This window comes from Hemiscyllium ocellatum, chromosome 6, assembly GCF_020745735.1.
Source record: "Hemiscyllium ocellatum isolate sHemOce1 chromosome 6, sHemOce1.pat.X.cur, whole genome shotgun sequence".
NCBI classification, from domain to species: domain Eukaryota; kingdom Metazoa; phylum Chordata; class Chondrichthyes; order Orectolobiformes; family Hemiscylliidae; genus Hemiscyllium; species Hemiscyllium ocellatum.
The window spans coordinates 85,483,820-86,626,967 of record NC_083406.1 but is presented as its reverse complement, the minus strand read 5'-3'; the positions used below and the strand labels follow the sequence as shown (position 1 = coordinate 86,626,967).

The 1,143,148-nt window shown below is 40.3% G+C and overlaps 5 protein-coding genes and 1 long non-coding RNA gene across 17 annotated transcripts; 2 read left to right on the top strand and 4 right to left on the bottom strand.

The window, feature by feature from the left end:
- Positions 1–74,882: 74,882 nt before the first annotated feature.
- wasf3b (WASP family member 3b) lies at positions 74,883–189,351 on the bottom strand. 2 transcript variants are annotated; one of them, XM_060826751.1, is made up of 10 exons: positions 189,204–189,351; positions 161,194–161,255; positions 160,723–160,883; positions 128,622–128,756; positions 105,035–105,188; positions 99,470–99,587; positions 85,249–85,415; positions 80,587–80,889; positions 79,123–79,490; positions 74,883–76,541 (listed from the first exon to the last, which is right to left on the bottom strand). In XM_060826751.1, the coding sequence occupies exons 3-10, from the start codon at positions 160,853–160,855 to the stop codon at positions 76,384–76,386; spliced, it is 1,536 nt and encodes a 511-aa protein (XP_060682734.1). In that variant the 5' UTR covers positions 160,856–160,883; positions 161,194–161,255; positions 189,204–189,351; the 3' UTR covers positions 74,883–76,383. The 2 variants fall into 2 exon arrangements, with proteins under 2 accessions (XP_060682734.1, XP_060682735.1); XM_060826752.1 differs by having other exon boundaries at positions 160,723–160,880.
- A 50,469-nt stretch (positions 189,352–239,820) lies between these two features.
- On the bottom strand, positions 239,821–383,273 carry cdk8 (cyclin dependent kinase 8). 5 transcript variants are annotated; one of them, XM_060826745.1, is made up of 13 exons: positions 382,932–383,273; positions 320,417–320,492; positions 304,878–304,988; positions 296,861–297,001; positions 269,698–269,755; positions 260,857–260,988; positions 255,131–255,274; positions 253,780–253,849; positions 250,682–250,754; positions 245,810–245,907; positions 242,532–242,610; positions 242,037–242,195; positions 239,821–241,178 (listed from the first exon to the last, which is right to left on the bottom strand). In XM_060826745.1, exons 1-13 carry the CDS (start codon positions 383,057–383,059, stop codon positions 241,053–241,055), a joined length of 1,395 nt encoding a protein of 464 aa, XP_060682728.1. In that variant the 5' UTR covers positions 383,060–383,273; the 3' UTR covers positions 239,821–241,052. The 5 variants fall into 5 exon arrangements, with proteins under 5 accessions (XP_060682728.1, XP_060682730.1, XP_060682731.1 ...); XM_060826747.1 differs by having other exon boundaries at positions 242,037–242,192; XM_060826748.1 differs by having other exon boundaries at positions 250,682–250,739.
- Positions 383,274–425,678: 42,405 nt separating this feature from the next.
- On the top strand, positions 425,679–479,609 carry rnf6 (ring finger protein (C3H2C3 type) 6). 4 transcript variants are annotated; one of them, XM_060826741.1, is made up of 6 exons: positions 425,679–425,747; positions 445,712–445,761; positions 446,010–446,091; positions 462,643–462,856; positions 469,603–469,710; positions 476,010–479,609. In XM_060826741.1, exons 3-6 carry the CDS (start codon positions 446,050–446,052, stop codon positions 477,830–477,832), a joined length of 2,187 nt encoding a protein of 728 aa, XP_060682724.1. In that variant the 5' UTR covers positions 425,679–425,747; positions 445,712–445,761; positions 446,010–446,049; the 3' UTR covers positions 477,833–479,609. The 4 variants fall into 4 exon arrangements, with proteins under 4 accessions (XP_060682724.1, XP_060682727.1, XP_060682725.1 ...); XM_060826742.1 differs by lacking the exon at positions 425,679–425,747 and adding an exon at positions 425,979–425,995; XM_060826743.1 differs by lacking the exon at positions 425,679–425,747 and adding an exon at positions 428,646–428,770.
- A 33,893-nt stretch (positions 479,610–513,502) lies between these two features.
- Positions 513,503–1,078,163, top strand: atp8a2 (ATPase phospholipid transporting 8A2). Of its 4 annotated transcripts, none has more exons than XM_060826104.1 (39): positions 513,503–513,567; positions 519,301–519,360; positions 529,925–529,984; positions 628,486–628,624; positions 652,847–652,946; positions 658,533–658,631; positions 680,731–680,776; positions 693,516–693,556; positions 700,697–700,770; positions 704,155–704,224; positions 704,966–705,093; positions 710,045–710,156; positions 716,648–716,813; positions 727,111–727,238; positions 729,535–729,612; positions 734,863–734,951; positions 736,115–736,159; positions 748,801–748,873; positions 763,709–763,814; positions 768,993–769,075; positions 769,456–769,505; positions 773,706–773,775; positions 779,296–779,380; positions 781,415–781,554; positions 783,104–783,242; positions 786,078–786,142; positions 859,067–859,239; positions 935,470–935,653; positions 938,875–938,985; positions 968,882–968,956; positions 972,381–972,503; positions 985,394–985,472; positions 1,002,474–1,002,535; positions 1,003,379–1,003,435; positions 1,006,766–1,006,873; positions 1,031,355–1,031,443; positions 1,034,226–1,034,330; positions 1,060,944–1,061,032; positions 1,076,178–1,078,163. In XM_060826104.1, exons 1-39 carry the CDS (start codon positions 513,531–513,533, stop codon positions 1,076,273–1,076,275), a joined length of 3,636 nt encoding a protein of 1,211 aa, XP_060682087.1. In that variant the 5' UTR covers positions 513,503–513,530; the 3' UTR covers positions 1,076,276–1,078,163. The 4 variants fall into 4 exon arrangements, with proteins under 4 accessions (XP_060682087.1, XP_060682088.1, XP_060682089.1 ...); XM_060826105.1 differs by having other exon boundaries at positions 513,512–513,621; XM_060826106.1 differs by lacking the exons at positions 513,503–513,567; positions 519,301–519,360; positions 529,925–529,984 and adding an exon at positions 550,018–550,200.
- On the bottom strand, positions 543,140–550,608 carry LOC132816475 (uncharacterized). Its single transcript, XR_009644803.1, has 3 exons — positions 550,272–550,608; positions 549,978–550,176; positions 543,140–543,306 (listed from the first exon to the last, which is right to left on the bottom strand). It is a non-coding gene; the product is annotated as an uncharacterized LOC132816475 (long non-coding RNA).
- Positions 1,078,164–1,109,669: 31,506 nt separating the features above from the next.
- Positions 1,109,670–1,132,911, bottom strand: LOC132816473 (protein shisa-2-like). The gene is made up of 2 exons (XM_060826103.1): positions 1,131,842–1,132,911; positions 1,109,670–1,113,364 (listed from the first exon to the last, which is right to left on the bottom strand). The coding sequence occupies exons 1-2, from the start codon at positions 1,132,173–1,132,175 to the stop codon at positions 1,112,802–1,112,804; spliced, it is 897 nt and encodes a 298-aa protein (XP_060682086.1). The 5' UTR covers positions 1,132,176–1,132,911; the 3' UTR covers positions 1,109,670–1,112,801.
- Positions 1,132,912–1,143,148: the final 10,237 nt, after the last annotated feature.

Here is a 1,143,148-nt window from a genome sequence, read left to right as displayed (position 1 = left end):
TGGAGAGGAGTATGGGATTTTGAATCTTTATTGTCCCCCGGCACACCCTTTCAAATTTATAATGGAAGCATTCTCCAAACTGATGGCTTTCGGGGCTCGTTACACAATTATGGGAGGAGATTTTAATTGTATTATGGACCCGGAGGTAGACAGGATACCCAAGAGTACTGCGGGTATATCTCCTAGATCCAGACAATTGGTGAATTTGAATCAGGAGCTAGGATTAGTAGATGTGTGGAGGTGCCTTCACCCGCAAGGCAGGCTTTTTTCTTTTTATTGTAATCTACATAAGTGTCACACTAGAATTAATGTTTTTTGCTCCGTCTACCTTTCTGAATTCCATACTATCCTGCAAAATAGGAAATATTATAATCTCTGATCATGCTGCAGTGTAAATGGAAATCAAGACTAGGGACAATGAAACGACCCCCATGACATTGACGTAAGGATTCTTTCTTAATGAAGGATAGTAAATTCATAAAATATTTTTCTCAAGAATTCAAAGCCTTTTTGGAAATTAACTCCGGTACGGCCAGTAACCCGTTGGTGATGTGGGAGACCATTAAGGCCTATGCGCGGGGTCTGATCATTTCATAATCGGCAACCCAGAAAAAACAAAAGGGAGAACAACAGTATCTACTCGAGGCTCGCTTGAAGGCAGCTGAGATAGCGTATATTGATACGCCATATGTTGCTAAATTTCAAAGGATTACAGCCCTTAGGACAGCCCTGAATACTGCACTTCCCCAAACGGCAAAGAGGGAAATATTATTTGCAAAGCAACGATTATATGAATGTGCCGATAAGCCTGGTAGAAACCTAGCATATCTTGCAAGGAAAATTCGGCCCCTCAAGCTATCATGTCCATTAGGGAAAATGCTGATACTTTAACTCATGATCATAAACGGATCAACACAATCTTCAGAGAGTTTTACTCTGATTTGTATAAATCGCAGGATTGTGAAGGCAGAGCTAAGAAAATTGAGTCCTTTTTTTAAAAGCCTGGCCTTTCTGGACTTAACCCCGGAACAGACGTGGACTTTGAATGTTCCCCTGACAACCCAGGAAGTACTTGATGCAATCAAGCAGCTTTAGAGTGGTAAAGCACCTGGCCCAGATGGATTCCAGGTTGAATTAGAGTCATAAAGTCATAGAGATGTACAGCATGGAAACAGACCCTTTGGTCCAACCCATCCATGCCGACCAGATATCCCAACCCAATCTAGTCCCACCTGCCAGCACCCGGCCCATATCCCTCCACACCCTTCCTATTCATATACCCATCCAAATGCCTCTTAAATGTTGCAAATGTACCAGCCTCCACCACTTCCCAGGCAGCTCATTCCATACATATACCACCCTCTGTGTGAAAAAGTTGCCCCTTAGGTCCTTTCTATATCTTTCCCCTCTCACCCTAAACCTATGCCCTCTAGTTCTAGAGTCCCTGATTCCAGGAAAAAGACTTTGCCTATTTACCCTATCTATGCCCCTCATAATTTTGTAAATCTCTATAAGGTCAACCCTCAGCCTCTGATGCTCCAGGGAAAACAGCCACAGCCTGTTCAGCCTTTCCCTATAGCTCCAACCCTGGCAACATCCTTGTTAATCTTTTCTGAACCCTTTCAAGTTTCACAACATCTTTCCGATAGGAAGGAGACCAGAATTGCACACAATATTCCAACAGTGGCCTAACCAATGTCCTGTACAGCCGCAATATGACCTCCCAACTCCTGTACTCAATACTCTGACCAATAAAGGAAAGCATACCAAATGCCTTCTTCACTATCCTATCTCCCTGCGACTCCACTTTCAAAGAGTTTACAGGAGTACTGGCTGGTCCACTTATAGACATGTATAATTACTCATATGGTCAGGGCTGCCTCCCCCGTCCCCTCATTGAGAGAGTTGAAAATCTCTCTCATTCTCAAAAAAGGAAAGACCCCAGAAGATTGCGCATCATACAGACCAATATCTTTGTTGAATGTAGATTTTAAAATTCTTTCTAAAACATTAGCATTGAGGTTGGAGAGGATGTTACCACATATCATAAAAGAGGACCAGGCGGGGTTTATCAAGGGTCGTAGATGATCTAATACTATTACAAGGGTTTTGAATGTGATTCAAGTCTGTCATCAGGAAAGAATACCGGGAATAGTAGTCTCGTTGGATGCGGAGAAGGTATTTGACTGTGTTGAATGGTCATACCTGTTTTATACACTGGAAAAGTTCGTTGTCGGAAAGGTATTCACTAAATGGGTCTCAATATTGTATAATGACCCCAAAGCAGCTCGGACAGCTTTAGTGTGGTTGGGGCTGCCATCAGGGTTGTCCTCTCTCACCGTTGTTATTCACACTAATAATTCAGCCACTAGCGGAAGCTATATGGGATGATTCTAATATAATGGCTCCAAGGGTTGGTATGGGTAAACAGAAAATTACCCTTTATGCAGTTGATGTTCTCCTTTTTCTTAGTAATCCTTTGATGTCCATGCCCCGCCTAATCCAAGTAATTAATTTATCTTGTGCGTTCTCAGGTTACAAAACTAATTTCACAAAATCGGAGGCCATGCCAATGGGCGGTCTTGCTAGTATGTCCCACTTATCGGCCGGATCTTGCTTTCCCTTTTGGTGGTCCCTGGTGGGTTTTTTATATTTAGGTATTTTTATCACCCCAATATTTGGCCAGTTGTATAAAGTCAATTTTGTACATCTGTTGGAGAGGATAAGGCAGGACCTTCAATGTTGGGGGGATCTTCCAATATCTTGGTTAGGCAGAATAGCTCTAATTAAAATGAGTATCTTGCCCCGTTTCCTGTACCCTATGAGTATGCTCCCTGTGATGTTACAGAGGACGGCAGTGCGCAAACTATATGGTTGGTTTGGTTCTATCATTTAGAATCATAGACAGCCCCTTATTAAGTTAAAGAAGCGGCAGCTTCCACAAGCAAGGGCAGGGCTGGATTTTCCAGACTAGGAATTATCAGCTGAGTTCTCTATTAAGCTACATAGCTGATTGGGTCTCGTGTGACCTGCAATCAATCTGGATGGGCATCGAGGCCTCTCGAGCAAAATATCCCCTGATTAATCTCCTATTTTTAGATAAAATGGAAGTCATTATGGACCATTGTAAAAACCCTATTAGATCAAACACAATTAAAGCCTGGAAGATGATGCGGCAAAACGAGGGCAACTCACAAAAAAGCTTCCCTTATACTCCTATAGTGGGAGCATGGGGTTTTCAACCGGGGCTCACAGACGCCGCATTTAAATGCTGGAGGTCCAGGGGTATTCCTTGCTTAAGGGATCTGTTCGATGGGGAGGTTATTGTGTCTTTTGAACAGCTACACCAGAAATTTGGACTCCCTAATGGAGACCTCTTTCAGTACTTCCAAATTTGAGATCACATACAGAAGAAGACTACGTTATTAGATTGCTCTTATAAATCAGATAGGGAACAAAGAGTATTGTGGCCAATGTGTTTACCCTCAGCCAGCACTCTCTATCATTCATTACATAACAAAATATCGGAAAACATGGAAAGATTGTTTAAAACATGGAATCAATAATTGGGGTTGGAAATCTCTTCAGAAATGTGGGATGACACCTGGGAAAATGCCAGAAAGATCTCTATTTGTCATAGAACCCAAGTTATTCAATTAAAGATACTCTGTGGGACTCATATAGCACCGGAACGATTGGCAAAATTTAGGGCAGCAGCATCTCACACACTGCTTATGGACATGTCTCAAGATTCGCAAGTTCTGGGTCAGAGTAGCAAATGCTCTGACAGAAATCTTGGGAGCAGAAATTAAGGTGGATCTAGTATCTCTTGGGTTTTTCGAGCCTGCCTTCCCTGGATGTTCTCCATTCTCTCCTTTTGTGCAAGGAAAAATATTTTAGTAAACTGGGTAGCTGAGGGCCCTCTGGGACTTTCGAATTGGTATAGGTTGGTCATGGAATGTATTCCCCTTGACTTCCTTACAAATATGATGCACCAAAAAATTGAATTATTTTATAAAATATGGCAGCCCTTTCTGAACTGTATAGATACAGATATTTCTGCCATTTTGTCAAGGGCTTTTATCTAGTAGTGGTAGCGGTTCTGGCTGTTTTGGGGTCCCCCGGGGGAGGAGGAGGAGAAGGAGGAATCCCGTATGAATGTGGGTTTTATTATGACTTGATGTTAATTCATTCTGGGCATGTACCTCATTATTTAATTATTATGTTATCCTTTTTTAAACTTCCTTTTGAGTAATGTAAGATATTTTATTATACGTTCTGGTTAGTTATAGGTTAGATTTGTAGTTCTTAAATTTACCTGGACCATCTCTGACACCTCCCTCCCCTTCCTGGACCTCTCCATCTCCATTAATGACGACCGATTTGACTCCAACATTCTTTTCAAACCCACCGACTCCCACAGCTACCTGAATTACACCTCTTCCCACCCTACCTCCTGCAAAAACGCCATCTCCTATTCCCAATTCCTCCGCCTCTGCCGTATTTGCTCCCAGGAGGACCAGTTTCACCACAGAACACATCAGATGGCCTCCTTCTTTAGCGACCACAATTTCCCTTCACAGGTGGTTAAAGATGCCCTCCACTGTATCTCGTCCACATCCCTCCCACCCCTCCAACCTTAACAAGGACAGAACGCCCCTAGTGTTCACCTTTCACCCTACCAACCTTCGCATAAACCAAATCATCTGCCGACATTTTGGCCACTTCCAAACAGACCCCACCACCAGGGATATATTTCCCTCCCCACCTCTTTCTGCCTTCCACAAAGACCGTTCCCTCCATGACTACCTGGTCAGGTCCACGCCCCCCTACAACCCACCCTCCCATCCTGGCACCTTCCCCTGCCACCGCAAGAATTGCAAAACCTGCACCCACACCTCCTCCCTCACCTCCATCCAAAGCCCTAAAGGAGCCTTTCATATCCATCAAAGTTTTACCTGCACATCCACCAATATCATTTATTGTATCTGTTGCTCCCGATGTGGTCTCCTCTACATTGGGGAGACCGGATGCCTCCTAGCAGAGCGTTTTAGGGAACATCTCTGGGACACCCACACCAATCAACCACACCGTCCTGTGGTCCAACATTTCAACTCCCCCTCCCATCCTGCCGAGGACATGGAGGTCCTGGGCCTTCTTCACTGCCACTCCCTCACCACCAGACGCCTGGGGAAAGAACGCCTCATCTTCTGCCTTGGAACACTTCAACCCCAGGGAATCAATGTGAACTTCAACAGTTTCCTCATTTGCTCTTCCCCCACCTCACCCTAGTTCCAAACTTCCAGCTCAGTACTGTCCCCATGACTCGTCCTACCTGCCTATCTTCTTTTCCACCTTTCCACTCCACCCCCCTCCATCCTGACCTATCACCTTCATCCCCTCCCCCACTCACCTATTGTATCCTATGCTACTTTCTCCTCACCCTCACCCTCCTCTGATTTATCTCTGCACCCTTCAGGCTCTCTGCCTGTATTCCTGATGAAGGGCTTTTTGCCCGAAACGTCGATTTTACTGCTCCTTGGATGCTGCCTGAACTGCTGTGCTTTTCCAGCACCATTCTAATCTAGATTTGTAGTTCGTTGACTGTTCTGTTTTCTTTATCTTTTCTCTTTGTTTGCTATGTTTTGGCCAGTATTTATTTAATATTTAATTGTATATTAATGTTTGTATTTGTGGGTATTATTTTGTAAGTTTGTCATAATATGTTATAAAAAAATTTCCTTTTTCTTCAATAAAAATATCTATAACAAAAAGCCAATGAGGGACAGGAGAATGTGATGAGTTGGATCAAAACTTGGATCGATGTCAGAAAACAAAAGGTATTGCTGGCAAATGGGACTAGATTAGGTTAGAATATCTGGTCGGCATGGGCAAGTTGGACCAAAAGGTCTGTTTCTGTGCTGTACATCTCTATGAATCTATGACTGTACTCCAGAATGATATCAATGTTTTGGTAGAGTGGACAGAAAGTGCCAAAGGAATTCCATTTAGCGAAGTGTGAAGTAATACATTTGGCAAGCAAAACCCAGGAATCTGAAATCAATGGGAAGGTTTTGAGAGAGATAGAGGAAGTAAAGGCCTTGAAGTGAATGCCCACAGGTCCCTGAAAGTGGCAGGATAGGTAAATAAGGAAGTAAAGGAACTATATGGAATGCTTGGTTTTATTGGACAAGGTACAGAATATAGATGAATGTAGAATACAGGAAAGAACTGTTTTCCATAGCAGACTGGTCAATTACCAGGGGACACAGATGTAAGGTAATTGGTAGAAAGAGTAGAGACGATAAGGCGGAAAATGTTTTCATTCAGATAGTGGAGAATATCTGCAATTTGCAGCCAGCTTGGTGATGGAGGCAGTAACCCCCAACTCAACTAAGAAGAACATGGATTTGCACCCAAAGCGCTAGAACCCGCAAAGCTATGGAAAAGGTGTTAGAAGCTGGGATTAGAATGGGCAGCTATCTTTTTCAGTTAGCACAGATATGTTGGGCAGAATGGCCAAGGAGTCCAATGGCAAAGAGTCTCATGCTTCAGGTTGTACATTTGTCAGAAATATTTTTAAAATGTGCAGTTTTTCTTTTATTTCTCTTCATGTCACTTTATTTAAACCGTCTCACTCATTGCAATGTTTATATGCCACTTTGACAGACCAAACACCTCATTCAGCTTCCTACATTATCAAACTCACCAAATAAGTTAGATGCTGAGGAAACTTGACATGGAAACAAGAGTAGGTAGAATGAGCGTCATGTTGAGGGCCTACTCAGGGTATTAGAGTCAGAGTGCTCTTTACATAAGGGGTGAGGAGTTAAATGTGTACCGTGACTCTTTCTCCCTTACTTTTGGCTGTCTCCCTCCTGGAAATGAGAGAGAGAGAGAGAGACAGTTCATAACGAAGATGAATGTGGGTAGCACTACTATTACTGTTGGTGCGGTGATGAGTTATAACAACATGACTGAGGAGGCAGCATTGAGGCCATGCAGGGTTAGTGACAATGAGGATTGTGGTAGATAGGAGAAAATGAGGAAAGAGGCAATGATGAGAGTGCAGAGCATGCCCTTGGTGGGATTTGGTTACAATAGCACATATAGAGTGAGTGTGAGGTATCAGAGAGAAGATAGCAGCACTTCTAATGGTGGTCACTGATTTTCTTCCTGTGGTGCTGTGCATTCCTCCAGATGGCTGATACTACACTGATCCAGATGGCGACATTTGACCCAGCTGGCATGGTCACCCCATCCAGCAGGACCTCCAAGACCATGCCTGCAAAACTACAATTTGCTATCTCATGGTCCAGCATATTCCCCACTCTGCCATTGCCAACAACCCAGGGGATCAATTCTGGTTCAATGAAGAGAGCAGGAGGCCATACCACGAGCAGCATCAGGCATAACTAAAAATTAGGTGACAACCCAGTGAAGGTATAAAACAGGGCTACTTACACACCAAGCTGCATAAGCAGAATGCAATAACCAAGTTATTTCAGTACAGTTATAACACTGGCATCTAACCAACAATGTAGAAAATTGCCTAGGTATGTCCTAAGCATTAATAGTGCCAGACATTGTCCATTTCCAACAAAGGAAAATCTGACCATCTCCCCTTGACATGCAACGGTATCGTCATTGTTGAACCCTCCACTATCATCATCCTGAGGTTACCATTGACCAGAAACTGAACTGGACTGTCCACATAAACATAGTGTCTATAGGAGCAGGTTAGATGCCAGGAATACTGTAGTGAGCAACTCACCGTCTGACTCCCCAGAGCTTGTCCACCATCTACAAGGCACGAGTCACAGGTGTGATGGAATGGTCCCCACACTTTGATGAGTGCACCTCCAACAACCCTCAAGAAGTTTAGCACCACTGGGACAAAGCAGTCACTTGGCTTCTGAGGAAGGGTCACTGGACCTGAAACATTAACTCTGTTTTCTCTCCTCAGATGCCGCCAGACCAGCTGAGCTTTTCCAGCAATTTTCGTTTTTGTTTCTGATTTCCAGCATCTGCAGTTCTTTTGGCTTTATCTAAGAATAGAGAGTAGTATACAATGAAATGATTGGGAGTCTAACTTTCAGATAAGCATCGATGGATTGCATAAGATCTAGCCTGCAATATCTGAATTTGATTTATGGTAAACGGATTCAATATTATTTACATGAGCAATTGTGGAACCCTTTGGTAGCCCTATGGTCTATCATCAGTATACATTCAGTAAAAGCTGCAAATGAATTTTTTGGCACCCAGAATCTGTTTAATTAAGCATGATAATAAGTGTATCTATGATTAGTTAGTCACAAGCCTCTGGGTAGGGGATTATATTCAGTTCCCACTATCTTTTTACATTCTTTTGCATTATTTTGCAGCTCTTGAACCATGTTCCAGGCGGCTAACCTATCAGAATATTCCTAAAACACAGTTATGATGAAATATTCTTTCCTGTCTATTTGGACTGCATACTTCTGTAATATGTCATGTTTTACACATTGATGTACACTTCTCTCTCCTGAAGCATGAGTTGTTTATTATTTGTACAGAAGGTTGATCATATGTGCTTTTGATTCGTACATGGCTGGCTAATAAACAAAATAAATCTGGCCCAGATATTGCAATGACAGTGGAATTGCCACAGATAGTGATATTTCCAACCAAGGTTCGGGATATAGCCTATCTTGCTACATCCATTGGAGGAAACCAGGGAGAAATCCAAGAGTAACATTACAGGCCAAGACATTCCCCCTAAGCTTGACATTTACTGCCATAGTTCACGAATTAAAGATCCCAAAGGCATTTTGACAGCAAATGGGAAAGGTAAGTGAATGAGGTAAGAGAGAAATGCATCAGATAGCAGGGTGCCAGTGCATAGGTAAGGGGGAGGGTGCTAGGTGGGTGAGTAACGATAGGTTGGCAGGTGGCTGAGAGAAGATAGGGGGGCAGCTAAGTGATTAGGGTAGATTGCAATGGTGGGGTGTTAGGTCAAGCAGGACTGCACCGGATGTGGAGTGGGGAATGAGTGGGGGGAGGTGTTGGTGATTGCCGGGGTGCTGGCTCCAGCAGGATACAGGTAGAAGTGTGCCAGCTCCAGCAGGCCCAGGACAGGAAGTTTGTGAGAGATGGGGGAGGAGGTGGGGCATGTTGGCAGGCCAGATTGTTGCAGGCAAGGGTGTTGGTTCCAGCAGAAACGGGTTGAAGGATTGTCAGCTCTAGATATACAGGCCTGGTGCTGTGGGGAGGGGGTGAGGAGGTGGAGTCAGTTCCAGCAGGACTGGGCTTTGGAAGGGTGGCATTTGGACCTGCAATACCCTGTGGTGTATCAGATCCAGCAGGACTAGGGTGTGGAAGGGTGGTACTGGGCAGAACAGAATCCAGCGGGGGATCGGCTCGGGGCTGTCAGGTCAGGAGTCTCGGGGTGTCACATCAGAGGATGTCAGAGATCACAAAACGTGTGGTAGTGAAAGTGTCATTGTGAGTTTGCGGGAAGGGGATTTAGAAATAAGTTATTCACAAGTCAGAGTTATTCTTTAACCCTTTATAGTTGTGACCAGAACCTGTTGAATTTCCCAACTTTAAAAATCTGTTTCAGGGAAGTCCAGCATTACAAATGCAAGGAAATTGCACATTGGAAACTTTAATTTTCCAGGCAATTCCACTGGGTCAACTGAGCCGCAGATTCCATATTGTCCCAACATGTTACTGTAGTCTGGCAGCTCCAAATAACTCTCTGGATATCAGAATATCTGGGTCAATATTTTTCACTCCTTCCTTCCTCTATATCTGTGTTCATCAACTTATTATTCACCATCCTCATTATTAAATCTTAATTATGATGATATATCCACTCAGATTTCCTTGGAAGGAGAGACGGTGTTGTACTGAAATGTTCTCTGATAAAAAGCTTGCACCAATCAAGTGGAGTCCACTGGCCTCATGACAAGCAACAAATATAACTATGACCTTTGACTAAAGCACTTGGGTTAAAATTTAAGAAACAATGGTCAAGCAGGTTAAGAGAAGTGTTTTTCCACAAAGTATTGATTATGTATAGCAGACTCCTCATACTGTTGGATCAATTAAACTCCTTTGAAATGAAAATGGATGCATGTTAAGTTGGGCATGGAACTGGATTGCATCAGGAGAGGTATAAAATTAGAGAATCTCTGAAATTACAGGGTGTCTGGCTTTGGAGTTGAGGGAAGGAAGCTTAGCTATCTGCTGAAAGCAGCAGGGCAGAAGATGTCAAACAGAGTTGATGCAAAGATGGATAAATATTCTTGAGTTTTAGTTGATTGATTTGTAGAGTGTTTATCTCTGGGCTGTATGTGTATGATTCCCTATAGATTATAACATAGTTGGAAAACATATTTAGTAATATAGGAACACTCAGCCTCTCAAGCCTGTTCTACTATTCAATGAGATCATGGCTAACTTGTGGCCTAACACTATTTACCTGCCCTTGGACAAATCTCTTAATCCTTTTTTTTTAACAAAGATTTATCAATCTCTGAGTTAAAATTAACTGATCTAACATCAACTGCCATTTGTGGAAGAGAGTTCCTATACATATCTATAATCAATATCTTGGGTCAATGCAAGGATCAGATCCGATGGACCAATTGAGGTTTGTTTGGACCATTCTTTCTGAAAAAAAAACTTTTGTGAAAAGGGACCCCAAAACCGTTAATTTCAGACCATGTCAACCTCTCCACTTACATTTCTGAACTCCCCTCTATCTTCAGAAATGTCTTTAATTGCCTTTGGTCTCATTTATGTTAACTATATTCCTGGTAAATTACTCCACAATTTATTCTACTGACCTACCTTTGCGCTCTTTGATGTTATTTTAATGGGGGAAGGGTGTTTTGCAAGCTTTGATAGCTCTCCATTAACAATGATGGGTCCCCCTATCAGCACCATCCCCCAACAATTTCTCACCACCAGGAGCCCGCAAGCAACATTTCAAAGGGTTGTTTTCTTGGTAAGTTCCTCACTTGGTGAGATTCCCCTGAGATCCCACTCCACACAAGGGATGTGCCCTGAGGGATGAGCCCTTGAGTGGGCACTAATTGATCTATTAGTTGGGGTGGTGCTGGAAAGGTAGCCCACCACCTTTCAACTGACTAAATACCCCAAACACCAAATCCCCCATGGAGACTTCGTTCCCTGGGATCCAATGATGATGCTTGTCATTGGGTGTATGTCATACCAACAACTGCCTCTGCTTGCCCAGTGGCAATGCTGCACAGTTTATGGGAAGAAATGATGGAACTAAAATTCTATATTAAGTTATGCAAGATGAGTTCAGAACAGTTCCTTCATTTCCATTTTACTAGCTTTTCTTTCTAGATTAATTGGCTTTCAGACTCTGCCAGCAGGGACTTTGATCATGGAGAGTGTCCACTACTGTCCAAGAAGATTCCCGAGACGCAGTTAATTCAATGGGCTATCCCTAAAAAATAGGCAAGGCTGGACCACGATAGGCTCTGCAGCCGGTGGGTGGGTTAACTGTCATTAAATACCTATTTTAAGGATCGTACATCTTTATTTTTGATTGTTGACTGAAATGGCATAAAAAGAGACTATTTTAAACACTGTAGAAAAATTGCTCCATTCTTAAAATACAATCTACTACCTAAATGTAAGTGCTATTAACAGTGTTGCTGGTTCAACCAGGAGCTCTTTAATTGCAAAATCAATTGGCAACAGCAGCTGAGTACACATTGCCTTTCATTTGCTTCAATGCCATTTGCCCTGAAAAAAAATGCATTCTGACACTGTTCTTTTTTTTCTTTTTATTTTGTTTTTCTTTTTTTTTCTCTTTTTTTCCCCCACACTACCACCTAATTGCGGTAGTGCTTATTTTCCCCAGCACCCATGGTGTGTGTGTGCAGGTGTGAGACACAGTGAGAGACACAAAGTGCACAAATCTTTATTTAATTTCCACCACCAGGAAAAATAGGAAAACACCTGGGTGGCCAGTGACAAGCAGTGCCCTTCACATCAAAGAGAGCAATGCTGTGTGATCAAACAGTGAAGGTGGGGGCAGGGACTACATCAAAATAGAGTTGGAGGGGGAAATGATGCACTCCACTCCCTGCGGCACCCACCTCTCCCTGAACAACTCCAGGGTGTTGGTGGACACCGCGTGCTCCTTCTCCAAGGACACCCGGGCCCTAACGTAACCGCGGAAGAGGGGCAGGCAGTCGGCCCTAACGACCCCCTCCACGGCCCGCTGCCTGGACCTGTTTATGGCCAGTTTGGCCAGGCCCGGGAACAGACCCACGAGGAGGTCTTCAAACCTGCCCTCCCTCCTCCGCACCGGGTGCCCGAAGATCAGGAGCGTGGGACTGAAGTGCAACCAAAAACAGAGGAGAAGGTTTTTGAGGAAGCAGCAGAGTACAAAGTGAGATTTGGACAGCAATAAGTGGCTGATTGATCTGTGAAGTTGTAACTATATGATTGGCTAAGAGAAAGTGAGGACTGCAGATGCTGGAGAGTCAGAGTCAAAACGTATGGCATTGGAAAAGCACATTCCTGATGAAGGGCTAATGTCCGAAACATCAACTTTCCGGATCCTTGGATGCTGCCTGACCTACTGGGGTTTTCCAGTGCCATACTTTTCAACTATAAGATTGGCTGTCAGGTAGCTGAACAGCTTGTAGGGATGCACAATATAGCCATAAGCATTTGGACCTTTGTAAGGGGAGATAGTGTCCTTTCCTCTGTGGTGTAAAACACCTAAAGCCTGGTGAGAGCCAGTTTATTTTTCCTGACCAATTGCTGTAAGCTGTGGATTTTAATCACTAAGGCAGAGACCTTATCAATGATGAACAGTCACTCTCTGCTATGTGAAAACAAGTGGAAGTACCTGGAGAAGAGAGATCTTCTTCTGATAAGCCAAAAGCATCACTTCAGTGAACCACTGAACTCCCTTCCCATTCTTTCCCTCCACCCATAATACCAATGCTTTTGTATGTTTGTCTGAATGTGGGTGTGGGGGAAGTTTTATAAGGGGTTAGAGTTGTAACCATTAGTGTTATGTAGTTGTTTATCTGTGTTTAGAATGTTTTTATTGAGTATAAAAACCTGTTCCATGGTTTTGGCTAACCTGTGAACTTTGTGTACTTTGATAAATCTCTAACTTTTGTGATGGCTCCAGAAATAGGAGGGGTTGATTTCCAGCAAACTATCCCAGTGAGGCATGACACAATTATTCTCTTTTACTCAAAAGGCTTTTGAAGCTCATCACCTCCTCACCCTGTGATGAGATGCAGCCAAACAGCCTGGAAATTGTGATTCTCCATCACCGTCTTTCCTTAGTAGCAGGTTGCTATCAACAATTCTCATGTTACTTTCAGAGCATCCTATCACCAAGCTTCATCATTTATGAACAGAAAAGTTTCCCACTCCAATATGCCATCATATAATGCTTGACATTGATGCCAAATTTCTTTACCAGACATCTGGGAGCTCAGTAGGCTTCCCGAAATGTCGAATTCCCTGTTCCTTGGATGCTGCCTGACCTGCTGTGCTTTTCCAGCAACACATTTTCAGCTCTGATCTCCAGCATCTGCAGACCTCACTTTCTCCTCGAAGATTCATCCTCAGAAGTAAAGGAGGGGCTGATGGGCTCTTGTTGGAGGTTTACTGGGTACTGTTGATGTTTTTAAAAGTGGAGAAAGGGAATTATCTGTAAAAGCTGCAGAAAAGCACATGCAGGTTAAGAATATGTTGATGGTGGTGATTATAGGGGAGCAGCACAGCTCAATGAAGCCAAATGGGCTCATTGTCTGTTGAGTGTCATAGTCCCAACATGAGCAGTCAAGCTAAATTGACTACTTTTTCTTCATAGTGACCGAAGAACCTAATATCCATCCCATACCCATTCCCCCCACACTTGTCTAAGCCGTCTTGGTCTGGTTATGTGCAGGTCTTCCCAATGACACTAAGGGAGAGATTGAGTATGATGGAAGTGTATGAAAGAGCAGTTAGTGGTCATACATGTGCAGGAGAGATGACAAAGTGTCTTTAGTGAGTGAATAGTAAATGCAGAGGGCAGGAAGGGTTAGTACTTTGGGAGGGAGTACATGAAAGCCCTTGAGTGGATTTGCTGCATGCAGTACTGATGGTTTGAATCCATTAACTTTGCTGAGTTGCATTTGCAAAGGCAAAGTTCGAGTTAGTGCTGGCTGTTTGAGTGTGAGGTAGCAGAGAGAAGACAGTAGCACTTTTAGATTAGATTACTTACAGTGTGGAAACAGGCCCTTCGGCCCAACAAGTCCACACCGACCCGCCGAAGCGCAACCCACCCACACCCCCACATTTACCCCTTACCCAACACCACAGGCAATTTAGCTTGGCCAATTCAACTGACCCGCACATCTTTGGACTGTGGGAGGAAACCGGAGCACCCGGAGGAAACCCACGCAGACATGGGGAGAACGTGCAAACTCTACATTGAACAACAATGTGGGAATTGAACCCGGATCTCAGGCGCTGTGAGGCAGCAGTGCTAACCACTGTGCCATCGTGCCGCCCAAAGCAGTGTGTAAGAGATCATTGGTCTTCCTGCAAGACTGCTGGGCATACCACTTCAAGGAGTACACTGTACTTACCCATGGTGGAATTCTAGTCCATGCTGCCCATGTCAGGTGGTGTGGCCACCACAACAAAGAGAATTAACTTCCTCTCCACCACCCTGTCCACGGGTATCTCCAGACTATTGGCTTGTAAGTGAGGAGTGAGCTTCACTTTTCACTGGGATGTCTTGGTGATTAGGCTCAATCAGCATAGTGTGGGGCGTCATTAGTTATTATAGCCTTGCAGAAGTGGCCTGTAGCCACACTTTAAATATGGCACCGGAGACATGTAAGCTGGAATGTCCCAGTAGTGGCGAGCCTTTCATCTCGATCCTCAGAGAAATGTTGCCATGTACCATGGCAGGGAGTCAATACCATAAAACTTACTCATCTCTATATTTTGACAGCAGAGAAATTTACCCAATGTACTATATACTGGAAGAGACTAATTATATTGAAAGAGTTATTACCTGAAATGCTTGCTTTTAGAACTGTGGCAAATGAACAAAATAAATATCTTTTAGTACTCATTCTGTATGTGCAAAATCCCATTTGCTTAAGAATTTATTCAAGTGTATTATTTTATCTGAATAATGTTTTGTGAGATTAATCTACTCTATATGTGACATGTGTTGTATAAATATGTTTCATCTAAAATGCACATTGGTAATTAAAGGTTGTGTCTGTGTGATACACCAGCCTCAGGACTGGGTCTTTCTGCGGATTGCAAGCAGTCACATGTCAGACTCAGGATGGGGTTTGTAAATACCACTGGGGCATTTCTTCCTGTGTGAAGATGAAGTATTTTATTGTATCTGCCACCCACAACCAGCTGTGAGCAGCAATGTAAATCTTCCTCCCAAAGGGTCCAACAAGTACAATCTGAATAATTGCAACCTGTTAAAATCTGCATTTCACAAAAATAAACGTGAATGCAGACTCGGCATTTAAACAGCAAGACTTCATGATCTGAGCAGTGGCTTTACATGGGTCAGAACCAGACCTGGAACTGTACTGAGGAGCAGTACCATACGCAAGGGTTCCAGCCTGTACAAGCAAAACCCTGAATGGTTTCTGAGCAATCTGAATAGCAAACCTTTTCCATTCATTGTTAAGTATGCCCACTTTTCCAATTCTTCCTTTAAATCCATCAGTATGCTGTAGATATTACATATTGGATGCTGTATACCAGGTCTCTCACTTTGCAAAACAATCTTTGAAAGAGAAATCAGAGAGTTCATTCTGTCTTCTGCTCTAGGACACAAGTTACAAAGAATATGTTAATGAATAATTCACTCCAATAGTATACAAGCAGCAATAAACTCTTCAATTCCTATGAGAAGAATGTGACCATAAGCCTTTGTGACCATGCTACTCCTTTAAAAAGGTTGTGTTGTCCTGGTTTTTTCTCCAAGAGGGGTTGTAAAAAGGTTATTCCTGATTAAGGGCTTTTGCCCGAAACGTCGATTTCACTGCTCGTTGGATGCTGCCTGAACTGCTGCGCTCTTCCAGCACCACTAATCCAGAATCTGGTTTCCAGCATCTGCAGTCATTGCTTTTACCGGGTTGTAAAAGGTGGCTGTTCCGATTTGTCTGGGATTAGGCCACTTTGATTATGGCGAACAGATACTGTTGAAGGCAACAATCCATGGAAAGGGGCTTTTAGGTTTTTTTTTAAAGAAAACGCTTGTACAATGAAAGGGGAGTGACCAGTTCTCCTAGTTCAGGGATTTTTTCTAGTCTGGTTTAGTTTTAACTGGGGACCCAGAGGAACTGCTAGAGACAGAGAAGCTGTCTGTTCAAAGCTGCTAGTCAAAGAAAGCTGCTAGGAAAAGGTTCCCTGTTTCACAGACATTTCTGGCTGATTCTCTCTGACATGCTCTTGTAACAACCTGTGTTTGGATTTACCTTTTTGCCAAGGGTGGGTTTATGGGGTTGTAGCAGGACATTGGGACAGCATCATTAATTTGCGATAGAGTCTGTTAGGTTTTCAAGTAGGTTAAGTTATTCTATATTCTGTTCTCATTTGTTTGTGTTTCATTCGGTAGTATGGAAATAAATTTAGTTTTGTTTGAAACTGAGTAGTTTGACCAGCTGCATCTCTCCTGGAATATCCAACTTATACCTGCCTAAAACAATAAAAAACATTAGGGTCTGGGCTACCTTCTCGAAATGCTTTGAGGGAGTCTGGGCTGATCCACAAGATCTTAAAGATATAAATGAGCAAGTACAAGTCACAACTGCTAATAATATTGTCCAGTAAGCTGGGGATGGCTTTTTTCCCCACATCAACCTAAAACCAATTTAATTTGTCTGCTTTCTGTTTGATCTAACTTTTCCTGAAATGGTGTAATGGTCTCCTCCTCAACAAGTCTTAGAATCCCTACAGTCTGGAAGCAGGCCGTTTGGCCCATCAAGTCTGTACTGTCCCTCTGAACAGCATCCCACCCAGACCCAACCCCACTACGCGTTCTGTGTAACCTTGCATTTCCCATGGCTAATCCATCTAGCCTGCATATCCCTCGACACTATGGGCAATTAGCATGGCCAATCCACTTAAACTACACATCATTAGACCGTGAGAGGAAACCGGAGAAAATATTCAATGCTGTATCATCCCTCCACTTAAAGGACTTTATTCTAAACTTTTTTTCTCCCCTCGCTTAACAACTTTTAATTGATGGCTAGTCCTCACTGATTGCCCACACTTCCTTTCCTATCCATTGTAACTGTGGAAATAGTGTCAGGGTCTCACTGAAGATTTCTAGCTTTTCAATAAAAGAAAATGGAAAATGTTGGAAATACTAACCTGTCAACATCTGTGGAGAGAGAAATAGCTTTAATAAACCAGGCCAATAACCTGTCATTATAGTTTTGCGAAGCAGTTATCAACTTGATGAATTCACACTGCATGTTCCAGTTTATCAAAATATCTTTCTCTAATAGGCTATGAGGTGTAAGAATTTTAGATAATGTAATATTGTATAGCCAATCAGAAAGCATGTGTATCTCCACTAATAACTGAACCAATGTTTTTGCACTCTTTGTAAATATTTGATGGCAGTTTTACAAATCAGCACTTTTTATTTAGAACTTCAAGCACCGAGAACTTACACTGGGAACATGGAACACAGAGGTCAGAGCAACCTGTACAATGTTCTATTCAATAAACATAAGATTGTTTGGGGTGTACTGATCTCCTTGCTGAATCCTTAAAATCTGTACCCTTCATGCAGGATGATACTTCAGAAAATGGTCAAAGTTATAAAGAATTGGATTGGACAGAGGAAAATAAATATTACATGGTACCTTAAATTGCTAAAATAAAAGGAACAACATACTGAATGCCAACTCATCGACTATATAGTGAAGAAAATATAACAAAGTTCATAGGATCCCTACAATCTGGAAACAGGCCTTTTGGCCCAACAAGTCCACACCGACCAGTATCCCACCCAAACTTATTCCCCTATTACTCAACATTTCCCCTGACTAATGCACCTATCCTACACATCCCTGAACACTATGGGCAATTTAACATGACCAATTCACCTAACCTGCACATCTTTGGACTGTGAGAGGAAACCCATGCAGACACAGGGAGAATGTGCAAACTCCACACAGAGAGTCACCCGAGGCTGGAATTGAACCCAAGTCCCTGGCACTGTGAGGCAGCAGTGCTAACCACTGAGTCACCATGCCATTGTTGATAAAATCTAATCTTTAACATATTGTAGTTTGTTACTCAAAAATGAATGATTTCAAATAAATATACTAACATTTCCAATGGTGTTTAGTCAGTACATACATCATAGAGGGCTGTCGTTGCACAATGGTAGTGTCCCTAATTGTGGACTAGAAGATCTGTTATAATGTGTCTGAGCATGTTAATCAAATAGCTATGCATTACAGGACTCAACATTATTAAGAAAAAAGTAAACCATTTTGCAATAAAAAAAAAAGAAAGTGCTGGAGAATCTCAGTGCATCTGGCAATATCTGGGTAGAGAAAGTTAATGTTTCTTAAAATACTTGGTTATTTAATATCAACTCTACTTCTCTCTCCACAGATGTTGCCAGACCAGCTGAGCTTCTCCAGCACTTTCTGTGTCTATTTCAGATTTTGAGCAGTACGTTGCTTTTACTTATTCATTTTGTTTGCTTTAACCATAATGGTAATTAAATAGTAGTAACAAATCGCTGTGGAAACAAAAGGCGACAGAGTGTCACTTGATCTAATTCGATTGCTCAATAAATCAAATTGTTCATTGTATAAATATCATGCCCGGTGAACCAGCAATATCTGTACTCTATTCTTCAATCAATGAAGTCCCAACCTTAAAAGGCATTTTGCATCCAGAAGAAAGATAGTACTCAGACACTGCACAATTTTTCGCACTATCAGTCCAGCTCCAGATTGTTTAATGAGATGCACAACAGCATCAGATGGGTGAGCATTTGCTACATATGTTACTATCTCACAGGCTGCTTAACATGCTGCTGGTCACAACGTATCACAACAACAGCATTTGCAATTTTTATCCATTTACTGCGGCATCAACACCTCAGGTGTCTCAAAGCACCTTTTTGAAAGAATATTACTGACCTAGACTTCAACTGCATTTTCTAATTTAGTTCTTCTCAAGTTTAATTTGCCGCAATGCTGATACATGACATACAGAGTAGATGACACAGAGCATCATTTTAACTTAGGTTTACAGTGGACAGTGTTATATTATGGCACAGATGTCAGACCAAACAAGAACTTTATGACACTAACAAATTCCACTAAATGTGATATTCTGGTATTTAGGTACCTGCCTCGCCATCAGTCATGCCCTCTATGTAATGGAGTTGGTATAACCAATCAGTTATGTGTAAAGTTATGTGTATAACATACAGTAACATCAGTAAGCATGAAGAATGTGCATTAACCTATGCTATTGCAGCCTTGTGAACTGTTGCTTGGAAATAAACTTTACATATCTTATTCAAGAAGAACCTACCTATTTGTTGTAAATGTTATACATGGGCCAACATACAGTAAACCACAAGTGGCATTACGGTGACAGCATGTGAGTATAAGAATACAGTGACATAGAAAAGTTATAAAAAGGTGACAACATTGTGGTAGTTGAGAGAAGTCTTTTACCTAACTGCCCATCAAACGGAATGAGTTCAAAGTTGAAATTACAAGTACAACCTAAGCTAAAGGGCTATAATAAAACCTAAAAGTATACAAACCTGTACTGAAGCAGAGTGAGTACTCTACCTCTCTCTCTCTTTTCTCTTTAACAAGAAAACAGAAGATGGTGATTTAATTTTAATAAAAGGCCATTTTAAATGTTTTTGAAAGGAATGCTCCAAAGTGATTCTTGAAAAAAATACAGCTTAAAAATAGTAAGAAAATTTCTCTTCATTAAAAAGATGTACCAGCCAGTCAATTTCTTTCTCCAAATCAGGATAGATTTACTTTTAAAAAGCCCAAGTGATATCATTGCACTTTTTGGCATAAATGCCATCTTTTTTGTTATACTCTCATGGGACCTGGGCGCCGCTGGCTGGCCAGCACTTATTGCTCCCGAGTTGTACTTGAGAAGATGGTGATGAGCTGCCTTCTTGAATCACTGACAAAAAGTCCTGAAACAACAAGCTTACAAATATTAATGAGGCAGAAACATACAATTCAAAAGTACAAAGAATCTAACTAAAATATTAAAAAGCACCACATTGTCATATTGATTCTTACACTGGCATTTAAAGTATCTAAAGAGCAAAATAAAAATGAAAAACAAACTCATCATAATGGACTGACATTCCATTGACATTCTGTCAGTTATTCAAAGGCAAAAAAACAGAGCAGCAGATAACTGGCAAAAAAAAACAACAGACATTCAACCTTCTTCTTGCTTCGGGCACTGGAGAGTTCAGAAGCTTAAAGTCATCTAGTGTTCCTGATAATGACCACAAAGAACTTGACAACATTCATCTGATTTTAGAGGATGAACTTAAAGTTCAAATCAATTCGAGGATTCTTAAGTTTGAATTTATGTCACATTACCAACAGGCTGCTGAAACAATTGACCCATTGACAGGCAGATATCGACAAATAGGTATGGATTTGGTTCTACTGAAGCTAACTTAGCTGAAAGAGTCCTAGTGATGATAGAATATACACCGCAGAGAGAAGCTACTTTGTCAACTCATGATAATTGTATAAGGACCGGATCTGATCAAGTCTTACAACTACCAAGGCATTATCTGAATGTATAGAAGCAATTATATATAAGCATCCTCATACACATTATCAGGAAAAGAGATCCCACTCTTTAAAAACATAATGCCATAAGATGTAGGAGCAGCATTAAGCCATTCAGCACATTTAGTCTGCTCTGTGATTTGATCATGGCGGATTTATTTCTCAAACCCCATTCTCCTACCTTCTCCCCTTAACCCCTGATCCCCTTACTAATCAAGAATGGAGAAGACAGAATGTTGTATTATGGCACCAATTCCACACCAGACAGGGAGTGTACCTTAAAGAGTGTTAATATGATGTCATGCAATTCTCTGTTCTAAAGGTCTTCTTATATAAAAAGATGTATGAAGATCTGAATTCGAGGCAATGGCCTGGTGGTATTATCATTGGACTGTTAACCCAGAGACCCAGGTAATATTCTGGGGACTTGGCTTGAATCCCACCGAGCCAGATGGTGGAATTTGAATTTGAATTGGGATTCTATGATTTATTAAGGCTGTGAAAGTTGATATGCTGCATAGGTAATTGGTACAGCAGGGCTCGTGGTCAATAGAACAGCAGAATAGCATGTATTATAGGAAGTGCCAGTCAGGTTCATACATATGTAGAGTACTTTACTGAAGTAGAAAGCAGATGTGAAAGAAGATAAGGAAGCCTCTCCAAGGAAACCAGCATTGGAAAGCTGCCACCTCTATGCCCAATAGAAGGAAAAGGTAACAAATATTAGCAAATTGTGTCCATTCTTTCTAACATTCTGCCACATGATTCAATGACTTATTTTTACTGGTCACATAGCTCATGATTTTTGAGTAACCCTCTTGTTGGACAATAAGATGTAAATCGTTCTTAAACAGATGTGAGCTGAATAATTAAAATACCTCTTAACGTTTTCTATATTCACTGTTTATCTATGCCAAACCCTCACTCAATACAACTCCTTCTGTTGTATCTGCTTTTTGCCCATATTTCTGCACTTCCACATTGTAACTAAAACAAAAAGCCTTACCATGGTCACATCTTCCAGAGACAACATCCTCAAACCTCATCAGGAAATTCACAACAATGTGAGGATGACACTCGAACAGACACCAATCTGTAGGTTTCCACATCCTTCCAGGTAGGAAAAAGTGGTATTAACAACATTTCATGAATCCCATGCATCCGTGAATCGGGAAGGGTGGGCTGGTCTTGGGGATGGCCGGCATGGTGGCTCAGTGGTTAACACTGCTGCCTCTCAGTCCCATGGACCCAGGTTCGATTCCAACCTTAGGCGACTGTCTGTGTGGAGTTTGCACATTCTCTCCATGTCTGTGTGGGTTTCCTCTGGGTGCTCCGGTTTCCTCCCACAGTTAAAAGATGTGCAGGTTAGGTGAATTGGCCATGCTATATTGTCCATAGGTGTTCAGGATATGTGGGTTAGGGGCATGGTCAGGGGGAATGTAGAGTGATAGGTTAGGAGAATAGGTCTGGGTGGGTTACACTTCGGAGGGTCAGTGTGGACTTGTTGGGTCTAATGGCCTGTTTCCACACTGTAGGGATTCAATGATCCTTTGAGAGAGGCCTTGTACAACAAAAGAGGGAACATCATCATTGTCTCAACTATCAGGGAAAATAGAACATGAATTCACTCAGCTGGTGGACTACCCTGTGGCTCAGCGTGCATGTCACTCTGAGGGCCCAACATGTTCCATAACCATAAGGTCTAATGTTATCTACCTTTGCCAGGAAACCCTTTCCATGACTGCTGCTCCAGACAGCATGCCAGCCTCACAAAGACAAGTGATCGGCTGCTGTCTGCTAAGGGTAACCAAAATACACTTGGCTAATGACTCCACTCTGCCTCCCAGCCTTGTGGAGACAATGTACCTTTAGTGAAAGCCTCATAGTAGCCAGAGATGTAGGTCATCAATGATCAGTGTTTTGAAGCAATGGCTCCATTGCCTGCACTTTTCAAGAAGCCTTTCTTTATCCACCAAAACAATCACCAATCTGTCGGTGGTAGATCCATCCTCCATAACTTTGCTATCATGATTGGCTCAAACCTTGCCACCAGGCCTTCAGAGGTCAGTTCAAGAAGAGAAGGAGAAGGAGGAGGAGGATGAGAGGAGGCAGTGCGGACCCCTTCACTCCGGATGGGCTGTCTGAGAGCAGATACTCGGAATCCAGTTCCCAGAGATGTCAACCTTATGTTGCAGTTTCTATACAATCCCTAAAAACCCTGTTGTGCATTTCTCAGCCAAAATCCTGAAATAAAAATGACCAAGAATAAAACGGTTACATTAACTTTACGTTACACATCAGTATTAACACCCTTTTCCTTTCTGCAAGCATCACTAATGTCTCCTCCCAGAAAGCTCAGGAGTTCTCCCTCTCTGGCCTTTTGCACCATTTGCTGTGCTTTTTCATCTTGCCAGCCTTTCAGGGGCAGCTGCAGTGGTTCTGTGAGTACAGCTGGCCTTCCACAGAGACAGGTAACCTTTAAAAAGTCCACTTGTCTGTGTTTCTGCAGGTCCCCTGCTGGCCTTGCAACCAATCAGTAAGTCTTATGGCTTTGATGGCAATCCCATGTGAAATTGACTTAATGAACTCAAAATGAACTAATTGGGAATAGATTTTTTTTAGATTACTTACGGTGTGGAAACAGGCCTTCGGCCCAACAAGTCCATACCGACCCGCCAAAGCACAACCCACCCAGACACATTCCCCTACATTTACCCCTGCACCTAACACTACAGGCAATTTAGCATGGCCTATTCACCTAACCTGCACATTTTTGGACTGTGGGAGGAAACTGGAGCACCCGGAGGAAACCCACGCAGACACGGGGAGAATGTGCAAACTCCACACAGTCAGTCGCCTGAGGCAGGAACTGAACCTGGGTCTCTGGCATGGTGAGGCAGCAGTGCTAACCACTGTGCTACCGTGCCACCCACTGTGTGGAATAATTCCAACTTTATTTCCAACTTGTTACAACATGATGGGGGGGGGGTGTTAATTGACTTCCCTTCTTTTAACCTCTCTCAGTTAGTTGCAACAAAGAGTTAGTAAGGTTTGTCTAGATGAAAAATTCTTATTAGCTACGAACCAAGAAAAATAGTGTAATGCAAAACCTAACAAGCACACACATGCACAGTTATGAAATTTGTAAAGGTGTGAGTGACTAGTCCAAAGGATGTTAAAGAATATATTATTTAAAAGTAGTTTTTGGAGTCCTTGAGTTTACAGTTGAATCTGAGACCATGACAGTTTGGTCGATATTTCCTCAGCCATGGCAAAATTTGTAGAATATTCGAGTCCTCAGGAAGTGGATGTTTTCTGATTTGTTCTATCATCAAAGTTGGCTTTCAAGTTAATCAGAAGATAGAGAGTCTTCCAGACCTTACTGTTACTAGGAGAAAGTGAGGACTGCAGATGCTGGAGATCAGAGCTGAAAAATGTGTTGCTGGAAAAGCGCAGCAGGTCAGGCAGCATCCAAGAAGCAGGAGAATCAGCATAAGCTCTTCTTCAGGAATGAAGAGGGTGTGCCAAGCAGGCTAAGATAAAAGGTAGGGAGGAGAGACTTGGGGGGGGGGGGCGTTGGGAATGCGATAGCTGGAAGGAGGTTAAAGTGAGGGTGATAGGCCGGAGAGGGGGTGGGATCGGAGAGGTCGGGAAGAAGATTGCAGGTCAAGAAGGCGGTGCTGAGTCCGAGGGTTGGGACTGAGATAAGGTGGGGGGGTGGGGGGGGTGGGGGGAGGAAATGAGAAAGTTGGAGAAATCTGCATTCATCCCTTGTGGTTGGAGGGTTCCTAGACAGAAGATGAGTCGTTCTTCCTTCAGGCTTCGTGTTGCCATGGTCTGGCGATGGAGGAGGCCAAGGACCTGCATGTCCTTGGCGGAGTGGAAGGGGGAGTTAGAGTGTTCAGCCACGGGGCAGTTGAGTTGATTGTTGAGGGTGTCCCAGAGGTGTTCTCTGAAACATTCAGCAAGTAGGCGGCCAGTCTCCCCAATGTAGAGGAGGCCACATCGAGTGCAGCGGATGCAGTAAATGACGTGTGTGGAGGTGTAGGTGAATTTGTGACGGATATGGAAGGATCCCTTGGGACCTTGGAGGGAAGTGAGGGGGGAGGTGTGGGCGCAAATTTTGCATTTCTTGCGGTTGCAGGAGAAGGTGCTGGGAGTGGAGGTTGGGTTGGTGGGGGGTGTGGACCTGACGAGGGAGTCGCGGAGGGAATGGTCTTTCCGGAACGCTGATAGGGGTGGGGAGGGAAATACATCCTTGGTGGTGGGGTCTGTTTGGAGGTGGCGGAAATGACGAAGGTTGATACGACGTATCTGGAGGTTGGTGTGGTGGTAGATGAGGACTAATCTGTCTTGGTGGCGATTGGAGGGGCGGGGTTCAAGGGTGGACGAGCGGGAAGTGGAGGAGATGCGGTGGAGAGCATTGTCAACCACGTCTGAGGGGAAATTGTGGTCTTTGAAGAAGGAGGCCATCTGGGTTGTTCAGTATTGGAATTATTACTAATCCATTATCTTTCTCTGTTTATCAGTCTGCCAAGCAGTTAATGCAAAATTGTCCATTTGTGTATTGTCACATCCAACCTCATTGTTTTTCCAAGCTGGCTAGTTGCAACCTTTAATGTCCAATATGTGTAACATTTCAAACAAGTGTAAATTGAAACAGGAGATGGGAATTTCCTGATACCTAACTCAGTTGACTGATTTCAATTGCTGATTCTTAACAAAATTCGGCTAAGAGCCATTTGTGGAAACATTCATTGAGGGTTCCAGAGGTCTCGCGAGATTTCTCATACTATCATCCCAAACTCACTTCATTAACCATGCACCACACCCCCAGGCTGCCCTACTTCTCCCATTCTCCCATTCACCTTAAGGCAGAGGTTTTAGCTACTGTCAGGACATCCCAGCATCAGCATCCTTAATGCAGTGAAGTACTGGCAGTCTTGTGTCACCCACCACTATATATGTAGTGGGACAGAAACCACAAATCAACGTTTCTTGGGGCACATAGTTGACACTTGATTGCACATCTCCACATCTAGATTAGATTAGACTTACAGTGTGGAAACAGGCCCTTCGGCCCAACAAGTCCACACCGACCCGCCAAAGCGCAACCCACCCATACCCCTACATTTTACCCCTACCTAACACTATGGGCAATTTAGCGTGGCCAATTCACCTGACCCGCACATCTTTGGACTGTGGGAGGAAACCGGAGCACCCGGAGGAAACCCACGCAGACACGGGGAGAACATGCAAACTCCACACAGTCAGTCGTCTGAGTCGGGAATTGAACCCGGGTCTCAGGCGCTGTGAGGCAGCAGTGCTAACCACTGTGCCAATATCTATTGCTGTTTTAACATGAAACTACGCAACTTACATTCCTTACCCACATACCATGTTACAAACCTGTCTGAGGCAGTGCCCAGTCTAACTCAGCAACTTCTCATTAGTCACTGTGGAATATACAGGAAAGCCTTCAGATTATTCAAACCAGTCATTTTTATTCAATAGCAGCAAAGGCTAACAGAAAGCAAACAGATGCTGCAACTGACTCTCAAAACTGAAATGGACTGCTTGCCTTCGAGCACAATAAGTTTTACAGTCACTGAATGGTTCACTGAATCTAGCTATCATCTACTGGAACCAGGTGTCAATGAACTCCTGTCTGATTTATATTGCAGCCCAATGCTTCAGGGCTCTATCAAGCTGAAGGCAAGATTCCCCCTGCTTAATCCCCTCATCTTCCTCCAAGGAAGACTACTCCTGCTACTCCAGCTCATCATCATCTATCACATCCCTTCTTTGGCTGCACCAGTTGCAATGAAAATAGCATGCAAGGTTACATGTTCATGTCAGGACTGGACTCTTAACCCTTCCAGAATGATCCAAGTAAGTGAATCTCATCTTTTGAAAGCCTATTGCCACAATTCTAGCAAAGAATAGGCTGCCCTTTTTAAATCTTTCCCTCTCACCTTAAAAATATGTCCCCTAGTTTTGAACTACTCCACCATAGGGAAAGACTCCTGCAATTCACCATATCTATGCCCCTCATGATTTCATAAATCTCAATAACACCACCCCTCAACCTCCTGTACGCCAGTGAAAAACAGTCTCAGCCTATCCAGTCAACTTTTGTAACTCAAACCCTCTATTCCCTGCAACATCATGCTAAATCATTTCTGAATCCTCTTCAATTTAATAATATCCTTCTGAGAACAGAGCAACTAAAGCTGCACACAGTACTCTAGAAATGGCTTCATCAACATCCTGTACAATCTCAACATGACCTCCCAACTCCCATACTCAAAGGTCTGAATAATGAAGGCCTGCATGCTATGTGCTTTCCTAACCACCCTGTCTACCCTTGACACAAATTTCAAAGAGTTATGTACCTGAACCCCTAGGTCTCTTGGTTCTACAACATGATCCAGGGCTCTACCATTAATTTTATTAGTACTGCTTTTATTTGTTAATTTATCCAGATTAAACTCCATCTGCCACTACTCAGTCCAATGACCCAATTAATCAAGATCTCTCTGTAAGCGTAGATAACCTTCTTTACTGTCAATTAAACCATTACTTTTGACGTCATCCACAAACTTACTAACCATGCCTCTTAAATTCTCATTCAAATCATTTATATAAATTACATCAAAAGTGAACCCAGTACTGATCCCTGTGGAATATCACTCGTCCCAGGCCTCCAATCTAACAAAAAACCTTCCACCAGACCCCTCTGTCTCCTACTTTAAAGTCAACTTTGCATCCAAATAGCACCTGAATCCCATGTGATCTAACTTTATTAATTAGTCTACCATACAGAACCTTATCAAAAGCTGCTCTAAAGTACAAGTAAACTCTGCCCTCATCAATTTTTTTTGTTACTTCCTCAAAAAACTACAGTGTGAAAGCAGCCAGTCAGCCCATCAAGACCACACCAATCCTAGGAGAACATTCCACCTAGACCCACCCCACTCCCTATCCCTGTAATCATGCATTTCGAATGGCTAATCCACCTAACCTGCACATCCTTGGATACTATGGGCAATTTAGCATGGCCAACCCAATTAATCTACACATCTTTGGACTGTGGGAGGAAATTGGATCAGCCAGTGGAAAGCCACACAGATACAAGGAAAATGCTCAAATTATATACAGATAGTCGCTCAAGGCTGGAATCAAACCTGGGTCCCTGGCACAGTGAGGCAGCAGTGCTAAACAGTGAGCCATATGTCACCCATGTGAGTTTGAGGGACTTGATTTTCCTCACACTAAACCATGCTGACTATCCCTAATCATTCCTTGCCTCTCCAAATGCATGTAAACCCTATCTTTCAGAATCACCTCCAACAATTTACCCACCACCGATGCCACACTCACAGGTCTACAGTTCCCAGGCATTTCACTACAGCCTTTCTTAAATAAAGAGACAACATTAGCCACTCTCCAGTTCTCCGGCACTTCACTCCTGGATGGAACAATCTGACAAGAAATCCAATTGAATGCCTCTGCAAGATACTTTGACATTAGACCTTATTGTTGATGAATGTAGCATTAATTATGTCACAAAGAGACAGTTAGAGATTGTGAAGTGCTGTATGAGCACTGAGACCATGTCCTCACAGCCCCACGTCGCTCAAAAAAGGCATCATTGCACAGAAGAGCATATTGGAAAATACTTATATTTCAAGGTCAGAGAAATTAATTCCCATCCCTGTGCAACCTTGTAGCATCTTTGCGAATTGTAACCCACAGGCGCAACTTCCAATGTCTCCTGTGACAAGTTCTGTTTCACAGAGATGACTATCTTCTATCTGCAATGACCACGATTGCTTGTGATCAGAATTAGCATCCCACACTGTTGGATACTATATCCATTTCAGGGCGCTTGCGGGGTAATATTGTTATAAATAACTTTAATTTGGCCTGTAAAATACCTGATTGATGTAATTGCTCCTTGAAGGGCTTCCTGTCACTCACAAAGCAGAACACCCATTCTGTGACAAGAGAAAAGTCCCAGTGACTCTGTTCAATCTGCATGTGGTCACAGCCATTTTACATTCACAGTTCCATTTCAGGTTTGAGTGAAAACCCACACTGTGTTTTGCACAGTGAGTCACAGGTTTGGCCTGGTCACCAAGGTCCCAAACCCTGACAGTCCATTACTGTTGATCTCCCACATGTTCTCATGCACCATGTTGAATTACGACTGCACTTTCTACCCTTATCCCTGAACCCTGGCCTTCAGTTTAGTCTTGCCCCCATCATGATGCACACTCCCCCGATCAAAACCACAGAGATAGTAACTGCTGATAATCATCCACCCACTGGAGTATCCCATGTCATCCATCCACTATCATCACCCTCCATAATACTTTGAGTTTTCCTCCCTAAACATCCTTGTCCCAATTCATCCCAGGTTGCTGCCTCCAACCCCCCAATTCCCTTCCACAGCAGTGTCTCCTGGACTTTCATTCCACTCACCTCCAGGATTGACCATGGCCACCACAATGAGTGACAGGGATGGACAGCCCAGACTGATGACTGACCAGACTCCTGACTCATTTCTGTGAAGCTCCCTGACTGACAAGTCTCTTTGCAGTGGACCTGAGAGGCTGACCGTGGCTCATGCTTCAGTTTATAGTGAGACAGGCCCTCGACTCAGACCAAGAGAGGAAGGGAGGATTGTAGATGCTGGAGATCAGAGTCGAGAAGTGTGGTGTTGGAAAAGCACAGCAGGTCAGGCCAACCCAAGTGGCCAACTCAGCACATTCAAGCTCCTGGACTGTGATCACATGCGCCTCAACAGCTTTTGCTGACTGTATCAGCAGCCCCTGACTGATCCCTGGCTTCATTTGAGCTGACTGAGATGACTCTTCTTCAGCTTTGAGGCATGGTAATTTGGTTGATGCACATTCAGTGTGTTTTTCACGCAGGATATTGGAATGAAATTGACAGAGCACAGTGTCAGATAGCAGCATGTCCACCTCTTTGATTGATCATTGCTGACAACCGTGTTGTGTCTCTGCTGAGCGTCATGGTAAGGCAGACATACTGTGAGCCTCTAAATCAGAGTGAAAAGGAAAAGCACTAAAAGGTAAGATAAGGATGCTGTGAACATCAAAGTAGGCACAGAGTGAGCAAGGGCTAAGACAGTGAGTGAGCAGCCCAAGGAGCAGACTGGCCCAATCTATAAGCTGAGTACCTAATTCTATGCACAAAGTCTTCTTGCAGCAGCTTTTCAATGAAAGGTGCCAATGCACTCCAAAGTTCAACATTAGAATGGAGAACCAGGCTCTAAGTGGATCAGTGATATGCCGTGATGATGTGCTGAGGCCAGTACATGTTGGATATCAGCGTCCATGGAGCTTTGGTGCATGGAGTTTGCTCTGCTATGTTGGTTTCAGGTGTCCAAAGTGTCCAGAGGAACAAGTGGCAAGTTGGAGTCACCAAATAACCACTCTGGATTTTAGTTCAGGAACTTTCACCACCTAGTTTTTATCCAGTGGTTGGGAAAATGGGAAATCACATATTAATTAAATAACAATGAGCTGTTAATACATGAAAATCAGCCTCTCACTGCTCAATTGCAAGGATCTCATCTCACTATTCAACTACTGGTTGGAAAATGGAACTATTTTCACTCGCTGTTGAAAAGCTTCTCACTGGATATCTCAATGCTTTTCCCAAATTCCTCATCATGGCCCATATTGTTCAGAGACTGGGAAGATTCTGGTCAATGATTTTAGATTGCATGAGAATTTCAGTTGAGATGATAGTACTTCTTATTCATTAATTTCCTGACTCATTCTGGGTGATTACTTCAAATTGCTTCATCATTGTTTTAAAAACAGCCTTAGTCCATTATGAAGCTGAAAGTTGAAAAATGGTAATCCGTATTTTACCACTATCATGACAATAAATATCATATTTAGATCTCATGCCAGATTTTATCATCTCAGGATTTTTGTCCAACGTTTTATGCAGTAGCCAATTCTTTCAGGTCACTAGGTTAACATTAATATCACATTACTATCATCCTCCTTCTGATTTCAATCGGTGTCAGCTCTTTGTAATTGAGACCTAGGACATAGGGACGTGTCGTCTTTCCTGCTTATCCTTCAGGGACGTGCAAATTGTAACTGAGAGGCAAAGATTCAAGATTTTGGCAAAGCCTTTGATACTAAGTCCTTTGGTCCTGCAGAATTTTTTTTAACTGCATATTCATTACATTGGTAAATTATACAGCTTTTACAATTTATAAAACTACATTTTACATAATCCTCTTGCTTAAAGATTAGAGGATAATGCTTAATAGCTTAATAGCTATCAAGTGTTTCTGTTACATTCTGTCTTATGTTACTGAATGATATAAAAGTCTCTTTAGTTCTTTACACATTTCAGAATCAGGTTCCCTTTTGACATCACTCAGCAAGCCAGCTCTGAACTGCTTTCCACAAAGTCTATTACTGTACCTTTGTAACTCACTTTGTACATTAACACAATCCTTGCTGGTTTTGTGACTCCCAATATTCCATTTATCCATTTGTTAAAATTCAGAACAGTTTCACTTTTAAACTTTCACATTATCACTGATATTATTAAAACAAACAGTACTCAACCCTAGCCCTAATCTCTGTCTTCCCTCACCTGTTTGTCAGGAATCTTGATTTTGACTTTTTTTTTAATTCATTCATGGGATATCGATGTGGGTGTTGCTGGCTGGGCTAACATTTATTGCCCAGAGGCTAGTTGAGATTCAGCTACATTGCTGTGGCTCTGGAGTCACATGTAGACCAGATAAGGATGATTACTTGCTTCCCGAAAGGATAATAGTAAACCAGATGTGTTCTTACAACCACCAATAGTGATTACACAGTCATTACTGGTCTAGCCTTTTTTTTATTGAATTCAAATTTCACCATTTGCCATGGTAATATTTGAACTTATGACCCCATAATTAGGTTTCTGGATTACTGGCCGTGTGACACTACCATTACATCATTGTATTCCATAAAGTCATATAGAGACCACATAGTTTTATTTTTGTGCTCTTTTAAACAGTAGAATAAAATCAGAATGTTTTGAAAACCAAGGATTTACAAAGATGAAAGCAAGAAATTTGGTACCTTTGTGAACTCTGTTTATGTAGCTATGGATTCCAGTGATGTCAGACAAATTGGAATTGTAGAATTGTTTAAAAGTGAAGTGGATTAGTTGGTGGACTAGGGACCAATTATCACTAATAAATGTTCTCTGCCTGCCAACGGCTATGTGATTGGTTGTCACGGAGCTGAATAGCTTAGGCAATGAACAAGACAGAGAGAAGATGTTTCAGAGAGAAACCACAGGTCTGCAGCAGTCAGAAACTCATTCCCAGTTCTCTGCAGTAAGCCACTTTAAACATGAAGAAAACTAGGGTATCTTTCTTTTTAGATGATGCTGTGAGTTGTGATTTTGAATTGGCTAAGTCAGAATATCACCCTGCCTATTGCAATTGAAGCATTCAGAGAAAAGAAAGCTGAGGATCAGCAAGAACTAACCCAACTGATCTTATTAACAAAGACTATAGAACTGTTTGCCTGTTTTCCTTCTACCCATATGGTTATTTTTTTTGTCCTGCTTATATTTGCCTGCCTATGTGTATGAGGGGTCTTTATAAAGTGTTTTTAATTTGTCAAGTTTATTTAATTGAATTGTTCACCAACTGAAACCTGAATTTGAACAAACTTCCATGTGAACATAAGCCAGTTGTCAGCTTTATTATAATGACAAGTAAATGAGAGTAGAGTTCTGATCATCTATATCTCATTGTTATTGCATGACAAGGATAGTGGGGCCCAAAATGGAATTAATACAAAATGTTCTCTTGGCAATGCAATGATTTGCAGTGAACTTCTGAACTAACTTTCTTCCCTTGTATACATAAGGTTCTATTAAAGCTCCAAATGGCATATAATTCCTCATGACTCATGAATTTGGAAGAGGGACAAAACGCATAACAATGAAACAGGGTCAAAGAAAATAATCAGAGAAGGAAGACGGAAGCCCACCCATCATAGATCCTCCTCTTAAAGACACCTCTCAACATTTCTGGCCCAAGAAATGTAAAAGTAGCTGTCGCAAAAAACCATGAGCCGGATGAGTTTATCAGAAATAATGCACCAATGGTACGAATAATTACAAACTGTAGACGTGGTGAACCATCACCTCCTGATGTCAGAGTTATCCCAGCCATGATCCCGCATTATGCCAATGTCACCCACTTTCACATGTTTGCCAGCACATAATCTGGTTTGACCAACTGCCACCCACCAGTGCAAAATCCTTGACAATTTCCAGGCCTTCTGGCAGATGCCATGACAGTTGGAAAAATCTAAGCCAAAAGGAGGTGAGTTGATCCATTAAACAGAGCTAGTCAAAATAATTGCAATTTTCAGACAATAGACTAACAAGCTATCATTATCAGGAAGACTTTAAAAGGAAGAAATGGACTAAAAGTTATCTATAAAGGAATAGTCTAGGATTTTTTAAAATTCAATTCTGATTAATTTCTTCCTCTTCAGTAATCTCTGATACTGTCTAGAACCAAAGTTTCTGGGTAGACCTGTTAAAAGGTAAAGTTACCATCAGTTTGTCCTGTCATCAGAAAGATACAATCTATGGCGGCTTAACATAACGGACATTACATCACAGGCAAGGAAAGAGATTAGACCTTCCCAGATACCTCATCCATGAAGTGTGGGAATTGAACCCACAATGCTAGCATCTCTCTACATCACAAAGTAGCCATCTAAGCTAAAGTCTCATCCATAAATTAACCATTAATTTAAGAGAGAACAGACTCAAAATATTACCAAACTCGAAATTCATTAGGAGGCCAGCCTAGGGGAGCAACACCTAATCAAATACTGATATTGAAATTACTTAGGGCTCAGGCTAAGATCAAGGTTTGGACTTATGAGTTGTATTTGCACATCTTATTTTAGTCCCCATGGTAACAATGTGATTTTAAATATCACTTTACACACTTCAGCATAAGGACACTCCAGCACAGAACTGAGGGAGTGCTGCACTGTCAAGAAATGTGGTACCTTTGTGAACTCTGTTTGTGTAGCTGTGTGTTCCAGTGATGTGCAAACAAATTGGAGCTGAAGTGCTGTTTACAAGGGAAGTGGATTGGTTTGTGGACTAGGGACCACATCTTTCAGATGGAATGTTAAACTGAGACCCCACCTGCCCTCAATATGAAATATTCTATTTGCAATATATTTGTAATATAGAATCTCTACAATGTAGAGGCAGGTCATTCAGTTCATCAAGTCATCATCAGCGTTCTGAACACCATACCACTCAGACCCAACCCATCCTTATAACTCAATATTCCCGAAAGAGAATTCACCTAACCTACACATCCCTGGACAATTTAGCATGGCCAGTCCCCCTAACCTGCACATCTTTGTACTGTGGGAGGTAACCCACACAGACACAAGAGAGAACGTGCAAACTCCACACAGGCAGTTGTCCAAAGATGGAATTCAACCTGAGTCCTTGATGCAATGAGGCAGTAGTACTGCCACACTGCCCCAATTGCAAAGAAGAGCAATATCCAGGCCAATATTCATCATGCAACCAACATCATCAAACAAATTGTCTAGTCATTATCATTTTGCTGTATGTGGGACATTAGTGTCTTCAAAATAGCTGCCACATTTTCTACATTATAATTGTGACTACACTTTATAAATATTTAATTAGCTGTAAAGTACTGAAGGATGTCCTGAGGTTGTAGAAGTTTAAAATGTAGTACTGTCTTCATACGTGTAATCTAATATGTTTTATACACTAATGTGTTGAGTATTCAGCTCTTTAAAAGAGGTAAGGAACAAAGATTGTATACATATACAAACAACCTCAAAGGAAGATCACTAATGTATGAATATAGGAGTAGTCAAGACCACTGATTTACAGTTTTTAATAGAAAAATTAATAGTCATGGAATTACATTTCTTAGTAGTCCAGAATACGATGAAATAAAAACAGTATCTACTTTAAAATTCAGTTACCCAGATAATGTATTGTACATAACATGGGATAATACCTCTATTTTTATCAAACAATACGTCCTTCAAATCACAGGAAGGAACACCATGGGACATCTACTGGTATTTATAGAAGCTTATACTTGAATTTAATATTCCATGCTTTCTAACCTAATTTTCTATTTTTAGTACTTCCAACAGTTCCTTCACCTCCTTTCGCTTATTTTTATGTCTGTATGAGTATAATGTGTTAGCTGCTATTTCACCCAAAGACATTAACATCCTTTTGTGTTTATTCCCCACACTGTTTCCATTTTAGCCCACTTTGGTATTTTCCTCTCTCTTAGTAGGGCAGGGACGAGAATTCTTAAACTATTTGCCAGTGTTGAGAAGAAGGCTTTTGAGGTAAAAAAGGAGACAGAGTCCCACAAAGTAAAAAAAAAACTCAAATAGCTTCTTCATGCTACCCTGCAGACAGTACAAAGTTAATTGGCTTCTCCAATCAGACCAAAACTGAAGTTTCCACTGGGACCTAATGACAACATTCGATCCTAAAGAGCATTTACAAATTTGGACTTTGTCACCTTTGGGTGGGTGGCAGAGCTGTCTTTTCAAAAGTTTCAGTTAAAATTGGAAACCACAGGATTAGATAGAGTATTAATTAGCCTTTAGACCAATTGGCCTATGGCAATGTTTACACTCAAAATGAACCTCCTTGAAACTTCACTTTTTCTAACGTTAGCAAAGTAACACAGGGCATTTCAATTGACAAGACTTTTCTCACAGAAATTCCTACAGAAAACATCTTCGGTTCCCTATCCATTGCTCATTCTTCTTTCAGTTGCTCTTTAGAACCTGCCTCTGGTAAGCTTTTGTTTACCTGCACAAATAATTCTTTCAGTGGCTCAGTGCCAAATTCTGTCCAACAAATTATTAATGAAACAACTAGTGATTAAATGTGCTTCATGAATGTTATCTTTGAAGTTTAAGCTTAAATGTAGAGAGAGAATGTTACAAATTGTCAATCCGCATCAGTGACATTAACCCTATGCTAAAGATTTTTGTCACTTTGAGGAAATATCCAGAGAGGGAAAATAACAAATCCGGGGCAGACTGGGACAATATGAGGTCAGATTAAAATTACATGAAATTGGGCTGGCTGCATCAGGACAGCTAAGAGACGGGCCATGTTAGACTGATATTGTAGAGAGAAGATATGAAAAGGATGGAATGGTCAGTTATATGCTGTAAAAGGATCAGAAAGCATGAGGAGGAATGGTGTATCATGATCACAGTCATAAAGGATGTAATTGGCAACTTTAAGAGGTGCAGTCAATGCTGTAGGTAAGGTAGAAGATATTTAAATACTAAGAAAATTGAAAACAAGATGAGTGCAGATTTTCATCTCTTGATGATCATCAGAATAAATACTGCAGGGTTGCACTACTGCAGGTGTAAATAGAAATGTACAAAAAAATGATGGGAAGGGGTAAAGGCAGCAAAATAAAATTTAAAAGGGAATGTTTAAGTCAATAGACAAAAGTTTTGGAAGATTTTGGAAAACCACAACAAGCATCTGAACACAATAGAAATCTGTTTATAGGCTGTAGAGGGAAGGAAATCCAAATATAACATGGCAGACAGAAATGATTGGTGACATCCTGGTAGGTTCAGTCATTTGGATAAGGCTCACTCTTACTCATTCTGGAATTCATTCTTTCACGCTTATGAAAGTCAGTTTTCATGGAAATTCCTGCTTACAACATCCTGATTGGTCGTATACCTTAGTGCTGTCACCAGGAATATCTGTTACAGTTTCTTTTGGGAACAGAGCTTTACAAGCAGTAATGTTTTGTGACCTTCTGGTTTGACCTGGGCCATTTCAGTAAAGTTAGAGTCATGAGCCCATCCTTGTGCTTGCTTTTTTTTTGACATCTGTCAGAGTACAATTGGAGCCATTCCTCTGTCCGCTTCAAGTGACCAAGTGGAAAACCCATTGTCCTTCAAAATGATCAATTGGTTGATTAACTTAAGTTCCAAGGACAACCATGGATTATATGAAACGTTTGAATTTTAGGACAACAAAATTCAGTCCACTGCAGATGCTAGAAATCTGAAACAAAAGCAGAAGTCACTGCAGAAATCCAGCAGGTCTGCTGCATCTGTGGAAAGAAAGCAGCGTTGATGTTTCAAGTCCAATGACTCTTCAGAGATGTTCTGGAGCTGAGCTGACTGACCTCCAACAACCACAACCAACTTCCTATATGCCAGTTGTGATTCCATTGTTTCCTATTGATGCCAGTTTTACTAAGGCTCCTTGATAGTTCACTCAGTCAAAGGCAGCCTTGCTGTCAAGGGCTGGCACTCTTGCCTCACCTCTGGAATTCAGCTCTTTTGTCCACATTTGAACCAAGGCTGTAATGTGGTCAGGATTTGAGTGGCCGTGGTGGAATCCAAACGGGGCTTCACTGAGCAGGTTATTGCTGAGCAGGTGCTGATCAATAGCACTGTTGATGGCATCTTCCATCACTTTACTGATAATCAAGAGTAGAATAAGTGGCCAAATTGGATTAGTCCTGCCTTTCATGTACAGGATATTCTGGGCAATTTTCCACTTTGTTGGGTAGGTGCCAGTGTTGTAACTGTACTGGAACAGCTTGTTCTGTAAATTCTATTTGTACTAATAGGCAAGTTCTGGAGTACATGTCTTCAGTTGGCAGGATATTGTCAGAGCCTGCAGCCTTTGCAGTAACAAACACATTCAGCCCCGGAGTGAGTGCTGACTTTCTACGCCAAGTTGCTATTAAAAAGGAAGAGGTGTCGTGTGTCTTAAAAAGCATTAAGATAGATAAATCCCTGGGTACTGATGGGGTCTATCCTAGGATATTGCGGGAGGCAAGAGAATAAAGTGCTGGAGCATTGACAGACATCTTTGTATCCTCTTTGGCCACAGGCGAGGTCCCAGAGGACTGGAGAATAGCCAATGTTATCCCACTGTTTAAGATGAGTAACAGGGATAAGCCTGGAAATTTCAGGTCTGTGAGCCTCTTGTCAGTGGAGGGGAAATTATTGGAAAAGACTGTTAGGGTCAAGATCTACGTCCATCTAGAAGCAAACTGACTTATTAGTGATAAACAGCATGGTTTTGCGCGGGAGAAGTAGTGCCCCACTAACTTGATTGAGTTTTTTGAGAGGTGACGATGATGATTGATGTGGGAAAAGCAGTTGCTGTTGTCTACATGGACTTCAATAAAGCCTTTGACAAGGTCCCTCGTGGCAGATTGGTACAAAAGGTGAAATCACATGGTTTTGGAGCGAACTGGCAAAATGGATACAGAATTAGCTTAGTCATAGGAGACAGAACGTAGTGAGGGAAGGATTCTTTTCGGAATGGAGGGCTGTGACTAGTCATATTCCAGAGTGATCAGAACTGTAACCTCTACTGCTTGTGATCTACATAAATAAACCGGAGGAAAACAGCTGGTCTAATTAGTAAATTTGCAGACAATATAAAGTTTGGTGGAGTTGTGGATAGTGAGGAAGATTGTCAGTCGATACAGTAGGTTTTAGACCAAGGCAGAAAAATGGCAGATAGACTTTAATCTGGACAAATGTGAGGTGATGCATTTTGCAAGGTCAAGTGCAGGTAGAAATTATACAGTGAATGGCAGAACCCTTAGGAGCATGGATATGCAGAAAGATCTGGATATGCAGGTGCACAGATCACTGAAGGTGGCAGCGCAGGTAGATAAGGTAGTGAAAAAGGCCTATGGCATGCTTGCCTTCATTGGAGGGGGCATTGAGTATAAGGACAGACAAGTTATGCTGCAGCTTTATAGAACTTCAGTTAGGCCACACTTGGAATATTATGAACAGTTCTGGTCACCATACTACCAGAGGATATAGATGCTTTAGAGCAGGTACAGAAAAGGTTTATTGGGATGTTGCCTGGTATGGAGGTTTTAGCTATGAAGAAAGGTTGGCTAGACTGTGTTTGTTTACACTAGAATGCAGGAGGTTGAGGGGCGACCTGATAGAAATTTATAAGATTGTGAATGGCATGGATAGAGTGGAAAGTATGAAGCTTTTTTCCGAGGGTGGAGGGGTCAATTACTAGGGTTTCAAAAAGCAAGGGGTAAGTTTAAAAGAGACATGTGAGGCAAATGTTTTACACAAAGGGTGGTGAGTACCTGGAACGTGCTGCCAGAGGAGGTGGTGGAAGCAGACACAATAGCTGTATTCAAGAAACACCTGCCTGAACACATGAACAGGAAGGAAATAGAGAGATATGGATCCTATAAGTGAAGACAGTTTTAGCATGGAAGGGCTAAATGTGATGGCCAAAGGGCCCTTTCCTGCTGCTGTATTATTCTTTGTCCTTTGATCATTTGTCAATATCGTGCAGGGTGAATCGAATTGGACCTATGATACGGGGAACCTCTGGAGGAGGCTGAGATTGATCACCCAACTGGCACTTCTGGCTGAAGATTGTTGCAAATGCCTTATCTTTTGCACTGATGTGGTGGGCTCTCCCATCATTGAGGGATGTGGATATATGTGGAGCCTCTTCTTACAGTCCTCCCTGTTGGTGGTGATCCCCATGACCTGCTGCAGACAAATTGGGCAGCTCTGTCTATGGGACCAGCTAGCTCAGTCAGTGGTGCTGCTGCTGAGCCACTTTTAGTGATGAACTTTGAAGTGCCACCCTCAGATCTTCCTCCAAGTGGTGGTCAATATGGAGGTGTAGTGATTCACCAGCTGAGGAAGGCCAAATTGTGTTTATCAGGAGGAGATTTCTTTACCCACATTTAACTGATGCCAGGATACTTCATGAGGTCCAACATCAATGTTGAAGATTTGATGGGCAATTACCTCCTGAACGTATACCACTGTATTGTCAGCTTTGCTGGGATTGTCCTGTCAGTAGGATGGGATATATCAAGAGATGGTGATGGTCGTGTCTGGGACATTGTCTGTAAGGTATGATTTCTTTGCGAATGACTATGTCAGGCTGTTGTTTGACTGGTCTGTGAACCAGCTCTCTCAAGTTTGGAATTAGCCTCCAGATGTTGGCAAGGAGGGCTTTACAGAGTCAACAGGATAGAGTTTGCTGCTTTTGCCTGTGGTGCCTGGGTTGATGCCAGGCAGTCTGTCTGATTTCATTGCTGTTTTGAGGCGTTTTAGCAGTTTGATAAAAAGGAGGGACTTGCTCGGCCATTTCAGAGGGCAGTTAGTGTGAGCCATATTGCTGTGAGTTGGAGTCAGGTGTCGGCCAGACCAGACAAGGATGGCAGATTTCTCTTCCCTAAAGGACCATAGCAAACCAGGAGGGTATTTAATGATAATCAACAGTGATTATATGCTGAACATTAGACTTATAATGCACATTTTATTATGAATTTAAAGCTTATTATCTGGCATGGACAGTTTTGCTGGAGTTCAGCCTCCTGGCTGCTCCAGGTAACTTTGTTTTATTTGCCCCCTACTGCAACAAACTACATCTCTTGCACATATGACACTCTTCCCCACCACATCCTCACCCACCCAACATGGTGAGATTCATGTAATTGTGCTGGTCTTTCCTCCTGTAGTGCCAAAGACCGTGGAACAATGTGAGGTCCTCGGTTGAAATAGATTACTGCACTTTGACACTGTCTCCTCATCCACCACCTTGAGGGGTCAGAAGAATATATTTTAAATCCCTTGGAGCTAAGTTTCAGGGCAATTGAATAGGCAATACTTTCAGTCTATAGCTATGTGTGATAAGGTGAATGATTGATTAAGCACAGACAGAAAGAAGCAAGCGAAATACACAATTAAATGTGGAAAATACAAATGAAAAGCAGACCTACGTTTGGGGTACACCTTGGAGCTGACCTTCTCCTATTTACTCCATTGTTTCTGCCCCAGAATTTACTGTATTTTCTGTTTGAGAAGAAGCTGCAATCTCCCTACCCCACCATCTCCCTGGACATTCACTGGGACTGAGCAGAATATTTCTCTTTATTGAGGAAATAGGCAAAGTTTCTAAGCTGCCAGCTGTCAAATCCAAGGCTCCTTCACTGATCTGCCTGTTTCCTGCATCATTACCATAGACTATATAGAATTAGCAGAACATCAAAGGGATCCCAGAAAATTGTCAATCCTGTCCCCCACAGTGAGATAAATAGTAGAGATGGATGTGATATGAGTAGTAGGGAATTAACAGCTATTGTGCAGTTTCTTTGAAGCTGGCTGTGGACCATTATAACAAGTAATGATCTGGGTTTTGCATTGAATTTTAGCACGGGTTTTATTTTCTATGCTTCACTCAGAAATATATTATCTTATTACACTGTTAAAATTAGAGCTTATTTCTATTGCAGTATAGAATACCCATCTCCCCTCACTTCAGCTCAGGTACCATTTACATCCTCATATATGACTTTGTCTCTGCCATCATCTCCATTAATTCAATACTCCCCAGGGCAGTCTCCCATTTTCCCTACTCCATTCCTTCACCTCATCCAAAGTTTATTTCCTATAAGGTTCAGTTACCGCTCCTGTCCTCAATGGCCTTCGTTAGTTTTCATTCCCCAGCACCTCAGATTTAAAGCTTTCAGTCTCACATTTAAAACTCCCCATAATTTCATTCTTATCTTTGTAACCTCCTCATTTTTCCTGTGTCTGCTTGGGTTTCCTCCGGGTGTTCCGATTTCCTCCCACAGTCCAAAATTGTGTAGGTTAGGTGAATTGGCCATGCTAAATTGCCAGTAGTGTTAGACGCATTAGTCAGGGGTCAGTGTAGGGGAATGGATCTGGGTGGATTGCTTAACTGAGGGTCGGTGTGGATTTGTTGGACCGAAGGGTCTGTTTCTGGACTGTGGGGAATCTAATCTAATCTTTCCAAACTGTACAACTGCTCACTGGCAGGCCAGTGCAGAGCAGGACAGCCAGCGGTTGGCGGGCCAGGAATGAGCGGTTCAGCCAGAGGTCTCAGGGCCAGAGTAGCCGGTGAACTGGGGCCCAGTGCGGTCAGACTGTCATACATCTCAAACTCAGCAGTACGGGGAGTGTGAGACCATGTGTGGAAAGCCCACAGTGTGGAGAGACTGCAGGCTATAAAAGGACTGTACCGTTTATCTACTAAGTTTATTTCTTTACCTTCCTAATTTATACTATGGAGTACTGTAATGTGGAATTTTTAGTTTTCCGCTTTACTTCCTTATTTTAGTATCTGAGATTTGTATCTAAGTACTTTGTACCTAAGATGGCACCTTTTGTAGCGACATTGTACACATTTCACTGGACTCCAGTACTTCATACTTGAGTACACTTGACATAACCCTAATTCTAATCTCTCTAACTCCACCCTGTTGTGCATCAACATCCTCCTCTTGCTGTAAACTTGACCTTAATGACTTTGCACTGGAAAAAGGACAGTGTACTGGAATCACAAAACCACCTACTGCAAAATTATCAAAACTAGTTACTTACCAGATAAAACCACCATAATTAAATAGTAAGCTAGCACGCTTGAAAAAAAATGAATCTGTTATGAAGCCAAAAATTCTGATGAAGAACTTACTGGTAATGGAATGGTTTTAGCAAATAAACTCTTACAATTATGACAGGACAAAATTGTTTTGGGAAAATCTTCTTTTAACTATCACCTAATAGTTGGTGTTCTGATTTTGTCAGTTCTTAAAATAATTGATGCATTGTTATAGTAAACAAAGAGATATGTTAAAGCTATTTATAAAACCCAGATTGTAACTGTCAGGAGATATTCACGCTGAATAAAGAACAGTGATGGAAAATTGGAAATTTTGTCGGCAATCAAAAGAACCAATAGACTTAGAGATAAAATGAATGCTGGAAAGCTGAAATAAAAACAGAGAATACTTGAAATGTAAATGTAAATCTAATAGAAATTTCAAATGCATGAATACAAAATCCACCAGAATGCCCTTCACTGCTATATTGATAAAATTACATCCTGCTGGCATAGACATGCAGAACAATGACTGTCACCTTGCCTCAGTTTTCAAAACTCCTGAAAAACACTGGAGCTGAATTCCATTAACAGTGCTCTGATACACTGGGCAAGCAGCCCAAGGTTATTGCCTGAGTGAAATTTCAACAGGCTGATTACACAGAAGTACCACAAACCCAAAGAGATTACAAAAATAGTTTTTCAGCAGTCTATGTGGAATACTGTCTCTCAAGTATGCAACAAACAATGACTAGTGTTTCATAATGCAAGGTTTTAATTTACTCTAATTTAACACTCTTCAGGGTTACACAGAAGTATTTGCTAAAAGCAAGGTAAAAACAAACTAAAATGATTCACAGAGAATCTCATATTTTATTATTAAAAATAGTATTCTACTTATTTGTTGAATAAGGCCTGCAGATCATTGAATTCAAAGCAATTGTTTTGAACATGCCCAATGATGCTCTTTGTCATAACTCTTCCACAATCTAAGCGGGGCAATGGTTGCTGCATTTGGTGATTTCAGTATTTGAGAGTAGGAAGCTTTGAAATGACTTACGATGGCATGAAAACTAAGGAATTCTAAGAAGGATGTGTGCTTATCAGTGACAGCTGGAATGGTTTTATAAAGTGTATTTCATATTTATCTCACTTGGCTGTTCTAAGGAAATTAGAACCTACAGAAGCATGGAATGTATTATAGAGTCATAGAGACGTACAGCATGTAAACAGACCCTTCAGACCAATTCATTCATGCTGATTAGGTTTCCCAAACTGACCAGTTCCACTTGTGTACATTTGGCCCATACCCCTTCAAACCTGTACCTGTCCAAATGTCTTTTAAATTTTGCAACTGTACCTATACCTGCCAGTTCCTCTGGCAGTTCATTCCGTATACGAACCACACCGTGTGAAAAATCTGCCCCTCAGGTCCCTTTTAACTCTTTCTCCTCTCATCTTAAAAATATCCCCTCTAGTTTTGAAGTCCCATATCCAAGGGAAAAGACCTTTGCTATTCACCTTGCCTATGCCCCTCATGATTTTAGAAACCTCTATAAGGCCACTCCTCAGTCTTCTACACTCCATTGAAAAAATGTTCAGTCTTTCCAGCCTCTCCTTATAACTCAAACTCATCAGTCCCAATAACATCCTGGTAAATTTTTCCTGAACCCCCTCCAATTTAATATTTTCCTTCCTACAGCAAGATGGCCAGAACTGTACATAATACTCCAGAAGAGGCCTCACCACTGTCTTGTACAATCTCAACATGATGTCCCAATTCCGATCTCAATGGTTTGAGCAATGAAGGCAAGTGTGCTAAATGACTTCTTAACCATCCTGTCTACCTGTGACGCAACTTTCAAGGAACTATATGTCTCTCTGTTCAACACTACCCAGAGTCTTACCATTAATTGCGCATGTCCTGCCCTTGTTCATCTTACCAAAATGCAATATCTCACATTTATCCAAAATAAACTCCATTTGCCATTCCTTAGCCCTTTGGCAGAATTAATCAAGATCCCTTTGTAATCTTAATTTGGAGATGCCGGTGTTGGACTGGGGTGTACAAAATTAAAAATCACTCAACACCAGGTTATAGTCCAACAGGTTTAATTGGAAGCACACTAGCTTTCGGAGCGTCGCTCCTTCATCAGGTGGTAGATAATCTTAGATAACTTTCTTCACTGACCACTATACTACTAATTTTGATGTCATTCACAAACTTACAAACCATGTCTCATAGATTCCCACTGAAATCATGTATATAAATGACAAACAATGGTGGACCTAGCTTCAATCGCTGTAGAACACTACTGGTCACAGTCCTCCAGTCTGAAAAACACTTTTCCACCACCGTCTGTCTCCATAGAATCTCTACAGTGTAGAAACAAGCCATTCAACCCAACAACTCAACACCAACTCGCCAAAGAGCATCCCACCCAGACTCACTACTCCCCACCCTATATTTCCCATGGCTAATCCACCTAACCTACACATTCCTGAACAGTATGGGCAATTTAGCATGGTCAATCCACCTAATCTGCACATCACTGGACAGTGGGAGGAAACCCGAGCACCTGGAGTAAACCCACACCAACATGGGCTGAACATGTATAACTCCACACAGACAATTACCTGAGGTTGAAATCGAACATGGGTCCCTGGCACTGGGTGGCAACAGTACTAACCACTGAGCCATCATGCTCCCCTGTGGTGCCATCAAACCAATTTTGTATCCAGTTGGCAAGCTCTCCCTGAATCCTATGTGATCCGGGGGAGGGGGGGCAGCATGGTGGCTCAGTGGTTAGCACTGCTGCCTCACAGCACCAGGATCCCAGGTTCAATTCCAGCCTCGGGCGACTGTCTGTGTGGAGTTTGCACGTTCTCCCCCTGTCTACATGGGTTTCCTTGGGTGCTCCGGTTTCCTCCCACAGTCCAAAGATGTGCAGGGCAGGTGAATTGGCCATGCTAAATTGCCCCATAGTGTTAGGTGTATTAGTCAGAGGGTTTGAAGGGTCAGTGTGGACATGTTGGGCTGAAGGGCCTGTTTTTAACTGTAGGAAATCTAATCTAACTTTACTAACCAGTCTACTATCCAAAACCTTGTCGAAGGCTTTACTAAAGTCCATGTAGACAACCTCTATGACTCTGCCCTCATCTATCATTTTTGGTTACATCCTCAAAAAACTTAATCAAATTTTAATCATAGAATCCCATAGACTGTGGAAACAGGCCCTTTGGTACAACAAGCCCACACTGACCCTCCAAAAGGTAATCCACCCAGACCCATTCCCCTACTTTCCTATATTGCCCCTGACTAATGCACCTAACCTACACATCCCTGAACACTGCAAGCAATTTAGCATGGCTGATCCGCCTAACCTGCACATCTTTGGACTGTGGGAGAAAACCGAGCACATTGAGGAAACCTGCGTAGGCACAGGGAGAATGTTTGAACTCCACACAGACAGTTGCCAGAGGTGGGAATTGAAACTGGGTCTCTAGCGCTGTGAGGCAACAGTGCCAACTACTAAGCCCCGTGCTGCATTTGTGAGAAATGATTTTCCACACACAAAGCCATACTGACTATCCCCAATCAGTCATTGCCTCTCCAAATGCATGTTAACACTAACTCTCAGAATCGTCATTATACCTAGATTTTCTGAAACTGCTTGGGAAGTTTCCACAGAAGAACTGTTGTACTAAATTGAAACACATGGTATTAAAGGTAATGTAGCCATTTGGATGAATGGAGAGAGGCAGACCTGTCTTTGTAATCTAATAATTATACTCCACCAACCCAAAAACACATTGACTCTGCAGAGTATTGAAGGCAGAATGAGCAGACACTTAGATGTTGATCAGATCGAATCCACACATTTTATCACAATGGTCTCTGAATAGAGATGCCACTGCCACTGACTGCAAAATCCTTCACCATCTAGGACTGCAGAACATTATTTCTAAAGGCTCCACATCCTCACAGGATAGACAGGAACAAGTTACACTCTTAATCTTTTATGTCCTTATCCAGCCTGTCGGAAGATCACTCTCCATTCTGTTGGAGTAACATTTTTTTTGTCTATTCACAATGCTCCCTGATGAAACAAAACTCCAACCTAGCAGTTTGCACTATAGTTACCCCACTCCCCTCACCACAATTATTTAGAATAATCTTAAAACCCTTTGCTCACTTTAACATTTTTTTTACTCTCTTGCTCCACTTGATTAATGCTCCTTAAATATTTGGGCACAAAGCAATACACAGTGCCTGCCACAATATGGACACCTGGAGACCCCACCACAAAGCCCAAGTCTCACACATGTATTGATTAGGAACCTCCACTCGCTTCTCGACATGTCCGTGCAGCCCCAAACAAGCAAAATGAGTCCAGCATGAGAGGAGACGGAGCCCAGCACGGGCAAGAGATTGAGCTCAGCACGGGGGAGAGATTGAGCCAGGTGTGGGGGAGAGATGGAGCTTCTGTGGGAGGGAGATGGAACCCGGCACCAGGTGGGGGGGAGATGGAGCCTGGCGCTGGGGGAGATGGAGCCTGGCACAGAGGGAAGATGGAGACTCTGTGGAGGGGGGAGATGGAGCCTGGCGCTGGGGGAGATGGAGCCTGGCACAGAGGGAAGATGGAGCCTCCGTGGAGGGGGGAGATGGAGCCTGGCAGGTGGGGAGATGGAGCTGGTGCTGGGGAGAGATGGAGCCTCCGCTGGGGGAGGGGGATGGAACCTGACACAGGGGGAGAGACTGAGCCCTCATTTGGAAAGCCCAGTGTGAAGTGACTGCAGAACCATGGCTAAGAAGGACAGTAATGTGGAACATTTAACTTTATTTCCTATTTACTGCTTTATAATGAGAAGACCTGTAATGTTGAACTTTTATTTCTTTACTTCTCTACCTTTCAACTAAGATTTTTGTACCTCGGTATCTTGTACCTAGCATGGTATCATGAATTGTTACATTGTACACTTTTCACTGTATTCCTGTACTTTAGTACATATGACAATAACATCTAATTCTAAATTGCTCTAAACTAAATCTAGCTTTACGATGCGGGAGCTGGCTGATCCCATTGTGAACGGCAGTGACCACATCTGCAGCAAGTGTTGGTTGCTGGAAGAACTCCGGATCAGATTTGATGATCTGGAATCTGAGCTTCAAACACTGCGGCACTTCCGGGAGGGGGAGATTTGTTTCAGGATGCTTTGTTTCAGGAGGCAGTCACACCCGGGAGATTAAGTAATTCAAATTCAGTCAGTGATCAGGAACAACAGAGTGTGACTGTAAGTGAGGCAGGTAGGGGGATTCTGAGTTCAAGAGTGGAGGAGCCTCAGCCCTTGACCTTATCTAACAGGTATGAGATTTTTGCTCCTTGTATGGATGAGGAAAAGGGCTATGGACAGGATGAGCCAGCTGACCACGGCACCATGGTGCAGGAGGCCATTCAAGAGGGGAGAGCAAAAAGACAAGTAGTTGTCATAGGGTATTCTATAAGTAGGGGGACAGATAGAGCCGGATAGAGAGTCCCGCATGGTGAATTGCCTGCCCGGTGCCAGGGTGCAGGACATCTCCAACCGGCTTGAAAGGATATTGGAGCGGAAGGGGGAGGATCCAGTTGTTGTGGTCCATGTTGGCACTAACAACATCGGCAAGGCTAGGAAGGAGGACCTGTTTGGGGATTATCAAGAACTAGGAAGGAAATTGAAGAGCAAGTCCTCAAGGGTCATAATCTCTGGATTACTAACTGAGCCACATGCTAATTGGCATAGAGATAAGAAAATTAGGGAAGTAAACACATGGGCAAGAGATTGGTTTGGGAATGAGGGATTCTATTTCATGGGATATAGGCATCAGTTTTGGAACTGAGGGGATCTGTACCGATGGGACGGTCTCCACCTGAACCGATCTGGAACCAGTTTTCTGGTGAAAAAGATAAATAGGGTGGTCACTGGGATTTTAAACTTGTCAGTTGGTGAGGAAGGGAAAGGGAAAGTGGCAGGGAGTATGGAGTCAAGTAGAAAGATAAACAGCAGGTTAGCATGTGTGCAGGGTTTAAGTTCAAGGCAGACTAGGAATGAAGCAAAAAGGAAGGATAACTTAGGACACATTACTAAAGCTGATGGAAATCATGAGGATAAGAAAATTAGCATTAAGGTGCTTTACCTGAATGTTCATTGTATTTGTAACAAAGTTTATGAATTAACGGCACAGATCATTGTGAATGATTATGATGTGGTAGGCATCACAGAGATGTGGTTGCAGGGGGTTCAGGACTGGCAGTTAAACATCCAAGGATTTACAACATGTCAAAAAGGTAAAAACAATGACTGCAGATGCTGCAAATCAGATTCTGGATTAGTGGTGCTGGAAGAGCACAGCAGTTCAGGCAGCATCGACGTTTCGGGCAAAATCCCTTCATCAGGAATAAAGGCAGAGAGCCTGAAGCGTGGAGAGATAAGCTAGAGGATGGTGGGAGTGGGGAGAAAGTAGCATAGAATACAATAGGTGAGTGGGGGAGGGGATGATGGTGATAGTTCAGAGGGAGAGGATGGGGTGGATAGGTGGAAAAGAAGATAGGCAGATAGGACAAGTCATGGGGACAGTGCTGAGCTGGAAGTTTGGAACTAGGGTGAGGTGGGGGAAGGGGAAATGAGGAAACTGTTGAAGTCCACATTGATACCCTGGGGTTGAAGTGTTCCGAGGCGGAAGATGAGCCGTTCTTCCTCCAGGCGTCTGGTGGTGAGGGAGCAACGGTGAAGGAGGCCCAGGACCTCCATGTCCTCGGCAGAATGGGAGGGGGAGTTGAAAAGTTGGGCCACGGGCGGTGTGATTGATTGCTGCGGGTGTCCCGGAGATGTTCCCTAAAGTGCTCTGCTAGGAGGCGCCCAGTCTCCCAAATGTAGAGGAGACTGCATCGGGAGCAACCGATACAATAAATGATATTAGTGGATGTGCAGGTAAAACTTTGATGGATGTGGAAAGCTTCTTTAGGACCTTGAATAGAGGTGAGGGAGGAGGTGTGGGCGCAGGTTTTGCAGTTCCTGCAGTGGCAGGGGAAGGTGCCAGGATGGGAGGGTGGGTTGTAGGGGTGCGTGGACCTGACCAGGAAGTCACGGAGGGAACAGTCTTTGCGGAAGGTGGAAAGGGGTGGGGAGGGAAATATATCCCTGGTGGTGGGGTCTTTTTGGAGGTGGCGGAAATGTTGGCGGATGATTTGGTTTATGCGAAGGTTGGTAGGGTGGAAGGTGAGCACCAGGGGCGTTCTGTCCTTGTTACGGTTGGAGGGGTGGGGTCTGAGGGTGGAGGTGCAGGATGTGGACGAGATGCTTTGGAGGGCATCTTTAACCACGTGGGAAGGGAAATTGCGGTCTCTAAAGAAGGAGGCCATCTGGTGTGTTCTGTGGTGGAACTGGTCCTCCTGGGAGCAGATACGGCAGAGGTGGAGGAATTGGGAATACGGGATGGCATTTTTGCAAGAGGTAGGTTGGGAAGAGGTGTAATCCAGGTAGATGTGGGAGTCGGTGAGTTTGTAAAAAATGTCAGTGTCAAATCGGTCGTCATTAATGGAGATGGAGAGGTCCAGGAAGGGGAGGGAGGTGTCAGAGATGGTCCAGGTAAATTTAAGGTCAGGGTGGAATGTGTTGGTGAAGTTGATGAATTGCTCAACCTCCTCGCGGGAGCACGAGGTGGTGCCAATGCAGTCATCAATGTAGTGGAGGAAGAGGTGGGGAGTGGTGCCAGTGTAATTACGGAAGAGTTTGGAGTGGGGGAGGGGGGTAGACAGGTTGAGGCGGTTAATGTCCCGGCGGCAGTTGGAAATGAAGAGGTCGAGGGCAGGTAATAGGCCAGCGCGGGGTGTCCAGGTGGATGCAGTGTGTTGGAGGTGAAAGGCAAATGGGCAAAGGGGGTGGGGTTGCCCTGTTAACTAAGAGTGAAATTAAATCTATGGCACTGAATGACATAGGGTCAGATGATATGGAGTCTGTGTGGGTGGAGTTGAGGAACCAAAAGGCAAAAACACCATAATGGGAGTTATGTAAACCTCCCAGCAGTGGTCAGGACCAGGAGCGCAAGATGTACCAGGAAATAGATAAGGCATGTCAGAAAGGCAAGGTCACGGGGGACTTCAGTATGCGGGTGGACTGGGTAAGTAATGTTGCCGGTGGATCCAAAGAAAGGAAATTCATGGAATGCTTATGGGATGGCTTTTTGGAACAGCTTGTGATGGAGCCCACAAGGGAGCAGGCTATTCTGGACTTAGTGCTATGTAATGAGCCAGGCTTTCTAAAAGATTTTAAAGTAAGAGAACACTTAGGAGACAGCGATCATAATATGGTAGAATTCAGTCTGCAGTTTGAAAGAGAGAAGGCAAAATCGAATGTAATGGTGTTACAGTTAAATAAAGGTAATTATGAGGGCATGAGAGGGGAACTGACAAAAATCGACTGGAAGCAGAGCCTAGCGGGGAAGACAGTAGAGCAAGAATGGCAGGAGTTTGTGGGTGCAATTGAGGACGCCGTACAGAGGTTCATCCCCAGGAAAAGAAAGATTATCTGGAGGGGGATTAGACAGCCATGGCTGACAAAGGAAGTCTGGAAATGTATCAAAGATAAAGTGAGCCTATAAAGTGGCCAAGAGCAGTGGGAAATCAGAAGATTGGGAAGACCACAAAAACAAATAGAGGATAACAAAGAGAGAAATAAGGAAGGAGAGGATCAAATATGAAGGTCAGCCAGCCAGTAATATTAGAAATGATAGTAAAAGTTTATTTCAATAAATAAGAAACAAACGAGAGGCAAAAGTAGACATTGGGCCACTCCAAATTGATGCAGGAAGGCTTGTGATGGGGGATAAGGAAATAAATGAAGAACGTAATAAATGTTTTGTATCAATCTTCACAATGGAAGACATGAGTAATATCCCAACAATTAATGGATGGCACGGTGGCACAGTGGTTAGCATTGCTGCCTCACAGCGTCAGAGACCCGAGTTCAATTCATGCTTCAGGCGACTGACTGTGTGGAGTTTGCACATTCTTCCCGTGTCTGCTGGGTTTCCTCCCCCAGTCCAAAAATGTGCAGGTTAGGTGAACTGGCCATGCTAAATTTTTTGAGTGCGAGCAGCAGCGGAGGTAAGACGAACCCGGAAGACTGCAGCTAAGGTAAGGCAGTTTGTTTTAAAATTACTTACCGGTAGCGGACAGCGGTGTTTTCCCTTTCACAGAAGGAGCGGGAGCAGCGGGGGGAAGTGACAAGGACCAGAGGGGCAGCCGGGAAGGAAAGCAGTGACCATATATATCAGCAAGGCGGCTAAACCCGAGACTCTACAACAGTCTCCCACCTGCCCTCCTCCTCTAACCTAGTTAATAAGGTAAGGTTCATTCTAAACTTCCTCTATTGAATATAAGTTTGTTATTGATTTTATAGCAACTTGAACTAAGCTTTCTACTTTAGTTCTGAGTGCGTGTTCAGATAAGTCGGGTATGGATGCTAGAGCAGTTGCTTGCTCCTCCTACAGAATGTGGCAGGTGGAAGACATGGCACATGTCTCCGCTGGCTACATCTGTGGGAAGTACACCCAACGACAGCTCCTTGAAAACCATGTTAGAGAATTGGAGCTGGAGCTGGATGAACTACGGAGGCTGAGGGGGTAATTGAGAGGAGTTACCGTGAGTTGGTCACTCCTAAGGGTTGGGACAAGGATTAAATGGGTTACAGCTAGGAAGAGGAAAGGGGACAGTCAGACAGTGCAGAGATCCCCTGTGGTCATTCCCCTCAGCAATAAGGATACCATTTTGGATACTGTTGCGGGGAATGACCCACCAGAGGAAAGCCTTAGTAGTCAGTTCTCGTGCACGGAGCCTGACACTGTGGCAAAGAAGGGAAGGGGGCAGAATAGAAAAGTACTCGTGGTAGGGGACTTGATAATTAGGGGAATCGACAGGAGATTTTGTGGTCAGGATTGGGATTCCCAGAAGGTATGTTGCCTCCCTGGTGCCAGGGTCCAGGACGTCTCTAATCGGATGTATAAGGTTCTAAAAGTGGAGGGCGAACAGCCAGAAATCGTGTTACATATTGGCACTAATGATATAGCCAGAAAAAGGATCGAAGATATAAAAAGTGATTTAGGGAGTTAGGATGGAAGCTGCAAAGCAGGACGAACAGAGTAGTGTTCTCTAGTTTACTACCGGTGCCACGAGATAGCGAGGCGAGGAACAGGGAGCGGGCGCAGCTTAACAGGTGGCTGCGCAGCTGGTGTAGGAGGGAGGGCTTCAGATATGTAGATAACTGGGATGCCTTCTGGGGAGGGTGGGACCTGTACAAGAAGGACGGGTTGCATCTGAACTGGAAGGGGACTACTGTCCTGGGTAGAAGGTTTGCTCGAGTAGTTCGAGAGGCTTTAAACTAATGTGGCAGGGGGGTGGGAACCTGAGCTGTATACCGGAGGTGAGAGTTGATGAAGATGAGGCAATAGCAAGAGGTAGAACAGCTAGTGGGAAGGATTTCCCTGGCAAGGAACCAAGGTATCAGTTAAAGTGTGTTTGCTTTAACGCAAGGAGTATCAGGAATAAAAGTGACGCACTTAGAGCATGGATCAGTACCTGGTGCTATGATGTTGTGGCCATAACAGAGAAATGGGTTTCTCAGGGGCAGGAATGGTTGCTGGATGTTCCAGGGTTTAGAGCATTTAAAAAGAATAGGGAGGGGGGAAAAAGAGGAGGGGGTGTAGCACTACTAATCAGAGAGGGTATCACAGCTATATAAGTTACCAATGTCGAGGAAGATCTGCCTACCGAGTCAGTATGGGTGGAAATTAGGAACAGTAAGGGAGCAGTCACCTCGTTAGGGGTTTACTACAGGCCCCCCAATAGCAGCAGGGAGACAGAAGAAAGCATAGGTCGGCAGATTTTGGAAAAGTGTGGACGTATAGGGTTGTTGTAATGGGTGACTTTATCTTTCCCAATATTGATTGGAACCTCCTTCGAGCAGAAGATTTGAATGGAGCTGTTTTTGTAAGTTGTGTTCAGGAGGGTTTCCTAACTCAGTACGTTGACAGGCCGACGAGGGGAGCGAACATTCTAGACTGAGTGCTCGGAAACGAGCCGGGGCAGGTATCAGATCTTGTAGTGGGAGAGCATTTTGGTGATAGTGACCACAACTGCCTCACATTCTACATAGCTATGGAGAAGGAGAGGATTAGGCAAAATGGGAGGATATTTAGTTGGGGAAGAGGAAACTATGATGCGATTAGACATGGGTTAGGAAGCATGGACTGGGAGCAATTGTTCCATGGTAAATGCACTATAGACATGTGGAGACTGTTTAAGTGTTGCAAGTGATGAATAAATATGTCCCTCTGAGACAGGTAAGAAGTGGTAAGATAAAGGAGCCTTGGATATCGAGAGCGGTGGAGCTTCTCGTCAAAAGGAAAAAGGTAGCTTACAAAAGGTAGCTTACAAAAGGTAGCTTACAGACGAAGCTAGGGTCAAGCTCAGCTCTACAGGATTACAGGAAGGCGAGGAAGGAGCTTAAAAATGGTCTGAGGAGAGCCAGGAGGGGGCACGAGAAAGGCTTGGCAGAACGGATTAGGAAGAACACAAAGGCATTTTACACTTATGTGAGGAATAAGAGAATGTCAAAGAAAGAATAGGGCCGATCAGGGAATTTGTGTGTGGAGTCTAAGGATGTAGGGGAAGCCCTAAATGAGATTTTTGCTTCTGTCTTTTCAAAAGTAATGAACTTTGTAGTGAATGAAACCTTTGAAGAGCAGATGTGCATGCTGAAATGGAGAGAGATAGAGGAAGCTGATGTGCTGAAAGTTTTGTCAAACATCAAGATTGACAAGTCACCAGGCCAAGACTAGATTTGTCCTCGGCTGCTTTGGGAAATGAGAAATGCAATTGCTTCGCCACTTGCAAAGATCTTTTCATCCTCGCTCTCCACTGGAGTCGTACCTGAGGACTGGAGAGAAGCAAATGTAATTCCTCTCTTCGAGAAAGGAAATAGGGAAATCCCCAGCAATTACAGAGCAGTCAGTCTACGTCTGTTGTCTGCAAGGTGTTAGAAAGGATTCTGAGGGATAGGATTTGTGATCCTCTGGAAGAGCATGGCTTGATTAAATGCAGTCAGCACGGCTTTGTGAAGGGCAGGTCATGCCTCACAAGCCTTATCGAGTTCTTTGAGGATGTGACTAGAAAAGTTGATGAGGGTCGAGTTGTGGATGTGGTGTATATGGACTTCAGCAAGGCATTTGGTAAGATTCTCCATGGTAGGCTCATTCAGAAGGTCAGGAGGAATGGGATTCAGAGGAGCATAGTTGTCTGGATACAGAATTGGCTGGCCAACAGAAGACAGCAAGTGGTAGTAGAAGGAAAATTTTCTGCCTGGAAGTCTGTGGTGAGTGGTGTTTCACAGGGGTCTATCCTTGGGCCTCTATTGTTTGTAATTTGTATTAATGACTTGGATGAGGGGATTGAAGGATGGGTCGGCAAGTTTGCAGATGACACAAAGGTTGGAGGTGTCGTTGACAGTATAGAGGGCTGTTGTAGGCTGCAGCAGGACATTGACAGGATGCAGAGATGGGCTGAGAGGTGGCAAATGGAGTTCAAACTGGATAAATGCGAGGTGATGCATTTTGGAAGGTCGAATTTGAAAGCTGAGTATAGGATTAAGGATAGGATTCTTGGCAGTGTGGAGGAACAGAGGGATCTTGGGGTGCAGATACATAGATCCCTTAAAATGGCCACCCAAGTGGACAGGGTTGTTAAGAAAGCAAATGGTGTTTTGGCTTTCATTAACAGGGGTATTGAGTTTAAGAGTCGTGAATCTTGTTGCAGCTCTATAAAACTTTGGTTAGACCGCACTTGGAATACTGCATCCAGTTCTGGTCGCCCTATTGTAGGAAAGATGTGGATGCTTTGGAGAGGGTTCAGAGGAGGTTTACCAGGATGCTGCCTGGACTGGAGGGCTTATCTTATGAGGAGAGGTTGACTGAGCTCGGACTTTTCTCATTGGAGAAAAGGAGGAGAAGAGGGGACCTAATTGAGGTATACAAGATAATGAGAGGCATTGATAGAGTCGGTAGCCAGAGACAATTTCCCAGGGCAGAAATGACCAACACAAGGGGTCATAGTTTTAAGCTGGTTGGAGGAAAGTATAGAGGGGATGTCAGAGGCGGGTGTTTACACAGAGAGTTGTGAGAGCATGGAATGCGTTGTCAGCAGCAGTTGTGGAGGCAGGGTCATTGGGGACATTTAAGAGACTCCTGGGCATGCATATGGTCACAGAAATTTGAGGGTGCAAACATGAGGATCAGTGGTCGGCACAACATCGTGGGCTGAAGGGCCTGTTCTGTGCTGTACTGTTCTATGTTCGATGTTCTAAATTGCCCATAGTGTTAGGTGAAGGGGTAAATGTAGAGGAATGGGTCTGGGTGGGTTTCGCTTTGGCGGGTCGGTGTGGGCTTGTTGGGTCCGAAGGGCCTGTTTCCACACATAAGTAATCTAATCTAATCTAATTAATTAAGGGGAGTTGGGGGGGGGGGGAGTGGGGGGGGGAGGTGGCTGTAGAGTTGCGTACAGTAGCCATTACAAAAAAGAAAGTGCTAGAAAAGCTAAAAAGTCTAAAAATTGATAAATCTCCTGGCCCCGATGTGCTACATCCCACAGTTCTGAGGGAAGTGGCTGAGGAAATAAGCAGAGGCATTGGTTGTGATCTTTCAAAAGTCACTGGAATCAGGGAAAGTCCCAGATGATTGGAAAATTGCTGTTGTAACCCCTTTGTTCAAGAAAGGATCAAGACAAAAGATAGAAAGTTATAGGCCGATTAGCCCAACCTCGGTTGTTGATAAAATTCTAGAATCCATCATTAAGGATGAGATTTCTAAATTCTTGAAAGTGCAGGGGCAGATTAGAACAAGTCAGATGGATTTAGTAAGGGTAGGTCATGCCTGACAAACCTGTTAGAATTCTTTGAAGAGGTAACAAGTAGATTAGACCAGGGAAACCCAGTGAATGTTATCTATCTAGACTTCCAAAATGTCTTTGATAAGGTGCCTCACAGGACGCTGCTAAGTAAGGTGAGGGTCCATGGTATTCGAGGTGAGCTACTGGTATGGATTGAGGAATGGCTGTCTGACAGAAAGCAGACAGTTGGGATAAATAGTTCTTTTTCGGAATGGCAGCCAGTGACAAGTGATGTCCCACAGGGTTCAGTGTTGGGGCCCCAGCTATTCACCTTATATATTAATGATCTGGATGAAGAGACTGGGGGCATTTTGGTAAAGTTCACCGATGATACAAAGTTAGGCGGACAGGCAGGTAGTTCTGAGGAGGTGGGGAGGCTACAGAAAGATATAGACAGTTTGGGAGGGTGGTCTAGGAAATGATCCTTGGAATGGTAGGTCTAACATACGATGAACGGCTAAGGATCCTGAGATTGTATTCATTAGAGTTTAGAAGGCTGAGGGGAGATCTAATAGAAACTTACAAGATAATGCATGGCTTAGAAAGGGTGGCCGCTGGGAAATTGTTTCTGTTAGGCAGGGTGACTAGGACCTGTGGGCACAGCCTTAGAATTAGAGGGGTCAATTTAGAACAGAAATGAGGAGAGACATTTCTTCAGAGAGATAGTGGTGAGCCTGTGGAATTCACTGCCACGGAGGTGCAGTGAAGGCCAGAACGTTAAATGTTTTCAAGGCAGAGATTGATAAATTCTTGATCTTGCAAGGAACTAAGGGCTATGGGGAGAGCACAGGTAAGTGGAGTTGAAATGCTCATCAGCCATTATTAAATGGCAGAGTGGACTCGATGGGCCAAATGACCTTACTCCCACCTTACTTCCACTCCTATGTCTTAGTGTCTTATGGTCTTCAACCCAAAGGGCAATGTTCCCTCATTTTAAGCTTCTATCCTGATTTTCTTCTGATCCACAACAGCAAGACACATATAGAAGGAGCAAGCTGATGGTGGTGAAGTGATGGCAGTTATCTAATTGTTACAGCCCTATGAAACCATCTATCGGGAGGCCAGCATGTACCAGGTCTCCAGTTGTACCCTCAAGGCATCGCACCAGCTGATGACTCGATAGACAAGAAGCTTTCAGACACGAGAGGAGGGCCTCCTTAGTCGACGGTCCTTCTGAATAAGGAGAGTATGTAACCACCTTCTGAAAGTCTTGCTCTGAAGGAACCACAGGAAGTCCAGATGGTAGCAGTGCTGCGGCTTTGAACACTTGTGGTGACCCAACTCAAAGAGAAGCAGTCGGAAAGAAAATGCAGCTGTTCATAAGAAGGATCAAATAGTGGTCAGTAAAGTTCAATATAACTGAAAGAAACATTTCACTACTTTGAACAACTGATCCTCACGGTGAGAACACTCCGTAGTGTTCTCGGTCTAATGTACTCCTGGTAAGACACAGCAGGCAAGTTGCAGAAAACTCAGAGAACCTACAATCCTCTTTGAAACTATCCCATGCAATGTTGGCAAATCAGCTGATCAGCGAATTGTGAGAGTTGTGGAAGTCTGAGGAAACTCAAGCAAATCCACTAAAATGCAGACATTGACCAAAAACAGATATCCTTCGTGGAAGGAGTTTCCTAAACTGTTCCAACATTGTAGGTATGCTGAAAACCACAAAGAAATTCACTCCATACAACTATAGTTAAAGAGTATCCTAACATTCAAATAAATATTGGGAACACTCAAAATGTTTTATTCATTCAAAGTAATTTTCCAGCAACCTCCCAAATATAAAGCCTCACTTACCCAGCAGTCCCATGGCTGCTCCTGCTCTGCTTACGCTCCGCCTATACACCAGTTAAGTTTATATTCTTTAAATTTACCTTCCTGTCAGGCCTCTGGTCTTTGCTGTCACTCCTCCCAATTCAACTGCTGCCGAAAAAAATGAACATTATATTGGCACATTTGCATTAAAGTTCTGTTACAATCATTTCACTATAACATATATTATCAGGCAATATATCTGCATACAACTTGGCAAAATGATCTATGAGAAAGGAAGAACAACCACAAAGGTCACATTAATTCAAGCTTCTTTCTCCTGCAGGGTTATTTTGTCTGTTTATTTCTAAACTGGAACTAACAGATGGAGACACACAATCTCTAAAGACAGGAGCTTCAAAGTCTAATTTTAGCCACTGAAAAAAAGGTGCCAAACAAAACAAGAATACAGCCTGCATTCATTGGTCCTGAAAATGTCCTCCTTGATTCAATTGCAATCACGCTTGTATTTGTATAGACAGCTTCAGAATGAAAATTCTTGATCTCAGTAGGAGGGCAATTCGCTAGGCTAGCAAATTATTGTTAATTCATGGCATCAATTTTCACAGCATGAAAACTTCCATTTTTGCAGAAACCAACAGGAACATAACACCAGAGTTTGAACAACCTGTTTCACCTCTATCCATCTCGTGAAAAGATAGCTCTCCTTATATGTAACTATTTCCGTTTGTAATTCTCCAATTGATCATTAGCAGATAGATTACATTGAGATCGTTGTGCTCAATTCTATTTAGCATCTCTGATAGAAATCTCTCAATTAGGATTTTTAACTGAACATATCACATATGCTGTTGTCATCTGATGACAGATCTTATGTATTTTATATTATTTATTAATATGTTGACTGTGATTTTGGTGCTTTTGTCATTAGTAAACCATGTAACTATAAGAGAAACACGTGTTTAAGGACTTATTTATCATTTAACAACTATAATAAAAAGCTAATTGAGTCAACATTATTCTAATGAATTTTCCTGTTTCTGATTGATGCATGATTACCTCTGGCCTCTGGTAACGCATTTGAATGAGTTTTATGTACACACAATCCTTGAGAGTGAATGTCACTAAGAACTTGACAATAAATGCGTAACAGAAAAATCTAATCATGTATTTATACAATACCTACGGATATGTAAACTTGCTGAGATCAATGATTATAGTAATATGCTTTAGGGAAGAAAATCTGACAGCCTTACCTGGATTGGCCAAATGTGACCCACAGAAATGTGGCTGATTCTTAATTGCCCTCTGAAATGGCCTAAAACCAGTCAGACCACACAGCTTCAACCTAAGCACTAGAAATGTAACGGCAAACTCAGTCCTGCCAACTCTACAAAATCCGAACTTATTAACATCTGGGGGTTGGTGCCAAAATTGGGAGAACTGTCCCCAGACTAGTCAAACTTGACATAGTCTAGTCAAGGAATCCTACTTTAGAAACAAAGAAACATAGAAAATAGGAACAGGAGTAGGCCATTCAGCCCCTCAAACTATTCCATTTATCAACTGATCATCCTACTCAGTATCCTGTTCTTACTTTTGTCCATATTGTTTGATCTCTTTAGGCCTCAGAATTCTATATAACTCTTTCTTAAAAACATAGGGGTGGCATGGTGGCTCAATGGTTAGCACAGCTACCTCAAAGCACCAGGGACCCTGAATTGATTCCAACCTCAGGCAACTGTCTTTTTTACACATTCTCCCCGTGTCTGTGTGGGTTTCTTCTGAGTACTCCAATTTCCTCCCACAGTCCAAAGATTTGCAGGTTAGATGAATTGGCCATGTTAAATTGCCCATAGTGTTCATGGATGTGTAGGTTAGGTGCATTAGTCAAGGGTAAATATAGGATTGGGCTAATGAATCTGGGTGGGTTACTCTTTGGAGTGTCAGTGTGGACTTGTTGGGGTGAATGGCCTGTTTCCACACTGTAGGGACTCTATGATTCAGTTTTGTTTTTAACTGCTTTCTCAGTAGAAAGATTTGAGCTGAAAATGTGTTGCTGGTTAAAGCACAGCAGGCCAGGCAGCATCTCAGGAATAGGGAATTCGACGTTTCGAGCATAAGCCCTTCATCAGTAGAAAGATTTCACAGGCTCACCACTCTGAGTGAGGATATTTCTTCTCACCTTATTCCTAAATAGCCGACCCCATTTTCCTTACTCTGTGACCCTGGTACTAGCCTCCACAATCATTGAGAATATCCTTCCTGCATTTAACCTGTATGATCCTGTTAAGATTTTATAGGTTTCCATAAGGTCCCTTTCCTCATTCCTCTAAACTCATCTAAAATGATATTTTCTATCAATCCAAATAACATTAAAAAATTAACAAAAAATACTGAAAGACTAATAAGGTGGGAAAAATTACAGTGCAAGAGAAAGTTAGCCAAAAATATAAAAATAGATAGGAAACCAGGGACTTCCCCAGGTCCTGATGGCTTTCATCCTAAGGTCTTAAACAAGTAGCTCGAAGTATAGTGTTCTTGAGCTATTTTGCAAGCTCCTGTAAGCTGTTTCCGAACACAAACACATGTCTAACATGGGTGACTCAAGTCTCTTGTGTCTGCAAATAGGTTACTGAAGACTTGAGCTGTATTGTACCCAGACCACGCATAATCTCCAAAAAGAGTCTACATATGGAAGTGGAACCTTGATCCATGCGGATCTCAGTACTTCAAATCGAGTGAAGAATTGGGTTAACTGTTCTCCCGTTACCTTAGCAATGATCCTTCTCAATGGGAATCAAGTTGCTAATCTATGATAGTAAGGAGATATTGGTGTCGTGCTTTTGTTTTCAGTAAAGGTCCCACACATTCCACCAGTGTATTAAATGATTCCTCAAAAACCAGTATGGGAATTAAAGGTGCCAATTTGATTACATGTTGTGACTTTCCTGCAACCTGGCTTGTATGACATGTTTAACAAAACTGTTCTACTTCCACGTGAAAATTTGACCAGTAAAAATGTCATCATATATTTGCATGGTCTTTCAGCTTCCAACATGTCCTGCCATAGGAAAAATACACGTAATCTTTAATATTTCTTGATGACATTTGGGTATTACCACAATCTGGTGAATTACCATCTACTTTTCAACCACAAGTTAGTGAGGTGGTCTCCATTTCCTCATCAGAAACCCATTTTTCATACAGTGGCATTCCAAATTTCCTCAGGTTCAACTTTAGTTTGAGTCAATTGTGCTTTACAACACAGATTGGCTTGCCGAGTCTGGATCACAAAAGATTATTGAACACTTCCATTGGGTTATGCGAATCTTCAAAGGAAGTTTCAGATAATCAAACATCTGTCTGGGGTGCCAGTCAATCTCTGACAATGAATTAGTGAGCAGTAACAGTTCAGGGGCACATGGAATTTAATCCCGATCAGTGTGAGATGATACATTGTGGAAGAAGTAACAGGACAAGGGAGTATTCAATGAACAGCAAGACATTAGGAAGCTCAGAGGAGCAGAGAAATCTTACAATGCTTATCCATAGATCCCTGAAGGTGGCAGGACAAGTTATTAGGGTGGTTAAGAAGGCACCTACCTTTAGCAGTGTGGCATAGGTTATAAGAGCAGGGAGGTTATTAGATTAGATTAGATTACTTACAGTGTGAAAACAGGCCCTTCGGCCCAACAAGTCCACACCGACCCGCCGAAGCGCAACCCACCCATACCCCTCCATTTACCCCTTCCCCCCACGGGCAATTTAGCATGGCCAATTCACCTGACCTGCACATCTTTGGATTGTGGGAGGAAACCGGAGCACCCGGAGGAAACCCACGCAAACACGGGGAGAACGTGCAAACTCCACACAGTCAGTTGCCTGAGGCAGGAATTGAACCCAGGTCTCTGGCGCTGTGAGGCAGCAGTGCTAACCACTGTGCCACCGTGCCGCCCTGGTTATGTTGGAACTTGTTTACTTTCCCTGCACTTCTGTTTATACATGGGCTCGCAACTTGACCTGTTGTACTCTCAGACATGGCTCCTTTCTCTGAACTGATCTGAACTGATAAGTTCCATAGATTATTCTGCACCTTCCAGCAATCTGCGTGGAGGTGTCCCACAATGGAAACAATTTGGCCTTTGGCTATCAATTCTACACTCATCAACTTCCTTTCTGGCCTGAAGAGGAGATCGAATGACCCTTCCAGCTGTCCCTTCTCATATCTGGCTATTTGCTTTTGTTTTACTTGCTCATCTTCCCACCTTTTATTTTTCTCAGGTATATAGTGGAGAGTGAAATGGGTTTCAAAGACCCATAATCATCAGTCATTTCAGCAACCAAACTTGCAACCTTTTGGTTTTCTATGTCAGTTCTTACTAATAGGGGAGTGAATTTTAAAAATTATTTTTGAAAATTACTTCTCTAAAGATCTCATACCTAGTCTGTACCTTCACTACCTACGTTCAATTGTCAATCTTATTTCACTGGACCCTACAAATTCTATTTCAGTCTTCCCAGGCTGTTTCAGATATTCTGAAATTTCTGTCCATCTGGCTTTATGGACCAATCCATACACAACAGGAGTAGCCTTTTTTTGTTGCCTTCTCATAGTTTATAGATGCCTCCTCTGAAAACAAAATAGAAACTTCCCAACCTCTGCCCATCAGCCTTTGCATTAGCAATGCCCAGTTTTCTTTTGACCTTCTCATTTACTAAGGTATTTTTCAAAAGAAATGAAAAACGTCACTTTATTCAGATTTTGGGAGAGCTTGTACAAATGTAGACAGCTCACCGCTGGATCTTCTGTTAGACTCAGGTCTCTCCTCATCAGAATAGTGCCCAGAATCAGATGTTCCTCTTGTACAGTTCCAGACTTTTAAGCTCATATTCCCTTCCTCTGTCCTTTGCTCTTGCTCAAAATTGCCTCTTTCTTTTTTGTCTCTCTGACACAGCATTCCTGTTGCTTTATCTTTCAATTTGTCTTTGTTTCCATTTTCATCTCTATGTGTAACTTTTACAACTGTAATTGAAATCTCACCATCTCAATCGACTGACCATCTGGTTTGCAAATGTTGTGCCATTACCTCAATTATGTCTATTTTCCTAGTTAAAAATCACACAACACCAGGTTATAGTCCAACAGGTTTAATTGGAAGCACTCTAGCTTTCGGAGTGACGCTCCTTCATCAGGTGATAGTGGAGGGCTCAATCGTAACACAGAATTTATAGCAAAGATTTGCAGTGTGATGTAACTGAAATTATACATTGAAAAATTGATTGTCTGTTAAGCCTTTCATCTGTTAGAATACAGTGATAGTTTCACTTCTTTCATGTGTAAATCACAAAACTTTTTTTTAAAAGTTGCATTCTCGGGTTAGCTGTTAACAATGGTGATAGCCAGACAATATGTTGAATGTGTTAGCCCCCTGTGTTCTCTGTCCATGACCTGATGTTTAGATTGATTCTAATCCAAAAAGTGAGATAACAGAGTTTTACATAACTTCATGTAGTTTTTGAGCTCAGAGTTCTACATGAATGTACACAGTTTTTGAGCAAAGTGTAATGTAACTCTGCAAGTACAAATTCACCCCACAAAATATATGTGTGCATGTGGGTGTTTGTCTGTCTGTGTGTGTGTATCTGTCTGGGGTGGGGGTTGTGAGTGTGAGATTGTGTGTGTGTGTGTGTGTGTGTGTGTGTGTAGTGAGTGCAGAGTGTCTGTGAGGGGGTGCATGTGTGAGTGTGGGAGTGTGTGTGTCTATAAGGGTGTGTGTGGGTGTCTGTGTGCGTGTCTGTGTGTACCTGTGTCTGTGTGTATGTGAGAGTGTGTGTGTGTAGGAATATCTGTTGTGTGATTTTTAACTTTGTACATCCCAGTACAACACCGGCATCTCCAAATCATGTCCATTTTCCTAGTTCCCTAATTTCAACTCAATCTCTAACTTTCCAGCCAATTCAATTAACCAAACCTTGATTATCTTTGCAAATCATTTAAGGATAAAACTTTCATGCCCAGAAAAGTCTAACCAATGAAAAAACCATTTTGATATAATAATGTGCAATATGCTTGGTATATTCCCTTTTAACCTTTTCCAATTATTAACCCCCCATTTGCAATTAAACAATGCCCTTGTTCAGTATCAGGCTGGAGAACTGCTTTGTTGCTCTAGGTCAATTATTCCACAGACTACAGCATAAAATAAATAAAAAATACTTTATCCAGTTACCAAGATAGCCAATTAAATACCGTATCCATATCAGGTTTTAAGCAAAAAACTTATTAACCAGGTTTTGTAACAATCACAATTATGGGTTTATTATCAAGACAAAGCTAATTTAATAAAGATCAGAGAATCCCTACATTGAAGTAGCAGGCCATTTAGCCATTGAGTCCATATTGAAAAGCATCCCACCAGATCTCACCTGATGAAGGAACAGCGCTCCAAAAACTTGTAATTTCAAATAAACATGTTGAATATAACCTGATGTTATGTGACTTCTGAATATTTGTCATGCTGTTAGGAAGATACATTTTTGAGATCCTTGATACTTGAGATGAATTTTTCATGTGTGCAGGGAAAAATCAACATTTTAACAAGTTTTTTTCTTTGTAGGATACAACAGTATAAAATTGAACTATTCAGATACATGAGCTTACCATGTTTCGTGTGAATTCTAGAAGCTAATTAAGTCCCAGTTTACCATCAATTAATAAAACATCGACATTATAGTTATAATGATAAAAGCAGTGCTTATCTGCTGCTTCAGAAACTGAACACAGTGTGAATACAGCATGGTATTTAGTGCTGGATGACCTTACAATCAATCACAGCAGAATACAAGCTGCTGAAGAGAAAATGCCTGTGATCACAGCCCCACTAGCTAATATTGCAGAATAAGGGAAAAATATCAAAAGAATTCTGATTGTATTTAACTGAGAGTTCTCTATAATATTTCAAGTTGAATCAATATTCTTCAAATCTTCTGATTCATCTATTTGTTGCATTTATATAAGAACGTTTAATTTAAAATGTATTGTTCATTATTTTTGTTCATTGATTCATAATACTATGGTCTTAATTTTGAAAGCAACCAAATGAAAACAGACAGTAAAATTGCTGTGAACTTTGCAAAAAAAGAATTGTTGATACTAATTACCAGTGGTCAATTTGAGTTATACCAGCTAAGATCAATGCAACCTGTAGCAGTAAAATCAATGAGCAAGTTCTAAATCACAATATATCATCTTATCATTGCTCACATGATTAACACACTGCAACTGAGAGTTTTTGTTTTCATATGAATGGCATATTTCTTGTGTTAATGGTAAGTAACGTAGTAAGTAGCATGGATTCAAAGAAGTTGAAAATGATGTACAGGGTAATTAACAGATCAGATGACAACTTGAAGTTACAGATAATAACTCAAACTCAGCACCGCCTTCCTAACCTGCAATCTTCTTCCTGACCTCTCCGTCCCCACCCCACTCCGGCCTATCACTCTCACCTTGACTTCCTTCCACCTATCACATCTCCATCGCCCCTCCCCCAAGTCCCTCCTTCCTACCTTTTATCTTAGCCTGCTGGACACACTTTCCTCATTCCTGATGAAGGGCTTATGCCCGAAACGTCGAATTTCCTGTTCCTTGGATGCTGCCTGACCTGCTGCGCTTTTCCAGCAACACATTTTCAGCGTTACAGATAAAATGTAAATATTCCCCTTTAAGCATGCTTCTGCTAGAATGGGCCATGTGATTTCATCCTGGTCCTTAGCTCATTAGTATATCAGTTCTTAAAGTAACCCTCAAAGTTTGGGAGAAGATTTGTAGCTCGGGTGCTCGTTGTTGTGGTTCTGTTCGCCGAGCTGGGAATTTGTGTTGCAAACGTTTCGTCCCCTGTCTAGGTGACATCCTCAGTGCTTAGGAGCCTCCTGTGAAGCGCTTCTGTGACGTTTCCTCTGGCATTTATAGTGGTTTGTCTCTGCCGCTTCCGGTTGTCAGTTCCAACTGTCCACTGCAGTGGTCAGCATATTGGGTCCAGGTCGATGTGTTTGTTGATAGAATCTGTGGATGAGTGCCATGCCTCTAGGAATTCCCTGGCTGTTCTCTGTTTGGCTTGCTCTATAATACTAGTGTTGTCCCAGTCGAATTCATGTTGCTTGTCATCTGAGTGTGTGGCTACTAAGGAAAGCTGGTCGTGTCGTTTCATGGCTAGTTGGTGTTCATGGATGCGGATCGTTAGCTGTATTCCTGTTTGTCCTATGGAGTGTTTTGCATGGGATTTTGTACACTACATTGGTTTTGCTCATGCTGGGTATCGGGTCCTTTGTCCTGGTGAGTTGTTGACTGAGAGTGGCTGTGTGCTGTTATGAGTCCTAGTGGTTCCAGTAATCTGGCTGTCAGCTCGGAAGTGCTCCTGATGTATGGGAGTGTGGCTAGTCCTTTGGGTTGTGGCATGTCCTCGTTCCGTTGTCTTTCCCTTAGACATCTGTTGATGAAATTGCGTGGGTATCCGTTTTTGTATAGGTGTTCTTCTTCCTCTTTTTGCAGTTCTGGTGCCCTGCAGTGTGTTGTGGCCCTTTTGAATAGTGTCTTGATGCAACTTCTTTTGTGTGTGTTGGGGTGGTTGCTTTCATAGTTCAGAACTTGGTCTCTGTGTGTGGCTTTCCTGTATACCTTTGTAGTGAATTCTCCGTTCGGTGTTCTCTGTACCATCACGTCTAGGGATGGGAATTGGTTGTCCTTTTCTTCCTCTCTCGTGAATCGGATTCCTGTGAGTGTGGCGTTGATGATCCGGTGTGTGTTCTCTATTTCTGTGTTTTTAATGAATACAAAGGTTTCATCCACATATCTGACCCAGAATTTGGGTTGAATAACCCTGTCCTTAAAGCAAATTCACTGAATGAGAGGAGGGCAACACAGTGGCTCAGTGGTTAGCACTGCTGCTTCACAGCACCAGGGTCCTAGGTTCGATTCCCACCTGCCTGTCTGGAGCTTACACATTCGCCCTGTGTCTGTGTGTGTTTATTCTGGGTGCACTGGTTTCCTCCCACAGTCTAAAGGTATGCAGATCAGGTGAATTGGCCATGCTAAATTGCCCACAGTATTAGGTGTGTTAGTCAGGTGTAGATATAGTGTAGGGGAATAGTTTGGGTGGGTTCCTCTTTGGAGGGGCAGTGTGGACATGCTGGGCCGAAGGGCCTGTTTCCACACTGTAGATAATCTAATCTAAATTGGGATGCTCCTACAAAACTGCCCATTCACTGAAAAAAAATGGTAATAATTACCTGATACAATTATGGAGATTTTGTAATATACCACATTTCTTTATCTTTTCAGACTATGCACTGTAAATGTTAAAAATGAACAGTGTGTTAAAAGTGGGGTACAAAGAGATATTTGCTTTGATAAACAAGTGAAGCAAACAGGTGCATATAAATCAATGTGTTGAATTTCACCAGAACTTTGCTAAGTATCAATTTTAGTAAACTTCACAGACAGTTTCTCTCCATTAGGCCTAATGTGATTTCTCATGCTACTTTCCAAAACTTACCTCATTACTTTACATGACACCCCTATCGTGACTAGGTCATCTAACCTTCCCTTTCAGCACTCCTGGAACCTTCAGTGATTGCTGGCACCAGCAGCTGTTTTAAAACCCAGCCACGCACCAGGTCAAGCTTTGTGAATCAAGAGCTCTTCTTCACTCTGTATGTGGTGGGAGATGCACCTAAAACAAACATTTCCCAGGGCATATTGGTGGCACGGTTGACACTCAATACAAATACAAGTGCACATACATAAATTTACTGCTATTTAATAAATTAGAAACACAGCTTACCCATTCTTAGCAGCATCCCATTTTAGAACCCTTCTAAAAGAGTGCTACTCTTTCCCAATGCAGAATGCAGCCTTCTCATTATCTAATATGGGACAATCACACACTGGAAAGATTTCATGTAGTTGATAACATTCATTTTTATTTAGCAACAGGCAAAATTAAGAATAAACAAATAAACAGAAGCTGTATTTACTCCTTCAATCAGATGTTTTTACCAGTAATACATTTACAGTCAATGATCACTGTCAGCTCCCATTTACAAGAACTCTGACATTCCATCCATTTTCCTCCACTGAGGACCCCACCTTTCTTGTTATGAATAGGGCTTCAACTATGTCCAACCCATCTCCCGCACTTTTGGGACAACAATAGGGTTCCCCTTGTCCATACTTTCCACCCGACTTGACTCAGCATTCAAAAGATCGTTGTCCAACATTCCCACCACCTCCAACAGGATGGCACCACCAAATACATCGTCTCCTCCTCTGTAGTGTCAGAACTCCAAAGGAACCATTCTCAGTGACACTCTGGTCCACTCATTCTGGCTTTGTGTATTTTATCTTTCTCGGCTATCCCTGAACCATTTCCTCAGTCAAGATCGAGTAATATTCCCCTTTCATTTTGCCTGACAATCTTTGATTCTAATTTACCTGGGCCAAAGTAATTCATTAAAATTTACCTTCCCGTAATTAAATATTTTGATGCTGGATTGCTCTTTGTCCTCTTCTTAACTAACCTAAACTTTATGATACTCAATATTCCATCTGTCCCATCTTATTCTCCAGAAGCAGATCCAGCAATTTCTCCCTTTTGTTGGACTAAAAATATACTGATGTAGAAAATGATTTGCTCTCTACACAATTACTATCCCATTCTAAATTGGGATAATTGAACTCTTCTTTTGTAACTATGCTTTTGTACTCTGTATCGGCTTTGTAAGTTTGTTCCTTTACATCTTTTGAACTATTTGGTGACCTATTGTTTAACCTGAAAAATGTAATAAGAATTCTGTTGCTATTTCTTTGCTTCAAATAGTATCTTCTGACCTGACCCTTTAAGACATCCTTTTTCTCCAGCACTATCACATTATCCTTAATCAATATGGCCAGCGTGCTTTCATTCCTTAATATCTTGTATCCAGAAATGTCCAGAGAAGTAATGATGAAAGGTGCATGATTTATATACATGTATATATATTTAAAAGTTATTTATGTTAGAGATTGGATTTGAACAACAGGTGTATGTATTTGGTTTGCCTTTATGAGAAAGTTTAATGATTACCCTGCCAATATTATGATCTTTTGTTTTAAACCAACATGAGAAAGGGAGACCCTGGGGTGCTAATGGGAATATATTTATATTGGTTTGCAATTTTCAAGCAAATAGAATAAACATTGAGAAGCATTAGTTTGTTTTCAGTTAGAAGGGTCGATCATTTCCTTTCTTAGGGGAAAAACCCATAGCTTAAAAGCTTTTTTTTCAATTCTCAGAAGCTATGGCTGAACTTAGATATCTGAAACAGTTTTTTTAAAGAAAGGAATTAGTTCAGATAAGTTAGGAAATAGGTTACCTTAGTGAGAGCTTTAGCTTGAAAATTCCAGACCAAAAGTGTTTTGTTACAAATGTGAGAGCATGATTTCTAGATGAGAAAGTCCGAGCTCAGTTGTATGACTAATCATGGAAGAGGCAATCAAAATTTCAAGACAGGGAATGGAAAGAATCCTTTATTAAATCTATTAATATTACAGAGAAGTGAATGCTCAATGATATTGGAATATTGTACTGCAATGGTGTTGGGAGTGACAGGATTATATTCTTACTGTGTTATGACATCACTGAACAGGTTGAGTAAAGATATCTAGGAAAGTGTGGAAAGGCCTTCTGGATTTTTTTTAAACCAGATGAAAACATACAAAGCCTCGTATGGCACTGTGTTAGTATTCCGACAGTTAAGTCAAAAGGCCTGGGTTCAAAACCCACCTACTCCAATAGATATAGCATTATGTCTGGTTGATTAAAAATATTTAAGAAATGGTGCAATACCCTTCAATCCTATTTTAATGTCTTTTCTTTCACTCCTCTATATATGAGATTATAGCATTGTTAGTAGTGGGTAGAGCTTATTAATTGCTCTTGTAATTCGTAATGGGTAATTTGGTGGCGATATAAAAATCCAGAGTTATCTCTGAACAGGAATTTTAAAAAAAAAAGCATGGGCACAAATAATTTGTTAACCAGATAACTTGGTAGAGTTTACAGAAATAAAAGTTCAAATTGCAAAGGTGATGTCCTGAATATTCCGGTCCCTTAATCTTTAGAATGACATCTGGTGCCAGTGGACTTAAATTATAAATATTAGACGTGTTCTGGTGTCCTTGGAGTTGGAGCATGCAGCGTCCACTAATACTTTGATGCATTTAGAGACAGGTGGACATAGTGGGGAATACAGTGCTTCACCTTCCCTCCCCCTCTTCCAACCACTTGGCCATTTGCATTGCCCTTAAAAGGCTTCGCATATAAATTATTCAGTTTGATTTTCAAATGGTGTTTTTTTAAAAATCTATTAACCACAGTTGATTTGGTGATAGAAACGGAAATATTCAGCTGTAAGAGCACACCTGGGCACAAACAAAAATGAATAAATACATTTTGCTAGACCTGAAAGGTTCTTGGTACAGTGATAGTGTCCCTATCTCTGAGTCAGGAGGTCTAGGTTCAGGTCCCACCTGCTCCAGAGGGGTCTCTGAACAGGTTGATCATAAATCAGAAAAACATAAATATTAAATCCCTACTCAAAGAGGTGCAATGATAAGCCCAGCAACGACAAGCCAAATGGCTTAACCTCTAATCGGAAAGGTCTTGAAAATAATTATTTGGTCAAAATTAAAAGTTATTAAGACAAATGCAAATTAATAAAGGAAATTAATTAAAGAACACCTTCAACATATTCATTGTAGAGATTAGTTTCTATCTTCACATTAAGGATATCTCCTAACTTGTGTGGCATTAAAACCATGCCAAACACATAGACTTCAACCTGATCTAGCAACTTAAGACAGGCCATCATAAGGCATTGGAAGTCATCAGCAGCAACTGAAATACACTCCAACATAATCTGCAGCCACATGGCCTATCCTATCCACCACTCTACCTCTACCATCAAACCAGGGGATCAACCCCGGTTCAATGGAGAGTGCAGGTGAGTTTGTCAGGAACAGAACCGGTCATATCTAAGAATGAGGTGTCAACCTGGTGAAGCTAGAACTACTTGCTTGCCAAACAAATATGCAGCAAGTTTAAAGATTATAGCTAAACAATTTTGCAACTGACAGATAATACCTAAGCTCTGCAGTCCTGCTAGGTACAGTCATGAGTGATGGTGGATAATAAAACAACTCACTAGAAAAGGAGTGTCTACAAATATCCCCATCTTTAATGATAGGGGAGCCCAGCACATCAGAGCAAAATATTTGGCTGAAACAATTTTCAGCCAGAAGTGCCAAGTGGAAGACCTAGATTAGCCTTCTCCAGAGGTCCCCAGCATCACAAATATTAGTGTTCAGCCAATCTGATAAATTTCTAATAACAAGAAACAAGTGAAGGCATTGGTTAGTGCAAATACAAAAGGCCTGTGACAATGTCCCAGTAATAGTACTGAGTTTGTGCTCCACATGTGCTATGCCTATGTACAGGACTGTTACAACTCTGGCACCTAGTCAGCAAACTGGAAATTTATTCAGCCTTGTCCTGTATAATAAAAGCAGAACAAATCCAACTGAGCCAATGCGAACCTCATCAGTCTGCTCTTGATCATCAGTAAAATAATAGAAGGGGTCATCAACAGTAAAAATCTTGGTTTCAACATAGTCAAAAGTACTTAGCTCCAGACATGAGATTGATTGCCCTTGACATCAAAACTACATTTGACCAAGGGTGATATCAAAGAGCCTTAGTAAAACTGAAGTCGATGGGAATCAAAGGGAAAACTTTTTTATCCATTGGTTGGAACCAGACTTGTCATACAGAAAGATGGTTATGCTTTTTGAAGATCTCAGCTTCAGGCCATCACTGGGGAGTTCCTCAGGGTAATGTCCCAATGTTTCAGCTACTTTATCAATGACCTTTCCTCTGTTGGGAGGTCAGAAGTGGGGATGTTTGCTGATGATCACAATGTTCATCACCATTCATGACTGACACTGAATTAGTTCACATAAAAATGCAGAAAGACCTGCACAAACTCAAGTTTGGGCTGACATGCAGCAAGCAATATGCATGACACAGAAGTGCCAGACAATGACAACTTCCAACAAAATAGAATGCAACCATCACCCATGGGATTTAATAGCATCACTATCACTGAAACCACAAGTAATAACATCCTAATGATAACTGACCAGTAAATGAACAATTTAAAGGCTAATTAGGACCTTGACTACAGGAGCAGGTCAGTGGCTGGAAATCCATTGACTCCTTATATCCTATAACCATTTAAATGGCACAAGTCAGGAATGTAATGGAACATTCCATACTTGCCTGGATTAATGCAACTCCAGCAACACTCAAGGGTCCAGTGCAAAGCAGTCCAATTGACTGACCACAACACAAACATTCACACCCTCTACCAACGCATGATAGTAGCAGCGTACACCATCTACAAGATGCACTGCAGAAAGTCACCAAGGCTTCTTAAATAACATCTAAACCCACAAACATTACCATTTAGCAGGTCAAGCAAAACAAATAAAGGGGATCACCTATGAGCTTCCCTTCAAACCAGATACCATCCTATGACCTTTTGGCCAATCCTCAGCTGCTGTGTTAAAATCCTGGAACTCCCTCCCTAGCAGCCTTGTGGGTATACCGACATCAAATAGACTGCAGTGGTTCAAAAGACAGCTCAGCACCACTTTCACAAGGCCAACTAGGTACGATAAATAAATGGTCGCTCAGTCAGTAAAGCCCTTATCCCAAAATTATTTCTTTTTAAATTGATAAAATGCTAAATAACGAGCTTAGCAAAAAGTTTGGAGCTCATGGAATAAAAGTGATAGCACCAGTTTGACCAATAATAGGAACAATCCCCTTCTTGCTGTAAGCACTTTATGGTTCAATCTGAGGGTAGGATAATTCAGGAAGTGAAAGGGGCAAGAAGTTTGATGGGTAGTTAAACAGGATGAAATCAAGACACAGAAACAAGATGGACAGGTGGTAAGAGAATGTGAAGGTGATGGTAAAAAGGCATAATGTTGAGATGAGAGTTCAGGTGTAAGACAATGCATTAAGTGGAATATGTAAGAAAGATGTTAATGGAATTGCAAGACTATTTACAGAAGGGGCAGCAATGAGACCAAGCTTTTTTTTAAAAAAAGAGAACTTACACTGGAGACTGTAGGATTTGTTGAGAACGTTAAAAATGAGAGCATGGAAAATACCAAAGTCACAAAGAAAATGAGAAGAAAAAGGATTCAAGCAACAAACAGAAAAGAAAAATCACAATCTCAGAAAAGAAAGAGAACTAGAATCTACATATGCTAAATGTCAAGTAGGAGACCGTATTATGCAAGCAAATGAATGACACCATTGATTTAGTTTTAAATTGTTCTTCAATGTTGTAAATTTGTAAATGTTTAAATTTTGTTGCTCAACTTCAATTAGATTTTTCCTAGTTGCTCAAATTACAATGTTCAACTATTTTTTCCAACAATGGATGCAACAATTTCATCACATAACCCAGTCACTTATGTTTGGTTTCATTAATAGTGATTCAGATTGTTCAATTTTATAGCACTTTTCTTAACTTGACAACAAACTTTGCAATGAATTAAGCACTTTTGCTTAAAGTAGGAAAAGACAACTGTCAATTTGTGTACAAGGACACTCAAAACTAATGAGACAAACTGCTTTAATGATGCATTAAATGAGGATAAATGTTGGCCAGGGTTTCAGAGAAAATCCTCTAATTTTCATAAAAAAAGGTGTTATGGGATATTTTATATCCACCTGAGAGGGCAAAGAGGAATCTACATTTAATGTCTGATCTGAGAGCTGGTATCTCCTTCAGGACCGCACAAATTATCAGATAAAGTCAAGTGCTCTAAAACCACCAGTGTTATTAAACACACAAACTTCCGATTCAAAGTGGAGAATGCTATCATGGATCGAAGGCTGGCACTATCCTATTTTCCTAAAACCATAAATTGGCTAAGGTAGTATTTGATCATCTCTGTTCGCAAAACAAAGTATCTCAGAGCAAAAATCTCAGAACATATTTTGAAATGCCATGCTGTATTGGGGAGGCATTTTAAAAGATTTGGAACAGAGCAAAAGGAAAATTAGTTACTTCTTCACTGAATCAAGAACTTCTAATTCAGAAGGCAAAATTCAGAAGATACCCTCACTGCAAAGTTAACTTGCAGATTTGCTTGGCGGGTATCTGTGCCTCGCATCAAATCTAACCAGTTGCTACTTTCCATGTATCAAGTAGTAAACATGTCATAAAGCGATTTGTGTGGGCATCACTGTGACATATTCAAATTGCAATCTACCCCAGATCAATCTAATGTCATTCGAACATGGAATGCAGGAAATGGTTGCCCACGTAGCAATGGTGAATAACTTTGCTCTTGGGATTTTTGATTGATCACAAAAAGACGCAGGACGTAGAAGTTCTGTCCTTTCAAATTCTGACAGTACAATTGATCTACTGAATTAGTTAGTCTTAAAGGCCATATATAGTTACAACAGAAGATTATCTTGTTGATGTATTATGTTGGTATGGTCTTTTAATGAAATTCAAAAACACTAGGGATAAATGTTTTAGGTTGTGTTTTGTTTATTTGAATTCACTCTTATAATTTCCAGTGTTATAATTTACACATTCGTATACATTAAAGAATAGAAAAACTGCATTAAAGGAAAATCCAGTACGAAACAAATCAAGCATGAGCTATGTTGCACAGTTATTCTTTTACATAATTTTGAGTATTACTACAAAAATATTAAAACAAATAATACCAAATACATGTGATTACTTGAACTAGTTACAAATATATCTATGGTAACGTATACAGGATAGAAAATAAATTGAGCTGTCTGCAATATATCTGCTGACTACTTCATAGAAATACTAAACATTCTCAGAACAGTCTAACACTTCTATGCAGTTTTCAGTTACAACTTATTTCAACTTATGAATTTATATGGGTAATACTTCAATTTTCATCTCAAAATAAACTGGTATATTCAAAAACTAATTAAGCTGTATGTCTTAACTGTGGCTTAATTTCATATTTAGCTGTTTTGCAGTTTTCATTTTCTAAGTTTACATAACATGGATGACAATTACCAGGATTAATTAACTATTATTTCCTGTTCAGTTAATGAATATCCTTCTTGGGTAAAAATTAACAGGTTGGGTTTCTGAGTCTGAGATGATATCACTGTGGATGAGAAATGAAATTTCATAAAGTATCACTGTTCCCAATACCTGAACCAGCACATCCATTGAATTCCAAGGCTCAGGTGATAATTCACAAGCAAGGCTATTTCATTGATTGGATCAGTGGGGTAAACTCAACATTAGCAAATGATTCTCATTTAGCACCAAATAAGCCCACAAAACCACAATTTTCATAAAACATGATAGCCTACCATGCTGAGACTATCCTAAGCACTGGTAAATATTTATGTTGGGCAGCTGGGGAAGTTGGTTCAATTCCTTCACTGGCTGAGGTTACTATGAAGGATTTTCAATTTCTCCCCTTGCCTGATGCGTGATGGCCCTCAGGTTAAACCACCACCAGTCATCTTTCAATCAATGCCTGTGGTCAGGTAAAGATAATGACAATTTTATCCTACCTTTACTAAAATTCTCTGAGTTGAGATAAGCAAGGTTTATTCCTACAGATACTGTCCATTTCATGTCATGAAAACAAAAACTTTATAAATGATCATTTCTTAAGGGTTTAGTTTGGAGGATATTTAAGCATTTTGATGAGATTGTTCACAGTTCAAGACAACCAGTTAGCCAAAAGGAAAGACACTTTCACTTTCATGATCACTGAGTCAAAATACTTAATAGGTTAATAATGTACTTCCAATAACAGTGATTCCAAAAATGAAGTGGCATATTAATTTGCACTAGATATCAACTTAATCTTTTACATTGCACGTTTTTTTGTAAATGAAAAGTTATATTTCCACAACACTTAAATGAATAAGCAGTAATATTCTTGGAAAGTGTATTTATATAATTCAATATGTTTAACTTCCTTAAATATCATTTTAACTTTTGTAACAGCTTCAGATATTTCATCTAAAATCAATTTAAAATCATTGTAAAGGAACTGTTTCAGATATATTCCATATTAGTTTTTGACTTCATTTTCAAATGTTAGCATCACTGAAGCAAAGTTAGTCTGACCAATCATTTTCATCAAGCTCTGAATCATCATCAGAATCACTATATTCCACAGCAATACGTCTTGATAGAATAGTTGCTACATCATTCCCAACTGGCTCTCGCTTAGCTTCTTGCTCACGTTGCTCTTGAACCTTTTTCAGTTGAATACCTACAGTAAGAAAATTGATATCAGGAAACTTCAAGATTCCTTTAAAAACAATGATGGCATGCTGAATCACAGGCAACCAATCCTATGTTTAGCAACAGGCCAAAGCTAACATGCTCGATCCTTTAAAATAATGGAATTTAGCTATTCAAACATCACACTTCAGACCGAATACATTTTTTTTACCGTTATTGAAACATTTAGTGAGGCTGGACCTTATGGTGATTTCTATAATTTATATTAGACAATAATGAATTTTACAGCAGGAAACTAAAATATGCCAAAGAGCTAATCTATCTACTGAGATTTATAATCACTAATAACAGTTCAAGTTTGAAGATGAAAAATTACGATAAGAAACAGTTTTTAAAATGTACATTCAATCAAAACTTTTTTTTGGCACTCACTGGGGCAATTCACAAGAAATTGTAAAGGGAAAAAGATGGAGGAAGGATCAAAGAGGTACGGGATTATACAGGTCCGTAGAAAATACTGAAGATGAGAAGGACCTTGATATGCATATGCACAGATCCCTAAAGGTAGCAACACAGATTGATAAGGTGGTTAAGATGGTATACGGGATATTTGTTATTATGAACTAAAGCATTGGATACTAAAGCAAGGAGGTTATGGTGCAAAAGTATAAAACATTAGTTATGCTACAACTAGCATGCAGGTCTGATCACCATATTAGAAGATGTGATTGCACTAGAGATAATGCAGAGGAGATTTTCCAGTATGCTGACTGGGCTGGAAAATTTGAGCTATGGAGGAAAGATTAGAAATGTAGAGGCTGCTTTCCTTGGGGCTATCAGGGTTGGGAAGGATCCTAATTTAGATTATAAAATTCCTATAAGAGTGAAAATGATGACTTTTTTCCCATTAGTACAGAGGTCAATAAGGGAGGAGAGATTTACTGTAAAATGAGAGAAGAGGAGAATTGTTTTTCACTTAGATTGGTGGGAGTCTCCAACTCTCTGCCTGCAGTGTGTTGAGACCAAAAAAATCTCATGGCGTTTATACAATATTTAGATATTCACATGTGATGCCATAGTCTCAATGGATATGGGCTAATCAGCTAGAAAATGGGGTTAGTGGAGTTAAATCTACTTGAGTGGCATGGATATAACAGGTTGAATGGCCTCGTTCTCCACTATAAACACTCATAAAAGCCTATGAAAAGAACATTCAAACTGTATGAGAGAAGAGTGCTGATTGAATGGCAAATGAACTCAGTGATAGAAGCATTGCCATGGAGGATACATCTGTTAATGATGGTCAATAGTTAATTGTCAATTTTTGTTTAAATATTACAACAGCCAGGTTGACTTTGATTGGTCAAAGCAATACCCAGAGAAATGAACCACACAATGGCTGTAACCTATTTTGTTCAGTTAAAACAGTTGCAGTGTGTCCACATTCTTTTAATTTCATTTAATTTCTATTTCGCTCTTTAAACTACATCATATTCACAATTTATTGTTCTATATATCAATTCTGAAAAACATCGCCATCCCGTGTTTGAAAGTGAGTTTTATTAGCACACAAGAGATAAATCTTTTCAGGCAAAAATGTTTGCATTAAAGTTAAACTAAGGGTATGAAAAACATCCAGGAAAATAAAACGGAAAGAAGCTCAACTCTTTTATGTATAAGCAACCATAATCTAATTCAGTTATGTCAGATCAATGAATGGGCACATCAACAGAGTTCATTTTCTGAGCCATTTAGGTCTGAATAGTAGCCAAGAATAACAGTTAAGCTTCCCAAGCACCGAATAACCGGTTCCATTTCAGTACTTATGAAAGGCAAATAAGGAGCTTTACATTTAAAGCCAACTCTACAGTTGACAAATACAATAAAGACATTCTCACTTTTTAAGCGGGAATATCTTATTAATATTTTCATCCCTCATTCAAAATAACACCTTTATTGTTATTAGTTCAGGAGATGTTCAAAGGGAACTTCAAAACTGGAATAAATAAATGTAAAAGAAAATTGAAATACATTATCCATTCTGTTAAGTGGCACACAGTCTGTGCAAGGTACCTTCTAAGTGGGAGTTATCAGTTGTGGCTTTATAATCATTCTTTATCAGCCAGTTATAAATCATAAATTTCACCCCGTCAAAAATATCTTGTGCTGCTGTTCTCAAGTTGTCAGGCTCTTCTGCTATATTTACTGCAGAGTAGTGGGAGAGCTCTTGCAGAAATTCACCTATGTCCTCTCACTCTAATGATCAATGTTGTGGAGGTGTCGAATTTGGACTGAAGTGGACAAAGTTAAAAATCACACAACACCAGGTTATAGTCCAACAGGTTTATTTGGAAGTACAAGCTTTCGGAATACTGCTTATAAGTCAAGTAGCTAGCTTCCTGACGAAGGAGCAGTGCTTCAGAAGCTTATACTTCCAAATAAACCTGTTGGACTATAACCTGGTGTTGTGTGATTTTTAAACTTGTAATGATCAAGTATGTTAAAAACAGAAATGCAGAATGCATTCACCACATGAAAGAATTCAGCCCATCATGTCTGTACCAGCTCCCTGCAAGAGCAACAATTAAATTCTGCATGTTATTACTTACCCATACGAATAGCAGCAAGGAGGTCACTTCTGGCATCATTCAGAGGTGTGCCTGCTGATTCATGCCGTTTGTTTTCAACGACAAGCTGACAGTGCATTGGTGAAGAAGCAAGGGAAGAAGGTGGTGCTGGTGGAGCTGGAGGTGGAGGTGGTGGTGGTGGTCCAGGGGAACCAGATTGAGGAATTGCTCCAGATAGAGTTGGGGAAGAGGTATATGCAACCCCCATCATTAATGCAGGATGGGAAGCTGGAGGAGTAGGCACTTGGACAGGACTGACAAAAGCAGTTTGTGCTGAAGGAATTACTGCACCAGCGGAAGGCAGAGGAGGACCAGAAGTATAGAATTCCATCATCTGAGAAGGTTGCATGCTGTAATGAGTAACAAGGTTATTTATTTTTAACAGTTTTCAACATATGTATTTCAATTTGTCCTTTTCAGAAAGTTATTTCCATATCCTTAAACATTATATGAACTAAAACCTGACTTTCTATCATTTTTTTTAACTGAACATTTCATTATAGTACGAACAGGATGGCATGCTGACTCAGTGGTTTGCACTGCTGCCTCACAGCACCAAGGATCACGGTTCAATTCAAGCCTCTGATGACTGTCTGGGTGGAGCTTGCACATTCTCCCCGTGTCTGCGTGAGTTTCCTCTGGGTCTTCCTCCCAAAATCACAAAGATGTGCAGGTTAGGTGGATTGGCAGTGCTAAATTGCCCACTGTGTCTGTGGATGTGCAGGCTAGGTGGGTTAGCCATGGGAATGCAGAATTAGAGCAGCGGTGGATATTCTTCAGAGCAGTGTGGACTCGATGGGCTGAATGGCCTGCTTTCACATTGTAGGGATTCTATGCAAAATATAGCAAAAAGAAGCAGAAACCCATAATCCCAAATCTCTGCACTTCTGCTTTCTGCCTATTTTCAACATTTTCTATTTCTGTTAAATATATTAGACTATGATTGTTTTGGAAGGAGAATGTGAGGACTGCAGATGCTGGAGATCAGAGCTGAAAATGTGTTGCTGGAAAAGCGCAGCAGGTCAGGCAGCATCCAAGGAACAGGAGAATCGACGTTTCGGGCATGTAACGTCGATTCTTCTGCTCCTTGGATGCTGCCTGACCTGCTGCACTTTTCCAGCAACACATTTTCAGCTATGATTGTTTTGGATCCTTGAAGAACTGATATTTATATTTTGTGCAACTCAGGTGGAATATCCAATCTACTGAGGCACTATAAGTATGCCATTGTGAAGTAACAATATTAGTTTCTCATGTTGGTAAATTTAAAATCAGTACTGGGTGTTACAAAGTAAATAACTGCAATCAGTTTAAATTCTATCAAATATAAGATAAACAAAACTACAAAATGCCACTACAAAAATGGCTAATAACTACTCTAAGGGAATCAAATTCCTACTCAAGATTTTGCTTTCTTGGACAACAGATGAGATTCAAGCTATTTACCTGTATTCCAATGGTGGTTGTTGCTGTTGTGGTGGTGGTGGCGGTGGAGGTGGGGCACCACCATTTACAGTAGTTGATGGCGGAGGTGGTGGAGGTTGTTGAGGCCTGTTTAGAGTACCATGTTTGAATCCCGTTGCAGAGGATTTGTAGTCATGTTCCTGGACCTGATTACCAGTACCCATTTGCTGCTGATTATCACTAGATATGTATGTTACTGACATCTGCTGCTGCTGCTGCAGTGAAGGATGAACATGATTGGGGGTAACAGGATATGAGTAATCTGTAAGATCTGATCCATGAGATCTGGTGTTAAAAGCAGAGACAAAATATTTCATATTTAGCAAATTCAACCTATAGAACTCCAGCAAATGTTCATGATTAAGCTTCAAAGCAGAGTATCAAAACTGAAATCTTGCAAGTTAATTGAGCATTCTACAGCCAATATTTAACATGCTTAGTTTTGAGCCTTCAGAAAAGAAGAGTGATTTCTAAACTTCTGTGAAGTGTTATCATAGTAATGCATATAGCTTAAATATATTTCAAATATAGGGTCAATATTCTCAAAATAAAAGTTTACTATTTATTTTTAAAATTTACTTATCTATCTGAACTTGCAATACAACAGAATAACAGATAAAAATAGATTTGAGAGCAGCTTAATTAGATTACTTATCCATAAGCTATGAAAAAATAAAAGACAAATCCTAAAAAGGCTGAACATTCATTAAGATAGCGGTGAGCATGTAGATTTTATATTTGAACTCAGTTAGAATCTGCCCTATTAAAGTCTAGCACTGATCCAACTAACAATACTGATATCCAACATGTAGAGTAAATAACAAATCAAACGTTTCCACTCCCTTGTCTCGTGCTTCATAAAACTACAAAAAAACACAAAAAGCTCTTAAATTTTAAAAGCAATGACAATATGAATAGAACATGGATTTTGATTCTGAATTGGGTGTGTATATTTTTGCAGGTACTTAATTGCAACTTCTCTGCATATAAGTCTTTAAGATGGTAAAGAATATTACTGCTGGAGATGTACGGCATGTTGGTCAATATTGAAAAAGTGGGGAGTAACATTTTGGGTACAACAGCAATAGCTAGCATTTAAAATAAAAAGAAAAAAACTGGAAGTGCTGGAGAAACTCAGCATAGCTGGCAGCACGTGTTGAGAGAAAATAGAGTTAACATTTCAAATCCAATGACTCTTTGTCAGAACTGAAAGCAGCTGGGTATGCCAAGGACAGGGGAGCAGTGGGCTTGTTTGGCAGGGGTGGGAGAGGAATAGATGGAAATGGTGCCGAGAGAGAGAAAAAAGGGAAGCAGACAAAGGGACTGCTCATATTAAGGCATGGAAGAAGTAAAGGTTTAATATGTGATAACAGGAAAGGTGAATTTTTAGAAATGGATTAGCTGTGGTAGGAGCAACCCATACAAAAGAGGATCTGGGTTTGTGGGGGTAGGAAACAAACAGAGAGGGAGGTGTTCACTCACTGAAATTGTTAAACTCAATGTGGAGTCCTGAGGGCTGTAAAGGTAGCTAAGTGAAAATGAGGTGTCCCTCTAGCTTTTAAATAGTACGAATAGTATAATACCCTCTGCAAAAGTGTTAAGGGAACACAATGAGACAAAAACGCTGTCACTGAGACAAAGCAGATGACATTAGGATCCTTAAAAGGCAACTGGGATCTAAGTTAGTAAGACAGAGGGAGGGAATTCTAGATCTTTGATTGTAGACAGCTGAAAGCCGATCAATGGTGGGATGAAGGATGTTAGTGGATCAATAAGGCCCAAGATTTGGAGGAATTTAAAGTTCTCTTGGATGGTTACACAGCTGCTCAAGGATGCACAACAGACAAAAGCTAAACCAGGATGGACATGAACATTAGAATATATTTCAGAACCCAGGAGCCAGGGTAGGTCAGCAAGCACAGGGGTGATGGGTGATCAGGATTTGTTGCAGGTTTGGATATTTTTGATTTAACAGAATTTTGGGTGAATTTGTTTATGGGAGAGTAGAAAATGAGAAGCTGGCTAGCATAACACAGGATAGGCCAGGCTGCAATTAACAAAATCATGGATGTGAGTTTCTGCATTGATTTACAGGGAAGTGCCAGATAATGGATACATTACAGATGTGGAATGAGACATTCTCTGTGATAGAGAGGAGGTGAGGGTCAAAAGCCTAGCTCACAGTCAAACAGGATTGCAAATAATCTGGTGCAGTTTGAGATAGTGGCCAGAGAGGAAAATGGAAATGGTCGCAAGGAAATGAAGACTTTGTTGTTGGGCCAAAAACAGTATTTCCAATTTTTCCAATGTTGTTTCCTGCAGAAAATTTCAGCTAATTCATGACTGGATAGTGGACAGGCAATCTAATAACACAGATGTGCATTTACGTTATAGCTGGGTCTCATAGCCAGTATCAGCTTTGAAAATTTCATTGCCACAGCCACAAGGGAAAGATAATTCCATATGTATAGGGAAGAGTGGTTCATGTTTTCACCCCTGAATGGTTTAACACTAAATTTAAAATTATGTCCTCTTATTCTAGACTTCCTTACAATGGGAATTTGTTTCTCTTGAATTATCATATCAAATCATTTTTTAATTAATTTAAGCACCTGAAACAAATCATCCTTAAATTTCTCAATAAAAGTCACATTTACTCAACTTATCTTCATAATCCAACATTTTAAGCTTCAGTATCATTATAATGAATCTATTCCATACTTGTTTGTGGTCTAATATATTTTTCTTAAAATATTATGCAAAACTGGATGCAATTCACCAGAAGAGCTATGACCAAGGCTCTATATAAATTAACAATAGATTATATCCATATGTAATTGATCCCATTGAGGTAAAAGCCTTCATATGAATTTGTTAATACTTTTTGCACTTTTACACTGCATTTTATGCTTTGGACACTCAAATCTCTTCTGCTCCACATTCCTAATTTCTTACTAGTAAGAAAATATTCTGATTTGTCTTTGTTGGATCCAAAGTGGATGGTATCTTTCTAGCGAATTTCATCTATTACAGTTTTGCCCAGTCATTGATTTTTGACTATGTCACTTTGTAACCCCTTGCTCTCATCTACTCAACTTACTGTCTCTTCCAATTTATTGCCGTATGTAAACTTGTTGTTTCTTCATCCAAGTCACTGATCCATGTGGTGATAAGTTGATGCTTAGTACAGACCACTTGTCACATTGCATCAATAAGTAAATTCCCTTTATCCCTCCTATCATGTCCCAGTGAAGTATCAAACCATGTTAAAAAGGTTATCTCCAATTCTGCATGGATTATTTTGGTTAGTAAGACAAGTTTGTAAAGGCAAAAATAAGTTCAGCCAAGCAGAGCATACTGATTATGGATAAAAATATCTGAAATGATGTTTGACAAAGAAATGCAAAGAGATGAGACCATCCTGCTCAGTGATGGAGGTGTGTATGAGCTACATGCGCACAGAGGAGACAACTAGTGCTAGAGAACTAGAAATTGTCAGAGAACTAAAATGGTTAAAATAAATGAAAATGTCACAAGTGTCACAGTTGCACACAGAGACAGGAGAGGTCAGAAAAGAATGAAGTCAAAATAAAATGACTTTGTGGGTAGCACAAAGCTTGAATAATGGACTTGCCAATTTTTGTCTTCACTATAAAATGAGTGATAAAAATGATTGCATTTCTTTGGAAGTTAATATTTATGAGAAACCCTGAATTTAAGTTAATAAGATAAGTCCCATAACATTTAAAAACAACTATGATGGAGATGGGTATTTTTCGAGAAACATCTGTACATTTCTGTTAAAGCATAGGTACATTTGAAATTTAATTTGAAAGCACTACAGGTCAGGGCATACAAGTTGACTTGTACAAAACCAATTTTTCCAAGGCTAAAATGGATATTTAGAGTCTATATTCTGTGTATGACTCAAGCATTATATTTTTCAACTTATTAATGTATGATAAAGGGTTGTACCACATTAGGGGTTGCCCTCAATTTTTCAGGTTATAGATCAGGGCATAATATTAAGCAGGCAATACAGGCTGTACTACCAAGAAAATGTGCAGGAGTTTAAAACATGCAAACAACAAACAGAAATAGATCTATCTGAATCAATGCCAACAGTTCATATTTTATACTCCTATTTTTGGATGGACTTTTCAAAGCTTCAGAGCTCGACTTATATGCCACTGTCCATGGATTTCTCTCCCTCATCAATAACAGACTGATTAATTTTTAGGTCATATTTCAATTTTAAAATTAAACATGTCAATGTACAGCTCCAAAAAGACAATAGGGATAAACGCTAAACTGATTAATCTACTAACTGCCCTGAAAATATTTCTAAGCACTTAAGAAGCTATAGGAAAAGTGTTAGGAAAAAATTACCATTCTGAAACAGTTGAGCAGAAAGTTCATAAAATGGAAAGACTCAGAATACTCAAGAAAGAAGCTTTGCTGCATGAAGATGCTTCATTAGTATGCACAGCCATATGTTCCCCAGCATGACACTGATCAGAACAGTAAGCCAAATTAAAAGACCATTAGGATGCTGCTGCTCTCACGCAGCAAAGTAATTTAAAGAAGACCTGAAGCAGGATTGGCACCAAAGCAGTTGGGGCTTTGATAATAAAACTAACAAACCCTTTAAGCATTTTCTCTTCTTTCGTGCCCTCGGCCTGCTCCAGTTCCTTTGCGTCAGTCATGAACTCTTTGCCCATTTTCATTCTCTCCCATTCTTCTTTTCTTGTTCTGACTTTTCTCACATTAACTTGATGGTTTCTGTTTGAATTCAACTTATGTTTCTCTCTCTGGAGGGGAAATCATACCAATATAGGAAATAAACATAACACCAGCAGCAGTTGCTTAAACAATGTTCTTCAGGAAGCTTCCCAGCTCAGCTTAAGGATGCAAGTGAACAAAAACAATAATATGGGTAATAGTCTTAGAAAATGCAAAGTCTCAGCCACTGCTCTAAATGCAGATTTTACAGGTTGAAAAGTTGACCAAGTTGAAATTCATAATATACCATAATTATGAATATCAACATATAAAACGGCGATTGGTTACCATTTAAAAACACTTGAACTGACTTAAATTATGACAATTTAATTATTAAATATATGTCCACCGATTTGTGTTCTATGAAAAATACAATGAAACATGCTATGAAACAAAGTCCTGTGAAATGCACATCTGTTTCATTTGGCAACTCCAGGATTCTAAAAAGCCACAGTGCAGGAAGGGTCATCAGCTTGGAGTTCAAGCTATGGGTTTCAGAGATTGAATAGTAGCTGTCATTAGTGTGACGCATCCACAAAGCTGAGAGCTACATGGATAGCACCTTTCGGGAGGCACTCTGCAAACAGCTTAAGTGTGAGCAGAAGAGAGAGAATGTTGACTACTAGAACATCATGGAAGAGCCCTGAATACATCTCTTTTCCCAACTAGTGATGAGGGTGATGCTTCCTCTGTCCAGCACAACCAAAGTCAACAGCACAGCTGTGCATTGTGGTGTGATGGCAGATTAGTATAGCAATAAGGATATAGAGAATTCTACAGTTAGGGAAACAGACGGGCTTTTACGTGGCTGCAGATCTGATTCCAGGATAAGATGTGCTGAGGTCCTGGATGTCCCTGAATATCTGCAGAATGTTCTGATGGGGGGAGAGTGATCAGCCAATATGTTCTATGGTCTCAAGCTGTTTGCCCTTTCCCATCAGAGTGTCTTAAAGACTCTCAACAAAAGGAGGGCAAAAGTCCTACAGGCAATATTTATGGAGCGAGGAAACAGATTATTAAGCAGAATCTCAAACAAAGAGATTATGGATATCCTGATGAGTGCAAAATGGAAAGCTTAGACAAATGTTTCTTTTTTCAGCAATAGTCAAATTCTGTACTACCAAGCTATAGAGATAAAGGGATTTCAATTATCCTAAGAAAGACCAGAAAAATAATGTAAAGGCAGAGAAGTAAAAGAATTTCTGAAGTGTCTTCAAGGCATTACAGACCCAATGAAGAAGGATATGTTCTTGGATCTGATTCTTGGAATGATGACAGTTAAGTGGATCAAATGGCAGTAGGGGACCATTTAGGAAGAAATGATCATCAGTTCAAAGTTCAGATTAGTTATGAAAAATATCAAGGAGTGCTGAAGAGTTAAAATATTTAACTAGAAGTAGTCCAGTGTCAGTGGGATGAGAATGATTCTCTCCTAAGTTAATTGGAATCAAAGACTATACGCAAATCTGTCTTCAAAAAGAGATGGCACAGATACAGCTGAGGTAAACTCCCTGGAGCAGGAGTAGTAGAGCAGCCAAAGCCACGGTTTCCCAGATGCTGAAAGAGAAAGGAAGTAAGGTGAAGCAGGAAAAGTATTACAGAAAATGATTAGTTAATACAAGAGAAAACCAGTCTGAATGTAGGAAATTCAAAGAGGAATAACAAAAGACATAAAAGGGTTTAAAAGACTATGACAAGAGGCTTCACCTAACATAAAAAGACTTCAGAAGTCTTCTGTAAGCATATAAATGGTATGAAAAGATTATAAGAGGAAGCGTAGGGCCAGAGGGACCACTGAAGTGAATTATGCATGAAGAGGACATGGCTGAGCAGCAAAATAATTATTTTGTATCCGTCTTTACCAAGAAATAGAATACTTCCAAAGACAAAGAGATAGAGGAGGTAGATGAAATACCACATATGCTAAAACTTCAGAAAGCTGAGCTATGAGAAATGTTGGTTACACTTAAAGTTGATAAGTCATCAGGACTAGGTTGTATTCAAGGATGTAAAGAGAAGGGTGGAAATTATACAGATACTTGCTACTTCCAATCCTCCTTAAATATAGGGATGATTCCAGATGATTGGAGAAATGTAAACATTACAGCTATGGTCAAATAGACGGCATAAAAATAAATCCAGGAATTAGAGGTGAATGAGCATTCCCTTCATAAAAATGATAACTTAGGACAAAACAATTAAGGCAGCACAGATTTGTCAAAGAGATCGCAAGGTTGATAAAGGCAATGTAATGGATATGTATAAGGACTTCAGAAAAGCATTTGATAAAATATCAAAATTTTGTATCGTTCAAACCTAGTTGAAGCCCATGGACTAAAAGGGCAAGTAGACAAATAGCAGTGAATGAAAATCTCCTCACAGACCTGCAGTTGAACCTAAGGACTCAAAATTGAAAATCTTGCCCAATGTAGTTGAGACCTAACATTAATATCCTTCTCTCAAGCACAATTTATCTTCAAATTAAAAATACCTCAATTTAAAGTAAATTGAATACAAATTCACAGACTGAGAGTTTAAGCATTTGGTGCAATTGATGATCCAGGCACAACTGGATTAGTTTCGAGAAATGTATTTTTGTTTCAATTTCACTGAAACTCACTTATAGATTGCAGGTGTAAAACTTCCACTATTCAATGCAACTGGGCTGCATTTTAGAACACAATTTTTAAAAAGATTTGCATCAAGACCAATTTGACATATTTACAAACGGCAACCTGATGCAGTTCTGTTAAAACAGCTGAAAATACAAAAATACACATCTTCAATCAAAACTATTTAGTCCACTACCTGTAAGCACCTCATTCTAAATAACTGGAAATAATGTTTGAAAAGAAAAAAAATCTACAGAACAATTTAAAAGTTTAATTGGCTTCTTGGTATATTTGAAAAAAGAACTGCACAAATAAGTCTCCACATTTCCTTGCAAAAAAAAAACAAAACGTAATCTTAAGAGCATTCTCAAAGGTCTTCAAAACATACAACTGGCATTTACTTTAGTAATTAATTCAATCTGGGGGTATATCTGATTTTTATTTTGTAAAAGTAAAACAAAAGATAATGGAAACTCAATTTACGCTGAACATAAACATGAAATTTCTTAATCCATTGCATTGCTTTGTTTAATTCCAAGTGAATCGAACTGCAAAACAGCACAACCTAGTGGAAACTCTTCCCACATATTTATAGAGAATATTTCACATATTTTAACATAGAACATAAAACAGTACAGCACAGGAACAAGCTCTTCGTTAGGGGACTTTTAAAGTTTTTGCCACACAATTTTGCAGGCAATTCTTTGACAGTTTCCAGGAAAAAGGCATTAGATCAAAATAGCATACTTTTAGTATAACCTGATATACCTTACTATGCAAGGTGCCTTTACTTTCACATATAGAGGTATTGTGTTCTAAAATGCAGCCCAGTTGCACTGACTCCTGAAAGTTTTACATTTGCGATCTATAAGTAAGTTTCAGTGGAAGTGGAACAAAAAGACATTTCTCAAAACTAACCCAGTTGTACCTGGATCACCAATTGCACCCAAAGTTTAACTCTTAGCCGGTGAACTTGTATTAAATGTACTTTTAATTGAGGTATTTTTAATTTGAAAATGAATTGTGCTTGAGACAAGGATATTAATGTTAGGTCTCAATAGAGCACTTAAACATGCAAATACACTTGCATGACAAATTTACACCAACGTTTCAAAAGAATCCTTTGTACAATTAAATAAAACTATGTATTGGCACTATCTGGATCAATACAGAATTACATACTGAAGTAATGAATTTATTCTGAAAACATTTCCACTATTTTCTACCAGCTGAAATCTAAATTTAAAATTAGTGATTAGTTGCTAACTACACTCTGAGCTTTTTGGATAACTTAGCTGATTTATCCAGTGAACTCTGGACCAAACAGCTCAAACTGATCCCAAATTTCATCTGCAGGCCTTCTTTCTCTTTTTTTAGGCTGTGGGTGACACTTGCAAAGCCAACAATTAGAGTCACAGAATCATACAGCACAGAAACAGACCTTCAGCCCAACTAGTCCATGCTGACCAAGTTTTCCAAACTAAACTAGTCCTACTTACCTGCGTTTGACCCATATCCTTCTAAACCTCCCCTATTTATGTACCTATCCAAATGCTGCAACTGCACATGTATCTAACACTTCCTCTGGCAGTTCATTCCACACTTGAATCATTATGTGTGTGAAAAGATTGCTTCTTGGTCCCTTTTAACACTTTCTCTGCCCCTTAAAAATATGCCCCCTAGTTTTGAACTGTCCCGCCCTAGGGAAAACACCTTTGCTATTCACCTTATCTATGTCCCTCATGATTTTATAAACCACTATAAAGGTTATTCCTCAACCTCCAACACTCCCGTGAAAAAGGTCTCACCCTATCCAGCCTCTCCTTATAATTTAAACTCTCCAGTCCCAGTAACATCCTGGTAAATCATTTCTGAACTCTGTCCAATTTAATAATATCCTTCCTGGGATGGCCAGAACTATACACAATACTCCAAAAGTGGCCACATCAATGTCCTGTACAATGTAAACATGACATCCCAACTCATACACTCAAAAGTCTAAACAATGAAGGCAAGCATGCTAAATACTTTCTTAACCAGCATGTCTACTTGTCCTGCTTGTTTGTTTTACCAAAATGCAATATCTCATATTTATCCAAATTAAACTCCACCTGTCACTCCTCAGCCCACTGGGCCAATTGATCAAGATCCCTTTGTAATTGTTGTGGTTCTGTTCACCAAGCTGGGAATTTGTGTTGCAGACGTTTTGCCCCCTGTCTAGATGACATCCTCAGTGCTTGGGAGCCTCCTGTGAAGTGCTTCTGTGATGTTTCCTCCGGCATTTATAGTGGTTTGTCTCTGTCGCTTCCGGTTGTCAGTTCCAGCTGTCCGCTGCAGTGGCCGGTATATTGGGTCCATGTCGAAGTGTTTGCTGATAGAATCTGTGGATGAGTGCCATGCCTCTAGCAATTCCCTGGTGGTTCTCTGTTTGGCTTGTCCTATAATAGTAGTGTTGCCCCAGTCGAACTCGTATTGCTTGTCATCTGAGTGTGTGGCTACTATGGATAGGTGGTTATGTCATTTCGTGACTAGTTGGTGTTCATGGATACAGATCGTTAGCTGTCTTCCTGTTTGTCCTATGGAGTGTTTTGTGCAGTCCTTGCATGGGATTTTGTACACTACGTTGGTTTTGCTCATGCTGGGTATCGGGTCCTTTGTCCTGGTGAGTCGTTGTCTGAGGGTGGCTGTTGGTTTGTGTGCTGTTATGAGTCCTAGTGGTCGCAGTAGTCTGGCTGTCAGTTCGGAAATGTTCTTGATGTATGGTAATGTGCTAGTCCTTTGGGTTGTGGCATGTCCTCATTCCGTTGTCTTTCCCTTAGGCATCTGTTGATGAAATTGCGGGGGATCTGTTTTTGGTGAATACACTGTAGACATTCGGTGTGTGTTTTCTATTTCTGTGATTTTAATGGTTACCAAGGTAATGAATTCAACAACTGCTGAAAATGTGTTGCTGATTAAAGCACAGCAGGTCAGGCAGCATCCAAGGAACAGGAAATTCGATGTTTCGGGCCAGAGCCCTTCATCAGGATTCCTCGGATGTTCCTTGGATGCTGCCTGACCTGCTGTGCTTTAACCAGCAACACATTTTCAGCTCTGATCTCCAGCATCTGCAGACCTCACTTTTTACTCAATGAATTCAACAACCAAATACATGAACAAACCAACGGCACATCCCTGGACTCAGCCATCTCTGGACTCATAGCAGAAGCTGTAATGCAAAGATTAGAACAAACAGTCTTACTGCAAATTCAACCCAAACGCTGGGTCAGATATGTAGATGAAACCTTTGTAATCATGAAAAACACAGAAATAGAAAACACACACCGGATCATCAATGCCACACTCACAGGAATCAGATTCACTAGAGAGGAAGAAAAGGACAACCAACTCCCATTCCTAGACGTGATGGTACAGAGAACACCAAACGGAGAATTCACCACAAAGGTATACAGGAAAGCCACACACACAGACCAAGTCCTGAACTACAAAAGCAACCACCCCAACACACACAAAAGAAGTTGCATCAAGACACTATTCAAAAGGGCCACAACACACTGCAGCATACCAGAACTGCAAAAAGAGGAAGAAGAACATCTCTACAATGTATTCGCCAAAAACGGATCCCTGGCAATTTCATCAACAGATGCCTAAGGGAAAGAATGAGGACATGCCACAACCCAAAGGACTAGCACGTTACCATACATCAAGAACATTTCTGAACTGACAGCCAGACTACTATGACCACTAGGACTCATAACAGCACACAAACCAACAGCCACTCTCATTCAACAACTCACCAGGACAAAGGACCTGATACCCAGCATGAGCAAAACCAATGTAGTGTACAAAATCCCATGCAAGGACTGCACAAAACACTACATAGGACAAACAGGAAGACAGCTAACGATCCGTATCCATGAACACCAACTAGCCATGAAACGACACGATCAGCTATCCTTAGTAGCCACACATGCGGATGACAAGCAACAGGAGTTCGACTGGGACAACACTACTATTATAGGACAAGCCAAACAGAGAACCACCAGGGAATTGCTAGAGGCATGGCACTCATCCACAAACACATCGACCTGGACCCAATATACTGACCACTGCAGCGGACAGCTGGAACTGACAACCGGAAACAGCAGAGACAAAACACTATAAATGCCGGACGAAACATCACAGTAGCACTTCACAAGAGGCTCCCAAGCACTGTGGATGTCACCTAGACAGGGGACAAAACATCTGCAACACAAATTCCCAGCTCAGCAAACAGAACAACAACAACGAGCACCCAAGCTACAAATCTTCTCACAAACTTTGAATCCCTTTGTAATCTTAGATAACCTTCTTCACTGTCCACTATATCACGAATTTTGATGTCATCCGCAAACTTACTAACCATGCCTCAAATTATCATCCAAAGTGTTTATCCAAATAACAAACAGAAATGGACCTAGCCCAATCCCTGCACAACACACCACTGGTCATAGACTTCCATTCCGAAAAACAACCCTCTGCCACCATCCTCTCTCTTACTGTCAAGAGAATTTTGTATCCAACTGGCAAGCTCTTTCTGAATTCCAAGTGATCTAATTTTACTAACCGGTCTACCATGTGGAACCTTGTCAATACTTTACTGAAGTCCATTTAGACAACATTTACCATGCTGCCTTCAATCTTTTTAATCACTTCCTCAAAAAATTCAATCCAGTTTGGGAGACACTATTTCCCACACACAAAGCCATGCTGACTATCCCTAATCGGTGTGTGCCTTTCCAAATACATGTAAATCCTATTTCTCAGAATACCTTCCAACAACATGATGTCAGACTCACAGGTCTATCGTTCCCAGCTTCTCCTAACACCATTTCTTAAATAAGGGCACATTAGTTACCCTCCAGACCTCTGGCACCTCACCCATGGCCTTAGATGATTCAAATATCCCAGCTAGGGGCCTTGGAATTTCTTCCCTAACTTCACAAGACATCCTCAGACACACTTAAACTTGATCAGACGTGGGTATGTTCACGATGATTGCATAATATTCAGCACTATTTGCAATTCATCAGATACTTAAGCAATTTTCGCCAATTTGTAGCCATACCTGGACTTCAAAGTGCAAAGTAACATTTACACCACACTAGCGTCAGGCAAGACCTATCCCCAATAAAACTGAATTCAATGGCATTACTATCACTAGATTACCACGATCAACATCCTGACAATACCACTGACCAGAAACTCAACAAGACCAGCCAAATAAATACTGCAGAACAATAGGTTAAAGGTCATGAACTGTGGCAAGTAACTCATCTTCTGCTTTCCCAGTGTATGTCTGCCATCTGCAAGACACAAGTCAGGTGTCTGACAGAATACTCTCCACTTGTTTGAATGAGCAAAGCACCAACAATAATCAAGAAGCTCAACACCGTCTAGGACAAAAGTATCCCATTTAATTTTCACCCCATCACCACCTTAAAATTCACTCCCTTGATCACATATAGCACTGTGTACAATTTACAAGATGCATACAGTAACTCATCACGATTCATGTGACATCACCTTCCAAACCTACAAATTCTACCAAATAGAACAGCGAGGACCACAAACACATGGGAACAACACCATCTGCAAATTCCCTTCAAAATCACACTCCATCCTGACTTAGAACTATAATTGCTGTTCCTTCATTGTCATTGGGTCAAAATCCTAGAACACCCTTCCATGGGCTGCAGCAGTTCACGAATGTGGCTCACCACCACTTTCTCCAGAGCAAATGGGAGAGACGAATGCGGCTCTGGGCAAAAATGCCCATATCCCATGAACTAGTTTACAAATAAATCCCATTATTCTGTATTACTGTAGGCTGAACCACATTTAATAACAACTTGCCCTAATTAAAACGTTCTCTGGCTTTACATCTTTCTGAAAAGCCCAAATTCTGTGCATATAATCAAGCTCTTGCTCATTTCTATTGCCCTTGAACCAAGGCTTGCTAAGCCATTTCAGAGGGCAGATAAGAGGTTCGGGAGGCACATGGAGGCTAATTAAGGTTAAGATTTTCTTCACTAAAGAATGCTAGCAATCCAGATGGGCTTTTATAATAAATCAATTATTGTTTAATAGTTATCATTAGTGAGACTAACTTTTAATTCAAATTTTTACAAACTGAATTTTAAATTGCACCAGCTACCATGGTGAGACTTGAACCCACATTCCTTGGAACATTAGTATGCACCTCAGAATTACTAGCTCAGTGACATAACCCACTATTCAGCACTATAGCTAGAACAGCAGTAGTGGTACTACAAACTGTGTTGGATTATAGAGAATAGGGATGATAAATGGAGAAATGAAGCAATGTTCACGCTCCTGATCAGCATTCTGCTGAAACTGCATCCTTCTAGATTCAGGGGAAGAAATGGTCTGGGGCATCCCTCCCGCGCTCCCTCCCAACCCCATAGCCGATGTACTGTATATGTACTGTATATGCCATCAAAGCTCACTCCTTTATAAGCAAAAAAGAAAGTTAAGAAAAGTTGATATCAAAAAACATGAAGAGAAAATTAGATTACTAGTTATATACAATGACCTATGGGGTTTTAAATATCAATTTTGAAAGCTTGGGTCCCAATCTGGAGTGAAAGTGTGTTGAATGCTATATTGGTTTGGTGACTTCTGGTCATCTGTAACATCTGCCTGAAACCATAGCTAGGTCATTTGCATATGTAAATCAGGCTCAACAACAGTTGTTGGATAATACACCATGATCCCTCCAAGGAAACTTTCTGGTTAAAAATGGCCAGAAGTTGTATTAGGTCCAGATATACCAGATTTCAGCACCATGATTTCATTCCATACCATGAGCACTCTGAATGAAGGCAGATCCTTGGCTCATGGCCAGCTGATCCTTCATTCTGAGCAGTTTTCCTTGGAAGTTCTTGTCAGCAAATGGTGGTTTGTCATTGCCTTCCACTCTCAGTGCAGGGCGAACAGGTGGATCTCAAGACTACCGTGGCTGGAACAGGAATTGAATTCTAGCATTATTCTGAACCACACAAAGGTAAAGTGATAATCCAGAAACCTCTGGCCATATGACTAAGATTTCTTGAAGGAACCACTGAAAGCTGTTCAAACATAGTTCTAAGATATCTTCAGTTCTCAGCTTCTGAATTCAGCAGGCAGCTCCTCTCCTCCCGAGTTCACAAAACAAAGGCTAACTATTGTAATGCTCAGACATCACCACATTTCCCTACCCATAAAAAAATGACCTCTTTGCCAGTAACCCTCCAGTCCTCCACAACCACAGCTCACTGGTTCAATTTAAATGAAGCCAAAAGCTGAGTATGACTTGACCTCAGGCTACTAGTGCAGAGAATTTATATCTTATTTCAGGACAGATCTTGAATCTCTAGCCCCATAGAATCATCACTTCTACCGTTAGTTACTCTTTATTTTGTATTACAGTATTTTGTTTATAAATGTTGTCAGTTTTAAACATTATTTTATATTTACATTATAATTCTATGTTTTACAAAAAAAATCTCAATATACCTTCTGAGTTACTTATTTTCTTTTGGTCAGAATATTCAAAACAGCATTATATGCATTTCTAGTTTGCCACTCATAGAAGATAATAAACATGATTATTCTTCCAAATGATTATAGACCAGGCAGTTTTGATATGCACAGACCTATTGTCTGGGGACACTGATCCCTCTGAAGATGCTCCATGGTACAGATTTTGAGATAACCTGTTGTCAGGTCTAAGTTCTTTGTCATATGCCATCATATTCCATTCTTGGCGCCTGTTCTTGGCCTTTCTAACTTTTTTCACTTCACGAGTTGTGCCATCTATACGCTTCTGCTCCTAAGGTATGAAGAAAGCATGCCAAAAGATAGAATGACGAGACATAGTGTGGGTAAATTTTGTTAGCATAACAGAAAGAAAGTGTGATGCATAAAAGAAGAAATCTTGCAAATTGTACCAAAAGCAGCATTATTTTTTACTTTCACTCAATCCATCACCCCCAAGGTATCGTCTACATATGCATATAAAAGAAATCAAATATTTTGGATCTGCAGGCTGTGTTCAAGTCAATGATATCTTTGTGAACACAATTAGTTTGCATAATTTTCATTTTAGTGAAGGAGTTAAACAGTTAATGAAATTCAATCAATCAGAAATAGCAAATTAGAATAAAATTTCTTAGTTAATGTGAGATCAATATTGTCAAAACATTACGAAAAGCAAAATTATCAGAATGCAAGAGGCTCACACAAAAACAGAATGTTCAAAAAATAACAACTCATGCAATTATACTCGAGTTTCATTTTGTTGGTACTGTTGTTACTTTCTTGCTTTTATACTATAAAATACTAAAGGTTCTTTCAGGCATCGCACAAATTTAACGTTAAGATGGAAACATTGAAATTATCGTTGGTGATTTTATGGATCAAACTTTACCACAGTATGATGCACTTCTATCTGCTTGACATAGGATAAAATAATTTATTTCTAAATAAATTAATGCCTCAAGTAAAACGGTATACTTAGGATGGTATACAAAGGTAACAAGTGTGAATCTGCTAATGTCAGCAGTTAATTTGAGACCCAAGATTTAAATAATTAATAATTTTAAATTAATCATGTAATAGAATGTATAAGCTTGATTATAATTTAATGATTCTAAATACTTTATTACATCTTAGGGGAGTATTTATCAACATATTAATTTATGGAGTTTATGCCCACTAACAATTTCAAAAATCAAATTTAGCTGCTCATGCCCATATGATTAAAATATACTACATATTTCCTATTACTGTGGTGAAAATTTAATATTGAAGTGCAGAACATTTACAAATTAATGTTTCAAGACAGAGATGGTTAATTTCATACCTGTCTTCAGAATCAGCATAGATTATGACAGTAAATTATGTGTTGAGTTTGGTTAAAAAGCAAAATTACACTGTTATGTTAATGATGTGAGACGATTTCTTATTCACATTAACAAGACACACAAAAGCAATTCTACATCAAGCGCTTGATTAAAATTGTGTTAAATGTTCTAAAGTACTAATGACTTGGAGGTGCCAGTGTTGGACTAGGGTGGACAAAGTTAAAATTCACACAACATAATGTTATACCTGTTTGATGATAACCTGGTGTTGTGTGACTTTTAACTTTAAAGTATCAAGGTAGTAAGTTGTTATTTACAGACAATGATGAAAATTCCAAAAAAAATTAATCTCACTGTTAGCATATATTGGCAGTTCTTTGGTGTCAGAAGTGGGGCCGGGATTTGGAAGACTCAGCAAAACTAATCAGAAATATCTTGGGAGTTATAAGACATTAAAAATGAGCACTAGTTCATTTTTTTTGTAAGGTTGCTAATCGCATATTTCTTATGAAATGGGAAAATGGATGCATGTTTTATACTTTCAGAAATAAGTCGCACACACCTGGAAGTGAAGACACATAAGGGAACAGCTGACCTTAGCAAAAGGCAGTAACTTTTGAAAAATGTTCATAACATCCTGCTGAACAGGTGTGACTCACCATTTGGCTAGCAGGGAGTAATCAGAAATTTTGCAGAAGATGTTGTCAGACATCTATGAGATGTCCAGCAGTAAGTGGGAAGGAGGAATTGGAGGTGGGTAAAACTAAAGAAATGTTTTGAGGCCTGGAGTGAATACGCCTGCTCTTTCTGACCCACAAAGGATTCCAAAAAAATTAGTTTTTAAAACTTTAATCCTCTTCTGGCCAGTCAGTATCGCCTAATATTCTGCTATCAGGCTCCATTGCAGGGCTCCACATGATCTTCCATTAATAACAAAACACAGAATCTAATATCATGAAGTAGTATATTTGTATTCAAAAGAAGTTGTCACCTGTCTATCATGGCAGCCTTCGCGAACTTGAAAGTCAGACAAATTATGCAGTCCCAGGCTGGGAAATCCTAATATCCTAATTTTAAAGCCTTTCATGTACCGTCTTCACAGGATGAGGGGAGGGACTAAACTAAAGCCCCATATGTTACTCAAAAAATTTAACTTCATACCCTTAACTGAATAATTTTGCATTCTCATGGCTAGAAGCATGTAGACATAAGGATCTCAGTCATCTGTTCCAGTGCTGAATTTTATGATTAATGAAACAAACAAGAATTATAGCAAAATAAGCCTCATCCATTATTGTTCAAACACTTGTCTTCAGTTTAAAAAACAGGCTGTTTGAAGGAGAATAGTAATGCAAAAAATATGAAAGGAATATCTTATTTGGTTCAAATGCCCAGCATTAAGTACTTAGCATTTTGGGTTTCTAAACACAGCTGAGAGAGCTGCAAACCTGATTTCAGCTTTGAGACTGGCTATTAATGGGTCTCACTAAACTGGACAAGCTACATGCCAACCAGTTATCTGGTGAAAACATTCAGTACCAGTCTAGTATTCTCCTGAAGCAATGGAATTCTCTGCAGTGCTCATTTTGTATAGAAGTAAATCTGTGGAAGGGAAGGGAATTGTAATAACACAAACCTTTCATTTGTACTTTTATAAATCACCTTCTACCATATATTGGTTTTGTCTTTAGCTGCACACTATTTCCTCATCAGGAGAATGGTCAGCATGTTTCAAGGCTTCTGTTGCTTCATAACCAGCTTCCACACCATACAAAAAAAAAATTCTTGATCTTCCTAAATAGGTAGTACCTTTTCTGGTTTTGATCTCTTCCTGTCAAACTTCAGCAATAGCCAAGATGTGACCCAAATTACATATACAATGAAATATTAAAATGGATAATTACACATCAAAACATGTAGAAATAAGGATGTTATAATATTATTCTGTTCAATCAACAGTCAAAAAACCAAAGTATTTTCTCAAATGCGTAGTCAAAAACTAACTTTAGGGCACTGCCAATGAAATCAGGCTGTATGCATCTTAAAATGCAATTAATACTAAAACCAGCTGTTAAGGCGTTAGAAACAAAATCAGAAATTGCTGGAAAAACTCAGCAGGTCTGACAGAATCTTTGGCGAGAAAGCACATTCCGAAGTGTCACTAGATGCGAAACCTTAATTCTGCTAAATCTCCACAGATGCTGTCAGACCTGCTAAGTTTTCCAGCAATTTCTGGCTTTGTTTTTGATTTCCAGCATCTGCAGTTTTATGGCATTTTGCTAAGCCATTAGATTTTAATAGATGCATTTACAGCACTATTTTTGAAAGTAGTTTAAGCTTTCAATAGCTTGGATTATTCTGAGTTAACAACTGCAATTTTGTTTTCTAAAAGAGCTATGGAAAATTAAATCCTTGTTAAATTAGTTTTGAAAATCTGCAGTCAAATTACTTTGGCATGCATCAACACAGTGAGACAATTTATAATTTAGATACATTAACTTAGGCTATCTGTAGATTTAATAATGCAGTTATAAAGTTTCATCATCCTTCTCAAACATTTTATACCTTTTGTCTTCTTTTCTCTTTTCTCTTATCCTCAGTATCCTGCAACATCTTCTCTTTCCACAAGTCAAAAAAGTAAGATGGATCTGTGTAAAACTTAAGTCCATCCTTTTTATCATCTCTGCAATAGAAAAACGCAATAATTTCAGCACTTTATTAAAAAAGTCAGAGTAATACAATGAATTCTGTCCCAAAAGATCTACAATAATTATTTAGGATAACTGAACAAAACAGAGGAATGACTGCATAAGATGATCACTTGGAAACAGCATCAAAAATGATCACCGTGGCAAGATGTCATTGTAACTAGAATAATTTTTAAACAGCAGCTAATAACTACCTCTATTTGATTTCGAGACTTTGACTGTCATAACCTAACATGTGCCTGGAATAACTTCTCTTCAAACTTTAGATATTTCTTTTCTTTTGCATTCAAAGTCATCTTTGTCCATTACAAGCATTAGAGCTTTCAAGTAAACTTGTTGGACTATAACCTTGTGTTGTGTGATTTTTGACATAAAATTCTAAAACAATCAATGTTCTAAATAAATCAACTAGCAATATTCTTTTAAAAAGTCAAATCACTCTAGCTCCTTACAATAAACATAGATCTAGCTCAGGATCCTGAAATATGTCCTGGATAGCTGTAGGGAATAAGAGATGGAAAGCAGGCTTAAGAAATAAGACTAGTTGATGAGACAGGATTTTGGATCAGCAGATCAGAGATGCAAAACCAGCTTAGGCAGAGCTAAGAAACAGCAAAAGCAGCAAATTTGGGTGAGAGCTAGTGGTAACATTGAGCATTGCATAAATCAGGTAATTAGAGTTGCAATCAACATGGACAATACAGTAAGAATGGATTACTTCAATTTACACATAGGTTGGGTAAACCTATTCAGCACCAAAGCTGTGGAGGATGAATTCACAGAGTGTACATGATGGGTTTCTGCAGCATATCAAGGAAGCAACTAGGATTGGGCTGATGGGTAAACATCACTGCCACCACCACCCCCCCCCCCCCCCCAAAAAGACACAGTAAATCTCATCAGCTTTGAGGCATGGGCAGTGTAATTTTGAGGTTGACTGGTATGTTTGCCACTAACAAGCCAAAAAACACAGGAGCATTTAACATCAGTCCATTGTTTATATACAAATAAGACTAACAAATAGGACTAAAAGCATTATTGCCCTACATCTTGGTGGAGGTAATTAGCACTGAAGATTGTATAAGATTCAATTTAGTATTTCATTTGGAGTATAAATGGACTAAAAATGCTCTTCATTTGTATTATTGACAATAAATATACATACATAATTTCATAATAAGAGATTTCTTCACTTCTCAATATTTTCTCAGATTCTTGAATGCGTTCAAGATTGAGTTTGAAACAGCAAAGTATTCATGAAAATTCATGATTAATTTTTGATTTGGTTTTAGGGGCAAAAGTGTTTATTTTGTCTCAAGTATGTCATATCACAGTGATGGAATGGGGGTTCTTAAATACAACTTTCCCCAATTAACTATATGTGTATGAACAAACCGAGTCCGATTTGGTGTAGCTTTTCCATTAAGGCATGGTCCCTTTAAATGGCACATTATTATTGTCATAAATGATTTGGCGATTTGAAAGTTAGCAGAACTAAATGAAAGTTGTACCACAGTACAAAAAGCTATTTCATCTGAACTGAAGCTTATTTCTATCTCATTTAACCAAAATGCAGATCCTAAAATTCTTAAAAATAAACTTTATTGAATGAGTGATACACACTAATTAAAAGTTTAAAATTGAACAGTCAACTTTAAAGATATTTCGTTGAGTAGTTAAGACAAATTCATTTTAATAATCACTCCAATTAACATCTGCTTTGTTTTAATACAGAAACAAAATTACAAAGAAAATTTGAAAGCAAAAGACTCATCGATCAACAGTCAAATTCTGCAGTTAAAGGTAACGTGGAAATAAAGATCCTGGCAGACTTACTAGTTTTGAAGTGCTTTAAATAATTTGATTCTAATTTTGGCCTCATTCCTCCAGTCATTAATTTAATAATTGCAGATTTGCTGCATATCTATCCATAAACATACAAAATATAACTTAACATAAAATCCAATACATTAAGTCACACTTGCTTGCAGGTCTTTAATTTGGGATGTAATTTTTTTTAGATTAATACTTACAGTGTGGAAACAGGCCCTTCGGCCCCACAGGTCCACACCGACCCTCCGAAGACCAACCCACCCAGACCCATTCCCCTACATTTACCCCTTCACCTAACACTACGGGCAATTTCGCATAGCCAATTCACCTAACCTGCAGATTTTTGGACTGTGGGAGGAAACCGGAACAAACTCATGCAGACACTGGGAGAATGTGCAAACTTCACACGGACAGTTGCCTGAGGTGGGAATTGAACCCAGGTCTCTGGCGCTGTGAGGCAGCAGTGCTAACCACTGTGCCATCCCAGTTTATCAACTGTTATGACTTTTAGCAATAAGGGGACTTTTACAAAACTTCTGCTGCTAACATGATTATGACGATTTGATTGAAATACACTATGGAAGACAGTTTCACTACCTGTGCTGTTAGGTTGTAAAATAGACTGAACCCCCATTATTGAATCCATCAAATTTTAGTCTGTAAAATAAAGCAGCCAGAAAGAGGCTATTTGAAATGGAATGCTAGCTCATTGGTAGAACTATACCAACTAGTCTCATTCCCTGATCTTTCCCCTCAACTTTGATACCATTGAAATCAATGGAAGGAAAACCAAATGGACTGTAGAAGTGGGTGGATGATTCAGTTTATTGGATTGCTTCTCACGAGACGGAGGTACCAACTGAAACCTAACAAAGGAGAACAGTGAATTGAGGGCAGTATTCACCACTGATGGTAGAATTCACTGACATTAGAACTGTGCATGGGTCAAGAAAGTTTGCTAGCATTCTGTATTGCAGATTATTCAGCCGAGAAAAGCTTTTTCACAGTTGGCTTGGTATTGACGATCCCACAGGCTACTTTCAGCACTGACAACAAAAACAGCAGAAACCTCTCCATCTACACTTTCATTGTATTTTTTTTTCTAATTAACTGCATTTCCCTTAGATTTCACTTCTTCTTTAATGGAAATTTTGATAACAAGAACACAATCATAGTATGAAGATAAAATCATAAAACACTACAAATACTTAGATCAGGGAAAACTTTGAACAGCAGTCAAGTTAACATTTCTGGTCAATGACTATATTGAGATAATATGAATTGAAACACTCAAACTATTTTGCATTTAGTTAAGCAGAAATTTATTCCTAAATTTTCTGTCTGAGAAATATTTGAAATCTCCAGCTAATATCAAAAGGCTAAACGCAGCAAGACTCATTTTTACATAAGTGATGCTTTCAATAAGCTGACAGCTGAGCCCACAGTAAACAGGGTTGAAATCATTGTAATGGATATTTGTGCATTGATGTTGACCAATGCATGCAGTAGACAATTCACAGAATTTCAATTCTGTTTCACTTTCCACTAGAACAATATATAGTAATTTTTGTTGTTTTTCCAGAAATAAAGATGATTTATATTAATTCAGTTTGATGTTTGTGTGATGAATCAATTCAATATCTGTTTTTATTTATGTTTGAGAAAGCATGCAAAATAAACCACTAAACTACAAAATATACAAAAGTAAATCAGTTCCCTGAAAACCTCAGTGTGCTGCACAACATACATATTGACAAAAAGCCACTTTGGCATTTCTTTATATTTACAGTTCAATTGTCTGAACTCAGGAATCCATGACTAAAAGTTTTGATGTTGGATTTGTGCCAGAATACAAGGGCAGACTTGAGGATAAAAGAAATATTTTCCCTTTAAAATGAGATAAAGTAGCCAGTACGCTTGTTAAGATGATGTAGATGGTGCCGAGCAAAATATTTGGTTTTTTGAGGAAGTGACATTATGAAAGGGCATGAAAAAATCGTACGGTCTATAATAGGTTTCCAATATACTACTTACAGAGCTTCACATAAAAAGGCTGTTAATTAGGTTTTAAGCTTTGGAGATGCAAAATAAAATTTTAAAAAAGAGTAGTTGGGAAGGATGGCAAAATGATGTTGGGTGGTACTACAGAATTGAATTCTGATGGATCCATGGAAGAATTTGTATTTTATTTTACTTTACATGAAATAATTTAGATTCAGAAGCTTAATGCAATAAGTCAAATTTGCACATAATAATCACACATGAGGAGGGATAGTTGAACCTGAAAAACTGAGCAAAAATCTACAAATTGGGATGGACGAAATGAGAGAGAAATCTGCAACAGATAAAACTGATGAACAAGTGTAACTTATTATACACAGGAGGAAAGTGACATAATCATCATATTATGTTGAATTATCTGCAAACTAAGGATAAATGAGATATATTGATCTTAATATGTCAAAATACTGCAATATAGTAATCAACAAATACCAAATTAGTGGCAAATACTTTTGGTAGAAAAACAGAAAAGCAATTATCATCTGAATGGTGATAAATTGGAAAAGGTAGAGGTGCAACAAGACCTGGGTGCTTGTACACCAGTCACCAGGTGCTAAAAACAGACAGCTCAAATTAAGGGAAATCATTCCTAAGCTGTATAACACTCTGATACTTTGCCAGACTCTCATCAGTAAAACACAAGAGACAGTTTATATGGAGATAAAATCAGGGAGAATAGAAAAAGCCTTGAAATCATTTGAAAAGGCAGATGCTACAAAACTTAATACTTTCTATATGCATGAATTAGAATGATCTGACTTGGCATTCCTCACGTAAATCTAACCTGTGAACTTAGTGGTTTACATCAGACTTATAAAACTGTAACAAATTTCTACTGCTTATGATCCTAATGGTGAATGGAACTTAGATAACCAATGCAAAATCAAAATAGAAATGCCACAGATGCTCAACTTGAAGGAAGAGTAGAGTTTTGTGCATAACCCTTCAAAGTTAAAAAGATTGTAGAAATTATGTTATAGGTTAATGTTTATGTTTTTTATTCTGTAGATTATGAGCATTACTGGACAAATAGTGCATTTCCCTTTTAGTTTTACTCCTACAACTCATTTGACCAGTTTTAGAAATCATTACTGAAATCTTCAATTTCAGTTCTTCTCCCATACCTGACTGGGACTTGACAACCAAAGATGAGTTTATGCTTTCTAGTTGAGTCCCGCCAAATTATTTATTAAATGTTTAAAAATGTATTGCATTTCTACTAGAACCACTGAAGCTTCCATCAAATGGAATGCTATGAAAGGCCTTTGATTATCCATGTCAAAGTAGAAATTATCAAGTTCAGAAGAAACACACCAGACTCAAACGTCAATTCTGTTTCTCTCTCCGTAGATACTGCAAGACCTACAGAGTTTCTCTAGCATTCTCTGTGTTGGTTTCAGATTTTCAGTAGCTATTTTTATAAAAATTATGGGGGCTACTGCAGCTGTAAGAGATCCAGAGGCAGAAGTCCTATCATACCAAAAATTCACAAAAGCAAAGTGCTATGGCTTACAAGCCACATTCATACCTGTATGCTGAAAGGATGTCTAATGGAGGTGGTTTATCACTCTGCGTATACATTTCCAACACTGGGTTTGGAGTTGAACTCTTTGAAACAACCTGTTGATCTTGTATTGTAGAACTCTTGAAAGCTTTCCTCATGTTAATATCCTGCAAAGAAACTATACAGCAAAAGCTCATGTTAAAAACCTTATTTAAACATTCAAAATTATATATAATTATAACAGTACCTTAATTTTTCTTTTAAACTGGCATTTCTTCATGGACAAATACCTTAAGAAGGTTGCACTCATTGGTTCCAGCCCCACTGGTGGCTAGTCAATGTCATCAATGACCTGCAGAGATTCCGACAGTGAGGGTAGGTGACGTCTAATCTCTGTTCGAGGCAACTGAATCTATCCTTCTCTTTCTCTTTCATGCTGGCTCCTCACTCAGGGTCAAATATGTCAGTAGCACTCCTTATGTAGCATTGCCAGAAATCAAGAAATAAGGCCTGCGTTTCCCATTAGTTATGATCAAGATGGCACACAGAGGGACTGCTTCAGAAAGTTCTTGAAACATTTGTGTGGAGCCCTCTATTTAATTTGCCAATGGTCAGCTCTCCATACAACATTGGGCAGACAACAGTCAGATTTCAGGCATCACGATCTGAATCACTTCATACACTTCAGCACACAATATTCTAAACTGTGGCCTAACTAACATTCCAGCATTACCTCCTTGTTCTTAAACTCTATGCCTTGTCAAGATGTCAAGTTGAACTTGACTGGAGTTTAGTTTTTTCGGGGGGGTATAATTTAAACTGACTGGCCTAATTAGAATTTGTTTTTGTTTCCAGGCTACCAGCTACCCTAGCTGCTGGACCAAAAGGTCAGGTTATACCTTGTTCAAAACACTTGGTAGTTCTGCTAGCTGTTAACTCTGTTAAAGAGACAGTACCCCTTACATCTTCATAAGGCTACTTACCACCCTATTAATTCTGATATTATTCATGAACTTAAAAATCAACCCTCCTACATTCAGTTCTAAATCGTTTATATAAACCACAGACAGCATGGGCCTCAACACTGATCGCTGCAGAACCTGACTAGAAAAAATCCTTAAACATCACTTTCTGCTTCCTGCTACTTAGCTAACTCTCTATCCAATCAGCCAAATTTCCCTGGATGCCATGCAATCTTATCTTCATGATCAGTCTCCCATGTGAGGCGACAAGGTGGCTCAGTGGTTAGCACTGCTGCCTCACAGCACCAAGGTCCAAGGTTCAATTCCAGCCTTGGGCAACAGTCTGTGTGTTCTTCTCTCCATGTCTGCGTGGGCTTCCTCCAGCTTTTCCGGTTTCCTCCCACATTCCAAAGATGTGCAGGTTAAGTGAATTGGTCATGCTAAATTGTCCATGGTTGTTAGGTGCATTAATCAGGGTGGGTTACTCTTCGGAGGGTGGGTGTGGACTTGTTGGACCAAAGGGCCTGTTTCCACACTGTACGTAATCTAATCTAAAAGCCTTGCTGAAATCCAAGTAGAATATGTAAAATGCAGCAACCTCATCAATACACCTGGTTACTTCTGAAAAATTCAGTCAATTTGGTCAGACATGACCTCCCCTTAAAATCACACTGAGCATTCTTGATTAATCCCTGCCTCTGTGTCCTCGTTGTCACCGTGTATAGGGCTCAGCATATCTCAATGATTAACCTGGGTAGCCTTATCTCAGACTAAATCCATCCAAAAAATGTCTAACTGGAACTAAACGCAAAAAGTTAGGGATGGATAATAAATGCTACTCCAGCTAGTGACACCAACATTCCATTAATGAATGAATTAAAACTTCTAATACAGTGGAAGACTATCTGTGATGTTCATGTAGACCAAGTTCGTGTCTATAATGGGAGCCTCTCATTAGGGGTTACACCTGAAAGGGGTAGGGAAATCAAAAACAACAAAGGTTGTTTTTAAATTTGTTGAGTTGTTCATATTTGTGCTGGTAAATGTAATATTGTCACAATAACCTAAATATGTATTATATATCACAGTTTGCTACACAACTACATGAATCCCAGCTTTGTGCTGAATATTACGCTGTTGACATAATGTCTCTCTGCTTCAGAATGATTTTCTGTGGGAGCAGGGACATTAACTGATTCAAGACAAATCAAAGAGTTGGTGAGGAAATGAGGAGAATAACTTTGGTTGCTCATCCAATTGTCATGTGCAATGACTGAAAGGGCCATAGAGGCAGATTCTATGACAACTTTCAAATGAAGGACACATTAAATACTTGAAGGCTTACTGGACTTCAGAAGAAGAGCAGCAGTGAGGGCTTAACATCTGTCAACGAACTGTCGAAGTTAAGAAAAAGGAGCAAGAGTACAGAGGAATCTTGATTATCTGAAGGATGTGGGTGGGGAGTATTTCATTCAGTTCATCGAATTCCGGATAATTGAATGCCGGATAACAGTTTAGCTGAGCATCTGAACCTGGCGATCTCGCCAGGTAATCAGATATTTGGATAATTGAATGCCAGATAATCGAAGTTCCTCTATACACCAATTAGCCCCACAGCCTTGTCATTCTATAACATCATAGCTGATATACCCTAGGTCTCAACTTGTCTTTTGTGACAGCTCCTCACAGACCTTAACTCCTTGATATCTACCTACTGCCTCTTTAAATATTTTCAGTAACCTAACCTTTGCAAACTCTTTGGTGTAGAGAATTCCAGAAAACCACTGCCCTCTGGGGGAAGAAACTCCTTTGCATCTCAGTTCTAGGGTTTATCTCAGTCCCCTTATTCTGTATCTATTCCATTGTTCAAGAATCTCTACCAATGGAAACATCTTTCTTATAAAGTTCCCTCCTGAATCTTGCATCTTTCAATACTAAGATCATGACACATTCTTGTAAACAATGAATAAATGCCTAACCTATTTAGGTATTCTTAATAAATTAACCACTTCATCCCAGGAATCAGCCTCAAATTCTTTTGAACTGACTCCAATGCCTGCATTTCATTTTTTTGGTGAGTACACAGTATGCCAGCTGCCACCTCACCAACATCCTGTACAGTTGTAACAAGAATTCTCCATTTTAAACTCTATCCTTAGCAACATAGGCCAAAATTCCATTTGCATCTTAATTACAGTATTTGCTGCACCTGCACACAAACCCTTTGTGTTTCATGCAGTCTTAGAATTTTAGATTACTATTTTCTAAGCTTCATTGAGTACAGCCTAAGTGATCCAGTATCTCTTCAAATATCAGTCTGATAAACTCTACTCCTTGCAAGAGAGAAAGCAAAAAAAATAAAAAGAAACTTGATGAACAATCGCAATGATAAGCAAATCAAAGTCAGGTATTGATCTATGCATACCTTAAACAGTCATAACTGGCAGTAAAACAAAAACTTAAATAATAGGTAGCCCAGCTCTAGATCTCAGTGGAACCAGGAGATCTGGAGAAAGAATGACTATATCCGTAAAAAAACAAACTATTCCTATGGGTCACAGAATCAAAAGGGAACATAATTAATTTCCATTTAGGAGATGTACAGCATGGAAACAGACCATTCCATCCAACTCATCAAAACACGAGCTTCCAATTGCCTGCCACTTCAACACACCACCTTGTTCCCTGGCCAACATAACTGTCTCAGGCTTGCTACAGTGCTCCAGCGAAGCTCAAGACAGGCTGAAAGAACAGCACCTTATTTTCCACCTAGGAATTCTACAGTCTTCTGTACTCAATAGAATTCAAAAATGTTAGGGATTGAGGCAACTTCCCCCATGTCCTTAGCCAACCCCAACACACCAAGCCTTGTTGTTATCACATGGTCTGCTTTATACACAACCCACTATTAGTCACTAATAGTCCCAGTTATCAGCTATTCATTCTCCCAGGCTGATCGTTATTCACTTCTTTCTCTGTCCAACTGTTCCTCTCTGTCTATCTCCACCAATTGTTTATTCATTCCACCTTTCTCCCACTCTGTCTTCTGCATTAAAAAATAACTTTCTCCTAGCTACCAACAATTCTGAATGGTCACTGGACCCGAGCCTGATTTCTCTTTCCAGATTCTGTCAGACCTGCTGAGTTTTTCCAGCAATTTGTTTTGTGAGGAGTGAACAAGTGCTCCAGTTTATCCATGCACTCTCTAAATGTTTCCCATCGCTTATTACTTGTCATTCCTTTGTGCAATGTTCCTCAATTTATCAGGGAGAAGTTGCACTTCATACCATCACAGCTTTCTTTAGTTAAATTCAGAACCCTAGACTCAAACGAAAATAGAAATTGCTGGAAAAGCTCAGCAGGTCTGGCAGCATCTGTGAATGGCGCATCGGGTATGGTAACCCTTCCTCAGAACTGATGGCAACTAGGAAAATGTCACTTTATACACAGAAGATAGGGTGGGGAGATTGGGTAAGGAGCAAATTGGCAGGGATACAGCCCAAACAGACAGAAGAACAGACAGATAAAGGAGTTGATAACAATCCACTAGGAGGATGAATGGAGGCTGTTAGTGACTAACAATAGGTAGTGCGTAATGGCAGACTGTGTGATAAGATTAGAGTGGTTCTGGAAAGCACAGCACGTCAGGCAGAGTCTGAGGGGCAGTAAAATCAACATGATGAAGGGCTTTTGCCCAAAACGTCGATTTTCCTGTTCCTCAGACGCTGCCCACCTGCTGTGCTTTTCCAGTACCACTCTAATCTTGACTCTAATCTTCAGCATCTGCAGTACCTACCTCCACCCTATGTGATAACAAGGCCTGGTGTGTGTGGTTGGGGGCTAGGACACGGGGGAGTTCAGGCTTTAAATTATTTAACTCAATATAGAGTCCAGAGGGCTGCAGGATCCCTAGGCAGAAAATGAGTTGGTTTCCCAGCTTGGATAGAGCTTCACTCAACCACTGCAGCAAGCCTGAGACAGAGATGTTGACCAAAGAATAAAGTAGTATATTAAAATGGCAGGCAATTGGAAGTTCAGGGTCTTTTTTGTGGGCAGAACATAGATGTTCTGCGAAGCAGTCACCCAGTCTATGCATTGTTTCCCCAATGTAGAGGTGAGCAGTGAATGTAGTAGACTAGATTGTGAGAAGTGCAGGTAAAATCCTGCTTCACCTGGAAGATATGTTTAGCTCTTGGATACTGAAGAGGCGGTAAATGGGGAGGTGTTATACTTTTGGCAATTGCAGGGGGAGGTGCCATGGGGGTGGGTTGTTGGGAGTAAAGGATGAATGGACCAACGTGTCCCACAGAGAACAGTCTATGTGGAAGGGAGGGGAATGTGTGTCTGGTGGTGGCATCTCGCTGGAGGTAGCAGAAATGGCAGCTGATGATCTTCTGGATGTAGAGGCTGGGGGGGATGGTACGTAAGGAGAAAGGGAACCCTATTGCTGTTGCGGAAGGGAAGAGAGGGGGTTGGGGGAGTGCGGGATATGGAACAGACACAATTGAAGGCCCTGTTGACAATGGTGTTGGGGATTCCTTGGTTGAAGAAGAAAGTTGACATTTCAGAGGTGCCCTTGTTAAAGCTGACCTCATCGGAACATATGCAAGAAAAACAGAGGAACTGGAAGAAAGGCGTGATGATGTATTGCTGAGGGAGTTGGTGGGTTTATAGTGGATATTAGTAGTCAGTTTATCCCCAGAAATGGAAATAGAAATGTCAAGAAAGGACAGAGAGGAGTCAGAGTTAGACTAGGTGATATTGAGGGTGGGGTGGAAATTAGAAAGTGAAGTTGATGAACTGATCATCGATATATTGGAGAAACAGTTGAGAGTGGAGGCCAGAATAGGACTGGAACAAGGAATATTTAATGTATCCCACAAAGAGACAGGCATAACTGTGCCCATGCAAATGCGCATTGTCATCCCTCTGACCTAAAGACAATAGGAGGAGTTAAAACAAAAGTTGTTGGTGAGGTCAAGCTCAGCTGAGCAGAGGGTGGTGGAATCAGTTCAGGGATTTGCTCCAGGAAAAAGCAGAAAGCCCAGAGACCATCCTGTTAGGGGATGGATGTGTAAAGAGATTGCACATCCATGGTAAAGAGGAACCAGCTGGAGTCTGCAAACTAGAAAGTTTGAAACTGACAAAGCATCAGTGGAATCATGGATGCACATGGGCAGGGAATTGACCAGGGGAGAAAAGACTAACTCAAGGTAGAAGGAGATGGGTTCTGTGGGGCAAAAGCATTAGGTCTACCCGGACGGTCCTGTTTGTGGATTTTCAGAAGGAGGTAGATGAGAGCTGTGCAGGATGGGGGGGGTCTAACAGCTTGGAGGCAGTGGGGCTGAGGGCACGGAAAATCACCAGATGAAATGAGGTCAGTGACTGTAGTTGATTTAATTGCCTCATGTGCCTTGGTGGGGTCATGGTCTAGGGGATAATAAGAGAGGTATCTGACAGCAGGCAATCAGCCTCTACAATGTTGAGGTCAGTATGCCAGAGTACCACCCTTACTAGCAGGCTTAATAACAAAGTCACTGGTGGATCTAAGCACAGAGTGCAGTCAGTTCGAATGGAGATAGGTTGGATTGGGTGGTCGGGGGCAGAGAAACTGAGGTGACCAATGTCACATCTACAGTTCTCAATGAACAGATCAAGTGCATGCAAAAGGCCAGAGGGAGTGGTCCAGGTGGAGGGAGAGTGTTGAAACTGGGCAAAGGGGTCTGTGGGATGGAAAGAGGAATCTTGTCCAAAAATGGGCATGGAGGCGAAAACGACAGAAGAGAAACTCGTCATGTTGTGCCCAAAATTTATTAAGTTGGGTATGCAGAGGCATAAAGCAGAGAACTTTGTTGAGTACAACAATCGGAGGGCAGAAGGTTAGGAAGGATGGTGAATACCCAACAGGAGGTGGGGTTGGGGGGGGGGGAATGGAGTTGGAGGGAAGGAGATGGAGGAATTTCCAAAAGGCCATGGCTATCCCTGAATTGTTGCATCTTGTGGGTCGTGATGTCTGAAAGGAAAACATTTCTTGTTAGCCACCGAATGAGCCAGAGGATGAAGTGGAATGGCGGAGTGGTGCAGCCCTGAGCCAGGCGTGTTACAATGCTGTTGGAGAGAAACATCCAGGTCCAGACTCAGAATCAACTACATTATTTTCCACCTCAGTGAAAAAAAATCTATCATATTATGGTCACTCTTTCCCATTGGTTTTGCACTGCCAGAATGCCAATTATTTCCTTCTCATTAGACAGTACCCAATCTCAAGTGGTCTATTCTACAATTTATTGATCCAGAAAATCTTTCACGACACTCTCAGTGTCTTTCTCTCCATGTGTTGTCACTGATTTGATTTGTCCAGTTTAATTACACCTGTACCTAAATTGCTCTAATTTCCTACTTTTATTGAAGAAAAAGAAAAATTTTAGAACATATATTATTACAGACAAAATAATACACACAAACACAAACATTAATTTACAATTAAATATTAAATAAACAATAGCCAAAACATAGCAAACAAAGAGTTAAGATTAAAAAAACACTCAACTACTAACCTAAAACTAACCAGAACGCATAATAAAATATCTTGAATTACTCAAAAGGAATAAAAAAAATAATAATTAAATAATGAGGTACATGCTCAGAATGAATTAACATCAAGTCATAATAAAACCAGTATTCGTACGGGATTCCTCCCCACCCCCGGATCAGCCAGAACTGCTACCACAACTAGATAAAAGCCCTTGACAAAATGGCAGAAATATCTGTATCTATACAGTTTAGAAAGGGTTGCCATATTTTATAAAATAATTCAGTTTTTTGGTGCATCATATTTGTAAGGAAGTCAAGGGGAATACATTCCATGACCAACCTATACCAATTCGAAAGTCCCAGAGGGCCCTCAGCTACCCAGTTTACTAAGATATTTTTCCTTGCACAAAAGGAGAAAATGGAGAATGATTTCCTCCGTGCACATCCAGGGAAGGCAGGCTCGAAAACCCAGAAGAGATACTGGATCCACCTAAATTTCTGCTCCCAAGGTTTGTCAGAGCATTTGCTACTCTGACCCAGTACTTGCGGATCTTGTGACATGTCCATAAGCAGTGTGAGTGCGCCGACCTCTATTTTACATTTAGGACACATTGGTAATGCTCCTGCCCTAAATTTTGCCAATCGTTCCGGTACAATGAGTCCTATGGAATATCTTTAATTGAATAGCTTGGGTTCTATTACAGATGGAGATCTTTCTGGCATTTTCCCAGATGTCATCCCACATTTCTGAAGAGATTTCCAACCCCAATTCTTGATTCCATGTTTTAATCAATCTTTCCATGTTTTCCGATATTTTGTTATGTAATGAATAATAGAGAGTGCTGGCTGAGGGTAAACACATTGGTCACAATACTCTTTGTTCCATATCTGATTTATAAGAGCAATCTAATAACGTAGTCTTCTTCTGTATGTAACCTTGAATTTGGAAGTACCAAAAGAGGTCTCCATTAGGTAGTCCAAATTTCTGATGTAGCTGTTCAAAAGACACAATAACCTCCCCATCGAACAGATCCCTTAAGCAAGGAATACCCCTGGACCTCCAGCATTTAAATGCGGCGTCTGTGAGCCCCGGTTGAAAACCCCATGCTCCCACTATAGGAGTTTAAGGGAAGGTTTTCTGTGAGTTGCCCTCGTTTTGCCGCATTATCCTCCAGGCTTTAATTGTGTTTGATCCAATAGGGTTTTTACAATGGTCCATAATGACTTCCATTTTATTTAAAAATAGGAGATTAATCAGGGGATACTTTGCTTGAGAGGCCTCGATGCCCATCCAGATTGATTGCGGGTCACACGAGACCCAATCAGCTATGTAGCTTAATAGAGAACTCAGCTGATAATACCTAAAGTCTGGAAAATCCAGCCCTTCACTTGCTTGTGGAAGCTGCAGCTTCTTTAACTTAATAAGGGGCCACCTATGATTCTAAATGAAAGAACCAAACCAACCATATAGTTTGCGCACTGCCAGCCTCGTTAGCATCACAGGGAGCATACTCATAGGGTACAGGAAACGGAGGAAGATTCTCATTTTAATTAGAGCTATTCTGCCTAACCAAGACATTGGAAGATCCCCCCAACGTTGAAGGTCCTGCCTTATCCTCTCCAACAGATGTACAAAATTGACTTTATACAACTGGCCAAATAGTGGGGTGATAAAAATACCTAAATATGTTGTGGTTCTGTTCGCCGAGCTGGGAATTTGTGTTGCAGATGTTTCGTCCCCTGTCTAGGTGACATTCTCAGTGCTTGGGTGCCTCGTGTGAAGCGCTTCTGTGATCTTTCCTCCGCGATTTGCAGTGGTTTAATTGATGTAGCGGAGGAAAAGGTGGGAGCTGGTGCCAATGTAGCTGCGGAATATGGACTGTTCCACACATCCGACAAAGAGGCAGGCATAGCTGGGGCCCATGCAGGTGCCCATGGTTACTCCTTTGGTTTGGAGGAAGTGGGAGGATTGGAAAGAGAAGTTGTTCAGAGTGAGGACCAGTTCAGTCGAAGAAGGGTGTCAGTGGAAGGGTACTGGTTGGGTCGGTGGGAAAGGAAGAAGCGGAGGGCTTTGAGGCCTTCGTGATGGGGGATGGAGGTGTATAGGGACTGGATCAGCCAGTACTCCTGTAAACTCTTTGTAGAATTCAACCTGGAATCCATCTGGGCCAGGTGCTTTACCGCTCTGAAGCTGCTCGATTGCATCAAGTATTTCCTGGGTTGTCAGGGGAGCATTCAGAATTGACACCTGTTCCAGGGTTAAGTCCAGAAAGGCCAGGCTTTTAAAAAAGGACTCCATTTTCTTAGCTCCACCTTCACAATCCTGCGATTTATACAAATCAGAGTAAAACTCTCTGAAGATTGTGTTGATCCGTTTATGATCATGAGTTAAAGTATCAGCATTTTCCCTAATGGACATGATAGCTTGAAGGGCCTTTTATTCCTTGCAAGATATGCTAGGTTTCTACCAGGCTTATCGCCACATTCATATAATCTTTGCTTTGCAAATAATATTTCCCTCTTTGCCGTTTGGGGAAGTGCAGTATTCAGGGCTGTCCTAAGGGCTGTAATCTTTTGAAATTTAGCAACATATGGCGTATCAATATACGCTATCTCAGCTGCCTTCAAGCGAGCCTCGAGTAGATACTGTTGTTCTCCCTTTTGTTTTTTCTGGGTGGCCGATTATGAAATGATCAGACCCCGCGCATAGGCCTTAATGGTCTCCCACATCACCAACGGGTTACTAGCCGTACCGGAGTTAATTTCCAAAAAGGCTTTGAATTCTTGAGAAAAATATTTTACGAATTTACTATCCTTCATTAAGAAAGAATCCTTACATCAATGTCATGGGGGTCGTTTCATTGTCCCTAGTCTTGATTTCCATTTACACTGCAGCATGATCAGAGATTATAATATTTCCTATTTTGCAGGATAGTATGGAATTCAGAAAGGTAGACGGAGCAAAAAACATTAATTCTAGTGTGACACTTATGTAGATTACAATAAAAAGAAAAAAGCCTGCCTTGCGGGTGAAGGCACCTCCACACATCTACTAATCCTAGCTCCTGATTCAAATCCACCAATTGTCTGGATCTAGGAGATATACCCGCAGTACTCTTGGGTATCCTGTCTACCTCCGGGTCCATAATACAATTAAAATCTCCTCCCATAATTGTGTAACGAGCCCCGAAAGCCATCAGTTTGGAGAATGCTTCCATTATAAATTTGAAAGGGTGTGCCGGGGGACAATAAAGATTCAAAATCCCATACTCCTCTCCATTTATAAGGGCTTTGATCAGTATATACCGTCCAGATTCATCCTTTATCTGACTTAAGATTTTGAAAGGAAGGTTCTTCCAAATTAGAATGACTATTCCCCTACTTATTGAACTAACTTTCTTTTCTGAGGTTTGATAGTATTTTCTTCCTTTTGATTGGTGAATTACTCCCCTTGACATTCCAGGTGCACCACTTAATCGAATGACTAACCATGATCGTCTCGGCAAGTCCAAGACCCCCCCGGGTGGAGCAGCCCCACCCAAAACACCACGAGCATAGACCATAGAAAATTCACAAAAATAGAAACTCTTTAATGCACTCACGGCAACATAGTAAAAAACCACTTCTAAATAGGAAAAATAAAAGACACATTTAAAAAAGGAGATTTTCCCCCTTGCTCCCAGCGGGCATCACTTCCCGTCAGTAAACACATCATATCCTCTCCCAACCAGCACCCCACCCTCAACCGAGGCATCACATAGTAAAATAAAGAAATTCAAGTGTACTATAAAACTAAAGTTGAAAGTAAATTCCCCACCCCCCCACCCACACCAACACCAACACCTAGATACATTTAGTAAAGATAATACCAAATATGTGCATATAAAACTAGAAAGTTACAATCTCAGCTAGTAATAACTAAGCATAATAACAGAAAAAGAAAACCCCGCTCTAAGAAAATGAGGTAGGACAAAGCAAATGCCCTCCCCCACACGAATTAACTAAATCGCCCGGCCTATATAAATAAAAAGGAAATTGCATACTGGAGAACAAATAAGCCCGGGCCCCTCCCTACCACCCGGAGACAATACTAAACAATGAAAGGAAATAAGAAGAAAGAAAAAGGTAGACCGCGGGGGGGGCGCGCAAAACAGCATCATTAACCACATGGATTAATTCTTACAGTCTATTTAGGTGAGTCCAAAAAGTCTTTGGCCTTCTTCAGCGATCCAAAGTTATAGACAGATCCTTTGTGGCTAAAACGCAGCATCGCTTGGTGACACAAGGAATACTGGATGTTTAAGTCCCTTTTACGCTGCTTCGTTTCATCAAACGCCCTCCTCTTGCAGACCAAAGCTGGGGAGAAATCCTGGAACAGCATAACCCTAGATCCCTTATGTGTCATGGCTTGGGGATCCTTCCAGAGGGTTCTCGAGGCTTCCAGGAGCATTTGCTTCTCTCTGTAACACTAAAGCCAGAACAGGATCGGGCGGGGGCGCTGGTCCAACCCGGGCCTGCGTATAGCAACCCGGTGGGCCCACTCTACCCGCACTTGGCCTGACCCAGACTCCAGCTTCAACATCTGAGGGAGCCACTGCTCCAAAAAGACTGCAAGCTGGCCTTCCTCTTCCTGTTTGGGAAGGCTCAGCAAACGAATATTTTTTCAGTGACCCCGATTCTCGAGGTCGTCGATGTGTCCTTCTAAGGCCCAGACTCATTGTTCAAGAGTCCGGACGCAGCCCACGGCCAACTCTGCAGCAGCTTCCGAGGTCGCAGCCTTTCGCTCTGCCCCTCCAACGGGATGTTCGAGTTTTTCAATATTTTGGTTATGCTTTTGCAGAGCAACTAAGAACAATTCCCACCTGGACCTAGATTCCTTTATGAAGACGTCCATCTTCTCCTGCGACTGCTGGAGGGGATGAGGGAGGGGTTCCTGCCTGCTGCGAGCACTCTTTCCTTTAGTCATTTTAGCACTGCACCAAACTACTCAAGTTTGATGCAGAATGACTGAATGAATTAGGTAAAAGTTATTTTGAATGGTTTGGAAGGTGTGGTGGAGGCGGGTAGCCCACTTTGCCAGAGTTTTGGGTGGAGTACTACAGACTCAGACTTGCTGGGTCACCACCATCTTGGATCTCCTAATGTCTTTCTTAACATTGCTGCTACAATTTGGGGGATCCATATCATTTACTACCCCTTAGGTGTTTCTAAACTCTATTATACAGATTTCACTTCACGAGAACTGACACTCTTCACTATTGCATTAATTCACCCTTTAACCAGCAATGTTGCCCTTTTTCCTTTTTGTAGCTCCTTTCTAAAAACGGAATATCCTTGAATTTTTAGTTACCATCCCTGGTCACTCTGCAGCCAAGTCTCCATTTACTGTTAGGGTGATGCGTAAGGCTGGTAGGTGTAGATAAAGCTGGTAGGTGTAGGGAATGCTAGATGACTAGTGAAGTAGTTTTGATCAAGAAAAAGAAGGGAGCATATGTCAGATAATTGACAGCAGGTATCAAGTGAATCCCTTTTACAGTATAAAGGCAGTAGTAGTACAATTAAAAGGAAAATCAGGAGGGCAAAAAGGGGACATGAGATAGCTTTGGCAAATAGGGTTAAGAAGAATCCAAAGGGATTCTATAAATACATTAAGGACAAAAAAAAAGAGTAACTAGAGAGAGAATAGACCCCTTGAAGATCAGCAAGCCACCGATGTGTGAAACCGCAGGAGATGGAAGAGATACTAAACGGGTATTTTGCATCAAATGTTTACTGTGAAGGAGGATATGGAAGTTAGAGGACTAAGGAAAATAAATAGAATGGACAAGAGAGATATTAGCCAAATGCTGGTAAATTGGACTAGATTAATTCAGGAATCTGGTCAGCATGGAGACATTGGTCCAAACGGTCTGCTTCCATGCTGTACAGCTCGATGACTAACTTGAAAATTGCCCATATTACAGAGGCGGTGGTGCTGGACATCTTAAAAAGCATAGAAGTGGATAAATACCCAGGATCTGATTAGGTGTACCCTGGAATTCTGTGGGAAGGTAGAGAACTCATTGCTGGGCCCTCTGTCAAGTTATTTGTATCATTGATAGCCACAGGTGAGGTGTTGCAAAATTGGAGGTTGGCTAACATGGAAGGGAACTACAGACCAGTGAGCCTGACATCAGTGGTGGACAATTTGTTGGAGAGGATCCTGAGCGACAGATTTACGTGTATTTGAAAAGGGAAAGACTGATTAGGGATAGTCAACCTAACTTTGTGCGTGGGAAATCAAGTTTCACTAACTTGATTGAGTTTTCAGAAGAAATAACTGAAAGAGTTGATAAAGGCAGAGCAGCGGATGTAACGTATGTGAATTTCAGAAATGCATTCCACAAAGGTTTGCAAAGTAAAATGGTTGGTAAGGTTAGATCACATGAAATACAGGGAAAACTAGCCATCTGATATGGAACTGGCTTGAAGGTAGGAGACAGAAGTGGTGGAGGATTGCTTTTCAGACTGGAGGCCTGTGACCAGCAGTGTGTCACAAGGTTCCATGCTGTGTCCACTACTCTTTGTCATTTGTATAATTGATTTGGATGAGAATATAGGAGGTATGGTTAGTAAATTTGCAGATGACACTAAAATTGGTGGTGCAGTGGACAGTGAAGGTTACTGCAGAGTACAACGATCAGATGGGGCAATGGGCTGAGGAGCGGCAGATGGAGTTTAAACTTAGATAAATGTGAGGTGCTGCATTTTGGAAAGGCAAATCAAAGCAGACTTATACACTTAATGGTAAAGTCCTAGGGAGTGTTGCTGAACAAAGAGACCTTGGAGTGTAGGTTCAGAGTTCCTTGAAAGTGGAGTCGTAGGTAACCAGAATAGTGAAGGCGGCATTTGGTACGCTTGCCTTTATTGGTCAGTGCATTGATTATAGGAGTTGGGTGGCCATTTGTGGCTGTATAGGACATTAGTTAGGCCATTTTTGGAATGCAGAGTACACTTCTCATCTCCCTGCTACAGGAAGGATGTTGTGAAAGTTGAAAGGGCTCAGAAAAGATTTATAACAATATCTCAATGGTTGAAGGTTTGAGCTATAGACAAAGGCAGAATAGATTGAGGCTATTTTCCCCAGAGTGGTGGATATGGAGGGGTGTAGAATATCGTAAAATGAGGGGCATGAATAGGGTGAATAGCCAAGATCTTTTCCCCAGTGTAGGGGAGTCCAAAACTGGAGGGTTTAAAGAGAGAGGGGAAAGATTTAAAAGAGACCTAAGGGGCAACTTTTTCACAGAGGGTGGTGCATGTATGGAATGAGCTGCCAGAGGAAGTGGTGGAGGCTGGTACAATTACAACATCTGAAAGGCAGCTGAATGAGTATGTGAATAGGAAGGCTTTAGAGGGATATGGGCCAAATGCTGGCAAATGGGACTAGATTAGGTTCGGCTCTCTGGGCGGCAAGGACAAGTTGGACCAAAAGGTCCGTTTCCATGCTTTACATCTCTATGACTATCTACATCATATCCTATATATCTATTAGCCTGACTAATTCATCCACTTCAGTGGGAATGCTCTGCACGTTAGGACACAATATCTTAAGGCTTGTTTTTATGGGCCAATTTGATTCTTGCCCTTGAATTTTCAGCCTAAAACTTAGTTCCCATTCTGTCTTCTCTTTCTCCCCTTGCTTCCTCTCTTGGGTCTCCTTTTATAGGTTCCAATCCTCCTACCATTTAAAAACTGACCTTGTGTAGACTGCATATCACAGAGTATGTGTGTGTGTGAAAGCAAAGCAGACAGACAGTAAGAAAGCAAGTAAATAAGAACAAAATGCAACTTTACTTAATATTTAATCACAGCAAGTATCAACTTCATGGTTTACTGCACAGAATCCAGACAAGGCTAGAGCTCAGTTTTGAAAGATGCTGGAAGATATTCCCAGCTCAAAGCTTTAAATCTACGGTAATTCTCACAGAAAGCAATGACATAGATATGGGAAAATGGAAAGCATCCTAAAAGTGCTGGGTATCAGCTTTCAAACCAGCAACTGTAGAAAAGGAGTTGGAGAGTAGAAAGCCATTAGGAGCCAGGGAGTGTTCCAGATTGTTAAATCTCTAAGCAAGAACAACAAAGAACAATACAGTACAGAAACAGGCACTGCAGCCCAACAAGCCTACTCACCCTTATTTAGACTTGCTACTTATTGTCCATATGGGGTTTCTATCACTGTGTTCACCTCCCGTTCATGTGTCTATTAAGATATGCCTTAAACATTACTAATATGCCTGCTTCCACCAATTCCACTGGCAGTGCTTTCCAGGCCCCCATCACAGGAAAAATCTTTCTCTGCACTTCTCTCAACTTTCCCCCTCTCACCTTGAACCTGTACCCTCTTATACTTGACCTCTCCAACATTGGAAAAAGCCTCTGACTGTCCACCCTAACTGCTAATTTTGCAGAACTCCCCAGGTCACTCTTCAACATCCATCTTTCCAGTCAAAACAATCTGAGTAAGAGACAGCACAGTAAGCTCAGTGGTTAGCACTGCTGCCTCACAGGGCCAGAAATCTGTGTTTGATTCCACCCTTTGGCGACTGTGTGTGAAGGTTGAACATTCTCCAATGTCTGCGTGGGTTTCCTCTGGATGCTCCAACGATGTGCAGATTAGGTGGATTGGCCGTGTTAAATTGCCCACAGTATCTAGGTGGATTAGTCATGAGAAATGCGGGGTTACACAGTCAAAAAGCACAGGAAGAGCTGTTAGTCCAACTCGTCTGCACCTACCAGAAATCCCAAACTGACCTAGCCCTATACCTCTAAACCCTTCCTATTCATATACCCACCCAGATGCCTTTTAAATGCTGTAATTATACCCACCTCCACCACTTCCTCTGGCAGCTCATTCCATACATACACCACCCTCTACGTGACCTCGCCACCCTAGAAAACAAAAGACCAGGACTATTCACGATATCCATGCCTCCACGATTATATAAAGTTCTGTAAGGTCATCCCTCAGCCTCCAACACTCTAGGAAAAAAGGTCCAGTCTATTCAGTCTTTCCCTATAACTCAAACAGCAGTAAAACATCTCTATATTGCTGTTGACTGCAAGGGGGATGAAGTATAAATGTTCCATTAGTATTCCTAATTACTTGCTGTACTTAAAACTGACTTTAGAAATTCTCGTACCAGGACACCCAGATCCTTCTACACTCTATTTAAATAGCAAACTGCTAGTTACAAAGTCAGGGTGCTGTGGGGAGGGGTGGCAATGGGGGAATGCCCTTCAGGGGGTTGATGTACATTTGGAGAACTGAATACCTTGCTTCCCCACCCAATAGGAAATCTATAATTCTATGAGATTATCCTATTTCTCCTCAAACCTAAAACCCTCCAGATCAAACATTCTCTGCCCCCTCTGCAAAGCATCAATGTCCTTATGGACGTGTGGCAACATTATAAACTGCACACAACATTCTAAATTCGGCCTAACTAGAGGTTTTATACAGCTGTAACATAACTTGCCAAGTTCCATTCAATGTCTCAGTCAATGAAGACAAGCATGCTGCATACCTTCTTGATAACTTTATGCACCTGTGTTGTCAATTTCAGGAATCTTTGGACCTGTATGCCAGATCCCTCTGTATGTCAATGCTCAGAAGGTTCTGCCATATATTGTATAATTCACACCTGAATGTGACCTTCCAAAATGCATCACTTTGCACTTGTCTAGCTTAAACTCCAGTTGGCATTTCTCTGCCTAAATCTGCGATCCATCTATATCCCTCTGTATCCTTTAACAATCTTCCTCACTATCTGCAAAACTGCCAATTTTGGTGTCATTCACAAACTTACTAATGAGACCACCTACATTTACCTCCAGATCATTTTATAAAAGGATCTCTATGGAACACCACTAGTTACTGATCTCCATTCCAAAAGCATCCTTCCACTGCTACTCTCCATCCTCTATGACTACGCTAGTTCTGTTCCATCTAGCCAGCTCATCCCAGATCCCATGACAGTCTACCTTTTATATATCTGCCATGATGCATTTTATTAAATGCCTTACTAACATCCATGTAGACATCAACTGCCTTTCCCTCAATCATTCTCGTCACCTCCTCAAAAAAAACCTCAAATCAAGCACAAAGCCTATCACTAACAAGTCCATTCGCTTCAAATGTGAATAAATTCTGTCTCTCAGAATCTTCTCCAACAGGTTCCCCAACATCAGGCTCACCAGCCTGTAATTACCTGGATTCTCTCGGTTTCCCTTCTTAAAAGGAAGGAACAACATTGGCCATTGTTCAGTCTTCTGGAACCTCACCTGAGGCCAAAGAGGATGCAAAAATATCTGTTAATGCCCAGCTACTTCCTCTTTTGTTTCCCCCAATATCTTGGGAAAGATCCCATCTGGCCCTGGGGACTTGTCTACATAATGCATTTCAAGACATCCAACACTTCCTCCTTTATTCTGCTAACCTGCCAAAGAGTATTCATACACCTTTCTCTAACCCCAACATCCCTCATGTCCCTCTCTTTGGTGAATACTGATGTAAAAGTACTCATTAAGGATCTCACCCATTTCCTTAGGCTTCATTCACAATTTCCCTCCTTTACCCTTGAGTGGGGCCTATTCTTTCCCTAGCTACCCTCTTGTTTTTAATATATATATGTATAAAATGCCTTGGGATTCTCCTTAACTCTGCAGGCCAAGGAGAGTACATAGCCCATTTTAGTCGTTTCAACTCCCCCCTTAAGCTCCTTCCAACTTTCTCTATATTCTTCAAGGACTTTTTGATTGTTTTTCATTGCCTAAACCTTAGACATGCAGTTAAAAGTGAGGATTCTTAAGTCTATGCATAAGCTGACACAAACAATCATGATGTCTTTCAAGAAAGTTAAAGGATTGTTTATCCAAAGTTAACAGAAAGATCCCCGTAAAATTTCAGGAAGAATAGCTGGAGCACTGAGGAGACAAACTATAAAACTGGATGGCTGTGGCATACCTTGTGGCTTGGTCCCAAAAAAGTAAGTTAACCTTCAAGATTTTTCTAACACAAAAGTGAATTTTTCTTTCGAAGGGGAAACTAAGAAGTACAACTGAGCTCATAGCCCAAGTAATTATAACTAGAACTAACAGTTAAAATTAATAATGCTTGCTTTACTTAACATGCAGGAAACAGTTTCTGTGCAAAATTGTAATGGCATAGTTCTTTTAGTCAATTATTGGAGCCTGTATTGTCATCCGCAAATCAAGTGCACAAGGTCAAGGCAATTCCCAGTTTCACAAACCTGACCTCTAAAAATATCCATGCAAACATCAGATTTTCCAACCAAGGCTGTAGATTTTATTAGAAAATGTAAGTAGTGATGCCTTGGCTGAAGGCTTGCCTCAGGGATTTAGAACTTTGTCCAAATTTATAAGAAGAATAAAAGGAAAAATATCCCTGACAACCCTCAAATTCCCCATGCCCTGTACTCATCCTAATAACCCTTCATAAACTTCATCTGTCCTATGCCCAGTATCCTACTCCATAACCCCTCATATACTATGTTAAAAATTATTCCCATGCACTCATCATCTAACTGAAATAACTGCACACAGACCGGTATTCTGTCACCCTTTACTCACATGTACACAGTACACTGACTGTGGCCAGCTAGCCAGCCAGCCAGCCCGAGGTCAGTCATCTGAATTAAAGAGATTTCCTGGTTATTATTTTTTTATTTTATTAAACAATACAAAATACAGTTAACAATAAACAGAAAGCAACAATTCACAAATAAAAACAATATATACAAAGGAAAGGGCAGCAAAGCCAAACCTCAAACTCCACCATTCAACCAGTTTTCAGGGAGATGAGGAAAAACCTCAAATCCGACTTCCATTCATCACAAAGATAACAGTAACAAACATAGGCAAGATCGCGCAATCAAATCAGAAACAGTGCATAGAACACAGACCCAATATAGCTATATAAAAAAAAGACACCTGACACCAGTCCGCATCACGTACTGATCAGACCGTCCTTGGCTAGCCTTCCTGCAGGATAGTAGTCAGCCTTCTGATTTCTTGCCGCCCTGCATACTGACTGACCCTCCCCAGGCCTGCTTCCCTCCAGGCTGGTCTTCGACCACCCAGTTCCCAGTCATCCCGCATACTGAGCCACTTTCCTACGAGCTGGTTGTTGGCCTTCCGGTCTCCAGCTGCCTGCATACTGACTGACTCTCCCCAGCCCACTTTCCTCTGCGACAGATGTTGGCCACCAGCTCCCGATCACCCCACGTTCTAACCAAACCACTCCCAACCTGTTTTCCTACAGTCAGGCTGTCGGCCTTCCAGCACTGGGCCATCCTGCATACTGACTGAATCTCACGGGCTGACGTCAGTCACCCCTACATTTTGCACTGACCAGCCAACCCTATACTGGCTTTCATGCAAGAATGCTATCAATTGCCTTGCCCGCCTGTCCCATGTCCTCCCAGCCCGCTTTCCTCCAGATAGGTCATCAACTCTCTAGCCCCCAGCCAGCCCATGTACTGGCTGCCCCTCCCTTGACAGCGGCTCACAGGAATGTTGTCGGCTGCCTAGCCCCCAGCCACCTTGCATACTAACAGATCCCCCTCCCAGCCCGCTATCTCCCAGGCCAGTCATTCACCCTCCAACTCCCGGCCACCTCACGTACTGACTAGCCTACTCTGGCCCGCACTCTCAAATTAATTGCCAGGTCAGCCAGGGTTTTCCTGATTGACTTAGGTTTACAACCCCAATGACCTCTAGTCAATGGGGTCAACCTGGCTCGAACCACTATACAAACCTTCCATACAGTCCAAATCAACATAAACCTGCACACCCAATGATTTATAGCCACTTTTCCAAGTGTCAACTCATGCCAATATATGACCCTCCCAGCCACCACTCTTCATTCTTACAGCTACCATGCATGTATACCCAGTAACCACCATGAGATGACCACAAGACCATTCAAATTGAAAATATACATTCTAAATGTCAATTGGAGACTTCAATGCATTGAAAAAAAAAATGCTCTCATTCGTTAAAAAATAGATTTACATCCCTTCAATTACACGGCCCTTATAACAAGATGTGGAATTCGTAGTCTCAAGCTGCTTGAAATTCATAGTCTCAATCATGAAATGACATACATACTATTGGGAAAGTGAATAATTGTAGAATCAATCATGCATCAGTAATCCAGTAAGGGTAAACCTCAGGCTTATGTCAACATACAGACTGAAATAACAAGCATTCTTATTTTCAATATTACAGATGCTCCCCCCCCACCAAAGATATGAAAAGCATGATTTTTAATTGCTTCAGCACTTCCTCTTGACATTTCTGGCAGTTTCTCTTGACAGGCCCTCTTCACACTTTTAGCAGATTTGACAGTTCACAACTCTGTTGACAATTCCAATTAGGATTGACAGTTGTTTAGTTTATGCCCAATTTATTCATTAACAATTTCAAAGGACACCTTACTTCTCTCAAAGAGAGAATGGTCTTTCCTAAAAGATGCTAACTTGACTCAAAGGTCTCTGTGGATCATATTCCTTGCCTCTTGAAAAAGCACCTTGGCTATCCAAATGCTTTCATAAGGTTTAGACCTGCCCTTTGACTAATCTAACCTCTGGACACCCAGACCACAAATGGACAAAAAAAGTGGAAACAACTGCTAATTTGTATAGCCTGTTGCCTCCATGAATTATACACATGCAAAATTTGACACCATCCTACTTTTGTCCATGAAAAAGGTAGGTGCCGTGGTCAGAGCAGACTTTCAAATTTCAGACATTTTCAACATTTCCACCTGACAGAAACCTCTGCACTGAATTACTCAACACCTGGCTACCCAAAATCTATTCACCATCTACAAGGCGTTTTTCAGGAGTCAGAATTAAATAAATTCTTTTTCTTTGGATGAGTACAGCTCCAGCAACACACAAGCAGGTGAACATCATTCAGGTCAAAGCAGTCCACTTGATGGCAATGCATTCAAAATCTTAAACATTCATTCTCTCCATCACCAGAGCACTGTGGATCCCTTGTATATCAAATGTAAGGGTAAATAGCAACAATGTATCAATGCTTCTTTGAAAATGCCTTCAAAATGCAAACACAAACTAGAATAATAACAGCAACCGGTCTAGATGAGATACCACCACCTACAAGTTCCTCTTCATGTCATAGACTGTTCTTTTTCACAGATTCCTTTCTCATTACTAGGTCAATCTTTAGCTAACTAGGTTACATAGCACAAATGGACAAAGAAATGGATTCAACCACATAGTGAAGAGGAAATTGAGGTTACGGTGTTTGGTACCATAGTTTGCTTCATTCTTCAGGAGCTCAGATTAAACTCTAGCTTCAACATAATATTGATAAATGGAGAGGAAACTAACGTTTTGGTAATTCCCAGCAACCACATTAGTGAAATATATCTGTTTCCTAATTATTTGGAACTGCTGTATATACCTTTCATCATAAGTGCTACCTAAGAGTTGAAGCTCAAATTTTAAGCAATCACTTAAATGCAGCTAATTCATATTGTGAATAGAAAGGAGAGAAACCATAGTCACAGTGCAGCCATGTCAGATTGCTCACATTCGTGCAACAGAGCAAACACAAATGAATGAGACAGTGCCACAATGATGAACCCAAACTTGCGTCTACACAATCATTGCATTTTTTAAAGTTTTTGCCACTGTTTGAGTGTACTTACTAAAATATATTATTGGGGTGACTTTTCCAATAATTTAGTAATATGTACACATTACCTGAAAGAATACTGGGTTTTTACAATAATTTAAAAGGTTAAAATAGACAGTCAACAACATAGGCAATATGGTGAAAATTAGAGCAAAATATTTCAAAAGCTGGAAGTCTAAAATAAAAACAGAAAATGCTGTTAATACTGAGCACATCAGGTAGTATCTGTGGAGAAAGAAATAGACTTTGACATTTTAAGTCAATGGGCATGCCAAACATAAAACATTGATTTGGTTGAATTCTCCTAAACATATTTCCAACATTTGTGTTTTTTTTTAACTGAAGGGCACAAATTACTCTTGGGTAGTAACACAAAAAGGGAAAGTAATGGACTGGCCATCCACAATGTGATAACTAATGATAAATACCAGTACATTTAAAAAAAGGGGGGAATGGAAGGCAAGTCAGCTAAACCTGACATACTTGTTGGTTAAATGGTCTACTTTATACCAATGAAATCCAAGCAGCAACAAGACTTCAGGCAAATCTAATAATGGGAAGACATTTGCAAAACATAATTCAGAAATTACCCTCGCAGGGGTGGATCAGTGGTTAGCACTGCTGCCACACAACACCAGGGACCTGGCTTTGATTCCAACCTCAGTCACTGTCTGTGTGGAGTTTGCACTTTCTCCACCGTGTATGTGTGGGTTTCGTCCCACAGTCCAAAGATGTGCAGGTTATGTGGATTGGCCATGGGAAGTGCAGGGTTACTGGGATGGGGAGTGGGGTTCTAGATAGTTTGCTCTTTGGAGGGTCAGTGTGCATCAATGGGCTGAATGGCCTGCTTCCATATTGTAGGGATTCCATGATTCAATCGTTCAATGTGATGAATTGCTTAGATTATGCACATAGGAATGATTATACATTGTTTTCAGTCTATTTCAGAAAACATAAAGCTAAGTTAGATCAATAAGCACTTTAACACTTAATTATTTATACTGCATCCTAATTACAGTATATAATACATTTGAGGTTGAGCAGGGTTAACTTCTTAATTAAACATTTAGGGACAAGGAGCAAAAGCAGGTAAATGGTGTTATGCTACATATCAGCCATGATCACATTGAATCATAGAACAGGCTCAAGGTGCTGAATGGCTTACTCCTGTTCCTGTATTCTTATCTCTAGTCATTAAGAAGAAAGTAACTCATCACTAAGGGTACAATCTGTATCATTAAGTCAAAAAGGTCCTTATTTGTTTTCCTACAGGAATCTTGGGCTGCCTTTAATTAGGATTCAAAAATTGAAAAGAAAATCATTAGGAATATCTTTAAGGAAATCAAATAAATCATAAGATTCATTAACCCTAGCACTGAATTACTTACCTTCTTCCACTGTGGAGTCCAGTTGAGTAACTTTGACAGCCAAACGATCAATTCTATCTTGGAGAGAGTTTGCTCGGATATGGAAGTTGTTAGCTTCATTAAACAGCTCACCAAATATATCCTCTGCATGTTTGCCTTAACAGATTGACAGAGCAAATGTTTAAGAATAAAAATGAAAATCAATATTTTCAAATAACAGAACCACCATATAAACTAAACATATTGAATACTTTTCCATTAGCTTTGTAACAAAGTAGCAATTCTCGTTGATAATTTCCTATTGCTCTGAGCAGCAGACTACACTACATGGAATCACACTGTCCAGGTAACTCTTCCCCCTCTCGGGCATGTTGCAGCATTCATGGTTTGGACTCCAATTCAGCAACTTTAAGCCGAAGTTTCTCAAGCACCAACACTTGCTGAGGTCACCAATCTGGGCTCTGTGGATTGCACCAGTGTTCACAAGCTCCCACACACATCAGTAGTACTGAGCAATTGATAACAGAATATAGAAAAACATATACTAAAGTGGAATTAATCATGATTTGGATCCAGTTTGAAAGATACCATGCTACCATAAAACTACTCAAAACAAAAATGCATTTATTTGCATAGTATTTCATAACTTTTCAGACTGAATGCCTGTGACCAGTGCTGTATCACAAGGATCGGTGCTGAGTCCGCTGCTTTTCGTCAGTTATATAAATAATTTGGTTTGGATGTGAACATGGGTGGATTAGTTAATAAGTCTGCAAATGACACCAAAATTGGCGGAACAGTGGACAGCAAAGAAGGTTACCTCAGATTACAATGGGATCTTGAGCAGATGGAGTACAAGTTAGATAAATGTGAGGTGCTGCATTTTGGAAAGGCAAATCAGAGTAGGACTTGTACATTTAATGATAAGGTCCTGGGTAGTGTTGCTGAACAAAGACCTTGGAGTGCTGGTTCATAGTTCCTTGCAAATAGAATCACAGATAGATAGGATAGTGAAGAAGGTGTTTAGCATGCGTTCCTTTATTAGTCACTGCATTGAGCATAGGAGTTGGGAGGTCATGTTACCGCTGTACTGGACTTTGGTTAGGCCACTTTTGTAATATTGTGTGCAACTCTGGTCTCCCTCCTATCAGAATCATGCTGTGAAACTTGAAAGGGTTCAGAGATTTACAAAGATGTTGCCAGGGTTGGAAGGTTTGAGCTATAGGGAGAGGTTGAATAGGCTGGGGCTGTTCTCCCTGCAGCATCAGAGGCTCAGGGGTGACCTTATAGGGGTTTATAAAATCATGAGGGGCATGGATAGGGTAAATAGACAAGGACTTTTCCCTGGATTGGGGGCAGTTTCCCTGGGTTTAAGGTGAGAGGGGAAAGATTGAAAAAGAGACCGAAGGAGCAACTTTTTCATGCAAAGGATGCTGTGTGTATGGAAATAAGCTGCCTGGGGAAGTGGTGGATGGACTCTGGTACAATTACAACGTTTACAAAGGCATCTGGATGGGTCCATAGATAGAAAGGGCTCAGAGGGACATGGGCCAAGTGCTGGCAAATGGGACTAGATTAATTTAGGACATCTGGTCGGCATGGGCGAGTTGGACTGAAGGGTCGGTTTCCATGTTGTACATCGCTATGACTCGATGACTCTAACTGTCATAATATTTCACTAACTTCACTCGGCATGTCTGGTGGGTTGTCAAATTTGACATGTTTTGTGTTACAATCATGGTACAAGTTGTTAAGTGCGCTCATAATGAATAAGAAATTTACTAAATAAAACTAAGAACTGTAGATGCTGCAAAATCAGAGATGAAAATAGAAATTGCTGGAAAAGCTCAGCAAGTCTGGCAGCATCAGAGAAATCAGAGTTAATCTGTCAGTCAGTTCTTAAAGTTTGTGAGATACGATTTCCCATGCACAAAGCGATGTTGACTATCCCGAATCAGTCCTAGCCTTTCCATATACATGTACATCCTGTCCCTCAGGATTCCCTCCAACAACTTGCCCACCAACGACATCAGGCTCACTGGTCTATAGTTCCCTGCCTTGTCCTTACCACACTTCTTAAATAGTAGCACCACGTTAGCCAACCTCCAGTCTTCTGGCACCTCACCTGTGACTATCAATGATACAAATATCTCAGCAAGAGGCCCAGCAGTCACTTCTCTAGCTCCCCACAGAGTTCTAGGATACACCTGATCAGGTCCTGGGGATTTATCCACCTTCATGCATTTCAAGACACCCAGCACTTCCTCCTCTGTAATATGGACATTTTGCAAGGTGTCACCATCTATTTCCCTACAGTCTATATCTTCCATATCCTTTTCCACAGTAAATACTGATGCACAATACTCGTTCAGTCTCTGCCCCATTTTCTGCGGCTCCACACAAAGGCCGCATTGCTGATCTCTGAGGACCCCACCACCAAGGATATATTTCCCTCCCCTCCCCTATCAGCGTTCCGCAAGGACCACTCCCTTCGTGACTCCCTTGTCAGATCCACACCCCCCACCAACCCAACCTCCACCCCCGGCACCTTCCCCTGCAACCGCAGGAAATGTAAAACTTGCGCCCACACCTCCACACTCACTTCCCTCCAAGGCCCCAAGGGATCCTTCCATATCCGCCACAAGTTCACCTGTACCTCCACACACATCATCTATTGCATCCGCTGCACCCGATGTGGCCTCCTCTATATTGGTGAGACAGGCCGCTTACTTGCGGAACGCTTCAGAGAACACCTCTGGGCCGCCCGAACCAACCAACCCAATCACCCCGTGGCTCAACACTTTAACTCCCCCTCCCACTCCACCGAGGACATGCAGGTCCTTGGACTCCTCCACCGGCAGAACACAACTACACGACGGCTGGAGGAGGAGCGCCTCATCTTCCGCCTGGGAACCCTCCAACCACAAGGTATGAATTCAGATTTCTCCAGCTTCCTCATTTCCCCTCCCCCCACCGGGTCTCAGTCGGTTCCCTCAACTCAGCACCGCCCGCCTAACCTGCAATCCTCTTCCTGACCTCTCCGCCCCCACCCCACTCCGGCCTATCACCCTCACCTTGACCTCCTTCCACCTATCACATCTCCATCGCCCCTCCCCCTAGTCCCTCCTCCCTACCTTTTATCTCAGCCGGCTTGGCTCTCTCTCTCTTATTCCTGATGAAGGGCTTATGCTCGAAACGTCGAATTCTCTATTCCTGAGATGCTGCCTAACCTGCTGTGCTTTGACCAGCAACACATTTGCAGCTGATCTCTGAGGGGCCTTATTCTCTCCCGAGTTACCTTTTTGTCCTTAATGTATTTGTAAAAACCCTTTGGATTCTCCTTAATTCTATTTGCCAAAGCAATCTGATGTCCCCTTTTTGCCCTCCCGATTTCTCTCTTAAGTATACTCCTCCTGCCTTTATACTCCAACGATTCACTCGATCTATCCTGTCTGTACCTTACAGATGCTTGCTTGATTTGGTTCAATTTTAGCAGTCTGGCTGTTCACTGAAAGCAGGCAGTCAGCGAGGCTGCGGTCCAAGAGACAGCCACAAGAAAGAAGGTGTTCCATTCTGAATATCTCTCCATCATATCTCTCTCTCTCTCTCTCTCTCTCCCCTTTTCCATCACTATTTTAAATCTAATAGAATTATGGTCGCTGGCCCTAAAGTGCTCCCCCACTGACACCTCACTCACTTGTCCTGCCTTATTTCTCAAGAGCAGGTCAAGTTTTGCACCTTCTCTAGTAGGTACATCCACATATTGAATCAGAAAATTTTCTTGTACACATTTAACAAATTCCCCTCTATGTAAACCTTTAACCCTATGGCAGTCCCAGTCTATGTGTGGAACATTAAAATCCCCTACCATAATCACCCTATTACTCTTACGTATAACGGAGATCTCCTTACAAATGTGTAAGGGAGGGGGGAAGTGGGTGAATTCTATGTTACAATCCCAATAAGGTGATCATCCCTTTCTTATTACTTAGTTTCACCCAAATAACTCCCCTGGATGTATTCCCAGGAATATTCTCCCTAAGCACAGCTGTAATGTAACCATAAATGCCACCACCCCTCCTCTCTTGCCTCCCTTTCTATCCTTCCTATAATATTTGTATCCTGAAATATTAAGCTGCCAGTCCTGACCATCCCTAAGCCACATCTCTGTAGTTGCCCTGATATCCCATTTTCCTAGGTGTAAGTGAGGACTGCAGATGCTGGGGATTAGAGTCAGGAGTGTGGTGCTGGAAATGCACAGTAGGTCAGGCAGCATCCAAGGAGCAGGAGAATCAACATTCGGGCAAAAGCCCTTCATCAGGGCTTCAAATAGCCTTCTCCTCGGATGCTGTCTGACCTGCTGTGCTGTCCCATTTTCCCACCCATGCCAAATCAATCTGCTTTCCCTGTTTGGCATTGAAATAAATGCAGTTTAATTATCTATCCTACCTTGTGTTCTGTTTTGGTCCTGCCGGCCCTGATTGTTTGACTTGCCCCTTTTCCCAACTGTACCAGTCTCAGATTGATTTCTTTTCTCATTATCTCCAAGTCCCACCCTTCCCACCTTACTAGTTTAAATCCTCCCGAGCAGCTCTAGCAAATATTAGTCCCCTTCCAATTCAGGCACAATCTGTCCTTCTTGTACAGGTCACTTCCACCCTAGAACAGATTCCAATGATCCAAAAAGGTGAACCCTTCTCCCTTGCACCAGCTCCCCAGCCACACCTACTCTATCCTCCGATTCCTACCTTCACTAGTTCATAAGGTCTTAGACATTTAACATAGAACATAGAAAAATACAGCACAGTAGAGGCCCTTTGGCCCTCGATGTTGCGCCAATCCAAGCCCACCTAACCTACACTAGCCCACTATCCTCCATATGCCTATCCAACACCCGTTTAAATGCCCATAAAAGAGAGAGAGTCCACCACTGCTACTGGCAGGGCATTCCATGAACTCACGACTCACTGAGTAAAGAATCTACCCCTAACATCTGTCCTATACCTACCACCCCTTAATTTAAAGCTATGCCCCTCATAATAGCTGACTCCATATGTGGAAAAGGTTCTCATGGTCAACCCTATCTAAACCCCTAATCATCTTGTACACCTCTATCAAGTCACCCCTAAACCAACTTTTCTCCAATGAAAACAGCCCCAAGTGCTTCAGCCTTTCCTCATACGATCTTCCTACCGTACCAAGCAACATTCAGGTAAACCTCCTCTGCATCTATTCCAGTGCCTCCACATCCTTCCTATAGTATGGCGACCAAAACTGCACACAATACTCCAGATGCGGCCGCACCAGAGTCTTATACAACTGCAACGTGACCTCAGGACTCCGGAACTCAATTCCTCTACCAATAAAAGCTAGTACGCCATATGCCTTCTTCACAGCACTATTTTCCTGGGTGGCAACTTTCAGAGATCTGTGTACATGGACACCAAGATCCCTCTGCTCATCCACACTACCAAGTATCCGACCATCAGCCCAGTACCCCATCTTCTTGTTGAAGTGTTAACTCTATTCTTTTCTCGACATAGAATTTTGAACCTGTTGATTCCTTTTTCAATATTTACTGTTTTTACAACAGCTATCCAGCTTACAGTCTTTAATTTTCTATTACAGTTTAGTATATGTTACTTTTAGTTTCTTAAAATTATAGAATCCCACCAATTTTAAAACAGGCCATTTGGCCCAACAAGTTCACACCATCCATCTGAAGAGTAAGCCACTCAGACCCATTCCCCAATCCTGTTACTCTACAGTTACCCCTGATGAATGCACCTAATCTACGCATCCTTGAACACCATGGGTAGCTTAGCATGGCCAATTCACCTAACCTGCAAATCTTTGAATTGTGGGTGGAAACGGGAGCACCCAAAGGAAACTCACGCAGACATGGGGAGAACGTGCAAACTCCACACAGACAGTTGGTCAAGGTTGAAATCGAAATCGGGTCCTTGGATAGCACTGCTGCTTCACAGCGCTGTTGAACCACTGTACCACCAAAGACTTTAAAATGTGACATCTTGTTGTGCAACTCCTTTAAGTCAATCACTGAATACCAATCTCTATAGCGGATGAAATAGTAGGCCTAATGTGCTTAACCTTTCTTCATAATATAACTGCTTCATCTCAGAAACTAACTTAATGAACTTCAACAGAACAGCCTATACCCTTTTCTAATAAAGAGATCAAAACTGATTATTCTGTGAGCTCATCAACACCATATACAATTAAAGCAAGGCTTCCATTCTTTTCTACAATTTCTCTTTTCATTAAAAAGGTCAACTTTTCATTTGTTCTTGATCATTAACCTTTTGTGATTCATGCATAAGAATACCATTTCCTTCCGTACCACAGCACTCTGTAGTCTCTGCATTTAGTATTCTGCTTTTCTATTATTCCCCAAAGCGAACATCTCACAATTTTACAGATTATGGAATAAAATTTACATGATCATGTTGACATACATTTTTATAATTTTATCTACTACATCTAATTTCTGCTTTATGATCTTTTAGTAAGGCCAAACTAAATTCTTACTTTGTAAACACTGATTTAACCCAAGGGTTATGAAGTTGAAGGCATGCACTGTACCTTTAAGAGTGAGAGAGAGAATGCTACTCTGAACTGAGAGCTTACAAGCACTTGTGCATATGACAAGTTGGCAGTCCCAGAATGTACTGGAAAATTGAAATCATGTAACATCTGGCTGTGAAAGGGATACCTGAGTTTTTGGTTAATGCAAATTTAATCAATTTAAATTATGCCCCAGGATACTAAAGTCCCATCAAGACTGAATTTATTGTTTTGCCAACATTGAACCAATGAGACGATCTGATGTTGAGCATGTAAAAATGCAGATATTTTGGAAATTGGAGAGACAGAAATGCACAGACAGCCAACATCTTGCTCTCCAAGAAATTCAGAAACACTATCAAAAGGTACCTTTTCATATGAAACATATTCGCAGTAAAAAGAAAGACGACCACTCAGAGATCCTCAGCTGGAAGAGGGAAGGCAGAAGACAATAGCGGCTGTAAAGTTTTGAAATTAAGTTGATGTAATTTTATTAAGTATCTTATTGGAACAGCATATTGGTATTTAGTTGGAAGCAGGTAATAAGCAGTTAAGAGAAATGGGGGCTTAGATTTCTGAACAGTTGTTGTTTAATGTTCACTTTGAGTTAAAAAATAAATTATTTTGAGAGTTCTCAGTCACTCATTTTAACAGATGACGAGGTGAGGCGATATTTTCTGGATGTTTGGGTTAAATAATAAAGGAGTTCATTTCCATATCGTACAACAGGAGTGAGTGTGCTTTAAGTCAAATGATTCAATTATGTAAATGTTTTACGGCATATCATATGCCCAGCTGTTGTTTTGAATGAATACTGTTTTCCTCAAGATAGTTCTACCTAAGTGGTTTCTCTGCTGTATATAAAGAGGAATTGTCCTTACTACATTGACTTTGATTATTCTTGAACTACAAATAGGACAATGAATGGGGTGGTCAATGAAATTAAGTTCAATTGATGCATAAAGTATACATTGAAAGACATCAAGGATGATCATTTACTGAAGTGTTAAGAATGCACCTGCCAAGTCTGTGTAGGATAAGACTCATGCTTTGTTTATGCCTTGTGTTTCGAGGAACTATGGGTAGAAGCATTGAAAGCCTGGAACAGAGACAGAATTTGGCTCAAAGTCACACTGTGTACACTCAGCATTCATTGTTGTAATCAAATGGTCAATGGTTAATCACTGACGACTACAGAAAGAATTGATGGCATGACTGACCAGAGATCTAACCCCTTTTGGAGTTATTTGAAGACTTTATCATATATGTGTTAAGGGCTGTTTATAATTTGGTGACTTGTTATGGAAAGACTAACTGGAGTTATTTTAAGATTTTGGATCAGGGACAGATAATATTTGGGCAATTATAAAATTTAACTTTTTTCCATTCTGACACAAAATAGCTACACATAAATAAATTTAATACATACATAAATTGCTTTCCTTTCAACAAAGTTATTGTTCCTTCTTTCATGCTACTTTTCTCATCATAATTTAGATCAGCATTTATAATTGTTTTATAACGGTTATATTATCAAGCTCAAAAACATTGTTGTTTTATTCCCAGATATTGTCACGGATTCTTGTTACATCCAGAGTACAGCTCCAAATCCAAGTCAAACTCCACAGGGACACACACTACAATCCAACTCAAGGACTGATTGGTGCAGATAAATCACAAATGCCAGAAAACCCATCGATTTGTAGTAATAGGAAGAAATAAGCAAAAATGTGCCTTAAATGTATACTGCAACTCTCTGATTCCACTTGCCCTATGCCAATTTGTTCGTGCATCAGGTAGTACGAGAAATTATTAGCATTGTGACTCCACTTCCTAAATTTAACAGAGCTGCTCATACTTCCTTCATATACTCTCTCCTTTCATGGTTCTATGTTGTTAATACACACAACAGGTCTCTTCCACTCAAGCTCTGATATGCCCTGAATCCATTTCCTTTTGCATCCTCACTTAAACAGCCCCTTGTACGATAGTGCTAAAGAAAGGATCCTAATACCAAATTAGTTCAAATTTTACATAATAAGTGACAACAGCTTAATTTAAAAAATCATAAGCTCACCTCAAAATATTTGTCCTGCCAAATGGTTCATTTATTTAACTGTTAGCCCTGACATAATATACAGCTACTAAATGCTCTAAATAGATTTTGGAATTCCTTTACAAAATATGCCAAAGATAGTTAATCTACCAAGTCATTTATTTCATGCAATTGAGTGAAGATTACATAGTCACTGATTCAAAAAAATAGGTTAATCTCCTGAGAAGCATTAACACAAACAACACAGCCATGGAGAAGACCTGAATGTCTCTCAAACAGCTGAAAGGATTCAAGCAGTAATTCAAGTTGTTGAATCATAGCGACATCAATATACACAGCACAGAAACAGACCCTTCAGTCCAACTCGTCCATGCCGATCTGATATCCCAAACTAATCTAGTCCCACATGCCAGCACCCAGCTCATATCCCTCCAAACCCTTCCCATTCATTTACCCATCCAGATGCCTTTCAAATGTTGCATTTGTACCAGCCTCCATCACTTCTGGCAGCTCATTCCATGCACGTACCACCCTCTGCTTGAAAAGGTTGCTCCTTAGGTCTCTTTTATATCATTCCCCTCTCACCCTAAACCTATGTCCTCTAGTTCTGGACTCCCCCCCCACCCCAGGGAAAAGACCTTGTCTATTTATCCTATTCATGCCCCTCACGATTTTATAAACCTCTAGAGTCAGCCCTCAGCCTCAGACACTCCAGGGAAAACAACCCCAGCCTATTCAACCTCTCCCAATAGAAAAATCCTCCAACCCTTCACTATCCTATCTACTTGCAACTCCAATTTCAAGGAACTATGAACTTGCACTCCATGGTCTCTTTGTTCAGCAACACTCCCTAGGACCTTACCGTTAAGTGTATAAATCCTGCTAAGATTTGCTTTCCCAAAATGTAAACCTCGGTTTTATCCAAATTAATCTCCATCTGCCACTCCTCAGCTCACTGGCCCATCTGATCAAGATCACCTTGTAATCGGAGGTAATCTTCTTCGCTGTCCACTACACCTTCAATTTGGGTGTCATCTGCAAACTTACCTCTTCTGCTCACATCCAAATGATTCAGATAAAAGACGAAAAGCAGTAGACCCAGCACTGATCCTTGTGGCACTCCACTAATCACAGGCCTCCAGTCTGAAAAACAAATCTCCAGCACTACATCTGTCTTCTACTTTCAATCCAGTTCTTTTCCAGATGGCTAGTTCTCCCTATAGTCCATGAGATTTAACCTTGCTAACCAGTCTCCCATGGAGCCTTGTCGAACACCTTACTGAAGTCCATATAGATCACATCCACCGCTCTACCCTCAATCCTCTTTGTTACTTCTTCAAAAAAAATCAATCAAGTTCAAGAAACATGATTTCCCACGCACAAAGCCATGCTGACTATCTCTAATCAGTCCTTGCCTTTCCAAATACATGTACATCCTATCTCTCAGAATTCCCTCCAATAACTTGCTCACCACCAACATTAAGCCTACTGGTCTATAGTTCTCTGGCTTGTCCTTACCACCTTTCTTAAACACTAGTCAACCTCCAGTCTTCCATATCTCAGCAAGAGGCCCAGCAATCACTTCTCTAGCTTCCCACAGAGTTGTAAGGTACACTTGATCAGGTCCTGGGGATTTATCCACTTTTATGCGTTTCAAGACAGCCAGCACTTCCTCTTCTGTAATACGGACATTTTTAAACGCGACACTATATATTTCACAAAATTCTATATATTCCAGTCGTTTTCCACAGTAAGCACTGATGCAAAATACTAGTTTAGTATCTCCCCCACCTCCTGTGGCTCCACACAAAGACAGCCCTGCTGATCTTTGAGAGGCCCTGTTCTCTCCCTAGTTGCCTTTTTGTCCTTAATGTATTTGTACAAAAACCTTTGGATTCCCCTTAACCTTATTTGCCAAAGCTGGCTCATGTTCCTTTTTTGCCCTCCTGATTTCCATCTTAAGTATACTCCTACTGCTTTCTTACCCTAAGGATTCACTTGATCTATCCTGACTATACCTGACATATGCTTCCTTCTTTTTCTTAACCAAACCCTCAATTTCTTTAGTCATCCGGCATTCCCCACAACAACCAGCCGTTTCTTTCATTCTAGCAGGAAAATACTGTCTCTGGACTTTCGTTATCTCATTTCTAAAGAATTCACATTTTCTAGTCGTCCCTTTACCTGCGGTCATCTCCCCCCAATCAGCTTTTTGAAAGTTTTAGATTAGATTCCCTAGAGTGTGGAAACAGACCCTTCGGTCCCGCAAGTCCACACCGACCCTCAGAAGAGTAACCCACCCAGACCCATTTCCCTCTGACTAATGCATCTAGGTCAATTTCTGGAATGGCGGGACTTCCTTACACTGAAAGACTGGAGTGACTGGGCTTGTATACCCTTGAGTTTAGAAGACTTAAGAGGGGATCTGATTTAGACACGTAAGATTATTAAAGGATTGGACACTCTGGAGGCAGGAAACAGGTTTCCGTTGATAGGTGAGTGCTGAACCAGAGGACACAGCTTAAAAATACGGGGTAGACCATTTAGGACAGAGATGAGGAGAAACTTCTTCACCCAGAGAGTGGTGGCTGTGTGGAATGCTCTGCCCCTGAGGGCAGTGGAGGCCCATTCTCTGGATTCATTTAAGAAAGAGTTGGATAGAGCTCTCAAGGATAGCGGAATCTAGGGCTATGGAGATAAGGCTTTAACAGGCCATGATCATATTGAATGGTGGTGCAGGCTCGAAGGGAAGAATGGCCTACTCCTGCACCTATTGTCTAATACAATGGGCAATTCACCTGACCTGCACATCTTTGTGATTGTGGGAGGAAACCAGAGCACCAGAGGAAACCCATGCAGACACAGGGAGAATGTGCAAACTCCACACAGGCAGTCACCAGAGGCTGGAATCGAACCTGGGACCCTGGTGCTGTGAGGTAGCAGTGCTAACCATTGAGCCACTGTGCGGCCCTAAATACCTAATTCCTAATTCTTGCCTAATACTGTCAAAATTAGCCTTCCTCTAATTTAGGATTTCAACTTTAAATCTAGTCTATCCTTTTCCACCACTATTTTAAAACTAATAGAATCATGTCGCTAGCCCCAAAGTGCTCCCCCACTGACACCTCAGTCACCTGCCCTGTCTTTATTTCCCAAGAGTAGATGCAAAACTTGACCTTCTCTAGGACATACATCCACAAACTGAATCAGGAAATTTTCTTGTACACACTTGACAAATTCCTCTCCATCTAAATTCTTAACACTATGGGAGTCCCAGTCTATGTTTGGAAATTTAAAATCCCCTACCATAACCACCCTATTATTCTTACAGATAACAGAGATCTCCTTACAAATTTGTTTCTTAATATCCTGCTGACTCTTCAGGAGACTATAATACATTCCCAATAAGGTGACCATCCCTTTCTTATTTCTCAGTTCCACCCTAATAACTTCCCTGGAGGTATTTCCAGGAATATTCTCCCTCAGTACAGCTGTAACATTATCCATGATCAAAAACACTACTCCCCCTCTTCTCTTGCCTCCCTTTCTGTCCTTCTTGTAGCATTTGTATCCTGGAACATTAAGCTGCCAGTCGTGTCTATTCCTAAGCCATGTTTCTGTAATTGCTATGATATCGCAGTCCTATGTTCCTAAGCATGCCTTGAGTTCATTTGCCTTCCCTGTTAAGCCTCATGCATTGAACTAAATGCAGTTTAATTTATTAGTCCTACCTTGTTCTCTGCTTTGTCCCTGCCTCTCCTGATTGTTTGGCTCACTTTTTTGCTCAACTGTACCAGTCTCAGATTGATCTCTTTCCTGACCATCTCCCTGAGTCTCACCCACCACATCCCCACCTTACTAGTTTAAATCCTCCCGAGCTGCTCTAGCAAATCTCCCTGCCAGTATATTAGTCCCCTTCCAATTCAGATGCAATCCATCCTTCTTGTACAGGTCACCTCTACCCCAGAAGAGATTCCAAAGATCCAAAAATGTGAATCCTTCTCCTATATACCAGCTCCTCAGCCATGCATTCATCTGCTCTCTTCTCCTATTCCTACCCTCACTAGCTCATAGCACAAGGAGGAATCCAGATATAACTACTCTCGAGGACCTCCTTTTTAAATTCCTGCCTAACTCTCTATATTCTCCTTTCAGAATCTCATCCTTTTCCCTTCCTATGTTGTTAGGTCCAGTGTGCACAATGACCTCTGCCTGGGCCCTTTCCCCCTTGAGAACATTGTGCACCCTCTGAGGCAACCTTGATCCTGACACCAGGGAGGCAACACACCATTCTGATTTTTCACTGCTGACCACAGAAACATCTGTATGTGCCTCGGACTAGACAGTCCCCTAACAACTGATCTCTTGGAACGACGTATCCCTCATTGCATTCAAGCCAGTCTCGATACCAGAAACTTGGCTATTTGTACTATATTCCTTACATTCCCTATATCACCCCCTACATTTTCCAACAGAGCATACTTGTTTGAAATGGGGATAGCTAGAGAAGACTCCTGCACCACCTATCTACCTGTCTTACCTTTCCCGGACTTAACCCATCTATGTAACTGTATCTGCAACTCTTCTCCCTTCCTATAACTGCCATCCATCACACCCCCTTGCTCTTGTAAATTCCTCATTGCTTCTAACTGACTCTCCAACCACTCCATTCGATCTAATAGGATTCATAACCAAACGGCATTTATTGCAGGTATAATCCTCATTAACATGTAAACTCTCCCTAAACTCCCACATCCAGCAAGAAGAGCATATCACTCTACTAAGGGCCATTTTTGCTTCTTCCAATCTACAGACCCAGAAACTAACATCATCTTATTCCTCTACAAAACACTGCTCCAAGCTAACTTAATACTAATGGCTTATTTTTTTAAGTTTAATCAAGAGAGATACCTCAATAAAACATATAATCAAGTAAGAACCCATCCTACTCACTATTGTAGATTTATAGCAACGCTATATTTAAAACTATTCACTTGTATGTTTCTGTGCTGTGATCTATCCCAAACAGGTTCCTCCAGTTTCAACTGTGAATTTCACTGTTTGTTAAGCTTTCCTAGACGCACTCCGATGTCCAGCAGTACATGAATTCAAACAGAAAGGCAGTAGTTGCGTAGGTTCACTGCTGTGTCACTTTGCAGTGTGGGTTTCTTTCTCTCTCTCCCTTACAAATGATGTGCTTGCTGCCTTTTCTGGATATTCATTCCCAGGTCAGAGGCAGAGATGGGACACTTTCTCAATCCATAAACCTGACTCAGAAACAGGAAGCCCACAATATCTTGAATTTTCATTCTGAGAAGCAAGTTGATTGTGTAATGTAAAAAGATTAAATTGAAATATCTCTCTGAACATTAAGCGAGGTATGTCACACCTGCATTGTCTTTGGGGATCACTGGATCAGAAAATCGCCTGCATAACCCAAGATTCCCCAAATTTAGGGCATTTACATTTGCATTATCTCAGAGGATAATGTTATCCTGCCACTGTACCTAGGGGAACATATGACTGTGAAGGAACAGTTGCGGGTTGTCTTGAGTGTCAAAGGACTGTGGGGGAGTGGCCAGAGTATCTGTGAGCATGACCAACTGACTTGTATAAAAGGGATGTGTTTTCTTTATTCAGGGCCTCACTTTCTTGACTTTGCACACCCTCGAAGAGGGTCAAAGGGGGTCACCTAGCTTGTATAAGCTTTAATAAACTTTAACTGTTTGCAGAAGTTGGTGAGTGCAAATTGCATCACGTGAGTAAAACCTTGGGAAAAGAACCTAACAATTGGAAGGCCTGACTCCATCTATTGCATTGCATAATACATAAATTTAAAAAGAAAACAAAAGCAACCTGCACTTCCTGACATTCCTGCCTCCAAAGCATATTCCCCATTCCCTATGCCTACCACCTCATACACTCCACCCAGTTCCCATAAAACCTCAAAATCTCCAGGTCAGTCTATGTTCATCTACCTAAGTACTAAAGATCCTTATACCATCCTATATCACTTATAAAAATGGAAAGAACCTCACTGTGATAATGGACTATTATGAAATCTACATTGGAAATCCTCCAGTTAATGTCAACAGATGGAGCAAAAAAGAAAGTTATCATCTCTTCTATTTACCTCTACAAGAAAGCCTGCAGTTTTGTGGGTGGCATGGTGGCACAGTGGTTAGCACTGCTGCCTCACAGCACCAGAGACCTGGGTTCAATTCCTGCCTCAGGTGACTGACTGTGTGGAGTTTGCATGTTCTCCCCGTGTCTGCGTGGGTTTCCTCCGGTTTCCTCCCATAGTCCAAAGATGTGCGGGTCAGGTGAATTGGCCATGGTAAATTGCCCGTAGTGTTAGGTAAGGGGTAAATGTAGGGGTATAGGTGGGTCGCGCTTCGGCGGGTCGGTGCGGACTTGTTGGGCTGAAGGGCCTGTTTCCACACTAAGTAATCTAATCTAAATATTTCAAAAGTTCTGGCGGGTCTCCCAGCATCTCAACAGATGCAATAAAGTTATGCTTTTTTTTAAAAAAAGCACACCATTGTGTCTACTTTCTCTAAACCTTAATGGCACGTCAGCTCACCCAGAGGGATCCCTTTTCACCAGAGTGAATTCCGTCCAAATGTATCCATGAACTAGATCCAAAAAGATATCCTAACTCTCCATGAAGGTACCCTAGCTACCAAAATGAATCCAAGTCCAGTCTTAGTCTGCACATTTCAGGTTTCAGATACCTACCTCATCAGCCTGTTCAATTTTTCAGTGGATCTTTGTTGCGACCTGGCAATGAACCCTTCTGCTAATTAAACCAAACACCCAGAAAAGCTCACTCACCTTAATTTGTTAAAGTATGAATGACAGAGAACTTCCAAATTCCACTATTTTAAAGAAAAAATATCAATTTATTCTTTAACTCTAAAAGTGTATATTAAAACAACTATTTACAACTCTAAGTCTCCTTTCTCTTAAATGCTTATTATCTGCCTCCAACTTGATAACAATAAAAAACATTTTTAAAATTACAGCAACTTAAGTTCAAAACCACACAGCGGCTTCATCATCGGTTTCTATCTTCCTCCGGCTGAAGATTTCCCTGCGTCACCTTCTGCCTTTTACTGCAAAGATGTTTCATACAACAAAAGGTACGTTTGATAGAGAGTGTTTTGAATGGCAATCCCTCTTGATGGCAGTTTACTCAAGTGTCAAAATGTCTTTTGTATGCCCCAAACATCAGATTGTCTCATTGGTTCGGGCATTGGCAAAAACAATAAATTCAAAATAGATTGGGTTTTAGTATCCTGTTAACTGATTGACTAAATTCAAATTGTGGTCAAAACAACTCCTGTACCTAGTTTACAGCCAAGTGTAACATACTTTCAATTATCCAGTACAGAACAACCTTGGTTATCCAAACATCAATTATCTGAATTTCAGTTTATCTGAACAAGATCTGAAGGTCCTATAAAAACGTTCATATATCTGAACAATCAGTCACCCGAACAAAATACACCCCGCCCATCTCATTTAGATAAATCAAAGTTGTTTAGTACACTGATTTCTAGTCAGTCACATGACAGGAGGGCTTTTGCACAAAATGTCGATTTTGTTGCTCCTCGGATACTGCCTGAACAGCTGTGCTCTTGCAGCACCACTAATCCAAAAGGTGCCTGCAAGCTGTCAATGCAAAACAGCATTCAGTCTCTCTTAAAGGTACAACTTTAACAATCATAAAGAACATATTTACAAGGTCTACCGCAAGTCACCATTTATCTAGATGATGTGCTAATAACAGGGAAGAGCAATAAGGAGCACTTAGAGAACTTGGACTTAGTCCTTAGACATTTCTCCCAGGCAGATGTATGCCTTAGAAGGGACAAATGTGTGTTTCAGCCATCCGAAATGATCTACTTGGGAAAATACAGTTGGCAAGACCATGTTATACCTGTTAGAAGATGAAGTGAGGGCAATTGAAGGTGCCCAGGCTCCTGCATCTGTACCAGAGCTTAGGTCTTTCCTTGGGCTGGTGAACTATTACTGGAAGTTCACACATAACCTGGCCTTCAACCTGGCACCTTTGCATCAATTCTTTAAAAAGGGTCAGCCTTGAAAATGATCATGTAGCCAAGCCATAGCTTTCAGGCAAGTGAAGAAACAGCCTTCATCCTCTAAAGGTGTGGGCACACTGTGATCCTAAGCAAGATCTGGTACTGACTTGTGATGCCTCCCTGTACGGCATCAGGGTAGTATTAGCTCATAGGTGACCCAATAGAAAGAAAGGTCCAATAGCACGTGCATCCAGGACTTAGACTAATGCAGAGTATAAATTCTGCCACAGAGAAGTACAGTTTGGCAGTCATATTTGGAGACAATAAGTTCCACCAATACCATTACAGGCATAAATTCATAACAACAACTTTCCACAAACCCCTGCTAGGTCTACTTAAAGAGGACTATGCTGCCCATTGTTTTAGGCCAAACTCAGCAGGGGGCTCTAATTTGAAGTGCATATAATTACAAGTTGGAGCACCATTCGTGAGGCCAAGTACCAAATACAGATGCATTGAGCTGCCTCTCGCTGGCAGACATACTACCATGGTACTGCCACTGCAACATCCATAATGATTTTAAATTTTCTAGACACATTTCCAGTCACAGCTCACAAGAGAAGATATGGATGCAGAAAGACCAGTCTTGGCAAAACTAAAACAGCTGGGGATGATTGTGAAGGCCCTTTGGTTTCGCTATTAGAATTGAAACCTTTTTAGACTCAGAGAGACCAGATCACAGTAGAAGATGGCATACTATTATGGCCAAAGTTAAAAAAATCACAGAACACTAGGTTATAGTCAGTTCAATTGTCCCAAGCAAAGGTTGCCACCAGATACTAGCTGAACTCCATCAGGGTCATCCAGGGCCTTCCAAACTGAAGATGTTGTGTTTGGTGGCCAGGACTGGATGTAGACATAGTCACTTTAGTGGGGTAGTGCCGAGTGCGCCAACAAGGACAAACATTCCCACCAGCCATTCTCCCACACTAGTGGGAATGGCGGTAGGACCTGGACTCAGTTACAGACTATGCAGATCCTTTCATAGACTCAACATTCTTACTCATTATGGACTCCAACTTGATGTGGCTGGACATACATACAGTTTATTCATCAATCACAAGGATGACAATAGAAAAACTACACACGTCTTTCACAGTACACGGACTCCAGGAAGCATTGGTCACAGATAATGGGCCATTGTTTACCAGCAGGGAATTTGAACATTTCCTAAAGTTAAATGGGATTCAACATACAAGGACATCCCATACCATGCAACATCCAATGGCCTGGCAGAAAGAGGAGTCCAAACTTTGAAGGCAGGCATAAAGAAACAACCTACAGCTTCACTAGATACCAAAGTGCCTCAGTTCCTATTGATTAGAAGACTATATTGCACATCTACAGGGCTAGCTCCAGCAGAGTTGTTACTAGGGAGAAGACTCCAAATCAGGTTAAATCTGATCTTCCCGGACCGGAGGGCCAGGGTGAAACAGCATCAGGAACGTCAATGCTGGATGCAACACTTCACTAACTGAGAGAGACAGTTTACTTTAGTGGATGAAATTTGATTTAGGAACCACAGGAATGGCTCTGCATGGATAAGGGCATAGTTGACAAGAGGTCAGGTGCCGTGGCATATAAAGTTAGGGTCGTTGCAAAGGTACTGAACAAGAATGTTGACCATATGAAAACTGCAAATGAGCAAACAGTGCAGGACCAAAATATGCTCAGCTCCTCAACAGCCGTTCCAACTATTCCAGAGCCCATGGGTTCCCCCTCTCTGTCAAGCATTGAAGGTACCTCAGAATTTGTGATGGGCACCAGGGTTCTCACTGCCTCAATGCCTCTGCAGCCTGAAAAAGAGACTGAACTTCTTCCAAGATGCTCCAGGCTCACTAGGCAAGCTACTGTGTGTTACGTGCTGCCCGTATCAGAGGCAAAGGCAGAGTTGGAGGAACCTGAGCCAGTCCTAAAATGCCCCAGGAGTAGCTACAAAAAAGAACCTGCCAATGCCTTTGGACTCACACAGAACATAAGTTCCCTGATTAGAATGCTAACCTGGTCTAATCAGGGAGCCCTAGCTGACAGATCAAAACAGGAATATCAGACATCCTGTTCATTCTGAGATTTTGCTCGAAGGGAGCTGGATCAGAGTCAAGGACTCTTCATCTGTAAATAAAGGGTGACTTCAGAAGTCATTAGATGATGACAAAGAAAATAGTGACACTCTCTAATTTGCACCACCACCATGAACAGTGATTACAGCAATTCAGCAATAAATACCAATTTGAAAGCAGGAATTCACAATATAACCTGACAGCTTTATGTCCAGCACTTTGGCAGAATCTACCTCTTAAGAATTGGCCTTTTTGGCCATTAACAATGCGGTATTTGAAATTAAATCACTTGCTGTATGTCAATGTTTCATTGATAGCAGGATGCCAAGAACAAGATGTGTGAATTAACTTTTATGCTGTAGATCTCTAACAACTCAAATTCATAATAACAAATATCAAATAAAATAATTGAATAATGGATACCTCTAGTTATGATGAAGTTATTATTTGAAGTAAGCATCTTAAAATAAATGCAGTCAGCTTACAATATTGTTAATGCTATAGATATGTACAACTGTTTACAATGTGTGGTTTCAATTTGTTCAGGTTATATTTATTTTACGGGCATAACATTTTTTTGTCAGTGTGCTTTGTTGGGAGCTATCACAAATACGGAGAGGTAAATCAGCAGTTGGTACTGAAATTTGATTATATATTTACCAAGGACTTGAAGGATGGACAACTATGAGCTAGTAGTATCAGAGAGAAGATGGCAGCACTTATATTGGAGGAAAGGAGACAGAAATTGACCTTGTTCCAACAGCAATACCACAAGACATAGGAGCAGCAAGTAGGCCATTATGCCCAATGAGACTGCTCCATCAGTCAATGAGATCATGGATAATCTGATAATCTTTAACTCCACTTCCTGCCTTTTCCCCATAACCCTCAATTTCCTTACTGATTAAAAATATGTCTATCTCAGCCTTGGTATTCTTAACAACTCTGCCTCAACAGTTCTTTGCAGTAAAGAATTCCACAGATTCATAACGTTCAGAGAAGAAATTTCCTCCTCACCTCAGTTTTAAATATGTGTCCCATTATTCTGAGATCATGGCCTCTAGACTTATACTCTCCCACAAGGGAGAAACAACCTTTGCACATCTATCTTGTCAAATCCCCTAAGAAGCTAGTATGTTTCAAACAGGGTGTCCCTTCTTCTGTATTCAAACAGATACAGGCTCAATCTACACTACCTACCCTCATAAGACAGTCCCTCTATTCCTGGTATCAGCCTAATGAACCTTTTCTGGACTACATCCAATGACAGTATATCTTTCCTTAGATAAAGAATTCAAAATTATACACAGTGGCCCAGCTGTGATCTGACCAGTGCCTTGTTCGGTTTTAGCAAAACATCCATACTTCAATACCTCATTCAATTTGAAAAAAGGGGGCGATATTCCATTGCTTTCCCTAATGCCAACTGAACATGCTCGGTTTACACAATTTATGCACTAGACAGCCAAATCTCTCAGTTGTGTGCTTTCTACAATGGTCTTTCATTCAAATAATGTTCAGCTACTCTATTCTTCTAGTCAAAGTCCACAGACACACATTTCCCTACATTATATTTCACTTAAGTTTTTGTCCTCTCACTTAAACTTCCTATATCTGTCTGGAGACTGTGCGTGTTATCCTCACTACTTGCCTTGCTACATATTTCCACAAAAATATTGAAGTATATTCACCTTGCTCATCCAAGTCTTTACATAAGAATTAGGAGGAGTAGGCTATTTGGCCCTTCAAGCTTGCTCCACCATTCAATGAGATCATGGCTGACTTTTTCGTGGCCTCAGCTCCACTTATCCGCCCATTCGCCAAAACCCTTAATTCCTTTACTGTTCAGAAAATTGTCTATCTTCGCTTTAAGAACATTTATTGAAGAAGCTTCAACCAATTCACTGGGCAGAGAATTCCACAGATTTACAATCCTCTGGGTGAAGAAATTATTTCTCAATTCAGTCCTAAATCTGCTCCCCCTAATTTTGAGGCTATGCCCTCTTGTCCTAGTTTCACCCACCAGTGAAAACATTCTCTCTTATCTATTTCCTTCATAATTTTATATGCTTCTATAAGATCCCCCCTGCATTCATCTGAATTCCAATTAACATAATCCCAGTCTACTCAGTCTCTCCTCATAAACCAACCCCCTCAACTCCGGAATCAACCTAGTGAACCTCCTCTGCACCCCTTCTAGGGCCAGTACATAATTTCTCAAGTAAGGAGCCCAAAACTGCACACAGTACCCCAGGTGTGATCTCACCAGCACCCTATACAGCTGCAACATAACCTCTCTGCTTTTAAACTCAATCCTTTTAGCAATGGAGGACAAAATTTCATTTGCCTTTTTGATTACCTGCAGACCAACATTCTGTGATTCATACACAAGGACACCCAGGTCCCTCTGCACAGCAGCATGCTGCAATTTCTTACAATTTGAGTAGTAGTCCTTTTAAACTGTTATTCCTACTGAAATGAATGTGTTCACATTTATTAATTGTACTCCATCTGCCAGACCTTTGCCCACTCACTTAAACCATGTGCCTTTGCAAAGTTTCACAATCCTTTGCACACTTTGCTCTACCACTCATCTTACTGTCATCTGCAAACTTTGACACACTTCACGTGGTCCCCAACTCCAAATCATCTATGTCAATTGTGAATTATTGAGGTCCCAACATTGATCCCGGAGGCACACGACTAATCACTGATTGCCAACTAGAATAGCACTCATTTATCCCAACTCTTTGCTTCCTGTTGGTTAACCAATCCTCTATCCATGCAATGCATTGCCCATAGTACCTTGCATCTTTATCTTATGCAGCAGTCTTTTTCACGGCACCTTGTCAAATGCCTTCTGGAAATCTAAACACGCCACATCTGCTGGGTCCTCGTTGTCCAGCATGTTTGTGATATCTTCACAGAATTCCAAAAGACTAGTTCAGCACGACTTGCCCTTCATGAATCCTTGCTGTATCTGCCCAATGGAACAATTTCTATCTCACTGCCTTGCTATTTCTTCCTTGTTAATATTCTCAAGCATTTACCTCACTACAGAAATTAAGCTAATTGGTTGATAATTCTCCACCTTTTGTCTATCTCCCTTTTTTAGGCAGTGGTGTCACATTTGTTGTTTTCCAGTCTGCTGAAACTACCCCATAGTTCAGTGAATTTTGGAAAATTACCACAGCTGCATTTGCTACTTCTTCCGCCAATTCTTATAGCACCCTGGAATGTATTCTATCAGGGCGAGGAAATTTGTTTACCATTAGCTCCATTGGATTGCCCAGCACTACCTCTTTCGTGATAATGATTGTTTCCAGGTCCTAACCTACCTTTGTCTCTTTGCTAATTACTGGCATGTTGTTATTCATGTCCTCAACTGTGAAGACAGACAAAATATCTCAGTCATTTCCTCATATCTTATTACTAAATACACCTTCTCATCCTCTAAAGGACCAATGTTTATTTTAGCCACTCAGTTTTACATATTAATAGGAACGTTCGCTATCGGTCTTTATATTCTGAGCTAGTTTTTTTCTCATAATCTCTTACTTTTCTTTACAACTCTTTTTGTGGCTTTCAGTTGACCTTCAAAGCTTTCCCAATCTTCTAGTTTCCTGCTGATCTTGGCCTTCTCTTTCATACTTTTCCAGCAACACATTTTTCAGCTCTGATCTCCAGCATCTGCAGTCCTCACTTTCTCCTTCTCTTTCAATATGTTAGCCTCCCTATTTCCTTAGGCACCCATGGCAGATGACTCTTTTCCTACAGTCCTTCCTTTCCACTGGTGTACACTTTTGCTCAGCACTTTGAAAAATTGCTTTAAAAATCCTCCATTGTTCTTTTACTGTCCCCCACCATAAAATCTTTGCTTCCAGTCTACTTTCACCCTCATCCTATTGTAGTCTGCCTTGTTTAAGCATAGGACCCTGGTATTGGACTTTATCTTTGCACTTTCCATCTGTACTGTAAATTCAACTATACTGTGATCACTCCTTCCAAGAGAATCCCTAATTATGACATCATTAGTTATTCCTGTCTTATTACATAGGACCAGATCTAGGATAGCTTGCTCTCTCGTCGGTTCTATTACATACTATTCAAGAAAACTATCACAGATACATTCAATGAACTCCTCCTCAAGACTACCCTGACCAACCTGGTTCGACCAACCGACACGTAGATTAAAACCCCAGTGATAACTGCCGTATTTCACAGGCATTAGTTATTTCTTTGTTTATTGCCTGCCTCAATGGGATTATTATTTAGTGGCCAATAGACTACACCTATCCGTGACTTTTTCTTCTTAGAATTTCTAATTTCCACAGAAATGGATTCAACTTTATTCTCCGTAGAACCTACATAATTTCTGACCACTGCCCTGATGTCATCCTTAAATATCTGAGCTACACCACCTCCCTTACCTCTCTTGTCTGTCCTTCCAAATACTCTGATACTCCTGGATGTTTAACTCTCAGTCATGACCATCCTGCAACCATGTCTCCATAATGGCTACTACGTTTTTTAAAAAATTAGATTCCCTACAGTGTGGGAACAGGCCCTTCGGCCCAACCAGTCCACACCAACCCTCCAAAGGGTAACCCACCCAGACCCATTTCCCCCTGACTAATGCACCTGACACTATGGGCAATTTAGCATTGTCAATTCACCTGACCTGCACATCTTTGGACTGTGGGAGGAAACTGGAGCACCCGGAGGAAACCTACGCAGACACGGGGAGAATGTGCAAACACCACACAAACACAGACAGTCACCAGAGGCTGGAATTGAACCTGGGACCCTGGTGCTGTGAGGCAGCAGTGCTAACCACTGAGCCATCATTTGCAGTGATTTATGCCATTAACTCATCTTCCTGGTTATAAATGCTATGGACAATCAGATAAAATGCCCTTCCTTAAGCTAATTTTTGTACCCACTTTATGAATTCCAGCATAGAGTCACAGAGACGTACAACATGGAAACAGACCTGTTGGTCTAACTCGTCTATGCCGACCAGGTATCCTAACCTAATCTAGTGCCATTTCCCAGCATTTCGCCCATATCCCTCGGAACCCATCTTGTTCATATACCCATCTAAATACATTTTAAATGTTTTCATACCAGTCTCCACCACTTCCTCTGGCTGCTCATTCCATACGCGCACCACCTTCCAACAATAATATCTTCTGAGTTATCCTTCCTTTTTACTTCTTTCATAGTCTGCCATATAGTTAAACCCTCCTGCACACATGCAAACCTGCTGCTTTCCTCTTTATTTACCACTATACTTCCTGTCATTTTCCCGTTCCCTTCCCCCCAACTCACTAGTTTAAAATCCTAGTGACCACCCATTATTATATATTGTAAATAATTGTGCCCTAACACTGATCCCTGTGGCATGCTACTAGTTATAGGTTACATCATGAAGATCCCTCTTTTCCCTATTCCCCATTTTCTATTAGTCAATCCTCTATCCATGCTAATAGACTACCTCCAACACCATGAGCTCTTATCAGCTGGTCTAATATGTGGTTAACGTATCAAATACTTTGAAAGTCCAAATATATCTATTCTGCTTACTTCCTCCTGATAGATTTGGCAGGCATAATTTCCCCTTCATGAAGCCATTCTGACTGTGCTTGTTTGTACTGTGCAGTTCTAAATGCCTTACCACTGCATCCTTTATTATAAAGTCTAACTTTATAATAAACAGATGTCAAGCAAACGAGCTTGTAGTTACCGGCTTTGATCTCCTTCTCTTTTTAAATGTAAGTGTTACACTGGAAATTTTCCAATTTCCCCATATGCTTGCATTATTGCTTATTTGTTATTTTCCAATCCTCTAGGACCTTTTCCAAATCCAAGGATTCCTGAAACATTAGGACCAGCACGTCCACTTTATCTGCAGCTACTTCCTTTAATGTTTTAGGATGCATCCTATCAGGTCAACGGGACAGAACAGTCTTTAGCCCCATTAATTTCCCAAGCACTCATTCCTTAGTGACCGTTACTGTATTTATTTTCCCTTCTCCTTTTACCCCTTAAATATTAAATCGTTTCAGAATGCTATAAAGTCTTCTGCTATGAAGACTGATTCAGTGCTGAGTATTTCTCTGTATTTCTAGCAGACTAAGACTGCTTTCACCCTGTTGACAACCTCAGATCTGGTTGGCATGGTCTTGCCATGGCCTCTGCTGCTGGTCTTTTTTTTGGGGGGGGGGGGGATAGGAATCCCAGTTCAGTACTATCCCTCCAGCAGGATTCCAGGATGCTGCCTGAAAAGTGGTGCGCCAATTTCATATTTCTGGGGAAAACGTTAACAACTGCGCAGGACAATTCTGCACAATGCATATCCAGGTGCACAATGGGTCTTTAAAGATGGTGCAGGTTCAAGGGATGCTAGTGAATTCTAAGAAATCTGTTGAGTGGTCAGTTGTTCCAGGGTAGTCAGATAGGGTGAGAAATCAGATGAAGGAAACGTCAACTGGACATGGTAGGTAATTAATGAGGTAAGTTGGAGACATATGGTGGAAAAAAAAACCATCAGGCCTTGTGGGGATATGGCCTGCAAAAAAAAACTTAATGAAACTCAAGTTTAGCCAGAAAAATAATATTCATTCCTGACAAGGACCAGACTGAAAATTGTATTGGCAGGGTGAATCTTAGAGATCTAAAACGATCCTTTAATAAAATGGAGGTAACTCCAATACAACGTTAGCTGACTTCAAAACCATTGAGGGGTGAAAGAGAATGTACTTTTCATGGTGCAATTCTCACACCATCATGATTGGGATGGTTTAAGCAAACACTTACCAGCAACTCAAAATCTCCTCAACCACCGTTTTCCTTAATAACCACCAACACTCTTGATAGAACTGCTTCAATGCAGATGTTATTCTTGTTTGACAAACTAAATGTCTGTTTCTGTACAGGTTTCCAACAATATCCTAATGCAGTTTCTGTTCCCTTCAGGTAGATTAAATCATGAAACTACTATATTTTAAAAACAAGAAGTAATGTTCCATTTAAAGACACTCTCATTTCTTATTTTAAGAGAAAATAAGCAATCACTAAAAGTTTATAAAATATCAACCAACAAGCTTGATCATAAACAAAAACAGAAATTGCTGGAAAAGCTCAGGTCTAGCAGCATCTCTGCTTAGAAATCAGTGTTAGCATTTCGGGTCGAGTGACCGTTCCTCAGAATAGACCCTTCCTCATAACGTTACCATCCTACTAATGGTTATCAGCATACATGTATATCCTTACGACATTTAGCTTTCCATTTCTGCCTTTGTTTCATTTTCTGAGAGCCTATCCAAAATTATGACTTTAATTTGAAAGCAAGTTACCAATGCCAGTCTCCTAGCTAACACCAACACTGACATGTCTTTGGCCTTGACACATTAAACCCTGGCTGGTAAAAAATTCAAAACTTAGTAGCATATTGTCAAATTTCAAATGTAGTTTCCTCTTAATGTCGGTTCTATCACCAAGACTGCTAATTGTCAACATTAAAACTACATGCTCCCACTCTATTTTCATCTTTCAAAAGCCTAATAGGGCCCTTCAATACCTTGAGAACACAACTCTTCGGAGAATCTTTTAAACATTTCCATGAACTCAACTCAATACAAGCGTTAACGCGTAAAATAATGCAGCCAAGTCTTTATTCACACCCTACTCATCCTACATCTTGCTTAATGAGGATTAAGAATCTTCATTATTATTTTCATTATTATTATTATTCTCAATCAAATTATTTTCATTGAGACTTCCTCCAAGCGTCATTAGAGCTTAATCTCACCATCAAACATCAAGTCAATATCTCAAACTCTGTTGATGATTCCAACTGTTCTGGAGATCTTCCCTCAATGCTAAATTACTTCATACTGCTCCAACCACAAGCATCCTCTCCAAGTTCCATGAAGACTACATTAACAGACCTAACATTTCAAGTCTGTTGCTGTTCACTAAACTGATTTCCTCCTTGTTCACTGACCTCTTACTTACTTAACACTTCTTTGTTTCCCTCATCTATACCCCAGTGACTGAGGGCTCACCACTTCTTCTTTGGAGATAAGCCCGACCAGTCTGGTTGAACTCACACTGGGTAATTTCTCCTTTAACTCTATTCATTTTCTCTAAATAAGGCATGTTACAATGGACACCACGTGGTGTTAATTTTATGTTAATTGAATTCTTGAAGTTAAAGATAAACAGGTGGAGGATATTAATTCAGTTGCAGGTCTTGTGACATAGTGGTACTGTTCCAATGTCTGAGACAGGAGCCATGGGTCACATCCCACCTGCTCCTGAAGTGCGTTGTAACATTTTATACTCTACCTGCTCAGCGATAGCTACAATGGTGAATGTCAAACTAAATTTTAAGAAATCTGAGTTTAAGTCCATTTGATTTGATTTTATTTATAGGTGCTGGGTTAGTTCAGTTGGTTAGATGCCTGGTTTGCAATGCAGAGTGATGCCATCAGTATGGGTTAAATTCCTATACCAGCTGAAGTTAGGAAGAGATTTGCCTTCTCAACCTTTCCCCTTGATTGAGGCACAGCGACCATCAAATTAAACCATCTCCAGTCATCTTTCTCTAATTACACACTCTCACTCTGTATGAGTGCGTGTGTGCGTTCGTTCTCTTGGAGTGTCCCTAGACCAGAGAGGCCTGGATTCAACCCTCACCTGCTCCAGACATGTGTTATATCATCTCTGAACAGTTTGAAGAGGAAAATAACTCGATGGAAGACTTGAGTCTTAAGAACATATAGTCCCTTCCTGCTCTCCCTAGTCTCTCCCCCACCTCTTCACAACAGGATGATGAGAAAATGTCTTAAACACAGGAGCTTGTGGTGCAGCGATAGTGTTCCTACCTGTGAGCCAGTAAGCCTAGGTTCAAGTCCCACCTGCTGCAGAAGTGCATAATGACATCTTTGAACAGTTTGATGAGGAAAATAATTCCTGATCACCTGTAAAGAGAGACTTCTATGTTGTCAAGGGTTAGTGAAGAAGGAGATAGACATGTATAATGATGTATTCTGTAAATAAATTTAATATTGAGTAAAAAGATCGACTTCTGGTTTTCTACTTCACCAGCTAACTTATTAGTATCCTCTAACAGTTTTATTAACAGAGGCATGCAACACAAGAGCAAGAAGGTGATGTTGAACATGTGTAATACACTTGTTAGACATCAGCTGCAATACTGTGTACAGTTGCGGGTGCCACATTGTAGAACAGATGAGAATGCATTGGAGAGAGAGAGCAGAAGTGATTTACAAAAATGGTTCCAGGATTGTAAAAGTTGATATTGACCTCCTTAGAGAGATGAAGGCTGAGACGAGTTTTGATAAAGGCTTTCAAAATCATGAATAGGCTGGGTAGAGTAGATAGGGAGAAGCTGTTCCCATTCTAAAAAAAAATTCAAGGACAAGAGGGCACAAATGTAAAGTGATGTGCAAAAGAAGTAAGGATATGTGAAAAAAACTTTTTCAGTCCGCAAGTAGTTAGGGTATAAAACACACTGCTTACAAGTGTGGTGAAGGCAGGTTCAGTTGGACATTCAAGAGGACACTGGATGATTATTTGGACAGAAATAACAAATAAGCAATAATGCAAGCATTTGGGGAAATTGGCACTAGATAATGACACACATTTGAAGAGCCAGTCCATGCATATTGGGCCAAATTCAGTGATTTTGAAATTCTGTAACAGTGATTTAACACAAAGGTCCTATCTAGGCCTTTTTTCTGCATGATATATGGAGTACTCCTTACTGCTGTGGCTTTTTTTTTCCCTAATACACTGAGAACTGTACCAGTGCCGTTCCCTGAATTTGTCCTGTACTATAAAATCATGTTAACTTCCAACTTATATTCTTCTCTCAAGGTAATATTAAATGTATACAGAGCACCTAAACTAGATGGCTATTGCTAAAATTCCCAAAGAAATTCAAAGATGTTTAATAATTACAGGAGAATTGCAATACATTGACATTTTCAAGAATAGGAACAATATTAGATTAGAAATTAAGGTACATAGCATATTATGTGTAGTTGAGAAAATGTTGCCAATCATTTTACAAATTGTGTAACGAGATGTTCAAGAGTATTTAAAAAACAATCAAAATTAATTCAGAAGCAACAGGTCATACTATGACTTCCTCAGTAATTTTATATATTGCATTACTTTATGTCCAAAAGTCAACATGATTAAATTAGTCACATGTGGTCACACATAGCCTCTTCTCTTCCAGGATTTGCAAAAAAGCACATGTACATCAGCACATGTACCCTCTTTTATGCAGGAGGTAAACAATACAGAATGGGAGAGGTGGTGATGGAAGGTTTTCAACAAGTACCAGACCAAAGTACAACACACAGTATACCACAACAGCTTTAATTTGAACAAAGTTAAATAACCTATTTTGACAAAACTGTCATATCCACCAAACTGCTTCAGTTATAAAACACGTTAGTAATACAAAACATATGCTGTACATCATGTACCAAGATACTCTGATCATGCATCATTTACAAAATAAAATCTTACAAAAACAGTTGCGAGAGTTCACGTCAGAGTTTTGACAACAGGACTGTAAACAATGTTTTAAATATATAGCTTTCGCAAAGTGGCCTGGACTTTGCAGGATTAATAATGACAAAGCTGTCAGCACCCACTATTACTGTTCCTGTATATGAACTGACAACTTTTGATGTCTGCATATGTTCAGTTAAACATAGAAATCTCTAAGTTACTGACAGTGATATCCTATTCCTCCACAGGGTATACTGGTTTCATTTGTGAAGGCTGAAACAATGAAGGATCACTGATCTATTGTCAACATCATTCATATATACACTACTGCTGTTGTAAGGATCAGTGAATAAAATGTTACATCTTTTTATAGGACCATAACACATACATTTTCCTGACTTTTTCCCAATAACTTTGATTCCCTTACAGATTAAAAACCTGTCTATCTCAGCTTTGAATGTACTTAATGTCCCAGCCTCAACAGCCTACTGTGGTAAAGAACTCCAAGATTCACAAAATGTCAAAGAAATGCAGATGCTGAAAATCAGACAAAAAAAAAGTTTCTGGGAAAACTCAACAAATCTGGCAACATCTGTGGAGAGAAAGCCCCAACTATTTAATATATTGGACATGGATAAGTTAGGTGAATGGGCCAAAAGTTAGCAACTGAAATTTAATGCGGCTAAATTTGAGATTATCCATTTTTGATGAAGGAATAGAAAGACAACTGATTATCTAAATAGAGGGAAGCGTCAGAGTATTTGGCTGCAGAGAGATCTGGGTGTCCTTGGGCATGAAGTGCAGAAAATCAGTTTCAGCTGCAATAAGGAAGGCAAATAGAATTTTGGCATTTATTGTTCGAGGAATAGAGTATAAATGTAAGGAACTGTTGCTGCAACTGTATAATGCAAAAGTGAGACCACACCTGGAGTACTTAGTACAATTTTGGCCCTCTTACTTGAGGAGGGATGTAGTTACATTGATGGCAATTCAGAGGAGATTCACTAGATTGATTCCAGAGATAACAGGTTTGTCTTATGAAGAAAAATTGAGCAGTTTAGGCCTATACTCTCTGAAATTTAGAAATCTGAGAGGAGATCTAAATGAGGTATACTAGATGCTAAAGGTAATTGATAAAGTAGACATAATGTGAGGCAATCTAAACTGAGAGTTGTAGTTTTAGGATAAAAAGTAGCATATTTAAAACAAAGATAAGGACAAATTCTGTCAAAGGGTTATGAATCCGTAGAATGCGTTACCCCAGACCATGGTGGATACTGAACAAATTTATTTAGTAATGGGTTGAAGGGTTATGAAGAGTAGGGCAGAAAAGTCAAAATAAGTCCAAGATGATATCAGCTATGATCATATTAAATGTGGAGTAGGCTCAATAGCTGAATTGTCTATTCTCGCTCGTACTTCTTATGTTCTTATGTAATGGGGTTAAAGGCCAATAGGTCCCTTGGACTTGGTGATTTGAGTCTTAGGATTTTCTACAAATTTGCTACTGATATAGTAGATGCATTAATAATAATCTTCAAAGAATCCTTATCTTCCGGAAAAGTCCCAGAGGGTTGGAAAATTGCCAATGTAATGGCTTTATTCAAATAGGGAGAGAGACAAAAAGAGACAACTACAGGCCAATTAGTTTGAAAATCAATCTTTGGGAAAATGTTAAAGTCTGCTAAAAGGACATAATAACAGAGCATTTAGAACCACAATATTATCAAGCATAGTCAGCATGACTTGATAAAAAAGAAATCATGGTTGAACCTTTTTTTTCAGTTCTTGAAGAAGTTGCAAGCAGGGTAGATAAAGGGGAACCAGTCTATCAGGTAATAGAGTAAAAAGTGAGGTCTGCAGATGCTGGAGATCAGAGCTGAAAATGTGTCGTTGGTTAAAGCACAGCAGGTCAGGCAGCATCCAAGGAACAGGGAATTCGACGTTTCGGGCAAAAGCCCTTCATCAGGAATGAGGAAAATGTGTTCAGCAGGCTAAGATAAAAGATAGGGAGGAGGGACTTGAGGGAGGGGCGATGGAGATGTGATAGGTGGAAGGAGGTCAAGGTGAGGGTGATAGGCTGGAGTGGGGTGGGGGCGGAGAGGTCAGGAAGAAAATTGCAGGTTAGGAAGGCGGTGCTAGGCAAATACAATGTTGGACTTTATTTCAAAGGAAATGTAGGGGAAAAAAAGGGGGGTGTTTCTAAAACTGAGATGTGGGTCAGACCAAAGCTGGAACACTGAGCAGTTCTGGGCCCTTAAGTGAAGCAAAGATTTTGGTATTGGAGGTAGTCGAGAGAAAGTTCACAAAGTGATTCCCAAGTATGGAGGGACTTTCTTACATGGAGAGATGGAGTAGATTGGGCTTGAAGTCACAGGAGTGTAGAAAAACAAGAGGACACCTTGCTGAAACATTGAAGATTCTAATGAGCTTGGCAGAGGCTGCTTTCACATGAGGGACAGTTTAGGACCAGAGGCACAATCTCAGCATAAGAAGATATCATTTAAAACAGTGACGAGGAGTATTTTTTTCACTGGGTCATGAAGTATATTTAAGGCTTTGATGAACAGTTCATTAACAGAATCAAGGATTAGGGACAGTGTACGTGCTTAAGAAGTTTGAAGAAAACGCAAAAGTTAGTAGCATAATAGGAAGGAAAATTTGCATAAGAATGCTTATGAGATAACATGCAGATACCAGATAATTTTCATCATTTAGATTTTAAAATTTAATAAACTCTGAAAGGATATATCTACACTTACTGAGACTACTGAGTTGACGAATGATGGCTGCTAGAGTATTGTTTGTGACACATTCCAGTTCATTGCTAATTCCGTCAGGTAAAGCACCATGACAAAGATGCCTGGGTTCAATGTTCCTCTTTACTAATGGCATATTTCCTTGTAGGATACAGAGTTACCTGCTAAAAACAACATGCAATATTTAACAAGAGGACAAGGCAGCAAACTTAATTCCATTTAATTTAATTATAAACTTTATCGCTGCACATTAGCTGGACAAAATCACATACCTAAAAGACAAAGCTGCTAAATTTTACAGCATATCATGATGAATCTGATAAGCAATACATTTTGAGAATTAAATGGCACTTATTTTAATATCATTAAAGAGAGATTTACCATTGAAAGCAAACATATGAAGTAAGAGACATATCTTTTCAAGTACAAATGGCTGTCAGATTAAAGTATTATGGAAAGGAGAGAAATGCTGACCTGCTAATCCTGTTCTCACTGTTGCGACTGATCATACCTAGTCATAGCTGAAAGAAGCCTGCCTGGAAAATGGAAACATCTGTTGATTAACAGTTTGACAAATAAATTGATCATTTTAAATAAGCAGGAATAAATTCATAATTAGAATAGCCACCATACTGACTTGCATAACAACAAATCACTACATTTCAAACAATTAGCACTTTGAAACACTGACAAATGTGATAATAAGGCATTACACAAATTTAAATTATTTTTATATTCACACAGTGCTCACTGTAGGACTAGATTAATCAGTTGTATACAAGTTGTGCTTTCATATCTAGGAGTGGTCTTAATTTAAAGACCTCATGATTAACAGCTAATACAACATTTATAGGTGGCTTGTATAATATTTATAAAACATATTCCTTAAACAAGACTTTTGACCTAAACAAATCAGCTCATTAATATGTAACTTTATGAGTAAGACTAGTTGATAATTTTGGTAAATGGCAAGACTTTTTATCTTTTATCTTAGTACATTCCAACCAGATCCTACAGCATGCACAATCATGCATTTATTCAAAAATCCAAAAAGTGGACCCTATCACTATTATACTTCGAAAATTTTCTATTTCTTTTTCCTGCTACTCTTCCACTTATTGTGAAATCATGTGACTTTTATTCTGCAATTTTTTCGAGCTGTCCTATCATATACTTCCAAACATTTTCCATCCAATGTCTAAAGTTCAACCAGATGTTTTGCAATTTATGGCCTATTAGGCTCACCAAGCTCAGCTTTAAAACCAATATACTCTCCATTACTGAGAGTTACTACTTCCAGCTCTGTACCATAAGAGCATAAAATACAAATGTAGGCCACTCAGCTCACTAAGTCTGCCCAGCTATCATGGCTGATCTGATACCCCTCAACACCACTTTCGTAGGCTTTCCCCTCAACTCTGGGACTCCCAGACTGTTTAAAAGTCTGTCTCTCTCAGTCTTGAATACACTTATCAACCCAACCTCAACAGCACTCTGTACTAAAGAATTCCACAGATGCAGTACCCTCAAAGAAATTGCTCATCATGCCTTAAAATGTGTGACCCTTTATTTGGAGGTTATATCTTCTAGTCCTAGATTCTCACACTAGGTAGACCTCTTTCTGCATCTACCCAGTCAAGTCTCCTAAGAATATTTTATGTTTCAAAAAGGTTTTCTCTCATTCTTCTAAAGTAGTACAGGCCCAACATACTCAACTTCTCCTCATAAGACAGTCCTACCATATCCAGTATCAACCTAGTGAACCAACTCTGGACTGTCTCCAATTGACCAAGTATTTTTCTTTAGATAAGGGCCCAAAACTGTTCACAGTATTTCAGCAGTAGTCTAACTAATGCCTTGTATAGCTTTAGTAAAACATGCAGACTTTCATATTTCACTCCCTTTGAAATAAAGGCCAACATTCCATGGATTTCTCTTATACCCACTGAACTTGCTGGGCTTTTGTGATTTATGCACTGGACTCCAGAATCTCTGTTCTGTACTTCCTGCAACCTTTTTTTTATGTAAATGATATTCAGCTCCTCCATTTTTCCTGCATATCTACATTTTTCTACGTTACATTCCAATGTCCACTCGCCTAAACTGTTCATGTCCCTCTGCAGACTCTGTCATCCTCACCACTTGCCTTCCTTCCTATTTTTGGAATATTCACAAAATTGACTGCGTACCATCATTTTTCTCATCTTAGTCATTGTAACATTACCAACATATGAAACTGAGAGTCAAGAAAATGCAGCTGATCCACCAAGCCTGTCGTACAGTTATGATGCTAGGTACGTATCAATTGGCAGCATTTTTGGTTTTGAGACTGATTACGTTGTTCTCATCCGTCTCTCAGACTTGAGCACAAAAATATCGAATAACATGGGGTGATGATGCCATATTACGAATGAGAAGGAGGATCCAATGTACCAATGGTTCATCAACCGTTTCTTCTAATGATTTGGTTAATAACATATAATCAGAAAGCTCAATTAATTGAGATTTTCAACTCACAAAATATAGCACTGAATATTCAGTTGAAGGACGCTTTTTGGCAAAAACAAGAAAAATATTTTGGAAAATTTAATCACCCATCATGGAGCTCAAGCAATGACCTGTGATTAAGAGTTCCATGATGAATTCTTTAAGCTATGCAGGTATGTCCTACAGGATCTATTGTACAGGATCTTAACATGGCATCTAGTTTAAGGAAGCAGTACTCAAAATCTTAGTGAGGCTGAGATCCCCGCAGAGATTGGGATTGGGATGAGTTATGAACAAATTATGTTCCTCATTCATCTTGGTTATTTGCTCCAGTGACATTCATGCAGATCACACATATTTCAAAAGTCCCAAAATGGTTGTACAAGTGCTGATGGCCAGTGTAAGGCAAGTGGGCACGTTCTGAATGCAGAAATTATAGTGTGTAGTGATTGCAACAAGGTCAGCCTCAGAATAGGAATTCGCTGATCAGGGATGTTGATATGGTCAAATTGGGAGCCCTGGCTGACAGATAAAATGAAGAATGTCAGGCTTACTGACAATCTGTGATCTGGCTCTGAGGGAGTTGGAGCAGCGTCAAAGACTTATTAGATACCGGCCTCTGTGGAGTTATTTCAGTGGCAACAACAGTAAAGCACATTGCTGAAGAAATTCACTCAACAGTTGTCTTTTGAGTTGGGATAAGGATTTCTGGCGTTATGATCTTATTTGGAAGGCTTGACTTGTTTGACCCTGCCACGAAGACTGGGCCCAGTATGTAGAATGAAAGTGGTGGGTTTTTTTCAGAAAAATGACATTGAGGAAGATGAAAAGCAACAAGTAATTCTCCAGACAGCTTGTTGACCCACAGCTCTTTCGGTTGTTAGGATCCTAACTTTCCCTAAGGCACCAGGTACTACAACCTTTCAAGAGTTGACAGATTTAGTTAAGGAATATCACAACCCTAAGCCTGATTCTGAGGCATTGTAATTTTTACTCGCTAATTCAAGAACCAGGGGTATCCCATGTCAGAATTTTTGACGAGGTTAAGATGACTGGCAGAGGCATGTGACTTTGATTTAACCCTTAATGAGATGCTGAAAGACCATTTGGTATGTGGGATTAATGATGTAACTACATAAAAGCACCTACCAGCTGAATTCCAACTGGACTTCAAACACATATTACAACTGGTTTTATCATTGGAAAAGGGAGCAAGTGAGGCATATGAATTGCAGTGTATCCCATGGAAAGTGGATACCGTCGCCAGTCCGACTGAGCTTGGGGAACACCACTTGAATAACGGCAATTGCACTGCCTCACTCATGACATACCCCGAACACAGGGGCTCTAGGTTAGCCCACAGCAAAAGCCCAAAACAAAGCCAATCCTCGGCCAAATGGTTACAATTTTCTTCAGGTTCTGGGCCAGCAAGTAATTGTGGTGCTGATATGCAGACTGGAGAGAGTAAAGGAGTCCTACTTGATCTAAATTGGGTAAGAGAACTCCTAGGCAGATATCCAGGAGAGTGTACACCCTGGAAAATGCAACATCTCGTTTGGAACAGTTAAATTGCTTCGAATATCCAAATCAGAACCAATTAAAATAACATCCGGTTAAGTGTTCATCCAGTTCTAATGGAGATTGATAGGGGAATCTTTACAGATTAAGGGTACAATTTTTGTTCTGGTCGCTTATGAGAAGCAGATGATTCAGTTATCACTGATTGCAGTAAAAGGCTCAGGCCCAAGTTTTATGGGACAAAATTAGTTGAGAAAGAGTCGCCTAAATTTGCTCAACATTGTTTGATTAGAAAATGGCTTCCTGGGTGAAGTCCTAATTAAATGTCTGAAGTCTGTCAGGAAAGTTTAGGGACTATCAAAGGAGCCAAGGTCATCTTACAACCATACAGCTTTAACATGGAGTTCACTAGCTTCCAAATCGCCCAACCTCCCACCCAACCTCATCCCAGGCCATGTCCTTCCTCTCTACCCCTCCCCCTTAACCTGACCCAACCCATTCATCTTCCTTCTCGCCTATTTGCTCCACCCCTCCCATTGACCAGTCACAGCTATCTTCCTACATCCACCTATCACCATCCCATCCACCTTTCCCCCAGCCTGAACCACCCCCCCCCATTTATCTCATTGTCCCCTTACCCTCCCCTAGTCCTGATGAAAGGTTCTAACCTGAAACGTTGATTCTCCTCCTTCTCTGCTACTTGACCTGCTATGCTTTTTCCAGTAAAAAATGAGGTCTGCAGATGCTGGAGATCACAGCTGCAAATGTGTTGCTGGTCAAAGCACAGCAGGCCAGGCAGCATCTCAGGAATAGAGAATTCGACGTTTCGAGCATAAGCCCTTCATCAGGAAGCTCAATTTTCTATCCAGCTGGAAGTGGAAAAATACTTACCAACAGGTGACCCCTCCCTGGGTTTTGTTGAAGACAAATCAGACCACTGGAAGAACCTCCTAGCTCAAAGACTAGATTAGATTAGATTACTTTAGATTAGATTAGATTACTTACAGTGTGGAAACAGGCCCTTTGGCCCAACAAGTCCACACCGACCCGCCGAAGCGCCACCCACCCATACCCCTACATTTACCCCTTACTTAACACTACGGGCAATTTAGCATGGCCAATTCACCTGACCCGCACATCTTTGTGAATGTGGGAGGAAACCGGAGCACCCGGACGAAACCCACGCAGACACGGGGAGAACGTGCAAACTCCACACAGTCAGTCACCTGAGGCGGGAATTGAACCCAGGTCCCTGGCGCTGTGAGGCAGCAGTGCTAACCACTGTGCCACCGTGCCACCGACTAATTCTTATACTGAGGAAAATCAAAACAAATTCTTGAAAGCTGCATCACACAATCATTTTCCATAACATACAAGAGAACTCAAATAGAAATAAAAGTAGATTAAGGGTCTCCCTTTAAAATTTTTGGGCCAAAAGAATAAGTGGCTCTGAAATATGTCAGTTGCCAGTACTGCTTGCTTTGACTAATGAGTTACATACAGTAATCCTTTGAGTTAATAACTCAACTTTTTTTTTAAAATAAAAGTTACTGGTTTCAGACCAACATCCTTCTATTCCCTTCAGATAATGTAAAGGAATACAAGGGATCACAAGGGCCTCACATACGTTATGCATATACAATCAAAAGGATCAAGTAGCACTGTGATAGTATTCCTACCTCGGACTCAGAAGGCCCAGTTTCAAGTCCCACATGCTCCAGAGATGTGGCATAACATACCTGAACAGGTTAACTAGAAATACCTACCATAGATCAAAATAAAAGGTTTGAATAATGCTCCAATTTACTTGATTACTGTTGCATTTGCTGATGCTAACTGTTGCTGTTATACTCATTTGGGATTAACTTGGAGTCAGGGTAGCATTACTCAAACAAGCCCTTTCTATAAACTTTCAGGCCCACAACAGTAAACATCAAGGCAGCAAATAAGAAATGTAAACACAGATATAACTCAGCTAGTTGGGTTTAGATTCCAAAAGACCTAGAGCATCTCGCAGTCAGCACAATGAATTTGCAAGTCCCCTGCAGTAAAATTAATTCAGTAAAAACTCTAAAGCAACCTAATATTCATTTTAATTTTGAGAGTTCTTCAGAAATTATTTAAGGTTTTATGCCACTCAATTTATAATCTACTCGCAACTCCAGAAGCCTATATGGAAGAATTGGAAATACTGTACCTATACAATCAGATTACGTACAGAAAATAAAACTGGAACACCTCAAAAAGCAAGCTGCTTTCTTAAAAGCATGGAAATTGATTTCTATGAAAGGAGTTAACCTTTAAGTCATTTGAACATGCAAGACAAGTGTTTATTTGCTGTTAGGCATGGATGATAACAGGTCACAACAACAGGAAGCCAACTGGAATTTTCAACTGTAAAAATAATCAGCCTGTTAAAAACATTTAAAAATAAATTACTACAGTTTAAAACTAGCATTTATTCTAAATTGCTAGTATTAAATGTAATTGTTTGTTTACAGTTTTAGTCTTCAAGATTTACTAAGATGAATGGTGTAGGAGTATTAATTTTAGTTAATTTGCTATCCCTTATATCAAGATTTTTATTTCTTGAGCAGCAAGCTGCAAACTGATTCTTAGTTGCATCCAATGCAGTGTTTCTTTAAAACAAAAAAGGCTTAAAATATATGATTACAATGCTTCTCATTTATTTTGCATCAAATATGAAGAAACCTTCCCAAATGCTCTGAATCCCTATAGCTAACTTCAAAAACACAGATTTTGTTATGATGGTGGAATTGCAACTTACCATTTGGAATCCTTAAATTTACATTCTTGTATCTTTTTGAAATCAACTACTACCAAGTAGCAAACAAGGTATGGCTCCTTTGCACAATATAAAGGAAATTAAGTTTTATGTTTTAAATAGATTGAGCCCTGTACACATGACAGTTAACAGTTGCCAACAGACCACCCTTAACAAAAGATAAGACTTTCCTCGGACATACAATAGAAAAACACAGTGCAAATTTTCCATCTGGCTTTTTTCCAGAGCTCAACCAACTTATGATTTTTGTGTTGGTTAGCAGTCCTATCTAAAAGAGATGAGTATTTCACAAATCGGGGTACAGCAACTACAATTTTGAGATTAACAAGGGATATCAGGGCTGAACAATTGCCACTTCCTCTACAAAATCATAATAAAGCATTCAAGGCCAAATCTGAAATTAGGTGCTATAAATATAAAAGATACCTGTACTACATCTTAATTTCTTGCACCAGCTTTCATGTTATCCAATCACATGATCCCAGTATGGTTGGCAACTTGGCAAGCAATCCAAATGTTGATTTATTCAAGTTCAATTATAATTTCAAATCATAGTGTTACAAATGTACCTGATCAGTACAAAACTCTATCATATTACAAAGAGATTTGCAGTACTGTCAGACCTCCACAAGCAACATTGTTGAAATGGGGGCAAGTTAATCTAACTTAACACTTTTATAGTGTCTATTCAACCATATTATCGTATTAAACATCTATTTTTCTGAACCATCAGCAGTAAATACCATCAACTCTTCCAGCCTTTCTATTGACAGTAGTCAGGTTGCTTCAACAGATTAAAAGGCAGCTTTTCTATTTTCCAACAACTACATCTGCTTGAACTTAAAGATTAAGTTTAAGCCAGTTCTGGGTGTCAGTTTAGTCTGCATTTGCTCCTTAACTTCATCACTGAAATTCACTCTTCCGTTAATATCAGAGTGGACAAGCAATCAAGGGTCATGTTGAAATAAATTAAGATCACAACACCATGCTTCAATTTGCAGCACTCTTCATGTCACTGTGATAGAAACAATGCAAGACGGTTCAACACATTTGAGATGCCAATACAGGATCAAATAAACACTGGAATGTGAACTACATCAGGATTTCATAAAATGTATTGAAAATAGAGTTTTGTTAATACACATTAAAATGCTGTTTAGCAGATAAATAACTGATCATTTAATGGTAAAAACAAACTGCTGGAGAAATTCAGTAGGTCTGAAAATATCTGGAAAAAAAACAAAGTTAATGTTTCGAGTCTGATATGACTTCTTCAGAACAGAACTATTTTTTGGAATGCTATTCAAGTGAAGAATGATGTATTTATTCAACTTCACATCCCATTTCCTGGTTTCCCATTATTATTTCCCCAGCCTCATTCTCTGCGGAGAGTATGTTCATTTTTGCCTCTTCCTTTTTATATACTTAAAGAAGCTCTTGTTTCTGTTTTGATATTGTTAGATTACGTATATCAGAAAAGTTGAAGATTTTCTGAGTGTGACTGCGCTAATTTCCTGAAACAATTGTTTTAGATCCAACAAAGGAACTAGCCATAGTAAAATTCAACAAAGGTCATGAGCCATATTTGATTAACATGAACATTAATCTATCAATGATAACATCATCAATTTCAGAGAACCAGAATTGGACTTTTAAAAAATGGTAGATAAGAACCAAAACCAGGGTTTGTACCCCATTCCAAGTACTCCCAATTTTCTCTAAACTCTCTAAAATCACCCAATTAACTCATTAAACAAATTACAAATACTACTCTCTAGGGATGGTGTCAAGATAATAAAAAGGAAATAGAAGGTAGAGAAATAATGGAGGGAACTAAATCAAGTGAAAATACACTCTCTATCTCATACTCACAACTCCACCCCGCACCCCCCCCCCCAATTAAATAGGAATCTGTGGTGCCCAGCTCTCAGATTTCGGCACTTTTGGTGGTTTATTTGAACGAAATCACCCATTTCACAAAGTTAACAACTAATGAATTACCAAAAGGAAAAGGTTGGGGAAAGAGGGAAAGGTTAAATCAAAATAGAATTGAAAGGGGAGGGTTCCCAGCTCTTGTGACAATCAACATTTTCCATGGTGGTATTAGAACTTATGTCCCCTAGAACATTACCTGGTGTTCTGGATTACTAGCCTGGTGACATTACCACTCAGCATCCAAATCAATAGTCTGTTCCCTATCCTTTGGTCTCTTCCGCCGCAAGTACTAAACTCTTCTCTTTGTTAAACTCTCCTTTAATAAGGTGCCTCACAGGAGGCTGCTGAGTAAGGCGAGGGCCCGTGGTGTTAGAGGTGAGCTGCTGGCATGGATTGAGGATTGGCTGTCTGACAGAAGGCAGGGAGTTGGGATAAAAGGTTCTTTTTTGGAATGGCAGCTGGTGACAAGCGGTGTCCCGCAGAGTTCAGTGTTGGGGCTGCAGCTGTTCACTTTGTATATTAGTGATCTGGGTGAAGGGACTGGAGGCATTCTGGTGAATTCGCTGATGATAAGAAGTTAGGCAGACAGGTTGTAGTTCTGAGGAGGTAGGGAGGCTGCAGAAAGATTTAGACAGTTTAGGAAAGTGGTCTAGGAAATGGCCAATGAAATTCAATGTGAGCAAATATGAGGTCTTGCACTTTGGAAAAAATTATACACGCATAGACTATTTTCTCAATGGTGAGAAAATTCAAAACCAAAGTACAAAGGGATCTGGGAGTGCTAGTCCAGGATTCTCTAAAGATTAACTTGCAGGTTGAGTCCATGGTTAAGAAAACGAATATAATATTGCCTGTTATCTCAAGAGAGTTGGAATGTAAAAGCAGCAATGTGCTACTGAGACTTTATAAAGATCTAGTTAGGCCCATTTAGAATACTGTGTCCAGTTTTGGGCCCCACACCTCAGGAAGGACATATTGGCACTGGAGCATGTCCAGCGGAGACTCACACAGATGATCCTTGAAATAGTAGGCCTAACATACGATTAATGGCTGACTATCCTGGGATTGTATTCATTAGAGTTTAAAGGTTGAGAGGAGATCTCACAGAAACTTACAAAATAATGTATGACTTAGAAAGGGTGGATGCTGATAATTTGTTTCTGTCAGGTGGGGACACTAAAACCAGTGGGCACAGCCTTAGAATTAGAGGGGTCAATTTAAAATAGAACGAGGAGACATTTCTTCAGCCAGAGATTGGTGGGCCTGTCGAATTCATTGCCACACAGTGCAGTGGAGGCCGGGACATTAAATGTCTTCAAGGCAGAGATAGATAAATTCTTAATCTCGCAAGGAATTAAGGGCTATGGGGAGAGTGCAGGTAAAAGGCATTGAAATGCCCAGCCATGATTGAATGATAGACTGGACTCACTGGGCCGAACGGTCTTACTTTCACTTTTATGTCTAATGGTCTTATGGTGTTCTCCTCCTTGAAACCTTACGACGTTTAGCCTCAACTGCTTTCTGTGGCAAGGTCTTAGTTACAGATCTCAGATCTATTTAGTCTATTCCGTATCCTGAGACTGTGATCACTGGTTCTAGGCTCGCAAGCCAGGGGAAGAATCTTTCCTGCATCTGGTCTATTTAACCCTGTTAGAATTTTATACGCTTCAAATCTGACACCTTCATTCTTCTCAACTCTAGTGAACACAGGTCCTGTCAAACTAATCTTTCCGGCAGTCTTCCCATCACTGGTATCAGCCTGGTGAACTTTTCGTTACACTCCTTCTATGGCAAATATACCCTCTCAGGTAGCATGATCAAAATTACATGCAGTACTTGGTCTTACCTGCCTAACTACTGTAAGACATACCAGCTTCTGAACTCAAGACCATAAGATACAGGAGCAGAATTAGGCTATTTGGCTCATTGAGTCTGGTCTGCCATTTCATCACAACTGATAGGTTTCTCAACTCCATTCTTCTGCCTTCTCCCTGTAAACCTTGATCCCATACTAATCAAGAACCTATCTCTGTCTTAAATACACTCAATGATTTGCCCCCCACAGCCCTGCTTTTACTGGAAATGATCATTGGTAGTTGAGGTGCAATTGACACTTTGATTTGATATGACATCTACCTCACTTAACGTTACAATATTCACCACTATGCATTATCTATATTGCAAATAATTTAAGAAATACATCAACAGATAAATAAAATGTTAAAATACCAATCCACTGAACTAACTAAAAAAAAAGTTATCGACAAAACGAAAAAGGAAAGACCATAAGGTCATAAGAAATATCAAGAGTAGTAGGCCATTCAGACCTTCAATTCTGCTATACTATTCAGTAGGATCATAGTTGATTTGACATTGCTCACTCCCAATTTCCTGTCCTTACCCCACAACTAAGGAACCCCAAAAGGGATCCCAACTGATTCTGGACAAGTCCCTGAATGTGTAACTATTCGTAAGTATATAGTAATTAAAGCAGTAACAATAGCTGAAGAACTATGAAAGGAGACCTGTGAAGAAGATAACACATTTGAAGAGACCACACCTGGACCTATGAATAACATTTTGAATCTAATGTTTGAAAATGATAATTTTTCTTAAAAACCAGTATCGCGACAAAACCAGCTACATCAACCCACAATATCTCTTTCTCTCAATGGGTTTACAACAAGGCTCACCTATGAAGAAACTCATCACAAATAAGGCATTGCACTGGCGTTTGAACAACTCTGCAATTAAAATTAAATGGAGCCCCACTTTCATCATCATTTAGTGGGTTAGAGCTTCTTAGCAATTGAAAAGAAGCCACCAACTCAACTGAAAGCAAATTGATGCTACATAAAAATGAAAGCCCCACTGGAATGCACAGAAGAACTGGAGGATAATTGGGAAAGGATGGATTCAATGGCCTAATTCTGCTCCTATTTCTTATCATCCTATTGTCTTATGATGTTTACCATAATTCTACCTCCATGGTCACCAAAATAGAGAGTTTAAAATTACTTCCACTGTTCCCATTATTGAAATCAAAATTTTAAACTGACAAGAAAGAAAAGCCCACCTCAACGTTCTCATATAAAGGAAAAGGAATAATACAGGAAGAGAAGGATTGCCCAAAATCTTAATGGGCATTCAAAAAGAAGAAAAATACTGCAGATGCTGGAAATTTGGAATAAAAATAGGAAATGCTAAAGTCTAACAGGTCTAGCAACATTTGTGGAACGAGAAACAGAGATAATGTTGAGCCCAATGGCCAATACTCTCGCTGTCAGGAATGCGTTTGCAGTCATGAATTGATGGAAGTTAATGACAGCAGCAATGATCATTTCTGTGGAACCCTCAATGCACACTTATGCTTTTTATCTTCAGAAAACCAATTTAAAACTTGCTTTTATGGGGCCTCTTTGCAGCCATCACTAGTGAAGTGGAACTGTAGATGTAATGTATTTAGATTTTCAGGATGCATTTGATAATATGCTACATTAATAGTTATTGTACAACATTGGAGTTCATAGTATTGGAGACAACCAATTATGTACTGAAGATTGGTGAGCACATAGAAGGCAAAGCAGAGAAAAATGGATAATTTTCTGGTTCAAAAGATGCAACTATTTGAATGACATATGTCAGTCCTCAGGACCTCAATTATTTACTATCTACATTTGAAATAACTTTAAGGAACAGGAGATTCGACGTTTCGGGAATCCCTCATTCCTGAAGAAGGGCTTATGCCCGAAACGTCGAATCTCCTGTTCCATGGATGCTGCCTGACCTGCTGCGCTTTTCCAGCAACATATTTTCAGCTCTGATCTCCAGCATCTACAGTCCTCACTTTCTCCTTGAAATAACTCTACAAAGGCAGGTACCTTGTCACTAAGTCACCCTTTATAGTAAATGACACTGACCCAGCTACCTCAGAGACAGCTCGAAGAGAATGAACAGAACCCAGACACTCCTGTTTACGCCTGTCAGCCAGGACTCACTGATTAGACCAGGTTAACAACCCCAATCAGGGAAGTAATATTCTATGAGGTCCACCTTGCTGACTTTGTTCCAATCACTACATCCCTCTCCCTCCAAGTCCTGCAACATCGACCCATTGGCTGCATGTACCGGCCCATGACCCACCTCTTGTGCCTGGAGTGTATCGGAAGAAATTAATCTTCAGGCAATAATGGATTTGAGGCCACATTTGCTGTATCCATTTCATCCTCAGGAGTTTTTTCGATACTAGGTGGAGAGGGAGAACCTATAGGTCCTGACAACCTTGCTGGATGTTCTGAGGAGCCAGGTACATTTTGCTCCTGCCCCATTTGAGAGTTGCAGCCATCAGGACTTCCTCAGGTATGTGCACGGTGTGTGTGAACTAATGTGACCTCGCATTGACCGTGCCTCTTACTGACGCAGAACCACTCTGTGGTTTTGACACCAAACTTCGTCCCCTGAAATAAACTAGCTCTCTTAGAGGAGCCTTGTGTCTAGCAGTGGTGATCCTGATGCTGTTTCGCAACCCATCCCCCAGGTCCAGGAAGATCAGGCTAGCAACTCTGCTGAAACTGTCTTTGTAGTTGTGGGAGAGGTGATCCTATAATCAAACAGGAATCGGGACAGTTTGGTATCAAGTGAAGCTGTATGTTGCTTCTTTAAGCCTGCCTTCAAGGTTTGGACTACTCTTTCTGCCTGACCATTGGACAATGGGAGGATATGAAGCTGTCTTTATATGCCAAATGCTATTCAACTTGAGGGTATACTTGAAATCCATACTTTAAATAATGGTCCATGCATTGCTAAAGATGCTCACAGCTTTTCAATTGTCATCCCAATGTCTGACAAAATGAACTCTATACACAGCTGACCACTTTGAATGGGCCACATTGAGCCAATGAAAGGACTGGCATTGAGGAAGTGTTATCTAATCCAGGCTTCACCCAGCCATTGCATGAATGCGGAGGAGCTGCTGGCAGTAATTTTGTCCTTGTTGGCACACTGGGCACTGTCCAACCAACGCAGCTATGTCAGCATCCAGTCTGGCTGCCAGACATAACTTCTCACCAACAACTTCATTTTGGATACCTCTGGATGACCCTAGTGCAGTTCCATCAGTATCTGATTAGATTAGGTTAGGTTAGATTAGATTGCCTACAGTGTGGAAACAGGCCCTTCGGCCCAACCAGTCCACACCGACCATCTGAAGAGTAACCCACCCAGACCCATCTCCCTCTGACTAATGCACGTAGCACTGTCGACAATTTAGCATGGCCAATTCACATGACCTGCACACCTTTGAATTGCGGGAGGAAACCGGAGCACCCAGAGGAAACCCACGCAGACACGGGGAGAATGTGCAAACTCCACACAATCGTTCAAGGCTGGAATCGAACCTGGGACCCTGGTGTTGTGATGCAGCAGTGCTAACCACTGAGCCACCATACCACCCTCTGATAGCAACCTGTGTTTAGGAAAATCAGTCTTGCTCCCTATTATAATATGCCATCCTCTATGGTGATCTTGTCTCGCTGGGTCCAGAAAGGTTTCAATCCTGGCTGTGATGGCCCTTTCGCTCCCCCCCAGCACCACCAGCTGTTTTAGTTTTGCAAGGACAGGATCTGTGTGTCCACAATCTGATATTGTTAGCAGTGACCAAAAGGGTGTCTGGAAAGTTTAAAACCAGAACAGACATCAAGCAGTGGCACCACTGGTGGTTTTCCCACCAGTGGGAGGCAGTTCGAAACATCCGCATTTGTCACTTGGCTTCCAGTTCATAACTGTATGCACTCGGACTAACAGCCCACCACTGAATTTGACCTGAAGCTATGGACAGCATGGCACTGTCCTCTTTAAGTAGCCCTAGTAAGAAGTTGCGGTCCATTACTATTAAAAATTCACATCAATAAAAAGGTATTAGTGAAATTTCTCACACCAAGACAACCACAAAACCTTCCTTCTCTGTCTAGGCGTATTTTCGTTCGGCATTAGCCAAAATCCAGGAAGCATGAATTCTCAAGCGTTTCTCTCCCATGGGCTACCGGTGAGCCAGCACTACTCTGATACTGTACAGGGAGGCATCACATCTCAGCACCACATCTCGCTTGGGATCAAAGTGTACCAACACTTTAGCTGCTTCTTTTCTCCCCTAAAGGCTATTTCTCAGCAACAAGACCATTTCCAAATCTGATCCTTTTTCAATAGCAGACATAAGGGTGCCAGGATGGAGGCCATGTATGCTTTTTGTCATTTATATAAATGATTAGGGTGCGAGCATAAGAGGTAGTTAGTAAGTTTGCAGATGATACCAAAATTGGAGGTGTAGTGGACAGCAAAGGGGGTTACTTCAGATTACAACAGGATCTTGACCAGATGGACCAATGGGCTGAGAAGTGGCAGATGGAATTTAATTCAGATAAATGCGGGATGTTGCGTTTTGGGAAAGCAAATCTTAGCAGGACTTATACACTTAATGGTAAAGTCCTAGGGAGTGTTGCTGAACAAAGAGACCTTGGAGTGCAGGTTCATAGCTCCTTGAATGTGGAGCCGCAAGTAGATGGGATAGTGAAGAAGGCGTTTGGTATGCTTTCCTTTATTGGTCAGAGTATTGAGTACAGGAATTGCGGCTGTACAGGACATTGGTTAGGCCACTGTTGGAAGGTTGCATGTAATTCTGGTCTCCTTCCTATACGAAAGATGTTGTGAAACTTGAAAGTGTTCAGAAAAGATTTACAAATGTTACCAGGGTTGGAGGATTTGAGCTATAGGGAGAGGCTGAACAGGCTGGGGCTGTTTTCCCTAGAGCGTCAGAGGCTGAGGGGTGACCTTATAGAGGTCTACAAAATTATGAAAGGCACGGGTAGGGTAAATAGGCAAAGTCTTTGCCCTGGGGTCAGGGAGTCCAGAGAGCATAGTTTCAGGGTGAGAGGGGAAAGATATAAAAGAGACCTACGGGCCAACTTTTTCATGCAGAGGGTGGTACGTGTATGGAATGAGCTGCCAGAGGGGGTAGTGGAGGCTGGTAGAATTGAAACATTTAAGAGGCATTTGGATGGGTATATGCATAGAAGGGTTTGGAGGGATATGGGCCAGGTGCTGGCAGGTGGGACTGGATTGGGTTGGGATATCTGATCGGCATGGACAGGATGGACCGAAGGGTCTGTTTCCATGCAGTATATCTCAATGAATCTATGTATGTATGAATTTTCCATAATAATTCAACAACTAAAGGCAAGACCTAAATTCCAGTACAGATGTGGGAGCCGGACACCTATTGATTGCCCTCACTTTATCTTTCAGCAGGTATAGCCTGGTCTTGACGACTCTATAGCCTAGATAGGTCACTTGAGGTGCCTGGAACATACATTTTTTTCCTCTTACAGTGCACATCATCCTGGGAGGGATGTTTAAGCACTGTATTCAAGTTCTCTAAATTCACTTATTGGTCTTCCCAGTTGTTAGCACGTAAACTCAGATAAATCGCAGCCTGGGGTATAGCTTGAAAAATGTTCTCCATTGTCCGCTGGAAAATGGTAAAGGCTGATGACACCCCTAAAGGCAATCTCATATACTGGTACAAACCCTTATGGGTATTAATTATATTATCTGGGAATCCTCATCTAATCAGAATTGTTTTCTATGCATGGCTCATGTTCAGCTTTGTGAAAGCAGCCCCTCTGCCCATTTTGCATGCAAGTCTACCATGCGAGGGATTGGATAATTATTCATAGAGTCATAGAGATGTACAGCATGGAAATAGACCCTTTGGTCCAACCTGTCTGTGCCAACCAGATATCCCAACCTAATCTAGTCCCATTTGCCAGCATTTGGTCCAGATCCCTCTAAATCCTTCCTATTCAAATGTTACAATTGTACCAGCCTCCACCACTTCCCCTGGTAGCTCATTCCACACACGCACCACCCTCTGGATGAAAACATTGCCCCTTAAGTAAGTCCCTTTTATATCTTTCTCCTCTCACCCTAAACCTGTGCCCTCTAGTTCTGGACTCCCCAACCCCAGGGTAATGACCTTGTCTATTTATCCTATGCAAGCCCCTCATGATTCTATGAGGTCACCCCTCAGCCTTCAATGTTCCAGCGAAAACTGCCCTAGCCTATTCAGCCTCTCCCTATAGTTCAAATCCTTCAACCCTGGCAACATCCTTGTAAATCTTTTCTGTACCCTTTCAAGCTTCACAACATCCTTCCCATAGGAAGGAGACCAGAACTGCACGAATATTCCAAAGGTGGCCTAACCAACATCTTGTACAGCTGCAACATGACGTCCCAACTTCTATACTCCATGCTCTGACCAATAAAGGAAAGCATATCAAATGCCTTCTTCACTCTCCTATCTACTGGTGACTCTACTTTCAAGGAGGTGTGAACCTGCACTCCAAGGTCTTTTTGTCAGGGAAAACACCCTCAGATTTTATCATTAAATGTATACGTCCTGCTAAGATTTGTTTTCCCAAAATGCAGCACCTCACATTTATCTAAATACACTCCATCTGCCAATCCTCAGCCCACTGGCCTATCTGATCAAGATCCTGTTGTAATCTGAGGTAACCTTCTTTGCTGTTCACTACAGTCATCTGCAAACTTACTAACTTAACCTCCTTTGTTCATATCCAACTCATTTTTATGAATGTTGGAGTAATGGACCCAGCACCAAGACTTATAGCACTCCACTGGTCACAGGCCTCCAGTCTGAAAAACAACCCTCCACCACCACCCTCTGTCCTCTACCTTCGAGCCAGTTCTGTAATCAATTTGCTAGTTCTCCCTGTACAGAGGGACCTCAATTATCTGAAGGAAATGGGCGGGCATCAGATTTCGTTCGGATAATTGCTTATTGGGTTAATCAATTAAAGTGCCTTTCCTTTGGGACTTGGAGTTATTTTTTTTAAAGTCTGCTCTCCATTCAGGAGACAAGGCAGCAACACACCAGGCACAAGCCCCTGCCCCTCCGTCCAACACCCCCCACACCCACCCCCATTCAACAACGCCCCCCCCCAACCCCGTTGAACACCGTCCATGCCCACCTGCCCCATCCAACACTGCCCTCCAACCCCATTCCCCCACCCCCTCTCCAGGGCAGCCAGACTGGACACCAACAACATGACTGCTGGTGCTGCTGCTGCCTTTGTGGGGTATGTCACCAAATAGCACACAACAACTTTCTACTGCAACCTTTTGACAGGTTCCACCTTTACCCTATATAGGACAATGTTGGAGAGATTATCTGGAAAAGGCGGGTTTAGGGTACACCCTGTGTAGAGCTCCAGAGAAAAGAGAGAAGGAGGTTAGGCATTTGGAGACGGCACCTGTTTAATCATTGTAAACAAAAGATGCGATCAGTGTTGGAAACACATCTTTGATGTAATGTTTCTATCGGGACCTCGAGATCTCCTTCAGATAATTGATATTCGGATAGTTGAGGTTCCTCTGTATTCTAGGAGAAAGTAAGGACTGCAGATGCTGGAGATCAGAGCTGAAAATGTGTTGCTGGAAAAGTGTAGCAGATCAGGCAGCATCCAAGGAGCAGGAGAATCGGATGTTTCGGGCATGAGCCCTTCTTCAGGAAGGGCTCATGCCCGAAACGTCGATTCTCCTGCTCCTTGGATACTGCTTGACCTGCTGCACTTTTCCAGCAACACATTTTCAGTCCTCTGTATTCCATGAGATCGAACCTTGCTAACCAGTTTCCCATGGAGAACCTTGTCGAATGCCTTACGAAGTCCATATAGATCACATCCACCACTCTGCCCCTATCAATCCTCTTTGACTTTTTTTTTGAAGAAGTAACAATCAAGTTCAAAAGACATGATTTTCCACACACAACGCCATGTTGACGATCCCTAATCAGTCCTGATCACACTTGCAAAACATGCAAAAGTGTGCAACATCAGATGTAATTCTGTAATCAGATAACTTTGCTGGATAATCCTGAATGTATGAAACATGATATCAACGGCCAATTCAGGATTGTCCATCATGCTTACACTGTGGCGCAAGTGTGTACTGAAAGCTACATATATTAATACACATGGTCCTGTTTGTTTCGATCAGGAAAAGCATGTACATATGTTGTACCTATTTCAACTTAAAATAGGTGGCAGCCCTTCACGGTTTCATTTCTCAGGAATGCCACGACCAGAGTCAACCTGCCTGATTTAAAATTTAAACCAAGTCTGGTAGTTAACTGTCAACCAATATTAATGAATGCATTTTCCATGGCAATGCCTCTACCAGAGTTCACTTGCCAAACAAACATGAAATATACAATTAAAAATCACAACAACAGATTATAGTCCAATAGGTTTAATTGGAAGCTCTGGCTTTCGGAGCGCTGTTCCTTCATCAGGTGGTTGTGGAGTATAAGATTGTAAGACACAGAATTTATAGCAAAAAAGTTATAGTGTGAGGTAACTAAAATTATACATTGAAAAATACCTTGATTGTTTATTAAGTCTCTCATCTGTTAGGATGACCATGTTAGTTTCACTTCTTTCATGGGTAAATCACAAAACTTTTTTTAAAAAGTAACATTCTCAAGTGAACTTTAACAATTGGTGTCAGCCCCGACAATGTACTGGGTATTAGCACCCCTCTGTGCTGCTGTCTGTGCCATAATGTTTAGACTAATTCTAATCTAAAAAATGAATTAACAGAATCTTACATGGATTCATGCAGTACAATGTAACTGTGCAAGTACAAATTCACCCCACAAACTTGTATGTGTATGGGTGTAGGAGTGCGTGTGTGTGCGCGCGTGTGTGGTGCAATGGGGTCACCTGTAGTGTGATATGAACCCAAGGTCCCGGTTGAGGCCATTCCTATGGGTACTGAATTTAGCTATTAGTCTTTGCTCGGCCACTTTTCGCTACACCTATCCCGAAGTCTGTCTTGGAGGACGGTCACCTGAAGGTCCAAGGTCAAATGTCCCAGACCGCTGAAGTGTTCTCCAACTGGGAGGGAACACTCCTGTCTGTTGATTGTTGTGCGGTGCCCATTCATCCGTTGCCGTAGTCTCTGGTCTGTTTCCCCAAAGCACCATGCCTCAGGGCATCCTTGCCTGCAGTGTATGAGACAGACAACATTGGCTGAGACACAGAAGTATCTGTCACTACTTGGTGGGAGGTGTCCCCATGCGTAATGGTAGTACCTATGTCCACACTCTGACACATCTTTCAGCAACACACTTCAGTGGTCCGGAACATTCGACCTCAGACCTTCGGGTGACCATCCTCCAAGGCGGACTTCGTGACAGGCAGCAGCGAAAAGTGGCCAAGCAAAGACAGATAGCGAAGTTCAGTACCCATAGGGATGGCCTCAACCAGGATCTTGGGTTCATGTCGCACTACAGATGACCCCCATTGCACTGTATACACACACACACACACACACACACACACTCTTGTGGGGTGAATTTGTACTTGCACAGTTACATTGTACTTTGCTCAAAAACTGCATGAATCCATATAAGATTCTGTTAATTCATTTTTTTAGATTAGAATCAGTCTAAACATTATGGCACAGACAGCAGCACAGAGGGATGCTAATATCCGATATTCTCTGGGCTAACACCAATTGTTCAAGTTTACTTGAGAATGTAACGTTTTAAAAAAAGTTTTGCAATTTACATACATATGAAAAAAATGAAACTGACATGGTCATTCTAACAGATATGAGACTTCACAAACAATCAAGGTATTTTTCAGTGTATAATTTCAGTTACATCACACTGTAAATTTTTGCCATAAATTCCATGTCTTACAATCTTATACTCCATAACCACCTGATGAAGGTGCAGCACTCCAAAAGCTAATGCTTCCAATTAAACCTGTTGGACTGTAACCTGGTGTTGTGTGATTTTTAAACTTTGTACATCCCAGTCCAACACCGGCATCCCCATATCATTAAATATAAATAAATTTTGGTACTCTCCTTAAATTGGTATTCTTGCAAACTAATGAGTGCAAGACAAAACACTTCAACAAAACACGCTTTTTTCCCAACAATATTCAATAGCTGCACTACCAAATGACTATTTGTAAAAGTAGAAAATAGTCCCATCCTCTGCAGATGGGGTAAAAGTCAAGATTTAACATATTACTGACAGCTGAAAAGAAGGAATGCAGTTAAAGTCACATTCTCATGAAACTAAAAAGAATAATCAGTGAAGCAATTAAGGGAGTAAATAACAGAAAAAAGCTGGCATGCTAAAAGAAAATAGAAAAATAAATGGCATATTCAAGACCCAGAAAATGTGTTAATATATAAAGCAGGATAGCTACATGGAAAGGAAAACAAGTAACACAGGAAAATTGGAGCCACTTCCAATATCCATAAGCAAACAATGAGGCAAAAATTAAGAGGGTAACCATTTCAGATGGCATTCCACACCCAAAGTAGCGACCCACTCTCCACCCCCAATTTCACAAAGTGCTGGCATATCTTTGCTGACTTACATTGTAAAAGTCAACAGTGGGACTAGAAGGCTGTAAGTGCCTATTGGAAAGACGAGCTGCTGTTTTTTAAGTTTGTGTTGAGTTTCACTGAAACAATGTAAAATGCCATGGACAATATTATTACTACTACAGGTCAGGAATCTTCTACTTGAAATTGGCATTAGATAAAAGATATTTTGATTTTGGCAAAGTTAAAAATCACACAACACCAGGTTATAGTCCAACAGGTTTAATTGGAAGCACACTAGCTTCCAATTAAACCTGTTGGACTATAACCTGGTGTTGTGTGATTTTTAAACTTTGTACACCCCAGTCCAACATCGGCATCTCCAAATCTTGATTTTTGCACACACTATAGTCCATTTGAGTCTGTTCAGTCATACCAGGAAAACAAAATTCACTTTTAGGTCATTTGGGCCTTTGGTTTTTAGATCTTTTTGGTTCTTGAGCTCAAGGATAATAGATATTCAACTTGCATTGACATTATCACCACTGCCGCTCTCTTGAACTTTGTATCATGAGATCTTCTTTCATGTAATCACTCCTGCCCTCCAGCCTCACATGCCTTCTTTTTCATTCTTCCACTCCCCTTCCCCTTTCACTTGTTCAAACCTATTACATCTCTGTCTTTCCTCAGGTTAAAGGATGGTTGACCACAAACGTTAATTCTGTTTCTCTCCAAATATGTTTCCTGACCTGCAGAGTATTTCCAGCATTTTTCCTTTTAATTATGAGAAGGAAATCAGGTTGGGAGCAAGATGTAGAAATTACCATGCAAAAATAAGTTTAACGTTGATTGCTGACAAAATGGACGTAGTTAGCAATCATATTATCAAATTTGCATTTGGTCCCTTTATTGCATTGCGAATAGTGAAGACTAGCTTCGAGAAAGCACATGTAAACCATATTTTCACTTGCAGAGTGGTCTTGGGGTCTTGAATAGTGGTGTGGAGAACATTGAATTAGAATTAGAATCCTTACAATGTGGAAACAGGCCCTTCGTCCACACCAACCCTCTGAAGAGTAACCAACCTAGATCCATTCTCCTACCCTACATTCACCCCTGATTAATGTGCCTAACCCACACATCCCTGAACACTATGGGCAATTTAGCATGGCCAATTCACCTACATTACACATCTTTTGGATTGTGGCAGGAAACCAGAGCATCCGGAGGAAACCCACACAGACACGTGGAGAATGTGCAAACTCCACACAGACAGTCACCCATGGCTTGCTTTGAACCCAGGTCCCTGGTACTGTGAGGCAGCCATGTTAACCACTGAGCCACCATGCCATCCTGAACCACTGAACCACCATGCCATTAATGAAAAATTGATATATCTTCTGCAATTATTTGTATCTGGGTGGGAACCAGTAATAGTACAGGAAATTTTTAGGAAAAGAGAAGCATAGACCAGATGCACAGAATCATTTATTCTATTCAGAATGCTGACAGTAGATAAATGAGAAGATGTATTTGGTGATGGAAGCATGATCAGCCAAATACAGAGGTAATTGAGGAATAAGATGAAAACGAAGGCTAACACAACCTACAACGCAGTAACAACATAGAGAATGCTGAAGAAACTTAGCAAGTCTGGCAGCATCTGCAGAGAGAGAAAGAGAGTTAACATTTTGAATTGGTATGACTCTTCATCAGAACTAAAATATGTTGAATTGTTTTTTTTAAAAAGACATACTTTTGACAGAGGAGGAAGAGCAGCAACACGGTGGTGGGGGAGGGGGGGTGGATTTGGTGAAGGCCCTGCACAAAAGACGAAAAGGTTGCTAATAGTGGTGAAAGAGAGAAAACAAAGATGTATAATGGGTGTGAAAGAGAGAGAATGTGTTCTCTGTAATAAAGAAAAGTAAGTGAGACACAAATAGCACAAGAAAATAAAACAAAGAACTGTGGATGCTTGGGATCTGAAAGAAACAAAAACAGAAATTGCTGGAGAAATGAATAGGTCTGACTGCATCTATGGAGAATGAAACACAGTTAATGTTTCAACTACAGTGACCCTTTTCCAGAACTGATAGCAGCTAAGAAAATGGGGTATTTATGCTAATGACAAGGGTAGAAAGGAAAGGAAAGGGTGAGCAGATAGGTAGAGATGGAGAAAAAAGGCTAAGCAGACAAAGAGATTGTTGATAGTAAGCCAGGGAGGAGGAGAAGTTAGACAGATGATAATGGGGGCTATGAGTTGGTGAAAATGGGCTGTCTGTGCTGAAAGTAACCTATGTCATGACAGGACCTGGAGTGTGAAGGTCAGTAGTGCATAGGTAAGGAGATGTTCATACTGTAAAATTATCAAACTTGATTTTGGGTCCTGAAGGTTGCCAGATCCCCAAGCAGAAGACGAGATGCCATTCTCTAGTTTATGTTGAGCCTCCCTGGAGCATTGCAACAGACCTGAGACAGAAATGTTGGACTGGGGACATTGTGTTGCATTTCACAGAAGATGCAATTCTTGTCCGTTTACTTCTTCCCTCCTCACTAACCTTGCAGGAGGTGCAACATTTCTGTTTTCCTTATTATCCTAAACACAAGTTTCCCTCCCTCCACTGTCAGCATTTTGTAGGGACTGTTTCCACTTGGACATTCCCAACACCTTCTCACACTGCTACAGCACTTTCCTATGCAATCAGAGAAAGTAAAACACTTGCCCATTTACCTCCTCTTTCCTCACTATCCAAGGTTCCAGACACACCTTCCAGGTGAAGCAGCGATTTACCTGCACTTCACTCAATCTAGTCTACTGCATGTCCTGCTCACAATGTGGGTCTCCTCTACAGTTGGGAGGTGAAATGCAGACTGGGTGACTGCTTTGCGGTCTGTCCATAAAAATGACCCCAAAGCTTCCAATTGCCTGCCACTTCAACACAACACCTCGAAGGTCACTAGACTCAAACCATTATCTCTGTTTCTCTCCCCACAGATGATTCTAGACTTGCTGAATTTCTCCAGAAATTTCTGTTCTTAGTTTCACATTTCCATTTTACTTTAGCTTCTCTCTGTTCCAAGGATTGTTCCTTTTGTATGCTTGTCTTATTTCTCTCTCTCTCTCTCTCTATAAGCTCTGTCTCTATCGATCAGCTTACTCTTTTTCTCCTATGTCTTGTCATCAGTATAAATACCACATTTGCCGAACTGCTATCTGCTTTGAAGAAGGGTCACTTTCAAAACATTAACTTTTTTAAAATCCACAGATGCTGCCAGACCTGCTGAGTTGCTCAAGCAACTTGCTACAAACAGAACAAGAATATGGGGGGGTGGGGGGTGGGAGAACATCAGAAGAACAAAATGGAGAACAGACATAATGTACTCAGTTTCTGAAGTTGTGTAATTCAATGGTGAGACCTCAGGCAAGAAAGTGCCGAAAAGAAACAAGGTGTTGTTCGAATTTGTGTTATGCCCCATTAGAATTTTGCAGCAAGCTCAGGGTAGAAATGTTAATATCAGAACAATATGGTTTATTAAAATGGAACGCAACTGGTGGATAAGGGTCATTCCTATGCACACAGCACAAGTGTTCTGCATTTGTTCTCACCAATGTAAAGGAAACTATAATGTGAGCAGCAAATGCAGTAGACTAGACTGAAAGGTGTATAAGGTAAAAACAATGACTGAAAGGTGTATAATTAAAATGCTACTTCTTGTGTTCCTTGTATTTTTCATTTAACATGCTATCTTTTCACAACATGATCCAAAAACATGTCAATTCCCACTGATGAAACCAATTTCTACTTCACCACCACTCCGATTTACACATCTACTGAAACTAAACTTTAGACTGCTTATCAATATTCAATACAGGATGAAAAGAATTTCCTTCAATTAAATATTGGGAAGACAATATGACCAACAATTCTATCCCTCTCCCAAGCAGCTTTAAAGCACAGTTCCACAATTTGTGCATTATATCTTACCCTCAGATAAGCTATATATTCATTTGTCACAACGACTACCTATTTCTACCTGTGATCACCAAGCTTTATCAACTCTTCTGCTATTGAAACCCTCGCTCCAGCTTTAGTTAACCTTCAGATTCGACTACTCCAACATACTCCTGACTGGGATACAGTAAACTTGATCCAAAATTAACAAAAGAATAAATTCCACTGATTCATGCCCCAATATCACGACCAGTGAACAATATTTCACTTTTAAAATTCTCATCCTTTTCCAATCCCTACATAACCTTGCCCCTCCGTATCTCTATAAATCTCCAGACCAACAAACTTCCAAGATACTTCTCTACTGCAAAACACCATGAAATATTTTTATGTTGAAAGTACTATATCACATTGAATCTCCCACTATCATCATCTCAAGAGTTATCTTTTACCAGAAACTGAACTAGACTAGTCATAAAAACACAATGACTACAAAAGCAGGTCAGAGACTGGGAGTACAGCAGCATGGAACTTAACTCCAAACACTCCAATAACCACCCACCATTTATAAGGCACAAGCTGGGAGTGTGATAGATATCCTCACTTTCCTGGATGATGTCAAACTCCTTGAGTGTTTTTCGAGCTAAACTTATCAAGATAAGATAACAGTATGGAATTATATAGGGGGGTAGTTAGCTTGTTTCTTATTGGAATTGGTCATTACTTGACATTGTGTGGCCTGAATGTTTAGATTAGATTAGATTAGATTAGATTACTTACAGTGTAGAAACAGGCCCTTCAGCCCAACAAGTCCACACCGACCCGCCGAAGCACAACCCACCCATATCCCTACATTTACCCCTTTACCTAACACAACAGGCAATTTAGCATGGCCAATTCACCTGACCTGCACATCTTTGAACTGTGGGGAGGAAACCAGAGCACCCGGAGGAAACCCACACAGACACAGGGAGAATGTGCAAACTCCACACAGTCAGTCGCCTGAGGCGGGAATTGAACCCAGGCCTCTGGCACCGTGAGGCAGCAGTGCCACCGTGCCACCCATGTTATTGTCAAATTTCTGCTGAAACCTGGATATTATTCAGATCGTGCTACATTTGGGCATGAACTGCTTCAATATCTAAAACTATTCTGAATGTAGCACAATCACCAGCAAACATCCCCATTTCTGACCTTATCATGGAGGAAGGTCACGGTTGAAACAGCTGAAGATGGTTGGGCCTGGGACACAATCTCGAAACAACTCATGCAGTTATGTCCTGGAGACCTCCAACTACCACAATCATCTTCTTGTGTGCCAGGTATGACTGCAACCAGTGGGTGTTTTCTCCCTGATATCCACTGGCTCCGGTTTTGCTAGGACTCCTTGATGCCACATTCGGTCAAACGCTTAATAGCAAGGGCAGTCATTCTTATCTCACCTTTATTTCACAAAGCAGGCTACAAGTCAATCCATATCCAACAACCTCTTTGAATCTCTGCTCACATTTTGACTGGAGTGACAAATTCCATCACAGCAGGCGAGGTAACCCACAAGATATTTAAACAATCAAAAGCATTTTATGCAAGAAACAAAATATTCCATAAAAGTCAATTCACTCCTTTACCTAACGTTAATGAATCTTTAAAAAATTCAAGGATCTGAATCTATCTCACCAAAATCAGCTCCACCTCAGGCCATTTTCTATCTATGTATCAAGTTTTGTTCAAATTAATACAGTAATTTTTTTTAAAAGTTTATTTATAGACTAATACATGGACAAAATATTGTTTTGAGCGGCAGCAGGAATGAACTGAGTTGGATAGATTAATGCTTCTACACACATTGTGTAAAGAAATGTTTCTCTTCTAAATGGCCTGGATCTGATTTTAAGATTGGTCTAGACTCTCTCACCAGTATTGGAAGTTATCTCGATCTACTCTACTAAAGTAACTTGCCAGTGAATACCAACAGATTTTATGTATATTTAATCTCTATTCTTAATCTAATCCTTGGATTGGGTTTGCCATTACCAGGAGAAGAAAATTCATTTTCATCACATATGCAAAAGCTTTAAAAGACTTCTGTTGTGGTCAGTTGTAGAGACTCTTCACAATCCACTGCAGAAGCCAGAACAGAATAGTTTTTAAATCCATGTAATATTGTAACAATTTTATACTAGTGCTTTACATTTTTGTAGTATTTATTCTAAAATAATATTGCTATTAACTGTTGTCCAATTTAAACGTGTCATAGTAACGATTATATATTATTATAATCTAACATTATATTTCTAATTTATCTGGCAAAAGTAATATGTGGAAGAGTGGTTGTAACTACTCCTTTGAATTTCATCTCCACTGTTTCATATATCGTTTCAAAATAAGGTCCTTAAAATATCCAAAAACTTTTACCCATCTGCTAACATTTTTCTTTATTTCTGCGGTTGTAGAGCAATAGAAATATATTTCGGTGATTATGACCCTACTTTCTATTAAGCAGTGGACATGCTTGTAGGTGTTAACCAGGGAGTCATAAATCAATTAATGTTTTCCATATTTATACAGGTCCTCGACATAAAACAAGTCTGAAAACGGCTTCAAGTGTTTTATGTATTTCGGGTTGTTGTTAAATTATTCGGTTATCATTCAACTCATCAACTCAACACCGGTTAAATCTTTTATTGGTGTGGCAAGTGTGCTGGTTGATATTTATTAAGTGATTGCTAGTGAAAACATCCAGACTCAAGGCTGAGCAATTGGGAAAATGTTAAAGACAACTTTCAATATTTAATTTTTACACTGGGTACTATCAGGTAACCATGCGCCTTGATGTCTCTCAAAACAGGTTTGTATTTACAGCAGCGCTTTAAGCCGTTGCGACAAAAATCAAGGCTACCACGTTGAGCTATTTTAAATTAACATGTTGACGAATTAAACACACCCCACGCAAACTAAAAACCCCGCTATAAGAAGGTGGGAAGGGAATGGTTTAATTTTCCTCGGAGAAGCTCCCGAGTCGGGACAGGCAACGGATAGTATTCCTCCTCTATCCATCAACCGGCTTGATCCTCACACTCATCCCGCATAACAATGACCCATCATGTCGGGGGGGAAGAGAATGGGCAGCGACAACGATCCGATATCTCCACACGGCTATCAACAAGCGGCGACTTATCCAGAGCAGGCCCTTTATCTCCCATTTAACCTCCGGATTTCACCGAAACGCCAGCTGCCTCTGACTGCGTTAGATTTATTAATAAAGCGAGCGCCCCTCCACCCCATCTCGTTGATGGCCCTCCAACACTGAACCCCCTCCCCCGGAAACTTCCTCACCCTCACTCTCATTCTAACTCGGCTCTTACCTCGGGATGGTTGCCGAACAAGGAATTATTGTTTAAAAAGACAGACTTCCCTCTCTCTGCTCCATTCTCTCTATTACCCTTCGGTCCGTTACAGATCCGTTAAAAGGCTCTCGAGCGCCAGTCACCAGCCACCTCATCCTAACCTGCTTGCCTACTCCCTCTGATTGATGTGCGTCTTGACTACTCAGAGCGCTCGCCTCCGATGCCGTCCCACTCTAAGCCCCACCTTCCCACGCCTGACCGCCAATAGGAGGAGAACACAAGCCATCAAGTTTGTTTGCGCTCGCATATGCACGCGCTGCGGTCCCTGGTCTCTCCTGGGGAGCGCGCGAGCTCTGTCTCTGTTTCAGACCCGGCTTCTCAAAAGCCCAAGTGATGCAACAGCTCTCCGTGTTATTGGTGCAAAGCTTCACTGCAGTTTTGATTTTCCTAACACTGGAGGAATGTTCTCAAAGCACTTTATATTGTGCATATCAGGAATTTGAAATGGCAGTAGTCCAAAAATATGAAATTATGTGTTTTTGCTATGTTGGATTAAAGCATACGATTCGCGGGAAAAATGCTTGAAAGTGCAAGGATTTAACGCAGTAATGAATGAGTACCACTATCTGCTTTTTAAACAATGTGGGACCGACTTCGTGAAAATAACCCGCAAAGTGCGAAAATCTGCATGTGCGAAATAGTACTATAGAATTATATTGCTTGAATGTAATTTCGCCATTGGTGTAGGCCGAGTTCTTCCTTCGAATATTTGATACTAGGACTTGGAAAGATCTCAGATACTCGGACGAAAGTTAATTGCCACGATTCATTCACGCCTAAAATTCCACGATTCTTTCCTCTGCTTGGAAAACATCAGGACAAGTTTGGCAACAGCCAGTGAATTTATCAAGTTAAAGAAATAGCGATTGTAATCAATTATCCACTTTTTGAACAATTATTGCTCAAAATATGTGACAATACTAGATTTAATTTAGAAGTTTTTTCTGATTTTTGTTTCAAACTTGCCTTTTATATTAGCTAACCTAGATTAACAGTCGAAGTTAGACTAAATATTTCTCCACAGGAATATCATTAGTTCATTGTAGACAGCGAAACTCCCAACAATTTCTCCAAATGTGAATTTCAAATGCGTGCGTATTTGCCTGAAAAAAAGTATTGAACAGAACTATCACATACAGATATCAGGATTTTTGCCTTTGGTTGGATGTCGATCTAAAAGAATAATGGGAAATATGATCATTTGCTGTTATTTTTGTTTCAGAATAAGTTAATGGAGGCATATTGTGGTTGGCCATATTTGTGGGGTTAATTTAAGACTGACGTGCCCAAGCAATCAATCAAACTAATTTGGCAGACTGCCTTCTCGCTAAAACGTTCGTATAAAAAAGAATTGATTGGTGGTGAGAAGGGCTACCTACCAGATTTTCTTTCTATATGTTTGGAGTCTCAGCATCAACGTGCCCACGAGAGTGTCCTTTATTTCAAATGGGAATGAAGTATAAAAATAAGGAAAGCTGACCAACACACTAGCCAGACCACAGCTGGAATACTGTGAACAGATTTGTCCTATTCTCTAAAGAACAATATACTGACATTGAAGGCAGTCTGGAGAAAGTTTGGTAGGTTGATCCCAGACATGTAGGGATTTATTAAGAGGAGGGTTGAATGGGTTGAGTCTGTACTCATTGACAAAGAATGAGAAGAGGCTTTCCAGAAACATACGTAGGTGGCTTGACAAGGTAGATGCAGAAAGGTTGTTTTCCCTTACACATTCCAGGTCTTTTTCAATATATAATTTCAGTTACATCACTCTATAAACTTCTGCTATAAATTTTGTGTCTTACAATCTTATACTCCACAACATGATTCCTGAAGAAGGGTTTATGCCCAAAACGTCGATTCTCCTGCTCCTTGGATGCTGCCTGACCTGCTGCACTTTTCCAGCAACACATTTTTCAGCTATACTCCACAACTACCTGATGAAGGAGCAGTGCTCTGAAAGTTAGTGGTTCCAGATAAACCTGTTGGACTATAACCTGGTGTTATGTGATTTTTAACTTTGTTTTCCCTTATGGGAGGGTCTAGGATCAGAAGACATTATCTCAGAATAAGGAGTTTGGACAGAGAGAAATCTTTTCTGTTGGAGGGTAGTGAATCTGAGGAATTCTTTAACAAATGGGCTGTGGAGGCAAGGTCCATTAAATGTATTAAAGGCTGAGATAGCCAGATATTTCTTGGTAAGTAATCAAGAGATTAAGAGTTATAGGGAAAGAGAAGGAAAGTGAATTTGAGGAAGTGTAATTGTGTCAGCTTCAACACAGCTGTGAGACAGAAGGCATAGTTTAACACTGCAGCTTTGGGGCACGAATTTTCAGAAGGAAAAAATCAAACAGCATTATCATACTGAAATGCTGGATTGTTTGTTTTCTGATTTAAAAGTATTTTTGGAAGACAGAATTTACTGAGAAATGATAGGAGTAAGTGAAAATCAAGGACAGTGTAATAAAGTAACAGGAGTTAGCTATATAGGAAGCTGAGTTAAGTTAGCCTAAGGGAAGTAAGTTTAAATAAATTGAAGACATGGCAGCAGAGGTCAGTTGAGTGGAATGTAATGTGAGATGTCAAGGACCCTACAGGGGTCTTACATGACCACAAGTGCAGGAAGAGTTTCTAGCTGCAGCTGTAGAGTTCTGAGTTTCAGAGCTTGAATGATCACGGTGTGGCACACCCACAAGGACAGCATGTTATGTGGATAGCATGTTCAGAGAGATGGTCACATGGCAGCTTAAAAGCCTGGAGGAAGGAAGGAAATGAGTGACTGCCAGGAAATCCAACAGAAATAGACAATCTTGCAGGAGTTCCCTAGTGTCCTGCTCTTAAATCAGTTTTCCATTTCGCAAATTGATAAGGGCATTGGTTCTTTGGAGAGTACAGTCAGAGTCATGTTCATGACACTGCTAACAGCTTGGCTGTGTAGTGGAGAGAAGAAGAAGAAAGGAGGAGTGATCGTGATAAATAATTCATTAGTTAGTGAAACATACAGGCGTTTCTTGGCCATCAACATGATTCTAGGATGGTATGTTGCCACTTTGGTGCAGGATGTCACAGAGCAGCTGCAGGACATTTTTCTGAGAGAGACTGAACAGCCAGAGGTTGTGGTCCATGTTGGTACCAATGACTCATGTAGGAAGGGGGTATGCTTTTGTAATCTGTATTTAGTGGGTAGGTAGAAACTTAGCAAGCAGGATCTCAAATGTAGTTTTCTCCAATTGTTCATATTGCCTTGAGCAAGTGAGTATGGAAACAGGAGAATAAGGCAGATGGAAAGTTGGTGCAGTAGGGAGGCTTTAGATTCCTGGTACACTGGGAATGGCTCAAGGGGAGACTGCACCTGAGCAAAGTTGGAACTGAGTTCTTTGCAGGGCAGATTGCTAGCACTGTTGGTAAAGTTTTAAAATAACTCGGCAGCAGTATGGAAACCAAGGGAGAGTACCAGGGCTTGCAATTTTTTTAATTTCAAAAATATACTTTATTCGTAAAATATTCATAAAATAATTTGATACACTGTACATTAGGTAATGCCATACATATGTCAACATTTACATACACAGCTCAGAATTATCATTATTTCATACAGGTCTGTGCATTTCTCACTCATATGCCCATATATTGAGCTGAGGCGTCAGCAGAGCCCAAATGACTGCATGGGCCTCCTGATCTTCTTTAGGCAGGCAGATGTTAAACGGTGGTCTTTCCCCACTGCACCTTGGCGGCAGCTGCCCCAAGCTTCAGCGCGTCCCTCAACACGTAGTCCTGGACCTTGGAATGTGCCAGTCTGCAACACTCAGTCGGGGTCAACTCCTTCAGCTGGAAGATCAACAGGTTTCAGACCACCCAGAGAGCGTCCTTCACTGAGTTGATGATCCTCCAGGCGCAATACACTTAGAGATTCAACTGACAGTAGCATAGACAATAGCAAGTTAATAGGTAAAGTCAGAGTAAGGAAGAAACAAATTACCTCTAAATCAGGGTTACTGAACATGTATATGAATGCATGGAGTATTGTAAATATGATTATGGAGTTACAGACACAGATTGTCATGTGAAATTTTGTTTGTCCTGTCCTCACACTTATCCAGATTGAATTTCATTTGCCACTGATCAGCCCATCTGACCAGCTCACTTACATCCTCCTGTAATTTAAGACTGTGCTTTTCACTATTTACCGCCGCAGCATTTTTTTGTATCATCCACAAATTCACTGATCATCCTTCCTATATTCAAGTCTAAATAATTTATATTCACCTCAACAAACAAGGGCCCCAACACTGAACCTTGTGGAATCCCACTGGACACAGGATTTACTCAAATATCATCCTCTGCTTCCTGACTCAGTCAATTCTGGGTCCAGTTAGTCAAATTTCCTTGGATACCATTGCCTTCTAGCTTTGCTATCAATCTCCCATGCAGGCTCTTATCAAAAGCCTTGCTGAAGCCCAAGTATGTTATCTGCATTGCCCTCATCTATACACTTGATTACCTCTTTAAAAAATTCAATCAAGTTGGTTAGACATGACTTCCCCTTAACAAAACCATGCTGCCTGTTCTTGATTAAAGCTGTCTTTCTGTGTGTAGATTAATTCTGTCCCTAGGAATTGTGTCAATAGTTTCCCCAACACCAAGGTTAGACTGACTAGCCTGTAGTTGCCTGGTTTATCCCTTCTTGAATGACAGCACAATGTCGGCTGTCCTCTTGCCCTCTGGCACCTCTCCTGTGGCTAGAGAGAAATTAAATATTTTTGCACATGCCCTTGCTATTTCTTCCCTTGCCTCACTCAACAACTTGGAGATTTATCTACTTTTAAGCTTGCCAGACCGCTCAGAACCTCATTTCAGTCTCGACCTTCACCCTGATTTCTGTACCCATATTGTCCCTCTCACTAGTGAACACCAAGTAAAATTGTTTAATTAGTTAAAAATCACACAGCACCAGGTTATAGTCTAACAGGTTTAAGTGGAAGCACACTAGCTTTCGGAGCAATGCTCCTTCATCAGGTGATTGTGGAGGGCTCGATTGTAACACAGAATTTATAGCAAAAATTTGCAGTGTGATGTAACTGAAATTATACATTGAAAAATTGATTGTCTGTTAAGCCTTTCATCTGTTAGAATACAGTAATAGTTTCACTTCTTTCATGTGTAAATCACAAAAGTTGCATTCTCGGGTGAGCTGTTAACAATGGTGATAGCTAACACCTTCAACATATTGTCTAGCTACCACCATTGTTAACAGCTAACCCGAGAATGCAACTTTTAAAAAAAGGGTTTAGTGATTTACACATGAAAGAAGTGAAACTATCACTATATTCTAACAGATGAAAGGCTTAACAGACAATCAATTTTTCAATGTATAATTTCAGTTACATCACACTGCAAATTTTTGCCATAAATTCTGTGTTACAAACGAGCCCTCCACTATCACCTGATGAAGGAGCGTCGCTCCGAAACTTAGTGTGCTTCCAATTAAACCTGTTGGACTATAACCTGGTGTTGTGTGATTTTTAACTTTGTACAACCCAGTCCAACACCGGCATCTCCAAATCTTGTTTAATTAGAACCTTCTGCAAGCCTCTGGCTCCATAAACAAATTTACACTGTGGTCTTTATTGGGCCCTATTCTTTCCCTAGTTATCCATTTACCCTTAATATACTTGTAAGATTTTCCAGTATTTTACTTGTTATTATCCTCCCATGCCCTCCCACCCCCATTCATTCTCCTAATTTCCTTTTAACATTCCCCTTTCTAAGTTCTCTTGGACCTCACCTATTTTGAGCCCTTGATATCTGCGATGAGCCTCCCTTTATCCAATCCTATAGATCACTCAACATCCAGGTTTTGTGAAATTTCCAAGTCCTGCCCTTTATCTTTATTGGAACATGTTGGCCCTGCTTGCCTTCTTGAATACATTCTACTACTCTGACACAGATTTTCCTAAAAAATCTGCTCCCAGTCCACTTTGGCCAAATCACATCTGATCTTATTAAAATCAAACTGCACTCAGTTTAAAACAAAGCTTTGAGGAAGAAGGGAGAGATTGGCACGAGATAATGATGCTTATTTAATGAACCAAAGCAGGCAAAATGGGCCAAGTGGCCTCCTCATCATAAAACCTCTGTTATTCTATGATAATTGGATCAGCCATAAACTCATTGAATGCAGGGCAGATATGATAGACTGAATGGCCAACTCCTGTTCCTACTGGTCAAGGTAGGAATAGACCATCATTCTGTCTTTGCAAAGAGAAATGCAGTTTATTTTCATTGAGGTTCATTTCAAGTAACTCCATAGTGCAAAGCTCTGTACTCTCAATGGCATTCCCAGGGATGCACTTTGAAATAAACATGAACTGCTTTTGGACGGCTATCATCTTGATGAAAGGTGTTTTTCAGTTCTGTACAAAATGTACAATGCAATGAGCTGTCAATGACCTAGTGATGCAGATTGGCACATTTCCAAGGTCCAGGAATATGTGCTGAGAAATACATTAAAGAATGGGATAGCCATCACAAAGTCAGTGAAAAAAGGCCAATATTTAAGGTCCCTCTGCCATAGAGTTACCAACAGCTGAAAGCCATTTAGGCTAAATGTACTAGAGAATGCTTAACTTGAAATTTGAATGTTCAGTTTGAATATAACCTATAAAGGCAAGAGTAGTGAGATACCTCTTGCATCGATTTGAAAGAAATTGATCTGATTCCACTTTATGTAATGTCAAATTTGAACTGTTGCACCACTGTTACTTTTAAGGTTTTGTAAAAAAAAATACTTTGGGGGAAAAGGAATAACTGTTGTAGATCAATAGTAATGTCTTAAAACATCAGTGGAGTGAAGAAGGTCATGATATTGGTTGTCCATCCTCATGAACAGTTTCATGGCTCAGTGTATCCTTTACTAACTTTATACTTATCTGCAGTTGATCATCAGCTAATGTTTCACATCTTGTATCCAGTATCCAAGCAATTACGTTTTTAGGTTTCAATGCTAACATCACAGGAAATCTGGGCTAGACTAAAGATATAACTGGTACTCATAAGGTAATGAAACTCTTTACAAAGTCTATGCTTATTAAATATGTCACTTGCTTTTTCTCAAAATAAAAAATAAACAAATTGAATAAGAAGATACATAAAGGTAGAACCTTTATTCCTTGTTTTTAATCAGTTCTGGACTTTAATATTTCAATAATGACTCCTTTCCTGCCTCCTTTCTCCACCATTCACAAATCATAATTAGTTCAAATGCAATATTGTGCATACTATTTGGTATCATCTTCAGTTTTTCTGGTCTTTACCAAGTGGCCTGTTTCTATCCATATCCAATTTAAACCCATTATTCTGGCTTTCTTGGCAGAATCCTACCTCTGCAATTGTCTCCAGCCTTAGATACAGCCAACAGGCAGTCAGTCCTTTGGTTCTGGTCTTTTGTACCTTTCCCTTTCCTTTGCTCTCTGATCGACTCCAACCTCCATATTCCTAAGCCCTTGCTTCTCTTTTCCCTTGAAAGGCCTTAAGCTCTGAACCCAGACTTTAGCTCATTTTTATAATTTCCATGACTTGATATTCACATACCATATATGAGTTCCATTATAAAGATGACTTATTTCCTACCTTCAACTCTTTAACCTTGTACAACTACTCCACTGTACCCCAGGTCTTTTGCTTCTGAAACCCTCATTCAAGCATTTGTCACCTGCAGTCAAAGAGTGTGGTGCCTGAAAAGCACAGCCGGTCAGGCAGCAGCCAAGGAGAAGAAGAGTCAACATTTCGAGCAGGCTCTTTATCAAGCTCTTCAGGAATGAGGGGGTGGCCCAAGGGGGCTGACAGATAAATAGGAGGAGGGTGGGGCTGGGGGAGAAGGTAAATGGGAATGAGATAGATAATGGAGGTAGGGGTGAAGATAATAGGTTGGAGAGGAGGGTGGAGTGGACAGGTGTGAAGGAAGATGGACAGGTAGGGCAGTTCAAGAGTGCGGTGCTGAGTTTGTCACCTGCAGTCTTGATCAATTTAACATTCTTCTGGCTAGGTTCTCACATTCTACCTTTCATAAACTCAATATCATGCAAAATTCTGCTGCTGATGACCTAGCTTGCAATATATGCCATCATGGGTCACTGTGGTTTCTGATTTACACTGGCTGAAGTTAAATCACACCCCAAGTTTGAAATGCTCATCCTTGTTTTCAATTCTGTTCATGGTCTGGCTCCTCGCTATCTCTATAATACTCTCAAGCCTGGCAAACCTCCAATGCCTGATGTGTTCTGCTTTCAGATTCAAAATGTCTTCAATTTTAATTGTCCAACTATGTCCGAGAATTTTCCTCCTAAACACTTCTGCACTTCCCTCTGGTAAGACACTCATTTAAAACCTATCTCTTTTACCAAACGCTTGGCCATTTGCTTATTCTTAAGTAACTGAGCCATATCTGTTTATTTGGCTTAGTGTTTTTTTTGTTCTGTAATACCTCTTTGAAGAACATAAAGATGTTTTATAATATTGGTAGTGCTATATAAATACAAGTTGTTATTCATTTCCTTGCCAAATTTACTTGCAGATTGACTTTAGAATTATTGATGAGTGTTATATGAGTTGTTATTATAGAAGTATCCTTTTGATGTTTCATTTCCTTGTAAGTGATCAAGTGCTTTATGATGAGCCAAAAGTGCACTATGGAGCCAATTATGTTCCATGAAGTGGAACGCACACTTAACTAAAGGTCTGATTGATTGGTGACTGCTTAAGAGTCTTCCTGTCTCAGTATAGCAGGGATATCTTCTGGCAGGGTCTCAATGTTCTAATTGACATTTAAAATTTTTGGTTGGTGAAGCTGTGAAATAAGCAATCCTCTACATTATTGATTGAGACTGAAACTCGAAAGACATCTTAATAGAGAATACTGAAGTTGACAGACAATGGAAATTTGAGAGAAAGATTCAGAAAATAAGGCTTAGGTCATTGAAGATGTGGCTGCCAGTATTGGGGTGAAATAAGTAGAAATGCAAAAGTCAGCATAAGCAAAGTTTTTGGTAATGGAGTCATAATTGGAAAGTGTTGATATGTGCAACCTGTCCCACAGCCCAATATTACTCTGTGTGACATTGTACCAACAAATGGTGACACCAACATTTTCAGTCTCTTTCTGTGCTTGTCATATTTGTTTGAGATTATTGTGGACTGCTGACCTCACTTCTGCCATATACTATGTATATAACTTGATTTCATAAACAAACTGAATGTTATGGCCGGTAAGGCTGTCTGCTGTTGTCTGAAATTTCTCCTGCATGTATATCACGTTACAGCTGAACCACGTAGACAGGAGTTGGAATCACTTTATTCACTTTGCACTATAGCAAAGTGCAAAATTTGTGCTCCTCAAAGACCAAAGCAGTGCTGATCCCTATTACTTTACCTATTCTCTTTTTCATCTCACTGGGAGAGCTCCGGTTTGTCGACAACTGTCTTATTCAGCAATGTCAAATAAACAATGTATTCTGAAAATCTCTTACAAGCCTATGTAATCAAAATAGACTCTTTCTCTGTGATGGCATTTCATGTCCCTGTGTTAGACAGTGCGTGTGATGGATAGTACACAAGCTTCTGATATCACATCTGGTTACTGCTGGAGAGCATGGTTTCTCAACCTTTATGTAAGAACGGTGTATTTTTGTTTTTTTTTGTATCTTTAAAAACTGTGGACTGCAAGAGAAAGAACTATTTTTGTTTAAAAACAAGTGATTTACCAGGATGGATGCATCATTTAACAGCAAGGAATTTGTTGCCTATTGCGAACTTTTTTATGTGGTTATGGGTTCCTTCAATGTGCAGACGATCAGGAGCCAAGGAGTTGTTTACAAGTGAAGCTGATGGCTCTCAGATGAGCAGATTGCAACTGGAAACAAGTTACAGAGACACAGGGTGCGAAAGATACAGGAGGGTGTGCTATTGTTCTCCCCAGCAGAAGCTGCTTGTTCTCCGCAGCAAAAAAAATCTCAGTTTAAACTTGAAGAAAACTAATTACTTTCCTTGCACTAGTTGCTGTGAGCTGTGACTTTTGATAGATGAGATATATTTTACAAGTGAAGCAATCGCTCTGAACTTCTTACAAATGGTGGAAGCTTCTGTGGAAAGCGAACTGAACACCAAGAACCAAGATAGCCAAAGTCTGATCATCTCAGTATCCGAATTGTGAAAGAATATTTCCAGTTTTTTGTACCTCTGCCAATAATCTATTTCCCCATTTATTTGTGTGTGTGAGAGAGAGAGACAGAAAATAAGAGGTGTTTATAATGAGAAGTTTTAGTCAGTGGTGTTATATGTCAATTGTTTATATATGTTTACTTGTGGTTATAATCTGATTACTTATAATAAATAATAATTGTTGTTTATTACAAAAATCTGGACCATGAATTCTATCAATCTTGTTCTGAAAGTCAGGTCAATTGGAGTGCTGGGGTCCAATTTTAGGAATAGTGGGGCTCAATTTATGGCACACTACCCAATGGTTTGTAACATGTAGTTGATGCAGCAGGAATTGTTTGAAAGATGAAATAATTGTAGTAGACTTGCATTTCAGTGAAGGCAGTGTGGCCTGAATCTTTTGAAAAGCACTGTCAAGTTCCCATACCCTCCTTCAGTTTTCTTGAGGAATTGTCTCAAGGATTATGTTATAGTTGCAAAATGATGCAAAAGTCTTGGCAGTCAATTTGATAAAAATCTTTGCAGGTCACTAACTGATTTTAGAGTGAAAAACTCAACAACGGCTTTTGTTTACTGTGTGTCTGCCATTATTACATCACAGTTGATAATGTGACCCAAGGAGTGAACTAGTTACTTGGTGAATCTACACTGGTTAGGGGGTGAGATCTTTGGCCTGTAGAGACTTTAAAACATGTCCCTTCTGATCATGCTCCTTGACTATTCCCTCATGTAACAAAAGCTCATCCATGTGACGTATGACACTTTGAAGACCTTTTGGAACGTTCAATATATTATTCAGTCTCTGGGGCTGAAGTGATCCCAAAAGGAAGTCTGATGAAACAGACCATGCTAAATAGAGTTATACATGTGTTGAGTAACCTTGCCAGATCCAATACTATCACAGAATTTTGTGAAAACTCCATTTTTGGATAATTTAACAAAACTCCCATTAACTGGTGATATTGAGTGGATTTTACTTGTCATTCCCTTATTGATCTGCATGAGGTCAACCCAAATTAGGATGGACCCATTAGGTTTAATAACAGTAACTATGTCTGAATACCACTGGTTGGTTTTATGACTTAGAAAATGACACCAATCTGGTCATCTCTTCATATTATTTTTCAACTTGTTTCATGAAAGAATGTGGAATCTTTCTTCATTTGCAGATAAATAGGCTGAACCTATAGGGACATGAACAATGTTGGCTATGGCTAGAAGGCTGGTTGCATTGTGTAAGAAGTTCAACAACATCTTTTCGATATTGAGAGCAATTGGTTGCATGCCTTAACTAAGTTCCAGACATTGAGATATGATCCTTGTTAGGCATGGTAAGTGCCTGTTAAATGAGATTATTGCTTGTTAATAATCTTATTAACTGCAAATCGAGCCTTATTAGTAAACAACTTTCTGACTAGACTTGACAATTTTCAATATGAAAGTCAGAGTGGGGAGCTGGCAAATCCAGCTCACCATTTCCTCCAAAGGACTCCTGGTTGGGAACCAAGCATTAACATCTCACAGTATGTTTCATAGGCAGTAGCTGACTTGTTCTCTGAATTGCCCCAAACTCCTTCCAGGAGAGAAACAGAACTTGGTTTTGAATTCAACCCTGATTTCCTCAAAACTGAATGAAAATCTTGTTCAATTCCAAAATCTTCTGAACTGGAAAATAAAGCTAATGTCTTTAATTATTCATCCAACCTACCATACAACCAACAGTACAAACATCTTTCCCTCAATACAACTGAGGGCCTTCAGTAATCTGCTTTCTGATAAATGTTCAATTTAGTCACTGTCCTGGAAGGATTCTCTGACCTTACATATTGATATAGAACAGGACCATGTCTAAATTCCACCAGGAGACTAAATAATTCAAGTTAGCCTTTACTTAGCCACTTGGGAAACCATACTGGTTTTCACTGCAACTCATCAACAAGAATGAAACCAGAGAAACCTTCTACTAGAAAGCATAAGAAACTACAAATCTGTCTTCACATACTTTCAACCTCTATTTCTTCAGTTGACCAAACAAGGAAATCACAAGCCTGCAATGTCTCAATTTTTCATCTAAAAAGAAACAACCATTACCATGAACATTTGGACTTCTAAACCCAACTGCTACCTTTTTTTTAGATTACTTACAGTGTGGAAACAGGCCCTTCGGCCCAACAAGTCCACACCGACCCGCCGAAGCGCAACCCACCCATACTCCTACATTTACCCCTTACCTAAAACTACGGGCAATTTAGCATGGCCAATTCACCTGACCCGCACATCTTTGGACTGTGGGAGGAAACCGGAGCACCCGGAGGAAACCCACACAGACACGGGGAGAACGTGCAAACTCCACACAGTCAGTCGCCTGAGTCGGGAATTGAACCCGGGTCTCAGGCGCTGTGAGGCAGCAGTGCTAACCACTGTGCCACCGTGCCGCCCATTACTTATTTGCTAATTCGTGTGTGTGTGTATGTGTGTGTGTGTGTGTGCGCGCGCGCGCGCGTGTTGTGATCATGTGAGTGAATTATGTCACAGTTGTATTGTGGGTTTTAATAGTAGACTTGCTTTAAAGAAATAATACTGAGAATAATTGTCTGTTGTCGAGAGTAAAAAATGAGGTCTGCAGATGCTGGAGATCACAGCTGAAAATGTGTTGCTGGTTAAAGCACAGCAGGTTAGGCAGCATCCAAGGAACAGGAAATTCGACGTTTCGGGCATAAGCCCTTCATCAGGAAAGTTTGAACTTACATCTTATAACACAATTATCTTTGCTCATTCAAAATGTAATGCTATCCATCTGTCCCCTATCTGGAATACCATATTCTGCACCAGGTTCCTCTCATTCTTTTCCACGCTTAAATTAGCTGTTAGTTACCCATTACTTTTGGTTAAATTGCCATTGCCTAATCTCTCCCTATTTACAATCTTTTCCAACCTCATTGTCCAACATCCCTGGGAAAAGACTTTGTCTATTTATCCTATCCATGCCCCTCATGTTTTTATAAACCTCTATGAGGTCACCCCTCAGCCTCTGGCGCTCCAGGGAAAGCAGCCCCATCCAATTCAGCCTCTCCCTATAGCTCAAATCCTCCAAGCCTGGCAACATCCTTGTAAATCTTTTCTGAACCCTTTTAAGTTTCACAACATCCTTCCAATCGAAGGAGACCAGAACTGCACACAATATTCCAAAAGTGGCCTAACCAATGACCTATACATGACCCTTGAACTCCTATACTCAATGCTCTGAACAATAAAGGAAAGCATACCAAATGCCTTCTTCACTATCCAATCTACCTGCAACTCTACGTTCAAGGAGTTCAAGGTTAGCACTGCTACCTCACAGTGCCAGGGATCCGGGTTCAATTCCAGCTTCAGCAACTGTCTGTGTGGACACATTCTCCCTGTGTCTGCATGGGTTTCCTCTGGGTGCTCGGGTTTCCTCCCATAGTCCAAAGATGTGCAGATTAGGTGAATTGACTGTGCTATATTGCCCATAGTATTCAGGGATGCGTAGGTTAGCTGCATTTGTCAGAGGTAAATATAGAGTATGAGGAATGGGTCTGGGTGGGTTACTCTTTGGAGGGTTGGTGTAGGCTTGTTGGGCCAACGGGCCTGTTTCCATACTGGAAGTATTCTATGATTCTATGAACCTGCACTCCAAGGTCTCTTTGTTCAGCACCAGTCCCTTGGACATTACAACTAAGTTTATAAATCCTGCTGATTTGCTTTTCCGAAATGGAGCACCTCACATTTATCTAAATTAAACTCCATCTGCCACTTCTCAGCCCATTGGCCTATCTGGTTAAGATCCCATTATAATCTAAAGTAACCTTCTTCGTTGTCCACTCCAATTCTGGTGTCATCTTCAAACTTCCTGACGCTATCTCCTATGTTCACATCCAATTCCTTCAAGTTCTTCTTAATTTTACCTTTGACCCTTCCTAGAATCTGTTCATCAGTTCACCACATACACTTTTCTTATGCCTCCATAAAGCAGCTGGTGCTGTTCTTTTACACTGTAGACACTACATAAGTGGAAGTTGACCGTGCGGATGAGACAATGACACTGATCATAAATAACAGTTTACAATAGATATTGCAAACAAAGGGTTAACCAGATATTTTTTTCAAAAGTATTAGCAAGGCATAAGCAACTAACAATATAAATTATGTTTTTGTCACAGTGCATATGTACATCACAATACTTGTCAAATGGTACTGATCTTTGTCGAATTACTATAACAATCCAAGCACAGCATTGAAATAACCATCTTGGACAGTTGGACCTTATCAACTGTCAGTGAGACAGTTTATGGGTGGGGCATCAAGCGAGGCCAACTCTAATGCCAAGTGGGCTGGCAGTCTGATTCATTGAAACAGACAAACAGGCAGGTAGAGGTGAACAGGTAACCTGGCTTTCAGCCCATCTATTGATCCAGTAAATTCAGGCAGGAGTTCTACATTGGGTGCAGACTGCTAATTTAAATACTGAAGGATGGCTGCTGCCTCTGTCAGTCAGTAACTTTGGCTTTGAAGAAGCCTCCAGCTACCAATGAACAGGGTTTTTTCTTAAAAATTGGCATTTGCTAAAATCGGCCAGTTTTTCAGGATCAACAGGGAAGTATATTTATAAAAGCACCCCCTTTATGTGTACTTTTAAAAAGTCAAATCTATTAAGTAATATAAATAATATTAATATCCTAGCTGGTACTGAGACAGAAAAGTGTGTTTAACAAGGACTAAAGATTCACCTGGGAATTTATTTTTACTAAAAATTAACTGAACACTGATGGCGATCACTTATGCTGGGAAAGACTACTGTGAATGGCAAAAATCAAATTAATAATTCAAACTACTAATATTCTGTGCTAAAGATGGCAGACTTGTTGCAACTTTGCTGGTTATTTTATCCTGATTTGTTACTTTTTCATATCTTTGATGGTAACAAAAAATACTACATTGCAATTTTGTCGCCATGTCTTCTACAGAATACATTATACATTATTACAGAATACACAATAATTTTTATTTTTCAAATCTTAGCCATGTTGTTCAAGAACATTATGCTTTCTCCCTCAAACATAACCTTGACTACAGAACTGTCACACATATGTCAACTTGATAACGATTTACTTGTTAAGGTGGCAAAAGTAATCCTTTCTTTAGTGAAAAAGCAAATGAGTGTTACAGTTCAAACTATTACTTAAATACAAACAGAAACATTTTATTGCAGCTAATGGTTGCTTTGAAATTGCTTGGTGCCTTTAAAATTTATGTTAGAAAATACATTCTTATATTTCAGAATTAAATTTGAGGTAATTAATCATGCTGCTAAATATAATCAGTTGAAAAAATATTATAAGGTTGCATAATCTCAGATAGTCATATAGTCATTCTTCATATAATCATCATCAGAGTGCAGTGATGCTGGGATATTGATGGAATTTAAGAAGGAGATGACAGATTTTTAATTAATAAAGTGTTGAAGAGCTACGAGGAGCTGGCAGGACAGTGGTGTTGAGGCCGAGATAATATCAGTCATGATTTTACCAAATGATGAAGCAGGCTCAAGGAGCTGACTTGCCCACTCCTAATTCTTATGTTCATATTGCTGCTCTGCTCAAACTTTTGTCCATCCCTACAATATCCTGCTTTTCCTGCTATGTCTTCTGAGCTCAGCATCTCTATAAACGCTGAGTGAACTATTAGTCAGAGAGCTTGGTCACAGCACTGAGCGTCTGTTGGTCAAATGGACAGGGGTAGTTACTGGGCACACTCCTCTTTTGTGACACTAGCTACCTTAAGGTTATTTCACAGGGCCATTGTGAACATTAGTGAATGGGTGAGTGGCTAGGATATGGATGTGGTAAAGTGTATAGAACAGGCAAGGTAAGTGGTTAGCATGGAAGTTTTGCAGAACGGTCAGTGGCTGAATTTGGAGGTGGATAGCATGTCAAGTGGGTAAGAAAATAAATTGGGCTAAGTAGATCAGGTAAGATTGGGTTCAGTAGGTTGTTAGGTGGAGGGCTAGTTAGGTAATTTCAAAGGGTAGTCAGGTAATGAGAGCAGTCAGCTCTGGTTGCAGAGTAGCATAGTGGGTTCGCACAGTAGTGGTTTTCAGGGCTAGTTGGGACACAGTGGGCACAGTGGTCAGGAGAGATGACAAGTTGTTGTTGTTTGGTTTGTCATTACATCCTTGTCACACATGAATGAAATGAAAGTCAGGCCAAGTGTAAAACAGACAGCCAATCTACTTCCTGCTTATTTACGCCCCTGCCAAAATTGAAAGTTCCACCCTCTTATGACTTTGTAATTCTATCTGAAATAATAATGTGTCCATATCTATAGTAAATGTATTTATAGTACAATAGTATTTTTCAACAAGCAATAAATCTGGATGCTTAAGACTCTCACAATAGTCAGATATATTTGTACCAAAACTAAATAATGGCTCAACTAACCCAGAGCATTTGTATTTCATTACTTCTTGAATTTCAAGGTACAGTAATTTGTAAATTCGGTCACATGAGTAGCTCAGAGCAATTAATCAGATTTGGTAACAAACAGAAGCACATTTGCATGCAAACATTGCAGCTAGGTTCTGTTGTGTGCCGTCATCCATGTCTTCTAAATGTTTAAACTAGATGGTCTAGTTTGTGCAAGACTAGCCACTGTTTGGTCTAATGAGAAGTGTTATTTAAACAGGCAGTTTATCACATCTCTGCAATTATTTACAGGTTATAAGAATAGGCTCTACATTACAACAAACACTGTTGAGGACCAAACCTCCCACAACATCCTGTTTTATTCTCCAACCAGCTGTCTTCATGACATCATCACAGTCGGTTATGCCTCTTGCATTTAGTCAAGCGTTAGCCCTTTCAGACCCTTTCAGATCTGCCTCTGGCATCTCCCCTGAAGTTTTTTTTTAATGATTATTACTGTTGGTTATAACATTACATTTACAACTATTCCAACTAGTCCCCCCAAAATTTTGACAATCTGGAGGTTTCACCATTCTCCTCAAACATGTTCCCTTCAGATTTGGAAGAATTGTAGTTTGTTGGGCAGAAGGTAATTGGTTTTGTACCATCTTCCTGAGGTGTGAGATCTGGGATTCCTTTTTGACTAAAGATCTTTCAATCTCTTGTGTTTCTTTCACTTTTTTTTGCAGTGTCCTCCAATTCATTACAAAGGCAGTAAATAACTGAGTCAATAAAATGTGGAGCTGGAAAAAGCACAGCAGGTCAATCAGCAGGAGAGTTGACATTTCAGGTTGAACCATTTATCAGAACTGGGGCAGGAGAAGGGGCTGAGAAATAAGTGGGGGGGGGTCAGGTGGGGCAAAGGTGGGTAGATGGCAATAGGTGGATGCAGATAAGAGGCAACTGAGATTGGTCAGTGGGAAAAGTGGAGCAGATAGGTGGGAAGGAAGATGGACAGGTTAGATCAGGTCAAGGGGGCAGGGTGGAGAGGGAGGGCTGGATCTGGAATGAGGTGGGGGGAGATTTGGAAGCTAGTGAATTCTATGTTAGGGCCGAATGATTGTAAGCTCTGATAGCGGAGGATGAGGTGTTCTCCCTCCAGTTTGGATGTGGCCTTCTTTTGATGGTGGAGGAGGCCCAGGATGGACATGTCATCAGGGGAGTGGGAGGGGGATTTGAAATGGCTGGCAACCAGGAGGTGGGGTTGAGTGGAGTTTGTGGAGTGGAGTGGACCATAGATGTTCCCTGAGTTTGCATTTGGTCTTTCAGATGTAAGGGAGACCTCATTGGGAGCAATGGATGCAGTAAATCAGATTAGAGGAAATGCAGATAAATCTCTGCTGGACTTGATTCTTTGGGGATTTGGACAGAGGTAAGAGGGGAGGTGTGGGTGCAGATGTTGCACCTCCTGTGATCACAGGGAAAGGTGTCAGGTATGGAGTGTGGACCTATCGAGGGAGTCACAGAGGAAATGGTCCCTACAGAAAGCAAATAGGATGGGAAGGAAATATCTTATTAGGGGTGGGGTCAGACTGCAGGTGGTGAAAATGGCAGAGGATGATGCATTGGATTTGGAGATTGGTGAGATAGAATGTGAGGACCAAGGGACTTTGCCCTTCTGGTTGGGATGTGGGGGGGTAGGTGGGGGGGGGGGGGGCGGTCGGTCAGGTTTGAGGGCAGATGTGTGGGAGATGGAGGATCAGCGATTAAGAACATCGTTGAACATGAGGGAGGGGAAATTGTGGTCCTTGAAGTAGGAGGATGTCTGGGATGTCCTGGAGTGGAATCACGAGTCCTGGGAGCAAGAACAGCGGAGGCAGAGGAATTGGAAGTAAATGGGAGGGGCTGGTGGAAGACTATACTGAAGGTAAGTGTAGGATTCGATGGGTTTGAAATAGATGTCAATGCTAAAACGGTTGCTGGAGATGGAGGCAGACAGGTCCAGGAGGGCACCTCTGCCCTTAAACCACAACCTCAACAAGGACAAAGTCCCCGTCCTCACATTCCACACCACCAAGCTCCAAATCCAATGCATCATCCTCCACCATTTTTGCTACCTGCAGTCTGACCTCACCACCAATAAGATATTTCCTTCCCCACTCCTATTTCTCTGTAGGGACCATTCCTTCCATGACTCCCTCATGAGGTCCACACTACACACCAACCTCTCCTTCACACTGACATGTTTCCCTGCAGCCACAGGAGGTGCAACACCTGCACCCACACCCCGTTTCTTACCTCAGTCCAAGGCCCCAAAGAATCATTCCAAGACCGGCAGAGATTCACCTGAATTTCCTCTAACCTGATTTACTCCATCCATTGCTCCCAATGTGGTCTCCTCTACATCAGAGAGACTGACTGCAAACTCAAGGGCCGGTTCAGGGCACATCCATGGTCTGCACACTCCAACCAACCCCACTTCCCGGTTGCCAGTAATTTAAACTCTCCCTCCCATTCCCCAAACAACATGTCCATCCTGGGCCTCCTCTACCATCAAAGTAAGGCTAATGCAAATTGGAGGTAGAATGCCTCATCTTCTGCCTCAGGAGTTTACAACCATTTGAACTCAACATAGAATTCATCTGCTTCCAAATCTCACCTCCAACCGCCCCACCTCATCCCAGGTGCAGCCCTCCCTCTCTGCCCCACATCCTTGAACTGACGAAACTTGTCCATCTTCCTTCCCACTTATCCACTCCACCCTTCCCATTGACCAATCTCAATCACCTCCTGCCTGCATCCACCTATTGTCACCCCACCCATATTTACCCTAGCCCGACCCCTCTTTATTTCTCAGCCCCACCCCCTTCCCAGCCCTGGTGAAGGGTCCAGCCCAAAACACTGACTCTTCCGATGCTACATGACCTGCTTTGCTTTTTCCAGCTCCACATTTTATCAAGTCTGACTTTCCAACATCTGCAGTCCTCAATATTTCCAAGTAAATAATTGAGGTCCTAGGACTCATTTTTGTGGTCCTCCAAGAATTATATTTTCCCAACTCAAAAAATATTCATTAATTCTGATACTGTCTTCTGTATGTTAATCAGTCCTCAATCCATGAAGATACAATACTCCCAATACCACGAGTTCCTATTTGATTCAATAATATATTTTTGCTTTCTGAAAATTCAAATACACTATATCTAATGGTTCCTCTTTACCAACTCTGCTAAATATATCGTCAATGAACTCTAACACATTTGTCAACCATGATTTCCCTTTCACAAAACCATGTTAATTCTGTTTGAATGCATTTAGCTTTTCTAAATGTGCTGCTACTTCTTCCTTAATAATGGACTGCAGTATTTTCCCAACAGCAGATGCAAACTACTCTTCAATTTAACCCTCCCCTCTATTAATGAGTTTTAAGCAATCCTAGCTATAAGACTCACCAGGGTGTTGGCCCCCATATGGTTCACATGAAGCCCATCCCAACCGAACAGCTCTCTTTTTCCCCAGTACTGCTGTGCCCCAATGAGTCAGAACTCATTTCCTCCACATCAATCCTTCAGTTCACTAATCTTTACCCTACTCCAGTTGCACATGGTGTAGCTAATAATCCAAAAATTGTTGCCTTTATGGTTCTGCTTTTTAATTTAATCCTGAGCTGCTCATAATCCCTCAACAGAATTTCTTTCTTAGTCCTATCTATGTGGATCACCACGTCTAGATCCTTCCCCTCTCACTCCCAAAATAGATGGCCTGAACTTTGGCATCAGTTGTCCAACACATTCCTCTGTGACTTGTCTTTGCTGCAGAGAATAGTCATTATTTCCCTAACTCTGTTTTCACCAATACTTTCCTGCCCAGAATTAAACAGTGTTCGGTACCATGGTGCTTTACTCATTTTGTTCTGCCTCTAAGCAATCTGTGCCCTTGTTCACACAGGAAGCAAGACCACATACCTATTTCATAAAGATCTGATAATGTACGACCCAGAGTGCTTAAGGGAGTGGCCATAGAAATGTTTTTGATTTGGTGGTCAGGTTTTAAGATACTGAGGCTGAGGCTCCTCCAAAACTATTTTCTGGATCCCAATATGTTCCACATTCACCACCTTTTTCCTGACCCCAAGGACTAAATTTGATGTACTTAATCTAAACGGTGTGACTTCCTCCTGAAACAATGTCCAGGTACCTCTCCACTTGACGTGTCACAGTGTCTGCAGCTCAGGCACAAGCTTATCAACTTTGAGCTAACGTTCCTCAAGCAGCCAACACTTGCTGCAGAAGTAGTCACCTGCATTCTCTCTAATTTTGTTTCCTTCTGTGCAGACTGCTGAGGTCTATGCTTGGCAGCTACTTTTGAAACTTGAAGTCATTGCTGAGAATGGTGTCAGTATGTGCAGCTTCATAGAAAGGTTCATTGCCACCAGCTTCCAACAAGCCAACCATATCCATTGGCTCCCCTTTATCTACTCTACTTGTTACATCCTCAAAACATTTCAATATATTTGTCAATTATAATTTTACTTTTGTAGATCCATGCTGATTCTGTCTGATTCTGCTTTCTAATTGCTATGTTATTAAATCTTTTATAATGGATTGTATATTACTTTATTATTACTGATGTCAGGCTAACCAGTCTATAATTCATTTTCCTCCACCTCCTCCTTTCAATAATGGGGTTACTTTAGCTGTCCTTCAATCCATAGTAATTAATTAGAATCTATAGTATCTTAAAACCTGACCACCAAATCAAAAACATTTCTATGGCCACTCCCTTAAGCACTCTGGGTCGTACATTATCAGATCTTAGGGATTTATCAATCTTAAATCCCAACAATTGCTGTTGTCCAATTAAGACTGATTTTCTTCAGCTCTTCTCACTAGACCCCAACATTTTTGAGATGTTATTTGTGTCATCTTTTGTGAGGACAGACCAAAAGATGCATTTAATCGATCTGCCATTGCTTTGTTCCATATTGTTACTTTCCCTGTTTCTGACTGTAAGGAATATACATTTGTCTTTTCAAATCTCTTTTTCTTCACAGAACTAGACAAGCTTCTACAATCAGTTTTATGCTTCCTGCAAGCTTACTCTCATACTTTATTTTTGCCTTCTTAATCAATCTCTTTGACCTCCTTTGCTCAAAGCTAAACTGCTCCCAATTCTTAGGTTATTACTAATTTGTATGCCCTTTCCTTGGATCTAATATTATCCTTAACTTCCTTTGTTAGCCATGGTCGAGCTACCTTTCCCATTTCATTTTCATGAAATTTATATATTTAAGTACTTAATACTTACTGTTACTTATCAAAACATAGACTCAACTTTGTGGTGTATTAAATTAGATTAGATTCCCTATAGTATGGAAACAGGTCCTTCGGCCCAACAAGTCCGTACTGATCCTCCGAAGAGTAGCCCACCCACACCCATTCCCATATTCACACCTGACTTTGGGCAATTTAGCATGACCAATTCACCTGACCTGCACGTCTTTGGATTGTGGGAGGAAACTGGAGCACCTAGAGGAAACTTATGCAGACACGGGGAGAATGTGCAAACTCCACACAGTCAGTCACCCAAGGCAGGAATCGAACCTGGGTCCCTGACACTGTGAGGCAGCAGTGCTAACCACTGAGCCATCGTGCCGCCAACCTCGCTTATCAACCTCGTTTCCAGTTCAGCATAGGGCATGGGCCTAACCCTTATTTTCTCACCAACACCTCTGAGTCTTCTGCTTCTCATTGGATGAAGGATCTACTACATCCAGTTTCAAATTTGATGAATACTTTGGTCACTGAAAGCCAATGCTTATTAACACTTTCCAAGCCACAACCCACAGCAGGATCAATCATGTCAATACATTTTGATTGGTTTAGGTGAAGCAAGGCTAATTTCTAATTAGTTTAAGAGCAAAATAATTAATTTCTAATTTTTTTTAAGAGTGATGGACATTGACTGATGTCATCTCCTCCAGTATTCTGACTGATTCCTTTAGATGTCAACTATCCATGGACCCATCGTCTTCATTATGTTAAATTTATGACTCCTTTCTCAGATAAAAGAGGATATTTTATATTTTCCTTGCCTGTCTGTTGAGGATAAGGAGATATGTGTTCTTAGGCCCCAGTGATTAATACCTTTGAGCTCATCATCTCAATTTTAATTGGTAAGAGTCCCTCACTAAATCAACCACTCATCGATCAGTGCTTGTTTTAGAGACCAACCGCTAGGTGATGTTTTCCCTCTGTGGTTGTTCATTCCTAGAATGAGGTTCCTTTTTTTGAGACAGAAAATAGCCTGGAAAAGTTCCTTGCAGCTTCAAAATGACATAAAAGTAATACATAAAATCACAAATAGATCATGATTAAGTGATTAAGTCTCCTATAAAAAGTGAGGTAGTGGGATATCCTTATATGTTCGGTTAAGACATAATCTTGAATAATGAAATTCTAAAAGACTAGACAGTTACAAACTTAAATGCACGGTTGTGAAGTGAACTGCGAACAAAAATAACACAAGGCCAAATGTAATTGCTTCTCTTCTAAAATACTACAAATTAAAATAAAGCAAGTCTACAGTCCAGCTATTATATATTTTTTCCTTTCCACAGTAACTCCCTGCAATTTCCTCCACTGATAACCTTGAATTTTTCCTGATAAGGATTTACCCAGCCAGGAGAATGAAAAATTCAGCTTATTCAACCTTAAAGGTTACAAGACTTTGCAATGTGACTCTGTGAACTACTCAGGGTCTCTTGTATGTGGTTACCTTCATTCTGTTCATAATTCCATGGTGCATTTTTTGTCAAGTAAAGCAAAACAGAGTTACATGATATCAAAGTACTAGAATCCACATAGGTTATAATTAAGGAAAATAATACAATATTGCATTAAGCAATTAATGTTCTTTGATTGTGTAATTGTAACTAAACTAATCATCAAATTTCATTTAGCCTACTAATCCTACAGATAGATTACTATATTGAAACAGTTGCTGTTAAATAATCTATTATTTTGTTAAGTTTTCCAACAGAGTTAAAATTGTACCATTCCCTCTTTCTTTTGTTTATATTATAACAGAAGGGTAAGAATAAAGTGTGTTTTGCTTAAAGCTGAGATGTGTAACCAATTGAATTACATCTGGAACATGGAGCCTTATACTTGCCTTTAAATTTGATAAAATGTAGGGTCTGGGAAATATCCTGGATATATTTGAGGAGGTTTTGATCTGGTCCATGACATAAGTAATGTCATGATACCAATTAACTGTTCAATTGTTGACAATTTAATGTCCATTGAATGTTGGATAATGTCTAGCAAATTAAAAAACATTGGTTCACACTCTAGATTGATGTTTTCTAGTATGCAAGATAGACCAAATCTTGATTTGTGTAACAGATAACACGTTCTGTACGAGGTCAGTATTGGAGGGAAGGAGTAAACCATTGACTTTGCGGCCAAAGGTACTTAACTTTATTTTCCTTAAGTATCACTACTGGGTGATCACAGAGACCTCACCAATCGAATCTGTCCAAGCAGGTGTCACTGGGGTAGCATGCTGAAAATCAAGTCCCATTATTCCTGGAGTTATCACAAAAGCTAAAGATTTTTGAAAGAAATACACAAAATCCCCAAACTATCTGATTTTCATACCCAGGTTTGTTTAAAAAAAACATGGAAGATACTTTTAATGACCCATTAATTTCAAAGAATATGGTGGAGGAATTGAGGTACCATCACCATTACCTGAGACATACTATTGAAGAAACTAAAGGGGCTAAAGGCAGCATATCCTCTGTCCCTGATGACTTGCATCCTTGGATTCTAAAAGAAATAACTAGAGAAATAATGTATGCATTGATTGTAATTTTCCGAAAATCATTAGATTCTGGAGAAGAGGATTGAAAAAAAATTGCCAACATGATGCCTATATTCAAAAAGGGAGACAATAAAAAACAAATAAAAGCAAATTATAGGCCGATTAGCCTAACATCTATTGTTCTAAATATGATGGAATAAATTATTAAGGAAGTAATGGCAGTACATTTGGAAAATCATAATCTAATCAAACAGAGTCAGTATAGCTTCATGTAAGAAAGATTGCACCTGAATAATTTATTCAAATTTGTGGAGGGATTCTCAACCAGAGTGGACACAGGGGAACCAATAGATGTACTTGGACTTCCAGAAGGTGTTTGACAAGGCAATCTCACAAAAGATTAAGTCATAAGATAAGAGGTATTGGATGTACTATATTGGCGTAGATATAAAATTAGCTAATGGGCAGGAATCAATGTATAGGGATAAAGGGTTCTTTTCCAAGTTGGTAACCTTTTTGTCATTTATCTCAAGAGGGTTGGAATATAAAAGCACCGTTATGCTACTGAGACTTTATAAAGCTCTGGTTAGGTCCCATTTGGAGTACTGTGTCCAGTTTTGGTCCCCACACCTCAGGAAGGACATACTGGCAATGGAGCGTGTCCAAGGAGATTCACACGGATGATCCCTGGAATGGTAGGTCTAACATACGAGGAACGGCTGAGGATCCTGGGATTGTATTCATTGGAGTTTAGAAGATTAAGGGGAGATCTAATAGAAACTTACAAGATAATACATGGCTTGGAAAGGGTGGACACTAGGAAATTGTTTCCGTTATGTGCGGAGACTAGGACCCGTGGACACAGCCTTAGAATTAGAGGGAGTAAATTCAGAACAGAAATGCGGAGACATTTCTTCAGCCAGAGAGTGGTGGGCCTGTGGAATTCATTGCCGCAGAGTGCAGTGGAGGCCGGGATGCTAAATGTCTTCAAGGCAGAGATTGATAAATTCTTGATGCCACAAGGAATTAAGGGCTACGGGGAGAATGCAGGTAAGTGGAGTTGAAATGCCCATCAGCCATGATTGAATGGCAGAGTGGACTCGATGGGCCGAATGGCCTTACTTCCACTCCCATGTCTTATGGTCTTATGGTCTTTTACCAGTCCACAGGGATCAGGACTAGAATGGTAACAGTTACATTATATATTAATGACTTAGAGGAAGTAAGTGTGCCGTAGCAAATTTGCAGATGACTCAAAAATAGGTGAAAGGCAAGTCGTGAGGTGAATGCAAATATTTACAGAGAGAAATATAGGTTACGTAAGTGGGAAAAATGTCAGCAAATGGTATGTAATGTGGGACAATGTGAAGTTGTTCAATGTGGAAGGTAGAACAAAAGATGAGGTATTATTTACATGGAGAAAAACTGCAGGAAGCTCCAACATTAAAGGAATTGGGGAAACGTGTTCACAAAATATAGAAAACTAGTACACAAGTACAACAGAAATTCAGGAAGGCTAATGGAATAGTGGCCCTTATTTCAAAGGGGTTAAAGTATAAGGGTAGGTAGGTCTTACTGCAACTGTACAAGATGCTGGTGAGACCACATCTGGAGTATTTTGAGCAGTTTTAGTCCCTAATTGAAGGAAAGACAGCGCCAGGGTCCTGGGTTTGATCCCAGCCCTGGGTTACTGTCTGTGTGGAGTTTGCACATTCTTCCCGTGTCCGTGTGGGTTTCTGCCGAGTGCTTCATTATTCTTCCACTATCCAAAGGTGTGCCACTTAGGTGTATTGGCCATGTTAGGTTGCTCCATAGTGTCCAGGAACTTTCAGGCTAGGTCTGTTAGCCATGGAAAATATAGAGATGGGGGGGAGCAGGGGGGTTCAGATGGGTCTTCAGAGGGTCGGTGCAGGCTCAATGGACCAAATGACCTCTTTCTGCACTGTAGGAACTCTATGATACTATGATCTCATTTCATTGGAGACAGTTCAGTGAAGATTCATTAGGATGATCCCCAGTATGGAGGGACTGAGTTATGAGTAAGGGCTAAATAGGTTGGAACTCTACTCACTGGAGTTTAGAAGAATGAAAGGTGATTGAAACATATCAGATTTTTAAGAAGTAAATGCTGAGAAGATCTTTCCCCTCATGAGAGATTTTAGGACGAGAAGGCATAGGCTCAGAATAAAGAGGCGCCAATCTGAGTCTGAGATAAATAGAAATTTCTTCTCTCAAAAGATTGTACGTCTTTGGAACTCCTTGCCACAGAGAGCTGTCAGAGCACAGTCCTTCTGTATATTTAAGTCTGAGATCGATAGATTCCTGATCAGCAGGGGAATCAAGGGTCGTGAGGAAAAGGGAAGAAAGTGGATGTGAGGAATGTCAGATCGGGCATGATCAGATTGAATGGCCGAGCAGGCCTCCTGTTCCTATTTTATACCTTCTCATGGCCTTAAAACATGGATGAGGTTTCTGTACTTTACAACAATCACTGTTTATTACAAGTCATCAGATTTTGCTACAGTTAGACAACTAAATTAAGCAAACTCTACAAATCAAAACCCTGAGCCCTTTAAAAATCTTCCCTTAAAAACACAATCACAGACAAACATAAGAACATAGGAGCAGGAGTAGGCCATCTGGCCCATTGAACCTACTCTGGTATTCAATAGGATCATGGCTGATCTTTTCATGGACTCAGCCTCACTTATCCACCTGCTCACCATAACCCTTATTTACCTTGCTGCTCAAAAATCTATCTATCTTTGCCTTGGAAACATTCAACGAGGTAGCTTCAACTGCTTCACTGGGAATTCCACAGATTCACAACCCTTTGGGTGAAGAATTCCACCTCAATTCACATGAACAAGAAAAAAGAACATATGATGGAGGAAAACGGGAAAACAGTTCCCTGGTCTTTGTTCAGAAGATCAGTTGTGTTGATCCAAAGGTTTCTCCCCAGCTTTCCTTTTTCCAAATGCTTTGATTGCAAGAGGCACCAAGTGAATTGGTTCACTTATGAAAGATTTACGACTTATCCAATTCAAAGTTACAACTTGTGGCATCAACTGAAGGAAAGATAGATAAGCTGGTTTTCTTCATGTTTAAAGTGGGTTACTGCAGAGAACTGAGAGTGAGTTTCTGACAGCTGCAGATCTGCTGGTTTGTCTTCTGGTCTGACAAAGCTTCACTCTGGCTTGTCTGCAGCCCAAACTGTTCAGCTACCTGATAATCAATCACATAGCTGTTGACAAGCAGGGGACCTTTGTCATTGATATTTGGCTTTGGTCAGTAAACTGATCCGCTTCTGATCCAGTTCATTTGCACATTGCTGGAACCCAAAGCTACACAAACAGCGTTCACACAAAGTGTAAAAATCCTTCCTTTTAAAACATGCAGCCATCCTTATAAATCTCTGGTTTAAAATCCAGTCAGATCTGCTAAAACATGTGTTTCTTTAGCACGAATTGGCTTTAACATGATTGAAGAATTTAGACGGTTATTTATGGAACACGAACCTTCCTTACCTGTATTGGTTATAATACGATTCCAGCCCCATTAGTTTAAAGGGCGCAGCTATTATGCAATTTTCTGAGAACGCGAGATTGCATGAGAATGGAACTATCATGTTATATCAGAGTTGACTGTAATTCTTTCTCATTTTGGTTAATAGTTTTAAAAAACGCAAAAACAAGAAGACAGGTTTGTTTCCCGTGTTTTGGAATATAGCTTGCAAGCTCTGAAGTTAGCTTTTGGAGATGCTGCCTGGCCTGCTGTGCTTTGACCAGCAACACATTTGCAGCTGTGATCTCCAGCATCTGCAGACCTCATTTTTTACTCTTAGCTTTTGGATGGTCTTTCTATCCAAGTTTGGGACATCTTGTAGAGTATGGTTTCACACTCAGGTAGCTCTACAGCACTACCTTTAGTTTGCGGGGATCCTTCACATAAACCATGACTGACTCAGTGAAACTGAGCTATTTATCATGCTGTTGTTGCCAGCAATGTTCCTTTGAGGCTGCACACAGGAGCTCTGATGTTCCACACATGGAGGTCGGTGTGCCGACATTGTAATGCAGCATTGATTTTTGGTTCCAGACGCTGCTGCAAGACATAGACCATAGAGGTCCACATAGTATATAAAAACAGGGCATTCTGCTTGCCAGATATGCAGCACATTGCAAGAACCTGTGTTCAGGATTTTGTCCTGCTACTTGGAGTTGCAAATTGATCTCAGACAGCAAAGATGGAAATACTTCTAGTTCCTTGATGTGATGCCAGCAGTACGCCCAAGTCATCAAGCGGTGCTGCAAAAACCACTGCCTGGTAGACTTTGATCTTTACTCTGAGACAAACTCTCTGCTCTTTCCAAAGTCTATGAGTGAACTAGCCACACGCCAAGCTTGCTTTTGCAGCCAACAGTTGAATCCATTATTCAGCATTGTGTTATTGGAGAGGAGACTCCCAAGACAGTAAACTGCCTGTAATGACCAGCAGGATGTATTGTTGATTGTGACGATGGGTCTTGAAGTACATGCCCAGAGTGGGTTGATATAATATCGCTATCTTCTTCAGAATTATTGTCACACCAAAATGTTTGGAAGCTACAGCAAAATCATCAGCAAGCAGCTGAATGTCCTCCAAAGTATGTGCTCTGAGAGTGCGATTGTCTATAAATAAAAGTTCAATCATTAGCTGTGCCCTTTGCTGGTTCAAAAGACTGCCGTCTATCCTCAATTGAACATGTACACCTGTGTCAAGATCTTTGAGTGCGTATTGGAACAATATACTGGCTAAAAGGCATACGGCAAAAAGGGTTGGAGCCAAAATTCATCTTGCTTGGTGCCAGTGAGCATACAACTTAGAGTCATAGAGATGTACAGCACGGAAGCAGAGCATTCGTTCCAACTCATCCATGCAGAGTAGATTAATCTAGTCCCATTTGCCAGCACTTAACCCAGCACTTAACCCTCTAAACCTTTCCTAATCATACACCCATCCAGATGCCTTTTAAATGTTGTAATTGTATTAGCTTCCACCACTTCCTCTGGCAGCTCATTCCATACACACACCACCCTCTGCGTGAAAAGGTTGGGCCTTAGGTTCCTTTTAAATTTTTCCATCTCACCCTAAATCTATGCCCTCTGGTTCTGGACTCCCCCACCTCAGGGAAAAGACCTTGTCTAATTACCCTACCCATGCCCCTCATGATTTTATAAACCTCTATAAAGGTCACCCCTCAACCCCTGATGTTCCAGGGAAACAGCCCCAGTCTATTCAGCCACTCTCTTTAGCTCAAACCCTCCAACCCTGGCAACATCCTTGTAAATCTTTTCTGAACCCTTTCAAGTTTCACAACATCCTTCTGATAAGAAGGAGACCAGAATTGCATATGTGTGCCATAATGCCATCATGGAATGAGTAAAGTAAGATTAATCACCTGTTCAGGAAAGCCATATGTGTACAGAACATTCTACAGAACTTCCAGGACATGTTTTCAAAGCATTGGTCAGATTAACAAACACCAAGTTGAGATCTTATTCTGTTCTTGAGACCTCTCATGAATTTGATGAATAAAAATCATGTCTACCGAACGAAATCCATTGTGATGCTGGGTACACAAAATCAATGAAGTGATAGACAATCCGAGTAAGGATTAACAATTAAAAATCTGTCCTGTTGTTCAAAGTAATGATATTTAACAGTGCTCATCACAGACAGACTTGCTTCCATTTGTACAGAAACGTTGTGGATCCAATCCTGGGGCCTTGCCACACATTTGAAAGAATCCCACATAACAGACTGTTAACTAAGGTAGAAGCCATGGAATTGAGCATAAATTACTGGTATAGCTGGGAAATTGTTTGTGGGTCATAGAGACACAGAGATGTACAGCACGGAAACAGAACCTTCGGTCCAACTTATCCATGCCAACCAGATATCCTAACCTAATCTTGTCCCATTTGCCAGCACTTGGCCCATGTCCCTCTGAACTCTTCCTATTCATGTGTCCATCCAGATGCATTTTAAATGCAGTGATTGTACCAGCCTTCACCACTTCCTCTGACAGCTCATTTCATACATGCACCACCCTTTGTGTGAAAGAATTGCCGCTTAGGTCCCTTTTATATCTTTCCCCTCTCACCTTAAACCTATCCCCTCTAGTCTGGACTCCCCCAACCCAAGGAAAAGACCTTGTCTATTTATCCTATACATGCCCATGATTTTATAAACATCTATAAGGTCACTCCTCAGCCTCCGACACTGCAGGGAAAACAGCCCCAGCCTATTCGACCTGTCCCTATAGCTCAAATTCTCCAACCCTGGCAACATCCTTGTAAATCTTTTCTGAACCCTTTCAAATTTCACAACATCCTTCTGATAGCAGGGAAGCCAGAATTGCATGCAGTATTCCAAAAGTGGCCAAATAACTGTCCTGTAACCGCAACATGACCTCCCAACTCCTGTTCTCAATGCTCTGACCAATAAAAGAATGCATACCAAACCCCTTCTTCACTATCCTAACTACCTGTGACTCCACTTTCAAGGAACTATGAACCTGCACTCCAAGTTCTCTTTGTTCAGCAATATGCACCAGGACCTTCCCATTAAGTGTATAAGTCCTAATTTGATTTGCTTTTCTGAAATGTAGCACCTCACATTTATCGAAAGTAAGCTCCATCTGCCACTCCTCAGCCCATTGTACTCTGCTTGAGATCTCATTGTACTCTAAAGTAACCTTCATTGGAGTCCACTACACCATCAATTTTGGTGTTATCTGCATAAATGACAAAAAGTAGTGGACCCAGCACCGATTCTTGTGGCACACCACTGGTCACAGGCCTCCAGTCTGAAAAACAACCTCCACCACCACCCTCTGTCTTCTACCTTTAAGCCAGTTCTGTAACCAAATGGTTAGCTCTCCCTGTATTACATAAGATCTAACCTTGTTAACCAGTCTCCCATGAGGAACCTTGTCGAACGCCTTACTGAAGTTCATGTAAATCACATCCACCGCTCTGCCCTGATCAATCCTCTTTGTTACTTCTTCAAAAAACTCAGTCAAGTTTGTGAGACATGATTTCCCACACACAAAGCCATGCTGACTATCCCTAATCAGTCCTTGCCTTTCCAAATACATGTAAATCCTGTGCCTCAGGATTCCCTCCAACACCTTGCCCATCACCGATGTCAGGCTCACTGGTCTATAGTTCCCTTGCTTTTCCTTATCACCTTTCTTAAACAGTGGCACCATATTAGCCAACCTTTAGTCTTCCAGACCTCACCTGTGACTGTTAATGATATAAATATCTCAGCAAAGAGCCCAGCAATCATCTCCCTAGCTTCCCACAGAGTTCGAGGGTACATTCTGAACAGGTCCTGGGGATTTATCCACTTCTATGTGTTTCAAGTCATCCAGCATCTCCTCCTGTGTAATATGGACATTTTTCAACGTGTCACCATCTATTTCCCTATATTCTGTATCTTCCATGTCCTTCTCCACAATTAATACTAATACAAAATACTCATTTAGTATCTTCTGCATATTCTGTGGTTCCACACATAGGCTGTCTTGCTGATCTTTGAGGGGCACTATTTGCTCCCTAGTTACCCTTTTCTCCTTAATGTATTTTTTAAAAACCCTTTGGATTCTCCTTAACCCGATTTGCCAAGGCTATCTCATGACCCCTTCTTGCCTTCCTGATTTCTCTCTTAAGTATACTCCTACTGCCTTTATACTCTTCTAAGGATTCAGTCGACCTATTCTGTCTATACCTGACATATGTTTTCTTCTCTTTCTGAACCAAACCCTCAATGTTTCTAGTCATCCAGCATTCCCTATATCTACCAGCCTTTCCTTTCACCAGAACAGGAATATACCGTCTCTAGACTCTTGTTATATCATTTCTGAAGGCTTCCCATTTTCCAGCCGTCCCTTTACCTGTGAACATCTGCCCCCAATCAGCTTTTGAAAGTTCATGCCAAATACTGTAAAATTTAACCTTCCTCCAATTTAGAACTTCAACTTTTTGATCTGGTCTATCCTTTTCCATCACTAATTTAAAACTAATAGAATTTTTGTGGTCACTAGCCCCAAAGTGCTCCCTCACTGACACCTCAGTCACCTGCCCTGCCTTATTTCCCAAGAGTAGGTTAAGTTTTGCACCTTCTCTCGCAGGTACATCCACATACTGAATCAGAAAATTTTCTTCTGCACACTTAACAAATTCCTCTCCATCTAAACCCTTAACACTGTGGCAGTCCCAGTCTATGTTTGGAAATTTTAAATCCCCTACCATAACTACCATATTATTCTTACAGATAACTGAAATCTCCTCACAAATTTGTTTCTCAATTTCCCACTGACGATTGGGGGTCTATAATACAATCCCAATAAGGTGATCATCCCTTTCTTATTTCTCAGTTTCACCCAAATAACTTCCCTGGATATATTCCCAGTAATATCCTCCCTAAGTACAGCAGTAATGCTATCCCTTATCAAAAAGGCGACATCCACTCCTCTCTTGCCCCCCTTTCTATCCTTCCTATATGGAACATTAAGCTGCCAGTCCAGTCTATCCCTGAGCCACGTTTCTGTAATTGCTATGATATCCCAGTCCCATGTTTGTAACCATGCCCTTAGTTCATCTGCCTTCCCTGTTAGGCCTCTTGCATTGAAGTAAATGCAGTTTAATTTATCAGTCCTATCTTGTTGACTGCTTTATTCCTTCCCGCCCTGACTGTTTGACTCACTCCCCTTCCAGACTGTACCAGTCTCAGATTGATCTTTCCTCACTATCTCCCTGGGACCCACTACCTCTCCCCCCCCATCCCCCCACCCACCTTATTAGTTTAACTCGTCCTGAGTAGCTCAAGCAAATCTCCCTGCCAGTATATTAGTCCCCTTCCAATTCTTGTACAGCTCACTCTACCCCAGAAGAGATTCCAATGATCCAAAAATAGGCAGGCAACAGAAACAGTGAGAATGAAGTTAAATACTCAAATTGGTAGAATGTGATAAGTAGTACCCCACAGGACCTGTGTTAGGCCCTCAATTATTTGCATTATTTGTAAGTGACTTGGATAATGGAATAGAAAGTCAGATATCCAAATTATTGATGACACAAAGTTAGACAGCATTGTAGAGTATTTCTGTGTATTTGATGTCACATTGCAATATTTTATTCTTGAAGTTAGTAGATAATAAAATTCCCCTTTCTTTTACCCAAAAAAAAACCCTTGGAATTTTATTCTGAAGAATATTGGACTCTAATTTTAATTCTACTTTTCTCAACATCAATGCTGAGTGTGTCCAGCATTTTATTTTCATTTGGGAATTATCTTGTTCACTTTGATGGATTTAATTAAGTTTAAATTGAAATGTGATAGCTAATAAAAATTAGTTAAAAAGAAGAGAGCTGATTCTTCCACCTCACTTGGTCATCATAACTGAAAACATTGCATCGAAATGTCTAAGTGTTTCTGATCATTTTAGCATATTTTGAAAAAGTGATGCATTGTTGTTGGAAGGATTTTGGTCCTTTGGAATAAGAATGATTAATTGTATTCCTCAAAGAACAAAGTAAAACATTTTGACAGGACTACTACAAGTTTCAAATGACGTCCAAGATAACAAATGTGAAGACACAACCAAGTCTTTTGGCCAACAAAACTAGTTAGATATATTGATCACCAGCAGCATGTACTCATTGCATTGTTTTGACACCTTTCAAGGAGAGAGAGGGGGACAAACAGGAGTACAAAAATGAAAGCCCTACCCAAAATTCTCACCTTCAGAGTAATTGCCTGGCTTAATCTTATGCATTCTGATCAAAATGCTGAAAAATATTTTTGATTATTTTATGGCATGTGAACATTGCTGGCATGGCATTGTAGTAAATGGTACATCTGCAGTGCAATTAGGAAGGGATGTCTATACTTCTGACCCAACAACAGTGAATCGACGTTGAAAGAATGGTGTGTTGTGTTACAGAAAACTCTCAGCTTGTAATGTTCCTGTGTGTCTGCTATCATTGTAGTCACAGGTTTTGAACATCGTAACAGCGCTTCTTATATATGGTACACACTGCTACCACTACATTTCAGGAAGGGACCAAATACTCTGTGGTAGTGGGATACACACTTCCTTTATCCTGAATGATGTCAAGCTTTGAGTGTTGTTAGAGTTGCCAGAAAGTTTGAGAGTATTTCATTGCATTGCTGACTGTACTTTGTTTTTTGTGGACAGGCTTTGGGAGTCAGGAGTCATTGCAAGAACCCCAATCTCTGACCTGCTCTTTCAGCTACTATATTTATTTCCTAGTACAGTTGATTTAATAGTAATAAAGAATAAGGGTTACTCAGCAACTGTATTGTCATTGAACAATAAGGTAGATATTTAGATTCCTTCTTGTGGGAGATAGAAAATAAAATTTGCACCACAGAATTGACTATGTACAATCCCAAGCTGTTGTCCAGGTCTAGCTGTGTATGAATGGTGGCTATTTCAATATCTGACAAGCCACAAATTGTGCTGAATGTTATGCAGTCATCCCCACTTCTGGCCTCAAGTTGCAGAGAAGGACTTGATGAAGCAGTTGAAGATGGTTGGGCCAGGATGCTATCCTGAAGAACTCCTGCAAAATACTGCAGATGCTGGAAAACTGAAATAAAAACTGCTTGGGAAACTGAACAGTCTGGCAACATCAGTGGGGAGTTCAACTCCATTTGCCAGCCCATATCCCAAACACCCAGAATCAGTCTCTCTCAACCTCAAATGTATTCAATGATAGGACATCCACAACCTACTGGGGTGTAGAATTCCAAAGGTTCACACACCCTTTAATTCAAGGTATTTCTATTCCACTCCATCCCAAGCAGTCAGCACATTAGTCTGAGACTGTACCTCTGTGTTGTGGATTCCTGACCAGCAGAAACAATCTCAATGTCTACCTGACTAAGCCCATTCAGAATCTTAAATGTTGCAATGAATTGTCTCTTATTCCTCTAAACATCAAGAATTTCGTCCTAATTTCTTCAACATCATAGGGCAATCCCCTCATCCCAGGGACCAATTTAATGAACGTTCACTGTACCAGCTCCGGTGCAAATATCCTTCCTTAAATATTGAAATCAAAACTGCACACATTATTGAAGGTATTGTCAACTCTGGTGGTCACATCAAAACCCTGTAGACTTGTAACAAGGTTTACTTACTCTTGTATTCCAATCCCAATGCTATAAAGGTGAACATACTATTTACCAACTTATTGCTTGCAGTAGCTACACATTAACTTTCTACATTTCTTAGACCAGTATATCAGAGTCTCCCCAAACATGAACATTTACAAGTTTCATTTTCATTTGGGGTGAAATTAATAGTCAATTGAGAAAAGTCACAGGTGGCACAGTGGTTATCACTGCTGCCTCACAGCACTAGGGATCCAGGTTCGATTCCAGTCTTAAGATGACTGTGAGGAGTTTGCACATTCTCCGCATGCCTGCGTAGGTTTCCAGCAGGTGCTCCGATTTCCTCTCTTAGTCCAAAGATGTGAAAGTTAGGTGGTTTGGCCATGACACATCACCCTTGGTGTCCAGGGATGTGCAGGCTAGGTGGATTAACCATGGAAAAGACAGAGATAGAGTGGGAAAATGTTCTCAGAAAGTCGGTTGGGACTTGATGGGCCGAATGACCTACTTCCACAAGTGTAGGGATTCAATGAAGGGTCAGCATCGATTTGTTAACAAAAATTGTGTTTAACTTGGAGAATTTTAATGAGGGAGTCGAGAGGATTGATGAGGGAAGTGGAGGTTGCTGTTTTGAATTAGAATCCTGTGGAAACAGGTCCTTTGGCTCAACAAGTCCACACCGACTCTCCAGAGAGTAACCCACCCAGACCCATTCCTCTACCCTATATTTAGCCCTGACTGATGCACCTATCTACACATCTCTGAATACTCTGGGCAATTTAGCATGGCCAGTTCACCTAACCAACATATCTTCGACTATGGGGAGAATGTGCAAACTCCACACAGACAGTCAACCAAGGCTGAAATCGAACCTGAGTCCCTGGTACTGAGAGGCAGCAGTGCTAACCACTGAGCCGCCAGGCTGCCCCAAATGTCGTGTACATGAACTTGCAAAAGACAATTGACGCAGTACCACACAACAGATTTGAGGAGAAAGTTATAGCTTAAGGTAGAGTAGCAACATAGATGCAAAGTTGGCTGAGGGACATTAAACTAACTAACTAACAATAGATGCATATCTTTTTCAGGCTGGAAGTTTTGTGGAGGAGTTCTGAGGGGGTCAGTATTGGGACCCTTGCTTTTCCAGATGTATATTAATAATCTTGGTGAGAAGAGAGAAATTTCAAAAGTTGCACGTGACACAACTGTGAAGACAGTGTGGAACTTCAAAAGGAATTTGACACTTCAGAGCAATAGGTGGAAAGGTGAAAATTCATTGTAGAGTAGTGGGAGGTGATGCACTTTGGAATAAAGAAGGAGAAAGAGATTTATATAATAAAACATACTATTTTAAACGATATGCAGGAGCAGAGACACCTGGATTTATATATACATTAAAGGTGGCACGACGGGCCGACACAGCTGCCAAAGAAGCATACAGTACTCTAGCAAATAGGCACTTTGGTATACAAGAGCAGGGAGGTTATGATGAGCCTCTATAAGAAACTGGACAGATCTCAACTGGATTATTGTGAACCATTCTGGGTGCCACACTTTAGAGAGAATATGAATGCATTAGAGAGAATGAAGAAGAACTTCCAGGCACAAATTACTTCAGTTATGAAGTTGGTACTGTTTTCCTTAGAGAGAAGACAAACAAAATGAGAGTTGATAGAAATTTTCAATATTAAGAGGAGTCTGGACAGACTGGATGTGGAGAAACTGTTCCCACTCATTCACATATCAAGAAACTGAGGGCACAGTTTGTGTTTAGCAAAAGTTGTAATTGAGAGTTGAGAAAGAATCATTTTCACACGGTAGATAGTCAGGGTATGGAATGCATTGCTGCAAGTATGGTGAAAGCAAGTTCAGTTGAGGCACCTAAGACAGCATTGATGGTTATTTAAATAGAAGCCACGTGCAGGGCTATAGAGAAAAGGCAGATAATTGGCACTGAGAGAGAAAGCTCAGCGAGCCAGTGCAGACATGATGGGTGGAATGGTCATCTCCTGCACTGTAAAAGTTCTGAGATTCTGTGATCATGTGAAGTGAATCAAACTGGCTAAAGACTGATGTCGTTGATGCCAAGGAGCTCAGGAGGAGGCCAAGATAGATTATCCAATTGCAAGTCTAGTTGAAAACAGTTGCAAATGCTTCACCCTTGTCTTTTGTCCCAATGTGTGTTGTCTTTTCTCATCAGAGAATGAGGACATCTGTCGGCCTTCCTATTGTAGCTAGTTGTTTAACTATCCACCACCATTCACAACTAGCTTTGATCTGATCCATTGTTTGGGGAATGGGTTAGCTCTGTCACATGCTGCCTCTGCTCTTTAGAATTCTTAAGTCCTGGATTGTAGCTTCATTAGGATGGCACCTCATTTTTTAGGTATGCCAGTTGCCTCTCCTGGAATGTGCCTTGCACTTCTCGTTGAACCAAGGTTGATCTCTGACTTTACTGAAACTAAGAGATGTGCTAGATCATGAGGGTATAAGACTGGGGTTGAATACAATTCGGTTGTTGATGATATCTCATAAAGTCTCATAGATACCCTGTTGAAGTTGTGAGATATGCTTTAAATGTATTCCATTGAATATAGTGGCAACGTCACGCAGTGCAATGGAAGGCTTTCTCAATGTGAAGATAGGATTTTGTTTCCACAAGTATTTTCCAATTGTCACTAACTTTATTATAAGGGCAGATGTACCAACAACTGGGTTAATGCACATGAAGGATATTTTGAATTGTAACATTCAAGATACTATGACATTTAAACTGAAAATCTGAAATGAAAACAAAATTACTGAAAAATAGCGGACAGAAACAATATTCATGATTCAGGTTGATGATCTTCCATCTCTGATGTTTAATATTCTAATTATAAGCAAGTTGGTTTACCTATCATAGTTAAACTAAACAAACAATTTGTACTCTAAAAGCAAACAAATGAGTTATAAGGACAATGTTTGAAAATAGGATTAGATGTAAAATAGGATTTGAAGGCCAGAGATAGTCACAACTTAATGTATTAAGCAGCTATTTATAAAGCTAATATAAATAGCTTATCACAGGCACAGTATGAATGAGAGGCTCAGCTGAATTTCTTTAGCATGGCAAAATGTAAAAATAAATAGCTTTATTATATAAAAGTTGGGTTAATTACAATAAATTAGTCAGAAAAATATTTTCAAAGTCTCTGATGAGCCCAGCATATCCTTAGGTAATCCATAATTCCATTTGTTTGTATGTTGAATGCCGTAAGCAAAGGATTTTCAGGGCCCAAAGGACCAAAAGAAAGAATGTCAAATTTTGATATTAGTAAATTATTGTTTTTAGCTCTGAAACCTTTTAATTTCATTTATGAAACTTCCAGGTTATTGATTTTTCAATTATTTTTTGAACTGCTGATACAAACAAAAATACCTTGTTCCATCTCAAATTGCCCTTTTTAGCTTTCTTACTGAAACCTTTTGACCTGAGACACATGAATCATTTCAGGGAATCAAACCAGCCACTCACCTTGCCCATGCCTAGTGTATATCATGTAACTGGCCTCACCAATTTCACCTTTGCATAAGGAAGGTATTTGTTTAAGTTAAGTTTATATTCTACCCTGGTCACTGTTTACATATTCTACTTGCTGCAGCTTTCACTTGCTGATGTATAATTACAAAAAAAGTTCATCATCATTTAAATCAGAGCTAAAACAGTAATGTATCAGCATCAAAATTTGATTTTTTTTCTTTTACTAATCTTGGCAAAATCAATAATTACACATAACACACTGCAAACAAAAGGGTAAAAACAATGACTGCAGATGCTGGAAACCAGACTCTGGATTAGAGGTGCTGGAAAAGCCTTTTTTACTGCTCCTCGGATGCTGCCTGAACTGCTGTGCTTTTCCATTGTTGTAACTATTAAACATTTTTAGCATTATCTTGCTTTCATGTCCAAAAGTTACAATTTCTTGCAAGTTGTGTTTGAGAGGGGACAGCAGGGAAGATGAGCAAGTTTTACACATTTAAATGTGTACCATTCAAACAGGGGGTAGTATAATTAGGGGGCTAGATTTTGTTCTCTGTAGCCATTAGCAGGAGTCCCAAAGGCCTAAGATCATTTCCTTGGTGCTGGAAAAGAACTTGAAGTGAGAGGGGAGGGATCCAATTATTGTCATCCAAATGACTAGAAAGGAAGTTCTGCTGAAAGATTTTGAACAGTTAGGATCCAAATAAAAAAACAGAACTGAGCCATGGGCAAACTGGCATAGGGCAATAAACTCAAGCAGTTCAATGCAGGGTTAAAGGATTTGTGTGGGTGGAATGGGTTCTATTCTGTAGATCACTGCTGGGGTATGGGAACTGTTTCAGTGCAATTAATTAGAGGGGGAGTGGGAATTGTAGACTTACAAAGCAAGAGGAAATGGTAGCATCACAGGGCAGCTGTTTGGATAATTATTTCACAAGGGGGAACAGTAAGGCAGAGAGTGTATGAACATTTTTAAAAAGTTAATGGCTCTTGACTTGAATGCATATGGTATTTGGAACTAAATAAATGAATTAACAACACAAAGAGCTTAATGTGGGTTTAATATTATAGCCATTACAGAGATATGGTGACAAGGATATCGAAGCTGGGAACTAAATATTCAGGGGATGTGACTTTTTAGAATGATAGACAGGAAAGTGAGCGTAGTAGGGTAACTTTGTTAGTAAGGGAGGAATAAGTACAATAGCAAGAAATGGTTTTGGATCAGAGGATGTAGAATCCACCTGGGTGGAGGTAGGAAATAAAAAGAGGAAGGCAATTGGTAGAAGTTGTCAAAATGTACCTTAACAGTAGCTATATGATGGACAGAGAATAAAATCAGTGATAATGAGGATATGTTAAAAAGAAAATTATTACATCAATCATGGGTGACATTAATCCTCAAGTAGATTGGAATACTCAGAATAGCAAAGGTAACAATGAGGAAGAATTCACAGTGCGTTTGGGACAGTTTTGAGAACGTTGTGGGCCAACAAGGTTTTCGGCTATTTTCAAACTGGTGATGTGTAATGAGGCAGATTTAATAAATAATGTCAAAGGATAGGGACTATAACATAGAATCATTGATTCCTACAGTATAGAAACAGGCCATTTGACCTATCGAATATACACTGACCCTCCTTAGAGCATCCCATCCAGACCTACTCCCCTCTCCTATCCATGTAACCCAACATTTCCCATAGCTAATACACCTACAGTGCACATCCCTGAACAGTACAGGACAAATTAGCATGTCCAATCCAAATAACCTGCACACTATGGGAGGAAACCAGAACACGTAGAGGAAACCCATGCAGAAACAGGGAGAATGTGCAAACTCCACACGGTCGCCTGAGGGTGGAATCAAACCTGGGTTCCTGGTGCTGTCAGACAGCAGTGCTGACCACTGAGCTACCATGCAACACCATTCTTTTAAGATTAGAACATTTTATTTTAAAGCGAAAACCTTCTCTACATCTGAAACAAAAGCATATATAGATTTCCAACAGTTCATGTGAGGAGGAACTAAAGCATTCAGCCAAACATCAACAAGATCGGTTGGTAGACATAACATGGTAGAATGTTCTTTTCAGTTTGAAACGATGGAACCCGAGTGGAAAACAACTGTAAAATAAAACAAAGAACTGTGGATGCTGAAAATGTAAAACCAAAACAAAAGTCAGACCTCAATGTGAAACTTGTTTGGCCGCCCTGAACTTAGCGTTTGTTTTAAAACAAACATAAGTTAGTTATTGGACAGATTCATATGGGTATGTAAGTGTACAAAAAATTAGTAAACAAGAAAAACATGAATGAAATTACACAAAAGGTTGGAAACATTCCTGATCTGAGGAAGGGTTTCTGAATCAGAAACGTGAACACTAATTTCTCTTCACAGATGCTGCCAGTCCTGCTGAGCCTTTCTGGAGCCTTCCGTTTTTGTTTCTGATTTCCAACCTCTATAGTTCTTTTGGTTTTTGTTTGGAAATATTCCATTACACACATTTAAAAAAAAATTAAATTCACATTATTCATTTCATCCCAGCAATATTCTGACAAATTCCAAAATGACAAACAAAGACTTCACACCAAAGTGTTTAGATCAGGCAAGTACAGCATGAACCCATTTGCTTTCTGCAAATTTGTGCACTTTTGTAATTTTGCCTTTCATTTGTATCTTTTCCTGAGACATTCAAAACAAGTTACAAACTAAACTCACCAGTACTTTAACTTCAGAGTAAATACAAATACTTTGAACTCAGGTTCCAGCACACTTACAACAACTGACTGATTTCAAGGTTTTTCTGTCTCTGGATTCCTGTCACCAAGCAACAGATTTGTTTTTCTGTAGACATTTGTTTAAATATAATAAACTGCTAAACCCCATTTCCTCAAGAGTTGTAAAACCTCACCAAAAATGCATGTAAACAGGCCTCCAGTCTTCCCAGTACCAAGTCAACAAAGAAAAATGAAAATGAAACCATGTATCCGCCGAAAGTCTCTCTCAAATGAATCCAGCAAGGAATTAAGAGAAACTTTTTACTTGTAGTATTAGAATGTGAAACATGGGGTCACAAGAAGTAATTGAGGCAAAAAGCATATTTATATTGAAGAGGAAATTAGACAAACACATGAGGGAAGATACGTTGATTGGGTTAGAAGGTAAAGCAGAGCATAAAGGTGGCCCAGATTTTGCTTCATTACATATGCTTGGTTGAGAGCCCAGATTCCTATGAAAGGTTTTATTTTGTTCACATAGCTAGTTGCCCAACTCAACCATTACCATCAAGCCAGGGGATTGACCCTGGTCCAATGAAGAGTGCAGAAGAACATACCAGGAGTAGCACCAGTCATACATAAAAAAGAAAAATGAGATGTCAATCTGGTGAAGCTACCAAACAGGACAGTTCGATTGCCAAACAGCACAAGTAGCAATTGGCAGACCCAAGCAATCCCACGACCAATGGATTAGATCTAAGCTCTGCCTTGTCCCATCGCGAATGGCAGTGGACAATTTTACAACTCAGTGGATGTAGCAGCTTTACAAATTACCCCAGCTTCAACAATGGAAGAACCCAACACATCAGTGCAAAAGATAAAACTGAAGCATTTCCAGCAATTTTCAGCCAGAAGAACCAAGTGGATGATCCAGTTCGGCCTCCTCCAGGGGTCTCCAGCATCACAGGCACCAGTCTTCAGCAAATCTGACTCATCCCACATGATCTCAAAAAATGATTGAGGCACTGGCTGCTGCAAAGGCTACGTCACTGACAATATTTCAGCAATAGTACTGAAGACGTGTGCTCCGGAACATGCTGTTTGCATAGCCAAGCTCTTCCTGTACAGTTTCAACACTGGCATCCATCCGACAATGTGGACAATGCCCAGGTATGTCCTCCACACAAAATGCAGGACAAATGCCACCCTGTCAATTCTCACCCAATCAGTCAATTCTCAATCATCAGTAAAGTGATAGGTGTCATCAACATTGCTATCAAGCAGCACCTGCTCAGCCTGGGTTGTGCCAGTGCCACTCAGCTCCAGACATCTTTAGAGCCTTAGTTCAAACATGGACAAAAGAGCAGAATTTCAGAGGTGAGGTGAGAGTGACTGTCCTTGATATCAAGGCTGAATTTGACTGACTGAGTACTGGTGGGGGGAATCTCTACTGGTTGGAGTCATAACTGGTGCATTGGAAGATAGTTGTCCTTGTTGGTCAGTCATCTCAGCTCCACACATCTCTGCAGGATTCACTCAGGGTAGTGTCCGAGCCCAACCATCTTCAGCTGCTTCATCAATGACCTTGCCTCCATGCTGTGGTCAGAAGTGAGGACATTTGCTGATGATTGTACATGTTCAGCACCATTCATGACTCCTCAGACATTGAAGCAATCCATTTTCAAATGCAACAAGATGTGGGCAATAGCCAGACTTGGGCTGGCAAGTAACTTTCACATCACACCAATGCCAGGCAATGACATGTCCAATCAGAGACAATTTAACCACTGTCCCTAGACATTTAATGGTGTGATCATCATTTAATCCCCACTATCAACATCTTGGGGCTTACTATATAAAATACAGCAGCTGCAAGAACAGGTCAGAAGTCAGGAATAGTGTGGCAAGTAACTCATCTCCCGACTCCCCAAATCCTGTCCACGATCTACAGGACACAAGAAGGGAGTGTGATGGAATACCCCAACTTGCTTGTATGGGTGCAGCTTTAACAACACACAAGCATCTTAATATCCCAGGACAAAGCACCCTATGATTGATATGACATCCACAAGCATTACCTCCTCCTCCACCAATGCTCAGTAGCAGCAGTATGCACCATCTACAAGATGCAGAAATTCATCAAAGATCCTTAGATACCACCTTCCATACCATGACCAATTCTATCCAGAAGAACAAAAGCAGTAGATATATGGGAACACCACCATCTTCAAACTCTTCCCCAAACCATTCACCATCCTGACTTGGAAATATATTGCCATTCCTTCACTGTTGCTGGGTCAAAATCCTGGAATTCCCTGCCTAAGAGCATTAAGAGTCTATGGCACATGGACTGCAATGGTTTAAGACTACTCACCACACCTTAAAGGCACTAGGGATGAGTAAGAGATGCAGGCCAGTGAGCAATTCTCATGTCCCACGGGTGACTAGAAAAAGAGAAAACTTGATCTGATTGATGACTTTGTGATGGTAAAACAATTTAATAATGGTTCAGTATATATTTTCACAAGAAATAGATCGGTTACGTATATTAAGGTTTCTGTTATTGATACTTTAATATTCAGTTAATTGACACTTTTACATGATTATGGCAACAATAGTTTTTCCACAAAATATATTTTTAAAATTTCATGCCTGTTACCATTGGATTCATTCGTTCTGGACAGAGTATGTATTGGGAGAATGGGCAGGGAAGTGCCATAATTTGGCCCAGAGACTATGAGGAGTGGATGGGAGTGTGAGAGTCTAAATACAAATTAACAACTGTAACATCGAACCAAGGTGGGCCTATTTAAACAGCAATAACAGCTCCTATGGCCACATCTGATATGCTTCTGGGTTCCGGGCCTGACCACATTGATCATCCATCCTGGACAAAAATTTGAGCCCAAAGAAGCATTGAAATCAAGTCTACTGTGACTTGAAAATCCTGACTCTCCACCAATCGCAGACAAAAATTTGGGCTTTCATAATCTCAAATGCTAAAGAATATTTGAAAGGTCTAATTAAAAAAATAAAGTCAAATGTGCAACTTCAAACATAATCCCTCAAAGTATTAATGAAGATCTTATATTTCAAGGCTGCATGGAGTATAAATGAGCATTCCAGTGGAGAGTAGCTAATACAGTACTTCTAAAAAAAAACATATAAAAAAAGGCATCTGATAATCACAGGTGAGCTAGCTGAACTTTAGAAGTTACAACATCATTAGATGAATTACATTATTTTTAAAACATTCAAAAATGCATCTAGTTGGTATAAAGTTTTTGTCCAGGATGGATGATCGATGTGGTCAGGCCTGCAACCCAGAAGCATATCAGATGTGGCCATAGGAGCTGTTATTGCTGTTTAAATAGGCCCACCTTGATTCAATGTCACAGTTGTTTACTTGTGTTTAGACCCTCACACTCCTATTGACTCCACATAGCCTCTGGCCACTTCCCTGCCCATTCTCCCAACACATACTCTGTCCAGAGCCAATGAATCCAACGGTAACACTGCCAGGCATGGATCTAAATTTTAAAAACTATATTTTGTGGAAAAACTATAGTTGCCATGATCATGTAAAAGTGTCTCTACAATAAAATGTATCTGAATGTAAAAACGAGAAGGAATAGGCCATTAGATCCCATGCCCAACTGAGCCTGCTTTGCCATTTAATAGTATTATACCTGATCAGATTACCACCTCATATCCACATTTCTGTCTTTCAGATAACTTTTCTGCCCTTCACCTTATAAACATTCAGAGACTCTGCTTTTCAGGGCCATTCCAATTATGTTTAACATTAGATCTCCATGACTTTAAGTTTAAAAAGTTCTCAACTGGAAGTTATAGGAAGGCGTTAATCAAGGAAATCATTCAAGCAGTTTTCCTGCACTGACCTAGCACCTAGTGTCACACTTAATCTGTTTCAAGGTTAAAAATCACAACACCAGGTTATAGTCCAACAGGTTTAATTGGAAGCACACTCGCTTTCAGAGCGACGCTCCTTCATCAGGTGATTCTGTTTCAAGACAGCAAAGTATTTGTTCATAAAGGATGGAAGAAGTCCTGTCTGATAAAAACTCTACACAAAAACAAAAATTGTTGGAAAATTTCAGTAAGTCTGGCAGCATCTGTGGAGGGAAATCAGAGTTAATGTTTCAGGTTGAGAGACCCTTCCTCAGAACTGATGGTAGCTAGGAAAATGTTGGCTTATTTGCAGAAGATAGGATGGGGGGGGCAAGTAAGATGTAAACGATAGGTAAAGATACAGCCCAAAGAGAGAGAAGAAGAGTTGAACATAACAGAGTAGATGACGATCTGGCTAAGAGCATGAATAGCTATTAATGGGGACTATTAGAGCCTAACAATTACTATGTGATAACTTCTGAGTCACCAGATCGGTTTCTGATTTATAGCAGTTCTTTTGGTTTTTTTGTGATAACAAGGCCTGGTGTGTGGAGGTCAGGGTAAGGACATGGAAGAGCTCAGGCCCTGAAGTGGAGTCTAGAAGGCTGCAGGGTGCTCTAGGAGAAATGGAGGTGCTGTTCTTTAAGCTTATGCTAAGCTTACTTAGAGCACTGTAGCAAGATTGAGACAGAGATGTTGGCCAGGGAAACGAGGTGTTTTTTTTTGAAGTGGCAGGTAACTGGAAGTTCAGGGTCTTTTCTTGAGGATAGAATGCAAACATTCTGCCAAGCAGTCACCCAATCTATGCTTCATTTCCCCAATGTAAAGGATACCACAATGTGCACAGTGAATGCAGTAGACTAGACTGTGAGAAGCACAGGTAAAGCGCTGCTTCACCCGGAAAGTATCTTTGGGCCCTTGGATACTGGGGCGGGAGGGAGGAAGTAAATGGACAAGTATTCTATGTTCTTAGGTTGCAGCAGGTGTCGTGAGGCTGGAGAGGTGTTGGAAGTGAAGGATGAGTGGACCAGGCTGTCCCAGAGGGAACGGTCCCTGCGGAAGGCTGACAAGGGAGAGGAGGGGAATGCATATCTGGTGGTGGAATCTCGCTGGAAGTGGCAGAAAATGCAGCTAATGAATCCTTTGAATGTGAAGGGTAGGTAAGAACAAGGAGGACCCTATCGCTGTTGCAGGATGGGAGACAGGGAGAGAGGGAGTGAGGGCCAAACTGCGTGAGATGGGTCAGACCCAAATGAAGGCCCTGTCAACAACAGTGGCACAGTGGTTCGCACTGCTACCTCACAGCGCCAGAGACCAGGGTTCAATTCCCACCTCAAGCCACTGTGTGGAGTTTGCACATTCTCTCAGTGTCTACGTGGGGGTGCTCCGGTTTCCTCCCACAGTCCAAAAATATGCAGGTGAGGTGAATTGACCATGCTAAATTGCCCATAGTGTTAGGTGCAGGGGTAAACGTAGAGGAATGGGTCTGGGTGGGTATGCTTCGGTGGGTCGGTGTGGACTTGTTGGGCCGAAGGGTCTGTTTCCACATTGTAAGTAACCTAATCTAAAACAGTGCTGGGGAATCCTCGGTTGAGGAAGAAAATGGACATTTTGGAAACTCAAAACAAATGCAGCAGAGACAGAGGAACTGAGAGTCTTAACAGGAAGCAGGGTGCAGGGATAAGTAGTCCAGGTAACTGTGGGAGTCAGTGGGTTTATAGGGATATTGGTTGCCAGTCCATCCCCAGAAATGGAAACAGAGATGCGAAGGAAGGGAAGAGAGGAGTCAGAGATAGACCAGGTGAAGGTGAGAGCTAGGTGCAAATTGGAAGCAAAATTGAAAAACTATTCTAATTCTGGATGAGGGGGTTTGGTAGCACCAATAATATCATTGATATACTGGAGGAAGAATTGTGGGTGGGGGGCCAGAATAGGACTGCAATAAGGAATATAACATGATGGAAACCCTACCTATTCAAAACAAACATGCATTATTTGGACTAACAGAAGGAAAACAAAAAGCCTAATTCAGACTAATAGTTTCATAATTTTTACCTGGGCCTTTTATCAGGGACCAAATAAACTAGCCAATGTTTCCTTGAGGAAACTTATATGTTTCAGAATGGAATATTTTGTGAAAATCATTAACAGATTGTTAACCCATCAATCTGCAGTGGCGGCCCAACATCATAGAAAATGCAATTATAACATGATTATCTTTATTTTCACAATTTATGGTTAAAATAATGGTGATACATATTTTTAAAGAAGCTAAAGGAAGATTTTAATTTTAAAAATTGCTTTTGTGCATACTAGCAGCTCACCTCTAGCTTTAAGGGTAATTATGAATGGGCAACAAATGGTAGCCAAAATAGAAATGCCCACACCTGTAAGAGAATAAAGAATTGTGGCAGCAGTTTTGACTGCATTCCTTCTTGGTATTGACCTCTTCAAATTCATTATTAAGCCTGGAAATTTGTTTGAATACATTTTGAGAGGAGAGTGAAATTACATTATTTTGTAATCATTAAAACATGAACTGAGTACAGAAAGAGGCTTTACTACATAATGCCTTTGAGTTATTGAATGGCCCCCACTCCTGTACTCTTCACCTATATTTCTCTAAAGATGTCATTTTCAAGTATACATCCAATCTGTTTTTCAAAGTTGTGACTGAATTTGCCTCCATCACCTTCCAGATACTACATTCAGGATCATAACAATATGCGGCATAAATAAACGTCTGATTCTCTCCTAGCCTTTTGTCAAATACACTGCAATTCATTTTGCAAACAATAGGAAATTATATAATGAAGAGGTGAAATCCAGTCCCACACTCAAGTACAGTTGAATTTTGAACAGACCTTCAAATCTCTTGTAACCAGACAAAGCAATGTCTCTCCAGAATACACTTTGTCATGGCTAACAAATATGTTTTGGACAGACAGACCTTAAAAAAAAATCTCAGTGACACAACATAGCAGTATTGATTGCAAAACTTTATTATGGGGTGGCTATTAAAGTATCCCTCACACAGAGATCTTCATAGACCCAATAGTCACAAAATTTGTCTGTCTATATGTATGAAGCTTCAAGGTTGGTCTTGAACCAGCTTTAATAAAGCATCTGATCCATTATCCCTGACCAATTGTTGATATGTGCAAGTAAAGTTCACAATTTAAGGGTGGATGAGGTGGCAAGTCAAGATGAAAAAAAAACAAAAATGGAAAAAATGTAATTGATATTATTTTATTCTGTGCATTTAACTTTACAAATATTTAAAATATTACTTTTTATTCCCACATCCATGCTTTCCTCAGTCCACAGATACCATTAATGCTGCTTGTTGACTGACTTACCAAGAGGTATTCTAAGACTGACTTTTAATAAATGGGCTTGTAATAAATGGGCTTCGTGTACTTAGTGAATAACATTTCATTCAATATCTTCAAAAATATTTTTTGGTATTGTGACAATGAGAGAGAGATGCCCATGAATAAAGCTGCAGGAAGTATGTACCGTATAAACTCGTGTAAAAGACCAATATTTTAGACTATTTTTAAAGGTTCAACATGGGCACTAGTATTGAGGGGCTGAAATTCATGCTGCGATTCGAAGTACCGTATTATTAGTAGAAGTTGATTTGATCGTTCAACTAATCCCGGGTAAAGAAGAAAAACACAATTACGGTAAAGGTGATTACCAGGTAAAAGCAAGAGAAACAAGAATGAACTACTGGTAGTAAATTTTATTTAAACATACCGGTACGAAATTTAACATGTCAAAGATTCATTGAAATCCTGCAAAATCACACTATTCAACATAGTCATGGCCTGGTATAATGGCACACTTAAAATGAAACATTGATTAAATTCTGAATGTGTAAGCATTTTGAACTTTCCCACCAAATTCTTCTGTTTCCTTTCCATTTACTCTCATATGTGATGAACCTCAGGTACATTAACAAATTTTGTCAAAGAATTAAAGATATATGTAGCTAATATATCTCACTTTTATTAAAACATAATGGCACAACTAAAATGATTAATTTTTTAACAATATTAACTTTTGGATGTATCGTGAACAAAGTGCGAATAAGTACTGATCGACTTAGTATCGGTCTGAATGAATGAACGAACGAATCAAAACGTGCTGTAGTAAACCAAGTCAGCTAAGTAGAAATATGAATGAATGAATGAGACACAACAAAGAGCGATGAGTACAGTTACCAGTATGAATGGATGAATACAATTTCATTTATGTGGGTAAATGGGAACATGCAGTTTCCTTTGTAAGAGGTTTATAATGAGATATAATATGGTTGATGAGACGTATGGAAAATACAAGATTTTTTGGCCAAAAATAAAGGGTCGACTTTTACTTGAGGTTGACCTTTACACGAGTATATACGGTATATTTCGTCTGGCTACATAACCATGCTGGAAATTTCTAATTTAGAAAAACAAAAGTAAAATATGCTCAGACAAGTTATTTAAAGGAACTACATAAGCAAATGACAACAATTAATGCAGCGCCTGATCAAATTTGCCTTTGCAAAGTTACTTTGGCCAGAAGAGGGCGTCGGAAACTAGTTTGTGCATTGCCAAAGATGAAAATGTCCAACAGATGAAAACATTGACTACAATTACAACTGCAGAAATATATGTCAACCATGTATTAAAGTGACTATTGCATAGATTGCAAGTTTTTAAGGAATTAGAAAAATAATTAAGATGGAAAACTAAATAGAAAGAGATACACAGAATAACTAGTTGAGAAAAAATGCTTAGGTTCCAGCTGTGTAATCTCATACTCAACAAAATGGAATCAAAAGGTATTTCATTCAATGCATTAAAGGCATCCACAATACTTAATAAAATTTAACAGTAGTAAAGATAATACTATAAGTTTTCAAAATTTATTGTCAGAACACTTGCTTCGTTCATGTAAAATAGTACAGTACACATTACATTTTTAAATGAATTCTAAGGCTCTCCTAACATCTCACACTCATCTTAAGGGCACTCAATAAAAGCACATACATTTCCATTTTTTAAAAAAATGATTCAACAAAAATTAAATTCACTATACAATGTCAGCTTTGCAAATTCTTGACAAAATATCCGAGCTGAAGCTGCAAACATGGAGACACATGCTTTTTGTTTGCTACCCCCAAAGCATGCTCACAAATCAGCAACACCAATAAAAAAAAACACTGCCCAAAGTAAATGTCCTTTGAGACACTGGATAAAGATTATAGATACAATACTCAGTACAGTTCATTTCTGCTGGTAGAATTAAATGTAGCAGCTGTTATATCTCAAGTCAATTGTAAAGAGTGGGATGGGATATGCTGTAGGTGTGTTTGGACAATGTGGATATACAGTTAAAACTGCCCAGATGGAGACTTTGGGAGGTTACAATCAGTTGATAAATTATGAAGCTTACAATACAATAAAATCTTGTGCTGCAAATACATTTGACATAAAACAGAGACATAAGTAACCTACCACAATATGCACACAAACTTGAAGTTTGTACCAAATAATGTATAGTCTGCATCATGGATGACTATTAAACATAATTGTTCTTCAAGTACCAGATATTTTCTTGATATTCATAAAACAAAGCTAAACAGCAAGAACATTCATCACCAAAAATTAAAAATGGTTGCTCTAGCACATTCACAGCTTCAACTGCTACAATATGTAACGATAAGGAAGGGGTGGGGGGAGGAGAACAATTGATCTGAAGAAGCAGGTCAAGTAAACTATGGAAGCAGCATGTCAATAAACACAAACTGTGCTAGAGCTTTCTTTTCAAGTCTAACCCAAGTACTTTACATTGTGGAGACACTGCTCCATCTGTGGAAAGAAAAGAACTTGGCTAATGTGGATATACAGTACATTCTTGGGAACTGAGCCAGACCCAGGCTGCCAGCCATATGGTCAGTCTGTAGTCTCAGTGAGTGCATTCAGCTTGAGAATTGGATACAGCTCAGTACCGGTGTGCTTGGTGTGAGTACTGTGGAGGCTGCTGGGAGGTAGTTGAATATCCCATGCTGTTTTGTGGTTGCGATGTGCTTGGTCCAGGATTCGGATAGGCAGCATGTGGGTTGGAACGCTTTAAAAAGAACAATGTCCAAACATTTATTTTATTATTACTAAACATCAATTATATTCTAGAATTACGAACTGTACGGTTTTAAAAACCATTTTAAAGTGTAATCTTAAATTAACATTATAGGCAGAATTAAGTATGGTAGTATGTTAACTGGGGAGGCAGTCATTATGCAACTTTGGCTAGGCAATACCCAATATCCCATTTAATGCCAACCAGGCACCTAACTTGATGGCAACAGGTTATTCAATATCTTGAAGACAGATGTCCTGCCTCCAAGAGCTGCTGGCTAAACTTTCCTTAAGGGAAGAAAATCCATTCCTGGTTTGGCCTATATGTGACTCCAGACCCACAGCAATTGTGGGTGGCTCTTTACTGCTCTCTTAACTAGCTGATCAAGCCACTGAACAAACGCAACAAATGTTGATCCTTCCAGCGGTGCCCACATCCCGTCAAAGAATAAGGAAAGAACCTTCCTGCCCACGTTCAACTGGAGTGAGTCAGGAAGGTGATGGGGTCCCAATTCCACACCTTTGTGCTGTGTTCTACACTCCCTTGTCTCCATTCCTATACCAACTGAGGGCATTAAATTTAGCTGGATATCTTTTTACTGAATTTCACAGTTTTAGCAATTAAGATTTGTTTGATGTCTATGGGTAATATAGTTATCTTTAATATCAATGCATAATTTACAGCAAAATTTGAATAATAAATCATTCCCTTACAATGACTTAAATTTCATTTAAGAAACAGCAGTCAGCCTATTTAGAATGTAAGGAAAAACAGATCTGTGGGAAAAAAAATACACTAATCCTCTCAAACATCTAAACAGTATGCTAGCTTTAATAATGAACTTTGTACCTGATAATCTGAGGTCATGATAAGTCCACCTGAGGTAGTGGTAGGGGGAACAACTCTGACTTTTTTGAGGGGGGGTCCTTGCGTGTGACTGTTGTCTTGATTCCCTGGATGGCCACCTCCATTAGTGTGATTATTGCCTTGCTGTTGCTGTTGGTTCTTCTCAATTTATCAAAAAAGAAGACAGAGAAAAATCTGAACCAGCATATTGTGGTATTCAGAATCCTGACTTTTATTGTACAATTTTGCACACCAACTCAAAGATAGTTATTCTTTTCATAAAGACGTATTCCTGCATCAAAAGTAAGTTTAAAAATTTACATTGCAACAATTAGAGTAATTGATGGAGAAAGAGTGGACAACTCATTTAAGCACAAAATCCACAACTAGAAATTTTATCCAACATACTGAACTACTGAATTATTTACAATGTGTTTCATTTCAAGCAATCCATAATATAAAGTGGCCTTTTCAATGTGTTCTGTTCTTTATATTTACCTTGTCTCCTTTATCATCAGGTTCATCTTCTGTAAGAAATTCTCGTTTTGGATAAGGAATTTGACAGCCGGCAAAAACACTGCAAAATTTAAAAGATAAGAATATACTGAAGGACAAGATCCCAACTAGCTGCATATTGCATTCTTGACTTTCTGGCATGTGTTGAAGTGTCGAATCTTATGACAGCTTGCATTTCCTTTCCGAAAATTTAATAAAGTTGGTCTGAATTGTCACCATGCGCAAAAGAAATGACATTTGTCATGAAAAAAGCAAATAGTTTTGAATACAAAACAGAACTTACTGGATAAACTCAGGAGATCTGGAGCATCTTCAGTAGCGTTCTGAAGAGTCACTATTTGCAAAACATCAATTTTGTTTTCCCTCCACAGATATTGTCAGAACTGTAAGCTTCTCCAGCAAATTCTGTTTTGGTTTCAGATTCCCAGCATCCATAGTTATTTGTTTTATTATTATAAATAGCTTTGAATAGTAGCTTGCATTTTTTAAAGATACTAAAGTTTTAACATTACCAAAGCTTTTCATCTTGCACTCATCAGGGCAATTGCAGGAATGCCAAAATTTGAAATAAAACTATGACAATTTATATAACAGGAAAAACAAATGCTAAATTCATCAGCAAGCCAACTATGACTGGCTGAGGTAACAGCTAGCAATTAAGCAATCATCTGTTTGATTTGAACTTTGGTTTGTCAAGGGTGGACTGGTTGTGTGTGACATTTAAAAAAATTCATTCAGGTGATGCAGGAATTACTGGCTAAGCCAGCATTTGTTTTCTTTCCTATCCCAGCTACCCTTGAGGTGACAGTAAGCTGCCTTCTTAAACCACTGCAGTCCCTGTAGTGTAGGTATACACATGGTCCTATTGGGAAGGGAATTCCAATGGCAAAGGAAGTTTGGTGATATAGTTCCAAGACAGAATGGTGAGTGGCTAAGAGGACACTTGCAGGTAGTAATTTTCCTATTTATTTGCTGCCCTTCACTTCCTAGGTAGTAAAGGTTACAAGTTTGGAAGGCCGAGGGAGCCTTGGTGAATTGCTGCAGTGCACACAGCTGCCACTTTGTCTCAGTGGTGGAGATAGTGAATTTTGAAGATGTTAATAGGATGCCAATCAAATGGGTTATTTTGTCCTACAGTGTTGAGGTTCTTGAATATAATTGGAGCTGCACCCATCCAAGCAAGTTGGGGGGTATTCCGTTACATGCCTGACTTGTACCATTTTGAATGGCAGACAGACTTTGAGAAGTCAGGAGGTAAGTTACTCATTGCAAAATTCTCAGATTCTGAACTAGCCTTGTAGCATTGACATTTATATGGCAAGTCTGGTCAATGGTAACCCCTAGGACTCTGATAGCAGCGATACAACAATGTCAAGGCGTGATGGTTAGATTCTCTTGTTGGAGTGTGTCATTATTTGGCATCAACGTTAATTGTACTTATCAACCTAAGCCTAAATATTCTCCACATCTTGCTGTATTTGTGATTTGAATTAAACCTGTTGGACTATAACCTGGTGTTGTGTGATTTTTAACTTTGTTGTATTTGGATAGAGAGAAAGTGAGGACTGGAGAATCAGAGTCAAGAAGCATGGCGCTAGAAATGCACAGCAGGTCAGGCAGCTTCTGAGGAGCAGGAGAATCAATGTTTCAGGCATAAGCCCTTCCCCAAAATGTCGACTCTCCTGCTCCTCGGATGCTGCCTGACCTGCTGTGCTTTCCCAGCGCTACACTTTTTGACTGTATTTGGATGCAGTCTGCTTCAGTCGGTGTTCTGCCTTTCGTGGAACATACAGCCTATGCATCTGGCAATGGGTCCGCACTGAAATTCATGCGCGACATTGCCTAATACACGGCAGGTAGAATGCTCTTTTGAGTATATCCAACTAACATCCAGCTAATGGAAAATATCACTTGCACAGCCACTGCAGACTAAAACGGTTTTCAATTTTTTTTTAAAAACAAAGGTACTTTGCCTTTCCAGGATAATTTCATGTATGATGTGCACTGTGCAGTTCTGAAAGTGGTGTTCTGTGGGCCATTTGTAAATTTGCATAATGCACCATTAACAATGATCTGATTAGGTTAGTCTTTGTCCCATGGGATAGTTTTGATGCACTCGATTTCTGCATCAACCTTACAAGGTGACAAAATTATTCAGGTTCTATTTGTAAGATTACTGATAAATCCATCTGCGAGGTTATACCAATCCCATGTATATTAACATGTTAGGCTTACAGTAGACAGTAGTGGGGAAAGCTTAACTAGAATTCTCAATAAGCACCTCAAAAAAAGGAAGCAAGTTAGATTGCTCAACTCAAACTTGAATTTCAGCACAGGATGAAGTTTTAGCAACATAGCTCTCTTTTTAACAAAACAGAAGTTTAATAATTTTCTGATGGCAAAGGAATATAAAACAACCTTATATAGGTATATGAGCATATGCTGGGATAGTTAGATATTCCTTGATGTGTCTTGGTGAACCTTTGCTGTTTGCCAAGCACTCCAAAATAATATATTTCACCACTGCAGACTTTTAAAAACTTACTATGTAGCTAAATTGCTTTTTTGAATTATATCTTTAATGAAACACCATCAAAAGCACTATTTGAATGAAATACCTAAATATTTCAAGACCTTGCTGTCATAATTCTCAGCCAGTGCCTTTATCATCTTCAGTTCTCTTGCCCTTCTTGGTGACCAACCATCATTCAAAACACTTCTGCAAATATCCAATAGATTACTGGTCAGCTATTAAGCAATCTTTTGCTGACATACACTAGCCGCAATTTTCCCAATTTAAAGCTCTTACACACAGTTTACGTACTTTCATGCCTTAACTGGTTCTATTTCTGTAGCCTCCTCTGATCTTACATTAGCCGTATTCTCCCCCTAGCCCTCTTCTCCCCCCCCCCCCCCCCCCCCCCACACCCCCCAACGAAAATGCTTCCATTCTGCTCTCCACTACATCCCAACATTCAACTAAAATTCACCATTGGAGGTACTGTCTCCAGCTAGCAGCATGCTCTAGTAGTCCATGCCTGAGTCCTGTACTTCTCAACTTCCTTTTTCTGACTGAAAGTCCTCTAAATATAACAACTCGGTCACTCCTCCTACTAGCTCATCATTTGTTTTGACATTCACTTATTTCGAACTAATGCTTTGAATCATCTTGGAAAGCTATTCTATATTAAATACAATATGGACAAGCCATTGCTGATAGCATTCTGGAATTGTCTTTACAATAAAAGGAGTCAACATACTCTGATGTAGGAAGTGGGTCTTCAAGGAAGTAGGGATCCTGCATAGCCTGTTCGGAGGTAATTCTCTTGGTTGGGTCCATTGTGAGTAACTTTTGAAGCTGAAATTGAGTACGTATTGAAAAAACAATTAATTGTGATGTCAGTTACTGACATAACCATAAAACCAGATGTTATGTCCACAGTCTTTTCCCATTAAACATACATACAGGAAATATGCAATTTTAATGCAACAAAATCTAGTAAAGGAAATTAGTCACAAAATAACTAAATTGTTACAGTGCAGAAGGCAGGCCATTCAGTCCATCAAGTCTGTACCAGATGTTGAAAGGAGCCTGTGCCATTCTTCTGTTCTTCTTCATAACCTTGCAAATTATTTCCACTTGAATAAGTTTCTCTTGAATGGCTCAATTGAACCTGCTTCCACCACAATTCCTCGTAGTGTACTCTAGACCGAAGCTACTCACTGTATAAAAATGTTTCTTTTCACATCACATAATTCCTTTGAAAACTACTTCAAATATTTAAGGATTACGTAAGAAAATGACACCCTTAACAATTGAAGTTAAGCATGATTTGGAGATGCCGGTGTTGGACTTGGGTGTACAAAGTTTAAAAATCACAACACCAGGTTATAGTCCAACAGATTTAGTTGGAAGCACTAGCTTTCGCTGCACTGGTCCTTCATCAGGTGATAGTGGAGGGCTCGATCGTAACACAGAATTTATAGCAAAAATTTGCAGTGTGATGTAATTGAAATTATACGTTGAAAAATTGATTGAAAAATTGAACAATGTATAATTTCAGTTACATCACACTGCAAATTTTTGCTATAAATTCTGTGTTACGATCGAGCCCTCCACAATCACCTGATGAAGGAGCGGCCTCCAAAGCTAGTGTGCTTCCAATTAAATCTGTTGGACTATAACCTGGTGTTGTGTGATTTTTAACGTTGAAGTTAAGCATGTATGCTTAGTTTAAAGGCACCATTGTTAGACTGAGATGACATATGATGAAGAGTACAGCTTTGTAAACATGATGTTAAGTAACAGTCCATTCTTAAACAAGGTTTGAATTGAAAGCTGGTACATATGTAACATACCAACATTCAATTATGGGGTTATGTATACGACATGTAGAAACCAGGAGATTCTCATTTTGTTAAAACGTAAAAGATGTATGATTTGGGGAGCTCAAAATCATTTATATACTTCTTTGTTCATTCTTTTAATATCATAAAAGAATTTTAAGTTTTTTAATAATTTATGAATCGAGTATTTGTTTATTAATCCTGAAACCATTTAAAACTGAAATCTTAAATCATTCTTATAATACAAGGAAAGGGAGTTGAAATGAAATTAAAAAAGGGCAAGTCTAGTTGAACAACTACAAAAGGTAGATTGGGTGCCATTTGACTTTTAACTTCTATGATTCTATTCTCTTTACACAACTGAAACATATACTTAAATAGTTTCAATCCAATACAAAAATGCTATCCAGAAAGTTCACAGATTCCATCACATAGTGTTGGTCTTCTGTTTCTGCCTTCACTGATATATATTAATAAAAGTTTTGTTTACGGTCATGCTGAACTACTTTTAAACTTAAGCTTCAAAAATATGTCCATGTCAACTGCTGCTATGGAAACTAATTTTAAATTCATTGCAGCATTTCAGTATATTGAAAACATAACAAACAAACATCCAGATTAAATTCAACTATACAGACTTATAAAGGTAAAATTTGAATCCTTTGACCACACCATAATGTATGTTTAAAGTCTTTATGACCCTGTACACTGTGAACATAGAGAGCTTTTTCCATTTTTCTGTGCATCAGATTTTGTTTTTGCTTTAGTTTAGCTGATTTTGAAGATAAACATCCTCATTTTAATTAAGTAGATCCTAATGAGTTCATTTTCTGACCTTGCTTTCCAATTTATTTCTATTCTTACCAACTTTCATCTTTTCCTTATCTCACATGGTACGTCTCCAGGATTGTCTGAGGTCACTCTACATCTTGCTTTTATTGAAATCCTCTTTTATAATGAATGCACATGCTGATAAATTTTTTAAAAAATAAGTCTTAAGGAGTAGAAAACGTATTCTTCCTGTTTGAGTAACCTCTTTATTCTCTAAGATGTTTTACAGATTCCTTGAGCAATAGCACTGTTTTAACCTATGCACAGAATAGTTGTGCCATATTTGGTTACTGAGTATCAGCTATGCTATTGGAGCAGTAAATCTAAAAATCTGGAGACAGGAGTTTAAATTCTATGGCAGCTGTGGAATTTGAATTTAAAATTAGTTAGGCCTGCGATTAAAGAGTTATCAGTAACACAATCAAACTATCAAATCGTGTTAAAGTCCTAAGTGGTTCAGTAAAATCCTCTGGAGAAGAAAATCTGCCAACACAGATTCACCTACAAGTAGCTCCAGAAGCACAACAATGTGGTTAACTCTTTATTGTCCTCTGAAATGGCCACACAAGTAATTCAAAGCTGCCACCGCAAGTTTATTAACAATTAATCATGACAGATAACTTGGTCTCTATCCAGGATGTATCTGACGTAATTCTCACCAGAACAAAGCTGTTCAGATCCTTCCCCCATGCAGAAGAGAGTCAAGCATCCCAGACAGTGGGATTCTCTACCATCGCCAGCTTTTCCCATATGCAGGGTACTGCAGAAGACATGCGTATTGGTTTAAGAATGCCCTACCACCTTCAGACATTGTCAACAGAGAAAGATTCCACTCCAAGGTTTAAATTATACATGACCATTCTTGCCAGATGTTGGAGGTCTGCACAAGATATCGTGCAAGCTGCCATGATGCTTATACACGAGAACTTTCAGATTGCTGCCTCCTTCCAAGATCCTTGAACCATACAGGGATGGTTACTGGGAGTACGCCTTCTAAACATGACTGATGACAACTTTAGAAAACTTTCAGACTAATGCAGAATTAAGAAACAATGCTATTCGTTCTTCCACAAAGTCCACTCTAGAACAGGCCACAGGCCTCGTTAGGATGAGGTTTCAATGCCCGGTCAACTCAGACGGCTCCAGCTGTAAAGCCCAAAAGAGGTTGTGCCATACTGCGCACTTCACAACTGGAACCAATAAAGGGGAATGCCCCGAATGCAAATGAAATGGGGGATCAACACCAATCTCCCGAGGGTAATGATGAGGATCAGGGCATTTACTGGGAGGGACATTGAAGAGAGGACAACAGAGTAATGTGATGTCAACTGAGAACATAACAAACTCACTCTAAGGATGCAGATGCTGAATTTGGACTCCCTTTAATTGTTTAACATTCTTCATTTGACTCATTAATAATTCTTTGTTAATCGGTCCATTGTGACCACACTGTTCTAGTCCTCACATGGCTAAAAGAACAAAATTCCTGAGGTGAGGTGAGGTGAGCTGAGCTGAGCAAGACTGCCTCAAGGCAATATCTGATCAAGCATAATTAGAGTAAAATTGGTATCAAAATGAATTGAGGTAAATTGCACAGACTTGCGTCACACAAAGGAGGGTGATTGTTGATTGCTTGAGATCAATCATCCTTGCACCAGGCAGGGCAGAACAGAAATCACAGGACTTTTGTCTGGCCATCCAAGCCACTACGGCTCAAGCACAGTGACCTCCCCTCAACTCAAGCACAGTAAACTCCCTAGAGCCATGGGTCAAAGCTGCTTTTCCTGATGCACTCCTTGTCGCAGAACATCACTGCAGGATATTATTCTAAGCCGAACCAAGTTTAGCTGCTTCATCACTGATATTCCCTCCATCATAAAGTCAAAGTCGTGGGATGTTTTCTATTGATTGCAAAAACTTCAATTTTATTTACATCTCCTCAGATATTGGAATAATCCAAACCTGCGAGCAGTAAGATCTGGACAATATTCAGGCGTAAGCAGATAATCAGCAAATGATGTTTGAGGCTCACACACATCTGACAGTTATCATTTCCAACAAAAGAGAGTTTAACTATGTCCACATTTCAGTAAATGTGAGTAACGTCATCCCATCGACATCCAAGGGATCACAAGTCGTCAGAAATTTAAATACTGGGACAAAAAACAAGCAGATCAAAGATTGGCTAGTTTGACATTGCCTGCTTCCCCAAGTCTTCCAATATCTACAAGGCACAATTCAGGTACATAATGTGATACTTTCCACCTGCCTGGTGGAGGACAGCTCTAAAAATATTCAAGATTTCATCCAGGAGAAATTGGTCTACTTAACTGATATCCCATCCAACACATCAAACATTCAGTCACTCTACCACTGGTACATTCTTGCTATTGAGTGCACTATCTTTAAGGTTCACCACAACAAGTCACCAAGGTTTCTTTGACAACACCTTTCAAACCATTGGCCTCTAGCACCTGAAAGGACAAGGAAAATCACCTGAAAAGTACCGAAACATCACTATCCTCAAATTCCCCTCCAAGTCATACACCTTACTGACTTTCAAATATATTATTGCACTGTCAATATCCAGGAACTCTGTACCTAATAGCACTGTGGGGTGCACAAATATCACATGGACTGCAGTGGTTCAGGTCAACACCAGTTCTCAACGAAAATTACAGATGTGCAATTAATGCTGGTTTTATCAGTTTGCCCACATCCCACGAATGATTAAAACAACATTTGGATATATTTTGAATACTGCTTCGAAATGTTTACTCATGACAGCTTTCACATATGTTTACATTATGCAACATGCTTACAGATTAATCAGGCATTTGAGCAAAATAATTGCAGGTTTTTTTGTATTTATGAAAATTTAATTAATAATGTGGATTTGTTTATTAAATTATGTTTACAACTAATTGACAAATAATATCAAGGCCAAGACTTACCAAATGGAAAGCTTTGCTATCTGGCTTTACTTTATGCTTTTCCATATACTTGATAAGGCTGCAGTTAGTATAACTGGAAGAAATAAATTCCAAGCCTTCAACATGCAGAAATGTTGCATTTTTTGCAAAAGTAAAATAAATCTAAATTTCAAAATATTTTAATTCTAAAACTAATTTTCTTCTGACAGACAAATGCAAGTTAAATACTGCGAAATGTTCAATTATGAACAAATGAATAATTCCATTCAGTCATCTGATAGTTTAGCGAAACTTCACATGCACATCAATCAAGAAACTTGGTCACATGAAATAATCTAGCTTTATAATGGGTTTTCCCTTTTATCTTATTCTGAATACCAAAACCTGAAATTTTTTCCATTTGTTTCTTACATGTTGCTTTGCCTGCTGAGCAAAGTACTTGGCAGATAGAACATAATGTGGGAAAATGTAAGGAAGAACAAAAGAGCTGAATATCATTTAAATGGAGAAAGATTGCATAAAACTACAGAACAGAGGGATGAGAGAGTCCTTATCCATGAGTCACAAAAAGCTAGCATCCAAATGCAGCGGCTAATAGGAAAGGCCAATGGAACGTTGGTCTTTATTTCAAAGGAAGGAGTATATAAGTAGGGAGGATTTGCTAAAGCTTTACAGGGCACTGGTCAGACCACAGCAGGAATACTATGAATAGTTTAGCTAAGGAATGATACACTGGTACTGGAGACAGTCCAGAGGAATTTCACTGGGCTGATACCAGGTGTGGAGATGTCTTATGAAGAGAGGTTGAGTAGATTAGGCCTGCATTCATTTGAATATATAAGAATACAAGGTGACCTTATTGAAAGATGCAGAACGTTTTCTAAAATAAAAAAGGTCTTGATACGATTGATGAGAAAGGTTGGAGAAGACTAAGACAGGGGCCATATTCAAGGGTGAGATGGACAGACTTTTAATCAGTAAAAGAATTAAGAGTCATGGGGAAGTGGCAGGAAAATGGAGTTGAGGATTATCAATTCATCTATGATCTCATCGAATGGCGAAGCAGATTAGATGAGCTAAATGCCCTAATTCTACACCGGTGTCTTACGATCTTATTTATTTGGATATGGATGGTCATTACGTTGATTAAAAACTAACAACGCCATTAAGTGATAGAAATTATTGTTAACATGGTAAACTATTAGAAGTTTGGAATTTGACATGTTAGTAAAGACATAAAATAGCCTTAAAGATAGAAGTTCAGATCTTTCCATTTATTACATCAACTTAATTATTGTTCTGTATGCTATTATTAAATCAGGTTATATATCATTTATTGGCTCAACCAGTCTCACTTGTCAGTATGTTTACAGACCTGTACACAAATGGATTTGTGTTAAACAGATGTGACTGATATTCAGTTTGCGTGGTTGATGTTGAGATTGAGTTCAGATTGAGGTTTGCATGGAGTAGATTTTCATTTCACCTTCTAGGTGTTAAACAATGTCTGGGTGGAGTGCAAAAAGGAAAACCTGGCTGGGGGAATGCTTGCTAGTAACATAACCTGCCCAATTATTCCTCCAATAGAAATTGGTGGAAGAAAAATCAGTTAGTCTCAAAGGAAGAAGCAAAATTCTGCATGAGAATATCTTCTGGTACTCCATCTGACAGCACTTTACAATCAAGGGATAAATATGAAAATATGACATGTTTTACAAAAATCCCTGAAAGACAAGACGACTTGAAGTTAAACACTTTCATTATTCAGTCTAAATTACATTGTTATTAATAGCAGCCATAAAAAATAGGTTCACAAGATATATTGGTTCTGGCTGACAGAGTCTTATTGCAAGATGTGAAAAATACATTGTCACATAGATGGTAGATTAATTGACCAAGTTAGGATGGATCTATACATTGTTGGATGAGAAAACAAAGCAGTTTATGAGGGAATGAAGTTGATGCGGCGCACATGACAAAGTGCCACATAACAGCTTTCTCAGCAAAGTTAAATCCCAAGGAATAAGATATACAGTGGTACCATGGATACAAAATTGGCAGAGTAACAGGATGCAGTGAAGTGATGAGGCATATATTACTTGTTGTTTTGGACTGGAGGAAGGGTTTATTACCTCAGGATACGAAGATTGCAGCTTTTCTAACTTTATATTACCAGCCTGATTTGGTGTACAGAGCTCAATTTCAAAACATGCAGAATACATAAAACATGGAAGCATTGCAATATGAGAGGAGGATACTGTTAAGACCTAAAGAACACATTGCCATTTTTGTGGAACAGATGGGCATGTGCCAGATGCAATTGATGCACAGAAGTGTGAAGTTCAAAGAACAAGAAAAGGCATACAAAATATAGGATACAATAAACAAGTGGCACAGGAGCAAACAAGCCTGGAGGTACATGTGTACAAATTACAAAAGTGGCAAAGCAGGTTGAGAAAGTGGTTCATAAGGAATAAGAGAGCCTGGGCTAAAAGCAAGAATGTCATGTTGAAGCTTGTCAAAACGCTGGTTACAGCCTCAACTGGAGTAACACGCTTATTTCTGGGCAGTAACTTTTAGGAAAGACACACCGACAATAAGAACCTGAAAAAAAGAATTGAAAATAGTTCCAGGGATGAACTTCTTCAGAGATGTAGGCAACAATGGAGCAGGTGGGGCTGTTTCCCTCACAGAAGAGGTGAAGACATAATTTGATGGAGGTGTTCAAAGTCGAGGGATTTAGACTAACAAGATAGGGAGAATCTGTTCCTACTAGCAGAAGGACTAAGATACAAAGCACGGGTTTAAGATAATGACAAAATTACAAAAGAACAAAAGGTAACACAGGGAGAACATTTTAAATGTTTAAATCTGGAATGCACAGTGTGAGGCAGTGGTGGCTTTCAACAGCGAGTTGGACAATTAATTGAATATAATGAATTTGAAATGCTACAGGAATAAAGTGGTGAAATGGAGCTGGCAGAGTTTTGCTTTTGTTGAGAATCAGCAAGGACATGAAGTTTCAAATGGCATCTCTCTGCTGTAACTGTTCTATGACTTTAAAACAGCATGTTATTTCAAAATAACTAATTAGAGCAAGTAATTAAGAACAAACTCACGTATTTCTTCTGAAATCTTTCATCAACGTTGAATGCTCTGGCATCTTTTTAATGTCTTCCCAATCTTTATCTGACAACAAACCAGTAGATAAATCCATGTTAATTTAAGCTGCTATTTAATGACCTCAATATGTTTCTTAGTTTGTAACATTTACAAACTTTTTTTTTAAAATGTATAGGATTACATAAAAGATGTACACCACAGAGCATTCAGTCCAGTCCTTGCCAAAGACTTGGCTCTAGTTAAATACCATTGCATCTTTTCTCCTCTAAATCTATCACCATAACCATATATTCCTTTCTCCTTTGTCTGTTGCCCTTATGCGCATCTCTAGTATTTGCAACAACCAAGCCTTGTGATAGAGAGTTTCACATTTTACCACTCTAGGTAAAGAAAGTTATCCTGAATTCTCAATTGGATTTCTTAGTCATGATCTCTCATAGACAATATTTTGTTATGCTCTTACCCAGAAAGGAAGCATTTTCTCTGTTCCCATTTATCAAAGACTTTGATTAGATTACACCACCAGACACTGGCACTGACATCTCCAGAGAAAACCTATCCTTTCTAACTAGGAGTGTACACAGTCATCTAAAGAGTGACCTAACCAAGATTTATTATGTTGAGTATAACTTGCCTAGACTTCAATTCCAGCCCTGTAGAAATAAAGTCTATTGCTTGGTTTGCTTTATATATTGCCTCACTGACTTATGGAGCTTGTCATTCTTGTCATTGCAGCATCTACACTCCAAGGTCCCTTTGTTCACTGAAAGGTGGAAATAGAATTAACAAGCACGTGGAAAAGTGGATTGATTCAGAAGACCAGCATGGATTTGTTCAGGGAAAATTATGTTTAACTAACTTAGTGTCGTTTTGTGAAGAAGCTACAGATGGGTGAAAGACTGGTGATGTGATGTATACGGATTTGTAAAAAGTGTTCAATATAGTGCCATGCACGAGACATGAGAAGAAAGTTATAGGGCGAGAGATAAAATGCATAGTTGTAACCTGGATAAAAAATTGACTGAGTGACAGGGAACAGAAAGTAATGGTGACGGAGTGTAGAAAATGGAAAAACCATTAAACAGTACAGAATTAATACACTTATTGCTGCTGGGTTTTGCCTACAAAAGTAGTCTATAGTCTACATTCAAGGATTTAATATAAAGCAAAGCTGCTATTTTTCAAAATTGCTGTTAATATTTTGCTGTATCCAATACATAAAATACTAAATATCCAACTATTCTATAAATGAGCACAATTGCTCCAGGTTGACATGTAGAAATAAAGAAACTAAACAAAAACAAATTAAATTTATATAAGGTCAGTTCAGCCAAGATTCCAACTCACCTGCTGGAAATCCCATCACATTGAATATTCTATCGAGTTGGTCATGGTGATAAGGATTACTAGTCTTGATATCTTCTTGACGACAATGAAAAATAGGCTCAGATGTTAGCAGCTCAGCAAATATGCAGCCAATAGCCCAAATATCTATTGAAATTGAAAATGCCAAAATGAGTAAATCGAATGGACAAAACAAGGATGCCAAACTGGAGCTTTTCAGCTTCTGAAGAACAGAAAACACTTCCAATGAAATTTAGAGACATCATCCTGACTTTCACCTAACACAACTGAATTTCACAGATTATTAATAAATAAGTTACATTCTAAAACAAATAAGTTGTTTTGCATTTCAAAGCAGTACCACTCTCAGTTACAGTAATTACATTATTAAAACTGAGGATTATTAATGTAAAAACAAATTCTCTTTACAAAATTCAGATTTATAAGCCATGCACGAACAATTTTGGGTAATCCAAGGTGGAAGATGGGGAACAATTTCTGGCTGTAACAGGCTGCTTCTTATTTGAGGTATTTTAGGTGTTGGAGGCAATTTCCTCGAACTCCAGGAGCAGCAATTACTGTTTTACATATGGTTGCATTGTTTGAACTTTTAACAGGGAGCAAGACAGACAAAGGCAACAAGCATATGGTCTGTAAGGAAGAGAAATAAAGAAACCTACACTGCTAACTGACGCAGCAGTAAATCTGCACAGTTAGTGCCTTTGCTGTTTGAATTCAAGTATTGCTGGACATCGGAGTGTGCCTTGGAAAACTTAAACAGTGAAATTCACAACTGATCTCAGAGGAACCTATTTGGGAGAGGTTACAATACAGAAACAGATATGTAAATAGCTTTAAGTATAGCCTTACTGTAAACCTACAATATTGAGTAGAGTGGATTCTTTCTTGATTATATGTTTTTAGTGGGATCTGTCTCTTGATTAAATGTTAAAAATATAAGCCATAAGTATTAAGTTAGCCTGGAGCAGTGTTTTGTAGCTATTTTCTGGGTCTATAGATTGGAAGGAGCAAAATGGTTTTTAGTAGAGTGATATGCTCTTCTTGTCAGATGTGGGAGATTCAGTAGAGTTTAAGGGTTACTGAGGATTATATCTGCAATAAATGTCATTGATTACGAATCCTGTCAAATCAAATTGATCGGTTGGAGAGACAGTTAGAGGCAATGAGGAACTTACAAGCGCTAGAGGATGTGATGGCAGTTACAGGAAGGGAGAAAGCTGCAGATACAGTCAGGTCGATGGGTTAACTCCAGGAAAGCTGAGAGAGGTAAGGCAGATAGTGCAGGAATCTTCTGTGGCTATCCCCATTTCAAACAAGTATGCTGTTTTGGAAAATGAGGAGGGTGATGGACTTTCAGGGGAATGTAGCACAAACAGCCAAGTTTCTGGTATCAAGACTGGCTCTAATGTAATGAGGGGTATATCGGGTTCCAAGTGATCGATTGTGTTAGGGGATTCTCTAATCAAGGGAACAGACAGACGTTTCTGTGGCCAGCAGCAAAAAATCAGAATGGTGTGTTGCTTCCCTGGTGCCAGGATCAAAGATGTCTTAGAGCGGGCGCAGAATGTTCTCAAAAAGGAGAGGGACCAGCAGGGAGTCATTGTACACATTGGTACCAATGACCTAGGAAGGGAAAAGGATGAGATTCTGAAGGGAGAATATAGAAAAAGGTGGGCAAGGATGAAGAGAGGTCCTCGAGGGTAGTAATATCTGGATTGCCCTCAGTGCTACAAGCTAGTGAGGGCAGGAATAGGAGGATAGAGCATATGAATACATGGCTGAGGAACTGGTCTATGGGAGAAGGATTCACATTTTTGAATAATTGGAATCTCTTCTGGGGTAGAAGTGATGTTGACAAGAAGGATGGATTGCACCGGAGTTAAAAGTGGATTAACGTACTGGCAGGGAGATTTGCTAGAGCTGCTTGGGAGGATTTGAGCGAGTAAAGAGTGGGGAGGGACTCAGGGAGATGGTGACTAAAGAGATCAACCTGAGACTAGGCAGAAACAAAGCAGAGAACAAAGTAGGACTGTTGAATTAAACTGCATTTATTTAAATGCAAGAGGCGTAACAGGGAAGGCAGACGAATTCAGGGCATGGTTAGGAACATGGGACTGGGATATCATAGCAATTGCAGAAATGTTGCTCCGGGATGGACAGTTAAATGTTCCAGGATACATATGCTCGAGGAAGGATAGAAAGGGAGGCAAGAGAGGAGGGGGAGTGCCACTTTTAATAAGGAATAGCATTACAGCTGTGCTTAGGGAGGACATTCCCAGAAATACATACATGGAAGTTATTTGGACGGAACTGAGAAATAAAAAAGGGATGATCACCTTATTGGGATTGCATTATGGACTGCCTAATAGCCAGCAGGAAATGGAGAAACAAATTCTATCTCTGTGGAGTTTGCACATTCTCCCAGTGTCTGCGTGGGTTTTCTCCAGGTGCTCCAGTTTCCTCCCACAGTCCAAGTTTGTGCAGGTCAGGTGAATTGACCATGGTAAATTGCCCATAGTGTTAGTTGCATTAGTCAGAGGTGGGTTACTCTTCAGAAGGTCGGTGTGCACTGGTTGGGCCAAATGTCTTGTTTCCACACTAGGAAATCTAATCTAATCAAATTTGTAAGGAGATTTCAGTTACCTCTAATAACAATAGGGTAGTTATGGTAGGGGCTTTTAACTGTCAAATATAGACTGCGACTGCCATAGTGTTAAGAATTTAGATGGATGTACCTACTAGAGAAGGTGCAAAACATGATTTACTCTTGAGAAATAAGGCAGGGCAGGTGAGTGAGGTGTCAATGGGGAAAATCTTTGGGTGAAGCGACCATAATTCTATTTGTTTTAAAATAGTGATGGAAAAGGATAGACTGGCTCTAAAAGTTGAAGTTCTAAATTGGAGAAAGGCCAATCTTGATGGTATTAGGTAAGAACTTTCAAAAGTTGATTGGGTGCAAATGTTCGCAGGTTAAGGCACGGCTGAAAAACGGAAGCCTTCAAAAATGAGATAACAAGAGTACAAAGACAGTATATCCCTGTTAGGGTGAAAGGTAAAGCTGGTAGGTGTATGGAATGCCAGGTGATGAGAGAAATTGTGGGTTTAGTTAAGAAAAAGAAGGGAGCATATGTCAGGTATAGACAGGAGAGATCAAGTGAATCCTTAGAAGCGTATAAAGGCAGGAGTATACTTAAGAGGGAAATCAGGAGGGCAAAAAGGGGACATGAGATATCTTTGGCAAATTGGGTTAAGGAGAATCCAAAGGGTTTTTACAAATACATTAAGGACAAAAGGGTAACTAGGGAACAAATACGGTCCCTCAAAGATCAGCAAGGCAGCCTAGTATGGAGTCGCAGGAGATCAGGGGAGATACTAAATGAGTATTTTGCATCAGTGTTTACTGTAGAAAAGGACATGGGAAATAAATAGTGACATCTTGAAAAATGTTCATATTATAAACGCAAAAAGATGGATAAATCCCCAGGACCTGATCATGTGTACCCTAGAACTCTGTAGGAAGCTAGGGAAGTGATTGCAGGGCCCCTTGCTGAGATATTTGCATCATCGATAGTCACAGGTGAGGTGCCAGAACACTGGAGGTTGGCTAATGTGGTACCATTATTTAAGAAAGTTGGTAAAGAAAAGCCAGGGAACTATAGACCGGTGAGCCTGATGTGGGCAAGTTGTTGGAGGAAATCCTGAGGGACAGGATTTAGACATATTTGGAAAGACAAAGACTGAATAGGGATAGTCAACATGTCTTTGTGCATGGGAAATCATGTCTCACGAACTTGATTGAGTTTTTTGAAAAAGTAAAAAAAGAGAATTGATGAGGGCAGAGTGGTGGACGTGATCTATATGGACTTCAGTAAGGCGTTCGACAAGGTTCCCCATGGGAGACTGGTTAGCAAGATTTGATCTAATGGAATACAGGGAGAACTAGCCATTTGGATACAAAACAGAGCGTGGTGATGAAGGATTGTTTTTCAGATGGGAGGACTGCGATCAGTGGAATGCCACAAGGATCAGTGCTGGGTCCACCACTTTTCGTCATTTATATAAATGGTTTGGATTATGAACATCGGAGATATAGTTAGTAAGTTTGCAGATGACACCAAAATTGGAGGTGTAGTGAACAGCGAAGATTACCTCAGATTACAACAGGATCTTCATCAGATGGGCCAATGGGCTGAGGTATGGCAGATGAGTTTAATTTAGGTGTGCAAGGTGTTGCATTTTGGGAAAGCAATTCTTAGCAGACTTACACACTTAATGGTCCTAGGGAGTGTTGATGAAGAAAGAGACCTTGGAGTGCAGGTTCATAGCTTCTTGAAAGGGTGGTGGGCGTTTGGAACGCGTTGCCAGCAGAGGTGGAAGAGGCAGGCACGGTAGATTCATTTAAGATGCGTCTGGACAGATGCATGAGTAGGTGGGGAGAAGAGGGATACAGATACTTAGGAATTGACCAACAGGTTTAGACAATACATTTGGATCGGCTCAGGCTTGGAGGGCCGAAGGGCCTGTTCCTGGGCTGTAAATTTTCTTTGTTTTTCTTTCTTTCTAGAGTTTCAGGTAGATAGGATAGTGAAGACAGCGTTTGGTATGCTTACCTTTATTGGTCAGAGTATTGAGTATAGGAGATGGGAGGTCATGTTGTGACTGAACAGGACATTGGTTAGGCCTTAATATTGGTTAGGTTTGGAATATTGCGTGCAATTCTGGTCTCCTTCCTATGGGAAGGATGTTGTGAAACTTGAAAGGGTTCAGAAAAGATTTACAAGGATGTTGGCCAGGCTGAGAGGATTTGAGCTATAGGGAAAGGCTGAATAGGCCGGAACTGTTTTCCTTGGAGCGTCAAAGGCTGAGGAGTGACCTTATAGCGGTTTATAAAATCATGAGGGGTATAGATAGGATAAATAGACAAGGTATTTTCCCTAATGTGGCAGAGTCCACAACTAGAGAGCAGAGGTTTAGGATGAGAGGGGAAAGATATAAACAGGACCTAAGGGGTAGCCTTTTCCACACAGAGGATGGTGTGTGTATGGAATGAGTTGCCAGTGGAAGTGTGGAGGCTGATACAAGTGCAACATTTAAAAGGCATCTGAATGGATATATGAATAGGAAGGGCTTATATGAGCCAGGTGCTGGCAAACAGGACTACATTAGGTTGGGATATCTGATCTCTATGGACCATGCTGTTTCCATGCGGTACATCTCTATGACTGCAAGTCAAACAACCAACAACTTTACTTTCTTTTAACTTTGATCCCCTTCAGTAGATTCTTATATTTACTAAAGTTTAGTGTGCATTCCTTACAAATGGTAGTGAAAGAGTTACATTTTGAAAAATTTAAGTTTTATAATCATTGACAATGACCTCTTAAAGCACAACTTAAAAAACTTGAGTTTTCACTTCGCCAATGAATGATCCATCTCCTTTGGTCATCTTGAGAGAAAATTTTGTCACCTGAATTTAATTTAACAACAAACAACAATTGACTGTTCATATTTATTGCATTTGAAATTTGTGCATGTATGTCTTTGCATAAATTTTCATTCCAAATTGTGTATCCTAATTTTCCAGTATATATTACTTAGCATGAAAAAAAACTTAAAACTGGATTCCTAATGCAATATATATTTATTTGCTTATTTTCTAAGCAAAGAAAGTACTGTTTAATGTTCACATTCTTCAGTTTAGTTCTTACCTATGGCTTTGGTATAATGTCTTGCCCCAAGTAGCAACTCTGGTGCTCGATACCAGAATGTTACTACTACTGGATCCAAGTCTGCTAAAGGCTTCAGAGGTGAATTAAACAATCGAGCAAAACCCATATCCGCTGTGTGAAAGGTATACAATGTTAAACAGTTAGATTGAGCAAAGGTGTAACAACAAAACTTATTTATTTAATGGTGTTCCCTCCTTAGCCTTAGCCTTTCCATTCGTCTCTCCAATTACACCAGAATACAGGACTCCAGCAAAGTTGCTCCATACCAGAATTCTGTCAGTTATTGTCCAAGAGCAATATAGACAACAATGCAAAGGCAACTGCCTCAATATTTCTCTCTCCCTGTTCTCAAAATCCTGTTTCCTCAGAGATTCACAAATTGAAGGTAAAAGCCTACAAACATTTGTTCATCTCACTTGTTGGGCTCCACCCTAATTGGTTTATGTTTTTGCTTTGCAGTCAGAAATTACTCAATCAGAAAGAAAGGAAGTAGACACAGACTGAAGGAAGCCTTCCAGTTTCAAATACAAAGAATCAGCCAGCAAAAATAGTTTGGACAATAAAATGAGGAATTACAAATATATAGAAACAGGTAGAAAAACAAGTAATTGGAAAGGGAACATATGAATACAGCTGGTCAGGTGTGGATTCAGAGCAGGAGTACAGATTGAGATAGCCATAAAAACAGGCAGCACAATTCTGAGAAATATTTAGTCTTATCACACGGGTGCTCTATATGGAAAATGAGATATTCATTATACATTCTAAGAACATTCCAAGGAAGCATGGTTGCTTAACTATTTTGAAATATATTGCTTACGAGTATGTAAACAGTTTTACAAGCCCAGCAAGTCAACGATATGTGTTTGTTTGTAAATTTATAGCTGGAGTGTGTCAGGGTCATTTGCAGCAGATGTAATAAGGGATTTGAACACACAGCGGCCCAAAGAAAATGCAACAGGAATTGCCACTGGCATCCAGCAACTATGAACATCAATGGAAATAAAGGTCAATTCATAAGTAATTGCAGTATCAGTGACACACAGCACAGAAGAGACTCTTCAATCCATTGAGACTGCACCAATCTATTTCAACTAATCCAACTTTCTAGGATTTGCCCCATAGCTTTGAACGTTATGACATTTCAAGTGCTCATCTGTATACTTAAATGTTGAGGGTTCCCACCTCGACTGCCCTCCCAAGTAGTTTGTTCCAGATTCTCACCACTCTCTAGGTGGAAGAAAATCTTTCCTCAAAACCCCTTTGAATGTCCTGCTCTCCACCCAGTGTGCCTCCTTTTTATGAACTCTTCAACTGAAGGGAACAGCTGCTTCCTAGCCCACCCATCCATGTCCCTCAATTTTATACACCTCAATCAGATCCTCTAATTTCAGCTTTCTCTGTTCTAAAGAAAACAACTCAAGCCTATCTAGCCGCTTTCCATAGCTAAACTGCTCCATCACAGGCAACATCCTGGAGAATCGCCTCTTGTGCAATCACATCTTTCCTATAAGGCAACCAGAACTGCACAAAGTACATTAGCAGTGGCCAAACTGAAAGCTTCAATTGTCCTTTCATACTGTCACCACCTATGTCTACAGGCTCTGTCACACACTTCCTTGCTTAAAACTTGCTGTTGAGGCAACTACACAATGCACAGAATGTCCACTTGCTGAACTGCTGAGTGATGAGCAGATTCAATTGCACTAGGATGGCTAGAATGTTAGAATCCATATGAGTGGCAGCATTCTCTTCTTGAATCAACCAGCTAGGAAAAAGGCAAAGATTTAGGGTGATATCTAGCATTTTCTTGAGAAGACTTTCTCAGCATCTTACCTAAACTGGTACCCTTTAAGATTCTATGGTGGATTACCCACATTAGGGTCAAGGTCATTTAGGTCTCCAGGAGTAATGTGATCAATGGCCCTTCTTGTTTCAGTTGATGGATATAGGCAGGATGTTTCTTCCTTTAGTAGCCAGCAGGACCAAAGAAGCTATGCATCTCTCCTGCCTTAGGCCAGCGCAATTCCTCTATTATTCAGATTAAAATATCATCAGGAGTGATGTCTTCTTGGTAACGCAATGTCCAATAATACAATTGTCAAGAAAAGTTGGCACTTATCTGGTTTGACTTTCAAGTTAAACAGAGACAAACTGGTTAACACAACATCAAAATCTTGCATGGGTCTCCTTGAATGTTAAGCTAAAGATGTGTACGTCATCCAGATGCACAAGGATGGACTGGAAATTAAGCTTTATTTATCAAAAGCATAACAGTGACAGGAGTGTTATAAAGTCCATCTTGCACTTTTGCACTTGTAAACCTCTCCTTTACCTGTTCAGAATAATATTTTTTAAATATCTTGTTCAGTGAAGGGTAGCCAGTCATAGCCATGGTCAAAATCGAAATTGCAAAACTACTTTATGTCTTTGAGAACATGCAGTTCTTTCTCAGTCCCAATTCAAGGGTAAGTATCTTCATTACACTTTGCGCTGAATGCCCAGTAATCGATATTCAGTTTTCCATCTTTGTTATGAGGACTATGCAGTTTGCATTCTTGATGATTCCTCAGTCTGAGAACTTTTGCAGGTCATCCCAGACTTAGTATCACCAGCAAATTTGCTAATGTTATTACTAATACCGTCTTCTACATCATTAACACATATTGTAAAACGCTGCGGTCCCAGCACTGATCCCTGCGGTACCCCACTGGTCACTGCCTGCCATTCCGAAATGGAGCCGTTTATCACTACTCTTTGTTTCCTATCTGCCAACCAATGTTCAATCCAAGTTAGTACTTTGCCCCCAATACCATGCACCCTAATTTTGCTCACTAACCTCCTATGTGGGAGTTTATCAAAAGCTTTCTGAAAGTCTAGTTACACTACATTTACTGGATCTCCCTTGTCCATCTTACATCCTCAAAAACTTCCAGATTAGTCAAGCATGATTTCCCCTTCATAAATCCATGCTGACTCTGACCTATCCTGTTACTACTATCCAGATGTGCCGTAATTTCATCCTTTATAATAGACTCCAGCATCTTACCCACCACTGAGGTCAGACTAACTGGTCTATAATTTCCTGCTTTCTCTCTCTCACCTTTTTTTTCCTTTGATGACCTGAACAAAATATTTAAAAGACAGAATTCTGAACAAGTATAAAGGGAGCTTTACAAATGCAAAAGTGCAGTTTGGACTTTATAACACCCCTGCCTAACACCTTCTGGAGTTAGACAAAGTAGGAATTCTGCTAAACAGGACAATTTAGCAAGGCCTTGTGTTGACTATTTGGAGATAGCTGGTAGGAGACTTCAAAAACAGTGGTAGTGCCTGCAGGTAAAAGACCTTGCTACTCGAACAATTCCAGGCTCCTATTCAGAATGTACAGTGTGTGTGAAGCAATGCTAGAGATTTAGGTGCCCCATCTACTGACCTCTACATGCTGCTCACAGCAGTCACCATACATGTTTTCCAAGGACAGCCATTTATCTCAATACATTTGAACCAACATTTGAACCACAGAAAACCAAAACTATGAAAAGTGTGACACTGGACAGACAGGCAGTGCTCGTTGAAGCCAGGATAGAGAATATCCGATCCCTACGAAACAGAGATTCTGTCAGGGAAAGAGATATTTATCAGCTCGCACTCCTCAGTGAGATGCTCATGGAAAAACTGGTTAGTAACAGTTGACATCTTTGCACATTACAGCTAGATAACATACTACAACCTTGCCAAATTTGAAGCTCACTGTACAGCAAGTCCCTGTTGCTCTACATGAGGGCAGATATTAGAGGTAGTTTCTTCACTCAGATTAGTAGAGGCATGGAATGGCTTGCCTGCAACAGTAGCAGACTCACCGATTTTAAGGGCGTCTAAATGGGCGTTGGGCATACATATGGATAATAATGGAACGGTGTAGGTTAGATGGGCATCAGATAATTTTCACAGGTCAGCACAACATCGAGGGCCTAAGGGCCTGTACTGCGCTGTAACGTTCTATGTTCTATAAGACTTAGCTCCTTCATGAGGAATCACTGTCCTTACCTGGCTTTCGGTGGGACGCCCAATTAGCCTAACATCGCGTGAGAAGGGAAAGCCACTGCCCAGGATGAGGTCTCTGCTGATGGCATTGTTGGCAGTGCTTGTTGAGAGCATATAATTCCAGCATCTGTTTGACACCCCTTGGACAAGATCAGCATGATGTTTACCATGGAGATAGAACAGCAAGACTGGATCCATGCTTGCTATGCAACAATCTTTTCTGCCTGCCTCATCAGCCTGAAGTTTACATCGGTTTATGCTGATTGTCAACTCCCTGATCGTTGCCTCTTTCCTGATTTTAATAGTACAATCTTTACCTATGATCTGTATGATATAATTAAGTGGAACGATTAAGGCGTGTCAAAATTAGGCATCCCAACTCCATCTGTACATTCCCACTCCTCACTAGTTCTTGCTTGGCAGTGCTTCAGTGATTGACCCTGATCAATCTGAAGGAGGGATGCAGCAAGATGACATGATTGAACAGGTTTTAAGAAGATTTGGAGCTCATGTTGAGGTTCTGGATGCAGGTTTACTTGCTGATCTGGAAGGTTCGATTTCGCCACCATATTAGGTAACATCAGTGAGCCTCCAGATGAAGCATTAGTGGTATGGCCCACTTTCTATTTGTGTGTTTAGGTTTCCTTGGGTTGGTGATGTCATTTCTGGTGGTGATGTCATTTTCTGTTCTTTTTCTCAGAGGGTGGTAAATGGGACCCAAGTCAATGTGTACGCGAACAGCTGTACTTCCTTCACGAATGCCTCAGGAAACGGGTACTACCTAAATACAAACCTCCCCTTAACACCCCATGAGCCAAAGGAATAGCAGAGCAGAACGGCTGCAGAATGCTTAGAGAAATGATTAATGATGCCCACAACAGACTCTGTAAATACAGCCAGGAAATTTCACACTAAAAACTTTTACTCACTAATGCAACAGCCCATGAATAGACAGACAGTACAACAAGCCATAGACACGAGACAGCAACAAACACAGAAAATGAAAGAAACTAGACCTGCAGGAAAAAACTAGACAAACCTACACAAAATAACACCACAGACAACACCGAAGCACGGATTTAAAAAATGATCTGACCGGCCCTGAACAGTCACTCAAAAAGCCGTCTTAGTGAGAAGATTAAATTACAACTTCCAGGATGCAGAGAAGAAAGACTTCTTAGCAGCATTAGAAATACCACTGAAAGACAACTCTCAGAAGAAACCCAGCAAGCCATCAGACAGTCATACCAACATCGAGCAGGAAAAAAGAAGGAAACACACTCAATACACAAGGAAAGAAAGCACTGGAAGGACTACCTGTATACAAAGGACACTTAACAGTCATTTTAAATCAAAGAGACTACATTGAGAAAGTGAGCGCAGTGCTTGCAGATACTAACACTTACTAACAAGTGGCGATAGACCCAACCCCACAACTAGAGAACCGAATCACAGCCCCACTCAAAAAAACTTCAGAAATCTGGAGAAATAAGACCGATTTCCAAAAAATGAAACCAACGGATCCAACACACCACTCTAAGGATTAACAAAAATTCACAAACCAGGAGCCCCCCTCAAACCCTAGAACACCAACTTCCACATTGGTCAAAGAGCTACACCAAAGACTAAAACACTTAGTAGAAGACTCATGCCATTCCATCCACTCCAGAATTCCTGAAGACCAAAAAGACAACAAGATAGAAGGGGATGAAATAATAGTCTCCTTTGATGTAACAGCCCTGTTCACATCCATCAACATCAACCTGGCCAAGGAAACACTGACTATACTATTAGAAAAAAAACAAAGATACTTACACCAAACACCACCAACTTCATCAGCAAGGACATTGTCGTCAAGCTAGTGGACCTATGCCTTATTACCCACTTCACCCACAACAAAACCTTCAGATGAACCAACAGAACACCTATGAGATCTCCATTATCAGGGTTCTGAGCAACAACAAACTGCCATTCTTAGATGTCGCAGTAGAGCGAACATCCAATGGAGAACTTCAAACCAGCATCTATAGGAAAACACCACAAACTGACCAAATACTGAACTACAGAAGCAATCATCCCAATATCCACAAATGAAACTGCATTAGAATGTTATTTCAATGAGCCATCACATACTACAGCACAGAGGAACTATGCAGAGCAGAGGAAAATCACCTTAACTGTGTATTCAAAAGAATGGGTACCCAATGAACACAGTCTGCCGATTTGACAGCAACAAAACCAAACAAGCAAACAAAACATGTCCAGAAACCCTAGCCACTCTCCCCTACAAAGACATATCAGAAATGACTGCCAGACTACTCAGATCTCTTGGCATCATGGTAGCCCACACACCCACCAACACACTAAAACAGCAGCTAATGAACTTGAAGGACCCTATACAGACAAGCAAAACTAATGTCATTTACAAAATACCTTGCAAGAACTGTAACAAACACTACATTGGACAATCAGGCAGAAAACTAGCCACCACGATACATGAAAGTCCACTAGCCACAAAAAGACATGACCCACTTTCACTAGTATCTTTACACACAGATGTGGAAGGACACCACTTTGACTGGGTCAACACATCCATCCTAGGACAGGCCAAACAGAGACAAGCACAACAATTCCTAGAAGCATGGCATTGCAACTGGAACAACACATTGACTTGGATCCCATTTACCACCCCCCACCCAAAGAAAAAAAGGAAATGACATCACCACAGGAAATGACATTGCAAGCCCAAGGAAACCTAAACACCAGCTCCAGGGATATGGAAATTGGGGCCTCTCCTTTAGCTTGTTTGTAACCTTGCCAGTTCCTCAAAAGATCACCCACTGTTTTTAAATGGACTTTCCTATACAGATGTTCCTCACAAATATCACTGACAGAGGTCCCTGAATGCCATAACCAGTATTATGGCAATCCTCAATCCAATCTTAAAACACTGGATCACAGGGTATTTCCATTCTTCCCCAAATCTGTCTGGCTTCTTACTCATCATGAACTAGAATATCGAATGAGGAATACTGCTTGCCGCCTTCGTATCATCAAGGAAATGTACATGGCTAGTTCTGATAAAGAGTTACTGATATCCAAATTTTTTTCTTTTTCACTCTCTGGGTAAAAAAGCAGGACTATGGACCATTATTTCAAACAATTGATGCAGAAATATGAAATAGTCTCCATATTTCCTTTGGGATTCCATGTTGTCTGGTTTAAAATTACCTTTTGCCAATTTAAATGCATTTCTTTTCTACTGTGCTGTAGTAACTTAATCATAGATCATTTAGATTCCTTATGGAGTTGTCTTTTGACAAGATGCAGACTTCAGCTTCTTAATGTTCTGGAGTAGTTATCCTCCCTTTTTTAACCTGCAATTAATCAGCTTAGTTGCCCTTTTTTTGCACCAGCACGTAACACTTCATTTTTGGGTTGTGGTGATCAAAGTTGAATACGGCATTTCATAAACTTTATGAAATCAATTCCTCACTTTATCAAAACACCACTTCATAATTTACTGACACTTGTTGTATAGTCTAATTCCATTCATAATTTTGGATTTGTCAAGCATATTGCAATGTGGATTTAAATCCTGCTTTTTTTCTTCTTTTTGAAGATCTCTTTCATGCTCTCTGGATTTTAACACTATCACCAAATTTCTCAAGCTTCCATTTGACTGCACACATTGAGCTTGAGTTCAGAAAGCAAGAGTGAAAGAACTCAGCTCTGTTGGGTTAAGCACAATAATGTGTCTCAATTTTTTTTTAGATTAGATTACTTACAGTGTGGAAACAGGCCGTTCGGCCCAACAAGTCCACACCAACCCTCCGAAGAGCAACCCACCCAGACCCATTCCTGTTCATTTACCCCTTCACCTAACACTACAGGCAATTTAGCATGGCCAATTCACCTAACCTGCACATTTTTGGACTGTGGGAGAAAACCAGAGTACCCGAAGGGAGAATGTGCAAACTCCACCGACAGTTGCCTGAGGTGGGAATTGAACCCGGGACTCTGGTGCTGTGAGGCAGCAGTGCTAAACACTGTGCCACCATGCCGCCCTTTTTTTAAAATCAATTAATCTCTAGCAAGAGTTTAGTCTTGTGAATGAAACTCATTTCATCCTGTAGGGGTGAAATCCTACAGCTAGAACCAGTGCACTCTTGGTCAAACAACAACTCAAACATTATGTGCCTCGACTTTATCTAATCGGCCCATATTTTGGTTTCAAAGAGCAAGTATCTGATAGATGGATGCATATTGAAATATGTGGTTAGAACTCATTGTATGAAGATGTAAATTTCACTCTGCCTTAAAGACTTGGCAATTTAGATATTCCCACTCACCAGTGATCATCCAAGTCAGCAACAGTCATTAGCTACAATCAAACCTTACCAATCAGCATTCTTTCCTATTCTGGATGTGACCGTTAATCAAAGTCAGGAAGTTCCATAACTTAGATGCCACTTAATTGACGTCCGGGACAGGAAAGAATGCAAATGCATTGGATTTTCCCATGGAGCTACCTATAAAGAGCAGCTGATTTTGGCTGATCCTTGTCTAGACAAACAATGGTAGTTCTTTACACAGGAAGCGAATAAAGCAACAAAAAAAATTAAAATATCCTGCAATTTTCTAACTAAAGTCTTTTTTGACTAGAACATTCAGAACATCTATTTGTGCTTTTAGACTATAATACAAACTTCCAGACTAGCTTCCATAATCAGTCCAGTATTTGTACAAAATAAAAATTACAGCATACTATACCAATTTTGACTCTCCCTCGTTCTGGTCCTTCACCCATGACTAAAATGTTTGCAGGTTTCTAGAACAATAAAAACAAAGATCATTTAGGATTAATTTCCAGATTACTTTGAAATAATTCATGCTCCTCAAAGCAAGATCAACAAAGTCATATTAAAAATATAAATCATTTCATAAATACAAATTATAAAAGGCATATAATTACAACATTGCCTAAATACTCAAAAATAGTCCACTTCTAGTGATAACAAAGTGTGACTTTGGGAAATGGCACAAACTGCTATTTGAGTTTCACCTTTCCTTCACCTACGATCCCAAGCAAAAAATCTGCTCCCAGAACAGCCATTCAGTGTTACAAAGTTCCAAGGTGTTCCTGGAGCCAGGCAACAGACAATACCAAAGTCACAGACAAAGAATGCTGTTCACGTGAGCTAGCTCCAAATCAGTTCCACCTACAAGTTTGTGAGAAACGATCTTCCCTGCATAAAGCCACGCTGCCTATCACTAATAATCATCTTTTCCCAAATGTGAATTTATTCTATCCCTGAGAATCTTCTTCAATAATTTCCTAACTACTGACTCACCAGCCTGTAATTTCCTGGATTATCCACGTTGTCCTTCGGAAACGAAGGAACAACATTGGTTATTCTCTAGTCGCAGTGGAGTTCTCAGAAGACTGAAGAGGGTAGAAAGATTTCGTACAAGGGCCCAGCAATTTCCTCCCTTGCCTCATTCAGCATTCTGGGATAGATCCCATCAGGTCCTGAGGACCTGTCTATCTCAATGCATTTCAAAACACCCAATCCCCCCTCCTTTTTTATACTGACAACATACCCTTCTCCAGACTCACCATCCACCATGTACTTCTCCTTTGTTTCAATCTTTCCATTGTTAGGTCACAAAAGAGGACTTACAGTGACAATCACATTATGTCCAACACAATTCATGATTCATCAACATACAGGATGCATTGCAGTAACTTGTCAAGCCTCCTTCAACAGCACCTTTCAAACCTGTGAGCTCTACCACCAAGGAGGATTACATGAGAACATCACCACCTGCAAATTTCCATCCGAGCCTCATATCATCCTGACCTGCGATTATATCACAGTTCCTTCACTGATGCTGGGTCAAAAATGTGAAACACCTTTCTTAACAGCATTGTGGGTGTCCCTACACCTCTTAAGACTTGAATGATTCAGGACATCAGCTTACCACCTTCTCTAAATCAATTATGGAAAGGCAATAAATATTTACCTAGCCAGCAATAACCACATTTAAAGCTGAAATCATTCACTGGATATGGGTAATGCATGCTGGGCCAGCATTTATTGCTGATCCCTAGTTGTCCCACAGAGGTGGTGAGCTGCCTTCTTGAACCATTGTAGTCCATCTGCTATAGTACACCCAAACCCCAGAAACAAAATAATAAAAGACCAATTTTTACTCATACCTTTTAAATTTGAAATTTCAAGTTAAGTCAAAAGTGCTTTGATTACTCTAAAATAATCACTTTCATTCAGGTAAATGTGCAAGCATAGAACTTATACATATCTGGACATGCAACATAATCAGTTGAAAGCATGGTTACAGTTTAAAAAACAAACAGTAAATTAGGTTCAAGTATCACTCTCCTCAAATGTAAGAATAGAACCAAAATTAAAACAACGTCACTCAACATACTCAAAATTCAGCTGAAAAGATGAAAATTAGACCATCATAAATAAGTAATAAACTGTATTAAGTGAAGATTATTGCCATGACATGAACTGGACACTATTACAGAAATAAAAAGAGAAATAAATATTCAAAAGTTAATGCATTTTTCACATGAAGTAATCTGAATTTAACTCAAGGATTGGGAGCACAGCCACATTCCTGGCTCAACAAATCCGACTCAGGAAAGAAAGTGTTCAGGAAGTTGAATTGCTTAACTGAGTTACTTATTTGCTTTACATGCCAAATTAGTGCCAGTTCATGACAACCCATTCTTTATCCATTGCCTTTATAGCTACCATGTCAACTTACCTAATATCCAGTAGACCTCAAGACTCAGAGATGGCATAAAGTTTTAAGTATGGATTGCAAATTTCATTACAGTGAAAAACTCATTCATAAAAATACTCATTTATGTCCCTTTAATTAGAGCCTGAGAACACAAAATATTTCATTTAAATGCACAACCTCTGATAACAACAGAATTGGGATCCATAGCCCCACAGTCTATAATCGCTTGCAGTCAATGATATTTTTAGATCAACCTGTTCAGGTGTGTTATGATACACTTCTGAAGCAGGTGTAACCTGAAAAGAGGTCACCTGGTTCACAGGTAGGGATGCTACCACTGTGCCACAAGAGCTCCACGCACTTTTAATTGTCTCTCTTTTGTTAATTTTACCCTGTTCAGAGATGTTATTACACACCTCTGGAGCAGGTGGGACTTGAACATGGGCCTTCAGGTCCAGTGATAGGGATATTACCAATGCTCCACAAGGTGGCCCCCCACTTGCATCTGTCAATCAAACCCTGAAATGTCAGGCATATATCTGGGATAGTGGATGGTTGTTAAATCAATCACGCAACACTTACCTAGTAATGGAAAATCATGAGTTTATATAAACAGACTGTGAAATAGCAAGCAAATACTTAAAAATAAACTTGTCATTTTTTTTCAAAGATGTAAACTGGATTTTTAAAAGCTTCAAAAGCATCTATGGAATTCTTTACCACACAGGGCTTTAGAAGGTGGCATATTCAAGGCTCAGATAGACAGGTTTTTAAATCAACAAGGGAATCAAAGGTTATGGGGAAAAGGCAGAAAAGAAGGTTGAGCATTGTTTGATCAGCCATAACCTCAACGATTGACAAAAAAAGTAATACAGGTTGCATGACCTTCTTCTGCTCCCATGTCTTTGGGCATGGCATCTCCCTTTGATTAGTCCTGTTGATCATTAAAACTCAGATGCAGCTGTTACATCAGTTGATTTTGTCAAATCTGTTTGAAATACCAAAAGTACTTAACCATAATGGATTCATGAACAATTTATGCATACTGTGCCTCCTTTGAATAATTTTCAAGGTAACCGTACCTCCTCAAATGGGCACCTTCCCTTCTCCAGATTCAAATGGGTACCAATGAGTTAAATGGGTGGCTGCCTCTATTATCTACGCAATGCATGAAATGCACCCCACCCCCCACAAAACTATCACTGCTGTGTTTGGGAGGAATCGTTATATTTTTTGACTACTCCCACGGCCGTACCACAACCTAGAGACTCTCAATCACGGCAAAAGTCATAGAAATGAAATCTGTCTTACTTCAACAGTTGAAACTAAGGGAATCAAATCAGCAGAGGAATATTAGAGATTATTTTCTCTTACATGCAATACCCAACACCACTTCAGAAGGGTCACTCAACCTGAAACATTAAATCTGATTTCTCTCCACAGATGATGCCAGACTTACTGAGTTTTTCCAGCAATTTCTGTTTTTGTGTTTGATCAAAGCATCCACAATTCTTGGATTTCAGAAAATCTCTCTCTTGCCTGACAAACAAAAAGATTTGATGGATTTAACTCCAGGTAGTGGCATGTCAGATAGTTTATAGTATCTATACTGTCTTATCGTCTTAGGACAACACAAAGCTTTCTATTATTTTTAAAAATATGGTTGTTACTATCATAAAAATGAAAGTAACATAATGTGCACAAAGGTCCAGAAACAACAAATGCCACAATTAATTAGATAACCTCTTCTTAGCACTGCTGGCTGAGCTATCACTGCTGTTCAGAATACTGGTAAAAGTCCCTTCTCCTCATCTCGTGACATTGAAGCTTCCAAATGGATTAGGTCTGTATTGGCAAAGTGGAAGTAATTCTCTCTCATTGAAGTACAGTCCTATTTATAATGCAGCATCATTCCATGCTACATGAAATCGTTGGCTCAGATTGTATGCTGGAGTATGCATTGATACTATATACAGCCTTGGTGAGAAGTCCACTGGAGTACTGCATTTTTGTTCTTCTTATCTACAGAAAGACATTACCTTCGAGGGAATGAAAGAAGGTCCAACAAACTAATTTCTGGAATGGAGAGATTGTTCCATGAGGACAGACTGAATTGTTTGGGCCTAAATCCTTGGAAGTTTAGAAGAATGAGGGGCATGATCTCATTCAAACTTACAAAATTTGTACAGGGATGTACAGGGTAGATATAGCAAGAATGTTTCCCTTGGTGTAGAGGGTGGGAGGTTGACCTGGTGCTGAACTAGGGAGTTTAAGAATAAGGAGCAAGCTACTTATGACTGAGCTGAAGAATAATTTCTTCACTTGGTGGTCAATCTTTGGAATTCTCTGCCTCAGAGCTGTGAAAGCTCAAATCATTCAACATGTTCAAGACAGATATCAATAGATTTCTAAAACATTATAACGCAGCCCGATATAATGCAGGAAATTGGTGTTGAAATAAGTCTCTTCTAGTGGGAATTTATCCAACTAACCTCTGACTCAGTGACAAGACTACTATTAACTAAACCAAGCTGAAACTTGGCCTTTGAAATTTCAGAACACCTTTGACAAGACTACCAAGAAAATATGCGACATAAGATTGAAAGTGAGATTTCAAAGCGAAACTTGAAAATATAGGAAAGAAAATTGAACATTTGGAGATAAGGAAGTGGTGGAAGATGCAGAGAAAGTAATGAAGAATGCTGGGATTCCAATTGGTTCCAGTTTATCTCGATAACCGAAAGACAGAAATTCAATGCAAATTGGTCAAGTTTAAAAACGAGACCAAATTGTGAGGGAAACAATGAATAAAATCAAGTCGATGAAGCACAAGTTTCAAGGCAGTTTGACAAAAAGTATAAAGATGGGCAGAAAATGTGAAATGTAAAAAACTTAACACAGGTAAGTACAAAGCATTATGCATTTAACAGCTACTTGTGGCAACAATCAAAGCAACCAGAGGAATATTGTTAATTGTTAATCATGACAGCAAAGACCAGAGTAACTCTCAATTAAATGTACAGCAATCAGATTGCATCTTAAGTTCTGTATCTAACTCTAATTACCTAGATAGCAGATAAATCGCCAAGTAGGTGGCGCAAAGTGACATGAGACTGATCCCCAGCATCGGACTATTTAATTGCTCTTTAGTTTTGCTGAAGGAAATGGAGAGGTGCAAGTTCAAAACAAATGATAAGGAATGGCTCTTCTTTTTAAAGACAGCAGTAAGGCCAGAGCATAACCTCAAATTGAGCTACATCAGAAAACTATTGGTTTCTGCTAATAAAAAACAAATTTAAATAAGAGGTCAATAATTATTTCTTCATTCATCGAGAAATGGGGGTTGGTGATAGCATAGTGGTAATATCACTAGACTAGTAGTCCAAAACCATAGGCTAATGCTCTGGGCCATGGTTTGAATCCCACCAAGGTAGATGTTAAAATTTCAAATCAATAAAAATGTAGAATTTTTAAAAAAGTTAACCCGATGGCACCATGAAACTACAGTTGATGGTTGGAAAAATCCATTCCATTCACTAATGTTCTTCAGAAAGAAGGAAATCTTCCCTCATTGGTCTGGCCTACGTGACTCTGGACTCTCAGCAATGTGGCTGACTCTACTTCTTTCTTGGCAATTTGGGATGGGTGTATAATGCTTGTCTAACTAGTGGCAATAAATGAACAAAATAAAATTCCACAACATTTACAGCATATTTTCTAGTAAAATAGTGGGAGAAAACAACTGCTCTCTTGAAAGTAAATTGACTGCTGCAAAGTCATAGGGGAACCACAATTTTATGTCCTTATCTGCAGCAAATATATAGTCATCTCACAATCTCAAATTCCAGAGAAAGTAAAGTGAGCAAAGGTATGAGGAAAAACAGTGCAACGTGGTTGATCGATCACCGAAGTGCAGTTTAGAACTTCACTGCAATCATGGGAAAGGGGTGTTGCTAGCGAGTCTCGCAATCATTACCCATGTTGAAATTGCCTTGATGCAGTTGTGATCCATTACCTTGAAAACCAAGGAGTGCACTGGGGCATCTGAAAGGACTGTTAAAAGCCATCACATAGGCCAGACAGGGTTAAAACTATGAATTCCCTTTCTTTAAGGTCCTTCATGAACCCAATCCAGTTGTTAATTGTCAATAAAGGTGGTAATTTCAAACGATTCTTTGCATAATTGAAAAAAATATAATTTCTCTCTGAAACTAGGATAACAAGACACCAAGAAGGTAGTCAGAAACATGGCTCAGCTACAGGTTAAAAACACAGACATGAGAGAAAAAAGGAAAGAATGCCCTGCCCAGATGGAATCACAGCTACTGGAGGAGTTACTGTGCTCAAATAAGGTGCAGGATCCAATAAGCAAGATTGTATAATCATGAATTTGGTAATTTAGAAAAACTCAGTTGCACAAAAATGACCTGAAAATCCAATCATTATTACAGCTCTGAATATTTATTTCATGTGGAAAAAAAGGACATCAACACTTCAAATTGAGATGTTAAATGAAGCTTGGTTTTGCTGGAGCAAATTAAGAACATGTGAAATAACAGCAAGAGTAACTCATTAGACCCTCAAGTCCACCCCACTATTCAATAAAATTAGCACTGATATCCTATCTTAACTCGGGCAGGAAGATTAAAAGGTTAAATGGGAAATTGGCACAGGAGATAATCTAGAGGCTAATGGCTTAATGGCTGATTTGGTCTTCAATGTAAGAGCAACAGGGGCAAAGAAAATGCTGTAACCAAAAGCAGACAAATAGAGGGATCAGAAAGCAAAGACAACGTCCGCAAATTCAATTCACTCGGCCACAGGGAACCAGTGGAGCTAAGCAATGTTGAGGATTGTGGTAATCTTTGGATTAGCTGAAGTTAGTGAAGAATAGAGATGGCAATGTCAGCATTAAGAGGAATTGAAAAAAACACCAATCCTTAAAGTGATGGAAAGCTCTGCATTCAAGTAAAATAACACAAAGTTACAATTCATAGAACAGTCAATCATTTAGCTGTTCTCAAATTAGATACAATACATATAGCACAAAAACAAGCCATTAAGCCCAAGCTAACATCAATGCTGCATTTAGCAATCCTCTGTATTCACTCATCTATCAGTATAACCTCTAATCCTCTCTGCCTCATGTAACTTTGCCTTAAATTCAACAATATTATTTGAGTCAACTACTTTCTGTGGTAGCGTTCTCACCATTAACAATTTAAAAGGAAGAAAAGCAGAACTGAGGAAGGGTCACAGGACCTGAAACTTTATCTTGGATTTCTCTTCGGAGTTGCTGCCAGACCTGTGCCTTTTCAGCAACTCCTGCTTTTGTTTCTGATTTAACTGCATCTGCAATTCTTTGGTTTTTATAATTTTAAAAGACTTGATTAGATCACGCCGCAGCCTTCAACTCCTGACAGAAAAGACAATCAAGTATATTCTTCTTTCCTAGATAATCTTCCAATTCTGGTATCATTTTATTAAATCATTTTTAAATCCTTTTCACTGCCTATATTATTTTCTCGACGGTGGTGACACAATTATTTATAATAACACAAGTTTGATCTAACCAAGATTTGATAGAACTAATCCCACAGAAATCTATTGACAATGACAATCTCAGTATTATGAGACAGCCAGAAACCAAAATCTAACTGCAGCAGGTAGCAGCTTGAGAGTTCAATATATAGTTGATTGGCAAAAGCCAGAGCTTAACAAATCTTGGAAGGAAATATAAGTTGAATGGAGAACAAAAATATGTAAAGCTATTATAGAATCTCAGCATTGTCCACTTTTTACTAACATCATGGAATCCAATTGATTGATCAACTAAATAAAACTAATTCTAATGGGACTACAGCAGTGACAGCACTATATCCTAATAAGAAGTCCATTTGATCATAATGATCAAATGTGTTTCAGATAATATTCAACACTCATGGCTTTAATCTTTCTGATAAATCTAAACTCTAGATAAGAATACAATGAATAGTTTCCATGGAAGAATTCAACTGATCTTATCAGATGCTGATACATCAGCATTTTCTATTTTGTTTCAGATATTCAGCATTCTTTCTATTTAAACCTCTACCAGCACAGGTAGAATGGAATTTGATATGATTGTGGGAAAACAGACATAGGTGTGATTAGTGGTCATGGAGATTCTGCACTAATTATGGTTCAAGACCTTCCAGTATTGCTTTTACGAGTTCAAATCCTGCCTCACTCCCCCATTTGATGTATCTGATAAAGTGACCAATTTTTAAAAAAACATTCACAGGATGTGGATGGCCCCATTCCATATTGTGAACAATAGTACAAATGTATACGTTAAATGCCATGTTTTCTTTTAAAAAAAATCAAAAAGTAGAGGGCTGTGCATACAATTTTTGGAAACTGGATATTCACTTAACTGGATATGTAGTGATTTGTCATTATGAGATTGGATTTGATTAATGTCTAATTATGTTTTATTCCACAATGCTGCATATCTCAGCTGCAGCTATTGCTTATTTTTAGTATGATATCAATAAGGTGGGATTTGAACCTAGGTCCCCAGAACATTATGTGGTCTCTGGGTTAATAGTCCAGTGATTGTACTTAGGCCATTGCCATGATAATAAATAGAATAATAATTAGAAAAGGTGATCCATTGGTTTGAACTGAGGATAAGCAGGGGATAAGTCACATCATAGGAATAGGTGAGCCAACTGTCAAATTTGTAGAATTACAAAAAACATATTTTGTTTTTGAAAGCTGCCACAACCAAGTGACTTCATAAAGAATATTAGAGCAGGAAGGTTATGCTGGAACTGTATAAAACCTTGGTTAGGCCACACTGTAGGAAGGATGTGATCACACTAGAGGGATGCAGTCGAGATTCACCAGGATGTGGCAATTTAACTACCAAGAGAGGCTGGATAAGTGCAGGCTGTTTTCTTTAGTGCAGAAAAGGCCAGGGGAGGACCTGATTGAGATTTGCAAATTTATGAGGGGCATGGACAGGGTAGATAGGAAAGACTTGTTCCCCTCAGTTGAAGGGTGACACAGTGGCACAGTAGTTAGCACTGCTGCCTCACAGCGCTAGAGACCAGGGTTCAGTTCCCGCCTCAGGCGACTGACTGTGTGGAGTTTGCACATTCTCCCCATGTCTGCATGGGTTTCCTCCGGGTGCTCTGGTTTCCTCCCACAGTCCAAAAACGTGCAGGTTAAGTGAATTGGCCATGTTAGGGGCACTTGAAATATCATAACATTCAAGACTATGGGCCAAGTGCTGGTAAGTGGGACTACTGTAGATTTAGAGTAGTTTTTGAAGGTGCAGACTTGATGGACTAAAAAGCCTCTTGAGTGCTGTATGATTTTATGATTCTATTCAATGATTTGTTAATACTTGTCAGGAAAAATATCCTCCATCCATTTCATGATAGCTTGGGCTACAAAGAACTTAATTAGTCCAACATATGGTTCACTCTGTATACCCTCTGAAATGGCTCAGCAAGTTACCGAGTTAAACAAACAGCTACAAACTGGAACAGAAAGCAAAATATCAGATATATCCACTTCAGCAACAATGCAGAGATTGACTCAAGACAAGACTCAGAAATCCAGTTGGTCTCACCACTATCTAAGAACTGGTACCCGAGTCAATACTTATCCTACAGATTAGTCAAGCAATAACCTAATAGTCAGTGCCATTGTCACGTCTTTCAACCAGTATCTCAAAAAACCAAAATTGCTAGAAATGCAGCATGTTAAATATTTCCAACATTTTTATCTTGTTTAACACTCTTGGGTATCTTGTGTTTCACAGGACAGACCAACTGAAGCGAAGCCATAATGACACAGAGCTGGGTAATTGTATCCCTGGGAGTCTTCAATTGCGGCTCCTGATATCATAATGAACAAAACGAAGGAAAGCTCCTGCTGATACAATTCCTTAATTCACAAATTGGTACATTTTCTTATTGAAATCAACTTCCAGAAAGCAACAAGAAGAAATGCCTGCTCATTTGTTAAGAGAATCAACTCTTGAAAGCAATACATCTAATATTGTCCACACATCTGTGTAGTGGTCATTGTAAAAACATTTCTTTTCCATAATAGGAACACCTCCTATTGTACAAGGTGGCACAACTGCAATGTAAAGTGGCCATGATGTGGAGGTGTCTGTGTTACACTGGGGTGGACAAAATTAAAAATCACACCAAGCTTTTGGAGCTAGCTACCTGATGAAGGACCAATGCTTTGAAAGCTTGTACTTCCAAACAAACCTGTTGGACTATAACCTGGTGTTGTTAAAAATCTCAATGTAGAGTGGGATAGTGTTGTGTGAGATAGGCATATGATACATGAAGGCAAACACTATGTTGAATATATATGAACATATTGGCAATAGACTTTGAAAAAGGGCAGACTTACTAAACATTTACTTGGTATCAGTCTTCATAATGGAGCTCAAGCATAAAACAACAGAGATTAAGGAAAACAAAATGGGAAAAACTCTCTTGATTCAATACAAGTCAAAAACATGCTGATTCAGAAATTAAATGTTCTTAAAGATTGACAAGTCTCCAAGACCAGATGTTTTCACTCCAAAAGTCTCAAACAGCCAAGGGTTGCAACTAAATAATAAAAATGAGTGCATCCAAACAAGCATAAGTACCTAAGCTTCTGTACTGTACATACAAAATTTTGAAACCTATACAAAAGAAGTTGATAACTGGAAAGCTTTAATCATCTATTAAAAGTCAAAGAACATTAACAATAGAAGTTAAAAAAAAACAAAGACACAGAGAAATTAGTCATGACTTCGTAACACAATGATACATAATACAATTCATAAATACATAGTACAACACAGACAGTACAGCACTGAAACAGGCCGTTTGGCCCAACATATCTGCATCAAGATGCCATTCTAAACTAATCTCACCCACCTGCACATGTCTGTATTCTTCCATTTGCTTCCTATTCACGCCTCTGGTATCATATTCCAGGTACCTACTAACCTTCTGTGCGAACAAAAACTTGCCTCACATCTCCTTTAAACCTTCCCCTCTCATCTTAAACCTACACCCACTAGTATTTGAGTTTTTCAACTTCAAGCAAAAGACTCTCAAATATCTATACCTCTCATCATTTTATATACTTCTTATCAGGTTGTGTAGTCACATGTGTAATGTTGTTAATTTGAGTTAGAGTTTAGAGACATCAGAAATCAGACCAGAACTTGGCGGTTTCTTGCCTGTAGCCCTCTATTACGCTTAGTCAGGGGTGGTGGTGGGAGCAGTAAGTAAGAGATTAAAACCAAATTTCGCGCATCTTGAAATTGAACTCAACTTACAGACAATAAGAAAGGTTTCATTTCTGCAGTGGCCACTGTATATTATATTCCTCTGGTGTGATTCTTTTTTTGGCAGGCTGGCTATTCACTGAAAGCGGTCAGGCAGTTTGAGGCTGCTGAGCCAAGAAACAGCTCCATGCTCTTTTCTCTCTCTCACTCTTTTCTCTTTCTCTCACAGAGAGTCAGTAGTTAGCACTGCTGCCTCACAGCACCAGGGTCCCAGGTTCGATTTCAGCCTCGGGTGACTGTCTATGTGGAGTTGGCACATTCTCCCCGTGCCTGTGTCGGTTTCCTCCAGGTGCTCCAATTTCCTCCCATAGTCCAAAGATGTGCAGGTCAGGTGACTTGACCACGCTAAATTGCCGTAGTGTTAGATGCATCATTCAGAGGGGAATGGGTCTGGGTGGGTTACTCTTCGGAGGGTCGGTGTGGACTGGTTGGGCCGAAGGGCCTGTTTCGACACTGTAGGGAAACTAATCTAATCTCTTTTCTCTCTCCTGTAAGACCCTGTGTTTGATTTTACCTTTTGTGCCAAGGGGTGTTCATGAGGATCGTTGCAAATACTAGGAACAGCAACATTAAGTTGGAATGTTGTTATTCAGTATTCTGTTCTCTTTTGTTTTTGCTTAATTAGTTTTAAAAAAAAGATCTATTTACAAGATAAACGAAGTGGTTTGACCAGCTTCATCTCTCCTGGAATATCCGCATTACACCTGCTTAAAACAACTAGCAAACTTAGGGTCTGGGCTATTTTCTTGAAAGGTTTAAAGGGGATCCTTAACATTGATCAATACAATGAAGACTATTCAGCTTTTGCACATATTCCTGAACCATTGGATCCTCCCCAACTTAATCAGGAAATGGTTTCCTTCATTTTCCATTCGGCTTTAACAAGTTATACGCCTCCTGTATAAATTATTTCTTGTCCCACGAACATCGTTTCGCAGACTTGCCCCTTTCCTTCCCTATCCCTACATCCTGGTTCTTCACTTGCTTAAAAATTGTTATTCTTAAACAAATTTTAGGTTTCACAAAAGGTTCTCAACCCGAAACATTTACTGTTTTCTCCATTCGTAGACGTTTTCCAACCTTCTTTCCATTTTCTGTTTTCATTTCACATTTCCAGCATCCAAAAGATTTAATTTTCATTTACAGAGGAATCTCAATTAACCGAATACCAATTATCTGAATTTCGGATTATCTGAAGATGATCTCAAGGTCCCAATAGAAACATTGCATCAAAGGCGTGTTTCCAACACGGATCACATCGTTTGTGTACAATGACTAAAAATGAACTCAGCTTACCGAAATGCTGCTGAGAGCAGTCCTGGACATTGATAGGAGTCTCCCTCTCTTCCCCCACATTTTCCCTGGAGTTCTACACAGGGGTGTACCCTAAACCCCGCCCCTCACCCCCCCCCCCCCCCCCCCACTTCCCCAGATAATCTCTCTAATATTGTCCTGTACAAGGCAAAGGTAGAACTTGTCAAAAATTTGAAATAAAAGGTTGTGTGTGTGTCTGCTCAGAAACAAACCCTGAGACAGAGAGGGGGAGCAAGGCAGGCAGAGAGGGGAAAAGGAAACTTCAGATAATTGAGCCCCAGAGGAAAGCCATTAAATCAATTAACCGAATAATCAATTACCTGAATGAAATATAGCCTGTCCATTTCATTCGGGCAATCAAGGTTCCTCTGTAATTATTTAGTGAATGTGTGATATGTAATGCAATATCAACGGAATCTCCAATAGTTCAGATTATTTTCAACATTCACTTGAAACATACATTTCCAAAACATGATACAAAAATATTGAAGTCTTTCACCACCTAATCAAAATACTTGCATTAATTCTGTTTTCATATCTGCAGGAAAAATATAATCTACAGTTTTCAGTTCTCAGCATGATGTTAATTTAATTCAAATCTATCTACTACATTCTTTATATCTTGCAGTTTCATTAATTTGCGAAGTTTATAAACAAAGCATTACAGCATAATCAAACTGTAGTATTAGCTCAACAACAAGCACTCTCTCAATGTCCTAAGGATACAAATTGAGTCCATTCAACTTTTCTCGAAATCGATTGTCAATGCCTTTCATTGACCTAAACACGACAAAGGTCAAACTTTATATAGCTGCACTGTATGTCAAGATCAATAGTTGTCAAGAAATTACATCAACCATTAGTAAAATATTTAGAAGTTAATTATAAAGTTAAGATTATTAGATGATGCTTCTGATAGCCAATCAGTCCTGCTGTTACTTTTGTTGAAATTGTATTCATACTTTATTTATTTTAAAGTAATATTAAGGATTTACAGGATCATCTCAATTTTGTTTTAAGAGTCAAGTCCTGACACATATGTAGAATGGTACTGAATTTACTTTCAGGTTTTTGTTTAAGCATGGTGATTGAGAAGGAACAGACTCAATCAGAGGATGGCTGGAAGTAAATGTTATGGGTTTTCAACACGGAGGATAACAAAGTAAAAGTAATAGCAAAAGCAAGTGACAAAAACAATAAAAGAAAACAAAGAACTGGGTTGCAGAAGATCAAAAACAGAAATTGCTGAAGAAACTCTGCAAATCTGGCAGCATCTGTGGACAGAAAGCAGAATTAATGTTTCAAGTCTACTAACCCTTCAGAATTTTGAAAAAAAAGATCATTGGACACAAATGCTGCCAGACCTGCTGAGTTTCTCCAGAAATTTCTGTTTATCTCAAAAATCTTCTAAAATGGGTTTTTGTGGTTAGCAAATGTCAAATAAATCTACTTCGCGTCATAGAGCTGTACAGCATGAAAACAGACCCTTTGTTCCAACTTGTCCATGTTGACCAGTTATCCTGAATTAATCTAGTTCCAGTTGCCAGCATTTGGCCCATATCCCTGTAAATCATTCTTGTTCATATACCCAACCAGATGCCTTTTCCCATGTGGTATCCCCTCCCTCTTCTTTTTTTAAATTGACGATGTTTTGATCTTTTCCCCCAAAAGTTCCAAAACAAGGCATCAGCTTTTAAAACAATAATTACTATCCCTAGAATAAGGAAGTCAGCTCCAACACTGAAAAGACCTCAAAAAAGGAGGGTGCTCTTACAGCCACAACTTTTTCCCCGTCCTCCATTTTGAATTACTCAGAATCTTCTTATTAAATTCAATAATACAATGTGGATACCACCGAGAAGGCCATCATTATTTCATGCAATTTGCTGTGAGAAGGTGGTGATGATTCTTTTCTTGAATGTAAACTAAGTGACTTGCTTGGCAATTTTTAGATAGCAGTTAAGTGTTTGCAAGGATGTACAGAAAGTTGGACATTCAATCTAAACCATTATTTTCCAATTATCACAGCTCTAAAAAGAGCAAAATGGACAACAAAAATTATGACTTAAAACAATAGCAATTTAGAATATTCAATCACAAAAGTAATTGAACAAATAAATTATCAGAAACTGAATTTTAAAAATAACTCAGCATAGAGTCAGAGAGAAACAGACCCTTCAGTCCAACTCGTCCATGCCAACCATATAGCCTAAATAAATCTATTCCCATTTGGCCCATATTCATTCTAAACCTTTCCTATTCACATTCCCATCCAGATACCCTTTAAATGGTGTAATTGTACTAGCCTCCACCACTTTCTCTGGCAGCTCATTTCATATAAGGATCACCCTCTATGAAAAAGTTGTCCCTTAGACCTTTTTTAAATATTTCCACTCTCATCTTAAACTTATGACTTCTAGTTTTGGAATCTCCCACCCCTGGGAAAAGACTTTGTCTATTTACCCTATCCATGCCCCTCTCAATTTCATAAACCTCTATAGGGTCAACCCTCAGCCTCCGATGTTGCAGGGACAATAGCCCCAGTCTATTCAGCCTCTCCCCAAAGCTCAAGCCCTCCAAACCTGGCAACATCCTTCTTTCTTAATCTTTGCTGATCCCTTTCAAGTTTCACAACATCCTTCCTATAGCACAGCGACTAGAATTGCACATAGTATTCCAATAGCAGCCTAACCAATGTCCTGCACAGCCATAAAATTACCTCTTAATTCCTAAAATCAATGTACTGTCCAATAAAGGCAAGTATACTAAATGCCTTTGCTACTACCCTAACCACCTACAACTCCACTTTCAAGGAACTATAAACCTGCACTCCAAGGTTTCTTTGTTCAGCAACAGTCTCCAGCAAATCCCAATTTCATCACTTTCTTTTTCAGTCAAGATAGCAGATATAGTCATCATTGCTTGATGGACTAACAAAGCTTCTGTAAGTTTGGTCAAGTCCTGCTGGCGTTTCTACCTAAACCAACAAATGAATATTCAACTATAACACGGTGCTCCATCCAGCAAAAATAAAATAGAAATTAAATCCCAGATGTTAAGAGCTTGAAACAATTTTTTTCAGCTCAAAATACCATTTGGGATGGAAAAGGTACTAGTCAATGTATTTGCGTATCACATACTACACGAAGTACTGAATGCTTCTGGGAACAGCGAACAATTTCAGTTTTGTGATGTCGTACAACAATGATAGAAGTCTTCTGTTTTTGAAATATGTAAATGTAGATTGCCAGCATTGAGAAATTATAGATTTTCGAAAACAAAGACCCATCTCCCAATGAGTTGTATCTTAACTGCAGAAAGGGAAATAGTGTTACTTAAAAAGACTGCTATGAAGAATTGTATAGATAATTATTGTAAGTTGCTGATGAGCAGATATGTTCAGATCCAAATTATTAGTTCGCGTAAACTGAGAACAATGTGTGGACAAGAGAAAGCAAAAGGACTTTAATCCTATATGCCACCCCTAACAACTTGCATTTATATAGTGCCTTAAGACATTAGTGACCCAAGTGCTTCAGAGGAGCATTATTGATTTGACATCACGTTACAAATGGAAATTAGGAAATATTTATGCAGTAGCTTAAAAAAGAGAAAGACTGAAAGGTTAAGGTCCTAAATTAGAGTGTTTAGGGACTATACAGTTAAACGCACAGCCACAATTGGTACAGCAATGACAAATGGAGATGCACACTGGATGCAGTTGTGGTGCCAGAGGATTGGAGGGCTGCTACTGTTGTACATTTAAAAATTAATTGAGGAATATACCACATTACTGCCAGTTTATCAATCTAACTTTGATAACATTTAATTTATTGGAATTAATTCTGAGAGACAGGAAACGTCACTAACAACGGCATGGAATAATTCAAGACACTCAGTATGGATTTGTTCAGGAAAGAGCGTGTCTGGCTTGCTTTATGAAATTTTTTGATGAGCTAATAAGGCAGATTGATGAGAGCAGTGAAGTTGGCATTGTCCGCTTGGATTTTAGTAAGGCTTCTGATGAGGTCCCAAGTGGCAGACTGCTTAAATTAAAATGAAAGCTGATGGGATCCAGGGGAATGTAACAAGCTGGATACAAAATCTGAGTGCAGGAAATTTTTGTGCTGTAAACTTTGAATTTTTAAAACTTATTTTTAGAAGTGAGAGTGTGCAGGGCTGCGGGAAGAGGACATGGAATGCATATGAATTGCTTCTCAAGGAGACCAACACAAACAGGAGAAGGTTACAAAGTGATAGGCCAGATTTAAATGTTTTGAAAACATGTGACCAACAGTAAGGTAATTAACACAGGAACAGGGATAGGGCTAGATTGTGACAGGACTAGATCTATTCCTCATATAACATTCACACATGTACTTTGAGGCAAGACTGGTTTTGCTGGCGGTGGTTTCCCTGGAACAGACATCAATGTAGACCTTTACTGATATCCCTAGTCCTATCAATTGAGCATCAAAGCCAAATTCAGTGACAATCCAAGCAAAAACATTAATTCAGCAAACTGGGGCAACTTTTCTCCACCACTGGTGGCTGTGCCTTTAGCTGGCTCAGTCTTATACTTCAGTATTCTCTCCATGAACCTCAATCAAGCTCTGCTGCTACATGTGTTATATGGATCAGTGCTAAATTTTGTTCAAGTGCATTGGGATGTTTATGATATTAAAAACACACTATAAATACAAAGTGCAGCTGTTCCTATTGGTTACGACTTCATAATACAACATTGTACATTTTCCTCTTCTTTAAATTACAGCAATAAACCAAAGTGCTCTATATAAACTTAAAGGTTTAGTCTTGTTGATTTTGTGCAAGTTCTCCCTTCAAACATTCTCCTGCTTATCATCATGCAATTTGGAAACATATCCACGAAAAAAATCTCACAACTAAGATTGCTATTATTCCAAACAGCTGATGTGCCTGGCCTGATTCAACTTAACATTTACAATGGTACTGGCATTTCAAATGAAAGTAATTGTTTTAATTTGCACAAATGTTTCAATTTCCAAACATCAAGTTTGGAGATCTATTTCTTTTGATTTGCTCAAGAGAACTTAGACACAGAGGAAGTTATTTATTCAATCGTACTATTTTTCTCTCATCCTGAAGATGCTGACTCCTTGTTAATTATCATCAAATATCAAACAAACAGTCATTCTTCCTGTGACCCTCGGCAGTTTGTCAGCACACTACTGGGCTGTGTTGAAGAAAGGAAGGCATTGCTGATCCAAAGTGGCACTCACACAAGGTTCACTTATCGCCATTTCCAGCTGAACCCATGCAGAGTGTATAGTGGGAAGCTTAAGCACTGTGGCCAATATTAACTTGTAAATTTCAGAGAAGATTTACAAGGATGTTGCCAGGGTTGGAGGGTTTGAGCTATAGCGAGAGGCTGATTAGGCTGGGGCTGTTCTCCCTGGAACGTCAGAGGCTGAGGGGGTAACTTTATAGAGGGTTAAAAAATCATGAGGGGCATGGATCGGGTAAACATTTTTCCTGGGTGGGGGTGGGGAGTCCAGAACTAGAGAGTAAAGGTTTAACATGATGGGGAAAAAAATTCAAATGGGACAGAAGGGACAACACGGGCGGCACGGTGGCACAGTGGTTAGCACTGCTGCCTCACAGCACCTGAGACCCGGGTTCAATTCCCGACTCAGGTGACTGACTGTGTGGAGTTTGCACGTTCTCCCCGTGTCTGCGTGGGTTTCCTCCGGGTGCTCCGGTTTCCTCCCACAGTCCAAAGATGTGTGGGTCAGGTGAATTGGCCATGCTAAATTGCCCGTAGTGTTAGGTAAGGGATAAATGTAGGGGTATGGGTGGGTTTCGCTTCGGCGGGTCGGTGTGGACTTGTTGGGCCGAAGAGCCTGTTTCCACACTAAGTCTAATCTAATCTACTTAAAAACATTTTTACACAAAGGGTGGTGTGTGTATCGAATGAGCTGCCAGACAAAGTGCCGGGAGACTGGTACAATTACAACATTTAAAAAGCATCTGGATGAGTATATGAATAGGAAGGGTTTAGAGAAATATGGGCCAAGTGGACTGAAGGGTCTGTTTCCATGTTGTACATCTGCGTGACTCTATAAATACTTAGATTATGTAAATAAAGAGCCTGTAAATACTTAGCTGATGATGAACATACAGCTTGGATTTGAAAAAGTACAGAACTTGCATGACCAGTCTGATGTGACGAACTTGCATGACCAGAGGTGACGGAGGTGTGGACAGATGCATCCATGTTATTTAGATGGTCTTCCAGAGACAACTGACAAAGAACCTCATCAGAGACTGGTAAAGTTCAAGCTCATAGAACAAAAGCAAATAATTGACCTGCTGAGCAGCAGGGTACAGAGTAACAATAACCGACAGGTACTTAAAGGACCCAACAGGCTATGTCAATGAGGAATCAGTGCTGAAGCTTTAACTACTCATTTTACTTTTTAGCTGAAATAACAGAATACAGAGCCATATTCAAGTTTGTCAATGGATATCACTGCAAGCATAAAATTACAAGGGATATCAATAGACTGAGACACACACACACACACACACACACACACACGTACGTAATGGGCGGCATAGTGGTTAGCACTGCTGCCTCACAGCGCCTGAGACCCGGGTTCAATTCCCGACACAGGCGACAGACTGTGTGGAGTTTGCACGTTCTCCCTGTGTCTGCGTGGGTTTCCTCCGGGTGCTCCGGTTTCCTCCCACAGTCTAAAGATGTGCGGTCAGGTGAATTGGCCATGCTAAATTGCCCGTAGTGTTAGGTAAAGGGTAAGTGTGGGGGTGTGGGTGGGTTGCGCTTTGGCGGGTCAGTGTGGACTTGATGGGCCGAAGGGCCTGTTTCCACACTGTGGGTAATCTAATCTAATCTAAAAACAAATAAGATTTGAATGTAGGCAAATGGGAGGTCATCCACTTCGGACCAAAAAGGATATGTCAAAGTACTTTCAAAACTGTAAAAAGCGAGAAGGGACAGACAGAAAGATATTTTGGAGTCCATATAGACAGATCAACAAAACATCGTAGTAAGATGCAAAAGAAAAATCAGAAATGCTGAGAGCATTGGCCTTTACACATTGGAATGCAAAAGGTTAGCTGTCGTGCTAGTGCCACTGAAAGACTTGGTTAGACCACACCTGGAAGTAATGGTCACGAGTTTGGGACATCACATTATGGAAGAACTTATGGGTCTTGAAAGAAATGCTTCACAAGTTTCCTGAAATGATGCTCGGCTCCACAGAATAAATTATATGGAGACATTATACAATTTAGTTACATTATCTAGAATTTGGAAAATTAGGAGGAGTGATTTTATTCAAATTTTGAACACATTTCAGGGAAACCGATGGGTACATTAAGTTTCTCTGAATGAGTAGTCCATAAGGGAGCATACACTTAAAAGCAGGCAGCAGTTTTATTTTAAAATAGCAAAATTGTAAAATGAACAAAGGATGGCAGAAGTAAACTTTGGAACGCTCTTCCACAAATGTCATTGATAGTAGGTGAATTGTTCATTTTACACTGAAGATTTATAGATTTTTGTTTACTAAAGTTATTACATGATATTGGGAAAAAAGGCAAGGACATGAAGTTAGATCAATCATCATCTCATTTTGCTGTGGAACAAGCTCAAAATAAGTGATCTACTCCATTCCAATAATGCTTTATCAACTAACACAACAAAAAGTGCAGTATCAGATTTCCAGAGCACCAGTTCATACTTATGCAAAGTAGTTGGTTTGATGTCTCAACATTTGTATAATATGCTCCACAGGCACAGCTTAGTGAAAAAGAAAACATGATGTAAAGAATATCAAATGTAATGCACAGCTTTTTAAACCGATTTCTAAATAGTGACCCAATGTTATACCATCATTAAGTTATGTTTCTATCACTTCTGGGTATGGCGAATGTTTATGGTTTAAAAAGTTTTAATTTTGATTTAATTTATTCTTGCTAACTTAGAGCAGATGGTCACAAGCTCAGACCTATTAAGCTAAGGATAAGCACACAGAATAACCTCAATCTGTATGTCATCATCTGAAAGAATGCATAAAAATGATACAAGTGCAAATTTCAAATTTGTTGCACTATATTTAGATAGTTGGTATAACATGGGAACACCATACTATAACTTAAGACAGAAAAAGAGAAGATAGAATTTACCACTGCACACATATGGATGTTCTTTCATATGTCCAAGAGCCAGAACTCAGAAGCACCAGACTCAGATTAGTTATGTAGGCTTTTCATTTAAATCCTCATAGTCAGCCTGTAATGGTGAGTTATATAGTTTACTTTTCACGCTTATATTGATTATATTTTTACATACTGTTTTAAAAAGATCAAAGATGGAATTTCGGCCAAATAAAAATTCACTAAAAATGTAAAGTACGTAATATTCTATATTAATATTTATAAAATTCCAACCCATTGAGTAAATTGTATCCTAGTAATTTCATCAACTTATTGTATCCAGAATAAACATTTGCTTTATGTTCAATGCTGTGTGGAGTAATATGCTGAATAACTCACAAGGTAAATCAAATACTTGAAAACTTGTAAGCAGTTCAGTTTTTCAGCAACTTTAGTTACTATTAACTTTAATATGGATCCATGTTCCTCAAGGCTGCTATTATAGGTAATTAAATAATCTAAAATTCAATAGAATTAAGTTGTATTTATTATAAATTTAATTTCTCCTCTCAGCAGCATGATACCATACAATTGCTGTAATTATGTATCGCACATAAATATTCTGTCATATTTTGTAACACAGTTACAGAATAAGAGATCAAATCTCTAAACCAACTGATTCATAAGTCTTCGTACTGCATTAAATTATTTTGTTCAATGAATAGATCATGACATTAATCTTCTCTATTTCATACCAATGGTAGATACCTCATGAATATTTGACGAAGGATGTTACATAATTCGATTGTAAAATTTAGAGCAGATGGTCACAAGCTCAGACCTATTCCATGCTAAATTTGTCTCTTGATAAAAAAAAGTCCAAGTTGTCATTTTAAATGAATAATGTAATATAATAAAAAAAGGTGGTATCTTGACATTTCCATTTAAGTTTTTCACTTTATTCAATGAAACTAAGGAAGATACTTGGGAAAAAAATGGACTGATTTAGTGGCCAAATAAGTGAAATTTCATTTTTCATGCATGACATTCTAAAGAAGAAATTTGCAATCATATAGCAGCTCCCAGGATTGTTGCGCATTATAAAAATGCTTCAAGCTAATTAAATATTTTTAAAAGGGTCGCTGTTATAATCAGGAAACATCTAATTAAATGCAGTTGCACACAGTAAAATCTTAATATCAATTAGGTGTATGATCAGGTAATTATGTTGCTAAACATTGGCCAGACCACTGGGAAATCTCTTTGGTCTTCTTTAAATAATGTCTTGGCATTTCTTTTAGAACTTGTTGGAACTTCAACTTTAAGTTAAAATCTCATGAATGTGTCCATTAGCATAGGAAAAACAAAAATGGGGGACTTTTATTTTAAAATTACTCCTGCACTGCTCTGGGTACTAGTGGTTAAAATTAAGTAATTTCAAGACCAAGTGGATTTCCAGAGCAACAAATTATTCCTGAGTGAATAGGAGAATTTAGCAAACAGTAAACAACAGATGCCAAGAAAATGAGAGATTTCCTGCAACTTGGGCTGAGAAGCTGATATACCCCCATACTGAGGTGATACATCACCACAAATTGGCTTTCAACACTCAACTACTCCACAACTTCCAAAGGAACATTCAATCACATTAATGAAACAAGGCTTCGTTTTCTAGCCCAACTGCCAGTGCTGGAGTGGACAATTTCTCTCAGACATCAGACATCTCCAAATGGTGTCTCAGTTTCCCTTGGTGTACCCTGGCATATGCATGAATACTCTGAAATTAGGAAAATGAACGTATCAGAATTAAAAATTGGTTGCAAGCTTTGAACCAATCCAAAGAAATACAAGGGACCATGTACATTATTTGTCTCTCTCTGTATTGAGAAGCAAGAGAAATTACATTTTAAAAAAAACTTCAGGTTAAACAACATTTAAAAAACATAAAGGTCCTCAATTGCTATGCTCGAGTAAATTCAGTGTGCATGACATCTGCAGTATAGAACATCATATCTGTCTTATTCAGCCCAATACATGTATATTACCTGCTGGCGCTTAAGAAAGAACGTTAGAATCTTTTCTTTCTTTCAAGAGGAAAAGAAAATAAAGCAACGTTATTGATAGCTGTAAGTATCCAGCTCCATCTCAACACCTCCCTTTTCAGCCATGCCAAAAGACTGCTTCACTAAAGAAATGGATAGACAATACAGCTGGAGAGATGGTAAAATATTAGTACAAATATAAGGACAGCTCATTGGATGTAATAAACTTAAGAGTTCACCAAGCAAATGAGTATACTGGCAAAGAAAACATTGCCAATGTTACAACTATGTTCAAAAAAAAAAGGGAAATGGTTGATACAAATCGGGTGACTGGAATTGAGATGCGTCAGCATTGATAAAAAGTTTAAAGGGCAGAAGTGGTGAAAAACAAAGAAGTTACCCAGGGGACAATATTATGACCATAACTCTGCTCTCATTTTAGCTATAGTGAGCAGTTTTAATGAGGTTAGTTGGGAAAACTACTTCTAATGATTAAGATTTGATAACTAGTGCACCAACATTCAAGATCATGAATACATCTTAAATAACAGCTTAAAAATAAAGACAAATGCTGCACTTTTAAAGGAAAGAAACATCCTACAAGGAACAGGGTGATGGGGAACAGAATTATTGAGCATAGCAGACAGAAAAAAAAATTGAAAAGACATGGGCAAACAGCAAGGTAAAAAGGACCAAGATCTCCATCATTGACACAACAGGCAACTCCATTTGTTTATAAATTTCAATGATCCAGATTTTGCATAAGATTTGTCAGTTTTTGCCATAATTACACCTCTAAAGCTGTCAGTAATTTCAAGAATTGACTCATGCACAGTAAAGTGAGGAAATTCAGATGGGATTCTATACTTCACAACAAAATATGCAGTTGAAGTCTTCTAATCTAAAATAAGAAACGGTTCTGCATGGATAACTAATATTAAGTGTTCACTTTGTTGGTGCTAAGAAAAATGTTGCATATGGAATTAGTATTATTATTTATTGGTAGTCTTTATGACATTTACTTTTAAAGAGGATACAGTTTGGCAAACATGCAAGATTTAACTTCAGTAATGTAAGAAGCAACACATAACAAAAGTTGAACTACAGTAAGCTCCACTGAAAAGCTTTGAATGTTCAGGTTCTATACAATGAGACTATTATAAACGAATTTCATCTGTCTATCTCGTGCCACCGAAACATGTTTAGAAGGCTCTCAAGTTGCATGCATTTCTAAACTGTAATTATGCAAGTAGTATTAACAACAACGGTAACCTAAATTATAGACTAATCACAGAGTCCAACCAACAATATGCCTATCAAAATAACAAAACAGATCTTCAAGTGGTCAAATTTAAAACCAGCTTTTGAATTAGTACAAAAAGTGAACAAGAACTCAAAGCAGCCATAAATCATTAAATGTACCATGCAAAATGCCATGTTCCATTAAACTCAGAGGGTAAATGAGCAGGTTAATCGATGGAGAATGCATATTTTTGTCAGTCAGTTATTATTTTTACTTGGATAATTTTATGATGGACAGAGAACACAGAACATTTCTCCAGTTTTAGGACTCACAACCAGCATCTAGATTTCATTTTACCTTCCCCCCAAAAAATCTACTTTAAACAGAAACTCTCAGCATAAATGTGATCCTTTCTATATTTGACAACAACGAACCTTGCAGCATGACCAAAATTGCAAATTAATTCTGAAGTGCAAGTAATTTTTTTAATCTATGGACTAAGTTGAAATGCCCGAAATGCATTGCATGTCAGATACGTGCAGCCAGGAAAGAGAAATTTGTCATGAGTCCAGGTTACATTTGGATACAGGCTACAAAGTTGAAAGGACAACATACCAATCCATTGACTCACATAGTTCTTAAACAGACTTATCAAAAGAAGGAGAACTGAAGAAACATTCCACAAATGCAGTAAAACACATGAAAGTGACAGCCAAGAAACAGTTTGCTCAGCCCAACAAGATCACGTTGAATATTTATCGTCCTGTGACCTCTCCCCCCCCCCCCCCACATTTCTTCCGTTCTACTTCAATGATGAAGTAATTATCTATTCATCAATTCACGAGTTTCAATACATGTGGTAAAGGCTTACATAAACTCTGGACAATGCCATTAATGATTTTATAAAGTACTCAAGAAGGTGAGTCAAATGTCCAGAAAAAGGGAAGAAAACCAATTTGATATCCAGCAATTCATAAAATGTACCTTGAATCAGAGACTCAAAAGGGACTATACATTCAACAGTCACCATTCAAGATTGCCAATATAGCAAGAGACTAATATTCTTCAGCCACGCAACACTAATCTTGAACTTGGGCAAAACACTAGTAAGTTGCACATGTTACTTAATCCATTAGCAGATTGTGTCAATTGTTACTTTGTTGATATAGGCTTAAGACAACTTGGAATGAAGGGCGTGCGCAACCTTTGTCAATGTTAAGACTTTCACATTGTAGTTATCTTGAAATAATATATAAACACTGCCACAAGAAACTACTGAAATGAACTCAATTGAAACATATTATGCATGGCATGGTTTTTCAATTAATCCATACATTGAAACATGCAAGATAGGATGGAGATGCAAAAGAGTTAGGCAAAAGTGAGGACTGCAGGTGCTGGAGATCAAAGTCAAGATTAGAGAGGTGCTGAAAAAGCACAGCAGGTCAGGTAGCTTCAGAGGAGCAGGAAAATCAGCGTTTCGGGCAAAAGCCCTTCATCAGGAATGAGGCCAGGAGCCTCCGGGGTGGAGAGATAAATGGGAGGGTGGGTGGGGCTGGGGAGAAGGTAGCTAAGAGTGCAATAGGCGGATGGAAGTGGGGGTGAAGGTGATAGGTCAGAGAGGTGGGAAGGAAGATTGGCATGGACGACAGGTCATGAGGATGGTGCAGAGCTGGAAGGTTTGAACTGGGGTAAGGTGGGGGAGGGGAAATGTTACCTCATTTCCCCTCCCCCACCTTACCCCAGTTCCAACCTGCCAGCTCTGCACCATCCTCATGACCTGTCCTCCATGCCAATCTTCCTTCCCACTTCTCTGACCTATCACCTTCACCCCCACTTCCATCCACCTATTGCACTCTTAGCTACCTCATCCCCAGCCCCACCCTCCTCCCATTTATCTTTCCACCCCGAGGCTCCTGGCCTCATTCCTGATGAAGGGCTTTTGTCCGAAACGTTGATTTTCCTGCTTCTCTGATGCTGCCTGACCTGCTGTGCTTTTCCAGCACCACTCTATTCAAAAGAGTTAACCTAGTAGATTAAATTAATCACAGTATAAATACTGGAAGTTGCACATGATCAAAGGCAAGTCCAGGCATGAAGGAAAATTACTGAATGGGGAGGACCATATAATGTTATGTAGCAAGATGAAGACAACAGGGAAGAACAAAGAATGTGTATGGAGCTCATTAGCATTAAATAGGCTGGAATGTTTGGTTTTCAGCACATTGTACAGGAGGAGTTAAAAGGTGCAGAATTAACACCAAAAGTTTACATGACCTGAAGAGCGTATGCTATATATGTATTGAAAATTATTTTTCTCTTAACCACTCTGACTATGACAGAGAGGGTCATATATACTTTGGAACAAACTAATTTTCTTCAAGAGTTGGAAGTTATATTAAAAAGCAAAATTAATCCGATAGAACATCCCAGAAAATCAGCTACCAACTCAGTAACTCAAACCAGGTTGAGCGGTCTTAAATGCTGACTCTCTTTGAAATTAATACCTGTAAATCTTTTCACGGATCTGCATGGGAGCTCCCTACAAATTTATCAAGTAGTTGGGGAAATGGACAACCTAAGATGGTAGATCTCAAACGCTTGGGAAAAAAAAGCAGTTTGTTTTTTTCAAGTCAAATGTTTAATGTGAAGGCAGGATTAAGGGTATCCTGCCTTGAACTTACAGGTTTCTTCTTTTCTGAAAGGGGATGGCAGAATTAATTACACTTCAAGGTACTATTTCTCCAATTTGGTATGTTTTTGCATTTAGTAACAGAAGGAAATATGCTCAAAGGGAAATGGTTTAAGTGGAATAAGTGTGGCAATAAATTCACTCATTTGTTTAATGCTATGAAGAAATCTATGCCAAGTCGCCAAACAAAACGTTTCTGTTATTCAGCATTTACTCCAGTGAAACCCCTCACTGCACATTGCAAGAAAGATGTCAGTCTGTCCCTAAAGTAACTAGTGATAAAATTATTCCCACCTAGCCACTGTCAATTCAAGTGTAGATATCTATTTCAATACTCTTGATTCATCACTTACCAGATCCCTATGTAACACCCAGTTAGCATGCAGGTAGTGAATGCCATCTAGAATCTGATATAATAGGGACTTCACCATCCCTCGAGGTAATTGAACTGGTTTCTTGTTTGCTTTAGAAGCTCTGTGAAATTTGATTATGTGCTGAGAAAAGAAAAAGAAAATATTTATTAAAGAAATGAAAAAGGAAATCAAAGCCTTGGACTATCTTAGTCCTGAAGTGCATTCCAGAGAATAATTCCTTGGTGATCCACTAACATGTTTAAAAATCCCTTTCCTCAAAATACTTCGATGCAATTTTTCCTCAAAATCTACAAAGATTTCCATCTGTATTTACCTAAAATGAAACCCCCATCCAAAAATGTTTCTTGCATCAAACACCCAAAATACAACAAAAATTCAGCTGAAGGAATGCAATACATTTATGCATTAGAAGCTCAACCAAGATTCAACTGACTTACAATGAACATTCAATCAGTTAAAATGCTATTCATCTAAATTCCTTCTGTAGGTAATCAATGCATAAGGACTCCTCAAGAAGTGGTCAAATAGCAATACTTCATTTGGAATTGTACGTTAAAAGCAAAAAAAAAGCAAATTAAGTCATGCTGAAAATAAAATTTTATGAATAGCTACTTATTTGGAATATTACAGCACAGTGGCACAGTGGTTGGCACTGCTGCCTCACAGCACCAGGGTCCCAGGTTCGATTCCAGCCTCAGGCAACTGTCTGTGTGGAGTTTGCACATTCTCTCTGTGTCTGCATGGGTTTCCTCCGGGTGCTCCGGTTTCCTCCCACAGTCCAAAAATGCGCAGGTCAGGTGAATTGGCCATGTTAAATTGCCCATAGTGTTAGGTGCATTAGTCAGAGAGAAATGGGTCTGGGTGGGCTACTCTTCTGAGGGTCGGTGTGGACCAGTTGGGCCGAAGGGCCTGTTTCCACACTGTAGGAAATCTAATCTAATTAGACGATTGGCACTACATACAAACAGATTTTACCAAATACAATAGATAGTTCATTATTAATCTAACAGAATTGTTTGTCAACTCTCAAGTGACAAATGGACAAAATGTCACACAGAAATGTATCTGTACTTGTAAAAGCCTGCGTTTAGAGATGAAAAACAAGACAACGTAATTGGCATCACTTGTTAATGGATTCCACAGACTAGTTACAACCAAGAATGGTTCACAAGATGAATTTTGAAATAATGACAGAAATAGATACATGTCAAGATAGCAAGGTGAAAAAAAATTAGAAATAAAGATTTAAAAGACAAATTTATTTGATATACTTTGAAGAAATAATTTTCACATTCAATTAAAAATAAAACAGACTGCTAAGTACTGCAATGAAAACTCTACTGCTGGCAGAATTAAGCTTATTTAGCACAGCAGAGGTACTAGTGAAATTTGATAAACATGCTCTTGCAATCTGCACAATGAAAACATTTGGCCGACTGTGACGGGTTGAAGAGCCTTTCTTCATTCCAAGAATCTCAGTCATACGTCAGCTGAAAAGGGACTGCAAAGTCTACACACAATTTACTTGACAAAAGAAATGCAGTTTGCTTTCTATAGCATAGCTTTCAGTGTAAGTTTCTTTTTAAGAGATCAAGACAGACTGTAAAAACAAAATAAAGTTGATCTCTTGTGAAATTTTGTAGACCATCACATCTGTGGTCTTAGCCCAGTTACTAACATCCATTTTCATGGACATTCGTCTTCATTCACTACTTGGTTAACAAAATTAATTGTAACAAAGTGATTCATACGCAAAATGTTCATAATGTCTAAAGTAGCTGATATTTTGCTCAATTAAACCCACATTGCTAACTGACACAGCAGTGAACCTGCACAGTTACTGCCTTTGCTGTTGAATTCATGTAATGCTGGACATCGAAGTGCATATGGGAAAAATTAACAAACCGTCAAATTCACAACTGATCTTGGAGGAAGCTGTTTGGGAGAGGTCACAGCATAGAAACAGGTAAGTGAATATTTTTAAGTGTGGCCTTACAGTAAGTCTGCAATAATTAGTAGAGTGGGATCTTTCTTGATTATGTGTTTTACTGAGATATGTCTTTTGATTCAACATAAAAATATATGCTGTGAGTATTAAGCTAGCCTGGAGCAATGTTTTGTAGAAGACTAAGACAGTCAAATGGATCAGTTGGAGAGACAGTTAGAGGCAATGAGAAATTTACAAGAGCAAGGGGATATGTTGGATGGCAGTTATAGGAAGGGAGAAAAGTTGCAGATGCAGTCACATAGATGGGTTAACTCCATCAAAGGTAAGAGAAGTAAGGCAGGTAGTGCAGGAATCTTCTCTGGCTATCCCCATTTTAAACAATTTTACGTTGTTTTGGAAAATGTAGGGGGTGATGGATTCTCAGGGAATGTAGCAAGAACAGCCAAGTTTCCAGTATCAAGACTGGCTCTAATGCGCCGGGGGTATGTTGGGTTCCAAGGTATTGATTGTGTTCGGGACTCTTGTCTGAGGCACAGACGGACGTTTCTGTGGCCAGCATCAACAAATCAGAATGGTGTGTTGCCTCCCTGGTGCCAGGATCAAGGATGTCTCAGAAAGGGTGCAGAATGTTCTCAAGGGGGAGAGGGACCAGCAGGAGGTCATTGTACACACTGGAACTAACAACACAGGAAGGAAAATGGATGAGATTCTGAAGGGAGAATACAGAATTAGGGAGGAATTTAATAAGGAGGTCCTCAAGAGGAGCAATATCTGGATTACTTCTGGTGCTGCGAGCTAGTGAGGGCAGGAATAGGAGGATAGAGCAGATGAGAGAGGCTGGTGTATGGGAGAAGGATTCACATTTTTGGATCATTGGACTCTCTTTTGGGGTAGAAGTGACCTGCACAAAGATGGATCACACTGAATTAGAAGGGGACAAATATACTGACAGGGAGACTTGCTAGAGCTTCATAGGAGGATTTAAATGATCAAGGTGGGGAGGGGGGATGGTGCAAAGGACACAGCGAGCAAAGATGTCAATCTGACACTGGTACAATTGAGAAAAGAAGCGAATCAAAGAGTCAGGGTCAAAGCAGACAGCAAGGGATAGCATTAAAACAGAACGGATGAAGGATATTCCCGGAAATACATCTAGGAAAGTTATTTTGATTAGATTCTCTTCGGCCCAACCAGTCCACACCAACCCTCCGAAGAGGAATTCACCCAGACCCATTTCCCTCTGACTAATGCACCTAACACTATGGGCAATTTAGCATGACCAATTCACCTGACCTGCACATCTTTGGACTGTGGGAGGAAACCGAAGCACCCAAAAGAAACCCATGCAGACACGAGGAGAATGTGCAAACTCCACACAGACAGTCGCCCAAGGTGACTTTGCGTGGAACTGAGAAATAAGAAAGGGATGATCACCTTATTGGGATTGTATTATAGACTCCCCAAGAGGGAAATCAAGAAACAAATTTGCAAGGAGATCTCAGTTATCTGTAAGAATAATAGGGTGGTTATGGTAGGGGATTTTAACTTTCTAAACATATACTGGGACTGCCATAGTGTTAAGGGCTTAGATGGAGAGGAATTTGTTAAGTGTGTACAAGAAAATTTTCTGAGTCAGTATGTGGATGCATTTACTAGAACAGGTGGAAAACTTGACCCACTCTTGTGAAATAAGGTAGGGCAGATGACTGAGGTGTCAGTGGGGGAGCACTTTGGGGCCAGCAACCATAATTCTATTAGTTTTAGAATATTGATAAAAAAGGATAGACCAGATCTAAAAGTTGAAGTTCTAAATTGGAGGAAATCTAATTTTGATGGTATTAGGCAAGAACTTTTAAAAGCTGACTGGGGGCAGATGTTGGCAGGTTCAGGGATGGCTGGAAAATGTGAAGCCTTCATAAATGAGTTAACGAGAGTCCAGAGACAGTATATTCCTGTTAGGGCAGGAGGAAAGGCTGGTAGGTGTAAGGAATGCTGGATGACTAGAGAAACTGAGGGTTTGGTTAAAAAAAAGTATGTATCAGGTATGACAAGATAGATTGAATGAATCCTTAGAAGAGTATAAAAGCAGTAGGAATATACTTAAGAGGGAAATCAGGATGCAAAATGGGGACATGAGATAGCTTTGGCAAATAAAAATAAGGAGATTCCAAAGGCTTTTCTTACAAATACATTAAGGACAAAAAAGAGTAACTAGGGAGGGAATAGGGCCCCTCAAAGATCAGCAAGGCGGCCTGTGTGTGGAGACGCAGGAGATGGGGTAGACTCTAAATGAGTATTTTGCATCAGTGTTTTCTGTGGAGAAGGACATGGAAGGTATAGAATGTGGGGAAATAGATGGTGATACCTTGAAAAATGTCCATATTATAGAGGAGGAAGTGCTGGATGTCTTGAAACGCATAAAAGTGGATAAATCCCCAGGACTTGATCAGGTGTACCCTAGAACTCTGTGGAAAGCTGGAGAAATGATTGATGGGCCTCTTGCTGAGATATTTGTATCATCGATAGTTACAGGTGAGGTGCCGGAAGACGGGATGTTGGCTCACGTGGTGTTACTGTTTAAGAAGAGTGGTAAGGACAAGTCAGGGAACTACAAAACGGTGAGCCGATGTCGGTTATGGGCAAGATGTACATGTATTTGGAAAGGCAAGGACTGATGAGGCATAGTCAGCATGGCTTTGTGTGTGGGAAATCATGTCTCACAAATGTGATTTGAGTTTTTCTTAAGTAACAAAGAGGATTGATGAGGGCAGAGCAGTGGACGTGATGTATATGGACTTCAGGAAGGCATTTGACAAGGTTCCCCATGGGAGACTGGTTAGCAACGTTAGATCTCATGGAATATAGGGAGAACTAGCCATTTGGATACAGAACTGGCTCAAAGGTAGAAGACAGAGGGTGGTGGTGGAGGGTTGTTTTTCAGACTGGAGGCCTGCGACCAGTGGAGTGCCACAAAGATCGGTGCTGGGCCCTCTACTTTTTGCCATTTACACAAATGATTTGGATGTGAACACAGGAGGTATTGTTAGTAAATTTGCAAATGACACCAAAATTGGAGGTGTAGTGAACAGCGAAGGTTACCTCAGATTATACCAGGATCTTGATCAGATGGGCAAATGGGCTGAGGAGTGGTAGATGGAGTTTAATTTAGACAAATGCAAGGTGCTGCATTTTGGAAAACCAAATCTTAGCAGGACATATACACTTAATGGTAAGGTCCTAGGGAGTGTCGCCGAATAAAGAGACCCTGGAGTGCAGGTTCATAGCTCCTTGAAAGTGGAGTCGCAGGTAGATAGGATAGTGAAGGCGGCGTTTGGAATGTTTTCCTTTATTGGTCAGAGTATTGAGTGCACGGATAGGGTGGTCATGTTGCAACTGTACAGGACTGTTGGAATATTGCGCGCAATTTTGGTCTCCTTCCTATCGGACGGATGTTGTGAAACTTGAAAGGGTTCAGAAAAGATTTACAAGGTTGCTGCCAGAGTTGGAGGATTTGAGCTATAGGGAGAGGTTGAATAGGCTGGGCCTATTTTCCCTGAGCATCGGAGGCTGAGGGGTGACCTGGAGGTTTATAAAATCCTGAGGGGCATGGATAGGATAAATTGACAAAGTCTCTTCCCTGCTGTGGGTGAGTCCAGAACTAGAGGGCATAGGTTTAAGGTGAGAGGAGAAAGATATAAAAGAGACCTACAGGGCAACTTTTTCACGCAGAAGGTGGTACGTGCATGGAATGAGCTGCCAGAGGAAGTGGAGAAGGCAAGTACAATTGCAACATTTAAAAGGCATCTGGATGGATATATGAATAGTAAGGATTTGGAGTGTATGGGCTAGGTGCTGGCAGGTTGGACTAGATTGGGTTGTCACGGACAAGTTGGACCGAAGGGTCTGTTTCCGTGCTGTACATCTCTATGGCTCTATTATATCAACCAATTAATGAGATGTATTGTCAAACACAGAAATATAATAAAAATAAAAATAAATATTGTACTCTAACTGGCTAAATGTTATATAAATTAGACCATGCAAAATAAGACTAGGAGTAGGCTGTTTAACCCTTTAAGGCTGCTCTACCATTCAATAGGATCATCATTGATCCAACAACACTCCTTATGTCCACTTGGAGGTGTTTTCTCTGGAACCCTCAATTCATCTACTGCTCAAGAATCCATCTCAGCCTTAAATACACACCGTCACTCTGCCTCGATAGCTCTGTGGCAAGGCATTCCAAAGATTCTCAACTCCTGAAATAGAACAAACATCTCATCTCAGTCTTAAATCGGCTCCTCCTTATCCTGAGACTGTGCCATCTAATCCTCGGCATCCTCTCAGTATTTACCTTGTCAAGTCCCTTAAGAACCCTGTATGTTTCAATGAATTTACCTCTCATTCTTCTAAGCTTCAATGAGTAGAGTCCCAACCTAGAGTCATAGAGTATACAGCACAAGAACAAGCCTTCAGTCCTACTCTTCCATGCTGACCAGGTTTCCCAAACTCAACTAGTCACATTTATTAGCACTTGGTTCATATCCCTTTAAACCTTTCCTATTCATATACCTGCCCAAATGTATTTTGATTCTTGTAACTGAAACTACATCTACTTCCTCTGGCAGTTCATTCCACATTCGAACCACCCTCTGTGCAAAGAAGTTGCCCTCATCCTTTTTAAATCTTTCTCTTCTCATTTTAAAAATTTATAAACCTCTCTAATGTTACCACTCAGTGCTGTCTAATCCTGAAGAAGGGCTCATGCCTGAAATGTCGATTCTCCTGCTCTTTGGATGCTGCCTGACCTGTTGCACTTTTCCAGCAACACATTTTCAGCTCTGATCTCCAGAATCTGCAGTCCTCACTTTCTCCTCCGCTGTCTAATCTTTCCTCATAAGACAATTCCTCAGTCCTGGGGATTATCCCAGTGAACATTCTTCGATCTGCCTCCAATGAAATAATATCTTTCCTTAAATAAGGGGAAAAAAGCTCACAGTTGCTGCAGGAATCTCACCAACACCTTGTACAGTTGCAGTAAGACTTCCATGCTCTTCTACTTTAACTCCCTCAAAATCAGGGCCAACATTCTGCTTCCTGATGACCTGTTGCACCTGCGTGCTAGCTTTGTGTGTTTCATGGACAAGTACTTGAGTGCCTTTGCATTGCAGTATTTCTACAGTTAAAAAACACAGTTCTTTAGTTTTCTCTTCCAAAATATACAACTTGACATTTTCCCATGTCATACTCCATTTGCGTATGTTTTGGCCATTTACTTAATCTATCAGTATCTCTCTGTAAACTGCTTGTATCCCTCTTGCAACTTGCCTTTTTACCTATTGTTGCATCTGCAAATCTGGCTAAAATCACTTCCTTCCTCCATTTCACTAATATATTATAAATAGTTGTGGTCCCAACATTGATTCCTAAGGAACCCCACTGGTTACAGGTTACCAACTCGCTGTTTCTTATCCATGCCATTGTGCTACCTCCAACACCATGTGCTCTTAAGTTTTTGTACGCTACCTTCCCAGACACATTCTGGAAGTCCAAATAAAACACATCTATTGGTTCCCCTCAATCCATTCAATGAACTCACTGCTGAAAAGAATGGGATAATTTTCTGGGAACATGCTCCCCTGATAATAGTAAAAGTTATTGCAACTTGTCGTAATCTCTCACTAGTTCAATTTTACCAGGCACGTGGAATTGGGAAACCAGCCAGGCAAGTCTAAAGAAAACAATAATTTATATTTCCTTTTCATTAGGTTCCAACAGTTCCATACCCAATTCTGCATAAAATTGCATGGAAGCAACTTGGTAAAAAAGTAAGCTACTCACTTTATAGCTATTCAATCACTTTGACTATGTGAGCTATGACTAGTCGATTTGACACAACAATTACAGTCCCAAATAAATCAAAGGCACAATCTTTTGAAATAGATGATAAAATTCAAACATTCAGTCTAACTTAAATTAGTAGCATAAGCAGCAATATTAAACAATGTTGTACTAAATACTTAGCAGTCCCAGAAAGATAGACCTTACCCAGAGATCATGTTCAGCATAATCAAACAATAGCCACACTTTCCTGTCTGCATGTGACAGAAATACTTTCTGGAGAGCAATAACGTTTGGGTGTTTCAACTCCCGCAGCAACTGTGAAAGAAAATATACCGTATTAAGATTACTACAACTGAAATGTACATTTCCATTGTAGGAGTGTTAACAGATCTTTCAATATGGTGTTTATTCTTAAAATCTTGAGATATTATTTTTAAAAACGTAATTAGTAACTTCATTTGCATCCACATCCTAAGTTTTATACTGACCAATATATGTTTGCTGCACTCAAAATGATTTCTGCATAAAAAATAAGTTTAAGACATTTAAATGGACAATGAACAAACGTTTCCAGGCTGTTTACAAGGGAATCAAAAGAATTATAACTCAGTTGCATAATTTCTTTGAATGGGATTCTCCACATCAAACTGAATTTGTCGACCTTTGTCTATTTCTTGTTTTTATTCACTCTTTTTAGCTATTCAACCAGCACAGTTCCAGGATATGACAGGATTTTAAAAATATTATGCTCCATTCATGGAATGTGGGTTTTGCTGGCTGGGTCAGCACTCATTGCTCATCCCTAGTTACCCTTGAGAAGCAAGTGCCGAGCTGCCTTATTGAACAGCTGCAAGCCATTTGATATAGTTACATCCACAATGCTGTTAGGAAGGGAGCTCGAGGATTTTATTCCAATGATGGAATGGAGATATAACTCCAAGTCAGGATAGTGTGCAGCTTGGAGGGTAACTCTGATATGTGCCTTAGAGATTGTAGGCTATTTGGGTAGGCAGGAGGGGAGATACTTGCTGCAAGATTCCTAGTCTCTAACCTGCTATTGTCATCACAATATTTATATGGTTAGCCCAGTTCAGTTTGTCAATGGCACACATTGCTGTTACTGTGCATCAGTGGTGGGTGAGTAAATGAATATAGGTGCCAAACAAGCAGGCTACTTTATGCTGGATGGTGTCAAGGTTCGAGCTCAAGTTAGAGTTCCACTCATCCGAGCAAGTGGGGAGTATTACATCACACTCCTGTCATGTACCTAGTAGATGGTGGACAAATCTTGGGAAGTCAAGAGGTTAGCTAACGATCCCTAGCCACTGTACCACTCTTGCGATTACTATATTTATTGTAATCACAATATTTATAATGGTTAGTTCAGTTCAGTTTCTTGTCAATGATGATCCCCAGGAAGTTTATAGCTGGAGATTTAGCGATAATGCCCTTGAATGTCCAAGAACAGTGGTTAATTCACCTCTTATTGGAGATGGGGTCATTGCCTGGCACTTGTGCAGTATGATGTTACTTACCAGTGATCAGCCCAAGCTTAGATATTGTCCAGGTCTTGCTGCACTTGGGATAGACTGCTTCACTATTTGAGTTGAACACTTCTATCAGCAGCAAATATACCCATTTCTGATCTTAAGAAGAAGGGACTGCTATTGATGAAGCAGCTAAAAATGATTGTACATACAGGCGGCACTGTGGCTCAGTGGTTAGTACTGTTGCTTCACAGGTTCGATTCTAGCCTTGGGCAACTGTGCAAACTCCACACAGACATTCTCCTGATGTCTGCGTGGGATTCCTCTAGGTGCTCTGGTTTTCTCCCACAGTCCAAAGATGTGCAGGGCATGCTAAATTGCCCACTGTGCTAGGTTCATTAGTCGGAGGGAAGTGGGTCTGGGTGGGCTACTCTTCTCAGGGTCGGTTGGACTGGTTGGACCGAAGAGCCTGTTTCCACACTGTAGGCTATTTAATCATACAATACTCCGATTCAACTCCATTTTGATTAGCCCTTTCCCACTCTTCCTATCTCTCCTTCACTTTTAATGGTTTGCACTGTTCTGTATGAGTTTTGCATACAAAATCTAATTGGCTACATAGGTGATTTACTGGTGGCAGTTAACAACTAAAAACAAAAAGTCACAGTGATTTGGTAAACTAAACATCCCCTTATGAACACCTGTACAGCTGACATTACTGACTTCCAACAATCACAATCATCTTTCCTTTCGCTGAATGTGACTCCAAACCAACAATACTCAATCCAATATGGACTTGATGTTAAGGGAAGGGACTTGAGGGATAATGTTTTCACACAGAGGGTGATTCGCACATGGAACGAACTGCCAGAGGAAATGGTAGATTCAAGTACAATTGCAACACTTAAAAGACATTTGGATAGGTAAGTGAATGGGAAAGGTTTGAGGGTATGAGCCAAATGCAGGCAAGTTGTACTAAGTAAGATTGGGAAACTCGGTAGGCATGGATGAGTTGAACTGAAGGGTCTATTTCTATGCTGTCCAATTATGGCAGTCACTCTCACCTCCCCTCTCAAACTCAGACAGGATCAGTCAGCTCATGGTGACTGCACCAGCTCTCCAAACTAGCATTTCACCTAATGCCATTCTCCTGCCTTACACTGGTAACCTTCCAAATTGTTCCTCTTCAAATAGCAGTTGCATTTGGTTTGAATACATAGATTGACTCTGTCTTGACTATACCTTCAGGAAGTGAACTCCAGCCTCTAAACAACTTACTGCATGAAAATAAAACCCTCTCACGTGGATTTTGTTCCTTTTGCTGATCAAGTGGTAAGTTCTCCCCACCTATTCTGTCCGGACCCCACATGGTTGTGAATGCCTCTATCAAATCTCCTCTCTGCTGTCTCATTTGCAAGAAAAAAAATCCTAACTGCTCCAACTATCTTCAGAACTGAAGCTGCTTTTTGTTGAAGCCATTCTCATAAACCTCCCTGCACCTTCTCTGATGCCATCACATCCTTCCTGAACTGTAGTGTCTAGACCCAAGCAATATTCCAGCTGAAGCCAAACACGTGTCTAATCCAGGTACAACCTCCTTGCAGCTGTAATCTATGCCTCAGTCAGTCTAGAACACCAGATGCTTCATTAATTTGTTATGAAGATGCGTGTTCTGTATCTTTATGAAAGTTATAAACTAGCAGAACTACCTGACAGCACCGTGTTCTGAGTAAGATACAATGTAACATGTAGTCCCAGCAGCTAGGGTAGCTGATTGCCTGGAGACAAAAACAAATTTGAATTAGGCCAATCAGTTTAAATTTTACCTCCCAAAAAATACAAAACTCCAATCAAGTTTGTCAATATTGTAAATTCAATCTTAAAAGCCAATGACACAATCTGATGCTTTGGGATATAAGACCTCAAAAAAAAAGAACAGTTGGGGGAGAATTGCTAGAAGACCAACAGATGTAAGCTTGCTACTAAGAACTGAGAGGAACCTGTGTCGAGAAGGAGTTTGCACAGAGCAAAAAAACATCGACACTGAGCTGGAGAGAACATCTCCAGGAAGAAGATACCATAACTGGCTGGTTTTTAACTTTGAATTTTTCAGTAAATCTTAATCGGGGGTTTTATTGGACTAGTATTATAAAAGGGGAAGTAAAAGATAGGTTAGAGGAAGGAGTTGTAGTTCGTTAATTAGTCTCTGTTACACTTTAAGAAATAAAGTTATTTTTTACTTCAAATAGTTCTTGGCCTCTCGAATCTTCACAGATTAATGCATGGAATAAACCTTTGCTGTGTTGCTGGCTTAAGTTAAGCAGGAGGGTTTACCCAGTGTCATAAAGTGCACACTCAACTTATCCTTCCACCTTTAATGATTTATGCATTCATACACCCAGAAACCTCTGCCCTTGCACCTCTTAAAAATTGTGCCCTTTACCTTTTCTTATCCGTGAAAAGGAATCATTTCACATTTTACTGCTTTGAACGGCATCTGCTACTTGTTCGTCCATTACACCAACTTGTCTTGTCCTTTCCAAGTTCAAAACTATCTTCCTCAGAGTTTAGAATGTTTACAAGTTTTATCTCATCTGCCAATATCAGTCTCCATCAGGTCACAACTTGAGGGAGAGTATTATATGTTCCTAAAACCAATATGGATTAAGAAAAATTTTAACCTGCCCCTTCATCAATTATTTACAAACCAGAGAAAGTAATCAGTTACTATTCCATCTCTAAATATCAGTATAAGATTCAGGGAACATGGCATCTTTTCTTGATTCATTAACACTTTGGCTGATTTGTAAACTAACCCAACAGCTTTTTGGCTGAATTGGTTCTGTTGAGTTTCATGAAGGTTGTCACTCCACGAGGCATCTCAGTAGTCTCCTCAGGCTACTTACTAGGCGCTTCTCGGTAACTACCTACCCCATCTACATGCTCTTCACATCGGATTCTAGCCCAGATTGGACTGGCATCTCTAGTGTTATGGCATCTTTAAAAGGCATGGTGCATCTGGCCCAGCACTGCTATTCTGTAGTTGCCCTGCTTGGTTCTTGACATTTGCTTGGAACATGGCAGAGAAGGGAAAATTGGCACTCCATTTTGCAGTAAGACCTAAAGGTCTTACTTGGTGGATCATCCAATTCCCCTAGGATCAGTAGAGGATGCCAAGACACCAGAGCGGTCAGAGGTTGTCAGGACAAGAAAGATTGAAACAATAGTAGTGTTTCCCATTAGAACTCAGGTTATGGGTCAATGTGATCAAATTGTTTGAAATTATCACAAGTACACAATACAGATAAAATCAGACTTCTATCAGGAACCGCGAAATCTAAAAAGAGTTGACTCATGTATATATAACACATAAATCTAAGTTGTTTTGATTAAATGGCAAAAGAAACTAATTGACTAAGAGTCATGAAGCTGTGAAGTTTACTTTCAAAGCTAGAAGTTAAGGCAGAAGCACAAAATTCAGGCATAGGTACGTCATACAGAAGCAGATTGTATGATTATGACTACGACCTGCCAATTCAGGTTAACATCATAACAGACTGAATGGAGTAAATAACCGCATTCCACACAATGACCTTGATGCATTCGATATAGTATGGGGAACATGTGACGATGCTGCCCCTTTAGCAAGGCTATTTTGTCCTTGGGTTTAGTTTTTTAAAAAAAGTGAGGGCGTAAAGGCAGAGGTGGCAAATTGGTCACAGCATTCAGTAATGGAGTGGAGAGGTCACGTGGTTTGACAGGACATTGGTTAGGCCACTCTTGGAATATTCTGTGCAATTCTGGTCTTCCTCCGATAAGAAGGATATTCTGAAACTTGAAAAGGATTCAGAAAAGATTTACAAAGATGTTGCCAGGGTTGGAGGGTTTGAACTATAGGAAGAGGCTGAATAGGCTGGGCATGTTTTCCCCGGATTGTCGGAGGTTGAGGTTTATAAAATCGTGAGAGGCATGGATAAGGTGAATAGACAAGGTCTTTTCCCTGGGATGGGGGAGTCTAGAACTCGAGACACAGGGTGGTGTATGTGTGGAATGAGCTGTCAGAATGAGTGGTGGATGCTGGTACAATTACAATATTTGAAAAAGCACCTGGATAGGTATATGAATAGGAAGGGTTTAAGAGGGCCAGTGTTGGCATATGGGACTAGACCTATTTAGGAAATCTGGTTAGCATCGATGAATTGGACCGAAGAGTATGTTTCCACGCTATACATTTCTATGGCTCTAAGACTCTATAAATGTCTGGGAAAGAGTCTAGTTTAACAAGGGCACAGGAGTGGCCAGTGCTCCCAGTTCAGGTTTTTTTTCTAGTTTATTTTTAGTTGAAACAATGAGAACTGCTGCAGTCTGGAGAAAGATTCTAGGCTTCAGCAGATGATTCTTGACTGACTTCCTTCTCTGAAGTCTCTTAAGAACCTTTGAATTTACCTTTGGACAAGGGGTGGCTTATGCACTGTTACAGGAATTGGAACAGTTCCTTAGTTAAGTTGCGGTGTTGAGTTGTTTGAGCTTTCAAATACTGACGTTATTCTAAATTCTGTTTCTTTTGTTCATGTTTCAACAGTAGTCTTTAAATAAACTCTGTTTTGCTTAAAGCTAAGTGGTTTGATCAGTTGCATCACTTCTGGAATATCCACTTTACATTTGCCTTTAAAACAAGAAAAAGTCAGGGTCTCAACTCCCTTCTTAAAACATTTTAAAGGGTTCTGGCCTAACCTATAAACAAACGCTGTCCAAGCACTCGTCATACATTGACAACAGAGCACGAGTTAGAAATTTGGAAAATTCTGTACAGGGAAGTTCAGTATATGATGGTTAAATACTTCAAATAATGAATTAATCTCAAGAAATGGATTGTGTGTACATCTACAATCCTTTTAAGTTTTCTACAATTGTCTGCCTTTTCATTATTGAAAAGTTGGTTTAATGGATTTGATAAATCTGTGTATCGGGTACTCTTCTGCCAATATTGCAGGATCCTGAAGCATGATCAAAACAATAATATTTCGTAAACCCCTAAATTGCCAAATTTTGGCAAAAAACATGAATATTAATGATTTAGACCTCTGAATCAATAATACCAAGTTAACAGCAATAATCGATACTGAAGTTTTTCACAAGTTAGAAGACAACATTACTAAATTTACAACATGGATATGTAATTGGCAAATAAATTTGAACACAAATAATTGTGAAAAATTACATTTTGGTGAGGAACTAAAGTCACATACAGGTGTCATTATTTATCTTGAGATCTGGGAACAACTCCAGTGCAAACATCCGAGTACACTAACCTACTCACCGTGATTGCATCATCCCCATCACGAACTCAGGGCTTGTCTGACAGCACCTTGCAAACCCATGACTTTTACCACCTCGAAGGTCAATTGCAGCAAACACATGAGAACATCACCACCTGCAAGTTCTCCTCCAAGCCACACATCATCCTAATTTGGAACAATATACCCACTCTTTCACTGCCACTGGGCTAAAATCCTCTAAGTGCTTTCATAACTGCGCTGTGGTTATACTTAAAAGTCATGGACTGCAGCAATTCCAAGAACTAGCTCACCACTACATCAGCAGGATGCTTTGGGAAGGGAACCTTTGCTGACATAACGAACAACTGCACTCACCCCTCAAATATTTAAAATAAATTTGCACTAAGTACACTGGCTAGAAATATTATTCCTGAGTCAACTCCCTTGTTATACCACCTATGGCACAACATGTCTGAAAAGTGAAGACACATATTTGGATTTGTAGAGAAAGGATACTCAATTCTCACAGCAGACAGCTTCCCTTTGTCAGGCAACCGAACTCACTTCATTGTCACCATTGCCATTAAATGGCCCCTACCCTCTTCCCATCTAGCCCTCCTGCAACTCGCATCTTTCCATTTTCATGCTTGTTTTGCTCATGGTTCCTTCATTCCCTTCATTTCAAGATTGAAAGAGACACCTAAACTGGACCTGAGTTATGCACTTGACCTTGTCATCATGTGTACTATTTATACCTGCATTTTATAGGACCAACGTATTTCCCCCCCCCCCCCCCCCCCGCCGAGTAGAAAAAAAATGGAGACAGCAATGTGTGACACAACCTGGCCACAAAAAGAAATTTGGATCTGATCTGAATTCCATGCCTCTTGTTGGATTTTCAGCCACTTCCCTTTTCCTCTAGTTGTTCAGAAGCTGGATAAACAATTGGTGGCACAACCAGAAGTCTCATGCATGGCAGCAGCAGGATCATTCAGAATAACTTCTTCTCAACCGCCATACACAGGTTTGTTTCCTCCCAACCACGCTGATGCTCAAGACATCGATTCTGTCCCCAGGGTAGCAGCAGCAGCAAAAGCAAGAGGGTGAAAATCGACGCTTGGAGAAGCTGAAACAGAGCAATGGGGAGAAACAGAACTGATGATTGGAGAAGCAGCTACTTAAAGGATCAGTCTTTGTTCCTCCAATCAAGTTCTGCATTGATTCCCACTCTCAACAAGGAGCCCATGTCTGCAGTTGTTCAGCCATGGACCTCAAAGGAGTGATAATCCAAAATAATACTGCATAGAATTAACCATTCTAGAATTTTATGCCCCATTATTGCCTTTTTGAAGGGCTACTTGTCACACTGAAGGAAGATGAACTCTGTAGTTTGAAGCATACTCACATAATACCCAAGAATAAAAAATATGCTGAACACGATGGAGAGCAAAGCATTTATTAGCCCAAATCCAAAATTCACAAAAGTTACAATATTCATCGATAAGACTATAACAATCAATATTTTGAGACAAACATAGTAAGTCACAGAGTAGTATCTACAATTCATCACCATATCAATGAATTGGGTGGCACAGTGGTTAGCACAGCTCCTCCCAGTGCTAGGGAACCCGGAACAATTCAACCTTGGGCGGTTATCCATGTGGAGTTTGCACATTCTCTGTGTGTCTGCATGGGTTTCCTCCGGGTGTTCCAGTTTACTCCCACAGTCCAAAGATGTGCATGTTAGGTGGATTGACCAAGCTAAATTACCCATAGTTTCCAGAGATGTGCAGACTACGTGGATTAGCCATGGGAAATGCAAAGTTATAGGGATAAGGTAGAGAGATGAGTATGGTTCAGAAGCTCTTTGGAGCAGCGGTGTAGGCCTGCTTCCACACTGTAGCAATGTTATGATTCGCTACGATTTAAAGAAGGACAGAAAAGCAAAGGAGAGGGTGCAAGAATAATTCACAAGGATACTAGCACTGTGAAATTAGAGAATGAGTGGTCATAGTTTTAGGATAAGAGGAAGCAGAATTAAAAGAGAGATGAGGAGAAACTACTTTGCTGAAATTTGTGCATCTGTGGAATTTACTAACTAAGACTGTGGCGAATGTCACAATAGAGCAAACTTGAGGAGGAGACAGACAAATTTTTAATTAGCAGCAAGTTGAAGGTTTTTGGAGAGTGGGCAGAAAAGCGGAATTAAAGCCAACATGAGCCATGCCCACACCAAATGGAGAAGGTTCAAGGGGCTGAATTATTTTCTTCTACTCCAAGTTTTATCTTATATCCACCAAGAATGAGTAACAAGTCTTTTGGAGAATAAAAAGCAAGCTATTTGAAATTAAAGGTTTGGAAACAGATGTTTCCACATGTTGCAAAATGTGAAACTCAAAACTACTACAAAACAAAATAGAAAATTCAAAATAAACTTAATTTCTAAGTGACTAGAAGAAATGTGAAACGTATTGTCATAACCAAAAATTGAGGCAAATCACAAATACATTTACAGGTAGTTCTAGGATAACCCAGCTGTTGGCAGCACGATTTGGCTATAATGCCACTGAAGAATTAGGGAACAGTATTTGTGATTTTTGCAATTGAGCAACTGCAGCAGAAACCGGCGCGTGTGCTGCGTTCTGCGCATACGCCCGTGTCCACATCAAAATCTCCGCTCCATTCTGTGCATGCGCCTATGTCCATACCATTCTGTGCTCATGTCAGTGCTCACGCCACGGCATGCACGTGTGACAACGGTGCTGGTCTTTCTACTGTTCTATACACACAACGTCCAAGCCTAAGGCTCAGGGCCGTTCTGCATATGCACAATATCAGCGCCAGTCTTTGAGCCATTCTGCGCATGTGCCAATGTCCATGTCAAATTCTCCGCACCATTCTCCACGCATGCACCGAAGTCCATGCCATTCTGTGCTTGTGTTGGTGTGTGCACCATGTCTTACATGTGCTACATTGATGCCAGTCTTCATGCTATTCTGCACAAGCAACGTCCAAGCCTCAATCTCTTGCCATTCTGTGCATGTGCGATGTCAGCACCGGTCTTTGTGCTGTTCTGCGCATACATCGATGTCAGCTGCCAACAGAGCAGCTTTCTATGACAGGTACTATACAGACAGGCAGCTTGTTTACATTTTTAAAATGTACTCGGTTAAATTTATTTTTGTTTCATTAATAAGTAGGATTTCAACCTTTATTCAGGCTGTGTGTTCGACTGTTGGGTGATTTTTGAGCGATCGTGAGTGGTATTTTTTGCTGGCCTGCCCCTCACTTTTTCCATAAGCCCCATTATAGTATTTCTATCAAGTGATGTTCTATTAAGTGAGGTTTCGTTGGAACACAACCACAGCATTATAGGAGAACTATCTGTGAGGGGAATCTAAATAAACATATGGAGAGTAAGGATATTGAAGGTTCTAGTGGTGGGAAAGGTTCCAGGATCCTTAAGTTGGGCCAAAAAAACAGTTTGTGTGTTGGTATGTTCTGTAATATTACATTTCAATCACCTCAGGATTACCAAACTACTGCAAATTTTTGAAAGATTATGTTATATTCAAAGTTTGAATCACCGTTCAGACCTTGACTACATGGCTCTGATGTCAGAATTAACAGACTATTATTGCTTCATCAGGCTTTACAACAGAGAGGCCAAGTGTCATTACATGATGCATGCTTGGATGCACACAATCTCAAACCAGAAGTAATATGCAATTGCAGTATGTGGAAAACTGGGTATAAGAATGAAGAATGGAGCAAATGCTAGAAAATCAAAAAGCAGAAACACAAAAAAAGGAAATATGGGTTTGTGGAAGGAAAAAGGTCAGGTTAATTTTTTTAAGCACAGATATTGACCAAGATTCTGCAATCAAGACATTATTCTGTTTCTGCCCCTGTCAAATATTGATGTGTTTTTGTATAGTTGTTACATTTTCTACTTTTATGTACGAACTAGTGCATGATTTCAAGTTTATCTAGCTCAACTGTCGAGTAACCTTTACTTTTACCTGACTTGCTTGCCTGTTTCTCCTTCAAATAAGCTTCTTTATTTTTAACATATGGTTTGGGCATCACTGGCAAGGGTGGCACATTTCCCTAATTGTCTTGAATTGCATGGCTTGTTTGGCACTCAGGACAGTGAGGAGTCAAGCACATTTCTGTGGATCTGGAGTTAGACATAGGCTGGACCAGTTAAGGATGGCAGATTTCCTTTACAAAAGAACATTAGTGAACAATCAACATAACTTACATGTTTACCATTAGATTAGGTTTTTTAAAAAATTCAGATTTTACTGAATTCAAATTTCACTATTTGCCATATTGGGATTTGAACCCACATCCTCTGAGCATTGATCTGGGGCTCTCAATTACCAATTCAGGGACAATTATACCAGCCCCTCCTCTTTTCATGAAATATATAGCATTTGGCAATAACTGAGACACCACAGTTTCTACAAAGCAAGAGAGCTGGAAACCTGAAAGCCCTTCAACAAGAACTAGTCTTGTCATAACCTAATACAGAGGTGAGGAATACGTATTAAGCCATCAGAAGCAAAAAAATAAAAACTACAAAAAGTCTATAAAAACTACTTCTCCAATCTGGTTATTTACACATTCATAAATGAGTATATTAGATAGCAGATTAAAATATTCTTAAAATTTCCTGTAAATATGAAGAATGAAGCAATAATTTCTATATTTGTTTTCATAAGTGACAGTTGTAAGTACTAAGGTCACACATTTCATGGAAATACTGCAAATTCAATTGCAAATCTGCCCTTTACAACATGAAAGACGTACAATGACAATGGTTTGTAATCATAAGTCGTTTTTTTTTCTAGAATCCATCTACAAGATAATTGCCAATGATCTTTTCTATAATGGAACAGTTTTTTGATAACAGTGTTCTGATAAGAAATATTTACATTTGATCTGATACATGTGACTTTGACAGGTCATGTTTATGTAAATTTGATTTATCTTGCCCTTCCACATAAATAATTCACCAAGAGTGCACTATTTTGACGGAAGAATTCTTTGTTTATTCACTCATAGGATATGAGCATTGCTGGCTTGGCCAGCATTTTTATTCCCCAACCTTGTTGCCCTTGAGGTGATGGTGGCAAGCTGCCATTTTGAATCGCTGCAGTCCTTGTACTGTAGGTAGACTCAATGCCATAGGAAGAAATCCAGCAGCATTGTGGGTCTAACTAAAGAACACTTGTTACGTGCTCTCTCTTCAGCTCACCAGTCCTTTTGCTATTGCTTCCTTCTCCAAAACCCTTGTCAGGAAGCAAGGCAGCAGGTGGGAGCATCAGGAAAATAGGTGTCCAGTGAAAGGTGGCAAAGCTGCAGAATGTTTGCAAAAAAGGCCAAGTATGCTCAGGTACCATGCTAAAAACATGCTATGACAAACATGTTTTAAATCAAAGTTACCTGTACATGTGAAGCAAAGTAAAGAATTACAGGACAGGGCATACAAAAGTTTGAAAAATATTTCAAAGGGCATATTCCATAATAAAGTCAAAATTCTGCTCAAAAGATCCACACAAGGTAATCTGTTTATGGCCCACCACAACTGAAAAACAAAATAATGGGTGTGTGTTTGTGACACCTACATTGTAATCTGGGATGAAGCTCCAAACTTTGTCGCTTTTTTCTGGTCCACAGTATTTGAACACAGCATTCAGCAGGGTTACATGCTACTGTTTAAAAACCTTTAATTTTTGTCATCTTGTTCAGCAGTAGCTGACATTTCTTTTCAAACCAATGACTCCTACACCTGGAAGGAGGAGAACAGGAAATATATGGGAACACCACTTGGAACTGTATTACCGTTCCTTCACTGTCATGGGTAAAAACCCCAGAATGCCCTTCGCAACAGCAGTATGGAAGCACATACGCCCCAAGGAATGCAGTGGTTCAAGAGGTAGTTCACTCCAAACCTCCCAAAGGGAAAACAGGAACGGGCAATATGCCCTGCTTAAACCAACAAAGTTAACGTCTCGTGAACAAATTCAAAATTCCTGATCTGACCTCCTGATCATGAACAAGTCTTTGCTTTTTGTTCCAACCAACTGGGATAGGACACCTTGACACCTTAAAATTTTAAGTCATACTAACGGCTGAAGCTTTTTATAAAAAACAAAGGTACACAGAGTACCCAGATTTACCAGACTTTCAGACAGAGGGTGACAGAAGGCGTGGATCAGGTTTCTGCATAAAACAAGGTTTGTTTTGCTTTAAAAAAAGTCAATTGACTATAGTTACAAACAAACAGATATAAACACTGGCATATAACACCATTAACTAGAACACTAATCCTCACAAAACACACCTACTCTCTCTCTCATGGACAAACAAATAGGAAAAATAGATTACTGGAGGAAGTTGAAAAAATAGAAAATCAGTTTTGTGCTCTTTGCTTCCCAGTTCCAATATTGGGAGTAGCCTAATTTGGCTAGCAAATCCTCTGTATTCAGTTGTCTTTCTCAATAAGTTTCAATTGGCTTTTAAGCAGTATGGGCAAATGATCAACTTCTAGTAGGTCTGATTTATCAATTCAAAAGTCACAACTGCAGAAAAGGTAACTGGCTTTCATCAAGTTTAAACTGAATTTTTTATAAATTACAGAGAATAGATTCGGGAGAATAACAGCACACAATTTTTTCACTCTGTGCTTCTGTGTCACAGTCACCAAGAACTATAGCACAGGAAAGAGAGCCCAGGGTCAAAAACAACCGTTTAACTATTCTAATCACATTTCCAACTCTTGGTCCACAGCCTTGTGTGCCTTAGCATTGCATGTACATGAAAATACTTCTTAATAGGATATCAGGGTTCTGCCTTTGTAACTTGCTGCCTGCAAGATGGTAGAGTCCCACTGTCTTCTGGGTAAAAAAGTATTTCTCATATCTTATCTAAATCTATCTTTAATCTAGTTTCCCTCATCATTGATCCCTCAGTCAATGGGAAAAGTTTCTGTCTGGCTACTCTATCTATGTCCCTCAATTTCATCAGTTCACTCATGTCCCCTCTTAATCTCTTCTTTTCTAAGGAAAAAAACTCCAGTCTGTCTAATGTCTCTTCATAACTAAAACTCTCCAGCCCAGACTACATTGCTGAACGCTTTCAAGTTTCACAAAGATTTACAATGATGTTACCAAGGTTGGAGGTTTAGAGCTATAGGAAGAGGCTGAATAGACAGGGGCTATTTTCCCAAGAGCATCAGAGGCTGAAAGGTGACCTCATAGAGGTTTATAAAATCAGAGGGGCATTGATAGGATAAATAGACCAAGTCTTTTCCCTGGGGCAGGGGAGTCTAAAACTGATGACATAGGTTTAAAGGTGAGAGGGGAAAGATTTAAAAGGGATCAAAGGGGCAACATTTTCACACAGAGGGTGCTGCGTATATAGAATGAGCTACCAGAGGAAATGGGGAGTCTGATATAATTACAGCATTTGTAAGGCATCTGGATAGGTACAGGAATAGGAAGGGATTAGAGGGATATGGGCCAAGTGCTGGCAAAAGGGACTAGATTTATTTGGGATATCTGGTTAGCACGGGTGTGTTGGACTGAAGGGTTTGTTTCTGTGCTGTACATCTCTGACTCTGTAACATCCTGGTTAATCTCCTTTGCACCCTCTACAATATTATCACTTCCATCCGAAAATATGGGTGGCACAACTGCACACAATATTCTATCTGTGGCCTAACCAACATTTTATACAGTTCTAGTATCACTACCCTGCTCTTAAAGTCTATGCCTCGACCAATAAAGGCAAGTAACTTAAAAGCCTTCTTAACGAATGTATCTACTGGTCACATTATCTTATGACACTGATGTACATGCACACCAAGGTCCATCTGATCCTCAGGCTTTCCAGGGTCCTACCAAGTCATCATGTTCTCCCTCCCTATGTTTCTGTAATTTGTTTCCAGTTCCAACCTGCTCAGTTAGCTGAGAACTAATCAGCTTCAATTACAAACAAATCAATTCCTGATGGTCTGTGCATTAAAGGACCCATTGCTATAATTAAAAGTTCACAATCAAATTCCTTGCTGTGAAATTATGCAGCAATCCTGGTAAACCCTTGTTTTTACAAACAGTTCTCTCTCATGGCAGTCCACAGTATTAACGGCAAATATAAAACAGCATGGTTCTTAATTTTGAAATTTGTACTTTGTACACCTATCTAATCCTCTCAGACCAAAGTTGCATCAATACAATGGTGTACTTGCACTGCAGCAAACCTTCCCTCACTTTATCCCCATAATCAAACACACTTGATAGGCCAAGTAGCTTCTTTCTGTGCTGTTATGATCAAATGAGAAAGGAAGAATTGCTTATCAAAGACGTTTTAGAAAATGATTTTTAGAAAATGATTTTCAGAAAATGGGCTATTAAGGTAAAGTAACTTTCTCATTCCACAGTGTTGGGTAAGTTGCATATCCATTTTCGTTGTGAAGTCATTGAATGCCTCTACTTCCCTCACATGCATACAAATTATATACAAGGATTAATCCTTCTTCCAAGGATCTTTGTCCTTTGGTGGCATTTGCTGAAACAAACAGCATAGTTTTAAACAAACTGCACACTTTTTTAGTCATTATTACAATGAGATCATTAATATCCACCTAACACAGCAAAAGTACATAAGACCTCAATGCACATTCTCAGGAGAATAACCCACACTGTCAATGAAGAAATTTGCAATCAGTAAATTTAGATGTCACCTTTTTGAGAGGATGGGCAATTACTTTGTTTGCATTCAGAATTTGTTTTTGGCAGGACACAATCTTGTGTCAGGTCCCATTTCAAATTGACTAATTATTTTGATTAATTTCCAAGAGTTAATAAAAGCTTTATTAAATTTGTCACAAATTGTTTACTCAAGAAAAAATAAAATTTTCTTTTGTTTGAGCTTTCTATTTGAAACAAAAATAATTGTATTTACTTACTGCTATTTCTCTGCAAGCAGACATAGAAATTCCAGTACCCTCTATTTGTTTTAAAGCGTAGTCTTTGTCATCTTTCCTATACAAAACAAATATAAAAATAAAACAATTTATTGCAGAACAGAGCTTATAATTCACAAAGACTCTGACAAAAATAGTGCACTTGCTAAATGTTTATTTTATGTTATTAGAAAGTTATGATGTTGTACAGAGCAAATGCTTTATGAAAGTAACTAAAACTGAAGTTTACTTTTGAACCACACTTTCACCTGTTCATTTCTGAATTGAGCTTCATGCCTAACCGTAGGGCTGACAGAAGCATTTTGCAAATGGAAAACTCTTCAACTTACATGGCAATCAGCATTTAGCTGACTTTATTTATTAAACTACAGGAAATTGTGCAGGATGGAACCCCAGGCACAAAATGTCATCAGATTCCATGTCTTGATCACTTGTGTTCATATTGACCAAACATTTTAAGAGAATCATAGAATTCCTACAATATGGAAAGATGCCATTCTGCCCATGAAGTCTGTACCAACCCTCTAAAGAGCATCTCACCCGGACCGCGGTCTTATCCCCGTAACCAGCACCTAATCCACCTAACCTGCACATCCCTGGACACTACGGGACAATTTAGCATGGCGAATCCACTTAATCTGTGGATCTAGCACATCCTTAGACTGTTGGTGGAAACCCACACAGACACAGGGAGAACATGCAAACTCCACACAGTCGCTCAGGGCTGGAATCGAACCTAGGTCCCTGGCGCCGTGAAGCAGTACTGCTAACCACAGAACTACCATGCTGCCCTTCAGTCTTCATCATGAAGCATGCAGAACAAAATTCCAGTTATATCTGTAAATAAGAAAGAGAAGGGATAGAGAAACTAGTCATTCCTCCACATCTGCAAGGGTTCTGTTTCTGAGAACTCCCATGAATGATGAAATTCGTGAGTACAGAGCTCATTTAAAAGGTTAAAATGAGGTTAAAATTGTGGATATGCAAGTTTTGCTCACAGACATTGAATTTTGCTTTTTTTTTAGTGCAGAAGGGAAGTGATATGAAGCAAACTCCAGTAGAGCTAAGGATGACAAGACCCCAGGTCCACATGGACTTTGTGCTAGGTTCTTAGAAGAGGTGGATAATGTGGCATTAGCATTGGTGGTAATTTTACAAAATTCTCTAAACTCCGGAAAGTTTACATCAGAAGATTAAGAAACGTCAGCATGATTGTGTGTAAGGGAAATCATGTTGAACCAGGCTTCGCTGAAGGAGTAACACATGCAGTGGATAAAGAGGAGCCTGTAAACCTGTTGTACTTGGATTTTAAGACAACATTTGATAAGGTGCTACATAAAAGTTTATTGCAGAAAATAAAACTCATGGTGTTGAGGAGTAATGTATTAGCATAGATAAAAGGCTAGCTGACTAACAGAAATTAAAGCGTGCATGAATGGGTCTTTAATTGGCAGAATGTAACTGGTGAAATCCCATGGGGGTCTGTGCTGAGACCTCAGCATTTTATAACTTACCTCAATCAGTTAGATTACGGAAACAAAGGCCTGGTCACGAAATTCACAGACAACAAAAAAAGAGTAGTATTATATTTTGTAGACAAAAGGAGTTTTCAGACAAACATTAGATATTAGAAAGAGAGCAAAAATCTTGTAAATGAAGATTTAACATAGGAAAATATGAAGTTCACTTTGGCACGAAGAACGTAAAAGCAGATTTTGCACGTTCTACTTGTATCTGCATGCATTTCTGTTGGGTGCGCTGGTTTCCTCCCACATTCCAAACATATGCAAGTTATTTAGAATGGCCAATCTAAATAGGTAAATGCAGATTTAGGGGGGAATTTTGGGTTTGGGTGCGATGCTCTTTGGAGGGTCAGTATAGGGATTCTGTGATGCTAGAGTATTACCTAAATGGGAAATTACTGCATAATTAAGAGATGCACGAGTCATAAACCTGGCATGCAAGTATTGCAAGGGACAAAAAAGGCAAATGGAAAATTATTCTAAATGCAAGAATTGAATCTAAAAGTATATTAAGCTTTAGTTCTACATACAGGGCATTAGCAAGGTCACATTTTGGTTATTCCATTTAGTTTTGGTCTCATTATTTATAGTAGGAAATAAATACTTTGGTGATTTACTAGATACCTGGAGCGAGTGAGCTGTCTTATAAGGATATGTTGGACAGGTAGACTTGTTTCTACTGGAGATGAGAAGAGTAGTAGGTGACTTGTTTCAAGTATACATGATCCTGAATGATCTTGAAAGATTGATGTGGAAAAGATTTCCTCGTGGGTGAGTCCTGAACTAGGAGGCACAGTTTAAAAATTGTGTCACTCTCTGGGACAGAGAAAAGGAGAAATCTTGTTTCTCAGAGTTGAGAGACTGGAAAACACTCTACTTTAGGTGGCAGAGTCATGCAATACTTTTTAAGACACAGGTAGACCAATTCTTAGGCAAAGGAATCAAAATATTATATTTAAGGGGTAGATGAGAATGTCGAAGTCAAAGTGCAAAAAAGATCAGCCATGATGTTACTGAAAGGTGGAGCAGGCTTGAAGGTTTGAATCTGCTCCCCCTTTTTCTGCTTCTATTTATATGTTCAAACTTTCTTCAATGTTTAAGATGGAGCAATGACAGTAATTCGAAGTAACATTGAAACAGCTGTACTGGGACTACAGACATGGGAAAATTCAAGATAATCCAGAATTTTATCTGATTCACATAACCAAGGAAACCTCTGGAGCCACACAACACCACCACTCCACCAAAAACGAAGGAAAATCTTACTTCTTCAAAAATTAAAAATCACACAAGACCAGGTTATAGTCCAACAGGTTTAACTGAAAGTTCTAGCTTTTGGAGCGCTGCCCCTTTATCAGGTGGTTGTGGAGCAGCGCTCCCAAAGCTAGTGCTTCCAATTAAACCTGTTGGCATATAACTTGTGCGATTTTTAACTTTATACAGCCCAGTCCAACACCGGCATCTCCAAATCATTACTTCTGCAAACTCACCAAAATTAAATTTTAAAATTTCATGCAGTTTAGACTGATCCCTGAACTGCTTAATTGTTACAGGGAAGATTGAAATTTCAATTAGAAAAACAGAGTATATTTCCTTTATTTAGAAGCCCACACCACAACCAAACAGCTTACAGAACAATCACATTGCTATTAACCAGTCAAATGTGTTTAGTGCTGATACAAGAAAGCAAATCTTCGTGCCACAATTTCTTCCTACATTTGTGCTCGGAATGACATAATATGGACGGGATGGAAAGATTTAAATATAAAAAAGAGACATGGATGTTTGGAACCATGAACTGCTTCCTACTAACGTGGGCAATGGAAAAATTCACAGTTTGGTTGGGCTTTTAACAATGCGGTATTTCACTAATTCTATCCTGAACTGCATTACAAAATATTTAACAGTAATTGTATCAAATTGAACACTATGAATTAAACTGAAAGCTGTTTATGACTAAAACAAGAAGGTTAAATTTATACTAGGTAAAATGATGGATTTATCAGTATGTTATTTGTTCAAATTTGCGAATGAGTCATCTTTGTGTACATTTACAGTATTTTTGCGGAAGGACTTCAACACCATCTTATTTCATCATTCCTTCCCCACCCTATTTAGTGCATTTCCTAGTATCCACAAAATTTTAAAAATTAGAAATTAACAAGGGGAAATTGTCAGCTCGCAAGTAAAACCGTGTCAAACAAGGATGAATAATCATCTTCCAAATTAATTATTTCTGTAATCTGTATAATTAGTCAGCTACAAATACAGTACTTAAAAAGATATTTGCATCAAGTAATAATAAATAGGAAAAAAAAAGGTCAAACTCAGAGCTATGACTGCAGCAAAAATGCTTGGGTTGGCCACTGAGAAACTATGGCCATTAAATAAAATATTTGCTGCAAACTTAAATAGTTCCTTTACAAAACCAACAATTAGCAGAACCTAAAGCAATTATTCAAACATTTAAATGATAAAACCAATATGTAACTTTCAAAATATGACAAATTTTCCAGGCCTCTCTGAACACAGGATTAGTCCCACGGGGCTAAAGAATTGCAAATGTGACACCGCTGTTGAGAAAGGGACAAAGAATAACTCCAGAAACTACAGACCTATCAGCTTCATATCAATAGTGGGAGAACTGACAAGAGTCATAATGCAGATTAAGGTAAATACAGTATAACTTCCATTATCTGAACGAGATGGGCAGGGAATATTTTGTTTGTATAACTGATCATTCAGATAACTGATCTGATCGTAAACCAGCAGTAATTTGAGTGCCAGTTATCGAACATGCTTCAGTTATCCGGCAATGCATACCATAATGATGTTTAACTGATAACTCAGTGCTGAGTTGCCTAATGCCATTTTTCCAGGACCTTAAGATTTTGTTCGGATAATCCAAAATTGGATAATTGACGTTTGGATAATTGAGGTTGTACTCTATACACTTAGAGAAAAATAAGTTAATACTAGACAGTCACCATGGCTTTGTCAAGGGCAAGTCATGTTTGACAAATTTAATTGAATTATTGGATGAGGTGACACAAGCAGTCAATGACAGTAGTGCTGTGGATGTTGTACATTTGGACTTCCAGGAAGCATCTGAAGCCTTGTAACAGGATGGTTAGCAAATTACAAATGTCTGGTATTGATGGGTCCTCGGCAAAACATGGATTAGAAGTTAGCTAAAAGACAGAAAACAGAGGATAGATAGATGGCAATTTCTAATGCTAAAGAGAGTTAAAAATAGTGTTCTCCAGAGTCGGTGTTGGAACGCTTGCTTTTTCGGATTTATATAAACAATTTGGAGATGGGTATTAAAAGGTAAAATCTGTAAATTTGCAGATGAGACTAAATTAGACAGAATAGTGAAATGTGAGATGATACGGAGTAATTTCAGAGAGACAATGACAAGTTGGCTAAATGGGCAGATATCTGGCAGATGAAGTTCAATACAGAGAAATGTGAGGTAATGCATTTTGGTAGAAGAAAATGAAAGACAATACAGACTGAAATGGTACAACTTTGATGGGAGTACATGAGCAAAGATGTCGTCCTGCTCTTCCACGCGCACCCCCCCCCCCGCCCCCGCACCCCAATCAAAGAGAAATGCTCAGAGACCCAGTATAGTTTTACTTCCTTCATCTTTATTCCAAGCCCTGGAGGGAGAGAGAACCATCGCCCATGTGCACAGAGACAGGAGTTCACGGCCTTCTCTGGAAGAGCAGTTTCTCATTGAACTATATAGCCATTTTACAGGGAGGAACATCCAGATAAGGCAACTACATATTGTAACGGTCACCCAATCAATCAGCAAGAGTCAATAGTAAAGACTAAGCTATCTGCTATTACACAACGAATAACTGGCTTCACATAATGAATATTCCTCACTTGGTTAACTGTTGTTACATACTGAATGCTGCCTCATCTTGTTAAATGGCTCCACATAATGACTGCTTTTCCACCTTATTAACCCATGACCCTTGCCTGCAGCACCCCATTGTTAACTAAGTTCTTACTTGATCTGAGTCATGCTCAACTGAACCACTTTTCATAAACTCAGAATTAATTATTTCGCTGCCTGCTTATACATTATATACATTCTCATTCCCTCCTTTTATCATTTCATGATAACCACCGAGATAGCACTACCAGCTTTCATAAGACTCTGACAGCCAATATTTAAGAAGTGACACACAGCATAAAATGATTATAGCAACAAAAAAAACTCGTTCGTTACAGTAATTGGAGTTTGAAGAATCCTCCCATGTAGAAACAAAATCACCAATAAAGTTCTTAAATCCACAGTCCTTAGTGACCACTCCATCCCCTGCAAGTCGAGCTAAAACGAGCCTGTTCTCCAGGCATCTCCTTCAGTAAAGACCAACCTGAAAACAAAATCCAGTCTGTCCTTGCACACCACTCCACAGAGAAATCTGATTTGTTGGATAAGAGCAGTTAAATGCTACACAAAACTGACAAGACTTCCATCCTTCCAGAGATGCTTCAGATGGAGGACACCAGCACATCCGAGTGAGCAGAGCAGCAGCTGTAACTGCAGGCTAGGTGACTGCAGCATCCCTTGCTGCTTCTGCTCTGCTGTTAAATGTAACACATGCCAACTGCTGTTGTGATGTTAGCTTGATCAGTGAACCTTCATATCGCTTAAATGAACGAAAGACAAGGTAAAACTCAAGTGGTTTAACGTCTGTCGGAAGGTCACTGACAGAAAACGTACCGACATCCTCTTTACTGTTGTTAACGTTTCACTTTTCATGCTCATGACTGGGGCACTGATTGAATCTGTTGGATCAGGCTGTGAAGGGATGGGCTGTGGTTCAAAGGCGTGCTTAACCTGTGAACGGAGAAACTCTAGAGACGACGTTAGCTACTGAAAGTATCTCTGCATTTCCTCTCTCATTCGTTCCTTACCAAGGGGGTTATCAGTTTGAAGACAGTCACATATTTAACTACACTAAATTGTGCCTCCCTATTTCAACATTCTCAGTCATCTTTAAGTCTGTTACTCTGGTCACTATTTATGACATTATCAAGTTTTATACAATCCATAAACTTCTAAATTGTTGTTTATAATTGACTAAATTGTTTGGGCAATACAATCAATGACCCTAAAAATCAAACCCTCTGGAGAACCCATTCAGGTTATTCAGAATTCATTTTCCTTGAACAAATTGATACTTGGCTTATGTGAAAGCTGTCAGGAACAGTATTTCAAAAGTCTGAAACAGCAAGAAAACAACAAAATGCTTCCTGTGCTTTAGCATTTGAAGAGGCAGTTTCAGATCAGATTTAAATCTCAAATATTCATGGGAAACAAATGCTGAATATTTTTAAATATCTTCTCCAAATGAAACTTCCCAAATAAACGAAGTCAGAATTATGGTGGCAATTTTGGTAGAAATCAACATTCTTTGAGTTTACAATATGAACGGGGCTAATGAAGTCTTAATAATAATTAACAGAATTTAAACAGCTCAGCCTCAATTTCAAATATTCTCTAGAAAATCTTAAAAACATCAAACTAAAAAGGCACTCTTCTTTTTGTGAACACTCTGCATTGAAAACCCAAAGATCTTATAATACAATACTCTAGTTAAAGCATGACCACTGACCCAACTGCTCCTTTTTAAACAGGCATTGTAGAATTTCAAACACATCAGAGGCTCAAGGCACTCAATTAATTTGTTTTAACATTACAAGTTTGATCATTTTAAGAAGGGGACCATGTTGTACAATATCAAGGTAAAAAACAAAATCTGCCCCACTACACAACCCACAAAACACACTGAACTGAGATCCTTTTTTTTAAAACAAACCAAACCTTTTAAACATTAAACATTCTCAACATTGCGCAATCTACATGGAAACTTTCTTTTTTTCAACCCAAGTATTAGTACAACTTTTATTTCAGCTTTTCTCGTTTTATTTGCATCCTCTCACTGGAATTACACTTCTAAAAAGAGAAAGCCTCGCAGCAGACTACATGGCACTGCAATCCAAGCCACACTCTTCCCCCAGAACAAAAGCACAGAGCCTCAAATTTCACCACTGGGGGACTTTAACCCCTTTCTCACTTTACTCCTCACAAGGGCTCGAATCCCCATTAAACATAGAGAGCTCGAACCCCACTTAAACACAGAGCTCAAAGCTCAGCACAGTGCAGAGGACTCCAACCTCAACGTAAACCCACCCCAGTACTACACAATGGACTCAAGGTTCAACCAAACCCCAGGGACTTTAACCCCAGTACTGCGCAGAGGACTGGAATCTCGATCACAACCCCTTCCCCCAATGCCGCGCAGAGGACTCTAACCTCAACCAAACCCACCCCAGGGGACTCGAACCCCAGTACAACACAGAACTCCAACCTCAACCACACCGCCCCACCCCAGGGAACTCAAACCTCAGTACCATGCAAAGGACTCTAACCTCAATCTCACATCCCACCCCGCAATGCAGTGCAGAGAACTCAAACCTCAGCCTGCCAGCACTGTGTCTCTCGACTGAACTAATTAATGTTTGAGGAATCCGTAGAATAGACAACGATCAAACGAAAGGCCCATCTCAGGCGCACAGGAATATCGAGAGGGACCAAGGTTTAAAATCTTACCTTGTGGGCCTGTTCATCTGGACACTGATGTTCCAGGCGGCCACTCACATCGTCCAATTGTAACTAACCTTTTGGATCCTGCCGTTGACACCAATGTTGTCATCTCTCCTTCCCCCCCCCCCCCACCTTAGTATTAAGAAGGACTATAATATTTAACTTTTATTTTGTTTCTACTTTGTACCCAAGATTGTGTACCGAAGATGTTGCCAGGAATGGCAACAGTATACACTTTTCACTCTAATAGAAAGGGACGACTGCAGATGCTGGAGATGAGGGTCGAGAGTATGGTGCTGGAAAAGCACAGCAGGTCAGATAGCATCCAAAGAGCAGGAAAATCGACATTTTGGGCATAAGTCTTTCATCAGGAATTCTCTTCCTTAGACGTGCGGAGTACAAAAACGAAGAGGTAATGCAAATGATTGGTCAGACCACATTTGGAGTAAATTGGGCACCTTATTTAAGGAAGGATGTCACTGCCTGGGAAAGTGGTGGAAGTAGATTCCATAGGAGGTTTCAAAGGAGAGCTGTGTATATATTTGAGAGCGATGAAGTTAGAGGGCTATATGGGTCGGGCTGTACAACTCCAAAACTGTATGGCTGCTTCTTTGTCTTAAACTCGAAGAGAATTTAAAAGAATTTTGACAATAACTTAAAAATCACAGATGAAAATTTAATCTTTCTATTTTGCTTTCAAAATGCAACTTTTTCTTAAATTGAAATTACTCACAGGATATCTACATTTAAAGATGGTAATTATTAAGTTTCCATTTTCAAACAGCAACAGAGAGACAGGCGGCATTGACAAGTTGTCAGCTTTCAAAATTGAATTTTTGTGAATGAACCCAAATTGGTATGACAACAGACACTGTTTGTCTCCCTCCCCTCTCTGCCTCACTGGTGTCAGTAATAATTCTGTTAACAAAACACACACAATAATCAGATCTCTCACTGCTTCAAAATTCAGCATTTTTTTTAATAAACCTTGGAAATTAAATAAGCTGATCAAAGACTGTACCTTTGTTTCATTAGCCAACTGAAATTTACAAAGCAAATTTGTAACAAGCGTGCTCTTTCTTCTCAACATACAAAAGCACAGACACATAAGGCCTTTCCTGTAAAGGAAAGGAAATCAGATTAAAATTGAACTATTCAGGCTCGGTCTAATGTTCAAAATATTTCAGAACTATATTGGAAATTTGAAGAAAACATGCCACCGCTTGTGCAGACTAAATGCTGCTGATGCATCCACTGGAATTAGATACACAAACTCAGCCTATTCATATTCAACTAAGAATCAGAAAAGAAAATCCAGTCAAAACTTAGTTTTCAACAGAACAAAAGAATAATCTTAATATACAGTATTTGGATATGTATCATCTATCTATAAGCTTATCACACTATCTTCCGAATCCAACACGTCAAAATACTTGCATACCACAGCAGTCAGAAACTGGCAACTACGTGGTAATTTCCAAACTCACCAACAAACTGAATTTTAATTTAACCTTTGGTTAAATATATTTTGCAGCCTTAAATGGACACAGTCCCACACCTAAATAAAAAACGAACAACACAAGTGACCTGCAAGTATTATAAATCCTGTTTAAGACACACAGTCTGTTCACAAACTCAACTTGTGCTTTTGCATCAACATTTGCTTGCAAACTTCAAATACTTAAAACGGCTGTTGTATGTTAAAAGGGTACATTCATTAAATAGCATTATCACACAAGTCCCAGTTTCTTAAATCAGATTTTTTGTAGTAATTCAGAAAAAGTTTTGAGATTTATTTTCTCCTAATTGTCACATAACTCCTAGTTTTGGTGTTTATTAAAACAACAAATAAGTAGAAAGACACTATGTTTGTGGAGCTGTCCCTACCATTTACAAATGTTTTCTTATACTAAAATATAAAAAAACCTCAGGCCATGGTCTTTCCCCACTTTGCCTTGGTGTCAGCTGCCCCAAACTTTAGTGCATTCCTCAATACATAGCCCTCAAGCTTGGAATGCCAGTCTGCAAAACTGTGGTCAACTTGTTGCTCTGGAATATCAACACGTTTTGAGAAGACCAGAGAGTCAATCATGAAGTTTATGGTCTGCCAGGCAAAGTCGATGTGGGTCTCAGTGTGTCCCCCAGGGAACAGGCCGCAGACCTCAGTCTTGCCTAACAGAGCTGCTCAGAATTAGCCTTGACAAAAACCACTGCACCTTTCTCCAGATTTCCTTTGCAAAGGCACAATCCAGAAGAAGCTGTGTGATGGTCTCCACCACTACCCTCGCTCCCCAGCTACTTCAAGGGCAGCGTGCAGCGGCACAGAGCAGGCACAAGGAGGATCTCACAGATAATGCTCTTTCATCAGCAGTCAAACATCTTCGTGCTTGTTGGAAAATTCTAGTCATGAGGCATCCTGCCAAATGACTGACACGCTACTCAGGGAATCACATGACAGGATCCACCCTCTCCTTTGCCTGCAAGGTCTCAAGGATGCTACATGCTGACCACACCCTGACAGACTTGTGATCAAAGGTGTTTTTCTGCACAAATTTCTCCTCAAACGACAGTTGATGTGGAGCAGTCCAACTACTTGGCATGTTCCTTAGCCACAAGGCCAAACCCATCCTTTGCAAGTATTGGGGACACATGGACACTGTTTGCATACCAAGGGTCTATGCACAGCTTGATGTGGCAGCCAAAGGTGGCCATCAGGATGGAGGGCAGTGTTGGGTACCTTCTTGCCCCTTTATCCAGAGTTTTGTCCAAGGGATCCCGTTGGACACGATGCATCTTAGACCTCTACATAATGGGAAAGATGGCTTGGGTGACTGCAAAGGCACAGGTTTGGGGAATTGGCTAGACCTACGCGATATACAACAACAAAGAGAATGCCTCACGCCTGATGAACAGGTTTTTACCCACAATGTAGAAGGAGCCATACTCCCAAAAACCTAGTTTCTACCTCACCTTGGTGATGCACTCCTACCAAGATTTTGCACACATCCCCATCCCTCCAATCCATATTTCCAGGACTTTCAGGTAACCTGTCCTGACGGTGAAGGGAATAAAGGATCGGCCATTCCAGTTTCCAAAGAACATGACTTCGCTCTTGCCTCGATTTACCTCTGCTCCCAAAGCCGGTTCGAACTGGTCGCGATGCTCATGAGTCTGCTTAATAACAATCCTTTCGAGCTGAAGATGGCGATGTTAACCATGTACAGGGAAGGTTTGACCTGCATGTCTCCACTGCCTGGAGTTGTCACCCCTCTCAGGCTCACATTGTTCCTGAGACACACAGCAAAAGCCTCTATGTAACACACAAGCAAGGTGGGCAGCCCCGTCTGTCTCCAGATCTGATCACGAAGCTTTCTGATTCCCACCCATTGATTGAGGTTTGGAAACTAGCAAAATCTATGTTGATGCCATGTGGATGGAGAGTCCCAAGGCGGAAGATGAGGTTCTTCCTCCAGTCATTGGATGGATTGGATTTGGCAGTGGAGGCAGCCCAGGACTTGCATGTCCTTAGTGGAATGGGAGGGGGAATTAAAGTGAAGTGGCCTTTGAGGAACGCAGATAGGTGCAGGTGGCGCAAATGGTGCAGGATACTAACGGTGCATCCGGATGTTGGAGGGATGGAAGGATCAGGCGGGTTCTATCCTTGGTGCGGCTAGAGGAGTGAGTTTCCAAGACCACAATTTCTCCTCCCACATGATCAACAATGCCCTCCAGCACATCTCCTACACTTCCACCCTTGAACCTAACCGCTCCAACTGCAACAAGGATTGTCCCCACCTCCCTGCCCTCCCATTCCATCCCATGAATATTCAAATATAGCGCAATATCCTTTGTCATTTCCACCACCCCATCAGACCCCACCATCAGACACATATTACCATCCAAACCCCATCTGCCTTCTGCACAGACCATTCCCTCCGTGACTCCTTTGTTAGGTCCATACCTCCCACCAACCCACCATCCACACCCGGTACCTTCCATTGCTACCGCAAATCGCTGTAAAACCTGCGTCCACACCTCTCCCCGACTTCCGTCCAAGTCCTCAAAGAATATTTTCACATCCGGCAGAGATTTTCCTGCACATCCATCCATCTCATCTACTGCATCCGTTGCTCTCGATGGGTTCTCATCTACATTGGGGAGACAGGAGGCCAACTTGCAGAACATTTCAGGGAACTTCTCTGGGACACACACATCTAACAATCCCACCACCCTGTGGCCGAACACCTGAACTCCCCCTCCCACTCTGTCAAGGACATGCAAGTCCTAGGCCAACTCTACCGCGAAATCAAAGCTACCTAACAACTGAAGGAAGAACACATTATCTTCTGCTTGGAACCCTCCAACCACATGGCATCAACATTGGCTTTACTAGTTTCCAAAGTCTTCCTTCCCTGCCACCTCATCCAAGATCCAACCCTCCAACTCGGCACTGCCCTCTTAACCTGTCCAGCTTCTTTCCCACTAGCCTATCACCCCACCACCTGTATCCACCTATTGCCTTCCCAGCTACCTTCTCCAGCATCCTCACCCACACTCTCCTATTTACCTCTCTTCATTTCCACCCTACATTCCTGATGAAGGACTTATGCCAGAAATGTTGACTCTCCTGCTCCTCGGATGTTGCCTAACCTGCTGTGCTTTTCCAGTAGCACACTTTTCAACTCTAATCTCCAGCATCTGCAGTCCTTACTTTCTCTCTATTGATGTTGCTGTAGAGCAGTCAGATCCAATTGCCAAAGCCCATTTTGAAGAGCACATCCCACATGCAGGTTGTGGTATCCTTTCAAAGGCCTTCTCCTGATCCAGACTGATGAGGTAGGCATCCACCCTCTGTCCTTCACATTGGTGATCATATCCCTGAGGAGCGTGGGGCTCTCAGAGATTGTCCTGCCCGGTACAGCACAGGTTTGGTCAGAGTGAACCACCAGTCCATGTGCCGACCTGATCTGTTGGCAATGACCTTAGACTGGATTTTGTAGTCTGCATTCAGCAGTGAAATTGGTCGCCAATTTCTAATTTCCTTGCTCTCCCCCTTCTGCTTGTAGACGAAGGTGATGCTCATTTCCAAACTGCCTCATTTTTGGCTGAGGTCTATTGACTCCTCAATACCTTTAATGTTCCCTGCCAATACCATGGATGATCTAGCACATTTTCAATACTGCAAGTAGTGATGCCATCATAGGTTAAGTAGTACTTGTACAAGTACTTGAACTACAGAGATACATATTTAATACTGAAATGTATCAGACAAAAGGTTTGTTAATTTAAAAGAGCCTTCTAGATTTATTCTACACTTAACTTTAAAATTAACAAATGAAAAATGCTCATATGTGGAAATGCAAGCTCCCGTAAAACTAGTGAATGTCAATTTGTTGGCAGGAGAGCAGAAAATAACCACAGAAAAAGCAGATTGCACTGTTAACCTAAAGGTACCAACTATGTTCATAATTTGATGACATCTTAAGATTTTCTCTCCTGTTTCAACGTATTAAGTAACTGGCACCCACCTCTGGCAATTTATTAATTTGGATCCACTTGATCCATTTGATCTGTGGTGTGCCCTTTAATCTGTTATTTACATCTGCTAAACTACTGTTCAATTCGTTACTGTTCCCAAATGATTTGTTTCTGCATCAATCTATTGATTTGTAGATACACCTTCTAGTCCACATATTGTTAATTTACTGTTCCCCACAACCATTTAAGTTATTGCTACATAAATGAATTAATAACCTGTTTTCCATTGCTCTTTCACTTAAATTCACAAAACAATTGTACTAGTTAATTATGTAACTCAAAGCTCTGCTCTAACATACATTATTATAAGTTTGAAAATTTTCAAAAGTGTGGTTTCTTTGCTTCTTCTTTCAGTCAAGATTACCTAAAACACTCAAAAATTTACTCCAATTGAAACAATGCTGAATAAAAACAATCTTGTCTCAGCTTTTCATTTTGCATTCCTCCAGGCAATTTAGAACAATACCATTTCAAGGGGAAAAGCACTTAAACTGTGAGAGGAGAGTGCTGACTTATTGGTAGATGGACTCTGATTAGTAGAAGTATTGCCAACAAGAATGAACCAATTAATGATGAGTAATATTTTGAACTAGTCAGGTTGACTCCAGAAGGTCAAGGCATTACCCTCAGAAATGAACCAGTGAATGTATGTCATCTATTCATTTGATCTATAACAGGTGCAGAATATGAACATTTTACATCAGTCTGCAAAGAACAGGACCCTGTGTATTAATGTAAGGCATCCAGCACACCCAAGTGCACCACACTCAATTCCTGTCCTACCAAGTGATAATCTAACTGAAGTGCTTTGGTTTTGGAGACTTCAAAGTTGTAGTTATAGTCATTTCTGTTGTGCATGGGCATTAACAAAACAAAATCAATGACTCTATAAAATACCACATCCTACCTCATAAGCAATTAGAAATTGAGCTACTCTTAAAAACTTAGCTTGCATGCCCATGTTGCCTGTAACTTGCCCAGTCAAGACAGGGCAGCACGGTGGCTCAGTGATTAGCACTGCTTCCTCACAGTGCCAGGGACCCGGGTTCAATTCATGCCTGGGGGAACTGTTTGTGTGGATTTTGCACATTCGCCCAGTGTCTGCGTGGGTTTCCTCCCACAGTCCAAAGATGTGCTGGTTAGGTGAATTGGCCATGCTAACTTGCCCGTAGTGTTAGGAGCATTAGTCAGGGGTAAATGTAGGGGAATGGATCTGGGTGGGTTGTTCTTCAGAGGGTCGGTGTGGACTTGTTGGGCCAAAGGGTCTGTTTCACACTGTAGGGAATCTAATCTCAGGTATCACAAATTATTAAAATGGACACACATCATGTCTGTCAAAACATCAACTTCAATCAAGAATGGGAATTCAAGGAAGTGCATTAAAATATAATTAATCCCAATTATTTGTCAAACTCTAATCCACCAGTTGATGGTTGTTCACGGTAAGACAGGAAGATAATTGAAACTCAATAGATAATAAATTAGACAATAGACAATAGGTGCAGGAGTAGGCCATTCTGCCCTTCGAGCCTGCACCACCATTCAATATGATCATGGGTGATCATCCTTAATCAGTATCTTGTTCCTGCCTTATCTCCATAAACTTGATTCCACAACCCTTGAGAGCTCTATCCAACTCTTTCTAAAATGAATCCAGAGACTGGGGCTCCACTGCCCTCTGGGGTAGAGCATTCCACACATTGAACATGAAAGGAGTCTCACGTTTATGTTTTATTATAATGGTTCTTCATCTCAAACACAGACATCAGTGGTCTTTTTTTTATTGTTCATTTGCGGAATGTGGGCTGCACCAGCATTTATTGCCTGTCCCTAGTTACCGTTAGATGATGGTGAGCTGCCATCTTGAACTGCTACAGTCCATTTAATATATATAGACTCAATGTCAGTACGGAGCAAAATCCAGGATTTTGACCCAGCAACTCTGAAGGAAAACAATATATTTCCAAGTCGGGATGGTGAATGGTTTGGAGGATAACTTGGAGGTGCTGATGTTGTTGTTGAAGATGCACTCATCTAGGTAAGCAGGGAGTATTCCATCACATTCCTAACTTGTGTCTTGTAGATGACAGACAGGCTTGGAGAGTCAGGTGAGTCATGTCATTCTGACATGCTCCTAAGAATATAAGACATGGGAGCAGAATCAGGCGATTCAGCGCAATGAGTCTGCTCCACCACTCAATCATGGCCAATAAGTTTCTCAACCACATTCTCGCACTTCCACCCTGTAACCTTTGATAATCAAGAAGCTAACTTTCTCTGTTTTAAATATACTCAATGTCCTGGCCTCCACAGCCTTCTGTGGCAATGAATTCCATTAATTCACCACTCTCTAGCTGAAGAAGTTTCTCCTCATCTCAGTCTTCCCTCTATTCTAAGGCTATGCCCGCAGGTCCTAGTCTCTCCTATCAATAGAAACCTCTTCCCAACATCCACTCTATCCAGGGCATTCAGTATTCTGTATGTTTCAATTAGATCCCCATGTACGGTCCTCCCCCCTTCTAAACTCCATTGAGTATAGACCCAAAGACCTTAAATGTTCCTCACACATTAAGCTTTTCATTCCTGGGAAGATTCTTGTGAATCTTCTCTGAACATGCTCCTGGGTCAGTGCATCCTTCCTGAGATATGGAGCCACAAAGTGCACAATACTCCAAATGTGGTCTGACCAGAGCCTTATCGAGCCTCGGAGGTAAATCCCTGCTTTTATATTCAAATCCTCCCGAAATAAATACATTCATTGCATTTGCTTTCCTAACTCCTGACTCAACCTGCAAATCTTCCTTGAGAATATCCTGGACTAGAACTCCCAAGTATCTTTGCACTTCAGACTTCTGAATTTTCTTCCCATTTAGAAAATAATCCATGCCTCTATTCTTCCTGTCAAAGTGCAGGACCTCACACTTTTCCACATTGTACATCATCTGCCTCTTCATTACTCACTCTCTTAACCTGTCCAAATCCTTCTGCAGCCTCCCTGCCTCCTCCATGCTACCTGTCCCTCCACCTCTCTTTGTATCATCTGCAAACTTAGAAAGAATGCCCTCAGTCTAGATCGTTAATGTATAAAGTGAAAAGTTGTGGTCCCAAAACTGAGCCTTGCAAAACACCACTTGTCCCTGGCTGCCATCCTGAGAAGGACCCTTTTAACCTCACTCTCAATTTTCTGCCAGACAGCCAATGCTAGCACCTTGCCTCTAACACCATGAGTCCTGATCTTACTGAGTAGCCTCCTGTGCGGCACCTTGTCAAAAGCCTTTTTGAAATCCATGCTCGATACTTCCTCAAAAGAATTCGAGCAGATTTGTCAGGCATAACCTCTCCTTGAGGAAACCCTGCTGACTCTGCCCTTTTTTTTTTAAAATCATGCACTTCCAAGTACTGAGAAATCTCATCCTTCACACTGGATTCCAGGATCTTACCCACGACTGAGATTAGACTAACTGAGCTGTAATTTTCCTTCTTTTGCCTTACTCCCTTTTTGAAGAGGGACGTCACGTTTGTGATTTTTCCAGTCCTCTGGGACCATCCCTGATTCTAGTGATTTGTGAAAGACCACTAATGTTTCCATGATCGCTTCAGTTATCTCCCTTAGAATTCTGGGTGCGGTCCATCTGGTCCAGGTGATTGATCCATTTCAGGCCATTCAGTTTTTCTAGCACCTTCTCCTTGGTGATGGCCACCATACTCAGCTCTGTCCCCTCATTCTCTTGAATTTTTTTGGGATATTACTGATGTCTTCCACCATGAAGACGGACATGTTCCTCAGCCATTTCCCTGTTCCCCACTATTATCTCTCCAGCATCATTTTTCAGCAGTCCAATGCCCACTTTTGCCTCTTTTGCCTTTTATATATCCAAAAAAACTCTTACAGCCTTCCTTTATATTACTGGCGAGCTTACCCTCATATTTAACCTTCAGCCTCCTTATTTCTTTTTGTTGTCGCACTCTTTTGGTGTTCCTAATCTTCCCAATCCTCTTGATTTCCCACTGCCCATTGCCACATTATATGTTTTCTCTTTTGCATTTATGCTACGCCTGACTTATCTATTCAGCAATGGCTGACTTATCCTTCCTGTACCATGCTTCTTTTTCCTCAGGATGAATCTCTGCTAAGTCTCCCGAATTACTCCCAGAAACACCTGCCTTGCTGTTCCACTTGTCTTTCCTGCTGGCCTCCTCTCCCAGTCAATTTTACACAGCTTCCCCCTCATGCCTCTGTAGTTACCTTGATTCAGCTGTAATACCGTTACCTCTGATTCCACCGTCTCCCTTTCAAATTGCAGAGTAAATTCGATCACATTATGACTACTGCCTGCTAAGGCATCCTTCACCTTAAGTTTCAGTTTCAAGTCAACCTCATTGAGCAACACTAAATCCAAAATTGCCTGTTCCCTAGTGGTCTCCGCCACAAGCTGCTCCAAAAAGCCATCTCGTAGACATTCTACAAATTCCTTTTCTTGCAATCTTCTACCAACCTGATTTTCCCAGTCCATCTGCACACTGCAATCTCCCATGATCACTATAACTTTGCCTCTCCTACACATCTTTTCAAATTCCTGGTGATGAGAAGTGTTTTCATATGGCAAGTCTCGTGCAATTTCTGGTCAATAGTAATCCCCAGAATGATGAGGATGGGTGATTTAATGGTAACACTATTGAATATCATGGGACAATGGTTAGATTGCGTCTCATTGGAGATGGCCATGTCCTGGCATTTGTGTGGCACATATGTTACTTGCCCTGTCAGCCCAAACCTGGATATTGTCTAGGTCTTGTTGCTCTTTGAATGAACAACTTCAGAATATGAACAGTCACGAATGGTTTGGAGCGTTGTGCAATCATCAGCAAATCCCCTTCACTTTTGACTGTACATTGGAGGGAAGATCATTGGTGAAGCAACTGAAGATAGTTGGGCCGACGACATCTTGTAGATACGTCCTAGAGCTGAGATGACTGACCTCCAATAGCCACAACCATCTTATGAGTTCAGTATGACTCCAACCAGCAGTTTTCTCCCAGATTCCCAGCGATTGCAATTTTGCTAAGGCTTCTTGATTCCACACAAAGTCGACCTTGTCGTCAAGGGCTGTTGCTCACACCTCACCATGTTTCCAAACCAGAGACATGTAAAAATCTATAAATCAGGACATGTTAGCCTAACACACCTTTTCTTAAGGGTAATTTGGAATTCTTAATAGGTCACATGATTTTAAAAGTTTACAACCAAAGCTTTTGGGACCAGAAGGACATCATCTGAAAGGTCATCAAACCCATTCAAGCCAACTATACAGCAAAGGAAAAGCAGCTACGCATTTAAAGTTGGAGGAGGATTGTCCACCAATTTCTTTCACCTTTAAGACCACAGGAGAGTCAACATGTTTGCAATTTACCTACAAGTAACCACAACTTAGAGAATCCTTTACGTTTTTTTTAAAATCAAACCTGCATTCCATCTTATGCCTCACTTCAGATAATAAACAGGCCTACTATGAAATACATAGAAATGATTACGACTTTTAATTCAGTTTTTTTCCCTACCAATATTTAAATTTTGTATGTGTAATAATCTGACTGAGATGTTTCGACAAAATCTCCAGGACAACAGTGTACTAGTAACACTTCCTTTATTTTTAAATTCAAAAGTTTGCTGTTGGCATCATTTTAAATTGGTGAATCAACCTGAGGATAAGAAAACATACATAAACACCTCATACATATATACTTTGATCAAGGACAACACAAATAGCGTCTGAGAGATTTGACACACTTGCAAATCAAGCTGGAGCAAAAACAGAACAAGCCAATTTCTGTGCTCTAGCTCTGCTGCACAGATCAGTGCTGTACTACTTTCTGTGTTGGGTCCTCATGTTTCAACTTCTGCTTGTAAGCTGGGAGGAGAAACAGTCTGGTGATCCAATTTTCCAAAGTGCAAACAAGGTATAGAGCAGTAAACATCTTTGATGGTTGTGCAGCAATGGTCAAAAATGTTCAGCCCTCTGGTGGGGCAGCAGACATGTTGATGCGATATTGCAGCACCTTCCTGAGATTGGTCTGGTTGAAGTTGCCAGCCATAGCGAATAAGACTTCAGGGATTTAGTCTCTAGTGCAATTGTAGCAGTGTTAATTTCATCCAGAACATTCTTCACTTCAGCCTGCAGTGGTATATAGACTGCTGACAGGATGGCAGAGGTAAACTCATGTGGCATGTAGCAGGCTTGACATTTCATTTAAGATATTCCAGGCTGGGACAGCAGGAACTCGCCACGGATGCCACTTCAGAGTACCAGGCGGTGTCGACTAGAAGGCAGACCTCACCTCCCTTTGCCTTACCCGATCCAAAAGAGCCTGATCTCTGGTTGTATTCACAGCATATTGCTCTCAGAAACTGTCCCAAATATGGTACAAAATCATCCTCATGGCTTCTTCTGCCAATCTGGCTATTCTAACCTACAAGCAAATTGAAGTCACCCACAATTAATGTTGTGCCTTTTTCACATGCCCTCATTAAGCATTGACTTATTCTTCTGTCCTACGATAAGCTACTGTTAGGGTGAGCTCAGTTAGCTGGTGAGTGACGTCAACACACGAGTTCAACTCATGCACCAGTTAAGGTTACAATAATGGGTTCTCCTATACCTCTCTCCTTGCTGGAAGCATGGCCGACCCACCATTGGTGGTCTCTCTCTAATGAGTGTGCAGCTCAATGATTTGGTAAGATTATGGTGACTTTAGTTTTTCTACTTCTTAAAAATGTTTGCATACTCTCTCCCTGTCCCACTGAGCATCATTATCCAAATCACATAAATATACCAGCTGAGAGGTTCTCACCCCATGGATGTACTGCTGTGAATCTAGCTGCTAATCAAATTCCAAAACCTCAAGATAGACTTTCTGTAACAGATATTATTTCCTCTTTGACAGGTCATACAAAGCATCCGACAACAACAACATAGGATACGCAGTCTAGAGTTGGAGCAGTCAAGCCACTCTGCATCTGTTAGATAATAGGCTTTTGCTCCTTCCAATAACCTGGCTACTGATATATAAAAAAAGACTCACTTGCAACCAAATGCTTCTGTCGACATCATTTAAATGTAAGGAAGCTCACTGAATACTTGATTATGTTTTGACAAGTTTTTAATCCCCTGTTGCTTAGATTCAGTCCTTAACTTTAGAGAAAGGGAAAAAAAATAAATACTTACTGAAGGATTTATAGCTTTTTTTGCAACACCACTTTTGCTCCCCACACTCTTTTTCAAACTAAAAGATGCCTAGGTTCACTGATGAGACTGTTGTTGCCTCATGCATGCGATGTGCCTTGATTTATTAACCTCAATTTATGTTCTTCCTGGTGTTCACCATTCCATCCATGTCCACTACTGCTGCCTGCTCTGATAGATAAGCTTAACCCTAGGCTGCAGGAAACCCTGTACTCCACAGAGAATCTATTCCCTTTCGCTTAATTTCAAAAAACAAAACATTATTCATAAAAATATCTTTATATAAGTTCTTAAGCAGTTCAGTTCTGTGCAGCAGCAAACATTGGAGTTTGACTCCATCCCACAAACAAACCAAAGGTTTTTCTCACTTGTACAAGACTGTACCTGAACATATTTGAGGCGCAGGGAGTCCAATAACGGAACAGGCCCCCATTTAACTTCGGCTGAAACAACTTATGTGGTGGTCCTTCCCTACTGTACCTTGGCGGTAGCTGCTTGGACTTTGGTGCACCCCTCAGCACGTCGTCCTGGATCTCCGAATATGCCAGTCAGCAACTCTCAGATGGCATCAACTCATTGCTCTGAATAATTTTACGCCTGAAACAGAGCATCACCAATATGAAGCAGCTTTCAGACATGTATCTTGCCTTTCACCAAGACTGACTCCAAATAACCCTACAATAAATCACCATACTTCACCTCATCCAGTCTGTTGATGACACTTTTATACAAGACGTTTTGTTTTTAAAATCGAGACACAACTGCTTAAAGGCTTTCCAGGTCTGCCTGTCATTATCTGTAAATCAGTTTATTCATAAACACTGCTCCTCATATGCTAATTCACACAAAGTTCCATCGATACACAAACCTGACCTGCTGATCACTGATCTGCTTTCACTCCAAGGTGTATCAACAGTTCCAATTCAAAATTCTCATCCACATTGAAATCCCATCCCTAACTCTGCAATTCCACTAGCCTGACAACCAGAGATTCATGCACTCCAGTGCCTCGAGCATCCTGACTTTAAGCAATCAAGCACTGCCAGAGCTGTGTTCAGACCAGGTGAGGTGAAATGAGTCCCCTAAACTGCCACTGTTCATATGACTGTGACAGGTCATTTTTGGAAAAAAAAATGTAGGAACAACTTGTTTTACTAATTCCTTCATGTCTGATTATTTCCATGCTCAAGTTGTAAAGAATTATTCATATGGGTTTTCACAAAGTTTAAAAGAGGCAAGTTTATTGGAAATTATTCCTCAAGAGCTAAAACAAAAGCAACACCATTTGTAAGGTCACGCAGACACATACGGTCATATGCACACATAACCGTACAATTGCAGAGTAAGAGGAATAGTTTTCCACATCTCAAAAAGAGCACAGCTTGCAGTCAATTTGTCACATGGCAATCACTTGACAAACTGGACACAATACTGACAAGTGAGAAAAGGGAGACCGGGCCAAAAAAAACATACAACTGGGAAAAGGGTATAAACGCAGCTCTGCACTAAGAAACAGAATTGCTTCAAAAGCCTGTTTCAGCATAAAATTGTCTTTTTACTCCTTCCTCCCCTGCAATAACAGGGGTTCTCTTGAAATAATTTGTTGTTTATATATTTCAGAAAGGATTGATCAGTTCATATGGGCTCCAGTTATTGTTTCAGAACTGGTAAGTGGATTTTAACATCTGATCTCAAGGCCATTTGAAAGTCTCAGGGTAGTGTGATGACTGGAGCTGGGGTCTTGTGTGCACCCTCAAGAAGAAATTGTCGATCTTCATTCAAACCTTATGTAAATGTGCAACTGTTGTGTAGTGTCTTGGCCTGTTACTTTTTAAAAAAAAACACAATTGTCTGTCAAGTTCCCATTCTAAATCCAGGTGAGAGAAATATTTAAAAATCATTTCTTCAAAACATACAGGTCTCTATCTCATGCATTCCCTTGGAATGGAATGAGGTTTACTCTCAATGCATATCAAGACTGGGAAAGAACACAACTTAAAAAGAACATGCATATACATTCATCTACAGTTGTTTGCATTTTCTCCCTGAGCATGTTAGATGTGCTCTGTTTAAGTTCTGATTAGGTTATTCCAGTGTGGTTTTTTTAAACTTTAGTTTTCTCTGCAGTGTAAGTAATCTTTAATGGTTATGAGTAGAGTAACAATCCCAAAGAAACAGTCATGCATTTTGGATTTTTAATCTCTCTACAAAGCTCAAAAAGAGTTTAATGTTGTATGCTGTGCTATCAATGTATTCATTTCAGGCACATATTTCAATGTTTTTAATAGTCAAAGACAATAATAAAATTCTTTGCCCACACTGGATCATCATTCCTAGAGTTTGTTCAAATTTTTAGGAGAAATACCTGGTCAATCTCTCAGTGCCTCACTCATTATTTTGGATTAGGAGCGCCTCAACCCAAACAAACAAACAAACATTGATGGCCCCTGTAAATGTTTTGCAGCTGCAACAGACACTGGCTTGTTGACTAAAATGACTTTTGGTTTCTCAAAAGCTGTTTAGAGTCTCTCTATCGACACTATTTTTTAAATTTCTGTCGCAGTTTATTAATTATGAGTCACACCGTGAACACAAGAGACTAGATTGAGTGAAGTGCAGATAAATCACTGCTTCACCTGAAAGGCATGTCTGGAACCTTCAATAGTGAGGAGGGAGGAGATGAATGGGCCAGTGTTGCACCTTTTGTGATTGCATATTCACTGCTCAGTATGGTCTCCTCGACATCAAGGTGGCAAAACATAGAGTGGATGACCACTTTGCAGATCTGGTTCCGTCTGTAAAAATGATCCTGAGCTTCCAGTTGCCTGGGGCTTCATCACATGTTTCCATGCCAACATTTTTGTCACAGGCCTGCTGCAGTGTTCCAGCAGGCTCGAAGAACAGTATCTCATTTTCCACTTGGCAACCTGCAGCTTTTCCCATATCTGCAGTTCTTCGGTTTATTATCCCTCTGAACTATCCCCACAGTCCCTTTCTTCATGGCCTAAGTTGCATTGAACCCTCTCTTCTGACCCCCAACAGATACCGATCATTTGCCCAACTTTTTCTCAGAAGATTACTAATTGAAACCAGGTATTAGTTAAATTAACTTTCTCTGAACTGCCTCCAACACATTTACATCCTCAGGTGAATTGGCCATGCTAAATTGCCCTTAGTGTTAGGTAAGGGGTAAATGTAGGGGTATGGGTGGGTTGCGCTTCGGCGGGTCAGTGTGGACTTGTTGGGCCGAAGGGCCTGTTTCCACACTAAGTCTAATCTAATCCTATCCTTTCGTAAATAAAGAGACCAAAACTGCACACAGTGTTCCAGATGTAGACTCACTAGTGCCCCGTCACAAAACATCCCTACTTTTATATTGCATTCCCACTGCAATAAATGACAATGCTCTATTTGCATTCTAAATAACTTGCTGATCTTCCAGACTAACATTTTACAATTCATGTACCATCATACCAAGATTCTGCAATTTCTCTCCACAGATATAAAATCAACAGGGAAAATAGAAAAGTAGCCTAAAATGGACAAGTTCACATTTTCCTACAACATTTGCCAAATTTTCACAACTTATCTACAAAGTAAAAGGCAAAATTACCATAATCCCAATGGACCATATGGGTGCTCTCTCATGTGACATACACAACTGATGGTGGTTTAACCAGAGGGTCACCACACCACAGATGAGAGGAGAGGAGAGGTCGAGAAGGAGAAACCTGGAGGGTAACCTCAATCAATCATGATTTGAAGGCACCGGTGTTGGACTGGGGTGTACAAAGTTAAAAATTACAACACCAGGTTATAGTCCAACAGGTTTATTTGGAAGCACCAATTTTCAGAGGTAACGAAGGAGCAGTGCTCTGAATGCTAGTGCTTCCAAATAAACCTGTTAAACTATAACTTGTTGTGTGATTTTTAACTCAGTCAGTCAGTCAGTGTGGGAATTGAGCACATGCTCTGAGCATCACTCTGCATCATTTACCAACCATCTAGCCAACTGAGTTAACTCTGCCTATTGTTTCTTTGTTTTCCTTTCTCCATGGTAATATGATACCACCTACCCAATGAGCTCATATTTGCCATTTTGGCTACTGCTTTTGATAAGGCACCTTTGCCGATGCCTTCTGGAAATCTAAGCACAACACAAACAATATTAAATTGAGAACTCCGAAAAAGCGTCACAGAACTCAAAATGTTAACGTTGTTTTCTCTCCACAAATGCTTCCAGATTTATTGAATTTCTCCACATTTCCTGTTTGTTTGTTTCAGGAGGTCCATATTATAATATTGGATTGGTTGACTGAGCTAAAATCACGGAAGGGCAACTCATTGCTTCCCAAAGATTCTCTAGACGCTTGGAAAGGTTTAGGGTAACCAGACAGCAGGTTCACACCCATTTACAGTTAATTCAACCGCTTCTGCTGGAGTTTGTTTGACCAGAGAGGGAGTCATTATGCATTCAGGAAACATGCCAGACACTTTCTCACGCAGCTGCTCTGATCCTTACTCCAATTCAGCTTCTCTCACACAATACATGATGACATCTATGATCTCAGGTCATTGCTGAGGACCAGGTCAACCCTATCCACAGGTAAATTGGAGGTGACACTTAATGGTTACCTTTGCTGAAAAATTATATTTCAGGAGCACCTGGTTAAACAGATATAGAGTCCTACAGCATGGAAACAGACCCTTCTGTCCAAGCCGGCCATGTTCCTAAACTAAACTAGTCCCACGTGCCTGCATTTGGCCCATATCCCTCCAAATCTTTCCTATTCATGTACTTATTTAAATATCTTTTAAATATTGTAACTGTACCTGCATCCACTACTTCCTCTGGCAGTTCATTCCATACATTAACCACTCTTTTAAAAAAAACAAATTGCTTCTCAGGTCCATTCTGAATCTTTCTCCTCCCACCTTAAAAATATGCAGCCCCTTAGTTTTGCACTCTCCCCCCACCACCACCACCACCCCCCCCACCCCAACAAGGGAAAAGACAATTGCTATTCACTTTATCTATGCCCCTCATGATTTTATAAATCTCCATAAGATCACCCCTCAAACTCCTACATTCCAGTCTCAGCCTATTTTTATAACTGAAACCCAGTTATAGAGTCATAGAGGTCTACAGCGCAAAAAAAAAATGCTTCAACTAATAATGGCTTTGCTGGTCAAAAACATGCAACTATTTGAATCCCATTTTCCAACAGGAGGCCCATAGCCTTGGCATCACAACTGTACACCTGAATACATCTTAAATGTTATGAGAGTCTGTCTCTGCCAGCCCAGAGAGTTTGAGATTCCCACAATCCTTTGAGTGAAAAGAATTCCCTCACATTCTGCTTAAACCTCTTACCCCTTACTTTAAACATATGCTGCCTGATAATTGATCCCTTTTCTAATGGTAAAGGTTCCTTCCTGTCTACCCTAAGTATGCCCCTCATAAATTTTATACTTGTCAAATCCCCTCAGTCTACTCTACTCAAAGAAAAACACCATTCTAACCAAACTGTCAACATAAATATGGACATGTACTCTCCCACAATATCCTTTATCATCAATTCAGCATTTCCTGCATTCTGGCAGACAGGTAATGCTTTTATCCAACAGCAGAATGGCTGGCCTCAGTACCACTAAATATGACTACAAGCTTACTCATCTTGGTCTAGAGAAATGGGTTAACTTTTCTTTCTGACATAAAAGCCATGCAACTCTAAAATCAGCCACACACAGCAGAGCATTAACAGGATCCTGCCACCTCAGAGTAACACTCTGGTCTGCAACACACACTCTCATTTTTACTGCATGGGGCCCATGTGCCTCAAACATCACAGACTTTTCTTGTAGTCGCCAGCAGTCAGCAGTAAAGCGTCCTATCACATGGTAATGGAAACACACCAGATTCCTGACATCACTTTTTTTTTGTCTTGCTTCCCTTTCTTTCCCTGGATTCTCCATTTCTCTCTCACCTTTATATCTTCTATTTTTCAGGATGCTAGCGCTGGCTAGGGAGGGATATTCTTTGGGATGAGAGTTTATGGGTAAGCTCATCATTGACTTGGACCACTGCCTGGTTAGCCCTTGTCACTTTCTGAACCTCTACCTTAATTTTGATAAAAGTTCAACACTTCACACACACTCAGAGGAAAATTATTTCTTAAAGGCAGGAATATGGAGTTGAGAATTATCAGATTAGCAATGATCTAATCGAAAGGTGGAGGCAGCTCAAATGGGCCAAGTGGCCTAATTAGTTCCTACATCACACAATCTGGCTTCAAATTTCAGAATTTTAGCTTTCCTAGCATTTGAAGAAACTCAAACTCTAAGTGACATTAACATTCTAATTTCTTGAGGGTCAGAGTCCTTAAACCACCCCAAGTTAACTCACTCTGGATTCACAGAATCATAGAATCCCGACACAGTGCCCTTCATCCCAACAAGTCCACACTGACCCTCCGAAGAGGAATGCACCCAGACCCATTCCCCTACCTTGGCACGGTGACTCAGTGATTAGCATTGTTGCCTCACAACACCAGGGATCCAGGTTCGATTCCAGCCTTGGGCACCTTTCTATGTGGAGTTTGCACATTCTTCTTGTGTCTGCAAGGGTTTACTCCGGTTTCCTCCCACAGCCCAAAGATGTGCAGGTTAGATGGATTAGTCAGAGGGAACTGGGTCTGGGTGGGTTCCTCTTCGGAGGGTCCCTCTTCGGAGGGTCGGTGTGGACGAGTTGGGCCAAAGGGCCTGTTTCCACACTGTAGGAAAGCTAATCTAAAAACCTACACATCCATGGGCAATTTAGCTTGGCCAATTCACCTGCACATCTTTGGATTGTGGGAGGAAACCGGAGCACCCAGATGGAACCCACGCAGAAACGCGAATAATATCCAAAGTCCACACAGACAGTTGCCTGAGGCTGGAATCGAACCCGGGTCCCTGGTGCTATGAGATAGCAATGCTATTCCTAGAGCAATCAATCTGGGAGGACGGTATTTTAGATCAAGAATTGCATAATGATAAAAGGCTTATTAGTAATCATGTAGTAGAAGAATCTTAGAAGAAAAGTGACCACAGTTTGATATTTTTCAACTCCACAGAAAATGTATGTACAGAGGAACCTTGATTATCCAAAGGACATGGACAGGGAGTACATTGTTCAGTTATTCGAATTCTGGATAATTGAATGCCGGTTAACATAGTTTAGCCAAGCTTCAGGACCTTGCAATTTTGCCGGATAATCAAAGTTCCTCTGTAGTTCAAAAACATGTAGTTGAATAACTCTAAACAAGGGCAATTATGAAGGTATGAAGACCAAATTAGTTGTAGTGGGCTGGAAAACAACATTTAAAGGTTCAACTGTAAATAGACACGGACTAGTATTTAAATAACTCATACTTGCTTTTTGAAAAATATATATTCTCTTCAGACAAAAATACCCAACAGGAAAAGGGAGACTACCATGGCTAAAAAGGTACGTTCATGGCAGTATTAGTGCCAAAGGAGAAGGAAACTCGAGGATCAAGATAACTTCAACATTCAACAAATGAGAACAATTAAACAATGAAAGAAATAGAGAATCAACTATTAATGTAGAATAACAAGAAACAAAAACAAATTGTAAAAGTTTCTGGTGTGCAAAGGAAAAGATAAGCAAAGACAAATGTGCATCCATTACCAGCATAAGCATGAAACTTTATAATGGGACATGCAGAAATGTCAGAATTGCTAAATAAGAACTTTGCTTCTAAATCCACGGAAGAGGATACAAGAAGTGACCCTGAAATAATTGAGATCCAATGGTCCAGTGAGAATAAGAAACTGGCATCAATTTAAAAGAATGGTATTGGAGAGACTAATAGGATCCACAGCACCCAAGATATTCTTAAAAGAAATAGGTACACAAATAGTGGATGCATCAGTGAGCATCATGAAAGGGTACTACAGCACTGCAGTATTGTAAACCCCAAGAAAATCAGAAACAGTTTCTAAAAATGCTTCTCTGGAACAATTTAGTTTACACACTCCAATTATTGCATGTGTAGATCGATACAAGGTGGGCTCTCAAATTTGTATTACGTTCAATTGAGGAATGGCAAAATTTCTCACCTATTCTCACAATCTATGTTTGACACAGTTTTTTTAAAAAAAGAGTTTAGAGGAAATGCACTTTGCCAACACTTTAAGTGGAGAAAGTGAGGACTGCAAATGCTGGAGATCAGAGCTGAAAATGTGTTGCTGGTAAAGCGCAGCAGGTCAGGCAGCATCCAAGGAGCAGGAGAATCGACGTTTCGGGCATGAGCCCTTCTTCAGGAATCCACTTTAAGTGTCCCACTATTTTCATGTTGAAGTTATAAAGAATTAGAGATTTTCTGAAGTTAAACAAAGAGCTAAGTTTATTGAAACTACGCACAAACTGAAAAATGAAAAATGACTCCATTCTTACGATCACACACATTCATCTTGGCCCACTCTGCACAAATACAGAGGGCGGTCCATGAAAGATAAATGGTGTGAAGAGTGAAATGGGATTTTTCCATGGTCCAGAGCGAATTCATTCCAACACTGTGGAATGTGAAACGGTGTGTTGCAGCAGCTCTGCCTGTCTGTTGCTTTTCTTTTAAAAGGCACAATTGTCTTGTTGTAGCCAGTAAAAACATTCAAGGTTATATTGTCATATGTGTAAGAGCAGGAGCACAGCTACTGTAACTAGCCATTACTATCCAGACTTTGCAACACCAAAATTTGAGCTTCTGAATCACCTGGGGTCCCATGTCCTGGGCACAAGATAGACAGACCATAAGGCAGACATGATGAGATCCCAAATGCAGTGCTCAGATTCCTGTGCTAGTACTAGTTTGTATTTTCAGCAAATTGCAATGCAAATCTGAAGATTAAGAGAAAAATTCTAATACATGTCATTCACTGCAAGATGCATTGTTCCAGCATTTTTCAGGCTAGCATTACTGCACACAATTGACACTAACACACTAAAAATCTAATCCTCTTCGTGACCAAACGAAACAAAATTAAGAGTACATCAGCATTGCCCTTTTATTAGCTACAGATCAGTTAAAGCAACTCTGGATTCAAAGATTTCCAAGCTTTTGTTGGATGCTATTAACAAATATTACGATATAACCTAAACCTATAGAGTCAATTACACATGGCTGGTTGACAGAAACAACCACTTATAGCAACTTCAATCCATTAAATCAAAACATCAAATTCCAAATGTGAATAAAATATGTACCAGCACATGAAGAAGGTTGAGCTTTGTAAGCTGTTTCATAGTACAGTACAACCTCTATTATCTGAACATCAATTATTGGAATTCTGGATTATGTGAACAAAATCTCAACGTCCTGTGAAAACTGCATCAAGCAACTCAGTGTTCAGTTAGGAGTTAAAAGATATTATGGCGTGCATTGTCAGATAACAGAAATGTTCCGATAACCAGCACTCAAATTACCACTGGTTTACAATCAGAGTATCCAGACAATCAATTATCCAAATGACCAAACAAAACACACTCCACCCATCTCGTTCAGATAATTGAGGTTCTATTGTATACCTTTCGCAAGCACAATGAATTCATTTTGAACTTGCAACAGCATTATCTGACATAAACAATAGCATTTATAAAGAAAACCCCATCAGGAACAAGTAATACATGAAACTGGAGCAAATGTCTCAGATAATGTTTTTTTTGATGGGGGGGGGGGGGGGGTAGGGATGCAGGATCTAAACGTGCATAATAACCTTGCTGAATTCTACAAACTGTTCTTAGAAAAAGAAAACTTATACAAGGCCAATAACATTTCAAAATCTTCAGTTAAATCATTTATATAAATAAAGCATTTTCTCAAGTTCAGCAGTTTGTTACTAGTTTCAATCTCCTTCACGCATTACTTAAATGGTTATGTCATTTTTGACTCATGAAATTGTATATTAATGTTGCAACCCAAAAATAATATTATTACAATTTAAATGATGAAAACTTAATTTCACCCTTTGATCCGCATAAGCTTAAATTTATTTAAACCTCTGTGATCCATATCCTAATTGATACAAGTTACACACGCACCCTTGTGCAAGCGGACCTATAGTGGCTCTTGATCAATCAACAACTCACTTTTAAAATTCCAAAGAACAAAGAATACAGCACAGGAACAGGCCCTTTGGCCCACCCAGACTGTGCTGACGTATGATGTTTTTCGAAACTAAAAGCCTTTCGCATCTATGCAATTCATATCCCTCTATTTAATCAACTGAAGGGTGAATGAAATGTTTAGCTTTTAACTATGTTCCATTTTTCCTTCTAAGTTTTTGTAAATTTTTGTATCTAGGAATTTGTACCTTAGATGGTATCATGTGTGGAGAAAAACTTCTCTATACTCCTGTGCTTTTGTACTTGAGGACATGCAACTAGAAAGTTGAAGTCTAAATCTAGTCAGTCACAGGATCAGAGATATATAGCATGGAAACAAACCGTTCGGTCCAACTCATCCACATTTGACCAGATATCCTAAATAAATCTGGTCCCATTTGGCCTTCTCATCCCTTCCTATTCATATATCCAGCCAAATGCCTTTTAAATGTTGCAATTGTACCAGCCTCCACCACTTCCACTGGCAGCTCATTCCATACATGCACAATCCTCTGCACAAAAAAGTTGTTCCTTGGATCCCTTTAAAATCTTTCCTCTCTCACCTGAAACCTATGCCCTCTAGTTTTGGACTCTTCCACCCAGGGGAAAAGAGCTTGTCTATTTATCTGATCCACGTCCCTCGTGATTTTGCAAACCTCTATAAGGTTACCTCTCAGCCTCAGACACACCAGGGAAAATAGCCCTAGTCTGTTCAGTCTCTCCCTATAGATCAAAGCCTCTAAACCTGGTAACATGCTTGTAAATCTTTTCTGAATCCTTCAAGAATCACAACATCCTTCCTACAGCAGGGAGACCAGAAATGCATGCTGTATTCCAATAGTAGCCTCCCAATGTTCTGTATAGCCACAGCATGACCTCCCGACACCTGTACTCGTTACACTGACCAATAAAGGAAAGCATACTAAATGCCTTCTTCACTAGTCCATCTACCTGTGACTCCCTTTCAAAGAACTATGAACCCGTACTCTCAGATCTCTGTTCAGCAACACTCCCCAGGACCTTACCATTAAACAAAAAAGCATCCTTGCCTTTTCACATATCCGTTAAGGTGCCTTAAACATTTCTACTGCGTCTGCCTTCACCTCCTCTGGCAGTGCATTTCAGGCACTAACCACCTCCTATTCAAAAAAAAAGTCTCTCACATCTCCTTAATACTTACCCCCTCTTATCTTTAATCGATGACCCTCAGTAATTGACATTTCTACCCTGCGAACAAAAGACTCCAACTATCCATTCCATCCATGCTTCACAACTTTGTACTCTTCTATTAGGTTGTCATTCGCCCTTCACATTCAACTATAAATAAATCAAGTTTGTCCAATCTTGGGCAGCACGGTGGATCAGTGATAAGCACTGCTGTCTCAGTGCCAGGGACATGGGTTCAATTCCAGCCTTGGACAATTGCCTGTGTGGAGTTTGCACGTTCTCTCCATGCCTGCGTGGGTTTCCTCCAGGTGCTCCGGTTTCCTCCCACAATCCAAAGATGAAGAGCTTAGGTGAACTGGCCATGCAAAATTGGCCATAGTGTTCAGGGATGTGTAGGTTAGGTGCAAGAATGTGGTGCTGGAAAAGCACGGTAGGTCAGGCAGCATCCGAGGAGCAGGACAATTGACACTTTGGGCGTAAGCCAGTGTAGACTAGGTGCATTAGTCATGGAAAAATGTAGACTAATAGGGTTGGGGAATAGGTCTGGGTGAGTTACTCTTCCAAGGGTCGATGTGGACTTGTTGGGCCAAATGGCCTGTTTTCACACTGACGGGATTCCATGATGACTCAATGATGGTTTCCTCGTGGATTGTACTGTCCAAAACAGGCAACCTCCTGATACATTGGACAGGTTACAGGAACAAAGCTGAAAATGTGTTGCTGGAAAAGTGCAGCAGGTCAGGCAGCATCCAAGGAACAGGAAATTCGACGTTTCGGGCATAAGCCCTTCCTGAAGAAGGGCTTATGCCCGAAACGTCGAATTTCCTGTTCCTTGGATGCTGCCTGACCTGCTGCACCTTTCCAGCAACACATTTTCAGCTCTGATCTCCAGCATCTGCAGACCTCACTTTCTCCTACAGGAACAAAGCCTCCACATCTTTCTTGCAGTGTGGCAACCAGAAGTGTTCACAATTTGCACGTTCTCCCCGTGTCTGCGTGGGTTTCCTCCGGGTGCTCCGGTTTCCTCCCACAGTCCAAAGATGTGCGGGTCAGGTGAATTGGCCGTGCTAAATTGCCCGTAGTGTTAGGTAAGGGGTAATGTAGGGGTATGGGTGGGTTTCGCTTCGGCGGGTCGGTGTGGACTTGTTGGGCCGAAGGGCCTGTTTCCACACTGTAAGTCTAATCTAATCTAATCTAAAAAAAAATAAAGTTCTGTACAGTTGCGACATGACTTGACAATTTTTGCACTCTTTGCACCAAATGAAGAAGGAAAACGTGCCATTTGCCTTTTTGACAACTTTAACCAATTGTGTTATCACTTTCAGGGAACTGTGGACTTCTCTGCCTTGATCCTTCTGTATGTTGATACTACTAAGGGATCTGGATTAGAGTGGTGCTGGAAAAGCACAGCAGGTCAGGCAGCATCTGAGGAGCAGGAAAATCAATGTTTTGGGCAAAAGCCCTTCATCAGGAATGGAGGCAGGGAGCCTCCAGAGTGGAGAGATAAATGGGGGCGGGGAGGGGGGGGGGGGGGAAGGGAGGTTGGGCTGGGGAGAAGGTAGCAAAGAGTACAATAGGTGAATGGGGGTGGGGATGGAGGTGCTCCATCAGAGAGAAAGGTGGAGGAAGGTAGCAAAGACTACAATGGGTAGATGGAGGTGGAGATGAAGGTGATAGATCAGAAGGGAGGGTGTAACAGATAGGTGGGAAGGGAGATTGGCAGGTAGAACAGGTCATGAGGACAGTGCTGAGCTGGAAGTTAGGAACTGGGGTAAGATGGGGGTAGGGGAAATGAGGAAACTGGTGAAGTCTACATTGATGCCCTGGGGTTGAAGTGTACCGAGGCGGAAGATGAAGTGTTCTTCCTCCAGGTGTCAGGTGGTGAGGTAATGGCGGTGGAGGCGGCCCAGGACCTCCATGCCCTCAGCAGAGTGGGAGGGGGAATTGAAATGTTGGGCCACAGACGGTGGGGTTGATTGGTGCGGGTGTCCCAAAGACCTTCCCTAAAGCGCTCTGTGAGGAAGCATCTGGTCTCCCCCATGTAGAGGAGACTGCATCTGGAGCAACGGATACAATAAATGATATCGGTGGATGTGCAGGTGATACTTTGATGGATGTGGAAGGCTCCCTTGGGGCCTTGGATGGAGGAGGTGTGAGTGCAGTTTTGCAATTCATGTAGTGGCAGGGGAGGGTGCCAGGTGAGTTGTTGGGTTGGGGGGGGGGGGGGGGGGGTTGATGGGGACATGAACCTGAGCAGGTAGTCATTGAGGTAACAGTCTTTGCAGAAAGTGGAAAGGGGTAGGGAGGGAAATATATCTCTGGTGGTGGGGTCCGTTTGGAGGTGGCGGAAATGTCGGTGGATGATGTGGTTCATGCAAAGGTTGGTTGGGTGGAAGGTTTTGTCCTTGTTATGGTTGGAGGGGTTGAGTTTGAGGATGGAGGTGCAGGACGTGGACGAGATGCATTGAAGGGCATCTTCAACCTGTGGGAAGGGAAACTGCAGTCTCTGCAAGAGGAGGCCATCTGGTGTGTTCTGTGGTGGAACTAGTCCTCCTGGGAGCAGATACAGCGGAGGCGGAGGAATTGGGAATACGGGATGGCATTTCTGCAGAAGGTAGGGTGGGACGAGGTGTAATCCAGATAGCTGTGGGAGTCAGTGGGTTTGTAAAAAATGTCAGTGTTAAGTTGGTCGTCATTAATGGAGAAGGAGAGGTCCAGGAAGGGGAGGGAGGTGTCAGAGATGGTCTAGGTGAATTTAAGGTCAGGGTGGAATGTGTTTGTGAGCTACTAAGGGTTCTGGTCATTTATGTATACTTCCCTCCTCTATTTAAATCTTCCATCATGCACCACTCACATTTGTCCGGATTAAACTCTATCTGCCATCTCCCCACTGGTGTCTCCAGTCAAACTATATCCTGCTGCATCCTTTCTCAATTCTCCTCACTATCCACAATGTTTGGGGGAATGGTATTGTCCATAAACTTAACCAGTCCACTTGCATTCATCTCAAATCATTTATGTACATGTGGGATCATGTTGCAATAACAACCAGAAATTGGTGAGTGGTGAAAATAGCCTCTTATTCAGCAATCACAGCACAAGTTCAGGCAGCAATAAAATCCCGAAATACAGGTCTTACAAGAGCTCCTTTATACACAGTTCTTACATCTAGCTTTTTTAGCTGTAGCAGTAGAAGCAATTTGCGCCCCAGAAGAGTTGGAGCTGCAGTAAATTATTCCTAACTGTGACTTTCTCTGAAATCTCTCGATGTTGAACAGCATATAAGAATCGGAGTCTAAATTTATCTTTTTGACAAGTGGTGTGATTATGGCATGTTGCTGTATAATTAGTAATAGGTACTGCATCTATTATTTGGCTGAATAGGCTGGAATCGTTTTCCCTGGAGCATCGAAGGCTGAGGGGTGACGTTATAGAGGTGTATAAAATCATGAAGTCGTGGATAGGTAGGATAAATAGAGAAAGTGTGTCCCTGGGGTGGAGGAAGTCCAGAACTAGAGGGCATATGTTTAGGGTGAGAGGGGACTTAAAAGGGACTTAAAGGGCAACCTTTTCATGCAGATGGTTGTGCATGTATGGAATGAGCTGCCAGAGGAAGAAGTGGAGACTGGTACAATTGCAGTATTTAAAAAGGCATCTGGATGGGTATATGAATAGGAAGAGTTGAGAGAGATATGGGCCAAGTGCTGGCAAATGGGACTAGATTAGGTTAGGATATCTGGTTGGCATGGACAAGTTGGACTGAAGGGTCTGTTTCTGTGCTGTCCATCTCTATGACTCTATGTATTAAAATTCCATTAATATAGTGTTACTTTTTGTATTTATAGTACACAAAGGTTGGGGGAGACAACAGATGGGTTAAAACGATGTAAATGCTAGCTGCAGCTTCTAATGGTATTAAGGATGTCTGTCTGGTCTGCTTGCATAATTAGGTGGTGTTAGTCCTGCTGTCTTTTAAATTGGTAAATGTTAGTAAATAATACTAGGCCTTTATGCTCTAAATAAGTTAGAAATTGTACCTGTACATAACAAAAGAATAAAGGATATTAAACTGAATATTGCAGCTAGGTTGTGAGATTTATTTAGTATTTGCGGGTATCAGTTTTATTTATTCATGCAATTTCATGGAAGTGCTATTTTGTTAGTTAGGTTCGTAAAGGATAATGGCCCAGTTAAAAGGTAATTAATAGGTTCTTACTAACTGGGGAATCTATTCAGGTCCAGGGCTGTTTAATACTTTAATGTTTCATGAAGACTTAATGAAGTGGCATTGTTCCATATGTTACACTTATTCAGAGGTAAATATTGCTTGTAGCAAGGGCTAATAAGGTGTAAAAATGTAGTGATGGGTTTGAAAGGGTTGTTTTAAATTTGGTTAGTAAAATATACAATAGAACCATAGTTTTACGAATGAGTGAAAGAAAGTGTGTTACAGCAAACGACAGGTTCGTAAAGTATGAATTTATCAACCGAAACACAGTATTAATGAACATAGTGAGCTGGGGAGTTAAAGATAACGTATAATACAATGTCTCGCAACACATGATCTCACATATTACAAACAAGAGGAATGCCAATACTGATACCTGCAGAACACCAGTGATCACAGATCTCCGTTAGAAAAACACGCCTCCACAGTTACTCTGCTAAACCAGTTCTGTATGCATTTTAGCAGCTCACCGCAGACCCCATGCGACATCCCCTTCTGTATCAGCCTGCCATGAAGGACCTTGTCAAAGGCCATATAGACATCTATTGCCCTGCCCTCAATCATCTTTGTACTTGCTCATAAAACTGAATCAAGTTTGAGAGATACGACTTGCCATGCACAAAGAAATGCTGACCATTACTAATACGTCCACATTTATTCCAAATGTGAGTAAATCCCAAGAATCAACTCCAATAAGTTCCCTATCACTAACCTAAGGCTCACTGGTCTGTAATTCCCCAGTTATTCATGTTACCCTTTTTAAACAAAGGAAAAACATTGGCTATTCTCCAGTCCTCTGGAACCTTTCCTGTGACTAAAGAGGCTACAAAGATTTTGTACAACACTCCAGTAATTTCCTCCTTTGCTCCTTCAGCATTCTGGGATAGATTCCATCAGGCCCTGGGAACTTGTTTATTTTAACACTTTTCAACACACCCAACACCCCTCCTTTTTAATAGGCAGTCCCAAAAATATCAGCATATTCTAGAATATCAACATAGCCCTCCTGTGAATCAACATCTATTATGTTCTTCTCCTCCCTTCTACTGATGTGAAGTATTCATTAAGGACACACCCACTTCCTTTAGCTCTGAGCATATATTCCCTCCTTTGTCCTAGAGTGGACTCATCCTTTCCCTCGTTCCTCATGTATAAAACACCTTGGGATTTTCCTTAATCCTGTTTGCCAAAAAAATTCCATGGCCCCTGCTACAGTTCTTTCCTGCTTACTTTGTATTCTTTAAGATGTCTGTCTGTCTTCAATTTCTTAAACCTTGCGCATGCCTTTTTCTTTTTGACTAAGCGCTCAGTTTTCATTGTCATCCAAGGTTCCTGCATTTTGCCATCCTTTTCCTTCATTTTTACAAGAACATGCTGGTCCTAAACAAAAGAACCAGGAGTAGGAGTAAGCTATGTGGCCCTTCAAGCTCTTTCTGCCATTCAAGAAGATCATGGCTCCACCTACCCACCCTCTCAACAGAACTCTTAACCTTTTGAACCTACTTTAGCTTTAAAAATATTTACTGGGGAAACCTCAACTACTTCACTGGCAGTGAATTCCACAGATTCACAACCCTCTGGGTGAAGACATTGCTTCTCAATTTAGTCCTAAAATCTGCTTCCCCTAATTTTTAGGCTATGCCCTCTTGTTCTAGTTTCACCCATCACTGGAAACATCCTCTTTACTTCTATCCTTTGTATTCACTTCATAAGTTTATAGGTATCGAGAAGATTCGCCTCTCATTCTGCTAAATTCCAACGAATATAATCCCAGTCTACTCACTGTCTCGAAATAAGCCAACCCCCTCAATTCTGGAATCAACCTGTTAAACTCCTCTGCATCACATCTCGTGCCAGTACATCCTTTCTCAAGAAGACCAAACCTGCATGTAGTACTCCAGGTGTGGCCTCACCAGCACTCTATATGGTTGCAATATAATCTCCCTGCTTTTAAACTCAATCCCTTTAGCAATGAAGGACAAAATTCCATTTGCCGCCTTAATTACCTGCTGCCACCTGCAAACCAACCTTCTGTGATTCACATACAAGGACACTCTACTCTTTCTCCACTCGAATCTATACTCTACTTTCCCTGCCACAGTACTTGTTAAGAACAAACTTGCTGTATTGTTAGCTTTGTATTTTTGTTGAAAGTTACCCCATCCTCATTTTCAAATCCCTTCATATGTTCCTTTATGCCCTCATCTCCGTAACCACCTTAATGGCTATATTTTCAAAAATCTCTTCAGTTGTCTAATCTTTGTGCATCCTAATTTAGTTGCACTGCTATACCTGAAGGCAACTATATCTTCAGCAGTTTAAGCCTTAACATTCAGATTTTCTTCTCTGAACTTTTCCCTCCTCCTTGAAACAACTCCATAAGAACTGTGCCTTTTGCCAAGCAGATCTGAAAAAATCTACATCTTTGACCAGTCCATCTTTACAGAGGTCATGGTCAAACTCTCCAGGATTACACTTCTGTAAAGCACTTTGGTGGCAAGAACAGGAAGGCAGATTACTACCTAAATGGAGTCAAGTTAGGTAAAGGGGCAATACGACGAGATCTACAACGTGTTCTTGTACATCAATCAATGAAAGCAAGCATGCAGGTACAGCAGGCAGTGAAGAAAGCTAATAGCATGCTGGCCTTCATAACAAGAGGAATTGAGTATAGAAGCAAAGAGGTCCTTCTGCAGCTGTACAGGGCCCTAGTGAGACCACACCTGGAATACTGTGCGCAGTTTTGGCCTCCAAATTTGAAGAAAGACATTCTGGCTATTGAGGGAGTGGAGCGTAGGTTCACGAGGTCAATTTCAGGAATGGCAAGACTATGTTACGCTGAAAGATTGGAGCGACTGGGCTTGTATAGGCTTGAGTTTAGAAGGCTAAGAAGGGATCTGAATGAGACGTACAAGATTATTAAAGGATTGAACACTCTAGAGGCAGGAAGTATGTTTTCACTGATGGGTGAGTCCCGAACCAGAGGACAGTTTAAAAATAAAGGGTAGGCCCATACTTTCAAGAAAGAGTTGGATAGAGCTCTTAAGGATAGTGGAATCAAGGGTTATGGGGATAAGGCAGGAACAGGATACTGATGGAGGATGATCAGCCATGATCATAATGAATGATGGTGCTGGCTCGAAGGGCAGAATGGCCTACTCCTGCACCTATTGTCTGATTATACAAATCCACATAAAAGCTAAATGTCTTTGCTGTCTTCATCTTACATAATTTACAGAAATATTTGGAAATAATTTAAGACTAGTAGACCTTTAAAGATCAACTCCTTGCCAAAACATTAATTCTAATTGACTCAGGTCATAAAATCAAATTGATCCCCAAAATCTCTCATGCCAGAATCACAGCCATATAGCAATCGATTGACCACCTTCTGAATGGCCCAATTGCATCATATTACTACAGTAAAGTTGAATGAGAATAAAACCAAACAAACAGTCAACCAACATCAAACGAGACACCAGAAATGACAAAGGAATATACTTGGAATCAACCCTCTAAAGTTCTTTCAGTAACTGAGTTTATTAGTCATATCAGTAATAGCACAGTTAAACTAAAATTGGGAAAGCTTGCTCACAGATTTGGGAAGCAACAGCCTGACATATTCATTCATGCAATCAAACCTTACAGCCAATGCTCTGAAGTTCTCCATCACCATTGCTGAGTCTCTCCTGTCCTTTCAATCGATAGAACAAGCTAATCTGCAGTGGAAGAACAGTGGTTTATGACTGGGATCTCAGCTATGTCACTCTGGAAATCATCCACAAAGCCTATCCCAAGACTTCCCAAGGAATCAAGTCTATCACAAATGAGGAAATCTCTTATTGATTACCACTTTCCTTCCTCCATCAGTTGGTGAATCAGTAAGGGTGCAGAATGTAATCCAGGAATGCTTGAATGTCCACCACCAAAATCAGCTTGACCAACTTAACAGAGTCCTAAAGGACATATCTGCCAGACTGGGCCTTTCAAGCTAGTGAGAAAATTCACAAAAAGATACAATATACGCGACATTTTCTGAGCCAATCTGTTGCAGGTGAATCTAAGGCAGGACTGCAACCACATCTCAGTTTTTGAGGACAGCAGATACTTTTGTGTGGCACCATTACAAAGCTGAATCAAAAAGTGTGGCACTGGAGAAACACGGTCAATCAGGCAGCATCCAAACAGCAGGAGAGTCGACGTTTTGAGCTTAAACTCTTCAACCAGCATCCGCAGTCTTCACTTTCTCTCATCATTACAATGCTGAACAAAACAGATTCAGAACAGATCTAGCAACTCAAATCTGGGTATTTTTGAAGAACTTTGGGCCATCACCAGCAGAATTGTGTTTGAAAACAAGCCAGTCACATATGAATTGGAATTAGATCATGATTCTTTCATTGTCGTTGGGTCATACAGTCATAGAGATGTACAGAACAGAAACAGACCCTTCACTCCAACTCGTCCATGGCAGCCAGATATCCCAACCTAATCTAGTTCCACTTGCCAACACCTGGCCCATATCCATCCAAACCCTTCTATTCACGTACCCATCCAGATGACTTTTAAATGTTGCAACTGTACTAGCCTCATCACTTCCTCTGGCAGCTCATTCCACACACGTACCACTCTCTGCGTGAAAACATTGCCCCTTAGCTCTCTTAAATCTTTTCCCACTCACCCGAAATCTATGCCTTCTAGCTCTGGACTCCCTGACCCCAGGGAAAAGACTTTGTCTATTTATCCTATCCATGCCCCTCATGATTTTATAAACCTCCACAAGGTCACCCCTTAGCCTCCGATGCTCCAGGGAAAACAGCCCTAGCCTATTCAACCACTCCCTATAACTCAAAACCTCCAACCCTGGCAACATCCTTGTAAGCAACCCTTTCAGGTTTCACAACATCTTTCCAATAGGAAGGAGCCCAGAATTGCACGCAATATTCCAACAGTGGCCTAACCAATGTCCTGTACAACTGCAACATGACCTCCTAACTCCTGTACTCGGTACTCTGACCAATAAAGGAAAGCATAGCAAACACCTCCTTCACTATCCTATCTACCTGTGACTCCACTTTCAAGGAGCTATGAACCTGCATTCCAAGGTCTGTTCAACAACACTCCCTAGGACCTTACCATTAAGGGTATGCGTCCTGCTGAGATTTGCTTTCCGAAAATGCAGCACCTCGCATTTATCTGAATTAAACTTCATCTGCCACTCCTCAGCCCATTGACTCATCTGATCAAATCCCGTTGTAATCAGAGGTAACCTTCTTCAATCTCCAATTTTGGTGTCATCTGTAAACTTATTAACTATAGTTCTTAAGCTCACATCCAAATCATTTACATAAATGACAAAAAGTAGCAGACTCAGCACCAATCCTTGTGGTAATCCAATGGTCACAGGCCTCCAGTCTGAAAAACAACCCTCCACTTCCTCCACCACCTTCTGCCTTTTACCTTTGAGCCAGTTCTGTATCCAAATGGCTAATTCTCCCGTATTCCATGTGATCTAACCTTGCTAACCAGTCTCTCACTGGGAACTTTGTCAAATGCCTTACTGAAGTCCATTTAGATCACATCTACCACTCTGCCCTCATCAATCCTCTTTGTTACTTCTTCAAAAAACTCAAATCAAATTTGAGAGACATGATTTCCCACACACAAAGTCATGCTGACTATTCCAAATCAGTCCGTGCCTTTCCAAATACATGTACATCCTGTTCCTCAGGATTCCCTCCAACAACTTGCCCACCAGAGACATCAGGCTCATTGTTCTATAGTTCCCTGGCTTGTCCTTACCACCTTTCTTAAAACAGTGGCACCACGTGAACCTACCTCCAGTCTTCTGGTACCTCACCTGTGACAATCGATGATATAAATATCTCAGCAAGGGACCCAGCAATCACTTGCCTGGCTTCCCACAGATTTCGAGTTTAAACCTTATCAGGTCCTGGGGATTTATCCATTTTTATGCATTTGAAGACCTCCAGCATTTCCTACTCTCTAATATGGACATTTTTCAAGATGTTACCATTTATTTCCTACATTCTATTCCTTCCATGTCCTTTTCCACAATAAACACTGATGCAAAATACTTGTTTAGTATCTCCCTCATCTCATGCAGCTCCACATTAAGGCCACCTTGCCGACCTTTGAGGGGTTCCATTCTCTCCCAAGTTACCCTTTTATCCTTAATGTATTTATAAAACCCTTAGATTCTTTCTCCTTAACCGGATTTGCCAAAACTCTCTCATGTCCCCTTTTTGGCCTCCTGATTTTCCTCTTAAATATACTCCTACTGCCTTTATACTCTTCTCAGGATTCGTTCAATCTATGTTGTCTACACCTGACAAATGCTTCCTTCTTTTTCAAACCCTCAATTTCTTTAGACATCCAGCATTCCCTACACCTACCAGCTTTTCCTTTCACCCTAACGGGAATATACTTGCTCTGGATTCTCATTATCACATTTCTGAAGGTTTCTCATTTTCCAGTTGTCCCTTTTCCTGCTAACATGTGCCCCTAATCAGCTTTTGAAAGTTCTTGCCTAATACCGTCAAAATTAGCCATCCTCCAATTTCAAACTTCAATTGTTTGACCTGGTCTATCCTTTTCCATCACTATTTGAAAACTAATAGAATTATGGTCGCTGGCCCCAATGTGCTCCCCCCCGACACCTTAGTCCTCTGCCCTGCCTTCTTTCCCAAGAGTAGATCAAGTCTTGCACCTTCTCTAGTAAATCAGAAAATTTTCCTGTACCCACTTCCATCTAAACCCTTAACACTATGGCAGTCCCAGTCTATGTTTGGAAAGTTAAAATCCCCTACTATAACCACCCTATTATTCTTAGCAATAACCAAGGTAACCTTACAAATCTGTTTCTCAATTTCCGTCTGACTATTAGGGGGTCTATAATACAATCCCAATAAGGTGATCATCCCTTTCATATTTGTTAGTTCATCCCAAATAACTTCCCTGGATGTATTTCTGGAAATATCCTCCCTCAGTACAGCTATGATGCTGTGTCTGATCAAAAACGCCGCTCCCTCTCCTCTCTTGCCTCACTTTCTTTTCTTCCTGTTGTAGCATTTGTATCCTGGAACATTAAGTGTCAGTTCTGTCCATCCCAGAGCCACGTTTCTGTTATTGCTATGATATGCCAGTCCCATGTTCCTCACCATGCCCTGAGCTCATCTGCCTTTCCTGTTAGACCTTTTGCATGGAAATAAATGCAGTTTAATTTATCAGTCCTACCTTGTTCTCGGTTTTGGCTCCTGCCTGTTTGACTCGCTTCTTTTCTCAACTGTACGAGTCTCAGGTTGATCTCTTCTCCCTTCAGAATCTCATCCTTTTCCCTTCCTATGTCATTGGTTCCAATGTGCACAATGACCTCCTGATGGCCCCTCTCCCCCTTGAGAACATTGTGCAACATCCGAGATATTCTTGACCTGGCATCAGGGAAGTAACACACCATTCTGATTTTTCACTGCTGGCCACAGAAACGTCTGTCTGTGCCTCAGATTAGAGAGTTCTCTAACACAATTGATCTCTTGGAACCCAACACACACCTCGTTGCATTAAAGCCAGTCTAATGTTTTTGCTGCATTCCCCTCTGAATCCATCATCCCCAACATTTTCCAAAATGGAGATAGCCACAGAAGACTCCTGCACTACCTGCCTACCTTTCTTACCTTTCCTGGACTTGACCCATCTACCCGACTGTACCTGCAACTTCTCTCCCTTCTGATAACCACCATCCATCACATCCCCTTGCTCTTGTAAATGCCTCATTGCCTCTAACTGTCTCTCCAACCAATCTACTCTTGAAACTCCTTCCCCATCAGCACAAGTAAACAACGTGTTCAAGAAGACATAACATGCTTGCCTTCATTGGTCAGGGTGTACTGTATAAAAATTGATGAGTCATGTTGCATCTACATGGAGGTTTAGTAAGGCCACATTTGGAAAAAATGTGTATGGTTCTGATTGCCACACTACCAAGATATGGAGGCTTTGGAGAGGGAACAGAAAAGGTTGAGCAGGATGTTGCCTGGTTTGGAAGGTATGAGCTCTCAAGAGAGATTAGACAATCTTGGTTGGATTTCACTTGAACAAAGTCTCTATAGGCCAACTCTCATCCTAACAAAATTTGAGAGGCATGGACAGAATGGACAGTCCAGTCTTTTTCTCAGGGTAGAAATGGCAATTACTCGAGGTTTGCAGGTTTAAAGATAAAAGTGGCAAAGTTTTTAAAAAGTAGAGGAGAGAGGCTTTTTTTGTTACACAGAGGATAGTGTGTGTATGGACTGTACTGCTAGATGTGGTGGAGGCAATGTTTAATGGGCATCTTGACAGATACACGAATAAAGCAGGGAAGAGAGGAATACACTGTGGTTGGTCATTGGGTCTATTCTGGTGCTGTACTGTTCGTCATTCTCTTTAAATGGACAGAAGATTGGCTAGCTACAGAAAACAACTGGGTCATTTTCTAGTTGGCAAGGTTTGTAAGCAAGGACTGAAGCTAGCTGGAGATCAGAATTGAGAGTGGGGTGCTGGAAAAGCACATCAGGTCGGACAGCATCCGAGAGCAGGAGAATCAATGTTTCAGGCAAGAGCCCTTCATCAGGAATGACGCTTGTGTGCTAAGCAGGTGGGTCTGGGGGGCTAAGCTATGTGTGCAATAGGTAGGCAGAGATGTTGGTAATGGCGACAGGTCAGAGAGGAGGATGGACCGGATAAGTGGGAAGGAACATGGGCAGGTAGGACAGTTCATGAGGCGGTGCAAAGTTGGAAGGTTGGAACTGGGATAAGGAGAGGGGGAGGGGAAATGAGGAACATGTGAAATCCGCATTGAAGCCGCGTGGCTGGAGGGTCCTAAGGCAGAAGATCAGATGTTCCTCCTCTCAGCATCAGGTGGAGAGGGTGTGACGATGGAGGCAGCCCAGGACCTGCATGTCCTTGGCAAAGTGGGAGGGGGAATTAATGAGTGATGCGCCACATGGATTCAATGTTGGGACATTCATGTTTACACTTTATATCAATGACTTGAGTGAAGGAACCAAAGGTACTACAGCTAAATTTGCTGATGGCATAAAGGTAAATTATTAAGTTGTGAAGAGGGATTCTATGACATAAAGAGACTATAAAGGAGTGAGCTTTGATAAGATATGTAGCTCAGGTTGAGGTTTTGGATGTAGGCTTGCTTGCTGAGCTTGAACGTTCATTTCCAGACATTTCGTCACCCTACTAGGTGACATCTTCAGTGGGCTTCAGGTGAAACACTGCTGAAAATTTCTTTCTATTTATATGCTTGGGTTTCTTTGGCTGTCATTTCCAGTGGTGATGTTATTTCCTGTGGTGAAGTTACTTCATCCCTTTCTCAGGGGGTGGTAGATGGGGTCTAACTCGATGTGTTTGTTGATAAGAGTTCTGGTTGGAATGCCATGCTTTTAGGAATTCTCGTGCACGTCTCTGTTTGGCTTGTCCTAGGATGATGTGTTGTCCCAGTCAAAGTGGTGTCCTTCCTCATCCATATGTGAGGATACTAGTGAGAGAGAGTCATGTCTTTTTGTGGCTAGTCAGTGTTCATATATCCTGGTGGCTAGTTTTCTGCCTGTTTGTCCAATGGTAATGTTTGTTACAGTCCTTCACGGACATTAGTTTTGCTTGTTGTCTGTATCGGGTCTTTCAAGCTCATTAGCTGCGGTTTTAGTGTGCTGGTGGGTTTGTGGGCTACCATGATGCCAAGAGGTCTGAGTAGTCTGGCAGTCATTTCCGAGATGTCGTTGATGTAGGGGAGAGTGGCTAGGGTTTCTGGACATGTTTTGTCTGCTTGTTTGGGTTTGTTGCTGAGTAAATCAGTGGATTGTGTTCATTGGGTACCCATTCTTTTTGAATACACTGTATTGGTGATTTTCCTCTGCTCTGCATAGTTCCTCTGTGCTGCAGTGTGTGTTGGCTCGTTGAAATAATGTTCTGATGCACCTTCATTTGTGGATGTTGGGGTGATTGCTTCTGTAGTTCAATATTTGGCCCGTATGTGTTGTTTTCTTGAAAACGCTGGTTTGAAGTTCCCCATTGGCTGTTCGCTCTACTGTGCCATCTAGGAATGGAGTTTGTTGTTGTTTTCCTCCTCTTTAGTGAATTCCTCGAAGCATGGCATTCCAACCGGAACTCTATCAACAAACACATCGAGATAGACCCCATCTACCACCCCCTGAGAAAAGGAACCAGAAGTGACTTCACCACAGGAAATAACATCACCAACCCAAAGAAACTCAAACAGGAATTTTTAGCAGTGCTTCGCCTGAGGCCCACTGAAGATGTAGGGTGATGAAACGCCTGGAAATGAACCTTCAAGCTTAGCGAGCAAACTTACATCCAGGCTATAAAGGAGGCTGAGGAAGTGGAGTAGGATCTGGCAAATTGGATTGTATTGTGGGAAAATGTGAAGTTGCCTATTTTGATGAGAAGAATTAAGAAAAAAAAAATCAAGTTATATAAATGGTGAGGAATTAGAGCTTAGATGCAGAGGGATCCGAGAGTTCTTCTGCATTAATTCACACAAGGCTAGTATGCAGATTTAAGTAACTTATTGCAAAAGGGAACTAAATACAACAAGGTTATGCTCCATTGTGAGGGGACTGCTGGAGTACTACAAAAGTTTTGGTCTCCTTCTTAAATGAAGGATCTCCATGTATTGGAAGCAGTTCATACACAGTTTACAACTGATATTGGAACGGACAACATGAGCAAAAGGGTGATAGGCTCGGCTTGTGTGCGCTACAGTTCAGAGAATAAAAGGCAACTTGATTGAAACTTACACCCCATCAAGACTTAGGATTTTATACATGGTAAGGATGTTTCCTCTTATGGGAAATTCTAGAATTAGGGATCGCTCTTGAAAAAGATGAGGTTTAGATTTAAGACACGAGATGAAATTTTTTTTCTCCAAGTTCAAAAGTCTTTGCAACTCTCTTCCTCCAAAGACAGTGGAAGCAGGGTATTTTTAAAGCAGTGCTAAATAGATTTTTGGTAAATAAGAGAGCAAGAAAGTATCCTGCACAGGTTGAATTTAGAGCAGGGTAGTCAGATTATCCATGACATCAATCAAATGGCAGAGCAGGCTTGAGAAGCAATTTGCGAAGTCTTGCTTCAAATATATATGTGCTCGTAATTCGTCAGAGGGTGGTCGAGACAGATTCAATTGCGGCTTTCAGAAACTAAATGGATAATTGTCACTTACTTATTAGATCGCCTGGTCCCCTGCAGGAAAATGGGCATGAAAACTCCAAAAATAGTTTGCAGCAAGATGGCAGAAAGACCAAGTTTCTAGTTGAGCTAATCTTACAGAAAACTAGCACAGACAAAATGACTAAGCAAAATGACTTCCGTCTGTGCTCTAACTCACACTATATAACATCTTTATCGTGCAAGATGTCACAAGAGATTTCACAGAAACCAAAAAGTGGGATCCTACAAGGGGTTGGAAATTGGGGCCCCCTTAAAAACTGAACTCTCAGTTTTCCATATTAAATATTTTCTGTGCAACAAAAAAAAAGCAGATTTATAATAAACAGAATCACCAAGGCCATAATGTTCTTTCAAATTTATGACAAAGATTTATCAGGCACCACACTATCCTACTGTCAGTACAGTTTTGGAAAAATAGAATGTTTTGGTTTGAAAAGGAATGACAACAAACCTTCAAGTGGAGGGAGGTAAGGAGTCAACCATCATCCTGACATCAGAAAGATTCAGTAAACTAACCGACAGCACAAGCTACCAGTCTCTAAAAGTAAGGTTTATCCAAAAGTGATTGGAGCCAAGGACTCACCTTGTAGGTGGCTGTCTTCACCCCTTGGAAGAGGGAACAGAAGGAAGACTCTGGTAAGAGTTCACGAATAGTTGGGTTCGAGAGCAGGGTGCTGCCTTCACAACTTTAACAAGAATAACATATCCCATACCAACAGCTTACTTGGCTTTGGGTATTTATAAATAATTTTCAGTTGTAGCAGTTATAGAGTCAGATTCATATCCAATCCAGTTAGTCCACACTGACCATGTTCCTAACTAAACTAGTCCCACTTGCCTGCCTTTGGCCCATATTCCTCCAGACCTTACCTATTCACATACTTATCTTTTTAATGTAGTAACTGTACCTGCATCCATCACTTTCTCTGATAGTTCATTCCACACATGAACCACTCTTTAAAAAAAAGTTGAACCTCAGGTCCATTTTAAAACTTTGCCCCCCTAATTTTGAACTCCACCCACCCTTGGGAAAAGATCTTTGCTATTCACCTTAAGTATGACCCTCATGATTTTATAAATCTCTAAGGTCACCCCTCAACCCCCATGCTCCAGTGAAAAAAGTTCCAGCTTTTTTTTAATAACTTAAACCCAATTATAAAGTCATGGAGATCTACAGCACAGAAGAAAAAAAGGTCTTTTGGTGCAAGTCAAAAACAAGCATCTAACAATTAGAATTCCATTTTTCAGCATTTAACCCATAGCCTTGTAAGCCTTGGATTACAAATAAAGTTATGAGGGTTCTGCCTCTACCAGACTTACACATGAGTTCCAGATTCCCACCATCGTCTGAGTAAAAAAACAATTTCCTCACAGGCTAGTAATACTAGTTTAGTTTGGGGAAAATCGATTAACATGGACGTGTTGGACCAAAGGGTCTTTTTCCATGTTTTATGACTCTATGTTTCTATCCTGTCTAAATCTCCTGCCCCTTACCTTAAATTTATCCTCCCTGGGCACTGATCCCTCTTCCGAAGAGAAAGGCTTCTTCTATTCTAACTATGGCCCTCATAATTTTTTACACGTGAATTTTGCATCTCCTCAGTCTCTTCTGCTCCAAGAAAAAAAAACAACCCCATTCTAAGCAAGCGGTCTACATAAATTTGCCAGGCCAGCCAACATCCAATTAAATCTCTTCGGTACTCATTACAGTGCAATTACATCCCTCCTATAATATGGATTCTAGGACTGCACACAAGACTATAGCTGGGGCCAAACCAATATTTTATACAGTTCCAACATCACCTCTCTGTTGTTAAACTCTATGCCTTGGATAATACAGGCATACATCCCATTTTCCTTCGTAATTACTTTATCCTCCAGTCCCTCTGATTTATGGAGACACCCAGTCAGTCTATATCATTCTGTAATTTAAGGCTGTCATCCTCACCACTTACTACCCGAAAAGTTTAATATCATTCGCAAGCTTACTGATCAACCTTTCTACATTCAAGTCTAAATCATTTATATGTGCTTTGTATACTTTGTCTAACTAATGGATCACATTTAAACTGCTGCTTCTTAAACTATGGGAAAATTTCTCAAGTTATTGACTGTCTATATTAGGTCATTGTGATCAGGTACACCCAGAAGCTTACAAAAAACTAATAAGCATGTTCACTAGCTTAGATGGTTCAGACCTTAGCAATACACTGATGACTGAGTCAATAAAGATATTATTGGCTCAATAATGTATGCCAATTAGATGCTGGTTGTATGAACTGGCCATATTACTGAACATTCATATCTCTGACAGAAGGATACCTGCAAACAATATTTGGACTTGATGCACACAGGCAACTAAGAGACAGTCACCAGCAGCCACAGTCTCAGGATGCGAACTGTCTAGAGAGGTAGAGGCAAATGGAAATCTCAATTTGCTGAGGGAGCATCGAGAGGGGGAAGGCCAGCAAATCCTACACTTTCTCTCAGCCTAATGTCTTGATCTACAGCAGATACAGCAAAGAATGCCATGCCAATGTTGAATACAGATGGTCACAAATGTGCAAACCATCATCTCACAAAGCAGGTGGTTCTCAAGGATATGCCAAAGTGCTGAGAAAGATCAGAGAAAAGATCTGTGAAGCATTGCTCATCAGAAGAAAACTACTGAAGACATGAAAAAAGGTACAGTGGTGCTTACTTCAAATTCATTAGCAACAAACTTGATTTCTGTACAACAACAACCTTGTTAATAGCAATCAACATGGATTTTTTTTTAAAAGGGATCTTTGTTTGTCAAAAAAGCTGGACTTTTGGAGGACATAGCATGTCAAGATAACGGTAGAATGTCTCATGGATGCTGTATCCATATACCCAAAAAGAATGGCAAGTTTTCAAATCAGAGATCATGAGTTAAGTTCAAAATAACAAGGATATGTGGAAAGCGTTTGGAAAAATCACAAGGGATAAGAAAAAAAAGTATGTGTTAAAGAAATGTCAGGATAGGGAAGAAAGTTCAAATAGGTCATCATTATCATTGAAGTAGAAATTCAATGTAAAGTAGCCAGGTTTGCAGATGTCACACCGGATAAACAGCAGAGATCAAAGCAGCCTGTTCAAAGCACATGTGAACCAAGCCAATACAGCTTTGAAAAAAGTCGAATTCAAGCTCAAACAGACCACCGTCAAAGCCAATATAGATTGCATCTTCATTTATTTGCTGGGTTTTGGTCACCTAAGTACAAGGAATTAAATTAAAATGGAGTTGAAGGTGGAAATAATGCATTTGAATTCCAGTGGTGCCCAATTATCTCAAAAGGCTTTGATATTGTCAGTAAATACTGCACAGTTCCTTTCCAAGGATACTCAGGTATTAGCCTAGCTGTGGGAGAAAGGCAGGTAATTGGGGATAACAATTTTTTCAATACCTCAGCGTTTGGGCCTGTAAATGGCTACTTTATCCAGGCCCAGAAGCAGCCTTGTAGTTTTTTTAAAACCAACTTGTAACACACCTCCAAGGCAGGTGGGACTTGAACCCAGACCTCCTGGCTCAGAGTTAGGGAACAATGCCACTGCATCATGAAAAAGCATGAAATCTCGGTTTTTGTTTTAAATTAACCTGCTCAGAAATGCTTGTGACATACCTTTGAAGCAGGAAGGACTTGAATGTAGGCTTCATGACTCAAAAAGATACAGACAATACCAGTGTGCCATTTTGTTTCTAAAGAAACTGTTCAGTTAATACATGCCTCTGGAGCAGATGGCACTTGAGACATAGCTCTCTTGCCTCAGAGATAAGGAAACTATCACTGCACCACAAGAGTCTTTGCCATTTTTGTTATATCCTTAAGTGTTATCACAAACATCTGACAGACTTTTCCTCTCCAACACCAAATCACCCGTGGGACTTGCCACCTATTATCCATCTCAACTAAATCAATTAATCACATTATAGCAAGGGCAATGCAGACTAAAGTGAGGATATGGTAAGGAAGAGAGGAAACTAAAATGAAACTAGAAGGGGAGAGAAAGCATTCCGTCTCCTGTGGTGTCCACCTTTCTCTAAAAGTATCGAGAGTACTGGTGAATGCAGCATGCTGCCTCTCCAAGGGCACCTGGGCACAAACGCAGCGGTGGAACAGAAGCACAATCATTAACTATGATTTCCTCTTTTGCCCTCTGCCTGAACCTCTCAATAGCCAACTTCATCAGTCCCAGGAGCAGACTAATGAGAAGGTCCTGCGACTTGCCCGCATCCCACTGCACCAGGTGCCCAAAGATTAGAAGCAGGGGGTTAAAGTGCAACCAAAAGCACACTAAAAGACATCTACAACAATTTTTAAAACGGGGTCCAGCCACTCTCAACTAGTACATACATGGTTCATGGACTCTACAGCACTGCAAAATCAAACAGTTAGGCTGTGAGTCCACAAACCATCACGATCTACGGTTGCACAGGTCTGTTGCGTATGACACCTTTCCCGCCTTCAATCAGGATCTAGGGTAAGGATTCCATGTAGAAAGCCCTCCACTGGTGATCCCTGCCCACTGGTGCTAACAAAGTATGCCAGGGCATGTCTAGACAGTAGATCAAAGTAAAGTGGATGAAATGCAACAGTAGCCTGTACAAAAGACACCTCCATGACAGGTGGAAGGACACAAAGCATGCCCATGAGGTGGCGATATGGTGATGTGGAACTCAGAACTAATGTGGAATTCCATCCGAGTAGGGGTACTTGCAGAAGGAATTCCACTGACACCCTTGAGTCATCTAACTGGTGCATGATGTTGTGTCCAAGCACTGCTGTTTTCAGGCAATGAATGGCACTGGACACAAGCTGGATACCCACCACTGTGCTGTTTGCCAATTTCTGAGCAAAAGACATTTCACTACGCAGCAGTCCAGAATTGTCTGATAGGCCAGATATTTTCTCATTAACCTGTTCAGAGATATTATTACACAACTCTTAGGACTTGATCCTAGGCCTCCTCGCTCAGAATCAGGGACTACCACAAGAGCCCTTACCAACCCAGGCCTCTTTCCTTTAGTAAACACAATTCAACTTTATTGCCGTTATGATGCACCTCTGGAGCAATTGGGAACCAAATCTCAACCTTCTGGTCCAGAGGTAACACTGAATCACAAGACCCCCTCCCAACCACAGTTCTCCTTTTCATATCTGGAAGTGTTATCACAGACAACTCAATGACCACTAAATCACCCATGGTATCTTTCATCTATTAATCACCACCAATAAATCACCCCTAATAAATCACCCATGTTCCAACTGATTAATTTAGATATAAAGCCCATTAAAGGCAACATAATCAGATAAAATGTGAGGGAGACAAGGGGAGGAAGGGAGGAGATTAAATCAAAATGTAGTTGAACACTCATCCAGTGCCCACCTTTCTCTAAAAGCATTGAGTGTATTGGTGGACACCATGAGCTCTCTTTCCAAAGTCACTCAGGGATAAACACAACCTGGCCCTCCATTTCTTTTTAAATCTCTTGTCAGGAATGCCATCACACATGACCAAACCGTGTTCTCTACCACCAAACCACCTGATAACTTTTGTCTTTTAAACACCAGCATTTAATGGCTCAACTTACGTGCGAATTCCAATAAGGGCAATACAATAACACAAAAAGGTGAGGCAGAAGTAGAGAAATGGACGGCTAAATACAAATGGAATTGAAGGGGGAGATAAAAGCACTCTATTCCCTCGGGTACCCACCTTTCTCTAAAAGCAGCAAACATATTGGTGGACTCCACTTCCTTGCCAACGGCAGCCAGGCACAAATGCAACCTTGTCCTCTTTTTTTTAAAAAAAAGAATTTCTAACCAACTTGTTCAGATGTGTTATTACACTACCTCTGAAGCAACTAGGTCCTGAACTTTGGCCTCCTGGTCCAGAGGTAAAGACACTGCCACTGTGTGTCATAAGAGCCCTAATGCAGGTCTCTGTTCTTTTTAAATTTAGCCTATTTTCTTTCCAATCAAACTGTTCAGACATGTTATTAGACACTTATTGAAAAGATGGAACTTGAACCCAGGTCTCTCAGTCCAAGGGTGGAGATACTCCCACTGTGCCACAGTGGACCTAATCTGGGTCTCTGCAATATAAATTCCAATGAGTATCGCCTGCTGTCAATCAATACTGGAGCTCTTCTGTCTGAGCATGAACCAAAAAACCTGCAGTTCTAAACTTTCATATGGTTTGCACAGATCTCAAGTCAACATTTGATGACGTGTACAGACATAACCTGTGGCTGATATTTCCTATTCTTTGTATCCCTGACCAGTTTACAAAACCTTATACTCAAAAGCCAATGTCTCCACAAGACTGGACTGGACAATATTCAAACTTTCCCCAATAATTAAACATCAAAAGGGTTCAGAAAAGGGTTACAAGGATGTTGCTGGGACTGGAGGGTTTGAGCTATAGGGAGAGGCTGAATAGGCTGGAGTTTTCTTCCCCACAGCACTAGAGGCGAAAGGGTGACCTTGTAGCAGTTTATAAAATCAAGAGTTGCATGCACAGGGTGACTAGCTAAGGTCTTTTTCCTTGGGTGGGGAATCCAAAACTACAGGGCACAGGTTTAAAGTGAGATTTAAAAATGACCTAAGGGGCAACTTTTCATGCAGAAGGTGGGGCAGTATGGAAGGACCTGCCAGAGGAAGCGGAGGTGGTAAGACATCTGGATAGGTATATGAATAGGATGGGTTGAGGGATATGGGCCCAATGCTGGCAAGTGGGACTAAGTCAGATTGGGATGACTGGTCAGCACAGACTAGTTGGACCAAACTGTCTGTTCCCAACCTGAATTACTTTGATTCTATAATTCATGTTAGACTGTTACATCTCAGATCCAAATGCCTTCAGTACAAACATGGATTGGATTTTCAAAAGCAGCACTCATCATTTAATGAAGCTTCTATTGATGGAAAATGCTTTACAGATCTGGCTTTTATAGTCAATATTGTTTGTAGAAAACAGTTCGCAACTCTGACCCTTGAAACCTTCACAAAGAAATTGATTCCTTGGGGTTTCAGTCACTAGAACAAAGTGAAAATTCACTCAGCAACTATTGCAGGCAAGATTGTGAAATATATGGAGCTACTTATCAATCTGTCAGGGACCTTGTAATGCAGGAATCATTCTGAAACATGACATAGGCTACTCCAGGAAGCAAGAAAGGAGGTTGTTAAGCCACCGGCAAGGATTTTTGCCTCCTCACTCTCCACGGGAGTCATACCGGAGGACAGGCAGGAGGCAAATGTCGTTCCTCTATTCAAGAAGGGTAATAGGGAAATTTCTGGCAATTACAGACCAGTCAGTCAGTCTTACATCTATGGTCAGCAAAGTTTTGGAAAGAATTCTGAGGGATAGGATTTATGACTATTTGGCAAAGCATAGTGTGATTAAAAGGGAGTCAGCATGGCTGTGTGAGGGGCAGGTCATACCTCACAAATCTTATTGAGTTCTTTGAGGAGGGGTCAAGACAGGTCGAAGGTCGAGCAGTGGATGTGGTGTATATGGACTTCAGCGAGGCATTTGATAAGGTTCCCCATGGTAGACTCATTCATACAGTTAGGAAGTATGGGATACAGGGAGATTTGGCTATCTGAATTCAGAATTGGCTGGCTGACAGAAGGCAGAGTGTGGGTGAAGATGGAAAGTATTCTGCCTGGAGGTCAGTATTGAGGGGGGTCCTGCAGGGCTCTGTTTTTGGGCCTCTGCTCTTTGTAGTTTTTATAAATGATTTGCATGAGGAGGTTGAGGGGTAGGTTAGTAAATTTGCAATGACACAAAGGTTGAAGGTGCCGTCGATAGTATAGAGGGCTACTGCAGGCTGCAGCATGACAGACAGGATGAAGAGCTGGGCTGAGAAATGGCAGATGGAGATCAACGTGGATAAATGCATTTTGGACGGTCGAACTCGAATGCTGAATATAGGATTAAAGACAGAATTCTTGGTAGTGTGGAGGAACAGAGGGATCTGGGTGTGCAAGTACATTGATCCCTCAAAGTTGCCACCCAAGTGGATAGGGATGTTAAGAAAGCATACAGTGTTTTGGCTTTCATTAACGGGGGACCGAGTTTAAGAGCCATGAGGTTTTGCTGCAGCTCTACAAGTCCCTGGTGAGACCACACTTGGAATATTGTGTCCAGTTCTGGTCGCTCTACTATAGGAAAGATACAGAGGCTTTGGAGAGGGTGCAAAGAAGGTTTACCAGGATGCTGCATAAACTGGAGGGCTTGCCTTCTAAAAAAAAGGTTGAATAAGCTCGGCCTTTTCTCTCTGGAGAGAAGGAGGAAGAGAGGAGACCTGATCGAGATACACAAAATAATGAGTGGAATAGATAGAGTCATTAGCCAGAGACTTTTCCCTAGGGCAGGATTGACTGGTACGAGGAGTCATAGTTTGATGATATTAGGAGGAAGACGTTCTTTACACAGAAAGTAGTGAATATATGGAATGCGTTGCCAGCTGTGGTGATAGAAGTAGAGTCATTGGGGACATTGAAGCAACTGCTGAACCTGCACATGGATAGCAATGAGTTGAGGGGTGCATTGGGTAAGTTACTATATTTTACATTAGGATTAAACCTTGGCACAACATTGTGGGCCAAAGGGCCTGTTCTGTGCTGTACTTTTCTATGTTCTATGTTCTATAAATACAATGCATCACACAATGCCAGATCCACAAAGAAACATTGGATAATTACAATTCCAGTTTCCATCAAAATCTCAAATGCCTGCAATGCCCCAAATCTTGTATGCCTTGAAGACTTGGACATCCCATCACAAACCAGAATCTCTCTGCAGGACTTGAAGCACGTGTTTCTGTGACAGAATCATTAATTGTCACTTCAGAAAGGAACTTCAAATCTGTTCCCAACATGACTTTTGCGAAAGGCATTAATTGCATTTGTGGGACTTAATCAGACTTAGCTGTTCACATGACTTCCCAAAACCTGAAAAAGGCAAAAAGCACCTAGCTTTGGACAATTAATGAGAATTGACTCTTCCCGAGGATGGGGGATTTAAAGACTGGGGGCACATTTTTAAGGCGAGAACAGAGATTTAAAAGACGACATGAGGGGCAATTTTGTTTTCTTTTTGCACAGAGGATGGTTTGCACGAGGAATGAACTTCCTGAGGAAGTGGTGGATGTGGGCACAATTACAACATTTAAAAGATATTTGTATAAATACATGAATAGGAAAAGTTTGGAGGGATATGGTCCAGGAGCAGGCAGGTGGAACTAGCTTAGTTTGGGATTACATTCGGCATGAATGGTTTGATCGAAGGGTCTGTTCCATGCTGTACGTCTCTATAACTGCAGTCGACTTCTTTTCCAGGTATGAAAAGAATCACATATGATGAGAATAAAGAAACAAGGAGTCAACGCAGTACAATCACTCCAATGTACTGGGGAGTACTGATAACAGATGGGCATCCATTTATAGGAAGAATGTAAAAGCAAAAAGGAAAACATGCAATGCACATTCATTGGGATGTCAATGAGAAAGAGACTCTTTGTTCACTGAACAGAAAAGGGTAAATAATGATTTCGGTTCCAATGATCAGTGAAACTATATTGACTGGGTACAAAATCTAGGATTGCAAGAAAGAAAGGATTACAATTACATTGCGTCAATTTACATCCATATTCCAAAGATTTCATCAGTTAATTAATTATTTTCAAGTCTAGTCCTTGAATTTGTGTCAGCACCATCTAATTCGCAGAGAGCCAGGTCTCACAAAATAGAGGAAACAAATGAACAATTCAACTGTGCTGCTGATTTTCCAAGGCACCTTAAGAATTTCCTTTTCCTTAAACAACAGTTATGAAACCTTTAAGTGGCCACTGAAGCAGACATTTGGCTATCAGTTTAATTCATCATTTGGAATTGAATCCCTCAGCCATACACCGAGTGACAGTCTAGATTACATACCCAAGTTATGGGTTCAAGCACCATTCCAGAACTTTCTAATCATGCAAAATTATTTCACCAGGAAACAAAAAGACTTTAAAGCAACAGAATGCATATCTGTAAACATCACAGATAACATATGTTCTTACCTTATGACCTTACCTGCAAGCAAGAACACTTACAGACAACAATTAAACATTTGGACATGGTCTGAAGACTAGGAAAATTATAGTTTACACTAAGACAGCTCATTTGAAGATCAGTATGCTGAAAATTTAATTTGCAGGATATCAAAGTTAATTGTTTCAAATGCTTAGGAAAATTAAGCAAGTAGGATTGTAAAGAAATTGGATGGACATACTAAAATTATTTGTTACCCAACTATTGTTTGCCAAGATTAAATTATTTCAGCATGTAACAATGCTCTAAATTCAGATTGTATATAGATGCACATTCTTTTTAAAGACATTCATGGTGTTCAAGTTAAAATAGAATGCATATTATTTTCTGTTCTTTCATTGAGAACTCTGTGAGAAGCTAGAGAAGTGATCGCTGGGCCTCTTGCTGAGATACTTGTATCATCGATAGTCACAGGTGAGGTGCCGGAAGACTAAAGGTTGGCAAACGTGGTGCCACTGTTTAAGAAGGGCAGTAAAGACAAGCCAAGGAACTATAGACCGGGTGAGCCTGATCTCGGTGGTGGGCAAGTTGTTGGAGGGAATCCTGAGGGACAGGATTTGGAAAGGAAACAACTGATTCGGGATAGTCAACATGACTTTGTGCATGGGAAATCATGTCTCACACACTTGATTGAGTTTTTTGAAGAAGTAACAAAGAAGATTGATGAGGGTAGAGCAGTAGATGTGATCTAAATGGACTTCAGTAAGGCGTTCCCCATGGGAGACTGATTAGCAAGGTTAGATCTCATGGAAGGAATATAGGGAGAACTAGCCATTTGGATACAGAACTGGCTCAAGGGTAGAAGACAGAGGGTGGTGGTGGAGGGTTGTTTTTCAGACTGGAGGCCTGTGACCAGTGGAGTGCCACAAGGATTGGTGCTGAGTCCTCTACCTTTTGTCATTTACATAAACGATTTGGATGCGAGCATAAGAGGTACAGTTAGTAAGTTTGCAGATGACACCAAAATTGGAGGTGTAGTGGATAGCGAAGAGGGTTACCTCAGAATCTGGACCAGATGGGCCAATGTGCTGAGATGTGGCAGGTGGAGTTTAATTCAGATAAATGCGAGGTGCTGCATTTTGGGAAAGCAAATCTTAGCAGGACTTAGACACTTCATGGTAAGGTCCTCGGGAGTGTTGCTGAACAAAGAGACTTGGAGTGCAGGTTCATAGCTCCTTGAAAGTGGAGTCGCAGGTAGATAGATAGTGAAGATGGTGTTTGGTATGCTTTCCTTTATTGGTCAGAGTACTGAGTACAGGACTTGGGAAGTCATGTTGCCGCTGTACAGGACATTGGTTAGGCCACTGTTGAAATATTGCTTGCAATTCTGGTCTCCTTCCTATCAGAAAGATGCTGTAAAACTTGAAAGGGTTCAGAAAAGATGTACAAGGATGTTGCCAGGGTTGGTGGATCTGAGCTACAGGGAGAGGTGAACAGGCTGGGGCTGTTTTCCCTGGAGCGTCTGAGGTTGAGGGGTTACCTTCTAGAGGCTTACAAAATTATGAGGGGCACGGATAGGATAAATAGACAAAGTCTTTTCCCTAGGGTGGGGGAGTCCAGACCTAGAGGGCATAGGTTTAGGATGAGAGAGCAAAGATATAAAAGAGACCTCAGGGGCAACTTTTTCACGCAGAGGGTGGTACATGTATGGAATGAGCTGCCAGACGATGTGGTGGAAGCTGGTACAATTGCAACATTTAGGAGGCATTTGGATGGGTACATGAATAGGAAGGGTTTGGATATGGGCCGGGTGCTGGCAGGTGGGACTAGATTAGGTTGGGATATCTGGTCGGCATGGACGGGTTGGACCAAAGGGTCTGTTTCCATGCTGTACATCTCTATGACTCTATGACCTGACTGTATCCATGATTTTTCTCCCTTCCTATAACTGTCATCTATCATACTCCCTAGCTCTTAAAAATTCCTTATTATCTCCAACTGCTGCTCCAACTGATCCATGCAATCTGATAGGATTCACAACCAAACACACTTACTGTAGACATAAGCATCAGTAACATGGAAACTCTCCCTAAACTCCATTATCCAATACGAAGTACATATCACTCTATTAAAAGCCATCTTTGCTCCTTCACATCTACAGACCCAGAAAATAGCACCATCTTTTTGCTTTAAGTAACAGTGTTCCAGGCTGACTTAGTACTTATAGTTTATGGAAAAAGTGAGGTTTGCAGATGCTGGAGATCAGAGCTGAAAATGTGTTGCTGGAGAAGCGCAGCAGGTCAGGCAGCATCTAAGGAACAGGAAATTCGACGTTTTGGGCATAAGCCCTTCATCAGGAAAGGGTTATGGTTTATATCTCTAAAATTTAAATCCAGAGACAGATCTCAATAAAACATATAATGAGGAACCCACTCTACTCACTAATGTAGACTTACAGCAAGGTTACATGTTAAAAACTATGCACTTATCTGTTCCTGTGTTATCAGCTTGCCCACACCGCTTCCTCCAAGTTCAGCTGTGAATTTCACTATTTGTTCATTTTTCCTGATGTCCAGAGATACATGAACTCAAACAGCAAAGGTCGTAACTGTGCAGATTCACTGCTGTGTCAGTTAGCAGAGTAGATTTCTTGCTCTCTCTCCTTCACTGACCATGTAGTCACTCACTTTTGTCTGTTTTCCTCTTTTTAAAAGTGCCGGTGTTTTGATCTTTTTTGCTCAAAATTCCAAAACAATACAACAGCTTATAAAACAGTAATTGCTGCTTCTGGAATTAAAGGAAATCACCTCTAACACCTAAAATACCTCAAAAAAAAAGGAGTAGCTCTTACAGCCACAATTTTTTTCCCATCCTCCATCTGGAGTTACCCAGAATCCACAATTCAAAGCAATCACCTCCCATTGTCCTAAACCCCAAAGAATATACGTCCAACTTTCTCAGCCTCACATCATAGGGCAATCTGTCATCCTAGGGATCAATCTAATAAACCTTGATTATTCTGCCTCCAATACATGTATAAATCTTCCTTAAATATAGACATAAAATTCAGTCAGTGTTTCAGGTGTGGTTAACTGAAACCACATACAAGTGGAATAAAACGCTTGTTTTCCTTCTCAAGCTTCTTGCAATAAAAGTAAACATGCCATCTGCCTTCCTAAGCGTTTGCTATTCCTGCGTGCTAACATTCTGGATTACTTGTTCAGAGGGACTGGGTGTACTCAGACATCTACATTTACAAGTTTCATGCTTTAGAAAAATATGCTGTTTTTCTATTATGACTATTGAAAAGTTAATAATTCACAATGTTGATTCCCACTTACATTAAAGTAGGCAAGAGGGAAATGCAGATGTAACTTACCAATTTGACCGATTCAATTTTATCATAACAATAGCTGTAACTACAAAAAGATCTAAGGTTATTCCAGGTTCAGTGAGAATTTTTCTTAAAAAACATATTTTAAAAAAAGATATTGAAGCTCCTTCAATAGGATAAGTGCATCTGTGGTGTATCCTCAACTGTGGTGATGAGAAGGTCCCAGGTTAATCCTCATTGTGTTGCATTTGCATGTCTCCGCTGCACTACCAGGTGCAACAGTGTAGTAATATCCCAAATGGAAAGGCTAAAATCAGCTGAGCTTCCCTTCCCTGATGATACGATAATGACTACATCTACAAATTAATGTTATCGTACTAGAACGTTGCCTTAATCTCCTCCACAATTGTAAAACAATCATAGGGACAATCAACTAGGAGGGTGCAATTATTTGTGCAAATAGAGAAAGTCATCATATACAGGAGGAACAAAACCTAAAAAGCAGCCACTGATCCTGAGAAGTGTTTGTTAAACAGTGAAATGGCTGGTTAAATACTTAAATGCAAATCAGTCCAAAAAGTAAACTACAAAGAAACAAAATGTGTGTAAAGTTACATTCTACAACATCAATTCTATTCCCACTCTTAAAAACAACAGGCTCATTTAAAACAAACTTAACAGGTAAATGCCAAGGTCAGAATTAATTTTACAGTCAGCATTTGGAATCAGTCTAAATGTCACTGTAAATCCTGCTGGGGGGGAATGTAGTAAATATGTTGCATTACTTAAGATTTGGAAAAGTTTTTTGGTACTCATTACATATTATGTGAATATCAATAACCCTTAGAAATATGGCAGTATGCATAACTTTGTGACTAAAGTATTTTAAAGGTCATAAACTATCCAAAGATCTCAATCCAACAGTAATCAATCAATAAAAAAATTTAATATTTAAGTGGGTCCATTAATATTTCCAGTTTTATCCAGACGAAATTAGTTTAAAAGTTCATTGGAATGAAAATATTAATTATGAAGTATGCGCATAAGTTCAAAGGTTTAACGACCGAATGGTTTATTTGACACCATTCCAAACAAAGACAATGATACAAATATATATATATAAAAATACAATAAAGCTGGTTTCACTCAATTGCTTTTACACGTATATAACCGCAAAGACTCGCCGAGCTGTACCAGCCAAGCAACATACTTTACAGCAAGTTGCGAACGATAAAGTTATTCGCAGAAAGAACACCCAGCTTCGCCCCTTCGCCAAGTAAAACCCAAGCAATAACCTATAAGAAGAGTGACCAGCGTGGCCTACTTGCTCTTGGAACCTTTACCTACCCGTCTTTCCGTTTGGCTTTGTATACATGACCATAAGTGCCTCTTCCAACTTTACAGCCTTCGTATTCAAACAGGTCCTCCACTCGTTCCCTCTCTGTCGTCAGCTTCATCTTGAAATCATAGTCCATTTTCGAAGCTTTCCAATCGGTCTTGTTTTAATAGCTTTACTGCCTAATTAAAACCGGCCGGCTCTCTTGTGGATTCGCGACGTCGCTGGGTGACACTCGGAGGCACCATATAAGCCGCTGGTTGGCCTGTTGACGTGGGATGGTTGCACCAGCAATCGCTGCGATCACCTCTAACCGCTCGCTGCCTCCACACAACGCCGGTATCACACATCAATCCCACCTATGGCATTGCCGTAAAGTGTCGTGAAGAAAATGCACGCCACCACTCATGTTTGCCGTTGCCTGGCAGATCTCGTGCATGGGTGCGCGTGCGCGTAGAGTGTGAGGGAAGATCCTGTTTCCCAACGTGTGAGGAATGGGTGGAGTTGAGTCCCAGGGATGATAGGAACAGGACGATGTGCCCAATAATTCGAATTGTCATGTTTTATAAATAAGTGCTAAGTGACCCACGCGTCTAATGAAACCAAGACATGCCAATGGAATCCATGTCAATGTGACAAGATTATGACTGGGCAAAGTTAAAAATCACAGGACATTACCAATGGATTAGGCTCGGATAGCTTCAGTGTGGATAGGGGCTGCCGTTAGGGATGTCCTCTCTCACCATTGCTATTTACGCTAATAATTGAGCCACTAGCAAAAGCTATATGGGTTGACCCTAATGTAACGGCCCCGAGGATTAGTACAGGTAAAGATAAAATTACCATTTATGCAGATGATGTTCTTCTATTTCTCAGTAATCCTTTGATGTCCGTGCCTCATTTAATCCAAGTTATTAATACATTTAGTGCATTTTCAGGCTATAAAATTAATTTTTCAAAATCGGAGGCTATGCCGATGGGTGGCCGTGCTAGTATATCCCACCTATTAGACGGATCCCACTATCCCTCTCGGTGGTCCCTGGAGGATTTCTTATATTTAGACATTTTTATCACCCCAGTATTTGGTCAGTTATACAAGGCTAACTTTGTGCATTTACTGGAGAGGATCAGGCAGGACCTCCAGTGATGGGGAGGCAGAATAGCACTAATTAAAATGAGTGTCCTGTTCCGTCTCCTATACCCTATGAGAATGCTTCCGGTGATGCTGCCAAGGCTGGCACTACGTAACTTGTATGGCTGGCTGGGTTCCTTTATCTAGAATCATAGACAGCCCCTCATTAAGCTGAAGAAGCTACAGCTTCCACAGGCAAGGGGAGGACTGGATTTCCCAGATTTTAGGAAATATCAGTTAAGTTCCCTATTAAGCTACATAGCCGATTGGGTCTTGTCTGACCCGCAATCAATCTGGCTGGACATCGAGGCTTCTCAAGTAAAATGCCCATTTACTAACCTCTTGTTTTCAGATAGGAGGAAAATCATCACGGATCAATGTAAAAACCCTATAATACTAAATACAATTAAAGCTTGGAATATGATGCGGCAAAATGAGGGCAACTCACATAAAACATCCCCCTATATTCCAATAGTGGAAGCATGGGGGTTTCAATCGGAGCTTACAGATGCCACTTTTAAACTCTGGAGATCCAGGGATATCTAATGTCTAAGGGATCTGTTTAAAGAAGGGGTTCTGATGTCTTTTGAACAGCTGCATCAGAAATTTGGATTACCTAATGGTGATCTCTTTCGATACTTCCAAATTCGAGATTACATACAGAAGAAGGTTACTTTATTAGATAGTTTTTATAAATCAGATAGAGAAAGTAGAGTGTTATGGCCAATGGGGGTATCTTCGGTCAGCACTATTTATCATTTATTACATGATGAAGTATTGGGAGATATGGACAATCTGCTTAAAACATGGGATCAGGATTTGGGACTGGAAATCTCAATAGAAATGTGGAATGACATTGGGAAAATGCCAGAAAAATCTCCATCTGCAACAAACTCAGGCCATTTAGTTGAAGATATTTCATAGGGCCCATCCAGCACCGGACCAATTGGCAAAATTTAAGGCAGGAGCATCTCCAATGTGTCCCAAATGTAAAATAAAGGTGGGCACTTGTACATTGCTTATGGACCTCTCATAAGATCCATAGATATTGGACTAAAGTAGCAAGTGCTCTGACAGAAATCTTAGGAACGGAAATTAGAGTGGATCCAGTATCTCTCCTTTTGGGCTTTTTGAACTTACCCTCCCTGGATGTACACAGGAAGAGATTATTTTCCATTCTCTCCTTCTGTGCAAGGAAACATATTTTGGTAAACTGGGTGGCTGAGGGCCCACCTGGACTTTCGAACTGGCACAGAATAATCATGGAATGTATTCCCCTTGACTTCTTTACAAATATGGTGCATGGAAGGACCGAATTATTCCATAAAATATGGCAGCCCTTCTTGAATTACACAATACAGATGTTTCGGCCATCCTAATAAGGGCTTTTATTTAATTGAGATAGAGAACCTGGCTGGTCTGGGGCCCCTTGGGAGAAGAATCCCGCACGAATACGGGTTTTGTTATGATTTGATGTTAATACATTCCAAGCATTTATCTCACTACTCAATTTCTGTGTTATCCGTCATTTTCTTTCCCTGAATAATGTAAGAGACTTAATTATACACTCTGGTTAGTTGTAGGTTAGATTAGTAGTTAGTTGAGTTTTGGTTTTTTTTCTCTCGGTATCTCTTTTTTTTTATAGATTTTGGTTATTATTTATTTAAGATTTAATGGTATATTAATTTTTATAATTGTTTTTTTATTTGTAAACTTGTAAAAATATGTTAAATTTTCAATAAAGATATCTATTAAAAAAAGTCACAGGACACCAGCTTATATCCCAAAACCAACCTGATGAAGGAGCAGTGCTTGGAAAGCTTGTACTTCGATGTAAACCTGTTGGATTATAACCTGGTGTTATGTGATTTTTTAAGTTTGTCCACCCAGTCTAACACCAGCAACTTGTCTTTATGACTTGATGCATGTGTCCAGTAGGTGCTGGGTTCCTTGGCATTTGTTGTGCACTTTATGACCGAGGAGAAAGTGAGGACTGCAGATGCTGGAGATCAGAGCTGAAAAATGTGTTGCTGGAAATGTGCAGCAGGTCAGGCAGCATCCAAGGAGCATCGACATTTTGGGCATATGCCCTTCATCAGGAATGAGGAAGGTGTGCTAAGCAGGCTAAGATAAAAGGTAGGGAGGAGGGACTTGGGAGAGGGGCATTGGGAATGCAATAAGTGGAAGGAGGTTAACGTGAGGGTGATAGACCGGAGAGTGGGTGGGGGCGGAGAGGTCGGGAAGAAGATTGCAGGTCAAGAAGGCAGTGCTGAGTCCGATGGTTGGGACTGAGATAAGGTGGGGGGGAAGAGAAATGAGGAAGCTGGAGAAATCTGCATTCATCCCTTGTGGTTGGAGGGTTCCTAGGCGGAAGATGAGGCGCTCTTCCTCCAGGCATCGTGTTGACATGGTCTGGCGATGGAGGAGGCCAAGGACCTGCATGTGCTTGGTGGAATGGGAGGGGGAGTTAAAGTACTCAGCCACGGGGCGGTTGGGTTGGTTGGTGCGGGTGTCCCAGAGGTGTTCTCTGAAATGTTCCACAAGTAGGCGGCCTGTCTCCCCGATGTAGAGGAGGCCACATCGGGTGCAGCGGATGCAGTAAATGATGTGTGTGGAGGTGCAGGTGAATTTGTGGCAGATACGGAAGGATCCCTTGGGGCCTTGGAGGGAAGTGAGGGGGGAGGTGTGGGCGCAAGTTTTGCATTTCTTGTGGTTGCAGGGGAACGTGCCGGGAGTGGAGGTTGGGTTGGTGGGGGGTGTGGACCTGACGAGGGAGTCGCAGAGGAAGTGGTCTTTCTGGAACGCTGATAGTGGAGGGGAGTGAAGTATATCCTTGGTGGTGGGGTCTGTTTGGAGGTGGCGGAAATGACGAAGGATGATACGATGTATCTGGAGGTTGGTGGGGTGGTAGGTGAGGACCAGTGGGGTTCTGTCCTGGTGGCGATTGGAGGGGCGGGGTATTCCACATCCATGAGAAATATCTCTGAGTTGCCCACCCTTCACCCTAGCCAGACAAAACATGTTTTGTTTTATTTTATTGACAGGCAAGATGATAGTTCTATAGAACAGATATTCAGTCTTCCAAAATTATATTGAAAGTGCAGATTTCTTTTCATGATGATGAGGAGAAGCAAATTTAAATATTTATATTATTAGGTTCCTACCAAACCCAACAATAGTACTTAATATAAAATTAAGAAATCAAAAGCAACTGATTGGCTAGCAGGCATTCCCTCCATCTCTTTTATTCATAATCCTCTAGTCCAGGCACCAATGATTAAACAATAATTTAATCAATCAACATTGGATGTAGCAGTATAATAGACCTCTCTGCTATGTAGCTAGCAATATTCATTCTGAGACTTTGGCTAACATTAATATGATGGAAGCATGCTCTGTTCTTGTTGTTTAGTCCTCAAAAGCTTCAAAGACATTGCTTTACTTTATTGTTGCAATTTGAGTTTGTACCTGATGCCTGAATTGAATAATGTTTATTTTTATTCATTCATTGAATGTACTCATTACTCACTTGACCAGCATTTATTGTCCATCTTTAATTGCCCACTCTTAATTGCTCAAGACAGCCCAGATTGAGACTAAATGTCTATATGAAAGAGAAATCATAACTAAAAAGAGTAAGTGTAGAAACCTATTTGTCAATTAATTAGATGACAAGAACAAAGGAATGATGACATAGGAATGAACACCAAGAATACATGTGAATGGTCTACAGATGTTTGAAATATTATTTTCAAATACCATGCTGCAATGAGTTATCCTTAATGGATTTTTTTTTAAAGATATTTTTATTAGAAATTTAATATTTTGACAGATTTACAAAAATAAACAGAACTTTCAAGCACAAACATTAATATAAAAATAGATCTTAAATATATAATCATCAAAATTCAAAGGAATGATACTAAAGAAGAAAGAAAAACAATGAAACTCAGTTAACTACTAATCTAATCCACAATTATCCAGAGTGTATAGTTGAGTCACTTACATCCTTCAAACAAGAGAAAATGTTCTCTAATACACTCATAACAGTATAATAAAAAGGAAACTATTTCCAAACAATAAGAACAAAAAAAATAAAACATGTTTGAATGGAGATCCTCCCCCTTGTTCTCAGGGGGCCTTACTTCCTTTCTAAAGGTCCACCATATCCTCTCCCAAACAGTGTCCCACCCTTGACCCGGGCGCTCCTTAGTAGGATTTAGATATAATATCGAGCTAGAGTTAACAGTGAGCGCCCCACCCCCACCCCTCCCCACCCATACCTGAGTATATCTGATAGCATCAATGCCACGTACAAACACACATAACTATAAAATTACAACTCCAACAAATTACAGTTAAGTATAATAACATAAAATAGCAAGGGAAGACAACCCTGCTCCCAGAAGCAAAAGTAAAGTAGAGTAAAGTATCCATTTCTCCCCACGGAGTGTGGAAGAGGCAAGCCAACATAAATTGTCTCTTACGATTTATTTAAACGAGTCTAAAAGTTCCTTAGCCTCTTCTGGTGATCTAAAATTATACTCGGATCCTTCGTGGTTAAAGCATAACGTCGCTGGGTAGCGTAAGGTGTATTGAATATTTAAGTTCCTTAGACATTTCTTCACCTCATCAAACGCCTTCCTCCTTCGTGCCAAAGCCGGGGAGAAGTCCTGAAATAACATAATCTTGGATCCTTCATGAATCATAGCTTTAGGATCCTTTCCAAGCTTTCTGGAGGCGTCCAGGAGTATCTGCCTCTCCCTATAACTCTGCAGCCGGAACAGGACCGGGCGTGGGCGCTGGTTTGGGCCAGATCCGCATACTGCGACCCGGTAGGCCCACTCCACCCTTACCCGGTCAGTTTCAGCCCCCAGGTTTAAAAGCTGGGGCAGCCATCGCTCCAGAAATACTACTAACTGTCCCTTCTCTTGTTCAGGGAGGCCCAGAAGACGGATATTCTTTCTCCGATTTCTATTATCCAGGTCATCCATGTAAATTTCAAAGGCCCGGACTCTCTGCTCCAGAGCTCGCACCTGTTCTGCAGCTGTTTGTGCTGCAGCCTCGGAGGTCGTGGCCTTTAGCTCCGCCCCCTTCACTCGGCCCTGTAATTCCTCGAGAGCCTCGCTGTGCTTTTGTAACTTTTCTTCGAATGCATTCCATCTCTGTCTGGATTCTACAATGAAATTGACGAGTGTCGTTTCCAGCCTGGCAATCATCTCTTCAAGGCCTGTTTTTACATCAGCTGCAGCCGGAGGAGGAGAGGAGGGTGGGGGAGGGGTCTTTGTTTTCTGAGAGCTGTGGGATCCCTTTGGTTTACTCATTATCCACTTAATATTAAACTGCTTAAATATAATAGTAAACAGCTAATTAAGGTTAGAAATTTTTTTTGGGTGGTTTGGTAAGTGTGGTGGGGGTGAGTAACCCACTTTACCCAGGTTTTGGGAAGAGCACTGTAAACTCAGACTTGCTGAGTCGCCGCCATCTTGGATCTCATCAATGGATTTTTTTTTAACTACAAAATGTTTGGAAGGAGAAGATAGTAATGTTGTTCAGGTCGAAGGAATTGTATGAGTAATGAAGAACTTCAGCCCACAAATGAATACTTTGGTCAAGAATTCATTAAACTGTACAGCTTTGGATACTGGATGCTAGCCCACAAGTGTTGCCTAGATTATTTTAAATAATAAGGACCATGATTCGAATTTCCATGTTTGGGATGACAATATGTTGAAGTCACTGAATTCCCAGTGAAATAGCTGAGGTAAACCACTTTATCAGAATAGATAGAATGTCAAATGAAAGAGGCAGCTTGGTCTGCAGTCATATAGAAAAAGACTCAAATGAAATCACATTAAGACAGTTGACAGTAATCTATGCAAAGATGTAATATTGAACAAGATAATGGAGAAAAGAATAGGAACCTGCCTTCATGTACCCAACTAAATTCCTGTGTGACAATGGAGTGAGGTATTATTTGCACATGATGAATTTAAGAACATGTATGGAAAATGAACATTGTTCTAACAAACATGGCACTGAAAAGTCACTTCTTAATAATAATTTGTGAAAGAAATCAAGCATCAATAGATGACATGCTTCATAAAAAGATTAGTAGACCAACCAAGTTCTAAATTAATATTTGGCATGGGCCATCCATGAAAAGAACTTGCTGTTAATGGCTGAAGCTACAGTCCATATCAGAGAAATGGGAGAAATCCAAAAATTCCTTTAGTAATAGTGATTGAGTACTTGAGTGCCATGCATGCAGGGAGAAAGACATTAATCAAGTTTGAGATTTGAGGCAATTCAGTGAGACTATATCATTATGTATGGCCATCAGAAATACAGTTTAGTCTATAGGATATGGTATATTACAAAAGAGAAGGAGAGGAACAATGGAAAGTCATTGGTAGTGGTGGAAACAGTAATTTTACTACATGGCAATCAAAATGTTGGAGTGTACTCCTCAAGGTTAATTGGCATTGATTACACACTTATAAGGTCCATGCACATCACATATATGTATAGTGGCAAATTCTGAGGACTGGCCGATGGCAAATAAGAGCTGACTGAAGATGTACAAAGTGATAGAGGAATACATTACAAAGCTATTTGTCCCAGGGGACAACACTGAAAGTAGCCGTCAAAATAACATGTGTGATAGAGGGATCAATGAATGGAGGAAAGTTCCCATTGTAAGGAAAGCAGACAAAGCCACCAGTAAATGTAAACATTGGCTAAATATTCAAAATGAGAAATAAGGGTTGAGATCCACTGATTAGCAAAATAAAATGAAGACATAGATGACCATGAAACATAATACAAAAAGTGCAAGATTTGAAAATGGACTGTAAGCGAATATGACTCAAGGAAACAGTCATGAATTTGCAAAATGAATTTTTGTATAGGCAGAGAAGATCTTGTAGTAATTGCCCAGAGCAAGGTAAGAAGGAAAGTAGAAATTGTAGTTTGACAAGAACATTGAACATATATCAAACTGAATATATCAGTAGGAGTGGAGCTGCTGTGATCAAGATGCTTTTGTGACTTCAAAGAAATTAGAAAAGGTAAAATTGTTAAGAGATGAAAAACAAAAATAGTTGATAGCTGAATCTAATGTATACTCCAAGGTATCAGTCTTATCAGAGATGGATATGCACAGAAAAAGTGTTCCATGATGGAAGGTATAAGGTTAAAGTTAGACTAATGGTTTAGAGTTTTGAAGAGAAGCTTAGTGATCAAGATAGATTAAATCATCACTCAGGCTCAGTCACAAATGTCATTTCTCAGTATCCCAATTAATGCATAGGACTTTCCATGCTGTGCATCTCTATGACTCTATGACTCTATGACTTCCACTGCAAACTGCCATCAGTGCTGGATGTTTGAATGGATTTCCCCTACGGCAGGGAAAATGATCTTAAAGATCACCCTGGGTCTTCTAGCAACTTACACCTGGAGAAGGTAAATTAGCCAACATCAAAAACTGCATTCCTGAGGGTGAAAAGTTTCAAGAGGAAATATTTTTAAGGCATATAAAGAAACAGGAGATATGTAGAAAGGAAACTGTAGAAATTAGACTGGTGTATTTATGGATTTAATGATGCACTACTTGGTATTTTTCAGTTATTTTCAGCAAGATGCATCTCAGTTATACGATTAATGATCTGGATGAAGGGACTGGGGGCATTCTAGTGAAGTTTGCCGATGATACGAAGTTAGGTGGACAGGCAGGTAGTACTGAGGAAGTGGGGAGGCTGCAGAAGGATCTAGACAGTTTGGGAGAGTGATCCAGGAAATGGCTGATGGAATTCAATGTGAGCAAATGCGAGGTTTTGCACTTTGGAAAAAAGAATACAAGCATGAACTACTTTCTAAACGGTGAGAAAATTCATAAAGCCAAAATACAAAGGGATCTGGGAGTGCTAGTCGAGGATTCTGTAAAGGTAAACATGCAGGTTGAGTCCGTGATTAAGAAAGTGAATGCAATGTTGTCACTTATCTCAAGAGGGTTGGAATATAAAAGCACCGTTGTGCTACTGAGACTTTATAAAGCTCTGGTTAGGCCCCATTTGGAGTACTGTGTCCAGTTTTGGTCCCCACACCTCAAGAAGGACATACTGGCACTGGGGTGTGTCCAGTGGAGATTCACAGATGATTCCTGGAATGGTAGGTCTAACATACGAGGAACGGCTGAGGACCCTGGAATTGTATTCATTGGAGTTTAGAAGATTAAGGGGAGATCTAATAGAAACTTACAAGATAATACATGGCTTGGAAAGAGTGGATGCTAGGAAATTGTTTCCGTTAGGCGAGGAGATTGGGACCCGTGGACACAGCCTTAGAATTAGAGGGGGTCAATTCAGAACAGAAATGCGGAGACATTTCTTCAGCCAGAGAGTGGTGGGCCTGTGGAATTCATTGCCATGGAGTGCAGTGGAGGCCAGGATGCTAAATGTCTTCAAGGCAGAGATTGATAAATTCTTGATGTCACAAGGAATTAAGGGCTACGGGGAGAATGCGGGTAAGTGGAGTTGAAATGCCCATCAGCCGTGATTGAATGGCGGAGTGGACTCAATGGGCCGAATGGCCTTCCTTCCACTCCTATGTCCTATGGTCTTTATGTTGGCAGAATAAGCAGAATAAATCACAAGTTTGGATTTGGATCAACAGCTGAACTTAGAAAGCGTTAACTATCTAACAAATCAGGCCAGATTTGCAAGATGATTTTGCATCCAATAAAGAAACAGACCAGGTAAGACTTGACAGTATTAAGTCATAGAGATAGACAACCAAGCTAAATCAGCTTTTCTATCTATGTGCTTGCAACACAGTAAAATTAAAACCATCAAAAACCCTCAAAATTGACCTGACTGGTTCTTAATCGTACATTTTGACTAAACAATCTCAGACTTGGCAATTAAACAATTCCAAACACCAGTTTGTACTTTAAACAAAAGATTTACCAATTTATTATCAATATAATAAATTTATCATAGTCTTCAGTTCCAATATGTAATCACTAGCTTTAGATCTATTGAATGCACGTTATTTTCATTTTATTCTTTTATCAATTTTGGTTTGGAACTGTGAAGATTATGATAAAACTTATTACTATTGAGGAAGTCTCAAGTGCAAAAAAATTTAATTAAATTAAGAATAATGCAGTCCATTTTCTAGCTTTGGTGCCCCCAAAATATGAAGCCAGTCCTTTCTAATCATGCTACACATGGCAGTCATCCAGATAGTTATTGGGCTGTGAGAAACCATAGACAACAAGAAATCAAACAAGAGTATACCATTCAGGCCTCCACCCTGTTCCACCATTCAATAAGATCATAGCTTATCTGCACTCCTCTTGTCTACTTCCTGCCCTTTCCCCATAACTCTCAATTTCCCTAGTGATAAAGAATCTCTCCATCTCAGCCTTAAATATGCACAAAGACTTTCCTCACAACTCTCTGTGACAAGAAGATTCAAAGACTCACAACCCTCAGAGAGAAGAAATTCCTCCTTATCTCATTCTTAAATTGATGCTCCTTAAATCTGTGACTATGCCTTCTGATCCAAGACTTTTCCATGAGGGAAACCTTCCTGTCAATATTTACTCTGTCACGTCCCTTGAGAATACACCATGTTTCAATTAAATCACTTCTCATTCTTCTAAATTCCAATGAGTAGATTCCCAACCTATTTAACATTTTCCTCATCAGACAGTACCTCCATACTGAGGATAATCCCAGTGAACCTTCTCTGATCTGCCTCCAATTAAATAATCTATTTCCTTAAATAAAATAGTCTTTTAACATCGTTGGTGGGCAAGAATAACAGTGACCTGTTGGTCTGGGAAGCCAGGAAAATTAACATAATTAAATGAACTTTAGCTGCTGAATGATTCGTGCTGATAGAAGCTAGAGCTAGAGAGCTGTATTTAATATTCAAAAGGGTGTCTGAGGAAAATTGTGAAACCCAGGTGGGCCCAATAACTAAACTGACCCCCATTTAACTGTGGCAGAAAGACCTAGACGGTGGTCTTTCCCCACTCTAACTTGGTGACAGCTGCCTCAAGCCTTAGTGTGTCCCTCAGCATTTAGTCCTGGGACCTTGGGATATACCAATGTGCATCACTCAGTCAGGGTCAACTCCTTGCTCTGGAAACCAATAAGTTTCTGACAGATCAAAGAGCATAATTCACCAAGTTGATGGTCCTCCAGGTGCTATTGATGTTTATCTGGGTGTGCATCCTGAGGAACAGACCAGAGAGCACAGAGTCTTGCTCAGGACAAACCTCAACAAGAATCACTGCATCTATCTCCAGACTTCCTTTGCAATGGCACATTCCAGTCTCCAACCTCCCACAGTTACTTCGAGGGCAGTGTGCAGTAGTGCAGAGAGTCCAAGCTTACATGAAGGTTCTCAAGGTAATCCCATTCTTTCCACCAGCCAGTCATCTTGGTTCTTGTTGGAAAATTTTGATGATGAGGCATTCTGATAAATGACTTTGACAGTCTGCTCAAGGAACAACCCATCATGACCCATCCTCTCCTTTTCCTTCAAGGTCTAGATGACTACATGCTAACCACTTCCTGATGGAATTGTGGCCAAAGATATTTCTCTTTGCAAATTTCTCCAGGAAGGTCTGGTGATATGGAACAGTCCAACTACTTGCAGCATTCTGCAGCAATGAGGTCAGTCCAATGCTTCACAACATCGGGGATAGATAGGACCCCAGTACATAGTGACACTTGGTATTTGCATACCAAGGGTCTACACACAGATAGTGCAGCAACACAAAAAAGTGGTCATCAGAATGAGGATGGCACTGGGTACGAACTTCCCCCATTGTCCAGAGCTTTGTACGTGGTGTCCCTGCGGCAACAGTCCAACTTGGACCTGCAGATGAAGTGGAAGGTGGCCCGGGTGACTGCAATGGCGCAGGGAATGGGTCAAATAGGCACCACATACTACAACAAAGAGAGAGCCTCACATCTGATGACCAGGTTTTTACCCACCACGGAGAGGCAGCAATGCTGCTCTTCTGCCTCACCCTAACAATGCACTCCTCCCAGGATTTTTCACACGCCCAGGCCAGTGCGAACTATCTTCCAAGCACCTTCAAGTAGTATGTCTTGACAATGAAGAGGATGAAGGATCAATCAACCCAGTTCCCAAAGAATATGGCACACTTCCCTCAATTTACCTTGTCTCCTGAGGCCAATTCGAATTGGTCTCAGATATTCATGGTCTGTGCACAGACAGTGGATCCAAGCAGAATAGCGACATTAGTCACATACAGTGAGGCGTTAACCTGCAGGACACCATTGCCTGGAATACTCAGCCCTTCCTGATAGACTCAGCAAAAGGCTTCATACCACAGACAAACATGGCAAGAGAGAGTCAGCAGCCTGCTTGACTTCAGATCTTGATCAGGAACCTTTCTGATTCCCACCCACCGATTAAGACTGCACTAACAATATTGGTTTTGAGCAGTTGTGATTCAATTGCGGATTCTGTCCCCAAAGCTCATTTTGGAGAGCACATCCCACATGTAGGTTGCAATATCCTGTAAAAGGCCTTCTCCTAGTCCAGGTTAATGAGGCAGGTGTCCACTCCTTGTCCTGCATGTAAGCCATTGTATCCCCAAGGAACAGGAGGCTCTGAGACTGTCCTGCCTTGTACAGCACAGGTTTGGTTAGGGTAGATCACAGATTCCAGAGCAGACCTGTACCAGTTGGACAAGATTTTGTAATCTGCATTTGACAATGAAATTGGTTGCCAATTTTTAATTAGCTCTCTCTCCCCCTTACACTTGGGAAGATGAGGGTGATGATATCTTTATCATAGATTTGCACATGCTACCTGCCAAAACCATACTATTCTACATTTCTTAGCAGATCTGGCCAATCAAGTCCCACAGAGCTGAATACGACTTGGTTGGTAAGGCATCACTAAGAGTCATAGAGATGTACAGCACGGAAATAGACACTTCAGTTCAACTCGCCCATGACGACCAGATACCTGCACCTAATCGAGTCCCATTTGCTAGCACTTGGCCCATATCCCTCTAAACCATTCCTGTTCATATACCTATCCATATACATTTAAAATGTTGCATTTGTACCATCCTCCGCCACTCCCTCTGGCAGCTCATTCCATACACCTACCACCCTCTGCATGAAAAAGTTGCCACTTAGGTCCCTTTTATAACTTCCCTTCCTCTCACCCAAGATCTATGCCCTCTAGTTCTGGACTCCCCCACCCCAGGGAAAAGACTTTTTCTATTTATCCTATCCACACCCCTCATGATTTTATAAAACTCTATAAGGTCACCCCTCAGCCTCCGACACTCAAGGGAAAACAGCCCCAGTGTATTCAGCCTCTCCCTATAGCTCAAATCCTCCAATCCTGGCGACATCCTTGTCAATCTTTTCTGAACCCTTTCAGGTATCACAACATCCTTCCGATAGGAAGGAGAGCAGAATTGCATGCAATATTTCAAAAGTGGCCTAACCCAGGTCCTGTAAAGCTGCCACATGATCTCCCAACTCTGATACTCAATCCTCTGAGACCAATAAAGGAAAGCATACCAAACACCTTCTTCACTATCCTACCTATGTGCGACTCTCCTTTCAAGGAAATATGAACTTCTGCACTCCAAGGTCTCTTTGTTCAGCAACACTCCCTAGAATCTGACCATTAAGTGCATAAGTCCTATTCTGATTTGCTTTTCCAAAATGCAGCACCTCATATCTATCTAAATTATACTCCATCTGCCACTCCACAGCCCATTGGCCCATCTGATCAAGATCTTGGTGTAATCTGATGTAACCTTCTTCATTGCCCACTACACCTTCAATTTTGGTGTCATGTGCAAACTTACTAACTGTACCTCCTATGTTCAAATCCAAACCATTTATGTAAATGACAAAAGGTAGTTGACCCAGCATTGATCCTTGTGACATACCACTGGTTCTAGATTAGAGTGGTGCTGGAAAAGCACGGCAGTTCAGGCAGCATCCGAGGAGCAGGAAAATCGACATTTTGGGCAAAAGCCCTTTATCAGGAATGCAGGCACTCTGTCTCTATTCCTGATGAAGGGCTTTTGCCCAAAACATCGATTTTCCTGCTCCTCAAATGCTGCCTGAACTGCTGTGCTTTTCAAGCACCACTCTAATCTAGAATCTGGTTTCAAGCATCTGCAGCCCTTGTTTTTACCTGGCATACCACTGGTCACAGGCCTCCCGTCTGAAAAGCAACCCCACATCACCACCCTCTGTCTTCCACCTTTGAACCAGTTCTGCATCCAAATGGCCAGTTCTCCCTGCGTTTCATGAGATCTAACCTTACTAACCAGTCTCCCATGGGAAACCTTGACGAACACCTTACTGAAGTCCATATAGATGATGTCCACCACTCTGCCCTCATCAATCCTCTTTCGGATTACTTCTTCACAAAACCCAATCAAGTTAATGAGACATGATTTCCCATGCACAAAGCCATGTTGACTATCCCTAATCAGTCCTTGCCTTTCCGAACACGTGTAAATCTTGTCCCGCAGGATTCCCTCCAACAACTTGCCCACCACCGATGTCAGGCTCACCGTTGGAAAGTTCCCTGGCTTTTCCTTACCCCCTTTCTTAAACAGTGGCACCACATTAGCCAACCTCCAGTCTTCTAGCACCTCACCTGTGACTATTGATGACACAAATATTTCTGCAAGGGGCCCAGCAATAACCTCCCTAGCTTTCCACAGAGTTCAGGGTACACCTGATCAGGAACTGGAGATTTATCCACCTTTATGCGTTTCAAGACATCCTGCACCTCCTCCTCTGTAATATGGACATTTTTCAAGATGTCACCACCTATTTCCCTACATTCTATATCTTCCACAGCCTTCCCCACAGTAAACACTGATGCAAAATACTTTAGTATCTCTCTCATCTCCCGCAGCTCCACAAAAAGACTGCCTTGCTGATCTTTGAGGGGTCCTATTCTCTCAGTAGCTACCCTTTTGTCCTTAATGTATTGGTAAAAACTCTTTGGATTCTCCTTAACCCTATTTGCCAAAGCTATCTCATGTCCCCTTTTTGCCTTCCTGATTTTCCTCTTAAGTGTACTCCTACTGCCTTTATGCTCAATTTCCCACTGATTATTAGAAGGTCAATAATACAATCCCAATGAGGTGATCATCCCTTTCTTATTTCTCAGTTCCATCCGAATAACTTCCCTGGATGTATTTCCAGGAATATCCTTCCCGAGTACAGTGTAATGCTATCCCTTATCAAAAATGGCACGGCCTATTCTCTTTTGCCACTCTTTCTATCCTTCCTATAAAATTGCAAGCTGAAACATTAAGCTGCCAGTCCTGTCCATCCCTGAGCCATGTTTCTGTAATTGCTATGATTTCCCAGTCCTAACCATGCCCAAAATTCGTCTGCCTTCCCTGTTAGGCCTCTTACCTTGATGTAAATGCAGTTTAATTAATCAATCCTACCTTTTTCTCTGCTTTGTCTCTGCCTGCCCTGACTGTTTGACTCACTTCTTTCCTCCACTGTGCCAGTCTCAGATTGATCTCTTTACTCACTATTTCCCTGGGTCCCACTCTCCCACCCCCACCCCTCCACCTTACTAGTTTAAACTCTCCCAGGCAGCTCCAGCAAACCCCCATGTCAATATATTAGTCCCCTTCTATTTCAGGTGCAATCCATCCAGCTCACATCTACCCCCAAAGAGATTCCAATGATCCAAAAATGTGAACCCTTCTCTCATAGACCATTCATCTGCTCTATCCTCTTATTCCTACTCTCACTAGCTCGTAGGACTGGGAGTAGTCCAGATATTACTATCCTCCTTTTTAAATTCCTGCTTAACTTTCTATATTTTCCCTTCAGAATCTCATCTTATTCTCTTCGTATGTCATTAGTTTCAATGTGTGCAATGACCTCCTGCTGGTCCCTCTCCCCTTTGAGAACATCCTGCATCATCTCTGAGACATCCTGGCACTGGGGAGATAAAACACCATTCCAATTTTTCACTGTTGGCCACAGTGCCTCTGACCTCAGTAAAACATATAATCAAGAAAGAACCCACTTTACTCACTGTTGTAGATTTACAGCAAGGCCACACTTAAAATAATGCACTTATCTGTTTCTATACTGTGTCCTCTCCCAAACAAGTTCCTTCAAGATCAGTTGTGAACTTTACTGTTTGTTAAGTTTTCCTAGGCACACTCTGACTTCTAGAATTTTTATTCTTTTCTGTGAACTTTAGGTTAACAAGTCCAAAAGGTTGGAAACCTCAACTAACTAAGTTGTGACCGGAATGTAAGGTAATGTGGCTTCCCAAATAAGTTGTGGTGACTTTGATTTGGTGAGAACTCGATCATTGATTGGCAGATTTTAATTCTTCCAATCAAGCTAGATGGCTTTGCATCATAGCTTTGCTGAAAAGGGCACGTGTGCTGTTTTAAATCACATGTGCATGTACAATTGGGTTGGGTATTGCAGTACGTGGCCTGGGGAAGAACCACACATGAGGAGAGAGCAAGAGGAGGGGCAGAGGTCTCCCGGTTCGCTCCATGTCATACCATCATCACCCCTGTTCTTTCTCTCTCTCTTCCCACTCCCCAGTACCCAATTCCTATTTCAGCATTATGCCTGTTTTCTCTACTTATGTGGTGTGGAAGTTACACAGAATGTAACAATATAAAGGGCCTGGAACTGTGCACATGTAACTTTCCATGTGTGTAACTGAGCAGTAGTTCCAGTATCAGAAACACTGTCTTATTTTAATAGATACATTTGTAGTTGAGCCATGACTCGTGTGTTTGTGATTTTCTTCTTTAAAATCTTCTCACCCATTGTGAGGGGGGTCAAAAGTTGCTTCCAATTTCATCAAAAAGCTTAAATCTACTTGACTATTTGCAGTGACTCAATTCAACCAAGTATTGTATTATCACACATTTGATGATGCAAGACAAAGAAACTGTGTGATAATGGAACATGTTAGGGCTGGAGGATGTGTAAATTGTGACAGCAGAATGGTGGAAAACAGTTACTCCACAAGCAAATTGGAGCTATGGTTATGACCTGATATTGTTCAACTTAACATTCTCTCCGGGAGGTTAAGGGTATCTAATTTAAAGGGGCGATACTGTTCTTCAAGATTAGTGTCCTTCCTAACTTGTGAAGCATGAAACTATGAGTAGCATAAAAATTCCTCCACAAGCTGTTCACAGGTTGGCTACTTAAAGTGACTGCACATACACAGTCGGAGAAAAAACGTCACGGCTTCCCATGCGCTTAAACAGTTCAGCTGCACAATGAAAATATATTTCTTGTCCCATTAATGCCCCTTATTTCTCTTACATCAACATCCTGTTTGTCATGTAATCTATCCTTCTATCCAATCACGTGCATTCCTGTTTGTTCCTTCTTCCTTCCCTACTCCCTTCCCCACTTGTTTGCAACCTGTTGCATTTTTATTTTTATTTTTTATTGAAACGATCTGAAATGTAAACTTTGCTTCTCTCTTCAGATACAACCTAACCTTAACATTCCAGGATTTAGATGTTTGAGGTGTGATATGATGTAAAAGAGTTGGGGGAGTTGTGATGCTGATTAAGGAGAGTATCACAGCTGTACTGAGGGAAGACACTTTGAAGAGCTGATCCAGCTAGACCATATGAGTTGAGACCAGGAATAGGAAGAGTGCAATCACTTTTGATGGGGTTGCACTACCAGCATCCCAATAGCCAGCAGAAGATAGAGGAACAGATACGTGGACAAGTTATGGAAAAATGTAAAAACAACAGATTGCTTTGGTGGATGATTTTAACTTACCCTATATTGACTAGGACTCTCTTGGTACCAGGGGATTAGACAGGGTGGGATTTATTAGGTGCATTCAGGAGGGTTTCTTGAAGCAAAGTGTAAATAGACCAACTAGGGAATGGGCTATAGTCGACCTGGTATTGGGGAATGAGCCCAGTCAAGTGATTAAAGTTTCATTTGGGAAGCATTTCAGGAACAGTGATCCTAATTCTGTCCAATTTAAGGAACCTTTGGATAAGGATAAAACTAGTCCTTGGGTGAAAGTACTAAACTGGGGGAAGCCTAACTACCACAATATTAGGCAGAAACTGGGGAATGTAGATTGGAGAAGGCTGCTTGACAGTGAATCCACATTTATCATTTGGGAATCTTTCAAAGGCCTGTTGATTAGAGTTGACTACCAGCATGTTGCTGTCAAAATTGAATAGTTTTGACCTATACTCTCTGGAATTTAGAAGAATGAAGGGAGATTAAATTGAGGCATTCAAGATGATAAAAGGTGTGAATAAAATAGGTGTGGAGCAGATACTTCCTCTTGTGGGGCATTCTAGGATGAGAGGTTATAGTCTTAGCGTAAAGGGTAGCAAATTTAAAACAGAGTTAAGGAGAAACTACTTTTCCCAAAGGGTTGTGAATCAGTGGAATTCGCTACCCCAAAGTGGAGTGGGTGCTCGGACAGTGATTAAATTTAAAGGGGAGTTAGACAGATTTTTAATTGGTAATGGGTTGAAGGGATATGGAGAGAAGGGTGAAAAATGAGGCTGAGGAGCATATCAGGAGAAAGTGAGGCCTGCAGATGCTGGAGATCAGAGCTGAAAATGTGTTGCTGGAAAAGCGCAGCAGGTCAGGCAGCATCCAAGGAACAGGAAATTCGACGTTTCGGGCATAAGCCCTTCATCAGGATTCCTGATGAAGGGCTTATGCCCGAAACGTCGAATTTCCTGTTCCTTGGATGCTGCCTGACCTGCTGTGCTTTTCCAGCAACACATTTTCAGCTGAGGAGCATATCAGCCATGACGATGTTGGAGCAGACCCAATGGGCCGAATGGCCTAATTCTGTTCCAACATCATATGAATTGATGAACATACAAAATTATGAAAAATGAAGGGTAAGAATAGTAAGATTCAGGAACATTGGATGACAAGAAAAATTGAGAGCTTAGTCCCAAAAAAAGCAAGCCTATATAAGGTTTAGGAAACTGAAGAGAGATAGAGGTCTTGAAGAACATGAAGAAAGCATGATGGACCTTAAACAATGAGTTAGGAGGGCTAAATAATGTCATGAAATGTCCATGGAAAACAGAGTTAAGCAAATTCCAAATCATTTTATACATGTATATGGGGCAAGAGAGTAGCTAAGGAAAGGATAGGTCCATTCAAGGACAAAGGAGGGAATATATGCATGGAGCCAGAGGAAGTAGATGAGGTCCTTAACAAATACTTTGCATCGGTATTCACAAAGGAGGATACATTGGATGGTGAGTTTGGAGATGGGTTTGATATTCTAGGGCATATCAAAAAAAAAGGAGGTTTTGGGTGCTTTGAAAAGCATTAAGGTCGACAAGTTCCCAGGACCTGATCTATCTCAGAATGCTGAGAGAGGTGAGGGAAGAAATTGCTGGGGCCTTGTATGAAATCTTTGTGTCCTCTTTAGTCACAGGAGAGGTCCCAGACGAGTGGAGAATGGCCTTTGTTTCAGAAGGACAACGGGATTATCCAGGGAATTACAGACTGGTGAGCCTTGCATCTGGTAGGAAAATTACTGGAAAAGATTCTTTGGGACAGATTTACTCACATTTGGAAGAATATGAATTCATTAGCAATAGCAGCATGGCTTTGTGGAGGGAAGGTTTTGTCTCACAAACTTGATTAAGTTTTTTGAGGAAGTGTCAAAGATTATTGATGAGGGCAGTGGATATTGTCTACATGGACTTTAGCAAGGCCTTTGACAAGGTCCTTAATGGCAGGCTTAAACAGAAGGTGGTGTCACATGGGGTCTGTGATGAGTTGGTAAGATGGATACAGGACTGGCTTAGTCATAGAAGACAGAGAGTACTGTTGGAAGGGTGTCTTTCTGGCTGAACTCCACAGGGGTCATCCAGGGATTTTCAAAACGAAGATGTTGTTGAGGCATTATATCTGAGAGTGAGAATTGGATGCAGCCATAGTTGTGTTGGAGGGTCTGTGCCCAGAGTACCAACAAGGACAAAAATTACTGCCAGGACCTCCCCCACGTTTGTGGGACTGGCTGAGTAAACCCTGAACTCAGTTACAGGGTTGACTATGCAGGTCTTTCATGGGCTGCATATCTTTTGTCATTGTGGATGCCCATTCAAAGAAGTTGAGCACGGATAGAGTTCATTCGTCAAATACGAGGATAAAATCATATAGTTGTACAGCATGGAAACAGATCCTTTGGTTCAACTCATCCATGCCAACCGGACATTCTAAATTAATCTAGTCCCATTTGCTAGCAGTTGGCCGATATCCCTCTAAATCCTTCTGATTCATGTGCCCATCCAGATGCCTTTTAAATGTTGTTACAATATCAACTGCCACCACTTCCTCTGGCAGCTCATTCCATACATATACCACCCTCTGTGTGAAAAACTTACCCATTAGGTGCCTTTTAATTCTTTCTCCACTCACCTTTAACCTATGCCCTCAAGTTTTGGACTCACCACCCTGTGGAAAAGACCTTGTCTATTCACCATATCCATGCCCCTCATGATTTTATAAATCTCTATAAAGTTACCCCTCAGCCACTGACGTTCCAGGGAGAATACCCCCAGCCTGTTCAGCATCTCTCTCTAGCACAAGCAGTACTGACAGGTGTAGCATTGACACATAGCAAAAACCCTCCAACCCTGGCAACAACTTTTCTGAACGCTTTAAAGTTTCACAACATCATTCCTATAGCAGGGAAAACAGATTGCATACAGTATTCCAATGAAGGCCTCACCAAGTCCTCTACAGCCACAACTTGACCTCCCAACTCCTATACTCAGTAAACTGACCAATAAAGGCAAGCATACCAAACGCTTTCTTCACTATCTTAGCTATCTGTGACTCCACTTTCAAAGAACTATAAACCTGCACTTCAAGGTCTCTTTGTTCAGCAACACTTGCCAGGATCTTATCATTAAGTGTATAAGTTCTGACCTGATTTGACTTTCCAAAATGCAGCACCTCAAGTTTGTCTCAATTCAAGTCCATCTGCCACTCCTTGGCCCATTGGCCCATTTGTATTGTACTCTGTGATAACCTTGTTCATTGTCCATTACACCTCCAATTTTGGTGTCATCTGCAAACTTACTAACCATACCTCCTAGGTCACATCCAAATGATTTACAGATGTCCCCCGCTATCCGAAAGTACAGTGTACCTATGAAACTGCTCATGAGCCAAAATGGCCATAATGCAAAGAAGCAATTACCATTAATCTACCAAATCATACCAAATAACACAGAAAACCTAAACTAACACTAATTTACAGTAAAAGCTGTCAGAGGTTGTGGTGGTGATAGGTACAGGAGACTGGGGTGTAGAAGAGAGAGGAAGAAGGTCATCAGTTAACATTGCATAGTCATCTGAATCCATCAGGGCAGGCAGGTCACTAACGTCTACATTTTCTTCTATGTCTGCCTGCATCGATGTTGAAGGTCGAAGTTCAGCATCTGCTGTGGTTGATGGGGAAGACTGCTTAGCCTCATGCATTTTTCTATCAGACAGTCCTTGCAGGTCCTGCAAACCTGCCCTAAACCTACGTGACCTTTCAAAATTAAAGTCATACTCTTCTGCAATTATTGCTGCACTGTCAATCATAGTGAAAATCTCGTTCAGTTCCTGGATGACGTCATTTTTGGGCTGTTCGCTATTGCATTTGGTTTCAATTCATATCCTTTCCTCTTGCAATTGCATCAGTTCTTCATCTGTTAGTTCTTGGTCATGGGATATCAAAACATTTCAACAACCTCTTTGTCAACTTCTACAAACCCAGCCTCCTTAGCCAAATTCACTATTGCTGTATTTATTGTTGTAGTTTGAAGCCTTTAAAATCGTTCACTCCTTTGGAATATAGTTTCTCCAAATGCTATTTCTCATCGAGGCTGTTAGCCTACTGAGAACATCTCCAAGGTTGGTGATTGCCAATTTTATATTGTACTATTCCAGATCTCTCGCAAAGATGCTTCAGAATTGCCCTGTCTGTCAATGGCACTTACAATAAAACTCATCACATTTTGCACATAGTAAGCTTTAATTGTGGCTATTAGGCCTTGATCACATAGTTGCAGCAATGTCATGGAATTCAGTGGTGAGTTCACAACACCGTCATATTCAGCAATGCCATGTGGATGAGCAGCATAATTATCGACAATCACAAGACACCTATTATTGAGGTTATTTTCTCTACATTATTTTTCAACACAAGGACAAACATATCCACTTAGGTACTCAGAAAATATCACTTGGACATTCTAACCACCTGAATGTGAACGAAACACAACAGGAAGTGTATTCTTATCAAGGCATTTAGGTGCCCTTTGATTTTCTGAATGGTATACTAGTAGAGACTGAGGACAGCATCACCAGTGACGCTAATAATAGGCATTGTGGTAAACCTGTCCTTTGATGCCTTGTGTCCCTTAGCCTGCTTTTCTTCTATCAAAATAAATGTCTTGCATGGCAAATTTTTCCAATAAATTCCAGTTCGTCACATTTAAATACGTGCTTACACAAATAACCACCTTCAGTAATTATTTTCTTCAGTTCTTCTGGTAATTTTTCGGTAGCTTCAGTATCAGCTGAAGCACTCTCTCCAGTAACCTTTAAGCTATGAAACCGCCATTGCCTCAAAAACCGATCAAACCAATCACGACTACTTTTAAATTACACTTTCACAACACTTTCTTCACCAACGTCCAGTGCTTTCTGTTATTTAATTTATTAAAAAGACTGACTGATATCTCATTACATATGAGATAACAACTGAACACCATGCTTTGTACACCCATTAATCCAGTCAAGCGAAAGACTTTCCATTTATTCCATTACCCAACTAAAAAAGACCATTTTGCTACTAGCAGAACCAATAATAGCTTCGGCAGCTTTCAAGACTCTTTCTCTCTGCTTGTAAATAATACAAATTTGGATGCAGGCAAGTTCAATGCACACACAATGTCTTTATTTCATTAACCACGATCAAAACACTTAATTATGTCCAGTTTTACATTAAGTGTAACAGTCGTACGAGCTCTCTTAGGCTTTTCTGATACCTTAGGACACATCTTGTTAATGGATGCACAAAATAAATTGAGATAAAGCACAAATGCTCACAGATACAGTTCAAAGCTATGGTGGCCTGATGCTGAGATGCTGAGTGTAGTTCCCGGGGAACGCACTTGATGGAGCTACTCTCACTGCTTGCACTTTGTCGTAAAAGCAAAAATTCTCTTTCGGTTCGCAAAAGCAGGTACTAAAGTAGGTCTTCCGTAAAAGCGAATTGGCTTAAAGCAAATTTTCAAAAAGTGGGGGACACCTATATATAAATGTCAAAAAACAGTGGACTCAGCACCAATCATTGTGGCACACGCTGGTCACAAGTCTCCAGACTGAAAAACAACCCTCCACCACCACCCTCTGTCTTCTACCTTCAAGCCAATTTTGTATCCAGATGGCTAGTTCTCCCTGTAAACCATGAGATCTAACTTTGCTAACCAGTCTACCGTGCCTTGTCACATGCCTTACTGAAGGCCATACAGATCTCGTTCACCACTCTGCCCTCATCAATCCTCTTTGTTACTTATTAATAAAAACTTAGTCAAGTTAGTGAATCACAAGTTCCCACGCACAAAGCCATGTTGACTATTCCTAATCAGTCCTTGCCTTTCCAAACACGTTTAAATCCTGTTCCACAGGATTCCCTCCAACAACTTGCCCACTACCGATGTCAGGCTCATTGGTTTATAATCCTCTGGCTTTTCCTTACTACCTTTCTTAAATTGTGGCACCACATCAGCCAACCTCTAGTCTTCCAGCACCTCACCTGTGGCTATCAATGATACAAATATCTCAGCATGGGACCCTGCAATTTCTTTCCTAGCTTCCCACAAAGTGTTATGGTAGAGTTGATCATCTTTATGAGTTTTAAGATATACAGCACCTCCTCCTCTGGAATATGAATATTTTTCAAGATGTCGTTATTTATTTCCCCATATTCTCTATCTTTTATTTTCTTTTTCACAGTAAACATTGATGTGAAATACTCATTTACTATCTTCCCCTCTCACCTGCAATTCCACACATAGGCAGCCTTGATGGTCTTTAAAGGTCCAGGTGAAGGGCTTATTCCCGAAACGTCAATTCTTCTGCTTCTTGAATGTTGCCTGACCAGCTGTGCTTTTCCAGTATCACACTTTTTGACTGATCTTTAAGGGTATCCATTGAAAAGCTGAAAGCATATTTTGCAAAACACAGACTACTGAAGGTATTGGTCACAGATAACGGGCCATTACTTACCAGCAGGGAAATCAAGTACTTCCTGAAGTCAAATGGCAATCTAAACATTGAAGGCAAGCTCAAAAAAAGCAGCCTATAGCTTCATTCCATACCAAACAGACCCTGGTCCTACTTGATTATCAGACCACTACTGACTTAACTAGAAGAATTTCTAATGTGGAGAAGATTCCACATCAGGTTAAACCTGATCCTCCCAGACCTGGGTGGGGGTGTGTGAAATGACATCAAGAATACCTATGCTGCTCACAAGCCTCTTCTAAGTGAGAGTGACAGTTTACTTCAGGGAATGAAGTTTAGTGTTAAAACCACAGAAATATCTCTGCATGGGTAAAAGGTATGGCTGACGTGAGGTCAAGTCCCATGACAGACAAAGTTTGGGTAGGAGAGCCAGTCCTGAACAAGTGTGTTAACCACACAAAAGCTGCAACTTCACAAATGAGGCAGGAGCAAAACATGTCCAGCCACTCAGAATATCCAGCAAGGCTGTCAGAACCCATGGATTCTCCCCGTCCACCGAGTGCGAAGACATCACTGAGGACGAAATGGACACAGCAGGTGTCGAAGTCTTGACGCCATTACCACATGTAGCAGAAGATTAATTTCTGTCAAGGTACTCTGGGCACGATTGACAGACTACTGTCCGGTATACAGTGCCAGAATCTGAGGCAGAGTTGGAGGAACTGGAGCTGGGGCAGAAATGCCCCAAGAGAAGCTACAGGAAAAAGAACAGGCCTATGTACCTGGTCCTAAAGATTAGAGATGAGGTGATTGGAATGAGGTCAGCCAGATGGACCAATTTAGAGTATGAGTTCCCTGATTTGGGCTGTTGTCATGGTCCACTCAGGAAGTCCCGGCTGACAGATATAAAAAGGAGTGTTGGGTGTTCTGTTCACTCTATAAGTCAGCTCTGAGCTAACCAGGTCAGTATCTTGTATTATGCATGTATAAGTAAAGAGTGAATTGGTGACAGGATACTAACATTTGTAAAGTTATTTCTGAGGCATTTAGCTATGAGGAGAGATTAGATAAACTTAATTTGTTTTTACTTGAACATTGAGGGAGGATGAGAGACAACCTTATAGATGTTTACAAAATTGAGAGGCATGGATAGTCAGAATCTTTACTCTAGTATAGAAATGCCAATTATTAGGGGTCATAGGTTTAAGGTAGAAGGCGAAACATTTCAAGGAAATGTGAGACACAAGTTGTTTTACACAAAAGGTGGTAAGTGCCTGGAATGCACTGCCAGAGGTGGTGGTAAAGGCAGATACAATAACAATGGTGAAGAAGCATCTTGACAGCTATCTGAATAGGCAGGGAATAGATAGAAAAAAGCAATGTAGAGGCCAAAGGTTTTAGTTTAGAGAGGTATCATGTGTTGACTCAGTGAGCTGAAGGCCCTGTTCCTGTGCTGTATTATTGTCCATTCTTTGTTTTAACCTGTCAGATATTTCCAGAATTGTTTGTGTTTCATACTTCCAGCATTCATAGTATTCTGCTATTGTATAAATATTAAAAATTAGCTTCACTACATGTGTACACAATACCTTTATCATAAATGCATACAACTGTCAAATGAAAAGAACCCACCATTTAGTACAAATTATCCCAAATGGACTTAAATAGGCCAGCAAATCTTTCTGAAATTAATTACTTCAATAATACTTAGACTTGCATTGTCAAGATATTTGAACATCCAGGGTACATCATTAATGTTCCACAATGCTGTGGGATATTTAAGGACTATCCACACTACCAGGATAGGGAAGTGAGTTTTTTAATTCATTCATGGGATGTGGGTGTCAATGGCCAGGCCAGCATTCATTGCCCAGAGGACAGTTAAGAAACAACCATAAAGTCATACGTAGGCCAAACCAAGTAAGGATGATAGTTTCCTTCCCTAAAGGAAAGAGTGAACCAAATGGGTTTTTGATAACCAAGAATGGTTTCATGGTCAATAGACTCTAATTCCAGACTTTTTAAAATTTGAAGTCAAATGCTATCATCTGTTATGACAAGATTCCAAACCAGGTCCCCAGAATATTAACTGGGTTTCTGGATTAATAGACGAAAAGTATGGCACTGGAAAAGCACGTCAAGTCATGCATCATCCAAGGAGCAGGAGAGAATTAATCCAAAGAGAAAGTATGGACTGCAGATGCTGGAGGGTCAGAGTTGAAAAGTGTGGTGCTGGAAAAGAACAGCAGTCAGGCAGCATCCGAGGAACAGGAGAGTCATCATTTCGGGCATAAGCCCTTTATCAGGAATGTGATGTGGTGAGGGGAGGGAGAGGTGGGGGGGATGTTGCAGGGGCTGAGTGATAAATAGGAGGATGGGTGTAGGGTTGGGAGGAAGGTAGCTGGGAAGGCAATAGGTGGATATGGGCGATGCAGTGGGAGACAGACTCAGAGTTCCTTGTGGAAGGAGGAGGAGGAAAACTTCTTCAGATGGGCATACAAGGTTACAGCAACTGAGAGAAAGTGAGGACTGCAAACGCTGGAGAGTCACAGTCAAAAAGCCTGGCACTCGAAAGTCCCAGTCCCAGCCTGAGCCCTAGCCCCACTCCAACCCTCCTATTTATATCTCAGACTCCGTCCCTCAACCCCCAATTCCTGATGAAAGGCTTATGCCCGAAGCAACGACGCTCCTGTTCCTCGGATGCTGCCTAACTGCTGTTCTTTTCCAGTGCCACACTTTTGGACTCTGACCCTCCAGCATCTGCAGTCCTTCCTTTCTCTCTGGGTTAATAGCCGAGCAGTATGCCATGAGACCATTGCTTCTGCATAACTTTGTTATATAATACAAGATCTGCTAAAATGCAAAACAAAACCACAAAATGATATTGCACAACAGCATACGCAATACTGTTAATGCATGCTCACCCTGTAAATTAGCTCATTAACAGAAGTCAGAAAATCACCAAGTTTATGACAAATTATTCTAAATCATCCAAATCATAGAAAATCATGAAGTGTATGTTTTGTTCAAATGTTGGAGCTGTGTCATTGCTGCACCCCCTCAGTACTGTTTTAGGGTCAATGTCTAGGTCAAGCTGTAAGCATGGTTCGGAGGTCAAATCCCCACTCCTCTCATTTACAAGCAGGGGTGCCACCAATGAGCCACTCTGGTGTTTCTCAATATAATGTGTTCTACTCTGTGACCATATATGATGTGTTTCACTTGGGAGAATTTTTATTTGGAACTCAATGCATAATTAAGTAAACTGGGAAGCAGAAAACATGATCGCACAGTTGTTTACAGTCACTCAGCAGGAAGTTTGGAATGTATGTTAAGTATTAAACAACAATAAATATTAGTTGAGCATTAGAAAAACATTAAATGCCACAACTGAAAGGAATAAACTGATGAGTTTTCATTCGTACGTTTTACAGCAGGAACAGGGAGGTTGACTTCTATTTGTTTCTATTATTGTCACCTTTTAAGAAACTTATTTCAGTCCTTCCTCTAATGGAATCTAAATTTCAAATACAGTAATTAGATAACATGCTTCAATAGGACTGCCTAAATGAACATTATCATCACGAGAAGCAGTTCAGAAAACACTTTTGTTTTGGCTTGTGTGCTTACAAACAATCCAAAAATATAAATTGTACTCCATTAAATTTACATGCAAGAAACAAGGTATGACATTGTGATGAAAATGAAACATTGTTGTGACTGATTCTCTCTTCCAAAATAAAAAATGCCATTTGTTTTAAACTTGCTAAATCCATTTTTCTGTGACAGAACAAAACAAAATTGCATTTAGAAATGACAAATGTGTATGGAAATTGTCTTTGGGTGTGCCGAAATATTTCATAGCCAAACAAAATACTTTGGAAATGTCCTCCTTGATCGGTTTGCAGACTTTTATATAACTGACCACACCCTCCTCCAACACCTCTCCACTGTAATCTAGTTGGATGGGACTGCTTTCACTTGTTTTGTTCTTCTCTATCAAGCCAGTGAATCACTAGCTATTGGCATCTCTTCCTGCTATTGCACCATTATCTTTGGAATATTCTCAGAATCTAATGTTGGCATCCTACATTTTTAAAATCTATATTATTAAGCTTAGAAACATTATCTGAAAGCACAATAGTTTTCACACTTATGCTGATGACACCCATACCTAAATCACTACATCTCTCTTAATTCTTCTTCAACATTCAATTCTGGATGAGTAGAAATTTCTAACAATTAAATATTCAGAAAAACTGATGTCACTGTTTTCAGTCCTCACGCTAAACTCTTTTCCTAACTATAGACTTCACCCTGCTATCTGCCAACAGTCTGAGATTAATTCACATTCCCCATCACTCCCATGGTCACTGACCAATTCTCCTTTAAATCCTCCCACTTCCTCCAGACCAAAGGGGTAGCCATGGGCACACGTATGGGCCCCAGCTATGCCTGTCTCTTTGTTGGCTACGTAGAACAGTTGATCTTCCGTAATTACACCGGCACCACTCCCCACCTCTTCCTCTGCTACATTGATGACTGCATTGGCGCCACCTCATGCTCCCGCGAAGAGGTTGAGCAATTCATCAACTTCACCAACACATTCCACCCTTAAATTTACCTGGACCATCTCTGACACCTCTCTCCCCTTCCTGGACCTCTCCATCTCCATTAATGACGACCGACTTGACACTGATATTTTTTACAAACCCACCGACTCCCACAGCTACCTGGATTACACCTCTTCCCACCCAACCTCTTGCAAAAATGCCATCCCATATTCCCAATTCCTTCGCCTTCGCTGTATCTGCTCCCAGGAGGACCAGTTCCACCATAGAACACACCAGATGGCCTCCTTCTTTAGAGACCGCAATTTCCCTTCCCACGTGGTTAAAGATGCCCTCCACGCATCTCGTCAACATCCCGCACCTCCGTCCTCAGACCCCACCCCTCCAACCGTAACAAGGACAGAACGCCCCTGGTGCTCATCTTCCACCCTACAAACCATCGCATAAACCAAATCATCCGCTGACATTTCCATCACCTCCAAAAAGACCCCACCACCAGGGATATATTTTCCTCCCCACCCCTTTCCTGTTCCACAAAGACCGTTCCCTCCGTGACTACCTGGTCAGGTCCACATCCCCCTACAACCCACCCTCCCATCCTGGTACTTTCCCCTGCCAACCTGTGAAACCTGTGCCCACACCTCCTCCCTCACTTCTATCCAAGGCCCTAAGGAGCCTTTCACATCCATCAAAGTTTTACCTGCACATCCACCAATATCATTTATTGTATCCGTTGCTCCCAATGTGGTCTCCTCTACATTGGGGAGACTGGGCGCCTCCTAGCAGAGCGCTTTAGGGAATATCTCCAGGACACCCGCACCAATCAACCACACCGCCCCGTGGCCCAACATTTCAACTCCCCCTCCCACTCTGCTGAGGACATGGAGGTCCTGCGCCTCCTTCACCGCCGCTCCCTCACCACCAGACGCCTGGAGGAAGAACGCCTCATCTTCCGCCTCGGAACACTTCAACCCCAGAGCATCAATGTGGACTTCAACAGTTTCCTCATTTCCCCTTTCCCCACCTCATCCTAGTTCCTAACTTCCAGCTCAGCACTGTCCCCATGACTTGTCCGGACTTGCCCTACCTGCCTGTCTCCTTTTCCACCTATCCACTCCACCCTCTCCTCCCTGACCTATCACCTTCATCCCCTTCCCCACTCACCCATTGTACTCTATGCTACTTTCTCCCCACCCCCACCCTCCCCTAGCTTATCTCTCCACGCTTCAGGCTCACTGCCTTTATTCCTGATGAAGGGCTTTTGCCCGAAATGTCAATTTTGCTGCACTTTGGATGCTGCCTGAACTGCTGTGCTCTTCCAGCACCACTAATCCAGAATCTGGTTTCCAGCATCTGCAGTCATTGTTTTTACCTCACTGACCAATATCAGTTGCCAGTCAAGATGGGTATTTATCCGTGTTTTGAAATCTCTCGATGGCCTTTGTATCTCTAATCTCTTCTAGTACCAACCTTCTCCAAGATATGTGTGCTCCAATAATCCTAGGTTCTTGTGGATCTCTGATTTTAAGCATTCCACCAATGGCGGCACAATTCCAATTGCCTAAGCTTCAATTTCCAGAATTCTTTCCCTGTATCTCTCTGCCTCACTTTTCTCCTTTAGAAGATACCATTTAAAAAGTGCCTTTAAGCACAAGTGACCTCATCTCGTATGTGATTCAGTGATCTAATTTGTTTCATAATGCCCTTGTGAAGGACCTTGGGACAGTTTTGATGTAATAATAATAAATATGAATTGGAATGGTCATTATTGTGCTGTAAAGAATGTGGCAATAAATTTGCACACAAGGTTACACAAACAGCAATGACAGAATGATTAGATAACTTTTCTTATAATGATGGTGACTGAATATTAGCAACAGGTCCATGCCCACACAGACAAAGCTGTGTTTCCACAACTAACTGATCAAATCAAAACACTACAATCCTGCCACATCAACCAATAACGGTGCATAATTAAACAAGCGACAGAAAGAGGAGACTCCATAAACATCCAACTGCTGAAAATTGGGATCCCCTTTAAACCTGTATTTCCTCAGAATTCCATAGTTGGTAACTCCTGTGTAGCATGAAACCTCATTCAAATGTAGATATAAAGTAACCATATTCCCAGAGGACCTTGGGCTGCTGTCTCATTAGAGAGAGATGACTTACAGTGGCTTAACCTGAGGGTCATTGCACCCCAGGCAAGAGGTGAAGTTGAGCAGGTGGGACCTTCATGGTAACCTCAGATGGTACAAGAATTGAACCCATTCTGTTGGCACCACTCTGCATCACAGACCATCCTCCAGCAGCTGAGCTGACTGACCCCCATTCAGCTATAGTAACTAGCTTTCCATGAGCATAAACAAATGATTCATCGAACTCTACAATTATGACAGCAATAAGGATTTGTTCTGAGAAGAAGTGAAAACCAATCTTCAAATGGAGGTGGGCAAAGGGACAGTGGTCGTCCTGCACAATGAGTAACTGTCCATGACCATTGGCCAAGAAGGTTCAGATAAGCAATTGATGCAAATAGATGGCCAGCTCCCAAAGTAAAGCATATCATCAGGGATAAGTAAAAAGAGATGGGTACAAGCAAAAGGATCCAATGAAAGGAGCCATCATCTTCCTGGGAGATGATCCTACATCAGTTTGAAAGCAGAGCAAAGATAAAGACACTATTTCAAAAGCAAGAAGTTATTCTTCAGAATTGAAGAAGAGTTATACCGGACTTGACAAATTAACTGTTTCTTTCTCCACTGATGTTGTCAGGCCTGCTGAATTCCTCCAGCATTCTATGTTTGTTTCAGATTTCCAGCATTCAGCTTTTACTGGAGAAAATGGGACTCATACCATTGAGATAGCATTCAAAAGAAGAGAGCGAGAGCGAGTATTCTAGCGAGTCATTAAATACCGCAGTAGAGAGGACTATGAACTAAACAGTGGGGACAAAGGATCAAATGTGGGAAAACGTGGTAAATCAAAGACTGAAGATCAGATAAGGGAGGAAAGTATTTAACATGGGAAATAGTAAAAAGACTGGCAGGAAGGGATGAGGAGAATAACTCAAAGAATAAGGCAACAGATATGGCTAGAGGTGAGAAAAATGAGATAAGGTCAAAAGTAAAGGCTCTGTATCTGAATGCACATAACATTTGAACAAAGCTGATGAATCGAGTGCAAAAATAAACAGATAAATATGATTTGACAGCAATGACAGAGAAATGGTTGTGGGATAGTTTGGAACCTCAAGAGTAGGGACCTCATGTCATTAGGAAAGACAGGAAGTCAGGAAAAGTTGGAGATGCAGCTCTGATCATTAATGGTTGTATCAACACAAAGGAGAGGGATGACCTAACCTCAGGAAAGGAAGATGTAGAAACAGTTTTGGCAAAAAGGAAATGGTGGATGAATTCTGCACCAGTCTTCACTGTAGAGGATAAGAGATAACATCCCAGAAGCAGTGATAAATCAAGAAATGGAAATGCGGGAGGAATGCAAGAAAATCGCAATCAGAAGGAAAGTGGTACTCTGAAGATAATAGTGCTGTGAATAAAATTAGCTATAATAGGGATTTGGATAAGTTCAAGGTAGTCAGACAAAATCAACATTTGCTTTTGATGGGGATTTGATCCTTTGATGAAGTAAGTTACAATGGATAAAAATGAATTTATGGACTTAATGTACTTAAGATATTCATCATTATAAATGACAGCATTTACAAACAGATTTCTTTCGAAAAATTATAGCATCAGCTCAGTTGCATGTGCTCTTCCTAGATGGGGCATGAGTCCCCTGCTATCAACATCCTGGGGGTTACCATTGATCAGAAAAGGAACTGGACTAGCCATGTAAATACAATGGCTATAAGAATTTGACGATGCTGGTCTTTTAATAAGCTTATGTTGTCCTTGTTTTTTTTCAAAACGTATTGTAAAAGGCAGAGATTCTAGTTTGTCTGGGATTAGGCCATTTTGATTATGGCTAAGATAACCATCAGGCTTTTAGTGATTTTTTTAAAAAAACACTTGTACCATGAAAAGGGAATGGCCAGCTCTCCTAGTTCAGGGATTTTTCTAGTCTGGTATAGTTTTAGCTGGTGACCCCAAGAAGCTGCTGAAACAAAGAGCCAAAGATCCCTGTCTGATCCTCTCTGCAATCTCTCTCTCCTGTAAAAACCTGTGCTTAAATTTACCTTTTTGCTACGGGTATGTTTGTGCAATGTTGTAGGAAATTGGAACAGCTCTTGATTAAGTTACGGGGATATCGCGTCAGTCACGTTTTCTTAAAGTTGCTATTCTCAATTCTGTTTTCTTTTGTTTGTGTTTCATTTGGTAGTCTGTAAGTAAATTCTTTTTTATTTAAAACTGAGTGGTTTGACCAGCTGCATCACTCCTGGAATATCCACCTTATGTTTGCTTCAAACAATTAGAAATATTAGGGTCTGGGCTACCTTCTTGAATGTTTTGAGGGTTCTGGCCTTGTCCATAACAAGGTCAAGTCAGAGGTTAGGAATCCTTCAGCGAATAACTCACCGGTGGACTCCCCGACCTGTCTACTTCTACAAAGCACAATTTAGGAGTGTGCTGGAATACTCCCTAGTTGCCTGGATGAGTGCAGCTCCAACAATACTAAAGGTAAAAGTAGTTTCCTTGATTGGCACCACATCCAAAATATCCGTTCCTTCCACCATGATGCTCAGTAGCAGAAGTATGTACCATCTACAAGATGCACTGCAAAATTCACTATAGATCCTTAGACAGCACCTTTCAAACCCACAACCACTGCCATCTATAAGGACAGGGGCAGCAGATACATCACTATTTGCAAGTTCCCTGCCATGCCACTCACCATCCTGACTTCAAAGATAGCTCCATTTCTTCAAATTGGGCTAAATCTTGGAATTCCCTCCCTAACACATTGTAGGTACATTGACTGCAGTGGCTCAAAAAAAGACAGCTCACTACCATCTTCTCAAGAGCAACGAAGGATGGACAATGAATACAGGCCCAGCCAGTGATGTTCATACCCCATGAGTCAATAAGGAAACAGTCTGTCTTGAACCAATCCAACAATGAGAGTACAATGGTGAAAAATGTGAATTTGTCAATTTTGGTAAAAAGAATAATAAAGCAGATTATTTAAGTTGTGAGAGACTGCAGAACCCTGAAATGCAGAAAAATCCAGGCCCCCTAATGTATGAATCATGAAAGTTTATGAATAGAATGTTTTCATTTATTGCAGGGAAAGTAGGGAGGTTATGCTTCTGTTACAACATGGGTAAACACTTCTGCTAGTTTAAACCCAACACACAGAAAAGATTCACCCTGTGCTGTAATCTGTGAAAATTTGAGAGGCAAAGAACTATCCCAAAAGTCACTACTTAAAGTAAAATTAACAACTTTTTTAAAAAGTCTAACAGAGAATAATTAACTAACAACTATTTACAACTCATTTATCTAAACCAATATTTTAACTTCCCCTCTACAATATTGGTCCAATAAAACTCCTGATTAAGATTTACAGAAAAATTCAAATTTCAAAACCAGCCAGCTGTCGAATCTTCTCTTTGTATCTTCCTCTGTTGATTTGCTTTCCAGGTCGGTGTTGATGCTTTTTCCTTTTCCTCCTTTTCCAGACAGGTACCTCTCAGAGAGTTCTTACCAGCAGCCTACATCTGTTGTTCCTTTGGCAGTTCTCCCCCAACTGTTCAATTTTTTTTCTGCATTTATATTCCCAAAATATCGGGTCATTTCATTGGTTTTAATATTGTCAAAATACCAAATTCAAACCTGATTGGAGTTTGGTATCTTGGCCATAATTTAAACTGATTGGCCGAATTTGATTTTGTTTTTGTCTCATAGCAACCCAGCCAATGCTAGTTATTCTGACCAAGCGTAACCTTGTTACCTTGTTCCAAACTCTCTGTGCCTCTCTAAGTCCCTACTAGCTTGCAATCCTCTTAAAGGTACAGTACCCCTTACACCTTCATAAACTTTGGTTCTGGAGAGGATTGGTGAGACTTCATCTAAATGTGGTTAATATTGGTCTCCTTGTTTAAAAACGGATGTATAACATTGGAAGCAATTCAGCTAAGATTAATACCTGGAATGGGTGAATTGTCTGATGAGGAAAGGTTGGACAGGTTGGGCTAGAGTTCAGAAGCCTTTTGGTCTCTTAGTTTTATAAAGGTAACTTAACTGAAATGTGAGGTCTAAATAGGTCATAACTTGGTGGATGAAGAAAAATATGTTACCTCATGTGGGGCAGTATAGAACTAGGGATCACTTTAAAAATCAGAGGTCACCCATTTAAAAACAAATATGGTGACATTTTTTCTCATAACTGCGCAGTGAGTCTTTGGAACACTCTTCCTCAAGAGTACTCAAAATGCAGAAAATTTTAATTTTGTTTTGTTTAATTTATTTATCAAAGTAACCTGTTCAGAGATGTTATTGCACAACTCTGGAGCAGGTATGGCTTGAGCCCAGACCTCCCAGTCCAGAGGTAGGGACACAACCACTGCACCGCAAGAGGGCTTGAAAGAGATGGAGGGATTCTTACAAAAGAGGTAAAAGGTTAACAGGCGAGTCAGATCAGTCCCTACCTTGTTGAAAGGCAATGCAGACTCAAGAACCTGTTTTTGGTTTGCATACCAAAAATTAAGTCCTGGAAGACTGCTGTGTAATTCCAGAATAATCTGTTTCAATTTCAGATTTTCAATATTAATAATTTTTTCTATTTTAGATTTGACTGCATTTCTTAACATTTTAACTTTATTTTATGTTTACTGCTCATCTATTGCCATCTGCTGGTACAGAAGAAATCCCAGCCACAGATGATAGTGTCTTAGAATGCCTACAGTGCTGAAACAGGCCATTAGGTCATCGAGTCTGCACCAACCCTTTGAAGAGTATCCCACCCAGACCCATTCCCTTACCATATCATCACAACCCTGCATTTCCGATGGCTAATCCACCTAACCTAAACATTTCTGTACAATATGGGCAATTTAGCATTGCTAATTCACATAAACTGCCTAAGATGGGAGAATTTTGCTTGCATTGGAGCTGTTTCTGTAAGTTATCCCAATTCAACAATGAAGCCAATGAGGAAACCAAAAGCAAAAATAAAAATGAACTGATGTTGATCATGCAGATAGTGATCGTTGGCATGATCCTCCCTCTGGGAATTGACATAAATCTTTACAAATGGATAGTTTTTTTCCCAAGTGGGTCAATTAATATATGTAGTGTACATAGGCTTTGGTATTTCCAGTGCAGGTTGTATCACTGGATGCTACCTGCAAGGACAGTGTGACTTTCTCAAAGAATATGAGTGCATGGAGGCGCAACTCTGTCACACTCATGGCACTGATATTTGAGTGACCGGAAAGCACCATGAACCATGTGGAATCCCCATGCAGCCAACTCCATAAGAACTGACAGGGCAATTGAATTTTCCAATGGGCAAAATTCCTGTGCCAGGAACCCTCCAAAAGAGTTCATTCAAATCAGAAAATTTGAAGAATTCCAACTCATAGTTAATAGTTATCCAGGAAACGGCAAAGGACTAAAAACCTGCTCCAACTCTATTAAATTAAATGCCCGACTAACCCAACATCACTGAATATCTGACCCGGCCACTGCTGCTATCACCACCTCTCCAGCTCCCCGGCCCAGACATGCTGGACTGATATGTAGCTCTCCCCTCACATCACCAGCATCAGAAATATCTGATTTCTCATTTCCCACACTAAACCAAGCAAATATTTGTCACCCTCCACTTTTATCCACTTGGCATCCAACTTACTTACCTACCCACTTGGCACACAAACATACTTGCCTTTCCTCAGTTGTTGCCGAAGTGTGTTTGGGACCTTTAACTCCTGAAATACAGTCTAAAGTATTGTGAAAAAGAAGCGTATCTTGGTCTACAACACTATTCCTGCACTGAGTGGATTTCTCCCTGGTTTCCTCCAATTGATGCATTTGGGACAGACCAGACTCAGAATTCTTGACTGGAAAAATCACTGTCAGCAAACTGCTCATTCTGGCAAGTAATACCGTGAGATATTACTTGCCAGCTGTAAGAGCTGTAAGACCAACTCAAGATAAGGACAAGTTTTTAAAAGAGAGGAACATAACTATGTATTTAAAAACTGATAGAACTGTGGATGCTGTGAATCAAAAACAAAAACGTAAGTTGCAGGAAAATATCAGCAGGTCTGGCAGCATCTGCGAAGTGCAATCAATTTTAACATTTCAAGTCCGGTGACCCTTCCTCAGAACTGAACTCAATGCTGAGGAAGGGTCAGCGGACCCAAAACGCTAATTTTGATTTCTCTTCACAAATGTTGACATAACTAGATAGTTAAAGTAAAACGTAAGTCCTCCACCGCATCTCCTCCACTTCCCGCTCCTCCGCCCTTGAGTCCCGCCCCTCCAACCGCCACCAAGACAGAACCCCACTGGTTCTCACCTACCACCCCACCAACCTCCGTACACAGCGTATCATCCACCGTCATTTCCGCCAACTCCAAACGGACCCCACCACCAGGGATATATTTCCCTCCCCTCCCCTATCAGCATTCCGCAAAGACCACTCCCTTCGTGACTCGTCAGGTCCACACCCCCCACCAACCCAACCTCCACTCCCGGCACCTTCCCCTGCAACCACAGGAAATGCAAAACTTGCGCCCACACCTCCTCCCTTACTTCTCTCCAAGGCCCCAAGGGATCCTTCCATATCCGCCACAAATTCACCTGCACCTCCACACACATCATCTATTGCATCCGCTGCACCCGATGTGGCCTCCTCTATATTGGGGAGACAGGCCGCCTACATGCAGAACGCTTCAGGGAACACCTCTGGGACGCCCGAACCAATCAACCCAACCACCCCGTGGCTCAACACTTTAACTCTCCCTCCCACTCCACCGAAGACATGCAGGTCCTTGGACTCCTCCATCGCCAGAACATAACAACACGATGGTTGGAGGAAGAGCGCCTCATCTTCCGCCTGGGAACCCTCCAGCCACAAGGGATGAACTCGGATTTCTCCAGTTTCCTCATTTCCCCTCCCCCCACCTTGTCTCAGTCGACTCCCTTGGACTCAGCACCGCCCTCCTAACCTGCAATCCTCTTCCTGACCTCTCCGTGCCCACCCCCTCTCCGGCCTATCACCCTCACCTTGACCTCCTTCCACCTATCACATCTCCATCGCCCCTCCCCCAAGTCCCTCCCCCCTACCTTTCATCTGAGCCTGCCTGGCACCCTCTCCTCATTCCTGATGAAGGGCTCTGGCCCGAAACGTCGAATTTCCTGTTCCTTGGATGCTGCCTGACCTGCTGTGCTTTAACCAGCAACAAATTTTCAGCCATAACTAGATAGTTCCCAGTCTAAAAATAGAACTGCTCATCATGACCTCCTGACCCTTTCTTAATTATGTATGCATGCTACTACTGTTGCTATGGTTTTGTCGGCTTTCATTTTGCTAATATATTGTGATTTACCATGTGGACTTTGAAAGTCCATTCATACCACTTGAGTTACCCTGATCAATCTGTCTTCTACCTCAAATAAATAAATCAAATTAGTCAAGCACCATTTTCCTTTCACAAATCTGTGCTGACTTTCAAAGTCTACATTTTACAAAAGTGCCAATTAATTTTGTTGTAGGTTAATATCTCCAAATTTCCCCACATTTCATGTTAGACTCTACAGCTCTTAACATTTGGGTTTCTTTCTCCTTTATTGTATAGGATGTAACATTTGCAAACTCCAGTTCAGTGGCACCTCCCCATTATCTTAGGAGGATTGGAAGATTGTAATAGCCACAACCCAAACAATTTAAACCTTTACTTCCCTCAACAACCTTAGATGTAATTCATTTGGACTAGGTGACTTGTCTGTTTTCAGCATCACCAAACTTTCCAGGTTTTTTTTGTAACCAATGTCACCATACTTGAACTACTATCTGCCAATTTTTGACACTAATTCACCTGAGTCAAATATCTTTTCAATGTAATGAAATTAATCTTTGCCAGTTAAGTATTTTAACTTTGTTACTTATAATTTCCTATAACTGTTCTAAATTTGATTTTATGATCATTATTCTTCAAATACTTCTGCACTGAAGCATGTTCTGTTTGCCTTATTTAATTTCTCAGAACTAGATCCAGTGCTGCTTCCTTCCTCATTTGGCTGGAAACAATAGTTAAAAGTTCTCTGTACCAATCTATATTAATGTAACTAAGGTCCTCCATTATTATTAGTTTGTTGTTGCATCATCTTTATTTTAACCACAAATTTGCTTCTCTAGTTCCTTTCCATTATTTTGTTGGGTATAATGCACAACAGTATAAAAGCTCCATCACTCCTGAATTCAATGCAAACATATTCGGTTTTTGACCCCCTCAATAACATTACTGCTTTTCAGAGCCAGTAGTTTATTTGAGCACAACTACCAATTCTTCCATTTTTCCTTTCTTCCTTCCTTTCATAAGTACCTTGTTATGAGGATGATTACATTCCCAAATTTCATCTTCTTCATTGATCCAGGTTATTTAAATGCCACTTGATCAAAATCTTCTGATAGTTGTATCGGATGCCAACTATATTAAAATGGAAACTTAATTTAGGAATGTCAGTGGCACCCACAAAAAGGAGGACTGATATGCATGCTCTGAAATTGCCCTGGTGAAGTGTAAATTTGAAGAGTCATCAGACTTAAGATGTTAACTGTGTTTTTCTCTCCAGATACTGCCAGACATCCTGAGTTTCTACAGCACTTTGTTTTTATTTCAGATCTTCAGCAGGTACAGAGTTGCATTTTTATTTCAGTTTAATTATGATCGGTTGATTTCCTGGACCCTGTCCAAAAGTCTCTGACACTGAGGTTAGCATCACAGATTTTGAGCACATACCTGATACTTAGACCAGATATTAAGCAGATATTGCTCGGTGTTAAATGAGTGTTCAAACAATGTCATTGGAAAGTACCACCAATGACTCATTAACTCACCACCACAACCCGTCCACCTGAGTTTACCACTCCACTGACCCAACTTGATCTTCAGCACAGTGTTACCCCCCACCCAACCCAACTTGACACGTTCCCCACCTTCTCAGCTTGAGATCTTCCATGGAAATATGTGCTGAACCATCAAATTATAGTCAGGTCTTAAATTTGCAGAAAGGTGTGGACTCCAGCAATGTGTGCAGCATCATTTCTTTGTCTCTAAAGTTAACACCAACTGGGTGTTTTGATAGCCTTACAGGATAGCTGGGATTGAACCTGGATCTTCATGCCTAGAGATAAGGACACACTGTGCTCCAACACCCTTCATGCATCGCAACACCAACTATAGCTCAATAAACTTTTTACTTACTTGTGGTCCTTGACTTGCCCATCCCAATGCACTCTGAACCACATTTAAGTAATTGTGCTATTTGAATAGTTAAATGCCTTGGGATATTTCGTTTAGAGTCATAGAGATGTACAGCATGGAAACAGACCCTTCGGTCCAAGTCGCCCATGCCATCCATATCTAGTCCCACTTTGCCAGCACCTGGCCCATATCTTTCCAAACCTTTCTATTCATATACCCATCCAGATGCCTTTTAAGTACTGCAATTGTACCAGCCTCGATCACTTCCTCTGGCAGCTCAATCTATACATGCAACACCCTCTGCGTAAAAAAGTTGCCCCTTAGGTCTCCTTTTTATCTTTGTCGTCTCAACATAAACCTTTGCCCTCTAGTCTGGACTCACTCACCCCAGGGAAAATACTTTGCCTATTTCTCCTATCCATGCCCTTCATGACTTTATAAATCTCTATAAGGTCACCCCTCAGCCTCCAACACTCCAGAGAAAACAGCTCCAGCCTATTCAACCTGTCCCTACAGCTCAAATCATCCAATCCTGGCAACATCCTTGTAAATCTTTTCTGAACTCTTTCAAGTTTCACAACATCCTTCCAATAGGAAGGAGACTGGAATTGCATGCCATTTTCCAAAAGTAGCCTAACCAACGTCCTGTACAGCCACAACACGACCTTCCATTTCCTATATTTAATACACTGACCAATGAAGGAAAACATACCAAATGCCTTCTTCACTATCCTATCTACCTGCGACTCCACTTTCAAGGAGTGATGAACCTGCATTCCAAGTTCTCTTCTCTCCCGAGGACCTTATCATTAAGTGTATAAGTCCTGCTAAGATTTGCTTTCCCAAAATACAACACCTTGCATTTACCTAAATTAAACTCCATCTGCCACTCCTCAGCCCATTGGCTCATCTGATCAAGATCCCGTCGTAATTTGAGGTAACCTTCTTCGTTGTGCATTACATCTCCAATTTTGGTGTCATCTAAAGTCTGGTTGAAGATTTGTAGCTCGGGTGTCCGTTGTTGTGGTTCTGTTCACCGAGCTGGAAGTTTTTGCTGCAAACGTTTCGTTCCCTGGCTAGGGAACATCATCAGTGCTATTGGAGCCTCCTGTGAAGCGCTGCTTTGATGTTTCTTCCGGTATTTATAGTGGTTTGTTCTTGCCGCTTCCGGGTGTCAGTTTCAGCTGTAGTAGTTTCAACACTATAAATACCGGAAGAAACATCAAAGCAGCGCTTCACAGGAGGCCCCAATAGCACTGATGATGTTCCCTAGCCAGGGAACGAAACGTTTGCAGCAAAAACTTCCAGCTCGGTGAACAGAACCACAACATTGGTGTCATCTGCAAAATTACGAACTATACCTCCTATGTTCACATCCAAATCATTTACTTAGGGGGCATAGGTTTAGGGTGAGAGGGGAAAGATGTAAAAGAGACCCAAGGGGCAACTTTTTCACGCAGAGGTTGGTACGTGTATGGAATGTGTTGGCAGAGGATGTGGTGGAGGCTGGTACAATTGCAATGTTTAAGAGGCATTTGGATGGGTATGTGAATAGAAAGGGTTTGGAGGGATATGGGCCAGGTGCTGGCAGGTGGGACTAGATTGCATTGCAATATCTGGTCGGCATGGACAGGTTGGACTGAAAGGTCTGTTTCCATGATGTACATCTCAATGACTCTATAAATGCCTTCAGCACCAAGGACCTGGGTTCGATTCCTGTCTTGGCTGACTGTGGAGTTTGTACATTCTCCCTGTGTCTGCATGATTTTTCTCCCGCATTCCAAAAGATGTGCAGTTAAGTCAGAAATCGCACGACACAGGTTATAGTCTAACAGGTTTATTTGAAATCAAATAAACTTGTTAGACGAGAACCTGCTGCCGTGTGATTTCTGACTTTGTGCAACTCAGTTCAACACCGACATCTCCACATCATGACTCCCTTGACAGTTACGAGCTGAAAATGTGTTGCTGGTTAAAGCACAGCAGGTTAACCTGCCTAACCTGCTGTGCTTTAACCAGCAACACATTTTCAGCTCTGATCTCCAGCATCTGCAGACCTCACATTTACTCCCTTGACAGTTAGTTTGTTTTCAGAAACCAGGTGATAGAGAAACAAATGGGGCGCACACACACCCATCATCTCCAACTTTGGGAAGTGACGGGCGTGGTTCTTCTTTCGCACAACATGGGAACACATCTGGGAACCACCTCGTCCGAATGCTGGCGTGCGCCGAGGGGGCGTGGCAGACCTGGCACGATCCCGGTTGGGCTCGTTCCCGAGGCAGTGTCACGTGGTGCTGGCGCGCGGTTGTCAGTGCGGGAAGCAGCACGCGCTCATTCGCTCTCCACTTTACGGCTGGAGCAGCAGCTGAGGAGCCTGGTCTGTGCCAGTGGCAAAAAAAACCGTCGACTGTGAGGTATCGCTTTTCTCTCACTAATCCGGCGCTGTGCGATCCCATGCGGTTCTGTTAATCTGACAGTTGGGTTCGATCGGCGAGTTCGATTTTTCTACACGCTTTTTGCAGTCCCATTAAATGGTTTGTTTTTTTGGGGAAATCCGTTGCGGATCAATCTAACGTGATGGCGTCGTCCCGCCTCCTTTTTATGTTGACTGGTTCAGTTGTGTCGCAGAAAATGGCATCAGAAATGGTTCGAGTTCCGTATGGTCAGTTTGGATGTCAATCGTTACCTTGTCGCTTGCTATCATGTTAGGTTGCATTTTGATTTGTAGTGCTGAGGCCTAAACCTGGGTATTAAAGGATATCTTCATTTTTAATATTTCTTGTTCTGGATCTTGTTTTAATTTTATCCTATTTGATGCTCTTAATTACTCGTTGGATTAAGATTTGTTTCTGTCCTAGTGACGGAATGAGATCTACAAACATCAATTATGCCTTTTAAAACGTTTAAGTGTCAGTTTATTAATAGTGAAAAATCTAAAATTGTCTCTTCAATTATTAGTCACCTCGCGTTCCCTGTGCTCGTGTGGATATCTCGTCTACGCACGTTCATTATAATCCTGCTACAGAGTAACCTAGAACAATCTAAAATATGTCATATAGATTTTTTTTCCATGTAGGTTTTGTCTTGCAATGTTGTGGCATTTTTACGTAAACAAACTTCAGAACAATCCATTAAAATCAAGAGTTAAGTAACTAGATATATAAAGTGTAGTGTAATGTAGTATTTAGAGGCTCTGATTATAATTTTAGGTTGACATACCTGTTATAAACCATTCCAGTTTCCTTGTCATGTTTTGATAATGACCAATCCTCTCAGCTGTTGTACAGTATTTCCTTAGTATTTTTGTGACTCATTTTGTTTGCTTTTATTAATTGCATCATTGTGTATGATTCAGTGCAATTTGCTTTAAAATTTCAAGGATTAGGAATTGAACTTAATGTAAATTGGAGATCAGGTGCCATTAAAAAGTAAATTCTTTCTTGGTTTCAAGTGCCATTTTATCAAAGCATTAAATGCATATTGTGATGGTGATCCAGTAGCCATTTTGTTGGATACAAACCTTTGGTTGACTTTATTAACAGGCTTGACTGTTCATTGTAAAGGATTGCTCTGGGTAGCATTCTGAAATGTATGCTATCCTCCTCAATATTATAATGACGTCTTTCAGATTAAGATGTTTATATTTTCAAGTTAGTTTAAAATTGCAGAAGTCATTTGTATCCTGAATTGTGCTGCCATTTGCCTTTGCTGCTCTAAATCCTGATATCCGCTGCTATTGAGTGTGATCAGGCTGATGCGTCGATACTTGTGAACCATTGCCCAGCTACTTGTAATCAATCTAAGTTTCTTTATAATATGTGTTAAAGTTTTGCATCAATACCAGGATTTTTTTAGATCTGTTTTTAACAATTGTTGTCACTTGAATAGTATCACATTTTATAAAAGCATAATTGAGTCTCAGCATCCATTAAACAATACGTTAATCTGTCAGTGTGTTTTAGATGCAGCATAAAAGGGTTAACAACAGGGTGATGCTGACGACTTGTATAGTTTCATGGCAGCACATTCTATATTAAGGAGTAACTGTTGAAAATTGTAAATCCTAATCTACACCAGCCAATGATGCTGACATCCCACAAATGAATAAATAAAAGAAAAATGGAAACATCACAAGGTTATTGGAACATGTGGAACAAAAAGAAAAGGCTATACGTGCTGTCAATGTTTAAGATGGTCTGCCAACACCTGTGGAGTGCGGCATAGTAGGTGAAAATAAATATAGTCTTCAGATTGTGGGATTAGAGGCTGGATGATAATCAGACCAAGGAAAGCTCTCAAAATTACAATATTTAAAGATATTCTGCATTTTATAATGGAATTTTTTTTTAAAAAGGTCCTAAATATATTTTCCACATGAAAACTGCTAATTGTACACTCTAATTCAAGTCTTCTAACCAGTGGTAGTGCATAGTCCTGCTTTTGTTGACCAGGGGCAAGTGTAATGATGGCATGCTTGCCATCATGAATGGGATTAAGAATTTATAATGGGTGGGGGGGGAAAATTGACAAGTACAAGGTTTCTAATTCAGAAGTGGCCATGCTTGCTTTCAGTGGTCAGAGCATTGAGTATACGAGTTGGGATGTCTTGTTGCAGCTGTACAAAAGATGTTGATGAGGCCATGTTTGAGGACCTTTGATCAGATGGGCCGAGGAGTGGAAGATGGAGTTTAATTTAGATAAATGTGTGAGGTGAGGTGTTGCATTTTGGATGGGCAAATCAGGGTGGGACTTGTACACTTAATGGTAAGGTCCAGGGGAATGTTGCTGAACAAAAAGACCTTTTAGAGTGCAAGTTCATAGTTCTTTGAAAGTGGAGTCACAGATCGACAGGGTAGTGAAGAATTTGTTTGGCAATCTTGCTTTTATTGTTTAGTGCATTGAGTAAAGGAGTTGGGAAGTTATGTAGTGGATGTACAGGACATTGATGAGGACATGTTTGGAATACTGCATTCAATTCTGGTCTCTCTGCTATGTGAAGGATGTTGTGAAACTTGAAAGGGTGCAAAAAAGATTGACAAGGATGTAACCAGGATTGGAGAGTTTGAGCTGTAGGGAGAGGCTGAATAGGCTGGGACTATTTTCCCTGCAGTGTCAGAGACTAAGGGGTGACCTCACAGAAGTTTAGAAAATCTCGAGGGACGTGGATAGAGTGAATAGATAAGGTCTTTTCCCTGATGTAGGGAAGACCAAAGCTAGAGGGAAGTGGTTTAAGGTGAGAGGGCAAAGATTTAAAAGATGCAACTTTTTCACACAGAGGATGGAGCGTGCATGAAATTAGCTGTCAGAAGAAGTGGTGGAGGCTGGTGCAATTACAACATTTGAAAGGCATCTGGATGGGTATATGAATGAGAAGGCTTCAGAGGGATATACGCCAAATGCTAAAGGCAAATGAGTCCAGATTAATTTTGGAAATCTGGTAAGCGTGTTTCTGTGCTGTACATTGCTATGATTCTACTGCATGCAGTACTTGTCACCCTACTGTAGAAAAGGATGTTGTGACTCTAGTAAGAGTACAGAAAAGATTTACTGTAATGCTAACTGGACTGGAAGGTTTGTGTTATAAGGAGAGGTTGGATAAGGTGGGACATTTTCTCGGTGGAGTATAGGAGACTGAGGGGATGACTTTCGAGGTTTATAAAATTGAGAGGCATAGATAAGGTTGATCGCCAACAGCTTTTCCCATTGGATGGAAGTCTAAAACTAGAGGGCGTAGGTTTGATTTGAGAGGGGAGAGATAGAAAAGGGTGGAGGAGGCAATTTTTTTGCACAGAGGTGGTGTGTTTGGAATGGGCTGCCAGAGATGGTGGTGGAAGCAAGTACAAGGTTATCATGTAAGAAACATTTTAGATGGATACATGGATTGGATAGGTATGGAGGGATACGAACCAAACACAGGCAAATGGAACTATTTTCTGAGAACTGGGCAGCAATGGCAAGTCAGGCCAAATGGCCTGTTTCCATGCTGTGGACATCTATGACCAAGTAATTAACCAGTATTTCTTGATATTGACTTTTCATGCATAATTTCCTAACATTTTTACAAAAGTCAAATCTGGAGCAGAATATTGCCTTATTTAAGCATAATGTCTAAATTGTCATCTCTCATGAACTAGTTATTCAATGTGGTGAAATGAGATAAAAAGATGTGAACCTTTTGCCATATTGCATTAAATGTTAAGCCAAATATCATTTTTTCTTGCACCACCATGTCACTTTTCTGTCTAGGGAATTGTATTAAAAAAGTCATTGAAAGGCCGCAGTTGAACTTAGTGTACTTCATTAATCATATGTAGGAAAATGCAACCTTTTAGGGGATCGAGGTCTTGCATTTGAGAATTTTGATACATTTCTTGGAAGGTACATTGTAATGAACTTCTGAAGGCCTTCATAATTGGGTGGGTTTCTGAATGGCATTATAAAAGATTTCTTCACTATCCACTGATAGCAATGTGTTTGTTCTGCAGCTTGAAAAATGATGCAGTGTTCTCTTGATTGTTGAGAAAAAGTTTTAGAAAGCATAGAGTACACAGCAACAAAGTAATGGGCATATTATTTGCTGATATTGGCCAATTACTTTCATTTTCAAAGGGCAGTTTTTCACTATTGGGGAAATCATGATCTCACAACCAAGGAGTTCAGATCCATGTTGTAATCAATTTATTGGAGGCTTTTTAGTATCTGGAAAAATTGATGGAAAATTGCTGAAAGATGGGATTAGAGTAATTAGGCAGTTGTTTTTGAACAGCACAGACTTGATGGGCTGAAGGGCCTGTTTTGTGATATAGACATCAATAACTCTGGTTTCTAAGTTCAAGTGACTGGTGTTTAACATACAGTGGATGATTGTGTTTTAAGGCCAGTGCCACCACGAAATGGAGCATCATGTGCATTACACAGAATTAGAGTATTGCAGGGCTATATCATGACTAAAAATGCTGCAAAAATTAAGATTTTTAAACTACTCCAATAATTAGAATTTATAATAACATGTGAATAAGGAGGTGGAATATGCTTTTTGGCCACCTGTGCTTGCTCTGCCATTTAATGAGGCCATGGCTGATGTTATTGCAATCATAAGTCCATAAACTGACCTACCTTGTTGACCATTCACCCTCGTGTCAAAAAACTGTCCACCTCTGCGTTAGTGGTAGTCAAGAACTCTGATTCCAATACCTTTTCAGGACAAGTCTTCAAAACACTCTGAACTCTCTGAGCAGAAAAGCTTTTACTTTATCTGTTCTATATAAGTGACCTTTTTTTTAAATGGTTAGCCCTAATTTAAGTTCATTCTTAACAGGAAGCATTCTCTTTGCATCAACTTTGTCAAGACACCCCAGAATCTTGTATTTAATAAAATTGTCTCTTATTCTCAATTTCAGCAGATACATGTCTAGCCTGCCTAAACAATCATCACAAGATAACCCACTTCTTTCAGGTATTAGTCTACTAAATTTTCACTGAACTGCTTTCAATGTATTTGCATTGTTCCTTGAATAAGGCAATCAATATTGTACACAGTACCCTGGGTGTGGTCCTGTATAACTAAAACATAAACTCCTAATTTGTATTTAATTTTCCCTCACAACAAATAAAGTTAAAATAAGCCTTAGACCTAATTCTTGCCCCTCAAGCACAGTATAGACTCCAATCATAAAAATGATGCATCCACCAAGGGAAACCTTCACTGTGAATTCATTCGTTAACCGTATCTTATTGCACATTACCAGATATAGTATAGTTTGCATTCTGGCTGGTTGCAGAATGTGCTGTTTTAAGAAATTACCTCAAAAATGTATTTGGTTAAAGCACAGCAGGTTAGGCAGCATCCCCAAGGAACAGGAAATTCGATGTTTCGGGCCAGAGCCCTTCCTGATGAAGGGCTCTGGCCCGAAACATCGAATTTCCTGTTCCTTGGGGATGCTGCCTAACCTGCTGTGCTTTAACCAGCAACACATTTTCAGCTCTGATCTCCAGCATCTGCAGACCTCACTTTTTACTCAAAAATGTATTTGCCATACAGGCTACCTTTGCTAAACTTTTTTTTCCGTTCATATCTCCCTTGATTATCAGTATCCCTTTCTGAGAAGCTGTGTTATTTATCCCTTTCGTTGCCCTATCCTCCTTTGCTGTTTGGCGATAAAAATAGTTAGACCCCAATCTGTTCAGAGATGTTAATAGACACCTCTGGAGCAGGTGGGATTTGAACCTGAATCTCCTGGTTCAGGGGTAGGGTCAATACCACTGCACCATAAGAGGGCCCTGCTGTTTGGGGGCCTGTGCAGCACTCCCACAACTGACGGCTTGGCTTTGTCATTTCTTTTCTATCCAAATCTTTTACACATCTTGAACTGAGTCATCCCTCTCTATGGTGCAGATACCATCATTTTCAGCTTTTCATTGCTTTCTGCCCTTGCTAAATACCAATCCATGTTACAAATACAGTAAATGCTAGAGAAACTCAGCCAGTCTGGCACCATCTGTTGAGAGAAAGTAGAGTTAACATTTGAAGTTCAGTGACCTTGCAGTGTTCGGAAAGACAAGAGGGATGGAAAAGGTGGTAGGGTTGCACTGTTTACAAGAAATGAAATGAAGACAGTTGTGAGAGACAATCGAGACTCTGATGGTAGGTCCATTTGGGCTGAAGTTTTTTAAGAAGACATTGGTAGAAGTCGTACACAGACCTCTAAACAGAAAAAGCTAAACAAGATCTATAAATAATAGGAGCAGTAAAAAGAATAGAACAATTATTTGTGACTTTAGTATTGATTGGACTAATCAAATTGGGAAGGATAGCTACGACAACAAAATTAAAAGGGTACATTAGGGATAGATTCTGCGAGCAATATGTCAGGGAATCAACCAGGGACCAGGCTATCTAGGATTTGGTCATGTGGAATGAGATAAGTTTGATAAATGACCTCCAAGAAAAAGCAGGAATAACAGTAAGTAAGCAATGGCAGATATTTTAAGGAAGTCCTCCATGACTCTCAGCAAAAATGCATTACAGAAAGGAAGCAAGATCATAAGAGAGGAATGAACCAATCTTGGCTAACTAAGGATTTGGAGGAGAGTATTAAGTTGAAAGAAAAAAAATTTAACAAAAGCCGAAATCGGTGATAGCCACAAAAACTGGGATAAATTCAGGATCCAGAAAAGGAAGACTAAAAAGGTAGTAAAGAGGGTGAAAATAAGTTGAGGTCAAACTAGTGCATATAAAAAAACTGACGTGCTCCTTTTATATAAAAAGAAAGAGAGCAATCTCAGTAGAAAGATGAATGTGGGGAGATGGCTATGGGAAATAATGAAATGGCAGAGGAATGAAACTGACATTTTGTATCAGTCTTTATGGAAGAAAATACTTTTGAGTATTCCATTAATACAAAATGAATACAAAATTAAACACCATTCCTATCACTGGAGAAGTAGTAACAGATTAATGCAGGTAAAGGCTAATAAAGTCATTTAGATCCGATGACCTATCCCAGAATCCTAAAAGAGGTAGCTAAGAGATAATTGGTGCATTGGTTGTAATTTTACAAAACTCGATAGATTCTATAGAAGTACTAGAGAAGCAGAAAACTGCTAATGTAATACTCCTATTCAAAAACGGTGGGAGGCAATAAGCAGATAATTATAGACTGATTAGTCCAACATCTATTGTTGGAAAAGTATTGGAATCAGTTATTAACAAAATAAAAACAGAACATTTGGAAAATTATAATCTAATCAACCAGTGTCATTTGGCTTCATGAAAGGGAAATTGTAGCTGAGTAATTATTGGTGTTTTAAGGAAGTCCAATAGATATGTTATATTTGGACTTCCAGAAGACACTTGACAAGGTACTCACAAAAGGTTAAGTCATTATGGCCTACAATGTTGGAGATAATATATAATCGTGGAGAGAGAATTGGCTAATGGGCAGGATATGTCAAGTGAGGATATGGGGTTCTTTTTGAAGTTTGCAACCAGTGGACTTCCATTGGGGTTGCAACTGTTTTTAATATCTAATAATGATCTGGGTGAAGGAAGCGAATACAAACAGTTTAGAGAGATATTGATGTGTTCAGTAAGTGTGCAAAAAGTTGGCAAATGGAATATTATGTGGAAAACTATGAAGTTTTCTTTTGGAAGGAGGAACAAAATTTAAAGTATTAAATGGACATTAACTGCAGAAAGCTACAACACAAGGGGACTTGTGCACGAAACATAAAGCTAGCACAGAGATGCACCAGGTCATCCAGAAGGTGAATGGAATATTGGCCCTTCTTTTAAGGAATTGGAGTATGAGATTAAGGACGTTTCCTGCAACAGTACAAGATGCTATTTTAGTACTATGCTGAATGTTGTGCCCTTGTTCAGTGAAGTCAGCAATGCTCTAGAGTTTGCATTATCTTTCAACTTGGCACTTGTAACATCTTCTAGGCTGAACACTGAATTGGAGTGTGACTCTGCAACCTTGTTGTATACGGTTTTGTTTCATCCTCTTTTATTGTGCGGTCTGTTCAATTTTTCTTCATGCCTTCAGATGATTTATAGCAATTTGTGCCTCATTTGGATGAGTCTTTGAAGCTTCATTATGTCTACTGCCACACCTTGTCTATTGCACCATGAAACCTTTTGTAGTTTCAATGTCCCCTGGTCTCCACCTTATCTCTGATATTTTCTTGCTTCAATACTGCTACCCCCCCAAAAAAACTTATTACACACACAAAACTCTAAATTCTCTTTGTCTTGAGTTCTCGTTGGAAGGTAATTGACTTGAAACACTATCTTTCTCCACAGATGCTGCTTGACCTGGCTGAATTTTTCTAGTATGTTTGTTCTTATTTCAGATTATCCATGTGATTTAGAGCAACCATTTTACTGTGTTGACAGCTGAATGCAACCAGCCTCCTTTCCATTGGGGGTTGGGGAAAAATGAAGTAAATTGTGTGGAGAGAAAAACTGAATGAATTAGTTTGACAGAAAGCAAGGATTTCTCTAAATTCCATCAATCCATTGGTATTCATGAAAAATTCCTCAACTGCTTTTGATGAGTGAGGAAAACTGAAAGAATGCAGTTCAAATTACTAATTGGCGTACTGTTCTCAGAGATCCTGTGAAATCTGAAGCCTTGATTTGGTTGAATTTCAAATGATTAATGAATCTAGTCATTGGCTGTTATGGTAATTCTTCAAATGGCTCATATACGTTGATTGGATGGTTAGGATACTTGTAACTTTCTCAAAAGAAAAGCCTGTATTTTGTTTCGATGATTAAGGTTTAGGACCGGTTATGATTCAGTTTGAGATTTAAGAAACAGGGGAAATTCTGCTCATCATTTCTTTCTAATTTCATCTGAATGCCATATCATGTTGCATTTGGAAGCACTGCCAGTTACTCAATGTTCAAGATGTTAAGTGGAGCATCCTACTAAGTTCGACAGTCTTGGAAGTGAGGGTTTTAAGCAAAGAAATCACAGTCAACATCAGATCCCAGAACATCAAGATAAAGATTTTTCCAAGCTTAATGTCATAGGATCTTCATGTTTGTTGATACTCAGAATAAAACCTCGAAGCTCTGCTTGGTCATCGAGTTGACATGTTGGCCTTGGATTGTTTGACTATCATCTGACTGTTTCCATTTCACATTTTTAAAAAAATTGTGAAGAACTGAAAGCGCAAAAACATTCTGAACAGCAAAGCAGCTGACATACATCTGACTTTTTTTTATATAGGTATGATCAAAACACAGGTGAGAGTCAGAGCAACTAACACCATTTGCTGTCAGTCATGAATCTGGAGAAGAGGAGAAGATCATTCATTTTACCTAATGAGTTTGATCTTGTGCAGACTGTTCTGATTTTGTCTCGCTGTTTCCCACATCTTTTTAAGTTAACGCTAATTTGCTGAATTCATTGTGCCTGGGTTTCATAATGCCATCCATTGACACATCTAATTTAGCAAGAACTGTTATTCCAAGTGTTGAAATGACATCAGGGCAGCAGTCCTGAACCACCTTCATTCTGAGCCAATGTGCATTGATACAGAACAGGGAGAACTTAAGATTTTTGGTTCAAGGTTTGTTTCTTATTTATTTGAAAATGCTCTCTTGCCAACTTAAGCCTATGGCTGTGTTTTGAAATTCTTGCTGTCAGTCATAGCTGATGTGTAGCACTCTTGCCTCTTAGCCATCAGGCTGTTGGTTAAGATCTTGTTCCAGCGACTTGAGCAGAAAATCTCAGTTGTCGGGGATGTGCTGACTATATGGAAATGAAGCAGGTGACCAACTCTAATTGTACTGAGTGGTAGAACAGGCTCATGCTATTTCTCATGTTCTTTCAGCCATATTATCTTCAAGATAAGAAATTAAACTGATACTGTTGTCATTGATAAGGAACAACGAATGGGGTTTTCTTAAAATGAGTTGGGATCTTAGTCTGGTTTTGTATGACGATGTAATTTTGAGTCTCTGTTGTGGAAGATTGTACTTTTGGTAGCTGTAATATAAGGTTACAGAATTTGTGATTCTGACACAGGTTACAGAGGCATACAGTACGGAAACAGATCCTTCAATTTGTCCGTGCTAACCTGATTTCCTAAACTGACCTAGTCATATTTGCCAGCATTTGGTTCAGTTCCCCCTCAATCCTTCTGATTCATATACCTATCCAGATGCCTTTTACATTTTGTAATTATACTCACTGCACTACTTCCATACACACACCACCCCCTGCATGAAAAAAGTTGTCCCTTTGGTCCCTTTTTAAATCCTTCCCCTCTCACCTTAAACCTACACCTTCTAGTTTTGGATGCCTGTAGTCTGGGAAAAAGACACTGGCTATTCACTCTATCCATGCCTCTTATGATTTTGTAAACTCGATAAGGTCACCACTCATCCTATGCTCTGTGGGAAAGAACCCCAGCCCATTCAGCCTCTCCCTATATCTCAAATCCTCCAATCCTGGCAATATTCTTGTAAATCTTTTCTGAACTCTTTCACGTTTAATAACATCTTTCCTATAGCAAGGAGACCAGAATTGCACACAGTATTCCAAAACTGGCCTCATCAATATCCTGTACAGCTGCAATATGACGACTGAAGAGTCTGTATCCATAATGTAAATCTCTGTGACTCTTAACTCCTTTTAAAGAATGCATTGACAAATGGAGGCAAATGTACCAAACACTACCTTCACTATCCTGTCTACCTGCAACTCCACTTTCAAGGATCTATGCACCTGCACCCCATAATTTCATTTATTTGGAATTCTTTAGGCAGATTTTAGAATCTGACATGGCTTCTGAACAATGATTTTCTGTTACTTCCATTTAGAACAGGAAGTTGATAATTTTGTCAATCTGTGAATCTGCTCTTTAAAATTAAAACTGACGAGTGTTAGACCACAATTCTTTTTATATATTGGTCACATTCTTGTAATTTATTGAATAGCTTATTTTGTTTGTTCTAGTTTCAACCCCAAAGGAGGGTTTGGAATTTAGCAATTCTTTGTCAGTCCTTTTCATTGACAAGTAACTGTGAAATGCTTTGGCTTTTTTTGGATTTGAGCCCCATTTCGAGGCTTGACCAGAAAGCCAAGGGTAATGCTTTATTACAGTTTGGAGGAGCAGTGCATTGTTGAAGATGGCATTTTTGATTTAAGATGTTAACTCATTGAAGTAAACCTAAAAGATTCAATTACACTACTCAAACAGCAGCAGTGGAAGTTTTGAAGTGTCTTAACCAATTATCTTTCAATATAGGCATAACCAAATAGGAATAATGAATCTTTATCTGATATTTCTATTTATGTAATCATGTTATGGATACATGGACTGATCCTTTTGCTTTTGTGATCATAGTGACTATCAGAATTGGTCATTGTTCCATTCTATTAAATATTCCTGAGGACGTGATTATAAATGCAATCCTTTCTTCTTCAACTTTCACAACTACAAATTTCCAGCATGGCTGGTATTTTCTACTTGTTGAACATACAACTCTTAATTAAACCCTACATTTCATTGATTGGATTGAAAAGTACAATTCTCAGATCCAATTATTCAGAGTCATAGAGATGTACAGCATGGAAACAGATGCTTCAGTCCAAATTGTCCATGCCAACCAGATATCCCAACCTAATCTAGTCCCACTTGCCAACACTTGGCCCATATCCCTCCAAAGCCTTCCTATTCATATACCCATCCAAACACCTTTTTAAATGTTGCACTTGTACTAGCCTCCTCCACTTCCTCTGGCAGCTCATTCCATACAGGCACCACTCTGTGTGAAAAAGTTGCCCCTCAGGTCTCTCTTATATCTTTCCCCTGTCACCCTAAACCTATGCCCTCTAGTTCTGTACTCGCCCACCCTAGGGAAAAGACTGTGTCTGTTTATCCTATCCATGCCCCTTATGATTTACTAAACAACTATAAGGTTAGTCCTTAGTGTCCGATGCTGCAGGGAAAACAGTCCCTCCCTATTCAACTTCTCCCTATAGCTCAAATCCTCCAACCTTGTCAACATTCTTGTAAAGCTGAAAATGTGTTGCTGGAAAAGCGCAGCAGGTCAGGCAGCATCCAAGGAACAGGAGATTCGACGTTTCGGGCATAAGCCCTTCTTCAGGAATGAGGAAAGTGTGCCCAGCAGGCTAAGATAAAAGGTAGGGAGGAGGAACTTGGGGGAGAGACGTTGGAGATGCGATAGGTGGAAGGAGGTCAAGGTGAGGGTGATAGGCCGGAGTGGGGTGGGGGAGGAGAGGTCAGGAAGAAGATTGCAGGTTAGGAAGGCGGTGCTGAGTTTGAGGGATTTGACTGAGACAAGGTGGGGGGAGGGGTAATGAGGAAACTGGAGAAATCTAGGTTCATCCCTTGTGTTTGGAGGGTTCCTAGGCAGAAGATGAGGCGCTCTTCCTCCAACCGTCGTGTTGTTATGGTCTGGCGATGGAGGAGTCCAAGGACCTGCATGTCCTTGGTGGAGTGGGAGGGGGAATTAAAGTGTTGAGCCACGGGGTGGTTGGGTTGGTTGGTCTGGGTGTCCCAGAGGTGTTCTCTGAAACGTTCCGCAAGTAGACGGCCTGTCTCCCCAATATAGAGGAGGCCACATCGGGTGCAGCGGATGCAACAGATGGTGTGTGGAGGTGCAGGTGAATTTGTGGCAGATATGGAAGGATCCCTTGGCGCCTTGGAGGGAAGTGAGGGAGGAGGTGTGGGCGCAAGTTTTACATTTCCTGCGGTTGCAGGGGAAGGTGCCGGGAGTGGAGGTTGGGTTGGTGGGGGGTGTGGACCTGACGAGGGAGTCGCAGAGGAAGTGGTCTTTTCGGAACGCTGATAGGGGAGGGGAGGGAAATATATCCCTGGTGGTGGGATCTGTTTGGAGATAGTGGAAATGATGCCAGATGATACGCTGTATATGGAGATTGGTGGCGTGGTAGGTGAGGACCAGTGGGGTTCTGTCCTGGTGACGGTTGGAGGGGCGGGGCTCAAGGGCGGAGGAGCGGGAAGTGGAGGAGATGCGGTGGAGGGCATTGTCGATCACGTCTGGGGGGATATTGCGGTCTTTGAAGAAGGAGTCCATCTGGGTTGTACGGTATTGGAACTGGTCCTCCTGGGAGCAGATGCGGCAGAGACGAAGGAATTGGGAATATTGTTTTTACAGGGGAAAGGGTGAGAGGAGGTGCAGTCTAGGTAGCTGTGGGAGTCAGTTGGTTTATAGTAAATGTAAATTTATTGTAAATCTTTTCTGAACCCTTTCAAGTTTCACAACATCTTTCTGATAGGAAGGAGACCAGAATTGCACGCAATATTCCAAAAGTGGCTTAACCAATGTCCTGTACAGCCATAATGTGACCTGCCAAGTCGTGTACTCAATACTCTGACCAATAAAGGAAAGTATACCAAACGCCACCTTCACTATCCTATCCATCTACGACTACTTTCGAGGAATGATGAACCTGCACTCCAAAGGTCTCTTTGTTCAGCAACACTCCCTAGAACCTTACCATTAAGTGTATAAGTCCTGCTAAGATTTGCTTTCCCAAAATGCAGCACCTCTCCGTTCTCCAATTTAAACTCCATCTGCCACACCTCAGCTCATTGACCCATCTGATCAAGATCCTGTTGTAATCTGAGGTAATGTTCTTTGCTTAAGGGTAAAAAATGAGGTCTGCAGATGCTGGAGATCACAGCTGAAAATGTGTTGCTGGTTAAAGCACAGCAGGTCAGGCAGCATCCAAGGAATAGGAAATTCGACGTTTCGGGCATAAGCCCTTCATCAGGAATGAGGAGAGTGTGCCAAGCAGGCTAAGATAAAAGGTAGGGAGGAGGGACTTGGGGGAGGGGCGATGGAGATGTGATAGGTGGAAGGAGGTCAAGGTGAGGGTGATAGGCTGGAGTGGGGTGGGGGCGGAGAGGTCAGGAAGAAGATTGCAGGTTAGGAGGGCGGTGCTGAGTTGAGGGAACCGACTGAGACAAGGTGGGGGGAGGGGAAATGAGGAAACTGGAGAAATGTGAGTTCATCCCTTGTGGTTGGAGGGTTCCCAGGCGGAAGATGAGGCGCTCCTCCTCCAGCCGTCGTGTTGTTATGTTCTGCCGGTGGAGGAGTCCAAGGACCTGCATGTCCTCGGTGGAGTGGGAGGGAGAGTTATAGTGTTGAGCCACGGGGTGGTTGGGTTGGTTGGTCCGGGCGTCCCAGAGGTGTTCTCTGAAGCGTTCCGCAAGTAAGCTGCCCATCTCCCCAGTATAGAGGAGGCCACATCGGGTGCAGCGGATGCAATAGATGATGTGTGTGGAGGTACAGGTGAACTTGTGGCAGATATGGAATGATCCCTTGGCGCCTTGGAGGGAAGTGAGGGAGGAGGTGTGGGCGCAAGTTTTACATTTCCTGCGGTTGCAGGGGAAGGTGCCGGGAGTGGAGGTTGGGTTGGTGGGGGGTGTGGACCTGACGAGGGAGTCACGAAGGGAGTGGTCTTTGCGGAACGCTGATAGGGGAGGGGAGGGAAATATATCCCTAGTGGTGGGGTCCGTTTGGAGGTGGCGGAAATGACGGCGGATGATACGTTATATACGGAGGTTGGTGGGGTGGTAGGTGAGAACCAGTGGGGTTCTGTCTTGGTGGCGGTTGGAGGAGCGGGGCTCAAGGGCGGAGGAGCGGGAAGTGGAGGAGATGCGGTGGAGGGCATCGTCGATCATGTTTGGGGGGAATCTGCGGTCTTTGAAGAAGGAAGCCATGTGGGCTGTGCGGTGTTGGAACTGGTCCTCCTGGGAGCAGATGCGGCGGAGACGAAGGAATTGGGAATATGGGATGGAGTTTTTACAGGGGGTAGGGTGGGAGGAGGTGTAGTCCAGGTAACTGTGGGAGTCAGTCGGTTTATAGTAGATGTCTGTGTTGAGTCGGTCGCCCGAGATAGAAATGGAAAAGTCTAGGAAGGGGAGGGAGGAGTCTGAGACAGTCCAAGTGAATTTGAGGTCGGGATGGAAGGTGTTAGTAAAGTTGATGAACTGTTCAACCTCCTCGTGGGAGCACAAGGCAGCGCCGATACAGTCATCGATATAGCAGAGGAAAAGGTGGGGGGTGGTGCCAGTGTAGTTGCGGAAGATGGATTGTTCCACATATCCTACGAAGAGACAGGCATAGCTGGGGCCCATGCGGGTGCCCATGGCAACTCCTTTAGTTTGGAGGAAGTGGGAGGATTGAAAAGAGAAGTTATTCAGGGTGAGGACCAGTTCAGTCAGTCGGAGGAGGGTGTCAGTGGAAGGGTACTGGTTGGTGCGGCGGGAAAGGAAGAAGCGGAGGGCTTTGAGTCTGGATGTCCTTCGTGAAAATAAGGCATTGGGGACCGGGGAAGCGCAAATCCTGGAGGAGGTGGAGGGCGTGGGTGGTGTCCCGAACGTAGGTGGGGAGTTCTTGGACTAAAGGGGACAGAACCGTGTCGAGGTATGCGGAGATGAGTTCTGTGGGGCAGGAGCAGGCTGAGACAATGAGTCGGCCGGGGCAGTCAGGTTTGTGGATTTTGGGCAGGAGGTAGAAGCGGGCTTGCGGGGTTGTGGGACTGAGGTTGGAGGCGGTGGATGGGAGATCCCCTGAGGTGATGAGGTTATGGATGGTCTGGGAGATGATGGTTTTGCTGTCCACTACCCCTCCAATTTTGGTGTCAGCAGCAAACTTCCTAACTAAGTCATTCTATGTTTACATCCAAATCATTTATATAAATGACGAAAAGTAGGAGACCCAGCAGTGATCCTTGTGGCATTCCACTGGTCACAGACCCCTAGTCTGGTAAACAGACCTCCACTGCCAGCCTCTGTCTTCTACCTTCGAGCCAATTCTATATCGAAATGGCCAGTTCTCCCTGTATTCCATGAAATCTAACCTTGCTAACCAGTTTCCTAGGGGAACCTTGTTGAACGCTTTGTTTCTTTAAAAAACTCCGTCACGTTCGTGAGACAGGATTTCCCAAGCACAAAGTCATGCTGACTCTCCTTCATTAGTCATCGCCTTTTCAAGTATGTGTAAATCCTGACCCTCAGGATTCCCTCCACCAACTTGTCCACCACCAACGTCAGGCTCACCAGTCTATAGTTCCCTGGCTTTTCCTTTACTACCTTTCTTAAACAATGGCATCAAATTAGCCAATCTCCAAACTTCGGGCACCTCACCTGTGACTACTGCTGATACAAATATCTCAGCAAGAGGCCCATCAATCACTAACCAAGCTTCCCACAGAGTTCTTGGGTACACCTGATCAGGTCCTAGGGATTTATCCACATTTTCTGCGTTTTAAGACATCTAGCACTTCCTCCTTTGTAATATGGACATTTTTCAAGATGTCACCATCTATTTCCCCACATTCTGTATATTCCATGACCTTCTCTACAGTAAACACTGATGCAAAATACTCATCTAGTATCTTTCCCCATCTCCTGTGGCTCCACACACAGGTTGCTTTGCTGATCTTTGAGGGGCCCTATTCTCTCCGGTGTTACCCTTTTGTCCTTAATCTATTTGTAAAAACTCTTTTGATTCTCCTTAATTCTATTTGCCAAAGCTGTCTCATGTCCCCTTTTTTGCCTTCCTGATTTCACTCTTAAGAATACTCCTACTGCCTTTGTTCTATTCTCCGGACTGGGCAGAGATTAGTAAATCCTTAATCTCGCAACGATTTAAGGGCTACGTGGAGAGTGCAGGTAAATGGATTTGAAATGTCCATCAGCCATGATTAAATGGCGGACTGGACTCAATGGGCCAAATGGCCGTACTTCCACTCTAATGTCTAATAGTCTTATAGACTCTATCTTTGCTATTGATACTTGACATGTGCTTCCTTCTTTTTCTTAACCAAACCCTCAATTTCTCTAGTCATCCAGCATTCCCTACATCTACCAGTCTTTTCTTTCACCCTGACAGGAATATACTCTCTCTGGACTCGTTATCTCATTTCTGAAGGCTTTCCACTTTCCAGCCGTCCCTTCACCTGTGAACATCTGCCTACAATCAGATTTTGAAACTTCTTGCCTAATAACATCAAAATTAGCCTTCTTTCAATTTCGAACTTCATCTTTTAGATCTCGTCTATTCTTTTCCATCACTATTTTGAAAGTAATAAAATTATGGTTGTTGGCTCCATAGTGCTCCCCCACTGACACCTCAGTCACCTGCCCTACCTTATTTCCCCAGAGTAGGTCAAGCTTTGCACCTTCTCTAGTATGCACAACGACGTTTGGAATCAAAAAAAAATTCATATGCACACTTGACAAATTCCTCTCCATCTAAACCCTTAGCACATTGGCAGTCCCAGTCTATGTTTGGAAAGTTAAAATCCCCTACCACAACAACCCTATTATTCTTAGGGATAACTGAAATCTCTTTAAGGATTTGTTTCTCATTTTTCCACTGACTATTAGGATGTCTACAATACAATCCAAATAAGGTGTTCATCTCTTTCTTATTTCTCAGTTCCATCCAAATAACATCCCTGGATGTATTCCCAGGAATATCCTCCCGAAGTACAGCTATCCCTCATCAAAAATGCCACACACCTTCTCTCTTGCCCCCCCTTTCTATCCTTCCTATAGCATTTGTATCCTGGAACATTAAACTACCAATCCTGTCTTTCCCTGAGCCATGTTTCTGTAATTGCTATGATATCCCAGTCACATGTTCCTAACCATGCCCTGAATTCATCTGTCTTCCATATTCGGCCTCTTGAAAGGAAATAAATACAGATTAATTTATCAGTTCTACCTTGTTCTCTGTTTTGTTCCTGCCTGCCCTGACTGTTCGACTCACCTTTGTTCTCAACTGTATCAGTCTCAGATACATCTCTTTTTCCTCACTATCTCCCTAGGTATCAAACCTCTCCACCCCTCGCCATTCTCAGGGGCTGTTCAATCCCCTGAAAATCAATCACTCCCTACACTTTCCAAAGCAGCGTACTTGTTTGAAATGGGGATAGTCACAGAGAATCACACTACCTCTCTTACCTTTCCTGGAGTTAACCTATCTAATGTGGCTGTATCTGTGATTTTTCTCCCTTCCTATAACTACCATCCATCACACCCCCTTGCTCTTGTTAATTCCTCATTGCCTCTAACTGTCACTCCAGCCGATCCATTTGATCTGATAGGATTTGCAACCAACGGCATTTATTGCAAATATAATTCTCAGTAACATGTATCCGCTCCCTAAACCTCCACATCTGACAAGAGAATATCACTCTACTAAGGGCCGTTTTTGCTTCTTACAATCTACAGACCCAGAAAGTAGCATCATCTTATTCCTCTACAAAACTGCTCCAGACTAACATTAATACTTACGACTTAAAAATTTTTAAGTTTAATCAAGAGACCTATCAACTATAGAACCTTTTTTAAAAATAAACTGATGATTGTTTATATGGGTCCATTGGAATTACTGCAGCCATTGAAATAATATATTTCTGACACTTTTTGAATTGTTACTTGCATTTGGTTTGTGTGCTTTAACCAGCAACACATTTTCAGCACAAAATAATTTAACCCTTGTTTAGTTTGAAAAGGAAGATTGTGTTTATTTCAACACAGTAGCTGTTATTAGTTATGTTTTGTGTATGTCTTCATATAAATGAGCTTTGCAAGATAGAGCTTCATATTTTTAAGGGAACTGACTTCTGTCAGATAATCCAAGAAACCACATTTATTCAAAGTTGATCATTTAATGGTAGGAATGGGGTTTGAAAATCACTTATTCTTTAAAACATCACCATGAGCTGAAATGCTTTTGTTAATTAATTCATGGGATGAAGCATTACTGCCATGGCAATATTTATAGCTTATCCCAATTTTCCTCACAGATGATCGTGTGCTACCTTCTTAAACCATTCCAGTTTTATAATATCAATTAAAAACCAGAAGAACTTCAAATGCTGGAAATCAGAAAGATAAACAAAACCCTTGGGGGCCACTAGACCAGGATGTTAACTGTGATTTCTCTCCAAGGTGCTGTGTGTGTTTATATAGGTACTCTTAGTTTGGTAAGAAGTTGGGAGAGTGGCACTCGTCCCAGAAAGGGGAAAGTATTCCATTATACCCATGACTTCTGCCTTATTACTAGTGGAAAGGTTTTGGTGAGGCACTGACTGCAGAATATCCAGTCTTCAACCTAGCTATAGTATTTAAAAGGCTGATTCAGTTCAGTTCCTGATCAGTGGTGAGCTCCTCAAGGATATTGTTCGTGGGGGATTGCAATGGAATTTCAATGAAATTATTAGACCCTCTCCTCTTGGAGATGGTCATTGAGTGGTACCTGTGAACTGTGAATGTTGTTTGCTACTTACCAACTCAAACTTCATTGATGCCACGTCTTGCTGAGTGAGGGCACAGAAAACTTCATTATCAAAGGAATTGTGAATGGAACTGAGCATTGTAATCACCAACAAAAATCCTGATTTCTAACTTTAGAATGGAGGACAGATAAGCGACAGAAGATGATTTGGGTCTGCTCCACTGTCCTCAGGGCCTTATGCAATGATGTCCTGAGACTCTCGACAATCACGAACATCTTGCTTTGCTTAACCAATGGAAATTTTACTTCTGGGTTCCCATTAATGTCAATTTTACTCAGCCTTCCTGAAGACTTGCTGAGTCAAATACTGCCTTGATTCCAAGGGCATCCTTTACTATAAATATAGCATTTGATTTATAATTTCATATTTGGATCAAGGTTGCTGTCAATCCTGGAGTCATTTTGACAAGTTGACCTTGTTTTTAAGCTTCTGAGCATCTATCAGGTATTTGGAAAGAATAATGACTGCAACAAATCATCAAAATGCAGTTGAAAACACTTGCACTTGGCCACTATAAAGCTCTTGAAAACCTAAAGGTCTCATAATTATCTCTACAGACCAGAACGTAATGACGACAACATCTCATCTGCAACGGCTGAGAAATCTGGTAAGTCATCGCATGATTTCCATATTGTTCCATATTTCAAAGATAAATACATGACATTATATTGTTTATAGTCCATTATAGCAAGCATGCATGTCTAGATTGGAGTCTTGTAAATGCTTTGGCATGTCTTTATTCTTTCAATTTTTGTTGCTGGTAAATCAGTGGATTTACTTCATGTGCAAGAGTTACGAAGTAAGAAATTTAAGTGAATTTACAATTTAAAACCAAGATAAACTTTACTTTTACAGATGCAGCTTGGTCCAAGTCAGAGTAACACCCTGTCAAAGTATGGAGGACACTTCTAACACCGATGTTGAAGTCTCACTACAGGTGATGATCGTCTATAGCATCAAAGTTCAAATATGCAGTCTGACTGCCTAGTAAGAAAAAAGATGTCTTCAATGAGCAGAATCAACACAAGGCTTACTCTGCAGTGAAAGTTGAATGGGTCCTCTTTTTATGTTAAGTTGAAGGATCAAAGCATATAAGTCAGTAAAAGCAAAGAAAAAAGATAAGATAATGCCAAACTTAGATTTTCCAAACTTGAAGCAAGAACCTCAGGTGGTTTGTTTCTGACTTTGAGGAAGGATGAGTTTAAGCCATGTTACTGATGATTAAGTCTGCAGAAAGTGTCTTTGGTTACGAATCCAGTCAGATCACATGGATCAGTTGGAGCCGCAGTTAGAGACAATGAAGAGTTTACAAGAGCTGGGGGTGTGATGGATGGTAGTTATAGGAAGGGAGAAAAGCTGCAGATACAGTCAGGTAGATGGGTTAACCCCAGGAAACTTAGGAGGGGTAGGCAGGTTGTGCAGGCGTATTCTGGGCTGTCCCCATTTCAAACAAGTATACTGTTTTGGAAAATGTAGGGGGTGATGGACTGTCACGGGAATGTAGACTGAACAGCCAAGTTTCTGTCATTGAGACTGGCTGTAATGTAATGAGGGGGACGTGGGGTTCTAAGTGATCAATTGTGAAAAGGGACTGTCTAGTCAGAGGCACGGATGAACATTTGTGCAGCCAGCAGTGAAAATTCAGAATGGTGTTGCCAGGATCAAGGATGTATCTGAGGGTGCTGAATGTTCTCCAAGGGGAGACGGACAAGCAAGAGGTCATTGTACACTTTGGAACTAATAACATAACAAGGGAAAAGGATGAGATTCTGAAGGGAGAATATAGAAAGTTAGGCAGGAATTTAAAATGGAGGTCCTCGAAGATAGTAATATTTGGATTACTCCCGGTGCTACAAGCTAGTGAGGGTAGGAATAGGAAGATAGAGCAGATGAATGCGTGGCTGACGAGCAAGTGTAGGGAAGAAAGATTCACATTTTTGGATCATTGGAATCTCTTCTGGGGTACAAGTGACCTGTTCAAGAAGTTGGATTGCATCTGAATTAGAAGGAAACTAATATGCTGGCAGGGAGATTTGCTCGAGCTGCTTAGGTGGATTTAAACTGGTACGGTGGGGAGTGGTGGGGGGGAGAGCCTAGGGAGTTAGTAAGGAAAAACATCTATCTGAGATTGGTACAGTGGGAAAAGGACTGAGTCAAACAGTCAGGGCAGGCAGGAACAAAACAGAGAATAATGTAGGACTGATGAATTAAACTGCATTTATTTCAATGCAAGCGGCCTAACTGGGAAGGCAGATTAACTCGGGGCGTGGTTTGGAACATGGGACTGGGATATCATAGCAATTACAGAAACCTGGCTCTGTGATGGACAGAACTGGCAGCTTAATGTTCCAGGATACAAATACTATAGGAAGGATAGAAAGGGGGGCAAGAGAGAAGGGTGTGGTGTTTTTGATAAAGGGAAAGCATTACTGCTATATTTAGGTAGGATATTCCTGGGAATACATCCATGGACGTTATTTGGGTGGAACAGAGAACTAATAAAGGGATGATTCCCCTATTGGGATTGTATTATAGACCCTATAATAGTCAGTGGGAAATTGAGAAACAAATTTCTAAGGAGATTTCAGTTATCCCTAAGAATAATAAGGTGGTTATGGTAGGGGATCTTAATTTTCCAAAAGTAGACAGGGACTACCATAGTGTTAAGGGTTAGATGGAGAGGAATTTTTTAAGTGTGTACAAGAACATTTTCTGATTTCAGTATGTGGGTGTACCTACTAGAGAGGGTGCAAAACTTGACCTGCACTTTGGGGCCTCCAACCATAATTCTATTAGTTTTAAAATAATGCTGGAAGAGGGTAGACCAGATCTAAAAGTTGAAGTTCTAAATTAGAGGAAGGCTAATCTTGATGGTATTAGGCAAGAACTTTCAAAAGCTGATTGGGGACAGATGTTCGCAGGTGAAGGGACGCTAGAAAATGGGAAGCCTTCAAAAATGAGATAACGAGAGTCCAGAGACATTATATTCCTGCTCGGGTGAAAGGCAATAGATGGTAGACAATAGGTGCAGGAGTAGGCCATTCTGCCCTTCGAGCCAGCACCACCACCATTCATTATGATCATGACTGATCATCCTCCATAAGTATCCTGTTCCTGCATTGTCTCCATTACCCTTGATTCCACTATCCTTAAATGCTGGATGACTAAAGAAATTGAGGGTTTGGTTAAGAAAAAGAAGGAAGCATATGTCAGGTATAGACAGGATAGATCGAGTGAATCCTTAGAGTATAAAGGCAGTTGAAGTATATTTAAGAGGGAAATCAGGAGGGCAAAAAGGGGACATGAGATAGCGTTGGCATATAAAATTAAGGAGAATCCAAAGAGCTTTTACAAATGCATTAAGGACAAAAGGGTAATTAGGGAGAGAATAGGACTTCTCAAAGATTAGCAAGGCGGGAGACAGGGGAAGATACTAAACGAGTATTTTACATCAATGTTTACTGTGTAGAAGGACATGGAAGATATAGAATGTAGGGAAATAAATGGTGACATCCTGGAAAATGTGCACATTACAGAGGAGGTGGTGCTGGATGTCTTGGAATGCATAAAAGTGGATAAATCCCCAGGACTTGATCATGTGTACCCTAGGACTCTGTGGGAAGCTAGAGAATTGATTGCTGGTCCCCTTGCTGAGATATTTGTATTGATAATCACGGATGAGGTGCCGGAAGACTGGAGTTTGGCTAACGTGGTGCCACTATTTAAGAAAGGTGGTTAGGACAAGCCAGTGAACTATGGGCCAGTGAGCCTGACGGTGGTGGGCAAATTGTTGGAGGGAATCCTGAGGGACAGGATGTACATGTAATTGGAAAGGCGAGGACTGATTAGAGACAGTCAGCATGGCTTTGTGCGTGGTAAGTCATTTCTCATGAACTTAATTGAGTTTTTTGAAGAAGTCAAAGAGGATTGCTGAGGGCAGAGCAGTGGACATGATCATTTTGGCTTTCAGTAAGGCGTTTGATAAGGCTCCTCATGGGAGACTGATAAGCAAGGCTAGACCTCATTGAATACGGGGAGACTAGCCATTTGGATACTGAACTGGCTTGAAGGTAAAAGACAGAGTGGGTGTAATGATGGGTTGTGGTGGATGGTTGCTTCTCAGACTGGAGGTCTGTGGACAATGGTGTGCCACAAGGATTGATGCTGGCTCCACTGCTTTTCGTCATTTATATAAAAGATTTGGATGTGGACTTAGGAAGTATACTTAGTAAGTTTGCAGGTGACACCAAAATTGGAGGTGTAGTGGACAGCAAAGAAGGTTACCTCAGTCCAACGAGATCTTGATCAGATGGACCAATGAGCTGAGGTGGCAGATGGGGTTGAATTTATGCAAATGTGAGGTGCTGCATTTTGGAAAGGCAAATCAGAGCAGGAGTTATACACCTTCAAGGTAAGGTCCTGGGGCATGTTACTGAACTGAGACTACAGGTTCATAGTTGAAAATAGAATCGCAAGTGAATAGGGTAGTGAAGAAGGCGTTTGCTTTGCTTTCCTTTATTGAACAGAGCATTAAGAATAGAACTTGGGATGTTATGTTGCAGCTGTACAGGACATAGGTTTGGCCACTTCTGGAATGTTGCGTACAGTTCTGGTCTCCCTCCTATTGGAAGGATGTTGTGAAACTTGCCAGGGTTGGAGGATTTGAGCTATAGGGAGAGGTTGATCAGGCTGAGGGTATCTTTCCCTGGAGCGCTGGAGGCTGAGGGGTGACCTTCCAGAAGTTTTATAAAATCATGAGGGGCATGGATAGGATAATAGACCAGGCTTTTTCCCTGGGGTTGGGGTGTCGAGAACTAGAGGACATAGGTTTAGGGTGAGAGGGGAAAGATATAAAAGGGACCGAAGGGGCAACATTTTCACAGAGGGTCGTGCATGTATGGAATGAGCTGCCAGAGGAAGTGGTGGAGGCTGGTATAATTACACCATTTAAAAGGCATTTGGATGGGTGTAATGATTGGCAGGGTTTAGAGGGATATGGGCCAAGTGCTGGCAAATGGGACCAGATAGTTTAGGATATCTGATCGGTATGGATGCATTGGACCGAAGGGTCTGTTTCCGTGCTATATATCTCTATGACTCTAATATTGTCTTTCCTTGGTTTCAACATCAGAAAAAGGGAAAAAGATTTGGGATGGTGTATTTGGACATAAGAGAAATTAAAATAATTAAGAATTCAGGCCATTGTAATTAGAAGAAGGAGGCTGAAGGTGCAATACTGACTATCGAAGTACAAATGCTTTCTTGTGTATTTCATAGGATTAAAAAAAGAAAAGAAAGTATTAGTTTTTACTTTGCCTTATTGTCTCCCCTGGCTATCCAAAAGTACTTTGCAGCCAGTTAACCAGTTTTGCTATATGGTTACTGTTTTTGACCACCAGTTTACACATGGCCAGTTCTTATAACAAGTGATCGAGAGAACGTTGCCCAAATTTATTATGATGCAGTTGTCCTGTTTTCTTTCTTGCAGATTTTGTTGCCATTTTTGGCATGTAAAAACTGGTGTAAGTTAAGTGCAAATGTCTAACAATTCTGCAGACTTCAAAAGTTTTATTTAAAAAATATTGCTGTAATCTCATCAGAAAATAAAGACTTGATTATTTTATTGTTCAGTTGATTTTTTTTGGAAAAATGAAAATGTGTTGTCCGCTTGAAATTACTGACCTGTGATACAAATGTACCATTTTTCCACACACAACTGTCTTTTTCAAAGATCAGAACATGTAATTTTGTGAATCTTGTGCTGCTCGAAAGCATACAACTATTGCTTTTCATCTTATTTTACTAGCAGAGGTGGTGAAAGTTGACATGCGTGCCATGTTTGTTGTATTTTGATATACTAATGACAATGCAATATGTAACAATAATGTAATACAAACTCCATTTTGTCATCCACATTTGACAATATATTGTACAACTCTGAAACAGCATCTGAATACTTGACAGCAAGACTTCTGACTATTTAGTAGTCTGATTTAAACTTGCATTATGAGGGAGTGTAAATCTCAGTTCAATCAGGGTGTTGAAATCTAATGTGTTGTGATCTCTGAAGTTTTATCACCAGGCTTACTGGAAGAGAAAATTGTGATTTAGCAAAGCCTTTCTATGTACATGTGCTCCATTGCTACATCCTGTAATAGATTAATTTTCACGGCTTCATGGTGTGGTGTCTATTTAGGTTACAACTATAGTGACACAAAAGTGCTTGTTAATATTAAATTTTGAATTACAGTGAACATTACCATCTCAAGATAACCCTAACCCATCTATAGATACGAAGAGCAATTTTGTCTTGTCTTTCCAAAATCATCTTTTTTGTCTGGTATAGTGCCATACTTTGTCTTGTCTAATGTTCCTTTTCCTCTACCGTTACTTTATTTTCAGAAACATACTTTTATAAAAGTATGAATAAAGTTTATTTCCTGATGATTCGAAGTTGTCATTAAGGAATACAAAAAAAATCCTGTTCTTTCAGAATGTGACACTCTTCAAATGTGTACGTATTTGTATTTACAATATTCATTTCATGCCAAACATGCAGCCAGCGGGCAGTCTCATGGTTCAGCCTGAGGTGTTTTTAAACAGTTACCAACACCGCAGCGTACCATTCTGGTGGGCCTTAATCAGTGGCAATTCCCACTTGAGACTTTGCAACAGTTGCCTCAAGTTTTCGCATGTCTGTCAGCATGAAGTTTTGGATCTTGGAATGTCGATCTGCAATATTGAATGATTAACAGCTCATTACAAATGGAGACCAGCAGGTTTGACAGACCAAAGAGCGCCCTCCAGCTGCAGTTGATGGTTATCTCCATGTCACTGGAAATGTACTGTAGAAAAAGGAACCACTCAGAATATTGCTTAATAAAAGCCAGGCTGCTTTTTAAACCTACATGCAAAGGCACATTTCAGAAGGTGCTGGACAACTATTTCTTCTGTACTGCTTTTACCTTCTGTTTCACGATTGTATAGAACAAATGTATGCGTGGTAGTAAGCCATTGTGGCTGCTTAGTTGTTAATTTTGTGTCCTGAGACAGATAGCAGTTCAGGTATATTACAAAACTGTGAGGAAAATTCAAATTCAATTTATAAAAAAAAATGTATAACTGGAAGTTTATTTTCCAGACATTTATTTTAGGCTGTATTGAATCACATTTATTAGACACTCAAGTCTGTGCCAATACTTTATTATGGAAATAAGTTGTTTTAAGTGCAGGGTTACATGCTTGCAAGCAAAAGGTTTTGACGTAACTCAGAAGTGGTGCAAACCATTGACTAAATCCTTGGGTGGTGAAGGTACAGTCTAAGTTTCTCATGCTGGAATATCACTCGGGCTATAATGTGTTGCAACCTTCAAACCCATTCTTTTGTGATCGTGTTGGTTGAATTTGCTTAGAACATCAGCAAAATGTGCTGTTCTTGAAACAAGTGATTTTGTTTAACATTTTGACTGAGCACTAGAAATCTCCAAAAGATAGGTTCATTGTCAATGCAACACTCGTTCACAATTGCATTGAAGTCTCATCTTTAACTTTAGTGTTCAAATGTGTTGATGGAATTCAAATTTCACTGTTAACTCCTGAATGAGAAAACTACTACCAATGGAATGTGGGTGACAATTCATGTCACACGTGCAGCCAGAGGGAGGTCTCCTGGTTCAGCCTGAGATGTTTTTAAACAGTTACCAACACTGCAGTGTACCATTGAAAGGCATCTTGATGGGTATATGAATCGGAAGGGTTTAGATGGATATGGGCCACCTGTTGGAAAATGGGACTAGATTAGGTTTGGATATCTGGTCGGTATGGACGAGTTGGAGGGATGGGTCTGTTTCTGTGGTCTACACCATCATTACTCTCTCTAACTTTAACTTTATGTAATATGCGGAGTGAGTAAACAGGGTCCTACAAATGCTATATGTCTGGTCTTCGAGAAGGCATTTGTAATCTTTTAAGATGACTAAGCCGCAAGTTAAATGGCATAGGGTCAATAGCATTAATGTATTCAAAATAAAATTAATAAGCTAACAGCACAAAGATAAATGGATATGATTTGATGGGAATTACTGAGATATGATTGCAGGGAAATCAAGCTTGAGAACTGAATATCCAAGAGTATTCCTGTTTTGGAAGGACATGCATGAAGGAAAAGGAGGTGGTGTACCTTTGAGGTAAAGAAAAAGATCAGTACTGTAGTAAGAAATGATCTAGACAATGGAGATCAAAACATAGCATTAGTCTGGGTAGAAATAGAAAAATGCAAGGGAAAGAAATCCCTGGTGGAAGTAATCTATTGGTCCCCAAACAGTAGTTCCAGAGTAGGACACAGTCTCAACAGAAAATACTGGGCTCGTAAGATAGATACGGTAATGATCATGGGTGGTTTTAAGGTTTTTATAGACTGGCGAGTTTGTTCTATGGGTTAGAGATTGATTTTGTGTTTGTTTGCATGTACAATTTGGGGAGTGAATCAGGAAGCAGTCTATTCTGGATTTAGAATCCTACAGCACATGCCATCAATTTTGCACTGATCTCACTTTCCGACACTCTGCCCATGGTCATGAATGCTATTTTATCAAGTTCTAAGTTTTTCATCTCTACTACCCTTTCAGATTCCCACCACAGTCCGTGTGGAACTGTTTTTTTTTCCTTGAATCCTCTCTAAACTATTTGCCTTTCATCTTTTAAAATTATGCCCCCCATAATTAACCTTTTCACTAAGGGGAACAGCTACTTCCTATTCACCCTACAAGCCTCTCATAATCTTATAAATCTCTTTCAGGTCCCCCTCAGCCTTCTGTGCTCCAAAACTACTCTAGCTAAATTTCAAATTCAGTTTGAAGGCGAAAAACTGGCGTCCACACTAGTGTTCTGGAGATGAAGGTATTTATGTCGGCATGAGGATAGATTTTGCCTTAGTGGACTGGTCAGGAAGGCTATAAAAAATAGGACAGTGTAGAAGTAGTGGCATATGTTTAAGAGGATATTCAATTCTTCACAACTAAAACATACATTCCAGAGAGTAAGAAAGATTGTAAGAGAGAAATCATCTGTAGTTGAGCAAAGAGTTTCAAGATAATATAAAGACAAAAGCTCAGCCGTGCCATATTACAAAGGCCACTGGCAAATTGGAAGATTGGGAAACTTTTGAGTTTTAAACTTTCAAGAAAACTAATGCAAAATATGAAAACTGATAACAAAAGCTTCTATAAAAAGGAAGAGAGTAGCTCAAATAGTTGTCCTTTGAGAGGAGGAGAGTTTTGAGGCATGTGGTAGAGGAATAGTGGAGAACACATACGGCAAAAGTTCAATCAATATTTACCTCTCTTTTCATGATGGAGGACATTAGTACCATTCAAATTGTGACAGAATGCAGAGTAGAAAAGGAGGAACTTAATTGTCATCACATGGGGGGAAAAAGTACTGGCCAAACTATTGGTATGAAGGCAGACAAATCGCCAGGACCTGATTGCTGATATCCTTGGGTCTTAAAGATAGCCCAGATAGTGGATTCTTTGGTTATAATAACCCAAAGTTTCTAGGCTGCTGTACAGGTTCTAGTGGTATCCTCATGCAACTAGTCACTTAATGGAAGCATACAGGTGGTAAGGAAAGCAACTATGTTATCCCTCATGGCAAGATGATTTGAGTACTGTGTAGGGGTGTCTTGCTGCAATTATACAAGGCATCGGTGAGACCATATCTGTGTAGTTTTGATTCTTGTACTTGAGGAAGGATGTAATTGCATTGAAGATAGTTCAGACAGAGATTCACTATATTAATTCCAGAGCTGAAAGGGTTGTCTAATGAGGAGAGGTTTGAGCAGTTTGCGCCAATGTTTGCTCGAGTTCACAAGAATAAGAGTAGATCTAAAATGAGGTATCTAAGATGCTAAAGGGAATAGACTAAGTAGATGTAGAGTGATTTTTCATCTGGCCGAGCAATCTAGAGTGAGAGGCCATAGTTTTAGTCTAAGGGGTGGTAGGTGAGGATTTACTTCTCTCAAATGGTAATAAATCTGTTGAATTGAGTATCACTGAGTGCAGTGGACTGTGGGATACTAAATTTAAGAGGAGATAGATTTTTAAAAAAAAATTGGTAACAAGCCAAAGGTGGTGTTGAGGCTGAGATGAAACCAGTGGTGGTCGTATTGAATGACCAAAACAGGCTTTGGGTACTGAACTGTCTGCTCCTGTCCTCAGTTATTGCGCTGTTATTTGCTGAAATGCTGTGCCCAAAGTTAATACACAAGGCAAGATCAAATGAAGATAGGGGTAATATATTAGCTTGGAGAGAGGATTGGCTAACCAACAGAAAGGCAAGAGTGAGGACTGCAGATGCTGGAGATTAGAATCAAGATTAGCGTGGTGCTGGAAAAGCACAGCAGGTCAGGCAGCAACCGAGGAGCAAGAGAATGGATGTTTCTGGCAAAAGCCCTTCATCATCATTCCTAATAAAGAGCTTTTGCCTAAAAAGTTGATTATCCTGCTTGTCAGATGCTGCCTGACTGCAGAGAGTCCAGATAAATGGGTCTCTTTCTGGTTAGCAAGCTGTAATTGAGGATGCCCCAGAGTGCGGACCTCCAGGAAACCAACTATTTACAAACCATATTAATGACTTGGATGCAGGGTTAGAAGGTACTCCAGCCAAGTTTGCAGAAAAGGCTAAAATAGATGGGAAAATAGGTTGCAGTGAAGCAATAAGGACTTTACAAATGGGTATGTTTGGTGAATGGGCCAGAATATGACATTTGGAGTTTAATAGTTGTGATTATCACTTTAGTCAGAAGAATAATAAGACAACTGATAATATAAATGAAGTCCTTCAGTGCATAGGGGTCAAGGTGTCCTTGTGCATGAATCATAGAAGGCTGATATGCAGTTGAAGCAAGTAATTTATTTTTCTCTCATTGGATGTGGATATTGCCCCATCCCGATTTGCCCTTGAAGGTAGGGAACTACTTTTTTTGACTGCTGCAGTCAGTGTGCTGTAGGTAGACCCCCACTGTTGTTAGGAATGAAATTGCAGGATTTGAGTATGAAAGAGGGCAAGTGTTGTTTGCAACTGTACAAGGCATTTGTGAGACTGCATCTGGAATACTGTGTATAGTTTTGGTCCCCTTACTTGAGGAAGGATATAATTACATTGGAAGCAGTTAAAAGAAAATCACTAGATTGATTCCAGAGGAATTCCAGGAGTGATTGAGCAGTTTAGGCTTATACTCGAAAAATCGAGAGATCTAATTGAGGTATCAGAGATACTAAAATGGGTTGACAAAGTAGATGTTGAGCAAATATTTCTCCTTGTGGAGGTAGTGTCTCCCTATATACTTGCGACAATCCAGTGAGTTAACTCCGTTTTATTTTGCTAATTGGTTGAACACATTGGCCGAAAAAGTTGGTTCTGGTGAACCTGCTTGCCATATTAGACAGAAATTACTTTGTTTCCATGGTGCATTGTTGTCAGAATATGATTACTAGGATGTCAAAATCTAGCATTTCTTTGGTCTTCAGCTTGTTAGGGCATTGATTTGCCAAAGTGATAAGACCTGACTTAGTCAAATCAAACGGTTATGGACCAGGCCAGATCCCCTGGAAATATTGTAAGGAAGCCAAGACCCAACCTTTGTCTTATTTTAAAAGCAGATGTGTATGTTCCAGCTGTGATGCAACTGGTCAAACCACTCAGCTTTAAGCAAAACAGAATTTATTTAAATACCACAGTAGAAACACGAACAAAAAAAATGGAATTTAGAATAACTATTGGAAAATTTAACCAACCCGTTACAGTAACGTTTATAATTAACTACTGCAGTGCAGTAACATCCTTAAACACATCCCTTAACAAAAAGGTAAATTCAAACACACGTTCTTAGTGGCAGGAGGGAATGGGATCAAGAGAGATTTCTATCTGAAGTTGGCAACTCCCCTAGACGCTCACATTTTGAGACTGCTATAGCTAAAATAAACTAGAGAAATCCTGAACTGGAAAACTGGCCATTCCGCTTCCATTGTCAAAGAAGACCCTTCGACACCTTTGCCTTTATGACCTCTCTTGAAAAAAACCAAGGACAAAATAACATCTTAAAGTGAGAGCATCGTTCACAAAACTGAAACAAAAACATGCATTTCTTTTTGGAATAATTACTTGAAATTCATTTTTGCAAAGAAAATTACATTAGCTCTCGGTAATTTAAAATTTAACAAACCATATTTCATTACAACATGTTTTCTTATTAATTCTTATCATTTTGTACAAAGAAATTAACAACACATGCTTACCAACTATTTTGAGTAGACAGCCAGTTTTGCCACATATGTGTTCCCTGAAAGAAGGGATGGCCTTGAGGGCAGAAATAGAATTCATTGAGTAAGAATTGAAAAACAGAAGTCGATGATCATGCTGCTAGGCTTGTTCTATAGGGTCTACAAATGCACGTGTGGTAATAGAGCAAATCTGTTGGGAAATAACAGGAATGCACAAGAACTATAGTGTGTTGCTACTGGTGACACCAACCTCTCTTTTTTGATCTTGTTTAAAGTGAATGAAAATTCAGGGAGCAGTATCTTTGATGTTTGAAAGAACATCTTTTCTCCAATGTGTTATGGTCAAACTAGAAAGCAGATCTAGTGACCAGCAGATCCTATTAGAGAATGAGGTTTATCAAGTGGATTAATACTTGTGGGGAAACAGCTGATCCTCATTTTATGATCCCAACTAGATTATTACTGGACAATTTAGCTCCCTGTCTGAAATCCAGCTTGATCGATCATGATTTGTATTTAATGAATGTGCTGTTCTTTTTCTCTTGCTCCAGAAAAACTTGTCTAGTTAATGACAAAACTTCCATACCCCTAGTTCAAAAATCCTGTCTCCAAAATCAGTGATAACTCATTTATCAATCTTAATCTGTATTACTGTAATGCAAGATTTTTGGTGAGCAATAAGTGTTCTAATTTTTAAAAAATGGAACCAAAGCCTGAAAGAGAAGCTGCAATGGAACCTAAGGTGACTTTTAACAGTAAAATCCTGAGGGTATGGACTCAGTACATTTCAACAAGGAGGCACTGCAGTGAGTACCAAAACCACTATTCCATAGTTGACAAGGGAGGTGGTGAATATAACTTCAGAGTGTGTTATAATGCAAGGTGAATGAAATGTTCAAGTGAGAACTAGAATGGAAAGGACCAGACAAATATGATTGGAGAGAGATTTTGAAAATTTGAATGTTACTCAATATGAATGAGATCCCAAAAATCATCATTTTAATTATTTTTACTCATCTGCGGGATTTAGGTATCATTGGCTAGCCCCAGGGAATAGACCTTGTCTATTTATCCTATCCATGCCCCTCGTAATTTTCTCAACCTCTATACTCAACCTCCAACACTCCAGGGAAAACAGCCCCAATCTCTCCCTATAGCTCGAATCCGTCAACTCTGGCAACATCCTTGTAAATCTTTTCTGAACCCTTTCAAGTTTCACAGCACCCTTCCTATTGCAGGGAGATGAGACTTACGCACAGTATTCTAATAGTGTCGTAACCAATGTCCTGTACAGCCACAACGTGACCACCTAACTCCTATTCTCAATGGACTAGCCAATAAAGGCAAGTATACCAAATGCCACCGTCACTTTTCTGTTTACCTGTAACTCCACTTTCAAGGAACCATGAACTTTCACACCAAGGTCTCTTTGTTTGGCAACACACCCCAGGACCTTTACCGTTAAGTGTATAAGCCCTGCCCTGATTTGCCTTTCCAAAATGGCTAGACTAATATTTACTACTCATTTCTAATTGCCCAGAAAGTCACATTGCTGTGGGTCTGAAGCCACACATAGGCCAGACCAGGTAAGGATGGCAGTTACCTTCCCTAACGGGCATTAGTTAACGAGATGGATTTTTTTCAACAATCAGTGATGGATTCATGGTCATCTTTGGACTCTTCATTCCAGATGGCTGTTGATTTCAAATTCCACCATCTACTGGGGCAGCATTCAAATCCAGATCCCCAGAATATTACCTGGGTCTCTGGATTAACAGTCAATTGATAATATCAATAGGCTATCACCTCCCCAAAACATCAATTAGTACTTATGACCAGTCAGTTATAATCATAGGTAAATACAAATATGAATTATCAACTTGAACCCTCCTCTTAAACCCCCCAACCACTTGCAGATGTAAATAAACAAACAAACAAACATATCTGGATATTATCGGTGGAGGAAAAATAATGAAGAAACACAATTCAGGAGCACCAACCCACAGGAATCAATGAGTGTCTCTTTCACTTCTTCCAAGCTCCTCTGATCTTCAATCTCCTCAGTTCTTTTCTGAATGCACAGAGTGGTTGACACATGAATTGTTCAATCTTTTGATCACTGGTTTAGAGACGACGACTTAGAAAATGGGGAGGGATTAGAAGCCTTTCAGTTCTTGGTTATTTTTAAACCATGACCTCTACTCCCACAAGTGGAAACTTCCTTTTCGCATCCACTTTGTCAAAATCCCTCAGGATCTTGAGTGTTTACTTGTCCCATCTTCCTGCCAAGAAAAAGTTGACTGTGTTGGGCCACAGTTCGGAGGCAGCAGACAATCTCTGTTATCTCACTGAAGTGACCCAATATGTTGCTCAATAGAAGACAAAATGAACATTGAAAAATATTTGGTTGTTGGATTCATCACAAATCAGCTGTATGTTATCATCACTTGATTAGAAACACAAGTTTAGTGCAGTGATAACTAAACAGTAAATCAGGCGGACAAACTGTAGATGATCCATCAGGCAGAGCAAGAGGACGAAGCAGGTAGTGTAGGAGTCACCTTTTGGCTAGTTCCCTGCAAAACAAATTAACCACTTTGACTACTTTGGGAGGAATGCTATCTGAGGAAAATAACAACAGCCAAATTCATGACACATCACTTGGCTGTACTGCATGGTAGACTGAGTAAATGTGCGAAGTAATAGGTGATTCAAACCTCATAGCAACAGCTAGACATTTCTGTGCCAAAAATGAAATTCCAGGCAGGTATATTGCCCCCTGGGTGCTTGGGTCAAGGACAGTGTGGAGTGGCTACATGGCATTCTGGAGTGGGAAGTGAGGGAGTAGGGCAGAATGGGAGAATAAGATTGTGGAACACAAGTTCTCATGACAGAGGAACTGAAGGATATCAGTATTATTTGGAAAGCAGCATTGAGGAAATTGATGGGATGAAAGGCCAATCAAATGCACAGGGACTAATCCTCTCTATCCTAGAGTGCTTAAAGATGTGGCCCTAAAATGAAATCTACTGACCGTCATCTTTCAAGATGCTAGACTCTGGGATATTCTAATGGATTGGAGAGTAGCTAATGTAACCCCAATACTTTGGGGGGAGGGGGAAAGGAAGTAGAGAGAAAACAGGGAATTGAAGACTGGTTAGCCTGTCATTGGTAGTGGAGAAAATGCAGTAATCCAATATAAAATACTTAATAGCAGAGCATTGAGATAGCAGTGACAGAATTGGACAGAATCAGCATGGATTTAAGAAAGGGAAATCCTGCCTGACAGAAGTACTGAAATTTTTCAAGGATGTTACTAGTAGAGTTGATGAGCGGGAACCAGTGGATATGATTTGCTTAGACTTTCAGAAGGCTTTGGACTATGTCCCAAATCACAGAATACCCCCTATAGTGTGGAACCAGGCTATTAGACTCATTGAGTCCACACTGCCCCTATGAAGAGCATTCCACCCTCCTACCCTATCATATCCCTGTAACCCTGCATTTCCCATGGCTAACCCACATAGCCTGAACATCCCTAAACATTGTGAGGAATTTAACATGGCCAGTCTACCTCACCTGCATATCTTTGGACTATTGGTGAAACTTCAGCACCTCAAAGATACTCAATCAGACATGGGGAGAATGTACATGGGGTTGGGGGTAGTGTACTAATGTTGATACAGAACTGGATTGGCAGGTAGGAAACAAAAAGTTTAGGAATAAGCCAGATCTTCTGCAAGGCAAGAAGTTCCTAGTGGGATACTGCGGGATCATACTTGGACCCCAGCAATTCTCAATGTATATTAATGATTTTGATGAGGAAGCTAATGTAAAATCTCTATTTTCAGATGATAAAATTGGTTGGGGAGGTGAGCTGTGAGGAGAATTTAGGGTTGCTTCAGTCTGATCTGGATAAGTTGAGGGATGGGCAAATGCATGACAGATGAAGTATAATGTGGATAAATGTGAGGTCATCCATTTTGGCAGAAAACAAAAAAGGCAAATTATTAGCAAGGCAACAGATTGTGAAAGGGAGGTGTTTGACATGGGTATTTTTGTACACCAGCCACTACAAATAGACATAAGTTCAGAAGACAGTGAAGAAGGCAAATAGTAATATGTTGGTCTTCATAACAAGAGGTTTCAATTGCAAGGGCAGAGATGTAAAGCTGCAGCTGTACAGGGCATTGGTAAGACCACAGCTAGAGTGCAGTTTTGGTCTCTACCTCAGAGGAAGAATGTTCTAGCTATGGAGAGAGTACAATAAAAGTTTACCAGATTGATTCCTGGGATAGCAGGCCTGACTTAGAAAGAGAACCCGGATCAGTTAGGTCTATATTCACTGGAGTTTAGATGAATGAGAGACTCCTAATGACTTCAAAAGTCAGAAGTCATAGTCTGAGGATATGGGGCAATCATTTAGGACTGAGATGAGGAGGAATGTCTTCACCCAGGAAATGGTGAACTTGTCCAATTCAATGCCACAGGAAGTGACTGAGGCTGGAATGTTAAATGATTTCAACAAGATGTTAGATATTGTTCTCAAGACTAAAGAGATCCAAGGTCATGAGGAGAAATTGGAGTAAGGTACTGAGTTGAGTGATCAGCCATGACATTGAAAGACAGAATAAGCTTGATTGGCTGAATGGCCTTTCATTCCTTTATCATTCAATGTTTCTCTGATATTTTCCCTTCCCTGGGAAATTTTCTAACTTAACTAGCTGAAACATTCTTTTTGGAAGGCGTTTGATCAGAAGGTTTGTTTAAGTACTTGCTGATGCTGTGGGATTGCTTACCTACCACTTTTATTTTCAATATTTTGGCTATATTCTGCAGCACTTGACTCGAGAGGTTAAATTTGTAAAGCATGAATTCATTGTGAAGGTAAGTTTACTTTAAATGTCAGAATAATATATCCATAAAAGTAGCTAACAATAAAAGTAAATCTATATTAAGATATCCATTTTAATTAGAAACTACAATACACTAATCAATTAAAGAACATGTCAGTTTTTTACTGTAGACATGCAGAAAGATTTTTTTTCTGTGTGGCAACTCTGAATATATAAAATCTGGAGACTGCATACATCTGATCCATTTTCATATATTACTTTGATAAATGAGGAATGTGTATGGAGTACCCTGCTTAGGAAAATGATTACCTTTTTGTGAGATGTAATGTGGCCTGATTTGTTACTTCACAGTTGGTTGGAATCCCTAGCACCATGGACCCTCCTAATCATGCCAATCGTAGAGGAGATCAGCAGTCTCCCACAGAAAACTTAAACCACAGCGAAGATGAACGCAGTCGACAGTTGGAGCGTCTGAGTCGAGAGGAAGCATATTACCAGTTTATCAATGACCTGAGTGAGGAAGACTACCGACTTATGAGAGACAGCAATCTTCTTGGCACTCCAGGTGAGGTTACAGAATTTCTTGGAGAAACAAGAGGGTTTTAAAATAAAAGTAGGGAAGAAAGTTCATTTTAAAGTGTCAAAACAGTATGGTGTGAAGAAACTTTTTGTAACTGTTTTGAGTTATGCTTTACAACTTTGTGAGTAACCCTCAAAGAAATAATGCAAATACATTTCAAAAATGGTAAGTGCTGTCTGATACAATCAAGACTGTCTCATGATATGATCATGGACAAAGGGGAAATGAGGATGAATTCAAATTGATTTATTTTCCCCTCTTGAACCTAAGACAGCTAAATATTGTTTGATTTATTCCTTTGCCTTTTTACATTGGTCTCTTACTTAGGTAGGCCAAAGGATTTTCCCTGAACCATGGCTTTTGAGTATCAATTTTTCTTAAATAAAGCACAGCAACATCCTTTTTAAGTTGAAATCATAGGTTTAATGAGCAACAGTTTAAAATTCAGGGAATTGCTTTGGGTTCTTCATTCATGTCAATGAATGATTTCTTGTCATGCGTATTTTACAGTAAGAATGCATTAAGATACAATGGAAATCTTTCATTCGTTATCATAATTCAGCACCATTTTGAATAATTTAAGAATAAGGGGGAACAAAATATATAGCTGAAAGAGTCCATCAGTTCTGAGCCAGCTTATCATCATCAATGATGTCTGGAGTGCCATCCTTCCTCCTGCTTTGCCATTACACCAAACCCAACCAACGTCTTAAGTTGCCAATCCTCAGGCACCATATTTTATCGCTGGGCCAATTAGTCCTCCATAGCCATCTGCACCAGATCAACTAACGTCAGAGCCATGTCTCTCACTGCTGGACCCATCTCATCGATGTCATTGTGATGCCTTTTCTCTACTGATTTGCCTCCGGCGTCAGACCCAATCAGTGACAAGGTCGCTGATCCTCAGGTGGCATCTTTCATTGCTGGGCCTACCTCACTTCCAATTCTGATGCCAAGTACTGTGCTTGTCCTGGAAAAGCAAATCAGCACTCACTTGAGGTCCGTGATGGGCCCAATTTCCACTATGCTGGACTCTTGCCGAGCTCGGTTCAAGAGATAAGTTAAAAGTATAGAGGAAGAGAAACCAGAAAAGGGAGGAAATAAAAGAAAAGCAATCGGAGCAGACAAGCTCCAGGAGCCCTACTTCAATGCTATCTTGTTCATCTTTAGCATGCGCGCGTGCATGCACACACACATTTATTCTCTTGCATACACCAACATGCAAGATGGAAAGAAACAAGTTACAACTTAGGAATTAATTTTTAAAAAATCAAAAATGTTGGTGTAACACTAGTGGATGTAACACTAGTGTTTAAGCTTGAGGAAAAATAATTTTGTGTGAATAAAGCTTGCTAAAATGAACGGGGAAGCAAGGTGAAAGACTGATAGAAATACAGTGGAAAATGTTTTAATGAGATATTTCAGAATCTTATGAAAAAATGCATTCCAATGAGAATTTCTCAGAAGAACTCACCATTCATATCTAACTAAGGAAGTTGAAGATGATATGAACTAAAAGAAAACGTACGCTTAACCACAATGATGAGTGACATGTCAGAAGATTGGACAAAATATAAACAGCAAAGAATGACCAAAAAATTAATAACCTGGGGAAACAGTGTTTCTTCAGGTATTTCAAAGGAAAAGATTCAGCAAAATGAGCTTTGGTCCTTGTGTGTGAAGAATTCATGGAAAATCTACTAATAATGATGTATGAAATGAACTGATTTTGCGTCTGTCTTCACTGTAGAGGATGCAAATAATATTTCAGATATAATAGTGAATCATGAGGAAAAATGAAGTGAGGAATTTAAAAACAAATAAAATCACCAGGGAAAGAGCACTGAAAAATTTATTGTTACAATATTTGACAAGTTCCTTGGCCCTGATGACTTGATCTTAGGGTGGTCTTGGAAGTGACTGCTGAAAAGGCATTTGTTTTAGTTTTATAAAATTCCCTTATCTGATGGGACCTTTCCAGAGTTGAGGAAAGAAAGCATGTAACTCCTCAGTTCAAGAAAAGAAAGAGATCAAAAGCGGGGATACTACAGGTGTTCAGCCTGCATATCATAGAGAAAATACTCACCTCTTGTAGATTATAGTAAGGTACTTCGGAAATCTTAATGCAGTTTGCAGGGTCCATGTGGTTTTATGAACGCAAAGTAATGTTTGACTAACTTAGTGGCGTCCTTTAAGGACGTACAAGTAAAGCGGATAAAAGAGAACCTGTGGATGGCATGAGAGAATGTTGTTATGACATGGGGTATACCCTTTTGCTAATTTAAGCCAGAGACACACTAAAGCTCATCTCTCGTGGCTCAGTGGTTAGCACTGCTGCCTCACAGCACCAGGGTCCCAGGTTCGATTCCAGCCTCTGGCGACTGTCTGTGTGGAGTTGGCACATTCTCCCCGTGTCTGCATGGGCTTTCTCCGGGTGCTCCGGTTTCCTCCCATAGTCCAAAGATGTGCAGGCCAGGTGAATTGGCCATGCTAAATTGCCCATAGTGCTAGGTGCATTAATCAGAGGGAAATGGGTCTGGGTTGGTTGCTCTTCGGAGGGTCGGTGTGGACTGGTTGGGCCGAAGGGCCTGTTTCTACACAGTCCAAAAATGTGCAGCTTAGGTGAATTGGCCATGCTAAATTGTGTAGTATTAGGTGAAGGGGTAAATATAGGGAATGGGTCTGGGTGGGTTGCGCTTCAGCGGGTCAGTGTGGACTTGTTTGGCCAAAGGGCCTGTTTCCACACTGTAAGTAATCTAAACAACTATCTGTATGGCAAATGTCCCTTTGTCTTTAATGATTTGTCTACCTCCCACTCTACAACAATAGACTGATCCGAATTAAACCCCCCCCCCCCCCAACCATTGTAAGTTTTAAAAAAAAATTTCAAAACCAGTCAGCTGTGTCAATTCTCCTCTATCTTCCTAAATAGACTTTTCTGGGATACCCCAAAACATTGCATCTTGTCGTCAAAACAGTAAAATTCAAATTTGATTGGATTTTAGTTTCTGGGGGCATAATTTAAACTGGTCAAATTCGAATTTGTTGTGTACCATAGCAACAGCTCAGCTGTTTGTTTCCCAGCCAAATGTTGCATTTTTATATTTTTCAGCACACTCTGTGCTTGTTAAGTCCTTGCCAGCTTTCACTCTCAAAGGTACAGTACACGCCTAAAACTTTATAACAACAATGTGCACGTCAAAAAATGTTGTCAAATAACAGCTCACACTGGCAAAATAGAGTAGGTGTTCCTGTCAGGTCTCTCTTTGCCCGCTACCACCACTCTTCTCTCCTACCCCCAAACACCCCCCCCCCCCCCACCACCAAAAAATCCCACTGAGTAAGAACACGTGCTTGCACACACATAGCACTATTTTATATTTGCTGGAGTTTATGTGCCCATATTCTGCTTGATTAGATTTTTCTCGTTATTGATTTTTGTTTAAATTTAGCTCACAAAAGAAAAATGAAAGCTAAGTGAACTGCTTGTATAAACTGAAATTCCCATTATTATGGGCCCAGTTTATTTGATAACAGGAACATCATGTGAAATAATGCAATATAAAAGGAGTTGTACACGCAGCTAAACAGAACAAAACAATTTAGACCAAATCGATAGAATAGTGCCTCTCCCTCAAAAAAATAATTGGAACAAGAATAATACCTAGCACACTGGAGCCAAAAATGTTATAAAAACTGATGCTTTCATCAAATACACCCGTTGTTCTTGTATTGGTTTACTAGTTTGAAAAGATTTTAAAACTATTTCAAAAATTCATCATTCATGTACAGTATATTTGCTACTTTTAACAATGTTGGGGTTGGGGCATGGGGTGAGCAGGAGTATGAGAAAAGGTGATATATTTTATACATTTTCCACCATATCAGTATGAGAGCTGCATGAGATAGGAGCAGGCAATATTGCCCATTAAGCCTGCTCCTTTTGTTTGATGCAATGGCTGATCTATGGCTTAAATTCACACTTTTACCTGTTTTCATCGTCCCTTGGTTTCCTGAGAGACCAACAATCTACATACCATCCAGACAGTTGACATGTTTCAAAGATTTAATAATCCTTTGAGTGAAGCCATTTGTTCTTAGACTTTAATGACTATCACCTCGTCACAGGTCTGTACCCTTGAGTTCTTGATTCCCCAGCTAGCAACTGGTATCTATCTATCTATCTGTCAAATTGCTTCTGAATGTGCATATTTCAATGAAATCATCTATCATTCTTCTGATCTCCAGACAGTGTAGACCCAATTTACTTTAGCACCCTATATAGGGGAACCTCAATTATCCGAATATGATTGTCCGAAAATCGGATTATCCAAAGGGAATCTCCAGGTCACGATGGAAACGTTACATCAAAGACCATGTTTCCAACAGTGATCACATCTCTTGTTCACAGTGATTAACCAGGCACCATCTCCAAATGACTGACTGCCTGCCCACTCTCTCTCTCCCCACACTTTCCCTGGAGTTCCACACAGGGGTGAATCCTAAACCCCCATCCCCAGATAATCTCTCCAACATTGTCCTGTACAGGGCAAACGTGGAACTTGTCAAAAAGTTGTAGTAAAAGGTTGTGTGTGTGTGTGTAGACTTGCCTCACAAAAGCAGCAGTAGTCTTGATTTTGGTGCACAGTCCAGCTGCCCCAGAGAAGGGGTGGGGGGGGTTGGTGTTACATGGGGTGGGGGATAGTGTTGCACAAGGTCAGTGTGGCATGGGGTTGGGGGGTGGTGCACGGGGTCGGAGGTGGGGGATAGTGTTGCATGGGTTTGGGGGCAGGTGGACGGGGTTGGTAGCGGGGGAGTGGTGTTGGGAGTGAGGTGTGGTGTTACATGGGATTGGGGCGGGGGAAGCGGTGTTGGATGGGGTTGTGGACGGAGGTTGGTGGCTAGGGGTGGTGTTGCATGGGGTCGGGGGGTGGGGCCTTGCATGCTGTGTGCTGCTGCTAGTCTCCTGAACAAGGAGCAGACTTCAAGCCCCTAAGGAAAGGCATTTAATCGATTTAACCGAATAATCAATTATCCGAACAAAATAGTGCCCACCCATCACCTTCGGATAATCGAGGTTCCCGTGTATAGGACAACCTTCTGGGTCATGATTGCGGGGACATCTATTTTATTGTCCAAACGGGCATCTGGTTGTGCTGCTCATTCAGGAACATAGGAACAGAAGTAGGCTATTCAGCTCCTTGAGCTTGCTCCATAATTCAGTGAGAAATTTTCTACAATCTGCCCATTTTGAGCAATATGGGAAATAGTATCTTAGCTGCTGTCTAAATGTTTAACTTCAGATTAACGTACTCAACAATATATGGTAAAGTTGCCATAGTCCCAGAGGACCATAGGACTACATTCTCATTAGAGTGGAAGTGAGAGAGATGACTGTTGCTGGGTGATCTTAACCTGAGAATCACAACACTTCATACAAGGGGTGACCTTGAAAAGGTGGAATCTTCATAATAATCTCAAGTGTAGGAATTGAAATCATTTTGCCTACATCACTCTGCATCACAAACCAGCTGTCCATCCAACTGAGCTAACAGCAAATATATTTCAAGTGAACATACAGACTATGTCTTGGGCTACTCAAAATATTCAATTCTTGCACATAAACTAGGCCATTCTGCCACTGAATATTTTCTTAAACGGGACTTGTTCTACTTGTCATTGCTAGCTGTTTATATCTAAAATATTTTGTTTCTCCACCTTTTCTAAGTTAATGTTCAGCAGATACCTAATTTTATCTGATCTGCTCTTGTATGTTATTGAGTGAGATCACAGCATTGCTGAATTTTTAATGAATCAAAGCTTCTTCCTGCAGCAGTTATGTGATGAAAGTTCATGATATATTGTGACTATTTGGAAACTTGGATTCTAAAGTCAAAGGATCAGCTTTGTTTGATTTTGTATTTCTATATTGGTTGGCTTAAGGGGAGTTTTGGTACCTATTGAATCTGAGTGAGGTGTGGGTTGTCTGAAGTTCTTTGATATGCATCTAAAGAAATCTTTAAATACCGGAAGCATGGGTGAAAAGAAGCATCCTATGACAGAAGAACTTAGAAATAAAACTATTCAGCAGTTCAGGCAATATATGCAGGGTGCAGTCTGACCGAAAAGGTCTTATAAGTACAGCTTTCTCCTGAACAACAATTGTGGCTGAAATCCGGGAGCTGAAAAATACTAGCGGTATAAAAAAACTCGTGTGTTTGCTCTACAAGTGTTTAGAATTCAATAAGAAGAAAGTTTCAGAAATCAATTACAGCACTGTTGTTAGATCTCTAATTTCTAAGCTTTTGTTACATTCTTCAAGGTCTGTCAAATTAATACATTAATCACCACAGTTATTGGTGGAGCCTCTAACTTTATCTCAATTTAATATCTACGGTTTTACCCCTCACTGCCAAGTGAACTGAAGTAGCTTAAATAGGAATGTAATAGCATTGCAAATGTTTAGTTTGAAAGTTTGCAGTGTCTGTGCAAGCTGAGCCAAAATCTAACTTTGATATTATATCGAGCTTCTGTATTAGAAGAACATGCGTATGTGAACAGGTCAAGCAGCATCTGTGGAGGGAAAGCAGAGTTAATATTTTGGGTCCAGTGACCCTTCTTCAGAATGGTTCTCAGTTTTCCCAGCAATTGCTGTTGTTGTTTCTGATTTTGAGGATTGTGTTCTTTTAAAATTAATATGTTCAATGCTTTTTGTTTTATGGTTGCTCCAGGTGAAATTACAGCAGAAGAGCTACAACAGCGTTTGAATGGCGCAAAGGAGCAATTAACAACACAGAATGCCCTTGGAACCTATGAGCATGAACAAAGTCAGAATCAAGGCAAGTTTTGAGATTGGAGGTAAATTTATAACTGTAACCTTGATTGGTTTATTTTCAGTTCAGTGGTGATAAAAGGTAATAGTATAGTATTTCAACACTAATTGTGATGAAACCAAGGTCTTTAATTATTCCATGGGGATGGACTTCAGTTAGGTTGATAGAGATTTCAAAGATTTGAAAGGAAATTGAGGTAGGTATTGAAAATTGAGTGGACAAAGTTGATGGGAAGATATCGTTCCACAGCTGGCTTGAGAATCCAAGAAAACTAATTTCAAGATAAAAGAACAGAGATTGACATGAGGAAAAATCAGTTTTCAACAGCAAGTGTTTCAAACAAAGAATATGTTGCCTGAGAGTGCTTGGTGGATTCATTTGTTTTTTTTTGTAAGGGAATTGTGGATAATGATTTGAAGATGATACATGTGGCAAAGCTTCAGAGAAATGGTGAGGCAATTTTCCTGAGATGTTCTCACAGGGTGCTGACATGGACATAATGTTGCCAAATGTACTACTTTGTTGTATATATTCTATGATTCTGTAAGGATTAATAAGTCTAAATTTTGCACATAAGATTAATCAAGAAAAAGGGATTAGTACTCCAGAGACTCTGGCTAATGTTCTGGGAACATTGGTTTGAATCCCATGATGGCAGGTGGTGAAGTTTGAATTCAGTATAAAATGTGCAATTATAAATTAGCCTAGTGACAACCATATAACCATTGCTAATTTTAAAAAAAATTAAACACCATCTGGTGCACAAATGTCCTTTTCATATAGGGAAGAAAATCTGCTACCATTACTTGGATTCCAGACATTTTGATTTATTATTGTCATATATACCAAGATATAGTGAAAAGGTTTTGTTTTGCGTGTAGTACTGGCAGATCATACCTTATAAAGTACACTCTCAGTAGAACAGGGTGAAGAATACAACGTTATGGCTGCGGAGAAGGTGCACAAATAGATCAACGTGTAAATTTTCAAATTTGAGAGGTCCATTCAGAAGTCTGATAACACCGGGAAAAATGCTATTCTTGAATCTGTTGGTATGTCTGTTTAAGCTTTTATATCTTCTGGATGGAAGACGTTGGAAGAGATTATAACCAGGGTGACAGGGGTCTTTGATTATGTTGGCTGTATAGATGGAATCCATGGATGGAAGGTTGGCTTGTATAATGGACTGGGCTGTGTTCACAACACTCTAGTTTCTTATGGTCCTGGGCAGAGCAGTTGCCATACCAAGTATTGGATCTGGATTGAATGATTTTCGTGGTGCATCTATAAAAATTGAATCATTGAGAAAATTCAGCACGTCCATAGTCTCCTGAAGAAGTAGAGGCATTACTGAGCTTTCTTGACCAGACCATCAATGTAGGTGGAACAGGACGGACTGTTGGTGCCAAAGTTGAACCTGAAAGTTTTGCAAGCACCTTCAGCCGGATGTGCAAAGTATACTATCCTTCTCCTAAAGTCCTTCAAAAGATTCCAGACTTCAACTGATTCAATTCACTACATGTAATTTCAAGAAATTGCTGAAAACCCGATTTACAGATATTACAGAGGGTGTGAGTCCTGACAACTCCAACACTCATTCTGAAGATTCTCCAATATCACTAATGCTGTTAGTTTCACCAGGGCCAGTTGGCTCCAGTTCTTAGTACACCCTTGGTTCAAACGTGGTTAAAAGAGCTGCTCTCCATAAGTGAGGGGGGAGACTGACTGACTGCTCTTGACATCAAGGAGCCTGAGCAAAACTGGAGTCAATGGGAATTGAAGGTCAGAGTGGCAAAATGTTGGCTGGATCCATTCCAGCATAAAGGAAGCTGGTAGTGATCACTGGCAGTAAATCATCACACCCTCAGAACGCCACTGGAGGATTTCCTCATTGTGGTCTAGAACCAATCATCCACAGCTACTACATGAATGACCTTCTCTCCACCATAAAGTCAGATGTGGGGATATTTGCTGATTGTGGCCAGTATCTCTCAATTTGTGACCCCTCAGACACTAATACATTTTGTGTCCATATTGGTCTGATAAATAGCAAGTAATATTAATGGTACATAAGTGCCATGCAATGATCAAGTAGAGTAACAAGTAAAGAATTTTAGCTGTTGCCCCTGACATTCAATGGCATGATCATCACTGATTTCCCCAATCTTTAACATCCTGAAACTTAACATTGGCCAGAAAATGAAATGAACCAGCCTTACAAATGGTGAAGAAAGCATTTGGTATGCTTTCCTTTATCGGTCAGTGCATTGAGTATAGGAGTTGGGAGGTCATGTTGCAGCTATACAGGACATTGGTTTGGCCACTGTTGGAATACTGCATGCAATTCTAAGTCTCCCTGTTATTGGAAAGATGTTGTGAAATGTGAATGGATTCAGAAAAATTCATATGGCTGTTGCCAGGGTTGGAGGGTTTGTGCTTTAGGGAGAGGCTCAATAGACCAGGGCTGTTTTCCCTGGTGCATCGGAGGCTGAGGGGTGATCTTCTAGAGGTTTATAAAATCATGAGGGACCTGGATAGGGTAAATAGACAAGACCTTTTCCTTAGGTTGAGGGAGTCCAAATCTAGAGGGCATAGATTTAGGATGAGAGGGGAAAGATTGAAAAGGGACCTAAGGGGTAAAGTTTTCATGCAGAAGGTGGTACATGTGTGGAATAAGCTGCCAGAGGAACTGGTGAGGCTGGTACAATTAAACATTAAAAAGACATCTGGATAGTATATGAATAGGAGGGGTTTAGAGGGTTATGGGCCAAATGCTGGCAAATGGGACTAGATTTATTTAGGCTATCTGGTTGGCATGGACGAGTTGGTCTGAAGGGCCTGATTCCATGCTGTGTATCTCTGACTCTATGATGTGCTCTATTGGTGACCTGATCATTACTTTAAAATAGGCCAAATGCTCCCATAATGGGATCAGCACATTTGCAACAAAGGCTTAAAGGCCACAGTGGCATACAATAATCTATTATGAGAAGATAATGTTTATAATTATTGTATGGTGTTTACACCTCTTAGATAAATGCAACGCATGTAGAACATAAACAGTGCAGTACAGTACAAGCCCTTTCAGCCTTCTGTTGTGCCAGCCTTTTATCCTACTCTAAGATCAGACAAGCCTACATACTCTTTATTGTACTATCTTCCATGTGCCTATCTAAGAGTCACATAAATGTTCCTAATGTATCTGTCTCTTCTACCACACGCACCACGCTGTGTAAAGAACTTCCCTCTGACATCACCCCAAAACATTCCTCCAAGCACCTTAAAATTATGCCCCTTGTGATTAGCCATTTCTGCCATGAGAAAAAGTGGCTGTCCACTCGACCTATGCCTCTGGTTCATCTTGTATACCTCTGTCATCAAGTCACTTCTCCTCAATCTTCATTCCAATGAGAACAGCCCTAGCTCCCTCAACCTTTCTTCATAAGACATGCCCTCTGGTCCAGGTATTATCCTGGTAAATCTCCTCTGCACCCTCTTGAAAGTTTCCACATCATTTCTATAATGAGGCGATCAGAACTGAACGCAGTATTCCAAATGTGGTTTAACCAGAGCTGTATTGAGCTGCAGCATAACTTCATGGCTCTTCAACTCAATCCCCCTGCTAATGAAAGCCAACACACCATACGCTTTCTTGACAACCCTATCAACTTGGGTGGCAACTTTGAGGGATCTATGGACATGGACCCTAAGATCCTTCTGTTCCTCCAGAATGTCAAGAATCCTGCCTTAACCCTATATTTTGCATTCAAATTCAGCCTTCCAAAGTGAATTACTTCACATTTTTCCAGGTTGACCTTCATCTACCACTTATCGGCCCAGTTCCATATCCTGTCAATGTCCTGTTGGAACCTACAACAGCCCTCCAACTCCACCAACCTTGGTATCATCAGCAAACTTACTAACCCATCCTTCCACTTCCTCATCCAAGTCATTTATAAAAATCACAAAGCAGAAGTCCCAGAACTGATCCCTGCAGAACATCATTGGTCACTAAGCTCCAGGCTGAATACATTCTAAATACTACAACCCTCTGTCTTCTATGTGCCAGCCAATTCTATATCCAGACAGCAGATTTCCTTGTATCCCATGCCTCCTTCCTGAATGAGCCTATCATGGGGAACCTTATTTTAATGCCTTGCTAAAATCCATGCACGCCACATCCACTGCTCTACCTGCATTAATGTGTTTTGTCACATCCTCAATGAATTCATTAAGGTTTGTGAGGCATGATCTGCCTCTCTCAAAGCCATGCTAACTATTTCTAATCAAACTATGGTTTTACAAGTAATCGTAAGTCCTGTCTCCAGTACTTTGTCCACCATAGATGTAAGACTGATGGGTCTATAATTCCCAGGATTATCCCTGTTACTTTTCTTGAACAAGGGAATAACGTCTGTCACCCTCCAATCATCTGGCACTACTCCAGTGGACAGTGAGGACCCAAAGATCATTACCAAAGATGCAGTAATCTCTTCCCTCGCTTCCTGTAGTAACCCAGGGTATGTCCCATCTGGTCCAGAGGGTTTATCTGTCCTTAATTTTTCAAAATTTTCAGCACATCCTCCCCTGTCTCGGTGACATCCACAGTGCTTGGGAGCCTCCTGTGAAGCGCTTCTGTGGTGTTTCCTCCGGCATTTATAGTGGTTTGTCTCTGCCGCTTCCGGTTGTCAGTTCCAGCAACCTAGCTGGAACTGACCACCAGAAGTAGCAGAGACAAACCACTATAAATGCCGGAGGAAACACCACAGAAGCGCTTCACAGGAGGCTCCTAAGCACTGAGGATGTCACCTAGACAGGGGATGAAACGTTTGCAACACAAATTTCCAGCTCAGCGAACAGAACCACAACAACGAGCCCCGAGCTACAAATCTTCTCCCAAACTTTGAACATCCTCCCTTCTAACATCAAACTATTCTAGCATATCAGTTTCGTGCTGTTCTTAGAAATGTCAAGGTCACTCTCAGTATTGAATACTGAAGCAAAGTATTCATTTAAGGATCCCCCAACTTCCTCTGACTCCAGGCACAAGTTCCCTCCACTATCTCTGATCGGCCCTACCCTCACTCTGGCCATCTTCTTGTTCCTCAAGTGTAGAATGCCTTAGGGTGTTCCTTAATCCTACTTGCTAAAGTTTTTTTCATGCCCCCTTTGAGCTCTTCTAAGGCCATTCTTTTGTTCCTTCCTGGCTACCATGTAACCCTCAAGTGCTGTCTGATCCTTGCTCCCTCAACCTTAAGTAAGTTTCCTTCTTCCTCTTGACTAGATGTTCCACATTCCTTGTCACCCAAGGTTCTTTCAACTTCCCATCCCTTTCTTGCCTCAGTGGGACAAGCCTGTTCAGCACGATCAGCAAGTGCTTACTCAACAACCTCCACATTTCTGTCATGCATTTCCCTGAGAAGAAAAAATTCCCAATTTAGGTACCCCAATTCCTGCCTAATAGCATTGTAATTCCCCCTCCCCCAATTAATTACTTTTCTTATATTGTCTGTTCCTATCCCTCTCCATGAGCATAGTAACGATAAGGAAGTTGTGATCACAATCACTGAAATGCTGTTCTCCCTTTGGCGATTTTTGTGATTGTTTGGTAATAATGCCTAATTCTTCCTAATCCTTTCTAAGTGATACCTTAATTTGGCTCTTCATTGATAATTACCCAATTTCTGACTCTTCTCAAATATATGCAAGTTTCAAGATTTATTGCATGAAATGTATATTACAGTAAGAACTGCATCACAGAATTGAACAATTACAAGCTTTTTTGTAGATTAATTGCTGGTTTTCCAACAAGATGGCCCCCTGGGATTCACCTGTTATACCTACAGTGTGTTTGTTTGAATTTAGTAGCCTTGCACACTGCAAAAGAGAAAACTATAAATAATTGGATTTGGAAATGAAATAGAAAATGCAAAGTACAGTTTATTTTCTCTTTCTAGATGCTGATAGGCCAGCTGTGTATGTATTTGTTTCTGGTTGATAAGTTGTATTTTAGTTTTAGGTCATGATTAACTAATGCTGAGACATCTAATCCTGAAGTATTGTGTTATGAAGCAGTGAAATATCTCATTTGACACCACCTGTTCGCAATATGAAAATGTGCATATGATTTCATCATCAATCAAGCTAGGCTTTAGTCTTATAGTATTTTGAAGAATGCATATTGTTTTACCAATAATGAGATATAATTATGTGTTTAATTAATTAGAAATATGTTATATATGAGCAGCAAGTTAAGAAAAGTTTATTGGAAGATTTAACATAATGTATTTTGTTTCCCTGTATAGGCTCTGATACACCAGGAGAAAGTTCCAATAGTGATTCCCTTCTTGAGTGGCTTAACACATTCAGGCGTACAGGAAATGCAACCCGGAGTGGACAGAGTGGAAACCAGACATGGAGAGCTGTTAGTCGGACAAACCCCAACAGTGGCGAGTTTCGCTTCAGCTTAGAAATTAATATTAATCATGAGCATGATGCTGGCAATGGTCAGACTTTGGACACATCTACAGTAGAAAATAGGGACAGAAATGTAGAAGGTGCTCAACTACTAAGTTTATTGACTCCTGTTGCTAGTCGTACAAGAAGTCGCACTCGAGCCCACATGCAAGTGACCAATTTTGAAAGTAATTTTGGAGGCACAGTGAGAGTTGAAGGACTTGAAACCATGCAAGTGCCTCCACCTTCAACTCAAAGGAGTTTCAGAAGTGCATCTATTGAAAGATCCACAGGTAGGCTAAGGCCTAGGAGACCAAGCACTAACCGACGAGCTGTTTTAAGTGCAGCAGTTGACCAACAAATAGGAAGACGAAGAGCAGGGCGACATAGTGTTCGAAGAATACAGGCAGAGGAACAGGAACGTCAAAGTGACTCTGCAGAGTTGCAAAGACATACTGTTCCAACTACTGTTAGAGAGAGTCGTGCACGACGGCACACTGAACAACGTAGATCTTCCAGGAATTTTCAAAACCAACGGAGTCGTTCACCCTTACATAGAACAAGTGTTCCTGTAAGTTCTTCGGATAGGTCTTCTTCCCAGCGGGATGATTATTTACAACCAAGACAAAGCACTAGAAGGCAACGGACAATGGACCAATCAACCATGACAACTGAGGAACTGCAGGCTGTCAGTAGCAATCCTTCCCTGCAGTCAACAGCTGGTGGAATGCTTAGACAGCAAGTTGTGGATGACGGGGATGTAAACCATCCCAGTGGATCCTCTGTAGCTGTTCGAAGGCACCCAACTATTATGTTAGATCTTCAGGTTAGAAGGATACGTCCTGGAGAAAGTAGAGATCGTGACAGTATTGCTAACAGAACTCGATCTCGTGTCCGAATGGCAGAAAATACAGTGACCTTTGAAAGTGACAGTGGTGGTTTCCGCCGTACTATCTCACGGTCTGAACTTGCAGGTATTAGGACTTACGTTAGCACTATCCGTATACCTTTACGTAGGATATCTGAAACTGGGCTAGGTGAGCCATCATCCATAGCCTTAAGGTCAATACTTCGTCAGATTATGACAGGATTCGGTGAACTAAGCTCTTTAATGGAAAATGATTCCGATTCTGAACTTAACCAAAGAGTTCAGCAGAACCAGTCTGAGAGGTCTGATTCACTAAGCTCGCAGATTAGTCCGAATAGCAATCTCTTAAATTTAAATAATGAATCAACTGACATATTAACAGGAGACCGATCAGAAAGTGAACAAATGAACGAAAGCATGCAGAATGAAACCCTTGACAATGCTATTGAAAGCCAAGAGACAAGACAAAGTCGAGACACAAATAGTTTAGTAGAAAATGGTACCCTACCGATCTTGCGGCTTGCTCACTTCTTTTTGTTGAATGATGATGAAGAAGACGAGCGCCAGAGGGGTTTGACCAAAGAACAAATTGACAATCTTTTGACCCGGAATTATGGAAATGTTAGTGCAGAAAATGAAGTCAGCAAAACCTGCAGTGTATGTATTAATGATTATGCAGTTGGGAACAAGCTTAGAAGGCTGCCTTGTTCGCATGAATTTCATATTCATTGCATTGACCGTTGGCTTTCTGAAAACTCTACCTGTCCTATTTGTCGACAGCCTATTTTGGGCTCCAGTAATTGACTGACTTGAGAGGGAGTATACAACATTCTATCCATTTTGGAAACTTTAAAGCACTAAAAATCTGAGTTATAGGAATTTGTAAAACAAATGTTATAGATTCTATTATAGAACCATGAAATACATTCTTATTGCTTCTTGCTGAAGCTTTATTTTTTTAGACTTTTTTTTTGTTAAGCTGAGCACTTTGTCATTGGAATGATTGGAACTGAAAAGTGAGCCAAGCAGAAGTATATAATTGTACATGATTAATCATATCTAACACATTTGTAGATGCAATTTTGGTTTATAGTGTGCTCTTTTTGTTACAGGATAACAGTGCAAATTAACATAAGGCAATTGTCGTTCAGGTCTGACTGATAGTACAAATCATCTGATGGGTAGAATTAAATTGCCCTTGATCATTGTTTATGATATACACGATGAAACTTTACAGATTGATAAAATAAGCTTGGTATTCTGCAAATAAAAAAAAACACAATTACAACAGAATAGACTGATTTTTCTGCCAAATTACATTGAGACTTCTGATGTTTACCATCAGCACTATTAAGATTAGTCAAAAATTTAAAGAATCATTTGATATGTGTTTTGCTATTATGGGTCTATAAATACAATATTTATTCCATCGTCTCTTGTCTTCCCTGCCCCCATCCACCTGCCCTGATCATTACCATACAAATATTCTTCCCTCCATGCCTGAAAACATCTTCACTTTATGAATTTTTGCTGTAGGTTGGGCAAACTTGGTCACCCAAGTTATGTCACTAAAATAGTTATGTCAAATTTTCTGATGGTTCCTGAAGTCACTGATGAAAGTTTAACATGATTTTTCCAAATTAATCTGCCCAATTTAGCATTTGAGCATCTTGAGTAGAAGGGGCAGTTTGCAAGTTGTGATTTGGTGAGGCACTGTGTGTTTTCCTTCGCAGTCTCCTGAGTTCCTGGAAAAAGAACCTTTCCTTGCTAATGGATTTTTGTTTGATTGAAGTGGGATGTATAAAATCCAACAAAGCAGGACGTGTGGGTGCTGGGAAATGGTAGATTGGTATGATGGTTAGTTTTTTGGCCAGTTAGTTGTCCACTGAAAGCTAACATGCAGATACAACAAGCATTAAGGCAAGTGATTTGTTGGCCATTATTACAAGCAGGTTTGACTTTGAGGGAAAGATGTCTTACGACAATTATATAAAGCTTTGGTAAGACCTGACTGAGTATTGTGTAGCATTTTGGTCTCTGTCCATGGAAAGATATATTGCCATAAAGGGAGTGTTGAAAAGGTAAATTCAAATTTTGGGGGTCAAAGAGAAACAAGGATGCCTTGAAATGGCTCCACTCTGTTCAGAAAGTAGGAGTCTGACTGGAATGTTTTCTGGTGCCGTCGGTTTTCCTTCCCATTTGAGTAGTCCGGGCCCAGATAAGGCTCTTTAATGTATGCGAAGGTAGTTCCATCCTAATTTCTTGGTACATCATTTGAAACTTTAGCATTTAAGAAGTGAACATTTTTCTAAAGGGTCTGTAAAGCAATTTTCATTTATAATAAGGACATTATTCTCCTTCAGCTGGCCTGCAAGTGTTGCTGCTGGTTGAATCTTTGATTTGTCTGAATAATTAGTTTTGCATCTTTGTATCGGTAGTATGTTTGTATAAAAGTGGAAGTATTGGACATTTTTTTTAAAATGACTAAATTTACTCCTCAGGATAAGATTCACATAGGTTTAATAGATGTGATCTCTGAATTTGAGGGCACATTTTTCACCCAAGTGTATGAATTTTTCAAAACGTTTACGATGGCATTGTAAATGGACAACAGTTACCTTTTACAAAATACATTTAACTGTTTAAAAACCTCTTTCTACAGAATTAAAAGTAACTTTATAATGTTCTTAAGATCAGTTTGTCTTAATTTTCTTTTGGTGCATATTCACGCTACAAAATGTGCTTAAATATAGAAAGTTGCCCCTTCAGTGATTTAACATGTCAACACCCAATAATTCTTCATTCTAAATGTAACTTTTTGTGGAGAAATTGAAAAAATATGTAAAATGCACTTGAATAGATTCCATGAATGTTTTCCTGTGAAACCAAATACTCTTGTGTACAGTGACATTGAAAGTAGTTAGTTTCTGCAAACTTTGTATTGTCTTATATTAATTTTGTTAATTTTTAAACTTCGTAATTTTTCATGGTAATTATTTAATTTGAGTTACTTCAAAAATAGTTCAGCTAAAAATTAAAAGAAAATGATAAAGAATTTCACCTCAAAGAAACACTCAGTTACTTTAGTCTTTGGATAGTTTTACAACAGTCATACATATTTCTTCCTAAATATTTTACCTATGGCAATATTTCTCAGGTGCTGAGGAAACTTGGCTGTCACTGTAAACAATGCAAGACAAAATACTGGAAGGCAAGAGCATTTCAGCTGTTTTTTGCCTTTGCTATGATGTATTGCCCTGGCTATATCTTGGTCTTGGCTATATATTGTGTTATGTTGCTCAGTATTTATATGTGGAAGACCACATGTGTTGTTTAAAACCATCTCCTTTCATGATGCTTACCAATTCTAGTAGCTTAATGTTTGTCTGGGAGTTTAATGCTGATTAACTCTGCGATTTTATTTCCCTTCCCTCGTTCAGTCGTGTCTCAGGACCATAATGGTGAGATTACCTGGCAACAGAGAAGGAATCAACTGGGACCTTCTATATCTCTAGTTTATTACCAGGTTGCTTTAGTACTGTACACATTCCTGCTCGGAGCCACACACAAATGGTTGACAGTTAGGTTTTACATTGTTGATTTCTTTCTCCTAATTTTCACTTATGCTGCCAATATGCACTTTCATATATAAGCATGGCAAATGTTCAGTCTAAATGTGAGTCTTCAATCAGGAGATTGTCAATCAATGAAGCATTTTTTCCATTATTATAAACATTTGAATTGGCATCATACATATTCTGTTTCCCAGGCAGTTAACTAATCCAAGAACCCTGCTGTACATGTTTTTGGTCATATGAGTTTAGCTTCTTTTACTTCAGATTCCCTTCATATAACAAATATATACTGGTATAGCAGAGCATAAAAAAGTGATATTTAATCAGTTGCCTGAAAGGAAGTACAGGGATTTGCCCATTTTGTGCCCAGGCCAAAATTGAAGATTCAAGATCAATCATTACCTTCCACACTCGTGTTCTACAATAGGTGGCATTCTCTCTCGCTTATTATATTATATTACATCAAGATTGTAATTTGAGCATTATGGTTGATACTGGTTTAATGTAAATGTAACTACAGGCAAATATTTAAATATTTATAACTTACCGCAAGGTTTGTGAAGGTTTGTAGCTCAGGTTGAGGTTTAGGGTGTAGGTTTGATCGCTGAGCTGTAGGTTTGATTCTCCTGGATGGGCTTCCTGGGGTTTGTGGTGATGTCATTACCTGTTCATTTTCTGAGGGGTTGATAGATGGCATCTAGATCTATGTGCTTGTTTATGGCGTTGTGGTTCCAGGAGAAAGATATAAATAGAAAGCAGGAAACAACAGCTTCGCTTCACTTGGAGGTTGCCACTGATGATGTTACCTAGCCAGGTAATGAAAGGTCTGGATATCAAACCTACAGCTCAGTGAGCAAACCTACACCCTAAATTTATAACTTACATTCACATTTCAGAAGCAGCGTTCATTATACATGCATTCAGAACATCATTGAATGGATGCAGTGGTGTGAAGCAATGCATTTTCTTTTTAAAAATGCTGATGAATATTTTCAGGATGTCAACCTGTAACTAGTGGTGTTCCACAGGGATTAGGGCTGGAGCCACAATTATGTATGATTGTATATTGATGACTTGGATGAGGAAAGTGTACAAAAGTCATGTTTTCAGATGACAATAATAGATGAGAAGTCAAGTAGTGAGGATGGCACAGTCTGGTCTGCAGAGGGATAAAGAGGCCCAGTAAGTGAGCAAAAACTTGGCAGATGAAATAGAATATGAGGGAATGTGAGGTGATGCACCATAGCAGGAAGAACAAGAAGCTGAATGTTATTTGAAAGGAGAAAGAAAGCAGAAAGCCAAAGAACAGGGGGATTCAGGAGTCATCCATTAAGCAAAAAGCTAGCATCCAGGTTCAGTTGGTAATAGGGAAGATGATTGGAATGTTGACCTTTTTATAGTGAATGGGATGTACAAGTATGGAGTTTTTGTGGAAATTATACAAGGCAGTAGTCAGACCACAGCAGGAATGGTGTGAACAGTTTAGGGCACCTTTATAAAGGACATGTTTATAGGCATTGGAGGCAGTCCAGAGAAGGTTCACTCAGCTGATTCCTATAGAATGACAATGTCTGTTGGGGAGAGATTGAAGAGATTGGGACTGTACTGGTTAAAATACAGAAGAATGAGAGGCATCCTCATTGAAACATAGAAGTTTCTTAGAGGACTTCACAGAAGAAAGTTGTTTCTCCTGTACAAGAACCTTGGGCCAGAGACCATAACTTCAGAAGAAGGGAATGCACATTTAAGACAGAGAAGTGAGAAGGAATTTCTTCTCTCAGAAGGTGGTACATCTTTATCACAAAAAGGGCTGCAGGGTTGGATCGTGAATGATATTCAAGGTTAATGCAGATGTTTTTACTTCTGCCCATAATTAACACCAGTACCTTTTTTAATGCATTCATGGATGTGGGCATCGCTGGCAAGGTCAGCATTTGTTCCCATCCCTAATTACACAACGGGCAGTTAAAAGTCAACCATATTGCAGTAGGTATGGAGTATTTTTATCCTTTTAATAGGATGTGGGCATTGTTAGCAAGGCCCACACTTGCTCCCTATCCTTAATTACCCTTGAACTTTGGCTGATTTGGCCATTCCTGAGGGCAGTTAAAGAATCAAACACATTGTTGTAATTCTGGCATCACAGGATGCTCTGACCACGAGAAATGTAGAATTGGTTCCCTGAAGGATATTGGTGAACCAGATAGGGTTTTACATCAATTGATCACTTTTATGGTCACTGTTACTGTGACTAGCATAATATTCCAAACTTATTAACTGAATTTAGATTCCGTCAGCTACTGTGGTGGAATTTGGACCAAAAAGCATCAGCCTGGGCCTCTCACTTAATAGTCCAGTGCCATTGCCACTATATCACCATCCCACAATTTATGATGGAAAGTTTTATTTAAGGCTAAAGCTCATAAATCTTTAAACAAAATTTATTTAAAGCAATGCTGTTATTTTCCTAGCAGCTTATTAAAAATATAAGGCAATAAAAATGCTTAAAATATTCAGGAAACTACACCCACTCAATGTGTTGGCCCTAGAATTCACAGCCCTTTAATTGTCAAACTGAATTAGCCAGGTTACCTGGAAAATCCCTGCACTTGTTCAGATGACCACAGCTTTTAATTAAGCAGGCAAGGAATAGTTCCAAAAGATGCTTGTTTTTTTTTCAAAATCATTAACTCCTATTGTATGCCAACTAGTCACAAACCAATATAGCTGCCTTTTTACTTAGCAACAAAAGTGAGTGTTTCAACATGGATAGTTTTTCTGATGTAAAGATCATTTTCATTCACCTACTCCATGCTATTCACCTGGTTATATTTCTCGCTTCAATAAACTCTTAAACATTTCACTTTCTTTGAAAGAGTACTTAAGTTTGACTCTCTCCAGTTAAGTCTTAATTGAATACTTGAAGCTTGATGCTCATGAACTACATGTCCAACTCAAACTGGAGAAGATTAGCAAAGCTAATTAATTTGCATTGCTACAAGTGATTATGCTGTCTGCCTAATCAAACTTCGAAGCATCCATACCAAAACAGCCATCAAGGCATTTCTTACTGAACATCATAGGAAGTATCTTTGACCATGCTGCTCTTCTCAAGCTACAGATTCTGATTTGAATTAATTTCGTGTGCTTTCCGTACTAGAACAACTCATGCAATCACAACCTCCAATACGATCGAAAGTTTGGAATATAAAATGTACTCAAGTGAAGTGAAAAAAGGAAATTACGAAAACAAAATGAACAAAAGAAAGTCAATCTGGGAAAATCAAGGAAAACCCAAAGCTGTTTCAAATCAATATATCAAGACCCAAACATTGACTAAGAATTGGGCCTGTCCGATCTACCTGATGCAGATGATGTAGACCGGATTCTTCAAGAGAATCCTCTGTCTTCACAGAGGACTGGGAACATGCTGACATTCTAGTTAAAAGTGTAAAATCTAAAATACAATAAGCATAATATGAGAGGAAAGTACCAGAGGGACTGACATAATTGAAGGTGGATAATTGCCAGGGTCGGGTACATTGTATCTCATGCTGCTTAAAGAAAGCCAGAAAGGAAATAATAAATGTTCTGAGGATAATTTTCCCAGCTTCTCTAGATATAGGCAGGAAACCAGAGGATTGTATATTTTTAAAAGTTAACATTGTTCAAAAAGGCTGTGAGAGATGGACCAAGTAACTAGAGATCGGCCAGTTTGACTTCCGTGCTGGGCGAGTTATTAGTTTGTTTTGTCTCAGAATTAATTCTGTAACTTTGACACTGATGAATCAGTGTATGGTTTTAAGGGAAGGTATTGACTTAGTTGAATTTTTTTAAGCAAGGAGGATTGGTGAAGGTAGTGCTATGGATGCTGTCAAATGTCTTTCTGAAATCACTCGCTGTCAATTAGGTCCAACATGGTGCATCAGTTGGAAAAGTAAAAGCCCATTACCCACAAGGGCATGTGGTGCATTGAATCCATAATTAAGTCAGTGACAGGAAACAAAGTTGTTGAGTGTTTTTGTGAATGAAAAACAGTTTCGAGTGGCATGCCAAAGGGCTCAATATTGAGTTCCTTTTTCGCAGTATTACTAATTTGGGTTTAAATGTGGGTGACATGTTTGATAAATTTGGGTGACATGTTTGAGAAATTTACAGATGATGCAAAAATTGACCATGTAATTCATTGAACATAGCTGTCAACTCCAGAAAGAAATCAAATGGATGAGCGAACAAAAATAAATTGGTAAATAGAATTCAGATTACAGAAGTGAAGAATGTATTTGGGCAGGGCAAATAGTCTATCAATATCCCTTTGTAATTTTATGCTAATTGCACAGGCAATTGCAATTTTATGCTAATTGCACAACAGATGAAGTTTGGTGTAAGTCAGTGTGGGGTTATCCATTTTGGACTCAGAGGATAAATCCAAGTACTTAATTGATGGCATCATGTTATGTACATTGGATGTCCAAAGAGATTTGGGAGTTCAGACACCTGGATCTTTAAAATGTCACAAACAGGTGCAGAAAATAATCAAGAAAGCTAATGAGGTGCTTTTATGACAAGAGGACTGGAGTACAAGGACGCATAAATTATACTACAGCTATATAAAACCCTGGTTGGATCCCACATGGAGTAGTGAGAGTAGATCTAGGTACCATACCTTAGAAAGGGTATACTGGCCTTGGAGGTAGTACAGTTACAAGAAAGATTCTTGGATTTTAGAAGTTGAGTTATGAGTGGCGATTTCCAAATTAGGCATGTAGAATTTAGATTAGATTAGATTAATTACAGTGTGGAAACAGGCCCTTTAGCCCAACAAGTCCACACCGACCCTCTGAAAAGCAACCCACCCAGACCATTCCCCTACATTTACCCCTTTACCTAACACTATGGGCAATTTAGCATGGCCAATTCACCTAACATTTGGACTGTGGGAGGAAACTGGAGCACCCGGAGGAAACCCACGCAGACACAGGGCGAATGTGCAAACTCCACACAGACAGTTGCCTGAAGCGGGAATTGAACCCAGGTGTCTGGCACTGTGAGGCAGCAGTGCTAACCACTGTAAAGGCTAGTGTCTGTTTGATTTCCTAATTGCTTGTACCTGCAATCTGACCTTTTACGATTTGTCACAAACACAGATTCCTCTCCTGCAGAGTTCCATAGTATATGCCCATTAATGTTCTGCTTTTCTTCCTGCCAAACTGGGCAAGCTCACATGTTCCCATACATTACCTGTCATTTGCCCATATTTTACCTACTTACGTAACCCATCAATTTCACTTTACAATCTTGCTTTATTACGTATACGTTGTCAGCAGATGTGGCTGCGATATGGTTGGCCCCTTCATCCAAGTCATTAATATCAAAAGAAAATTGAGGTAGGAGCATTAATTCCTGTGGCAATCCATTTAAGATTCTGCCATCCTTACTGACTCATTTATTACAACAGTTTCCTATTTGTTCACTAATTTTCTACTTTCTCACCTGAAATGGCGTAGGCTCTTACCTTGTGCAGTAAACTTGTATATGACGACAGATTAACTGCCTTTTGGAAATCCAAGTGCATAACACTAAATCTGAAAGAATAAAACTCTACACTTGTAACCAGTCAATTTTGAACATTCAAGTGGTGACTGTATGGCAGTGATGAACACATCACAGTATTAAGAGTGTGTTGGGACTGAAACAGGCAACATTTCACATTGAGTTTATAACTACTATATTATTATAGCAAAGTAACATTGTTCAAAGCATTTCCTAAGTCAGGCAGACAACAAGAGGAATGGTAACAAGCAGCACATATTATAAAATAACTCACATTTTTGTGTTTAAATGTACATCTGCCTGAGCCTGTAGTTGCTGTAATGTTTGCATAGACAATGATTATTTTTTATTAGACTCACTGTTATTCTGGCAGCAAATTTATAGCTGTCTGCAAGAGGAACAGATTTGGGACAAGTAAATGGATAATGTAAATATAATTGGTTAATACAGTACCAGAAAAGTTGAAGCTCATCAAAACTTTCTACACCCTGAATTTCCTAGATATGGATGCTTGTCCTCTAAAATCTTCAACAAGTGAAGCTATTTAATGCCTTGCTACTTTTTTTTGAAAATGTTAGACAATTAGCTATCCATAGCTCTTTAATTTATTTATTAAAAGCTAACTCTCTTCAGGACTACAAAGAGAACGTTGCCTACATATTTATAAAATCTGATTGAAGATTTGTAGCTCGGGTATCCGTTGTTGTGGTTCTGCTCACCGAGTTGGAAGTTTTTGCTGCAAACGTTTCGTTCCCTAGCTAGGGAACATCATCAGTGCTGTTGGAGCCTCGTGTGAAGCGCTGCTTTGATGTTTCTTCCAGTATTTATATTGGTTTGTTCTTGCCGCTTCCAGGTGTCAGTTTCAGCTGCAGTGATTTGTATGTGGGGTCCAGGTCGATGTGTCTGTTGATGGATGTTCTTGCCGTTTCCGGGTGTCAGTTTCAGCTGTAGTGGTTTGTATGTGGTGTCCAGGTCAATGTGTGTGTTGATGGAGTTTGGGGATGAATGCCATGCTTCTAGGAATTCTCTGGCTGTTCTCTGTCTGGCTTGTCCTATGATAGTGGTGTTTTCCCAGTCAAATTCATGTTGCTGGTTGTCTGAGTGTATGGCTACTAGAGATAGCTGGTCGTGTCGTTTTGTGGCTAGCTGATGTTCATGGATGCGGATTGTTAGCTGTCTTCCTGTTTGTCCTCTATAGTGTTTTGTGCAGTCCTTGCATGGTATTTTGTAAACTACGTTAGTTTGGCTCATGCTGGGTATTGGGTCCTTTGTTCTAGTGAGTTGTTGTCTGAGCGTGGATGTTGGCTTGTGTGCTGTTATGAGTCCTAAGGGTCGCAGTAGTCTGGCTGTCAGTTCTGAGACGCTCCTGACGTATGGTAGAGTGGCTAGTCCTTTTGGTTGTGGCATGTCCTCGTTCCTCGGTCTATCTCTTAGGCATCTGGTGATAAAGTTGCGTGGGTATCCGTTTTTGGCGAATACCTTGTATAGATGTTCCTCGTCCTCTTTTCGCAGTTCTGGTGTACTGCAGTGTATTGTGGCCCTTTTGAATAGTGTCCTGATGCAGCTTCGTTTGTGTGTGTTGGGGTGGTTACTTTCATAGTTTAAGACTTGGTCTGTGTGTGTTGGTTTCCTGTGTACCCTTGTGGTGAATTCTCCGTTGGGTGTTCTCACTACTAACACGTCTAGGAATGGGAGTTGGCTATCCTTTTCCTCTTCTCGTGTGAATCGGATTCCTGTGAGTGTGGCGTTGATGATTCGGTGTGTTTTTTCTATATCTGTGTTTTTGATGATTACAAAGGTGTCATCAACATATCTGATCCAGAGTTTGGGTTGGATTTGTGGTATGGCTGTATGTTCTAACCTTTGCATAACTGCCTCTGCTATGAGTCCCGAGATTGGTGATCCCATGGGTGTTCCGTTGATTTGTTCGTATATCAGATTGTTGAATGTAAAGTGTGTGGTGAGGCACAGGTCCAGTAGTTTAAGTATGCCGTCCTTGTTGATAGGTTCGGCCTCCTGTGTTGTGTTATGTATGTCCAGTAGGTTGGCTATTGTTTCTCTGGCTAGGGTTTTGTCAATTGAAGTGAACAGTGCCGTCACGTCGAATGATGCCATGGTTTCTTCTTTGTCTATGTGTGTATTCCTGATGACGTCCAAGAATTCCTGTGTTGATTGTATGGAGTGTTTGGATCCGCTGACTAGGTGTTTCAGTTTTTGTTGTAGTTCTTTGGCCAGTTTGTATGCTGGTGTCCCTGGTAGTGATACTATGGGTCTGAGTGGTATGTCTGGTTTGTGTACTTTGCTACTTTGCTTGGTAGTCCATAGAATCTGGGGGTGTTGTTGCTTTCAGGTTTCATTCTTTGCTGGTCCGCTTTGGTTATCTGTCCATTTTTTTGTAGATTCCTTAGTGTGTTGTTTATTCTATTGGTGAGTTGTGGTGTGGGGTCGGAATCCTTCATTTGGTAGGTGTTGGTGTCTGCGAGTAGTTGTTGTGCGGATACCCACGCAACTTTATCACCAGATGCCTAAGAGATAGACCGAGGAACGAGGACATGCCACAACCAAAAGGACTAGCCACTCTACCATACGTCAGGAGCGTCTCAGAACTGACAGCCAGACTACTGCGACCCTTAGGACTCATAACAGCACACAAGCCAACATCCACGCTCAGACAACAACTCACTAGAACAAAGGACCCAATACCCAGCATGAGCCAAACTAACGTAGTTTACAAAATACCATGCAAGGACTGCACAAAACACTATAGAGGACAAACAGGAAGACAGTCAATAATCCGCATCCATGAACATCAGCTAGCCACAAAACGACACGACCAGCTATCTCTAGTAGCCATACACTCAGACAACCAGCAACATGAATTTGACTGGGAAAACACCACTATCATAGGACAAGCCAGACAGAGAACAGCCAGAGAATTCCTAGAAGCATGGCATTCATCCCCAAACTCCATCAACACACACATTGACCTGGACACCACATACAAACCACTACAGCTGAAACTGACACCCGGAAACGGCAAGAACATCCATCAACAGACACATCGACCTGGACCCCACATACAAATCACTGCAGCTGAAACTGACACCTGGAAGCGGCAAGAACAAACCAATATAAATACCGGAAGAAACATCAAAGCAGCGCTTCACACGAGGCTCCAACAGCACTGATGATGTTCCCTAGCCAGGGAACAAAACGTTTGCAGCAAAAACTTCCAGCTCGGCGAGCAGAACCACAACTACGTATTTATTTCACATCTGGAATGGTGAAAGGAGCCACATTTTATTTCTTGATGGATGGACTTCAATGAAGAAAGCCCATTGCATTATAATGTACAAAGTAGCATTCATTCTTGGGTAAATACTCTGCGAAGGGGAAGCAATAACCAATTGACCCATTGTACTTTGTCTTTAACAGGTACAAGTTTCATGGTTGAATGATCTTTTCAAATTCCATGGTTGAGGGAGTACAGCTGCTATTGCACTTGTTTTCAGGATTTCACACCTTTATTGTAAATCTTCTGCCCGGTCCCCATGGTAACCAAATCAACCTGGCTTGTTGACAGTTCAAATTCATACAAGATCATAGTGTTCTTCACAACTCCATTTCAGTTGAATTAAAGAGACTGCCCCAAAGCAAAATAGTCTTTCAATGCATTGGATTTGTAGCATTACACTTAGAAAACTGTGAATTAAAGCTACTGAGGACCATAGAGACTGTTGTCTGAGTACTGTGTAAGTGTTGCTTTGAGTACTCTACCAAGTGTGCATTTGCTACAATACGGAAGTTCATTTCTTTTCCATCTATAAAAGTGTGTTTTGGGATTATTTGGATTATACTTCCACTGTGTGATTATAAAATCTGTGAACTTGTATTATAGTTGATTTTAGTCTATTCCACTTTATCCTTTTCTGTAATAAATTTCTGTTTTATTGCTAAAGCAAAATCTGTAGCATTATGTGCTTGTGAGCAAGAGACCACTGTTAAAAACAAAACAAATTAAAACATCATCTATCATACCAGATTCTTTGCTGGAATCTGACATTCTGCTATTAACATCAGCTGAGATCAGAACACTGCTTCACTGCAAACTATCATCTTAACCCCTTTCCCTCCTCTTTTGCATCCATCACCAGTGAGTATGAAGAGTTCAGACTACTTGATCCCCAATGTTTAGGTAATCCAATTAGTTTCCTTTGTTCAAAAAAACAAAAACTTCTGGAGAAGCTCAGAAATTCAGATGATTAAAAAAGCAAGCCTAAATGCTTTATATCTTGATGCATGAAACATTTGGAATGGAGTGCAAGTCAAGATTAATGGATATGATATCATAGGTATTATGGAGACATAGTTTCAAGGAGACCTAAACTGGACAGATTCAGAGACATTTGACCATTTAAAATGATAGGACATATTGAAAAGGTGGAGGGGTATCACTGTTCATTATATATAAAGTGAGGACTGTTGTGAGAGGTGATCTGGGGTCAGATACGCCTTGGGATCCTTCAACCACACAGCATCAACTTCACTAGTTTTCAAATCTCTCTTCTTGCCCCCCCACCCCAACTCATCCCAGATCCATCCCTCCAATTTGGCACCACCCTCTTGACCTGTCATACTTGTCCATTTTCCTTCCCACTTAGCTGCTGCATCCTTTCCACTGACCTATCACAGTTACCCCCCACCTATCACCTTCCGGCCCACTACCCTCATCCCCACCCCACCCCCATTTATCTCATTTCCCCCCTTCACCTTTCTGATGAAGGGCTTATGCCCGGAACGTCAACCTCCTGTTCCTCAGGTACTGCCTGACCTGCTGTGCTTTTCCAGTGCCACCCTTTTGGACTCAGATGATGTAGAGTTTGTTTGGGTGCACGTAAAACACAAGGGAAAGAAGACATTGGTAGAGGCTGTGTAGAGGCCCCTCAAAGAACACCTCCACCTTAGAAAAGGTACAAATCAACAAATAGTCAAAGCATATGAAAAAAAGCAATAATTATGGCTGACTATAATCTTCATGTTGATTGGATTAATCAAATTGGAAAAAGTGGCTAGGACAAGAGATTCATAGAATGCTACAGGGATTCCTATAGCAATATGCCATGGAGCTAACCAGGAGCAGGCTGTCTTGGATTTGGTAATTGTTAATGAGGCAGGTTTAATAAATGACTTCAGTAAAAGATCTTTTTGGAAGTAGTGATCATAACATGATCAAATTTAATATTAGGTTTGAGAGTGAGGGGGGAAAAAGGGTCAGAAACAATTGTGTTAAACATAAAGGGAATCAGAATAAAATGAAAATAGTTAACTAAGCTTCGGTGAATAGATTAACAGGAAAGACCATACTTCCTTTCATATTTGACTTTATTTTCTTTATCAGTTTCTTGATCTTCCTTTGCTAAATTTAAATACCGCTCAATGCAAATAAATTCAAACATTGCTTAATGCACCACACCTGTTACATATCGCTATTTATTCAACTCCAACAAGTGCCTCACACAAACAGCATTAACTAATTTATAATTCATGTGTTCATTAATCTATCATGTAAAAGCTAATAAAGTATTAAATATAAGATAAACCTGTTTAAGAAACTGATAAACCATTCTAATTATTAAGTAACCATTCCGTTTATCTTCAAAATCCTCTTTGTGATAGGCATGTTGGCCCTACCATCCCCAGAAAAGGAAGCTCAAAGCTTGCAATGCTGGAGAATGGCTTGTAAACTCTGTTACCAAAATAAATCATTTACACAGTTCTCGAATCAAAGAAGATAATTGGGGATAATAATTTTTTTATATTTCTTTGAGGTTATCTCAAAGCATGCTATGTTGCCATTGATATGAGTGGTGGTGTAGAAGATTCTTTTGTTAATGTATAATGTTCAGTACCATTTGTGACGCTGCAGATATCGAAGCAGTCCCTGTCCAAATGCTGCCGACACCTAGATGACATTAAATTTTGGGCTATTATGTGGCAAGTATCATCTTTGATATTCAAATGCCAAGTAATGACCAACAGGAGAGAATCTAACCATCTCTCCTTGATATTTGATGGTATTACCATCGCTGAATTCCCTGCGATCAACATCTTAGGGAGTGGTTTTCCTTAGCCAGAAACTGAAATACAGCAACTGTAAAAATAATATGCTACAAGAGTAGGTCAGAGACTAGGAATTCTATGATGACTAAGTCATCTCCTGACTCTCAAATTCCTGTCCACCATCTACAAGATACAAGTCAAAAGTGTGATGGAATAGCATTCACTTGCTTAGATAAGTGCAGCTCCAGTAACACTCGAGAAGCTTGACATATTCCAGGACAAAGCAGCCTGTTTGATTGGCAGCGGTGCACAGAATTTATATTATACACTGCAACAACTGACCAAGATTCCTTATACAGCACTTTCTAAACCAACTACTGCTACCACTTAGAAGGCTGAAGGCAGTAACTATATGGGATCCCTCCCAACTGCAAATCCCCTTCCAAACCATACATCATCCACCCTTGCAAATATTGTTGCCCCTTCAATGTTGCTGGATCAAAATCCTGGAACTTCCTCCATAACAGCACCACTGTGGTGAGTAGTGGCTGCAGTAGTTAAAGAAGGAAGCTCACTACCATCTTCTCCAGGGTAACTAGGAATGGGCAATAAATGTCAACATCCTGAGAATGAATTAAATAAGACTATTTGCTGAGCAAATTTATAGTACTATTGATAACACTTTCCATCACTTTATTGATGATCAACGATAATCTGATTGTAATTGGCCAGGTTGGATTTGTTCTGTGTTTTGAGTACAGAACATTCCTGGGCAATTTTCACATTGTTGGATAGTTACAAGCATTGTAACTGTACATGGAACAACTTGACTACGGGTGCACAATTTCTAGAGCACAAGTCTTCAGTCCTGTTACCAGAATGCTGTCAGGGCCCAGAGCCTTTGCAGTATCCGGTGCTTCTAACCATTTTCTGAAATCATGTGGAGCGGGTCAAATTGGATGAAAACTTGTATCAGTGATGCTGGAGTTCACTGGAGGAGGCCAAGCTGAATCATCCACTTGAGATTTTTGGCTGAAGGTCGTTGCCAATGTCCAGCCTTACATTTCCATTCTCAATAATGGAGGAGCCCACCACATCGGTGCAAAGGGTATGTGGAGCCTCCTCCTTCAGTGTTTAATTATCCATCACCATTTACAACTGGACGTGACAGTAATGCAGAGTTTAGACCTGATCTGTTGCTAATGGTTATGGGTTTACTTGCTACAAATGCAGTTTGGCATGCAAGTAGTTCTTTGGTAGTTTCTCCAGATTGACACTTCATTTTTAGGTATACCTGGTGTTGCTCCAGACACTCTTTGTGGAATCAGAGTTGATCATCTGGCTTGATAATAATGGCAGCATGGGTGAGTATGTTGGGCCATGAATTTACAGATTGTGTTGGAGTATGATTTGGCTGCTTTTAATGGCCCACCGTGCCTCACTGATGCCCAGGCTTGAGTTTGAAAAATGTCATAAGCCCTTCATCAGGAATGATGAAGGGTTGATGCCTGAAATGTCGATTCTCCTGGTCCTCAGATGCTGCCTGACCTGCTGTGCTTTTCCAGCATCATGCTTTTCAATTCTGATCTCCAGCATCTGCAATCCTCACTTTCTCCACAAAGGTGTAATGCCAAAAAACATGATGGAGGGTATTTTCAGTATGCAGTACTTTTTACTTTTTACTCGAAGATTTTAACCTACTGCGAATCCTCTTGCAAGGATGCCTTCCTTGAAGAAGCTCTCTTCCTCCCTCTACAAGGATTTCAGTGAGTCTCTTTCTCACTGCACCCCCCAGGGCATCTCCTCTGCCCAGAAGCTCTTCAACCATGTTCTCAAACAGACCCGCTACCACAGCCACATCTCCTTCCTCAGCACCTGCCTACGGAACCGACTGATCCCACACGGACTCCGGACTACATTCCAACCAACAAAATTCGGACCCAACCAGGACAACCTATACCTACAACAAATCCGAAGCAGAACGCTTCAGGGAACACCTCTGGGACGCCCGAACCAACCACCCCGTGGCTCAACACTTTAACTCTCCCTCCCACTCCACCTAAGACATGCAGGTCCTTGGACTCCTCCATCGCCAGAACATAACAACACGACGGTTGGAGGAAGAGCGCCTCATCTTCCGTCTGGGAACCCTCCAGCCACAAGGGATGAACTCGGATTTCTCCAGTTTCCTCATTTCCCCTCCCCCCCCCCACCTTGTCTCAGACAATTCCCTTGAACTCAGCACCGCCCTCCTAACCTGCAATCCTCTTCCTGACCTCTCCGCCCCCACCCCACTCCAGCCTATCACCCTCACCTTGACCTCCTTCCACCTATCACATTTCCATTGCCCCTCCCCCAAGTCCCTCCTCCCTACCTTTTATCTTAGCCTGCCTGGCACCCTCTCCTCATTCCTGATGAAGGGCTCTGGCCCGAAACGTCGAATTTCCTGTTCCTTGGATGCTGCCTGACCTGCTGTGCTTTAACCAGCAACACATTTTCAGCTCATTTTCATATGCAGACAGGACTTTGTATCAGCATGGAAACAATTTAACTGTTTCCAATGTGTTATGGACAAGGCCAGACACCCTCAAAATATTTTAAGAAGGTAGCCTAGACCATAACTTTTTCTTATTTTAAAGGCAGATGTGAAGAGGATATTCCAGGTGTAATCCAGCTGGTAAAACCACTCTGCTTTAAGCAAAACCGAATATATTTAAACACTACAGTTGAAACACAAACAAAAGAGAATGGAATTTAGAATAACTGAACTGTTTGAGAACTTAACCGACCCACTACAGCAACTTAACTAAGGAACTGTTCCAATCCAGTAATATCCCAGAAACGCACCCCATGGCAAAAAGGTAAATTAAAACACAGATTATTACAGACAGGAGGGAACAACATACGAAGAGATTTCAGAGGGAAAGTCAGTCAGGAATCATTTGCTGAAGATTACAACATTCCTGGACTCCAGCATCTTGTGACTGTCACAACTAAATCAAACTAGAAAAAACCTGAACCTGAACCAGATCCCCTGCCATTATTAAATCAGGCTCCTCATAACCCCTCAGCACCTCTGCCTTTATGACCTCTCTTAAAAAACCCAAGGACAAAATAGCCTGCTAAAGAGACAATATTGTCACAAATGAAATTAAGTAAGTAGTTACTAACAGTTAAATATTAAATATGTAGTTTAACTCCTGAGAGACTTTTCAATCGATCCTATTGAGTCATAGAGCTGTACAGCACAGAAAAAGACCCTTTGGTCCAACTCCTCATGCTAACCAGATATCCTAGATAAATCTAGTGCCATTTCCCAGCATTTTGCCCATATCCCTCTAAACTCTTCCTTTTCGTATACCCATCCAGGTGTCTTTTAAATGTTGTTATAGTTTCAGAATCCACCACTTCCTCTGGCAGCTAGTTCCATACACATACCACTCTCTGCATGAAAGATTTGTCCCTTAACTCCATATAGTTACCTCACACATCCTCAACTACACCTCTACCAGGGCCCAACGCCCTGTGCCCTGCTTTCCCCCAATTCCACCTTCCCTGGACACTGGTCTGAACTACCTCTCTAGTAGGACCTCACAACTCCACTACTACTTCGCTACTAAGCTGAGTTTCCCTAGTATACTCTTTGTTTCAGATTTCCAGTATCTGTTTATATTTGGGTGTTTAATTCACTAACAATTCTTTTCCAGGTATGCCTATCTTGAAGAATGTCTGTCTTCTCTCTTACAGGATTTCTGCTTTAATCTTTTGGCTTGTTCACTTTCATTGCTTTCTTTCTCACTCTAATGTTAGCTTAGTAGAGAGGACCAATTCCCCTATCATACCTCAATTTACACTCATTTTACATATTTTTTTCACTTTCACCACCATTAACAACTCTTTTGTTTATTGCACTGGGAGTGTACACCACCTGCACTCTTGGTCCACCTCTGCCTCTGTCAAAATTAAAAATAAAACCCATTTTCCAATACCTTTCAGTTCTGTAGAAGAGTCACATTGGACTCAAAATGTTAAATCCATTTTTCTCTCTACCAGCACTGCTGAATTTTTCCATCATTTTCTGTGTTTATTTAAGGATTAACAGTGGTGGCCATTGATAAGAGACTCCAACATCACAGTCATATATATCCAGAAAATTAATTGAAGACAAACTGGAAAACAGCTCTGGACATCTGACAATGTTCATAAGCAGCAGTGTCAACTTTTGGGAATAAAGACATGTACAGATCTGTAGATAATGCATTAACCATCCAGAGGACAGAACAACTTGCCTTTTAATTCGAGTCTAAATTCTCACAATAAAAAAATCCCAGAGTCCTTTTACTTAAAGTCAAAAATCTATAGTTACAAAGACAAGCAAAACGAAGGGCAACACATTTGTACTCTGCCTCATCTCTCTTCAAAAAGAATACAAAACTGAAACGCTTCAATTCAAATTGTATTTTTTGAAACTATCCCTGTCATGTTTGAAATCATAGCCTTCCTAGAAGAAAGTACAGCGTAAAAATACTAGATAAGTAGGTTTTCACATTTTAAAAAAACTTACCTGTGTCCAGACATCAGTCAATTCTGCCCTTTTGTTTCTTCAAACCATCATCAAGGTAAAGACAATCCTGCTTGATGTCATCATTACTTATTTGACGTGAGTCCCATCTAGAGGGAGAAGCCTGCTATTACGAGCATGAAATTCTTTCAGCCTGTATTTAAAGCAATCATGTTTAATGGACCAAATCTGGTAAAGAAGCAACAATAAAGAACAGTCGAGGGAAATGTAAGCAAAACTGGGTAAAATGATAGGAGAGAGAAGCAAAACCAGGAAAAAAAATCAAACTCTGCACTGAACACTGCATCTTAACAAAAAGAATTAGACCTGCAAAGAGAAATGGAAGGCAAAAACTTACTTCTGAATTGGGCATTCAATGACATACATTGAGTTATATTTTTTATAGGTATTTTATTGAAAAAAAAATTTCTTAGAATTTTTACCAAATTACATAAGTAATACAAACAAATATAAGCCCCAATATAAAATTAAATAAAATTTAAAAAACCAAAAAGGAAAATAAAAACCCAACTAACTACTAATCTATCCTACAAACAACCAAAACATAAAATATTTTATCATAATACTAGTAGTAAACAACAAAAAAATAATTTTGAGATGCGTGCTCAAAATAGACTTACATCAAGACATAATAAAACACGTATTCATATGGGATTCCTCCTCCCTGGGGTCCCTGAACCAGCCAGAACCATTACCACAGCTCGACAAAAGCCCTGGACAGTATGGCTGAAATATCTGTGTTGATATAGTTCAAAAAGGGCTGCAATGTTTTATAAAATAATTCTGTTTTTTGGTGCACCATATTTGTGAGGAAGTCAAGGGGAGTATATTCCATGACTATCCTGCGGCAATTCGAAAGTCCTGGGGGGCCTTCAGCTATCCAATTCACTAAAATATTTTTCTTACACAAAAGGGGAGAATGGCAAATAATTTCCTCCCTTATATATCCAGAGAGGGAAAATCTGAAGAGCCCAAACGTAGAGACACTGCATCCAATCTAATCTCCGTACCCAAGATCTCTGTCAAGGCATTCGCTACTCTATCCCAATACCTGCAGATCTTATGGCATGTCCATAGACAATGCGTGAGAGTACCAACTTCTATTTTATATTTAGGACACATTGGGAATGCTCCTGCCTTGAATTTTGTGAGTTGTTCAGGTGCCATTTGAGCCCTGTGAAGTATCATTATTTGTAATAGAACTCAGGCTAATCAATTAGAGATCTTTCTGGCATTTTCCCAGATGTCCTCCCACATTTCTAAAGAGATTTCCAACCCTAATTTTTGATTCCAGGTTTTACATAATTGTTCCATGTCCTTCGAACCTTATTATATAATGAGTGAAAAAGAGTATTGTCCGAGGGCAGCCCCATTGACCATAGCACTCTCCTTTCCCTATCTGATTTGTAGTGATTAACTATCAATGTGGTCTTCTTTTGTATAAAGTCTTGTATTTGGAAATACCGAAAGAGGTCCCTGTTTGGAATCCAAACGTCTGGTGCAACTTCTCAAAGTACATCATAACCTCCCCATTGAACAGGTCCCCCAAGCAGGAGACTTCCAAGTTTTAAGTGTAGCATTGGTCAGCCCTGACTGAAATCCCAATGCTCCCACTATAGGAGTATAAGGGGAGGTTTTTTGCAGATTACCCTCATCTTGTTGCATTATCCTCCAAGCTTTAATTGTATTTAATACAATATGGTTTTTACAATAGTCCATAAATAAAAGAGTGATGAGGGAACACTTTGCTTGGGAAGTCTCACTATCTAACCAGATTGATTGTGGGTCACAAGAGACCCAATCAGATACATAAGATAATAAGGAGTTCAATTGGCACCTCCTGGAATCTAGAAAGTCCAGCCCTCCTCTTACTTGTGGAAGCTGCAGCTGTTGTAATTTGATAAGGGGCCATCTATGATTCCAAATAAAGGAGCCACACCACCCATAGAGCTTATGTAGTGCCTGTCTCAGCAGCATCAGGGGGAGCATTCTCATAGGATATAGAAGACAAGGTAGGATATTCATCTTAACTAAGGCTACTCTGCCTAGCCAGGATATTGGGAGATCTCTCCAGCATTGAAGGTCCTGCCTTATTTTCTCTAATAAGTGTACATAATTGGCTTTATACAACTGACCAAATACTGATTAAAAAAAAACCTAAGTATGGAAAACCTTCTAGTGACCACCGAAAGGGAAAGCAAGATCCGTCTGGTAAATTGGATATACTGGCAAGATCACCTAACAGCATTGCCTCCAATTTCATAAAATTGATTTTATAACCTGAGAACATACCAAATAGATTGACCACTTGAATTAGGTGGGGAATGGATATCAAAGGATCACTTAAGAGGAGGACATCATCCGCGTAGAGATGATTTTGTGCTTGCCCGAACCAACCCTCAGAGCCGTTATGTTAGGGTCAGCTCATATAGCTAATCACTAGCGTGAATAATAATGGTGAAAGAGGACATCCCTGACGACAGCTCCTGCCAACACTAAAGCTATCTGAACCTAAACCATTGGTGATCACTGCTGCTTTGGGATTAGTATATAATACTGAAACCCATTTAGTAAATACCTCTCAAACACCAAATCTTTCCAATGTATAAAAAGGATATGGCCATTCTACCTGATCAAATGCCTTCTCTGCATCTAGGGAGACAACTTTAAGGGCGGCACGGTGGCACAGTGGTTAGCACTGCTGCCTCACAGCGCCAGGGACCTGGGTTCAATTCCCACCTCAGGTGACTGACTGTGTGGAGTTTGCACGTTCTCCCCGTGTCTGCGTGGGTTTCCTCCGGGTGCTCCGGTTTCCTCCCACCGTCCAAAGATGTGCGGGTCAGGTGAATTGGCCATGCTAAATTGCCCATAGTGTTAGGTAAGGGGTATATGTAGGGGTATGGGTGGGTTGCGCTTCGGCGGGTCGGTGTGGACTTGTTGGGCCGAAGGGCCTGTTTCCACACTGTAAGTAATCTAATCTAAAACTAATCTCGGTATTGTTCCCTTTTGGCAGGCTTGTATCACATTTAAGACCCTTCTAATATTATTAGTTGACCTGCGACCCTTTATAAACCCCGTCTGGTCCTCTTTTATGATGTGTGGTAAAACCCTTTCCAGTCTTAATGCTAACATTTTGGAAAGAATTTTGAAATCCACATTAACAAAGATATGGTTCTATATGATGAGCAATCTGCTGGGGCCTTTCCTTTTTAAGAATGAGAGAGATATTTGCTTCTCTCAAAGAAGGCGGGAGGCAGCTCTGACTATGTGAGTAATTATACATATTTATGAGTGATCCGGCCAGTTCCCCTGTAAATTCTTTATAGATCTCAATCTGGAGTCCATCTGGCCCAGGTACTTTGCCACTCTAAAGCTGCCTAACCGTATCCAGTACTTCCTGGGTTGTCAGGGGGGCATTCAAGATCGACACCGGTTCCGAGGTTAAGCCTGGAAGGGCCAAATTTTTAAAGAAGGATTCCATCTTCCCAATTCTATCCTCACAGTCCTGTGATTTATACAGTTCAGAATAGAACTTTCTAAAGGCTGTATTGATCTTTTTACAATCACAAGTCAAGGTACCAGCACTTTCTCTAATGGACGTAATGGCTTGGGGAGTCTTTTTCTTTCTAGCAAGGTAGCCAGATATCTGCTGGGCTTGTCGCCAATTTCAAATAATCTCTGCTTTGCGAATACTATTTCCCTCTTCACTGTTTGGGTAAGTGCCAAGGCTGCCCTTTGTAACTTAGTAATGGAGGGCCTGTCAACATACGCTGTTTCAACTGCCTTTAAGCGAGCCTTGAGCAGGCGCTGTTGCTCTCTCTTTTGTCTTTTCCAGGTTGCAGAATATGAGATGACCAAGCTTCGTGCATACGTCTTACTGGTCTCCCACATCATCGACGGGTTACTGGCCGGACCTGAATTAATTTCCCAGAAAGCTTTGAATTCCTGCGAAAAATACTTTATAAATTTGCTATCCTTCAATAAAATGGGATCCATACGCCAATGTCGGGGGCTTATCCCATCATCCCAAGTCTTGACTTCCATATATACTGCAGCATGATCAGACAGCTATATTACCTATTTATAAGACAGTATTGAATTCAAGAGGGTTGAGGGGGCAAAAGACATATCAATTCTGGTAGGGCACTTATGTGGATTAGAGTAGAAAGTAAAGTCTCCAACCTGGGGATGAAGGCACCTCCACATATCTACTAGTCCTAGCTCCTTATTCGGATCCGCCAGTTGTCTAGATCTCAGAGATACACCCGTAGTGCTCCTAAGTACCTTATCCATCTCTGGGTCCATAATATAGTTAAAATCTCCTTCTACAATTGTAGGGCGGACCCCAAAAGCCATTAACTTAGAGAATGCTTCCGTTACAAATTTAAAAAGATGTACCGGGGGGTGGGGCAATAAGGATTCAAAATTCCATATTCCTCTCCATGTATTAGGGCTTTGATCAATATGTACTGCCCAGGCTCATCTTTTATCTGGCTTAACATTTGGAAAGAAAGATTCTTCCGAATAAGAATGGCTACTCCCTACTTTTTGAACTGAAAGATGAGAAGAAAGCCTGACCAAATCCACCATGTTGAAGCTTTAAGTGTTCTTTATCAAGTAGATGTGTCTCCTGTAAGAGAGCTGCATCAACCTTTTCTTTTTTAAGACTTGATATTATCGTTTTCCTTTTGATTGGTGAATTGCTCCCCTTGACATTCCAGGTGCACCACCTAAATGAATGGCCAGCCATAATTGTCCAGGCAAGCCTGAGACCCCCCAGGAGGAAGAACCCCACCCAAAAGCCCTTGAAAAAAGACTACAGAAAATTCACATTTAAGCCAACACAATTAAAAACTACTCCTAAATAAAAAAAAATGCAAAATATATTTGAAAGGAGACTTACCCCTTGCTCCCAGGGGGCATAACTACCTATCAATAACCCCTCCTAGTTAGGACCCTGCCCTCGGGCTAGGCATTATAGAATGGAGTAAACAAATTCATGTGTTCTATAAAACCAGAATTAAAAGTGAGTGACCCACCGCCACCATGCGTTTTCCCCCCCCCCACCCCCGCTCAAAACATCTGGGTGTATTTAGCAAACACAACAAACACAATACAAACTAGAAATATTAAAAGTTACAAAATTACAATCCCAGTAAGTATTAGGTTACGAAGTAAGATGAAGAAAGACGAAAACTCCACTCTAGAAAAATAGGCAAAACAGAACAAAACCTCCCGCCCACAAATCGAGCAAGCCACACGAACTATAAAACAAAAGAGACCAAAGGAAGAGTGAAGAACAAGTTCCCTACTCCCACCCCTAGGGAAAGATCATTGGAAGAGAGATGAAGAAAGAAAAAAGGGTAAACAAAGGAGGGGGGCAAAATAAAGTTGTAATCCATACAGTTCAAGTCCCGCAGTCTATTTAAGAGAGTCCAAGAATTCTTCTGCTTTCTCTGGTGATCCAAACTTATAAGCAGATCCTCCATGGCTGAGGTGCAGCGTTGCTGGATATCGCATGGAGTATTGAATATGTAGGTCTCTCAGACGCTTCTTCGCCTCATCGAATGCTCTCCTCTTGCGGAACACGGCTGGAGAGTAGTCCTGAAATAACATTATCCTGGAACTCTTAATCATCATGGCCAGGGGATCCTTCCTCAGGACTCTGGAGGCTTCCAGAAGCATTTGTTTTTCTTTATAACATTGAAGTCGGACTAGAACCCGGGCAGTAGCGCTGGTCCGACCTAAGCATGCGTACAGCAACCTGGTGGGCCCACTCCACCCGCACCCGGCCCAGTCCCGACTCCAACTTCAATAATTGTGGGAGTCTTGCTCCAAAAAGTCCACAAGCTGGTCTTCCTTTTTCTGTTTGGGAAGGCCCAGCAACCGAATATTATTTCAACAACCTCAGTTATCGAGGTCGTTGATGCGCTCCTCCAGGGTCTGGATTTGCTGTGTGAGAGCCCGGACCTGACCCACAGATGACTCAGCAGCAGTCTCCGAGGCTGCAGCCCGTTGATCCATCCATCCAACACGCTGCTCAAGTTTTTCAATCTCTCGGTCATGCTTCTGCAACATGACTGAGATCGACTCCCACCTGGACCGAGTCTCCTCGATGAAAGCATCAATCTTTTCCTGGAGTTTGTTGATCCCGGAGACCAGGCTCGCCACCGTTAGTCCCCCGAAGCGGCCGCAGACATCTCTGCTGCTGCGGGAGGGGGTGGGGGAGGGGTCCCTGCCTGTTGTGAGCTGTGGGAATTTTTGTTTTTAATCATTTTAGAAAAAACACCAAACTGTCCACGTTTGATGTAGAATGACTGAGTACGCTGGGTAAAAGCTATTCTAAATGATTTAAAAAGTGAGGTGAAGGTGGGTGCCCCACTTTGTCCAAGTCTGAGGCAGAGCACTACAGACTCAGACTTATTGGATTGCCACCATCTTGAATCCTACACATTGAATTATAAATGTTCAAACAACTGCAAATATTCAGATAATTCAATTTTATGTGACAGATCTGTGGAAAAAAAAGCTCTGAAAATCTTGTTTGTCATTTGTGAGGAGGAGCTTTATAGAATTAATACATTCCGTCATCCTAGGGATGATCAAATAGATTCACAGAAAATCTGGATGGTTCTTGGAGACCAGCTCAAGAGAAGAAATAACTTCATGACTAACAGGCTGTAACCAATAATCCTTCAGCTCAGCCAGTTGCAAGTTCTGTGCACACCAATGAGCAGAAGTGGCTGCTGCACGTGGATTTCAGCAGCAGCAAAAATTATGGGGAAGATCAACTCATTTCATATGGACTGCAACCCCAAAAGTCTATTGACCAGTTCATTGGAATGTGCTGCAACAAAGGCCATTGGTGTGACTTTTCTGATGAGGAATTGTCAGAAGGGATAATTGAGTTAGCCATAGCCTACTTTAGGAATGATTTTCTGGGAAAGAAAAAGGGTTACATGACAGGGTGGGTACCACTGACACTTTATTTGAAGATGGACACAGGTTTGAAGTCATGATGGCAGGCTAACAACAACTACATGTTCTAGGTGCAGCCAATACAATCAGCAAAGCACACCAAGCCAAAACATGTAGTTTGTCGCACCTATTCAAAAGCTGTCCGCAATACCTGTAAAGCATGTGGCACCAGGGGACATTAGGCGTGTACGCGACGGAAACTGATTCTAAAGGCCAAGCCACACCTTCAAACGAAGTACAGTTGTCCAACAAGATGGGACAACACAACACTATCAACAAGGAAAAGGCGGCACGGTGACTCAGTGATTAGCACTGCTACCTCACAGTGCCAGAGTCCCAGGTTCGATTCCAGCCTCGGGTGACTGTGTAGAGTTTGCACATTCTCCCTATGTCTGCGTGGGGTTGCTCTGGCTTCCTCCCACAGTCCAAAGATGTGCAGGCCAGGTGAAATGGCCATGCTAAATTGCCCATAGTGTTAGGTGCATTAGTCAGAGTGAAATGGGTCTGGGTGGGTTACTCTTCAGAGGATCAGTGTGGATTGGTTGGGCCAAAGAGCCTAATCTAATCATTAAGCAGGTTCACAAATGCAAACACGTCAATTAAACAAAAGGCAAATTTCAGAAGATGATGATGAAGCTTTCCATTTTGTTAGCTTCTCACATTGTTTTTTACCATCAACACAATCAGAAGCCTTGACAACCATTAATGTATCTCCTGTAAAGGCAGGATGTCACAAACTAAAAGCTAAAATTAACACAGGAGTTAGTGACAACAAATTACCATTAGGTATCTTGCATGACATATCTCTATGGTACAGATAATTATCCGCCAATGGCTGTCAATATTAAAAAGGTATCTGAAAAGATTTGTTCATTTGATAAACTTGGTATTTCCTGACAGGTACTTTTCAAAGGCAAACAGATCCTATTACCACGAGTATTTTATGATTATGTTATGTCCATTTTGCACCAGGGATGCATGAGTATTGAAGACACAAGAAAGCTAGAATGTGAACCTGCATAGTAGCCAGGGATGAATCAGGATAGTCAACAACTTGTGAATGCATGTGAAGTATGCCTAACATATCAACCCCAGAAATGGAGGGAGCTTCTACATTCACACAATGTTCCATGTATTTCTTGGATGAAAATAGCAACAGATCTATACACAGTGCACATGGAAGATTACAACCTTGAGATGAAATAAACCTCCAAATTTTTCCTTGTTCAACAATTTAGCAACACAATGAATGCAAACATCACTGATACAATGAGGCTTATTTTCGTATTCTGGAATGGATACTATCTGACAACAAACCACAGTCTACTGGCAAACCCTTTCAAGATGTGTACACTTAGTGGGGAGTGACCCATGTCACATTGTCATCACATTCGTGTCAAGATTAGAGTGGTGCTGGAAAAGCATAGCAGGTCAGGCAACATCTGAGGAGCAGGAAAATCGTCGTTTCGGGCAAAAGCCCTTCATTAGGAAGGGCCGTGATTTATGGTCAAATGGTCTAGCAGAACCTATAATAGAATCCCCGTGTGAAGAAGCAGGTCATCAAGTCGACATCAACCTTCTGAAAAGCATCCAACCCAGACTCACCACCTTACCCTATCCCTGTAACCCTGAATTTCCCATGGCTAATGCACCTAAACTGCATATATTTTGCCTGTGGGAGGAACCTGGAGCACCCAGACAAAACTCATACAGACACAGGGAGAACGTGCAAATTCTATGGACACAGCTACCCGAGGGTGGAATTGAACCCGAGTCCCTGGCACTGTGAAGCAGCAGGGCTAAACACTGAGCCATTGCGCCACCCTATGGCACATTTTATAAATTTGTGATTATTAAGCAACAAAGCAAGATTTTTGTACTGCAATGCTGCACCTCTATGCAACACTAATGGAAAACAGATGACTAAAGCCAACATGATTTATGCTCAGTCTTTGCTCGGGAACCAAATGTCTAAACATTCTGAGACACATGACACTCTTCTTCAAAGACACAGGGGATTTAAAGAAATACATGATGAGAGAACTACCAAAATGGCACAATGGGCAGATATTGCAAAATTATAAATTTAAATACTTGGAGACCAGCAAAGATTTCTAAAAAATGTAACCAGCCTAGATCATACGAAATCATTACTGATCAGTATGCTATATCACAAAGGAAGACCAATAGACCAATATATGGCACACTTAAGAATATAAGAAATAGGAGCAGGGGTAGGCCATCTGGCACCTTGAGCCTGCTCCGACCACTCAGTAAGATCATGGCTGATCCTGGTAAGCTCCACCTGACCCACCTGCTCACCATAACCCTTAATTCCTTTACCCTTCAAAATCTACCTATCTTTGCTTGAAAAGAATTCAACGAGGGAATCTCAACTGCTTCACTGGGCAGGGAATTCCACAGATTCATAACTCTTTGGGAGAAGAAGTTCCTCCTCAGCTCAGTCCTAAATTTGCTCCCCCTTATTTTGAGGCTATGCCCCCTAGTTTTAGTTTCATCCCCCAGTGGAAACAATCTCCCTCCTTTTATCTTATTTATTCCCTTCATAATTTTATATATTTCTATAAGATGCTCCTTTATTCTTCTAAATTTCAATGAATATAATCCCAGTCTATCAATCTCTCCTCATAAACCATTCCTCTCAACTCTGGAATCAACCTAGTGAACCTCCTCTGCATCCTCTCCAGTGCTAGTACATCCTTTCTCAAGCAAGAAGACCAAACTTGTACCCAGTACTCAGGGTATGGCCTCAGCAGCACCCCATACAGCTGCAGCATAACCTCCCTGTTTTAAAACTCCATCCCTGTAGCAATGAAGGACAATATTCCATTTGCCTTCTTAATTACCTGTTACATCTGCAAACCAACTTTTTGTGATTCATGCACAAGGGTACCCAGGTCACTCTAGACAGCAGCATGTTGCAATTTTTCACCATTTCAATAATAGTCCATTCTTGCCGTTATTCCTACCAAAATGGATAAACTCACATTTACCAACATAGTACTCCATCTGCCAGACCCTTGCCCACTGACTTTACCCATCTATATCCCTCTGCAGGCTTTCAGTGTTCTCTGCACACATTGCTCTCCCACTCATCTTCGTATTATGTGCGAACTTTGACACAGTACTTTTGGTCTCCAAATCCAACATCAATCACACATAAAGAGAATGAAAAAAATTACTTGATGATGATGATTGTCTGATGATATTGCTTCAAAGCAACCAATAAAAGAAGCTAAAATTACACAACACCAGGTTATAGTCCAACAGGTTTATTTGGAATCACTAGCTTTAGAAACGCTTCTCCTTCATCAGGTGGTTGTGGAGAATAAGATTGTAAGACACAGCATTTATTGCAAAAGTTTACAGTGTGATTTAACAGAAATTATATATTGAAAAAGACCTGGATTGTTTGTTTAGTCTCTCACCTTTTAGAATGACCATGTTGGTTTCAGTTCTTTCATAAGTAAATTGCAAAACATTTTTAAAAAGTTACATTCTCAAGTGAACTTTAACAATTAGTGTCATGTCGGCCCAGATAATGTATTGAAGGTGTGAGCTTCCCTTTGTGAGACTGTCTGTGCCACAATGATCAGAATGATTCTAATCTAAAAAACAGATTTACAGAATCTTACATGGATTCATGTAGTTTTTGAGCAAAGTAAAATTATTCTGCAAGTACAAATTCACCCAACAAACTTGTGTGTGTGTGTGTTTGTGTGTCTGTGTGTGGGGTGGGGTGGGGTGCATTTTGCATGTCTGTGAGAGATTATGTGTATATGTGTGAGTGTGAGCATAAAAGGGTGTAAGACTGTGAGAGGGTCTGTGTGGGAGGTGGGAGTGTACGTATGAGTGTATAAGAGAGGGTCTGCATGAGTGTGTGTGTCTGTAGGAGTGTCTGTGCGTGTGTGTCCATTTGTGTGTGTGTATAGTGCAATGGGTCACCTGTAGTGTGACATGAACCCAAGTTCCCAGTTGAGGCTATCCCCAGGGGTAGTGAACTATACACACTATTGTACTATATGCACATACAGACACAGACACTCCGAAACACACACACACACACTCCTAAAAACATACTATCCTACAGACATTTACATAGAGACTAAAGTTAATGTTTCGAGTCTAGTGACCCTTTCTGTGCATTCATATGCATGCGCTTTAACTCTGCTCTGGACTTTCCTTCTTTCTTGCCTACTCCTATTCCTTCAACTATTAACTTAATATTTTCTTTATCAGGGTCAGCTGTATGCTTATCCTTAAGTGTTTTGCTACCCTTAGGATTTTTTTCTACTGTTCTTTCCTGGTTCTCACATGCCTGCCAAGTTAGTTTAAAGTCTTCCCAGTGGCATGCACAATCCCCTGGAAGGAACTTAATCTCATAATCTCAGCTCTGTTCAGCTGTGATCCATCCAGTTTGTCCAGGTGCCACCTCCCCACAGCTATTCCCAGGGTCACAGGAATCTAATGCTCTCCTTCCTGCACCATCTTTCCAGCCATACATTCATCTGCTTTGTTCTCCTATCTGTACTTACATGTGACGGTAGAAGAAATCTGGAGATTACTACATTTGTGTCCCATCTGCTAACTTTCCATCAAGTTCCCTAACGTCTGGATGCAGGACCATATCTTCCTTTCTCCCTAAGTCACAGCTACAATGTGTACTAATTACCCTGCCATGATTTATTTTATTTCGTACAATTTATTTGAGGAAAGCAAGATGTTTTAAAAATAAGTTCCTAAAGCATGAGTTTTTATGACTGTTCAGATGTTTTCTTAAAATTAACATTTTCATGATGATTTTGGAAATGTGGAATTAATATAAACATATCAACTTTAATATAACATTTACAGAAAAACCAAAAACAGTTGAGAGCTTCTGCACTGATGAAATTTTCCTTGTATGAACTCCAAATAGTTTGATGAATGGGTTTTTACTGACAGTGTAAGAAGGATAAATGAGGCTTGTGATGGATGCTGGATTGTGTGAATGGTGGTTGGAGCAAAGAATGGCACTGAAATCCACAGGAATAATGATGATGGATGTTGTTCAACATAATGAACCAATAGATGAGACTACATTTGTCTTAAATAAAGTCACCAATAAAATGGAAATGGAAGATAGATATATAGAATGACAATAGCAAAGAAGGAGGCTAATCAGCTCATTGCCTCTGTGTCAGCTTTCTGAAAAAACTTCTCAGTTGGTTCCATTATGTGCCTTTACCCTGAAGCCTTGCATCAGAACATCAACATCAGCAATTGCTCAACACCAGGTTATAGTCCAACAGGTTTATTTGAAATCACAAACTTTAAGAGCATTGCTCTTTTGTCACCTGGCACACCAGTGCTCTGAAAGCTTGTGATTTCAATTAAACCTGTTGGACTATAACCTGATGTTGTGTGATTTTTGACCTTGTCCACCTCAGTCCAACACCAGAACCTCCACATCAAAGCTTTTCTCATCAGATGATTATCAAATTCCCCTTTGAAGTACATAATTGAATGTGCCTCAACCACTCTGTCAAGCAGTGCAGATTCTAACCATTCTTTGTGTTAACAAGTTATATCTTATGGTACCTTTAATTCTTTTGCCATTTGCCTTAAATTGGTGTTCTCCACCTTTTGGTCCTCCTGTTAATCTTCTCTGTCCAGACATCTTATGATTTCAATTAGTTTTGTCAATTCTCTTTGCAAATCTCTTCTCCAAAGGGAACTTTCCCAGCTTTGCCAATCCATTCACCTAAACAAGCATTCTCATTTGCATATCTGATGTTCCTCGTCCTTAGAATCATTCTCATTAACCTTTACTGCAACTTGCACAATTCCATTGGACGTAGTAATCCAGCCGAGGCAAAGTCAGTGTTTTATAACGATTCACAATAAATTCCTTGCTTTTATGAATTGTGCAACTATTTATAAAACCCAAGATCCTTTACACTTTATCGGATTATTTTTTGCAAACTGGCAATCACATTCAATCACAATTTGTGTACCTATAACCCAAGGTTCCTCTCATCTGGTTTCCCCTTTAGAAATGTGTTCTTTCATTGTATGATTTTTTTTCTCATTAATCCCATTTGTATCATCGATAGTCACAGGTGAGGTGCCGGAAGACTGGAGGTTGGCAAACGTGGTGCCACTGTTTAAGAGGACGGTAAAGACAAGCCAGGGAACTATATACTGGTGAGCCTGACCTCAGTGGTGGGCAAGTTGTTGGAGAGAATCCTGAGGGACAGGATGTACATGTATTTGGAAAGGCAAGGACTGATTTGGGATAGTCAACATGGCTTTGTGCGTGGGAAATCATGACTCGCAAACTTGATTAAGTTTTTTGAAGAAGAAACAAAAAAGATTGATGAGGGCAGAGCAATAGATGTGATCTATATGGACTTCAGTAAGGCGTTCAACAAGGTTCCCCCTGGGAGACTGATTAGCAAGGTTAGATCTCATGGAATAAAGGGAGAACTAGCCATTTGGCTACAGAACTGGTTCAAAGGTAGAAGACAGAGGGTGGTGGTGCAGGGTTGCTTTTCAAACTGGAGACCTGTGACCAGTGGAGTGCCACAAGGATCGGTGCTGGATCCTCTACTTTTTGTCATTTACATAAATGATTTGGATGTGAGCTTAAGAGCAACAGTTAGTAAGTTTGCACCAAAATTGGAGGTGTAGTGGACAGCGAAGAGGGTTACGTTAAATTACAACAGGATCTGGATCAGATGGGCCAATGGGTTGAGAAGTGGCAGATGGAATTTAATTCAGATAAATGCATTTTGTGAAAGCAAATCTTAGCAGGACTTATACACTTAATGGTAAGGTCCTAGGGAGTGTTGCTGAACAAAGAGACCTTGGAGTGCAGGTTCATAGCTCCTTGAAAGTGAAGTCGCAGGTAGATAGGATAGTGAAGAAGGCATTTGTATGCTTTCCTTTATTGGTCAGGGTATTGAGTACAGGAGTTGGGAGGTCATGTTGCGGCTGTACAGGACATTGGTTAGGCCACTGTTGGAATATTGCATGCAATTTTGGGCTCCTTCTTATCGAAAGATGTTGTGAAACTTGAAAGGGTTCAGAAAACATTTACAAGGATGTTGCCAGCATTGGAGGGTTTGAGCTGTAGGGAGAGGCTGAACAGGCTGGGGCTGTTTTCCCTGGAGAGTCAGAGGCTGAGGGGTGACCTTATAGAGGTTTACAAAATTATGAGGGGCATGGATAGGATAAATAGACAAAGTCTTTTCCCTGGGATTGGGGAATCCAGACCTAGAGGGCATAGGTTTAGGATGAGAGGGGAAAGATATTAAAGAGATCTAAGGTGCAAATTTTTCATGTAGAGGGTGGTACGTGTATGGAATGAACTGCCAGAGGATGTGGTGGAGGCTGGTACAATTGCAACATTGAAGAGGCATTTGGATGGGTATATGAATATGAAGGATTTGGAGGGATATGGGCTGGGGTGCTGGCAGGTGGGACTAGATTGGGTTGGGATATCTGGTCGGCGTGGACAGGTTGGACCGAAGGGTCTGTTTCCATGCTGTACATCGCTATGACTCTATGACTCTATATGGACTTCAGTAAAGCGTTCGATAAGGTTCCTCATGGTAGACTGGTTAGTAAGGTTAGATCTCATGGAATACAGGAAGAAGTAGCCACTTGGTCACAGAACTGGATCTAAGGTAGAAGACAGATGGTGGTGGTGGAGGGTTGCTTTTCAGACTGGAGGCCTGTGATCAGTGGTGTGCCACAAGGATCGGTGCTGGGTCCACTGCTTTTCATCTTTTATATAAATGATTTGGATGTGAACATAGATGGTATAATTAACAAGTTTGCAGATAACACCAAAATTGGAGATGTAGTGGACAGTGAAGAAAGTTACCTCAGATTACAAAAGGATCTTGATCTAATGGGCCAATGGACTGAGGAGTGGCAGATGGAGTTTAATTTAGATAAATGTAAGGTGTTACATTTTGGAAAAACAAATCAAAGCAGGACATATGCACTTTATTGTAAGGTCCTAGGGAGTGTTGCTGAACAAAGAGACCTTGGAGTGCAGGTTTATAGTTCCTTGAAAGTAGAGTCACAGGTCGATAGGAGAGTGAAGAATGTGTTTGGTATGCTCTCCTTTGTTCATCAGAGCATTCAGCATAGCAGTTGGGAGCTCATGTTGCAGCTGTACAGGACATTGGTTTGCCCACTTTTAGAATATTGCACGCAATTCTGGTCTCCTTCCTATCAGAAGAATATTGTGAAACTTGAAAGGTCCAGAAAAGTCTGACAAAGATGTTGCCAGTGTTGAAAGATTTGAGCTATAGGGAGGCTGAAGAGGCTGGGGCTATTTACTGTGGAGCGTCGGAGGCTGAGGGGTGGCCTTGTAGAGGTTTATAAAATCATAATGGGCATGAATAGAATAAATAGACAAGCTCACTTCCCTGGGGTGGGGGAGTCCAGAACCCGAGGGCATAGGTTTAGGGTAAAAGGGGAAAGACGTAAAAGGGACCTAAGGAACAACTTTTTTGCACAGAGGGTGGTGTGTGTATGGAATGAGCTGCCAGAGGAAGTGGAGGTTGGTACAATTACAGCATTGAAAAGGTATCTGGATGGGTATATTAAATGGAAGGGTTTAGAGGGATATGGGGAAAGTTCTGGCAAATAGGACTAGATTAGGTTGGGATATCTGGTCGGCATGGACAAGTTGGACTAAAGGGTCTGCTTCTATGCTGTACATCTCTATGACTCTATGACTCTCATCCCATTTAATGTTGGACACTGTGATGTGAATTTTGCAAGTGGGAGCAAGTTGGGTACAGTCAGTCCCATGCTTGTTGTGAACAGCGAAAGTGACGTGCTGTTTGGTATGATTCACCAGTCTTTGAAATGTACATCCTATATACTGTACCTAGAATCACACCAGCACTGAAAATCATATACAACATTATTCATTTGTGTGATAGGCAGAGTGCCCTTTTGGCTTTACGATAGCACTCTGTTAGTTACTTGTCCAAATGTCTTTTAAACGTACTTGAACCCACATCCACCACTTCCTCTGGAAATTCATTCCACACACAAACCACTCTGTGTAAAAAAAAAGTTGCCCCCAATTCTTTTTAAGTCTTTTTCCTCTCCCCTTAGAAATGTGCCCCCTGGTTTGAATTCCCTCACCATAAGGAAAAGACATCAGCTATTCACCTTATCTATGCCCCTCATGATTTAAAAAACCTCTACAATGCCATCTGTCCACCTCCTACACTCCAGTGGAAAAGATCCCAGCCTCTTGCTGAAACATTTGAGCCACCGTACCCTTCCAGGGTAATCCTAGGCAGACAGTGCACAATATACAGTGGGAAATGTTCTAATGCGGGTAGCAGCATGTGATTAACCACTTCCCCTGACACTGAAAGACATGTTTACAGTTTTTTTTTGAGTGGCTTACTGAGTTACACTTCCCTGAGTTTGCAGGTTTTGGTTTCAAATCTGCTTCCGCCAACACCTTTACTAATACTTGTGCTTCGATTCCAAGTTTTTATTTTATTCAGCTTCTTCAAACTGAATTCAATTTCATAAACTGCTGCAGTGGAATTTGAACTCGTGCTTCATTTGTCGAGCCAACTGTGGGATGACTGTGACAGTGAGACAATGCGGCGCTCGTGCTGTTGGAGTGGATTCTCTGCCAGTCCAGCAGGTGGCGCAGACCCCCATTGCTACCTGAGGGTTGTTGGGGGGTGACAGGGTTCTCTCTGGGATGGAGGTGGCAGGCTCAGACAAACTCCTCACTCAAGGTCAGGGCTTCAACTTGCTGCTCTCCTTTACTACACGGGAGCGATCGTCTCACTGTGAGTTTTACTTTGTTTAGGTTCGGCCATGTGATTTCCCAGTTTATTATAAGGTGGCTATTTTAATAGTGATTTAATTTTATATTTAAAAAAACTTGTTTTTCCCAGCTCCCATCGGTGCTGAGGACGGGTCACTGGACCTGAAACATTAACTTTGATTTCTCTCCATAGATGCTGCCAGACCTGCTGAGTTTCTCCAGCACGTTCCCGGAGTTCTGTCAGTTTTTACAGAGTTTGGTGGGATATGTAGTGGGTAGGGCACAGGTCGAGGTTACCCAGCAGCTTTTACTAGATACAAGGCCTTTAAATGGCTTGTTTTAAAATGAGTTCTGAAATTCTGTTCATTTGTTGTTCTGTGCGTCCTAAATGTGTTAGATTTGCTGCGTGTTTTTTGCTGAAGTTATCTTCACTTCTTTATTCATTTAAAATTTATTGACAGGTTGTGCTTATTTATAAGTCATCATGTTCTGACTGACTGTATTCTACATGCCTTATTAGGTTATTCTCTTTTTGACTGAGCCATCCTTTCTAGCTTGGTTCAACAACTTTCTTATTGACTTTTTCTTATTAAAAGGTGTTGGTTTTAAGGTTCCAGATATATGAAATGGAGTATCAAATTCATTGTGGTTGTTGAGAATGTCTCCGGTATGTTGATTGCTGTATAGAAAGTTAAAAATCACACAACACCAGGTTTTTGCCCAGCTGGCTTTCAGAGTGCTGCTCCTTCATCAGGTGGCTGGATAGAAAAGTTTGTGTTAAAATAGTTACCATAATTTTTATATCCACTACTGTTAACACTATCCAACCCCATATTGGTATTTCTTTTGTTTTGGATGATAAAACATTTTGATGGTGATTTCACCTGAAGATTCAAAATAGTTCTTGAGTGGTCAGGAAACTTCATAACCTGCTTGACTCTTGTCTGCATGATTCCATCCTTTGCCCTTGCTTTCCCAATGTTAAAATTCTTATGGCTTGAATAGTTGGGTGTGTTTCTGAGCTGCCTCCCAAGTTAATTGCTGTCAAAACTGCCACTACTTATCCTGTAACCAGTGGCTTTCTTCATTTAATATTGAATTATCTTTTCAAATATGGCTTCCAAATTCTTGGTCATATCTGGATTTTAAGCCGATCTTATAGGACTCTGCTGCTATGTCTCTGATCTATGAGACATAGCTCAAGTAATCAGTTAACTGTAGCTGATCTGGACTGAACCTGGGTGGTCTACTGGTCCTGCTAGTTTATCAGCTTCAGCTATAGTCTGATTCATGGACAGAGATTTACTCTGAATCCAATAATGTCCTCCAGCTTTGCAACATGTTTTCTGCTCTGAAACTGTTTCTGCACATTCTGAATCTTGACTGTCATAAAATATTTCCATTAATATGTACTCTTTGTACTCTATCTTTCAAATAGTATTTAGTTTTGACTCACCACCCATACTTGTCATTAAAGTAGTTTGGTGTTGCATGCTGATTCTAGCTATCTACTTCAACATTCCTCCTCGCTGTTGTCCCTGTTTATAAGCAGGACAAGACAATCCTCATTATTGCTGTGTAGCCAGAGTTATGCAGCTTGACACAGCTGTGTCCATCTGTGTGCTGCTCTGGGCCTCAGCCCAGCATTTGTATTTCCCCTATTTTTAGACATTTTAAGCTACTCTTCCTTTACCTCTCTTAAATCCGTTCCTCTTATCATTTTGCCTTTATTCATTTCTCACCTTGAGTATTCTGTCCTCCAAATCTTGAGTCCACTTAAACAAAACAATTGAAACAAGAAGTTGGCCATTTGACTCTTTGAGCCTGCACCACCCTCATGGCTGATCATTCAATCTTGTGCCCTCTTCTTGCTTACTCCCCATGCCCCTTGATCCCTTTCATCCTAAGAACTACATCTAATTCTTTCCTGAAAGAGTTGAATGATTTAGCCTCAACTGCTTTCAGGGGCAGAGAATTCTAATGCTCACTGCTCTTTATGTGACAAAATTTCTTCTCATCTTCTTTAAACGTCCACCCCATATCCTTTTACTGTGGCTTCTGATTCTGCACTCCCCAGTTATTGGGAATATACTTCCTGTGTTTACCTGGTAGAATTTTATACGTTTCTTTGAGGTCTCTCTCATTCTTCTAAACTCCAGTGAATATAGTCCTAAACAATATAATTTGGTTAGGATGATATGCAGAAGCCCTTCCTACATTAGTCCAGCTAACCCAGGCATCAGTCTGATAAACCTTTGTAATCCCATGTCCCTCCATAGCCAGAACATTCTTCCTCAGGGAGACCAGAACTGCATATCATCCTCCAGATGTTGTCTCACCAAGGCTCTCTACAACTGCAGAAAGATATTCTTGCTGTTGTACTTAAATCCTCTTGCTATGAGGGCCAACATATCCTTTACTGCTTTCACTGTCTGCTGCATTTTATATTGACCTTCAATAACTGGTGTCCAAGGAAGCCCAAGAATCAGTGCACTTCCTGCTTTTCTAATCTATCACCATTAAGATGATAATCTGCATTCCCAAAGTGCCAAAGTGAATAACCTCAGATGTATCCACATTACACTTCATCTGCCATAAATTTGCCCATTCCCTCAACTTTTCCAAATCACACTGAAACAACCTTGCATCCTCCTCACAGCTCACCCTCCTACTCAGCTTTGTGTTATCTGCAAACTCAAAGTATTACGTTTGGTTCCCTCATCTGATATATATCATGATTAGCTGGGGTCTAAGCACTGATCCCTTCCGATTTTCCCCACTTTTTATTGCCTGCCGCTTGGAGAAATTCCTGTTTATCTTTACTTACTTTCCATCTTGATCCTGTGCCTTGATTAGAAGGTCTGGACCTTCTGCTGTAAATGTCTGGGCAATTTCAGAACATTCAGTACGAGTCTCTGATGGTATGGTCAGTGTTGGAGATATATGTGGAATTTTTCAGGCAGAGTGAAAGAGCCTGTAAATTCTTCAAAGAACATCAGCGGAGTTCACTCCAGCATCTTGGCAGATATTTAGCCCTCAATCAACATCTCTAAAACCAATTATCTGTTTGTCATCTTATTGTTTGAGAGAACTGAATACGTGTGAATTGGTTTTCCTATATCATATCAGTGACTAGAACTTCAAAAAGGAACTCTTTGGCTGTAGGGTGCTTTGGCACATCCTGACGTCATAAAACACTTCAAGTTGTACTTATACAGAAGTTATGCACTTTTTTATTTTGACAAGCTATTAATTTCACCTTTTCAATATCTGATTGGTAAGAATGCCCTTGCCTCAAGTGAATTTATTTTTGGTTGTCTATTTTTCATCAAGATTTATGACATGAAGGGAAACAAAGACCAAAGCTCGTGGGCTCAACTTCATATTGTAGTTCACTGGGAGCTATTTATTCAAATATATCAGTTTTGTTTTTGGTGGAATTCAGAGATTTTACTTGAGATCATTGTTCCTGCTGATAATGAAAGGAAGTGGTCAAAAGTAGCATAGGTTTGGGCACATAGCTTGTTGTCACTTTGATTAAGTCCAAAGATGTGAAAATAGCTTGTTGCTGAACTTCTGAGTCATAGAACATTTAGAGTCATAGAGTTGTGTGGCAAAGAAACCAATCCTTCGATCCAACTCATACATGTTGACCAGATGTCCTAAATTAATCTAGTCCCATTTGCCAGCACTTGGTCCATATCCCTCTAAACCCTTCCAAATGCCCATCCAGGTGCCTTTTAAATGTTGCAATTGTACCAGCCTCCACCTCTTCTGGCAGTCCATTCCATACATACATCAACTTCTGTGTGAAAAAGTTGCCCGTTAGGCGCTTTTTAAATCGTTCCCCTCTCACCTATGCCATCTAGCTTTGGACTCCTCCTCCCTGGCGAAAAGACCTTGTCTGCTTACCCTAACCAAGTACCTCATGATTTTATAAACCCCTATAATGTCACACTTGTACCTCCAAAGCTCCAGGGAAAATAGCTCCAGTCTGTTCAGCCTCTCCCTATAGCTCAAATCCTCCAACTTTGGAAACAATCTTGTGAATCTTTCAGGTTTCACAACATCCTTCCTACAGCAGGGAGACCAGGCTTGACTGAAGTATTCCAAAAGCGGCCTAACCAATGTCCTGTACAGCTGCAACATGACCTCCCAACACCTATGCTCAATACACTGATCAATAAAGACAAGCATACCAAATGCTTTCTTTACTAGCCCGTGTACCTGCAACTTCACTTTCAACAAACTATGAACCTGCCCTCCAATCCCTTACTATTAAATGTATAAGTTCTGTCCTGATTTGCTCCACCAAAATAGAGCACTTCATATTTGTCTAGATTAAACTCAATCTGCCACTCTGTGGCCCATTGGCCCATCTGATCAAGATTCCGTCACTGTAGCGGTAACCGTCTTCACTGTCCACAATTTTCGTGTCATCTGCAGACTTAGTATATGAATGACAAAAAGCTGTGGACCCAACACTGTACCCTGCGGCACAATGCGGGTCACAGACCTCCAGTTCGAACAGGAACACTCCACTACCATCCTATATCTCCTACCTTTGAGTCAGTTTTTGTATCCACATGGCTACTTCTCCCTGTATTCCATGGAATCAAACCTTGTTAACCAGCCTACTATGCAGAATCTTGTCGAATGCCTTACCTATAGGTCACGCCCACCACTTTGCCTTCATCAGTCCTCTTCATCACTCCTTTAAAAAACTCAATCACGTTAGTGAGACATGATTTTCCACACACAAAGCCATACTGAGTATCTCAAATCAGTCCTTTCCTTTCCAAATATATCAGAGTCTTCCCCAACAATTTGCCCATCACTGTTGTCAGGCTCACCGATCTATAGTTCCCTGGCTTTTTCTTACCTCCTTTCTTAAATAGAGGCACCACATTAGCCAATCTCCAATCTTGCGGGATCTCATTCCTGACTTTTGATGATAGCAATATCTCAGCAAAAAGAATTGCAATAACAGTTCTAGAAAATACAATCAGCATCAAGTCAAAATGCAGGAGAATTGAGAGGAGATTGTCGATTACTAGTTAGGCTTTAATTGTGAAGAAATAATACATACTGCAGTCTTGAAGGGACAAAATTGAAATAGACTTAAATCAGATATGAGAATAGCTTCTTGAAATCTTGGGTCAGAATGAGATCCGTTTTGAGATGTGACAGTAAGATTCAGCATCCACTTTATTGCAGAAAATCTCTTCTTTCTCCCACTGTTGAGACTGCTCAAATGTGTTTTCAGCTTCTTGACTGAGCTCTTGTACTGAAACAGATATCTGAACATAAAAAAATTGTTAGATCCCAAACATATTGAACTTATTTCTCAATAAACTATAAAGCAAACTCACCGATGTAAGCTTTTTTCTTGTATTAGGATGTGTTTGGTTAAAACTGCTGATGCTGTTATCAACTTTCTTGATTATCCTGTGAATTTTTTAGTTTAATCACTGCAGGCCAGCTGTAAGGGTAATCTGTTTCATTTGTACCTGTTTGGGTAAATTGCATATCCAGTCTATTTAAATAATATATACTAAAATGCACCAGTCTAAGGAGTATCACAAATTAACATTGTATGAGATAAAATAATGAGATTGTACACGTTGACCTCAAAATGAAATCAACTGACTTGTACAAGTAAAATTCCTATTGACAGTTTTGTTAACTTTTCCAATTTCAGAAATGGGAGAACTGGAGTCTGACAATGAGCTTTTGGAATATTCTGAAATGGAAGAGAATGGTGAGTTTGCCTGAGACACTGGAATGCTTTTAATTATCTATCTCATTCAGATAAAGAGCGAGCTTGTTTTAAGTAAAATTGTATCTACAATATCACAAGTCACCTTAGACCATGATGGTGTAAATGCATGACTGTAGGATCATTATTTGCATTATTTATTGCAACAGTGCTGTTAGATCTCATATTTTCCAACGAGAGTCTGAGTCTGGTGGTAGATTCAGATACAACTTTATTTTGGTACAATTGTGTCGCAGCTTAAGATTTTCTTTGCAGTAAGGCACACAAAAAATTCAGATTGTACTCAAGTAAAACTGAGAGTGCAAACTACCACACTCTCACACACTCTCACACACTCTCACACACTCTCACACACTCTCACACACTCTCACACACTCACCTGTTTGATACTATAGGTCACTGGCACCAGGTTATTCCTGTGTAATAGCATCTTAAAGTGATGGACTGGTTGGTGGTCCAGCCCCAGTCATGATGTTTTCACAGACTTTCTTATCTTTCTCTTTGAAAGATAACATTCGCCAGCTGCGCAAATATTGCCTATCTCATTTAAGACAGACTTGCTATTATTCTACTTGCAGAGAAAAGTATTATGCTCGAACTACTGCAGCCATGGGCAACTGTCGGCCATTTTGTACAACTCAATTACCTTATATTTCTATCATATCTTTAGCATAATGAAATCAGTGAGCTTCCTAAAACAAAATTATGATATTGAGCTACATAAATATGAGGCCAGGTGTTCAAAAATTAGGCCAAAGAAATTGGTTTGAAGGTATGTCTTATAAGAGGGAAGTGAGGCAGAGTGGGGAAATTCTAGATTTTGGGCCTTGGCAACTAAAGGCACAGCCACAAATGGTCATACATTTATAATTGGGGTGGCACAAGAGACCAGAATTAGAGGAATGCAGATATCTTTTAGGATTGACAAGCATGGCTACGAAGGGATTTGAAAACAAAAACAAGATTTTTAATATTAAGTTGCTCCTTGGATGCGAGACAATGATCAAGGACGGAAGTTGCTGCTTCTTAATACATGGAAGCAGAGTTTTCGTGACTTCAAGTTTATATATGGTAGAATGTGAGAGACAAGCCTCAGCAATTGCTGCAGTGTTGTTACAATAACCTTGTACACGATATTAAGGAACTCTAAATGTGGGTATAATTATCTTTTGTTGACAATACAGTCTTTTCTTCTATAGCGTGATAGTTGTTTTCCTGTGTGACCACACGCTGCACAAGAATTGTGCAATACAAATAGCACTGAAAGCGTTGGCGATGCAATCCGGCTATAGCCAACACATGGTTTAAAAGTTCACTATTTAGAAACAGTGCCCCATTTGTCAATTGGGTTACAGTGAATTCGTGCTGATGAAATGCTTCTCCTATAATGTGCGTTTCTTTGCGAACTGGTTTTAACGTGATTGAACAATTTAGACCCTTATTTATGGAACATGAATTTATTTACCTGTATTGGCTATACTGCCCCAATAGTTTAAATGGCATGGCTATTTTATGATTTTCGTATAATGCGAGATCACATGGGAACTATCGCGTTATATCAGAACTGACTGCATAACTTAGAGGATGAAACGTTATTTGCCACCTTAATCTTGTACTTCTCATTGGTCAGGGAACAACTACCATGTTCTTCCTAACCTTTGTCTATCTTTAGAGAAAGCTCTTACTAAAAACATAAGATTATCCATCTCCATTATTCATTATCTCTATTATCCGTCTCCATTTAAAAGAACATGGTAGTGTAGATCAGGTATTGCCTTACGCTGGAAGACATTCTAGGCAAAGGGATTGTGGACAAAGAGCAGCATGCAATATCTGCAAATGCATTTGATGTCACACAAAGGAAAAGGTAGCATGTTCTACAAAATAAAATTGGTAGCTATCCAGAAGGAAATAATTGATGGGATTTCCATCAAATAATTGAGATGCAGAGCAAAAATCTTAAAATTCAGGCCAATAGTCATGAGCAAAATGAGGACTGATTGGTGCAATTTGCGATAGCTGCCCAACCTGGGAAGTTAAATCATTCAGTTGCATGAAACACAACTGGTGAAAATAAACAATTATTGTCATCCGCTTCAAGGGAAAAGTTGTTTCTGAATTTTGCATAGAGCTGGACGATGTTGAGAACATCCATGGAAGTGCTGGGTCCTGTGTTCTAACCAATAGGGGAAAGAAAGGTTTGTTTTAGTGTGGAAAAAGCAACTGATATCTGTAGTGGGTGATAACTGTAATGTGGCAATTCCTGCAGTAAAAGGGATCTGTGCACAAAATTGGCTCGGATTATATGTACTCTATAGTTTTGATTCTGAGGAGCATGTTTTATGAATTAATTTAAGTAATTATGTGCCATGAGAAGGTTTATAATGTTAAAGGTGATATAAATGTGATTGAGGGTGAGGAAAGACCAGAAGATGTAGGAGTAGAAATAGGCCATTTGGTCAAATATCCATCTCACCTTTGAATATTCTTGGCCATGCCTTGATAGCCCTCTGTGGTAAAGAATTCCACAGATTCACTATTCACTGAGAATAAATTCTTCCTCATGATTGGCTCAAATGGACAACCATTGTACTCCTGAGATTAAGCCTTCTGTGCTTAAATTTCCCCAGAAGGGGAAACAGCTTCTCCATATCTTCCCTGTCCTGACCTCTAAGAACCTTGAATATTTCAATATTGTCACCTCCCATTCTTCTAAACTCCACTGAGTACAGACCCAACCTACTCAATCTCTCCTCTTAAGAAAATTCCTGCATACCTGAGATCAATCTAGTTAATCTTCTCTGGTCTGCCTGCACTGTCTGCAAATCTCTCCATCGATAAAGTGACATAAAATTTTCACCCTATTCTCGGTTTGATGTAGCTAGTGGGTCTTTAAAGGTTTTAACTAGTCTTTCAAATTTTTAAACATCATTTCCCTTTGAAATGAAGACCAACATTCTATTTGCCTTTCCTATAACGTGGCCAACTTAAATGCTAATTTTTTGTGATTTTACATTACCCTCAAATTCCCGTGTTGCAGCTTTCTGCAATTTCTTTTCCGTTCAAATAGTGTTCAGCTCCTCTATTCTTCCTGTTAGTGCATAATCTCACATTTTCCTGAGTCCATCTGTTGAGTTTTTGCCCAAAGAGGCATACATGTAATTCATAGCAGAGATGTGCATAGAAAGAGAGAATATGTGGAGATGAGAAGGGATAATGAGAAGAAATGGAAAGGCAAAGAGGAACAATGAAATAATGATATCAAGGACCTTAAAATATTGAAGTGAAATATTTTGCAGACACGTCAATAAAAAGAAGGGAGTTTGAGTTGAAAATAGGATCATTAGGGAACAGATAAGATAAAACCACATGTAGTAATATTAAAAGATACATTAAAACTATATTAATTTAAATATTGAATGGACTAATCAATGTGGAAAGAAAACCTGGTCCAGATGGGGTCTCTTTGAAATTTTTTGAAGACTCTAGGGAAAAGACAGTGGTGGCGTTGCTATACACGGGAAAAGGTATCATGCCAGAGGACTGATGGATAGCTAACGTAATTTCTGTGTTTAAGAACTGGGTTCTGGCCATGTCCTGTGTCTTGTAGACCAATGAGTTTAACCTCGTTGGTTGGAAAAATAGTGAAAAATATATTAAAGTTAGAAATATGATCATGAAAGGCCATTAGATTTCAAAGAGGAAAATTTTGCTGAACCAAACAGTGAATTTTTTTAAGGAGGCAACATGGAAACTAGACTATGTTAACAGAGTAGATGTAATTCTTCATAATTTTCAGAAGATCCGAGAATAGACCAAGGAATAAAATGAGGGAATGTGACTCAGGAAACAAGAGATTGAATGGTTGACTAGATGACTTCAAGACAGAAAGCAGAAAGTGGGAATTTAAGGTTTTTATTCAGACTGGCAGAAGTAAGGAAGTGGTGTTCCTCGAGGACCAGTACTGGGACAACTGTTCACAACATATACTAACTTCTGAATCAAAAACACAATTTCTGAATTTGTGGATGAAATCAAATGAGGTTGGCAGATAGGGTGCTGAAGAGGACTGCAACAAATTGCAAGAAAACATGAAGAAACTTGTGACATGGATAGAAGAATTGTCAAATAAAATTCAGCACAGCTAAGTGATAGGTAGCTCATTTATTTTGGTAGGAAGAATAGGGATGTCACTTGTGTTACGTAGAAGGTGCAACACTATGTAAAGTAGAAGAACAAAATGACTTCAGCCACAGACATGTGGCAAATCGATGTCCTTCAGCATGAGAAATTTGAATCAGGTGAACACTGCGGCAGCCCATTCAACTGAAGATTCTTCTGTAGATTCTGACACAATCCAAACCCATTTCAAAAGTAGAAAACATTGTCCTTAACTTACGGGGTAAAAACTGTAGGCTAGCTGTATTGAGGTATGTGGTGAAGAGATTATAATTGAACAAAGTGAAAGCATGTTGAAATATTGAAGTTGCTGCACCTCAGCTGAATGCTGGATTGTAACTAATTACTGATACTACTGAACTAGCTGTTATCCTAGTTCAGTGTCATAGAAATGTACAGCATGGAAACAGACCCTTTGGTCCAACATGTCCACGCCGGCCAAATATCCCAACCCAATCTAGTCTCACCTGCCAGCACCCGGCCCATATCTCTCCAAACCTTTCCTGTTCATATACCCATCCAAATGCCTCTTAAATATTGCAATTCTACCAGCCTCCACCACTTCCTCTGGCAGCTCATTCTATACACACATCACCTTCCATGTGAAAACTTTGCCCCTTAGGTCTCTTTCACTTCTCGCCCTAAACCTGTGCCCTCTAGTTCTGGACTCCTGGACTCCAGGGAAAAGACTTGGCCTATTTACCCTATCCATGCCCCTCATAATTTTGTAAAGCTCTGTAAGGTCACCCCTCAGCCTCCGATGCTCCAGGGAAAACTTTCCCAGCCTGTTCAGCCTCTCCCTGTAGCTTAAATCCTCCAACCCTGGTAACATCCTTGTAAATCTTTTCTGAACCCCTTCAAGTTTCACAATTCCTTTCAAATAGGAAGGAGACCAGAATTGCACGCAATATTCCAACAGTGGCCTAACCAATGTCCTGTACAGCTGCAACATGACCTCCCAACTCCTGTAATCAATACTCTGACCAATAAAGGAAAGCATACCAAACGCTGCCTTCACTATCTTACTTACCTGTGACACCACTTTCAAGGAGCTATGAACCTGCGCTCCAAGGTCTTTTTGTTCAGCAACACTCCCTAGGACCTTACCATTAGGTGTATAAGTCCTGCCAAGATTTGCTTTCCCAAAATGCAGCACTTCGCATTTATCCCAACTCCATCTGCCACTTCTCAGCCCATTGGCCCATCTGGTCTGGTTCCTGTTGTAATCAGCGGTAACCCTCTTCGCTGTCCACTACACCTCCAATTTTGGTGTCATCTGTAAACTTACTAACTGTATTGCTTATGCTCGCATCCAAATCATTTACTTAAATGACAAGTGGCACCGGTCCATGTGGCACTCCACTTGTCACAGGTCTCTAGTCTGAAAAACAACCCCCCGCCACCACCCTTTGTCTTCTACCTTTGAGCCAGTTCTGTATCCAAATTTTCCCTGTATTCTGTGAGATCTAACCTTGCTAATCAGTCTCCCATGGGGAACCTTGTCGAACGCCTTACTCAAGTCCATATAGATCACATCTACAGCTCTGCCCTCATCAATCCTCTTTGTTACTTCTTCAAAAAACTCAAATCAAGTTTGTGAGACACGATTTTCCATGCACAAAGCCATGTTGACTGTGTAATCCAAGATGGAGGACGGAAAAAAATTTCTGGCTGTAGCAGCTGCTCCTTGTTTGAGGTATTTTAGGTGCTGGAGGTGATTTTCTTGAATTCCAGGAGCAGCAATTACTGTTTTATATGCTGTTGCATTATTTTGGAACTTTGGAAAAAAAGGTCAAAACAACAGCAGTTTTAAAAGGGAGAAGAACAGACAAAAGAAACACATGGTGAAGTCAGTGCAGGAGAGAGATAGAGAGAGAAAGAAACTGACACAGCAGTGAACCGCACAGTTACTGCCTTTGCTGTTTGAATTCATGTATCGCTGGACATCGGACTGTGTCTGGGAAAATTAACAAAGTGAAATTCACATCTGATCTTGGAGGAACTGTTGGCCGAAGCTCATACACATTTTATTATTGTTTTATGTGTGGCCTACAGAAAGTCTGCAGTAGTGAGTGAAGTGGGTTCATTCTTGATTGTTGTTTTTGGAGATATGTCTCTTGATTAAACTTAAAATATAAGCCATAACGATTAATTTAACCAGGGGCAGTGGAATAAGGTGGTGTTATTTTCTGGGTGTGTAGATTGTGAAGGAGCAAAAATGGCCTTTAGTACAGTGATACGTATTTCTTGACAGTTGTGGGAGTTTAAAGAAGTTTAAGGGTTGCTGCGGATTATATCTGCCATATGTGCTGTTGGTTGCGAATTATCAGATCAAATGGAACGATTGGAGAGACAGTTGGAACCAATGAGGAATTTGCAACAGCAACAGTATGTGATGGATGGCAGTTATGGGAAGGGAAGAGGTCCCAGGTACAGTCACATAGATGGGTTAACTCCAGGAAAGGTAAGAGAGGTAGGCAGCTAGTGCAGGAGTCTTTTGTGGCTATACCCATTTCAAACAGGCATGCTGTTTTGGAAAATGTAGGGGGTGATGGATTCTCAGGGGAACGTAGCACGAACAGCCAGGTTTCTGGTATTGAGACTGACTCTAATGCAACAACGGGTACACCGGGTTCCAAGAGATCAATTGTGTTAGGGGATTCTGTAGTCCGAGGTACAGACCTATGTTTCTGTGGCCAGCAGAGAAAAAGCAGAATGGTGTGTTGCTTCCCTGGTGCCAGGATCAAGGATGTCTCAGAGAAGGTGCAGAATGTTCTCACGGGGGTGAGGGGCCAACAAGAGGTCATTGTCCACATTGGAACCAACAACATAGGAAGGGAAAGGGTTGAGATTCTGAAGGGAGATTACAGAGAGTTAGGAAGAAATTTAAAAAGGAGGTCCTCGAGAGTAGTAATATCTGGATTACTCCAGGTGCTACAAGCTAGTGAGGGCAGGAATAGGAGGATAGAGCAAAGGAGTTAGTATATGGGAGAAGGATTCATATTTTTGGATCATAGGAATTTCTTTTGGTGTAGAAGTGACCTGTACGAGAAGGATGGATTGCACCTAAATTGGAAGGAGGCTAATATCCTGGCAGGGAAATTTGCTAGAGCTGCTCTGGAGGATTTAAACTAGTAAGGCGGGGGGATGGGACCCAGAGAGATAGTGAGGAAAGAGATCAATCTGAGACTGGTACAGTTGAGAACAGAAATGAGTCAAACAGTCAGGACAGGCAGGGACAAGGTAGGACTAATAAATTAAACTGTATTTATTTCAATGCAAAGGGCCTAACAGGGAAGGCAGATGAACTCCGGGCATGGTTAGGAACATGGGACTGGGATATCATAGCAATTACAGAAACATGGCTCAGGGATGGGCGGGACTGGCAGCTTAATGTTCCAGGATACAAATGCTACAGGAAGAACAGAAAGGGAGGCAAGAGAGGAGAGGGAGTGGCCTTTTTGATAAGAGATAGCATTACAGCTGTGCAGAGGGAGGATATTCCTGGAAATACGTCCAGGGAAATTATTAGGGTGGAACTGAGAAATAGGAAAGGGATGATTACCTTATTGGGATTGTATTATAGACCTCCTAATAATCAGTGGGAAATTGAGAAACAAGTATGTAAGGAGATCTCAGCTATCTGAAAGAATAATAGGGTGGTTATTGTAGGGGATTTTAACTTTCCAAACATGGACTGGGACTGCCATAGTGTTAAGGGTTTCGATGGAGGGGAATTTGTTAAGTGTGTACAAGAAAATGTTCTAATTCGATAGGTGGATATACCTACTGAAGAAGGTGCAAAATGTGACCTACTGTTGGGAAATAAGGCAGGGCAGGAGACTGAGGTGTCAGTGGGGGAGCACTTTGGGGCCAACGAGTATTGTATTAGATTTAAAATAATGATGGAAAAGGATAGACCAGATCTAAAAGTTGAAGTTGTAAATTGGAGAAAGGCCAATTTTGACGTTATTAGGCAAGAACGTTTGAAAGCTGATTGGGACAGATGTTCACAGGTAAAGGGACAGCTGGAAAATGGGAAGCCTTCAGAAATGAGATAATGAGAATCCAGAGAAAGTATATTCCTGTTCGGGTGAAAGGAAAGGCTGGTAGGTATAGGGAACGCTGGATGACTAAAGAAATTGAGGGTTTGGTTAAGAGAAAGAAGGAAGCATATGTAAGGTAAAGACAGGATAGATCAAGTGAATCCTTAAAAGGGTATAAAGGAAGTGGGAGTATACTTTAAGAGGGAAATCAGGAGGGTAAAAAGACGACATGAGATAGCTTTGGCAAATAGGGTTAAGGAGAATCCAAAGGGTTTTTACAAATACATTGAGGACAAAAAGGTAGTGGGTGGCACAGTGGCACAGTGGTTAGCACTGCTGCCTCACAGCGCCTGAGACCCGGGTTCAATTCCCGACTCAGGCGACTGACTGTGTGGAGTTTGCATGTTCTCCCCGTGTCAGCGTGGGTTTCCTCCGGGTGTTCCGGTTTCCTCCCACAGTCCAAAGATGTGCGGGTCAGGTGAATTGGCCATGCTAAATTGCCCGTAGTGTTAGGTAAGGGGTAAATGTAGGGGTATGGGTGGGTTTCGCTTCGGCGGGTCGGTGTGGATTTGTTGGGCCGAAGGGCCTGTTTCCACACTGTAAGTCTAATCTAATCTAAGTAACTAGGGAGAGAATAGGGCCCCTCAAAGATCAGCAAGGCGGCCTTTGTGTGGAGCCGCAGAAAATGGGGGAGATACTACACGAGTACTTTGCATCAGTATTTACTGTGTAACAGGGTATGGAAGATATAGATGTAGGGAAAAAGATGGTGACATCTTGCAAAATGTCCACATTACAGAGGAGAAAGTGCTGGATGCCTTGAAACGCGTAAAGCTTGATAAATCCCCAGGACCTGATCAGGTGTACCCTAGAACTCTTTGGGAATCTAGAGAAGTGACTGCTGGGGCTCCTGCTGAAATATTTGTATCATCGATAGTCACAAGTGAGGTGCGGGAAGACTGGAGGTTGGCTAATGTGGTGCCACTGTTTAAGAAGGATGGTAAGAATAAGCCAGAGAACTATAGACCAGTGAGCCTGCCATCGGCGGTGGGCAAGTTGTTGGAGGGAATCCTGAGGGACAGGATGTACATGTATTTGGAAAGGCAAGGACAGATTAGTGAATGCAATGTTATGGGTAACCTTGGTACTCTCCCTGATTCCAAGTTTGTTTTCGGGAGATTCTTACAGGTTTCACTCCATCCTTTGTATGCATTTTATAGAATATGGTGTCCTCATCACCACAAGTTTACAAACATCAACAAATTATTAGACAACACTCTGTTAAACCACATTTGAGAACTTCATGCAGTTATGATTGGCATATTTTGTAAAGGAGAGAGATGCCCCAGAAAGATTAGAGAATATTTACAAGGGTAAAACAGAAATTAGTGAGGGTGCATTTCTAGAAGGTATGAACAGGCTGGATCCCTTTTTCCTGAGAGAACTTAGGGGTGACCAAATAGATATACAGTATTTAAAATTTTAAAAGATTTTTACAGATACTTGATAATCCTTCACTGATTGTTTCCATTTTGGGATAGGAGCATAGCTAGAGGCCATCAATTTGATTCACCAAGAAATTCATCAGGACCTCAGAATAAACTTTTTTGCTCAGAGGGATGGGAATACACAAAACTTGATAGCATAATAAAAGATGAAAGTGAGTAGTGCAGGTGTATTTCAGGGTAAGTCACCCTGAAGCACATTTCATCTTTTGAGTATCTACTCACCTTCTGCCTTCTGACTTGTAGATACTGATAAAAGACTTGATGATTATGGACAGAAAGTAGGCAGAAGAATTTGTTGTGGATTGCTTGAAGAAAAGCTGGCCTGTTGCAGTCGGCTGAATTACCACCTTGGATATTGTAAATATCTGTGGTGTTATGAAAAGAGACAGTGAGGGAGAGAAAACAGACTGAGGAGGTGGAGGAGAAATATGCCAGAGAACCAAATAAATAAAAGTGACAGAAAATGCAAGAGGATTATGTGTAACGCAAGTGGTAATGGTATTAAGGAGTTTGGAATACACTTTTTTGTCGACTAGGAACTAACTAATTTCCTTGGTTCATGAAATGCAAGGGACTGAGTATATTCAGTAGGGTTGAACTCAGCTCAGTTGAGAGAAATGATGAATTAGAATTTGGCAAGAATATTGATGGGTGAATATATATGGGCAGGACATGCTTCAAGTGAGTTTCATTTCCTGCCATCATCTTGTAGATGTTACCTACTGTTGTCTTAGAATTCAGACAAGTATATGGAGTGCATGATAATTACTGTTGCTATCAGAAGATTTGATTTTCTTTTTTTTTTAAACATAGATACAGTTGATGCCAAGAGTAAATGGAGAAGGTTTTGGAAGAGTTGCATTGATCATCCTGGTAAGCCTTGAGCTGTCAACCAGCACCCCAGTGTTTGTGATATTATTCCCCTTCACATCTCCTTGTATGTTTGATAAATTGTCCTTATGGTCAAATATTTATTTGTTTGAGCATGCTACACTTTCAATTGATATTCTTTTACAAGCTTTAGACACAGTGCCATGGATTTCCTTTTGCCAAATCATCATTTCTGCAGTGTAGATGGGACCATGTGGAATCTCCATTGATGTAGGCTTCAGAGGAATTGCCCAGGAACTTGGGGATGATTCTGGATAATCCTCTGTATCTGGAGTCACCTGAACATGTCTATTTAAATCTATTGAAATTAAGTTGGTAGTTACTCAGGAAAAGTTAAACTGTTAAACTTCTGACTAACTATTTAACTGATGTAACATTTCTCTCACACTGGCAACAGCACCTCCCACAGATCCTGATCAACAGCCCACTAGCTATGCCCAGGACCTAACCCCACACCCCTTCCTGCTGGACATGACACAACACTTCGTTCCACCAACAGACCTGAACCCCTTTTCTCGCACTGAGACCCTCCCTCCCATGATTTCTTCCTATGCTCGAGACTGCACCCTCTTCACTAGCAGACCTGATATCTCCACCCAACCTAAACATTGCATTACTTATCTGGCACCCATGCCATCTGGTACCCATTCTCCTACCTACCTGGCACCCTACCCATCTGAAGCCCTAATCTTTCACTTACTTTATATACTTACTATTTTGAAGCAGCTGTCAACGTGTTTTACTCTGATTCTAGACCATTACATTTCAAAAATGGCAACTGACTACTATGAAAACAGGAGTATGATTTTTCTTTGATAGTGTTGAACTGTCAGAGAAGGACCTGTCGTGGGTATGTACTTCTGAAGGAGCCATTATTAAAAATTCCTGTCAGAAATGAAGAGCTCTTTTGGTGTACAAAATGGAGAAAAGTGATCCAGTGAATCAGAAAGCGTGAACAATTTATAGTGAACAATGTAGGTCAGCAAATAGCTCCTTTCATTTATGTTACAGTGTATCACCGTGTTAAATGACCATAGTACAATTGGATGAGGACCTATTGTGGCTTCAGACATCACGTAAGAAGTGCACGAGTAAATTTATTGATGATCAATTATGAAGTATTCAAAGAAGTCCCATAAATAACCAGAGGACTTCCAGGATATCGATGACCACACCTCACCTTTCCATTCCTATCAAAATAACGATATCCTTGGCAATCCATCTAATGCCATTTGGAATGGACCGAGAGAACATACCCACCATTCCTGGTGTCTGATCGGTTCATTAATTGAAAATACTTTACAAGTGTGTATCAGTAAATTATTACTTATAATCCGAGTAATTGGTTTGCATATACTTGTGAAACGTTTTTATTACATTAATGTTTTCATGTTTTGTATTCTGCACTTGTATTGGCTTGAAATTAATCAAACAATAAATTAAGTGTCTTTCTTCCACTTTTATCACAGAGGATGACAGGACTGTTTGCATCTTGAATTCTGTGTTGCCACTTTCAAAACTGTAATGCTGTGACTTGCTTGTAGCCAGTTCTTGTCTTCCTGTTGAAGATTTATTTGAGAATATCTCCTGTCTGCCTACACAGGCATTATGATGTGCATGCGGTTATGAATAACTGTGTAGGCACCTTGTAATTTCACCTCAATTGCAAGAAAATTGCTGGTCAGACTTTTGGAAAAGGGTAATGAAATTTTGAAGAATAATTGATACATTAAGAGTTAAAGCATTTTTAAACAAGAGCTGAGAGAACAAAGATTAATAAATTACAGTTATGGAAACAGGATTGACTAGAGAATGAAAATAGAAAGACTTAAATGTGTTTTCATTTGCATAAATGTGAGCAAAACATGTATGAACAAATGTGAACAGTACTGGTGATCATAAGAATACTGGACAAACTAGACAAATATTACAATATTCCTTCAAGCTCTGGTTTCATTGCAGATGAAATCTGTTCTAGTTTCATAGGTTTTTAGACTTGAGGACTTAGTATCTGCATCAAGTTAACATGATTATATTTCATTATTTTATCATGTCCTGACACACATCACTGGGGACAAATTTCTAAGGCAGATAATCTTTAGCTGTCTTAGGCAGTAAAGTCCTACTTTGGAAGCTAAATTCTAGATGCCTTGGTAACAGTTAGAATGGAACAATCTGGGTAATCCAAGATGGAGGACAGGAAAGATTTCTGGCTGTAAGAGTTGCTCCTTTTTTTGAGGTATTTTAGGTGCTGGAGGTGATTCCGCGAATTTCAGGAGCAGCAATTACTGTTTTATATGCTGTTGCATTGTTTTGGAACTTTGGAAAAAAAAAGTCAAAACAACAGCAGTTTTAAAACGGAGAAGAGCAGACAAAGTAAGCACATGGTGAGGACAGTGCAGGAGAGAGAGACGGAGCCTGCACAGTTACTGCCTTTGCTCTTTTTGAATTCATGTACCGCTGGACATCAGAGTGCATCTGGGAAAATTAACAAACAGTGAATTTCACAACTAATCTTGGAGGAACTGGTTTGGGTGAAGTTCACAGCACAGAATCCGATAAGTTAATTGTTGTTTTAAATCTGTTCAAAAGAAAGGTTGCATTAGTGAGTACAGTGGGTTCTTCCTTGATTATATGTTTTTGGAGATAAGTCTCTTGATTAAACTTAAAATATAAGCCATAGCTATTAATTTAACCTGGAGCAGTGTTTTGTAGAGGAATAAGACGATGCTATTTTCTGGGTCTGTAGATTGTGAAGGAGCAAAAATGGCCTTTGCAGTGATATGTACTTCTTGTCAGATGTGGGAGTTTAAAGAGAGTTTAAGGGTTTCTGCGGATTATATCTGCCATAAATGCTGTTGGAAACAAATCTTATCAGTTGAGTGGATCGGTAGGAGAGACCGATAGAAGCGTTGAGGAATTTGCAATAGCAACAGTATGTGATGGATGGCAGTTATAGGAAGGGGGGAAAAATCTCAGATACAGTCACATAGATGTGTTAACTCCAGGAAGGGTAAGAGAGGTAGGCAGCTAGCCAAAGTCTTTTGTGGATATTCCCATTTCAAACAGGTATGCTGTTTTGGAAAATGTAGGGGATGATGGATTCTCAGGGGAACATAACACAAACAACTAAGTTTCTGGTATTGAGACTGGCTCTAATGCAATGAGGGGTACGTTGGCTTCCAAGAGATCAATTGTGTTAGTGGATTCTGTAGTCCGAGGTACAGACAGACGTTTCTGTGGCCAGCAGAGAAAAAGCAGAATGGTGTGTTGCTTCCCTGGTGCCAGGATCAAGGATGTCTTAGAGACGGTGCAGAATGTTCTCATGGGGGAGAGGGCCCAGCAAGAGGTCAATGTCCACATTGGAACTAACGACATAGGAAGGGAAATGGATTCTGAAGGGAGACGACAAAGAGTCAGGCAGAAATTTAAAAAGGAGGTCCTCGAGAGTAGTAACATCTCCAGGTGCTACAAGCAGGAGGGCAGGAATAAGAGGATAGAGCAGATAAAGGCATGGTTGAGGAACTGGTGTATGGGAGAAGGATTCACATTTTTAGAACATTGGAATCTCTTTTGGGGTAGAAGTGAACTGTCCAAGAAGGACAGATTGCACCTAAATTGGAAGGGGACTAATATACTGGCAGGGAAATTTGCTAGAACTACTTGGGAGGATTTAAACTAGTAAGGTGGGGGGTGGGGAACCCAGGGAGATAGTGAGCGAAGAGATCAATTTGAGACAGGTACAGCTGAAAACAGAAGTGAGTCAAGCAGGCAGGGACAAGGTAGGACTAATAAATCAAACTGTATTTATTTCAATACAGGGGGCCTAATAGGGAAGGCAATTGAACTCGGGGCATGGTTAGGAACGTGGGACTGACATATCATAGCAATTACAGAAACATGGCTCAGGGTTGGGCAGGCATGGCAGCTTAATGTTCTTGGATACAAATGCTACAGGAAGGATAGAAAGGGAGGCAAGAGAGGAGGGGAGTGACCTTTTTGATAAGAGATAGCATTACAGCTGTGCAGAGGGAGGATATTCCCAGAACTACATCCAGGAAAGTTATTTGGGTGGAACTGAGAAATAAGGAAGGGATGATCATCTTATTGGGATTGTATTATAGACCCCCTAATAGAGGGAAATTGAGAAACAAACTTGTAAGGAGATCTCAGCTATCTGAAAGAATAATAGGGTAGTTATGGTAGAGGACTTTAACTTTCCAAACATCGACTGGGACTGCCATAGTGTTAAAGGTTTAGATGGAGAGGAATTTCTTAAGTGCGTACAAGACAATTTTTTTGATTCAGTAGGTGGATGTACCTACTAGAGAAGATGCAAAACTTGACCTACTCTTGGGAAATAAGGCAGGTCAGGTGACTGAGGTGTTATTGAGGGAGCACTTTGGGGCCAGCGCCCATATTTCTATTCGTTTTAAAATCGTGATCGAAAAGGATAGACCATATATAAAAATTGAAGTTCTAAATTGGAGAGAGGCCAATTTTGACGGTATTAGGCAAGAACTTTCGAAAGCAGATGTTCGCAGGTAAAGGGACGGCTGGAAAATGGGAAGCCTTCAGAAATGAGATAACAAGAATCCAGAGAAAATATATTCCTGTCAGGGTGAAAGGGAAGGCTGATAGATATCGGGAATGCTGGATGACTAAAGAAATTGAGGGTTTGGTTAAGAAAAAGAAGGAAGCATTTGTAAGGTATAGACAGGATAGATCGAGTGAATCCTTAGAAGAGTATAAAGGAAGTAGGAGTTTCCTTAAGAGGGAAATCAGGAAGGCAAAAAGGGGACATGAGATAGCTTTGGCAAATACAATTAAAGAGAATCTAAAGGGCTTTTACAAATATGTTAAGGACAAAAGGGTAACTAGGGAGAGAATAGGGCACCTCAAAGATCAGCAAGGCGGCCTTTTTGAGGAGTCACTGAAAATGGGGGAGATACTAAAGGAATATTTTGCATCAGTATTTACTGTAGAAAAGGATATGGAAGATATAGACTGTAGGAAAATAGATGGTGACATCTTGCAAAATGTCCATATTACAGAGGAGGAAGTGCTGGATGTCTTGAAATGGGTAAAGGTGGATAAATCCCCTGGACCTGATCAGGTGTAACCGAGAACTCTGTGGGAAGCCAGAGAAGTGATTGCTGGGCTTCTTGCTGACATATTTGTATCATCGATAGTCACAGGTGAGGTGCCGGAAGACTGGAGGTTGGCAAACGTGGTGCCATTGTTTAAGAAGGGTGGTGAAGACAAGCCAGAGAACTATAGACCGGTGAGCCTGACCTCAGTGGTGGGCAAGTTGTTGGAGAGAATCCTGAGGGAAAGGATGTACATGTAGTTGGAAAGGCAAGGACTGATTAGGGATAATCAACATAGCTTTGTGCTTAGGAAATCATGACTCGCAAACTTGATTGAGTTTTTTGAAGAAGTGACAAAGAAGATTGATGAGGACAGAGCAGTAGATATGATCTATATGGACTTCAGTAAGGCGTTTGACAAGGTTCCCCATGGGAGACTGATTAGCAAGGTTAGATCTCATGGAATACAGGGAGAACTAGCCATTTGGATACAGAACTGGCTCAAAGGTAGAAGACAGAGGGTGGTGGTGGGGGGTTGTTTTTCAGATTGGAGGCCTGTGCCCAGTGGAGTGCCACAAGAATCGGTGCTGGGTCCTCTACTTTTTGTCATTTACATAAGTGATTTGGATGCGAGCTGAAGAGGTACAGTTAGTAAGTTTGCAGATGACACCAAAATTGGAGGTGTAGTGGAAAGCGAAGAGGGTTACCTCAGATTACAACAGGATCCGGACCACATGGGCCAATGGGCTGAGAAGTGGCAGATGGAGTTTAATTCATATAAATGTGAGGTGCTGCATTTTGTGAAAACAAATCTTAGTAGGACTTATACACTTAATGATAAGGTCCGAAAGAGTGTTGCTGAACAAAGAGACCTTGGAGTGCAGGTTCATAGCTCCTTGAAAGTGGAGTCGCAGGTAGACAGGATAATGAAGAAGGCGTTTGGTATGCTTTCCTTTATTGGTCAGAGTACTGAGTACAGTAGTTGGGAGGTCATGTTGTAGCTGTACAGACATTGGTTAGGCCACTGTTGGAGTATTGTGTACAATTCTGATCTCCTTCCTATCGGAAAGATGTTGTGAAACTTGAAAGGGTTCAGAAAAGATTGACAAGAATGTTGCCAGCGTTTGAGGATTTGAGCTATAGGGAGAGGCTGAACAGGCTGGGGCTGTTTTCCCTGGGCGTCGGAGTCTGAGGGGTGACCTTATAGAGGTTTACAAAATTGAGGGGCATGGATAGGATAAATAGACAAAGCCTTTTCCATGGGATTGGGGAATCCAGAACTAGAGGGCATAGGTTTAGGGTGAGAGGGGAAAGATATAAAAGAGACCTAAGGGGCAACTTTTTCATGCAGAGGGTGGTATGTGTATGGAATGAGCTGCCAGAGGAAGTGGTGGAGGCATTTGGATGGGTACATGAATAGGAAGGGTTTGGAGGGATATGGGCCGGGTGCTGGCAGGTGGGACTAGATTGGGATGGCATTTCTGGTTGGCGTGAACAGGTTGGACCAAAGGGTCTGTTTCCATGCTGTACATCTCTATGACTCTATTTATCTACTCTATTTTTATATCAAACAGATTATTTGTCACTAATCTGATCCAACTTGCAACAAAATTAAGCAAAGTTAGTTAAGGACTTCGAAAGTTCTCATCCATCAATTGTTAACTTTTTTTTAGTCATGGAACCCAGTAGTTTTTGAATCTCTGCACGACCTGGTATATTGTAAACTGAAGTGCATCATGCTAAGATTTGGGACAGAATTTTATGCTCCCACAAATCCCACCTGGAGTGTGCTGGTTGGTATTGAGGCTGGAGATGGGATCAGAAGGGAGGGGGTTAGCAGCAGTGCAAAGTTAGGAGGTATGGCAGGGGCACCTCTGCCCATTATATGCTGCTACCACTGATATTTGCCAGAGGTCAGGTAGGTAATAGGAAACCTGTTCGCATTTAGGACAGTTGAGGTCCTTGAGTGGGACATTGACTGTGTGGGGTCTTTCTGACTGGGCATCCTGTATGCACAGAGAACATAGTTTCACACCAACCCCATGAGAAGACCCCCACCCAAATTTTTACTTGCACCCACAAGTTCTTAACCCCTTCTCTAGCAGTGCTCAGGAATCCCCATCCTCTATCTGACTAACTCTAGCCTGTGACCATTATGGCTATTTTGTAGAGCTGATTGTTGGTTGCTCTTCAAGGTGACACATCCTGCATGAGAGACCATGACTGCAGGCGTTTTAATTGTCTAATTACTGTAAAATCTGTGTCTTTTGGTCTGGTGGAGGCGGAGTTTTCCCTGAATTTATGGCCGGTGGATATAGTCATTATTTTGATGTAAAATCTTAGTGCACGTTTCACAAATCTGTAATTCATGTCAACTTTTATGCAAGTTCAATTTTGGGCCCAATTCCTTGGTTGTGCACTTTTATTTAAAAAAGGCCTCTCCATCAGGCCAAACCATTGTTGTGGCATTCTTCAAGGTAAGTTTAAAGGATAGATGGGGAAGAAATGGAAATAGATTGAGGTAGGAGAAAGGTTAGTGAGGAAAACACCACATAGTAAGGGAAAGAATTGGATGAATTGGGGAACAGAACACAATAGTGGAAACTTGCCTAGGAGGTGGCAATGGAATGTTGAGAGAAGGAAAGAGTTGCACTGCCACCTAGTAGTGGAAGGGCTGAAAGATTGTATCATGACCATTAGATGTGCATGTATGCATGAAGTTTTAACTGTGCCAATAACAATGATCGAGGAGTGCATAGCAAACATTCATTAGTATGTCTCTTTTCTTTGCACTATTTGCAAAGAATTTTAATACTATTAATTGATTTCTCTGAATGGTATGTTGCATACATCGCTCCTGATTACTAGATAAAATGGACAGGTTGAGCTCCTGAATCTAGGATGCCATTGGTTGATTGTTGTCGTCGTGGCACTGTATGGCGGATGTTTAGTTAAGGATAGTACTTACTTTCTAAAATGGCCACTAAAGGTTGTGTTCAGAGGTTCTCAGCTGGAAAAAATCCTAGCAGTGAGACAAATGGCGTAATCTTATTCTACGTTTCTTCCAGAAAAAAATGGTTTAATTTAGATTGGAATGCATAATCCACTGAAATAATATTATTTTGTGTGAGTGTGTATTTTAGTGTGTATGCGTTATATATTATATGTGTATAATGCATGATTAATTATGTCATACTTGGAAATCAGTTGGAATATTGTAGTAGAATACTGTCCAATATTATAAACCTTTTTTAATGGAGTTCTGATATTGAAATTTTTCATTTTAATTCATAATGGGTTTAGTTACAACTCACTGAATTTTTCCATGTAAGTTTTTACATCATTTACATGTTAACCATACTTGAGGAAACTTGGAAAATAAGAGGGTTCCTAACTTAAGTCTAACCTTGTAACACTCGTGATTGTTTGAATGTGGCTAAAAATTACAGTTATTTTTATGCATATTAAATCCTATAGCAGTTTTTATTATTTTCACACATGCTGTTTCTGTATATTAATTACACTTGAAGTACCCAGGTCTAGTCAGATAAAAAAAATGTAAATTTGGGATATTAATCCTTCCTAGCAGTGTCTGTCGTGTGTTCAAACAAACTGCACTTTGAGCCTGTGCAGCACAAAAATACTCCAAATATAGATATAGACCTAGTAATGTTATTCAGTGTGAAACAAACTTCCCTTATACATAAACATCTCTAGTTCACTAGTTGGAAACTATGTTTGAAATCAGAGTATGGGCAGATCCTGAGGGCAGTTTGAAAGGTGATAGCTTTACCTCACAGAAAGTACATAAGAAATGGAGTTGTTTGTCAGAAAATAAAATGGAAATTTAGGATGAATAGTTAATATTTCAACGTATACAGTTATGAGATTTATGATTATTTGCAACTGTCTTCAAATTAAGGCAAAATTATGAGCTCATATGGCTTGAAGTCTGTCTGACAACACACTTGGATATTTGATTATTAAAAATTAAAAGGTGTGCAGATTGTTTTTCTGGGAAAAAGGTGAAAGGTGTTCATGTTTGTGTGCTGTGTCTCCACAATCCCAGAAAAGTTTTGCGAATATTGGATTGTAACCAGTTCCTAAAACTATCTGTTTCATTCCAAGATGCAATATCGTTGGGGTCTCAAGGATATCTAATCAGTATTTCTACCTGGATACAAGGCTCTTTTGGTCAACCTTGTCATAGAAATGGAATTTGAGGAGAGGGAGTTTCATATCCCTGAAACTCCCAGACACAGCTAATTGTCACAGTCTTGGGAGAAAACAAAGCAACTTAAAGCTTAAGTCTCTGTGGCTCACTATACAAGAATGTGGTGCGGGCTTGCACTCTGATTGAAGGACCAATTTTGTGAATATTTAGAACAAGGCTGGATATTCCTGGCCTTACCTAGTGCATGAACCTCAAGGAAAAGCCTTTGGTGTGAAGGACAACTCTGAGAGCAAAAGCTACTAGGCTGGGAAATGAAAAGAATGGAAGCAAATTCTAAAGTCCATCAATTTGGACTGCTGTCAGGAAAATCCTTAAAGGATAGTGTGAAGTAAACTTGGACCGTTTTTAACAATTGTGTTAAAAGTAAAAGGAGTGCTTGGTTCCATAGATTAAAGTGTCAGGTATCTCCAAAAGTAGTATTGGTCAATAGTGCTTTTAGTTTGTTACAGTAAGTCTTAAAATGTGAAAATTGTCATGTCGTCTTTTCAGCTATTAACTGAAAGTTTGAATTTTAAAAAAAGTTTTCTGCCAAGATCATAAAGAGGACCAATCTCTGGCTTTATCTGGCTTTGACACAACACATTTCAATTATTATCCCCTGTTGTGGCCCCTGCACAAGTGAAGTGTAATGAAATTTTGGAGATGATGCAAAGGATAAAATTACCATTTTGATAATCCGCTGTTATCTGATTAGACTCTAAGTGTTTAGTCATTTACATGTGAGAAAATGTTGTGAGGGATTGTGATTTTGGATTCCAAAAGGATCGAGGTTTTGAAGTCAATCTGGTTGAGAGGATTATTTAAAATAGATAAATATGGTGGAACCAAGCGCAATATAAAATCATTTTAATAAAATAATTAGGGTGGACTCCAGGTAGTATTTATTTTCTTTAGAAGAAGCCTATAGTGCCTGTGTCAACTATGAGAGCAATCCAAAACTAATTTTAAAGCCCCATTTCTTCCTCTGCTCTGAATATTTTGCCGCGTTTCCCTTCAATATGCTGGTAGCTTTTTTTTGCTATAATGGTAATGATTATAATTTCCTATGTGTAGCATTATCTGCTTTGTTTATGATATAAATGAGCTTTCTTCATTGGGACACACAAACTGCAACACCCTTCTCTAACTGTATGTTAACAAGTACCTTTAGCCTCTGAATAGACGATCAAATTATATGGGGTGGCAGTTTACTGCACTACTTTAGGAAAGAAATTGATATGTTCTTAATGAAAGAGGATAAGAAGTTGGTTAGGTGGACAGTCTCTGGCTTTATCTGGCATGATGGACTATAACAGTATTATGACTAGACTCTGGATGAGGTTGCCTTTGACCTCTTCATTGCCAACTGCCGCTATGACATCGACCGCCTCAATCTGTCCACCCCTCTCACCCACTCCAACCTCCCGCTGTTACAATGTGCAGCCCTCCACCCCCTCTGCTCCAACCTCAACCTCACCATCAAACCTGTAGACAAGGGGGCGCAGTAGTAGTTTGATGCACCGATCTCTAAACTGCTGAATCCAGGCGCCAACTTGCAGACATCTCTTCCTACTGTCCCCTCGACCACCAGCTCGCCTCCCATCACCAAACCATCATTTCCCAGATCATCCACAACCTCATCACTTTTGGGGATCTCCCATCCACAGCCTACAGCCTCATTGTCCATGAAACCCACACCATCCGATTCTACCTCCTACCAAAGATTCACATGCCTGACTTCTCCGTTCATTGCCTCAGCCTGCTGCTGTGCCACCGAACTCATCTCTGCATACCTTGACACCGTCCTGTCCCCCTTAGTCCAGGAACTCCCCACCTACTTTCGGGAAACCACCCACGCCCTTCACCTCCTCCAAGATTTTGATTTCCCCAGCCCCCAATGCCTCATCTTCACCAAGGACATCCATCTGCCACAAGGAAGGCCTCCAGGCCTTCCGTTTCTTCCTGTCATGTCATCCCAACCAGTACCCTTCCACCGACACCTTCATCCGCCTGGCTGAACTGGTCCTCACTCTTAACAACTTCTCCTTCCAATCCTCCCACTTCCTCCAACCCGAAGGGGTAGCCATGGGGACCCACATGGGACCCAGCTATGCCTGCTTCTTTGTTGGGTACGTGGAACAGTCCATCTTCCCCAATTATACTGGCACCCCCACCTGTTCCTCCGCTACATGGATGACTATTTTCGCTGCCCCGTGCTCCCATGAGGAGGTTGAACAGTTCATCAATTTCACCAACACCTTTCACCCCGACCTCAAATTCACCTGGACTATTGTGGACACCTCCCTCCCTTCCTGGACCTCTCTGTCTCCATTTCCAGCGACCGACTAACCATGGACATCTACTATAATTACCCAATTCCCAAAGCTACCAAGACTACACCTCCTCCCACCCTACCTTTTGTTAAACCGCCATCCCTTATTCCCAATTTCCCGGCCTCTGCCGCATGTTTTCGCAGGATAACCAATTCCATCTTAGATGGCCTCCTCTTTCCAAGATTGCAGTTTTCCTTCCCATGTGGTCGATGATGAGAACCCGACCCCTCCCCACCCTGTCCTCACCTTTCACCCCACCAACCTCCGCATACGTCGCATCATCCTCCACCACTTCCGCCACCTACAAATGGACCCCACCACCAGAGACATATTTCCCTCCCTATCCTTATCAGCGTTCCGGAGAGATCATTCTTTTCATGTCTACCTCATCAGGTCCACGTTCCCCCACCAGCCCACCCTCCACTCCTGGCAACTTCCCCTTCCACCACAAGAAGTGCAAAACCTGTGCCCACACCACTCCCCTCGCCTCTATCCAAGGCCCCAAAGGATCCTTCCACATTTGATAGAAATTTATTTGTACCTCCACCAATGTCATCTACTGTATCCATTGCACCCAATGTGGTCTCCTCTACATTGGGAGATAGGACCTCTCCTTGCAGATCATTTCCGAGAACGTCTCTGGGACACCCGCATGAACCAACCTCACAACCCTGTGGCTGAACACTTCAACTCCCCCTCCCACTCTGTCAAGGACATGCAGGTCCTGGGCATCCTCTTCCGCCACACCCTTACTGTCCCAATGCCTGGAGGAAGAATGCCTCATATTCTGCCTTGGGACCTTGGAACCACATGGGATAAATGTGGATATCAACAGTTTCTTCATTTCCCCTCCCCCCACATTATCCCAGTCCCAAACCTCCAACTTGGCACTGCCCTCCTGACCTGTCCATCACCTGTCCCATTTATCTGCTCCACCCTCTTCTCCGACCTGTCACCACCTCCCCCCACTTTCATCTACCTACTGCATTCTCGGCGACCTTCCCTCTATTCCCACCCCCACCCCCACCCCCACCCCCACCCCCATTTATCTCTCAGCCCCCCTGGCCCACAAGCCTCATTCCTGATGAAGGGCTTATGTCCAAAACATCAATTCTCCTGCTCCTCGGATGCTGCCTGACCTGTTGTGTTTTTCCAGCACCACACTCTCGACTCTGGATGAGGTTCCCCCATTTGGTTACGAATACAAAAGAGGTCACCTAAAACTGTAAGCTCCTTTAATGAGGAGCGATGAACTGGCATCTCATTACTTAGCTCTCACTCAGTTGGTTGCAGCAACACATTATAGTAAAAGTGATTCCTCCCCTTGTAGAAACCTTTCTCCCAGATCCAAATGAACTTGAAAATTTCAATTTAACTAGGCATTCCTAACTTAACACAAAGTGAGTTTATTCATTATTAAATGTGAGAAGAATTAGTAATACAACACATATATGCACAGATTACAAATAAGAGATGAATCTGAAAAAAAAAGTATGCATCAGTGTCTGAACTATTCACAAAGAACAGATAGATGTGCACATGCAGTGGAGATTATGAATAGATTACTAATTACAATTTTGAAATTCTTGGTTTTGTAGTTGAAGTTCTTTTGTCCCAATTCCTTTTTAAAAAAATGGTTTGCAGCAGCCAGAGAATGTTTTCCTTTACCTGCAACACAGGGATAACTTTGGGTTAGTTATACTAGCCCACTCTGGTTGAATTGAAACTTTTTTTTATCTCTGCCCTTGTGTACCATTCAAAGGAGTAAAACATGAAGTACGTCTGCATTTTGGGACATAATCCAGAGGTGATGGCTTGCTATGAGCAAGAGATCATCAGATCTTTGTTATCTTTGTAATCACAAGAGACCACAGCCCAGTCTGATTTAAAAACAGCTTTCTTAATTATTTGACATTGGTAGAGAGGAATTTGAGTTTTTTGTTAAATTGATTCAAAGTTTAAAAAATAAATGTTTCTGGCATGTTTCAAGAATGGGAAATTGTTCTGCTGTTTTTGAATGGGGAACAATTTATAGTGTAGGTGATCTCTCCTCTATGTTTACATACTTTTTGTTGTCTTAACATGAGAAAGCAGTATTATAAATTCTATGGTTTGCAGATGTAATTGTCCTAAGATCTTATTTTTGGTCCATTAGCTAAAGTTGAAGTTCTGAATTGGAGGAGGCTAATTTTGACAGTATTAGGGAAGAACTTTCAAAACTGATTAGGGCAGATGTTTGCAGGTAAAAGGAAAGCTGAGGCATGGGAAACCTTCAGAAATGAGATAACAAGAGTCTAGAGACAGTATATTCCTGTTCAGGTGAGAGGAAAAGCTGGTAGGTGTAGGGACTGCTGAATGACTAGAGAAATTGAGGATTTGGTTAAGAAAAAGGAAGCTCAAAGTTTGGGAGAAGATTTGTAGCTCGGGTGCTTGTTGTTGTGGTTCTGTTCGCTGAGCTGGGAATTTGTATTGCAGATGTTTCGTCCCCTGTCTAGGTGACATCTCAGTGCTTGGGAGCCTCCTGTGAAGCCAAGGAAGCATATGCCAAGTGTAGACAGGAGAGATCAAGTGAATCATTATAGTATAAAGGCAGTAGGAATATACTGAAGAGGACAATCAGGAGACCAAAAAGGGGACATGAGATAGCTTTGGCAAATCGGGTTAAAGAGAATCCAAAAGGGTTTTCCAAATATATTAAGGATAAAAGGATAACTAGGGAGCGATTAGGGCCACTCAAAGATCAACAAAGCAGCCTTTATGTGGAGCCACAGGGGATGGGGGAGATACTAAACGAGTATTTTGCATCCGTGTTTACAGTGGAGAAGGACATGGAAGATATAGAATGTCGGGAAATAGATAGTGACATCTTGAAAAATGTCCATATTACAGAGAAAGAGGTGCTGGATGTCTTGAAATGCATAAAGGTGGATAAATTCCCTGGACCTGATCACATGTATCCTAGAGGGAACTCTGTGGGAAGCCAAGAAAATGATTGCTGGGCCCCTTGCTGAGATATTTGTATCGTCGATAGTCACAGGTGAGGTACTGGAAGACTGGAGGTTGGTTAGCGTGGTGCCACGATTTAAGAAAGGTGGTAAGGACAAGCCAGGAACTATAGACCGGTGAGCCTGATGTCGGTGGTGGGCAAGTTGTTGGAGGGAGTCCTGAGGGACAGGATGTACATATATTTGGAAAGGTGAGGACTGATCAGAGATAGTCAACACGACTTTGTACGCAGGAAATCATGTCTCACAAATTTGATTGAGTTTTTTGAAGAAGTAACAAAGAGGATTGATGAGGACAGAGCAGTGCGCATGATCTACATGAATTTCAGTCAGGCGTTCAACAAGGTTCCCCATGGGAGACTGGTTCGCAAGGTTAGACCTCATGGAATACAGGGACAACTAACCATTTGGATACAGAACTGGTACGAAGGTAAAAGACAAAGGGTGGTGGTGGAGGATTGCTTTTCAGATTGGAAGCCTGTGACCAGTGGAGTGCCATAAGGATCGATGCTGGGTCCACCACTTTTCATCATTTATGTAAATGATTTTGATGTGAACATAGGAGGTATAGTTAGTAAGTTTGCAGATGACACCAAAATTGGAGGTGTGGTGAGCAGCAAAGAATGTTACTTCAGATTACAATGGGATCTTGATCAGTTGGGTCAAAGGGCTGAGGAGTAGCAGATAGAGTTTAATTCAGATAAATGTGAGGTGCTGCATTTTGGAAAAGCAAATCTTACAGGACTTATACACTTAATGATAAGGTCCTAGGGAGTGTTGCTGAACAAAGAGACCTTGGAGTACAGGTTCATAGCTCCTTGAAGTGGAGGCACAAGTAAATGGGATAGTGAAGAAGGCATTTGGTGTGCTTTCCTTTATTGGTCAGAGTATTGAGTATAAGAGGTCATGTTGCGGCTGTACAGGACATTGGTTAGGCCATCTTTGAAATATTATGAGATATTCTAGTCTCCTTCCTATTGGAAGGATGTTGTGAAAGTCGAAAGGGTTCAGAAAAGATTGACAAGGATGTTGCCAGGGTTGGAGAATTTGAACTATAGAGAGAGGCTGGGGCTGTTTACCATGGAGCATTTACCATGGTTGAGGGATGACTTATAGAGGTGTATAAAATCATGAGGGGTATGGATAGGTTAAATAGACAGTCTTTTCCCTGGGGTGGGGGAATCCAGAACTAGAGGGCATAGGTTTAGGGTGAGAGGGGAAGGATAAAAAAGAGACCTAAGGGGCAACTTTTTCACACAGAGCATGGTGCATGTATGGAGTGAGTTGCCAGAGGAAGTGATGGAGGCTAGTACAATTGCAACATTTAAAAGGCTTCTGGATGGATATATGAATAGGAAGGGTTTGGAGGAAATGGGCCGAGTGCTGGCAAATGGGACTAAATTAGGTTGGGACATCTGGTCGGCATGGACGATTTGGACCGAAGGGTCTGTTTCCGTGCTGTACATCTCTCTGAGTCTATTCCCTGTGTTTCTAATTCCCGTGTGACTTTCTCCCTCTCTCTACTAAACAATTTGCCTTGTTACATTTCTTCTTCCTGTTTTGTTTCACATTTGTGAATTATCTAATGACCAATCAGGGATTATCATTGCTACAAGTTTCTAGAATGCCCATTTTAGGACCATTCCCTGAAGAAGGGTCATGTTACCTGGTCTGAATTGAGCCTGACAATAGGCTAAGCATGTTTTTTAAAAAAATTAAATAGGTAAAATTTTCTGTAGTTTAGAATGTAAATTGCTGATGAGAGTCATGCTACATTGTTTTGCTTTTTAGTTTGTTTATTCCAATAAAAGTTTTAAACCTTGAAAGTGTGTCATGTTCATTTCTGTCAGTCGCTGGAATGCAAGTATCTTTTTTTAAAACTTATCAATCTCTGCAGAGATTACAACATTATCCTGTGGGAATGATGAAGAAGGGAAGCACACCTGGTACTTTGGGAGCCAAATTGATGTGCTGTAAAGAAAGACTGGATTGCAATTAATCTCTGTGGCACACTAGAGAATCCACTAATGAAGCAAACAGACCCATAATGCCTCTAGTACTCAGCAACGATCAGTTGCCATTTGAAGATAATTTCTCTCATGGTAATTTGTCTTACCATGCTAAAGAGAACGTTGTGATTGACGCCATATCTTCCAATATTTATTTGCTTCTATTTCTTTTTTTGAACCTCAAACTAAAAGAACAAATGTGAAGACCACATTTGTAAAAATCTCTGTTTTAATAGGTATGGGCATATACAATGGTACAAACTCCACGCCCCCACCCCAAGCCTTGGCCATTTTGACAGCATTATAGAAGAAGAGTTCCTCAGTAAATAAATGTCTTGAAATTGTGATGTGAACAATAGAGGCAGAGTCATTGAAAATGTTTGAGTAAAATTGATTCTTGCTTGACAGTAGTGAATCAATGTGAGAGTGGAGTTGAGGCTGAAATCAGATCAGTCATGATCATATCAATTAGCAAAGCAAGCTTGAGCAGTCAAAACGGCCATCTCTTGCTCCTAATTTTATGTTCGTATGTTTGTATTTGACAAAAAAAAGCTCAGTGTAGAAATGGGTGAGGACACCAGTTGAAGAATCACCTGGAAAGCTTATGTTTTGAGACATGCCTTTTCTAGGCTATAAGCTCTTAGAGCCCTCTAAAAATGTATTTACATCCTTTCCAATTATTTAATTAAGTCCATGCTACTTAGCAAACAAACCGTATGAAACCTAGTGAGTAATGTATATGATATCCATTGTCAAAGTGTAGTTTACAGCCTTGTTTCCCAAAGCATAGTTTAAGCACTACTTGTAAAACCAACTTATTTTAATTTGCCCTTTAAAACCCAACTTGAAAATGCATAATTTATCCTGGTGTGTTTTGGCGTTGATGCTGATGGGCCTGGTTGTCTTGCATATATGTGATCATTGTTTTCTTCTGAGAAGCTGTTCTTCAATCTTATGGACATTAGTTAGATTGACAAACCTCAGGAGTTGGTAGAGAAATTGTCAGGAATGGCAAAAAAGAAAATGCCTCCTATGAATTATAGAGCCATAGAGCCATAGAGGTGTACAGCACGGAAACAGACCCTTCAGTCCAACCCATCCATGCTGACCACATATCCCAACCCAACCTAGTCCCACTTGTGAGCACCCAGCCCATATCCCTCCAAATCATTCCTGTTCATATACCCATCCAAATGCCTCTTAAATGTTGCAATTGTACCAGCCTCCACCACTTCCTCTAGCAGCTCATTCCATACACACATCACCCTCTGTGTGAAAAGGTTGCGTCTTAGGTCTCTTTTATATCTTTCCCCTCTCACCCTAAACCTATGCCTTCTAGTTCTGGACTCCCCAGTCCCAGGGAAAAGACTTTACCTATTTACCCTATCCATGCCCCTCATCATTTTGTAAACCTCTGTAAAGTCACCCCTCAGCCTCTCCTTATAGCTCAAATCCTCCAACCCTGGCAACATCCTTGTAAATCTTTTCTGAACCCTTTTGCGGCCTTAAAATGGCTGTTGCATTCCTGTAAGATGGCAGATACAAAGAAAAGTATTTGCATTTTGAAAAAAATATGTTTTTGTTTTCCACTCATTTTTAAAAGATAAAAGCCATTAAAGCTGCCTCAGTTGAACTGTTCCATTAGAAATTGACAAATACTTGTTGAGCCTTTCGGTTTGTTTGTGGTCAAGTACTTGTATGGGATTTTCCATAAATAGTTCAGCAGAATAGCATTGAATTTGCGTTCTTGACTCCCTTGATGGCATTGGCATTTGTTTTCTTGCACAAATCAGGCCTACATCTGTTTTAAGTCTGTTGTTGGAGATTAACTAAAGTTGTAAAAGGATTGGCTACTGTCAACCTCTCCCCATTTGACTATTTCTGATCTAATTTGAGTGTTTATGATATCCTAATATTCTGACTACCCATCTTCCAACACCCACTTCCCTCCCCCCCCCCCCATTTTATTGACTGAGCATTTAGTCATCCAATGAATTTATAGTTATAACAGATCCCTGATCAATGGAAATCGACTCAATCAGAAGCCAGAGACTATTCTGTTAGTTGCCATTTTGTTTTGGAGTTTACCACTGCTCCCTAGTATAGCCACTGTCAACACTCAGAATTTTTTGATATTTGTCACTGTAATGAAACCATTTAGCAGGCTTCTCTAGTCATAAAAAGTCAGAATCATATTGACTTGTAAACAGTCTCCCCTTGGGAATGTCACACCATGCCGGTTGCTGACATTGCATTGTTACTTTGAATCCAGAGGAAAGACCATTTGGTATGGGGCATACATGCATTCTGGATCTATCTTTCTTTCATCCTCTGTGGTTGAGCAGATGGCTTGGCCTTCATTTTCTCTCTTCTAAATCTTTCTGTTGCTTCTGGATGTTGTCTTGTTATTTGACTTTGGTATATATCACCTTAGATGGTAGCTGCTATGTATAACATGTAACAAATTAATTAAATCATTAAGTTATCTGGAGTAAAATCACTGGTATCAAGAGTCTAATGATAACCATGAAACCATTGTGAATTGTCAGAAAAACTCATCTGATTCACAGCTGACCTTACCTGGTCTGGTCTAAGTGTAACTCCAGACCCATAGCAATGTGATTGATACTTAACTGCCCTCTGGGCAATTAGGGATAGGCAATAAATGGTTGCTTAGACGGTGATGCCCACATCCAGTGAATACTTTAAAAAAATTAGAAACATGCAGAGAATCTGGCAAACTGGACAGATTGAAGATCATAGTGAAGAGGTGACATAGGATAAGAAACTTTAAGAATCAGGTTACGACAGAGTTCTGGAGTAGGTAGCAACAGGAAAAGTTAGTGGAAGAGAAGCTGTCCATAATAGAGTGAACAACTAGTTTGTTTACTAAAAAGGGATAGTTTTGGTGGAAATAAATGATATAAAGGTAGTGGCTTCATACAGTAATCACACTATATTAAACTCTTAAATACAACCAGAGAAGGGTGAGGGAACTCTTTGACTCCACATTAATTCGAATTTGCTCCTGGATATTTTGGAATTAATTCCAATAGCTCCTTAGCTATGTTTAGGATGTAACTCTAATTCACACATTGAATTTTAAAAACATAAACCCCTTAGAAAACGCATAACCGAATGACAGGGATTCCTGGGGTTCACACTGAATCTGTCACTCCCCAGAGTGTTCTTTGATGTTCTACAAATTACAGTACATTGTAAACGGACAGGAAAATGACAGAGTCGAAGACTGTGTACCACTGATAACCCCTTTCTAGTTGCTCATTAATTGCTAAATGCTTTCTTCTCTTTGCGCTCTCCCTACTTGTGGTTATCCAATAATTACGCGTGGGTCCCATCAGAGACATGGCGCTGCTGCTTGGCGCCAGAGAGTGGAGAGAAGGAGCGCCGCAGAGAGGCCGCTTCTGGCGGACAGGAGCATGTCAGTGACAGTCAGCAGCTCAGCTCAGCTCCGCTCACCTCACCTCCCTGCCGCCGCTGCAAGATGTCTTTCCCCAGGAAATCTAAAAAAATCCATTCGACAGGAGGTGAGTGGGGGAAAACCGAATTGGGTGGAGCACATTTTAATCTGACAAAGCAGTTGAGTGGGCTGACTCACCTGTGACGGGTTTATTTTTGTTGGTGCTTGGTTTTCATCGAAGAGGTCGAACCATGACACCAGAGCCGCGCCACCGCTTTTATTGTTGTGATGCTTGTTACCGATCACTTTGCCTAGCCATGGATTCGCCCAGTCTGTGTGGGCTGGGTCCAGGCGCAGTGATCATCAGTAGCTGAATCCTACCTGCACATTGCAAGTGGTATTCCGAATGTCGTTTGACAAATGGCCCTCTGATAGAAATGGTGCAGTGCGTGAGTACTGAGGATCCGACCTGTCAACCTTAGTCTCGACTATGATCCTCCTCTGCTACCTTCAGGCCATACACAGCCTCCCTCCCCCTCCTCCATCTGTTGTTCCCTTCTCAGTTTCAGTTCTACGTCAGCTTTATGTTCTTCCCTGCCATCTATCAGCTTTGTTTGTCCGCTGGTTTTGGATGTACGGACCTGTGCGAACATGTTATTGCGTCTGTATTATAAACTGGTTTTACGTACTGAGCCAAATGTCATCGCACCTCCGAGCCAATGCCTAATCTTTTCAGCAAATTAGCTGATTTGTTTTTAGATACTTCCCAATTAGGAAATGCAAATTTTTTTCTATTGCATTTTCAGTCAAAATGTCAGTGCAGTCCCAGCTAAACCCCACCATCGAAAAATATAATCATGAGAGGAGCGGAGGAACTTGCGCTGCTTATCTTTGAAAGAAGGCAACTGACGGACTTTATAAAGGCTTATTTGAAACAATAAATTATGTAAAAAGATAAATGCAGCGCATCATTCATGCTGTGCCATGAGGAAAGGGGACCAGGTTCAAACTGAAGAGCAAGTTTTGGGCAGATAGTAGAAAGTTCATATTGAGAATAACTGCCATCTGGTTACAGTAATCAAGGTAAAATCCTCGTTTAATATATATGTGGAGAGTTTTAGTTTTGGGCTAGACTAGGTATAATTTTCTGTATCTATCTTTATCTTGTAATGATTCGGTTTTGCATTGGCATTTTGTAATAACCACTCCTCTCTGATTACAAAGACAATAATTTCTGATCTGGTAATTAGTATTTCCAGACTTTCAATTAGAATCATGATGTCAAAAATAGCATTTTCATGAGTCCAGCAATTGAAGGGCTCCCTTTAAAATACATGTTGAAGAATTAAAGGTACCATGACTAAAGAGCTGAGATTGTGAACTCTGATGAATCACCAGAGGAAAATCCACATCCCACCAATTAAGTGACTTTAATATTGTCTCCTTAGGCACTCTTTCTTCATCCTCTTCTCTTTGATTTGACATTCACAGTATTAATTGTTTTGGATATGTTAGCAGAAGGGGTGATATTGAGAAAATGAGGTTAACTGTGAGCAATGGCAAACTTGATTTGAACAGTCCAAAGAAAGAAATCAACTGTACAGAATAATAGATGATGTTTGTAAACAAAATACTGGTACTAGTGAATGTTCCAGGCAACATAAGTGAAATGAGAAATGGTTGGCGTTTTAGGCTGGTAATCTTTTATCAGAATTGGAATATTTTAGAGATGTAACAGGTTTTTAGGAAACACAGGAAGTGGAAGTTGTGTGTGTGTCTTTTGGGGGGGCAGGTGAGGGAATGAGCAGCCAGGAGCAGAAGAGTGGTTTGTAATAAAGCAGAAGTAATTGAATGATAGGGGAATAATAGCTGAAGATAGAAAAGGACAGTAATTGGACAAATCAAGAAAGATGGGTCGAGAGAAATGGTAAATCTCAAAAGGAGCATCATTGCCAGAATCTATTGTCTGAATAAAATGGGAACGAAAGATCTGGCAGCATCTGTGGAGAAAGAAGCAAAGTTAATATTTCTAGTATGACGAAATAGATAATTGGAAATCTTTGAACTTGGCTAAGTCCAGAAGATTGGGAAATGACTAATCACTGTCTTAATTTAAGTTTCCATTTAGCTAGCCATTCAGGCAGAAAATGAAAGTGAGGTCAGATCAGAAGTGTAGCAGACACTTAAATTGTTAAACAACCAAATTCTAAAGACATGTTTTGTACAGTCAGCAAAATGGTCTTCCAGTCTATGACATCTTCAGAACCTTGACCTATCCAAACTTTCCAAAGAGTTCAGTCTAACATCGTAGTGGTAAATCATCTCTACATCCTCTCTAGTGCAATAACATCCTTGGACCAACAAAGATTGAGATGGGACTTGATAGGGATATATAAAATTGAGGAATACAGAGTGGATAGGAAGGCACCTTTCCATTAGTAGGGGATCATTAGCCATGCAGCATAAGTTTAAGGAAAGAGGTAAAAGATTTCAAGAGTAGAGGAGAATTTCTTTTACTCACTGGTGGGAATCTTGAACTCCACCTGAAAAGCTGGTTAAGTCAGAAGCTCTTATAACATTTATGCAGTACATATTGACTTGCATTGCACAGCCTCCAGTTCCATGGGCCAAGACCTGGAAAATGGGATTTGTGTAGTCAATCTTTGTTAACCATCACAGGCATGATGAACCAAATGGCATTCTTCATACTGTAAACAGGTGAGGGCCTGAGTTTTTGACCATTGTAATAGGTAATTAGCTGTGCGGTAAAATAATGCTCCATACCTTGAATTTTTGACTGGGTAATTTGATAATAGATTTTTGATTGCCTGTGAGGGAATACAAATTAAGTTGGATACATAATATTCTGTTTCAATGTTATGGCTGCAGTTCATTTAATTTACCAATGGAGTGGGATAAGGTGGAACAGGGTGATGTTCTTTTACAAGGATGTATCATGCATTATACAGATAGTGTTTTTGTCATAACATTTATGGCCCAGCTTCAACTCTGTTCAGAACAATCTGTATTCTAAAATCTGGAAATATAATGACAGAGGATAGATCATATTGTAATCAATAAAAATGTTGGTAAATGTATTATTTTCAAAAGTAAACTGCTACACCTAGAAGCACGCATTAACATGTCCACTGACTTGAGGCAGATGTTACTCCAAAAAAATTCAAAACAAAAAAGAACAAGAATTTATAATAATTGAGATTGACCTTGAGTAAAGATGTAGAAATTTTTAATGAGAAAAATATGGACATCTGTGAGAAATAAAATAATAAGGGATAATAAGTGATTATGATGGAGAACATTTACTGATCTAATTTATTATTTCTACTTTGAGGGAGTGATGCAAAAATTTATTTATGGTAAAGACAGTGCAAGGATCCAATCTAGCCTTGATGTATTTGCTTTGGAAAAGCTGGTACAAGGAAAAAAAGTGGGAGTTAATTAATAATTCTGTGGGAACATGGGTCAGGAATTGTCCATTCTGAATCATGGCTTATCTACTTATATGCTATTTGCTAATGCTACCCAAAATCCTAGATGTTATAAATAACTAGAAATCTATTATGTTTACTTGAATGTGCCTAATGACTTGAGCTTTTGTGCATTGTAGAGTAGAGAATTTCAAATATTTATATTTGTAGAAAAAAAATTTTTATGAATGAGCTATATGGATCACTACTTGACTGAAAATTTAAAATTGTGTTTTTAAGACTGTACAGCAGTGTTTGGTATTTGGTACAAAAGAAGAAAAAGCTATGAAATGTATGTTATCTTTACAACACTTAAAAGCTCTCCACTGTTCGTGATATGTCTTTGAAGTGTGCTACACGTAATGCAATAGATGTTAATTTTCTTTTATTAAAGCTTATATTACAAATGTAATTCCTGTTTTTGAATCCTGATGGCAGGTAGATGAAATATTTTCAAAAAGTAGTTTGTGGTGCAACTGGTTTGCTTCTTCACCTATTTATAGCTGCTTGATACCTGACTTGGTTTATCAACATACTTTTTATTTGTTGAAATGTTTTCTACCTTTAAGTGAGTTTTCTGATAATTATCATTGTATAACTAAATTTTTACTGTATTTATATGAACAGTGTTTGAATTAGTTAAATATGTAGTGCTTGTTGTCTGTTTGACATTTCTGAAGTGTCAAAGTGACAGTTATCCTATTCTAGGCTTTTAGCCAAATTCTCTGCTATTCACTTTTTGTGAGTGTTTTGTGAATTGTTTTGCAAATGAAATGAAAGCTAGTTACCTCATTCTTTTAAACTAGGATGAAAAACTAGAAGATAGACACAGACACGTAATCAAATGCAGTACAATACGTTTATGTGTTGCTGGGATTATACTTGAGAATTTTACTGACCATAAAAGTAGTTTGTAATGATGAAAGTTATTTCGCTATTTCCTTTTATAGTGAAAGCAATTTCAGAGATTTGTCTTGACAGTTATCTCCAATTGGAAATTGTGTTTTTATAAAATTCGTGATCCTACGAATGATTTATTGATCACAAAGGGGCTTGGCCTTTTCAGATTGTTTTTCCTGTATTCTTGCTTCTCTTTTAGCATTCTGCATGACCAAGTTTTAGGTTCTGTTGTAACATGTTCTTCATGTGTTTTAGTATGTCTAGTAATAGCATAAGCTTGTCAGACATTAACTTCAACAAACCAATAGACCAGTAATATAGTGCAAAACAGTAAAGAATGTGGAAATTTCCTTTGAAGATCTTAATCTAGTCTTTTCAAATTCATTCAGTGTTGCTGAAGAGCCCACCAGAAATGGATCTGTGACTTGATGCTTCATATTCTCCTAGTCTTTTTTGTCAACTATTTTGCCGTAATGAAATGGCTACAAATAGTCATCAGTGATTTATAAGAATAATGAAATGTTTTTGACAGTAGAATTTTATACTACATTATTTCTGTCTAGAACTGGATATACTATTTCAGTGGAAGCTGTGTTATCAGTTCCACTGGAATCATGGTCCTAGCTGAGCCACAGAGTGTGAGAGTCATGTAATCTGACAACTGTACTTTACCTGATCTCAGAAACCATATGGGTACAAATGACACACTTAACTCAAGCGATAACTGTTTTTGTGCCACCACACACTTCTAGGAAATAATTGCCTGAAAAGAATTGTCTGCTCTTTTAGAACGTAAAACATAGAACAATACAGTGCAGAACAGACCCTTTGGCCCTCGATGTTGCACTGACCTGTGAACTGTTCTAAGCTCATCTCCCTACACTATCCCATCATCATCCATAAGCTTATCCAAGGATTGTTTAAATCTCCCTAATGTGGCTGAATTAACTACATTGGCAGGGAGTAAAAAACCTTCGAAGTTTGTTTTTTTTAAGATTACTTACAGTGTGGAAACAGGCCCTTTGGCCCAACAAATCCACACCGACCCGCCGAAGTGCAACCCACCCATACCCCTACATATACCCCTTACCTAACACTACGGGCAATTTAGCATGGCCAGTTCACCTGACCCGCACATCTTTGGACTGTGGGAGGAAACCGGAGCACTCGGAGGAAACCCACGCAGACACGGGAGAACGTGCAAACTCCACACAGTCAGTCGCCTGAGACGGGAATTGAACCCAGGTCCCTGGCGCTGTGAGGCAGCAGTGCTAACCACTGTGCCACCGTGCCGCTCCAAATATAGAATGATATCTGCCAGATGTTGTAATTTGTGTGCTCCCTGATGACAAAACAGGCCTTTGGGTCGAAAGGACGAGAGTTTCCTGGAGGAAGGATGGGGTGGGTGTAGTTTTTGTCTATCTGCTAGGTAAAGAAACATAATCCTTTTGTAACTGTAAAGAGAAATTGCATCTCACGAAATGAATAGAATTTGCTGAACCATAGCAAGTACTGTTTAATATATTCTAAGTTCAAGAAAAAATGGCTTCAAGGTTTTAATTAGTTTTGTATTCCTAACTGTTTTTAGACTTGGAGTTTAACTACTTATTCAATATTGTGCAATCCCTTTACTGACATTCTGTTTTGGGAACACGGTCAAAATAATTTAAAGAACAGTGCGCCAACAGTCGGCTCCTTTCTCAGAAAAAGAAATTGATCTGGGTTGGAATGAAATATAATGGTAGAGAGTAAAGGAAGGATGGAGATTTTCCAATGCTGTGCTGACTACATTGGTTCCTGTTGTACGAGGATTTATCTTCTGTTGGAAATAGTCATCTAATGTTAAAAAATGTAGATTGAAAGATTGTTGAGATTTACTTGATGATGCATTGGGGGAAACTGTGCAGAAATTGACATGGTATTTAATAAGTAGGGCAAAAGGGATGAGTAAATTGCACATGTTCCCTAGAAGAAACTCTTCTAACTGTCACAAATTACTAGGGTAATGCACTGAAAAATGAACCTGCTATTCCTGAATTCATCACGGAAGTGCAAATTTTTTAAAAATAAAGCAAAGTCCTCAAAATACAGGTCATTTTCTTATAACGTGCATTTTATCAATGCAGTTTAGCTGTATCACGATTTGTGAATTGAGGAATTATTTTTTAAAACGCTTTCTCCCATTGGCTATTACTCGATTCTGTGAGATCACGAACAAAGGAACTTGAGGAGATGGAGTGGCTTCTAAGTGTATACAGAGAAGATCTATCGAAAAAGTATCTGGGACCACCTTTCTTATGATAAAACAGAAAGCCATATCAATTTATGAGGACCTAAGGAAAAAGGCCGAAGATTCTGCAGGTATGCTTGCCTTCAGTTCTTGTAGTGGCTGGTTTCCTATCTTTGAGAACTGCTGTGCTTTTCATAACATGAAGTTCTATGACAAAGCTGCCAGTGCAGACGAGGAATGTGAGGTGTCATTTTCTCCCGTGGCGACAAAGTTGATTTGAGGAAGAAGGCTATAACTTAAATCAGATCTTCAATTTGGACGACACTGGTTTATACTGGATGCAAATGTCATCCACAACTGCATTTCTAAGAATGAAGCACACGCTCCTGGTTTTAAGGTTGCAAAGGATCGTATGACTGTGTTGTTGGGCGCCAATGTTTCTCAACTTTCCTCAGGATAGAAGACAGAAGGAAGTGGAAAGTTCTCATGGTGCTGCATCTGGACTTCATTGTCTTCATCTCGAACATCAGTGTCCCTCATAGCAATAAGTTGTTGTCAATCAGCTATGGAGCGGTCTTGACTGCGTGACTCAAGCAGTTCCTTGATATTCTCAGTCTCCACTTCAAGTCCAACTTGCTTTGCAAGAGTGACACAATATTGCCTGATTGCTGGAAGCTCCTTTGATAGTTCAACACCTTTAAATGATGAAATAGTTCTGGGTGAAGCTTCTGCCAAACTGCATGCAAGCAATCCTTACTGATATCACCCGAGGCTTCCACCAATGATGTGATTAGCATTGTCAATGTTAAAGCAACGTTTAAGTCTCCACTAGTAATAGCCCCCAACAACACAGTCGTATGATCCTTTGCAAACTTAAAAATCTGGAGTGCGTGCTTCATTCTTAGAAATGTAGGTCTGAATGGCATTTGCCATGACACCCATATTCCAAGCAAGAATAAAGAAAACAAAACTATGTTCTTGATGTGCTGAACTTGCAAAGTTCCTGGGCCTGACATCGCTCATCTTGTGAATTACAAAATAATGGATTTGCAGTTATTATAGGGAGTTTTCTTTTAAGGATGTAGGGTCAGTGCATATTTTACCCAGATCTCTCTCATTTCCTTTTAATGAATGGCAAGCTTGATACTAAATAGTTGATGGAGAGAATTAATTTTGCTACAGTTACCAAATTTTGATAAGTATCATTTTGTTTTGTAAGTTAGAGGCATGGATTGGGGTTGGGATGATAGACATCTACCTTGCCAACTCCTTGATAAGTGTGTATGAAATGCCTAGGATTAAATCATTTTGTTACTTTCACATTTAAAACTACACACTGTACAGTAGAAGTAAAAATAAATTATTGCTATTTACTGATACAGACCTGGGCTCAAGGGTCACTTTCTGTGCTGCAGACCTCAAGATTTGATTGACTTTATTTCTCTCCATTTCAAACTTCAGTTTATTAGATTTCTTTAAGAAAATAAGTAGAATAGATAAAGGAGAAGCGGGGCTGTAATGTATTTAAATTTTCTGAAGATGTACTATATGTTAGCAGACACTAGGCTACTTAATAAAACAAGCAAAAGTGAGGACTGCAGATGCTGGAATCCAGAGTTTAGATCAGAGTGGTGCTGGAAAAGCACAACAGGTCAGGCAGCACCTGAGGAGCAGGAAAATAGACGTTTCGGGCAAAAGCCCTTCTTCAGGAATAGAGCTTAATAAAACTTGAGACCACAGTGTTAGAAGTAATATATTTGCATAGAGGATTGGTTAAATAATGGAAGTTGGAATAAGGGGCCATTTTCAGAATGGTAACCTGTAAATAGTGATGTACTTAAAGGGTCAATGCTACAGTTAAAATGTAAATAATTGTATGGGTTAATACCTCGGAAGAAGAAAGTGAATGTACTCTGGCCGAGTTTGTAGATGGCACAGAATCTGCAAAGGGTCTGCAAGTGGGGAAAACCCAGGAGTTGACATTTACTATGGGACAAATGTGAACATGTTCCCTTTTGCAAGAAGAATATTATTTAAATAGTGAAAGACAGCAGAAAGCTACAGAACTGAAGAAATTGGGAATGCAAATGCATGAATTAGAAAAAGCTAGCATCCACGTTCAGCAGGTAATAAGGAAGACAAGTGGAATGTTGACCTTTTTATTTCATAGAGTTTGATTAGGAATGTTTTGCTAAAGCTAGATTAAAAATCACATGACTCCAGGTTATAGTCCAACAAAGCTAGTACTTCCAAATCAACCTGTTGGACTACAACCTGATGTTGTGTGATTTTTAACTTTGTCCACCCCAGTCCAATAACAGCACCTCCACATCATTGTTTAAACTATACTAGGCAGTAGTCAGACACAGCTGGAACTCTGAACAGATTTGGTTTCCTTATCTAGGAAAGCCATACAGGGATCGGTGGCATTGCACAGAAAGTTCACTAGGGCTGTTAACAGGTGTGGAGGCACTGTCTTATGAGGAGAGATTAAGAAAGTTGGGCCCGTACTAATGGAAATTCAGAAGAATGAGGGGCACCCTTGTTATGTGTAGCGTGGAAAGGTTGTTTTTCCTTATGGGAGAGTTTTGGACCAGAGAATCTAATCTCTGAATAAGATTTGGAGATGCCGGCGTTGGATTGGCGTGTACAAAGTTAAAAAAAATCACACGACACCAGGTTATAGTCTTAACAGGTTTAATTGGAAGCACACTAGCTTTTGGAGTGACGCTCCTTCATCAGGTGATAGTGGAGGACACAATTCTAAGGCGCAGAATTTATAGCAAAAATTTACAGTGTGATGTCACTGAAATTATACATTGAAAAATACCTTGATTGTCTGTTGAGTCTTTCATCTGTTCGAATACCATGATAGTTTCACTTCTTTCATGTGTAAATCACAAAACTTTTTCTCTCAAAAGTTGCATTCTCAGGTTAGCTGTAACAATGGGTGTTAGCTAGACAATATGTTGAAGGTGTTAGCCCCCTGTGTTCTCTGTCTATGCCATGATGTTTAGATTGATTCGAATCTAAAAAGTGAGATAACAGGAGTTTTACAAGAATTCATGCAAGTACAAATTCACCCCACAAAATATATTGTGCATGTGGGTCTTTGTCTGTCTGTGTTTGTCTGTCTGGATTGGGGGATTGTGAGTGTGAGGGAGAGTGTATATGTGCGCGTAGTGAATGTAGAGTGTCTGAAGTCTGTGAGGGGGTGCATGTGTGAGTGTGGGATTGTGCGTGTGTGTCTGGGGTGGGGGGTTGTGAGTGTCTGTGAGAGAGAATGTATACATGTGTGTATGAGTGTAGAGTGGTCTTAAGTCTCTGAGAGGATGCCTGAGAGAGTGTGGGAGGGTGTGTGTGTGTATAGTGCAATGGTGGTCACCTGTAATGTAACATTAACCCAAGGTCCCAGTTGAGGCCCTCCCTATGGGTACTGAACTTAACTATCAGCCTCTGCTCAGCCACTTTTTGCTGCTGCCTGTCCTGAAATCTGCCTTGGAGGACGGTCACCCGAAGGTCCGAGGTCGAAAGTCCTGGACTGCTGAAGTGTTCCCCAATGGGAGGGAACACTCCTGTCTGTTGATTGTTGTGCGGTGCCCATTCATCTGTTGTCTTAGTCTTTGCTCGGTTTCCCCAGTGTACCATGCCTCAGGGCATCCTTGCCTGCAATGGATAAGATAAACTACGGTGGCTGAGTCACATGAGTACCTGCCACGTACAAGGTGGGAGGCGTCCCCACGTGTAATGGTGATATCTATGTCCACACTCTGACATGTCTTGCTGCACCTACCGTGACAGGGTTGTATGGAGTTGTCCTAAGAGCTGGGCAGCTTGCTATGAACAATGATTTATTTGAGATTTGGCGATTGTTTAAAGGCAAGCAGTGGAGATGTGAGGAAGGCCTTGGCGAGGTGCTCATCCTCATTGATAATGTGTTGCAGGTCATGAAGAACATGGCATTGTTTTTCAGCTCCTGAGAAGTACTGAACAACGAAGAGTACCCTGTTAGTTGTAGCACATGTCTGTCTCTTGAGGAGGTCATTACAGTTCCTTGCTGTGGCACATCGGAACTGGCATTCGATGAGTTGGGCATCGTACCCCGTTCTTGTGAGAGCATCCCTGAGTACTTCCAGGTGCCCGTCACGTTCCTCCACATCTGAGCAGATCAGGTGTACGCGTATGGCTTGTCCATAGGGGATGGCTGTTTTAATATGTTTTGGATGGAAGCTGGAGAAGTATAGCATTGTGAGGTTATCCGTGGGTTTGCGTTAGGGTGTGGTGCTGAGGTGCCCATCCTTGATGGAGATGCATGTGTGCAAGAATGAGACAGACAGTCGAGAGTAGTCCATGGTGAGTTTGATGGTGGGATGAAACTTGTTGATGTCACTGTGTAGTTTTATCAATGACTCCTCACCATGGGTCCAGAGGGAGAAAATGTCGTCAATGTACCTGGTGTATAATGTTGGTTGGAGATCCTGCATAGAGAAGACGTCTTGTTTGAACCTGTGCATAAAAATGTTGGCATATTGGGGTGCAAATTTGGTACCCATGGCTGTTCTGTGTGTCTGGACGATGAACTGGTTGTCAAATGTGAAGACATTTGTCATCGAGGATAAAGCAGATAAGTTGTAGGATGGTGTTTGGAGATTGGCAGTTGTTGGAGTTGAGTATTGAGGCTGTTGTAGTGATGCCATCATTGTGGGGGATGCTGGTGTAGAGTGATGAAACATCCATTCTAACGAAGAATGTTCCCGGTTCGACTGGTCCATGGGTGTGTGTGATTTTTGAGAGCCTGGATGGCATTGCATTGTGAACGGGTGATGTTTTTCTCTACCTTGTGGGTATGGCTGATGAATCTGGCATTTATATATTTCCTGACGGTTTGAGCATACATGTCAAGCCCAGGGCAGTGGTCCTCCCGTGGGGTCCAAGTTGACACCTTCTTTGGTCGCTCCTCTACATATCCCTGTCATGACTGTTCCAGTTCATCAGTGGGCTCAGTGGGATCACTGCTGGCACCTTGAAAGAATTCCAGGAGTCTCATTCGTCTGGTGAACTCCTCCGTGTCTGCTGCAAGAACTAACAGGTCTATTTTGGTGGTGGGGCAGAAGTTGAGACCCCTGTACAGGACTTCAATGGGACCTTTGAGTCATGTCACATTACAGGTGACCACCATTGCACTATACATACGCACAGACACACACACGCACACACACGGACACGGACACATATACACAGACACTCACATACACCCTTACAGATACACACACTCCCACACTCTCTCAGGCATCCTCTCATGCACACACACATACACTGTCTCTCATAGACACTCAATTCCCCCCACCCCAGACACGCGCACACACACACTCACACATGCACCCCCCTCACAGACTTCAGACACTACACTCACTGCACACACATATACACTCTCCCTCACACTCAGAACCCCCAACCCAGACAGACAAACACACAGAGACAGACAGACAAAGATCCACATGCACACATATATTTTGTGGGGTGAATTTGTCCTTGCAGAGTTACGTTGTACCTTGCTCAAAAACTGTATGAATTCATGTAAAACTGTTATCTCACCTTTTAGATTAGAATCAATCTAAACATCATGGCATAGACAAAGAACACAGGGGGCTAACACCTTCAACATATTGTCTAGTTAACATCCATTGTTATAGCTAACCTGAGAATGCAACGTTTTAATTTTTAAAAAAGATTTTGTGATTTACATATGAAAGAAGTGAAACTATCATGGTATTCGAACAGATGAAAGACTCAACAGACAATCAAGGTATTTTTCAATGTATAATTTTAGTTACATCACACTGTAAATTTTTGCTATAAATTCTGTGCCTTAGAATTGTGACCTTCACTATCACCTGTTGAAGGAGCGGCGCTCCGAAAGCTAGTGTGCTTCCAATTAAACCTGTTGGACTATAACCTGATGTTTTGTGATTTTAACTCTGAATAAGAAGTCATTCATTTAAGACCCAGATGAAAAGTAATTTCTTCTCTTAGTATAATGAACCTGTGGATTTCTTTACCACAGTGGGCTTTTGAGTCTGAGCTGTTGCATATATTCAAGGCTTTTAACCAGCAAGGGATGAAGGATCATAGAGAATAGGCAGGTTAAAGTGGGAGTTGAGAATTGTCAAATAAGACACAATCTTATTGAATGTCAGAGCAGACCCAAGACACTGAATGGCCTAATTCTGCTTTACATCTTATGGTCTTATAGCGCTGTTTTAACACCTCCTAGGATTTAGGTTGGAATGAAGGTCAAACTGACCTGATTATTAGTTAGTGCTAATCCTTTGAATGAAAGTCTCTTCTCTTGTTTTGTGTTTTCACAATTGACTAATCATTTTAAGTAAATGATTAGCTGTTGGTAGTTGTGAGGTTGTGAGAACTGAAACTGCTTGTATTTCTGTTGCAATTTTTAACCAAAAGTTTACACTCTGCTACGTGAGTGTTACTAGATGTGATCAACCTGCTGGCTGAAGAGGTGGGTTTTAAAAAACACCTAAAGCACGTGAGAAGCAGCAAGGTTTAGCATGGCCACTGACATTGGAGTAATTAAAATTGGGTAAGGACAAAAGAGAAAAAACAAAGGAATTAGCATCACAGCATCTCTATAGTGCAGATCGAGGCCATTTAGCCCATGGAGTCTGCACCGAACCTCTGAAGACCATCGTAGCCAAATCCCCTCCATCTCCAAACTACAGACCAGTTAACCTTACATTCATGGTGGGATAATTGTTGGAGTTTGTAATCAAGAATAGAGTAATTGAATATCTTTAAAATTTTCAGTTAAGCAGGGAGAGCTAGCATGGATTAATGGCAGGTAGGTTCTGCTTGCCAAACTTCATTTAATTTTTTTGAAGAAGTGAATAGGCTAGTGGACATCTATGGATGTTGTTTATAGATGTCCAGAAAGCATTGAGAAAGCCCCATATGAGAGATTGTTAACTAAAGTGGAAGCCCATGGATTTAAAGGCAAATTGCTGATATAGATAGGAAATTTGTTTGAATGACAGGCGATGGCAAATAGAGATAATGGGTCAGAACTCATTGGCAGGAGGTGACAACTACTGTTCCACAAGAATCTGTGTTAGGGTCTCAGTTATTATATTATTTATTCATGATTTGGACAATCACATATACCACATTTGCTGAGGGCAAAGTTAGGTGGCGTTGTAATCTTTATATTAAAATTACAAATGATATTGACGTACTAAGTGGATGGGCAAAACTGTAGTAAATGGAGCTCAATCTAAGCAATTGTGCGGTAATCCATTTTGGACCAAAAAAAAAGATCAGAGTACTTTCTAGATGGTATAAAATGAAATACGTTTAATGTCCAAAGAGATTGGGGGTTCAGATGGATAAATCTTTAAAATGTCACAAACTGATGCAGAAAATAATCAAAGAAGCTAGTGGAATGCTGACCTTTATATCTAGAGGACTGGAGTGTAAGGATGCGGAAGTTATGCTGCAGTTATCCAAAACCCTTCTAGAGCCTGCTTGGAATACTGAGAGCAGATCTGGGCACCACATCTGAGAAGTGGGTATGTTGGCTTTAGAATGAATACAACATAATTTTAGACGAAGGATACCTGAGCTTCAGGGGTTATTATGAGGAGAGCTTATACAAATTAAGAAGGTTAAGAGGTGATTTGATCAAAGTTTTCAAGATATTAACAGGAAACGATAGGGCAGATAAACAATTTCCATTGCTTGGAGATTGTAGAACTAGGGAGTATAGTCAAAGAATTATAGCAATGGATACTGGATTAGTTGTTAGGTTAAAGCAGAAATTTAAAAAAAAGTTTTTTGTTAAGCAAAGATATTTAGAAATATGGACCAAAGGTGGATATATGGAGTGTGGTCACAGGTCACCCATAATCTCATTGAATGCTGGAACAGGTTCACAGGCTGAAAGGCCTACACCTGTTTCTGTGTTCCTACAAGAGGCCAGAATTGAAGGAATATAGAAATAATGGAGAATTGCAGGGCTGGAAGAGGTAGAAAATATGGATAGGTCTGCCAATGAATAGATCTGAACTTTGATGAGAACTTTTGAAGTCTGTTCATCACTTGGGAGCCAGTATAGACAAGTGAGCACAAGGCTAATGGGATTTGGTGCAAGTACATTGAAAGCGAACAAATGCATAGAGGGTGCAGCATGGTAGGGCAACCAAGAACGCAGGCAAGTATTGCAGTAAAAGCATGGATGAGGATTTTTGCAATGCATAGGTGTGGGAGTGCTTGAGATGAATGATGAAATGGAGGGGGAAGTAGATGGTTTTGACGCTGGTAGGGTATATTGTCAGAAGCTCAAAATGAAATGCAGAGCTTTTGAACAGTCTAGCTCAGTTTTAGACTATGGTCAGAGAGAAGGAAGTTGGTGACAGGATTGATGAAACCAGGCATCAGTTTTTGTTCTACTTACTTTGAAGCAATTCTGTTTACCCAGTGTTGGATGTTATATAAGTAACATGACATATCAAAGATGAGGGTGTGTCTATGAGAGGGGGTGAGTAATGCAGAGCTCATTGTCATCAGTGTACAAATGGAGCCTGGGGTTTACTTTTATGACAGTGTGAAAGGAGGTCAAGCATTGATTGTAAAAACAGATTCAAGAAAATATCTGTGGGACAACTCCAGAGATAAATTTAATTGTTTTACCACTTTTCATATTTTTTTAATTGAACTTCAGTTAGATTGTGTTACTTTTAAACATCAGGCTTCTTTTCCTAACATTTCAGAAGCAACAAGAAACAGTCTCCAGAATAATAAAATAGTGAGAGTTTGCTGGTGCCCGGTCCTATTGTAGATGTTTTCCTGGCACAGAACTGTATAGGTATGATTTTACTGTACTTGACAGATAAAGCACAGAGCTAATTTTACTCCATCTGCAGTATACTGCTGAACAACAGAGGTTTCCGCTCTAAGCTTGCAAACAACAAACTTATAGCAGCACTGTGTAGCAGAATTATTTTGTTATTCAGATTTATTTTAGTTGGGGCATTAATGCAAATGTTAAATTTGATGTTTCTGATTTACCCAATAGTGCCATTTAATGCATTAGTCAAGCATTGGTGCAGTGGAGAGAGAGCTGAACTGACCAATTAATTCAGGAAAAGGGGATCAATCTTAATCTCAAAGAATTCTCCATTGCTCATTTTTTCTTGGCTATTTGCCTTTCCTTTCTCTCTGTTGTATACTAAAAGGGGGTTATTATTTCTTAGAAAGTCATAGAGATGTACAGCACGGAAACAGATCGTTTTCAGTCTAACTTGTCCATGTTGACCAGATATCCTAACTTCATCTAGTCCCATTTGCCAGCACTTGGCCCATATCCCCCTCAACCACATTCACCCTGCAAGTGTATTTTTCTCATGTCCTATTTTCTTTGGAAATAGTTGATAGTCTCTGCTCCTTCTACACTTGTTGGCAGTGAATTCTACATCGAATCCTCCATGAAAAATTCCTGCTTACGTTTCCCCTGTAGATATTATCTAATCAACCTGTTTAGAAGTGTTACAATATATCTATAACTTTGGTTTATAATTGTCTCTTATGGCTTCAAAAGAAGTTTTGCTAATTTGTGGTGCTTTATAGAATATACCCAATACGGTAAAAGTACCTCTTTTTTAGCTACACTCTGTCATTTTCGCCTCTAGACCATACTCTCTTTCCAGCACTGCAATTTTATTCTTAATCAATATTGCCACCTGTCAACAATAAGATTTAGCACCAAGTTCTGTGCTTTTTGTTGAGTAAGATCATTGTTATGGTTACTACATTATCTTCTAAATTGACTGACTTTCTTCGCTTCAGTATGTGCCAGGCCTGCTGAGCTCCTCAGACTTGGTTCAAACGTGAACAAAAGAGCTGAACTGGAGGGAAATTGAGGCTGACTGTCATTGACATCAAGACAGTATTTGCATGTTGTAACACCAAGGAGCCCTACCAAAGTTGCAGTATTAGGGAGTACCTTTGACTGGTTGGAGATGATAGCACAAGGAAGACAGTTATAGTTGCTGAGGTCGCATATCTCAGTCACAGGATAACATTACAGAAGTTCCTCAGGGTCCTGGGTCCAACCATATTCAGCTGCTTCATCAATGACCTTCCCTCCATCATAATGTCAGAAGTTGGCATGTTTGGTTGCACAATATTCAGTACAATTCATTACTCTTCAGACACTGAAGCAGTCCAAGTCCAAATCAACAAAACCTGGACAGCATTTGAGCTTTAGTAAGTAACATCTGCCAGGCAATGATTATCTCCAACAAGAAAATCTAACCATCACTGGCTAGATTAATTGTTGAGCATTGAACCTTGACAGCATGGAGACCCTAACCTGATAATCAGAATGTTATTCTAGTCCCATCTGTTTATAGTGTTTTGTATGTTATATTTTACTTGGAATGAACTGATTTGTAAATTTTACCTCAGTTTGGCTCTTAGCTCCAATGGTGCTTGCTTTTTAAATTGCCAAATGAGCCTTTGAACAGGTTCATATCTAGATACAAAAGCAAAATACTGCTAATGCTAGAGGTTTGAAATATAAACAGAAAATGCTGGAATTTCTCTGTCCATAAACCTGCAAAGTATCAATTATTATTTCAGGTCTTTAACCATTTGTTCGGACCCAGTATACTTAGTTATAGTTAGTTTTGTTACTATATTAATACTTCCTTTGGTGGATAAGGAAGGACTGTGTGCTGTTCGTTGCTTTAGGAACCTGTCTGCCTGTTAAATGTTTCAGCTGAATTGACACTGTGTGGCCCTGTAATTCATAACTTTAATAAAAGAAGACTATTACTTCTGAAGTTATGTTTAGCATAAGGTTTATTTAGTTGACAATTACATCTTCTCAATTTCCTTGGTGGAGCACTAATAACTTCTCTGCATACGTTGCATCAATTCCCTTCATGAATTTTGAAACTTGAATCTGTATTTTTGTCCAATGAGAGATGATACAGCTTCTTCAGCCTTTCTTTATAAGTTGGTTAATTTTAGGGAGAGAAGAGAGAGAGAGGGGACCGAACTTGGTAACCTTATTGGAACAGTTTTCTGTCCTCCTTAGTAAGTACAATGACAAAGCTTTTTATAGTATATCATGTCCTCTTTCTACAGTTTCCAAACTGCCATCATATCTATGAATTTGATTCATCAATATCCTAATGTACTTTATCACTGTTCTGTTAGAAAATTGTATCTATACATTGTGATGATATGAATGTTAAATCAAATGAAGCCTATCTTTTTACACATGTGCTGAGTTCCTGATCTTATGCTCAGGTAGGGTACTGAAAAAAGGTAGGTAGATAAAGAGTGAATTGGAGAGAAGGATATTCATCAGTCCTTTTGGCCATAATGGACAGAGTTGGTGACTAGTAATATAGTGCTTATCACCTCTTCAGGACATCCTATAGAGCTTTACTGAAAATATGAAAACAAGAAAACAGGCGCTGAAAGAATGTTTGTTTAAATCATAGCTTCTATTTATTTATTGTTTTACCAACATGCAAGTATTACAAAACTTTTAGAAGAAGAAATAATGGCCACCATCCTCTCAGTTTCAAATTATTCAAGATCTTTGTGCTTGAAATGATTGTGAAATGTTTTCTGTCCTTCATGTGCTTATACTCATGTTTCATGCAAAAATGCAAATACTTAACAGAAAAATAGTGAAGTGAAAGCGAGGAAAATGTTATAAATGCCTTTTGTTCTGGCTAGCTAATGACTGTGAACCTGGTTACCTTAGACTGTGATTTAAGTATTTCATGCTCCCACGTTGATTTCCTGTCAGTATGACTATCTGATGGTTTGGTTGATATTTTAGTGCAACTTTATAACTAATTGTATTATTGTTATGCCATAAGTAAATTGTTTAAAATGCTAATTTGAACCCATACCTTGTTAAAATCAGCATGTGTATTAACTGCTGTTTCAATGGCTATTGGTGCACCTTCAAACTGCCTCTCTTGACATCTTCTGAAAGAGCAAAATTTCTTCCACTTAATATTGGTCCATCTATGTCCTTCATTTTTAGTTTCTGTTGGAATATATGACCTTACTTTGGAAAGTCTAGGATTGGCAAATGCTACATGTCAATCTGACCAGTCGAAAATACCACATACTTGACTGAAATCCATTGTACCTTATACCTTTCGGGGAAGTCTGGAACTTTGGGGTATGGCTTCACTTTATGAGCAGTATCCTCCTGAAATGTTAACTGCTCACACTCCTACATCTAGCTGCTTTCATTCTTGTTTTCATTGCCTTTGGCTCAGCTTCTCTTAACTCTTGCCAACTTCCTTAATTCCAATCCCTCTGCTTGTGTTAATGTTCAGAAGCTGTTATCTGCCACCCAGCTGTTGCTAATGCAGTATTCTCTCTGCGCTCCACTGGCTATAAGGTTTCGATGCTAACTTTTAAGAATCCTCCATGCTGACATCTGCTTAATGAGAATTGGGCCCTGTAGTGGACCTTGGAACTGTAACAGTGAGCTGCTGACTTTCCCTTCTGTCTGTTTTATCATTGGTCACTCAACCAGGCATCGTACACTTATTGTAAATTATGCTCAGTTCCCTTTTGTCTTGCCAAAACCTTGCTATTTTTCCAACCACCTCAAAACCTTATACTTTGGTTATTCTTTTGCTTGAAGCTCAGAAAAACATTCCATCTTTTACTTTCACTTCCACTCAATTTATTTCCTAATGTTTCCCATTGACCTGTTTTTTCTCCCCAGTGCAGTAAGTTCATGTTTGTGTTTCTACAGACCAGCAGTAATGTGGTTCTAGTTTTGAAATCTTGTTAGTCGGACATTTGTTACCTGCCTTTTTAGAAGAACTTAAGGATGAGTACATCGTAGTGATATGGTGATATACTGAATAATCGAGCATTATTATAATTATCAAAGATTACTAATGTGAGTTAACTGATTCTTAATGCATTTAGAGTCTAAACTTGGTCCCAGTCCTTCCACTATAACCTGTGAACAATTCATCAAGTTCTGAAGAATAGCAGGTGAGCAGATGAAGGAATAAGCTGCATTTGTAAATTAATTATCTACTAAACTGACGTAACCACATATTTAAATTGTGAGCATTTCATTTCCTGTCTGAAATACAAACACAAAAAATTCAGGAAAGCCTCAGTAGATCATACAGGTTTCAGTGTAAAAGAGAAACTGAGTCACTTTGAAGGCAGAACCTGAAAAATGTATGTAACAGTTTTTAACCAAGTCTAGAGACAGGGAAAGGAAGGGTTGAATGACAAGGGAATATTAAAAGAAGTGAAAAAGTGGAGTACAAGATTCCACTATAGGGTTTATAGATTTTCAAGAAAGACTTCACCGTTTCTCTCCACAGTTGCCATTTGACCTGCTAAGCTGTTCCAGCATTTTCAGTTTGAGTCCATTTGCCTTTTTAAAATTTAATCAAAAAGTTTGTGGTCTTTGTTTCGTTTTGTTTACTTCATGGTAATGTTTTAAGCAGTCAGAGTCCATTTACCAGCTAATTAACATGAATTTCCTCATAACTTCAGGTTCCCTTTGAAATTTGTTTTGCATTTCTCCTAATGGGTGCAAGACAAAAAGATTCAAAAGCACATACTTTTTTTCAGCAATAATCAAATTCAATATGAGCAAGAAACAATTTCAGATTTCTAGTGGCTATGGTATTTTCACTTGTTTTGGAATTTTTTTGTTTACTTAAACTGTTGCTGTTCACACTGTCTCTGTTTACTTTCAAGCTGAGTATAACTTGAATTTCAAGTGTCAAATACTGTCTGATTTATGTAATTAAGCTTTCTTGTAAAGCATCATGTTTATTGTAGCATCACCCCATGGTGTCTCCAAGTTCTTAACATGAGAAAATTTCAGTATCACAATTAACCAAAATATGGACCAAATCCATTCTTGTGCCAACAGGTCGGCACTTCATTTCATTTTCTAACATCAGAGTAGCAGTAAGCACTAAGCTCTCTAATGTGAAAAGCATGTTATAGCTTTTCTGTGATTCTTTCTCTTTTTAAACTAATAGTGGGACTCTAATTAGATCCCTAAAAATATGTCAAATCACCAATTTTCTTTATTTTTGATGTGACTGAATTGAATTTTAACTGATTTTACATTTCTTTCAGTTAATTGACTAAATTCCTCTGTTGATCAACAATCTGATTCAAAACTACACAGCATGGTGGCTCAGTGGTTAGCACTGCTGCCTCACAGCACCAGGGACCTGGGTTTGAATCCACCCTCGGGCGATTGTTCTATGTGGAGTTTGCACATTTTCCCCGTGTCTGTGTGGGTTTCCTCCAGGTGCTCCAGTTTCTTCCTACAGTCCAAAGATGTGCAGGTTAGGTGAATTGGCCATGCTAAATTGACTGTAGTGTTCAGGAATGTGTAAGTTAGTTGCATTAGTCATGGGAAATGTAGAGTAATACTTTAGGGTAATGGGTCTGGGTGGGATACTCTTCAGAGAGTCGATGTGGACTTGATGGACCAAATGGCCTGTTTCCACACTGTAGGGATTCTATGATTCTATGGATACACTATGCTACAACCTCAACAGGTCTAGCAACATCTGTGGAGAGAAATAAGAGTTAACGCTTTGGGTTGAGTGATCCTTCCTCAGAACTGAGGGAAATGTTCGTTTATCAACAGAAAATAAGGTGGGGGAGAAGGTAAGGAATAAACAATAAGTGAGATTAGAGCCCAAAGAGAGAGAACAAGAGTTGGACAGACAAGAGAGTAGATAACAATCTGGTTAGGAGATTAAATAGCTATTAATGGAACCTATTAGTGGCTAACAATGAGTTTGTAATGAAACCCACCGACTCCCACAGCTACCTGGTCTACATCTCCTTCCACCTCCCCTCCAGTATAAATACGATCCCTTACTCCCCGCCTACACTGTTTATGCCCCCAGGAGGAGCAATTCTACTCCAGGGCATCTCAGATAGCCTCCTATTCATGGACCTCAATTTCTCCTCCCATATGGTCAATAATGCCCACCAGCACATTCCTTCCACTTCCTGCACCTCTGCCCTTGAGCCCCACCCCTCCACCCAAAACAAGGATAGAGCCCCCCCCCAGTCCTCACCTTCCACTATACCAATCCCCAGTACAGCGCATTATCCTCCGCCATTCCTGCCACCTTCATTCAGACACCATCACCAGAGATATATTTCCCTCCCTATCCATCCTTAGAGACCATTCTGTCTGTGACTCCCTTGTCAGGTCCACGTCTCCCACTAACACCCCCACCACACACACCCACTCCTGGCACTTTCCCTTACCACCGCAAGAGGTGTAAAACCTGCTCCCACACCTCCTCCCTCACCTCCATCCAAGGCCTCAATAAATCCTTCCACATCCGGCAGAGATTTTTCTGCACATCCAAACACCTCATTTACTGACTCTATTGCTCTTGATGTAGTCTCCTGTACTTCTGGGAGAAGGTCGCCAACATGTGGAATGTTTCAGGGAGCATCTCTGGGACGCACACACGAAGCAACTCCACCGCCCACTTCAACTCCGCCCTCCACTCCACCAAGGACATGCAAGTTTTCGGCTGCCTCCACCACCAAATCTAAGCCACCTGATACCTGGAGGAAGAGTGCCTCATCTTCTGCCTTGGGACCCTTCAACCACACGGCATCAACTTGGATTTCACCAGTTTCCTCCTCCTCTCCTGCCCCCCCCCCCCCCACCCCCCGGATCCAACAGTCTGACTTGGCACTGCCCTCTTGACCTGTTTTATCTTTCCATCTTCCTTGCCACCTATCCGCTCCACCTTCCCCTCTAATCTATCACCACCCCCAACTCCATCTTCCTACCACCTTCCCACCAGGTACCTCACCTCACTCTCACCCTCCTAGTCATCTCTCAGTGCCCTTCCTCCATGACACATGCACATGCATACGCACGCGTGCGCGAGCGCACACGCACACACACACACACACACACAGCAGTATTTGTCACTTTCTCTTTGCTGGTAACTTTGGATTGCCCACTGATGGAGTAAACCTGGTGATGTCTTATATAAGGTAATGGTCTCAAGGAATTAATGTGGGAGATTGCATTAAGCACCAGTCTGTTGATGCCATTCGGGCTTGTGTAGTGAAGAGGAGTCCAGATTGGGTTACTGGTAGTCAGATGTGTTGCCTGTCTCTTGATAGACATAGCAACAAAGACCAAGACTAACTAGCCAATGTAACTTGTGACTGCTGTAATGTAGAAGCTATCATCTTGAGATATGGTTTTGCTAATCACAACTTAGAATTAGTTCATCCTCTATCAAAGTTGCCATAGTCCTAGAGGATGGGGATGACTGGTGGTGGTTTAACATGAGGTCACAACATCAGCCATGAAATGAGGGTTGAGAAGGTGAGCATTCATGTTGACCGTCATCAGTACGTGAATTAACCCCATGCTGTTGGCATCCCTTGTTGTTGCAAACCAACCGAGCTAACAATCCCCTCCTCCCCAAACACTTTTAATCCAATAGACCCTATACAATGGTAGTGCCCCTACCGCCGAAAGAGTAGATTCTGGTTCAAGTCTCACTTGCCTGAGGAGTGTGTCATGACTTGAACAGGTTGATTTTTATTTAAATCTAGAAAACCGGAGCAAGGTCCGCTGGTACAGCGGTAGGGTCCCCACGTGTGTGTCAGAACACCCAGATTCAAATCTCACCTCTTCCAGCTGTGTTATAAGATGTTTGAGCAGGTTGAATAAAATTATTTGGGCTTTCGTGGTCTCGTGGTAGTGTTACTATCTCTGTGCCAGAAAGCCAAATTTAAGTGCCACCTGCCACAGAAGTGTGTCATAATATTTCTGAACAGTTTCAATGCAAATATCTGTAAAGCAGGATTGGTGGCAGTACTTTACCATAATCATTAGTTGATAGTGAATTGAATTGAATTTATCGTCGTGTGTTCTGCGGCACAGTGAAAAGTTATGTCTTGTGAGGAATACAGGCAAATCACAGAGTTAAGGAGAATAGATAAGTAAATAATAGGGAAATAGCAGTAAAAACAAAAATACAAGTACAGGTGAATGTTAAGAGTTTGAGAGTCCATTCAGTATTCTAACAACAGCAGGGTAGAATCTGTTTCGAACCAGCTGATATGTGTGTTCAAGCTTCTGTACCTTATTCCTGATGGTAGAAGTTGCCAGGCTGGGATGGATCTTTGAGAATGCTGGCGGCCCTTCCTTGACAGCAGGCCTGGTAGATGTACTGTGTAGATGGGAGGTTGGCCTTTATGATTGTACGGGCTGAGTTCATCACTCTCTGTAACTGTCTCCGATCCTGAATGGTACAGTTCTGACAAGGTTCTCAGAAAAGTAGGGTCTAATTGGCAAATATGACTGTTTGGTTAAGCTCTAGCAGATCATACTGCTTCACCTACATTCGTAACCTGGTCTGAAATGAAAATTTAAGCTGAATTTAATGGATTGTTTTCATCATTGTTACCTTATAGTATTTAACCAACAATACCTACTGCTAACTGCCATATGTATGTGCTACAAAACCAACCTTGCTCTCAATGCCGGCAAAACCAAGGAACTCATAATTGACTTTTAGTGGGATATTACTCATTTCCCCCTATATATTAACAGCACAGAGATGGAACGAGTGGACAGTGTCAAGCTCCTGGGAGTGGTCATCCACAACAAGCCTTCTAGTGGAAGCACTGGTTACAAAGGCCCAACAATGTCTCTTCTTCCTCAGGCAGCTCAGGAAATTTGGCGTGACGGCGAATACCCTTGCCAACTTTCATAGGTCCACCATTGAGAGCATCATAGTGAGATGTGCATTTTATTTTTGACTTTGAAAGTGGGAAGGTCTCTATCTTTCTACCAAAATGTGGTAAAACTATCATCTTGGTTGTAGCAAGTGGAAAAATTTCCATTTTACCTACAGTAGGCAGGAAGCAACCATTTTGTCTGCAAAAGATGTTGAAGCCCTCGGAAGCAGTGATACAGCATTATTCTTCATACACCATCCTCTCATTTATCTCTCCACCCTTCAGGCAGTTTGCCTGTATTCCTGATGAAGGGCTTTTGCTCGAAACGTCGATTTTCCTGCTCCTCGGATGCTGCCTGAACTGCTGTGCTTTTCCAGCACCACTCTAATACAGAATCTGTTTCCAGCATCTGCAGTCCCTATTTTTACCTTGTTTATACCAGCTAGTGATACATCCAGACAGAATTCTCTTGATGGTGGATTATAAAAGTTGGTTAAATACCATAAGGTAACAATGATGAAAACAATCCATTAAATTCAGCTTAAATTTTCACTTCAGACCAGGTTAGAAATGCAGATGAAGCAGTATGATCTGCTAGAGCTTAACCAAATAGTCATTTTGGCAGTTAGATATTACTTTTCTGAGAACCTTGTCAGGTCAGTCCTGGTCACAGGTTTGTCTGGGATACTAACATTTTGGAGCTTTGTGAATAAAGTTAGTTTTCTTTGAGGTAAGGGGGCGGGGGGGGGGGAATAACTTTAGAATATAAGGACCAAGCTAAGGAAGATACAAGTTGAGAAAGAAGTACTTAACATTCACCATGAGCTTTGCAGCCATAATATATGCACACCACAGGGCACACGATAGTGACAAAGCTAATGGCTGTGGGTTTAATTCTTATTTGAGGTTGCAGCATCAGGAGCATCATGGCAGATGTTAATGTAAAAAGATATTTTAAACGATAAAACAGGGCAAAATCTAATAGAGTAAAAAGTGAGGTCTGCAGATGCTGCAGATCAGAGCTGAAAATGTGTTGCTGGTTAAAGCGCAGCAGGTCAGGCAGCATCCAAGGAACAGGAAATTCGACATTTCGGGCATAGTTAAAAGATTTATAAGACTGTGGGAAGAACAAATGATGAATAATTTAAGCATTGATTTTGTCAGGAAGCTGTATTAAGACTATAGCCATGAAGTTTTATTGAAAAATCATAGTGAGATGTGCATTTTATTTTTGACTTTGAAAGGTGGGAAGGTCTCTATCTTTCTACCAAAAAGCAGTAAAACTGTCATCTTGGTTGTAGCAAGTGGAAAAATTTCCACTTTACCTACAGAAAGCAGAAAGAAACCATTTTGTCTGCAAAAAATGTAGAAGCCCTAGGAAGCAGTGATACAGCATTGTTCTTTCATACAGTTAAAGCTTTATTCAAACAAAATAGTACAGCATAGTTATAGTGCAAGGGTTAAAGTCACTTTAAAAATTTAAAAATGGCATTGTTATTTACAGAAGTAAAAATCTTCCAAAAGAAAGAGATAAGAGCAGCATTGCCTTACATCAGGATTAAAAGTTGTCAGGTCAGAAATTGGCAGCGTTTAGATAATGCAGAACTCAAAGAATAATTAAATGAAGAAAACATGACAAGGAAAATGCCGTAGAGATTTAATCTTCCACAGACACTTAAAATTAGGGATGGTCAAATAGAATACAAAATTAGACACCTTGGAGAAAACCACTCAATGTACAGAATTGGTTCAAACCTAAATACTAAATCTTAAGTCGAACAAGTAAACATCTGATTGTATCCTACAGTGGTGAAGTAATAAATCTCCAAAATATTTTTTATGAAGTCCAGATATTTTTGAGGATGTTCTAATAGCTTTTAACAGCTACGACTTGAGAATAAACAGAATTTGTGAAAGAGCATGATTTAATAGAAGAATTTAACATTCAGGGGAATCTTTAGACATTTTCATTAATAATCTCTACAGATTATTTGAAAAAAACGTCACAATGAGCTTTTAAATGAGGATTCAGAAGAGACCAAGTTGTGTTGGAATTATTAATGATGCTTTGTCAAAGAAGATTTGACTTCGACAAAAGGAACTCAAATTGTGATGGAAGCAGAAGCCAGGGAGACTTTTGGTCAAATGCTGTGAAGAAAAGGGCAATTTTGTCAGAGGAGAATAACAGAACCTATCCAATTTATTAGGTATAATATTCTAAAGACGAATGTGAGAATCCAATGCAAAGAGTAGGCAAGTATTAAAAGTCACTGTCGGTGCTGTGGAACAAAAAGCTTTTCAAGTATTAGCAGTGCCACCTGTGACAAAAGAATGGGACATCTATACTACCAGTCACTACCAAAAGATGACCAGAAGAATGGAGATTTCAGAACAACCAAGAGTCAAATGCTTACCCATACCAAGATGTTAATATGATAGAAGCATTACCGTTAGAAAAGATACCTCCGTAATTGTGAGGCAACCAGCTGGAATTTGACAGCACCTGTTTATCAATCGGCATTTCATTTAATTTTAAGCTTCAAGTGGGGCTGGTGTCAGTGTCCTATCAAATGAAATACGAGGCTGAAAAAGCAGAAGTGACAAAGGAAGCACATGGTGAAGTCATTGCAGGAGGGAGAGAGAACCTGCACAGTTACTGCCTTTGCTGTTTTTGAATTCATGTATTGCTGGACATCAGAGTGTGTCTGGGAAAATTAACAAACAGTGAAATTCACACCTGATCTTGGAGGGCTAAGTTCACAACATAAGACCATAAGACCATAAGACATAGGAGTGGAAGTAAGGCCATTTGGCCAATCGAGTCCACTCCGCCATTCAATCATGGCTGATGGGCATTTCAACTCCACTTACCAGCATTCTCCCCGTAGCCCTTAATTCATAGAATCAGATAAGTTAATCGTTGTTTTAAGTGTGGCCTATAGAGAATCTGCAGTAGAGAGTAGAGTGGGTTCTTTGTTGCTTATATGTTTTTGGAGATCTATCTCTTGATTAAACTTAAAATATAAACCATAACTATTAATTTAACCTGGGGTAATGTTTGGAGAGGAATACGATGATGTTACTTTCTGGGTCTGTAGATTATGAGGGAGCAAAAATGGCCTTTAATAAAGTGATATGTACTTCCTGTCAGATGTGGGTGTTTAAAGAGAGTTTAAGGCTTACTGCGGATTATATCTGCCATAAATGTTGCTGGCTGCGAATCTTATCACGTCGAGTGGATCGGTTAGAGAGACAGTTAGAAGCAATGAGGAATTTGCAACAGCAACAGTATGTGATAGATGGCAGTTATAGGAAGGGGGGAGCGTCTCAGATACAGTCACATAGATGGGTTAACTCCAGGAAAGGTAAGAGAGGTAGGCAGCTAGTGTAGGAGTCTTTTGTGGACATACCCATTTCAAACAGGAATGCTGTTTTTGGAAAATGTTGGGGATGATGGATTCTCAGGGGAACGTAGCATGAACAGCTAAGTTTCTGGTATTGAGACTGGCTCTAATGCAACAAGAGGTACATCGGGTTCCAAGAGATCAATTGTGTTAGGGGATTCTCCAGTCCAAGGTACAGACAGACGTTTCTGTGGCCAGCCACGAAAAAGCAGAATGGTGTGTTGTTTCCCTGGTGCCAGGATCAAGGATGTCTCGGAGAGGATGCAGAATGTTCTCACAGGGGAGAGGGGCCATCAAGAATGCATGGCTGAGGAGCTGGTGTATGGGAGAAGGATTCACATTTTTGGATCATTGGAATCTCTTTTGGAGTAGAAGTGACCTGTCCAAGAAGGATGGATTGCACCTAAATTGGAAGGGGACTAATATCCTGGCAGGGAAATTTGCTAGAGCTGCTCTAGAGGATTTAAATTAGTAAAGTCGGGGGGGGGGGGGACCCAGAGAGATAGTGATGAAAGAGATCAATCTGAGACTGGTACAGTTGAGAACAGAAGCGAGTCAAAAAGTCAGGGCAGACAGGAACAATTAAACTGCAATTATTTCAATGCAAGGGGCCGAACAGGGAAGGCAGATGAACTCCAGTCATGGTTAGGAACAAGGGACTGGGATATCATAGCAATTACAGAAACATGGCTCAGGGATGGGCAGGACTGGCAGCTTAATGTTCCAGACTATAAATGCTACAGGAAGAACAGAAAGGGAGGCATGAGAGGAGGGGGAGTGGCATTTTTGTTAAGGGATAGCATTACAGCTGTGCTGAGGGAGGATATTCCCGGAAATACATCCAGGGAAGTTAGTTGGGTGGAATGAGAAATAAGAAAGGAATGATAACTTTATTGGGATTGTATTATAGACCTCCTAATAGTCAGAGGGAAATTGAGAAACAAACTTGTAAGGAGATCTCAGCTGTCTGTAAGAACAATAGGGTGGTTATGGTAGGGGATTTTAACTTTCCAAATCGGCTGGGACTGCCATAGTATAAAGGTTTAGATGGAGAAGAATTTCTTAAGTGTGTCCAAGACTATTTTCTGATTCAGTATGTGGATATACCGACTAGAGAAGGTGCAAAACCTGACCTACTGTTGGGAAATAAGGCAGGGCAGTTGAGCGAGGTGTCAGTGGGGGAGTACTTTGGGGCCAGTGACCATAATTCTATTAGATTTAAAATAATGATGGAAAACTATGGACCAGATCTAAAAGTTGAAGTTCTAAATTGGAGAAAGGCCAATTTTGGCGTTATTAGGCAAGAACTTTTGAAAGCTGATTGGGACAGATGTTCACAGGTGAAGGGACAGCTAGAAAATGGGAAGCATTCAGAAATGAGATAACGAGAATCCAGAGAAAGTATATTCCTGTCAGGGTGAAAGGAAAGGCAAGTAGTTGTAGGGAATTCTGGATGACTAAAGAAATTGAGGGTTTGGTTAAGAAAAAGAAGGAAGCATATGTGAGGTATAGACAGGATAGATCGAGTGAATCCTTAGAAGAGTATAAAGGAAGTATGAGTATACTTAAGAGGGACATCAGGAGGGCAAAAAGGGGACATGAAATAGCTTTGGCAAATAGAATTAAGAAGAATCCAAAGAGTTTTTACAAATAGATTAAGGATAAAAGGGTAAATCAGGAGAGAATGGGGCCCCTCAAAGATCAACAAGGCGGCCTTTGTGTGAAGCCGCAGAAAATGGGGGAGATACTAAATGAGTATTTGCATCAGTATTTACTGTGGAAAAGGACATGGAAGATATATTCTGGAGGGGAATAGATGGTGACATCTTGCAAAATGTCCCTATTACAGAAGAGGAAGTGCTGGATGTCTTGAAATGGGTAAAGGTGGAGAAATCCCCAGGACCTGATCAGGTGTATCCTAGAACTCTGTGGGAAGCTAAAGAAGTGATTGCTGGGCCTCTTGCTGAGATATTTGTATCATCGATAGTCACAGGTGAGGTGCTGGAATACTGGAGGTTGGCAAATATAGTGCCACTGTTTAAGAAGGATGGTAAGGACAAGCCAGGGAACTATAGACCAGTGAGCCTGACATTGGTGGAGGGAATCCTGAGGGACAGGATGTACATGTATTTGGAAAGGCAAGGACTGATTTGGGATAGTCAACATGGCTTTGTGCGTGGGAAATCATATCTCACAAACTTGATTGCGTTTTTTGAAGAAGTAACAAAGAGGATTGAGGGCAGAACGATAAATGTGATCTATGTGGACTTCAGTAAGGCATTCGACAAAGTTTTCCATGTGAGACTGATTAACAAGATTAGATCTCATGGAATACAGGGAGAACTAGCCATTTGGATACAGAACTGGCTCAAAGGTAGAAGACAGAGGGTGGTGGTGGAGGGTGGTTTTTCAGACTGGAGGCCTGTGCCCAGTGGAGTGCCACAAGGATCGGTGCTGGGTCCTATATTTTTGTCATTACATAAATGATTTGGATGTGAGCATAAGAGGTACAGTTAGTAAGTTTGCAGATGACACCAAAATTGGAGGTGTGGTGGACAGTGAAGAGGGTTACCTCAGATTATAACAGAATCTTGACGAGATGGGCCAGTGAGCTAAGAAGTGGCAGGTGGAGTTTAATTCAGATAATTGTGAGGTGCTGCATTTTGTGAAAGCAAATCTTAGCAGGACTTATACACTTCATGTTAAGGTCCTAGGGAGTGTTGCTGAACAAAGAGACCTTGGAGTGCAGGTTCATAGCTCCTTGAAAGTAGAGTCGTAGGTAGTTCGGAGAGGGAAGAAGGCGTTTGGTATGTTTTCCGTTATTGGTCAGAGTATTGAGTACAGGTGTTGGGAGGTCATGTTAAGGACTTTGGTTAGGCCACTGCTGGAATATTGCATGCAATTCTGGTCTCCTTCCTATCGGTAAGATATTGTGAAACTTGAAAAGGTTCAGGAAAGATTTACAAGGATGTTGCCAGGGTTGGAGGATTTAAGCTATAGGGAGAGGTTGAACAGGCTGGGACTGTTTTCCCTGAATGCGCTAAACCCCTCTCAGCGCTACAACTGTTTGATAAGGAAAAAGCTGAAACACTTGAAAATGTTGGGTTGGTTCCTCCTTCTGGTACCCCATCAATCGGACACTCATGATACAGTTACTCGCCCAAAACAGTCTTACCTTTACTGCTGCAGTCACTGTTACCTAATCTTTGTTTCAAGTAGTGTCCCTGTGGTTCCCTATCAAGCGGGCAGTCATAGTGTCTCCTGTCCAGCAGCAATCCTTTCTCTGACCTCTCTGCTCAAGCTCTAGCCATTGACTCCTGACACAAGGCTACAGGGTTTAGCCTTACAACTGCAGAACTTCATATGGTATGCCAACTGTGGCCTAACTAATGTTTTGTACAGTTCCATCATAACTTTCTTGCTCTTTTATTCAATAACTTATATTCTCTTTAGGTTTAATTTTAGCTTTGACTGTTTTACGTTGCAAGAATTGGCTCAATAGATGTTTATATGATCATAAGCAGAACAGATAAAGTAAATAGCAAGGATCTTTTCTGTAGGTTGGGGAGTTCAAAACTAGGAGGCACTTTTTTAAAGGTGAGATGAGAAAATTTTGACAAAGACATAAAGGGCAACTTTTTTTATACAGGGTGATTTGTGTGTGGAATGAACTGCCAGAGGGAGAGGTGGAGGCAGATACAGTCACAGTATTTAAAAGACATATGGTTAAGTATATGAAAAGGAGAGATTTGGAGACATACGGGCCAAATGCAGGCAAATGTGAATAGTTTAATTTGGGAACTTGGTCAGCTTGGGCAAGTGTGACCAAAGGATCAGTTTCCATGCTCTTTGACTCTATTTAAAAAAAACTCTGGCCCCTTTTCTTTCCCTCCAGATTGTAATTTTTCTTACTGGCATCATTGAACCTTTTGAACAGCACTAAAGCAAAAGTACTTTTGAGATAGGTACCCTGAATTGCTGACAGGATAAGGGCTGCTCAGTACTGAGTGCAATATCACATTAAGGAATAATACTAATCTCATAGGTCTCTACACAATCAGGAAGAATGTATATCCCTCTCCTCGCATTTGGAATTCAGTTCTTGTGTCCGTGTTCAAACAAAGGCTATGATGAGGTCAAGAGCTGAATAGCCCTTGCAGAACTGAAACTGAATGTTAGTGAGCATGTTATAGCTGAGCAAGTGCTAAATGATGACATTGACAGAGTGAATGATGTGGTGTCAATTGCTCAGATGGATTTGGTTTGCTTTTCCTGTATAGGAGAAAGTGAGGGCTGCAGATGCTGGAGATCAGAGCTGAAAAATGTGTTGCTGGAAAAGCACAGCAGGTCAGGCAGCATCCAAGGAGCAGGAGAATCGATGTTTCGGGCATAAGCCTGAAGAAGGGCTTATGCCCAAAACGTCGATTCTCCTGCTCCTTGGATGCTGCCTGACCTGCGGCGCTTGTCCAGCAACACATTTTCCTGTATAGGACATGCCTGGACAATTTTCCACATTGCTAGGTAGATGCCAGTCTTGTAGTTGTACTAGAAGAACTGTGGTAGGGCTGCATCAAGTTCTTCAGGGCTGTTTCTAGAATATTATCAGGGCATGTAGTTTTTGCAGTATCTGATGCAGCCAGCTGTTTTGGAGTGGACAATTAAACAACTCATTGGAGGACGAGATTCCACAAGTGTCGACATTCTAAATTGGGGAGAATCTCAGCACATCGGTGTAATAGGAGAAGCTGAATCGTTTGTAACAATCTTCAATCAGAAATGTTGAGTGATGCCAGGATTCCATGTGATAGCAAAAGATAGCTGAAGGCACTGGATACTGCAACAGTTATGGGCTGTGCCAATATTCTTGCAATATTACTAAGGGGGCTTGTGTTCAGAACTATTTGTGCCCCTAGTTAAGTTGTGCCAGTACAGTGACAGTGCTGGTATCCACCTGGAGATGCAGAAAATTGATCAGTTAAGTCCTGTTCATGGGAAGAAAAAGCAGGACTGATCCAGTTAGGTAATTACTGTCCTATGGTTTATCAGCTTATTCCCTTATCTACAATGTGGATGGCTCTTAATTGCCTTCTGAAATGGCCAAGCAAGCCATTCAATTATATGAAAACCATTACAAAGTCTAAATGGGGGAAGTGAGTATTGGTAGTCTGTCAAGTGGCACTGCTCATCAATAAGCTGCTCATTAATGCTCAGTTTGGTTCCTGTCACGGACAATCAGTTCCTGACCTTCTTTGTAGCCTTGACTCAAACATGGACAAAGGAGCTGAATTCCAGAGGTGAGATGAGTGACTTGATATTAAGGCAGCACTCAATTGAGTGTGGCACCAAGGAGCCCCAGCATAGTTGGAGTTTGAATGTGTGTGGTGGTCTTTCGGCTGGTTGGAGTTAGGAAGATGCTTATTTGAGTCAAGATTAGAGTGGTGCTGGAAAAGCACAGCTGGTCAAGCAGTCTCCGAAGAGCAGGAAAATCGATGTTTCAGGCAAAACAAAATGTTTTTGCCCGAAATGTCGATTTTCCTGCTCCTCTGATGCTGCCTGACCTGGTGTGCTTTTCCAGCACTATTCTAATCTTGACTGTGATCTCCTGCATCTGCAGTCCTCACTTTCGCCTAAATGCTTATTTGAGTCCAGTCTTCCCAGTTTTGGGGCATTAATGTAGGTAGTCCTCAAAATACTAGACCCAATCACCTTTGGTTCCTTCATAAGTGATCTTCCCTACGTCAGGTCAAAAGTGGAACTGTTCACTGGTAGTTGCACATGTTCAGCATGTCAGTAATTCAACACGTGCAAGGTCTTCTATAAGCCACACATGATCCTGACTTGGAGTTACAGCACCATTAGTTCAGTGTTCTGAATTCTGATGAATGTAAAACAAAAGAAGACTGACATTTATTTAGTGCTCATCATGTCCAATGGATATCTAGATCTGTTTTGCATAAATACTTTTGAAGTGTCATAATTGTTGTAAACTTGGACGAGTATCAGCCAGTGCATGCCAAACTCCCAAAAACAGCAGTGCAATAATTACCAGAAAATCCCCTTTCTTTTGTGATTTTCAATAAGAGGTAAGTATTAGCGAGGGCGTAGAGGATACTGCTTATGTTGTATTTTTGAAGTAGGGCTTTGGAATCATTTACATCGATCTGAGTAGTTTGCTGACACCTTCATTTGCTGTTGATACCTTGGATTGTCCTGAAATATGAACTATGATTCAGTTTCAAGCACTAATCACACTCTCTACCAATCAATTTTCAGTACTTTTTGCAGTGATAGCGAAACTAGAAGACACTAAAGTTATTGAATCTTTTTGTGTTTGCCTGAAGACTAATTCTGTCATCAGTGCAAAGTGAGTCATTGCTATGTTTTTACAGTGCTATGGCATCTGATTATATTGGCAACGTGAGAAGCATGGCAGTATTGTGGCATTTCTCTGGAAGGAAGAAGTATTCATCTGCATTTTGTATTGATATGTAAAATGTTAACTTTCATATTAGTGTTTTAAGTAACCTTGTTTCTCAGTAGCATATCATATATGTCATAGAGTCATGTCTTAAACAAGTATTTTGCCTGGTGTAAAAAGTTCATTGTCAAAGCAAATTTCTGTGGATCCATCGGTGCAATTTTGCAAAGCTTTGCAAATGCAAGCCAATTGCTTGACTGCTTATACCTGTCAGTAACACTGAATTGTCACATTATATGTGTTAGTTATGGGAAGCCTGTTTTAATTGATGAATAAATTAATAGAGATACAACGTAACATTCTCTAGCTAGAACTAATGTAAATAGACTGCTAGCATAATTGGAGCCCTATAATTGAACTGCACATGACCAGATAGTTGAACGGAAAGGTCAGCCCAACCAGTGTGCAGCAGTAGCATACAAATCCATGTTTACCAAATATAGACCAAAGGTTGGGTTGATGGATTGTTATTGTTGTTCATTTATTGATCTGACCAAATTGATCAACTGTTGCCATATTAAGAAATGGCAGGGCAATTCTTTCAGCACCACTAATCCAGGGCAATTCTAAACCTCCAACTAATAGCTTAGACAATAAAACAAGTGATGGACACAGTAGCTATTTTGTCCAAAAATCTCACCAGCATTAATGAGGTAAATAACAAATATTTTTGTTTTTGCTGGTGTTGATTTGAGGAGGGTAGTGCAGAAGTGCTGCATTATCAGGTGCGTTCTTTGGATGACATCAATCTGTATTCTCGCTCTCTCGCTCTCTTTCACTCCCCTTCTCTGTAGAGGTTAGATCTGTGCATCCAAAAATATAAAATCTGCGGTGGTGCCAAAGTTTGTTTGTGACCAGACTCCCTCAGAAGAAGGATAGAGTTGGCTTTTATCTGGTGATAAAAGTCATTCCTGATGAAAGGCTCCTGCTGGAAACTTTGATTTTCCTACTCTTCGGATGCTGCCTGACCTGGTGCACTTTTCCAGCACCACCCTAATCTTGACTCTGATCTGGAGTCTTCACTTTTGCCTTGTATCTGGTGATTAACAATTTTCGCCAGCAAGATGTCAGTGGCTGAAGCGTTGAATCTTAATTCTTTTCCAGTGGGTTAACCAGTCAAACCCTGATCATTTTGCTGCCTGCCGCTTTGGATTGGAGCCATTATTGTAGCCTTTAAAGATCAAATGTTTAACTTTTCAAATCGCAGCAACAGATTTAGTGCTGAAGGAGATTTTAATTTGAGTACTTTTGCTGTCTGCTGATACTGATCCATTGACTGCATTGAACCCAGCAAACAAGCAGGATGGAGGAAACTGTGAAAATGATAGACTGAAAAAAACATTAAGATAGCCGTCAAGTCTGTCCAACGCTATCATTTTTGCATACAATGATCTTCAGTACTTCCTCCCAGCTCAGAAGCCAGCCAGTCAGCCATGCATTATCTTCGCTGAGATCAAAAGACCAGCAGAAAACATTAAAAACAGTTATGAAGGTGATTGCATAAGATCCAGGAGATTTTGATCTGTCAGTCTCATGGGCAGTGTATTAATGAAGACACTTTGTCTTCTGTTTAATTCGTGACATTATTGAGTGCTGCCTTGTGCTTAGTTTTCAACTAATTTGAACTAATTCTGATGTGTTGTTCACTCTTAGTCTGCAGTACAGCTGTGACAGAATAGTTATGAATTTGGCTTTTTCCTCCTAAAGTTAACAATCACACAACACCAGGTTATAGTCCAACAGGTTTATTTGGAAGCACTAGCTTTTGGAGCGCTGCTCCTTCATCAGGTAGTTGTGGAACAAGATCGTAAGACATAGAATTAATAACAAAAGATCTCCGTGTCATGCAACTGAAATGATATATTGAACAAATTTAGATTACTGTTAAGTCTTTCATCTTTTAGAAAGGGTTGCAGGTTTCAGTTCATCGACATGTAAATCCCTGAACTTCTTTTAAGTCACATTCTCAAGATGCCTTAAGGCTTTATAAAATAAAAATGGCATCTCAGTTGAGACAGTGTATTAAAGATGTGAGATTAGAGTCTGTCTGTATCCCAATCTTGAGCCAGACTGGTTCTGTTTCCAAAGGAGGAATTTATAACATGTTACATAGATTTTCTGTTGGCATTAACTGCCTGCAGATAGTGTGCTTTTTGAACAAAATAGAACATATCTGCAATTACAATTCTGCAAATGCAAATTCACCTCATAGACTTAGATGTGTGTGCGCGTGCATATGAGAAGGTGAGAGAGAGAGAGAGAGTGCATGTGAGTGTGTATTTCTATGTGTGCGTGCTTGGTAGAGTGTGCGTGTGAGAGTGTGATGGAGTATAAGTGTGTGTGTGTGTGTGTGTGTGTGTGTGTGTTGCAGCGGAATCACCTGTAGTGTGACATGAACCCAAGATCCTGGTTGAGACCATCCTCATGGGTACTGAACTTGGCTATCAGCCTCTTCTCAGCCACTCTGTGTTGCTGTGTATCCAGAAGTCTGCCTTGGAAGACAGTCACCCGAAGATCCGAGGCTGAATGTCCCTGACCGCCGAAGTGTTCCCATGACTGGGAGGGAACACCCTTATCTGGCAATTGTTGAGTGGTGTCCATTCATCTGTTGTCGTAGCATCTGCTTGCTCTCGCCAATTTACCATGCTGTGGGGCTTCATTGCCTGCACTGTTATGAAAAAGACAATGTTGGCCGAGTCACATGAATACCTACCACATACAAGGCGGGTGGTGGTATCCATGTCAACACTCTGGCACGTCTTGCAGTGCTTGCCATGATAGGGTTGTACGGTTTTGTGATCAATGTTGTCCTGAGGGCTGGGAATTTGCTGTGAACCATGAACTGTTTGAGTTTGGTAGTTGTTTAAAGGCAAGAAGTGGAGGTGTAAGGAAGATCTTGGCAAGGTGTGCATCCTCATCAATAATGTGCTGCAGGATGCGAAGAACATGACGTAGTTTCTTCGCTCCTGGGAAGTACTAGATAACAAAGAGTACCCTTCTGGACAAAGAAAGGTTTCCTTCTTTGGCAGTCCCTCATGGTCGAGGATAACTTCCACTCAATGTGTACTTTCTCGGGTAACTGATTTCCACGTGTTGGTAGGAATATTGCATTTGATTAGGGATCTCCTTGTCATGTTACCTCTATCATGGTAGTGATAGCTTACCATTACAGAGCTCAGAATAAAACAAGCTTGTTTTGGCAGTCTTCTGTTAAACATGCAGGCAAAATGGCATGCCCTTCATGTGTGAACAGTTCTTTGATATTGGTGTTCATGTTGTTATGGCTATCCAGCCAGTCGGTTTACAGGATTTTGCAAAGCTACACTGGTGCTAACTCTTCAGACGTTTGAAGTTTCTGTTGCATATGGTCCATGGTCCTGCTGCATGAGTTATGTAGATCATGTCATTGGTGCTGGTTTTGACCTCTTGGACTTTGAACACATTCTTCCTTGTGGGCAGGGGCAGTGTTGTGTGGCAGGAGCGGACTGATAAATCACCTTTGTTTTCCACATATTTAGTCTGGAGGTCATGCCAGGAACAGCACTGGTCATACACAAAGGCAAGGAGTCAACCTGGTGAAACTACCAAACAGGACTACTTTCATGCCAATAGCCTAAGTAGAAAATGATTTACAGAGCTAAACAATCCCCTGCCAATGGATCAGCTCTAAACTCTGCTGTCGTGCCACATCCAGGGGTGAATGGTGGTAGGCAATTAAACAACTCGGTGGACGAGGAGGCTCCACAGTTATTCCCATCCTTAATTAGTGAAGAGCCCAATACATCATTGCAAGTAATAAGGCTGAAGCATGTACGGCAATCTTCAGCCAGAAGTGCCAAGCAGATGATTCGTCTCTGCCTCTTCTAGTGGTACTCAGCATCACAGATACCAGTCCTCAGCTGATTTGATTCACTCCATTTTATATCAACAAAACGGCTGGAGTCATTGGATACTGCGAAAGCTATGGGTTCTGACAACATTCCAGCAATAGTTGTGCTTCTGAAATTGCTACTCCCCTAGCCCAACTCCCCCACGATCAACATTACTATCGACCAAAAGCTGAACTGAACCTGTTACATAAGCACTATGACTAGAGAAAGTCACCTTCTGACTTCCAAAGCTTGGCAACCATCTACAAAGCACAAGTCAGGAGTGTTATGGAATATTCCCTGCTTGCATAGATGGATGAAGCTTGACACCATCCAGTTAAGCTGCGCCAGAGTAGCAGCACAGCATGCTGGCTTCTGAGCCCAGAACTTGTCTGCTCCTTCTGCTCTTCCTTTTTTTTTCATTCTCTGCTTTTTTGACCTTAGCTTCTGTGGAGAGCTTGGATAGCATCAAGATGTCCAGTCAGAGGCGAAGTTTGTTTTTGGAGGCAGCGGAGGGAGGTGAGAATGTGTTCCCGCATTGTCAATATCAGTGCAATTTGTGCTCCTGGTAATGGCAGCGATGGAGGGAGGTGAGATTATATTCCTGGCAGTGGCAGTGGAAGTTGAGTTTATGCCCCTGGTGGTGGCAGCAGCAAAGGGAATTGAAATTATGTTCCCCGTGGTGGCGAAGATAGGTAAGTTTGGGCACTGTGCTGACATGGGACCTGGTAGCTTCAGCAGCAGCAGCAGTATTGTTGAGGTCAGCTGAGCATGGACTTATGGCAGCAGCATTGTTGGGAGAGACACGAGGCGCCAAAGAACGGTAGCATGGTTAAGGTACTTGAGGCTGGCCAACTGCTTCATGCAGGTGATGGTCTCAGTGTAAGGGTGAAAGAGCGCAGATCCAGGTCATTGGTCGAGCACTTAAGAAGGACTGTAACGATGAACTTTTAACTTTATTTCTTTATTTTTCTACTTTATACTGAAGATTTTGTATCTAGGCCCCTTTGAACATAAGATGGCACTGGCGAATGGCAAAATTGAACCCTCTTCACAATTCTCCTGTATCTCCGTACTTGAGTAAACATGACAATAAAACCTAACTTTAATTTCATCTAGGGCAAAGCAGCACACTTGATTTACACCACATCCAGAAGCATCCACTCCCTCCACCACTGACACTTAGTAGGAGCAATATGTACTTTCTATAAGTACAATGTCCTTCCCCCAAACCTCATACCTTCCATTTATCTCTCAGCCCCGACCTACAAGCCTCATTCCTGATAAAGGGCTTATGCCTGAAACATCAATTCTGCTCCTCGGATGCTGCCTGACCGCCTGTGCTTTTCCAGCACCACATTCTCAACCACGACCATTTCTAGTTGTAAAGACAAAGGCAGTCGATGCATAGGAACACCGCTACCTGGAAGTTCTCCTCCCCTGATTTGGAAATATTTTGCCATTTCTTCACTGTTGCAGGATCAAGATCCTGGAATTTCCTCTCTAAAGACAAAATGAGTCAGTCTACAATACATGGATTGCAGCAGTTCAAGAAGGCAGTTTACCACCAAGGGCAACTAGTGTTATGGACCAAGCCAGTCGCCTCAAAACACTTCAAGAAAGTAAACCAGGCCCTAACTTTGCTAGTTGTTTCAAGCAAGTTTCACACCGATATTCTAGGAGTGATGCTAGCGTTAAATGAAACATAATTTATTTACAAGATTACCGAATGAAACACAAACAAAAGAGAACAGAATACAGAATAACCTAACCTATCCGAAAAACCAACAGTTTATCCCAACTTAATGATGCTGTTCCAAATACTGGCAATTAATGGGTGGCACGGTGGTTAGCACTGCTGCCTCACACCGCCAGAGACCCGGGTTCAATTGCCACCTCAGGCAACTGACTGTGTGGAGTTTGCACGTTCTCCCTGTGTCTGCGTGGGTTTCCTCCCACAGTCCAAAGATGTGCGGGTCAGGTGAATTGGCCATGTTAAATTGCCCGTAGTGTTAGGTAAGGGGTAAATGTATGGGTAGGTTGCACTTTGGCGGGTTGGTGTGGACTTGTTGGGCCAAAGGGCCTGTTTCCACACTGTAAGTAATCTAATCTAATCCCAATAAACACTTTTTGGCACAAAAGGTAAAATCAAACACAGGGCCTTGCAGGAGAGATGTCAGAAAGAGGAGGATCAGCATGGACCTGCATCTTTGGATCCAGCAGCTTCTACAACAGCCTGACTACTTTCAGTGACTAGCCAGATTGCCAAAACCAAAGAGAACAGCTGAGCTGTGAGAACTGACCACTCCCCTTTCATTGTACAAGTGTTTTTTAAAACCTGAAAGCCTTGTGCCTGGGCAGTATCTGTTAGCTGTAATCAAATTGGCCCTAAAATCCATCCAAAGCCAGACTTTTCAGAATGGCTGCTTTTAGAACCTCTCTGGAAATAAAAGCCAAGAACAACATAACCTTGTTAAAGAAGCAGCATTATCACTCTAGGGATGGACAATAAGTGATGTCCACGTCTATTGAGTGAACAAAAGCCTGAGGCCCATTTTGCATATGCCTCAGTGATGGTGTTGACAGTGGCTTGTAGATCAGCCTCCAAATCTGTGCACATGCAGGCATCATCTGTGTCCTGCAATTTGATGACAGAAGTTGGGATGGTCTTGGCTCTGGCCTGGACGTGTTGAAGATTGAACACTTGCCTGCATGTCTTGTAGGTTAGCTCCACCTCTACTGGGAGTGTCATGGAAGTGGGATTGAATATTGTGGTGAGGAAGATCGAAAAGAGTGCTGATGTAATGATGTAGCCCTGCTTGACTGCAGTTTGCACTTGTATTGGGTTGGCGACAAATTTCTGTAGACAACCAAATTTGAGGATTATATTCACTATTCACATGGCTGACAGAGCCTTTGTGAAATTGAAAAGGCCATGTACAGTGATTGGTGCTGTACCCTGCACTTGCCTTGGATTTGCTGTGCACTAAAAGTCAGGTCTGTTGCGCCTCTTGACATGCAGAAGCTACGTTGGGTCTCCGGGAGGAGCTCTTCAACTGCTGCGAGGAGGTGGTTGAGGAGGATTCTTACCATTACCTTTTCCCATGGCAGACAGTAGGCAAATACCTGTTTTAATTTCCTCACTTGAACTTGTCTCCTTTCTTGACAGTTGGCATCTCTGAGTGTCCTGGCATAGTCTCTTCCTTCCAGATAAGGGCAATAATCATGTCAAGAATATCTCTCCACTGTACTTTAGTACTGCAGTGCCTTGTTTTACAGCTTAAAGATGCCTTTGACCTCTCAGCGAGTTGGAGATGCGCTGAGAATGGTTACAGGTAGTGAGTGCAAGGTCACAATTCAGGCACTCCCTACTTCAAAGTGAACTTGAGGTTCATCAGAGTTTGGTTGTTGTGTGCTGAACCAAGTTTGCAGAGTACTAAACTGTTTCAAATTTCCATTTTTCGCAGAATGATCATATTCATCATTTTAAAAAAACTTTCAATTTACTGAATGGTAATTGATAATTGGGCAACTTTTCTGTAATCTAGTAAACTGCCTGTAATCCTGCATTTGATATCAATAAGTCATAAGTTAGTATTTTGTTGAAAAATATTTCATAGCTGGAGATCTTTGTTTTAAAAGCAGTAAGCCCATATATAGACTGAAATGAATCATGATGAGTTCAATGAATTCCGAATTCCACAAACATACTATGTTTCAGTGAAATCAGTTATGTTTAAGTTGAGGACAGTCTGATGTTAATTGTGTATAGAATTGTAATTAATTGGCTTTGGCGATAAGAAACAAACTTAAGGAGCCTTATTGTGAAAGGGTACCCTGTGGGTACTCCTATCAGTTGCATTCGTGTAGAGTTTGCTTGCTTCTCCTGTTACTAAGGTTCAGGTGCTCGTACCAAATGCAAGGTAATATTAATTGCTGCACAGATGTGTCTTGCAGAGTTTTCTGCAAGCAAAGCTAATGTTCTCATGCTTTTGTCTGGACTTGATTAAAATAAAAAGGAAACACTATGTTGGTCAGTGTCGGCAAAGGTGGGAAAAATTATAGGTTCTGATGTTTCACTGAGTCCTCGCCTAGTATATGAGTTTTTCTTTATTTTCTATAATTAAATTCTGTATGATAATAATAGACATTGTGCATATGGTATGGTAAATGTTCTATCCTATTGCACTTGCATTTGTATGCATTCATATTTGCTTGCAATTTGTATATTTTGTAGATCCTATAACCATTATTTTAGCCTTACAATCTGATATCAAATGATAGAATGTTGAATCCCTACAGTGTAAAAGCAGGCCATTGAGTCCACACTGACACTCTGAAGAGCGACCCACTACCCTACCCTATACCTGTAACCCTGCTTTTCTCATGGCAGCACATCCCTGGACACTGTGCGATTTAGCATGGTCAATCCACCGAACCTGCATATCTTTGGCCTATGGGAAGAAACTGGAACACCCAGAGGGGGCCCACACAGACACAGGGAGAATGTGCAAGTTCCACACACTTGCCTGAAGGTGGATTCGAACCTGGGACCCCGGCACTGTGAGTGCTAACCATTGACCCACCATGCTGCCCAAATGAACTTAGTTACTCTAAGACACTGAAAAGGGCCAACAATGTTTGTGATTTCTGATAATAGATCAAATAAAAACAAATTTCCTGTGTGGGTTAGCACATTGCTCATAAAAAAGTATTTCGTTTTTAAAGCCAAATGTGATGTGAAGATGTTTTTAAAGAAAGTGAATTAGTTCTGTAATTTATTACATTTTGTCTTGTTATACATTGCTAGTTTTCAATTTTGAATGTTAGAGTCTGCAAGTCTCTCTATTCTGACTTCTCATCTGTGATTAATATCTCCCCTTCTCTCAAAGTATAGCCCAAGATGCTATTTTAGTCCGGTTAAACTGATTACTGCAAGTGAGGATAACTATTAATCTTTAGGATGTGCAATTCAGCTTCTTAATTATAGGGAATTAGGTCAGTTAACAGAAACAGCTGTGATTCCATTTCTATTAAAGTTGTCAGACTCTACCTGAATGAAATAATTTGGAGAGTCCATGACACGAGTTCAATTGATTGGCACCTTTGCCATGAAACTATCCACACCTTTACCACTGTTAAAACGTGTCTGGATGATCACTGCAGCAGCTCATGTTTATTTAACAACACCTTCTGTCCTTTGTGATCTATACTTTTGAGAACTACAAGATGAACGTTGCTGAATGACATAAGATCTTGCTAGCCAATATTCTAGTATTCCTTACCTAATGCCATATGAGAGTCCGACCTGTGAAAGACTGGTCAAAAAGTTGGCTCGTTATTATTTCTTAAAAAATTATTTTGTGGTGGCAAGTTTAGATGTTCCTGTCTAAAGATGCTTGATTAGTTGTTTCACTGCATCTTGTGTATGATGCAAGCTCTGCTAACTGTGCATTGGTAAGGAAAAAATGCTTTAAGATGGAGGATGGAGTGCCAAGGCTGCTTTATTGTAAATGTTTTGAGCTTTTTAGTTGTTGGATTTGCACTTATCCAGACGAGTGGAAAGTATTCTATCACACTCCTTGTAGATGGTGAGCAGGCTTTTGGGGAGGTAAAAACAATGACTGCAGATGCTGGAAACCAGATTCTGGATTAGTGGTGTTGGCAGAGCACAGCAGTTCAGGCAGCATCCAAGGAGCAGCAAAATCGACTTTTTGGGCAAAAGCCCTAGATCAGGAATAAGGACAGAGAGCCTGAAGCGTGGAGAGATAAGCTAGAGGAGGGTGGGGTTGGGGAGAAAGTAGCATAGAGTACAATGGATGAGTGGGGGAGGGGATGAAGGTAATAGGTCAGGGAGGAGAGGGTGGAGTGGATAGGTGGAAAAGGAGATAGGCAGGTAGGACAAGTCTGAACAAGTCATGGGGAAAGTGCTGAGCTGGAAGTTTGGAACTAGGGTGAGGTGGGGGAAGGGGAAATGAAGAAACTGTTGAAGTCCACATTGATGCACTGGGGTTGAAGTGTTCCGACGGGGAAGATGAGGCATTCTTCCTCCAGGCGTCTGGTGGTGAGGGAGCGGCGGTGAAGGAGGTCCAGGGCCTCCATGTCCTCAGCAGAGTGGGAGGGGGAGTTGAAATGTTGGACCACGGGGCAGTGTGGTTGATTGGTGCAGGTGTCCTAGAGATGTTCCCTCAAGTGCTCTGCTCGGAGGCACCAAGTCTCCCCAATGTAGAGGAGACCGCATCGCATTGGTTGTAATATTCCAAAATGCCTTGATTCTAGAGAATTAATGGAGGATTGGAAAACTAATGTGACAACCCTCCTCAATGATATTAGTGAATGTGCAGGTAAAACTTTGGATGTGGAAGGCTCCTTTAGGGCCTTGGATAGAGGTAAGGGAGGAGGTGTGTGCACAGGTTTTACAGTTCCTGTGGTGGCAGGGGAAAGTGCCAGGATGGAAAGGTGGATTGTAGGGGCGCGTGGACCTGACCAGGTAGTCACGGAGGGAACAGTCTTTGCAGAAGGCGGAAAGGAGTGGGGAGGGAAATATATCCCTGGTGGTGGGGTCTTTTTGGAGGTGGCAGAAATGTCGGCGGATGATTTGGTTTATGTGAAGGTTTGTAGGGTGGAAGGTGAGAACTGGGGCATTCTATCCTTGTTACAGTTGGAGGGGTGGGATCTGAGGGCAGAGGTTCCTTGTTACGGTTACTCACTGCAAAATCAGGTCTCTGACCTGTTTTTGTAGCCACTCCATTTTTGTGGCAAGTGCAGTCGAGTGTCTGGTCAATGGAGGTCTTGTGATATACAGATAGTGTGCCTCCTAGGAGACTCAGATTTCTTCCTGCACTGGAGATATTTTCTAACATGACCACACAGATTAATATTACATCTTCTCTGAGACAGTAGTAAATCTGTGGAATATTTTTACAGGGCTATATAGCTTAGGTCATTAAGTATATTGGAGGCTTTGATAGGCAGAATTTTAATCAGAAAGTGAATCAAAGGTTTTGGGGGAAAAGAAAGTAGCTCTGAGGATGATCAGATCAGTCATTATCAAATTTCCTCAGTCTTATGAGTGATTTTGTTTAATGCCTTAATATTTCTGCAATTATTTCTGATTCTGTTAAAATTTCATAAATCCAAAAAATGATATTCCTGTATCTTCTAGATGCTATTGGAATTTTTGATTGTTCAGAAGGTGATGAAAAAGTATAACTTAAAAATTGGAATGAGCATTTTAGATTAAGTGCACAGAAACCAAAGATCTCTAATATATCTCTACTGATCTCTGCAGCCAGTTCATTGTTCCATAGTAACATGTCTCTCAGGCTATTTGCATATCGTGGATGGATATTGACATGCAGTTGGGATCTGCTAGGAAAAAAATGTAATCTTCTGCAGTATGGAAGTTGGAGTAGAATGCAAGAGTTATTAATTTAATATTTTGAAAACTTTGAAGCTGATGAATGTTTTGAAGCTAAGGCCAATTTGGGTATCAGCCCTGATGTATTTGAGGTTGTGGCAATGCACATTTCAAAATCTTGAAGTTGATTATAAGATGGAACTCGAGAGATTGGTAAGGAGAATATTCCATTAGTTTATGGTGTAACTTTGCAGATTTACCAGGACCAGCTTTCTTTGTCATTTTTTTTAAAAATTCAGTTTTTACATGCATGAACCAAAATTTAGCAAACACTGGGCTTCTTTCAAAGAGGAGATTGTCTCCAAACTATTGAAGCAGATCATATTCGGAGAGAGGTGTGACAAATGCAGAAGAGATCAAACTCTTGTGGGGAGTGAGAGTCCAGCATGGTTTACCACTTTAAGAAGGACTGCAGTGTTGAACTTGTAACTTTTATTTCTTTATTTTCCTACATTGTCTCTAACATTTTCCTGAAGAAGGGCTCATGCCTGAAACGTTGATTCTCCTGCTCTTTGGATGCTGCCTGACCTGCTGTGCGTTTCCAGCAACACATTTTCAGCTCTAACATTTTGTACCATGGTACCGTTGTATTGAAGAGGCACAGGGAATGGCATATTTTCATTGTACTCCTATATCCCTGTACTTGAGTATATGTGAAAATAAAATCCAAATCTAATTCTAATTAATTAAATATATTGAAGTTTATATACTCCTTCATAAACTGGTTTGTTGTGTTATTCTGTGAGATTCTCTCAAAAATGGAGCCTATTTGTGATATTTGGCATCAATCTGAGTTTCAAAAAGCACACTGCAAGGAAGTGGGAAAGACAACAGATATTTGGCATCAGTCTTTATGGTGAGCGATACTTTGATTATAGGGAAGGAATCAAGTACCATTACCAGAAATGTTGTATTAGACATGCTAATAGAACTAAAGGCACATAAGTCACCTAGAACTTATAGCTTGCATTCTTGGATCCTAAAAGAGTTAGATACAGCGATAGTGGATACATTGGTTGTAATATTCCAAAATGCCTTGATTCTAGAGAATTAATGGAGGATTGGAAAACTAATGTGACAACCCTCCTCAAAAAAGGAGGCAGGCAAAAAGTGGATAACAATAGTTGGAACCATTGTTGAAAAAAATGTTGGAATCAATTTTTAAGGAAGTTACAGCAGCACATTTGCAAAATCCTGAACATAAGCTAGGGAAGTGATTGCTGGGCATCTTGCTGAGATATTTGCATCACCAGTAGCTGTGGGAGAGGTGTCGGAAGACTGGAGTTTTGCTAACTTGGTACTTTTATTTAAGAACAGAGATGAGGAAAAGCCAGGGAACTATAGACTGGTGGGCCTGACAGCAGTAGTGACCAAGTTGTTGGAGGGGATTCTGAGGGACAGGATTTATATGTATTTGGAAAGGCAAGGACTGATTAGGGATAGTCGACATGACTTTTTGCATGGGAATTTGTGTCTCACTAACTTGATTGAGTTTTTTTGAAGAAGTGATTAAGAGGATTGATAAAGGCAGAGTGATGGACATTGTCGATATGGACTTCACTAAGGTGTTTGACAAGGTTCTGCATGGTAGACTGGTCAACAAGGTTAGATCGCATGGAATACATAGAGAAGTAGCCATTTGGATACAAAGTTGGCTCACAGGTAGGAGTTATAAGGTGGTGGTGGAGGGTTGCTTTTCAGACTGGAGGCCTGTGAATTGTGGAGTGCCACAAGGATTGGTGCTGGATCCACTACTTTTTGTCATTTATATAAATGATTTGGATGTGAGTATAGAAGATATGGTTTGTAAGTTTGCAGATGACTCCAAAATTGGTGGTGTAATGGACAGCCAAAAAGGCAACCTTAGAGTACAACGAGACCTCGATTAGGTGGGCTAGTGAGCTGAGTAGTGGCAGATGGAGTTTAATTTGGATAAATGTGAAGTGCTATATTTTGCTAGGGCAAATCAGCGCAGGGCTTATATACTTAATGGTAATGTCCTGGGAAGACTGCTGAATAAGGAGATCTTGGAGTGCAGGTTCATTGCCCCTTGAAAGTAGAGCCATGGGTAGATAGGGTAGTGAAGAAAGCTTTTGGTACACTTGCCTTTATTGGTCAGTGTATTAGGTAAACGAGTTTGGATGTCATGTTGTGGCTGTAGGACGTTGGTTAGGCCACTTCTGGAATGCTGTATTCATTTTTGGTTTTCCTGCTGCAGGAAAGATGTTGTGATACTTGAAAGAGTTCAGAAAATGTTCACACGGATGTTGCCAGTGCTGGAGAGTTTGAGCTATAGGGAGAGGCTGAATAGTCTGGGGCTATATTCCCTGGAGTGTTGGAGGCTGAGTGATGAACTTAGAGGTTTAGAAAATCATAAGAGGCATAATAAGATGAAGACTCAAGGTCTTTTCTCCAGAGTAGGGGAGTCTAAAACTAGAGGGCATAGGTTTAAGGTGAGACGGGCAAATTTTAAAAAGGGACCTAAGGGGCAACTTTTTCACACAGAGGCTGGTGCTTGTATGGGATAAGCTGCCAGTGGAAATGGTGGACGCCTGTACAATTACAACATTTAAAAGACAATTGGATGGATATATGAATAGGAAGGGTTTAGAGGGATATGGGCTAAATGCTGGCAAATGGGACTAGATTAATTTAGGATATCTGGTTGACATGGACAAGTTAGACAGAAGGGCTGTAGATCTCTATGACTCTAATCAAGTAGAGTCAGCATTATGTCATGAAAGGATTTTAACAACATCTTGGGCGTATGGACTGTGGGTATGAAGTTAAATTTAAAATTTAACTTACTGTACATTGAGTAAATGAAGGGTGAATGTTAAATAATGAATGTGGTGGTTGGTGATCATAGGAGGTATGAGCAACGTTTAAAAAAACCCGATTGATTTAATCCACACTTGGATCATTTCTCATTTTTTTTCTCTTTAATTCATCCAACTTTCTGTGAATTATTGAATATTGTGTATATACGGAGAAAGAACTCAATTTGTAACTGAAGGGTTAATGGTGGCATAATGGTGATTGCACTGGATTGGTAATCCAGGGGGACCCAGGCTAAAGGTTGATAATAGACTTCTGTGGATACAGTTTTATATCCCACAATAGTAGCTGGTGGAATTTAAAATAATTTTAAAAATCTGTAATATAAAACCAGTATCAGTGATAGTGGTCAGAAATTGTTTTAAAAACCCATCTGGTTCACTCATGTCCTTTTTAGTGAACAAAATCTGCCATCCTTACCCAGTCTGGCCTACATGTAACTCCAGACCTGGCACAATGTGATTGCCTTGCCCTGATTGGTTCAGAGTCAATCAAAATAATAATTGTTGGCTTTGGCAGAAACGTTTACATCACATGAAATGAGGATATGTTTGAAGCTCATTGCCTCTTTCAAATTTTGTAGTGTAGTGGGGGCAATTGCATGAATAATTCAGGAATCGTAATCTTTGGGTGTTATGGTTTTCTTAATAGAGCACATTAATGCAGAGCACTCCCTCAACAAATTAAGTGGTGAATTAATTGCCTTAAATTAACCATATGCGGTAATTGCTTTGCTGTTAAGTGGTGTTGCTAAATTAAAAAAATACAGTGACACCAATGTTCATTATTGTGCACTTTGGCAAATTGTGTTCTATTGACATTTCAGGTGCAGAATGAAATAGTTGGATGCCAAGTGGCTACTACTTGCTTCATTCTCTTTGTTTCGGTGCTTAAATGCCTAAGTTACCACTATTTCAATATGTTTTTGGCCAGTTTTCCACATTCTACATTCTTGAACTTGAGATCATCCAAAACATGTTCTTACCTTCAACAAATTCTGGCTCCCTGGTTTATATTCATTCGTAACCAAACAATGTCTGGATCTAAAAATGCTTATCCTTGTTTTTAGTTCACTCCTTGGCCTTTCGCCTCCCTATTTCTTAAAGCTCAGGCCCCACAATTCTCCAAGATTGCTGCACTCTTTTACTTCTGAGCTTTTGTGCATCCAAAGTTGTAAATATTCTATCATTTAGTAGTCATGTATTCACCTTCATAGTCCTCAAACTCCAGAATTCCCTCTCCACATGTCTCTTCCCAGCTTTCCTCTTTTAATGCACTCCTTAAAACCTATCTCTTTGACCAAACATTTGATTATCTAACCAGCTAAGTACTGAATGCAGGTCAGTGTCATATTTTGTTTTGTAATGTTTCCATGAAACTCCCAAGAACTTTTTGTAGCATTAAAATTGCAATGAAAATATAAATTGTTTGGAAACATATAAAATTGTTAGCAAATGCATCTAATATAGTAAAACAAAGAACTCCAGAAACAAAAACAGAAATTGCGAGCAAAACTCAACAGGTCTGACTGCATCAATGGAGAGAAAGCAGACTTAACATTTTGGGTCTAGTGGCCCTTTTTCAGAACAAAGAACTGCAGATGCCAGAGATCTGAAACAAAAACAGAAATTGTTGCTGAAATTTTTCAGCATTTGTGGGAAGAAAACAGTTAACATTTTTCCTCCATAGATGCTGCCAGAATTCTACTGAGTTTCTCCAGCAACTTCTGTTTTTGCTTGAAATACAATTTTTGCTTAATTTTTTTCTGTAAGCATATCACGCACTCAAAAGCAAACTGTGTAGGTTGGTATTTTAAATTGTCTTTACCATGTTAGAAATCTATTTATTATGTCTTATGAAATGAATGTGTTGCATTGCTGTACAGTTTTAAGATCTCTTTTTTGGGGGATATTCATCACTCCATGCATCTTTTGCAGTGAAGGGAGTCTTTCTTTCCCCTTTCGTTTTTAATGTCGTACACTTTTATTTTATTCCTCCTCACTGTTGACCTATGGTTCCACAAATCTTTATTGATTCACATTGCGTTCTTCCAAGCCACTTGTTTTATTTTGTGCAGCCCTGTTATACTCTAATTTAAATTTCATTCTCAGGAAAACGCCACCATTACCTCAGTGTCTTTACTTAGGCTTCCATGAGCTCTGAGATAGAACAAGGAACTTAATTCCTTAAGAAAGAACGGAGGCTGGAGCTTTGACTACCTAAAATTAATTAATCGTAAAAAATTACGCATGAATTTTCAATGGCATTATAAACCTTCAAGCTGGTGCTTTGTTGTGAGTTACATTTGCAACTCAATGTTGTGAAATTAAAAATCACACAATACCAGGTTATAGTCCAACAGGTTTAATTGGAAGTGCACTAGCTTTTGGAACGACACTCCTTCATCAGGTAGTACCTGATGAACCACCTGATGAAGGAGCGTCACTCCGAAAGCTTGTGTGCTTCCAATTAAATCTATAACTTGGTGTTGTGTGATTTTTAACTTTGTACACCCCAGTCTAACACTGGCATCTCCAAATCATGATGTTATGAGTGCACCTTATTGATACTGATTACAGATTGAGAGCACATTGTGGGATTGTTTAGGGGAGTGGGCTAGTGTTTGGAAATGTGGAGATTTTTTCCAATTTCAACGTTTGGTTCAACAGTTGTTTTGTTTTAGGCTCATAATGACTTTAAATATTTTTAAAGGAGTAGATTCCAATTACCAAAGGAATAGAAGATTATTGGTGACAAGTAAGAATGTAGAGGTGAGGTTAAGCTCTGGTCATGATCTTATTGAATGGTGGAGCAGACTCAAAGGACTGAGTGGTCTACTCTTGTTCCTTGTTCATGTATTGATGTCATGTAATTAGAGATCACAGAGTAATTATGACACAAGCTGATCAGGTTTATGCCAAGTGTTTAGCTGTCTCTCACCAGCTGACTGAGTACCACCATGTGTTCTGGGACCTGTTTTATAATGGATAACTGCTTAATGAGGAAATTAATACAATTCAGCAATTTGGTAATAAGACTTACAAAAATTGCAATGTTTACTAGTTTATATTGTTATTACATGGTGGTGAGCCCCTCTGTAAATTAAATCAAATACCCAGAGAAGCTCACTTCGCCTTGTAATCTGTTAAATTCTAAGTGACAGACAACTCTCCAAATTCCACTATTTAAAGAAAATAGCGTCAGTTTATTCTTTAACTCTATCAAAGGTACTTTTTTCATACGGAACATCTTCATCAGTCAAAAGAAAGAAGATGACCCTGGGAGATCTTCGGCCGAAAGCAGACAGAGACTGAAGACGACAGCCATTGTATGGTTTTGAAGTAAAGTTGATGTAATTTTATTAAGTGTTTTGTTGGAACAGTATATTGTTATAGAGTTGAAGGTAGGTAATAAGCAGTTAAGAGAATGGGGAGCTTAGAGTTGTGAATAGTTGTTGTTTAAAGTTCACTTTTAGAATGTGTTTCAATCTTTCATAGAATCAGAGAATCCCTACAGTGTGGAAACAGACCCTTCAGCCCAATAAGTCCACACCGACCCACTCAGACCCATTCCCCCTACCCTATTACTCTACATTTACCCCTGTATAATGCCCCTAACCTCCTATCCCTGAACACCATGGGCAATATAGTGCAGTCAATTCACCTAACCTGCACATCTTTGGAATGTGGGAGGAAACCTGTGCAGACCTGGGGAGAATCTGACTCCATGCAGACTTTTGGGACTCTCTTTCTCGCTCTCTTTCTCTTTCTCTTTCTTTCTCTCTCTCTCATTGGTTTGATGTTGGCAAATTAATAAATTCAAACTTGATTGGGTTTTAGTATCCAGGGGCATAATTTAACCTAGTTAAATTCGAATTGTTATCTAAACAGCAGCCAACTCAGTTATCCATTTCACAGCCAAATGTTACATATTTTCAGTTTTCCAGTACGCTCTGAGACTCTTGTCTAGTCATATGACACAGGTGTTTGTAAGCTCTCAGTGCAGAACAGCATTCACCCTCTCTTAAAGATACAATACACACCTTCAACTTCATAACACCACCTCTTAAGGAAAAAAAACCATCATAATGAAAAGATTTTTTTTTCTAATTCTTAATTCCATTACAATGAATTACAGAGGTCATTAATATAAGTTCATATTAATTTCTGCATACATAAATATAACATAAGAATCTTTCTAACCTTATCTATACTTTTTCCTTTCATCTGCTATCAATTTTTTACAATCCGCAACATATACAATTTGTAAATTACAAGTCTATAACATAAGACCACAACGACACAGTCTCACATTTTTCTCTTTAAATTGTTCCAAGAATGTAAGAGGATTGTGGTCTGTGCACACAACCATCTCTGACACATTGTTCGTCACATAAACATTAAGATGTTGTAAGGCCAGTACCAAACTCAATAATTCTTTTTTGATGGTAGAGTATTTTCTCTGGTGGGTGTTGTTTCTTTCAAAAGTAGCCAGTTGGCTATTCAATTCCATCATCATCTTCCTGTAGCAGTACAGCTCCAACTCCGATATCACTAGTATCGACTGCAACTTTGAAGGGTTTCAAAAAATTTAATGTAATTAAAACTGGTGCCATGGTTAATACTACCTTTAAATTCGCCAGTGCCTCCTGGCATTGTCCTGTCCACCAGAATTTTGTGTTCTTCAGTAAATCTATTAGTGGCGCCACCATGCTGCTGAAGTTTAGAACAAACTTCCGGTAGAATCTGCTTAGTCCCAAAAATCAAAACACCACTTTCTCTGAGGATGGTCTTAGAAATTCCTCTATGGCCTTTGTCTTTGCGTTTCTTGGGGTTAACCTCCCATGACTGATGTTGTGTTCCAAGAACATCACTTCCATCTTTGCTTCTCGTAATCGTTGAAAGAGCTCTGCCAACTGTATCATGTGATCTTTCCATGACTCATTAAAAATCACTGCATCATCCATATAAGCTGCACAGTTTATTAACCCAGCCACAACTCTATTCATGAGTCTTTGGAATGTGGCTGATACATTCATCATTACGAAAGGCATCACTTTGAATTGATATAGCCCATTTGGGGTTACAAACGCAGAAGCTTCTTTTGCTTTCTCTGATAAAGGAACCTAACAATAACCACGCAGTAAGTCCAACTTGTGATTAACTGGCTTGTCCAACTTTCTCTCTGGTCCTCCAATCTTGATATTGGGTATGCGTCAGATTTTATTATGGTGTTGGCCTTCTGATAATTCACACAAAATCATGTAGTCCCATCAGGTTTGGGAACTAATACGATTGGCAAACTCCACTCACTCTGACTCAGTTGGTGATATCTTTGTTGAGCATTGCATCCACTTCCTTCTGGACCTGTGTGACAATGAGAAGATTAAGTCTGTAGGGGTATTGTTTCATCAGAACAGCATTCCCTACTTCCACCTCATGCATAATAGTACTAGTCCTCCCCATTTTATTCCTGCATATGTCCTTGTATTGCTGCAACATACCTTTCAGCTGAGTTCTGTGAGAGATCTCCAACTTCGGTCCTGTCAATTTCTCTTTTATTAATTTCAAAGGCCCTCTCCCTTCACGTCCAAATATTAACTCAAAGGGAGGAAACTGAGTAATCTATTTGGGGCAGCTCTAATAGGATACCTTCATCCCAATCATTCGGGTAATCCTGACAGTACGCTTTTAACATGGTCTTCAGGGTCTGATGCCACCTTTCAAAGCTCCATGGGATTCAAGACGATATGCATTGGATTTAAGGTCCTGTATGCTTAAGCTATCCATGACTTCCTTAAACAGCCCAACAGTAAAATTAGACCCTTGGTCTGAGTGAATCTCTCTCAGCCCATACTGAGTGAAGAATACTACTAACTCCTCTATCACCCTTTTTGCCTTAATACTCCATAATGGAATAGCCTCTGGAAATCTGGGAGTCACATCTATTATGGTTAGCAAGTACTAGTTCCCACTTTTAGTTTTAGGGAGGGCAACTACACAATCAATCATAACTCGTGTGGAAGGTTCTTTGAATGTGGAAATTGGCAACGTAGATGCTGGTTTTATTACTGCCTGTGGCTTACCTACCATTTGGCATATATAACATGTATGGCAAAATGTAACCATATCCTTGTGCAGTCCAGGCCAATAGAAATGCTTAGAAAAGCCTGAGCCCTTTCTTACACCCAGGTGACCTCCTACAGGTAGTTCATTCTCTTAACACGTACTGTCTTTATGTTACCGGCAACACAATCTAGTGCACTTCTACCCATTTCTCCTGTGCACTAACTTGCCATGGCCTCCATTTTTATCTTTAAGATGAGAGCCCTCGGGAATGCATTCTGATTCCTTTTCTGAGTATGCCTCAAAATATGTATCTTTTATTGTCTAGTTTTTTTCTGTTGTACGTCCATTAGCCTTTCAGGACTAAAACTTCTGCCTGACCCAGGGTATTTTTCTTTTAACTCCTCAGTTCCTGGTCTTCCTTTGGTTTTCCACAACAAGGAGTGTCAATCCCACCTTGGATCCTGCTAAATCGTTCCCAAGAACAAACTGTATTCCTGGAACTGCCACTCTGTCAATCACTCCCACTGTTACTTTCACCAGTCTTGAGTTGGCACTCCAACCTGATTTTTACATAGGGGAACGCTAAATTTCTTTTCATCTATCCCATAAATTACCACACTCTTGGGTAACAGGTAAGAAAGAGAAACATCTCTTATTATTAGAGACTGATTAGATCCTGTATCTCTCAAATTATAACTTCTTTCCACTCTTCCCTGTTCTTCCTGAGTAAACTTTACCCACAGACGCAAAGTTTTTATAGAGATCAGGCACTAACTCAATACTAGGCTGTGCACTCTCCTGCAGCTCCTAGGCTGTTCTTGAGGTTTTCTGTACTACTTTCACTAATAACACTGGCTTGGCTTCTTTTACAACATCTTTTACCACAGTGCCTTTCTTCAATGACCAGCATTGTGATTTTAAATGTCCCACCTTCTAGCAATGAAAACACCTTTTCCCAGGGCCACCTTTAAACCACTGGCAATGTAATTTTCTATTTCTGTCTCCATTAGTGAAAACACCTGAGGCCGTTCATCTCCTTCCCAACCTCTTAGGCTTCTTTTTTCACCTGTGGCCAACAATTACCAGTGTTCTCAACTCGTTCTTTCATTGTGTAGGATCTCCCCTTCTCCCAAATTCTATCCCTCACAGGATGAAATTCTTGCTGGAAGGTTGTCTTATCCATCAGCATGTATTCTTCTGCTAACTCTGCTGCTCTTCTCACTTGTTGAACTTTCTGTTTATCCACATGAATTCTTATCTTCTCTGGAAATGAGTTTTAAACTCCTCCAGCAGAGCTTCAAAGGTCTTATCTATTTTTAAGGCCTGCGCCCATCTATCAAAATTACTACGTTTAATTCTTTTCAACTCAACATAAGTCTGACCTGGTTCCTTCTTTATGTTTCTTAACCGCTGTCTATATGCTTCTGGTACCAATTCATAAGGCATCAAAATAGCCTTTTTGACATCTGCATTATCTCTTGACCCCTCATCTGACAGCACTGCATAAACCTCACTAGCTCTGCCTATCAGCTTAGTCTGAACTAGCATCACCCACAAGTTCTCTGACCACTCCATCTGCCTAGCCAATTTTTCATATGAAATAAAGAAGTCTTCTACATCTTTCTCATCAAAACGTGGGAACGTTTTTTGTATACAAATCACAATCTTCTCTCTTTATCTCCATCCTGTTAACTTGACCTTCCTGACTAATTCGCAGCTTCTGAAGTTCAAATTCTCTCTTCCTTTTTCTTTCTTCTCCCTCTCTCTTTGCTAAGCTAAGAACCTTCTCTCCCTTTTTCCTCCCTCTCTTTTCCTTTTCTCATGGCTCTTCTTTTCCTTTCTTCGTCTTCTAACTCCATATACCTCAGTTGCAATTTTTGTTTTTCTAACTCTACTGCATTTGTCTGTTTATCTGATATGCCTACGTGCTTGACCAATTCCATTACAATGTCAGCTTTCCTTTTGTCCCTAGTTAAACCCAGTTCAAACTTATTTGCTAATTCTAACAGTATGTCCTTCCTCTGTCTTTCTAAACTTTATTGGCAAATTTAGGAAACATCCTCAAACCACAGAACCTCTTTAGCAATGTTAAGAGACATTTCCCTCACTTTTAATTTTACCAACCACAAGTGATCGAAATGAAACAAACTGTCTCTCCTACGTTTTATTCACCAATGTATGACACTATTTGGCAAAGGTTTACATCTGCTGGGATCTTTCGTACCCCAAATCTGTTCAAATCTCAGATTGGATCTGTCTAAACCTGTCCAAATCTCGGACCTGAGTCCCCAAACTGTTAGAACACGGCAGTGAAGCCTTCTGTTAATTTAACCAAACACCCAGAAAAGCTTTCCGTGCCTTGTAATCAGTTGAAATATGAGTGACAGAGAACTGCCTAAATTCTGCTATTTAAAAAAAATAACATCAATTTATTCTCTAGCTCTAAAAGTGAACATTAAACAACAACTATTCGCAACTATAACCTCCTTTCTATTAACTGCTTATTATCTGTCTCCAACTCTATAACAATATGCTGTTCTAACAAAAGGCTGATTGAAATTAAGTTGATGCAATTTTAAAACCATACAGCAGGTGTTGTCTCGGTGCCTGTCTGAAGGTCTCCCTGGGTCGTCATCTGTGAAGATGTTTCATATGAAAAATGTACCACTGATAGAGTGTTTCAATCTTTTGGCTCCCTCTGTCTCTCTTTCTATCTCTCTGTCTAGCTCTATCTCTCTCTCTTTCGATCTCTCTCTCTCTCTCGATCTCTCTCTCTCTTTCAATCTCTCTCGATCTCTCTCTTGATCGATCTCTCGATCTTCTGATCTCTCTCTCTCTCTCTCTCAATCTGTCTATCTTGGCCGTTTACTGTCTCTGATTTGCAAAATGCCTGCTTTTTTTTATATTTCCAACATCAGATCATTTCATAGTTTCCATTTTGGCAAAACAATAAATTCAAACTCTATTGGGTTTTACTTTACTGGCGCATAATTTAAACTGGTTAAATTTGAATTGTTATCAAAACAGCAACCAACTCAGGTATCTATTTCACGGCCAAATGTTACATATTTTCAGTTTTCCAGTATGCTCTGAGACTGTTTGCTAGTCATATGACACAGGTTCTTGTTAGCTCTCAGTGCAGAACAGTATTCTCTCTCTTAAAGGTATAGTAAATGCCTTCAACGTCATATTATTATGCAAACTGTACTACCATTCCATTTAGGAAATCAACTACTGCCCTCTATTGACTTTCTAACTCAACCTGATGTTGCTGATTGCTGCCTGCTCTTTACCATTGGAAACTGTGTCAATTAATCTCATCTGCAAAGCAACTTGAGGTTCATAAACTGAAGCTTACCAGCTTCATGCAACAATTTATTTTAGTCCTGTCCTGCCCCCATTCCACTTTCATTGCACAAAGAAATGAGTTTTTTTTTATTTTTAAAAGACACAGGAGCCCAGCGCTTTCTTTTTCTCCATCACCTGGCTTTTATGCAGAATTTAGTTTGCTAAATAAACAGTGCATGAAATGAAATGTCATATAGTTAACATTTACCATGGAAAAAAAGAACTCAGTGTCTCAGATGATAATTACTATTGTGCTCAACAATTTATAAATTTACTTCTTAAAAATTAAAATTGCTTGCATGATCACTTACAAATAAAAATAAACTAAAGAAAGATGTTAACATTAATGTTGTTTACTGGATTTATAGAAGACAAGTATTAGCCACTTTTTCCTCGATAGTCAAATAATATTTATCAAGATTTTAGTGCATTCTGCAGGGAATCACTGTGCTTGTTGACTGTCCATGATACAACGAAAAAGATCTGGGAGTGAGAGCTACCTTCCCTGGTGAATGAAACATGTTCAGTTAATGCATCATCACCTTGATTTCCCTAAAGTCAACTTTAGCCTGCTAATGTGGTCACCTGATGTCCTATCAATGGTGATACGCATGGTTATTAGTATTCTTGTAATATTGAAATGGTTAAAAAGTGAAGCTGCCAAAGATAATAACTTAGTGTGTTGCTACTCCTTCAGAGATGAATAGTGAGAGGAAAATGTTGTGAGAGTAACTGTGACATTGATGTCTATTCAATTATTAATGGCATTTTCTTTCAAAGGTCTAATCAATTCAAATACAGATATTGGTACTTCTAGATATTCTGAAAGTATATATTTCCTATTGAATGCTTAGACGCCAGTTATTACATTGTAATATGCTGTCACTGTGTAATATTTGTAATTGTGACTGTACTTGAGGAATTGGTGGCTGATGAAGATGCTTGTCATTACTTCAGTGAGTGGGTTGGAGACCTGTGGAATAGATTCCCAGGAACAGTAGAAGCAGATGGCATTAACACATTCAATTTCAAATTGGATTGAGTTTAAAGAAAATATTTTTGGACACAATGTATAAGCAATTTAACAAAAGTGTTCTGATTTTTTTTAAGAATCCAAAATCTATATGAGTGCACCTTATAAATGAATGAATGTTCATGGTTTAAAGAATACAAGATAAATGAAAATTACTGCGCAAAAATCAAAAAAACAAATATTAACCACACTATTTTACATAGTTACAATAAAAAATTACATAAACACAGATTTGTATTTTGACCAACCTTCTTAACTTCCCTTTCCTTCCTCACTCATTTGATATAAATGCCTCAATAAAATTAAATCAAATGCCTACTAGACCACTTGTTTGGAGGACTGCTTTGAAAATTTATGTAAGGGTTAAGGTTTCGTCAGTTTTCTGCTTGATTCCACCAAGAATTTCCCTTCAAACCTCCACCAACCACTATAGGCTTGTTGACTCTGACTTTAGTACAGGCATTCCGATTGTCTTAAGTCCCTGGTTATAATATTTTTTAACTCTATCTTCTTGTATGTTGATCTGTTTCATTCTCTCACTCGCTCTCGCTCTCTTGCTCCTTTCCTTTCTTTATCCTCTCTGATTTCTCTCTCTCTCTGTCCTCCCTCAGCTTAGCTATGCCAGAAATTTAACTTGAGTCATTCGGTTAAGCAGAGTTTTAAGTTAGTTTTTTTTAGCACACAGAATTTTATCCAAACTCTACTTGAAAGAAAATGTTCCCCTAGCTAGCTTTTTCTAAATGAATTGAAATTCACAGAAAACAAGAATCTGGTTATCTTTATGATTTAACTTCACATTAATTTTTTCTTGTTTATCTCCATGGCAATTTGGTCACACATTCAATTACTGGAAGCCAGCTTTTTATTTACAATATGTAAGTACGTAAGTTTCAGAGAAAAGTGTGGCGCTCAAAAAGCACAGCAGGTCAGGCAGCATCCAAGGAGCAAGAGAGTTGATGTTTCGGCCATGAGCTCTTCTTATGTCCAAAACATTGACACTCCTGCTCCTTGGATGCTGCCTGACCTGCTGTGCTTTTCCAGTGCCACACTTTCTGACTCTGATCTCCAGCATCTGCAGTCCGCACTTTCTCAAACATCTTTTGGAGAAATGCAGCTTTAAAAGGAACCATTACTATGATATAAAACATGAGCTACTCCCAAAACATGTGGGCAATCACCATAGTCTCTCAGGGGTTTCCTATCAATGATATTTGACTCACTTGAATATAGTAATCAGATTGCATTTTTTTTTGACTTGAGATACCTGCAAGAAGTGTTTATCTCCCATTTCCTCTCTTACTACCAAAAATTTCTAATTTCCACAGGAAGAATTTAAAATCAAAATGACTTCTATGAATTGAGTTGGCTTAATATCTTAGTTTTTGGCAGTAGGTCATCTTAATTAAGGTTTCAAACTGACAGTTTTGCCCACCGGAGAGAATGTTCAGTGAATTTTGTTCTACAGTAGAATGTACACAGTGTACTAAGTCTAAATCAATGATCAGTCATTGTGGAAACTTTGAAGAAAGCTTATTTACTTCTAATATGAGCAGGTTATTAACCAGACTTCAAGGCAGAAAATGTAGACTCTTGTCCCTGCAATCCATGTTGATTTTGACTTGATGTTTTTTTCCAAAGTTGATAGAATATTGTGTTAATCTATTTCTTTAAATTAGTCTAAAATTAAAAACAAGAGAGGGGTGGCAATCATCTTCCTTCCTTGAAAAGAATTGTACAGGTCAGAATGAAACAATTAGATAAGGGAAAAATATGTGAAATGCTCTTAAACAGATGAATATAAATCATCATCTTTCCTTTCTTTAGGCAAATACTCAAGATTGAGGATTACACCAAGATTGGCTAGATGGTTGACTGTGAGAAGGAAGGTTTCAGGAGGATATAAATTAATTGGTCAGTTAGGCAGATCAGTGGCAGATGGAATGTAACCCTGATAAATGTGAGATGATGCACTTTGGAAAAAGGAACAAGATAAGGGAATGCTTAATGAATGGCTGGACACTAGGAAACTCAGAAGGAAATTGGGGTGTTTGTCCACATAACCTTTAAAGGTGGCAGGACAGTTTGACAGGGTGGCTAAGGAATCGTACAGGAGGCTTGCCTTTATCATTCATGACATAGATGATCAGAGCAGTGAGGTCATGTTGGAGCTATGCAGAGTTTTGGTTGGGCCACAGCTGGAGAACTGTGTGTAATTCTAGTCACCACACTATAAAATGGATGAGATTGCACGGGAAGGAGTGCAGAGGAGCTTCACCAGGATGTTTCCTTGGATAGAGTATTTCAGCTATGAAGTGAGGCTGGATAAGGCTTGGGTTGTTTTCATTGGAGCAGGGAAGGTTGAAGGAGGACCTGACAAAAGGATATAGGATTAAGAGAGGCATAGGCAAAGAGGAAAGGAATCAGCTATTCCCCTTAATTGAAAAGTTAATAATGAAGGGGTATAATTAGACAGTGAAAGGCAGGAGGTTTAGAGGAGAATTGGAGAAAAATGTTTTACCCAGTGGATGGTGGGGGTACAGAATGCACTGCCTGAATGCAGTTGAGGTGGGAAACCTCACAACCTATAAAAGTACTTGGATGAGCACTTGAATTGTCATAACATTCAAAGCTGTGGCCCTGATGTGAGAAAGTGGCACTGTTGCATATTTCTGACATTATAGACTCAATAGGCTGAAGGTTCTCTTCTGGACTGTATGTATAGTTGATTTTTGTCTTTTAGTCCCTGAGTTAACTGAATAGTCCAATACTGGATCCACGAGCCTTGCCATAGTTTAGGCGGGCAGGCAGTCAATGGGTGAGGTTCTCGTGTTTTCACGTGCTTCTTTGACTGTTTGCAATTGGCCTCCATCGTGTGTGATGAAGATGTTTAACATGGATGATTTCACTGATGAAGCTGCTACTTCATAATGGATGGCCTTTGGGCTTTTAGAAAAGCTTTAAGAACATATGTCAAGTATTTCACTTGGCCTCTTAATTGCCACTTGTTGTGATGAAGCTTGATTTTTCTCTCCATTTTGAATCTTTGGAATTACCTTCCTCAGAAGGCAGTGGATATAGAATCTTTAAATATTTCAAGGCAGGAGTAGGTAGATTCTTGATAACCAAGGGGATGAAAGATTCTTGAAGGCCTGCAAGGATGTGGAGTTGAGGTAAAATCAGATCTTATTGAATGGCAGAGCAGGCTTGAAGGGTCAAGTGGGCTACTCTTATTCCTTGTTTGTATGGATACTGTGTTTCTTAAAGATAGTTTGCAATTTTTTTTCTGAATTCATTCCTTTCTCCCCCCTGTTTTGATGCAGTATTTTTCCTTTGGGCTACGTTTCATAATATGCTGCAAGTCACAGTCAAAAAAAAGTTCTGAAAGGTAAAATTTAGCTCTTGGATGGAGTTGCAGAAAGGGTAAATTTCTGCTCTGCTTGATATAATAAGGAGGCTATCTTTTATGTGATGAAGAATATTTTCTATTTATAAACTCTCAGAAAACCTGAATGTGTTCATCTTGCATGACAGAATGTATTGCATTTTTGGGTTGGATATGTTGGAAAAGTAAGTTCCTTGTCCATCCATGGAGAAACTAGCTGCTAATTTGATCAGTAACCTACTGAAATCCAATGCGTTTGATCAAAAAGAAATTTAAGACTTTGATTGAGGAACAAGTACTGGTCAGGACACTGGGGAAATTGTTGTTCAGAATTTTCAACATCCAACCAGTTGTGGCATCAGTATAATGTCCAGAAAGCACCACCACAGTAATGGATTTGTTCAGATCTCTGTAGTGAAGCCTGAACACTCAGCCTCTGCTTCAGAGCCAAAAAAGACTCCAAAAATGTTGACATAAATACAGGCTTGAACAAATGAATCCAGAATAGTTGACAAACATACATTTGCTATTCACTGTGCCATTCAATAGAGTGACAAAATTAAGATGGACCAAGAAAAGTGAATAAACTTGGAAAGGCATCGAAACATTAATGCATCTATCCTAATATCAGACCATCACAAGCTGAGATGTTCATTATTGGCTGCATTATACAATTGAACAGCAGATGCAATTGTTTGAAATTTGAGCGAGTATAGGATATGCATCTGCCAGTAAGTCTGAGTAAGGAAGAATGATCTAAGAAAATGGATTAGTGATTTATAATTTCCGTGTACTTAGCCAAAAAAAAAGAAAATCCAATCTTCCTTTGGTCAATGTAATTGGTATATTGAATCTTGTTATTATAAAATGAAACATGTATTGTGATTTTAAGATGTCCCTTTCTGTTTGTGAGGATAAGTGATTTGCTGTGTGTATTTTTAATGTTTTCAGTTTTTATTTTGAAAATTCAGTATTTGTATTTTTTTGTTCATATGCCTTGATTCATCACCATTTCTCTTACAGGAAAGCTAGCTTTTAAGTTCTCCTTCCCAATTGTTAAGTGATCGGCTCAATTTCACACGTGTTTTGGAGAAGGTGTTGTCAATGATCTGAAGCACAACTTCTGTATGAGTCCACACGCACAAGTGTCAAATGCATGCTGAAAATCTGTGACTGAAATTGAAATGGTTTTGGTTTGAAGGTGGTATAGGTCAAATTGTTTTCCATCTGTTTTGTAAATTATTTCCAATCCTGTGAATGATTATTTGGTGATGAGGGCAAATGGAGAAGAGTTTTAGTGCAATTACACTGTCTCGTTTGACACTGTTTTCCACTGCGGTAGGGTTTGTGGTGGTCCCATTAATGAGGATCACAGCAGGCCTCTCAGCATGGAGTATGTGGGAGGCGAAAGCTAATCAGGTCCCGCAGCAAAACTCCTCCCTCTTTCAATGAAGATCAGTGGTGTGATGCTGAAAAATGTGGGCCATTTTAAAATAATTGGGACCCTATGATTGAAGCAAAATTGGATGGCTAAATTGAAAATTGTATTTAATGTGCAGTTTACTTGAAAGTAATGTTCTGCATTTATCTATTCAAATGCAATGATGTGAACTGTTCCTGCAACACTTCAGCTCATGATGTGATCTGGTCTGAGCACTGAAGTCCAGTTGTGACCACCTAGGGATGCTTTTACCAAGTATTGCAATATTATACGGGCTTTGTTTATGGTTATCCTCTTTGATTAGACAGATTTAGAATGGTGTAATAATCTCAAGTATCTTTTATTCCATCTTCACCTATTTTAATGCTATTTCGAGACAGGTGTTTCCTTATTTTGCCTTTCTACATATAGCTCTTTGAACTTTTCTGTATTTTGTGACTTCTTAGATGTGGAAGCATTCCGTGGTCATATGCAGCAAGGGCTAGAACACCATTCAGGTTTGGGCTGATAAGTGGCTACATTTTTAACATTTACACCGCATTCATGCCAGACAGTTCGACAGGAGCAAATCTAACCATCCCTTCCTGATATTATCATCATTGATTTTTTAAAAAATCGCTTGTGGGATAAGGCATCACTGGCAGGCTAGCATTTATTGCCCTTGAGAAGGAGCTGTTGAGCTGAGTTCTTGAAGTGCTGCAGTCCATATGGTGTAGCTAGGCCTACAGTACCACTAAAGAGCTGATGCTGGGGACCTCTGGAGGAGGCTGAGATCGATCATCCACTTGACACTTCTGGCTGAAGCTTGATGCAAACCTTATCCTTTGCATCTAGTGTGCTAGGCTCATATCTTTGAGAATGAGGACATTTGTGGAGCCTCTTCCTGCAAAAAGTTTAATCGCCCACTACCATTTATGACTGGATGTGGCAGGACTACAGAGCGCAGATCTAATCCATTGGTTGTGGGATTGCTTATCTGGTTCCTAGTTCTGTTACTTGCTGATTTTGCTGTTTGGTGCACTAACCGGGTTGACAGCTCATTTTTAAGTATGCCTGGTGCTCCTCCGGCAAGCCCTCCTGCATTATCTGTTGAACCAGGTTGATCCCCCTGCTTTGAATAGGGGACATGCTGCCCCCCGAAATAGCGGATTGTTTTGGAGTATGATTCTGCTGTGGTTGATGTCCCAAGGCACCTCATGGATGCCTAATCTTTTGTTGCTAGATCTGTTTGAAGTCTGTCCCATTTAGCAAGGTGTTTGTGCCACGCAACATGATGGAGAGCATACTCAATATGAAAATGGGACTTTGTCCTCCTGGAGACAATGAGATGGTCGCACTTAGTCCAGAGAGAGAGAGAGAGAGAGAGAAAGAGAGAGAAGCAGACAAAGGAGTAAATAAAGGTCAGCCTAGGAGAATCAATAGCTGCTAATGGGAATCATTAGTAGTTGATAATGGTTTATTTGTATTCATTCTCCCAGGCTGATCTTTATCTTTGTTTGTCCAAATGTCCTTCTGTCTCTCTGGGGTCCATCTCCACCTATCGTTTACTCCTCCTTTCTCCCCTTTAGCATATATAAATACCTTTTCTGAGCTATAATCCGTTCTGAAGAAGGGTCTAGAGACCCAAAACATTAACTCTGCTTTCTTGTATTTTTCCAGCAATTTCTGTTTTTGATTATTTCTGACCTATTTTCTGAGATTCCAATGCACCTTCAAGTTTTGTATAATACGTCATTTAACCAAGTTGTATAAGAGTTTCTCAGTGCTCATCATTTCTCCCGCTTTAGTCACTTTTTTATCTGGCTATAAGGCCTACAGTTTTCAATTGGACTGGACTAATACCCTTTCATGGTGATGAGAGTACTCTGCAGTTTATTTCAATCATCTGCTCACTGTGTACCCTGACCGCAACTCTCTTTCCGCCGCCCCCCCACCCCCCCGCCCTTTATTGGGCATATGTAGACACCATTTCACATGTTCAATTTATGTAAGCCCTGATGCCGGGTTATGTGCAATGAGTGTGAACGAAGAGGATGAAATGATGTCATAGGCAGTACTGGCCGAGGTACAGTGCAAGTGTGTTTTGCACAGTACTGAGAGTGTTTTCGGGGTGACAAATGCCTTCACCCCATCAGTAACAGATATAAATGTTTTTAATTCTTTCCTTCTAAAGGTTTGTGCACTTGTTAACTATTTTCTAGCTTTATTTTAATATTTTGTCAAAATTGGTGGTGTATAGTCCTATCACTTTCATTCACATTGTTCAAATTACTTTAGCAGGTGTTCATATTTATTTTAAAGAAAAAGCTTTGCAACCAGATTATGAATTAAAGCAAAAAAACTAAAAATGATAGCACAAAGCCCAGGAATAGAAAATAGTTAACAAAATTTTAGTTCTTGTAAAACATGAAAGCATAACTGGATGTAATTGTATGTTCAGAGGAACATGGGATCAAGAGTAGGCCATTCAACTAATCGAGCATGCTCTGCCATTTAATATTGTTACAAAGTCAAAAACATGTATATTCACTTTAAAATAGAAACTGTTTTTTGAACTTTGAAATAAAATTAAAGTGCAGGCTCGGCTTTCCGAATAGAAAGGCTGAGAGATGAGTTGTTCCAAAATAGATCCATATAGCAAATGGTTGTTAAATGGATACCTGAGTTTTGGTTGCTATTTTGATGACAATTTGAATTTAACCAATGAGTTTAAATTATATCCAAGATAGTAAAACCCAATTGAGTTTGAATTTATTGCTTTGACACCTGGAAATTAATCAAATTATACCAGTTTAATGTGTCATGGAGGGTATAAAACATGTGGGCATTTTGAAAATTGGTCAGAGAGCAACTTCCGAGCAAAGGGTGTTGAGCCAGAGAGCTAACTGCCCATCTGACATCTTGCTGCCAAAGAAATTAGGAAGCACAATCTTTCAAAGGTACCTTTTACGTAAAACCTACTCATGGTTAAAAAAAAAGAAAGACAACCACCCTGGGGGATCATCAGCTAGAATTTCAGGATAGCAATGAAGACGGACTGTGTGATCTTGAGAATAAGTGAATGTATTGTTAATAACAGCATTGTTTTTTATAGAGTAGGGGTCAGATATTAAGTAGTTAAGGAAAGGAAGGCTTGGATTTGTGAATAGTTGTTGTTTAGCCTTCACTATTAGAGTTAAGAAAATAAATTGTTAGTTTGCTTTAAATCGTGGAATTTAGGAGTTCTCTGTCACTGATATTTTAATAGATTGCGAGGTGAGACAAGCTTTTCTGGATATTTGGTTTAATTAAATGTGTGTTTGACCTTTGTGTCGTAACAATATGATTTTTACTCATTGAATATTTCAGTGCCTTTAATGTCATATTATCCCCTAATCTTTTATGTGATTGATAATCAGAAATCTATCAATTGTGACTTAAACAGGCTCAAAGGCGGAGCTTCCACTGCTTTTTGCAATAGATAATTCCGAAAGTTCAGAACTCTCTACATTTCTCCTCTTCTCAGTCCTAAAGGTATACCCCTCATTTTTAAAATTATATCTCTGCTTCTAGACTCCTCATTCAAGAGAAGCATTTTGTCTGCAATAACACTGTCTATCCTTCGTAAGTATTTTGTAGGTTTCAACGAGATCAGCACTCATTCTTGAAAACTCTAGAGAAAACAGGCACAATTTGCTCTTTGTAGGACAATCCTTCCATCCCAGTAATAAGTCTGGAGAACCTTCATTGCACTCCCTCTATGGCAATGATATCCTTTTGTAAGGAAATCAGAACAGCACATTGTACTGCAGGTTCAGTCTAACCAAGCTGTTATACAACTGAAGCAAAACTTCACTACATCTGCACAACTTGGAATAAAGACTAATATTCCATTAGCGTCTAATTGTTTGCTGCACCCCATGTAACCTTCAGTGACTTACTGATAAGGGCACCTAGGTCCCTTGCACATCTCCACTTTCCAACCTCTTTCCATTTAAGAAAAAGTCTGTATACCTTTTCTCCTTATCAAAGTTTATGATTTCACATTTCAACTCTTTCTATTCCGTCTGCCATGTTCTTACTCAATCACCTAAGCCTGTTTAATTCCTCATGAGACCATTTTACATCTTCCTCACAACACACATTTCCACTTAGCGTGTATCACCTGCAAATTTGGATATGTTACATTTACTCCCTACTTCAAAACGTTGATATATACTGTATTGTGAACAGCTGCCCAAGTACTGATCCCTACAGTAGCCCTCTAGTTATAGCCTTCCAAAGTGCAAATGACCCGTTTATTCATCCTCATGTTTTCTGCCTTTCGGCAAATCCTTAACCTATGACAGTACATTACCCCCATCCCATGTGTTTTAGTTTTGCTCACCAATCTCCTGTGGGGACCTTTATCAGAGACCTTTTGAAAATCCATATATATTATGTCTGTGGATTCCTTTTTATCAACTTTTTTTAGTGACAGTCCTGAAAAAAAAACTCCAATTGCTTCATCGAGCCTGATTTCCCATTCACAGATCCATATCGTCTATGCCTATTAATCATTAATATGCAAGTAGCAATTTTATAACATCTTTTATTATCGATTCTAGTATTAAGTACTGTTAATGATATTCTCTTCAATTTATGACTAATATCACAGTGATGGTGACAGTTACGCTAATTCCTTCTGTGTGTTTCGATACCTTGGCCTCATTCTACTCAAAAGGTTGTACTTTCCTATTTTCCATTTCAGTTTCTACTTGAATAGTGGAGTGACATTTCCAGTCTGTGGGAATCATTCCAGAATCTCTAGAATGAACAGTGTATTGACTATCTGTGATGTCACCACCTTCAGCACTCAAACATGTTCTTCAGACTTCAACAATGTTTACTCAATCTGGCATTTACATGAGTGTGCATTGACTGTGTAAATGAATAGAATATTAGTAAGTCAGAATGTCTGTGTTAATTATGGCTTCATTAGTACTAATTACAGTTGGTGGAATACAGACATTGTATGTATAGCATTGGTGCTGCTATTTGATGGAAGACAGTTGTTTAATCATCCTCAGAATTGTGATTAAATGTGATTATTATCCCAATATGCTTGGATTGCATGTCATTTCTGGATGACTTGATGACCTGGAATCCTTCACTTAAAATTAGTTAACCAGTCGATCTTCGTTTTTCCTTTTCATTGGCTAATATTTGTTAGAAAAATTATTTATAAATCATAACTAGAAGTACAACAATTTACTTGTGCCTGCTTAACTATTGTAAAATGTAATTCTCAATTATAGTTAACCTTTAAATCAAAGTTATATTATCGTGTTCAATGTACTTTGATATTGTTATGTCATGGAGCTGAGTTAAAGTGTAGCATTCCCAATTGTATATTAATCGTGGAAGCAATCATTCTTTACTTAACGTTTAGGAGTTGGAAGCATATTTTCTCTTGAATAATAATTTTAAATGTAAAAATAGAGAATAATGAAACCAGTAAGCTGTAAAATAATACTTAGCTTTATGATGATATTATTATAACTTGTAAAAATGTCTTGTAAATAAATTATTTTGAGATTGAGTTTGAGGATTTTTGAAGACACAGTATGAGAAAGCAGAAGCAGAGGATAGAATGGTCATGGCAAAGAAGGTGATAGAGAATGGTGAGGTGTGAAAATTAGGAATAAGAATCCCCAATTAACTTTAACTTTTTTTTTCTTTATTCATTCATGGGACGTGGACCTGGTAGGCAGTGTTTATTACCCATCCCTAATTACCCAGAGGCTAGTTAAGAGTCAAACATATTGCTGTGGGTCTGGAGTCACATGTAGACCAGACCAGGTAAGGATGGCTGTTTCCTTCCCAAAGGACATTACTGAACCAGATGGGTTTTTCAACAATGAACAGTGGATTCATGGTCATCACTAGATTCTTAATACCAGATATTAAAAATTGAATTGGAATTCCACCATTCAAATCTGGGCCCCCAGAGCACCATCTGGGTCTCTGAATTAATAGTCCGGTGACTAATACCACTTGGCCATTGTCTTTCCTTAAAAAAATTAAAATTTAAAAAAATTTCGTGCATGTAACTGAATGTCACTTAATATTTAGTACATTTTAATAACTGTACAGTTCTCACTGAAAACCGGTGTCACTGCAATGTGTGACCAGTGATGATAGTTGGATCAGTAAACCAATAAGTATCTCCCTGAAGTCAGATGTATACAAAAGTGACTATCTGTTTTCTGACGTATGTCAAGTTGCAGGTAAATTAAGCGACCTGGTGTCTGATTTCTTTCCTGTGATTATATGACCAGAAGGCAATAGGACATGGAGACTTAACATAGCTGTTTTAGACTATGGAATAAGAGAACCACTTCTCTTATTCCATAGTCCACTTTCTCTGAGCAAAATAATGAGAGTGTCCTGCTGTCATCTGTTCAGGAATTGTATTATTTTGTTTCCATATGGTATCCCCTGCTATTTGCAAATGGGTGGCTCTTGCGACATATGCTGAGTCCGATATGGTTCATTTCCTCTTTCAGGATCAATCTTGGTAATATTGCGACTGCAGCAGGGTGTACATCATAAGTTTGCCAGAAAAAATTCAACTGAGCTAGTATTCAACCAGAATAAGGAAACGTTTTCTGGAATTGAAACCAATAAATAATTCCACTACATGTTATTTTACTGTAAGTATAACAATGTGTAGACAATTGTGTGTGTTTTTGACAGTTTGCCTGACTTGTAGTGCTTCTATCTCCATGTCAGCCAGTTTGAGCTCAAGTCCAATATTGAACTTGAGTTGGTTGACACCTCAGTACAATTTTAGTATGATATAAGGGAATCCCCTGTGGTTGTTCTCCTGTCAAACAGGTATTCTGTTTGGGATATTGATGAGAGGTTGGCCCGTTAGGTGACAGCTGCAGCAGCCTCAGCAGTGGCACCATGACTGGCCCTGTTACACAGAGTTGGGGGACAAAGTGTCGCTACAGGAGAGACTCCAGGATGGTATGTTGCCTCCCTGGTGCCAGGATCATGGGTGTCTCTGAGCGGGTTAGGGCATTCTGAAATAGGAGGGTAAACAGACAAAAGTCATTGTCCATATTGGCACAAATAACATAAGTAGGAAGAGTAATAAGGTCCTGCAACAACAATTCAGGGAGTTAGGTAGTAAACTAAAAAGCAGGATTTCCACGGTAGTAATGTCAGGATTATTCCCTGTGCCACATACTACTGAGGCTAGGAATAGAGAATTAGGAGTACAATTGTACAAGTCGTTAAAGAGCTGGTGTAGTTGGCAGGGCTTCAGATATATCAATCATTCGGATGTCTTCCAAGGAAGGACCTATACTGGAGGGGCACCAATATGCTGGCAGGGAGGTTTGATATTGCCACAAGGAAGGGTTGAAACGAGTGTGGCATGTGGGTGAAAACTGGAGCAGCGGGTCAGTACGGATAGAGACTGGGGAAGAGAGGAAGAGTAGTCAAGGAGAAGTTGCTGAGCTCAGCAGAACTATATTTCCTTCAATGTAAGAAGTATAACAGACAAGCTGGATGGACTTAGAGCCTAGATTAATATGTGCAATTATGATGTTGTTACTATCACAGAGACGTGGTTGAAAATGGGACGGGGCAGGAATGGCTGTCAAATGTTCCGGGATATCGATGTAAAGAGGTCGGGTAGGTGCATTACTGGTTAGGGAGCATATCACAGCTGTGTTGAGGGAGAACACTGTGGAGGGAATAGGAGGGTGCAGTCACAATTCTAGGATTGTACTACTGACTTCCTAGCTGTCAGCAGGAGGTAGAGGGAGAGATATGTAGTGTAATTCTGGAAAGATGTGAAAATAACAGGGTTGATGTGGTGGATGATTTTAATTCCCCCCACCCCCGCCATATTGACTGGGACTGCCTTAGTGCCAGGATTTTGGATTCCTGGATTTAAATGTGTTAGGTTGTCTAGGAAGATAGTATGTGGATAGTCCATTGAGGAGGGGCCATACTGGTCCTGGTGTTGGGAAATGAGCTCAGCCAGGTGATCAAAGTTTCAGCAGGGGAGCGTTTTGGGAATAGAGACCATATTTCTGTAATACTTATGGGTAAGGGTGAAGATGTTAAATTGGGGAAGACCAACTTTAACTGGATTAGGCAAGAATTGGAGAATGCGGTTTGGGAGCGGCTGTTTCAGGATAAATCCATGTCTGACGCACAACTCTTTTAGAGACCAGTTGATTAGAGTGGAGGATTTTTGTGAAAATCAAGGATAGGAATAGCAGGATTCAGGAATCTTAGATGACGGGGAAATAATTGACAATCAACAAAAAGAAAGCATATGTAAAGACTAGGCTATTTTAAAAACAGATGAAATCCTTGATGAATGTAGAGAAAGCAGGAAGGAGCTCAAACAGGGAGTTATAAAGGCGAAAATGTCCTTAGTCAGCAGGGTTAAGGAGAATCTCAAGGCATTTTATATGACTCTATATATTAGGAGCAAGAGGGTAACTAGAGAAAGAGTAGATCCTCTCAAGGATACCGGAGGGAAATTATGTGTGGAGCAAGAGGGAATGGATGGTTTCCTTAATGAATACTTCACATAGGTATTTCCCCAAAGAGAGGGATGTATGGATTTTGAGGTTCGGGAAAGGTGTGTGAATACTATCTGACAGGTCAACATAATGAAGGAGTAAGTATTCTCTTGTTTATCTACCAGCTCTTTTTCTCTCCCACATTTTTTTCCGGATTTAACACATTTCTTCCTCTTCACTCTTTTAAAAGCAAACAGACATTGCCTTTTAAGTAAATTTTTGTGTCATTGTGGTCAGGATTGAATTGTTGTGGAAATGCAGCTCTTGTTTCTTGAAGTGTTATACTGTACTTGACTGCATTCCTGAATATTTTTCCAACCAGGCACACTGGAGAATGTGTCAATAGCGGAACCATTAGGAAAACTCTGTTGTTTGCTTCCTGTCGGAAAAATATATCCTGAATGAACCATTAACAGTCAATACGCGTGCATTATATCAAGCAGGATGACTGGTGTGAATCTTTGTCAGTTATATCTTTTAGCTGTCAGTCATGTTGCACATTGTCTGGAAACAATTGATACAATTAATGCTATAGCCCTGGGTAGTGTTGTAGAACTGAGAGACCTAGGGGTTAAGGTTTTTAAGTCTTTGAAATTTATGTCACAGGTAGACAGGTTGGCTAAGAAGGTGTTTAGCATGCTTGCCTTTGTTGCTCAGATCTTTTGAGTATAGGAATTGGGACGTCCTGTTCAGATCATACAGGACATTGGTGAGGCCTATCCTGGAGTATTCTGTGCAGGTCTGTTTGCCCTGTTATAGGAAGGATATTATTAAACTGGAGAGGATTTTAAAAAAAGGTTTACTAGCATGTTGCCAGAATTGAGGGTTGGTGTTTTAAAAGTAGGCTGGGACTTTGTTCACGGGAGCATTGGCGATTGAGGTTGAAGTCTATGAAATCATGAGATAAGGTGAGTAGCAAAGGCCTTTTCCCTAAGGTGGGGAGTTCAAAACTAGGGGACATATAAATTTTAAGGTGAGAGGAGAGCGATTTAAAAAGGACTTGGGGGCAACTTTTTTTACACAGAGGTGGTTACTGTGTGGAATGCACTTCCAGAGGAAGCAGTGGTTGTAGGTACAGTTGCAATATTTAGAAGACATTTGGATAAGCACATGACTAGGAAAGATTTGGAAGGATATGGGCCAAACACAGGCAGGTGGGGCTAATTTAGTTTGGGAACATGATCGATGTGAACTAGTTGGACCGAAGGGTCTGTTTCCATGCTGTGTGGCTGTATGACTCTATGACTCTAACAGTCAACATCATGTACTTTTTGCTAATTTATAACAAAATATATAGCCTTTAAGGATTATAACTTCTCTCTTTTTTTAGATTATATTATTTAGCATGGTAAACACCTGAAGTAGTGTTGTAGTCTGAGCTTGTTATTCTATCCAGAGTACCAAATGCCTGAAGTAACATGGTGCTAAGATATTATGTTATATAGGAAGATATTTGATGAGGGTGTTAAATCTTAGCAAATTATATCCGATAGTATGATTTCAAATATCCAGTATCTTTTGCTATGCAGTAGTGGATGTATGATTGGCATAGTGTAATTTTTTTTTGTAATTCTTAACGTTGGTTCATGTTTTATGAATCATGCCTAGATAACATTTGGATTGTTGGCTTTAAGGTCCCTTTACTAGCTGTTTGTAAATGAAGAAAGAATAAGTTTTGTTTTACTCAGGATTTGATCAGTTTACATGCTGTGATCAGAAATGCCTGCAGTGACAGTGGAAACACTTTCAGCAGAGAAATTGGAGAAGAGATTTTCTAGGCCATTGGATTGATCGGATAGCTCTGTCAAAGAGTCACACTGGATGGAATGGACTCCTTTGCATTCTATCTTGCATGATTTTCTGTCCTGTGCTATGCATGACACGACCACTTTTGACTGAACAACCCAGATGTTGCCATTGTTAAATGCTCTTGAAATCCAACATTGATCTGAGCATCCATTGTCATTTCCTTCCTCAGTGATGATTCTAAATTCTTTTAGGTTATCTCCAGTGTATTTTAAAGAGGCAACTGTAATTTTTGTACTCTTGCCTGGGTGTTATTTATCTAAGCAACATATCTAATGCATGATTAATTTCTACTTCTGTTTCTGTTCTTATGGGTCTATCTTGGAAGCCCAGCATACTTAGTTTGTCTTTAGTCTGAACCTGTTAGATCTGCACTAAGTAGAAAAAGACTGATAGACAAATAATAGCATCAAACTCTCTGCATTCACCTGTTTAAAAAACTGCATTGATAACATATTTGATGTTTAAGGAAAATAAATATACCTGGTGCTCAGAAATGAATGCATTTGGTCAACAAGTATTCATAAAATGCACGGGAACTAAGACTAAATCAACATTGAAACAATGGTAGAGCAATCCTACCCTCTTGGATGTCCCATCATAAAATTGGATTATGATGGACCTGTACCTCAGCTTTGATTAGACCATTGCTTACCCATTGCTTAATACCTTTATGAAACAAACATCTAATTCAGTTTTGAAATTTTATATTTTTAAAAAATTGTTCATAGAATACAGGCAGTCGAGGCTCAGTCAGCATTTGCTGTCCCTAACTGCCCTGGAGAAGTCGGCAATTCGCTGTTTGTTGAACTAAGTTAAAAATCACACAACACCAGGTTATCGTCCAACAGGTTTATTTGGAAATACTAGCTTACAGAGCGCTGCCCCTTCATGAGGTAACTCGTGGGGCAGGATCATAAAACACAACGTCGATAGCAAAAGAATACAATGTCATGCAGTTAAAATGATATATTGAACAAACCTATCTTGCTGTTAAGTCTTTCATCCTTTTAGGATGGGTTGCAGGTTTTGGTTTATTAATGTGTAAATGCCAGAACTACTTTGAAGTCACATTCTCGAGATAACTTAAGTTTTATAAAAAAAGTGACATCTCAGCTCAGACAATATCTTAAAGGTGTGAGGTTAGAGTCTGTCTGTATCCCAATCTTGAGTCAGACTGGCTCGATTTCCAAAGTAGGAATTTATAAATTGTTACGTGGATTGACTGCCTGCAGGTTGTGTGCTTTTTGAGCAAAAATAGAATGTATTTGCAAATACAAATTCACCACATAGATGTATATATTTGTTTGTGTATGTGTGCATGTGCGGGAGAGTTTGAGTGCGCATGAGAGAGTGTGTGTTTGCGCACGTGTGTGTGCTTGGTAGAGTTTGAGATGAGTGTGACGGAGTATAAGCCTGTGAGAAGGTGTGCGCATGGGTGAGAATGGGGAGTGTATATGTTTGAGAGAGAGCGTGAGTTTAAGAATATGTAAGAGTGTGTGTGTGTTGTGAGTGAGTGAGAGAGAGAATGTATGGTGTAATGGGGTCAACAGTAGTGTGACATGAACCCAAGGTCCTGGTTGAGGCCATCCCCGTGGGTACTGAAGTTGGCTATCAGTCTCTGCTCAGCCATTCTGCATATTTCAAAGTCTGTCTTGGAGGATGGTCACCTGAAGATCAGAGGCTGAATGTCCCTGACGGCTGAAGTGTTCCCAACTGGGAGGGAAATCTCTGGCAGTTTTCCATTCATCCATTGTCTCGTGTCACATCATGGCTTCTTGAACTACTGTAGTCCTTAGGGTGTAGGGATGTCCACAGTGTTATTTGGAAGGGAGTTCCAGGACTTCAACTTAAACAATGAAAGAGTGATGGGTGGACTGAAGTGGAATTGCCTAGCCTCAATAGATTTGGTCTAATCAAAGCTTTAAAACACTCTCTTGAGTAATCTCCAGCCTTCTGTCTTCCAGCTCCTTTGAGATGAAGGCCAACACATTTTGTTCTAGTTCATTAACTTTAAGTGATTTCTGTACCTGGTAGTCTAAATCTCCAAAGTAAGACTTTACCAAATTCCTTTTCTTCCACAGCTCCTAGTTTCTTAGATCAGAATGCTTTCTAGATTATATCTATCTTAGTTATACTTCCTAAAATTGAACTTCGTTTTGTCCACTCTCCTAAGCTGTCAAAGTTACTTGGCAACTTGCTTCCTCCCATCTGGGCTACTTACTTTAACACGCAACTTAGCATTGTCAGGAAATTTGAATATATGTCTCCCTATTCTGTGATGAAGGTTCAAAATATATTATTTGGAAACTTGAGTTCTTGGGTAAATCTTTAAGCATGAATTTGTATTTCTGTAATGTGTGCATCAAGAAAGGAAGAACTTTGTTTCATTTTTGAGGTCTGTTGAGTGGCACAGAGATACCTGGAAATGTGTTTACATGTATTTAAATGAGATTTTTAAATCCTTTGAGTTGAGTAGTTCAGTGCTTTAGAAAACAGTAGAAGAGACAATAAAGTCGGGTTGCTGTCTCGCAATAAGGTGTCCTAGGAGCAGAAATGTTTTTCTTTAGGAAACAGACCTTCCAGACGTGCAGGGAGAATACAGGTTTCTGTAGAAGCAGGTCAATGAATGCATGAAAAACCTGCCAGAGGGGCAGTACAGTTTAGAAGTCTGAACAGTTAAGGTAGCTGAAAACAAATCATAGGTGGTTTAATGACAGTGACCGAAAGCTCCAGAAACATACAACTGTGGAATAGGAGTACAAGGAGTCCATGTTAAGAAAGAAGTGAGCGATGTTAGCAGTTTGTTTAAGGGTCTTATGAAGAGACGTAGACTAGAGAAGTTCGCATTCTGTGAATGGAGAAGTTAGCTGGAAAGAAACCAAGTACATCTGTGCCAACTGAACAAGGAAGTTTAAAGTCGAAACAGGCTGATCCTTCACTGAGGTTTGAGCATTTGTAAAATTGTCATTGAGGATGAAGTTTTTTTTTGATATGTGTAATAAGACAATTTCAGTGAATTATTTTGAAGTGTAAGAGTGTTTTTGTGTGCAATAATGTTGTTATTTTGTTAAGGATATTTTGATAGACTCTTGTAAATATGTTCAGTAATTGACTGACAAATAGTAAAAAAAAATCTTGTGGTGTATCATGCTCTGGGATCTGGCTTGTTCAGTATTACTAATAACTGGGATTAGACAAACTTCTTTTCTGTATGTCATTGATAAATGCAGTGATAGGTTTGATGTCCCAGTGCTGATGTCTGGGACATGCAGTTAGTTACATCTAGTGAATTGGTACATATAGCCACTAGCCCAACTGTGTTTTTGACCTTCCAATTAATTCTTAATTCATCACTGTTATAGAACAGAGAATTTGATTCTGTCTCCAATAATGCCATTCACTAACCCCCGCATGTCAAGGCGATGGATAAATAGATTGTCAGCCTGAGCTAATGTTAATCAATTGGAAAGTGACTAACAGTCACCCAGACTGACTCTTCCTCCACTGTCTACTGCTCCTCAGCTCTCTGTGCTCAACTGAAATTGAGAAGTTATGATGTGAAGAGTGAATAGTCTTAGTTATGGAACAGTGTGTTGAACCATAGCTGAGCTGTTTTTAACATTTTATCAATTCCTCTTCCTAAACTAGCTGTGCCTGAAGCATTACTTTGGCTGTATTTTGAACAAATATTTATGATGCAATGATAAAACTCTTGATGGCTATGCGTTTTAGATGTGTTTACTGCAGTAGCTGCTGATCCATTATGTTGTTAGACATAATAGAAGTGATTATTGAATCAGCCCCACAGCTCAGCATAACACTGACAGATGGGCTGATTGGTGTATGCTGCGACAAACTGCCTGTGGATCCCAAGATGCTGGGAGGGGAAATCCTTAATATTACATTAGTTGTCTATTTAAGTATTCCTAATCAGTCTGCATAATTTATTACTCTCCGAGTGATATACTACTTGGTCAGACATACTCTGTTGTAAAGCATCCATTTATCTGGCAGTGGCACTTGCAGCTTGCACTTGTATCATTGCTTGACTTCCCATTGGTCTGGAAAAATTATCTCTTTTACAATAATGGCCCTTTTGTTGCTCTGAAGGTTATTTATTTTGTAAACCTGAAAGCCTGCTGATAACTATGTATGTGTGCTTCACATGCATCAAACAAAAACCTGTCTGTCACTCATTGTTCAGAGAGCATTGTGCTGCTTTCAGCAGCTTAATTTACTGAGAGTGTGGCCCTGCTGTTTTATCAAACTTCTAACATCTGCCATTGGTAAGCATAAATTCTGTTTACTTCAAGTTACTGAGTGATTTCTCTCTGGTCTGAACATTAGGAACTGGTTGTTCATCTTCAGGCTACGAGAAGGCTGATGATGAGATGTCTGGAACGACTTCCGCAGAGTTGGATCAAGCAGGCCGAGTTATCAATATCAATCTGCCTCAGATAACTAAATTCTGCGACAACCACGTCAGGTAAGGAAACATTAAAATTCATTGTGAGGGTTAGTTTGGTTGCAGACATATGTTAAAGGTGAAATCATCTTTTTCTTGACAGAGTTGGAGTTTTTGAATTATTTACCGACTTTAAGTATGTCCCTTATTCCAATACGGTTGTTACTTAATAGAAGTAAGACTTGCTGCCTGATTGTGGGAAACCCAATGTCATGTTCTATGGAGTAATTCTATTTCTTCCTGCTAGATAAAATTAAATTCAGAACAAAGATTATTGAGGGAAAAGGTGATTTTGATGACTGATGGAATATCTGTTAGAGACATTGCAGTGTATTCAAAGTTAAAGGATTTCGGTATTTTGATTTCACTAGCTAATAAATGTTCTTCATTTAAATATAACAAAAACCAAGGTTGTAGACTGTCTCCAAATTCCCAAATTATCAGGCACTTGAGTTCATCTCAGGTTTGAGTTTCTTTGCATTTAAAGAGAGGCATGTTTCCTTTTTGTCTTTGATTTTAGAAATGCGTTATGGAATTATGTCTACAATGTACTATAAGTATGAATGTATTTTGGGGACTTCTTTAGAAGCGTGTTTTAAACATGAAAGCATGTTATTTTTGCTGCTTTAAATTAATTCCAAAAGAGAAATTCTGTGGTATTTGCCTATGAAAGTTCATGATGTCTCTTGATTTTGGGACAGGGAAACTCATGAAAGTGTGTCGTTGTTTGAAGGGAGTACTACTCATGCAAGTCTCAAAGCCACCAATTTTAAGTGTATTGCAATAATAAAGTTGCTTCTTGTTTAATTATTTTCCAATAGTGATGGCAGAGCATTCAGCAGCTATACAAACAGATTTTGAACAGTGGATCAGCTTGAAGTCTTATCCTGGGGACTCAGCTGAAAACATTTTGAGCAATATTGTGCAATGTGCATGGGGAATCTGAACACATGGGTTTGAAATATATGCAATTTCATATTTGTGGTTCTTTTGAATCACAAGGTCAGACTCATTTCTTTTAGGGAGAGTGTAGCACATTTTATTTATTTTGAGGTGCTAAACAAGTACATAAATTTCTGAAGCATCATTTAAACAAAATTCAGTATTATTCAAGTTCTGTACCTCTAAATGACTATTTGTAAACTTACGAAACTGTACTTAAGTAACTACAGAGAACAACTGTAGCAATTTGGTTTAATTATCAAAGGTATAGTGTTGGGAAAGGATTCTAAAAGACAGGAAAATATGGATCTCCAAGTCTGAATCATCCCTTTCATAATCTGTCTTGCTGTTGCATTGTATATTGTATCAGGAAATTGATATCCTGAGTAAATGGGAATGATTACAAAGTTACTGTTTCATCAGAAGTGAAAAAGATAGGAAGAATTACAAAAACAAAACTTAATCTCAGGATGTCATCAACCAATCAAATAGTTTTGAAGAGTAGTCACTATTAAAATGTAGAGAAACATGGCAAAGTTCCACCAACAATGCAGTGGGACAGTGATCAGTTAATGTGTTCTAATGATGTTGGTGGAGGAATAAATATTGTCAAATAATGTCAAAGAATCTTTGATGTCCACCGAGCAGCACATCGGGGAGGCAGATCATTACCATCTTCTCAAGGGATGGGTGATAAATGCTGGCCAACTAGTGATGCATGCATTCCACAAATGAATTTTTAAAAAATACCTAGAGAGTATATATGGCCTCTGTTTATTATCTCTTCCAAAAGATGGCCCCTAACAATGCTGGGGAAGTGCTCCACTGTTTTGAAGTACCAGTCTAGATTTTGTGCTTAGATTTCTGACCTGAGGTTTGAACCTACAGCTTTGCCAACATTAGTCATTATGTCATTGCTGTCATCTCATCTAATATGTTAAGAAAATATTACATATGAGTGCAAAGTACATGAGATAGAACCATTTTCTGAACCCTAAGAATTCTGATTACAGTCTAGGAATTATTTTCTTGGCAGCTGTAAACAGATTTTTTTTGTTAGTTTCACCATAACATAGCATTCAATTGCTGTATCTTTTTCTTACAATGTTTAATGTTAATGTGATTACATAGGAAATGTTCAGCAGTTGAATAAAATTCTTTGCATGAATTCTAAATGGTTTTAAAATCAAATAAAATCAAATCAATTGGTATACGGACTGTCAAACATGCCAATAGTATAAACAATGGAAGACCCCCACAGAATTGTTACAATAACAGAAAGGCATTAGTGACATCTCCATAAAAATAAAGGTGGACTGCAGTAGTTCAAGAAGGCAGCTCACTACCATCTTCTCAAGGGCAACTAGGGATGGGCAATAACTGATGGTCAGCTCGTGATTCCAGCATTGCATGAAGAATGGACAAAAAGCCCTGTATAAAACAATTTGTTAGCGGAATCGGAGACTGCCCATAAAATTAATTGGAATTAGTTTGAACGACTTTTTGTGAGGAAGTGAACTGTGAGTCTGTGTTGTTGATGAAATTAGAAGAACCTAATGGTTTAGGAAATGGGAGTTCTGATTCACTTCTGATTAACTTGAATTTGAGAGATAGCAATCATGTTATGAGAACTCCATTGTAATCATTTGATTTCTGCAGTAGTTACTGTACATTATATATCTGAAGTAATTTCTCTTCTTCTAGTGTAGTCTGATTCACTAGAACTTATTCTTTTTAAATTACTAATTTTTTAAATCAACATTTGCTATTCCCCTATCCAGCACGCTTGACTCTAAAATCAAGTTTTAACATGTGATCTGTATTTTTTTTTAAATTGTTGTTACTTTAGAAAAGCTAAAAACATTGGGTCATTGTGGTCATTTGTAAAGTAATAGTTACTTTGTACTTTGAAAGCACTATTGCTTTTCAATAGTATCTATGCTCAGGACGTTCTGGTATATTCTTTAGATAAAACGGATTTAATTTTTCAGCGGAAGTAGTTTTTACTTTGTATACATAAGTATTAGTTGAACGTCCAGATATGTTTTGTAACAACTGTGGTATCACTATGGTTTCCCATGTCATGAGGACATAGGAATTAGATTTTGAAGTAGGCTGTTCAGCCCCTAGGTCTTAACCTACCCACACATGACGGTCCATTCATTCCACGTATTATTAAATGGACCTTATATGTCCTGCCTTTAATGAGGAGAACAAACCTGCACATAATATTCTGAGCTGAAAAATGTGTTGCTGGAAAAGCGCAGCAGGTCAGGCAGCATCCAAGGAGCAGGAGAATCGATAGTTTCACTAACACTGTGTACAACTGTGGTAAATCTTGCCTACTTCTACAATATATTCGATTTAAAATGAATAATAACATTCCATCTGCCTTGCTAATCACTGCAATATGTTGTGATGTTGTGTAATTCATGTACCAGGACAGCTAGATCCCACAGGACCATAGAATACTGTAATCTCTTTTCATTTAAGTAATATTGTCCTTTTTGTATTCTTTGTTCCAAGATGAACCACCTCACCACTTTATTTATTCATGGCACATGGACATTGTTGCATAATCAGCATTTATTGTCCATCCTTAATCATCCTTGAGATTGTGGTGGTAAGCTCTATTCTTGAACTGCTGCAGTCTCTGATGAACAGATATCTTATTATGCCATTGGGAAGGGAGGTTCCAGGATTTTGATCCAGCGAGTGTGTAAGAATGATTTGTTATATTTATTGTCACATGTACGTAATTACAGTGAAGAGTTTTATTTGCAAGCAGTACAGGCAGATCATAGTACACAAGGATACAGATCATGGGGTGAAAAACAAATTAGGCATACAGATTACACTGCATAGAATGTGCACTAGACAAGATCAGCATTATTTGAAGTTAGAGAATGCATTCGTCAGTCTAATAACGGCAGTGAAGAAGCTGTTCTTGAATCTATTGGTGCATGTGTTCAATCTTCTGTATCTTCTGCCTGATGGAAGAGGTTGTCGGAGAGCATAACAGGGTGGGATGGATCTTTGATAATGCTGGTAGCCTTTCCATGGCAATGAGACATGTAAATGGAGCTCAATTATGGGAGGTTGGCTTCCGTGATGGTGTGGATGTGCGCACAACCTTCTGTAGTTTCTCACGCTCCTGGGTAAAGCAGTTGCCACATCAGGCCATTATGCACCAGGACAGTTGGCTTTTTATGATACATCTGTAAAAGTTGGTGAGGGTCCTTATGGACATAGCAAATTTCCTGAGCTGCCTGCAGGAGAAGAGGTGTTGGTGTACCACCTTGACGATTGCATCTACATGGGAAGTCCAGGACAGGTCGGTTATTATCACTCCTAGGAACTTGACGCTCTCAACTTTCACTGCCTTAATGTAGATGGGGCATGTCCTCCTCCTTCCTTTCTGAAGTCACAGACCTCAATCAGTGAAGATAGACAATTGCACCTTCTCCACGATAGCACTCAACACTGGAGCACCCCACAGAATGCCCCCTTTTGGACAATGATAACCTCTCAATGTCGGCAAAACAGAAGATTGGGAAGTATACAAAAACAAACAGGATATGGGTGGCATGGTAGCACAGTGGTTGGTACTGTTGCCTCACAGAGCCAGAGACCCGGGTTCAATTGCCTCAGGCGACTGACTGTGTGGAGTTTGCACATTCTCCCCGTGTCTGCGTGGGTTTCCTCCAGGTGCTCCGGTTTCCTCCCACAGTCCAAAGATGTGCAGGTCAGATGAATTGGCCGTACTAAAATTGCCCGTAGTGTTAGGTGAAGGGGTAAAAGTAGGGGTACGGATGGGTTGTGCTTCGGCGGGTCGGTGTGGACTTGTTGGGCCAAAGAGCCTGTTTCCACACTAAGTAATCTTAAAAAAAAACAAAGGGAGAGAAATAAGGAAGGAGAGGATCAAATATGAAGGTAAGCGAGCCATTAGTATTAGAAATGATAGTAAAAGTTTCTTACAATATATAAGAAACAAGCAAGAGGCAAAAGTAGATATTGGGCCACTCCAAATTGATGTAGGAAGGCAAGTGATGGGAAATAAGGAAATAGCTGAAGAACTTAATAAGTACTTTGTGTCAGTCTTCACAGTGGGAGACATGAGTAATGTCCCAACAATTAAGAAGAGTCAGGGGCAGAATTGAGCATGGTAGCCATTACAAAAGAGAGAGTGCGAGAAAAGGTCTAAAATTTGATAAATCTCCTGGCCCCAATGAGTTACATTGTAGAGTCCTGAGGGAAGTGGCTGAGGAAATAATGGAGGCCTTGGTTATGATCTTTGAAAAATCACTGGAATCAGGGAAAGTCTCAGATGATTGGAAAATCGCTGTTGTAACCCCCTTGTTCAAGAAAGGATCAAGACAATAGATGGAAAATTATAGGCCAATTAGCCCAACCTTGGTTGTTGGTAAAGTTTGAGAATCCGTTGTTAAGGATGAAATTTCCAAATTCTTGGAAATGCAGGATCGGATTAGAGCAAGTCAGCATGGATTTAGTAAGGGGAGGATGTGCCTGACAAACCTGTTAGAATTCTTTGAGGTGGTAATAAGTAGGTTAGACCAGGGAAACCCAGTGGATGTTATCTATCTAGACTTCCAAAAGGCCTTTAATAAGGTGCCTCCCGGGAGGCTGCTGAGTAAGGTGAGGGCCCATGTTGTTCGAGATGAGTTCCTGGCATTGATTGAGGATTGGCTGTCTGTCATGCAGAGAGTTGGGATGAAAGGTTCTTGTTCGGAATGGCAGCTGGTGACAAGTGGTGACCCGCAGTGTTTTGTGTTGGGGCCGCAGCTGTTCACTTTATGTATTTATGATCTGGATGAATAGACTGGGAGCATTCTGGCGAAGTTTGCCGATGATACGAAGTTAGGCAGACAGGCAGGTAGTACTGAGGAGGTGGGAAGGCTGCAGAAAGATTTAGTTTAGGAGAGTGGTCCAGGAAATGGCTGATGAAATTCAATGTGAGCAAAAACGAGGTCTTGCACTTTGGAAAAAAGAATACAGGCATAGACTATTTTCTGAACGGTAAGAAAATTCATAAAGCCAAGTGGGAGTGTTAGTCCAGGATTCTCTAAAGGTTGACTTGCTGGTTGACTCCGTGGTTAAGAAAGCAAATGTAATGTTTTCATTTATCTCAAGAGGGTTGGAATATAAAAGCAATGATGTGCTTTTGAGATGTTATAATGCTCTAGTTAGGCCCCATTTAGAATACTGTGTCCAGTTTTGGGCCTCACACCTCAATAAGGAGATACTGGCACCGGAGCACATCCAGTGGAAATTCGCATGGATGATCCATGGAATGGTAGGTCTAACGTACGATCGGCACTGAGGATCATGGGACTGTATTCATTAGAGTTCAGAAAGTTGAGGGGAGATCTAATAGAAACTTACAAGTTAATGCATGGCTTAGAAAGGGTGGATGCTGGGAATTTGTTTCCATTAGGCGGAGAGATTAGGACCTGTGGGCACAGCCTTAGAATTAGAGGAGACATTTTTTCAGCCAGCTAATGGTGGGCCTGTGGAACTTATTGCCATGGAACATAGTGGAGGCCTGGATGTTAAATACCTTCAAGGCAGAGATTGATAAATTCTTGATCTCACAAGGAATTAAGGACTACAGGGAGAGTGATTTGAAATGCCCATCTGCCATGATTGAATAGCGGAGTGGACCAGATGGGCTGAATGGTATTACTTCCACTTCTATTTCTTATGCTCTCATGGTTTCTCTGTCTCTGTCTCTCTCTCTCTCATAATATACATATATATATTCTCTCTCTTTCTATCTCACTCTCTCTCTCTATCTCACTCTCTCTGTGTCTCTTGAACCCTTCAGTCAGTGAATGTAATTTACACAAGGATGTTTTCTCTCTCACTCACAAATGAACATCTTCTAACTTTCCGCCTTTGTGTTTTCCTAGCCTGTAAGGATAATGGGACATTTATTACCCAAAACAGTCCAGATGATTAGATTACTTACAGTGTGGAAACAGGCCCTTCAGCCCAACAAGTCCACACCGACGCACAACCCACCCATACCCCTGACCTAACACTACGGGCAATTTAGCATGGCCAATTCACCTGACCTGCACATCTTTGGACTGTGGGAGGAAACCGGAGCACCCGGAGGAAACCCACGCAGACACAGGGAGAACGTGCAAACTCCACACAGTCAGTCGCCTGAGGCGGGAATTGAACCCAGGTCCCTGGCGCTGTGAGGCAGCAGTGCTAACCACTGTGCCACCGTGCCGCCTAAGAGGGAGCTGAGCTTCACAAATTTCAATTTGCTCAGTGTGGTATACATGAAAATGTTTCTGGATTGTTCTATTATATGCATATTCCACTCAGCTTATTAACTTACAAGTTCTTTTCTTATTGCATATGAGTTTTGTTAAGAATCTTTGATATAATCCAGCAATTTAGTTATCCAACGTCCCACTGTGAAATATGCGCGCCTCTGGTGTGAGAAGGAAGTACTGCCACACGTTCCATAAGTGAACAAATGTTGTCACCTTATTTACAGAGATCCATTGGCACTAAGAACTTATATCCCCAATTCTTCTGGACAAATCCCCCCCCCCCCCCAAATAGTCCAGTGCTTTCCTGCATCTCCTTAGCAGTTGTAAGGGTACTAACTTTGTCACCAGGGTGCCTGATTCATTTTAATAAAACAAAGTACTGGAAATCTGAAGCCATCCTGAACAAGGGTCATTACGCTCAAAAAGTTGACATTGCTTTCTCTCCACAGATGTTGCCAGGTCGGGCTGAGTTTCTCTAGCAGTGTCTGTTTTTTTGTACCATAATCACTTGCTTGTTTAACTCTTCAGTTCCCACCTTCAGCCAGACAAACTGCATTAAGGACATTGGACCTGCTGGACAATTGCAATAGCTTGAGGCTGCTGCATTTTTTTTGTGTCCCCTTACCTGCCTCACCTGTAGTAACTGCTCATCACCCATCCTGCTGTTCCTGACCATGGATCAAATTAAAAGGCTGTAGGCTGTCTCTCTGACTGTCTCTGGAACAAAGTATCGAGGCAACTTTGGCCCACACTGATGCATTGCAATATGTCACGCTCAGACTTCAGCTGATTAACTGAAGGTCTTCGAGTTGCAGACATGTTTGCCTTGGATCTCACAGGTGTGCATGAATCTCCACATCCTGCAGTTTTAACACATCACCTGCCCTGTTATCTGTGCAGTTTCTATATTCTTTACCATGGAATGAAATGATCACTGTATCCATCTCTAAGTACCCTTGAGTTGAGTGGCTTGCTTAGGCGTTTAAGAGTTAACCACATTTCTGTATATCAGCAGTAGGCTGTCAAGGGAGTAATTTTCACATTCTCTCTGACCACAGGTGAGATGCCAGAGGACTGGAGGACTGTTAATGTTGGCCCATTGTTAATAAAAAGAGGAAGGGGTAGACCAGGAAATTAGAGGCAAGTCAGTCGAACCTGGGTGGTGGGGAATTTATTAGAGATAATTCTGAGAAAGAATATGTATGGACTTGGAAACAAAAGTTAATCAGGAATGCTCAATATGGATTTGTTATGTGAAGGTTGTGTTTGACCAATTTGATTGAATGTTTGGGGAGGTAACTGCAATTGTTGGTGTGATGTTTTTGATGTGGTCCATATGGACTTCAGCCAGGCTTTTGATCAGGCCCTTTATAGCAAATTGATCAAGAAAGTCAGAAGTGTGTGGTATCAAAGGCAAAGTGGCATGTCACATCAAAATGCGTTGAGAGGCAGGAAGCAAAGGGATGTTTTTGTGATTGGATGTCTTTTTATGCAGGGCTTGATACTGCAGCCCTTACTGTCTGTGGTATGCATTAGTGGGTTGGACTTAATTACAAGGGATATGACCAAGAGGATTACGGATGTCATGAAAATTGGAAGGGTGATAGATATTAAACAGGATAGCCATAAACTGCAGGAGGATATCATGGGAGTTGTCAGCTGGTCAGAGCAGTGGCAAATGGAATTCAATTTGGAGAAGTGTGCCAAGAAATGGAGTTTAATTTAGAAAAATGCAAAATGTTGCATTTTGATTAGACGACTCAGGGCCAGAATTACACAGTTAATGGTAAGGCCCTGGGGAGTGGTGAACAGACAGATCTATGGGTGCAGGTACATAGTTTCTTGAAGGTGGCGTCGCAAGTAAATGGGGGCACGGGGTGAAGAAGGCATTTGTCATGCCTGCCTTCATTGGTTAGAGCTTTGAGTACAGGATTTGGGATGTCACGTTACAGCTGTACAAGACATTGGTAAGGCCACATTTGACGTACTGCATACAATTTTGAACATGCTGCTATAGGAAGGATGTTGTTAAACTGGCAAGGGTGCAAAAAGATTTATGAGGATGTTACCAAGATGGAGAGTTTGAGTTATAAAGAGAGGCTGGACAGGCTGCAACCTTCTGCAACCCCCTAGATGGTAGGAGGCTGAGTGGTGATTTTATAGAGTTTATAAAATCATGGGGGGCATAAATAAGGTGAATAGCCAAGGTAGGGTAAGGAATCCAAGACTAGAGGACATAGGCTTAAGGTAAGATTGGAAAGATTTTAATGGGATCTGAGAGGCAACTCTTTCATGTAGAGGATGGTGCATATGTGGATCGAGCTGCCTGAGGAAGTGGTAGAGGTGAATACAATTGCGACATTAAGACATTTGGACAGGTATATAGATAGGAAAGGCTTAGAGGGATATGAGCCAACACAGGCAAATGGGACTAGTTCACTTTGGGAAACCTGATCAGCTTGGATGAGTTAACCCTGAGTCTGTTTCTGGCCTGAATGACTCTAAATGTGAGGTAATACACTTGGGGACTAACAAGGTATCACATCATAAATTGTAGGCAACTGGGAAGTATTGAAGATTGGAGGTACTTTGGTGTGCATGTCCACCAATTCCTGAATGGAGCTGGGTGGGTAGATAAGTTGGTTTTAAAAAAGATTTATGAGAGAGCTGCCTTTGTAAATGGAGGCATAGAATGCAAGAGCGAGGACGACATGCTAGAACTGTATAAAATGTTAGATAACTGGAATCTGTATGAATCGTTCTAGTCATCACATTTTTGCATGAGAGATAGTGCAAAGAAGACTTATTGGGATACTGCCTGGGCCAGAGAATCTGAGGTATGAGGAAATTTGGATAGACTAGGGTTGTATTCCTTGGAGCACAAGAAGTTGAGAGGGGGCCTGATACAAGCATATAAAATTCTGAGACATATAGATTGGATGGATACGAAGGCAGGTCGTTCATTAGCAGAGGTTTCAATAATCCTTGGGGGAATATTTAAGATCAGAGGAGACTTGAGAAATGTTTTCACTCAGTGGTGTGAGTCAGATACTCAGAGCCTCAGAGTGGTTGTGTCAGGAACTCTTGTGACATTTAAGTTTCATGTAGATATTCAGTTATGTTGCATTGCCTCCAGGACTGTGGGCCAAGAGATGGGAAATGAGATTATTATCATCAGCTCTTTGTTGATCACAGACCTGATGAGCTGAAAGCTTGCTTCTGTGCTATAAACATCTATGAGTACTGAGGGTCCGGAATCACATGTCGATCAGACCAGGTAAGAATGCAGATCCACCCTGAAAGACATGATTGAACTAGCTGGATTTCTTCAATAACTGTTGTTAGTTTCATGGTCACCATAGCCTGAAATTTAAAGCCATTTCAATTTTATTTTCTAATCAACCTGTGCTGAGATGATATCACACACCTCTGAGTAGCTGGGATGTGAACCCTGGACACTACCACTGCACCACAAGTGCTCTTTCTCCAGCCTTTTATTAGTTGAATTGAAGTAGCACCAACTACTGTGACCTGTCTCCCTAGAATATCAATTAGCCTGCACCTCTGGATTGCTAGGGCAGTGAACTACTCTCTCTCTGTAATTTTAAATTTCTATTTTGCGAACTTAATTTTAATTTGTGCCTTTAGTCTTGTCTTTGCATGTATCCTACTTATTTCAGTTATTGTTCTTCTTGCCCTGTTTGAAATTCACTACCTTAGAATAGATATCAGGTAAGATAAATGAGAAATGCTTACCATCCAATCAACTACTTGCTTTCTTGTGATATGAATGGCATAGTTATATAAATTGGAGCAGTTTGGACTGTTTTCCTTTAAGAGAAGGTTCCGAGGAGATTTACAAGAGTTTTCAAAATCATGAAGGGTCTGAACTAAATGGTAGGCAGGACCTGTTACCATCATGGAAAGTTGGAAGACTGTCTTTGCACAAGTGGAGTATGTGCATCCCCACCGAGCCTTTGTCCTTGCCCAGAAGGAAAATCCAGTAAAACTTGCGAATTAGACATATTGGCCCAACTACCCTATCTGCTTTAAAATGGAGGACCAGTATGACCTGTGTGTTCATTTTCATGTATTCCCACCCTATCAAGGTTGCAGTACACTCCCTCCTCTCAGCCTCTTCTGAGGAGCTTGCCTCCTTCCCTATGTTCTTGGAGAGTCTTCTACCCTGACCCACCCCTAAACCCTTGTCAAGATGCCAGAAGAATTGGTCACCCTGGGTAATGCACCAGCATGGATGGAAAATTGGTTATCTGTTGGGAACAGAAGAGTAGGGATATGTGGTTCATTTTTGTGTTGACTTGGTTGTAACAAGTGAAGTGTCACATTGGTTTGCTGTGACATCAATTGTTCCCAATCCATATCCATGACTTAGATCAAAGTTATTTTTAATCAATCTGTTCAGACATTATGTCACATGTCTGAAGCAGTTGGGACATGGGTCTTCTGACACAGAGATAGGGACAGAGGGTCCGTTTCCATGTTGTACATCTCTATGATGATCACTGTGCAGCAAAGGCCCCTAAGGACAAATGTATGGTTGCTGTGTTTGCTTAGTTACACGAAGATGTGTAGGAAAGGAAGTTACCAAGAAGTAAAAGTCCACAGAGAAATTTAGATGGGTTAAGTGAAATTTAGATGGGTTAAGTGCGTGGGCAAAAAAAGTGGCAGATAGAGTATATTGTCTGTCAAAATTGACTATTTGCCAAGAAGAACAGAAAATGAACAAACTATTTGAATTGAGAAAGACTGCAGAACTCTGGTACAGAGGGATCTGAATGTCTTGAAACATGAAGGACAAATAGTCAACTTTTAATTTACAAGTTAACTTTGTGAAGGAACATCCACTTTACACACATACTAGGCAATGGCTATCTTAAAAAAGAAACCATGTAACCACTGCCCTTGACATTCAATGGTGTTATCATCATTGAATTCCCCACTATCAACATCCTTGGGGTTACCATTGACAAGGCCTCAACTAGACTTGCCATAGAAATCCAGTGGCTACAAGAGCAGATCAGAGGTAGGAATATCGTGGTGAGTAGCTCTCCTCTGGAGTATAGTCGAATGTTCTCAACTTGCCTGGATGGATACAGCTCCAGCAACAATTAAGAAGCTTGAAACCATCCAGGACAAAGCAATCTGCTTGATTGGCACCACATATCCAAGCATCCATGCCCTCATCCATCAAAGTACATACTGCTGCTACTGAACAATCTACAAGATGCACTGCAGAAACTCTCAAAGATCCTGAGACAGCAGCTTCCAAACCTATGATCACTTCCACCTCGAAGGACAAGGGCAACAGATACATGGGAACATCACTACGTGCAAGTTCCCCTCTAAGCCTTCCATCATCATGATTTGGAAATATATGTATAAGTTTGGCAATGCTGTGATGAAACCAAAACTAATTAGAGGTCCAACTAAAAAGGCCATTATCTTTAAAGAACAAACATTTAGCCAAAGGCAGTTCAGAAAATAGGGTCATACAGTACGGAAACAGACCCTTTGGCCCAACTCACTGATGTTGACCATGTTTCCTAAATTAAACCAGTGCCATTTGCCTGTGTTTGGTTCATATCCCTCTAAAATTTTCCTATACATGTATTTGTCCAAATGTCTTTTAAATATTGAAATTGTACCTGCCTCTACCACTTCTTCTACTCTTTCCATATGTGCACAAGCCTCTGTGTGAAACGGTTGCCCTGCAGGTCCCTTTAAATATTTTCCCTCTCACGTTAAATCAATGCCCTTAATTTTGGATTCCCCAACCCTGGGAAATCTTGGCTATTCACCTTATTTCTGTCCCCCATGATTTTATAAAGCTCTATGAGGTTATCCTTCAGTCCCCAGTGCCCCAGCAAAAAAGGTTGTAAACTCTCCTTGTAACTCAAACATTCCAGACTTTGTAACATCTAGCAGGACAAGAAGCTGTTACCTTTGCTGTGCAAATGATCCAACTGTTTCATCACATCAGTGACACTTCATTGAGCAGTCCTTTATCTAACAGAACTGTCATATTCTAAGTGTAATGATATTGTTGTTGCTAGAATGTGTTTGGGGTTACGTTCTTACTGATTTGATTCATTGAAATGCAATTACTGTAGTTAAGAAAATGTAGGTACTCAAAGCAACAATGCTGTTTAAAAATGCATTTGAAATTCATCTTGCAATTAAATGCTGCAGTGAGTACTATAATCTGAACTATTGGATTACATAAAAGGCAAGAATATAAATAACTTAGCACTTGCAAATAGAGCAATGGATGAAACATTTTTAATCCTGGAGGAGAAAGATCAATACAAACCATCAACCTAATGTAAAACTCTACTTTCCACCTTGCCTGCATTACTTCAGAATAAAGTCATGGAGAGGCCATCCAACCTCTTGCTTGTTTCTCTATTCAATTAGAATATGGTTACATTGTACTTAATCCCATTTTGCTGCATTGATCCATATCTTGAGTTCTTGAAGAAAATTTGCTAACCTCCACTGAAGATTTCACTTTGCACAGCATCCAATGCCTTCAGTGTTGGTTATTTTCCAGATTTCCACTATCCTTTGCATCATGTGCTTCAAGGTTTCATCCTGAATGTCCTTGCTCTAAAATCAGAATGAGCCCTCCGTTCTGGATTGTCCCACTATAGAGAAAATAGCTTCTTTGCAATAATGCTGTAAAATGATTTTTTTTAAAAAAAACATTTTAGACGTCTTAATTACATAACTTCTCAATCTCTTCTGCTTAAGGGAATATGATTTTGAATCTAATGGCCATAATTTAACCCTTGAAGTCCTGCTATTGAAATGGTAAATCTGAAGCATTTGTCCCAATTCTCAACTTTTTAATGAGTTATTGTTCCTGAAACGCAAGTTATAACTTTACGATTGGTATTAATCCTTGAGGTCAGCACCTTCATGAGGGTTTTTCTTCTTCTTTTGGACCCGTGCACAAGCCTTTACTGGTTTGTGTACCTTTCTGCCCAAATCCCTGAGCTCCCTGCAGTGCCAAGTCTCTAACCCTTAAGAAAGTGCTTTGTCTAATCTGGATAATTTCACAGTTCCCAAATGAACTCCATTTGCACTGTTTTGACCACTGAGTTTCTCCAGCGCTTTCTGCTTTTACTTCAGATCTCCATAATTCACAGCATCTTAGTTTTTATTATCAGACTGATTTCTGTTCCTCAAGATTGTGTGGAGTTCAGCGACTTTAGATCATGACCTTGACCTCCATTTAGTTTCATTTCTTTTCTCTCCAAACTTTGTCTAGGCACTTTTTTTCTTTTCTATATCCATTATCCCTTTGCCTTCAGTTGCTCACCCTCTTCATTTTTAAGGTCCTCCTTAACAAACACTATAGATCAAATAAGTTGACCTAGGAAGTCTGCAAATATCTTCCCAATATTCTTTCCCTAGAAAGTCTGCAAAAGTGGGAATCACTCATTAACAGTACAAAATGTGAACTGCCAGTGTGGATGAACTATGGACAAAAAACACAGATAATTTATATTAAGTGAACATGCATGGTTTATTGAATTAGAAAAATATTTAATTTAATTTAAAGGAAGTATCTTTAGCCACAATCAAAATGTTTTAACACCACCAAATGTATTTCTTTGGCAACTGTTACAAAACATAAATGGAATTAATTCTGAGTCATTTTGCCTTTGCCATCATCATAAGGATCTGACTTTGGCTCTGACGTGATGCATTCGCTGACAGGATCATCTCTACAGATAATCATTTCTCCATCTTTTGGAGAAATCTTTTTTGAGGCAAGGTGGAAATGATCTGTCATCAATTGATGACCGATATCATCGCATGATTTAATAATGAAATTACACACATCATGCATGTATATTTCCATGCTGAGTGTATTGTGTCCATGAAGCATCTATCTGTTCCATTCAGTGTGAACATGATCCTTGTATGGCTTGTTCAGCCATCCATCCAAAGATTGAACTACAAAAGCGAGACTCCCTCTTTTCCCCAGTTTAATTAAAACTGGGTGTTGTTTATTTTCATGTGTCTCTAATTTCTTTATCTGGCATCTCCCACACTAACAACTGGCGATTTTTCACACAGGGCATTTCGCACATGATCAATCCATAACTTCCATTCAGCATCATCCACCCAAACCATTGGTATGGGCTTGAGCAAAACCTCCTGATGGGAACTTCATGTTAAGAATAGACTTTACTTTAAAAAGTTACGATAGGCTTTAATTTCACTGTTGACTATGTAGGCTTGTACCACCATGACTTATCCTCTTGGGTTTTGTTTTTAAAGCTTTTTGCTTCTGTTTGTATGCAGAACATCCAGAAATTTATGGATGTTTCATCCATGTTGCCAATAGAGCTAAATGGACATGTTGCATTTCTGTTACTGTCTGATGAATCGCTGGAAACTAGTAATTTTAGCATTTGGTATTTTGGTAATCTCAGCCTTCAGTCACAGGATATGACTTTTTTTGATAAAGTGGTTTCACTGATGACCATTGGTCTGAAATATTTGCTGTCTTAATTGTTTGATTCAGCCCACTTAATTTATATACATGCATGGCATTTCTGATGACAATGTGACCGTCATGACTCTTTGCAAGGAACCATTTTGCTGCATGCTTCTCAAGGTTAGACTGGTCCTTCGCCTGATAGTATGTTTGGGCATCTTCTTCAGGTTAAATGCGTTCTTTCATTTTTTCATGAACACTGAACTCCCTCGTCATTTATTTATTATCAGTTGTTTTGTCAAGTTAGCAAATGTTATGGCTTTTCTTTTGAAAGCAGCTTCTTGTTTTTCTCGTTTTGCTGAAGCACTCATTTTTGTTCAGTGGTAACCATGTCACATGTGGTCGGTTCTGTATAGATGTGCCAGAAGCTCTTGTTTAAAACATAGCACCTTGGCTGAATTGGTGACCTAAGATTCCATGCTTAGGAGATCCTTACTCCTTATTTATGCAAAGAGAATTTTGGTCAGCTACTGTTAATACCAGTAGAATTTTGTTTTGTGTATGCTATGACTTTGTGACAAACCATTTTGTTTTAAGTTTATATATAAACTTATATTAGGTTCAGCAAGTTTATATTGCTGAAATATATATAGAACAAAATAGAGTCTGTGAATCATACAGTACAAAAAAAAACACCCTCTGGCCCATTGAGTCTGCATCACCAAAAAATCCATCTCTTCTTACACTACTCCCACTTTACACAAACATGAGTACATGATGTAACAGAAGAGATGTCTTTAGAATGCATTTAGATTAGCTTCCACTCTACAAAGTACAAGCGTGACTTAGTTTTTGTTTTGGTAATAAAGTTTGGCATCAGGTTGATGTGTATAAAAATGTGCATAAAAACTATGAAGAGTTCTTAGGTGCATTTGCCTGGATGACACCAGGGATGGAAAATGTGAAGGTGGATTTGAAATACTACAGCAGCAGGTCCCAACAAGGGAGGGAAGGATTATCTGGTGTGGTTGGATTTGGGAACAGACTTGAACAGACTGTTGCTCCTAACTCGTATGTTTGAATGAGCAGGGTACCAATGTAATTAATCTCTTCGGCTGTGTTGTTGAACTAGCTGGGGCATATGCCTCAAAGATCAGGGTGCTTCTACTTTACCACAGTGTGGTACATAAGCAAATTGCATGCCAGTTTCAAATTGATAACACTTTTAAATTTTATATATATATTTTTGGGCTTAATGGCCACAACCAAGAATTTTGCAAATGACACAAAACTTGGCTGTTCAGTTGATTGTGAGAGTGACAGTTGTGAACTGTCATAAAAATAAAAGGTAAATTGCAGTAAAATATGAATGGGCTGATCAGGTGGACATAAAAGTAGCAAATGGCTTTCAATCTGGTACAAACGTGAGGTGGTACCTTCAAGAGGTTAAACAAGGTAAAGGAATGCACAATTGATGGGAGAATGCTGAGTGTAGAGGAAGTGAGGGACCTTGGAGTGGATGTCCATTGATCCCAAAAGGGATCAGGACAGGTTGATATCTTGGTTAAGGCGACATTTGTTAGACAAGATACAGAATACAAGAACAAGGAGGTTATGCTGGACTTGTATAAATCATTAGTTGGGTCACAACTTGAGTGCTATGTGCATGTTTTGGCCATCTCATGACAGAACAGATTTTGTTACACTAGAGAGGATGTATAGGAGATGTTTGAAGATGTTGCCAGGACTGGTAAAATGCAGCAATGAGGAAAGCAGTGCACTTGATTGGCACCACATCCACAAACGTTCACTCCTTCACCCATTGATGCCCAGTAGCAGCAGTGTGTACCATCTATAAGATTCACTGCCGAAATTCACCAAGGTTCCTTTGCAGTGCCTTCAAAATCCATATTCTCCACTATCTAGAAGGATGAACAAGTGCAACAGTAATTTGGGAACACTATGACGTGCAAGTTTTTCTCCAAGCCGCAATGTCGCTGGCTCAATATCCTGAAACTCCTGCTCTAACAGAATTGTGGGTGTCCTTAGACTACATGGACTGCAGTAGTTCAACAGGGCAACTCGTCAGCAGCCTTTTCAAGTGCAATTGTGGTTGGGCAGCAAATGCTGACTAGGCCAGTGAAACCCAAATTTATTGAATGAATTAAACATTTTTGTAAAAAAAAATTGGACTGGGATTGTTTTCTTTGGAAGAGAATGGTCTGAGGGGAGAAATGATTCAGATGTGTAAAATCGTGAGAGGCCTGGGTCAAGTGAATCGCCAAGGTCTATTTATCTTAGCAGAGTTGTCTGTGACTAGGATCTACAGAATTAAAATGATTGGTACAAATATTTAGAGGGGAAACGGGAAAGGTTTTTTCACTTGATGTGTGGTCAGGGTCTGGAATGACAGTACCATTAGAAACCCTTAATCTTTGTAAAAGGCATATGGATTAGCATTCCCTCTAATTTTCTTACTAGCTGTGTGAACATTTGAGGCCATGTATACCAGTGACTTGTAGAACCAGAAGTCAATGCCACAATTAGTGTGCCGACACTGATTGCTCTGTTTGGAATATCAGTGGCAATGTGTGCAGGCATACAGCTTAGAGGGAACATTAGTCTGGATATACCTCAAGTGTTGTAACTTGCAGGGCTGTGGACCAAATGCTAGAAAGGGAGATTGGACTGTGTGGTCAGTTTTTTGGTGTGTGCAGACATAGTTATGTAAGTAGCCTTTCTCTGTGCCATGAAGGGTGACCATGTGACTCAGTGGTTAGCATCGCTGCCTCATAGCGCCAGGGTTCGATTCCACCCTCTGGTAACTGCCTGTATGGAGTTTGTACATTCTCCCCGTGGCTATGTGGGTTTGCTCCCACAGTCCAAAGATGTGTAACTTAGCTGGATTGGCCATGCTAAATTTCCCATATGGGGATCTCTAGGGATGTGCAGATTAAGTGGACTAGCCTCGGACATGCAGAGATAGGGTAAGTGGTGGATATCGGTGGGCTGCTCTTTGGAGGGTCTGTGTGCTGTTGATGGGTCGAATGCCTGCTTCCACACTGTAAGGATTCTTGATTGAAATATTCTTTGACTCTATGATCACAACAAATTAGTTTATAAATTGATTCCATGTAATAATGGCATAAGTCCAAAACTACTTAACATAAATGTAACATGAAGCAAATTTACCAAGTTATTAATAATGCAAAGACATGGCGTTTAAATTCAGCATGTTAACTTAATTAATGTAGAATGAGCAAAGCAACAGTCTTTGAAATGACCGACAGCAGCTTTGTTTTTATTATTGGTTGCTGGTACTTTATCCATGCACCAAAAACTACTCCAATGCTCCATTTGTGATCTTTAAATGCTGATGCCAGACGAAAGATTATCATATAATCATTGTTCAGGGAGTAGAAATAACACTGGAAATTGCAGATCTGTGAGCTTTACTTCAGTCATGGAGAAAGTGTTGGAAAGGGTTATAAGAGAAAGGATTTATAATCATCTAGAAAGGAATAAGTTGATTAGGAGTAATCAACATGAACATAGAACAGTACAGCACAGAACAGGCCCTTCGACGCATGATGTTGTGCCGAACATTTGTCCGAGCTTAAGCACCTATCCATGTACCTATCCAATTGCTGCTTAAAGGTCACCAATGATTCTGACTCTGCCACTCCCCCAGGCAGCGCATTCCATGCCCCCACCACTCTCTGGGTAAAGAACCTACCCCTGACATCTCCCCTATACCTTCCACCCTTCACCTTAAATTTATGTCCCCTTGTAACACTCTGTTGTACCCAGGGGAAAAGTCTCTGGCTGTCTACTCTATCTATTCCCCTGATCATCTTATAAACCTCTATCAAGTCACCTCTCATCCTTCGCCGTTCCAATGAGAAAAAGCCTAGCACTCTCAACCTATCCTCGTACGACCTATTCTCCATTCCAGGCAACATCCTGGTAAATCTCCTCTGCACCCTCTCCAAAGCTTCCACACCATGGGCAGCATGGTGGCACAGTAGTTAGCACTGCTGCCTCACAGTGCCAAAGACCCGGGTTCAATTCCCGCCTCAGGCGACTGACTGTGGAGTTTGCACGTTCTCCCCGTGTCTGTGTGGGTTTCCTCCAGGTGCTCCGGTTTCCTCCCACTGTCCAAAGATGTGCAGGTCAGGTGAATTGGCCATGCTAAAATTGCCCGTAGTGTTAGGTGAAGGGGTAAAAGTAGGGGTATGGGTGGGTTGTGCTTCGGCGGGTCAGTGTGGACTTGTTGGGCCGAAGGGCCTGTTTCCACACTGTAAGTAATCTAATATAATCTTTCCAAAAGTGAGGCGACCAGCACTGCACACAATACAGTTCTGGTCGCCTTACCAAGGTCCTGTACAGTTGCAACATCACCTCACGACTCTTGAATTCAATCCCTCTGCTAATGAAAGCTAATACACCATAGGCCTTCTTACAAGCTCTATCCACCTGAGTGGCAACTTTCAAACAGCTATGAATATAGACCCCAAGATCCCTCTGCTCCTCCACCTTACTAAGAACCCTACCGTTAACCCTGTATTCTGCATTCTTATTTGTCCTTCCAAAACGGACAACCTCACACTTGACAGGGTTGAACTTCATCTGCCCTTCCTCAGCCCAGCTCTGCATCATATCGAAGTCCCTTTGCAGCCGACAACAGCTCTCCTCACTATCCACAACTCCACCAATCTTCATATCATCCGCAAATTTACTGACCCACCCTTCGACTCCCTCTTCCAAGTCATTAATAAAAATTACAAACAGCAAAGGACCCAGAACTGATCCCTGCAGAACTCCACTTGTAACTGGGCTCCAGGCTGAAATTTACCATCTACCACCCCTCTGACTTCGACTGGTTAGCCAGTTCTCTATCCAACTGGCCAACCTTATCAAATGCCTTACTAAAATCCATGTACAAAACATAGTTTCGTGAAGGGTAGGTTGTGCCTTACAAACCTTATGAAGGTGACCGAACAGGTGGATGAGGGTAAAGCAGTTGATGTGGTATATATGCATTTCGGTAAGGCGTTTGATAAGGTTTCCCACGGTAGGCTATTGCACAAAATACAGAGGCATGGGATTGAGGGTGATATAGCGGTTTGGATCAGAAATTGGCTAGCTAAAAGAACACAGAGGGTGGTGGTTGATGAGAAATTTTCATCCTGGAGTTCAGTTATTAGTGGGGTACTGCAGGTATCTATTTTAGGTCGACTGTTGTTTGTCGTTTTTATAAGTGATCTGGATGAGGGCATAGAAAGATGGGATAGTAAATTTGCGGAATACACTAAGGTCGGTAGAGTTGTGGATAGTGACGAAGGATGTTGTAGGTTCCAGAGAGACATTGATAAGCTGCAGAGCTGGGCTGAGAGGTGGCAAATGGAGTTTAATGTGGTAAAATGTGAGGTGGTTCACTTTGGAAGGAGTAACAGGAATACAGAGTACTGGTTTAATGGTAAGATTCTTGGTAGTGTAGACGAGTAGAGAGATCTGTGTCCAGGTACATAGATTCTTGAAAGTTGCCACCCAGGTTGAGAAGGTTATTAAGAAGGCATATGGTGTATCAGCTTTTATAGAGGGATTGAATTTCGGAACCATGAGGTCACACTGCAACTGTACAAAACTCTGGTGTGTCCACATTTGGAGTATTTTGTACAGTTCTGGTCACCACATTATATGAAGGATGTGGAAGCTTTGGAAAGGGTTTAGAGGAGATCTACTTGGATGGTGTCTGGAATGGAGGGAAGGTCTTACGAGGAAAGGCTGAGGGACTTGAGGCTGTTTTCATTAGAGAGAAGATGGTTGAGAGGTAACTTAATTGAGACATGTAAGATAATCAGAGGGTTAGATAGGGTGGCTAGTGTGAACCTTTTTTCCTTGGATGGCGATGGCTAGCACTAGGGGACATAGCTTTAAATTGAAGGGTGGCAGAAGGAGGACAGATGTTCAGAGGTAGTTTCTTTACTTAGAGTAGTAGGGGCGTGGAACACACTTCCTGCAATGTAGTGCATTTAAATGGTCGTTGGATAGGCATATGGACAAGAATGGAATAGTGTAGGTTAAATAGGCTTCAGATTGGTTCCACAGTTCGGTGCAACATCAAGGGCTGAAGGGCTTGTACTGTGCTGTTATGTTCTATGTTCATGGTGTTGTAGTTTGCCTCAAATTCTGTTGTCACAACTGGCACTTGGATTTTGTTTATTCCCTGTGAAATGCTGTTTAGCTGTGTGATTTCCAAACATATCACTCAGTGTTCCCCTTGTCCTGCACGCACAATACAAAAATCCCCACTCAGTAGGATGGATGTATTCTTGTGTTTTTCGCCTGTATCCTTACTTTTTAGGTAGGTGACTTTTTCACTTTTTATTTTACTGATTTCTTGCTCATGTTGATGAGTGGGAGGCTTACAATAACAAATAAACAAACAAATTTTACATGAACATGATCAAACGGAAGAGGTAAAGAAAAGGAATTGTAAAAACTGTTTCAACAGGAGTTGAGAACCATAGTGGATAATATAAAACATTGGCAGACAAAAGTGAACTGAAATAAAAGAAGGACATCCTGAGATTTTACCAACTGCAGTGCAGCTTATGCATTATTTTAAAGGTTAGTCATTGTTCTTAATCTGGATAATTTATATATAGCTAAGATCAATCAAGAGCAGTAATTCTTCTTGAAAATTCTTTGATCAAAGAAATTCCCTATCTTCAGAATTTTCACTGGAAACGTTTGTGTCCATCTGAGCAGACATGTTAATGCCTTAATTAAAAGGTTATGACCTACACATTTCAAGGTGCAAAATGGATCATGAACGTCATTATGGTCAACAGAAAACACTGTTACTTTCGTGAAAGCAGAAAATAGTGTGGAGGATCTGTGCATCTTTGCACAGATTTGCTGTGTAAATTGGGCTATTTTGAATGCACTTGATACAACCGTTCTTCAAGAGGCCAGATGAGGCTGCAGCCATAAAGTTGCAATTTATATTTTCAAAGATACCTGATTATGGATAGAGAGATGGCAGGAGAGTTTCTCTCAACCCACCTAGTGTGCCAGAGTTAGCAGTTGTACTTGTACATCCTCAGCTCATCCATAGGTAATTTCTCCTAATAAGTACAAACCAGGAGTTGACCCTACAATATTATAATCTGTACAGGCTATTCTACTTGTGTATCTAACCGTTTATGGAGGAGGAAAATTCTCAAATGTTAACTGCAGAAATATTGGCCTAGATTATCTGATAGCCAGGTAGGCATTTCCGCACTGTAAGTAGGAGTTGTGCATTAGCACCCGGCAGAATCTCATGACAGCTCACTTTGAAGGAATTGTCTGGCAATTTGAACGTTACAGTGTGCAATTCCCCTGTGCCTGGAATCCTCCGAAGGTATCCATTTAATTCACGGTATTCAGAAGATTTTGCCACAATAAAGTTACCCAGGATAATTAAATAAACAATGAAATTGTTGGACATTTGAGTACTTAGTCTAACTTCTGGGTAGCTATTACATTTATGCCCCCCCCAAACCCCAACTCCCTGGCACCCGACTCACTTGACCACTTTCCCAGTGGTAACTTTGCTGTTACCTTATGTTACCCTTTCACAGGAGCTGTCAAAGTGGCTGTCTGTGATGTTAAACATTTAAATCTCACAATACAGCATGTGATATGGTATGACATACCCTGATTGTCAGATTTAAAGTACACTTCGTGTTTCTGAAGCTGCCCTGATGAGAATCTCCTTCCTGAAATACGGAGCTCACTCATCACTTTTTTAAAAAAAAAGCAGGAGCGGATTGACAGTCTGAATATTTACCACTCCTTGGAAAATACAGCCTAATTTAAAATCATGTCCTTTTGATAGAAGTACAAAAAATGCTGCACAAACTTAACAAGCCAGGCAGCATTTATGAGGGAAACTAATCCTTGTGACACATTAATTGTTTAATTTTACAAATGCCCCTTGAATTGCTGAGTTTTTCCATGTTTTCCATGTTTTCCATGTTTTCTGCTTTTGTTTTTCACATTTCTAGCATCCATGATATACTACTTTTGGTTTTCTCTTTGAATTGATGTTTAAGCAGCTACGATTTGCATATTTCTGTGATATCCTAGTACTGGTTTAACACATCTCTGAAGTGGACCTTGCAATTCTCACATTCTCAGTGTATTTCCTCTTCCATACTTCATTTTCTTGTGGTCTTGAAGCAAGGACATTAGTTTACATTGATATATTGGAGTGAAAAGGACATTGTTTCAGCTGACACCTTTTACCAGAATTTTCATCAGTCCTGATAAAGTTTCATAACTGAAATGCTGACATCTATTTCTCTCTTGGATGCTGACTGATTCTTTCTGGAATACTTAACCTGAATCTAGAAAGTAACTGTTCTTCGTCTTTGTTAGACTGTTTGCTTTGATATGAATTTTATAAGATTATTGGAGTTTTTTAAAGCTTTGAGTTTCTTATGACAATATTCTTGTTTTTATGATCAACAGCACAGCAAAATACAGCGTGATAACATTTGTGCCTCGCTTCTTGTATGAACAGATCAGAAGAGCTGCAAATGCTTTCTTTCTTTTCATAGCCTTATTACAAGTAAGTTTACCTTGAGTGTGTTTGGTCAGACTCTGTTCTAATTTAATATTTCTTCCATTGGTGTTTTCCCCTTCATTGTTTCAAGATTTTTGTATAAATTGTTATTGAAAATGCTAATGATAAGGTGATGGGGATCTGGTAACATTTTCTATGTAAGATCACTTTACCATCAATCGTCTTATAACTTAAGTGCTCTATTTAATGGTAAGTAGTTAACAGTAAAGCAAGGAACCTTTGATATCTCTTTGTTTTGGCCTGACCCCAGCTGTCGAAAGGTTATGAGATGGGTTGTAGAGCATGGCATACCACCTGTAATTGATTTGAAATCAACTGCTGCAAAAGAGCAGATTCTCCAAGAATTGAATGAGGATATATATTCAGGGCTATCCTAATTACTTCCATTTCTAAAGTGCAGTGAGACAGTTCCTAGTTTAATTTTCCTTTCTTTTCAACATTTGAACATTTAAGACACTACATTATTACTTTTGTCACTGAAGTTTAAAATAGTTCTGAAGGAAAGATACGCTGACATAATTCTGGTGTGGAGTTACATTTCTCTCAATATTTATGATTTATTTTTCTTGAGAAACTGAGTGCTGAATCATTTGCAGTTTTGAATGACTGGGTCTTCTTAGATTGTACTTTATATTGACAAATACTGATTGCCACCAGAAGCTTGCTGTTTACTCTTGTATGTGAGACCAATCATGCCCAATGAGAGACTGAGAATAGACACAATCTTAACAGCATTGGTGTGAATTTCTGCCACTGTGAAGTGTCCTTTAACAGCACTTGAATATACGATGCAGCTTTGAAAGCAGAGAGTGGAGTATGATCTATAATTAACTGCCACATTGCTGTATGTTCAACAGAAATTTATTAGTGATCATTGTAACACCTAAAACTGCCTGGGAAAATGAAATGTGAGGTGGATGTAGAAATGCCTCAGTGTGATTTGGACAAGTTGAGTGAGTGGGTAAATGCATGACAGGTGAAGTATAATGTGTTTAAATATGAGGTTATCCACTTTGATACCAAAAACAGGAAGGCAGATTATTATCTGAATGGTTGATAGATTGGGAAAGAGGGAGGTGCAATAAGCTTTGGATGTCCTTGTAAACCAGTTGCTGCAAGTAAGCGTGCAGGTGCAGCAGGCGATAAGGAAAGCTGTAAGTTGCCCCTCAGTGAGAAGATTCGAGGAAAGGGCCAGAGATGTCTTGCCTTGGTGAGACCATACCTGCAGTAGTGTGTGTAGTTTTGATCTCCTTATCTGAGGAAGGATTTCTGGCAATGGAGGAAGCGTAACAAACGTTTATCAGACTGATTACTGGGATGGTAGGACTGATGTATGAAGAGAGACTGTGTCAACTAGGACTATGTTCACTGGATCTAAGGAGAATGAGAGAAGTAACTCATAGATACCTATAAAATTCCATTGGGGCTAGACAGGGTAAGTGCAGGAAGGATGTTTCCAATGATTGGGCAGTACAAACCAAGGGTTTACAGTTTCAGAGTCTGAGGAGGCCATTAAGGACTGAGTTAAGGGGAAATGTCTTCTCCCAGAGTCTGTGAAATTCTCTGTCTCAGAAACTGAATGAGGCCAATATCTTGATATTTTCAAGGAGATAGATATAGCTGTTGGGCCTAAAGGGATTGAAGGTTATAGGAAAAAAGTGGGAGCAGGTTATTTGGTTGGATAATCAGCCATGATCATATAGGACCGAATGGCCCCCTCCTGTTCCTGCTATGATTCCGTTAAAGCTTTTTTCTGTCTTGTGAGTAGTTCCGTAATGATTGGTTGAAATTCATCTCCCAGTCAGCCTTTTAGTAAGGTATATATGGATCAGTACTGGGGAGAAAAAGCACCATAATTACCCCATGTCACTTCAGAAAGAATGCTGAGGAAAAGGTCACAGAGTCATAAAGATGTACAGCACGGAAACAGACTCTTCGGTCCAACTCATCCATGTTGACCAGATATCCCAACCTAATCTAGTCCCACTTGCCAGCACCTGGCCCATATGCCTCCAAACCCTTCCTATTCATATACCATTTTAAATGTTGCAGCCTCCACAACTTCCTCTGGCAGCTCATTCCATGCACGTACCACCCTCTGCGTGGAAAACGTTGCCCCATACGTCTCTTTTACATCTTTCCCTTCTCACCCTAAACCTATGCCCTCTAGTTCTGGACTGCCCCATCCCCGAGAAAAGACTTTGTCTATTTATCCTATCCATGCCCCTCAAGATTTTATAAACCTCTATGAGGTCACCCGTCAGCCTCCGACACTCCAGGGAAAACAGCCTCAGTGTATTGAACCTATCCGTATAGCTCAAATCCTCCAACAGTGGCAACATCCTTGTCAATCTTTTCTGAACCCTTTCAAATTTCACAACATCATTCTGATAGAAAGGAGACCAGAAATGCATGCAATATTCCAAAAGTAGCCTAACCAATGTCCTGTGTTGGCAAGTTTAGGTGCAATTCTCATTTGCTGATATTATTTCTTCTTTTGTTTCGTTTACATCTTCAGTCTGATTTTTAAAAATTTTCCTCTTTGTAGCTGGGTGGATAAATAGATCCTTAATGGATAACTATCCAGTTACTTTTATTGCTTGTGTAAAGTTCTTAAAATCTGTATCTTTGCAGAAAATGTTTACGCATGGCTATCCCCCATGATATAATCCAAAAATGAATGTTTTCACACATTTTTGCAAGTTGTGCCCAATAAATTATGAAAAGTTCTTAAAACTTTTAGGCCAAATTGTTTTTTATACTTACAACAACTAGTGTCTCTGTAAGACTGCAAGGCTTCGAAGTGATGAAGTTAGGAGTGAACATAGTAACAATGGAGAATTGAGCATTTCGGTGGGGGTGGGGTTGCTTTCCTCAGTCTGTTTATCTTTCTGTGGTAATTCTGACAGACTTCCTACCATAATTATGATCATGTGTAAACCAGTTATATTGCTCAAAGGAGAAGCATGTTGTTGATGCATTTCTTCTTGAGTTATCAGTTTTAAAATTAAGAATGCCAAATTTTGAAGCATCAAAAATTTATGTCACAAGTATCAGATGTTGGTTCATTATCAACTTTGAGCTAAGAAATTGTCAAAGAGAAAGAAATTACAGCCCTTTCCTGCTACTATATAATTTGTTGTGACTGTTTGAAAATTAACCCTCTTGCATTTTTCCAGTCTTGCAATACGTCTCTCTCTTTAGCAATATTCAAGATCTGTACTACCAAATGACTGAAAGCAATTATAGTGCCCCTCATAAAATAATCTATCAATGGCTTTAAGCTCATGAAAAATATATGACTTCCCTTTGATTTCTATTATGCCCTTGTGATTTCTATCTATAGCACTGTGCAGCATGTAAGACATTGAAATCTCAAAGTAATGGAAGACTTTCATCTATTTTAGCTTTGACTCTTTTTCAGTCTATTTGGTTTTGCAAGTGGAGCTCTGATTGGCTGTCTCCTCTCAGGCTACCCCTTGATTTGTTGCTGATAGCTTCTCTGGGAAATTTAGCTATGCATCTCCTCTCCACAGATTAACCTGAAGTCTTTTTCCTATCCATATGAATCTTGTCCCTCCATCTCTCTACTCTCTTTGTATTCAGTCTAAAAGTAATTTGTAATGTTTACAGCAGAGAAGTAAGATTCTGAACCCTTTGTGTTTGATTTGGTAATACTCAATGGGATAACGGTGTTTGATTTTCACTGTTCTTAACTTAAGGAAGGTGTTGATTTGTAGACTGACAGTATCTTGCCAGGTTACCACTGCGGGTGGTACCTTGCCCAGCTGCTGGTTCATATGTAAGTTTCCATAGTCACTATTTGTAGCTCATAGATTGTGGGAGAAAATAATAATTTAGCAGCACCTCATAGTCTCTGCAGTACATATAACCCCAAAATATATTCCTAGTTCCTTCTGTTTTGATGAGATATGTAAACTGTAAATGGACATTGAAAATATCCATATTATAGAGGAGGAAGTACTGGATGTCTTGAAACACATAAAAGTGGCAACTTCCCTGGACCTGATCAGGTGTATCCTTGAACTCTGTGAGCAGCTAGGGAAGTGAATGCTGGGCTCCTTGCTGAGATATTTGTGTCATCGCTGGTCACAGGGAGGTGCCGGAAGACTGGAGGTTGGCTAACGTGGTGCCACTGTCTAAGAAAGGTGGCATGGTCAAGCCAGGAACTATAGACATTGAGCCTGACATTAGCGGTGAGCAAGTTGTTCGAGGGAATCCTGAGGGACAGGATATAGATATATTTGGAAAGGCAAGGACTGATAAGGGATAGTCAACATGGCTTTGTGCGTGGGAAATCATGTTTCACAAATTTGATTGTGTCATTTGAAGAACTAACAAAAAGAGGATTGATGAAGGCAGAGTAGTGGACGTGATCTATATGGACTTCAGTAAGGCAGTCGGCAGGGTTCCCATGGGAGACTGGTTAGCAAGGTTAGATCTCATGGAATATAGGGAGAATATAGCCACTTGGATATAGAACTGTCTCAAAGGTAGAAGACAGAGGGTGGTGGTGAAGGGTTGTTTTTCAGACTGGAGGCCTGTGACCAGTGGACTGCTGCAAGGATTGGTGCTAGGTCCACTACTTTTCATCATTTATATAAATGATTTGGATGTGAGCATAAAAGGTATAGTTAGTAAGTTTGCAGATGAAAATTGAAGGTGTTGTGGACAGTAAAGAAGGTTATCTCAGATTACAACGGGATCTTGATCGGATAGGCCGATGGGCTGAGAAGTGGTGGCTGAAGTTTAATTTAGATAAATGCGAGGTGCTGCAATTTGTGAAAGCAAATCTTAGCAGGACTTGTACACTTAATGATGAGGTCCCAGGGAGTGTTGCTGAACAAAGAGACCTTGAAGTGCAGGTTCCTTGAAAGTGGAGTCACAGGTAGATAGGATAGTGAAGGTGGTGTTTGGTATGCTTTCCTTTATTGGTCAGAGTATTGAGTATAGGAGTTGGGAGGTCATGTTGCAGCTGTACACGACATTGGTTAGGCCACTTTCAGAATATTGCTGAGGGGTGATCATATACAGGTTTATAAAATCATGAGGGGCATGGATAGGGTAAATAGATGAGGCCTTTTCCCTGAGGTGGAGGAGTCCAAAAGAGGGCATAGGTTTAGGATGAGAGGGGGCAACATTTTCATGTAGAAGGTGGTACGTGTAGGAAATGAGCTGCAAGAGGAAGTGGTGGAGGCTGGTACAATTGCAACATTTAAAAAGCATTTGGATGGGTATATGAATAGGAAGGGTTTGGAGGGATATGGGCTGGGTGCTAGCAAGTGGGGCTAGATTAGGTTGGGATATCTAGTCAGCATGGACAAGTTGGACTGAAGGGTCTGTTTCCATGCTGTACATCACTTTGACTCTAACAATGAAATCTGTAAAAGCAGTTATAATGTAATATTTATGATACACCAATTAATTGAATTTATTTAACTCTCCCTTTTTGATATGCTATAAAATCCTTTTGTTAAGATGTTAGAATTACTTCTGTTCTAAGAATGAAAACACTGGGACAAAACACTAAGACTTGGTTATTTCTTTTAGCAAATTCCAGATGTCTCCCCCACAGGAAGATACACAACTTTGATGCCACTTATCTTCATCCTCACAGTTGCTGGCATTAAAGAAATTATTGAAGATTATGTGAGTATGACTGCTGCTTTGCATCCCTGATTACTAATGGCATTGCCACAGAGAATGCAGTAGTTAATAATGATTGCCATGTGTTGTCTTTATTTTTCTTTAATATTGCTCAAGTTCTGTACGACCAAACAGCTACTTCTGTTTTAATGGATCTTGGAATTCACTCTGAAAACCATATTGATATCATATTCTATATTTAATATATAATTTTAAGTGAAACAACAAAAGACTTTTTCCATTATTGACTCTAGGCTATGAACATGTGTTATGTATTTTTCAAATAGCAATATTCAGTATCCAGTGCAAAATCAATGTAATGGATTTTGCTTTTCTCAATGCTAAATTAACGAATATAGGTTAAAAACAACTAACTCTGAGGCATTCCTGTATCTCTTGAAACATTTTGGATAATATACAAAAAAGTGCTTACCAAAGAACTTGTAGGTGAGGAGTTAATGAAAAGTAATGTGATCAAGGAGAAGCAATGGTAAATAGTAAACCTGGTCAATTTAGGGCTGATGTAGTAAAGCTGAAAATGTGTTGCTGGTTAAAGCACAGCAGGTCAGGCAGCATCCAAGGAACAGGAAATTCGACGTTTCGGGCCAGAGCCCTTCATCAGGAATTGTCGGTTCCGTAGGCAGGTGCTGAGGAAGGAGATGTGGCTGTGGTAACGAGTCTGTTTGAGAACGTGGCTGAAGAGCTTCTGTGCAGAGGAGATGACCTGGGGGGTGCAGTGAGAGAGAGACTCACTGATGTAATAAAGGTCAAGAAAATGAATGAAAAAGTGGGAATGGAAAGGTTAGAGAAATCTGAATGAGCTTAGCTTAGTTTGTATATATGCAAACATGTAATTACGATTGGAGAAAGTCTGGGATTTTAAAATACATTCATTCAATCATTCATAGGAAGTGGCCATTGCTGGCTATTCCAGGATTTATTGACATTCCTTTTTGCATTGAAGAAGATGCGAGTGAGCTGCGATGTTTTCATCTGGAAGTGTTAAAATACTGTATTGTACATATATAACACTGGATTCCTAGTTTAATAACTTGAAGAATAAAATGCACAATGAAATGTAAAAGAAACACTATACAATGTTTTAAAGTAAAACTACTCACCATTTTGTGCAATACTTTTAGATTGAAAAGACAATATCTGGTGGCCACAGTTGGTTGGTGCACCTGGACACCAAGTTCTCCCGACACTGGCCAACTTGGGCCATTTGATGGAGCCTCGGAAGTCAGTTCCAATTTAACTGGGAAGCAAGAATTCACTCTTTCTGACATGAAAGAAATGGCAATTGATACTGAAACCATTTGAAGCAAACTAGCACCAAACGTTATGGATTGCCTGTATTACTTGGCAAAGAGAATATATTCTTGAATTATCGCAGAAGAAATGCAGGGCAAGTTATGTACATGTGAACATATGAATTAGGAGCAGAACTATGTTATGCAGTCCTTCAAACCTGCTTCACCATCTAATAAGATCATAAAGTCATACAATTATTCAGCACAGATGAGGCTATTCATTGAACCTGGGCCTTCTGGTCCAAGAATAAGGACACTACCACTTCTCCATAAGAGGGTTCCCCCTCCTTGTTTTTATAGATCCATTTGGACCCTTGAGCCTGCTTCATCATTCAATACTATCATGGCTGATTTGCCATGTCTCATTTCCACATTCCTGCCCTTTCCTTATAACCTTTGATTCCCCTATTGATCAAGAATCTCTCCATCTCAGCCTTAAACATACACAAGAACTTTGCCCACAACTCTCTGTGGCAATGAGGTCCAAAGATACTCATCCATCTGAGAGTTAAAATTCCTCCTCCTCTTAGTCCCAAATTTGCACCCCTTTGTTCTGAGACTATGCCATCTAGCCCTAAGCTCTCCCGTGAGCGAAAACATCCTCTCTGCATTTACCTTGTCAAACTGCTTAAAATTCTTGTATGTTTCGATGACATCATTTCTCATCCTTCTAAACGCCAGGATTAAGAGTCCCAACCTGTTTAACCTTTGCTCAAGAGACAGTCCATCCATCCTAGGGATCATCTGGTGGACTTTGTGTGAACTGCCTCCATTGAAATATCATCCATTTAAATAAGGGACCAAATCTGCCTTCAGTACTGAAGATGTGGTCTCACTAGCACCTTGTACAGTTGCAGTAGGATTTTCCTACACTTATACTCCAATCCCCTTGGGTCTTCACACTTACTATGTTGTCTTCACAACATAATTCCTACCGCTGTGTTTTTTTTTGCAAGTTTAGCTACTGTTGCCTTTGACTCATTCATCTAAGTAATTGATATAAATTGTAAGACATTGACAACCCAGCACAGACCTCATTACAATCTGTCAATCTGAAAAAGATCAATTTATGCAGACTCTGTTTCTTCCCGCAAGCCAGCCAATCAATTATCTGTGCTACTGTTGTACCAACTACATCACCATAAGCACCTCCTTTTTTCACTTACTTTAATGGAAACATGTCAAATGCCTTCTGATATCCAAGTGTGATGCATTTTCAGCCTCCAAATTATCCATGGCACATATATTATCTTTCAAAGCAGTCAAGCAAACGTGATTTCCCTTTCACAAAACTGTGCTGACTGTTCCTGATTACCTTGTGTCTTTCTAATACTGTAGTCCAGTTAATTGATTCTAACGTCATCCCCATGACAAATGTCAAGCTAACCAGACTATAGTTTTCTGTTTCCTGCCTCCCTTCTTAAATAAAAGGGTTATATTTCCTACTTTTCAGTCTGATTTGAATGTTCTCAGAATCTAATGAATTTTGGAAAATTAATGTACAGTGCATCTACTACCTCATTAGTCTTTTTTTTGTTAATTCACTCATAGGATGTGGATGTTGCTAGCTAGGCCAGCATTTATTGCCCATTCCTAATTGCCAAGAGGGCAGTTAAGAGCCTTTGCATCCAGGCCAGTTCAGGACATTAACAATGATTTCGTTAAATTCTTAGTTTCCAGATTTTTATTGAATTCATACTTGACTATCTGCCATGTTAGGATTTGAACCCGGCTGCCTAGAAAATCACCTACGTCTCTGGATTAATAGTCACTTGATAATGCCACTAGGTCAATGCTTCTCCTCTTTTAAGACCCTCGGATAAGGTCCACTAAGATCTGGGGACTTCGCAACCCACCATTCCATCAGTTTGTTTGTACCACTTCTGTAGTGATGATCATTTCAGCAATTTTCTCTCTTACAGGTATTACTGGAATTTGTTTGTATTCTCCATAGTGAAAACAGAACAAAATTTTTATTCACAACATTTGCCACTTCCCATTACCTGTATAGACCTCTGGAGGGTCAACACACAATTTACTTGCCCTCTTCCTCTTTACATTCTTATGGGAACACATGATATCCTCCTCTTGGGCTCTAGTATTATTTGTCCTGATCAGCATTTTAGTTATTCTCTTTGTATTCTGATCGTCACTTTACCTGCCACTTTGATCTTGACACAATTATATGTTCTTTTCTTGTCTAAATTTGAAGCTTTCTGGGCCAGTAACAGCTTGCAGATGCTATCTGTTTGCAGACAAGTTGGAATTGTATCTGAAAGTTGGAATTGGAGAGCCATTTCCAGAAACTGAGGAGCACAGACCAAGGAAAGTCTGAATTACCAGGATGTGAGCAGTTGTTGAGGCAATCTGTGATTGAGAAATTTTTGATGGAGTTTTGGAGTAAGGTCTTCAAAAGTGAAGAATTTGAGTCCCTTGTAAAGATTTGAACAGATTTGATAACACACAGTATCCCAGTTTCTGGGGGCTCATTTTGAAGTCTGTGATCTCAACATTAACCTCTTGCTATTTGATGTGCTGTATGTAATGTTTGGCTACAGTTTATCTGTTTTCCATATTCGCTTAGTGTTAATTCTGAATGTTAGAATAAAAGTTCTATCCTTGTTGCCTGCAGATGGCATTCATTTTGTAAATTTGTACAGTAGAGGTTTCTTTTGTTCAAAACCATAGATTTGATATTTATTCTCTTAGTGAGGTCTTGGGATCTCATATTTGTCTACGTTTAAGACAAAGTTACAGATACCTAGCCAGTAAATAACAAAACTGGTAATCTGACGTGGGATCATGGCAACAGTCTCTCAAGTTTAACAGGCTAAGTGAAAACACAGCAAAATATTTATTCATTTATTCACTTTTTCCAGAGACCAGACAGTTGTGTCTCCAGAGTTGACAAGAGCAGGTCTCAAACTAATGTTTTCCCTTCCCCCATTTCGAACCCACTCGCTCCTTCTCCTGTCTGGATCAGAGGACTCTCTGATTACCCTGTCCTAGACATGGCATACTGCTCCTACTTTCTGGATTTACGCCCTTCTTCCTCCACGGTCTGCCTGGACGGCCTGCCAGCCCCAGACCTGACCCTACTTTTCCCCTGCCACTGGGTCTGAGCCCCACCCACTTCAAAGCTGACATCCGCCTCTGACAGGTCCGATTTTTAAAATTAGATTAGATTCCCTACAGTGTGGAAACAGGCTCTTTGGCCCAACAAGTCCACACCAACCCTCTGAAGAGTAACCTACCCAGACGCATTTCCCTCTGACTAATGCACCTAACACTACAGGCAATTTAGAATGGCTAGTTCACCTGACCTGCACATGTTTGGACTGTGGGAGGAAACCAGAGCACCCGGAAGAAACCCATGCAGACACGGAGAGAATGTGCAAACTCCACCAAGAACGTCGCCCAAGACTGGGATCGAACCTGGGTCCCTGGTGCTGTGAGGCAGCAGTGCTAACCACTAAGCCACCATGCTGCCACTCTCCCAGCCACTTTGACCTAAATACTGCTGCCCCCCCCCCCCCGCCTTGTTTCCTGGCACCCTACCCATGGCACTCTATTTCTTATCCAATTGACATCCCACCTGCCTGGCAACTACTTATATGGCAATCTAACCTCACACTTGTCTATATACTTAGTGTTTGACAGCTGTCAAAGTGGCTGACTGTGCAAGATTCCTGATTGTAATTTCCAATCGGAATTGTGAAGGACTGTCCTTTCATAAAAAAGATTGGGCCTGATTTTCTGAAAAGTGGCATTGTTTACTATGACCAAGGAATCTAGAGGAAAGGAACACAATTGCAGGATAAGGAATCAATCATTTACAGCTGAGATGAGGAGTCACCTCTTCACTGAAAGGGTTGTGAATCATTTTATTTCTGTGTTTTGAGATGTGCCTGCTATGAGTATGTTTCAAGCAGAGATAGACACATCTTGGGAGTCTCAAGGAGGGAAGAAAGTGTGGGAAGAAAGATGGAGTTGAAACCCAAGATCAGCCTGATCAACCTAACTTTGGACAGGCTCAACAGACCATATGTAGAAAGTGAGCACTACAGATGTTGGAGATCAGGGTCAAGAATGTGGTGCTGGAAAAGCACAGCAGGTCAGGCAGCCTCTGAGGACCAAGAAAATTGACGTTTCGTGTAACAGCCCTTCCTGATGAAGGGCTTATGCCTGAAATGTCGATTCACCTGCTCCTCGGATGCTGCTAGACCGGCTGTGCTTTTCCAGCACCACACACTGTACTCAACAGGCCATATGCTTATTTCTAATGTTTGGAGAGGTCAGAAGTCTCTGCCGCAAGTGTTAATATATTAAGTAACAACCCTCTTGGTAGAAAATTCCAAAGATTCACGTATCTCTTTGAGTAAAGAAATTACTCCTCATCTCAGTCCTAAATAATCAACTTCTATTTCTGACATTGTGCACTGTGTTCTATACTATATTTCTTTGTAAGGAAAAGCAACCTCTCTAAGGTATTAAGTCCCTTCAGAATCTTGAATGTTTCGTTGAGGTCATGTACAGGACTCCATCTGCTGTGACCTGCCATTTTTGTCTAGTGTTTGTGTGTTTCTTTATTTGAATAGTTATTTAGTCACAGATCGTTCTACTATGACGCATGTTTCACCAATGCGAATTGGCTGTAATGCGATTGACAAATAGCTGTTTCTAAACCATGCACTTTTTAAATGTGTTGGCAATAACACGGTTGCATAGTCAACACTTTAAGTGCTATTTTTATTGCGTGATTTTTATATAGCATGGGGTCACACAAGAACGCAACCATCACATTATAGAAGAAATATCTGTATTAATTTAGGCATATAGTAGCTGGTTAGAATTTTCTTGCTTGCAAGCAAAGGAAAACTTCTCACAAGTTACTGGAGATAAAAGGGAATTAAAATGAATATCTGCTTCCCCCTTTGTACAAGCTTGCCATGGGAACCAAATTTTTTACTTTTGCGCTTACAAGCTCCACACTCTGATGCTTGCTTCTGCTACCAAGGTGAACCTACTTCCCCTTTTGATTGTGCACCAAAGATATTCTAACTTTAAGCTGTGTTAGCACGTTATGCTGAAGCACTTCCCTAAAAGGAGGGAGGAAGAGTAGATAAGAAACTATGATGCCACAGGCAACTAATTCAAGATGAGTACAAGCTCAGTCCTGAAAACACATGCACGGCACTCTCTTCTTTTACTAATAAAATTATAAAACTTATGAGGCAAACATTACAACAAAATATTAGTAGAGTATAAAGAATCTTGCACTTATGTATGTATCCTTAACAATTCAATGATCTTACTTTTACCAATATATTTTGAGGAATTGTGTTTTACAAATTATGCTGAGAGATAGCAACTTTTTAAATCAAAGCTTTTTTATTGTCATATTATGTTCAATGAAAATATGTCCTCCTTGTCTGGATTTTACTGCTAAATGCAATTGTAAAAATGGATTTTGATTCTATTGAAAATGGATTTTGAATTTATTGAATGATTTGCTTTTAAATGTTCCACATGTTGCTGGCTCAGCACACTTAATAGCTGATTTTATCTGTTCACTGTTGTGTGATTGTGCATTAGGATTCATCAATTGATTTCTAGTTTCTTAAGTGGTACTAATGGATTGTGGGTAGATCTGCACAAAAGTATCTGATGATAGCTGCTAATATGAAAGTTCTTTTCTGACTTTTACTCTGTCTTGAATAGCTCTCATCAGCAAGTGGAATTTTGAGAGGAAGTTCACACAGTTAAATGACAATATCCGTGCAAATAATGATATGACTGAAAACCAAAGTACTGCCAATGCTGAAAGTCAGAAACAAAATCAGAAATTGCTGAAAAAATTCAGCAGGTCTGGCAGCATCTGTGGAGAGAAGGCAGAGTTAACATTTTGAGTCCACTGACCCTTGTTCATAACTGGTCGATTTGAAAAGCAGTCAGTCACAGGTTCATTCTAAGCACAAACTATTACCGTTTGATGTGTGTACACTGAAAAAGTTAGATTATATTGTGTATAGTTATTTTTTAGCATGCTATGGAGCTGACCATACTTTGGTTTTGAATTTTTTCTTTTGGTTTTGAGCTTTGGCCAGAGCACGTGAACTCCAAGAACAAGCTAACTCATACAAATCCACTTGCTATTCCTTGTCTTGAAAACCCAGCGTGGAGCCAAACGTGACTGTTCTTTTGAATTATTCATTAGAGTTAAGAAAATCACCAATGTTTTAAGTGTGTATTTGCCACTTGTTGACTAAGAATTTTTGAATGAAGTGTTGTGTTGTTTAATATTTGCTTCTGATATTACAGTAATTGCAGCCAGTTAATTGTAGTGTTGATCTGACAACATGCTAATATACAACTTCAAAAATACCTGTACAAGATGCTGACTTTCCCAAAACTTTGTGTAAGTTTGATTGTGGAAATTCATGCCCAGCCGCGGAGATGAGAGAAAGTGCTGGAAAAGCAAAATGATGCAGTATCGAAGAACTCAGTTTTCATAATTATTGTTTTGTAGATATTTTTATTGAAATTTAACATTTTTGCAAATTTACAAAAATAAACAAAACTCTCAAATACAAACATTGATGTACAATTAAATCATATATACAATAGTCATAATTTAACAAAGAAAAGAGAAAGAAAGAAAACAAAAAAAGAAAAAAAAAGAAACGAAAAAAGAAAGAAAAAAAAACTCAACTTTCTACTAATCTAACCTATAACTAACCAGAGTGTATACCTAAGTCTCTTACATGCTCGGAATGTATAAACATCAAATATAATAAAACCCGTATTCGCGCAGGATTCCTCTCCCAAGGGGCCCCGGAGCAGCTCGGTCTGAAATCTTCACTAAATAAAAGCCCTTGTTAGGATAGCCGAAATATCTGCATTTATATAATTCAAAAAGGGCTGCCATATTTTATAAAATAATTCAGTCTTTCGGTGCACCATATTTGTGAGGAAGTCAAGGGGGATATATTCCATAATTAATCTGTGCCAATTTGAAAGTCCAGGGGGGCCCTCAGCCACCCAGTTCACCAAAATATTTTTCCTTGCACAGAAAGAGAGAATAGAAAATAGTCTCTTCCCATGCATATCCAGAGATGAGAGGTTCGAAAAGCCCAAAAGGAGAGATACAGGGTCCACCCTAATTTCCGTTCCTAAAATTTCTGTCAGGGTATTTGCCACTTTAGTCCAGTATCTGCGGATTTTCTGACAAGTCCACAGACAATGTACAAGAGTACCCACCTCTATTTTGCATTTGGGACACATTGGAGATGCTCCTGCCTTAAATTTTGCCAGTCGAGCCGGAGCTATATGGGCCCTATGAAGTATCTTTAGTTGGATAGCCTGAGTTCTGTTACAGATAGCAATTCTTCTAGCATTTTCCCAAATGTCATTCCACATATCCTCAGAGATTTCTAGCCCCAAGTCCTGCTCCCATGTTTTAAGCAGGTCATCCATGTCTCCTGAGACTCCATGTAGCAAATGGTATATAGTACTAACGGAGGATGCCCCCGCTGGTCGTAAGACATTACGTTCTCTGTCTGATTTATAAAGACTATCTATTAATGTAGTCTTCCTCTGTATATAATCTCGAACTTGGAAGTATCGAAAGAGATCCCCATTAGGTATTCCGAATTTCAGACGCAGCTGCTCAAAGGACATCAGGATCCCATCTTTAAATAGGTCCCCTAAGCATGAGATGCCCCTGGATCTCCAGAGTTTAAAGGTGGCATCTGTAATCCCCGGTTGGAATCCCCATGCGCCTACTATTGGTGCATGGGGGGATGTTTTATGTGAGTTACCCTCATTTTGCCGCATTATATTCCAGGCCTTAATTGTGTTTAATATTATGGGATTTTTACAGTGGTCTGTAATGATTTTCCTCTTATCTGAAAATAAAAGGTTAATAAGTGGGTATTTTACTTGGGAGGCTTCGATATCCAGCCAAATTGATTGTGGATCAGATGAAACCCAATCAGCTATGTAACTTAGTAGGGAGCTTAACTGATATTTCCTAAAGTCTGGGAAGTCCAGTCCTCCCCTTGCCTGTGGAAGCTGTAGCTTCTTCAGCTTAATAAGGGGCCGTCTATGGTTCCAAATAAAGGAGCCCAACCAGCCATATAATTTACGTAGGGCTAGCCTTGGCAGCATCAGCGGGAGCATTCTCATAGGATATAAGAGACGGGGCAGAACATTCATTTTAATTAATGCTATTCTCCCTAGCCAGGAAATCGGAAGGTCTCTCCATCGCTGGAGGTCCTGCCTTATCCTTTCCATTAATTGTACAAAATTAGCCCTATACAGCTGATCAAATACTGGCGTGATAAAAATACCTAAATATAAGAAGCCCTCCAGGGACCAACGGAAGGGAAAAGGGGATCCGTCCATTAAGTGGGGTATCATAGCCAGACCACCCATTGGCATGGCTTCCGATTTTGAAAAATTAATTTTATAGCCTGAGAATGCACTAAATGTATTAATAACTTGAATTAGACGAGGCACTGACATTAAAGGATTACTGAGGAATAAGAGAACGTCATCTGCATAGAGGTTAATTTTGTGTTTACCTGTACCAATCCTCGGGGCCATTATATTAGGATCAGTCCGGATGGCTTCTGCTAATGGTTCGATTATCAGTGTAAACAACAATGGTGAAAGAGGACATCCTTGACGGCAGCCCCTACCCACACTGAAGCCATCCGATCTTAACCCATTAGTAATAACAGCTGCTTTGGGGTCATTATACAATGTTGAAACCCATTTGGTAAACACCTGTCCAACACCAAACCTTTCCAATGTGTAAAATAAATATGACCATTCAACCCTATCAAATGCCTTTTCCGCATCCAATGAAATTACTACTCCTGGTATCTTTCCCTGATGACAGGCTTGGATCATATTCAAGACCCTTCTGATATTATTGGATGATCTGCGGCCCTTAATAAATCCCGTCTGGTCCTCCTTTATAATATATGGCAGTACCCTTTCTAGTCTTAGTGCTAACATTTTTGAGAGAATTTTAAAGTCTACATTTAGTAAGGATATTGGTCTGTAAGATGCACAATCTTCTGGGTCTTTTCCTTTTTTGAGGATAAGAGAAATATTTGCTTCTTTCAGCGTGGGCGGGAGACAGACCTGACTATGCGCAAAATTATACATATCCATAAGTGGGTCAACCAATATTCCTGTAAATTCTTTATAGAATTCAGCTTGAAAACCATCCAGGCCCGGTGCTTTTCCGCTCTGAAGTTGCCTAATTGCCTGAAGTATTTCTTGGACTGTTAAAGGGGTATTTAGGGCCGACACCTGTTCCGGAGTCAGGCCCGGGAAGGTCAAATTTTTTAAAAATGACTGCATCCTCCTAATCCTATCTTCACAATCCTGCGATCTATATAGTTCAGAATAAAATTCTTTAAAGGTCGCATTGATCTTTTTATGATCATGAGTCAGGGTACCTGTACTTTCCTTGATGGTCGGAATAGTTTGAGGGGCTTTCTTTTTCTTTGCAAGAAATGCTAAGTATCTACCCGGTTTGTCGCCATATTCATATAATCTTTGTTTCGCAAATAATATTTCCCTTTTAGCCGTTTGAGTAAGCGCGGTGTTTAAAGCTGTCCTAAGAGCTGTAATCCTCTGCAATTTTGTGATAGAAGGTCTATCAGCGTATGCTGTTTCGGCTGCTTTTAGGCGAGCTTCGAGCAGACGCTGTTGCTCTCCCTTCATTTTCCTCTGGGTCGCTGAATAGGAGATGATCAAACCTCGTGCATAAGCTTTGATGGTCTCCCACATCATTGACGGATTGCTAGCCGTACCAGTATTAATTTCTAAAAAAGTTTTAAGTTCTTGGGAGAAGTACTTTAAAAATTTGCTATCTTTTATCAGGAAGGGGTCCATACGCCAATGCCGAGCAGATGTCCCATTGTTCTTTACCTTAGTTTCCATGTATACAGCGGCATGGTCAGAGATTGCTATAGTACCTATTTTACAGGTTGCTATAGAGTTTAGAAAAATCGATGGGGCAAAAAACATATCAATTCTTGTGTGACATTTATGTGGATTAGAGTAGAAAGAAAAATCTCTACCCTGTGGATGGAGACATCTCCATACATCTACCAATCCTAATTCTTTATTCAGGTCCGCCAGTTGTCTAGATCTGGGAGATACTCCAGCAGCACTCTTGGGAATCCTGTCTATTTCCGGATCCATAATACAATTAAAGTCTCCCCCTATAATTGTATGACGGGCACCAAAGGCCATCAGTTTTGAAAAAGCTTCCGTTATGAATTTAAAGGGGTGTGCCGGGGGGCAGTATACATTTAAGATCCCATATTCCTCTCCATTTATGAGGGCTTTAATCAAAATATATCGTCCAGATTCGTCTTTTATCTGTTTTAGAATTTTCAAAGGGGAGTTCTTCCGGACAAGGATAACGACTCCCCTGCTTTTTGAATTAAAAGAGGAAAAAAAGGCCTGATCAAATCCGCCCTGTCGTAATTTTAAGTGTTCTTTATCCGACAGGTGTGTCTCCTGTAGGAGAGCTATATCAACTCTCTCCTTCTTAAGATTTGATAATATTTTCTTCCTTTTAACTGGCGAATTACTCCCCCTGACATTCCAGGTGCACCACTTAACCGACTGTTCAGCCATAATCATCTGGACAGATCCGAGACCCCTCGGGAGGGGAAACCCTATCTAGAACATCCCGAGCATGGAGCATACAAGATTTACAAAAGTAAAGATTCTCTGATACACTCAAAACAATATAACAAAAAACTCTTTCTAAGTATAAAAAATATAAAACATTCCGAATTGGAGATTTTCTCCCTTGTTCCCAGGGAGCGTCACTTCCTCTCCCACAGTCCATCTTACCCTCTTCCAACCAGTGCCCCACCCTTGACCCAGGTGTTCCTCAATAAAATGAGGAGAATTCAAATATAATATAAAGCTAGAGTTAACAGTGAACACCCCACCCCCACCCACACCCACATCTAAATATATTTGGGAATATTAATACCATATATAACTATAAGATTACAATCTCAACACGTAATACTTAAATATAATACCACAAAATAACAGGGGAAAGAAAAACAACCCCGCTCCTAAAAACAGAAGTAAAATAGAATAAGGTAACCACCTCCCCCCATCAACATTAACCAAACGCCCCAACATATATATATATACATACACACATAGGGGGAAAGATGAAGGGATGTAAACCAAAATAATGGGAAAGGCAGACCAGCGTCCACAATCTCTTACAGCTTATTTAAGAGAGTCCAAGAATTCCTTAGCCTTCTCCGGTGATCCGAAGTTATATATGGATCCTTCGTGGCTAAGGCGTAGCGTCGCTGGATATCGTAAGGAGTACTGGATATTTAAATCCCTTAAACGCTTCTTCGCCTCATCGAATGCCTTCCTCTTTCGGACCAAAGCTGGGGAGAAGTCCTGGAACAGCATGATCCTGGATCCTTTGTGGGTCATAGCTTGGGGATCTTTTCCCAGATTTCTTGAGGCTTCCAGGAGCATCTGCCTCTCCCTATAGCTCTGCAGCTGGAACAGGACCGGGCGTGGGCGCTGGGTTGAGCCGGGCCCACGTACTGTGACCCGGTAGGCCCATTCTACCCTTACCTGGCCTGATCCAGCCTGCAGATCTAAAAGTTGTGGCAGCCAATGCTCTAAGAATGCTGTCAGCTGGCCTCCCTCTTCCTGCTCAGGAAGGCCCAACAACCGAATATTTTTTCTACGACATCGATTTTCGAGGTCATCAATGTGGTTTTCTAGGTTCTGGACTCGATTCTCGAGAAAACGGATGTGGTCGGCTGTTGATTTTATCCCAGTCTCTGAGGCTGCGGCCTTCGACTCCACCTCTCTGACTCGGCACTCCAATTCCTGAATGTCTCTGCCCTGCTTCTGCAGCTCGGCTGATAGTGCTTCTCTGCTCTGCCGAGACTCATCGATAAAAGCATCAATCTTCGCCTCCCACCTGGCAAACATCTCCTCAAAGCTCATCTTCATTGGTAAATCTCCTGAAGTAGCTGAAGACACCTTTGTTGCAGCTGAAGAGGGAGAGGGTGGGGGAGGGGTCCCTGCTTTCTTAGAGCCGCCTGTTCCCTTCCCTTTACTCATTTTCCAGCTAGTATTAGACTATTTAAATGTACTAATAGGTAACTATTTAAGGTTAACAACTATTATAAATGGTTTAGTGAGTGTGGTGGGGGTGGATAGCCCACTTTTCCCAAGTTTTGGGTAGAGCACTGTGGACTCAGTCTTGCTGGGTCGCTGCCATCTTGGATCCCCCCCATAATTATTGTTAATGTCTTCCTGCTTCAAAAAAGATTTCCAAAGATTTTTAAAATGCTCTTCACTAGGGTGTATTTGATTATGACTAGTATCACCACTCTAATTGGTTTTCGTTGTGTTATTATGTAAGAATATAAGAATCAAGTTATTTTATCATCTTGCAATATTGTAGTTAATGAATTTGCTTCTGCAGTTGGATTTACTTGAGCTTATGTCCGAGGTGTTGATGAATTGAAGTATCAGACTTGGAAGGTAATGTTCGGAATGTGGGCATGAGGATAAGGTCAAAGGCAAATCAGGTTCCTGGACAGTGCAAGCTCTGCAGACAATGTCAATTTTTTCTTTCTAAAATAAGCCTTAACAGAATAGAAAGAAAGTTTTTTTTATTATTGGATAAATACACCCCAATATCTATAGCTTCTACTAGTGCCAGAGTTTCAGCAGCTAAGATATTTTAATTACTCTTTTCATTTCCTTGGCTTATCACCAAGAATATGATAAACCTCGCCTTACTCAAATGATCACATGGAAGATTGACATGTGAAGCATCTCCGAAGGTGGAAACTTGATTAAATGGTTTTAAATCAAATTTCTTCAGAGTTTTATTTTTTTCTGAAGATTTCCTTAACAGTAACACGTTTCATTACAATCATCAAGTCCAATATTCCGCAGAAGAAGGACATTGTGTTTGTTCTATTTTCCTGAAGGAGCATATCACCTTGTGGCATTCTCCCACTTTCTAGATGTAGCTGTGCACATTTTTCTGTTTTAGCTAATAATACAATTTCCTCTTGAATGCCTCTATTGAACCTAATCCCACTACTGTCTCAGCAGTGCAGTGCATTCCAAAACCACTTGCTGTGTGAAAATAGTTTTTTCCTGATGTTGCCATTCCATCTTTTGCCAATTATCTTAAATTTGTGCCCATTTGTTCTTCTTCCTTCCACCAATGGGAACAGTTTTTTTCATAAATCTCTGCCCAGACAATTTGTAATTTTGAATACCTCCATCAAACCTCCTTTCAATCTTTTATCCAAGCAAACCAGTTTCTCTGGTTTCTCCTACCAATTTAACTGAAGTTTCTCATCCTGAGATCATTCTAAGGAATCTTCTCTGCATGCTCCAGAACTAAATGCCGTACCCCAGTTGAGGCTGCACGAGCTACACACTTTATTAACCAATCTATCAAGCTGTTCTTCCACCTTCAGTGATTTTAGAAAAAAAATTGTTGGTAGGAGTTTGGTGTTGCTGGTTAGCCCAGCATTCATTGCCCTTCCTAATTGTCCAGAGAGCAGTTGACAGTCAACTATATTGGTTGGTCTGGTATCACATGTAGGCTATACTAGGTATGGTTGATGGATTTCCATCCCTAAAGGGTATTGGTGAACCAGATTGTTTTTTATGACATTTGACTATGATTACATGAGCACTATGAGGTTAGCTTTAAATTCCAGATGTTTTACTAAATTCAAACTCAACTACCTGCCATGGTGGGATTGAAATCCATATTCTCAGAACATCAGTTTTGAAGACGTCATATGGACTTGAAATGTTAACTTTGTTTCTCTCTCCATAAGTGCTGCCAGACATGCTGAGTTTCTCCAGCTTTAGTTTGCATTTGTTATCAAAGCTAGTAAAATTACCTCTATGCTATCCACCTCCCTCTGCTCCTGAATCCCTTTTTGTTGAGAGTGCACACTTACAAGAGCCATGAGAAACTGCAGTATGGAACTGTTAGGACATTCTGGATTGAAAAATGGGTTGTGAAGGAACATGTAATTTGTTGGAATTGTTCAATAACAATGTGAGCTGCAACTTGCTTGCTAAGTGCAGAAATGGCAAGTAACTTAAAAGAGACAAACAAAGTTTTAACGAGGGGTGTGACATGATGTTTATTGCTTTCATTGCTGACCAATGTTTGGAAGAGACCATCTTGGTGGAGAAGATAATGTGGAGGTGTCTGTGTTGGACAGGTGGACAAAGTTAAAGATCACACACCACCAGGTTATAGTCCATCAGGTTTACTTGTAAGTACTAGCTTTCAGAGTGCTTCTCCAAAGACAGCCCTCTTTTGCAGTTGGTTTCTATTTTGTTAGTGGGACAGGAGAAGAAAAGATCTCCAAAGCTTGTAGTAAACAGGACTCTTTGTCTCTCTGGAAAAGTAAGAAAAACCTTAAAGCATGATTAGCTGAAAGGATGTCCCTCTGAACTATTTCTAGGAACCTGAGAAAATTCCCAAACATCAGTATCTAACTTGTAAATTCAGAACATTGGACTCAGAATTCTATTTAAAGATTCAAGCCTTACCTGTACTGTTGGTACTAAGAATTGGTAATAAACCAGCAAACTGGGACTTGTACAGAAATTTTAGAGCATTGTAGAATCTCTTCCAGTCTTTGTGGTCTGCATATGGTTGAAGTTTTTTCAGGTTTCTGATTGATCTCCTGTGGACTTTCTCATTTTCAGTATTTTTGCTTTGTCTTCTATTTTTTCTACTTTCCTCTACGATATTCCTGTTTCTCTTTATATTATTTTTTGGCTGACCTTTTGTACATCTTTCCTATCCTCTATCTCCAAAGTCTCATTTGCTTTTACTTATATTTACTATCCACTTCATAGCCTTTTCAAAGTTTTGGAGATGCTCTATAAAGAGTGATTGTAGGAAGTGAATCTTTTTGAGACATGCAACAATTTGTGACAGTTGAGAATGAAAATGGGATTTAAAAATAACAATTCCATTGCATACAATAAAATTTGGACATGTAGTTTTCATGAACTTATAGTTAAATAGACATTGCATCTCTTAACTTAAATGCCTCATATATTTATTTGAATAATTAACAATAAGAATTTTGCACTTTTGAAGCTGGAGAATTAAGTTAATTCAGAAACTTGGAAATTAAGAGTTTGCGTAGTGCAAAGAAGGAACTATATTCCAGCACTCTAGAATTCCGCACTTTGAAATACTTCATTGTGCTGTTTCCTTCCAAGCCATATTGCAAGAATCTGGTTTTGCACAGCAGATAAACCAAACTGAATTGCTTACTTTTATTTGTTTATTGGATGAAGACATTGCTAGCTGGGTCAGCATTTATTGCATATCCCTAGTTGCCCTTGAGAAGGTGGTAGTAAGTTGTTTTACAAAACTACAACAGTCCAATTGCTGTTGGTAGATTTACAGTGCCATTATGGAGCGAATTCCAGGATTTTGACCAAGTGATGCTGAAAGAACTCTGAAGAGTTTTATTTAAATAAAATGTCATTTATTTTGTCAATGAATTACTATTGCTGCATTAGTTGGAGGTATAAAATGGAAACTGATAGAAGGTGACTGCTGATTTTCAATGCACTGATAATTTGTGTACAAACAATATGTAGTAGGATGGTAGAATGCATTTCTCCAGAATAATTTTTGAATGTAACATTGCACTGGGGAAAATTAGTTTACCACACTGCATCTACATATGTACTTATCATTTGGTTGGTGGTTACCACTAGGTTCTTAGCTGTGAATTATCACGTTCCAGAAAACATGAAGACGTAATCTGGGTTGATACTTTGAACTGGTGCTGGGGAAGTGATGAATATATTAAGAGTTAATGGGTTTTGAATTGGTTGTATAGTTATTTGGATCTAGTAATCAGTGGGGTAAGGGTTTTTCTTGAAGTGTAACTAAGGAAGTAAAGCCCTCTCATAAGAGTGGATTTTAAATCCAATTATCCTTTAGATTATTTAGACTATTAGATTATTACATCTCAAGAATAATTTAGTGGATGTGACGCACTTTGTTCTAAGGATGTGAAAAGAGCTATGTAATTTTATTTGTAAATTTATTTGCTTGTTCTTCTCCAAGCACTAAAGGAGTTACAAAGACAACAAGATTATTTTGGGTATCTGGTAGACATGATATGAAGAACTGGTCAAAACTTTCAGGCTCTTTTTATTCATTCATAGGATGTGGGTGTCACACTCAAGGTTGTTATTTATTGCCCAATCCTTTGCGAAGGCAGTGGTGAGTTGGAAAGATGGTTTGTGGCATATTAAACAGTTGGCCCAGAATATCACATTGGACAAAAAGAGAAACCTCCTCTCCCTGGGGCTGTCTGATGCTTCTAAAATAATGATGGTGGTTTTCCATTGAAATGTCAGTTGGAGAATATGTTTATTCATCTGAATATTCAAAATACTTTCCATAAACAAGTTTGGAATGTGATTTACTGTCATTATTTTATAAAAGTAGTATTTGTTAAGACTTCAAATTTTCCTTTAATCTCCATTCTGTTAAGTGGTAAAGTCCAACACATGACAATTACATATGACATCAATTGGAATGGCGAAAAGGAATATGCATCAAGATATTAATTTACTGTATTTACATTTTTAACAAAAGGTATCATAGCGATTTTTGAGATTTGTAGCTCAGGTTGATGAGAAGTATGTAAGTTAGCTCAGTGAACTTATGTTAGCTGCTAGAAACAAACCTTCAAGCTCAGCGAATTAACTTACATACTTAAAAGCTATGATACTTTATTGGATTGATTTAACCCCTTTTTTTCCTGGTTGTTAGCACAACATGATTACATTGCCAGTTTAGAAACGTGCACTTCGGAGAAAAGTGTTTTATGGAGTTCTTTTACCTTGTGACAGTTTGAACAGCAGATAAACCAAACTGAATTGCTTACTTTTATTTGTTTATGGGATGAAGGCATTGCTAGCTGGGTCAGCATTTATTGCATATCCCTAGCTGCCCTTGAGAAGGTGGTGGTAAGTTGTTTTACTAAACTACAACAGTCTAATTGCTGTTGATAGATTGGTACACAAATAAATGCAGATTTGAATTTCCATTAATAATTTAGGTTGATCCTAATTAGAGCAGATAGTCATTGCTAGCTTGTACTAATTTTTTATCCTGATCTTTTTGTGAATGCTTAAATTAATATGGGTAGACATTTGTACCTATTTAATAATCAAACCTTGCATTTTAATAAACTTTATGATTTTGAAAGGTATTTTGAAGCAATCAAATATCAAGATATGCATTAAATATTAGGAGGTGAGAAACTAAGTTCAGTAGAAATGCTTTGCCTAAGATACATCACTTTTATGGAATAAACTGTTACGGTGTTCCTGAAGACAATGCGACCATGGAATTTAGGAGCAGGAGTCAGCCATTCAACCCATCGAGTTGACTGTTGTATTCAATGAGATCATGACTCACTTGATAATCGTCAAGTCCACTTTGCAGTCTTTTCCCCATAACCTTGGGTTCCCTAACTAATTAAAATCTCTACACATCCACCTTGAATTAGTTAATTCATAGCCCAGCCTCGACATCCTCTGCAGTAAAATGAAATTCCATAGATTCACAATCCTCAGAGAAGAAGTTCCGTCTCTTGTCTCAAATATGCATCATCTTAATCTGAGATTATGCCCACTGGCCCCAGCGTCTTTTACAAAGGGAAACTACCATTTGCATCAACTCATGGTCCCTTCAGAATCTTGCATGTATCGATAAGATTGTTGTGCATTCTTCCAAATTTCAATTAGTAAAGAACCAAATTACTTAAGCTCTCCTCATAAGACAGTCCCTTCATACCCAGTATCAATCTTTTGAAGCTCTTCTGCATTGCCAGGATATCTTTGTTTAGGTTAAGGCTTCAAAACTAATTACAGTATTCTAGCTGTGGTCTGACTTGTGCCTTGTATAGTTTAGCAAGACTTACCTACTTTTATATACCTTTTCCTTGGCTAAAAAGGTGAACATTCTATTTGCTTTCTTTGTTATCTACTGAACTTGGAAGCTGGCTGTTCATGATTAAGAACATAGAACCTATAACAGTACAGCATGGGAACAGGCCATTCAGCCCACTGTGTCTGTGTTGAATATGATCCCATTCTAAGCTACCAGTTCATCCACTATCTCTGTTGCTGCTTTCTTGATTAAACTAAGATGCAATCCATCAGATCAACAATTTTTTTTCCAATGTTTTTTTCACAGAATTCCTAGCTAGCCCATTATTTACTCTCTATCCCTAATTGTCCTTGAGAATGTGGTTTGATGTGCAACTGTTACAGTCAGTATGGTTTTGTACACCCAGAATGGTGTTAGAGAGGGATTTCTCAGGTTTTGATCCAGTGAAAGTGAAGGAATGGCTTTAAAATTTGGAGTTGGGAAAGTGTGTAACTTGGAGGATAACCGTTGCATAATGTCATTGAACTTCTTGTTTGCTAGAGATGGTCGTTGCTTGACATTGGTTTGGTATGGATATTACTCCCTTCTTATGAGCTCAAACCTAAATGCAGTCCAGGTCTTGCTGCACACCGATTTGTTTTGGTACTGAGAAGTGGCAAATACTGTTGAACACTAAAATCATTAGTGAGCATCCACATGTGACCTTGTGATGGAAGGGGATTGATAAAACAGCTTAAAAATGTTAATCCCTTAATATTATCCTGAGGAATACCTGCAGTGATGTCTTGAGGAGCTAGAAGATTGACTTCATTGTTCAAAAGAGACTTGGTGAGATTTTAGAGTCGTGAAAGCATTGAAAAAATGGTTCAAAATGTCAATGAACTTGAGATCTTCCATGAAGAGATGGATTTGTTCCTTCATTGTTATTTTTCCCCATTGTGAAATGTTTTCATGTTCAATGGGGTGGTTTGAGTGGAAAAGAGAGATCTTGCAATCTTGCCCATTAAACTTAGCACTCTAGAGGTTTTAAATACCAGCCTTAAAAACGAGATTTCAGTCAAGTATTCTTCATTTGTCAGAATAATCTTGTCAGTCATAGGAATTTGTTGAAAGACGTCGAGTGAATTGTGTCTGAAATAGTTTAACGTTTTTGCAAATTGACAACATGCATTTATCTTCAAACTGAACTGGTATTATGTGGTTTATAAATCAGAAACTTTTGAATCTCAAGAAACATAAAAATTCAGATTTGTATCTGCAAAATGATATAGGCCAGCCAGCACAGAAAGTAGCTATGTTCAACTTGTTGATCTTTTATGTTGAGTTATGGTTTTGGTTTCAACTTTTCAACTGCTATGCGAATCTTTATGATACAACTTCTATGTTTCATAAATATGTCATTATCTGCAACTAAATCTAGTTCATAGGCAATTCAGATTTTGTAGAAATAAGATTTCATCAACACAATCACAATCTGTAATGAGATTTCTGTAGACTCAGTGCAAAAATAGTTCCGTCAAAAATCTTGATTTGTGTAAATGTGTACTTCTGAAGAAAAACCAGAATCGTAAAGTTCCTGTTCAGGATCTCCTAAAAGAAAAGGCAGCCAACTGTTGTTCAGATTACTTTTGTAGGAGTGACAGAGACTAAAGTTTAAAATATAAAATGCGTTTGCATAAAGTCAATTGGTAGGTATTAAAATGTTGACTGAATAAACTGTTATATAAAATCTTAAATGCATGTTATTGATTCTGCATGCCAGTTATAATGTTGCATGTATTTTTGGTGATATTTTGGCAGAAGTTGTAAAGTTGAAAATGTGTTGCTGGTTAAAGCACAGCAGGTCAGGCAGCATCCAAGGAACAGGAAATTCGACGTTTCAGGCCAGAGCCCTTCATCAGGAAGGGCTCTGACCCGAAACGTCGAATTTCCTGTTCCTTGGATGCTGCCTGACCTGCTGTGCTTTAACCAGCAACACATTTTCAGCTCTGATCTCCAGCATCTGCAGACCTCACTTTTTACTAGAAGTTGTAAAGTTGTAAATATTTTAGAGGGTAGTTTGGGAGTTGGTCCACTTGTCTGCCATGTTGAACCATTGGACACGAAACAATTGTGTCAATAAGCCATTTTCAAAAGGCAGCATCTGCTGATAGCTGTAATTGTGGGCAATTGTGCATGCACTTTGAACTGGAAAAATACTTATGCATAACTATATATTATCACATAAAATTTACATGTGATATCATATTTAAAGGCCACACTCCACATGCACAGAGGTTTTAAAAATGATTTCAGCTGTTGGGAATGAGGATGTGTGAATGTTGGGGGAATGAGGAGGCAGGAAGAGGAGGTTAGGGGTTGTGATGATGTGGTAATGGTTGGGGAATGAGGTGGCAAGTGGGAGGAGTGAGGATAGAGGAGGCGTGGGGAGTGAGAATGAGGTTCTCTTCTCTCCACGTGCCCTGCATCCTGTCCTCAATGCCTTCTTTTTGTGTCCCTTGCCTCTACTTGACCCCCAAACCCTCTTTCATTTCCCCCACTCCACCCTCTTAAACTCTTGGGTCACATCCCCCAGAATCAGTTTAAGTGCACATGCTCCAGTATCTGCAAATGCAGTCTTTTGAAAAATAATGACCTTGAATCGTACGCAAATCGTACGCAGAAATGTATGGTTTTCTTTTTAGCAGGGACAAACCTTAGTTTTAAAACTATGTGTCAGATGTATTATTTTCAAAGTACAATTTCAAATTTTGGTATTTATTTTATTTTGTAACAGAAAAGGCATAAGGCTGATAATAATGTCAACAAGAAGAAAACTAAAGGTGAGTACCTATGAAGTGAATTTTAGACTGTTTAAGGGTTACTGCCACATGGCTAAATTAAGTTAAATCACATAAGTTATTGCGAGTAATAACCAAATGTACAAACCCTATAGAAATCTAATGGGTATTACAAATCACTCATGTCAAATTCAATCCAACTGTTATGATGCTGAAGATGAGTGTATATTTTCGTCTGGGATTCCTTCCTTATACTACATGGATTCCTGCTGTAAACCATTAGTATGATGAATTCTGAAAATGTCTGCAGTTTTGTGAATGATGCTTATTTGATGAAATACATTTTAAGGTTTGTAACAGTACTGAAATTCTGTTTCTTACCCAACACTACCGGACTTTCTGAAGTAAGCTTTCTGATGAAGTAATGTTCCAATAAAAATTCTTGAGTAACTTTTTAAAGGTTGAGACACAAATCATCACTGTTCATTGATCAAACTTATACATCCAAATAAAAGTAATTTGTTTAGTGGAACTGGAGTTGCATTGAATGGGCGGCACAGTGGCACAGTGGTTAGCACTGCTGCCTCACAGCGCCTGTAGACCCGGGTTCAATTCCCGACTCAGGCGACTGACTGTGTGGAGTTTGCACGTTCTCCCCGTGTCTGCGTGGGTTTCCTCCGGGTGCTCCGGTTTCCTCCCACAGTCCAAAGATGTGCGGGTCAGGTGAATTGGCCAAGCTAAATTGCCCGTAGTGTTAGGTAAGGGGTAAATGTAGGGGTATGGGTGGGTTGCGCTTCGGCGGGTCGGTGTGGACTTGTTGGGCCGAAGGGCCTGTTTCCACACTGTAAGTCTAATCTAAATCTAATCTAATATGAGGTGTCATGTAGACTTCTGAACAGAGCATTTAGATGCCAATTGGAGAATAGAGGTGACCACAGTAATACAAATAATAATAATAATAACAATAATAATATGCATGCTGGAAATTCAAAGTAAAAACCAAGTGCTAGAGAAAAACAGCAGGTCTGGCAAGAACAAAATAGAACTCCAAGTTTAGAGATGAATTACTCCTTTTTGGAGCTTCTGATGAGTTTCTCAAACACATTATCTTTATTCAAATAGTAATAGTGTCTGGCAAAAAAAAGTCCCCGTTGTAAATGTCACATTTGCTTTTAGATTAAAAATCAGGCTTGGATCTTTGTTCTTCAGGCAGGTGTGCAAACTCAGCAAGGTGAGCTGTTTAAAAGACCTGCTTTGGTTCACTGGGAGTGTATCACAGTTTTGTATAGGATCACATCCTCTATTCCCCATGCCCATACATCTCTCACTGTAGACTCCTGAAAGCCTCATAGCAATTTAATGACAAAAGAAGATCCCTCACCATCTGTAGACCCTCCACTCACCACTATTGGCAACTCATTCAGTCTTGGGCAGACCTCAGGAGCCAATTTGAAATGAGATAAAATAGTTTTCTAACATCTGTTACAGACTTAGCTACGTTTTTAAGAAGAAAAATTCATTCATAAATTTAAATCCAGTCAAGTGCTTAATTCCTTATTTTTAAAAAAATTATAATCATAATACTGCACAAAAGACGGTTAATTATTGAATAATCTCTTGTAGCTGTCACACAAACTGAGCTTTCCGTCCTCCAGTGGGAGATCTTTTAAGATGCACTAATTGTATTTTTTTATCATGTGTTCACGGGGATGAGGACATCTCTTGCCATACCAGCGTTTATTGCCCATCCCAGAGGGTAGGTGAGAGTCAACCACATTGCTGTGAATGTGTGGTCACATATAGGCCAGACTTAGTAACAATGAGTTTCCTTATGGACTTTAGTGAACCAGGTGGGTTTTTCTTGACAATTGACAATGGTCATCATTTAACTCTTATTTCCAGATTATTATTGAATTTGAATTCCACCATTTCCATGACAAGATCTGAACTTGGGTCCCCAGAACGTTACCTGGGTCTCTAGATTAAAAGTTTAATGATAATACCACCAGGCCATTGCCTCCCCCTAATTGTTCAACCCCTGGTGTTGACGTTAAAGCGACCCTTTGTATCTGCAAATGTCATTGAGTACTCTTGGTTACCAAGTTGCTGTGGCATTTTAAAAAAATCTCTCTTTCAAGTAAAGAGACTGCCTAGCATGTTCCAAATGGATGAAGAATCAGAGGAAGATTTTGAGGTCAGAGTCCAGAAGCGTTGATTTCTGAGTTTTGTTTCAACTCACCATACCAAGTCTGATAAACTGGAATACCTCAAAAGAATGAAGCACGTGGTACCACAAGTGGCCATCTCAACCGAGAGTCGGCCTTCTGGAGCACGAGCTCAGACCTTCCTCCCAGGGCTCAGCATTGGCGTTTTGTCTGCAGGGATGTTTGAATGATGGGAATGGCAAAGCAAGTCAAAGAGGTGCTGCCTCACATCCCACTGTGTAATTAAGATATGAAGTGTTTTGACATGACTATCACGAATTTGCTGGAGGGAAGACTACAAATCTGTGCCCCTGAGCCAGAAGGTCTTGTTTCAGGTCCTACCTGTCCAAAGGTGTGTCCTAGCATATCCAAATAGGTTAATTAAAATAACTAGACTGTTCCTCCAACCCCCTAACCTGAGCCAATGATACATTGTGGAAATAGTGAAGTGGTAATAGCACAATAATAATGGCATGTAGCATTAGTACCTTTTTACATCTGTCAATTTCCCAAAATATGTCCTGCATAACTAATGACTCAAGATATGTAGGTTAATTCAGGGATCATTAATGGACAATAATGTTCCTTGAACAGCAATGAGATGAATGACTGGTGCTTTTCTTTTAAATGACTGTCGGTTGAGTGATGATTATTAAGCAAGACACCAGGAAATTACTGTCTGTTCTTTAAATAATGCTGTGTGAGCTCAATAGATGTAACTAGGATCACCTGAGCAGGCAGATGAAAGAGCGCCTTTGTCCCTCATCTTACAAGTGAAAGATGGCACCTTGCAATAATGTGCAAAAATGTCAGTCAGATTAACTATTCATGATTATGGTTGGTTTGAACCCAAACTTAATGACACAGAGCTGCCAGTCCCATCAACTGACCTCATTGATATGTTAAACGAGTAGAACAAAATTTTGCAGTGAATTTTGATGTGTTAAAAGCCAAAGTGGAATTCCCACTGTGGCAATTTGTGGAATTGAATCTAACACATTATTTACGGGAGGGTACCAAATATGTGATTATGTAAACTGTCATATGCTATAAAAATCCAGCAGATTCACTAATGTTCTTCAGCTCTCCAGTCCCTCACTGTAGCATGGAAATTCCAGTAGGTAAAAGTGAGGACTGCAAATGCTGGAGATCAGAGTCTAGGTTAGTGAAGTGCTGGAAAAGCACAGCCGGTCAGGCAGCATCCAAGGAGCAGGAAAATCGACGTTTCGGGCAAAAGTCTGATGAAGGGCTTTTGCCCAAAACATTGATTTTCCTGCTCCTCAGATGCTGTCTGACCAATTGTGCTTTTCTAGCACCACTCTAATCTGGAAATTCCAGTAGCCAGTTAGTTATTACAACAGCACAGACCAGAGTTATGCATCACGATCATGTGAAAATCCTGAATTAGCCGACTCCAATGGAATTGTCTAGGTTTAGACCTGGTCAGCTATTAAACTGATCACTTATTTGCCACTGAATTCCTCCTTTGCCCCACTTTATTCCCTATCCCCAGCCCCAACCTAATTTCTGTGACTAACTCACCTCCCCTACCCTGCCAGAAGAAGCTCAACTCTGGCTCACTGTCATGTGAGAGTGATATTGAAAAGTTAGTGATAAATCTTCCATCACTTCTGAAAGCAAAAAGATTAATCTTTCTTAATAATATTGTCCATTGCGTCATTCAACACAGAAACAGAACCGTTGGTCCAACCAGTCCATGCCAAACATAATCCCAAGTTAAACTAGTCCCACCTACCTCCTCCTAGCTGATATACCTCCAAATCTTTCCTCTTCACGTACTTACCGAAATGTCTTTTAAATGTTGTATTTGTAGCCAAATCCACCACTTCCTCAGGAAATTCAATCCTCCCAAGTCACCCTCTGTGTAAACATTTTGCTGCTTGTGTCTTTTTTAAATCTTTTCCCCTCCCACTATAAAAGGATATACTAGACAAAAGAAAGCATGTGATGCAAAGTGGAGAAGAAAGTGGTTAGAGGATGTTTTGTGTAGTGATTATGGTTTGCCATATTGTTTTAGCATGTGTATGAACTGATGATGACATGAAATAATCCACTCTGGTAACTGTCTGACTCCAACACGGATGCAGCTTTTTTGAGTTTAATGGTTTGCATTGAATATTAAGTTATATTTGAGCTGGTAATGCCAGGACAATTAACCATGCAAATATGTTAGCGTGTCTGGAGTTGGACATCTGTTATTGTCTACAAGCACAGATCCAAACAACAAAGAGATGGTCGTGGCCAAAAATGATTACCATTTTGGAAACCACTTTCCAATAATGTGTGAGACAGAAACTTCACAGTATTGTCCAGTGTTTGTTGAAGTCATGTTACTTTAGAGTATTTCTTTTTATTTGTTCTTTCATGGTTTGGGGCATCATACGGTGAGCCAGCATATTTTCCCAACTTTAATTGCTATTAAAATGGGTGGCTTGCTAGGCCACTTCAGAAGGCAGGTCCGAGTCAGGGTCTGGAATTGATTGTAGGTCAGACCAGTTAATGATGGAAGGTTTCCTTCTGTGAAGTACATTAGTGAACCAGAGTGGCCTCTGTTTGCTTACTTGTCCACCCTATTTCTACATTCTCCCAAGTCAATCAAAAATCCTACCTTATCTGAGTGAGCATTCAAAATATTCAATATCCTTGCCTCCACTGCTCCCTGAGGATGAGCATTCCACAGAAGCTTCTTCATCTCTGCCCTCCTTGTAAAAAAAAAGATTCCATTGGAAAATGGAGCTATCTTTGGTGTCCTGGCCAATATTTATCCCTCAATTAACATCTTTTTAAAAACAATGCTCTCAGATGAAAGCAAGTATTTTAGGGTGTTAGAAATCTGAAATAATAGCGAAGTACTGGAAAAAATCAGTAGTTTTGGCAGCAACTGTGGAGAGAAAATCACAGTTAACATTAGCTCTGCGTCTCTCTCCCCATATTCTGCCAGACCTCGTGAGCTTCTCCAGCATTATATGTTTTGATTTCGTAAAAGAAACAAATTAAATGCTCATTATCATGTAATTTGGGAGTTTGTATGCAAATTGTGTGCCATGCTTCCTACATGACCAGAGTTCTACTTGCACTGCAATGCTTTGTGTTGTTTATGGTTGTGAAAGGCACTGCAAGTTTCAAGATCATTATGGAAAGGGAAAAGGAAGTTAAATAGCTAAATTGGGGCAAGGCCAATTTCAATACCATTACATAGAATCTGGCAAACATAGGCTGGGAGCTGGTACTTGCAGTAAGTCTGCATTTCGAACGTGTGAGCTTTTTAAAAGTAGTATAGTGAAAATTCAGGGTCACTGTGTTTCTCTAAGAGTGAAAGCAAGGGAACTCTGGATGTCGAGGGATATCAAGAGTTTGATAAAGAAGAAGAAGGAAGTATAAGTCAGGTACAGTGCATTAAAAACAGGAGGCCTTTCAAAACTGTAGTGTCGGGGTTGCTTAAAATAGAAAGTAGGAGGACATAGAGAAGCCACCAAAATATGTTAGGCAGATAGGATCAAGGAAAATCTCAAGGCTTTTATAAATGTAATAAGAGTAAGAAGATTACAAGGGATGGTGTGGGACCTATTAGAATTTAAAGGGACAACCTGTGCGTGGAGCCATTGGATGAGGGTGAGGTCTTAAATGAATACTTTTCATCTGTATTCATACAGAGAATCACATTGTGGTCGGGGATTTCATTTAGGTTGGTAAGTTTAAGATTAGTAAGGAAGATGTTGGATGTTTTAGTGTGCATGAGTCCCTAGAGCTTGATGAGATGTACCAAGCTGATATGGCAGGCAAGGGAGCAGATTGCTTGGACCCAGGCAGGTATATTTAATATTTTGCTGGACACATGTGCCACATGTCTTGAGGATAGGTAATATGGTTCTTTTGTTCAATGATGGTAGTAGGGAAAGGCCAGGTAACCACAGACCAGTTAGTCTGATGTCAGTGGTAGATAAGTTATTGGAAATAATTCGAAAGGACAGGAATAATCGATACTTGGAAAGGTAGGGATTGGTAGCGTGGATTTGTTAGAGCAGATCGTGTTTGACTAATTTAATTTAGATTTTTGAAAAGGTGATCAAATATATTGATGAGGGTAGTGCAATTGATGTGGGGTATATAGACTTGATTAAGACCTTTGTCAAGGTCCCACATGGATTGTTAGTCCAAAAGGTGGGATCCAAGGCAAGTTGAAAAATGATCCAAAATTGGCTTACAAATAGGAGACACGGTAATGGTGCACGTTTGTGATCAGCAGTGTACCATAGGGACCGGTGCTGGATCCTTGCTATTTATTATATGCATTAACAACTTGGATGTGAATGTAGCAGATATAATTAGTAAGTTTGCAGATAAATGAAATTTGGTGATCTTGATGTGGAGGAGGATGTTTCATGCTGCTGTCTGATGGTGATCAGCTGGTAAATTGGGCAGAGCAATAGTAGATAGAATTTAATCCCAATAAGTGCAAAATGATACATTTTAGAAGACCAAAAGAGAAAAGGATAACACAATGAATGGTAGGGAGTACTAGGGAACAAAGTAACTTAGATCCCTGAAGGTGTCAGTACAGGTAGACAGGGTAGTGAAGAAGGCGTATGGAATGCTTATCTTGATTAGCCAGGGCATAGAATATAGGAGCAAGCCCAGTCTTGTTACAACTTTATAAAACATTAATTAGGCTACAGATTCAATCCTGTGTGCAGTTCTGGTTGCCAAATTATTGGAAGGACATAATTGTACTGGAAAGGGTGCAAGGGTGATTCAGTAGGATGTTCCCTGGGATGAAAAGTCTCAGTTATGAGGAGAGATTGGATAGGCTGGATTCGTTTTTCCTGGAGCAGAGGAGGCTGAAGGGGGATCTGATTGAAGTATACAAATTGTGAGAAGTGTTGATAAGAGTTGATTGTGACAATCTTATCCTCATGGGAGATGTGACACGGAGAAAGTGAGGAATGCAGATGCTGGTGATCAGAGTCAAAAAGTATTGTGCTGGAAAAGCACAACTGGTCAGGCAGCATCCAAAGAGCAGGAGAGTTGATGTTTTGAGCATAAGCTCTTCATCAGGAATGTCCAGAGGCCCTAAGTTTAAACCAATGAGCAAGAGGTTGAGAAGAGATCTAAGAAAGTGTTTTTTCACCCAGATGTTGGAAGAAATAAGGAGGCAGGTACTTTTGCACCATTGAAGAAGCACCTTGATGAGCTCTTAAAATGACAGGGACATAGTAGTCTCTGGGCCGAGTGCAGGCAAATGGGATGAGCATAGTTTGATATTTATTGTTCGGCCTTCTAAAATGTATCACCTTGCACTTATAGGGATTAAATTCTGTCTACCATCGCTCTGCCCAACTTACCAGCTGATCACTATCTGACGGCAGCCTGAAACATCCTCCTCCACATCAAGATCACCAATTTTCATGTATCTGCAAACTTACTAATTATGTCTTCTACATTCACATGCAAGTTGTTAATGCATATAATAAACAGCAAGGATCCAGCACCGATCCCTTTGGTACACCGCTGATATATGTTGGGCTGAAGAGCCTGTGTCTACGCTGCATGACTCTATGAACATAGACTGGGACTGCCACAGGATTAAGGGTTTAGATGGAGAGGAATTTAAGTGGGTACAAAAAAATTTTCTGATTCAGTATGTGGATGTACCTACTAGTGAAGGTGCAAAGCTTGGCCTACTCTTGGGAAATAAGGCAGGGCAAGTGGCTGAGGTGTCAGTGGGGGAGTACTTTGGAGCCAGGGATCATAATTCTATTAGTTCTAAAATAGTGATGGAAATGGACAGATCTAAAAGTTGAAGTTCTAATTTGGAGGAATACCAGTTTTGACAGTATTAGGCAAGAACTTTCAAAAGCTGATTGGGCGCAGATCTCACAGGTAAAGGGACGGCTGGAAAATGAGAAGCCATCAGAAATGAGATAATGAGAGTCCAGAGAAAGTATATTCCTGTTCGGATGAAAGGAAAGTCTGGTAGGGAATGCTGGATGACTAAAGAAATTGAGGGTTTGGTTAAGAAAAAGAGGGAAGCATATGTCAGGTATAGACAGGATAGATCGAGTGAATCCTTAGAAGAGTATAAACGAAGTACGAGTGTACCTAAGAGGGAAATGAAGAGGGCAAAAAGGGGACATGAGATAGCTTTGGCAAATAGAATTAAGGAGAATCCAAAGAGCCTTTACAAATACATTAAGGACAAAAGGGTAACTAGGGAGAGAATAGGGCCCCTCAAAGATCAGCAGGGTGGCCTTTTTGTAGAGCCGCAGGAGATGGGGGAGATACTAAACAAGTATTTTGCATTTAGTATTTACTGTGGAAAAGCACATGGAAGATATTGAATGTAGGGAAATAGATGGTGACATCTTGAAAAATGTACATATTACAGAGATTAGATTAGATTCCCTACAGTATGGAAACAGGCCCTTTGGCCAACAATTCCACACCAACCCTCCGAAGAGTAACCCACCCAGACCCATTCCCCTACCCTATATTCACCCCGATACTTTGGGCAATTTAGCATGGCCAATTTTCATCTGACCTGCACATCTTGGACTGTGGGAGGAAACCGGAGCATCTGGAGGAAACCCGCACCGACACAGGGAGAATGGGCAAACTCCACACAGACAGTTGCCTAAAGCTGGAATCAAACCTGGGACCCCGGTGCTGTGAAGCAGCAGTGCTAACCACTGAGCCACCATGCTGCCCTAAGAGAAGGAAGTGCTGGATATCTTGAAACACATAAAAGTGGATAAATCCCCAGGACCTGATCTGTGGGAAGCTAAGGAAGTGATTGCCGGGCCTCTTACAGAGATGTTTGTATCATCAATAGTCATAGGTAAGGTGCTGGAAGACTGGAGGTTGGCTAACATGGTGCCACTATTTAAGAAAGGTGGTAAAGACAAACCAGGAAACTATAGAGCAGTGAGCCTGACTTCGGTGTTAGGCAAGTTGTTGGAGGGAATCCTGAGGGACAGGATGTACATGTATTTGAAAAAGCAAGGACTGATTAGGGATGGTCAGCATGGTTTTGTGTATGGGAAATCATGTCTCACAAACTTGATTGAGTTTTTTTGAAGAAGTAACAAAGAAGGTTGATGAGGACAGAATGGTGGACGTGACCTATATGGACTTCAGTAAGGCGTTTGACAAGGTTCACCATGGGGGACTGGTTAGCAAGATTAGATCTCATAGAATACAGGAAGAACTAGCCATTTGGATACAGGACTGGCTCAAAGGTAGAAGACCTTTGGTGGTGGTGGAGGGTTGTTTTTCAGACTCGAGAGCTGTGACCAGTGGACTACCACAAAGATCGGTGCTGGGTCTACTATTTTTCATCATTTATATAAATGATTTAGATGTGAGCATAAGAGGTACAGTTAGTAAGTTTGCAGATGACACCAAAATTGGAGGTGTAGTGGACAGTGAAGGTTATCTCAGATTACAATGGGACCTTGATTAAATGGGCCAGTTGGCTGAGACATGACGGCTGGAGTTTAATTTAGATAAATGTGAGGCTCTGCATTTTGGGAAAGCAAATCTTAGCAGGACTTATACACTTAATGGTAAGGTCCTAGGGAGTGTTGCTGACCAAAGAGACCTTGGAGAGCTGGTTCATAGCTCCTTGAAAGTGGAATCACAGGTAGATAGAATAGTGAAAAAGGCGTTTGGTATGCTTTTCTTTATTGGTCAGAGTATTGAGTAGAGGAGTTAGGAGGTCATGTTGCGGCTGTACAGAACATTTGCTAGGCCATTGTTGGAATATTGCGTGCATTTCTGGTCGCCTTCTTATCGGAAAGATATTGTGAAATTTGAAAGGGTTCAGAAAAGTTTTACAAGGATTCTGCCAGGGTTGAAGAATCTGAGCTATAGGGAGAGGTTGAATATGCTAGGGCTATTTTCCTTGGAGCATCGGAGGCTGAGGGGTGACCTTATAGAGGTTTACAAAATCGTGAGGGGCATGGATAGAATAAATAGGCAAATAGTTTTTTTACTGGGGTCGGGGAGTCCAGAACTAGAGGGTATAGGTTTAGGGTGAGAGGGGAAAGGTATAAAAGAGACCTAAGGGGCAACATTTTCACACAGAGGATGGTACGTGTATAGAATGAGCTGCCAGAGGAAGTGGTGGAGGCGATTACAATTGCAACATTTAAGAGGCATTTGGATGGGTATATGAATAGGAAGGGTTTGGAGGGATATTGGCTGGGTGCTGCCAGATGGGACTAGATTGGATTGGGACATCTGTTCGACATGTACAAGTTGGACCTAAGGGTCTGTTTCCGTGGTGTACATCTCTATGACTCCATGAATGTTTTTTTTTAAAATGTTACATTTTTATTAATGTTGTAGGTTGTTGTTAAAATATGGATTAGTGGGGAAACAGCCCAAATGGTAACAACATGCGAGTATTTAATGACAAGATATGGTCTTAGCGAGTTTTGAAAAGATTTGTAGCTCAGTTTGAGGTTTTGGATGTAGGTTTGATCGCTTAGCTGAAAGGTTCATTTCCAGACATTTCATTACCTTCCTTGGTAACATTTTCAGTGGACCTCACGCGAAGCAATGCAGAAAATTCCTGCTTTCTATTTATATGTTTGGGTTTCTTTGTGTTGGTGATGTTATTTACTGTGGTGAAGTCAATTCCTGTTCCTTTTCTCAAGGGGTGGTAGATGGGGTCTAACTCAGTGTGCTTGTTGATAAAGTTCCAGTTGGAATGCCATGCTTCTAGGAATTCTCGTACATGTCTTTGTTTGGCTTGTCCTAGGATGGATGTATTGTCCCAATCGAAGTGGTGTCCTTCTGCATCTGTATGTGAGGATACTAGTGAGAGAGGGTCATGTCTTTTTGTGGCTAGTTGGTGTTCATGTATCCTGGTGGCTAATTTTCTGCCTGTTTGTCCAATGTAGTGTTTGTTACAGTCCTTGCACGGTATTTTGTAAATGACATTAGTTTTGCTAATTGTCTGCATAGGGTCTTTCAAGTTCATTAGCTGCTGTTTTAGTGTGTTGGTGGGTTTATGGGCTACCATGATGCCAAGGGGTCTGAGTAGTCTGGCAGTCATTTCCGAGATGTTTTTGATGAAGGGGAGAGTGGCTAGGGTTTCTGGTTATGTCTGCTTGTTTGGGTTTGTTGCTGAAAAATCGGCGGACTGTGTTCATTGGGTACCGGTTCTTTTTGAATACACTGTATAGGTGATTTTCCGCTGATCTGCATAGTTCCTCTGTGCTGCAGTGTGTGTTGGCTCGCTGAAATAATGTTCTGATGCAGTTTCATTTGTAGGTGTTGGGATGATCGCTTCTGTAGGTCAATATTTGGTCTATGTGTTGTTTTTCTGTAGACGCTAGTTTGAAGTTCCCATTGGCTGTTCGCTCTACTGTGATGTCTAGAAATGGCAGTTTGTTGTTGTTTTCCTCCTCTTTAGTGAATTTTATGTCAATTAGAGTATTATTGATGGTCTTGAAGGTTTCCTCTGACTTGTTTCGTTGCGTGATGACAAAGGTGTCATCCACGTAGCAGACCCAGAGTATGGGTTGGATGGTTGGCAGAGCTGTTTGCTCAAGTCTCTGCATTACTGCCCCTGCTAAGAACTCTGATATTGGAGATCCCATGGGTGTTCCATTGGTTTGTCTCTAAGTGACTGCCTGACTACTCAGACCCCTTGACATCATGATAGCCCATAAACCCACCAACACACTAAAACAGCAGCTAATGAACTTGTAAGACCTTAAACAGACAATGAGCAAAACTAACGTCATTTACAAAATACCGTGCAAGGACTGTAACAAACACTACATTGGATAAACAGGCAGAAAACTAGCCACCAGGATATGTGAACACCAACTAGCCACAAAAAGACATGACCCTCTCTCACTAGTATACTCACATATGGATGCAGAAGGACATCACTTCGACTGGGACAATACATCCATTCCTAGGACAATGCAAACAAAGACACACACGAGAATTCCTAGAAGCATGGCATTCCAACTGGAACTCTATCAGCAAACACATCGAGTTAGACTCCATCTACCATCCCCTGAGAAAAGGAACAGGAATTGACTTCACCACAGTGAAGGTCCACTGAAGATGTTAACTATTAGATTAGATTCCCCAGTGTGTGGAAACAAGCCCTTCGGCCCAACAAGTCCACACCGACCCTCCGAAGAGTAACCCACCCAGACCCATTTCCCTCTGACTAATGCACCTAGCACTACGGGCAATTTAGCATGGCCAGTTCACCTAACCTGCACATTTTTGGAATGTGGGAGGAAACCCACGCAAACAAAGGGAGAAAGTGCAAACTCCACACAGACAGTCGCCTAAGGCTGGAATCGAACCTGGGACCCTGGTGCTGTGAGGCTCAGTAACCACTGAGCTACCATGCCGCCCTCCACTGAGCCACCGTGCCACCCTAGTAAGGTAACGAAACGTCTGGAAATGAACCGTTCAGCTCAGTGAGCAAACCTACATCCAAGACAAGACAAGATAAGGTAAAATGCCGAGTTCTAAGTTTTCTATTCCACTTCATCATCTAGAAATGTTTTTGCTTTATTTTACAGTTTTAAGAAATGGCAAGTGGAAGACCATTATTTGGAAAGAGGTATGTAATACATGTGTACAACATTACAATTTGAGGTTGTCACAAAAACCAACAAATAGGGCAACCTCATAAAATCAAGTCAACCTGGATTTTTTTTTTCATTAAACTTTTAGAACTTGGAATTAAATAACTAATGAGTTGCATTTTGGAGTACTTAATATGTTGTATTTAATATGTTGGAAATCTTTGTGTTGTGAGGGAGTAGGGCTACCCTTCAGCAAGTTGTACATCTTGTTCATAGATGCAATAGAAAATTCATTATAGATGTGAACACTGCAATATCAGAGCTAAAAATTAGGTTGAGTGTTTTTAATTGAACTTTTTAAAAACTGACTGATGCTTCAACCACAGGGTCATTGAACTTGGTTGAGTGTAGTGGGATGAGGTTTCCATCTTAAAGGTATATTTAAAAGTTGATACTTTAACAAAGTGGATGTTTTAGTCTCCTTGATGGAATTGAATCATCTTCCAATTGTTTTTCATTTTTCAACATTTGAAACGAGCATTGTATGCACTTTATAAGTTTCCTCTGTTATCTACAGTGAATATTAGGCTGAACTGGGAGGTATTCTAAAGTGGCTGCTGACTGGACCCTCTAGGTAAAATAGATGGCTGATCAGAAACACTTGTACTTCACCATTTTTATACCTTTTATTTAAGTGCGTGGCAATGATGAATTATTGACTTGTTGTCCAGATGCTTTGTTTCCATTACTCTATTTGACTTCCTAAAGCTCACAAAGCTTAAAATAAACACACTTGAATTATGAGGACAAGCATTTCAATCAATTGGAAGTAAATGTGAGCTACTTGTTTTCGCGAATATGACCTGGTTCTTATCCAAGCATTTTGCTATGAGACTGTTAACAGTTTCATGTGTCTGATAATCCCTCCCTGCTTCCCAAAACAAAAGAGGATAAAGATCACACAATTCTCAGTCATGATTTGGAGATGCCAGTGTTGAACTGGGGTGTACAAAGTTAAAAATCACACAACACCAGGTTATAGTCCAACAGGTTTAATTGGAAGCACTAGCTTTCAGAGCACTGCTCTTTCATCAGGTGGTTGTGCCTTATGAAGGAGCAGCGCTCCTCAAGCTAGTGTTTCCAATTAAACCTGTTGGACTATAACCTGGTGTTGTGTGATTTTTAACAATTCTCAGTCACTTTGTTTATTTTAAGAGTATTATTTCTCTTCCAAATACTTAGTGAATGGCATAGTTGCTGTTCAGCAGGGCACTTTCACTATGGATTTTACACACAGTTCAAGGGAGAGAAGCTACTATTTTTGAATGTAAACAAGGGCATTTTTGAGGGTGTGAAATGGAGAGTTAGCAAAGTGAATTTGCAATTAAGATTAAGGGATAGGTCAATACCGAAGATTTGAGGGGATATTTCCTACATCGCAGAATAGCTACATTCCAACAAATACAAAAAATTCTACGGGACGGAACCATCATCTGTGATTAACTGGAAAAGTCAAAGGTGGTATCAAACTAAAAGAGAACTCATACAATTCTGCATGGATTGGTCACAGGCCAAAATATTGGGCAGAATATAAAAACCAGCAAATAAAAACTGAAAGATTAGTAAGCATGGAAAAATTAGTATGACAGAAAGTTAGCCAAGAATATAAAAATAGATAGAAAAAGGTTTCTTCAGGTAGTTAGAAAAGATAAACAAAGTAAGTGTTGTTCTATAGAGAGAGAGTCTGGGGGATATTATTACTGAAGAATTAAGAGATAGGAGATGAACTGAGCAGATTTTTTGAGTCGGTCTCAACAGAGAGGATACAAGTAGCATCCCTTAAATAGGTATAAACCAGGAATTGAAAGGGAAGGAGAAAAGAATTGAAGAGAATCACAATTACTAGGGAAATGTACTGTATGAATTGTTGGAACTGCAATTTGAAAAAGGCAACTAGAAACAGGCAATAAATGCTGGCCAGCCAGCAACATATATAATCCCACAAATGAATAAAACAAAAAGGCAGTCAATGCTTTTAAATACTTTTAAAGCTGAAGTAGCTAGATTCTTGATTACCAGAGGGATGATAACACTGCTCGTAGCCACACCAAAGTATCTCATAACTCTGTAACTTTGAGTCACTTGTGACTTCAACTTTTGATTGAAACTCAGATAGCTTCTTCTTGGATCTATCATACTCCTGACCTTCAAAGTAGTCAGCTTTAAGTAACACCTAAGAGTTTTATCCCAACACTTATAGAATCATATAGCATGGAACAAACCCTTTAGTTCAAATCATCCACACCAACCAGTCATCCCAATCTGACCTGGACTCATGTGCCAGCATTTGGCCCATATCCCTCTACACCCTTCCTATTCATAAGTCCATCTTGATGTCTTTTAAATATTGTAATTGTACCTTCCTCCAGTACAACCTCTAGCAGCTTGTTTAATACACACACCATCCTTTGCGTGAACAAGTTACTCTTCAGATTATTAAAAATATTTCCACTCTCACCTTAGACCTACGTCCTTTAGTTTTGCCTCCCCGACTCTAGGTTTCTGATCAGAAAGCAACACTAACCCGTCAACCTAAAGTGATTGACTATATTTTTAGAACCCTTGCTGATTTTTCATTATTTTTCTTTTAATTCTTTTGTCAATTTTGGTTTGGAGCTAAAGATGACTTAAGGACTTTGTAAAACAAATTGTGGTTAAAAGAAAGTAGGCCAAACAAGTTGTTGTTTGTTTGTGAAGTCAGGCCTGGAAGTTCATGCAAGCTGAGCCTTGATCAAAAAATGTTCCTACAGACACAGTGAACTTAGGAAGAGCATTGTGTTTAATAGCCAACTTCTACTATCTATTTAATGAGGTCAGTACCTGCGAATTGGTTCTGGCAAGTCTGGAAGAGATCCTATGTTCAAGTAAATTCATGTTCTTAAGATATAGGAGTAGAATTAGACCTTTTGGCCCATCAGGTATGCTCTGCCATTCACTCATGGCTGGTATGCTCTTCACACCCAAATTTCTGCCATTTCTCCATAAACCTTCAACTTTCAGCATGGATTTATGAAGGGGAAATCATGCTTGACTAATCTTGAATTTTTTGAAGATGCAACTCTGAACATAGACAAGGGAGATCCAGTAGATGTCGTGTACCTGGACTTTCAGAAAGCTTTTGATAAAGTCCCACATAGAGGTTAGTGAGCAAAATTAGGCCGCATGGCATTGGGGGCAAAGTACTAACTTGGATTGAAAGTTGGTTAGCTGATAGGAAACAAAGAGTAGTGATAAACGGCTCCATTTCGGAATGGCAGGCAGTGACCAGTACTGGGACTGCAGCTTTTTACAATATATGTTAATGATATAGAAGGTGGTATTAGTAATAACCTCAGTAAGTTTGCTGATGATACTCAGCTGGGTGGCAGAGTGAAATGTGATGAGGATGTTAGGAGATTACAGGGTGACCTGGACAAGTTAGGTGAGCGGTCAGATGCATGGCAGATGCAGTTTAATATGGATAAATGTATGGTTATCCACTTTGGTGGCAAGAACAGGAAGGCAGATAACTACCTAAATGGAATCAATTTAGGTAAAAGGGCAGTACAGAGAGATCTGGGTGTTCTTTACACCAGTCAATGAAGGTAAGCATGCAGGTACAGCAGGTAGTGAAGAAGGCTAATAGCATGCTGGCCTTCATAACAAGAGGGATTGAGTATAGAAGCAAAGAGGTTCTTCTGCAGCTGTACAGCGCCCTGGTGAGACCACACCTGGAATACTGTGTCCAGTTCTAGTCTCCAAATTTGAGGAAAGACATTCTGGCTATTGAGGGAGTGCAGCGTAGGTTCACAAGGTCAATTCCTGGAATGGCAGGATTACCTTACACTGAAAGACTGGAGCGACTGGGCTTGTATACCCTTGGGTTTAGAAGACTGAGAGAGGATCTGATTGAGACATATAAGATTATTAAAGGATTGGACACTCTGGAGGCAGGAAACATGTTTCCGCTAATGGGTGAGTGCCGAACCAGAGGACACAGCTTAAAAATACGGGGTAGACCATTTAGGACAGAGATGAGGAGAAACCTCTTCACCCAGAGAGTGGTGGCTCTGTGGAATGCTCTGGCCCAGAGGGCAGTGGAGGCCCAGTCTCTGGATTCATTTAAGAAAGAGTTGGATAGAGCTCTCAAGGAAATTGGAATCAAGGGTTATGGAGATAAGGTAGGAACAGAATACTGATTAAGGATGATCAGCCATGATCATATTGAATGGTGGTGCAGGCTCGAAAGGCAGAATGGCCTACTCCTGCACCTATTGTCTATTGTCTATTAACCCACTACTAATTAAAAATCTGTCTAATTCTTCCTTTAATTAACTCACTGTCCCAGCATCCACCGCACTTTGGGGTAGCAAATTCCACAGAATCACAACCTTTTTGGTGAAGTAGTTTCTCCTCGAATCTGTTTTAAATATGTTCTCCTTATCCTAAGACAATGACCTCTCGTCCTAAAATGTCCCACAAAAGGAAGCATCTGCTCCACGTCTATTTTATCATTACCTGTATCATCTCGAATATCTCAATTTGATCTCCCCTCATTCTTCTAAATTTTAGACAGTATAGGCTTAAGCTGTCATCTGTCTTCATACAACAAACCACTTATCTCTGGGATCAATCTAGTGAACTGCCTCCAATGCCATTACATCTTTCCTCAAATTAGGGGAACAAAGCTTTGCACAGTACTCCAGGTGTGGTCTCACCAATGCCTTGTATAGTTGCAACAATACATCCTTACCTTTATATTCTCTTTCTTTAGCTCTCAAAGCCAGCATTTCATTCGCTTTCTTTATTATATGCTGTACCTCCATGCTAGTTTTGTGTGATTCATGAACAAGGACACCCAGATCCTTTGGTACTGTAGCACCCCAAGGTGTCTCCCCATTTTGATAATAGGTGATCTTCCCATTTTCCCAACCAAATGCATGACCTCTCACTTATCCACATTAAACTCCATCTACCACATTTTGACCCAGTCTCCTAATCGATCTATTCATAAGGTTCTAATTTCTTCATTGCAGTTTACTGCCCACCTATTTTTGTGTCATCTGCAAATTTGGTTATAGAGCCTTCTATCTCTGTATCCAAGTTGTTAATGTAAATTGCAAATAGCTTGGCCCAATGTCTGAACTCTGTGGCACCGTGCTAGTTACTTCTTACCATCCAGAAAAAAAAAGTTGGCCCAACTTTGTCTTCTGTCCATCAGCCAGCCACCTATCTAAGCTCATAAATTACCCCTAATCTTAGATGGCAGAGTTTGCATGGTAATTGAGGCCTCGGGAAAGGACAATCAGTTTCTCAGGCAGAACCAGAACTGGAGTTTATTTGAACTGTGCTGAAAATGTGTTGTTGGAAAAGCGCAGCAGGTCAGGCAGCATCCAAGGAGCAGGAGAATCGACGTTTCAGGCATGAGCCCTTCTTTATTTGAACTGTATTGTGTAGAGGGAAAAAGTTTGGCTGGAGACAACACAGCATGAAGATTTGAAAGTTCCCTGCCCAATCTCTCTACTCATCGGAAACAGAGTAGAAAATTGAGTCTGAAATATTACTATTTTCACCTGAGTGAACCGAGAAGGTGACCCTGATTGGTGGTGACAGAAAAGTAAATAAGGAGTCCACATCTATGCTTGTGAAACAATGCATTAGGAAAGCCATTAAGTAATTTTTAAAAATTTTATCTCTTAATTGTGCTTGCATGTCTTTGCAACCTTCATTTACCCAAAATACAAACAAATGTTGTGGGTTTAAAGCATAGACGCTAATCAGACTACCTTATTTAAATTTTCTGTGTTTCTTTGAAAATGGATTTTGTTTGAGATACAAACTGGTGTCTGGAATTAATATTTCATTCAATTAATTATTCATTAAGTCTGGGATTGGTCATTCAAAGCCTATTTGGGAACAGTGTCATGAATACAGGAGTAGAAAGGCTGATGTGATTCAGCTGTCTGTCTCCGTGTCGTAACAATATGTCCTTTGCTTCTCAGGAACATGGGACAATACACCCATCTCATTTCAAGGACTTCACAGACCTGCTCACTCAAAGTAAAAACATTTTCCTCTCTAAATTTTGGGTGTTTCCCTCATTCTTAAATAAAAGTTCCAGAAGTCTGTAACAAATCTTGAGGCTCCATTGTTTTGCAACACAGTAAGGGAAATAATCTACAAAAAAAGAAAATCCATTAAGGTACATACAAAACCTTTCACTATAAAATCAGGACTCAAAGCTGTTTTAAAAGAAATCGCCATGGCTATGGAAATACTATTAAGTTATTTATTAACTTCTGACACACAGAAAATGCACCAGTTACTAACACAAAGAAACAGAAACCCAAACTTAGAATAAATAATATCAAAAGTGTGAAGCAAGCTGTGTGATTATCACATACTTACGTGTAATAAATAGACATGAGATAATCGCACAGTTTACTTCGCACCACTCTGAACCAAATTTCCAGATCTACTCACTCAGCTTCTGCTTGCTTAGATGAAGGTTGCCTCACACTGACTGTGTGCCATTAGTGCAATGTTGACCTTTTCAAGCCATACACCATCCTGAGTTGGAACTATATCACCCTTCACTGTCACAGGGTTAAGTGGCGGAACTCCCATCCTAAAAACACTGTCCATGTATCCATACCCCAAATCTACAGCAGTTGAAGAAACAAGTTCACCTCCAACGTCTCAAGGGCTTTAGGTTGGACAATAAGTGCTGGGCTACACAATGATGCGCACACTCTATCAACAATTTTTAAAAAAAGCTAACAGTGTCATACTGTTCTTCGAACACAAACTGTGTTCTTCTTCACTACCTATCAATTCTTATGAAAAAAATTTCAGTTTGATTTTAGAACATGAATGGCATTAAATATTAGTACCTCTCAAAACTCTTGTTCAAAATTTGAATTGATATTTGTTTTGGGAAGTGAGGAATTTACAGCAAAGCCACATTAAGGCTCTTTTCATGAGCTAGATGAAGACAAAACAAAAGGTTGGCAAAATAGTATTCCCACGATCTGAATCTTTGACAAGGTAGTAAGGCGTTTTCAATGCGAACATTTTGTTTGATTTGTTGCTGCTTTCTATATTTCCATATCCTAATGTTCATCATGTTTTTGTAGGTGGCAGTGGGGGACATTGTGATGGTGACCAATGGACAGCGTCTCCCAGCTGATATGATTATTATCTCCACCAGGTCAGGCACTATATGAGGTTCATTGCTGTTTACTCTGAAGTATGCTTTTAAAGTGACTGTAATTATTTTGAATGCTGCAGTTTTAGCTTCGGTATGTATTGTAAAATTTTATATGTTTGTATTTCTGAACAGAATTAACTGACCTGATGGCATTTGAATTGAGTTTTTTTGAGGATTAGAAAAATAACTTTGAATAAGTTCAAACACATCTCCCACTTTAGATGTATTCAGGGAGTGCACCTTTTAAAAACCAACTTTGATGCAATTGTCTGCGATCCTCCAGTTGATGTTATTGACTTCTTCGAACAATTTTTGATAATTTCATATGAAAGGATAGGAACCTCTGCCAGAAGGTACCCAGCTGAGGTACCTGCACAGTGAGGAGTCCGTTGGGAAAAAGTTGCTTTGGGAGTCTTCAACATTGACTCTGGGCCTTGTGAGTTCTCTTGGTATCAAATCAAATATGGCCAAGAAAACTTCCTGTACACTCCAACTTCACCTCCAACAGCATTTGAAGGAGTCACTAAGGTTAATAAGGGCACAGAATATTCTCTGAGTGGGGGCCATCAATGTTCTTCATAAAGAGTAGCTTGGCAGCACCACCACTGACTGAGCTGGTCAAATCCTAAAGGACATTGCTGCTAGACTGGATCTGCAGCAGGCGGTGAGGAAGTGAACAAGAAGGTAAAACACTATACCCCTCATCCTTTTCAGTTATCTGAAAAATCTTTTGTTTTGCTTTTGGTTGCATTAAAGCCCTACATTCCTGACTTTTGGGCATCAGATGCAGAGGTGTTTCGGGCAAGTCAGGCATCCTCCTCATATGGCTTCTGGCCTTGGCCATTTTAGCAATGAACACACTCAGATAACAGCCAGAGGAACGGATTGTAGTTGCCAATCTGTCTGCCCCTCTTCTCTGGCTACGTTAGTGTCCAAGTGTTATTGGAGAGGAGGCATGCGGCATCTACCAATGCTGTCAATGCTTTTAAAACCTGAGCACTGCAGTAAGTAGAATGCTTTTCTCCCCTTTCAACTCCATTTTGATTTAGCTGTCTCCCTACCTCTCCATCATCTTTGGTTTTCTTGCATTGCCCTTTATGGGCTCCACATGTAAATTGAGCAATCAAGAAAACAAGCAATTTAATGTGGTAGTCAAAATGGGTCAAAATTGCTACAGGTGTTTTAGTACTGGGAGTATCAGTTGTGACATAGCACTTCGAGATTTAAAAACAGTAAGTGCACCCCTCTGATTTCGCATGGATTTCTGCAAAGGCCAGCATGTACATTGCGATCTATGATAGTTTTATCTCAAAAGTTTTAGCTGGGTTCTGATGCAAATTTTGGAAATTGTAAAAGTTAAGCCTCTATATAAGTCCCTCTTATTCAACTAACTCTAATGGTTATATGTATAAAATTTTCTTTTTGTTAAAGGTCAAAGTGCTACCTTTATATTTTTGCCCAGCTGTAATATTGATTAACAGCCAAGATTTGATGTATTGATTTAATACCATGTAGCATTTAGTCAATGCGGTGTCTTTGTTTGTCACCAAATGATGGGATGAGTTCATTAGAGTTACCATCTGTATTATTCAATGCCTGACAAGCATAATTTGTGCAAAATAAAAATTAATCCCCCTAAATTTTCCTTGTACATGTTACCTGTCTCCTCATAACCCTCCTGAATACTATTTGGGTTACTCTGATGGGGCACTGATGGTAATTTGCTTGATAAAGTCACCTGGTACATGTTTATTTGCACTAAGAATATAGATCCACAATACTTCAAGTGTTGACTTCTTTCTGAGCCATCTCCCTCACAACAAACTTCCTTAGTCACACTGAAAAAAAAACTTAACACAGAAAATATAGGGTGGCATGGTGGCACAGTGGTTAGCACTGCTGCCTCACAGCGCCAGGGACCTGGGTTCAATTCCCGCCTCAGGCGACTGACTGTGTGGAGTTTGCACGTTCTCCCCGTGTCTGCGTGGGTTTCCTCCGGGTGCTCCGGTTTCCTCCCACAGTCCAAAGACGTGCGGGTCAGGTGAATTGGCCATGCTAAATTGCCTGTAGTGTTAGGTGGGTTGTGCTTCGGCGGGTCGGTGTGGACTTGTTGGGCCGAAGGGCCTGTTTCCACACTGTAAGTAATCTAAAAATGACAGTGTATATTTAATTGACCAAATTATGGTATATCTTGGAGCATTTTAGGTAATTTAGACCTGTTTCAGAGTTGTTGAAGTTGTTTTGATGGACTCACTTTGGACCAACCTTCAGATCAGAAAGCCTTCTAGAAATAAAACCATTACTTTCCTCCATAAAACTGTCAGAAAAGTACTTAGGTCATTACGGTCTGAAAATGCTTTTGTTAATAAATAATGAAAGGAAAATTTCCCCCATAGCTACTTAAAAGATGGCGAGATGATATTGCAGTTTGAAAACAGAAGTACTTGTTTTTATGTGACAACAAACTCTTTACCCTTGAGAACTTTGCTGTCAAATAAAGTTGATCTATTTTTGAAATGTAAATTTAATTATTTTCCTTAATTTAAAGTATTTTGTTTACTAATTACATCAGATTATCATTATTAATAAATTTCCATATCAATAAATATCCAAAATGAGATGGCACCAGAAATGTACTAATCCCAATCGAAATGAATACTGATATAATAAATAAAATCCTAAATCTGAGTTGGTTTCAGGATGTATTTGCTGTGCATTAAAGCCCAGCAGATATTGAGTTCAGTTCCTGCTCTATGCTAGTTGGTCTGATCTTAAGCAGAACAAAACCTGGGACATAGGGCATAATTCTTCCCCAGCAGAGGAAGACAAAGATCAGCTCGTATTTACACACTGTTTGTAAATGGTGCAAATACAGCTTAATTAAACTGCGATGTTTCCTGTAATTTGTTCAGACTTGCACAGGAAAGATGTATCAGGCCTGTGCTGAGCAATTGAAAGACTGCAAACATTGCCCAGCAAGAGACCATGTCGTCAGAACAACAGGGGCAAAATATGGGAGGGTTGGTGAGCATTGTGGCCAAACAGTTGGAAAAATGATTTTGATTACAATCTTGGATAGGAGCAGAAAGGAAATTGAGAATAAATATAAATGGGAATCTAGTTGCAGTAATGATTTTTCAGATAAAACATGTACATTTACTGTAACCAATCTGATTTTCTGTTTGAAAAAAGAAATTGATAATGTCCAGGATGAAGGTCTGCATTATCCATCATTGACTGTATTAATGTGTTCTCCTTTATTGGTGAATCGTTGTTTTAATATTGCGTGCCCTTTTATTATTTATACTTGTTTTAATGCAAAGATGTGCAAGACTTTTGTGCTTTTGCTATAGACCATTCACGAATTGTTGATTTATTTCTTAGTGAACCACAGGCAATGTGTTACATTGAAACATCCAACCTGGACGGGGAAACAAATCTCAAAGTACGACAGGTAAGTTGGATTCCACTCCAGGTTGCTGGGTCTGGAAAATGTTTCAGCAATATCATTGGGACCAGAAGTACATTAAAGGTTGTTTTTAATATTACTAGTGTGTAATAGAATGTAGTTCTTCCTTTGTTCCTGCACTCTAACAGATGATGTGAAGATTTGGGAAGTAATGAAGTCACTGACCCATAAAAATTAGTTTGATTTAATAGTAGCAATGAAACACAAGATCACTCTGCTGAAACAGAGTTATGTTCTGATGAACTTAAAAATTAGTCTGAAACTTGGTATACATCTGTTCTATCTCGTCTGTTCAGAATGACAGATTTATCAAACTTCAATATTTCATCTTGTTTCTTCTACCAGACCGCATTGATAATGATTTGATGTTCATGATCACTCTAGAACTTGTCAGGTTACCTTTGGTTAAAGGAGGAATGTTCTCAATGTGTTTTTCCAACAATATGAAGAATCCATAACTTTAATTGACATTGTCGGAAGTTATATTACCTATATTGCTTCTGAGATTTTTATGAGGAAGATAATGCTTTAATTTGCATGACTCCAACAATTTAACATAGATGTTGCCATGTCAGCTGAATGATAGTAAGAATGATAATAGAATCAGTTTGGCTTTTGGCATTTCTCATTTGTTTGGTCATTGACTTGAGAATTGTTTGCTATGTTTGCAGAATTTCTGTTGAAAATGGAATTATCTAAATGCCATTTGTCCTTCTTTTCTTTTAGGGATTACCCATAACGGCTAATATTCTGTCCGTTGCAGATTTAGTGAAAATGACTGGGAGTTTAGAATGTGATGGGCCCAACCGGCATCTCTATGACTTCACTGGCAATCTCCACATTGGGAACAATGGGTATTTTGAAGTTTTTAAAATGCTTGATTCTCTCCCTCATTTATACGATCTTTCTCTAGCTTCAGTAGGTTGTCTTCCTCCCCAATATATAGGGTAGGCTCCAGACCTCTGGATAGGATTATTTCAGTGAGCTCACCCCACGTGAACATATAATTAGAAGAGCATAATTATAACACCAGAGGGAAATTAAATTAGAAGTGTAAGCCATCGTTTTCAAAATCTCTTCAGAAACAAAAGAAAAACTGATCTATGAACTCAGATACTAATCATCAAATTTCTTAACTTTGCAAGGAACATTTTGTGTTTTATAAAGGTGCTGTTTTCTCCAAATTTCATTTACTTGGATACAGTAGGCTTGATGTATTGCCTTTTTTGCAAACTATGCAACAATGTGTGCTATAAGAGGTTTGCATCAGTGGAGGATTTTATAATCAACCTGCTGAGAGATGTTGTTTAAGATTTCTGGAGAAGGTGGGGTTTTGAACCCAGAGGAATTTTATATTCTTCTTGATTGGTCATAGCACCACAAATTTTAATGAATACATCATTGAGCATTGCCTTTCATTTTCTATTATTTTATTGCTAGAATTTATGGTATTGGGGAATTTGCATGCTGTCCTTTCAAATCTGAGCCATTCTTCACAAGACAAAGTAAAGAACAGGAAGCTTTTGTCTTATTTCCTTAGGTCATCCCATTTCATGCATGAACTGTAATTTTAGTGTTAAATGTTAGGAAGAATAAATCTATTATCTTTGACCTTTAATACAAACTTTATTCCTGCGATTCTGACTCCACCCTTTTCATTGCTTAACATATCCTGTTCGAACTGACCCTTCTTACACTCAGAAACCTTCTCGAACCTGACTGTTGTTTCTCATCCTGTACTTAATCTAAATCAAAAACTGTGTCAACTTTCACCAGTAAAGTCACCTGTTTCTGCTCCATCCTCAGCCAAAAGCTTGTTAGTGTTTGTAACTTGCACATTTGGACTGTTTCAAAGCTATCCTGGATGGAGTTTGGTTCTCTACATTCATATGTCCTGCTGCTTGTATCTGTGCTTGCTGACTAACTGTTCCAGTGCTCCAAAGTTTTCAAGTTTAAATTTGTAGTTAATATATTTATAAATCCATTCATGTTCTTGCTTCTGTAGATCTTATAGCTTACTGATAAACTCTTGTTTATCTAATTCTGTTCTTACGTATTCCCTGTTTCCTCTGTCACCAATTGGTGCCCATTCTTTCAACCATTAAGTGCTGAAGTTTTGAAATCCCAGATCTCTTTGTATTGTTTCTCTCTTCACCTCTAAAAAATAACTTTTTGTGATGAGCTTTTTAAGCCAAACGAGTAAGTCTAAAGTATGAACAATATTGAAACATAGGGAAAGCACAACAACCAGTTTGTGTACAGCTAGTTCCTTTAAATTGCAATGAGATAAATGAGCAATTTAATTGCTTTTTGTCATTATTTGTTAATGGATTAATTAGCTGGTGTTACAATCTTGTTAATAACTATTAATATTTAAGAGGTATCCAAACTTCCTTAATTAACTGAACCATGTGATAAGATTTATTGTTTCAAATGCAAAACAATATTTAGTATATAAGAGCTAAACAGAGCAAGTGCTATTAACATTGTTTATAATTGCTTATTTTCTGAGCTCAGTTCTGCTTTACTTCTCTTCCCATCCCTTCTCCCAGATGTCCCTTGTAAATTACAAGAATTACTCACCTCCTGAACCCCAACGTCTGTCTACCATCTACAAAGCCAAGTCAGGAGTGTGATGGAATACTTCGCACTTGCCTGGGTTACTGCAGTTCCAACAACACTCAGGAAGCTTGAAAACATGCAGGACAAATTAGCCTGCTTGCTTGTCACCACACTGACAAGCATGTACTCACTTTGCCACCACGCTGAGAGCAGCAGTGTGTATCATCTACCAGATGCACAGAAGAAATTCGTTTTAGGTCCATTAGACAGCATCTTGTAAACCATGACCATTACCATCTCGAAGGATAAAGGCAGCAGATGCATGAGAACACCACTGCCAATTTCAAGTTCCCCTACAAGCAACTCATCATCCTGACTTGCAAATATACTGTTCCTTCAGTGTCATTGGGTTACAATCCTGGAATTCCCTCCCTAATGGCTTTTACCTACACACACTGGTTCAAGAAGACAGCTCATCGCTACCTTCTCAAGGGCAACTCATGTTGGGAAATAATTGCTAGCCCAGCCAGCAACACCCACATCCCATGAGTGAATAAAAAAAAATTTGAAAGCTGATTCATTCTTTTAGGCGCAAATCCAGAAAGCGTGCAGCGGTCTTCCTGAATTCACTTTAATTCTCCTCTGTTGTAGTTTTTCTCCATGGTAATGGTTTATGGGGGATCCTTCCATTAGCTTTTTTGCTAAACGTCCTCCAACTTTTATTTAATACTTCGTGACTGTGGGTGTCTCAACCCACAAGTTGGTTGCCAGCAGCTTCCTAACTGGCTTCTCATAGCTTCAAAACTAATGCTGGTGAATCCTGGTGAGTCTCTTCTGTACCCTGTAGTGCAGTCACATTCTACCTATCGTGTGTTGATCAGAACTGCACACAGTACTCTATCTGTGACCTAACCAACATTATATATAGCTCCATCATAAGCTCCTTGCTGTTATATTCAGTGCCTCAGCTAATAAAGGTAAGTATTCCATATACATCCTAACCACTGTATCAACCTTTTTTGCTGCCTTCAAGGATCTATGGACATGCGCACCAAGTTTCCTCTGTACTTCCAAAAGTCCTCCTATTCAATGTGTGCTCCTTTACCTGTTAGTGCTCCTAAAATGCATCAATTTTCACTTTTCATGATCAAATTCCATTTACCACTGTTCAGCCATATAGCCTCCTGGAGTCGAAGACTTTCCTCCTCAATATTTACCACACTACCAACCTCTGTGTTTTCTGCAAACTTACACATCACCTCCTTCATGTCCAGACCATTAATGTCCACAAAAAACAGCAAAGGACCTGGCTTTGTAACCCTGTGTTAAGCCACTGAACACAGACTTCCAATCACAAAAACACTCTTCAAATTCACCCTCTGTTTCTTGAGTTTTGGATCCAATTTGCCAAATTGCCTTGGATTCTATGGTTCTTTTAGTTTTTTAACCAGTGTTCCAAGTGACACTGAGCGACCTTGTCAAAAGCCTTACTGCAGTCCAGATTATATCAACTGCACTAGCCTCATGGATAGTTACCTCCTTGAAAAATTCAGTGAAATTTATTAAAAGCCATCTTTTGATGACAAAGCCAGGCTGACTGTCCTTGATTAATCCTTGACTCTCCAAATGAAGATTAATTCTGTCACTCAGCATTTTCCCTGTAGATTCCCTTCTATTCTTTGCTGAAAGTGCAGGTATGGGTAACATTGTCTCCTGTTTGCTATCTGAATCCATTGTAATGCAATCTACCCAAATAAACTACAAGTGCACGCTTCTTTATAACGCATCCAATAATATTAAACAAAAGAACCTCTTCATACCATCTTCCACTTCTGTGACAGTATGCATTGTTTTGAGGTGGGTCACCGAACAAAATAAGTTAATTAATTTCACCTTCATTCAACATAACTCTTTGATTTTGAAACCAATACGAATCATTTATGTTCCCAATATATGCAATTTGCCTTGTATTCATGCTATTTTGTATCCAATAAGAGGTCCAGAGCTAAGTTATTCTTTGTTTAAAGCTTCTTTTTCATCACCACTCTGATCTTGTATATTAAAGATAGGTTAATTGAATGTAGGTTTGTCTTTACGATAATTTATTTGTTTCTTAACCAGTTTTTACATTTATCTTAACTTAACCCTTGAATTTCTAAAGTTTTATATTATAAAGTTACGAACTGAATACTTGCAGCCCTAGGATGGCATGTTTTGTTGAATGCAAGTGAATGCAGGTGAAAGAAATATTAAAGATGATACCTTCCACAGTACAGTACTTCTTCAATACTACACTGAACTAGGATTTTCAAAGTCCTAGAATCATGCTTGAACCTACAATATTGATACAGGAATAACTATCATACCACTGAGTTGCCACCTTAGAATCACCTTCTTTGAACAAACTCACTACCACTCATATTATGTCTTCCTCCAATTTTTGTCTGATTATGTTTTTACCATGGGCTTGGTGTCTTTATCTATGTTAAAAGTACCATTTAAATTGATTTTTTTTGTTCACCCAGTTTACTTTTACAAGACTGTATACTATTCTTCTGTCAGAAGTTTAGATGAGTGAACCCTTTCAAAGGGCATATGGGATTTGATCACTGTGGAGCAATACCTAATTTCCATCTATTGTTCATGGGAAATCTTTGTACTGAAGTCTTTAACACTCCTGCTTTATTGTAAGGCTTAAGGTATCCAGCCACCTATAAATATACTCATAATTTGGGGATGCCGGTGTTGGACTGGGGTGTACAAAGTTAAAAATCACACAACACCAGGTTATAGTCCAACAGGTTTAATTGGAAGCACACTAGCTTTTGGAGCGACGTCCTTCATCAGGTGATTGTAAATATGCTCACTTTCTAAGCCTTGGTCAGTTGGTCAATTTTTGTTCAGTCTTTGCTCATTTTCACAGAGGTTCTTGTTTTCCCTTGGTAAAGTTTCCAAAGGCTATTTCATTTGTATGATGAGTGAATAAACAAATAACTCCCTGCAACTTAAAATATATTACTGGAAATAGTAAAAGGTTCTAATTACTGCCAGTGACTTTTTTTCTGTAGATTGGCAGTCTTCAAACACTGTATTTCAAAATTTCTGCCATTTTATAATCACAGATTTAAGTGGCTTTGGAATTCACATTATTAAAACTATGACTTAGAATCAAATAGCTGTTTGTTTCATGTAATGTGCAGAGTTCAGATTTGAGTATGTAATATTATCTTTATGCTGTTGCAGTCCTGTTCCTGTTGGACCTGATCAAATTCTGTTGAGAGGAGCACAGCTGAGGAACACTCAATGGATTCAAGGGCTTGTGGTCTATACTGGACATGACACTAAACTTGTGCAGGTTGATATCTAACTTTCTTATTTTTATTTCATTAAGTATGTAATTGCATCCTGTATTCACTTTTGAATAGTACATTAATGTTTATTGGTATAAAAAGTCTGTTCCAAAATCAGTTGTCACTGAACAGAAGAGAATTTTTCAAAATATGAAATTGGCTTATTTATTGTTGCATTTTGTTACAGCATGGTCTTTGATAAGTACATAATCTAATTGTTGGAGGTTTTTTTCCTGTAAAATCAATAGGGGTGCTGACCATTGTATGCATGTGCACATCTTCCAAGAATCTGGAGGTTACTGTCTGAAACATGTTATTTCTCTTATACTTCCCAAAAATGGCAGCTCATCATCTAATTGACCATTCAAAAGCATTGCCCAAGGATTGAAAAGTATTAAATGAAATTATGTTTCTGCTAAGTGATTAATCTCACCTGGAAAACGTGGGGAATGTTCATTCTTATGTAAACACACATTGATGACATAGTAAGTCTCAAATGCTGCCAAACAACTTACTTGGTACTGAAAATGAACAAATGTGAAGTATCATTCCTTCAGCTTTTAACTGTTACGGAAGGTGTTTCTAAACAAAAAACATTTTTTGTTGTTTTTTTCTTTGTTGTATGAAATCAGATGGACAACCTGGCATCCATCTCAGGACTGGGAATGCCAAACAGCTATGCCAACCTTACAAAATCCTCCTTATTCTGGGATAGTGCCAAAATTGGGAAAGCTATACCTAGACTAGCCAAGCATTATCCTGACATAGACATGGAATGGTACCTTAGAGGCAGTGTCACAGATAACAACATCACCAACTCCTATCCATTTCTGTCGCGGGACAGACTTAGCAGAGATGGCACCTCATTGAAATAAAGTTGGAAGGGATTCCTTGGGAGTATTCAGCATTCACTCTGAAACACATGAAGTGTCAAGGCATCCGGTCAAAGATGGGCAAGAAAATCTCCTGTTGACCACATAATACTGCCTGCCATGCCTGTCCCCAATGATGAATCACTACCTTTTCTTATTAAACACCACTTGGAGGAAACACTGAGAATGTCCAGGGGGCAGAAGGAACTTCATTGTCCATCTCTAAGACTGGCTTGGCAGCTACACTACTGATGGAGCTGCTATGTCTTAAAGGACATAGCTATTAGACTGGGTTTATGGCAGGTCATGAAAGAGCCATAAGGGTAGAACATACATGACCTAATCCTCACTAATCTACATACTGCAGATACATCGGTCCATAACTGTATTGGTAGGATTAACAACTACACATTCTGTATGGAGACAGAGTCCCAATGAGGATATCTTCCCGTCTACTCCATGTATTTTTATTTTTGTGCATTTTGAGAGTGCTGTATGTTTTGAAAGCAAATAATTTGATATCTGTTGTGGTCCCTATTTATGTAGCTGTGGGTTCCAGCGATGTACAGATGAACTGGAGCTGAGGCTTTATTTACAAGTGACATGACTTGCTTTATGGACTAGGGACCAATTATTAGTGATCAAGGTGCTCTGCCTACCGATGTGATTGATTGTCAAGTGGCTGAACAGCTTGGGCTGTGAATCAGTCCAAAAGAAAGTAGTCAGACCAGATGGAAACCAGCAGATCTGCAGCAGCAAAAAGCATATTTTCTGGAGGGAGTCGAATGTTAGGAAAGTGGCAGGATTGCCACGCTGCAGCCTTCAACAGTTGACGGGCGGCTGCAACATCAAGTGGAAGTTCCTCTTGCAGTATTATAAAATTCTACCTCTGTGACCTGCTGTCAACCTGCTTTCCCATTAAACTTTACATTATTAGGAAACCTGAACCTATTGCACTCAGTACCTTCATCTAAGCCATGAGTGTTGGATATAGAAATGAAAGATAATTAGTTTTTTGGAAAATCATCATAGCAGCAGTGCTAGGTAGTGTTGGTACCAGTAAAGTAAGTAACATTGATTCATAATATAGTGATAAGCAAAATAAAAATAAAGTATTACATAGTGAGGATTGCACAATTATGACCCCTTGCATATACAATGGTTAGAATGCATTGCTACTCTTAATTTACAGAACATGTTTACTGCTGCATACATTTTGTATTATGGTCCATAAATCGTGTGTTGAGCTGAATAATCTCCTATGCCACAAAATTTCTATGTTCATAGCTCAAGCCACACATTGATTTCAAAATCTTCAAATACCCATTGGTCTTTTTGATTAAGAAGATACAGATTTGTTTTAACTGTTAATAAGGGTCCCACATGATCTGTAGAGGTTTCTGTGATTTTGTTTTTAAGCTGTTGATTAACAGGAATTTGCCATACAATGCTTCACATCTATGGTGAAGAATTGAGTCCACCATAATGCTGGTGCTATTCACTCACTGATTCATGGAACATCTGGCCAGATATCATGCTGGTTGTCCAAGAGGAAGTATTTGCATATTCGCGTTACAAACCATTTCCCTATACGCTTGGACATACAACAGACAAACATTTCCTTGCATGCTTTAGTTCTAAGGCTGTCAGCATGTGAACAAAGCTTATTAGTTAATAATGGTGTTGGTGTGCAAATTCTGTGTAATAATGTCAATGCTGTCTTCCCGGGCAACACAAATTTAAAGCAGTCCCTCAAGTGAAGAGATGATGATGAAAGGTCAATTTGGATAGTCTGTACCCTGTGCTGTTTTATACACATGGAATGTGATAGAATTTATTTGTGTTTTAATTTTTAATTTTAAATTAATTGTATGTAAAAGGTGCAAAATTTAACCAAAGTTGTCCACTTGATAGTTTGGAATGAGTTAACCTGCTGAAACTCCAGTTCCACTATATAGAATGGAACATGAAATATAAATCAGAAAACACAAAGTTATGTAGGCATATGGTGGAAAATAAAACCACTTGTGGCACTTGAGTCTCTATGGGACATTTAAGTGAGAAATAATGTGAGATTTCATTTCAATGTCTATTAAATACAAGCAATTTTGTTATTTATTTAATGGAGAAAGTTGAAATAACTAAATCTTTTAGATGTGATGTCATAATATTTTAAAAGCTGAGATTAATTCTAAGGTCATCTTTAAATTCTGTGGAATCTGGGTTTGTTTAATTCTAATATGAGTTTTGCTTTATGTACGTGGTCCTGTAACATTTGTAGGACTTCTATCAGATTGGGATGAGGGAGCATTCTGTAAGAGAACATTCACTTATGAATTGAGTGAATTCCCTATATGCACCAGAGTATTATCAGGAACCCAACAAAAATGGAGTTATCGCATCGAACGCAAGTCCTCTCATGGTTCACCTGTTTTTGATAGCAGAAGGAATTACTATTGGGCAGCTTGTCTTGGATTATTTAGCAGCTCATTTGAACAGCATAAGGCATTACAAAACAACACTTGCCATATAAGTTTGCAGGTCCTTTACTTTTAATTATCCTTTTCTAGAATGTAGACGTTGCTGGTTAGGCCTGTATTTGTAATTTCCCTTGAGAAGGTGGTGAGCTGCTTTATGGAATGGTTGCTGTCCAAGTGGTATAGACACCCAACAGTGCTACTAGAGAGAGAGTTCCAAGATTTCCCAATGTGAACAGCGATGTTGTTCCAAGTTATGTGGAGAAGAACTTGGTAGGTGGTGGTGTTCCTATGCATTTACTGCATTGTCCTTTTAGGTTGTAGAGATTGCAGGTTTAAAGGTACTTTTGGAGTAGCCATGGGAGTTATTGCTGTGCATCTTGTAGATGGTGGATACAATTGCCACTGTTTGTCTCCTGTGAAGGCACTGAATATTGAAGATGATGCCAAATAAGCAGTCTGCTTTGTACTGAATGGTCTTGTGTTTCTTGACTGTTGGGACTGCAATAGTCCAGGCAAATTGAGGGTATTTCATAACATTCTGACTTGGTCCTTTTAAACATTTCTGGTACTAAATCAGAGAGCTACATTCATAACAGCTTTAAGTTAAAAATTACATAGCACCAGGTTACATTCCAACAGGTTTATTGGGAAGTACAAGCTTTACCTGATGAAGGACCAGTGTTCCGAAAGCTAGTGCTTCCAAATAAACCTGTTGAACTATAACCTGGTGTTGTGTGATTTTTAACTTTGAGCAAAAAGTGAGGTCTGCAGATGCTGGAGGTCAGAGCTGAAAATGTCTTGCTGGTTAAAGCACAGCAGGTCAGGCAGCATCCAAGGAACAGGAAATTCGACGTTTCGGTCCAGAGCCCTTCATCTCCTCATTCCTGATGAAGGGCTCTGGCCCGAAACGTCGAATTTCCTGTTCCTTGGATGCTGCCTGACCTGCTGTGCTTTAACCAGCAACACATTTTCAGCTCTGATTTTTAACTTTGTCCACTCCAGTCCAACACCAGCATCTCCACTTCATAACAGCAGTAGAGGGGTGTACCTATACCTAATAGGCTGTAGCAATTCAAGAAGGCAGCTTAATACCATGTTTTTGAAGCAACCAATGTTGGACTCATCTATGGTACCTGCATCTCAAGAAAGAATACATTGTATTTAAACTAGCCTCACACCAATTTTTCAAGTCCATTACTTCAGTGAAAGTTTTGGTTCTTTCAAATCTTGCGTCCTGAGAGCAGCTTGTTTCTCTCAAATCTGACCAACAGCTACCATCTTTTACATTTCATGGACCATAAGACATAAGAGCAGAAATTAGGCCATTTGGCCCATCAACCCTGCTCCACAATTCAATCATGCCTTCTCTCCACCACCTTGATCCCCTTAATAATCGAGAACCTATCTATCTCATGTCTTAAATGCATTCAATGTCATAGCCTCCACAGCTGTCTGTGGCAATGAGTCCCACAGATTCACCACCCACGGGCTGAAGAAATTCCTCCCTATCTCAGTTCCAAAGGGCTGTCACTTCACTCTGAGGCTGTGCTTCACGTCCACTCTATCTAAACCTCTCAATATTCTGTACATTTCAATCAGGTCCTCCCTTATCCTTCTAACCTCCATTGAGGACTGACCCAGAGTCCTCATATGACAAGCCCTTCATTCACAGGATCATTTTTGTATAATTCCTCTGGACCCCCTCCATGACCAGCACATCTTTCCTTATGTACAGGACCCAAAACTGCTCTCAATATTCCAAATGCAGTCTGACCAGAGCCTCATACATCCTCAGCAGTACAGCCTCAGTGAGAGACAGTGCTATTGTCAAAGGCTATGCATTTGTAAATAAAGGGTGACTGGTAATGTGATGCTGGTCTCTGAAGAGTTATTTCAAGTATCTCCTCAAAGTCTTCTAACAGATTTGTTGGGCATGACCTCCTTTTCATCTCCATTGGCTTGTCATTAAATTTTCCTTGAATCACAAATGCAGCAACAGAAATTCCAACATTTGTAAAACTGTCTCCCGTGAAAGCAGCTATGATGTTAAATGCTGCTTTGTTCTCAAGCTCTCAATATTCATTTCCAAAGTCTGGCCAAGACTTGATTAAAGTACCTGTATTGGGTACATTTCTTCCACTTTGGAAGCAATCCTTTTATTGTCATAAACCTTCGATACCCAGTCCATGTTGAGAACTCCCAGGACAACGTCTCCCGATTACATAGCACTTTCGCTGGGTCTGTCCTGCTGGTTTAACAAGACATAACCAGTGATGAAGTGTTGTCTGGTACATTGTATGGGCACAGTATAGGCATGCCCCCACAAGGTGATGTAAACATGTTGAATGTGTGAGCATCTGTGTACCACTTACAGTATAATGTGATTGTAAGAAGTTGTTCATTTTTGTAGGAAAGACCAAATAGCGGAATAATATTTCAATGGTAATACATTGGGAAATTTTACGTACAAAGGAATCTCGGTTTCCTTGTACACTGGTCAGTGAATGCAGGTGCAGCAAGTAGTTTGGGAAGGCAGTTGGTTTGTTGGCATTTATTGCAAGAGTATACAGGAGCAAACAATTTATTATGACAATTATACAGGGTCTTGGTGAGATCACACCCTGCAAGACAGTGTGATGTAGATACTAGAGTCATGTAGCATCACTGACTCATCTGAGCCTTTCTTCTGAATTCCATGGACTCATGCTTCACAATTTCACAGTCAAATTGGGATTCATGTTCCATCTGAGAATTTGTTTTTGAAAATAGCTTTTGTTTTGAAAAGTGCAAAAATGCTGATCTTTCTTGGATCGCCTGCCATTTTTCAGGTTCATTGTGTCCAGAATCCACTGGTTTTTATCAAAACTTTTTGTAGGAAAACAGTGGGAGAAAATTTACAAATTTACAGATTAGTGAGCTGGGAGACAGAAGGGTTAGTGTTTTGGCACAGTTTATATTTTTGGTCTGTTTAGCTCATTGAATGTTACAGAAGCTTAAAATATAGAAATTTGAATTTTCTAAAAAAAATTGAAAAGTCTATCTGTTAGCCATAGCATATTAATTTCAAAATGAGAGGGATTATAGACTTTGAAAAGTATGATTGTATGTCAATTATTTTTGTTGGTGTGTTTTCTCAAAATACAGAACTCTACTAAAGCACCCTTGAAGAGATCCAATGTTGAAAGGGTTACAAATATACAGATACTGGTTCTCTTCTGCATTCTAGTGGCCATGGCTTTGATTAGTGCTGCAGGCGCTGAGATTTGGAACAAGAAACACAGTAATTCAGACTGGTACCTGAGCTTAATTGGTAAGGATTATTATTACCATAAAAATTTCTCATTGATAACATAAGCAATAGTTTAAAAGAAAAATATTGTTCTTTATTTACTGTGTCCAATTTTGTTTAATATGTTGAGATGCCAAACACTGACACAAAAAGTCTCCTCAAAACTCAACTTTGAACAATGGCCCGCATTAAGTCTTAGTTTGTGTGTCTAGAGTTGTCAGTTTTTTTTAACTATTGAGGAAATGTAATTCAGTTATTTCTGGATTGTTTTCCAATATTTAACAAATGCAAAAAATACTGGATAATGTAAGATAGACAGAAAACTGTGTAATATAGGCCAGTTAACTGAATATCCTTCATGGGAAATTGCTAGAATCCATTATTAAGGAGGTTATGGATGGGTACTTAGAAAATCATAATGGGATGAGGTAAAGTCAACATGATTTAGTAAAAGGTAAGTCATGAGAGAAAGAGTGTATGCTGAAGTTCTGAAACAAATCCAGAAACTGCTGGTGAAACTCGGGTCTGATAGCATCTGTGAAGTGAAGGCAGAGTTAATATTTCAAGTCCAGTGACTCTCCTTCAGAACTGATGCTGGAAATCATGTTTAATATGCAAGAAATGGAGGGATATGGACCAAGAGCAGGCAGAAGGAATTAGTTTAATTTGGCGGGTCATGTTTGGCACAACATCATGGGCTGAAAGTCCCGTTTCTGTGCTGTATAGTTCTATGTTTGAACTAACAAGCTAGAGTTATTTGATTAAGTAACAAGGGAAGTGGGTACAAGGAGAACTGTAGATGTAAGTACTTGGATTTCCAGAAGGCATTTGCCAAAGTAAAGGTTAACTTGGACTCTGGACCTGACAAAGTCTTATCACATCAGCCTAATCATGGGCATGAAAATAACCTGTTCAGCAATTGAAAGATGACAAAATTAAATCTGAGTAAAGGGCATCAGCGTCCATTACCAAGAGTGGCTCAGCAGCATGACAACAGACCAAACAGGCCTCATGCTAAAGGACAGAGCTACTTCACTGAGCTTGTGAAAGATGTTGAGACAACTAATGAAAGGTCAACATTTATTTGACATAAGCCTCACCAATCCAGCAGTCACAGATACATCTGTCAATCGGAGTATTGGTAGGACTGACCACTCTGCAATCCTTGTTGAAAACAAAAGTTCCAACATCACACTGAGGCATTTAAAAACAATGGGCAAAAATCCAAGAATTTTAACAAGGCTACTTGAAAGAATTTGAGCAACACATCATCGGGAGGTATTCAAAAACTAGATTCTATGGGCAGAGTGTGGACATTACCACAAGATAAAGGGTGGTACTGCAAAATCTAGAATTCCCCAATTATCCAGAATACAGAAGGGCGCAGCTTGTGACAATCCCAAAGCAAATAGTACTTCGGAAGCTTAGAGGAGGGTAAGGTTAAAACAGAAATTAGGAAAGCAAGGAAAGAATAATTGGCTGATTTAAAATTAAGGAAAATCAAAAGATGTTTTATCAGTACATTAAAAATGAGAAGAATAACAAAAATGGTTAGGTCTATCAGAGATGTACATGGTAACTCAAATGTAGATGCAGAAGATGTGGATAGGGTTCTTAATGAGTGTTTTGCCTCTGCCTTCACAAAGGAGAGGAATCATGCAGCTGTCCAATTTAAAGAGGAGGAGTGTGAATAATTAATTTTAAAAAGAGCACAATAAGAAGGGAAGTACAGGAGGGAGTGACCTCCTTGAAGTTGGATAAATAAGTAGGGTCAGATGATTTGTGTCCTAGGCTGTTAAAGAAGCCAAGGAAGAAATAATGGATATTCCAAGGATCATTTTCCTTTCCTCATTAGATATAGGCAATGTGCCAGAGGATTGAACGTCTGTGAGCATTATACATGAAACTGACTGGCCAAATAATTATAGGCCAGTCAGTTTGACCTTGGTGAGAAAATTACTTGTATTAATTTTTCAGAGATTAACTGTTACCAGGAAGGTCAGACATTCATCAGCAAAAGCATGGGTTTGTTAAAGGAAAGTAGTGTTTTACTAACATAATTGATTTTTTTTCAAGAAATATCAAGGAGGATTGATGAGATATTGTGTAAATGAATTTTAGTCAGACATTTTAGTCAGCCATTTAAGAAGATCCCTCATAGCAAACTGGTCAAAAAAAAAACATGGCATACAGAGAAATATGGTGAGTTGGATTCAAAATTGGCTTAGTGACACCTTTTTCTTAATAGAAAGTGATTTCCACTGGTGTTCCACAGAGCCCAGCTTTAGGTGCACTGCTGTTTGTGTTACATTTTTAATAATTTGTACTTAAATGTGTGAGGCATGATTGAGAAATTTGAAGATGACACAAAAAATTGGTTGAGTAGTTGATAGTGTTGACTTTGGGAAAATATTCCATGGTTTTGGCAAGTGGACAGATAAATAGCAAATAGAATTCAATCCAGAGAAGTGTATTTCTGGAGGGCAAGCAAAGCAAGAGTATAAATGATAAATGGCGGGGGAAGGAATGTTTGAGCACAATAGAGGATGTGGGAGACCTTGGTGGGTATGTCTACGGTTCATGAATGTGGTAGGATAAGTAGATTACCTGGTGAATGGTTCTCTTCACTGGGCAACCAGAAACGTTTTCACCCAAAGGATAGTGGGTGTCTGGAATTCAGTGTCCAGTTTGGTTTTTGAGCTGGGAATACTCAATTCATTAAAAAAGGAACCTGGATCTGAACCTGCTGTGACCTGCAAGTCAAGCATATTCTTCAGGCTATTGTTGCAATCCTGCAAGGGGCCAACTGGTTCAATGAGGATTGTTGAAGAGCATACCATTGGCAAATCTGGTGAAGCTACAACATAGGATGACTAGCATTCTGAACAGCAAATTCAGCACACTGTGGAATCATTTAGCATTGTGTAAAATGAAATGATCACCAACATTACATGAACAAGGAACGATTCAGCCCTTGAGCCGGCTCTGCCATTCTCTAAGATCATGGCCGACCTGATTGTTACCTCAAATCATTATTCCTGTTTACCTCTGATAACTTTTCACCACCCTGATTAACAAGAATCTATCTACTTCTGCCTTGAAAATGTTCAAGGACTCTGCTTTTACCTCCTTTTCAGAAAGAGAATTCCAAAGATGGTCAATGCTCTAAGAAGAAAGATTATCTCTTTATTTTAAATGGGTGACTCCTGATTTTTACATGGTGACTCCCTATTTTTAGGCTCTCACATAAGAGAAAGCATCATCTCCACATCCATTCCTTTGAGATCCCTTAGGATCTTAAATGTTCCAGTCAAGTCGCTGTTTGTTTTACTAAACTCCAGCAGCTTCAAGTCTACCTTGTGCAGGTTTTTCTCGTAAGACAACCTGCTCAATCCAGTATTAGTCTGGTAAACAGTCTCTGAACTGCTTTCAAATAATTTATATTTTTCCTTAATTAAGGTAACCAGTGCTGTGCAGAGTACTCCAGATGGGGTCTCATCAAAGCCTTGTGTACAAGAAGCATCAGCTGCCTACCTTTGTATTAAATTCCCCTCATAGTAAATGGTAACATTCTGTTAGCTTTTCTAATCACTTGCTCCCATCAAAATTGACAATTTCACATTTTCCTACATTAAACTTCATTTGCTCACTGACTTAAGCTATCCACGTCTTTTTGTAGCTTCCTTACATTCTCTTTAAAAATTAATTTCCTACTGATTTTTATGTCAGCCAATTTGGCAACCATAACTTAATGACCTTCATCCAGGTCACTTTTATAAACTATAAATAGTTGCAGTCTGAGCATCAATCCCTGTGACATACTGCTAGTTACATCCTGCCAAACTGAAGGCCCACTTTACCCCACTGTTCTGTCTTTTGTTAGCCAACCAGTCTTCTGTGCAATATAATATATTACTCCTTGCAAGAACTTTTATTTTCCACAATGCCCTTTGATATGGCACTTCTGGAAGTCCAAGTACAGTGTGTCCACCATTTCCACTTTATCCATAGCACATGTTGTTTCTTCGACAAACTCCAATAAATTGGTTAAATAAGATTTCCCTTAGATGTTGAGCTAATTGGCCTCTAGATTGCTGTGTTCTCCCTCACCTTTTTGAATAAAGGGTTCAATACTTGCTATTTTCTACCCTATTGGCATCTTCATGGATCAAGAGAATTTTTGGAAAATTGAAAGCAATGTATTCAGTATCTCACAAACTACTTCTTTCAGGACTCTGATTTACCAGCCTGCAGTTTCAACAGTTTACTGAATACCACTTTCCTGGTCATTTGTAATTTTCTGAATTCCTCATTTCTTGATTTTAAAGCTGTACTGGGATGTTACTTGTCACCTCTACTTCGAAAACTAATACATGTTCTGTTCATCTACCATCTGTTTGTTTTCCATTATCAATTCTCAAGACTTGCTTTCTATAGGACCAGTGCTCACTTTGACTGTTTTTAAACAAAATATGTCTAGAAAAATTATTTTATTTTAGGCTAGCTTTCTCTTGCAGTCTTAATTTTTCCTTTGTCATTAATTTTTTGGACATGCTGGGCTTTTTTTTTACATTATGTCCAATCTTCTGGTCTACCACCTAATTTTGTGCGGTTATATACGTTTTTCTTTAAGCTTTCACCTTTTTTCATTAACCAGGGATGGTGGGTCAGTCTGTTGGAATGTATTTATTCTGTGAATTTTGAAATATCCTGTTAACTAACTTTCCCTGCACCTCCATTGATCTAGCTTTTAATCAGTTAAATAACTTCAGCTGGTTCTGTTCATGTTCTCATTTTTACCCTTCCTTAAAGTTTTTTTTTAAAGTCTCAGATCCATTCCCATCTCCCTCAGACTAAACATAAATTTCAATCATATAAGGATAATTGTCAGCTAGGTGCAAATTCACTGTGAAATCATTAATTAATCTTGTCTTGTTGCATAATGTCAGGTCTGGCATTGTATGCTTTCTGATTGGGTCCAGAACATGATGCTGGATGTTAAATACAAGTTACTTAGTAATTAGTTTGCTGATTACTTAGTAAATGAAGTAATTACTCAGTTATTTTATTCAATTAAATATTTACTTTGGTTACTAAAATATATAAAATATATTTTAAAAACTGGTTTCTATACTGTTTAGAACCTTAGGAATACAATAAACCTTCTTTTCTGAAGAGATACTCAACAAATAAGCAGATTTTTCTCCTGTAACAGAATAAGAGCCAATTCCTGGAGGCAGAAAATGTCAGACAAAGCAAAGACGAAGGAACACCTCTTTCCCTCCATTCCTTTTTCCCCTTAAATTGCCAACTTTCAATACTCTTATTGGAAGTCAAACTCAAAGCATTAAGCTGCAACAAGATCTTGTTAGTTTCCGATGTTCCTTACACAAAGACCGAGCAAAATCAATAACAAAGAAACGTAGCTGCTAGACTGGGTCTGCGGCAGATGGCGGGGGAACCGATATGAGGGCAAAAACAGACTTGACCTCATTCTTACAGTTCCATAGCGGTGATCAATTCTCTCTGATAATTAAAACTAACATCCTGGGAAAGCTCACTTTGCCTCATAATCTGCTAAAAGTGTGTATGAGGGAAAGAGAATCTCTGATTTCCATTGTTTAAAGAAAATATAACAATTTACTTTTCTAACTCTTTTATAGTGAACTCTAAACAAAACTATCAACAAATCCGAGCCCCCTTTTTAAAAACTAATCACTATCGAGGCCCAACTCTGTAAAAACGCTGCTCCAATAACACAATTATTACACATTAACTTTACTTTCTCACAGTCCATATAGTCTCTTTGGCTATCTTTCTTCTGGTCTGAATCTGTTACTTCCTTCCGTCCTTCTGATTCAGCTGTCTTCTCTCTGGGTCGATGTCTTATTTTCTACTGCTTTTACAAAAAAAGGTAACTTTTGATAGTGCCTTCTGAGATTTCTTTAAGAGGAAGACGTTTATTTCTTTGGATGGCAATTGCTGTCTGATTCAGTTGGCTCTGATCAATTTCCAAAATGCCCTTGTTTTATTCCCCCGGCATCGTACCCTCTCGGTCCTATGTTGTTAATAGAATAAGTTCAAACTCCATTGGGTATTGCTATCCGGACACAATTTAAATTAATTGGTTAAATTTGAATCATTGTCAAAACAGCAACCAAATCTTGGGTATCCATTTACCAACCAATAGTCACGTGTCTATTTTGAAACAGCTCATCTCTTAGCTGTTCTGTATACTGGCAGCTGCTGCTGTATTTTAAATTCGGAAAAGCATATACTCTTTCGATGAGTCTGCCAGCTGCAGATACATCTATCCAAGACAGTATCGGTAAGAGTGACCACCACACAGTCCTTGTGGAACCTTCTTATTGAGAATAACCTCCATCATGTTGTGTGGCATTATCACTGTGCTAAATGGGACAGACTTAGAATAAATCCTACAACTCAGACTGGGCATCTATGAGGTGCTGTGGGCCATCAGCATCAGCACAATCTGTAACCTCAAGCCTGGCATATTATCCCCCCCCACCTCCCCCCAAACATCACACCTGCCTCACTGGAGAGTGCAGGAGGCCTGCCAGGAATAGCAACAGGCATATCTGAAGATGAGGTGTCAACCTGGTGAAGGCACCAAACAGCTTAAAAGCAAGTGATAGAGCTAAGTGCTGCCACAACCAGATCTAAGCTCTGCAGTTCTGCCACATCTAGTTGTGAATAGTGGTGGACGATTAAACAGCTTAATGGAAGAAGAGGCTTGACAGATATCTGTATTCTTAATGATGGAAGAGCCCAGCACATTCGTGCAAAAGATAATGCTGAAGCATTCGTAACAGTCTTCAGCCAGAAGTGCCGAGTTGATGAACCATCTCGTCCAATTGTCACCAGCCTTACAGATACCTGTACTCATCAATTCAGTTCACTCCATGTGAAATCAAGAAACAGTTTGAGACCTTGAGTACTGCAAAGGCTATGTGCCTGACAACATTCCAGCAATAGTATTGAAGACTTGTGCTCCAGAACTTGGTGTTCCCCTAGCCAAACTGTTCCAGTACAGTTACACCTGGCATCTAACTGACAATGTGGAAGATTGTCCAGGAATGTCCTCTTCATAAAAAGCAAAACAATCCAATCCAACCAAGTACCACCCCTTCAGTATACTGTTGATCATCAGTGATGTGATGGAAGGTGTGATCAACAGTGCTATCAGCACCTGCTTATCAATACCTGGGCAATTTTCCACATTGTTGGTGAGATGCCGGTGTTGTAACTATACTGGAACAGCTTGGCTAGGGGAATGCCAAGTTCTGGAGCACAATCTTCAATGCTATTGCTGGAATGTTGTCAGGGCCCACAGCCTTTGCAGTATCCAAGGTCTTCAACTGTTTCTTGATGCTCAGTGATGCCCAGTTTGGATTCTGTGAGGACCACTCAGCTGCTGACCTTATTACAGCCTTTGTTCAAACAAGGACAAAAGACGAGAGAGCTGAATTCCAGAGGTGAGGTTGGAGTGACACCCCATAACGTGGAGGCTGCATTCAACCGAATGTGGCATCAAGGAGCCATAGAAAAACTGGAATCAATGGACATCAGGGGGCAGCATCTCCGATGGTTGGAGTCATACCTGACACATAGGAAGATGTTGTGGTTGTTGGAGGTCAGTTATCTCAGCTCCAGGACATCTGACCTAGGCCCAACCATCTTCAGCTGGTTCATCAACAATCTTTCCTCCATCATAAGGTCAGAAGTAGGGATGTTTGCTGATGATTGCACCATGTTTAGCACCATTCATGACTCCTCAGATACTGAAGCAGTCCATGTTCAAATGCAACAAGATCTGGACAATATCCAGGTTTGGGCTGACAAGTGACAAGTAACATTCGCGCCACACGAATGCCAGGCTATGACTATCACCAACAAGACACAATCTAACAACTACCCCCATGATATTCAATGGTGTTACCATCACATTTTCCCCCAGTATCAACATCCTGGGGTTATTATTGACCAGAAACTCAACTAGACTCCACATAAACACTATGTCTACAAGAGCAAGTCAGAGGCGAGGAATACTGTGGCGAGCAACTCACCTCCTGACTCTTCAAAGCCTGTCCATCATCTACAAGGCTTAAATTAGGAGTGTGATGGAATACTACCCAGTTACTTGGATGAGGGCAGCCTCAACAACACTCAAAAGACTTGACATCATCCAGGACAATGCAACCTGTTTGATTGGCACCATTCCCTCCAGCACCAATGCTCAGTAGCAGTAGTGTGTATTATCTGCAAGATGCACTGCCGAAATTCACCAAAGATCCTCAGACAGCACTTTACAAACCCACGACCACTTCTGTCTAGAAGGATAAGGGCAGCACGATACATGATAACACCTCCACCTTCAAGCTCCCCTCCAAGCCACTCGCCATCTTGACTTGGAAATATATTGCCGTTCCTCCTTCCTTCGCTGCCGCTTGGTCAAAATGTTAGAATTCCTTCCCGAATGACATTGTGGGTCAACTCACAGCAAGTGAACTGCAGTGGTTCAAGAAGGTAGCTCATCACCACTACCGTAAGGGCAACTAGAGACGGGCAATAAATGCTGCCAGCGAGTGATGCCAACATCTCTCAAAATGGGTAAATAAAAAGAAAATGCTTATTTTTTCAACTAAACCTGATTGCTCTTCCACTGGAGATCTTGTTAAAACCCTGCTTAAAGCTGTTAACTGCAGAATTGAAACTATGATTTCATTTAAACATCATCTACAAAAAAAATTTTAATTTGTATAAGAAGATTTAGGCAGTCCTACCCACTAATGACGAGCAATCAGACCAATGATTTCAAATTGATTGGAATTCGGGCAGCTTCCACAGCATGCCCTCTGAAGAAGAGTACTATTGCTAACAACAGCTGCAACATTAGCCACAACGTGTAAACTCCGGAAATTGTGTCAGTTTTGGTGGATAATGATGGCCAACACTGACATTTTACTGTCATTGCTACGGCAAAATCCAGACTCATGTTGTTTCTCTTTAGTTTCAGAAATTGTGAATGAATATTAAAGTCCTAAGAAGCATGGAAATAAGGAAATGCTAAAATCTAAATTCTAACTCTTGGTGAAATTGTAAAGAAGGTTTTGTGGAATTTATCTTTGACATGCAAGTATTCCATTCATTAGGTTGTTGCCTTGTGGAGAACAGCAGGAATATCTTGAGTGAAAAATACTCCTCAACTTGATCTAAAGCTCTTGAGAAGAAAAGTAGTTTTGTTCTGCCAATATCATTTGCCATTATCAGTTAATGCAGGAGCCTGAGACTTTTATGTTTATAATCATTAAACCTTTTCAGTCTACAACAATGTAGTGCTGGCAGCTCGGAGTGTTTCTTAATTGTTTATCCTTGAACTAAAGTAAAGGAAGGAATTGACTGGATTCTGATGTTAGCAGAGAACCTTGAAGAAAGATGCATATCAAGATCATCTTTTTGGCATGAATTTCCCCTTTCCCAATGTTAGTTTGATTCTGGTGTCTGGTCTATGGGCTCTACAGGTGTCCAGCAAAAGTGCTGTCATCAAGAAGGCTGATCAGTCTATCACATTGTCAAATTGTCACCAACAGCAAATCAGGAAGCAAATTGCAGTGATTACCATTTATGTTTTATAAATTTGAAAAGCAGCAAATGATAGATTGGGTCGTGCAAATGTGAATAAGGTAAAAGGGGAAAAATTATATTAAAGACATTTTTTGCATTAAAAAGCTATGCAATTTTATCATGATGTGGAAAAACGGAATGAGCATATGTGGACAGTATGATATTGAGTTGTTATGACATGAAATGTTAAATATTCAGTTATGTTTCACTGAATAAGGTATAATTATTTTGAGGTTTTACTGCAACACTACTTCTGAAGGTTAAAGTTTATGACATTTCAAGTGATTTATAAAGATTGTTATTGGTGGAGACTTCAGGAGTGCACCCAGTGAAGGAGCAAAGCATTGCTGAATTGAACTTCTAGATTTCTGCATCTAATTGTGCACATGTAGACTTCAGAATTACTGGCACTTTCACAATTGTAATGATAGTTTTACTATTACCACAATTTCAAATTCTGGGCCATTTTAAATGGTTTAAGGTTGCACCCACTTTGCAGCATGCATATGCCAGGAAGTGCTTGAAATACTTCTGCATTATTCTATTTTGTAAGTACAGATTCAAAAATTTTACATAAGTGTTTAAATTATGATTTAAATTCCACATAATGCATTAAAATTTTGTTCTGATCTTTGTCTCATGAAATTAATTCGAACTTTGTTTCTTTTTATAGGTACTGACACAGCTAATTTTGGGTACAACCTTCTTACCTTCATCATTCTCTATAACAACCTCATTCCAATCAGTCTGCTTGTAACATTGGAAGTTGTCAAATTTACCCAAGCACTCTTCATTAACTGGGTGTGTACCTTTTTAAAATGCGTTATATAGATAGTGTATTCAGACAAATATTATAGTTTGGTTCCTAGCTTCCTAATGAATTGGAGTTTTATTTATTTGGTCATGTAGAAAGCTTTGGTTCTTGATCTGTGCTGACTTAGCCGGCAGAAGGAGAACTGAAATTATGTATCCCTATTTAGAGGGATTCTGCTTTTGTTGTATACTTATTGAGGTGTGCTTATGCAAAAATTAGCAGTTTATCATGTGCCCTCCTAATATACTCTTTGAATGATTATAAATCCATAGTCATAGAATCATACAGCACGGAATAGATCCTTTGGTTCAACAAGTCTGTGTTGACCATAATCACAAACTAAACTAGTCCTAGCTGCTACGCTTGGCCCATATCCTTCCAAACATTCCTTATTTATGGGCTTTTCTAAATGTTGTAACTGTACCTGCATCCACCACTTTCTCTGGCAGTTCATTCCACACATGAACCACTCTCACTGTAAAAAGATAATGCTCTTCATGTCTTTTAAAAATCTTTCTCCTCTCACTTTAAAAATATATCCTCTAGTCTTGAAATTCCTCACCTTATCTATAACCCTCAGAACTTTAAAAACCTTTATAAGGTCACCTCTCGACCTCCTCCTCTTGACGCTATACTTCAGGAAGGAATGGCTTTGAGGAAGAGAGGAAAGAAAGAAACATATCGAAGATTACTTTTGAAAATATCAAAACCATTTGCAGAGCTAGTACTTTGATCAGCTTCTTCATAAAAATTACTTTTTCTATTTTATTTACTATATTTTTCTAGTGTTTAAGAGAATATATTATAATATACAACATTTAATAATTAAACTTTGATCCAAATTAAACCATACAAATGTGCCTATGGAAACCAATTACAGTAGACAATAGGTGCAGGAGTAGGCCATTCTGCCTTTCAAGCCTGCACCACCATTCAATATGATCATGGCTGATCATCCTTAATCAGTATTCTGTTCCTGCCTTATCTCCATAACCCTTGATTCCACTATCCTTGAGAGCTCGATCCAACTCTTTCTTAAATGAATCCAGAGACTGGGCCTCCACTGCCCTCTGGGCCAGAGCATTCCACACAGCCACCACTCTCTGGGTGAAGAGGTTTCTCCTCATCTCTGTCCTAAATGGTCTACCCCATATGTTTAAGCTGTGTCCTCTGGTTCAGCACTCACCCATCAGCGGAAACATGTTTCCTGCCTCCAGAGTGTCCAATCCTTTAATAATCTTATATGTCTCAATCAGATCCCCTCTCAGTCTTCTAAACTCAAGGGTATACAAGCCCAGTCGCTCCAGTCTATCAGTGTAAGGTAGTCCTGCCATTCCAGGAATTGACATCGTGAACCTACGCTGCACTCCCTCAATAGCCAGAATGTCTTTCCTCAAATTTGGAGACCAGAACTGGACACAATATTCCAGGTGTGGTCTTACCAGGGCCCTGTACAGCTGCAGAAGAACCTCTTTGCTTCTATACTCAAGCCCTCTTGTTATGAAGGTTAGCATGCTATTAGCCTTCTTCACTACCTGCTGTACCTGCATGCTTACCTTCACTGACTGGTGTACAAGAACACACAGATCTCTTTGTACTGCCCCTTTACCTAAATTGATTCCATTTATGTAGTGATCTGCCTTCTGTTCTTGCCACCAAAGTGGATAACCATACATTTATCCACATTAAACTGCATCTGCCATGCATCAGACCACTCACCTAACCTGTCCAGGTCACCCTGTAATCTCCTAACATTCTCCTCACATTTCACCCTGCCACCCAGCTTAGTATCATCAACAAATTTGCTAATGTCACTATTAATACCATCTTCTATATCATTAATATATGTTGTAAAAAGCTGTGATCCCAGCACTGATCCCTGCGGTACCCCACTGGTCACTGCCTGCCATTCTGAAATGGAGCCGTTTATCACTACTCTTTGTTTCCTGTCAGCCAACCAACTTTCAATCCAAGTTAGTACTTTGCCCCCAATACCATGCACCCTAAATTTGCTCACTAACCTCCTATGTGGGACTTTATCAAAAGCTTTCTGAAAGTCCAGGAACACTACATCTACTGGATCTCCCTCGTCCATCTTCAGAGTTAAATCCTCAAAAAATTCCAGAAGCATGATTTCCCCTTCATAAATCCATGCTGACTCTGACCTATCCAGTTTGCTAGTTTTGCCTGTTTGGTTCTAGTGTTTATCTTGTAAATTAATAGTTCATGTAAAAGGTTTTGAATTGGAAATGGAAGTCTCTAATTTGTCCTTGGATATTTTAGGATATGGATATGTACCATCCAGAAACAGATATGCCTGCAATGGCCAGAACCTCTAATCTGAACGAAGAACTTGGCCAGGTGGGTGACATCTACAGTGTTTCACTGAATGTTTCAATGTTGTGTTTCATTGAACAGATACTGGATGCTTTTGATTCCAGGGGAATACTTAGCGTTCTGTCTGCCTTGAATTAATTTACATGTTAAAATATTTAAGACTTTGCAATAGAACTTTAGGACCTCATTGTTGTAAGTTCCCTATAATAAAACAATTGTGTTTATAGCTTTATGACTGTTTCCTTAGGTGTTTTAAAAAATGTGCATTCTTTGAATTTAAAAGTTCTGAGTCCACAAGTTCTGAGGAATCAGATTTCTTTTACTGTACATTAATTATTTCTGTGGAAATTTGTTCTCTTCATGAATAGAAACTGAATAGTCTAAGTGTGTATCATTCTATTGACTCTGTTCTGCAAGTCCAACTCACTACTCTGCAAAATTACTGCCCATTCCTTCAGCCATTCAGGCCCTAAAGTCTAGAATTCCCACTCTAAAGCTCTTTGTTTCCGCACCTAACTCTCTTCCTTTTAGCCAACCTTCCTAATGTCTCCATCTCTTGTGCTGTTGTCAAGTCTTTGAAATAGTTTTCTCCCTTAAAAGTGCTATATAAATGCGGGTTGATTCTCTTATTTTGAAGTGCATTCATATTCCTTAAATGTTTATTGCTTTCAGCATTGAATATATTAGATATCAGATGGCACAATGCACAAGAGCTGTTCATTTTCTCAAAGGTGCTATGTTCTTGGTTATTTTCAGAGGGGTCATAAACCGCTCCCGGTGCCAATTAGACTGGTTTGGTACAGAGATTAAAGGGTGTTGAGAGGCCTTTTTGTTTATATATAAACAGATGAGACTTCAGGCCAAAATGGTCATGTTTTAGAAGTGACCTGTATAATGAAAGGGGAGCGGTCAGCTTTCTAGCTGAGCAGTTTAGTTCAGTCCAGAACTAGTTTGGAGTTCAACAGAGAGTTGTGCAGAAACTCTCTCTCTCCTTCTGCTGTTCTAACTTCAACCTGTAAGCATCTGTTCTATTTTTCAAACTGTGTTTCAAGAGGGTTTGCTTATTAGGATATTCAGAACAGCATAATTAAGTTTAGTTTTGAAAGACGGAGTTCTACAGTGTTCTTTTTTCTGTTCTTTGTGTTTTATTGTGTAATCTTGTGAATAAATTTTTGTCTATTTTAAAACCTGATAGTCAACCTAGCTACCTCAATCTGGGTAATTTTCACTGTACACTTAACAGAACAGATTGCAAAGTTATTGTCTGGGCTGCTTGCTTAACAATGTTCTGAGTGGTCTGGCCTAGTCCATAACACAAAGCAAACGTGATGTCCAATCCAGATGTCCAGTCATGCAATTATTTGGAGCTGTAATAAATTAGCCATCAAGTAACACAATTTCACAGACATTCCTGGAAAAATTAGACGTGTTATTTGATCTGTCAACCTACATGCATTTGCACATTTAGGTCTATTATGCAGCTATCAAAGTGCTTTTACCTTTTACTTTTTTAAATAAAAATTTGTGTTTTTTTGGAAGATTTCTTGTTTTTACAATTGAAACTTAATGTAGGCATTGGCTAAAATGTTTCCGATTTTAAATGTTATAGGTTTAAAAAAATCTTGTAAATTATGTAGTCAAGGACCACTTCAATACAGATCTTGTTGCAGTTAAATTGTAGTGTTAACCACAACTCCATATCATAAACTCAGCTTGCATATATCCTGCATAATGAATGCTTTCTATCATCTCCAAGAACTTTTGCAGCAAGAATACTTTATTCTCTATTGTATCAACTGAATTATGAATGGCGTTTAGCAGGCATCTTTTATATATTGATTCAGTTTAACAAACAAAGTGCATGCTAACACTTTTTGATGTCTATCATTCATCTGTGAATGTTGTTCCAATTGAGGTTGGAGGAGTACACTGCCTGTAGTTCCACTACTCCATTGGTCACAGCGTATAGAGTCATAGAGTCAAAGAGATGTACAGCATGGACACAGACCCTTTAGTCCAACTCATCCATGCCAACCAGATATCCCAACCCAATCTCGTCCATCTGCCAGCACCCGACCCATATCTCTCCAAATGCTTCTTATTCATATATCCATTCAGATGCCTTTTAAATGTTGCAATTGTACCAGTCTCCACCACTTCCTCTGGCAGCTCTTTCCATACACGTACCACTCTTTGAGTGAAAAAGCTGCCCCTTAGGTCTCTCTCATATCTTTTCCCTCTCGCCCTAAGCCTATGCCCTCTAGTTCTGGACTCCCCCACCCCAGGAAAGAGACTTCGTCTGTCAATCCTAACCATGTCCCTCATAATTTTGTAAACCTCTATAAGGTCACCCCTCAGTCTCCGATGCGCCAGGGAAAACAGCCCCACCGTATTGAACCTCTCCCTATAGTTCAAACCCTCCAACTCTGGTGACATCCTTGTAAATATTTTCTGAACCCTTTCAAGTTTCACAAAATCCTTCCGATTGTATGCAAAATTCCCACAGTGGCCTAACTAATGTCCTGTACAGCCAACACCTCTCCTCAATACTGTGATCAATAAAGGAAAGAATACCAAATGCCTTCTTCAATACTCTATCTACCTGTGACTCTACTTTCAAGGAGCTATGAACCTGCACTCCAAGGTCTCTTTGTTTAGCAACGCTCCCTAGGACCTTATCATTGAGTGTATAAGTCCTGCTAAGATTTGCTTTCCCAAAATGCAGCACCTCGCATTTATCTAAATTGAACTCCATCTGCCGTTCCTCGGCCCACTGGCCCATTTGATCAAGGTCCCGTTGTAATCTGAGGTGACCTTCTTCGCTGTCCACTACACCTTCAATTTTGATATCATCTGCAAACTTAATAACAAACGTGTTATGCTGACATCCAAATCATTTATATAAATGATGAAAAGTAGAGGACCCAGCACTGATCCTTGTTGTACTCCACTGGTCGCAGATCTCCAATCTGAAAAACAACCCTCCACCACCACCCTCTGTCTTCTACCTTTGAGCCAGTTCTGTATCCAAATGGCTAGTTCTCCTAGTATTCCATGATATCTAACCTTGCTAACCAATCTCCCATAGGGAACCTCGTTAAATGCCTTGCTGAAGTCCATATCGATCACGTCTACAACTCTGCCTCCATCTATTTAACAAATGCCAATAGATATCTTTATATTAGGTTGACTATGAAAATATTCATCAACTAGGCTTCTTTAATAACCAATAAAATTATTGATTTATTATAAAATAAATTTTATTCAGCAAAGATATGAAGCTAGTTAACACACAGTTTGAGACATGCAAACACAAATATTTACTCCTCGACATAGCCTAAAGCACATGCCCTCACAATAGGTATAGAAAAGGTGGCAAGATTAAAAAAGATAAATTTAAGACATTTTCAAAATCAATTCTGGTGACTGCTATATGGTAGATAGGCGTTATCGAACACAAGTGTTAGTCTCTGGGATCTTTACAGATGCAGTTTGCTCAGGAATTTTTGAGAACTCTTTGAGATGCTTTTCAGGAGAACATCTTGGTCAGGAATTTAGTTCTCTGTGAACGCTTAGTAATGGTTTCTCAGAACAGCATATGTTACACAGGATAACTGCTGTTTCTAAGCAGACTGGAATTTAAACGCTTTCCAATCAAAACTCAATTCCTGATAACCATAAAGCAGCCTTAAGAAATCAATTTCAGTCATGTGACTTTGAAGAAGCTTCTTTCCAAAAACCTGCTTTTCGGAGAAAAATATTCTAGTATCCCAACACCAGTATCCGCAATCTTTATTATTCATTCATGCATGATTCATCATTGGCTAGGCAGCATTTATTGCGCATTTCTAATTGCCCAGAGGCCAATTAAGATCCAACCACATTGCTGTGGGTTTGAAGTCATATGTAGGCGAAATCAGATAAGGTTGGCAGTTTCCTTCCCTAAAGGCCATTCGTGATCTCTGTAGATTTTTCTGATAATCGACAATGGATTCATGGTCAATATTAGATGCTTAATTAAATTATTTATTAACTACATTCAAATTTTGTCATCTGCTATGCTGAGATTTGAACCTGGGTCCCAAGAACATTATCTGGGTCTTTGGATTAACAGACACGTGATAATACCACTAGACCATCATTTCCCTTGACATTCTACAAAGTGAAGAATGATGATGATGATTTGACTTCATAATGATCTTAATGTCTGTTAGAATACTTCCAACCGCATTAATTAATTGAGTGGGTATAACTGTTCACTAATTATTATTGACTAATCAAGTCTAAAGATGTGCAGGTTAGCTGGATTGGCCATGCTAAATTGCTCTTAGTATATTGGGATGTGTTGGCTAGGCGGTTTAGCCATGGGAAATGTAAGCTTACAGGAAATGCAGGGATAGATTAGAGGAGTGGGTCTGGGTGCGATGATCTTCAGAGGGTTGGTGTGACTCAATGGGTCAAATGGCCTGCTCCACACTGTACAGATTCTGTGACTCTATGGAGATCTCATCTGACATGCTTACTTCTATTTTGATTTACTGGATAGTGATCAGGAACGCCACTGAGATGTCTGTATTATTCTGTTGATTCCGCCTCTGCTGCAAAGTGCTGTCAAGCTACCAATATTAAAGTAATTGCAATGACACTACTGTCAGTTGGTCAAACAACCAGCTAAGTCATCATCAGTCAGAGGTGCGCCATAATACCTTTTTAATATCTGTGGCTAAATTCCTAATCCCAAGAAGCTAGATCTTATTTTTCTTGAACCTGAAAAATTGCCATTTGTTGACTAAAACTGTTTAGAGTTTGGGATTTAACTGTTAAAATACAAGATGTTATATAAACTTATTAAATAATGAGCTTGGAAATGAGAATGTGTCATTAAACAGGAAATTAAAGCACAAATAAATTATGTAGACTTCAGCCATAACCTGATGCTTTAAATGGTGTGTGTTTTCTGAGGCACTTTACTATCGTAACTGGTTGCCATATGTACAAAGACTATGATTCTGACTGTGCAAATCACTGCCTCAGTTATCGAATTTCTTCTGCCCTCTTCTGTCACCTCAAACCTGACTGAAGCCATTTTCTGTTACCTTCAGCCATGGACTGACCCAGCAGTTGAGATTATCTACCAGTAATTTAAGATCAACTGATTGTCAGCATCTGCAAAGAATGTGTGCACAATATTTCTTGGTGTGTTCTTTATGCTGTATTCTTTTATTTCAAATATAGATTTCTGAAAAATTTAAACTTTTTGCTCTTTCCTTTCAGGTCAAGTACATATTTTCAGACAAAACTGGCACCTTAACCTGTAACATCATGCAGTTCAAAAAATGTTCCATTGCTGGCATTACATATGGGTAAGGGCATAAATGAGTACATTCCTGATGAAGGGCTCTGGCCCGAAATGTCGAATTTCCTGTTCCTTGGATGCTGCCTAACCTGCTGTGCTTTAACCAGCAACACATTTTCAGCATAAATGAGTACTGTAGACATCTCCTTCTTGTTAGATTTTTGTTTGGTTTGGAATATCTGTATGACCAGGGACTAAATTCCCAATAATGAAAGAACAAAATTATGTAAAGTGCTCATGCAATTCACCAGTTTACTGCAAAAGAAAGCACTAGCTCTTAGCAACCATGAAATGTGCTCAACGCATGGGCTCTCTTTATGTTTGGTCCAATTTTCCATCCAGTATTGTGTGCAGCATCTTCCTTGTTGTCATCATCCATGTTGCTTGTTACCATTAGTGTAATTGAAAGAAAAATATATTCCCTCTTAAAAATACTAAATTAAACTTGTCATGAATCTAAATTCATGGATGAATTGGGACAACTGAACTTAATCATGTCCTGGTTTCAGTAGGATGTGGTGGAGATGTATAAATGTGCAATGAAAAATGTGCAGTAGAAATGTTAGTTCCACAGGAAATCTTCAATTTGTTTGGTACAGCTCTTGAGAATTGTGAAAATAGTACACGTTTTACTGAAGCATTTGCCTTGCAATGATTAGGACACTTGGCAAGAAATATCAGCATAAAAGATACAGCGTCGATTTGCCAAATAATCAGAACTCTACTCTCAAGTAGTATAAATCTTATTTTCCCTTTACATTGATACTTTATTGCAAATTGTCCTGATGAGTGCAAGATAAAAAGCTTTGACAAAATGTCTCTTTCAGCCATATTCAAATATATTATGTATTGAAGCAGGAAGTAGTACACACTTTAGTAAATAATGATCTTGCCACAGAGAAATTGAAATCTGATATTTTCACACTGTAGTATCTACTTCCTTTGCATGTTGCAAGAGAAATATTTTTTGTCATGAGAAAAGTAGTTTTCAGAGTAAATTGATAGCTTCTGTTGTTAATTTATCATTAGCCCTTGATTTTGGAAAGATTGGAAGACAGATGTGTTTTAAGATAAAATCTGTTTTGTCTTTTGTGGCTGTATTATAGTTCTTTGCATTTTATGGAGTTGGTGTTTCGTGCATACAATAACATTCTCATTTATTTCTCATAGTCATTATCCAGATTCAGATACCGAACGCTCTTCTGATGATTTGGGGTAAGTGAACTTTATAAATGTTCTGCTAAGTTTCATTTGGGATTTGTATTAATCTATTATATATTACTAATTACATTTGGATAAGGAGGTATTTTTAAAGTGCTGTAAACCATAGAGTTGCTTTTAAGTTTGACATTAAAGGACTGCATCTTTGTAAAATATCAACGACTATCAGAGGTTAAATACATCAATAAGTTGTAATAATCACATTCGACCTGCAAGGATGAACAGACTTCTGAAAATGCAAGAGTATAGATATGTTTTCTGCTCCTCCATCCATATTAAGGACAGAGATTATTTGTATATCCCTTCTATTGATTACAATGATACGATTGAAATTGGATCAATGTTTTATTCTTGGAAAAAATAACAATATTTACTGCCTTAAGTGGGTCAAACTGGGAACTCAGTATTATTCTAAAATCCAAACATTCCTCCCCTGTGGTGATAATATTATTTATCCTTTGATATATGGACTCTGATTACTTTCAAAGTAAAGACTGGCTTGATATGGCATTTTGCATGCCTCAATCGACTTTATAAATATGAATATAAGTAGGTAGTGTGCCCTGCTTAGCCATTCAAATGGTGATCTAATCATCTTCTCGACTACTTTCCTGGTTGTTCCCAAAACACTTCAGAAAGGGCTCCCTTTCAGTTTGAAAATCTGTCTATTCGCTTTGAATATTCAGTGACAACCTCCATAGCAGTTGATAAACTCACTGGGATGGAAAGTTTGCAATGATACAAACTTCCTGAGAGAATAATTTATCTTAATCCCATCTGAGAGTAATTCTCTGATTCTAAAAAGATGGGCCAGTTCAAAATTTCCACAGGTGGAGAAATATATTTCAGATATAGTAGCATGCATCAGTCATTTGACCACTGATGCCTGCTCTAACATTCAGTGAGATCATAGCTGATCTGATTCTGTCCTTCACTCACCTTTCTTGTCTCTCTCAAAATTCTTGACACTCCTATAGATAAAAGGTCTTGTCTGATTTGGCTTTGCATGTTTTTACTGACCCAGCCGCTGCTGTTATTTTGGGTAGAGATTTCCAAAAATGAGCAACCCTTAATGACCCTTATATGGGCAATCCCTTATTGTCCCTTCTCATTACACGTTCCTGAGGAATTGAGAAAAATCCTTTTAGTTCTGCCTTGTCAATCCTTTCCAATGAGTAAAACCTCTTATAAGCAGTGGTTAGCACTGCTGCCTCACAGCGCCTGTAGACCCGGGTTCAATTCCCGACTCAGGCGACTGACTGTGTGGAGTTTGCACGTTCTCCCCGTGTCTGCGTGGGTTTCCTCCGGGTGCTCCGGTTTCCTCCCACAGTCACAAAGATGTGCGGGTCAGGTGAATTGGCCATGCTAAATTGCCCGTAGTGTTAGGTAAGGGGTAAATGTAGGGGTATGGGTGGGTTGCGCTTCGGCGGGTCGGTGTGGACTTGTTGGGCCGAAGGGCCTGTTTCCACACTGTAAGTCTAAAAAAAAAACATCCATTGCCCTAGGAATTAACCTAATGAACCATCTATACCTCCAACGCAAGTGTATCCCTCCTTAAGTCAGCAGATCAGAACTGTACACAACATTTTGTGTGGTGTCATCAGTACCTTATACAATTCTAGCAAGATTTTCTTATTTTCACATTTCATCCCCCTTGCAATAAAATTCAGTAATCCATTTGCCTTCCTAATTAATTGCAGTATCTGCATGCTAACTTTATCTGATCTGTGTACAAGGACATCCAGACCCCTGTGAACTACAGTTTTCTGCAATCACTCTTTTCATTTAAATAATATTTTACTTCACTATTCTCCTTGCCAAAGTTTAAAAATGTGTGCTGGAAAAGCGCAGCAGGTCAGGCAGCATCAAAGGAGAAGGAGAATCAACATTTCGGGCATAAGCCTTTCTTCATGAATGAGGAGAGTGTGCCAAGCAGGCTAACATAAAAGGTAGGGAGGAGGGACTTGGGGGAGGGGCGTTGGGAATGCGATAGGTGGAAGGAGGTTAAGGTGAGGGTGATAGGCCGGAGAGTGGGTGGGGGCGGAGAGATCGGGAAGAAGATTGCAGGTCAAAAAGGAGGTGCTGAATCTGTGGGTTGGGACTGAGAAAAGGTGGGGGGAGGGGAAATGAGGAAGCTGGAGAAATCTGCATTCATCCCTTGTGATTGGAGGGTTCCTAGGCAGAAGATGAGGCGCTCTTCCTCCAACCGTCGTGTTGCTATGGTCTGGCGATGGAGGAGTCCAAGGACCTGCATGTCCTTGGCGGAGTGGGAGGGGGAGTCAAGTGTTCAGCCATGGGGCGGTTGGGTTGGTTGGTGCGGGTGTCCCAGAGATGTTCTCTGAAACGTTTCACAAGTAGGCGGCCTGTCTCCCCAATGTATAGGAGGCCACATTGGGTGCAGCGGATGCAGTAAATGATGTGTGTGAAGGTGCAGGTGAATTTCTGACGGATATTGAAGGATCTCTTGGGACCTTGGAGGGAAGTGAGGGGGGAGGTGTGGGCGCAAGTTTTGCATTTTTTGCGGTTGCAGGGGAAGATGCCGGGAGTGGAGGTTGGGTTAGTGGGGGGTGTGGATCTGACAAGGGAGTCACGGAGGGAGTGGTCTTTCCGGAACGCTGATAGGGGTGGGGAGGGAAATATATCCTTGGTGGTGGGGTCTGTTTGGAGGTGGCGGAAATGACGAAGGATGATCCGATGTATCTGGAGGTTGGTGGGGTGGTAGATGAGGACTAATGGGATCTGTCTTGGTGGCGATTGGAGGGGCGGGGTTCAAGGGTGGACAAGCAGGAAGTGGAGGAGATGTGGTGGAGAGCATCGTCAGCCATGTCTGAGGGGAAATTGCGGTCTTTGAAGAAGGAGGCCATCTGGGTTGTTCGATATTGGAATTGGTCCTCCTGGGAGCAGATGCGGCGAAGGCGAAGGAATTGGGAACATGGGATGGCGTTTTTACAGTGGGCAGAGTGGGAAGAGGTGTAGTCTAGGTAGCTGTGGGAGTCAGTCGGTTTATAGTATACGTCCGTGTTGAGTCGGTCGTCTGAGATAGAGATGGAGAGGTCTAAGAAGGGGAGAGAGGAGTCTGAGATGGTCCAGGTAAATTTGAGGTCAGAGAGGAAGGTGTTAGTAAAGTGGATGAACTGTTCAACCTCCTCGTGGGAGCACGAGGTAGCGCCGATACAGTCATCAATGTAGTGGAGGAAAAGGTGGGGGGTAGTGCCAGTGTAGCTGCGGAAGATGGACTGTTCCACATATCCAACGAAGAGGCAGGCATAGCTAGAGCCCATGCAGGTGCCCATGGCTACTCCTTTGGTTTGGAAGAAGTGTCTCCGCCCCCATGCCAATCCCCGTGCCAAACCGACTGACTCCCACAGCTACCTAGATTGCACCTCTTCCCACCCTGCCCCCTGTAAAAACGCCATCCCATATTCCCAATTCCTTTGCCTTCGCCGCATCTGCTCCCAGGAGGACCAATTCCAATACTGAACAACCCAGATGGCCGCCTCCTTCAAAGACCGCAATTTCCCCTCAGACATGGTTGATGATGCTCTCCACCGCATCTCCTCCACTTCCCGCTCCTCCGCCCTTGAAGCCACCCCTCCAATCGCCACCAGGACAGAACCCCACTAGTCCTCACCTACCACCCCACCAACCTCCAGATACATCGGTTCATGCTTTGTCATTTCCGCCAGCTCCAAATGGGCCCCATCACCAGGGATATATTTCCCTCCCCACCCCTATCAGCATTCCGGAAAGACCACACCCTCCACGACTCCCTTGTCAGATCCACACCCCCCACCAACCCAACCTCCACTCCCGGCACCTTCCCCTGCAACCGCAAAAAATGCAAATCTTGCGCCCACACCTCTCCCTTCACTACTCTCCAAGGCCCCAAGAGATCCTTCAATATCCGTCAGAAATTCTCATGCACCTCCACACACATCATTTACTGCATCCGCTGCACCCGATGTGGCCTCCTCTATATTGGGGAGACGGGCCGCCTGCTTGCGGAACGTTTCAGAGAACACCTCTGGGATACCCACACCAACCAACCCAACCGCCCCATGGCTGAACACTTTAACCCCCCCTCCCACTCCGCCAAGGACATGCAGGTCCTTGGCCTCCTCCATCGCCAGACCATGGCAACATGACGCCTGGAGGAAGAGCGACTCATCTTCCGCCCAGGAACCCTCCAACCACAACGGATGAATGCAGATTTCTCCAGCTTCCTCATTTCCCCTCCCCCCACTTTTTCTCAGTCCCAACCCACAGATTCAGTACTGCCTTCTTGACCTGCAATCATCTTCCCGATCTCTCCGCCCCCACCCACTCTCCGGCCTATCACCCTCACCTTAACCTCCTTCCACCTATCGCATTCCCAACGCCCCTCCCCCAAGTCCCTCCTCCCTACCTTTTATGTTAGCCTGCTTGGCACACCCTCCTCATTCCTGAAAAAGGGCTTATGCCCGAAACGTCGATTCTCCTTCTCCTTTGATGCTGCCTGACCTGCTGCACTTTTCCAGCAACACATTTTTAAGCTCTGATCCCCAGCATCTGCACTTCGCAATGATGGTAGAGTGATTGTCACCACTCCACTATCATTTAATGTGTTATGAAGATGTGGGTACATTATATCTTGAAGAGAGTTAAAAGCTAGCAGTGACAGTACCAACTGTTCTGAATAAGATACAATGTAACATGTGGTCCAGCTACTGGGGAAGCTAGGGTAGCTGGTTGCTTGAAGACAAAAACAGATTTGAATTAGGCCAATTAATTTAAATATGCCCCCCCCCAAAAAAAAGTGCCAAACTCCAATCCAGTTTAAATTTAGTATATTTATGATCTTAAAAGCCAATGACACAATCCGAAGCTTTGGGGATATAAGACTGTGGAAAATTAAACAGTTGGGAGGAGAACTTCCAAGCCAGTGACATCTGCAAACTGACCAGAGAATAGCTCTCTTAAAGATCCCTTTATTGATCAGTAATCTGTGAAACAGAATCCCTGAGAAGAAGAAAAGAGGACAGGAGTACTGAGAAGAATCGAAGGCTGTCTGGCTCTGAGATAAGAAGTTTAGATTTGTAAATCTAAATCGGGGGTTTTATCAGACTAGTATTATAAAAGGGAAAGTAAAAGTTTGGTTAGAGGAATGAGTTGTAAATAGTTGTTAGTTAATTATTCTCTATTATACTTTAAGAAATAAAGGTGTTAATTTTTACTTAGTTCTTGGCCTCTCGAATTTTCAGTGTGTGTTGCAACTTTAAATTAAGCAGGAGTGTTTACCCCATGTCATAACAAACCAAATAGACTGCATGTCCAGATAGTGATGAGCATTTTGAATGTAATTGGAGTTGCACTCATCTAAAAAAATGGAGAGTATTCCATCAAACTCCAGACTTGTGCATTGTTGATAATGGACAGACTTTGGGGAAGCAGGAGCAGAGTTATTTGCTGCAGGTTTCTTAGCCTCTGATCTGCCTTTTGTAGACACACTATTCATGTGGCTGGACCAGTTCAGTTTCTAATCAATAGTAACCTTTTGCATGTTGTTACCATTCAATGTCAAAGGACAGTGGATAGATTCTCTCTTGTTAGTGATGGTCATCACCTGGCATGGATGTTGATATCAGTCTAAGCCTGGACATTGCTGCTTTTAAACATGGACTACTTCAGTATCTGCGGCATCTCAAGTGGTGTTGTACATTGTGCAGTCATCAGTGAACATCCCCATTACTGACTTTACAATGGAAGGAAGGTCATCAATGAAGCAACTGAAAATGGTTAGGCCAAGGAAACTGCCCTGAGGTTAAGAAGGTCATGGTGAATGGCACTGGTGGAACCCAGACTGATCCTTAGTGAGCAGGTTATTGCTAATCAATAGCATCACTTACTTCACTTTCATAATGATTGAGAGTAGACTGATGGGGCAGTAATTGATTGAATTGGATTTATCCTGCTTTTGTACACAGGACCCAACTAGATATCTGGGCAGTTTTTCACAAAGTTGGGTAAATGTTAATATTATAGATTTACTGGAACAGCTTAGCTGTGGATGTGGCAAATTCTGGTGTATAAAATGTCAGTGCTCTTGCTGGAATATTGTGAAGGCCCGTAGTCTATTAGCATTCAGTATCTCCAACCGTTTTTTGATATCACATTGAGGGTGTTGAATTGGTTAAAGATTGGCATCTGTCATGCTGAGAAACTCTGGAGTAGACCAAAATGGATCAACCACTTGGCAATTCAGCATGAAGATTGTTGTGAATGTTTCAGCCTTATCTTTTGCAATCATGGAGTAAAAATGAGGTCTGCAGATGCTGGAGATCACAGCTGAAAATGTGTTGCTGGTTAAAGCACAGCAGGTTAGGCAGCATCTCAGGAATAGGGAATTCGACGTTTCGAGCATAAGCCCTTCATCAGGAATGAGAGAGAGTAGCCAAGCAGGCTAAGATAAAAGGTAGGGAGGAGGGACTTGGGGGAGGGGCGATGGAGGTGGGATAGGTGGAAGGAGGTCAAGGTGAGGGTGATAGGCCGGAGTGGGGTGGGGGCGGAGAGGTCAGGAAGGAGATTGCAGGTTAGGCGGGCGGTGCTGAGTTGAGGGAACCGACTGAGACAAGGTGGGGGGAGGGGAAATGAGGAAACTGGAGAAATCTGAATTCATACCTTGTGGTTGGAGGGTTCCCAGGCGGAAGATGAGGTGCTCCTCCTCCAGCCGTCGTGTTGTTATGTTCTGCCAGTGGAGGAGTCCAAGGACCTGCATGTCCTCAGTGGAGTGGGAGGGAGAGTTAAAGTGTTGAGCCACGGGGTGGTTGGGTTGGTTGGTCTGGGCGGCCCAGAGGTGTTCTCTGAAGCGTTCCGCAAGTAAGCGGCCTGTCTCCCCAATATAGAGGAGGCCACATCGGGTGCAGCGGATGCAATAGATGATGTGTGTGGAGGTACAGGTGAACTTGTGGCGGATATGGAAGGATCCCTTGGGGCTTTGGAGGGAAGTGAGTGTGGAGGTGTGGGCGCAAGTTTTACATTTCCTGCGGTTGCAGGGGAAGGTGCCGGGGATGGAGGTTGGGTTGGTGGGGGGTGTGGATCTGACGGAGTCACGAAGGGAGTGGTCTTTGCGGAACGCTGATAGGGGAGGGGAGGGCAATATATCCTTGGTGGTGGGGTCCGTTTGGAGGTGGCGGAAATGACGGCGGATGATACGTTGTATGCGGAGGTTGGTGGGGTGGTAGGTGAGAACCAGTGGGGTTCTGTCTTGGTGGCGGGTGGAGGAGCGGGGCTCAAGGGCGGAGGAGCGGGAAGTGGAGGAGATGCGGTGGAGGGCATCGTCGATCACGTCTGGGGGGAATCTGCGGTCCTTGAAGAAGGAGGCCATCTGGGCTGTGCGGTGTTGGAACTGGTCCTCCTGGGAGCAGATGCGGCGGAGACGAAGGAATTGGGAATATGGGATGGAGTTTTTGCAGGGGGCAGGGTGGGAGGAGGTGTAGTCTAGGTAGCTGTGGGAGTCAGTCGGTTTATAGTAGATGTCTGTGTTGAGTCGGTCGCCCGAGATAGAGATGGAAAGGTCTAGGAAGGGGAGGGAGGAGTCTGAGACAGTCCAGGTGAATTTCAGGTCGGGATGGAAAGTGTTAGTAAAGTTGATGAACCTCAGGGGATCTCCCATCCACCGCCTCCAACCTCATAGTCCCACAACCCCGCACCGCCCGTTTCTACCCCCTGCCCAAAATCCACAAACCTGCCTGCCCCGGCCGACCCATTGTCTCAGCCTGCTCCTGCCCCACCGAACTCATCTCCCAATACCTCGACACAGTCCTGTCCCCTTTAGTCCAAGAACTCCCCACCTGCGTTCGGGACACCACCCAAGCCCTCCACCTCCTCCAGGATTTTCGCTTCCCCGGTCCCCAACGCCTTATTTTCACTATGGACATCCAGTCCCTGTACACCTCCATCCCCCATCACGAAGGACTCAAAGCCCTCCGCTTCTTCCTTTCTGCCGCACCAACCAGTACCCTTCCACTGACACCCTCCTTCGACTGACTGAACTGGTCCTCACCCTGAATAACTTCTCTTTTCAATCCTCCCACTTCCTCCAAACTAAAGGAGTTGCCATGGGCACCCGCATGGGCCCCAGCTATGCCTGCCTCTTCGTAGGATATGTGGAACAGTCTATCTTCCGCAACTACACTGGCACCACCCCCCTCCTTTTCCTCCGCTACATCGATGACTGTATCGGCGCTGCCTCGTGCTCCCACGAGGAGGTTGAACAGTTCATCAACTTTACTAACACCTTCCATCCCGACCTGAAATTCACCTGGACTGTCTCAGACTCCTCCCTCCCCTTCCTAGACCTTTCCATCTCTATCTCGGGCGACCGACTCAACACAGACATCTACTATAAACCGACTGACTCCCACAGCTACCTGGACTACACCTCCTCCCACCCTGCCCCCTGCAAAAACTCCATCCCATATTCCCAATTCCTTCGTCTCCGCCGCATCTGCTCCCAGGAGGACCAGTTCCAACACCGCACAGCCCACATGGCCTCCTTCTTCAAGGACCGCAGATTCCCCCCAGACTTGATCGACGATGCCCTCCACCGCATCTCCTCCACTTCCCGCTCCTCCGCCCTCGTGCCCCGCTCCTCCAACCGCCACCAAGACAGAACCCCACTGGTTCTCACCTACCACCCCACCAACCTCCGCATACAACGTATCATCCGCCGTCATTTCCGCCACCTCCAAACGGACCCCACCACCAAGGATATATTGCCCTCCCCTCCCCTATCAGCGTTCCGCAAAGACCACTCCCTTCGTGACTCCGTCAGATCCACACCCCCCACCAACCCAACCTCCACCCCCGGCACCTTCCCCTGCAACCGCAGGAAATGTAAAACTTGCGCCCACACCTCCACACTCACTTCCCTCCAAAGCCCCAAGGGATCCTTCCATATCCGCCACAAGTTCACCTGTACCTCCACACACATCATCTATTGCATCCGCTGCACCCGATGTGGCCTCCTCTATATTGGGGAGACAGGCCGCTTACTTGCGGAACGCTTCAGAGAACACCTCTGGGCCGCCCAGACCAACCAACCCAACCACCCCGTGGCTCAACACTTTAACTCTCCCTCCCACTCCACTGAGGACATGCAGGTCCTTGGACTCCTCCACTGGCAGAACATAACAACACGACGGCTGGAGGAGGAGCACCTCATCTTCCGCCTGGGAACCCTCCAACCACAAGGTATGAATTCAGATTTCTCCAGTTTCCTCATTTCCCCTCCCCCCACCTTGTCTCAGTCGGTTCCCTCAACTCAGCACCGCCCTCCTAACCTGCAATCTCCTTCCTGACCTCTCCGCCCCCACCCCACTCCGGCCTATCACCCTCACCTTGACCTCCTTCCACCTATCCCACCTCCATCGCCCCTCCCCCAAGTCCCTCCTCCCTACCTTTTATCTTAGCCTGCTTGGCTACTCTCTCTCATTCCTGATGAAGGGCTTATGCTCGAAACGTCGAATTCCCTATTCCTGAGATGCTGCCTAACCTGCTGTGCTTTAACCAGCAACACATTTTCAGCTTTTGCAATCATGTGCTGGCCTCTCCTGTTATTCAAAATGGGATGTTTGTGAAACCACCTCCTCCTCCACCAAATACTAGATATGGCAGAACTGTAGCGCTAAAATCTGATCCATTTGTTATGGGAATACTTAGATCTGTTTATCACTTGCTGCTTATGCTGTTTGGCAAGACGTTGTCCTTTTTTGTAGCTTCAGCAACTTGTAGCAAGCTAAGCCTAATGCTGTTCCTGACATACCATTCTTCATTGAACCAAGGTTGACACCTCGTTTGTTAGCAATGGTAAACTGGTGCATATGCAGGTCCATGGTGTTGTGAAGCTGTGTTGGAGTAACATTTGGCTACTGATAGTCCACAGCATTTTTTAGTTGCCCAATCTGGAACTGGTAGATCTAGTCAAAGTCTACCCATTTAGCACAGTGGCAGTGCTATACAACATAATGGAGGGTATTCTCAATGTGAAATCAGGGCTTTGTCTCTACAAGAACCATATCACCTATCACAGGCCCACTCCAGTTGTTGTTCTTTAGGACTCAACTAGCTCAGTTTGTATTGGTGCTGCGTTATTCAAGTCCCACTCAGAGAATGGAGTGGTGCACTGCCATCCTCATTGTTTCCTTCAAGTGGTGGTTAATATGGAGGAGTACTGATTAATCAGCAAACGGGGGTTAGTATGTATTAGTAAGGTTTCCTTGCCCACATTTGACCTGATGCAAAGAGATGCCATGGCATCCAGGGTCAGTTTTGAGGACTCCTCCAGCATTACCACTGAAACTTCACCTCTGCTGGGGAACAGGACATACATAGGGATAGTAATGGTCTGAAACATTGCATGCAAGGTGTGATTCCATGAATTAGAATTAGAACAGGGGTACGTGAGTACAGCAAAAAGTTGCCATTTCTAGTGCCATCTTAGGTACAATACCTAGATACAAAATCTTAGTAAGAAAGTAAGAAAATAGAAAAAAAAGTTAAAAAGTCAGCATTGCAGTCCTTATAAAGCTAGGTACAAAATTTGATGTATATATTAGAAAAATAAATAAATACAGATAAAAGTTCGGCTTTGCAATATTTCTAAAGCAGGGACTCTGCTCTGGGCTTCAACTTGAAGCTGGGAGTTCATTGAGTCCATCCCACTGGGCTTCCTTGAGACTGAGTGTGCCCGGGTCTGCTGACACTGCCGCCTGGAGTCCCTGCTCTGGGCATACCACAGTCACAGTATAGCTTTGTCAGGCTGTGTATTGACTAGTCTGAGATAGCTCTCCAATTTTGGCACTAGTCCCCAGATGTTAGCAAGAAGGAGTTGGTACATCATTTCTGGTGCCATGGTGGATGCCAGGTGGTTGTTTCGTTTCATTCCTTTTTGCCTTCATAACAGTTGATGCTACTGAATGTCTTGTTATGCCATTTGAGGAGGCAGTTAAGAATTAATCACATTGCTGTAGGTCTGAAGTCAAGTGTAGATCATCATTAATTCTTTTAATTCCATATTTTTACTGAAAAGTACATGACTCTGGATCATCAGCTCAGTGAAATTTTCACTAGACCTTTGCCTCCTGTAATGCATCATGTTCATTCTTTTTGTGAAGTGTTTGTTTCTCAATGGAATTTATTTCTGTTGAGGATTGTGTAATGGAATTTTTATACAATGCATTGGTTTGGCATCCTTCTATCAGCAAAAAATGGTGCAAATGCAGCCTCAGGACATCAGGCGGGGAGGTGGGAGATTAGATGAGACCATGCTGCTGAAGAAGCCACTTAAGAGAGGCAATAAACCTTGAAACTAAAGCTGATCAATGGTCCGTTGACATTACCACTCTGCCACCATGTCTTCGTGAGAGACACTTTGTTATCTCTGTTAGTCAGTTGGTCAAAGCTGGTTGTTGCATTCCAATGCATGTAGTGAGTTTCTCTTTAAACTCATTTAAGGGATATGTAGGTGTAGCATTTATTGCCCATCCCTTACTTCCCTTGAGAAAGAGTAAACTGCCTTCTTAAACCGCTGCAGTCCATCTCATGGAGAAAGATCCACAATGCCTTTGGGGAGGAAGTTTAAGGTACATGTTTTATTCCATTATTAATCTCAAAACTGTCAGATGAAGCTCTTCATCTGAATAGGGGATTCATGCATTTAATTATGGAAGGAGCATAATACTCAACAAAGCTTGGATACACAGTTGACATTCTTTAGACAAGAATGCTTTAGCTTTACACAGTTGACAATCTTATTAAATAAAACGTTGTTTGCTGCTTTTTGCAGTTTTCTCATTGAATTATTTTGAAGTAAAACCATTGCTGTTACTTAAGTGAACTAAAAGTAAGCCAAACAGAAAGTAAAAATGAATGAAGAAATGAGAGTAATCAAATAAGTAAGCAATGAAAACAAAAACATGCTGGATATACTCAGCAGCTCAGATTATCCCTGTAGATACAATAGCAGAATTTAATGTTGCAAATCTGAGATCTTTTATCAGAATGCATACACTTGAAAAATGAACTCTTTCCCCTCCAAATATACTGTCAGATCAGATGAGTATTACCAGCATCTGTTTTTGTAAATTTCAGATTTCCAGCATCTGTTATACTTGGCTTTTTACAAAGAGATAAATAAAAATGCTGTGTTAAGTGGTTGTTAAGCTTGAGTTTATTTAAACTGTTGGCGTAAAAGATTTGTTTTGCTAATTCAGACCATAATTATTCACCCAACTTGTTTCCTTCAAAAAAAAGGCTTCCAAAGAAACTTGGTGATTCACTGAATTATATGCTAGAAGGCTGGTCACTGCAGAACACTCCCAGTCCAGTCTACTCAGCATTGGCCTGGAGCAAGCTTAGCATGCACACACCACCTCCCCAGCAACGAATTTGTATTCCTCTCCAGATGCTCTAATTCAAACAGTCATTTCTGACTCTTTCTTTTTTTTAGGTCATTTTGATTAATTTTCACCTTATTTTCTTCACTATGAAAATTAAATTGTGGGAAGGAATGAAAAGTATTGGATTGTGAAATATTTGTCATGCGAGAAAAAGATTATTTGGTGAGTTGATTTTATTTATCATTTGTCATTTTGCAGACATTTTGCTTTCTCCAAGGATTCTTTGGAATTTGATGATCCAACATTGTTAGACAACATCCTTAGTGAGCATGTAAGTCTTTCAACTAAATGGTCTTATGTTTTCAGGTATAATTATAATTTATTTGTTTAGAAACTAAATATGATAAAGACTTGAGATTGCAGACTCCTTATTATAATTCTAAGAAATTATTTCAAACTGCATTAATGTGATTGGATTAATAAATAATTCATTGTCCTAAAAGGGCAGAGACACCAGCTAAGTTTCTGAGCGGAGCAGCATAATTTTCATTTTGAATTTCTGGTGTTTGACATGTATTGCATTCTGTGCAGATGAAAATAAGAATTTTGTCTTGTTATAACCAAGACGGGAGATAACACTGTCTTTTTCAATTTCCAATACTCCCATATGTTAGAAAACAAATATGAGCACTCACTAGGTAAAAGAAAGCAAAAATGGATTCTTTCTGCAGAGATTCACTTCAGGGGAGAAATACCCATTTTGGCCAGTAATTCATAGCTCTTGAAGGCCAAAAGCAAAAAGGTTTGAAATGTTCAGTTGACTGGCAGTCTGATGTTTTAGCCCACAAAGATGAACATCACTCAATGCATGTATTTATCACTTAGGTCCTAAGCAGACGCAGTCTGTCAGGAAATATCGAAAAATCCTTCTGAGGCTTTTCATTTGAGACCAAACGGACTTCGGCTCCAGGCACCACACTGCATCCATCCTTAGGGTACTTTTCCAATAACGGGAGAATTGTGCTAAGAAGCTTTCATTCAGTAAACTTTTGCCCCCCCATATCCAAAAAGGTTCCAAGCCTGCAAACAGAACAGCTCTGAACTCAATCATAAAAGCAGTCATGTATTTTCCCTGAAGTGAGTTAAAAATCACACAACACCGGGTTATAGTCCAACAGCTTTATTTGGCAGCTCCAGCTTTCAGTGCGCTGCTCCTTCATCAGGCGGTTGTGGAGTATAAGACCGTAAGACACAGAATTTATAGCAAAAGTTTACAGTGCGATATAACTGAAATTATATATTGAAAAAGACCTGGATTGTTTGTTAAGTCTCTCATCTTTTAGAATGACCATGTTGGTTTCAGTTCTTTCATAAGTAAATCACAAAACTTTTTTAAAAGTTACATTCTCAAGTGAACATTAGCAGTTGGTGTCACGTTGGCCCAGATAATACATTTAAGGTGTGAGCTGCCCTGTGTGAGACTGTCTGTGCCGCAATGGTCAGACTGATTCTAATCTAAAAAATGTATTTACAGAACCTTACATGGATTCATACAGGTTTTGAGCAAAGTAAAATGTACTTGTGAGAAACAGAACACACTCACAAATCAATCAGTCTGAGACAGAGCCTTGGAAACAAGAACAATTTATTATAGCCTTGCAAGAACCGGACGCTTCTTCAATCAAGCAGAAATGCACGCGAAAACGGAGCATATTAGCATTCTTATTTAGTTTACAAGTTGCAGAAGCACGCCTCCCTTTTCCCATCGTATCATAAGCCGATTACCTCACTTGTTAGTTATTTTCTTATCTGGCCATCCTGCTGTCCTTGCCTGCATTCTTTGTTCCTTGTTTGTTACAGATTGTTCTTTTATCCAGTTTCTCTTATCATACTATAAGCTTTATTGTCAAATGCACCTTGCTGCTTCTTTTTGTGGTCAGCTACAACCCTTCATAGTTATTTCCGAGCTTAAAACTATTTTCTTTCAAAGACCCTCTATATTCATTAAAGTCTTAGCCTTAAGTATGCTCCATGCTACGAGAATTCTGTGACCATTTATATAATATTCCCCTTCCCTTCCGCTCACTACACACCCTCCCCCACCTGCAAAAACAACATTTCTAATCTCCCACATCATTCTGCAAGTACAAATTTCAGTTAAATCGCATTGTAAACTTATTGCTATAAATTTTGCGTCTTATGATGTTATACTCCACAATCACCTGATGAAGGAGCAGTGCTCCGAAAGCTAGTGTTTCCAAATAGACCTGTTTTGTGATTTTTAACTTTGTACATCCCAGTCCAACACTAGCATCTCCAAGTCATCCCCGAACGGAGTTCAAGAAAACAAGTCAAAGTGAAATCATGTAGTTAGCAAGAAAGTGTTGTTTGAACAAGTTCCATTATCTTTGCATTGAAATTTTTAAGAATATCCAACTCCTTCTATGACCCTTTAAATTCAAGTGTACATAAAATTTGAATATGAAGCTTTGATAATACTTTCGAAAAATCGCTATCATTCTGTGGGTGTTTTTATATGTAGTGTACATTTTTTTTTTGTCTTTCAAGTTGATGTTTCCACTACTTTGTGTTTTTCCTATATTTGTAAATCCTTTTATTTGTGTTGCCTTTAATGACATGCACCATTCCTTTCTGCACTTAGACTCCAGCTTGATTGTTCCCAAATTAACCACTAGATGGTGTACAAGAATAATCTGATGCAGGGGAGCCAGTGTTGGATGGAGGCAGACAAAGTTAAAAATCACACAGCATCAGGTTATAGTCCAACAGGTTTACTGTATTTGGAAGCACTAGCATTTGGAGCGCTGCTCATTCACCAGGTAGCTGTGGAGCAGGACCAAAAGACACAGAAGTGATGGCAAAAGATTACAGTGTTGTGCAACTGAAATGATGTGTTGAACAAAACTAGGTTGTTGTCAAGTCTTTAATCTTTTAGAATGGGTTGCAGGTTTCAATTCATTAATACATAAATCCCAGAACTTCTTTTAAGTCACATTATCGAGATAGCTTAGGGTTTATAAAAACAAGGTGACATCTCAGCTCAGACAATGCATTAAAACTGTTAGAATCTGTCTGTATTCCAATCTTGAGTCAGACTGCTTCTATTTCCAAAGTGGAATTTCTAAAATATTACATGGATTGACTGGCTGCAGATTGTGCGCCTTTTGAGCAAAATAGAATGTATCTACAAATTTAATTCTGCAAATGCAAATTCACCCCATAGACATATATGTGTGTCTGCACGCATGAGAGCGAGAGTGTGTGTTTGTTTGTGTGTATCCTTGGTAAAGTGTGTGTGTGAGTGTAATGGAATATAAGACTGTGAGATTGTGTGTGCATGGGTGAGAGTGTGGGGGGTATATGTTTGTGTGTATGAGAGAGTGTGTGTGTATGAGAGAGTCTGAATGAATGTGTTTGTGTAGTGCAGTCACCTCTGGTGTGACATGAACCCAAGGTCCCAGTTGAGGCCATTCTCATGGGTGCTGAACCTAGCTATCAGCCTCTGCTTGGCTGCGCTGCATTGTTGCGAATCCTGAAGTCCGCCTTGGAGGATGATCAACTGAAGATCCAAGGCAGAATGTCCTAGACCGCTGAAGTGTTCCCCGGCTAAGGCAGACTTCGGGATACGCAACAATGCAGAGTGGCCGAGCAGACACTGATAACCAAGTTCAGCACCCATGAGAATGGCCTCAGCCAGGACCTTGGGTTCATGTCACACGACAGGTGACCCCACTATCCTATGCACTATCTCTTTCATACATACACACGCACTTACATACTCTCACACTCATGCACACCCTCTGTCATACACACACATACACCCTCCACACTGCACCCATGCACACAATCCTCACAGGCTTATACTCCATCATACTCTCTTACACACTTTACTAAATATATGTACACAAACACACACTCTCTGATATGCGCTTGCACTCACACTCACATGCAGACACTCAAGCTCGCTCTCTCTTAAACACGCACGCATGCACAGACATACAAGTCTATGGGGTGAATTTGTATATGCAGAATTATATTTTGCAGATACATTCTATTTTGCTCAAAAGATGCACAATCTGCAGGCAGTCAACCATGCAATAGTTTATAAATTCCACTTTGGAAATAGAATCAGTCTGATTCAAGATGGGGATACAAACTCTAAACTCACACCTTTAATTCATTGTCTGAGCTGAGATGCCTTTTGTTATAAAACCTTAAGTTTTCTTGAGAAGGTGGCTGAAACAAAGACTGGGATGTACATATTAATGAACTGAAGCCTGCAACCCATTCTCAAAGATGAAAGACTTAACAACAGTCTAGGTTTGTTCAATATATCATTTCAGTTGCATGGTACTGTAATTTTTTGCTATAAACTGTGTGTCTTATGGACCTGCTCCACAGTTAGCTGATGAAGGAGCAGCGCTCCAAAAGCTAGTGCTTCCAAATAAACCTGTTGGACTATAATCTGGTGTTGTGTGATTTTTAGCTAAGAATAATTTAAAATAAAATGCACCTTCGGTATTACATGGAGATGTATAGGTTTGCTTGCTCAATTCAATGGATGCTGCAGGAACAAACTGTCCTTCCCTGACACAACATATTGGTCTTAATGAGCACACTGTGCTCCGTTGTGTGGTCAACCAGAAGTTAGAATGTTTTCACTGTGCTATAAAATTATTAACATCCTGACTTAAAGCAACTGTAGTTGCATTGCATGAAATTGGAAGACTGTGCTGCAGTGGGATAGTAGGGCCTATATTCAATAAAAACCTGCCTTTAATCATTGCAAAGTTTACATAGGCTTTTCAAATGAATATTTTGTTCAGTACAGTAAATAATGCCTTACAGTCACAGTCAGTTCGAGACCCATAGAGCTGTACAGTATGGAAACAGACCATTTGATCCAACTCATTCATGTTGTCCAGGTATCCTAAATTAATCTAGTCCCATTTGCCAATATTTTTGGTCCATATTCTTCTAACCCTTTCATATTCGTATACCTATCCAGATGTCTTTTAAATGTTGCAATAGTAACGAGCCTCCGTCACTTCCTCTGGCAGTTTATTCAATATAGACACCACCCTCTGCGTAAAAAAAAGTTACCCTTTAGTTCCCTTTTAAATCTTCCCCTACTAACCTTAAACCTTGTATAAGAATTATTACTCAAGCTCTCTTTTACATTGCTTTTTATACTTCACGGTCAGCTTGCTTTTAATTCAAGTTTGATGTGCTTATGTAATGAACATACCTCGCGTAAACATTTTCCTTTATCACTGAAAAATGTCTGTGCTAAATTTCCTGATTGAGCCTTGCTAGCTATCCAGTGGCTACAGTGGAATATATTATGCTTCATAGTAACATTACAGTTGTTCAACATCTGCACTATCTTGGGACTGGCTGAAAATATCACAAAGAAACATGCCAAAGGTGTAAATAACATTGACTATAAATAATATTCTATCACTGTGATGTGAAACATAAATTTAAAGATGAATGAGATACAAGGAAGTTGTTAAATCAATCGGGTTTAATTTACCACTTGGCTAGAGAATTCAAACAGAGACTACAGATTCTGCACTACGATGCGGTTGATTGTAGAAATCCAAGCTGGTAATGTCATACTCTCTTGTGCCATAATTATGTGTACATGAAGTTAAAGCTTTTTTCCCCTCAGATCTTGTTTGAGTTTGCAAGATTTAACAGAATAGCTCGAAGTGTGTTTCTGCGAGAAGTAACTGATTCAGTTTTGTATTTCCACACATTTATTAAAACCTACTGCAGTTGAAGCTGTGTTTTACAAAAGTCAGCCATAAGTTGTTATTGTTGAAATGCTACTACTTTCTCCTTGTCATTTCTGTCACAATAAATGCAAAATTAGGAAAGTAATGCTGGTGTTCATTTGCACTTATAGGATATGCTTTACTTTTCTATACATCCTGCAAATGTTGATTTAATCAACTATGTTATATTTGCTGAACAACATATAGTAGTGACTTTCCTACATCTAAGAAATAGTTTTTTTTTCAGAGCTTTAGTAGAAATTAGATTGTAAGGTTGAGAGACTGAGCAACAAAACAAGCAAATGTGCATTTGGCAAAGTGGGGTTTGAAGTGGAAAAGTTAGTGACTGAAGAAGGAAAAGTAATAATTTTACAATGTGGAAGCCAGATTATTTAGTTACACTGTTCAAGGTTGCCGGATATGGATTACAAATTTGCAGATTCGAAAAGAGTTTAACTCTTTTGGTCTCAAGGACCTCTCATGACCATATGTTGCAGAGCAAGGGGCATCAGATTGTCACAACTGACAGTTCCTTACGAAATTCAGATTAGTTTTGATGATCAAAATGAGACTGTCAAAGGATAACTGACAGAAGCGGGTTCCAAAGTAAAATAGTTACCAGAAGGGGCTAATCAATGAAGAAATGTGGCTATTATAATTAGAACAGGGAAGGCCACTGAAAAACATAATTTAATGTACAGGATGAGGCTGTTAGGGCCATGGCGCTAATGCCTATGAAGTACAAGAATGAATGTGTAAATGCAGTAGTGTTACCTTGGTGACTACAAATCATTTAGAAGGCCAGCAACCCGCTGAAAGCTGCCAAACAGCAAGAGTTTAAAAATTGGCTGTACGCAGATTTCAGGTAGGGGACAGGCCAACCTATCACACAGATGAGAATGCATAGAAAAGGTATGTTGTGGTTCTGTTCGCTGAGCTGGGAATTTGTGTTGCAGACATTTCGTCCCCTGTTGAGGTGACATCCTCAGTGCTTGGGAAGCGCTTCTGTGATGTTTCCTCCGGCACTTATAGTGATTTGTATCTGTCACTTCCGGTTGTCAGTTCCAGCTGTCCGCTGCAGTGGCCGGTATATTGGGTCCAGGTTGATGTGCTTATTGATTGAATCTGTGGATGAGTGCCATGCCTCGAGGAATTCCCTGGCTGTTCTCTGTTTGGCTTGTCCTATAATAATAGTGTTGTCCCAGTCAAACTCATGTTGCTTGTCATCAGTGTGTGGCTACTAAGGATAGCTGGTCATGTCGTTTCGTGGCTAGTTGGTGTTCGTGGATGCGGATCGTTAGCTGTCTTCCTGTTTGTCCTATGTAGTGTTTTGTGCAGTCCTTGCATGGTATTTTGTACACTATATTGGTTTTGCTCATGCTGGGTATCGGGTCCTTCGTTCTGGTGAGGTGTTGCCTGAGAGTGGCTGTTGGTTTGTGTACTGTTATGTGTCCTAGTGGTCGTAGTAGTCTGGCTGACAGTTCAGAAATGTTTTTGATGTATGGTAGTGTGGCTAGTCCTTTGGGTTGTAGCATGTCCTTTTTCCGTTGTCTTTCCCTTAGGCATCTGTTGATGAAATTGCGGGGGTATCTGTTTTTGGCGAATACATTGTATAGGTGTTCTTCCTCTTTTTGCAGTTCTGGTGTGCTGCAGTGTGTTGTGGCCCTTTTGAACAGTGTCTTGATGTAACTTCTTTTGTGTGTGTTGAGGTGGTTGCTTTCCTAGTTTAGGACTTGGTCTGTGTGTGTTGCTTTCCTGTATACCTTTGCGGTGAAATCTCCGTTCGGTGTTCTCTGTACCATCACATCTAGGAATGGGAGTTGGTTGTCCTTTTCTTCCTCTCTAGTGAATCGGATTCCTGTGAGTGTGGCGTTGATGATCCGGTGTGTGTTCTCTATTTCTGTATTTTTAATGATTACAAAGGTATCATCTACATATCGGACCCAGAGTTTGGGTTGAATTTGCAGTATGACTGTTTGTTCTAACCTTTTCATTACCACTTCTGCTATGAGTCCAGAGGTGGGTAAGCCCATGGGTGTGCTGTTGATTTGTTTATATCTTTGGTTGTTGAATGTGAAGTGTGTTGTGAGGCACAGGTCCAGTAGTTTGAGTATGCAGTCTTTGTTGATAGGTTCCCCGTCTTGTTGTCCATTCTGTATGTCCAACAGGTTGGCTATTGTTTCTCTGGCTAGGGTTTTGTCAATAGAGGTGAACAGTGCCGTTACATCGAATGAGACCATAGTTTCTTCCTTGTCTATGTGTATATTCCTAATGATGTTGAATAATTCTTGTGTTGACTGTATAGAATATCTGGATCTGCTGATCAGGTGTTTCAGTTTCTGCTGTAGCTCTTTAGCCAGTTTGTGTGATGGTGTCCCTGGTAGTGATACTATGGGTCTGAGTGGGATGTCTGGTTTGTGCACTTTAGGTAGTCCATAGAATCTGGGGGTGTTGTTGCTTTCAGGTTTCATTCTCTGTAGGTCAAACCTGGTTATCTGTCCGTTTTTTTGTAGGTTCCTCAGTGTGTTGTTTATCCTATTGGTGAGCTATGGGGTGGGGTCAAACTCCCACTTTACGTAGGTGTTGGTATCTGCAAGTAGTTGTTGTACTTTTTGGATGTACTCTGCTTTGTCCAGTATGACTGTCATTCTGCCTTTGTCTGCTGGTAGTATGATTATGTTCTTATCGTTTCTTAGTGCTTTTAGTTCTTCCGTCTCCTTGGTGTTGAGGTTATGTGTTTGTCTTTTCCTTGTTATCAGGGGTACAATACTTTGTCTCACTGTTTGTTGTGTCTCTTCTGTCAGTCCATTGTTTCTGAGTGTGCATTCTAGTGCTGCTAGGAAGTCTGCTGTCTTGGCGTCCCTGTGGTTGTAGTTGAGTCCCTTGGCCAGTATTGTTCTGTCCGTGTCTGTGATCTGTCTGTGGGAGAGGTTTCTAACCCAGGTGTGTTGTGGTGTCCTCTCTGTTGTGTGTTAGCAACACACCCCAACACATAAAAGAAGTTGCATCAAGACATTGTTTAAAAGGGCCACAACACACTGCAGGGCACCAGAACTGCAAAAAGAGGAAGAAGAACATCTCTACAATGTATTCGCCAAAAACGGATACCCCTGCAATTTCATCAACAGATGCCTAAGGGAAAGACAACAGAATGAGCACATTCTACAACCCAAAGGACTAGCCACACTACCATACATCAAAAACATTTCTGAACTGTCAACCAGACTACTAGGACTCCCAACAGTACACAAACCAACAGCCACTCTCAGACAACACCTCACCAGAACGAAGGACCCGATACCCAGCATGAGCAAAACCAATATAGTGTACAAAATACCATGCAAGGACTGCACAAAACACTACATAGGACAAACAGGAAGACAGCTAACGATCCGCATCCATGAACACCAACTAGCCACGAAACGACATGACCAGCTATCCTTAGTAGCCACACACTAAGATGACAAGCAACATGAGTTCGACTGGGACAACACTACTATTGTAGGACAAGCCAAACAGAGAACAACCAGGGAATTCCTCGAGGCATGGCACTCATCCACAGATTCAATCAATAAGCACATCGACCTGGACCCAATATACCGGCCACTGCAGCAGACAGCTGGAACTGACAACGGGAAGCAGCAGATACAAATCACCATAAATGCCGGAGAAAGGTCACAGAAGCGCTTCACAGGAGGCATGCCAAGCACTAAGGACGTCACCTAGACAGGGGACGAAACATCTGCAACACAAATTCCCAGCTCAGCGAACAGAACCACAACAACGCTTCTCAACTGGGATATTGAGTCTTCTGTTCTGGTCAAAACAAACTATTGTACTCGTTACCAATACAGGGGTTCTCCCAGGCACTTTGCTGCAATCACAAGATTTATACAATTCTAAACAGGGCTCTAGGTTGTGTGATAGAACAAATGTGCAGGTTAGGTGAATTGGCCATGCTAAATTGCCTGTAGTGTTAGGTGAAGGTGCAAATATAGGGGAATGGGTCTGGATGGGTTGCTCTTCGGAGGGTCTGTGTGGTGACTTGTTGGGCCGAAGGGCCTGTTTCCACACTGTAAGTAATCTAATCTAACCTAATCTAAAAACGAGCACCCGATCTACAAATCTTCTCACAAACTTTGAATAGAAAAGGTATCTCCTGATTGGTCTTAAAAGGCTAAAGCAAGCTTTTGGCACAAGGCTTTCAAGAAAATTTGGGAACAAGATAGAAGAGTAGCTTCACATATGGCAGAAAAAAACAGTAATGAAGTTTTTCTTGGCTTGGTTATTAAGGAGTATTTGGCAACATGGGTCAGTTGCTAACTAATGCTTTATTTCTGCAGGGAGGTCAACTCAAAAGGAAGTGTTTCTTCCGTCTTAACTCTGAGGTTAAATTAATACATTTATGGCCTAAGTGATGCATCTAGAACTTGGTTCTTCTCAGTAAGTTCTGTCTTAACTCGGGAAGGTGTAAAAGGTCTCTTCAAGATCAATGTTGTTGTCTATGTTTGGAACCACAAGAGATGGGTGAGATACTAAACAAGTATTTTGCGTCATTTGGAAGGACATGGAAGTTGGGGAAATTAATTGTGATATCTTGAAAAGAATTTATATTACAGAAGAGGAGGTACTGGAGGCTTTAAAATGCATAAAGGTCGATAAATCCCTAGGACTGACCAGGTGTTTCCTAGAATTTTGTGGAAAGCTACGGAATTGATTGCGGGTCTCTTGCTGAGATACTTGTATCATTGACAGCCATGGGTGAGATGGTGGAAGACTGGACATTGACTAATGTGCCTTTATTTAAGAAAGGCTGTAAGGAAAAGGCAGAGAACTATAGACCAGTGAACCTTACATCAGTGGTGGGTAAGTTGTTGGAGGGGATTCTGACGGACAGGACTTACGTGCATTTAGAAAGAAAAGGACTGATTAGTGATGGTCAGCATTGCTTTGTGCCTGGGAAATCATGTCTCACTAACTTGATTGAGTTTTTTTGAAGAGGTGACAAAGAAGATGGATGAAGTGGTACATGTTGCCTCTATGGACTTCAACAAAGTGTTTGCCTAGCTTCTGCATGATAGACTGCTTAGTAAGGTTAGAGCACATAGGATCTAGGGGGAGCTAACCAATTGGACACAAAATTGTCTTGAAGGTAAGAGATGGTAAGTGGTGGTAGACAGTTGCTTTTCAGACTGGAGGCCTGTGACCAGTGTGCTAAAAGGATTGGTGCTAGCTCCACTGCCTTTTGTCTTTTGTATAAATGATTTGAATGTGAATATAGGAGGCATGGTTAAGAATATGACAGGATCTTGATCAGATGGGCCAGTGTATAGAGGAGTGGCAGAATGAGTTTAATTTCAGAGAAATGTGAGGTGTTGCATTTTGTTAAGGCAAACCAAGACTGAACTTATACACTAGGGCTCTGGGGAGTGTTGCCAAAGGAGTGGATGTGCATTTTTCCTTGAAAGTGGAGTTGCAGGTAGACAGGGTAGTGAAGAAGGCATTTTGCTCGTTTGCCTTCATTTGTCTGATCATTGAGTATAGGAGTTGGGCCATCTTGTTGCAGCTGTATAGGATATTGGTAAGGCCACTTCTAGAATATGCATTCTAGAAAACTGTGGCTTAGTGGTTAGCATTGCTGCCTCACAGTGCCAGGCACCCAGGTTCGATTCCACTCTCAGGCCACTGTCTGTGTGGGGTTAGCACATCCTCCCCATGTCTGCTTGGGTTTGCTCTGGTTTCTTCCCACAGCTCAAAGATGAGAAGGTTCGGAGAATTGGCCATGATGAAATTGCCTGGAGTTTACAGGCAAGGTGGGCTAGCCATGGGAAATACATGATGGGGTGGTGGGGAGATGGCAGTTTTGAATGGGATGTTCTTTGGAGGGTTGGTGCGGACCAGATGGGCCAAGTAGCCTCTTTGCCCACTGTAGGGATTCTGTGTTTCTAATACTACAGACAATTCTACACTCCCTCTTATTGGAAGAATGCTGTTATATTTGGGAGGGTACAGAAAAGATTTACAAGGATATTGCCAGGACTGGAGGACCTGAGTTATGGGGAGAGGATGAATAGTTGGGGCTTTTTCCCCTGGAGCTTTGGATGTTGAGGTGTGACCTTATAGAGGTTTATAAAATCATGAGGGGCATGGATGGGGTGAATTGCCAAGACCTTTTTTTGATGGTGGGGTGGGGGGAGGATTGTGAAGCAAAATTTGAGGGAACAGGTTTAAGGTGAGAGGGGAAAGATTTTTCACGCATACGGTGGTGCGTGTACAGCACAAACTGCTAGCGGACGTGGTGGATGTGGGTACAAGTACAACATCTCCAGATTACAAGGCAACTGGAGAATGAATGGACAGGAACAGTTTTCAGGGATATGCGCCAAATGCTGGCAAATGGGACTAGGTCAGATTGTGATGTTTGATCGGCGCAGAAAAGTTGGACCAAAAGCTACAGCAAGACAAACTTTCACCCTGCTTTCTGGTGCTATCTGTTAGGGATTCAAATCCAGAGAAATTACAATCCAATCGTGATTCTGATTATGTACATTGGATGCATAACTAATTGGTGTGTTGGAATTCTGTCATAAGAATTGGAGTAAAATTGTAACTAGAAAAGTAAATGCCTGGAGTCTGTCTAACCTGTCTTTAAGTTCTGATGTCTACCAAGATTCACTCTTTATTGAATTGTTCTACATCACTTGATTTTATTCGCCAGAATGCAGTTTGCAAAAATAGTAGGGATTAAACAAAATACACCAACAAAACATTCTTCAAAGCACAACTGAAATTGGGTTTTTCAAGCTACTTCAATCCTTGCTAGATAAATTAATTTGCTAGTCTTTTGAAAATGAAACCTGTTTTGGATTTCCAGCAAAAAAATTTGAGCAGGAAGACCTAACATTCAATTCAAACTTGACAGTGTTAGCCCATGGTTTTGACAAAAGAGTTTGGCTATTTTGATTAACTTCACCTGTTCAGTTTATATCAGCTTTCTTGCTCTTGTTTGCTTCAACTTTTCAGTTGATTTAACTGCTCCATTAGAATAGTTCTGTACCTGTTGTGTATGACTTCCATTTTTCTAAATTGTGTGCTGCAATCAGTTTCTTCGATAGCTTGCTACCTTCAAGCTTCAGTCAGTAATTTTAAGATACCTATCCTTTTTTTTTAATGTTAGCATCTGCTAATGCTTTTTCTGAACTGAACTATGAACACCGGTTTACAGAATTGTATGTATACAAGATGGAAGTCTATCAAAGCTCTCCTGAAGTGAAGTGAATGGATTTAAGATCAAATTTTCTATTGATCAGGATTAATAGTTGAAATGAATTTGTTGAAGTGACCAAGTTGTCTCAGATGGGAGAATTGATATTGTAAATCTTGAATAAACCACAGTATAGAAAATGCAGAGCAGACAGAATTGTTGAAATTCTTGTTTCTGTTGCGCAGATGATCTGTTGCTTGACAAGTTCAAACCGTGTGAGTTTGTATATTTGTTCATCAAATTTAATGTTGTTGCAGAACATTTTCTGTTTTGAGTTCAAGGCACCAGTATAACTGTAGTCAGGATTCAATTTGCCCCTAAGAGAAAGGGAGTACAGCAATATAAATGGACCATCTCACACTTCAACCTAATACTGACATTCAGTAAAATCATGGCAGTGCTGTGACCTAATTCCAGATGCCTGCCTTTGCCCTCACAGTTTTTTGGATCCAAATTAATTGTGCAGTCAATTTTAAAATCAATTCGTCTTTTAAATGATTCAGGGAATGTGGGTTTCACTACCTGGGCGAGCATTTATTGTCTATTTCTACTTGCCCTTGCAAAGATGTTTTGCACTGCCTGTAATCCACTTCGTGTAGATACACCCACGCTGACGTTAGGGAGAGAATTCCAGGTTTTTGACTTGAGAGGCAATAAAGGAACAGCGTTATATTTTAATGTCAGAATTAATCCAACATGAATTTTAATTGCTAATTTCATTCTAGAATGGTCTAAATCTATTGTTTTACACTACACCACTTAATCTGAATTTCACAGCTACTGGAAATAGTTTCTCTTTTTCTAAACTATCTTCTTAATATCTTGAAACTTCCAACACCACTTCCCTTAGTTTTCTAAACACCAGGGGGAACAGTCCAAGTTTGTTTAATTTCTCCTTATAACTTTTGGAATTCAGTTGTCATTCACACCATCCAATGAAAATATTTGCTTCCTAAGATATGATGCTGAGAACTGGTCACACTTTGTGTGGTCTAACCAAGGCTTTTTATATCCAAACCAAGACATATGCCCCTCATACAGGTATTCTAATTCATAAAATAAAATGGACGACATTCCATTAGCCTTTTTTGATTATTTTCTGTACTAATTCATCACCTTATACTGATCTGTATATTTGGGCTGTCACGTTTTTCCAAGATTTCACTATTTAAAAGATGCTGTATAATCTTTAGGTTAAAATAGATGACCACATTGTGTGTGTTGACATTCACTTGCTATGGTTTTGGCCATTAATTTATCTATCTTTATAATTTTATGCAGCTTACAATACCTTCAATCTGTTGCTGGCAAATTTGCATCTATGTGCTTTCTATCCAATCATTTAATTAATTTATGAATATTGTGAATAACTGATGCAGCAATACAGATCTTTGCCTGACACACTAGCATGAAATTTCCCAACTTCAGTACCTACCTGATGAGTTAAAATCTGTTCCCACTAGCCACAACCTGTCTGTTGTCCTGATTCTGTCTCCTTCCATTCACTCTATTTTCTAATCGATTTCAGAGCTTCAATGTTAGCAAACATTTAGCATATAATCAGTGACATTCCCCTTGTCCACTACTTTCGTCACCTCTTCAAAAAAAAGTAATTAAAAGGCTTGATGTTTCAGAGGATGCAGTCCGTTGCAGTACTGGGGTTTGATATTGTAAGCTACTTTGCAAATAGGCTGGGAGTGTCCATGAATCTCTGATACTAAACATTTACCTCGAGTTAAGTTCAGCACTGACTGATTGGGACCGAAGGGTCTGCTTCTGTGCCCTATGACTTTATGACCAGTTTGGGCTGAAGGGCCTGTTTCCATGTTGTATTACTCCATGACTCTATGGCTGTGAGAGTACAGTTGCATCTGCCTGTGCTACCAAAGAAAGAGGAACTATAGTGTAAGTTCATGAAGACCCCTCATTGCACTATAACTGCATTATGTTGTACAGTAAACGTGTGTTGTGGATTCTCTAAACTGTATGAAATTTGAATGTGTACGTAATCAAGTAAATAAGTTTGAGAATATAAGACAATTACAAAGGAGCATAGTTACTGAGTTAGCAATATACATTGATTATATATGCTTTATTTCAGCCAACATCTGGTGAGATCCGGGAGTTTCTCATTATGATGGCAATTTGCCACACAGTTGTCCCTGAGAGAGATGGAAATGACATTTATTACCAGGCTTCATCACCAGGTGAGGTACTGGGATATGATGGAGAGAAGCTACAAATAATAATTGTAGAATCAAAATCAATGCACAATATCTACAATTGTCAAAAGTAACTCCAATAGTTTTGGTGTACTTCAGTGCAATTTAAAGACAAAGAGAAAATCAAAGTTCTTCAATAAGAATAATTTTTACAACATTATTTCAAAGTTACATTGTGTACATTGTTTGCTTCAGTTGTGTTCCGTGTATCTCTTGCATAATAACATGACGTTTCTCTAACGTCTTAACTTGAGAGGATGGATTCCAATTATGCATAGGTTCCCAATTAAGGAGATAAATTCTCTTTGTTCTGTTCCTTTTGTTACTGTGATAATTTGGTGAAGGGGAGATTCGGGCCAGTGTTCCATGGTTGTCCAAAAGCATGGATGTCATTGGATAAGCTCATTATGGGGTTGTGTGCAGGTTTGTTGTTTTATTTGGGTAATAGTAACATTAATCTTCTTGATTATTTTCTGTCCTTTCCATTACTACTTAGCTGGAAGCTCTTCCTCTAGTTTATATTCCAGAACCACAACATTAGTTGTATATAATGCTGATTGAGCAGCAGAGATTGCTGACAAAAGAATTTTTAATCCGTCAGATGCAGGAACGTTATCTTTGTGTACCCTTTGCACATTTAATATATTTAAACTAAAATGTTTTTGATATTTATAGTCATTTGTACCGAATGATCTTGAATCACTCCAATTGTATTCATGGTGGCAACAGATCCTCTGAGATATTCAGTCTTAAATGAAATATTTGTCTATCCAAATGTTATTTCCACATACTTGGGCAGCTGGCAGTCAGTCATTTGACAGTTAGATTTGCTCAATTCACAAAACTGATGATCGTGAGTATTGACATTATAGAACACAGTTTCTCAGATAAATATTGTATTACAAATCAAAGCAGATGGGTGTAATTCATTAATTCCTTAATAGGAGTGCTGATGTTAGTAATTTATTTTCTCTTCACAAACAATATGCTGGGATATAAATTGGGCATGTTTCTTCAGAAAAAAGGAACATTAAGGTATTTTTGTCCTTGTCTCTCATGTTTCTAGCATACCAGTGATACTGTCATTTTGAACCACAGATTAATGCAAAAATGGAGATCGAGGAACCCTGTTTTCTCGATTATCTGGTTTGTCATTCACATTAACCTCATGAATTAATGCAATGTAAATGCAATTAATTGTTTAACATACCTTCATTATAGAAAATGACCTTGCGTGCTTTGGAGGAAAAATTGATTTAGAGCAACTGTTTTGATTTAGGAGAGAGGGCAGAAACTATGGAAAATGAAATAAACAGAGTGCTGGAGAAACTCAACATGTCTGGCAGCATCTACTCAAAGAAAGAGTGAACATTTTGAGCCTTTATGAGGGATCACTGGACTCAAAATGTCAACTCTCAACAGATGCTGCCGGATGTGCCATGCTTCTCCAGTATCCTTTGATTTTGTTTCATATTCCAGGCCTCTTACTGAGATATTTGTATCATCGATAGTCACAGGTGAGGTGCCGGATGACTGGAGGTTGGCTAACGTGGTGCCAGTATTTAAGAAAGGTGGTAAGGAAAAGCCAGGGAACTATCAAGCAGTGAGCCTGACGTTGGTAGTGGGCAAGTTGTTGGACGGAATCCTGAGGGACAGAACGTACATGTGTTTGGAAAGGCAAGGACTGATTAGGAATAGTTAACATGGCTCTTTGCATGGGAAATCATGTCTCACAAACTTGACTGAGTTTTTTGGAGGAGCAGCAAAGAGAATTGATGAGGGCAGATCGGTAGATGTGATCTAAGTGGACTTCAGTAAGGCGTTTGACTGGTTCCCCATGGGAAACTGGTTAGCAAGGTTAGATCTCATGGAATGCAGGGAAAACTAGCCATTTTGGATACAGAACTGGCTCAAAGGTAGAAGACAGAGTGGTGGTGGAGGGTTGTTTTTCAGACTGGAGGCCTGTGACCAGTGGAGTGCCACAAGGATCGGTGCTAGGTCCACTACTTTTCATCATTTATATAAACGATTTGGATGTGAGCGTAAGAGGTATAATCTGTAAGTTTGCCGATGACACCAAAATTGGAGGTGTAGTGGACAGCAAAGAAGGTTACCTCAGAGTACAGCAGATCAGGATCAGATGGACCAATGGGCTGAGAAGTGGCAGACAGAGTTTAATTTAGATAAATATGGGTGCTGCATTTTGGGAAAGCAAATCTTTGCAGGACTTATATATTTAATGGTAAGGTCCTAGGGAGTTTTGCTGAACAAAGAGACCTTGGAGTGCAGGTTCATAGCTCCTTGAAAGTGGAGTCACAGGCAGATAGGATAGTGAAGAAGGCATTTGGGATGCTTGCCTTTGTGGGTCAGAGTATTGAGTACAGGAGTTGGGAAATCATGTTGCGGCTGTACAGGACATTAGTTAGGCCACTGTTGGAATATTGCGTGCAGTTCTGGTCTCCTTCCTATTGGAAGAGTTCAGAAAAGATTTATAAGCATGTTGCCAGGGTTGGAGGATTTGAGCTACAGGGAAAGGTTGAATAGGCTGTTTTCCCTGGAGTGTCGGAGGCTGAGGGGTGACCTTATAGAGGTTTATAAAATCATGAGGGGCATGGTTAGGATAAATAGACAAAGTCTTTTTCCCTGGGATCAGGGAGTCTGGATCTAGAGGGCATTGGTTTAGGATGAGAGGGGAAAGATATAAAAGAGACCAAAGAGGCAACTTTTTCACGCTGAGGGTGGTACGCGTATGGATTGAGCTGTCATGAGAAGTGGTGAAGACTGGTACAATTGCAACATTCAAAAGGCATCTGGATGGGTATATGAATATAAAGGTTATGGAGTGGCCAGTTGCTGGCAGGTGGGACTAGATTGGGTTGGGATATCTGGTCGGCATGGGCAAGTTGGACAGAAGAGTGTGTTTCTGTGCTGTACGTCTCTAAACCTCTATGATTCCATTTCCAGTATCCTCATTTATTTATGTTTTTTTTGGATGATGCAACATTTTGAACCAATCAAGAGTTGGTAGAAACTGACGGCCAATAAGGAGCACATTGGAGAAATCTTGTTTTATGAGTTGCACAGTGTAGTGAGTAAATGATATCTGCATTGTGGTATGTTGTGGCTGAGTTGAGCAAGTTATCAACCAGTTTGGGCAGAGTGAGGTCCATGAACAACAATGAAGTATGTTAACAGATATTTTGGTGCTTGGTGGTCTTTAATAATAATTACTTCCCAAAGCCTCAGGAAAAAAAATGGCCCAATAGTGATGAACTGTGCTGCAGGAACCTTTGCACCTGTCTGAAAGGGCAGAAGACAGGACCTCTGGTGAAAGACTACAACATCTTACCTTCTGTTCTGGTGGTCAGCATTGCTACAGTAAGCTAATTAAAGTCTGGATAAGGTGAAGGTGAAGTCAAGGAAATGCAGTCAATATTGTACAAGCACACAAAGACAGAGCAAAGTTCCTTAGCCACTTTTCTGTTACTGATTATAGTCATGATGTGGAGGAGCCAATGGTGGACTGAAGTAGGCAAAGTTAAAAATCTCACAACACAAGGTTATAGTCCACCAAGTTTATTTGGAAGCACTAGCTTTCAAAGCACTGCTCCTTCCTCAGGTAGCTGTGGAGCAGGATCATAAGGCACAGAATTTATAGCAAAAGATTACTGTGTTATGCAACTGAAATGATATATTGAGCAACCCTAGATTGCTGTTAAGTCTTTCATCTTTTAGAATGGGTTGGAGGTTTTGCTTTATTAATATATAAATCTCAGAAATTCTTTGAAGTCACATTCTCGAGGTTTTATAAAAAAAAGTGACAGCTCAGCCAATGCAGGAAAGGTGTGAGGTTAGAGTCTGTCTGTATTCCAATATAGAGTCAGACTGGTTCTATTTCCAAAGTAGGAATTTATAAAATATTACATGGATTGACTGCCTACAGATTGTGCACTTTTGAATATATGAATGTATCTGCAAATATAATTCTGCAAATGCAAATTCACCCCATAAACTTATATGCATGGACAGGTGCATGAGAGAGGGAGTGTGTGTGTGTGCATGTAAGTGTGCGTAAGAGAGTGTGTGTGCATGCTAGGTAAAGTGTGTGTGATGGAGTATAAGCCTGTAGGGAGGGGGGGGGGGGTGAAAGTGTGTATGTGTGTGACAGAGGGTCTGCGTGAGTGTGTGTGTAAGAGGGAGTGTATAGGGTAGTAGGGTCACCTGTGGCATGACATGAATGCAAAGTCCTGGTTGAGGCCATCCTCATAAGTTCCAAACTTGGCTATCAGCCTCTGCTCAGTCACTCTACATTGTTGCTGAGCAGAGGCTGATGGCCAAGTTCAGAACCCAAGAGGATGGATTCAACTGGGTCCTTGGGTTCATGTCATACTACAGGTGACGCCACGACACTATACACTCTCTCACATGCATGTACTCATGCAGATCCTCTCGCATACATGTTCTCTCTCATATACCCACACACCTACATCCCCAAACTCACCCACGCACATGCCCTCTCACAAGCTTATACCCCATCACTTGCACACTTAACCAAGCATGTATGCACGCAAACACACACATGTGCACTCACGTGCACACGCTCATACTCTCACTCTCTGATATGCATGCACACACACACATATCTATGGGGTGAATTTGCATTTGCAAAATTGTATTTGCAGATACATTTTATTTTGCTCAAAAAGCACACAATCTGCAGGAAGTCAATCCATGTAATATTTTATAAATTCCTACTTTGGAAATAGAACTAGTCTGACTCAAGGTTGGGATACAGACAGACTCTAACCTTATACCTTTAATGCATTGCCTGAGCTGAGATGTCACCTTTTTTTTTATAAAACCATAACTTTAAGAATGTGACTGAAAAGAATTTCTGATATTTACATATTAATGAATTGAAACCTCCAACCCATTCGAAAAGAAGAAAGACTTAACAGCAGTCTAGGTTTGTTCAATACATCATTTCAGTTGTATAACACTGTAATCTTTTGCTTTAACTTCTGTGTTTTATGGTACTGCTCCACAGCCACCTGATGAAGGAACAGCGCTCTGAAAGCTAGTGCTCCCAAATAAACTGACTAATCATCGTGGTAGTCTTACCTGCTTCTTTGCACGGCTGCTGACAGATATGTTTTTATACAGATGAAAACTCATTGGTTAAAGCTGCAAAGCAGTTTGGATTCATCTTCACTGGAAGAACACCTGATTCTGTCATTATAGAAGCTGTAAGTAAGCATATTAATTGTTTTCTGTGAAGTTTGGATGGCAGTCAGCATTTGGAGGTTAATGTTGCAGTTGCGTTGAACATTTTGGGGTGGGATGGACATTTCCTGTCCTACATCATATGTTTCCTAATTAATTATTGGGGTACGTAATTTCCAGGATTGAAATACTTGTGTATTTTCAAGATTTTCTGTTTGTTGAAGAACTGAGAAACTATATTTTCTAATGTTCTGAAATTATATATGTGAAGTGCTATAGGTTTTGCTGTGTGTTTTGTGTGTGTCTGAGAACTGCAATAGAGCCAAGAACTAGCAATATATATCTGAGAAGTTAAAATTGCAAGCTAGACAGAAATAATTTACTTTTATTTCTCCGTTGGTAGATGGGAGAAGAGCAGACCTATGAGCTGCTTAATGTCCTGGAATTTTCCAGGTAAGTCATTTAATACCTCACAACTGCAGTTACATTGAAGTACATGGGCCAAGAATTGCAATTACATCATACCTGATAATGGTATCACATGTGCCAAAAACCTTCACACAATTAATTACTCTTGGGTGCAATAATGGATTGTATAGAAGGAAACAAAACTGCAACTTGGATCAATTAAGAAGAGATTTGTTGAGATTTGAATTAAATTCTTAATTAAGAAACTAGAAAATGTGACTCTGTAGCAGATGCACTTGTTTTGTTGTAACTTTTAAATGATCAGTTTTTTAAAAATTATTAACATTTTTCAATTGTACAGCAAGCCTTGTTTTATGAAATCTGAGCCTCAATCTTCCAATAGGAAGATAAGTTCTGCAGATGTTTACTGGTATTGCATCTTGTTGTAAGAGAAAGTGAGAACCACAGATGCTGGAGATCAGAGCTGAAAATGTGTTGCTGGAAAAGCGCAGCAGGTCAGGCAGCATCCGAGGAGCAGGAGAGTCGACGTTTCGGTCATGAGCCCTTCTTCAGGAATGAGGAAAGTGTGTCCAGCAGGCTAAGATAAAAGGTAGGGAGGAGGGACTTGGGGGAGGGGCATTGGAAATGTGATAGGTGGAAGGAGGTTAAGGTGAGGGTGATGGGCCGGAGTGGGGGTGGGGCCGAGAGGTCAGGAAGAAGATTGCAGGTTAGGAAGGTGGTGCTGAGTTCGAGGGATTTGACTGAGACAAAATGGGGGGAGGGGAAATGAGGAAACTAGAGAAATCTAGGTTCATCCCTTGTGGTTGGAGGGTTCCTAGGCGGAAGATGAGGCGCTCTTCCTCCAGACGACAGCTCATCTTCCACCTAGGAACCCTCCAACCACAAGGGATGAACCTAGATTTCTCCAGTTTCCTCATTTCCCCCCCCCCCCCCCCCCCCACCTTGTCTCAGTCAAATCCCTCGAACTCAGCACCAACTTCCTAACCTGCAATCTTCTTCCTGACCTCTCCGCGCCCCCCCCACCCACCTCCGGCCTATCACCCTCACCTTGACCTCCTTCCACCTATCGCATTTCCAACGCCCCTCCCCCAAGTCCTCCTACCTTCATTTTATCTTAGCCTGCTGGACACACTTTCGTCATTCCTGAAGAAGGGCTCATGCCCGAAACGTCGACTCTCCTGCTCCTTGGATGCTGCCTGACCTGCTGCGCTTTTCCAGCAACACATTTTCAGCTTACATCTTGTTATACCTTGCAACAGATAGTAGTTGACACTGCAAAAATTGCCAGGAAGTTAAAATTTCCTTTTGGCAATTATCTGGCATATAGAACCCTCTGAAAAACTCCCCAATTCTGAGTTAAAGTTGGAGACTTGAGAGTTTCTACTTATATTAATATTTAACCCAGAGACGTTAGAGGAATTAAAGTCCACTCATTGGTAGTTATGAATTTCTTAACTCATCACTGACTCTCTTGCACCTAAACACCTGTCCCCACTGACTTGGCATCTGACTCCCTCTCCACCTGCTGCAATGACTCTCCTGTCCGTCCAACAACTGACCCCATCCCTGATACCCATCACTCTGACTTGCTCCCATCTGACACAATTTGCCCATCACCCCCATGACCCCATTCAACTTATCCCAACTCTGCCCCAAGTGGCAGCTGTACCCTCTTCTCATCTGCCCCTCCACCAACCTGCCACTATACTCTTGCCTAACTCTGTCAGTACACAAACCTGACTGCCCCGGCTGACCCATTGTCCACAAACCTGACTGCCCCGGCCGACCCATTGTCTCAGCCTGCTCCTGCCCCACCGAACTCATCTCTGCATACCTCGACACTGTCCTGTCCCCCTTAGTCCAAGAACTCCCCACCTACATTCGGGATACCACCCACGCCCTCCACCTCCTCCATGATTTTCGCTTCCCCGGTCCCCAGCGCCTTATCTTCACTATGGACATCCAGTCCCTGTACACCTCCATCCCCCATCACGAAGGACTCAAAGCCCTCCGCTTCTTCCTTTCCCGCCGTACCAACCAGTACCCTTCCACTGACACCCTCCTTCGACTGACTGAACTGGTCCTCACCCTGAACAACTTCTCTTTCCAATCCTCTCACTTCCTCCAAACCAAAGGAGTTGCCATGGGCACCCGCATGGGCCCCAGCTATGCCTGCCTCTTCATAGGATATGTGGAACAGTCCATCTTTCGCAACTACACTGGCACCACCACCCCCCACCTTTTCCTCCGCTACATCGATGACTGTATCAGCGCTGCCTCGTCCTCCCACGAGGAGGTTGAACAGTTCATCCACTTTACCAACACCTTCCACCCTGACCTCAAATTCACCTGGACCGTCTCAGACTCCTCCCTCCACTTCCTAGACCTTTCCATTTCTATCTCGGGCGACCGAATCAACATAGACATCTACTATAAACCAACTGAATCCCACAGCTAACTAGACTACACCTCCTCCCACCCTGCCCCCTGTAAAAAAGCCATCCCATATTCCCAATTCCTTCGTCTCCGCCACATCTGCTCCCGGGAGGACCAGTTCCAATACCGCACAGCCCAGATGGCCTCCTTCTTCAAGGACCGCAGATTCCCCCCAGACGTGATCAACAATGCCCACCACCGCATCTCCTCCACTTCCCGCTCCTCCACCCTTGAGCCCCGCCCCTCCAACTGCCACCAGGACAGAACCCCACTGGTTCTCACCTTCCACCCCACCAACCTCCATATACAGCGTATCATCCGCCGTCATTTCCACCGCCTCCAAACGGACCCCACCACCAGGGATATATTTCCCTCCCCTTCCCTATCAGTGTTCCGAAAAGACCACTCCCTCCGTGACTCCCTCGTCAGGTCCACACCCCCCACCAACCCAACCTCCACTCCCGGCACCTTCCCCTGCAACCGCAAGAAATGCAAAACTTGCGCCCACACCTCCTCCCTTACTTCTCTCCAAGGCCCCAAGGGATCCTTCCATATCTGCCACAAATTCACCTGCACCTCCACACACATCATCTATTGCATCCGCTGCACCCGATGTGGTCTCCTCTATATTGGGGAGACAGGCCGTCTACTTGAGGAACGTTTCAGAGAACACCTCTGGGACACCCAGACCAACCAACCCAACCACCCCGTGGCTCAACATTTTAATTCCCCCTCCCACTCCACCAAGGACATGCAGGTCCTTGGACTCCTCCATCGCCAGACCATAACAACACGACGGTTGGAGGAAGAGCGCCTCATCTTCTGCCTAGGAACCCTCCAACCACAAGGGATGAACTCAGATTTCTCCAGTTTCCTCATTTCCCCTCCCCCCACCTTGTCTCAGTCGAATCCCTCGAGCTCAGCACCGCCTTCCTAACCTGCAATCTTCTTCCTGACCTCTCTGCCCCCACCCCACTCCAGCCTATCACCGTCACCTTGACCTCCTTCCACCTATCACATCTCCATCGCCCCTCCCCCAAGTCCCTCCTCCCTACCTTTTATCTTAGCCTGCTGGACACACTTTCCTCATTCCTGAAGAAGGGCTTATGCCCAAAACGTCGAATTTCCTGTTCCTTGGATGCTGCCTGACCTGCTGTGCTTTTCCAGCAACACATTTTCAGCTCTGTCAGTAGCTGTCAATGTGGCTAAAAGATCCTTTAAATACGACAGATAGTGCTGCAAATGACAGGTTGGAGTTTTAGTGCTGTTTCTGTCCACTGCTGCCTATGTGGATTTCTGGACTGTGCTGCTTCCGCTGGGGTGGCTCTGAGCCCAGTTGTTTAACCAGAAAATTTCTCTAAGTGGCTAACTTCAATTCTGATCTGGGGTGAAAATTGGGGTGCAATCCAGATTGGAAATATCAAACCCTGGTTTTGATCTTGAATGTTCTCTTGTAACAGTGAGCATTTGAAAGGAAACCATGGAGCACTACAATTCTATATTCCTGCACACACCCTTAATTTTCTTATTCAATGCAGAAACAGTGGAATTTCTGTGCTTTCATTTGTTATGTTTCCCTTTTTATATTTTTGAGGACCAACATCAATGATGTGCTCTGTACCAATGAAAAATGCACCATAAAATATTGATAATTGTGATGTAGCCATTCCAACTTCAGCTAATAATCCAAAATAATGAGGACAAGCTAGTTATTATTGGGAGAAAAAGGAACCATGTGGCTCAGTTTTTGCCAATAATTACTTTGTGTTTTTTTTTTCTGTTCAAAAGCACCAGGAAAAGAATGTCAGTGATTGTTAAGATTCCATCAGGAAAGATTCGGCTGTATTGTAAAGGGGCAGTAAGTACTCTGTTTAATATTTTCAAGCATGGAAATGGTACAAATTGTTAACACTGTACAAAACTCTAACCTGTTATTTGTTTTTAAAAAGTCAATGTTTACTGGAACATATTGTATTTACACAATGTATGGGGCAGCACGGTGGCTCAATGGTTAGCACTGCTGCCTCACATTGCCAGGGATCTGGGTTTGGTTCCAACCTTGGGTGACTGTTGGAGTTTTGCATGCTGTCCCTGTGTCTGTGTGGGTTTCCTCCTGGTTCTCTGGTTTCTTCCCACAATCCAAAGCTGTGCAAGTCAGGTGAATTGGCCATGCTAAATTGCCCATAGTTTAGGTGCATTAGTCGAGGTCGATTATAGTCTATTAGAATGGGTGTAGGTGGGTTACTTTTTGGACCGTTGGTATGAACTTGTTGGGCCGAAGGGCCTGTCTCCATACTTCAGGGAATCTAACCTTTACTGAGAATTCAAAGCATTTGCATTTGGTGTAAATAATGTACATTTGAGTTAAATTGGTTGGAGTTGTAGTTCATTAAATCCTGGTTGAGAAATTCTACAGAGCCCAAGATTTTTATCCTGTGTGCTAAGATAGTTATGTAAACTGGGATGTCATTTGACCATATTTTGTGCTTCAGACCTAGATGCTGTTCCAGTACAGCTACAACATGGGCATTACTTGACAATTTGGAAAATTGTCCAGATTTATCCTGTCTTCAAAAAAAAGCCAAAACAAATCTGATCCAGCTATCAATTCTCCCATAAGTCCCCTTTCAGTCATCAGGTGATTTTTACCAAGGTTGCTTAGCTCCTGATCTCAGTACAGCTTTGTTCAAACAAAGGAGACAAATGGGCGAAGAAGATGAATTGAAGGGGGAGTAGTATCGAGGAACCTGGCAGCAATGAAATCAACGGGAATCGGGGGGGAGCGGGGTGCGGGGGGGGGGGGGGGGAGGTGGGTAGTCTCCACTGGTTGGAGTCATAGCCACTCCAAAAAAGATGGTTGTAATTGTTGGAGGTCAATCATTTAGGGAGAAAATGAGCACTGAAGATGCTGGAGATCAGAGTTGAAGAGTGTGGTGCTGGAAAGGTACAGCCAGTAAGGCCGCATTCGAGGAGCAGGAGAGTCGACGTTTCAAGCATAAGCTCTTCATCAGGATGTTGCCTGACCGGCTGTGCTTTTCCAGTATCACACTCTTTGACATCAATTGTTTAGGACCCAGGCCATCATTCTAGGAGTTCCACAGGGTAATGTCTGAGGCACACCTTTCTGGAGTTGCTTCATCAATGATTTTCCCTTCATCTTCAAGTTAGAAGTGGGGATGATCACTGATCTTTACACAATGTTCAGCACCATTCATGACTCAAATACTGAAACAATCAGCATTCATATCAAGACCCAGGACATCATCCAAGCTTAGGCTGATTAGTGCCACACAGGTGCCAGGCAGTGACCATATGGTGAAACATCTGGATTGGGAGCAGTGTAGGCCATTTGCTTCCTCCTTCTGGTGTGCCATTCTCTAAGATCCTAGCTGATTTGTTTGTGTATAAAATACCACATTTCCATCTACTCCCGACACTCTTTCCTTTGTTTCCCTTGCCTAAGAAGAATCTACCCACCGCCACTTTTAAAAATATTCATTGACCTCATCTCCACTGCCTTCTGAGGCACAGTTCCAAAGTCTCTCGATCTCTGAGAGAGAAAACACTTCTCTTTATGTCTGTCCTGAGAAGCCACCACTAATTTTTGAATAGTGCCCTGTGCGATATTGTGCGATAGGTTATCTTTGTTAACTCGCTCACCAGTTTGCTACATTCATTAATACGGATTCCTGTTCATTCATTCATAACCCTTTACTAACCCTATATTTACGATTACACAGTTTCATTCATTCATTCATTCATAAAACCTACAGATCTGTAGTATATTTTATTATCATAAGATAGACCAAATTTAAAACAAACCTTTCTAATCAAAACAACCCTTTCAAACCCATCACTGCATTTCCACGCCTTATCAGCCCTTGCTACAAGCAGTGTTTACCTTTTAATAAGTGTAACATATAGAACATTACCATCCTCACCATCATGTCTCCACGAAATATTATAATAATAATCAGCCCTTACCAACCATCTCCTGGACCTGAATAGATTCCCTAATTAATAAGTACCTGCTAAGTACCTTCCAACTGGACCATTTCCTTTTAAGAACCTAACTGACAAAACATCACTTCCATGAAATTGCATAAATGAATGAAACTCACACTGGCAAATAGTAAACAAATCTCACAACCCAGCTGTGGTAATCAGTGTAATATCCTTTATTCTTTTATTAAGTACAGGTACAATTTCTAATTTATTTAGAGCATATAGGTCTAGCATTTTTACTAACATTTACTAACTTAAGAGACAAAAGGCCTCATACCGCTTAATTATGCAAGCAGACCAGACAGACACACTCAATCCCATATGAAGTAGCAGCTAGCGTTTACATCTTTTAACCCATCTCTTGTCTCCCAGGACAGAAGCTCTTCAAACCTTGGTGTACTATAGATAAAACAATGTAATGCCATAGTAATGGAATTTTAATTTATGTAAGAACTGTGTATAAAGAGGCTTTTGTAAGAACTGTATTTCAGAATTTTATTGCTGCCTTGAACTTCTCCTGTGCTACTGAATAAAAGAGGTTATTTTCGCCACTCACCAATTCTGGTCGTTATTTGAACATGATCCCACAGCCCCTTAGTTTTAGAGCGATGCTTTCCACATTCACCTAAAAACAGTTCATAAGACCACAAGAAACAGGAACAGAAGTAAGCTGTTCAGTCCTTTGACTGTTCTGCCATTAAATAGGATCATGGTTGATCCAACTTTTCTCATGTCCACTTTCCTCCCCTTTCCCTGTAATTCTTGATTCTCCTGCTGATCAAGAATTTATTTTTCTCAGCCTTCAAAATACACAAGGACTCTGCTCCCCTAGCTCTCTATGGCAAAGAGTTCCGAAGACTTTCAGTCATCTGACAGAAGAAAGTTTTCCTCATCTCAGCCTTAAATTGGTGCCCATCTATTCTGAGACTCTGCCTGCTGGTGTTAGATTCTCCCATGATGGGAAACATTCTCTTAGCATTTACCCTGTCAAACTCCTTGAGAATCTGAAACGTTTCAATAAGATCAGCTCTCATTCTTCTAAATTCCAGTGAGTAGAGTCCCATCCTGTTTAGCCTTTTCCTAAATAACAATCCCTCTATACTGTGGATCATCCAAGTGAGCCTTCACTGAACAGCCTCCAATGAAATGGCATCTTTTCTTAGATAAGGGGACCAAAACTGCCCTCAGTACTCCAGATGTGGTCTTACCAGCATCTTGTACGGTTGCAATAAGTCTCTTCTTATACTACTGTTATACTCCAACCCCCTTGAACTAAGGGCCAACATTTCATAGCCTTCCTGATTACCTGCTGTAACTGTGTGCCAGCTTTCTGTGTTTCATGTACAAGTACACCAAAATCCCTTTGTGTTTTAGCTTTCTGCAATTTTTCTCTATTTAAATAATTGTTCTGTTGTTCTCTGTCCCAAAATTAACAACTTCACATTTTTTCCATGTTATATTCCATTTGCCAACTTTTTGTCCACTTACTTAACATTTCAATATCTCTCTTTAAACTGTTGTATTTCCCTCACAACCTGCCTTTACACTTATTTTTTGTGTCATCTGCAATTTTAGCTACAGTACTTTCATTTTCTTCCTCCACATCAATAATATATTGTAAAGCATTGCAGTCCCAGCATTCCTTGATCCCTGTGGAATGCTACTCATTACAAGTTGCCACCCTGAAAAAGAACTCCTCATCTCCACTCACTGTTTCCTGCCCATTACTAATTTTCTGCAGTATATTACTGTCGGTGCTTAGACTTAACCTTTTGTGAGGTACCTTGTCAAATGTTCTCTGGAACGTCAAATACAACATGATTTCCCTTTCATGAAGCCATGTAAACTCTGCTTGATTAGATTATGATTTTCCTAAAGTTCTGATACTCCTTCCTTAATTGACTCCAATACTTTTCCAATAATAGATGCTAGGCTAATTGGTTGAACATCATATATAGGAGCCATCAAATCACCTTTCATTCCAATGGAAACAAGTTCAAACTTTCAAACCTTTCCTCATTTAAAAAAAAACTGGCTCACTTGTATCAATCTGGTCAGTCTCCTGTGTATCTCATACATCTATTTACATACTTCCATCAATGTGGAAACCAAAACAGCACACGATATTTGAGATATGGTCTCACCAATGCCCTGATAGCTGAAGCAATACATCCTGTAACAGTTCAGAAGCTAACTCATCACTCAGTTCACTTATGGATGGACAATAAATATCTGTACAGCCAAAAGAAAATAAATTGCAAATAATATAAATCACTGTCAGTGGAAAAAGATATCTTCAGATTAGGAAATTCTTGCTGAACTGATTGAGTAATTACAATGGAAAATGGTATACTGATGCTTATAGATCCAGAAGTCCCACGTTCCATTCCTGATCTGTGCTGAGATAGTTCATCTTAGTTGAAATGCCCTTCGGTTACAGCAGTACAGTTAGCCTTCGAGATCAGGTAGTTGAAAGTTAAAAATTCCAGCTCCAGCTCAGCATCTTAGGACTTTTGGTGGAAAATTTATGTGGCAATTACATGATCAAGACCCCTGTAAGCTACACGGCCGTACAGCCTTTGGGAGGGCTTTTGTGCATGCTTGTTGATATGCTGGGTTTGACACATAGGCTTCTGCTTCCAGAAGCCACTGCCATGCTCAGGCATCAGAGGTTCCTGCAGAAGAAAAATAATAGAGGGAATATTAGACATGATTATACTCAGTCAAAATGGCAGGACTATCATTGTAACTGAAGTTTGGACACAAGTGATAGCTGGAACCCACTGAACTGTATCACAGTTTGATTCAGAGAGACAATAGAAGAGACACGTAAACAAATTTTAAAATATCAGTTTAAATTAGTGCTTACTATTGTGTTCTTTCTGACTAAGAGTTGTAGAGTTCCTACCCATTAGTTGTATAACTTAGATATGCAGCTTGAAAGAATAATTGAAGTCCAGTAATTAAAAGCTAAATAAATAAAGTGCAGGCTTGCATGCAGAGAGGTCAAAGGTTGATTATTTCTTCAAGTGTTCACCAGATATACAGTACTTAAAATCCTGGGAAAATCCGCTATTGCTAACGGAAGCTGCAACAGTTGAAGTATCATTGTTCCATTTCTGCTAATCTAAGGCAATGGTAGAAATGCCTTGTTACAAAATATTTTCAGTGTCTCATTAGATCTTTTCTTAAAACTTGACTTCTGAGATTACAAAAGAACAAATGCCTAGCCTGTGTTTTTCAATTGCCGTGGAAAATGGTTTTCAGTTAGATGCCCCAGTATCAGAAACTAATTTTCAAAGCAGGTTCTCTTGCATTTCTACAGAATTTAGAAAAAATATTTAAAAGCTGAAGCCATGACTCTTTTTAATAGGATGATGTCATTTTTGAAAGACTATCTGACTCATCAAAACACAGAGGTCAGACATTAAATCACCTTGAACAGTTTGCCACAGAAGGTAAGAAATCTTTGAACTAATATGCAGTACATGACATAGCTGAACATCTAACTACAACCAGACATTGAATAAAATATTGGCAAATTTGCTCTGACTGGCAGTTCGAAGTGATTCTTTTTAGTGCCTGAAATCGCGAGTCGGTTTTTACAATCTTAGCAGTTCCTACATTATTCCTACCTTAATTCCATGAAATGTTAAGATGAGTCATACACTGGCAGTAAGCAAACATATGGAAGGTTAACTGATCCTCGGACAACTGTTCAATAATGAAAATTGGGAAAAACAGCCTTGAGGACTTTAATATTAAGTATTCTTTGTTATACGCAAGAATCGACTGCATTTGGAACTACTTGCCGATTAAACAGCTTTAGTAGACATAGTGTCCTCATTCCTTATACATTGCTAGAGAAAAAGGTCATTTTAAAAATTCATTAGAGTTTTTTTTGTTCATTTATATCATGGAAAAATGGTAGTGAGATCCTGCCTTGAACTAATGCACTCCATGTTGTGTCACCTTTAGTGATTTTAGGGAATTCTAGGATTTTGACGCATGTGAGTGAAGAAACAATGGTAATATTGTTTCTCAAGTTACAGTGGTGTTCCCATTGTTTCTGTTGCTCATGCTGTTGCAGGTGTTTGTGCAAATGAGTTCAGAAGCTGCCATTGAAGGAGCCTGGGTAGGTTGCTATCAAGCATTAAGTGATGTAAAGATGCTTTAGCTGAACCTTGCTCCCTTACTCTGACATTCAGTGAGTTTAATGTATAACAACAGTGTCTACACATCAGATTTACTTCATTAGTTATGAATTGCTTTGAGATATCTGATGGTTGTGAAAAATGCCGTGTAAAATGAAATTTGTTTTTAACAATCTCCTGGACACTGGGCTTAATACAATGGAGTGCATTGCTTGGCAGAGGCCTATCTGTCATGAATTGTCTCCATTATGTAATACAAAAATGAATTTACCTGAACAGGTAAAGTGTAATGCTGTTTAGAAAACCAGTCAGTCTGATTCCTTTTCCTCAGTTGTATGTGCTTTTGACCAGTTAACATGATGAACCAGAAAGTAAAGAGGAGAGAGAAACTGCCAGATGCTGCATTCTGAGTCAACACATTCAGACACATTTCAAACATAGCATTAACTATTCTCAAAAAGGCCCTGTTCATCTTTTGACACTTATATTCATGATAGACAATGGCAGACTTTCCGTCAGGTTTAAGGACCTGGGAATTGGAGTCCCAATCATGGTCTAACAGCTCGTCTGTATCCTGCAACACCATAGGGAAGATGTTGGCAACTGATAGCGCACCTGGGGCCACATTGTGGAGAAATCCAGATTGTATGTGATGAGGTTGGGGAGTTATCAGCAAGTGTGGCTCTCAGCCACCCCAACCCTTCCTCCTTTCCATCCTTCCACCCTTTCATCCTTCCTAAAGTCAATTCCCTCGATCGGACATTGGGTGCCTTGCAAAAGACACAGTTGGGGAGCCCACAAAACAAACACACCAGCGTTTGCTTGTCATGTTTGTGAATGTGATAAGTTTTTTCCTTTTTCCCTTCCATCCTATCACTGCGTTACTGCAGCAGTGACAGGATGAGGTCCTTAATTGCCTGTTAATTGCTCACATAAGGCCTCTGTTGGTAACTAGGCAAGAAAGCTCTGTGTGGGCCTTTCCACCTCAAACTTAATTGGAATTCCTATCCACTTGATTAAATGATCCCTGCCAGTCAACATACTGCAGGGAATGGCACAAATTTCCACTCAGTGAATAGGAGAGTTATTAGTTAGAGGAAAAGAAATGAGGGAGGAATGTAAGCTCAGAAATAAGTAGAAGAAAGAGCAGATTTGCATAACTTAAATAAACAAATGCAATTTCAATATATCAATTTTCAGCCAACTTCTGGTTTTGTATCCAACATAGATATAAATTCCTAACCTTAACTAATTTTGAGTTGCATTGGAATCACTGTCCAAAACTATTCCTCATGATGATCATTTAATATTTTTAAAAAAGTTTGATATCATTTTCAGGTTTAAGGACTTTATGCTTTTCATATACTGACCTCGAATTGAATGACTATGAGCAGTGGGTACAGATTTATAACAAAGCCAGTATAGCTCTTCAGAACAGAACCACAAAATTGGAGGAATCCTATGAACTCATAGAAAAGGTAAGAACTGATGGCTGCTGCATTACATATATTGCTGTCGTGAAGAAAAAGCATGAAAGAATTCAGTATGGCACTAGTCTCTATTAGTTCACCTTAGGGATTTGTGTATACTCTGTCCAGATGCGTACCAATGTGTACAGATTCCACTTCACTGATTATAATCGAAAAGTAGATTTGCCAGGATTTGTTAAGGCCAATCATTGGCAACGTTTATTTTTACTGGGTCTTCTGACAGCTCCTGTTGCTGAAGAATTGTCAATAAGTTGATTTTCAGTTAGCTTGTTTCAAGTGCTCGTGCCACTGAGTGATCGTGACAGTGTAGGATGCAGAGGTATCAGGGAAAGTTGGCTGTCGGCTTTCATTGAGGATGTGAAAAGGGAGTTTTTTTTATAGGAGAGAAATATAAATTAAGTTAATTTAAAATTAATTGATCTGTCGAGGTTTACTGCTGCAATTTTATGTAGCATTGACACAAAGAATACTTTGTTTCTGGTTTGCACATACATGCAATCAATAATCATGCCAATGTTTATACTCTACATTAACCTTCTTCCACACTCTTCATATTAACCCTGTTGATCTTTAACCTACTACTGTTTTCTCATATTTATTTAGCTTCCCTTTAAATGCATCAATGCTGGACACCTCAGCTATGCGATACAGCAATCACTTCCACATCCTAACCACTGTCTCTAGGTGAAGTGGTTTCTCCTGTATGCCTTTATTAGATACATTTGGGCTAAGAGTCGTGGATATAAGATTAAGCACTAGACATTTCAGGCAGAGTACCAAAAACATTTCTTTTGAGAGGCTGGAATTCATTGACTATGTAGCTTGATTGAAACAGAGACAACAGGCATTTTTAATCCTAGGTTAGGTAAATACTAGAGAGAATAGGAAATAATGAGATATAGAAACAAATAAGGGAGGATAATGCGGTGGAATTGTACCAAACCAAATTGATTGAGAAAATGACTTTTTTCTGTTTGTAATTTCTGTGTAAGAAGTGTTGTTTCAATTATATCCAGCAGAGTGCAGTAGTGTTAAAACTTTTAAAATATAAAAAACTATTTGAACAAAAGGTTGTTTCGTTTAATAGTGTGAATGCTAATTGAACGAATGAAATAAGAAATGAAAAATAACCCTATTCATTTGGGAAAATGAACATAGTAAGAGTCATTGACAGTGTGAAATATTTTCATGTTTAATAATTAACTTCAGATTAAGAAGTTAGTGTTGTTCTTCAGAAGGCTCAGTAAATATATGATGCTGTGTGGCACTAAGTCACACAAACATTAAATCTTCTATCCTTCTATGCAAACATTTTTCTGTAGTAGGGATCGAACTGTTGGCCTCAGTATCTTTGAATAGTTTACATTTTAAAAGTGCTTTTAATGGTGCAAACTGTACATGGACAATTAAATACCCACAGATTGCTTAACCTCCAACACACGTTTGTTTTGTGTTCCTTGTGAAACATTAGAAATGTTTATGTCATGTAAACTTCAGTATTTGCATTATATTTGTTTTCCAAAAATCTGTTTTTCAGAATCTGCTGCTACTTGGAGCAACTGCTATTGAAGATCGTCTTCAGAATGGAGTACCTGAAACCATAGCAACACTAATGAAAGCTGATATCAAAATATGGGTTCTGACAGGCGATAAGCAAGAAACTGCAATCAATATTGGTGTGTCCACTTAAACCTCCCCCCGCATACTTTTTAATGTTGATTGGTTCAATAGGATTGTCATATAAAATCTACATTATTAGATTTGCATAAATAAATTCCTGTAAATTTTCAAAATTTAAGTTCAATTGGCAAACTGAAGGTAAGGATGTCAAAGTTACCTTGAATTGATGCTTTAGTGCTAGGATTACAGAATGTGAGGCAGCAGCTCTGTTTTGATTAGACTAAAATCATTAATAAAAATTTATGTGAACAGCTTTTTGAAGAGTTGCAACAATTAGTTTGTCTTAAAGGAAACTGATATTTTCCACTGGTACACAAAATTCCTATTGTAAGACCTCTGTTTTGAGGTGTTGACTGAAATAGGTAACCTCGGAGGGTGCAAGGACTGAGTCATGATGTGAACATTAATCTTTTTAGTACAACAGCTGGAGAAAGGTTCTTTAAGAGAAATGTTTGGACCTGTTCAGATTCCATCTTTAGTAATGTGGGGAATGTCATCTAAAGTGATAGATTGTCTAATAATGTTGTAGCCTTCTACAGAGTTGTTAATTTCCAAAACATATAACTGAATTGTGATTGATCACTTTAGCCCAAATTGAACAACTGGGAAACTATTTTCATGCTAATTTCAATGAAGTCCATATTTTAATAGAGAAATTGGCTTCATTGACGCCGGTATGAAAGTGTTCCCCAGTTGTTCAATTGCACTCTCAGCACATACCAACATGATAGGTTCAGTGACCACATCTGATCAGATGAGTGTTAACAACATAGAATCCCTATAGTGTGGAAGCAGGCCATATGGCCCATCGAGTCCACACTGACCCTCCAAAGAGCATCCCACCCAGACCTATCCCGTTATCCTATACTATCCCTGCATTTCCCATGGGTAATCTTAGTCTGCATGCATCTGGACACCTTTGGGCAATTTAGCATGGTCAATCCACCTAACATGCACATCTTTGGACTGTGGGAGAATCAGAGGAAATCCACGCAGACACAGAAAATATGTAAGCTTCACACAGGCAGTCGACTGGAATTAACTTTGAGTCCTGCTGCTATGAGGCAGCAGTGCTAACCACTGTGCCACCCTAACAATTCAAAAGATGGTGGCACTTTGCAAAATCCACTGGGAAACTCAGCACTAGTTCTGCCCATCGTTAACTGTGTGCATACCTTTGTCCAGAAGTGAAATAGCTGAGTGTCATTATATATGATTCAGAAAATGATAAATTCTGAGCAACTTCAAATTATTCAATTTAACGGCCTTCTTCATAAGATGACTCTGTCAAAATCCTAGTTTAGCTCCCTGGCACATTGAAGAAGATTGGAGCTTTATGCAGGTTATAATTAGATACAAATTCTATAATAATGCATAAAAATTAAAATAAATTTTCTTCTTGCTTCTGAGTGCATTGCATTTGGTGTGTTGCGATTATCTACCAGAACCATTGATTAGAAAGGTATTTTCAGATTTAAAGCTTGTATGTTGTTCTTGTGAGACACTTTGCAGCATATTATGTTAAATGGATTGCATCAATGAAACTGTTAGGGAAAAAAGAAATTAACTGAGACAAACTCAAGTTTAGAATTTCTAAATTGTTGGTGATTCATATCGATTAATATGACCAATGGTTAAAAAAATGGATGTCATTCAGAATAAATTCTTCTTAAATAAGCTGAAGGAAGTCGAGTACCCTTCCTTATGTTCATTCATTCGTATAATCTGCATTTGCAGCCATCAGACTTTCTGGTAGAATTTTTCTTCTACTGATTTTAAATTATAAATAGCTCGTTCTTCCGGGATTCTGCTAATGTAGATCAGATCTGATTCGCCCATGCTCCTTCAATATAGGATTGGCACTAATATTCTACCTGAGTAGAATGAATAGTATTGTCAGTCTCTGTTTTTTTAAAATTAAATTCGATTTTGATAGTAGTAAATGAAGGAACGTCTGCATCACATTACCACATGTCACCAACGTTTGAGAGTAGATTTTGCTGTGTGGGTGAGTGGAGGGAGAGAAGCAGTGATGGAAACCAGAACTAATGTTTTGAGGTGAGAGAATGGAATCTGCCATCACAATTGCAACAGTTAGGGGCAGCAGTTGCTAGCATAAACCGGAGGCACAGTTGTCAGCTTGAACTTTTAGTGCCATTTGATTAGGGAAGTGATGAATAATGCTAAGTTAAATGGGTTGGGGATTGGCTTATATAACAAAAAACAAGCATGAGGGTGAATGAATAGTCTACTTTTGTAAATTAGAGTCAGCTAGATATAGAAAACTAATTGTTAAAGTTGTTGTGTATTTATCTTTACAGAGGTAAACAAACCCAACCTGTGACTATAAATTTATACGTCATAACAGGCATCACTGGACAGCAATTACAAGTGTAAACTTTCATTACCTCACTTTGATACAATTCCTTCTCCCTTCCACCGCATATTGAAACATTGTGCAAACCGATATCACCAAATAATAGCATGCCATCTAAGATTGAAGCTGGACTCTCCCTGATATTTGAGGTTCTGTGCCAGATAAACCATAACTTTCACAACTTAGTCATTACAAGGATTCAGCTGAAGCTGTGTTGTCAGGATAGTCTAAAAAGTTGTTTCACAATGTATTATATCTAAACTTGGGAGTGTCCCATACATAGCGGTGGAAATCTCCTTAGAAATTTTCAAAATGTTCACACCTTTGACTGAAATGTGGAGAATAAAAAGAAATGTAGTCAAACTATTATTCTGTGATCTTTCTACTTGTCAATATTATATTTAGGAAAGAATTGATATTTTTCAACTGTTGCTTGTTTCTGTTCTTTTGACAGGTTATTCTTGCAAACTTGTGTCCCAAAGTATGTCACTATTAATAGTGAATGAAGATTCTTTAGATGTAAGTCATTCCATTCCTTTCAAATCTAGTCCAGGTTTTAGACCTTAAAGCATTTATCTTTTGTAATTATTGAAACTTGCCATTCAACATTGTAATGCTTTCCGTCATTCAATGCCTATAACATTTCTCACCTGTTGAAATACTGAAAATACATAGGCATTTTAGTTGTAAATCAGTTGTAGTATGATTTGTGTTGCTCTCATTTTGCGTTTCTCTATTTAAAAACTATCAATATTGTTGAAGCAATTTAGTGCTATACAATCACAGTATATCAGGTACTATACTAATATGTCACAGAAGGGAGGCTGGAAGTGGAGAGTAGACTACTCTCTGCGTGCAGAGAAGGGCACTCACTGGACACATTTGATTTTTGACTTGAATTGCTATCTAGTGGTTGATTTCAAATTTCCAGTTCAAAGTTTGAATCCCAGATTTGATTTTTACTCAGACTCACAGACCCTTTAGTAATGTAGAAGTAAATCTTTCTTCCCACTTCTTCACCCTGTCAGTTCTCAATCTGAATCTCGCCTCACAAGAAAGTATCAACCAGACACTAGGTGACGCCTTGTCATTCTGATAACAGGACAGAAATCCTTACTGGACTGATCTTTAAGAAAGGAGCAAGTGAAATAATAGCTTAAGAGGTTGTTCCTCCTGTCTTCAACAATGCCACAGAACCTATGAGTTGACATGTTTAAAGTGTGTGAAACATTAGGAGTAATAAAAGACACTGGAAGGTTATGTTACTCAGAAATAGAACTGTAATTGTGTGGTTTCAACAAATGCATTTTTGTATGTGAAATTAGTATTTGAGCACTCCATCTTGGCAGGAGGCAAAAAGTTGGTTGCCAGCAGAATTAATTTTACTTTTTCTCAGACATTGTAAAATTTGTGTCTCAGGCCCTCCAAGTCTTCTGACCTTTTTGACAGAAGGAAATTGTATAAGGATAAAGTACAAGGCAACTACAAAACATAAACAAAGTGTAGACATTTGGTACTGAAAACAAATGAAGACAAAGGCTCAATAAATAGATATTTTGGACCAGAGATATAAACAATTGTTGCTGCTATATGGTCTTCCTAAAAAGCTTATTTTGTTGAGGGGGTGAAGAGTCACTGTAGCTGTAACATTTTGACTTGGCTATTCTGTGTTTCTGACTTGTATAATTACTGTTTGTGAGCAGTCATTGAGACAGGTGCAGACAAAGCTGTAAAAGCTGATTGTACACAAACTTACTCAACTAAAAATGTTTAACCTGCATTATTATTTTATTCTCATCCCTTTCAGATGTTAGATTTGTGACACAGGAATGTTGAGAGTTGTTTGACTCTTGTGTTTTGGTCTTGAATATGTTTATTCTGATTTTAAATTTATTGCTAGAGAATCTGTCATTTTAAATGACACTAGCTAGCTGAAGCAACATTTTAAAATAGAATATAGGAAGTCACAGAACATTTTAACTGTTGGAAATGAATTCGCACTACAGATCGAAAAGGCAGTAGGCACATTAGCATGACTTATGGATGACAGCTGGAGTAGGTGTTATTGAGGCTGGTTATCCATAGTGGCACTAAATCATAGCATGTTTTTGTCTGTTTTAATTTTATTTGATCTTTGGTATCCAAACTGAGAAGCGTATCAAAAAGATTGGTGAATATATACTCACTTAAACTTTGACTTCGTTAGTCAGGCCAACAAAATGAGAATTTTTTAAAAGACAGAGGAAAGCATAGAGGGAGCATTAATTATTATCAGTTGTATATAATCTCTGAGCTCAGTCAGTTGTACAATTGAACCCAATTGCAGCCAAATGACACGGCTAGTTGATGTTGAAGTGATCAGTGACTTCAACCATGATTCCCCGCACAGGGATTTTTCAGTTGAAATCATGATGAGGTGGAGAGGTCATGACGAAACTAGGCAAATCTTTTCTTGATGTGGTGGAATGAAAAATTAGATGTCAAGCCAGCTGTGTATGTCTCATAAATCTTGGCAAAATATTGGAGCCAATGTGTCATTCCCACCTATCTTCTAATTCATGGAAAAACACGCTACTCAGGAAGCATGCTATGGGAATTTTTTAAACCAAAATACTTAACTATTATGAAATATTTTGGTCCTATGTTTCCAAAAATAGACATAAAACCGTATTTCTGGAAGAGTGTATTAAATGTAGAGTTAACTTATGTTAACCCATTCGTGGAAGCACAGACAAACTGACCCTCTGATAGACTTGGTAATCTCGTATTTTAAACAGACATGTCAACAAATTCCAGGATGCTGCTGATTTATCTGGCTCAATAATGGAACTTAGCAAGATGAATTAATAACAACAATAATAACCTATGTCTTTATAGCACCTTTAGTGTAGATATTTCTGAAGAGTCTTATCAATCAAAATATGACATTGAGCCACAGGAGGAGATATAAGATTGGATAGCTATATGCTTTGTCAAAGACATCTGTGTGAAGGAATATCTTACCATAAATGTTGAAGGAAAAGGGAGATGTTGAAGTTTTGATGGGGCATTCCAAGGTTTGGAGCTAAGGCAATTGAAAACACTGCTCAGTGGTGATGTGATTGAACTCACGAATGTACAGGGTGTCAGAATTGGAGGAGTACAGAGAACCCAAAGGCATGCTGGGCTAGGGGAGGTTACAGAACAAGGAAAGGGTCATGCCACCAGGATCAGGATTTTTCACCACCATTGAATGTCAGGACTTTTACAGTTTAGTAACAAGTAATCATGGAAGCTATTGCTTCGGCACATAGGATGATAGGATCTCTGTGCACCAAATACAACTTTAGTAATGCAATTAGTGGGTTACTGAGACAACCTCTATACTTGGTATACATAGTCTGCTCAAGTCCTGGCTTTGCCAAACTAGACTTGAGCTTATAATTTTGCACGAGTAAGAAATTTTGTGTGCACAGATCAGGTACATGGAAAGTCTTATAGAACTGTGGGTATGCCTACTTCCAAGAACTGCAGCTCACTACCCCCTTGTCCAGGGCATTTAGAAATATGCAGTAAATGCTGGCCTAGCTAGCAACACTCCACAACCCATGGATGATGAATTTAAAAAAAAGCATGTCAATTTCTTAGACATCTAAACTCGCTTAATTTTTAATTACCTGGCTTACCCAAAGGAAAATTTCTCATAACACAAGTGTGTGCTGTTTAAAAACAACAAATTTACAATTTAAAATACTTTGCATATTTGGATTTTTTTCAGTTTATCTATACTTGTGCACAGTCCATGTGAATTTTAAAAAAGTAGGAAATGCCATACTGCACAGCTACATCAGTGCAATGCAGTTCATGAGTGTTTGGTAACAGTGGTGATTTCTGATTTATGACTGATTCTTGAGTGAAGGTAATGGATGATTTCATGACCAATCATAATTGCTTATCAAAAGAAATTTGCCCTGTGGTAACTGCAGAGTTTTTTTAAAGAAGATTGTAAATTAAATTTGTATTTTACATTAGAAATTCTGCTTTTCTTGACACTTAACATGAGAACTTTGAAGTCATTGATAGCAATGAAGAGCCCTCAAATAATTTAATGACTGAATGCATCATGCTTCTGGCTTGTATAATTTTGGGTTTGCCTGTAACTTGTAAACAATTCAAATGTAGGCCTGGTCAATTCAATTGCTTCTCATAGATAATTCCCTCATCACAGGAGTCAGTCTCGTCAACTAACATAGCTCTCCTCTTAGAGCAACTATATCTTTCCTTGTGTAAGGAGAACAAAACTTTTACAGTACTTTTAGGGGTTGCTGCCTCCAATGCACTGTCTGATTGTAGAAAGACGACTTTACTATTAAACTCCGAACCTTTATGACAAAAGTCAACATACCTTTCTAATTTCTTGGGATACCTGCATTTGAACTATGTAATTCATGTACAAGAAAACCCAAGTCCTTTTGAATGCAACAATTTTCTAATTTCTCACCATTCAAAATAAACTTCTTCTGTTTTAAACTTTCTTAAGTTAAAAGGATAACTTTACACTCATTCATCTTGCCCACTTACCACGTTTGCTGGGTGAGGAAAATAGTGCAGAATGAGAAAATAAAATACTGCATATACCTTCTTTAACAACAGTAAAAACAGGAACATTTTGTATAATTATTTACCAGGTCATTTTGCAATTTATGGAAAAATGCAATCTCTTTTTTTGGAAACCAAGTGTATCCAAGTTATTTGCCAGAGCAAATATGAGCTTTTATGGTCATAATGTCGGTCAGTCTGAATCCTTAACAAAGGCAATCCATTTAAAAAATCTTTAGAAAAATGGTCCTGTTAGTTTTCAAGCTCCTCAAAAAGAGTTTTTAGACAATAATAGTGTACGGTCAATCCACTAATCTTTTTGATAGTGTTTCATGGGTTGTTCATTTACATCAGGATCTTTACATTTGCAAAGTTGCAATTCCCCTGTTAGATATGATCAATTCTGTGACTGGTAGTAGGATAAAGATTAAAAACTTTCTTCAGGTTGACTGGCCTGCTGTGCGTTTTTAGTTTCATAGACATGTGCATTTTTTTGTTTGCTTTTGGTGTTTCATATTATGTTTTATTTAAAAAGATTGTGTCAGATCTTATGCAAATTTATGTTATGGAAATTGCCTAATTTTTATTTCTGAATATCACTGAATATTGAGGTTGTTTGGATAATGTCTATATTGAAAAGTTGTGCTATGCAGCTTGTTTTAAACCCAATTCACCCTGAGCTATCATATTTGATAACTATCTGGATGTCTGTTATCCTTAGATTTTGAGCTTACCGATTCCCTTTATGGGCCATTATTTGATAATGGAGGAATAACGCCAATTCAGTTTTTACTGCATGCAATTTTTATCAGTCGTTTGCCTTCTAATCTTTTCTGCTGTGTCCCTTGAATCTTCTCCTCCAATCAAAAGGGGACTTTCAATGGCAATTGGTTTGCCTCTGTGCTCCTTCCATGTATGAGACATCCTTTCCTTCATTTTCCTCTGTCTTTTTCAGTACTTAATCTCCTCTGAAATTTAACTACTTTATTTATGTAATTTATTCTTTCTTGATTTCCTCAGACAGAAACACCAGATCTATTGGTCTGTTCAGATTTGATCATTGGGTGTTTTTGATCCATTCCAAGCATCAGAATATATTTAGTAATAGTATACTCATCATTCTTTATTGGCTTTTTTTTGTTTCGACAGTTCATTTTTTGCTGTGTAAGGTGAGATGTTGAAACTCCTCTCTGTCCAACATTCGTATTAACTGTTCCTCAGTTCACTTTCAGAGTAAACCTCTCTCAAAATTTTACTATTGAGTGTGAAGTGAAAGGTTTTCAAAAGTATCAGGACATTTTTAAAGCTATGAGTTTAATCTTATTTGTTGCAGATAATTATAAACCAATCAGGCTTTGCTCTTGAACTTTGACATGTGTGTTAACTTCTACCTTGTAGGTCAACTTTAGGTATTTTAAAATAAATTATAAGAGTGATACACCTATAGTTTAATGACTAGTTTTATTTACATTGATAACAAGTATGAAGCAAGTTAGCATTTTAAATACACATTTTCAACCAGATTTTGAATAATTTATACTTACAATCTTTACAGCCTTCTATTCCCTTCTGTTTTAATTTACTCAGTAGAGTCATGACCAGTGACATCTTTCACTTTACATTGCCATTGCAAATTTCTACTTCTAACACTGCATTTACCTGGTTGTATTTAACTGCTCACATTAATCTTGGACAAGTTGAGGTGTGATGTTGAATAGTTTAGGGAATAATATAAATACAACTTTTAACTATTGATTATGTGTATTGGAAAATCAGGGATGAATGACAAGTGCTTGTGTTGCAAAATATTGCACTGTATCTGGATAATGTACACACCTTTTTAAATCAGAAATCTTGATATGTCAAGATTTATTGCAAAACACCAGGAAACATGAAGAGTATGAGATGAGATTAACCAAATAATTAACCAAGATTAAACGACTAATAATTATGTAGTTTTAAAGTTGGGATTTATTCCTAGCATGCAGGAACAAAGAAAGATGCAACAAGCCCATAGCTTTGAGTTTTTTTAATATATGAAGAAAAAAGGAGGTGAAAAGCTGTAAAGTGAAATGTTTTCCTTGCTGTGTGTTTATATATTTTCAAATTACATCTAAAGTAAGATTTGAAATATTTGTACAACTCATAACTGTATGATTATCTAGTGTAAGAAATCTCTCAACTAATTTTCTTTCTGAATATCAATAAAGGCCCCTATAACAACATCTTTTTCCTAAATTATCATGAATCCTTGCATTGTATAAATAATACAGTTTATCTCAGTTGAACACGCTATAGTATGATTACATATGCTCTACTTTTGGGGAGTAATTGTAAACCTTGTAGCTTGAACTATCATTATAGTAATGATTAAAGAACATGAGGTATAATGGGATATGCAGTGTGCTTTATGAATGTCCAATTTATAAACTTTCCTACTTACAAATGAAAATCCAAACAGGGGTGTAATTTAAAAAACTCAAAATATTTACAAACAGCTGCTTTATGTTGTTCTGAATTGTCATAGAGTCATAGAGATGTACAGGATGGAAACAGACCCTTTGGTCCAACGTGTCCAAGGCGACCAGATACCCTAACCTCATAAATGATCTCCAGAACTGAGCCTGTTTCAAACGGGGGACTGTCTTTGTGCAGAAGCAATTAACTGGCAGATTTGTAGATTCTATTTACATGAGAGATTGTGACCTATTTCATGTTGATTAATTTGTGTGTGTAAAAATGAAGATTGAGTTGGAAAATGTTAGGCATACAACTGCCTATGAGCTGTGAAACAACTTGAACTTTTCTCATATAAGTGAGAAATGAGCCTGTAGTAATTAATGGCTTCTCCTACATATTGAGACAGGCTTTCCCTTGGGAATATATGCTTAATTTCAAGTGAGGTATGCTTAAACCATTATAGTAGTGTCCTTAGAGATGAAATACCAAAATTGTGAGGTAACCACTATTTGTGCAGAGCAGCAATGAGTAAAGTTCATTTTAGATGGGTGGGGACTTTTTGGGGAAATGTACACGCTTATCAATGTTTATTAAGCCTGTCACTTTGCATTTACTTGTGATGTTGAAGAAAATTCTGAGCTACCTCTCAAGCTAGTCTCATGTTTTGTTCATGAGGATGTTATGTTGGTTCATTGAATTCACTATTTCTAGTTATTTATGATAGTAGATTACAAAGGTGAATGTGTGATGATAAAAATGGCATATTTTTTGCTGGTGGTAATATTTCCAGATAATCCTTTATGCTGGAACTAATCATATAGATGACCTTTGATGTATTATTATTCTTTTGTAGCACAAAAGGTCCCACTACTTTGTTAATGCTTCACTAGCTCTGCTGATGTATTGAAAGGTCTCACCTTGTATTCCATTTAGAACAAGTTAGCTTCAGTTAATGGGGTTGATACATGTTTTATGAGTAACAAAATTTTGAAACTGTGCAACATACATAAACCTTAGTTTATTTTTATCTTTTTAAATATAGTCTCCCCGTGACTCATTGACACAATAAATATATGTGAATGTAGTGGTTCCCAACGTAATTTTATGATCAATTCTACCAGAAAACTAATTTGAATTACTTATATCTTAATAATTAAGAATGTAAATACAGCCTGGTATTTTATTTAAACAATGATTTCTGTCAATCCTATTGTCATTTTCACATGAAATGTCCAGTTTGTCCTTTGTTCTTGCTGCCCTGGTGTTATCCAGGCTATCTGAGGTAAGCTTCTGATCAGTGGTGACTCCCGAGATGTTGATGAAGGGGGATCTCTGTGATGGGGTTCAATTCAAGATCAGGGAGAAATACCTAACTTTTGTTTGTACCTTCGAAAGCAGTTTACATGCTTTGTACAAAATAACAACATTGAAACAGGATTTAGAGCCCAGCCAATGGATACTGGTATTAATCCTCCACGTGAGCAGTAGTAGAAATCCTACAGGCCTTCCCTGTTCCAAATTTATTTTATTTCCCTTAGCTGTATCTCCATTTCATAAATGTTTCTACGATGTCACCCCAAAATTGCCAGTATGGTGAGTGACTGACAAACTCAAAGATGATTCTGCCTAAGGCTGAAAGTTCTTCAGCTTCGTGTGAACAAAATGCAAGTTAATCTGTTTGGCCCGTCCCAGAAATGTTTTCCTATAGTTCTTAATCCATTCTCCTTGGTTATTTGCTTGTTATGAACCTGACTTGCGTGCATCCCGAATGCCCTGTTCAAGTCTGACATGATCATGAAACCACGCACCTGCTTCATCATTAAGAGTAATTATTCCCCTTTCTGAAACCTCACCTGCCTATGTTTGTATCTCAACTCCTCTACTCCTAAAAACTCTCCCTATCACATTTATCACCATAGAGCTTGATGTCACTGTGCAAACTTCAGTCACTTTTAGTTATCAGTCATATGTTTAATTGATAGTTGACCTGCTATTTTCTGTGCAGCTCTGTGATCTGCTTTATGCATGATAAGGAGAAGATATTAACAGTATTGCTTAAGTAATAAGGAACGGGAAAGAACTTGGCATGTTTGTAATGATTTTCACATTCTTAGGATCCCCCAGCTGTTTAACAGTCAGTAAATTACTTCTGAAGTGCAGTCACTATTGTAGGGAAAGGCCAGATAGAAAGCACACTGCAAGGTTCCACAAATAACAGAGGGATAAATCGCAAATTAGTCAAAAACCTAGGATTATAGTTATATTGTAATAGATTATGAATATCAATGTTAACAAGGTGAGTATTATATAATTTTGCTTTTCCAATGAATTCTAAAACCAAGGTCATTTACTTTCTTTCCAACAGAAATAGTTTTGCCAAAGATTAATCCTTTTCTTACCCACCCACTTAGGTAATAGGATAGCCCTCCATCATAATACTTGAAGGTTGCATAGTACCATGGAAACCTATTGTATTCAACTACTGTCATTGAAATATTATATACTTTGTGATAATTTCCTTCGATCTCGAATGTCACAGACATTACATGCAATTGGGATTAGTGTTTCAAGCACATTGACGATTTGATGCAATATGTTTTACTTCTCTGTAATTTCAAAGATTTATTTAGTTAAGTTGCAAAACATGGAAATAAATAGATGTGGTGTTAATTTTTCCTGTAATGCATCTAGATGTTTTTACATCTTAGGGACTGGTCTGTCATCTTAAAGCTTGCATTATTTTGTTAGGTGATTCAGTAGAGTTTGAATTATGGACACTGCACCTGTTGCCCAGAGACTTAACTGTTTCTACAGCTGACATTTAATGAGTCCTCCCACTACTGGGTGCAGACATATGGTTTGACTAACGACTTCCATTATCTCAACATGGATTGATTCTGACGTGCAAGTCCTCCACATTCATCTTTGTCTGTTTTATTTGCACATACTTGAGAACAGGTTTCTGCCAGGATAGAGCACATTGAGGCCACTGGCTAGAATTTCACTACCTTTCTGAGCCTTGAGCATAATGACCAATTAAAAAGGTATTTTGAAAGAAACTGAAGTACTGTGGCACTCAAACAGCTGGAACCCTTAGCTCCTAATTAACAGGATAAGTGGCAACCTACTTATGAAGAGAAAAGATTAAAATCCATTGCATGAGAGATTAATGAAAAAGTCATGCCAAATAGTCTTGGATGCTAATAATGTGAAAGTATTTTTTAAACCTTGATAAGGTCACCCCTCAGACTCCTTTCCCTGGAGCGTCAGAGTCTGAGGGGTGACCTTATAGGGGTTTACAAAATTATGAGGGGCATGGATAGGATAAATAGACAAAGCCTTTTTCATGGGATTGGGGAATCCAGAACTTGAGGGCATAGGTTGAAGGTGAGAGGAGAAAGATATAAAAGAGACCTAAGGGGCAACTTTTTCATGCGGAGGGTGGTACATGTATGGAATGAGCTGCCAGAGGATGTGGTGGAGGCTGGTACAATTTAAGAGGCATTTGGATGGGTACATGAATAGGAAGGGTTTGGAGGGGTGTGGGCCGAGTGCTGGCAGGTGGGACTAGATTGGGATGGCATATCTGGTCAGCGTGGACAGGTTGGACCAAAGGGTCTGTTTCCATGCTGTACATCTCTATGACTCTAGTATTTACTTTCCATGCATTCAGGACAGTGCACAATTGTCCTTTAAAGTCTTTTGACTATTCCCAGAAATAGTTCTGCTCACCTGTTTTGTATTTTGATTCTTTACTTCTATTTTGTAAGAGGTGTTCACCATTCTTTTGTCCATTGGCCAATATACTGAGCTCCTCCTCATCCTGAGTAATATCAGTCTTCACCCTACCTCACCCTCTTTTCTCTGATTTTATTACCTTCTTTTCTCCCTCCATATAAACATTCACTGACATGCCTTAGTTTTGTAAGTCCATGTGGACACTACACCCTTGGTAACTATCAAAGGTAAAATTATCTATGACCTCTTCTTGCATCCCCTACCAATCTCATTCATCTATTCTTTTCCAATCCTACTGTCATCCATTGCCATAAAATCTCTTCCTGGATCACTTGTATTACACTTCCAAAATCCATTGCTGAATATTCATTGGGGTGAATGGAAATATTTATGAAGAACTGTTCATCTGCTGAGCAATTTTTAGAACTCCATCTTTAATGTCCTCATCGCCAGCAAAATCTTTGATCTCTTCTATCCTAGTTATTGTGCTGTTATGGCTGTCATCTTCATTTAAGTGTTAAAGTGTTGAGCCACGGGGTGCTGGGTTGGTTGGTCCGGGTGTCCCAGAGGTGTTCTCTGAAACGTTCCGCAAGTAGGCAGCCTGTCTCCCCAATATAGAGGAGGCCACAAGGGATGAACTCAGATTTCTCCAGTTTCCTCATTTCCCCCTCCCCCCACCTTGTCTCAGTCAAATCCCTCGAACTCAGCACCGCCTTCCTAACCTGCAATCTTCTTCCTGACCTCTCCGCCCCCACCCCACTCCGGCCTATCACCCTCACCTTGACCTCCTTCCACCTATCGCATCTCCAAGTCCCTCCTCCCTACCTTTTATCTTAGCCTGCTGGACACACTTTCCTCATTCCTGAAGAAGGGCTTATGCCCGAAACATCGATTCTCCTGTTCCTTTGATGCTGCCTGACCTGCTGTGCTTTTCCAGCAACACATTTTCAGCATTAAATGACCCTTTGGCCTAAAAAAAACTATTTTAGGAAATATGCCAAATTACTACTTCATGATTTTTTTAAAATTACATTTTAATAGTTTTTGAGTTTATCTTTTGTCTAATGCTGAATGCTGAAATGCTGAATCTTTCTGGTTTGTTGCATGGGAATAATTCAACTTGAACGGTTGCTTACTTGCTTGCAGACATCATTGTTGCTGCATGCCTAGAGATGCCCTTGACTTGGTGCCAGAATTAAACTTTTGATGTAAAAGGAAAAAGCTATGTCACAGAAATTGCTCGATCTTTATATTGCTGCTGACCCCGAAATCCAACTACAATTTGCATTCTCAGATCACATCAAAGTTTACAGCAGGTATTCTGACTTCGTTATAAACTGCTTTTACAACTCTGTGCTTTAGCAATCCATACAGTAACCTAAACTAAATCATTATCTTTGATCTTTTTGAAGAAGCCTCTTAATCTGTCAGTTTCTGTTTAGTGTTTGGTTTTTAATTATCTTTCATTGCAGCAGGTGTCTATCTGATCTGATTATAGTTAACTTCAATTATTATAATTGTTCTTCACTGGAAAACACTAATTTAAAGTTGCAATAGCTTCCTGAGGAAAGATCACTAGAAATTTATATCACAACAAATTTTGATGCATTCAATCACTATAGCAGTAGCCCTGATCTCGGCATTTATAAACATGTACTCTTGTCTGAATTCATGTTGCAACACTACAAAATTCTCCTTCAGGCCCCATTTAAAGCAATAAAGTTAAAAATCACACAATATCAGCTTATAGTCCAAAAGGTTTATTTGGGAGTACTAACTTTCGGAGAGCTCAATTATCCGAACAAGATGGGTGGGCACTATTTCGTTTAGATAATTGATTATTCGGTTAATTGATTCAATGCCTTTCCTCTGGGGCTGGAGTTTTCTGAAGTTTCCTTTTTCCTTGCTCTGCCTGCCTTGCTGCCTCTCTGTCTCAGGGTTTGTTTCTGAGCAGACACACACTTGTGTGTAAGGAACCTGCAACATTGCTGAAGCTCCCTCACCCCCTTCAGTTCAATGGGATTGACACAGCCAGCACTTGTTAAGTCCACTCCCTGTTTAGGAGACTAGACGGCAGCAGCACACTATCCACTCCCCCGTCCACCCCCCATCTGCCCTCGCCCTGGCCTCCGTCCATTCCTGGTGTCTTACTGGACACCAACAGTAAGACTGCTGCTGCCTTTGGGTGATGAGTGAGTCTCAAAATAGCGCGCACACACTCACAAACACGCAGCCACACCACAATTTTTACTGCAACTTCTTGACAAGTTCCAACTTTGCCCTGCCCAGGACGATGCTGTAGAGGTTATCTGGGGAAGGGGGATTTAGGGTACACCTCAGTGTAGACCTTCAGGGAAAGTGTGGGGGGGTGGAGAGAGAGAGAGAGAGGGTGGGCACTCAGACATTTGGAGATGGTGCCTGGGCTCCCATCGATGTCTAAGACTGTTCTCAGCAGCATTTCAGTAAGCCAAGTTCATTTTTAATCGCGATGAGTGTTGGAAACACCTCTTTGATGTACCTTGAGATCATCTTCAGATAATCCGAAATTTGGATAATTGATATTTGAATAATTAATGTTCCTCTGTAAACCTGTTGGACTGGAACCTGGTGTTGTGTGATTTTTAACTTTGTCCACCTCAGTCCAAAATTGCCACCTCCACATTAAAGCAATAAAGTGAAATTTATCTTCATAATTCCCATTGTTGGAACTGCTAAATGTTGAACCTGTCAGAATCAAATCAGTCCAACAGAACCAAGGGAAGATGAATTGGTTCTGTTGGACTGATTTGTAGTACTAATTGGTTGTTGGAATTTTGAGACACATTTCATCATTATTTGCTTTGAATTTTCTCCCTATTGAGAGTGTTCAAAATAAGTTCCCCTAAATATAAGATGAGTAAGACTAATAAAGCTACCAGGGGATACAGGAGCATTATCTTTACCTCCAGAATGATTAGGGTGTGGAAACTCACTATCATAAGGAGAGATTGAGATTGAATGAATCATAAGTTCAAGGAAATAAACACATTAGGATTATCTAACCTTTTTGTTGGAAGGGCCATATTTCATTTTATTCTCATTCAGGGGGCCAGTGAGAAAATCTCAAAGATAAAGTTCTGCACAACAGTAATCATGAATTTCAAAAAAACATAGTCAACGTATGAAATAAACAAAAAGTAACTAAACAAACAATTTGAGCAAAAGATATGTCAAAACAAATTGATAATTGAATAAAATGTAATTAATCATGATGATTAAAAGGTGCTAAGAGCAGAGCTAACCAATAAAATAACTTTTTTTCTTTTCATTTAAAAAGCAAAGCTAGAGAGACTTGGTCTTGACCCCAAATCCTGCACAACAGGGAAAGGAGGAGGGGGGGGGTGTGGGGGGATTGGAGCCAAACAAAAGAGCTGGGTTTAGCTTACACTGACTTGCATTTGCCTGCGGTAATGCACATTCTGAGCTGGTCTTGGTGAAATTAATACAAAGTGGGAGTCAGAGGCGATTTGCCTTTCAGCCTGGGCTTTTCTCCTAGTCTTATGTAGTCTGTGATTAGCTTTTTAAGAAGGGAGGAGGACAGGTAGGGTTTTTGTATGTGCATTCCCCCACAACAAGCAGCATCTGTCTGGCTCTATATCTGAATCACTTTCATTCTCCTTGTTCTCTCTCACTCATCCTCACTCATCCATAAATGGATGAGTGAGAGAGAACAAGGAGAATGGAAGTGATTCAGATATAAATGGATGAGTGAGTGAGAACCTCTATATTAAGTGTGTGTCTCATTTGCACTCATGCAAGCTATCACTGTGGAGCTGTTCAGAATGGCTTTAAGGCACTCTGTATTGACCATAAGATTCCAGCCAATGCTGTAACTCCTTTTCGAGGCCTCCGGGCCGACTAACCCCTGCGGGAGGCAAATGAACGTATAGCTAATTGGAAGGGGAGGCGGCAGCAGAGAGTATAACGGGGCATACACAAGAATGGGGGGGTTGAAAGTTGGAGGAGAGAGTAGTTAAGTGTAAAGGGTACAAGATATAGCACAGCAATGGAGTGATGAAGACTACCTCCCTCATGCAATTTGGATGAGAAAACTATAGAACAGTACATAATAGGAATCAGCCCTTCAGCCCCTTGTGCCAAACATAGTGCCAAATTAAACTAAATCTTTTCTGCCTGTACTTGGTCCATATCCCTCCATTCCTTGCATATTCATGTGCTTATCTAAAAGTCCCTTAAATACCCCTATTATATCTGCCACCACCACTTCCTGGCAGTGCGTTCCAGACTCTGTGTAAAAAACAGATAGTAGGGTATGCTGATAGAGTCAGATGAAGAGGGGTGAGAGAAGACCATTGATTTTTAAAAATTATTTGCAGATGGGGTGTTGATATTGCTAGAGAGGCCAAACTTTATTGGCCATCCTAATTGCTATTAAAATTCCGTAGTCCATATGATGTAGCTATATTGTTAGGGAGAGCATTCCAATATATTGAAGTAGGAACAGTGAAAGAATGTGATCAAGTTCAGAACATAAGTGAATTGGAATAGGTCTTCAAGGTTGTGGCATTCTCATATGTCTGCAGCCCAACTAACTGAAGTTACGGGTTTTGGAAGTGTTGCTGAAGGGGGCATTCTGACTTCAAACAATATCACTCTTAATCACAGTTTGTGTATCAAAAACTGAGAATTGCCTTCCTAACAACAACATAGGTATATCTAACTACATGATTGCAGTTGTTCAAGTTGGCACACACAATCTCCCCAAGGGCAGTTAGGGACAAGCAAAAAATGTTTACTTTCAGTGACACATTCATCCCATGAACGAGTAGAAAAAAATGACTTGGGCTGGTGAGAAGCAACAAACATTAACGTAACAGATTCTCAATCTTAGTGACAGAATTTCATAGATTTCATCTGTGTTTTTGGAGTTAGTTAGAGCTATCCATGAGATGGTTTTCCATCATGTGCAGTGACACAGGCGCTGTGAAAAGTAGGATAAATTTCAAGACTTATCTAGCAGTTCAAAATATTTATACATGAGGTGATGTATGCCATCGCCAGCATTGCATTGCAGTCACACAATTTAGAGAGAACAAACCTGAGTTAACAGTGCCAGTGATCAGCAGGTAAAAGTGGTGGTAGACAGTCAAACAGAGCCAGAGGAACAGCAAACCTGAGGGAATAGATGCCCTTGCAATTAATAATCCACATGCTTGCTTCCTTTTGTTTGCAGTTCCTTTTTTTATGATTTGCCTATCAGATGCCTTTGTGTGGAGCCACAGAAAATGGGGGAGATACTAAATGAATATTTTGCATCAGTATTTACTGTGGAAAAGGGTGAGGAAGATATAGACTGTACAGAAATAGATGGTGACATCTTGCAAAATGTCCAGATTACAGAGGAGGAAGTGCTGGATGTCTTGAAACGGTTAAAGGTGGATAAATCCCCAGGACCTGATCAGGTGTACCGGAGAACTCTGTGGGAAGCTAGAGGAGTGATTGCTGGGTCTCTTGCTGAGATATTTTTATCACCGATAGTCGCAGGTGAGGTGCTGAAAGACTGGAGGTTGGCAAACGTGGTGCCACTGTTTAAGAAGGGTGGTAAAGACAAGCCAGGGAAGTATAGACCGGTGAGCCTGACCTCGGTGGTGGGCAAGTTGTTGGAGGGACAGGATGTACATGTATTTGGAAAGGCAAGGACTGATTAGAGATAGTCAACATGGTTTTATGCGTGGGAAATCATGTTTCACAAACTTGATTGAGTTTTTTGAAGAAGTAACAAAGAAGATAGATGAGGGCAGAGCAGTAGATGTGATCTATATGGACTTCAGTAAGGCGTCTGACAAGGTTCCCCACGGGAGACTGATTAGCAAGGTTAGATCTCATGGAATATTAGCCATTTGGATACAGAACTGGCTCAAAGATAGAAGACAGAGGGTGGTGGTAGAGGTTTGTTTTTCAGACTGGAGGCCTGTGACCAGTGGAGTGAAACAAGGATCGGTGCTGGTCCTCTACTTTTTATCATTTATATAAATGATTTGGATGCGAGTATAAGAGGTACAGTTAGTAAGTTTGTAGATGACACCAAAATTGGAGGTGTAGTAGACAGCAAAGAGGGTTACCTCAGATTGCAACAGGATCTTGATCAGGTGGGCCAATGAGCTGAGAAGTGGCAGATGGAGTTTAATTCAGATAGATGTGAGGTGCTGCGTATTGGGAAAGCAAATCTTAGCAGGATTTATACACTTAATGGTAAGGTCCTAGGGAGTGTTGCTGAATAAAGAGACCTTGGAGTGCAGGTTCATAGCTCCTTGAAAGTGGAGTCGCAGGTAGATAGGATAGTGAAGAAGGCATTTGGTATGCTTTCCTTTATTGGTCAGAATATTAAGCACAGGAGTTGGGAGGTCATGTTACGGCTGTACAGGACATTGGTTTGGTCACTGTTGGACTACTGCATGCAATTCTGGTCTCCTTCCTATTGGAAAGATGTTGTGAAACTCAAAAGGGTTCAGAAAAGATGTACAAGGATGTTGCCAGGGTTGGAGGATTTGAGCGATAGGGAGAGGCTGAACAGGCTGGGAAAGTTTTCCCTGGAGCGTCGGACGCTGAGGGGTGACCTTATAGAGGTTTACAAAATTATGAGGGGCATGGACAGGATAAATAGACAAAGTCTTTTCCCTGAGGTCGGGGAGTCCAGAACTAGAGGGCATAGGTTTAGGGTGAGAGGCAAAAGATATTAAAGAGAGCTAAGGGGCAACATTTTCACGCAGAGGGTGGTACGTGTATGGAATGAACTGCAAGAGAATGTGGTGGAGGCTGGTACAATTGCAACATTTAAGAGGCATTTGGATGGGTGTATGAATAGGAAGGGTTTGGCGGGATATGGGCTGGGCGCTGGCAGGTGGGACAAGATTGGGTTGCGATATCTGGTTGGCATGGACAGGTTGGACTGAAGGGTCTGTTTCCATGCTGTACATCTCTATGACTCTATGTAGTATCCTGCATATTTTTGTTCCTTTCCCATTCTTTCTCTTAATTTTATCCTTTAGTTGCGTGTCTACCTTTGTATATCGCAGTTTCGATGGATCTTTATTTCTTTTAACTGCCTATCGATTTCTTCACTTTCCCCTCCCTTTCCAATATATTCTGTCTCCTTGATTTTCTTGCCTGTCTTCCATCTTCAATTACATTGCTCCCCACCCGTTTTGAGAATTATACAGCTCCTTAGCTTATTGTGCTTGTGCCAACTCTGAAAATGTTATTCATTTAGTCTCAATTTCCTTTGCTTTCCCTGTAGCTTTCAAAATTTTTATGAGTAATTTCCAGTTCCCAGTTAAAGGCTACTGTGGACACGGGTTCCATAATTTTTTTCTGGCAGAGCATACCATTTCAGAGCAAGACTTTGCTTAAGTAATTTAGACCATAAGGTATCGAAGCAAAAAATAGGTCATTCAGCTCATTGGGTCTGCTCCGCTATTAAGTGATGGCTGAGAAGTTTCTCAACCCTGTTCTCCCGCTTTCTCCCCATAATCTTTGATACCCTTAGCAATCAAGAACCTCTCTATCTCCATCTTAAGTATACTCAATGACCTGGCCTCCACTGCCTTCTGTGGCAATGAATTCCATAGGTTCACCACTCTCTAGCTAAAGAAGTTTCTCATAATCTCTGTTCTGAAGTGTCTTCCCTTAATTCTAAAACTGTGCCCTCGGGTCCTACTCACTTCTTGCTAATGGAAACATGTTGGCAATGTCTGCTCTATCCAGACCATTCAATATTCTGTAAGTTTCAGTTCGAACCCCCTCAGACTTTCTGGATTTGCTCGAGTATAGAATCGGAGTCCTCAAACGTTCCTCGTATATTAAACTTTTCATTCCTGGGACTGTTTTCGTGAACCTCCTCCAAACCCGCTCCAGTTCCATTACTTTGTTCTTGAGATATGTGGCCCAAAATTGCTCATAATACTCTGTGTGGTCTGGCCAGAGCCTTATACAGCCTCAAAATTACATCACTGCTTTTATATTCTCTTCCCCTTGAAATAAATGCCAACATTGTGTTTGCCTTCCTACTGACTCAACCTTCAAGTTTACCTTGAGAGAATCTTGGACTAGGACTCTCAAGTCCCTTTGGACTTCAGATTTCTGAATTTTCTCCCCATTTAGAAAATAGTCTCTTCCTCTCTTCTTCCTACCAAAGTGCATGACTTTACACTTTCCCATGTTGCATCATCTGCAAACTTAGCCAGAAAACCCTCAGTTCCTTCATCTAGATCATTAATGTGTCAAGTGAAAACCTGTGGTCTGAACACTTGACCCTTGCAGAATACCACTGGCTGCCATCCTGAGAAGGACGCATTTATTCCCACACTTTGCTTTCTGTCAGACAGTCAATCTTCTATGCATGCTAGTACCTTGCCTGTACAACTGTAAGCCCTTATCGTACTCATCAGCCTCCTTTGTGGCTCCTTGGCTTTCTGGAAGTCCAAGTAGATACCATCCATTGGTTCTCCTTGGTCTAGCCTGCTCATTACCTCCTCAAAGAAATCTGACAGGTTTGACAGCATGACCTTCCCTTGATGAAACAATGCTGACTTTGCCCTATTTCACCATGCACTTCCACGTATTCAGAGTCTCATCCTTCACATTGGACTCCAAAATCCAGGAAAGTGATTGCTGGGTCCCTTGCTGAGATAGTTCTGACATCGATAGTCACAGGTGAGGTGATGGAAGCCTGGGGGGTTGGCTAATCTGCTGCTACTATTTAAGAAAGATGGTAAGGAAAAGCCAGGGAACCATAGGCTGGTGAGCCTGGGCATGTTGTTGGAGAGGATTCTGAGGGACAGGATTTACATGTATTTGAAAAGACAAAGACTGATCAAGGATAGTCTCCTTGACTTTGTGCATGGGAAATCATGTCCCATTAATTTAATTGAGTTTTTTAAAGAAGTAACAAAGAGGATGAATGAAGGCAGAGTCGTGGATGTGAACTATATGGACGTCAGTAAGGCATTCAACAAGGTTCCATACGGTAGATTGATTAGCAAGGTTAAATCACGTGGGATACAGGGATAACTAGCCATTTGGATACAGAACTAGCTTGAAGGTAAGGAGATAGAGGGCAGTGGTGGAAGATTGGTTTTCAGACTGGAGATCTGTAACCAGTGGCATGCCACAAGGATCGGTGCTAGGTACACTGATTTTTGTCAATTATATAAATGATTTGGATGTGCATATGGGAGGTATGGTTAGTAAGTTTGTAGATGACACCAAAATTGGAGGTGCAATGCATAGCAAAGAAGGTTACCTCCAAGTACAATGGGGCCTCAATCAGATGGACCATTGGGCTAATGGGCTAAGGAGTGGCAGTCGGAATTTAATTTAGATAAATGTGCAGTGCTGCATTTTGGAAAGGCAACTCAGAGCAGGACTTATACCCTTAATGCTAAGGTTCTGGGAGTGTTGCTGAACAAAGAAATTTTGGAGTACAGGTTCAAAGTTCCTTGAGCGTGGAGTTGCACATAGACAGAATAGTGAAGAAGGCGTTTGGTATGCTTACCTTTATTGGTCAGTGCGTTGAGCATGTGAGTTGGGAGATCATATTGCGGCTGTACAGGACATTAGTTAGGCCACTTTTGGAATACTGCGTTCAAATCTGGTGTTCCTACTATAGGAAACATGTTGTGAAACTTGAAAGGGTTCAAAAAAGATTTACAAGGATGGTGCCAGGGTTGGAGCATTTGAGCTATAGGGAGAGGCTGAACAGGCTGGGCGTCAGAGGCTGAGGAGTAGACATATAGAAGTTAAATCATGAGAGGCATAGATAGGGTGAATAGCCCAAGATCTTTTCCCCAAAATAGGGAAGTCCAGAACTAGAGGGCATCGGTTTAAGGTGAGAGGGGAAAGATTTAAAAGGGACCTAAGTGGCAACTTTTTCATGCAGAGGGTGGTATGTGTATAGAATGAGCTGCCAGAGGAATTGGTGGAGGCTGATGCAATTACAGCATGTTAAAGACATCTGGATGGGTATATGAATAGGAAGAGTTTCGAGGGATATGGGCCAAATGCTGGCAAATGGGACTAGATTAATTTAGGATATCTGGTCAGCAAGGACGAGTTAGACCGAAGGGTTTTTCCATGCTGTACAGCTCCATGATTCTATAACTGCCTTTATTTATAAAGTTTAATCCAGTTTCTTTTATTTGCAGCTTAAACAACTTGTATTTCATCTTCTATATGTCTGAACACTCTAGATGCATCACTTCATATTTCTCTGTATCTCTGATTACTTGCCTTTCTGTTGCCTCCTCATGTAATTTAGTTGATTTCATACTTAACCAGGTTATCCATTTATGTGTTAGCTCAATTTTTTTATTCTCTACCTATCCAGTTCAGGGGTAAAAATCTAATTGGAGAGATTTGATGATGGAGTTAGAAGGGGTATGGGCAGCATTTGGGTGTTGACTGCACATTTCAGGTTTGATGAGCAATGGACTTCAGAATTAAAGGCTCCGCAGGTGGAAATTTAAATCTCGTTTATAAGTAGTTGGAGAATTATTCGAAGTCAGATGCAAAGTAAACTGAAGTTAAGAGTTAAGTAATGTTGGTAGTGGCATACACAAGGAGGTATTCATGTCCATGGTTGAAGCCTTGTGAGCACAGAAGAAAACTGGAGCTGAAGTTTAGAAGAGTAGTGTGTAAATCTCATTGAGATGAGAGGATTTCTCAGGTAAGATTCTGAGAAGATTGAAGTCCTGAATTGAGAATCAGACTCTAAGGAAAAGAGGCTATTTAGAACCAATTTGGGGAGTAATTTTATCAATCAAAATGTTCTCCACCTTTAGTATTATCTTTCCCAGAGAGCTGTGGATGCTCAGTTGTTATGTATCTTGAAGGGATTTGGATACTAATGGACTCTAGGAAGATTGGGGTAAAATGGGAAAGTGAATTTGAAGCAAAGTTGAAACATGATCTTTGTGAATGATGGAGCAAGATCGAGAGGCCGTATCAAGTCAACCAGTTCCTGTCTTATGAAAGCATAAAATATGATGAGTCATTCGAGTAGAGGTTAGAGATTTCTCTATGAGAAACCAAGGATAGGGTTTGGGAGATGACAGTCAACAAGATTATAAGAGAAAGGCAAGGAGATGGAACAAAGATAGGAGCTCCATAATACAAAGGATACTAGACAAGTAGGAAGTGAGACCAAGGTTTGAGCAACACTCCAATTGAAATATACTGTATTGATATAGATAAGATTGTTAGGGCCATGACAGGGTAGATACAGAGAGATTGTTACCTCTTCATAGATGCATAGAAGTGTTACAGTGCAGAGGAATCCAGCCACCCTGCCAATGCGCACCATCTCTTTAAATTAGCATCATTAGCTGCTGTCAATTCCTTATTTTTTTCCCCATTTTGTGGGAGGATCTAGGACCAGAGATCATAGTCTCAGAATGAGGCGCAACTCAGTTAGAACCAGGAGAAGGAGGAATTTCTTCTGTGGATGGTGCATCTTTGGAATTCTTCACCAAAGAGGGTTGTAGAGGCTGGTCGCTAATTCTATTCAAGACTAAGATGTGCACATTTTTGATCAGTAAGGGAATTGAGGGTTATAGGAAAAAGAGGGTCAAAGACAAGTGTAGTTGAGGATTATCAGATCAGCCTATATCTCATTGAAGAGTAAAGTAGACTTGAAAGGCTGAACAGCCTCCTCTCTCTTATACCTTATGGTTTTCTAGAATTATGAGTGAGGCAGATGATATAAAATATCACCAGGCATCGGAAAGGCACGATGTTTCCATCTGTGAAGCATATTTCTACCAAAGCCAGGATGGTGTCAGTTGGTAGCATTCTCACTTCTAAATCAAAACGTTTCAGACTGAAGAACCACTGCAGGGCTTGAGTACAAAACTCAAAGCTGACATTGCAGTGCAGCACTGAGGAACTTTTCCATTGATGAAAGTGCTGCCTTTCAAATGAGACATTAAGCTTAGCTACAGAGATGGATTTCAAAGAAAAGGGAGTTATCTCTGGCGAACCTCATAGATCTGATATTGCAAGGTCAGAGTTCAGAACAGGAAACCTCAAGCAGCTGAGCCAGAAAACTGTTTATATTGGCAGAAAGTAGTCTGTCATGGCAAGACCATATGGAAAATAGCAAATCTAGACTGATTAATAATGTTGCTCAAATTTTTGCTTACTGCCAAGTTAATAAATGTTATGCAATCCCTCATACGTTTGTGGAGAAAATGGATTTAGTTGGCATGGGCTTTTCCTTTGGGCTTTACCCTAATATCGTCAGTTTATAGAGAAAATACTGGCATTCCTTCAATATCTGTCATCAACTGTGCTTCTTTAAGAGCAATAGTGCGTATATCTGTTTATCGTTCCATGGTGTTTGTCTTTTATTCAATTAACAGACGTGTACTTCAGTTATGGGCTTGCCAAAGACTTTTTCAGTTTGTTTCAGCTGGAATGAATTGACCGTTTCGTTCATCGGTGATATAAGGAACCAATAGCTCTATAATAATTGTTTAAACTATTATACTGGTACTCTTCATACGTCTGTAAGTTGAAGTTGTTGCTTCAATTTTGCGTGTGTATGTGAAATGAAGTATTTTGCATTCTGACTAGCTTATTCTTAAGTTTTTAAAGGAGGACATTAGATTGAGTCCAACTGAAAGTCACTGTTACTGTTACAGATGCTATTTGCTCAAATTTCAAGATGAAACAATTTCTGCTATAAGTTGGTTTGGTGGCGAGTCTGTCCCAGCGCCTCATCCAAAGAACTATTCTTTGTGTGTGACCCCCTGGATAGTTTTAGTTTTTAATTGCTGGGGATGTTACAATCAATCATGAACCCATCCTTAAGCAACACACACCTTATCACTTTCTAGCACTTGAAGCCCATTTTTTATGATCAGGTGTGGCTAACTTGTTACAACCCACTCCTCACTTCCATGGTCCTGGGACAATTGGGAAAATATAGTGGTCTAAATGTTAGTTAAAATCAACTAACAACTCAATTTGGGGATTAAATCAAAGACCTTCCTTCTTTGAGTGGTTTGCTCCACATAGCATTGGTGGTTTTACCAATGAAGGCTGAGGGAAACCTCAGTTTATTCAGAAATGTGTGACATTTCATAGCTCTTTATTTGACTCTGCACTGTGAATCTTCAATAAATTGTCATTAAGTGGCAATTAAAACTTGACCTGATACAGCAATTTTGAACAAAAAAAAGCTCAGAAGCTAGAACAGAGCACTCTGGAAGTGGGTTTGAAACATTTGGCCCTTATTCATTCTGACCATTCAGTGTCTCATGGGTTATGCAGTTCCCGGCATTGCAACTAGGTAAGAAGCTATGGGTTGACCCCTGGAAATTAAGATTAGTGAAGTTTCGCATCTAGGTGGCTGTGTCGAAATGAATGTGCATACAAAATGTAGGGAGAGCAAAAATAGTGATAAATATACTGTGATGATTGGAGAGAGTCCAACTTTATGGCATTTTCCCTGAGGAAAACTTGGTGATAATTGATATATGTAATAAAATAGAGATTGAAAGCACGGTTGTTCTGTTAGCTAGATTTCCTGATTCCAGATTACAACGAATAAAATCAAGGAAAGGAATCATAAAGTAGTTGGTACGTATCAGGAAAATGTAGCAACGGCATATTAATCCTAAGTAAAGACTTGAATGGACAGCATCTAGGATTTCACAAATATGTGATTTATTTGGATGCAGTTCTGAGCTCCTATTTGCAAGGCTTTGTGTATGATTTGTAAAGTGTTTTCTATGGCTTGTGTGTGAGGTAATTTAGTACTCAAGTAAGACTTGGTATTGGTATAACCAGCTGAATCTTTCTAATTGCCTAGTTGTTATAATTTGAAGGCAGGAATTTATAATAACACAGATGAAGTTGTTTAAAGCATTCTTTAGGTGTGAGAGTTATTGTGTTTTTCCAGAATTGACATCAATACTTATTTCATGTGATGTATTTAGGGTAATTGTTTTTTTAAAAAGTAAGATCAGTTTTTCAAATGAACTTTGTACAGAGTGGTGTTTTGTTTCACAATTTGAGGGCTGTGGTTGAAAATGTGAAGTTTTAATTCACTGACAGAAACGTTACAAAGCTGGAAATATCAATGTGTATTTTAGTTTCTTTTTCCTGAGCTTCTAATTAGCTACTTTGTGCTGAAATGGGTTGTGAACTTCCTGCTTAGATATTGAATGCTGTTAATGCTGATTTGAAATTACATAGCAAATGGGCGCAGTAGAAGGCCATTAGGCCCTTGCAAGCCTGCTCCACTATTCAATATGGCCATTCAAATCCGTACACTGTCCTTGCTTTCTTCTCATACCTTTTGACCCCTTTAGCCCCAAGAACTATGTGTAGCTGTTTGAAAACATTCAATGTTGTGGTCTAACCACTTCCTGTGACAGAGAATTCCACAGGCTCACCACCCCCTGGGTGAAGAAATCTTTCCTAAACTCAATCTGAAATGGCCTTCCCCTTATCTATAGACTGTGACCCATGGTTCTCGACTCATAATTATTGGGAACATCCTGTATTTACCCTTTCTACTCCTGTTAAAAATTTATAGATTGCTATGAGATGCCCCTTCATTCTTCTGAAACTCTGGTATATACAGTCCTAACTTATTCGGTCTTTTCATATTGTCAGTCCTGCCATCCCAGGAATCAGTCTGGTAAATCTTTGTTACACTTTCTTCATAGCCAGAACACCACCACTCCTATAAGGAGACCAAATCTAGATACAGTACTCCAGTTGCAGTCTCAGCAAAGGCCTTGTACCATTGCAGCCAGACATCCTCGCTCCTTATTCAAATCTTCTTGCTATGAAGGTCAAATACTATTTACCTGCTTCACCGCCTGCTTTTCTTACATGCTTGCTTTCAGCAACTGCTGTACAAGGACATCTAGATCTCATTGCAATATATTTCCCAATACCCAATCTATTGCCATTCAGATAATCTGCTTGCTTGTTTTTACCAAAATGTATAACTTCACATTTATCCACTTGATACTTCATCTACCATGCATTTGACCACTTATTCAACTTGTCCAAATCACGCTGAAACACCTCTGTCCTCTACATAGTTCACTTTCCGACCCAGTTTTGTGTCATTTGCAAATTTGCTGGTATTAGATTTAGTTCCCTCCTCTAAATCATTCATGCATATTGTGAATAGTGGTATTCCAATCACTGATCCCTGTGGTATTCCACTCATCACTGCCTGCCTGAAAATGAATTGAGGTTATGGTATCCAGGGGCTTGAAAGCAAGCAGGTAGGTTGTGTTCATGATGTGGAACATCTTTAGGGGAAGGCCTGTCAGGAAATGTTTGAAACGCTGCAGATGCTGCAGCAAATTTGCAGTGGATCGTTGAGGTACTGACAATGGTAGTTGGGGGCAGCAGTAGCCTTTCAAAGTTACAGCAGAGGTTTATGAGTAAAGGCATGCAAAAGGAGAGGACATGATCTCTATACACCTAAGGCGGTTTGACTGCAGTGACTTCCTGGATCCTTCCTTCAAATAGACCAATGGAATGCAGCTGAAGCACAACTCAGCAGAAGAGTAAAAGATGGGTATTTCTGGATGGAGTTGAGGAAACTTAATTGTGGCAAATCTCATTTATAGTTCCTTGAAGATTACAGTACCTGAATCATTGGGAAAGATTGGACATTTTATGACAGCAAAGATGCTACCATCAGGGAGTTGACTTATGGACAGGGATGCAGACCTCAGATTGAAGAAGAGGTGGAATAGATTATTACACAGTGAACAGTCATTGCTGTTGAATCTCCACAGTAAGTCTCATAGCCGTTCTGCCTAAGGGCACTCCAACGCAGTATTAAAGTTGTGATAGGACTGAGCATTTCAGAAAAAAACTGTTCTCAATAACCACAACAACCACTGCTACTAGGCACCGAGATCCCATCCAGTGCACCTCCTTCCCTTCTCACCAGTGTTAAACTAATTGGACCTCACACCAAGAGTCTTTTTTTGGGGGGAGGAGGTGGGGGAAGATTCCTTCAGGAAGAGTCGTGAACTTATGTAGAACAATTAAGACTTGCCATACAGTGAACTGGTAAGATGGAAGTACAGTGCTGAAATTATACAGCAACGGAGGAATCAGCTAGCAGCTGACTCATGCCAGTTTATCTGAAAGCATTTCTCTGAGGATGTGAGCTGATTGATGTTCCTTCACTCTTCTGGGTCTCTACTTCGCATGATCGAATATGTCATATAGTAGCTGTAATATGTTCTCTCTATCTATCCTCAATCACAATTTACATAGTTTCTTGTCTTTCGTGACCTGATCAATGCTCATTTAAAAATGTTGCGAATTTCCAGTTCCTCCTCCTGCATCAAGAAATATACTCATCAATGGCTTTATGTTCCCAAAGATCCTTGAAAAACTGAACAAAAAAATGAAAGAAATACTGATGCTGGAAATCTGAAACAATAACAGAAATTGCTGGAAAAAATCAGCAGATCTGGCAGCATCTGTGGAAGAGACATCAGAGTTAACATTTAAGGTTTAGTGATCTTTGTTCAGATCCGATCCTGTGTTGAGCAAGGATCACTGGACCCAAAATGTTAACTCTGATTTCTCTCCACACATGCTGCCAGAGCTGCTGAGATTTTGCAGTAATTTCTGTTTTTGCTTGCAAGACTGATCCTCACCTTGGCCTGTCTGTTGAACCTCAACATGAAAGTCAAACCTGAGAGCGTCATCTTTTTTGGGACATGAATACAGTACCTTGAGCACTTCATGCTTCCAAACCTACTGTATTTCTTTAGCCCTTTCTCTTTTTATTTCAGATCTTCAGCATCCAGTGTGTTTGCTTTTATCACTGTTTGCTGTGTGTTATTGCTGGAATGGCAAGGCTCAAGCAGGGAAGTGTGTAACAAAAGGGACTCCAGCAGTAGGTGATGGTGGAGAGCATTGAGCAGTGGAGGTTCAGTAATTGAGTCGACTCTGTCTGGAGGATAAGGGGATCTTTTTCAGAAAGTGATGTCATGATTAGAGGAAGGGACAGATATTGGAATCCAAAGTAGATAAGCAGAAGGCTGGAAGAACACAGCAAGCCAGGCAGCATCAGGAGGTGGAGAAGTCAACATTTCGAGCATAACCCTACTTCAGAGAGAGAGAGGGGCAGATAAAAGATGTCTCAGCCAGAAGTAAACTACTGGCTTAGTTCCACATAAATCTTTGCTTTACCTATTTAACTTTAACTGCCCTTTGTGTTTACAATGAACATCAAAACTTTAAAAGGCAATTTATGAGAACAGGTTAAATAAACTTGTTGCAAATTAAGCCAGTGGAATAATTAATTCAAGCTTTGTAGTCTTTGGGCTGTCCACGCACTTAAATGTCCTGTTAACTTATTTCTATCTTAATCAGCTCAAATTAGTTCTGAAATGTGATGTTCCCTTTAAATTCACAGTCAAATCTAAGGAAGTTGCTGAAAATTATAAATTGAAAGGATTCCTCTTTCCATCATGGCTGTCAGGAAGAAAGATTTTTTTTCCTTTTCTGGGAGCTGGTTACTAGAAGTGAAGTTTTTTTCAAATGAAGGTAATTTGTAAGCTGTACCATATGAAATAAATGGACAGTTTTTTTTTCAGTAAAGAAATTAAGATGTTATGGGTAAAAAGGCAGAAGTGGTTTTGAAGATTATTAAAGCAGCTATGATATCATTGATAGAAAGGGGCTGAGAAATAAATAGGGGGTGGGGTGTGGAACTCGGGAAAAGTAGTTGGGGTGGTGATCAGTGGGTGATGAGGCAAACACTTTTTGTGCCTACATCTGATAAGGAGCGTTCTGCAAATGAAGTAAAATAGTTTTTTTTCTTGATATTGGTTGAGGTAATAATATTGGCCAAGATACCTCAGAACACTTCCTGCTTTGCATCAACCGTATCAAAGAACAACAATTATCGGACCTATTGATTGTGATAATAGTGTATACTGATATTTGTTGGTCCCTATCAAACAGCAGGTATGTATATTGAGTTGGACTATGTTTTTAATAGGAATATAAATATTCATGTAACCTATTCAGTCCTACCACCTTTCCCAACATTCTATTAGATTACTAATATTCTGGGCTTCAGTTCCATTTCCCCACTTTTCCTCCACTCTTACCCTGATCTAATTTTAAAATCTATCACCATTGGTCTTGAAGATTTCAATCTGCAGTCTTTGGGAAGATTTAAAGTTCCGTGCACTTTTGAGTGAAAAGTGCTTTCATATTTCATTCATAATGAGCTCTAATACTGAGATTATATTTCTTTCTCTCTCATCATAGGAAATAATTTAACTGTTTAGACAATCAAATGTTTTTGTAATATTAAAGACCTCAATTAGGTCTACTCTCAATTAACCTTGTAAACTCGGTGCAATTTGCAACAAGTTTATTTAACCTGTTCTCATAAATTGCCTTTTAAAGTTTTGATGTTATTCTAGTGAATCTACACTTCCGAGGTCACTTTTTAAACATTTGATGACCAATAGTGAATGCAATTCTCGAATTTTTTTTCAACTTAAGCATCCCTTCCTAAAGACCAATATTATACACTAGCTTGATGATCTGTGGGCATGGACATATTAATCCCTTTACAACTCCACAGCTCCTTGTCCTACCCCAAAAATTTACATTTCTAATGTGCCTTTGAACAATAAAATGTCCCAGGGTACTTAACAGGAGCATTATAGAGCAAACTCAAAAGGTGATGCTTAAGTACAATATTGGGGCTGATGGCTAAATACTTGGTCAATATGGGAAGCTTTCATATTCATCTTGATGAAGGTGATTGCAAATCAGAGATTGTTATGGAGGCAATTCATTGGCTTGGGACCTTGGGCAGCTAAAGGCACAACTATAAAAGTTGAAACAATTAACAGCTGGATGCTTGAACACAGACTTAAACAAGTGTAAATATTTCCCTGTGGTGGAGCCTTCGGAGATTGTACTAATTGACAATGTGAATCCATGGAAGAATTTGAAAACCACTGTAAGGATTTTAAAATTGAGATTTGCTTGGCGAGATGCTAGTATCTATCTGCCATCCTGGGCGAAAGATACAGCAATAAAGTTTTGGTTTATGTAGTGTAGAACATGGGAGGTTAGCATTAATTGGAATTACAAGACCAGAGCAACAAGAGCATAAATGAGGGTTTCAGCATCCAACGTGCTTAGAGAGGGACAAAATCAGCATTGCTGAATTTAAGACAGTGTTACGATTTCCTGTTTAAAGTGACTGTTTTTGTTGAGAGTGTTATGATACACTATCTAATGTTTGCTGATTGATAATGAAGCTACAAGTCTTGTTTAGAGAATTTTTCTGCATCCTTTGCACAAGTGGCAAGAGGATAATTTTCTAAATTTAAACAATATTCTTGCAGGTTTTCTTATTAGTTCAATTCTGCAAATGTGTTGCTGGTCAAAGCACAGCAGGTTAGGCAGCATCTCAGGAATAGAGAATTCGACGTTTCGAGCATAAGCCCTTCATCAGGATTATTCCTGATGAAGGGCTTATGCTCGAAACGTCGAATTCTCTATTCCTGAGATGCTGCCTAACCTGCTGTGCTTTGACCAGCAACACATTTGCAGCTGTGATCTCCAGCATCTGCAGACCTCATTTTTTACTTATTAGTTCAATTGTCAAGTTCAACTTTGATAGCCTTTGAAATGGCATGTGCTTCTTGCTTATTTTTCTTTCTGTTTTGAAAGCTACCGTGCTTGTTTTATTTTAGTGAATCAGAATTTATTCCAATCAGGGAATATTGCTATTCCTTAGTCTGACCTTTTTAATTTCTATGACCCAAACTGGAAGCTGTAACTTAAGGATTCATTTGCAATATTCACCACATGGTATTTGGGACTATATGAAAAGAGCAAACTTAGTTCCACTTACTATCTCTTCTTGAGCAATCAGATTGAAATACTGTTGATGAATAATAGGTTGTGTAAATTAGAATAGAAATTTTGGAATCAAATCGGAAAGGTAAATAGAGAAAGAGATTAAGAGGAGGGCAAAAGGATGAGAAATGTTAAAAAAGGAAATTGGAACTCATTTTGAAACTTCCAGCAAGAATTAAGCTCTCAAGGAGTGAGACTCCATAACTATAAAATTTAGTTCTCAGTGACAAGGAAGTTGTTCATTAGTGTTTAAGATTTACACTGTGCTTTTAAAAATAGTACGAAGACTAAACTGGACAATTTTCAGTGGGGAGTTTGATCTGTATGTACAACATTAAATACAGGAACTTCAAGCTGTTCAAAACATTTAAATCAGGAATTAGGCAGAATGATTCTGTTTTTTTGTGGTTCATGAAGTCGTGACACATCGCAGATAGCAGCTTGAAATGTGTTTATTTGTACTTTGAGCTTGCTGTCTGATGTGCCCTTATGTTAAGAAGCATTACTGTTAAAATTATTCCAAAAAGTGTCCTTTATTATGTCATCACATTGACAAGGATTTTAGGAGGCATATGAAAGCTTTAATTTATACATTAGTTTTATGTAGGATAGTTAACACTTTGTCCTTTTACATTGTTACTATTAAAATGGTTGCAAGAAGGATCAAAGCCACTCATTGTTAATTTATTTTTGCTGTGTACAGATTCTTAGCAATGTGTAAAAACCCAAGGATGTTACATGTAAGAAAAAGAATTCTTGTGACAGAATTGCAGCTTTAGTTCCGAATAACTTTTTTTTTTGCAGGTTAATACTAGAATAGTTATCATCTTTACAACATAGTGGCTAAATTATTTACTGCAGACAGGAACCTAATCTAATACTATGTTCTAACCAAAATTAAAAACAGTGCCTAGCTTTTATGTGGTACCTCTGGTGCAGAAGGTATCTCTAATGTCATAACTGTGCGTTTGCCTGTAGTACCCTTTTTTGACTTGTAAATGATTTAATTTTAAAATAGTCAACAAAGCTTTAATCATAGACAAGATAATGTTCAGTTTATTACAAAATATAGCTTAACTAACCGAGTAAAAGTAATTCTGAGGATAAAATATACTTTTAAAGATAAAATTCTGTTGAGACTATTGCACGCTTATAGGTTGAACTTGAAGTGTTGGTAGTCTGGTGTGAAAGGTTGAAGTTGGAGTTTTGTGTTCTGCAGCTGCTATAGATTTTGAGTCACATTGTGAAGAGTTTGCCTTAGGTGATTTCAGTAGGGCTCATACCCGAAACGTCGATTCTCCTTCTCCTTGGATGCTGCCTGACCTGCTGCGCTTTTCCAGCAACACATTTTCAGCTCTGATCTCCAGCATCTGCAGTCCTCACTTTCTCCTATGTGATTGTTTCTCCCTTGTTATCCATTCCCAATTATCCTTGAGTAATGTGCATGACCATTTCATAAGAACATAAGATCTAGGAGCAGGAGTAGGCCATCCAGCCCCTCAAGCCCACTCCGCCATTCAATAAGATCATGGCCGATCTTTTCATGGATTTAGATCCACTTATCCGCACTCTCACTGTAACCCTTAGTTCCTTTGTTGTTTGAAAAAAACCTACCTTTGCTTTAAAAGCATTTAGAGCTGAAAATGTGTTGCTGGAAAAGCGCAGCAGGTCAGGCAGCATCCAAGGAACAGGAAATTCAACGTTTCGGGCATAAGCCCTTCAGCTCTGATCTCCAGCACCTGCAGACCTCACTTTCTCCTTTAAAAGCATTTACTGAAGTAGCTTCACCAGGCAAGGAATTCCATAGATTAATAACCTTCTGGGCAAAGAAATTCCTTCTCAATTCATTCTAAACCTGCTTCCTGTAATGTAGATCCAACGTTTCGGGCATAAGCCCTTCATCAGTTTCCTGATGAAGGGCTTATGCCCGAAACGTCTAATTTCCTATTCCTTGGATGCTGCCTAACCTGCTGTGCTTTAACCAGCAACACATTTTCAGCTGTGATCTCCAGCATCTGCAGACCTCATTTTTTATCCTGTAATGTAGAGGCTATGTCCTCTTGTCCTAGCTTCACCTGCCAGTTGAAACATCCCCTCTACTTCTATCTTACCTATTCCCTTCATAATTTTATATGTTTCTGTAAGAACCCCACTCATTCTTCTGAATTGCAATCAATATAATCCTAGTCTACTCAGTCTCTCCTCATAAGTCAACCCCCTCAATTCCACTATCAACCTAGTGAACCTCATCTGCACACCCTCCAGTGCCAGTACATCCTTTCTCAAATAAGACCAAAACTGCACACAGTACTGCAGGTGTGGCCTCACCAGCATCTTGTACATCAGCAACATAACCTCTCTGCTTTTAAACTCTTTCCCTTTAGCAATGAAAGACAAAATTCCATTTGCCTTCCTAATTACCTGTTGTACCTTTAGACCAGCCTTCTGTGATTCATGTTCAAGGATCCGTCTGCTGGATGCTTGAACTTTTTACCATTCAAGTAATAATCCTTTTTACTGTTATTCCTACCAAAATGTATGACTTCACATTTATTAGCATTGTATTTCATCTACAGATCTTTGCCCATTCACTCAAGGTATCTATGTTCCTCTGCAAAGTTTCACAGTTCTCTGCACGCTTTGCTCTGCCACTCACCTTAGTGTCATCTGCAAACTTTGATAAACTACATATAAGTCTCAAGCTCCAAATCATCTATATAAATTGTAAGTAATTGTGATTCCAACATGAACCCCTGAGGCACACCACTAGTCATTGATTGCCAGCCAGAATAGCACTCATTTATCCCCACTCTTTGTTCCTGTTAGTCAACCAATCCTCTAACTATGCTAGTACTTTATCCATTATACTGTGCATCCTTACCTTGTGCAGCAGCCTCTTGTGTGGTACCTTGTCAAAGCCCTTTTGGAAATCTAAGTACACCATATCCACTAGGTCCCCATTGTCCACTTTGCTCGTACTGTCTTCATAGAATTCCAAAGGATTTGTTAAGCATGACCTGCCCCTCATGAAACCATGCTGTGTCTGTCTACCCAACAGGGCAATTTCTATTGAGATGCGCTGCTATTTCTTTCTTGATAATAGACTCAAGCATCTTCCCCCTGCAGAGGTTAAGCTAACCAGTCTATAATTCTTCATCATCTGTCTACCTCCCCTTTTTAAAATAGTGGCATCACATTTGCTGTTTTCCAATCTGCTGGGACTGCCCCAGAGTCCAGTGAATTTTGGAAAATTACTGCCAGTGCACTTGCTATTTCTCCTGCCATCTCTTTTAGTACCCTGGGATGCATTCCATCAGGACCAGGAGACTTGTCTATCCTTAGCTCCGTTAACTTGCCCAACACAACCTCTTCTGTAATAATGATTGTTTCCAGGTTCTCACCTACTTTTGTCTCTTTGTCAATTACTGGCATGTTCATTGGAGTCCTCCACTGTGAAGATCAATACAAAATACCTGTTCAATGCCTTGGCCATTTTTTCATATCCCATAACTAAATGCCCCTTCTCATCCTTGAAAGGATTCATGTTTACTTTAGCTACTTTTTCATTTTATGTACTGAGAGAAGCCTTTGTTATCTGTCTTTATATTCTGTGCTAGTTTTTTTCTCATGCTTTTACTTTTCTTTATAGCTCTTTTTGTGACTTTCTGTTGACCTTCAAAGTTTTCCCAATCTTCTAGTTTCATGTTGTTTTTGGCTACTTTGTGTGCTTTCTCTTTCATTTTGATAGCCTCCCTTATTTCCTTAGACACCTGTGGCAGGTTTTCTTTTCTCACAGATAAGGAATATATTTTTGCTGAATGCTTTGAAAAATTGATTTGAAAGTTCTCCACTGCTCATCAACTGTCCCACCTTAAAATCTTTGTGTCCAGTCTACTTTAGTAAAGCCTGACCTCATTGTATTGTAGTCTCCCTTGTTTAAGCACAGGACTCTGATATTGGATTTTATCTTCGCACACTCCATCTGTACTCTAAATTGAACCATACTGTGATCGCTCCTTCCAAGACCAACCCAACTATGAGGTCATTAATTATTCCTGTCTCTTTACACAGGACCAGATTTAGGATAGCTTGCTCTCTCGGTTGCATTATATACTGTTCAAGAAAACTGTCATGGATATTCTCAACAAAGTCCTCCTCATGGCAGCCCTGACCAACCTGGTTTGACCAATCGACATGTAGGTTAAAATCCCCTAAGATAATTGCCATGCCATTTTTATAGGCCTTAGTTATTTCTTTGTTTTATTTCAGAGTCAACTGTGTTGCTGTGGATCTGGTGTCACGTTGAAAAGACTTTTTTTTCTTCTGCATTTTTAAATGTGGGCTGAAATGGGAAAAGGAGTGCTTTAAAATTCCAGATTATGGAAGGGATTGCTAAACTTTTTAAAAGCATGATCACTCAAAGTGCTGTTCACACTGCTGTTTGTTCCAGCAGTGGGGTAGGTGAGCTGGAAATAGGGCTGCATACAAATGTTAATTCAACCAGCAATGAGTGGTTCATTAGTGTGTGGAATGTTGGCAGATTGCCGATGGGGAAAAAAGAATCATCCACCTGCCAACAGCTTAATAAATGGCTTTCTTGTTGTGGTTCTGTTCGCCGAGCTGGAAATTTTTGCTGCAAACGTTTCGTTCCCTGGCTAGGGAACATCATCAGTGCTATTGGAGCCTACTGTGAAGCGCTGCTTTGATGTTTCTTCCGGTATTTATAGTGGGAACAAAACGTTTGTAGCAAAAACTTCCAGCTCAGTGAACAGAACCACAACAATGGACACCCGAGCTACAAATCTTCAACCAGACTTTAAATGGCTTTCTGATCGTCACGTAATCAGATGGACATTTGGGTCAGAAGCCTTCAGACCTCTGGAAGGGGAAGTGGTGTCTTTCTCTCTGCAGTTTATAAAAAAACCTAAAACCTAAACAAAAGTAGTTTACTTTTCCTTGCCTATGCTGTAAGCTGGTGCATTTAACCAATTAGGCAGAGTCCTTAACATTGTGAGCCAGTTGCTCTGTGCCTCCTGCAAGCTACTGGAAGTACCTAAAGAAAAGAGATCAAGGAGCAGCAAGTCCTGGCAAGCTAAAATAATCATCCCAACAAATCCGTTGGCAGGGATCACTTGATCATCAAAGGCTTCCTTCTTCCATAATCTTGGTTTCCTGCCCCCTGTGATTGACAGGGTTAAGAAACGTCCTAAAACGAAACCAGGGAACTGTAGACCAATGAGCCCGATATCAGTGGTGGGCAAGATATTGGAGGGAATCCTGAGGAACAGGATTTACATGTATTTGAAAAGGCAAGAACTGTTAAGGATAGTCAGCATGGCGTTTTGTGTGGGAAATCATGTCTCACAAACTTGATTGAGTTTTTTGAAGAAGTAACGAAAAGGATTGATGAGGGCAGAGCGGTCGATGTGATCTGTAGGGACTTCAGCAAGGCGTTCAACAAGGTCCCCCATGGGACACTGGTTCGCAAGGTTCGATCTCATAGAATACAGGGAGAACTAGCCATTTGGATACAGAACCGGCTGAAAGGTAGAAAACAGAGGGTGGTGGAGGGGAGTTGCTTTTCAGCCTGGAGACCTGTGACCAGTGACCAGGGGAGTGCCCCAAGGATTGGTGCTGGGTCCACTAATTTTTATCATTTATATAAATGATTTGGATGTGAACATCAGAGGTGTAGTTACAAAGTTTGCAGGTGACACCAAAATTGGAGGTGTAGTGGTCAGCAAAAAAGGTTAGTTCAGAGTACAACGGATATTGATCAGATGGGCCAAAGAGCTGAGAAGTGGCAGATGGAGTTTAGTTTAGAGAAATGTGAGGTGTTGCATTTTGAAAAAGCAAATCTGAGCAAAACTCATACACTTAATAGTAAGGTCCTAGGGAGTGCTGCTCAAAAAAAGAGACCTTGGAGTGCAGGGTCATAGCTCCTTGCAAGTAGAGTCACAGGTAGATAGGATAGTGAAGAAAGCATTTGGTATACTTTCCTCTATTGGTCAGAGTATTGACTACAGGAGTTGAGAGGTCATGTTGGGGATATACAGGACATTGGTTAGACCCTTTTGGACTTTTGTGCGCAATTCTGGTCTCCTTCCTATTAGAAGGATGTTGTGAAACTTGAAAGGGTTCAGAAAAGATTTACAAGGATGTTGGCAGGGTTGGAGGATTTGAGCTATAGGGAGGGGCTGAATAGTCTGAGGCTGTTTTCCCTTGAGTGTTGGAGGCTGAGGGTTGACCTTATAGAGGTTTACAAAATCATGAGGAGCATGGATAGGATAAATAGACAAAGTCTTTTCCCTGGGGTGGGGAAGTCAAGATCTAGAGGGCATAGTTTAGGGTGACATGAGGAAGATATAAATGAGCCCTAAGAGGCATCTTTTTCACACAGAGTGTTGTGCATATATGGAATGAGCTGCCTGAGGAAGTAGTGATGGCTGGTACAATTACAACACTTACAAGACATTTGGATGGGTATATGAATAGGAAAGGTTTAGAGGCATGCGGGCCAAGTGCTGGCAAATGAGACTATATTGGGTTGGGATACCTGGTTGTCATGGACAACTTGGATTGAAGGGTCTGTTTTCATGCTGTACACCTCTATAATTCTATGACTGTATCTGACCTGTCACCCGTGCTTCCGCCCTTGCCCCTTTCTGTCATTCTCAACCATGTGATCGGGTCCCTCTTGACCTCACTTTTCATCCCACCACCTTTCCATATTCAAAGGATCGTCCTCTGTCATTTCAGACAACTTTAGCAGAATGCCACCACCAAAAACATGTGTCCCTTACTCTGTCTGTATTTTGCAGAGATCGTTTGTTCTGGGACATTCTCGGCCATTCCGTGGTGACTGCCAACACCACCCCCCCACCTCCCCACCATCCTTCCTATGGCACCTTCCTGTGTAACCACAGAAAGTGTAACACCTGCCCCTTTTTCTCTTCACTGCTCATCATTCAAGGGCCTAAATAGTGTTTTCAGGTGAAGCAGTATTTCACTTGACCTTTTCCAAGCTGGTCTATTGCCTTCAGTGCACCTGATGTGGCCTAGTCCCTATGACTCTAGTCTACACTGGGGAAAGCACACAGATGTAGGTGACCGCTTTGCGGAACACCAATGGTGCATACGCAAGCATGACCCTAACCTTCCCATAGCCGGTCATTTTAACACAGCATGCTGCTCAAATATTCACTTGTCTGTCCTGGGCATGCTGCAATGCTCCAGTGAATCACAGCGCAAAGTGGAAGAACAACATCTTGTCCTCAAACTAGACACTTTACAACCTTCTGGACTCAATATTGAGTTCAACACCTTCAGATTGTAAACTCACTCGCATTTCTTCCCTGTCTTTTAACTTTCATTGTTACATCCACTATGTCCTCTCTACCCTCCCCCCACTCCAGTGAGACCATCTGTTCTTTCCAGTTTGGTAGTTAGACACATCACTGTTCTCCCATTCTCACGTTTCAATTGCGTAATCTATACCATCAGTACCCTTTCTTCCCCAGCACTCCACCCTCCCCAACCCCACTCCCTATTATTGCATAAATGCTGCCCCCTCCATACTTCACATCAGTTAGAGTCATTTAGATTCAAAACGTTAGCTTGCTCTCTCTCCACCAATGCTACCTGACCTGATGTGCTTTCCAGTACTTTTTGTTTTCAGTACAGATCCCAGCCTCCACAGTAATTTGCTTCTACATAGTTATATGTTGACTGTTCAAAGTTGTTTATGTGCAGCTAAAAATGATATTTGTTCAGTACAGAAACTTGTCCTATGCTTTCTGTCAACCTGGGTTTAAAAAGACAGGAATATTGAATAAAAAATTAGAACTTATCCTAAAGTTAAAGTTTTTAAACCAGAAAAAAACACTCTTATCCTAGGAATGAACCAAATTGACCACAAGAAACCTGATTGACATCTTAAGTTAAGCAGTATTTTTTTCAACTCATCTAGACATGCAGCTAAGCATTGGCAAATGTGACTTGCAGCAAATGTTTACATCATATTAACATAAATTGGCACAAGTTTGAGAAGGTCCAGAGACCAAATCTCATAGGAAATTTTACTAGCAGAACAGGGTGGAAAACAAAATAAAAATGTTAAGTCTGGAAACATTAGAATAGCACTTTAGGAACCCTTAGGTAGTTGAGAGCATGGAGAGCCAGTGTTCTAAAAGCTACAAAAAACAGCTGCACAAAGTATGAGGGAAATGGCAGTGAGATGAGTGAACTGATACTACCTTATTGTTTGAACAGGTGAAATGGGGTTTCCTTGCCAAAACAAATTTGAGCACAATAAAATATGTGATAATGGACTCATTGGATTTTCACTTTTATTAGATTAGTATCTCCACTCCCACAATTCATCTAATGTGCATCTGGAACTTATTAAAGTGTGGTAGAAATCAACAGGGAGTGTCTGGTGAAAGCTGCTGTGTGACTGACAATGGATCATCAGACACCAAGATTGGTATGCCTTGAATACATCATGTGGACCCACCACTCTCTTTAATCTCTCATCAGTATTTTCAGAAGTTTGCACATTCACCAATGGAGTCATTTTGTCAAGATTTGAAAAAAGGTTTTTTTTTGCAATTATGCTTTTCAGATACTATAAGTATCAATTCACACCGTACTCTTAGAACAAATAGATGTAAATTTGTGATGTGCTGGTAATAGACTATGGGCTCTTCTGTTCAATTTTAAACTTGAAAGTATTTACACCAAGTTTGTTGCCTTGGGAATGTTAGGTAGTTTTGTGTTCCTGATCTTATTTGTTTAGCCAAAGAGTTATCTTGAGTGGAGTCCAGGCAATTTCCTATCAGGTGATTGAGGCAGGTGAGTGTGCAATTCTCTCGGCTGGTACAATTCAAAGACAACAGACCTGACATAAGGAATTATTGAAAGGTAAGACATATGGCCCATTGTACCTGTCTAGCTTTTTGAAAGAGTTATTAAATTAATCCCATTCATCTGTAATTTTCGTGTAATTCTTCCTCTTCAAGCTTTTATATTTTATCTTTATCTTTATCTTTTTGAAGTTGTTATTGAATTTGCTTCCAGCATATTTCAGTAGTGCATTCCAGATCACATTACCATTGTATAGAAATAAATCTTTTGCTTCTCTGGCTTCAGCCAATTACCTTAAATCTGTGTCCTCAGATTATTAATCTTTCTGTCATTAAAATTGGTACCTCCTTGTGTTCTCTCTCACCTCCACTTAAATTTCTCAATAATCTCTGGTCTGAGGAGACTCTGAAATGAAAACTGTTTAATTTGTGGTCTGTGGAATTAGTGGAATTTTTAATTTAATTTTTTATTTTCGATGTCAGTGGCAATAGAGTTGTTGCAATTCCATATTTCAATATCTTTTATTTCTAAATTCTCTGAGTTTCAATTTGCAGTTTTTTTTTAAGTTTAGGTAACTTTAACAACTGAAATTTTTCTGATAATGGTTGTCCTTTGACGAATTACCCAAGAAATTCTGGTTTATGTGAGATGGAACTTGACCCACTTTGCCCACAATCAGCATCAGAATTTCATTTGTTTAATGTGGAGAATTGTTAGTTTTGCCCCCAGTTCTTGTCTCCCAATGGTATTGACTAAGGCCAAAAAGCAAATGACACCAGCTCTAACTCCGACATCTCCACATCATGGTATTAACTAAAGCAGAGGTATAATTGCATGGGTGCCGCCTCTTCTTTTGTCACTCCTAGATGTCAATTCATAGGATGGCTACAGCACCAGGAGTGTTGTTCAGCCTGCATCCATGTTAGTTCACGACAAGGCAAACTTGGCTAGTCCCATACCTCCGTACTTTCCACATAGGTGTGCAAATTATTTACTCTTCATATGCTTATCCAATTCCCCTTTAAATGTCTCAGACTCTGTGTACTTCCACTGTGCTCTGGAGCATTGCATTTCAGATACTAACTATTCATCGCATAAAAAGGTTTTCCTCATATCGCTATTTGTTTTTCCAACAGCCTTAAATATATGTCCACTATGTCTTCACCATTAAACTACTGAGAACTTTCTTTTCTGTCTCTACTGTAGACTCCTCATGATTTTGAGCATGTCTTCAAATTTCCTCTGACCTTTCACTTCTCTTAGACAAACAAGGTCAGCTTCTTCAAGCTTTCCATGTAGCTTATGTGCCTCATCTTTAGAATCCCTCTTGTAAATATTTTCTGCACTTCATCAAAAATCTTCACATCCATCCTAAAGTATGATACCCAGAACTGGACACACTACTCCAGTTTGCAAAGATTCTTCATAACTTGCCTGTTTTAAAGTCCAGGATACTGTATGTATGTCTTTTTGACCACTTTCTCAACTTGCCCTTTCACCTTCAGATACTTGTGCACATATCCTTGGGCCTCTTTTTTCATGTGTTACCTTGTCTATCCTTTTTCTTCTTACAAGAAATACAGCAAAGGAACAGGCCCTTTAGCCCACCAAACCTGCATCAATTTCTTATATTTATTTAGACCCGCTACTTCTTGCCTATACATGGTTTCTGTTCATGTGTTTATCCAGGAATGCTTTAAACATTGCTAACATGCCTGCTTCCACCAGCTCCATTCACAGTGCATTACAGGCACCCAGCACACACTCTGAAAACATTTCCTTGCACTTCTCCATGAAACTTTCCCCCCTCACCTTGAATGTGTGTCCTCTTGTAGTTAATCTTTCACCCTGAGAAATAGCCTCTGACTATCCACCCTATTTATGCCTTTCATAATTATACCTGTCGAGCAGGTCGCCCCTCAGCCCCCATCCAACCTCTTCTCATAAATAAAACCGTTGAAACCAGGCAAGGTCCTTGTAAACCTTCCCTACAACGTTTCCAAAGCTTCCAGCTCCTTGCAGTTTGGTGACCAGAGCAGCACACAATATTCCAAATGTAGCCTAATTAAAGTTTATACAGCTGTCACATAACTTGCCAACTTTTTTATTCAGTGCCCCAGCTGATAAAGGCAAGAGTGCTGTATGCCTTTCTGACCACCTTATCTGCCTGTGTTGCCACTTTCAGAGATTCGTAAACCTGTATGCTCAGATCTTTCTGTATGTCAATGCTCCTAAGGATTTTGCTATTTGTTGAGTAATTTGCACCTAAATTTGATCTTCTAAAATGCATCACATCACATTTGTCCAGATTAAACTCCACCTACCATTTCTGTGCCCAAATCTGCAATCTATCTATACCCAGCTGTATTGCTTGACAATTCTTCTCACGGTTTGCAACTTTGCCAATTTTGGTGTCATCTGCGAAGTAACTAATTAGACCATCTACATTTTCCTAATGAACGACAATGATCCCAGCATTGATCACTGCAGAACACCACTGGTTACTGATCTCCATTGCATAAAGCACCCTTCTACCACTATTCTGTCATCTATGATTAAGCCAGTTCTGTATCCATCTAGCCTGCTCACACCAGATCCAATTAGAATTTACCTTTTGTACAAGCTGCCATGAGGTACGTCACCAAACTTCTTACTAAAGTCCATGTAGACAATTTCCACTGCTTTTCCCTCATCAACCACCTCAAAAAACTCAATCAAGTTGGTGAGATATGACCTTCCCCGCAGAAACCCATGCTGCTTATCATTAACAAGTTAATTTGCTTCCAAATGTGAATAAATTCTGTATGTTCTCCAACAGCTTGCCCGCCGATGCCATCAGGCTCACTGGCCTGTAATTACCTGGATTACCTCTGTTTCCCTTCTTCAACAAAGGAAAAACATTGGCCATTGTCCAGTCCTTTGGAACCTTGTCTGAGGCCAAAGAGGATGCAACATTATCTGTTAAGGCCCCAGATAATTCCTCCTTTGTCCTCCTTGGGGACTTGTTTACCTTAATGCATTTCCAATGCTTCCTTCTTGATTACGTTGACCTGTTTGAGAGTATTCACACACCTTTCCCTAATTTCAAAATCCCTCACATCCCTCTCTTTGGTGAACACCGATGTGAAGTACTCATTAAGGATCTCACCCATTTCTTCTTGCTCCACACATAACTTCCCTACTTTATCCTTGAGTAAGCCTACTCTTTCCCGAACTACGCTTTTACTTCTAATATATATATAAAATGCCTTAGGATTCTGCTTAACCCTGCTGGTCAACAACATTTCATGGACACTTTTAGTCCTCCTAACTCCTCGTTTTGAGCTCCTTCCTATTTTTTCTATATGCTTCAAGGACTTTGTCTCTTTTTAGTTGTCTCAACCTTAGCTATGCTTCTTTTTTTAAATTAAGCTGAGAATTTCCCCTGTCATCTAAGGTACCCGAATCCTGCCATTCTTGTCATTCATTTTTACTTCTCTGCATCAAATGCCTCTACTACATATCCACATGTTCCACCAACCTGTCTATCTCTATCATTCGCACAGTTTACATGTTTTGTGTCACCAAATATTGATATTATTCCCTATGGACCGAAGTGAAAGTGATAAATATATGTCAACATAATCAATTCTTCATCTGAATTTAATCAAGGAATTGCAACAGATCATTGTCTCATAACCTGTCATTAAATATCGGCATGGTAGCCAAATGGTTAGCACTGCTGTCTCATATTGCCAGGGAACCGGGTTTGATTCCAGCCTCAGACGACTGTCTGTATGGAGTTTGCATATTTTCCCTGTGTCTTGTTAAGACGGACCCGTGGGGTCCCGTCTTTGCGTGTTCTTTTGGAAGGAGAGACCCACACTGGCAACTTTAGTTTGGCGCAGACTGCCGTTTATTCACAGAATCTTAACTGGGAAACGATACAATGAATTTTCAAGCATGCATTCGTTGGAGAAGGCGTTCTGCCCCCCCGTTCGGACTTGGCACAGTTATACTTCGCGCTGCCTGGAGTCCCCGGTTAGATTTTCCTTGTCCGCCTTCCCCATTGGCCCGTTCATCTGCGTGCGATGGGATCCATCTTCCCATTGGCCGCATCGAGGTGCTTGTCCAGCTCCTGCTGTGCGTGACAATGGCACAGACGTCCTGGGGCCAGCGGTTCCGATCCCGTAATCAATAGTTCATTGTTTAGAGAATCAACTCTCATTACTATGTGTCTGACAGGCTAGTCGTTTTCCGAGATTTAATCAATAGTTTCAGTAAGTAAATTAACAGGTACTTTTATCAACTATGAGTTCCGATAGAGCAATTCACACTGTCTGACAGTTACCGGTTCCTTTATCAACTATGAGTTCCGATAGAGAAATTCACACTGTCTGACAGTTACAGGTTCCTTTATCAATCATGAGTTTCGATGGAACAATTGACACTGGCTGGCAGTTACAGACTCCATGATTTAATTAACAAAATGTATATCAATTGCGAGCTCCAGACAGGTAGTCATGCAGTTGCCAGCTTCAGCCCGCATGGCTGTTATTAACTGTTTCAGGGCTGGAACTAGAAGTGTCTGTTGCAGTAATAGTATTACCCTCCCCAGCCCTACATTAAACACCCTAGTAGTGTAATCACCCCAACAGTCTGCATGGGTTTCCTCCACAGTCCAGAAATGGTTCAGTGGATTAGCCATGCTAAATTGCCCATAATGTCCAGGATTATGTAGATTAGCCATGGGAAATGTCAGGTTACAGGGAATGGGTGAGTCTGGGTGGGACGCTGTTCAGAGAGTCAGTGTACATTTGCTGGGCCAAATGGCTTGCTTTCACACTGTAGAGATTGCATTACATCTTATTACTAACCTCTTTTTTGATGCATTTCCAGCCAGGGAGATAATATTAGGAGCCCTCCTTCTTTGCACCGTCTGTCTCAGTAGACATGGACTATTCCTAAAATGTTGTAATTTCTGGATTGAGTATTGAGTATTTAATTGTCATGGCTAATTTGTTAGTGGCAGTCCTTCTACCTGTAAAGATGAATGGCATTGGCCTGATATTGACTGATATATTTTCCTTCCTTCTGCCATGTGGCCTCTTCTTTTGTTCTGTTTTTTCCGTGTCCTTCCTAACCACTTGTTGCTAGGTACTCATTTGTATTAACTGTAATCCTGATCAACCTGATGTCTCATTTGCCATCATCTTTGTAACTAAGATGTGGGCAATCTTTTGGTATGGATCTGACTGCAACCTCATCATAGACCATACCATTGAGGATGTGGCCATCATTAATTTGGGTCAGAGAATTGTTGCAGTGCAGGAGGAAGCTCTTTTCCTGTTTCTGACTTCTGTTCATGCTGGCTCTGTAGACAAATCCTCCTCAACAACCTCCCTTTCTGCAGTTGTAATCCCTGATTAGCAATGCCACTGTCCTAGCTCTTTTACCCCCCATTCCTTTTGAAACATCTAAACCCTGGAACATCCAACAATCATTCCTGCCCCCATGATAGCCAAGTCTCTGTTATGGCCAAAACATCACAGTCCCAGTACTGATCCATGCTCTAAGTTTGTCATCCTTATTCCTGACACTTCTTCCATTAAAATCGACACACTTCATCCTGGAGCGGGAGGAAGAGAAGCACGTACCTCAAGTAAAATAATCTTTGTTTTCTTAAACGTGAACAAAGAAATACCAATCACACAAACTTTGAAGTGGCCAAGTTAGGGGAGAAGGAGGAAGGATTTGAAGTTTAAAATATAATGTGTAAAATCCTGTGAACTTTGAAAACAATAGGTTGCTGAAGCAATTTAAGGAGCTGGTTGTTGGTGATATCATAACTTTCACTGCCAGATACCATTTGGATTCTGGATTTTATTATTTATGTTTTCTGGGATTCCGTATATATCTCAGGCATTTAGTTTCTGAATAATTTTATGGTTGATGAGGGATTTGACATTCCACAGCAACCACAAAGGCTGATTGCTGCAGGATCATTTTTCTACCTATTTGTTCAGTTTCGCATTTCAGATGACTTGTCATGATACTTAACCGATGTTACTTTAATTATAATCGAACTTACAGTTATGTTGCCTTAATCACTTTCTGGTTATTGCCAGATTTCATGATTCAAACATAATCCATACCAACAAAATTAAGTGAAATTTTGTTTTCCTGCAGCCAACTATGTGGCTATTATCACCTAGCACACTAAATGGTGACATTCCAGAGCATCCTGCCTGGCTAAACTGATCTAGTTTTTAATACATCATGTGTGAATGTGTCTTATCTTTCACCCTCTAAAAATTCGAACTCATCCAAAGTTTTTCTGCCTCAATTCTAATTCATAACAATGGCAGAAGTTTGTGGGATAACAGGTGGGTGACCCATTAATTGGGGTACCGAGCTATTAGCTAGAGGCTCACCCCTGGCGTTTCGGGCATAAAGCCCTTCATCAGGAATGAGGCTTGTTGGTCAGGGCTGAGAGATAAATGGGGGGGCGGGTTTGGGGGAGGGTGTTTACTATGACGTTATTAATTAATCCTGTCTCATTACACAGTAGATCCAGAATAACTTGCTCTCTAGTTGGCTGTAGGATCTGCTACTCTAAGAAGAAGTTGTGAGAAAACACCTTGAACTCAGTTACCAGACTATCTTTTCCAATTTGATGTGTCATCTAATTTCTATGTAGATTAAAATCATCAATGACTATCACCATACATTTCATGCAATGGTTACTCTTGAAGAACCTATAAATTGCTCCCATAGTGATATCGTATTGCCATTTCTCATCTCTATGCCAACTGATTCCATATCATGATCTTCACAACTGAAGCAATCGCTCTGTATTGCACTAACATAACTTTTAATTAATAATGTCATTTTACACTGTTCCTATGTAGAGATGATGTGATTTGCATCAACAGGATGCTGCCATCAGTCTGAAAAGATATTCAGCTGGTTACATAATTAAGCAATGCTATAGTTTCAATGTCATTGTAACACCAAGTTTATAGGCTCTCTGATTAAACAACAGTCAGATGTACTTAAAGATGTTCTTCCGTCTGTAGTAGGGAGATGGAATTAGCCTATCCTTGCAAACCCCAGAACAAAACATCTACAAGTACAATTCCCCAATTAAACAGCATTTGTTGATCAATCCTTAATCCATGATTAACTACATTGACAAATAAAATAATCAGTTGAGCTTGTAACGTGATTCATTTACACTTGCTAAAAGCAGTATGCACTGATACATACTGATCTATTCTCCATAAACAAAGGAAATGTATCCAAGCTTCATTGAATTATTTGGGACCACAGAGAATCTATAGTTCTGCTTTGTTTCCACCATGACGACAGCTTGGCCAATCAAAGTTGTGATCAATGAATCAGCAGCCCTTTTCTCCTGTAGTATAAGTTATAATTACTTGAAACTTGACATTCTTGTGTTTATCCTAATATGTGCAAGATGAAACACTTTGACAACATGTCTCTCTTCTGAGCAGTATTTTTCTATTTATTTCATCCAGTGCCGGAATGTGTGTCTTCCAGTCAGGTATTGAAATACAGTTCTGAAATAAGCAGTGCTAAGACCCAGATCTCTATTGACCATTTCTTCCATGCCACTGTGCATTTTTCCATTTTCCAAGTAGTCATCAATTTACCCCCTTCATTAATATTACCAATTTTAAAGATATTGGTAGTGAGCTATATTAAAATATTTCTTCAAATTGAAGGAGCAAGTGGATAACTTATACCAACCTTGCTTTGGAAACTCCATTCAACACAAACCCCAGCATCTCAACTATGGAATCATTATAAATAACACTATGTTCCTTCCTAGATTTTGGTATCAGAATCCAAGTTGTTTGTTTCTTGGTAGCCAGAAAATTGTATTTTAATTTTATGACAATGTGTGCACATGAGAAAAAAATGTTCTACTTTTAAATTACACTGGTGAACTGAACACTTGTCTATTTTGAATTTCTCGGTCAGTTACGCACAAGTTAAATGCAAAGTTAGGACATCTCACTTGATTTTTTTTGGAGCCATTACCTATGTACTGTATTTCCTCATCAGCTAATACCAAAAATGTTTGATGACCAGTATGGAACTACACAGTTGTACCCTCAACTAATCTTGAAAATACTGTACTTTTTTTTGCTTCTGTTTTAAATTGCTTTGAATGTTTTCCAACTTGAAATGGCAGGGGTTAGTTTCTACTGTTCTGTTCCATCCACTCCGTTTTAGATTATCATAGGTTTCTGACTGGAGTTTACTTAACCTGAGCAATGACAATGTTGAAAACGTTTTTGTTAGTTGTGTGTGTTATAGCAAGATTGTTAATTGTTTAATTTTATTAAGTAAATTTGATGTTTATTCATTAGTGCACTAATGAGATATTCAAACTGTAGCCTATTTTGTCACATCACAGGACCATGTGTACTGAGAACCTAGAAATTTTCAAATTATTTTTTATTATCATTTGATTATTTACCATGATCCAGTATTACATTTAACCTCCTCTAGTGTTTAGGAGATATTTATGATGAGTAGAAATCTGATTATTGACTCAAACACATTCTAACAGATTCCACAGAAGAGTGATATATTGTTTGCTTTGATGCACTTTAAGTCCTTTCTCTTGTTGACCTTTAATAGTCCTAGAGTAAAAAATGAGGTCTGCAGATGCTGGAGATCACAGCTGCAAATGTGTTGCTGGTCAAAGCACAGCAGGTTAGGCAGCATCTCAGGAATAGAGAATTCGACGTTTCGAGCATAAGCCCTTCATCAGGAATAAGAGAGAGAGAGCCAAGCCGGCTGAGATAAAAGGTAGGGAGGAGGGACTAGGGGGAGGGGCGATGGAGGTGGGATAGGTGGAAGGAGGTCAAGGTGAGGGTGATAGGCCGGAGTGGGGTGGGGGCGGAGAGGTCAGGAAGAGGATTGCAGGTTAGGAGGGCGGTGCTGAGTTGAGGGAACCGACTGAGACAAGGTGGGGGGAGGGGAAATGAGGAAGCTGGAGAAATCTGAATTCATACCTTGTGGTTGGAGGGTTCCCAGGCGGAAGATGAGGCGCTCCTCCTCCAGCCGTCGTGTAGTTGTGTTCTGCCGGTGGAGGAGTCCAAGGACCTGCATGTCCTCGGTGGAGTGGGAGGGGGAGTTAAAGTGTTGAGCCACGGGGTGATTGGGTTGGTTGGTTCGGGCGGCCCAGAGGTGTTCTCTGAAGCGTTCCGCAAGTAAGCGGCCTGTCTCACCAATATAGAGGAGGCCACATCGGGTGCAGCGGATGCAATAGATGATGTGTGTGGAGGTACAGGTGAACTTGTGGCGGATATGGAAGGATCCCTTGGGGCCTTGGAGGGAAGTGAGTGTGGAGGTGTGGGCGCAAGTTTTACATTTCTTGCAGCTTTAATAGTCCTAGGCAGCAAAGTTTTTGTGCGGAAACCCTGTCTGGCATAGTTGGTATGACTGAATTTTGAAGTTATGAAGCTGGACCAAAAGAAATTGTAGTTGGTTGCGTTCAAAAAGACATTTTCAATTACCTAATCAGAAAATCAGGAATACTAGATTTGGAACTTGCAAATTATTCTGTAAAAATGAATATGACTTTTATTTTTTAAAAAACTGATTACTGGAGATGCTGGGGATCTGATTTTTTTTAAAAAAGTAATGTTAGAAATACACAGTTGTTTTCTGTGAAAAGGAAAACAGTGTTAACATTCTAGGTCTGATTTTTCATCAGAACTGGAGGAAAAGTTAGAAATTTAATAGGCTTTAGGCAAGACGAAGAAAGAAGAGGTTGAATGACCAAAGAATTGGCCTTATAGGAATGGTGGAATCTAAAGGGAAAGGCAATAGTAGAAAGAAGCAAAATACGTATCTAGGCCAGGTGTGCCATATCTGAAAGCTTGCAAGTTACCACATTCCAGCTTCAAGTTCTATTTTAGATTTGAGAATAAAAATCAAAGTGCATACCTCCGTGTGGTACTGCAGGAGTGCTGCATTGCAGGGGTGTTGAACTTTTGATGGGGCATTAAACTGAAACAGTATCACCTTGCTGAGCATCTGTGATTTAAAAAAAAAATTCATGGCATCATTTCAAAGAACAACAGGAGTCATCAATGAACATCCCCACTTCTAACCTTATGATGGAGGGAAAGTCAGCAGAAAAATGAAGCAGCTGAAGATGGCTAGGCTAAGGATACTGCACCGAGGAACTCCGGCAGAGAAGTCCCAGAGCTGAGATGACTGACCTACCAACAACTACTATCATCTTCCTTTGTGCCAAGCGTGACTCCAACTATTGAAGAGTTTTCCCTAATTCCCATTGACTTCAGCTTTGCTAGGGCTCCCTGATGTCATACATGGTCCAGTGCAACCTTGATGTCAAAGTTCTATAGTGGTACTAATTGACTTGACCTCAATTACAAGCTGTAGTGTAGGGCACTGGACCAGATAGTGCATTTATTTTAATATTCACCAGCATTGATAACTAATGTGAAGGTTTTGACATCCTTTTATCATCAATATATCAGGGCACTGGACTGGAGAAGTTCTGACAAAGCAAAGTGGCAAACTAGAAAGCTGTTATTTAAAAGTTCTTTGAAAGAGACTTAAGCAGGAATTTATTGCTCGTGAAAAGCAAGCAAAGAAATGCATCCAGTTTATCAGAGGTTAAAGAGGCAAGAATAAAAAACTACTGCAAATTAGATGTCACACTAAAATCATTTATGAATTACAAAAAACAGCACAAGTGATTTAAAAGTTTTTTTTGATAGTGGAAATTACTTATTAAAAGTGGGATTAAGTGGTTTGAAACCTGAAGGATCAGGACATAGCAGATGTGTTAAATGAATTCTGCACATCAGTCGTAGCAGACGAAGATCTTGGGCAAATTCCAGATTCAAGCAACAGACATAACAGATGTGGAGGTCAGTTCAGCATGTGTTACAAAGGAAATCAAAGCATTAACTGATCACAAAGCATCTGGAGCCAATGAATTGTACCTTTGAGTCCTCAAGGAGATGAGTGGAGGTGGGGTCTGTGGAAGGTGGTGACCAAGGTACCAAGCAAATATCTTAGATCCTGCAAAGCCACCTGATAAATTCATTTGGTCAGGCCACTTGTGCATTGTTGTTCAATTTTGGACATACTTATGGTGTATTTTTTTAAACTGATCAACAGTCAATTCTTTGCAATGTCATTAATTCAAAAATGTTGTTTTAGTACAACAAAATCATTGTGTAGACTTAGAAGCTCACCATGTTGAATGACATATTAAACTGATCCAAAAAGAATTCTTGTTTCTCTCAGTGGTTAGTTTCTTCCTGCAACTTGACTGCCTGTCTCCAGCTGCTACAATTTGAGGGGTACCACTTGGTATAAAGCTGAGCTGACTAGAAAGCACTCCCATTCTTAGCAGTTGCCATAGGCAGATCAGAAAGGTTTCCAGATTAGTAATTAACCAGTTTGGTTATGCTATAAAGGTACCTCCCATAACTCTGAAGTCCTTAAGTAAGACTCAACCCTGAGCTTCTTGGTCCAAAGTCAGAGATGTTATCCACTGAGTCACTAGCCCTTCTTGACAAAACTTAATAAATAAAAATGTAATTAGTGGTATTGATTGACTGCAAATATTAGGTGGATATCTAGCCTTTGCTATGAAGTCAGTGTACATGCAAATTTATTGGAATTGACCTAGATATGATGTCATAACTCTAATTGTTTACAATTATTTGTATGATGTGAAGGTACCAATGTTGGACTGGGTGGACAAAAGTAGAAATTTCACAACGCCAGGTTATAGTCCATCAGATTTATTTGAAATCACAAATTTTCAGAGCATAGCCCCTTCATCAGGGGCGACGCTCCGAAAGCTTGTGGTTTCAAATAAACCATGCTCCTTGAAAGTGGAGTCGCAGGTAGATAGGATAGTGAAGAAGGTGTTTAGTATGTTTTCCTTTATTGGTCAGAGTATTGAGTACAGAGTTGAGAAGTCATGTCAGGGCTGTACAGAACATTGGTTAGGCCGCTGTTGGAATTTTGCGTGTAATTCTGGTCTCCTTTCCATCAGAAGGATGTTGTGAAACTTGAAAGGGTTTAGAAAAGATGTACAAGGATGTTGCCAGGGTTGGAGGATTTGAGCTATAGGGAGAGGCTGAACAGGCTTGGGCTGTTATCCCTGGAGCATCGGAGGCTGACGAGTGACCTTACAGAGATTTGTAAAATCATGAGTGGCATAGATAGGATAAATAGACAAAGTCTTTTCCCTGGGGTCAGGGAGTCCAGAACTAGAGGGCATAGGTTTAGGGTGAGAGGCGAAAGATATAAGACACCTAAGGGGTAACTTTTTCACTCAGAGGGTGGTACATGTGTGGAATGAGCTGCCAGAGGATGTGATGGAAGCTAGTATAATTGCAACATTTAAAAGGCATATGGAGGGGTATATAAATAGGAAGGATTTAGAAGGATATGGGCCGGGTGCTGGCAGGTGGGACTAGATTGGGTTGGGATAGCTGATCAGCATGGACGAATTGGATAGAAGGGTCTGTTTCCATGCTGTTTATCTCTGTGACTCAATGACTCTAATTATTTATATAGTGCAACTTTGACAGCAAGTGTCAAATTTAGCACTCTGTTTTGAAGATGAATGATCTTTCGGTCACTGCCTGAGGAGACTGTGAATGACTGATCTGTTCTGATCGTTTCCTACAGTCTCCTCCTGATTGCTTTATTTTGCATCCATACTGGATAGAATGTTGTTGCAGCAACTTGTGACTAACTATGAATGTTTCTAAAATTCTTGCTTAATTGAAAACCCAATCCTGCTTCAGCCACACAGAAGAAGTTCACCTCATACCGTAATCTGTTAAAATTCGAGAGGCAAAGAACTATCCCAGAAGTCACTATTTAAAGTAAAAATTAACAATTTTGTTCTTCAAGTCCGAACAGAGAATATTAAAATCAACAACTGTTTACTACTACTTTCTCTTAAACCTAACTTTTATCCCCCAGCCTGCAATACTGGTCCGATTTTAAAAAATAATCCTGATTAAGACTTACACAAAAAAAAATCACGTTTTAAAACCAGTCAGCTTTGTCAATTCTCCTTTGTAAATTTTTCTCTAGATCAGTTTTGATGTTCTGCTGAGCAAACTTCTTACTGACAGGTACCTTTCAGAGAGTTCTTCAACTAGCAGTCTATATGTGGATGTCCTTGGCAGTTCAAAATGTCCGGTTTTATACCCCAAAACATTGGATATTTTCATTGATTTTAATATTATTAAAAATACTACATTCAAATTTGATTGGATTTTGGTATTTTAGGTCATTATTTAAACTGATTCACCAAATTTGAATTTGTTTTTGTTTCATGGCAACTAATCTGCAGCTGTTTGTTTCCCAAGTGTTACATTCTTACTTTGTTCAGGACTCTCTATGCTTTGTTAGTGCTTGCTGGTTTTTCAACTTTCTCAAATGTACAGTCTACCTCCATAACATAAGTGGCATGATTATAAGGAAATATAAAAGCACACTTGTTGATACCAAATACTGTGCAGACCAAAGCCATTGTTTTCAGGCTCTATTTCTAACTGGTCAACTGTCTGAAGCGAAGCCGTACTACTTGCAATCTTGAGGTCTTAATTTAATCTCGAGTTGAGATTTCAGTGATTAACGGAGTCACTAAGACTGCCTAATTTTATCTTTGTAACATTATCTGAGTCTGTCCTGTTTGATTTTCCTGTGTACAGTACCAAGGAATATTTAATTCTGTTAAGGTTATATAAATGTGAGTAGATAGAAACCTGACCATATTGAATTTTGTGTTGACCTTTAACAGCATTCTAAGTCATGACAACTAAAGAAACTATTTTGCATTGAGGATTAATTTTAATTTTGACTTCACAATTTTCCATTGGTAATTATATCATTTTAATAGCAGAATAATTTTTTAAAGAATTTGGTATTTCATTATGTGTATGTCCTATTTTTTATTTTGTCAGCTCAGTACATGTTACTTCATATAATTGTCATTGGTAATAATTCTTTAATGTGATTAGTTACTTACCCTGCTTGTTGGAATCACAGACAAATTCTGGAGAATTTCTCTCTCTCTCGCATGCACGCACCCTGCTATCTTGTACATACATTCTGGTCTCTCCTCAAATTGTTGCATCCTCAAATAATACTGGAGATAAAGAACTCAGTATTTCTTCCTGATTACTGTTTTCTGTGCACATTTATACCCTATACTATTGCATCAGATACTCTGGCATCCTAATTATCATATGATTGCAAGTAAGCCAAAATTATTATAGTATTTGTAATTTTAGTAACACTAGACAATATTACACAGTGAAAGTGTTCCTTATAAAGTGGCTGAGTTCCTCCTCTTTGCATGTTCTACAATGATTAACCTTCTTTACGTTTCAAGATAATTTTCCATTCAGTATGTTTCTTATGATTATTTCTTTTGCATATATCCATCTTTTGTTATATCCATCTCCTCCCGACAAGTGTTTGAATGATCAGATCTCTTTGTGGTTTTAAACAGGTTTCCATTTTAATGCAAATTCTTCTTTGTAGTATTACACATCTCCCTGCTGTGTTCATGTTGTAATTGTCCTGTCTGCCACCATTTTTATGCTGGTGTCAGTTTAGAATTAAAGTGTATCTCAACCCTTTTAAAACTTGCAGCTATTTCAAGCTGATTACTAATTTATCTATCTATAGTTTAACTGGAAGCAGTTTCTGTTGATACAGTTGCCAGATGGTCTCATTATGAATGTTTGGTTGATCACCCAGAATGGTTAATGACTCACTGTGCAGGAGTGCTTACTCTGCTTGAAAGGCGGAGCTAGTTTAGTACAATTGATAGCACTGTTCCCTTGTAATAACCTGATCTTTCTTTTGAAGAGGTTTTTCACTCTCTCTGTTTATTTGAACAAGATTAGGAGGTGTAAACTTAATGATTGAATGTATGTTTAATGGGGTTTCCCCCTCCCACTTCAACTCTCCACTACACTCTCCACTCCAACTTCTTCTCCAATTGAGAAACCTGACACCAGGCAAGTAGGAAAATTTCAAAGCACACCATGTGTACTCACCGTTCATTGAGGGGACTAGGATTCTTATGTTATAATTAAATATCTCCCTACTTTTAATGGAAACCAGATGCTACATCTATTTTGAATTCCACTTAGAAGTGAAAACTCTGCTTATCCCTTGGAAAAATATTGCACAACTTGCATTCAGTTACTCAGACTTATAGCCATTATTGTTTGGAATTGTTTTGTTTCATTTCTCAAATTCTGTTCCACTGATTCTGAGATAATTTGTGTTTCATTCTTTCTTATACAACTCTTCTAACCTGTCCTGAATTTAGTGGGAATCCAACTCCAGTCCCTACTTGTCTCGAATTTCATGACTATCTACACTTGACCTACTGATCAGTCAATTAATCCCTGATCTTGTGATTGCTAATATAGAACTGCTCATCAGTAAGAATTCAGTATAAAAGATTTCACTTTGATTACACATCATCACTACTGTGTTTGAGAATTATAATCTTTAAGCTGTTTAGACAGCTGCGCTCTTGGAGTTTTATTTAGGGATATATTTCTGAATGTTACAGAGAAAGTGTTTTGTTGTGCAAAAGTTGAATTGTTCTTCTGTGATGTATGCAAATTTGTCTTATGGTTAGCAAACTTTGTGAATTCAGATGTTTGATTTACATAGGCTAGCAAATCAGCTTTAATGATCCTTGATGTATTGTAAGTGATGGCTTTCGGCATTAGTTAGAGATTAATGGAAGTTGACAATGTCAGTGGCTTGTTGCACAGTCCAAAAAGAGTTGTGACTTTCAAACAGGGAAATACAGCTCTGAAACAAATAACATAGTCACAAGATGCATAGATTTTGGTGCAGACATAAAGTATATTTCTTTAGACCAACATGTATGAATAATTCTCTGACCTGCATTTTTGAGAAGTTTAGGCAAATCATTTCATTTTTATGTTGTCATTCAGTGAGTGATTACCAAACCTATTTTATGCCAGAAGAAGTAGGGCTCTGCAAAATACTGAAATTAAGAAAATTGAATCTTCAAATGTTGATTATTTAAAATATATAAGGGAAGTCTGAAGCCCAAGAACTTAGGAATTTCTCTTGAGGCATATCTGTGTTCTTTTTAACCTTTCATGAGATGTGGGCTTTGCTGCTAAGACCAAAGTATTTTGTCCATCCCTAATTATCATTGCACTGAATGGCTTGCTTGGCCTTTGTAGAGGGCAGGTCAGTGTTAACTACATTACTTTGGGTCTGAAGCTACATGTAGACCAGAATAGGTAAAGAAGGCAAATTTCCTTTCCTGTTAGTGAACCAAAATGGATAACCTCCCACTTATCCATTTTGTCAAATTTGGCCCATTTACCTCACTTATCCATATCCATTTGTAATTTTATAACTTCTCCATTGCAACTTATAGTCACTTTATTCTGTTACCATACAGGGATAGAAAGCCAAACCAAATCATCCTCACTATTACTGGATTTACATCACTGTGAAATGGAAGCATTCAATAACTCTTTAAATTGCCCAATTGTTCCTAATCAGACTTATAAATAATAGATCTTGGAAAACAACTTTAACTTTAAAAAAAAAGCTGTAAAAAGTTAACTTTTTAAATTAACAATGTCAATTTAGCAGAACTAAGATTAGCAAGTTAGTCTAATTAATATCTACAATCTAAATTTAATCTTTTTTCATCACAATCCCCACTGTCTCACAGACAGACCAACTGACAGACACAGTTGAGAGGGGTAAGTTAGAAAGCAAATAAAACAATTGTAATTTGCCAGTTCAATTAAATAGTTCCAAATGATGAAAACCAGACCTTCATGAAGTGCTTGAAAAGTGAGTTGTTCACAGGCAAATCATACTATGGTTGTACCTTGCCCTAATTTTGAAGTAGTGTTATCTAATGGGTATTCTCATACATACTATACTAGTCTGCTCTGTAGACTAAGGATCATGGAAAACTCTACTACCTTGTCTTAACTATTAGTAAATCTCATTCTCCTGTGCTTGTTGACTTTGTTTCTTTCTGTTCAAGCAACATATTAGCTTTCAAAATTTTCATCCTTGCTTTCAAATTCCTCCATAACCTTTGCCCTCACTGTCTGTGCAATCATCTCCAGTCACCTGCACTGCTTTGATGTGTTCCCAAGTAAAATTCTCCTCCAGTGGTGGCCATGCCTTCAGTTGCTTCCGCTCCTAGTCTGGAATTCCCTCTTGACTTGTCTTTGCCAGAGTCAAAAAGAATTAAAATGCAAACGTCAAGATTTTTCGGAAGCAGGTGATGTGTCATTTCTCCAAGTTTGTTCATTGGATGAATTATTTGAAGAATGCTGCAGTTGCACCTCTAAGTAAATGACAATTTATTTTAGAAACTTGATTTGTTTATAACTAGGCTTACATTTGTTTTAGGTGACGACCCACAGATTCTCGTTGGTGACTGATCTGTAGTGTTAATAGTTCTAGGATTTTTGGAACAGGAATAGACGACTTAATAGCACGCTATTCTGTCCTGATTCTGTCTTGTAGTTAATGTGATAATAGTAGGAAGAATAGATATTTGGGTTTCTGAAAAGGGTGTGTTGAAATGAAAATGCAGAAAAGTAGACTGCAGTGAAGCAAGAAAGACAAGGCGAGGTTGGCAGCAACAAAAATTTTTGATAAGTTTTTGCTTTTTATCACACATCAATTAAAATGTAATATATCTGAAATTAAGGACCAGTTATGCAACGTTCTTGAGTGGAAGGAAGAAGAATTTTATTGCAGTCATAGAGTCATACAGTATGGAAATAGACCCTTCAGTCTAACCAGTAAATGCCGACCATGTTCCCAAACTAAACTAGTCCCATCTGCCTGATCTTGGCCCATATTCCTCTAAACCTTGCCTATTCATAAAATTATCCAAAAGTCTTTTAAAATTTTTAACTATACCTACATCCACATTCCTTCTGTCAGTTTATTTTACACATGAAACACTCTGTGTTAAAAAAAAAGTTGGCCCTTGTGTCCTTTTTAAAATTTTTCTCCTCCCACCTTAAAAAATATGCCCTAAATTTTGAACTCCCCCCATCCCAGAGAAAAAACCCTTGTCATTCACCTTATTTATGCCCCTCATGATTTTATAAACCTCAATAAGAGCCTCCCATGTTCCAGTGAAAAAAATTCTAGCCTTTCCTGTCCATTTTTATATCCCAAACCCTTCCTTGCCAGCAATATCATGGTAAATCTTCTCTGTTCCCTATCCACTTTAATAATATCCTTCATATAGCCAGGTGATCAGAATTGCACAAAGTACTTCTGAAGAAACCTCATGAATGTCCTGTACAACCTGAACATGATGTCCAAACACCTATAATCAAAAGATCTGAGCAATGGAGGCAAGCATACTCAGCCTTTCTTAACCACCCTGTCTACCTATGACCTAATTTCAAAGAATTATGTGCCTGAACCTTTAAGTCTCTCTGTTTTACAACACTATCCAGGGTTTAGATCAGAGTGGTGCTGGAAAAACACAGCAGGTCAGGCAGCATTCGAGGATCAGGAAAATCGACGTTTCGGGCAAAAGCCCTTCATCAGGAATAGAGGCAGGGAGCCTCCACCCTGGAGGCTCCATGCCTCTATTCCTGATGAAGGGCTTTTGCCCGAAACATCGATTTTCCTGCTGCTTGGGTGCTGCCTGACCTGCTGTGTTTTTCCAGCACCACTCTGATCTAAACCCTTATTTCCAGCATCTGCAGTCCTCACTTTTGCCTAACACTATCCAGGATCCTGACATTTCTGATGAAGGGCTGATACCCAAAACATTGACTCTCCTGCTCCTCAGACGCTGCCTGATCTGTTGTGCTTTTCCAGCGCCGCACTTTTCAACTCTGACTCTCTAGCATCTGCAGTCCTCATTTTCTCCATGTCCTGTCCTTGTTTGTATTGCCACAATGTAATCCCTCACACTTATCCAAATTAAATTCCATCTGCTATTCCTCAGCCCATTGACCTAATTGATCAATATCTCTTCGTAATCTTAGATAACCTTCTTCACTGTTAAGTATACCATTAGTTTTGGTGTCATCAGTAAAGTTACTAAACATGCCTCCTAAATTCTCCTCCAAATCATTTATGTAAATGATAAACAGAAGTGGACAGAGTACCGATATCCATGGGACGCAGTGGTCACAGATTTCCAGTCCAAACACCAGCCCTCCACCACCCTCTGTCTCCTACGATAAGGCCAATTTTGTATCCAATTGGCAAGCTCACCTTGAATCCTATGTCATCAAACTTAACTAAGTGGTCTACTGTGCAGAACCTTGTCAAAGGCTTTATTAAAGACCAAGTTAAAAAACATCTATTGCTCTGCCTCATAACTTGTTTTGTTGTTTTGAGAAGTGGAAGAAGTAGCTACACCAAACACTCAGGTATAAGATTTAATCAGGTAGAGTACCTTGTGCAAAAAGGAAGAATGGGCAATATCAAAAATAGTCCTTGAGCTTTAAGCAAAGACCACAGTTGTTTAGTTGGTTTTTATCCCCAGCAATGGTGAAGTTTGTAGATGTCCTTGAGTTTGCGCTGAATGGGTGTTTCTCCAATTTGCTTTAACACTGGGTAATGTTTGGCAAAGGTCTGAAACTAGGTGGGATCTTTTTTTTTAGATTACTTACAGTGTGGAAACAGGCCCTTCGGCCCAACAAGTCCACACTGACCCGCCGAAGCGCAACCCACCCATACCCCTAACCTAACACTACGGGCAATTTAGCATGGCCAATTCACCTGACCCGCACATCTTTGTGACTGTGGGAGGAAACCGGAGCACCCGGAGGAAACCCACGCAGACACGGGGAGAACGTGCAAACTCCACACAGTCACCATGTGTGGTGCCACCATGCCACCCTTATCCTACTTCTCTCAGCAGGGCAGGTTTTCCAATTTTGCAGTTAACAAATTCATTATTTTTCTCCCTCATCTACTCAAAGTTCCTGGCTGAAATACAGTTGTTAATATCCAAGAGACCATTAATTAGTGACTTGGCTGAATGAGGTACCTCGTTTTGGTATTTTAGAGTGCAGGTGGAGGCAGTCCAGAAAATAATTTGGTCTTTGAGTATTTTGGTTATTTTGAACTGCTTGGAACTACACTAGAAAGATAATGTAGCAAAGAATTTAACCATATCCTGAGGATCCCAAGAAAGGACTTTGAAGAGAATTGAAGTGCATTGATGAACCCTGTGTCTGACTTAATTACTTTTCTTCAAGCTGGATGTGATTTGCAAGGGACTTCCATCCCAGTTCACAAAAATTCCAAAACTGTGTCAATCACAAAGGAGATGCAGATTGCTATGAGTTATGGCATGGTGGCTCAGTGGTTAGCACTGTAGCCTCACAGCACCTGGGACTCAGGTTTGATTCCAGACTCCATTGTCTGCATAGCCTTTGCATGTTCTCCCTGTGACTGTGTGGGTTTCCACTGGGCACTGCAGTTTCCTCCAACAGTCTAAAGGTATGCAGGTCAGTTGGATTAGCCATGTTAAATTACCTGTAGTATCCAGGGATGTGCAGGCTCGGTGAGTTAGCCATGGGTAAATCCAGCGTTGCAGGGATAGGATGGGATGCTGTTTGGAGGGACGTGCTGGCTTGATGGGCTGAATGGCCTCTTGCTGAACTGTAGGGATTCTGTGATCACTGGTTTTAGTCATTTTGCTATGTTAATTTTAGCTCAGGTTGGGTCTTGTTTATTGATGATTTCATGAACTGGTCAGGTAATCACTGTAGCCATTTTATGTCAGTGTTTTTTGCTTTTGAAACCATTTTGATCTATGAAATGTTTAAAAATCAGATGATGGACATTAAAAATTGATCTGTTTTCATCACAATGCTGACCAGGTTTCCTAAACTGAACTAGTTTCATTTGACTGTGTTTGGCCCTTATTCCCACTATTTCCTACCCATGTATTGTCCAAAAGTCTTTTAAATGTTGTAAAGGTACTTGCCTCTATCACTTTCTCTAGCAGCTGTTCCATATACGGACCACTCTGTGTGTGAGAAAGTTCCCCCCCCCCCCCCCCCCCCCCCCCCAGCATAAGAGGTACAGTTAGTAAGTTTGCAGATGACACCAAAATTGGAGGTGTGGTGGACAGCGAAGAGGGTTACCTCAGATTACAACAGGATCTTGATTAGATGGACCAGTGAGCTGGGAAGTGGCAGATGGAGTTTAATTCAGATAACTGCGAGGTGCCGCATTTTGGGAAAGCAACTCTTAGCAGGACTTATACACTTAATGGTAAGGTCCTAGGGAGTGTTGTTGAAGAAAGAGACCTTGGAGTGCAGGTACATAACTCCTTGAAAGTGGAGTCGCAGGTAGATAGGATAGTGAAGAAGGCATTTGGTATGCTTTCTTTAATTGGTCAGAGTATTGAGTGCAGGAGTTCGAAGATCATGTGTGGCTGTACAGGACATTGGTTAGGCCACTGTTGGAATAAGGCGGCACGGTGGCTCAGTGGCTAGCACTGCTGCCTCACAGCGCCAGGGACCTTGGGTTCAATTCCCGCCTCGGGCCACAGTCTGTATGGAGTTTGCACATTCTCCCCGTGTCTGCGTGGGTTTCCTCCGGGTGCTCCGGTTTCCTCCCACAGTCCAATGATGTGCAGGTTAGGTGAATTGGCCATGCTAAATTGCCCATAGTGTTAGGTGCATTAGTCAGAGGTGAATGTAGGGGAATGGGTCTGGGTGGGTTGCTCTTCGGAGGGTCGGTGTGGACTTGTTGGGCAGAAGGGCCTGTTTCCACACTGTAGTGAAGCTAATCTAATCTAATATTGCATGTAATTCTGGTCTCCTTCCCTATTGGAAAGATGTTGTGAAACTTGAAAGGGTTCAGAAAAGATTTACAAGGATGTTGCCAGGGTTGGAGGATTTGACCTATATAGAGAGGCTGAACAGGCTGGGGCTTTTTTCCATGGAGCATTGGAGGCTGAGGGATGACCTTATAGAGGTTTACAAAATTATGAGGGGCATGGATAGGGTAAATAGACAAAGGGGCTCAGGGAGTCCAGAACTAGAGGGCATAGGTTTAGGGTGAGAGGGGAAAGATATAAAAGAGACCTAAGGGGCAACCTTTTCACACAGAGGCGGTATGTGTATGGAATGAACTGCCAGAAGAAGTGGTGGAGGCTGGTGCAATTGCAACATTTTAAGAGGCATTTTGGATGGGTATGTGAATAGGAAGGGATTGAAGGGATAAGGGCCGGGTGCTGGCAGGTGGGAATAGATTGGATTGGTATATGTGATCAGCATGGACAGGTTGGACCGAAGAGTCTGTTTCTATGTTGTACATCTCTATGACTCTAAATCTTTTCCCCTCTCACCTTAAACCTTTGGTCTATAATTTTGGACTCCCACTACCCTGGCAAAAAGACCTTGGCTGTTCACCTTATCTATGCCCCTCATGATGTTATAAACCTCTATAAGGTCATCAGCCTCCTAAGCTCCAAGGAAAAAGGTCCCAGCCTCTCATAACTCAAACCTCCTAGTCTTGGTTACATCCTTGTAACATCCTTTTTTTTTACAGCTTTTTCAGTGTAATAACATCCTTCCTAAAGCAGGGTGACCAGAATTGTACCAAGTGTTCCAGATGTGGCCTTACCAATGTCTTGTATAGCTGTAACATGACATCCCAACTGTTGTATTCAATGATATGACTGATGAAGTGAGGTGTACCAAAAGCCACCTTTTTTTTAGATTAGATTAGATTACTTACAGTGTGGAAACAGGCCCTTCGGCCCAACAAGTCCACACCGACCTGCCGAAGCGCAACCCACCCATACCCCTACCTATACCCCTTACCTAACACTACGGGCAATTTAGCATGGCCAATTCACCTGACCCGCACATCTTTGGACTGTGGGAGGAAACCGGAGCACCCGGAGGAAACTCACGCAGACACGGGGAGAACGTGCAAACTCCACACAGTCAGTCGCCTGAGGCGGGAATCGAACCCAGGTCCCTGGCGCTGTGAGGCAGCAGTGCTAACCACTGTGCCACCGTGCCGCCCGTGCCCCCCTTCACCCTGAGTCTACCTGGGATGCCAGTTTCAAGGAACTTAGTTTAAAAAAAAGAACGAGTACAGCTTTACTTTACTAAAGATTACTTGTAAGTTTGGATTGTTATATTACTATCACCCATTACCAAATGTTAATGTTGATCAAAGGTTCCCTTATCTTATGTTCCTAAAGGCAACACTGAGACTTAACAAGAGGTTAAGATCTTTAAAACAATGTACTGGAGTTAGGTGCGTTCCTGTATAATGATCAAATTGGCATGACTTTGCATTACAACTTGCAAAGAAGGCAGATATTATTGCACATGACTGGTGTATAAGGAGCTTATATTTTACAACCAGAAATCCATAAATGTCAAGCAGTTAGTTCAACTGATGAGGTAGAAGAAAATGTGTCTGGTTTAATTTGTTGCCTAAAGGTCATAGATCAGTAGCGCTACTGTGGCTGTATCAACAGTGGAAATAGAAACTGCAGCAGGTTTGTGTTGAAGCATTAAATGCAATATCTTCAGCTTTTGACATTTGTGGAAATACTGACTGACACTTGTAGTAGCTGAAACCTCCAATTAAATTTTTTAAGCTGTGCACAAAATGAGGTACTTAAAGGCAAATTACATGACTGCAAATGGGAGTTGCTTTCAATTATAGCTATTTCACAGACAACTGTACAATTCGCCAGTCCACTTCGGTTCTCTTCAAAGTCCTTTCTTGGGATACTCGGGATGTAGCTAAATTCTTTGCAGTATTTTTTTTAATGATATAATTCAAAGTCATTCAAAAATTCCTGCATTCACTTAAAAGTCAAATTATTTTCAGCCTTGCCTCCAGCAGGACTTCACATCACCATGTAACTACTGTCGTTTGTTGTAAAAAGTCATATGGTTCACTAATACCCTTTAGGGAATGAAATCTACCATCTTTATGTGGCCTGGCTTAGATGTGGCTCCAGACCTATAGCAATGTGGTTGACTCTTAACTACCCTTTCGGCAATTGAAAATGGGCAATAAATGCTTGTCCAGATGCTGTCCCCAACATCTTATGAACAGAAATCCATGTTTCAGCAGACCATCTTCTGTCACAAATAAAGCAAAAAGTATTAAAGTATTAAAGCCTGTCAAAATAGTAGTGATTTTGAACTGTTTTGACATTACAGATGTAGAACAAATTTTATTGTTAGCAAAAAGAACAGGTCATGTTGTTCACAAGTAATAATCCATCAACTAAGTTGGAGTGATGCTAAATTCATTGTTCTTACATGTGTTTGACTGATTTAAATCTGAAACAGTTAATGCAAAGTACTCTTTTGAAGAATGTATTATTTAGAACGCCATTCTGGATTTGGAGTGTTGCTATACCAGGTGAAGGAGCAGCGCTGTGAAAGCTAGTGCTTCCAAAAAATCCTGTTGGACTATAACCTTGTGTTGTGCGATTTTTAACTTTGTCCACCCCAGTCCAACACTGGCATCTTCAAATCATGTAAATAATTACATGAACGTAACAAATGAGGGTAAAGGAAATTCATCAATTTTAAAAGAAGTTGTTTCCCTGTCTTAATGAGTAAAGGTTCCAGCTATAAATGGTTCTGGTTCAAACAGATAACGGATATATTGTAACATATCATTAGTCTGGCTCAGTTAAATCCACTAAATTACCACTGTGTCTGATCTACCAGAAGAGCTGAAGAAACCTCCATTTGAACTTTTACAGTTTAAAGAATTACCAGTTAAATTGTCAATGTTACTAACCATTATACTTATTAAAATGCATATTTGAGACATTGCTGGTACAAGTATGTATATTGCAACAGAGTTTGTTTCTGTGACCAGAATAATTGAACTGCTACAAGTTAAACCTTCCAGAGGCTTGAAACTGAATTGTGCATCAGTTCTGACTGCACATTACTCAGTGTGGTGTTCAGACCAAAACAGCTAACAGTGATTGATTACCTAATGACTGGGAGCTCTATTCCATTGCTTATATTTTAGTTAGCTGTTTTGGTCCCACAGCAGAGAGAACAAAAGCTGATTCTGTGTTTAATTGTGATTCAAGAGACCAATCCGGTATTCGAGGTTTGATTTTTTTTTTGTGTGTGTGGCTAGTAAAATGTTAGTGTTAATGTGCGGCTATACAGAACCACTGATTGTAGTAATCCAGGACATTTGAAGGTGAGAAAATGTAAACTACATGTCATTACATGATTACTTACAGAGCTTTGGGATGCAGCCTGCAGCTGAGACCACCCATAACACTAAGCCTGTAGGCTGTTCTGATTAGCTACTTGCAAAAGAGGCATTTTTCAATGGGAAGATTCACAATGGGAGCTATTGTGTCTTTTGTTGCTACCTTGTACAGTGGGGATTTAATTTATTTAAACAGTACACATAAATGTACAATACTTTTAACGTGAATACATCTGGCAGCTGTTATGACTTGAGTGTTGCTTTTTCTCTGGTTTGCTGAAATGACCTTTTGAGAGCATTGATTGTATATAATAAAGCTGACAAAAGGTTTGCTTTATATTTGAATTGATGTATAGGAGGTGACCTACAAATATTTATCAAAACCAATAAATATCCTGTTCCACATGTCTACACTCTTTGTATGAAATAGAAAACACAAAATTGGTATGATACCTCATGAACAGTTACTGCCGTTTTATATGGTGTGACTTATTGCGTTAAATTTTGTTATTTTTGAAAACTGCTTAACTCCCGATTAGGCTGTTTCCCTTCAATTCTCTAACTGAGAGAACAGGTGGTTGTTCTTCCAGCCCCTGCCAGTGGTACTCTAAAAATGGTTGTGACAGTGTTACCTCAGCAGAATGGGGGGTTGCGTTTTCTTCTCCAATTTTGCCCACTCATTGGCATTAGACTTTAAGAAACATGAATAAAATCAGGAATTGGATACATGAGAATGAGCAACTACTTCACAGTAAACTTGACAGTTCTAATTTACAGTTTAGGGAGAAATGTTCTTGTTCCAAGTGGAATTGGAAGGCCTAATCAATGTTTGACTAAATGAATTAGGCAAATTGTTGATTGGCTGTGGAAGTGAGTGTAAATTATAACCAAGAATCGCGGATTCTGGATCTCTAAAACAAAACCAGAAGTTGCTGGTGAAACGCAGCAGCTTTGGCAGCATCTGGGTGAAGAAAGCAGAGTTAATATTTCAAGTCTAGTGACTCTACATAAGAACGTTGTTATTGTGGAAGCTACCCATTGTACCAATCTTATAGACATGGATTGTCAATTCATGACTGGTGCCAAATGAGTCCAATTGAAAATTATCATGACCGAACCAAAGAAGGTGATTCTTTTAACCCTTTCGAGATGACCCTTAAAGAAATAAACCAGGGTGTGGCAAATCTATTGAAGAATTCCCCCATATTTTGAAAAGAAAATGAAATTGCGGAGTCATATATTAAGGCAGCCATGTTTTCTCTGTAAGCTTTAATTGCTGACTGCAGAACATAGCAACAACAGCAGCAGCAGACAACAAGGCAGAAGAATCATACCATGACACCGCACGGTCTCCAAGCCTGCTCAGGTCAGTTTTCTGGATTGGTGGACCTTCCAGCAGAGTGGCACAAGAAGGTAACTTTGTGACCTGCAGCATGTCCATCCGTACAAGAGAATCCTGAAATGACTTGACATTATCAATTTGGCTGCTAAATCCATCTAAAATAGGAGTGAAAATGTGATCTTCATCACTGTAAAAGTGTAGAATTCTTTTAAACTCTACTTTCCTTGAGTATAACCATGTGTGAGACTGTGAATGAGAGCTTGCGGTGAACATGTGAATAAGCAATCCTTGTAATTTAAACCATGAACTGCACCCCACCCCTTACTTTCAACATGACCATGACATTGTTTAGAGACCATCCACACTTGTTAACATTCCAATCTCTCCAGCGGATGAGGCGCTCTTCCTCCAACCGTCGTGTTGTTTTGTTCTGGCGATGGAGGAGTCCAAGGACCTGCATTGTCCTTGGTGGAGTGGGAGGGGGAGTTAAAGTGTTGAGCCATGGGGTGGTTGGGTTGGTTGGTCCGGGCGTCCCAGAGGTGTTCCCTGAAGCGTTCCGCAAGTAGGTGGCCCGTCTCCCCAATATAGAGGAGGCCACATCAGGTGCAGCGGATGCAATAGATGATGTACGTGGAGGTGCAGGTGAATTTGTGGTGGATATGGAAGGATCCCTTGGGGCCTTGGAGAGAGGTAAGGGAGGAGGTGTGTGCGCAAGTTTTGCATTTCCTGCGGTTGCAGGGGAAGGTGCCGGGAGTGGAGGTTGGGTTGGTGGGGGGTGTGGACCTGACGAGGGAGTCACGGAGGGAGTGGTCTTTTCGGAACGCTGATAGGGGAGGGGAGGGAAATATATCCCTGATGGTGGGGTCCGTTTGAAGGTGGCGGAAATGACGGCGGATGATATGCTGTATACGGAGGTTGGTGGGGTGGTAGGTGAGAACCAGTGGGGTTCTGTCCTGGTGGCAGTTGGAGGGGCGGGGCTCAAGGGCAGAGGAGCGGGAAGTGGAGGAGATGCGGTGGAGGGCATCGTCGATCACGTCTGGGGGGAATCTGCGGTCTTTGAAGAAGGAGGCCATCTGGGCTGTACGGTATTGGAACTGGTCCTCCTGGGGGCAGATGCAGCGGAGACGAAGGAATTGGGAATATGGGATGGCGTTTTTACAGGGGGCAGGATGGGAGGAGGTGTAGTCCAGGTAGCTGTGGGAGTCAGTCGGTTTATAGTAGATGTCTGACATCTACTATAAGATGAGGAAGAGCGCCTCATCTTCCGCCTGGGAACCCTCGAACCACAAGGGATGAACTCCGATTTCTCCAGTTTCCTCATTTCCCCTCCCCCCACCTTGTGTCAGTCGATTCCCTCGAACTCGGCACCGCCCTCCTAACCTGCAATCTTCTTCCTGACCTCTCCGCCCCCACCCCACTCCGGCCTATCACCCTCACCTTGACCTCCTTCCACCTATCACATCTCCATCGCCCCTCCCCCAAGTCCCTCCCCCCTACCTTTTATCTTAGCCTGCTGGACACACTTTCCTCATTCCTGATGAAGGGCTTATGCCCGAAACGTCAAATTTCCTGCTCCTTGGATGCTGCCTGACCTGCTGCGCTTTAACCAGCAACACATTTTCAGCCTCTGATCTCCAGCATCTGCAGACCTCACTTTTTACTCGTATTAAACCACAAAGCAGTCACCAACCTTCTGAGGTAACTGATCCACAGACATGTGAATACACATTGTATCATAAATAAGATTTGGAAATTGGAGGCACGGATGTCAGATATAATTATTTTGATTAGAATAGTTAGGTGGTGGTTTTTGACTGGCATAGACCTGATGGGCCTTTTTCTGTGTTGTAGGCCTTGATAACTCTATGATTCTAATTATGATGTACCTGGCTTAATGGAAGGCAGGACTGAATGTTAAATATTTCTAGCTACAAGGAAGATTTACAAAGAAAAGACAGGGAATGGGAAAGATGCGGTATTAGTTAAGGAGAACATTGCAGTGTTAGATAAAGGGGCACCCCAGAGTGTTAATTTGGCCACAGCTAAGGAACAAGACATTAAGATACATCACTGAATGTAATCTATAGACTCTCAACTAGTGGGAAGGTTGAAGAGGAATAAATCTGCAAGGAAATTAAAGGTGAAAACATTATCAAGTCTTTATTCTGGAGGACTTGTCGTTACCCAAATGCAGTCTGGAATACTGGTAATTTTAAGGTCAGAGAGGGGAAGCGTTCTTAGATTGAATTAAGGCTAATTTCTTATAACAGTATGTGTTTGATCTTTGGATACTGAAACACTTTCAAATGCAGACTTGGGAATGACAAGTTGCCAAGAACATTTGTGTCACTCAAGTGCCAGATAATGACACAAACACTAATGAGAGAATCCAACTATCACCTCTTGACATTCAATGGCTTTACCATGACTTTATCACCACTATCAACATTCCTGGGGATTATTATTTATCAGAAGCTGATCTGGACTACTCAAATAAATATTAGTCAGAGGCTAAGATAAGAAAATAATGTAACCCCAATGTCTGTCCATCACCTGCAAGGCACAAGATGGAATATTCCTCACTTACTGGGATGAGTGCAGATTCAACAACACTAAGTAGCTTGACACCAGCCAGGACAAAGAAGCCCCGTGATCGACATTCACTTCCTCCATCACCAACGCACAATTGCAGCATTTACAGGATACATTGCAGCAACTCATCCTTCAGCAGGTTCATCCAGATCCACAAGCACTAGCATCTAGAAGGGCAAGGGAAGGAAGTAAATGAGAACACTACCAGCTGCAAGTTCCCCTCCAAGCCACTCACTATCCTTGCCTTGGCAATAAGTGAAGAAGTTCTGAAAAGGGCTCATACCTGCCTTGAAATATTAACAGCTTCCAGACTTGCTGAATTTTCCCTGTATTCACTGTTTGTTTCAGATTTACATCATCTGCATTGTTTGCATTTATTTGAAATATATTACCATTCTTTCCCTATGGCTGGGACAACATCCTGGAACTCTTCCGTAATGACATTGTGGGTGTACCTTCACCAATAGGATTGCTGTATTCCAAGAGATCAGCTCATCAATACCATCTCAAGCAATTTAGGGCAGGCAATAAATGCTAGCACAGCCAGTGAAGCCCACATCCTTGGATGAATAAAAGCAGATGAATTAGCCAGAAATATTTTGGTCAGTTTAGTTTCAGTTTCTTTACAGATAGTGCTGTGATTAAGTACAACAAGAACACCTTTGTCTTGTATCATTTAAAATTACCTTCTGTAAACCAGGATGTCATACATGTCCCTTGTGCTTAGCAGTGCTATTTTCTGTTTGTGCATTTGATAGAGTACTTGCTTTGCATCTGTCCTTCAAATGTATGGGTATTTTTCCAGGTTGACCGCCAGGACCTCCTTATAGCCGGTTTATCGCTGCTGTTCTCCATGAACACTGTGCTTGGTCTTAGCAAAATAGGATATTCAGCCCCCAAACTCATAGACAATGAATCCCAAGATGTTTTAGGAAGCTCATGCAGAAAATTGACTGCTGTCTTTTTTTTCCCCTATTCATGATACGCTGTCTTCCAGGAGATATATCTTCTGGAAACCCAGAATTCTTGCAAATTTTTCTGTTGTATGTTTTGGCTTTATTCCTTGGATTTCTTTTACAGTGGGTTCCAAGTTTAGATGTTTTCTTTCATGTGTTCCTTCAAAAATGTTAGTGATACATCTATCTGTATGGAAAATTGAACTTTAGTAAATTAATCTGTTAAGCAGTCAATTATAGGTGTAAGGGAATGGTCATTGACTCTTTACCTCACGGTATTAAAAGCCTATGTGTAATTTTTTTTAAAGTTTCATTAATAGCTTACAGGTTTATTATATTGTGGTTGGGGAAGTGCCACTTATGCTTAATTTTAAGAATAGTGGTATTTTCTGTCCGAAGCTTGTGTTTTTATAGCGCAATTGTGTCTTGAGGTTTCCTAAAATGGTTTTTATGCAGCAAAGTTTTTGATGCGCAGTCATTCTTTATGTATTCGCTGATGTAATAATTACTATTTCAACAGAAAATCCCACAAGTAGTATTACCTGGCTGGTTAATCTGTGATGCTGCTGGAAGGAGGAGTGTTGTTGAGAATACCAGCAGAACTTGCTCGTCTTCTAGTGGTGTAATGAGATATTTAGCATTCATTTGAAATCAAGGAATAGCTTTGATGGACCTATATAATCCAGTGTCGAGAGTGTGGTGCTGGAAAAGCACAGCAGGTCAGGCAGCACCCAAGAAGCAGGAGAATCGACGTTTCAGGCAAGAATCCTTCACCCCATCAGGTTCCTGATGAAGGACTGTTGCCCGAAACGTCGATTCTCCTGCTCCTCAGATGCTACTTGACCTGCTGAGCTTTTCCAGCACCACACTCTCAACTCTGATCTCCAGCATCTGCAGTCCTCACTTTCTGCATAAATAATCCAGCTCCTTGTGAAGGGAACCATGGAAGCTGGGGTCTACTTGATCACAAGTGAGACTCTACATCTCACACAAAGCAGCGTTAAGACGTCCCCCAATTAAGGCAGGGATAAAGGTGCTCACAATGGGACAATCGATGCCAGTGGTGACAGTTAGATTAATTATCTTTAAATTAGTGGTCGCTCAGGAATTAATTGTAAGTAACGTGGCTTTCCTGAAAACAGTGTATGGTTTGCCAGCAAATTTCAGTTGAGGCACCTGGCATCTGAAGTTGAGTGGCACTGAGAACCCCACATCATTGCTCACCCTACCCTAACCTGTAATTCCCATCCTATCCTCATTCACCTTTGGTCCAGGCTCCCTTGATAGTCCTTAAACTCTAGTGAAACTAACTAGACTTGCTGCTGGTGGACAGGAAGAGATGATAGGTTGGATGCTTTCTGTGGGAGGGGCCTCCACTGTTGAGCTGCTGAATCCATTCCTCAGGTATTCTGCTGCTATAATCTGGTTTTACTGGTGACTTGAAGTCTAGACTGGTTGAATGTGTTATCAATTACTCTCTTTACTGTCAATCTGACACTCAAGTGTCTTTGCAATTTAAAAGTTTGAGCTTTGCGCTCTTGACTCACCAGTTGAGTCAAACCATTGCAACTGATTTAGAGATAGGTATAGCTTTTCCAAAATGCACTGACCTGGCTTTATCATCTGGAGCCAGGACATTATCTCCGTAATGATTAATCAAAATTATTAATAGACAATTTTGGCATCTCTCACAAAACAACAGACCCACTGACCAAAGCACAATTTAAATTCTCTGCATAATGGAAAAGTAAACAATTTCAATCAATCCAACATCGTGAAGCCGAGAGACTTTCAGCCTCTAGCTGCTCTCTTTCTCACTCCCCAGACTAATCTCATTATATATTTTATGAAAACTTGCAGTGGTTTCATCTGTACCCTTCCCATTTCAATCCCCAGCATGGCAAAGTGAACTTCAGTTTGGATTGCTGATTAGTTATCCTTGGGAACTCAACAGGCTCTCACTTGAGGATGGCCTCAACCAGGATCTTGGGTTCATGTCACACTACAGGTGACCCCACTGCGCTATACACTCTCTTGTACACGCACACACACACATACTCTTACGCACTCACACAGACCCTTTCACATGCACAAACTCTCTCTCATACACACACACACACATCCCCCACACTCTCACCCACGTGTGCACCCTCTCTCAGGCTTATACCCCATCACACTCACTCACATACTTTACCAAGCTTACACATATGCAAACACACACACTCTTACATGCACTCACACCCACAAGCGCACACTCACATGCACACAGTTACTCTGTCTCTCCTGCACGCGCACACGTAAAATGTTTATGGGGTGAATCTGTACCTACAGAATTATATTTGCAGAAATGTTCTACTTTGCTCAAAAATGCATAACCTACAGTCAGTCCATGTAATATTATATAAATCACATTTTAGAAAAAGAACCAGTCTGACTCAAGATTGGGACAGAGACAGACTTTAATCTCACACCTTTAATGCATTGTCTGAGCTGAGATGGCACCTTTTGTTAGAATACTTGAAGTTATCTTGAGAATGTGACTTAAAAGAAGTTCTGGGATTTACATATTAAAGAACCAAAATGAGCAAACCCATTCTAAAAGTTGAAAGATCTAATCTGGGTTGATCATTTCAGATGTATGATACTGTAATCTTTTGCTATAAATTCTGTGTCTTGTAGTCTTGCTTCACAACCACCTGATGAAGAAGCAGCACTTTGAAAGCTAGTGCCTCCCAAATAAACCTGTTGGATTATAACCTGGTGTGGTGTAATTTTTAACTTTGTCCACCCCAGTCCAACAGTGGCTCTTCCAAGTCATGAACTTAGTTCTAAATAGACATATTAAAGCACAACTATATATTGTGCTATATTGCTATATTCTCATTACTTCTCAGTTACTTAGGAACCACCAGGCTGTCATACCAGCCTACTGTTAGTACTAAGGCTGATATCATTGATTCCAAGTGTAAATACTTAGCAGCTTTTTCCCATTGAAACAACACAACCAGACACATGCCCCACACTTTAATTCCTAACAATCAAATCACTTAGACTTTCCGCAAGGTGGCCCATGGAAAACTCACATAGTCCCTTTCATTTTACTTTAAAGAAATAGTCCCAAAATGTTGTAATTTATCAACCTCATCATTGTAACCTCACAATTTGTGCTTCCCAAGATGAAATAAAAAATTTATATTCCAATTTGAATGGGATTGGGAGAAATGAGTGGGCAATTCTCTATAAATGCTAAATATTTGTATTGGAATTATCCTTCTCAGAGCTCAGACTTTACTCCAGAGTAAGTATTCCATTGCATGATGTTCTGCTTTTAAATTGACAATTGCACATTAAATCTCCAAATTATGGCTGATTAATGTGGCTGTATTTTATGGGTTAAAAACAATGACTGCAGATGCTGGAAACCAGATTCTGGATCAGTGGTGCTGGAAGAGCACAGCAGTTCAGGCAGCATCCAAAGTGCAGCGAAATCGACGTTTCAGGCAAAAGCCCTCATTCCAGTACCACTGATCCAGAATGTATTTTATGGGGGTCAGGCTGTTGAATTCTTGCCTTTCAGTCAGGAAAACAACAACAGGAAAGACAGTATAAATTATAACCATGAATCCAGGAAATATGCTGTTCAAGATTATTAACAAAATTTTTGTTTTTTTGTAGGCAACTAGGGAAACACTTACTCACCATTGTGAGGACCTAGGTGAGTCCTTGAACAAAGAGAACGAGCTTGCCCTAATTATAGATGGGCACACTTTGAAATACGCACTGTCTTTTGAAGTCCGTCGTTCGTTTTTAGATCTGGCTTTGTCTTGTAAAGCTGTCATCTGCTGCAGGTAAGAATGCTGGCTATATTGACAAGATTTCATTTTAATTTGTCCTTGGGATGTGAATCATTTTGGCAAATTAGTACTTTTGCCTATTCCTAATTGTAATGAGGTATCAAGAGTCAATCAGCAGAGCATGGGGCAAAAACATACCTAAACCAGAGCAATTAGGGAAAGGGAGGGGTAGAAGGTGCAGCTCCATTTCTTAAAATACAATGCTGAATCAATTAGCTATTGCTGACGATTTGGTCACTTTTTTGCAACCTTGTCAAAACGTATACTGTAGCATTCAAATCCTGTGCATGTAATTATAAAGTGGTGAGAGTGATATGCAGAGTATATGCCCTTATCTCAGCCCCCTCCAAAAACTGTTTTTTTAATATTTTGTGCTGGTTTGTATTATTATTGAAAGTTCAGCAGATATGTATTTGTATTCAAGGTGATCATATTTTTGCTGCATTCATAGTAGCAGTAGTACTAAGTTTCCACAATGGTGAAAGGACTTACTTCAGCTTTACTACACTAATGTCAACACAATTGCCAAGAAACTATGAAGCTACACAGACCTTGTCCGATTGGTGTCAGTGATGCCACTTTGGCACAGCCCAAGTATTATATATCTAGGGTACCTTATTTGTTACATGATGAAAACCTGGTCTCTGAATAGATAGGTTCAGTTCAGCTTTGTGTTTTAAATGTGCAGGACTGATCCCTGCCAAGGGGAGTATCAACTTTATTTCCTGATGTTTGTGCAGTTATCTTCATGGCACCACAACAAAAATAAATGAACATAGATGACCATAAGACTAACAAATGTTTTCAGTAAAATTGTTTTTAGTGCTGGATTTAAGAACCTGACATTACAATCTATTAATTCCAGGTAACCATAACTGGGCATTCATTATGTTTCTTTAAATAGGTCAAATGAACTGGACTTTTTCTGTGCAGACAACTTAAAGACCTATGCACACAATGGTGTGAGAATTTGATCTGTGTCTTTTCACTAACAAGTGATAAACATCTAAATGTGCTTGTATAGTTATAAACATACTGCATGTGAACTTTTTAATGAATGTGGTCATGTGGAATGGTTAGGCTCATCAAATCAGTCAATGTAAATGTTATCGGTTGCTGTTGGAAATGTTTGACTTTCTGCTGTAATCAGTTGTGTGGAAGGGAACTTTGCTGCCATGAGTTAATTTATTGTACTGTAGTTTTGTTTTTCTTTGGTGAGACAAAGTATTCATGAGTTGCTAGTATGTGTTTTTAATGCTTTGCTTTTAAAGCAGACACTGCATTTCTACTTACAACTTGATATCTAGATACTCATACTGAGATTTCTGTAGGAGCAATAAGGCTCATTATTGGTTATTCCATTTTGTTCTTAAAATTGGGATGTAGCTGATATTTCCACAAGCCCTATAGGTTATCTTTGGTACTGATATTCAGAGGTTTCAAATTGTTGGTGGATATTTGGAATGCCATTTTAGTTTCAAATGTGAACATATTCATGAGTGAAAACAGATGTCTAATTAAAGAATTCCTCATGAATGTGTTAACTTGCATTATTTTACTGCTTCTCACTTGTGTGTAGATGTCTTCTAGTGCTTTGCAGAATCCAGACTGAGTAGGACAATGCTTAAGAAATCGTGAAAACTACATGCAGTGAAGACAAAAAAAAACAGTAAAATCATGACAAAGAGAAATTGGTGGTGAAATTTAGGGTTGTGGAATCTATCTGGCTGGAAGATTCAGATGAGTTCCTTAACCCATTAACATCTTGCAAAACATGAATGGACAGTGCCATAGAGAAGCGACATGGGAGCTGGTAGACAAAAGAAAGGTCTATTATTAATAGATTCCAAGCCAGTTAGAAATATTGAACTCAGGCCCCATCTATCTTTTATTCTGTAAAGAGAGTTTATTGACTTACTGGATCTTGCCCTTCTCAATCCATGCCCATGTTACACTTGCTTCCTATGAATGATATATTATGACACTTCTGTGGAGCAGCTGGAACTTGAACCCAGGCTTTCTGGCTCAGAGGTAGAGATATTACCACAGTGCCATAAACCTATTACACACCTGTGGAGCAGCTGAGACTTTGAACCCAGGTCTCCTGGTTCAGAGGACATTACTACTATGCCTGAGGAGCCCCAGGGTTGCTCCCGATATGAGCTCAAATAGTTAACAACCACTGTCTGCTTTTCTTAACCTTAAATAAAGATATTAAGAAACTCAATGCATTAATCAGATATCAGCATCCATTTTGTTTAGATTTCTGCCATCCTGCTGGTTGCATGATACATTTACAGTGTATGTAGTTGTTGACTAATCATAACGATTCCTGAAGAAGGGCTCATGCCCGTAAAGTCGAGTCTCCTGCTCCTTGGATGCTGCCTGACCTGCTACGCTTTTCCAGCTCTGATCTCCAGCATCTGCAGTCCTCACTTTCTCCCCTAATCATAACAATTAGTTGTTATTACTTTGTCCAAAATGGGCAATTAATGCCTGCATAAGTAACTGAGAGACTGCTTGTGGGATTGTTCCCTGCTAAAGGCCCAGTGTAAGCTCTGGCATCAAAAGTGGGGGGTCCCTGCCCTTTACTGCTGATCCTATCATCTTTAGAGGCACTCATGTGTGGCCTGAAATCCAGCAATAATTCTAGGCCCCAGATGGATGTTGTGTAGACAGTAGCATTGCCATACAATGGAGCTGCCTACATCTGATTAGCCAGAAGCTCTTGATAAGCAGGAGTTTAGCCCTAGGCTCCTTGATCCTGAAGAATACCCAATAATGTAAACAATAAGAAAGTTAAATGCCTGAGTTATACTTAAATTTAGCCGGCCTTCCCTAAAAATGATGAAGCAGGCCTCCATTGTCTCAGTTAAATACCACCAATATCTTTTGAGTGGCTATTGAGATATGCAAGATTTAATTTTAAAGCAATTTAGGTAAATATTTCAGAGAAACTATAAAAAGGTATTTGAAAGATTAAGAGGGTTGAAATTAAAGTAGATAGTTTCAGTTGGCAAGCTTGCATAGGATACAATTTGTTGGATTGAATGGCCTGTTTCTGTGCTCCATAATGATTCAATAAAAGTGACATGCAAATATGTCAAAATATACTTTGAATGGTTCTTTACTCTGAAACCAAATTTCATGATGCTTGTTGCATCATAAGTTTTCAGTCACTTACAATGGACATCATGCAGTAAAATACTTGTTTGGGTTCTTCACATCATGGATGAAAATTCACAGTGTGCTGCTATTGATTAATAGATACTTGTATCTCATTATTGGTTACCTTAAATTCCCAACACACGTAGCATGGACCATTAACTCCTCCTCCCCCCCCCCCCCCCCCCCCCCCCCCCCCCTCAACGTCAACATCCCCCTACCCTGGCCTCCCCTTCAACTTCTAGAATTGTACACTGTGTAAGATCTGCATGATATTCATTAAATATAATGCCAATTTTACCTGGAACAGTAGGTGGTGCTCTTCCAGCTGTGAAACCGAAACCATCCTGTTTTGCAATTCATTGCTGCTATTGTCATAATGCAGTCAGAGCTGATGTGATGTGAATTTTGACTACTGGGTCTGTATTTAAGGTTTGAAATTATTGCATTTTTAGTGATTACTTTTTCCCAAATTTGTATTTCAATTATCCTTGTTTTGCATCCAGTAATATTCATGTGTTAAACTACTGGACTCTGTTCTAATTTAACGTAGTGACATTGTAACTGATGTGAGAAAGTTCATAATGTGTTATATGTCATCTGAAGCCTGTGTCAATTGTGAAAAGTGCTGGAAAGTTGAAGTGTAACCACTGGAAATGGTACAACCCAGAATAAGTTTTGATCAAGGGTCAGATTTAAAATGATAGAATTATTGAGCACAGAAAGAAGCCATTCAGCTCACTATTCCAACTAGCCTCAATCACTGGTCTTTCCCCATAGCCTTGAAAATATTTCCTTTCAAAATGTATATTGAAAAGCACATGTGAAATTCATTGGCCTTTACTTTTAGATGCTAGTTAACTTGATATTCAAATTTAGAACTTTTCGTTTTCATTTCAGCTTTTAGGAATGGCAAGGTGCTGACTTTTTAAAGCCAACAAGTGTTTTTGTGCGATTAACATTTGAAAGGAAATATTCTTGGAAGCGTTTCTCCCATTAAAGGGAAAAAGCAAAAAAAAAGTTATGTATGAAAGTCCCTGTTTTGGGGAACCAGACTCATGTTTTATTTGTAACTGACATCTTTCTGAATTACATGGTGTTGAGCTTTTGTTTTACTTGTTGCTAGATGGCAAACTATTCAGCTCTTCTCTATGGACCAATGAAGGCAAAATTCTTAGTGGCATCAAAACATCTCACAACAATTTAATAAAAGTGCACCCTTTCTACAAGGCATAAATAATCAAATTTACATCATAATAAAAACAGAGGAAATGTAGCAGATTAAATTGTTCGGCAGGATAGTGGCTCAGTGGTTAGCACTGCTGCCTCAGAGGACTGGGGACCCAGGTTTGATTCCAGCCTTGGGTGACTGTGTGGAGTTTGCACATTCTGCCTGTGTTTGTGTAGGTTTCTGCTGGTTCCTCTGGCTTCCTGGTGGATTAGCCATGGTAAATGCAGGGCTGCAGGGATAGTCTGAGGGTCAGTGCAAACTCAATGGGCTGAATGACCACCTTCAGTACTGTAGAGATTCTATGATCCTACAATAAATCATAGATGACCACTGAATGCTGGAGAAACTTAGCAGGTCTGGCAGTATCTGTGGAGAGACTTGCCAGATCTTCTGTGTTTCTCCAGTGGGGTCTGTTTGTTTAAGATTTCTAACATCAGCAGTATTTTGCTTTTATTTGAGAAGTAAATTAGAGCATATTTAACACTTCTGACAATTCACCAATCATAAAGCACCTCGTGTGCAGGCAAAGGAGAATATTCTGTTTGCTATCCATTTCTTTTATACTAGGATAGTTAAGTAAGAGTCAGTGGATCTAAAACATGGACTCTGCTTTCTCCCCACAGAGACTACCAGACCTGTTGCGTTTCTTCAATGCCTTGTGTTTTCATTTGAAATAAATTATTAGAACAGGTTGTGTTGGGGTAAGCTTACATTTCTTTGAGTATAGACGATGTAAGTGGGAATCTAGTTGAGATTATTAATGAGTTAATAAAGTAAATAGAGAAGCTATTTAGAAATCCGGATGAAGGGGGCATAATGTTAAAAATCTGGATTAGGCTATTCTGGGGTAATGTTATAAAGCATTCCTTTACATACAGGCAAGTGGACATCTTGAGCAGTCACCTCCAGAAAGATGTTGAGGCTAGGTCAGTTAAAAAATTCAAAACTAAGGTAGATTATATTTTTGTCTGGGATAGGTATTAAGAGATATGGGCTGGAATTTATGTTCCCCCTCGTTTGCCCGTAAACCTACTTTACCCAACCCTGCTCCCACTTAAATGTGATCAACAATGTGAGAAATGCTGAGTGACGTGGCAGCTTGTTGCGCACTTGACATCCTTCACTGAGCATTAATTGTCCACTCTGGTGGAAAATGCCACATATGTAGCCACTGTATATATGAATTATATGTATGTAGCCTCTACAATTGATTAATAGAATCAAATAGTATATTCCTTTGGTTGTTTGTAATAGTCAGAGTACCTACCGTACTCAACCAGACTGCACTTACATAACCCAAAATAAAATATCTGCTGTTCAATGTGATTCCATAATGTGGCAGCACTTCTTGAAAAATCTTTCCTGGGATGTGGGCATCAGTGTTAAGGCCCGCATTTGATTGTTCCTGAAATGAGTCTATAAATGACCATTTCAAAAGGCATTGAAGTCAATGACATTTTTGTGGATTTGTGGTTACATGAAAGCCCAAGCAGATAAAGGTAAGCACATTTCCTTCCCTAAAAGATAGGTGTATAGATGAGAAATTAGGAACCTCAAGCCTGCTCTGCCACATAGTAAGATCATGGCTGATCTGATTGTGGCCTCAACTCTTCACTCCTTCCTAACCCAACAACCTTTGATTACTATGTTAGTAAAGAATCCCATCTCTCCTTAGCAATACTCAACAACTCTGTTTCCACCTGTCTGAGGAAGAGTATTCCAAAGACTCATTACCTCAGAGGGGAAACAAATCCTCCACATCTCCACCTTAAATAGCAGAAACCTTATTTTTAAATTGTTTTCCCCAGTTCAAATCTTTCCCACATGAGTGATCATCTTTTCCGTATCCACCTTGCCGCATCACCTCAGGATTCTGTATGTTTCAAGAACACAACCCCTCATTCTTGTAATCTCCAGAGGATTGAGGCCTAGGCTGTTCAACCCTTCCTCAGAAAATAACTGCTCCAATCTTGGTATTAGTCGAGTAAACCATCTCTGAACTGCTTCTCATGCATTTACATCCTTCTTTATATAAGGAGACCCTAACTGCATATACTACTCCAAATGTGTCCATCCAATACTCCTGCACATCTGTAACAAAACCTTTCTACTTTTATCTTCTATTTCCCTTGTGGTAAGAAACAACTTTCTGTTTGCCTTCTAAATCAGTTGCTGTCTTTGCTTATTAAGCTTTTGTGACACATGCAACAGGACACCAAGACCCCTCTATACAGCAGAACTCTGATTTCTCGTTATATTTAAATAAAGTGCTATTCAGCTTACCAAATTGGACCAGTTCACATTTTGTCCAATTTATGTTCCAGCTGTCAATGTTTTGCTGAATCCCTTGACTTGTCTATATTCTTATACAGACTTCTTATGTGCAGAAATCTAAATTAAGCCAGAGTAGGCCACTCAGAATCTCAAACTAGATCCACCCTGCAATTAGATCGCTCTCCATTCCCACCTACCCTGACAACTTTTCACACCTTGCTTATCAAATATCTTGTGTAAATTCAGCGTAACCTCCTGCCTCCTATATTCTATGTTCCTGTTAATAAAGCCCAGAATACTGGATGCATATTAACTGTTCTCTTGGCCTAACCTGCCACCTTCAGTGGTGCTCCTGCTTTTCTCATACTTTTTCATATTGAAATTCATCTGCTTTTTATGTGCCCTCTACACCAACTTGTCTGTGTCCTTTTGGAACTCTGTACTGTACTTCCAGTTTACCATGCTTCTGAGTGTCATATCATCCACAGAATTGTCCCATGCATGTCAAGATCTACATCATGAATATACATCAGAAAAAGAAAAGTTCTAATACAGAGCTCTGAGGAACTCCCCTACAAACCTTCTTCGGCCATTGAAAATATCCTCTGATTACCACTGTTCCCTATAACTTTTGTATCCGTGTTTCTACTGCCCCTTTATGAACTGTAACTTTTCTCATATTTGTCGTTTGTATTAAATACCTTTTGAAAGTCCACGTTCTACAACTGAACAGCTTTACCTGTTGAAAAAGATCCAGCAATTATTCGAATGTGACTTTTGAAATCTTTTGAAATCAATGTTGGCTCTTCTGAATTGGCCCAGTGATTACTAATTCTATCCCAAATAATTGTTTGTGTTATCTTCCACCCTGATAGAATCTTAGCAGAAGCTAGGGAATTTGGATAATGAAAACCAATGCATCAACTATCTCCACAGCCGCTTCATTTAACACCCAAGAATGAGTTACATAATGTAATGAGCCACATTGGTTTTTACAACAATCAGTGGTCATTTCATGGCACCATTATCTATTCAGCTTCTAATTGCTCACTGCCACAATAACGTTGGTAGTTGACTACCTCTGGACTCTGCAAGGAACTGATACAATGACCAACTGGGAATTACTGTAAATTGTTAGAATGAATGGGACAAATCAAATAAAGATATCAATAGACATCCTGATCTAAATACAAGTTCTGCAGACAGCTCCCTACACAAACCCCTCCCCTCCCAACCACCACCAATAAGAGCAATTTCTCAGCAGCTGTGCTGTGATTTTTAGTGAACGTTGCAAAGTGATATGCCCTACCTTCACTGCTTTTGTTCCCATATACCATGACACCTAGCTTTTTTCTGGCTTCTGTTGTAAGGAGTCCTGTATATATATATATTTTCTCATTAGTGTCTTCATTTCTATTCTTAATTGTTTAACCCCTTCCAGTTACATCTGGTCAATCCCAGTGTTGACCAGAATAAAGTACTTGGGGGCAGATATAAGCCTAACAATACCTGTGGAGTGTGGTTATGAGGAGAAAGTGAGGACTGCAGATGCTGGAGATCAGAGCTGAAAATGAGTCTGAAGAAGGGCTCATGCCCGAAACGTTGGTTCTCCTGCTCCTTGGATGCTGCCTGACCTGCTGCGCTTTTCCAGCAACATATTTTCAGCGAGTGTGGTTATGAGTCATGATTTCAGTGAATCAGAACTCTTGCAGAGATGTTCAACTCAAAATAATTTGGAACAACTGCAATTGTAGCAAGGATAAAAATGGCATTTTAATGCTCATGTCCGTTGCTGCCCAAAGTGACTTTCTGGTCAAGCTATTCAGTGTATTACTAGGCAGCACAGCATAGAAACGAAAGGCTAAACCAGTAATCCAGTTCTGTCCAGTCAACCTGTGGTAAATGTCAGTGATCGTAATGGCCAACATTGAGTTCAAAATCAGATGTAACTGATATCCACATTATAAAAGTTTTTGATGTATCTTTTGTGTCAGGTCGAAAATATTTTCAGCACTATTGCTGTGAAGTGATTTTCAAATCCCATGCATGAAAGTTTCCTGATTTTTTTCAACAAGTCTGATAAACTGGAAAACAAACACAGACATGTCTTTAACACAATTTACAACAGCTTACTATGCATTTGCAGTATTAGTACAGATGGACAATGCAGTTGAGTTTGTTTATAAATATCAATTTTTACTTTATGGAGAGGGAAATAGCCTGTATAGGACATTCCCATATAGATCGAATCGAAAAGATTGGTTCAGAGATTCCGGTGTCAGGATGCTACTTGGACATTAAAAAAACGTCATTACCTAGTTTGCTTTTATTAGCAAAACCTGTGGTTAATTTTATTTCCATACCGTATCTGGGTCACTGAGGTTAATGATATTCCTTAAGCTGCTGCTGTAACACAGCTTGGAGTTCTCCTTTGTACAGTGAACAACTAATTCGTTTCGACAGTATGTTGGGTCTGATATTTTAAACAAATAATATATTCTTTTAAGTGTAAGATTTCTTTTATAATTAGCAAGAACATTTTTCCATCTTTTGAACAATGCAACATAGTAAATAGAAAAATATTATTCACAGTCTTGTTTCAAGAACATAACCCCTCATTCTTCTAAATGTCAGTGCATGCTGGCCCAACCTGTCAAACATTTCCACATAAGATAACTGCCCCATTCTTGATATTAGTGGGGTAACCATTTCTGAACTGTTTGTAATGTATAGATTGATGATAAACAACTGATTGTATTAGACCTAGCTTTTCTTTTATAAATGTTACTGATTTGGATTTTGAACTTGAGCAGATCAAATCAAATTGAAAATAGAAGAGTCTGAGGGACCAGAATTTCACGTATTGGGATTTTGTAATTTGACCTCCAATTTGCAGGTCAGCTTCTTGTGTGTCCTTCCTGCCTAGCAAATTTTACAAAAACATTCTGCTGTCTAGTCATCACCTGAAAGGGGGAAATTTATGCTATCCCTTGTAAACATTACCCTTACTATCTCTCAAATTCACAGGCTGTCTCTCTCGTACTCTCTCAGCATCTCTCTTCCTTTCTCTCATCACCCCCTTTGCTCTCTTCTCCCTTGCTAGACCATAGAGCAATAGAAACATCACAGCACAAAGATGATATTCAGCCCATTGCATCTGTGACAGCTGAATGGTCACCTATTCTCATCTCAGTTAGCAGCACCTGTCCATACCCTTGCAGGTTACATCACTTCAGATACACGTTCAAGTTCCTTTTAAATGAGTTGAGAGTGTCTGCCTCATGAAACTGGGCAGTGAATTCCAGACACAATCATCCTTGACATTCTTTTATCCATCACCTTAAATCTGGACACCCTAGTAATTGACCTTTCTGTCTGAGGAAAATGGTCTTTCCTGTCTATGTATCTTTCTTACATATGGACCATACATAGGCAATGCTGGATGGACCGATGTTTATTGCTCATCTGTATTAGCTCCTAGTTTGCTGCTTTTTTTGAACTGTAGCTATCTATTTGGTGTAGGTAGACCCACAATGATGTTGGTGAGGGAGTTTCAGAATTTTGACCCAGATGTTGAAGAAGCAGTAATATATTTCCAAGTCAAGGTGGTGTGGTGAGTCGCTTAGAGGGTAACTTGTAGATGGTGGTTGTCCCATGTATCTGCTACCTTTGACCTTATAGATGGTGGTGGGTTTAGATGTTACTCTTGAAGAATGCCAGGTGAATTTCTGCAGGGCACCTTGCCGATGGTACTCTCTGCTCGTCCTTAGTGTTGGTGGTAGGGGGAGTGAATGTTTGAGCATGTGGTGCCAATAAAATATTATATTTTTTTCCTGAATGGTGTCAAGCATCTTCAGCATGGAGCTGCAGTTTCCTAACAAATGGGAGTATTCCATCATACTCAATACTTTGTCTTACAGATGGTAGACATGCTTTTGACAACGAGGAGGTGAGTTACCATGTAGGATTCTTTGCCTCTGGTCTGCTCTTGTAGCACAGTATTTGTATAACTACTCCTATTCAATTTCTGATCAATGGTAACCCTCAAGATGTTGAGATGCAATTTTGTGATGGTATTGAATGTCCAGTGGAAAATGGTTAGATTCTGCCTTATTGAAGATGGTGGAACCTGGTACTTGTATAGCATAAAGTTACTTGCAACTTGTCAGCCCTTGAGCCGGATATTGTCCAGATCTTGCTTCATTTGGAAATGGACTGCTTCAGTATCTGAAGAGTCACAAATGATGCTGAACATCGTGCAATCATCAGCGAACTTCCCCACATTTGACGTTATGATTGAGAGTAGGTCACGTTGATGAAGCAGCTGAAGGCAGTTGGGCCTAGGACGTGACCCTGAGGAACTCCTGCAGAGATATACTATAACCAAGATGGTTGACATATAACAATCTTCTTTCTTTCTGTCACGTATGACTACAACCAGCAGAGACACTTAGCGCCATCCCACCCCAACACCACCCCCCGCCCCCCCCCCCCCCCCCCCCCCCCTGCCCTCCACCCCCAATACTTGTGTTCCCATTGACTCTTATTTTGCTAGGACTCCTTGGTCCTCACTCAGTCCAGTGCAACCTTAATGGCAAAGGCAGTTACGCTCACCGCCCCTCACGAGTTGAACTCCCCATCACTTCATTACTGTGTACATCTTGGTTTAGTCCCCATTCAGTCTCTTATATTTTAAGGAAAGCAATCCTAGCATATTCTATCTTTTATTACATTTGTGATTTTCATGCCTTGACAACATTCTTGTAAATCTCTCTCCCTCTCTGCCTTCCTCTGTAGCCTCCTGTCTGTTCCCATCACTACTTCCCTCTGTAACCCTCTTGCGTTTTACACTCCATTCTGTTTACCCACTTTCAGACCTCTCCTCTTGATTCTGCACATCCTCTTCAGTGTTCCTCTCCCATTGTTCCGCTCTCTCTCTCTCTCTCTCTCTCTCACTCGCACCCTTGCTCTCTCTGTCTCTACCTGACTCCTTTCTCCTTCCTCCTCTCCTTCCTCCTCTTTCTCTGTCTCTTTTTTGCTGTGTCGTCTTTCCTTCCTTTTCTTGCGCGCGCTCTCTCACCTTTCCATGCTCCTTTTCTTTTGTTCCCCCACCTCAATTTTAACTTTCTCTTTTATTCCCCTCCCTCTCCCTTTTCCTTCCTTTCCCCTCTCCTTTCACTCCTTCTCCCCTTCCCTGTCTCCCCCTCTCACTCCCTGTCTACCACCCCTGTCTCTCTCCACACTCCCACATCTCTCACCACCTGTCCCCGTCTCTCCACCTGTCCCCATCTCTCTCTCTCACTCCCTCCCCTGCCCCTCTCTCTTGCACATGCCTGCACCTCCTCCTCTCTCGCTCCCTCCCTGTCTCTCTCTTGGTTCGTCCCCAATTTCTCACACTCTCGCTCCATCCCCGTCTTTCTCACTTGCTCCCTTCTCTGTCTCTCCCTCTCTCTTATATATATATGTCGCTACCTCCCCATCTCTCTCTCTCTCTTTCTGTCTCTCTTGCTCCCTCCCATCTTTCTCACTCTCTTTCCACCCACTTTCCACACCTCATTTCTCTTTTTTCCCTCTTGCTCTGTCACCGTCTCTCTCTTCCTCCCCTTTCTATCTTGCTCCCTCTTCCAACTCTCTCTCTTCTCCCTCCCCGTTCCTGTCTCTCTTTCTGCCTTGCTCCCTTCCCCATCTCTCTCTCCCTCACTCCCTCCCCCTGTCTCGCTTGTGCGCTCTCTCTCTCATATACACACACACCTCTTCCCCGCTTTGTTTCCTTCCTCCCGTGTCTCTTTCTGTCTCCCTCACCTCTCTTCTCTCTCTCTCTCTCTCCCTCTCCATCCCTCTTTCTGTGTCCCTCCTCCTCTTTCTTCTGCTTTCCCCCCTTTCTGTCTGCCTCCCACTCCAACCCTTTCTGTCTCCTTTCCCTCTACTTTCTCTGTTCCTTCCCCCCTCTCTCTTTCTTTACATCCACCTCCTCCCCACAAACCACCTCCCCCCCCCCCCCCACCGGCCCTTTTTTTTGTCTCTGTAGGATCAGTGCAGACTATGTTCTGCCGAACAGCCTCTTTTTGTACTGTTGGAATTCTGAGACTCTCTGACCGTGCTGAATGGCAGCAATCTCAAGTTTGGTGTTGTCTGAAATCCCTTTTAACCTGTTGATTTTATCCTTTTCCAGTTTCATCCTTACATATGCAGCTCTGTGTTGTCAGAGGTCTGAGTCCAACCAGTCCACAGAGCCATTGCTCAAGATGCAGTGAAAGATTCTGTAAAGGCTGTTCCCCTAATCATAGGCTGTTCCCAGATTTGGAGCTGACAATGAGACTGTCAGCAGCAATATGCATAAAAATTAACATCAGAGTTGAGAAGCAGTGAGCAGTGCAAACTCTTCATGTTTGTTTTCACAACCATGGTGCATTCTTGGGTTATAGTTCTTTTTGGCCTTTGGTTGCACTTTTGTCTCTCAAACACACTCTCGTCCATACCCCCAACCTGTCTTTGGCCAAACAATCTCTTGCCTTCCACACACACCACCTTGGGCTTGACGTTCACTTCACCCCTCATCCACATTACACTTGCCTAGGCTGTCTCACTACCCCATCCTATCTGAGCTAAGATAGTGTTGTTGAACTCAAGACAGCACCCAGATTAACTTATTTAAGGCCTGGGTGTGCCTTTTTCTGGTAATACTATTTAATTGAAAAGGCAAAAATGATTTTATTGGTTAGCCCTGCTATTTAGCACCTTATAATGGTCATCCTTATTAATTACTCATTTTTTACATTCTCAATGTAATGCTTTGACCTTTTTTGCTCAGCATGCTTTCTGTTTTTTGTACATCTTGAAATTCATACTTAATGTTGTGGCAATCTTATCTCTTCGAAATGTGCCCATCAATCTCTTAAGTGAGGAAAAAAAGCTCAAAAGGCCTTTTGTATGAAAAGATTGGACACCTCATTCCAGCTTTTTCTTACGAGTTTAACATTTCGTAAAGGTCATAAGAAGAAGGAGCAGAATGGCCCAGTTGATTCAGCCCATCTCACCTGCTATACCATTTACTAATCTAATGTCTGACAGAGGGTTGCCTTAACTCCACATTCCCATTTTCAACCCTATGTTTCCTGATGAAGGGCTTATGCTCGAAACGTTGAATTCTCTATTCCTGAGATGCTGCCTAACCTGCTGTGCTTTGACCAGCAACACATTTGCAGCTGTGATCTCCAGCATCTGCAGACCTCATTTTTTACTCATCTCCATCTTAAATAGGATATAGCATTTTCTGAAAACGTGCCCCATAGTTCCAGATTTTCCCATGATGGGGGAACCTCTTTTTTTGTGATCCATTCTTCCAAGTCACCTCTGAAACTTGTAATATTCAATGAAGTCACATCCTGTTTTTCTAAGCTCCTTTGAGTATCAGGCCCAATCTGCTCAAACATGTCTCATAAGATAACCTATTCATCCTCAGAATCAGTCAAGTCAATTGCCTTTTCTCTGAAGTGACTTCAACACAACTATTTTCCTTCATAACTAAGTGGAACTGAACTGTGCATAAACACCAAATGTAATCTTGTCAAGCCCTGTACAAAGTAAAACAACTTTCCTGCTTTTATATTGTAACCCCATTGCAAATAAGGCTAACATTCAATTTGTCTACTTTACTTGTTGTAATTGCATTCTCTTTTGTGATTTAGGTACAAGAGCAAGCAGATCCCTCTGTCTGCAGCAGTCTGCAGTCTCTCTAATTAAACAATGTTCTGCTTTTCTATTCTTTCTATTAAAGTGGATGACTGCACAATTTCCCACATTATATTTTGTCTGTCCAAATTTATCAATATCCCTCCTCAGACATTTATGGCCTCAAGTAGCAGCTCGCGTTGTCGATGTTTAGTACTCATTAGCTATGAAAGTACTTTGGGATATCCTGAGGTTGCGAAAGATGCTGTTCTTTAATTCAGCATCATTTAGCACTGATCAGTGGAGTCTCTGTCAAATGCTGTTTTCCTTAAATCCTTGGTTGCATCTTAAAAATTGAGATTTTATACCTTCTCAAGTTCAAAAGCTCCTGCAAGTACATAATCTAAGAATCTTACGTTTGAGAGAATCTACTCTTCTGTGTATTTATTTGTATGATAGTGTAACCCAAGGTTCTAACAACAGGATGCTCTTGTGACATGAGACATATGCTGGTGTCTTTTTGTGAATGTGTACTTCATTAATCATTGGCAAGGTGGACAAATTAAATGATTGTTAAGGCAATGACAGACCTGAATTGTTAAACTAGCTTAGTTTGATGTTAGTTAGATAAGCAGGAAACAGTCGTACTCAAACTCACTTAAATCAATCCATCCATTTAAAATTTGTTCATGCACATCTTAATGCTCATTCATTGTGCTGCTTAGGTAATACAGCAGCTTGTTTGGAGTACAAGATCATATTAGAAGTATTTGCAAATAATAGTCATGTAGGAGGATTCCCTGACACTGGTGCAACTGATTACTTCAGCATTGTAAATTTATCATGGTGCCTTTTTGCCATTTGTTGAAATATCCTCGCTTGTCAAAAATAAGATCAGTTGTTTGCATGTAAATTCAGCAGTCCTGTACTCTAGATCACCATTGATTAGAGGTGAACAGAGGCGAATGTGGGTACTGCAGATGCTAGACATTAGAGTCAAGATTAGAGTAGTGCTGGAAAAGCACAGCAGGTCAGACACCGTCCAAGGAGCAAGAAATCAACGTTTTGGGCAAAAGCTTGATGAAGGGCTTTGCCCAAAATGTTGGTTTTCCTACTCCTAGGATGCTGCCTGACTTGCTGTGCTTTTCCAGCACTACTCTAATCTAGAGGTAAACATAGATGGGCTAAAACACAACAGTTTTCCGTATCCCCTTTGAATAAGAAGATGGAGGCACTCCGTTACCTTGTGATTTGCATTCATAATTGCCTCATTTACATAGTGAATTGATAACCATTGTAAAGCCATTGCAAATAAATGTAGGTCAGGATGTGCAGGATTTAATTAGAGAGAGTCAAATTTAACTGTGATGTTTATTTGTATTTTTTTTATTTTTAAGGTAGATTTACTGCATTCCCCCTGTTATCGGTTACACTTTTTAAAAACACTTGTGGTCTGTAGTTGTCTAAAATAAATTATTTTGGTGGCAAGCTACATTGAGCAGAGGATTGAATAAACTGCTGACATGCCCTGTTTCTGATCATATGGTTAAGGATTATGATCTTTCAAATAGTAATTCAGGAAAGAATGATCTCTCTTAAGGGAGAAGAAGATAACGGTGAGCATGGAAAGATCGTGAACACTCTGAATTGCACTAGATAAAACATAATCTCTACAATAATCTTTTTACTGACTCCTTGTGAAAAATATAAATAAAATTCCTGTTTTTGTTTAGTTTCAGAATATGAAATTTCTGAAGAAGTTATAACCTGCTGGATGTAACTGTATTAGATATACTAAGGAGCTTCTGTGGAGTGGTAGATTTTGCAGATATGGCAATAGTTATTTAGGAAGCCCTGTGGTATGTCTGATATTCCTGTACAGCTGACTGGTTTTGCCCTCTGTCTGTGACTCCACTAATTCACCACAAGGACTTTGGTCTATACAAGGTGACTGCAGCTGCTGGTTCTCAGTAGGGGGGCCGACTACTTAGCTAAAAAGAACTGGCTTCATTCTCAGTCTGAAATAACACAGCTGCTAACAGTATGGTGGCTTTCCTCTGCAAAATATAGCCTGTCTAATTCTACAGGAAGCCACTCGTTTTTAATAACTCACTAGCGGAGGTCAAAATTCTTTGACTTCATCTGGAGAAATGCAATTGCACCCAATTCACAGCACAGGAAAGATCCATACTATGGTTTCAACTTGACTGCAAACAATAGTGTTACTGAATTTGGTTGAATAAATGCTTATTCATTTCTACATTGAATCTAAGATTATGAATCTTCTATTGACTTTTATACATGCTACTTGAATTAACACACCTAGATTTAAACTTGATTAAGTTCACTGAAACAAAACAGAAACTGATACTGAATGAAGTGAAGTATGAAGATGTGGGAGCTCAAGTTTCCTGGCATTTTGCTTAATTCAGGCACGCCAGAGGATAGTGGTATACTGGGAACATCTACTGTGTCTTGCATAACATTATAATGGAGACTGAATAGAAAATAAGATATTTGATATTCTGTGCTTTATACATTCTGTGGTCTCCAGTCTGCAGGGTGCATGCATCAGCGAAAAGGACAATCTTCCATTTATAACAATATGTTGCTATTTCAATGTCATGCGGCAGATAGGATATCAGATTGACCCGGCAATCCTCAACATCACATCTTGGTGGCTATTGGAGAGAGACAGATGGCAATGAGCAGGTCCTAAGTTGCTTAACATAAGTAAAGAAATTGACAGTACATTGGAAACTGTCTTCCAAACAGGAATCTTGGGTAAAGAAATGTAATTTTAAAACAAAGCTAACCTGATTGAAAGCAGTAAGTAAGTCTTCATATTCAGGCTCAAGACAAGGTGAAATGTGGTGCCCTCGCCCTCCAAAAACAAGTCCAAGATGTAAAAGAAACATAGCTGCCCAGAGGTGTTGAGTAAGGGCAAGGAATTGAGATTAGAAAGACTAGTCATGGTTGAGCAAGATTTTAGATTTGGACTAATGACCTAACCCTGTCCCTATATTCCAACAAGAGACAAAGGCTTTTTGTACAGTGTTTTATGGACCAGACCAAACTACCTCAAAATATATTAATAAGACAGCCTAGACCCTAACTTTTTTGTAAAGTGTTGCATTCCAGATGCAATTTGATTGGTCAAATGCTTAACTTTCAGCAAAACACTTCATTTCTTCACTACAGTTAGACCATAATAAAAATATTATTAACTGTAACCCTATTACTAATTAACTGATCTAATATAGTAACATCCTATCAACACACCCTTGGCAAAAGCGAATTCAGGAAAATGCATTGTCTTCTCTGCAATTCTATCAGCAGAACGATAATCCTCACTTTTAGCTGTAACAGAGAGAGGAATAAGAACTTCGACACCTAGGTTCAGGACCTTAGCAACTGCTGAAAGCTAAAACTGAAAAGTCAGGTTCTGTGGGAGCTTGACCTCACCCACTCAGGCTGTTTCTATTATTCCAACTTTAAAAAAACCTGAGACTTCACAAACTGTTTGTTTTATTGGCTTTGAATGTTTCACTCAGCACCTCTGTCTCAACCTTCTTTCATTTAAAAAAAAGGGCAAAATGCATTTCTTAAAACTATAGCTAAAGTGGTAAATGATTTTTAATCAATCTCTTCAAATACAATATGACACATATCAGGTGAAGGTGGGACTTGAACCTGGAACCTCTGACCAGGAAGGAGGGATACTTCACTGCACCTCAAGTGCGCTTTTGTTCAGTGATAAGATCTGGTTTCTTTTAGTGTTGCTAGTGGTCAATGAACTGTGAGATTATCGATACACAAATTCACTAATTGTGAGCAGTTTTGATCCCCTTATTTAAGGAAAGATATCATTTCATTTTAAGCAGCTCAGGGAAAGGTTCACTAGGATGACTCCTGGTACAGAAGGATGGTCTTACAGGCATAGACTAAACAAGTTGGAACATTATTCTCTGGAATTTAGAAGAATGAGAGGTGATCTCATAGACACATATAGGATTCTTAAGGGGCTTGACAGGGTAATTGCTGAGAGGATGTTCCCCCTCATGAGAGCGTCTAGGACTGGAGGGCATAGTCTCAGCATTAAGGAGTGCCAGTTTAAGACTGAAATGAGGTGTAATCTCTTCTCTGAGGATTGCGTGTGTTTGGAACTCTTTGCCACAGCGTGTTGTGGAGCATTGTGCATATTTAAGACTGAAATAAGTAGATTCTTATCAGTAGCCGAGTCAAAGGTTACAGGGAAAAGACAGAGAAATTGATGTGAGGATGGTGGATCGGCCATGATCCTTTTGAATGGCAGAACAAACTTGAGGGGTGGAATAGCCTATTCATGTTCATAATTATTATGGTCTAACCAGACAAAATGGTATAATTTGTAGGAGTAGTGCCAAGAAATGGAAGATTAACATAAGCTATTTATCTTTTCTGAACGGCTAAACAAATCTTAAGAAAAAAAAATTTAAATAGCTGACAGTCATGATGAGGGCAGTATGGTGAGTGCAATCAACATGGGTTTTGGCCAAGTTTTTGACAATTTTCCAAATTATATTCCAAGTAAAAGTAAAAGCCTGTCGAATCCAAAGGAGACTGGTAAAGTGCATTCAAAATTGGCTTAATTGCAGGAAGCAAATATTTAACAAATTGAGTGTTCTACAACGGAAAATCGGGGAAGTTCGGCAGTATTCTATCCCTTGTTTTCTGTTTTTCTTTGTGTTGAAAATAATGAAAAAGTTTGCAGGTTAAAATTGGTTCTGTGGTTGACAGTGAGGAAGAAAGCTTAGACCTCAGGAAGAAATAAATACTCTGGTCAGTTGGGCAGGTAAGTGAAAAATGGAATACAATTGGATGAGGGAAAAACCGAAAGAACTGTAGATGCTGTAATTAAGAATCGAAAACGGAACATTCTGAGGAAAGGTCACTCGTCCTGAAACATTAACTCTGATTTCTCTGCACAGATGTAGCCAGACCTGCTGAGCTTTTCCAGCAATTATTTTTGTTCAAGAATTGAGCTTATGCATTTTGGGACATACAGGGGGATACGCAATAGCTGTCAGGATATTGTGTGGTATGGAGGGTCCTGGGAGTATTTGTCCACAGATCCCTAAAGGTAGCAGGACAAAAGGCTACAGATAAGACTGTCAAGAAAGCAGGTAGCGTTTTTTCTTCTATTACCAGAGGCATAGAATATTTGAACAAGGAGGCTGTGCTTGAACTGTGTACAAGACTAGTTAGACCACTTCTGGGTGCTGTATACAGTTCTGATCATCACATTACAAGCAATTAATAGGTTGAGGTTCATTTTCTTGAAAACAGACGATTTTATGGGGTGGTTTATTTAAGGGCCTAAATTTGGGAAATAAGAATGGTCTGTTTACCTTAGTAGTTGGATAATGGCCTGGAAAGCATATGATTTAAGCGATTGTGATTAGAGGGGAGATTAGGAACCATTTTTTTTCATCCCTAGGATGGTTGAGACACCCTAGGAGACATTGCTTGAGAGAGTGGTAGAGGCAGAAACTCTCACCATCTTAAAAAGTACATATGTGTGCATTTGAACAGCTGTGATTTGCAGAACTAGGGCTGGCAGGTAGGATTAGGTTGAATAGTTCCTCATCAATTAGCATAGACACAATAGGCTAAATGGTTTTCTTCTGTATTATAAATTTTCTTTGGTTTCCATTTTCATGAATGCACATCAGGAAGTTCCAAATTCAATTCCTGATTTGTGATCATCAGGAAAGTCAGAGTTAGGTTGCTACAGGCCATCTAACCTAGAAAAGATCAATATTCTTCTTATGATGTTTCTGTGGTGATTTCTTATTGTGGGATGTTATGTGTCAGCCCAGTGAAAACTAAATCATGCTCAACTTGGATGCTAATGAGAGCATGAACTTGCTTTCTACACTAAAAAAAAAGGTGTACTTTTAAACTAACATTCCATAATAATCACCATCAAGTAAGAAGGACAAAAGAATGGAGAGGATGGTGTGCTGCTTTATTTTTTAATTCTAGAGATGTTCCAATTATTAATGAATTAGACCAGAGTTTTAAAAGAATTTAGTTCAATTTTCAATTTAAAAAGTATTGTCTAAACTTCAGAAATGTTGTTTATTTTGTTTATTCAACCATTGTTTTAATCAAAATCGACATTCAAACTCGGAAAGATTTTTTTAGTGTATCCTACATTGTATGTATAGCATTGTACTTTGGCATGTGGGATTGAATGCTGATTTCTGATGGCAGGGTATGATACTTATTAAAAAGGATAATAATTTACCCTGGCATGCTTATAAAACATTTATTTACGAATGTACGTAGGCTTTTGTGTTACAAACTTGATATATATGATTTGGTATGGTCAATTTTTTGTTATTTGTCACAGTTATAACGGACTCTTGTTTAAAAAAAGAATAATTACGTTTGACTGATTGTGAGCACATATTAAGCGTTGTGTTCCACTCCAGTTGTTTGATGCAGAATGGCATCTGTCAAGAAATAAGTGAAAGTTGATTCCTTGGTGGTGTGCCTGACATCTGGCAGCTTGCTTGTGTGGCTGGTTTTTCCCGGATGCATTATCGCTCTGAGTCAGTTGAGAGGTACTCAGCTGTTTTTGATGTCTATTCACCAGCAGTGCTAGAAATTTAAAGTTCAGGAAGTTAATGTTTACATGGAAGCTGGGTTTGTGCAGCTTGTAAATTATGCATAAGTTGATTTTAACTTGTAAAACAAAAACTGAATTCTGCAAAAATTGGAAAAACATCTGTGCACGAGGGAGTGGCTGTGCAGAAAAGTGTTGATTTTGCTATTTTACTGCAAGGCTTCTTAAATCTTTGCTTCTGTTTTATGGAAATTCAGCCTCTGGTGTGTTGAGGCCCTCTTCCTCATAGGGTTTGAGCTAAAATTAATATTTCCAAGTGATTGATGTACATTGATATGGTTTTATTGGTTCATGTGAAATGAGATGACAGAAATGATTTTGGTTAATCCATGAATTCATAGTTTTGCTAGGCTTGTGTGCTTAAAAAAGGGCTTTCATTGAATTTTTAATTCGAACAGTAATGTTCATGATTATGAAAGAGAAATTGAGTTGTTGCAGATTATTAAGCTCCTGTACCAGTTCTCGTGCAATTAGTTTTCTTAGTGACTTAACTGAACGGAGATTGCAGGCATTCAGCTGGTTTCCAGATTCTGCCAAAACTGCTTTCTAACTTTAAGTTAGTGATATCATGCCAACATGTTCTCATTCTGTTGTGGTGAGTTGACCCCTAAATGTTAGGTTGAGATCAGTAACCTACTGTTGAATTTCAGAAATAGTTATCAAATAGAGTGTATCAACATCCATAATTTAGTGCCTTAATACATTTATGTAATGTTCTGAGGTATCTCAACTTTCAGATTCTGCATCAGCCTGCACATTTCCAACACCAATTTGCATTTATGTCATATTTTTAATTAAAATATTACAAAGCATTTGACAGAACTGTTATCAAATAAAGTTTTGGCAGGAACCCCATAAATGGATATTCATGAGGCTTATCGTAAGCTTGATGGTAAAGCCCAATTGGAAGGAACATTTTTTGGCTGAAAAGAGACAAGGAAAGAATTCCCGAACCTGGGACCTCAATAATTGATGGTATGCCAGCAATTGAGTAACTGAAATTGAGGATACAACAGAGATCCAAAAAGGAATTAACAACTATCTTAATTTGAAAACAAAGATGAGAATTTTAAAATCAAGATGTTGCTTAAACAAAAAAACAATATAAGGCAAAATGCACGAGCGTGGTAAATGAATTGGACTCTGTGGAAGTTCAGACATGAGCCCCAAAGTTTGGGCATGACCTGAACTTAAGTAGGGTTGAAGATAGGACGCAGGCCAAGAGAGTGTTAGAACAGTCCGGAGGAACATCAGCATAAAAATAAAAGTTTCAGCAACAGATGAGTTGTGATAGGCAGAGTGGAACTATATAGTCAAAAACTATATTTGTCATGGCTCAAAAAATGTGGTCAGAAACGCAGTTTGGTCAAATACAACATCAAAGGTGCAACAGTCTGGTTCAGCTTCAAGCAATTGCTGGTGAGAGGGAAAGAGGTGGTGTTTAGCTGATGGAGTCTTTTTTGCAGGACTGAAGAAAACACCTTTGGTCTTCTCAATGTTTAGTTCGAGAAAATTTCTGCTCATCCAGTATTGAATATTGGGGAAGCAGCCAGACTAATCGGAGGTGGTGGCTGTTGTGTAATGAGTCTCATGGAAATCATAATGATGTAACAGATTACACAGATCATCATTGAGAGAAACACCAGTCAGGAGTGAGCAAATGAAGAGAGTCGTCTTTGAAGCTACACAATTGACAGAAAGGGTGAGATTCAATCAGTAATCTTTGTCTTTAGGGCAATCAGTAAAAGCCTTTTTAACTGACTCATATTATGTAGCAGGATATTGCAAGTATAGTGTTTTGAAAGATTAATTAATCAGAGACTATATAGTGGTGTGAAAGATGAGCAAGTTATCAGACTTCCTTCAAACCTAGGAATATTTAAATTGGAAAAGGTAACATAATTGACTATACAGCCAGAAAAGAGAGGTACTATTGGACTAGTAATTCAAACCCAGACAAATGTTAAAAAAGCCACAACAGCAGATGGTGAAATTTGAATTCAACAAAAAATTGGAATTAAAGCTAACCATTAATTGTTGTAAAAACCCATCTTGTCCTTTAGGAAAGGAAATTTACCATCCTTACTTGGTCTGGCTGATATAATTCCAGACTCATTGTAAAATAGCTGACTGTTAGCTGCCTTTTAAAATGTTCCAGCAAGCTAATCAGTTCAGGTAGAATTAGAGACAGGCAATAATTCATGGCCTAGCCAGTCCATATCCCATGAATTTTAAAAATAAAAATCCGGGACCAAAAGTTGGTCAATACTGTGATAACACCTCAAGGATTCTTCTGACGTGATCAGATAGGCCACAAAATGGTATTGCCTGCCTCCTGAAGACTTTCCAGAACACCAAGTCTGTGTCATCAGTCTAGATTGTACAAGATACAATTGCAAATGTAACACATGACAAGCAGGGAAAGCTGAATGCTATAAATGAAGGCTAGTTGGGAAACATGAAAAATATTGCAAGTTAATTTTACCTCAAAATCAAAGAAAATTACCTACAAATCATACAACAAGAAAGAATTCATGAAGAGTTAAACATACAGAACAAAAGGCGAAGAAAATGTTGCTAAGTAAGGTCAAAGAGAGTCAAAATAGATCCTGGACCACCAACTTGAAAATACAAAGGTGTCAACTAGAATTTAAACATGATATCACAATAGTTTTTTCATTCGTACCATATAGTTTGCCATGATTGAAATCTAAGAGAATAGGACCAGCTAACAGAAAAATCCAAAGTCCAAGAGTCTCAGATCTTCAAGGAGTTTGGGAAAATTATCACAGAATTTGGTCACAGAGATGAAATATCTGTGAAATATATGTATTGAGGAATCACAATACTGCACAATTGAGCAGAAATATATGTATTCAGAATGAAGAAAATTTACAATTGGAAAGAATTTGAGCAAGAAGTTTGAAAGTTGCTTGAAGGTTTGCACAAGTTGAAGCAGGGATATCTCATTACTGTGCAAGAGAATACAAAGCCCCCGATTGTATACTGCCAGGGAAATTCTTTAATCTTTGGTGGGCAAAGTAAAATCTTGCAAAGCATATTGAAGGTGGGATTATATCACCAGTGATGAGGTCGACACTGTGATGCTCAGAGCTTGTTACTGTTCCCAAGACAAATGGAAAACTTAAGATTGTGTGTGGATTCTCAATTTTTTTTTAAAATGGGGAAATTCATCCCATTTCAACTGTCAATAGTAGGTTGGCAAAATTGGCAAGAGGCTTTTTTTTCACAAAATTGGATGCCAGAATAGGTCCTGGCAAATCTACCTTTGGATCCTGGGTGAAGACGCCTGACCTTTACACCATTCAGGCAGCATTGTTTCAAGTATCTACAATTTGAGATCTCTTCTGCACCTTGTATTTTCCATGGAATAATATGTAGAATCCTGGAAGGGAAAAGGAACCATTTGGAGTACTAATGACATCCTTTTAAAATGAAGAAGGAATGTGACCAGAGTAAGAGTCATGTTAAAGGCACTGCAGAATGCTGACCTTGCACTGAATGAGAAATGTCAAATCTCCATAGTGGCAGTTGAATTTCTAGGACACATGATTCGAGAATAAGAATAATGACTTCAGAAACCAGAAGAATTACCAACTCCTGTTTCCTGCTTGTAATGTGAAAATCTAGCCCAGTAAATGTGGCAAAGCTGGTATTTTACTGGAATTTTTGAAATGTATTGAAAATTTTTTTTGAAGGCATTTGAAAATATGTTTTTTATACATGTACGTTTGACAGAGGCAGAGATGGTTCGAGGGAGAAGATGCTAGAGAAGCCAAGTGCAGAAGACAAATGGCTTATTAATGTTAGTGAAAGAGAAAAAGAGATATAAAATAGATGTGAAGATGCGAAAGGAAAAGAATGGGTCATCTCGATGGAGAGTAGTAATGTCAAAAATATTTTTAAAAATTCTAACTCCTGTCAGTTCATAATACTCTACTTGCCACATATTTGCCCACTCGCAGTCTATCCATATTCCTTTTCTAGCTGCCTCTCACAACTTTAGGACTGTGATAAGTAAGGACAGGAATATACCATTCAACTCCTCCAGTCTACTCCCCCATTTAATAGCATCATGGCTGATCCGACAGGCCTCAAGTCCACTTTCCTGCCCTTTCCCCATAACCTTTGATTCCTCTGCACTGATGAGGATCTACCTCTGCCTTAAATTTACAGAAGGTCTCAGCTCCCATAGCTTTCTCTGGCAAGGAGTTCCAAACCCACTCAACCTTCTGAGAGAAGAAATTCCTCCTCACCTCAATCTTAAATTGGCACCCCTTAATTCTAAGACTGTGACCTCTGGTCCTAGACTTTACCGTGAATAAAATATTTTCTCTGCAATTATTCTGTCAAGCCTCTCAAGGTTCCTTTATGTTTCAATGAGATCACCTATCATTTCTTCTAAATTCCAATGAGTAGGATCCTAATCTCTCTACCTTTTTCTCATACCCTCCATTTTGGGGATCACCCTAGTGAACTTTCTCTGAACTACTTCGAATAAAATAGTATATTTTCTTAGATAAAGAAACGAAACTGCTCACAGTATTCCACACATGATCTCACCAGCACTTTTTACAGTTGAAGTAAGACTTCCCTACTCTTATACTCCAACTCCTTTGAAGTAAGGGCCAACATTGCAATAGCCTTCTTGATTACATCCTGCACCTGTGTGCTTGCTTTCTGTGTTTCATGCACATGTACTCCCAAGTCCCTTTGTGTTGCAGCTTTCTGCTGTTTTTCCACACTTAAATAATACCTTGCTGCATTTAAATATTTAAATACTTAATCATTTAAATAATATCTAAATCGTGTCTGCCTCTGTTCCTGACCTCAGTGAAGACTGAAACTTTAAGCTATTGTTTTAAGAATAAAAAAGTTATGTCTCTGTAAATGAGAGAGCAGATTATTGTCTGGTAGGACAATAACAACTTCACCTTTTACCTTAATTGAGTTACCTCTGACACTTCTAAACTCTAGAGGATACAAGGCTAACCTGTCAGGCCTTTCCTCATAAGGCAATCTGTTCATTCCAAGTATTAGTTTAGTAAACCTCAGCTGCTTCTGATGCATTCATATCCTTCCATGAGTACAGTGGCCAGTACTTTACGCAATACTCCAAATGCGAACTGACCAATGCTTGTACAACTGAAGCATAACTTTCCTATTTATGCTTTGAATTCCACTCTCAGTAAGCCATAGCATTCTATTAGCTTTAATGATTACTTGCTGTACCTGCGTATGAACCTGCAATTCATGCACCAGGACACCCAGATCTCTGTTACTCGTGCCTACTCTCCATTTCCTATTACTTAGCCAATTTTCTGTCCATGCCAAAATATGTTTCCCAGTACACCATGAGCTTTCATTTTCTGCAATAACTTTAATGCAGTAACTTATCGATGTCTTGTGAAAATTTGTGTATAATACATCCATCTTTGTCTTCCGCATCCTCTTTGTCCTCCACATCGTTACTACTTCAAAGAACTGCAATAAACTGTTAAATGTTATTTGTTAGACTGATTTCCCTTTAACAAAACCATGTTGACTCTGTTTGTTTGCTTTGACTCGTTCTAAATGCTCTATGCCACACCACACTGACTAGCACACTGGCAATTAAGCCCCACTATTCATGGAGTCATCAACAAGTTAAAGATTTTATCAGTTTTACAAAATTCTGCAATTTACCTGTCTTTTTAGACCCAGATTTCTGTACTTAACAAAAGTGACTATTTATTACTATTTATTAAATATTAAGGTTATTAAATAATCAGATTCTAACTACAAGCAATTAGGAATTACGAACATATACTGCAGTGAAAGCCCTAACCTCTGTTTAAAACTCCGACACATACAGATCAGCACAAAAATTAATAGTATTATGGGTAGAGGGCAAACTGGGAAGACAGTTCAATTGACCCTATTCAGAGTTTACTGAGAAGATCCTTTTTATTTCTGAGAACTTGCTGTTCACTCATCTCACTCTTTTCCATTTACATGCTTGCGGAAGGTACAGAGCAACTGGTTCACAATTTATGAAGTCTCTGACTTTTTAGTTAAAAGCAACAGATTACGGCAATTAGTAAGGGGGATATAGTCCTTCAGACTATAGGTATGTTGTTGTTTTAACTGCAGAGAACTGCTGTGAATAGGGGCAGCACAGTGGCTCAGTGGCTAGCACTGCTGCCTCACAGCGTCAGGGGTCCAGGTTCAATTCCAGCCTTGGGCGACTGGCTGTGTGGAGTTTGCACATTCTCCCCCTGACTGCGTGGATTTCCTCCAGATGATCCGATTTCCTCCCACAATCCAAAGATGTGCAGGTGAGATGAATTGGTCATGCTAAGTTGCCCATGGATGTGTAGTTTAGGTGCATTAGTCAGTGGTAAATACAGAGTAGGTGAGTTGATCTGGGTGGGTTACTCCTCAGAGGGTCAGTGTGGACTTGTTGAACCAGGGGACCGTTTCCACACAGTGGGAATCCTAATCTAATCTAATCTTTCTCACCTAAAGACCTCCCCTTTCTGGAGGTCTAAGGATGTCTACCTGTTTTGTTTCACCCACAAACTACTCAATTTCCTGGGATCCAATCACATAGCAAATGGCAGGAAGAAGGCCTTCATCATCAATAATTGGTCACTACTCCACAGAAAAGGTAGTTACTTGTGCCAGCTGAATCTCACTTCGTAGACATACCCTGCCTGGCTGCAGCCCATCTGGAGTAAGCTTCCACTCTGGATTGAGTCATAGAGTCATACTGCACAGTTATGGACTATTTAGCCCATATCCCTCCAAACCTTTCCTATTCATATGCTTGTTCAAATGACTTTTAATTGTTGTAACTTTACTGTATCTACCACTTTGTCTGGCAGTTCATTCCATGTATGAGCCACCCTCTGTGTGAAAGCATGCTTTTCAAATGTGTAGCAATCTCTTCCATATTCTTTTAAACAGTCCTTTCCTTATTTCAGTCCGCAATCAAAGAAACTGTGAATAACATGATGCAATAGCTATAGCATCTTTAATAAAAGCTTCAACATCTTCCCTATGACAGATGTTAAGTGGCATGCCATTTCCTGCTCTCTGCGTTCCCTTTGAATATAAATATTCCTAAAAGGATATGGAAGTGAATCCCTTTTAAACGGTTTGCTTTTTAAAACCATCTGCAGATAATATTTTTTCCAAACAAAGCATTTGTAGGGAAATTAGACAGTTGCAACTTTTTCTTTATTATCAATAAGTTCAAACACATTTATGGAGCTGATGAACAGTTGGCTAACCTTTGGATTGCACAAGTCTGAATGGTTGGGGCATCTTGAATTTTTTTTTCATTTTACTGAATACCACAAGAAAGACAAGCCTTGAAAATGTGACTTCTTTCAAATTATGTTAGTTTGTGAAATAATATTACTTTGATGGAGAACCATACTATTCTGCAGCTCTTCATTATTTGCCCTTCTCTTTAATTAGACCAGTCTTTCTAACAACGGAATTGTGAAATAGAAGTTTGTAATAGGCCTTGTTTTACAGGAGTTCAGTCATCAGGTTAGTGAAAACAAACTAACAGGATAGTTTTCAGATTTTATGGGGGAAACTCTGTACAAAGACAAAGTCCTTACAGACAAATAGCAGCCACCCTGTACAGAAGTCAGAGTTCAGTAGAGCTTGTCACTTTTTGTCAAGTTGTAACCAGAAAGACATTAGGTAGAAGGTAGGAACATGATGAGTTCTGACATTTGCTTTACTTACAGTAAAACATCATGGAAAACCTCATTAACTTAAAATCTAACAGTAACACTTGACGGGATACAGAACTAAATAGAAAGACTGCGAATCAGATTGTAGTATGCAGTTTGCAAGGTGAAACTTTCCATGTTTCCCACCCAGAAGCTAGGTTGAAGAGTCATAACATGTGGCTATTCGTTTGTCTGGCCGCTTACACAAGTATTTAAGTTAAGACAAGGTAAATCCAAACCTCAGACCTAACATAAATATGCTCTTAAAGGCCTTGCAGATTTTTATACATGCTCACTCAAGAGTATGAAAAGAAGTAATGATATTTGTGTCTCCATGCACTGCAAAAATACAGGGCGAATAATGGGTATCGCATAGTAAGAAAAAAAGAACTTTTTAAAATATTTTGAATTATACAGGTTCACAAATGTATATTTTTTAATTAAGTACAAATAGTCTTTGGGTTCCGCTCATCAACCCTAAATGCGACATCTGTTTCTCTCCGCAGATGCTGACCAAGGCCACAATAATTCCCAGTGAGGGCATGAGAAAATAATGCAGTTTAAAAGGAAGGGGAAAAGATTAGAGATTTGGCACATCAGTTGTACACATAACTTTCTTTACAATACTCAAAGTGAAAGTATTGCCTTTTCCAGAAGTAGACTCCAAAAACATAAAGTTGCCCTTAAAAAAATAAATAGCTGCTGTTGTCAGGATCTTAAATAAGATAGAAACATAGGGCAGCACGGTGGCACAGTGGTTAGCACTGCTGCCTCACAGCACCAGAGACCCGGGTTCAATTCCCGACTCAGGCGACTGACTGTGTGGAATTTGCACGTTCTCCCCGTGTCTGCGTGGGTTTCCTCCGGGTGCTCCGGTTTCCTCCCACAGTCCAAAGATGTGCGGGTCAGGTGAATTGGCCATGCTAAATTGCCCGTAGTGTTAGGTAAGGGGTAAATGTAGGGGTATGGGTGGGTTGCGCTTCGGCGGGTCGGTGTGGACTTGTTGGGCCGAAGGGCCTGTTTCCACACTGTAAGTAATCTAATCTAAAAATAGAAGCAGAATTCAGGCCTTCAAGCCTGCTCCGGCATTCAGTATCATCATGGTTGATCATCCAACTCAGTATTCTGTTCTAATTTTCTCCCCATAACTTTGTTGTCTTTTGACCCAAGAATTATATGTAACTCCTGGAAAGCATTCAATGTTTTGCCCTCAACCGCTTTTTGTGGAAGAGAATTCCTTAGAATCACCACTCTCCTCATCTCAGTTCAAAAAGGCCTACCCTATATCCTTAGACTGTGACCACTGGTTTTGGATTGTATGGTCATCTGGAACCTTTTTTGTGCACTAACCTTGTCTTGTACTGGTAGGTTAGGTTTTTAGGTTTCTGAGAGACCCCCCCCCCCCCACCCCCCCGCCTCCACTCCCAATTTTCTAAACTTTAGTGAATATAATTCTAACTGATCCCAGTCTTTCTTGATATATCAGTCCTGTTCTTCCAAGAATTAGCTGTGGTCTCACCACCACCCTACACAATTGCAGCAAGACATCCATGCTCCTGTACTCAAATCCTTTCACTATGAAGGCCAACATACGATTTGTCATCACTTTCTGGATCAGTGGTGCTGGAAGAACACAGCAGTTCAGGCACATCCAACGAGCAGCGAAATCAACGTTTTCGGGCAAAAGCCCTTCATCAGGAATAAAGGCAGAGAGACTGAAGCGTGGAGAGATAAGCGAGAGCAGGGTGGGATGGGGAGAGAGTAGCATAGAGTACAATGGGTGAGTGGGGGAGGAGATGAAGGTGATAGGTCAGGGAGGAAAGGGCAGAGTGGATAGGTGGAAAAGGAGCTAGGCAGGTCGGACAAGTCCGGACAAGTCATGGTGACAGCGCTGAGCTGGAAGTTTGAAACTAAGATGAGGTGGGGGAAGAGGTAATAAGGAAACTGTTGAAGTCCACATTGATGCCCTGGGGTTGAAGTGTTCCGAGGCGGAAGATGAGGCGTTCTTCCTCCAGGCGTCTGGTGGTGAGGGAGCGGCGGTGAAGGAGGCCCAGGACCTCCATGTCCTCGGCAGAGTGGGAGGGGGAGTTGAAATGTTGGGCCACGGGGCGGTGTGGTTGATTGGTGCGGGTGTCTCGGAGATGTTCCCTAAAGCGTTCTGCTAGGAGGCGCCCAGTCTCCCCAATGTAGAGGAGACCGTGTCGGGAGCAACGGATACAATAAATGATATTAGTGGATTTATCATCACTTCTGCTGCACCTGCTTGTTTACTTTGTGACTGGTATCTGTGGACACCCAGACCTTGTTGCACCTCCCCTTTCCCAAACTATCACCATTGAAATAACAATGTATCTTCCTGTTTTAGCTACCAAAGTGGATAATCTCACATTTAAATACATTATACTTCATCAACCATGCATTTGCCCACTCATTGAAGTTGTCCAAATCTCACTGAAACATCTCTGCATCCTCCTCACTTTCCCACCCAGCTTTGTGTTTTCTGCAAACGTGGAGATATTACAATCATTAATATGTACTGTAAACAGCTGTCATGTAAGCTCTGATACCTGTTGTACCCATTTGTCACTGCCTGCCTCTCGGGAAAAGAACTGTTTACTCTTAAACTTGTTTCCTGTCTGCCAGCTAGTACTCTATCCATGTCAGGACACTATCCCCAGTCCTATGCACTATATTTTCATAAGCAAACCTCTTATGTGGACCTTACCAAAAGCCTTTTGAAAGCACAAGAAAGTATAAGACTCCACTGGTTACAATCCCACAAATCCTGTGGATTTATCAAGTTTGATTCCCTTTTGTAAATCCATGCTGACACTGTGCAATCCTGTCACTGTTTTCCAAGTGCTGTGCTACTAAATGTTTTACAGTGGACTTTAGAATTTTCCAAATTATTGATGTGAGGCTAACTGTTCTGTAATTCTCTGTTTTCCTTCTATCCCCCTCCTTTAAGTAATAGGTTTACATTTGTTATTCTCCAAGCCAGAGGAGCTGTATCGAATGTATCGTATCTTGGATCTGTGACTACCAATGTATCTACGATTTCTAGGGCCACTTCCTTAAATACTCTGGGATGTAGATTATCAGCTGCTGGGGATTTATTGGCCTGTAACCCCATCAATAGCTATTTCTCTATGAATCCTGATTTCCTTCAATCACTTCCTCTCTCTATGCCCTGTGTTCCCTATCAGGTTAGGGATATCATTTGAATCCTCCTTTGTGAAAGTAGAAGCAAAATATGTATTTACTTGGTTTATCATTTCTTTGAGTTCAATTATAACTTGCCCGGATTCTGACTTTAAGTGACCGACATGTGTCTTAGTAGTCTTTTCCTCTTCATGGAACTATAGAAACTTTTGCCATCAGTTTGTATATGCTCCATGAGTTTACTGTTGCATTCTGTTTTCTCTCTCTTAACCAATCTCTCTCTTCTTCTTTGCTGAAATCTGATTGCTTTCAATCCTCAGGTCTGCTGGGGTTTGTTTTGGAAAATTGGGTCAGTCCTTCCTTAGATCTAATACGATTCCTAATTCCCTTGATAGTCATGGTCAGGCCACCTTTCCTGTTTTATTTTTGTGCCAGACAGGAATGAACAATTGTTGCAGTTCATCCGTGGACTCTTTAAATATTTAATTGTCGTGTATCCACCATCATCTCTTTCAGCAATATTCCTCCATGTATCATAACCAGCACACACCTCATACCATCATAGTTTCCTTTGTTCAGCTTCAGGATCCTGATCTCAGAATCAGCTACATTACTTTGTATCTTAATGAAGAATTTTACCATATTGGGGTCACTCTTCTCCAACGGCTGTCAAACAGCTCAATTCCCAATGTGTCCTTTCTTATTGCACAATATCCAATCTAGGATGGCCTGTTCTGTCACTGATTCCCCACTGCATTGATCCAAAAAATCCATCTCATATGCACTCCAGGAATTTTTCTTCTAGTGTTTATTATTGATTTGATTTTTCTAACCTCCTCGTGGTATAAAGTTGCCCATATAAACAGCTGTACCTTTATTGCTTATATCACTAAATTCCTGTTTAATGCCACTACATGTTGGGGTTTGTATATAATCTCTCCTATCGTTCTTTGCCCCTTAGTATTTCTAAGTTCTACACATACCGATTCTTCTTCACTGGAGCTAATATCCTTCCTTGCTGTTGCATAATTTTCTCTTTAATCAACCATGCTACCCCACAGCTTCCTCCTTTATGTTTATCCTTCACAAAAACTGAATACCCCTGGATATTCATTTCCCACCCCTGATCATCCTTAAGCCACATCTCCATAATGCTAACTATGTCACACCAATTTACATCTATTTGTGTGTCTAATTCATCCTCTTTATTATGAATGTTCCACGTACAAAGACACAAGTCTATTCTTTCTAATAGTTTAGTCCTGTTCACATTTCTTGGCACTATGGACCTGTTGAGGTGTTTACTTTTTTGGTTGGGAACAGACTTCTGTTCACCTCTGTCTCAATCTCTCTTCATAAAAACAACCAGGCTAAAATAGACTCTTAATACCAGAGTGTTGTCACATCATTAAGTTAATTCATAATTTTATATGTCAAATGTCAGAAATTTGGTATTAATTAGTATAGGGTTCTGAAGTTTAAAAAAGATCGGCAAAATGCAAATAGGTACTCGAGATAATAAGATTGGCATAAACACAGAAGAGAGATGGCACATTAGATTACTTACAGTGTGGAAACAGGCCCTTCGACCCAACAAGTCCACACCGACCCATCGAAGCCCAACCCACCTGGACCTATTCCCCTATATTTACCCATTCCCCTGACACTATGGACAATTTAGCATGGCCAATTCAGCTAACCTACACATTTTTGGATTGTGGGAGGAAACCAGAACACCCGGAGGAAATCCGGACATGGGGAGAATGTGCAAATTCCACACACAGAGTTGCCTGAGGCGGGAATTGAACCCAGGTCTGTGGTGCTGTGAGGCAGCAGTGCTAGCCACCGTGCCACCCACAAAGAAAGTGTAGAAAGTAAAGATGTAAAATTAGTTTGGTTGGAACTAAGATACCACCATAGCGGAAGACACTCATGGAAAGTCATACAATTATCATGGGGAAGTTTCATAAGGATGTAAGAGCTGGAAGTAGGAGTAAGCAATTCAGCTTCCCCCACCATTCAATCTAATGGCTGATTTCATCTCAGCCTCAACTTTACTTTCCTGCTTGTTCTTCATAACCCTTTAACACAGTACTAATTAAAAGTCACCTCAAATTTATTCAGTATCCCAGCATTCACTCCACTTTAGGATAATGAATTCCACGGATTCGTGACCCTTTGAGAGATATGATTTCTCCTCATCTCTGTTTTAAATCTGTTGCCCCTTATCCTAAAACTGTGACCTCTTGATCTAACTTGCACCAAAAATAGATATATTCACTCTCTCTGCTTTGTCAATCCCCTTTAGCATCTTGTATACCTCAATTAGGTCTCCTCTTGTCCTTCTAAGCTCTAGCGAGTATAGGCCTTAAACAATTTGAATTCTCAATATACTACCCAAGAAAACATTCCTAACAGAGTTTGGCAACTTTTGTCCTCCAAACCTTAGAACTATTCTGAAGAAGGGTCTCTGGACTTGAGACACTAATTTTGCTTTCTTTGCACAGACGCTGCCAGGCCTGCTGGATGTCTCTGGCGATTTCTGTTCTTGTCTTAGATTTTCAGCATCTGCAGTTCTTTGGTTTCTAAAACAATAGGAACAACACAACTTCACTTTAAGTTTACTTTATCTTTCTACAATTTACTTTATTGTTTTGTTTTACTTTGATTTTTTCTAACTTTATTACTGCTACTTGCATTTTTCTAGTTGTAACCTAGTTAAACTCACTCCCAAACAGCAGCTTATCACCAACCAATAAATTTAAAATTCCTATAATGTCACCTGCAGATTTTTAGTCATTCTTTTCACAGCTCTAAAATCGCCCCAAGTTGCAAATTTGTTGTGTCTGCTCCTGGAAGATCTGTGAAGACCCCAAGCCTTGCTCTCCCTTTATCCACTCCCATGTAGAGGTGTCTCCCACTCTGGCTGTCTGTCTTCGTGGAAGGTTCCCAGTCTTTGGATCCCCCTCTCCTGTGTTTTTATGTGCTGAAGTGCATCGTTGGTTCCTCCACTCCCACTTCTTCGGTGGCTTCACACGTAAGTGCCAAGAATCTATTCCATCCTCCCCTCCAGGGGGCTGAACAGCTAGAATTAGGGAATCATGGTCTCAAAAAAGGGATTGGCCATTTAGAATTAAGCCAAGATGCTGTTTCAGACAGTTATAAATCCTTGGCAATCTTTACTTCAGAAAGTTACGAATGCTTAGTTGTTGGGTATATTCAAATCCAAGATTGATAGATATTTGGATACTAAACAAAGCAAGAGACCTGAAGATAGTGCAGGTAAGTAGATTCACTGTGGAAGATTGTGCTTGATCATATTGAATGCTGGAACAGTCTCAAAGGTTGAGTTACCTTCTCTTGTTCCTATTTCTTATGTTCTCAAGTGTGAGTTGCCTCCATGGGAGCTGCAATTGTAATTTAATTGCATGCCTAAACTTAAGTTATGCTTTCTTTGACCTGAATTTGTTTTGCTGCAGTCAGAATAGGTATATGAGATAAAGGAGTTAACATTTTGAGAGTAGCCAAATTCTCACTGGCGATAATAGCTGCAGATTTCTTCGATTAGCATGCTTACTTTATGTTGAGTCTTGTTATAAGGCATAGAAGAGGAAGGTTACATAAATATGAGTTTGGGAGTTCCTCTAAGAGGCAGAACCAAATTTTCCTGCTGCATGTTAATGAAATCAGAGCATACCCCTGTGGGTTTTGCTGGAAGTGGACTGTATCCTGATGTCCCTGCAGACAAATTTCCCTCTCGGTCTCACTTTCTCTCTCACTTCTCCCCGATAGTCTTCTACTGCCAATGATGAAAATATTTCATTTTCCTGACCAGGTAAAACATCAATTTATTGTGAAAGGGATCTCAATTGCCCTTGATTTCTTTTGCTTAGATTCAGCAGTTCAAACTTTTACACTGGAGTATTCAAGAAAATATTTACTTTGGCATTGATAAATTTCAGCCAATTAATCACTTGCACACAATGCACAGTATAATAACTGTTACTTTTTCTTTCACTCAGTGTTTTATTTGTTAACTTGAATTAAAATTCAAATCTCTCAACACAGTATAGTGCAGACACTGGAAATCTGGAATGAAAATAGTAAATGAGAATTTATTTGGCCCTTTGAGGCAGGGTTGTGAATGGTGATGAACGTTAAGTCTTGGCAGTATTATCTCCTCACACCTTTCCTGGAGTAGTCATCTCTTTGCTGATGACAATTAAACTGCTTCACTGCAGAGGGCGATTGAGGTTGTTAAGGAAGCATTTAGGCATTTTTTGAGGACAGGAGGATTATACCAACCGATTATAGGAACAAAACAGTATCTGCATCTCTGAAACCACAGGAGGCAAGTGTGCAGCAGAAAGTTGGAACACTGAAAAATAACATGAAAACTATATGTTCAAAGCACAAATTGCAATTGCGAGGACATTTGCGTGTAGAGATTGTAGTTGTGTGGTCATTTCCTGGAGACTAATGATATAGATACTGCTGGTGGTGACCAGCCACTTCACGTTTTCACTTGGTCCATTATCTCTTGTCCCATTCGTGGTAACGCTGCAGCCACAGAAGGCTGCCAGCCATCCTTTCCACCTGATACTGAACCTCCATTCTATATCCTCAACCCATCTACTGTCCGTAATTGGATAGTGACCATGAACATGCCTTGTTAATTGGTCAATCCCCAGAAGCTTCTACTGGCAATCTCATTGCAGAAAAAAAATCCTTTGAGAAAATTCAGCCCAAGATTTCAGAACTGCATTCAGAATCGGAAAAAGTTAAAAGGTGCAGCTGGTCCCAAGCTAGTTCAGAAATGGGATACGGAAGAGGAGGAAAGAACAAAAGTGACTGTCTGTGAGAGGGTGAAATCAAAGAGAGATTAAGTGACAAGTGGGTTGATGCTGCAAAGCAAAAGGACATGGTAAAAAAAAGGTCCAGAAGAATGACAAATAGGAATAACAGAATCATGGATGAAGAAATTACAATCTGAAATTGTTAAACTCAGAGTTGAGTCTGGAAGGCTTTCAAAAGCCCAATTGAAAGGTGAAGTAGTGTTCTTCAAGTTTGTGTTTAGTTTCACTGGAACTCTCGGAGAGTGAGAACAGGAAGCTCAGAGTAGTAGTGAAATAGAGAATTAAAATGACAGATGGCCAAAGCTTAGAGACATACTTTGAGATGCGAATCTCCATACTGGCAGTTATCATTAACTCCAAAGGCATTTTGTAGTATATTTGGGGCAAGGGAATAACAAGGGAAAGGGTAAAAGGGTAGGGCCCATGACAGAGCAAAGTGGAAATCTGTCTGGAGCTGAAAAACATAGCAAAGGTTTTGAATGAGTACTTTACACCTGCATTCTCATAGAGAAGGACAGTGTAGGTCTAGAAATCAGGGAGAGGATTGTGATATACTTGAACAAATTAGCATTGAGAGTCAGTAAGTATTAAAAGTGGGCTTGAAAGTGGATAAATCCCAAGGCCCAAGTGAAATGTGTCCAGGGCTGCCGTGGGAAGCAAGGGAAGAGAATGCAAGAGCTCCAGCATTAATTTTCAAATCTCTTTGGCCACATGAGGGATGTCAGAAGACTAATCATAGAATCCCAACAGTGTGGAAACGTGCCATTTGGCCCAACAACTCCACACCAACCCTCCGAAGAGTAACCCACCTTGACCCATTCCCCTACCATATTACTCTACATTTACCTCTGACTAATGCACCTAACCTACACATCCCTGAACACTATGAGCAATTTAGCGTAGTCTATTCACCTAATCTGCACATCTTGGGACTGTGGGAGGAAACCGGACCACCCAGAGGAAACCCACACAGACATGAGGAGAATGTTCAAACTCCACACAGACAGTCGCTCGAAGCTGGAATTGAACCTGGGTTTCTGGCGCAGTGAGGCAGCAGTGCGAACCATTGAGCCACCATGTCATCCCTCATGTGGTTCTGTTATTCAAGAAAGGTAAAGGGGATAAACTAGGAAACCACAGGCTGGTGAATCTAACATCTGTACTAGGGAAACAATTGGAAAATGTTCTGAGACACAGAATGAATCGCCACTTGAAGAGGCAAGAATTAATGAAGGATACCAAGCATGACTTTGTGCGGGGGAGATCATGTCTAACAAATTTTTTGAATCTTTTGAGGAGATAGCTAAATGTGTAAATGTGGGTAGTGCATTTGATGTAGACTGGTTAAGAATCTAAGAGCCCATGTAACCTAGGGCAATTTAGCAAATTGGATCCAATATTGCCTTAATGGCAAGAAGGAGAGGATGATGGTTGAAGGCTGTTTTGTGACTGGAAGCCTATGTAGTGTACATTAATGATCTAGACACGAATGTAGGAGGCATGGTCAGAAAGTCCGCATATTTCATGAAAATTGATGGTGCCTAAATAGTGAAGAGAAAAACTTAAGACGATAGGATGATATAGAGTGGTTGTTCAGATGGGCTAGGTGCACACAAATGGAAGTTCATCCTGAAAAGTATGCGGTGGTATATTTTAGGAAGACTAACAAGTCAACGGAGTACATACTGAATGGTACAACTATAGGAAGTACAAAGAATCAGAGGCACCCTGGTGTGAATGCCCAAAAATCCTTGAACGTAGCAGGACAGGCAGTTAAGGTAGTTAAGAAGGTATGTTACGACATACTAGCCTTTATTAATCAAAGCATTAAATATAAATGTAAAGAGGTTATTATGAAGTGATATATAATGTTAATTAGGCCACAGTGTGCAGGTACTGATTGATTTGTACAAAGTTCACGATAGATAGGAGAAACCTTTTCCTTTAGCAGAAGGGTTAATAATTGAGGGGCAAAATTTTAAGGTACAGGACAGTAAGATTAGAGGGGATTTGAGGAAAATTGTTTTCACCCAGAGGGTTCTGGGGTAAGAGACAGAGTAATTGTTAACGGGTATCTGGATGGAAGAAGGTTTCCAGTGGAATTCCCTTAGAGTTGTTTTTATGCACTTGTCCTGTATATATGTATAAATGATCTAGCTCTTGATGCGCGGGGCACAATTTCAAAGTTTATGGATGACAAACATGGGATAATTTTTAAGCTGTGGAGGACAGTATAGAACTTCCAAGGGTATAGACAAGTTAGTGGAATTGGCAGTTAGGTGGCAGATGAAGTTCAATGTGAAGTATGATCACTTGGAACAAATAACATGAAGAAACAGTATAAATTTAAAGGTACTATTCTAAATGGTGTGCAAGAATAGAGAGAGCTGCTTGTATGTGTACATATGCAATGTTGTAGAGTCGTGCAGCATGGAAACAGACTCTTAGGTCCAACTTGTCTGTGTTGACCAGACATCCCAACCTGATGTGTCCCATTTTCTAGCATTTGGCCCATATCCCTCTGAACACTTTTCTCATTCATATACCCATCTGGATGCCTTTTAAATGTTGCACTTGTACCCATCTCTACCACTTCCTCTGGCAGTTCTTTCCGGATATGCACTACCCTCTCTGTGAAAAAATTAACTTTCCCATCCTTTTTAAACCTTTCTCTCTCACCTTATATCTATGCCTTCTAGTTTTGGACTCACTTACCCTAGGAAAAAAGCCTTGGCTATTCACCCTATTCACGCTTCTCATGATTTCATAAATCTCTATGTCACCACTCGGCTGCTGATGCTCCCACCAATTCAGCCTCTCCCTATAACTCAAACCCTGCAGTTCTTGCCACATCCTTGTAAATGTTTTCTGTCCCTCTCAAGTTTAACAACATCCTTCCTGTAGAAGTCATGTTTTGATTGGAGATGAGCTTCCAACCATGTTTTAGTGCCATAATGGCAACTGTCTATTTCCACCTGTAATGTTTTCAGATTTAGCCACTTTCTCAGCTTATCTTCTGCAAAACCGTCTTTGATTTCTGTCTTAATTTAGACTTGAATATTCCAAAGCACTGCTGGCTAGCCTCCCACATTCAATTTTCCATAAATTTGAGACCAAACTCTGCTGCCCGTGTCTCTATAATCCCCTCTAACACAATATACCATTATCTAATTCTGGCCTCTTGGGCAGCTCCAATTTTAATTCCTCTCTCATCTTTTGCCATGCTATCAGCTGCCCAGGACCAAGATCCCTGCTAAGCATTCTTGCTGCTGTTTGGACCTCCAAGGTTTGAACATGGCAACAACTTCTGGAAGGGGAAACTTTCAGCACATCAGTTGGCATGCATGGAGCTTTCCGGTGGTATGACTGTGCAGATAGAGGGAACATTACCTACGATATGAATTCTAGAATTTCCTCCTGCCACCCCTACCTGGTCTTCCTCCAATTAAAATGCTCCTGAAAACACATATTTTGTTCAACCTTAATCATATGAACTAATATTTCCTTATGTAGCTCAAGATTGCATTTGGTCTTCTTTAGTGCTATGAAAGTCATAGGACATAGAACATTACAGCACAGTACAGGCCCTTAGGCCCTCCATGTCGCACCAAGCTGTGAAACTAATCTGAAGCCCAGCTAGCCTACACTATTCCATTCTTGTCCATATGCCTATGCAGTGACCACTTAAATGCCCTTAAAGTTGGCGAGTCTACTACTGTTGCAGGCAGTGTGTTCCACGCCCCTACTACTCTGAGTAAAGAAACTACTCTGACATCTGTCCTATAACTATCACCCCTCAATTTAAAGCTATATCCCCTCATGCTAGCCATCACCATCCAAGGAAAATGGCCCTCACTGTCCACCCTATCTAATCCTCTGATTATCTTATATGTCTCCATTAAGTCACCTCTCAACCTTCTCTGTAACGAAGACAGCCTCAAGCCCCTCAATCTTTCCTCGTAAGACCTTTCCTCCATACAAAGCAACATCCTAGTAAATCTCCTCTGAAACATTTCCAAAGCTTCCACATTCTCTCCTTAAGTCTTTCCTAGCTAACTTGTAACTGTCAAATGTCTTAACTGAGCCATCACAGCTCATCGTAACATAAGCCTCCTTTTTCTTGAACAGAGTTTCAACTTCCTTAGTAAACCACGGCTCCTTCGCTTGACAACTTCCTCCCGTGCTTACCAAGGATCCACAGTAGCTGTTCTTTGAATAAGCTCCACATTTCAATTGTGCCCATCCCGGGTAGCTTATTTCCCCATCCTATGCATCCTAAATCACACCCAATTACATCATAATTGCCTTTCCCCCAGCTATAACTCTTGCCTTACAGTATATACCTATCCCTTTCCATCACTAAAGTAAACATAACCAAACTGTGGTCACTATCACCAAAGTGCTTAACTACCTCCAAGTCTTACACCTATCTGAGTTCATTATCCAGTACCAAACGTAATGTGAACTCCCCCCTTGTTGGCCTGTCTACATACTGTGTCAGGAAACCCTCCTACACACATTGGACAAAAACTGACCCATCTAAAGTACTTGAACTATAGTATTTACAGTCAATATTTGGAAAACTAAAGTCCCCATAACAACTACCCTATTGCTCTCGCTCCTACTGAGGATAATCTTTGCTATCCTTTCCTCTGCATCTCTGAAAGTATTCTGAGGCCTATAGAAAACTCCCAACAGGGTGACCGCTTCTTTCATGTTTCTAACCTCAGCCCATACTACCTCAGTAGATGAGTCCTCAAACTTCTTTTCTGCAACCTTAACACTGTCCTCGACTAACAATGCCACCCTTCCCCTCTTTTCTTTTATCATTTTCTCTGTTAGTCCTTCGGCCATTTTATCATGTTGAGGGGTGTTATTTAAATGTACATTGTTGTTGTAATGTTAAAACTGGTTGTAATGAGTGCAAGTCAATGATTAATGATTAGTTGATGTTTGAAAGACATCAAAACTATTACTTGCACTTCAAACAATGAAGGCTGAAAAACTGGACGTAACACAGCTGTGACATGAGAAGAACTATTACCAGGGTTGATTTAAATGTTATGCTGTTTTTCTCTCAATAAAAGAAATTAGAACAGAATTTTAACATTTCAAACAATTCCTGAAATGTGACTGCTCTTTCACAACAACTGTTTGAAATAAGAATAAATCTAGAGTCAGTGTTTCAACGTGCTGTGTGGCCAAATGGTATTTGCTGGGGTTAGGCCCACTAATCCAAATATGGTGTGTTCCCATTCTGAATCTTGCATTGCATTCCAGAAGGCATAATAAATTGAATTGAATTACAGGCACTGAACTATCTTCTTCACCACCCAGAAGCTGACTGTCTAACCTCCAGAAAAGGATCTGCCAAATGAATTTGAAATTTGTATTTTTTTGTTTAATATTAGGAAGTTGTTCAGGATCTTTGATGTGAATTTTCAGATATTTGGTTAAGAAATATAAATCTCATTTGACAATCTTTGTTTGTTTTTATGAGGACAGCTTCCCTGTACACTGCATTGGATTATCCCATATTGTTGTGCAAGCGCAACAGCTTGCATTTACAAAGTTTATTTAGACACTTACACTGGGATATTGTCCCTGAGCCAAGTGTCATAATAGAGCACATGATTAATGTTTTGGTAAGGAACATCGTATAGGATGAGAAAAGAGTAGAGAAGCAGAGAGATTTAGGGATAGAGTCCTGACCTCAAAACACAGGCAGCTGCGGGCATGGCCACCAATGTGAGTGAGTTAAAACCCCTCCAGAAGAAAACATTCATGACCTCGGAGCAAATTACTGTAGATGCTGGAATCTGAACTAAAAACAAAAAGTGCTGGAGATCACAGTAGGTCAGGCAGCATCCATGGAGAAAACGTAAGCTAACGTTTCGAGTCTAGATGGCTCTTCATCAGAACTGTGGTGAAGAGTCATCGAGACTCGAAACGTTAGCTTGCTTTCTCTCCATGAACGCTGCCTGACCTGCTGTGATCTCCAGCATTTTTTGTTAACATTGATGACCTGTTCTGTTCAAACCCATTTCCTTTTATGCCCAACCAATAACTAGTATTGACCATCTCTGTGGACGTGATGTCGACAGATATTTCTCCAGATTTACCACTACACCCTGAGGGGTGAGAACATGTTGAAGAAGGTTAGCATCAAAAAAGGTAGAAGAAAGTAGAGTAAAAACCTTCTAAATTGTGCCAAAACTCCGAACAACAATTGGTGAAAATTTACCGCAATAATAATTTCATGTATGCTGCTATTTAATTAGTTTCACTTTGCTTTTATGCCATCAGTGAAATTAAGTTGAAATGAATACTCCAGACTAAAAGAACTGAGTTGCATCCTAATTCCTATCTTCTACTTGGAGTAATTTAGTTTAATTTAAGTAGGTCAGTTAAACTTGAAAGAAGTAGATCAACTCACACAACTGTCTATTTGTGATGATATCTAAATGATATTTGCTCCCCTCAACAGTGCTGATGTAATCTGTGTTAGGATGTACATTCATACTTGGTAGTGTTATGATCCCAGCTGATGTTATTACTGGAAAAGTCAGATCCAGACTGAAATCTGGCTTAATCCATTTTTCATTTGTTTTGAATAATGAAACAACTTGATTACTTTTAAAAAAAACAATACATTTGTAAACTCTTCACTTAGAATCCATATTTAAAGATTTTGAAACACCCTATAAGACATAGGAGCAGATGTCAGCTATTCAATGAGATCATAGCTCATTTGATAATCCTCAACTCCACTTTCCTGCCTTTCACTATAATTCTTGATTCCTTTGCTGATTAGAAAATCTGCCTATCTCAGCCTTAACTTTTGTAATGACCCAGCCTCTTCAGCCCTCTGCAGTAAAGAATGCCACAGATTAATTAGCCTCCGATAGAAGAAATTCTTCCTCATCCCTGCCTTAAATGTGCAATTCCTCATTCTGTCCTCTAGTCCTAGATTCTCCGACAGAGGAAACAACTTCTCCACATCTATCCTGTCAAGTTCCCGAAAAATCTTTTTTATGCTTCAATGAGGTCACCTCTTATTTCTCTGAATTACAATTAGTACAGACTTAATATACTCAATTTCTCCTCAGTCCATGGCAAAATAGAATCCATTAATCTGAAAAACACTCCTTTACAGTACTTGCATCAGAGAGAATTCCGCTTAGTTCACATCTGTAAAGCTTCATTTAACTGTGGCTTCAATGCCCTGTCTTGAGACAGGTAGCCTCTTCTTGGAGGCTTCAGACAACTGAGCTTAGACTTTTTCAACTTTGAGTAAGCCTTTCATGGTTTTAACCAAATACTTCTGTCCAGAGCTTTTAAACCAAGCTTCTTAATTTGAAGTCGTCTCTTCATTAGCAGTTGTCAACTACATCCCTTTATCAGGAGCAACTGTTTTACAAAGCCAATACTTCTGTGAAACAGCCTAACTAAAAACCAAAAGTTTTTTTTTTCGAGCTACAGGTATTTCCCTAAACTCAAAACATCAATCCCAGGATCGTGTATCTGAAAACCTAATGGACTACACTGTTTACTTTGTTCACTCATAAACTCTCCCAATGAGAAAAAAAACATAGCTCTCCAGGAAGTATCTCTTCAGTACTGTGTTTTGGAAGAAATCGCTGTGCTACAGAAATACTTTCAAGTTAATCATTAAACACCTTCACAGTCAAACCCATTTGCCGCTACCTTAAAGTTCAAAGATCCAAAATAAATGATATTACTATATATGTCATCCACTTTACATCATGGTACTGCTAACATGTGAATTGTTCTGTTCTAGGCAGATTGTGTCATCCAACAAAATTGAAAACTGGCTGGCAATATACTTCCTCAAAATTAACCAAACTGAAAGTACAGTGACTGTGTTGTGCAGTGAGAGGAATAACCAAGTCCAGGTGCTTAAGGTGCCATCTCCTTTATTCAAACATATGCAGGGAAGTCATAGGACAGAACAATGTCTCTTCAGAACAAAGCTGACAGTGGATTGCAGTGTTGGATGAAACAAGAAGCTCCATCCAAATTTTAACAATCCAATTAATTTATCATTTTTGGTCAGATCCTACTCACAATCCTTGCGGCAGGGTTCCACTGCTGTCTGTGCTTCCTTAGACATGTTTGCGTTATATTGAGCCTCTCAAATGTGACAAATATTCACTCTAATTATGTTCCTTAAGAGATTGAATTATAGGAAAATTAATCTGAATCCCTAAAGCAGCAACTACATAGAATTTACTGTTGCAGGTGCCATAATTCACTTAAGGATGTAAACACACTGGAGAGTGTGCAGGAAAAGTTTGCAAAAATGATTCCAGGGATGAAAACTTTCAGTTATGACAGTAAATTTGAGAAGTTAGGACTTGTTTCCTGGGAGAAGTCAAAGATGAGATATAACACAAATTTTCAAAACCATGATGGTCTAGATAAAAGAAGTAAATTCTCTGAGTGAGAACGCTTTTTTACAGAGTGAGTAATTAGGGTCAGGAATGCACCAATTACTGAATACTAGAGGATATTGCATGATTTTTTTTCTATTTATACAAAGTTCAGAGTTAATGGGTAAAAGTTAGAGAACAACACTAAGATATAATGTTAATTCAGAAAAACGGTAAAGATATGATGAGCTGAATCGTCTCTTTCTGCATCAGACTATGCTATGTGCAGAATAGAAGTAGGCTATTCAGTCCAATGAGTATTTCTACACCGATTGAACTTCCTCCCGCTCTGACATGTCACTTGATCAGTATGTTTTATCCTTCTTTCCCTCATGTACTTATGTAGCCTCCACTTCAGTGTATGAGTCAGTGAGACCCTGTCAGTTGCTGCTGTTCTCATCCTTCAAACTGAAGACAGAAAGCAAGTAAATAGAAACTAATTTAGAGAACAAACAGCATTCTCTGGTTCTCTTGATAATATATGATTGATTCATATATTATAAATATATATGATATTTTTATGACTTGCCAATTGCAGTAATGTTAACATTGGGCTTTAATTTTCAAGTGTTGGTGGCTGTTTGTATTTTCTCATTGACTAGTCAGAGATAAGATCAGTCTTAGTGAGCTTTGAGAAGATTTGTAGCCCCGGTTGAGGTTCTGGATGTAGGTTTGCTCGCTGAGCTAGAAGGTTCATTTTCAGACATTTCACCATACTAGGTAACATCATCAGTGAACCTCCGGATGAAGCACTTTATCAACAAACGTCTGTAGTCCACTTTCTATTTGTATGTTTGGGTTTCCTTGGGTTGGTGATGTTGTTTCCAGTGGTGACTTCATTTCCTCTCTTTTTCTTGGGGGTGGTAAATGGGATCCAAGTCAATGTGTTTGTTGATAGAGTTCCGGTTGGAATGTCATGCTTCTAGGAATTCTCGTGCATATTTCTGTTTACCTTGTTCTAGGATGGATGTGTTGTCCCAGTCAAAGTGGTGTCCTTCCTCATCTGTATGTAAGGATACTAGTGAGAGCGGGCCGTGTCTTTTTGTGGCTAGTTTTCTGCCTGTTTGTCCAATGTAGTGTTTGTCATAGTTCTTGCAAGGCATTCTGTAAATGACATTAGTTTTGCTTGTTGATAGTATAGGGTCTTTCAAGTTCATTAGCTGCTGTTTGAGTGAGTTGGTAGGTTTGTGGGCTACCATGATGCCAAGGGATATGAGTAGTCTAATTTAACCTGGTCTAATCCACTGTATCCATGTCTCTCATCATCTTGTACACTTCCATCAAGTCACCTCTCATCCTTCTCTCCAATGAGAAAACCCCTAGCCCCCGCAACGTTACTTCATGAGACATGCCCTCAGCATCCTGGTAAATCTCCTCTGCGCGCTCTCTAAAGTTTCCACATCTTTCCTATAAAGCGGTGACCAGAACTGAATACAATATTCCAAGCGTGGTCTAACCAGGGGCTCTATAGAGCTGCAGCATAACCTCGTAGCTCTTAAACTCAATCCCCCTGCTAATGAAAGCCAACACACCATACACTTGCTTAACAACCCTATCAACCTGCATGGCAACTTTGAGGGACCTATAGACATAGATCCCACTGTTCTTCCACACCGCCAAGAATCCTGCCTTTTACCCTGTATTCTGCATTCAAATTCAGACTCCCAAAGTGAATCACTTCACACTTTTCCAAGTTGAACTCCATCTGCCAATTGTCAGCCCAGTTATGCATCTAGGAACTGAGAGTGTAATACTGGAAAAGCACAGCAGGTCAGATAGCATCCAAGGAGCAGGAAAATCGATGTTTCAAGCAAAAACCCTTCATCACTTTCTTCCACTTATGCATCCTGTCAATGTCCCATTGCGATCCATAACAACCCTCCACACTATCCACAGCTTCACCAACCTTCGTGTCATTGGCAAACTTACTAACCCACCCTTCCACTTACTCATCCAAGTCAGTTATAAAAATCACAAGTGCAGAGGTCCGAGAACTGATCCAAGCAGAACACCACTGGTCACCAAGCTCCAGGCTAAATACTTTCCATCACCACCCTCTGCCTTCTGATGGCCAGCCAAATCTGTATCCAGATAGCCAGATTTTCCTGTATCCCATGCCTCCTTACTTTCTGAATGAGCCTACCACGGGGAGCCTTATCAAATGCCTTGCTAAAATCCATGTACACCACATCCACTGCTCTGCATTCATCAATGTTTTTGTCACACCTTCAAAGAATTCAATAAGTTTGTGAGGCATGACCTGCCCCTCTCCAGCCATGCTGAACATCTCTAATCAATTATGGTTTTCCAAGTATTCATAAATCCTGGTTCTCAAAATCCTCTCCAATACTTCGCTCACCACAGACGTAAGACTGACTGGCCTGTAATTCCCGAGTTGTCCCTATTCCCTTTCCTGAACAAGGGAATAACATTTGCCACCTTCTAATGATCTGGCAGTACTCCAGTGGACAATGAGGATGCAAAGATCATCGCCAAGGTGCTGCATTCTCTTCCCTCACTTCCTATGGTAACCTAGGGTATATCCCATCTGACCCAGGGGATTTATCTATCCTTATGTTTTTCAAAATTCTCAGCACACCCTTCTTCTTAACATCAACATGTTTGAGCACATCATTCTGTTTCATGCTGTCCTCAGAAATGTCAATGTCCCTCTCAGTCGTGAATACTGAAGCAAAGTATTCATTAAGGACCTCCCCTACCACCTCCAACTCCAAGCCACAAATTCCTTCCACTATCCCTGATCAGCCCTGCCATCCTCTTGTTCCTCACAAGAGTGTAGAATGCCTAAGGGTTTTTCTTAATCCTACTGGCTAAAAATTTTTCATACCCCCATTTAGCTCTTCCAAGTCCATTCTTCAGTTCCTTCCTGGCTGCCTTGTAATCCTCTAAAGCCCTGTCTGGTTCTTGCCTCCTCAACCATAAGTAAGCTTCCTTCTTCCTCTTGTCTTGATGTTCCACATCCCTTGTCACCTGAAGTTCTTTCAATCTACCAACCCTTCCTTACCTCAGGCCAAATCTGTCCAGCAATATCAGCAAAAGCTTCCTAAACAATCTCCACATTTCTGTCATACATTTTCCTGAGAACATCTGTTCCCAATTTAGGCACCCCGGTTTCTGTCTAATAGCATTGTACATCCCCCTCCCCCAACTAAATACTTTCCCATGCTGTCTGCTCCTATCCCTCTCCATGAGTATAGTAAAGGTAAGGGAGTTGTGATCACTATCACCGAAATGTTCTCCCATAGAGCGTACTGACATCTGGCATGATTCGTTGCCAATCGCGAAATCCAATATGGCCTCCCCTCTAGTCGACCTATCTACATATTGAGTCAGGAACCCTTCCTGGACACACCTAACAAAAACTGTTCCATCCAAGTTATTTACACTAAGGACGTTCCAATCAACAGGGAAGTTGAAGTCACCCCTGACAACAACTCTGTTACTTCTGCACCTTTCCAAAACCTGCATCCCAATCTGCTCCTCTGTGTCTCTGTTGCTATTAGAGGAGTGGAGTCTGTAGAAAACTCCCAGTAAAGTGACTGCTCCTTTCCTGTTTTTGACTTCCACCCATATGAACTCTGTAGACAAATCCTCCTCAACAACGTCCTTTTCTGCAGCTGTGATACTATACAAAGAAACCTTGGAGTGCAGGTTCATAGCTCCTTGAAAGTGGAGTAGCAGGTAGATAGGATAGTGAAGATGATGTTTGGTATGATTTCTTTTATTGGTCAGAGTGTTGAGTACAGGAGTTGGGAGGTTAGGTTGCGGCTGTACAGGACATTGGTTAGGCCACTGTTGGAATATTGCATGCAATTCTGGTCTCCTTCCTATCAGAAAGATGTTGTGAAACTTGAAAGGGTTCAGAAAAGATTTACAAGGATGTTGCCAGGGTTGGAGGATTCGAGCTATGGAGAGAGGCTGAACAGGCTGGGTCTGTTTTCCCTGGAGTGTCAGAGACTGAGGGGTGACCTTCTAGAGGTTTACAAAATTATGAGGGGCATGGATAGGATAAATAGACAAAGACTTTTTCCTGGTTTGGGGGAGTCCAGAACTAGAGGGCATAGGCTTAGGGTGAAAGAGGAAAGATGTAAAAGAGACCTAAGGGGCAACATTTTCACACAGAGGGTGGTACGTGTATGGAATGAGCTGCCAGAGGATGTGGTAGAGGCTGGTACAATCGCAACATTTAAAAGGCATCTGGATGGGTATATGAATAGGAAGGGTTTAGAGGGATATGGGCCGGGTGCTGGCAGGAAGGACTAGATTGGGTTGGGATATCTGGTCAGCATGGATGGGTTGGACCGAAGGGTCTGTTTCCATCTCTTTGACTCTCTATCTGATTAGTAATGCCACTCTCCCACCTCTTTTATCTCCCCCCATTCCTGTTGAAACATCTAAACTCTGCAACATCCAACAACCATTCATGTCCCTTGATATCCAAGTCCCTGTAATGGCCTCAACATCATAGTTCCAAGTACAGATCCATGCTCTAAGTTCATCACCCTTATTCCTGATACTTTTTGCATTAAAATAAACATACTTCAACGCATCACACCGACTGCATCTTTGCTCTGTCAAGTGCCTATCCCTCCTCACAGACTCTCTGCATGCTGTATCTGACTTTTCACTACATACTCCATCATCTGATCTGTAGCTCTGGTTCCCCTCCCCCTGCCAATCTAGTTTAAATAAGATCTTGACCCATAAATGTCTCAGACCTTTTCATTAAGGCAGCACACATTGTCTATTGAATACCAGTAAATAAAATAGCCCCCTATTTACATCTTTACATAGGTTTTTATGACTCACAAAATGAAAAGTACATGTGTTCTAGCTTGGATAAACTGTTAAAATTGAGTGTGATAAGTATATTTCATTGCATTATTGCTGAATATGTTCCAGGACAAAGCATACCGCTTGACTGGCATCTCCTCCATCTGTTTAAACATGTCTCCCACAAATATCATTGCACAGTGATAGCCACGTGTGCCACATAAAAGATGCACTACAGCAATTCCTCAAGCTACCTTTGACAGCACCTTCCAAACCCATGACCTCTTCCACCTGGAAGGACAGTGGCAGCAGATGCATGTGAACACCACCAACTATAACTTCCTCTACAAGCCAAATGCCATCCTGACTTGCTACTACATTGCTGTTCTTTTGCTGTCTTTCCAGGTCAAATCCTGGAACTCCCTTCCCAACAGAATCGCAAGTGACCACTTCAACCACATGGACTGCAACAGTTCAAAAATGCAGCTGGCCACCACCACCATAAGAGCAATTAGTGAAGTGCAAACAATGCTGACCTAGTAGTGACATTTACTTCCTGTGGAAAAAATGAATTTGAACAAGATTGTTTGTGCTGTTTTCTCTTCATCCTCATTGCATACAAGAACATGAAGTTGACCTTGGCTTCAACAGAAAAAAATGCTGTCTGCTGATGCAGACACGTGCATGGAAATTCTGATGTAGTAGATGAGTTCTTAAGGTACAGCAAAGAAATAACAGGGGGAGCAGTGTGTGATGTGAAATAAGGAAAATAAATTATCAAAAGCAGAGCTGCACTGAACTTTGCAAAATGCTCTTCACGCTTTTCTTTCAAAATGCAGCCTGCAGAACAGGGATATAACAGTATATGACACTAGATATCTGGCAACTGATGGACTCTGCAGCTTGTGTCGGCTCTCAGTAATAAGACCCCTCTTTGGATGAAGAATCCAGTCTCAAGTTCTTGCACAGAGATATATACAAAAATAGTCCTGACATGCAGTGGCCTTAGTTATGTTACTGATGCCACATTTGTAACATATATATCACTTTGTCTGTCTTAGAGCAATCTGGCAGCAAAATCTCAGTACTTACCACATTTTTTTGTTTGCTGCTTTGTTTTACATGCATACCTTCCATGCCTTTCAAATATAATTTATTAAGATAATATTTCCTGTTTGGATTAAATGCATTTCCATTTCATTACTGTTTAGGAAACGTTTATTTAGTTTTACCCAATTTAAGTATGAAGTTAATTTTATCTTGAGGACTTTACTGTCCACTTTTCACTCGTAGTGCAAGATAAGTTTCAGTCTTCAACCTTCCTTCCAATGTCCTCCTCTCAAAAAAGTGGGAAGGAAATGTTAATCAGTAATTTATATGATTGAGCAGTAGTCATCAAAATGCTATGTCCTAAACCTAGGCACCATATGAATATTGCAGAGGTTATTATAGCTAAAGGATCATTATTTGCTAATTGAGACAGTGTAATAATGCATACCTAATTTAAGGTCTGAATTTTGCATGTGATTGTGGTTATAAGCTTTTATCATCATTTGAACTTGTCTGGCTACACTAAACTAGAAAGTTCTTGTGCTGCAGTAGTAGCATTACTGCCTTTGATCCAGGGAGCCTGGTTCAAGTCCCAGCTGTTCCAGGGGTGTGTAATAACAACTCTGAACAGGTTTATTAGAAAATATCTGCACTAAACCAGCCTCTATCACTCAAGTGCTTGGATGTACTTTTTTTTAAGCAATATATATCGGCTGCTTGTACCCACTGCTGTAGAAAGTGGAGAGTGTGCTGGCTTGCCTTCAATAACACATCCACAGATGACTCATGACTGAGAGAGGAGGGCATTCTCAAAAGTGGAAAACTGGAGGTTGTGGTGGAGTAGATCCTGAGTGGGATGTCCTAAGCCAACATGGTGAGCACGTGGTGTTGGGTACAGGGAGAAAAATGCCAACTCACCCTCCTATCCCCATATGTCAGCTCATGCTGCTCTGCTTAACCTCATATCTTCCTCCCATTCCTCACCTGACCCAAGTGGCCTAGCAGATATACTGCCTTCCGTTAACTCCTATCAGTAAAATAACAGGATAAACTTTTTTGGGGTGAAATCCTTGATTTCCAGAATAAGTGTTAGTGCTGAGTATTGGCAAAACATCCCAGAAGTTTTCTTAATGCATTTTTGAAGTTCTTTTTCCCAGTTCCAGCACCACATAACCAGCTGAATGTCCCCTTAGTTGGCACTCACGAAGACGATCAGTGCTTGACCTCTATGGACAGGATAGAAAGCAATTGGTGATTCTTAGGCAAGGGCCTTTATTGGATTAGTGCTTTCAATAAGATGTTATGCTGCAGCCTTTATAAATGCGATCAGGCATTTTAGGTAACAGAAAATCCTTTAATAAACCTCTGAGTGGCCATTCTTAACACAGGTTTCAACCTCCTGTAAAAAAAAAATGCTGTCTTAGACTAAACTTGGGTGAAACACGGCTTATAGATTTCAATGTAAGCAAGTGGGAAATTATCTATTTTGAACTGAAAAAGGATAGATCATAGTACTTTTAGGATGCTATGAAGTTAAATATGTTGTATGTTCCAAAAGACTTGGCGGTTCAGATATATAGATCATTAAAATGCCATAAACAAGTTTAAAAAAAAATCAAGAAGGCTAATCAAATGCTGGCCTTTAGAAGATTAGAATATAAGAATGCAGAAGTTATGTTGGAGCTAAACAAGACCCTGGTTAGACCCCACTTGGAGTACTATGAGCAGATCGGAGCACTACATCTTAGTAAGGATATAGTCACCTTGGATGGAGTACAATAGAGGTTTGAAAAGTAATGCTTGGATTTCAGGGGTTAGGTTACGAAAAGAGATTTTCTAAATTAGACCCATTTTCTCTAAAATTTTGGAACTCAAAGGGTGATCAGAACAAAGTCTTCTGGTATCGGTAGAAAAAGATAAACTATTTTTCCAAGTTAGAGATTCTAGAAATAATGGGCATTGTCGAAAAATCAGGATCAGGTGAGATGTTAAGAAGCAATTTAACACACAAAGGATGGTAGAAGTTTTGAACTCCTTCCACAAATGGTGGTTGATGCTAGATCAGTCCTTATTTTAAGTCTGAGATAGATAGTTTTGTTATGCAATGGTATTAAGGGAAATGGGCCAACAGCAGGTACATGGAGTTAGGGCAAGAATCAGCCATGATCTCACTGAATGGCAGAACAGGCTCAAGGGCTGAATTACCTACTTCTGTTCCTTTGTTCAAGCATTTTAGTTCAAGGCTTCATTTTAGGTATATCAAAATTATCCCATGTTTTTAGTTATTTTAATCTGCCTGTTCAGACATGTTATAAGACCATAAGACATAGGAGTGGAAGTAAGGCCATTCGGCCCATCGAGTCCACTCCGCCATTCAATCATGGCTGATGGGCATTTCAACTCCACTTACCCGCATTCTCCCTGTAGCCCTTAATTCCTCGAGACATCAAGAAATGACACTCTTCCAGGTCAGATGAGACCTGAACCTAGGCCTTTTGGCCCAGAGGTAGGACTGTGTTTATACAATGGGGAGAAAAGATTCAGTAATCAATGATCATAGAAACTTGGAATTGTTAAGCTTTGCCAATACCTTTTGAATATTCATCATGCTACTCGTGCATTATTAACTATTTCATGTTCAATATCTTACTGAAGATTTTCATCAATCTTACCAAGTGGTTAGTGTGTTTACAATGAGACATGTTAACAGCTTGCCAAAATGATGACACTTCTTGCTAGTGCATTGCTCGACTGTGTATTGTGATGATCTGTTGTCAAACGGATTGTCTCATCTGGTGAATCCAGCTGTTTAACCAACTGTGATTGGGACATGGCTGACAACTAATAAGTTATAGCAATGATGTAGTATGTGGTCTGCTTAGATTTAGACGTCTTGGAGCCATAAAAAGCTTCAAGGTATTTTCTTCCACTGACTGTAGTACATGCTTCTCAGGTTTCTTTTGGGATCTTGATTTCCCTGTGAAAAAAGTTGTGCTTTTTCGATGTACTTGTGTAGCAGATTCACTCTTCTGTAATGAATATGTGGAGTTCTTTGCTTTTGACTTCCAGCAATAAAATCAAATATTGCTTTATTGATTTTGGCCACAAATAGCCATTCGTTAAAAGGAATCAACAGTCCTCACATTTAAACTGGAGTTAAGGCGAAGTTTACAAAAAAGATTCAATTAAGAAACAAAAATATACTCTCCCGCTTACTGTTTTAATTCAGAGTTTGTCAATACGTTTCCTTGGTGACCATTCCTACAAGAAAGCCCAAAAACCTCCAAACTGCAGATTGCGTATTTATCTCTGTTACTGAGTTGATAAATCATCATAAATTACACAATGGGAAAACCTAGATAATGAATAAATAAGATGCTTATCACACCTCCTGTTAATTTAGACTTTTGAACTATGCAGAAGGACTAAAATGATAGGGAGCCATTCACCCTTATTTTAAGAACCAAGACCCAAGAATAAATGTTTCATGATTGAGAAATCAGAACAAACACACACACACAGGTCACAGACCAAGAAATGGAAATTAAATGGAAAAACAAGAAAGCAAGTATGCTACAAGTTACAGAGAAGTCATGACCAAAACAAAGGACATAAAAAGTCAAGAAGTGTTTGACAGATGAGATACAGTAAAATCATGATAAGTCAATTTGAAGGGGGCCCACATACAAACTTGCATTAAATGGAATCTCAAGATAGCTGAGGAAGCTCTATGTAACCTAATTTGCCTACAAATGTACTCAGTGTCAAAAAAACAAGCTTGTAAATTTGTGAAAAAATTCTTCAATTTGTTCATATCTTATAATATCTGATATTGTACAGTAAAAGGTATTGAGAAAAGTTGGAATTAGCTCTAACAAAACTTAATCTTTTTTTAACTTGCTGTCTTTGGACAGTTATGTTATCATACCAATTAAAAATGTTTTCTGTATTTTCGTTCTACAATATGAAATCCTGAATCATCTCTGTGATCTCTGCATTCATCTAGACACATAGATTAGTGAGTGGACAGACATTCATCAAACTCTTCAGGATCACAGATTTCTTTTGCATTCTTTGAATGATTTTTGTCAACTTTCTTTGCCACACCTGAAAGAAGCTGAGGTAATTGTTGAAACTGAGATTTTGTTATCTTCAGATTATGTGAATGGTATCTTGACAATCATAAACCAATGTGGCTTCTTGCACTTGCCAATCACAAGAAGCACAGTCTTTCAATTCCATCCAAGTTGGGGCAGACCGTAGCAGTGGCATGTTCCTTTCTTTATTTTCCACTGTTTACCCATTTCACCTTTAAAGAGTGATCTGGTAAAAGACAGTAAATAGCCTGGTTTCGAATTTACTAAAAATGTCTCTTGGTGCATACTTGTTCATGACACGGTGACATCAATTTGCAGCTATTGCTACAAACCTTCCTGTGACTTTGCATTCTCATGTAACTGATCTCTACTCGGTTGGTTAGTGAAGTCACATGGCAAACACCTCTGAGTTTGGTTAAGCCAGAGTTACTGATCTGAAACCAAAATAAACTGGTCCCAGGAGGTGTGTAATGAGGTATTGGAGCTAGAGTGAATTGTACAATGATCCAAACTGAGAGAGTCGTCAAGAGAGAGATAAATAATCGACAAAACATTGACATTATATGTGAAGAATGCTTTGTGATTGACAAGTACGGGGAAAGCACCAGCTGTAGATGGAAGAATAATAGAATATCTAAATCTTTTGAAAAAACAGAATTGAAAATGATAACAGCAAATTGTGGTCAAATATAAATTATTTGGTTATATTCCAAATGACTCATTACAAGTTACCTGAGAAACCTAAAGCAGTAGAGTGCAATCATATTAGAACTATGTGCAGAATGAGTCATATTGTTAAAGTGATCTTGATAATCAGTTAAAGAAATAATACATTTAAAGCAGAAATGGTGAAACATAATTTGTTTTTAAATCTAGAGAGGGATAAGAGAGGAAATATTTAACCTAAGAACAATCTTTGATAAATGACCGGAAGTAAACAAGAACATGTCAATCTACTTCATAGAGACGATGAAAAAGCATTGAATCATTTTATTACAAAAGTTAATCGATATGTTGCTGAAATATGACATTGACAGTAAAGATGTGAGATCTATTGGGGCTAAATGACGGGCTAGAAGAGGGATTGTTAGGCATTTCAAGTGACATGAGGAGCATAACAAGACTGTATGTTGTCTCCAAAATTATTCAAATATACAAAGAACAAATATTGAGTATTAGATGTACTTCTAAGGGTAAAAATTAGAGGCAAGCACATAAGCTTGCAGTATGCTGACAACACAACAGCACATATATCACACCCAAATCTGGGGTGTGGTTTCCCGATTTGTTGAAGTTTCAATCAGGAACCCCATACTGTAAGCTTCCAGGTGAGAAGGCCAGGTGAAATGGCTCCTCTCTTTATTCACCCACCACTTCAATTGGTTACAAAAAGGTTCATTTGAAAATGAATCCCTTATCTTGAGTATATCGCTCTCCCAGATCCAAATGAGCTTGTGATTTAGAAGGAGCCAAATTAACTCGGCTTTCTTGAGTTAATGAGGAGTGAGTTTATTAATTTAAAAAATGAGAAGAATTACTTACATAATGCACAATCATGCAGCTTAAAAATAAAAGTAAGTACAAAATGAGAAAAGTTTCATTAAAAAAGTATGGACCAGTCTCTGAATTGTTTATGATGTTGTAGCCATTGTAGTGAAGATTACCTGGTAGCGTTGATGTTAGTAGTAGAAAAATCTGTTTGAAGATTTTGTTTTACAGGTCAGTTGAGATTGTGGTGTTCTGATTTGCTTTTGATTGTGACTGAATTTCAGTATCAGAGCGAGAAAAAGTGTGTGTGTTTGTTGACCAATTTCCTTTTCCTTAGCTTACTGGTTAGCTGGCAGCTGGCACTAAGTGGCAACGTGGGATAGCTCCTCGACTCTGACCTGCACAGCACAGTAATGTTCGTACCACAGGCTGGCACTGGCATACATGGGTACCTTCGTGCCATTAAAGTTGATTCTGGCTTTTTAACCCCTGTTCTTGTCTGTTCTTCAAGGGGAAAAACGCAATATGTGTTTGCATTTTGTAACATAATCTGCAAAGGGCACCTTACAATTGAGCAGGAGGGTATCATCCTCTTGTATCTTTATAGTCAGAAGCAAACACAGTCCAATCTGTTTTGACTTGCCTGTTGTCACTTTGAAAGGTTGTTGCTTGAAGTTTCTTTTGCATCCATAGGTGTAACATTCCATGAGCCTCTCTTTCTACACTGTCACTTATCTTACATCCACATTTTTTGGCATGTAAACCCTCTATTTTTTAACACTCTAGAATTATAATTTAAAATGTCCATTGGAGTTGGGGTTCTGACCTATGACGCTTGCAGAATTAGAAAATGCCTCAAAAATCTTATCGGTCAAATAAATATCTAAATGTTTAGGATATGGATTGAGTGTGAACAGTAATAACACAAATACTGTAGTTGCTAAAAAGGTTATGTTCAAAGAAACTAGAGTGAAGACTGAAGTGGATGCTGTCACACTGGAATAAATAGATGGATTTGTCGAATTAATCAAATTGTAACTGAAGGTGGCTAATGTGATACAGAAATTAGAAAAAGGATAGAGACAGAAGTAAATTTGTGACAAAAAAATTGATCATGTAACAAGAAAACACAGTTACATTGTATCCTCTTAACTGTATGACTCAGCAACTTGGACAATAAATAAATAAACAGTTTTGAAGCAAATAGAGATCTTTGAAATGTGGATTCTGTTTCCATATAGAGCCATTGGACCATTGAGAACATACTTAAACTTTCAAAAGTACAAAACTTTAAAAAGTGACATACAGAACAGAAAATATTGGTATTTCGGTCAATTAAACAAAACTGAAAAGCTACAGACATCTCTTCTAGAGGGCAAAAGGAGGCCCAAAGAAAGGGAGGTTAACCTAAGCATAGTTGGAAGACGGATGTCAGAGTGTTTGCAGATGAGCTGCAGTGTGTGAGAGAATGGCGCAAGATGGATCAATGTAGCACACCATGACAGCAGATATCCCGGCAAGAGTAGCTACAAATAGCAGCAAATTAATAACACTAATATTTTAATTTGTCAGATCCACTTGTTAGTTAAATGCTAAAGCTAATGGAACGGGCATTGTTAATAACATAATGCAAATAGAAAACTTTTGGATAAGAGTATTGAAAGGAATAATTTTGCAAAAATTTATGTGGAGCACAGTGATTTCAGTGCTCTGAAGTAACATTTTCTACTTTGTCACAAAGTCACTGGAAGGCCATAGTTATTATAATATTGACAATGCAGTATAATTAAAAGTAATGCAATGGAAGAATCTAACAAGAATTGCAGCTAAATCATTAACCTCTGCATTGACTTTGCTTTCACAAGATTTGCTTGTCTTGCCATTGTTATCTGCTTTCAAAAGTGGAGCTTCAAAGAAGAATTATCCTCATCCTATAATCCCACAAGATGTACTGAATATTTAAATGAACAATGATCGATATCTTTCTTCAATAGTTTGGCTCGTGTTGATGGCATAGCAGGCATATAATTTATTGGGACAATCATTTCAGTATATGTCAGGGCTCCATCACTGGCCTCTTTCTGTGCCTTGGCTTTACCACCCAGAATTACAGAATGAGATGGAAGCTTCTTACAGTCACCTCTATCTCTCCATTTCATTCATCAATGCCTCAATTGTTACCAAGGCATGTAACCACCTGTACAATGTTGCGTCTTGGACAAATCAATTTTCTTTCTCCTTCCTCTTTTTAATTGTCAATCATGTGTTGAAGCATTCCAGGATATGTCAATCATCTGATACTCTCACACTACTGAGCTAACTAGGTTTTCTGTTAAGAGCAGGGAAACCTGTCTGATTTGTTAATGATCACAGCTCATACATAGTTTAGTACTCATTGCATTAGCAAGTGTAAGCTTTTCAAACAAAAACATTATGTGGTCAAATGAGGAGGGGGAGAAGAGTGGAGTCCCTCAACCTCTTATCATTCAGTTGTAATGGATAAAATTATCAGAGACATGACTGGAGCAGCCATATAAATTCTATGGCTCTCAGAGCAAGCAGAAACTGTGAATTGTGAGTCATAAATTTGTCCACCATTTGAAAATTTGCATTTTGTTAATGGTATTGTAGAGTAGTCCCCACTTGTATGGATAACTGCTGTTCCAATAACAAATAAGTTCAATACTCTCCAGGAGAAAGCTGCCCACTAATCTGCACTGCTTTCAGCACCTTAAATGTGCAACCCCAACGTACACTAGCAGCAGATTGTATCATCTGTAAAATACAATGCAACAGCTTGCCAAGCCTCCTTCATTAACACTTTCCAAACCCGCCATGTTTACTATCTAGAAGCAAAGGGGGAGCAGATACATGGGAACATCAGCCAGAGGTCATGGTACACATCAGTACTAATGACATAGCTAGGAAAAGGGATGATAACCTGAAAAGTCGATACAGGGAATTAGGTTGGAAGGTAAAAAAAATGGACGAGCAGAGTAGTAATCGCAGGATTGCTACCGGTGCTACGGGCTAGTGAGACTAGGAACAGAGAGCAAGTGCAGCTGAACATGTGACTGCAGAGCTGGTGTAGGAGGGAGGCTTCAGATTTGTGGATCATTAGGATACTTTCTGTGGAAGGGGAAATTTGTACAAAGAGGACGGGTTGAACCTGAACTGGAGGCGTACCAGTATCCTGGGCAGAAGATTTGCTACAACCTTTCAGGAGGGTTTAAACTAGTTTGGCAGGGGGACGAAACTGGAGCTATGGATCGAGGATAGGGTAGCTGGTGAACAGACAGATTTAGCGTGCAGAGAGTCTGTGAGGAAGGATAGACAGTTGATGGGATAAAGTTTCAGTCAGTGTGATGGGTTGAAGTGTGTCTATTTAACGCAAGAAGTGTCAGGAATAATGGCGATGAATTTAGAGCATAGATCAATACTTGGCATCGTGATGTTGTGGCTGTTACGGAGACTTGGATATCATAGGAGCAGGAATGGTTGTTGGATGTTTCAGGGTTTAGATGTTTCGAAAGGAATAGGGAGGGAGGTAAAAGAGGTGAGGGAATGGCATTGCTAATCAGGGATCGTTTAACAGTTGCAGAAAGGAAGATTGTCAAGGAGGATTTGTCTACAGCGTTCATATGGGTGGAAGTCAGAAACAGGAAAGGAGCAGTCACTTTACTGGGAGTTTTCCACAGACCCCCAATAGCAAGAGACACAGAGGAGCAGATTGGGAGGCAGATTTTGAGAAGGTGCGCAAGTAACAGGTTTGTTGTCATGGGTGACTTTAACTTCCCTGATGTAATTGGAACCTCCTTAGTTCAAATAGTTTGGATGGAGCAGTTTTTGTCAGGTGTGTCCAGGAAGGGTTCCTGACTCATTAGGTAGATAAGCTGACTAGAGGAGAGGCCATATTGGATTTGGTGCTTAGCAACGAACCACATCATGTACGAGAACATTTCAGTAATAGTGATCAGAACTCCCTGACATTTACTGTTGTCATGGAGAGGAATAGGAACAAGTGGTTATGGGAAATATTTAAATAGAGGCGAGGGATTTACAATACTTTTAGGCAGGAATTGTGGAGCATAAATTGGCAACATTTATTCTCAGTGAAATGCATGACAGAAATGTGGAGGTTGTTTAGGGAACACGTGCTGCAAGTGCTGGATAGGTTTGTCCCACTGAGGCAAGGAAGGGATGGTATGGCCAAGGTACCTTGGATGACGAGAGATGTGGTCCATCTAATCAAGAGGAAGAAGGAAGCTTAATTAAAATTGAGCGAGCAAGGATCAGACAGGGCTCTAGAAGGTTACAAGATAGCAAAAAAGGAACTGAAAAATGGACTTAGGAGAGCTAGAAGGGGGCAGGAGAAAGCTTTAATAGGTAAAATTTATGAAAACCCCAAAGCGTTCTACACTTATGTGAGGAACAAAAGGATGGCCAGAGTAAGGGTAGGAACCATCAGGGATAGTGGAGGGAACCTGCGCTTGGGTCGGAGGAGGTAGAGGAGGTCCTTAATAAATACTTTGCTTCAGTATTCACTACCGAGAGGGACCTTGTATTTGTGAGGATAGCGTGAAACAGGCTGCAACACTCAAACAGGTTGATGTTAAGAAGGAGGATGTGCTGGAAAGTTTGAAAAACATGAGGATAGATCAGTCCCCTGGGCCAAATGGGATATACCTTAGGTTACTACAGGAAGAGAGGGAAGAGATTGCAGTGCCTTTTGTGATGATCTTTGCATTTTCACTGTCCACTGGAGTAGTACCAGATGATTGGACGGTGGCAAATGTTATCCCCTTGTTCAAAAAAGGGAATAGGGATAACCCTGGCAATTACAGACCATCAGTCTTCCATTGATTGTGACCAAATTATTGGAGAGGATTTATGATTATTTGGAAAAGCATAGCTTGATTAGAGATAGTCAGCATGGCTTTGTGAGAGGCAGGTCATGCCTCAGAAGCCTTATTGAATTCTTTGAGGATTTGACAAAACACTTTGTTGAAGGTATAGCAGTGGATATGATGTGCATGGATTTTAATATGGTTCTCCATGGTAGGCATATTCAGAAAGTAAGGAAGCATGGAATACAGGAAAATCTGGCTGTCTGGTTACATAATTCGCTGGCCCATAGAAGACAGAGGGTGGTAGTAGTTGGAAAGTATTTAGCCTGGAGCTTGGTGACCACTGGTGTTTAGCAGGGATCAGTTCTGGGACCTGGGCTCTTTGTAATCTTTATAAATGAATTGGATGAGGAAGTGGAAGGGTAGGTTAGTAAGTTTGCGAATGATACAAAGGTTGCTGACTTTGAGAGTAGCATGGAGGGCTGTTGTAGCTTGCAACGGGACATTGACAGGATGCAGAACTGGGCTGAGAAGTGGCAAATGGAGTTCAACCTGGAAAAGTGTGAAGTGGTTCATTTTGTGAGCTTGAATTTAAATGTAGAATTAAGATTAACTCTTATAGGCAGATTCTTGGCAGTGTGGAGGAACAGAGAGATCTTGGGATCCATGTCCATAGATCTCTCAAAGATGCCACCCAAGTTGATAGGGTTGTTAAGTAGGCATATGGTGTGTTGGCTTTCATTAGCAGGGGGATTGAGTTTAAGAGACACGAGGTTATGCTGCAGCTTTATAGAACTCTGGTTAGACCACACTTGGAATATTGTGTTCAATTCTAGTCACTTCATTATCAGAAGGATGTGGAAACTGTAGAGAGGATGCAGAGGAAATTTACCAGGATTCTGCCTGAGCAGGAGGGTATATTTTATGAAGAAAGGTTGAGGGAGAGAAGGATGAGAAGTGACTTGATAGGGGTGTACAAGATGATGAGAGGCGCATAGAGTTGATAGCCATAGACGTTTTCCCAGGTTGAAAATGACTATCACCAAGGGGTTATAATTTTAAGGTGATTGAAGGAAGGCTTAGGGGAGAGATCAGAGGTAAGTTCTTTGCACAGAGTAGTGCATGCTTGGAATGCATTGCTAACAGTGGTAGTAGAGTCAGATACATTAGGAACATTTAAGCGACTGTTGGATAGGCATATGGGTGATAGTAAAATGTAGGGTATGTAGTTTAGTTTGATTTTAGAGTAGGATAAAAGGTCGGCACAATATTGAGGGCCGAAGGTTCTATGTTCTATCACCATCTGGGAAGTTCTTCTACAAGTCATACACAATCCTGTCTGACAATAAAGGAATGGTGATAATTCTAAATCAATTGAAACCTCCCTAATAGCTTTTTGGTATGCCTACACAGTCCAGGCAGCAGCATTTCAAGAAAGTTGTTCACCACTGTCTTTATATAGCCCAGTTAGGAAATAAATCAGGCCTTGCCAACAATGCATACAGCCTTGAACATATAACAAACGAATTGTTGAACCTTAAAAAGATGACATGTGCTGTATTGTTCTATGTTCTATAAACCATTAATTTCAGTGGTATTATGTGTTGCAAGTTCAAAGCTATTTTAAACCAATGGATTTGATGAAGATCAATGGCTTCTTAATGCAGCCCATCCTCTACAACTTTGGAGAAATAATGCTAATTGGGAATTTTCTCTTACCATGTAAGGTGCAACATAGTGGAGATTGCTAATGCTGAAGAAAGTTTACAATGTTTATGCAATCAGCTTACAATTTGGTGCAAAAATGTCAGTTCACAATCAGAATATTTCTCGCACAGCTTGGGCTCTTTCCTGATATGTTAACACTATAAGCAAAGTAACTCAGGATGTAAATAGAGGCAAGAAATATAGATGTTGATTACATGCATTTGCTTAAAGCTTTTTGTTGGAATTATGCTGAGATGGATCAGATTATGAGACAACAGAAAGTAAAACCAGAAGTAAATGTGATCCATATTACTCAACATTTTTATCAATGTTTTACAGGAAATGTAGGTAAATTCTTCTCATGTTTGACAGTTGGTAAGCAAATAGCAGGCATGATTATTCAATGGGAGATGTTTTTGGGTGTGGAAAGAGTAGAACGACTGGGGAGATAAGATTTGAAAAGTGTGACACTGGAAAAGCAGGTGAGGCAGCATTTGCCGAGCAAGAGGATCAAAATTTTGGACATAAGCCTTTCATCAGGAAGGGTTTTTCCAGTGCCACACTTTTTGATGCTGAGCTCCAGCATTTGTAGTCCTCACTTTCTCCTGGGGAGATAAGATGCCAATTGTCAAATTTAATATATAGTTAAATAAAATTCATTGAATCTAAAGAATGATGTGAAAATGGAGCAAAACAGAAATGGGATGTGGGATAAAAAGCAAGTTAGAAATAAGTATGTAAGTTAACTTGCTGAGCTTGAAGGTTTGTTTTCAGATGTTTCATCACCATGACTAGGTAACATCATCAGTGAGAGTCTCCAGTGAAACGCTGGTGGTATGGTCCACCTCTGTATTTATTGGTCTTGGTTTCTTAAGGTGGGTGATGCCATTTTTGGTTCTTTTTTTCAAGTGAAGGTAGATTGATTTAGATCCTATGTGTTTATTGATGGAGTCCTGGTTAGAATACCATGCTTCTAAGAATTCTCGTGCGTGTCTTTCTTTTGCCTTTTGACACGACCCACTGTCACTAGGTTCTACACGTATAGATAAAGAAGGACACCACTTTGACTGGAACAACGCACACATCCTAGGACAGGAGACGAAATGTCTGAAAACAAACCTTCAAGCTCAGCGAGCTAACTTTCATACTTACAATCAGCCTGAGCTACAAATCTTCTAAGTGTTAGAAATACTTAGGTCTGACAGCACCTGTGAAGAGACCATCAATTGACATTTCAAGTTAGATATGAGCCTGGATATGGTCCTAGTCTACTCTTCCATCGCTCCCTACATACCTTCACTGCCCATGGCACTTTCCATTTTAATCACAGAAGGGTATAACATTTGATCCTTTACCTACTCCCTTCTCATCGGCAAAAGCACCAAACACACCTTCCAGGTGAAGCACAGATGTGCATGTACGTCTTTTGATCTTCTTTGTATTGAGAGCAGTGAATGCAGTTTCCTGTATATGGGACAGACCAAGTAGGCTGAGTGACCACTTTGCAGGACACCTCTGCTCTGTCCACAAGAATGACCCTTCTAGTCACTTACCATTTTAATGAACTATCATGCTTTCATACTAATATTTCTGTCATGGGACTGCTACAGTGCTACATCAAGGCTCAATGCAAACTGAAGGTATAGTACCTCACTTTCCATTTAGGCATGTTAAACCATTCATTGTGTTCCATATGTGTCTGGCTGCAATTAGGAACAGAAATTAGATGCTTTGGCAAAAAGAGAAATAGCTATGTTGATCAAAGGAAATTTACCAATGCAAAAGGCATTTGTCAGGTTTAGCTTCTTTCATATTCTGTGAAAACATTGCTGCTGGAAGGTCTTAGGAAGTTGGGAAGCTCCTACTAGAATGATAAAGGAACTAAAAGCAGTCCCTGGATTATAAACAAGTTCCATTCTAGAATTGCATGTCAATTTGTACCCAAATCCAAAAACGATTCAAGTCAGTATAAAGGAGCAGTTCCAAAGTACACAAAATGTTTCTCTGTCAGTTCTTTAAAATTGCAGCCTTGTATGAGATCACATTCATAAGTCAGATATTTGGAATTCAGGGAACTCTTGTATAGAATAAAATATATCAAGATTGAGCAGATTTGGAATGCTTTTAGTTTGTGAAAAGGCAGGGTAACAAAAGAGGTATGCAGTGGACTCCAGTGGATCAAAGATGTTTGATTTGTTGTGGGACAGAAGTAGAAGACTATAAGTTGAAGAGGAGCTATTTCAGGATAAGAGGATGATCAGTTTTTGGAATAGCTTTTCATGGGAGATAATAGTTCAAATAACTGGATATTTTCAAGGTGAAATTGACCAGAAACATGATTTTCAATGCTTTCTATGCTTTCGGGACAGCAGAACGTTTTGCTATTGAAAGTGGAGGACAAGGAAGGGAAGTTGTAGTAGAATACAGGATTCGCAAGATCAGAGGGCACCTGCTGGCATGTAATAGTTCGGAAGGCTGGTGAGAAAGGAGAAGAGTAGGCTGCAGAGGCATTTAAAAACTGAGGAGTTTTAATCAAGTGTATTGAGAAATAGGGTGCCATTGAAAGATGATGTTTGTGCAAACAGGTTGGTGGCATAGGGGTGAGAGGGTGCAGGATAGGATATGGATTGTATATTTTGCATGAAGGACAGTTTATGTCAGGTGGAATTAGGAAAGCTGAAAATTGTTGGTAAAATTCATCTTCAAGTTAGTGAATCTGTGGGTCAACTTTTCAGAGGTTGTAAGAATAAAATATAAATGACAACAACTAATGTTACATAATAGAAATACACAGGCAGGAGACTCGAAGAACATAGCAAGCCAGGCAGCATCAGGAGGTGGAAAAGTCGTCGTTTTGGGTGTAACCCTTCTTGAGGACTGGGAGTATGACAGAATAGAAAAAAGGAGAAAGTGAGGGCTGCAGATCTGAAACGAGAGTGGTGCTGGAAAAGCACAGCAGGTCAGGCAGCAACAGAGGGGCATGACAGTCGATGTTTCGGTCAAAAACCCTTTATCAGAATAGAAATATGCAGACTACTGAGTTGAAGGTGGGATGCAAAACGTAGTGGTTTCTCAAGAATCCTAAAGAATTTAAATGGTATAGAATTGGCAAGCCCCTTTTAAAGAAGTCATGAAGTGTTTTGTTTTTGTAACCACAGGACTATCCTTGGGTTTTGTGCCCCTGGAAAGGCCTATAGACTTGTACGTAATAAGGTAGATAAATACTACTCCTTTGTCCATCATCAATGCTGTGTACTTTTTTTCTGTTGGGGAGAAGATGTATAGTTGGTTGTGATTTGAGATTGTAAAATTGGAATTCTTGCTCCATGCTTGCATTCAGCGTATCATCCTGTCAGATGGAATTTTTCTTGCCCATAATTTAATAATACAAGCTTGTATTATACATTGTAAAAAGGTAATTTTATGGTAAACTTCTCATGTGATTGTGTTTTGTTGCAGTTTATATAACAGTTGTGTTGTCTATATTGTATTGGAAAAATTATCAAATTCTGATTTTGCAAAGGTATAGTGGCCTCATTCATCATTTTGATGAATAGAATATTGAGAATGAGGATCATGTCCCTCAGACAATACTATATATCAGCACTATTATCCAAAGGTAGCTGTGGCAGGTCTCACCTTCTCAGAGAAGCATGCCCCAAAGAAATGCCTCAATTGAATCTGCCACTTCCACATTCCCAGATAGTGCATTGCAAATTCTATGTAAGAAAAATAGTTTCACCTGTCATTTGCTTCTTCTGCAACCACTGCTTTCAATTCTTTCATGACTGGCATCAGTTTTTCGCTATCTACTCTGCCCAAATACCTCATGATTTTGAAAACTTCTATGAAACCTCCTCTTAGCCTTTTCTTCTCGAAGAAAAACAGTTTCCTTTCTTCTTTCAGAGTAGCAAACCTCTGGAAGTCTTTACCACAGAGTGCTTTTGTGGCTGAGTAGTTGATATTATACAAGGTTAAGACTGATCATTAAACAGTAAGACAATCTAGGGCTCAGGGGAGCAAAGATAGAAGAGTGGAGTTGAGACTAATCAGATCAGCAATGCTTTATAGAATGATTATTTGGAGATGCTGGTGTTTGACTGGGGTATACAAAGTTAAAAATCAAACAATACTAGGTTATAGTCCAACAGGCTTATTTTTGGAAGCGCTAGCTTTCAGACCGCTGCTCCTTCATCAGGTGGTTGTGGTGAATAAGATTGTAAGACACTGAATTTATAGCAAAAGTTTACAGTGTGATGTAACTGAAATTATATATTGTTTGTTAAGTCTCTCATCTTTTAGAATGAATATGTTGGTTTCAGTTCTTTCGTATGTAAGTCCCAGAACTTCTTTTTAAAGTTACATTCTCAAGTGAGCTTTAACAATTGGTATTATATCGGCCCAGATAATACATTTAAGTTCTGAGGTACCCTGTGTGAGACTCTCTGTACCACAATGTTTAGACTGATTCTTATCTAAAAAAAAATGGATTTACAGAATCTCACGTGGATTCATGCAGTTTTTGAGCAAAATCAAATGTAATTCTGCAAGTACAAATTCGATCCACAAACTTGTATGTGTGTGCGCGCGCATTTGGGTGTGTATGTGTGGAGTGATGGGTTATGAGTATCTGTGAGAGAGTGTGTATATGAGTGTGAGTGTAAAGAGGTATAAGTCTGTGAGAGTTTGGAGTGCATGTATGAGCATATGAGAGAGAGTGACCGCCCTCCAAGGTGGACTTTGGGACAGGCAACAATGCAAAGTGGCCGAGCAGAGGATGATATCCAAGTTCAATACTCATGGGGATGGCCTCAACTGGGACCTTGGGTTCATGTCACACTACAGGTAAGCCCACTGCACTACACACGCACACGCACACGCACATTAAGACAGATGCACGCACACACACACAGACACTCCTACAGACACACACACTCTCCTACAGACCCATACACTCTCCTACAGACCCATACACAAGTGCTCTCTCATACGCTCACACATATATTCCTACACTCACATGCTCGCAAACTCTCACAGACTTGTACCTCTTTACACTCACACTCTCACACACACTCTCTCACAGATACTCATAACACACACACACAGTTTGTGGGGTGAATTTGTACTTGCAGAATTACATTTGATTTTACTCAGAAACTGCCTGAATCCATGCAAGATTATGTAAATCCGTTTTTTAGATTATAATCCATCTGAACCTTCTGGCTCAGACAGTCTCACACAGGACACTTCACACCATAAATGCATTATCTAGACCAACATGACACCAATTGTTAAAGTTCACTTGAGAATGTAACTTTAAAAAGGTTCTGCAATTTACATATGAAAGAACTGAAACCAACATGTTCATTTTAAAAGATGAGAGGCTTAACAAACAATCCAGGTCTTTTTCAGTATACAATTTCAGTTACATCACACTGTAAACTTTTGCTATAAATTCTGTGTCTTACGATCTTATACTTCACAACCATCTGATGAAGGAGCATCGCTCTGAAAGCTAGTGCTTCCAAATAGACCTGTTGGACTATCACCTGGTGTTGTGTGATTTTTAACTTAATTGAGTGATGGAATTGAGACTTGAATGTCTTACTTCTGTCTTATAGTCTAATGTTAATTGCAGGATGTTGATAGAATGGGGTTCAACATTAACAATACCATTGACAGCTCTATTCTGCCACCTTTAATGAGAGTAACAAACCGTCCATGTCTTTTTGCTCCTGCGCTCCTTTAGAATGTACATTTTAATTTAAACTGTCTCTCCATGTTCTTTTACTAAAGTGATCTCAGATCCCTGCAGTGTGGAAAATGGCCATCTGGCCTAACAAGCTCACACCAGCCCTCTGAAGAGTATCTCACCCATTCTATTACTTCACATTTCCCCTGACTAATGCACCTAACCTACACATTCCTGAACACTACAGGCAGTTTAGCATGGCCAATTTACCTAACCTGCACATCTTTGGATTGTGGGAGGAAACTGGAGCACCCGGAGGAAACCCATGCAGACACTGGGAGAATGTGCAAACTCCATACAGACAGTCGCCCGAGGCTAGAATCGAACCCGGGTCCCTAGCGCTGTGAGGCAACAGTGCTAATCACTGACCCACCGTGCTGCCCCTCACACTTCCCCTGCAATGAACTTCACCTGTCACCTGTTCACGCACCACCAACTTGTCAGTCTTTTTAAAGTTCTACACTTCTTTTCACAGTTTACAAGTTTTGTGTCATTCTCAAATTTTAGAAATTGTCCCTCCCAGGTCAGAATCTCGATCATTTATATATATCAAGGAATGCAAAGGCCCGTGAGGAACTTCACTACAAGCCACTTTCTTCCTGAAAAATACTAATTAACCATTACTCTCTCTTTCCTAGCCTTCCGTCAATTTTGTGTCTACGTTGTCACTGTCCTTTTGTTTTCCATGACGCGCAACTTTCTTCACAAGTCTGTTGTATGGCACTGTATCAGACTCCTTTTTGGAAATTCAAGTGCACCACACCAACAGCCTAGCCTCAACACCCTTCCTATTACTTCTTCAAAGAAACTGCAACAAGTGAGTTAGATACAATTTTCCCTTAATAAATCCACACTGACACATCTGAAATCAGCGCATACTTTTCCATGTGGCTATTAATTCAATCTCGGTGTTTTGTAGAAGTTTCCCCAATGTTAGCTCTGTTTCTTCCTCTACAGATGCTGTTAGACCTGCTGAGTTTCTCCAGCACCTTGCTGTTTATCAAAAAACAATGTGATGATGACTTGGAAAACCCATTATAATGTTGTTGGTTAGGGAATAAATGTTGAACAGGACACCAGCGATAACTCCCATGTTTTTCGAAACTTGCCACTTGCAAGTTTGATAGGGTCTCATTTTCATGTCCCATCTCAAAAGGCAATGTACTTCTTCAGTACTGTACAAAAGTGATAGCACTATTCATGTTCAAGTCTCTAGTGTGGAACATAAACCACAACTGCCTGACTCAGAGGTTTGAATGCTATCAACTCCCAGGACCAAGATTGAAGTGAGTTGAGAGCTGGTGAAAGCAACTAAATGAGGTAATGTTGAAAAAAAAATTATTTTCACCGGCGTGGCATATTATCCTTATGATAGTGAGCATATCTTTGGTGTAAACCAATACAAAATATTATTTCTTAAACCATGATCCTTCAGGTTTCAATTAGTCTAGTGTTTTGTATCACAGATTTATGTTGCAGAGGGTAACAATATTCGTTACAGGAGAATCTCTGTTATGATTTATTTAAAATAAACCAAATACTGTGGACCATAGCTACAGATTTTTAGTTGACTGAAAGCTTGGGGAATCATTTGTGTTGCACAGCAAAGTACTGCGAATGAAATGAGGCCAGAAGCTTTGGGCCATTGCACACTAAAATCCGCAATGAAATCAATATTGTGTGTTCATTTTTAGAGCACGAATCGGAAAGTTCATAGAGCAAGTATTGATTAATATGTAAATTCAGAATCCAGCAAAAAGACAGAACCAATTTAATTGTTCATATTATTTCAAATTTGCCATCAAAAGATGAGAGAATACTCAAACAGATTTGTTCTAAGACATTTGGGAATAAATAAAGAGGGAAGGTATTAGAAAATAGTTAACTAGAATTATGTCATGTATTTACATTGAAACTTGTGTTAGACTAACAAGTCCATTGTAGTTCACTCCATGTATGTAACTTAGTCACCAAAGCTTGGGTTTACTTACTTACAAATGTTGATTTTAACTGGGAAGGCAGTATTGATAACATGGATAACAGCTCCATGAACTGTTTCATCCAAAAAATGCAATCTCAGGTTTTAAGGATGATATCTCAAAAATGAAAATCATTGTTTTGAACTTAACCATGAGATATCAAGTCTAAAGTTGTCTTAGAGTGCATTATTGTTACAATCATAAGACAGTAGTACTGATGGACTTGTTAATTGACTATTCCTGCTCTCCCCTTAAGCACTGTGCTAGATTTTAACCTTGACCCATTGAATTTGATCACAACTGCCTCTTATTCAACACTTGCTAAACTTGCACTTGTTACACTCATCCAAGTGGGTCCCCTGAAAAAAGCTGTTGAAATCAATTGTGGTTATTATTCCTAACTGGAAAACATTTACGCTAAATCAGGACTATCTACGCACTTTTAATTTTCATTGAGACTGTTTTTAGTTTAGCTACCTTAGAAAGATTCCATAAGACAGTCCTTCCTTGCCAATTATCCCCTAATCTAAGGAAAGATATACTGGCATTGTGAGCAGTCCAGAGAGGGTTCACTAGGCTGATACCAGGGATGGAGTGACTGTCTAATGAAAAAAGGGCCAGTACTCGTTGGAATTTAGAAGAATGCGAGGTAAACTTATTAAAACATAAAGGTCGGGAATCCTTTGTTCATAAACCTCAGAACCACCCTTTTTAACAGATAAAGAATATTCTTGGTTTTCAGTTGTGCCAACTGTATGGATCTGTTTCGGCTAGTTTTTGAAAAGACTTGCAGTTTTTTTTTGGTCTTTTCGTTTTCAGATGTGCGCTAAGGGATATCTGGCTTGCACAAGATTTTGAAGGGGCTTGGCAGGATAGATGCTGAAAGATTCCCCCCCCCCCGGAAGAGAGTCTAGAATCAAGGGCATAATCTCATACATTTAAGACAGAGATGAGGGTATTTCTTCTCCGAAGATAGAGAATCTGTGCAATTATTGACTGCAGAGGCTTATCTAGTCTGCATCACTTAAGTATATTCGATGCTGAGATAGATTGTTAATCACTAAAGGTATCAAGTGTGGAAGGAAAAAGACAGGAAAGTGGAGTTGGGGATTATAAGATAAGTCAAGATCTCATTGAATAGAAGAGCAGTCTCAATGGACAGAATGGCTATTTCTGCTCCAATGTCTTTGGTTCTTAAATCCACAATTTTGGGATCACTCCTGACACATTAATTTGATGAATATACAGATGTGAAATGAGTAAATTACTGCAAAAAATGCAAGGACATAATAAACACAGCAGAACTTGAGGGAGTCAGAGGGTAAAGGTGAGAGTAGTGGCCATCTTTGAGGAGGTGCTGGGCAAGCTGAAAGTCTGATGATAAATAAATCGCCCGGACTGGATAGATTACACCCCAGGTTCTGAAAGAGATAACTGAGGAGACATTGGTTGTGATCTTTCGAGAATCGCTAGAGTCAAGGAGGGTCCCAGAAGACTGAAAAATGGCAATGTCACATCCGTGTTTAAGAAGGGATTCCTGTTGCAATTTCTGTTGCCAGCAGCAGGAAGAGCAGGAGCTTGGACCAGGAGCCTGTTGGGAAAGGATTTATAATCCTCTAGCAAGCAACAAATTTGATTGTAAATAGTCAACATGGATTCGTCAAGAGCAGACTATGTCTCACAATCCTCATTGAGTTTTTGAAGTGACCAAGCATGTAGATGAGGGTAGGGCAGTTGACGTGGTGTACGTGGACTTCAGTAAAGCCTTTGATAAGTTTCCATATACTAGGTATTTGAAGAAAATGCGGAAGCACGAGATTGAAGGTGGTTTAGCAATTTGGATTAGAAACTGACTTTCTGTAAGAAGGCAACGGGTGATGGTTGAATGAAAATATTCAGCCTTGCGTCTGGATACTAGTGGTATGCCACAAGGATCTGTTCTGGGACCACTGCTGTTTGTCAGTTTTATAAATGACTTGGACATAGGCACAGGTGGATGGGTTAGTAAGTTTTCAGGTGATACTAAAGTCAATGAAGTGGTGGACAGTGTGGATCAATGTTGCAGGTTGCAGGGGGACTTGGATCAACTGCAGAATTGGGCTGGAAGGCAAATTGGGCAAATGGAGTTCAGTGCAGATAAATGATTCATTTTGGAAAGAAAAACAAGGCGGCAGAATACTGGATCAATGGGAAGATTCTTAGTAGTGTGGATGTGCGGAGGGATCTTGATGTCCATGTACATAGATCCCTCAAAGTTGTCACTCAGGTTGATAGTGCTGTTAAGAAGGCATATGGTGTGTTATGTTTTATTTGTAGAGGGATTGAGTTCCGGAGCCATGATGTCATGCTGCAAATGTACAAAACTAATGTAGCCTCACTTGGAATATTGTGTACAGTTCTGGTCGCCCCATTACAGAAAGGATGTGGAAGCATTGGAAAGGGTGCACAGGAGATAAACCAGGATGTTCCCCGGTCTTATGCAGAAAGGCTGAGGATCTCGGGTCTATTCTCATTGGAGAGGAGAAGGCTATGAGAGGATTTAATAGAGACACACAAGATGATCAGAGGATTAGATCGGGTGGACGGCGAGAATCTTTTTCTGAGGAAGATGACAGCTGCTTGTATAAGGGGGCATAGCTGCAAATTGAGAAGTGATAGATTTAAGACAGATGTCAGAGGCAGGTGATTTACCCAATTTTGTTGTTCTCCACTGTTCATAGGAACATGGTTGGGCATCTGGGCCTGAAGCTTTACAAATACAGTTCATGAATCTCTGGCATTTAATCAAAAGATATTGTCAGTTTTAAGAACAAGGACTAGCCTAGAGTTGGTATGTGAATTTCTTTCCAGCTTGGACAGCTTACAAGCAAAGATTTAGTTATTGCTTATATTCAAAAGAATATTTCCTGATTTGTTCTTTTTATTCATTCAAGCTGCATCTCTGGCAAGACCAAAATTTAGTACCCATTCCTGATTGTTCTTTAAAAAGCTGGCAAGCCACCTTTTTGAACAGCTGCAGTTCTTGTTTATGGGCACCGAGTGTTATTAGGGATGGAGTTCCAGGAATTTGACTCCAAGACATTGAAGTACAGGTAGTTCCCTTATAATGTGTTGCACATCCTGTGCAACGTTGTGTTACAGAGAATGGTGCAATAGAAGTAATGGGGCCTCTGGGAAAAACAGGGTTAGGGATACCAGTTTAGCAGAACCTGTCTATTTCTGGTCAGTTACAGATATGTCAAGTTGTTACAAGTGAAATGTCCCAGTGTGTTATTGTATTCCCGGCTCCTTGTAGAGTGGGATTTATCCAGAACCTGGCTGTCTGCCAGTAAACTTTGTGAAACTTGCAGAAGTTTTTGTTTCCTGTGAGTAAAATCCTTTTTTTGAAGGGGTGGCTATAGGGCTGGGATGATCCGAACATTGATGGGAGTCGGGTTTCAGAGATATTCTCAGGTCCCTACCCACCACCCCCCCACCCGCCCACCCCCGCCTTCAAACGAACGCTGGGTGAATTTGGACCAGGCAGAACTTGGAAATAGGTGTGGTGGGAGAGATGAGGGTCACCAGTGGTCCGTACTTAGTTTAACACCTGGCCCCTTCCTCTCACATACACCCTCTCTTGTAAAATTGACATGTGTTAAAGCTTCAGATAGGTAGCAACTGAGCCATTGCTTAATAAAAGGCCCTGTTTACTCTCCAACACTTGCTGGACATCCCTGTATTTGCATCTTCTCTCACTCCCTTTCTCTTTCCCTCTCTCTTCCCACTCCTTGCCTCCCCACCCCCGTCCCATTACCCAACTCTGTGCATGGTCCTAATAAGTATTCCAACAGAGTATTCCAATGTTCACTTCCCCTATCTCAGTTGCAGATAGAAGCAAAAAAATACACACGCACAGGCAACAATCTGATGCGATTGATGCGCCAGCAGAATAAATCACAGCTGGCTGGTAATGGAATCGCATAACAGTGAACGGGAATTCACTGTATAACAAAAACAGTCTGCAATTCACAACTTGTGTTACAGCCAAATCATGTTTACGAAACACATGTTATAGAAGAACTACCTGTAATGGTGATATAGTTTCAAGTCAGAATGGTATTTGACTTAGTGGGGAAGTTGCAGGTGATGTCTACTGCCTTCCTCAGGTTGAGATCCTAAATTTCATGCGGGTGAGTTGCTGCAGTACATCTTGTATGTGATGTACACACTATATCATGGGGTACTAGTGATGAAGAGAGTGAATGTTCGAGGTGTTAAATGGAATACCAGGAAAATTTGTCCTGGATAATAGCACATGACTTGAGGTTTCTTTGGAACTGCATTCGTCCAGACAATTGGAGGATATTCTGTCACATTCCTGGCTTATGCTCTGTAGATGAGAGACAGACTCTGGAGTCAGAAAATAAATTGCATACCACAGAATCTCTAGTCTCTGACTTGCTTTTTCACCCCAATGTTTATTTAGCTTTTACAGTGAAGTTTGTAGTTTACAATATCCAGACTAGCCCTTGCCTCCAAGAATATATATGATGGGGTTTCAGCTATCATAATGCTGTTGTTTATCAGCGGGAGATATTTAGCTTCTGTCTTGTTGATTATGTTATTTCCCAGCACTCTGTGGCACAAATAATACTTGTCCCTTATCAGCTCAGGCTTGAGCATTGTCAGGTTTTGCTCAATTGTGGACATGAATGGTTTTGTCTTTAATGTGATTTATTATTGTCACCGTACCTAGGTATAACGAAAAGTTTTGTTTTGTGTGCAGTACAGGCAGATCATACCATATGAAGTGCAGTAAGGTAATAGAACAGAGCAAAGAATACAATGTTCAGGCTGCAGAGAAAGCGCACAAAAAGCAAGATCAGCATTAAATTTTCAATTTGAAAGGTCCATTCAGAAGTCAGTAACAGCGGGGAATAAGCTGTTCTTAAATCTCTTTCTATGGGTGTTTAAGCTTTTGTGTCTTCTCCCTGATGGAAGGGGTTAGAAGAGATTATAACTAGGGTGAGAGGAGCCTTTGATTACGTTGGCTGCCTTCCGAAGCCAAGCATGATGACGTACAAGATCTTAATTGGGGTTATGCCTTTCTGAACTGCTAAATATTTCATGCTCAGTGTTTCGTGAATTAACACCAGAAGCTAGCATGTCATTTAAATGATAAAAAGCTGGAGTGTACCAGTATTTGTTTCACAAGAAGGGGGCCTTGTGTATTATGCAAAAATCTTGTAGATCCAAAGCTGTCATAGTGATTTATATGTTATTTCATTTCAGAGTTTCTCCTCTTCAAAAGTCTGAAATAGTAGACATGGTGAAAAATCATGTTAATGCTATCACCCTGGCCATCGGAGATGGAGCTAATGATGTGGGGATGATTCAGACTGCACATGTTGGAGTGGGGATTAGTGGCAATGAAGGCCTACAAGCCACTAACTCATCTGATTACTCTATAGCACAGGTTAGAGACTTTAATTCTTTCTCTTATTGATCATGATCTAAAATCCACTTCATTATTTACCGTTTCTTACCAGGGCAAGCAAATTTATTATCAATTAAAATTTCATGTTACATAACCAGAAGGAAGGAGGAGAGTTTGGAGTGCAGGACTTAAGTGCTTGACTGACAGAATAATCATAACTGATTTTGGGATTCAATTCCATTCATCTGCCTGCTCAACCTTGGATTTTCGATGAGATCAAAAATTTGTCTCGCCCTGATCTTAAATGTATTTAATGATAGAAGATCAAAAACCCTCTCAGCTGGAGAATTTCGATGTTGCACACACTTTGAGTAGTGTAACTTATGCTATTTTCAATGCTAAATGATTGGCCCTCTGCAGTGTAGGTTCTTCAACCAGTGGAAACAATGTCTACCCTGTCAAGTTGCTTTAGGATCTTCTAAGTTTCATTGAGATTGCGAACCTTTTTAACCCTAAACCCCAAGGATTTTCTATTCAATTTCTCAGCCTCCCAACAAAGGACAACCCCCTCATCCCAGGGACCAGTCTAGTGCAACTTCTCCTCACAGCTTCACTTTCCACTTAACTTTGTATCATCAGTAAATTTCAATACATTACCCTTTCTTTTCATCAGAATTGTTAGTATAGATTGTAAATAATTGAAAATAACTTTCATTTAAAAAAAAGGTCTGAATATCATTATTCCAGAGAATTTGGTTTATTGAGAAGTACTTTGCTTGTAATTTTGGGAATTTTCTTCCTTATCATTTCAGTTACTGATGTACTTTTGGCACCAATTCCCTTTACAGTGGTTGATTCGCCAAACCCTATATGAGTGAAAATAAGCTTATAATATTTCTATTGGTCTGACACAGAGTATGGAGCTTCTTTGTTTTCAAACTTGCATAATACTATTATGAAGTTGAAGGTTTGTACTGTATCTTTAAGAGAGAGTGAATGCTGCTCTGAACTGACAGCTGACAAGCACCTTTGTATATGACTAGATGGCAATTTCAGAGTGTACTGGAAAATTGAAAATGTATAACATTTGGCTGTGAAATGAATACCCGAGTACTTGCTGTTTTGACAGCAATTCAGATTTAACCAGTTTGAATTATGCTAGGAGAAAGTGAGGACTGCAGATGTTGAAGATCAGAGTCTAGAGTGTGGTGCTGGCAAAGTACAGCTGGTCTGGCAGCATCTGAGGAGCAGGAGAATCAACGTTTCTGATAAAGGGCTTATGTCTGAAATGTCAATTCTCCTGCACCTCGGATGCTGCCTGACCAGCTGGGCTTTTCCAGCACCATGCTGTTGAGTTTGAATTATGCCACAGAATACTAAAACCCAATCGAGTTTGATTCAAAGTTGGCAAAACAATAAATTCAATGAGACGATCCGATGTTGGGGATATGAAAATGCAGGTGTTTTGAAAATTGGAGAGAGAGCAACTGCCATTGAGAGAGACCTAATAAATTAGGAAATACTCTCTATCAAAGATACCTTTTCATGTGAAACGTATTCGCAGTGAAAAGAAAGACAACGACATAGGGAGATCTTCAGCCAGAAGAAGGCAGACACCGGAGATGACAGCGGCTGTGTGGTTTTCAAATTAAGTTGATGGAATTTTAGTAAGTGTTTTATTGGAACAACATATTGTTATAGATTTGAAGGCAGATAATAAGCAAATAAGAGAATGGGGCAAATTGTTGTGTTTAATGTTCACTTAAAGAATAAATTGATGTTACTTTCTTTAAATAGTGGAATTTGGCAGTTCTCTGTCACTCATATTTTAACTGTTGAGGCATGGCGCTAACCCCTGTACTAATTAAACCAAATCCCCAGAAAACTTCAATTTGTCTCGTAATCTATTAAAATATGAATGACAGAGAACTCCCAAATTCCACTATTTAAAGAAAATAACATCAATTTATTTATCAGAGCATCCTAGATTTTAAAATAAAACAAAGTTGAAACAAATTAAAAGTGAAGGAAATGGCTCTTAACATTGCTGAAGAGGTTCTGAGATTTGAAGATGCTTCCCAAATGTGCCAAGAAAATTTAGAAAGACAGAGGAAGGACGTACTTTTAATATTAGCAAGTAGGTTAGAATTGGGTTTAACTATCCATTTAACAGCCAAATGCTACATATTTCCAATTTTCCAGTGCACTCTGAGACTGCCATCTAGTCATATGCACAAGTGCTTGTAAGCTCTTAGTTCAGAACTGCATTCACTCTGTCTTAAAGGTACAGTACACGCCTTCAACTTCATAACAATACTCACTTAACCTGGAAGAACTGACTTCAGGTTGATGGCAGCCATCTCTTGGGGCTCCTATGTACACATTGTGAATTTAACAGACTAACTTGCACCTCACAATCACAAATCATTGGTGAACTTTCCACTGCTTGTTCAGCAAGGACCATCTTGCCCAAAGAGTAAATTCTTAAGTGAAAGTAAAGATGAAATTCTCAAACCTTCCATCAAACTCCAAGTATAGATTGTGAGTTAATGTGGGATGTTAATCAGTTACATCTTTCATTGCGTGCAGCATCCTCAAGGCGATAACACTTATTCTGCACTCCTTATGCTGCCTCTAACCGCATTAACCAATCTCTGTCCAAGACACAGTATTGATCGCATGTTTTGTTCAAGGAACACTGTGGAACATGTCCCATGGAGTGACACAGTTCAGGATATACAGTCAGCTTGAGTAGATAGTTATAATACAATGGATGGGCTTATAATTGTAGAATAAAGGAATGAGTGCCAATAGTCTGGTGCCAAGCTTTAAATTGGGCCTTCTTATCTTCTGTACAGAAAGAAAGACAATATTTATCTTCCACTAAGAGTGGAAGAAATGAAAAATGTAGACCCTTAGCTAACTATGTATGTGCTGAAGCTGGGAGGGTTGTGTTTGGAGCCCCTGTACTGGTCAAAGAAAGGTGGACTGAAAATAGTGCCTGATCATGTTATAAATACCACCATATTAAAATGTTATCTGATTTTTAATGTAACACAATTTCAGCCTTACTGCACTGAGGAAATTACTGCATGTTGATCTTTGATTTTGTAAACCTGATTTTCTTTTGAATATTACAACACTTTTGGTATAATTTAGTATCCTTTTTTTGCAGATTTGTTCATCGTGTGCATTGTTTACTCTTTATTGTTACTTGAAAGATGTTTTTGTGATACTGATAAAAGCTTTTTTAATTCTAGTTTTCATATTTAGAAAAACTTTTATTAGTCCATGGAGCCTGGAGTTATATCCGTGTGACAAAGTGCATCCTTTACTGTTTTTACAAAAATGTGGTGCTATACATAATAGAGGTAAGGAGCTATGTTTTTTACTGTAGCAATTTTCAGATGGAACATACATTGTTGACTTATATTGTCTTCCAGGAATAGTAGCTTGGTTTTAGATAATAGGACTATTGGGAAAGAGGATGTTTTCTGCCATATTTAGGTGGGGTTTTGAGATTTCAGATTTATTTAGTAACCTTATTCAAAACATCTTGCATTTATTTAGTACCTTTGTCATAGAAAAATGTTGTAATGTTCAGAGAGACAGAAGGAAAGATGGCTGCATAGCCCAAGGACGAAATATTAGGAAGGATGAGCAAAAAAAGCACTGAATTAACTTCAGGTTAGAGTTTATTTCTGAACTTCTGTTCCCAAAATGAATCACCTTGCAGGTACTTAGAATGAATCCCTGTCATACCACATTTTAGTTCATTTTCCTCCATTAGCAAAATCTTCTTTTTAGTTTTGTTAGTTGTAAGGAGACTTACTTTTATTTCCCATTCATCAGCAAATTCTGGCAACACTCCTCTTGGTCTCTGTCCAATTTAGTCTTGAGTCATTAACATCACTAGCCTGAGAACTGTACTGTATTTTACACATGGCTACTCACTTCCATTCACAGTGAGAAAAACTGCGCTTAGCTCTCTGCTCTCTCCCTTGCGAACAACTTTTAATCCAATTTGCTAATTACAACTTCTTTCATTATTTCTAGTATTCTTGCTTCTGGTAACTTGTTGAAGATATTCCTAAAACAACATTTCCGGATTGATTTTTACACTCTTAAAGAATTTGATGATACTTGTCAAGCATGATCATCCATTCTGAAATTGTTGTTAGTTACTCCTAACTAGTTTTCCTTTTCCTAGATCAATATCTTTAATTAAAAACTTTTGAAATTCCCATACTAAGTTGGTATTATTCAGGTTAGTTCAGTGAACCTTTTTTAAATAAGTGACTATTATTCAGGTCACTCCTCCTGTACGTAGCAACACTCAGATCTACAGTAATCTCTTCAATAAAGACAGGTATGAAATATTTACTGTTGCCATTTATAAATTGTTATTTCTGTCCAGTCAGGAGTTGGACCTCATATTTAGCAATTCTCTTTTCATTAGTATACTTATAAAATAATTTGTGCAAACATTAATTTCAAAAACATGTAGGTTGGGATTGTATCAGTGGTTAAGATGCAAACAATGTGGAATGGAGCGAGAAGGAGTAAGACAAATAAATGGAGATGCCCAGAGAGGCAGAGAGAAAAAAAAGAAGCAGACACAAAGATTGCTGATTAATAAGCCAGGGAATAACTAAAAGCTGATTGGATGTTAATGGGAACAGTGAGTAGTTCAAAATGGGCTGCCTGTGCTGGGAGTATGCAATACAAACCATGACTTTGGGATGTAGTGGTGGGTAATAAATATGGAGGGACATGTTCACGCAGTGAAATGTTTAAACTCAATGTTGAGTCTGGAGGACTATAAGGTACGTAGGTGGAGTATGAAGTGCTGTTCCTCCAAGGAGACCAGATGTACCCTAATCCAATCCAACCAAACTATGGATGATTAATCAATATTATCCCAGCCAGCAAAACCATATCCAATGAGTGATTTTAAAAAAATCATTGATAGATGCCTGTCCCTGTGTGCAAGGTGTCCTGTCAGCAGCATTACAGTGGAAGGTGTTATTGTATTCCAAAGTGCAGCTTTAAATTGTAGAACTGAATGAAAATGGGTGGGAGCTGTGTCATGATGCACTAAGGCTTGTACATGTCTGATGCTGATGTCTGTAAATGGGGCGGGTTGAGAGTCACTGCCCACGGAATGTACATTGAGGTGTTGATGACTAATGTCCAAACGAGACGCCAGAAGAGTAAGTAATGAACTCTGTTATTGCATTGGCTTTCATGTTTGGAATTGTAATATTGTTGTTTGTTCTTGACTCATTCATGGGATGTGGGCGTCGCTGGCTAGGCTAGTATTTATTGCCCATTCCTATTTACCCAGAGAGCAGTTAAGTGTCAACTACATTTGCTGTGGGTCTGGAGTCACATGTAGGCCAGACCAGGTAAGGATGACAGTTTCCTTCCCTAAAGGACATTAGTGAACCAGATGGGTTTTTCCAACAATCAATTCATGGTCATCATTAGATCCTTAATTCCAAATGTTTTTAATGAATTCAAATTCCATCATCTGCCATGGCGGGATTCAACTCACGTCCCCAGAACATTACCTGGGTCTCCGAATTAACAGTCGAGCAATAATATCACTATGCCATCACCTCCCCTCTCTGGCAGGATATTATATGTAAGTGAAGCAAGATTAACTAATAATGAGATGTTAATCTATGCAATTGGCTCTCACTGCTCACTAACAAGATTTTCATCATGCCATTCAACACTTGTTTGGAAAATAGAACTTTTTGCTCAACATCAGAAATTTCCTTATGCCAATCACATGATTTTCTCAACTTTCTCTCAAATGAACCACATGGGTTCAGAAGAGTTACCTATGGGGTTAGTTTTAGTAAGTTGATTGAAGTCACTCCCGGCACTTAGGAAAATAATTGAGATTGTTGGAAATCAGTCATCCCAGCTTCAGGATATCTCATTGTAAGAGTCCCTCAGTGTTGTGTCCTAAGCTCGACCATCTCCAGCTTCTTCATCAATGGCATTCCCCCATCACAAGGTCTGAAAGGGATGTTCACCAGTCATCATGCCGTGTTCAGCACCACTTATGATTCCTCAGATACTGAAGCAGTTCATGTCTGAATCCGACAAAACTTGGGCATATCTAGGCTGGGGCTGACAAATGGCAAGTAACATTAGCCCCACACAAATGCCAGACAGTGACCATCTTCAACAAAGGAGAATCTTTGCATAACCCATTGACATTCAGTTGCATTACCATCACTAAATCCCTCACTATCAACAACCTAGGAGTTACTTTTGACCAGAAACTGAATTGAACTAGCCATATACATACTATATTGCAAGAGGAGGTCAGAGACTAGGTATCCTGCAGCAAGTAACTCAGCTTTTCCCTCTCCAAAGCCTGTCCACCATCTACAAGACACAAGTTAGGAATGTGATGCAACACTTAAATGAATGTAGCTCCAGAAACTTGTAACTCAAGAAGCTTGACACTATCCATGACAAAGAAACCTGCTTGATTAACATCACTTCCACAAACATTTACACCTTCCCCACTGACACTCATTAGCTGCTGCGTATACCATCCATAAGATGGATTGCAGAAATTTATCAAGTGTCCTTAGACATCATATTCCAAATCCACAACCTCTATTAACTAGAAAGGCAAATACAGCTGATGCATGGGAATGCCATTTCGTGCATGTTCCCCTCCAAGCATTCACCTCTCTCAACTGGAAATATGTATTGTTCCTTCAGTGTCACTGGTCAAAGTCCTGTAACTCCCTCCCAAAACAAACATGTGTAAACATCTGCACCAAATGAACTGCAGCAGTTTAAGAAACCAGCTCACTACCACCTTCAATGGGACAAGTAGGGATGGGCAGTAATTGGTCCAGCCAGTGATTCTCATATCCCATGAATTAATAACAAAAAATGTCATAAGTTATTCTTATAGATATTTTCTATACAGCCTGTTCAGAGATGTTACTGCACCCCTCTAGAACAGTTGGGACTTAGGTCTCCCAGCTTAGAGTTAGGGACACTACCACTGCACCACAAGACTACTTATATACTTGGCACTGTGAAGTCTAGACTTTTGTTTATATATGTGCATTTTTAATGAGATTTCATAATTCTTAAAATGAAGAGATGGAGTTTAGTGCATGAAAAGGTAGAAGAAAACTGTTGCCTAGCAACTGGGATCAGGGACACGAGATTCAGGGTGAGCTTGCCAATTGGATACAAAACTGGCTTAGCAGCAGGAGACAGAGTGGTGGGGGAGGGTTATTTTTCAGACTCGAGGCCTGTTACCAGAAGCGTTCCACAGGGATCAGTGCTTGATCCGCTATGTTTATCATTTATATAAATGATTTAGATGAGAATATAGAAGACATGGTTTGTAAGTTTGCGGATGACACCAAAATTGGTGGTGGCAATTTTGATCAATTGGGTCAGTGGGCTGACGAGTGGCAGGTGGAACTTAATTTGGATAAATGTATTTAGTAAAACAAACAAGAATAGGACTTACACAATTAAAAGTAGGACACTGAGTAGTGTTGTAAAACAGAGGGACTTAGGAATTCGGGTACATAATTCTTTGAAGTTTGCATCACATAGATAAGGTGGTTAATAAGGCATCTAGCACACTTGCTTTCATTGCTCAGACCTTTGAGTACAGCAGGTGGGATGTCATTGAGGTTATACAGGATGTTGGTGAGGCCTCTTCTGGAGTAGTATGTCCAGTTTTGATCACCCTGTGATAGGAAGGATGTTATTAAGCTGGAGAGGATTCAGAAAAGATTTATCAGAATGTTGCCTGAAAAGGAAGATTTGAGTTATAGAGAGAGTCTGGATAGGCTGAGATTTTTTTCACTGGAACATAGGAGATTGAGGAGTGACTTCACAGAGGTTTATAAAAATCATGAGTATAGATAAGGTGAATGACAGGTCTCTTTTCCCTATGGTGGGGTATTTTAAGACTGGGGGTCATATTTTTTAAGGTGAGAGGACAAAGATTTACAAAAGACATGAAAGGCAACATGCATTTTTTACTTTGGTTTCCCCTCTAACATTTCATTAACGCATTCCTGAACAGTAACATTATTCCAGCTCATCACTCAAGAAACTGCACTTATGTGCTTTTCTCTGGTTTTGGTTAATTTTATATTAAAAAGCATGAAAATAAAAGAACTCCTGATAAATGTAATCTTATTTATTTCTACTTGAATTCAAATTCGACCTCACCAGTAAATCTTTAAGTAGATTTGAGCTAAAAGTGTTCTACTTGGCACTATCTCATGTATAGCTTTGCCGTTAATTCAAAGTTATTTAACTGATAGGCTCGTAACATTAAAAGTGACTTGCCAGGTCATTGCATAAGATTAAAGATGCAGTATAACTCATTATGCTGCATGCAATAATGCTGGCACGCAGACTCACCTTTTCAATCATGTGTTTTATATTTAGTCAATCCACTGGATCTACAGAGTTCACCTTTGCTTTTTGTTCCAGGTAATGGAGTGGTGTCATCAGCAAATTTCTAAATGAATTTAGAGCTGAATTTGGCCACACAGTCATGAGTATATAAAGTGCATAGTGAGGGGCTAAGTATGCAGCCTTGTTGAGCATTAATGTTGAAGTTAGTAAACACCAGAGGCTGATATTAATCTCTCTTTTCACCAAAGTTTGCAGCTTGACTTGCTATTTTTTGAGTCCTTGGGCATTATTTTATTCTTGTTAATATAAGGACAAAAGTGTGCAAATACCATAAGTATCTTTTATTCTTTTGAGAGTACAAACATTTCAAATATTGAGATACTGGGGGTACAGTGACCTTGTGTTACTTGATCATGTATAGTGTAATTTCTTGCTTGGTATCTAATTTTGTGATCACTTGAACTGGGTTCCTTATTTTTTCTCTGTTTGTAGATTTCCATGTTGGACCAAGTGTGATAAATTTCAATATCTGTTGTTAAGCCCTTTCTTTTACAAGCCCGGTTAGAGACAAAAAAAACAGTAGATGCTGAAATCCAAAGTAGACAGGTAGGAGGCTGGTAGAACACAGCAAGCCAGGAAACATTCGGAGGTGTAGAAGTCGATGTTTCGAGTGTAACCCTTCTTCAGAACTGGGGGTGGGTATGGGGGGAGCTACAGATAAAGGGGGAGGGGAAGGCGGGGGCAGGGTGGTGAAGTAGGGATAGGTAAAGACAGGTACAACCTGGTTGGTCAATGGGAGGAATGAATCCAATAGGTGACAAGGAGGGGAAGGGGCTGGGAAGGGAGTCGGGGATGGGGAGGGAGGTTATTTGAAATTGGAGAACTCGGTGTTGAGTCTTCTGGGCTGTAGGGTGCCCAGGTGGAAGATAAGATGTTGTTCCTCCAATAGGTCTCTGTGGGTCTTCTTTACATCAGGGAGACCGAACGTAAACTTAGGGAACGGTTCACTGAGCATCGCAGCTGGGTCCGTAGGGGCCAACCGGACCTCCCAGTCACTGCCCATTTCAATTCCCCCAACCACTCTCTTTCCGAAATGACCATTCTTGGCCCCCTCCCTTGCCAAAACAAACCACAGCGCCTATTGGAGGAACAACACCTTATCTTTCGCCTGAGCACCCTACAGCCTGGAGGACTCAACATTGAATTCTCCATTTCAAATAACCTCCCTCCCCATCACCCCACTCCCTTTCCAGTCTCTCCCCTTCCCTGCCACTAACTGGATTCATTCCTCCCATTTGACCAATCAGTTCGTACCCTCTACCTGTCTTCACCTATCCCCACTTTACCACCCTGCCCCCATTTTGCTCTTTATTGCAGCTCCCCCACACCCACCCCAAGTCCTGAAGAAGCGTTAGAACCGAAATGTCGACTTCTGCACCTCCGAATGCTGCCTGGCTTGCTGTGTTCTTCCAGCCTCCTGCCTGACTTCTTTTACAAGCCCGCCCCTTGAGATGAAGAAAACTCAACAAAATATTTCATATTTCTTCTGTAACCAGGCTAAATCAAACAGTATCTGCTGAACCTTTCCTCTTTCTTTGACCCACTTTAACCTAAGAAGAATTTTCATTTATTTCTTCTGGCTTACTTGTCACCTGGCTGCTTCTGTCTTGGGATTGGCCAGCGCTGCTGCCAGTCATAGCTGCTATCACATTGCCCCATTCAAATCACTTAATGCTGTGAATGTAACTTGTCTCTTTGAGTTAAGATCTTATGTGAGTGTCTTATAGAAATGTCTCAAAGTAATGATTTTGACCACTTTAGCAAAGATTTTGTTCAATTGTTTACAAATGTATGTAATGCTAAATGAGATTAATAACTTTACCCCATTGCCTTCCATGTGACAGACAAGTGGAATGATTTAGATTTTCCATTAATATGTATATTAGTTGTCCTCTTGTTACCATGGAAAAATAATGACATACTGGTAATGTCACTAACCAGTTACCCAGAGGGCCAAACAAATGCCTTTGGGTTCTTGGGTTAAAGTGCCACTATGGCAGCTGGCAGAATCTGATTCAATTAATAAGTCTGAAATATAAATTTAACTTCAATCATTGTGACCATGAAACTATCATTAATAGTGTAAAATAATAGCTGATTTACTTGTTTCCATCAGAAAAAGAATTCTGCCATCCTTACCTGGTCTGGCCTACTTATGACTCAAGATTCACAGTGATATAGTTGACTTTTAACCATCTTATGAAATGGCCAAATAAACCACCCAGTCTATGGGCAACTATGGATGGAAACAAATCCTGAGCTTTCCAGTGATGCCCACTTCCCATAGCTCAATAAAGGTAAAATGAAGCTGATCGATGCAGTTTGATCCAGCAAACCCATTGACTAGAAGTGGATTCAAAATTTCACACATCAGAGTCAGGTCAATTGCCAAACACACCGTACACTGCGATTTCTGGTTTAATTTCCAAGCAGTTCACACTCAACCAAGACTAACCACCTCCAAACTTTCCTTATGTCACATGTACTATTTAGATTCATGCACGGTAAGGAAATGAGTTTTGAGAAGATTTGTAGCTCAGGTTGAGGTTTTGGATGTAGGTTTGTTCACTGAGCTGGAAGGTTCATTTCCAGACGTTTCGTTACCCTACTAGGTAACATCTTCAGTAGGCCTCAGGCAAAGCACTGCTGAAAATTCCTGCTTTCTGTTCATATGTTTGGCTTTCTTAAGGTAATGATGGAATTTCCTGTGGTGAAATCACTTCCTGTTCCTTTTCTCAGGGGGTAGTAGATGGGGTCTAACTCATTGTGTTTGTTGACAGAGTTCCAGTTGGAATGCCATGCTTCTAGGAATTCTCGTGCGTGTCTTTGTTTGGCTTGTCCTAGGAATGGATGTGTTGTCCCAGTCGAAGTGGTGTCCTTCCTCATCCATATGTGAGGATACTAGTGAGAGAGGGTCATGTCTTTTTGTGGCTAGTTGGTGTTCATGTATCCTGGTGGCTAGTTTTCTGCCTGTTTGTCCAATGTAGTGTTTGTTACAGTCCATGCACGGTATTTTGTAAATGACATTAGTTTTGCTTATTGCTTGGATAGGGTCTTTCAAGTTCATTAGCTGCTGTTTTAGTGTGTTTTTGGGTTCGTGGGCTACAATGATGTGAAGGGGTTTGAGTGGTTTGGCAGTCATTTCCAAGATATCTTTGATGTAGGGGAGAGTGGCTCGGGTTTCTGGACGTGTTTTGTCTGCTTGTTTGGGTTTGTTGATGAGAAACATGACAATTTTCTGATTCAGTATGTGGATGTACCTACTAGAGAAGGTGCAAAATTTGACCTACTCTTAGTCACCTGTGCCGCCTTATTTCCTGAGGTGTCAGTGGGGGAGCACTTTGGGGCCATTCTATTCATTTTCAAATAGTGATGGAAAAGGATACACCAGATCTAAAAGTTGAAGTTGTAAATTGGAGAAAGGCCAATTTTGATGGTATTAGGCAAGAACTTTCAAAAGCTGATTGAAGGCAGATGTTCGCAGGAAAAAGGGACAGCTGGAAAATGGGAAGCCTTCAGAAATGAGATAACGAGAATCCAGAAAAAGTATATTCCTGTCAGGGTGAAAGGAAAGGCTGGTAGGTATAGGGAATGCTGGATGACTAAAGAAATTGTGGGTTTTGTTCAGAAAAAGAAGGAAGCATATGTCAGGTATAGACAGGATAGATCAAGTGAATCCTTAGAAGAATATAAAGGAAGTAGGAGTATATTTAAGGAGGACATGAGATAGCTTTGGCAAATTGGGTCAAGGAGAATCCAAAGGGTTTTACAAATACATTAACAACAAAAGGATAACTCGGGAGAGAATAGGGCCCCTCAAAGATCAGCAAGGCAGCCTTTGTCTGGAGCCTCAGAAAATGGGAGAGATTCTAAATGAGGGTTTTGCATCAGTATTTACTGTGGAAAAGGATATGGAAGATATAGACTGTAGGGAAATAGATGGTGACACCTTGCAAAATGTCCCTATTACAGAGGAGAAAGTGCTGGATAACTTGAAATGCATAAAGGTGGATAAATCCCCAGGACCTGATCAGGTGTACCTGAGAACTCTGTGGGAAGCTAGAGAAGTGATTGCTGGGCCTCTTGCTGAGATATTTGTATCATCGATAGTCACAGATGAGGTACCGGAAGACTGGAGGTTGGCTAACGTGATGCCACTGTTTAAGAAGGGTGGTAAGGACAAGCCAGGGAACTATAGACCGGTGAGCCTGAACACGGTGGTGGGCAAGTTGTTGGAGGGAATTCTGAGGGACAGGATGTACATGTATTTGCAAAGGCAAGGACTGATTAGAGATAGTCAACATGGCTTTGTGCGTGGGAAATCATGTCTCACAAACTTGATTGAGTCTTTTGAAGAAGTGACAAAGAGGATTGATGAGGGCAGAACAGTAGATGTGATCTATATGGACTTCAGTAAGGCATTCAACAAGGTTCCCCATGGGAGACTGATTAGCAAGGTTAGAGCTCATGGAATACAGGGAGAACTAGCCACTTGGATACAGAACTGGCTCAAAGGTAGAAGACAGAGAGTGGTGGTGGAGGGGTTTTTTTCAGACTGGAGGCCTGTGACCAGTGGAGTGCCACAAGGATCAGTGCTGGGTCCTCTACTTTTAGTCATTTACATAAATGATTTGGATGCGAGCATAAGAGGTACAATTAGTAAGTTTGCAGATGACACCAAAATTGGAGGTGTAGTGGACAGCGAAGAGCATTACCTCAGATTACAAGAGGATCTGGACCAGATGAGCCAATGGTCTGAGAAGTGGCAGATGGAGTTTAATTCAGGTAAATGCGAGGTGCTGCATTTTGTGAAAGCAAATCTTAGCAGGACTTATATTTTTAATGGTAAGGTCCTAAGAAGTGTTGCTGAACAAAGAGACCTTGGAGTGCAGGTTCATAGCTCCTTGAAAGAACAGTCGTAGGTAGATAGGATAGTGAAGGAAGTGTTTGGTATGCTTTCTTTTATTGGTCAGAGTATTGAGTACAGGAGTTGGGAGATCGTGTTCCGGCTGTACAAGACATTGGTTAGGCCACTGTTGGAGTTCCACCAACAACCACTTGATCACAACTGATGCTGCTGGTTGAAAATGTTTGCAGATTTTTGTGTAAAAACATCAGCTGGAGATTATAATATTCCACTTATTACATTAAGCCAGTTATTTACATTTTTTAAAGTTGTACTTGTGTCTGGAGTTTTTGAAATCTTCCTCCAGCTCCATATGCACATTGCAATTATATAATACTGACTTCATCAAAGGAAACTGAAGTGAAGAATAGATTGAGCTAAGAACATTTCAAATTACTGTCCACAGGTTTCTTGTCTGAAGATAAATGTGTATTTTTCAGATGTTCTCAAATCTTTTTTTCTAAAAAACATTTGAAGATAAAGCAAATCTCTAATTCAGACATTGCAACATACAAACATCGAAAGCATTTATATGCTTTGGAGACGTTCATCAGCAGCAGCATTCCTTTTTGATGCTAAGCATAATCAAACTTCAAATCTACAAAGATTTATGACACAAAAGCTTAATTGAGTACCACCCAATTTTTCATTAATTATCCATGAATGTTTTGAACAGATTGCAGTACATAGTCTTTCAAATAATTTTGCTTTTGAGTGTTGATGTTTACAGGTTGCCCTTGAAAGTGACTTGAATCAGTTTTGTGACAGTGCAATAAAATAGTGAGGATAAATTGTACAATTTATACAATTGTATTGTCCTGTCATGATATGTCAAAGAAAGTTAATTGGTTTATACTCTGTGTTTGTGTATCCTTATTTTTGTAATGCAAGATGCCATTAATTTCTCAAAATATGCATCACCTTGAAAGTCCTGGCCTGATGGGTCTTTGCACTGGAAATTTTATTGCAATATTACCCAGCTTCACAATTCATTTATGAACACTTTGATCTCTCATTTATCATTTCCACAGAGATCTTCAGAGCTTTTGATGATCTCACACCATGTTGTTCTAAACATGTTGCAAATATATGGCATCCTAGCAAAGAAAGCTGTGTTCTTGGATGTTTAGTTTTCTCTCGACTGGTTGTGTGTGAGAGAAATGGCTGTTGCTGTTTGATATTCCAGTAATTCAGGATGCTCCTGGATGCTTATTTTATCATGTTAGTAACTTCTTGATGTACACATCTACACTCGTCTATTTCTGTATCAATCGAAGCAAATTGCTACGTGCTAGTGAGGCGAGGAATGGGGAGAGAGAGGAATTGAACACGTGGCTACAGGGATGGTGCAGGAGGGAGGGTTTTGGATTCTTGGGGCTCTTTCTGGGGTAGTTGAGACCTCTACAAGCAAGATGGTGTTCATTTGAACCAGAGGGGTACCAATATCCTGGGGGGATGTTCGCCAAGGCTTTTGGGGATGGGTTTAAACTAATCCAGCAGGCGGATGGGAACCAAAATTGTAGTTCGAGTATAGAAAAGGTTGAGAGTGGGGAGGTCCAAAATCAAGTTTCAGGGATGCAAGATGGCACCGGCACGTAAGAAGTTGGTTTGAAGTGTGTCTACTTCAACGCCAGGAGCATTCGGAATAAGGTGGGTGAACATGCAGCATGAGTTGGTACCTGGGACCTCGATGTTGTGGCCATTTTGGAGACATGGTTAGAGCAGGGAGAGGATTGTTGCAGGTTCCAGGATTTAGATGTTTCATTAAGAACAGAGAAGATGGTAAAAGAGGGGGAGGTGTGACATTGTTGGTCAAGGACAGCATTACAGTTGCAGAAAGGATGTTTGGGGACTCGTCAACTGAGATAGTATGGGCTGAAGTTAGAAACAGGAAAGGAGAGGTCATCCTGTTGAGAGTTTTCTATATAGGCCTCCGAATAGTTTCAGAGGTGTAGAGGAAAGGATAGCAAAGTTGATTCTTGATAGGAGTGAGAGAGACAGGGTAGTAGTCATGGGAGACTTCAACTTTCCAAATATTGACTGGGAGTACTATAGTATGAGTACAATAGATGGGTCAGTTTTTATCCAGTGTGTGCAGGAGGGCTTCCTGATACAGTATGTAGACAGGCCAACAAGGGGTGAGGCCACATTACATTTGGTACTGGGCAATGAGCCCGGCCAGGTGTTAGACTTGGAAATATGTGAGCACTTTGGTGATAGCGATCACAATTCTGTTCACTTTAGTGATAGAAAGATATAGGTGTATACCACTGGGCAAGAATTACAGCTTGGGGGAAAGGCAATTACGATGCGATTAGGCAAGATTTAGGAAGCATAGGCAGGAGAAGGAAACTGCAGGGGATAGGCACATTAGAAGTGTAGAGCTTTTTCAAGGAAAAGCTCCTGAGTGTCCTAGATAAGTATGTTCCTGTCAGACAGGGAGGAAGCTGTAGAGCACGGGAGCCATGGTTTACAAAAGAAGTGGAATCTCTGGTCAAGAGGAAGAAGAAGGCTTATGTTAGGATGAGATGTGAAGTCACAGTTAGGGCGCTTGAAGGTTACAAGGTAGCCAGGAAAGACCTAAAGAGAGAGCTCAGAAGAGCCAGGAGGAGACATGTGAAGTTGTTGGCGGATAGGATCAGGGTAAACCCTAAGGCTTTCTAAAGTTAGTTAAGGAATAAAAGAATGACGAGAGGAAGATTAGGGCCAATCAAGGATAGTAGTGGGAAAGTTGTATGTGGAGTGAGACAAGATGGGGGAAGCATTAAATGAATATTTTTCAACAGTATTCACTCTAGAAAATGACAATGTTGTCGAGGAGAATACTGAGAAACAGGCTACTAGACTAGGTGTGATTGAGGTTCACAAGAAAGAGGTATTAGAAATCCTGCAGAGTGTGAAAATAGCTAAGTCCCCTGGGCCAGATGGGATTTATCCTAGGATCATCTGGGAAGCCAGGGAGGAGATTGCCGAGCCTTTGGCATTGATCTTTAAATCGTCATTGTCTACAGGAATAGTGCCAGAAGACTGGAGGATAGCAAATGTGGTTCCCCTGTTCAAGAAGGGCAGTAGAGACAATCCTGGTAATTATAGATCAGTGAGCTTACTTCAGTTGTTGGTAAAGTGTTGGAAAACGTTATAAGAGATAGGATTTATAATCATCTAGAAAAGAATAATTTGATTAGGGATAGTCAGCACGGTTTTATGAAGGGTAGGACATGCTTCACAAACCTTATTGAGTTCTTTGAGAAGTAACCAAACAGGTAGATGAGAGTAAACTGGTTGATGTGGTGTATATGGATTTCAGCAAGGTGTTTGATAAGATTCGCCACAATAGGCTATTGTACAAAATGCAGAGGAATGGATTGTGGGAGATATAGCAGTTTGGATCAGTAATTGGCTTGCTGAAAGAAAACAGAGGGTGGTGGTTGATGGGAAATGTTCATCCTGGAGTCCAGTTACCAGTGGTGTACCGCAAGGGTCGGTGTTGGGTCCACTGCTGTTCGTCAGTTTTATAAACGACCTGGATGAGGGCTTGGAAGGGTGGGTTCGTAGATTTGCAGACAACACTAAGGTCGGTGGAGTTGTGGATAGTGACGAAGGATGTTGTAGGTTACAGAGAGACATAGATAAGCTGCAGAGCTGGGCTGAGAGGTGGCAAATGGAGTTTAATGCGGACAAGTGTGAGGTGATTCACTTTGGTCGGAGTAACCAAAATGCAAAGTACTGGGCTAATAATAAGATTCCTGATAGTGTGGATGAGCAGGGGGATCTCAGTGTCCAGGTACACAGATCCTTGAAAGTTGCTATCCAGGTTGACAGTTCTTTGGCTTTTATTAATAGAGGGATCGAGTTCCGGAACCATGAGGTTATGCTGCAGCTATACAAAACTCTGGTGCGTACGCACTTGGAGTATTGTGTACAGTTCTGGTCACTGCATTGTAAGAAGGATGTGGAAGCTTTGGAAAGGGTGCAGAGGAGATTTACTAGGATGTTGCCTGGTATGGAGGGAAGGTCTTACGAGGAAAGGCTGAGGGACTTGTTTTCGTTAGAGAGAAGAAGGTTGAAGGGTGACTTAATAGAGACATATAAGATAATCAGAGGGTTAGATAGGGTGACAGGGAGAAAGTGAGGACTTTCTTGTGGGGTCCGTTTGGCGGTGGTGGAAATGACGACGGATGATATGATGTATATGGAAGTTGGTGGGGTGGTAGGTGAGGACCAGTGGGGTTCTGTCCTGGTGGTGATTGGAGGGGCGGGGCTCAAAGGTGGAGGAGCGGGAAGTGGAGGAGATGTGGTGGAGGGCATCGTCGATCACGTCTGGACAGGGAGAGCCTTTTTCCAAGAATGGTGACGGTGAGCACGAGGGGCATAGCTTTAAATTGAGGGGTGATAGATATAGGACAGATGTCAGAGGTAGTTTCTTTACTCAGAGAGTAGTAAGGGTATGGAAAGCTTTGCCTGCAACGGTAGTTGATTTGCCAACTTTAAGTACATTTAAGTCGTCATTGGGCAAGCATATGGACGTTCGTGGAATAGTATAGGTTAGATGGGCTACAGATTGGTATGACAGGTCGGCGCAACATCGAGGGCCAAAGGGCCTGTACTGTGCTGTAATGTTCTATGTTCAAATACTCAGACACCTTCTTCACCTTTATTCTAAGCCCTGGAGAGAGAGCACAATCGCCCATGTAAAAGGAGACATGAGTTCTTGGTCTTCTCTCGAACAGCAGATTCTTACGGAATTATATAGTCACTTACAGGGAGGAGCATCCAAATAAGACATCATTTATATTGATTGCATGACCATTACAACCAACAAGCATCAATAGTAAAGCCATCTGGCATTACACAATAGATTTTCTTCATCTCATTAACCCACTATCCTTTCCTCCAGCACCTCATTGTTTACTGCAAGTACTTATTTGGTCAAAGTCAAGCTATCTGAGCCTTTGTCAGGCAACCCTAAACTTAAGTCTTTCCCTATCTGCTCATACCTTATACACATTCTCATTTCCACTTCCATAACGTGGCCTGTCTGTCTCAGCTCATCTGCTGTTTTTACCTATAGATGCAACTTTCCAATGCATTCCTAGCTGTTCTCCCACATTGTATCCTTCAAGAGCACCAAACATTAGTGTCTTGCCTTAACTTGCAAAAAAAAGTCCTGTTTGCCTATCACCCTTGTGTTCACTGACCTACCTTGGTTCCCAGTCAAGCATTGCTTGATTTTAAAATTCACCTTCTTATTTTCATCTTCCTGTGTAGCCTGGTTCCCTCCCTATCTCTGTAACTTTCTCCACGCCCTTATACCCTGGCCTTTAGTGCAACCCCAATTTTAATTTGCTGCAATTGATAGCTGTGCTTTAAATTGTCCACATCCCAATCTCTGGAATGCCCTTCCTACACCTCTACAACTTTTGACCTCACTTTCCTATCTTAAGGCACTCCTGCTACTTGACCAAATCTAATTTTACCTTGCGTGATTTAGTGTGATTCTTTGTTGTATAATACTCCTCTGATGTTTCATTACATCAAAGACATCATCAGAATACAAGTTGTTATTACTGATTGTATTCCATACTTTTGGGCCTACTTCAGAATGCAGGGTTTTAGACTTTAAACTCACAGAATCATTACAAAGAAAGAATGGAATAAAAGAGATGAAATAGCCTCTGGATTCTTGATTTGATCCAGTTGATCAAGCCAGCACACTGATTCTAGATGAAGCTGGATCGTTGTGAGCAGTGCCACCATCACAAAGGATTGTAAAACACATTTGTGATTTCTATACTTTTAAAGTTTTCTTTCCGATTTTTCACAAAATAATTTTACTCAAAGGATCATATTACATGTTGGTATTAAAGGATAATGGAGATAGTAAAATCTTAAGTTTTTATATTGATTTTTGTCTTACAATACAGATATCATTTCATTGTTTTTCACAAAAGCACAACCCACTTAAATCATTCATGCAGAACAGGCCATAGACCACCAAATGGATAACCTAGAAAAATATGTTTCAAACTGTGCATTAATCATGCTACATTAGGATGTGTAGAAGACTTCTGTTGTAATCACATTAGGAATTAAAAGCTTAAGTAAAATGTCATCATTGCTACTTGCATATTGTCAATGCCCTTAAAGAGAATTAATATGGTAAATTAATGTTGTCAATTACTGATTAAGTAAGTGTTAATCAGTTTGCCACAGCTACATATATTTGTCAGAGGAGAACTTCAAAAAAGGGCATTACTTATTACAATGCCCAAAAAATGCCTCACTTATGTATGAGAATAGTTTTGGTTTTAAGGCAAATAGAAAATCGAGTTTCTAAAGCCATACAACATAGACAAAAGCATCTAAGATTCGTTCTTCTACATTTACGTAATTATTTCATCAAACTCCTTTACAAATACCAGATATTAGCATAGTAGCTCAGTCGAAGAATGGAAACTGAGAAATATATGAGGTTTACTTGAGAGAATTAAGGTTTCAGTTATGATTTGACTTAAGAATACTTCACATTTTCTGAAGCTGGAATGTTTGAATTCTTGCCAGAAGCCAATGTGTCAGTGTTTCTGGTCTGTCTTTTTTTTAAGGAGGTAAAAACAATGACTGCAGATGCTGGAAACCAGATTCTGGATTAGTGGTGTTGGCAGAGCACAGCAGTTCAGGCAGCATCCAAAGTGCAGCGAAATCGACATTTCGGGCAAAAGCCCTTCATCAGGAATAAAGGCAATGAGCCTGAAGCGTGGACAGATAAGCTAGAGGAGGGTGGGGGTGGGGAGAAAGTAGCATAGAGTACAATTGGTGAGTGGGGGAGGGAATGAAGGTGATAGGTCAGGGAGGAGAGGGTGGAGTGGATAGGTGGAAAAGGTGATAGGCAGGTACGACAAGTCCAGACAAGTCATGGGGACAGTGTTGAGCTCCATGACTTGTCTGCTAATCCATGACTGCTAATCTAGAATGTCTTTTTTTAAAGGTTAGTTGATAATTTTAATTTAAATTTACCCCAAACCTGATCATTTATGGTCTCATGCCAAAAGAAATCATCTAATCTGATGGAATGTCCTGAAAAACCTAATAGTTCATTTGTGTCATTTTGGGAAGAGAGCCCATCCACTCCTGTTGGGTCTGTCTAACATGTGAGCTCTAATCCCATACTTTATGGTTGACTTTTGATGCCCTCTGAGCAACAACAGAGAGGAAGAATACATTGCCCGACTAGCGTACAAGACTGAAAAATCAGCAAATAACTTTCTGCAATAATCCATTTTTAAATCTTGTTTCAAGAATGATACATTTCATATCTGTCTTAGCTTTAAATAAGTCCAACATTTAGAGACACTTTCTGTCTCTAAATTTGACATTTTCTACTTGGATTGCATCAATCCTCACCAGGTCTACCTGAGCTTTTCTGAAGTTAGTTCGCTAGAATTATTTCTTACCTGTCATTTTCCAGAGTTTATTACCCGTGCAAAGATTAGAATCATTGAAACTTAGAACACAGAAAGAGATCTTTTAACTTACTGCATCAATGCAGGCTCTTTGAAAAAGCAGTAATGTTTGGCCCACAAACCCTGCAGGCTTTTTTATCCACAAGTAAGTGTCTGACTGCATTTAAAATTAGTATGAAAACAACTTCCACTGCATTTCATGGTGTGTTCTGGATGTGGAAAACTATGGTGTGGAAAAGATTCTCCTTATTTCCCTCCAAACCATTGCTAATGATTTTAAGCGTGTGGATAATCCTAACTGCAATCTCTCCTTATGACTGAAGGCTGACATCCCTGATGTATTGCTAAACCTCATTTTACGCATACAAAGTTATTTATATCTCTCCTGTTGTGCCCTGAATTGTCAACAGTACTCCTGCTGAGATTTAATCAGTGGTTATAAAGTCATAGCATGATCTATAAATTATTCTTTCTTGTGATATAGGCATTATGGCAAAAGTAGCATTTGTTGCCCCCAGTTGCGCTTGAATGGGTTGGCATTTTAGGCCATTTCAGAGAGCAGTATACATTTCTGTGGATCTCGAATCACGTGGGCTAGAATTGCTAAGAATGGTAAATAATCTTTCCCTTAAAGGATTTAGTGGACCAAATGAGTTCTGCAACAGTCTATGATAGTTTCATAGACACTATTATTGAGAATAGCTTTCAATTTCCCCTTTGCTTTTTAGAAACATAGAAATAGCAGGAGGAGGCCTTTTGAGCCTGTTCTGCTACTCAATTTGATCATGGCTGATCAGGTTGATGACTTGAATACCCATATGCCAACATTTTTATTAGCCAGTTATTTAATTCTGCTTCACTAAACTGCTGGGAATCGGATATTGATTTTCTACAGACACTTCTGTGATTAGAAGTTTCTAGTGAGTATCTGGGGTCACTGTAACTGACTGCCTCCCTAAACTACGCTAACACATGAGAATACTTTTGTCTCAGAACCCAGCACCCCAATGCATATTTCATCTCCATTTGCCATAATATAGCATGAATTTTCGGTGCAAAACAAAGATTAACGCTCAGAAAATAACAAATAACTTTACATTTCAAGGGAAGGGTTTCCTTTTTTTTATAGATTCATTCATGGGATGTAGTTGTCACTGACTAGGGTAGCATTTATTGCACATCCCTTGTTATCCTTGAGAAGGTGGTGGTAGAAGAGGCCCTTCAGCCCATCAAGTCAATCCAAAAATATATCAATACCTACAGTAGTTCCACTTTCCTACACTAGATCCACAGCCTTGAATGTTGTGATGCCTTGGGTGCAAATCCAAGTATTTTTGTTAAAGGTTGTGAGGTTTCCTGACTCAACTACCCTTTCAAGAAGTACATTCCAGACTCCCATCATCCTCAGATGGTGAGCTGCCTTCTTGAACTGCTGTAGCCCATTTGGTGTTCGAGCACAATGCTGTTAGGGACAGTGTTCTAGGAGTGCCAGTCAAGTAGCCTGCTACATCCTGGATGTCCTCAAACTTCTTGAATGTAGTTTGAGCTTATAATCATCCTGCTAAGTGGGGAGTATTCCATCGCATTTTGGACTTGTTCTTTGTGGACAGGCTGTGGGGAATCCGGAGATGATCTATCTGCTGCAGGATTCCTAGCCTCTGACCTGTTATTCTAGCCACCGTATTTGTATAGCGAGTCCATATCAGTTTCTGGTCAATGGTACCCCCAAGATATTGATACTGTATACTTTAAAAATTCAACAAAACAAAAAAAAATCAATTGGATCTTACAATTGTTTACCTAAATACTGACCATGAAAAGCAATATTTTGGATCATCAAATGTGTACTTACAGGAGTGGTCGGTAACACTGAACTGGAGTATTACATAACGTAAAAGTCAAATGTAATATTGACCTTAATGTCAGTGCTAATAACATCCATTGACTGAACACCTTGTTCACTACTTTCATTACCTCTTCAACCAGGATCATCTGACATGACCTAGTTACTGTAAATAAACTATATACTTTCAGGGCAGGTGTGACTTGAACCCAGATTTTCTAGAACCATGGTTATGGATATGTTCACTGAGCTGGGAAGTTGTTTTGCATATGTTTCTAGGTGACATCTTCACTGCTTTGGAGCCTCCGTGAAGTGCCGTTGTACTGTGTCTTCTGGAATTTATTTGGTTCTGTTTCTGCTGCTTCCAGTTGCTGGTTCTGGTTGTTCATTGTAGTGGCCAGTATATTGGGTCTAGGTCTATGTGCTTGTTGATGGAGACTGTGGCTGAGTGCCATGCTTCTAGAAATTCTCTGGCTCTTCTATGTTTAGCTTATCCTATGATGGTTGTGTTGTCCCAGTCGAATTTGTGGTCCTTGTCATCTCTGTATGGCTACTAGGGAAAGCTGGTTGTGGCTTTTAGTGGCTAGTTGGTGTTCGTGGATGTGGATTGCTCGTTGTCTGCCTGCTTGCCCTGTATAGTGTTTTGTGCAGGCTTTGCGTAGAATCCTGTAAATTATGTTAGTCTTGCACATGATGGGTATAGGGTCTTTTGGCCTGGTGAGTTGTTGTCTGAGCATAGCTGTCAGTTTATGGGCTGTCATGAATCCCAGTGGTCAGAGAAGTCTGGCTGTCAGTTCCAAGACATTTTTATGTAAGGTAGCAAGGCTAGTGAGTTAGGTTGTGGCATGTCCTCGTCACATTATTGTCTGTTAGTCTTCTAGAACTGTTACCACTATGCCACAAGTGCTATACCCTTTTGGACGTGCTATACCCTTTACAAATCCATGTTGGCATGTGGAACCACTGATAAATATCTGCGTGGCAGTTGTTCCACTCATTTGAGCTCATTTAAAGTTTTCCTTGACAATTAACTGTTTCCTATTGAATGCTGTGATTTTATCAATCCAATTATTTTAATAGGATGATAATTAGTGTAGTAGCTTATATACCTAATGCCATTTGTAGTTCAATTAAATAGTAACAAAGAACCATATTGATATTCAAAATGTTTACCTGGAAGATGGCACTTCATCTCCTAAACTTTATTTGCTGTCCAGATTTTAACCATAAAATTCTCATATAAATGTATTCAGATGATACAGGATAGATTATTCAACAACAACTTCTCAACATGCTTCGCACAAGCTGGTTGGCTTCTCTGTAGAAAGATGGAGCTTCCGTTTTTATTCTGCCTTATCTTGTCTCAAGATAACCCAAAATGTTTCTCAGTCAACGATCTTGTTTGGAAATGTAGTTACTGTGACTAGATAGGCAGATCTTTCTACCAGTTTGCCCACAGCAATATTCCATGGACCGTACTTTAGATGAATAACCAATTAATTTGTTTTAAAGTTAAGGTTACCACTGCTCTAAATAAGGCCTGGGAATTATAGCAGACTTCAGTTTATCTCCCTCAACATTAATTTGAGCTGTCAGTCAGATTAGTTGTTTAAATTTATTCATTTATAAATGAATGAGCAGTGTTGTGAATCATGTCTTTGCTGCAATCTTAATTTATTGCAGCTCTGTATATAGAGCTGTATACCAAACTGAAACACATTGATTTTGGGAGGGGAAAGTTTTTTACCTTCTAAAACTGTTCTACTCTAGTAGCCATCAGGTATACCATCTGATGTGTGTGACAATTGTTGAAACTGATCCCATTTACAGCTGGTAGTGTTGATCACAAGCTTTGCTCATGTGGATCCAGTTCACTGCTTTTGGAATCAATGGCTGTTCCTTTAGCTTTTATTTCTCTTGCTTGAATGGCTGTTGTGATTCTTTGTTCAGCAATATTGCTTGCATGTTTGACAAGTCTAACTTGTGACATATAGCAGAGTAAAAGCTACCATCCACATAACTGATCTCCACTGTCAAGCATGCCAATAACAGCATTAATCAAATGCTTGAGACTTCTGGCTAATTTTTCCCAAGCTGTCAAATCCCAGTTACTTATTATTTATACAGTTATGCAGAGCTTGTGCTAAGCATCTAGACCCTTTCCAATGTATAAAAGAAAGCTCAAGTTACTCCATTGAGTAGACTTGAATGTAAACCTTAAAAATTCTGAAGGAACAGGGAATTCTCCTGTACCTTGACAATGTTGCACTCAAACAAGTCTGTCATTTATCTTCTATCAAATGTGATTTACATAAGTAAGCCTCAAATGTCAGTGAGGTCTGCAATGTTTATACGTTCATCTCAATCCGAAGTCCATTCACATGGAAAAGAAACCGCTGGTATTGCTGGAGCTGAAGTTCTCTCCCTGGCGTCTACAGTTACCTCAAGACTCGTAGAAGTTGAGTCTGGAGTTGGGTCTGTGTTTATATTAGTTTAATACTGATGTCACAATATTTCAACATGCATTTATATACTGCTTAAAACCTCCAGATGTTTCACACAATGAATTCCTTCTGAGGTACAGAAGCTTTATGAAGCAAGTCAAAGTAGCCATTCTGCACTAGCAACATCATTCAAATGGCCAAGAGATGAATGATTAGTTGATCTCTTTACAAATGGTATTGAGTGAGGAAGTGAAGTAGGTCAAGGTCCTGGGACATCCCGTTCCTGTTCTCTCAATACTTGAATCATCAATGTCCACTTGTGTCACAGCAGCTGTCAGGTTGAACATCATCCAGTATGTGATGCCATTAAAACAGCAACCATTTCTCATTATAGCACTTCAGATTATGTGCAGAAACTCTTAACTGTGCAGGTTAGACCTTGATCAATCTGAATCAAAATTACATTAGTTAATTTTGCATGCTGTCAATGAGAATCATCTTGTTGCAAATTGGGATTTTTAAAAATTATTAATTAAAATTTATTTTGAGTTAATTTATTTATTTGTTTCAAGTCAGGATGTGGGTTATTACATGTGAAAATCATCTTCCACATGATAAAATGCTATTGTCTTATTTATTGAAGGAAAAGTATTATATACAGCTTGCAACATATCAGTTCAGAAAAATATATTAGTAGGAAATATTAATTTCTCCAAACTATTGATGGGGCAATGGCCTAGTGGTATTATCACTGGACTGTTAATCTAGATACCCACACAATGTTCTGGGGACCCAGGTTTGAATTCTGCCATGGCAGATGCTAGAACTTGAATTCTGTGAAAGTCTGGAATCAAGAGTCTAAAGATGACTATAAAACTGTTGTCAATTGTTGGAGAAACCCATCTGGATCACCAATGTCCTTCAGTGTCGTTCTTACTTGGTCTGTGATTCTACATGTGATTCCAGACCCACAGCAATGTGGTTAACTCTTAACTGCCCTTTGGACATTCTTATGAATGAATAAAATAAAGTTACAGAAGAGCTGACGAAATTCAAAGATTCATTCCAAGTGAAAACATGAAGCAGAAAGTTACATGGCCACAGCCTCAGTATTACTGAGGCCAGCTACTAACATTAAACATTATGTAGATTGTAGTTCAGGGATAAAGTTAAAAATCACACAACACCAGGTTATAGTCCAAAAGGTTTAATTGGAAGCACACTAGCTTTTGGAGCACCACTCCTTCATCAGGTGGTAGTTCAGGGGATTAAACTAGAACAATGCAGATCATTACTCAGGGAAAGAGGAGTAACACATCAACTGCAAAGAAAAGGGTATAAGTGACAAGATGATTTGTGTGAACAACTAAATGAACTTGTTTTTGAGTTTATATTAGCAGGCAATAGACTGTCAAAAAATAGAGTACAATACAAAAGATATGGAGGAACAGAGTAGCCAAGGATTTATGCCCACAAATCATTGAAGCTGACCCAGTAGATTGACATAGTTTATCCTGGGTTTTCTGGCCAAAAGAAGTTATGACAACCTCTGCATTGCTTCAGCCTCAACAGGAGTGTTGTGTTCACTTCTAGATGCCATATTTGAAAAGGATGTGAAGGGTTTAGAAAGTTTCAAGCATGAGAGACTTCAATTATGTGGATAGATTATCAAAATTTGGGTTATTCTCAGAAAGGGGAAGATAGTGAGAGGCCTGATAGAGGTGTTCAAAATCATAAGTGGCGGGGAACAGTGTAGATTGAAAGGTTGAGAACCAGAAGTCATCAAACTATGATAATTGGCTAAAGAATCAATAGCAATATGATGAAAAACCTAGATGTAGTGAGTGGCTCGGATTTGCTTAAATATGTAGTGAAAGCAGAACAGTCGAGACTTTGAAAAAGAAACTGGATAAGCACTTGATGAGAAATAATTTATGGGACTACAGAGAAAAAGCATGTTTGTGAGATTGACAATTGCTCTTGCAGAGACCCAGCACAGGGCACTTTCCATGCAGTAAGCATTCAGTGAAAACTTCAGTTTTAGTTCTTGATGCGAATTTAGTCAAACTCGAAGAGCAAGACCTTTTGGAAATCTCTGGTAACAACTAAAATGTTCCTAATACCCAGTCCTGCATGAATCTATCTTTCTAACTTTTCCATCATTGAGTTCAAACAGAAATGTATGTTTTCTGTTTTCCTGACTACTATATGACAGCTGACCAAAAGTATAAATTATCAAACTACCTGTTTAAAATTCAGTGCGGGAAAGCTTCAACTGATCAGCAACTGTTATTGTAGGACAAACTGAAGTTTTGATGTGCCCATTGAGGCACGGTATGATCATGCAAGGAGAATGGAATAGTGCGCTCTTCGTACCACATCAGTATCAAATTCCCCAAGGTTTGTTTAACTTCAGAGTGATTGAATGATGCTCCTTTTGTCCTATCAAAAAAAATTATTTCAGAGTTATCAAGCATCTGCACATTTCTGTGACAGTTATTCTACTTTCTGCAACAATCAACATTATATCTGTCTGAATGATATTGCCAATTTGTATTGATCTGCTGGTAGTTTTGGGCTGAACTAGAGGCTGAATTGAGTTTTTATGACGTTTAATAGGAACTGAACTGAGACTAGGACCCAGGGTAAAGTCCAATACAAAACTTTTCCCTGCAGTACACTATTCCGATATCAGCTATGGTGGAACAGTCTTGTCTGTGCTACCAGTTAAGATTACCCAATCAACTTACTCTTTGTCCATATTGTTGGATTAGAAGGGGGACACAAGAGAGGGCAGGGTCTTCTGGTATCTGGCTCCAGAACATTCAGTTCCTCAGTAATTTAGGCAATAACTAGCCCACTCAGTAGTTGGTGCCCATTAATCATTCAGCAAGACATCTTTGAGGAATACTGAGCAAGTGTATTGCCTTCTGTCCTGTTGAAAAGGAACTATTATGTTTGTAATGTTTTAAAACAAAAGAATGGTTAAACAAACAAAAATTATGATGTTCCTTTATATTACCTGGCTAGGTCTGCATAATGACATATCATGAATTCTTAGAGTGAATGCAGTTCTCCACACAAAGCCATATATTATGAAACTACCTTGCAACATATCAACAGCTTAGATTCTGGGAACATAGAAAATCAACAAAAAACCCAACATGGCAAATGGAAAAATGTATCAATAGACAATAGGTGCAGGAGTAGGCCATTCTGCCCTTCAAGCCAGCACCACCATTCATTATGATCATGGCTGATCATCCTCAATCAGTATCCTGTTCATGCCTTATCCCCATGACCCTTGATTCCACTATCCTTAAGAGCTCTATCCAACTCTTTCTTGAAAGTATCCAGAGACTTGGCCTCCACAGCCTTCTGGGGCAGAGCATTCCACACACCTACCACTCTCTGGGTGAAGAAGTTTCTCTTCAAACTCTGTTCTAAATGGCCTGCCCCTTATTTTTAAACTGTGTCCTCTGGTTCGGGACTCACCCATCAGCAGAAGCATGCTTCCTGCCTCCAGAGTGTCCAATCCTTTAATAATCTTAAACGTCTCAATCAGATCCCCTCTCAGCCTTCTAAACTCAAGGGTATACAAGCCCAGTCGCTCCAATCTTTCAACGTAAGATAGTCCTGCCATTCCGGGAATTGACCTCGTGAACCTATACTGCACTCCCTCAATAGCCAGAATGTCTTTCCTCAAATTTGGAGACCAAAATTGCTCACAATGTTCCAGGTGCGGTTTCACCAGGGCCCTGTACAGCTTGTTGAGGAAGGGCTTCACTCATCAAGCAAGTTCAGCCCAGGATTCTGTCAAACTAAACTTGCAGGTTGAATCTGTAGTTAGGAAAGCAAATGTAATGATGGCATTTAGTTTGAGAGGACTTGAATGTAAAAGCAGGGATATACTTCTGAGGAAGTTTTGGACCCCATATCTCAGGAAGGATGAACTGGCCTTGGAGTGTATTCAGAGAAGGTTCATGAGAATGAAAAGCTTAACATATGAGGAACGTTTGAGGACCGTGAATTTATACTCAATGAAGTTTAGAAGGATGAGAGGGGATCTAATTGAAACATACAGAATACTAAATGGCCTGGGTAGAGTAGATGTGAAAATATTTTCATTCGTAGGAAAGACTTGGGATCCAAGGGCATAGCCTTAGAATAAATGGAAGACTTTTTAGGCTGGAGATAAGGAGAAATTTCTTCAGGAGAATGTGGTGAATGTATGGAATTCATTGCCACAGAAGGCCATGGAGGCCAGGTCATTGAAAACTGAGATACATAATATCAAGGGTTATGGGGAGAAAGCAGGAGAATGGGGTTGAGAAATGGTGAGCTGAATGGCCTAATTTCTACTCCTTTGTCTTATGGTCTAATGCAGGATTGTTGTGGTAGAGTAGAAGGGTTTATGTTTTGTCTCCAACTCTGCTCGAAACCAGTGCTTGGTGTGTATTTCTAATTCTCATCAATTTTATCACCACCCTTCTGTAAAGCATTGGTATGTTTTTGGGGTGCAGCTGGATTGTATTTCTTATTTCTTTCTAAACTTACAAGATATTGGATGAAATTTCAAACTGAGTAAAGGAATAAACTATATTGGATTAGCCAATTATTGTACAACCTGCAAATCTTTCACTGTTCTAAGTGTTACCTCAATGGCAGAAGTGCTGGTGCTGCATCCTTTGGGACATACCTTCAGCATGGTGGGGCACTCCATTGTATATATCTCTAAAATTGACTTCTCGTTTCCCATTTCCAACACCAATTAGGCATCTTCTCCAGCATTTCCAGGGCTTTTCCTACATGGTCATTCATACACAGCACTTTTGTTTATTTGGTTTCAGCAACGCCCTATGTATGCAGAGGTACTCTAGTAAAGAATTCAGGATGTGTTTCATCAGAGTATATGAATTGGATGTGGCCATTCTTCCAAAAAATGTAGCAAGTGTCATGCTTAAGAAAATACTGTAAGTGATTAGCAGTTTATGATAGAAGCAAGGTGCTGCAAATACTCAGCAGATCATATAGAAAGTAGCTTGTTGGTCTGTATTAGAGCAGGAGGAGAAAAAGTCCGCCATTCAGCCAGTGAGTCTGCCATGTATTCAATGAGATCATGGCTAATCTGATAATCCTCAACTCCACTTACCTTCCTTTTCCCCCATAACCCTTGACTATACTTAACAACAGTCTCCACAAAGCAAAGGATTCCACAGATTCAGTACCCTCTAACAGAAAAAAATTCATCTGTCTTATTCTGTGATTGTGCCCTCCAAACCTAGATTCTCCCAGGATGGGAATAATTTGTTCACACTACCCTGTCAAATGCCCTACGAACTCAGTACCCTGTGCATCAATAATATCTCCCCTCATTCCAATAACCACAGGCCCAACCTCTTCAATCTTTCCTCATAAGACAGTCACTCCATACTCAGGATGAGCCTAGTTAGCCTTTTCTGAACTGCTTCCAATGCCAATTTGAATTTGAATTGAATTTATTGTTACATGTACCAAGGCACAGTGAAAAGCTTTGGCTTTCCTTAGATGAGGAAACCAAAACTATTCATGTTATTCAAAGTAGGTATTAGCAGTAAATAAACATTCGCACTCAGTACGTTAGGATGGGTCTCATCTCGGGTACTCCATCCATATTGTATGCTAGAGAACCTTTCTTCAGGTTATAAAGATAGACCGGTGATAATAGAAGATACAGAAACATGTCAGTGTTTTTTAAACACAAGTTATAGGGACAGTTTTCTCCAGATCCAAAACAGCAGTAGTTTGGATGTTTACAACACGTACCTACGCAACTTTTATATCTCCTAGTGTACCTTGCACCGCAGCTCCTGATTACTGTTTGGAGGCGTGTACATAACTCCAACTATGGTTTTTTTTTACCTTTGCAGTTCCTCAATTCTACCCGCACAGATTCTACACTATCTGACCCTACTTTGTTTCTTACTATTGATTTAACTTCATTTCTTACGAATAAGACCAGCCCAACCCGTCTGTCCACCTGCCTATCTTTTCGATAGGATGCATATCCTTGAATATTCAGCTCCTAACCCTGATCCCCTTGCAGCCACGTCTCCGTGATGCCCACCACATCATACCTGCCAATTTTGACCTACGCTTCAAGCTCATTTACTTTATTCTTTATTCTGCGTGTATTCAGATATAACACTATCAGTCCTGTGTTAACCATCTCTCTTGTCATTGTCATTTGTTTATCCAGTGTGCTTGAAGTTTGATTGCCAACCCTTTCCATACTCTCTCTCATATTTGTATCTGTGCTGGAAATTTTAATAACTTCTCCTGAGTTCTGCACTCTTAGCACCTCCTTTAATTCGGGCTTTCTAATTTCCCCTGTAACTGAAACCACATACCCCTGCCCCGCCGCTCTTTAGTTTAAAGCCCCGTTTACAGCCCTAGTTATGCAATTCACAAGGACTCTAGTCCCAGCATGGTTCAGGTGAAGGCTGTCCCATCAGATTAGGTCCAATCTTCCCCAGTACTGGTGCCAATGTCCAATGAATTCAAACCTATTTCTCCCATACCAATCTTTGAGCCAAACGTTTACCTACTTAATCTTATTGATGCTGTTCCAATTAGCTCGAGGCTCACATAGTAATCCAGAGATTATTACCTTCTTGGTTCTGCTTTATAATTTAGCTCCTAGCTGTTCATACTTCCTTGGCAGAACCTCTGCCCTAGTTTTACCTATTCATTGGTATCTTTACCCTCCCACTCCAAGTTCCTCTGCAGCCCAGGTGAGATATTCCAAGCACCAAGCAGACAATGTAACCTTTGGGGACAATGCAACCTTTGGGACTCTCGATCCTGGTCACAGAGAACAGTGTCTATGCCTCTAACTGTATGTCCCCAATTACAACGACATTTCTCTTCTGTTCATCCACTTGAATGGCTCCCTGCGCCACAGTGCAGCGGCCAGTCGCCTTATCCTCCCTGCAGTCCCCATTCCTGAACACACACGGAGCAAAACTCTTGAACCTGTTAGACAAAGACAGGGGCTGAGGCTCCTGCAACTCAACCTGCTTCACTCACAGCCACACCGTTTGTCCTGACCACTGGCTGAATTCAAGCTAGTTAGTTTAAGGGGTGTGACTGTTTCCTCCTCCTCTCCCCACCCCCTCCAGTAAACATAGCAACCAATTGGTGTAACATAAATAGAAAATGGGATAATTGACATAAATACTATATTGATTGCATGAAACTAAATGCTAACCATGAAATTGATGGGCTCCATAGCCCTGCCAATCTTTCACACCAACTTGAACAGGTAAGTTGTATTTACATTCTCAACTACCTAATGGTTATAATCGTGAGCATCTATGTTTTCTGGAGGGGGATGTCAATTTCAATTTTTTGCTCTCTGAAGGTCTAATGTTGCATCAAGCATAGGAGTACCGTGACAGGAATATAATTTTTCCATATTACTCTGTCTCTGGTTTCCTGGTTATTAGTTCATTCCTCTGAACATGATGATGACCCATGCTAGATGTGGTTCCACAGGAGCTGAACACCATTTAATGTAACAAGCAGCAGTATTTCTTTTGAAGTTAGTAACTTTTATTAAAAAGAAGGAAATGCATATGTTTTGCAAAATGCTGAGTCCAAATTATAAGGCTTTTACTGAAATTAAGTGACTTTTTTTTTCAGAAACATTCTGATTAGAATAGAATAGAATCCCTACAGTGTGGAAATAGGCCATTTGGCCCAACAAGTCCACAACGATCTTCCAAAGAGTATCCCACCAGGCCCATTCCTCTATGTTTCCCCAAACCAGTGCACCTAACCAATGCCTCCCTGAACTCTACGGACAATTTAGCTTGGCCAATTCACCTAACCTGCACATCTTTGGACCGTAGCAGGAAACTAGAGTATCCGGAGGAAACCCATACAGACACGGGGAGAATGTGCAAACTCCAGACAGGTAGTTGCCCGAGGTTGGAATCAAACCCGGGTCCCTGGCACTGTGAGACACCAATGCTAACTACTGAGCCACCATGCTGCCCTGTTTTCTAAGCACCTATCTCACAGTTGATGGACAGTTATCAATTCAGTCTGGAATAAACTGTTGATTTTATGTCTCTGTTGCAGCTTTGGTTTGCATTTGTCAATGGATTTTCAGGACAAATTCTCTTTGAGCGATGGTGTATTGGTCTCTACAATGTAGTAAGTACACTTGAACACTATATTATGTTGCAGAATAAATCAACGAACATGTATATGCTCTTCCTTGTCTCTCTCAGCTTCAATAAACAGGCCAACAGCCCTTGTGCATCAAAACATAACTCTGGACTGGATGTTATAGAGTGCTGTAATCCATGCCCCCCTTGACTAAAAAGTCAATGGAGAACATGACTTGGGAAACAATGGCTGATTAGTAATCAGTTGGCCGCTAATAGGCAGAAAGCAGATTAGATACTGGAAGTCCCAATTGGGAGAGCTGTTGGCCAGTCAATTGGCTGATAGCTCTGTGGTCCCAGCAACACCTCAGGCACAGCAGTGGTCACTGCTGTGAATCAAAGCCAATGGAGATCATTGTTGTAATGGACACCAAGCAGGTGTTCACTGGCATCAGGCTGGCAGACCCCATTGAGGTGGGGAGGGAACCAAGTTTGTGAGGCCAGGGAGGAGTGTAAAGAGAAAATGTGATTTCACTGAAAGGAAAGGAAGAATGCGTTCAATTTCAGCAAAATAGTGATGGGAATGAGATAAGACAAATAATTAGCCACATCAGGGCCTCAATAAGGGATGATAGGTCACCCAATGTTTCTACCATCCTTTGTAGAAGTTCAGATAAATAGGAGGGAGAGCACAAGGGTAGGTGATAACAAGGCCAACAAAGCTCCTTGTAGGGTGTGTAAAATCCAATCCATTATGTATAAATGAGTGTAAGAGGGCTTAAAATAAGAAAATCTTATTATGCTTTTGGTTATAATTTAACACAACCTTCCTGATCATTGGGCATCCGGTGGGGAGGAGTGGGCAGGTCAGTGGACTTTCCTTGTGGATCTGCTAATGGGCCTGGTCAAGTTGCCTATTAACAGCTTCAGGCAGCAGGCTATGGAGGTGTATACAACTGCTGACTGTCTGCCCCTCTATCTTCATGCCCAGCTGCCTTTGGAGAGGGAGCATACCGTGTCCACAAATACTCTTGATGCCTTTAGAGAGAGGTGGGCACAATAGTGGGTAGAGTGCCTTATCTCCCTATCCAACTCCATTTTGATTTAGCCATCTTTCTTCTCCCTACTTTTCCTTATAACTCCAGCTGTGGCCTAATCAGTAATTTGTACAGTTCCAATCTAACCTCCTTGCTGTTATGTTCTATTCCTCAACTAATAAAGGCAGCATCCTGTCTCGCCTGTCTTTTTAACCACCTTAGCTATTTGCTCTACTACCTTTAGGGATCTGTGTATATGCACACAAGGTCCCTCTGATCTTCAGTACCTTCCAGGCTTCTAACATTCACCTGCAGTTTACAGCTATCCTCCTCACTATTTGCCAATCTACCAATCTTTGTGACTTCCTCAAACTTCTTGATCATACCCTTACATTTACGTTTACACCATAAACAGCAAGGGCCACAGCCCCTTCCGTCCTCAGACACCTTACCTGTAGCCAGACAGATTTAAAAATTATTGCCAGCATCCCTGATACCTCCTTCCTGAATAACCTGGGATGCATTTTATTTGGGCCTGCTATTTATCCTTTATGATCCCCAATGCAATCTCTTTTGCTGTTCTCCTGCTCTTTATATAATTTTAGAAATACCTTTGCATTTTCATTTGTTCTGATTGCCAATGCTTTCTCATGCACTCACTTCGCTTACTTAATTTCTTTGTAAAGTTCTCCCTGCACTTTTTATCCTCTTCTAGGGACTTTGCCATATTGAGCCCTTGGTATCTGCCGTAAGCTTTTCTATTTTGTCTCTTCATCCTAATCTCTATGTCCCTTGACGGCCGGGGTTCTGTGGTCTTATGAGAACTTATTTACCCTGTATTCATGCTATTTTCTCCTTGAACACTTCCTATTGCTCCCACACTGGCTCATCTGCACATAACTGCTTTCAATCTTTGGGGCAAATTGTAACCTATCTTCGTAAAATCAGCCTTTCCCCGGTTAGGATTTCATTCCAGGCCTATCCTTCTCCTTTCCCATAAGTATCCTAAATCTAACTGAGTTATGGCCACTGCCTCTAAATTGATATACCTTTCACCTGACTAGGCTTATTTCCGAATTTTAGGTAATGAATTGCCCTCCTCCCTTGTTGAGCTTTCTACATACTGGCTAATAAGGTTCCTTGGTTGCAGTTTAAGAACTTTACTTCCTCCCTATCTTGCATCCTAAAATTATCCAAGTTTGGTGTTTGTTTAGTTATGATTCTGTACAACTACTGCTTCATTATTCTTACACTTGCTTGAAATTCGATTCAATACTTGATTCTCTAGCATTCCCTGGCTGTTTGGCTGCCTACAATTAATGCCCAACAGCATATTTCCCCCTCCAGCTTCTAGTGCCCTTCTATGTTGAAGATCTCGACCCCTGGGAGGGCGTCTCAGTTCCATGATCGGTCAAAAGAATCAGTAGGAGTACGGTCTGCTTCAGTAGCAAGGTTTACTAGTTTTTTATGATGCCGGGCACATGTTTGTCCAGCAACATAGAAGTTAACAGCTTCTGTGTTCCTGCACAATTTCACTTAGAACAAAGGCAATTTTTTATACGTTTCTCAAGAAATAGTACAGCCTTAATTACAGAATAAATCCAATAAAATGTAATAAATGACATAATGGATAGCAGGTTAACCCAATAATATTTTCTGGAAAACAAAGTTGTTTACTGCACATTTATTTCTTCACACCTATATTTCAAGGTTAACTAAAATAGTTAGTATTGTCCTATCTAGCTTAGTTAATTCCATGGTGTGAGGGATCCATTGTTCTGCTTTATCTTTAATTCAGCTTGCTCAGCAATGCAGGAATGCAGCCTTTAGCAGGGTGAGAAGCCATTTAGTTATGTTGCTTTGTATTAACAAGCTATTTTGTGGTTAATAAAAGCATGCATAAAAATGATTACTCCTGACAATGGTCCAGATTTTAGATCCTCATCATCACATCTGAACAGTCTCTACCAGGAATGTTCAACTCCCAAACCTCCCCACTAATCAGCCAACTTTTCATCAAAGCTATGATATTATGCTGTCATGTACCTATCTGTGCTCTACGTTTCTGTATTATTCCTTTGACTCTTTGCATTAAGATATATTTAATTTAGCCTTGTTAAACTCACTTCTTTCTTATCTAGCCATGTCTCCTGTGCCTTCCAGACTTGCTCACTTGTGTTTTAACCTCTCGTTCCATCTCAATCTCTCTCTTCTCCACAATCCCATGCCCTGCCAATTTACATAAAATGTACTGTGTAAATACAGGATATTTTTCACTTTGGCATTTATGAAATATGTATAGTGTATCGGCTGAATACTTCATTCTTAATTTTCTTATCTTGCAGAATTGGCCATTTTGTATCTATTAAAATGTATAAAGCCTACATAACTGTATCGTTTTTGTTTACTAAGTCTTTTCAAATTTCTCTGTAGATTTTTACAGCCTTACCTCCCTTCTCATTGGGTATTTTTGAAAGGACATGTAGTCAAGAGAACATGCTACGATTTCCGCAGCTGTATAAGATTACTCAAAATGCAGATTGTTTTAATACAAAGGTAAATATTACAGATCCCCAGCCCTATGTAAAATGCACAAGGGGTCACCTTCAGAATGTTGTTAAGAATGTATCTGTGCTACAAATTTTACTTTGGAATTAGGTATTCTCTCAGGTTTGCAACATTTTGCTATGAGAATTCGGTTCCCTCTGCTTGAGTGTGCCACCACATGTATTTTTTTGATCTATAAAAGGTTGATTATTGGTTTCTGAATGAGAAAAAGTCAAATTTCAATCACCAAACTGATTTTTTATATATTAGGAATCAAACTAAAGATTGCAGAAGTACAAAATATTTATTTTGAAAAGCTCCCATAATTTAAAAAATAACAAAATAACATAACAATGCTGTTTAATTTAACTTTTCTGGCAAGCATTCTCATTGAATTGAGTCAAAAATGTATTTACAGAGGTTAATTCTTCTAATCAGGTAGCGATTTTAAATTGCATCTTGACATAGACAATAAGGTGTTGCACTCCATGACATTACTAATTAACCATGACATTACTAATTAATTGTACATCATCACAGAATACTCAACCTAAAAAGCCTTTTTTTAACCTCAACTGGTTCCACAATATATTATTTGAATAAATACACATGCAAAAAATATACATCTTTTCAGCCACCCCAATATTGTTCAAATATGTAAGATGAAAGCACCCAATAATTACGTTGCTTTGAATTCAAGCTTAAATAATTTCTGGCGCAGTCCTGTGCTCAACTGGGGATCTAAATTACTCCCTCTTTTTCTGACTCCCCATCCATATATATGCTACTTTACAATGTTTTGAGCCTAAATTCCTTCTTTCTAATGCTGTGAGAAGTGTTTAAAATATTTCATTGTTTTCATTGTATTTTACAAAACTATTAAAACACAAGCTTTCATAATTATAAATATTTTGTTTTTAGGTAAAAAAAAGTGTTTAGGTTCATAGGTATTTTAAAAGGAAAAAGAAAGGGGGATTAAGATTGACAAATGTGGAAACATTGGATAAATTGAACAGGTACTTTGCATCAAAAACAGAAATTGCTGAAGAAACTCAGCAAATCTGACAAATAGCTGTGTAGAGAAAGCAGTGTTAACGTTTTAAATCCAGTTACTCATCCTCATGACAATAGACACAAATAAGATCCCAGAAATAACTATGTCTTGATAGGTGAATTGTAGGAAACAATGTAAAACAATTGCAACCACCAAGGAAAAGGTATTGTGAAAATAATTTAAACAATAAATTTACGACAGGTCATTATGGACTTTATCTTAACGTCGTAAAATAAATGGCTGCTGAAATAGTGAATGCATTTATCTAAATTCCATAGATTCTGGAAACATTCCATTAAATTGAAAAACAGTGAATGTGACCTCTCTATTCAAGATGAGGGAGACAGGAAGCAGGAAACTACAAGCCAGTCAGCTTAACATCTGTGATAGAGAAAATGCTAGAATTTGTCGCTAAGCACGTTTTCACGGGGCACTTTGAAAATATCAGTGCAAGCAAGAATTGCCCACATACCACACTCCTCACAAATGTTCCCTCTAAGCTGCAAAAGAAAAATAGAGGGAATGCTGTTCCCCAACTGCCATCCTACTCACCCATACATTCACTCACATTCAAATGGAGTGCAATACCTTATATGGTAGATAGTGCAGTAAAGAAGGAGTGTGTCCCATCTTTCACCCATGCACTTATTATGATGGAGTTTTTCTTGGGATGCCAAGATGCATTTCTTTTCAAATTGTCCAAACTCTGGAAATGCAGGGCAACGTTGGGCAGCAGAATTTTTGAGCAGAGCTGCAAGCTGATGATAAATGCTGCTCCCTGAAAGATCCAGGCTATGATTCAGCAATCACTTTTTCCTGAGGTCTCTGTTCAGTACTATTAAAATGGAAGTTATTATTAAAGGATCAATATTAGGAGAGGTTTAGAGGTCTAACCTCAAACTTTATGATTAGCTAAGAAGTAAAGTAACTCATTGTCCATGTCAAGATGCAATTTAAAATCTCTGGGAAACAGTGATCGTAATACCATTGAATTCCATATTAGGATTGAAAATAACATAATCCAATCACAGACAAAAATCTTAAACTTAGAGCTAATTACTTAGGTATGAGGAAGGATTGAAAATAACAAATGCTGGAGATCATGGCAAGTCAGGCAGCAACCATGGAAAGAGAGCAAGCTAATGTTTCGGGTCTAGATGACTCTGTAGACTAGAAACATTAGCTTGCTCTCTTTCCATGGGTGTTGCCTGGCCCACTGTGATCTCCAGCATTTGTTTTCAGTACAAATTCCAGCATCTACAGTAATTTGCACCTAAGGTATGAAGAGTGAGCTGGTGAAGCTTGATTGGCAAAAGGACTGAAAGGTCTGGTGATTATTATACAGTGATAAACATTTAAAGAAATGATTCAACATTTTCAAGCAAACGTACATTACATTTACAAAAGTACAGTAAGATGTGTGCATGGCTCACTAAGCAGGTCAGGCATAGTATTAGATGAAAAGAAGGGGCTTAGAATGTTGCAAAGAGTGGGAGGGAGGATTAGAATATTTTGAGAAAGTAACAAATGGCCACCAAAAGAAATCACTCATAAGGTATATTAACAGAGAATGAACAGAAACTAGCTTGTAAAATGGGAACAGGTTGTAAGAGCTTTGATGACTGTACAAAAGAGAAGAGAGTAGCTAAAGCCAATGTTCATCCCTTTGAAGCAGTGACAGGGCAAATTATGATAGGCAATGAGGAAATGACAGAGTTCCTGAGTAAATAATTTGTGATGATCTTCACAGTAGAAGTCACAATTGCATAGCAGAAAAGAAGGTAACATAGTGAGGAAATTAAGGTAGTTAATATCAGCAGAGAGAACTTAAGTGAGAGAGGAACTTAAGGGACTAAACGCTGAAAGTTCTCTGAGATGTGATGGACTACATACCAGGGTTCTAAAAGAGATGGTCGCAGAGATAATGGATGCACTGGCTACAATTTTCATGAATTCCTTTGGGAAGAGACCACTGGTTGGGAAGTTGGCAAATGTAACATTGATTTCCAGGAAAAAAAGAAGAGAGAAAACTAAGAACTACAGGTCTGTTACCAGACATTAATCATTAGGAAAATGCTGCAATCTATTATTAAAGAAATCTTAAGAATACACTTGGAAAGGCAAGTATGATTCAAGCAAGTCAACATGGTTATGCAAAAGGAAAATTGTGTTTCACAAACTTATTAGAGTTTTTTGAGAATGTAATTGGCAGAGTGGATAATGGTGAACTAATGGAGCCAATACACCTGGATTTCCAAAAACCATTGATAAAGTCACATACAGAAAGTTAATAGGGCAAGTTAGAGTTCATATATTAGCATAATGTATGAGTATTGAAAGCATGGGTGGCAGAATGTAAAAAAAAGGCATAACTAGAGCACTTACAAGTTGGCAAGGTGTGACTAGCAGAACAGAACTTGTAAAGATCAGAAGAGGCCTCAAAATATTTACAATTCATTTCAGCGATTTAATAATGTATCTAAATGCATTGATAATACAAAACTTGGAAAAAATATAAAGTACGCAGGCAAGCCACCAAGAGATGCAGACAGGTTAATTGAGAGGACAACATGATAGAATATAATATAGCTAAGTGTAAGGTTATTTATTTTGGTTGCAAGATTAGAAAGACAGAATGCTTTCTAAGAAATCTATGAGATGAGATGGGTGGTGGTGGTGGACTACCTTCTTGAACCACTGCAGTCCATGCGTACAGGCATCCTGAAATACAACTACAATAAACATTGTGCACCATACTTTGAAATTGATACAATGGAGTGTTTAATTGATTGCCTTTGCAATAATGGAAAAGACTTGGAATAAGAAGATGCATATTTTTGGTCCTTTCACATAAGAAATGAGATTGAGAGAGATTTGGTGTGCTCACACAAGGAACACAGAATTAGCATTGTATGTACATTGGACAATTCAGAAGTAAATGTCATATCACCTTTCTAGGAAGTGGATTGGAATTCAAGAATAAAGAAGTTTTGCTACAATTGCTTAGCATTTTGGTGAGACTGCATTTGGAATGCTGTATGGTTTAGATCTCAAAGCAGTGCAGCAAAGTTTCACTCGGTCCCTGGCATGTGATAATTGTCCTATGATGGGCTGCTGAGTAAATGGGCTGTTTGTTCTCTGGAAGTGATAAGAATGATAGGGGACCTTATTGAAACAACAAGATTCTGAAGAAACTTTATAGAGTCATAGAGCGGTACAGCATGGAAACAGACCCTTCAGTCCAACCCGTCCATGCCGACCAGATATCCCAACCCAATCTAGTCCCACCTGCCAGCGCCCGGCCCATATCCCTCCAAACCCTTCCTATTCATATACCTTTGCAAATGCCTCTTCAATGTTGTAATTGTACCAGCCTCAACCACATCCTCTAGCAACTCATTCCATACACGTACCACCCTCTGCATGGAAAAAGTTGTCCTTTAGGTCTCTTTTATATCTTTCCCCTCTCACCCTAAACCTATGCCCGCTAGTTCTTGACTGCCCGACCCCAGGAAAAAGACTTTGTCTATTTATCCTATCCATGCCCCTCATAATTTTGTCAGTGCTGAGAGATTGTTTCCTCTGCTGAAATAGTCTAAAACATTGGCATGGTTTCAGGATAAGGACTGAACATTTAGGACTGAGGTGAGGAGAAATAACTTCAGTCAAAGATTTATGACTCTTTGGAATTTTCTGTCCCAGGGTTTTGTTGTTGCACAATTATTGAATATTTTTAAGGCTGGGATAGACAGATGTTTGGTGTCTCAAGGAATCAAGGGATCTGGTGAATAGGCAGAAATGCTGAAACCTGAGATCAGCCGTGATCATATTAAATGGCAGAGCAACCTCATTGGGCCATTTGGTCTAATCCTGCTGCTATTTGTTGTATTTTATATTCTTATATACAAAGTATAATTTGTAAAACCATGTGAAAGGACCAAAAATATGCATCTTCTTATTCCAAGTCTTTTCCATTATTGCAAAGGCAATCAATTAAACACTCCATTGTAGCAATTTCAAAGTATGGTGCACAATGTTTATTGTAGTTGTATTTCAGGATGCCTGTACGCATGGACTGCAGTGGTTCAAGAAGGAAGTCCACCACCACCACCCACCACCACCACCTCAGGGGCAATTAGGAATGAGTTAAATGCTGGCCCAACCAGTATCATGCACACCCTGTGAAAAAATAAAAAAAGTTGAACTAGAACCTTTATTTTTCTTTTTTTTAGTCTATCAGTTTACCCTTATTCAATAGTACCTTCTATCAACAGATATTTTTAAGTCTCTTTTTTTTAAGAATTAATTATCTCTGGTAATTCTGTGTGTGCTATTCCCAAGGTTGTGTCTAGGAGTGGAGAATTTGAGGGTGGTGCAGTGATAGTGAGAGGAGACATAGATTTGAGGTCAGGGGGTGTGTGGATGGAGAATTATTCTAATCCGTCTTGAACAGGATGTGCTGATCTTATATTTCTATACTGTCAGACTACCACCAAGCTCAGTTTGAATGATCTGCTTTGAGTGGAACCTGATCAGCTTGCTAATACTTCCTCGGTATTACAAAACTGATCAAGTTAATCCATCACAAAGGTTAGAGCCTGTTTTCACAGAGTTTTCAAAGAAGATCAGCGTTATAGTATGCTCATTGTCCAATTATTCACTAATGTGATGTATCAATTTTTGAAGTACCCTTAGGCTCATTGCATTGTTGCAACTATTAATGTATTTCAGTAGCATGTAATTAAGGTTCAAGTACCGAACTGGATCAACTTAGCTTCAGTACATGGTCCTGATGTCTTATTTATGCGCTCTTTCAACACATTAGAAATCCTCTAATGTGTACTCATTTCAACTCATCAATTGATTTTTTTTACCACTGCAGTGTTTAAATTTGTGTAGTTGCAGAAATCCACAAACACAGTTAGTTCTGCTGTTTTGTTCATCTGGTTTGAATGATACAGGTAGGAGGACAGACCTACCCAAATATTGTCACAATATGTCTTTGTAAATGTTAAATATAGATCCAAATTGAGTAGGTTTCTGACATACCTATAAAAATTCTTATTTCATTAAGTCTTTGCACCACTTCAAACTAGTCCAAGAATATATCAATAAAATTCTTTTTGATTTCAACATTTTATTTACATGGAAATCTCTATCCACTGAAATTTAACGCATTAACATTTACTTTAGTCAATGACAGTTATTGTTTATTTTATTGAAACAGTATTGTTGCATCTTTAGCTTATACTTGGAATTTGGATATCTGTAGTGCTACACAAATAGTTTTCCACTAACTTATTGATATCAACACACATAAGTAACATACTAGCCAGTTGTATGATGGCATTCTATATTGCAGTGGCAGGAACCATTAAATGAATCGAAGATTCCAGACAGCTGAGGACCAAGGGGAATGAAAGTCACATTTGGTATTTTTCTTAGACCTATGTAGCAGATCACATGAAACTTGAAAAATGAACAATGCTTAATGCAGTCTCCATGAGGAATGCCAACAAATTTTTTAATTACACATAAACTGAATGGCCAGAGCATTCCACAAAACTAGAATCTCTGAACTTGCTACCTTCAAACACAAAAGGAAAAGATGGAGAATTGACAATATGATCATTTGAATTTATAAAGAAAATCTTTTTGGAGCCTACTTCAGGCTGCCTTTTATATCTATGAATTTTTGGTTTGTAATTTTTAGTATTTTTAAAAATGGGATGTAGAAGATTATGCTATTATGAATATAAATATTCCTGTGACGGTTTAAGAAAGTAAGAATTGGGATTCATTTTTATTTAGTTTTCCAGTCCTAACAATAAAACAGAGGAAATTGATTCTTGAAGTTTGTAACAATGCTAATAAAGACACATGAAAGAGTGTTAATTTTCATGCTAAATGTTGGTGTTGAAAAGCTTTGTGGCATGGTTGATCAATAATTCAAATAAAGGGTTTGCAGCTTTTTATTTCTTGTGTCCTATTAAGATTTATTGTGGAAGCCATGGTTCTCTACATGTGGTGAACTTAACATAATTCTTCTATATGCCAGTGGGAGACTTTAAGTAAGCTGTCAGTGCTTGTCACTATACAGTATTCTTTAAATGTAATTCTAGTAGCTTTCTCATCCCAAGTTTGGTACTTCGTATGTTTCAGACTTGAGTTTTTATAATTGAGTTTTAGTTTCTGATCCCTGATCCTAATGTGAGAGTGTTCCTGTTTTCTTTCGGAAAGTATTTTTTAAACCTTCTGATTGAAGGCTGTTAACCTTAAATGAAATATGCTTTACTTTCTCTAATCCTGCTTTGTTTGTGTTCCTTTAATATCCCTCAGCCCTTACCCAGGCCTCATGACATCCAGAGCTGGAAGGCTTACCTTCTTTGCTGTCTTCCTTAAATTTTCTCCTTTTCACAAGGACATCCCTAAAGATTATTTTGTATTTTCCTACACAGCATGACTGAGGTCGCGTCTAAGCCAACTAGCCCATTCCACTTTATCATTTCAGGTTCTGGTGGTTTAATGACCCAAAAGTATCACTGGATTGCTTTTCCATTTTTATCATGAGAGCAAAAATCTCAGAAAAATGTTTAGCCAGTATTTTCAGATGATACAAAATAATATATTTTGAAGTGTCCTGTCATAAAGGAATTTGTTTTTGTCCCTGTCAATACTTATGGTTTTGGTGCATAATAACTATGGAGAAATCAGGGCGATTTAATAAAAAAGAAATTGACTTCTTTCAAACATGCACTGGAATTAAGTCAATACAGTACTAAGTGATTATTGTCATTTTCAGAACCAATATCTAGCATGAATCAGAGTCATAAGGAGAAATAGCACAAAAAAGTGATGTTTTCTCCAGTAATTAAAATTATGACTACACCTTGACTTGAAAAAGATGCTCATTAAAGCAGAAGATAAAAAGATGCTCAAAAACCTTCATAAAAGTTCAGAAAACATGCATAGTACTTTTAAATGTATTTAAACTCCCAATCAGCATTTAATTTTAAAATGCCTAGAGCAGTTACAATGAAACTACACTTGAAAAACTCTGATTAAACTTAAGTTAGCAGTATCTTTGTTATAATGTAAATTTTGGCTAGTCTTCAAACAACATTGTAATGAAGAACAACTGAATTATGGATAAGAGATGTTATGTTCATTATCTAGAATTACATAATCCCACCGGTAACTAAGCTATTGGAATGTACACATTGTAGCTCAGTAACGACCAATAATATACAGTATTGCTTCTGGCTAACTTCCTAGAAATGTCTATTTATTCTATCCTTGCCCCTCATGAAAACAGCCCCAGCCTATTCAACCTCTCCCTATAGCTCAAAATCTCCAACCCTGGCAACATTCTTGTAAATTTCTTCTAAACTTCCTGCCTTCCACCTTAAATCTTTCATTTAAGGGGAATAGCTACTTTCTGTCCATCCTATCGATGCCTCTCTAATACACCATATATTAATCTTATACACCTATTGTGTCCCCCCTCAACCTTCTCTGTTTCCAGAAAGCCACCAGAACTCTCTTCACAACTAAAGCTCTCCATCCCAAGCAATATCCAGGTGAACGTCTTATGCATCCTTCCAGTGCAGTCTATCTTTCCAGTAGTGCAGTGGATGTACCTACTAGAGAAGGTGCAAAACTTGACCTTCTCTTAGAAAATAAGGCAGGGCAGGTGACTAGGTGTCAGTGGGAGGACACTTTGTGGCCAGTGATGGAAAAGGATAGACCAGATCTAAAAGTTGAAGTTCTAAATTGGAGAAAGCCCAATTTTGATGGTATTGGGCAAGAGCTTTTAAAAGCTGATTGGGGGCAGATGATCACAGGTAAAGGGACGGCTGGAAAATGAGAAACCTTCAGAAATGAGATAAGGAGAATCCAGAGAAAGTATATTCCTGTCAGGGTGAAAGGAAAGGCTGGCAAGTATAGGGAATGTTGGATGACTAAAGAAATTGAGGGTTTGGTTCAGAAGCATATATAAGGTATAGACAGGATAGATCGAATGAATCCTTAGAAGAGTATTAAGGCAGTAAGAGGGAAATCAGGAGGGCAAAGAGACAACATGAGATAGCTTTGGCAAATATAATTAAGGAGAATCCAAAGGGTTTTCACAAATACATTAAGGAAAAAAGAGTAAGTAGGGAGAGAATAGGGCCCCTCAAAAATCAACAAGGTGGCCTTTGTGTGAAGACGCAGGAAGTGGGGGAGATACTAAACGAGTATTTTGCATCAGTATTTACTGTGGAAAAGGATATGGAAGATATAGACTGTAGGGAAATAGATGGTGACACCTTGCAAAATGTCCATATTACAGAGGAGAAAGTGCTGGATGTCTTGAAATGCATAAAGGTGGATAAATCCCCAGGACCTGATCAGGTGTACCCTAGAACTCTGTGGGAAGCTAGAGAAGTGATTGCTGGGTCTCTTGCTGAAATATTTGTTTCATCGATAGTCACAGGTGAGGTGTCGGGAGACTGGAGGTTGGCAAATGTGGTGCCACTGTTTAAGAAGGGTGGTAAGGACAAGCCAGGAAACTATATACTAGCGAGTCTGACGTCGGTGATGGCAAGTTGTTGGAGGGAATCCTGAGGAACAGGATGCAAAAGTATTTGCAAAGGCAAGGACTGCTAGGGATAGTCAACATGGCTTTTTGTGTGTGGGAAATCATGTCTCACAAACTTGATAGAGTTTTTCGAAGTAACAAAGAGGATTGATGAGGGCAGAGCAGTAGATGTGATCTATTTGGACTTCAGTAAGGCATTTGACAAGGTTCCCCATGAAAGACTGGTAAGTAAGGTTAGATCTCACGGAATACAGGGAGAACTAGCCACTTGGCTACAGAACTGGCTCAAAGGTAGAAGACAGAGGGTGGTGGTGGAGGATTGTTTTTCAGGTTGGAGGCCTGTGACCATTGGAGTGCCACAAGGATCAGTGCTGGGTCCTCTACTTTTTGTCATTTACATAAATGATTTGAATGCAAGCATAAGAGGTACAGTTAGTAAGTTTGCAGATGACACCAAAATTGGAGGTGCAGTAGACAGCAAAGAAGGTTACCTCAGATTACAACATCATCTTGACCAGATGGGCCAATGGGCTGAAAAGTGGTAGATGGAGTTCAATTCAGATAAATGCGAGGTGCTGCATTTTGGGAAAGCAAATCTTAGCAGGACTTATACACTTAATATTAAGGTCCTAGGGAGTGTTGCTGAACAAAGAGACCTTGAAGTGCAGGTTCATAGCTCCTTGAAAGTTGAAAATGCTAAAACATGGTCGATGGAATACAACATGAATATGTGTGAAGCTATTCAACCTAGCAGAGAAAGAAAGGCAGAAAACACTCCAAGAAATGAGTGGCTGGGAAATGAGGGTGCCCAAACAGACCTTGGTGTCCCTGCCCACAAAATGTTAAAAGCCAGCTTGCACACAAAGAAACTAGGAAGGCAAATGGCTTGCTGACCCCCTATCACTTAGGAACTCAAACATAGGGGTTAAAAAGTAGATAGGATAGTGAAGAAGGTGTTTGATATGCTTTCCTTTATTGGTCAGACTATTGAGTACAGGAGTTGGGAGGTCATGTTGTGGCTGTACAGGATATTGGTTAGGCCACTTTTGGAATATTGTGAGCAATTCTGGTCTCCTTCCTATCAGAAAGATGTTGTGAAACTTGAAAGCTTTACAGAAAAGATTTACAAGGATGTTGCCAAGGTTGGAGGATTTGAGCTATAGGGTGAGATTGAACAGGGTGGGGCTGTTTTCCTTGGAGCGTCGGAGGCTGAGAGGTGACCTTATAGAGGTTCACAAAATTATAAGAGGAATGGATAGGATACATAGGCAAAGTCTTTTCCCTGGGATGGGGGAGTCCAGAACTAAAGGGCATAGGTTTAGGGTGAGGGGGGAAAAAATATGAAAGAGACCTAAGGGGCAACTTTTTCCACACAGAAGGTGGTAAATATTTATGGAATGAGCTGCAAGAGGAAGTGGTGGAGGCTGGTACATTTGCAACATTTAAAAGGCATTTGGATGCGTACATGAATAGGAAGGGTTTGGAGGGATATGGGCCGGGTGCTGGCAGGTGGGACTAGATTGGGTTGGGATATCTGGTCGGCATGGACAGGTTGGACTGAAGGATCTGTTTCCGTGCTGTACATCTCTATGACTCTAATCCTCACCTTTGGACTGACCAGCCAAGGGAGGTGTCTTAGAGACAAAAGAATGACTTCTCCAACTCCTGATGTTGCCTGGCTTGCTGTGTTCTTCCAGCTTGCCTTGCCTGCATCCAACCTGTGTGTTTCTGTAGGATCACCCCTCATTCCATGGTACAGTGGGGAGTGCAGGTGCAGGTCCTCAATCTCTCCTAATGGTATGGTCCCACCATCTCGGAACCATCTGGTGGGCCTCTGTTGCCTCCCTCACCTCCCCACCCCCCAGGGTAGATGTATCTTTCATTGGATTGGAGAGATTGGGCTGTTTGCAATGCATCAGGTGAGATCTCAACAGGGTCTACACTACTGCAGCAAGACATTTTTACCCCTATGTTTGAGTTCCTAAGTGATAGGACGCCAGCAAGCCATTTGCCTTCTTAGTTTCTTTGTGTGCAAGCTGGCTTTTAACATTTTGTGGGCAGAGACACCAAGGTCTGTTTGGGCGCTCTCATTTCCCAGCCACTCATTACTTGGAGAGTTTTCTGCCTTTCTTTCTCTGCTAGGTTGAATAGCTTCACACATATTCATGTTGTATTCCATCGACCATGTTCTAGCATTTTCTCCCTGATGGCATTGTGGGTGTAACTGCACCAAAAGGATTGTGGTGATTCAAGAAGGCAGCCTTCTACCAGCTTCTGAGAGGCAATCAGGAATGGGAATAAAATGATGCCACATGAATGAAAGAGAGTTGTCAGAAGAAGAATTCTTGGAGCAGGGCATTGTGGTTTAGGCATGCTTTAGGATACCAGTGTTTGCACATTCTGCTGGACAACTGCACAAAGGAATTGAACAGGGTCTTTAAACATTGAGAGTGGGTGTTTAGCTAAAAGATACAAACACTGGAAATACAGCAAGAGACAAGGCCAAGACCGCAGAGAGAATGGAAGAACACCCACTGTGGAGTAGGGTTGTTTTAGTTATTAGAAGATCTGATTTTCTTTTGCTCACTTGAAAAATATTATTTTTATGTTTATTACATGAGTAAAAATACATTTTTTGGGCATCTATTTGGGTGGTTGGAAAACCAAAGTGGTCTCACAAAGGATTTTGAGCTATTTGTGCACTTCACTGCTTTTGTGGTGGTTACTCGTTTATTAGCTGATTTCCTTCAGCAAACATAAAATATTTTGCTTTATAGTTATTTTTAGAGGTACCAAAAATGTTCTAGATAGCCTATTTTCTTATTAATAGAATATTTGAGCCCGTCACACTTATTTGGCACATTAGACACTTTTCTGTACAAAATGGATATGTCACAGGAATGAAGACAAAATATAATATTTCTTACAATCAAAATATTACAGCTAACACACAATTTTCATTCATTTTGCACAGATGGTTAACAAGTGAATTTTAGTTGCTTTGTGTTTATCATTTGCTATTGCACTTCTTTGGGAGGATAATTCAAAATACCCAAGCTGAACATCTTTACAAAACTGATTCTTTTAAAATGCATTTAGCTATAATAAGCTTTACCTGAGCAATTAACACATTTTGAAATGTTTCTATTGCTAATGTTGCCCAATGCAGTTAAACAAGTCCAACACAGTTATATTCTGTATAGCTGTGTTGGGGCTAGTAAGAAAGAAGGGGTTGCTGACTCTGGAAATTTGTTTTCTTCACAGGTTTTCTGGGCTCATTGTATAAATGCCTTGGTGCATTCCATCATCCTTTTCTGGTTTCCACTAAAGGCACTTGAACAAGGTATTTCATTTTTACTCTCAATGTAATTGGAGAACACATGCTTTTTTTCAAATTTGCTCACTCAGGAAATATATAACTTTATTGGCTCTCAGGGCCTGTATTACTAATTTACTTTTGAAAATTTCCTTCCAATCAATTTCTTTATTTCTTCTGAGAGTGCTGACTCCCTGCTGTCATATAGTTGTATCAGTTATTCTCTCATATATCGTCCAAATTATAATTTATTCATTGTAAATCTTGATTTTGAGTATTTCCCAACTATTTGACCAAAGCAAGTACACCAGAGGGCATTACTGATGTCTCTACACAAAGCAGTTGCTGCCGGTGTTGCTAAATGTTAATCAGATGTCAGAAAATTATTTGAATTATTTTACTTTCCCTCCTTTTCAAACCAATGAATGCTGGAGGTTGTTAATCTACTGTATTCTGGACTGGCTAAAGCTTGTTAACTCAGCATATTTTCACTTAACTAATCATGCAGTTCATGTGTTAAGCCATTCGGAGTTTACATTTTTTTAAAAACCAAATTTTACGTTCTACCAGTCAACTACTTCCCTCTCTAAAACGATAGGATTTCAGAAATGATGCACAATGAAGTAATTTCATCTTTTTCAGTTTTATGAGATTATAAAGGAAATATTTGCTAATTTTGAAAATAATGAACATTTCAATCTATTTATGTGATTCTGTTGCTTGGACTGACTTACAGTTTTACTTTGAGAGGCCACCATAACAAGATCCAATCTTGAGCCGATCTGATTCACTGTATGTGGTCAACAACTGGCTAACTTCGTGGAATATAGTAAAGATTGTGGATCCTGACAATATTCCACTATAGAATTGAAGACCTTTGCTCCAGGACTAGTGCTTAGACAAGCTATACCACAGGCATCTCTCCCAATAATGTGGACAAGTACCCATGTATGTCTGTCCTCAATAAGTAGTGAAAATCCATTCTGGCTAGTTTCCACTGACAATCATTAGCAATGCTCCCTCAAAACTGTGCATGTCCGCCGCCATTCATTGTTTATTGCATAGCGATTGGTGTCAGCACGCCAAACACAACATTGACTTCCAGTTCCAGAAATTGCTGCCATACATATGCTTTAGAGTCTATGCAGCCACTAAGAAAGTTTGAGGCAGTGCAGGCCAATAGCAAAATGATGCAAGATATCTTGGGCAGTATTACCAAATGGCACTTGAACAACAATGTGCAGTTTGGATTCTGCAGGATCACCTGTCTCTGGACCTCATTAGTCTCTTAGTCCAAACATAGACAACAGATCTAAATTCCAGGAGCGATGTAAGAGTGATGTCATAGAGTCATAGAATCCCTACAGTGCGGAAGCAGGCCATTTGGCCATCAAGTCCACATCGACCCGAAGAAAAGTACCCCACCTGGACCCATCCCCCTACCTTCTCCCTGGAATCCTGCATTTCCTGTGACTAACCTGCATATCCCTGGATATATGGGCAATTTAGCAATGCAAATCCATCTAACTGACACATCAAGGATTGCGGAAGGAAACAGGAGCACCCAGAGGAAACTCACGCAGACAAGGGAAGAATGTGCAAACTCTACACAAACAGTCACCCAAGTCATCGAACCTGGCGCTGTGAGGCAGCTGTGCTGACCACTGAGCCACCGTGTCACTCTCACTCTCTTGGAACTCAAGTAACAATGTACATTAGGAATGAGGAGAAGCTTTCCATGAGCTGCAGTCATACCTAGCACAAAGGAAGATGGTTATAGTTGTTTGAGGACTGCAGTAGCTTCTCAGCTTTCCTCATCCTGAGGTCAGAAATAGAGATGTTTGCTGGTGATTGTACAGTGCTCGGTTCCATTTGCAGCTCTTCAAGAATAAAACATTCCTACATGCAGCACATGAAACGTTTATGCTAATTCCAACAAAAGAGAATTTTATCATGATGCATTGGCAGTTAGCAGCATGTCCATTATTTAATTTCCCACCATCAACATCCTGGACATTACCATCATTACAATCCTTTTTGAGACACCAATATTTATAGAGAAATTCAAAATCTAAATTACCTACTAGAGTCATAGAGAGGTACAGCACAGAAACAGACCCTTCTGTCCAACTTGTCCATACCAACCGTATATCCCAACCCAATCTAGTCCCTCTTGCCAGCACCCGGCCAATATCCCTCCAAACCCTTCCTATTCATATACCCACCTAAATGCCTTTTCAATGTTGCAATTATAATGGCCTCTACCACCTCTTCTGATAACTCATTCCATACACGTACCACCCTCTGCTTGAAAATGTTGCCCTTTAGATCTCTTTTATATCTTTCCCCTCTCACCCTAAATCTCCAGTTATGGACTCCCTCACTCCAGGGAAGAGAGTTTTTCTATTTATCCTATCCATGCCCCTCATGATTTTATAAATCTCAATAAGGTCTTCGATGCTGCAGGGAAAACAGCCCCAGGCAATTTAACCTCTCCCTATAGCTCATCCTCCAACCCTGATGACATCCTTGTAAATCTTTTCCAAACCTTTCAAGTTTCAACATCCTTCCGATAGGAAGAGACCAGCATTGCATATAATATTCCAAAGGTGGCCTAGTCAATGTCCTGTACAGCCTTCTTCACTATCCTATCTACCTGCGACTCCACTTTCAAGGAGCTATAAACCTGCACTCCAAGGTCTCTTTGTTCAGCAACACTCCCCATTACCTTACCATTAAGAGTATAAGTCCAACTAAGATTTGCTTTCCCAAAATGCAGCACATCACATTTATCTAAATTAAACTCCATCTGCCACTTTTCAGCCCATTGGCCCATCTGAACAAGATCCCTGTGTAATCTAAGGTAACCTTCTTCACTGTCCACTTCATCTCCAATTTTGGTGTTATCTGCAAACTTACTAACTATACCTCTTATGCTCACATTCAAATCATTTACATATATAATGAAAAGCAGTGGACCCAGCACCTTGAGGCACTCCACTGGTTACAGGCCTCCAGTCTGAAAAACAACCCTCCACCACCACCCTCTTCTACCTTCGTGTCAGTCCTGTATCCAAATAGTTAGTTCTCCCTGTATTCCATGAGTTCTAACCTTGCTAACCAGTCTTCTATGGGGAACCTTGTTGAACACCTTACTGAAGTCCATGTAGATCACGTCTTTCACTCTTCCATCTTTGTTACTTCAGAAAACTCAAATTTGTGAGACATGATTTCCCACATACAAAGCCATGTTGACTATCCCTAATCAGACCTTGCCTTTCCAAATGCATGTACAACCTGTCCCTCAGGATTCCCTCCAAAAACCTGCCCACCACTGATGTCAGGCTCATCAGTATATAGTTCCCTGGCTTGTCCTTACCTCCTTTCTTAAACAGTGGCACCACGTTAGCCAACCTCCAGTCTTCTGGCACCTCACCTGTGACTATCGATGATCCAAATATCTCAGTAAGGGGCTCAGCAGTCACTTCTCTAGTTTCCCACAGAGTTCTAGGATACACCTGATTAGGTCCTGGGGATTTATCCACTTTTATGCGTTTCAAGACATCCAGCAGTATGTTCTCTGTAACATGGACATTTTTTAAGATGTCACCATCTATTTCCCTACATTGTATGTTTTCCATGTCCTTCTCTACAGTAAACACGATGTGAAATACTCGTTTCGTATCTCACCCATTTCCTGCTGCTCTGCACAAAGGTCACCTTGCTGATCTTTGAGGGACTCTATTCTCTCCTGTTACCCTTTTGTCCTAATGTATTTGTAAAAACCCTTTGGGTTCTCCTTAACCCTATTTGCCAAAGCTATCTCATGTCCCCTTTCTGCCCTCCTGATTTCCCTCTTATGTATACTCCTACTGCCTTTATACTCTTCTAAGGATTCACTCGATCTGTCCTGTCTATACTTGGACATATGTTTCCTTCTTTTCCTTAACCAACCCTTCAATTTCTCTAGTCATCCAGCATTTCCTACACCTACCAGCCTTTCCTTTCACCCTAAGAAGAATATACATTCTCTGGACTCTCGTTATCTCATTTCTGAAGACTTCCCATTTTCCAGCTGTCCCTTTACCTGCGAACATCTGTCCCTAATCAGCTTTTGAAAGTTCTTGCCTAATACCGTCAAAATAAGCGTTCCTCCAATTTAGAACTTCAACTTTTGGATCTGGTCTATCCTTTTCCATCACTATTTTAAAACTAATAGAATTATGGTTGCTGGCCTCAAAGTGCTCCCCCACTGATACCTCAGTCACCTGTGCTGCCTTATTTCCCAACAATAGGTACTAAGGGAATGCTACCACAAGGTTCCCTTTCTTTAAACAACTTTACTGCATATACACAAATAATCAAAGCAGGTATCACCCACTAAACATTATATTAAGTTGTCAATTACTCCTTATGCTAAAATAGAAACATGATCATATGCTAAAATGAGAACATCCTCTTTCCATTTTGGCTTCCCTCTTCAGAAAGTTTTTGTCTACTCATCTAGCTTTTGAAAAGTCCTTCATGTTCTTAAACCAAATCAAAGTGCCACAGTTCTAAGGAATTAACTTTTACTCTATGTTTCTGCTGTCCTCTGGGCTTTGAGATTTCTGGGATCCTTTCACTAGCCTCTAACTTAGCAACTCTCCACTGCTCCTTAATTACCTCATGAATTTGAAAATTCCAGTCAAAGTGTGGGTCTCACTGCACTTTGGCTCAGTGCTTCTGCATCAGAAATTCTTCTGATTTTTGATGACCCACTTACCTCTGGTGTCTAGCAATTTCCAACTCTTGGCAAACTATTTTACTGCATGCTGAATTCAGAACTTCGCCTTATTATCTTGGGTGATTTCAACTCCAATTCCCAAATAATTTTAGGAAAAATCCAACAGACAACTTCCCAGAATACTAACCAAGACTCTGGCAATTTCTAAAGTCCAGCATTTTAATGATCTTATCCTTCCAAATTTAATCTTCCCAAAACAAAAGGTTCCTTCTAAAATGTTCGTAGAGTCATTGAGTCGTCCAGCATGGAAACATTCTTTGGTCCAACTCATCCGGACCAGCCAGACATCCCAATCTGACCTAGACCCATTTGCCAGCATTTGGCCCATAGCTCTGTAAACCCTTTCTTTCATATACCTATCCAGATGCCTTTTAAATATTGTAATTGTACCTGCCTCCACCACTTCCTCTGGCAGCTTGTTCCATCCACACACCCACCTTCTGCATGAAAAGGTTTCCCCTTGTGTCCTATTTCAATATTTCTTCTCTCACCTTAAACTTATGCCCTCTAGTTTTAGATCCCCCACCCTAGAAAAAAAAGCCTTGACTATTCATTCTAACTATGATCCTCATGATCTTATAAACCTTTAAGATCACCACTTAACCTCTGACGCTCCTGGGAAAAAAGCCCCAGCCTATTCAGCCTCTCCCTTCAGCCCCGGCAACGTTCTTGAAAATCTTTTCCGGATCCTTTCAAATTTAACAACTTTGAACAGAAGGGCAACCAGAATCAGTATGCAGTATTCTAAAAGTGGCCTTGCAAACATTCTGTACAGCTGCAACATGACATCTCAACTTGTATACTCAATATTCTGAGCAATAAAGGCAAGCATACCAAACACCACAGTTACCACCCTGTCTACCTGCGACTCAACTTTCAAGGAACAGTGCACCTGCACCCCTCAGTCTCTCTGTTCAACAACAGTCTCCAGAACCCTGCCATTAACTGTATAAGTCCTGCCCGGGTTTGTCCTACCAAACTACAACACCTCACATTTATCTAAATTAAACTCCATCTGCCATTCATCGGCCCATCTGATCAAGGCCCCATTGTACTCTGAGATAATCTTCTTCACTGTCCACTACACCACCTATTTTGGTGTCATCTGCAAACTTACTAACCATTCCTCCTCTGTTCAGATCCAAATCATTTATATAAATGATGAAAAATGGAGGACTTAGCACCATTTCTTGCTGCACACCACTGGTCATGGGCCACCAGTCTGAAAAGGAACCCTCTACCACCACCATCTGTCTCCTACCTTCAAATCAATTGTGTATCTAATTTGCTGGCTCCTCTGGATTCCATGGGATCTAGCCTTGCTTACCATGCAGAGCGTTGTCAAACGTTTTACTGAATTTGGTATAGGCAGTGTCTACCACTGTGCCTTCATCAATCTTCTTTAACACCTCTTCAAAAAAACTCAAGTTAGTGAAACACTATTTCCCATGTACAAAGCCATGTTGACTGTCCCTAATCTGTCGTTGCCTTTCCAGGTGCATGTAAATCTGATTCCTCAGAACCTGCTCCGACAACTTAACCACATTGACTTAAGAGTCACCAGTCTGTGAACAGAGAGCTAGATGACACTGTTTATAACAACGCAGCATGGATATGCCTTCCACCAATGCACCATAATAGTAGTGAGATCATCAACAAAGTACACTGCAACAACTCTCCAAGGAATTTTCAATAGCACCTACCAAATGATTGACGATTACCATCAGAAACACCCTTAGGGAGTACATAAGAATACCATCACTCCCTAGTGACTTATCTTTGAAGCCATACACCATTCTGTTTCAGAATCATGTCATCATTCTTTCATTGTCATTGGATTTTCTTACCACAGTGCATGGACTGCAGTGATTGGGAATGACCAACAAAATGCTAGCCTTGTCAGTGATAACCAAGTTCCCTAACATAGTTCAAAGAGTAGAACCATGGATTCTGATACTTAGTATGCTTCTTACGTTAATACCTCAGGAATCTTTAAATATATAACTACAGGTAAGTGCCTAGCATCTCTCTCTAAACCCTTCTTCCCAGCAGCCCTCACCATCTTAAAAGCTGGAAACTTATGGTAGCTTTAGTTTAGCAATTGACTGTTACCAATATTTCAGCTAAAATTCCAAAGAGAGATGAAATTTATTAACTCTGAATTAAACTAAGCAAGCTGATCAATCTTGCAGTTACTTGTATTCAGTATGTACGTAAGGGTCTAGGATTTAGGAAATGCAGTTCCAAGGATGCAGTCCTGAGAACTTGTCAGTCTTTAGGTCCATTGGTTTACCAGCAACCTTTTACTGGCTGAGGCATTGTTTTATGCTCATCCTCCTTATTATTTTCGATTATCTTTGAGGAATTTTCGAAGTCTTTGTTTTCCATTATTAATTTCCCATACTTACTCTCTAGAGAACTGACACAAGCTTAGTTACTCTTCTGCTATTCAAGTACTTGTAGAAATCTTAATGTTTGCTTTTGTATTACTAGCTAGCTTTCTCCCATACTCTCCTTTCTTCCTCTTTATTATCTTTTTAATAATTTTTGTTGGTTCTTAAAGTTTTTCCATTCCTCTGACATACTGTGAATTTTTGAAGACGTGAACAGCCTTTTCCAAATTAATGCTATTCAGAACTTCTTTATTTAGTCACACATATAATATTTCCTTTTCAAGGTAACTTCTCACTGGGAGAAACCTTCGCTTGGAATTATTTAATGTCTTCTGAATAGTTTGCCTTTGCAATTTTAATGTCCTCCTTTTAATCTAGTTTCTCAGTTCAACTAAGCAGCTCTCTCTTCATGCATTTAGATTAGAATGGTGCTGGAAAAGCACAGCAGGTCAGGCAGCATCCGAGGAGCAAGAAAATCGACATTCGGGCAAAAGTCCTTCATCTGGAATGGAGGCAGGGAGCCTCCAGGGTGGAGAGATAAATAGGGGTTCGGGGTGCAGGGTGGGGCTGGGGAAGAAGGTAGCAAAGAGTACAATAGGTGAATGGGGGTGGGGATGGAGGTGATAGGTCAGAGGGGAGGGTGGAGCGGATAGGTGGGAAGGGAGATTGGCAGGTAGGACAGGTCATGGGGACAGTGCTGAGCTGGAAGGTTGGATGTGGGCTAAGGTGCGGAAAGGGGAAATGAGGAAACTAGTGAAGCCCAATTAATGCCCTGGGGTTGAAGTGTTCCGAGGCGGATGATGAGGCGTTCTTCCTCCAGGCATCAGGTGGTGTGGGAGCGGCGGTGGAGGAGGCCAAGGACTTGCATGTCCTCGGCAGAGTGGGAGGGGGAGTTGAAATGTTGGGGCACGGGACAGTGGAGTTGATTGGTACACGTGTCCTAAAGCAAGGAGGCATCCAGTCTCCCCAATGTAGAGGAGACCGCATCGGGAGCAACTGATACAACAAATGACATTGGTGGATGTGCAAGTGAAACTTTGCTGGATGTGGAAGGCTCCTTGGATGGAGGTGAGGGAGGCAGTGTGGGCGCAGTTTTTGCAGTTCCTGCTGTGGCAGGGGAGGGTGGGTTGTTGGGGGTGTGGATCTGACCAGGTAGTCACAGAGGGAACGGTCTTTGCGGAAAGCGGAAAGGGGTGGGAAGGGAAATATACCTCTGGTGGTGGGGTCCGTTTGGAGGTGGCAGAAATATCGGAGGATGATGTAGTTTATGCCATGCCCCCATATCTTTTATTTAGTTTTAAAACATGAGTTATGGACCCACATTTCTCCCTTCTACACCTAAAATTATTTCATATTGTGACAACTGCCATCTTAAAGACTCCTTTACCATGTTCAGGTATATCCTAACTCTCACCAAGTCATGTTCACTCAACATCCTGTGCACATTAATGTAGTGGCTCATGGTGTTTCAAATCCTCAATGTTAAAAACCTCTCTTAAAATTTGCATCTTCTATCTCTCTGTCTTCTTTCAGGTTTTCCTTTAAAACTTATGTGTTGACTCAGTTTCCAATTGTCTTCCTAATATCTATTTAAGTCAAGTATTGTCTGATTCTGCTGCTTTAGAGCCATGTTGCAGATGCAATACAAGTGGAATTTTAAATACTTATTAAGTTGATGGACAGTATCTCTTATAGTATCTATTTTTACAAGCACTTCTAGTAGTCAGCTTATGTGTTCAAATAACCAATTGAGGAGAAGCTGAGTGATGCAGAGAGTTGGAGTATTCTTATTTCTCCTTTGGGACATAGATTTGAATTCAACCCAGACTGAGGTGATGAAAATCTTCTATATTTGAATATTGAAAGCAAAATGAACCTGGACAGTCTCAAATCCCAGTGGACAGGGACAGTCTGCTCAAAATTGCCAGTAATTAAGCACTAAATTGACAGTTTCGCTCCAATGGGTCATAAGAATAGTTAATGTTGGTAAATGGAAATATCGCTGACACAGTAAGCGTCACCCCTTCTGAGACTGAGTTAAAGCATATCTGTGGAAGAGAGTGGAGCAGGCTTTAGCTCTGTCTAACCTATGCAATAACTGACTTCAAAATGTTTTGAGCTGAAACTAAGTCCAGGAAGTAGAATATATTAATTTCTTCATCGAATTGAAATAAATTCATTTCAAAGCTATAAAAAAAAGACAAATATGGAACAAAGAATATGAAAATGTATTTAATTGAATTTTTACCATTTGTAATCCATTAGAACTAGACACTCTATCTAGCTGTGCGTATGTAAACCTCAGTTGTAACTTGACACCTCAGAGCTCATTATGCTTCTAACTAGTAAGTGACATGACAGCCTCCTCCAGAAGTCAAACCCACAGACTACAGAAATGGAAGCAAACAATATCTTCACTTTGCATTATATGAACAATGATTTTAAATTTGAAATAAGGTAAGCATTTATCACTCAATGTGAAAGTGGAGGGAAAGAAACAATTTTCATAAGTTGAGTGACAGATCCCAATACTGAATTTTATACATCTAATTTTGTTAACTATTTCAACAGTGAGCATTTTTCTAACTTATTTACTCTGGACAACTGTAACTTGCAATTACATCGTGATGACATCAACTTTTGGAAAAATTTGCATTCCGATTGTGATTCTTTAAATATCAACATTACTGTTATGATTTTGTCATTTTCTGACCCCTTCTGAACAAGTAGTAATGTCAGTCACCCCTTTTCTGAGTAATGAGAAAATTATGCAGTTTAAAATGAATAAACCACCATTAAAAATATACACAGTCGGTTCTGGTATAACATGATAGTTCCGTTCTCATGCAATCTCGCATTATAAGAAAATCACGCAGTAGCAGCACCATTTAATGGGACCGGAACCGACTGTAGTCATTGGAAAGGGAAACCCACTGACAGTGTCTCCTCCACTGCCATCACCAACTTCAACATCTCTTGCCCTGATCATGAACCTGCAAACCCCCAATTACTGACTTGTGGTTTGACTACTGTGATCCTAGGACTGCAGTAAGTATTTTTTCTGAGCACAAGAATTGCCATCCTTTGACTGCTGGCAGCTCTCAGTAGGTAGAATCTGTGCTTCCAGTCTTGATTCCAAGAATGGCCCAACAGTGATTTCATTGACTAATGAGTTTTTGGTTTCTGCTTTGGCAGGCTTCTTGCCAGTTCTTAAATGGCAAGCAAGATGTGCCCCCCATACCCCCAGAACTTTTGTTTCTCCTTCCACAGATGCTGCCAGACCTGCTGACTATTTCTAGAATTTTCTATTTTTCTTTCATATATCCAGTATACATGCTTTTAATTCTTATGCTTTGCTCCAATCTCATTTTAAGTTATGAGGTTAAAAGACAAGCATATGGCCTGAGAATAGGTTAAACCAAAATATAGAATCATTGTCTCCGTACAGTGCAGATTGAGGCCATTTGGACCATCAAGTCTCAGCCAACCCTCTGACTCAGAATTACACTTCCACTCAGTCCCCTTAACCCTATTATATACCATGACTAATCCACCTACCCTGCACACTATGGGGCAATTTAGTATGACCAAACCACCTAACCTGCATATCTTTGGGAGCACCCTGTGGAAACCCACACAAACTTGGAGAGAATGTGCAAACGCCGCACAGTCACCCAACACCAGATTTGAACATGGGTCCATTGCACTGTGAGGTAGCAGTGCTAACCATGTAAAAGTGACATTATAGTGAGAAATTGGCAAGTTGTCAAGTTAGTCTGTTTTTGCTGTTGTTCTGCACACTCAATACTGCCTGAAAGGACAATACCGTTGACTCAATGTCTTCATTTAGTTTTTGGATGGAGCATCACTAGCTCAGATTCTGAAATTATTTCACGTATCCTAGGAGAGGATCTCTGGTTTTAATCCAGGATGGTCCAAAGTTAGTTTAAATTCATGGGATGTGCATTGTAGAATAAATGCTAGTATTTATTGCTCATCCCTAATTGCCCATGAAAAGGTCACGAAGAGCCGCCTTTTTGCAACACTGCAGTCCATATGATGAAAGTACAGTCATGGAGCTGATAGCTAGGGAGTTGCAGGGACCATATCAGGTATCCATATACAAGTTAGAATGGTATCTTAGAGATAAAAGTAACCACTAAGCTTGCTGCCCTTGTTCTTCTAGTTAGTAACTGTTGTGATGGCCGACAATGAAGAACATTTCCCTGTGATAGAAGAATGTTCTGTTATTAATCAAGTGGGTTCTTTTCTCATGGATTGTCTTGAGTTTTTTTGAGCACTGTCTGAATTGCACACTCTAGCCAATGGAGAATATTCTGTCACACTCCTGACTTCAGCCTAATAGATACTTGATAGTAAAAAGGTAAATCACTCACCGCAGTGTACCAGCTTGTTTATTGTCACTATTTATCTGGCTCGTCCAGGTTGATGTCAGTAGTAAAATACAACGTTCGATTTTCTCTTGTTGAAACATGTTGCTAAATGACACTTGTAAAGCACAAACATTACCTTGCACTGGTTTATCCAGCTTGAATATTGCCCAGGTCTTGCTGCACAAACTGTTTCATTATTTGAAGAAATGGAAACAGTACTGTATGCTGTCCGATTGTCAATGATCATCTCACATCTGATCTTATAGTGTCATACAGCACAGAAGCAAACTGTTTGGTCCAACCGGTCCATGCCAGACATAATCCCAAGCTAAACCCATCCTACCTGCCTGTTCCTGGCCAAAATCTCTCCAAAGTTGTCCTATTCATGTACTTATCCAAGTGTCTTTTAAATGTCGTAATTGTGCCCAAGTCCACCACTTCATCAGGACATTCATGAAGCAGTTGAAGGTGATGGGCCCAAGGACACTACCCTGAGGAAGTACTGATGCAGTGTTTTGACACCGAGATCATTGACTTCCAGTAGCACAGCTATCTTCCATTGTGCTTGGTTTGACTCCAGCTACTGGTGAATTTTCTCTCCTTTTAGTTTTCCCTCAAGCTCCTTGGTGGCACACTGCTGTCAGATGCTGACTTGATGTCACTTTCACCTGACCTCTGGAATTTGTTTGAACCAAGGCTGAATTGAAGTCTTGTTGGAAAGAACTGCCACAAGATTTTTTTAATATTAGATTATATTTTGGATCCTATGTAACAGATAATTAACTCTGGAGGCACATGGTTAAAAGTGGGATTAATACAAAGTGTATACCACGAGATTTCAAAAGTTTTTGACTTGACTTTACACTGTAGTACAGGGTTTTGACATTATTGAGGATGAGGATATTTGCGGAACCTTTTTTCTCTGATCTGTTGTTTAATTTTTCTATTCAAGAATGGGTGTGACATTATAATGAGATGGTTTATTGGTCATGGAATTGTTCACTGTCTATAACATATTGTTTCTAATGTTTAATATCCTTCTTTGTTGTAGCTTCATCAGTTGGCATGTCAATTTCATTAATGGCTGGTACTATACCTGGTATGCTATCCTACACTGCTCAGTGAACCATGGTTGGTCCCCTCAGTGATGATGGTAGAGTGAGGTTACAAGTTGTTAGAGGTTCCAATGAGCTTACAGATTGTGATGGATTACAATGCATCTGCTGATGATGCCCTTTCAGGTGTCATGGAAGCCGAGCTTTGAGCCCTTGGATTGGTTCTGAATTCATCCTATTAGTGTGATACCATTACATAATACAAGGAGTGAGTTCATTCTGAAACCAGATGGTGAAGTAGGAAACCAGATGCCAATATTTTATTTAACACTGAATTTATTTACCGAATGCAACATTACAGGTGTCTGCTTCTTTCGTAATCAACATTTGGTGTCCTAAAAGTTTCTTTTTCCACTCTTTTGAATATTCAATAAAATAGATTAACTCATAATCAAATTATCAGCACGTTAAAGAGGCAATGTAACAAAAAAAAAACAAACTTTAAAAGAAACACATAAAATGAAGGTAAGAGTTTGTACTGATGCACTCCAACTGCTATTGTGCCCACCAATCATGGAAGACTTCAACTGTACCAATGGACACTGTGCGTTCCCTTTCTAAGGGCACCCAAGGCCTGGACATAGTAATGAAAATAAGGCAGGCAGATGGGTCTGATGACTCAATCAACCACCACTGATGGCACTTGTTTATGGTTAGATTGGCCTAATTTATGGATAGGTTCAGAAGAGGTTCTTCTAATTGTTCAGCTCACTTCCGCACCCAGTCTCTCTCGAATTATTTTATGCCATATAACCAATAATTAACTCTACAAGTACATGGTTAAAATAAATAATGAGACACGTAGACAGCAGAACAACTAGTGTGAGAAGACCCTGATGGATTTTGAATCAGTTGCCTTCACGACAAGTGGCACGGTGACCAAGGGACCCAGATTCAATTCCAGCCTGCCTGTATAGAGTTTACACATTCTCCCTGTGTCTGCGTGGGTTTTCTCTGAGTGCTCCGGGTTCCTCCCACAGTCCAAAGATGTGCAGCTTATATAAATTGGCCATGGTAATTGCAGAGTTATGGGAATAGGGTCAAAGCTGCATCTGGATGGGATCTTCTTTGTATGGTTGGTTTGACTTGATGGGCTGAATAGCTTCTTTCCACATAGGGATTCTATGATGATTCACTTGGCCCTAACTATAAATCCCAGTCCATGTTTATATACCTTTGAGTAAAGCATTCATTAAATTAACAGATTAACTGAAGAGTCGTTCCTGAAAGGGCAGGCAAGTGGTCAAATTGATATTAATTATATAGCCGAGATAAACCAAGAATCAATAAACTAACTTGGAATAAATGAAATTGCTTGAAAAAAAATGAATATTTTATAAAAAGACATTGAAACTTATCCACTTATAAGACATGAAAAGACACTCCTCTCCTATTTTGATTCACACTTACATGATAACTTTCACATATTGGAGATGTCAATCATCACCTGCAATTATCAAGCTTGGAATCAATGAACTCAGAGTCATAGTCATACAATATGGAAATAGACCCTTTAGTCCAACTCATTCATGTTGATGAGACATCCTAATCTGACTTAGTCCCATTTAGAGTCATAGAGATGTACAGTATGGAAAGAGACCCTTTGATCCAACCCGTCCATGCCGACCTGATATCCCAACCCAATCTAGTCCCACCTGCGAGCATCTGGCCCATATCCCTCCAAATTCTTCCTATTCATATACCCATCCAAATGCCTTTTAAATGTCGTAATTGTACTAGACTCCACCACTTCCTCTGGCAGCTTGTTCCAGACACACACCACTATCTGTGTGAAAAAGTTGCTCCTGAGGTCCTTTTTAAATCTTTCCCCTCTCACCTTAAAGATAGGTCCTCTAGTTTTGGATACACAGCCATTGGAAAAAGATATTGAAATACGCAAACTAGGTTCTCAGGGCTGCATTTGGCAATGCAAGGCAGATAGATTTGTGACTGGAACCAGCTGGAAAACATGCTCTCCCATCTACGGTGGCTCATTGGTTAGCACTGTTGCCTCTCAGCACTAGGGACCTTGGTTCGATTCTAGCCTCGGATGACTGTCTGTGTGGAGTTTGTACATTCTTCCCGTCCCTGCATGAGTTTCCTCTGGGTCCTCCGGTTTCCTCCCACAGTCCGAAGATGTGGAGGTTAGGTGAATTGGCCATGCTAAATTGCTCATAGTGTTCATGGATGTGTAGGTTAGATGCATTAGTCAGGAGTCAATGTAGAGTAATAGCGTAGGGGAATGGGTTTGGGTGGGATATTCTTCAGAGAATCCATATGGACTTGTTGGACTGAAGGGCCTGTTGCCACGTGGTATAGATTCTAAGAAAAAAAGGAAGAGTGCCTGGTGATGGAGCTGATTTAAAAAAAACATTAGAGTACTGAGAAATCAAAGTTTAAATAAAATATTTGCTCCTACTGAGGATACAAGATTCAATTAAACAGTGGTCTCAGGTTAAAATCTTATTCCTAAAGGACATCGGTAAGGATTTTAAACTGTATATTCTTTTCATCTTCCTTTTGTACTGACACTAATGCGTTATAATTTTATGTCTTTATGTATATATGTTTGTTGTCATGTCTTTATCATTTTTCTCAGGATTAATAAATAAAACAAGCACTTTCTTTCACTTAAGAAACCCTTACAATTAGTTCCTTTTGAAACACAAGACATTGGGTAACTGCATTTTTAATAAAACAATTTACATACCATTCGCATGAGAGGGTGTTCAGAGTGTGAAGACTCGACTTTGCTTCAACATGAATTGTTCAGAGGTCACTGCTACAAATACTGTCATGGATCTCTTACGTACGTTGAAGGCCCTGACCATTTGTTGTTCATGATTTGATCATCTCTATTCCTGAAGAAGGGCTTATGCCCGAAACATCGAATCTCTTGTTCCTTGGATGCTGCCTGACCTGCTGCGCTTTTCCAGCAACACATTTTCAGCTCATCTTTATTGGTAGTCATACTTCTCTATCACTCATAGTGTCATAGAGTCATACAGCACGAATGCAGACCCTTTGGTCCAACCAGTCCATGCCAAACATAATCCCAATCTAGTCTCACCTGCCTGCTCCTGGTCCATATCCCTCCAAACCTTTCCTGTTCATGTACTTAGCCAAATGTCTTTTAAATGTAATTGTACTCGATTCCACCACTTCCTCCGGAAGTTCATTCCACACATGAACCACCTTCTGTAAAAATAATTGCCCCTCATGTCTTTTTTAAAACCTCTCTCCTCTCACATTAAAAATGTGCCCCCTAGTCTTGAAATTCCCCCATCTAGGGAAAGGATAACTACCATTTACTCTCTCTCTTTCTCTCATTGTTTTCATCTATAATGTTCCCTCTCAAACTCCTACGCTGCCGTGAAAAAAGTCCTGGCCTATCTCGTCTTTCTTCATAACTCAAACCTTCCATTCCCAGCAACATCCTGATAAATCTCTTCTGAACCCTCTCCAACTTAACATGACCATTGAAATCTCTGCTCTGTATATTTTGTTCTCTTGCTTCTTCCAACATGATTCATCAGGTGAATGTGCAGGGGAAGGAACAGGTAGATTATAATCAGCAGGCCAGCCAGCAATGCTCATATCCCACAGTGAATAAAAAAATAATTCCTTTGCCCAAATTTGACCTAATGCCAAGAGGCTTCATAACATGAAGAGTCAATTTTGAGAACACTCAGGAACACTCCCTCCTAACTGTTTATCACAATGCCACCATCTTTGGTGGGTCTGACTTGGCAGGCCAGTGATGATGCTGGAAGATTCTGGGACATTTCACATGAGGATTCTGACAGTGTGACTGCCGTACTGTTGCAAGTGGGATAGTTCTTTCAACTTTGACACAGATTTCCAGATACTGGTGATGAGGACTTTGCAAGGTTAACAAAGGAGTGTGGCTTTGATTTAACTTGTGCCTAGGTTGCTAGGTATTTTCTGAGGGCAGTTGAGTGAGACAATTTGTGTGGATTTGAAGTCACATGATTGCTAAAATAGCTGATTTTCATCCCTACAGGACATTAATGAACCAGATAAAATTTTAGAACAATCTGATGGTTTCATTATCATTATTGCTGAGACTAGCTTTATTTTGTTCCAGATTTGTTTAAATAAATTCAAATTCCTCATGCTGTTTCAGAAAGATTTGAACTCAAGTCTGGGAACATTAGTCCAAGCCTCTTGATCATTGGTGCAGTAACATTGCACTAGGCTACCATGCATTGTGGTACCAAATTACAATGAAATCCAACGTGAATTTTAACTAAATCTGCAGAAGTATCTTCTATATGAACTTACCATAACCACATTTTAATTTTGCTGTTCTCCTTCAGATTCAGTATTTATGAGCGGACAAGTTATGGACTATTTATTTCTCGGAAATATTGTTTATACAGTAAGTAATACAATCTCTGCATTAGTGTAGAAAACAAGTCTGGGGGCAGCAATAGTATTGGTTGTCTTTGATAATATATTTATTTTGTATCTGTTTGCTTAAGTATTTATTTGAAGTGCAAATTGTTCTGTTTGACATGGTCAACTACAAAATTGGAAAATTGGCTTTTGTATTATGAATCCCTTAAGCATAACATAAACCAGTATTATAAACATTGTCAATCCCACGGTGTGCCATGAACATTCACCTAGCTCAGAAATCGTCTTTTTTTTTGTTTGGGTTTGACTTGGTTTTCAACTAAACTGCCACCATCTATGCTTTTCTGATATTCCTTAAACATCCTGCCACTGTGTAATTTCTGGAACAAATATTGTTTGATTTGTGCAACAGACTGAGTAAGCTCCAGGCACCTATTTGGTCTTTTATGGACCAGCTCCTCTTTAGAAAACAAAAACAAAATTATTTCAGTGGAGAACTCATGTTTCCAAATCTGGAAGTGAAAAGAAACATGTTGACCTTTTGGGTGGGGATCTTTGTGAACACCAACTAGTCCATGTGAACCATTGTTTTGAGAGCTGAAGAACTTGAAGACGCTTACTGAGAGATACAATCAGTCTATTAGCCATGCACGACTAGTTCTACTTCAAAAAAAAGTCATTGATGGACTTATATAAGATTGTTGATAAAGATTGGTAAAACCACCAGCATTCTTGACTAAAAAAGATTTCAAGTTGCTTGATTTAATTTCAGAATGAAGTAAATCTTTATACTCTTATTACATTACAAAAAAATTGTATTAAAAAATCACTTTTTATCATAATACTTGTCCATTTTTTTCTACAGTATGTCGTTGTAACTGTGTGTTTGAAAGCTGGCTTTGAGACAACAGCATGGACAAAGGTACAAACTTTATATAATATTGCACATTTAAAAGCTATGTACAATGAGTGGCGTTTTTGATAAGGGATAGCATTACAGCTGTACTTAGGGAGGATATTCTCGAAAATATATCCAGGGAAGTGATTTGGATGGAGCTCAGAAATACGAATGGGATGATCACCTTATTGGGATTGTATTATAGACCTCCTAATAGTCAGAGGAAAATTGAGAAGCAAATTTGTAAGGAGATCTCAGTTATCTGAAAGAATAAGAGGGTGGTTATGATAGGGGGTTTTAACTTTCCAAACATACACTGGGACTGCCATAGTGTTAAGGGTTTAGATGGAGAGGAATTTCTTAAGTGTGTATAAGAAAATTTCTGATTCTGTGGATGTACCTACTAGAGGAAGTGTAAAACTTGACCTACTCTTGGAAATAAGGCAGGGCAGATGACTGAGGTGTCAGTTGGGGAGCACTTTTGAGCCAGCGACCATAATTCTATTAGTTTTAAAATAGTGATGGAAAAGGATAGACCAGATCTAAAAGTTGAAGTTCTAAATTGGAGGAAGGCCAATTTTGACGGTATTAGACAAGAACTTTAAAAAGCTGATTGGGCACAGATGTTCACATGTAAAGGGACGGTTAGAAAATGGGAAGCCTTCAGAAATGAGATAATGTGAGTCCTGAGAATGTATATTCCTGTTAGGGTGAAAGGAAAGGCTGGTAGGTATAGGGAATGCTGGATGACCAAAGAAATTGAGGGTTTGGTTTAAAAAAAAGAAGGAAGCATATGTAAGGTACAGACAGGATAGATCGAGTGAATCCTTAGAAGAATATAAAGGAAGTAGGAGTATACCTAAGAGGGAAATCAGGAGGGCAAAAAGGGGATGTGATATATGTTTGGCAAATAGAATTAAGGAGAATCCAAAGGGTTTTTACAAATACATTAAGGACAAAAGGGTAATTTGGGAGAGCGTAGCGCCCCTCAAAGATCAGCAAGGCGGCCTTTGTGTAGAGCCGCAGAAAATGGGGGAGATACGAAACAAGTATTTTGCATCAGTATTTGCTGTGGAAAAGGACATGGAAGATATAGAATGTAGGGAAATAGATGGTGACATCTTGAAAAATGTCCATGTTACAGAGGAGGAAGTGCTGGATGTGTTGAAACACATAAAGGTAGATAAATCCCCAGGACCTGATCAGGTGTACCCTAGAACTCTGTGGGAAGCTAGAGAAGTGATTGCGGAGCTTCTTACTGAAATATTTGTACCCAGAAGACTGGAGGTTGGCTAATATGGTGCCACTATTTAAGAAGGGTGGTAAGGACAAGCTAGGGAACTATAGACCAGTGAGCCTGATGTCGGTGGTGGGCAAGTTGTTGGAGGGAATCCTGAGGGACAGGATGTACATGTATTTGGAAAGGCAAGGACTGATTAGGGATAGTCAACATGGCTTTATGCATGGGAAATCATGTCTCACAAACTTGAATGAGTTTTTTTGTAGAAGTAACAAAAGATTGATGAGGGCAGAGCGGTAGATGTGATCTATATGGACTTCAGTAAGGCTTTCAACAAGGTTCCCCATGGGAGACTGGTGAGCTAGGTTAGATCTCATGGAATACAGGAAGAAGTCACCATTTGGATACAGAACTGGCTCAAAAGTAGAAGACAGGGTGGTGGTGGTGGAGAGTTGTTTTTCAGACTGGAGACCTGTGACCAGTGGAGTTCCACAAGGATTGGTGCTGGGTCCACTACTTTTCATCATTTATATAAATGATTTGGATGTGAGCTTAAGGGGGAGAGTTAGTAAGTTTGCTGATGACAAAATTAGAGGTGTATTGGACCGTGAAAAAAGTTGCCTCAGATTACACTGGGATCTTGATCAGTTGGGCCAATGGGTTGAGAAGTGGAAGATGAAGTTTAATTTAGATAAGATTTGCTTTTGCAAAATGCATTTAACAGGACTTATATACTTAATGGTAAGGTCCTAGGGAGTGTTGTTGAACAAAGAGATCTTGGAGTGCAAGTTCATAGCTCCTTGAAAGTGGAGTCGCAAATAGATAGGATTGTGAAAGACGGTGTTTGGTATGCTTTCCTTTATTGGTCAGAGTATTGAGTACAGGAGTTAGGAGATCATGTTGCGGCTGTACAGGACATTCGTTAGGCCATTTTTGGAATATTGTGAGCAATTCTGGTCTCCTTCCTATCGGAAAGATATTGTGTAACCTGAAAGGGTTCAGAAAAAATTTACAAGGATGTTGCCAGGTTTGGAGGATTTGAGCTATGGGGAGAGGCTGAACAGGTTGGGGTTGTTTTCCCTGGAGTGTCGGAGGCTGAGGGATGACCTTTTTGAGGTTTATAAAATCATGAGGGGCATGGATAAAATAAATAGACAAAGTCTTTTCCCTGGGGTCGGGGAGTCTAGAACTAGAGGGCATAGGTTTAGGGTGAGAGGGGAAAGATATAAAAGAGATCTAAGGGGCATCGCTTTCACTCAGAGGGTGGTATGTGTATGGAATGAGATGCCAGAGAAAGTGATGGAGGCTAGTACGATTGCAACATTTAAAAGACACCTGGATGGGTATACGAATAGGAAGGGTTTGGAGGGATATGGGCCGGGTGCTGGCAGGTAGACTGGGTTGGGATATCTGCTCAGCATGGATGAGTTGGACTGTTTTCATGCTGTACACCTCTATGATTCTATATACCTTTCGAAAACATTGCTTAATTGCTACTAATTTGGGATACTGGGAACTTAAGGAAATTTCCTGCCTTTTCTAGGTGTCATTTCTAAAGGTTTTCTTTTTCTTTTTCTGTTTTTGTGGTTATACATTGTCTGAAATGTTTGCTGTTGAAACATTAACGATAAAGAAATAACTTTAAAACATCATACTTTTCCCACTTCTCATTATATTTTAGAGGTTTTACTTTCACTTCATTTTCAACAAATATACTGTATTCTAGATAATTCATACCAAAGTCTGTAAACATTTTTTAATTGCTTTGGGCGGATGACCATGGAAAAAAAATGACTCTACAAACATTAAAAGGGTCAGTTTGATCAGTTAGCAAATATGTTAAAGAATTTTGCCAACAGCATGTGCTGATTGTGCTCTTTGACCTGCCCATGTTTAGTAGGGAATGTTGTCCCTCAAATACTACAATCAATTGTCTCTCTCAATGAAGAAAGATGCCTGAGATCTTCTATGGGCAACAGGCAATTGCTCTACCTATTTACCTGACAACCCAAATGTTTATTGATCATGTAACCACAGCACATCATAAGAGATTTCAAGTACTGTATTGTTGTTTGTCTGTTGATTTATTGAAGAAATCATTTCTTTTTCTTCAGTTCAGTCACTTGGCTGTTTGGGGTAGTATATTGATGTGGTTGGCGTTTTTAGGAGTCTACTCAGCCATCTGGCCCACCATCCCAATTGCACCAGATATGCTTGGACAGGTAAGCAATAATGCTGCTTCTATGTAAAATTATATCGAATAAAAATGATAATGATACTAAATATTGGCACAATTATTTTAAGATTTTGCCATCTGGGCTGCATATATTCAAAATGCTGGTTAGCCCTATGTCTGTCGTAGGGAAAATGCTTAAATCTATAATTAAGGAAATTATAGCAGGGCTCTTGGAACATTTTATTGCAACATTTTATTGCAAAATTGTTCTGGGAAAAGGAAACACTTAAGAAGCTTAACACCATCTGGAAAAAAAGCAACTCACTTGAGTGGCACCATATCCACAAATATTCACACCCTCCACGATTATGCTCAGTATAGCAGCAGTGTGTGCTGCTATAGATGCACTGCAGAAATTCACAAAGTATCCTTTGGCAGCATCTTCCAACCCATGATCATTACTTCTAGAAGGAAAAGGGCAGCAGATATGTGGAATACCACCACTTGCACATTCACCTCTTTTCTGTACTGAACACTTAGTAGGCTTCAGTCAGGATTAAGGAACACACAAATTTGTTATTTCCTGCAATCCTACAGGGAGGTTTTATTCTGAGGCAGTTATCTCTGAAAGAACCCAAAACAAGTGTGAACACATGTTCACACACACCTGACTGATGAGTCACCAGGATTTAAGTGATTCACCTCTTAAAGGGACATTGTCTCAACATGATCTATCCCTACTGTAATGCATAATAGCCTTCAAGCCACTCAGCATCCAGATTTGGAAATACATCACCATTCCTTCAGTGTCTCTGGGTCAAACCCTGGAACTCCTTTCCTGATAGCATTGTAGGTCCACTGACACAAAACAGACTGTGGTGGTTCAGGAAGGCTCAGCAACAGACGCAGCTCCAGCTGGCAACACCCACCTCCTGTGAATGAATTTTGAAAAATCATGCTTGTTTAATTTATCAATTAGAATAGAATTGAATGCTGTCACATACTCAAATGAATACAGTGAAAAGCGTACAAGTCACTGCTTACAGTGCCATCTTAGTACAAAGGTCCCAAAGTACCGCTCGTGGAAAAATAGAAAAGTCAAAAAAGTGTAGCATTGCAGATTTAGAAATAAATTATAAAATGGACAAAAAGTTTCAGAACAACGGTCGCTGACCCAATCCATGTTGGCACCAAGCCTCCAGTCCACAACGGGCTTCACTCCAGACCACGCTTGGCTTCACCTCAAGGTTCACAAGGCTGGGAGATCATTCTGGAATCACCTCAAGACCAGGAGGCCATGCCAGACCCAGAGACTGCTACATGCTGCCTGAAGACAACCATGCTGGGCCCCTGGGTTTTTGCCATGTTAGTCCAAGAGGACTCATGCTTGGCTTGCAGACTGGCATACTGTGCCAAGAGACCACCACACTGGGATGGGAGGCCACCATGCCAGGCCAAGAGGAGGCAGGCCACTTCTGTGGTGAGGCCAGGAGTTCTGAGGCTGCAGAGGCAGAGGCTGGGAGTTCCAAGGCCTTATTAAATGTCTTTGAGAAAATTTGAAAGAATATAGATAAAGGGGAACCAGTGAATGTATTGTGCTTAATATCAGGAAGGCATTTGACAAGGCGGCACACTATAAGTTACTACTCAATGTAAGAGGTTATGAAGCAAGGGCTATTTACAAGCATAGAGGATCGATAGATATAAATAATTGGTTTTAAGTGATGTCATGATAAGGATCATTGTATTTGGGCTTACAATCTATAACAGTGGCTTGGGTGCAGAGACTGAAAGTAAGTTTGTTGACTTCGATGATACAAAGTAGATAGGAAAGTAAGTTGTGGAGAGGGCATAAAGAGTCTGCAAAGGGATATAGGTGAGATGAGAGTAGCTGTGTTTGACATCAAGGAATCCTAATAAAAGTGCAGTCAATGGGAATCAAAGGAAATACTCACTGCTGGTTGGAATCATACCTGACACAAGGGAAGGTGACTGTGCTTTTTGGAGGACTGTTTTCTCAGCCCCAGGACATATTTGCGGGAGTTCTTCAGGATAGTGTCCTAGGCCCAACAATCTTCATCAATGACCTTTTTTCCATCATAAAGTCAGAAGTGGAGATATTCACCTATGATTGCTCAATGTTAAAGCGCCGTTCATAGCTCTTCAGGTCCCAAAGCAGTCTATGACCAAATACAATAATACCTGAACAATTTCCAGGTTTGGGATGACAATTGGCAACTAACATTTGCATCACATAATTGCCAGGCAATGACCATCTCCAATATGAGAGGATTTAATCATCGCTTTGGCCAATTTAAACAATCTAACCTTGGCATTCATTGGCATTACCACTGCTGCATCCTGCATTCATCATTGACTGGAAACTGAATTGATCTAGCCATATAAATACAGGGTATAAAAGAGAAAGGTGATGGCCTTGCTAATAATCCAGAGATCCAGGTAATGTTCTAGGGAAAACCAAATAACTGCAGATGCTGGAAACCAAACAAAAATAGAAATTGCTGGAAAAACTCAGCAGGTCTGGCAGCATCTATGCAGAGAAAATAGTTTAATGTTTTGGGTCCAGTGACTGTCTTCAGAACTGGTTTCTGTCCGCAGGTACAGCATCTGTGGAGAGAAACTCTGTTTTCTTTCCACAGATGCTGCCAGGCCTGCTGAGTCTTTCCAGCAATATCTGTTTTCGTTTCAAATGTTCTGGGAATCTAGGTTTGAAATCCATGGCATTTGAATTCAACAAATAAATTGGAGTTATGAGTCTAGTTGTTAGAAAAACCCACCTGGTTCATCCTTATGTGGTCTGGTCTACATGCTCCAGACCTAGAGTATAGTTGACATTGACCTGCTGTCTAGGTAATTGAGGATGGACAATAAATGCTGGCTCAGCTTAAAAAGCAAGAACAGGTCAGAATCTTGGGATCCTGCAGTGAGCAACTCACCACCTGAGTTGAAAAGCCTCTTCGCCCAAGTCAGGACTGTATGAGTACAGCTCCAACAACTCTCTGGAAGCTTGACACCATCAGGACAAAGCAGCCCAAACTCTCAGACATTCATTCTCCACACCTGATGTTCAGTAGTAGCAGTATGTACAACTAATCGATGCACTGCAGAAGTTCATCAAGGCTATTTAGACAGCACCTTCCAAACCCACGGCCACTTCCATAAAAGGATAAAAGCAAACTACTGCAGATGCTGGAAATCTGAAACAAGCACAGAAAATGCTGGTGAAACTCACCTGTGGAGAGAGAAACAGAGTTAGCAGATTTCTGGTCTGGTATGACTTCAGAACAGTAATGAAAGCAGACAATGAAAGCAAGCCAGCAAAGTTGAAGCAGGGGCACAATGTGGAGTATGGTAGAAGTAAAGTGGAGGTCTCACAAGGAGTGCTAGCCATCCACCCAATGTCGTATATTCCCATTCAATAACCTCTGTACCAAGAAAACTGGTAAAATCATCATACTCTACTGTCAAGGAAAATAAAATTAGTCATGGATTTTTAGAAAATTTGGAGATTGCTTTCTTGAAAATCTCTGAACGTGGACTTTCAAAGTATTGTATTCTTGTTCATTTTAAACATTTTTACATTTAACAGTTAACAGATGTTCAATCTTAAAAACTAGCATTTGGATTTTCAACAAATCAACATAATTATTCCAGTGTTAACTTCTTGATTTCAGTTCACAAACTGCCGACTGTTACTGTGTATTAAAATATTCAAGGAAACAATCCAAGCATTTATTACTAAAGTTTGTGCAGAACTTTCTGTCACGAAGCATAAATGCAATTCCCTCAGTAATCTCTCACCACCATACAGTAAAAACAGTTAGTAAATGAACGGAATAGTGATTTCATTATTTATGGCATCACTAGCCTAGTACATGCCTTCACACAGAAATGCTAATGAAGGATGCAATATTATTTTACTGAATTATTTCTTTAGACCTATTTCTTTTTCTCCCTAAATAAAACAGTAGACCAGTTCATTCTTGTCATCAACCTTATGTTCACAATGGGAAGTTGTTTTGGGATTTTTTTTTTCATTTCAGGACCAGTATTATACAATCCATAATGAAAGTAAATTCCATCATTCAGATTTAACGTTACAAATTGTGTGGTAAGATTAGCAGTGAGGTTATGAAAACTCGCCAGTATTAAAGGTTAATTGGGAAATTATTTCCAGTTTATACAGTGGTGCTGTTAAACAACAAGATTAGGGAAAAAAACAAAACAACTGCAGATGCTGTAAATCAGAAATAAAAACAGAAATTGCTGCAAGAGGTGAGCAGTCTGGCAGCACATGTGCAGAGAATTCAGTTACTGTTTCCGGGGAAGTAACTGTTCCTCGGAACATTAGACATTCCTCAGAAGATTAGAAAGTTGTCACAGTTGCCCTAATTCTCCAAAAGCCTTGCCATACTAAAAGACGTCAGGCAGGAGGCTGGAAGAACACAGCAAGCCAGGCAGCATCAGGAGGTGGAGAAGTCGACAGTTCAGAACTAGGGGTGGGTGTTGGGGGAGCTGCAGATAAAGGGGGTTGTGGGTGTGGGGGAGGTCAAGTGGGGATAGGTGAAGACCGTAGAGGGTACGATCTGGTTAGTCACTTGGAGAAATGAATCCGATTGGTGGCAGGGAGAAGTGGAAGGGAGGGGGATGGGCTGAGAAAGGAGTCAGGGATGGAAAAGGAGGTTATTTGAAATTAGAGAACTCAATGTTGAGTCCTCTAGGCTGTAGGCCACTCAGGCACAAGATGAAGTGTTGTTCCTCCAATTTGCAGTTTGGTTCGTTATGCAATGGAGGAGGCCAAGGATGGTCATGTCGGAAAGGGAGTGGGAAGGGGAATTAAAATGGGCAGTGACTGGGAGGTCCGGTCGGCCCCTGTGGACCAGGCTGAAGAGCTCGGCGAACCGTTCCCTAAGTTCACTTTTGGTCTCCCTAATGTAGAGAAGACTTTTGGTCTCTCCACTGGGAGCACCTGATGCAGTAAATAGATTGGAAGAGAGGCAGGTGAACCTCTGTCTCACTTGGAGGGACTGTTTGGGGCCCTGGATGGTGGTGAGGGGGGTGGTGTACCAACAGGTTTTGCATCTTTTCTGGTTGCAGGGGAAGGTGCCTAGGGGTTCTATGGAGATGGTGGGGAGAGTGGTGCAAAATCAGGACTGTCGAAGGGAACGGTCCTTGTGGTCAGCAGAGAGGAGTGGGAAAGGAAGGTGTTCTTGGTGGTGGGGTATAATTGGAGTTGGCAGAACTGTTTACAGATGATGCGTTCAATGCGGAGACTGGCGTAGCTATAGGTAAGGACCCGGGGTCTCTTGTCTTTATTGCATTGTGGGGTGGGTTAAAGCAGTGGAACAGGGAATGGAGGTCGTGCAGTGGAGGGCTGTTCAAATGGCAGAGGGAGGAAAAGCCCGTTGTTTGAAATAGGTGGACATCTGGGATGCTTGGGAGTAGAATGTCTCCTAGTCCAATGCGGCAGAGGGAGAATGGGATGGAGTTCTTGCAGGATACTACATGGAAGGAGGTGTAGTCCAGGTAGTTATGGGAGTCTGTGGGTTTGTAGTAAATATCTGTCTGGAGACTGTCGCCAGAAATGGATGGGTGCAGGATACTGCACCGATGCAGTCATCGATATAATGATAGAACAGTTGGGGCACAGTGCCTGTGTAGGGATGAAGAGGGACTGTTCGACATAGCTGACAAATGGGCAGATCTAACGGGGGCCCATCCAGGTACCCCTGGATTTGGAGGAAATGGGAGGAGTTAAAAGTTGTTGAGAGTGAGGACCAGTTCGGTGAGATGGAGGAGAGTATTGGTAGTGGAAGACTACCTTCCACAAGGACCATTCCCTTCCCAGCCCCTCCCCCTCCCATTCCTGTTACCAATTGGACTCATTCCTCCCATTGACCAACCACGTCATACCCTCTACCTGTCTTCACCTATCCACACTTCACCACCCTGCACCTACTGCCACCTTTATCTGCAGCTCTCCTCTCACCTTTACCCAGTCCTGAAGAAGGGTTACACCTGAAACACCGACTTCTCCACCTCCTGATCTGCCTGGCTTGCTATGTTATTCCAGCCTCCTGCCTGTCTACTTTAGATTCCAGCACCTGTAGTTTTTTCTGTCTCATACCAAAAGATGTGTCATTCAGACACCTGAAATACATGAAGTTGCTGTATTTGTGCACTATAAATCCACTAAGCATACAAAATAATTCATTCTAAGTTTAAATGAATTACATAATAGATCTTAATTACTGCCAAACCGCCTTTCTGAAAAATTATTTTACAAGCCTAGAACCGAATTCCTTCAAATTAAAAAATCTCCAACAACATATATAATCAAGGTAAAATTTAAAGGAAAGTTTTTAACTTTTCTTTCCGTGTCTTATCCATCTCTCTTAATCCCATGTTTCTTTCCTTCTCCACTTTGCTTGCATAAATGATTTCATTATAATATTTTCTGACTTAGACATCCTGAAGTAAATTCTGTAGAGATACCCTGTAGAGGGTGCTAGGCTGTGTTGGACTCTTAATGACTGTAATTTACCATGGAAAAGCATGTATAATATTTTTGGACAGCTGTAAACATGGAAAATATGTGTGCCATTTGTTCCTGATTGCAAAACTTTGGATTAGTTACTAAAATCTCTTTTCCATTCTAATTGGCGGAGGTTATGCAATTATGTAGATAGTGACGGAGCCAGAAAGTGAGTGAGAATACAAAGTAAGATATCATTTTTTAAATTTTATGTATGTTTTTGAAAATTTTATATCATTTTATTTGTGTTTGCGGATTGTTCAAGTGCCACCGTAGACCCTGTAGCAAACACTTTGGTACTTTCAATATCCTCAGGTTGTTTGTATTTTTAAGTATTATTTTTAGTAATTGCTGGAAATGGTGGCAGCAAATTTGTTGTACTTATGACTACAGGTGATTTCTGCTATCTTGGAATATATGCCATTGTTCATTAGTGGGAGGCAAAATTTGATTATTACAGTTAAAATTCATTCCCAGCACAGTGGCTCAATGGTTAGCACTGCTACCTCACAGCACCAAGGACTTAGGTTTGATTCCAGCTCAGGTGACTGTCTGTGTGGAATTTACATATTCTCCCAGTGTCTGCATGGGTTTCATCCCACAGTGCAAAGAGATGCAGGTTAGATGAATTAGTTTTGCTAAATTGTCCAGGAATGTGCAAGCTCGATGGATTGCCATGGGAATGGCAGGATTACAGGTATAAGGTAAGGGGCTTGGTCTGGATGGGATGCTCTTTGGAGAGTGGTGTGGACTTGTTGGGCCGAATGGCCTGTTTCCACACACTCAGAATTCTATGATTATTATTATTTTCAATCCGCAGTACATTTGGTAGTCCCTGGATAGAACTATACACCTCTAGTCTTTTAAATGTGTATTTTGGTGGTGATTTTCTTTTTCATAAAGGATTATGGAATTGAATGAAGCACAGATCCAAGTATTCTTTTCGTTCAGGACAGTAAAATTCCTATTTGGAGAAGAATCCCCTTCTAAACAGATCCACCATATAAGTATATAATTTGCAGCAAACATAAATAGCAATGGATGCTGATTATATGATCTTCTTTCCACCAACAAGTCATACTAATGAACTGAGGTTTGACAAATTCTATATGGCAGTCAGCAACAATAGTACCGGATCTACAATATACAAAGGAATGTTTAGCATGTTTCATCGTTGAAAAAATAAGATTTTTCCTTATATACTTAAAGAATTCAAGTCCTTGGCAAGCAGAGATCACTTTTTACTGCTGAAATCAACAAATTGCATCCCAAGGCACTTCACAAGGCATTATATAACAAGTTTTGGTGGTTATGACAAATTCGATTGCACAATGCACAGGAAACTAATGCAGTCCCATAAGATCTTTCACAGCCATTGAGAAAGCCACAGCACTAGAAGTGTAATACTTACAACTTTCTTTGGCAGCTTTCTACCCTGTTCACAGCCTGGAATCAGTTTCAGCATGCTTACCTCAGGGTCCAGAGGTCATAGACTCAAGTCCCGTACCAGAGATCTGATAATTTAGACTGATCATAGAATATCTACAATGCAGAAAGAGGTCATTCGAAGAGCAGTCATCCCTGTTTGAAAGTGTGGATGTTCAGCAAAATTAAGATTGGGCTAACCCTTCTATGATTGAATAACCTACCCCCACTCTCAATCTGCATTTATTAATGAAGAATATGCACCTTAACATGGTTCTGTTGGGTGACCCTGGAGCAATACCACGCACAAGTCACTATTTTCAGCAAAGAAGAAGGAAGTTAACAAAAAAACGTTTCTGCTCAGCATTCATGTTGTTTACAACATCCATGAAATAGCAACACTAAAGCTGTCTGATTAAATATGCTCTAATGCAGTGCTATATTCAGTGCCTAAATGGAGCTGGGCCCAAACATTGGTTTGTAGTTTGTGCTGTCTTTCTTACAGAGGAGATAACATCATTTCAGCTATTGTTCCTATTCAGTCAAATGGCCTTACATTGAGTGGCTGTAGCATACATTACAGGTTACATATCAGCAGTGCTTCTTGAAAAATAAGCCAATGTACAGCTACAGTAGCTCTACACCAATGAGTAATTTGGCCTATGTCATTCAGTTCCTTATTTTTTAAAATACTAATTCAAACAGATACTATAAGCGACATGGCAGTATGGCTTTTAATTTTTGAAAAAATATAACCTATCTGTATTTGAGCTAAAACATTCATAAAGAATGTGGAAGTTAAATTTCACCAAGTCTTTGCTGAGCTATTACCATAAATATCATGCAGGACAACAGAATAACCCACATTATGAACAGAAATTAGGAACTCCAAGTCTGAAGGTAGCCAGAAAATGGAACAAACCTGATGTAAGCCCAGTATAAGGTAAACCCACATGTGACAGATTGGATTTCTTTATGGGTAGGAATAGAGGGAAAAAGCATAGGACATCCAGTTTATGGAGTTAGTTCTGTTACTCTAGATTATAACTGATCATCTCCTCAATGTCATTTTCCCACATTCTTTCTATAATCTTTCCATTCTTTCTTTGGGCAGCACGATGGCACAGCAGTATGCACTGCTGACTCACAGCCCCAGGGACCCAGGTTTAATGCGTAGAGTTTGCACATTCTCCCCGTGTCTGCATGGGTTTCATCCGGGTGCTCTGGTTTCCTCCCACAATCAAAAGACATGCTGGTTAGGTAAATTGGCCGTGCTAAATTGCCCATAGTGATCAGGGATGTATACATTAGCTGCCTGAGTCAGGGGTAAAGGTAGGGGAATAGGTCTGAGTGGGATACTCTTCGGAGGGTCGGTGTGGACTTGTTGGGCCAAAGGGCCTGTTTCCATGCAATAGGTATTCTATTATTCTAATAACCATTCAACCCGTTATTCTCTAGAAACCTATCGATTTTTGTCTTGAATCTCCTCAGTGATTGAATTTTCACACTCTAGGGTAGAGAATTTCAAAGATTAATGTCCCGTTAAGTGAAGAAATTTCTCCCCATTCGTTCTTAAATGGCCTAGCCCCTATTCTGAGATTGTATTCTCTGATTTTAGAGTCCTCAATCAGGGAGAACTCCCTATTTGAATCCACCCTCTCATACCCTGTAAGAATTTTAAACATTTCAATGAAATCACATCTTATTCTTTGAGACTTGAAAGAATGCACATTCAATTTTCTCAGTTTCTCCTCATAAAATAATCTCAGAGATTAATCTACTTAATAAAACAAAGAAGTGCGGATGCTGGAGATCTGAAACAAAAACAGAAATTGCTGGAGAAAATCTGCAAGTCTGGCAGCAACTGTGCAGAGAAAGCAGAGTTTACATTTCAAGTCTAGTGACTCTTGATGAAACTCTGCTTTCTCTCTACAGATGCTGCCAGATTTTCTCGAGCAATTTCTGTTTTTGTATTAATCTGGTCAACTTTTGTTACACTGTCTCTCTGCCAAGCATATTCTTCCTTAGATAATGAATCCAAAACTGTTCAGGATATTTCAGGTGAAGTCTCTATACAACTGCAGCTAAACATCTTCATTTCTGTATTCCAGTCCCTTGTGATATAGGCCAACCCATCATTTACCTACTGCACCAACAGGATAGCTTTTAGTGACTCATGGATCCTTTTGAACATCCTCACCCCAATCACTTACCATTTGAGAAATACTCCTTTTTTTCTCTCCTCTGTTTGTACTAAAATAACATCTTCAAATCCAATTTTGTCAAACGCGATCCCTTTTCATAAATCCATATTGACTCTGTCTAATTTTATTATACTTTCTAAATCTTCAGTTATCAAATCATTTATAATATGGTCACATAATTTTCTCTATTACAAATTAATATGTTAAATGAAATTAATATGGAGTTCACCAATCTCTTTCCCCCCCCCCTTTTTAAGTAATGGGCTTACATTTGCTACTTTACAGTTATTAGGAACTTTTCCATAATCTATAGAATTTTGAAAGATAATCACCAATGCATCCATTGTCTCAACTACTATTTCTTCCATCTGTGATGAAGGCCATCTGGTCTAGGAGATTCATCTACTCTCAATCCAGCTAACTTTTAAAGTATTACTTCTTTATTAATAGTAATTTATTTTATCTCTTTACTAACATAAATTCCTTGGTTACCTAGAAGTTATGAAGATTTTCTGTATCATTCTCTGCGAAGAAAGATGCAAAGTGACTGTTGAGTTTCTGCCATTTCCTTGTTTTCATCTCTTAAGTTCTCCTATCCCCACCTGTAATGGGCCTAAATTTATCCTTGCTCACTTTTTTTCTTTAACATATCAACTAGAAGCTTGCACAGGCCGGTTTTATCTTCCTCACTAACTTACATTCATATTCTCCTCCAATCAGTTTCTTGGCCCCCTCTTGTCATAAATTGCTCCAATCCTTAGGCTTGCCGTTATTCATGCATGTTCTTATAAGAGAACTTCAATCAAAACATCAAGATGTAGAACTGAGTGGAGCTAAAAGCAAGAAGGAGCAAACATTAGTGAGAGTTGATGGCAGAAATCTGAATACCAAGATATTTCACAAACATCATCATCTGATCCTTATACAGTCCCCTCACCAAAGCACACATAAAACTTAATTCAACTAAATAACACTGTTGTTTCAAAATGTACTAAGTTAAATTCCAGAAGTTACATTTCTGTTGTGCCTTTCCTATTTTCAGTGCTTATCATAATGTTGTAGCACAAGCAAAGTCCCAAGAAGCAATGAGACAAATTACTAGATAATGATCTTGTTTGGGGAACGCATTTGGCCAGTTTACCAGGAGAACTCTATTTCAGTTTGAGTAGATTCATAGAATTTTTTATGACCAACCAGGAGGGCAGAAGGCTTTCAGTTCAAAATATTGTTAAACACACAGCTCCTCAATATAACATCCCTTAGTATTACACTGAAGCACCAATCTCCATTTCATGTTCAGATTTCTGGAATGGGATCTCAATCCATAACCTATAGACTTGGAGACAAAAGTATTAATACTGATCCTAGGCTGACATCTGGTCTAGAAATTATACGTCATGCTACCTAATGCCATATTCAATCCAATGTACTTCAGGGACCAACATCCTATACTTCAAAGATGCCATAAAGAAACCTTATACAGGGGAAGATCAATTCCAGGTATCTGAATTGGCCACCTAAATCAGTTATTAACATCTCAGTGGCATTGCATGTTTTTCAGAATGCTTTAGAAAATTTTAGTTTCCCTGAACTGGTGCCAAGTCTGGCTTTGCCTGGAATAAAACTAAAGTAGAAAAAATGTTATAAATTTTGACATAGCATAAGAAAATTTGGGAATGCTCTTCCCAGTTCAACAGAACACTGGAGAGCCCATAATCAGCCACTCCAAGTGCAAAGCATGAGTAATTTTAAATAAATCCCCACTCTATTTTCAAAGAATGTGTTCCAGAAATTCCTTTTTAAAACTAAAGAGAAAGGAGCTTGTTTGGTCATAGAAAACTTTATTGGTGCTGAAAAAGGGTGCATTTTGTTGAAGTTTTTCAGCTTGCATTCATCAGGACATTTTGCAAAAATACAAATCCAGAGGGAAGACTGACATTTCTACTACATGAGATGAGAGTACTGATTTGCCAATCTATCAGCACTATCCTCTCATGCAGTATAAATTTTAATTTTTCCCTTGAATCTCTTCTTAAAAATTCCTCAGGAGAACAAGAAGAAGTTTCAATAGAATTTCCCTTTCAGTACTACTCAAAAGGTTAAATTTACTGTGAAGCAAATGTTCACCTGAGTCAAATTTTTTCATTGTATCTGGTTGCTGTGGGATCTCTTGAAACAAACAATGGGGAGCTAACCAGCACACTCTTTGTCGTCTGTTGTGGCTGAAGCTTTTAGCTGATCATTGAAACTTATAACAGACCTACCCCAGAACAGCTGTCCTGTTGGTTTTTGAAGAATCTGAGAGTTTGGAGTGGATCTTTGAATCATTAGCTAACCTATAAGACATGCAATCTGATCCTTCTGCTGCAGTTACATAAAGCTGCAAGAAGCTTCTACTACCATTCACTTCCCCAACCAATGTCAGCTTAACTTTTAACTGGCCTTAAGATAGCTGATTAGAGAATTGCCATGTGGAGAAAGGAAAGCAAAAGCCGTCGTATGCAAAAAACATTTCCCGAGCCAAATTACTCTCATTAATTCAATTTGTGTCAGAAATCCATGTAAATAAATCCTGACAGCTGCAGCAGGTTTCATTTCAAAAGGGCTTTGACAGGAATGTGGGGACCAGCAAATCATAAAATCTGCCTGTGCAGAGTGAACCATTTGCTATGCAAGGAGGGAGGAAAAGATACTCACTGCAGTGGAACGTTGTTTTTTGATGACCTACCAAAGTGAGACTGGTACGTGCTTCAGGAATCTGTGTTAGCCCTTAGAAAAAAAGATGATGTCTTATGTGGAGATGTGCTGAACAGCTGGTACATTTTAAGGCTTGTCCACACTTTGGAAATTCCAGCCATCCCATACCTAATGCAGTTGCTGAATATTGAGGTTTAGGGTCTGCTGGCTCCAAGTCTCCTGAGAATTTTGCTTTGCGTAGCTTATTGTTTCTAGACCTAATGGAGCAAATTTTCTTAAAACTTCCTTTCATCATTCTTAAGCTGTAAATTGACTCAAGTAATTTTCCAAAGCTGGTCAGTCAGAGAGGGGAGTTTTAGAAGATTTTTCATGCTAACTTTGTAACTGTGAACACAATATCAATATATATTTGTTAGATAATTTGTGGCTTTTTTTTTAGTGATGTTGTCTGCCTTATCATCATGTGTTATTAACATTATCTAAATTACCTTAATCAGATTCCAAAGTTAGCTGGCAGGATGTTAGGTTCACTTTGTTTCACTTCTATTTGAGACCTGTGCTAAATTCTTGAGATTGTGCAGAAAAAGGCCACTAAACCTTTTGCAATTGCTTTGTGACGGTTTCTCACGGTTTTTCAAGTGATACAAATGGAAACACTTTGACTGCCATATTCTGAAAACATCCCTGTTTATAATCACTGGATTTAAGAATGTGATCAGGTTGTCAAACAAGGCTTGATAAAAATTAGTGATCACCTTATACAAATACCCAAATTTTAAGTTAGTTATCAATGTAAAAAAATGCAATTGTTTAACTTTTTTATGTAATATGTGCACAATGATTCATGACTATTGATTCCACTGAACTGTTGCACTCAGAAGATGTGAAATCTTTGATAGTTTAATGTTTAAAAATGATAGTTGTGACAGGTAGCAAATAGAAACTGATTGTGGAAACATATGTTACATTTTGGAGCCAAAATGCTCCTAAATTACTGAAATTAATCTAAATGTAAATTAACATGTAAATTTAATATGTAACAATACTTAATCCCCAGATTAGCATTGGAGCCCATTTAACTTCAACCTGAACGTAGTTTTGATTCTTAAGATAAAAATCAGTAACTTATACTATGGAGAAATTCATTGTATTGTGAGGGATCTGAGCAATCTATATAAAAGGAGCAAGTGATGGTAGCATTTGCACCTTTTTTTAGTCCTGGTGAATCTATTTTGCTGCATTTGGGTGATGTAGTGCTCCTTGTACTGCCAAAGGGACCATTGCAAGAGGTTGGGGTAAAGGTCACCGTAAAAACATAATCCCAAATAAACTGAAGAAATCTTAAAACTTTACAGAAAAAAATTACAAATGTATAATGCCATATGTTTTGGAGAAAAGGAATTTCATAATTTGTACTTCACTGCCAAAAAACTATGCACCTCACAAACAAATGCTCTTTACTGGAGGTTACTATATTCTCTTGCTCAAGTCTGATGTTTCAGCCCAGTATTTCCAGGAATAGTGGAAGGACAATGACAAGGCTGGATACCGTTCAGTACTATGTCTTTATATATACTTATAATCTTTTTCTTTCCCTTTCTGCCTAGTAACTAGCCTTAATGTAAACCAGTCAGGAAAGCTAGGGGTAGGAGGCCACAGCTGAAAACTTTGGAAAAAGCACCCAAAAAGGATGTGGGTGATAGGGAGAAATGTTGGGATTGGCTTTGTGAAATGCTGATGCAGTGAAGTCAAACATCATGGAATGAAGAAAGAGATCAGGAGTTGTAGGTGGGAAGGGAAAGTCAGTAACTGGGAGGGAGCCAGCAAGTGATCATTCTTTGGGCTGGGGGTGTCTTTACAAGAGATGGTCATCAAGAGAAAGAGGTCAGTCAATGCAGGAGGCAATTTGGCAGTGGTGTGTATGTTTGTGAGGGGTCTGGGGTTAAGGTGGTTTACATCTAGGAGTGAGTATGACATGTGGGCACAGGGGTTCTGCAATCACAATGGGGTGAGAAAAAAGCTATAAATGTCTCAGACAGCCAAAGGCTGCCTTGGTAGAGATGGAAAGAACACTGTCGCTCATCCTGTATTTCTCATCACAAGGAGCGGCACAGTGGCTCAGTGGTTAGCACTGCTGCCTCACAGCACCAGGGTTCCAGGTTCGATTTCGGCCTCGGTCGACTGTCTGTGTGGAGTTTGCACATACTCTCTGTGTCTGTGTGGGTGCTCCGGTTTCCTCCCACAGTCCAAAGATGTGCAGGTCAGTGAATTGGCCATGCTAAATTGCCCATAGTGTTAGGTGCAGTAGTCAGAGGGAAATGGGTCTGGGTGGGTTACTCTTCAGAGGGTCGGTGTGGACTGGTTGGGCCGAATGGCCTGTTTTCACACTGTAGGGAATCTAGACTAATCTAATCTAATCTTGAGCAGTAATTAAATCTTCCAATCTGATAAAATAGTATCTTGTTTGTCCTTGGGAAGTATCAAAGCATTTCACAGCCAATGGGATACTTTTGAAGCACAGTCCTTGTTGTTTTCAACCAAGATAGCTAATTTATACTGTGAAAAGCAATAGCTGCCATTCACCCCATATTTCGTGATATAGCAAATGAAGTATGTTTTGAAGTGTAGTCACTTGTACTAGTGAAATGTATATAGGAAAGTGCAATAAGCAGCAAATAATTAACTACAAGAAAGATATTGTGGCTGGTGGAGATCTGAAATACAAACCAAATGATACAAGTCTAGTGCTGCTCTTCATTAGAACTGCTCTAATGTCCATTAATAATTAATTAATCGGTTTTTGGTTTTTATTATTTGTGAGAAATATGTTGCCTTAGAATCTCTCAGAAAATCTAGCTCCTCTTGAAACAGTGGTTTGGGATGATTATGATTATCTGAATGTTGGCACGCAGCTTTAGTTTATTGTATTATTTTAAAGATGGCATCTTGGCCAATGCAGCTCTTCCAACTGACAGTCTGGCTGTGTGTTCAATGATAGATTGAGGAATAAAACCACACAGTATCCTGAAAAGTGTACATATGAATTTTTTTTTCAAAATGCTTTAGACAGTAGAGAAATGCAGATGAGGAAGATGACCTGATTTTCTTGTTGTGAAATGTACACATGCAGATTCAGTTGCACGTGATGGAGCCTATTAGGATAAGAAGCCCCTGGTGAGAGTGCTTTTGAAGAAATTAAATCAGGTTGCTTCTGGCTAGATATAACAATGCAGTGGGTTGGATCTGGTTTGTAGGTTTTGCATTGTGTACGAATGCTCCAGAGAAGTTTCTGTGGCCTCTCTTTGTTTCTGAGCAAGAAGATCTTTGTATGTGTTTGCATTTGTTCAATACAGGACAAACCTAGAGGAAGGGATTGCCTTGACATTCAACTAATTAGCGTGGAAGCATACATCTGGCTTTCTAATTACTGCTCTCAGCTTGCCGAGACCCAAGCTGTTACCTTCATTAAATCATAGCGCAATCTTGTAAGGAATTTATACATGAATTCCCTGTAAGAATTGTATCTAAATTAGTATCTGGCTGGGCTCTTTTCATTCTTTACGGATACAAGCTGACAGAGATTGGCAAAACATGCTAATTGGTAAGGCCGAATCAAGAACAATAAGTCTGCCTAATATAACAAAAGGACAAATGTGTCATTCAACACCAAGCAGATTGTATAAGTAACTTGTGAATTACTATAATTATCATAGGCCGAAGGCAATAGCATAATTGACCCTGAACAGCAGGAGTGTATTGCTAAGTTAGTAAATACCCTAGGCCAATTAAAAGAGCAAGTAAAAGGTGATTTTTCATGAGCTTAAAGTTTTGTTTTAACCTTTTGTTTTAACCAACATTGTAAAACTCCTGAGGTTTTGTGCGTAAAGACAAATTTGTTCTTAACTGGGAAGAATTTTAGTGAATCTCTTGGGCCAAGTCATGGGATAGTAGCAAAGCAAAGAAAACAGTATCAGGTTTAGTAGTTTGGCAAAAGGAAGACAAAAAGTGCTTCTGTGTGAGGATTTTGTCTGAAGATCATTTCCTGATCCAAGGAAGTGAACAAGAACTAAATACAGCTCATGTCTTCTTGAAAACAGTCTCCAATTTTTCTGTACTGTTCTGAGATGTTAGGCTGTATTTAAAGTTGCTCTTTTTTCCTTAAATAAATAGGAATTTAAAATTTTGTTATCAGGTTTTCTCCCCCTTTTTCTTTCTTTCAATAAGCCTCCAGATAGGTATCCTTTTTTGGAATTAAATTGAATTGAATTTCAATTAATTGTCCTGCATTAATGCTGCTTTGTGACTATTGGAGGTTATGGCAGCTGCACAAGTTGCCTTGCAAATTTTCCCTTCCTCCAGGAAAGTGCCTTTACTACTTTTATGTATCTTACTAGTAGGACACATTCCTCAATAACTCTGTGTAATTTTGAAAAGTCTATGATTTAAAAACATGGGGCAGCATGGTGGCTCAGTAGTTAGCACTGCTGCCTCAAAGCGCTGGGGACCCAGGTTGGATTCCCGCTTTAGGCTGTGTGGAGTTTGCACATTCTTCCTGTTTCTGTCTGGGTTTTCTCCAGATACTTCAGCTTCCTCCCACAATTCAAAGATGTACAGGTTAGGTGAATTGGCTATGCTAAACTGCCATTAGTGTTCAGGGATGTGTAGGTTAGGTGCATTATTTTGGTAAATGTAGAGTGGTAGGAGAATAGGTTTGTGTGGTTTACCTTTCGGGGGGGTCAGTGTGGACTTGTTGGGCCAAAGGGCCTGTTTCCACACTGTAGGGATTTTCTTTTAGATTACTTACAGTGTGGGACCAGGCCCTTCAGCCCAACAAGTCCACTCCGACCCGCCAAAGCGCAACCCACCCAGACCCATTCCCCTACATTTACTCCTTCACCTAATACTACGGCCAATTTAGCATGGTCAATTCACCTAACCTGCACATTTTTGGACTGTGGGAGGAAACCGGAGCACCCAGAGGAAACCCATGCAGACACGGGGAGAATGTGCAAACTCCACACAGTCACCTGAGGTGGGAATTGAACCCGGGTCTCTGGCGCTGTGAGGCAGCAGTGCTAACCCCGTGCCACCGTGCTGCCCATTCTGGGATTCTATTCTATGATTTTCCTTGTGTGTTTGTACATCTACCTGAATGCAGTTCTGTCTGGTCTACATTCTGTTCCCATCAACAAACATCGAACAGAGTCACTGACACCATTGTTGTATGATTGAGCAGTACATTAAGTCACATGGGATGGATACATATGTTAAATAGAAAAGAAAATGCAATAATTATTTAATGAAGAACATTCCCAAACTTATACAACTTGGACTTTGATTTTTTTTTTCTTTACATTGATTTTCCAGAGTCAGTTTCTAACATCCTTGTGAAACAAGGCATGGGGCAGGCCTCATTGCAAGAAATAACTAGCTTTCATATTAAACAGAGTTTATACAGATTCAAATAGATTCCTACTGTGTTGGAGATGAGAAATCCAGAAGCCTCATTTTTAAAAGGTTTGCACTGCCACTGCCAAGTTTCACAATAACTCTTCAGTATTTTGAAACTGTGATGTTTTTAGTCAGGAACTGCAGAGATTAAAATAAATCAATTTTTAAAAAAAATTTAAAATCAGTTATTTCAATTTTCAGCTTTTCTGCTTTTTTTCAAAGCAATGGTTTAAATTTTACAGCAGTCATTGCCTTAAAGGTGCAAATGACAGATTAGTGTGGCAAAAGTTCAGCATCACATCTGAATTTGGTCCACTCTTAATATTATGTTACCATTATGTTATTCAGTCACTACCCCCGAGTGTGGTGGACAACAGGACACTGAGTAAATTTAAGGAGGAGAGAGACAGATTTTTAATTAGTAACAGGTTAAAGGATTATGGAGAGTGGTCAGGAAACTGGAGTTGAGGCCGAGATAAGATCAGCCATGATTGTATTAAATGGCAGAGCAGCCTCAAAAGTCTGACTTTGCCTACTCCTGTTCCTTGTTGTTAATGCACATAGTTTCCATCAAGGGGTGTTAGGAATTGGACAGGAAAGGCAAACTTATCTGTGTGCGTTTTTCTTCCTACTAGTAAACAACTGAGATCAATTGTAGCAGTGCTCTGATGATGTATCCTCAAGCAGTTTTGTTCAACTATTCCATGTCAGTAGAGTCCAGCAATGCAGAGAGCTGTATTTCCTTCCCACAGTCCAACTAACCTATGTTAGTTATATATTCTTTCTTTCTGACTGAGTATGCTAGAGTATGCTAAAGTATGCTAAAAATGAGCTTAGGCTGGTAATAGCTACCAACTATGCATTATCAATACTGGTGCAAAAAAAATTTAAGTCTGCTTTAGTCCACTGTTGTGAAATCAGCACAGTCTGGGGCTTGAATCATTGTGCCTCAGTGTGAGATCAGAGAGCATATTCTTAATTGGACCTATGTTGCATAATATTTTCTGATGTTTACTTTATACTATGCTTTCCAAATTTGACTACACCAACTTCAGTTCAACAAAAGATCAACTGACATGTATAACACTCCTTAATCCCCGATCCACTGAGCTTATTTCATGTAATCAGATTCCTGTGTTGGTCAGCCCCTACTCCCTCCACAAATATTCTTACTTCCTTCTACAATGCGTCACTTAGACTGATGTAGCATCTCTATCCAGCTGCTTTCCCGCTCTAAATGCTGATTACATTTTTAAAGAGACATCGCAGTTAATATCTGCAGGCTTTTCAAGCAACAGATCCCAGCCCAATTAAATATTAAGATCAACTATTTAGTACGCACATATACTTCTGTGGTGATGTTTATTGAGGAATAAGTTTTAGCTAAGAAAGCTTGAGAACTCCTTACTCTTTAAATAGGCCCACAAGATGTTTTACAAGTACGTGAATGAGCAGATGGGATTTTGTTTCAACATTTCTTATGTAAAATGGCATTGCTATCAGTGCACTTCTCCCTTAGTCATTGCATGCTACATTGAATCAACCTATGTTAGTTATATATTCTTTCTTTCTGACCGAGTATGCTAAAGTATGCTAAAAATGAGCATAGGCTGGTAATAGCTACCAACTATGCATTATCAATGCTGGTCAAGATATAGTTATTCCCTTATACCCTCAAATAAGTATTGCGTGCTCACATCAGATCAGGTTGAGTGATTCTATTGACATTGGTCAATGTCACATTCAAATGATGTATATCTCTGGACTGTTTGGCACCTTCAGAATATAAATCTATCTATATTATATCTAACTAAATTTTGATGTATGTGGGACAGTCTCTCTGGCACACCTCTTAGTGTACAACTCAGTGGGGGCATCAACAAAAAACTGGGAAAGATTTTGTAACAACAACAAATTGCTTTTACTAGCATTCATGATAACTACTTGCAAAATGGTGATAATAGGAAGTTTAAGACAAAATACTTTATGTAGCAAATCCTTAAAATCAGCTTGAAGGCATATCCTATCACATCAGTTTAAAGGAAGGATCTAAGGAAGACTATTTCAGGAGAGACTATTCCATGATTGGTGTTTTATTTATTTGATGTCAAGTGATTTTTGGATCCAGGCTCCCTATATTCAGTGTAATTTAGGCTTGTCCTCTGATGATCCTAAAGCAGTTTCATTCAACAATTCCATGTCAGTAAATTCCAGCAATGCAGAGAGCTGTATTTCATTCATTGTTGTTCCCAGATTGTGCAAAAAACATTTAAATCTGCTTTAGCCCAATGCTGGCAGACAAACATGATCCTAACAGGATACATCATTAGAACATTGTGAAAACAAAACCTGTTCCTGACCAGACTGAAGATAGGAATTATTTGAGAACCATTCTTCTCTTTGCTGCTGCAGGAGCAAAATAAAAGACAAAGCACACTCCCATAAGTTTATTGATCCTTTCACGTGAGTTCCTGTTAAGATAGTCTAAAAATTATGTTTAGATTTTATTAAGGAATAAAATATTTTAATGATGCGGCACAACAAACCATTTACTTATTCTAAAATTTAATGCCTTTCACCCAGCTGAAAGTTATTTTGCCTCTCTTTCTGCCATTTGATTAAATTCATTAGTTGAATCTCAGTCACTTCAGCACCACTGTTTCCCCAAACCATATTGCTATCAGTCGAAGTTTTAACAGGATCATTGTCTGCTGAGGGATACAATGGTACTGCAGATTGCTCTTTCGGTCTCAAACATGTCTAAGACAGACAGCTGTGCAATCCTGTTGAAAGATATGTTGAAGGACAATGTTTTGATTAACCAATTCCAAATCCCAATTTCCCACACTAAATTTCCATACCTTTGGTTAGCATAATTAAATGTAGTGATTGAATAAAGAGTATTATCACTGTATTTTTTTTAGTATTCTTGTAAAATATTGTAGTAAACTCTAATTTTATTTTGATTAACTGTTGGATATTTCATTTATTTTCTTGAATGAGTGTTTATACTTTTTTCTGGACATTACAGTCTGACTCATTGAAGAGTTTTCAGCATAATTGAATATCTTTCCAATAGCCAGCAATATATTTTAAAGCACATCTGTTAAAAGCAGTATCCTCTTCATTATAGTTGCTTCTGGTTGCTAACAATGAACATTAGAAAATAGTTCTTAGATTTTTTTTGGGTTCTAATGTAGTGTGACAGTTTTTCTCATGTGATTAAGTGATCTAATCAGTAATAATGACTCATAACAAGATGGTCCAGATTACACCTCATGATTAGTGTATAACTTATTTTTCCTGGTTTTGCACTGTTAAAATTCTCATGAAAAATAGAACTGCAGTCAAATCTGTACAAAAAAGGATAATAATTATTGCTTAGAGTTTTATCTGAATTTTACCCCAGAGTGTTCATTATTGCATTCATAGTCTTTTAGAGGAATATTGAGTGAGAAAACAAGACAACTGCTTGTTAGAAAAGTGAATGTGCTGTGAGACTAAATGTATTGTAAAGATTTCCAGTTTTTACTTGGGTTATCAACAAGAATCTAATGCGATTATGACACTTTCTTTCGTATAAGTCTGTTACTTTTGCTGTTTTCTTACGGTTACAGACAAGAAGAAATGCTTTACAGATAGAAATTGCAATTATGAAACCATTTCTCAAATTATGTCCTTCAAACCACTAGAATATTAATTTAGCGTCCAGCTTTAGCAGTTACTCATATTCAGTTGCCTTCACTAATGGAATAAACTTTCCCAACTTTTGGGCCAAGCTGCTGAGTGGAGCAGTTGCAAAACGAACCCTTTTAAAAACACTGATACTGCGCAAAAAAAACCCCTCTTGAATGAACTTGGGAGTTAAAGGCCAACAATTCAATAAAAAAGTAATAGTTTGGGCCATTGTGTACACATGGTCAGAAGACAAAAGCAAAGTAGGAAAATGTAACAGAAACAGGATGGACTTAAGGTGAAGGCTTTTTTTTTGCACTGGTGCCAGGTTATGCTGAAGAGGCATGAAACAGCTGCTTTCTCTGCGGTCTGAGACCTACTAGTCAGAGCACAGTTCCTGTCCAGGGTTTCCAGCTGAAGTCACTTGAGACACAGATACTGCCGATTGCATGTTTACTCATCTGTGAGAATGCTGACAGCAGGCGTTTGTAAATTCCCACAGTTGGCCAGCTATAGACATAGAACAGATGCCTGGATTATTTGGACTGATTCTGTAAGGCTTTTACTGCCTGTGGATCTAATTCATTCTTTGTTATGGACTGAACTTTCTGAAATTCAGTTTAGTTAGGAGGCACATATTCTGTAGGTTTCATTGGAATAACGTTTCTTAATTAAACTCTCCTCAAACTGAATATTGCCTGACTTTTTGTCCAGAAATCAAGTTAGTGATTTAAATTATGGAATATTGGAGAGTAACAGCAGGGGATTGATGAGGAGAAATGTTCTAAAGCCACCAAAAAACTGTCAAGCACACAACTGCTGTGTAACTGACCCATGTATTGCATGCTTGAAAACATTATTTGACTTTCACATAATGCTTTTCATAAGAGAATCAAACTTGCATTTATGTAAAACTTTTCACAATCTTAGTTGTCGTGAAGTTTTTTTTTAGGTGAAAGAAAGCATTTTGATTGTTGTCACTGATGTAAAATCACATCTATTGCAATGATGCCATCTTCCACAGGGCTGCTTGTTTTTCCTGAATCAAGGAATGTTTTCCCCTATTCTCCCAAACCGTGGTTAACCAGCACTCAGTCAGGTCTGACTCATTTCTCACATATCTGGCCTTACTCCCCTTATATTTTGCTCTGGGCAACCTTACAATCTGTTCCACTTGATTTCTGAAGAAGAATCACTGGACTTGAAGTGTTAACTCTGTACAGATACTGCCAGACCTGTTGACTTTTACCAGCAATTCCTGTTTTAGTTGTGTTTTTCCTTCATTTGGCTCCCCTGCAACCTACCACAGACTTAGCCTAGCAATTACATCCTTTAGTGCTCAGTCAGTACTGGAGCTCTTGAGCCACTCTTGGTGATGGACATTGAAGTGCTCCCCCCCCCCCCCCCCCCCCCATTCAAACTTCATTCTGTGCCCTTGCCACCATCTGTGCTTCTTCCAAGTAGTATTAAACATGGAGAAATACTGATTTATCAGCTGAGACAGTACAGTAGGGAGCAATTGCAGGACGTTTCCTACTTTGTTTGACCTGATGCCATGAGACTTCATGGAGTCCAGGATAACTGTTAATGAGCCTCCAGAGCAGCTTCTTCCCAACTGTATACCACTGTTATGCCATTACTGTTGGCTCTGTTTTGGCAACTGGATGATGTACTGCACATAGTATCTGGGAAATGATCTGTAAGATAAGAATCCATGGGTACGACTGTCAGGTTGTGTTTGGCTAATCTGAGGGATAGCTATCTCAATTTTCACACACAAGCCCCCAGATGATAGTAAGGGGCTTCTTTCAAGGTCATCAAGCTGGGTTTGCCATTGTTATTTCCTGTGCCTTGTTCAATTCCCTGCGGTTCATCAGTTTTAATCATTCATTAAGACCTTGCTGTGATTTGATACAATGGAGAGACTTGCTAGGCCCTGTCAATGGGCCTGGAGTCACATTTAGGTCAGATCAAGTAATGACCATAAATTTCCTTCTCTGTTGAAACAGGTGATTTTCAAAGGTAGCCATGATGTGGAGGTCCCGGTGTTGGACTGGGGTGGCCACCTGACGAAGGGCCTGTCTCCAAAAGCTTGAGTGATTTCAAATAGACCTGTTAGACTATAATCTGATGTCATGTGACTTCTAGCTTCATATGTTTTCAAAGGCCTTGGTCTTCTAAGTCTTGAGTATGATGCAACATAAATCAGACCTGTTGCACTGTTATCATTCAAGTGTTTAACACTTTAAAACTTCCTAATTAGCTGTCATGGTAACTGCCCATCAGTCGTGTACAATAGTTAAAAGGTGTTTCATGACTAAATTAGAATGTGTTGTCTTGCATCAAGTTTTGATAATATAAAAGTAATGGAGTCTTTTTAGTCAGATTTAGTGGTTGCCAGAATGACTGTACACATCAGCCCTCACCTTGTGATTTGCTTCACTAACCTCCAAATTGCTGACAATCTCTTCTCTCGCAATAGATGATGATTATTTTGCCCTTAATTTTCTCTTTTACAGGCTGGTGTGATGGTAAAATGTGCGACATTCTGGCTTGGTTTGTTCGTTGTCCCCATTGCGTGCCTGCTAAAAGATGTAGTTTGGAGAGCGTAAGTATTATTGAACTGCAAAATCTTGAATTTAAGTAGCCTTTTTATGACAGTAAATTGTTTCAAGATATTTCATAGGACTGCTAATAAACAAAATGTGACACTTTTGAATGAGGCATTAAACAATGTTTTGTCTATTGCATTGGGTACATGTAAAAGAAAATGGCAAATTGAAGGATAGCAGCAGAAATCTCCCTGTGCCGTGTCCAATATTTATCCCTCAACCAACACCGTGTACAGAATGATCTTGTCATTCATCTCATTACTATTTGCAGGATCAAATTGTGCATAATTTGGCTGTCACATTTTTACATATTATAGCATTGACTAGCTTTGAAATTACTGACTACAAAGTCTGAAAAGCATCGTAGGGGTATTCTAAGATAATCCATAATGCTATGTAAAAAACAAACATTTTATAAGTCTCTTTTTCTCTTTCATTTTCTCTCTCCTGGTGTGTAAAATTGGCTTCGCTATCCATGATCAGATATGACTGAACTATATCATTGTGTTCTTAGACCATATTAAAACCTTAAGACAAAGAGGCAGTATAGGTCATTCAGCTCATTGAATCTTCTTTGCCTTTCGATGAGATTATGGTTGATCTAATAATCCTCTGCTCCACTTTCTTGCCTTTTCCCTATAACTTTGATTCATTTACTGATTAAAAATTTGTCTATCTCATGCTTCAATACATTTAGCAATCCTACCTCCACAGTCCTCTGTGGTAAAGAATTCCACAGATTCACTACCCTCTGAAAGAAGAAATTCCTCCTCCTCCTCTCTCTCTCTCAAATATGCAATCCCTTATTCTACATTTATGCCCTCTTGTTACAGACTCTCTCACAAGGTAAAACAAATGTCCTCATCTACTCCGTCAACTCCTCTAAGAATCTTGTATGTTTCTATAAGGGCACCTCTCACTCTTCCATATTCCGATGAGTACAGGTCAAATGTATTCAACTTCCTGTATGGAGACGGTTTCTCCATACCTGGTATCAGCATAATCAGCAGTTCTCTGGACTGTCTGCAATGCTACTGTATCTTTCCTTAGATAAGGGACCCAAAATTGTTCACAGTGTTTCTGCTATAATCTGACTAGTACTTTGTATATTTTTAGCAAAGCCTCTCTACTTTTATTCTCCATTCCCTTTGAAATTAAAGCCAACATTCCCTAATACCCACTGAATTTGGATGCTAACTTTTTGTGATTCATAGATGAAATCTCTCTGCTTTCTGCTGTTCTTTGCCATTTAAATAATATTCAGCTCCTCTGTTCCTCCTGTCAAAATGCTTAACCTCACTTTTCCTCATTATATCCCATCTGCCAAGTTTTTGCCCACTTATTTAACCTGTTTATCAAGCCACTTGATATTTCTGGATTCTTCTGTCCATTCTCTACACACTTTTTTATGCTATATGAGGTCTCCATCTGCTGATCGATCATGCTTCATATCAAATAGAGTTTTGGGGGAGATTTAGCAGGTTATACAGCTGGTTGCCCTTCCAACTGTGAACCCTCCTATTTATCCTGGCTTGGGATGGCAACAATGCATGTTGGTTAGCCTCCAACATCAGCTCAGTTTATCTGAATCCCTGAGATAATCTTTGAAAACCAAGCTAAATTATTTATTTTTTTCTACTAACAACAACCTCATTGGATATCCTGCTGAACTGCCTTCTTTCACTGCTGCAGTCCATTTGGTATAGGGATACCCACAATGCGCTTAAGGATGGAGTTCTAGGATTTTGATCCAGTGATGGTGAAGGAACAGAGATACAGTTACAAGTCAGAATGGTATATGGCTTGGAGGGGAACTTGTGAGTGGTTGCATTCTAATCTATCTGCTGTCCTTTGCCTTTTGATTATAGAAATCACCAGCTCAGAAATTTCTGTCTGAGAAGCCTTGATCCATGATAAGGTGTTGCAGTGTATCTTGTAGCTAGTGCACACTACTGCCTTTGCATGTCAGAGGTGGAGGGAGTGCATATTTAAGATGATATGAGGTGGTAATGAAGTGGACTGCTTTGTCCTGGGTGGTGTTGAACTTCTTGATTCATGTTGAAGTTGCATTCATCTGGACAAATAGAGATTTTTTTCATCACACACCTGACTTGTTTTTTGAGGAGTGTGGAGGTGAGTTACTTGCTCCAGAATTCTTAGATTATGACCTGTTCTTATAACCAGAGGATTTAATATGGCTATTTCAGTTCACTTTCTGGCCAATGGTCCTTGGTCCTCAGTCTTGCTCCCTAACCTTGCTTTACAGGTCCTTGACCTTGATCCCTGGTCTTGGCCTCCAATTGGCATGGCTCTTGGTCTCACTCCACTATCCCTTGGCATTGGTGCCCATTCCCATCACCACTTTTCCTGGTCTTGCTGACTGCTGCCACTCACCCCTGCATTACAGGCTCGTTCTCTCTCATGCTCGCTATGAAACTATTAGCATGAGCACAGGAGAGAACCCGCCTTTCCTTGAAGGAGCTGGTCCTTACCATTCCTTTCTATTTATTTAGGAGTCGTGAGTTTTCCTGGATTGGTTACACCAGTGAATGAATTTTTCTAGGCAATTTTTAGATTTTGGAGCCCACCTTCACTTGTGTATTTGTAACATTACCTCCAGCCCCCAATGTGGCTCAGTGTGAGAGTAGCACATGGACATTCAATACAATCAATGAACTATTCCAATTGAGCTAAACAAGTCTTCCCTCAGCTTTTCATGTCTTCTGTTTTCTGCCTGTTTTTTGAAATACTGAACTGCTTAAAAACTCTGTTCACCAGAGGCTGGCATTCTTACCGGAAAACTTTGCTGGAAGAGGTTCAGGAACTGGAAGCTCGATCTCAAGATCCATCAAAAGCGGTACTACGTGGTATCAGTACGAAGAGGTAGGATGAGAATAATGGTCATGATACAGACAATTCTATCTAAAAGGTTTAGTATAGAAATTCAGCCAGTTTTGCTTAATTCTCCTGTTGTGGCTTGAGGATATCTATTTTTAGATGGTTGAAAAACAGAAAATGTGAGAAATTCTCAAGTCAGACAGCGTCTATAGAGAGAGAAAAACAAGCATTACCGTTTTGGCCATTGACATTTCAACAGATCTAGCTTTCTTGGGCTTTTGGAAAAGTTGGGACTTTCTAGTCCATGAACTCAATTCTCTTCATTCTTTACTCTGTCCATCCACTCAGTTTAAAATGTACGAAAACATTTAAGAAATTAGGGCGGCACGTTGGCACAGTGGTTAGCACTGCTGCCTCACAGCGCCAGGGACCTGGGTTCAATTCCTGCCTCAGGCGACTGACTGTGTGGAGTTTGCACGTTCTCCCCGTGTCTGCGTGGGTTTCCTCCGGGTGCTCCGGTTTCCTCCCACAGTCCAAAGATGTGTGGGTCAGGTCAATTGGCCATTCTAAATTGCCCCTAGTGTTAGGTAAGGGGTATATGTAGGGGTATGGGTGGGTTGCGCTTCGGCGGGTCGGTGTGGACTTGTTGGGCCGAAGGGCCTGTTTCCACACTGTAAATAATCTAATCTAATCTAAACAGAGTGAAGAGAGGAGTAATTCTGAGAGCATTCGATTTTATGCCTGCATACACACCTAATTTGGGCAATTAGTTTTGCCTGCTGTATTGAAATTGTCAAACCAGTCGCATTGTGTTTTACATCCATTCCATCAAAATATATCCTCTGCAGTGATTCTTTTAAAAAAGACACTGCTGTCAGCCAAATTGTAGCATTTACTCTGAGAATGGAATCATGGATTCTTTTCTTCTTGCTTTAGCCAGAAGTTTATTTCCCTACTCTTTTAAGTTACATTCTTACATCTAGGCTATTTCATTGCTCTGTTCAAACTTGTTTGCAGTAAACTTCAGGAATTACAATTACATTGATGTGTGTCTCTCTAAATGTATATGTTTCTGTCTCTATCTGTGGTTGTGTGGGTGTATAATTTAAAATAGCATCTCTGCATTTTGCATAACCTCGATAGAAATCATAAACAATACAATTCAAACTGTATTCCACAGTATTGCATCTATGTTCATTCAGTGCAGGTCAGGATACGGTTTCAAACCTGTGCTGTCCAATTGTGTATCATCTGCAGAATTCTTGGCTAGCAACTCTTTACAAATCGGAGAGGCAATCTTCCTCTTGCACCTTTTAGCTAATGTGAAAGAATAGTTAGGAGGAAAGTAAAATGAAATATGCCTCCAAAACTATATTAACAATTGTTTGAAAAGAATGTATGAATGGTTTAGTCAAGGGTAGTGCATTTAAGGCCTAGATTATGAGGAGAAATAATTTTCCCAGAGAGGATTGGAAGTCTTTGGAAAGCTCCTCCTCAAAAGGGTCCTTGTATATTTTTAAGGCACAGTCGCGTAGATCTTTGCTAAGTAAGGGATAAAAAGATTATAGAGATAGGTGGGAATGTGGAGCAGTCAGATCAGCCATGATCTTATTAAATGTTGGAGCAAGCTCAAAGAGTTCTTGCTTCAAATTCTTCTTCTTCCTTCAGTTTGGATTCTCTGAACAATGTAACAGCAAGGATTCCATCTTTCTAGTTCATAAGTTTTGAATCTCACCATCCTTATTTTTTGTTGAAATTAGTAAAGCTAGCACCTGTTTTGGATCTGTGACATCTCTTTGCTAAAATATTTGAATAATTCTTCTGTAAATACCAGGATATTTAGCTGAAGGATCAGTGAGACCAAGTTTGGCATGCAGGTATGACTGGCATCATAACATTGCACCAGCAGGTTACATGGACTGTCTATATTGCATTGAATATCATGGTTTGGTATATTTTTCTTCTCATTGTTTCAGTTCCATTATGTTTGTCAGTGTCACAACTACATAAGACGGAATGATCTCATTCCTTAAATAATCTTAACTATTTGACAAATGACTGACTTCTCATTTTAATTGACCCAAATCTCTCAAAATGAGAGAGGTTTTCGAAAGTTGGGTTTTTGAAACAAAATCGTTAGTGAATCTGTGGTGTTTCCAGTTCCACGATTATTGAGCAAGTTTAGATAGTGAATCTATTTAATGGTCTTGTGAATTGATTTAGATTTGTAACAGAGCTCTTGGGATAAGCTAAATCAAGTGTAGCTGCAGAAGAATGCCTTGAAAATGTATAAAGAAAGTGACTACGCTAATGATAAGATTGGGACTAAATTGAGTTCCATCAGATTTTTATTTTACATAAAATTGATTGCTTAACATGATTTAATTCAGTCACCATGAGCACAATCACTAACCAGAGAAAGTGAGGACTGCAGATACTAGAGATCAGAGTCGAGAGTGTGGTATTGGAAAAGCACAGCAGGTCGGGCAGCATCCGTGGAACATGCAGATTCGATGTTTCGGGCATAGATTCTTCAGGAATACTGAAAGGCTTATGCCCGGAACATCGATTCTCCCGCTCCTTGGATGCTGCCCGACCTGCTGTGCTTTTCCAGCACCATACTCTTGACAACAATCACTAACCAACCAACTAATACTGACAGCACACACTTGTAACAAACCATTGTAACTTAGTACATAGATCACAAAGGTTCAAGAGTCGTAGATCAGATTTAAAAGGAAATAGTCAAGATCTGCATAAGTTCCAGTTGTAGCAACAATTCCATGAAAGATCTAAAATGTTTGTTATTGAGGTATCTTAATTAGTTTGACTGTTGTTCGGACCGCAAGGGCAAGAATGCAATCTTTTTATTTTATGCTTACTGCTAATTTTATTGCTTATAAAATGAAATTAATAATACATGCTAAAATACTTGATTATTCAGTGAAATGTGCTCGCAAAGAATCTCAATACTGTTGTACTGTGGTGAAATTTGAATTTCAAATGGCTGGACTCAAAAGGTTTGCTGAATTCAAGTATTTGATTTTCTACTGTATTGTTTAAAGTGAGGTAGTATTTGCTGTGCTTTGTTAGCTTTGATTGTAGTTCATGTCCTACTAGACAGAATTAAAGATACAATAGACAAGACTTTGCTCATAATTGTTGGCATTTTTTGTTGAGGTGAAAACTTAAGCTTTGCCTAACTGTTACTCTTAATTGAATGATCATAGCCATTTCACAGTTTCTTATTGAATGGGAACTTTATGAATGAAACTCCTGAAGTTCTGTTTCGATTTATTGTTGATGTTGAAGCACCTGAAAGTTGTAAGTGCTATTTTGTTAAAACGTGTTCTAAAGTTTAATATGTAAAACATAAACAAAGGATTAATTCAAGCCTGTTCAAAATTCAGTTGCAGTCAGGTTCTTCCTGGGTCAGCTTTAATCCTCTAATCTATTTATGTTCAGTTCCTTAGAGAATCCCTTGTTGATGTACGAATTCTGCAAGTTATTTGAAAATTGGACCAGTGAACATTCTTTTAATTACATTTGGGACCTTAATTGTTTCAAAATAGAATTAACTATAGTTTTAACATACAGATGAAGTGAACTATAATCTTAATTGTTCATTAACTATGTTTGATGTGGTTATCAGCTCCATTAGGAACGTGGAAGCAGCAATAGCCATTCGGTCACTCAAACCTGCTTGCTATTCTAAGTTATAACCGATTATCTAACTAACTGTCATTTTCCTGTGTTATCTTCATGTTTCCTAATGTCATTAAGTGGCAGAGTGATTAGTGTTGCTGCCTCACAGTATCAGGGACCCAGGTACGACTCCAGCCTTGGTGGCTGCCTGTGTGGATTTTCCACATCCTCCCTGAGTCCCATGTGAGTTTCTGCCAGGCTCTCCAATTTGCTCCAACGGTCCAAAGATGTGCAGGTTAGTTTGATTGGCCATGCTAAATTATCCCAAAGTATCCATGGATCCAGAATTGGTGAATTAGTAGTAAATATGGGGTTACAGGCATAGGGTGAGTCTGGGTGGGAAGCTCTTTGGAGAGTTAGTGTAGACCCAATGGACCGAATGGCCTCCATCTACACTGTAGGGATTCAATAAATATTTAGAAATCTGTTGATGCAAGTCTTGGACATAATCAATGATGACTCTTATACACCTCTCTAGAATAGAGAATTCAGAAGATTCAGAATCCTCTGAGTGAAGAAATTTCTTCTCATCTCAATCCTAAAAAGCTTGGAGGTGCCGGTTGGACTGTGGTGGACAAAGTTAAAAATCACACAACAGCAGGTTATAGTCCAACAGATTCACCTGGAAGTATTAGCTTTCAGAGTGCCTCTTCTGATGAAGGAGCGGCGTTCCAAAAGTTAGTGGTTCCAGGTGAATTTTCTAATGTTTATCTAGAATGGAGGAATAATAGTGTTCTCCAGGCTCCACAAAACAAGCCTGATCCTTATCCTAACCCAGGCGCACACACCCTCCCAATCAACATCTCAGACATCTCTTAACTCTTTCTCTATGAGCTTTCCCATATCTGCAGACGTTCCATACCTAAACACTGCCTGGCAATGCTAAGGAGGCCCAGCCATACACACAATAGTAGAATCACCAGTGCATTAGTAACATAGGGAACATGGAAACAGGAGTAAGCCACTCAGTTCCTAGAGCCTGTTCCACCATTCAGTGGGGTCGTGGCTGATCTGTGGCCTAACTCCATATATGGCCCATATCCCATTATATATATTTGCTTAGCAAAAATCTATCTATCTCAGAGTTAAAATGAACAACTGATCCAACATCAACTGCCAAACATCTATCACCCTTTGTGTATCAAAGTACTTCAAAGCTGTGGAGGCCAAGTCATTGTGTGTGTTAAATCAAAGATGAATAGGTTATTGATTAGTAAGAGGATCAAAGGTCACGGGGAGAAGGCAGGAGAATGGGGTTGAGAAACGTATCAGCCATGAGCGAATGGCAGAGCAGACTCGATGGGCTAAATGGCATTATTCTATGGTCTAACGCCTCTCCTGAACAGACTGGCCCTAATTCTCAGACTGTGTACCCTAGTCCTAGAATCCCCAGATAATTGAAATAGTTTATCTTTATCTACCCTGTCTTTTCCCATTAATATCTTAAAAACTTCAATCAGATCACCCATCAACCTTCAAAATTTTGGAGAAAACTGGTGCAATTTGTATAATCTCTCTTCATAACTTAACCCCAGTTATTATTCTTGTAAATCAACATTGTACACCCTCCAAGGCCAATATATCCTTCCTAAGCCTGTGGGCTACATACTTCGTCCCAAATTAGACTAAGCTGCTGGCTTTAAACATGATGAACAGGGGTCAAACAGCCAAGACAAAACTTTGTTCACAGATGTTGGATTTTTTAATTGAGGTGAGAAATTAAGCTTTGCCTAACTGTTGACTTTAATCATAACCAATTCATAGTTTCTTATTGAATGGGAACTTTATGAATGAAATCCCTAGAGTTCTGGTTCTTTATCATTTATTGTTGGTGTTGAAGCTCTTGAACATTGTAAGCGCTATTTTGTTAAAATGTATTATAAAGTTTCATGTGTAAAACATAAACAAAGGATTAATGTTGGTGTTGAAGCCCCTGAACGTTGTAAGCGCTATTTTGTTAAAACACGTCCTTTTAAAGAAAAGAAATAGAAACAGAATTATTGGGTTATATTTGCAGGCTGCTGGGAAAGTCGATTGAATAGACATCATAGAGAGGTGATAGAGTGTTGTCAATGGTGAATTGTCATCTTGACTTTCAAGATTTTTATTTATGCCTTGACCAATTTCACAAATAAGGATAATTTTGGTTATCTCTTTGCTGTTTGGGTACCTTTGTGGATAAGGCAACTGTCATATTTTTTAAAGTATTCACCAGACATTAGAAGTACTTAATTGGTTATAAAGTGCTATAGCTGTAGTGGACCTGAACTGCTGTGGAATGTTTTGGACCTGTACTTTAATGCAAGTGCACACTATAATGATTCTGAAAAATTTAAGTCTTTGTGTGAATGACTTAACTGTCTTCTAACCTTAGCCATTAACCAACTGCAAATATTGGACCTCTTCTCCTTTTAGTCAGTTTCAGTTACAGGGGTATAAATAATTCTGACTAACACTTTTGGAGGACTACTTAAACAATTTAATTTTCCGAAAAAACCTATTGATTTTGTAATTTCTTCCCCTCATTTTAAATTTTGCTGGCATATGTTAGTCGTTTTTGCATTTTATTTATTTTGTTATCTTTATTTTCTTCTTCATTCTGACTTTTACGTCCATTTCATCAGAACTGTTTTCCTTGGGACTGCAGTCTGAGGTCATTATATACGACGAGCATACAAGAAAGTTTGAGATTACGAATCACCTTCTTGAAGATTAGTAAAGTTGTTGAAGCGTACCATGACACCTATTAAAAATGGACAATTATTAACAACCACAAATAACTTATTATGGATGCAGGCTGAACCTCAATCTAGTACCACTTTCAGCTTTTGAATTATGGACAGCCTTCAGACATTTTGTTACTCAAAGCATGGGGGACACAGGTAACCTGTGGGTGACAATTGATGAAAGGCATTTTGAATAATGACAGTTAAATTACTCCACATCCACAACAGAGGATGGGTTGGCATGGTAGCTCAGTGGTTAGCACCGTTGCCTCACAGTGCCAGGGTTCAATTCCACCCTTAGGTGGCTGTCTGTATGGAGTTGTAACATTCTCCCAGGTTTCCTATGGGTGCTCTGGTTTCCTTCCACAGTCCAAAGGTGTGCAGGCTAGGTGGATTGGCCATGCTAAATTGCCTGAAATGTCAGGGATGTGTAGGCTAGGTGAATTAGTCATAGAGAATGCAGGATTATAGGGTTAGGGTAGGATGGGTGGGTGTGGGTGAGATTCTCTTTGTAGGATAGCTGTGGACATGATGGACTGAATGGCCTCCTTCCACACTGTATGTATTCTATGATTTTCTTACTCTGTGAAGCATAGAAAATTATAGTACATCACTTTCCAAGGAGAGGTAACTTTGATGGGTTTTCATGAGTATATGTCCCAAATAGTGTGACACTGAATAAGACAAACCAAGCAGACTTTCACAGTATTGTCATAGGCCTCAATAATCTGAGCATCCCTGAGCAAAGAAATGATAAATTGGCTGTGATTCCTTCAATCTTAGGAAAAGCTTGGTTTGGTTATGATTGTTTTCCCAAATGCTGACATTCACTATCTAAACTTGCATGTAAATAATGGTTACTCTGACAAGGTACCAATAGCATGATAGCAACAAAATGCAAAATATGCTGTGCCCTCTAGTGCTGATGATTAGTTCTCAATCATTTGTTACACAAAGTGGAAAACAAACATTTGACCAAATTCAGTTAGATTATATGCTTGAGACAGTCTCAACCCTCTTTAGTTTTTTTCAGGCAGCAACTCTGCATACTGGTAGAACCATCAGAAGCAGTGGTGACTATCAATACTGCAGATAGGCCGAGGAGGGTAGCAAAATTGAGCAGCAGTGGCTTGAATTGGCACCAGTACTTGGTAGGAGATTAAATGCTGACAAATGTCTCTTCAACTTAGTGACATCATGTTAGGTAAAATTATAAAGTACCTTTGTACCCAGACAAAGTGTATTGTTGCTAAGAGAAGAGATTGTTATGCCTAAAATAGTCTGGCCCTTGAAACAACTTCTAAAGAATTCCATTGCAGCAGCTGATGCTATGGAAACATATATTTGTTTCCAATATATACTGAAGTTACTTGCATAAAATTATTTCCCCCCCGACAGATAAAGACTTTTTCTTGGATAGAGAAAGACTGGAAATTCCATTATTGTTTAACAACACAGTACTTGTGTTGTATACCTCAAGTTTTACAGCAAAAGCCCAGTAAAGCACATTGCATTAGCTGAATGAGGGCCATTTTAGTGATTCAGTACATATCTCCATATGTTTGAGAACTTTTCAAGGTAGAAGATACTCATGTGATATCAATAACTATGATGGCAGATACAGAAGTAAGGAGATCCCCAGTCATCAAAGCTTGCTTGCCACTGGAACTGGATCAGCCTTCTGTCAAGGACCATGGGTCAGCTGATGTGCAACAGCCATTCCCAAATTTTAAAAAATGTGCGTAATGCGTCTAACTAGAGGAATTGAACTCCATCCCATCTATACACACATGATACAAGTCCTGCGGGTGATCAGTGAGAGGTGATGGGAACTGGATGGAGAGATCTGGAAGTCCCTAGATTCAGTTCAGCACGACAATGGTGGCGTTTGACTCAATCATTTCACTCTTGGAATAGGAGGAGAGCTTTCTTCAAGACTGAGCAACCTCTTCAGGATCCACTCAGCTCACCCCACATAAGGAAGGAGCTGGAATAGATGCCCTAAAAATAGTCTGTTCTTTCACCAAACTGGCTGGAAAACAACATCCAGTGGGCTCATCTACCTGCAGCCTGAAAACCAAAATGAAACTCAATCTCGGAACTTGGAATATAGAAACCCTCATGGACCATGAGCAGAACAAAATCTGTTGCCGGTGAACTCAGGTGCTTCAAGTTGAAATCTTTGCCTGCAGAAGACTCAAAAAGCAGGGGTAGGGCAGTGGAGGGAAAAAGATTATGTTTACACCTCTTTTGAGAGAGAAAACTTCAAGGATCAGCTCAGGATACAAGGAATTGGATCCGCAATTAAGGACAAATTCATCAACCAACTCTTGGAGCCCCCAATTGACTCATGACTTATTCCTGATGAAGGGCTTTTGCCCGAAACTTTGATTTCGCTGCTCGTTGGATGCTGCCTGAACTGCTGTGCTCTTCCAGCATGTTGTGGTTCTGCTCGCCGAGCTGGAAGTTTTTGCTGCAAACGTTTCGTTCCCTGGCTAGGGAACATCATCAGTGCTGTTGGAGCCTCGTGTGAAGCGCTGCTTTGATGTTTCTTCCGGTATTTATATTGGTTTGTTCTTGCCGCTTCCGGGTGTCAGTTTCAGCTGCAGTGATTTGTATATGGTGTCCAGGTCAATGTGTCTGTTGATGGAGTTTCCTAGCAGCACTAGAAAGCACACTCAGGAACAATGGACTGACAGAAGAGACACAACAAACAGTGAGACAAACGGTAGTACCCATGATGATAAGAAAACGACAAACACATAACCTCAACACCAAGGAGAGAGAAGCACTGAAAGCACTGAAAAATGACAAAACATAATCATACTACCGGCAGATAAAGGCAGAATGACGGTCATCCTAGATAAATCAGACTACATCAGTAAAGCACAACAACTACTCGCAGACACCAACACCTACCAAATGAAGGATTCCGACCCCACACCACAACTCACCAATAGAATAAACAACACACTAAGGAATCTACAAAAAAACGGACAGATAACCAAAGCGGACCAGCAAAGAATGAAACCTGAAAGCAACAACACCCCCAGATTCTATGGACTACCCAAAGTACACAAACCAGACATCCCACTCAGACCCATAGTATCACTACCAGGGACACCAGCATACAAACTGGCCAAAGAACTACAACAAAAACTGAAACACCTAGTCAGCGGATCCAAACACTCCATACAATCAACACAGGAATTCTTGGACGTCATCAGGAATACACACATAGACAAAGAAGAAACCATGGTATCATTCGACGTGACGGCACTGTTCACTTCAATTGACAAAACCCTAGCTAGAGAAACAATAGCCAACCTACTGGACATACATAACAGAACACAGGAGGCCGAACCTATCAACAAGGACGGCATACTTAAACTACTGGACCTGTGCCTCACCACACACTTTACATTCAACAATCAGATATACGAACAAATCAACGGAACACCCATGGGATCACCAATCTCGGGACTCATAGCAGAGGCAGTTATGCAAAGGTTAGAACATACAGCCCTACCACAAATCCAACCCAAACTCTGGATCAGATATGTTGATGACACCTTTGTAATCATCAAAAACACAGATATAGAAAAAACACACCGAATCATCAACGCCACACTCGCAGGAATCCGATTCACACGAGAAGAGGAAAAGGATAGCCAACTCCCATTCCTAGACGTGTTAGTAGAGAGAACACCCAATGGAGAATTCACCACAAGGGTACACAGGAAACCAACACACACAGACCAAGTCTTAAACTATGAAAGTAACCACCCCAACACACACAAACGAAGCTGCATCAGGACACTATTCAAAAGGGCCACAACACACTGCAGTACACCAGAACTGCGAAAAGAGGAAGAGGAACATCTATACAAGGTATTTGCCAAAAACGGATACCCACGCAACTTTATCACCAGATGCCTAAGAGATAGACCGAGGAACGAGGACATGCCACAACCAAAAGGACTAGCCACTCTACCATACGTCAGGAGCGTCTCAGAACTGACAGCCAGACTACTGCGACCCTTAGGACTCATAACAGCACACAAGCCAACATCCACGCTCAGACAACAACTCACTAGAACAAAGGACCCAATACCCAGCATGAGCCAAACTAACGTAGTTTACAAAATACCATGCAAGGACTGCACAAAACACTATATAGGACAAACAGAAAGACAGCTAACAATCCACATCCATGAACATCAGCTAGCCACAAAACGACACGACCAGCTATCTCTAGTAGCCATACACTCAGACAACCAGCAACATGAATTTGACTGGGAAAACACCACTATCATAGGACAAGCCAGACAGAGAACAGCCAGAGAATTCCTAGAAGCATGGCATTCATCCCCAAACTCCATCAACAGACACATTGACCTGGACACCATATACAAACCACTACAGCTGAAACTGACACCCGGAAACGGCAAGAACATCCATCAACAGACACATCGACCTGGACCCCACATACAAATCACTGCAGCTGAAACTGACACCTGGAAGCGGCAAGAACAAACCAATATAAATACCGGAAGAAACATCAAAGCAGCGCTTCACACGAGGCTCCAACAGCACTGATGATGTTCCCTAGCCAGGGAACGAAACGTTTGCAGCAAAAACTTCCAGCTCGGCGAGCAGAACCACAACAACGGATACCCGAGCTACAAATCTTCAATCAGATCTTCCAGCATCACTGATCCAGAACGTGACTCTCCATGTCGAACTTTCCATGAACCAGCATGAGTGCCAATGCTTCAATCCTTGATGCCACAGAAGTCTGAGAAAGGTTTCTACTCCATCCTTGACACCATATTTGCTAACGTCCTGAAGGAAGATAACATTATATAATTATAATTATAAAATTATCTTCCGTGGAGACTACAACACCAAGGTTGGAAAGTACACCCAATTCTGGAACTGAATCATCAGAAAGGAAGGAGTCGGGAATTGCAACCCCAATGGGATTCACCAAATGTGCAGAACATCATCTGGTCATCACCAACACACTGTTCTATCAAAAAGATAAGTTCAAGACTTCTTAAAGGCCTCTACGATCAAAGCATTGGCGCACAGTGGATTACATCATCATTCACTCCCAAGACAAATTGAATATCCTCATTACTGAAGGAATGACCAGTGAAAATGGCTGCCAGACAGACCATCAGCTCATCCGCTCCTCAGTGTTCATCAAATGTCATCAGAAGCAGCTGAAGACAAACAAACATTTAGAAGAAAATTCAATGTTGAGTGGCTTCAGGAACCAAGCTGATTGATGAACTTCCAACAATGTCTTCACCAAAAACTTCATTTTAAATGGAGCAGAGGAAATCAGAAAAGAGATATATGGTGAAGAAACCGTTGGCTCCAGACGAAGAAACACCAAGACTGGTTTGACAAGAATGACCGTATCATCCAAGACCTCATTGACAAGAAGAAGAAATCTCTCCATGTCTGCAAAACAACATCACCAGCGAGGTAAAAATGAGAACTCATCAAACAGCAAAGACAGAGGTCCAAAAAAGAACTGGAGGAATCAAGAATCACTGGTGGACTGAGACAGCTGAGGAGCTGCAACTCCTTGCTGATGAGCATGATACTGAAGTGCCACCAAGACAATAACAGACCCAACACCCTTAGTTTCAAATTGGTGTGGAGTAAGGATGACACTTTTTTTTTGCAAGATAAAGGAAACAGTAGTCTCTGGACAGAGCACTCCAAAGAACTCCTAAACTACAATATAGTCATCGAGGGTGTGCTTGAGGAAATTCCCCCAACTCCCCATTAAAGATGATCTTGGAGTCTTACTAGTGTGACAGAAGTTGAAGTTGCTATTAGATACATGAACAATGGAAAAGCTGCCATTCCAGTGGATATTTTTAAACTTAGAGGAGCAGAGTTCACCTGTCGCCTCTATCAACTGTTCCTGAAAATATAGAGCAACCGCAGGGATGGTGTCATAGCCACTGTCTTCAAGAAAGGGGACAAAGTGGACTGTGAGAACTGCCAAGAAATCTAGCTACTCTCCATTGCCAGGAACATCAAAGTCCAAACCCTAGCTAGGTGCCTTTTCCCTTTTCCCAGTCTCAGAGAAAATCCTCACTGAAAGCCAGTGTGACTTCCGACCAAAACGCTGGAACTATGGACAGATTTTCACTGCTCAACAGCTTTAAGAGAAATGCCAAGAGCAACACCAACCATTCTGCATGGCCTTCTTTGATCAGACCAACTCAGTCAGTTGGGAAATACAATGCAAGATCCTATCAAAGGCCAGCTGTCTATTGATATTCATCAACATCCTCCATTTCCTTCACAAGATATTAGTGATAGTCCTCACCGGGAATATGACACAATCCTTTGTGGTCAATAAAGGGCTCAAACAAGGATAGTCAGGGGTCAAACTAGGATTGGCCATCGTCCACACCTTTCTCTCCATCTTTATCAGCACCATTCTACATCTTGTAAAGAAAAAGCTTCCGTGGTGTGGACATTATCAACAGGATGGACGTAAAATATTTCAAACTCAACCAGTTGCAATTCAAGGAAAAAATGGCAGAAACCCTTGTTCCTTGTGAGGCTTACTTGTAGATGACAATGTCATCACTGCTGTCAAAAGAGAACCTGCAAGCTTCATCTAATGCCTTCACAGAAGCATACTGAAGAATTGGTCTTAGCCGCAACCTGAAGAAAACTCGAATCCTTTACCATGCCATCCCAGGTCAAGTTCTGGTCCATTCTTCTGTGAAGATCAACAGAGAAATCCTTCCAAACATGGAACATATCCTCTACCCGGGAAGCTACCTCTGAATCTAAGGCTGAAATAAGCAGAGATTCAACATCACATCCAATCTATGAGCACTGCCTTCAGACATATAAGGATGGCGGTCTTTGACCATGACATCTATGCTGAGACCAAGATCCTTGTGGATAAGGCAATTATCCTTCAGACTTTTCTAAACAGATTCGAGACTTGGACTACACATAGACACATCCCAAGACTCTTGAGAAGTATTGTCAATATCATTTGAGATGATTCTCTGCACTAGCTGGGAGGGCAGGCATACTAACATCAGTGTCCTTGAAGCAGCTAATAGCACCAGCGTCAAGGCAATCTGAAGCCAACTCTGCTGGGCCTACCATTGCTTACAAAGCCTGAGTTCTAACTACCAAGGTTAACCATCTTTGCCTAGCTCAAGGAAGGGACTCGAATAAGAGAACAAAAGAAACCTTTCAAAGATTCGTGAAGGCTTCCTTTAGGAAATGTAGCACAGATGTCAACACATGGGAGACCTTGTTCAGAGAAACTGACTTGGAGGAAAGCCTTGTAGGGACACAATTTTTTTGAGAACGTCTGTCAGCATGAGGAAGTACAGAAAAGGAACTGGAATAAGGGATGCCAGTGATCTCAAGGCCAAGGACTGACTTCCACCTCCCAGAGTAACCTGTAAAATGTGTGGCCGGAGTTGTGGCTCAAGGATCAGGCTCATCAGTCATACAGAACCCATGATCAATGACTTGGAATTTCCTAGGTAGACAATCATACTTATTAGCAAGTGATTGCCAATGATGACATGGTGTGATTAGCCTTGATCTTGCTGGACCTTGGTAAATTCAAAGTGTCAAAAGCAGTTTACTTAATTTAGTTGCGCAAAATGCCATGAAATTTGTGTTATGTTCAAATTTAAATAACATAGTCATTCCACATATATTCAGTAATGTCAAGTATACTATACATACAGTACAACATCATCAGAATAAAGAATACTTGAAGCACCTCCAGTTCAATTACATATCCAAGTTTACTTCAAAATTAGCAGAAGAGATTTCAATTCCAACTCAACATGAGAGAAAAAAAATTACAATCGGTAATATACCGATTGAAAAAGAATTGTTGGAAGTGTTATGTTAGAGAATTTGAATGAGAGAGTTCATGATATTGTTATTTTGAATACACTGAACTTATGTATTTATTTTTGGTCCATAGTGCTTATGGTTCAGGGTAGTTGTGCTGCCTCATCAAGTAATGCAATGATCTGCTGAGCTTTTCTTAAATGCTATGCTTGACTAATCTGAGCCATTTCATGTCCGAATTAGAAGGAGGGGTGGTGTGAAATGCAAGAGATTTTGAATACTGGTAGTGGTACTGAACACTTGTCCTCCCAGTATCATGACCTCAACATATTCCATTTCCTTTACCTTCTGTTCCATGACATTGTTGACATTTAATCCCTCTTGGCTTCTACCGATTTCCGACATTTTATTTTGTTTGTCTCCCCCCGCCCCAAGCATAAAATCCATCATATTTCTGCCTTTCCTCAATTATGAAGAAGTAATATTCAACTGGATCACAAAACAGAACAATTTAGAGGAAACATTCAATGCCGTCAACGATATCCTGACAGACATAAAATTCACAAAGAGGAGGAGAATGACTACATTCCTGTAATGACAGTTGAACATACAGTTAATGATGAGCTTCAAACCAGCGTCTACAGAAAAACAACAAACACAGGCCAAATACTTACCTTCAGAAGCAATCATCCCAACACCCCCTAATGGAACTGCATCAAGACATTATTTCAATGAGCTACATAACACTGCAGCACCCAAGAACTATAAACAGCAGAAGAAAAGTTATCTATATGGCGTTTTCAAGAAAAATGGGTACCCAATAAACAGAGAAAGTGAGGACTGCAGATGCTGGAGATCAGAGCTAAAAAATGTGTTGCTGGAAAAGCGCAGCAGGTCAGGCAGCATCAAAGGAGCAGGAGAATTGACGTTTCGGGCATAAGCCCTTCTTCACAATCTGCCAATTCCTCAGAAACAAACCCAGACAAGCTGACACAATGCAACCAAAAACTATAGATATATTAGCTTACACCAAAGACACATCAGAAATGACTTCCGGACTACTCAGACTCCTAGGCATTATGGTAGCCCACAAACCTACCAACGCACTTAAACAACAACTAATATACCTAAAGGATCCATTAGATACTACCAACAAAAGTAACGTCATTTGCAAGGTACCATGCAAAAACTGTTTTAAAAAAACTACATCAGACAAGCAAGCAGGAAACTTGCGACCAGGCTACACAAACACCAATTAGCCACCAAAGGACATGATCCATGATCACTAGTTTTCATACATACAAACAAAGAAGGACACCACTTTGACTGGGACAACTCTCACATCCTAGGACAGGTGAAACAAAGACACACATGAACGTTCTTAGAGGCATGGCATTCTAACCAGAACTCCATCAATAAACACATCGATTTAGATCCCATCTACCTTTGCTTGAAAAAAGGAACCGGAAATGACATCATCCACCTTCAGAAACCAAGACCTTTTAATAGAGAGGTGGGGCATACCAGCAGCACTTCACTGGAGACTCTCACTGATGATGTTACTAGTCATGGTGACGAAACATCTGAAAACAAACCTCCCAGCTCAGCAAGCTAACTTACATACTTATTAACTGTTTCTCTCCACAGATGCTGCCAAATTTGCTGAATGTGATACGTTTTCAGAAATTGTTTTCCAGATTTCCAGCAGCTTTTATTTTTGATGACTGAAATATATGTTGAGAATGTTTGAGGACAGTGGTTTCACTGGAAGCTGCAGAAACCCACCATTTATTAACACTCCAAATACCATTTACCTGATTCAGTTGGATTTTTGGGAAAATGCACTTCTTTAAAATCAACCATATGAAACTGATCCAAATTTCTATCAGAATTGAATGTAGCAATGAGTTTTTAAAAATTATTATAGCATATTGTTTTGTTCCAAAGGACACTTCAGGTAGAAATAAAACATAAAATGCTGGAAATATTCAGCAGGTCAGGCTGCATCTGCAAGGAGAGAAAATTAATTTCATACTAGAACAGTTTATTCTATGAAGGTAGTCACATTGAAAAGTTATTCTTCACCAGAGAGATATTTGCATCACTTTTAAAACACAGTGGGCCATTCAAGTAACAATCCCTTGATGTCATGCACAGCATTAAAATAAAATCTTGCATGTGCAATGGCAATGAGACATTGATATAGGTTTATGTTATGGACTCTTCCTCATCAATTATTATTTTATTAGTTTAGTTTTAATAACAGGGCTTGAGTAATTTTTTTAATAATACCAATGAAAAAACATTCAAAAATTGAAAACTGGTTTAATTCACAAAATCAATTGTTTTATTTTACTGAAGTAGGAGATGGCATGGGGCAGGATGATACTAGGCACACACAAGATGACCGCTGAGCCATCAGTTGGCCACTTGACACACAAGATGGCTGCCGGACCACAATATGGAGAGAGACAGCAGAGCAAACACAGACCCTGCCTGGGGCCACCAGAATGCCAGCACAATGCACTCACAACCTAGTTGATTAGCTTAAGGCAGGTGGGGGAGAGAATACACATGAGTAGCATATACTGCCCAACGAAGTGTCTGGCTCCAGCCAATATCTTTGATAGAAATGCTATCTGTTTGATATGGACTCAATACAAAGTGAAACTGACCATGTCTGTGCTAAAACTGATAACAACCACGCTGAAATTTACACAGGCTGCTCTGGAACTGACAATGACTGCACCGAAACTAGTCTGCAATGTTTACAATAAACAAACCATGTTACAGAAGCAATAACCTCATCACTGATCTATTATATCACAAAATGTATAAAGTATCTTGTTATGTGCTCTGGGTTGAGATAAGAATCGCATCTGACCACAGTGCTGTTGGTGTCTCTCTCTCTCTCCCTGGAGCTCCGGTATTTCCTTGTACTTTGAACTCTGTCATTAAACCCTGACTCTGACTCCGAGACTGGTGATTTTCCCCACTACAGTACATTCTCTTGAGTATCAGTGAGTTTTCGTTTAGTACATTTATATTTAAAATCTGCTTACCTTGAAAGGAGTGTCTGATATAAATGCAAGTTTTTAAGCTTTTAAGTGACTTAGTGATCCCATCTGAGAAATGTTATTGCTGTAGTTCTATCGTGGTTAATCACCATTTCTCCATAACAGAATTAATCTTGTCAACTGCTGTTTTGTGTTGGGCCTGTATTTACAACTGTCAGTTACTGAGCACCAGTGGCAAAGTGGTTACAACACTGTCACCCAAATATTTCAACTGCCGCTTTCATTGTCCAGCTACATGCTTCTAACAGGCAAGGACAATCCAACAGATCAGCAATATGAAAGAATTATTGTTTGTTTATACAAACAAGCTGAGTGGTCAGCCCAACCATGACCAACAAAGTGGCATCCTGTGGTATTCAAAATAGCATCCTGTTGTAATAATATGCTGATTGTGGTATTGTTGTCTCAAGCCTTTTATGGTCTTGAACTGAAACAATTTTTTAATTTCAAAAATATACTTTATTCATAAATATACATATATACATACACACATAGTCACTAGGGCACTTTGATTCTGTACAGTCTTTACACACGGAGAATAGACAAAAAAAACTCAAGGCATTTCTTACTTATACAAGACCACGTTTACATTCATGATCTGAAATGATCCTTGCATCCTTCAGCTGCAGCATCGCATTCAATAGGGTATTAATCCCAACAATCTGATTGTTATCCCAGTCCCATTATTTATCTGACAGTGACTGTTCAAACATTTCACCTGAAAATGGTGTAGCTATTAAAAGGCATATCAGTTTTCACATACTTCCATAGAAATTCTTTGACTGTGTATCACAGTACTTGTTGTAGCATGCCCAACTTAGATATCTGCTGATATCCATTTGTCTCTCTGTGAAGCTGAGTTACAGGTTCTATACAACAGAACTTGTACTTCAAAATAGTTCCTTTAACATAATAAAAGGTCCAAAGGTGTTTCAGTGGAGAATTGTAAACAAAACATGAAACCAAGTCATATGATGTAAGATGAGGGAAGCTTAGCTAATTAAGTAGTTTAGGTGGAAATATCTTAAAGGAGGAATGAGAGACAACAGCAGAGACATGTCAGGGTTTGGGAGCAAAAGAACCCAGACGTTAGGGCCTCAGCAGCTGACAGCATGGTCATCAATAGTGGAGCAATTGAACTTGAGGTGCCGAAAATGCTAAAGTTTGAGCTGGGGGAGATTATAGCACAAGGGGTAGGTGAGACCATGGAGAAATTCAAAAACAAGGATAAAAATGTTAATATTAAGACCTTGCTTGACCAGGTGCCAATGTATTCATTGAGCACTGGGGTGATGAGTGAACAGGACTTGATATGAGTATGGACAGGGGCAACAAAATTTTAGATGATCTGAAAGTGATATTGGATAGAAAGTAGGAGGCCAATCAGTGTATTGCAATAATTGTATAGAGAAAGGCTTCCTAAAGTGAGCTCAAAAAGTGACGTTTTTTGGGTTGCGAGATCCCAGGCACCAGTGACCGTTATGGAACTCTGACCAGACTACAACAGCTTAAATCTTGCATCTCAGATACCTAAACTCAAGAGGACCTCCCCCTACCTACACTGGTATCATGATAGTCTCTCCCCTTTTCCCTCCATCCCATCTCCTTTCTCTGATTGCTCCCACAACCCATCATTCTCACTGCAGGGTCATGACAATGTTCAAATCTTTAAATGGGGTCACGGTAGGTGAAGGTTTGGGAACAACATTCCCACTCAGCAATTCCAAGAATCAACACAGATAGGTGTGCCAAAGTAATGATTTCCAATTTTGGAAGTCGCTGCTGCATATAGAGTGAGAAAGTCAAAGAAAAATAATGAAAAGGAGTGTAGTTTGGGAAATACTATTCTTGAGGTAGCTGATTGGAGACAGGGTCCAACGTTATTCCAAGGATAGAAATAGATAGTCATAATGATTGAGCAGAAATATGCTTCGACATTCATCTTGTGGGCAACTATTACATCAAAGTTCCCAATTATCTCGCTCAGCTTCATGACAGTTGCCAGGGCAAGGAATGAAACTATTTGCTCAGGAATAGCATTTGTAATGGGGATCAAAGACAATGGCTTCAGTCTTCCCAATTTTAACTGGACAAAATTTAGCAGGGAAGTTGGATGCTAAACAATTTAATGGGAATATGGCCAAAGAAGCAGGAAGTGCGTCTCTTTGGCAAGATGACCATGCACAGGTTATAAGAGGGAGGTAGGAGAGAAACTAATAAATATTGCATGTTTATGATTACAGTAGGAATATCTTATGAAAGGTTTGGCCAGATAGGCTAGGGGTAGTGGCAAAGATAGATGTCTGGATGGCCTCAATCTCAATAATAAAGAAGTCTGTGGGTTCCTCACACTTACTGAAGGTGGAGTGGAGCAGATAGAGCGGGGGGGTAACTGAAGAAGCCAAAGAGGTTAATTTGCATTCCAGGATGATCCTAGAATAGTAAATAGTTTTACCATTTGGGATCAGGACCAGATTGTGCTTAATGTGGTCCCCAGCAAGATCAGGTGACAATTGGCTAAGCCAGTTGGTTGCTATATGTGTTGAAGTCTGCATCTCTTAGAATTATTGAAGACAAATGAGAACTGTCCCTGAGCAAACAGATAGCATGAGAAAATGTAGTGGTTTTAATGATTGAGCAAATTAATAGCTGCAGAACTGTTCTCGTGAACAGAGAGCCAAAGGCTAGATGTTTGTGACTTTCGAAGTGAACTGAAGATTCATATCAATAATTACTGCCCCCCCATCCCCTAAAGAAAAAGCATGTAAAGTTGGAACAGGGAAGGGGTCTGTAGATGGAGAGAAGAGAAAGGATAGATATAGGAAGGTTGTTCCCAATGGCCAGTGAGTCCAGAACCAGGGTCACAGTCTAAGGATAAAGGGCAAACCATTTAGGACTGAATTAAGAAAAGATTTCTTCACCCAGACAGAGATAAGTCTGTGAAATTCACAGGAAGCATTTGAGGTCAAAATATTGTATGATTTCAAGAAAGAGTTGAATGTCGCACCTGGGACGAAAGGGATCAAAAGATAGAGGGAAAAGTAAAGCAGGAACAGGCTGTTGAATTGGATTATCAGCCATGATCAGAATGAAAAGCAGAGCAGTCTTGAAGGATTGAATAGCCTACTCCTGCTCCTATTTTCTATGGCATGGAACTGATCCGATAGTCTTTTCTTTGATTGATATGAGGACAATAATGAGATCACCATGAGGTGGCGAGAGTGAGAGGATAGCTGTGAATTTGGATTGACGTGTTTATGTGGAGGGAGAAAATAAGGAAATGAAGTAAATTGAAGAAAGAGAGCATTGAGAGAGCATAAGTTAAAATGGAGGTTGAAAGTGTGATACTTTGAGAAACAGTGACAGTAAAGAAAAATTATAGCTATAGTTGTAATTCTATTTTGTTGAAGTGCACATTTCTACCCTCTGAATTTAGAGAAATGAAGTAAATTGAGAAGAGAAAGCATATGTTAAAATGGAGGTTGAAATCACTTAGAATGAGAACCATTCCATGCAGAGTTTGAATAGAGAATGAGGATTTCAAATGAGAGGAAATGATGGAACTGGGTGACATAGAATTCATTGATAGCATTATTGTTATCTTAACAAATGTTAACCTTACCAGGACACAATAAAAAAATGGTTTTGAAATTGGTCATTAACTTTTCCATCAACTTTAATGATAACATTTCACCCCTGCATAAACTGAGTTTCAACCAGCTTCAAAAATGAGCATTAGCACTACTACAAGAACATATTCATGAGTGATGAGTGAAATGCTCCCTTGGATGCCCTGAAGCTTTCGGCATGATCTTCCATCTGATTTTGTTTCCATGTCTCCATGACATTCTCAAACATTAAAAAGTGCAAAATACAATCCCCTCAGTCTGTCAAGTGGGACCTGTGTCCTCACCCAGAAGACAGCATGATTTGCAACAGACACACACATGTGAATATTTTCAATCAAATGGAATGTGTTCTTGTAAACCAAGCATTCTATAAATGCCCTTATTGTTTTAGTTTTTTTCCAATGAATTTTGTATGGTAAACCAACTTTAAGTGAAACAGTGACAGTAAAGAAACATCATAGGTACCGTTAAAATTATTTTGTTGAAGTGGATGTTTCTACTTCTTGAATTTAGAGAATCGCTTGTGTTCAAAATATTAAACATAAGAGTATTTGGAAGCAATTGTGTTAAAATGTTTTCTTTGTTAATTATTAAGCAGAATGAGTTTACTGTTCATGTATTTTACAGGGAGAGAAAAACAAGAGTCCTAGAACTTGCTGTCTTTTAAATTGTAGTTAGAAGAGTATAACCTCCTGTCATCTGCTGACTAGAGGCTGTAAAGCAATTAGGTAAAAACAATGACTGTAGATGCTGAAACCAGCTTTTGGATTAGTGGTGCTGGAAGAGCACAGCCGTTCAGGCAGCATCCGAGGAGCCTGAACTGCTGTGCTCATCCAGCACCACTATTCCAAAAGCTGTAAAGCAATTACTGATGTCTGCTAAATTGAAAACCTTTGAAGCTTTTTTAAACTCCGCAGATGAAATAAGGAAGCAAGTTTATCTTTGCAGCTAGTTATTGAGAAGTTATTCTGTGCTGATTGTATGTTTTTTGGAAATTGATGTTTTACTTTAAACTATATTTACTATCCTGCAGAAAATATTTAAAGATATGTAAAAAGATATGTAGATCTTCAAAGTAGCCTTCTGCGAGAACTGAACAGCATAACATTGTTTTTGTTTCAGTCATCACCTCTATTTTTTATTTTTCAGAGTGTCAATGTCTCTCTTTGATATCAGTATGTCAGTATAAGAATTCTTGATAGAACTCTGCTCCTGTTATTAAAATGTTGTGATGTTTTCAGCACAATGTTTAGTTTTCCTCTGTGCATATCAACATGAGTAATGTCACATAATAAGTAATCAGCCAATGTCCCAATGTATAGAATAAGTTGTTTTTTGAACACATGGAGTACTAGTTAACCCATTTGGCATTCAGGTTTAAAGGAATCTATATATTTAAACTGCAATGCTACATTGTGTTCACAGAGAACAAATTAGGTAGCTAAACAAATTTTACAACTTTGCAGACATTGCTGGAAGGTGGTTGAATGGCATAATTTTTCATAAACCTGACTACAACCTGCTACGGCTGGTGTCTGTGCACAGAACCACAGCCGACTTCATATACTTCAAGAGGAGCTGATTCATGTCCTTAAAAAGCAACAGGTGCAAATTTGCAGAAACAACAACCCTCGCCAGCCTTTCTTCTGCTGACATTTGCTTAGCTATGATGGCAGAGATAGGTCAAGAGGAATTACAAAAACACTTGAAAACCCATTTTATTTTATGTGTATGCATTGCACAGAAGCTTTGGGCCGGATGTGTACATAATTGTTTGAAAACTTGTTTCAGCTGGGAATATGTTTCAGTTATTTTGTTTACATGTTCATTTAAAAACCTTTTCATCTGCATGCTTCCACACAGACTCGCTTCGCTATCAAAATGCTTTCATGGAGATCATGTAAGATTTGCATCTCTACCACCCAGACTTGCTTTATATTGTTTTTATTTCACTAATTGCTCACAGATTCTCTGGGTGGTCCATCTGTGAACTAGATAATAGTGTGGCTAAATCTGTCAAATGTTTTCGTGTCTTTTTAACTTGTGCTGCTGTGGTTTCCAACTGGGTCTAATCACTGTGATGTTCCTTTTCTTTGTTCTTCCACAATTCCTTCACACCTGCTTATACTCTGCTATAGAAGAATTCAGACAGGCTTCTGTCGGTTTTCTCCTGCCCTCATTTAGAAGATTCTCTGAATTCTAAGTGGCACAGAGGTCAGGAAAAGACATGGGCTGCATTGTCTGTGATTTGTGTGTGTGTGTGCATGTCCCACATGCAGCCCTTCTTTCCTCCTGTGGCCTTGCTGGATGTCCCTTCTGACTTATGTGCTATTTTGTGTGGAGCCCTTCACTCTCTGTGAGGATATGTGGCTGTGGTCTGCTTGTTTCTATTTGGTTAGTGTTACAATATTTATAGAATTGGATCTCATCGGTTCTGTGACTTTAAAAAGATGGTGGTAAATCAAAGCATCATTTTTCCTGTTGATTTATTTAATTATTCTGGATGTCAACAGAACATTCTGTTTAACATCTTTTGAGTTGTTCTGGATAATGTAATTTGTACACATCTGGGGCTTTGTCAATCCAGATCAACAGAAAATACCAGTCCTCCTGATCTGTGTATAAATCCTAGTCAGTCAGCTCATGAATACCAAAAGGGTATCTCACCATTTCAGAGGCTCTGACCCCCAGCAATGACCTACCCACACTCTGGGTGCTCTTGAAGTGCTATTTTCTGAAAGCCCTTATTGTGTGTATAGGGGAGTTGACTACACAAGTATTTTTCTCAAGGCCAATACAAAACGTTGGTATTAAAGCTATTTTCAAAATCTTTGTTCATTCAAGGTTTCAGAGCTGTAGTTTTCATGATGCAGAGGGTGGGGGAGGTAATTCCCTTTCAAATGTTGTAAATAAATAATTACAGTTAAGCCCCTGACACCAAATCTTAATGAAAGCTTTATTTATCCTCTTCATTTGCCCTTAGCAGATGGTATTTAAAAGCCTATCCAAGCCTTTTTTCATGTTGTGATTCATTCTAATGCTAGTCTTTGAATAAAATGGATATTTAACTTTTAATCATTTTTTAGACTACTCAAAGTCCATTGTCATACAAGCCTAATCCTCCATCAAATCCCTCTCCCAAAATTCTGATAAATGTTGGTTATTAAGTAGACAATGATGTTGAAAAATCGCAATATTAAATAGATTAGGTCAAAGATATAAGTTTGCATCTGCCATTCCAGAACAGACAACTGTGATGTGGCATTCCCACAGGAACATCCAATTTTTCGATTTTAATTTTCTGCCATTTGAAAGCATTGATTTATGTTGAGGTGTCCACAAACACCTTTCGAAGTCTTGCCCAAGCAGTTACTCTGCATGGTTGAGCCTTCATGATAATTTTGGTAACAATCTAACTAGGGGAGACAGATATGCCCAGTCATCTCCCCCATTCTTTGTTTGCATGCATACATTGATTAACTCTGGAGTGGAGGCCTCAACTAAGTTTTTCCCCCCACCCAACCCTTTCCTTCATTAGCTGATCACCATTGTAATTAATGTCATCACAATACCTACTGCTCCTTGTGTGCTTTCCACTGCTTTGTTAGAAGAAAGAACAATAAAAGACAACAAACTTTGTCAACTGCAGTATCTGTTGTCATCATTCTTACTTGGAAACCTATCATCATTCCTTCAGTGTCCAAGGATCAAAATCCAAGAACTCCCTCCCTAACAACATTGTGGGTCTACCCACACCAAATGGACTGAAACAATTCAAGAAAGCAGCTCGTCATCCTTTCTCCCTGGCAACTGGGGATGGGCAATAAATGTCAGCCCAATCAGCTCACTTCCCATGAATTGAAAATAACTGTGTCAAAAAGTGATAAATGATACTTTTTAAAATTGCAATTTAAAAAAAATGCTATACAGCAGAGTGCTAAGGAAAAGTGAGCAAAATAACCTCTGGTTTTACTTTTTCAATGAAATTGAATGTAAGCATGATGATTGAAATTAATGGAAAATAGATGTATAGATGTTGTTCAACAGGACTTTTCACCAAGTTATAAATAGGAGTAAAATAATTCAAAACTATATTCAAGATAACTAACCAAAACACGAAGAAACAATTATCAAGCAGTAGCTGACCTAACATGGGAAGTTTTTTTTAAATACAGCTGATGCAATCTTCTAATGACTTTTTCTCAATTGAAACCTAATGTAGGGTGTGGGACTTATTTAAAGAGAAATGCTAGGAATGAGTACCCAGCCAGATTGTTGTGAAATTGCTCTGTATAAAATATGTTCAAATCATCCAACTGATGGCTCTGTTGACACTCAATTCATCCATTTTAGTGTCACGACCATGAGTGCTCTAACTTTCCTTCACTATGCATTACCCAGTTACTTCAATACATAGTACTTTTATAAATTCTTCTGCGCATCCACGTAATATCTTAAAGATGATAGCTTGCTATCAGTCTGCATCATAGATAGGACTGCTCTGTGATCCCTCAATAATGAGGATGCTCCATGATGTTCCACAAATTAGAAAACTGTTGCTCTCTTGTTTTCCTTTGGTCTTTCCATCTGCTATTTTCCAAATGTAAATAATGGATCATAATAGGTAAAGCTCACTGGCAACATTGTTGTAGAGATTGCTGGTGCCTGTAGCTCCAGAGATGTTTTTGTTTTAAGGCTACCCTTTTTACAGTAATAATTTGATCAATGGCCTAATCTTAGATTTGGTGTGATTAAGTTCATACTCAATTTTTATTTAGGGAAGGATCAATAACATTAAGAGGAGTAATTTAGAAGACAAACGCAAAACGACACTAATAAGAAACTCAAATAAAAATAAAATAAAATGGTTACTAAAGATCTGAAATACAAACAGAAAATGCAGGAGATACTCAACAGGTCTGGCAGAGAGAGAAACATTAAAGTTTTGAATCTAGATGATCCTCTAGAAGAGCTAAATCAAGTAATTGATAGGAATTTTCTTAATTGATTTCAATAACCAAACTGGTGCAGATATCAAGACCTTTACAAAGATGTTTTTTTTCCTGGAGCCATTAAATTGAAGGTTTGTTTTATTTAACTCCGCCTGTTCAGTGGTATTATGACACACCTCTGGAGAAGGTGGTGCTTGAACCCAGTGCTCCTGGTCGAGAAATGGAGATAATACCACTGCACCAGATGAGCCCCTGAAAATTTGTTTCATTTTTATTTTATTAATTAATTTTTCTAATCAACCTGTTCAATGGCCTAATGGATATGTTCTTACACAACTCTGGAGCGGGTAGGCCTTGAACAGGCCTCTCAGTCCAGGAGTAGGAACTCTACCTCTGCACCACAAGAGCCCTTTAAGGTTTGTTTTATTTGTGGTCAACCATAACACAGAAACCATGCTCATTGTCAGCATGTGTTAATCAGCACCTGCTATGTTAATTGTTGACTGAGAAGATTGTCCCTATTAAATTGCAAACCTAATAACTCACCCGGACTTTGTAATTTATTGTGAACATTTCTCTTAATATGAGTTCATATTCTAGATGTGTACTTGTTTAGGTTAAGACCTGCATGCTAGTATCAAAGCACGACTTACCACTTCATAATGTATGGAACTTACATGTGCTTTGTTTTGCTCCATAGTCTGAATGAACGTGCTTATCTGTTAAAAAGAGTGTTTAGGAAAACCCCTTCAAACCTCGTCCGGACCCATTCTGCTCATGGTCTGTCACGTAAGTATTGCATTACCTCTCACTGCTGTGATTACACATTTATGTGGAAAAGAAATGTTTGTTCCTTCAAACAAAATGCAAACAGGAGAGTGTATTCATTTTCACTGAATTTTTTTAATCAGGCCTTTTCCAACCATGAGAACATTTTCATGTGTAAACAACAGGAAATGTGTTAAAATATGAGAGTCCATGGACTAATGGTGTACCTTCAAAATTTAAAAAAGCGTCGCACTATTTTTGCTCTACTTTTAACTTAATTATATTTTTTTCTCTGGTGCTCTGTTATCTATTTGAACTTTGTCAGCTTTTTCATAGTTTTGGTGATGATGTGAATAGGTTGTTGAAAGCTAATTTCAACATCACATATGACACCGTGGTTATGAACAGCCTGGTTCATCTTCAGTAACCAGCAAGATATGTGGAGTTCGTATCCCTGAGATGGAATTTGTAGTGGAGACTAAAGACAATGACATTGATATTCCCAATATTATCTCTATGACACCACCTCCCCCTTACAGGGGATAGTTCTACTGAACGTCTCACTAGATGCCCACTGTCCATGTCAAGATGGACTGCCCTCCAATGGGGTTCGGTGCTGCCCTGCTAGGGCCTGCTGTAGGTACTTGGAGCTAAAAGTTATCTCTTGGTAGGCAAATTAGTAATGCAACAGACAGAAGAATTCAACAAAGAATATCTCAGGCTTAACTTCTGAAAAAGCCTGAAATTTTACTTTTGGCTTGATGACAAGTATGGATCCACTTAGTCTGTTCTGTCATCTCCACCCAGGCATCAAGGATAGATTCTATGAGACACTTGGTGCTGGGAACCAAGTGTCTTTATTGGTCAGAGCATTTAGTATAGGAGCTAGGACATCATGTTGTGGCTGTACAGGATATTGGTTAGGCCATGTTTGGATTATTGTGTGCAATTCTGGTCTCCCTCCTATAGGAAGGATGTTGTAAACTTGAAAGGATTCAGAAAAGATTTACAAGGATGTTGCCGGGGTTGGAGTGTCTGAACTATAGGGAGAAGCTGTATAGGCTGGAGATATTTTCCCTGGACCGTTGGAGGTTGAGGGGTGACCGTATAGAGGTTTATAAAATCATGAGGGAAAAGACTCTGTCTAGGACATTGGCTAGGACAACCTTTGTAGAGTTTTCTCTCAGAGCTCTTGGCCAGGGTTCCTATCCAATTCTTTGGCGGTCCCATGAGATCACATAGTTTCAGATGGCCTGCAGCATATACATTGTGATGCACAAGATATTACAATTATGCATGACAGGCTAGATAGACTGGTCTTTATCTCACCATCTGGCCTTGTACTGATTGTAGTCTCATTATAAATGGTTCGTATTGATATTCTGGCTTTGACTACTATCTAGTCTTTCCAAACTACTCCAGTGACAGTTGAGCCCTAATTCCAAATTTCACCTTGGCCAGTCTCTCTCTCTCTCTCTCTGCATCTCCTCTTTTCACTTCTAGCATTCTGAGTCACACGTCCTTCTCCAGGTTGTGCACAGCAAACATCTACATAAACAAGCCAAAATTAATGTTAACAAGCCAGTGCTGTACTGATGCACTGTCAGAGATACTCTCAGATTGAACTTTGTACTAAGGGCTGGTTAACCTGCTTAGATGGATATAAAAGATTGCCTGGTACTATTTCAAAGAAAGAAAAAGAAGGTATTTCTGTTGTCCTAGCCAATATTTATCCCTGAATCAACAACACAAAAACATGTCAATATTATTATTGCTGTTTGTGTAAAAGTTTGCTGTGTTCAACTTTGCTGCTGTGTTTTCTACATTACAATGTGGACTGCACTTCAAAGAACAATACAGCACACAAGCAGGCTTTTTGACACATCAAATCTGTGCAGACACATATTGCTTTTCTAAATTAAAAGCCTTCTGCCTCTATACTGTCTGTATCCCTCTATCCCTGCCTATTCATATGTCTGTCAAAATGTTTTTTAAATGTTGCTGTTGTATCTATCTCCATCGCCTACGCTGGCAGCACATTCCAGGCACTTTGCCACCCTCTGTGTAAAAAGAACCTACCCCTCACATCTCCTTTAAAATTACCCCTTTAACCTTAAACCTGTGTCCCCTAGTAATTGGCTTTTCTATCATGGGGTAAAACGTGAGGTCTGCAGATGCTGGAGATCACAGCTGAAAATGTGTTGCTGGTTAAAGCACAGCAGCATCCAAGGAACAGGAAATTCGACGTTTCGGGCCAGAGCCCTTCATCAGGAATGAGGAGAGTGTGCCAGGCAGGCTAAGATAAAAGGTAGGGAGGAGGGACTTGGGGAAGGGGCGATGGAGATGTGATAGGTGGAAGGAGGTCAAGGTGAGGGTGATAGGCCGGAGTGGGGTGGGGGCGGAGAGGTCAGGAAGAAGATTGCAGGTTAGGAGGGCGGTGCTGAGTTGAGGGAACCGACTGCGACAAGGTGGGGGGAGGGAAAATTAGGAAACTGGAGAAATCTGAGTTCATTCCTTGTGGTTGGAGGGTTCCCAGGCAGAAGATGAGGCGCTCCTCCTCCAGCCGTCGTGTTGTTACGTTCTGCCGATGGAGGAGTCCAAGGACCTGCATGTCCTCGGTGGAGTGGGAGGGAGAGTTAAAGTGTTGAGCCACGGGGTGGTTGGGTTGGTTGGTCCGGGCGTCCCAGAGGTGTTCTCTGAAGCGTTCCGCAAGTAAGCGGCCTGTCTCCCCAATATAGAGGAGGCCACATCGGGTGCAGCGGATGCAATAGATGATGTGTGTGGAGGTGCAGGTGAACTTGTGTCGGATATGGAAGGATCCCTTGGGGCCTTGGAGGGAAGTGAGGGAGGAGGTGTGGGCGCAAGTTTTACATTTCCTGCGGTTGCAGGGGAAGGTGCTGGGAGTGGAGGTTGGGTTGGTGGGGGGTGTGGACCTGACGAGGGAGTCACGAAGAGAGTGGTCTTTGCGGAACGCTGATAGGGGAGGGGAGGGAAATATATCCCTGGTGGTGGGGTCCGTTTGGAGGTGGCGGAAATGACGGCGGATGATACGTTGTATACGGAGGTTGGTGGGGTGGTAGGTGAGAACCAGTGGGGTTCTGTCTTGGTGGCGGTTGGAGGAGCGGGGCTCAAGGGCGGAGGAGCGGGAAGTGGAGGAGATGGGTGGAGGGCATCGTCGATTACGTCTGGGGGGATTCTGCGGTCCTTGAAGAAGGAGGCCATCTGGGCTGTACGGTGTTGGAACTGGTCCTCCTGGGAGCAGATGCGGCAGAGACGAAGGAATTGTGAATATGGGATGGAGTTTTTACAGGGAGCAGGGTGGGAGGAGGTGGTCCTCACCCTGAATAACTTCTCTTTTCAATCATCCCACTTCCTCCAAACTAAAGGAGTTGCCATGGGCACCCGCATGGGCCCCAGCTATGCCTGTCTCTTCGTAGGATATGTGGAACAGTCCATCTTCCGCAACTACACTGGCACCACCCCCCACCTTTTCCTCCGCTACATCGATGACTGTATCGGCGCTGCCTCATGCTCCCACGAGGAGGTTGAACAGTTCATCAACTTTACTAACACCTTCCATCCCGACCTCAAATTCACCTGGACTGTCTCAGACTCCTCCCTCCCCTTCCTAGACCTTTCCATTTCTATCTCGGGCGACCGACTTAACACAGACATCTACTATAAACCGACTGACTCCCACAGCTACCTGGACTACACCTCCTCCCACGTTGCCCCCTGTAAAAACTCCATCCCATATTCCCAATTCCTTCGTCTCCACCGCATCTGCTCCCAGGAGGACCAGTTCCAACACCGTACAGCCCAGATGGCCTCCTTCTTCAAGGACCGCAGATTCCCCCCAGACGTGATCGACGATGCCCTCCACCGCATCTCCTCCACTTCCCGCTCCTCCGCCCTTGAGCCCCGCTCCTCCAACCGCCACCAAGACAGAACCCCACTGGTTCTCACCTACCACCCCACCAACCTCCGTATACAACATATCATCCGCCGTCATTTCCGCCACCTCCAAACGGACCCCACCACCAGGGATATATTTCCCTCCCTTCCCCTATCAGCGTTCCGCAAAGACCACTCCCTTCGTGACTCCCTCGTCAGGTCCACACCCCCCACCAACCCAACCTCCACTCCCGGCACCTTCCCCTGCAACCGTAGGAAATGTAAAACTTGCGCCCACACCTCCTCCCTCACTTCCCTCCAAGGCCCCAAGGGATCCTTCCATATCCGCCACAAGTTCACCTGCACCTCCACACACATCATCTATTGCATCCGCTGCACCCGATGTGGCCTCCTCTATATTGGGGAGACGGGCCGCTTACTTGCGGAACGCTTCAGAGAACACCTCTGGGACGCCCGGACCAACCAACCCAATCACCCCGTGGCTCAACACTTTAACTCTCCCTCCCACTCCACCGAGGACATGCAGATCCTTGGACTCCTCCATCGGCAGAACATAACAACACGACGGCTGGAGGAGGAGCACCTCATCTTCCGCCTGGGAACCCTCCAACCACAAGGAATGAACTCAGATTTCTCTAGTTTCCTAATTTCCCCTCCCCCCACCTTGTCTCAGTCGGTTTCCTCAACTCAGCACCGCCCTCCTAACCTGCAATCTCCTTCCTGACCTCTCCGCCCCCACCCCACTCCGGCCTATCACCCTCACCTTGACCTCCTTCCACCTATCCCACCTCCATCGCCCCTCCCCCAAGTCCCTCCCCCCTACCTTTTATTTTAGCCTGCCTGGCACACTCTCCTCATTCCTGATGAAGGGCTCTGGCCCGAAACCTCGAATTTCCTGTTCCTTGGATGCTGCCTGACCTGCTGTGCTTTAACCAGCAACACACTTTTTTCTATCATGGGAGAAAGACTGACTATCCATGATTTTGTAAACTTGTAGAAATTGAACCCGTTCTGTTGGCATCACTGTGCATCACAAATGACCATCCAGCCAACTGAGCTAACCCCTTTGGTAAAACCACTTCAGTAATTAAATGACTGCAAAGTACTTTGACACATCCAGTGATCACAATTTAAATACAAGTCAATCCTTCCTTACTGCCACCTTTTGACAGCCCATGATTCCTCTCTTGCTTTCTCTTTGATAATGTCTCGTCCTCTCAGCATCAATTTGCCAACCAATTAGCACACTGTTCCAGTCGTATAAATTGTGTTTTTTTGAAATTTGGCATTTGTGTTTGTCCTGATTGGTGCAAGATGAAAAGCTTCAGCAACATGTGTCTCTCTCTTCATCAATATTCATATTTACTTTGCACTAATGACCATAGTGGGAGCTCTTAAGGCTGTCAACCAGCAGTGAAAGCTAGCTCATAGTGCTCTGAGATTGGTGACAAAACAGTACAACACTTAGACAGAAGAGATCATCCCCTCCCCAAAATAAGGGCACTCCAGAGAATGACCATGCTTCTTCAAAGCGTAATTGTGAACAATATTCTTTTGGTTGACATAGCACCACTTCCACTCTAGACTTTAAACACCACCTCACAGGAATTACTTATAATTATCTGACAATCCAAAACTCCCAACAGAACAAGCAGTTATAGAACATAAAACATTACAGCGCAGTACAAGCCCTTCGGCCCTCGATGTTGCGCTGACCTGTGAAACCAGCCTGAAGCCCGTCTAACCTACACTATTCCATTCTCATCCATATGCCTATCCAATAACCATTTAAATGCCGTTAAAGTTGGAGAGTCTACCACTATTGAGTTGCCGGCAGTGTGTTCCACGCCCTACTTCTCTCTGAGTAAAGAAACCACCTCTGACATCTGTCCTACATCTATCCATACATTACTTTGCTAAAAGGGGGACTGGGTACAAAATTTCATGAACCAATGGCTAAAAATCATTACACATTTACAGTGCCAAAATTGATTTAATTTCAATGGCTCCTTCCTTCAATTCAGGGATGTTTTGTTATTATTTGTCATGTAATTATCCTCCTCCACCTCCATTATTAATACTAAAAACTTGGGGAAAACTTTATTCTTCCAAATGTTTTGTAACCTCAATAATATTTTCAGCTAATTGGGACTTCATTTCAATCTGCTCAGTCTGTGACTTCGCATTATGTTTGTAGGTTACTGCCAAGGAGCCATAGATCTATTAATGCTTACTTTCACTTTACAGTTAAGTAAACTTCCTTCAGTCTATTTAGCTACAAGGCATTTGCTGTCCTTCAGCCCAAATTCATTCCCTGGGTAGTAACTTTAAAGAAAGCCTTTTAGTGATAGCTGCCTGTTTACCTAAACGGACCATATGTCTGTTCATACCTGCACATCGAGCCCTTGGGAGCCCTCCAGGACATTGCCAGAATAGTTAACATCATGGGGGGAGGTGCTTAAAGATAAATTCAATCCTTTCTTTGGCTAAATGCCACATTAAAGGGTCATTGATAGTCTTTCAAATCCTGTAACCTTACTACCTGACATTTCTCACCCTTCTATACCTCCAGCTGCCAATATTGTACATCAAGGACCCTTAATATGAATTTTGTGCATCCCTGGCTAGCAGAAGAGCATCACAAATATTGGACCTCCTTGGTTTTTATACAGCAGTGCCATGTCATGTGACACATTAGCAGCACTGCATTTTATTTTCTGATACTTCAAAAAAAATTTGTGTGTCTGTTCTTATATTTTTCTCTATTCTCTCCATGAGAAATAATCTTGTTCAGAAACCTTGGTGCTGTGATGATAGCATTGTGACTATGCTTTCAAACTGTCTTTCCTTTTTGGTAAGATTGCATTTTTCATTACTCTTTGATAATCCACAAATGTTAACCTCTGATGCTAAATGCAAATCCCATACTGTTTGTAGTGAGGCCATGACATAAGTTACAATCAAGGAGGAAGGAAAACAGTACTAGGTACAAACTTATGCCCTGCTATTTAGGATTCAGGAAGGGAAAGGGGTTGCAGAGATCCGCCAGAAAAGCTTTCTAAGGAATAGGCATCCCTCATGATTTCCGATACCTGACCTCACTAATGGCATTTGAAAGATAACTTTATTGAAATAATGAATACTAGATTAAGGTTGAATAATGAATCTTTATTTCACATTCATTCAGGATATCCATTGCAAATAACCCATAGCATCACAGCATGATGCATATCAGTTTACATCCTGTATAGGTCTAAGGCCAAAAACTGGTCCTGTCCAATCTTTTGGCAAGTCTGTAACCAGTAATACTAACACTGAGGTGACTGCTAGTAATAAAAAGGGATAAATCCTTTTGATGACATAGACATATGTAATTTATTTCATGAGAAAAAAAATTACCTTTTTGTTGTGAGGTTATTAACTAACTGTTAATAGATTTCTGCATTCATTCCTGGTGGTGATGAGTAGGGTTTGTTGGTCGTGTTAGTTGCCAAAATGCAATTTGTTTATTGATATCAGAGATAAGTATGAGCCATATTGAAAAAAACAATTATAAAGCAACGAGAATTTTCTTTATCTGGTTAAGGATATCGAACATTTGAAGAAGGGAAGGAGAGGAAGGACATTGGTCTGCTTTAAAATCAGAGTAGAATTTTATAGTGTATATTGTCAGTTACATTTATACAATAGCTTCTCAATGCATGGCAGTACCCAAGACCCAGCTCCAAAGCCATATGTAAGAAGGAATGCAGTAAAATTTTCTGTTTACATTATCTGCATTTTTCTATGTTGTTGTAAAGACCAGCAATGAAGTTTACAAATTTTGAATCAAAAACACAGTAATTAATACAACTATAAGGAAAGCCAAGGCTACTAAATACAAAATAGAATTCTGAAGTTTAATCATCTTATGCCATCCCTCAGAATCATAGTAACAGCAGGATGTTATTCAGCCACTGGGTCTGCTCTTCTATTCAATTAGATCGTCGCTGATCATCAACCTCAATTCCACTTGACCGTGAAACCGTCATATCACTTGATGTTGAGCACTTAAAATGTCAGCACATAGTTGGTTATGGAACAAATGGATGAGTATAGTGTGGTGTTTGTTGGTTGGCATAGCCATGTTGGGCCAAAGGGCCTATTTCTCTACTGTATGACTGACTGTGCTCCATGATGTCACTAATCTCACAAAATCTATCAACTCCTGTCTTGAAAATGTTCAACGACTGAGCTTGCAAAGGCATCTGGAACAGAAAATTCTAAAACTAGAGCTGAGTGAAGAAATCCTCCTCACCGCCATCTTAAATGGCCAGTTCCATATCCTGAGACTAAATCTCCTGGTTTTAGCTCATCAGTCAGGAGAAATATCTTATCTATAGTCACTCCGTCACACCCTAGAAGCATTTTCAATGAGGTCATCTCTCATTCAATGAAACTCAAGAGAATACAGATACTGTCTTTTGAGAAATCTATCCCACTATCCCAGGGATTAATCTGGTGAAACATAATTGCAATGTCTCCACGACAAGTATATTCCTTCTTCGATAAGTGGAGCAAAATTATGCACAGTATTTCAGGTGTGATCTCACCACTTCCTCAAAAAAACTCTCATCAAGTTTTTGAAATATAAAGTCATGCTGACTGTCCCTGATAAGTTATTCTTCTCCAAATGTGTGTAAATCCTGTATCTAAGAATCTTCTCCATTAATTTCCCTACCACTGATGCAAGGTTCACCTGCCTGTAATTTCCTGACGAGACCTCACATGTGGCTAAAGAGGATAGAAAGATCTCTGTCAAGGTGCCAGCAACCTAATCCCTTGCCTCCTTCAGTATCTGGGATATATCCCATTAGGCCTAGGGATGTAGCTGTCTGGGGATATACTTTTCAAGATACCCAACACCACCAACTTCTAAATTTTAGCATGCCCCAGAACATCAACCTACCCCTCTCTAATCTTACCATCATCCATGTCCTTCATTGGTGAATACAGATGCAAAGTACTTGTTAAGGACTTCACCACTTCATTTGGCACAATGCATAAATTGCCTCCTTTGTCCTTGAGTGGAAATACCCTTTCCCTAGTTACCCTCTTACTCCTGATTGTATAAATTGATTTGCCAAAGCATCTCATGGTGCCTTTTAGAACATACTAATTCCTGGTTTAAGTTCTTTTCTTTTCTCCTTTCTTCATACTCCTAAAAGGCCTTGTTTGATTAGTTTCCTAAACCTTAATTTGCTTTCTTTTCCTTTTTGACTAAACTTTCAACATCTCTTGTCATCCAGAATTCTCAAATCTTGCCATCCTGATCTTTCATCCTCATGGGAACATGCTGGTACTGAACTTTGAATAACTGGCCTTTAAAAGATTTCCACATGCCAGATGTGGATTTACCCTCAAACAGCCACCCACATCTGAATTCTCCAGTTCCTGCCTAATACTGTTGTAATTAGCCTTCCCCAAATTTATTACTTTCACCCGAGGACCAGTCTTATCCTTATCCATAACTATCTTAAAGCTTACAGAATTGTGATTATATTCCACAACCTCTTCCTCACACTGAAACTTCAATCACCTGGCCAGGCTAATCCTCCAATCCAGGTCCAATATGGCCTCTTTTCTAGTTGGACAACCTCCGTATTGTTTCAAAAGACTTCTCTATGTACAACTAACAAATTCTGCCTCATCTAAGCCCTTGGCACTGCAGGAATCCCAGTCACTATACACTTTGTCATACCTGTAAATGATAACTTCAGTCATTTAATACACCTGCATCTCTTAGTGTCCAGATTGATGGCCGTTGACTGTCTTTTTGGCTGTATTGGAAGTATTTTAGTGAAATGGCTGCTCCAACATGAACAAAGAAATAAGCAGATTAAGCCTAGCAAGCCATTCAGTTGTATGAATTGCTACAAAGTCTCAAAGAATGGAATTGGATGGATAATTTGGCATCGACCTAGGCACCAGAAAAGACAACGGCAGAAACAGTCCTGTTGACCCTGCAAGCAACGAGTGCCAAAATTGGGAGAGCTGTGTCACAGATTAGCCAAGCAACAGCCTGACATAATTATATTCATGGAATCATACCTTATGAACAATGTCACAGACACTACCATCTTATCCCTGGAAATGTCATGTTTCACTGGCAGGATGGACCCAGAAGAGATGGTGGCACAGAGGTATATAGTTAGGAGAGAGTTGCTGTAAGAGTCCTCAACATTGACTCCAGACCCAATGAAGTCTAGTGGCTTCAGGTGAAACATGGGCAAGGAAACATACTATCGTCCTCAGATTATAAATTGGTACTCCTCTTAGAGGAGCACTTGGAGAAAACACGGAGGAGGCAAGAGCACCAAATGTACTCTCGGTTGGGGATTTCAGTATCTACCACCAAAAGTAGCTCAGCAGCAGTACTACAGATCGAGCTGTTTGGGTCCTAAAAGACGTAGTTGCTAGACTGGGTCTGTGGCAGGTAGTGAAGAAACCAGCAAGAGGGAAAAACATACTTGACCTCATCCCTACCAACCTGCTGCTGGCTGCAGATACATTTGTCCATGACAGTATTGGTAAGAGTGACCATTGTACAGTCCTTGTGGAGACAAAGTCTTATTATTACATTGAGAATAACCTCTGTTGTGTTGTGTGGCATTATCACCATGCTAAATGGGACAGATTTCAAATAGATCCAGCAACTGAAGGTTGGGCATCCATGTGTCGCTGTGGGCAACAGCACAATCTATAACCTCATGGCCCAGCACAGCCCCCACTCAACCATTACCATCAACCCAGGGGATCAGCCCTGGATCAATAGAGAATGCAGGAAGGCATGCCAGGAGCAGCACCAGGCTGGTGAAGCCATCAAACAATACAAGCAGCAGGTGATAGACAGAGCTAAGCGATCCCCCAACCAACAGATCAGATCTAAGCCATCCAGTCATGAATGGTGCTGGACAATTAAACAACTCACTGGAAGAGGAAGCTCGATAAATGTGCCCATCCTCAATGATGGAAGAGCCCAGCACATCAATGCAAAAGATAAGGCTGAAGCTTTCCCAGCAGTTTCCAGCCAGAAATGCCAAGTGGGTGATCCATCTCGGCTTCCTCCATGGTTCCCATCATTACAGATATCAGTCTTTGGCCAAATTGATTCACTCCATGTGATATCAAGAAATGGTTGGATGCATTGGATATTGCAGAGGCTTATGGGCCCTGACAATCAGGCTATAGTACTGCAGATTTGTGGTCCAGAACTTGATGCTCCCCTAGCTAAGCTCTTCCAGTACTGTTACAATACTGGCATCTATCTGACAATGTGGAAAATTTCCCAGATATGTTCTGTACATAAAAAGCAGGACAAATCCAACCTGGCCATCACCACCCCATCAATCTACTGTTGATCGTCAGTAGAGTGATGGAAGTTGTCATCAACAGTGCTAACAAACAGAACCTACTCAGCAATGACCTGCTCAGTGACAAAAAGTTTGGGTTCTGCCAGGACCATTCAGCTCCTGATGTCATTACAGCCTTGGTTCAAACATGGACAAAAAAGCTGAATTCCAGAGTTGAGGTGAGAGTGACAGGCCTTAACATCAAAGCTGCATTCAATCAAATGTGGCACCATGGAACCCTAGCAAAACTGGAAGCTATGGGGGTATCAGGGAGAAAACTTTCTGGTGACACATAGGAAAATGATTCTGGTTGTTGGAGGTCAGGCATTTCAGCTCCAGCGCATCTCTGCAGGAGTCCCTCAGGATAGTGTTCTAGGTCCAACCATCTTCAGCAGCTGCTTTATTAATGTCCTTCCCTCCATCATAAGGTCAGAAGTGGGCATGTTCACTGATGATCGCACCATTCATGACTCAGGAACTGAAGCCGCTCATGTCCAAATGCAACAAGATCTGGACAGTATCCAAGCTTGGGCTGACAAGTGGCAAGTAACATTTGTGCCACACAAATACCAGGCTATGATCATCACCAACAAGAGGCAATCTAACCATTACCCCTTGACATTCAATAGTATTACCATCACTGAATCGTTCAATATCAACATCCTGGGAGTTATTATTGATCATAAACTCAACTGGGCTCACCACATAAACACACAAGAGCAGGTCACCCACTTGCCTGGATGAGGACAGCCCCAACAACAATCAAGAAGCTTGACACCATCCAGGACAAACCCACCTGCTTGATTGGCATTGCATCCATTCCTTCCACCACCGATGCTCAGTAGCAACACTGTGTATTGTCTAGAAGATGCACTGCAAAAATTCACCAAAGATCCTCAGACAGATCTTCCAAACCCATGACCACTTCCATCTACAAGGAGGGCAGCAGATATATGGGAACACCACCACCTCAAGTTCCCCACTGAGCCACTCACCACCCTGACTTGGAAATATATTGCCATTCCTCCACTGTTGCTGGGTCAACATCCTGGACTTCTCTCCCTAATGGCATTGTGGATTAACCCACAGCAGGTGGACTGCAGTGGTTCAAGTAGGCAGCTCACCACCACCTTCTCAAGGGCAACTAGGGACAGGTAATAAATGCTGGCCAGCCAGTGAGACCCACATCCCAAAAAATGAATCATTTTTTACAAATATATTAAGTTCTCTATAAAATACATTTCACTGGATGCCTCAAGATATTTTCACTAGTCTAGATTTACATTTTTGTGTAATGCACAGCCTGAAGGGTTCTGCAGTTTCCAGTCCTTCAGTGCATCATGGTTGAAAGGCCTTAAACAGCGACCGTTCTCCACTGTACTTCTGCTGCAACTGCCTTGCATTTTGGTATATCACTCAGTATGTAGTTAGGAATCTTGCAATGTGCCAATCTGCAACACTCACTCATTCTTAATTGAAGAATGCTTGGACAAGATACCAGAAGATGACTGGATTCCGTGGAACCACATTCCTGCATTAGATATTATTTTGAACTAGAGAGGGGAGAAAGAAAGAAGTAAGTAAATTAATACACACAATAAATTAGAAACTGGAAATGTGAATAGTAGATCTGTAGAACAGAAATATGGCATCCACCATCCCATTGATTCCATGTCTAAATGAGAAGTACATTATAGTTTTCAGTTCATTTAAATCAACCAAGAAAATTTTTGGCTGAGTCATAACTAGCACACTGTACACAATTTACTAATTTTTGCAAATGTTGGTTTTGAATGTACAACTGAATTATTATTGACCAAAAGGAGTCAAAATTTCTTGGATGAACTTTGGACAAAATTTAGCTACAACAGTTTACACTTTTTCCAAACAAAGTGTTAGATAAATGTCACATCTGAAATTATTGAAAAGAATATGGGACATCCTACAACTAGACAATGACCATCATAACTGTTTTTTGTTTGGAGTCCAATGAAAACTCAGTTTACTTTGAATTTGCTCAACTACTGTCAGTAAACTAACATTAAAAAAGAGATGGACAGCTGCAGTCAGAAACCATATGCACATCAAAAAATGTCCAGTGGGTGGATCAACTGCTTAGCTCTCCCATTACAAGCCAGCAGTGTGCTTAGCAATTGCTAGCTTCCATCAAATTTTACAAAGCCATATATAAAGTAACTGGCTTTCTTCAAAACTGCCCCACAAAGTATACACAGGTGATTTGACAAGCATTTAGGATCTAAGAATTTCTCAAAAACAGAAATAAGCCCAAACAAGCATTTTCAACTGTTATAATATAATCCCAACTCTCAGCAACATTTCACGTCTTTATAATACACTGTAGGGTTGTTAATCAATAATTTGGCATTGAACCACACGGAAATACTAAGACAGGTCCAAAACTTGCGTCTAAAATGGAATTGAGAAGCAGAAAGCAATTTCAGCCTGATATCTTATGTAGGTCAGCAAGCATGGTAGTGAAGGGTGAATAGTTGGTTCATGTTTAAATATAGGCAGCAGAGTTTTGGATAAGTTCAAGTTTATGGGAAGTGTTTATGGTCTTTTTCTGGCAGGGAATACCATAAAGTTTCCTTAACTGAGCACTTTTGCAGGGGATGGGCAAGGCTTTGTGCAACTCATTTACCTTCATCCTAACTGAAATCCTTAAGTGGTTTGTGCAGCTTCCCAGCCAGACACCCCTTTAAGACTGGTGGAAGGAATCCATAGCACAGGGGATGCTACTCAGGCCCCAGCCCAGGAGAAGAGGGATTCTTGTTGAGAACCCCATTTCCACATGAGGCATCCCCTCCCACAGGTGATCCAACAGTTGCTCTGTCACCATCCCAAGACCCCAGGCACTTAGCTGATCCTAGACTTTGAATCTGGAGATTGCTTATAATTCCAATCCTTACCACTGTTGCAATACAGCCCTTTTGAGATAGGGCTTGAGCAGAAGTCCTTTTCCGAAACACTTAATGCTGCTCGGATGGTTATCGTCTTAGCTGCAGGGATGCTGTGTTGGCAGGGTATATTAACCGCCGAATTTTACAGTTGGCTGGTGGGTCATCCTGCCTCCAAATGAAAGGATGCCCTGCGATGGATGTCGGTTAGGAGTCTGACCAGGAGAACATTTGAATAGTTGTGTCAGGAGGTAACAGACACATTGGCAAATAAGCTGATGCCAAAGTAGAGAAATGCAATTTATAGCAATGAAAGTAGTGAGTGTTGGTAATGGAGAAGATTTCATGTCAGAATCTCAGCTTAAAATCAAATGGAATGCCAAGGTACCAGCAGTGGCAAGGAGGAAGAGTAAAACCTGTGTCTCAGGAACTGAATTTGTTTTGAAGACCTCAGACAATGGCCCTCAGATAGACAATAGATCCATCAGACTTGAGTTTGTTTGGACGATTCAGTTCTATAGCATTCATGCTTAATTCATTTTTACTCCAAGCTTATTATTTTTTAAAACCTTCAATTTTATTATTTAAGCCCTCAATATAGAAAATAAGTTGCTTCCCATTTGCTTTGTCAATCCCTTTTAATAGAATTGAGAATTGCAACTAGATAACCTGTCTCATTTCCAGAAAAATATAGAACACAAGTTCAATAACCTTTCTTTATACCTTAAACCCTTGATGTTGCAAGTCACCTCTTCCCTTGTGATTTCTCTTACCCCAGTATATGTGGACATAGAATATTAGCATTTTGCAGCAATCAATGCTGTGAGTTGCCATATAATTTAAGCAAGTTTTTTAAAAACTGGGCATGGAGGTATTTACTTTTGAATATAAATGAAATGGATGCCCACATTAGCACTGTTCAATAACTTTGTTCTATTGCAGATGGCTATGCGTTTTCTCAAGAGGAACATGGTGTGGTTTCACAGAGTGACATGGTCCGATCCTATGACACCACCAAACAGAAATTTGTAGCAGATTGAATAGTGTCAAGTTCCTCAAGTATTGAACTGATATAAATTTTTATCAGACATTTGAGCGTGCTGACCGTATTCAGCATCAGCCAATGAAAAAAATGAATTCCTCTTTTCTGTGGCCTTAGCCTAATAGCTTGACTTAACTTTCATTCTCGCACTGACATCAGAGATCTAATGCTGTACCTAAACTAATACTGTGTTGCTGTTCTGATCAGATTCTAATAATGTAAAATTGTGGGTGCTTGTGAACAAAATTGTTTAAAACAGTATCATATCTTATGTGGAGCAGAATGGAACTGTCAACTCTCCGACCCTCAACCCCCTTCCCAGTATGCAAAGTGAGAAATATCTTTAATTTTATTTGAAATTGGAGGATGAGGTGGGTGAGACAATTATATGTTGAACTGATTTGACTTTCATAAGCTGAGAATTGTTCTGCATTCACCTTCGGTCATGCAGCTTCATAGGGGAAAGTCATGATTGCATAGGCTCCCCCTGAAAGGCACTGCCTGCATGAGACCTAATGATTATTATAAAATGAAAGCCCGAAAACAGCTCTCCAACTTGAAATAATAAAAATGGCAACAGACCTATTCAGCCATACCTCAATAAGGCTGTCAAAATGAGTAAATGTCTGGGACTTATATTTTTTAAACATTTTGGTGAGTCTATTCGATGTTTGTGTAAAAAATCTCATGTCTGATAATATTCCACAGCAGCATTTCTATGTAACATTCAAATTATTAATGCAGAAAAATCCTTTGCTTTAGATTAGTCATTTCGTGATTCAGTAAATTGGTGTCCTGGGATAAGGAGATGAGTGTTCACCAATAGTATCTCATGCAATATTCACCTGATTTCAACTTCCTTCCTGGAGAGAGAATGAGCTGAGAGCAGGTGTTTCTCTTCCACACCTGAGCACCGATGTAGACTACTCTGACACCTAGCCAGTTACAGTAGTTCATTGCCAGAGATTTTGCATTAGGTTAACTTTGCAGTAACACCAGTCTATGCCCCCGAGAGACTATGGGAAAAGAAGAAAATGAATAACATCCCTTCTTCTTCAAAATGCAGAACTCCTTTAGAATTTTGGTTCAGAGATCAATTGAAGCAAGGCAAAGAAAATCCTGTCTGAGCCACAGTTAGTGTCTGGATTGTGTTTTTTGTTATTTGAAGGGACATGCAGAAATAGGCTCGGGTAGCATCTTTTTAAAAAAATATATAACTTCTCTATTATCAAATTATCAAAGTGTGCGAATGTTAAATTAAAGTAGGGAAGGTTACACACTTTGCATGGTCTGTACGCTGTTCTGGTTTTTTCATCCCCATTAACATTGTTTCTATTTAATGTAATAATATGGAACTATGCTTTTGTTTCACATTAACCATGTCATCAAAAATCACTTGTGTACATACAATTACAGTTTCCTTAAATGTCCCTTGTATTCAGATATTTTTATTATGAGCTGGTCCATAGTCAGACTCTGGATGTATTGCTTATCAACAAGTGAAATTGTGCATCTTGTGTATCATTTCTAAAGGTTTTTCTTTAAGTATCCTTTTAGACACGCATTCGTAATCGATGTCTGCGGAATGGAGTGACACTTCAGTATTTAATTAATTCCCTGCAGATTCCCAGTGTCCATAGGTCTGCAATTTTTTTTTTGCAGTGATACAGGTTTCCTTGACCGATTAATATTCGCTGGTACTTTTAATACAAGGAATAAATTGCAGCAGTTCTTTCCATGTCTTGAAGCAAATTCCTATTAACTATTAACTGCTTGACAGTGGTGTTAATAGTTGCAGTAGATAATTCTTTAACAGCTTTTGAAACAGTGTGGACCTGCTTCTACAACACAGAAAAAGTTGTGAATAAAAATTTTATAGCTGTCTATGTCTGATTTGTGTTCTCTTGTTTTGAAATCACAGCTTTAAGTAAGAAATCCTCTTAAAGATGTTTTAAATTTGCTTAATTATTGTTTTAAATTAAGCAGCTGTTGCAGATGTGAAACACTAACATAGTTGCAATATAGTTTTGCCAAAGTGACATCGAAAATATATTGAGCCCTGTGATCTATACTCCTCCCTAAGCAACAGGGCTGCAATTTTCAGTGTTTGACTCAGAATGAAAGCCATTTAAAATGACTGTAATGGCCAGCTCTAAGATGCTGTCTTCTGTATCAACAAAATGTTCCTTCCTTCCTTCTCAAAGTAAGAAACTACTCCTCCATGAAGTCTCATAGCATCACAACAAACAAAAATCAGGAAAACTCCCAATGATCATCACATACTGTGCCCCACCCCCCACCTTCAGCTGATGAACTAGCTAATCCTCTTGCTAAGTACCAACTAGAAGAAGTGCCTGAAGGAGCAATAGCACAGACTGTTTAGACCGGTACTTGTTAAGGTGGCTAGGAAATCAGTGAGTGAAAATCCTACTCTCCTAGCCTCATGCTGTAATTGCAGTTGATGGTAATACTGGACAAGTCAGATCCCAGAAAAAAACCTGATCTAACCAATCAAATGTTTAATTTTCACAATTGCTTACTATAGGGGTTAGTCACAAATGTATTCACATGAAGCTCAACTGTTCTGTAACAATGGAATATGATTGAAAATCACACAACACCAGGTTATAGTCCAACAGGTTTAATTCGAAGCACACTAGCTTTCGGAGCACCGTTCCTTCTAAGGTGATTGTGGAACATGAGTTCATTATGCAAAAGATAAAAAGTGCTTTTTATATACATATTCTATACGACAGAAATTTCTTAATAGCTGTTTCCCAACAGTGTCCTTCTATAGATGTTGAAATCCAGATCAATTTCATTCCAATCTCAACTCTTTCAGGTTTATTTGACTGACGTTTTCAGTTTATTTTCTTTAGATTGCAGAGGTAACTTTGCGATGCATTTCTAAATCTGCAGGCACAGACCCTTCACAACTCTGACAGCCTCAACTGTTTCCGTTTTTACAACTTGAAGATGTCTAACCAAGCTCTACTGATTTGGACTCTCCAAAAGCTAAACATGTTAAAAGAAAGTGTATTCCATTCTGGACTGAATACTTGATTCTTCCAAACTGAAGATGGCTTTCTGGTCGGTTGTAAGCTCAGTAGTGTAAACGTCCAATCCAATAGCACTGCAGGAGTTCTCTCAGGCACTTGACTGCAGTCACATGCTTCTTTGGAACTAACATGTTACCAAATTACTTTCTGACGTGGTATTATTTAAAAATCAAATTTTACAGAATTACCCACATAATTCTGCTGCTATTTGGGCGGCACGGTGGTTAGCACTGCTGCCTCACAGTGCCAGAGACGCAGGTTGAATTCTCGCCTCAGGCAACTGTTTGTGTGGAGTTTGCACATTCTCCCAGTGTCTGCGTGGGTATCCTCCGGGTGCTCTGGTTTCCTCCCTCAGTCCAAAACTGTGCAGGTTATGTGAATTGGCCATGCTAAATTGCACGTAGTGTTAGGTGAAAGGGTAAATGTTGGGTGAAAGGGTCGGTGTGGACTTATTGGGCCGAAAGGCCTGTTTCCACACTGTAAGTAATCTAGTCCAAATCTTAAAATACATATAATGCCCCTTTGATCACACTTACAAATCTACCTATTGTGGATGCGTCTATCCATGACATTCTTGGTAGAAGTAACCAATGCACTGTCACTGTGGAGATAAGATTTCACCTTCATGTCTTGGGCCTGGGCAGATCAGCCACGATCTTGTCGACAGGCTTAAGGAACCAAAGGGCCTACTTCTGTTTCTTATGTTTGCCCTCCATAGTGTTGTGTGGCACTAGCATCATGCTAAATTTTAAATAAACCAAGTAACTCAAACTGGGGAATCCATGAGGCACTCTGGAGAATCAGTGGCAATAGAATTATATTCAACCACAATCTGAAACTTTATGGCCTAGTATATCCCTCACTCTACCAGTCCCATCAAGCCAGGAGCTCGTTCCTGGTTTAAGGAAGCGTAAAGGTGGCATATCAGGAGTAGCAGAAAGTGAGGACTGTAGATGTTGGAGAGCAGAGGTGAAAAGTGTGGTGCTGGAAAAGCACAGCAGGTGAGGCAGCATCCGAGGAGTAGGACTGTCAACGTTTCAGGCATAAGCCCTTCATCAGGAATGTCCAGGTCCAGAGAAACCTGGGCACCTTCAAGTTTATATTTATTTTAGTGTTCCAGAGTCACGGACTGACTGCCCTCAGAGTCACGGATGACATACCTGACACAGTTGCTTGCGAAAGACCTGGGCAACTTCAAGTTTTTATTTATATGAGGAGTAGCACTAGGCATATCTAAAAATGAGGTCAACCTGGGATGCTGTTCTACACAACTACTTACACACTAAACAGCAACTTTACACCATTTTGTATCTCTTAATGCTGAGAACATCGGTGAGGGACTGCTATGCTGAAGAGCTAAGGAATACCACAAACAATTAAATCCGACGTAAGCTTTGTAGTCTTGTCACAGTCAGTCATAAATAGTGGTGTTCAGATAAACAACCAATAACAGAAGGCTACACAAACATCCTCATTCCCAATGATGGGTGAGCCCAATACATCATTGCAAAAGACAAGCTTGAAGCCTTTCCAAATACCTTCAGCTTTAAGTTTTGAGTAAATGATCTATCTCTGCCAACTCCTGAAGATTCAGGCTTCACAGGTGCCAATCTTAAGCTGGCTTGATTCTGTTGACGTGATATTCAGAAACAGCTGAATCCATGGATACAGCGAAGTCTATGATCGCTAACAATGTTCTGTCAATGTATGAAGACCTCTTCCAGAATTAGCAATGCTCCTAGCCAAGCTGTTCCAAGTCAGCTACAATACTGACATCTACCTGGCAATTGCCCGGGTACGTCATCTACAAAAAAGACAACTCCAACCCAGCTAACCCCAAAATCAGCAAAGAAAACGGTAGGGCTCATGACAGTTCTATTAAGCAGCACATACTCAACACTAATCTGCCCAATGATGCTCACTAACTACTCAGCCCCTGACCTCATTACAGCTTGGACATGGGAACACAGGAACCAGGTCCATAGGACCTGGACCAGCTATTCAGCCCCTTGAGCCAATTTCTTCCTCTTGCAATAAAGGTCAACATATCATCTTATAATGAGGGAAGACTGTGACATACTGGTAAATCCAGACGAATGTTCTGGTGATGTGAGTTTAAATCGCACCAGGGCAGACAGATAGTGAAGTTTGAAATCAATACAAATCTACAATAAAAAGTTAGCCTGATGATGGCCAAGTAAACATTGACAATTTTTTTTAAAAAAATGTTTCACTAATGACCTCGAGGGAAAGAAATCTGCCAACTTTACCAGATCTGGCCAACATGTAACTCCAGACCCACAACTGACCTTAACTACCATGTGGACAGTTTGGGATGGGCAATAAATGGTGGTGTAGCCAGTGACACTCATTCCATGCACAGATAAACAAAAGTGCTTACTGTACTTGCACGTGAAGAAGAACATCTAGGTCCTTTTAGACATCACTATTCAAAAATTGCTCAGCATATCCATTCCTCGCACCAAAGTGAATTACCTTGTATTTATCCACATTACATTCTATCTGCCATGATCTTGCTAACTTATTCAGCTTATCCAAATCCCTGAAGCCTCATTGCATTATCATCATAATACATATTCCCAACTAATTTTCTATCATTGGCAAACTGGGTCATATTATAGTTTGCCTCCATCCAATTCATGGAAAAACTTGTGAATAGCTGGGGGTGGGACTAGATTGGGTTGGGATATCTGGTCAGCATGGACGAGTTGGACTGAAGGTTCTGTTTCCATGCTGTACGTCCCTACGACTCTAGCACTGATCCTTGCGGTACTTCACTAGCTACAACATGAAAAATTGAGGATGGCCCAATCTATGTTTTGTGTCCATGAACCAATCCTCAATCCATAGCTGTATACAATTCACTATGGTTTGCACGCTAATTTTATTCATTAACCTCCTCTGTGAGAACTTATTGAAAGTCTTCTGAAAAACTAAATATTCATTGGTTCCCCATTATTAACTCTGCCAGTAGTGTCCTCAAAAAACACCGTCAAGTTTATCAAACATGATTTTCCCTTCATAAATCCATCTTAACTTTGCCTAATCAGATCATTACTAAAGTTTTCAATTATCACGCTCTTTATAACAGATTATAGTATTTTCCCAACTATTGATCACATTATGACTGATCTGTAGTCCCCATTTTCTCCCTCCATCTTTAATAAATAGCAAAGTTTCACCTGCAACATTCTAATCTGCAAGCATGATTTCAGGATCTATAGAAATTTGAAAGATAATCACTATCCCTATAGCCACCACTTTCAATATTCCTGGACTGAATCATCAGATCTCAGGGATTTGTCAACTTTCAGTCTTGATAATTTTCCAACACTTTTTTTATGAATGCTAATTTCTTTAAGTTCTTCATTCTCATTGGTCCCTTGGGTCCCTATTAGTTCTTCTGTCTTTCTTCATGAGGACAGACATATAGTAATTATTTAGCTTCTCTGTCATTTCCCTATTTCATCCCTCTTCAGGATGATTAATAACTTCTTTAGTTAAGACATGAACAAAAGAGCTAAACTCAAGAGGCAAAGTGAGACTGACTGCCCTGACAATAAAGGCTGCATTTGATTGAATGCAGAATTGAGGAGCCCAAACAAAACTGGAGTTAACGGAATTCAGGAGGAATCCACTGGTCAAAGTCATGCCTCACACACAAAAAAATAGTGTAGTGTTAGAGATCAATCATCTCGAATCCAAGACATCTCTGCAGGAGCTCCTCAAGGTAGTCCCCTTGACCCAACTGTCTTTAGCTGCATTATCACTGACTTTCCTTCCTTCCATCGTAAAGTCAAAAGTGGGATGTTTGTTGATGTTTGCACAATGTTCAGGATGATTCATGATTTTAGATATCAAGAAGCACATATCAATATGCAGCAGGACCTGGAGAACATTTGGATGTAGCAAGGTACATTTGTGCTACACAAGTGCCAGACAATGACCATCTCTAAACAATTTAGAATCTAACCATATCTCCTTGACATTCAGTAGCATTACCATCACTGAATCCGCCATTATCAACATTCTGGGGATTACCATTGACCTGCAACTGAACAAGACCAGCCATTAAATCCCTCAATAACACCTTCCAACCCATGACCTCTACTAGTTAGAAGAATAAATATGGACATACTACCATCTACAAGTTCCCCTCCAACCCACACACCCTCCTGTCTGGAACTATAGTGTTGTTACTTGTTCAAAATCCTGGGAAGTCCTCCCTTTACACCACCACAACTTCCAAATAGAGTATAGTTATTCGAGAAGGCAGCTCACGACCACTGTCTCAGGGATAATTCGTGATAGGTAATAAATAATGGTCTCTCAGCCATGGCCATATCCTGTGAATAAAGAAAGAAATAATTCTTGTGAGTCTTTATTAAGATGATATTAAGAGGTAGTGATGCCCTCACTGCCTACTCACTCCTTTATCATGCTGATGCCTTCATTTACAGCTGCCACTGTCAGCTATAACTTGGTCTTTAACTCTTCAAATTGATTCATTCAATAATAACAAACAAAGTTCAATTCTGTGGCAATATTTATAAGAATATTTCACAAACCTTCTCATATTTCAGCTGATTTGTGCAGTTCAAGCAGGCATGTTCAGATACATGTTAGCTTTTGAACTCTATATTACACCTCATGGTGTATTCCATTTTATATGTTACTGAAGACATGGTGCACTGAACCGTCATTGTAACACAATTCCAGAAAATGTAATTTTACTAAGCGATACATAGCATAATGGATATCTTTTGAAAATATAAACTAGAAAAAGAATGTAAACCAAAGTATGTATGTTTGCCTTATTAGAAAGAGAGGGAAATGAGGAAACTGGTGAAATCCACATTGATGCCATGGGTTTGAAGTGTTCCGAGGCGTAAGATGAGGTGTTCTTCCTCCAGGCGTTGGGTGGGATGGAGCGGCGATGGAGGCGGCCCAGGACCTGCCTGCCCTCGGCAGAGAGGGAGGGAGAGTTGGAATGTTGGCCACAGAGCGGTGGGGTTGATTGGTGCGGGTGTCCCAGACATGTTCTTGTAGCGCTTTGCTAGAAGGTGTCCAGTCTCCTCAATGTGGAGGAGACCGCATCAGGAGCAACAGATACAATAAATGATGTTGGTGGATGTGCAGGTAAAGCTTTGATGGATGTGAAAGGCTCCTTTGGGGCCTTGGATGGAGGTGAGGGAGGAGGTGTGGGCGCAGGTTTTGCAATTCCTGTGGTGGCAGGGGAGGGTGCCAGGAAGAGAGGGTGGGTTGTTGGGGGGGCGTGGACCTGACCAGGTAGTCACGGAGGGAACGGTCTTTGCGGAAAGCGGAAATAGGTGGGGAGGGAAATATATCCCTGGTGGTGGGGTCTGTTTGGAGGTAGCGGAGATATCTTCGGATGATGTGGTTTATGCGAAGGTTGGTAGGGTGGAAGGTGAGCACCAGGGGCGTTCTGTCCTTGTTATGGTTGGAGGGGTGGGGTTTGAGGGCGGAGGGGCGGGATGTGGATGATATGCATTGGAGGGCATCTTCAACTACTTGGGAAGGGAAATTGCGGTCTCTAAAGAAGGAGGCCATCTGGTGTGTTCTGTGGTGGAACTGGTCCTCCTGGGAGCAGGTATGGTGGAGGCAGAGGAATTGGGAATCGGGGATGGCATTTTTGCAGGAAGTAGGGTGGGAAGAGATGTAATCCAGGTAGCTGCGGGAGTTGGTGGGTTTGTAAAAAAATGTCAGTATCAAGTCGGTCATCATTAATGGAGATGGAGAGGTCCGGGAAGGGGAGGGAGGTGTCAGAGATGGTCCAGGTAAATTTAAGGTTGAGGTGGAATGTTTTGGCGAACTTAATGAATTGCTCAACCTTCTTGCGGGAACATGACACTGGCGTCAATGCAGTCATCAATGTAGTGGAGCAAGAGGTGTGGAGTGGTGACGATGTAATTACGGAAGATGGACTGTTCTACATAGCCAACAAAGAGACAGGCATAGCTGGGGCCCATGCGGGTGCCCATGGCTACCCATTTAGTCTGGAGGAAATGGGAGGATTTGAAGGAGAAATTGTTTAGGGCGAGGACCAGTTCAGCCAAATGAATGAGAGTGTCGGTGAAAGGGTATTGTTGGGGACGTCGGGAGAGGAAGAAACAGAGGGCTTGGAGGCCCTGACCATGGCAGATGGAGGTATAGAGGGATTGGTTATCCATGGTGAAGATGAGGCGTTGGGGTCCGGGGAAATGGAAGTCTTGGAGGAGGTGGAGGACGTGGGTGCTGTCTCGAACATATGTGGGGAGTTCCTGGACTAGGGGGGATAGGACAATGTCAAGGTAGGTAGAGATAAGTTCAGTGGGGCAGGAGCAGGCTGAGACAATGCGTCGGCCAGGGTGGTCAGGCTTGTGGATCTTGGGAAGGAGATAGAATCGGGCGGTGCAGGGTTCCCGGACTATGAGGTTGGAAGCTGTGGGTGGGAGATCTCCCGAGGTGAAGAGGTTCTATATGGTCTGGGAGATGACGGTTTGGTGATGGGGAGTGGGGTCATGGTCGAGGGGGCAGTAGGAGGAGGTGTCTTCGAGTTGACATCTGGCTTCAGCAGTGTAGAGGTCAGTGCACCAAACTACCACTGCACCCCCTTTATCTGCTGACTTGATGGTGAGGTTGGGATTGGAGCAGAGGAAGTGAAGGGCTGCGCGTTGTGAGGGTGAGAGGTTGGAGTGGGGGAGGTGGGTAGACAGGTTGAGGCAGTTAATGTCTCGGTGGCAGTTGGAGGTGAAGAGATCAAGGGCAGGTAATAGGCCTGCACCGGGTGTCCAGGTGAACGGAGTGTGCTGGAGGCGGGCAAAGGGATCCTCGGAAGATGGGCGGGAGTCCTGATTGTAAAAGTAAGCTTGGAGGCGAAGGCGGCAGAAGAAATGTTCGACTTCGCAGCGTGTATTAAATTCATTGATGCGTGGGTGGAGGGGGATAAAGGTGAGGCCTTTGCTGAGGACTGATCGTTCATCCTCAGTGAGGGGGGAGGTCAGGGGGAATGGTGAAAACTCGGCAGGGCTGGGAGCTAGGACCTGGTGTAGGTGTGGAGCAAGGAGTGGGGCGGAGCCTGTAACTGGAGTGGGCGTGGTGTTAGAGGGAATGGGGTTGGAGTCATGAGCAGGGATGGTATTCCCCTCAGGGTTCTGGGGGCGGGGATGGTGACAGTGGGATCTGTCGGGGGGCATGTCAGCAGAATGCAGGTGAGTGGCATTGGTAGGGGTGGAAGTGATGGCGAACATGGCAGTGGCGGGGGGCAGTCACTGAGTGTGTGACATCAACGATGATGTGAGAGGCAGAAGTGATGTCACATGTGGTGCATGAGGCGTTGTGAGGGGCGGAAGTGGCTGTGGGAGTGGCCATGATGGGGATGGAAGTGATGTAATTTATCACTGCAGCAGCGACATGGCTAATGGCATCCGAGCAGTTCCAGAGGCCGGGGAAATGTTCTGGAATGTTTGAGGAGTGCTGATTATGGAGGTGGGTATATAAAAGTTCATTGTACTTACAATTTTTGATGTTTGAGATGGTGTTGAAATACTGTTTGCTGAGAGTATGGTCTTCTCTACACTGGGGAGACTGGACACCTCCTAGCAGAGTGCTTTCGGGAACATCTCCAGGACACCCATACCAATCAACCCCACTGCCCTGTGGCCCAACATTTCAACTCACCACCCCCCTCCCCACTCTGCCGAGGACATGCAGGTCCTGGGCCGCATCCACCGCTGCTCCCTCACCACCCAACGCCTGGAGGAAGAACGCCTCATCTACTGCCTCGGAACACTTCAACCCCATGGCATCAATGTGGATTTCACCAGTTTCCTCATTTCTCCTTCCCCCACCTCACCCCAGCTCCAGCACTGTCCCCACGACCTGTCCTACCTGCCTATCTTCCTTTCCACCTATCCACTCCACCCTCCTCTCTGATCTATCAGCTTCATCCCGACTCCCCCCTTCACCCATTGTACTCTTTGCTACCTTCCCCCACTGTCCTCTCTGACCTATCACATCCATCCCCACCCCCATTCACCTATTGTACTCTATGCTACTTTCTCCCCCCCCCCACCCCCTCTCATTTATCTCTCTACTCTGCAGGCACCCTGCCTGTATTCCTGATGAAGGGCTTTTGCCCAAAATGTTGATTTTCCTGCTCCTCGGATGCTGCCTGACCTGCTGTGCTTTTCCAGCACCACTCCAATCTAGACTCTGGTTTCCAGCATCTGCAGTCCTTGTTTTTACCTTATTTGAAAGAGGGCCTGATTTTGCAGTTAAAATACTGGTGAGACTAATAACTCTCCATTTTTCCGTAAAATCAAACAGCAATACCTGCCATATACACAGTTAAACATGAAGCCCATGATATTCCCTAAAGTGCCCTACTCTTCCAAACAAATTGGATTATAATGGATCGTTACTGACTTGCCTTTCAAACTCAAATACATGAAAGCTGTGAAATTGCTGTCCTTGCCTGATATATGCAAAAAAAAACTCATCAGAGAAAGTTAGGACTTGTCCATTTGAATGTAAGCTCTCTTTTAATGCTGTGATTCACTTTAAACAACCTCTCTAGAACTGAGAATCAACTTTTATAAGTGTGGATCTCATTCCTTGAAATGTTGAAGATTTCAAGATGTATCATTTTGTCCCTGTATGTTCCCTCTCTTTATTCAGCCTTTTATACTCTATCTTGCCTTTTGGGTGTTAAATATTCAAGTCTACCTATGTTAAATATCCAGATTCAGACTCCAGTGTTCACAAATGATATTTTAATTTGTTTGGTTTAGGAGATAAGTTGTTGGTCCAGTTCACATCAGTCTCAGTCGGCTCTATAGAGAATGCTTGGTCAAAATACTGCAAAATACCTAAAATGGAGATAAAAGTAGGTTACACGAATCATTTGTGATTGTGAGTTCACAAAAAATTTATGTTAATAAACTAGTGAACGATTGTCATTTTACTGTGGAGAAAATATGTTTGTAAATCCTTTCAGGCATATGTTTGGAAAACCGTTCAATCACAGACACTTGTGATAAAGCCAAAATTTCTGGAAATACACAGCAGGTCATTTAACATTTCCAAAGGAAAAAGTGAAATAGCTTCTGAATGGGACTCAAGTGATTTTCTCCTGATTAACAACAAATTGAAATAATTTCTCATCCTGGCAATATTTCATGAAGGATTCTTTTTTCAGATACTGACTAAACTGTGCATTTCCAACTTGCTCGATTATATGTTTGATTTCCAATAATTTTTTTAGTACATCCTTGTTGATGCCACTGCAAACAATTGTGCTTCAGGTGGCAGGACCACATAGCTTTTCACAAATAAAAACCAACTACAAACCTCATAAAAATGAAAATCAAGGTTAGAAAGCAAATGTGGCACAGTGGTTAGCACTGCTGCCTCACAGCGCCAGAGACCTGGGTTCAATTCCCACCTCAGGCGACTGACTGTGTGGAGTTTGCACATTCTCCCCGTGTCTGCGTGGGTTTCCTCTGGGTGCTCCGGTTTCCTCCCACAGTCCAAAGATGTGCGAGTCAGGTGAATTGGCCATGCTAAATTGCCCGTAGTGTTAGGTTAGGGGTATGGGTGGGTTGCGCTTCGGCGGGTCGATGTGGACTTGTTGGGCCGAAGGGCCTGTTTCCACACTGTAAGTAATCTAAAAAACTCAAATGTTCTAATGCAGTTTTTTTTAAAACAGTTCCTAATCTTAAAAGAAAAGCCTGCTTGAATTCACAATGGACATGTTCAATCTCACATTGAATTACTTACCTTTGCAACCAAAATCAAAATAATTCAACTTACTAAGAATGCTATTTGCAAATTCCAGGATAATTGAATGATCATTTCAGTTATGGAATATCACCCTCCCAGCCCAGATAGTGAGGCGAACGGATTTTCAGTTTTACAGGCTGGTGTGACAAAATATATCCATGTACGATTTCTCACTGAAAGAAATCCCTCGAAGGATCTAAGAAATAAAGAAATCTCCTGTAGACCAGGATTCCCAAACTTTATGTCATAATCTCCAGGGGGGTCACCAGCTGAAAGTGTGAGGTCACAAGCTCCAAGGCATCAATGTTTGGCATTGAAATATAACCAAGTGCGAACAAGAATGCAACTCCCTTAGAAATTTTATTTTCTTTTAGTGGGCTTAGCCCAACTGGAAAATTCTTGAGGCTTGATTGTCCTGCAAATGTAGATGCTTGTTCCTCTGTGAAGCTCCTTCTCACCATGCCAGGACAGATCTGTCACCCCTTTATGAACCGTCCCGCACTCACATCCTCTCACCATCACTGACACAGTTCTCTCACCCCCTTTACTCTCCAACCCTCTCAACTCCTCTCTAAACTCCCTTTATGCCCCAAGTCCACCATATACCATCCACCACATACCATCCACCATATACCATCCACCATATGTCATCCACCACATACCATCCACCATATACCATCCACCAGTCTCATGGGTCTGCAATCACAATATTTTTCAAGCTCCAATAATGGAGTCACAATGGGAAATGTTTGGAAAATGCTATTTAAGACAAGTTTCAGCATGGAAATATTCCTGACAAAATACCTGACTAGATGAAAAGTACTCTTTTCAGAATCAATTCTCACTCTACGGTCCTAACAGCCCTCATACAAACCCATGATAACCTATCCCAACATCTAATAATCACTGTGCCAATCCATGCCCATCAAACCTCCCCAAGACCTCTTGTAGCCCTCATGTCAACCCACTACCCTATTCATTCCATGCTAGCTCACTCAGGTTCCATCAATTATAAGACCCAGAAGCCAAGTTGAAATGAAATGAAATACAAAAATTAAAATCTGGCCGAATATGGGAAAAATATTCCCACTCATGAAAGCTCAATCAATCTTTTTAAATCTCAAATGGTTGATCTCTTTTAAAGACAAATTTCTCCCAATGCATCCACAGAAATATTATTGTTTGTTTAGAATCGGCTAAGCATTCATACTACTGTCACAAAACTGGTCCCCTTTTTTCTAAAAGCTGTTCCATTTTTCAAGGATACTGGGTCCTTGTTTGTTTTCAGAGGGGTTATAAACGGGTCAAGTTCTGATCAGACTGGTTTGGTACAGAGATGAAAAGGATTTTGTGAGGCCTTTTGTTGAAATGTAAACTGATGAGACTTCAGGCCAAAGTGGTCATGTTTTAGGAGTGACCTGTATAATGAAAGGGGAGTGGTCAGCTCTCTAGCTGAGCAGTTCCGTTCGGTCCAGAACTAGTTAGGGGTTCAGCTGTGTGGAACCTCTCTCTCTTTCTTTCTGTCCTTCTAACTTCAACCTGTAAGTATCTGTTCCATTTTTTAAACTGGTCTTTAAAGGGTTTTGCTTATTGGGACTGTTGTGCATATTCATAACAGTATAATTAAGTCTAGTTTGGATAGACTGAGTTCTATATGAGTTCTTTGTTCTGTTCTTTGCGTTCACTTGTATAATTTTGTGAATAGATTTCTGTCTATTTTAAAACCTAATAGTCAACCTAGCTAGCTTACTCTGGGTAAGCTAGTACACTGTACACTTACCAAACAAATTGCAAAGTTATGAACTGGGTTGGCTCTTTACGGGACTTTAAACAGCAAGTGGTTGGTGCTACTGTCTTTATTTTGGGTGTTGGTTTGGTTGGGTAGATAGAGCTTGGGATAGTAATGGCTCTTTCAGTCACCAAACGTTTTCTGGATGTGGATGTGGTGACTTTAGAAGGTTTGTAAAAAGTGAATAAGACCAAGTTGCAAGAATTAGCAGAGAAGCTGGAACTGGAACTGCCTGCTGCTTTGAGGAAAGGAGAGATAATTACAGCAATAGCTCAGCATTTCAACCTGCTGCAGAAACCCTCAGAATCCATCGAGATGGCAAGAATTCAATTGTAAATGAAGCAGTTAGAGGCGAGAGATAAGGAAAGGGCAGCAGAAATTAAACAGTTTGGGTTACAATTAGAAGCAGAAGAGAGGGAAAAAGAGAGAGCAGAGAAAGGAAAGGAGAGAGCTTTTGAACTTCAAAAACTGACACTTAAAAAGGAAAGTCAGCATAAAAGGCTGGAGATAAAGGCTGAGGGTAGACTTAGTGAGGAACAGAGTGAGGATGAGTAAGCCTCTGGTAGTCAGAAGCCCAGTGAGAAACTGTTTAAGTATGTTCAAGCATTGCCTAGATTTGATGAGAAAGATATGGAAGCCTTTTTCATCTCATTTGAAAAGGTGGCTAAACAAATGCGGTGGCCAGTGGCAATGTGGGTTTTGTTGATCTAAATGAAACTTGTAATTAGGGCTAGTGAGGTATTCGCATCACTATCAGAGGAGGTATCTGGGGAGTTTGAGGTGGTGAAAAAAGACAGTTTAAGAGCATATGAGCTCGTACCAGAAGCCAATAAACAATGTTTCATGAATATAAGGAGGGACCCTGGACAAACTTAAATTGAGTTTGAAAGGATCAATCAGAGTAATTTCAATAGATGGAAAGAGCTTTAAACATGGGGCAAACCTATGATGCCCTTAGAGAGGTAAGTATTTTGGAGGAATTCAAAAATACACTGCCTGACGTAGTGCAAACTCATGTGGAAGAGCAGAGAGTTAAAACAGCGAGGTTAGCAGCTGAAGTGACTGATGGTTATGAGCTGGTCCATAAAACTTGGTTTTGTTTCCAGAATCAATTTCAGTCTATGAGGGATGGAAACTGGGGCAAAGAGAAATCCTCACGTGGAAAGGGAAAGGTAGATCTCAGTGAAGATCATAAGGATAACTTACCACAGGGTAAAAGAAGAAACCCTTTAAGGGGACAAAGAAGTTATAAAGCTCCGGTATTTTCATTGTGATAAAGTGGGCCACACGAAATCACAGTGTTGGTGGGCTAGGAGAAAACCAGATGTAGGGAAACCAGACAAGCCTGGTAGTTTTGCTGGACTAGTAACAAAAAGCACAAGGGAAGGTAAACAACTGCCTTAGAGTGTACGAGATGATCAGAGGTTGATTAAGGAGGAAGCGCCAGATCTGCTTAAAAAATATACATGCAAGGGTAAAGTTTATTCGCATAGGCCAGAAGTAGTAGGTAAGGAGGTTACATTATTAAGGGACATAGGATCTTCTCAGTCTGTAAGGCTGAAGGATGAGGAGATATGCACTCCTGAAGGACTATTGCCTGCAAGGTACTGGTAACAGGAATTCATGGTGAGACAAAAAATACTCAATTATGTAAAGTGAGGCTAGAGAGTCCAGAGAAGTGTGGAGAATTTGTGGTAGGAGTACTGGACAAACTCTCAACTCCAGGAATACAATTTGTCCTTGCAAATGATATAGCTGATTCACCAGTAGCATGCTGCCTACTCTAGGTGAAAAGCCAGTGGAGATGAAATTAAGGGTGTTTATTTAGGAATTTTTCCAGATTGTAAGGTCACAAGATCACGGAGGCACAAGTTGAAGCAGGAGATTTCAAAAGGCACAGATATGGAAGCTGACATAGCTTTATCTGAGACTTTTTTTAATCAGATAAGTGGGACAGAGAAGAAGCAAATACGTAAACATGCAAGTACCTTTAGCTCTGCTAAGCTGGTTGAGTTACAGCAGAAAGATAAGAACTTAAAACAGTTATATCAAAAGGCATATACAGAGAAGGAGAGCGAATGCATCCCTGTGTGTTATTATTAACAAGTGATGTCTTTTTTGAAATATATCTTTATTGAAAAAATACATTTTTAATATTACAATAAGTACAAAACAATACAATTCAAAACAGTACAAATAAAAACAACCCAAGTTAAAAAACATTCCCAACCCACGCTCATGTGCATATGTATAAAAATTAGAGAAAAGTACAGAATAGAAGAAAACCAAAACTGGCTATTTAACTAAATAAATAAATAACTGACAAACAACTAATAAATAATAATAACTCAGCCCAGCCAAATAAAACGCTCATACGTTCACCGTTCCTCCTCGCTGGAGATTGGACTCGTAAAACGCAATCATTACAGCTATATAAAAGCCCTTGTTCGTGTGGCATATAAATCTGTGTCCAGGTATTCCAAAAAGGGCTGCCATGTCTAATAACAATTCTCAGGTTTGTGGTGTACCATATTTGTGAGAAAATCCAAGGGAACATGCTCCACAACAATCTTCCCCTATCTCGACAGGCCCGGGGGGGCGGTTTCGGATATCCAATTTAGCAAGATATTCTTTCTTGCACAGAACATGAGAATATTGAAAACCTTTTGCTTATGTGTGTCTGCAGGAAATACAATGGGCAGGCCCAAAAGGAGACAGATAGGGTTCTTCTCCACCCTTACACCCAAAATCTTCTCCATTGTGTCCATCACAGCGCTCCAATATATTTGAAGCCTACTGCAAGACCAGAGACAATGGGTAAGAGTGCCTGTACAGACCTTGCACCTGAGACATGTGGTAGATATTCCTGGTTTGAATTTTGACAAACGGTCTGGAGCCAAGTGGACCCTGTGGAGAATCTTCAACTGTAAAGCATGGGTCCTATTGCAAATTGATATCTTCCTTGCATTCTCCCAAATATTCTCCCATGCCTCTGAGGAGACTTCAACACCCAGCTCTCTCTCCCACATCCTGCAGAGTCGATCAAACTCATCTGAGGGGGCACCCCACAATTGATGATATAAGTACTGACAGAAAATGACTCTTAGCACTTAGCACCCCCTTCTCGATGTTGGATTTGTAGGGATCAGTCAAAAGTGTGGTCTTTCTTTGAATAAAATCCCTAACTTGAAAAAATGAAAGAGGTCTTTATTAGATAACTCATACTTCCATATTAACTGATCAAAGGACATCATTACGTCTCCCTCAAATAAATCATCCATACAAGACACACCCCTGGCTGCCTAACGTTTAAATCCTGAATCTATCATCCCTGGTTGAAAACCCAGCATACTCACTAAAGGTGTAAACAAAGATGTTTTGCCAATATTACTGTCCCTCTGCCGAATTGCCCTCCATGCTTTAACAGTATTGATAACTGTTGGGTTCATGGCAATATTCCCTAACTATCCTCATTTTTTCCAGAAACAGCAAACTGTTAAGGGGGCACCTTGCCTGGGAGACTTCAATATCTAGCCATATTGAAAGAGGATCTCCACAAACCCAATCACTTACATAGGACAAAAGTGAGCTTAAATGGTAATTTTTAATGTCTGGAAGGTCCACTCCCCCCCCATCTGTGAGGCAGTTGCAGTTTAGCTAATTTAATGAGGGGCCGCTTACGATGCAAAATAAAGGAGCTGAACCAGCTGTTCAGTCTCTTGAGTGTTTGTTTATTGAAAATCAGGGGAAGCATCTGTATAGAGTATAGCAAACGGGGGAGAATATTCATCTTAATAAGCGCATCCGACCCAACCACGAGACTGGAAGTGCCTCTCATCTTTGGAGATCTTGTTTGATTTTTTTTCAAATAATTGGATAAAATTGCCTTTGAACAGCCAATCCAGAACTGGAGTAATGAATATGCCCAAATACACAAAACCCCCTCTATGACCACCTCATTGGGAATCTATAGTCACCCTCAAGACCTAGCTCCTTCATAAGACCACCCATAGGCATAGCCTCTGATTTCGCAAATTTAATCGTGGACCTCGAAAAAGCGCCAAATGCACAAATACATTGTGTCAGACGAGGCACTGAACCTGCTGGGTTTGTCAAAAAAGTTAGGACGTCGTCGACATACAACAAAATCTTACGCAATTTTGACCCCACTTCTGGAGCTGATATATTGGGATCCCTACAAATGGCCTCCGCCAATGGTTCACTCACCAACGTAAAATATAATGCTGAAAAGGGACAGCCCTGCTGGCCGCCCCTAAAACTATTAAAATTGCTTGATTGTACCCAGTTGGTGATTACTGCTGCGAGAGGGCCACCGTAGAGAACCTTTACCCATCTTATAAAGACTTTGCCTAAACCAAATCGCTCCAGAGTATATAAAAGTTACGGCCACTCAACTTAAGTCAAATGCCTTCTCTGCATCTAGAGAAATCACCAATCCCTATATTGACTGCTGTTGGCAGGCTTGAATTACATTAAGCAGCCTCCTAACATTATTGGAGGATCTGAGACCATTTATGAAGCTTGTCTGATCCCCTTTAATAATAGAAGGTAACACAGTCTTCAGTCTTTATGCGAGAGTCTTAGAGAGGATTTTAAAGTTGACATTTAAGAGTGAGATGGGCCTGTACGAAACACAGTCTTCCAGGTCCTTCCCTTTTTTAAGTATAAGTCAGATATTGGCCTCTCTCAGAGATGGTGGAAGACAATGATAACTGTATGAATTGTTAAACATATTGAGCATCGGGCCTGACAGTATACTTATACATTCCTTATAGAATTCACTGGGTAGTCCATCAGGACCGGGTGCCTTTCCACTCTGAAGCTGTCTCACAGCTTCCTGCACTTCTTGCTCTGATAACAGAGCATTGAGAAAGGACTGTTGTTTGGGAGTCACACTCAGGAGCTTCATATCCTTAAAAGAAAATTCCATTTTGGTCTGCCCCTCCTCACAATTCTCGGATTGGTATAACTTAGAGTAAAATCACTGGAATGCCGCATTAATCTTTTTAGAATCACATGTTAGTTTCCCAGACCCTTCCCTAATCACCATAATGGCTTGTGGGGCCCTCCTTTTTCTGGCGAGATACGTTAAGTATTTGCCTGCCTTGTCACCATGCTCATATAACTTCTGCTTTGCAAAAGCCAGCTTCTTCTTTACCATCTGCGTGAGCATGGAATTCAATGCAGGCCGCAGCGCCGTAATCCTCTGTAGTTTGACCAACAAAAGGGCCTTCCCTGCTGCCTTCAACCATGTTTCAAGGAGACGTTGCTGCTCACCCTTCTGCTGCTTCCTACTGGTGGAATATGAAATAACTAACCCCCTAGCATAAGCTTTGGCAGTTTCCCAGAGAACAGATGAGCTACCAACTGAGTCCATGTTAATATTTAGGAATGCCCAAAATTCTCTCGAGAAATACTCCACAAACTTATTATCCTTAAGGATACAGGGATCCATTCGCCACTATCTCGAATCCACTGTAACATCCTTAATCTTAACCATAAGGTACACTGCAGCACGATCAGAGATGGTAATATTACTGATCGTACAAAATGCCACCAAATCCAGGATTACTGCAGGGGTCAGAAAAACAATCAATCCTAGTGTGACATCTGTGCGGATTGGAAAAAAACATAAAATCCCTACCTGCAGGGTGGAGATGCCTCCAGACGTCTACCAACCTAACTCCCCACACAGATCCACTAACTGTTTAGTTTGTACAGAGGGTATTGAGGACCTTTGGTCTACTGTGGGATCCACGAGACAGTTAAAATCTCCCCCTACAATGTTGTGCCGGGACTCGAGACTTATCAGTTTAGAGAAAGCTACCAAAATTTAAGGGGATGAGTTGGAGGGCAACTAACATTTAAAACACCATATTCTTCCCCATTTATCAAGGCTTTAAGAACTACAAACCTCCCGTGTGTGTCTTTAATACACTCTAACAAGTTAAATGGGAGATTCTTCCTAACTAATATAGCCACTCCCCTACTTCTGGTATTAAATGATGAAAAATAAACTCGGTCAAACCATTCTGCTGTAATTTCAGATGCTCCTTGTCATCTAAGTGTGTCTCCTTGTAACAAATCAACATCCACCTTCTCCTTTCTAAAACTCAAGAGTACCTTCTTCCTCTTAATTGGTGAGTTACTTCCCTTGATATTCCAGGTATACCATTTCATCAAGTAATTCGCCATAACCTTCTGCAATAACATTTAAATTCCAGAGAGGAGGAACCTGAACCACAAACCACTGAGCCTTAGTGTCACATGATCCACCAAATATAGAAACAACATAAATTAAAACCACTACATTTAACAAACCTACAAAACTATTGAAAATTAAAAACAACAAAAACCAAAAAGAGACCAATATATAAAGCACCAACAGCGTTGAGTAGGGGATCTCACCCCCTGCTGAGGGGGCAATTATCCATCCCAAACTGCCCATATGTAGGCATCTAACCATCCCAACCACCTTCACTTCTCCCAGCTAGGACTGCACCGCAAACACAAGCAGAAAAGAATAAACACCCCATAGAATATCGAAATGAATAAAAATACATTTTCTTGAAGAAAAGGCTTCAGACCCCACCCCTCCAACCGTAACAAGGACAGAACACCCCTGGTGCTCACCTTCCACCCTACAAACCTTCACATAAACCAAATCATCCACCAACATTTCCGCTACCTCCAAAATGACCCCACCATCAGGGATATATTTCCCTCCGCAAAGACCGTTCCCTCTGTGACTACCTGGTCAGGTCCACGCCCCCCTACAACCCACCCTCCCATCCTGGCACTTTCCCCTGCCACTGCTAGAACTATAAAACCTGCGCCCACACCTCTTCCCTCACCTCTATTCAAGGCCCTACAGGAGCCTTCCACATCCATCAAAGTTTTACCTGCACATCCACTAGTATCATTTATTGTATCCGTTGCTCCCGATGCGGTCTCCTCTACACTGGGGAGACTGGGCACCTCCTAGCAGAGCGCTTTAGGGAATATCTCCAGGACACCCGCACCAATCAACCACACCGCCCCGTGCCCCAACATTTCAACTCCCCCTCCCACTCTGCTGAGGACATGGAGGTCCTGCGCCTCCTTTACCTCCGCTCCCTCACCACCAGACGCCTGGAGGAAGAACGCTTCATCTTCCGCCTCAGAACACTTCAACCCCAGGGCATCAATGTGGACTTCAACAGTTTCCTCATTTCCCCTTCCCCCACCTCACCCTAGTTCCAAACTTCCAGCTCAGCACTGTCCCCATGACTTGTCCGGACTTGTCCTACCTGCCTATCTCCTTTTCCACCTATTCACTCCACCCTCTCCTCCCTGACCTCTCACCTTCATCCCCTCCCCCACTCTCACCCATTGTACTCTATGCTACTTTCTCCCCACCCCCACCTTCCTCTAGCTTATCTCTCCACGCTTCAGGCTCTCTGCCTTTATTCCTGATGAAGAGCTTTTGCCCAAAACGTCGATTTCGCTGCTCCTTGGATGCTGCCTGAACTGCTGTGCTCTTCTAGCACCACTAATCCAGAATCTGGTTTCCAGCATCTGCAGTCATTGTTTTTACCTCGGAATAAATACCCCACCATCTTTTGGTATATCTTAACTTAGAAATTGAAAATGTACATCTCAACCACCGCCAAACATAGTTTAAACCAAATTATTATTAAAAGAGGAAAAAAAAGGTAAAGCTCCAACCAGAACTTCCTCCGTTTCTTTTGCAAAATGATAAACACATACCCAGACAACACTATTTATACATACTACAATTGTTCAAATTAGGTGAGTTTGTCCACAAAGTCTCTCGCCTTCTCCGATGTGTCAAAGAGATGTATGGATCCATCTAAAGTGATCCATAGCACCACCAGATACCTCGGAGTACGAATCCCAAACACCCTCAGTCTTCTCTTGACACTGTCGTAAGATTTTCATTTCTGGATCACCATTGCTGAGAAGTCCAGAAAGAACATGATCATCGAGCCCTCATAAACTATGGCTTTTGGATCCTTTCCCTGGACTCTGGAAACCTCCATGGCTCTCTCTTTATCCCACCAGGAGAGGACAAGGATGTTGACCCAGCCCCAATCTCCATGCTGCAACCCGGTGAACCCTCTCTATCTTCAATCCTCTCATGTCAGCCTCCAAGTCAAGGAATTTCATCAGCCCATTCTCAATAAATTCCGCAGGCCACTCACTTTCCTTAGCCTCAGGCAGACTGATGATCCAAATGTTTTTTCTCCTGTCCTGGACCTCAAGATCATCCAGTTGGTCACGTAAATTATGGACCTGTGTCTCCAAGGCTTGGATCCTATCCTTAGATGAACTGGCATCAGCTTCCACCACTGTGACCTTGTGCTCCACCTCATCCATCCTCTTCTCCAGGTGTCTCAGCTGCTGCTCATGCATCTGCAGCATGAGAGAGATTGGAGCCAGCTTCTCTTCAATTTGTTTCCCCAACATCTCGCGAGATTTCGCAAGTTCGTTCACCAAGGCCTAGAAAGTAATCGACTCTGAGGATCCTGTAGGCTGAACTGCAGACCTGGCCTCGGATGCTTCTCCTCCCTTTTTGGGCATCTCTGGACAGCTGGAAATGCAGGTAAGTCAGTTTTTAATGGTTTCTTGGGACTCCACGATCTTTCCAGATCCTAAGATATCGCGATGGTCTGGTTTAGGTGGGTTAGACGTTCATTCTGCCAGTGCTGCGATGCGGAGCTCTGCAATGCGATCTTCTTAGATCGCCATCTTGAATCCTGTCCAACAAATGATGTCTTAATAAGGAAATGGAGACCATCACACATTCAAGCAGATGAGAAATGGGCAGAGATTCATCAAATTGTTTTGCCAGATTCATCAAATTGTTTTGCCAATATGGTATAGAAAGGAGTTGCTGCGAGTGGCGCATGAGCTACCACTTGGAAATCATTTAGGGGTGAGGAAAACACAGGTTAAAATACAAAGACATTTTACTGGCCTGGACTACTCAAGGATGTCATTGAATTTTGCTAGACATGTCATACAGGAAAGCACAGGAAGTAATAAAACCTGCAACTTTAATACCTATTCCAGCAGTTGAGGAACCTTTTACAAGAATCTTGATTGATTGTGTATATCCCCTACCTTAAACAAGAGCGGGAATAAGTATTTATTAATAATAATGGATATGTCGACTAGATTTCCAGAGGCAATCCCATTATGCAACATCACAGCTAAAAGAGTTGTGGAAGAATTACTTAATTTTGTTTTACTAGATTCAGACTACCAATAGAGATCCAGTCAGATCTAGGATCAAACTTCATATCCAAACTATTCAAAGAGGTTATGGATAACATGGAAATAAAGCAATTCAAATCTACTGCATACCATCCAGAGTCGCAGAGAGTGCTAGAGAGATGGCATCAAACACTAAAGACCATGTTGAGGGCTTATGGTCAGGATTATCCAAATGATTGGGATAAGGGAGTTCCATTTGTACTTTTTGTGATCAGAGATGCACTGAATGAATCGACCAAATTCAGTCCATTTGAATTAACTTTTGGGCATGAAGTAAGAGGACCATTAAAATCGATTAAGGAGAAATTAATAAGTCAGAATTCAGAGACCACCCATTTGGACTATATGTCACATTTTAGAGAACGATTAAATAGAGCTGTAGAGTTGGCTAGACAGCATTTAAAAATATCACAGCATACAATGAAACAGGAAGTGAATAAGAAATCACAAATTCACAATTTTGCAATTGGGGATAAGGTATTGGTGTTACTTCCAGTAACAGGTGAACCTTTAAAAGCAAGATTTAGTGGGCCATATCAAATTGAGAAGAAATTGAGTGAGGTGAACGACTTGATAAGGACTCCAGACAGGAAGAAATCTCACAGAATGTGTCATGGGAATATGCTCAAAAGGTATTTTGATAGGGAAGGAAAGCAAGAGGAGAAGGTGTTAATGATGACAGCACAGAAGGAAGAACCAAGTTTAGAGGATTCTGAATTGGACATTCCTCAAATCAAATTGGACAATGAGGAAGTTGTCAAAAATTGGGATAAATTATTGAGTTAACTTCCACAAGGAAATCGAAATGACCTGAAAGAGTTATTGCTATCATTTGGGGAGATATGCAGAAATAAACTGGGAAGTACGAATCTAATTGTGCATGATGTAGAGATAGGAGATACTGTTCTGATTAAGCAACATTCTTTTAGGCATAACCTTCTGAAGTTGGCACCGGTTCAGAAGGAGATAGAACGTATGCTCCAAGATGGCATAATCAAAGTGAGTTACAGCGACTGAAGCTCACCCATAGTCATGGTGCCAAACCCAGATGGTATCCACCAGTTATGTGTGACTATCACAAAATCATCACCATTTCAAAGACTGATGTATATCCAATTCCACAGCTGAAGGACTGTGTCGAAAAAGTGGGGCTAGCGACTTACATTTCTAAGTTGAACTTGCTCAGAAGCTACTGGCAAGTACCTCTGTCAGAGAGAGCAAAGGAGATTTCAGCATTCGGAATGCTAGATGGACCATATCAGTTCAAAGTCATGCCATTTGGTATGAAAAATGCTCCAGCCACATTTCAGAGACTGTCATTGCTGGCTTATCCAACTGTGTGGTGTATTTTGATGACCGGGTGATTTTTAGTCACTCATGGAAGGAACATTTACAGCATTTATTAGACTTGTTCGATCGACTTTGGAAGGCAGGCTTGGTGGTAAACTTAGTTAAAAGTGAATTTGCCAAAGCCCAAGTCACCTTCCTGGGCCATGTTATTGGACATGGACAAATGGCCACACAGGATCCGAAAACAAAAGTAATTGGTGAATTCCCCACATCATCGACGAAAAAAGCAGTACTATGTTTCCTGGGATTGAATAGGTTTTACCGAATGTTTGCATCAAACTTTAGCAGTGTGGTTGTTCTACTCAACAAATTGTTTAAAAAGCGTAAGAGGGGGATTCAAGATGGCAGCAACCCAGTAGGTCCAAGTTTGCTGAGACCTTCCCAGGACCCTAACAGTGGTTAGCACTGTTGTCTCACAGTGCCAGAGATCCAGGTTCAATTCCCACCTCAGACGACTGACTGTGTGGAGTTTGCACATTTCTCCCTGTGTTTGCGTGGGTTTCCTCCCACAGTCCGAAAATGTTCAGTTTAGGTGAATTGGCCGTGCTAAATTGCATGTAGCTTTAGGTGTAGGGGAATGGATCTAGATGGGTTGCGGGTTGGTGTAGACTAGTTGGGCTGAAGGGCCTGTTTCCATACTGTAAGTAATCAAAGTAAGGTAGCCACCCTCCTCTCACATTTTAAACCACTAAAAATAGTTTTTTCCCAGTTCCTAAATCCATTTTGCACCAAGCTTCAGCAGTTTGGTACATTTTAAAATGACCAAAGGAAAAGTATCTCTGAGTTCGGAACAGACAGGGACCACCTCTGCCCCCACCCGCGCCCCCACCTGCGCCACCCACCCCCCTCACCCCGCCCCCCCCACCTCCACCCCTGTAGCACAGATGCGTCTGCGGCTACCCTGGGGGCCTCACCTGCAAAGGCGAGCCTGATCTTGGAGTTTTTAAAGTTCTGAGAGAAGATCAACACGTCGATTGAAGAGACCAGGTCCAGGTGGGAGTCAATTTTGGTCATGCTGCAGAAGCATGATCGGGAAGCTCAGGCAACATTTTGGAGAGGTGGAGCATTGGGTCGCGGCCTCTGAAACCGCTGTTGAATCCTCTCTAGGTCAGGTCCGAGCTCTGAAATGTGGGGTTCAGACCTTGGAAGAACAGATCGACAACCTTGATAACTGAGGCCGTCGGAAAAATATTTGGTTGCTGGGCCTTCCCAAACGGGAGGAGAAAGGCCAGTTTATGGATTTTTTTTGGAGTAATGGCTCCCACAACTGCTGAGGCTGGAGTCAGGGCTGGGTTGGGTGCGAGTTGAGTGGACCCACTGGATTGCTGTTCGCAGGCCCGAGTTGGACCAGTCCTAGTGAGACTCCAGCACTACAGGGATAAGCAAATACTGCTGGAGGGCTCCAGAGGTTTGGGGATAGATCACCAAGCTATGATATATAAAGAATCCAAAATAATGCTGTTCCAGGAATTCTCACCGGTTGTGGTTCATAAGAGGAAGGCGTTTGACGTGGTAAAGAAGCGTCTGAAGGATTTAAATATTCAACACTCCTTGAGGTACCCAGCAATGCTTCACCTCAGTCATGGAGGGTCTGTGTATAACTTTGGTTCACCGGATAAAGCAAAAGAATTTTTCGATGCTCTTAAATAGACTGAAGGACTTGAATTATATGGATAGTTATTTTTCTTTTTTACCCCCACCTCACTTTTTTCTTCTCCTTTCACCCTTTTTTTCTTCTTACCTTTTCCTGGGGGGGGGCTTGTTTTTTAACTTTGATTTATAATTTGCTTGGTTTATCTGGTTGCTGGGGGGTATTGTCTAATTTCTTCGGGTTTTCCTTGAATATTTTCTGGGATTGTAATTTTTTTTGTAATGCTGCTTTGTTAAGAATGCCTAGGGTAATGATATGGAGGGGATGGGCTGGATGTTCATTTTAATTTCCTTGTTATAAGACATTGGTATCTGTTCATCTCATTTTGCGATGTCTGGGGCAAGGGCATAGTTCCGCTGGAAGGAGTTATGGTGGGATTACTGGACAGTAGGAGTGCTCCCTGTGTACAAGGGGGAAAGACCCCTCTGAGCTATATTTTATGGGAGTAATTTTTAGTAGTTTTGTAAAGGTTGTTTTTTATAAACTTAGGTGAATTGTTTACAGTTTTTATTCAATGTCTATTGTGTGGGGTTCTTCCTCCTGGGGGGTCTTGGACTTTCTTGAGCGATCATGGCTAGTCATTTGTTTAAATGGTGCACCTGGAATGTTAAAGGGAGCCACTCGCCAATAAAAAGGAAAAAGATATTATCGAGTCTTAAAAAAGAGAGAGTTGATGTAGCCCTTCTACAGGAGACACACCTAACTGATAAGGAGCACTTGAAGCTACAGCAGGGAGATTTGGTCAGGTGTTTGTTTCATCCTTCAATTCAAAAAGTAGGGGAGTGGCCATTTTTATTCGGAAAGATCTTCCATTCCAAATGCTAAGCCAGATAAAAGATGGGTCCAGACGGTATATATTACGTAAAACTCTAATATAAGGAGAGGAGTATGGGATTTTGAATGTATACTGACCCCTGGCACATCTTTTTACATTCATAACAGATGCGGTCTCCAGTCTGATGGCTCTTGGGATACGTCACATAACTATAGGGGGAAATTTTAATTGTATTATTGCTCCTGAGGTGGACAGAATACCTAGGAACTCTGCAGGCATATCTCTGAGATCTAGGCAGTTGGTTGATCTGAATAGGGAGCTGGGACTGGTGGGTGGAGATGTGTGGAGGTGTCTTCACTCTGAGGGCAGAGACTTCACTTTTTACTGTAACCCACACAAGTGCCATACCAGAATTGATATGTTTTTTTGTCTCCTCGATCTCTCTGAATTCGATACTGTCCTGTAAAATAGGGAATATAGCTATTTCTGACCACGCAACAGTCTATATGAAGGTTAAGACTAGCGGTGATAAGATAGACTCCCGACACTGGCGTATGAACCCTTTCCTACTTAAGGATAGTAAGTTAATAGAATACTTCTTCCAGGAATTTAAAGCTTTCTGGGACATTAATACAGGTACGGCCAGTAACCCATTGGTGATGGGGGAGACTGCTAAGGCATATGTGCGCAGCTTAAGTATTTCATATTCTGTGATCTGGAAAAGACAAAAGGGAGAACAGCAGCATCTGCTTGAGGCTCGCCTGAAGGCAGTTGAGTCAGCGTATGCTAATAGGCCATCCCGAATTAAATTACAGTGGATTACAGTCCTCAGGGCTACCTTGAATGCTACTCTTACTCAAACAGCAAAGAGGGAGATACTATTTGCAAAGCAGAGATTATTCGAGTGCGGTGATAAACCGGGCAGGTATCTAGCATACCTTGCTAGAAAGAAGAAAGTTCCCCAATCCATTACATCTATTAGAGATAGTGCTGGTAGTTTGACTTGTGACCCTAAAAAGATCAACTCAGCTTTTAGAAAGTTTTATTTTGAGCTATACCAGTCGGAGGGCTGTACGGATAGAGCCAAGAGGATGGAGTCTTTTTTTAAGAATCTGGATCTCTCGGGCATAACCGCGGAGCAGGTGTCCTATTTGAATGTTCCCCCCCTGACAATTCAGGAGGTGCAGGAGGCGTTGAGGCAGCTCCAGAGTGGCAAAGTGCCCAGGCCAGATGGATTCCAGGCTGAGTTTTATAAAGAGTTTATAGACGAGTTGTCGGACAACTTCTAGACATGTACAACTACTCATTTAGTCAGGGTTGTCTCCCGCCTTCCCTGAGAGAAGCAAATATCTCCCTCATCCTCAAGAAAGGGAAAGCCCCAGACAGTTATACCACATACAGGCCTACATCCTTTTTAAATGTGGCCTTTAAAATTCTCCCAGAAGTGCTGGCAATAAGGCTGGAGAAGGTTTTTCCATTTATTATAAAAGATGATCATTCGATGTTTATTAAGGATCACAGATCAACTAATAATATCAGAAGAATGTTAAATATGGCACAAGTGTGCCAGCAAAAAGCAATACTGGGATACGTTGTCTCCTTAGATGCAGGGAAAGCATTTGATAGGGTAGAGTGGCCATACCTGTTTTATACTGTGGAGCGGTTTGGTACTAGAGAGATCACAGTTTTATATAATGACCCGAAAGCAGCGGTGATTACTAGTGGTCGAATTGCTGGCGGAAGCCATCCGAACTGGTTTCAGTATAACAGCCCCGGAGGTAGGATCAGCCAAGCATAAAATTACTCTCTATGCGGATGATGTCCTTCTTAAATAATCCATTGACATCTATGCCCTGCTTAATTCAAGTGCTTAATTTACTTGGTGTGTTTTCAGGATACAAAATTAATTTTACGAAATCAGAGGCCATGCCGGTAGGGGGTCTTGCCACCATACCTAACTTTGCGGATGGATCCTGCTTCCCCTTACAGTGGTCACTGAAAGGTTTTCTCTTTTTAGGTATTTTTATCACACCAGTATTCAGTCAGCTATATAAAGCTAATTATATTCATTTATTAGAAAAACTAAGGCAGGACCTCCAGCGTTGGGAAGCTCTCTCGATATCCTGGTTAGGAAGAATAACTCTGGTTAAGATGAATATTCTCCCTCGCTTATTATACCCCATGAAAATGCTTCCCTTGATGTTGCTGAGACAGGCGTTGCGTAAGCTCTATGGTTGGCTTGGCTCCTTTGTTTGGAATCATAGATGGCCCCTTATCAAATTAGATAAATTACAGCTCCTACAAGTAAGGGGAGGTCTGGATTTTCCAGATTTTAGAAAGTACCAACTGAGCTCTCTGCTATCATATATGTCTGACTGGGTCTCTTGCAATTCACAATCAATTTGACTGGATATTGAGGCTTCCCAATCAAAATGCCCCCTCATCAATCTATTGTTTATGGATAAGATGAGAACTGTCATGGATCATTGTAAAAGCCCAATTGTCCCAAATACAATCAAAGCTTGGAGAGTGATACAACAAGGTGAGAGTAATTTACAAAAAACTTCCCCCTTTACTCCTATAGTGGAAATTCTGGGATTTCAGCCAGGCTTGGCAGACCCTGGATTTAGAATCTGAGAGTCCAGCGGAATCTCCTGCTTGGGAGATTTATTTGATGCGGAGGTCATGATGTCTTTTGAACAGTTACGTCAGAAGTTAGGGTTGCCTAGCAAGGATCTCTTTTGATATTTTCAAATACAAGATGTCGTACAAAAAAAACCCACATTGATGACCAATCCTTATAAATCAGATATGGAAAGGAGAGTGCTTTGGCCAATGGGTGCACCCTCGGTCAATACTCTCTATTACTCACTAGGTAATAATATATCGAAGGGCATGGAATGGCTATATAAAACAGGAATCAAGAATTGTGGATGTGGGAAGACATTTGGGAAAATGCCAGGAAGATTTCTATTTGTAATAGGACTCAAGTTATTCAACTGAAGATACTTCATAGGGCCCATATAGCACCAGATTGGCTTGCAAAGTTTCAGGAGCATCTTCAATGTGGCCTAAATGTAAAATAAAAGTCGGTACTCTCACTCTTTGCTTGTGGACATGTCATATGATTTGTAGATACTGGGACAGTGTAGAGAAAGCCTTGGCAAAGATTTTGGGAACGGAGATTGGGTTAGACCTCGTGTCTCTTCTTTTGGGCTCTTCAAATCTTCCCTTTCTAGATGGATATGGGAAGAAATTATTTTCTAACCTCACCTTCTGTGCAAGGAAAAACATACTAGCAAGCAGGGTATCTGAAGGTCCTCCTGGACTTTTGAACTGGCATCGGATATTTATGGAATATATCCCTCTTGACTTGCTTAAGAGTACGGTGCACCAAAAAAGTGGAATTGTTTTATAGAAGGTGGTGGCCCTTTCAGAACTATATAAACGCAAATGTGTCGGCCATACTGTCTAGGCCCTTTGTTTAACCATGAGGACTATGTCTGTTGGTTCGGGGGCCCCTGGAAGGAAGAATCCCGTATAAATACAGGGTTTTGTTATGACTTGACATAATTTTACTTTGAATGCTTATTTATTTATTCATTTACTTTTTCCTCTTTTTTTGTTGTTAGTTATGTTCTATGCTGTAGTTTCCTTTTTTTTGTTAAGAGTTTTTCTTTATATCTTATTTTGTGTTTTGGTAGTGTGTAGAGTAGATTAGTAGTTAGTTTTTTTTATACTGATATTGTCATTATACTGTAAAGAGATTACACTATTTAGTATTAGTTTTGTGATTTTGTAAAAAATCTAAAAACTTTCTTTCTTTTCAATAAAAATATTTATTTAAAAAATGGACAAGATGTTTCAGTGGTCAGTGGACTGTCAAAAGGCATTTGACAGCCTAAAAACTGTGTTAACCACTGCCCGGTATAAGCCACACTGAATTACACGAAGCCTTTCAAGGTGGCTATCAATGCCAGTGATTTGGGTGTCGGTGCGGTGCTCCTGCAGGAGGATGACGAGGGAATAGAAAGACCCATCGGGTATTTTTCCAGGAAGTTGAACATTCATCAACAGAAATATTCAACGGTGGAGAAAGAGACTTTAAGCTTGGTGTGAGCCTTACATTTCAGTGTTTATATTATCAGCAATGCAGCTGAGACAATCGTATACAGTGATCACAACCCGTTGACATTTGTGGAAAAGGTTAAGCACAAAAATGCCAGCCTGTTTAGATGGAGCTTGTTGTTGCAGCCATTCAATTTGGCAATCGTGCATGTGGCAGGTCGCGAAAACGTGATTGCTGATGTATTATCGAGACTCAAATGAGATATGGAGGCGTTCGGTGGTGGGTGTACCGCGGGCTGAATTTGCACGTGGTTGTGCACATTTGCATGTTTATAGTTAGTATAGTGTATATATGTGTTTAGACTACTAACCAGGTTTTTCAAGGGTTTTGAAAATGAAGCCACCGTTTGATATTAATGGTTCAGTTTTTTTAAAAAGGGGGAATGTGTCACAAAGCTGGTCCCTTTTTTTCTAAAAGCTGCTCCTTTTTTCAAGGATACACGGTCCTTGGTTTTTTTCAGAGGGATCATAAACAGGCCAGGGTCTGATCAGACTGGTTTGGTACAGAGATGCAAAGGATTTTGTGAGGCCTTTTATTTAGATGTAAACTGATGAGACTTCAGGCCAAAGTGGCCATGTTTTACAAGTGACCTGTATAATGAAAGGGGAGTGGTCAGCTCTCTAGCTGAGCGGTTCAGTTCTGTCCAGAACTAGTTAGCAGTTCAGCTGTGTGGAACCTCTCTCTTTCTTTCTGCCCTTCTAACTTCAACCTGTAAACACCTGTTCCTTTTTTGTACTGGTCTTCAAGGGGGTTTGATTATTGGGATTGTTGTGTATATTCGGAACAGCATAATTTAAAGTCTAGTTTGGATAGACTGAATTCTGTAGGGGTTCTTTGTTCTGTTCTGTGTGTTCAGTTGTGTAATTTTGTAAATAAATTTCTGTCTATTTTAAAACCTAGTAGTCAACCTAGCGAGCTCAGTCCGGGTAATTCTCATTATTATACCTACCAAAATAAATTGCAAAGTTATGGTCTGGGTTGCCTGCTCAGGAATGTTTTGGGTGATCTGGCCTAGTCCATGACAGTATCTTATTGAAAATGTAAGCAAACAACCCTTGGAACAGCGAGAACAATTTTTTTTCAAAAATTATCACTGAAACCATAGCCTTTTAACAAAAAAGGGCTGAGCATTTAAATAACCTCATATCATGACAGTTATTCCACCAGTCAAAAGCCTTTGTGTCTACTTCATAAATTTGTGACTTCTACCAATGGAATAAAGCAGTGCGTTTGAACACAGCATTGAACTTAAATTGCTTTGCTGAGTTCAGGTTTCTATCATGTGTGAATTGTACCTTGCCCTCTTTCTCTGACCCGCAAAAATCAGACAGGTCAGAAATGGCCCATGCTGTTCATATCTGAGTGCTGTTCATATCTGAGTGCTGTTCATATCCGAATGCTGTCCATTTTGCAAACCCCAGAGACTCCACAACTCTATGAAAATCCAAGCTACCTCAATTTAAATATAAGATAAGAAATTATGTTGCCACATAATTAACAGTTTATTATGAAAATGTAATTTTTGATTCTGGTTCAAGAAATACACAAATGTCCTTTGAAATATTACAGACTTGGCTTAGTCTTTTTCTTAGAAACAAACAAAATGTGTACAACATTAATTAGCCTTTGGGAAATACACTGTGTAATTCAGTTTCTCTTTCTTTTGTAACATTTCTACATGATAAAATTGATATTTCCATATTACAAAAATGCTGCATCAAACAGTTGCACCTGAGAGGGATTCACAGACAAATTATTAAGCACAATGTGAAATGCACACTGACCACTACGGTTCATGAGACTCTGTACTTTTATAGCAAGTTGGTCCAACTTTCTAAATGGAACAGAAAATTGGATCAAAGCCAATATAGTCACTCCAGTTCCAAAAAACTAACAGAAGCTGTACAGTCCTCTGAGCCAAGAACTTCCTGCTCATTTTGGGTTAAATCAAAAGACTGTTTTACTCGCTGATCATTAATCCATGAGAGGACGGTATTCTAGCATCGTTATATTCTGAAATACTAACTTTTCCCTGAATTTTTAAGTGACCACAAACAAGTGTCCAAAAGGTGCAGTGTGATGGAGTATCAACACACGATATCCCAAGCTACCACAGCATCCAGGATTGACTTCCTCTTTCCTAGCGCCAGTACTGATTTCACACATTGTTGTGTCTAGCACATGCAACACTAATGAAACCTGGAAAAGGTTGGGATCGAAAAACCGCCTCACAGCACATTGTGCATTGATAGGGCAGAATACAGAACAGAGGGGAAACTGGAATGATTTGAAAATTCTTGGAAATAAAGAAAAAACAAATGGGCACTTATGAGCCCTTAACCCGAGGTTGCATCCATTTTTTACTTAATTTTTTTTCTAGGGGGAATCATTATACTAACATCAGTTGGAGGATAGGAAAACCAAAACTTTAGACTTCCAACACAGACGTGATTAATGAAAGGACAACATATTCGTAAAAAGCTGCTGTGAGGACCAACTGTTCCACTGAAGAATGCAATAAATGTTGTGTGGTACTGGTCAGAGGCAGGAGGGCAGGGAACAAGAGGTAGAAGTTCTATTTTCACTTCTATTTTCAATAATTCTCTAAAATACAGTCAGAAAGTTGTCCACAGAGTAACACATTCTGTTTATAACTATGGTTGAATGCAAAGCAATTAAGGATGACATTACTGAATAAATAATTAATTTTCAAATACACGTCATATAACCTTACATCAGCAAGTACAACAAATTCCCTGGTGTACAAGTTAATTGCTTTGTCATCTTCACACAGATCATTTGGATGCTCTTGCATAAGTTATTTTGTTTGCATAGTTTTCACATTCAATGCAAATATTGAATAGATGCTTGGATACTCGAGAGATTAATTACACTGTCTTAAAAATGGTAATTGTTAACTTTACAATAATGAATTTGTGTTAAGAACAAACTTTTGACGGATAATCTCCATACCCAGAATTTCAGTACGTTTCACTAGAAAAGCTGAAACAAAGTGGAGTATTGAAGGTATGCATTAGTCTATATTTCATTCTTCTGGCGAGATATTCCAGTGTAAAAGTTGCTCCTTCATAGTTGTTTGTCTAACTTCTACCACAATATCAACCAATAAAATAAGGGAGGTATACTTCTGTAACTTGCATACCATGTTTTACAATATCACTTCGAAAAGCACAAACATAGGTGTTCTGTTTGAACTTCTTTTAAACATTTTGTTGAAATGTGAATATCATAAAGTAACTTAAATATTCTCAATATTTGAACATTCAAAACAAACCAATTCTGAATTGAACATCCATCTGCAGTCTACTGGTAAGGGTTCTCAGAAATCAACCAACATAAGTAAAATTACTGGTACAATTTCTGAATTATTTGAAATAAATGGGAATGAACTAAATACCTGATTTCTATGGAAAACTCTCTGAATTAATGGGGAATGATGGCTGAATTATATTTATGGAACCATCATTATGGAGGTGGAAATTGACATAATCTCACCATGAATTCCACGTTAATTTGTTGTTACACAAAAACTTCCATCACATTTAGTTGTTGAATAAAATCAAGGCAAACATGGATCCCTTACACTGTAGTGAATTGATTTCAAAACTATCAGAGATGGACATAATAAACTAATTATGGCATTTTCCATACTAACGAATAGATTGCTGTCAGCAGAATTGGCCATGTAAAGGTGATGACCTTCCATGACTGCAGCCAAGGTGCTAGCTTGCTTCACAGTTAAAATTTCGAGATAAAATTGCTTAAGATTCAAATCCATTTTTCATGAACATCTGTAGGTATTTGCATTTCCTTTGTTTTGGACTAAATTGTGATCCTTTACAACAAACTTAAATTTGGAGTATCCAAAATGTCCTTGCACTCTTAACAGGAATTGATTGGTTATTTCTGGAAACAGCTGTGTAGAGATGGGCCAGTGTAAGATATTGACAATCAACATGTGGTTTATGAAATAGTATGTTTCTGAGTAGATGGAGGGAGATGGATTTACAGACAGTGTAGTACCTAATAAGAAGTTGCCTATTTAACAAAGTCAAAATGTAATCTCCCACTCCTACTCTGAACTTTAATGTGCAATCATTAGTGCAGTTACACTGTCTGCTCTAAGCAATGTAACAGAACTAATTGCATGTACTGCCACGATCATCAATGAGACAGAACTGACCATCATATACATCCTCAACTCATCACTGGGCAACAATGGCCAGTGTTATACTCCCAATCAGTATCAGTATACTGTTACAGTATTCACCAATCAAGTGCTTCCAACCAACAATTGAATAGCAATGACCATCAGGTACTCCCAACATCTTTGGCTAGGCGGTACTAACCACCAGATATTCCCAGAGCATTACCTGGGCAGCATTAACCATCAGATATACTCCCAGGAGCATCACCATGACAGTGCTAACCACAAATATTCACAGGATCATTGCCAGGGTAGCAAATTTAAAAATACGTTTTCATTGTACACATAATAAAAGCTTTTGCCATCTCATCTGAGATACAGTTGACAAACTAATTGCTTTAAAAAAACTCAAATTGAGTTTCAAATTGAGTTATGCTTCTCACATTTTAAAGGAATAAACTTTTCATTGTAGATATTACAAAAATTGAGAAGTATCATTCTAAACAGTTACTGTTGTATACATCATCTGTTCAGTATTCCCACTAACATGAGGGAAGGGGGTCTGCATTTGTCGGAAACCATTCTGCAGTCCATCTATGTAGGGAGGAGTAGGGGTCATTGCCAAAGAATCATGTTGCACAGCATAACTCAAATACTGAGGGTGTAAAAACTGAGCCTGATGAGGCATAATCTGTGGAGCTTGCTGGCAGTTCATCACCGAGAAATTAGGTGGCATATTCAAGTATATATTATTCATGGTCCCTTCTGTTGGCAGACAGCAGTTTGTCTGTGTTCTTAGAGGAGGGGCCCTGGCCCCTGAGTTGGCACTGGAGCTGGAGCTGGCAGCGGTGCTGGATTGTCTGGATGAGGATCCTCTGGGATTGCCAGAACTCGAAATCATCGGGATCGTTTCCATGAGGCGATTTTCCGTTGGGGTTCTGCTCTGTTGTGGTTCCTGTTTAGGCTTGAGGCACCTGCAGCAGCAGATTGCCACAAATGAGCCCACGATGACAAAGGCCACAAATACAGAACCAACAATGAGGAAAGGCACGTAGATTGGCACTGGAGGGAAAGAAACATACCACGTTATTAATGAGCAGATACTATAGAAGAAGAAGTGTAAAAGATATAGTCAGCAATAGATTCTGAACATATACACCACCAGTATGGCCTATTTAACAGTAACAATGCTTTCTTAGCCAATATACAAATAACTAACAATAATACTGAACACGAAGACTAAATCAAGTGGATGGAGTGTACAAAAATACAAATATATTAAGCTGTCACAATGAGACAATTGGTTATGTGTTACATTAAATGTCATATATCTTCTACAATGATTAGAATAGACCTGCTCATTGGAACAATGGTAGTGTGACAGAGAGGTCCCTGGACACATTATTATTTAGGGAGAATCGCTGCATCTCAAAAGGGCTTCAGCAGCAGACGTAATTCTTTAAAATGTGTGAGTAGTTGGTCAGTCTCTGAAATGATGTGGAGGTGCTGGTGTTGGTCTGGGGTGGACAAAGACAAAAATCAGACGACATCCGGTTATAGTCCAACAGGTTTATTTGAAAGTACAAGCTTTTAGAGCATTGCTTCTTTGTCAGGTAACTAGTCTTAATCTCTGAAATGGTAAGTCATATCGACTATGTAATTGTCTGGACACTATCACCATCCTGTTTGCAGATAGTAGAATACATCAAGGTGTATCACAGAATCAGATCATTGGGCCTAACAGGACCATGCCAGTGCTTATGTTTCACATAAACCACCTCCTACCATTCTCCAGCTTTCCCTAAAAGCATAGCCTTCCGCTCATTTCTTTCTCATGTGCATACATAGAGTCACAGATTCATAGAGATGTACAGCACAGAAACAAACTCTTCGGTCCAACTCATCCATGCCAACCAGATATCCCAACCCAATCTAGTCCCACCTGCCACCACCCAGCCCATATCCCTCCAAACCCTTCCTATTCATATACACATCCAGTTGCCTTTTAAATCTTGCAATTATACCAGCCTCCACCACTTCCTCTAGCAGCTCATTCCACACATGCACTACCCTCTGCATGAAAACGTTGCCCCTTAGGTCTCTTGTATATCTTTCCCCTCTCATCCTAAACCTATGTCGTCTAGTCCTAGACTCCCCCACCCCAGGGGAAAAACCTTGTCTATTTACCCTATCCATGGCCCTCATGATTTTATAAACCCCTACAAGGTCACCCCTCAGCCTCCAACACTCCAGGGAAAACAGCCCCAGCCTATTCAACCTCTCCCTGTAGCTCAAATCCTCCAACCCTGGCAACATCCTTGTAAATCTTTTCTAAATCTTTCAAGCTCCTTCCAATAGGAAGGAGACCAGAATTGCACACAATATTCCAAAAATAGCCTAACCAATGTCCTGTATAGCTGCAATATGACCTCCCAAATCCTCTGCTCACTACTCTGACCAATAAAGGAAAGCATACCAAACGCCTTCTTCACTATCCTATCTACCTGTGACTCTACTTTCAAGGAGCTATGAACCTGCACTCCAAGGTCTCTTTGTTCAGCAACACTCACTAAGTCCTTACCATTAAGTGCATAGGTCCGGCTAAGACTTGCTTTCCCAAAACGTAGCACCTCGCAATAATCTAAATAAAACTCCATCTGCCATTCCTCAACCCATTGGCTCATCTGATCAAGATCCCATTGTAATCCGAGGTAACCTTTTTCACTGTCCACTTTTCGTCTCATCTGCAAACTTACTAATTGTACCTCTTATGCTCGCATCCAAATCATTTATATAAATGATGAAAAGTCAAGGACCCAGCACCAATCTTTGTGGCACTCCACTGGTCACAGGCCTCCTGTCTGAAAACAACCATCCTCCGCCAGTCTTCTACCTTTGAGCCAGTTCTGTATTCAAAATGACTAGTTCTCCCTGTATTCTATGAGATCCAACCTTGCTAATCAGTCTCCCATGGGGAATCTTGTTGAACACCTTACTGAAGTCCACATAGATCAAGACTACTGCTCTGCCCTCATCAATCCTCTTTGTTACTTCTTCAAAAAAACTCAATCAAGTTTGTGAGACATGATTTCCCACGCACAAAGCCATGTTGACTATCCCTAATCAATCCTTGCGTTTCCAAATACATTTCCATCCTGTCCCTCAGGATCCCCTCCAACAACTTGCCCACCACCGACATTAGGCTCACTGGTCTATAGTTCCCTGGCTTGTCCTTACCACTTTTCTTAAATAGTGGCACCACATTAGCCAACCTCCAGTCTTCTGGCACCTCACCTGTGACCATCGATGATACAAATATCTCAGCAAGAGGCCCAGTAATCACTTCCCTAGCTTCCCACAGAATTCTAGGGCACATCTGATTTATCCACTTTTATGAGTTTCACGTCATCCAGCACTTCCTCCTCTGTAATATGGACATTTTTCAAGATGTCACCATCTATTTCTGTACATTCTATATCTTCCATGTCCTTTTCCATAGTAAACACTGAAGCAAAATACTCGTTTAGTAACATATCTTACTGTTCACTGTATTTATGTTACCAGCCTCAACCACTCCTTGTGGTAGCAGGTTCCACATTCTAACAATCCTCTGGGCGAAATAAATTTCTCCTGATTTCCTGATTAGATTGGGTTAGCAATACTCAGGATGTAGCTAAGTAGACAGTAGAGAACCACTGTGATTGAAAAGTCATATACAATTAGTATTTTTGCCAAATATCCTGTTACAACTAGAGCCCACTGTTTGTAATGAAAATCAATTAAAAGACTTATAGAACATAGAACATAGAAAAATACAGCGCAGCACAGGCCCTTCGGCCCTCGATGTTGCGCCGACCAAAGTCTACCTAACCTACACTAGCCCAATAACCTCCATATGCTTATCCAATGCCCGCTTAAATGACCATAAAGAGGGAGAGTTCACCACTTCTACTGGCAGGGCATTCCATGAACTCACAACCCGCTGAGTAAAGAATCTACCCCTAACATCTGTCCTATACCTAACACCCCTTAATTTAAAGCTGTGTCCCCTAGTAACAGCTGACTCCATTAACAGAAAAAGGTTCTCAGTGTCTACCCTATCTAAACCTCTAATCATCTTGTACACCTCTATCAAATCTCCCCTAAACCTTCTTTTCTCCAATGAGAACAGTCCCAAGTGCCTCAGCCTTTCCTCATACGATCTTCCTACCATGCCAGGCAACACCCTGGTAAACCTCCTCTGCACTCGTTCCAATGCCTCCACATCCTTCCTATAGTATGGCAACCAAAACTGCACACAATACTCCAGATGAGGCCGCACCAGAGTCTTATACAACTGCAACATGACCTCAGGACTCTGGAACTCAATTCCTCTACCAATTCCTCTACTTGTCGAATAATTATATTTCTTTGAGAAACAGAAATAAAATGATTTCAGAAGTAAGCTTCCAATGTTATTATTCAAATATTTAACATGATTTAAATGAAGGATACTTCAGAATTATAGCGTACTAATGTTTAATTGGATGATTTTCATCCCTAGATCAAAATAGGTTTGATAAGAAATTTCTAATCTATCAGCTGCATAAAATAATCATTGCATCAGCACACTGCAGGGAATGCATTACACTATCCTCAATTCAGTTCATCAGTGCAATACAGGGAGTGCAGTACTCTGCCACCAATGCAGTTTATTAGTGCACTACAGGGAGTACAGGACACTATCTCCAATGCAGTTCATCACCTCACTGAAAGGAGTGCATTATATGGCCTCCAATGGAGTTCATCAACATACTGCAGGGAGTGCATTACACTGTCCCCAATGCAGTTGATGAGCACACTGCAGGGAGTGTTATCCTATCTCCAATGCATTTCAGTGATTTGAAATCAGAAGTCACAATGACACCAGGTTGTAGTCTAACAGGTTTATTTCAAATCACAAAGTTTCAGAGTGCTGCTCCTTCGTCACCTCACCTGACAAAGGAGCAGTGCTCCGAAAGCTTGTGGTTTCAAATAAACCTTTTAGACTAGAACCTGCTGTTGTGTGACTTCTGACTTTATCCACTCCAGTTCAACATCGGCATCTCCACATCATGACTACCATTAATTTGAAGATCATACTGAATTCTATTTGACTTTCAGAATGTATTCAAATGACTGTTCAGGTCAGATATATATTTGTTACCCATTTTGTGTAACCCTATTGTGTCCATTTCCATGCAAATTACAGCTGCTGCTCTGAATCACAGTCCATCACTTACAATTCTCTTTTGTATTCCCTTTGCCTTTCTATCTTGACCGTACCACCATTCTATTCTTCATTTCCTCATACTTTGCAACCTACCCCACAAACTAATCCCTACCCAAGTCAATCAGTACCCTTCAGCACTCCTACTCTCTGGTTGCCAGCACAGATTTCAATTTAGTTTTTTTTAAAATATATTCTTATTAAAGAAAAAAGAATTTTTTGACATTTACAACAAACATAAAACAAAACAATGCAAAGAAACCCACAAATTAAATAAATAGTTACTAATTTTTAAAAAAGACAGTAATAATAATAACGTATCTCAACAAAACAAAGGAATAGTCCTCAACCATCAAAAGCATACATTTATACATATTCATGTGTTCGTAGTTCCTCCTCCCTAGATACCAGGCTCATTAAACAGAATCACCATGGCTATACAAGGGCCCTTATTGGTATAGCGGACAAATCTGGATCCATGCAACCCAAAAATGGCTGCCACGTCTTATAGATATTCTCAGGTTTATGGTGCACCATACTTGTCAGGAAGTCCAAGGGGATGTGCTCCATGACTAGCTTATGCCAGCCTGACAGCTCCGGGGATTGGGGGGAGGGGGGTTTTCAAACACCCACTCTAACAGAATGTTCTTTCTTGCACAAAAAATAAGTATACTGAAAAGGATTTTTTCATGTGTGTCTAATGGAAGTGGGTTAACAAGACCGAGAAGAAGAGATATTGGGTCCATCTCTACCTCTGTCCCCAAGACCCCCTCCATTTCACCTACCATATTGGTCCAGTATGCCCGCAGTCTGTGGCAGGACCAGAGACAATGAGTGAGTGCACCCATACCCATTTTGCATTTAGGACACATTGGAGATGCTTCCATTTTCAATTTTGAAAGGCAGGCTGGAGCCAAGTGGATGGACCCTGAGGAGAATCTTCAATTGCAAGGCACTGGTCCTGTTGCAAATCAAGATCATTCTTGCATTTTCCCAGATATCATCCCATAACTTAGAAGAGTTCTCAACGTCCAGCTCCCTCTCCCATACCTTACAGAGCCTTTCAGACTCATTCGAGGGACCCTCTCCCAATAGATGATAGACATTGCTGACAGAAAGTGTGTTCTCAGCACTCAGCACCCTCTACTCTGTATCAGATCTATAAGGATCAGTCAGAAATGTGGTCTCTTTTTTTGTCTAAATTTCTAATTTGGAAAAAGCGAAAGAGGTCCCTCCTGCGCCACTCATATTTCTGAGCCAACTGGTCAAAAGACATCAATATATTCCCCTCGAATAAGTCACCCAGGCAAGACACACCTCTAGATGGCCATAGTTTAAACCCCCAAGTCCATCATCCCCAGCTGAAAGCCCAGCATACCAACTATGGGCGTAAAAAATGATATTTTGGCAATATTGCCCTCACTCTAACGCATTGCTCTCCACGCCTTAACAGTATTAATAGCTATTAGGCTACGGCAATATTCCTTAACCGTCCTCATTTTGTCTAAGAATAGCAGACTAACAGGGGGCATCTTGCCTGAGATGCTTCGATGTCCAACCCAAAGTGAATGAGGGTCCTCCCGGGCCCAGTCGTTCACGTAAGGTAGCAACGAGCTTAACTGATAGTTTTTGACATCTGGGAGGTCCACTCCTCCCAGTAGGTGAGGTAGTTGCAGTTTAGTCAGTTTAATAAGGGGTCGCTTAGTAAAAAGCAGAGGTAGCATTCACATTGAATACAACAGGTGGGGCAAAATGTTCATTTTAATGTGGGCTATCCGACCTAACCAAGAGATCGGAAGTGCACCCCCCCCCCCCCCAACCCCATCTTCAAAAGTCTTGTTTGATTCTGTCGAATAAATGGGCAAAATTGATTTTAAATAGCCGATCAAAGACGGGAGTAATGAATATACCGAAGTAGAGAAAGCCCTCCTGTGACCATCTAAAGGGAATCGAGATTTGTCCTCAGACCAGGCATTTTCAGAAGACCCCCCACCATGGGCACGGCCTCTGATTTCGAAAAGTTGATCCTGTAACCTGAAAAACCACCAGGTGCATCATTCAGAGGGAAAGGGGTCTGGATAGGTCACCCTTCAGAGAGACGGTGTGGACTGGTTGGGCTGAAGGGCCTGTTTCCACACTGTAAGGAATCTAATCATATTAAGCAACCTCCTGACATTATTCAATGATCTGCGACATTTTACAAAACCTATCTGACCCTCCTTAATGATGGAGGGCTGTAAATTTTCTCGCCTGAGTGCAAGAATCTTAGATAGGATTTTGTAATCATCATTCAGGAGTGAGATGAGCCTCTAGGAAGTACAGGCCTCCGGGGCCTTCCCTTTTATCAGAATAAGAGCGATGTTTGCCTCTCTTAAAGATGGTGGGAGGTGGCCATGATTGTGTAAGTTGTAAAACATACTAAGCATTGGTCCTGACATGCTTCTAAATTTTTGTAGAACTCATTGGGAAGTCCATCAGGACCCGGCGCCTTTCCATTCTGAAGCTGCCTCATAGGTTCCTGCACTTCTTGCTCTGACAACTGAGCATTAAGGAGAAACCCTTGCTCGGGGTCACTCCTGGAAGGTCCAAATTCTTTAAAAAAAGACTCCATCCTAACTCACCCATTTTCACAGCATTCAGACTGGTATACAGCAGAGTAAAATTTCCGAAATGCCGCGTTAACCCTTTTAGAATCATGGGTTAAATTTCCAGTGTCGTCCCTGATCAAGGCAATGACTAGGGGAGCACTCCCTTTCCAAGCAAGGTGCACTAAGTACTTGCCCGGCTTATCCCCATACTCAACCAGCCTTTGGTTAGTAAATATAAGCTCCCTCTTAGCTGTCTGTGCGAGCATGGAATTCAGCGTAGACCTGAAGTGCCATGATCCTCTGCAGTTTGACCAGCAAGGCCTTGTCAAAGTATGCCTTTTCAGCTGCCTTCAGACATATCTCGAGCAAGCGTTGCTGCTCACCATTCTGCTGTTTCTTACTGGCAGAATACGAAATAACTAACCCCTTAGCATAGGCTTTAGCAGTCTCCCAGAGAATGGATGGGTTGCTGGCTGGGCCTGAACTTATGTCTAAAAAAGCCCTGAATTGAGTAGAAAAGAATTCAATAAACTTGCTATCCTTGAGGATGAAGGGATCCAGTTGCCAATGCCTTGTACCTACCATACTGTCCTTACTGTTGACCATTAGATACACTGGAGTTTGATCAGAAATTGTGATATTGCCAATTGTGCATGACACCACCGAGCCTAAATGCATTGCAGGAGTCAAAAAAAAACAATCCTGGTGCAGATCGGAGAAAAATGTAAAATCACTGCCAGTAGGGTAAACATCACCCAATTCTAGATCAGAATGGTGCTGAAAATGCACAGCAGGTCAGGCAGCACCTGAGGAGCAGGAAAATTGATGTTTTGGGCAAAAGCCCTTCATCAGGAATACAACCCTAGTTCAACATATTATTCCCTTAATTGCTTAGACCGTGAAGAGAATATTGGTGGACCTTTGAGCAATCTATCCACCATAGGATCTATTAGACAATTAAAATCCTGCTCCTCCCCCCTCCCCCCCCCCCAACAATAATTTGCTGAGATGCAATGTTAACCAGTCTAGACAGCAATTCAATCAAGAACATGAGGCGCTGGGCCGGGGGACAATAAACATTTAAGATTCCATTTCCTCCCCATGTATCAAAGCTTTAAGGATTACAAATCTTCTCTGTGTGTCTTTAATACACTCTAACAACTTAAATGGGAGATTCGTCCTAACCAGAATGGCCACCCCACGACTCTTGGGGTTAAGACGACAAATAAACCTGATCATACCCATTTTGTTGCAATTTCAGATGTGCTGCATCATCTAGATGTGTTTTTTGCAATAGGGCAACATCCCACCCTCTCCCTTTAAAAGCAGAAAGTACCTTCTTCCTTTTGACCGGCGAGTGACTCCCCTTAATGTTCCAGGTGTACCACTTGAACACATCCTTAGCCATAGCCTTGTATAGCACCAATAGACTCCAGAGAGGGAGAACTCGAACTACGAATTGCTGAGCTTCAGTACAAGAAAGTCCACAAAACACAAAAACTACATAAATTAAAACAGCTACAACCAACAAACCTACAAAACTTGCAAAAATTATGTACATCAAAAATTAAAAAAACAAAAAAGCGCCAAAGGCACTAGAGGAATTTACCATGCCCCATTCAAAGGGGGCGCCTACACATCCCAAAATCCTACTCACCATCCTAACCTCCCTCTTAACTCCTACCAGCTAGTATCGCACCACACAGACAGGCAACCCGGCAGAACAAAATAAACAAAATTAATAATATACACAAGTAAATTAAAAGTAAATATGTCACCCATTCCTTGGTATAACGTAACTTAGAAATTAAAGGTAAATACTCTATCCATCCTGAGCATAATTTAACGCAACTTATATCAACAAAAGGAGACTCCACCAAGACCTCTCTAAAGAAGGACAAACCCAAACAACCCTGTTATCTGTGCCTATTCAATCATCTCGCTTAAGTCAGTATGTCCACAAAGTTCCTCGTTTTCTCTGGTGAGTCAAATAAATGTATAGATCCATTGTAATTAATCTGAAGCACCACTGGATATCTACGAGTTTACTGGATCCCAAGCTCTCAATCTCTTCTTGATGCCGTCCGTAGGTTTCCTTTTCTGGATCACCACCGCTGAAAAGTCTTGGAAGAACATGATCCTGGAGCCCTTGGATCCTTCCGTTAGGCTCTGGAAGCTTCCATGACCCTCTGTTGTCTTTATATTGATGAAACCTTCCCAGGACAGGGCTAGGGCACTGGTCCACACCTGGCTTTCGTCTGCAACCTGGTGGGCTCTCTTAATCTTTATCCTTCCCTTTTCAGCCTCTAAATTAAGGAATTCCAGGAACTACTTCTCAAAGAATTCCACTGACTGCTCGCCTTCCATCCCCTCCGGCATGCCAACAATAAGGATGTTCATTCTTCTGCCCCTGTTCTCAAGATCATCCACCAGGTCCAACAAATAGGCTGGTACAATTGCAACATTTAAGAGGCATTTGGATGGGTATATGAATAGGAAGGGTTTGGAGGGATATGGGCTGGGTGCTTGCAGGTTGGACTAGATTGGGTTGGGACATCTGGTCGTAATGGATAGGTTGGACTGAAGGGTCTGTTTCCATGCTGTACACCTCTATGACTCTAAACCTCGGACCTGTGTTTCCAGGGCTTCAATCCGACTCTTGGATGAATCAGCCGTTGCCTCCACCTCTGTGACCTGGCGATCGATCTCATTAGTCCTTTTCCCCAGGTCTGCCAGCAGCTGTTTGTGCTTTTGCAGCAGAGCAGAGACTACAGCCAGCCAGCCAGCCTTTCCTTCATCTCACTTCAATCTGCTTTCACTGGACCTTGCGAGATTTGGTAAGCTCCTCAACCAGGGCCTGGTGAGTAAGCAAGCCCACCACCTCGGTGGGTTGGGACGTGGCCCCAGCCCTGGATGACCTTCCTCCTTTTTTCAGCATTCTCCAGCAGCAAAAAAAAAGCCGAGTGAAATTTTCAGGTTCTGTAGCTCTTTTACTGTTTTTTGGCTCACACTAACATAGATGGGATGGGTTCTAGCTCTGTCCTGCCAATGTTGTTGTACGGAGCCTGGCAAACACAATCCCCCTAGGTAACTGCCATCTTGGAGCCACCACCCCCCCCCCCCTCAGATTTAAATAAGTGCAAGTGCAAGTGCCTCTCCTGGTACAGGTCTAAAAAGCCAATGGGTTGTTCTAGTAAGTAATAAGGTTAAACTGCCCCATTCTCTTTTTTTGTTGACCTTCTCACCACAGCAAACTCACTCTCATCCCATTCACCCAACTCACCATCTTTCACTGTGCCATCAGATAATAGCCCACCCCTCTCCACACTGTCCTGTACAATGACCGTCCCAGGAGATCATCCTAAAGAGTACATATAAAATGTGGTTTTCTTTTCTGCTTTGGCTATTCGACCTTTATGCTGCTTTTCTTTATCCATCCATCTTTTTATAAGAGTGAGTAGTTCATTGATTGCTACATCACTCTGGTAGAGACCACCCATTCAACTCCCTCTATAGCATCTTCTCTCCTCCAATAAGACCATAGTCATAAAACCAAAAGAAATAGGATCAAGAGTAGACCATTCGGTTTCTCAAGGCTGCTCTGCCATTCAACAGAATTATGGATGCCCAATAATCTTCACGTCCATTTTCCTGCTTTTTCCCTCTAACCTCCACTTGATTCCCCTATTGATCAAGAATCCATCTATTTCAGCCTTAAATAGGCACAAGGACTCTGCCCCACAGGTCTCTGTGGCAAGAGGTTAAGATTCAAAAACCCCTGAACCCCTCCTTATCTCGATCTTAATTGGCGCTCCTGTCCCATGAGGGGAGCATCTTCTCAGCATTTATCCTGTCAAGCCCATGAAGAATCCTATACGTTTCAATGAGATCACCTCTCATTCTTCTAACTACAATAAGGGGCTTCCCTACTTCTTTAATCTTTGGTCATTAGACAATCTCTGCGTACCAGGAATCATTTTAGTGACCTTCTCTAAACTGCCTCCAATGAAATGGTACCTTTTCTTAAGGGATAAGGGGATCAAACAACTCATAGTACTCCAGATGTGGTCTCACCTGCACCTTGGACAGTTGCAGTGAGATTTCACTCCTCCAATCCCCTTGAAATAGAGCCAACATTCCATTAGCCATCCTGATTACTTGCTGCACCTTCAGCCCTGAAGAAAGGTGACTGGATCCAAAATGCTTTCTCTGCTTTCTCTCCACAGGTGCTCACAGACCTGCTGGGTTTTTGCAGCAATTTCTGTTTTTGTCTTTCTGTAAACTGTTTGTATTCCCTTTGCAACTTGCCTTTCCACCTATTTCCACTTCACACCAAAGTCCACTTACCATCTCTATCTCCCCAAACTCTTTCCAAGATCATACCAGCTGAAACCAACCTAATCCAGGCAGGGTAGAGAGCAGATGGTGATGTGCTATGCTGGCAAATTGCAAATTTTACCAACAGTGTGCATAAAGATTAAGGGTGAACCTCTGACAAACTTAGAGATGGACTTTTTTTTAAATTCAGCTATCTTTCTATAGCTGAGCATTCTCCACTAGCCCACAGACAATGCTACTCTCTAAGTGGCAGAAGCTTCAGTTCAAGTTATTTTTTTTCCTCAAAACATTTCTTCTGTTTTATTTTAAATCATTATAGATTCTGCTTCTGGCAACAAGAGCTTTTTATGTTCTTTAGTGTTAAAAGTTATTGTAACTTCTTTGTCCTTTGCATGACAAATTAAATTAAAATCAAATTACCAACTCACTAACTGGTAGGTATAATTATTTTCTCTTGACCATCTCTATTGCAGCTCAGCCACACCTTCTTTGTGCTATTTAAAAAGCCAGAGTTCCTCTTGTCTCACACAATCAACAGCTGTTATCACTAACTCTGATGCATCATAATAAATCTCTTATGTACCCTTCACTTCTTCTTAAATTTCAGCACATAAAATTGGACCCAATATTCCAGTTGTAACATAACCAATCATTTTTACAAGTTTAGCACTGTTTCTGTGCCGTTGTCAGCTGTTCTAGTTCTTCATCATGGAACCATTCTTCCCGTAAGCAACACTCCACCAAGGGCTCAGATCAGCAGTAGTAATTCTGGATTAGAGGCAGCTCTAGGATTTCACTGACTAATTGAAAGTCAATGAATAACAGTCCAGCTTGATAAAAAAAACTACTGCATAATCACATTGGAATGGGATATTGGAAAATATTTGAACACAGGTACTGAATTGTCTTTGACTGCTAGTTATAGCAAGTTGAATGAGAGAAATCGGTGAGAGTTGTAAAGGGGCTTTCACACAAGTGAAACAAGACCTGAAGATCATTGTCACTGCAATCAAACATTCTGTCTAGTTTACAAGCTCACATGTCCTGTTAGATTCCCAGCGCATATAGTCACAGCAAATTCTTATGCATGAAAGGAATTATGGCACACTGCACATGAATGGCATCTATCACACAGCTATAATTAGCTTTATATTTTAATGATACAAATATTCATGCTTCAGTGGTAAAGTTGTGTAATGAATGTTTTTGGTATTTTCCTCCCAGAATAATTTCAGCATTATGGCCTTCAAAAAGTGCCTATGCATGAGCTCCAGTGAATAGGCTCAATGCGCAGTCCTCAAAATGCAGAAGTTATATTTTTATTTCCAGTTATATGGCACAACAATGCTTTACAAAAGAACATTAAAAATAGCAGAAGTAGGCCATTTGACCCATCAACCAGTCCAACCAATCAATAAGATCATCACTGATCTGCCTCAGCCCTCATCACCTCTTTCACTGTAGCTCAGCATTGCCCTCAACTCCCTGAAATTTCAAAAATCTATCTCATCGTTAAATAGTTAAAAATGCACTTTTAGTTATTTCAAATAATTACTTTCAAAGTACACTGACAGTGCAAATGTAAATACAGCAAACAATTAGCACCAGCAATTCTCTACAAATAATAGAGATCACTGAACACCTCATCTACTGTTTCCCTGATGATCAATTGTGAAATAAAGTAGTGAAATACAGAATGAAACACAATGTATCCGTTTACTGCAATTAGATTCTATGCTTAATGCCAGCATGATTTGCACACCGGCTTGATACATTCTTGGTTGATGGAAACATGGTGGTATAAAATAATTCAATGGAGTCAACACAAATGGGACAAATTACAAATTTCTTTTCAATTCAGCATGGAACTACAATTATCCTTGAATCTGAGCACTAAATGCCAAAGTAACAACGGTGTCAACCTAATATTTTCTTAATTGACAGCATTTGGAATCTACACTAGGTCACATTTCAGCTTTTGTTTCTAATTGAGCCACTGTTCATGAGGCTCGGTGGGAGGTGCTTTTGTGGTGCAGTGGGAGTGTCCCCAACCTCTGAACTATTCAAATCTTACTTCCTTCAGAGGTATGTAACAACATCTCTATAACAGGTTGATTAGAAAGTACATTATTTGCTGGGACTTCCCAGCTTTTTTTTTCTTTCACCAGACTAATCAAATAACTTTTTCTCCTTCCACACTATAAATTTTGATGTAGGTTACTGTGGATTAATGTGCTAATATGGGAAGGAAAAATTGGAAAATTTTATATTAACTGCACTTTCTCAACAAAAGATGAGAGTAGAGACTTTAACTGTCATGATGTTAGATTGCCTATATTAACATATTTTATTAAAGGGGAAATATGCTAGATATTGTACTTATTAATAGTACTTCAGTGAAAAAAAGCATCTATTGCCCAAACTAGATCATTTATCCTAGCTTAGCTAATCCTACATGACGAAATTGTACAATACTTTGCATTCTTCAATAAAGGCGTGTCATGGTTTAAAAAGTTATTTCTTTTACTTTTTGCAGCCAAAGCATTCATGAAACCATTTCCCAGGTTTAGATAAAAGACAAATGTCACTTTCAACTGCACTTCGACTTTTATCTTATCCCCAACTTTAGAAGGTTCCCCCTACATCTGCTGTGACATTTTCATTTGGCACATCATTCTAAAACTGGTATTCCCAATTTGGAAATCTAGGATGCTTTTTTGTATTTGGCTATGCAAAAGTAGATTAAATATATGGCAGTTATACTATTGACGGGCAAATAGGTCCAACACATCACATAGCCTGGGTTTCACAGGTTCCAGCTTATTTAAAGTTGCAATGAGTGCAGATTTTAAAACTGTCTATATGTCTGACATCCAAAAAAACTGGGCTATAAATTAATTTCAGTTATAAGCAATGGCTCTCAAGCTGTAAATCTCTGCCATTATGAATTGGATTGAAATGCATATGAATATTTTAATTAATGCCCTTTTTATAGTCCATTGAAAAGTGAATGCTCGTGATTTTTAGTGGAATCTATTTTATAAAGAATACTGTTAACTAGTGACGATGTTCCAAAAAGAGTACAAAACCATTTCTATTAAACTAGCTTTCATTAATGGTTTACTGCTACTAGTTGAAATTGTTAGTTGGTTCTCGCATATTGTCTTGCCCCTCGTCTGACAATCACAATACGGTCTACACAATGAGTGAGGGATTTCACTGGTCCATAGGCGTCACATTCACAATTTCATTGAATTACCAAACAGAAAACTTCAACATTTTGAGTACCGTACCAAACAAGGACCAGAGAAATTCTTGTTCTAATATATTTATGAAATCAAAATAAAGTAGATGCTTAAATATGCTAGATATTGTATTTATTAATAGTACTTCAGTGAAAAAAAGCATCTGTTGCCAAAACTAGATCAATTATCCTAGCTTAGCTAGCCCTACATAAGTAAATTGTATATTTCTTTATATTGTTCAATAAAGGAGTGTCATGCTTTAAATATGCAACAAAAAAGACTGATGAAAGTACTTTACTCAGTAGGTATTGCAGCATTCATGAAAAAGAAAAAGACTGATGCTTCAGGTCACACTGATATTTTGTATACTGAAAGCACTGGCAACTATTTGTATGTTGGGAGTTGGTTAGCTCAGTTGTCCTGATTGTTGGTCCATATTGCAGAGTGATGCTAATATCATGGGTTCATGATATCTTGTAGGACTCTCCTTCTTAACCTATCCCTTCCTCTGATGTGTGGCTAAACATCACCAGTATCTTTCTTTGATAGGAGAGCAGTTCCATGGTCAGACAGTTCTATGGATAGTTTACACTATTTTTAGTGTGCAACTTTATCAGGATTCAATGGACTTAATTTTTTTAATGACTGTGATTCAAGAATTCATAGAATCAAAAATCACAGAAAGAGGAGCTTCAGCCCATCAGAATTGAGTCATTTCTTTGCAAGACCTTTCCAATACCTTTCCACTTTCATGTTGATTCTTTTGATACTTTCCCTATAGATATTTACTGAATACCTTTTTTGAAAAATGCTATTGCATCCCTTTTCACCACACTTTCACACAATGCATTCCGAATGACAACTTGCTGAAATATAAAGCCCAGAACTGAACACAATATTCCAGCTGAGAGCTGACCATTGTCCCATATGTGCACAGTTTCTTCCCAAAAATAAATATCACACATTCCTTTCAAAGTCTTCTGTTGTTGTTTGCTACATTTCCAAGTTGTGTGTTCTCTGCAAACATTGAACTGATCATCTGTATGCTGAGGATAACTTATATATATAAAAATCAAAAAGAGCAGCAGACTGGCACTCACACCTGGATGAACAAGACAGTATACACTCTTTTATTCTGCAGATTCCTTAGCGACTGTCCATTTAGTCCCCTGGACTTTAATGTTCTTTCCAGGTCTATGGTATCATATTTTGTCAAGCACCTTTTGAAAATCCATTTAACCAAATAAAACATGATTTGGCCAATGAATTTTCCATTCATTTAAAAAAAAAGTAAGACTTATGGTTGACATCAATAGTAGGAGTGTCATGGTAACTGACAAACTGCTATTACAATCAATATGAGCTGGTTTACAAAAACACACAAAATGCCAGATGTTTCAGGTGAATCAGATTTGTTATAGATTCAGGATTCCATCTGAACAAAGTATTCAGAGAGACCCCATTAACCAGCAGGAACTTGAAATATAAAAAGAGTTTACATTAGCTCATTTTTCATTCAAATCATAGGAGACTGGCACATTCATGTACTCATTTCAGTGGTGATAAAATCGTTGATTTTTTTTCCATGGTTCTTATTGTATTGCCACAAGTCAGATGAGTCATTTCAGCAATGTAAACGTAGGCTGCCAGCAAACAAGCGCCAGCCTCCTGATCTGAACCAAACTAGTTGTGGTGGAAAAATAACTTTTCAATCTCATCAGCTCAGCCAGTTCCCAACAGGTAAAATGGCACATTGCAAACTCACATCGTTATTCATCCTTTAAAGTTTCTATCGTTCGTAATTTTTTTTGTATTAGTGAGAAGACATCATCTCTTATTGTCTTTGCTTTCGTCAACATGCCTAATAAAATTTTAAAATTCTTAAGATACATCTGGGACATTTAACTGTTGTCCCCGCACTAACATGCATTCAAAAGGACAATGGCTTGTATCAGATACTTCCTTAAATCTTGTAAGACAAAAAATTCATGCTCAATCTGTTGTTACTATAGCTTCATATTTAAGCACTGCATTAAAGGTTTCCAGCTTCTCTTTCAGTTTATTCATCCCAGCACTTAATATTTTTAGCAATCTTCTGCTTTCAAAAGCCAATATATGCTAGATATATTTCCTAAAGATTATTCAATGTCCATAAAGAAAGCTCATTCTTCCATTGTATGTACGAATAAAATACATACTATTGGAATAATAATAAAACAAAGGATTGTGGATGCCGGAGATTAGAAACAAAAACAAAAATTGCTAGAGAGACTCAGCAGGTCTGGCAGCATCTGTGGAGTGATGACTTAGAGGTACCGGTGTTGGACTGGGGTGTACAAAGTTAAAAATCACACAACACCAGGTTATAGTCCAACAGGTTTAGTTGGAAGCACTATATTTTGAAGCAACACTCACAAACCTGTTGGGCTATAACCTGGTATTGTGTGATTTTTAACTCTGTGGAGTGAAACAGAGTTAATGAGTTTGGTGGACAATATCATTCAACATTTCACAAAATGAGAAGAGCTTGTATTTTGTGAATAGTCTTTCACTTTCCAGTCGTTAGATGCAAAGGTTCAGATGTAGGAATCGACAGTGTGCGCAAATATTCTCAGTAAACCCCGGCTGGAGTAAATAGATAAAGAATCCAAATGGAACCCAACATTAGACAGATGGATTCGTAATTGACAAAATAACTCTTCAGATATGTGGCCATTTCAAGAGCTGTTCCACACTAGGAAGCGAATCACAAGTGATCACGCTCTAAAATAACTTCTTGTTCCGCTGGGGCTGGAAGCCATGGGAAAGTTACGATGCCACGTTATTTATTTTGTCTGGTTAATTTGTTGTGTTTTTGTCTGGATATTTTTGAAGCCTGGTTTCCGATCACTTGTGTGGTCTTTTAATTCTTCCGAATTGCGCTGTTAAAGAAATTGCAATGACCGGAAGTTATCTTCATCTTATTACTTAAAACAATTTGGGAAACGTTTAGTTTTTCATGATACTGAACCAACAATGTCAAACCCGCAGCCTGTATTTTGCATGCGCCCATTTGGGGAGAAAACCAATAACCTACGATCCAACAGTTGCTTTTCTCACACATACACGTGTGCATTGGGCCTTCGTGTGTTGCAGTGGTAATGTCCCTATTCCCTAGACTGAAAGACCCGGGTTCAAGTCCCATCCGCTTCAGAAGTGTATAATAACATCTCCAAACAGCTTGATTATGAGGAAAATAGGTTAAATTAAAAACAAATGCAGTTGGTTATTTACTGTGCAGAGGAATATTAATTGTGTCATAAACTAATCATGAGAACTATCACTCATAACTAAATTACTGTGACAGGCGGTAACTTTCCGGTTGTTATTCGCTGCACAATGTATAGGCCACGATTAGACTTCTGTGACATGTACCCTCTGACCTCACTCTAAGCAAATGCCCGGCATTCTGCCCGATTTTATGAGCCTGGAAGCCCTGTCAAGTTGGTATGGAGCTGTTGTCTCCAATGACTAGACCTCAATGCTCCTGATTGCAGCTTCCCTCTGTTTGGCTGGGATACCTCGGCCCAGGATTCCTACAGAACCTGAATGTAACCATTGAAGCAAGGGTCCAGCTCTAAGATGGGGATGGGGGCAGACGGGGAAGTAGAGTTGAGATAGCGAATGACTTTATAGAGGAGCAGGTTGGAAGGGCCGAATGGCCTGTTCTTGCTCCGAAGTCCAAGTTCCTATTTGAACCCCCCCCCCCCCCTTCCTCCCCCTAAATTAAGCTGCTTTAGCGAAAGATTGAAACTTCCAAAGGCACACACTTCTCGTTTGGACAGACCAACTTCTGAATATTAACACATTCAATAGGAAAACACAAAAGTCTACTTTATACAGTGTAGTCTTCATTTCATCATCATTTACATTATGGGGGGAGATTGAAATCCTGGTGAGTTGACAGAAATCTAACCCCTTTCACACAGGATTGAGAGTTTTACAGCAGGCCATTCGGTTCAACCAGTCCATGCTGTTCCTTATATTCCTGACCTGATCTCATGAGCCTTATCTGTCTCTCTAGCTGATCTTCTCACGTTGCTTTGTGATTGGAAGTAATCTGGATGTGGTGTCCCCTTACCTGCTGAGGAGTTAGCACTGTCCCTGCCCTCGCCGCCGGCCGCATCGCCGCTGCTCACCGCCGGTTGGTCGTTGTGACAGTGACCCTGGTCGAGTCTGGCCTCAGTACTGGAGCAGCAGTAGCGCAGGGAGCAGGAGCCGCAGCAGATGGTGGCCGAGCCCGAGTCGAAGCGCTCGGGACACTGGAAGCCTTGGTGCCAGGTCCCCTGAGAGTCCAGCCAGCCGTGGCAATACTCTCCGCTGGCACTGACCGCAACCGGGGCCACGAGGAAAGCAGCGGCGAGCAGGAGGAGCCGACCCGGGAGCACCCTGCAGCTTCTCATCATCAAACCCATTCCCCAAGTGACCAGGAGCCACAGGTCAGGGGTCAAACCACAGAGACAGGCAGCAAAATACAGCAATGAAGAGCCTTCACACACTCTGCCCAGCTTTTAAAACATCTTAATAAGTTCTGAAATTAGAAAAGAGGGGCAGAGAGACCCCGACATCAGACCCACAGTCTTTAAACAACAAAGCAAATGAAGGGGAGGCAGATTTCACTTCCCATCTTCATCCAGGAGATTCACAATTACATCTGATTTAGTTGCTGGAACAAGCAAGTGACACTTTCCCCAACATCTCCGCGGTGCTTCTGAACCGGGAGCAGTAACAAGAACAAAAACCAAGCGTCTTTCAATCCAAGCAGTGGACACCGGCTACTCCCCTTCCGTCTCCAGTCCAGCTCCGTACGCATCACCTTTAACTCTTCCTCCTCAGCATTGTAATCCGCCCGACCCGATTGACGGCAAAGACACTGTTGCTACTGCATTTTAGCACAGAATCCCTGAGCTACCCCTGTGCACAAGGGATTGTCAACTTTCTGTTGGGGGGAATAAAACGGTTCAAAAAGCCCGCTCTGTCCAAGACTTGGAACTAGCACAGACGCTGGCAGATTCTCGCCTCTATTATATGCAGGAGCTTGCAAAGACCGGGCGCAGTGAGGCGAGTGTCAGCGCCGGAGCTGCAGCCAACCCCACCTCTGGCTCCGCTCAGTACTAACAGCCTCCAGCTCCGACAATCGCTGCTTTTCACTGTCTCACCAGCAGTCTCCGCTTCATATTATACAGGACTTGCGCATAGGTCTGAGTCTGCGTGAAAATCAAGTTCCCATGGGAATTGGAGTTTCTTCAGTGGCCAAGCTGAATGTGCCTGATGCATTTCATTGTGTGCCATTTATTCCCTTGGCAAGATGGATAAACTTAAACTGACTGATTCGCTAGAAATATGTGCAATGCTTTGAAAAAGTCTTTGGCCACTTGATGCAGGTATCCGGGGGCTCAAACATTACGCCAGAGGGCTGTTGGTTGTGCAAGTTCACGACAAGCTGCATAAATAAATGGGGGAGAAACTTTGAGGACGGGTTCACATGGTTTCCTCACTCGGTCCGGACTCTGAATTAACGTGAAGTTGGTGTTGTGTTTGCAACAGCCTCCACACTGTTGGAATGGAAAGTAGTTACAGGTAATGGTTAAGAGGTCATAGAAATCCTTTTAACTGGAGCAAATGGTAAAAGCACGGTTTTTAGGGGGGAAATCCCACTGGGAATCGGGAGGAAAACACGCCGGAATTGTACAGCAAGTCGTTCAGAACCTTATTTCAGCAGAATCTCTGATCGAGGTGTGCAGTTGCTGTATTTGCTGTTGTTGCTATGGTAATATTCGTATTCAGAAAGTCAAATATGGAGATTTCATTGTTAAACAGGAAATGGAACGTGGGTGATTTTCCGATTTCTTTCATCGTAGTAATGTACCCGGATCATATATTGCTACCAAAATATGTCACTTGAACAAAGTTGTAGCCGGTAGGGACGTGGCGATGCACAGACTACGTTCAGTTGCGTTGGATCGTCTGCAATGTAAAGGGGAAGTTGGTTTTCCCATTCTGTTGGGAAGCTGTTAATATGAATCAATGAGATCAGGCCAAGACTATAATTGCGGTGCTCCAGAACCAATCCAATCACTCGGGAGGAGCGGGCAGACTGATGTTTCTTTCATTGTTTGTGACAAATGTGAGGTCAAACAAAGTTTGAAGACGAGCTTGTGGGTTCTGGGAATTACAGTAACAGGTGTTGGCTTTTCGGTCCTGCCCTCAAAGGTTCTCTGCGTAACGAATTATCTGCTTCAATGCAGATTTAACGTTTTGGAAGGAACTTTCTGAAAATGCCAGAAAGTTTCTCCAAGATACTTGCAAACACTTCTTTTGAAATAAAGAAATTGTTCTCTACTATGATACACGAATGGGTTTTTCTGGACTACTGTCATTCTATTGGGGAAATTGCCAGGATTAGAGATTTTTAAAAGGTAATAAATAATGAGCCTTATTTAATGTATACACATTTTAAAAAAAGAATTCCCATGCAGTATTTGGAATTTCACAACATTGTATCACAGTAACATGCAATGAAAAAGGTTGGCTTATTCATATAAAGCAATGGTCAACTTCGTTCAATGGAAAAGAAAATTCACAGTACAGGGTATTTTTAAAGTACAAATTGGCAGCAACAAGAAGTACAGTTATGCCACGAGATGTAAATCTCCAAAAGTTGCTGATCAACTTAGGCTGGTCTCATGTTTTACACAGTCATAAGCCCACATTTCCCTTTCTCTCTGCCTGCTATTTTTAAGAACTTGCTAGACTTGCACTTTAATTGCCCGATACATTCACTGCAGTGATTCAAGAAGACAGCTCACTGCCATCTTCTTTAGGACAATTGGAGTTGACAACATCCCCTAAATTAATAAAAACAAGAAGCAGGGGCACAGTATTAACATAGGTAATGTAACTCCAACCTATACTCTGCATCAGAAAGGGAACAATTCTTCTTGCAACAAATACTTTATTTTTAGAACATTTAAAAAGGACCATTTTGATTTCGTAGAAGTGAAGAACTGGAAAATAAATAAGTAAAAATAAATAAATGAATATGCTGGAAATCTGAAACAAAAACATAAAGTGCTGGACAAACTCAGCAGGTCTGGCAGCAGATAAAAACAGAGTGAATGTCTTGAGTCCAGTGACCCTTTGTCAAAACAGACAAAGTTATTTCAAAAGGTCTCTGGACTCAAAACATTAGCAGAATTTTAGTATTCTTCTTTTAGCCAAGTGACTAGCACTTTTGCTGTGAGTCTGAAGGCTGCGGGTTCAGAGATGTGAGCGTTAAAATCTAACACTGAATTCTGTTACGGTAAGAAAGTTTGCAGATGACACCAAAATTGGAGGTGTAGTGGACAACGAAGAGGGTTACCTCAGATTACAACAGGATCTGGACCAGGTGGGCCAATGGGCTGAGAAGTGGCAGATGGAATTTAATTCAGATATTATGTGAGGTGCTGCATTTTGGGAACGCAAATCTTAGCAGGACTTATACACTTAATGGTAACATCCTAGGGAGTGTTGCTGAACAAAGAGACCTTGGAGTGCAGGTTCATATCTCTTGAAAGTGGAGTCACAGGTAGATAGGATAGTGAAGAATACAGTTGGTATGCTTTCCTTTATTGGTCAGATTATTGAGTACAGGATTTGGAAGGTCATGTTGCGGCTGTACAGGACATTGGTTAGGCCAATGTTGGAACATTGCATGCAATTCTGGTCTCCTTCCTATCGGAAAGATGTTGTGAAACCTGAAAGGGTTCAGAAAAGGTTTATAAGGATGTGGCCAGGGTTGGAAGATTTGAGCTATAGGGAGAGGCTGAACAGGCTGCAGCTGTTTTCCGTGGAGCGTCGGAGGCTGAGGGGTGACCTTATCGAGGTTTACAAAATTATGATGGATAGGATAAATAAGCAAAGTCTTTTCCCTGGGGTTGGGGAGTCCAGAACTAGAGGGCAAAGGTTTAGGGTGAGAGGGGAAAGACATAAAAGAGACCTAAGGGGCAACTTTTTCATGCAGAAGGTGGTATGTACATGGAATGAGCTGCCAGAGTGGTGGAGATTGGTACAATTGCAACATTTAAGAGGCATTTGGATGGGTATATGAATATGAGCCAGGTGCTGGCAGGTGGGGCTAGATTGGGTTGGGATATCTGGTCAGCATGGATGGGTTGGACCAAAGGGTCTGCTTCCATGCTGTACATCTCTATGACTCTATGACTGTAAGAAGAGAGTGCTGCACTGTCAAATATGCTGCATTTTAGTTTCGACATTAAATTGACGTTCCGTCTATTCCCTAAAGTGAATGTAAAAGATTTCCTGGTAATATATTGAAGAAGATCAGGACAGTTATCCCAATGACAGATTACCTGGTCATTATCACATTTCAGTTTATGAGGACTATGTTTTATTCACTCATGGGAAATGTGTGTCACTGGCTGGCCAGCATTTATTGCTTGTCCCTAGTTGGCCTAGAGAAGGTAGTGATGAGCTGCCTTCTTGAACTGCTGCAGTTCTTACGCTGTAGGTAGACCCACAGTGTCCTCAGTGAGGACTTCAGGTGCGTGTCTGGATTCCTTTTCAATGAGTTGAGAATATTCATCTCAAACCCCAAACTGCATAACAAATTCCAGACATTCACCACTCTCTGGGTCAAAGAGTTTTCTTCATATCCCCTCTGATATTTTGCCAGTCACTGTAAATTTATGCCAGTGAGCTGTCTGCTCAAGGAAATTGCTTTTCCCTGTCCACTGTATCCAAGTCACATTTATTTTGTAGACCTCAATTAAGGCCCGCTCTCCCTCCTCTGTTCTATGGGAAACAATTTTAGCCTATCCAACCTTGCCTGATCCCTGCAACTTGCAACTTCTGGCAACATTCTTGTCAATGTCCTCTGCATACCTTGCACAAATACATCCTTCCGGTAATATGACTGTATACAAAACCACAGTCATGGCCTAACTGGTATCTTGTACTGATACTCACCAGTCCTCGACACTTACTTCCCAAGAGGCTTTGCTGTCCTACTTTTTCCAACTTCACTTCCTGCAAGATTAAGCAGATGGTCAGATTAAAATACCTGTAGGCAAACAAAGGGAGATCCTTTGTGTAGTGTTAATCCTCTTCATCCTTCTCAAAGTTCCATTCCGGTAATAACGACTTGATTTGGCAACGGCATCATCAGTTGCTCCATTCTCCATCTGATCCATTCACCCTCCCTTCAATAGGCTTGCTATGTGCAATTGTCCACTGTATATTCTATAATACAGTAATTACTAAATTTCAGAGGTACTTCAATGACTTTAAAGCCCTTCAAAACATCCTGTGAAAGGTATTGTATAATTGCAAATCTTTTTGCACCTTTTTTTTCCCACTCTACCTCTCTTTCTTGCACCTTAAATGGGTAAACTTGCAAACAATATCAAGACAGTCAGTGAGAACTTCTTTAAATATGTGAAAAGGAAGACAGAAATTTGGGTAAATAATAATGGGAACCAGGAGATATCCAAAGAGCTAAGTAAATACTTTGATTCAGTCTTCATAGGAGAAGACATTAATAGCATTGCAAAATTACTTAATATTTAAGGAACAAAATGAGGAGAGGGACTAAATATAATAGCGATAACTTAAACAAAATGCTAGGGAACCTAATGAGCTAAAGACCAATAAGTTCCCTGAAACATCCTGGGATATTAAAGAAGTAGCTCCAGAGATTGTGATGCATTGGTAGTAATCTTTGAAGAAACCTTACATTGTGGAAAAGCCCCAGAGTATTGGAAAACTGCCAATGAATGAATGAGTATTATAAAGGATGTAATAGTAGTATTTAGAAATACAAATATGATCAAACAAAGTTCACATGGCTTTATGTAAGGGAAATAATATCTAACAAATTTATTAGAATTTTTTGACTAGGTAACAAGCAGGATAGATAAAGAGAGGCAATGAATGGGGTATATTTGGATTTATAAAAGGCTTTTAGTAAGGTACCATACATTTGGTTATTTAATAACAGTCCACGCTGTTTGAGGTAGTTTATCAGCAAGAATGGAGGATTGGCTAACTAATAGAAAACAGAGAGTTGTAAGGTGAATATTTTCTTTTGTTTTGAAAGTAATAACCCTTTTAGTTTGGCTTACCGAAATCCTTATAACTATTTTTATTTTCACTATTTGACTATTTCTAGCATTTCATGAGAATTTCATACTCAAAAATTAGTTAAATTCAAAGTGCTGAAAAATGCATAAAACATTCCTCTACATGCCAACATTGCTATACATACTCACAATTAGCATTTTCAAAGCCCTGGCTAAGTACAAGTTCAATTTGTTCCTCCATGTCCTGCTCCTCTTAACTCTAATGGTTAATATTGAACACAAGGCCCTTCTTCTCCTCTCTATTTTGCTCTCACACAAATCCAGATTGTCAATTATATGTGCTCTTCTGCAAACGTGAATAAGAGGCATGGGACATTTCTGGTCTGTTAAGTAGGAGAAGATAGATGAACTTGAATGTCAAACTAAGATTAAAGGGAAGAATGCATGACAAGGAAAGGGACAGAGGTGGAGGAACCAGAAAAATAAGGGGTATAAACACGTGATGAGAGGGATAATGGATGGGCAGGAGCAAAGATGTGGTTGTTATGAAAGAGGGAGAAATGGATGGTGATGACGGAAAGGGGCAAACACTGCAATTGGACTTCGACTTTGTGGAGGAAGAGGAACGGCACCATTAACTGAAGGCTTGAGCAAAGGGATGCCGGCATGCTGTAGGTGATGGTATGTGAAAGAACTGAGTTAACTGAGGAGAAAAGAAGGCAAAGAAAAAGGAAACAAAATGTGAACATGAATTATGAGAGAGGAAGAAAGAGTGTTTCTTTGGATCAGATGTACTGATTCTCTGACTCCATCTGGAGAAGATACATGGGAAAATTAGGCACTAATGGGATAGCAGATATTGAGATAACTTTTGGATAAGTGATGATCTGTTGAAACTCTAAACATGACTTTTAATTGCCTTTTAAAATAAAAAAACTATCACAACTTAAACAAAATATTTGTCCATTTAACATTTCAAGTTTGTAATATACTTTCATGCATGAGTGCTTTATTCTTTTCCAAAGTAATTGAAGGAATGCTGTAAAAATCAAAAGAACTGCATATACTATAAATCAGAGCCAAAAATAGAAATTGCTGGAAAAGCTCAGCAGGTCTAGTAGCGGATCAAGTGACCTTTCCTCAGAACTGGACAGGAAAGAATGTTATGTACACTTACCCTTTTACACGTTATACCTGTTCCTGTGTAACCAGAGGTTTGCTGGTGCATAGACATTAAGGAAACTGTTTTCACTAATTTTTGGAATTGGTATGTTTGACAACCACAGGTTCACTTGTATCTTCTCAAGGGTGTCATAATTCTTATGATTAAATTCTGACCTGTAAGATATAAAATGATGTTTTTAAAACACTAGTTTCATTGGGCACTGAACTGGGTTAGTAAGGACAGTAGCAAGTTTGGAGGAGTCGATGATAACTACATTGTTAAATTGTAGATGTTAGTGATAAAAACTGCTAATATTGCATGTTTATTAACAATTCTCTGCACAGTTTAAGTAAGATTACACTGCTGCTTTCCTTCTAACAGTTTAATTACTATGCTAAGGAGGTTGTAATTGATTAATTCCACTGAATTGTCTCAGTGAGAAAGAGATAGTGGATTGACTATTGCATCTATTACTCTAGTTGATCAGTGGGAAGCCAGAGCCAAGGTGTATTAGACAACCACTAGCACATATGAGCTAATGAATTCACAATTAAAATAATAGTACTGTGCAAAGAGTGAAGATACATTAGTTTCATATTTGAAAAAGACTCTCATTGTTATGGGAGTTCTTTGGTGGTTCTTTCCAACAACGAAATAAATGTAACATTGATAAGTACCTTTGGTAAGTTAAATAACTAATGTTCATTGCATGCAGTCAAACTAATTCCTGGGAGCAAAAGGCAAGTTTTGCAGCTCATTGATTCGATTAGATTCCCTACAGTGTGAAAATAGCCCCTTTGGCCCAACAAGTTCACACCGACCCTCCGAAGAGTAACCCACCCAGACCCTCTGACTAATGCACCTAACACTATGGGCAATTTAGCATGGCCAATTCACCTGACCTGCACATCTTTGGACTGTGGGAGGAAGCTGGAGCACCCGGAGGAAACCCACGCAGACATGGGGAGAATGTACAAACTCCACACAGACTGTCGCCCAAAGCTGGAATCAAACCTGAGACCCTGGTGCTGTGAGGCAGCAGTGCTAACCACTGGGGATGGGTGCGGATTACACCAAATCAACACATTATTGTCAATCATTTCAAAAAACTGCACATTTATTGCCAGAAGTGTTAAACAGAAGTGAGATGCTCGGCAACAGATGTAATGAAAGATTTTAAGGACTTTTATGTGGAAATATAGTACATAGAACATTACAGTGCAGTACAGGCCCTTCGGCCTCGATGTTGCACCAACCTGTGAAACCAATCTGAAGCCCATTTCCCAAAGAAGGACTCATGCCCGAAACGTCGATTCTCCTGCTCCTTGGATGCTGCCTGACCTGCTGCGCTTTTCCAGCAACACATTTTCAACACTGAAGTCCATTTAAACTACTCTATTCCAAAACCTAGGTTAATTTATCAGATATCAATTTTAAGTTATTTAGAGAGTTTGCTGAAACTGAATTAAGGCTTACTAAAGGTTTTCATCATTACTTTCCACTGGTTGCCAGCTTAGGTAGTTTAAGGTAGACAAGCAGGACGCTGGACGAATACAGCAAGCCAGACAGCATCAGGAGGTGGAGAAGTCAACGTTTCAGATGTAACCTTTCTTCAGGACTGGGGATGGGTGTAAAGGGAGCTGCAGATAATGGGGCAGGGGGAGGGTTGGGATGGTCGTCGGGGTATGGGTGTCAGGGTGATGAGACAGGGATAGGTGAACACAGGTTGGTCGATGGGAGGAATGAATTCAGTTGGTAGGTGGAAGGAAGGGTCGATCAAAGGAATGGAAGGGAGGAGGAGGAGATGGGAAGGGAAGTTATTTGAATTAGGAGAACTCAATGCTGTAGGCTGCCCAGGCGAAAGATGAGGTGTTGTTCTTCCAATTTGCTATCTGATTCCCTATGACAATGGAAAAGGCCAATGATGGTCATGTCAGAAAGGGAGTAGGAAGGGGAATTAAAATGATCAGTGACTGGGAGGCCAGATAACCCCTGTGCGCCTAAGTGAGATGCTCAGTGAAACATGCTGAGTTTATGTTTGGTCTCCCCAATGTAGAGAAGACCACATCAGGAGAACCGTATCCAGTCTCCTAATGTGGTCTTCTCTACATCGGGGAGACCAAAAGTAAACTCAGGGAGTGTTTTGCCAAGCATCTCAGCCAGGCCCGCAGGGGCTGAACTTGACCTCCCAGTCAGCGCCCATTTTAATTCACCTTCCCACTCCCTTTCTGACATGATCATCATTGGCCTCTCCCATTGGCCTCTCCACAGCAAATCAGACCACAAATTGGAAGAACAACAGCTCATCTTCTGCATGGCTAGCCTACAGCCCGAAGGAGTAAACATTGAGTTCTCCAATTTCAAATAACCCCCCTTTCCATCCCTGACTCCTTTCCCAGCCCCTCCCTTCCATTCCTCTGATCGACTCTTCCTTCCAGCTACCAACTAGTTTCATTCCTCCCATCAACCCATCAGGCCGTACCCTCTACCATCCCTCACCACTCCACCACCCTCCTCTTCAAACACCTGCCCCTTTATCTGCAGCTTCCTCCCACACCCCACCCCCAGTCCTGAAGAAGGGTTACACCCAAAACGTTGACATCGCCACCTCCTGATGCTGCCTGGCTTGCTGTGTTATTTCAGCCTCCTGCTTGTCTACCTTGGATTTCAGCATCTGCAGTTTTTTTTTAATTTCTAAATTATGTAATTTAAACTGTTAAGATATACATAGCTCTCCAACACTGGCATTTTCTTAAAGTCTTGTTTGGCTTTGCCATGGGTTATTTGATAACGTTGATAACTATGATCAGTGAACATTATCAACACTAGGATGGCAGATGGTGAACTGAATGGAATTTAGTCTTTTTCCATGTAGCAATTTCTCTGTTGTAATGCTCAAGTCAGTGCAAATGGAAGCATTGTTTCATCTTGTGCTGTCATTCAAATTATTTCTGTTGATGTTTAGAATTTTATTGGTGTCATAACACAGTGAAAGTAGTTTTTAAAAAAAAATCATTCATGAGATAAGGGCAATGCTGGTTGGGTCAACTTTTATTGCCCATCCCTAGTTGCTCTTCAGAAGGTGATAGTGAGCTGCCTTTTTGTACCATTGCAGTCCATTTGCTGTAGGTTGATCCACAATGCAGTAAGGGAGGAGTTCATATAAGCATTAACATTGTTAATTCAATGTTTTTCACTTATCAATTCTTTAATCAGTACACACAACATAAGTGCGAGTAACACAGATACCATAAAAGCTACAGCTTGTTGTACAAAGGTCTATCAAAATGTAAAAAGAAAACCTGAACTAGTTCTAACACGTCAATGAAGTAATCTGTAACTGGTGTCTGATGTTGTTGCCTGATGTCAATTCAGCATTCCTATGAATATAGAAAGAACTTGACATCAGAATTATCAAATCTCAACTGAAAACACTATACATCATCAGCAGGCTAGCTGAACAGGGTGTGTTCTCCATGTTTCATATGATGGTAGATACTTCTTGCTTATTCACAGAGCAAGTTTGAGTGACCTCTATAGTTACCAGGTCACTGTACCTGCCATTTCTTCCTGCAGCAATACCTTAAAGAGGAAATCGATATGCTAAACTAAAATACATTGGATTAAATCAATACCAGTCTTAATTATATTACAACTGGAATTGCCTTGACTTCAGCTGAGGAAATCTTTAATGCTTATGATTCTGTCAGCGTCCAGCAAAATGGAAAGTGAATGAAATAATCTTTAAATTTTGCATTGAGTTAAAAATGAGACTTAGTTTAGGATTTTTTTATTTCTGCACAGCTAAGATGGGAGCATCACTGGATAGACAAACATTTGATGCTCATCCCTAATTATACTTGAGAAAATGATGATGAGCCATATATTCAAACATATAAATTGAAATTAAAAATGGCAATTTGATATTCATTAGGGAATAATTGAATCTTTCAATAACACAGACTATTTAGGATAAATATTATGATGTATTCCCATCTACTCTGTCTTTGATGTCAGATATCACAATAACCTATGGTCGCAGTGTAAACAAGAATTGGAGAATGTAACTGATGACTATTTTACAATATATTAACAACACAAAAAATTAAAAAGTTGGATAAACATGAAAGCCAAAAGGATT

Bases quoted from the DNA above. Each gene is read 5' to 3' on its own strand.
- wasf3b (XM_060826751.1), bottom strand. From the start codon at position 160,855: ATGCCATTAGTAAAGAGGAACATTGAACCCAGGCATCTTTGTCATGGT. The intron at 105,189-128,621 runs GTAAGTAATTCA...TTTGCTGTATAG, and splicing joins GGACTCCACAGTGGAAGAAG to TTTCTTTGCAGGATATTAAC. The intron at 85,416-99,469 runs GTATAAAATGTT...TTTCCCCTCCAG, and splicing joins AAGAGAAAAGAAGACAAAAG to AGAGAGAAACATAAGTTGAA.
- cdk8 (XM_060826745.1), bottom strand. From the start codon at position 383,059: ATGGACTATGATTTCAAGATGAAGCTGACGACAGAGAGGGAACGAGTG. The intron at 304,989-320,416 runs GTAAGTAAATAC...TTTCTTTCACAG, and splicing joins CTGCTTGCAGAGAAATAGCA to TTGCTGCGGGAGTTGAAACA. The intron at 241,179-242,036 runs GTACAAAGTTCA...TTCTTTTTAAAG, and splicing joins TCATGACCTCAGATTATCAG to CGTTCCAACCCACATGCTGC.
- rnf6 (XM_060826741.1), top strand. From the start codon at position 446,050: ATGGAGGACACTTCTAACACCGATGTTGAAGTCTCACTACAG. The intron at 446,092-462,642 runs GTGATGATCGTC...GTTACTTCACAG, and splicing joins ATGTTGAAGTCTCACTACAG to TTGGTTGGAATCCCTAGCAC. The intron at 469,711-476,009 runs GCAAGTTTTGAG...TTCCCTGTATAG, and splicing joins TGAACAAAGTCAGAATCAAG to GCTCTGATACACCAGGAGAA.
- atp8a2 (XM_060826104.1), top strand. From the start codon at position 513,531: ATGGAGGTGGCAGGCTCAGACAAACTCCTCACTCAAG. The intron at 693,557-700,696 runs GTATGTAATACA...ATGTTTTTGTAG, and splicing joins AGACCATTATTTGGAAAGAG to GTGGCAGTGGGGGACATTGT. The intron at 1,061,033-1,076,177 runs GTAAGTATTGCA...GTTCTATTGCAG, and splicing joins TTCTGCTCATGGTCTGTCAC to ATGGCTATGCGTTTTCTCAA.
- LOC132816473 (XM_060826103.1), bottom strand. From the start codon at position 1,132,175: ATGGGTTTGATGATGAGAAGCTGCAGGGTGCTCCCGGGTCGGCTCCTC. The intron at 1,113,365-1,131,841 runs GTAAGGGGACAC...CTTTCCCTCCAG, and splicing joins CAGTGCTAACTCCTCAGCAG to TGCCAATCTACGTGCCTTTC.